The 913,549-nt window shown below is 40.5% G+C and overlaps 7 protein-coding genes and 2 non-coding genes across 20 annotated transcripts; 5 read left to right on the top strand and 4 right to left on the bottom strand.

The window, feature by feature from the left end:
- The first annotated feature begins 27,727 nt into the window (after window positions 1–27,727).
- TSPAN3 (tetraspanin 3) lies at window positions 27,728–52,887 on the top strand. The gene is made up of 7 exons (XM_060095142.1): window positions 27,728–27,991; window positions 41,347–41,538; window positions 41,788–41,862; window positions 43,405–43,506; window positions 44,859–45,011; window positions 45,276–45,359; window positions 51,977–52,887. The coding sequence occupies exons 1-7, from the start codon at window positions 27,929–27,931 to the stop codon at window positions 52,067–52,069; spliced, it is 762 nt and encodes a 253-aa protein (XP_059951125.1). The 5' UTR covers window positions 27,728–27,928; the 3' UTR covers window positions 52,070–52,887.
- A 13,817-nt stretch (window positions 52,888–66,704) lies between these two features.
- On the bottom strand, window positions 66,705–137,577 carry PSTPIP1 (proline-serine-threonine phosphatase interacting protein 1). Its single transcript, XM_060096105.1, is given in 25 exon segments — window positions 66,705–66,836; window positions 67,821–67,954; window positions 68,152–68,207; window positions 70,654–70,744; window positions 71,285–71,381; window positions 72,448–72,546; window positions 73,150–73,229; window positions 74,250–74,295; window positions 75,247–75,345; window positions 75,971–76,033; window positions 78,585–78,691; window positions 78,932–78,966; window positions 86,633–86,707; window positions 87,068–87,168; window positions 108,521–108,667; window positions 108,669–108,685; window positions 110,655–110,738; window positions 111,317–111,431; window positions 114,511–114,628; window positions 115,315–115,559; window positions 124,318–124,412; window positions 124,704–124,910; window positions 125,005–125,098; window positions 127,294–127,431; window positions 137,515–137,577. Coding segments are annotated over 25 exon segments (2,538 nt in total).
- Window positions 137,578–151,692: 14,115 nt separating this feature from the next.
- On the bottom strand, window positions 151,693–168,184 carry RCN2 (reticulocalbin 2). 3 transcript variants are annotated; one of them, XM_060095140.1, is made up of 7 exons: window positions 167,858–168,184; window positions 167,372–167,477; window positions 164,584–164,780; window positions 157,388–157,489; window positions 154,068–154,164; window positions 153,049–153,191; window positions 151,693–152,514 (listed from the first exon to the last, which is right to left on the bottom strand). In XM_060095140.1, exons 1-7 carry the CDS (start codon window positions 168,023–168,025, stop codon window positions 152,362–152,364), a joined length of 966 nt encoding a protein of 321 aa, XP_059951123.1. In that variant the 5' UTR covers window positions 168,026–168,184; the 3' UTR covers window positions 151,693–152,361. The 3 variants fall into 3 exon arrangements, with proteins under 3 accessions (XP_059951123.1, XP_059951121.1, XP_059951122.1); XM_060095138.1 differs by having other exon boundaries at window positions 151,694–152,514; window positions 157,388–157,501; XM_060095139.1 differs by having other exon boundaries at window positions 151,694–152,514; window positions 153,049–153,188; window positions 157,388–157,501.
- Window positions 168,185–194,487: 26,303 nt separating this feature from the next.
- On the top strand, window positions 194,488–693,131 carry SCAPER (S-phase cyclin A associated protein in the ER). Of its 10 annotated transcripts, none has more exons than XM_060096948.1 (32): window positions 194,488–194,510; window positions 237,481–237,547; window positions 261,308–261,425; window positions 263,868–263,938; window positions 274,147–274,344; window positions 328,857–328,957; window positions 333,143–333,259; window positions 343,471–343,631; window positions 358,897–359,159; window positions 362,676–362,909; window positions 373,783–373,953; window positions 374,663–374,738; window positions 374,902–375,040; window positions 375,315–375,426; window positions 378,867–379,007; window positions 393,803–393,958; window positions 399,142–399,284; window positions 405,197–405,278; window positions 407,094–407,246; window positions 408,037–408,144; window positions 438,513–438,649; window positions 464,340–464,405; window positions 473,869–473,995; window positions 543,714–543,829; window positions 568,299–568,422; window positions 616,356–616,588; window positions 628,574–628,729; window positions 655,125–655,362; window positions 660,717–660,866; window positions 686,512–686,703; window positions 691,126–691,177; window positions 692,773–693,131. In XM_060096948.1, the coding sequence occupies exons 2-32, from the start codon at window positions 237,542–237,544 to the stop codon at window positions 692,874–692,876; spliced, it is 4,245 nt and encodes a 1,414-aa protein (XP_059952931.1). In that variant the 5' UTR covers window positions 194,488–194,510; window positions 237,481–237,541; the 3' UTR covers window positions 692,877–693,131. The 10 variants fall into 10 exon arrangements, with proteins under 10 accessions (XP_059952931.1, XP_059952937.1, XP_059952934.1 ...); XM_060096954.1 differs by lacking the exon at window positions 194,488–194,510 and adding an exon at window positions 194,745–194,944 and having other exon boundaries at window positions 358,897–359,030; XM_060096951.1 differs by lacking the exon at window positions 194,488–194,510 and adding an exon at window positions 194,745–194,944 and having other exon boundaries at window positions 362,676–362,891; window positions 374,923–375,040.
- TRNAG-UCC (transfer RNA glycine (anticodon UCC)) lies at window positions 243,111–243,183 on the top strand. Its single transcript has one exon. It is a non-coding gene; the product is annotated as a tRNA-Gly (tRNA).
- Window positions 647,190–647,293, top strand: LOC132489722 (U6 spliceosomal RNA). The gene has a single exon (XR_009532105.1). It is a non-coding gene; the product is annotated as a U6 spliceosomal RNA (small nuclear RNA).
- A 6,753-nt stretch (window positions 693,132–699,884) lies between the features above and the next one.
- Window positions 699,885–704,909, bottom strand: ISL2 (ISL LIM homeobox 2). Its single transcript, XM_060095137.1, has 6 exons — window positions 704,852–704,909; window positions 703,816–704,005; window positions 703,272–703,534; window positions 701,178–701,461; window positions 700,400–700,567; window positions 699,885–700,001 (listed from the first exon to the last, which is right to left on the bottom strand). Exons 1-6 carry the CDS (start codon window positions 704,907–704,909, stop codon window positions 699,885–699,887), a joined length of 1,080 nt encoding a protein of 359 aa, XP_059951120.1.
- A 28,556-nt stretch (window positions 704,910–733,465) lies between these two features.
- ETFA (electron transfer flavoprotein subunit alpha) lies at window positions 733,466–819,251 on the top strand. Its single transcript, XM_060095136.1, has 12 exons — window positions 733,466–733,571; window positions 746,704–746,850; window positions 749,096–749,177; window positions 749,271–749,353; window positions 753,892–753,991; window positions 755,086–755,196; window positions 755,848–755,949; window positions 757,421–757,489; window positions 762,831–762,913; window positions 800,687–800,752; window positions 807,973–808,053; window positions 818,969–819,251. Exons 1-12 carry the CDS (start codon window positions 733,533–733,535, stop codon window positions 819,005–819,007), a joined length of 1,002 nt encoding a protein of 333 aa, XP_059951119.1. The 5' UTR covers window positions 733,466–733,532; the 3' UTR covers window positions 819,008–819,251.
- A 10,519-nt stretch (window positions 819,252–829,770) lies between these two features.
- TMEM266 (transmembrane protein 266) lies at window positions 829,771–912,913 on the bottom strand. The gene is made up of 10 exons (XM_060095135.1): window positions 912,832–912,913; window positions 910,141–910,329; window positions 893,814–893,968; window positions 890,804–890,877; window positions 874,682–874,738; window positions 873,123–873,261; window positions 871,132–871,247; window positions 857,027–857,216; window positions 831,754–831,816; window positions 829,771–830,363 (listed from the first exon to the last, which is right to left on the bottom strand). The coding sequence occupies exons 1-10, from the start codon at window positions 912,867–912,869 to the stop codon at window positions 829,771–829,773; spliced, it is 1,614 nt and encodes a 537-aa protein (XP_059951118.1). The 5' UTR covers window positions 912,870–912,913.
- Window positions 912,914–913,549: the final 636 nt, after the last annotated feature.

The following is a 913,549-nucleotide window of genomic DNA, read 5'->3' as shown; positions in this document are numbered from 1 at the left end:
GTACCACAAAAAAAATAATAATAATTACCTTAAACATCAACGGATTAAATGCTCCAACCAAAAGACACAGGCTCACTGAATGGATACAAAAACAAGACCCATATATATTCTGTCTACAAGAGACCCACTTCAGACCTAGGGACACATACAGACTGAAAGTGAGGGGAGGGTAAAAGATATTCCATGCAAATGGAAATCACAAGAAAGCTGGAGTAGCAATACTCATATCAGATAAAACAGACTTTAAAATAAAGACTGTTACAAGAGACAAAGAAAGTCTCTGCATAATGATCAAGGGATCAATTCAAGAAGAAGATATAACAATTATAAGTATATATGCACCCAACATAGGAGCACCTCAATACATAAGACAACTGCTAACAGCTATAAAAGAGGAAATTGACAGTAACACAATAATAGTGGGGAACTTTAACACGTCACTTACACCAGTGGACAGATCATCCAGACAGAAAATAAGGAAACACAAGCTTTAAGTGACACAATAGACCAGACAGATTTAATTGATATGTATAGGACATTCCACCCAAAAACAGCAGATTACACTTTCTTCTCAAGTGTGCACGGAACATTCTCCAGGAGAGATCACACCTTGGGTCACAAATCAAGCCTCAGTAAATTTAAGGAAATTGCAATCATATCAAGCATCTTTTCTGACCACAACACTATGAGATTAGAAATCAGTTACAGGGGAAAAAGTGTAAAAAACACAAACACACGGAAGCTAAACAATACATTACTAAATAACCAAGAGATCACTGAAGAAATCAAAGAGGAAAGCAAAAAATACCTAGAGACAAATGACAATGAAAACACAATGATCCAAAACCTATGGGATGCAGCAAAAGCAGTTCTAAGAGGGAAGTTTATAGCAATACAAGCACACCTCAAGAAACAAGAAAAATCTCAAATAAACAATCTAACCTTACACCTAAAAGAACTAGAGAAAGAAGAACAAACAAAGCTCAGTTAGTAGAAGGAAAGAAATCATAAAGATCAGAGCAGAAATAAATGAAATAGAAACAATAGCAAAGATCAATAAAATAAAAGCTGATTCTTTGAGAAGATAAATCAAATTGATAAACCATTAGGCAGACTCATCAAGAAAAAGAGGGAGAGGACTCAAATCAATAAAATTAGAAATGGAAAGGGAGAAGTTACAACAGACACCACAGAAATACAAAGCATCCTAAGAGACTACTACAAGCTACTCTATGCCAATAAAATGGACAACCTGGAAGAAACAGACAAATTCGTAGAAAGGTATTACCTTCCAAGACTGAACCAGGAAGAAACAGAAAATATGAACAGACCAATCACAAGTAATGAAATTGAAACTGTGATTAAAAATCTTCCAATAAACAAAAGTGAGGACCAGATGGCTTCACAGGCGAATTCTATCAAACATTTAGAGAAGAGCTAACACCCATCCTTCTCAAACTCTTCCAAAAAATTGCAGAGGAAGGAACACTCCTAAACACATCCTATGAGGCCACAATCACCCTGATACCAAAACCAGAAAAATATACTACAAAAAAAAGAAAATTACAGACCAATATCACTGATGAATATAGATGAAAAAATCCTCAACAAAATACTAGCAAACAGAATTCAACAACACATTAAAAGGATCATACACCATGATCAAGTGGGATTTATCCCAGGGATGCAAGGATTCTTCAATATATGCAAATCAATCAGTGTGATACACCATATTAACAAATTGAAGAATAAAAATCATATGATCATCTCAATAGATGCAGAAAAAGGTTTTGACAAAATTCAACACCGATTTATGATAAGAACTATCCAGAAAGTGGACATAGAGGGAAACTACCTCAATATAATAAAGGCCATATATGACAAACCCACAGCAAACATCATTCTCAATTGTGAAAAACTGAAAGCATTTCCTCTAAGATCAGGAACGAGACAAGGATGTCCACTCTCGCCACTATTATTCAACATAGTTTTGGAAGTCCTAGCCATGGCAATCAGAGAAGAAAAAGAAGTAAAAGGAATCCTAATTGGAAAAAAAGAAGCAAAACTGTCACTGTTTGCAGATGGCATGATACTATACATAGGTAATCCTAAAGATGCCACCAGAAAGCTACTAGAGCTAAACAATGAATTTGGTAAAGTTGCAGGATACAAAATTAATGCACAGAAATCTCTTGCATTCCTATACACTAATGATGAAAAATCTGAAAGAGATATTAAGGAAACACTCCCATTTACCACTGCAACAAAAAGAATAAAATACCTAGGAATAAACCTACCTAGGGAGACAAAAGACCTGTATGCAGAAATCTATAAGACAGTGATGAAAGAAATTAAAGATTATATAAACAGATAGATATACCATGTTCTTCAACTGGAAGAATCAATATTGTGAAAATGACTATACTATCCAAAGCAATCTACAGATTCAATGCAATCCCTATCAAATTACCAGTGGCATTTTTTACAGAACTAGAACAAAAAGTCTTAAAATTAGTATGGAGACACAAAAGACCCCGAATAACCAAAGCAGTCTTGAGGGAAAAAAATGGAGCTGGAGGAATCTGACTCCCTGACTTCAGACTATACTACAAAGCTATAGTAATCAAGACAATATGGTACTGGCACAAAAACAGAAATATAGATCAATGGAACAAGATAGAAAGCCCAGAGATAAACCCACACACATATGGTCAACTAATCTATGACAAAGGAGGCAAGGATATACAATGGAGAAAAGACAGCCTCTTCAAAAAGTGGTGCTGGAAAAACTGGACAGCTACATGTAAAAGAATGAAATTAGAACACTCCCTAACACCATACACAAATTTAACTCAAAATGGATTAAAGACTTAAATGTAAGGCCAGACACTATAAAACTCTTAGAGGAAAACATAGGAAGAGCTCCCTTTGACATAAATCACAGCAAGATCTTTTTTGATCCACCTCCTAAAATAATGGAAATAAAAACAAAAATAAACAAATGGGACCTAATGAAACTTACTTTTGCAAAGCAATGGAAACTACAAACAAGACGAAAAGACAACACTCAGAATGGGAGAAAATATTTGCAAATGAAGCAGTGGACAAAGGAATAATCTCCAAAATATATAAACAGCTCAAGCAGCTCAATATTAAAAAAAACAAACAACCCAATCCAAAAATGGGCAGAAGACCTAAATAGACATTTCTCCAAAGAAGACATACAGATGGCCAAGAAGCACATGAAAAGCTGCTCAACATCACTAATTATTAGAGAAATGCAAATCAAAACTACAATGAGGTATCACCTCATACTAGTTAGAATGGGCATCATCAGAAAATCTACAGCCAACAAATGCTGGAGAGGGTGTGGAGAAAAGGGAACCCACTTGCACTGTTGGTAAGAATGTAAATTGATACAGCCACTATGGAGGTTCCTTAAAAAACTGAAAATAGAATTACCATATGACCCAGCAGTCCCACTACTGGGCATATACCCTGAAAAAACCATAATTCAAAAAGAGTCATGTACCCCAATGTTCATTGCACTACTATTTACAATAACCAGGTCATGGAGGCAACCTAAATGCCCATTGACAGATGAATGGATGAAGAAGATGTGGTACATATATACAATGGAATATTACTCAGCCACAAAAAGGAGTGAAATTGGGTCATTTGTAGAGACGTGGATGGATCTAGAGACTGTCATACAGAGTGAAGTAAGTCAGAAAGTGAAAAACAAATATCGTACATTAACGCATATATGTGGACCCTAGAAAAATTGTACAGATGAACTGGTTTGCAGGACACAGATTAGATAACAAACATATGGACACCAAGGGGGGAAAGTGGTGGAGAGGGTGGTGGTATGATGAATTGGGAGATTGAGATTGACACATATACACTAAGATGTATAAAGTGGGTAACCAATAAGAACCTGCTGTATAAAAAATAAATAAAATTCAAAAATTCAAAAAAAAAAAACATTAGCTACAACAACAAATCAGAATGAGAGGAGAAAGAGAAGCTCAAAAGAGGGGACAAAGGCAAGAAATGAGAACAGGCCTCCAGTGGAAATGTTTGAGTTCAGTAAATAAGAAGTAACTTTGGAAAAATTCTGAGCTGCATTGTTTGAGAGATTTGAAGGATGTCAAATAGATAAAACTGGAGCAGGCTACTATGAAGGAGAAAGAGAATTCAGAAATTACTAACATGACTGCCAAAATGAAGGTCACTTCAGAAGCACCCAAAAGGAGAATGCTTAAAATGCAAAAAGGGACGTGGAGAGAGAACAAAGAGCTCAAGAAAGTTAGAGGAAAAATTCCTAAAGTAAGGGAAGACTTGAATTAACATTTTGAAAAAGTACAGTACATTTCAGGGAAAACTTGATAAAGAACAAACGAGACCAGCAGCATTTGGTCTTGGCATGTCAGCAGATTAAAGAAAAAATTAAGACCTCAAAAAAAGGACAGAAATAATAGGAGAATTTAGTTTAAGGTAAAGATGGTACATTAAGTCAGCAGGGGGAAATACCATTCAATAAAGGGTTTTGGTATAACTCACCATGTATCTAAAAGAAAAAAAAAAGATGGCTTTCCATGTTACTTCTTATTCTAAAACAAATTCCAGATGGATCTTAATTGTAAAATGAAATTATAAAAATAATAGAAGAAAACATGGATATTAGATAAGGTGCTGTAATGGGTAAATTCCAAAAATATCAGTGGCTTAGCACAATAGTTTAGTTTTTGCTCATGTGGAGTCCAACTGAAGGGAGTAGAGTGAGGTGGGGATTTTGCTGCCCACAGTTTTCCCAAGACCCAGGATGAAAGAAGCACTGTCATCTTCAACAAGTGAGCTCCAACATTGCTCTGAGCATTGACATCCATCCGTCAGAGAATAAGAGAGAGGATTATGCATGAGAAAGCACACACATCCAAAACAAGAAAGACAGTGGGAATAACCTTTGAAACTGAGGGAATTTCAAAATTATAAACGGTTTCTCTGCATAACTGTGCAAATAAATTTGAAAAATCTAGTTGAAATATTGATTTTCCATAATACATTATTTATCAAAACTGACCCCAGAAGAGATAGAAAGTCTAAATAGATAAATCTGAATAAAAGAAATAGAGAAAGTTGTTAAAGAGCTAATCCCTAAAAAAGATTTCAGAGGGGAGTTCTACAAGGCTGAAGGAACAGACTTTCTCAAAGCTCATTAAATTATTCCAGGGAATAGAAAAAATAAGGACATGAAGAGATAGAGAGGGATTACCCAACAAATGACTGTGGAAGTTCATGTTGCCTGGTAACAAGCTGAATGTCCACTGAAGGCTACCCTTATCTCAGCAGCCAAAGTTCAGTTTTTCACCACGCCACCAGATGCCAGCAGTGAGTATTCCTAGACAGCTCTCTGAGAAGCTGACATCTAAACTTCGTCTGGACATCTGGGCTCCTCGGTTATGAAAATCTTTCTTAAGCCCGTTTAAGCTGGGTATCTATCTCTTATAAAAGACTTGTCTTATTCAGTGGATAAATAAAGATAAGCACTAATAATATGGGTATGATATGGAAGTTAAAAACCACAAGAGGAAAAACAAGGAACAGACAATGCTTTGTCAAGGCAACAAAATTCAGAAAAGGGAAAAAGGGAAATATTGAGAAAGAATAATAAACAGAAAACATGAAAATAAATGTCAGGAAGACCAAACATTTCACTGTTACAGTATACGTGTGACTTATAGTTAAATCTCTTTATCGGGCATGCACACACATATTCTTATACACATTCACACACACAAATCTAGTTACACACCAATCAGTCACAAAATACTCACTTAAAACAAAATGATGAAGATTAACATTAAAGGTCTGGCAAAGATATCCCCGTCAAAAGCTGACAGAAAGAAAGCAATGTAGAATATGCTCATATCAGGCAAAGTAGAATTCAAGACAAGATGCATTAAAGCAAGATAAAGAACATAATTTCTTTCAAATAAAAATATAGTCTGCCAAGAAGATATGAAATAAACAGTGACTTCAACCAAACCATAGGCATAGTGGAAGGATTTATCATAACCCAGAATCAAATTTAGTAAAGAGAAGGTTTGAATATCAAATTTTACAAGCTTCATGTGCAACCCAAAAGCAAACTACCTGTTTTATTTTTAGATCCGCATGGAACAGTAACAAAAATTGACTGCATACCAGGCCACAAAGATCTCAGAAACCAAAAAGTAAAAATCAGATGGGCCACATTCCCTGCTCATAACATAATAAATCTAGAAGTTAACAACAAAAAGAGAAGGTTTTCATCTCAAGTCTAACTACTTGGAAATTTTCAAACATTCCTCTAAATAGCTCAAGTTAAATTGAAAAATTAAAATTCTGATTACAAAATGCATGAAATTGTTAACAATGAGAGTATTTTATACCAAAACCTAGATAATCTGACTGAAAGTTTCCTCAGAGCAGTGTCATAGTCTTAAGCTCTTTTGTGTAAAGTCAATAACTCATTCATGCATTCCACAAGGATATTTTGAGTGTCTCTTATAAGCCAGTACTGCTCTAGGTGCTGAGGATAGAGCAATGACCAAAAGAGAGAAAGTTTCTCTTTGTGGAGCTTACATCCAAGTGGATAATTGTAAGAATTATTTTTTAAAATATCCTGAGTATTCAATTTGAGAAGCTGGAAAGGAACGATAAAATATTCTCAGGAAAGTAAGAGAGAGGAATAAAGAAAATGTAAAAAATTTATGACAAAAATAAAAGAGAATTGATAAAGTTAAGATCTGATCAGACTGCCAAGTTGACTAAGAAAAAGGAGAGTAATCATAAATATGTATCATTAGAAATGCAAAGGGAATGTTACAGCTGCAGATACAGAAGAGATTATACAGATTTTAGGCAAATGATATGTATAACACAATGTCAAACATTTTTTGAAAACTTAGGTAAAATAGAAAGCTATTATGGATAAAATGGAAAAATTAATAGAAATATGTAAATTACCTAAGTTGACTCAGTAAGTGGTGGAAAACTGAAGTGGTCCAATAACTACAGAAAAAAATTGTAAAGATTGTTCAGTTTCTTTCCACCAACACAAAAATACATAAATGATTTCAAAGGAAAATTTGACAAAGTTTCGAGGCACTGATATTCTTATTTAACCTATGTAGGACATAAAGATGGAAAAGACTCTTTTGCAAAGCTGGCGTACCGAAATCTGATACACAAAATAAACCATGGAATTATAATTACAAGAATTTAGATGCTTAGATGCAGGGAGAGCAAGAAGGCTGGAGTACAAACTGCCCTGAGGGAGTTGTTGCAGCAAGAGGCGCTCTGTGCATTCACTTGAGCACATGAGTGGCCTGTCACCAAGATACAGCCATAGGGACATCTCAGATACTGTGGTCCTGCCCTCCCATCACCCCCCACATCTATAATTTCATGGAGTATTTCCTACGGCCAGTTGACGGGGGAGGAAAATAACTGAGCAGGGTTTACACAGAGCTGGTCCACCAGAAGTGGACTTCTGTGGTGCTACTGTCCCACTCAGAGGTGGCCCCTAAAGATGGTGGGGAAGAGGAATCTTCTCAAGGGCAGACTTTAGAACATTATATCTTGTTGGCCTCTTTCCTTGAAGGCAAGGTGGCCTGAGATACAGATCTACATTGGTTTGTGAGCAGTAGCTAATGGTCTGGCTGGATGACCAGGGGCTTGGAAAGAACAAGATTGGAGATTGGTGACCATGTGGTCTGGGAAAGATAATATGGATGGATCTGTCTGAAGTGACCCAGAGGCAGAGACTACTGTGTCTCCCGTGAATGCTCTCTAAAATGTCCTTACTGCGGAGGAAGTTCTCAGTAACCAGGTGGACACGATGACCCACCCACTGGATGAGTTGACATCTATCAACTTCTTTCCCCAGCTGCTCCTGGGCCTACACAGGAATAAAGTGGTTTTGGAAGCGGCAGAGACCACCCGTCCAAGTAAGGACCTAACAGCCACTCCAAAGCTGAAGCAGCCACTGCTGCTGACAAGGGTCTAATTTCCAGCAGTGGAGGCCAGTTCTGCACATCTGATATTATACTACTGGACTCTCCGTACCATGACTTGAGAGGAACAGTCAGCTCTGTGATAGCAAGTTGGTTATACTGGACTCCTTCCATCATGGAGATGCAGTGATTTGTCCTCATGGGAGTAAATATGTGTACTGGAGTTGAATAGACATTTTCTCTCTGTCATGCTTCCATCAGGACCAACATCAGTGGACTTCATAAATACCATCAGAACAACCCCTACAATACTCTTTCTGCCCAAGGAACTCATTTTACAGTCAAAGAAGTGAAGCAATGGGCCACTGGTCATGGGATTCACAGGTCTTATCATACACCAGGAGAGTTGGCCTGAGAGAAGAGTAGAATAGACAGATGAAGGATCAGTTACAGCACCCTGGTAGACAACATCTTGTGGCTTGGGACACTGTCCTCCAGGATGTGGTATATGAGCTCAACCAGCAACCAACTTATAGTGATAAGTTTATAGCAATCTTGGCACTAAGGCATGGATGTGGGAATGGCACGTGTCACTATTAAACCAAACAACCCCCTTTCAAAAAATTTGCTTTTTGCTTCCTCAATTCTACATCTGTGGGTTGAGAGGTTTGATATGCAAGGGAGGAAAGCTTCTGTCTGGGACACATAATGGTTCCAGCAAATAGGAAGTTAATACTGCCAACCAGCCATCATGGGCTCTCATGCCAGTGGACGAACAGGCCCAAGGGAGGTCATGGTGTTAGCTGGAACGATTGATTTACATGTGGCTGTCCAATACTGTAGCCACTAGCCATCTGTGGCTATTATATTTAAATTTAATTTAAACTAAATTAGAAATTCAGTCCATCAGTCACACTAGTCACATTTCAAGTGGTCAGTATCCACTTATGGCTGGTGTCTACCTTATTGGGCTATAACATATGGCTGTTGGCTACCGTTTCATGCAGAGAAGATGTGGAACATGTCCATCATTGCAGAAAGTTCTACTGGACAGTGCTGACTGAGAGTATTAAAGGGTAATGGGGAGGTCATTACAATGGGGCATGAAGAAATGAGGCTGACTCTCTGGGACCCCTCTGCTCTGCTTGCTAATACTGCTATGCATAGTGGTCTATATAGAAGGAAAACTACAACAAACCTGTTAGGCAAAACCACCAGGGCCCAGACCCCTCAGGAATGATGGTCTAGGCCACCCTGACAGGTAAAAAACCCCTACCAGATGAGATGTTGGCTGACGGCAAAGTCAACATGGAATAAATGGTAGAGGAGGGAGGTCATACATCCGAGCCAAGGCATAGAGCCCCATATTCTCTACCCATATTTCCTTCTCTGCTCTGCCATGTATATATTTAAATACTTCAATGAATTTCTCTTGTACTTCCCTTTAATCCACTATTGTATATATTGTTTGCAGAGTATTGAGATAGGATTAGGACAGAATTAGAGAAGGAATGGACCTTGCCCAGAAATCCTGGACTTGGAGTTGTTCAGAGTAACTGATAAAAGAGTGAAGATATTTTCAGTTTGCTAGGCTGGAACTTATTTTTGGGATCGGGGGAAGCACTTAAGCATGGAAAGAAGTCTGAATTTCTAGTGGGACTTGGTTGGTTATTTTGACTTCTCAGAGTTTGGCTCTTCCAATAGCCTTCCAATGTTAAAGTAGAGTTGGTTTCTGTTGTTTGCAAACAAAACCTCTGCCTGGTACAGAAATATAAATATTCGCAAGGAATAGTCCACACGGCTATTTGCAGATGACATGCTTGCCTTCCTAGAAATTCCTAGAGAATCAACAGGGAAAAAATAGACAAAAAAGAAAAAAAAATACATGAAATAATTTACTGTGGTGACCAGATACAAAACTGCTTTCCTATTTATTAGCTTTATTCTTCAAGGAAATGTAATTTTTAAAATCCCATTTTCAATGTAAAATAAAACCAGACCCAGAAGAGCCTTGAATGTCAGAGAATCTTGTCCTGAAGGTGTTGAAGAGCCAGAGAAGATGTGAGAGCAGTGAGGCCCAGGTTAGGAAGCGGAATACAGAGTGTGCGAGAGGGTGGGAGCTCCCAGGGCCAGGCCCTGTTCCTCCTGGGAGGTGCCTGTTACTGCTGCCTGCTGTGCCCGGGGCAGGGGCTGGGGCTGGGGCTGGCTCAGATGGAGAGCAGCACCAGCTGCAGGGTGCGGTGTGCAAGGTCCAAGGTGGCTGGAGAGAACGGTGGGGGGGCCGTTCCGGAGGGGTCTGTTGGGGGTGGGAGTCAGTGCAGCCCCTCAGGCAGCAGCAGATCCAAGTTCTGTGGGGCCCTAAGTTTATACAACTGGAGGCCTTCCAAAAGGAAAAATAATAAAAAATTATAAATACAAAATCAGGTACAAGCATGAATAGCACTTAGAATGAGAAAAGAAAGCAAAACAACCTACAAATAAGGAAAGCTGATGTACTACAAATATCACAAACCCCACCCCCCAAGAGCATAATATTTTTAAGTGCCTAACGTGTCTTTGTAACACCTTATTTTCCTTGATTTTTGGCTACATACATTTTGATGTCCTCTTCATATGACAATACTATAAAGTGTAGTATATGGCATTTTCTATAAGGAGACTTAGAAAGATAATTCAGTGTTTCCTCTGGTGTGTTAGCCAATCTGTTATTTTATTGTTAATCGTTTAGGAAAGTTTCTTTCAGCTTCACAGCTTGTTGGTAAAGTTGTAAATTTTTAGGATTGTTTTCAAATTGGGGGAAACTTCTATCCCACTTTTGTAAGTGAGCTGTAAGATTTCAGGGTAAGGACCAATCTTAAAAATTCTGAACTGATGGCTCGTTAACCAGATGCATTCTTAAATTGCTACTACATTGCTTTGAGCTACATAATTGTGTAATAAAATTACTCTTATGCTACATACACTGTACTTATTTGATAAGTATGTGCAGGAGTTTTGTCACTGAAGTCCTTGTTTCTCCAGGCTGTCTTGCTGTGTTGGGCAATTCTGTGTGCCATTTCATCTGGAATTGCCAGACCTCATCAGGACATGATGCATCAGTTACACCAAAATGTGATTCCATATATTGGGATGCATAAAACATGCAGCTTCACACACAGAAATACCTCCTGTTAGTAGGACTGCTATAGTGCTCAAACCCTACAAACAATAGACTTCTGATATATTTTATTTTGCATGAATCCCATTAAAGAGAAGCAAAATATGTGGTGCATTTATAATTGTATATGTGGCATTACTGAGTATATTCTTTGAGAGGAGGGAATTTCCATTTTGACTGGGCATCCATGAGAAATAAATAGACGTTCTGATGATGGAAGACTTTTCCACAGACTAGCTTCTGGCTCTATACACTTCACACTTTGTTTCTCCTCCACAACCTCCCAGTGCTGGGCATTGACACGTTCATATTTCAACATGGCCTCTGGCCTGCACCTTCATGTCATGATAATGGGTGAGTCCGCGTGGTGGGTATTGGTGGGTAGAAGTATTATTGCCAGAATGGCTAGCAATACACAGAAGTGAGTATGCCCAGAAGTGACTATAAACTACATAAATATATCCACTAAGTCAAATAAATGTACCTTCAACTCAACCTCCCCTTAGCCAGATCCCAAAATGCCCATGACCACCCAACACCATCCAACATGAGTGGAAATCTGACAGAAACCTCAGAGTGGAAGAGACAGTGGTCTTAACTGAAACATTGTACTTCTATAAGTTTTACAGAAACATTATGACCATGTAAATACATTGCTGGCCCCCTCCCAGGGCCTTGGAGGAGGCCTGTGTAAGTAAGCTTAATTAACATCACAGAATAGTTTCCATTGGGAACTGGGGAGCCGGGGAACAGTCCCATTAATCATTCCTCTCACCAAAAATCACACCACAGTCCACACAACACCCTCAGGCTCACCCTCACATCTACCCTCACTATAACCTGTCAGGCAGGCACTATCATTCCCAGGCCACAGATGAAAAATGGAAGCCCAGAGAGAAAGGACCCCTGGTCACGGTCACACAGGTGGCAAGTGATAGAGCCCAGCTCTTGTGTTCCAGTCCAGGGCTCAGTCGCTGCACCCATCCTATACTGTCTCATGTGCCCCCCACAGTCATCCTGACAGAGGGACAAGGAAAGGGTTATACCTCAGTTTTATAGAGGTGGTAGCCTTTATAATCACCCCTCATACCTACACTCACAGGACAGTTGACAAGGCACTTTCATGCACATGAATTTATGTAACTCACAGCAATCTGCAGAGAGTGTTATCCCCATTTTCTGGTGGAGGAAACTGAGGTTCATGGAGGTCACATGGCCTGATGAAGGCCCAATAGCAAGGCTATGGGAGTAGAGGCCCTGGAAACCAGGTCTCCCTAGTTCAATGTTCTTTTCACTGCACTTTGCTGCTTTCCCCTTTTGAGACTGAAGGGATCTAGTCCAATCCCCTGTCCCCCAAATGAGAAACTGAAACTCAGAGAGAAGGGATTTGCCCAGGTCACACAGGAAGTGGGGACAGACTCCTAACCTGTCAAGTTTGTCTCTCTGTCTCTCTTCTCCAGGCACCCTAGTGCCATCATCTGCTCATCCATGTCTAGTGGAGCCCAGTTCCGGTTGGCTCTTTGCCCTAACATCTGAGTGACTTGTCCAGCAATAGCCCGTACCAAGCAAGCCTATCATTGTGCTCCTGCCCAAACCCCTGTTCTTTGAAACTGTCTCTAACCACAGCTTCAAATGAACAGGGAGAAGAGGCTTCGCTCTGGTGCTGAGGCATGAGTAGGTGGGGAGTCTAAGTGGTGGAGAAGAAACCCAGACAGATGCAACTGCAGAGCCCCTTGGTAGAAAGGCAGAAGCATGAGTAAGAGATGAGCCACTGTCCTGTAAGTTTCCCAATCCCATGATTCCTAAGCACTACCTGGGTCCAGGTTATTTTTCCATGTGATACATTAGCACATTTCCCCCATTGAGTCTCATGAGTAGGTTTTTGTACCATGCAATTTAGACATTATAGAATGAATTAATTTTTTTAAACAGGTTTAATGGGTAATACATTCATATGGTTCACAAATCAAAACAAAACAGAAAGGGATACATTGGGAAGTTGTGCTTCCACCCCTGTCCCCATATACCCTATTCCTTAGTCCCTAGAGGTAACCACTTTTATAATTTCTGGTATATCTTTTCCAGTTTTCTTTATGCAGATATAAGCAATTGTGAATATATATTTCTTATTCCCCAACCCTCTTCCTTACACAAAGCTACCATACTATATATATTCTGTATCTTGCTTTTTTCACTTAACAGTCCTGGCAATCATTACATATCATAAAGTGATACAATTTTTTTTACAGCCAAAGCCCATAGCTTAGATTAGGGTTCACTTTTTGTGCTGTACATTCTGTGAGTTTTGACAAATATATAATGGCATGTATCCACCATTATAGTATCATATAGAGTAGTTTCACTGCCCTGAAAATCCTCTGTGCTCAAGGTGTCATAGTAGATGCAGAGCCAGGATTTCACTCCAAGATATTTGACCCCAAGGCCGTGCTCCTTCCACTGGTTGAAGCAGCCCTCTCTCCGCTCTGATGGTAGAAAGGAGCAGCTTTCACACTGGTTCCTGTCTCTCTTCTACCCTCAGTGAAACAGACTGGGGGTGTTAACAGAGAGGGGCCCTGAGGGATGGAAGAGGGCAATTAGCCTGCACAGTGTGAGGCATGGGAGGCAATACTTGTCATTTGTCTGCATGCACACCCGGGGGCACAGCTAGCAGGGGCAGTAGGTCTTGTGGAAGTAAATGGTGCTGTCCTTGCCTTTTCAGTGCACCAGCATCTTCATATGTGTGGCGGCCTTAATACCACCAGAATCGCATCTGATAGGAGCTCCTAGCCCAGCAGGAGCCACACTGTTCAACCTATAGACCATTACTGAATCCCTCCCAGGGGCATGGGATAAAGAGATGCATAAGAAACAGTCCTTTTTCAAAAGGAGCTCATAGCACAGTCTATCACAAGCCAACGTGGCAAGTGGTTTGATAGCAGAATGCACGAGGGGAGAGGGGGTTGTCGGAATTCAGGGAAGAGGCTTTAACCCAGCTTGACGGGGTAGATCAGGAAGCCTTTCTGGAAGTGAAGTCTGAGCTGAATCTTGAAGGATGAGCAGTCCTTCAAGGTAAAAGGGGAGGAGAGTGGGCATCCCAGGCCACATGCGTAACATATTCAAAGGCCAGGAGGGGATCGAGGGCAAGGCAGTTTTTGAAAACTGTAAGTAGCTCAGTGTGTCCTGAGTCTCAGCCAGGGGCTTTGTTACAAAGGGTCATTTAGCCAAGCTGGGAGTTTGGTCTCTATTCAGTAGACAGTGAGAATTATTAAAATCCTTTAAGTGAGGGTAAGGCATGGTTGGAGTTGCATTTTAGAAAGATTGTCCTGGGAGATGTCTTGTTCTAAATGGTGTCTGGAGAGCAGCCCCCATTACAGCCTTCTGCACTTCTTACCTGAAAAACACAAAAGTGAAAAACAATTTTGAAAATCAAAACTGACAGACAATCAATTATTAGAATCTGAAAGGCAAAATAATTGCTTGCCCGTGCTTCATATAGGAAACAAAGCAATCCATTCACGTAAATAAAGATAGAAATACACTTAATTTTCCTGCCGTCCAGAGACCCAAACTATCTAACAACTAGAAAATTAGGCAGCTGCCCCTGTGCTGTAAATGGGCTGCTTTTTGAGATAGCCAGCCCAGTGTTCTTAAATTCCTGTCCTTCTTGCATCTACCTTTCTGCAACTAAATGAAGTTTCAATCCCAAAATAACAAAAGGAGAGAAAGTAGGAAAGCCTGGGGCTGGCACTTAGCATACTGAAGGTGAAGAATCTCAAGGTAAAGCACTGAGGTGGGAGCAGGTACGGAAGGGGAAGAACTGGTAATGATCCATGAGGTAGGGCACAGTTTTTCACAGACTCCATTGATTCAGAATGGCAGAGACCAGACAATGGGAACAGAAGAGGACCCCCCATCTCTCTACGGAGCAAGAAGCTAGGAAAAAAAAAAAAAAAAAAACAGAAAACTAAGCCCAAACAAAGTAGAAGGAAGGAAATAATAATAACAAAAATGAATGAAATAGGAAAATAAACAAGAGAGAAAAGCAATCAATTAATTTATTAGTTAAATTTAGCAGTGTTGCTGGAAACACTGTCTATATACAAAAGTCAACAGTACTTCTATTAACCAGCTACAATTTCTGAAATTCAAAAATGAGACCATTTATAATGACATCAAAAAAGCAATATATATATATTGCTATATATAAATATATAAATATATTTATTCCTATATATAAATATATAGGAAAAAGTCTAATGAATGGTGTACAAGACAACACACAACATTTCTGAGAGAAATGAATGAAGACCTAAATAAAGGAAGGGAAGGAGATACCATGTTCACGGATTGGAAGGCTCAAGAATATTCACAGAAGCACCACTCTAAATAACCTAAAGACTGGAAACAACCCAAATGTTCTTCAACAATAGAATGTATCAGTTCATCATAATATAATAATACAATTGAATGTATTCAGCAATGAGAATGAAGAAACTACTACTACATACAGCAACATGGATGAATTCCATAAACATAACATGGAGTAAAGGAAGCTAAACTCAGAAGAATACATACTGTATGATTTCATTTATAAAAGGCTTAAAAACAGACAAAACTTATCTATGGTGTTAGAAGTCAGGATAGTAGGGGATAATGACCAAGAGGGGCTGTGAGAGAAGATTTCTGATGCTGGTCATCCTGGGTGGTGTTTTCACAAATGTGTTCACTCTGTTGCAATCAAGCTGTGCACTTATGATTTGTGCATTTTTCTGAATGTAATGTTTTCATTCAGTAAAAGTTTTAATAAAAAATGGATAATTTAGGAAATGGAAACTTGTGATATAAAGAACTTATAAGGCTTCTCAAATGCTGTGAGCCAGTTGAATTCTGTCATATATGGACCCTGCCACTCAGTAGTAGAGCTGAGTACTCTATTTTTTCACTTATTCAATTCTCTCCGAATAAACAGTGGTCTATGAAATTTGTATTATTCTTATCACCCACCTCACCCTAATTTTGAAGAGAGTTGCAAAATCTGAAAGTATTAGTGAGCATCATTCCTTACTTTACAGATGAGGAAACAGGCCCAGAGAGTTTAAAGTAACTTCTCCAAAGTCACAAAACAACCGAGGGGTAAGAACCAAGAGTCAGCCTGAGCAGTTTGGTCCCAGGATACATGTTTCTTGTCACTTCACTGAAATCAGCTTGTCAGCTGTTTCTCTTCTGTTCCACTCCTCTCCCAGTTCCAGGAGAAGTGTTTCTCAAGCTCCATAATTCATTCCACGATTCATGTGGTATCTTTGCCATGTTTGATGACACTGAAAACAATAATGATTCCTATTGTGTTTCAGCACTTGCCCATAATGGACAAATTTTTAAGAGCTTGGAACACTGTGCCAGGAAAATAGCTGAACAAAAAGGCTTCTGTATTTTTGTCAGTAGAAGCAGAGTTGTGAAGGGCAGCATAATATGCGTGTTCACTGCCAAGAAACTTGCATAATGATTTTCTGCATCTTTAAAACCCTGAATCCATTAAGGCTTTTTAATTCGTATTGAGTAATACACCACGTGAATGGCAGATATTATCCACATCTATCTCCTGGCTCCTCTTCATATCATCTTTTATCTAGGAACTGTTAAAGTTTCTCAGTTAGCTATGCATAAACAGTTGGAATCATCAGTGTATTCTTGGCTATGTAAAGTGTAAAAATATAGAGAAAATTTTTTAGGAAATACACCAAATTATTAACAGCAATTATATCTGGTTGTAGCTTTTTTTTCTTGTATTCTCAAATTTTCTACAATGAATATATATCATCTTTGAAATAATACAACAATTTAAATTAGCTTAGAATATATACATTTTTATTTAATTAAATAATTGCAATTATGTCAAAATATGTATGTGGTAAAAGACTGGAAGAAAGTGTTAATAGTTTTTGTTCTGGATGCAGAGCAATGAGTTTCTGTCTTCCTTCTACGTTATGGAATTTTCCACTTTTTTCTGTAATGATCATCGTATCAGTCAAGATTCTTGATTATAAACAACAGAAATTGACTCCAACTACCCTGAGTAGAAAAGGATTTATTGTAAAAATATTAGGTAGTTCCCAGCATCTTTAGGAATGCTGGAAGCCAAGGAAAGCTTAGCAGGAGACAGCCCAGCCAAGGTCAAACCAAGGTTAATGGTTTGATTAGAAGGCTGCCACTGGCACTGCCACCTGAGCACTCATAGCCACCCCTCCTGCTGGACTCCCAACGCCCCCTCTAACTGTCCTTGTGTCTTTGTGTCACTCTCTCAAGGTTCAGATTTCTAGGCAGGATCATCTGATTCGGCATCCATCATGTGCCCACCTTCTAGCTGCCTGAGTGCAGGGAGAAGGGGTTTCTAGCTCTTAGCTGGGCTTCCCACAAGATTCATACAATGGGGATCCTTCCAAATAGGTAGGGTGTTCAAATGTGGGATAGCTAAAAAAGACAAATGTCTACTACAAGCAGGTATTACTCTCTATCTATTTGTATCTAAGGTTTTTTTCCCCAGTGTCCCAAATCGGACTGCAGAGCTGGTCTAATAAAGACACTAATCACTCTAAGCAGATATTGCTTTTATTTTATTTTATTATTTTTTAAAACATCTTTATTGGAGTATAATTGCTTTACAATGGTGTGTTAGTTTCTGCTTTATAACAAAATGAATCAGCTATACATATACATATATCCCCATATACCTTCCCTATCCCACCCCTCTAGGTGGTCACAAAGCACCAAGCTGATCTTTCTGTGAGACATTGCTTTTACAATGGAAAAAATAAATGTCTTTTTCTTTTTTGGTAAAACATAACCCCTGTGTGTCACACAATGTGGATCAGAGTGCATTTTACTTCACACGATATAGATTAAGAAACATGGTTTATTGGGGAAAGTTATAAGCCAAGGGTCAGTAAGAGAAGGCATGCATGTTCCATCCTCCCCTCGCCCCCCAAATAGATGTACCAGTCAGGTACAGCAGGACACACAGTAGGCCTGCATTTCTGGGGATGAATCTCACCCCCTCATTTTCTCTTTTTCTAGGTGCAGCTTTGCCAGGGGATAACATCAGCCTGCTTGAACATTAGGCAGTTGGAATTTAGGGTGCCAGGAGTTAGAAGGCTGATTTTCCAAAAGGAAGGATTCTCTTATTGGGTGGAAGTGGTCAGTGAGGGAGAGTGGGACTCATGAGGTCCAGGATTTGACCTGGGTAAGTTGTTAGGTGTGTTGTTCATTGATCTAAGGAACACAGGCAGAGGAGGGGCAGGGAAACAATGAGTTCAGTTTGGGACATGCCATGTCCAGAGTACACGTGAGTCACCACCAGACAAAGTCAGGGTCCCCATCATTCACTCTCATAGCAGCCTGCACCTTTGTTTATATTGTTTATCCCCATTACAATAAGTCAATAATGGCATGATTAGCATTGAATCTCTCTTCTGGATTGCGAGCTCCCTGATGCCTTGGCCCACATCTAACCATTTCACTGCCGTATCCCCAGCACCTGGCATAGGATCAGGCACAGAGCAGGAAACCAATAAATATGTGCTGAATGAATTAATGAATCTACCTGGAGCCATGCAGCAGGCATTTGGATACATGGATAGGAAACTGAGAGAAAGATCTGGGATGGAGCTCTAGATTCAGCAGAATTATGCACTTAGGTGGTAAATGAATCCAAGGCAACGGGTGGGATGACCCAGGTGGAGTGAGAAAATCCAACAGCCTAAGCCACAGTCCTGGGAAACACCATCATCCAAGGGGGCCAAGGAAGAAGAGCAGCCAGAGAGGTAGGTGGAGAACTAAGAGAGGGGGGTGTTCTGGAAGCTAAAGGAAGAGAGAGGATTAAGCAGAGAGAAGTCAGCAGGGTCAAACACTGATGAGAGGCCTTGTGAGATGAAAAACACCAATGCTAATGAAGCACTTGGGTGCCAGACGCTGTTCTGACAGCTCTATGTGTAATAACTCACTTAATTCTCTCAACAAGCAGGTGAGGAAGGGTCTATCATCATGATCCCCTCCCGAAGACGAGGGTATTGAGGCACAGAGAGGTCACCCAGTTAGTAAGTAGTTTGAACCCAGGCTCTCTGTTCTCTGAGTCTGTGCTCTTCACTGTTATACATGCTGCCTCAGAGCAGGGGTAACAGATGGGTCATTGGCAACATTGGCAGGAGCAATTTCAGTAGCACTATGGGGTGAAACCACAAGGCAGTAAGTAAAAAAAAAACAACAAAAAACGTGAGTTGGAAGCAAGAGAGCCAGGATCAGAAGGCCAGCCCTTAACTACAAAGAGTGGTCCAGCTGCATCACCTGGGAGCCCATTAGACATGCAGCACCTTGGTCCCAGCCCCATCTTCTGAAACAGCCCCTGCATTTGACAAGCTCCTCAGGTGATTCACATGCATGGTGAAGTCTGAACAGAGCTGATCTTCCAGGGCTAGATGAGCTATCAGGAACTTTGGATGAGAGAAGAAAGAGAGAAAGAAAAATGCAGTATTAACTGAAAGCTTTTTCTTTTTAGGATGGAGAGACTGGTGCATGTTTGTAAACTTAGAACAGTGGTTTGCAACCCTGGCAGCACATTAGAAGCACATGGGGTGCTGAAACCCATGCCCAGAAGAATGTCTTGTGGCCCAGCTGATTGTAATATTGAGGGGGGATGTGGTAGGAAGACCCACCCAAGGGGTCATAGTAAGGAAGGACAGGATGGAGGTGCAGATGCCAGGGAATTAAGGCCTCCTCAGATAAATGGGAAGGGATGAGGCTGAAGAAATGCAAAGGAGATGCTTTGGGGAAGGAGGAACAGTGTCACAGTAAAGCAGAGAGAGAGAAATTTGTAGAGGTGGGGACCAGCAAGGAGACAGACACTCAAAAGGAATCACACCTGAGAGCTGTGATTAATTGGTTGATGACTTCTTAAATTTTAACTGGGATATGGTGTGGCAAGAAAGGTACTTTAAAAACGTAAATCAGGGGATTTTCCTGGTGGCGCAGTGCTTAAGAACCCACTTGCCGGACTCCGGGAGAGCTCACGCCAAGGAGTACTTCCTAGAACTTCTGCTACCAGTGTCCTTGTCCCTGTGGTGAGCCACAGCCACCCCCCACCTCTGCAGGAGACCCTCCAACACTAGTGGCTGTGTGGTTGACAGGGTCTTGGTGCTCCAGCTGGGTGTCAGGCCTGAGCCTCTGAGGTGGGAGAGCCAAGTTCAGGACATGGTCCACCAGAGACCTCCCAGCTCCCCATAATATCAAATGGCAAAAGCTCTCCCAGAGATCTCCATCTCAACACTAAGATCCAGCTCCACTCAATGACCAGCAAGCTCCAGTGCCAGATACCCCATGCCAAACAACTACCAAGACAGGAACACAACCCCACCCATTAGAAGAGAGGCTGCCTAAAATCATAATAAGTTCACAGACACCCCAAAACACACCACCAGATGCGGTACTGCCCACTAGGAAAAGAAGATCCAGCCTCATCCACCAGAACACAGATACCAGTCCGCTCCACATGAAGTCTACACAACCCATTCAACCAACCTTACCAACTGGGGGCAGACACCAAAAACAACAGGAACTACGGACTTGCAGCCTGAGAAAAGGAGACCCCAAACAGTAAGTTAAGCAAAATGAGAAGAAAGAGAAATACACAGGAGATGAAGGAGCAAGGTAAAAACCCACCAGACCAAACAAATGAAGAGGAAATAGGCAGTCTACCTGAAAAAGAATTTAGAATAATGATAGTAAAGGTGATCCAAAATCTTGGAAATAGGATGGAGAAAATACAAGAAACGTTTAACAAGGACCTGGAAGAACTAAAGAGCAAACAAACAATGATGAACAACACAATAAATGAAATTAAAAATTCTCTGGAAGGTATCAATAGCCGAATAACTGAGGCAGAAGAATGGATAAGTGAACTGTAAGATGAAACAGTGGAAATAACGAGTGCAGAGCAGAATAAAGAAAAAAGAATGAAAAGAATTGAGGGTAGTCTCAGAGACATCTGGGACAACATTAAACACACCAACATTTGAATTACAAGGGTCCCAGAAGAAGAAGAGAAAAAAAAAAGACTGAGAAAATATTTGAAGAGATTAGAGTTGAAAACTTCCCTGATATGGGAAGGGAAATAGTCAATCAAGTCCAGGAAGCACAGAGAGTCCCATACAAGATAAATCCAAGGAGAAACACAAGACACATATTAATCAAACTATCAAAAATTAAACACAAAAAATATTAAAAGCAGTAAGAGGAAAACAACAAATAAGATACAAGGGAATCACCATACATTTAACAGCTGTTATTTCAGCAGAAACTCTGCAAGCCAGAAGTGAGTGGCAGGACATATTTAAAGTGATGAAAGGGAGAAACCTACAACCAAGATTACTCAACCCAGCAAGGATCTCATTCAGATTTGATGGAGAAATTAAAACCTTTACAGACAAGCAAAACCTAAGAGAACTCAGCACCACCAAACCAGCTTTACAACAAATGCTAAAGGAACTTTTCTAGGCAGGAAATACCAGAGAAGAAAAAGATCTACAACAACAAACCCAAAATAATTAAGAAAATGGTAATAAGAACATACATATCGATAACTACCTTAAATGTAAATGGATTAAATGCTCCAACCAAAAGACATAGACTGGCTGAATGGATACAAAAACAAGACCCGTATATATGCTGTCTACAAGAGACCCATTTCAGACCTAGGGACACATACAGACTGAAAGTGAGGCGATGGAGAAAGATATTCCATGCAAATGGAAATTTAAAAAAGCTGGAGCAGCAATTCTTATATCAGACAAAATAGATTTTAAAATAAAGACTATTACAAGAGACAAAGAAGGACACTCCATAATGATCAAGGGATCAATCCAAGAAGAAGATATAACAATTGTAAAGATTTATGTACCCAACAGAGCAGCATAAGGCAAATGCTAACAGCCAAAAATGGGGAAATCCACAGTAACACAATCATAGTAGGGGACTTTAACACCCCACTTTCACCAATGGACAGATCATCCAAAATGAAAATAAATAAGGAAACACAAGCTTTAAATGATACATTAAACAAGATGGACTTAATTGATATTTATAGAACATTCCATCCAAAAACAACAGAATACACTTTCTTCTCAAGTGCTCTTGGAACATTCTCCAGGATAGATCATATCTTGGGTCACAAATCAAGCCCTGGTAAATTTAAGAAAATTGAAATCATATCAAGTATCTTTTCTGACCACAGCACTATGAGACTAGATAACAATTACAGAAAAAAATCTGTAAAAACTACAAATACATGGAGGCTAAACAATACACTACTAAATAACCAAGAGATCACTGAATAAATCAAAGAGGAAACCAAAAAATACCTAGAAATAAATGACAATGAAAACACGATGACCCAAAACCTTAGGATGCAGCAAAAGCAGTTCTAAAAGGGAAGTTTATAGCAATATAATCCTACCTCAAGACACAAGAAAAATCTCAAATAAACAACCTAACCTTACACCTAAAGCAATTAGAGAAAGAAGAACAAACCCCCCCCCCACAATTAGCAGAAGGAAAGAAATCATAAAGATCAGATCAGAAATAAATGAAAAAGAAATGAAGGCAATGATACCAAAGATCAATAAAACTAAAAGCTGGTTCTTTGAGAAGATAAACAAAATTGATAAACCATTAGCCAGACTCATCAAGAAAAAAAAGGGAGAAGACTGAAATCAGTAGAATTAGAAATGAAAAAGGAGAGGTAACAATTGACACTGCAGAAATACAAAGGATCATGAGAGATTACTACAAGCAACTCTATGCCAATAAAATGGACACCCTGAAAGAAATGGACAAATTCTTAGAAAAGCACAACCTTCCAAGACTGAACCAGGAAGAAACAGAAAGTATAAACAGACCAATCACAAGCACTGAAATTGAAACGGTGATTGATTAAAAGTCTTCCACCAAACAAAAGCCCAGGACCAGATGGCTTCACAGGCGAATTCTATCAAATATTTAGAGAAGAGCTAACACCTATCCTTCTCAAACTCTTCCAAAATATAGCAGAGGGAGGAACACTCCCAAACTCATTCTACGAGTTCACCATCACCTTGATACCAAAACCAGAAAAAGATGTCACAAAGAAAGAAAAATACAGGCCAATATCACTGATGAACATAGATGCAAAAATCCTCAACAAAATACTAGAGAACAGAATCCAACAGCACATTAAAAGGATCATATACCATGATCAAGTGGGGTTTATCCCAGGAATGCAAGGATTCTTCAATATACGCAAATCAATCAATGTGATAAACCACATTAACAAATTGAAGGAGAAAAACCATATGACCAACTCAATAGATGCAGAAAAATCTTTCGACAAAATTCAACACCCATTTATAATAAAAACCCTCCAGAAAGTATGCAAAGAGGCAACGTATCTCCATATAATAAAGGCCATATATGGAAAACCCACAGCCAACATCTTTCTCAATGGGGATAAACTGAAACCATTTCCTCTAAGATCAGGAACAAGACAAAGGTGCCCACTCTCACCACTATTATTCAACACAGTTTTGGAAGTTTTAGCCACAGCAATCAGAGATGAAAAAGAAGTAAAAGGAATCCAAATTGGAAAAGAAGAAGTAAAACTGTCACTGTTTGCAGATGACATGATACTATACATAGAAAATCCTAAAGATGCCAACAGAAGCTACTAGAGCTAATCAATGAATTTGGTAAAGTAGCAGGACACAAAATTAATGCACAGAAATCTCTTGCATTCCTATACATCAATGATGAAAAATCTGAAAGAGAAATTAAGGAAACACTCCCATTTACCACTGCAACAAAAAGAATAAAATACCTAGGAATAAACTTACATAAGCAGCCAAAAACCTGTATGCAGAAAACTATAAGACACTGATTAAAAAATTAAAGATGATAAAAACAGATGGAGAGATATAGCATGTTCTTGGATTGGAAGAATCAATATTGTGAAAATGACTATACTATCCAAAGCAATCTACAGATTCAATGCAATCCCTATCAAATTACCAATGGCATTTTTCACAGAACTAGAACAAAAAATTTCACAATTTGTATGGAAACACAAAAGACCCCAAATAACCAAAGCAGTCTTGAGAAAGAAAAACGGAGCTGGAGGAATCAGGCTCCCGGACTTCAGACTATACTACAAATCTACAGTAATCAAGACAGTATGGTACTGGCACAAAAACAGAAATATAGATCAATGGAACAGGATAGAAAGCCCAGAGATAAACCCACACATCTCTGGTCACCTTATCTTTGATAAAGGAGGCAAGAATATACAGTGGAGAAAAGACAGCCTCTTCAATAAGTGGTACTCAGAAAACTGGAAAGCTACATGTAAAAGAATGAAATTAGAACACTCCCTAACACCATACACAAAAATAAACTCAAAATGGATTAAAGACCTAAATGTAAGGCCGAACACTCTAAAACTCTTAGAGGAAAACATAGGCAGAACACTCTATGACATAAATCACAGCAAGATCCTTTTTGACCCACCTCCTAGAGAAATGGAAATAAAAACAAAAATAAACAAATGGGACCTAATGAAACTTAAAAGCTTTTGCACAGCAAAAGAAACCAAAAACAAGACCAAAAGACAGCCCTCAGAATGGGAGAAAATATTTGCAAATGAAGCAACTGACAAAGGATTTATCTCCAAAATTTACAAGCAGCTCATGCAGCTCAATAAAAAAAAAACCCAATCCAAAAATGGGCAGAAGACCTAAATAGACATTTCTCCAAAGAAGATATACTGATTGGCAACAAACACATGAAAGGATGCTCAACATCACTAATCATTAGAGAAATTCAAAGCAAAATGAGGTATCACCTCATTTGAGGTGATACAAAATGAGGTATTACCTCACACCGGGTCAAATGGCCATCACCAAAAAATCTACGAACAATAAATGCTGGAGAGAGTGTGGAGAACAGGGAACCCTCTTGCACTGTTGGTGGGAATGTAAATTGATACAGCCACTATGGAGAACAGTATGGAGGTTCCTTTAAAAATAGAACTACCATATGATCCCGCAATCCCACTATTGGGCATATACCCTGAGAAAACCATAATTCAAAAAGAGTCACAATGTTCACTGCAACTCTATTTACAATAGCCAGGACTTGGAAGCAACCTAAGCATCTGTCAACGGATGACTGGATCAAGAAGATGTGGCACATATATACAATGGAATATTACTCAGCCATAAAAAGAAAGAAAATTGAGTTATTTGAGAAAAACAAATACTGTATGCTAACACATATATATGGAATCCAAAAAAAAAAAAAAGGTACTGAAGAACCTAGGGACAGGACAGGAATAAAGATGCAGACGTAGAGAACGGACTTGAGGACATTGAGGGTAAGCTGCGACGAAGAGAGAGACTGGCATGGACATACATACACTATCAAGTGTAAAATAGATAGCTAGTGGGAAGCAGCCGCATAGCACAGGGAGATCAGCTCGGTGCTTTGTGTCCACCTAGAGGGGTGGGATAGGGAGGGTGGGAGGGAGACGCAAGAGGGAGGAGATATGGGGATATATGTATATGTATAGCTGATTCACTTTGTTATAAAGCAGAAACTAAAACTAAAAATTAAAAAAGGAATCCACCTGCCAATGCAGGGGACACAGGTTCGAGCCCTGGTCCAGGAAGATCCCACATGCTGCGGAGCAACTATGCCCTTGCGCCACAACTACTGAGCCTGCACGTTAGAGCCTGCGAGCCACAACTACTGAAGCCCGTGCGCCACAACTACTGAAGCCTGTGTGCCACAACTACTGAAGCCTGTGTGCCTAGAGCCCGTGATCCGCGACAAGAGAAGCCAGCATAATGAGAAGCCCACACACCATAATGAAGAGTAGCCCCTGCTCGCCACAACTGGAGAAAGCTCGCATGCAGCAACAAAGACCCAATGCAACCAAAAAAAAAAAAAAAGTATAAAAAATAAAAAAGAAACTTAGATGTTGTTACTGGCCTGCTCAAAGCCTTGCAGTATCTTTCTGCTGCATATGGCTTACTAGGCCCTTGGTGATCTGGCCTTGCTCACTTCATTCTCTGCTCTCCACTGACCTCCTGCACATCAGTCTCTTTAATGTTCTTTTTCCTACTAGTCATGGTCCTGCTCAGGACCCTTGTACTTGCTATTCCCACCTTTGGGCTATTCTTCCTCTAAATATTCACATGGCCTGCTCCGTCACTTCAGTTGGTTCTCCTCCAATGTCTTCTGTTCGGAGGACTTCCCTCATCACTCTCTATCCCATTCCTCTGAATTATTTTCTATCACTACTCAATATCATGTCATAAACCTAACCTGCCTATTTGTTTGAGGTCTACCTCCTTTAACAGAATGTGAGCTCCATGGGGGCAAGGATTTGTCTTGCTCACTGTGAAATATCCACCACCTAGAACAGTGAGGCACAGAGGTGGTGCTTATTAATGAGTGAATAACTGGCTGCTGCTCCTGCTTGGTGCAAATCAATAGGAGGCAGGGAGGAAAAGGTATTGGTGAGAGTACCTGGGAAAGGTGATTAGCCAGGGAGATTTCAGGAGAATGAGATGATTAAGGACGAGCAAATGGGCATCTTTAAGGGCCAACTGAAGAGGGAGTGCAGGGTTGTAATGGCAGGTAAGACAGTAAACAGGCAGTTTCGTGTGTGGCTGAGAATGTGGTTTTCTGCCCTAGACCACCTAGTCTCTGTGTGGCTCTGGGTAAATTTGTTCATCTTTCTAAGCCTCAATTCCTCCACCCGTAAAATGAAGCTGATAACCATAATACCTTCACCTAAGGTTGTGATGGAGGTTAATTGAGCAAATGGCCCTAAAAAGTCTGGCATGGGGTAAGCTCTCAATAACTGTTCGTTACTATGATCAATGCAAGATTGGGGGAAGAGTGTGAAATGCTGCAATGTAAAAAGATGTTTCTGTAATCTTTCTAAGTCTTGTTCCAAAATGCCTACCCAGGAATAGACTTCTGTGTTACCTTGCTCCCAACACACATCTACACGAAAATGTCTCATTGCCAACCCCCTCACCAGCCTTTTCTCCTTTCCAATGACTCTTCTGAGAGCTAGTCTAGCGCTTGGCACAATAAGTTCTCCATAAATATTTGTTGATGTTCACTGCACTTCTCCCAGACAATGCTTAGGTGTTACTTTGTCAGGAAAATCGCGATGTGGAGTGGGAGATTAATTAGTGTCTCCGACCTCCTTAGGGGAGAACGGGCTAGGGAGAAAGACAGCGTTCTCCGGACTCTGAATCACCTGTAAGCCTGGCATAGTAAACGCAGCTCAATAGGAGAGGACTGGGTTTGGTCCTCTGAAACTTCCCTAAGGAGCCGTCTGCATCCAAGGGCGGCCAGAGGCCAAGAAGGACGCTGAGCTTTCGTCTCCTTTAAGAGGCGTGGTCTCGCTGTAGCCACCACGGGAGTGATTGGCTGAAGCAGCCGGTTTGGGGGCAGGACTCGGTTGCCAGGGAGTGGCGCGGTGGTCCGGCGGAGACTGCGGCGGCTGCGCGGAGGAGCGAGGTGCTTGCTGGGCTAGGGGTGGGCGACGGCGCCGGGGGCTGCGGTGAACGCTTCGCAGGCCGTGCTGTTCCCAGAGGGGAGGCGCCTTCGCCATTGACGCCTCGCTCGGTGAGCGCGTCCCGCTCGCCGAGCAGGGCCCCAGCCGACCGCCGGCACCATGGGCCAGTGCGGCATCACCTCCTCCAAGACCGTGCTGGTGTTTCTCAACCTCATCTTCTGGGTGAGCGTGGCCGGCGGGCGGGAGAGGGCGGGGGGCTGGCGGTGCGGCCCGCAGGAGGCCTCGGCTGAAGCGCCTATGGGGCCCAGCGGGGACCCAGGCTGGGCCGGGGCTGGCGCTAAGGGAGCGAGGGGGCCCTGTGGTGGAGGCGCGAGGGGAGGGGGCCCGGCCCGGAAGGCTCCGGGCGTAGATGGCGGTGAGAGGAAGCCCTCGGGGGCTTCTTGCGGTCTCCGCGCTCGGGCCCGATGCCCCCGCCGACGAGCTCTGTGCCAGGGACCGGCGCTGAGAGGCCCCCCGGCCTCCCCCCTCCCCGGAGCAGCCTGCTGGACGGAGAGCTCTCATTGCAGATTCTTTCAGGACAGCAGGCTCGAAATAGGATATTCCCCAAAGGGTCGGGCTTCGCTTTCTTTGTCGGGGCCCGGAGCCCTGGCAGCTCCAGTGGCAGCCCCGAGGCGTGCGAGCAAACGGTGCAGAAGTGCGGGGACGCTACCGACTCAGGGGTGAGGGATTTTGCCTTAGAGCTTTTTGTGTATGCAGAACTGGTTGACTGGTTACCAGCCCAGAAAACGGAACGGTTTAAACTTGAGAAGCCAAATAATCCTGTAACCAAGAAAATTCGTCTGTTTGTTTGGTCCTGGGGATGGGTAGCCTGAGATTATAAACCTTGGTTAAATATCACTCGGATGTCACAAGATCTTGAAAGCGATGAGTTAGTTCACTTTCAATAAAGGGTGGCTTTCGAATTTTTTGGACACGCCCTCAAAGAAAGGGGTGTTTATAGCCCCTTCATCTTACTTCAGGTCCTTATCTCGCCAAGGACTTTTGTAATAACCTGTTATTCCTGTCAGTCTCTCCACCCTCTAGTTCATCTGGACCTTGCACCCGGATAAATCTTATTAAGCATTTCTTCCCTCACATCACTTTATTTCATTTAAAAAATAAACACCCGCCCACACCCCAAAAGCTTCAGCAGTAGATTAAGGTTCAACCTCCTCTTGGTATTGCAGTTGAAGTCCTCAGTCACCTTTCCTTCCTCATCATTGACCATGTTCTTAAACCCTTGCTGTCCTGGACACACTTCCCTATCCCCAGTGCCCAGGACACTTCTTGAACATTCCCACTTCCCATTACTTTTGTATGTCCCCATTCAACTCTTTCCCACAAACATACCTAAATTAGGAGGAATCCTTTCCTTCTCACAACACATTCTCCCCTCCCCCAACAAAGGAGGAAACTTTTCATATCCTGACTGCTGTAGCATAAAAGGATAATTACATATAATAAGGCACTTACTACACACATGTATTGCCATAGAGTCTTTCAGGATATTTATGGTGTGATGGAAAGAATCCTGACTGGTAGGGCCGATAGTACTGTTCAGAATCACCCACGTGTCATTGATGTTTCCATGATTTCTTCTTTTCCAATTAGAGCAGTGTTTCTTCTACTTTAGTTTGACTTACAAGCCTTTTTAAAAGCTATAAGAGTTTCTAGGGCTCTCCAGATGAGAAACACTATTAGGTAAGAAGATTCTTAGGTATAGACTTAGCTTTGTAGCCTTTGCAGTTCCTTGTGATTTTTATGGGCATAACAATTTGATCTTGGAGAAGAGTCTGTGTACTGTCAGGTGAGTTCTAGGCTCTTCAAGCTCAGGGACTGGAATTGCTAATGAAACAAAATATTGGGACTGCAGGAGCCATTTTCTTTAAATAATTAAATTTTCATTTAAAATAGCAGTTAATTCAAAGGTTCATTAATCTTCGGAAACTATGTAAGTATAGGTACTATTGGCACTTAGTGAAGAAGGTTATGGTGAACTTCAGTTGTGCTTTTCATAGTGGCTTCTTGCCAAGACTGAAGTTAAACTGTGTGGTAAAAACACTCTTTATCTAGGTTAGTAGGATAATAAAACATTTGTGAGCTGTGATGAGGAAGTTAAGCAGACATGCAGGGAAAAAAACTGTGGCATACAGCAGGATTAGTGCAACATAACTAAGGAGGAAACAATATTAGATATGTCTCGCGCCAAAGTATTAGTTTAAGGACCAACTGTTGGAATCTGACGATGTTGGTAATCATAGCTAATATTTGAGTGCTTTTAGAACCCAGGCACTGTGCTAAGCACTTTACATGGAGTATCCTCATAACAACTCCATCTGGCAGGGAATATTGTGCTTCTTTTACAGATGAGGACATTAAAGTTTACTTAAAGGGGCACACGCAAGGTGGGGCAGAGCCAGCCTTCACACCCAGGTTGTCCTGTGCTCTAGAGCCGGTGGTGTTAGAGCAAAGAGGAATTTCAAAAGATTTGGAAAGGGGAAGGAACTCTTTAGGCTGTGTTAGACTCACTTGCTCTAAAACACTGATTTTAACCTTGTTTAGAACCTGCCCCAGCATTTAAACTACACTATTTAACTTGTCAGTTTAAAAAATTAGGTCATTATGAGGAAGTACATAAAACAGATGTTAACTTGTTCTTCCTGGGAATTTGTAATGCATTCTTCAGTTCTAATAAGTATATTCTTATATAGTGGCCCCTTCCTCCTTTTAATGCCTTAATCTATAAGTGGAAGAATAAGCATTCCCTACACAGAGCATCTCTAAAGTTTATCTAGGTTCCCTTGGGCAACTTCGGCAAAGTTGCCCAGGCTCTGTTGCACTGGCTCTTCACTATCAGATGGTAATGACTGATTGTTGATAAGTGTTAAAGTTTAATTGCTTTGTCAACATCTTTAAACTACACCTCTCTATATCATGATATCCTGGTTCTGTTGGCAGCTTGTTCAAAGAGCTGTGATGTGCAAATAGATACGTACTTGAATAATCTGACAGCAAAAGCTGTTAATGTTGACGTGGTGTAGATTATTTTGGACAGTGCAGTCTAAGGAAGCTACTATGGAAAGGCACAGACAAAGGGGAAACAGTGGTTTCTAAAATCCTGAAGGTTGTCTTAGTGGAAATTGAGAGTGCCTCACCAAATTCCAAAATATTAGGGCCTATAGCATGAAAGGTAATTTTGGACTAGTGAAGGGATGTACAACTTGGATCTCTTTGTTTTTTATGGAGTGGCATAGCTTTAAATGTAAGTGTATTAGTTCTAGACCCATGATAATTTTTGGAAGACAAGAGTGTTTGAGTTACATGACTAAATTTTGAAGGCTATTGGAACAGTCATTAACCTCTTCTCTAAACTACATTTTTGCACCAAGGTCAGACAAGAGTCTTAATTCAGTGGGTCATTTGATCTGACCCAGGAGGCCTCATCTAAAACAAGTTTAAATCAGTACTTTATAATTTCAGGTTTTTATTCTGGCAAGTTAATTGAGTACTTAATGAAGACCCATGTTATACAAATTACCTTTACTTTTTCTACCCTGTGAGAAAAACCAATTGGCTAGTATTTATTTTGCTCATATGTGTCTTAGGCATTATAGGGACTACAAGAGAAAGCTTTGTCCATGCTTGCTGAATTTATAGTCTGGCACATCTGCTTAGGGTGTTGTTTTTCATCAGTATGAAAGGCCATAGTAACGCTAACACAGCTGTGGAGTGAGAAATACCACAAGGTTAAACACCTTTCAAATGCTTTTGGAAACAACTTTGGAATGTGGCACCTTCACTAATCATCATTCACTCATATGAAATACCCTTTACATACAAATCATATTTAAAAGCCTTATATAAGCATTAAAATTTACCTTATCTTAAAAAAAGTTTCATATTACCCTTCCCTCTGTGAATACATATAATTAAGGAAAACTGCTTTGTTAAACAAATACAACACGAATGTTTAAATATCTACTTTGTGCTTATATTACTGATAGAATGGTGGAAAAATGAATATCTCTGTTCTTACAGAATTTTTTTTTTTTTTTGGTGGAGCAAGGCAATTAAAAATAAGCAAGGAAGGGCTTCCCTTGTGGCGCAGTGGTTGAGAGTCCGCCTGCCGATGCAGGGGACACGGGTTCGTGTCCTGGTCCGGGAAGATCCCACATGCCGTGGAGCGGCTGGGCCCGTGAGCCATGGCCACTGAGCCTGCGCGTCCGGAGCCTGTGCTCCGCAACGGGAGAGGTCACAACAGTGAGAGGCCCGCGTACCGCAAAAAAAAAAAAAAAAAAAAAAAAAAAAAACAAGGAAAATATCAGATAGTGATGTGTTATGCAGAGACTTAGAGCAGGGTGATGTGATAGAGTGATTGGGTGGCTGCTTTAGGTTGGCAAAGAAGTCTTCTCCAAGGAGATGAAATTTAATCTGGAATATGTGAAGGAACAGATTTTGGGGTGATTTGGAGGAGATGGGGGACATTTAAGACAAGGAACAGCCTACAGGCCCTAAGGCAAGAATATACTTGCTGTGTTCAAATTACCAAAAGAAAGCTTAACTATACCTTCATGCTTTTGTTTAAAAGATAAAAATTCATAATGAAATATTTCAAGGAAGACTTCTTCTTCACAAATCTCCATATACATATTTTGTGTTTTCTAGCACATCTTGCACATTTGAGTTGAGAATATGATACTTTTAAACCGGAACCTTCATCGAACATCCTGGAATTTGTTTCTCCACCTTCTGTATTCCTATCATCATGAGTGACTGCTCTGACAAAGAATGTGTCATTGGAACACACCTTCAGCTAACAGATTTCTTTTTTCATAGTTATTTTTCAGTTCACTAGAAGAAAAGCAAGTTATGGTATATATTAGGAGACCTGTTTCTTAACTTTGACAGTTAAGAAAATGAATATTTCCAGTCTTACTACATTCTAAGTCAGCTGTCCACCATCCAAGTGCCTTGTGGCTCTGAGTAATCATTAACTGGAAGAGCGCATCGCATTGGGAACTTAGTCAGGAAAGCTCTCTTTAGTTGGCAGTTTAAGGAAGAGGTTGTTTATTAGCTCTTTAGGATATTTATCATGCTTTGAAATATTTTAATGAATTTTATTCCATAAGATCCAACTTAGGTTAGGATTTTTGCAGAAATTTTATTCTATAAAATTTATACTTGCATCAAACAAGTATATTCTAAGAATCATTCACTTAGTAAATACTTGTTGAATATCTGTGCTTTACATGTTTCTGAGAAATGCAAAAAGGTACAGTTCCTGCTTTCTGACAGCTTATAGGAAGAGGGGTCAGGCAGGCAAAATCATTTAATATTCTATTGAATTTAATTTCTAGCTGCTCCTCCCCCTCCCCCTTCCCCTTATACTCACGGAGAGTCTCAAGTCTTCCTTTAAATATATCATCTCTTTCCTCCTTCCCCCTCCTTAATAGTTTTGTAGAGTCAGTAGATGAGAACAATTATTTGCATTGATGTATTTGTTCTTGATTTACTAAAAGGGAATCTGTGGTAAATGCTGACATACTGTATTTTACATTGTTGCTGCTACTGATTAAACACATAACCCAAGCAAGGACAAACTCTACTATTATAAAGCTTAAGGACCTCAGGCTCCAGTAGTAATAACTGACTCTTTTTAGTTAGAGTAGGGTGTGAGGACAGAGGGTCTCAAAGAAAAATGCATGTTTAAATTACGTGCTTCTCAGATGACCCCTGGAGCCCTGCAATCTGAAAATATTTAATTTCCATGCTGTTAAAATAATTTGGCTGTGGCAGTTGCAGATCTCCAATTTCATTGCAACCTGAACGTTTGGGGTCTTTCAACTCATGGATATAAATTGGATTAAATAGAACAACTTTGTTAAGCTAGATGAACAATGATTATAAAAAACCAAATACAGAAACAGTGAAAATAGGACAAAATTGAGGAACATGACCTTTGGAATATCATCGGAATAATATTGGTTTAAAGGATTAAAATACTTTTTCTTTAAGAATAATGGCAATAATGATGGTGATATTGATAATGATGGCAGAAGTGGCTTACTGTCAAAATTTTACCCTTCCAAGTAGGGTTTGTTTGTTTGTTTGTTTGTTTGTTTGTTTCTTGTCTCCTTAATAGGTGACATTTATGGGGGGAAAAAAAGATGTGTACTGAAAGGATCAGAATTGTGTTAGATAGTCAGAAAACATCTAAAGATGAGTCAAAGCCAGGCAGACCCAAGAAAAGTGATAAACAGGGAAGATTGGCAGAAGTGCCTAAAATATTTGGGATTGAAGAGATACCAGTTTTATGTTGGTGGTTAAGGACAGATCTAAGAATTCGTTTGTGAAAGAACAACAAAGTCTCAATTTCAGATATAATTTTAAATATTTACTTTTATGATTATGCAAATAATATATTTGCTTTTTAAAGAAGACACTAAAAAGTATTTTAAACTAACGTTACCATGATTCCACCACTCAGAGACAACCAGTATTAACATTTTGATGTTTTTTTTTCCTTTTTTTAATGTCTGCATGTAAGCGTGTTTTTCCCCTAACACACCACAAACATATTACTAAATTATGCTTTAACATATTTAAGGGCTATAATGTAAATATACCTCTGGATGCTAGGGTTTTTTCTTTTGTTTTCGCTATTATAATTTTGTTATAATATTAAAACATTTTGATGAACATACCTTATACAAATCTTTGTTTCCATCTGACTTATTTTCTTAAGAATAGACTCCTAGGGCCTCCCTGGTGGCGCAAGTGGTTGAGAGTCCGCCTGCCGATGCAGGGGATACGGGTTCGTGCCCCGGTCCGGGAGGATCCCATATGCCGCGGAGTGGCTGGGCCCGTGAGCCATGGCCGCTGAGCCTGCGCGTCCGGAGCCTGCGCGTCCGGAGCCTGTGCTCCGCAACGGGGGAGGCCACAACAGTGAGAGGCCCGCATACCGCAAAAAAAAAAAAAAAAAAAAAAGAATAGACTCCTAGAAGTGCAGTTAGTAGGTACAGAAGTATAAATGCTGAGGCTAATAATGTGTTGCCAGATAGCTCTCCAGAAAGATTATTCTTTATTATTCTATACTTCCGTGGGCTCTTCTCTCTGTACCCTTACATATCTTTGAATACTGCTTGCCTATATTATTGACCAATTTGTTAGGTTGAAAATGATATATTTTAATAGATTCAGAAATTCTTGGTTAGAGTAGATTTAATCTCTGAAAGAGGATTTGAAATCTTTGGGATAGTTTTTTTTCTTGAGTGATAAGAGAGTAAATGAAATATGTAGGCATTGGACTTGGTAAGAGTAATTATATTTAATGATATGAAGTATTTCGTCAGAGTAAGTCAGAATTGAAACAAATAGGTTTGACTAGAGAATATTATGGTAAGTAGAATGCTGAAAGATTTGAGGTGATTTTAAGACACTTGTAATGGCACGAGGAGGGTGGAGTTTGGAAAAGCTTTCAGAAATGCACTGCATAGAATTACCAATGGGTTCTTTGTAGGAGAGAAGCGAGGTACATGAAAAACTAATATGACCGTACAGGAGACTCTGAATTAAATGTTAAAAGATAGGTACATAAGATGGATTTCTGCTGCTGTTTTTCCCCTCTCTACTTTTTGAAATCTGCATTCTTATGAAGTCTAGAATACATGGTGGGTTTTGCCAGGTCTTTCTACTCTTTCTCCCAACATTCCAGTCGCTTCTGCTTTACCAATTGATTGTTGGAGGCTAAAATCACACTGAAGGAGTAGTTCTTGCAGGCAACAAGAATTTGTGAGACACTGTGCTTTTTGGCTGGATGACTTCAGACGGTCCCCTCATCTTTACACTATCCTGATTCTTTCCCTTCTACAAATGAATCCATGACTCCTGTATACCACTGCAAGAAAATCACTCCTGTTTTTCTTTGCTTTATCTTCACCCATATGCTCTGTGGGATGTGGGATGCACCTTCACGTTTCTAAATTTCCATATAGATGCACTTTTCACAACAGAGGTGTTTTACCTCCTGGCTTGTAACAAGGATGTTTTGTTTTTAATGTTCACTGATTCCAGTGGCAAGTTTCACTGTGGTTGATGTGCTCCCTTTCATTTCATATTCCTTCTTCCTTAGAAAAGTAAAGAATTTAGGAGTTTTGTGGATTTTAGCATTTCATCATCTTTCACAGAGGATTTCAAAAGTACAAAAACAAAACAATTAGTTTCTAAAACCAAAACACTGGTTTCTAAACTGTAGAAAAATCAATCTTACATAACATTGAAATTTCTTATTTTAAAGGGGCTTCACATTTGTATGTGTTGAATATGTAGTGGAAGGGTAAAAGGATAAAGTGAAGTGTCATACTTCTGGAACTCATACTTCTAAAGTTTTCTGACAGGTAGCTTTATTTCTGCAGGAACAGCTTGGGGTTGCAAAAGCACTGGCTTTCCTAAAGTTTTAAAATTTTGTGACTTAATTTAGAACATGAGTTTATTAAAAGGTAAAGAAGAATGGTTTTCAAAAAATTCTTTTTTCTGTAGTTTCAGCTCTCAGCCTTTCCCTTAAATTTCCCTTCACTTATTTGTAAAAAGGATGAGTATTTTTAGTATACTGTCCTGGCACAAATCCTCCTTATAGGCTCAGATTTTCTCAGCGGTGACTAATGCAGTTCAGCTGCTTCCAAGTTCTACATTTCATTCCCTCTCCTGCTGCACCTCCTCTTCCCCCCCTGCAGCTGGTTTGTTGGCAAAGCCCAGATCCTTTGATAGATCTCAATCCCAGCATTACCCTTCAGAAGGATTTAACCCTGCTTACCTTTTAGGCTTTCTAATAGCCACAACTCCTATATCAAAAATCTGCATGACTACAAAGTCCCTAGTTAGGAATTACTTATAACCTTCTTCCGTTTACCGTTTAAGCTCTACCTATGTTTTTCATACTGATGCTTGGATGTCATTAAAGCAGTTGTTCATTGCTGTTTTTAGGTCTTCAGCTGTTGTTGGGACACCTTCTCTGTATTTTCAAAGTAACTGATGTCATTTCATAAATTGTTTATTATACAACTTTAAGCACTATGTATACATGCCGTTAAAAGAAGAAATCTTTGAAGTTACCTTCAATTTAGGAGACAGTCTCTATCAGTAATTTGATTTATATAGTTTCATATCAGCAATCGGTGCAGTTTCTGCTTTGGTGTGTGCAACTGCTAAGTTGCTTCCCACTGTATGTTGTCAAAACAGAAGCGTTATGTTTTCAACTCTGCTGTGTGATTTGGATGTTGACTAGTTTGCAGCCTGGGAAAAGAAACTGCTTTCAAGTCTATTAGAAAAGAACAGGCGGCTTTACAAATGGCATTTCCTCCTAGCCTTCCATTGCATTTGTTATCTGTATGGGTGGAGGATGGTTGCACTGGAAGCATTTCACTTGGCCCACTCCCAGGCAGCACCAAGTGTGAGCCTTATAGGGATCTCTTTAGGTTGAAAACTCATCATTTCATGTTTAAAATGCAGATGGTTCTTTACTTTCCCATGCTTCAGATTAATTGTGGAGTACATATATCTTCCAGTTTTATCCCGTTTTTATTCAAATTTATGTGGTCTTAAATGTCATTTAGTAGCAGCTCAAAGATGGAATTCATTTTAATTCAAGCCATTTAAGAAATGAAGATTGCCTATTAGAGTAAGAAAAGCTAAGAGTCCAAAGGATAGAGAGATGACTAATGAAGACAAACTGGACAGAATTTGATTGCTTCATATTTAGTATTCTTCTAATTCTGTTTGGGGACTAAAAGCACTTACTGTAACAAAATGTGTATGTGTATACACGTGTGTTTGTATATCACACATATGTAGTCAAGAAAAAGTAATGTTTGGTAAGAGTGTTAAGTATTCCATGTACTTCTATAGTTAATGCACCCAGACTATTAAGCTGTTTCTCCTCTCTCCCCTCTCCTATGCCTTCCATCATCTCATAATAATATGTCACCAAAGTAAGTATGTCAGTGAACTGAGGGCCTTTGAACAGGTACAGTTGCTGTAGGTGAAGCATTTATAAACTAATGTATTCCAGATGTCATGGCCATCAGGAATTCAGTAAGCTGGATTAAGTTGCCAAATCTTATTTGAATGGTGGACTAAAAACTATAAGCATTGGACTGAAGAGAAACAAAGCAAATTCAAACCAAAGCTTTATGATTGAGATAGGAGGGCAATTTCAAGGGACTGGATGAAATGAATTGTACTCAATGAATTTTGATGAATACCTCTATGTGCCAGGCACTGTTCTAGGTGCTGGATGGTGGTACAGGGCTGAAAGACTGACAGGCAAAGTTTGTGCCCTAATGGCATGCTGAGACATATATAGTTATAATTGCAACAGTTGTAATAAATACTCTGTTAGAGCTGTGTAGGGGGTGGTATGTGACCAAGTGCACCTAATCCAACCTGAAATGGGCGAGAATGGCTTCCAAGAGGAAGAGGTGATACTTAAACTGCATTTTAATGGGTGACAAGGAGTTCCCAGGCAGATGAAGAGAGGGCATTCCAGAGAGAACAGCAGAGGTAAAGAAGTAAGAGGATATGGTGGTACATTTGGAAATAACAGCTTTCTGTTGTTCAGGGTACATGAGAGGTAATGGAGTCTGATCCTGAAAAGCAGGGAGGAACAGCTTAGTTTATCAGGGGCCTTATTTGCCTCATCTTGATTTTAAACATGCTAATGCCTTGATCTGTTTTATATTTTTAACAAAAATAACTGATCATATAAAGAACATATAATTAAGGGACAGGGAGGGTCAGCAAATAAGGTTTAGGGTGAACAATGGTAAGGCCCACATTAAGACAGAAGCACTGCAGAGGGTTGAAGAGAAGTTACGGTATTCAGGTAGTGGGGTTTTTTTGTTTGTTTGTTTGTTTGTTTGTTTGCGGTACGCGGGCCTCTCACTGCCGTGTCCTCTCCCGTTGCGGAGCACAGGCTCTGGACGCGCAGGCTCAGCGGCCGTGGCTCACGGGCCCAGCCTCTCCGCGGCATGTGGGATCCTCCCAGACCGGGGCACGAACCCGTGTCCCCTGCATCGGCAGGCGGACTCTCAACCACTGTGCCACCAGGGAAGCCCTCAGGTAGTGTTTTGAAAGTAAATCTGAAGGAGTTTGGTGATTGATGGGATGTAGAGGTAGGACAAAGAAAGAAAATAGAGTAACTCTCAGGCATTTGACTAGAAAAAAATGACTGTCTTGTGCCATTTGCTCTGAAATACAGAATATGTGGGAAGGTTTAATGGAGTGGGCAGGAAGGCAGAGAGGGTTTGAGGTAAGTTGAGGGCAAGGTGTCTGTGGGGCTTCCAGATGGGGATGTGTAGTCCTGAGAGGATGGCTTAGGTAGAGAGCTGCAGTGGCTGGTGAAGCCATGGCTAGTATAGCCCAAGGAGAGCCTACAAAATAAGAACTATTTAAACAGGGCCGAAGGTAAAACCCTGGAGATCACTAACATTTGTCTGGTAAAGAAGAGTCCATGAAGAGACTGAGAGAGCAAGCAGTGAGAGAAATAGGAAGAAAGCCTGCAGTGGGGCCTCTTGAAAGCCAGAGGAGAGTTTTAAAAGAATATGGTTTTTTGGACTTACCGGGTGGCACAGTGGTTAAGAATCTGCCTGCTAATGCAGGGGATACGGGTTCGAGCCCTGGTCTGGGAAGATCCCATGTGCTGCTGAGCAGCTAAGCCCGTGTGCCACAACTACTGAGCCTGCGCTCTAGGGCCCACAGGGCACAACTACTGAAGTCCGCGCACCTAGAGCCCGTGCTCCGCAACAAGAGAAGCCACCGCAATGAGAAGCCTGCGCACCGCAACGAAGAGTAGCCCCTGCTCGCTGCAACTAGAGAAAGCCCACATGCAGCAACAAAGACCCAAAGCAGCCAAAAATAAATAAAATAAAATAAGTAAAAAATTTTAGGGCTTCCCTAGTGGCGCAGTGGTTGAGAGTCTGCCTGCTGATGCAGGGGACACAGGTTTGTGCCCCAGTCCGGGAAGATCCCACGTGCCACAGAGCGGCTGGGCCCATGAGCCATGGCCGCTGAGCCTGTGCGTCCGCAGCCTGTGCTCCGCAACGGGAGAGGCCACAACAGTGAGAGGCCCGCGTGCCGCCAAAAAAAAAAAAAAAATTTTTTTTAAAAAGCTTTAAAAAAAAGAATATGGTTTTTTAAATTGCCTCCATTATTCTAGTCGTGTCTTCTGTTTTTAAAAGTTCATTATTATTTTTTAAAAAAATCAACTTACTTTCTCAACTTTCCATAAATGGGGTCTTTTTCTTCCAGATCTGAATGATTCTATTGGCCTGGTATATGAAAATATACTGATGACGTCCAAGCTTACAGGGTCCCACAGACTTAAGAAATAAACTGAGTTTCCAGGTTGAGAGGAGATAACGAGATTTCCAGTATCATTGTGAAGGCTCTTTTCTAGTTTGAAGATTAATGATTTATGTGTTAAAATTTTGAAAAATGGTGAAATAATTCTTTTCATGTGAATGTCTCAAAGTGCTCTATAAATGGTAATTCATTTAAACCAAATGTTTTAACACTTAACCTCACACTGTATTTGCTCATTCACATAAAAGCAAGCAGCATTGGGCTGTCAGTGTTGTGCTGGTACACAATGATAGCAAAATTGACAATGATAAGAGGAAAATGTATGTAAAACTCTGTAACTGGAGCATTGTGTCTGGAGCAGCAGCTGTTCCATGACGTTCTGCATTCACTTTCCCTTTAGTTGCTCTAAAACCTTGTTACTCAAAGTGTAGTTCAAGAATCAGCAGCATCAGCATCATCTGGGAGCTAGTTGGAAATGCAGAATCTCAGGCCCCACCCTCAGACCTACTGAATCAGTCTGCAGTTTAATAAGATCTTCAGGTGATTCCTATTCATGTAGTTTGAGAAACACTAAAGAATAAATAGACCTGAAGGGTTTGTACAGTTCTTTAGTAATGTAGCCCTCTAGCTATGAAAATGGTAAATTTCATAGTCTCAACTAGGACAGCAAATGTTTTGGATATGGGTATCATGGTTATTAGTTGCTATTGTATTTTCTTTCCCCAAGTCATTAGATGGAGATTATAAACGCAGATTCTGGAGTCAGATTGCCTGGGTTCAAATCCTGCCTTTGCCACTTGTACCCGATTTCCCCATTTGTTGGGGGCAGTCCCCACCTCCACACTGACCCTTATTGGACATGTAATTGAGCTACAGAAGCCCTTTGGGATGTGTGTGTGTTTTCATTCTTGTCATCAGTCTTACTTACTGGATTCATGGTTTCTTGGTCCTAGATGAACCAGCAGTTATCGAAAAGTAGATGGAGCTTGGAAAACTTTACAACTTTAGTAAGGAAATGCTCTTACTAATGAATAATTTTCAGCTTCACAGAAAAAACGTCTACAAAGAGATTTAAAAGTGGTGGAAAATCTCATTGAGTTATAACATGCTAAGAAATAGTGGGGATTTTTACCAGCAGGGGTGGGAGAATTTTACCAGTGCTCTGACCTTGTTTTTTACAGGGAGCAGCTGGCATTTTATGCTATGTGGGAGCCTATGTCTTCATCACTTACGACGACTATGACCACTTCTTTGAAGATGTGTACACTCTCATCCCTGCCGTGGTGATCATAGCTGTAGGAGCCCTGCTCTTCATTATTGGGCTAATTGGCTGCTGTGCCACAATCCGGGAAAGCCGCTGTGGACTTGCCACGGTAAGTTAGCTCTTCACGGATCGAATGTGTCGTAAAAGTATGTGGGAATATTCATTTGTGTTACTTACTTGAATTGAGCATGAAACTCCATTTTCTCTTTGACTCTCTTTATAATTGGAACAGAATTAGCACTTGTCTTAAACTTCTGGCAGTTATCTCAGATAATTGCTTTTTATCAAGAGAGTATTTAGAGTTATTTTTTCATTTGTATTTAATTTTTGACAATGTTTCCTTACATTTTCCTTACAGTTTGTCATCATCCTACTCTTGGTTTTTGTCACAGAAGTTGTTGTAGTGGTTTTGGGATATGTTTACAGAGCAAAGGTATGTTGTCTACTGGAATGTATATGTTTTAAAAGGTGGCTTAAGTGTTTCAAGTGAAATAGAACAAACTCATTTTGAGAGTAAACATTTTCTTTTGCCTGACTTCAGTTTAGCCACTGCTTTGAAAATGTAAGGATAATTAGAAATTATGTGTCAGGACTTCTAGTCTCATTTAATATAGCAAAGTGTTAATTCTACCACTGTCCTAGTTTGTAGGTAGTTTTCTTTAAATGACCATAGGATGATCTGCAAATGAATAGTTGGTCAGCTGAGAGCTTTGTTCAAATTTCTTCAGCCTATAGATTCCCTATATAGATTCCCAGATTTCTGTTTAGAAGAACTAAACTGAGGATTTCATTTTCCATTGCCTCTTTTAAAAAAAAAATGCGTTGGTCCTGGACATAGAAAAAGGTGATTGGGAGCTGTAATCCTGCAACTTGTTCCTGAGGAAAAAGGGGTCCTACCAACTCAAACACTAAGGCAACTATTGCCAGCCACTCCCTTCTTGCCCCTCTTTCCTCTTTTCTGGTCATTTCTTCTTCTTTTCTTTCCCCTTTCCTTTCTGTTTTGCCTGCTTTTGCTTTCCATCTACAGTACCATTTAAGGCTAAACAGGCTGTTTTAAATTAATTTGGGGATAACTATAGAGCTGTTATAAAGGCATAGTAGGGTTATTCTCATAGTAGGGTTATTCTCTTATGATTTTGAGTCAAAGGCATGATATCCCAATTTAATATTCAACCGTTGCTACATAAGGTACCAGACAACTATGCCAAAAAAAGAATGCAGTGGATTATACCCCTACCTATGATCTGGTTATCAATTTTATAGTCTTACCACATCACTGATAAAATTACCAAATAGGTCTAATCGTCTTAGAAGGGTAAGGAGACTCTGGTACAAGCAAACTTTATTAAATGACACTTTAGTTGCCGCTTGGCAATACATTATGAAGATTTTATTTCCTGTCTTCTCATTCACATACATTGAACTGCAGCTCTTCATAAGGTGCCACTTCTAAGGACTGATTTTTTTTTTTTTAACCTGCTGATTACTTTTACATATTTGCCCAAGTCTAATTAAACGTTAAATAAGTAAAATGGAAATAATGTTGGTATTTGTCCCAAAAGTATCTTGTGGGGGCTTTTTAAGTTGTTTAATTTTTACCTCCTTTAGGAAAGGAAAATGAGTAGGTCTTCTGAGAACCCACTGAAAACTTACTTGAAAAAGAAGGTGGTCTGTTTATAAGTTAGGACACCTATCTCAAGGCTCAACTGCTTTCTCCCTCTTGAATAAATTGGTAGCCTGCCATCTTGCACACAGTCTTCTCTGTGATTACTTTTAATCTGTGTGATATAATATGTCTAAAGTTTTACCTGAATCTGCATGGAGGCAGGAAGGGAGAAAACTTTTTTCTTACAAGAAATTCACAGAAATATCTTGCCACTTTGCACACATGCCATTAGGGCATTTTAGCTGGAGCCTTGACTAATGTTACTTTTACCAGTATTTTTGAGGGACTGAATTCTTTGTTTTGATTCAGGTGGAAAATGAGGTTGATCGCAGCATTCAGAAAGTATATAAGACCTACAATGGAACCAACCCTGATGCTGCTAGCCGGGCTATTGATTATGTACAGAGACAGGTGAGTTCTTCTGAGGCTAATTTGTTTTTGAGGACCAGTCACTGTTGAGCAAACATTAAACTTAACTCTGTTACTATGTAAATTAGCAGTATACATTTACAGCCATGGTTAGCTTCATGATGAGTCCAATAATCTTTTTTTTTTCAAATGCAGCTACACATGAGTTGTCAAACTAAATGATCAATGCTATTTTTTTAATATATATTTATTTTTTTGGCTGTCTTGGGTCTTTGTTGCTGTGCACGGGCTTTCTCTAGTTGCAGCGAGCAGGGGCTACTCTTCCTTGAGGAGCACGGCTTCTCATTGAGGTGGCTTCTCTTATTGCGGAGCACGTGCTCTAGGCACTCGGGCTTCAGTAGTCGTGGCACGTGGGCTCAGTAGTTGTGGCTCACAGGCTTTAGAGCGCAGGCTCAGTAGTTGTGGCGCACAGGCTTAGTTGCTCCGCGGCATGTGGGATCTTCCTGGACCCGGGCTCGAACCCGTGTCCCCTGCATTGGCAGGCGGATTCTTAACCACTGCGCCACCAGGGAAGTCCAAGTCCGATAATCTTACCCTCACCCTTGAAAAGTTTTTTTTCCCATTACCTAGTCATAGCCAGATAAGAAGCATCTGATTTTCCCTTAAAAATAATTAGCTAAAGAGGTGATAATGGAAGAGAGGTACGTGTCACAGGAAAGTTCAGCATCCAGATGGACTTTAGAGGAGGTGAGAAGTCTTCATATACCTTGAGAAAGCAAGATCAGAAAGGTTAACAGACAAAACCATTAAAAAAAAATTATTGTAGACAATTTGAAACATACCTGAAGGTAGAGAGAATCATACAGTAGATCTTTGTATCCACAAACCCACCTCAAAATTGTCAGCTTTTTGTCAATCTTATTTCATCTATTACTCCCACATATTGTTTGCTAGATTAACTTAAAGTAAATCCCAGACATTTCAGACAAAATATTTTAAATACTTTGTCATTGGAAATAATATTTAACTCAGGATTAGATATTTAACAGGCAAAGTGTAAAGATTTTTCTTAGCTGTAAACTACCCCTTGTGGGCAATATGATTTCTCAAATGGAGGTTCTAGAGCCACTAATTACATGTGGCTATTTAAATTAAAATTTAAAATTCAGTTCCTTAGTCACACTAGCCACATTTTAATTGCCCAATAGCCCCATGTGGCTAGGTGCTACCATACCGAGCATACAGACACAGAACATTTCTGTCATTGCAGAAAGTTCTGTTGGACATCACTGGTCTAAAAGTAGCTTAAAGCTCTTCAGTGCATAGAACTCTAAAGTTCAGCACAGGGGTATGTGTTCTTTGACGAGTAATATCTCTTTTCTCTTCTCTGTTAGCTGCATTGTTGTGGAATTCACAACTATTCAGACTGGGAAAATACAGACTGGTTCAAAGAAACCAAAAACCAGAGTGTCCCTCTTAGCTGTTGCAGAGAGACCGCCAGCAGCTGTAATGGCAGTCTGGCCCACCCCTCTGACCTCTATGCCGAGGTAAGTTCAGTTTCTTGGCCAGCACTTGAATCTAGCCTGGTAGCTTTTTTTCTTGGTGAACTATCTGTACCTGGAACTTCTTTTCTACCTTCTTTTATTTGTCTTTAATGCCATTTAATTTTAATATAAATTATTTTCAAATGCATGATCTTATTTCCCTCTTTCAGTTTCTGTCATTTCCATTTCTGCCAGTGAGTAGTAATATGTGACCTTGCAGCTTTCACTTTTTAAAAAGACTAATGAGGATGACTTTGGGTGTTTCAGGGGTGTGAGGCTCTAGTTGTGAAGAAGCTACAAGAAATCATGATGCATGTTATCTGGGCAGCACTGGCATTTGCAGCTATTCAGGTAAGCGCGGCTAGCCAAGGAGTTTTCAGAGTGTACTGATTCTCTGATGTCAACCCTGAATGGTTTTAATCACTAAGTGCAGTTAATCTTTGTGTATATAGATAACTTGGAAGTGATTGAGGTACCAGACACCAGTTTCCAGCATCTTCCATTTCCTGTCTCTAGACATAGACCCAGAATGGTCCCAGAAACCAGAGATCTGGATGGGGGAACCATGTGCGAGGGGACTCCTTATCTTATTTTCTTGACTTGATTAGTGAGTGACCTGTTCAAAATACAAACTGTTGTCATAATGTATTTTTGGGAGGTACTTCAATAGAACTTCACAGAATTAAAAAAAATCAAACTGCTGTATTTTAGCTTGGAAATGGAAAGTTTTATTTTAATCTTTTTAAAATTTCTCCTTCCATTTCTTGCTTTTCTGTCGTCAAGGGTTTTATACGTTCATATACATAAATCAAGACTAGTGGCACTACACTAGTCTCTTACAGTAACAGGAGCAATTTTATGACTTTACAGGAAAGACCTTTAATTAAAAACTGAGGTTCTAACCTCCCTTGTATTTGTGGACTTAGTTTTTTTAGAAGGACTGTCATCAAGAAGTCTGTTACACCACTTGGCATATTTGGAAATGTACCATGTCTTTCTGGTAGCTGAGGGGACTTGTCCCAGCTCCTACCAGTGAAAACAGTCTTTTTCCCCCTTAATAAGAGCTTGTACAAAGTAGCTGGTAATTGTTTTAATTACCTGTCACTTTATCAAAAAAACCGCATACACATCCTTTATCCCTCATACCCACATAAAAAACAAGTAAGAAAGGTGGCTATTTTTCTGCCCAGTATAATCTACATTCCTAGTTTCTTGGGTATATACATTATATCTTAGGGATTCTGTTAGAGGAATATTACAACTATTTGAAAATGATGGAAAATCCTTTGCATCAGATCTAGTTCTCAGAGTGTTCTTTAGTGTTCTTTTAGTATGTTCTTGAAACATGCTTCAGGTCTAGAGAATCTACTTTAAGAAAGTTTTGATATCATTTAATTGTTAGAAAAACCAACATAATTGCTAGTTTATATTTAAGTTGCTTGGCTTGTCTGCTCTCTGTATATTTGAACAGAAACTAGTGTATTGAACAGGAAGTGCCTTATAAAATGGCAAAAGGGTGAATGTTTACTTTGCTGATATTCAAAGAGCTCTGAAATGATTCATTAAAAAGCCCAGCTCTATTTGCTATGGTCGCTGCCCTTCTAAGCGTTTACTTTGTGGCTCAGCATAGCAGTAATCTGTTGGTCAGCAGGGGTGTACCTCATATTTTCTTTGTGTAAACACATTCATTTAGCTAAAAATAATGAAACGTGAAGGAGGTCTCTTTTCCCAAGTGAAATCCTGATCTGTGCATTTTTAATGATTTTATGTGTGGTAATAAAGCTGCATGTATTACCGTGCAGCAAAAAAAGCTTTAGAACTGTATGGTGCTTTTGATCATGAAATGTGCAACATGTATATAGAAGACTGATGAAAATCAACACTTTAGATATGTCCCTCATCTAGTTAAGCTTATTAACCAGTCAGATATTTCTTCATTAAATATTTTTTAGTGGGGGCTAATAAATATTCTAACTAGTCTCTTAAGTATGCCTTCTCATATGCATTTTATACTTAAATCACCCTGACTTAAATAATGGCTGATAAAGCTTTGATCTTTTCAGTTCAGCAAAACTAAGTCAGGGATTCAGAGCTTTTACAGTCTCAAAACCTAGTGGTTTTGAAAATTTAAAAACTGGTTTTAAAGGGAAAAACATCCATTTGAAATAAAATAATTTTCTACTTTTTTTTAAGAGTACCTATAAATGTTTAAACTTTTGATATTCAAAATCTGATGTAGATTGGTGCCATGTGTGTGGAAAACCTGAATGAAGGCAGAAACAACTCAAAGAGCAGGGAGCTTTTATGCTTGTATACTTACCCTGATAGAGAAAGAGTTAGAAGGATGCTTGGAGATTCTCCAGTCCCTGGTTTTAAAGGCCATGAAAATGAGGGAGAGCAAGGATAGCATGATTTACGACCATCACTAAAGCTTGAACCCCGTCTCCATGTGTACTCTGCCTCCAATTACAAATTGAAGAATTAAGATTCTCAGAAGATTGAATTCCTAAATTCTGTTATGAAATCTGACAGCAAATTGACACTTAAGCTGGTTAGAATACACAATGTATTAGCATTGAAAAATGATTAGCACTTTTCTTCAGGTTCTAAAGTGGGGTAGCTCTAAGAGCTATCACAGGAAATTCAATTTTAAAGAATGGGAAAGATTGATTGATTTTTGGTAGTGTTGTGAGTATCAAAAATATTTAAGCGTTGTCTCCTTTGATTTTGAGTGTGATTTGTGGTACTAACTATTAAGCTACATTTCATTGATGTTCTAAGGCATAAAGGTGAATTTAAGAAGAAATTTTCTCATAAACTTAATTTACCAGTAAAAGCCTCTTGTTTGAGTGTTGGTCATCTGTGGGCCAGTCTAGCCCACCACCTCTTTTTGTGTGAGCACCACACATTTTATGTATTGTCCATGACTGCTTTTGTGTTATGGTGACAGAGTTGAATAGTTGCAGCAGAGACCAGTTTTGTCTCTTGGTTCACAAAGCCTAAGATATTTACTGTATTGCCCTTTATGAAACATCAGCCCAGCCTTGCTCTAGTCTTGTTAAGTGGTCTAGGTTTGGGTAGGACCAAAATTACCAAGAAAGAAAAACCTGAAAGCTATAAGAGAATGAGATTTTAAAAATTTTGCTACACCCATTATACTGTTAGTTTCTTAATGAGCAAGATATTTCACTTCTTTGAGAGTCACCAGCCTCTTAAATGAACAAATGATCAGCTATAAATTTTATATTTCAGCAGTCTGGTGATAATAATAAAATCTAGGTTTTGATTTGGCAAGCTCTTAAGTGTCAGCTGTGGGTAAGGCTCTCTGCAAAGGCAGTATGGGGAAAATGGGAATTGTCAGTCTTTTCAGTCTCACAACGTTGGCATGTCCTTAAGATGGAATGATCGAAAGCAAAATTTCACAGAGAACTGGTTCCCAAGGCCTTGTTGCTTTTTTCTGGTCTGTATGCCAAGTGTGAAGGAGGTTGAGACTGTTATTTCCTTCCTGCCTCTTCTGACTTCTATTTTAATTCATTAAAATGAGTTAAAATACATAAATGAATAGCACTTCAGATTGGGCCCCCAGATAGTTAAAATCGAGTGGCTTGATTCTGACAGTCATTTTAAAAAAGTATTTCAAGTAATTCTTCCTTAAAAACTTAAAACCAAGCTTGGGAAGCTAATTCTTTTTTTTTTTTTTGCGGTACGCGGGCCTCTCACTGCTGTGGCCTCTCCCGTTGCGGAGCACAGGCTCCGGACGCGCAGGCTCAGCGGCCACGGGCCCAGCCGCTCCGCGGCATGCGGGATCCTCCCGGACCGGGGCATGAACCCGTGTCCCCTGCCTCGGCAGGCAGACTCTCAACCACTGTGCCACCAGGGAAGCCCGGAAGCTAATTCTTGAGTGGCTAAGGTTTTTTTTTTTAATTTTGGGGAAATTAATCTTAATTGTTAACTTCTTGAAATTTTCTTAATTGAAAAACCCATTTGATAAAATTTTCTTCAAAGATACAAATTTAGTAAGAGGTAAGCCTCCCTCTCAAGTCTTGACCCCAGTTCTCGAGTCCCCCCTTGCAGAGGCAACCACTGTTCCCAGTTTCCTGTATATCCTTCCAGAAGTAGTTTGTGGTTAGACAAGCACATAAATATTTTTTATGCAAATAGAAGCTTATAGGATGCAATTTTCTACCTTTTTTTCTTAAGATAATTGTATGCAACCTCCAGTTTTGAGAAACAATGCAGACAGAATCCTGTATGCCTTGCTCAGTTTCCTTTAGTGGTTAACATTTTGCAAAACTATTACATATCACAACCAGGATATTGGCCTTGATACCATCCACTGATTTTTTTTAGATTCCTCATTTCTATGTGTGTATTCAATTCTGTACAACTTTATGACCTGTTTGGTTCTTGTATCCATCACCATAGTCAAAATACTGAACAGTTGCAACACTACAAGTGTCTGCCTGATACTCTTAATTGTACCCACCTCTGTCCTATGCCCCCTCCCCCATACCCTGGTAACCACTCATCCTCCATATCTAAAATTTTATCATTTCAAAAGTATCATAAAAGGTACAAAAGGTTACATATGATATATGATATGTAACCCTTTGTACCTTCTTAAAAACAAATTAATATGCTACTGTGGCAATATAGTATTCTATTTTTTGGACATACTTCGTAACTTATCTGCATTAATGGGCACTTACGGAAGTGTTGCTATTACAGAAATGCAAGTAGTGAATATCCTCTGTATATATGGGCAAAGTCTGTAGCAAAAAATTTGTAGTCATGAAATTGAGGGGTCAGAGAATATGGATGACTTTTTGATAGGTATTTCTAAATTTTTCTCAGAAAAGGGTGTTTTCAGTGTGCGGTTCTAATTACCTTGTATAAAATACCTACTTCCCCATAACGCCACCTACCTAGTGTATCATAGAGCATTTTCGTCCTTGGCAGATTTTTTAATCACCACTTGCCTATGTATTTACTAATCATTTTTTGCAGTTGCTGGGTGTTATATTTGGACTAAGTGTAGATTAGTTCTCATGATGTGACTACTACAGGGGAAAGTTTCGTTGCAAGAAATCACACTGGAGCTAAAATATTTGTGTGATATTTTAAAATCTGTTTTTGGAAAATTTCAATAATTGATGAGATTTTAGTATAGCAAAGCTTTGGAAATGGACCTGTAATACTTAGTGATGAGGTTTGCACTATAAGAAGTTATTGTGTAGAGCTTAATGTTTTTTTTCTTAAATTGTAGTATTTAATGTTCTTAAACAGACTCATTTCCAAGCATGAGTAGGGTTTTATCAAGTTTATTTAATTGTTTTTAAATCAGTGCAAGTTGATTTAATTGAAATTAAAGTCAGGAAAAAAAAGGATACTTATTTCAGACCCCATTTTGAGAATGCTGACTCCTTCGGTAGAAGTTAACCAACTGAAAGGAATGTGAGGAAGTGGGGATGGGAAGAGATCTTTTCCCCAAGCTAATCAGTAACTTCAGAGCTTAGCATTTTTATTGTTCAATTTAACATTGCCTGGGAACATAATTGTGTTTGATCTTATAACTGTTCTAAGAATGTTTTGCTGTACAGTGAATGGAAATGTATTTCTTTAGGAATTAGATACTAAACATGTCTAGAATTGGCTTAAGATATTTAGTAAACTTTCAACAATATCCACTTTTAAAATGTCTTTAAATGTGCTTTATACAAGTAAGCACTCAGCAAATATTGATATAATGAAACTGATGAATTCAAGCAGCAAGTATATATCCTGAATGGGTAGAATAGAGGCTAATAAATAAGGGCAGAAATTGGAGAGTGTGACTTTATCATGGAGAATTCAGTTTGAGGACATCCTTTTTCTCTGTACATGTGTCTTATTAGTAATCTTCCACTTCAGACTTTGAGAGTCTTGTTTATGGATCGGGTACACTTTGTTGAAATTAGATTGACCCCATATGTACAGAGGGCCCTGCCTTTTAAAAATCAAATAACTGAGACCTTTCACTGTCTATGAAAAGTTAGAGCAGCAAATTAATTTATTTAGCTCTTTAGTACCTGTTTATATTTTGTAAGAAGCCAGGTCAAGAATTCTAGAATCGTTTCTCTTTAATCCAGCTTAATCCTCTCGTTTATCCAAAATAACATGGCACTACTATTCCTGTTTGCTACCACAGAAGGATTAGGCCTTATTAAAATAAAATGATGAAGGAAAAGTGACCTTTAAAAAGTAATATGTATATAATACCACAGAGCCAAACCTAGATTTCAAAAATAGTAAATAATTGTGGAACAAAAGCTTTGAACTATACTTCTTAGTATCAGGATTGGTTTTCCCCCATAGGGCTTTTGGGCTACTCATGTATTGGGCTTTTCACTTTGTGGTTTGTTATAAAGTTTATCTCCCTCAAATCCAGATGCTTAAAAACACCACTATTAAATTTGCTCAGCATACATAGTCTTGATCATTCCGCTCCCTAGACCTTTGCTGTTCAGTATTGTAGCCACTAGCCACATATATCTAAATTTAAATTAATTTTAATAAAATAAAAATTGCAACTCCTTAGTTGCGCTAGTTACATTTCAAGTGCTCAGTAGCCACACGTGGCTAGTGGCTGCCATGTTTGACAGCTCAGTATAGACTGTTTGCATCATTGCAGAAAGTTCTTTCATACAGCACTGCTCTAGATTGAGATGGGAATGGCACTAGGAGAGACTTGATTCTCTGCTGGCTTCGCAGATTGTTCTTAGGTGTGAAGCAGAGAAGCTAAAACTTGGTACTTAGTTCCTTAAAAGATAATGTATTCATTTCAAATTGCTTCTGTTACTGTTAGTGCTTTTTTGATGATTTGAGATCTTTGAACTTAGAAACAGTTCCACTGCCAACAAAGAAATACGCACTTGCTGTAAGAGGGTTTTCAGCCTTTTTTTTTTCCCATTGTTGTTTTCTTCCCACAGCTGCTGGGCATGCTGTGTGCCTGCATCGTATTGTGCAGAAGGAGTAGAGATCCTGCTTATGAGCTGCTCATCACCGGTGGAACCTATGCATAGTAGAAAACTCAAACCTGAGCTTTTTTAGTCTTGTTCTGATTTGGAAGGTGAATTGAGCAGGTCCACTGCTATTGGCCTCCTGAGTTCATTTAGTTAAAGCACACGTACACAGGTGTCGGACAGAGCAGTTTGGCTCTTCACGTGTCCACCTCCTTACCTACCCACCTGTGAGTTTCTTTTCCCCTGTTCTAGCTGACTCTCCATGTCCGTAAGTGTTTAAGTACGGTGGTAAATGTTCTAATCTCAGAACCATTTGCAAGTTGCGTAGTGTGGTAGAATTAAAGGCGGACATGAGCCTACTTCTGTTACCTCCAAGCAGTAATGGGACTGCTGCTGAAGTATCACCGGGTCCTTTCAGTCTTCACAATGGAGAACTCTTGGCCAAAGGTTTCTGGGGGGAGGGGGAGACAGTCAGCTGTCTGGTTAAAGTTAATACCAGATGGTGCCCCTCATCAGTGTCCTTTTAAAAATATATATACTATAGTTCAGTAAGATAGCAACTGTACAAAATGGATAAAATAGATTTTAGAATCATACAGCGTGTATCTTGATTCATCTTCAAAATCAGACTGATCTTTGAAACTAGCGGTTTTTAATCAAAGCTGGCTTTATAGGAGGAGTGTAATGTATGCACTACTGTTTTAAAACAATTAGTGTGAGTGTGTGCGTGTGTTTTTTTGTATGATTGAGCCCATTCATCGTAAGTCTAAACTCGTTAGAAATAATGTACCCATGTAGACTAGCAAAATAGTATGTAGATGTGATCTCAGTTGTAAATAGAAAAATCTAATTCAATAAACTCTGTATCACCCCCTCAACATGTAGTTTTTAATTATTTGGAGATACTTCAATTCCAGAGCAGCAGTATGTTTTAAATGTTGGTGCTATCTGCAGTTCATTATGCTTTGCGTGTGTTTTAATTATATCTGTTGCTAAATTCTAAAGGCCTTGATATTCAAAAAACTACAGATGCTTTTCAGTCCAGTATATCCTACAAATATGGAGCACCTACTGTGTGCATGGCATTGGGGATACAGTGATGGTGCTGTCCTCTTCAGGGAATGTGGAATGCTAGTATCATAGACACATACAGAAGCAGATCATTTCCGTACAGTTCAGTGATTGTAGTGGTAAAAGAATGGGAGCCCAAAGGAGGTGCCTGGAGAGGTCAGAGGCAACTTCCTGGAGGAGAGGCCCAAGCCCAGAGGCTGAATAGGCTTTGTGGGAGAGGGTACACAGGAATGTGAAATGGGACGGAGTGTGCAGGGAGCTACAAGTAACTCATTGTGCCTGGGGCTTAAAATAAAACGAAAAGAAGTTAAATTGGCAAAGCCCAGGTCCTCTAGGGTCTTACATGACATCCTGTGGAAGTCAAATTTTACTTGAAGGTAGAAGCAGCCATGTGTGAACATGGTAGTGGTGCAGGCGGACCTGTCATAGGCGTCCCTGTAGCTGTGGGGATGGGCTAAAGGGGCCGTGTGAGGCCTCAGTGAGGTGGATGTAGTAGTTAGGAGAGAGCTCGAGGGCTCTTTGGAGTGGGGCCCTGTTGGTGGAGGTGGTGTGGGGCGTGGACTCAGGAGGAATTAGGAGTCACAGAGAATGGCAAAATTTGATCATTGATTGACCATGGGGCAGAGAGAAGGGAGAGGAAGGAAGGAGTCTAGGATGAGTCCCAGGTTTCTGGCTCAGTCAGCTGGGGAAACAGAATTGTTGCAGAGATATGGAGCCAGTAAGGACCACATCTAGGGACATGAGTTCATGTTCAGTTTTGGATCCATCAATTTTGAGATGCCTAAATATTGTGCAAATCTGTCCTGCCTGAAAATGGAGATGATGTGAGAAAGGAGAGGAGTAAAAACTAACTTCTGTTCACAAAGTGGAAGTTAACCAAAACATGCCTGATTTTAGAGAACTGTAGGAGATTTGCTATGTTCTCTTGACCCATCACATCTCTTGTTCCTACCCATTGCACGTTGGGCAAGAATGTTTTGCTTGTCTTTGTAGCCTTAGACTACCACCTTCCCCATTCCCCAGTCCTGTCTCTCCTCAGCCTTGCTTCCAGTTTTCCATATGTACCATTCTGTGGCTACCCTATCAGAGGTTGGAGCTGAGGTGAGCAATAGCTGGACTGTGATGTTGGTTGCCCTCAGCTCTTTCTGCATTGAACTACCTAGCTGAGCCTCCACAGTAGGAAAATGCTTTGGGAAAATATGCCAATTGGTAATGCACTCCTTGAACTTGCCCAAGAGACTAATTCCACACCACTGTCCTTCACTCCTTCCCTGGCTTGCCTGATGAGAGAGAGCAGCATCCTCTCCTGTGCTTTGTCAGCTGGACCCAAATCGACCATGCTAACAGTGAAGCCAAAAAGACAAGGGGAGATGGTAGCTCTGGGGCCATTTAAACCATTCTAACTCCTGCCAGCTTTAAATTGTGCTTAATACCTGTCATAGTCATGGAAATGCCTTTTTCCTTTGGGAAGCTCTGGATGGGTAATCTCTCCATGTTGACCAGGGCCACACAAATTCACCTTCTACCTGCTTCAGGGTCTTCAGGGTCTCTGCCCTACCACATGGTGCTGAGACTAGGAGTTTTTGTTACCCTGAGACCCTAATCCCCAGGGCTTATTCTCTAGAGCAGGGGTCCCCAACCCCTGGGCCACGGACCAGTAGCGGTCCATGGCCTGTTAGGAACCAGGAGGCCGCACAGCAGGAGGTGAGCCGCAGGCAAGTGAGCAAAGCTTCATCTGTATTTACAGATGCTCCCCATCGCTCGCATTACCGCCTGAGCTCCACCTCCTGTCAGATCAGCGGCGGCATTAGATTCCCATAGGAGCGCGAACCCTAGTGTGAGCTGCACATGCAAGGGATCTAGGTTGCGCACTCCTTATGAGAATCTAATGCCTGATGATCTGAGGTGGAGCTGAGACGGTGATGCTAGCAGCTGCAAGTACAGGTTATCATTAGCAGAGAGGTTTGACTGCACAGAGACCATAATAAATTAATTGCCTGCAGACACATATCAAAACCCTATCAGTGAGTGGCAAGTGAAAACACGCTCAGGGCTCCCACTGATTCTGCCTTATGGTCAGTTCTATAATTATTTCATTATATATTACAATGTAATAATAATAGAAATAAAGTGCACAGTAAATGTAATGTGCTTGAATCATCCTGAAACCATTCCCCTCCACCCCCGGTCCATGGAAAAATTATCTTCCGCAAAACTGGTACATGGTGCCACAAAGGTTGGGGACTGCTGCTCTGGAGGGCAAAAGACCACTTTTTATGTCTGAATTTTAATGAGTGAGCCCCCCACTGCACCAGTATTTCCCACCCTTGTCTGCACATTGGAATCACCCAGGGAACTTTGAGAATACAGATGCCTGGGTCCCAGAGCTTCGGAAGCGGCCTGGGGTGTCCAGAGTGCAGTGAAGGCTGAGAACTACTGCTGTAACCTGTTGCCTTTTTTAAAAAGTTAATTTTATTTGGAAATGCAGAGTTACAAAAGAGTTGCAGGAATAAGAATTGTACATACGAGGCCCAAATATCCTTTACTTAGATCCACTGAGTAACATTTACCCCCTTTGATTTGTCATTTGTATTCTTGCATATGCTCTCTCTCTGACATGCATCATGGCCCTTTAGCTCTAATACTTCAGCAGGTATTCCCTAAGAATAAAGATACTCTGTAACAAAACCAATACAGTTATCAAATTCAGTACATTTAACACTGATAAAATAGTTTAAAATACCATTCACATTCTAATTGATCTCATAATGTCCTTTGTAGAACCCCACCCAGTTCTAGATCAAGTATTATAGGTAGTTATCATTTCTCTTTGGTCTCCTTTAATCTGGAGCATTTCCATAGTTTTGTCACTTATGACATTGACATTTTGGAAGAATACAGTTTCTCCTTTTAAATGATGCTGCTCATTTTAGGTTTATCCGATGTTTTCTCTCGATTAGATTAGATTGAGTTTTGCATTCCAGGTGGCTGGAACACTATGTCATATGTCCTCTCAGGAAGCACAATGTCATCTGCCCCTCAGTGGTGATCTTAATTTTGATCACCTGGTGTATCATTCAGGGTCCAGTGAGGGGGAAAAAGTAAATAGGAAAACTTTAATATAAATAATTGTTAACTGAGTAAGAGGTAGTTAATAACTAAAAGGGAAAGAAGAGAGCTCTAAAGCGTTGGAATAGCAAACAGCTACCACCCCGAGGATCAAGGGACGAGAAGACAAGGAAGGAGCTTAGAACCTCAGAGGAGGGCCGGGTAAGCCTGACCAACAGGAATATGCTGCCCACCCTGTGCTGCAGAATCAACTCCCTGGAGGTGCCTGCCGAGACATGAGAGCACAGAACAATCGCTGTGGAGGATGCTCCTGGGATCCAGGCCAGACTGAAACACTAATGGTCTTTTCCAGCCCTGCTTTCCCCTTCAGAGGCCCCTGTTGGCCAGCTGGCAAAGAGAAATGTAGTTTGCAGAGTCCCAGCTTCAGTGTGGCAAGGAAGGGAAAGGAAGGCAAGTTTGGAGCTAAGAGGCAACCTAGCACACCTGGAAAGGATGTTTTCCACTTTCTCCATGGTATAGTTATTGTTTTTCCCCTTCCAACTCAAGCAATCTCTGGAGATATAAGACCATGTAAATATTCTGCTCCTCACCAACTTCTCCCTAGATTTAGCAAATTAGTGCTGACTCTGGCCTGATTCAATCTTTCCTATGATGATTGTTGTTTTAGATTCCATCTTAAAATGATGATTGTGAAATACTGTTTTTCCAATTCAGCACTCCTTCCTCATTTACCAGTCTGCCCTCCCTCCCTCTTCCCCAATTATTTATTTTTATATACCTTATTTATATTCATTGTGAACTGATGGATTCTCCTTTTTTCAATGGTCTGTAATTCATTATTGTCCTTTTGTTTTTTGTTTTGTTTTTGGTTCTTAAATAGTTCCAGATGTGACCAGTGGGAGCCCCTTCAAGTTGTCTCCTACATCCCGACATTTTTTTTAACACTTCTGTAAGTTCTGACATAACGAGATGTTCCAGATTCATCTTGTACCCACCTCCCCTCAGCCCTGGTATCATTGTTTCTCCAAGGAGCCCTGGTCCCTGGCTCTAGCCGTACTCATTGCTACAGGGGTGTCTTTGCTTCTCATTCTATCAGAGCTATCTTACTGCCTTTTAAAAGTTGTTCCTAATTTTTTTAACAAAAGTAATAGTGCTTTAAAAAATGTAAACCATACAGACACCTATAAGGAAAATGTGCCCACAGGTAAGCAAGTTTAGCAGTGATGTGTACCCTTCTAAACTGTTTTCTCTACATATACAAAAACAGACTTGGTCATGGTTTGTGGTTTTGCTTTTTGCTATTATATGAGTTCTATTCTATAGGTGCTCTTTTCTTCTTCTCAGCAAAATGTGTACTCTTACCTCTATCAGACTGTAGAATTTGTTCTTGCATTTTGTTAGCTGCATAGATATAGTAATAGTATGATTAAGCAATGTACAGTGGACAGGCACTCGTTGATTCCAGCCTCACTGCAGTGAATACCGTCGTACACATGCTGTCAGGCATTTAGAATGTTTTTTTAATTTTAAAAAACTTTATTGAGGTGAAATTCACACGGCATAAAGTTAACATTTTAAAGTGAACTACTCAGCGGCATTTAGTACGTTCACAGTATTGTGCAGCCACCCCCTCTATCTAGTTCCAAAGCATTTTCATTACCCTGTGTTCTACATCTTTGCATGGACTCAAGGATAGATTGTTAGTAGTGGTTTACTTTGTACTTTTAGATACATCCAGTTGCCCTCAGAAAAGTTATACCAGTTTTTATTCTCACTAGCAGTATATGAAATTCTGCATTTTCCTACAGCCTTGTTGATACTTTGGGTATTGGAAGATTGTATGTTTCTAGAAATTTGTCTGTTTCTTCTAGGTTGTCTTTGTATCTCTGTGCTTTTGGTGGTTATTTATCCTTTTTCATTTCTTACTTTGTTTGAGTTCTCTCTCTTTTTTTCTTGATGAGCCTGACTAAAAGTTTTTCAATTATGTTTATCTTTTCAAAAAAACAGCTCTTGGTTTCATTGATCATTCCTGATGTTCGTTTGTTATGTTTTGGTCTCTATTTTATTTATTTCCTCTCTCATCTTTATTAGGCTCTTCCTGCTGCTGACTTTGGGCTTTCTTTGTTCTTTTTCTAATTTATTTGGATGGTTAGGTTAGAAACAAGTTTTTTCTTGTTTCTTGAGGAAGGCCTGTATCATTATTAACTTCCCTCTTAGAACTGCTTTTGCTGCATCCCATGGATTTTGGAAAGTTGTGTTTCCATTTTCATTTGTCTCAAAGCATTTTCTGATTGTCTCTTTGATTTCTTCTTTGACCCATTGTGTTTTTAGTAGCATGTTGCTTAGTCTCCATGTGTTTGTGCTTTTCCCGTTTTTCTTCCCGTAATTGATTTCTAGTTTCAGACTGTTATGGTTGGGAAAAAATGCTTGATGTAATTTCTGTCCTCTTAAATTTGCTGAGACTTGTTTTGTGATCTATCCTGGAAAACATTCCATGTGTACTTGAAAAGAATGTGTATTCTGCTTTTTTTGGATGTAGGGTCCTGTAGCTATCTATTAAGTCCAACTGGTCTAATGTGTTACAACCACTCTTTCCTTACTGATTTTCTGTGTGGATGATCTCTCCATTGATGTAAGTGGGTCTTAAAGTCCCCTACTATTATTGTATTATTGTCAATTTCTCCTTTTATGTCTGTTATGTATTTAGGTGCTCCTGTAATAGGTACATATATGTTAATGAGTGTTATATCCTCTTGTATTGATCCCTTTATCATTATATAGAGTCCTTCTTTGTCTTTTGTTACAGACTTTGTTTTAAAGTCTGTTTTGTCTGATATGAGTATTGCTACCTCTGCTTTCTTGTCATTTCCATTTGCATGAAATATCTTTTTCCATTTTCTCACTTACAGTCTTTGTGTGTCTTTAGCTCTGAAGTGAGTCTCTTATAAGCAGGATATAGTTGAGTTTTGTATTTTCATCCAGTCAGCCACTCTGTGTATCTTGATTGGAGCATTTAGTCCATTGACATTTAAAGTGATTATTGGTAGGTATGCACTTACTGCCATTTTATTACTTGTTTTTGTAGCTCTTCTGTGTTCTTTTCATTTAGTCTCTTCCCTTGTGATTTGATGACTTTCTTTAGTGGTATGCTTGTGTCCCTTTCTCTCTAGTTTTTGTGTGTCTATTTTAGGTTTTTGATTCTTGGTTACCATGGGGTTTATATATGCTGATCTATAACTATATCTGCCTATTTCAAACAGGTAGTCATTTACATTCAAACACATTCCAAAAGGTGCATATTTTCTACTCCCCTTCTCCATATTTTGTTTTTGATGTCCTATTTTGCATCTTCGTGTTTATCCCTTTACTGATTGTTGTAGTTATAATTGTTTTTACAATTTTTTTGTTTGTTTTTTTATCTTTGCACTAGCTTATTTAAGTGGTTGATCCTCAGCCTTTACTATATATTTGCTTTTACTAGTGGGATCTCACCTTTCCTGTAGATACGTCTTGTTGTACCCTCTTCCTTTACACTTAGGGAAGACCATTTAACATTTCTTTTAGGGTTGGTTTAGTATTGATGAATTCTTAGTTTCTGCTTGTCTGACAAGTCCTTTCTCTTTCCTTCAATTCTAAATGATTATCTTGCAGGGTATGTGAGGTTACAGGTTTTCCCCTTTTTTGGTGCTTTGAATGTTTAATCCCATCTGGTCTGCAAGCTTTCTATAGAAAAATCAGCTGATAGCCTTGTGGGGGTTCCCTTGTATATGACTCTTTATTTTTCTCTTGTTGCCTTTAGAATTTTCTCTTTAACTTTTGCCATTTTAATCATGATATGTTTTGGTGTGGGTTTGTTTGGGTTCATCTTGTTTGGGACCTCTGGGCTTCCTATATCCGGATATCCGTTTCCTTCTTCAGGTTTGGAAAGTTTTCATACATAATTTCATCAAATACTTTTTGACCCTTTTCTTTCTCTCTTCTCCTTCAGGGACCCCTGTAACGTGAATGTCGGTATGACTGATATTGTCTCAGAGATGCCTTAAACTGTTCCCATTTTTTACTGTTTTTTTTTTTTTTTGCTGTTCTGATTGGGTGATTTCCATTATTCTCTCCTGCAGATCACTTTCACATTCTTCTGTATCACCTAGTCTGCTGTTAATTCCTTCTAGTGTGTTATTCATTTCTGTTATTGCATTCTTCAGTACTGACTGGTTCTTTTTTATATTTTCTAGTTCCTTGTTAAAATTCCCACTGTGTTTATGTATTCTTTTCGCTAATTCAGTTAGCATTCTTATTACTAATGCTTTGAACTCTTTATCTGGTAAATTGTTTACTTCTGTTTCATTAGTTGTTTTATTCAGAGGTTTTCCCTTGCTCTTCCAATTGAAACAAACTCCTCTGTCTTCTCATTTTAAGTTTCTCTGTCTCTGTGAAATTAGGTGAAACAGTTACCTACTGCAGTCTTGAAAAGGGGTATCCTCGTGTGGGAGCAACCCTATACAGTCTGCACATGCCCAGTGGCTTTGGTGGGGAAGCTGGATCTGACGTGAACACAAGTCACATCTTTCTCCAGGGCATGCTGGCAGCTGTCACCTTGGTAGAAGGTGGGACTGCAGAGAGAGGGGCTAGGGCCAGAGCCAGGTGTGAGAGGTGACGTCCCTTACTCTCAATGGCTGTCGCCGTGCTATTAGGGGCAGGTTGGGTCTCGAGGTTCTGAGGGTCAGGTCTGAACTAGCTCTGCTCCCTTTCAAGTGTTTGCTCTCTGATGCCATCACTGGCACACTCACCCCAGAGCGGAGCAGTGCTGGCGCAGGCCGCGGCAGTTTGGCCACCGTCAGGGATCTGGACTGCTTCTGACGTGCTGCCTGTGTAAGCAACAGTAATGGCTGCCTCTCCCCTGCTCAGATGCTGCTCCACATCTGAACCTCCTTTGTCTCTTCACTCAGCCGCTGCCATGTTCACCCTGGTGCGCAGCTGCACCTCAGAGCAAGCGGGGCGTGTGTGGGCACTCAGTGTGGGTTGGGCCTGGGCTGTGGAGGTCTGGCCATAGTCAGTGGACAGCTTCTGAATGGGCTGCCTGTGTAAGCGCCAGTCATGCCTGCCCCTGCCCTACTTAGACACTGCTCTGGGTCTGCGCCACCTTTGTGCCTCACAGACGAGCTTTCCTCTTGGCCAAGACAGCCCTTGCCCCAGTGTGGAGCTGCTTTTTGGAACAAGTGAGGCCAGAGCTGTTGCTTGGCTCAGTCTGGGTGCATGCTGGGGCAGTGGTGGGAAACCGGTCAGAGACCTGTGTAGTTTCAATCTGCCCTGTTTCAAGAGTAAGCAAGTCTGTGCTTGTTCCTCATGAGTCGAGTCCAGGCCTCCCCCAGCCCTTCTGTTAGTGCCATCGGCCCTCCAGCCAACTGAGGGATCTCATCTTCCTGAGGCACCCAATATGTGGCTGGAACTGCTCACTCCACAGGAAGGATCTCTGCCCGTGTAATCTCCGTGCTCGTTTGAGTTCCCTCCCAAGGGCACAGGTCCCAACCTGATCACTTCTCTTACCTTCCTGCCTGATTCTTTGTGCATCTTTCTTACAGCCTTGGTTGCACAGAAGTCTTTCTGCCAGTCTCCAGTTAGTTTTCAGTGAGCATTGTTCCACGTGTAGATGTATTTGTGATGTGTTCACTGGGGGAGGTGAGTCCCCCATCCTCCTACTCCACCATCTTGATCTGTTTTTGACACTTCGGATATTATCAGCCTTTACCTTTTCTTCCCATCCAGTAGATGAAAATATGTATGTCTTTGACTCTTAGCTAGGACTCTTAAAGCTGTTTCAGCCATTTGTATCTCCTGGATTTCCAGTTTGTATCATCTGCCCAGTTTGATAGGTTGTTTTAGTTTTTTGTTTTTCTTATAGATTTTAACAGAGTTAAGTTTACTGGGGAAACTTTTCTGTGAAACTCAATGTCTATTGCTATTGTGAATGGGGTAATGTTGCTGATACATTTGCTAGTTGGTTATTGTTGGTGCATAGGAGCCCCTGCTTTTTGGGTACTTGATCTTATATGCAGCATCCTTGCAGTTCTTGAGAATACTTTGCATGTTCTGTGTGGCTCTTTATTGCAGTGTCCCTGAGATTTCCTGAGGGTACTGTGCAGTACCTTGCAGAAATTTTCTGAGTTTACCTACTGAATACCTTTTTGGACAGTGTGGAGTACATGGCTAGTCGTGGGGGAAATTAACTCATACACAGGTCCTGTTCTCTTGAGTTTATCCACTGAAAGTAAAATAGATACAGAAGTTATAATAGGACAGAAAAGAGACTTGTTTATGTTTGTATCCCCAGCACCATAGTGGGACACTCAGTGTCTGAAATGTCACTATGGTGCCATAAGAAGATGGTTTTCAAACTTTCTTTTTTCAGCTGAAGAACCCATTAGCTAGAAAAGTTCTCAATGTTCAAAATATTTATGCTCAAGCTCAGCTGGCAGAGAATTGGATTCAGTTCGTCTAAGGTGGGACCAAAGCATCAACATTTAAAAAAAAACTTGTTAGGTGATTCCATTGAGCAGCCAGGGATGAGAACCACTGCTGGTCCAATAGGTAAACTCTACAAGTAGAGCTTGAAATGGAGGGGGAGCTCCGCTCCTCCTCCCTTTGGCCCCTGCTAGGGCTTTGTAGAGCACAGTTTGAAAGCCACATCGCTGTGGTCTTGAGAATCCTGTGAGGGTGCTGAGGATGGGGTGCCCACTTGCTAGTGGTGACCTTGATCTGGGCTTGTGCTGCTGCTTCACATGCCAGGACGGGAAATAGGCAGATATTCTGGTTCAGCCAGACGGAGCCTAACAGCTACCCCTGTGCTGAGGTTGCCAGGCCTGAGAATAGCTGTGGGAGGGTGGTTGGAGTTAAGTGTTAGACCCCAGTGGTGCATGTGTCCAGTTCGGTCAAATAGTGCATTGCTTCTCCTTTCCTCCTTGTCACCTTTGGGAAGGAATTACCGACATAACCAACACTCTCCAGAGGGCACATTAAGTGAGGATGCTATACTAAGCGCAAAGCAACAGTTGATTATAGCCAAGATTTGGAGGTGGTGGACTTTTTTATTAAAAATGATCATCTCATGCTTTTAATTAGCGCTTATATCTAATTTTGAACTTTACAAGGATAGCAACTTACACAGGGGCTTATTGTACCCATCTTACTGATGATGCTACTGAGGTCCAGAGAAATTGCGCCTTGCCTAAGACCACACAAGGAAGCATGAGCGTGGATTCAGACCCTGATAGTCTGACTTCAGAGGCCATACTTTTCCTCCTGCTCCATTCTGGCTTTGAGCAGCCCTCTGTCAAGAAGAGGGCCGCAGTTATTTATACACCCAATTACACACACACCAACAACCTCTTTATCTGTCACCATCTCCTCTGCTGGGAAGGCTGTCTGTCCAGCTGAGGTTGTGACCTGGTACACAGAGAATGGAGAAGGCTGCGAAGGCAATGAATCTGACTTAGATTCATTCGTGGGTTTCTTTTTTCCTGGTATACATTGTGACCCCAGAGTTGCTTTCAGTTCTATTCTCTGGCTGCCTAAATGACTGGAGCGCAGGCTCTGTTATCTAACACTCGTTACCCATCACCCTCCAGGACTGTAGACACTGCGGCACCTGTCAGAGATGATGATAAATATCTAGGCCAAAGGTTTTTAAAAAGATCTTTGCAGTTGAATGGAATGCTCAATCAAGATGACAAGGTATTTTCAAGGAATAAATAAAGCACTGATAACCTAACTTTCTCCTCTTTTCTTTCCTCTTGGCTGCCCATATATGACCTGATGCCAGTGGTCAGTCTGCTTGGCTGTCCTGCCTCTTCTGGGCCTTTGTTCAGACTTTGTCCCTGCTGCTACCCCTCCTCCACCTCCTAGTCCACCTGGGAAGGGAAATCGCTTCTCATCTCCTTCCTTTCCACTCTTCCCATTCCTGTCTCACATCCTGTAAGTTACCAAGTCCTGTTGATCTATTTCCCTCGTTCTTCCACAATTGCTCTCCAGCCCAGTTGCCACTTCCTGGAGAAGCCACCATCATCTCTGTGTTGGACAGCCTGCACCTGGTCTCCCGGTCGTACTCTTGCCCTACTCACTGTCTACCTTGTATCAGAGGGGTAATAGTGCCTCTGTACTACTTCTGGGGTGAGTGAGCTCTTTGACAGCACCCCCTTATCTTAGCACCACCCCCATTTTCAAATACACTGTCAGTCACACAGAAATCATCAAAATACCTTGCTTGATTGAATTACTTCTGACAGCTCTCATATCTAGCTGTCCTGAGCAACGTTTCTGGCCCAGGCAAGCATTTGTGTGAGCAGGGCTTTAGTCACTGACTTCTCTCTCTCTCCTTCAGGGAGCATAAAACCAAGCACAAGCTTACATTTTTCTTTCCAAACATCCCTATTTATAAACCTCAGATGTGTCAGGGACCGGTATGGTCATTTGGTCAGTTCACTTGTACAATATGCTTTATAAAAGACAATTTATTTACATTTCAGGAAGGATTTAAGCCTCAGTCTGATTTTTTTCAGAGGCCCAAAGCCCTTTCCCACCCCATCTGCCATACACCCTCTGGCAGAAGCAGTGGTGGGGTGGCATCTAGCAGAGGGTAGTTGGAGCCGTGCTTCCAGGACCCTACCCTGCACCCAGGGGCTGCCCTGTGCCTTTTCACCTCTGCCTGGCCCCAGCATGAATAATACTGGGTGGAAACAACCCTTTCATGCTTTGTAGACTTTCGAGGTGTTCACACACCTGAGTCTGAGGTCAGAGGCCACAGTCCGGCCATCCCCCTCCTTGACCAGGTGTCATGTTTGTTTCATCAAATCCACTTTTTTGCTTAAGTGTTGAAGATAAGGGCGTAAAGATGGAAGGCTGCAATAAACAGAGGAACAGCCCTCTTTACCAGCCCTGGTCATCCTCCTAGGGCAGAGCTTGGTCAAAGGCCTCATTTTTGCTACTGTAGCATCTGATGTTTGCCTGAGCACGTGGAATGTTCGTCCATATGGCTGCCAGGTGGACGGCTGGCCGGGCAGAGCCAGGACCGGTGGGAAGCCACAGGTCCACGCAGGCTTCCGTGGGTGCCGTCAGCTCGCAGTCGCGGAGATGTTGAAGCTGACAGGAGTGCCTGGTGCCCAGTCGTGCAGGAGGTCCGATTAGATCCCCCCAGTCTCTTACAGTTCTAAGTCCTGGAGAATTCAGTGGTGCCCCTCGCTCCCTTCTCTGTCCCTGCCCACTGTGAGGCTATCATCACAGGCAGGCAGGAGCAGAAAGGAACCCCCTCTTTACTTTCCTGTAACAGCTTCCCCTTTTCCTTGGCTTATCTCGGTCACCTGTTCCCAGAAGCCTCAGCACTGCTTGGCACATCAGGACGTTTCCTGTACTGCCGCCAGCTTTCTGGTCTATCTGTTCCCCTCCACCAGGTCAAGGGCCCCTTGAGTAAAGCCAGTGTCTGAGGCGTTCCTCCTCTTGAGCTCACAGAAGGTGGGCCACAAAGGTTTATGAACGAGCAAGCGGAGTGATGAAGTCCCAGGGAAGGTGGTCTACGGGGATAGTAACGGGCTCACTCAAGGTGTGCCCAGTGGAGGAGGCCCCCCCTGGTATGTCTGGCCCTGAGTTGGGGCGGGCTGCTGGCCTGCTGTGCCGGCAGAGTGTTGGGGCTCCCACAGGCGAGCACGGGGGAGGCCTAGGACTGCGGAGCGGCTGGTTCCCACGGGCTCTCCCCCCGCAGTCACTCCCCAGGCCCTTGGCGTGGCTGGAGCAGGGCCGTGGCAGGCCTTGGGCAGCAGTAGAAGTTACGTTTCTGGGGCCAAAAAGACAAAGGCCGGAGAGCACCAAGAGCGGAAGAGGAGCTTGGCCACCTCTGTGCCCAGGTCAGCCCGCGTAGACTCCAGGCCTGCCTAAGCGACCATGCCACAGCCCCTCCGCCTCGGCAGACCTGTCACCTGTTTCCTGCCTGGAACTAAGCTTGGCTCATCCCCAGGACGTTCCAGGTGTCCCTCCTCCCTGTGCTCACACACCTGCCCTGTCCTGCTGCTCTTGCCTTCCCTGTGTTCTGTCTGCTGCTGCCCTGCTCTAGTCCCTCTGCCCCAGGAAGCCTGGTCTCCCCATCCCAGCTGCCCCGAGCTTCTCCTTGCCCCTACCCCGTCCCCCGTGACCGCTGCGGCCTTCTCCCATTGCCCGCTGTGAGCGTGTCTCCCTGGCAGTTCCCTGGGACCCAGGGCTAGGGTACCTCCCCATCCCCAGCAGAGCAGGGACAGACCCGAGCTGGGCCCTCAGTGACAACACTGCAGGTGGGGAGCTCTGCTCTCCTGGGCTTCCCCCCTCCTTTGCCTCCTCCGAATTGAGCACTTGGACACGGGTGCAAGGAGGAAAAAGAGCGCTCCTTTATTCCCTGTGGGAAGGACTGCTCGGGAGCAGCCGGGACCTTTCCTGAGGGCAGGCTCTGTCTTGAGGCCCCTGCGAGGCCAGGGCAGCGGTGGGGGCACTGCTGGCCCCGTGGACAGGATAGGTCCAGGCGGGGGCTACTGCCCCTTCCTTAAAGCTTCTCCAGGTAGGAGCCAGGGACAAAGCCACGCTGCCCGTTCCGTTGCACTGTCCACCAGCCATCCTCCCCTTCCTGGATGACCTCCAGGATGTCCCCCGCAGAGATGTTCAGCTCGTCGGAATTCTGGGCAAGAGAATGAAAACGCATCAGGCTGAAGGGGGCCTGCTGGGAGGGCCTCTGGTCAGGCGTTCCCCCCACCCCAGGCAGTAAATGCCAGCCTGTCTCCCAGGTGGGCTGTCAGCTGAGACATGCTGGCCTCCTGGGGCTGCAAGACAAGGCCACTCTGGGCTAAGGCAGCCCTGGAGACATAGGGTGTGGGGCGCCTCGTAGGTCTCTGCCTCTTGTCCCCTCTGGTTTGTCACTGTGGGCCTCCCACACACAACCTGGGGCTTCTTCCCCTGCTTCACCTCCCTGCCGCTCCCTTCTCCCCCTCCCTGCTTCAGATGCTGCAACCTAGCAAGTCAGGGGGCAGGCGTGTTTGTCACGCCCCCACCTCTGCTAGCCCTTGTCATACAGGCACACCATCATTCTCCTGGGCTGTCTCCCTCTCCAGGAACCAGGCTTCGGGAGTCAGTGCAGCCCGCCGAGCCCCGAGGAGATGCTTGGCTTCAGTCCCAGTGGATCTGGAGTCCAGCTCTGTACTCCCTCACCTCAAACTGGGAGCAGATTAGACTCTCTGGGGATCTGGGCACAGCTGCCCTGTGGCTCCTTTACTCATTCTCCCCTTGTGGGCTTCAGAAAATCAACCCCGGCACAGCTGAGGGCCTCGTTCCGACCACGGCTTGTTCTGGGCGCCCGTGGTCACGGAGAACAAGGCCCTCACCCGTGGGTGCAGAGCCTGAGCCTCAGACCGCTTCCTCAGATAGCTCCAGCTCTGCCAGCTGCTGCACGTGCGCTCACCTGCCTGTATACCGCGTGTGCTTGTGACCAAGGCCCTCGTGCCGTTCCTCAGCTTTCACTGAGCAGGTCCGCACTGGGCCCCTCCCAAAGGCCAGGTGCTGTTCTAAGGGCACCCACCCCAGCCCACTTACAGTGCATGTGCCTACGTGTGAGCACTCCCTTGGGCATGCTGGTGCCCTCCCAAGGAGGGGAGGGCAGGGGCCTCACCTGGGCTGTGTAGTCATAGAGCGCCCTGTAATCCTGGGCTGGCAGGGTGTGGGGTCCTGGCACCTCCTGCACAGCGATGGCGGCATAGACACACTCATTCCGATCAGAGGTGGGAGTCAGGGTCTCTGTGGAGGCTGAGAGCAGGGTGAGGCCTGGCACCCGCCCCTTACAAAGAACAGTGGTCCCTGGAGCCGCCCCCCCGAAGTGGAGCTTCCCCAGACTTGGCCCAGCCTCTTCCCAACCCCCAACCTCCCAGCTGTTGGAAGGCCCATCTGTGCCAAGTAGGCATCCTCCCCTTCACCCCAGGTTGACAGTTGTCACCCCCAATTACCCGCAGAAGCTGCTGACGATGTTGTTTTGGGACTTCCATGCAGCAGCCCAGAGAACCTGGGGACAGGGAGGAAAGCAGGTGAGTCGGTGTGGGACAGCGGGAGTAGATGAAGCAGGGAGCCCACAGGGCTCCAGGGCTGGGGTTGGCCCTAGCCTCCAGGCACAGATGTGATTTATGGGGTGCCCCTCACCATGAGGGCTCCCTAAAGAGTGGTCCAGTGGCTCTTGCCCAGCCACGCTCTCCCAGTCCCTCACCTTGTAGACGTCTTCTCAGTACTTGCTCCCTGCAGGGCCTAACTGGGGGCTCTAAGACCTCTGTGCTCCAGGGCCCAGGCCCTACACCCACCAGGCCCCTGCTCCAGCCTCCCACATGGGCAAAGGAGCTGCCCCCTAGAGCTTGGCCCACTCACACCTCGCTAGGACCTTCACCAGCCTGGGCAGCCCAGCCGCTCCCCGACCACACAAAGGGAGGTCCAGGAGGCAGTGCTGGGCTAATTCACCCCTTCCCTTGTGCCTGGCTCAGACTTGGACTGGACTGGAGTCATGGAAGTTTGTTGAATAAAAGAAAAAAAAGGCAAGAAGCAAGAGGCAGAGGCAGACACTGGGATACCTAGTAAGGAACCAGATGTGGGTGCCCTGAAGCAGACAGTGCTAAGGGCTAAACGAGTAGAGGCTGATACTCCTTCCCCCGCTCAGGAAAGGCTTCCTGGTCTGGTGGGGTCAAGCCAAGTCTGCAAAGACTCAACTTTATCAGGTAGAGACTGGAGTGCAAGGCATTGCCGGTGAATGGGAGAGGAGTACAAAGGTGCAGATTGTACAGACAGAGGAATTTGGGAAGTGGAGTGGACTAGTTTGGGGTGTATAGGAGATAAGACTGAAACAGGGACCAGGCCAGACCCCCCCAGGGGTCTTGAGTGCCCAGTAAGGGGCTGGGCCCGTAGGAGGCTGCCCTGTAGTGCCAGGTGGGACACAGAGACCTTTCCCAGGGTGGGAGAATCCGGGACCCCCGCCCCCTTGCAGGGTTTGTGGAGCCGAGGGCCCAGGATGGAGACACATGGACAAGCATGCGTGGACTTGGCACACGTGGGAAGGCCTGATGCTGCAGACTCAGTGCCTGTGGCTCTCCTGCCCCCGCCAGGTAGGGTTAACCCGGCAGGGCTGGGGCTGGACGAGCAGAGCTCGTCGAGGCTGTGTGTGCCGGGGCTGTCTGCGCTGTCCTCTCCAGTCCTCCCTCCACTCACTTCCTGGCCAGTGGCCCCTGCCCCTCCCCAGCCCTGCCTGGCTTCTGGTCCCCACATGGTGGTCCCTGCCCGTCCCCTCCAGCAGCCAGGCCTCTGCCTGTGGGACCTCTTTCCCTCTTTATCTTTCATCCTCATCAGGCCCCTTTCTGTCCTTTCTTGATACTGCCCCAGGTGAGCTCTTCTGTCCTGGTGTTTAAGTGACCACCTGCGTTGGGATCTGGGTCCTCACTGGGAGTGCAGAGAGGTCTGAGTCCCCTGAGATTTTGGAACGATAGCGAGGGTAGGAATGCCCTCCTCCTGGGGTTCTTACTTTCTCAGGGTTCCCGGAGGAGCATGCCGTGGTGCCCACAAGCCTCTGCCTCCCAGGAGCCTTCCTGCAGGGCGGCTCCAGAGGCCTCAGAAATGAGCTGTCCTCAGAGGACTGGGAGCCCGTCACCTCCACCCGACCCGCCTCTCAAAGGCAGGGCCTTCTCTGCAGTGGGTTGGAGGGAGGGAGGAGGTCACGTAGGCCTGGGGGTGGGGGTGGGGCGCAGGCACCACGTGAATCCCATGGATGCTCCTAGATGCGCACAGATGGGGCGCTCAGGGAACTGGCTCCCGGGCAGGGGGGCTCCCTGAGCAGGCCATGGCACTCCCAGTGGGCTCTCACCGTCGTCACCCAAGGCCTGAACCAAGAGGGTCCTTAGGGCTGAGTCTGCCCCCAACACGCATAGGCCCCGGGCCTAGAGGAGGTGTGTGACTTGTGCAAGTGACACACTGGGGCCTGACACCAGGACCCTGGCACCTACCACAGCCAGGCCAGGGAAGGGGCCCTGGAAAAACCTGGAGAATTCTCCAAGAGTACTGGCTTGGAGTAGGGCCTTCTCCTGTGCCCTGATCCCGTGCCAGTGGGAGAGGGTTGCCACTTCAGCCTGACCGTCCAAGGCTCCACCCAGGCTAGCAGCAGAGCCCAAGGGGTCAGCCAGCCTGGGGTCTCCCTGGAGCTCTGAGCATAGTCGCTAGTGAATAAGGGGGCTGTGATTATTTAATGCCTAGGTCCCCTCGGGCTGAGGGTGTCATGAGATTAGATTGAACTTGTCTTGTCCCCGAAGAGTGCCCAGCACCTAAACCCTGCACCAGGCACACAATAGATGCCCAATAAATACGTGTGGAAGAGCCAGGTGCAGGAGGAGAGGCTGGCCTCCCTTCCTGGCAGCCCCCGTTCCCCACCCCTGGCCCTACCCTCTGTATCCCGTCCGGCTGGCATCCAGCAGGCGGCTCACCTCTTTATCATGCCACAGGACGGCTGAACGCCAGGGCTGCTGGACAACGGGGCAACCTCCCGATCATAGTAGTTCTGGTAGGGCACCGGAGCTGCAGGCAGCAAGTGCATGAGGCCCAGGGTGGCAAGGGCAGGGCAGGCAGGACCTGTGCCACTCGGCACCCCATCCTCTCCCCATCCGGAGACCCAGACTGCGGCCCCACCTTACCATCCTTGCCCTGGCCACCCTGGTGCTTGAGGACGGGGCCTGCTCCCTTCCTAGAGAGATCTCACTGTGGGTACCACCAAGACCGAATAGTCTAGACCCAAGATTTAGTGGTACCAAGCAGGCTGGAGCAGGTGCTCTGGAGAGGCTTCCTGCCTCTGGCCCTATCCTCATCTCCCCCTCCAGTGTCATTGTTCTTAAGCTCTGCTCATCCTCTATCTTGGATGAGCCGGCAGGCTAAGGACCCAACCAGGGGACTGCACTGTCCCTGACCCCTTCCCTGGGCCTGACCAAGGCTTCTCCACCCAGAAAGGAGCTGTGAGCCACCCCAGTTCTGTCCTGGCAGTTGAGGCTCAGAGAACCTGAGCCAGGCCTAAGGAAGGCAGGCCTGGACCCAGAAGCTGTGCTGCCTGTAGGGGGACCTCACCTGGGGGCTCAGTGCCCGTGCTCTTGGCCTGGATGAAGCTGTCTATGTCGGCATCCACACTGCAGCCTTCTAGTGTCACTCGCACCTCTTCGTAGAGCTGGGGGCAGGAAAAAGCAGAGGCTGAGGGGCCAGGCCTCACCTCCATGCCCGCCTTGTCAAGCCTGCCCCCACTTCGGGTCTGAACTCTGACCAGGGGCCTTGAGGTGTAACTGCCCCAGGCCTGCCTGAGGGGTTAGAGCCCTGGCTGACAGCTTCTCCTGTTTCCCGAACACCTACTGTGCACAAGTTCCTTTGCAAGGGATTTACCCCGCTCCTGTTCTCTGAGGTAGACACTGCTTCCTCATTTTACAGATGAGGAAATTCAGAGGAGAGCGACTTGCCCAAGGTCACAAAGTAGGAATTCAGTGTGCTGGGCTTTGGATCCGGTATGAGAGGATTCAGAGCCCACACTCCTTCCTTCGCTACAAGGAGGTCACCAGGTGGGCTCAAGTCATTTGGGGAGAAACCCCCCAAAACTCCTCACCCCATAGGCAGAAGGGGTTAGGCAAGTAACAGCAGCGGGCATCAGGGAGTCAGGACTGCCATGAAAGGGAGCTTATGGCTCTAGGACTGCGAGGCCCCTGGCAAGGGAGGTGGCGGCCCCTCTCTGCTGAGGAGGACCCACCCAGCCCACCAGGCATGTAGAGCTCAGTAAGGGGGAACCAGGACACCCTGGAGATGTCTAGAGACAGAAGAGGGACTGGACCTTGGCTCCTGCAAGTGCCAGGCCTGGAGCAGGGCAACCGAGGGTCCCGCAGCCTCTCTGCAAACCTCTGAGGTGCTGTGTCCACCTCCCTTCCCCATCCCAGCAGAGGGAGCATGTGCTCTGTGGCTCTGATAGCAGAGCCAAGGCCTTGGAGCAGGGGTGAGCAGAGAGGGCAGATGCCAGGGTAACCACAAAGTCCAGTCTGCAGGCAGAGAGGCTGTGGCCCTTTGTGGTACTGAGCTCCCTGTCCTCAGGGCCTGGGGCAGTGGCTCATCGCCACTGAGGCCAGGGCTCGGACCACAGAGGACTAGGTATCTGCTGACAGGCTCAGGTGGACCTGGCTGTGCCATTGCTAGGAGGCTGCCCTCTCCTCACGCCCCCCTCCCACTCCCTACCCCTCCCTGCCTTCAGCCCCTACCTCATCATCCTTGACACACTGCATGGAGAGTTGGTTGCAGTGCACCCACAGGGCGTTGCGGAGGATGGTCAGCCGGTCAAACTCTTGCAGCTGAAAGGCCTGGGGGAGAAGCGGGGGTGGGTGGGGGGCTGCTGCAGGGCTGGGCCAGGCCAGGCCCCACTCAGCTCAGCTGGGGCTGACCAGCCAGACCCCTTCTGCTGAAGCCAAGCCAAAAGGGAAGACTCTTCCTAGGCGTCCCCACCCCCACCTCTGTGCCAGGTCCTGAGGCTTCTGGGGAGGGAAGTTGAACAGCCTGTGGGCTTCCTGCCCCGTCCTTCCTCCAGGCCCTACCATGCCCCTGGGGAGTGTCTTAAGAGGAGCCCTGGACCCTGAATCCTGAGGCCTGTTTCCCAGGCCCTGCTCATCAGCAGAGCCCAGGGAAGCTATGGGTTTTGTTTGAGCCTCAGTTTCGGCTTCAGCCAAACGGGGTGAAGGATGCCTGCCTGCAAAAGGGGACTCAGAGCACAAAGCCAGGCGGTGAGCTCCCTGCGGGCAGGGACTCAGCACAGGGCCTGTGGAGTGAGCGGATGAGTGAAGGAATGAAGGAATGATGCCTTTCCCGCAGCACTGCCTCTTTTCCCCCCGTGAAGCGGCTGGAGCAGGGAAAGGCGTCTCTCCCATTTCGTAGCTGGGGAAGCAGCCTCCACGCCTGGAGTGTCTCACCTCACAGGTGGTCCGGTGCTCCTGCTCCCACTCGCCCCGCACCTTCTCCAGCTGCTCGATGTTCTGCCTGTATACTCGCTCTGGAAGCACAGGCAGTCCTCAGGGAGGCCAGCGGCCTAGACACCCCCCCACAGCCCACCCCTTTGCTCCCGCAGCACCCCTGCCCAGAGTGCCCTCCTCCTCCCTAGAGAGACCTGCCCTGGCTGCTGGTGCTACATCTGAACGCTCATAAGGGCCACCACTGTGGTACTGCCCTTAGGGTGACTCTCAGCTCCCGCTGTGGTCAAGCTGCCTGGGGCCAGAGCAGAGCCTCATACACCCAAGGTCAGAATCTGGGCCTCTCACCATCCCCAGGTCCCACCGTCTCACTTTCCAGATGGGAAACTGAGGCTCAGAGAGGGCAGCCCTGGAGGAGGGGTGAAGGGGAGCATTGGGAGCTATTGGGCTGGGAAGCCAGCAGGCTTGGACCATGACCTCTGTGCCCCCAGCCAAGGGAGCAGCTGGTCCTGGGAAAGGCAGCGCTAGCAGGAGGGAGAGCCTTCCCAGGGGAAGGGAGCAACGGTAAGCTCTCTGTCCTAGGAGTTGTGTCAGCAGAGATAGGGGTGTTGGGGTCTTCTGGCATCAGGAGAAGGATAGAGGAGACAGAAGCCCAGAGAAGGCTCTGATGTGTTTCAGTGTATGTAAGAGAGAGAGAGGTGTGTGCGATGAGTGGGCCTGTCTCCCTTGATTGTGGCTGTGAAAGTCCTGGGCCCTGGAGTCAAATGGCTTGCGTTCAAATACAGTTACCACCACTTATTGGCTGTGTGACCTTGGGCAAGTTAATTAACCTCTCTGTGCTACAGTTTCCTCGTCTGTTAAAAAAAGGGGATAGTAATAGTGACCAGCTCGCAGATTGTTGTGAGTGTTAGTTAAAACATGCAAAGCACCAAGAACAGTCTTGGCAAATGTGAGAAAACGAATGTTTTTGTTTTACTTGCATAAATATGGAAATGAGAGTGATGAGCGTGACTGTGTCCCCAGGGTGAAGGAAGCGTGCTGTGGGGGAAGGAATGTCCAAGCCACCCTACCCTCTAAGCTGAGGAGGTGGGCTAGCCACGTACCTGCCTCCATGGCTGAGTCCTTGCACTGCTTGGCTTTGTTCTGGCTCTGAGGAGACAGAGGGAAAGCAGCATTGAGGCCCCGCCCCCGGGAACCCGTCAGCCCAGCCCTTGGGCTCCGAGTTTCCCTGGGAAACCCTGAAGGGACTCTGTCACCCCCTCTCTGGCCACACAGGGGGACACTCAGGAGCCAACTGTGGGCAAGTTCCATCATTAACTCCAGCCTCACCCTACAAGGGCCCACAGCCTGGTTCCAGTAAAAAAGGAATAAAACAGGAACCTGCACTTCATGCAGGTACATGTGAAAACAAGATGTTGAGACCTAGAGGGAGAAATGTAGACCAGGGGCCGGGCCCTGGGGCCCCACGCCCACTGCTGAACCCACTGGCTGAGGCTGGGGCTCTGTCCCTGACTTGCTGCCACCAGCTCACCTGCAGGCCCCTGCCCTCTCTGGGCCTCAGCTTTCCTGTCTGTGCAATGGACAAAATGTGTTCTTGAGCCCTGGCATCTCTGACACTCCCACCCTGGCCGAGAGGCCAGAGCAGTCAAGAGCTTGGGTTCTGGACAGCGTGGGTTTGGGTCCTTTCTCTGTTTCTGCCTGGCCCTCAGACCTTGAACAAGTCACTTACCATCTCTGGGCCTGTTTCCTCTCTGTGACATGGGCCTACTGAGCCCTTCTCCAAAGGGTTGTGTGAGGGTTAGCATCTGCTCTCATTGCCCTGTGAGCTCTGGGCCTGGGCTGCAGTGAGCCTGCTCTGAGGAATGGGTCCTTGGGTGCAGCCTGGAGATGGCAAAGGGGATCAAGCTGACTCTGTCTATCTAGACCCTGAGATTCTAGGAAACCCATTTCACAGACAGAGGGATGAAGGTTCAGAGCGAGGTGAGCAGCCAGGATATCCCAGGTGCAGACCTTGCCCTGGAGTGTCTGTGGCACCCCCTCCCTCCCTCCCCACCCTGCCCCAGCCCTGTGACACCACGTGGCCTCAGTGGCTCCACGCACCTTCTCCACCTGCTTCTGTTGACCATTGGTGCTAATGCGCTCGAAGACCTGCTCGGCGTCGTCTGCATCTCGGCACTTCTGCTCATATGTCTTCTTGGACTGGGGGGGTATGGAGGGGCGTGACTTGGGGGCCCCAGAGTGAGGCTTCTGAGCCCAACCTCCCTTCTCCCTGTTGGGGGCTGTGGATGGGTTGGGGGCCTCCTCACCAGGGACAAGGATTTGGGGATCCAGAATGGAGATGGAGAAGGGAGTCTTGTTCCCAGGCCCCTTCCCAGCGGGGACAATGGAGCCCTGCCCGCAGCCCCGGTCTCTTCAGAGGTGTGGTCACATCAGACCGCCAGCAGGGCCCTTAAAATGCCATGCATCGTCACGATGCCAGCCTCTGCACATGTCGTGGAGCTATTTTTCTCCTTACTCAGTGAACTAGGAGACACAGCTTCTCCCTCTGCCCCTGGAGTCCCCAGCTGACAGCCTGGATGACCCTGTAGACCACTGTCTGGGACTGGCTGCTTGCCCATCAGTCAGGAGCCGCCCAAGGTCAAGGCCTGGGCCAGTCTGCATGGCACCCTGGGAGCAAGTGCAACACCAAGAACCCGACAGGCCACTGTGCCTATTGCTGGATGGAGGCCTGAGGCAAGCCCCGTCCCAGGTGCCCAGTCCAGGGCTCCTGGGATCCACACCCTGACCCCTGCCACTCCTCCAGGCCTAAGACCCTTGCACTCACCTCCATGGCCTTCTTGTGGAGCAACAGCTTGCTCTTCTGGACACGGTCCATGATGGCCTCATACTGCAGGGGACATGAGGTGCTGAGCTTGGGGCCATGGCCTCAGGACACTCCCTTAGGCCAAGAGGACGGGGTGTCCTTGGGATGAGGCCCAGCATTCCTTCCTGGCTCTGAAGGGGGTGGTGACAAGCTGCCCTCCCTCTCCCTCAGCCTGCTCTTTCACTACTACTGCTCAGAACAGAAAGCTAGAGGAGCCCGGGGCACGGATACACATGGTGTATTCTCTCCCTGCAGACCCCAGCCAGGACTTGGTCTCTAGCCCGGGAATACCCAACCTACCTACGTGCACATACGCACACACACGCACGCTGTCCTTTACTCACAAGCCTCTGTACCCACTCAAAGCCATCATACCCCGTGTACACACGCTGGCACACACAGAGTTACATACACACACACACACACATAAGTAAACGTTAACAGGCCCCCACGCTCCCCCTTGCATATACACAAGGCCTTCACAGAGCAACCTCAGACACCACTCACAAGTACACATATGTACACTCTCCCATGTCCGCCACACACAGCCATGGGCCCTGTGTACACACCCCAGACTTGGTCATGGTCACACACTGGTTCACACGGGGCCCCCGCACCTCCACCTCGCCTCCCAGGCTCCTTGTACAGATGGAGAGGATGGAACTCGGCCTGGACAGAGATTGACTATAAGGATAATTGGAAATGAAACACCTCTCGTGTTGGGGCTGGAGCCGGTTTGTGCCTGGGGTCTCAGTGGGGCCGGTGCCAGCGGGGAGACCTCAAGAAGCCACCTGGTCACACACACACACACTGAAACACATGCACGTGCTCACAGGTGTGCAGAGGTGTACTCTCGTTCTCCTGGGTGCACACCCACGTCCATACATGCACACGTGTGCACACACACCCAGGCAGCCTTCCCCGCACACTACATCACGGCTGTCCTTCGCTTGTGGGAGCCCTGATCACACCGTGGAACTGCCCCTCCGTCCAGAACAGCTTTTTCAGACATCACAGCCCCACTGGCCACAGGAAAGCTCAAAACAGCCACCCTGGGGCCTCGCTGTCACAGTAGATGCTCTGCAAGCAAGTCCCAGCTCAGAGAGGTCGCCTGCCACAGCTCCTTAAGTCTGGGCCAACTTCTGGGGCTGGCTTGGAGGACCCATTGTCTGCTCAGGAACCCAAATTTAGAATCCTGAAAGCCTGAGGCCCCAGCTGGCCAGATGGGCAGACAGGGAGTACAGCCACACTAAATTTCTGTGGCCAGAGCTCCTAATCGGAGCCAGCGCCCTGCCTGTGAGGACTGCAAGGGGCCTGGTTCTCGGCTGGGTCCCCCAAAGCTTGGGAGGTGGACATAAGTGTCCCATCCCGCAAGAGGGAAACAGGCGCAGAGAGGGTAAACGGCTTGGCCAGGACCCCCAGTCCCAGCCTGGCCCCAGCCGTGAACTGTTGCCTTCTTTCCCTTCACAGCTCAGTTGTGTGGAATTTTCCATTTTCAGTTCTTTGGACAGTTTACAGTAATGCTTCCTCTCCAAGCAAGAAGTGCTCCTGTGCCCTGGCCTCTCCCACCCTGTCCAAGGCACCACACTCATCACTAAGGCCCTGAGAGGCTGATCATGTGTCCGTACCTGCCTTCCCAGAGGGCCACGTGCTCAGCCAGTCAGAGAGTCTCAGGCTTGGGAGGAGTACCTGGGACACAGGGGTCACCAAGCCCACCTCCCATCCAACCTCTGCAGCTTCCCTGACAAGTAGCCTCCAGCCTCTGTTTGTACACCTCCCATGACGGGGACCTCACTTCCTCTCCATGCAGTCCCTCCATCTAGGGACAGCCACACCCTACAGACGGGTGAACAGTACCTTTGGATGCTGGGTAGGCTCGGCAGCCCCCACTCCCCACAAGCTCTGTCTGTCCCCCTCAGCCTCAGGCAGCCCTGTAGAGTGGCTGCAGTGACTGACCCCCAAGTCTTCCTTTCTCCCAGGTAAACAGCCCTGATCCTTGGGCTCAGGACCAGTTTCTGGTGACTCCCCAACTTAGGTTGCCTCCTTTGGATACCCCCAAGCTGTCATGGACCCTCTATAGCCTGTTGTAGTAGGATGATCAAGAAGACCAAGGGGGCTTCCCTAGTGGCGCAGTGGTTGAGAGTCTGCCTGCCGATGCAGGGGACACGGGTTCGTGCCCTGGTCCGGGAAGATCCCACATGCCGCGGAGCGGCTGGGCCCGTGAGCCATGGCCGCTGAGCCTGCACGTCCGGAGCCTGTGCTCCGCAACGGGAGAGGCCACAACAGTGAGAGGCCTGCGTACCGCACAAAAAAACAAACAAACAAAAGAAAAGACCAAGGTCTTTCCCTCTTCCTGGCCTGAGACAGTGCAGGGGGAAGACCCCCAGTGGGGCTTTCAGGCCCGAGAGCTGGGCCCTGGTCCCAGTACCAGGCGTCTGTCCACAGCCCCCTCTCCTCCTTCAAATCGCCATCCCCCGCAAGCCTGGGGCGCTGCCCATTGGGAGAGCCCGTCCCCTGCTGCCTCCACAGCGACAACAGCCCCCGCTCCCCGGAGGCCCCTCCCCGCCCCCCTCACCTTCCTCCTCTGCTCCTTCTGCCTCTCGCGAAACTCCTCCAGGCTCCGCAACTCCTCACGCAGGGCCAGGGCCAGCTGGATGTGGGCGCTGCCCACGTTCTCCATTTCTGGGGGTGGAGTAAGGACAGTGGTCCCCGGTGTCAGACCTGGTGGGCCCCAGCCGCTCATATATTCGCCCCTGCCTGGGCCAGCCCACCCCAACCCCACAGCTCATCTCTGTCACCCCCAAGTCCTCCACCAGCCTCGACTCCCGGCCAGCAAACATCCATCCCCACCGGTGGGGGATCTGGTGTTCCCAGAAGGTCCTGTCACCCTGCAGCCTGGCGTGGGGACCAGGTGGGACTTACGCTGCTTCAGAGAGTCAAAGGAGGCCCTCAGGGAGCTGCAAAACAGAAAGACCAGGGTCAGCAGGAGGACAGTGCAGGGGAACCTGAAGGACTGGCTGGGCCCGGGGACTTTTATTTTGGTGGGAGGGCCCTGGCTCACTCACACACACTGACCTAGATCCCGGGGACCCTCTAGCCAGACCATGACCATCCGCTCAGAACTCAAGCTGGGATTTCTGGAATGCAAAGCTCTCTCTTTGGAAGTTATAAAGCAATCAAACCTCCCACTGTGGCAGAATGCTCTTGGCTTCTGCACATCTTCAGGGCCCTCCCTTGAAAGCAGGAGAGGGTGGGGTTCAGACCTGGCAGGTGGCCTGAGGACATTTTGGAGGGGGCTGTGGGGGAAGAGGGGGACAAGCAGGGCAGAGGTGATGGAGGGGAGAGATGTCGGGGCCTTAGGACAGGATGAATAGGAGGTACAGGTGAGGACAGCGAGAAACTGAGAGGCTCCCTGGTCCCTCGCTAGGTGGCTGGGTGGATGGTGGTGACACCTCTGAGAGGGGCCCAGGAGGGAAAATGGGGAGTTACTTTAGGGTGCACTAAGCTTGGGGTGCCTGAGAAAACCCAGTAGGAGGAGGCAGGAGGCACCAGGTGGCCAGTCTGAAGCAGACACGCAGACACTGCCCACTCCAGAGAGGGCACCAAGGAGAAAGGGAAGGGAAGGGGCTGGCTGGGCATAGGAGGTGTGAGGGGGTGATGCCCAAGGGTAGGGTTGCCAGATGGAGCAAATAAAAATACAGGCCACCCAGTTAAGTTCAAATTTCAGATAAACAACAAATAGTTTTTGAATGTCAACATGCCCCATGTAATATTTGGAACATACTTAAATTTTAAAAATATTTGTTGTCTATCTGAAATTTAATGGGGCATTCTATATTACATCTGGCAGTCCTGCCAGGGGGCTGTCTCCCAGAGCTACAAACGGAGTTGAGATCTGAGCAAAGATGTCGGAGCCCACTCAGGGCCCAGTCTTGTCTGCTGCTGATGGCTAAGGGGCACCACGAGTGGCCCTTGGGTCAGAGCAGGACTGACGGTAAAGTGCCTCTCCCCAGCCCATCAGCTCTCAGGGGCAGGGGCCTCTCAGAGGGGTGAGCTCCCCCTCCTGGCAGTGGAGGGAGGTGACTTGGAATCCCAGGCTAGGAACCTGGGTAGGGGCTTCCGGCTCTGGACTCCCAGGTGCGTTAGAAGCAGACGCTGGAGCCAGATGGCCTGAGTTCAATCCAAGCTCTGCCACTGACTCTCTGTATGACCTTGGGCAAGTTACCTAGCCTCTCTGTGCCTCAGTTTCCCCTTCTGTAAAAATGGGGATAATAGCACAAACAGAATGGTTATGAGGATTAAATGAATGTATATGTATAAAGCACCTCTGAGCTGGTGCAAAGCAGATGCTTTACAAGGGTTGCTGTTATGCCACCCTCCCCTGAGCCCACTACTGCACACCCTGACCTGGGGGTCCCCCAGGCCTCTTAACCTGACCTGAGATGTAGCTCCAAAATGCCCCACCTAAGAGCTTACTGCATGCCCCCTCTTATCAGAAACCCCCACTGGATTTGCCTTCAGGTAGGGGGTCCCCTTGAGGCAGCCCCATAGATTGGGCTCCTTTCCCCCCCCACTTCCTGCAGCCCTGTGGGTACCAAGAGTCCAAGTGCACAGAGACAGTGTGTGGAGGTTGCAGATTGGCCCTGAAGTGAGGCTTGTCTATCTCAAGGGTAAAATTCTCTGCCTGTGTTTATGGCCCCTTAACTCCCCCCTCACCAGGATGCCTGAGGAACCACAGTTAGTCGAGGCCGATAGGGAAACTGAGGCCCCAGTGTGGCCAGGCTTGCTGGGGTCACACACAGGCAGCGGCGAGGATCCTGTTGCTGGCCGCGTGCTGCTGCAGCCCATCCAGCCTCTCTGCGGAGCAGCGCTCCCGCCCACTGGTGGCCATATGGCCACATGACACCCAGTGAGACAGCCCTGCCCACCCGCCTGCATTTCCCCACAATCCTTTGCAAGGCAGGCTTCACAGGGGGGCTCCCTCCTCCCATGGGGACAGTTAGGGAAACGGAGGCCATGGAGGAGCAGCAGACCAGCAGGAGCAGCATCACCTGGGAGTTTGTTAGAAACGCAGATTTCAGGCTCCACCCCAGTCCTCCTGAAGCGGAAGCTTGGAAGAGGGGGCCAGCGCACTGCGTTTTAACAAATCTCCAGGTGCTGCTGATGTACGTTCAAATGCTGGCCTAAATTATGTAATCCTCACACCTCTGCCAGGCAGGGAGGGTACCATCATTATCCGCATTTTACAGATGAGAAAAACAAGGGTCAGAGAGGTAAAGAAACTGACCATGGCCACACAAGTGGAGAGCGCTGGAGCCTTCTGCTTCTTACCCGAGGAAGGAAGGGGTGATTGCCATGGTGACCCCACCTGCCCTGGCGGGGGGTGGAGAGGTCAGGGCTCTTCTCTGACAGAATTGACACCTTGCCAGCGGTGACACCTCCTTCTCACACACTCATCTCCTGCCTCAGTCTCCCCGTCCATGGTTAGAGCCTCTCTAGGTCCAGTATGGCCACTTCTCCGTGCCCCATCATGACCCACAGCATGACCACACCCTGCCCAGACCCCTCCCACAGGCTGGGGCTTGCACACCCACTGCCTGGTCCTCACCTCCCTTTAGACTTCACACCTCACAGACACCTCAAACTCAGAGTGTCCGAAACTGGACTCATCGCCCTACAAACCTGCTCCTGCTGCAGGGCTCCCTTCTCAGCAAAGGCACCACTGTCTACCAGGTTATGCACACCAGAAACCTACGAGCCGCCCTTGGCTCCACCCTCCTCCCCCTCTGTTACCTTCTTTTTCACTTCCCAAATCTCCTATTTGTCCACCTCTCACTGCCACCACCCTAGCCCCTGCCCCATCACCTCCAACCCTCCAGCTTCACTTCTCACCTGTTATCCCTGTTCTTTGGCCACCTACCAGTTCCTTCTATATGCCATGATCCTTCTTGTGCAGGGCCTTTGCACATGCTAATTCCCTATGTGCAGCATCTTTGCCTGGCTTCCTCTTCTGTCCCTTTGGAGCACTTGTTCCTACTGTCACCTTGGGTTGATACCTTGAGTGTCTGTCACAGCACTGAACTGTGAGGCCACTGAACAGCGGCAATGCCTGGTTCTCCTCCCCATTGTCCCTAGGATTACAGCCCAGAGCGATAAGTTCCAAGGCCTTTCTCAACTCCAAACCACTCAGGGAAACCATGACCAAGATTTCCCAGAGCTCTCCTCTACCGTGTCTCCATCACATGTCAAGGATGGGGACCCCTTGCAGGCCTCTGACCTCTGTTACCAGTCACCAGTGTCCTCATGTGTAACTCATCCCATTGCCCTTTTCAACCCGGCTCTCAGGACACTCAGCCTGGAATTCTGTTCCAAACAGTCTGAATTTCCGGTGTAAATGTCTCCTTCTGTACTTCTGTACCACCATGTGACACGCACCATCTCGTGGTCCCTGCTTTGCCATCCCATCCCCTGCGCACCTGACAGCCAGGAGGCCCCTGCCTCCCAGCTCACAGGAGATGGGCCTCTTGCTCCCCTTGCTGGAGGCTGGGCCTGAGTGAGCTGACCCCAGAGGAGCCCTGATGGGAACAGGGCCCGCCTCTCTCCCTCCAATATCCTCAGTGATACCTTCATGCTCTGAGCTCAGAGGAAGAGAGATCATGAAAAAAAAAAAACCCTCTCTTTTGACAGGAAAACACAGCGTTTTAGGCTGTGACAAGTGGGGGTGAAGCAGGGACGAGAGGGTGTGAGGACTCAGGTGGTGGCCGTTCTTGCTCGCGGTTACTGCAAAGGTGCTCACAGGAAGCTGCCCCCAGCTGTGCCTCAATTCCCCTTGATTTCCTGAACCCCTGCCCCATGCAGCTTCTGCAGCTTGTGGCACTCAGCACCCTACGTGGCGCAGGATGAACAAGAGGGTGGGGAGGTGACAGCTTTCTGGGGGAGGTGGTATTTCAGCTAGACCTCACAGGGGAGAAATGAGGGCAACAGCCAGAGCAAAGGCCCCAAGGTTGGAAGGAGAGTCAAGGTGAACTTTCTGTAAGGGCTGAATGTGTGGTTTAGATGTTATGGGTAAGCCCCCTGCACCCACCTAGCGCTTCTTTAAGATGCATGGAAAGGGCTTGTGGGGATCCCTCGAGTTGGGGACCAGGTCTTCTTTGTGTGTCCTCCATTGCCACTGCCCAGCAGATGCTTGCTGAGTTAATGTGTGAAGGGGGAGAATGCTAAAAATCACTTGAAGGTGGGAGTAACCTCGTTTTAATATATGTGGCTGAGTCTCCGGCCTTCTGACCAGTCTGAGGTCAGGGGATGATACAGAAATGATCTATTTCAGGCAGCAGGGGTGGGGAGGCTGGCCTGCTTCACCCTCTCAGCTCTCGCTGGGCTATTTCTGGGGTCACTTCACCCCTTGGCTTTTGTCCTCCTCGTTCACCGCATCCAGCCTATGCACCCCCAGCCCTCCGCCCACCCTCCCAGGGGCTGAGAATGAGCATCCCATGGGACACAGGGGCCTTGGCAGTGGGGAGGCAGGGGGCTCCCCCTCACCAGGAGATGGGCCCTGGAGGATGAGCTGCCAGCCCCCACGTGGAGCGGCCAGGCCAGCTTTGCCAGGCGCCAACCCCACAAGCCTCCACGGCGACAAGGAAGCGACCCATGTTGTCGTGGTTGCCACTCACCCTGCCCTCCACGTTGGTGTGGGACGGGGCAACCCGGTCTAAGCCAAGACCCTGACAGGCAGGCAAGGCCAGAGTGTCTGGGAGAGCTTCCTGGAGGAGGTGGGGCATGAGAGGGCCCTTGGAGTGATGTTCTGATGCAAAGGGCTGGGGACGAGAGTGACGTTACCCTCAGTGTGCTAGACCCTGGCTTCAGAACAGTGAGGGCCTTTATTTTACTTTATTTTAAAAATTCTGAATCCCCCCCAACTCAGCCTAGGGCATGGCACATAGTAGGTGCTCCATACATGCTTGGATGGATGATGGATGCTTGGCCCCCAGGTAAAGAAAGGAATGACTTAATGGCGTCACCAACCCTAGTACACGCCTTGTGGATCAACAGCAATAATTAAGTACCTACTGTGCATAAGCTGAGCTGGGAGCTGCAAGGGGCACAGCCCTACGGGGAGCAGCAGGTGAGCTCGGATGGTCTGCCCCCTGCCTCCTGACTCTGGTTCTGAATGTGCCCTGAGCTTTCCGACCTCCAGCCTTTGTCCGTGCCAGTCCTCTGTCAGGAAGGTGCCTTCCCTTCCTCTCCACCTCTCCCAGGAGGTGCCCTCTGCTCTGCCCTGCTCCTCTGGCCACCCCAGCTTGATGGGGAACTCGGGGCAGTGCTGATATGCATGCGCTGCTCCCAGCCTGCTCTGGAACCCGTGTGGCTGTGCAGCGGGGCCCCTGTGGGTTTTGTTCCTGCCTTTCCTTCTACTGGTTAGGCTGAGCCTTAGGGCCTGGCCCTCCCAGCCCAGGCACCAGCTCCTCCTTGGTAGGCAGCAAGGTGGACCCTGACTCTCCTCCCTTCCCTGGCCTGGGGCCCCATCCTGGTGCTCCCACCTTGGATGGAAGCTGTGCCTCTAGGGATAGGGCCAGGGCCAGGGAGGGGCTAGGCCTCAGAGGAAATGGTCTAGGCTGGCCAGGCAGGCTCCTCAGTGTTAAACTAAACTGGTGACCCCAATTTATCTTACTTATGGAGGGGTCCATGAGATCGTAAAGACCCCTGCTGTTTATTGAGCATCGCTGTGGCTTGGCACTCTCTGTTGGACACTGTGACTGTCCAGAGCAACTCTTGGGAGTGATTGTCCCCTTTCACAGCTGAGGACCCAGGGCTCAGAGAGGGGGAGTGACCATCCCAGGGTCACACAGCATATAGAGCAGGGCAGACCTTGACCCACTCGGCTTCCTATAACCACGCAGGGAATCAGGGCTGCCCACAGCCTCGCCCTGGCCACTTCTGTGCACCTCTCCACCCTTCCCACTGCCCACCTGGCTCCATTCCCACTTTATTCTCTTCATTGGTGGCTTCTCCTTCCTTATTTTAAGTCCGCCGTGACTCACAGCCCCCTGAGTATGCCTCACGCAGTCCACCTCCAGCCTGACCTCCCACCATGACCCTGCCTGGAGCACCCTCTCCACTTCTCCCAGGAGGTCTCCTCTCTTGTTGGAAAGTTCTCCTTTTCCAGCAGGCCTGGGAGGGCAGGAGGTGGGCAGGGACTCCCCCGGGTCATGCTCCCTTGATTCCACCCCCTGCCTGGAAGACAAAGAAGGTCCCCACAGACTTCCATTTGTTCCTCACCATGTCCTGAGCCCTGTGCACTCAGCCGGTATTCAACCTCGGCCCTGCCATCTTTATCTGCTCAACAGCCCACTGGAGTGGACAGATGAGAACCCAATTCAGAGAGGTTAAGTGACTTGCTCACAGTCACACAGCTCACAAAGGTCAAGCGGGGACTAGGGCTCCTGCATTCATACTCCTGAAGCTGCTGTTCACACTTTGTGGTACAACGCAGGACCCTTGGGCCTTGAGCATTCATCTCCCCTGGCTCACACCACTTTACAACCTTCCTCTAGCCCTCCCTACGTTTTCCCTGACTCCAGGTTGGAAGCAGGGACCAGCCAGGGTTGCCTATGTCTTTAGGAGACTTAGAGCGTGTTGTTTATTCAGACACTCAAACGAGGGGACCCGGTTCTGGGCTTTGCAGCTGACGGGGTCCAGGGTCACCTTGCTTGGGCAGAGTCAGACGCTCACAGGCCTGACCCCTGTGGGAGCAGGGGCAGGGGGCAGGGGTTGCTATGGCAGCCGCAGGCTGAGTGAGGTCTTGCGGCTCCAGGGTAGGAGGAGAAGGACTCATCAGAGCCCTACCAGGACTTGGAGTCCAGGGTCCTGTCTGCCCCCCAGCCTGGCTCGGTCCTCAGGCAGCGGGGAGAGTCCACACGTCCCGAGGCAGCCCCTCCGCTCCACTGTTAGAAAGTTCTCCTCAGCTGCCCTCAAATCGTCGCTCTCTCTCCATCCGCGTCCCCGCCTGACAGCCCACACACAGAGGCCCAGGCCCCGGGGCCGGAGGCCCGGCGGCCTCACAGCAGCGAGGGCCCTTACTGCCCCGCTCCCAGCCAGGCCTGAGCCAGCCCTGGACTCACATACTCCTCTGAGGAAGGCTGTACTGTCGTCTGCTCACTGATGAGGAAACGGAGGCACAGAGTGTCAGCGACCCCCCCACCAAGGTCCCAGGGCTAACGGGTGAGGAGCCGGCACCCCCGCCTGTGGCCACACAGTCCCTCCTGGAAGCCTGAGCCGAGCCAATGCTGCGGGGTCTCGGGCAGCCAGTAGGGTCCTGTCACCTCCCCTCAGGGCTCTCAGGACTTGGATGGAGGCCGCCCAGAGGGTGCAGGCTGTGCTGCAGGCACCTGAGGACAGATGACCTCACCCCCTGCCCAGGGCCTCCTTGGTGCTCAGACTGCTGGCTCTGTTCCCACACGCAGAACCTGACCTCGCCCAGAATGCCTGACTCCCAAGAGAGGTGCCCTCCAGGCACCCTACCCGGGGAGCCATCCAGACCCTCGCCGGCCCTCCCCAGTCCACCCCACACGGGGAAGCCCTAAACCCTGTGGAAAGTGCCTGGCGAAGCAGGAGGGGCCCTCTTACTTGATCTCTGTCTGGCCGCCTGCCTTCCGTGCAATCTGCACCAGGTCCTTCCCATACCGTTCCTCTGCCTGGGCCCTGCAACGACAACCCATGGGCGCTGCGTCTCCTCCACTTCCGCCGCCCGCGGCTCAGACTCCGCTGGCGGTGGCAGGAGAACCTGACGGTCCACCCGCTCAGCCTCTGGGGGTCCGCTGGCCGGCGGGCTCCTCCTTGAGAAGGATAAGCCTCCAGCCCTTCGCCTAAATAAGTGTTGGCTAAATTCAAGGACATCTGGAGGAACATCAGATTATTTGTCCACTTGCGGGAGGCCCAGGTCGGGACAAACAGGAGAGTCGCGCTCCTGACTTCTTAGAGCAGGGGGATGGGGGGTGGGGGGTGGGGTGCAGCCGGGATAGGGGCTCGGCCACTTCCCAGGGGCTGGGGGGAGGAGCTCACCTCTGCCTCAGCAGCTCCTCCACGTCCTTGCACGTCTTCCTGCCATCCAGCAGCCGCTGCAGCAGCACCTCATAGCCGGTGTGGGCCGTGAAGTCCCTGCACTGGAACACAGGACAGAGGGACGTGTGAGGGCCGCAGCCGGGCTGCGTGGGTCGGGGGAACGCAGACTGCAGCCTGGTGAGGACCCTGCTGACCTCCTCCAGCCTGGCCTCCCCGTCTGCCCCCCTCAGCCCTATCCAAGAACGAGCTCTTGGGATTCAGGACCTGGCTTTGAGACAGGCTGGGACCTGGACCCCTTTGCTGCAGTGCTGCAGTGCTGCAGTGCTGGCACCTGGACACACCTCTCCTCAAGCTACAAAATACAAAGAAATTATATGGGACTAAAAATAACGGCGTGCATGTGCATTTGGGGCAAATTCTGGACCAAAAGATACAAAAGACCCAAAAAACCTCAACTGCCACTTCTGAAGAGCCAGGGGAGCAAAAGCAGTGGGTCAGGAGCAAAAGCTCCTTGCACACAACACCAGCTAAGGGGTGGGCAAACCACCTAAGCTACCCCTCCAGCCCGACCCCTGGACACACCCCTACCCTCACCCTGTATAAAGAACAAGTTCTCCCCCCTTGAGTGAGCGGGCAAACAAGGGAACCTGTTGTTTGTTCTCGCTTCCCCGTGCTGCAGCAGGGGCCCCACCCAATAAAGCTTTGTCTGAATTTCTTGTCTGGCCTCTGATCAATTTCTATTGATTACGGAAGCCAAGAATGCTGGTCGGTAACAGCTTCACACAGGCACACAGTAGGTCATCCATCTGTGGAGGTACCAGGTGTAGGTGAGCCCTTTGTGGATCAGAGCTCATAGTCAGGACACAGCAACTCTAATCTAAGACAGCCATGGGAAGGGTCCCCACCAAGGCTCCGTGATGACAGCCTTTATGGGGTGCCTGACACTGCTCACTCCTGTCACCTTCTCAATTACTCTCTTATCTCAGGGGTCCAAGTGAGAAAACTGAGGCACAGATGGGTGAAGTGTACCCAGCGTGACACAGATTGAAAGCAGCAGGTGTGGCATTGAACCCAGGCTGTCTTATTTGGGTCTGTGCCCTTTACCCCCCTGCACTCTACAGCCTCTGCAGAGACAAGAGCAACTGCTGTTCCCTGATTATCCACTGTGTACCAGATGCCACACCGGGCTCCTGCACCCATCTGCTGAGGTGGGCCTTGAGGGTCAGGGCTAGGGCACATCCTAGCACCCCAGGACACCCAGCACACCCTAGGTCCGCCTCTTAGCCAGGATGCTGGGGAGAGGGCCATCTTGGAGAGTTCTCAGGACACAGCTGTCTCTCTGCCTCCCATCCTGCTGTTGATCTGACTCTCACCCCTGGCGTGGGTTCTGAGCTGCTGGTGTAGGAAGTTGGGGGCGGGAGGTAGTACTTGAGGAGAGGGTGTTTTTCTTCAAGGTCTAAGGAGAATCAGACGTGGTAGAGAAGGGCAGAGATGCCACAAATTGCTCCAGATGGCCCCATGCCAGGCCCAGCCCACCTTCAGCAAACTCAGAATAATGGAATCTGCAGGCCTGTAGGATGGTTAGGATCCCAAGCTCACACCCTCCTCCATGAGCAGCACTAGAAATTCCTGAGACCCAGGTTCAGCTGCCCACTGGGTGACAAGCAGTGGGCCTGGGCCTTGGCTGACTACTCAGAACCCCAGCAGGAGGAAGTCAACCCCCAACCCCTGCAGGCCTGTCCACCGCAATGTCCAGGCTGGTGTGCACCAGGCTTCCATTTCTGTAGCTTTCATGGGCCACTTGCCTACTAACCAGGCAGCAGACCACAGCTTCCTGCCCCTCAGCCTCTGTCCTCACTCCGAACCCCCAGGACTAAAGCCTGTGGCAGCCAGGGAGGAAAATGGATCTGCCCTCCCCCCCAAGCGGGTCACTCTGAGCTGGACACCAGTATTCAGGGCCAAATTCCATAGACCACCAGAACTGGGAAGCATCTTGTCCAGTGCCCCTCAGTCCTTGGGGAAACTGAGGCCCAGAGAAGGGAAGGACCTGCCTGAGGTCCTACAGGCGGAGGCAGGACAAGGATTTGGACTTGCAGGGCACCTGCTGTTACTCCCCGATGCCTCTGGGAGGGGGGCCTGAGCAGGGAGACGCTGACCAAGCCCAGCCCTGCAGCGGACACTCTGCTCTTCCCTCCCAGCCCCATGCACAGCTCCCACTCCCCAGGGAAACCCCACTGTCCTTACTGAGACCCCCAGAGTGGAAAGAGAAGCAAAAGCAAACCTACATTGGCCATTCTGAAGGAGGTGGCAGGCAGAGGGGTCCCGCAGGCTGGGTCCTCAGGAGCTCAAGTCCCCGAAGCACTCCGGGCTTGAGAGTTTGGTCCAGCCCCTGCTCAGAGCACACTGGTGCCAGCAGGGGCTTTGGCCAAGTGAGCCACCATCACAAGTGACTAGACTGTTCCAAGGAAGTGCCTGACTCCCTGGGGCCTGCTCCCTGCCAGCCTGTACCCCTCCTCCACCCCACCACTGCCTCTTCCTCCAGGGCTTCTGACTCATGGCTCAGAGCTGGGCACAGCCAGGCTCAGGAAGCTGCTGAGGAAATGAACTAACCAATCATTCAATCAGTTAATCAATCAGTCCTGCAGGCTTACTGTCTAAGGCCCAGCACCAGAGTCACCTCCTCCAGGGGGCCCATCCTGGCCCTTCCTCCCTGCACCTACTCAGCTCCACCCTCTAGGTGTCCAGGGCTCCCTTTCAGGGCCCTTGTTGACAGGCTCAGGCTGCCATTTCCACAGTGCAGAAGCTACCAGAAGGCAGGGCCTCCCATCTCCTTCTGTCTACCTGCAGCCTCTGTCACCTGAGACCTGCCTGTGGCCTTGCCCTCTGTGAAACTGCTACTTATTGAGCCCACTTACCACACACCATACCAAGAATATCACAGCTGTTTTCTTATTGAAAACACCACACACCCAGGGAGGTAAGGACGGTGATGAGGAGGAAAAGAGGGGAAGTGACTGCCCAAGGTCCCTCAGCTGGTAAAGATCAGAATCTGGGATGTGAACCCAGGTCACCTTGTCCCCAGACTCACATACCGACATCAGTCATTCAATAGACAGTCCAGCAACTCTTTTACATTTTGAAACATCAAAAAATGATTAAAGGGGCTTCCCTGGTGGCGCAGTGGTTGAGAGTCCGCCTGCCGATGCAGGGGACACAGGTTTGTGCCCCGGTCCGGGAGGATCCCACGGTACCGCGGAGCGGCTGGGCCCGTGAGCCATGGCCGCTGAGCCTGCGCGTCCAGAGCCTGTGCTCCACGACGGGAGAGGACACAACAGTGAGAGGCCCGCGAGCCACACACACACACAAAAAAAGATTAAAAAAAAAAACTTTTGAAAATGATTTCCCAAATTCTCTCTGCCTGAAACCAAAGCTGTGTTTCGGTCTGTCAATCAGTTACCATGGATTCACAGAGGCCAGCTCTGTGCCCAGGCTGGGTCAGAGGAACGCTGGCCTGGAGAAGGGCCGTGCTGGCTCTGCAGATGAGCTGCTGAGAGCCGGCAAGCAGCCGGAGGCCCCGCCCTCACCATGTGGCGCTAGGGCAATCCACCCCAGGGGAGGGCGCCAGATGGCAGGCAGGTGCGGTCCCCTCTTTTGGGAGACCTCCCTCAAGCCAGATGTGGGACCCCAGACCTTGCCACCCTCACTGTGTGACCATTCTGGGCCTCCCTTTCCCCATAGAGGGGTCAGATCGGGGCTGCAGGAGGAGGTGTTCAGGACAAGTCTGGCAGGAGGAAGCATAGTCCCACCTCAGCCTGAAGGCAGTGTGCGGGAGGCCTGGGTGCCGGGTTGTGCTCAGGGACGGCCCACCTGCTCCCTTCTCTGGGTGGCTCTGGCTGTGAGCCACGGTCCAGGCCCACCAGCCGGCCCCGGCCCTGCCATGCCCCCACTGGGTGGGTAGAGAGCTAGCCTTTGTACACACTGCCACTTCCTCCTTTTTACACCCATACAATTCTTGGTGGCTGCATGGGCTAGGCCACAAAGACCAGGGTGCCAAGCAAGCCACTTCCCTTCTCAGGATCTGGTTTCCTCATGGAGGAAGTGAGGGCAGAGGCCAACCTCTCCTGGTCCTGACAGCCCACCCTCTAGGGCACAGCCCTATCAGGGCAGATTGGCCGCCCAGTCAGGGAGGGGACCCGAGCCTGGCCTGAGAGATTGGACAGAGTTCAGCAGACCAGATACGGGTTCACACCCCACCCTGTGGTCCTGGTCATTCTCAGCCTCTACTTCCCTCCTTGTGAAAAGAAGCCTAATTGTTCCCACAACCAAGGTTTGATCTGAGAAGCCAGTGAAATAATGTACACGGGTGAGAATAGTAAAAGCAAGGTCAGAGTTTGCCCTGAGCCGGGATTACCCCCATTTTACAGATGAGAAAAATGGAACCCAGAAAGGTTACCTAATCTGCTCAGGGGCCCTGAAGGGCACAGCAGGGATTTGAACCCAGCTCTCCCAGACCAGATCTTGGCTCATTCCCTCACCTCTCTGCAAAGCCCCAGGCTCAGTGGCTGTTCAGCAAGTGGTAGCTCCCCATATGCCCTACCCTGTCCCTGCCTGCCTCTCACCCCCCCACCCCAAACCCACCCACCAGGCAGAACCCAGATGCGCCAGGCTGGAAAAAACAAGTTATCTCCCTACCACACACCCTCCCCCACCAGAGGGTCCATTTAAAAGGCTGCAGAAGCCTTTTCAAATGTTCCCTTACGTGGAATTCCAGAATATAAAGTCCCTCAGAGGACAGCTAAACCTCTAACCTTAGAGGGAGAGGCCTGGGTTTTGGTACCAGGTCTGATCTTCCAGGAAGAAGCTGGGTAGTCTTAGTAAAGTCCCTTGCCCTCTCTGGGGCCTCCTGACTGTGAAACAGGTTTAGGGAGAGGAAGTGACCTTTAATTGCCCTTCCAGCAGGGAGGCTGTGGTCTGTCTGCTGGCTTTCGGAAGCCAGGGCAACCATGGCTGCATCTTACCTAGAGAAGTCTGAAGTCCAGGGTGGGCTGGAGCTGCCTGAGGGGAGTGGGGCCTGGGGAGGGAGCAGTTGGGAACTGGCACCATGTGTTTCCTGGGAACCAAGTGGAGGCCGGGAAGGTGGCTGGGAAGAGCGGCCGGTAGTAAACCTCTGCCAGTGAGAAATGCCTGACAGCGAGGGAAGAGTCCCCGAAAGAAGCTGCGTGGAGTGGACGGTGGGGAGCAGCTGGGAGGGGTCAGACGTGGACAGCTGCAGGGGATGGAGCGGTATACACCAGGTCACCAAAGAACCCGCCGAGGCAGCCAGGAGAGGAAGAGCTGACCTGTGTGCGTTTGCTACCCGCCGCACCAGCTACAGCAGCACCAGGAAAATAAGGGGTGAAGTACCCCTTTAGAGCTTCCAAGCCCGCGCCCCACACCATCTGTGGAGACACAGAAGCAGCAGGCAGTGGAGGTGGCAGAACACGGCGAGTGCAGAGATGGACCCGTTCTCTGTCCCCGGCATTGGCTTCCAATCACGGGCCAAGTGGGGAGACTGGGAAGCTTTCAAGTGAACAAGAGTGAGATTTTGATACGTGGTGAAACTGGAGGGAGTTAGACCTGAAAAGGACTAGAAACGCTCTAACACGTGCCCAGGGTAGAGGAAGGGAGAGCTACCAGTGGCTTTGGAAGGTGGAAGGAAAAACATTAAGTTTCCTGCTTGCACCCTAACCAAGTTCAGAAACCATTCTGTAAAATGCTAGCCAAGCTTGTCAAAAACCCTTCTAATAACTGACGTGCTCTTGGGTTGCTAGGCGCTCTCTCTCTCTGTCTCTGTCTCTGTCTCTCTCTCTATATATATTTTTTGACTGCACTGCATGGCATGCAGAACTTCCCCGACTGAACCTGCGCCCCCTGCAGTGGAAGCGTGGAATCTTAACCACTGGACCACCGGGGTAGCCCTATATATTTTTTCTAACATTTTTCTTTCTTTCTTTCTTCCTTTTTTTAAAATCACCTTTTACTAGTGAAGAGGAGACAGAACAGGGAGACTGGACTTACTCCCTTCATCTCAGGAAACCCCAGAAGCCAAGGACTGTGATTTTGAACATGGTTACAGGCCACATGGTGCCCAGGCTGCTTTGCCCTCTCCCTTCACCGCAGTTTAACAGTTTTCTGCGGCCAAGGTGCCTACCGTGGCTGGTTTATTAACAACTAGTCCACTGTTGCTTGTCTGCTGTGGGCTGAGAAACCAAACCACTGGGATTGTCAGCACACCTGAGGTAGTGAGCACTGAACTCTGGAGAAGGCAGCCCCCTGAAGGCAGAACGTGGGTCTGTTTGCCTACTGGGCCCTGGTGCCCAGGTCTGCACAGCAACACTCAGCTGATACACTGGACAAAGGCTGAGGAAGCGTCTTAGGGAGGCCCTCGAGCTGACGTGGCTTTATGACAGCTCCTGAGCTGCCCCATGGAGAACACCAGACCATTTGTTTGTAATTCAATGACTCGTTATCCAGCACCTTTAAACAAGCCAGACAGACTTGTCCCCTCTACTTTGTACAATGTATTGTTATGCTTGTTGTACAGATAAGGAAACTGAGGCTCAGAGAGGATAAGTCAATGAGCAGCAGCCGGGCTTTTTCCACTGCCTCACAGCTAGTACCCCGCATCTCCACCATTATTGGCTGCTAAACTGAGGGAAAGCAAAAGACCAGACACCCACATATGGCTTGGATGGATAGATGGATGGATGGACCAGAGACTTCAGTGAGCAAGCCAGTTGCTTACCCAGAGCACCCCAGGAGGAGGGCTGGGTAAAGAGAAGTTCTCTAGTCTCAGCCCTTGAGGAGCCATTGGGGAATGTGGTCATTTGCAGAGCTTTGTGGGGCCATCAGGAGCAGAGGGCGTATCTGTGTCTGGTACCCTCAGAGAGGCCAACTCCAGATCAGTACAAAGAAGGGCTTTCCGAGAGTCCGAGTGGCCCCAAATGTGCAACACAGGTGAGCCGCTCTGATGGATGGAGAATGCCCCATCGCCGGGGTCTATAATCAGGTTAGGAATTCCGCAGAGAGAACTCGAGCCTCAGGTGATGTGCTGAACTAGGTGTTCTGGGTCTAGGTGTCCCCTGACTCAAAGACTGGAGGGGTCCATTCATAAGCAGACAAATGTGGGGTGATTTACAGCTTTTCTAAGATGGTCCAGGATAGGTGTCAAAGGGAGAGAGCCAAGAAAGCTTACTTTTAAGGAACAAAAGCACATTCAGTGTGGTTAGATGAGCTACTCTGGGTTCAGCTGGGCTGACAGGGGCTTAGGATTAGAAATGAGTTTCCAGAGGGCTCTAGCTCTCCACTGAGCCCCAGTCTGAGGCCTCCCCTGGGCCTTAGAGGGCCCCTTACTCAAGCAGCCCTGCTGGATGGGCCCCTGAGACGTCCAGGCCCTTGACCTGGGGCCCAGCTGGGCCCCAGGATTTGGGGAATCTGGAGGCCGGGGACTGATGGTTACCTGCAGCTTTCAGGGGGCCCTGTTGGAGCCCTGTGAATGTTCAGGAGCTCTCAGGAATCCCACGGAGCCGGGTGTGGGGGCCAGGGGAGCAACACAAGCAACAGAAGGGACCAACTGTGCATACCTAGGGCCTCTTATCTCAGTAATACCGACCCGGGGATAATGCAAGGATGAGAAAGGTTATGTAACTTGTCCAGGCTCAAACAGCAATTGTGTGGGCATGCATGGCTTCCAACTTTGTTCTTTTAAATAGGCCTCTTGGGCTTCCCTGGTGGCGCAGTGGTTGAGAATCTGCCTGCCAATGCAGGGCACACGGGTTCGAGCCCTGGTCTGGGAGGATCTCACATGCCGCGGAGCAACTGGGCCCGTGGGCCACAACTACTGAGCCTGTGCATCTGGAGCCTGTGCTCCGCAACAAGAGAGGCCGTGACAGTGAGAGGCCCGCGCACCGCGATGAAGAGTGGCCTCCGCTCGCCGCAGCTGGAGAAAGCCCTCGCACAGAAACGAAGACCCAACACAGCCAAAAAAAATAATAGTAAAATAAATAAATAAATAAATAGGCCTCTTGCAGCGTCAAGCAGGAAGGGGCTCCTCTACTGCACTGCCCTCCCCCCTTCTGTGATGTACTTCTCACTTCCCCTCTGCTCTTAAAAGCCCAGCTCGATCCCCCACTTCTCCCTCCTGCTTTATGAAACCAAAACGTGTAGAAGTTAGCACAAGAGGTGGGGCAGGGAGTGAACACGAGTTGGGGCAGAGGCCTGGAGTTGGGGATGAGCCCCTCGGGTTTAGGAGACCGGAAGCTTGATGCTCAGAGCTGTGAGCGGCTACAAGCCCAGCAGGAAGCAGCAGTGAGGGGTCTGAGGGGCTGGAGCAGGTGTCTGAAGAGGTAGCCTGAGGCCAGCTGAGGCGGAGCCCTGAGCCAGGCAGACCAAGTGGGGGGACCCTCCCTGGAGGTAACGAGGATCCAGGGCCAGGTTCCAAGTTCAGGGGAAGGGAACAGGATGGGTGGGATGTGGATGGGTAGAGGCCAGTGTTCTCCACGCCTCTAATTCCCAGAGAAGCCTGCAATGTCAGGACTGTGCCCTTACTGCCCCATGTCACAGATGAGCAACGGAGGCTCAGCAAGGTGAGTGACTTGCCCAGGTCACACAGCTCCTCTGTAGTGCCCCCCCAACAAGCTGATTAGGCTGGGGGCTTGTAGGATCCAGCAGTGGCCAGGGCTGAGGGCAGGTAGGGAAGGTGGTTGGAGGGAAGAAGGGAACTGAGCCACTCAACGCTGGGCCCCAGAGGAAACTGACCCGTCAGGAAGGACAGGCACCGACCATCCCCTGCACGTGGCCAGCTGCACAGGGCTCCTTGCTGCATGGCCTCCAGCTTGTAAGTGACCGGCCAGGGACCGGGGACTGGCGTCTGTGGCAATTATCACCCCTCCCACACCTCCTACACCTGCCAGAGGATGGCCCACAGGGAACACCTTGACAAGAGAAAGTCCATGTAGGGGGTGTGGGAAGATCGCAGGCACTGCCTCCTAGTCCTGGCCAGTCCCATGCACACAGACAGTGTGACCTTGAGCAAGTTACTTAATCTCCTGTGCACAGATTCCCTCCTCTGTAAAATGAGTGTGAACACACTGTCCACTTTCCCTGGGGCTCTGAGGACTAAATGATATAATATATGTAGGAGCCCAACAAAGGGCACCCTGATACTTAAGGGGCTCCTGGAAAATGGTGGCCATGGTGATTAGTACATATCAAGTAAAAGTAAACCAAGAAAGGAAATAAAAAAGGAGAGTTGGGTTTGAATCCTAGCTGGTTGGAATCCAATCGACTGCTTGCTTCTGATCTCTCAGCCTTAATTTTTTCACCCATATAGTGGAACGCACACTGGACTCCAAGCCCTCACCGGGCTGATGTGGGGTGTCTTGCTTGGTAGCTGTGAATTGCTTCAGGGTGAGGACTGGTGGCCTCCTCTGGGCTTGAGACTTGCTCAAGAGACAGAGGTGGGCTCCTGAGGCTGCAGGGGATCCCCACTCCTCACACCTTTCCCCAAAGGCAGGAATAGACACCCACAGCCCCTGGATTAGGTCCCTCAGCCTCCTCTGCTGGCCTTGGTAGGTTCTGGGCCTCAGAGCTGACCCTGGGCTCTGGCTGCAACGCCTTCCAAGCCCAGGGGCTTCCTGGGCTCCTGTACCTGCTGAGGGTCTATATGCGGGGCTTCTTGCCCTAGGCCATTAACATTCATTTCACCACATCTATCTTTTAACCACAGTAATGGATTTAATACAGACAAGGAGCCAGAGGCTGAGAGAGTGGAGGGACTCACCAGGGCCACACCGTGAATGCAGTGGAATCCAAGCAGGGCATGGGGTTCTAAAGGCAGTGTGAGAGACAAAGACGGCGCCTTCCAAGCAAGGGTTCTGTGTTGGAGACTGGGAAATTGCTTCACCCTGCCCAACACAGCCAGTGTGCATCCGGCATAGAGCAGCACTGTGGGAAAATACATCTCTAAGTGGAGCAAGATGCCACCTTCAGGGTTCTGGGGCGCTGGGGCTGCCTGAGGGAAGCCTGTGCTTTCTGGAACCATTCACTGCTTACCTTTCCCACTCAGCCCCTCACTTGCACCCGTACGTTGGTAGGACTCAAACCAAGACCTTTGGACCCTGGAGTGCAAACTCCTCCCCTCAATGAATCTGCAGTCCCTCTAAGGTTGGGGGTGATCTGAGGACTAAAATAAAATTCCAGCAGCCTCATGGCAGCTCCCGCCTTGACCCAAGACCTAGTCTCAGCCGCTGGTCTTCCCCTGGCCCTGGAATTAGCCACACTGTTCCTTTGGTTCCAGTGTCAATTTCCATCCTCTTCTGGGTCAGACTGAGAACAACTGCAGACACCAACACAGCACCTACTACGGTGCTGCTCTACGCTGTGCAGACCTTCACAGCCCAAGCTGTTAGTATTCACGACAGCTCCAGAGACACTGATCCAGACTTCTGTGTTGATCCCCTGCCTACCACCTCAACCCTGCTTGCATGGACTGACCCCAGCTGACCTCCTGGACCTTCCTACCACCTGCAGTCTGGGGTCCCCAGGCCTGGGAGAGTGGGCTCAGAGCTGGTCCAAATGAAGGGAAAACATTCAAGAGGTGACAAAGAAGAGGACCCCTTCTGCTTCAGTGGCTGTCATCTAGGCAGTTGGGGGTCAGAAGTCCTGATTTTCAAAGACCCCTCAGGTCTAGGCAGGCCCAGGCCAGGGTGGACATCAATTCCCTCAGGGCTGTCTCATGATCCGCTGAAGAAGTTGGTGACCCCAGCCTGTGGGACAATCCTCCTTGAAGAGTGAGAGCTGGTGGGGCCTCAAGGAAGCTCAGAAGTCATGGGCCTTCTCAGGGGGGCCAGAGGTAGGGCGACTGTAAGGAGGAGCCCACCATCCCCAGGGGATTCTCTCTAAGGACGGTGTCTCTCCAAGTATGTCCAGGTTTGGGAGAGTTATAGGGGGTTTGTCATAGACTGGTGGCCAGTCCAGGTCGGCAACCTCAGGAAGGCTCAAACCTCAGTTTTCTCACCCATAAAAACATCTCTAGTGTGGAGAAAAAGGAACTCTCCTACATTGTTGGTGGGAATATAAATTGGTGCAGCCACTATGGAAAACAGTATGGAGGTTCCTTAAAAAACTAAAAACAGAACTACCATACAACCCAGCAATCCCACTTCTGGGCATATATTCGGAGAAAACCGTAATTCAAAAAAACACGCACCCCAATGTTCATAGCAGCACTGTTTACAATAGTCAGGACGTGGAAGCAACCTGAATGTCCATCGACAGATGAATGGATAAAGAAGGTATGGTACATATATATAATGGAATACTACTCAGCCATAAAAAAGAATGAAATACTGCCATTTGCAGCAACATGGATGGACCTAGAGATTATCATACTAAGTGAAGTAAGCCAGACAGAGAAAGACAAATATCATATGATATCGCTTATATGTGGAATCTAAAAAAAAAAAAGATACAAATGAACTTATTTATTAAACAGAAATAGATCTGCAGACATAGAAAACAAACTTATGGTTACCAAAGGGGAAAAGGGGGGAAGGGATAAATTAGGAGTTTGGGATTATCAGATAGATATACACTACTATATATAAAATAGATAACCAACAAGGACCCACTGTATGGCACAGGGAACTACACTCAACATTTTGTATAACCTATAATGGAAAAGAATCTGAAAAAGAATATATCAATATATGATATGTATAACTGAATCACTTTGCTGTATACTTGAAACTAATACAACATTGTAAATCAACTATATTTTAAATAATTAAAAATAAAATAATTAAAAATTTAAAAAATAAAAACACCTCAACTCAGGACCTCAATAGTTGATAATTTTGAAAAAAAAAAAAAAGAACAAAGTTGGAAGACTCACAATTCCTGATTTCAAAACTTACTACAGTAATTAATATACTGTGGTACTGCCATAAGGACAGACATACAGACCAATGGAATGGAACAGAGAACCAGAAATAAGCACTCACATATGTGGTCAACTGATTTTCAACAAGGATGGCAAGATCATTCAATGTGGAAAAGACAGTCTTTTCAACAAATGGTGCTGGAGAAACTGGATATGCACATGCAGAAGAATGGAATTGGACTCCTAACACCATATACAAAAACTAACTAGCACAGGGAGATCAGCTCGGTTCTTTGTGACCGCCTGGAGGGGTGGGATAGGGAGGGTGGGAGGGAGACGCAAAAGGGAGGGGATATGGGAACATATGTATATGTATAACTGATTAAATTTGTAAAATAAAAAAAAAAGAAAAAGAAAAGAAAAAAAAAAACTAACTCTTAAAACTGAACAACAAAAAGATAAACAACCCAATTCAAAAGTAGGCAAAGGACTTGAATAAACATTTCTCTAAAGAAGATATACAGATGGCCAATAAATATAAAAAAATATGCTCAACATCATTGGTCATTAGGGAAATACAAATCAAAACACCAATAAGGGACTTCCCTGGCAGTCCAGTGGTTAAAGCTCAGAGCTTCCACTGCAAGGGACACGGTTCAACCCCTGGTAGGGGAACTAAGATCCGGCATGCAGCGTGGCATGGCCATATAAATAAATAAATGTTTAAAAAATAAAATAAAGAGGCAAGGTTAAAAAAAACACCAAAACACAAAAGAGATACCACTTCATACCTACTAGGATGGCTATGATTGGGGGAAAAAACACACAGAAAATAACAAGTGTTGGTGAAGATGTGGAGAAACAGAACCCTTGTGCATTGTTTTGTTTTTTGGGTTTTTTTTTGTCTGTTTGTTTGAAACCTTCATGCATTGCTGATGGGAATGTAAATGGAGCAGCTGCTGGGGAAAATAATTTAGCAGTTACTCAACATGTTAAACATAGGATTACCATATGATCCAGCAATTCTACTACTAGGTATATACCCAAAAGGATTGAAAGCAGGGATTCAAACCAGTATTAGTACACCTGTGTTCATAGTGGCATTATTCACAATATTCAAAATGAGGGAACAACCCAAGTGCCCAATAACAGATAAATGGATAAACAAAATGAGGTATATACATACAATGGAATATTATTCAGCCATAAAAAGGAATGAAATTCTGACACATGCTAAAACATGGATGAACCTTAAAGACATTATGCTAAATGAAATAGGACAAATATTGTCTGATTCTACTTATATGGGGTCCCTAGCATGGCAAATTCATAGAGACAGAAAGCAGAGTAGGAGGTGAGAAGAGGGATATAGGGAGTAATTATTTAAGGGGTACAGAATTTCTGTTTGAAACTTGAAAAAGTTCTGGAAATAGATTGTGGTGATGGTTGTACAACATTGTGAATGTACTGATGCCACTTAATCGCACACTTAAAAATGGTTAAAATGGTAAATTTTATGTTACGTATACTGACCACAAAACAAGTAATTGTATAAGGTTATAAGGTTAAAAAAAAAAACCAACCCTCTACCCTCTACTCATTCACAAGTGAGTCAGATGAGGTCACGTAAATGGTAAAAACCAGATATATGCTCACTGTCAGCAACAGCGATGCATCTGAAACACCACAGTTATCTACACCAATGGTTCTCAGCCTTGGCTGCACTTTGGAAACTGGAGGACTTTGAAAAACACTGCTTCTCCACCCCGAAAATTGCATGCAATTGACCTGTGGCAGTGCCTAGGCATTGGGATTTTTGATCCCTGTCACATTTCTGATCTTATCTCCAACTACTCTCTACCTCTATCACTCTGCCCCAGCCACACAGGCCTCTTTGTCCCTTGAACAGGTCAAGCATTCTCCTGACTCAGCCCATCACCCCCTTTTCCTCTCCAGTATAGCTCAGCTTCCGCTTTTCCATTTCTGCAGTTGGGAAGCCCTGATCCCATCTGGCGGCCCCATCCCCACCCAGGCTTCTAGTCTCTGGAGCACCAGCAGACACTTCCTGTTGCCCAATAGTGGGTGGCCTGTCAACACCAGCAGAAGGGGATGTCACTCACCCGCCTCCTCTGTCACCCATTGCTCAGCGTACCAGGTCTCGGCAGACCACCACACACTCTCACTGACGCCATGGGCTTTCTGAACTGGCCTGGGAAGGTAGCAGCCAGGCCTAGCCCAGCAGCCGCAAAGTCCAACGGGATGGCATCCCCAGGCCCATATCCCCTCTATAAACCTCAGTCTTCTCTCTAAAGCAGGAATAAGAATACCAACCTCATGGGGCTATTGCATCTTGTCACCTGAAGCCATAGGAATGACTCTCTAATGGTGGAATTTAATATGCAATGGTGAACAGAGTTGGGGAGGCATCCTGAGACTGGGAGGATCCACACATGAGGCTCACCCTGTAGGTGCCTATCCAATTATAAGTGGGGATCCCTTGGGATCTGTTACTGGTCTGCTAACTCCTGATGCTGAGCAGAAGAATGTGGCCCCCTGAGCCTCTCCGTCTTCAAAGCCTTTATCTTAGGTGAGAATCACTCTGACATCCTACAGATGAGGTAACTGAAGTTCAGAAAGGGGAAAGGATTCTCCAGGTTCCCTTCAGCGAGTGAGGGTGGAAGCTTCAAAGAGGCCTATTCCCCTTCTGAGACCGGAAGACAGGGAGTGACTGAGCCCATGAGGGAGGGACCTTCTGGAGCTAGCCCAGCAGGGAGCCCTAGCATGGGCAGCCCCCAGGGCACAGGGTACCACTCTCTCTAGCTGGAAGTGAGGCAGTTTCAGTTTCCACAACAAGTTCCCTCCATCGTGTGGTTTGCAGCGTCAGCCAGGCTCTAGGCGAGGTGGGCGGGCATCCTACCCACAGCCTGCAGCCTCCAAGTCTCTTTGCGTGAGTGGAAACATCCGTCCCTGGAGAGGGTGCAAAAAGGAAGAAAGCATCTTTGCCTTCACTCAAGGTTGGTCAAGACCTTTCACAAGCCGGCAAGGGCCTTCCCTTCCTTCCAGTCACCCTGCGCAGTCCTCTGGGCCAGAAAACCGTCTTGCAAACCCACTGTGCCCTCTCCCCCTTCCACACCTTGGCCTGCGCCATTCCTTCCACCTGGAGCACGCTTTGCCCTCCTGCCACCTCCCAAATCCTCACCAACCCTTCCAAACCCAAGCAAGGCCCTCCCTCTCCATCCCAGGGGCTGGCAACCCCGGCTGGGGGGAGGTGCCAGGAGCAGCCAGGAAAAGTCCATGAGTTCCTGGGAATTGGACCAAAAAGAGGGTCTTGAGAAGCAGATCTTGTTTTCCATCAATAATAAAATCAAAGGTGTGGGTTATGTTCTTGGCCCAGGACACCGCCTCCAGGAAATCCTACAGGAGAGCATCTGCAGGCATCGCAACAGCAGGGCAAACACAACCACAAACCTCTGCAGTCACCTATCGCCATTAGACAGCCAACCGTGTCCTGTGGAGTGGGCACTGAGGAACCAAGTTCTCAGGTCCTAGGGGGCACACACACCACAGAGTGTGCACAGAGTACGTTACGTGGAAGAGTTCATGCTATCGAGCTACAAGTGTCGCCTAAAAACACCACCTTGGGGCTTCCCCGATGGCGCAGTGGTTGAGAATCTGCCTGCCAATGCAGGGGAGAAGGGTTCGAGCCCTGGTCTGGGAAGATCCCACATGCCGCAGAGCAACTGGGCCCTTGAGCCACAACTACTGAGCCTGCGTGTCTGGAGCCTGTGCTCCGCAAAAAGAGAGGCCGCGACAGTGAGAGGCCCGCGCACCGCGATGAAGAGTGGCCCCCGCTCGCCACAACCAGAGAAAGCCCTCGCACAGAAACGAAGACCCAACACAGCCCAAAATAAATAAATAAATTAATTAAAACAAAAAACCAAAAAAACCCTACCATCTTGGCCTTGAAAACAGGAATTGCTTAGTTGTGTTTTTAAATATTTTCCTTTTAATGAAATACATAATCCGTGATCACTTGCAGAAAATTATGGAGAGAAAAATCACATTACTTCCAAAACCATGGAAACCAGTGTTTACGTATAGGGAACCGCCCTTATATCCAACAGGAGTTATAATTGAACCAAGAACTGGTCAATCTCCTTGGAGTCAGGGGAAGAACGGGATGGGGTCCGACAGAGCTAGGTGGGTGCCCCTGCTCTGTCCTGGACATATGACCATGAACTAGGCCCTTGACCTGCCCATGCCTCCGTTCTGCAGACAGGAGGACATTGACAAGTCCTTCCCTGCAGGGTGGGTTTGGGGCCACACATGGAATGACTGTCACAGTGCCTGGCGCCTAATAGGCACTGAACAAACAGGCACTGTTGCCGCTCCTCTGGGGATGATTTAAGTAGCTGGGACTCAGAGAAAAAAATCTTCACAGAATAGGAAATAAACATTCTCTTTCATTTTTAGTTGTGTAATTTAATTTTTCAATAGGTAATACATTTGCATGGTTCAAAAGTTAAAAACTATAAAAAGATACATAGTGACAACGCTCACTGCCACCCAGCCCTATAACCCATCAATCTCTTTTCTCTGACTGCCCCCAAGGTCATCACTTTAATTAGTTCTCTGTGTGTCTTTCCAGAGACTCTCATTGTTAATACAAGCCTGTGCGGACATAAATGCTTATTTCCCCCACCTTTCACAACAGGTCGCATGCAAGACACACCGCTTGGCTCTATGCTTTTTACACAGAACACCATGCCTTGAAGAGCTTTGCAACCAGCACAGAAAGAGAGTCCATCCTCATCCCTTCTGACAGCCATGGCCAGGGAGACATTGGGAAGGCAGTAGGTGGCGGCAAAGGAAGGACAGCCAGGGGCCTCCCTCTCCCACCTCCTGCCTCTACAATCCCCTGTTTCTCAGGAGGACCCCCCTCCTCTGCCCTCCTTGAGGGCAAGACAGTCTCATTCATCTGACTGGACGTGGGGGTGAGGATCGGAGGCCCAGCTTAGACTACCTGGTAATGAACCCTTCTCAACAACCTGGAGAATCCTTTCCCCTCTCTGAAGCCACTAGCCCCCTCAGCCTTCAAGGCCACAGGGCCCTGCCCTGCTGAAAGTCCACCCACAAAGCCTGAGTGGGCTTAGGTTCCCAGCAGAGCCCTGCCAAGCCGAGTCCTCCCAGCCCCTTCCAGGTCCCTCTGGTCCCTCTTTCCTGGGTGAAAAGTCTCCTGCCCAACCAGAGGACTATGAGGGGTCCCAAAGTGACTGCTAGTGCCAAATGCTAGAGAACTGGGCCCACTCTCTCACCCAGGAATGCCTCCTCTTCTGGGAAGCTACCCAAAGACGTAGTCCTCAAGTGCAAAACCTTGATACACAAAGATCTACCCAGTACATCACTGTCCAGAATACTAAATAATTGGCAGTAACCTAAATGTCCAACAATAGGGGATTGGATAAATAAATCACAGCATGTCCACCAAATCCACAAGCTGGAGGACCATGCAGTCATTAACAATGGTGTTTTGAAGATGAGGAAATCATACCCAGGCCCACACACATTCAAAACAGAATTATGTTGAAAAGAGGGTCGTCCCCACCTCAGTCTCCTCCTCAGTGGGGAACCTCAGAGTCTCAGAACTGGGAAGAAGAAGAGGCAACAGTAGCTGATCAGACACACGGGGCCTGCGTCCCCCCTCCCCACCCTCACCCGGTGCATCCTGGGTGAGTCATTCCCCCACCCAAGGATGTGGTACCTCCTTCTGTCCTCTGTTGGGGAGCTCAACTCTTCCCACCTTGGCACAGAGGTTTCCAGGTGAAGCTGGAGCCCAGCCTCAAAGGGGAGAGATGTGACCTCAAGTCAGAGGGGAAAGTTCAGGCCTGTTCTCTCTGTCCCCATTGATGGTTCCTGCCCAAAGCTGGGGCGGCAGGGAGGGAAGGGCGGGGAGTGAAAGGTAGTATATGCGGCCCTTACTTTTCCTTTTAACAACCCCAAGTGGGACAGGATGTGGATCTTAATAAAACCTGGTCCAGACCTAGATTTTCCCTCTTGAAGCAATATCCAGTGACTTCTTTGCAAAGGCGGTTGGACATACAGGTCTGGGAGGCAATGAGGGGGTAGGAGGGGAAAGCACAGCTCGGAGCACCCCTCTGGGTATGCCCCGTGCCTGGCCGTGTTATCAGAGAAGCTCAGTCTCCAGCACTGGATTCTGGCCTCCTTGAGGGCAAGACAGTCTCATTCATCTGATTGGACGTGGGGGTGAGGATCGGAGGCCCAGCTTGGACTACCTGGTAGTGAACCCTTCTCAACAAACATTTGCAGAATGTAACTAAAGTAAAATGAAGGAGAAGATAGGTTCAGGAAGGCATTAAGACCGTGGATGCATTTACTGTTCATTCACTTATTCTATAAACATTGACTGAACACATACCCCACTCGCCAGCCCTATACTGAGGAGGCAGACAGGTGTTTCTTGCAATACAGTTTGGCAAGGAAAGCTGTGTGTACTGGGGAAGGGGGGTGGTATCCCCGCATTCTGGGGGCTTCTGTGCCGCTCGTTGCTGAGTCAGGTTATAGGAGGTCTAAGTCCCCCTCAGCTCGAGCACCTGGTATTCTCATCCTCAACCTTGTCTCACCGACAGCCCCTGCTCTGAGGCTCAGCCACAAACTTCCTGCAAAGCCGTGATGTTCTCTATCACTGTGCGTGTATAACAGGCATCAAATTATCCCTTCCCTCCCCCTGTGGCTAGGCCCGCCCCTGCCTCGCTCCCACAGCAGCCTGTCTGAACGTTCTGCTGAAGATAAACGCAGGCTATAAATAAATACTGTGTGGCCACACTGGCAAAATTGCAAATATCGGCCTACTGAGGGACAGGGCTGGTCTGTTCCCATGCTGAATGTTCCCACTACTTCTGAAACACTATGTCTGCTTTTTATCATTTTTTTGTCTCCTCTTGCTATCAGGCTACCAGCTATCTGTGAAACCGTCTCTAACAGTTCAGGCCCACCAGTATTTAACCAAATGTAGATCCTTACTATTTGCTGTATCTATAGTTTAAAAGACCACACGACCAAGCTTGTTATAATTGTGGGTAAAATCAGAGTTCATGGGCCCTAACTGCTATAGGGCATCTCGTATGAGTAAAGCATATAAGCTTCAATGCAAGCTCTTAGCTCCTCAGAAAACACTTCTTTTTCCCTCCTCACAACGGAGCTGGTGCGCCTTGGACTGGGGTGGGGGAGAGCCAGGGGGAGGGGCAGGCGGGCCCCTGTCCCTAACACCCCCATGGAAGTTAGATCATTAAGTCTTTTCCATTTTACAGATTTGTCTGTAAATTGGGCTTTAAAAGACTTCTATGGACCTCATCTGATCTTACTTCTCTGGGAGGTGTGAAGGACAGTTTTTCTCCCTCCTCCGCCAACGTGGCCCAAAGATCCAGTGATGGGCCCCGTTGCTAGAAGAGCCATGAAGCACCTGGGTGAGAGCCCAGACACTGGGGCCAACCTGTCCGGTTTCATCCCAGCGACATAACCTTGGGCAAATGACTTAGGCTCTCTGTGCCTCAGCCTCCTCTTGCGAATAATAGGGATAATAATAGCATCTACCTCCTTGGTTTAAATGGGTGAATAGATACATAGTCCTGAGAACGGGCGGCTGGCACATCTTTAACGCTCAATAACTGTTAGCTGTCCTTGTGGGCTGGGCGGGGCTGAGCACGGCGCTGAGCGCCCAGTAGAATTCAGAGCCCTGGGGGCAGTGGTGTTGCCACCGACCTTCTGGGGCATCTGCCCAGGCTCAGTGTGAGAGGCTCCCACTGGCCACTTCTCCCGTTGCGCTCCAGCCTTCCCTAGGGAAGCTGCACCCTCACCCCAGGCCCAGGGAGCCAGCAGTGGCGGAGAGGGGGCACCTGTAGGCGGTGAAGCCCGCAGCAGCTCAGAGGTGGGGAGAGCACAGAGCGCGGGCAGGAGACTGCTCAGGAAGCTGCCACCATGCCCTGCTCTCCCTCATGTACCAGCCCCTGCTGCCCAGATCCTGCCTTAGGGCTATTCCTTGGCCCAGCTCTGTCCTAGGGAAGGTGGACCCAGGGGCTCTGGGCTGGGACAGATGTCCTGGAGCTAAAATATAGTCAAGGTGTCCTGGCCTGCCTTGGGCTACTAAGCACCTGGATTTTCAGGCCCTGTCCTTTCCCCAGACTTTGCACTCCAAGTCAGAGCAGTGATGTAGTGACTCACTGTCCGGCCTGTCACCCCACCCCTGCAGCCCCTCGCACAGGCCCCATTTGCCAGCCTGGTGTTTGGAATGGGCCGAGCCAGTTCTGCCTCCCTTGGCTTCTCTGGGCCGGTCCCAGCCCCTCTTTGTAGAGATGGGTAAACGGAGGCCCAGAGAGGCATCCCTCTGCCCACTGTGCGATCAGTGCCAGCGGGAAGCAGGCCACTCACACGCTGGCCACGGGCCCCAAGCAGAGCGTGGCCTGGAAGGCAAGGAAGACCTGGCTCGTTAGCTTTCGTCCTCCTGGCCGGAGGCCCCAGGAAAGAGCCCAGGGAGGCCAGGCTGTCGACTGAGGCCGTGCGAAGTGAGCAAAGAGCCAGGTGTCCTCTGCAGGGCTGGAGGGGATCCCTCAGGCCAGCCACATTCCCCAGCGCTAACCAGAGAGGTCTCAGGTTTTTCCTGTGAGCCACTGGGAACAGCCAGAGCAGAGGGGGAGTTTGAGAGACAGCTGGAAAAAAGCTGAAGTGATCTGGGGTCCAAACTGGGCTTGCGGGCTGTGTGGCCTGGGCCAAGCATTTCACCCCCACGAGCCAGCTGGGTGCTGGAATTTCACAAGGAAGAGGCTTGATTTACATGTGCGCTGGATTTAAGAAAGCCAGCGAGGAATTGCCCAGCCCTGTTGCCTCCTCAAAGGACCCCCGAGGTCTGCAAGGAAGAGGGGTTGGGTGAGGGGAAGAGAATTCCCATTTGGCGCTCCAGCAAGGTGCGGGGGAGTTTGTTACGTCACCTTGTTTTAACCCTCCCATCCAGTTGGTACGTTTATTATCTCTCTCTACTATATAGATGAGGGAAAATGGAACTCAGAGAGGTTAAATGACTTGTCCAGCCTCTAAATAGCAGAGCCAAGATCCAAAGTCAAGTTTTTCTGGTCCCCAAACCTGACCCCCTCCCTCTTTCGCCTCACAAGACATCCTCGAGCTCCCACCCATATATCAGACACTCCTAAAAAGTTCCTGCTGTGGGGAGAGGGTCACTCAGGGGAAAAACCAGCCCTGGGAGCACAGAGACTATCCCCCACTCACTGTGTTGAAGTTTGCAGAGAAATCAGTACCCCAGACTGAGGATCCCCTTCCTCTTCTGACTCAGAAGCAGCCCAAGTCACCTCCACGATGATAAAGACCAAAAATCAACCACTATTTTTATGAGAAATCCCCCTCTTGGAGCCGCATCTCCACCCACCACCCCGGGGAAACTTCGGCCGGGCTGGCCACCCCGGGGCCCACACCACTGGCTCAAACCCGCAGCCGTCTTCACTCACCCAAAAGGCATCTTTGAACTGAAGCTGGGGCATCTTCCTCAGCCGACTGCCACGGCAAAGCTCCCTCTCCTGCCACAGACAAGGCTGAACGAGGGCCAGGAGGCAGGCGCACCGTCCCCGTCCTGGCAGGGCTGGCCCAGGGCCCCCCTTCCAGGCCGGCGCCGTCTGCAGTGCCTCAGAAGGCAGCTGTAAGCCAGAGACTGCTGGAGGGAGGAAAGGGGCTCAACCTGTTTTGTTTGGGGCTAGAATCAGCAGCAAAATGAGGAAGGGCTGGTGCCCAGTGATGGGAGGGCGGGTCCCAATGTCCGGCCCAGCCCCTCACCAGCCCCGTGGAGACGGAGGACACAGCCCAGGCTGCAGGACTGAGAGCAGGGATGCCAGCCCCGGGCTGTGGGGAGGCAGGGGCCAGTGGGAGACGCAGCCCGGGGCCTGTGCAGGTAGGTTTGTGCAACCTCCCCCAGGGCAGGCTCCAGGGCCGTCGCCCCACAGGAAGTGGAGCCTCTGTGCTCCCCTGTGCAGCCCCGCCTGCCATCTGCCACCCGACTACTTGCCTCCGCTTGCCTCCTTCCGATGCCCTAGCTGGGCCATTCTCAGAGGCCATAAACTTAGGGACCCTGAGGCCCACTGAAGCTGTGGGCAAGGAGGAGGGCAGGAACCCAGGTGCTGTCACTTACCACCCCAAGCCTCACCCCAGACCAGGTCCAGAGACACTAGACTCTCCACCCCTCACCAGCAAACCATTTCGGGGAGGGAGGGGCTCACCCAAGCCTAGAACATCATCAAACCCTGGGTGAACGTTGCCCCAATCCACATCCTGCCCTCAAGGAGCTCACAGTCTGGGCGCAGACAGAGCTGTGTGCTGGGGGGAGCCATGAAAGCACAGAAATGGGGTGAGCAGGTAACTAGCCAAGGGATAACAGCCTATGGATACTGTCTTCCCTCCAAGTCCCCAGGTTAGACACTCTCTGGGGCAGGAAGCCTCCCTCTGAAGATGGAGTCTTCAGGCTGGGAGAATGTGGTTGGACCGAGAGAGACAGGATTACAAAGGCATAAACGTGGGAGTTTGAAAAGCCAGGTTGAGGCCCCAGTTTCTGTTCTGTCTGGGCCCTACCCTTCAGAGGGACCTTAATCCACCCTCCAACTCTCTGAGCCTCAGTTTCCCCATCTGTCACCCCCAGTCTTTGGAAAAGACACAAAGTAATGTTGAGAACATTACTGGAGTTTCTGGTTTTGATGGGGCAGGTGCTGGGGGCTCTGTCTGGTATCAACTTGGGAAGAGCCCTGTGCTGGAGCTCCAGACACCGCCCTGGTGAGCCAGGGCCTGCCCACTCAGCAGAAGACATCAGCAGGGGGGCCGGAGCCCAGGGTGGGTTGGCAAGAAGGGATGAATCAGGCTCATCCACAAATCACCACCCTTGGCGATGCCTCCCTTACCATTGACTGGTGGTGATTAGACGGATGAGAGCTGCTGCAGGAGAGAGCTAAGAGCCCAAGTGCCAGTTATGCAAGCCCAGGGTTAGAGATGGGGCACGCCCACACTTCTGCAATAACCACCCAAGAGAGAACACATCAGGGAGAGCTGCAGAGCGGTGGGGCTACCGTGGTAGCCCCCTACCTCCAGAATCCTTGGGGTCAAGCTACTAAACATCTCCAGCATTGAAGGCACCCCTGTCAGGTTGTCTGCTGCTTGCAGCTGAAGACAGCTAATGTAAATATAACTTTGAACCCCGAAGGCCAAGTGCTGAGGTTGCTCCTCATCCCAATGTCATCACCACCTCTGATAGCACCGACTCAGCCTCCCTGGCCTTGGTTTTTCCATCTGCCAAATGGGGTGACGCTTCTAGTTCTGGAGGCGGACTAGAAACTTTCTGTCGATAGACAGCTCTTACCCTCTTATCAGCAGGAAACTTCATAACCAGGCTCTCTCCCCTGCCTCTCCAGGGGCTCCTCCCATCACCCCTCACAAATTTCTGCTCCAAGCAGGCCTCTTCCCTCTCCCCAAAGGTACCCTCTCTACTCCTACCTCCACAGCTTTGCCCCCTTGCTCCCCAGCCTCGATCCTGACATGCCTTCCCTCATCTTCCTTCCCTGGGCCAATCCTCCCATCCCCCAAGGTCCATCTCAAGGCTCCCACACATGAGGCCCTCCTTTCCCAGCTGCTCTGGTCCAGTCAGGGCAGCCCCAGACGGATGGCCATGCTGGCTGTGGGCTGAAGCAACTGGGGAAGGAAGTAACAGGAGACATCAATCTAAAGTACTCTGCAGCAGAGAGGTCTTCTCCCTCCCCACACCTCACCTTTTGCGGCTCCTGAGTTTGGGCCACCAGAACAGCCAGCCCGGCTTTGGAGCGCTTGCTGAAGCTTTTTACATGGACAACCTCACTTAGTCCTCACCCCATCCTGTGGGGTACGCATTATCATCATCCTCACTTCACAAAGGAGCAAACTAAAGAGTTTATGCAACTCACCCAAGGCCAGTAAGTAAAGCGCTAGGCTTCAGACCCAGGTCTGCCTGATGCCAAAGCCCATGTCTTAACCTTCACAGGTGTCTGTAATCAACAGCCCTCTCTTAACAATGGGTTTCATCCTTCCTTTCTCCAATCCTGTCACCCTGATCCGTAGCTGGAAAAGCTGAGTCCAGGGAGGCTGCTGGGGCTGGTGGTGCCATTGGGTGAGAGTCCAGCCCTGGCACATGATCTTCCAGGTTCACTTTGTTATTTGCACCCATTGAGGATGCCTTGGCCGCAAGGAACATAAAACCAGAGGGTCTGACATGGAGCACATGTGTTATCACTCACACAAGGGGTTTGGAGGCAGCATGGCCTCCAGGTGAAGTGCATTAGGGCCCCAGCTCAGTTTCTCTGTGATTCTCCTCATTGACTGTCTCCCTCCTCCATCTGCAATGGCTCTGGTCTACAACTCCAGACACAGCCACAGAGGAAGAAATGGGACCCCTCTCCTTGTCTCATTTTCTCCAAAGTCCTCCCCACCCAGTCTTCCGGGAGACCTTCCCGTGTGTCTCACTGGCCAGAATGAGACCGAGTCACATGCTCATATACCACCATCACTGGCCTCAGGAAGGGAATGCCTTGACTGGGGTGTTAGGGGTGTTGGGAGCCAAGCACCGTGACCACAACAGCCTTCTCTTAATCAGATCCATGAACACTGCTGGGTACCAACTCCTGGCAGGCCCTGCTGGGACTGGGGCTCAGAGGGGACACAGACCTGGTCTCTGCCCTGGAGGACCCAGAGACAGGTTCTAGAAAGAGCTCTCCAGAGGGGAAGTGGTTGGGAGGGGGTGAGACAAGAAGAGGGTGTTGTTATAACTCTGAGAGAGGGATGAGGCCTAGATGGGCAGGCAGGGAGGAGGGGATGGATTGGTGGGACATCAGAGAGGTGGAAGAGGGAGACGGAGCCATCTGAGCTCCCCTCAGAAAAGGGAGCTGCCCTCAGGCTGCCCTTCATCACCAGCTCCCCCGGGGAGGGGGATCCAGTCCTGAAAATCACTATCACTATTGCGTCAAAACACAATTTGCCTTGAGGTCTGGGCAGCTGTGCTTGAGGCAAGCTTTGCTCCTTTTTTTAAAGGGGGAGTCCCCCCATGCAGGCAGATCCCCATCCTGTTTTGCATGACATTTGAACACATCTACTTGAAGAATTTAAGAGGTGGTAGGTCTGAGGATTGAGAATAAAATGCAAACTCAGTTATTACAACGTTGATTGCCACAGCAAGCCCTCTGGCGGGGTTCGGCTCCTGAAGCCACTTCATCCATCCTTTTGAGCCAAAGAAACAACAAAAACAATAATACTAGCCAGCACTAAGGGAGTATTACTGCCTGCAGGGCCTGCATGTATTTTACATGCTTGATCTCATTGAATGCTCTCTATCAGGACCAGCTATGTAATTTGCAGCATCAGTGCAAAATGAAAGTATGGGGCCTATTATTAAAAAGGTAAGGGAAAAATTGCCATTAAAGGTCCTAAAATATAAAGTCTTTTCCTTTCCCATGTTCTCTCAACCTGTCCTGGTGCTTCACTTGCTATTTAATGTTACACTCCCTTGGGCATAGGAATACGTGAAGGACAAGCACCCTCCATCTCTTGACTCACTTCTGTAGGAGACCCAAGCTGCTGCGTTTCCCATCCTGCCAGTCACCAGACTGCATTCCCCAGCGGCAGGGGTTGGTGGGGGGGCGGGCAGAGAAGTCAAGGCAGGCATCTCCCTTTCCCATGGTGGAGGGTGATCCCCAAGAATATTGCAAACTCATGCCAGGATGCCCTAGATACCTGGAGCAGAAGTGAGCAGGAGACCCACCGTCCTGAGTCACCTGCTGAATGCGCCATGGTGCTGTCAGCACAGCACAGGGACAACCACTGCAGTGCCCCAGCCTGAGATGCCACCAGTCAACCCTGAGCCTCCCCACACCTGCACCAGGTTCCTGCTGGGGGCAGAGGGTGGCAGTGGTTGCTAGGCAGGAGTGGGGAGGGGAAAGCCGAGAACCCATCAGGGGAGGTAGTAGGAGACAGGACCACGCATGAGCCGAGGCTCCAAGCCCTGAACCCATGCTTCATTGTCCCATCAGACTTCACTTAAAAATACAAATCCAAAGATAACATTATTAAGAATTTCAAGATGCACATCCCTGTAGCCAACCGTGCTCACTACGGTCAGTTCTCCACACAGCAGGGTGACATTTTCAGACCCAAATCTGATCATCACCTTCCCGTTGTCACCTTGTTATGATTTCCCATTGATCTTAGAACAATGGTCATTGTCCTTACATGGCCTGCATGATCTGGCCCCAGGTTACCCTTCAACCTCATCTCATACAGGAAAAATCTTAAGCAATAGCTTGGAGCCTTCTGGAAAGGGGAAGGGGCTGTAGAAAAAGAGCATTTCAAAGCTCCTTGGTGACATTAGGAATCCAGAAGGCCCTTACCACGAATTTCATTTGGATACAGCATCACCACGGGTCCAAGGGACATTTGTTTTGGCCCTTTCATTGCTAACATGCTGTCTTGATAATATCTGCCATTCTCTAGGCAGGCCAGGTGACACGTATCTCCTTCCTTTCTGGAGGAACAGAGTGCACTGCCATGATGCTGGCATGGCTGTGGGGTGCCCTCCCACCCCACCTACCCCATGGTTGAACTGGAATGTTCCTGCACCCAGCTACTGTGGTCCACTGTTCCTGGGGGAAATGCCTGAAGGGTCCCTCCAGGTGGCCAGGTCCACTGGGCTGGGGCTCCCACTCTCGACCGCAGTTACCCTGGCCCAGAATAGAACAAGCTCCGCAGCAGAGCACCACCAGCATTTATTGAGCCTTCTTGTCTGGAGGCCTGGAAACAAGCAAGGCAGGGCTCCTGCCTGTCTCGGGGGGGAGGCAGCCCAAGTGGGGAAATGTGCCAAAAGGCAGGACAGCAGTGGGTGCAAGGAGAGAGGGGCTCTGCCTGGGAAGTCCTCCCTCAGGAGGGGAGCTGGGGCCTGATTAACCAGAAGAAACTCACTGGTGAGACCAGGCAACAAGGTAGTTCCAGGATGACAGGAGTAAGCCTGCTGGGGTCTCACTGCCCAGGGCCCTGTGCTAAGCCCGTCACATGCCTGAGGTCTCACCTAATCCAACAGATAAGGAAACTGAGGCTCAGAGAGTTCAGTTAACTCGTCAGAGTTCCATCCTAAGCGGAGTCTTTCCTTCCTAGAGTGTGGGGCTGGAGGTGAGGGGCCAGGGCAGGGTCTGGAGCAGAAGCATGATGAGGAGGGAGGGGAGAGAAGGGAAGTCAGTAGCAGAGGAGGAAATACGGGGACAAGGGGCCATGCGGGATGGGAGCCAGGGCTCCCAGAAAGTATGTCTGCCGCCTGGACACATCCTGGCCCCAGATCTTCGGAGGGGGCCGAGGGTGTGGCTCTTGGCCCTCAGGATGTGATATAGATTCTGTTTTTCAGTTTGCCCCAGGAAAGCAGTTGCAAAAAATAAAGCTTCTTCCTGCTCACACAGTTTTTCTGAGTTGACAAGGAGCTTTCAGATTTACTAATGTGCAGCCACCAGGGTGTGACTCTGAGTTTCCAATCATCGTTGGTCTTCAGAAGCTGGGTGTTGTTGGCCAGGATCCTTAAAAGACATCAAAGAAGTGCAAAGTGGCCAGTGGGCAGCCAGCAGAGTAATCAGGACCCCCTACCCAGCCTGGTAGACATGGGGGAAGGGTTCCTTCAGTGAGGGCTGAGAACCACCACCACTGCTCACTGGTCAGAGGGTGGAGGACTGCAGTGGTGGAAGGGCCCGCAGAGACGCTCTGGAGGTTCTCAAATGGAGGAAGGGTGCCTATCAGAAGCCCTGTGGGACTTTGTTAGAAAACATAAGGCCAGGCCCCAACTTAGACCGACTGACTGGGTGGGGGACACGGACTCCGCCTAGTTTCTAGTCACAGTCCGTGAGTCAGACATACACACTTGGATGGGAACTCCTTCTATCCTCTTACCACTTCATTTTACAGATGGGGAAACTGAGGCTCAGTGGGACAGACAACTGACCTGATTCTAACAGGGAAGGCAGGGTGTAACAATCTCCCACGCCAACACCTGCCCCCGTCCTTTCCAGCCTGCTTTGTTTTGTGTTTTCCATCATAGCTCTTTTCTGTCTCAAAAAAGAGCAACAAAACAGTTTTTCGTCATCCTCTCCTCAGTGGGGCTGGTCTTAATTTAGTCAGAAAATGACTTGTTCACAGTAAGGCAAAGCTTGATTGTGGTACAGCTGGTGTTTAATTATCACTGAGAACCTGGGGTTCAGAGGTAGGAGACCTGGACTTCAGTCTTGGCTGGGCCAGAAAATCACTAAGTTGAGAAATGGGGAGGGGAGCACGGATGCAGGCAAAGGAGACAGCATGGGCCGAAGTGCGGAAGCAGGAGGGTTCCAGGCACGTCCAGCCGGGGGGTGGGGGGCGGTGGGGGGCGGTGGGGGGCAGGGAGAGCACTAGACTGGGAGTCCGAAGAACGGGGCTTGAATCCCGGCTCCAGCCTGACCTCACCGAGACTGAGTTCCTCATCTGGAACACAGGGATGATAAGTCTGTGTATTTAATAGGGTTGCTCTAAAATTTAAATAAGATGTTTCCTACGTGCCTAGCCCAGTGCTTGAGAACATGAAAAGACATCTAGCTCAGATCCCGCGCAGAGCAGGCTTTCAGCCCACCATGATGGTGCACCCAAAGACCTGGCATTGTTGCTGCTGAGGCCCTGTCCTCTCAGGATCGACTGGAAAAGCCTCATTCCCAGGACTTCAAACAGCAGAACAAAGCCGAGGAGTGACTGGTAGCCTGAGCATCATGGACGGCATGACAGTAGACTCTCACCAGACGGTGAGACCCCACATTCCTGGGGTGCAGGTGCCCATCTTCCTGGTTCCTTCCTAAGCCCTGCCCTCACCAGCACTCTTCTACGGTGGTCAGTAAAAGGCACATTTTCTCATGTTTTGGTTTGGTTTTTTAAATTTTTACATTTTAATTTTGATATAATTTTAAAAGTAAAGAGTACAAAGAACTCTTGTCCTCTTTCCCCAGATTCAGCAGATTATTTAAATTTTACCCAATTGCTTTATTATTATGTCTCTCTATATACTTACATATGCATATTAATTAATTATATATGCTTAATAATATAGTATATATTATCTGAGTAAGCTGGAGACATGGAACTCTTCACCCCTAAATTCTTTAGTGTATATTTCCTGAGAACAAGGACATTCTCTTACATAACCACAGCACAATTTAACACTGATACAATGCTCTTGTCTAGTCTGCACTTCTCATTCAAATTTAATTCCATCAATTGTAATGTCCCTTAAGTCTATTCTTCCCTCCTGGTCTCCTTCAGTCTCTGACGGTTCCTCTATTTTCCCTTGATATTCATGACATTGACACTTTGGAAAGCAGCGGGCTGGTCCTTTTGTAGAATGTCTCAACATTTTGGGACTTCCCTGCTGTCACAGTGGTTAAGAATCTGCCTGCCACTGCAGCGGACACGGGTTCGAGCCCTGGTCCGGGAAGTTCCCACATGCCACGGAGCAACTAAGCCTGTGCGCCACAACTACTGAGCCTGCACTCTAGAGCCCGTGAGCCACAACTGCTGAGTCTTTGTGCCACAACTACTGAAGCCTGCACTCCTAGAGCCCATGCTCTGCAACAAGAGAAGCCACTGCAGTGAGAAGAGCCCACGCACCACAACGAAGAGTAGCCCCCACTCGCTGCAACTAGAGAAAGCCTGTGTGCAGCAATGAAGACCCAACATGGTCAAAAATAAATACGTAAATAAATTAATTTAAAAAAAAAGAATGTCTCAACATTTGGATTTGTGTCTGGTTCTTCCCTCATGATTAGATTCAGATCATGCTCTTTTGGTAGGAACACCACATACGTGCTTCTGTGTTCTTCTTAGTGCATCATATCAGGAGGCACATGATGTCAACTTTTCCCATTGTTGGTGATGTTAACTTTGGTCACTTGATTTCAGTGGTGTCCACCAGTTTTCTTCACCATAGAGTTACTGTTTTCCCCTTTGTGATTAATAAGTATTTTATAGGAAAATTCTTTGAGGCTATGTAAATATATGTATCCTGTTCCTCATCACACTTTCACCCACTAGTTTTTTTTGTTTTTTTTTTTTTGCAGTACACGGGCCTCTCACTGCTGTGGCCTCTCCTGTTGTGGAGCACAGGCTCCGGACGCGCAGGCTCAGCAGCCATGGCTCACGGGCCCAGCCGCTCCGCGGCATGTGGGATCTTCCCGGACCGGGGCATGAACCCGTGTCCCCTGCATCGGCAGGTGGACTCTCAACCACTGCGCCACCAGGGAAGCCCCACAACCACTAGTTTTGACATTCATTGATGTCACCCAACTCCACCCTTCCATCTATGTGTATTAGTTGACATCTTACTGAACAGAAGAATGTTCCCTTTTCCTCATTTATTTATTCATTTACTTATATTAATGAGGACTCGAGAATTTCTCTTTCAATGGGTTATAATCTGTTGTTATTATTATTTATTTTGATGCTCAAACTGTCCCAGATTGGCCAGTGTGAGCCCCTTTAGGGTGGCTTCTGTTTCCTTTTGATGTGGCACTATTAGTTTTTTAGCACTTCCTTACTTTCTGGCACGAGATTTTTCAAGCTCATCTTATATATTACCTGTCTCCAGCTCTGGAATCAAGCTTTCTCCAAGGATCCTGGTTCCTTCCAATGGTGAGTCCAAAGTTTTTGCTCTTAACTCATTGCTCTTTACCTCTTGCCTCCCAGAAATGGTTGGAATAGATTTTAAGGAGAGAGTCAGAATTTTGTATGAGCAGGTGAGCCAAGAATTTTTAGGTCATTGCTGATCTGAGCCCCGAGGAGTGCCCATGGTTTGATGGAGCCTAGAGAAACATGAGTTCTTTTATCATCATCATCTTCTTCTTCATCATCACTATTAATAAAAATAAACAATTCCATTCATTCAGTGATGCTCTGTGCCAGGCTGGGAAGAGGCAGGGCCAGCTCATGCAGGCGTTACATGCCATGTTGAGAGTTTGGACTTCAAACTAAGAGCACTAAGGGGTCACTGAAGACCTTGGAGCCAGAGGGTTCCATCTCCCTTCTTCCTGTGAAGGTCACGTCTCTTTCTAGGGCTGCCTCGTCACTCCCTGATGTCAAGAACTTGTGGCCAAATCACACAGAAAGGGGAAAAGGAGAGAAATGGAAGAATGATCTGACACACTTTCCCAGCAGAAAGCATATTATGAGGCCCAGGAGCTAGTGCAGGGGGAGGGCAGGAAGTGGTGAGATAAGACAACCGGACATTTCAAAACTTCCAGGCCAGAAAATCAGGAACCAGCCTGCTCAGAGGATGTGACTCTCCTGACAGGGACTCCCTTAGTACAAAGACAATGATCTGTTATTTGATTTTCTTTTCCTCTTTCACACTTTTCAAAGCATCTAGAGAAGGCACAGGTTTGTGTCCTCTAAAATTTCTCTCCCACAGGGCTGCCATGTACAGTTGAGCAGGTGGTTCACTGCCCAAGTTGTGAAAGACATGAAGCTGTGCTGCCCAGATCCCCCTTCAAGGAGAGTGAAGGGAGGGAGAGTGCTCAGCACACAACCTCCAGCTGTCAATTCCTTCCGAGCTCATCTCAGCTGCAGGGGGCCGCCTTACCTGAGATCACACCTATCCTGGGGCAGCTCAAATCTTGTGACTGATGGAGACAAGAGGATAGAGGCCCCTCCATTTAGATCTGACGCTGGACAACTCAGATGACCTGGTGCTGGGTTTGCTGAGACTTGATTGAGCCTAGAACACAGGTTGACTTCTCTCTGCGCAGTCCTGCTTTCTCCCCCTTCCTTTCATAGGTGTGAGTCTCTAATACACACCACATGCTCCAAACTCTGCCTCAGTGTCTGCTCTTGCAGAACTCAACCTGAAACACAGAGTATCAAGCCAAGGGGATGAGTGAGGGCTGAAAACCAGAGCTGGTTTCTCTAGCCAAGCAGTATGAACATGGGACTTCATCCACCAAAGCAGACAACGTTTTCTAATTCTCCTCGAGCCTGCCTTGGGGCTTACCTGTCCACTCTGCTCTGGCTGTGGTCACTCTCTCTAAGCAAGCCCTTTCCCTCTGACCTCTGCCCTTCCCCTTTCCAATAATCCTTCAGAAAAGTCTTCCCACTGATCCAAGAGACCCACGGCAGTTCTGTCTCCTGTCTGCAGCAGAAAAACTGTTTGGTAGGTATTTAAACTTACTCAGAGGGCCAGATGGGAAGTCATTCATCTCTTCAGGGCATTGCCAGGCCAGAGGATGTCAGAGACAGAAGGACACCAGAGACTTCTGCAGATGGGTGCGTCAGTGCCCGGCAAGGGTCAGGTTCTTGTCCGGGGCACTCAGTGAGCTAGTTATAGAATCAGGTGCTGGACAGCCTGTCAGAGCCCCCTGGTGCCCACCCCTGCCCTTGGGCCAGCCTCTGGGGACCTGGTTGGTACCTGGATTCACCTTACATCCCGGCATTGGACCAGCCCTTCCCTTTGGCTCTCATAACCTTGGTCCTGCCTTTTCCTGTGGCCCCTGAGACCTCTACCCATCGCTCTTCCCTCTCCTTCCCAGTTCTCCTCCTCAGTCAGCCTGGAAATCACTTCCTCCCTCTGTTTTGGCCCCAGAGCCCTTGGTTCACTTTCTCTAGCCTCCAGTCTTGGCCTTTGCCTTCTGCCCTGCTGCCTGCAGTGCTCCTGGGGGCCCTGGCCTGGTCAGTGTAGGGGCACCTGGGCCTCGGCCAGCCGAGGCTGGAGCTGAGGCCTCACCCTGCAGCCTCAGCTTCCAGAGGGCATGACTTCACCCCAGGCCCGACCAGGATGCTGTCATTCCATAGCATTAACCAGTTACTGTGCTCCTATTGTGTGCCAGGCACTGAGCTGTGTGCTTCACATTTGCCATCTCTCATCTGCAGAAAACTGGTCAAGGATAGTGTTATCACACATGTCATGGGAGAACCGACGTGACCAGGGCTATGGGATGAGTAAGTGAAGGGGCTGGGACTGGAACCCCCAAGTCTGTATGGTTCAAACCCCCACCCCAACCTATCTTCCTACAATAATCTCGTACCTCTATACAGACTTAAGTCCAAACAGTACCACAGTTGCTCTAGGGTGCACCCGAAAAACCGATTCAGAAAGACATTTGGCAGTAGGTACCAAGGAATTACTGAGGGATTTTTAAAATTTGATATGCCATGTCCAGGAATTCCATGACTAGAAATCTACCCCCAGGAAATAACAAGACACACAGGAAATAATTTATGTACAAAGATGTTTGTAACAGTACTATTTATCATAGGAAAAAAAAAACAACCCAGAACAATCTACATGTCCAAGCCTAATTAAATTACGGCATTGCTCTACTGAAAATACACTGCAGCCATTGAAAATATTTATAAAGAGTTCAATTGGGGCTTCCCTGGTGGTGCAGTGGTTAAGCATCCTCCTACCAGGGCAGGGAACATGGGTTCGAGCCCTGGTCTGGGAAGCTCCCACATGCCACGAAGCAACTAAGCCCGGGTGCCACAGCTACTGAACCTGCTCTCTGCAACAAGAGAAGCCACCACAATGAGAAGCCCGCACACCGCAACGAAGAGTAGCCCCCGCTCGATGCAACTAGAGAAAGCCCGCGCACAGCAATGAAGACCCAATGCAGCCAAAACTAAATAAATAAAATAAATTAATTAAAAACAATAAAAAATAAAGAGTTCAATAATCACAGGGAGGAAATATTTATGACATAATGCCAAATGAAAATAGCAGGTTATAAAATTATAGAGCTCGATCTCAACCACGAAAATGTGCTCTGCAATTAAAATGAGAAAAAAAGGAAGTGCGAGTCTTCCGCAGCTCCACTACCTCGGTATCCCCTGCCTTGTGCACATAACTCCCATAGCAATCCCACTCTCATTGTGTCTCCTTGCTTTGTCTCTCTCCCCACTGGAACACAAGCATTTTGGGTGGGGAGCATCTGGATCTTCTTTCTCCCTGATGGAGCAGCAGCCAGGACAGAATCTGTTCCTGAGTGCACAGTCAATCCATATCTGCGGAATGAATGAGCAAATGAAGGAAAGGAAGTGGTGGGAAGGGTGTCCCAGGCCCTAAGCCGCTCACTTCCTCAGAATCAGTCTCCTGACTGGCAGAATCTTAGACCTGCCACCTCCTGTCCTGGGTCCAAAGCTGACCTGATTCTCTCCTAAAACCTTTGACAGCCGTGTCACCTGAGAAACGGGGAGGTATTTACCCAGAGCAGTGCAGGATGTCCAGGAGGGAGCATCCCCATCACCCTGGGGAATGGAGCCAGATGCCTGAGCTGCCACCGGGAATGGACACCTTATACACATCATTCCCTCCGATCCTCATAGCTCTACAACATTAGAATTGTAAGCCCCCATTAACATTTACGGAACCTGAGACTCAGGGTTTTAATTTGCTCCAGCTCTTACAGGAGTAAGTGGCAGAGCTGGGATTCAATCGTCTCTGTCTCCAAAATCCACACCAGGACTGTAAAAGTGACCTCAGCGAGTCCCTTCTCCAGTGTGAACCTCGGCTTCCCCTCTGGACAGATAGCCCATGATGATAAAACGCCCCGACTCAAACCCCCCTTTCCTTTGCACACCCCACCCCAGGTCACTGGAGGCAGTCTGGAACCTTGAGGACCATAGGACTGCAAGCAGGCCAAGTGAGGTCATGCCCACTAACTCTTCACAGGCAGTCTGGGGCTGGAGAAGAGCTCCTGCCTGCCCCCCTCTCAGGATACTGGCAGAGAGCCCTGGAGCATCCATGCCTCAGAAAGACACATGTGCACCAAGTGACTGGTCATTTCCCCTGCCGTAACCCCCTGAGCTGGCATCTGAGGGTCCTGGGAGGGGCCTCCTGCTGTCTTTGCTCAACTCAGCTCTTATGGCTAAAGGGCTCCAAGAAACACAATCATCTCCCTCTACCCTCAACACACACCCTGACTATGGGAGAAACTATCGTAATAACAGCTGACACCTGCATAGTCTCCCACCCACCCCAGCCTAGTAAGGTGGTCAGGGCAGGATGGTAGTCCCATTTTACAGATGGGCATCCCGAGGCCCAGAGAAGGACAGTAGCTCTCCTCAAGCCACACTAGGAAGTGGCAGAGCTGGGACTAAGCTCTAGCCTCTCAAGCCAGTGTTTTTAGTGCTTTCCTACCAGAGCCTGTGTTTGTCCCATTCAAGCAACACACATTTATTAACCCCTGTCACAGGAGCTGCAAAATGGGCGAGACCCTTGAAGGGTCTCTGCCCTTGAAGGATTTGCAGTTGAGTGGAGCAGGGGAAGAAGGATGTCTCATGCAGGAGGTTAATACGAGCGGGTTAATGAGATCACAATACAAGGGATGAGGTGTCAGAGTTGCGGGTCGGTGAAGCTGCCCGGGATGTCAGGAGCAGAGCGAGACTCCTGGAATACCTGTCGAAGGAAAGGTGGACGGACTGAAGGAGTGAATTGTCAATATTAACAATGGAGAGGGGAGGGCAGGGATGGCAGAAATCACCTGAGCCAAGGAGTGGCAGTAGGAATAGCACACACAGTTTGACACACATGCAGGGTATGCATCTGAAAGAAAGGAGAAACAAAGTTGAAAAAGTTCAGTAAGTCCACATTTTGAACCACTTTAAATGCCAGGCCAAGAAGTTTCAAAGATCTTCTGTAGATAAAGGTTGCCGTTATAAAACGTGCTTTTGGACCATTCATTTGGCAACAAGATGGTGAACAATCAGGCAAACAATGGCAGCTCTGGTGGATAAGGGTGAGGGCTGAGGCTGGAGGCAGAGAGGCAGGGGAGGAGTCTGGAGAGACATGAGGAGGCTGGGCCAGGTCTGGGATGGGATGGATGTGGGAGAAAGGTGTGTGGGCCTGGCTCTGACACTGCCTTCCTCTGCTCCTAACAGCTGGGGTTCCCTGCTGGCCAGCCTCAGACTCACGCCACCACAGGGGTCAGTCTTGACTCAGGAAAGGAGGATAAGAAGGTATCCAGCAGTAGGTCTCATCAGCTCTGGCTGGTAGTCAGTTTCTTATCTGGATGAAACACAGTAACACACAGTGGGCACTCAGACAATGGCGGTAACCCTAGACTGTGAGCTGTACTTTCCAGACCCCATAGATGTCACTTTCTCTGGATGTGGGACTGCCCTGCCCACAGCCTGCCAGAGCTGGAGTTAAATGTCCCTGAATCCCAGGTCAGGCTGCCTATAGCCACAATGCTAGGGGCCACCTGCCTGCCGGGCCATACTACACCTTAGACTGGAGTAGTAGAAAGGGGGAGGAAGATTTGAAGTCAGACAAACTAGGGCGTGAATTCAGCTCTGTCCCTGACCAGCTCTGTGTTCTTGGCAAGTTACTCAAACTCTCTGAGCCTCATTTTCTTCATTTATAGAAATGAGCCAACAATACTCATGTAACAGGATGTTAAAAATGGGGCTTTTCTGCTCTCTCAGAGTTTTGGCTGATGTCCAAAGGTGAAGATGAGAAAAGACATTAGGAAACTACCTGTGTTTGCAGGACCTGCCAAAAGGGGGCTCCAAACAGACCCTGCACTGCTGCCCACTACCTGCCTCCAGCTTCTTATAGAGTTGAGGGCAGAGAGAAGACTGGTGAAGATGATGATTTTGAAGAGAGTTCTGGGGAATGCTGATGTTTCTTTTCCTCTTCCCTCCTGCAGATTCAGATAATCAAAAGTAGCATTAGGGCTTGGTCAACAGATCTCTCTCTCCCTCCGTCACCGATTCTCAGCTCTGCTTTCCTTGGGGTTGGCTCTATTCTCAGGCAGGCTCTTACTATGTGGCCACCCATGGCTGTTCAAGGCTTATATCCTTGTTTAGCATCCTCCGACGAAAAGAGACAGCTTCTTATCCAATGGTCCAGCCAAAGTTTCCAGCCTGACTCTCCTTTGCCTGATTTGGGTCATGGGTCCATCTCTGAACCAATCCCTGTGGCCAGTGTGGGATGGGCTGCCCTGATTGGCCAGATCTGGGTCACATGTCCTCTCCAGGAGCCCTTGTGGATCAAGAGTAGAGAAGGGAACTGAGAGGGCTGTACAAGAAGAGGGAAAGGGATCCTGGGCAGGGGAAACCCTCCATAATCACTGCTTCAGCCTCTGTGCCTCCTTTCCTGATCAGCACATCTACAGTAGCTCCCTCCTCCCCATTATTCTCCATCTCAACACGCTCCCAACTTCCCTCATTGTCCGCATTGCTGTTTAGAATTATGCATTTGCTTACTTACGGTTGGTTTGACTCCTCTGCTCTCCAGTGTCAGCTCCAGATCACTGGACCCACACAGCTCTTGTTCACAGCAGCATCCTGCAACTAGCCCAGTGCCTGACACATAAGAGATGCTTAGAGACTAGTTGTGGCACAAATGGTTGTTACCCTCATAGCGAGTGCCCTTTCTCCAGGCAGGGACCATACTTATTTCCTATGAGTCTGCCACCCACTCCCACCCTAGGCTGCCCCAGAGGGGCTCACACCCCATGGGCTCCTACTCACCTCCCCACTCTCCCACCCCCAGTCTCACTGGCCTTGCCCCAGGCTGTCCTTAACTGAAAGTCATTCCCATGGGACAAGGCTCCAGAGGGCCAAGCAAAGTCCTCCCCTACACCGTCTTCCTACTATTTGCTGTGTGTCTGTCGTACACAGAAGTTGTGGTTTTGTCCTCCTGGAGAAGGCCATCCTCGGGTCCTGCCGGGGAAGGTCCCTGCTCTCCTGCTATGGAGGAGAGGAGGCAGGAAATGGAACTGCAGGACAGGGCAGTGTGGAAGGAGGGCTCAGCCTCTTCTGATCTGCATTTGGAAGCATATGGATGAATAGGAGGGTCTCCTGGAGCAAGGAGGAAAGGGCGGTGCTAGTTGTCAGGTTTCTGCCTGACAATTTCTCTTCATTCTCCCCAAGCCTTTGTCTGAGAGGTCTTTACCATCAATGTGAGGCACCACTGAGCTGTCACCTGAGAGCTGCCCTTGGTTCTGGCTCAGAACCTCTGATGTTGGAGGAACAGCGCCCCCCGAAGGCTGGCGGGGTCAGGCAGTGCAAATCAGCAAGAGCCCATAGGCCCCATCTTAGGGCTGGAAGAGCTTCTTGCTGGAGTCAATCTGGGTGTTTCTGAATTTTGTTTAGTGCCAGGAGCCTGAGCTTCTTGGGCTATGGCTTCAGTCCAATAGTTAGAGAAGCTGCTCCCCAAAGACTCGCCCGGGGGCGGGGGCAGGTGCAGGGGTGCCACCTGATCCCAGGGTGCTCCTACTCAGGTCTTCTGCCTGCCCGGGCCTGGCCCCAGTCACTTCCCAGCCTTGGGGTGAGGGCAGGCTGTCCCCCTACCTTGAGCTGTGCAGGAGGGGCCAGCTCAGCATTCAGGGCTTGCCAGCAAAATCTTTGGCGATGTTGGGCCTCTCACCTAGACCCCGGGATGTCTTCTCCTGGTGCAGAGGAGGGGAGAAAGGCTGCTCCTCAAATCCAGCTTTCCTACCTCAAATCCTGTAGTTTTAGGAGTTAAGCCTAGTGCTACAGGGAGGAAGGGAGGCGTGGTGGCTCTTCAGACTTCCAAAACGTCTCTTCCAGGCACAAGAAAGGGGTTTTGGCACTTGCTGTGCTAATAGGTTTCCAGACTAAAGCCTCCGTCTCAGTCCTATGACCCAGAAATTCTATTCCTGTGCCCATGATGGAGGAGGGAGGGGCAGCCTGAGAGTCCACCGGCGGGGGGTGGGGTGGGGTGGATGAGTAAAACGTGGCCCATGAGCTGCGGGCACACTCAGCAACGTGGATACATCTTAAAATCAGAGTGCTTAGTGAAAAAAGTAGGAAACCAGATGAGATTTTATAACAGAATACAATTTCCATACATTAATAATACAGGCATAGGTGCATGCTTATTTTTAGCATTGTACTGTTGCCTCTGTGTGAATAAAATAAACACGACTATCTAATACCAGTGTGTAAAAGATTTCAAAACTTTGCTTATTTTTAGGATACTAGGGGAACATATTTTCATCCAAAATCTGGACACTAACTTTGTAAGACAGCACAATAGTATAACATTTCTCCTATGTTAATTTTTTTTTTAATTTTGCAATTTTCCATACTTCACATAGTTGAAAGGTATTTCAGTGGTTACTCTCAGTAATTCAGTACTATTTCAAATGTACCAAAATACTATAAACTGACTTTGGCACAATATACCTAAATGGAAATGTAAATTTATGTGTTATTCACAATGTGTTTTTGTCCCCCCAATTCTTTTTCATTTTCACATCACCTGGGCCCTGAATTTGGAATAACATGCTTATTCTACATTTGCATAAAGTCCTGATAAGGTATTAATGCTTCTAATTTCCCCTTACTTTTAAGAAAAATAAATTATTTTCCGAGTTAAAAAAATATATACTCACACAAAATACATGCAAGAACACATGCAAATAATAAGATATGCATTAAGCCCATTAGTGTGCTTACCTGTAGAGGAGAGGGGCATAGGAGGGAACTATGGGGTAAGAGGGAATTCGTTAATTCAAAATCAAGGAAGGGGCCTTACTCAAAGATGATAATGGACCATGAGGCTAAGTAACTCAACCTTCCTGTCCATACCTAAGGACAAAACAAAGGAAAAACCCTGCAAAGCTCCTGTCTCCAGGTTCCAGGCCAAGTTCATCTGCTTCAGCTCTGGGGCCCAAGGTCTTCCAAGAGTTTGAGTCAAAAGCACAGTGGCCTGTGGTTTATCATCCACCCATCCAGAAAATTCCTAGAAGCTTGTGGTCAAGGCTCAAGAAATTTCACCCTAAAAAAGACGGTGAGACTGAGAAACGTGCCCCCTAGAGGCCAGAAATGTGGTCAGAGGTCTATTTGAGTTGAACCAAAACTTCAAGAGAACGGAGCATAGGCAGTCTGTCCTGGCCGACCTCGAAGGCCTTGACTGCCCAACAGCTCTAGCTCCCAGCAGTGTTCAGGCTGCCGTGGCTGTGAGGGCAGGAACTGGCTGGGCAGGGCCTGGCAGAGTACTAGTCAACCCGAAGCCTGCTGTGCTTTTGGTCCTGTACATCCAGCTCCCACATCAGCCAGGATTCCAAGGACACAAGCCTCAAGAGCGCTGCCTTACTTAAAGAGCCCTGGAGAAGTATTGACCTTTTATGTCTGTGATACATTCTGTATCACATCCTCCCATGGTATAGGAGCCCTCAGCAAAATTATAAAGACAAACTTGGGTGGAAATCTGTACCATTTCTAAAGTCCTGTGCTCATTCTTCAGCCCTTCCATGCAGGGGTCAGGGTCTCTCTGGCTGCCCCGGCCCTCCCTGTGGGAAAAGCTGCTGAACTTGTTCTCAATAAGGTATAAGGATCCGAAAGGTTTCCCTTCCTAGAACAAGTTGCATGCTGCTTTAAGAGTCTGGCATGTACTGTGAAAGGAAAATTAAAATGGAGTCGGTATTGCTAATCCTCTAAAATGGAGCCAGGAGGCACTGAGTGAGTGTGATTTATGCACACCTCAGCCTAGACGGAATCTGGCCTTTGATCACTTATGTCTCAGCTCAGGCATCCAGAACATCTGCCCAATCTTCCAGACACTCAAGATATCATTTGGACCCTTACCCTAAATAACTCGTGACAGCCTATCCCTTAAGGAGAAATATTTCCTTTCCTGCATCAGAGCCAATCATAATTCCTGCCAGACAAGTTTAACAACCATACAGTCTTTGCCTTTATAAACCCCTGACTCTTTTTCTTCCCTGGAACACTCTTTCCCTTCTACCCAAATCTGTGTATCCCAAATTACAATTCTCTTGGTGTACAGGCTTCTCATCGCGGTAGCTTCTCTTGTTGCGGAGCACGGGCTCTAGGCACACAGGCTTCAGTAGTTGTGGCATGTGGGCTCATTAGTTGTGGCGCAAAGGCTTAGTTGCTCTGCGGCATGTGGGATCTTCCCGGACCAGAGCTCGAACCCGTGTCCCCTGTATTAGGCAGGCGGATTCTTAACCACTGCGCCACCAGGGAAGCCCCCAAATTGCAATTCTTAAGACCCACATAAAGCTCTTTGTTCTTTACAGCCTGGATGCTGATTACTGTTTGACAGTATTGCTGCTCATGCCAAGGGAACGAGTACTGAGGGTGGGACTTTAGGCAGCTGAAAAGCAAAGATTGTTCAAATGAGCCTGAGAGACAACCACCTGACCAGCCATACCAACAACTCTTTGGGGGGCAACTTCCCCTGCTGTCTGGTCTTAGAAAGTATGCCAGTTTCATCTTGGAGGCATGATATGAATTCAATTTCAATAAGCACTGTGACTTTCTCAAAGGTAAGATGTGTGTAACTGATCTTGTATTTTTCCCTCAAATCAAACCAAAATAATTGTATTATTTATAATGTTACTCCAAACTGTCAGGTTTTAAATCCTAAAGGATAAATCAGTCCCTTTAAGATGTCTTCTAGGACACCCTCTCTAACCATATGCCTTGATTTCTCTGTGGCTTGTCATCTTGCTGTGGGGTTAGGGCTGGGGGCCAAGGAAATTATCCTCTTTCCATCATCCTTTAGGTGAAAGTCATGTATTTAAATTTGGATTTTGAAAACTCCAAGGGCCTCCCAATTTTGCTTCATCTGAGATAAAATTCCCATCCTCCCACCAGCCATCGCTGGTGTCACCCTGGGGACTCGTGGACCCTGAGCCCCACTATGGCCCTCCCTCAACCATACCCTTTTCCACAGCATAAGGAATCAACAGAACCAAGGAGATGTAACCACACAGAGCTGTGTCTCCTTTCTAGAACAAATTTCAGGTCCCTGAGACTCTGGAATAGCATGCCCACATGGCCCTAAATCTTTCAAGGGCCTCTTCCTCGCAATTCTGTACCCCAAGTGTAAACTGAACTGTTGGTGTGTGCAGCCCTAGACCCAAAGGATGGCCAAGGGGCAGCTTTGGCAGAGGATGTGGACAGAGCTTGGACATGTGACCTGGGATGTGTACACAAGGTTCTTTACAACGTGAGACAAAGCTGGGGCCGGGGGTGGGAGAAAAAAGGGAGCCCTTTTCCAGATTCCGTGTTCCAGCACAGAATTCAAGAATTTTTAACTCAAACCTGGTGTTCCAGGTCTGTAGGCAAATATATTTGCCAGGGTAAGAGGATAAAACATATTTTACTTAGCAATTTGTTAGCTTGATTTATAACTTTTACTATTAGATGTCCCATGGTGTGTGACTTAACATTTGTACTCTTATCTTGAGCCCTGCAAATATTGGGGGCAGGCCTAACCAGGTCTTCTCTTGTGAGGTTGATGTACAATCACCCATTCTCTTGTTCTATTGGGTTGGCCAAAAAGTTCATTCGGGTTTTTCTGTAAGATGTTACGGAATATGAGGCATGGGAATAGAAGAGATGCAAAAGGGTCTTGAGAAGAGGGTAGAGGAAAATCAGCGCCCCTAAATATTCCCTCCAGTCCATCTTTCCCAGGCTGCTGCAGGGATCATTCTTTTCGGCTTCATTGCTTTGTATTTATGTTTTTAAACATTTAATTGTGGAAAATCTCAAACATATCCAAAAGTAGAATAGAAGAATGAACTCTCATGTCCCCATCACCCACCTGCAGTCATTGTCAACTCATGGCTAAACTTGTTCTTTCTCCATCCCCACCCACATCCTGCCCCTCCTCTATTATTCTGAAGCAAATCTCAGATATCACATTTTATATGTAACTATTTCTGTGTATATTTCTAAAAGATAAGGATTCTTGGAAAAAAACATAACCACCATAACATCACACCTAAAAGCAATTAACAATAATGTTAATGTCATCAAATATTCAGCCACTTTTCAAATTTCCAATTTTTTGTTTGTTTGTTTGTTTGTTTGTTTTGCGGTATGCGGGCCTCTCACCGTTGGGGCCTCTCCCGTTGCGGAGCACAGGCTCCAGACGCGCAGGCTCAGCAGCCATGGCTCACGGGCCCAGCCGCTCCGCGGCCTGTGGGATCTTCCCGGACCGGGGCACGAACCCACGTCCCCTGCATCGGCAGGCAGACTCTCAACCACTGTGCCACCAGGGAAGCCCTCCAATTGTTTTTAAATGTCACAAAATTTTTATTTTATTTTTTTTAGTTTGTTTGAATCTTGATCTAAATAAATAAGTCCTGTACACAGTAATTGGTGATATGTTTCTTAAGTTTTTTTCTTTTTATTAAATTTTATTGGAGTATGGTTGCTTTACAATGTTGTGTTAACCTCCACTGCCCAACAAAATGAATCTGCCATACACATACAGATATCTCCTCCCTTTTGGACTTCCTTCCTATTTAGGTTACCACAGTGTATTAGGTAGAATTCCCTGTGCTATACAGCAACGTTCCCATCAGTTGTCTATTTTATACATAGTGTCAATAATGTATATGTGTCAATCCCAGTCTTCCAATTCCTCTCACCCCACCCCTTTCCCCTTTGTATCCATACATTTGTTCTCTACCTTAAGTTTCTTTTAAATACCAGTTTCCTCCTCTTTTTTCCCTTGCAATTTATTTGTAAGGAAACTAGATCATTTATCCTATAGAGGTTTCCACAATATAGATTTTACTGACTGCATCTCCATGGTGTCTTTTAATATTTTCTTCTGTCCCATGTATTTCTTGTAAATTGCTACTTGAATCTAGATTTAGGTTGAAATTTTTGGCAAGAATACTTCACAGGAGCCATGTGATATCTGGTTGTCTTTATTTGTGATATTAGCAGATGTTGCTGATCCAGTGTCACTACCCATTAATTAATTAGGAGTTGCCAAATGGTGATATTCCAATTCTATAATTCCTTCTTCATTTATGAACTGAATTACTTCTATAAAGAGAAACTTCCCTTCATCTACTATTTGGTTACCCAGTAGTACAGCCTGTATAGGAAAGACAGATAAATGCTCAAAGATAATTATATGTCTTTATTAATTTTCAAAATAATGAATTTGCTCATGACCATACTGCAAAAGTGAGCAATTAAATTTGTTTTAGTATCATTATGAACTCATGGAATTAAACATATTTGATGTATTCAATCCATTGAAGTTTTGCCGTTATTGATGCTAAAAGTGTCCATCTTTGGCCAGAAGGAGCCTCTTCACGTTGACTTCTGAGTCCTTCTGACACTATCCTAGCCGTCTTTGAGGACTTCCTTCCCATCTGGTACGATAGGCTCCTCATGTTCATTTCTTATCCCAGCCCTGGAATTAACATTTCTTCATAGAACCCTAGTCTTTTGTTGGGAAATGGAATTTCAAGACTACGATCTGGGCACCGAGGGTGTTCACTGCTAGAGGATTGATTATTATTCCTAGGTCTTTTCAGAGATCAGAGCTAGGGAATAATGTTTTCTGTTAGTCTTAAAGATAAAACATATAAGTTCATACTGATACTTTCAACTCAAATTCAGGGCTACGGGGCTTTTGCATAACCTCTTATTTCTTCCACCTGCATCTCCTTTCTTCCACGCTAAGAATCTCATTTCTCAAATACACCCAGAAAGGGACTTCCCTGGTGGTGCAGTGGTTAAGAATCTGCCTGCCAATGCCGGGGACATGGGTTCAATCCCGGGTCTGGGAAGATCCCACATGCCGCAGAGCAACTAAGCCTGTGTGCCACAACTACTGAGCCTGCACACCACAACTACTGAGCCTACATGCTGCAACTACTGAAGCCCACACGCCTAGAGCCCATGCTCCGCAGCAAGAGAAGCCACCGCAATGAGAAGCCCGCGCACGGCAAAGAAGAGTAGCCCCCACTCGCTGCAACTAGAGAAAGCCCGTGCTCAGCAACAAAAACCCAACGCAGCCAAAAAAGAAGACACCAAGTAATATATAATTGGAATTTCATATAATTTCTCATTGGCTTCATCCCACATTGCACACACAACAGTCTCAGAACACCAATACCAGTTCTCTCACCAGCCAAATGATTGCTGAAAACAAGTTAAGATTGCTTGTTTGCAGTCCTTTTTGTCCTTAGATTATATCTCTCTATAGGTGTACAGTCAAATCACTGTGTTTGGAACAGTTCCCCTGTGTGCTTACCCCACTAACCATATGCACACTTATGCTCATTTGTTCCATTTTACTTTTAGGAATTCTTTTTTAATATAATTTTGTTTTTTACATGAAATTTTTACTTGGTTCCAAAGTCAAATACACAAGCCAAGCTTTATTCAAATAAGCCCAGCTTTTCTCCCCATCTCCTCCACACTGTACTCTCCCTCCCCCTATAGGTAACCACTTTTTATTGGTTTATCCATTGCTTGTCTGTTTTAAATATAAGTAGATACATTTGTATGTTTACATATTTGTATCCCTGCCTTTCTTAGATAAATACTATACACACATTCCTTTTGGTTTTTTAAATTTTCTGTTTTATTTACTTTTATTTTGTTTTATTTTATTTTATTTTGGCTGTGCCATGTGGCGTGAGGGATCTAAGTTCCCCAACAAGGGATCGAGTCCGTGACCCCTGCGTTGGGAGCACAGAGTCTAACCACTGGACCACCGGGGAAGTCCCACACATTCCTTTTTTACTCAGAAATATACCATAAGTGGAGATATCCCTCATTCCCTTCTACAGTTGCCTAGTACTTCTTTATTCGACCAGCCTTTTGATAGACAAGTGGGCTGTTTTCCATTACAAAGTCCTGCAATTAATTGATTTTTTTATTTTGGTCTGAGGTCATTTGGATGCAAATCCTAGACATTATCTTTCCACAGAGAAATCTTTCTAAAGTACAGATGTGGTCAGGAGTCTCCTCTGCTTAGAATCCATCAATGGCTCCTCCTCACTCTTAAGATAAAGTCCAAATTCCCTAGCTCAGCAGACAGTGCCCTACCAGATCCTACCTTGCCCAGCTCACCAAGCCACCTGCTGCTGCTCTCTCCCCAGCACCTCTCATGCCCCTCTCCACCCAGGAGGACAAGTCCATACTTGTGTAACCAAGCAAGAAGGGCTTGTGCGCCCACAGCGCAGAAAGTCAAACTCCTGACAGCGTGTGTTAGCAGCAAAGTGAGGGTTTATTGCAGGGCTCCAAGCAAGGGAGTGGGAGACAAGCCTTAGATTCACTCCCACTCGGTCTTTGAGTTAGAGGGTTTTTTAAGGGGAAGAACAAAGCAGCTGGGGTTAATCACGGTCTTGTGACATTTCTGTGACATTTCTTAATCGTAGTTTCAGGAGTCAGGATGTCTCTGGTTTACTATCTCTGGCCAGGTGGTCCATGGCTTGGGGGTCTGTTAGCTCATCTTGTCCTGGAGAAAAAACCTGAGTTTGTAGGTTAACGATGTTATCGACAACAGCAGTTTTAGTCATTTGACTCTGGTTGATTAGTGTTCAGTTAGCACAGGATTGAGGTCAGAGGGAGCAAGAAAGAGAATAAATTTTAGACAGAGAGGTTAATCAAACTCAGCAGGGGAAGTGGGTTTTAGGGGTCTTGGCTTCACTACCCCTGACTTCATGCTGCTTACACATTCTCTACTGTCTGCTTAGAAGGCTTTTCGTTCTTCTTTTATTCACCTTCTTTTTTTTTTTAATTTATTATTTATTTATTTATGGCTGTGTTGGGTCTTCGTTTCTGTGCGAGGGCTTTCTCTAGTTGCGGCGAGCGGGGGCCACTCTTCATCGCGGTGCGCGGGCCTCTCACTGTTGCGGCCTCTCCTGTTGCAGAGCACAGGCTCCAGATGCGCAGGCTCAGTAGTTGTGGCGCACGGGCTTAGTTGCTCCGCGGCATGTGGGATCTTCCCAGACCAGGGCTCGTACCCGTGTCCCCTGCATTGGCAGGCAGATTCTCAACCACTGCGCCACCAGGGAAGCCCCTATTCACCTTCTTTTATTCAGCCTGTGTAAACCAGTTGCTATCTGTGCATGGATGTCTGAACTGTGATTTTTTTCCATGTTTATCCCCTCACCTCATTGTTCCTTCAGAGCTGGAGCTGACAATATCCCCAACGCCAAGCAGAAGCCCAGCAGCTCTATGTGTTTAGTAAATGTTTGTTGAGTGAATGAACGATTGTCTTTCCTTTCAAATAAACAAAATCAGCTTCAGGTCACAGTCATGCCTCTCGCCAACCAGAGAAGAAGCTGCACTATAATGAAATCTCCTTGGTGTTTTCTTTTTGTCATTCTTCTGAAGGAAAAAATTTCTGCCCATTAGGTGTTTATAAGAGAGACCAAAGCTATCATCACTGTGGAAAAAAAAAAAAAAAAGGGACATTATAATCCAGAAGCTCAAGTAGTCCAAGAATTTTATGACAAAAACTTTAGTTCTGTTGGAAAAAAACAGACTCAGAGCCAGCAATGTTGGGCAAAGAAGGGAAGGCCCTGGCTGACAGCCCTCCCCACCACGGGTCCGGGGTCCATCTCACGTTTGGTCCCTTCAGAGTTCAGGAAGGCCCCCTCTTCACTTCTGAGACCCCCACCAGGGCAGGCCCAGACAGCATCTGGGCCACTTTCAAGGTGGGTCTCTCACAGCTTGGAAAACCCATTCCATTTAGGTCTACCTGTTGGCTCAGGCTTTAGTCTGCCTGCCTTTTTTCCTGTTTGCACTGAAGGTGGCTAAAGACAGGCGTGTCCTGCTCGGGGCCTCTGCCCTCGCACGCCACTAAGAATCAAGCCTCAGCATGCAAAGTCCTCACTGTGCACTATCCCTGGGGAGGGGCGTGTGAGGCGTGTCACTGCATGCACTCTTAGGTTTTCCTCATCTCCTGTAACCATTGTTATTTTGGTGACACACATCCAAGGAAGCTCGTGGGCAGCTCAAGAGAAGCCTGGGGAGAAGAGGGAGAAGTTCTGGTTTGAAAAGAGGTCAAAGAACCACAGAATCTGAGGAGCTCATATTGAAAGGGATTTTGGTACTCACCTAGGATGTTCCAAAGAGGATGTGTCCCAGGGATCACAAAAGAGGCCCCTGTTTAATCTGTTTTATAAATTTAAGTACCAAGGGGTACTATCTCACTTGAAGAAAGAGTTCTGATTTTTTTTAAGTCTGCAAAATGTTGACCCTCGTGCAGCTTCTTGCCTGATACAAGAATTTCCTTTATTATGGCGTCTCTGTTACAGGGTCACCTAGACTTACATGCTCCTGGAGCCAGGGGGCTCCCTATCGCCCCTAAGATGCCATCCCATTGTCGGGCAGCTCTAATGATCAAAAGGATCCCCCGCACACCTCTCCGTGGCTCTCTGCATTGGTCCTGTTCCTGGTCATCTTCCCCAGGTCTAGGCTGTGGCCTGTTGAAGGCGGAGCTCACCTCCTCCCACCTCTCCCCACCTCCCTTCTCCCTATTAAATGTCCTAGGGTCCTTGGTCTGCTCCTTTGATATTTAACAGATCATTACCTGCCCTAAAGGGATTCTCTTGTCAGAAGTAAAAATGTTTTATGGCTATCACTTCAATTTGCTGTGCTCCTGATTCAAAATAGCAGCTGTGTGCCTCTTTAATGGGTTTTTTTTTTCTTCCCAGTTGTTGAGTCCTCTCCCTTTTCAAAGGTGTGAAGATTCAAAGCAGACCCTGGCAGGTCTGAGATTTCCTCGCCAGGCGTTTGTTTCACAGCACTCGCCTCCCTCTCCCCCTCCTGTCATGGAGGCTGTGGCTGTCAGAGAGTAACCGCAGCCCTTACAAGGAGGCGAATTCAGACGCACAGAAACACAAAGCCGACTTTCTAAACTATTATTAGCAAAGCAATTTGAGGACCACACCAATAGAACAGCAGGCCAGATACATGGTTCTCACACTTGACCCCTAGAATTACCTGGAGGGCTTGTTAAAACACACTCCTGAGTTTCTGATTCAGAAGCTCTGGGTGGGGCCTGAGAGTGTGCATTTCTTACCTGTTCCCAGGTGATGCTGATGCTGCTGGTCTCAGAGCTACACTTTGAGAACCACTGGATTAAATGGAGAAATACCCCCAAAGAAAGCAAGATTTCAAAGAATGGAAGTGTTTCTAAGTGCCCCGTAGGAAAGCGTGCAGCGGGCCCTGCATGCTCCACAGGTGCCTGAGTTCACCGAGGTTCCTTCCTCAGGTGTCTCATCTCCCCCACCAGCATCACCTCCACGTGCAGTCTCGCAGGGCTGGAAGCGGAGCAACGGACACATTAGCCTTGTTGGCTGACCACTTCATCTCAGAGCCCAAGGGAAACTGCTCTTCTGGACCCAGTTTTGGCCCTCAGGGAAAAATGGGCAAGAAGACAGTCATTTTGTCTTGGAGGTGGCAATAACCAAGAGAATGGCCCTCAAGCATTTCAACAACACTCCCGTGTATGCCTGAGGGCCCTGCAGATGTGTCCTAGGGACCTGAACAAGGAAAATTTCAAAATTCTGAGAAATATGGTTCCCAGGAGATGTGGTTCCTAAGAGATGAGAAACACTTTTAAATAACAGTAACAGTGACCTGACTTTGCAATCCTAGAGGATGCTAGGAAGGAAGAGAAGCTGAGCAGGGAAACAAAGTAGGAGGCTGGGCTGTCATCAGGGCAAAGAGGTGTTAGAGTCTGGGGAATTTTTTTGTTGGTTTTTAAAATATTTAACACCACCTGAGCATCAAAGACTGACAACAGACTGTGAAATCTCCTAGTCCCAAAGAGAGCGGGCAATTAAGTTTAAAGGGCAGGAGCTGTCAATTGGTGGCCAATATATATATAAAAGGAACCTTCATCTCTGGCATCTCACCTTGCAGCCTTATCAAAGGTTTGCCCTTCTGTTGCTTCGTAAGTCACTTTATTGAGATTTTGAAATGCCAGCGTTTTCAAACTTGCAGCAGCAGCTCTCAGAACTTAAAGGAGTTTAATCAGGTGTGTATTTCCTGTTTTAACTTCTAAGAGAAACTGCTACAGTACTCATTGAGGTTTGACAAGAGCTGTTTCACAACAGCGGGTTCCAGAGCTTTCCTTCATGTTGAATTTTGGCCACGCTTGCTTCATCTCTCTATTATTACCTAGCAAGGAAAGAATTTCCTTTTTTTTTTTTTCTAGTCTAAACATTCCCCATGAGAAAAACAGTCTGCTTCTCTGTTGAATAATAGGCCCCAAAGCCTGTTAATAAAAATCAAAGTCTGTTTAGAAATTAACGGTAGGTAAGAGTCACATCATTCATGTTAATCGTATTTTCGCTACCTGATAGAGCATAAAAAGTAGATTGTCTTTCTGAGTTTGCTTTGAAGGAGTTGGTTCTGTCTCCAAAATATCTCTACCATCTGTTGCAACCACAGTTGTCTTTCCTAGGGCTCGTTATTGCTTCCTAGATGAGTCAACCCCCTCTTACATGATCTCCCCACTTCCACTCCCCTTCCCTTCTCATCTTGCTAATGATCATTCTCCACACACTCCCCCAAACACAGATCCTCTCCTAGGGCCCACAGATCAGCTCCACACACCTCTAGGGGGAGTGGAGGAAGGGCAGCCCTCTCCAGGGCAGCACCCTGGGCTACCTTCAAGGTGGGTTTCCTGTACCTGACCTGCTTTTCCAGCTCCACCTTGCCCAGTCTTACAGTTCATCTCTTGCCTCAGACGCATTGCTTATTAAGTCATGCAACCAGGAGCGCATTCATTCGTCAGCACACACTACACCCCGATTTTTATCTTGGGCAACAGGTTAATAATAACAGTAAGAACAGCCAATATTTACTGAGGACTCTCTGTATGCCAGGCACTGTGCTAAGCCCTTTCAGGTAAGAACTCATTTGATTCACACATGACTCTACTAGGTAAATACAGCAACTCATCAACTCCATTTAACAGTCATGAGACAGAGACTCAGAGAAGTTAAGCAGCTTGCCCAAGTTCAGGCTTCACAGTTCATGGTTCATTCATTCATTCATTCATTCAAATAGTTTTTGGAGCACCTATTATGTTCCAGGCATTGTCCTAGGTGCTTGGAAAACATGAGAGAAGAAAACAAAGAACTCTGCCCTCATGGAGCTTACATTCTGGTGGAGGGAGATGGACATGAGAACAGATGTTATAAGTAAATTATATAGTGTGTTCGAAGGTGATGAGTACTATGGGAACAAAAGAGGACCAGAACTTAGGCAATGGCGAGTCAGTATGTGGGCGGCAGGTTAGAGTATGAAATAGGGTGGTCAGGGTGGCTGCATTAAGCAGGTGACTTTTTACCAAGACCTGAAGGAAATAAAAGGAGTTACCCTATGCGATCTGGGGGAAGAGCATCCTTACGAGAGGGAAGAGCCAGTGCAAAAGTCCTGAGACTGGAACGTGCCAAGTGCCTGGTGTGTTTAGGAATTATAATGGTGTCCAATGTGGAGGGAGAGGAGCACATTGAATAAGGGAAAAGAGCAGGGGATGAGGTCAGAAAGATACGTGAGGAGCCAGATCGTGTAGAATCCTGTAGCTATTTGGTTTTTACTCTGAGTAAAATGGTAAAGTGGTGGGGTGGGACCAAGTCTATTCTCTGGTCGCCTTGTAGGAAAGAGATTATGGAGAAGGGGAGTCAAAGATGGAAACAAGGAATAAGAGGCAATTACATGAATCCAGGCAGTAGTAGTGGAGGGGTGAGAAGCATCTGGATTGGACTCTAAAAGTTTTGGGCTTCCGAGAGTGATTTAGAGACCTAAGCGCCTAACCCCGCTTTCCTCCAATTCTACTCCGCCTCCTTGCAGGTAGTTACACAGGAGTCTCTTTAAGTTATCACAGGTTCATTTGAAATCAGGAAATCATTCCAAACAGGAAATAGTTCATTTAACTTCATTTAATACTAGCATTACAGTTTCTAAAAATAACTTTCACCTTTTAAATTTCCTATAGACACTTTTTGTCTTTGAAAGTTAAATCCATCATCTTCACTTTCAAATTCCTCTCATAAAAAGGCTGTGTTTCTTCCTGTCTGTTTAAATCATATTCCACACTGAAGTTGGTTATGTAACTTAGGAATGAAAACAATGTCATGCCTTACTTTTCGTATGTCTCCTGGGAGATTGCTACAGGAGGTGGAGTGGGGAATCCGTAAAGTCATAAACATAAAGCAATTTAATTGACTTTTTCTTAATTAAATGGGAAATATAAAATATAAAATTCTTTTCAGTAAATGTATTAAATATAAAACACACTCCATTTCCAACTGGTTGCTAGGTAAATCAGGCAAAGACAAAGCGTCAGAGCTGGAAGGAAATATAAAGATCGACTCCTCTGATCTCTTCCATAGCCCTCTGATGAGAAACCAGACCTGGGAACGAAGAGAGCTGCCTGGATTGCACTGAGGTTAAGTGGCTGAAGCTCAGGTCCACCTTCAGACACCAGCCTAGTGCTTTATGCAGACACAGTGATGCAGCTTCCTGTCAGAAAAGACACAGAAAACAAAATTATGGGTAGGCTCTTAAAGCAGTACGCAGAGCAACCAGACCAGTGTTTCTAAGTGGTGCGATTTTGCCCTTGGGGGACTTCTGGCAACGTCTGGAGACATTTTTTTTTTACCTGTTACAACTGAAGTGAGGGTGCTACTGGCATCTCACAAGTAGAGGCCAAGGATGCTGCTAAACATCCTACTGTGTACAGCCCTTCCTTGTCCCCAACAAAGAATAATTCAGTCCCCAAAGTCAACAGTGCCAAGATGGAGAAATCCTGAACTAGAACCAGTTTGTCAACACTCAGCTGCATTTTAGAATCACCTGGGTGTCCGCAGACCAATGAATCAGAATCTCTAGGAGAGGGGGCCGAGCATCAGTGTTTTTTGGAAAGCTCTCCAGGTGATCATAATGTACCCAAAGTTTGAAAATCACTGGTTCAACCCCTACAAATTGGAAAATGAATCAAACCACCAACCGAAGAAGATATTTAGCCCTTACTATGTGTCCACCAGAAACTGGAGGAGATATAAAGCCCTTCACAGCACAGTCCTTGCCTTAGGGAGCTCACAGTTTGGATGAAGAACAGACCAGGAAACACTATCATTTGTTGTGGGTTATTTAGGTGACGAATGAAGATCCACTCCTTCGGGATCTTCATTCCCGAAGAATGAAGATGAGGAAGGGTTTTAGCAAAGAGAAGGCAGCAAAGAGCCGTGAGAAATCAGAGGTCTTCTGAGTTGTCACCAAAGGTGAGTTTATTGGTGGGACTACTTCATTCATTTTGCATCTTTGTATACATTTACTTCTATGATCAGAAAAAGCCTTATTTTTTCAGTCTGCTAGAATTGGGTTAACCTCTTAAGGTACGTTACTTTACCCTCCAAACTATGATTATACATGATTTAATAATATTAAATATAATGTATGTGCGTTACTAAGCCCAGAGAGACTGCTTTATTGCTTTTTTAAAAAAATTATACAAGCAATTTGGTGTAACTGATACATTAAGAAAATAATTGTCCCCTTACAGTTATTGGGTTAATTAAACCCATCTTTCCCATTGGGAATTGTGTCCCTTAAGGATATCTTGTTCAGATTCTTTAACTTGCCTGTCATTATTTATTTATTTTGCGGTACGCAGGCCTCTCACTGTTGTGGCCTCTCCCGTTGCGGAGCACAGGCTCCGGACGCGCAGGCTCAGCGGCCATGGCTCACGGGCCCAGCCACTCCACGGCATGTGGGATCTTCCCGGACCGGGGCACGAACCCGCGTCCCCTGCATCGGCAGGTGGACTCTCAACCACTGTGCCACCAGGGAAGCCCGCCTGTCATTTTTGTGGTTACAACTCCTTCACTTCACAGTATAGGACACATTATTTAAGACATAGTCTTTTTCATTTTTAAACTAGTGTCTATTCAAAGCCTGTTTCCCCTCCTCCCTAGAGGCACTGGTGGCTATAGGCAGTGGTTTTCAACTCTAAACAGACCCAATGCTCCTTGTAATAACAATTATGTGTTTAATAGCTGCTTTACTATGTTGAAATAGAATTCATATGTAGTATAACTTACCTACGTATAAAAAATTTTTTAATGAATATATATTGATTGTCCCTCCTCCCCCATGTATTCTCCATGCTCCTATGGCCTGCTCTGGGCCCAGAGAGGCAACCTCCACAGACTGTATCCACCAGGGTTTCCTGGTGCATTAGGCCAATAGGAGGCACTGATACAAAGGCCACAGCAAAAGGAGAGAGGTGAGGGTATTTATTCCCTGCCCCACTGAGGTACCAACAGTGTTGACATATCTCTGTAGACGTATAGTCACAGCTCATGTGTATGTGGGGTGAGGGGTAAACTAGCCTGCTAAGGCTGCCATAACCACAGGCTGTGTGACTTCAACAACAGACATTTATTTTCTCACAGTTCTGGAGGCTGGAAGTCCAAGGTCAAGGTGCCTACAGGGTTGATTTTTGGTGAGGCCTTTCTCCTTGGCTTGAAGACAGCTGCCTTCTCTGTGTCCTCACATGGCCTTTCCTCTGTCCCTGGTGTCTCCCTCTCTTCTTATATGGACACCAATCCTATTGGATTAGCGTCCCACCCTTTCATCTTTAAAGGTCCTGTCTCCAAATGCAGTCACATCCTGAGGTACTGGGGGTTTAGGGCTTCAGTGTATGAATTTGGGAAGGGTATTATCTCAACATGTAAATACTTGGGAGTGACCATCCCCAGAAGATATCTTGAAGTACTGCTGTCAGCTTTTTGCACCATGAATGGGCTTGGGTACAAACGCAGATGGCTACTGGGGTTTTTATCAGAGACTTAAATACCACTAGTGGCCATGTCATTTGGGACCCGGTTTTCTGCAATGGTGAACAACTCCTGGAAAAGTTCTAGATAAAAGGAAGCCCAACCTTCCTTTGATTTACATAGTAGTTGAATTTCTGGAAATGCAGTGTACATTAAAACCATGTAAAAAATACTTTGTTTAAAATGGAGTTTGGGGGCTTCCCTGGTGGCACAGTGGTTGAGAATCTGCCTGCTGACACAGGGGACACAGGTTCGTGCCCCAGTCCAGGAGGATCCCACATGCCGCAGAGTGGCTGGACCCGTGAGCCATGGCCGCTGAGCCTGCGCGTCCGGAGCCTGTGCTCCGCAACGGGAGAGACTGCAGCAGTGAGAGGCCTGAGTACCGCAAAAAAAAAAAAAAAAAAAAGGAGTTTAATTCTAGCCTCAGATGATCATATGCAGGTCTTTTACCTACATGAATGTCCACTAGGACATTCTAAAACTATGTGGGACAAAGGACAATTATTTCTTGTGCAGGACTGTCCCAAAAATGGCAGGGCACCTAGGACCCCTGACCCTGCCCTTCAAATGCTCCCAAAGTGCCCCCAGGGTGTGCCCCCCCCAAGCACAAAATCCCAGGGGATTGCAGTGGGGTGGGGTAGTTGTGGCCTCTGCTGCCCTCTGCTCCTTTCTGGTGTTGGAGTCTGGGAGGAGAGGTGGGATGGCAGGGGATGGGGAGAGATCACTGAAGTGAGGATTCTCTCCTCTCTCAGGTGGTTATCGTGATTCTGTGGCTCGCAGTGACCGATTAGGGAAGTCTTCTGTGGAACTTCTGGTGTGGAACTCATATGCGTTTGATTTTTTCTTTTTTAAATGATCTTTTTGAGATATAATTCACATACCAGAAAATTAAAGTGTACAACTCAACAATTTGTAGAGAGTTGTGCAACTATTACCGCAATCTAATTTTAGAACATTTTCATCACCCCCAAATAAATCAGGGACTCAATAACAGTCGTTATTCATACTGTACCCCCAGCCCTAGGCAACCACTAATCTACTTTCTGTCTCTGAAGATTTTGGAATCATACAATATGTGGCCTTTTGTGACTGGCTTCTTTCACTTAGCAGGGTATATACAGGTTCATCCATGTTGTAGTTTGTATCAGTACTTCATTCCCTTCTATAGCCAGATAATATTCCATTATATGAATATACCACCTTTTATTTATCCATTCATCAGTTGATGCACATTTGGATTGATTCCATGATTTTGACTATTAGAAGTAATGCTGCTGTGAACATCTTGTACAGGTTTTTGTGTGTATGTATGTTTTCATTTCCTCTGGGTATAGACCTAGGAGTGGAATTGCTGGGTCATATATATTTCTATGTTTAACCTTTTAAGGAACTGCTAGACTGTTTTTCAAAGCAGCTCCGTAATTTTACATTCCCACCAGCAGTGTAAAAGTGTTTTAATTTCTCCATTTCTGCACAAACGCTTGTTATTATCTGCCTTTTTGATTATATACATACCTAGTAGGTGCGACGTGATATTTCACTGTGGCTGTAATTTGCATTTCCCTAATGATTAGTGATGTTGAGCGTCTCTTCAGGTGCTTGTTGGCCATTTATATATATTCTCTGGATAAATGTTTATTCAGATAATTTGTCCATGTTTAACTGGATAATTTATTGTTTTGGCTACTTTATTTTTAAAATTGAGTGGTAAGTGTCCTTTATATATCCTAAATATAAGTAGTTTCTCAGGTATGATTTGCAAGTATTTTCTCTTATTCTGTGGGTTGTCTTTTCACTTTCTTAATGGTGTCTTTGAAGCACAAAAGTTTTAACTTTTGATGAAATTCAGTTTACCTATTTTTTCTTTTTTTACTTATGCTTTGGTGTCATATCTAGGAAGGCTTCGCCCAAACCAAGGTCACAAAGATTTACTCATACAATTTCTTCTAAGAGTTTTATAGTTTCAGCTCTTACACTTAGGCCTATGATCCATTTTGAGTTAATTTTTATATATGGCTTGAGGAAGGGGTCCAACTTCATTCTTTTGCATATGGCTATCCAGTTGTCCCAGCAATATTTGTTGAAGAGACTATTCTTTCCCCACTGAATTGTCTTGGCACCCTTGTCTATCAACATGGTTTTATTTCTGGACTCTCAATTCTACTCACTGATCTATAAGCCTATACTTATGTCAGTGCCACACTACTTGATTACTATACCTATATGGGTTCTAAAATGGACCTTCCAAGGGCCTTCCCCATTTCATACTTCCCCTGATATAGGAGATCCAGCTCCTTTTCAACCTCTCTCGTTCTCTCCATTGCAAATATCACAGGGATTTACCCCATATCCTCTTACTGCTGGCCCACAAAGCAAACAGTCCTTACAGATGAGATAACAAGCCCATTTTCAAGGACTTCTCAACTCATGAAAAGCTCAAGTATTCATATATGCCAGAAGATGGATGTGCAGGCTCCTTCAACATTGAGATATGGATTTGAGAGTCTCATCTTAGAGAAGTTCTCCAAGTTATGGGGGTAGTGGAAATAGTCTGGGCAAAGTGTGTAAAGAGAGAAAGCCATGGATAAAACCTCAGGTGGTGGACGAAAAGCCAATAAAAGAGTCTGAGAAGTAGTGATCAAACAGGAAGGAGAAAAATTAGAAAAGCATGGCATCATGAAAACCAAAAGAAAAAAAGCATTTTTCAGGAGGCTACAATCAGGAGACATATGCTCAAGAAACCTTAGGTAAACTCCATAGTTGAGCTTCTGTTTGGACTGTGTTGCCATAGGAATGCCAACCCAGGTGAGCAAGCAGGAAAGGGAATCCAGTTTCTCTAGTTGGAGCCAGCAATGGTTTGGATTCAAAGTTTCTGTCATCAAAACTAGATGTTTCCTCTCCTGTGATCCTGTTTGCCTAGGATACTATCCTATTCCTATCATTGGTGAACTCTATTCTCTCACGCAGTTTTGAATAGAGTCACTGTACACCAAAGTGTTTCTGGTCCCTTTCTCTTTTGCCAACCTGTTCAGTTATAATGTAAACATCATGTGATACAAATGCAATTGAAAGAGAAAATATTTTTTCTGTTTTAGAGGGTAGGGACAGAAACCAACAGGTAAGATAATATTGATGGGTATGGAAATTTATAAGGCAGGTTAGTAGTGGGAAGGAAGGGATTGAGAGCACAAGAGGCCATCAGAATACTGAGTATCTGGAGGAGGATGGGATGGGGGTTAGGACTCAGAAAGGCAGAGACAAACTCTGATGGCCCTACACTTTTGCTACACATGCCTATTCTAGATCATTTTATCGCCAGAACCAAAATGATCTTCTCAAAGTCAACCTGACAATCTCATACACTTGGTGGCATTACCCACTAAACTCTGAAATGACCCACCTGGTTTCCTGCCATTACCTCCTAATTAAATCCATCTGCAGAACCAACAGCTGCTGAATGGTGTACAATCAATCCTATTGTTAGAAGGTATTTTAGGGGGAGGGCTAATTCTTAAATTTTGATGTATTCTTGAAACTCTTCTTAAGTTTGAAATTATAACTTTGACTTAGATTCACCAACTGTTTATATTTTGCCCCATTTGCTTCCTTATTCTCTTTCCCTTCCCTCCTCTTCTCTATGCATGAACACATACCTTTTTTTTTTCTGAACTATTTGAAAGTAAGTTGCAGACATCATAATCCTTTCTCTTCTAAAAATACTTTGCTAAGAACAAGGACATTCTCATAAATACCCACTGTTCAATTGTCAAAATAAGGACATTTATCATTGATACAATATTAACCACAGAACATTTTCAAATGTCAGGATTGCTCCATTAACAACATTTATACCTATTTTTCCTTTCTTCAGGATCTAGTCCAGGATCACATGCTGTATCTAGCTGTCATAGTTTTTTAGTCTCTTTTAAACTATAAGAGGTCTTTGGCCTTTTTTTGTCTTTCTTGACCTTGTCATTTTTGAAGAACATAGGTCAACTATTTTGTGGAATGTCCCTCACTTTGTGTCTGTGAATTTCCTGTGGTTAGATTCAGACTCTGTAGTGTTGACCTTTGAACAACGAGGGGGGTTAGGGGTGCCAACTCTCTGCACAGTGGAGAATCTGAGTATAATTTTCACACGGCCCTCTCTGTCAGCAGTTCCTCTGCACCCCAACAGCGGATCATGTAGTACTGTAGTGTTCACTACTGGGAAAAAAATCCATGTATAAGTGGACCCCCACAGTTCAAGTCCATGTTGTTCAAGGGTCAGTTGTATTTTTTCAGGAATACCACAGATGTGATGGTGTGTCCTTCTCAATGACCATATCAGAAACACACAATGTTGGTTTGTTCCAGTATTGGTGATATTAACTTGGACTACTTGGTTAAGGTGGTGTCCACCAGGTTTCTCAGCTATAAAGTTACTATCTTTCTCTTTATAATGAAAAAGTAATTTGTGTGAAGATACTTTGAAACTGTAAATATAATGTTCATCAAACATTCACCTACTAGTTTTGGCATCCCTTGATGATTTTCTAACTCCAGCATTGTTCTACATTTATAAGTTGGCATTCTACTGTATGGAAGAGCATTCCCTTCTCCCCCATTTATTTTTTAATTCATTACTTTATTTCACTATGGACTCATAGATTTTTATTTTATTCAAATGTTATAATCTATTATCATGGTTTATTTTGATGCTTAAATTATACCATATTTGGCCAGTGGGAACCCCTACAAGCTGAGTCCAGCATCGTTTTGATATGTCCCCCTCATTCTTCTTTCAAGGAATTTTAAGAATTCCAGTTTAGTCATTTAGTTGACTCAACTGGCCTCTGGTTTGCTCTGACCTCATGGTTAAGTCTAAGAAACAAAATGCAATTGAGATCTAACTAGCAGTAGGACTTTTCTCACAATCTGCACATTGCATTTATTTTTAAAACATTTAAGATTGCATTATGTACTTTGCATTATTTTATGCTACTAGCTTATAGTCACATTAAAAATCCAGCTCTCTTTCAGTATAAATTAACAGTAAAGCTTCTTAGTCATCATGGCGATTGAAATCCTGCTCCAAACAAACTTAAATGCTAGACAAAATACAATCCAAAACATTTAAGAATATAAATCAGAGTATAAGAGCAAGAAAGAGAAATCTGCAGGTGCTAGAACAAAGAAGGGATAAAAACAAAGAAGGAATGAACAAGGGCACAATGGTTCACAGGGGAATCACATACGGCACCTGAATATGGGCCTTAATCACTGGGGCTGAGGTCTTAATGCCAAAGAAAAGGAAAGGAGATGATGCTTCTACAGTGGGGAGCTGGCCAGGACCATGAAGGAGGCTCTCTTTGAAATGAAGACTAGAAAAACACACTCACTGGTCTAAAAAGGAACAAGGAAGTACAGTATCTGCCAATCGTGGGTAGATAAGGTCACCGATGAGAAATTAGACACCAAAACTGTGCCCATGCAGATATATGGAGTCCAAATTCACACTACTGTGAGGTACAGAAGCTTCAGGCTAAGAAATTTAACACAGAAACCTGTCTAGAACTGATAAAACCCACAGGACCTGACAAATGACATTTCTACAACCTTGGACACACGAGACTCTATGCAAACAGCTCTCACTAAATGTGAATTCAGTCAAAACTTGCAAACCATAATGAGGGAGAGTCAGTGGACTGACAAATGGGAGTACACCTAGAACTAACAGAATAATCTCAAAGATACTTAAACAAATATATTTAAACATCCAAAGAATTTTTTTTAAAAGAGAGACCACAAGGCAAAAACAGGCTGAGACATTTAAAAAATTACCGTCATTGAAACAAACTGATATTATGTCAGCTTTCTCTCATCTTGTGCCACTAGTAACTTAATTCAGTAAATATCTACTATGTGCTAATCACATACGGGGCACTGGAAACACAATGATAAAGATACAGCTGCAGTCCTCAAGAAACTTACATTCCATTCTTTTAACTTTAAGGGAGGATAACACATTGATTTCCAGATAAACTGTTATACTTTTTCTCTTTGTCATACAGGAAATTTTATAAATAAATGTTTATCATGTCTTTAAATTGAGCAGGAAAGTGGCATTAATACAAATCACCCTCATCTCTTTCCTTCTCTAAGCTTGCAGTATTTGTTGTTTTGCTTTGGTGGGTTGTTTGGGAGTTAGGAGCTTTGCTGCGGTGTTGGGGTTTAAAAAGTGGAAGGGCTGAAGGAGCACACATAGAAGACTAATTGCTGTATGCCGGTGAGGTGAAATACCTGTAAACAGCTTAGTCACAGCTCAGCCTCAGCTTAGCCCAGCTTCCCTTTCCTTACCATCACAAAGGCAAGTCCACAATTAAATATAATCAGGTTTTTTATTACAGAGTACTCTTACAAAATCAATCACTTGTATGAGGTCATTTGTTGTTAGACGGAACAACAAAACATCAATTCAGGCAGGCCAGCAGCTGGCACAAAAAAACACCTTTGTTCATGCTTTTAGTGTATCCTTGTAGTGAGATGGTCTCTTTACCTGTGTTACCAATCACTACTAATTGTACTACACAGCAAAAGAGCGATGCTTTCTGTTCATTGGATCCTGGCCTCAGAAGAAAAGAAAAATATCTTTGTAGAACAGAAAACAGAACTAGGATGATTTTTTTCGTTTAGAGTACATAAAACCAAGACTAAAGGCTTATATGATTTTTTAAAAATCTCTTTAACCATTTTTAAAATTTTATAAATTCAAGTGGTTTACTTTCGACAGCTCATGAACTATTTTTAGTTAATTTGAAATAAAGATATGGTGAACTCTAGGTATTTCACCATACTTGTTTTCCTCTGTACTTGAATTGTCTTTTTTTCCAAATCAAATTGAGACATTTTAGTACCTGTTCTGGTGGCTCTTAAGTAGTTGAGCTTCTCACTGATATCAGTTGTAAAAAATTTCATAGCAGCCAGGAAATCTGGCCAAATATTTATTTGACAAAAATTCAATATTGAAATGAAGCACACTAGTTGTTATACTTGTTTCAAAAATTTGACTCTTGGGCCTCCCTGGTGGCGCAGTGGTTAAGAGTCTGCCTGCCAATGCAGGGGATACGGGTTCGTGCCCCGGTCTGGGAGGATCCCATATGCCGCGGAGCGGCTGGGCCCGTGAGCCATGGCCGCTGGGCCTGCGCATCCGGAGCCTGTGCTCCGCAACGGGAGAGGCCACAACAGTGAGAGGCCCGCATACCGAAAAAAGAAAAAAAAAAAAAAAATTGACTCTTACTGGCTTTCCCAAATTATTTTCCAAAGTTGAAAAGATCTTATGGAAGTTTACATAGAAATTTCTCACTTAAAAGGAAATATGGTAACACAAAAACCTAGAGCAACAATGGTGTACATTCAAAACTGCAAAGTAACCTTAAAAGGCTATATATTGTATAATTCCAACTATACGATGTTCTGGAAAAGGCAAAACTCAGGAGACAGTAAGTTTATTGTTTGCCAGGGGTTTGGTGGAGGAGGAATGGATAAAGGCAGAGCACAGAGGACTTTAGGGCAGTGAAACTACTCTGGATAAAGGTGGATTTGTCATTATACATTTGTCCAAACCCACAGAATGTACAAGGCCAAGAGTGAATCCTAATGTGAACTGTGGCCTTTGGGTGATAATAATGTGTCAATGTAGGCTCATCAATTGTAACAAATATACCACTCTGGTGCAGGATTTTGATAGTGGAGGGGGCTGTGCATATGCGAAGAGCAGAGCTTATGGGAAATAACCACCTTTTTGTTCAATTTTGCTGTGAATCTAAGACTGCTCGAAAAATAAGGTCTCTTTTAAAAAAAACAAAACTGCAAAGGAAAGAATAAGTAAGGCAAACATGACCTCATGGCTTTTACTATGAATGTCCTGGCTTCCTTTAAGTTCATACCACAAACTAGAAAGTCATTTTCTGTCCTGTGTATTTGCCCAATCAGAACCACATATGAACTGATTTGTGCAAATGTGCAAATACTGCCAACTTTTCCATTTTGAAGTAGTACCTGAAGTCAAACAATGGATTAAGTCCTTCAGCCAGAATCAGCTTATTCAAAAAGCCTCATTCTATCTTTACTCTCATTCCATAAGAGTAAATTCAAATTATCCTAATTTTATTAAAAATGTGTGTGTGGTGTGTGGTGTGTGGTGTGTGTGTGTGTGTGTGTGTGTGTGTGTGGTACGCGGGCCTCTCACTGTTGTGGCCTCTCCCGTTGCGGAGCACAGGCTCTGGACGCGCAGGCTCAGCGGCCATGGCTCACGGGCCCAGCCCCTCCGCGGCATGTGGGATCTTCCCAGACCGGGGCACGAACCCGTATCCCCTGCATCGGCAGGCGGACTCTCAACCACTGCGCCACCAGGGAAGCCCTAAAGTTTTATTTTTAAAGAGGCTTATTTAAATCCAAATAAAAGCCTTAAAAATAAACTTTTCTATTTTGAATTAGCAGAAGATATAGAAACTCCGTTCAAGTAGATGATGATTCTTCTCCATATGCTTATAAAAGCCAATTGTTTAATACTAAATCTTCACTCAGTAAGGATAGGCTGGGCTCTGCTGTAGTTTAAAAAACAAAAAAACAAAAAACACACCAAAATCTTAGTAGCTTAACATAATAAAAGTCTATTTTTTGATCATGCAAAGTCCACTGACGGTCCAACTGACCTCCATGTGGTCACTCAGAAATCAAGACTACTTTGATCTTGTGGCTTCACCATTTCAAATGAGGCATCCTCTACAATGCCATGGCAAAGGTTTGTCACTGGCCTGGTCTGGGAGTGACACATACTACTTCTACTCACATTTAACTGGTCAGAACTAGCCCTTGCTCACCCACATGGGGGCTGGAAAGTGTAATTTTCTTTATGCCAGGAACTAAAGGAGTACAGATATTGGTGACTGCTAATAATGTCACCAAAATTCTTATATCTGCATGAAATCAAGATAATGTAGAATGCTAACTCTTAACTCATTAAGATTAAAAATAAAAGCCATATCCAATGATCTAACAATTCTGGTACAGATTTTGGAGAATCTAGTGAGAAAAACAAATGGTTAGCATGCTAATCAAACTGGTTATTCCAAATAAATACCCCAACTTCAATAAGGCTGACAAGTGGCAGATGAGTGATAATAGTATATCTTTAATTCTTAAAAGGCCAGACAAGTATTGTGTAAGTTAAAATGAAAACCATGTACTTTAGATACCAGGGTAAGCAAGCTATCATTAAAGTATGAGAGGTTACAATTTGCATTCGCGACTCACATCAGCAGAGGTGGGAGCAGTAGATAGGTTAGCTGATGCAGTTAATTCTATTAGAAAAGGGTTTCAGATTTTCTCTAATAACTCATAAAGACTGGCTGAGCCCCCCAGTGCTGTGTGTGCTATAAAGGAGACAACTTTAGACTGGAAAACGATTAATAGAATGCATAGCTGACCTCTTCACCCACAAATAAAAGTAACTTAAGAAAACAGAAAGAAAAACTATCTGTGAGTCAAAGCTATGAAAAAATGAATTTCTCACCTTCTCACTTTTCTTACTCCCCACAAAGGTAATAAGTTGACTTCCTGAATAAGGTTAAAACTGACCATTTAGGTGTGGACAAATGCTTATCAAGTATGATTTTAATTTCAGTATGACTGATCTTGAGCTCTACTGCTGATAACTAACCAGCTCTACTGGTGATTTCAACCTGTGTAGTTCTTATGATTATTTCTAGCCCCAAATAGCAAGACCACATTTGCCACAATAGCAACTGAAATGTGTCAGGTGCACATTCAATTATAATATGATTCTTTTATCTAGAAAAAAAAAAGGCAAAATAAGAATATGCAGCAAGAATATAATTTAACAGAGTTTTGAGAACATTCACTCCCCAAATAAAATACAGGAATGGATGAGGTGAAGTAATGTATAATACAACAAAACTTTTGCTAAATTCAAGGTTTACCTGAAAGATTAAAGAAAAACAAACAACATATAAAAAGATAGGACATTTCATTTTTAATCAGTCAAAAAAAAGAAGAGTTCTGGACGATGTCAAATTCCACACACCATAATGCTATAGTTACACATTAAATATAATTACTATCTATACATATGCAAAAATATAAAGTTCTATTTCATACAATAAAACCTTTTATAGAAACCATTTTAAAATTAAGCAGAACTTCTCAACATTAACATGTGAGGCATAAGTCCTTCTAAGGTTCCTTTAAAGGTTTTGAAACAAAAATGCTAAAACTAAACACAATGTCCTTCTGTCAGTTCCCAAATTAAATCTACTTAAAACAAAAACTGATAGCTCAGTCATATACTACTTAAATAATATTGTTCAGCCATCTCTAGAATCCTCCATTTTTTCAAGTATGGAAACAGAACTCAAATATTCCATAATACAGTACTAAACAGATGGAATATTTAGGAAAGACTATGTTGTCATATGGCACAATATTGTTTCATTTTTTTAATACGTTTTGAAATAAATATCAGGTTTTTGTTTTACGTTTCTTCTAAAAGGCCAAAATTTTAATGTACATTAATCTTGACTGTGGTAAGACGTAAGAATGTAAAATATAACATCAACATTTTATCACAAAAGTAAAGCTGGTAACAAACTATAAAAGGAGTCAGTACTCTACTCAGATACACCCAGGGATTAAAGCTCATCGTGATAGAAATATTCATCATGAAGCTGTCTGCCATAATCTGTGGCTTCGCTGGTAAGAAACAAGTCCTGGCTCTCCATAATCTCTGCTTCAGACAGCTTTTTGTCACTATTCAAATCCACTTCATCAATTAGATGAAGAGCCTTTAAAATAAAACAAAACAAAAAGGTGTCAAGTGTAATAAGCATTTTCAGCAAGATGTTCACATTTTAATGTGATTTGATTTGTCAAAACCATTCAGGTATGCCAAGTATTCATTATTGTCTAAGTATCTAAAAATATTAACCATTGTGACCAGGTCTGTCTACGGCATCTCTCATTACCCCCTTCCTTAATTTCTGCTGGGTTCTGCCTCCTCCCAACTCAAATCCAATTCAGGATATCTCAAAGTAAAGCAAAATTAATATAACTCATTTTGAGCCCCTATAGGTAAATACAAATTTTTATTATTCTATTGTGCTATCAGATTAATACATGATACAATCTTAACTTCTTTGTCTCCTTCAAAATCTAAAACAATCTAAAACAGATCATAGATTTAAATCAAGAAATAGCAATGCATTATTCCTAAATAAATAACTCCACTCCTTCTTTCTTTGGCTTAAGATTTTGAATTTCCATTACTATCACTTCTTAGCACCAATTTGGGGATGAGAGAGTAATTCTGTAACACTTACCTCTTCTTGTGCAATGCCCTGATTATTGGGTACTACCCAAGACAACAGCTCTTGGGGATCAAGCCTGCCGTCAGCATCTTTGTCATAATCATTCAGGAATCTATCTTTCTCAACGAGTATCCACTCTGGATCTTCATTTGCTGCTTAATATATTTAAAAAAAAAACACTAAGAACATAAACATGCATATGCAAGAATATCACATGTATCCAATAAGAAGTTTGGTATACCCCTAGAATAAAGGAAATTAATTTAAAGCTCACCAAATAAAGGAGGCCCAAAGAAACAGAAGTACTTAACTGAAAAGTCCTGAAATAAGTATAAACTCTATAGTAATTTTCAAAAGTGATACTCAGAGTTTTTAAATTGTTACTTATTATCACAAACTAGTAATTTTGTTAACTGCTGCTACTTGTTCAGATACAGTTTTCCCAAGTTTGAGCTAGGTAATGTTTTTACGTACATCATGTGACTAAAGCTTCCTGCGTGCTCTTACAAAGCAATGCCATGTGTAATTTTAAAGTGACATTCACAATAAGTGATGCTTTTAAGCAACAATTCTGAAAAGACAGCTGCTTTCAGAAAAAGCTGCATTTAAAAACTCCTCAAATTTCAAACACTCAGTAAGCCACCTTCCAGTCTTACTCCAGTATTTATAGGATTCTATATTTTCTTCTCTTTCAAGATCTACATGCAAGGGTACAGAAGTCTATTTAAAAATATCAACCTTTACTTCCTCACCCATTTGGATTGATGATTACATTGCATTTGTTTGAAAAGGAAGAAAAATGCTTGGATCTAGATGTGGAACTAAAAGTGAGTAAAAACAGCATTCTCAGATAAGCTTTAAGTCCCTTTGTTTCCCTTGTATTTTATTGAACTTGGCAGAACAAGGAGGAATCAGGCCCAGTTCTTCTTCCATTTTCCTCTGTCAAACAGAACTCTCAATGAGCAAGACTGTCTTTCAATTTCTTTCTTCTTTTCCCACCCCCCACTTCCAGACATCCCCAAGCTACTTACTTGGGTCCCGCTTGTAGTCACCAAGAAATTCTTCCAAACTAACAAATCCATCACCATTTTTGTCATGTTCTTCTAAAGCCTCTTGAATGACAAATTCCTATTGCATGTCCGTTCGCACACACACACACACACACAAAAAAAAATTAGTCACAAAAGTTTCAATCCCACCACCATCTGAATCAATGCTACTACAGAACTTATTTAGGAATAATTATTTTGGTTGTCCATACTTGCAAGACAATCTTTCTAAACATTGGAATTTAGAAGCAGGAATAAAACCCCAAATATTAAGTAGCTTAAAATTAAACATCCTTAAGTTTCTATTATTGAGCACTCCACTTCACCCTCCTGAACAACCTCGGCACTAAACTCACACTCCTATTTTCTGCACATTACCCTCCTTCTGAAGAATGACATATCTTACTACCTTTGTGTTCTTTAATTTCACTTTCCCTCAAATCTATTAACAACCCCAAAAGAACCGTTGTCTTAGATCTTTGAATAGAGCTGCTGTTCTACCCCCAGACCTGAAATGGGGCAGTCCCCTATAAAACCTCAACCCCCCCGCCGCTTCTTCTACCAATCTACCCTATCCACACCAGACTGCCCCCAAATCTGTTCCTCACGCTTACCAAGGCTTCTTACCAACCACTCCCCGCTGACCCAGATATCACACCCTTTCTCGTTATACTTGATCCAAGATGACCCGTTTAATGGCCAGCTGCTTCAGTACTTCCCTTATTATATTCCTATATCCCCTTGTACCCTCTTCTTATTATGCCAATCCCCGTCTAGTACATCAGACTCACTTCACTTTCTCCTTTATTCCAGAATCAGAGAAAGATACAAAAATAGAAACTAGTCCTTGTAAATTAATTTCTTGCCATTTTGGTGGGCTCTCACTGCAGCTTGGAAGTCTATCTCTGCCTCACTTTCCCTAACATACACTCTACAGCTGTTTTTTGAAACCTCCATTTTCCTTGGGCCTCACCCTAACTCTCTCCAATACACTCTTGACAAAGACCTTCCTGTTTTTCTACACATGGTACAGGTCTTCTGAAATGCTTCCTTGTTTCCCAGCATTGCATCCTCACCTTTAATTACCTCTATATATGCCTTTTCCTCTCATCATTTTAGGCCTTTGATCTCAGCAGTTAAAGCTCTCTCCCCCTCTTCTCTAGGGTGAAGCCCTCAACTATCTTCCTAGATCCCATACTATCCCATTTCCTGAGTGCTTTCTTTCACTCTTAACTCCAGCCTCTGCCAAGGCTCCAATCTCTTTTCCACCAGCTCCTTCTTCTATGCCTTTAAAAACATTCAAGTCCCCAATGACTATGCTGCACTCTTTCGCCACCATCCTGGTTTTTCTTTTCCTCTCATAGGTTATACCTTACTGTTCTCGTTTCCTCATTACCTACTGCCACCCAAGTACCTTTCAATCTGGATTCTAGCATCACAACTATAATGAAACATATTCTCAAAAGTCTACCATTCTAGTCAAACCCAGGGGCTTTATCTACATCTGTATGAAATAACACTTAAATAGAAGCTGTTGGCGTTTTTTAAAATCAAATATTACAGAGTTTATATATAGAAACCCGGGGATCTTAACCTGGATATCCAAAGATTGGTTTTAGAGAGAGGATCTGAGAATCTCTTGAAATTATAATCCAATATTTCACGTGTATAAGCATGGACATACATAGGATTTTTCTGGGACACAGTACATAGTTTGCATCATGCTTTTTAAAGGAGTCTGTGACCCAGTAAAAGAATCACTGATCAAAATGATTATTCCTCCATTCAAGTAATCCTCTTGGGAAACAATAGACTTATTTCAATAATGTTGCCTTGGTTAAAATAATTTTTGGAACTACATGAATGAAAATATCTTTAAATTCCAAATTTTGATCCAAAGTAGAATCACTTAGTTGATCTTGTACTCCTGCCTTTTCCCATATCAAATATATCCTTAAAGGGAAAAAGGGATACACAAAAACAATTAAGGTAAATAGGAATTAATGAAATTGCTCTGAATGAGACACCAGTTTATGATTACACACCTTATACGCTGCCATCAAGGCCAACTCAGCACAAAGAACATACTTCCCCATACTGACACACCCCATTCTGCAATGGGTTTTCATTGTTATGCAAGCCCCAAGCCTCACAGTCATCTCTGACTCTTGCCCCTCTCCATTCCCGTGCTTAGTCAGTCAACATTCCTGTCTATGCTTTCTTCAAAATGTTGGTCAAGTCTAATTCATTCCATTGCCACCTTGTATTCCGGGGCCATAACATATAATGCCTAAATTATTTCATTGCTTTCACTGGTCATCTCCCTCCTCAGTCTTCAACTGTTCCTTATTCCCCAGGTAATCAAGATTCAACATCCTCTGCCTACCATGCTAGGGCTCAAATTTTGGCCCTAATTGGCCCTAATTAAACAAATTGTGCCAATGTTCTTAAACTAGGTCATGAAAAACGTATCTGCAGCCTGGCTAACAAGGTAGCAGCATCTGATCATGACCCATTAAACAAAAAGCTACAGCTTCCCTCCCTGAAATGTCCAGGGAACTAAGCCACATGGCTGGAGGCTGATGCCAGGCAACAGACCTCAATATAAATGTTTAGCCTATTTTTTAAAAACCATGTCTTATATTAATCTTTACCCTCCAATAGGACAGTTTCTGTTCTCAAGAAGCTTATCAAGTCATAGGAGGGACTTAATCAGTGTTAAATTAAACCTAGAGTCCAACAAAATTTTGAAGAGCTGGTACTTCTTTTAAGCACTAAAGGGATGAGAGGACTCATTATGCCTTAAGTTGCAAAAACATCATTAGTCATTAGCAGCTGTACCCCCCACCCTACCCCCACACACCCTATGAAAAGAGATCCAAATGTGACACATTTTCCCAGACCAAAAGTTTTCACAAGTGATGCTGTAAACTAAATAGGAAGTTCTAGTGTTACTAATACTGAAAAACCAGAGGAAAGTCAGAAAACTACAAAAAGACAAGGAAGGCACTGAAGATAATGTGGTTATGAAACAGAAACTAGCCAGGGAAAGACTGATGCTCATATATGTTACAGAGATTAAAGAAAACTCATTCCTTACCTTCTTCCTCCCAATAAGCACACCCCACCCCACCCCACCAGAAAACCTCCTTCTTCCCACTCCTTATCTTAAGCAGGGAAAACTTTAGATCTTCCTGTCTCCCAAAATTCTGTTTGCCATACAATTCATTTTAATTACTTTGTAAAAGCAAGTTTTAAAGTTTTGGTCATGCAATAGTCATCTTGAAATGTTTCTTCCTTACCGTCATGTAATCAACTTCTTCAGGATGCTCAAAAGCAATAAATTCTTCAAGATTCAAACCAGGATCTGAATCCTGGTTAGCTTTTTCAAATCGCTTCTTGTCCTTTAAATGAAGCTTTGAAAATTAAATATTGAACACATTTAAAGGTCTCATCCATACCATAACATCATTAAAAATACTTCGAAAAATACAACTATGTGAAATCTAAAGTACATTTACACCCATTATCATATTTTATCTTCACATCATCTCTCTGAAGGTAAGTTGGGCAAAAAAACAAACATTTATTAGAAGCAGTACAGACACAGGCTCTAGAGTCAGAGAAACTCAGATCTGAATTCCAGCCACTAAACTCCAGCCACAGAAACTCAGATCTGAATGCCACTCACTAGCTTATTACTTAGGGCAAATTGCTTAACTTCTCTGGTCTCCTCACCTATACAGCTGGGATAATCTGACACCAAAAGCAACAAAAGCAAAAATAAACAGTGGGACTACATCAAACTAAAAGGCTTCTGCACAGCAAAAGAAACCATCAATAATAAAATGAAAGCTACTGAATGGGAGAAAATATTTGCAAATCATATATATGATAAGGGGCTGATATCCAAAATATATAAAAAACTTGTACAACTCAATAGAAAAAAAACCGAACAGTCCAACTAAAAAAATGGGAAGATCTGAACAGACATTTTCCAAATACATACAGATGGCCAACAGGTAAATGAAAAGATGCTCAACATCATAAATCATCAGGGAAATGCAAATCAAAACCACAATGAGATATCACACCTGGCTGTTACAAAAAAGACAAGAAATAACAGGTGTTGGTAAGGATATGGAGAAAAGAGAACTCTTGTGCACTGTTGGTGGGAATGTAAATTGATGCAGCTACTATGGGAAACAGTATGTTGATTCCTCAAAAAATTAAAAATAGAACTACCATCTGATCCAGGAATTCCACTTCTGGGTATTTAACCAAAGAAAATGAAAACACTAACTCAAAAAGATATACGAGCCTCTATGTTCACTGCAGCATTATTTACAATAGCCAATATATAGTATGTCCAATCACGTAAGTTAGTTTACATGACGGGCATACATTGTCACGTGCGTGCATCCTCTACAAGTGGTTGTGCTTTTGTTTACTTTATTGTACAGTACTGTATAGAGTACAGTAGTACAGTATCTTTATTTCAAGCCCAGGATGTCCGGAAGCAAGCGTAAAAGCAGTGGTAATGTAGCTGGTACTGCTAAGAAGCACCAAGTGGTAACAATAGAAACAAAAGTGAAAATAATTGAGAGAGTGGAACAAGGCAAAAAGATGGAATTGGAGGCCCAGAGAAAGGATGAAGAGAGACAAAAAGAAGAAGTAACTAAAGAACTGAAGAGATTCACGACACAGGAAATGGCAAGGGGATTTTCTTTATTTGAGGAGGCACTGTTACTTTTCGAGGCACAGGACCCAAACGTAGGATGGTACACAAAGGTTGTAGCAGCCGTTCAGAATGCAATCCAGTGCTACCGTGTCATCTGTGACAAGAAAGAAAGAGCTACTACCCAGATATCACTTTTTTAAGACGGTAGATAGATAGAATTGAATCCAGCAAGCAACCCGAACTTGTGGCATCAGCGTCAGGTGCGAGTGCAGTTGCAGCTTGCCCTCCATCTCCTATTGCTGACGATCTTTCAGCTCTACCATCTCCCACCTCCTCTCCCTCCTCCAGTAAGTAACTCTTCTTGCCTGTTCACTCGATGCCAGCCCCTGTATGCCTTCTGTTGTACTGTACTACTGTACTTTTCAAGGTACTGTACTGTAAGATTAAAAATGTTCTCGTTTGTGTTTATGTATTATTTGTGTGAAAAGTATTATAAACCTATTACAGTACAGTACTATATAGCCGATTGTGTTAGTTGGGTACCCAGGTTAACTTTGTTGGACTTAACGAGCAAATCGGACTTACGAATGGAACTCATTCGAATGTAAGGGACTTATTATTCAGCCATAAAAAAGAATAAAATCTTGCCATTTGAGACAATATGGATGTACCTTGAAGGCATTATGCTAAGTGAAATAAGTCAGAGAAAGACAAATACTGTATGATCTCTTATATGTGGAATCTAAAAACAAACCAAAAATTCCCCCCAAACCAAGCTCAAGATACAGAGAACAGACTGGTGGTTGCCAGAGGTGGGGAGGTGACAGAAATGGGTGAACTGTTTTTTTTTTTAGTTTAAATAAATTGAACAATTTATAATAAATAAGAAAAAAAGTTCTGTTAAGCAATTGGGATGAGAATTCCTATCAAGCAATTAGAAACCTTAGGTATTAGGTATTAAATAAATGTTACATATTACTATTAATGATAGAAAAACTGAGATTAAAATGATTTATTGAAAGGGATGTCAGAAAAACAGCTAAAATATGTTGAACTTGGATCCTCCCTGTTCTTTCTACAGTACTACACACTATCTTCTTTAACAATCTCAATAATTTTTTTAATGTCCCCAAAGCAATAAATTTAGATTATGTATTAATTCTTGGTATGTCTATTTCTAACTATTTCTGGTCTTCAAAATGACTTTTCAAAAACACGTTAACAGGTTTCAAAAAATAGTTCTTTAATGAGAATACTTTTGATAAATGTACATAATATTGGAAGTCTACTCTTTGTAGGCTCTTTACCGTGTTAATTCTGTATGTCCAGATAAAACACATCAAAAGCTGAAAAGGGCCTATCTTGAGGTCGAGGTTAAATAATCATACCCTTTTCTACTTTCTCACACCCATCTTCCTTTTTTTCCCCCCAAGTACACTCTGATAGGAAATCAAGAAGTAGCAGCTATTAGGGACAAGGCTGCTTTTAATGAATTTCTCAAAGGTAATTCTGTGATTAAGAGCCTTGGAAGCCAATAGTGGCATATTGCTAATCCTGCATAAATTCTATTTCGAGGATTTCTGGGAATAACTTTCTATAAACTTATGTGTATTAATCTGCACATTTTTGAAAAAGTACAATTTCAAATATTTTAGAAGCTTTTAATTTATGTGATTCACTGTTGAAAAGAAATACTCTTTTCGGTTTTTTGGAATACTAGAGGTTAGGTAGCAGTCATTTACTGAAACACTAGTTCTTTTACGATGATTGATTTACAGTGGAGAGGCTCATTTCTTTCCCCAAAGAATTTGTCTTTTAAACATCCAGATTCCACTAGCCAGTTATATCCACCCAATCATGACAGGGGGAAAACACTGTTTCCAAATAGCTGTTTTAACTTAATGTTTCATAATTTTAAATAATTAGACCAAATAATTTACATGTTATTTTCAGCTTTAACATGGGGAAAAGTAGAAAAATAAGAACTTGAGGTACTTTGTTGAGTCAATCAAGTTCTTTTTGAATAAATCACTATTCAAATACTAAGTGCTTAGATTTCCTTATGAAAGAACCCTTCAATTCAGAGCAAAAAGGTCCATGTTTCAGCAGAGGGAGCGGAATTTGGCCAAATTTGCCTATGGAAAGAAAGGATCTCTTTCAACAGCTAAGATTTCTTTAAAAAAAAAAAAAAAAAAAAGGTATTTTCTGGTTTACATTTCTCAGTTTTAAAAATAAAATGAAATAATGTGATTTTTTAAAGTTTTAGTCATTTGAGGAACACAATGTAAGAGAGACTCATACTAAAGAAGCCAATACACTGAAAGACGTTTTTCAAAGTGGCAAATTTCTAAAAGAGAACAACAAAAGACTATCAGTTTCATAAAACCTCAACACTTTTTTCTTCTGTATAAAGACCTTGTGTTCTACTGGAGAGTAGGAAGTACTATACACAGTAGTAAAAAGATAGAACTACCATACTCGTTTATTTTATATTGTAATAGAAACTTGTGAAGAACAAAACTGCCATCTTTTGGTAGACTAAAAATTTTACATGAGGAAATATATAACCTGTGATACCAGAAAAAAAGTCTAGGTCTTATTCTGATTAACCACATGCAAGATAATATCTTACATAAATAAATATTGCTTATACATGCACATTCAGCAGCTGGCTTTAGAAGTTAGAGCAGTTGAGCTTCTGCCTGGTTGGTCCTCAAACTTTAATTATCCTGCTTAAAAGTGCTGACTATACTTTCATCAGATCATAAAGAAATGCTTTTTCAGACATTTCACAGCCTGAGAGGGTCATTATTCCAGGCTATCTCTATTCTCTATATGATACATCAAAAATAAGATAAAATTTATGTATCAAATTGATTTTTGTTTTTTATTAGGCTTCCATATAGAAACATTTTATTTTATTTAGATATCCAATTACTTTTTATGATTATTTTATGGTATAATATTTAGTCTGTTACTTCGATTAAGACCGATTCATTCTTCATCCTTGATTTTTTATTTTGAATAATAATGCAGCTGTGTCTGGGTTCATCTTTACACCCCACATCCACTTTTAGTGGGTTATATCTATATATATCAGATTCTAATAAAGTATTATAAATAGAACTTCATGTAGAGACATATTCCTGTGTTGTCAAAGAATAACCATTAGGACTCCCATTGAGAAGGGTTCATTTTAGGGATCCATAAATTCATTTAGGCTATTAAGGTCCATCTAATTCATTCTTTAAAAGTAGAGTCTTATAATCAACATGTACTGAGTACCTGGGTGGGGAACATAGCATTAGAACCAGAAAACTTTTAAAAGAAAAACTGTTCATAAATACTTTATATTAACAAGTCATGTACCTCTTCAAAGTGAAGATTTTCTCCTCAACATCATGTATTATTTCATCCCACACCCCCAACCCCCCAAAGAATACAGATTTTAAAAACCACACACGTTTCTTATTTTTGATGGGTTGCTAATTGAATCTTTTGAGTGAAAAAAAAAAAAAAAGGACAGAATCTAACTCTAGTAAGATTTAAAAATACTGTATTTAACTTCTGTTTTATTCTCTGGCAGGGAAGTCATAATATCATAGCATGGTTTGGTTTTAGAAAAGTCTTGGAATGCGAATGATGCTTTTAAGATGAGTTAATTCCTATAGTAAAGGAGAATAACTAGTAGACAAACCCCTAGTCTCATTATTATCATTTGTTTTCTTTTTAGCACTAAGTAGTGAAAAGACTGATTTGCACTCTTTTCAGTCTGCTGTAAGATGAAGACCCAAATAAGGAGAAAAAAAGGAGCAAAGACATTTTTCCCGTATATATTAAATCCTAACTCATCTAAAGCTGATACAGTTAACAAATGCCTTAAACTTTCAAAAGCTGATTGTATATAAATATTAAAGACAAACATGTGAATCACACATGCTTTCTTCAACAGTATTCTTTCAAATCAACAAAGAAGAGTTTACCAGTCCAACTGCTACTCTCAATATTTATTACTGTTTCTCCATACTATTATCATTCCCATTTTTAGATATGAGGAAACTGAGGCATAAGGAGGTCTGACTTAACCTAAAGCTGCACCACTGTTAAGTGGTCTGCCTGAATGTGAAGCCAAGCAGACTGGCTCCAAAGCTGGAGCTCTTAACCTCCACACCAGTGGTATATGCATAGCATGTTCATAATCATTAGCAGAGAAACAACCAATTTTGAGTTAGTGATGGCCTACAGAGTTCAAGTGGACAATATGATTCTAAAATAAATAGCATATACACTGATAAAATATGGCCATGGTAAAAACTAAAAGGTAGATACTAATAATGGGATAGGTAAGTTAAGGAATAGAGGAGCCTCAAATGTTTTCCAAGCACCCTTGATTAATATTTTGGGACACAACGTTTGCAACAAGGTGTTTGGTTTTATTTTTTCCACATACAAAAAACTCTTTAAAAAAGTCTTTAGGGCTTCCCTGGTGGCGCAGTGGTTGAGAGTCTGCCTGCCGATGCAGGGGACACGGGTTCGTGCCCCGGTCCGGGGGGATCCCACATGCCGCGGGGCGGCTGGGCCCGTGGGCCATGGCCGCTGAGCCTGCGCGTCCGGAGCCTGTGCTCCGCAACGGGAGAGGCCACAACAGTGAGAGGCCCGCGTACCACGCAAAAAAAAAAAAAAAAAAAAAAAAAAGTCTTTAAAATTACCTCTGAAATACAGAAGTATTTGAAATAGTAATTTCTCAAGCTTATAGTAATTTGTCTTAAAAAGTTCCTACTAATTACTAAGTAAAAAGTCTTTAAAAGTTCCTACTGATTCCTAAATATTGTCTTCCTCAACTCTGCTTAAGAAATATATTTCAACAAATTAAACAATGAGACACAACGGAACTCATAGTGTTACTGAATCTTCAAAAATAAGTTATTTTAAATGGTGCAGCCACTATAGAAGACAGTATTGCAGTTCCTCAGAAAATTAAAAATAGAATTACCATATGATCTAGCAATTCCACTTCTGGATATATACCCAAAAGAATTAAAGGCAGGGTCACGAAGACATATTTGTACACCCACGTTCATAGCAACATGACTCACAATAGCCGAAAAGTTGAAGCAACTCAACTGTCCATTGACTGATGAATGGATAAACAAAATGTGATATATACATATAATGGAATTGTCTTTAAAAGGAAATTCCGCCACATACTACAACATGGACGAACCTTGAGAACATTAAGTTAAATAAGCTAGTCACACACACAAAAAAATGTTATGATTCCACTTATACGAGGTACCCTGAATAGTTGAATTCAGAGAAAGTCGAGTGGTGGTTGCCTAACAATGTGAATGTACTAAACAATATTGAACTGCACACTTAAAAATAGTTAAAATGTAAATTTTGTTATGTGTACCTTACCACAATTTTAAAAAATTTTAGAGTTATTTTATATAAAACTATGTGCTTAAAAATGGGAATAGGCCTCTATAGTCTTCTTAACATGATAATAAAACCAATTGTTCAATAACAAAAAAAATAAAATATTGAGATACATATTCAAAATACACTAAAAAAGCAACCCTAGAAATGAGGACAAATGATGCAGGTGAGAAATACAGATGCAAGGATAACTGAAGTAGTCCAGAATAAGAGTCCTAAATCTGGCTAGAAAGGAAACCATCAAAATGATCACTGAAGTGAAACAGGTGATTGCCTAGAGAACAAAATAATCAATCTAGACCTCAGGCCTCTTGTGCTCACTCATACAGGAAGGTAAAGTGAACTGATATGATCAAAAGCTTGTGCACACGTACTCACCTGCCTAAAAGACTCCTCTTCTGCATCATCCAGAGCAGTGTTCTCATCAAAGTCGATTACGCGATCATACATCTGAATATTGTATTCATCCCACGACACACTACCATCAGTGTTTTTATCATATTCAACAAACTGTTGTTTCGCTTCTTGCACAGCATAATGTTTAAAAGACATTTGAATCCATGAACTGAGTTCACCTATGAGAATTTCCCAGAACACAATGAATGTAATAGTAATTCTGATACTTAAAAGGAGTGAGAATTTCTAAACATTCTTTAAAAGAAGAAAAAAAACTTTAGTGTATATAAACAGTGAGTGAGAACTGGCCTAGTTGTATTCATAGAAATAGGAGTAGGAGGTGGGGAGAGCTATTTGGAGTCTTAAGAATGTTATAATATGTGATCTACACAGAATGTAAGCTCTTTGAGTACAGAGAGTTTTGGTATGTTTTGTTCACTGAGGTACTCCAAATCCCTAGAAAGCACCTGGCTCAACAAGTATTTATTAAATAAACTACCAATTGGCCAAAATAGCAATTGACTTTTAAAACATATTATCCAAAAAATTGCAGATAACTTTTGCTAATTATCACAGATATCTCAGGAAGCACAAATATTTGAATAACTACCCATTTATTTTAATATGTATTGGAAAAAATAGTGTTCTTCATTTATGAAAGTAATATAAAGTTTTTCTTTAAAATACATTTTACATTAAGTTGAATCAAGACCATATTAAGGGAATAATAGATAAGTAAATAGGGCCTAAATTGTGAAAAATGTACTCAAGTGACTGAAATTTGAGAAATATTGTTACAGTACATTCCCTTTAACTATGTCATAAAGCATCTGGAGGAAATTTTAACAAAGTTATGGGTAGCAATTATGATTTATGCCCTTCTTGTAATAGCTATCTGTCTTAACTGGGTACCTGAAGACATAGGGGCAAAGTTTCTAAATCGCAAATGTCCACTTTCAGATCAACTTTTAAAAATCTATCATAGAGATATTTACTATACTGCATTAAAGAAAAAAGGGGGTGGGGGAAGAAAAGCATGAATATTTGCAAGGAAGCAAGACTACCCATTTGGTTTAAAGATAATATACCATTTGGTTTAAAGAGTGGTACTCCTCTATTGGTTTGGGGGAGGTCAGGTGAATAGAAAAGTAAAGACACTTTGTCTCTCCTGAAACTCTAAATCAGGGCAGAATAATTATGGCAACCATGTATTGAACAATTATTATATATCAGGTCCTCTATATACTTTGTCTCTAATCTTCAAAACAAGGCAATTATAATAATTGTTTTACAGTTCAGGAAACTGAGGTTAGGAATTGAGGACTCACAGCTATTAAGTAGCAGAGTCTAGATTCAAACCCATGTTTGGCTTCAAAGCCCAAACTGAACTTAGTTGTCTCTCAAGAACCTGAGTCCAGTCCTGGCCCTTAAAGTGCAAATAAGCAAAATTCCCTGAACAGTCCTCAAGTAGAATGATCATCATGGCTTAACAGAATACAGAACGAAACAGAGGTCAGAAACAAGGGTTCATACTTCAGCTCTGCCATAAGGAATAAGTTTACCCTCTCTAGGTTTTTTTTTCTCACCTATAAAATGAAGATTTGGACTAAGTTCCTTTTCATTTTAACTTTTTAAAAAGCCTACTATTAAATATTTGAACACATGTAGGCCCATATAGATAAATAGCACCAAGTCTTCCAAATCAACTTGTTTTATGTGCTCTCTAGTGTAACCAAAGATGGACCTATTCTTATTGGATAATTAGTCTAAAGGTTCTGTTGTTTGTTTTAAGTACAAGGAACAAAACCTTAATATTCCTGAGGGCACCAATGTGAATACTTCATTGACAACACATCTTGAATTTACTAATCAGCTTATAATTCTCTCTCCAGCAACTTCATTCTTCAGATGCTGAACAGCATTTAAATGAGAGCTATAAGAAAACAGCTCCTGAATTTTTGTTGAGGATCAACTTGGAAAGTTGATCGGGTTCATCACATGAATTAAGCAATGAGGTGAGGCAGATGCACAGCAATTTATTTGGAATATTCTTTTAAGAACCTGTGCATTTCATTTCTGACTCTAGAATCTACCTAAGAGCACTCACTTTGTTTTTTTTTTGTTTTTTGTTTCTTTGTTTTTTTAAGTGAAGGATATTAAAGACTGAATTAAGTGCAGGAGATATGGGTTCTAATCCTGGCTTTGCTACTCATTGGAGCAAGGCACTTATGCCTCTGGGCTTCAGTTTCTTCATCCTTACAAAAAGAGGTGGACATAATGATTCTAAGGCCTCTACCAGTTATAATAATTTGTGATAAGCATAATTCACATGCAACAGGTCCTTTTCTACTTGCTTATAAAAAGAAGCAAGTTGTTAAGATTCTAATGAAGCATATATCAAAAGAGCAATAAACCACTTAATGCCTTAAGAAGGTTTTTAGCATGTTTCTCTAAAGTAAATCATGTTGATATTGATAAAAAGTCATGTGAGGAGCAGGGCGTTTGCTCTAGGTATGACTTGCACATACCATGTAGGGTCAGTGATGTTTATATATTACTGGAGAAAGCACTGAGTGTTAGTTGGTATCCTATGTCTAAAGATTTCCAGGTATAAAACCTACTCACCATGTCCTTTTTTCCCTCTCACACAGTACCTGTAATTGGTTGAAACACTAGCAATCTACACTCAACAGACACCCTGCTTAAATGTTTGTATTTCTGTCTTCTACAAAGGGATGTCTCCATTGTTAGTTGTGTAGGACGTGCTTACTTTCGGTGAGAAAGCCATCTGAGTCCAAGTCAATTTTCTTTATGATTGACTTCAGTCTTTTGTGCTGCTCTTCGGGGGTGAGTTTAACATATTCATCGACTTCTTCCTTTGGGGGGTAAGCGATATACAGGGGGTGGTCAAGCATTACTATCAGGAGGGCAAAATGGTGGAGAAAAATAGAGCTACCCTTGCCGAGGGCTTTTGGGGTGACCCACACCTGCTCTCCAAGGCCCCTGCCCCCTACACACCCTCAGTGATCCTGCCCCTTGTAGGGAGGGTAGAAGGGATCCAGCTCCTGGGCCGCGCTATTTTCTCAGCCTTACAGCCCCCGGGGTCCACGGGAGAGTGAGCTGCGCCCCGCCCGGCCCCCATTGTCAGACTGCCCCGGCCAGGCCTCGCCCGGCCGCCCCCTTTGTCCTGGGACAAAGCCCGCGGCAGCCGCGCTGCGAGGCCCGGCCCTCCCAGCCACCGGCCTGGCCGCCTCACCTCGCCGCCCAGCAGCGCCTCGCGGTCGTAGTCGGCGCGGTGCTCTCCCCGTGGGTAGTGCAACTCCTCGGCCTCCCCGGCGCCGGCTGCCGCGGCGCACAGCAGGAGCAGCCCCAGCGTAGCGGGCCTCGGGCCCAGCCGCATCGCGCCGGCCAGCCGCGGACACATAGAGAAGTGAGGAGGGAGGCAGGAGGGGGCTCAGGCCAGCGGCGGCGTTCAGCGGACGGCCGCAGAGAGGCGGCGCGGGGTACGTGGGGAGGGTGGGACGAAACGCGGACAGTGCCGTGGCCTCAGTTCCTCGGGTGATCACCGGCTGAAGCCCGAGCGTCAATGGCTGTGATGCAGAACGCAAGGCCGAGGCCTATATAGACCCGGCGGAGGGGCGGGGCGCCAGGCTGCGCCGATGATTGGACCGCACGGCGCTGGGGCCGGGCCGCGGCGATGTGGCGGTCCGCTGCGGGCCCAGAGGCTACAGGAGGCTGGCGGTCGGGGCCGGGAGGGGAGACCCCCGGAGGAGACTTTCCTTGCGCCACGACGCCCTCCAAAAGACACGCCCCCACCCCACCCCCTCCCTGTCTCTTTCCGTCAGCCTCGTTCCTACCAGAAGCCCCCTGTCCACTCCGTGTGTCCGACCCGGTTTCCATCAATAAGAAAGGCTGGAGATTTGGGTGAAAATAATACAGTACCTAGGAAAATCTTTGTTTTTCCCAGTCTTTAATGTATCACTACTTATTTATTTGACCAGAGAAGGACGAACGAACCCAAGTACTTAAGCCAGATGTTTGTATGTGATGCTCAATTTCGCGACTTACAAGTTCTGTGACCTTCGCCAAGTTACTTGGCCTTTGAAAACCTGTTTGCTCATTTATAAAATGATCATAGTAATGAGACTACCTTAAAGGGTTATTATGAAGATTAAATTAAAATAATATGCGTTTAGAACAGTACCTGGCACATATGGTAAAATGTTCAAGAAATGTAAGCTTACATCATGCTGCTAGAAAAGCAAAAGATGGTTGCGCAGAAGGAGTAGTTTAGTAAGTACCTAGGAAATCTTTTGCAGATAGAATGCATGTGCACATGGTTTTTATTCCATGTCTGCCTACAGTTCTATGTGATTTCTAAACCTCATCCCAAGCACACTAAACTCAAAGTAATTTGTAGGCTGCAGCTTGAGCCCTTTTCTTTCACTGAATGGTCCACTTAAGATCAGGCCTTTTCACACAGAAGAAAAGTCTTTCTGGGTCCTCTCACTTCTCACAGTCTCTATTTGGATTGGGTGCAAGAATTCTGCTCCAAACTGAAAAACTAAATGGGCACAGATTGGACAAATTTCCTGGGTCAGGCTGGAATTTTATTTTTTTAATCAGAGACCATTCAAAAGTTTAGAGAACAAAGAGTAAGTTCGGTGGGATCTTTCCAGTGTTATAAAGATCAGCACAGAATAAAGTTTTAAGTTTCAGAGTGTAAATATAGGCAACACTTCAGGGTTGATTTCTCTAAAACAAACAATTAAAAAACAAAAAAGAAAAGAAAAACTTTTATCACATTTTAATTTTAACTTTAGTTCTGGGCTTTGAGGCAGTCTGTGAAAAAAGAAGGACTAATGTCACAACTCAGCTTTGCACGTATTGTTCTCCAATAAGCACAAGGCAAAATTTGACCAGCTCCTGATGTGATTCCAATTACAAAGGGTAGGATACAAGATATTATGGAAGTTCTTCTGAACTCAAGGTCTCCCCAGATGGAGGCTTTGGGGCAAAGGAGATCTAAAGATATCTAAAGAGGTGCTGTTGGAGTGAACAGCATAAATGTCTGAGCATCAGAATGTCTGGGCTCTGTCTTCACTCAGCACGTAAACAGGCTCTTTTCCTTCCTTGGGCCTATTTTTTTCACCTGTAGGAAAATGATTGTGTTAGTTCAGAGAATCTTAATTTGAGATCTTTGGCTGCTAGGTGGGTCCTAAGTGGTGTGATAATCTCAAAATCCCATGCAAAATTTTGTGCATAGTACATTTTTGGGGAGGAGGTCTATAGTTTTGCTTTCATCAAAGTCTCAAAAAGACCCATGTGGCAACCCTTCTAGAAGCCTCTAAGCAGGTCTTCATCTCTTAAAATCCACAATTTTATGACCTTGGCAGTTAAGATTGTTAGGAAGCAGATTATAGTAAAGACCTATGCTTAAGAGAGGCAAGACTGATCCACTGTCATTACTTGTAATTAATCCATTTTATTTAGAGAAAAATAAGTATCTACAACAAGCAGCCTGTCAAAAAAAAAGGCATTATGAGAATCCAGAGATCAACTTTCTTGACCTATAAAAGCCAGAGCATGTGGCAAATATGTTTTTATGTAGATTTTTGAGGTGTAATTTACATACAATAAAGTGCACAAATCTTACATGTACAGCTCAACGAATTTATACATATGTAAACCTGTGAAGCCTGACCAGTACCCCAAAAGTCTCCCTCCTGCTCCCCAAATATCACCTCTGCCAAACATAGTTACTATTCTGACATCTTTCATCATAGCTAAGTTTTGCCTGTTCTTGAACTTCATGTAGATGGTGTCATACAGGATTTGGAACTACTAATCGGGGGACTTCCCTGGTGGTGCAGTGGTTAAGAATCTGCCTGCCAATGCAGGGGACATGGGTTCAATCCCTGATCCAGGAAAATCCCACATGCCACGGAGCAACTAAGCTTGTACACCACAACTACTGAGCCCGCGTGGCCTAGAACCCAAGTGCTGCAACTACTGAGCCCAGTGCTGCAACTAATGAAGTCCGCATACCTAGAGCCCATGCTCCGCAACAAGAGAAGCCACCACAATGAGAAGTCCGTGCACTGCAACAAAGAGTAGCCCCCACTCGCTGCAACTAGAGAAAGCCTGCGTGCAGCAACAAAGACCCAACACAGCCAGAATAAATAATAACAATAAAAAATAAATAAAATAAAATTTAAATATGAAACAAAACAAAACAAAAACCTACTAATCATATACCCTTCTGCCTTGCTGGGAAGCAGTATGGAAAGAGCATAGACAATTTTGGAATCAGACACACAGAACTTGAATCAGTCTCCATCACTCAGCCACTTTGTAACATTGAACAAATGACTTAATCTTTTTAAAATTCTATTAAAAATATAATAATAAAAACCTGTCTGATAAGTCTTATGAGAGTAGTATATTAAATACTCTATGTAAGGTGTCCGGCTCATAGAAGGGGCTCAAATTTTTTAATTTTTCTTTCTTTCCCCCTAGAAAATTTCCTTCCAGACTCAGCACAAGTGTTTCCTAAAGGAGGCTTTTCTAACTCCCTACCAAGCAAAATTGTTGGTCTCTCAAGTCTCTTTGTTCCATTATTGTGCTTTGTATGTTCCTCTGCTACAGCATTTAGCACAATCTACTGTAGCTATTTGTTGATATTACTACAAGAATTTGAGAGTCTTGAGGTCAGGAACTGTGTGTTTTCACCTGTATTTCATCAGTGTCCCTACTAATAAAAGGAACTCAATAATTTTTTGTGGAATGAATGAATTCTGCTCTATTGGCATTCTTTTAAAAGTACGTACTACAGATAGCAGAGTTAGCTTTGAAACTATTAAAAGAGGGAATTTGTAGATTTTGAGTTTTTTAAAACGTGTGTTACAATGAATAGTGGCTTAAGAAACAAAGCAATACTTACTTAATATATTGGTATGGACATTGTGTTATAGGCCCATTTCCATGAGAATGAATGAGATTTGGCACAATACACACCTTACATGGAAAGGCCAACAAACTGAATGAATTTGTAGTTTTCCAAAGGTGGAAAACACAAGACAAAGGAATAGACTACAGGGCAGTGAATGAAGGAACAGCTTAGACTGAATGATCACACAATTAGAGGGATTTTGTTGGTTGTTTAATCTTTTATTAGTCTTTTGAGAAGAGAAGGAGATATGAAAATTCCAGGGTTATAGTGCGGTCTTAGAAGGTGACAGAAAATATGTAGGTGGGTGGGTGTGTCGTAATACCTAGAAAATATTTTCATTTCTAAGGAGTATCCAAAAGTGTGTACGGGGCTTCCCTGGTGGCGCAGTGGTTAAGAGTCTGCCTGCCGATGCAGGGGACGCGGGTTCGTGCCCCTGTCTGGGAAGATCCCACATGCTGTGGAGCGGCTGGGCCTGTGAGCCATGGCTGCTGAGCCTGCGCATCCGGAGCCTGTGCTCTGCAACGGGAGAGGCCACAACAGTGAGAGGCCCGCGTACCGCAAAAAAAAAAAAAAACAAAGAAAAACAAAAGTGTGTAGGTAGTCATAAAATTGTAATAACCTATTAGAAATAATTCCAACAAATTCAGTTTAACTGTTTCTTATTGAATGAGATTTCCCTAAATGAAACATGGATCTGTCCCAGTGATCAAATAATCAAATGTAATGATAGCTCTATCCTCAAATAGAAGCCATCCTCTACAACCGGCAATTCACATTTATGGCCGTAAGGCAGTTACACCAATCTCTGGCGCTAAAGGCAGCCCAAGTGGACAGATAATAGTCAGAGTGCCTTCCCTGACTTGCTCCCTATACCCATTGGGTGACCATACATCTTAGTTGACCTGGCATAATTATTAATCATGTCCCCATTCACACTTGAAAGTATCCCAGAATGGGGTGATAAATTATAACATCACCTTACCTTTGGACCTCACATGCAAACTGTCCAACCCCTTCCCAGCCCCCCTCCCCGAGTCCCAGGCTTTATTAAGCTTCAGAACCCTTTCCCACACTCTTTTCCCCAGGTTCTCAACAATAGGTCCTTGAAGTCTTAGTCAAACACATTAGCAGTAAAAACAAAGTATACAAAGAAGGAAGGGATGAAATTTAGTTAAAGAAGGTAGTGAAAGAAGGAGTAAAAACTGGGGTAACATTGTGTACTAATAAAGAGTTTCTTACAAATTATAATGAAATTGATTTTCTTTTGGCATTACTAAACTAGCTCTGAAGACAATTTTGTGAGAGGAAATCCAAAACTGATATGAGCAGAGTGACTTCTTTGAAAGACATCACTTCCTGAACCTATAAGTTTTGGAGTGTTTGTGGGAACCAGATGCAGGATTGCTTTATGGTCACACCAGGCCTTCAAGACTTACATGTTGTTAGATCCAACTGACAAAGAGAAAACGTTCCTACGATTCCGGCTCCATCACAGGACAGTGTTCAGGAACTTGGTGCTTCGGGTTTTTTGATTCAAGATCAACCTCAGGTCTGTGGGCTTTTGAGGTTGGTTGCTGTTAAAAAAAAAAAAAAAAAAAAAAGATTTGTCCTACAATGTAAGTGCAGAAACAAAGGAGTTACACAAGTAATGGATGCTTACTTACTTACTTTAGCAAAATGAGTATATAAGCAAATAAGCAAAAAGAAAAAAAATGATCATAAATCCCATTCTTATAAATGACTGCTATAAACATTGGTGTTGAACTTCACAGTTTTTCTGTATGCATTATGTACACTTTTAAAGACAGATATGCCTTATGCCAAAAATAGGATTAAAAAGGAAGCTACTACTATCACTGAAATAGCTCAAGAAATCAGAGGAGCATAGCCCAGAATGACCTACAAGGTCTGGGGAACCCATAAAAATCCTCAGCAAGTATTCACATTCCATCTCAGGAGTTTCTTTGTGTCAGTTCACTTTTGCCTGATTTGCTTTTCCTTGTCTTCTATCTCCCTGGTTGTGTGTCTCCACCTCCCACCACAAATGTGCTTTACCAGATCCATCTCACCTCTGGGAACATGTAATCTATTTTGGAATTGAAAGTAACAAGCTAGACCTTTGAGTCTCCTCCAAAGTATGACTCCTGGTCTCTACGCTCACTTTTTATTCATAATACCCAAATGAGATGTGTCTCACATGTCCTGGCTAAACAAACTCCCACCTGGCACTCAATAGGAGAGTGGAATTAGAACACAAATCTGCAGGGAGGAAAGATGGACATGACCGTATCTGTTATTTATTCTATTAGAGAGGCTGGATCTCAGATTCCTGTTGCTCAGGAACTTCTGAAGAGTTCCCACCCGTGTGCATTGGGGAAAAAAAATCTGTATTCTGAAGTCATTGATTGCAGTTTTCTATATATGTCAATTAGGTAACATCTGCTCATTGTGTGGTGTGAATCTTTTATATCTATACTGATATTTTGTCCACTTGTTTTATCAGTTACTGAGGGATATGTTTCATAATCTCCTACTATGGTTGTATATTTCTCTACTTTTGGTTTTCTCAATTTTTGTTATGCATATTTTGAGGCTATGTCATTAAGAACATACAAATTTATATTTTCCTGGTGGACTGATACTTTAACATAATGAAATGTTATCTTTACCTTTAATAAAGCCTTTCATCATAAGGACTACCTTGTCTGATGTTAGTATAACAACATCAGCGTTCTTTTGATTACTGGTTGCAGGTATACATTTTTATATTCATTTACTTTCAGCCTCATTGTATTTTTATACTTAAGGTATATTTCTTGAAATCAGCGTATAGTTGAAGTATTACATTAAGTCTTAAAACCTTTGCCCTTCTAATAGGAGTATTTATTCTATTTATATTTGATAGAGTGACTGAGAGATTTGGGTTTAAACCAACTATCTTACTATTTGTTTTCTACCTGTCCAATACATTCTATGTTCCTTTTTCTCTCTTTTCTTGCCTTTTTAAAATAAAATTTAAATTAAAATTTTTCTTTTTATTATTCTATTTTTTTCATCTATTAACTTGCTAGTTGTACATTCTTTTACTGTCTTTTAGTGTTATAAAAGAGATTATAATATGCATCCTTGACTTAATGGAAATTTCTCTAATATAAATTAGGACTTTTCCCAACTCTTGAACAATACAAGGATTTTAGAACCCTTTAATTACAATTTACTACCCACCACATACCTTACTGCTATTGTTGTCATGTATTATAATTCTTTCTTTATGTTAAACTCTATAAGGTATTGTTATTATTATTATTTTATAAGTCAATATTTATTTAGAATTACATATTTATCCTAGTAATTCTAGTAGGAGAGTCATGGTGAAGACTGCTTGGGTTCTAGAGCAGAGTCATGACATCTGTAGCAGAGAATTTTATTGAAGCATAGAGTTAAACTCTATTTTAACCTTGAAAAGCATATACAGTTATGCTATTGTGCCTTGGTAAGGAATGAACATCTGACTATGACGACATTTTGTGAGGATGGGTCTCTATCCTTCTTTACCTTAAACCAGCAATCGTTGTGTGGTACTGTGTCCCCAGTCAGTACAATACATGGGTCTGAGAATCAAAGAGTGGAAGTTGGACTGACTCCACTCACCATCGCTCTCAGAAAACTGTTTGAAGAATTTGTTCTTCCTAGCTCCACAATTTTTAGGTCCTATGGTTCTATAGATCCTAGTTTCTAGAAAGAGGACTCTTCCACCAGGGAAAAAGAATCCTACTTAACTTAATACTCTGATGCCACCTTGCCACTTTGGGGTCTTTGTGCCAGTGAAAAGGAGCTGCCACCTTGTGGGGGGAAACTGACTTTGATATCATGAGGAGGTGGGGCTACTGCTACGTAACGAAGCAGGCAGAAACATTTGGCACTTCGGTGATCCACTAAGGAGTCTCTTGATATTCCATGGCCAGTTTTAACTGTAAATGGAAAAATTCAGCAACCACAACCTATTAATGTCATGGTAATCAGGAGCTCAGGATCCCCAGAGATGAGGATCTAGGTCACCCACTAGACAAACGATATAGACCAGCACAAACACTACCTGAGGATGAGGGAAATCTAGATTGGGCAGTAGAGGTGAGAGATGATAAGTATCAGTGATAGCCTAGGGTCTAACTGCAGCAACAGGGGCTATAACTCATCTCACAAACCCTCCTCTCTTATGTTTTGCCAGAAATTATAACTGACCAGAATCCTGGAGAAGTTGTAATAGAATGGAGTGAAACTAATGTGAAAAACACATGGATCTGAATGGTGCAAGAGGTGGGCCTTGGCAGACATTGTTGATGCTCTACCCAGACCTTCTGAGATTCCTATAACTACTTTGGTTTTTGTGTTCAGTGCCCAGCTGCCATATACTTGGGGTAAAGGGTCATACCTGCAACGTTCTCTGGAAGATTTCCCTTGTATGTTTGAAGCCTCTGGGGCTGGAGATTCCTGGGAGTTATACCAACTTCCCATTTCTTGGACCATGACTAATATCTAGATGGGGCAGGGGTACAAAAATTCCACTCCCTTGCTTCAAGGTAAAAAGGGCTTTGCAGTACACTTTATACTCCATAGCTTCTTGTAGGATGAGACTGAAGATAGATTTCACCTGAAACTCCATTCTTGCATAGTTCCTTTCCCATCCTGCTTCCTTCCCTCCCTTACCTGTCTGTTCTGAGTGCATTCTCAATAAGTTACATGCAAACAAATATCCATCTCAGGTTGTTTCTAGGGAACCTTACCAAAGACTTCTCCCAAAGAAACTACTTGCACCCAATTTCTTCTCCAAAATAAGAAGGAAGTCATTCATTCAATGAATTTTAATAGCTGAGAAGACCACATAACACTAAGTTATAATAGGGGAACTTCAACTATTATAAAAATCATTAAAATGGAATCACAGATTATCTTGGTATACATAACTATACTTTGTACTTTTAATGGATTTTAATAGACTTTGACTTACTTTCTGTATGGAAGATCAGGTGTGTTTGCAGAAATGTCATTAACAATGACATGAAAAACTTCAAGATTTGAAATTAGTTTCAATGGTGTAAATTTCAGTGAGAAGAAATTTCATTTAACACAAGGGAGAACTTGTAGCTATTAGGGCAGCCTCAGGTTAGGTTGAATTTCATGTCATCTTAGATTTCCAAACACAAGCTGAACAATCACTTGGTGAAAACAAAACAAAGTGCTCTTCAGGCATCAGAAGCATTAAACTGGTAGCTAGTTAATGCAGGTGATTATGGTTATCATCTATATTCAGAAACTTAAATATGATATTTTGAACCCTCTTTTTGTTGGAGATTCAACTGAGAAATTATTATTTCCAATAATTTACTTTTTCTATACTTTTTCTATTCTTTTTGTTTTGCTTTCTAGTAACCAGTATTAAGTTCATCATTTGTTCTATATATATTTCTCTTTAACCAAATCTCATTTTTATGGTAAAAACTGTTGTTCAAATATATAACCAACACTAGCCTATGGGATCCTTCAATGAGTTGTGTTGGGCAGTGACCGTGACTGAAGGTGTGGACTGAAAACCATGGGCTTTCTATACCTGTAGATGGTTGAAAACCAAATTTAAATTCCATTTTTTGAATTTAGGCACTTTTTGAAATAATAGCCTTTCTCTTATGTGAAAATTAGGGCATTGATTGGAAAGTAGGATGCCTAGAATTAAAGTAGGATATATGGGAGTGTTTGGATGACTGCTCTCTAATGGCATCATTCAACATCCCTGCCTACCATGCCTCAGACCATACCACCATCCATAGCCTTAAATGTCTTATACACCATCATGGTATCCCATATAATATTGCTTCTGACTAAGAAAACTTCCTTTATGGTGAAAGAGTTAAGGCAATGAACTGATGTCTATGGAATTCACTGGTCTTATAATTTATTCCATCATCTGGAAATAAGTGGTCTTATAGAGAGGTAGGATGGTCTACTGAAAACTCAGTTAAAATGCTAGTAGGGAGATATTGCGAGGTTACGGTGCTATTCTACAAGATGTGCTATATGTTCTAAGTCAGCAACCAAGATATGGTCCTATTTGTTTTCCATTGCAAAAGTATAGGCTCCAAGATGGAAGTGGAAAGTGTACCTTTCACACATAATGCAAACTGGAAAATGTTTTGTTTTCTACCCCTATGATTCTAGAGTGTGCTGGTGTAGAGGTGTTGGTAAGCATGAGAGGAATGCTTCTACCAGGGGACACACCATGGTTCCACTGATTGGAAATTAAGACTACCACCTGGATACTTAAAGCTCTTCATGTCACCAGGAATACAGGCCAAAAAAGGTGCCAGCTGGGATGACTGATCCTCACTACCAAGAGGAGATAGTGTCACCGATAAACACAGAGGCTTAAAGGACTATGGTTGGGACTCACAGATCTCCTGGGGTTGACTCTTAGTACTGCCATGTCTGCTGGTAAAGTTAATGGAGGACTCCAACAGTCTTATAAGACCATCAAGGGCTCAGATCCCTTGGGAATGAGGGTTCGGGTTGTTCAACCCAAGTAATGAAGCCTGACCAATGGCAGCTGGTGGCTCTGGGCAGGAGAACATAAAATGGGTGGTAGGGGATGGAAATTAGAAATATCAATTACAGCCCTGTGACTTCTTTTTTTTAATTTTAATTTAATTTTATTTTTATTGGAGTATAATTGTTTTACAATGTTGTGTTAGTTTCTGCTGTACAACAAAGTGAATCAGCTACAAGTATACATATATCGCCTCCCTCTTGGACCTCCCGCCCATCACTACCACCGCCCAGCCCACCATTCTGCCCATCTAGGTCATCACAGAGCACTGAGCTGAGCTCCCTGTGCTATACAGCAGGTTCCCACTAGCTATCTATTTTACAGGGTAGTGTATTTATGCCAAACCTAATCTCCTAATTCATCCCCCCACCCCCGTGTCCACACATCCATTCTCTACACCTGCCTCTCTATTCCTGCCCTTGAAATAGGTTTATGAGTTCTTGCAGAAATAAAGATGATAGGATCTGCCTCATTTTCTCACTTGTTCTGCCATGCATATATTTAAACTAATTTTTCTTTTCTTTTCTATCCCTTTCTTCCAGGGCATGCTGACGGTGGTTAGCTTTATAATATTGTTCATGGGATGCAGAATTCTGAGACAAGATCATGATGGAACTAGAAGAGGACTGAACATCACACAGAGGTTCTATATAAGCTGGATTCAGCCACCAGTAAGATTCCAAGTTATCATTCTTTTAGGGAGAAAGTGAGCACGTTTTGATTTTATAAGGAACAGCTGCATTATGTTAACTGGCAGTATTTTTTCTTCTGGAGGACTAAGTATGGGAAGAAGGGTTTATGTTAATATTTGGCATGGGTAGCAAAGAAGTGCACTCTAGTGAATGTTGTCACTTTTTTTCAATTGAGCGTTTGCTTTCCTTTTGATGATTGCAGAATTTCCCACCTTAAAGTCTGTCTCTCACTCTAGAAGCTGAAAATGGCATATACTCACTTTCTCACCTTCCTTAAAGTTAGTGTGTGGGTACATTATCTAGGATCCACCACTAACCGGATACAATCTCCCAAAACTACATCAGAAGTAAGCCAGAGGAAGACTGTGAGGGACTCTTCGACAGCTACAACATTATAGAAAGATCAAGTTCTTTGAGCAGTAGTGGTGCTTTCACTGACAAATTCTGGGGTGTGAATTTTGGGTATTGTTCCTGGCTGGGTAGCCCTGAGCCTGAGATATTTCTAGCCCTCCTGGCAATTCGACATCACTTTTTTGGTTTACAAAGTTTAATTTTTATATAATTTCATACTTAGCAACACAACATTTCAAGAATAGTTAAGGAATCATATACCCTTGAGAAAGGAAGATAGGGATAGAGAGGGGGAGGGAGGGGATGAGAGGAACTGGTGGGGAGAATGGTAAAGCAAGTGAGGCAAAGTGTAAACAACTGGTAAATTTAAATAAAGGGAATGTGGGAGTTCCTTAACTATTCTTGCAACACACACACACACACACATACACACACACACTTCTTTTCTGAGTCATCTGAGAGTAAGTTGAAAATATCATAGTTCTGTATCCGTAAATACTTCAGTGTATATTTTGTAAGAACATGGATATTCTCTTACATAGCACTATACAATTATCTAAATCAGAAAATGTAACATTGATATAAAACTATTATCTAATCCATACTTCATATTCAAATTCCTATATCACTTAAACAAATTTCTTTACTGCTTAAGTGAGTCAGTGTTAGCTTCTGTGAACTCTAATTAATTTGCAATCTCAGAAATCACTTCCTCCAGCATATGTTCCTGGACCCCAACTTTGGGTTAGGCAACTCTCTTATGTACCCTCATAATACAGGGTACTTTACCTACCAGTGTATTTCTAACATTCTATTTCTGATAGTGTTGGCCTCTCCAACCTGAATCAAGCCACTTAAAAGGCAGGTATGTCTCTTTTTCACTGGTCTTTCTTCACTGACTAGAACAGCTTCTGACACATAGTAGATACTCATGAATATTTGTTGAACAACTAGATCTGCACACTTTAGCGGCAATTAAGATGAAATATGTTCTAAGTTGTATTTGTCATTTTCCCTCTTTCAGTTGACAGCTGCATCTGTCAACGTTCAATGCAAAGTAGAAACCACTCTAGGTATTTTTTACAGGAAGAGATTTATTGCAGGAAATTGATGCATATAAGGTTTAGGAGAGAAAGATCTAGGCTGGGCTACAAGAAATTATTCCCAGAAAAATACAGAATGGACCGTCACCAACACTCCAGGGTCATCATTTGAATTATTCAAGACATATCCCCCCATAGTTTTGATCCAGGGGTCAGGAAACTGTAATCAAGAAGCTGCTGCTATTGCCACCGTGGATGATTGCACTGTCTCTCAGCACTCAGAAAGCTGGAAAATGGCTACTAGAATCCCACTACAGAAAAAAATTTACATTTTCCCAAGTTTTCTTGACAGTGTAAGGGGTAAAAAGATGGCTTTAGACTTTATCTCACTTCTGCCTTATATTTCATGAGGTCATCCCATTATCAGAAATCAATTCACATTCAGAAACCCTGTTGCAAAGGAGTCAGGAATATGTACTTTTCAGCTACCGAGTCTCTGTAATGCACCCTATGGAGACTGAGTTAATTCCCAGTATGTACCACACTGGCATCCCCATTCATGAGGTTGCTGAAGCTAGTCACAGGTATGTAATCCTCAACTCCTCCTTGACACCAAGATTTTCCCCTTGGATGGAGGTGGTAGCCCCTCTTCACCATGAGATTAAATTTAGAGGGTTAAATTTAGTACTCGCAGAGAATGGAATGAAGTATGCCTTGGTTGACTGCTTCAGAATCACTTACCCTCTGAGCGTTTTTCTGCCTGAGAAAATGGCAGTCACATGACCAACTTGTATGTTCCTCCCTCTGGAGGTGGCAGTAACATGCTAACTCATTTTCCAGGTACCCCTGTGACTTCTGGGGTCAATGTAGTGGAAGAAAAGTGGGGAAAACAAAGCCCAGAGAGATGAGATGTGTGCAACATCATGGAAAGAGCATGAACTTTATTTTCACACGGCTTTAGATTTGAATCCAGATTGTGCCTCTTACTAAATGTAATACCTGGAGCAAGTTCCTTAGTCTCTCTATATCTTGGTTTCCTCATCTTTAAAATACCTATCTCATAGGATGGTCATGAGGATTAAATTAGATAACACATGTTAAGTGCAGGTACCTAAAAGTACACAAAGAAATGTTGGTTCTTGGGACTTCCCTGGTGGTCCAGTGGTAAAGAATCTGCCTTCCAATGCAGGGGACACAGGTTAGATCCCTAGTTGGGGAATTAAGATCCTGCATACCACGGGGCAACTAAACCTGCGTGCCACAACTACTGAGCTCGCGCCTCAGCAAGAGAGTCTGTGAGCCACAAACTACAGAGCCCACACACTCTGGAGACTGCACACCACAACTAGAGAAGAGAAAACCTGAACGCCACAACTAGAGAGAAGCCCACCCACCACAAGGAAGATCCTGTGTGCCGCAGCTAAGACCCGACGCAGCCAAAAAAAAAAAAACAAACCCCAAATCTATAAAAAGCAACTCTAATAAAAAAAGCAAGACTATATGATAACATGATATAATTATCATAATGATAATGCTAATTCAAAAAAAGAATATAAAATTAAAAAAAAATAAAGAAAGGGCTTCCCTTGTGGCGCAGTGGCTAAGAATCTGCCTGCCAATGCAGGGGACATGGGTTCCAGCCCTGGTCCGGGAAGATCCCACATGCTGTAGAGACTAAGCCTGTGCGCCACAACTACTGAGCCCACGTGCCACAGCTACTGAAGCCTGCGCACCTAGAGCCAGTGCTCCACAACAAGAGAAGCCTCGGCAATGAGAAGCCCGGTTGCTGCAAGTAGAGAAAGCCTGCGTGCAGCAACGAAGACCCAACGCAGCCAAAACTAAATAAATAAATTTATTTTTTAAAAAAAGAAATGTTGGTTCTTTTACTAGTTTCCTATGGCTGCTGTAATAAATTATGATAAACTTAGCGGCTTAAAACAACAAATTTAATTTAAAATTAATCTCTTACAGTTCTAGACATCAGAAATCCAACATCAGTTTCACTGGGCCAAAATCAAGGCATTGGCAGGGTTACATTCTTCCTGGAAGCTCTAGGGGAGAATCAGATCCCTGGCCTTTTCCACCTTCTAGAGTTGCATTCTTTGGCTGTTGGGCTCTTCCTCCACGTTTGAAGCCAGCAGTACAGTATCTTGCTCCAGTCCTCTCATAGCTAGGTCAAATCACTCTCTCCTCTTAATTGTGATTTACAGTTAAGGCCTACTTGCATAATCTAGGATAATCTCTAAATCTTCAGATCCTTAACTTAATCACATCTGCAAATTCTGTTATCATATAAGGTAACATTCACAGACCCAGAGACCTGGATAACTTTGGGAGCTGTTATTCACCTGACCACAGTTCCTTTCATCACCAACCCTTACTATCTTTTGAAAAAACCCATTTGGTGTCTTGAGCAGTGTGTCCAACAGAAATATAATGTGATGCACATGTGTAAAATTTTCTAATATCCACATTAAAAAGAGTAAAAAGAAACAGGTGAAATTAATTTTAATGAATTTTTAAACCAACATGCTGCAAATACTATCATTTCAACATGCAGTTAGTATAAAAATTATTAATGTAATATATTACATTCTTTCTTAAAATACTTTAAAAATCCAGTATACAATTTACACTTACTGCAAATCTCATTCAGACTAACCACGTTTCAGTTGCTCTATGGCCACATGTGGCTAGTGGCTACTGTATTGAATAGTGCAGATCTGGAGGGCTGTAAAATTAAAAGGGCCCAGGGTGGGTTGGACCGTATACTCTTCACATCAAACCCATGTTTCAGCAGCTATAGCCTACACCTCATTCTGCCTATATCCACTACCAAGTTGATGACAACTGCCTCAAATCCTTGTCAGTGTGCCAAGGCCGCCACCAGTGTGTTATAATCACCCCATAGAACCAGACTGAGCATGGGATTAACCTCAGGTTATGTATCAGTTAGGATACAGTCAAGAAAATGTAATCCACCCTACGTTTTACAAGAAGAGGGATTTTTAATTTTGGAAATTATACCAGTTGATGGAAGAGCTGAGAAATTCAACAATAGATAGTGAGACAAACCACAGATAGGCAACATTACACAGCTGCTACCACTTCTAATGATGGAAGGAGGATAGAAGGAGGTGGTGTTGTCTGAACTTGGCACCACCCAAGAGTTAGAACCATGGCAAGGGTTTTGGACCATGAAGGAAGGGACCGTTTGGTGAGAGCTGGAGATATGGAGAAAACATAGCCACTATTGGAGATGTTGCCAGAGGAAGGAGGAGTAAGAGAGGGAAATACCCTGATTCTCCCTTCTTTCCACTCTCCAGTGTTCTGCCAGGGCCTCCCATTGGTCTAATCTATCTGGAAGCCCTTTGTCGAGGGTTGCTAGGAAATGTAGTTCCCTGAGAGTTAGAGTGGAGCAGGGGAAGATCAGGGAACAGACCAAGAGCAAACAGGCAAACAAAGTGTCACAGTCCACGCCTTTTGCTATTCATAATATTTACCACCTATATTACAACTTCATGCTTCTTTCTAGCAGGATGCAACTATGCTTCACAAAAATGAAGATGCCTTCATCATCTCTTCAATATGGGTGAGGCAAGTCATCATTGCTCTTTTTAAGTCCAAGATCTCTAGGGAATTCACAGTCTTCCCCAGTAAACCATGGCTTCTCATGGTCTGGTGACATATGAACTAATTGGCAAAGTTAAATATCATTGACCTTCTTTGTACAAAATAGCCTAGGAAAGGGAAAAAAGAAATAATCGGTAAATATTAATATATACATAACAAAAATATGCATAGCTGTTAATCATCTCTATAACTGGTCATAAGGGCAGAGTTGATATTTATTACTTCCTTCTGTCACTATTTATTCCATGCTTCCATTGTCCTTAGTCAATGATTTGGCTGGTGGTGGCTCTTTGCCTGGGTAGTGAGCCAAATCTTCATTTCTGAAGGATCAAAATCCTCAGTGGTCTTGCCTTTTTGGGTTCTTCCTTTAATCGTTTCTACTAGAGATGGAAAAACAAGGGATTCCCCAATGATTCCTTCTGGGTACCAGAATCCTCTCTGCCCTCATCATGTGGCAGCAACTTAAATCGCCCTCGTTAGTTGGGACTGACCACTCCAACCAGTATTGTAACCTCTCCTCTGGCTATTGGTTTAGTGGCATGAGGACCCCAAAATAGTCAGGTGTCAGTTTCAATTTCTCATTCAATTGGACCATTATTGTGTCCTCTCATGAAAGCACGTCTCCCTTGGGGCTGTAGCAGATGAGGTGGATGCCTCTGTCCATATCCCCTTGGTCCACCTGAGTCACCTGCAGCTGCAATAGAGGCTCCCTGCACAATGACAGCTTCCCCCCTTCTCTAGTCTCTTCCTGTGAGTTTTTTCTCACACTCTGCCAAAGGAAAACAGCCCAGAAATGCAAGGGAGTTAATGTCCTTTAATTGGAGTTGGTGGGTATATGCCTTGCCTTCCTGTCCTCCAAAAGGACAATTCTGAAACTTGTTCCGTACTGTTTTTCAGAGGGATCTTGGTGAGATTGAGCTTCAGTTGCCCACAGCAATCACCTGCTCATCATCAAACACCTTACTGGCTTTTCTCCTTTCTCTGTCTCACTTTCCTCCCTTCACTACTTGTGCTTATTTGAATCATCTTTCAGGTAAACTGCCTGCACCCAAGACCCTGTCTTAGGGCAAGAACCCAAACTAAGACAGGAACAAAGACCTCTAAACCAGAGGAATCTATGGTTGGGGAGAAGGGAAACTAAATTTTGTCAGAGGGTTATTAGGTGTAATAGTTTCTAGTACCTGGGTATTTTGGCTGTAAGAGAAACAGCACCATCTGTTGGTCACTGGCTCAAAACATAAACTCCATCCTGCTAAGATAGCACTGGACCTCACAGGGTTTGTTCCACAAGTAGTGCTGTAATTATGACTTCAGTAGGTTATTGCATCAATCTACCAGATTAGATGTTCTCAGATGATGGGGTATGTGATAATATTAGTGAAATACAAGAGTCTGAGACAATTTCTCTTGTTTTCAAATGAGATCCTTGGTGAGAAGCAATCTTGTATAGGATATCATGATAATGAGTCATGGAATCAGGACATGCCATAAGTCCACAGATGGTGTTGCTGGCAGAACCATTTTGGATAGGGAAAGAAGAAAGAAGTATCTATTTCAGTGAGAACAAATTTCTGCCCCATTATGATGGAAGAGGTCCAATATAATCGGCATGCCCCCAGTGCCCTGAGGAATGGTGTGTTAGCAAGGGTTTAATATTGGCTTCTGCTCTTGGCAGTCTGAGCTTTCTGCCTTGGAGAGGGAAGTCCATGTTGTTGAGCCCTTATGCCTGCTGCCATGGCTACTAGTACACAAGCCCAGTGAACAAGGACTCAGTGGCTGAATAATGAAGCTGACCAACATCCACAGGATGGGTTATCTCCCTGATTACTAAGAGCTATCTCTCTTTTCAAAAATTAGGTAATTAATTAATTGAAGTATAGTTGATTTACAATATTGTGTTAGTTTCAGGTGTACAACAAAGTGATTCAGTTATGTATATATATATACATTTTTCAGGTTCTTTTGCATTATAGGTTATTACAAGATATTGTATATAGTTTCCTGTGCTATACAGTAAATCCTTGTTGTTTATGGTATATCTACAAAGTAGTTTGTATCTGTATATGGTAGTTTGTATCTGCTAATCTCAAGCTCCTAATTTATCCTTCACCCCTCCCTTTCCCCTTTGGTAACCATGTTTCATTTTCTGTGTCTGTGGGTGTATTTCTGTTTTGTAAATAAATTCATTTGTATTATTTTTTATATTCCACATATAAGTGTTATATGATATTTGTCTTTCTCTGCCTGACTTACTTCACTTAGCATGATAATCTCTAGTTCCATCCATGTTGCTGCAAATGGCAATATTTCATTCTTTTTTATGGATGAATAATATTCCATTGTATATACATACACCACATCTTCTTTATCCATTCATCTGTTGATGGACACTTAGGTTGCTTCCATGTCTTGGCTACTGTAAATAGTGCTGCTATGAACATTGGGGTGCATGTATTTCGAATTATAGTTTTGTCTGGATGTATGCCCAGGAGTGGAATTGCTGGATCATATGGCAACTCTATTTTTAGTTTTTTTGAGGAGCCTCCACACTGTTTTCCATAATGGCTACACCAACTTACGCTCCCACCGACAGCGTAGTAGGGTTCCCTTCTCTACACACCCTCTCCAGCATTTGTTATTTGTAGACTTTTTATCCTGAATTTTTTTTTTTTTGCGGTATGCAGGCCTCTCACTGTTGTGGCCTCTCCTGTTGCGGAGAACAGGCTCCGGACGCACAGGCTCAGCGGCCATGGCTCACGGGCCCAGCTGCTCCGCGGCATGTGGGATCGTCCCGGACCGGGGCACGAACCCATGTCCCCTGCATCGGCAGGTGGACTCTCAACCACTGCGTCACCAGGGAAGCCCTAACCTGAATTTTTTAAAGTGAATTTTAAAGAGATTCTTGACCTTGATCTTGACGTTTTGGGCTTGATAATTCTTGGTTGTGGGGAGGTGTCCTGTGCATTTCAAGTTGTTTAGCAGTGTACTTGGCCTCTACCCACTAGATGTCAATAGCCACTAACTCCCTTACCTCCAGCTGTGACAACCAAAAACATCTCCAGATATTGCCTGCTAAATGTTCAGTAGGGGACAAAATTGCCTCTGGTTGAGAACCACTGCTATACAGGGATATTGCAATATTCCTTTCATGGAATTTTTGTGTCTCTGGCATTCATACTAAGAATATTTGCTAGTTCCTGTTCACCAAGCTAATCAACATGATATTATCAATGTAGTGGATCAGAGTGATGTTTTATGGGATGTCCAGATGATCAAGGTCCTTGTGGACTATACTGTGACAGAACTTGAGAACTGACATGGCCCTGAAGTAAAACTGTAAAGGTCAGTCACTGTTCCTGACATATGAAAATTTGTTGCTTCTGATTTTCTTTGCTAATTGCTTTGACGGAAAAATGATTTGCCAGATCAACAACTGCATGCTATGTGGGCAGGATTATGTTGATTTGTCCCAGCAAAAATGCCATATCTGGATCAGAAGCTTCAAGTGAAGACACTGTCTAGTATTTTTTTTTTCATTTGGCAAATATTTATTGAGGCACCTATCACACATTCAACACTGTTCTAGGTACTAAGAATGTATTTGTGAACAATCATGTATTTATATTTATCTATTAACAATGGTTAGAGATCTCCTGAGTGGAAGCTTGAATAATCCCAATCACTGTCTAGTTTTGCCACTGTCAAACACAGGAATTAAACAGAGGTGAGAAGAGAGTCATCACTTACGCATCTATCAAATCTTAGATGGTGGCACCAATCCCTGCAGTTCCCACAGGTCTGTGGTATTGCTTTTGGCTTACCATTTTGTTAGGGAAGGGCAGTTCCAGGGGCTACTTGGCTCTGCCTACCAAAATAGTCCCCTCTGCATGTTTCAGGGAGCTAGTGCAGGAGATCTGCCAGTTGCCAAGTATGTCTAGTCCAAATACACATTTAGGACCTGGTGAAATTACCTCAGCATGGGTCTACAGAACCCACTGAGCCCTCTGTGTGATGGACTTGGATATAAATTTAATTTATTATCTGATTACCCAAAGCCCTCAATCTATCCGGGGGCCCCCAAGGATTAGCATAAATTCAGATCAGTGTCTAATAATCCTTCAAAGTCTGGGTATGTCCCTTCCCTCAGTGCATGCTCATTCTATTAATAGCCACAGGTCCTTTTGGGAAAGGCTTGGAGAAATATTTATGGTATACAGTTGTGACAAGGTCGCAGTGTCCTTCCTCAAGAGAACCCAGTTTCTCCTTCAATCACTGGGCCCTGGGTATGTGCCGTAACTGGGAACTAAATGAGAGGCTATGACTTCCTTTTGTGGCTACTCAAGTCGAGTTTCTGTGTGCTAGAACTTTAGTTTTCCCAGTTGTGTCTATCAAGTAATACTTTAGTAGGTTACCCATCTATTTCATCCCTAGGGGCCCTGTCATCAAGCTGGTACCCCCACAGACCCCTGAGGGCATTGCAGGGCTTTCAAGAATGCCCATGTTTCTCTCACTAATGTTTTCTCAGTGCGTTAGTGCCCTCTGTGCCCTTCCAGGAAGCATAGTCAGGAGGAGGGTGAGCAGGTTACACATAACACATTCACTCTAATATTCCCATCACCTTGACTCTTTCATATGTGACACTGTGGCTTGACCTTTTTGTACAAGACTCTTTACATTTCTTTCTCCACATTATGTGAGTGAAGTTCTGGCATCTCAGCTTCATTGAATGTAGGCCACTACTGAATCTTAGTTTCAGTCAACCAAATCAGGCAAGCTGTTAGAAAGGCTCAGTTTAGCACATTAAAAGCAGAAGGATACCTGTGTTTAAATTTAACCTGACTCATCATTTTATTCTATCTTTTCTCATATAATACCTGTAGAATCTACTCGGGTATAGTTTTCCAGGTTATTGGTAATGTAAATATAAAAGACATCGTAATTGTTTGGGTGTATGAGTTTATTTATTTATTTATTTTCTGGAATATACCTTACAATTCTCTCCTGGGTCCCTGGATTTAAGTTTATTTTTTATTTATTAATTTTTTTATTAAAGATTTTTTTTATGTGGACCATTTTTAAAGTCTTTATTGAATTTGTTACAATATTGCTTCTGTTTTGCGTTTTTGGCCAGGAGGCATGTGGGATCTTAGCTCCCTGACCAGGGATTGAACCCATGCTCCCTGCATTGGAAGGTGAAGTCTTAACCACTGGACCACCAGGGAAGTCCCTGGATTTAACTTTAGAATTGGGTTTGGAGGTAATGGTGGCGGGGTGGGGCTAGGATTTGAGGGAGACTAGATATCTCTTTGCAAGGCAACTGCTGCATGTAGAATCTTTAAACAAGGAAAGGTCAGTTTCCTTATAAAGGAGAGGGGGCACAGGGATATTTAGGGCGCTAGTTGGAAGTCACCTCAAATGTCCCCATCCTAAGTCACAAGGCCCTGCTAATTTCCAACAGATGTCCTAACTTTAAGGCAGTGACTTAGAAAGGCTGTGAGTTCAATATCATTATATTCTAGCAACTTGGACAAATAAATTTGGTTCTGATCCTCAGCCATGGTCTGTCCTTAAGTCATAAGAAATAAGAGATTCTCTGCCACACTGTACAAGCTTTTTGCTTCTCTGATCACACCTTGAGCTGAGAGTTTAACGTCCTGAATTTAACATTTTTGTTCTCTAAGCTGCCTAATGCTGGTCAGCCTACTCTGTAGTCCTTGTAATTATCATTACAGTAGCTCCAAATTTTCTAATTTCCTTACCTTCATCTGACACTTTATTTCAAGCAACCACAGATACTAATCTAAGCAATTACAGTACTGTTGTCTGCCATGGATTACTAGAATTTTATTTTCCACTCGTTGGAGGTGATAACAGCATTCAAGTCAAACAGGTGAGCAAATTAATCTGCTGGTGAACAATAGAAAGATGTGATGTTATCAGAACCTCAAAGCCAAGGCTGTCAGGCAGAATCTAGAGCCATGGCAAGAGGTTTTCAGTTGGAGCTGGATCCATGGAGCAGATGCATTAACCATTGGAGATGATGCCTGAGGGAGAGTAAGTGAGGGGAAATCTCTTGGCTTCTCCTCTCCTATTGCCAAAAGCAGAAAGAAGCAGAGAAGCCAGGGAATCCACCTGAGAGAAGCAAGAGAGACTGGTTTCGAAGGCCTCCGCATTTCAATTCCAGTCTTACAGTAAACTCTACTTTTTACTGGGTTCTTGTTCCTAGTTTTCAAGGGGATCTAACTATCAGACTTTGAGCAAAGTGCTTTGGAAGCCCAGTGGAGAGAGCAACCAAGCTTGCTGCAGCAGTGCAGGAAAGGATATCTGAGGTCCCAGAGGTGAGTGGGAGTCTGCCAGGTGGCAAAGAAGAGCAGGAGCATTCTGGAGGAAGTAGTGTGTCAGAAGTCAAGAGGTGGGAAAAGACAAGGGCAGCTGAAGGAAAGGGGACAGTTACATAATAGTACCTACCTCATAAATATTTGTTGCGAGGCTAGATGAGAAAATAAACACTATAACTGATATAATTTGAGCTCTAACTATAGGCTAAGCTATTCTAAGTGCTTTCTAAAAATTGATTCATTTAATACTCAAAAAAACCCATTGAGGTACATCTTACTGCTACATTTTACAGATGAGGAAAATGAAGTTTAGAGACTTTGGTAATTTTTTCAAGGTCACACAATTACATGATCTGACCCCAAAGTCAGAGTCTTACCTGCTATGGGATACCACAATTCTATACTTTTATTGTATGTGATTTCTTTACATGGATTAAATTTAGTCCATGCAAAGTGCTTCAGTGTAATGCCTGCCACATGGTAAATGCTCAATAAAAGATAAATAACTCTATCTATTTTTATAGCATAATGATTATAAGAGGAGCTTTGGAGTCAAACAGACCCGGGTTCAAATCCTGTCTCTGTCCCTTTCTAGCTGTTTGCTCTAGGAAAAGTAAGTCTAGGGACTTTGTTGATTTGTAAAGTGGGATAGATTACCTAATTCTCAGGGTTGCTGTCAGACAAAATGAGACCATATATAGATATTGTCTTGCACATAGAAAATACTCAGGGAAAGATAGATATTACTGTTATTCCAGTAGTAAGGAACAAATTGGACAAAGGTCCAGGATGGGGAGAGAAAGAGAGGAAGAAGTGAATTCCAGGGTCTCAACATATTTTATTTTGTCTAGAGTATAGGGTAGTTGAGGGAATGGCCTGGAAATGAGCCTGGAGAGGTTAACAGGCCTGATCTTCATGGCCTGGTAGGCCATGTCAAGAAGGCTGGAGGGATAGTAGAGGCACTCACACAGCACATAGGACAGGTGTATCCTTTAGCACAGGCTAGGTTATGCTGCAGTAACAAATGTCCACACACATCTGAGTGGCTTACAAAGAAAAATGCTACAAGTCCTTTGGGGATCAGCTGTGGTTTTGTTCCATGTCATCTTCACTCTGGAACCCAGGCTGATGGAACAATTTCTCTCTGAAACAGATTGCTAGTCTTGTGGCATACAAAAAGGAAATATGGTGAACCCACCAGCTGGTGCTTAAAGCTTCTGCTTGGAGTTGATCCTTCTTCTCAAATTTTATTGGCCAAAGCAAGTCACATGGTCAAGCCTGCCACCAGTGGGGCTGAAGAAGGGGCATTTTCATGGAGGGGCACCACAGTATTTGTCAGAACAATAGGAACAGATTTTGTGCAAAAAATTATGAGTGGTAACCCAATTTAAAAATAGGCAAAGGATTTGAATAGACATTTCTCTACAGACGTGCACAAATGGCCAATAAGCACATGAAAAGGTGCTGAACATCATTAGTCATTAGGGAAATACAAATCACAATCACAGTGAAATACCACTTCACACCTACTAGGTTGGCTGTAATAAAAAAGACAGGCAATTCAAGTGTTGGAGAGGATATCAAGAAATTGGAAACCTCGTATACTGCTGGTGGGAATGTAGAATGATACAGCTGGCTTTATAAATAGTCTGGCAGTTTTCCAAAACGTTAAACACAGAGTTACCATATGACCCAGCAATTCCACTCCTAGGTATTTATCCAAGAGAAATGAAAACATATGTCCACACAGAACTTGTACACAAATGTTCATAGCAGCACTACTCATAATACCCCCAAAATGGAGGTAACCTAAATGTCCATCAACTGATGAATAGATAAATAATGAGGTATATCCATACAATGGAATATTATTCAGCCACAAAAGGATTGAAGTATTGATACATGTTATAATGTGGTTGTAGCTTGAAAAACATGCTAAGTGAAAGAAGCCAGTCACAAAATACCACATATTGCATGATTCCTTTTGCATAGAATGTCCAGAATAGGCAAATCTATATATGGAAAAAGTAGATTAGTGGTTGCTTATGGCTGAGGGGAAGTGGGCAAGTGACTTTTAATGAGTATGGGGTTCATTTTTGGGGTGATGAAAATGTCCTAAAATTGATTATAGTGACGGTTGCACAACTCTGTGAAGGTACTAAAAACCATTGAATTGAACACTTTGAGTGAACTGTGTAATAAGTAAAATATCTCAAGCTGTTTTGTATGTATATAAGAAAGATGAGTGGTTTTTGTTTTTGTCTTCTTGATTTTGAGAGGTTCAAGTGGAGATGACCAGGTAGTTAACCATGTGGCTCTGGAGCTCAAAGCAGAAATCAGGGCTGGAGATATATATTGGGAAATATAGGGGATGAAGATACTAACTGAATTTAAAAAGAAGCAATCACCAGAGAGAGTGTGTCCAGCTGGAAAAGAGAGGGCCTACACCTATCCCTGAGGGATACCAACATTTAAGGGGTGAGAGAAATAACAGGAGACTTCAAAAGAGGTGGAGAGGGAGTGCTTAGAGATGGAGAAGTGAGATCAAGAGAGTAAAAGTGGAAGGCAAGGAAAGAGTGTTTCCAGATGTAAGGAGTGTCAACTGATTCAGAGCAATTAAGTTAGGTCATGATGATAACGCCCATAGGATCTGCAGTAGGGAGATCCCTAGTGACTTTGAAAAGAGTGGTTTTCATAAGGTGGTGGGGCAGAAACCGGAGGGCAGTAACATGAGTATTTATTTATTTATTTATGGCTGCACTAGGTCTTCATTGCTGCATGCGGGCTTTCTCTAGTTGCAGAGAGCGGACACTACTCTTTGTTGTGGTGAGCAGGCTTCTCACTGTGGTGGCTTCTCTTGTTGTGGAGCATGGGCTCTAGGTGCACGGGCTTCAATAGTTGCAGCATGTGGGCTCAGTAGTTGTGGCACACAGGATTAGTTGCTCCATGGCATGTTGGATCCTCCCAGACCAGGGATTGAACCCGTGTCCCCTGCATTGGCAAGCGGATTCTTAATCACTGGACCACCAGGGAAGTGCCTGACATGAGTTTTTAGACATGAGTAGTAGTTGAGCAATTGGAGACATCCTTGTGTAGGTAGTCAGAGAGATGTATCTGTGAACGGCAGATCTGTAAACAGAAGAAAGAAAGCAGAGGTTGAAGTGGGGTTTGGTGGGTTGGGTGGGAGGTTTCAAGATGGGAGAGGTTATTTAAATGCTTATGGAAATGAAAGGGAGAGGAGAAAGGGGACTATTGATAAGAGGAATAACGCCCTGACCACCTTTCAGGAAATCACATTATGTTGCCTCCTTATCCTACTCATTTTGTTTACTGTAGTGCTTATCATCTCATTATCATGGAACTTTATTATGTTCACTATTTATTGTCTGTTTCTACCTTGCTCCAGGAAGACACGGATTTCTTTCTCTTTTGTTTATTTATTAAGTCCAAGAATCTAGAATAGCATCTGACATATAGTAGGCACTCAAAAAACACTTGTTAAATAAATGAATGAAAGAGCAAGTTTTCTAAGAAGGCAGGAGGGAAGAGGAGCCAGAACAGCCAACAATATGGTTCCTGCCCTCACAGTACTTACAGTCTAGTTGTGAAGTAGACTCCATTGGATTCCATAACTTGCTGCTTATTGTGGGAAGCAAAGGAGAGGGACAGGTAAAGAGCTTGAGTTTCTCAGCTGTATGAAAAGTGATGGGGGAATATTCATGTGATAATTATGGTCTGCGTTGTTCAGAGCTCTAATTTAACATCGTTAAATTGTTAGGTCTTTGTACTTTGAGACTTTCAAGCCTGGCGCACAAGAGAAGCTGAATAAAGCTTTGCGGCAGAGAATAAACTGTGTTCAGCTTAGGGCCGCTGCTTTTCTGAAGCGCTTTCAGAGTCACAGATTTTTGAGGCGGACTTCTAGGTCCTTTATCTATGGGACAGACTGTGGTGATAAGGGAGGCAGGGTGAAGGGGCTGATTCCGAGAGACAGAGAGAGAACCGTGTGGCCCAAAGCGCGTGCAATCGCAGCCTGGGGGGGGAACAGCCACCTACAAGCAGCCGCGCCCGGGCCACGAAGCGCGCCCACGACCTGCCTCCCGCTTCGGCGGCCCATCGGCGGGAATCGGGCTGCGCTTGCGCGCGGACTGCCGGAGAGTGGAGCGGGGAGAGGCGCGGCAGCAGCTGGAAGTCACGTGGTGCAGCAGCCAGCCGCCCCGCCCCTCTGCAACCGCCCCGCCCCCGCCCCGCCCCTTTCCCGGCGGGACGCTCGGAGCCGCCCCGAACTGCGCAGGGCGGTCAGGGGTGAGTGTCCGCGAGGGGCGCGCGCGTTGCACAGAGCTGGGCGGGCCTGGGCTGGGGTGCGGGTCGGCTGAATGCTTAGAGGGGGCCAAGGGGACAAAATGGCGGCGGGGTAAGCCCTTTCACCCCCTCCCCTCACCTGGGAGTGGGAGCGGAGAAGGGCAGGGAACACTGCTGGGGGAGGGGAGCCGCGGCTACTCGGGAGGGCCCTGGGGTCCTCTGAGGAGGCCTGGGGGCGGGGGTTGGCAGGCTCTAGGCCTGACCTGTGGACTCAGCTCGGGGTGTGAGCGACAGGGGACTGCGCGCCCCGGCGGGCCGAGAGGTGGACAGGGGCGCTGCGTTACTCCCTAGAGGGGCGGCCCGGTCCGAGGCTTCTGGAATATCTACACTGCGAAGGGCTAGCGGAGGAGCCGCCCTCCCAGCCTTTCATTTGACAGGTGATCGTCATCATCTCATTCTCAGCGGGGTTTACCACGCTTTCCCTGCACAGTGACTCGGGTATTAGCTCTGCCCGGGAAGCAGGGCGGGAAAGGTTTCCCCATCTTACAAATGCGTGAACTGAGGCCTGGAGGGGTAAAGAGTTTAACCAGGGCTTGGCACCTGGGTGTAGTAGAACCCAGCCTTCTGCCTGTTTTAGTGCTCCCTTCCCAGCACTCTATTCCCGCCTACCCTCCCCTACCAGTGAGGGACGGGATTGTTTGAAAGCAGGCAGAAAACTGGTCCTCCAAGCACCTGCTGCTGTCAAGTGGCTCTCGCTGAGGTGGGGCCCGCCCGCCTGAGAGCAGCTTCCTGTCGTTGGTGAACTGTATTCCTCATTCTGTTTGTGCTAAGTTATTGTAACATGAAAATAGCTGTTCAGTATAGTCATCTTACTGAATAGATAGTAGTTCCTTATGTGTATTTTAGTTTGTTACAGTTTACATATTGATTTCACCAACATTAATTTCATTCTCATAAACAATCCGAGGTGGAAGGATGGAATAAGCGTTATGTCCATTTTACCAGTGGGGAAACTGAGGTCATTACTTGCTCCAGATCACCCACTGGTGAATGGTTCATCTAGAATTAAGTTTTCAGACCTGAGGCTGGTATTCTGACCAGTGTCCCTGTCTGGTTTATATTGATGTTCTGGCCCTTGTATTTTTTTTTCCAGGTAACTATGACTTTTCCTCAAAATGTAGTGGTGTAGATTGATTTATGCTGCATATTTAAATGATCTGAATAATATCCACTAAAGAATTAATATTTAAAGAATTTTTAATATGATTTGGAAAGGTGTCTTTGTGGGTGGAATTGTGGTATGATGGCCTTGAAGGCAAACTTCAAACTGAGTTTGAATCCCAGCTCTCCTACTTGTCCTTGGACAGATTAATTTTTCTGAGTCTTGGTTTCCTCATCTATAAAATATGGATATGATTATCCACCTCATAAATTTGTTGATAGCAAGTAAATGAGGTGTCTGTAAAGCGTTTAGAACTGCTCCTGGCCCATAGTAAGCACTCAGCAAATGCTCCTTTCCTTCTTTCTCTCCACTTCACTGAGCTGCCATTCTTTATTCTCTAAAATTCTCTAAACCCTGGTGGTTTAGGTCAATCTACCTGGTGGATTATGCATGGAAGCATAATCAGTGTTGCTATATAAATGCAGTTATGAATAATTTGTTGATTGGTCTCCAAAGGATCTAGTGTTTTAAATATAGACTTCAAAAATATTTGTCCTTGCAACTTCATAGATATTTAAGAATCACTAAAATTTTGATTTGATATTGACTTTATTAATTCCTTCATTTAACCACTTTAATGTTTTAAGGATAAGATTAAGGGGCTTGAGATTCTGTCTTTTCTTTCACCTTCATACCCAACCACAACCCAACCTAGTTTAAAGGAGAAGCAAAAATTCTTTGGGAATCACATGGGAACATTCTTTAAACACTTAGAAAGTGATGGTGGTATTTAGTGGGAAGTTAAATAGAATTTTCTTTAATGGTGCAATCTAATATCTGTTGTGAAATTGGCATTTCTGAAATTGTAGAAGTGAAAACGGCAGATGGCATGTATAACAAAATAAGTCACTAATAGAAATCTGTTTCCAGTTTTATGCTGGGATGTAACCTTTTTCACAAACGTGTTTGGCTTTGGCAGTAAGTCTTATGGAATATAAACAAAAGATCTACAGTCCATTGGTGGAGACAACCTTAAAAGAATATTAGAAGGAAATGATTTATAGGCAGACTTTCCCCTCTGTGACATGAAACACTAAAGATTTCATGAAGCTTTGCTAAAATAATTACTACTTTTTAATGATAACTTAAAAAAATATGTTTATTTATTTGTGGCTGCACTGGGTCTTCGTTGCTGTGCATGGGCTTTCTCTAGTTGCAGTGAGTGGAGGCTACTCTTTGTTGCGGTGCCTCTCCTTGCGATGGCTTCTCTTGTTGCGGAGCATGGGCTCTAGGTGCCCGGGCTTCAGTAGTTGTGGCATGTGGGCTCAGTAGTTGTGGCTCATGGGCTCTAGAGTGCAGGCTCAGTAGTTGTGGCGCACGGACTTAGTTGCTCCTCAGCATGTGGAATCTTCCCGGACCAGGGCTGGAACCCGTGTCCCCTGCATTGGCAGGTGGATTCTTAACCACTGCGCCACCAGGGAAGTCCCATAACTTCTTAAAGCACTAAGTTTATTATATATTTTGAAAACGTGTGAAGTGGAGAGAATAGAAAAATTAATTTCTGTATACCAATTTATTTCAGTAATTACCTATGCATGGACAGTCTTGTCCCATAAAAGCTATAACTCCCCATTGTTTTGAAGCAAATCTCAGATATCATATTTCATTTGTAAAGATTTCTGTATGTGTCAAGCCAGCTTTTAATATACTATTGAAAAGAGAAGTAATTTTGATATTTTCAAAGAAGCATGCCAGGTTCATGGGAGAAAATAAATGCCTTTTACTTGATGTTTTCATGGTAGTAAATATAGGTGTGATCAGAATTGAAAACCTCATTAAATAACTTGGACTTATAAAATGTCTGTGTTGCCCTTTAAAATACTACTTATTTTACTGTAATACACTTACTTTCCATTAGGAAACACGTGAAAAATTACTGATAGTTTTGGAGTATGCGGGCATCAGCATTGTTTAAGTACCAGTCTCAGAAAGGTAAATACTAAGATTTTCTTATATTTCAGAAAAAGCAAAAACATGGGTGATAGATTCTATGAATATTGGAGAGGAACTGATTGAAATCCAGATTTTTCTAGAATTTATTGACAAACATGAGACAATTCATAGATGTACTGTCCTGACTTCAGTTAATTGGGCCTATAATTTTTAGAATAGTGCTACTAACAGGCTTCTAACTATTTTGGGCCTGCCATTTGATTCTTGCCTTTTCAGAGCCTGGTGACCGAACTCAGAGAAGAGAGAAGCCTTTCCTGGCACTTGAGCCAGTCTTCACATTTTTATCTCTAGGACTCTCAGGTGTCTCTACATTCTGGGACTGCAGGGCAGGGTAGGACAAGTGAGACCTCAGTTCATCACAGGCAGCAGCTTGTTCAGAAACGTTGGGGCCAGTTAGTCCTAGTGTTCATTCCCTGTTTACTGACTTGTTTTGTTTTTTGTGCTCTATTTTCTGTGTGGCCGTTGTTTTGCCATAGCCTGGGTTCTCAAATTTAATTTGAGTAGCACTGCCAATATATTGCCATATCCATTTTTTTATATTAGCTGATTTTTCATTTAGGTTAGTGTTATAAATTTTCTTTTAAAATTTAAGTAAAATGTAGTTCTTTTTATAGAAAAAGGTTTTGTAGATAATAGTATGGGTGGTAGTTATGGCAAATATCATGAAACTAGTAACTGATTGAAATTTTGGAAATTGTAAGTTCTATTTTTAGAAAACAGCTTTATTGAGATATTTAACATACCATTAAATTCAATCATTAAAGTGTACACTTCAGTGGTTTTTAGTGTATTCATGGAATTGTGCAACCATCACCACAATCAATTTTAGAACATTTCAGTATCCCACTATGAAGCCCCATAACTATTAGCATTCATTCCCTATTCCTGGCTTCCCTCCCCACTTTTCCATCCTACTCCCTACCTCTGCCCCAGGCAACTACTAATCTACTTTCTTTCTCTATGAATTTGCTTATTTTGGCAAATAGAATCATGCAGTATGCAGATTTTTGTGTCTGACTTTTTCCATTTAACATAACATTTACAAGATTCATCTATGTTGTAGCATGTATCAGCACCTTATTCCTTTTTTTAAAATATAAGTTTCAGGTGTACAGCATTATAAGTTACCATCTGTATACACTATGAAGTGACCACCACCACAATTCTAGTTACCATCTATCACCATGTAGTTGCCCCCTCCTTCGTCCACTTCCCCCCCACCCCCCACCAATCCCCTACCCCTCTGGTAACTACTAAGTTGTTCTCTGTATCTGTGAGTTCGTCATTGTTTATTTTGTTTATTTGTTTGTTTGGGGTTTTTTTCATTCCACATATGAGTGAAATCATACAGTTTTTTCTCTTTCTTTTTCTAACATATTTCACCTATCATAATACCTTCATGGTCCATCCATGTTGTGGAGAATGGTAGGATTTCATTCTTTTCTGTTACTGAATAGTATTCCATTTTATATGTGTATCGCATCTTCTTTATCCATTCATCCATCGATGGAGACTTAGGTGGTTTCCTTACCTTGGCTATTGTGAATAATGCTGCAATGAATGTAGAGGTGCATGTATCTTTTTAAAATAGTGTTTTCCTGTACTCCCAATAAATACCTGGAGGTGGAATAGCTGGATCAAATGATAGTTTTATTCTTAATTTTTTGAGGAATCTCCATAGTGTTTTCTGTAGTGGCTGCACCAATTTACAGTCCCACCAATAGTGTATAAGAGTTCTCTTTTCTCGGCATCCTCTCCAACATTTGTTATTTCTTGCTTTTTTTGGTAATGGCCATTCTAACAGGCATGAGGGGATATCTCATTGTGGTTTTGATTTGCATTTCCCTGATAATTAGTGATGTTGGACATTTTTTTTCATGTGCCTGTTGGCTATCTGTATTTCTTTTCTGGAAAAATGTCTATTCAGATCCTTTGCCCATTTTTAAATTGAGCTTTTTCTGTTGTTGTTGTTGAGTTGTGTGAGTTCTTTATATGTTTTGGATATTAACCCCTTATCAGATATATTATTTCCAAATATCTTCTCCCATTTGGTAGGTTGCCTTTTTGTTTTATTGATGGTTTCCTTTGCTGTGCATAAACTTTTCAGTTTGATGTAGTCCCATTTGTTTATTTTTGCTTTTGTTTTTCTTGCCTTTGGAGTCAGATCCAGAAAAACATCTAAAGACTGATCAGTGAGGTTACTGCCTATGTTTTCTTCTAAGAGTTTTATGGTTTCAGATCTTACATTCAAGCCTTTAATCTATTTGGAGCTAATTTTTGTGTATGGTGTAAGATGGTGGTCTAGTTTCATTTTCTTTTTTTTTCTTTTTTTTTTTTTTTTTTGCGGTATGCGGGCCTCTCACTGTTGTGGCCTCCCCCGTTGCGGAGCACAGGCTCCGGACGCGCAGGCTCCGGACGCGCAGGCTCAGCGGCTATGGCTCACGGGCCCAGCCGCTCCGCGGCATATGGGATCCTCCCAGACCGGGGCACGAACCCGTATCCCCTGCATCGGCAGGCGGACTCTCAACCACTTGCGCCACCAGGGAGGCCCTAGTTTCATTTTCTTGTGTGTGACTGTCCAGTTTCCCAACCACCATTTATTGAAGAGACAATCCTTTGCTCCTTTGATGTAAATTAATTGTCCATATATGAGTGGGTTTATTTCTGGACTGTGAATTCTGTTCCACTGATCTATGTCTCTGTTTCTGTGGCAATACCACACTGTTCTGATTGCTGTAGCTTTGTAGTATAGTTTGAAATCAGGAAGCATGATACCTCTAGCTTTCTTCTTCTTTCTCAGGATTGTTTTGGCTATTCAGGATTGTTGGTGGTTCCATACAAATTTTGGAATTGTTTGTTTTAATTCTGTAAATTTTGCCATTCGAATTTTGATAGGGATTGCATTGAATCTGTAGATCACATTGGGTCGTGTGGACATTTTAACAATATTAATTCTTCCAATCCATGAGCATGGAGCATCTTTCCATTTATTTGTGTCTTTTTCATTTTCTTTCACCAGTGTCTTATTTCAGTTTACAGGTCTTTCATCTTCTTGGTTAACTTTATTCCTAGGTATTTTATTCTTTTTGATGCAGTTATAAATGGGAATGTTTTCTTAATTTCTCTTTCTGATAGTTTATTATTGTGTAGAAATACCACAGATTTCTGTGTATTGATTTTGTATCCTTCAACTTTACTGAATTCATTTATTGGTCTTAACAGTTTTTGGTGGAGTCTTCAGGGTTTTCTGGGTATAGTATCATACCATCTATAAATAGAGACAGTTTTACTTCTTCCTTTCCATTTTGGATGCCTTTTGTTTCTTTTTCTTGCCTAATTGCTGTGGCTAGGATTTCCAATACCATGTTGAATAAGAGTGGTGAAGGTGGGCATTCTTGTCTTGTTCCTGTTCTTAGATGAAAAGATTTCAGCTTTTCACTGTTCAGTATGTTAGCTGTGGGTTTGTTGTATGTAGCCTTTATTATGTTGAGGTATATTTGCTCTGTACCCATTTTGTAGAGAGTTTTTATTATAAGGGGATGTGGACTTTTGTCAAATGCTTTTCTGCATCTATCAAAATGATCATGTGATATTTATCCTTCCTTTTGTTATTGTGATGTATCACATTTATTGATTTGTGAATTTTGAACCATCCTTGCCACCATGGAATAAATCCCACTTGATTGTGGTGTATTTGGTGTATGATCCTTTTACTGTATTGTTGGACACCATTTGCTAATGTTTTGTTCAGGATTCTTTTATCTGTGTTTATGAAAAATATTGACCTGTAAATTTTTTTTTTGTTTTTTTGGTCACGTCCTTGTCTGGTTTTAGTATCAAGGTAATGCTGGCTTTGTAAAATGTGTTTAGAAGGTTTTCCTCCTCCTCAGTGTTTTGGAAGAGTTTGAAAAGGATAGGTGTTAAATCTTCTTTGACTGTTTTGTAGAATTCACCAGTGGTGCCATTTGGTCACGGACTTTTGTTTGTTGGAAGGTTTTTTATTTCTGTGTCAGACTCCTTACTAGAAATCTGTCTATTCAGATTTTCTACTTTTTCATGATTGTCTTGAAAGATTATATATTTCTGGGAATTGATCCATTTCTTCTAGGTTGTCAAATTTGTTGGTGTATGATTATTTATAGTAGTCTCTTTTGATCCTTTGTATTTCTGAGATATCAATTTTAACATCTCCTCTTTCATTTATGATTTAATTTGAGTCCTCCTCCTTTTTTTCTTGGTTAGTCTAGCTAAAAGTTTGTTGAATTTGCTTATCTTTTCAAAGAACCAGTACTTAGCTTCATTGATCTTTTCTGTTTTTTTGTTTTAATTTCTATTTTATTTGTTTCCTTCCTATCTTTATTATTTCCTTCTACTAATTTGGGGCTTCATTTGTTCTTCTTTTTCTAGTTTCTTTAGGTGTTAGGTTAGATTGTTTATTTGGGATTTTTCTTGTTCCTTAAGGTAGGCCTGTATTGCTATGAACTTTCCTCTTAGAACTGCTTTTGCTTCATCCCACTGAATTAGGTATATCACATTTCTGTTTTCATTTGTCTCTGGGTATTAAATTCTCCTTTGATTTCTTCAGTGACCCATTGGTTGTTAAGTAACATGTTGTTTTACTGTCCATGCTTCTGTGGGTTTTCCCATTTTTTTCCCTTGCGATTGATTTCTAGTTTCATACTATTTGGTTGCAGAAGATACTTGACATGATTTCAGTCTTCTTGACTTTATTGAGATTTGTTTTATGACCTAACATGTGATCTGTCCTGGAGAATGTTCCATGTGCACTTGATAAGAATGTGTAATCAGTTGCTTTTGATGGAATGTACTCTATTTTAATCTATTAAATCTACTTAGTATAATTTGTTGTTTAAATCTGATGTTTCCTTATTGATTTTCTGTCTGGATGATCTATCTATTGATGTAAGTGGGGTGTTAAATTCCCCTACTATTATTGTATTGCTTTCCATTTCTCCCTTTAAGTCTGTTAATATTTGCCTGATATATTTTGGTTTTCCCCTGTTAGGTGAATGTACATTTAGAAATGTTATACTGTCTTGCTGGATTGACCCCTTCATCCTTATATAATGTCTTTGTCTTTTAATACCATCTTTGTTTTAAAGTTTGTCTGTTATGAGTATAGCTATTCCAGCTTTCTTTTCATTTCTATTTCCATGGAATATCTTTTTCCATCCTTTTACTTTCAGTCTGTGTGTGTTCTTATTTTGTGTGTGTTAGTTTCTGCTTTATAACAAAATGAATCAGTTATACATACACATATGTTCCCATATCCCCTCCCTCTTGCGTCTCCCTCCCACCCTCCCTATCCTACCCCTCCAGGGGGTCACAAAGCACCGAGCTGATCTCCCTGTGCTATGCGGCTCCTTCCCACTAGCTATCTACCTTACGTTTGGTAGTGTATATATGTCCATGTCTCTCTTTCGCTTTGTCACAGCTTACCCTTCACCCTCCCCGTGTCCTCAAGTCCATTCTCTAGTAGGTCTGTGTCTTTATTCCTGTCTTACCCCTATGTTCTTCATGACATTTTTCCCCTTGAATTCCATATATATGTGTCAGCATACAGTATTTGTCTTTCTCTTTCTGACTTACTTCACTCTGTATGACAGACTCTAGGTCCATCCACCTCATTACAAATAGCTCAATTTCGTTTCTTTTTATGGCTGAGTAATATTCCATTCTGTATATGTGCCACATCTTCTTTATCCATTCATCTGATGATGGACACTTAGGTTGTTTCCATCTCCGGGCTATTGTAAATAGGGCTGCTATGAACATTTTGGTACATGTCTCTTTTTGAATTATGGTTTTCTCAGGGTATATGCCCAGTAGTGGGATTGCTGGATCATATGGTAATTCTATTTGTAGTTTTTTAAGGAACATCCATACTGTTCTCCATAGTGGCTGTACCAATTCACATTCCCACCAGCAGTGCAAGAGTGTTCCCTTTTTTCCACACCCTCTCCAGCATTATTGTTTCTAGATTTTTTGATGATGGCCATTCTGACTGGTGTGAGATGATATCTCATTGTAGTTTTGATTTGCATTGCTCTAATGATTAAAGATGTTGAGCATCCTCTCATGTGTTTGTTGGCAATCTTCATATCTTCTTTGGAGAAATGTCTGTTTAGGTCTTCTGCCCATTTTCGGATTGGGTTGTTTGGTTTTCTGATATTGAGCCACATGTGTATTTTGGAGATTAAGCCTTTTTCAGTTGCTTCATTTGCAAATATTTTCTCCCATTCTGAGGGTTCTCTTTTCATCATGTTTATGGTTTCCTTTGCTGTGCAAAAGCTTTTAAGTTTCATTAGGTCCCATGTGTTTATTTTTGTCTTTATTTCCATTTCTCTAGGAGGTGGGTCAAAAATGATCTTGCTGTGATTTATGTCATAGAGTGTTCTGCCTGTGTTTTCCTCTAAGAGTTTGATAGTGTCTGGCCTTACATTTAGGTCTTTAATCCATTTTGAGCTTACTTTTGTGTATGGTGTTAGGGAGTGATCTAATCTCATACTTTTACATGTCCCTGTCCAGTTTTCCCAGCACCACTTATTGAAGAGGCTGTCCTTTCTCCACTGTACATTCCTGCCTCCTTTATCAAAGATAAGGTGACCATATGTGCGTGGGTTTATCTCTGGGCTTTCTATCCTGTTCCATTGATCTGTATTTCTGTTTTTGTGCCAGTACCATACTGTCTTGATTACTGTAGCTTTGTAGTATAGTCTGAAGTCAGGGAGCCTGATTCCTCCAGCTCCATTTTTCATTCTCAAGGTTGCTTTGGCTATTCGGGGTCTTTTGTGTTTCCATACAAATTGTGAAATTTTTTGTTCTAGTTCTGTGAAAAATGCCAGTGGTAGTTTGATAGGGATTGCATTGAATCTATAGATTGCTTTGGGTAGTAGAGTCATTTTCACAATGTTGATTCTTCCAATCCAAGAACATGGTATATCTCTCCATCTATTTGTATCATCTTTAATGTCTTTCATCAGTGTCTTATAATTTTCTGCATACAGGTCTTTTGTCTCCTTAGGTAGGTTTATTCCTAGATACTTTATTCTTATTGTTGCAGTGGTAAATGGGAGTGTTTTCTTGATTTCACTTTCAGATTTTTCATCATTAGTATATAGGAATGCCAGAGATTTCTGTGCATTAATTTTGTATCCTGCTACTTTACCAAATTCATTGATTAGCTCTAGTAGTTTTCTGGTAGCATCTTTAGGATTCTCTATGTATAGTATCATCATCTGCAAACAGTGACAGCTTTACTTCTTCTTTTCCAATTTGGATTCCTTTTATTTCCTTTTCTTCTCTGATTGCTGTGGCTAAAACTTCCAAAACTATGTTGAATAAGAGTGGTGAGAGTGGGCAGCCTTGTCTTTTCCTGATCTTAGTGGAAATGGTTTCAGTTTTTCACCATTGAGGACGATGTTGGCTGTGGGTTTGTCATATATGGCCTTTATTATGTTGAGGAAAGTTCCCTCTATGCCTACTTTCTGCAGGGTTTTTATCATAAATGGGTGTTGAATTTTGTTGAAAGCTTTCTCTGCATCTATTGAGATGATCATATGGTTTTTCTCCTTCAGTTTGTTAATATGGTGTGTCATGTTGATTGATTTGCGTATACTGAAGAATCCTTGCATTCCTGGGATAAACCCCACTTGATCATGGTGTATGATCCTTTTTATGTGCTGTTGGATACTGTTTGCTAGTATTTTGCTGAGGATTTTTGCATCTATGTTCATCAGTGATATTGGCCTGTAGTTTTCTTTTTTTGTGACATCCTTGTCTGGTTTTGGTAGCAAGGTGATGGTGGCCTCGTAGAATGAGTTTGGGAGTTTTCTTCCCTCTGCTATATTTTGGAAGAGTTTGAGAAGGATAGGTGTTAGCTCTTCTCTAAATGTTTGATAGAATTCGCCTGTGAAGCCATCTGGTCCTGGGCTTTTGTTTGTTGGAAGATTTTTTATCACAGTTTCAATTTCAGTGCTTGTGATTGGTCTGTTCATATTTTCTATTTCTTCCTGATTCAGTCTTGGCAGGTTGTGCATTTCTAAGGATTTGTCCATTTCTTACAGGTTATCCATTTTATTGGCATAGAGTTGCTTGTAGTAATCTCTCATGATCTTTTGTATTTCTGCAGTGTCACTTGTTACTTCTCCTTTTTCATTTCTAATTCTATTGATTTGAGTCTTCTCCCTTTTTTTCTTGATGAGTCTGGCTAATGGTTTATCAATTTTGTTTATCTTCTCAAAGAACCAGCTTTTAGTTTTATTGATCTTTGCTATCGTTTCCTTCATTTCTTTTTCATTTATTTCTGATCTGATTTTTATGATTTCTTTCCTTCTGCTAACTTTGGGGGTTTTTTGTTCTTCTTTCTCTCATAGCTTTAGGTGCAAGGTTAGGTTGTTTATTCGAGATGTTTCCTGTTTCTTAAGGTGGGATTGTATTGCTATAAACTTCCCTCTTAGAACTGCTTTTGCTGCATCCCATAGGTTTTGGGTCGTCGTGTCTCCATTGTCATTTGTTTGTAGGTATTTTTTGATTTCCTCTTTGATTTCTTCTGTGATCACTTCGTTATTAAGTAGTGTATTGTTTAGCCTCCATGTGTTTGTATTTTTTACAGATTTTTTCCTGTAATTGATATTTAGTCTCATAGCATTGTGGTCGGAAATGATACTTGATTCAAATTCAATTTTCTTAAATTTACTAAGGCTTGATTTGTGACCCGAGATATGATCTCTCCTGGAGAATGTTCCATGAGCACTTGAGAAAAATGTGTATTCTGTTGTTTTTGGATGGAATGTCCTATAAATATCAATTAAGTCCATCTTGTTTAATGTATCATTTAAAGCTTGTGTTTCCTTATTTATTTTCATTTTGGATGATCTGTCCATTGGTGAAAGTGGGGTGTTAAAGTCCCCTACTATGAATGTGTTACTGTCGACTTCCCCTTTTATGGCTGTTAGTATTTGCCTTATGTATTGAGGTGCTCCTATGTTGGGTGAATAAATATTTACAATTGTTATATCTTCTTCTTGGATCAATCCCTTGATCATTATGTAGTGTCCTTCTTTGTCTCTTCTAGTAGTCTTTATTTTAAAGTCTATTTTGTCTGATATGAGAATTGCTACTCCAGCTTTCTTTTGGTTTCCATTTGCATGGAATATCTTTTTCTATCCCCTTACTTGGTCTGTATGTGTCCCTAGGTCTGAAGTTGGTCTCTTGTAGACAGCATATATATGGGTCTTGTTTTTGTATCCATTCAGCCAATCTGTGTCTTTTGGTGGGAGCAGTTAGTCCATTTACATTTAAGGTAATTATCGATATGTATGTTCCTATTCCTATTTTCTTATATGTTTTGGGTTCATTATTGTAGGTCTTTTTCTTCTGTAGTGTTTCATGCCTAGAGAAGTTCCTTTAGCATTTGTTGTAAAGCTGGTTTGGTGGTGCTGAACTCTCTCAGCTTTTGCTTGTCTGTAAAGGTTTTAATTTCTCCATCAAATCTGAATGAGATCCTTGCTGGGTAGAGTAATCTTGGTTGCAGGTTTTTCTCCTTCATCACTTTAAATATGTCCTGCCAGTTCCTTCTGGCTTGCAGAGTTTCTGCTGAAGGATCAGCTGTTAACCTTATGGGGATTCCCTTGTGTGTTATTTGTTGTTTTTCCTTTCCTGCTCTTAATATGTTTTCTTTGTATTTAATTTTTGACAGTTTGATTAATATGTGTCTTGGCGTATTTCTCCTTGGATTTATCCTGTATGGGACTCTGTTCCTCTTGGACTTGACTAACTATTTCCTTTCCCATATTAGGGAAGTTTTCAACTATAATCTCTTCAAATATTTTCTCAGTCCCTTTCTTTTTCTCTTCTTCTTCTGGAACCCCTATAATTCGAATATTGGTGCATTTAATGTTGTCCCAGAGCCTTCTGAGACTGTTCTCAGTTCTTTTCATTCTTTTTTCTTCTGCTCTGCAGTAGTTATTTCCACTATTTTATCTTCCACGTCACTTATCCGTTCTTCTGCCTCAGTTATTCTGCTATTGATCCCATCTAGAGTATTTTTCATTTCATTTATTGTGTTTTTAGTCATTGCTTGATTCATCTTTATTTCTTCTAGGTCCTTGTTAACTGTTTCTTGCATTTTGTCTATTCTATTTCCAAGATTTTGGATCATCTTTATTATTATTCTGAATTCTTTTTCAGGTAGACTGCTTATTTCCTCTTCATTTGTTAGGTCTGGTGGGTTTTTATCTTGCTCCTTCTCCTGCTGTTTGTTTTTCTGTTTCTCCTTTTGCTTATCTTACTGTGTTTGTGGTCTCCTTTTTTGCAGGCTGCAGGTTCGTAGTTCCCGTTGTTTTTGGTGTCTGTCCCCAGTGGCTAAGATTGGTTCAGTGGGTTGTGTAGGCTTTCTGGTGGAGGGGACTAGTGCCTGTGTTCTGGTGGATGAGGCTGGATCTTGTCTTTCTGGTGGGCAGGTCCACGTCTGGTGGTGTGTTTTGGGGTGTCTGTGCACTTTTTATGATTTTAGGCAGCCTCTCTGCTAATGGGTGGCATTGTTTTCCTGTCTTGCTAGTTGTTTGGCATAGGGTGTCCAGCACTGTAGCTTGCTGGTCATTGAGTGAAGCTGGGTGCTGGTGTTGAGATGGAGATCTCTTGAAGATTTTCGCCATTTGATATTACGTGGAGCTGGGAGGTCTCTTGTGGACCAGTGTCCTGAAGTTGGCTCTCCCACCTCAGAGGCACAGCACTAACTCCTGGCTCCTCAATTTGGGATGATTCGTTGTCTATTCATGTATTCCACAGATGCAGGGTACATCTAGTTGATTGTGGATCTTTAATTCGCTGCTTCTGAGGCTGCTGGGAGAGATTTCCCTTTCTCTTCTTTGTTCTCACAGCTCCCGGGTATCAGCTTTGGATTTGGCCCCGCCTCTCCATGTAGGTCGCCGGAGGGCATCTGTTCTTTGCTGACAGGACAGGTTTAAAGGAGCAGCCGCTTCGGGGACTCTGGCTCACTGAGGCCCGAGGGGAAGGAGTGGCACAGAGTGCAGGGCGAGCCTGCAGCGGCAGAGGCCAGCATGACGTTGCACCAGCCCGAGGCATGCTGTGCGTTCTCCCAGGGAAGCCGTCCCTGGATCCTGGGACCCCAGCAGTGACGGGCTGCACAGGCTCCCCGGAAGGAGGGCGTGGACAGTGACCTGCGCTTGCACACAGGCCTCCTGGCGGTGGCAGCAGCCCCAGCATCCCATGCCCGTCTCTGGCGTCCGCGGTTTCAGCTGCAGTTCATGCCCGTCTCTGGAGTTCCTTTAAGCAGCGCTCTTAATCCCCTTTCCTTGCGCACCAGAAAACAAAGAGGGAAGAAAAAGTCTCTTGCCTCTTCGGCAGGTCCAGACTTTTTCCCGGACTCCCTCCCGGCTAGCTGTGGCGCATTAGCCCCTTCAGGCTGTGTTCACGCCACCAGCCCCAGTCCTCCCCCTGCGCTCCGACTGAAGCCCAAGCCTCAGCTCCCAGCGCCGCCCGCCCCGGCGGGTGATCACACAAGCCTCTCGGGCCGGTGAGTGCTGGTTGGCACCAATCCTCTGTGCAGGAATCTCTCCGCTTTGCCCTACCAAGTTACGTGGGGAGTTTCTTGCCTTTTGGGAGGTCTGAGGTCTTCTGCCAGTGTTCAGTAGGTGTTCTGTGGGAGTTGTTCCACGTGTAGCTGTATTTCTGGTGTATCTGTGGGGAGGAAGGTGATCTCCGCGTCTTACTCTTCCGCCATCTTCCCCGGAAGTGACAGCCAGTTTATTCACTCTGTGTGTGTTCTTTCTTCTGAAGTGAGTCTCTTGTAGACAGCATTTAAATAGGTTTTTAAAAAAAATCCCTTCAGCCACTCTGTGTCTTTGGATTTGTGAATTTAGTCCATTTACATTTAAAGTAATTATTGATGGGTACTTATTGACATTTTGTTGCTGTTTACTGGATGTTATTGTAGTTCCTCTGTGTTGCTATTTTCTTTCTCTCTTCCCTTGTGTGTTGGTGGTTTTCTTTAGAGTTATGTTTAGATTCCTTTCTCATTTTCTTTTGTGTATTTACTATAAGTTTTTTCGTTGCTGTTACTCTGAAGTTCACATATAATATCCTACTTACTATGTAATTAGTACTATGTATTGGGTTGGTAGCAACTTAAATTTGAACAAGTTCCAAAGGTTTATCTTTTTAGTACCCCCAACATTTTATACTTTGATGACACATTTTACATCTTATTTTGTGTATCTCTTAACTAATTGCAGTTATAGTTGATTTTATTACTTTTTATCTTTTAATTTTCATGCTTGCTTTCTGAGTGATTGATCCACTACCTTTGTTATTTATTTACCTTTTCCAGTGTGATGTTTCCTTCTGTAAGTTTTCTTATTAATTAGTGCCATTTCTTTTCAGCTTAAAGAAGTCCCTTTAATATTTCTCTTAGGGCCAGTATAGTGATCATGAGTTCCTTTAGCTTTTGCTTCTCTGGGAATCTCTTGATGTCCTATTGAATTCTGAATGATAACCTTGCTGGGTAGAGCATTCTTGGTTGGAAGTTTTTTTTCTCTTTACTTTGAATATGTTATGCCATTCCCTTCTGGCCTGTGAAGTTTCTGCTGAAAAATCTGCTGATAACCTTTTGGCGTTTCCCTTCCATGTAACAAGTTGTTATTCTCTTGCTGCTTTTAGGATTTTCTCTTTACCTTTAACTTTCAGCATTTTAATCATAATGTGTCTTGTTATGTATCTCTTTTGATTCACCTTATTTGGAACTCTTGGGGCTTCCTGGACCTGGATGTCTGTTTCCTTCCCTAGATTAGGGAATTTCGGAGCCACTATTTAAATAATTTTTTTGGCCCTTTCTCTTTCTCTTCTTCTTCTGGGACCCCTATAACGTGAATGTTATGCTGCTTAATGTTGTCCGAAAGGTCCCTTATCATATCTTCACTTTTTAAAGTTCTTTCTTCATTTTGCTGCTGTGTCTGGGTGAATTCCATTCTTTAGTCTTCCAGCTTGCTGATTGGTTCTACCTCATCAAGTCTGCTGTTGAACCCCTGTAGTGTATTTTTCAGTTCATTTATTTCTATTTGGTACTTTCTTAATGTCTTCTATCTTTTTGTTGAAGTTCTCACTGTGTTTTTCCATTCTTCCAATTTCGGTGAGCATTTTATTATTATTACTATTTTTTGCTGCATTGGGTCTTTGTTGCTGCACATGGGCTTTCTCTAGTGTGGCGAGCGGGGGCTACTCTTTGTTGCGGTGGCTCCTCTTGTTGCGGAGCACGGGCTCTAGGTGCGCGGGCTTCATTAGTTGTGGCATGTGGGCTCAGTAGTTGTGGCACATGGGCTTAGTTGCTTCACGGCATGTGGGATCTTCCTTGACCAGGGCTTGGACATGTGCCACCTGCATTGGTAAGTGGATTCTTAACCACCAGGGAAGTCCCTGGTGAGTATTTTTATGACATTACTTTTAACTCTTTATCAAGTAGATTATTTATCTCTCTATCATTTAGTTCTTTTCTTGAGGTTTTTTCCCTTGGTTTTTCAGTTGGAACATATTTCTCTATTTCCTCATTTTGCCTAAGTCTCTGTGTTTGCTTCTATGTATTAGCTGTATCAGCTGTTTCCCAATCCTGAAGGAGTGGCCTTATTTAGATGTCCTGTGGGGCTCAGAAGTGTAATTCTGCCTGGCCACCAGAGCCAGGTGCTCAAGAGGTGTTCCTAGGTGGACTGCATGGGCCTCCTATTATGGCAGGGCCACAGTGACTGTGGCGCACTGATGGGCAGGGCTGTCACTCAGCTGGCTATGAGGCCTGGCTTAGGCACAGGGGTAGGCAGAGTTCTAAGTGGGACATGGCCACTGGCACTAACAGGTTACATGGAGAATTTCAAATGCATGCTCGCCAGCGCTGGCATTAGCAAGGTAGCCTGACATCACAAAAATGGCTCCCACCGACACTTCCTAACTCACTTTGTGAGGCCAATATCACCTTGATACCAAACAAAGTAAATTACAGGCCAATATCTTTGATGAATATTTCAGTACAAGCAAAAATCTGCGACAAAGTATTGTTAAGTCAGCAAAAAGTATTCAGCAAACTGAATTCAACAGTACATTGAAAGGATCATTTACCATAATCAAGTGGGATTTATTCAACATTTAAAAATCAGTAAATGTGATATACCACATTAGCAAAATGAAGGCCAAAAATCATATGATTATCTCAATAGATGCAGAAAAAAATTTGACAAGATTTAATGCTAATTTGTAGTAAAAACTCTCAACATAGGAGGGACATACCTCAACATAATAAAGGCCATATATAAAACAAACCTTCAGATAACATCATACTTATGGTGAAAAACTTAAAGCTATCTCTCTAAAATTGGGGCAAGACAAGGATGCCAACTCTTGCCACTCTTATTCAGCATAGTATTGGAAGTCCTAGCCAGAGCACTTAGGCAAGAAAGAGAAGTAGAAGTCATCCAAATTGGAAAGAACTAAATTCACCACTATTTGCAGATGACGTGATTTTATAAATAGAAAACTCTTAAAGACTCCACCAAAAAGCTATTAGAAATAATAAATACAGGGGAATTCTCTGGTGGTCCAGTTGTTAGGGCTCCATGCTTCCACTGTGGGGGGGGTCACAGGTTTGATCCCTGGTTGGGGAACTAAGATTTTGCATGCTGCCTGGCCAAAAAAGAAAGAAGAAAGAAAGAAAGAATAAATACAGTAAAGTTGCAGGGTACAAAATCAAAATACAAAAATCTGTTGTGTTTCTATGTGCTAGCAATGAGCTAGCAGGAAGAGAAATTAGGAAAAGAATCCTATTTAAATTACAACAAAAAGAATAAAATATGTAGGAATAAACTTAACTACGGATTTGAAAGACCTTTACACTCAAAAGTGGAAGACATTGTTGAAAGAAATTGAAGAAGACATAAATAAATAGATATTCCATGCTTATGGATTGGAAGAAGTAATATTGTTAAAATGTCCATATTACCTAATGCAATCTACAGATCCAGTGCAATCCCTATCAACATTCCAAGGACAATTTTCAGAGAAATAGAGCCAAAAATTAACATAATATTAAAATTTACATGGAACCACAAGATACTGAATAGCCAAGGCAATCCTGAGAAAAAAAGAACAAAGCTGGAGGTATCACACTCCCTAATTTCAAACTATATTACAAAGCTGTAGTAAGCAAAACAGCATGACATTGGCAGAAAAATAGATAAACTGGTCAGTGGAAGAGATTTGCGAGGCCAGAAATAAACCCACTCATATATGGAGAATTGATTTATGACAAAGGAGCATAGAACATACAATGAAGAAAGGCTGACTTCTTCAACAAATGGTGCTAAGAAAACTTGACAGCCATGCACAAAAAAATGAAACTCTAGCGCACACCATACACAAAAATCACTAGCTCACACCATACACAAAAATCAACTCAAAATGGATTAATGATTTGAATGTAAGACCTGAAACCGTAAAACTCCAGAAGAAAACACAGGCAGTATGCTCTTTGACATTGGTCTTAGCAATGTCTTTCTAGGTTTGTCTCTTCAGGCAAGGGAAGCAAAAGCAAAAATAAACAAATGGGACTACATCAAACTAAAAAGATTATGTGCAGCAAAGGAAACAGTCAGCAAAACAAAGACAACCTACTGAGGGGGAGAAGATACTTGCAAATGATGTATCTGATAAGGGGTTAGTATCCAAAATATATAAAGAATTCATACAACTTAATAACAAAAAGCAACAATCCAATTAAAAAATGGGCAGAGGATCTGAATAGACATTTTTCCAATGAAGACATACAGATGGCAATAGGCACATGAAGAGATGTTCAACATCATTAATAGGGAGATGCAAATCTAAACTATAACGAGATACCCCTCATGCCTGTTAGAATGACTATTCAGAAAGCCAAGAAATAACAAATGTTGGTGAGGATGTGGAAAAAAGGGAACTCTTATGCACTGTTGGTGGGACTGTAAATTGGTGCAGCCACTGTGGAAGACATTATGGAGATTCTTCAAAAAATTAGGAATAGCTCTGCCATATGATCCAGCTATCCCAGTTCCTGGTATTTATCTAAAGAATATGAAAACACTAATCTGAAAATATAGCTGTATCCCCATGTTCATTACAGCATTATTTGTTTTAAAATAATTTTTAAAAATTTTATTTATTTATTTATTTATTGGCTGCATTGGGTCTTTGTTGCTGCACACAGGCTTTCTGTAGTTGCGGTGAGTGGGGGCTCCTGTTTCATTGCCGTGCATGGGCTTCTCATTGCAGTAACTTCTCTTGTAGTGGAGCACAGGCTCTAGGTGTGTGGGCTTCAGTAGTTGTAGCACACGGGCTCAGTAGTTGTGGCTTGTGGGCTCTAGAGTGCAGGCTCAGTAGTTGTGGTGCATGGGCTTAGTTGCTCCGCGGCATGTGGGATCTTCCTGGACCAGGGCTCGAACCCATGCCCCCTGCGTTGGCAGGTGGGTTCTTAGCCACTGTGCCACCAGGGAAGTCCCCGCAACATTATTTATAATCACTAAGATATGGAAACAACCTAAGTGCCCATCAACAGATGAATGGATAAGGAAGATGTGATACATATATATATATATATATATATATATATATATATATATATATATATGGATATGGCTATGTATTTGTATACATACACACACACAATGGAATACTACTCAGCCACAAAAAGATGAAATCTTGCCATTTACAACCACATGGATGGAACTTGAGTGTATTATGCTAAGTGAAATAAATCACATGGAGAAAGACAAATACTGTAAAATTTCACTTATGTGGAATATAAAAACAAACAAAAAATAAGTGAACAAACCAAATCAAAAGAAACATGTGGATAAAGAGAACAGAATAGTGGTTACCAGAGGGGAAGGGACAGAAAGGAGTAGGGTGAAATGCATAAAGGAGATTAACTGTGTGTTGACACATGGAATCTAAATTTTTGGTGGTTAGCACACTGTAGGGTATACAAAAGTAGAAATATAATGTTGTATACACAAAATTATATAATGTTATAAACCAGTTTACCTCAAAAAATAAATCTTAAAAAGTCTCTTGCCAGTGTCTCAGTCCCTGGGGAATGTTCTAATTGGATTCTGCCTCTCTGGCAGATGCTTCAAGATAGTAAGTGGGTCCTCATCACTTAGGGTCCACGCTTTTTAATCAGGCGTTTTTACGCTGATTTTGGGGTTAAGTCTACCTGTGAGCCCTTTAAGAGTGGGTTGTCCATACTCTGAAGTTCTATAGGTTTCCTGGACATATTTTCTATTGGTATTTGAAGACAGTTTTGGGGGCTCATCTCTCCTGTGCAGGGTCGAGGGGTTGGAGTGCTTGATGTGGAGCTCACATCCCTCACTTTTCAGGCAAAGATCCATACCTCTGTGGTCCCTCCCGATTGTGAATTGACACAACTGGTGGGTGGGTTTTCCTTGGTGAAACTATCTCTGCCTCTCTGATCCTCTGCCTCTCCTATCTGTCTTGATGTTGTCCTTTTACCTTTTATTGTGGAGGTTCTGTTTACCCAGTTTTCAGGTCCCTTTCCAAGGAAATTATTCCATATGTAGTTTTAGATTCATTGTGTTTGTAGGAGGAGGTGAGTTCAGGCACCACGTGAACCCTCCTGAACCTTTTTTTTTTTTAAATAAAATTTTTTTCTTAGAGCAGTTTTAGAATTGCAACAAAATTATGAGGCACATACAGAGACTTCCCATGTACTCCCTGTCTCCACTCATACATAGCCTCCTCATTATCAACATCCCCTGCCAGAGTGGTACATTGGTTACAATTGATGAACCTACATTGACAAATTATTGTCACCCAAAGTCCATAGTTTACATTACTGTTCAGTCTTGGTGTTGTACATTTTATGGGTTAGGACAAATGTATAATGACATGTATCCACCATTATAGTATCATACAGAATACTTTCACTGACATAAAAATTCTCTGTGCTCTGCCTATTCATTCCTCCTTCCCCTTGAATCGCTGGCAACCATTGATGCTTTTCTTGTCTTGGTAATTTTGACTTTTCCAGGAAGTTCATTTCTTTTATGGATGTACCACATTTTATTTATTCATTCATCAGTTGATAGTCATTTGGGTTGTTTCACTTTTTGAATTCTATGGACAATGCTGCTATGAATATCTGTGTATAGCTTTTTTTTGTGGGGCTATATTTTCATTTCTCTTGGGTATGTTTCTAGGAGTGGAATTGCTGGGTTATACTGTAACTCTGTATTTAACCTTTTTAGGAACTGCCAGAATGTTTACAAAACCAGCTGCACTATATTGCATTCACAATCCACAGTGTATGGTGGTTCCAGTTTTTTCACATCCTCTATAACACTGGTTTTGTCTGTCTTGGATTATAGTCATCCTAGTAGTTGTGAAGAGGTATCTCATTGTAGTTGTGAGGTTGTGATTTGTATTTCACTAATGACTAATGATGTTTAACATCTTTTGATGTTCTTATTAGCCATTTATTTAAATTTTTGGGAGAAATGAGAACATGGCCTTTTTAACCTGATGTAATGGTGACATTTAACCTGACGTGGGCTCTTGGTGTCACTCCTGTGCTTGCTCACTCTATTGGTTTTTTTATTCAAGTGGATTGCTCCCCAGAAATCCGTTGTATTTAAATACTCTACTATGACACATACATCCCTTATTTTTGTTTATTAATCTACACATTATAGTTTACCCAAGTAAGCTAAATTAGGTCCCATTTGCTTATTTTTCCTTTTGTTTCCTTTGCCTTAGGAGGCAGATCCAAAAAAATGTTGCTACAGTTTATATCAAAGAGTGTTCTGCCTGTGTTTTCTTGAAGGAGTTTTATGGTTTCCAGTCTTACACTTAGGTCTTTAATCCATTTTGAGTTTATTTTTATATTTTGAGTGAGAAAATGTTCTAACTTCATTCTTTTACATGTAGCCGTACAGTTTTCCCAGCAGCAGTTATTGAAGAGACTGGCTTTCTTCTATTATATATTCCTGCCTGCTTTGTTGTAGATTAATTGACTGTAAGTGCACGGGTTTATTTCTGGGCTCCCTATTCTCTTCCATTGATATATGTGTCTGTTTTTGTGTCAGTGGCATATTGTTTTGATTTCTGTAGCTTTGTAGTATACTCTGAAGTCTGGGAGTGTGAGTTCAGATTTGTTCTTTTTTCTAAAGATTGCCTTGGCTATTCAGTTTCTTTTGTGGTTCCAAATGATTTTAAGGATTTTTTGTTCTAGTTTTGTGCAAAAATGTCATGGGTATTTTTGATAGAGATTGCATTAAATATGTAGATTGCTTTGGGTGATATGGGCATATTAACAATATTAATTCTTCCAATCCATAAACATGAGTTATCTTTCCATCTCTCTGTATCATCTTGAGTTTCCTTCATCAGTATTTTATAGTTTTCAGAGTATAGGTCTTTCATCTCCTGGGTTAAGTTTATTCCTAGATATTTTATTCTTTTTGATGTGATTTTAAATGGTTTTTTTTCTTTCTCTGATAGTTTATTATTAGTGTGTAGAAGAACAACATATTTCTGTATGTTAGCCTTATATCCTGAATCTTTACTGAACTCACTTCTTAGTTCTAATGGTTTTTCGGTTGGGACTTTAGGGTTTTCTATATATAGCATCATATCATTTGCAAATAGGGACAGTTTTACTTCTTTTCTTCCAATCTGGATGCGTTTCATTTCTCTTTTTTTGTCCAATTGCTGTGGCTAGGATTTACAATACTTTGTTAAATAGAAGTGGTGAAGGTGGGAATCCTTGTTCCTGATTTTAGAGGAAAAACTTTCAACTTTTCATCATTGAGTATGGTGTTAACTGTGGATTTGTCATAAATAGCCTTTATTATGTTCAGATATGTTCCTTCTAAACCAGCTTTGATGAAAGTTTTTGTCATGAATGGATGTTGAATTTTGTCAGATACTTTTTCTTCATCTATGATTGTGATTTTTATTGTTCCTTTTGTTAATGTTGCATATTACATTGATTTGTAGATATTGAACTGTCCTTGTATCCTTGGAATAAATCTTGCTTGATCATGTTTATGATTCTTTTTATATATTGTTGAAACCAGTTTGCTAATATTTTGTTGAGCATTTTTGCATCTATATTCATCAGAGATATTGGCCCATAACTTTCTTTTTTTGGAGTATCTGTGTCTCTTTTTGTTATCAGCATAATGGTGGCATTGTAGGATGAATTTGGGAGTGTTTCTTCCTCTTCAACTTTTTGGACTAGTTCGAGAAGGATAGGTATTAGCCCTTCTTCATATGTTTTGTAGAATTTCGCTATGAAGCTGTGAGTCCCTGAACTTTTGTTTGCTGTCAGTTTTTTTTATTATTAATTCAGTTTCACTGCTAGTTATCAGTCTGTTCAGATTATCCATTTCTTGTTGATTCCATCTTGGAAGTTTGTATGTTTCTAGAAATTTATCCATTTCTTCTGTATTGTCCAATTTGTTACCATATAACTGCTTGTAGTATTCTCTTATGATTTTTTGTATCTCTGTGATATTAGATGCAATTTCTCCTGTTTAATTTCTTATTTTGTTTAGTTGGGTCTGCTCTCTTTTTTTCTTGATGAGCCTGGCTAAAGGCTTTAAATTTTGTTTGTCATTTCAGAAAACCAGGTCTTGGTTTTATTGATCTTTTTAATTGTTTTTTTAGTCTCCGTTTTATTTGTTTCCTCTCTGATCTTTATTATTTCCTTCCTTCTGCTCACTTTTGGCTTTTTTGTTCTTCTTTTTCTAATTCCTATAGATTGTAGGTTAGGATTTTTATTTGAGATTTTTCTTGTTCCCTGACATATGTGTGTATTGCTATAAACTTCCCTCTTAGGTCTGCTTTTGCTGCATCCCATAGACTTTGGAGAGTTGTGTTTTTATTTTCATCTATCTGAAGGTAATTTTTGATTTCCTCTTTGATTTTTTCATTGATCTATTTTTTTTTAGTAGTCTGTTGTTTGGTCCCCTTGTGTTTTTTTCTCATTTTTCTTCCTGTAATTGATTCTAGTTTCATACTATTACGGTTGGAAAATTGCTTGATGTAAATTTTCTTAAATTTTTTAAAATAAATTTTATTTATTTTTGGCTGCATTGGGTCTTCATTGCTGCATGTGGGCTTTCCCTAGTTTTGGCGAGTGGGGGCTACTCTTCGTTGCGGTGCGTGTGACTCTCACTGCAGTGGCTTCTCTTGTCGTGGAGCACAGGCTCTAGGCACGTGGGCTTCAGTAGTTGCGGAGCTGCACTGGAGCAAGAGGGGCTGGAGCGGGCACTCAGTATGGATTGGGGCATTCGCTGGGGCTGTCCATGCCTTACAGTCACAGTCCAGACCACTCCCAATCTGCTGCCTCTGGGAGTGCCAGTAATGGCTGCCCTTGCCCCATCCAGATGCAGAGCTGGGTCCAAGTTGGTGCCATCCCCCACAACTGTGCACTTTCCTTAGCAGCGGCAACCTTCACCCTAGTTGGGAGCTGTGTGGCAGAGCAAGGTAGGCCAGGGCGTGCACTGGGGTGGTTGTGGAAACCAGCTAGAGTCCCAGGCAGTCTCAGTCGGCTTCCTCTGCCTTGTTTTGGGAGCAAGCAAGCATGTGCATGCTCTTAATGAGTGGAGTTCAAGTTTCATACAGCCCCCCTGCCAGTCCCACTTATCTTCAAACCAGTGAAGGGGATTTGTCTTTCTGGTGTCGGACTCCGGGCCTGGAGTGCCCAATATGTGGTTCAAACCCCTCTATTTCCAAAGAGGATCTCCAAAACCAAGTAATTCCCCTACTTCTGTGCCCCCTCCTTCAGGTGTGGGTCTCAACCTGATCACTTCTCTTCCCTTCTTTCCTGACTCTGTGTGGATCTTTCTTTACAGCCTTGGTTATGTAAGAGTCTTTATGCCAGTCTCCAGTCTGTTTTCTGTGAGAATTGATGTGTTTCTTTCTTTTTTTTTGACATGTTCTTGGGGGGAGGTGAGCTCAGCATCCTCCTATCCTGCTGTCTTGATCTCCTCTCCTGAATACATTTAAATTTATATCATTATAATCTTTTAAAGTTGTAATTGTACTCCAGTTGTATTTCAGAAAATCTGGAAAATAGCAAAGAACAAACATAGGCGGATTCTTTTTTTTTTTTTACATCTTTATTGGAGTATAATTGCTTTACAATGGTGTGTTAGTTTCTGCATTATAACAAAGTGAATCAGTTATACATATGTTCCCATATCTCTTCCCTCTTGCGTCTCCCTCCCTCCCACCCTCCCTATCCCACCCCTCTAGGTGGTCACAAAGCACCGAGCTGATCTCCCTGTGCTATGCGGCTGCTTCCCACTAGCTATCTATTTTACGTTTGGTAGTGTATATATGTCCATGCCTCGAGAGAGAGGCATGGACATATATAGGCGGATTCTTAACCGCTGCGCCACGAGGGAAGTCCTGCATTACATAGATTTTTTTTTTTTTTTTTTTTTGCGGTACGCGGGCCTCTCACTGTTGTGGCCTCTCCCGTTGCAGAGCACAGGCTCGGGACGTGCAGGCTCAGCGGCCATGGCTCACGGGCCCAGCCGCTCCACAGCATGTGGGATCTTCCTGGACCAGGGCACGAACCCGTGTTCCCTGCATCAGCAGGCGGACTCTCAACCACTGTGCCACCAGGGAAGCCCCATTACATAGATTTTTAAGTGTCAGTCTTGGGATATGTATTTGGGTCTGTCTTCAGAGATCCATTCTTTACTTCACATTGCTTCTTGTCTATTTCAAATCTGTTTTCTAGTGCATATGGATCATGTAGTACATAAGTTTTGTATCTGCCTTAAAAAAGTTATTGGTATCTAGCCTACAACTGTCTTTATTGAAAAGCTCAGTAATTGATTCTGGAATGACCAAAAGAAAAAGAGGTAATTCTGCTTAATCAACAAGCCAGCCTACTTCCTTCCTTCCTTTCCTGTAAAATCTTTGTTGAGTGCCTACCATTTTTTAGATAGAATCTTAAGTAGAGGAAAGAGAAGATCACTGAGTTGCTGATCCTGTCCTTCAGGATCCTAAACTGTAGTAGAGGAGGAAATTCTCATCCAAGTGAAATGGGAAAAAGAGTATAACACTAATTGAGCATCTACTATGTGCTGAATTTTATGTATTATTTAAAAATCTACTGGGGTACTTGTTATGTAACAGATATTTTCTTAACTGGTGGAAACTCTAGTATGCTACCATTTAACTCTGTAAAGTAGATATTATTCTCTTTACATAAGAGAAAACTGAAGTTCTGAGGGATTAATGAGTTGTCCAAGGTTATATAACTAGTAGCTATAGTAATTTGCTAAATTGAGATTCAGCCCCATATCAGTGTGTAGTCTTTCTCACTATGCCATACTGATTTCAGTAGAAGTGTTTCTCATCTAATCCTCCTAAGAACCTTATAAATTAAGGATAGCCTTCATTTTTTCCCCTTAAGCTGTGTGCCCTTTTCTTAAATCAATTTTTTTTTTTTTTTTTTGTGGTACGCGGCCCTCTCACTGTTGTGGCCTCTCCCGTTGTGGAGCACAGGCTCAGCAGCCATGGCTCACGGGCCTAGCCGCTCCGCGGCATGTGGGATCTTCCTGGACCAGGGCACGAACCCGTGTCTCCTGCATCGGCAGGCGGACTCTCAACCACTGCGCCACCAGGGAAGCCCTCTTTAATCAATTTTACTGGTATAATTTACAAACAAAAAGTATGACCACTTTTTAAGTGGGCAGTTAATTGAGTATTGACACATTTATACATAGTTGGGAAGCACTACCGCAATCCATCTTCCCAGAAAGTTGCCTTGTACTTCTCCCCAGTCCTTCCCTTCCAACTGAGGCGATCCTCTTTCGATATTTTCACCTAGGATTAGTTTTGCATGTTCTAAAACTTGATATAAATGATATAAATTCAGTATTCTTTTGTGTCCCGGTTCTTTTTCTGAACATAATGTCTGTGATATTCATTTTATTGCATATATCAATAGTTCATTCCTTTGTATTGCTTTCTATTCTGTTATACAGTTATGCCACAATTGGATTATTTCTTTTCTTTTTGATATTTGGGTTGTTTCGAGTTTGGAGATATTATGAATAAAGGTGCTTTCAATATTTGTATATAGGTATTTGTGTGGAAAAAATTCTCTTGGGTAAACAACCCAGCCTTAATTTTTATAAGTGGGAATACTGATACTCAAAAGGGTTGAATGACTTCTCAAGGTCACATGACGAGTGATTTGGTTGACTCCTGTGCCTATATACTCTTTTTCCACTGGATCACACTTTCCCCCACTTTTTAGAGGTAATGATTACAGATGAAGTGATCTGGGAATTTAGATGAAGAAGACCTCTGTCAGCTGGGGATATCAAAATGGGTTTCATGAAGATGACTTTTGAGCTGGCCTTGAAGAATTGATAGGCTTTGAATACATATAGGGTGAGAAGAAAGGAACACTGTGAGCAAAGATTCTTCCCCCCACACACACACTGTATTTTATTTTTACAAGAGATAAATAGACTGACACCAAGCATTGTAAATGGATGACCACAACAAAAGCAACAAGGATTGCAATTACCAAACACGAAACACACTCATACTATGTCATAATATTGACATTCAGTCCAGTAATCCTCCACTGTAACAGCTCTTTTACTTTGCAATGAAAATTGATTTGTATATTCTTTGCCTCTGAGTCCTTGTGGGATTTTTTTTTATTCAAACAGAAAGTCACAACAATTATAATCATCCTCATCAGTTCACTCAGTCCCATGTAATTACTTTTTTTTCATCTTGATCTTTTCTTAGCACTTTTATGAGTTCATCAGTTTTCCATTAGAGTTCTGAAAATGCTTATTCATTCAGTTCAGCAGTATAGTCAGTTACCAGAAACCTGTACTTCTCAGAGTCTTTTCCATGAATTCCTTGAAGATGAAACCCTTTTATAGGAACATATTTGCAAAAGCATCAGAGTACACACAGAACTGTCTGTAAATGACAAAAGACTTAAAAATGACCACGGTTAAAGATTTGATGAGAGTTCATACTAATGCAATTGACAAGGAAATTTAGTTATTTCTGAGATATACATTTTAAAGTAATAACTAGAATTATTACTTATAACATTATACCAGAACATACAAGATTTTTAGAAATTTCATGTAATATCTGAAATATTTATATTAACATATTTCCATACAAATAACCCAAAGACAGTTCTGTATTAGTAGTTTTTTTGTTTGTTTTTTTATACTGCAGGTTCTTATTAGTCATCGATTTTATACACATCAGTGTATACAGGTCCATCCCAATTGCCCAATTTAGCACACCACCATCCCCACCCCACCATGGTTTTCCACCCTTTGATGTCCATACATCTGTTCTCTACATCTGTGTCTCAACTTCTGCCTTGCAGACCGGTTCATCTGTACCATTTTTCTAGGTTCCACATACATGCGTTAATATACGATATTTGTTTTTCTCTTTCTGACTTACTTCACTCTGTATGACAGTCTCTAGATGTGTCCACGTCTCAACAAATGACTCAGTTTCATTCCTCTTTATGGCTGAGTAATATTCCATTGTATATATGTACTACAACTTCTTTAGCCATTCATCAGTCGATGGGCATTTAGGTTGCTTCCATGACCTGGCTATTGTAAATAGTGCTGCAATGAACATTGGGGTGCATGTGTCTTTTTGAATTATGGTTTTCTCTGGGTATATGCCCAGTAGTGGGATTCCTGGGTCATATGGTAATTCTATTTTTAGTTTTTTAAGGAACCTCCATACTGTTCTCCATAGTGGCTGAATCAATTTACATTCCCACCAACAGTGCAAGAAGGTTCCCTTTTCTCTGCACCCTCTCCAGCATTTGTTGTTTGTAGATTTTCTGATGATGCCCATTCTACCTGGTGTGAGGTGATACCTCATTGTAGTTTTGCTTTGCATTTATCTAATAATTAGTGATGTTGAGCAGCTTTTCATGTGCTTCTTTGCCATCTGTATGTCTTCTTTGGAGAAATGTCTGTTTAGGTCTTCTGCCCATTTTTGGATTGGGTTGTTTGTTTCTTTAATATTGAGCTGCATGAGCTGTCTATATATTTTGGAGAGTAATCCTTTGTCCATTGATTCGTTTGCAAATATTTTCTCCCATTCTGAGGGTTGTCTTTTCATCTTGTATATGGTTTCCTTTGCTGTGCAAAAGCTTTGAAGTTTCATTAGGTCCCATTTGTTTATTTTTGTTTTTATTTCCATTACTCTAGGAGGTGGATCAAAAAAGATCTTGCTGTGATATATGTAAAAGAGTGTTCTTCCTATGTTTCCTCTAAGAGTTTTATACTGTCCGGTCTTACATTTAGGTCTCGAATCCAAATTGAGTTTATTTTCGTGTATGGTGTTAGGCAGTGTTCTAATTTCATTCTTTTACATGTAGCTGTCCAGTTTTCCAAGAACTACTTATTGAAGAGACTGTCTTTTCTCCATTGTATATCTTTGCCTTCTTTGTCATAGATTAGTTGGCCATAGGTGTGTGGGTTTATCTCTGGGTTTTCTATCTTGTTCCATTGATCTATGCTTCTGTTTTTGTGCCAGTACCATATTGTCTTGATTACTGTAGCTTTGTAGTATAGTCTGAAGTCAGGGAGTCTGATTCCTCCAGCTCCATTTTTTCCCTCAAGACTGCTTTGGCTGTTCGGGGTCTTTTGTGTCTCCATACAAATTTTAAGATGATTTGTTCTAGTTCCATAAAAAGTGCCATTGGTAATTTGATAGGGATTGCATTGAATCTGTAGATTGCTTTGGGTAGTATAGTCATTTTCACAATATTGATTCTTCCAATCCAAGAACATGGTATATCTCTCCATCTATTGGTATCATCTTTAAGTTTTTTCATCAGTGTCTTATAGTTTTCTGCATACAGGTCTTTTGTCTCCCTAGGTAGGTTTATTCCTAGGTATTGTATTCTTTTTGTTGCAATGGTAAGTGGGAGTGTTTCCATAATTTCTCTTTCAGATTTTTTATCATTAGTGTATAGGAAATGCAAGAGATTTCTGTGCATTAATTTTGTATCCTGCAAATTTACCAAATTCATTGATTAGCTCTCGTAGTTTTCTGGTGGCATTTTTAGGATTTTCTATGTATAGTATCATGTCATCTACAAACAGTGACAGTTTTACTTCTTCTTTCCCAATTTGTATTCCTTTTATTTCTTTTTCTTCTCTGATTGCCGTGGCTAGGACTTCCAAAAGTATGTTGAATAATAGTGGTGAGAGTGGACATCCTTGTCTCGTTCCTGATCTTAGAGGAAACGCTTTGAGTTTTTCACCATTGAGGATGATGTTTGCTGTGGGTTTTTCATATATGGCCTTTATTATGTTGATGTAGGTTCCCTCTGTGCCCACTTTCTGGAGAGATTTTATCATAAATGGGTGTTGAATTTTGTCAAAAGCTTTTTCTGTATCTATTGAGATGGTCATATGGTTTTTATTCTTCAATTTGTTAATGCGGTGTATCATTGATTGATTTGTGTATATTGAAGAATCCTTGAATCCCTCGGATAAATCCCACTTGGTCATGGTGTACGATCCTTTTAATGTGCTGTTGGATTCTGTTTGCTAGTATTTTGTTGAGGATTTTTGCATCTATTTTCATCAGTGATATTGGCCTGTAATTTTCTTTATTTGTAGTATCTTTGTCTGGTTTTGGTATCAGGGTGATGGTGGCCTCATAGAATGAGTTTGGGAGTGTTCCTTCCTCTGCAATTTTTTGGAAGAGTTTGAGAAGAATCAGTGTTAGCTCTTCTCTAAATGTTTGATAGAATTCACCTGTGAAGCCATCAGGTCCTGGACTTTTGTTTGTTGGAAGATTTTAAATCACAGATTCAATTTCATTACTTGTGATTGGTCTGTTCATATTTTCTGTTTCTTCCTGGTTTAGTTTGGAAGTTTATACATTTCTAAGAATTTGTCCATTTCTTCCAGGTTGCCCATTTTATTGGTATAGAGTGGCCTGTAGTAGTCTCTTAGGATGCTTTGTATTTCTGCAGTGTCTGTTGTAACTTCTCTGTTTTCATTTCTAATTTTATTGGTTTGAGTCTTCGTTTTTTTCTTGATGAGTCTGGCTAATGGTTTATCAATTTTGTTTATCTTCTCAAAGCACCAGCTTTTAGTTTTATTGATCTTTGCTCTTGTTTTCTTTGTTTCTGTTTCATTTATTTCTGCTCTGATCTTTATGATTTCTTTCTTTCTGTTAACTCTGGGTTTTGTTCAGTCTTCTTTCTCTAGTTCCTTTAGGTGTAAGGTTAGATTGTTTACTTGAGATTTTTCCTGTTTCTTGAGGTAGGCTTGTATAGCTATAAACTTCCCTCTTAGAACTGCTTTTGCTGCATCCCATAGGTTTTGGATCGTCATGTTTTCATTGTCATTTGTCTCTAGGTATTTTTTGATTTTCTCTTTGATTCCTTCAGTGATCTCTTGGTTATTTAGTAATGTATTGTTTAGCCTCCATGTGGTTGTGTTTTTTATGTTTTTCCCCCTGTAATTCATTTCTAATCTCATAGCGTTGTGGTCAGAAAACATGCTTGATATGATTTCAATTTTCTTAAATTTACTGAGGCTTGATTTGTGACCCAAGATGTTATGTCTCCTGGAGACTGTTCCCTGCGCACATGAGAAGAAAGTGTAATCTGTTGTTTTTGGATGGAATGTGCTATAAATATCAATTAAATCTACCTCGTCTGTTGTGTCATTTAAAGCTTCTGTTTCCTTATTTATTTTCATTTTGGATGATATATCCATTGGTGTAAGTGAGGTGTTAAAGTCCCTCACTATTATTATGTTACTGTCGATTTCCTCTTTTAGAGCTGTTAGCAGTTGCCTTATGTATTGAGGTGCACCTATGTTGGGTGCATATATATTTATAATTGTTATACCTTCTTCTGGGATTGATCCCTTGATCATTATGTAGTGTCCTTCCTTGTCTCTTGTAACATTCTTTATTTTAAAGTCTATTTTATCTGATATGAGTATTACTACTCCAGCTTTCTTTTGATTTCCATTTCAATGAATATCTTCTTCCATCCCCTTACTTTCAGTCTGTATGTGTCCCTAGTTCTCAAATGGGTCTCTTGTAGACAGCATATATATGGGTCTTGTTTTTGTATCCATTCAGCAAGCCTGTGTCTTTTGGTTGGAGCATCTAATCCATTCACGTTTAAGGTAATTATCAATATGTATGTTCCCATGACCCTATTCTTAATTGTTTTGAGTTTATTTTAGTAGGTCCTTTTCTTCTCTTGTGCTTCCCACTTAGAGAAGTTCCTTTAGCATTTGTTGTAGAGCTGGTTTGGTGGTGCTGAATTCTCTTAGCTTTTGCTTGTCTGTAAAGCTGTTGATTTCTCCATCGAATCTGAATGAGATCCTTGCCGGGTAGAGTAATCTTGGTTGTAGGTTCTTCCCTTTCATCACATTAAGTACATCATGCCACTCTCTTCTGGCTTGTAGAATTTCTGCTGAGAAATCAGCTGTTAACCTTATGGGAGTTCCCTTGTATGTTATTTGTCATTTTTCCCTTGCTGCTTTCAATAATTTTTGTTTGTCTTTAATTTTTTTAAATAAATTTATTTATTTTATTTATTTATTTTTGGCTGAGTTGTGTCTTCGTTGCTGCTCGTGGGCTTTCTCTAGTTATGGCGAGGGGGGGCTACTCTTCTTTGCGTTGTGTGGGCCTCTCACTGCGGTGGCTTCTCTTGTTGCGGAGCACAGGCTCTAGGCATGTGGGCTTCAGTAGCTGTGGCACTCGGGCTCAGTAGTTGCGGCTCTTGGGCTCTAGAGCGCAGGCTCAGTAGTTGTGGTGCACGGGCTTAGTTGCTCCGTGGCATGTGGGATCTTCCCGGACCACGGCTCGAACCCACGTCCCCTGCATTGGTAGGTGGGCTCTCAACCCCTGTGCCACCAGGGAAGCCCTTTGTCTTTAATTTTTGCCAATATGATTACTATGTGTCTCACTGTGTTTCTCCTTGGGTTTATCCTGTATGGGACTCTGTGCTTCCTGGACTTGGGTGGCTATTTTCTTTCCCATGTTAGGGAAGTTTTCGACTATAATCTTTTCAAATATTTTCTCTGGTCCTTTCGCTCTCTCTTCTCCTTCTGGAATCCATATAATGTGAATGTTGTTGTGTTTAATGTTGTCCCGGAGGTGTCTTAGGGTGTCTTTATTTCTTTTCATTCTTTTTTCTTTATTCTGTTCCGCAGAAGTGAATTCCACCATTCTGTCTTCCAGGCCACTTATCTGTTCTTCTGCCTCAGATATTCTGCTATTGATTCCTTCCACTGTATTTTTCATTTCCGTTATTGTATTGTTCATCTCTGTTACTTCTTTAATTCTTCTAGGTCTTTGTTAAACATTTCTTGCATCTTCTTGATCTTTGCCTCCATTGTTTTTCCGAGGTCCTGGATCATTTTCACTATTGTTATTCTGAATTCTTTTCTGGAAGGTTGCCTATCTCCATTTCATTTAGTTGTTTTTCTGGGGTTTTATCTTGTTCCTTCATCTGGTATATAACCCTCTGCCTTTTCATCTTGTTTGTCTTTCTGTGTGTGTGGTTTTTGTTCCACAGGCTGTAGGATTGTTGTTCTTCTTGCTTCTGCTGTCTGCCCTCTCTTCACAAAGATTCTTTAGTATAGGCTTCATTCATTAGTAAATAAGTGTTTAATTAATGCCTATTCAATGCTAGGCGCTGTTCTGTATTCTGAGGCTATAGCAATAACAAAACCAGGTGAGAAATGGGGTGGAGTCAAGATGGAAGCATGGGAGGACGCAGAGTTCACGTCTCCCCACAACTAGGGCACCTGTTGGACGTTGGTGGGGGACCTCGATGCCCAAGGAAACGGGAGGAACCCCCAAGAAACTGGCTAGGATGTGGGGGGGAATGAGGGGGGGGAGGAGAAGTTGAGGCTTGACAGTACCAGGGCCCCTGAGGGGTGGCTGGGAGAGGAGAGGGGTTCCCTCGCCTGCATGGACCCTCAGGGGCTCGAAGATCAGTGGGTAGCGCGCCTAGCATTTGCCCTGCCCGGTCAGGTCCCAGGAAGCCTGCTGGGCTCCCAGACCAGGTCTTCTGGTCTCTAAGGCGCCATCCAGGCTGCGTGGACCCTAGGGGCGTAGGAGGGAGGTGAGGGGAGAAGAGAGAGGCGGTTGGGGAGGATCCCTCCAGGATCACAGGTTCAGGGGAGGTGTGGTGGGTGTTTCCCCCACTCACTTGGGCCCTGGGAAGCCTGCTGGGATCTGGGCCTGGTGCTCTGCCCTCCGAGGCCCCCTCCGGCTGTGGGGGTTCTAGGGGCATAGGAGGGAGGGAGGAGGGAGGAAGGGGAGGAGAGGCAGACTGGGAGGGGACCCACGGGACTGGGGTGTCAGGGTAAGTGCCGCGGGCATATTCCCTGCCCACTCAGCTTGGGAAGCCTGTTGGGCTTCTGGGTCTGGTCCCCTGCCTTCTGGGGCCCCCTCTGGCTATGTGGGTCCTAGCGGCATAAGATGGGGTGTGGGGAGAAGAAGAGAGGCCAGTGGGGAGGGACCCTCCAGGATTGGAGGATCGGAGTAGAACACGTCTAGAATTTCCCCTGCCCACTCATGCCCAGGGAGCCAGCTGGGGTCCTGGAAGTGGTCCTCTGTCCTCCAAGGCCAGAAACACTCCTGAGCCCCTCCTGCTGCGTTGAGCCTAAGCCCCCCTGCCCCCGGTGCCTTTTCCAGCCCTGTGAGTCTGAAGCATAGGCCCTGCCCACTGCCTAAACCCTGCCCCTGCCTAAGCCCCGCCCCCAACAGCTAAGGCCTTTTCTGGCTTTTTTTTTCCCTCCTCTTTTTTGCTGCTTTTCCGGTGTACCTTCTGGTTGTTGTTTCATCTATATTTTTATTTTTAAATTTTTCTAGCATATCTGTTAGTTTTCTAATCTTATTATATTTTTTACTCTTTGTTATTGTTCTCTTTTTTTTCTTTTTCTTTTTTGCTGCCCCACGCAGCTTGCGGGATCTTGGTTCATGAACTGGGGGTTGAGCCTGAGCTCCTGCAGTGGGAGCCCTGAGTCCAAACCACTGGAGTAACAGAGAACCAGAGAACCTCAGACCCCAAGGAATATTCATTGGAGTGAGGTCTTCGGAGGTCCTCATCTTGGCACCAAGACTCAGATCTACACAACAGCCTACAGACTCCAGTGCTGGAAGCCTCAGGCCAAACAATCAGTAAGACAGGAAGACAGTTCCACGCAGTGAAAAAAAAAAAAAAGAGACGGCAAAAAAATATGTTACAGATGAAGGAGCAAGGTAAAAACCTACAAGACCAAATAAATGAAGAGGAAATTGGCAACCTACTGAAAAAGAATTCAGAGTAATGATAGTAAAGATAATCCAGAATCTCGGAAATAGAATGGAGGCACGGATTGAGAAAATACAAGAAATGTTTAACAAAGATGTAGAAAAAATAAAGAAGAAACAGTGATGGACAACACTATAGCTAAAATGAAAAATACACTAGAAGCAATCAATAATAGAATAACTGGGGCAGAAGAATGAATAAGTGAGCTGGAAGACAGAATGGTGCAAATAATTGCCGAGGAGCAGAATAAAGAAAAAAGAATGAAGAGAATTGAAGAAAATCTCAGAGACCTCTGGGACAACACTAAATGCACCAACATTCAAGTTATAGGGGTCCCAGAATAAAAAAAGAAAAAGAAATGCTCTGAGAAAATATTTGAAGAGATTATTGTGGAAAAGTTACCTAAAATGGGAAAGGAAATAATCACCTAAGTCCAGAAAGCACAGAGAGTCCCATACATGATAAACCCTAGTAGAAACCCACCGAGATGCATATTAATTAAACTAACAAAAATTAAGTTCAAAGGAAAAATATTAAAAGCAGCAAGGGAAAAACAAAATATAACATACAAAGGAATCCCCATAAGGTTAACAGCTGATTTTTCAGGAGAAACTCTGCAGGCCAGAAGGGAGTGGCAGATCTACTTAAAGTGATGAAAGAGAAAAGCCTACAACCAAGATTACATAGCAAGGATCTCATTCAGCTTTGATGGAGAAATCTAAAACCTTATAGACAAGCAAAAGCTAAGAGAATTCAGCACCACCAAACCAGCTTTACAACACATGCTAAAAGAACTTCTCTAGGCGGGAAACACAAGAGAAGAAAAAAGACCCACAAAGACAAACCTAAAACAATTAAGAAAATGGTAATAGGAACATATGTATCGATAATAACCTTGAATGTAAATGGATTAAATGCTCCAAACAAAAGACACAGACTGGCTGAGTGGATACAAAAACAAGGCCCATATATATGCTGTGTACAGGAGACCCACTTCAGACCTAGGGACACATACAGACTGAGGTGAAGGGATGGAAAAAGATATTCCATTCAAATGGAAATCAAAAGAAAGCTGGAGTAGCAATACTCGTATCAGATAAAATAGACCTTAAAATAAAGGCTGTTACAAGAGATAAGGAAGGACACTACATAATAATCAAGGGATCAATCCAAGAAAAAGATATAACAATTATAAATATGCACCCAACATAGGAGCATCTCAATACATAAGAAATGCTAATAGCCATAGAAGGGGAATTAGACAGTAACAATAATGGTAGGGTACTTTAACACCTCACTTACACCAATGGACATATCATCCAAACAGAAAATAAATAAGGAAACACAAATTTTAAATGACACAGTAGACCGCATAGATTTAATTGATATTTATAGGACATTCTACCTGAAAGTGGCAGAATACACGTGCTTCTCAAGTGCATACAGAACATTCTACAGGATAGATCACATTTTGGGTCACAAATCAAGCCTCAGAAAATTTGAGAAAATTGAAATTGTATCAAGCATCTCTTCTGACTACAATATGAGATTAGGAATCAATTACAGGAAAAAGAAGTGTAAAATACACAAATACATGGAGGCTAAACAGTGCACTACTAAATAACCAAGAGATCATTGAAGAAATCAAAGAGGAATTCAAAAAATACCTAGAAACAAATGACAATGAGAACACGATGACCCAAAACCTATGGGATGCAGCAAAAGCAGTTCTAAGAGGGAAGTATATAGCAATACAGTCCTACCTCAAGAAACAAGAAAAATCTCAAATAAACAACCTAATATTACATCTTAAGCAATTAGAGAAAGAAGAACAAAGAAAACGTAAAGTCAGTAGGAGGAAAGAAATCATAAAGATCAGAACAGAAATAAATGAAGTAGAAACAAAGAAAACAGTAGCAAAGATCAGTATAACTAAAAGTTGGTTCTTTGAGAAGATAAACAAAATTGATAAAACTTTAGCAAGACTCATCAAGAAAAAAAGGGAAAGGACTCAAATCAATAAAATTAGAAATGAAAAAGGAGAAATCACAACTGACACTGCAGAAATATAAAGGATTAGAAGAGACTACTACAAACAACTATATGCCAATAAAATGGACAAGCACAAAGAAATGGACAAATTCTTGGAAAGGTACAATTTTCCAAGACTGAACCGGGAAGAATTAGAAAATATAGACAGACCTATCACAAGTTATGAAATAGAAATTGTAATTGAAAGTCTTCCAATAAACAAAAGCCCAGGTCCAGATGGCTTCACAGGCAAATTCTATTAAACATTTAGAGAATAGCTAACACCAAGCCTCAAACTTTTCCAAAAAACAGCAGAGGGAGCAACACTCCCAAAATTCATTTTATGAGGCCACCATCACCCTGATACCAACACCAGGCGAAGATGTCACAAAAAAATAAAATTACAGACCAATATCACTGATGAACATAGATGCAGAAATCCTCAACAAAATACTAGCAAACAGAATCCAATAGCATGTCAAAAGGATCATACACCATGATCAAGTGGGATTTATCCCAGGGATGCAAGGATTCTTCAGTATATGCAAATCAATCAGTGTGATACACCATATTAACAAATTAAGGAATAAAAACCACATGATCATCTCAATAGATGCAGAAAAAGCTGACAAAATTCAACACCCATTTATCATAAAAACACTCCAGAAAATGGACATAGAACCTACCTCAACATAATAAAGGCCATGACAAAACCACAGCAAACATCATTCTCAATGGTGAAAAGCTGAAAGCGTTTCCACTGAGATCAGGAACAAGACATGGATGTCCACTCGCCCCTCTTATTCAACATAGTTTGGAAGTCCTAGCCACAGCAATCAGAGAAGAAAAATAAAAGGAATACAAATTGGAAAAGAAGAAGTAAAGCTGTCACTGTTTGCAGATGACATGATACTATACATAGAAAATTCTAAAGTTGCCACCAGAAAACTGCTAGAGTTGATTAATGAATTTGGTAAGGTTGCAGGATACAAAATTAATGCACAGAAATCTCTTGCATTCCTATACACTAATAACAAAAAATCAGAAAGATAAATTAAGGAAACAATTCCATTTACCATCGCAACAAAAAGAGTAAAATACCTAGGAATAAATCTACCTAAGGAGGCAAAAGACTTGTACTCAAAAAACTTTAAAACACTGATGAAAGAAATCAAAATTGACATAAAAAGGGGGAGAAATATACCAATTTCTTAGATTGGAAGAATCAATATTGTGAAAATGACTATACTACCCAAAGCAATCTGCATGTTCAGTGCAATCCCTATCAAACTACCAATGGCATTCTTCACAGAATTAGAACAAAAATTTTTACAATTTGTATGGAAGCACAGAAGACCCCGAATAGCCAAAGCAATCTTGAGAAAGAAAAATAGAGCTGGTGGAATCAGGCTCCCTAACTTCAAATTATACTATGGACCTACAGTAATCAAGACAGTATGGTACTGGCTCAAAAACAGAAATATAGGGCTTCCCTGGTGGCGCAGCGGTTGAGAGTCTGCCTGCCAATGCAGGGGTCACAGGTTCATGCCCCGGTCCGGGAAGATCCCATATGCCACGGAGCGGCTGGGCCCGTGAGCCATGGCCGTTGAGCCTGCAAGTCCAAAGCCTGTGCTCCGCAACGGGAGAGGTCACAACAGTGAGAGGCCCGCATACTGTAAAAAAAAAAAAAAAAACAAACCCAGAAATATAGATCAATGGTACAAGAAAGCCCAGAGATAAACTCCCGCACATATGGTCACCTAATTTATGACAAAGGAGGCAAGAACATACAATGGAGAAAAGACAGCCTCTTCCATAACTGGTGCTGGGATAACTGGACAGCTATATGTAAAAGAATGAAATTAGGGGCCTCCCTGGTGGCGCAGTGGTTAAGAGTCCGCCTGCTGATGCAGGGGATACGGGTTCGTGCCCCGGTCTGGGAGGATCCCATATGCAGCGGAGCGGCTGGGCCCGTGAGCCATGGCCGCTGGGCCTGCGCATCTGGAGCCTGTGCTCCGCAACGGGAGAGGCCACAACAGTGAGAGGCCCACATACCGCAAAAAAAAAAAAAAAAAAAAAAAGAATGAAATTAGAACACTACCTAACACCATACACAAAAATAAGCTCAAAATGGATTAAAGACCTAAATGTAAGACCGGACACTGTAAAACTCTTAGAGGAAAACATTGGAAGAACACTCTTTGACATAAATCACAGCAAGACCTTTTCTGAACCACCGCCTAGAGTAATGGAAATAAAAACAGAAATAAACAAATGGGACCTAATGAAACTTCAAAGCTTTTGCACAGCAAAGGAAACCATAAACAAGACGAAAAGACAGCCCTCAGAATGGGAGAAAATATTTGCAAATGAATCAATGGACAAAGGATTAATCTCCAAAATATATAGACAGCTCATGCAGCTCAATATTAAAGAAACAAACAACCCAATCCAAAAATGGGCAGAAGACCTAAACAGACATTTCTCCAAAGAAGACATACAGATGGCCAAGAGGCACATGAAAAGATGATCAACATCACTAATTATTAGAGAAATGCAAATCAAAACTACAGTGAGGTATCACATCACACTGTTCAGAATGGCCATTATCAAAAAATCTGCAAACAGTAAATGCTGGAGAGGGTGTGGAGGAAAGGGAACCCTCTTGCACTGTTGGTAGGAATGTAAATTGATACAGGCATGATGGAGAACAGTATGGAGGTTCCTTAAAAAACTAAAAATAGAGCTACCATACGACCCAGCAATCCCACTGTGGGACATATACCCTGAGAAAACCATAATTCAGTCGGACACATGTACCCCAATATTCATTGCAGCACTATTTACATTAGCCAGGACATGGAAACAACCTAAATGTCCGTCAACAGATGAATGGATAAAGATGTGGTACATATATACAGTGGAATGTTACTCAGCCAGCCATAAAAAGGAACGAAATTGGGTCATTTTTGGAGCTGTGGATGGACCTTGAGTCTGTCATATAGAGTGAAATAAGCCAGAAAGAGAAAAACAAATACTATATGTTAACGCATATTTGTGGAATCTAGAAAAATGGTACAGATGAACCTATTTGCAGCACAGGAATAGAGATGTAGACGTAGATAACGGACATGTGGACACAGGGAGGGGAAGGGGAGGGTAGGACAAATTGGGAGATTAGGTTTGACATAAGTACACTACCATACATAAAATAGATCTAGTGCGAACCTGCTGTATAACACAGGGAGCTCAGCTTGGTGCTCTATGATGACCTAGATGCGTGGGATGGGGGGTGGGGCGGGAGGGAGTTCTAATAGAAAAAATTTTAAAAAAAGAACATAATGGAGTTTACATTCTTGTGGGGAAAGGGAGACAGTCCACCAAGTAAGTAAATAATATAAAGTAATGAGTGCTAGAGAAGAAGTGGGATAGGGAGTGCCAGTGGCGAGAGTCAGGATAAACAGGTTGCACTTTCTAAAAGAGTGTTAGAGGGCCTCACTGAGAAAGTGACATGTGGGCAAAGATGGAGTTAATCTTGAGTGTTCCAGATGGGGACTTTAAAGTGTAAAGCCCTGAGGCAGTAGTGTGTCTGGCATGTTGGGGAACTTAAGGAGGCCGGTGTGGTTGAAGTGGAATGAACACCAGAGAAGAGAGGAGTAGGAGGTATGGTCAGAGACTTATGGGGAGTTAGAAGGTTTAGGGTGTGGTAGGCCACTGTGAGGACTTTGATTTTTACTCTGAGTGAGATGTAGAGGCATTGGAGAAGTTGTGAACAGAGGTAGTATATTTTAAAAAATATAACATTTTTACTGGGATATAATCCATGTACACTATAACTCACCCATTTAAAAAGTGGTTCTTAGTATATTCACAGAGTTGTACAACTGTCACCATATTGAATTTTAGAACATTTTCATCATCCCAAAAAGAAACCCTGTACTCATTAGCAGTAACTCATCATTCTCCAACTCTCTAGCCCTAGGCAAGCAGTAATCTGTTTTTCTGACTCTCTTGATTTGCCCATTTTGGACATTACATATAAGTGGAATTATGTAATATGTGGTCTTTTATGACTGGCTTCTTTCACTTAGCATCTTGTTTTCAAGATTCCTTTATGTTGTAGCATGTACAAGTACTTTATTCTATTTTATGGCCGACTAAGATTTCATTGTATGGATATAGTACCTTTTATTTATCCAACAGTTTTTGGACATTTGGGTTGTTTCTACTTTTTGGCTATTAGGAATAATGTTGCTGTGAATACTTGTCTGTAAGTTATTGTGTGAACATATGTTTTCATTTGAAGTGCTGCATTTTAAAAGGAGCAGATTCACTTGATGAAGATAAATGACCTAGGCTGTCATTCCAGAAGATTGGGTTCCAACTGTTGCTTGCTTTTCTTTGTTCAGTAGCTTTTGTTACGGGGTTAAGCTATTTTTTCTCACAATTTCTCTGTCCTCTTGTTTTTTATCTAGTTTCCTAGCTTTGGATTTCTTTGAATAAAGGGTTGACCAACATTAACTAGGTTCCCTGAAAAGTAGGATCTGTTGTATGTAGAGAATTAGATGTTCTGTGATTGAGATATTATGATAAAATCTCAGTTTTTGGAAGTTCATAAGGAGAGGTTACATAGTGTTTTGTATACTGAGTTGGGATTCATTAGTGGGTCATAAATCAATTCAGTGAAAGCAGTATTTAAAAAATGAAATAGAGGGGCCTTCCCTGGTGGCGCAGGGGTTGAGAGTCCGTCTGCCGATGCAGGGGACACGGGTTCGTGCCCTGGTCCGGGAGGATCCCACATGCCGCGGAGCGGCTGGGCCTGTGCGTCCGGAGCCTGTGCTCCACAACGGGAGAGGCCACAGTAGTGAGAGGCCCCCCTACCGCAAAATAAATAAATAAATAAATAAATAATAAATAAATAAAAAATGAAATAGAATAGAATAGGAAATAATCAGAGTGCATCTCTCACAATAAGGATAAACATTACTTCATGAAACTTTGTTTCAGTTAATCATGTGTGTATGAACTGAGTCATGATATAAAGTGTGTGTGTGTTTAGTAAAAAAAAAAGCTTGAAGCCTCTGGATTGGAATATCATAGGCTGTTTATGTAATTAATACTCTTTCTCTTCCATTTAATTTTTTTTGGAGAGCATTGAGATATTGTTCAGCATAGAGTGTTTAAAACATGCTATAGTATATCTAAACGGAATATAAAGGGGTGATGTTTTTGTTGTTTAATGTAATGAGAAACTTGCGGGGATGAGATTTTTATCTTTTATGAATAAATATGATTTTATGACAATGTTATGACTAAGAGTATGTACTATATATTTTTTATTATAGGAGTCACACCCCATGGGTTTGTGTGGTAAATGAACTTCTTGACATAGAAGGGAATTAAAAAATGATGGTAAGTGATCAAGCTACCTTAAGCATTAACCTTAGTTTTTTAAACCTCCTTCTACCTCCCTTCCTTCCTTCTGTTTTTAATTCATTCTCTTTTTTGATGTAATATTTGTTACCTTCAAGACACTCTATGGAACACATTTGTTATAAAGCACAGCAATAAAGTAACTGACTGTGAATGTACTGTTCAACTTGAGAGCCATAGACTCTCACTCCTAACATTTGTATGACCTAGGGCAAGAATAGAAATGGAAGTCAACTTTTTTTTTTTTAACAATATGTCTTAATCTTAAAAAGTTATAAATCAGTTTATGTCAGCAGCCTGACTTACTTTCCTACCCAGGGCCCAGCCAGCTCTTAAAGGAGCAGTATACTCCCTGGGGTTGACAGGGTGGAAGTTGGGCCAGGGTGGTCTCCGAATCTTAGATGGGGACTGATGTGGTGAAAGTCCCCAGAGAGTCTGGGCATATGGGTTCTCCTTCCCCATATTCTACTTTTCTAACTCAAGATTTAAGGCAGTTCTAAGTATCTTAAACTATCCCACTCAAACCCAGGAGGAGGAGGGAAAGCAGATTCTGGGGGAATCCAGGCTGCCTAGACACCTCCTTGGGAGATTGGGGGTGGCCATTGTTAAGTAAAATTAGATGTTTTTACCTTGGTTTCTCAGCACAGAGGCTGTGCGTTGCCTCCTTCCTTCTCTTCATTGTCTTCTCTTAGGATGGGGAGGTCTCAGTTCAGTTTGTGAATCTCTCTCTCTTGATTCCTGTACCCTCAATTAGTTACTTACTATCTTTGGGTTTTGATATTTTTATGTTTTGGTGTTTGATAGGTGTAATCTCCTAAAGTGTAGGGCTCAGGGCAGGAGCCTCCTCTTTTGGGTGTAGAGGCAGGACTGTTTCTACCTATATTCTCCTTTCCTATCTCATCCTGCCCCATTCCACACTCCAGTTTCTTTTATATCTTAAAGACATAAAAAAAGCTCTGAGTTTTAAATTTTTTAAATCTGTCATTTGGGATTGTTTTCTTTCTGCCTTTAACATTCTGAGAAATTCTTATAGTGAGGGCCTTTTAAATCCTAATAAGCTCTGTTTTTGTTTGTCTAAGGTATCTTTTTTTTCCTAACCTAATTTTGAAAGATGGTCTGCTGAGTATAGAAGTCTAGATTGACTAATTTTTCTCTCAGTATGCTGAAAAACTTATTCCACTGTTTTCAACCTCTTTTTGATTTTTGATATTTCTTTTTCTTTTTGATTTTACTTTGTTTTAATATTATATGCAATGTTTACATGGTTCAAAATTCCTGTTAAACAGTATTCATTTAGAGAAGTATGACTTTTCTTCTTCCTCTTCTTCCCTTTGTGGGCAATCTTTTCCATGTTTTAAATTGTGGTAAAATACACAAAATTTGCCATCTCACTCATTTTTTAAAATTTATTTATTTATTTTGGCTGCGTTGGGTCTTCGTTGCTGCTCGTGGGCTTTCTCTAGTTGCGGCGAGCAGGGGCTACTCTGCGTTGTGGTGCGCAGGCTTCTCATTGTGGTGGCTTCTCTTGTTGCAGAGCACAGTCTCTAGGCACATGGGCTTCAGTAGTTGTGGCATGTGGGCTTCAGTAGTTGTGGCTTGCAGGCTCTAGAGCACAGGCTCAGTAGTTGTGGTGCATGGGCTTAGTTGCTCTGCGGCATGTAGGATCTTCCTGGCCCAGAGCTCGCACCCGTGTCCCCTGCATTGGCAGGCGATTCTTAACCACTGTGCCACCAGGGAAGCCCCTCGACCATTTTTAAGTGTTCAGTTCAGTGGTATTAAGTACATTCATATAGTTGTGCAACCATCACCACTGTCCATCTTCAGAACTCTTTTCATCTTGCAAAACTGAAACTCTATACCTATTAAACAATAACTCCCTATTTCTTTCCTCCCCCAGCCCCTGGCAGCCACCATTTTACTTTCTCTCTCTATGATTATGACTACTCTAGGTACCTCATATAAGTGGAATCATACAGTATTTGTCTTTTTGTGACTAGTTTATTTCACTTAGCATACTATCCTAAGGTAGTAGCATATGTCAGAATTTACTTTTTAAGACTGAATAATATTCCATTTTATGTATATACTACATTCTGCTTATCCATTCATTTGTCTACGGACAGCGTTGCTCCCACATTTTAACTATTGTGAAAATGCTGCTGTGAACATGGATGTATAAATATTTCTTTGAGACCCTAGTTTTAATTCTTTTTGCTATATACCGAGAGTAGAATTCCTGGATCATATCAGATTTTTTGAGGAACCTCCATACTGTTTTCCACAGCAGCTATACCATTTTACATTCCAACCAGTAGTGAGCAAGGGTTCCAGTTTGTTCACATCCTTGTTATTTTTTGTTTTTTTGGTAGTAGCTATCCTAATGGGTCTCATGGGTAATCATTTTGACTAGTTTTTGGTTTATCCTTTATTGCTTATATTTTCAAAAAGAAGAAAAAATATATAAATAAGTATGTTTATAATGTATATATATTTATCATTCTCTTCCTCAAATCCAAAGATTTCATATTCTAATACTTTTTTCCCCCACTTAGCAATATATCCTAGATCATTAGAGATCTTCATTCCTTATTACAGCTGCATAGTATTTCCTTTTGATCTGTGTTGTTTTTAAACTGCTTAATGGGAAAGATATAGTAAAGTACTGCTTATTGTGACTTTGAAGAATGTGGCCAAAACCCTGAACGTAAATGAAATATGCCTATGATCATCCATAACAGATAATTCACACACTGAAAACATATTCACTGTACTTGTAGAATTCTTGAGTTTCTTATTCAGAAACATAATAGTACATTTCCCAGAATTCTCACAAATAAGAATTGACAGCTGATAGCTTGATAGAGAAGACAAAATAATTAAGAATTAAGTTTTTGTTTTCTGCAAAATCATTAGTAAGTGAAGAGCCCAAAAAGTCTAAAAACACTTTGACCTGGGTCCATTTATTTTAAGACAGTCATCCGCTGCCCTTCTATAGCACCTGAAGGCTATATATTACAATATCATACAAAAGTTGGTGTTTGTAGTGATAACCTGAAACTTTCAAGAAAAGAGGAAGTTGCTTCAGTAGCCTCTGTTTCAGAAGTCAGGGAACTGTGATTCAGAGATTTTCATCCAAAATGGTAAAATCAAAAAGAATTTGTGCTTAGCAGGGCAGAACTTTAGTTGTGGATTTATGTTGAACACCTTATTTCCCAATGATGTTGTTCATTTATTCATGATATATTTATTTTGTCAATTATTTATTGATGATTTCTTTTTTTTTAACATCTTTATTGGAGTATAATTGCTTTACAGGGGTGTGTTAGTTTCTGCTTTATAACAAAGTGAATCAGTTATACATACGCATATGTCCCCATATTTCTTCTCTCTTGTGTCTCCTTCCCTCCCACCCTCCCTATCCCACTCCTCTAGGTGGTCACAAAGCACCAAGCTGATCTCCCTGTGCTATGTGGCTGCTTCCCACTAGCTGTCTATGATGATTTCTTTATCATTCCAATTATTCATCATTCATGATGTATTTATGTGCTGGGCACTGTGCTAGCACACACTAGCTAGAGTGATGAACAAAATCCCATCCTCCAGAACTTACAGTCTAATGGGGAGCATAGATGGTAAACACATAATTATATAATTTAAAATTTAATTGTGAGATGTGCTACAAAGGTGTACAAGTTGATTCGAGTATATAAAAGGGGTCCTGGCCAAGTCTGGGAGTTGAAGATACCTCATTCTGAGAAAGTACCATTAAGTTGGGACTTGAAAGATCATTAGGCCTTGGCTGGGCTAAGAGGAACACTGTCTTAGTTAGGATGCTTTCAGTAGCAAGTAGAGATAAGACTTGATCTATTGGCTCAACAGTTTCACCAAGGATTTGATTGCTTTTCTTCCCTTGGTTCTGCCTTCTGTTTTGTTGCCATAATCTTAAGGTTTTCTCCCTTTAAGGCCCCCAGTTGGTTAGCGATAGTTTTCAGAACTTTGTATTTCCTCATGTATGGCCAGTAGGAAAATGAATCTTTTCTCCAATATTTCAGGAGAAGATCTGAAGTCCACTGTGTATTGATTACCTTACGTTACATGCTTACACCAGAATCACTTGTTATGCCTGGAGGAGTGGAATATGCTGATTGGCTTAGGCAAGGTCATGGGTTGCTTGGACTTAGGGATGAAGTCTACTTCTCTAGAACCACATGAGACCCCAACAAAATTGAACTATTAGGAAAGATGTAGGGAGTGAATACTGGGGAGGAAGCCAATAAATGTACATTGTAGAGTGGCAGAACATTCTAAATAGCAGAGAGAATTCTATATAAATGCCTTGAATTAGGAGGGAGCTCGGTAGCTATAGGGAACTGAATAGAAGTCAGTAGGGTTGGAGCATGACAGACAAGAAGAGTAATGGAGGGACTTCCCTGGTGGCACAGTGGTTAAGAATCCACCACAACTACTGAGCCTGCACTGGAGAGCCTGTGAGCCACAGCTGCTGAGCCCGTGCTCCACAACTACTGAAGTCCGCGTGCCATAGGGCCCATGTTCCACAACTACTGAGCACCGTGTGCTGCAACTACTGAAGCCCACGCACCTAGAGTCCATGCTGTGCAACAAGTCAATGAGAAGCCTGTGCATCTCAACAAAGAGCAACCCCCGCTTGCCACAAGTAGAGAAAGCCCATGCGCAGCAACAAAGACCCGATGCAGCCAAAAATAAAATTAAAAAAATAAATAAATGAAATAAAATTTCTGAGACTCAATTTAGCAAAAAAAAAAAATAGAAGAGAAAAGAGTAATGGAAGATGAGGCTAGAGAGATAAATAGAGGCTGGAAATGCCAGATTTCCAAAGTGGTTGTACCAGTTTAGCTTCCTGTCAGCACTGTAAGCAGTTGCCCCAACTCCTCACCACCATACAGTATAGTCATTTATTTAAAAAAAAATTTATTATTTCCAGTGCCTGCTTTTGAGTACCTTTTTGTATGGTAATTGGTTATTTATGTATCTTTTGTGAAGTGCCTACTCAAGTTTCATTTTCCTGTTGGGTTGTCTTTCTTTTTCTAATTGATTTAAGGAGTTCTCTATCCTGGGTACAAGACCTTTGTTTCTTTTATGCATATATCTTCTTTGTGGCTTGCTTTTTCATTCTTTTAATGTTGTCTTTTTAGTAGAAGCTGTTCTTAATTTCAGTGAAGTTCAGGTTATTAGTTTTTTCCTTTATGATTAGATTAGTGCTTTTTTGTGTCCCGATTAAGACTTTTTTCTTTACCTGAAGTTCATGAAAATATCATCCTTTATTATCATTATTTTTAGCACCTTTTATTTTGCTATAATTTCAAATTTAAGAAAGGTTGCAAGAAGAGTACAAGGAATTCTCATATATTCTTTCACTAACTTTACCAATTGCTAATTTTGTTTCTTTTCTCATATTCTCTCTTTCTCTTTTTCTATATGTATGTGTGTGTATATAAAACATACAGATGTGTATAAATGTATATATACACAATATGTGTATCTAAAATTACACATAAGGAGTTCCCTGGTGGTCCAGTGGTTAGGACTCTGCACTTCCACTGCAGGGGCCCTAGGATCGATCCCTGGTTGGGGAAGTAGGATCCCACATGCTATGCGGCATGGCCAGAAAAAAAAGATCACGTAAACATACAAACACATATACATATATACCTATAGACATGTACATGTATTTGCACACACATATATTTGCACAAACATATAGTGTATGCATGTTATGTACATAAATATATTACTCTTCCATGAACCATTTGAAAATATTTGGATCTCGAGGAGACAGCAGTGAGTGGTCCTGAAGAGAGATCCTAGTTCCCTGCTCAGAAAGTGAACCTGGGTAGCCTGGGTGAAAACCAGGAATCCTAGTCACTTGACCACCAGGGGCTAGAGGCAAGAAGCAAAGTTGCCCTGGCTCTTGCCCCTCACTGAAAAATAAATTTCTCAAGGAGGCAAAAACTGTAAAAACTGGTACAAAGTTTATTATTAGAGACACAGCACAAGTGGGAGAGCACACAGAGAAACAGTTTATTTATTTAAGACAGAAGCAAAGCAGAGATGCACACCTGAAGAGAAAGGGTGTGGGTGTCCTCCCTAATGAGGAGGAGTGCACCAGAGAGGTGATTCAAATCACTTACATAGGGCACTTCTTCTGGGTCTTTGTTTACCTTTGGCCAATTATCTCATTTCTTTCCCACAGGGGACCTGTCCTAGGGCCCACCCTGAAATGTGTGTGCATCTTTTTGCCAAGATGGATTCCAGTGTAGAGGCCTCTGGGGAGGTTGACACCACCTGTTATGGGGTGGCGCCCCCTCCCCTTTTGACCCCAGAGGAGCCTTTCTGCATACGTGTAGTTGGAGAGGTCTCCTAGTCCTCAAAAATGAGAAATATGTGGTCTCTTTATCTTTTATCCAAGCAAGACTCAGCTCCTCCTTGCTCCTGCCATTATCTTTCTCTTGGAGTATCTGTCCACAGGGGACAGATTCCAGCTGCTCAGCCTGGGGCCCATGTATCTCCTGCCTCAATTTGAAGCTAGCATACTCCTTTATCCTTAAATATTCAGTGTATGTTTCCTAAGAACAAGGACATTCTCTTACATGACCACAATTCAATTATCAAAATCTAGAAATTTAACATTCATATAATACTATTATATAAGCCACAATGTAGTCAAAGTTTGTCATTATCTCAATAATATCTCTTATAGCTATTTTTTTTCTTGATCCATTTACTTATCATGTCTCTTTGGTCTCCTTTAACCTGGAATAATTCCTCAGACTTTCTTTGCCTCTTTTGACTTTGCCATTTTCGAAGAGTACAGGACAGTTATTTTGAAGAATGTCACTCGATTCGGGTCATGTTTCCTTATTATTAGAGTCAGATTTTGTATTTTTGGCAGAATATCACATGAATGATGATATATCCTTGTCAGTATATCACATCATGAAGCATATGATGTCAGTTCGTCCTGCTATTGGTCATGTTGACTCTGATCACTTGGTTAATATAGGGTATTGTCAGGTTCTGCTATTTAAAGTTTGCTTTCTCTTTTGAAATTAATTTGTCAAGAGATACTTTGATGCTATGTAAATACCCTGCAACTCATCAAACTGTCACCCATTAGTTTTAGCATCCACTGATGATAATAAATATTAAAGTAGATAATAAATATTTGCTTTCTTCCCAATTATCTGTGTGCCTGTCTGTCTTTCAGGCTTCCTGGATTTTTTTACTGTTATAATCTATTACTACCATTTATTTTGATGGTCAGATTGTCCCTGATTTAGCTGGTGGAAGCTCCTTCAAACTGGCTCTTGTGTCTTTTCTTTTTTTTTTTTTTTTTTTTTGCGGTATGCGGGCCTCTCACTGTTGTGGCCTCCCCCGTTGCGGAGCACAGGCTCCGGACGCGCAGGCTCCGGACGCGCAGGCTCAGCGGCCATGGCTCACAGGCCCAGCCGCTCCGCGGCATATGGGATCCTCCCAGACCAGGGCACGAACCCGTATCCCCTGCATCGGCAGGCGGACTCTCAACCACTTGCGCCACCAGGGAGGCCCTCTTGTGTCTTTTCATATGCTCCTATTATTCTTTGAGTCCTTCTATACTTTCTAGTGTAACAAGCTGTTCCAGGTTCACCTTATATTTTCCCTCTCATTCTTTTTCTCACCTTATTACATGGGCTAGGAACTTCAGTACAATGATTAATGGAAGTGGTGATGGTAGGCATCCTTGTCTCTTTCAAGATTTTATCATTAAATACGCTGTTTGCTATAGTTTGTGAAGAATTTTTATCATGGATGGTTGTCCAGTTTTATCGCATGCTTTTTTCATCTGTTGAAGTGAGCATCAAACTTTTCTCCTTTATTTTGTTAATATGGCGAATTACATTCATTGATTTTAAAATGTTAAATCAGCCTTGCTTCCTGAAATAAAATCAACTTCATTGTGATGTTTTACCTGGATTCAGTTTGCAAGTGTGTGTGTGTGTATGGATGTATATGTAATTTTCACATTGTTAGTTTTGAAAGAATTTGAACTGGCAATTTACTTCTCTTGTCCTCTTAGGTTCTGATATCCTAAATGGGTCATGTGGGACTCTATGAGTTGAGATTTGGTCCTTCTTTTTTATTCTCTGGAAGAATTTAGTGCAATTTTTCCTTCAGTGATTAAGAGAATTCATCAGTGAAACCTATCTGAGCCTGGATTGTCTTTTGTGGAATTTCTTCAGTAAATATTTCTTTAATATTTAAAATTAAAAAATTTCTTTAATAAATACTCAGGTCTTCCCGTTTCCTTTTATGCCAAGTTTGGTTGTGTTTTTCAAGGATTTTTGTGCATTTCATCAAAATTTTCAAGTTATTGATACTATTTATAACATCCTTTTATGTTTTTGACTTCTGGAGATTCTAGAATCTGTAGTGATGTTCCTTTTTTATTCTTGATATTGGTTATTTTTGCCTTCTTTTTTCTTTTGCTTGATGAGCCTTGCTAAGAGGTATGTACGTTTCTTGGTAAACATTCTGAACACTTGCTTTCTTAGATTATATACTGAAGAGTCAAACATAAAAACTTTAAGGCTGATGTGTATGCTTTTTATTGAAACATTTAGTTTTTTTAAAAAAAACATCTTTATTAGAGTATAATTGCTTTACAATGGTGTATCAGTTTCTGTTTTATAACAAAGTGAATCAGTTATACATATACATATGTCACCATATCTCTTTCCTCTTGCATCTTGCTCCCTCCCACCCTCCCTATCCCACCCCTCTAGGTGGTCACAAAGCACTGAGCTGATCTCTCTGTGCTATGCGGCTGCTTCCCACTAGCTATCTGTTTTACGTTTGGCAGTGTATATATGTCCATGACACTCTGTCACTTTGTCCCAGATTATGCCACTCTCTCACTTTGTCCCAGCTTACCCTTCCCCCTCCCCATATCCTCAAGTCCATTCCCTAGTAGGTCTGCATCTTTTTTCCCATCTTGCCCCTAGGTTCTTCTGACCAGTTTCATTTTTTTTTTAGATTCCATATATATGTGTTAGTATATGGTATTTGTTTTTCTCTTTCTGACTTACTTCACTCTGTATGACAGACTCTAGGTCCATCCACCTCACTACAAATAACTCAGTTTCGTTCCTTTTTATAGCTGAGTAATATTCCATTTTATATATGTGCCACGTCTTCTTTATCCATTAATCAGATGATGGACACTTAGGTTGCTTCCATGTCCTGGCTATTGTAAATAGAGCTGCAATGAACCTTTTGGTACATGACTCTTTTTGAATTATGGTTTTCTCAGGGTATATGCCCAGTAGTGGGATTGTTGGGTCATATGGTAGTTCTATTTTTAGTTTTTTAAGGAACCTCCATACTGTTCTCCATAGTGGCTGTATCAGTTTACATTCCCACCAACAGTGCAAGAGTGTTCCCTTTTCTCCACACCCTCTCCAGCATTTATTGTTTGTAGATTTTTTGATGATGGCCATTCTGACCCGTGTGAGATATCTCATTGTAGTTTTGATTTGCCTTTCTCTAATGATTAATGATGTTGAGCATTCTTTCATGTGTTTGTTGGCAATCTGTATATCTTCTTTGGAGAAATGTCTGTTTAGGTCCTCTGCCCATTTTTGGATTGGGTGAAACATTTAGTTTTAGAACAAGCCTCTGTAAAATCTCCCTATGGCACTAGGTGGCACACTGTGACTTTGGATGAAAATACATATATTTTGTTTAAGTCTCTTGGAAGAAAAGAACCTGTGTGAAAATACTGTTTGAAATAGATATCTATAATGTTATGAAGTATCTCAGACCCATTTATTGCATTTCAAACCCTGATGCTTTAATTAAAATGTTTAAAATTGCATTAAGTTACTACTGACATTTTTATAAGAATAGGATTTTTAAAATTGATTAGAATATGAGTTTTTACTGAAAAGAATCCATTCAGTATATACTGCAGAAGGCACTTGCGCTAAACTGAAAAATGGTTTTCAGTCATGTGTTGCAAGATGAGTGTTATAATGTTTTTCCTTATGAAGTATTGGAATTAAGAATGAAGACAGTCTTGAGCTGGTGGCTTTTTCTTTGAATGTGTGTATGTGTACTAAGTATAAAAGAACTAACTACAAAATTTGTGGTAGAACTGAAATGTTTATAGAAGAAGACAATATTAGATTTCCAATTTTCTGGTCTAGCAGTACTACAGCGTTGCTATCCTGTGGCCATTTTAGTTCCGAGAAACTCATTACTTTATGAAGACTCTTGAGTTATAAAGTAAAGAATAGTGGATTTTATGATCTGATGTATGTATGTATGTATATCTACCTGTATAATTTTCTGTGATTGTGTAAGAGAATTATCCGAACAAGAGATGAAAAGTAGACCACCTATTTAAATGTATTCATCTGGCCTGAAAGGAATAGTTATACTTTTTGGTTAAAACAATGCTTAGGTAACCTAAATGATAGATGCCAAACTAAGTTATATAATCATTGGGAGATGTCTTTAAGCAAAAGGAGATTTTATGATGTTATACTGATTGGAAAGTATGGGAATAGAAAAGAGATCATTCAAGTATTTTACACAGAATGGAGCTGGAACATTGGTCATGGACTAATGAGTCTTAGTGAAAGCTTATGAGTCAGGTAAGTAGATGCCATGTGGATATCCAGGGTAAGGTCAGAGGAATGAAGGAATGTGGAGGCAGATATTTATTTTAAAAATATAAAAAGTCGGGGCTTCCCTGGTGGCGCAGTGGTTGAGACTCTGCCTGCCGATGCAGGGGACACTGGTTCGTGCCCTGGTCCGGGAAGATCCCACATGCCGCAGAGCAGCTAGGCCCATGAGCCATGGCCGCTGAGCCTGCGCATCCGGAGCCTGTGCTCCGCAGCCGGAGAGGCCACAACAGTGAGAGGTCCGCGTACCGCAAAAAAAAAAAAAAAAAAAAAAAAAAAAATATATATATATATATATGTGTGTATATATATATGTGTATATATATATATATAAAGTCAAGTTTCGGAGAGGGAAATTTGGGTTAACTTCATAGCACAGAGTATTAGAGTGGAAGAGAGCAGTCTTTGTTTTTCTAATAGTTTGAGCTGGTTGGTTCATTCGTGTACACGAAATTCAGTTCCTGTCACTTGCAGCTTTAGCTTCTTTGGTTATTCCCTGTTTCCCTGCATATGCAATTTCACTTTCTGTGGATCATTCGCATCAGCATAAAAACATACTATCACCCATCTTAAAAACCTTCTCTGTTCGTTTTTGCTTTCTTCTTTCTCTTTCGCCTGTATTGCAAAAATCAAAAAAAGTTATTTATACTTACTGTCTCCATTTTCTCACTCAACATTCTCTTGAACTCTCTTGAGTCAAGGTTTTGACCCTACTATTCTACTGAATAGGTAGTAATAAGTTATTGATTTATTTATTATAAATTATTAATTTTATCACTTCTGGGACAGTTCAAAGCTGTCAGTATTACTGTACTATTGCTTCTTTAAAGGTGAGCTGTTTTTCCCTCCTCTGTATGCTTTTAAGTTTTTCTCTATGTTTCAGTCTATCATCAGTTTTTCTGTGGTTCGTTTAGGCATGGTGTTCTTTGTATTTATATTTATCATGCTCGGAGTTTGTAGAGCTTCTGGAATAATTGAGCTTATATCTGTTGTCAACTTTATTTATTTATTTATATTTAAAAATATCTATTGGAGTATAATTGCTTTACAATGGTGTGTTAGTTTCTGCTTTATAACAAAGTGAATCAGTTATACATATACATATATTCCCATATCTCTTCCCTCTTGCATCTCCCTCCTCCCACCCTCCCTATCCCACCCCTCTAGGTGGTCACAAAGCACTGAGCTGATCTCCCTGTGCTATGCGGCTGCTTCCCACTAGCTATATATTTTACGTTTGGTAGTGTATATATGTCCATGCAACTCTCTCACTTTGTCAAAGCTTACCCTTCCCCCTCCCCATAGCCTCCAGTCCATTCTCTAGTAGGTCTGTGTCTTTATTCCCATCTTAGGTTCTTCATGACATTGTTTTTTTTTCTTAGATTCCATATATATGTGTTAGCATACAGTATTTGTCTTTCTCTTTCTGACTTACTTCACTCTGTCTGACAGACTCTAGGTCCATCCACCTCACTACAAATAACTCAATTTCGTTTCTTTTTATGGCTGAGTAATATTCCATTGTATATATGTGCCACATCTTATTTATCCATTCATCCGATGATGGACACTTAGGTTGCTTCCATGTCCTGGCTGTTGTAAATAGAGCTGCAATGAACATTTTGGTACATGACTCTTTTTGAATTATGGTTTTCTCAGGGTATATGCCCAGTAGTGGGATTCCTGAGTCATATAGTAGTTCTATTTTTAGTTTTTTAAGGAACCTCCATACTGTTCTCCATAGTGGCTGTACCAATTCACATTCCCACCAGCAGTGCAAGAGTGTTCCCTTTTCTCCACACCCTCTCCAGCAATTATTGTTTCTAGATTTTTTGTTGATGGCCATTCTGACTGGTGTGAGATGATATCTCATTGTACTTTTGATTTGCAGTTCTCTAATGATTAATGATGTTGAGCATTCTTTCATGTGTTTGTTGGGAATCTGTATATCTTCTTTGGAGAAATGTCTAGGTCTTCTGCCCATTTTTGGATTGGGTGTTTGTTTTTTTGTTATTGAGCTGCTTGTAAATTTTGGAGATTAATCCTTTGTCAGTTGCTTCATTTGCAAATATTTCTCCCATTCTAAGGGTTGTCTTTTGGTCTTGTTTATCGTTTTCTTTGCTGTGAAAAAGCTTTGAAGTTTCATTAGGTCCCATTTGTTTATTTTTGTTTTTATTTCCATTTCTCTAGGAGGTGGGTCAAAAAGGATCTTGCTGTGATTTATGTCACAGAGTGTTCTGCCTATGTTTTCCTCTAAGAGTTTGATAGTTTTTAGAGAAATGCAAATCAAAACTGCAATGAGATATCATCTCACACCAGTCAGAATGGCCATCATCAAGAAATCTAGAAACAATAAATGCTGGAGAGGGTGTGGAGAAAAGGGAACACTCTTGCACTGCTGGTGGGAACGTGAATTGGTACAGCCACTATGGAGAACAGTATGGAGGTTCCTTAAAAAACTACAAATAGAACTACCATATGACCCAGTAATCCTACTACTGGGCATATACCCTGAGAAAACCATAATTCAAAAAGAGACATGTACCAAAATGTTCATTGCAGCTCTATTCACAATAGCCCGGAGCTGGAAGCAACCTAAGTGTCCATCATCGGATGAATGGATAAATAAGATGTGGCACATATATACAATGGAATATTACTCAGCCATAAAAAGAAACGAAACTGAGCTATTTGTAATGAGGTGGATAGACCTAAAGTCTGTCCTACAGAGTGAAGTAAGTCAGAAAGAGAAAGACAAATACCGTATGCTAACACATATATATGGAATTAAAAAAAAAATGTCATGAAGAACCTAGGGGTAAAACGGGAATAAAGACACAGACCTACTTGAGAATGAACTTGAGGGTATGGGGAGGGGGAAGGCTAAGCTGTGACAAAGCGAAAGAGAGGCATGGACATATATACACTACCAAACGTAAGGTAGATAGATAGAGGGAAGCCGCTGCAGAGCACAGGGAGATCAGCTCGGTGCTTTGTGACCGCCTGGAGGGGTGGGATGGCGAGGGTGGGAGGGAGGGAGATGCATGAGGGAAGGGATGTGGGAACAGATGTATATGTATGACTGATTCACTTTGTTATAAAGCAGAAACTAATAAAAAAAAGAGTTTGATAGTTTTTGGCCTTATATTTAGGTCTTTAATCCATTTTGAGCTTATTTTTGTGTATGGTGTTAGGAAGTGTTCAAATCTCATACTTTTACATGTACCTGTCCAGTTTTCCCAGCACCCCTTATTGAAGAGGCTGTCCTTTCTCCACTGTACATTCCTGCCTCCTTTATCAAAGATAAGGTGACCATATGTGCATGGCTTTATCTTTGGGCTTTCTATCCTGTTCCATTGATCTATATTTCTGTTTTTGTGCCAGTAAGGTACTGTCTTGATTATTGTAGCTTTGTAGTATAGTCTGAAGTCAGGGAGCCTGATTCCTCCAGCTCCATTTTTCGTTCTCAAGATTGCTTTGGCTCTTCGGGGTCTTTTGTGTTTCCATATAAATTGTGAAATTTTTTATTCTAGTTCTGTGAAAAATGCCAGTGGTAGTTTGATAGGGATTGCATTGAATCTGTAGATTGCTTTGGGTAGTAGAGTCATTTTCACAATGTTGATTCTTCCAATCCAAGAACATGATATATCTCTCCATCTATTTGTATCATCTTTCATTTCTTTCATCAGTGTCTTCTAATTTTCTGTATAGAGGTCTTTTGTCTCCTTAGGTAGGTTTATTCCTAGATATTTTGTTCTTTTTGTTGCAATGATAAATGGGAGTGTTTTCTTAATTTCACTTTTAGATTTTTCATCATTAGTGTATAACAATGCCAGAGATTTCTGTGCATTAATTTTGTATCCTGCTACTTTACCAAATTCATTGATTAGCTCTAGTAGTTTTCTGGTAGCATCTTTAGGATTCTCTATGTATAGTATCATGTCATCTGCAAACGGTGACAGCTTTACTTCTTCTTTTCCGATTTGGATTCCTTTTATTTCCTTTTCTTCTCTGATGGCTGTGGCTAAAAGTTCCAAAACTATGTTGAATAAGAGTGGTGAGGGTGGACAGCCTTGTCTTGTTCCTGATCTTAGTGGAAATGGTTTCAGTTTTTCACCATTGAGGATGATGTTGGCTGTGGGTTTGTCATATATGGCCTTTATTATGTTGAAGAAAGTCCCCTCTATGCCTACTTTCTCCAGGGTTTTTATCATAAATGGGTGTTGAATTTTGTTGAAAGCTTTCTCTGCATCTATTGAGATGATCATGTGGTTTTTCTCCTTCAATTTGTTATTATGGTTTATCACATTGATTGATTTGCATATATTGAAGAATCCTTGCATTCCTGGAATAAACCCCACTTGATCATGGTGTATGATCCTTTTAATGTGCTGTTGGATTGTGTTTGCTAGTATTTTGCTGAGGATTTTTGCATCTATGTTCATCAGTGATATTGGCCTGTAGTTTTCTTTCTTTGTGACATCCTTGTCCGGTTTTGGTATCAGGGTGATGGTGGCCTCGTAGAATGAGTTTGAGAGTGTTCCTCCCTCTGCTATATTTTGGAAGGGTTTGAGAAGGAGAGGTGTTAGCTCTTCTCTAAATGTTTGATAGAATTCGCCTGTGAAGCCATGTGTTCCTGTGCTTTTGTTTGTTGGAAGATTTTTAACCACAGTTTCAATTTCAGTGCTTGTGATTGGTCTGTTTTTATTTTCTATTTCTTCCTGATTCAGTCTTGGCAGATTGTGCATTTCTAAGGATTTCTCCATTTCTTCCAGGTTGTCCATTTCATTGGCCTAGAGTTGCTTGTAGTAATCTGTCACGATCTTTCGTATTTCTGCAGTGTCAGTTGTTACTTCTCCTTTTTCATTTCTAATGCTGTTGGTTTGAGTCTTCTCCCTTTTTTTCTTGATGAGTCTGGCTAATGGTTTATCAATTTTGTTTATCTTCTCAAAGAACCAGCTTTTAGTTTTATTGATCTTTGCTATCGTTTCTTTCATTTCTTTTTCATTTATTTCTGATCTGATTTTTATGATTTCTTTCCTTCTGCTAACTTTGGGGGTTTTTTGTTCTTCTTTCTCTAATAGCTTTAGGTGCAAGGTTAGGTTGTTTATTTGAGATGTTTCCTGTTTTTTAAGGTAGGATTGTATTGCTATAAACGTTCCTCTTAGAACTGTTTTTGCTGCATCCCATAGGTCATCGTGTCACCATTGTCATTTGATTCTAGGTATTTTTAAATTTCCTCTTTGATTTCTTCTGTGATCACTTTGTTATTAAGTAGTGTATTGTTTAGCCTCCATGTGTTTGTATTTTTTACAGATCTTTTCCTGTAATTGATATCTAGTCTCATAGCGTTGTGGTCGGAAAAGATCCTTGATACAATTTCAATTTTCTTAAATTTACCAAGGCTTGATTTGTGACCCAAGATATGATCTATCCTGGAGAATGTTCCATGAGCACTTGAGAAAAATGTCTATTCTGCTGTTTCTTGATGGAATGTCCTATGAATATCAATTAAGTCCATCTTGTTTAATGTATCATTTAAAGCTTGTGTTTCCTTTTTTATTTTCATTTTGGATGATCTGTCCATTGGTGAAATTGGGGTGTTAATGTCCTGTTCTATGATTGTGTTACTGTCGATTTCCCCTTTTATGGCTGTTAGTATTTGCCTTATGTATTGAGGTGCTCATATGTTGGGTGCATAAATCTTTACAATTATTATATCTTCTTCTTGGATTGATCCCTTGATCATTATGTAGTGTCTTCTTTGTCTCTTGTAATAGTCTTCATGTTAAAGTGTCTTTTGTGTGATATGGGAATTGCTACTCCAGCTTTCTTTTGATTTCCATTTGCATGGAATATCTTTTTCCATCCCCTCACTTTCAGTCTGTATGTGTCCCTAGGTCTGATGTGGGTCTCTTGTAGACAGCATATATATGGGTCTTGTTTTTGTATCCATTCAGCCAGTCTGTGTCTTTTGGTGGGAGTATTTAATCCATTTACATTTAAGGTAATTATCGATATGTATGTTCCTATTCCCATTTTCTTAATTTGTTTGTGTTTGTTATTGTAGGTCTTTTCCTTCTGTTGTGTTTCTTTCCTAGAGAAGTTCCTTTAGCATTTGTTGTAAAGCTGGTTTGGTGGTGCTGAACTCTCTCAGCTTTTGCTTGTCTGTAAAGGTTTTAATTTCTCCATTAAATTTGAATGAGATCCTTGCTGGGTAGAGTGATGTTGGTTGCAGGTTTTTCTCCTTCATCACTTTAAATATGTCCTGCCAGTCCCTTCTGGCTTGCAGAGTTTTTGCTGAAAGACCAGCTGTTAACCTTATGGGGATTCCCCTGTGTGTTATTTGTTGTTTTTCCCTTGCTGCTTTTAGTATGTTTTCTTTGTATTTAATTTTTGATAGCTTGATTAATATGTGTCTTAGCATGTTTCTCCTTGGATTTATCCTGTATGGGACTCTCTGTGCTTCTTGGACTTGATTATCTATTTTCTTTCCCATATTATGGAAGTTATTAACTATAATCTCTTCAAATATTTTCTCACTCCCTTTCTTTTTCTCTTCTTCTTCTGGGACCCCTATAATTGGAATGTTGGTGTGTTTAATGTTGTTCCAGAGGTCTCTGAGACTGTCCTTAGTTCTTTTCATTCTTTTTTCTTTATTCTGCTCTGCAGTAGTTATTTCCACTATTTTATCTTCCAGGTCACTTATCCATTCTTCTGCCTCAGTTATTCTGCTATTGATCTCTTGTAGAGTATTTTTAATTTCATTTATTGTGTTGTTCATAGTTGCTTGTTTCCTCTGTACTTCTAGGTCCTTGTTAAATGTTTTTTGCATTTTGTCTATTCTATTTCCAAGATTTTGGATCATCTTTACTATTAGTATTCTGAATTCTTTTTCAGGTAGACTGCCTATTTCCTCTTCATTTGTTAGGTCTGGTGGGTTTTTATCTTGCTCCTTCATCTGCTGTGTGTTTTTCTGTCTTCTCATTTTGCTTATCTTACTGTGTTTTGGGTCTCCTTTTTGTAGGCTGCAGGTTCGTAGTTCCCATTGTTTTTGGTGTCTGTCCCCAGTGGCTAAGGATGGTTCAGTGGGTTGTGTAGGCTTCCTGGTGGAGGGGACTAGTGCCTGTGTTCTGGTGGATGAGGCTGGATCTTGTCTTTCTGGTGGGCAGGTCCACGTCTGGTGGTGTGTTTTGGGGTGTCTTTGGCCTTATTATGATTTTAGGCAGCCTCTCTGCTAATGGGTGCAGTTGTGTTCCTGTCTCACTAGTTGTTTGGCATAGGGTGCCCAGCACTGTGGCCTGCTCGTCATTGAGTGAAGCTGGGTGTTGGTGTTGAGATGGAGATCTCTGGGAGATTTTCGCCATTTGGTATTACGTGGAGCTGGGAGGTCTCTTGTGGACCAGTGTCCTGAAGTTGGCTCTCTCACCTCAGAGGCACAGCACTGACTCCTGGCTGCAGCACCAAGAGCCTTTGATCCACACGGCTGTGAACAAAAGGGAGAAAAAGTAGAAAGAAAGAAAGAAAGAAAGAGGATAAAATAAAGTTATTAAAATAAATAATTGTTAAGAAAAAAAATTTTTTTAAGTAAAAAGAAAACAAAAACCGACGGACAGAACCCTAGGACAAATGGTGAAAGCAAAGCTATACAGACAAAATCTCACACAGAAGCATACACATACACACTCACAAAAAGGAAAAGGGGAAAAAATAATAAATCTTGCTCTCAAAGTCCACCTCCTCAATTTGGGATGATTCATTGTCTATTCACGTATTCCACAGATGCATCACGTTGATTGTGGAGATTTAATCTGCTGCTCCTGAGGCTGCTGGGAGAGATTTCCCTTTCTCTTCTTTGTTCGCATAGCTCCCGGGGCTCAGCTTTGGATTTGGCCCCGCCTCTGCGTGTAGGTCGCTGGAGGGTGTCTGTTCTTCGCTCAGACAGGACAGGGTTAAAGGAGCAGCTGATCTGGGGCTCTGGCTCACTCAGGCCGGGGGGAGGGAGGGGCATGAAGTGTGGGGGCGAGCTTGTGGCGGCAGAGGCCGTCGGGACGTTGCCGCAGCCTGAGGCGTGCCATGCGTTCTCCCGGGGAAGTTGTCCTTGGATCACGGTACCCTGGCAGTGGCGGGCTGCACAGGCTCCCAGGAGGGGAAGTGTGGATAGTGATGTGTGGTTGCACACAGGCTTTTTGGTGGCGGCAGCAGCAGCCTTAGCGTTTCATGCCCGTCTCTGGGGTCCGCGCTGATAGTGCTGATAGCCGCGGCTCGTCCGCGCTGATAGCCCGTCTCTGGAGCTCCTTTAAGCAGCGCTCTTAATCCCCTCTCCCGCGGCACCAGAAAACAAAGAGGGAAGAAATAGTCTCTTGCCTCTTCAGCAGGTACAGACTTTTCCCTGGACTCCCTCCCAGCTAGCTGTTGTGCACTAACCCCTTCAGGCTGTGTTCACGCCGCCAGTCCTCTCCATGCGATCCGAGGGAAGCCCGAGCCTCAGCCCCCTGTCCCCGCCCACCCCAGCGGGTGAGCAGACAAGCCTCTCGGGCTGGTGATTGCTGTTCGGCACCGATCCTCTGTGCGGGAATCTCTCCGCTTTGCTCACTGCACCCCTATTGCTGCGCTCTCCTCCGTGGCTCCGAAGCTTCCCCCCTCCGCCACCTGCAGTCTCCGCCCGTGAAGGGGCTTCCTAGTGTGTGGAAACCTTTCCTCCTTCACAGCTCCCTCCCACTGGTGCAGGTCCCCTCCCTATTCTTTTGTCTCTGTTTAGTCTTTTTTTTTTGCCCTACCCAGGTACGTGGGGAGTTTCTTGCCTTTTGGGAGGTCTGAGGTCTTCTGCCAGCGTTCAGTGGGTGTTCTGTAGGAGCTGCTCCACGTGTAGATGTATTTCTGATGTATCTGTGGGGAGGAAGGTGATCTCCGCGTCTTACTCTTCCTCCATCTTCCCCCTCTCTCTGCTGTCAACTTTATACTATCAAAGACATCAGTGGAACAGTTGGTGAAATTTAAATCATTACTCTAATTTAGATGATTATTTGGATCAATGATAATTTCCTGATTTGATAGTTGTAGTATATTTATATGTGGGAGTGTCTTTGGATATATGAAATACACATTGGAGTACTTAAGGGCAAAAGATACGATTGCAGTTTATTCTCAGATGTTTTAGGAAAAAAAATGTATGAGGATATTTTGAGGATTCTTTGTGCTAATTTGTAACTTTTCTGTAATTTGAATTTATTTCAAAATGAACAGTAATATATATTTCCCACAGAGCCACTCCCATTTGTTTACATGTTGTGTATGGCTGCTGTCACACAAAATGGCGTGATTGAGTAGTTGTCATAGAGACTGTATGGCCTGCAAAGCCTAAAATAAAATTTGTTTATTGTCTGGCCCATTGTAGAGGAAGTTCGTGGACCCCTGCCCTAGGGTGTAGTGACTTTTTTCTTCTCTCAAAGTCATACTAATTAATAAGTTCTTTTGTTTGAGGGCTTCCCTGGTGGCGCAGTGGTTGAGAGTCCGCCTGCGGATGCAGGGGACACGGGTTCATGTCCCGGTCCGGGAAGATCCCACATGCTGCGGAGCAGCTGGGCCCATGAGCCATGGCCGCTGAGCCTGCACGTCTGGAGCCTGTGCTCCGCAACGGGAGAGGCCACAACAGTGAGAGGCCCGCGTACTGCAAAAAAAAAAAAAAAAAAGTTCCTTTGTTTGAGAACAATGTGTTGCCTTTCTTTCACATGCTCCCCAAATAAGCCAGCAATTAAAATTTACCAGTACGTGAGGAGAACCCAAAAAATAAAGAGTAACATATTACAGGTATATAATGTAACCACACTGAAGGGTTGAGTATGAGACGAACTAATTTAAGTAATTTTGGAAAACAAAATCTAGTACTCTGGACACTGTAAGACTAAAGATGGAACTGTATAGAAATATAATCTTGTTAGTGTGTTTCTCACGGAGATATGGGTTAGCTATTATGAAACTACTTTATTTTATTTAATTTATTTATTTTTTATTACTTTTGGCTGCATGGAGTGGCTAGTGGGATCTTAGTTTTCTGAGCAGGGATCAAACCTGGGCCTTCGTCAGTGAAAGCGCAGAGTCCTAACCACTGGATGGTTAGGGAATTCCCCCCCCCCTTTTTTTGAAAGTACTTTATGTATATATTAGAATTGAACAGGTAAGTAAATATGTTTTAGATGATGAGAGCTGGGTTTCTTACTGATGGAGAAAGAAATTACAAATAAGGAAAGGGGAAGGCTAAAATGAACCTATGATGTAGGATTGAAATCAGAGGTATTGGGACTTCCCTGGTGGTCCAGTGGGTAAGAATCTGAGCTCCCAGTGCAGCGGGCCTGGGCTTGATCCCTGGTCAGGAAACTAGATCTCGCATTCATGCCACAACTAAGAGTCTGCATGCTGCAACTAAGAAGCCTGCATGCTGCAACTAAGAATTCCTTATGCCGCAGCTAAAAGTCTGCATGCCTCAACTAAGAAGCCCACTTGCTGTGACTAAGAAGCCTGCATGCTGCAACTAAGGATCCCGCATGCTGCAAGGAAGATCCCGTGTGCCGCAACTAAGACCCTGTGCAGCCAAAATAAATAAATAAATATTTAAAAAAAGAAATCAGAGGTATTAATATAAACTCACAGTTTTCAATATCTCTATACAGATAGATACAGAAATACAGATGTGTTTATTGTGGATTAGTGTGCATACATATAGTTCCTGTTACCCATCATGATTCTATGGGTTGACTAGGTGGTTTTTCTGCCCTGGGGTGCCTGGGGTGCTGGGATGGCAGCATTCATCTGGGGGCTTGACTAGACTGGAATGTCTAAGATGGCTCAGTGGATGTTGTCTGTCAGCTGGGAGCTCAGCTGGGCCTGTCCATCAATGCTGACTTTACGTGGTCTCTCTACTGGTGGCTTTGGCTTCTCATGGCATGGATGGCTGGGTTTCAAGAGTGAATATCCCAAGAAGGAGCATTCCAAGAGACCCAGGTAGAGACTGCAAAGCTTCTTATGACCTATTTTCAGAAATTACACAATGTCACTTTCACCTCATTTTATAGGTCAAAAAGCAGGTCACAGAGCCAGGTTCAAGGGGAGGGAATTACACAAGGGCATGAACACCAGCAGGAGTGATTTACTGAGGGGAAGGGGGGCATCTGGAGACTAGATACCATACTAATTAATTCATATATTATTTTTTGCTCTTATGTGTTTAGTTCACTTATTTGGATTGTTAATTCTTTGAGGACATGTATACTACCTTATATTTTTGTATTCTTCTCAGTGTCTTGCACAGTGCTTGGCACATAGTAATTGTCCAGTAAATTTGTTGTTGACTAAGGATTCCAGGGATGCTAAGAGTTTAGGCTGGCAAGAACTAGAAGAGAAGATGAACTTGCTCATTAGTTGGACTAGGATTTTGGGCTGGGCCCAGGAGTGAATTCTTTACAGAGGGAGGTAGATTTCCCACATGGAGTTAAGGGTTGGGCAAGGAGGCTGCATCCTTGTGCTCATAGGGATGCTTTAGAGCCCTTTTCTTTTCATAGATTCTTGGCTTATAAAAATGGGCTATTTTCTGGTTCTGAAGAACCTAGGGGCAGGACAGGAATAAAGATGCAGACATAGAGAGTTGACTTGAGGACACGGGGAGGGGGAAGGGTAAGCTGGGACGAAGTGAGAGAGAGGTATGGACTTATATAGACTACCAAATGTAAAATAGCTAGCTAGTGGGAAGCAGCCGCATAGCACAGGGAGATCAGCTCGATGCTTTGTGACCCCCTAGAGGGGTGGGATAGGGAGGGTGGGAGGGAGACGTAAGAGGGAGGAGATATGGGGATATATGTATAGGTATAGCTGATTCACTTTGTTATAAAGCAGAAACTGACACACTATTGTAAAACAATTATACTCTAATAAAGATGTTAGAAAAGAATAAAGTATATATGTCCATGCCTCTCTCTTGCTTTGTCACATATATACACTACCAAATGTAAGGTAGATAGCTAGTGGGAAGCAGCCACATAGCACAGGGAGATCAGCTCCGTGCTTTGTGACCGCCTGGAGGGGTGGGATAGGGAGGGTGGGAAGGAGGGAGATGCAAGAGGGAAGGGATACGGGAACAGATGTATATGTATAACTGATTCACTTTGTTATAAAGCAGAAACTAATACACCATTGTGAAGCAATTATACTCCAATGAAGTTGTAAAAAAAAAGAATAAAGAAAAAAACGTATAAAAATAAAAATATAGAGAAGCAAAAGAAGACAGTAAAGGCATCCATGATCTTATTACAACAGAAAAAAAAAGTGGGCTATTGTCATATAACATTCATTAGTGGGAAGGTAATTTCCTTTACATTACTGGATCTGGCTTCCATTGGCCCAGGGTTCTGTTGGGGCTGAACCTGTAGGCTAGTGTTGCTTTCAGCTGTATGGGACTAGAGGAAGCAAGAATACACACACGCACACACCACCTACATACACGCATTGTGTGCAGTAGGGCAGAGTTTAAAATTTTGCAACTTAAATATGTTAGTTTACAGGAATTATTATTTAGATCCCAATAACTTGGAAATAAAGTTATGCAGTGGAAATATACAGCTGAGTGAAAATTTACTTTATCTGTAGGGAAAAAAATAGGAGTCTTGAAAACATTTTTTGTTGCTGAGAGCTTTCAGAGGGAGTATGTACCCTCTTACTTTAACCTGTGATACATACGGGGGAGTGGTGCTGAAATGGGTACACAGCAGTGTTTGTGCTCCTTAGGACAGTTTTTCAAACCTTAGGTTGAATTCATTCTTGAAATGATTTATTTACTTTTAAAGTTGTAAAATTCAGTCTTTTTAGGAGTAAAAAAGATCTGGGACTTAACTCTTATTTCTGTCTAAGCACCTTTCTGATCCCAAATTAGTTTTAAGTGTTTCCTTTCTGAGAAAATAATAGAAATGATGAATTTGTCTGCCAGATATATTTTTTATGTTGACTAATTTAATAAACTAATACATGTTCTCTTTTCTGTGCATAGGCTTCATTCCAGCGCTCCAATAGTCATGACAAAGTAAGGAGAATAGTTGCAGAGGAGGGTCGTACAGCAAGAAACCTAATAGCTTGGAGTGTTCCACTAGAAAGCAAAGATGATGATGGTATGTATTAAAAAAAAAGTTTCATTTTTGTTGTAAATTAGAAGAATATATTTAGTCTTGAACAGTAGACAGACTGAAGACTGTTTATAATTAGAAGTCTTGGGCAAATTAGTATGTATTAAATAATAAGTAATTTTTGGTTTTGTTTTGTTTTGTTTTTTGTTTTTTTTGCGGTACGCGGGCCTCTCACTGTTGTGGCCTCTCCCGTTGTGGGGCACAGGCTCCGGATGCGCAGGCTCAGCAGCCATGGCTCACAGGCCCAGCCGCTCCGCGGCATGTGGGATCCTCCCAGAACGGGGCACGAACCCGTGTCCCCTGCATCGGCAGGCGGACTCCCAACCACTGCGCCACCAGGGAAGCCCAATAATAAGTAATTTTTAATTGATTTTTTTATCTTACCTAATACACAAATGAAAATGATATTGTTAGTTTCACTGTTTCACATAGGAATGAAATTGGGTGGTTATTATGACTGGCAGATTAGTTTTTTTTTAAAGTTATAGGAGATTCAGATTTTTTCTATCCTCAAGTCCATTCTTTACATCTCTGTCTGCATCTTTATTCCTGTCCTGCCCCTAGGTTCTTCAGAACCATTTTTCTTTTTTTTTAGATTCTATATATATGTGTTAGCATATGGTATTTGTTTTTCTCTTTTTGACTTACTTCACTCTGTATGGCAGACTCTAGGTCCATCTACCTCACTCATTGTCAGTCTTATTAGGTATTTTTAGAGAGCAGTTCTTTTGGATCACAAAAGCTGTTAAATAGAGGTGGAAATTAAATTTTTCTTTTTAAATTTAGCTCCTTACTAGCTAAAATTGTCATATGGAGCTTACTATTACTTCATTTGTTTTATAGAAAATATATATCAACATTATTTAATACAAAAGTGGCAAGAAACCTAGAAATATCTCATGGTTGCTCTATGTTATAAATACTGTTTTATGAAATTTTCTCATTTTTCATGGGTTATTCAGAACACAAAGTAATCTGAAGGTGTTATTATTAAAATTGCTTCTACTCAAAAAACATAAAAGGAAAGAAAATATAATAATGAATCCTATATCTGTATATATCCTGATATTGCACATAAGTACATAAAAAATTGGCCAGTACTATTTTAAAGCTTCATTTATGCTTATTGCAAAGTAATGGAAATTAGAGCACAAAGAATTAGAACGTTCTGAATATCTATAATAATGATGACAAAGGAAGAATGTTAACTTCATAATTTTTAAGATTATATTGTTAAAACGTTGCCACTTACAGAAAAATATTTTGCTTTTTAAAAAATATCAACTCGTTCTTGTTTTATTGCTGTAATCTATACTCAGGTGTTTCTGAGGATGATAATTCAATTTTTAAAAGTTTTTTTCTGTTCCTTGTTTTATTCCTGTCTCCTCTGGTACTTGTTCTAAGCTGATTATTCTCCTGGATATTCTAAAAAGCCTCTGATACATTGTTCTCTATGATGAAAGGATGAATAAAAGGCTATGTAGGGGGTGGAGAGTTCTCTGCCTCCACCCCTGGTAGAACAGTGAGGGAGGCCCTCTGATGTGCAGATAAATTGATAGTAGGTGTTATGGTTCACTTCATTTGTACTGCTTCAGGGGTGTTGGCCCAAAAGTATTTTGCAAAAAGGAAAATGAGTCTGTTGTACATTACAGAATTTTACTCCTGTTTTGGAATAGCTATCAAGAATAGAGTGATTATAAAACAGTAGTTAGTGTCTTTCTTATAAAAAAGAGCAAGTGAGAAAGCTGTATCTGCTGCAGAATTACAAAGAACTGAAAATGTCCCTTTTCAAAATGAAACTATATATTTCATAAATCAGATAAATTAAAACAGAAAATACTGAATTTTTATATGGTAAAAAATGTATTCTTAATTTTATTGTCAAAATAAAATTTTAATTCAAAGAACTATTTTCAAAGGAGCTATATATAAGTTGAAGAGTATCACTAACCTGACTTTGTTTTTAAATTATCAGACTATCTGACTTCTTTAAGAAGTTGATTTCTTCCTATTCTGAGAAAGCCATTCAATAAAAGCAGTCTCTGGGACCTTGGAAATTTTTTTTCTTTTGCTGTACACGGGCCTCTCACTGTTGTGGTCTCTCCTGTTGCGGAGCACAGGCTCCAGACGCGCAGGCTCAGTGGCCATGGCTCATGGGCCCAGCCGCTCCGTGGCATGTGGGACCTTCCTGGACCGGGGCACGAACCTGTGTCCCCTGCATTGGCAGGCGGACTCTCAACCACTGCGCCACCAGGGAAGCCCTGGAAATTTGTTTTTTATGACATCTGTAGTTCATGATGGCCATGTATAGATTGTTCTGTGGTCTCTGGAAGGAGATTATTTGTTAGTATGCCTGGATAATTTGCATAGTTCAGTTTTATATTATCTATTTGTTGATCTATATATTTATCTATTTTTGCCTTGAAGGAAAATCTAAATGTCAAACTGGTGGAAAATCAAAGAGGACAATTCAAGCCACTCATAAAACGACAAAACAGGTACAGCATATACAACTGTTTACTTTTTTGTGTTTAATTTCAATTATAAAATCTAATTTTTCAGGATTTGAATATTGCATATTTTATCTTCATATAAAAATTTAATGTAACGTCCTTTATTTAACAAATGTGTATGTAGTATTATGTGCCTAACTTGTACTAACTACTTTACAGATATTAATTTGTTTCTTATAACAGCCCTTTGATGTAGGCATTATTCTTCATTTACAAATGAGAAAACTGAGGTAGAGAGAGGTTATGTAACTTATGACTAAGTGACACAGCCAAGATTTGAACCCATGCCATCAATTTCTACAGTTTATGCTCTTAACTCCTCCGCTGCACATTCCATATTTGTGATTCTTCTATGATTTACTTTCTAGGTACAATGATGTCTTTTGGATGTAGGATAATAAAGGTGTATTGAATCTAAAATTTTTCAGATTGTTCTACTAAAATTTTAGAGAACACAAGCCTACCTTATTTTTAAAAGTGTTTTGCCATATTTATAGTTAGCTCTGTAATCTGTAGTTATTTTCTCTGAACTTTTCATATATATTATTTTAGTTTGATGTTATTAAATATACCAATATGTATTATGTAAACCCAAAACTACACATAAGGAAAACATGGACTTCTAATCAAGGTGGCATTGTGAGTTCATAAAATATTCCCTAGTCCGCACATACAAGAGGCATCAATGATAAAATATTTTTTTAAAATTAAAGAGACAAAGGATTTTCAAAATTAAATAAAAATCTCTGTGGATCAGAAATAAAACAAACACATATATTCACAGATAAGTGGAGTTGGGGACACACTTACTGGACAAGTCCTATATAAGGAAGGCTGAAACACCCTGATTGTGGTGGGAAAACAGATCCAGGCTCATGGCATAAAACTTTAGGCTTGTGCAGTGTTCTGCACTAGGAGACAAAGAACACTACAATCTGCCTGGGGTTGTGGCCTGTGATAATTGACATCTGAAGCAATAAAAGAGAGTAGCCCTCTGGTTCATGACTGGGTCTGCTATATTCTTGAAGAGTGAGAGCTCTAAGTCCCCAATAAAAGACCTCTGGAAGGGGACCATGGTGGGCCAGATGATGGTAACCATAAAACTAGTACACATGTAGTTAGGGTGAGCAAAGTGAAAAACTAAAATAAAAGAAACTTAAATGCAAAATAAGTTTGCAAAACAAAATATCAAGGCACATGAGGAAAATAATTTCGTAAGATATAAACAACACATTCCACAAATGAGAGAATTTACTCCTCAGGTAATGAAAACTGGTCATTTTTCTAAAGAGGACTTTCAAATAAACAGCTTAAATTCCTGAAAGGAAAGATAACGCAAAAAGGAAAATTCTGAAATAAAAGATGGATATGAATTTTGAACATTTATAGATAAAAGTGAACATCTTAGAAATGAAAATGTTGTCTGTGAAATTTTAATTTTTTATTCTTACCTGCAATTAGTAAGAATAAATGATATATTGGACAGAGAGATTAGTTAAAGAGAGAATTTGTGAGTTGGAAGACACTAACTACTTAAGAGGATTCAGAACATAGCTCAGAGAACTAAAGAGATGGAAAATTGGAAAGAGAATTTGATTGAGAAACTCTAACATATGCATTCTAGGACTTTTGAAATAGAGAATAAATAGTGGGCATGCAATATTTGAAAAAATGATGTTTAAAATTTTCCTTACTTTGAGTTCTCAAGAGATTCAGAGCATAACTGTACAGCTGAGCAGGATAAATAAAAATATATTTATACCTAGATACATTCTAGAGAACCTGCAAAATATTAAGGATAAAACTCTTAAAATACCAGGAAGTAAACAAAAGCACAGAGGAATAACAATAATCTTGTAATGAACAAAAGAACAGTGGACCAATATCTACAAAGTTATAAGGCGAAATAACTTTTAACCCAGAAGTCTGTGCCCATTCAAATGATCATTCAAGTTCAAGAGTGAAATAAAGCCATTTTTAGATGTACAAAGGCTAAGGGTTTGCCACCTACAGATGCTTATTGAAGGGACTATTAAAGACATACTTCAGCAAGAAGAAAAGGTAACCTGGAGGAGGGAGCTTGATAAAAAGATAGCTGTAAAATATTTTAGTAAATCTCATTAACTATTGATGGTTTTCAAAAACACTCACACAATTTAATTTAGAAAGGTGGAGCTGTAATCTTAAACAGTGTTAACACAGAAGACTGTAGGGAGTTTGGAGGGGAGTTAATGTGATAAAATCCTTATTTAGGAAGAAGTCTTTGTTTAAGGCTAGCTACTAAAGGAGTAAAACAAGCGGGCACAATTTCCAAATAAACAGAGGAAAAGAGAAAGTGAATAAACCAAAGCTTTTCAACTAAATAGAAGGAAAGAGAAAGAAAAAAAGAAAAATCATAGTAAGTGAAAAACATGAAAGATAATGGTAGATACTAAGTATAAATATTTCAGCAAACATAATATCAATACATGTAAACTGATTAAATTCAGTTCTTGAAAGTCAGATGATTGAATTAAACCTCTCATTTTAGATTGAGCTGTATACTGCTTATAAGAGACATATTTAAAACTTCAAGGAAAGTTTGAAACAAAGAAAGAGAAAAAAATCCAGGCAAAATACTTGATATTCTAGATATGCTCTAAAGCTAGAATAGCAATATTCATATCAAACCACTTCAACATGAAAAGCATTGATTACAGAAAGATAGAAATTATATAATGGTGAAAAGAATAATCATCCAAAAAGTATAAAAGTACAGAACTTTTAGGTACCTAACAGCATAGGCTTGAAATATTTAAAGCCCAAACTAACAGAATTACAAGGAGAAAAGTGTATTCATGATCATAGTGGTAAATATTCATATCCCTTACTCAGAAACTGATCAAGCAGGAATAAATAGCAAGAATATAGAATTAAGATACAATTATGGGGCCTCCCTGGTGGCGCAGTGGTTGAGAGTCCGCCTGCCGATGCAGGGGATACGGGTTCGTGCCCCGGTCTGGGAGGATCCCATATGCCGCGGAGCGGCTGGGCCCGTGAGCCATGGCCGCTGGGCCTGCGCATCCGGAGCCTGTGCTCCGCAACGGGAGAGGCCACAACAGTGAGAGGCCCGCATACCGCAAAAAGAAAAAAAAAGATACAATTATGATTGATCTCATATAAATACATATACATATATGTATGTATATGTATGTATGTATATGTGTATATTTATTGGCACTCAAATAGTGTACACAAAGCATATGCAAAAATTGATCACATCCTAGGTTATAAAGAAGTCTCAGTAAATAGAAGTCAGACAAGAATATAGAAGTCAGACACAACATGTTCTCTGACTGTAATGCAGTTAAATTACAAATAAAATATAAGGATATTTTCATGTAATATAAAAAAAATTATTGATGGGCTAAAGACCAAATGAGAAAACAAAAAAATTAAGATTATCTGGAAGGATATTTTTTTGACCTTGAATTAGAATAGGCTTTCCTAGACAAGACAAAAAGCATAACTGATGGATATGTTATATCAAAATTAAATTTATAAACTAAAAAACTCACTTAAACAAAGTTAAAGGTGAGATTGACTGGGAGAAGATACCATTCCTCAAAGACTTCATAAAGAGCTAAAATTCATCAGAAAAAGGACAAATAACCCAATAAAAAATGGGGGAAACCTGAATAGCCTGTAAACCTGTGAAAAGATGCTCAGTTTCAGTAGTAATCAGGGAAATGCCTCTGGATTACTTGTGAAATCCTACAACTTTGCCCCTCTAGAAGTAGGTTTACCATCAGCAAAATTTTCTTTGTTCCTCTCTTCCCTGCACGTTCCCTTTACCTTCTTGTTTTAGGTAAATCCCAACTCACATGTTTTAGGTAAATCCCAAATCACAACTCACCTCTCCTCCTGCCTTATTCTCTGTGATCATGTGACTCTAACAATTCTTCAACCCCATGCAATCTGTAATTTACTGATCCTATCACCCTTTCATTATCCCTCATCCTCCATGTGACCACACTTTCCTGGATATCCACCTGAGATTCTATGGTTTGTCTGTCATAATGACCTTCTTGCCCACTCTCCCAACTGTCTGGCTACCCTGCCCCTTGGTAGTACACACTTGACAGACTTGTCCTCGTTACAGCCACTTTTCTGCCTATTCTGCTCTGCGCCCCATGCATTTGAAAGTGGCAGGAGAAAAGTATCATTTATGTTGAAAGGCTCTTTTGACACTTATGACCGCTAACCTCATATGGATAGTACTGTCCCAAAGTCCTATTGCATGTCCCTACTTATTCATTTCAGTACAGATCCCATGGGCATTAAAAGGACAATAAAAGAATATCATGAACAACTCTTTGCCACAGATTTGATAACCAGGCCGAAATGGACTGATAGCTTGAAAGACATAATCTGTTAAAAGTCACTCAAGATGAAATAGACACTCCGAGTAGGCCTAAATGTATTAAAGAAATTAAATCAATAATTAATAACCTTTCAGAACAGAAAGTACCAGGCCCAGGTGGATTCACTGTTGAATTCTACCAAGCATTTAAGGAAGAAATTATACCAGTTCTTTACAATCCATTTTAGAGGGTAGAAGCAGAGGGAATACTTCCTAACTCATTTTATGAGGCCAGCATTATTCTAACACCAAAACCAGACAAAGACGTTACAAGAAAACTGCAGACCAGTGACTCTTACAAACATAGATATAAAAATCCTCAACAAAATATTAGCAAATCATATCCCACAATAAAAAGAATGATACACCATGAGCAAGTGGGATTTATCCCAGAGGTGCAAGGTTGGTTCATAATTTAAAATAAATCAGTGGAATTCATCACAACAACAGGATAAAAAAGAAAAAACCTAGTTTTATATCAATGATGCAGAAAAAAACTTTGACAAAATTCTACACCTAGAAAAGATGATAAAAATCTTTTAGTAAACTAGGAATAGAGGGGAACTTCTTCAACTTAATTAAAAAAAATACAAAACCCTACAGTTAACATGATACTTAATGGGAGAAACTAGAAGCTTTCCCATTAAGATCAGTTATGAGGTAAGGATGTCCCCTTTCACCATTGTTTTTCAACATTGTAATGGAAGTTCTAGCTAATGCAATAAGACAAGAAAAGGAAATAAAAGGTATACAGATTGGGAAGGAAGAAATAAAACTGTCTTTGTTCGTAGATGACATGATCATCTATGTAAGAAATTTGAAAGAATCAACCAAAAAAACTCCTATAACTAATAATTGATAACAGAAGGTTGCAAGATACAAGAATCACATAAAAAAGTCAGTTGCTTTCCTGTGTACCAGCAATGAAAAAGTGGTATTTGAAATTAAAAATACAATACCATTGGGACTTCTCTGGTGGTCCAGTGGTAAAGAAGCTGCCTTACAATGCAGGGTTTGATCCCTGGTCAGGGAACTAAGATCCCACATGCTGCAGGGCAACTAACTAAGCCTGTGTGCCACAACTAGTGAGCTCGTGCACCTCAACAAGAGAGCTCACATGCTGCAAACTACAGGGCCAACATGCCCTGGAGCCCACGCACCACAACTAGAGAGAGAAAATCCACATGCCACAACTGGAGAGAAGCCCGCACACCACAATGAAGAGCCTGCATGCCGCAATGAAAGATCCCGCATGCCTCAACGAAAACCCGACACAGCCAAAATAAATAAATAAATAAATAAAATAATAAAATAAATCTTTAAAAAAACCCCACAATACCATTTATATCAGCACTCCCCAAAATTAAATAGGTAGGTATAAACCTAACAATATGTATAAGATCTATATGAGGAAAGCTATAAAACTCTGATGAGTGAACTCAAAGAGCTAAATAAATGGAGAGACATTCCATGTTGACAAATAGGAAGACTCAATATGGTCAAGATGTCATTTCTTCCCAGGTTGAAGAATATATTCAATAAATCCCAGCAAATTATTTTGTAGATATCAATAAACTTATTCTAAAGTTTATATGGAGAGGCAAAAGACCCAGAATAGGCAACAAAATATTGAAGGAGAAGAGCAAAGTTGGAGGACTGACACTAACCAACTTCAAGACTTACTATAAAGCTACAGTAATCAAGGCAGTGTGATATTGGCAAAAGAAAAGACAAATAGATATATGGGACAGAATAGAAAGCCCAGAAATGTACCCATGTAATTAGTCGACTGATCTTTGACAAAGGAGCAAAGGCAATACAATGTAGCAAAGGTAGTCTTTTCAACAAATGGTGCTGGAACATCCATATGACAAAAAAAAAAAAAAAAAAAAAAAAAGAATCTGGACACAGACCTCACATTCTTCACAAAAATTAACTCAAAATGGACTGTTGACCATAAATGCAGAAGTATAAAACTCCTAGACAATAACATAGGAGAAAACCTAAATGACCTTGAATATGGTGATGACTTTTAAGGTACAGTATCAAAGGCATGATCTCTGAAAGAAATCAATGATAAGCTGGATTTCTTTAAAATTAGAAACTTCTGTTCTGCAAAAGACAATGTCAAGAGAATGAGAAGACAAGTCACAGACTTGGGAGAAAATATTTGGAAAAAGATATCTGATAAAAGACTGTTATCCAAAATACACAAAGGACTCTTATAAAAACTCAACAGTAAGAAAGAACCTGATTGAAAAATGAGCCAAAGACCTTAACAGACACCTCACCAAAGAGGATGTACAGATGGCAGATAAGCATATGAAAAAGTGTGCCACATCATATGTCATCAGGGAAATGCAAATTAAAACAATGAGCTACCACCGCACACCTATTAGAATGACCAAAATTGGGAACACTGATAACTCCAAATGCTGGTGAGGATGAAGAGCCACAGAAACTCTCATTCAATGTTGGTGGGAATTCAGAGTGGAAATTCAGCCACTTTGGAAGACAGTTTGGCAGTTTCTTAATAAAAGTAAACATACTCTTACCTTGTGATCAGCAGTCATGCCCTTGGTATATATGTAGATGAGTTGAAAACTTATGTCTAAACAAAAACATGCACATGGATGTTTATAGCAGCCTTTTTCATAATCGCCAAATCTGGAAGCAACCAATATATCCTTCAGTAGGTGAATGGATAAATAAACTGTGGTACATTCAGCTCTAAAAGGAAATGAGCTATCAGGCCATGAAATGACATGGAGGAAATTAATTGCATATTATTAAGTAAAAGAAGCCAATCTGAAAAGGCTGCATACTGTATGATTCCAACCTTCGGACATTCTGGAAAAGACTAAATATGGAGACAATAAAAAGACAAGTTGTTGTCAGAGGTTTAGGTCCATAGATTTCTTCAGATTCTCAGGGGAGTTGACGAGAGTTCTAAGAGAGGTGAGTCAAAAATCTCAATTTCCTCCTTCCCCTTTCCCTCTCCTTTCTTTCTTTTTTCCTCTTTTTCTCTCAAAAGTGATTGATTAAAATAGTATAACATTTGTTACATTGAATTTTATTTAAAACATGAGATTCAGTTGTGTCTAGCTTTTTCCAAAAGTTTAGATTGCTTTGTCTTCTGTTGAATGTCTTGGAAACAGGCACAGTAAGGCACAGTAACAATGGGATAGTTACCTGATTTTGAATCTTGGCTTTGTCTCTTACTTAGTGTGAGACCTTGGGTTTATCATTTAATTTAGCTAAACCTCATTTTTCTCCTCTATAAAATGGAACTAGTAATAGTAACTGTGATATAAAATTGCTTCAAAGATTAAATGAAGTATAACTGTATGGAAAGCACTTAGCACAGTGTCTGGCACATAGCAAGTATGACATGAATATTAGATGCCACTGCAATTATTATTATCACTGCTGTTACTTTTATCAGTGGTAGGTAAGAGCACTGTATTTTGAAACTCTACAAACTTATCAGCCTCTACAATTTGATATGCTTCTTCTACCTTTCTTCACAAGTTTGGCAATTTTACCATTAGTTTATTCACATTTTTCTGTGAGCATATTTCTTCACCTCTTTATCTTTCCCACTATAATCATACCTAACATTATATGGGTACTACTGTGTGCTAGGTGCTATGTGAAATGCTTTATGAACATTGGAGCAGAAGTTGGAAGACTCGGTTCTGGTCCCAGTTCTGTCACTCAGCCTTTTGACTTGGTCAAGAAATTGAATCTTATTAATTTTGTCATCTACAAAATAGGAATAATACTTCAATATTTGTCCTGTCTTTATAGTTTGTTGTGATGATTAAATGATATGTTTTCAAAAGCCCTTCATAAAATGTAAATAAATGTGCAAATATAAAGTATTACTATTTTTGTCAAGCTTAAATGTCAAATTTGTATAGTCCATTGCCCTTCAGATGGAATTACCTAGCTGTAGTTTCTGCCTTTCTGGAGTCTTTCTTAGTAAGAGCCTCACATAGAGCAATCACGGAGAATAGAAACATCTTAACCTAATAGCTAACCTAATAGCAGTTTTGCCTGTTCTACATTTTAAGAAAGGTTGGTTAAAGTATTTGAATTGTATACATATGGGTGCATGATAGGGTAAATGCATAAATGGGTGAAGATGAGTTAAATTATTTTTGAGAATTTTATAAGATTAGGATCTGAATTCACAGGAAGCTGCTAGTGTTTTGCTGATCACTCTAAGAAGTTTGTGAAGGAAGTATAATTCAGGAAAATTCAAGTTAATTTTAACTTTGGGTGGTATATAGGAAGAGAAGTGAGGTGGTCTGGAATATTCGGTAAAGGGTTGTTAGCACAGGGCCTTGGGGTGCAGTGTAATGGGAAGTCAGTGGTGTAATTGCAGAGCTCTAACCGGAAGATAGTCTCCGGTGGCTATGTGATCTTGGACAAATCAGCCTCTAAATCTCAATTTTCTAAGCTGTAAAGTAGAGCTAATAATACATACTTTAAAATTTGTGTGAGGGGATATTTGCCATCATGATTTATCATTTACTATTAGGGTTGGAAAGTGCTTGGAGAGCCGTTGAAGCAAAGGTTTTGTGGGTTGTTGATGATTACTTTAAATTTTATTGCTTGTGTGTTGAGAATTTGGACCTGGACTAAGGCTGTCAGATAAAATATTTACTAATTTTTATTTGCTGAGTCTGACAACCTTAGTCTGGATGGGGGACTGTGGAAGGAGGATGAGCAGCTCCACCTCAGCCTCTTAAGTGTGCATGTCTTTGTGCGTATATATGTTTTGTTTGCTTGACTTTTGATAGTGAAGATTCTATATAAACCGACGTTGGCTATAAAAGATTTTTGAAGTATAGGAATCACTGTTACATTGAAGGCCGAAGCCTAAAACAAAACAGGAGAGTATTAGCTTCTATTTTGGATATTCTTCACTCTGGGGCTCTTCTATGAAAAGGAAAAACAAACAAGCTAACAGGAATGACATACACACATACAAAACAACCCAAAGAAACTTGAGATTGTTTGTTGTTGTAACTGTAGTACAAGGTTAGTATTTATTTATTTATCAGTTTAAGTAGCCACAGAGAGATAAGCAACTCCTTTGTACTTCTAGTGAGAAGTTCAGGTCTTTATGTAAACTTCACACTCCTGTTTGTGGGGGAATGATTCTTTGGTACAGTCTATAAAAGTATAGAATATAATCCTGTATTTTCAAAGTCCGCCTGTGCAACTGAGGAAAGATTGGGTCATATGAATACTATAGTTACTTTATTTGCTGAGTCTGCTCTGTAGCTGATGCTTAGTTTTATTCATCAGTGTTCTTTTCTAGTAAATTGTTTTGTATTTATATATTTTTACTTTTAGTGGAAAAAGGTTTAAAATAAAACTAAGTAACTGAATATAAGTATAGGAGATGTCATTTCTAAATGAAAAGAATATACACAGGTAATTTCAAAATGTTGAAATTAGTATCTGTTATTTGTTACTGTATGTAAATGTGCCATACACATATTTAAGTAAATCAGGAGCCACTTTAGTGCTCCTTTTTGACTGAGTCTGTTCACCATTAAAATCATCCTAATCTTCAATGAAACATGTAATTGACCTTACAAACCTGCTGCTTTTATTTAAGTTGAGAAGTTTTGTTTTGATGAATTCAGTGTGATATAAGCTAAAAAGAAGAATGTCATGTTTTTAAGTATTTATGTTGAAAAATTTGATTTATACAAAAATCCAGTTTCTAGAGGCTTTTAAAAATATTTTTTCATGTTTTGTTTTATTTCATCAGAACACTACAGTAGACTGTAAAATAACGTCATCTACAACTGGAGATAAACACTTTGATAAAAGTCCCACTAAAACAAGGCACCCTCGGAAAGTTGATCTAAGAGCTCGATACTGGGCATTTCTTTTTGACAATCTTCGCCGGGCAGTAGATGAAATCTATGTAACTTGTGAATCAGATCAGAGTGTGGTGGAATGTAAGGTAAGGTTTGCTTTGAGGCTTTGTAATCCATTTGAAGTCAGATTCTCCAATTTTTGCTGCATCTGACTCGATAATTTGCCTCAGTATACAGTACTTTAATAATAACTGTAGTCTCCATGCTATACGCTAGATCTGCAGAACTTATTCATCTTATAACTGAAAGTCTGTACCCTTTGACCAACATCTCCCTATTTCCCCTATCACTTGCAACCACTGTTCTACTCTCTGCTTCTGTGAGTGTGTCAGGTTTTTCTTTGTTTTGATTTTTCAAGAGTACCCTTGTTGTTGTTTGCATTACCTCATTATTCACTTTTATATTCTGTGCAAGATTTGGTAGAAAGTTGTCTTGATACATAGTCCTAGGCAAGAAATTAAAGGATAAGTACACGTACACACAATTTATTAAAAAATCTCTCTTATCTGTGTTCTCCATTGGTACTGTAGGTGGCATTAGTGAGATTTTCACATTCTTTGGTTTCCTGTTTAATGTCTTTAATTGGACATTGCTCCTTTTCTGTTGAGATACTTATCACTCTTCTAATTCACTGTGATCAGGGAAAAGTGAGATTGTTGGCTAACCATAAACAATCCTGGGCGGGATTAGGATGTCATTGTAAGGTGTGTTTTCTAATTTTAGATAACCTTGTATTTGTAATAGTATATTAAACAGACACATAGCATAATCTGGCTCTAAAATTTCACTAGAAAGTCTGGCCTTTTAGTAGATACAAACTATGTACTGTATTAGTTTATATTAAATAAAATTATTTTGAGAAAAACCAGAACGATATATCATCATAGAAATATTACAGAGGTAGCTTCTGTTTCTACAGTGAACATGGTTGAAAATCCTGGAATTCATTGTTTAACCTTTGAAATATTCGAAGGGTCAAAGCAAAGTTACATGTTGACACAACAGCTATGTTTCCTCTAAAATTGGAAACAGCCAAAATGTTTTAAACTAGCCTAAAAATATGACTCTTCAGAAACAGTTTTCAGAATGAACAGTGATTGAAATCACCCAAATTTATGCTTTAGTTGTCACAATTAATATTGTTACTATCAGCATGTAAAACTTTTTATGTTTTAAGAAAAATATTTTTAAGGAAAATCATATCATTGGGGTGGAATGAATCAGCATGTTGTGGTAGAAAACACTATTGGATTTAATTTTGGGTTATTGTTTCTTATATAAAATGAGCATGTGGGCCTAGATAATCTTTAGGTCATCCCTAGAGATCAATAAGATCAGCAGATTCTTTGATTTTGTGATTAAAAATAACAAAAGATTGACTGAAGAAATCAAATTTGTCAAATGTATACTTCTTTATAGAAGTGAGTTGGACCAATTGCAACCATGTCTCTGTGATGAGCAGAAACTCTTGCACCTATCTCTGATACTGTATTCAGGGAAGCTAGACTTGCCATTAGACAGTGTAGCTTTTTTAAAAAAAATTTATTATATATATGCAATGGAATATTACTCAGCCATCAAAAAGAATGAAATAATGACATTTGCAGCAACATTGGTGGACCTAGAGATTATCATCTCTAGTGAAAGAGAAAGACACATACCATATGATATCACTTATATGTGGAATCTAAAATATGATACAAGGGCTTCCCTCATGGCACAGTGGTTGAGAGTCTGCCTGCTGATGCAGGGGACATGGGTTCGTGCCCCGGTCTGGGAAGATCCCACATGCTGTGGAGCGGCTGGGCCCGTGAGCCATGGCCGCTGAGCCTGCGCGTCCGGAGCCTGTGCTCCGCAACGGGAGAGGCCACAAGAGTGAGAGGCCCGCATACCGCAAAAAAAAAGAAAAAAATATATATATGATACAAATCAACATATCTATGAAACAAAGACAGTGTAGCTTTTATTTTCAGTCCTGTCAAAGCTTTGTGAAAGTTTAACAGTAATAGAAATTGGTTGTGCAAGTTGTAGATAATTTGCCTCAGTATACAGAATAAGTCAGAAAGAGAAAGACAAATACCATATGCTAACACATATATATGGAATTTAAGAAAAAAAATGTCATGAAGAACCTAGGGGTAAGACAGGAATAAAGACACTGACCTACTAGAGAATGGACTTGAGGATATGGGGAGCGGGAAGAGTAAGCTGTGACAAAGCGAGAGAGAGGCATGGACATATATACACTACCAAATGTAAGGTAGATAGCTAGTGGGAAGCAACCGCATAGCACAGGGAGATCAGCTTGGTGCTTTGTGACCACCTGGAGGGGTGGGATAGGGAGGGTGGGAGGGAGGCAGATGCAAGAGGGAAGAGATATGGGAACATATGTATATGTATAACTGATTCACTTTGTTATAAAGCAGAAACTAACACACACCCCAAAAAAACAGTATACATTACAAGAATGGAGAAGATTTAAAAATATTTCTTTTAATTTTTAACTTTTTATTATGAGAATTTTCAAATACAAAGTAAAATAATGCAATATAGGGACTTCCCTGGTGGCACAGTGGTTAAGAATCCGCCTGCCAATCCAGGGGACACGGGTTCGATCCCTGGTCCGGGAAGATCCCACATGCCGCAGAGCAACTAAGCCTGTGCACCACAACTACTGAGCCTGTGCTCTAGAGCCTGTGAGCCACAACTACTGAGCCCACGTACCACAGCTACTGAAGCCCGTGTGCTTAGAGCCTGTGCTCCGCAACAAGAGAAGCCACCACAATGAGAAGCCCACGCACCAAAACGAAGAGTAGCCCCTGCTCACCGCAACTAGAGAAAGCCCATGTACAGCAATGAAGATCCAACACAGCCAAAAATAAATAAATAAATAAATATATTTTTTTAAATTAAAAAAGAAAGAAAGAATGGAGAAGATTTTGACAGAGGAGTAGAAATGTGTTCTCTATTCTTTGTACTGTGTCAAGATGCTCAAAGGTTTATGCTGAGAAATAAAATCTGGAGCTTAAAAGTTAATTTCATACCCAACTCTGCTCCTCTCCCCATCTAGGACTTACAGGTGGTGATGTAAAAATATACAGTTTAATATTTGCTTTATCCATGTGCTGGGTATATAATAACTGGAGTTCTATTTTTGTTTTGTTCTATTCTCATTTTATTTATTTATTTATTTATTTATTTATTTATTTATTATTTATTCTCATTTATTTTATTCTCATTTTGTTTTGTTCACTCTCATTCTCAGCATTTCTATCCATTATCTCATTTGATTAGTACCTTTGTAAGATGTATAACCCTCATTTTATAGATCCTCATTGTACAGGTGCATTCAGCCTTTGTTGATTTACTGATAATATTTATCCTTCTTTGTGATTTTTGTGCAACGCCTTTGTTAAGTAACCACAGTTCAGTTCTTTGTCTCATATGTAAAATGCAGTTAATAACTCCTGTATTATGTAATTCACATGATAAGTACAGCATGAAAAAGTATCTTAACTGTATCAACCAAGATTGCTGACCAGAGCCAATCTCTTTAATCAAGAGGCTAAATTTCTCATTTTTTTCGTTTAAAGGCATTCCTGTTATGCCATCAGCTACTTCACTGCATGACTTGTTAAGAACTGACTTTTCCAGCAAAGCTGTGCTCTGACCATCACCACTGCATTTCCCCTTCTTCCATATAAAGTGGGATAGGGGGAGATTCCTTTTGGGGAGTGCACAGTTAATGAAGTTTGATGTGGTGCGTGAATTGCTTGTGAAGTTTGCATGTATGGCTGCAGGAGACCGGCATCTTGTTCTCTGGCTGGATCTTTGCCGTACTGATTTTGGTGCCTGTGGAATATGTTGAGAGATTTTTTGGGAAAGCATACTGGGAACATATTGTACTTTCCATTCCCTGTTTTCCATTTCAACCTGGGGGAACTGGATGTGTGGCTCTGGAATATTGGGGGCATCCTTGAATATAGAGACTGGTACCTACATCTCCCTTAGAGATTTCATAGCATAATAAGCTTGCTGGAGTAGCTCATGCCAGCTGGGCTTGAAGGGACTTTAGGGTAGTATGCTTTCTTTAGAAGGAGATAGGATGGGACTTGTCATTGACCAAGTAAAGAAGACCTCCAGTGCATCTCACGATTTATGTGAGGGTAGAATTGTGTACATTAGTGAAGATGTTGGAGTAATAGGGGCTTCCTGTGGGGATACTTGGTTAGGTAAAATATACCAACCTCTGTTGGAGTTGAGGCAGATACTGCTTGGGCAGAGGGAGCCAGGGTGAACCTGACCACTGCCTAGAGAACCATGAATGTTCCCTGTGCAGAAATTACCATGTACTGCAGAGATCAGTAGAGACCAGTGACTTCAGATTGATTCAGAGAAAGATTAGGGATGCATCTCTGCCTGGCAGCACTTGATTCTTTTGGTGGTCAGTATCACCTTAGTCCCTGGAGAAGGACTGGCTGATGACTGTAGTTGATCCCACTAATAACTGGTGAGATCTATATTAAGTAGGCTATTGCTCTGTTCCCACAGCTTCCGCTTATGGCAAGGACATAAGTTTGTGAATGTAGGAGAGTTTGAAGGGATACAGAGGAGGAAGAGAGGAGAGACACAGTGAGGACAAGCTGTGTTCTTCCCCACCACAAGCATCTGCTAAAGGCCATGTAATTCTCACCTGTGCTAATAGGCAGGTTGTCTGTAGCTGGGATTTAAAAACCAAGCTTTGATAATTGAATGTGATTGAAAAACAGTGGAATTTCACTGAGCATGCTCAGCAGGTTTAGTATTCAACTGAGTAGTTAGTTATATGGGGGAAAAATAAAAGTATTCTATGTTTATATCTCAATAGTTGAGACTTCTCAGTTCAACAAGTAAGGATCAAAATGAGATGTGAGAAAGTGCTTAGAAAGGTATGACACGCAATAAAAAGAAAATAAATTTTATAATTAGCTGAAAGGAGAAGTCACAGATGGAGAAAGAAGAATATAGGTCCAGGACAGAGAAGGAATCATTATAGAAGTAGGAAGAAGATAGGAGAATAGGAATGTCCCAAAAGCCATGGAAGAAGTAGGAGTGGTGCATAGGTTAAGAATGACTGCAGTTGAGAGAAAGCTGTTCAACTTGGCATTCAAGAGGGATAAGAACAGATGGGATCAAGGTGGAAATTTGTGATAAGAATTTGAAATTCCATTTGATAGGTTCTTTGCTCTTTTTATTTTGGAAAGTAGTAGGTGTGGGGTTGGAAGTTTGAAGAGAGTGGAAAGGTCTGAAATAATTGTGATGGAGAATGAAAGGGCTAACATATAGAAACCACAAGATTGCCCAGCAGCCTTGAAGGTCACAGTTGAGATTGGAAATTCTTCTCTTTCCTGTATCTTCAGTTTTCCTAATTAGATTCTTTTCCCATCAGCATACAACATGCTTATTTCTCTTCCATTCTGAACTACAAAAATAAGAACAAGAAGAAGAAACCCCCAAACCCTTTCTCTACTTTACTTATCCTTTCATCTACTCTCCCAGTCCCCATTTTCCTCCTCCCCTTCTTAACCAAGTTTCTTAGAAGAACTTTCTACATTTGCTACCTTCATTTCCTTTTCTCCTGGGTACTCATTAGTCTACTCCAACCTGGTGTCACATCCCATCAGAACTCCTGTTAAGTTCTTATTAAAGTCACTCAGTATTAAAGTCCAGTGGCTGTTTTTCAGTCCCTTCCATGATCGCTGAGTAACATTTCATGCTGTTGACCACTCCCCTCTTCTTACAGCACTCCCTTCTTTGGCTTTTATGGAACAACCTCTGCTAGTTTTCTTCCTCCTTTGTTGGCTGCTGCTTCTGCCTCCTCTTTATTGGCTTTTTCTTTTCCACCTGACCTTTAGCTTTTGAGAAGTCATTAAGGCTCCTTTTAGACCATCTTTCTCCCTCTGCATTTTCTCCATGCCATGGCTTAATTTACTCTTCATTTTCTGATGATTCTTAAATTTATATGTCTAGCCTATATCTTTCTTCTGATTTTCAGACTTGTATATCCAACTTGCCTAGTTGGCATCTCCACTTGGATATTTCACAAGCATGTCAAACTGACGTATATAAAACCAAGTTCATGGTAACTTCCTCTGCCCCAAACCTGGAGATGTATTTCTCTTCCCCCCTCTTCCCTTCACCTCACACCAGCCACTGTCCAATGAATCAGCCTCTTTCAGATTACTTACTAAATCTTTCTTATCTGTCCACTTCTCTCATTCTCCACTGCTACCATTCTAGTCCAAGCCACCAGTAAAAAATGCCTGGATTACAACTGAAACCTTGTAACAGGACTCCCTGCATCCTTCCAATCCATTCTCCACCTTATAGACAAAATGATACTTAAAAACCACAAAAATAAGCTCTAATTTTTTTGATGAGAGCTCCTCAAAAGTTTCCCTTTGCTCTGAGCATTAAAATCTTCAGCATGACCTTCAAATCTTGAGTGACTTGATTGGTGCTAACTTCATTTCACACCACTTTTCTCTCTTCCCTTCTGCCTCATTTAAACCAGCCTTCTTTCAGTTAGTCAAACAAGCCATGTGCTCACCAGTCTTCAGACATTTCCACATTCTGATTTTTCTGCCAGAACACTAATCCCTGATTCTCCTTGCCCAGCACCTCCTCACCTCCCCCATCCCTTTTTTTTTTTTTTTTTTTTTTTTTCGGTACGCGGGCCTCTCACTGTTGTGGCCTCTCCCATTGCGGAGCATAGGCTCCGGACGCACAGGCTCAGCGGCCATGGCTCACGGGCCCAGCCGCTCCGCGGCATGTGGGATCTTCCCGGACCGGGGCACGAACCCGTGTCCCCTGCATCGGCAGGCGGACTCTCAACGACTGCGCCACCAGGGAAGCCCTCCCCCATTCCTTTTACCTAATTTCTATTCTTAATTTAGGTTTCAGTTTAAGTGTCACTTCCTCAGGGGGAGCCTATCCAGATATTTCAGACTAAACCAGGTTCCCCTATAATATACAGTCGTCCCTCAGTATCTGCAGGGGATTGGTTCCAGGACACCTTCTCTCCCAACCCCTGCCCTGTGGATACCAATATCCATGGATGCTCAAGCCCCTTACATAAAATGACATAGTACATTCAGCCCTGGGTATCCATGGGTTCTGCTTGGGCGCGTATGGCCCGACTGTACTCTTAATACTTTCCCTAGAAGCACTTATCACAATTGAAATTACATAATTGTTTAGTTTGTTGTTTTTATATCTGTCTCCCTTACTAGACAGTAAGCTCCATGAGGACAGAAACCATACTGTCTTGTTCACCCCTCCATCATCAGTTCTTGGAACTGGTGTTGAAACATAGTAAATGCTCTGTAAATAGATGTCAAAAGGCTGTGTGAAGCAATGAGACTACATAGATTTTGGGGGTGAAGACACTGGTTTACACAGTGATGTGATTCTCCTCTCTCCTGAGTTATACTTAGCATTCAGTCGCTTGCTAAAAATGCACAAAGATGGTGGGTAGATGAATTAATCATGGGTAGGTATTTTTTAGGCAGATGCAGTGTAAAGGACTGAAGTAAAGTAAAGGACTGAAGAGGGTAAGAGAGTAGTTCGAGTAGTGGACCATGGAACCTAAGCTGGATGGGGAAGGAAATGACTATTGCAGAAGCCTGATAGACGTGGAGAAAGTAAAGAAGCTAAGTATTTGCAAATATCCTTTGGACATGGTAGCAATATGTAAGGTGGATTCTCTGTAGATAGAAATTGATAAGTATATTTTTAAAGTTACTATTTACATACTCCAAATTATTACTTTTTTTAATCTCCTTGATCTGTCAGACACAGATATTTTAGTCTCCCACTACTATTGCAGTTTCTTCAATATTTCCTTGAATTTCTGAGAATTTTTTTTTAAATTGCAAAATAGATTTATAGAATTATCCCATCTAGGCACACAAGTGCAAAAGTCTAGAAGTGCAAAAGAAGTTTTTGCAGCAAAACAATAGGCTGGAGAGCCTTGGATTGTAGGAGAGAGAAGGGTGGAGAGTGAAGTGGTTAGAGGAGTGTCCTCAGAGGCTTTGACCTGGAGACGGGGAGCCATGTTAGATCAGTTGTGGGGAGCACCGAGGATGGGCGGGCTCTGGGAGAAGACCTCCTCTCAGGCTGTGCATTGCCAGTTTGGGGCATTGCCACAACGAAGTATACTCAGCAGTGACCAGCAGAGGGAGGCCTTGAATTTGAGCCCCTAGGAAAACATCTTCATTTAATGCCATTGTTTCTATTGGAAAATCAGATTTAACTTAAGGCAAAACTTTTAGGTAATAACCTGCTGTAGGAATAAGTATTACATGCATGTTTACTTTATCATAATCTACTTTCAGTTAATATCAGACTGTTTCATGAAGAGTGTAAGGACATTACAACAGCACAATTCCATTGACCTCCTCCACCTTTTATGTTCTCATTGCTTATATTTTACTACTCTATACACTGTAAGCATCTCAATTTCTTAATTTTTGCTGTAAAAATTGATGGTCTTTTACAGAAATTTGAAAAGAAAATATATAAAATAAAGGTACTAAGATTTTTTAAACCATTTTGCTGCCTTATTATTGTAAAAATGATCATATGAGTAGTATTTTCACTGTGAATTTAACATTTGTGAATTCTGTTTTATGTGATGTTAATATTATAATCTCTCTATCTTTTTTTGGTTTGTTTGATTTGCCTATTGCCCTTTAGCTCGGGTATTGCACTTTGTTACAAAGAACATGAGATTCTGCACAGGGAGAGTGGCTAAGAGTTCACCTGTGCACTTATGGACTAGGCTTTGGTTACCTCACCATTGTTTTACATTAATAACTATCAAAAATTTACTTTTTACTTTTTATTTATTCAGGATATGTATAAACTGTGAAATGATCACCACAATAACTCTAGCTGACATTCATCACCACACATAGTTACAATTTTTTTTTCTTTCTGGTGATAAGTTTTAAGATCTACTCTCTTAGCAACTTTCAAATATACATTATTATTAACTATAGTCACCATGCTGTACATTACATTTCCTGGACTTCATTATTTTGTAACTGAAAGTTTGTACCTTTTGACCAACTTATTAACCCATTTCACCCACCTTCCACCCCATTAATAGCTACCTTTTCCTCTATCTGTATCTGGTCTTATTCTGGTTATGTATTCTTTGCTGTTTTTCATTCATTGTACGCTTACAGTAAAATTTTGCTCTTTTTATTGATTAAAGAATAATTACTCCTATGTATATAACATTTCCTGAGACATTATTTTATGATTCAGTGTTTAAATTGTAGAGGTAGATGAATTGTTATTGTTTAGTGTATTTAACATGCAACTTCATTGATGATGTCTTCGTTGATAAGTCTTTGTTCCTTGTATTTGGTTCTCATTTATTATAATCAATAGAGAATAGATTATTTTTCTTTGGGGTATTTGGAATAACTTAATAACTTGATCCCACAGTCACCATGTTGTAACTATTACTGGGGTTAGTCAAACCTGACTTATCTGGGCTAAGTTCCTAGTAATGGTAGCCTAGTTCTTAGGAGTAGCTATCAAACCATATTATACTTTCATTTTAAAAGATTTCTTCCTGATTTCTTTATTTCTGTTAATGACTACCACTCTCCCAGCCACCCATGCTTTCTTCTTTGTCAGCTTCAAAGTTCCTATTCATTCATTTTTTGCATTTTTTTCCCATTCACACATCCCCTCCCTGTTTCCTAGTGTCAATACATTGCCTTTTAAAGACCCTTATTACTCTCTGGTAAAATTTTTTCTTGTCCTTTTGGGTATGTCCCCGTCTCGTTTTTTTTTTTTCTCCTTTTGTAGTGCTTTTTACCAATGACGTTAATCTTTCATTTTTTCTTATTTTTATTTTAACATCTTTATTGGAGTATAATTGCTTTACAATGGTGTGTTAGCTTCTGCTTTATAACAAAGTGAATCAGCTCTACGTATACACACATTCCCATATCTCCTCCCTCTTGCAGCTCCCTCCCACCCTCACTATCCCACCCTCCCTATCCCACCCCTCTAGGTGGTCACAAAGCACTGAGCTGATCTCCCTGTGCAAAGCAGCTGCTTCCCACTAGCTATCTCTTTTACATTTGGTAGTGTATATTATGTCAGTGCTACTCTCTCACTTGGTCCCAGCTTACCCTTCCCTCTACCCGTGTCCTCAAGTCCATTCTCTATGTCTGCGTCTTTATTCCTGTCCTACCCCTAGGTTCTTCAGAACCACTTTTAAAAAAAAATTCCATATATATGTGTTAGCATACAGTATTTGTTTTTCTCTTTCTGACTTACTTCACTCTGTATGACAGTCTCTAAGTCCATCCACCTCACTACAAATAACTCAATTTCATTTCTTTTTATGGCTGAGTAATATTCCATTGTATATATGTGCCACATCTTCTGTATCCGTTCATCTGTCAATGGACACTTGGGTTAGATTGCTTCCATGTCCTGGCTATTGTAAATAGAGCTGCAGTGAACACTGTGGTACATGACTATTTTAAAATTGTGGTTTTCTATGGGTATATGCCCAGTAGTGGGATTGGTGAGTCGTATGGTAGTTCTGTTTTTAGTTTTCTGAGGAAGCTCCATACTGTTCTCCATAGTGGCTGTATCAATTTACATTCCCACCAACAGTGCAAGAGTGTTCCCTTTTCTCCACACCCTCTCCAGCATTTATTGTTGTAAATTTTGTGATGATGGCCATTCTGACTGGTGTGAGGTGATACCTTATTGTAGTTTTGATTTGCATTTCTCTAATGATTAGTGATGTTGAGCATCCTTTCATGTGTTTGTTGACAATCTGTATATGTTCTTTGGAGAAATGTCTATTTAGGTCTTCTGCCCAATTTTGCATTGGGTTGTTTGTTTTTTTAATATTGAGCCACATGAGCTACTTGTATATTTTGGAGAATAATCCTTTGTCAGTTGCTTTGTTTGCAAATATTTTCTCCCATTCTGAGGGTTGTCTTTACATCTTGTTTATAGTTTCCTTTGTTTTGAAAAAGCTTTTAAGTTTCATTAGGTCCCATTTGTTTATTTTTGGTTTTATTTCCATTTCTCTAAGAGGTGGGTCAAAAAGGATCTTGTCATTTATGTCATAGAGTGTACTGCCTGTGTTTTCCTCTAACAGTTTGATAGTTTCTGGCCTTACCTTTAGGTCTTTAATCCATTTTGAGCTTATTTTTGTGTATGGTGTTAGGGAGTGTTCTAATTTCATACTTTTACATGTACCTGTCCAGTTTTCCCAGCACCACTTATTGAAGAGGCTGTCTTTTCTCCACTGTATATGCTTGCCTCCTTTTTCAAAAATAAGGTGGCCATATGTGCATGGGTTTATCTCTGGGCTTTCTATCCTATTCCATTGATCTATATTTCTGTTTTTGTGCTGGTACCATACTGTCTTGATTACTCTACCTTTGTAGTATAGTCTGAAGACAGGGAGCCTGATTCCTCCAGCTCCATTTTTCGTTCTCAAGATTGCTTTGGCTATTTAGGGTCTTTTGTGTTTCCATACAAATTTTGAAATTTTTTGTTCTAGTTCTGTGAAAAATGCCATTGGTAGTTTGATAGGGATTGCATGGAATCTGTAGATTGCTTTGGGTAGTAGACTCATTTTCACAATGTTGATTCTTCAAATCCAAGAACATGGTATATCTGTCCGTCTATTTCTATCATCTTTAATTTCTTTCATCAGTGTCTTATAATTTTCTGCATACAGGTCTGTTGTCTCCTTAGGTAGGTTTATTCCTAGATATTTTATTCTTTTTGTTGCAATGGTAAATGGGAGTGTTTTCTTAATTTCACTTTCAGATTTTTCATCATTAGTGTATAAGAATGCCAGAGATTTCTGTGCATTAATTTTGTATCCTGCTACTTTACGAAATTCATTGATTAGCTCCAGTAGTTTTCTGGTAGCATCTTTAGGATGCTCTATGTATAGTATCATGTCATCTGCAAACAGCGACAGTTTTACTTCTTCTTTTCCAGTTTGGATTCCTTTTATTTCTTTTTCTTCTCTGATTGCTGTGGCTAAAACTTCCAAAACTATGTTGAATAATAGTGGAGAGAGTGGGCAACCTTGTCTTGTTCCTGATCTTAGTGGAAATGTTTTCAGTTTTTCCCCATTGAGGACAGTGTTGGCTGTGGGTTTGTCATATATGGCCTTTATTTTGTTGAGGAAAGTTCCCTCTATGCCTACTTTCTGAAGGGTTTTTATCATAAATGCGTGTTGAATTTTGTCAAAAGCTTTCTTTGCATCTATTGAGATGATCATACGGTTTTTCTCCTTCAGTTTGTTAATATGGTGTATCACGTTGACTGATGTGCGTATATTGCAGAATCCTTGCATTCCTGGAATAAACCCCACTTGATCATGGTGTATGATCCTTTTAATGTGCTGTTGGATTCTGTTTGCTAGTATTTTGTTGAGAATTTTTGCATCTATGTTCATCAGTGATATTGGCCTGTACTTTCTTTCTTTGTGACATCTTTGTCTGGTTTTGGTATCAGGGTGATGGTGGCTTCGCAGAATGAGTTTTTGAGTGTTTATCCCTCTGCTATATTTTGGAAGAGTTTGAGAAAGATAGATGTTAGCTCTTCTCTAAATGTTTGATAGAATTCACCTGTGAAGCCATCTGGTCCTGTGCTTTTGTTTGTTGGAAGATTTTTCATCACAGTTTCAATTTCAGTGCTTGTGATTGGTCTGTTCATATTTTCTATTTCTTCCTGGTTCAGTCTTGGCAGGTTGTACTTTTGTAAGAATTTGTCCATTTCTTCCAGGTTGTCTGTTTTAGTGGCAATCAGTTCATTGTAGTAATCTCTCATGATCCTTTGTACTTTTGCAGTGTCAGTTGTTACTTCTCCTTTTGCATTTCTAATTGTATTGATTTGGGTCTTCTTTTTTTTTTTTTGATGAGTCTGGCTAATGGTTTATCAATTTTGTTTATCTTCTCAAAGAACCAGCTTTTATTTTTATTGGTCTTGGCTATCGTTTCCTTCGTTTCTTTTTCATTTACTTCTGATCTGATTTTTATGATTTGTGTCCCTCTGCTAAGTTTGGGGGTTTTTTGTTCTTCTTTCTGTAATTGCTTTAGGTGCAGGGTCAGGTTGTTTACTCAAGGTGTTTCCTGTTTCTTACGGTGGGATTGTATTGCTATAAACTTCCCTCTTAGAACTGCTTTTGCTGCATCCCATAGGTTTTGGGTCATCGTGTCTCCATTGTCATTTGTTTCTAGATTTTTTAAATTTCCTCTTTGATTTCTTCAGGGATCACTTCGTTATTAAGTAGTGTATTGTTTAGCCTCCATGTGTTTGTATTTTTTACTGATCTTTTCCTGTAATTGAGATCTGGACTCATAGCATTGTGGTTGGAAAAGGTACTTGATACAATTTCAGTTTTTTAAAATTTACCAAGGCTTGATTTGTGACCCAACATATGATCTACCCTGGAGAATGTTCTATGAGCACTTAAGAAAAATGTGTATTCTGTTGTTTTTGGATGGAATGTCCTATAAATATCAATTAAGTCCATCTTGTTTAATGTATCATTTAAAGCTTGTGTTTCCTTATTTATTTTCATTTTGGATGATCTGTCCATTGGTGAAAGTGGGGTGTTAAAGTCCCGTTCTATGATTGTGTTACTGTCGATTTCCCTTTTATGGCTGTTAGTATTTGCCTTATGTGTTGAGGTGCTCCTATGTTGTGTGCATAAATCTTTACAATTGTTATATCTTCTTTTTTGATCAATCCCTTGATCATTATGTAGTCTTCTTTGTCTCCTATAATAGTCTTTATTTTAAAGTCTCTTTTGTGTGTTATGAGAATTGCTACTCAAGCTTTCTTTTGGTTTCCATTTGCATGCAATATCTTTTTCCATCCCCTCACTTTCAGCCTGTATGTGTCCCTAGGTCTGAAGTGGGTCTCTTGTAGACAGCATATTTATAGGTCTTGTTTTTGTATCCATTCAGCGAATCTGTGTCTTTTGTTGGGAGCATTTAATCCATTTTCATTTAAGGGAATTATCGATATGTATGTTCCTATTTCCATTTTCTTAATTGGTTTGTGTTTGTTATTGTAGGTCTTTTCCTTCTGTTGTCTTTCTTTCCTAGAGAAGTTCCTTTAGCATTTGTTGTAAAGCTGGTTTGGTGGTGCTGAGTTCTCTTAGCTTTTGCTTGTCTTTAAAGGTTTTAATTTCTCCATGAAATCTGAATGAGATCATTGCTGGATAGAGTAATCTTGGTTGTAGGTTTTTCTCCTTCATCACTTTAAATATGTCCTGCCAGTCCCTTCTGGCTTGCAGAGTTTGTGCTGAAAGATCAGCTGTTAACCTTATGAGGATTCCCTTGTGTGTTATTTGTTGTTTTTCCCTTGCTTCTTTTAATATGTTTGTCTTTGTATTTAATTTTTGATAGTTTGATTAATATGTGTCAATGCGAGTTTCTCTTTGGATTTATCCTGTATGGGACTCTCTGTGCTTCCTAGACTTGATTAACTATTTCCTTTCCCATATTAAGGAAGTTTTCAACTATAATCTCTTCAAATATTTTCTCAGTCCCTTTCTTTTTCTCTTCCTCTTCTGGGATCCCTATAATTCAAATGTTGGTGCATTTAATGTTGTCCCGGAGGTCTCTGAGGCTGTCCTCAGTTCTTTTCATTCTTTCTTCTGCTCTGCAGTAGTTATTTCCACTATTTTATCTTCCAGGTCACTTATCTGTTCTGCTGCCTCAGTTATTCTGGTATTGATGCCTTGTAGAGTATTTTTAATTTCATTTATTTTGTTGTTCATCGTTTGTTTCATCTTTAGTTTTTCTAGGTCCTTGTTAAATGTTTCTTGCATTTTGTCTATTCTATTTACAAGATTGTGGATCATCTTTAGTATCATTTTGAATTCTTTTTCAGGTAGACTGCCTATTTCCTTTTCATTTGTTAGGTCTGTTGGGTTTTTATCTTGCTCCTTCATCTGCTGTGTGTTTTTCTGTCTTCTCATTTTGCTTATCTTACTGTGTTTGGGATCTCCTTTTAGCAGGCTGCAGGTTCGTAGTTCCCGTTGTTTTTGGTGTCTCTCCCCAGGGGCTAAAGTTGGTTCAGTTTGTTGTGTAGGCTTCCTGGTGGAGGGGACTAGTGCCTGTGGTCTGGTGGACGAGGCTGGATCTTGTCTTTCTGGTGGGCAGGTCCATGTCTGGTGGTGTGTTTTGGGGTGTCTGTGGACTTATTATGATTTTAGGCAGGCTCTCTGCTAATGGGTGGTATTGTGTTCCTGTCTTGCTAGTTGTTTGGCATAGGGTTTCCAGCACTGTAGCTTGCTGGTCGTTGAGTGAAGCTGAGTCTTGGTGTTGAGATGGAGATCTCTGGGAGATTTTCGCCGTTTGATATTATGTGGAGCTGGAAGGTCTCTTGTGGACCAGTGTCCTGAAGTTGGCTCTCCCACCTCAGAGGCACAGCACTGACTCCTGGCTGGAGCACCAAGAGCTTTTCATCCACATGGCTCAGAAAAAATGGGAGAAAAAGTAGAAAGAAGGAATGAAAGAGGATAAAATAAAATAAAATAAAGATAAAATTGAATAAAGTTTAAAATAAAAAAATAATTATTTAAAAAATTTTGTTTAAAAGGTAAAAAACAAAACAAAATAAAACAGCGGCTTCCCTGGTGGCACAGTGGTTGAGAGTCTGCTTGCCAATGCAGGGGAAACGGGTTCGCTCCCTGGTCCGGGAGGATCCCACATGCCGCGGAGCGGCTGGGCCTGTGAGCCATGGCCGCTGGACCTGCGCATCCGGAGCCTGTGCTCCACAACGGGAGAGGCCACAACAGTGAGAGGCCCGTGTACAGGAAAAAAAACAAAACAAAAAAACCAAAAAAACCCAAAAGAAACGGATGGACAGAACCTGAGCACAAATGGTGAAAGCAAAGCTTTAAATACAAAATCTCAGACAGAAGCATACACATACACACTCACAAAAAGAGGAAAAGGGGAAAAATAATGTATCTTGCTCTCAAAGTCCACCTCCTCAATTTGGGATGGTTCATTTTCTGTTCAGGTATTCCACAGCTGCAGGGTACATTAAGTTGATTTTGGAGATTTAATCCACTGCTCCTGAGGCTTCTGGGAGAGATTTCCCTTTCTCTTCTTTCTTCGCACAGCTCTGGGGGTTCAGTTTTGGATTTGGCCCCGCCTCTGCATATAGGTTGCCTGAGGGCGTCTGTACTTTGCTCAGACAGGACGGGGTTAAAGGAGCAGCTGGTTCGGGGGCTCTGGTTTACTCAGGCAGAGGCAGGGAGGGGTACGGATGTGGGGCATGCCTGCAGCGGCAGAGGCCAGCATGATGCTGCACCAGCCTGAGGTGCGCTGTGTGTTCTCCCGGGGAAGTTGTCCCTGGATCACGGGACCCTGGCAGTGGTGGGCTGCACAGGCTCCCAGTAGGGGAGGTGTGGATAGTGACCGGTGCTTTCACACAGGCTTCTTGGTGGCGGCAGTAGCAGCCTTAGCGTCTCATGCCCGTCTCTGGCGTCCGCGCTGTTAGCTGTGGCTTGCGCCCATCTCTGGAGCTCCTTTAAGCATCACTCTTAATCCCCTCTCCTCGCACACAAGGAAACAAAGAGGGAAGAAAAAGTCTCTTGCCTCTTCGGCGGGTCCAGACTTTTTCCCAGTCTCCCTCCCGGCTAGCCGTGGTGCACTATCCCCTTCAGGCTGTGTTCACGCCGCCAACCCCTGTCCACTCCCTGCAATCTGACCAAAACCTGAGCCTCAGCTCCCAGCCCCCGCCTGCCCTGGCGGGTGAGCAGACAAGCCTCTCGGGCTGGTGAGTGCCAGTCGGCACTGATTTTCTGTGCGGGAATCTCTCCGCTTTGCCTTTCGCACCCCTGTTGCTGCGCTCTCCTCCGTGGCTCCTAAGCTTCCCCCCTCCGCCACCCGCAGTCTCTGCTCGTGAAGGGGCTTTCTAGTGTTTGGAAACCTTTTCTCCTTCACAGCTCCCTCCCACTGGTGCAGGTCCCATCCCTATTCTTTTGTCTCTGTTTTTTCTTTTTTCTTTTGCCCTACTCAGGTACGTGGGGAGTTTCTTGCCTTTTGGGTGGTCTGAGGTCTTCTGCCAGCGTTCAGTTGGTGTTCTGTTGGAGTTGTTCCATGTGTAGATGTATTTCTGATGTATCTGTGGGGAGGAAGGCGATCTCCGTATCTTACTCTTCCGCCATCTTCCTCAACTCCTGAATATCTCTGGGTAATGTCTTTTGATGCACAAATTTTTTTTAAATTTCATGATGTCCCATTTATATATTTTTTCTTTTGTTGCTTTTGTCTGTGGTGTCATACCCAATAAATCATTCCGAAATCCAATGTTATGAAAGTTTTGCCTTATGTTTTCTTCTAAGAGCTTTATAGTTTTGCATCTCACATTTATGTCTTTGATCCATTTTGAGTTAATTTTAGTGTATGGTGTTAGGTAAGGGCACAATTTCATTGTTTTGCATGTAGATATCCAGTTTTCCTTGCACCATTTGTTGAAGAATCTGTCCTTTCCCCACTGAATGGTCTTAGTGCTCTTGTCAAATATCATTTGACCATATATGTGAAGATTTATTTCTAGGCTCTTTATTCCATTGGTCTATATGTCTGTATTTATATCACTTACCACACTGTTCTGATTATTGTAGCTTTGTAGTAGGTCTTGAAATCAGGAGATGTGAGTCCTCCAGCTTTGTTGGTCTTTTTCAAGAATGTTTTGGGTATTTAGGGTCCTTGGAGTTTCCGTATGAATTTTAGGCTGGGTTTTTGTATTTCTGCAAAACTTGGGATTTTGAGTGGGATTTCACTGAATGTGTAAATTGCTTTGGGTAGTATTGGCATTTTAATAATGTTAAGTCTTCCATTATATGAAGATGGTATGTATTTCCGTTTATTTATGTCTTCTTTAATTTCTTTTAGCTATGTTTTGTAGTTTTTGTTGTACAAGTTTTTCACCTTCTTGGTTAAGTTAACTCCTAAGTGTTTCATTCTTTTTGATGGTATTGCAAATGGAATTGTTTCTGCATTTCTTTTTATATTGTTTAATGTCAGTATATAGAAAAATGCAAATGATTTTTGTGTGTTGACTTTGTATCCTGTTACTTTGCTAAATTCATTTATTATTTTAAACAACTTTTTTTGTGGAGTCTTTAGGGATTTCTATATAATAGATTGCAACATCTGCAAACAGATAGTTTTACTTCTTCCCTCCAATCTGTATGCCTTTTATTCTTTTGCTTGCCTAATTGCTCTGGCTCAAACTTCCAGTATTTTGTTGAAAAAGTGGTGAAAGAGGACATACTAGTCTTGTTCCTGTTCTTGAGGAAGGCCTTCAGTTTTTCACCATTGAGTATGATATTTGCTGTGTATTTTTCATATAGGGATTTTACTATATTTGGGTAGCTTGCTTTTATTCTTATCTTGTTGAGTGTTTTTTTTATCATGAATGGGTGCTGATTTTTTTTTTTTTTTTTTTTTTTGCGGTATGCGGGCCTCTCACTGTTGTGGCCTCCCTCGTTGCGGAGCACAGGCTCCGGATGCGCAGGCTCCGGACGCGCAGGCTCAGTGGCCATGGCTCACGGGCCCAGCCGCTCCGTGGCATATGGGATCCTCCCAGACCGGGGCACGAACCCGTATCCCCTGCATCGGCAGGCGGACTCTCAACCACTTGCGCCACCAGGGAGGCCCTGGGTGCTGATTTTTGTCAAATACTTTTTCTGCTTCATTTGTGATTATCATATGGGTTTTTTTCCTTCATTTTATTGACGTAGCATATTATATTGATTGATTTTTGCATTTTGAACCATCTTTGCATTCCAGGAATAAATCTCATTTGGGCATGGTGTTTAATTAATCCTTTTAGTATGCTGCTGAATTCTGTTTGCTAGTATTTTCTGAGGATTTTTGCATCAGTGTTCATATATTGATCTCTTGTTTTCTTTTCTTATAGGATCGCGGTGTGGGTTGGTATCAGGGTTATCTGGCCTTATAGAATGAGTTAGGAGATGTTCCCCCCACCTACAGTTTTTTGGGAAAAGTTTACAAGGATTGGTATTAGTTCTTTAAATGTTCGGTAGAATTCACCCGTGGAGCCATCAGATCCAGGACTTTTCTTTGTTTGGAGATTTTTATTGATTCAATTGCCTAACTAGTTAGAAGTCTCTTCAGGTATTTCTTCATGATTTAGTCTTGGTAGGTTTTGTGTTTTTTAGGAAGTTGTCCATTTCATCTGGTTTATCCAATTTGTTGACAGTTATTCATAGTACTCTCTTCCAATCCTCTTAATTTCTGTAGAATTAGTAGTAATTTGTTCCCACTTTCATTTCTGATTTTAATAATTTGAATTCTCTTTTTCAGTCTATCTAGCTAAAGGTTTATAAGCTTTGTTGTTCTTCTCAAAGAAATAACTTTTCATTTCATTGATTATTTTCTATTTTTTTTATTCTTTATTTTGTTTATCTCTTCAGTAATCTTTCTTAGTTCCTTCTGCTAGCTTTGGATTTAGTTTGTTTTTCTTTTTTAGTGTCTCAAGTTGTAAAGTTAAGTTTTTTTGAGACCTTTCATATTTTTTAGTGTAAGCATTTAAAGCTATAAATATTTCCCTGAGCACTGCTTTAACTGTATCCCATATGTTTTGATATGTTGTGTTGTCATTTTCATGTATCTCTAAGTATTTTCTAATATCTCTAAGTATTTTCTAATATCCCTTGTGAGATTTTCTTTGATCCACTTGCTGTTTGAGCGTGTTGTTTAATTTCCAAAAATTTGTAAATTTTCCAGTTTTACTTGTGTTATTGATTTCTAACTTCATCCTGTTTGTGGTTGGAGAAGGTACTTTGTATGATATCTATCTTTTAAAACCTACTGAAATTTATTTTGTGTCCTAATGTATGTTCTATCCTGGAAAATGTCTCGAGTAGGGATTCTTAGATTCATGTGTTTGAATCATTTGAAGGTACTGTGAAATTATTTTGTTCATGTATATTATTTTGGGTAGAGGACTCATAACTTTCATCAAATTATTTACAATGATTGCTACCTGAAAAACATATACCACAAATCCTTGATTAACTTTTATTTCACTTAAACCCTGCTGTGTTCACATGGATGAGAAAGGATCATGGGGGTATGATGATACAGGCTTGGAAATTTAACTTCCTCCCTGAAAAGTTGGAAGGAGCTGTCATAGATAGCCATCCCAAGAAAGGTTTAGTCAACTAGTCTCCTGTCAAGATGATGAGGTTCATTAGAAAGGCCTCTGCTGTTGTCTTCTCCATTGTTCTCACCAGGCCTCATTCAGCAGGGCTAGTAATTTGGTCACAATTGTTGATTGTGGCAACAGGATAGTCTTCTAGATTACCAGTCTCTTCTAACCATGCTTATGGCTTCAGTCTATCTGGATACTGCTTCATCTTGCATCCTATTCTCTTGATCTAATCCCCTCTGTGAACCCTGTCAAGGTTTTTGCTGGGTACCTACTGCCTGTTATTCTGATTTTGTCTTCCAATAGCTAGCTTCAACTCCTGTTAACCTGCTCTGCTGTATTTATCTCAGACTTAAGTCCCTTTTTGGAATGACTCTGTTGCAATTAAATTAGCAGACACCTCCTGTCTTTCCATGATTCCCATGAAAAACTAAATATATTGAAATATATAAAGTAAGATAGCTGAATAGAACAGGACAAAAAGATTAAAAACATAAACAATGAATCTATAACATTTACTGAGTAACAATGAAATTCTGTTGTTTGGGTGGTGCCCTGGGGGTGAATCAAGGAGTTTGTTCTTGGAGAACAGAGAGAGAAATCTTTAGGAAATGGATTTTCAAAAAGGGTTGTACCCCAGGAAATCCTGCCCAGTGTTCTTAGGCAAGAGGCTTCTTGTTTTCTGCTTCAGAAGAGGATGAAACAAACATTTAGGTGAGATATAGCTGCAGTATGATGTAGTTGTACTACATGCATCCCTCTTTTGCTCACATTTTTAAAGTAATAGAGGCATAGTCATGTAAGTGATTCTTGCAAAGGTAATCCATGATGATGTGCTGCCACTGAGCTTGCATTACAAAGCCTATTGGTAATGATAACGACATCAGAAATAACAATGATAAGCTCTCATACAGCTTATCTTTGCAGTCCTCTTTGTTCTTATATACACTAACATCTCAGGTGAACATTCTCTTAAACTATTATTTAATTTTAGTTGGAAAGCTGTAATGATTGATTATGGGATTAGGGCGTTTATATTGGTTTGCTATTTATTTAATTAGGTTTACTATTCATTTAATTTAATAGTGAAAATATGAGCTAAGTAACATAATTTATTTATAAATATATCAATTATCCTCCAGTAAAGCAATAAATTGAACAATTGGAGGAGTTTGCAGCTGTAATTGTTCCTAGTCATGTATTAGTAAGACAGATTTTCTAGAAATATACTTGTTTAAAGATTCAGTTATCTTTTATGGCTTTCTTCCCCGATGAGTATTTACATTGAACTTTGACCTTGATCTGTTTCTTGTATAAAAGTGTTTGGTGGTTTGTGTTTTTAATGAAATTGGAAGCATCTTTAATGAAGACTGTGTCATCTTCTATTTTTGTTTCTGCCACACTCCTGGGTAGGTAACAGTAAAAACATAATAAGTGGGTCTTAAATCTAGTTTGTAGTACTCTAGTAAAAATTTATGGGAACCCCCTAAATAAGATAAGCACTTCTAGAAACTTTTCTTGGTTTTTACTTATAAATATAAGGTTTTAAAAAAATGTATCATCTTATTATTATTTAGTTCAAGCTGCAGTGATTCTTCAAGAGGTATTTTTGTTTTAAAATTATTTGCTTCAGACAGAAATTTTTTGTTATAGTATTAAAAAAAGTTTAAAAAATCTTATACTTAGTTTAGTAACCACACTAACACCCTGTAATTCAGCTCTATTCACAATAGAGTAAAACTGTATAAGATTTATCATGAAATTTTTTAAGAGTTGTGTCTTTGAAGTATCAAAAGGATGAATTTATAAGGGTCCAGGGATATATAGAAGTTTCCAAAAAAGGTAGTTTTTGTTTACTATTTATAATTAGAAAGTATTTTTCATGTAAAACTTCACAATAAAAAATAGAGAAATATAAACAGACATATTAAAATGTAGCTTTGTCGGAAAAAAGAATGAAAAATGTACATCTGATTGGTATTAGAAATCAAAATGGAGCAGAATGTGAAAAAGAATCATAAATCATGATATCTGAATATAATCTTAGATATCATATCATCCAGCCCTCTTATTTTACCAATAGGAAAGTGTAAAACAAAGTTCATGCTTGACATTACATAATGAATTAGTAGCAGAGTTAAAGACTAGAACTCAAGTGGACTTGTCTTTCATTAAACAAATATTGGGTATTTATTGTAACACTTACTGTTTTGGGTGCTATTCATGAACCTGAAAAAGTTATTAAAAAAAGCTTTAGGTCAAACATATCATATTGATCTAAACATCAAAGCTTTTCATTTTTGTTCATTTAAAGACTTTCTTTTAGGAAGGAATATCCCTGTTGTTCCTGCTGTGGATATTATCCTGGGTTATTTACATTTTTTATTGAGGGATTCTGTGTTTTTAATTTTTTCCAAAAAAATTTTAATAGATCTTTATTGGAGTATAATTGCTTCACAATACTGTTAGTTTCTGCTTTACAACAAGGTGAACTCATCCAGGAGGCCGAAAGCCTCCCTGCCACCCTCCCTAACACAAGTCTCTAGGTCATCGCAAAACACTGAGCTGATCTCCCTGGGCTATGCTGCTGCTTCCTACTAGCTAATTTCACATTTGGTAGTGTATGTATATCAGTGCTACTCTCACTTTGACCCAGCTCCACCGTCCCCTCCCCGTGTCCTAGAGTCCATTCTCTATATCTACGTCTTTATTCCTGCCTGGCCACTAAGTTCCTCAGTACCATTTTTTTCTTTCTTTTTTTTTAGATTCCATATATATGTGTTAGCATACAGTATTTGTTTTTCTCTTTCTGACTTACTTCACTCTGTATGACAGACTCTTGGTCCATCCACCTCACTACAAATAACTCAATTTCGTTTCTTTTTATGGCTGAGTAATATTCCATTGTATATATGTGCCACATCTTCTTTATCCATTCATCTGTTGATGGACATTTAGGTTGGTTCCATGTCCCGGCTATTGTAAATAGTGCTGCAGTGAACATTGTTGCACATGTCTCTTTTTGAATTATGGTTTTCTCAGGATATATACCCAGTAGTGGGATTTCTGGGTCATAGGGTAGTTCTATTTTTAGTTTTCTAAGGAGCCCACATGCGGTTCTCCATAGTGGCTGTATCAATTTGCATTCCTACCAACAGTGCAAGAGTGTTCCCTTTTCTCCACACCCTCTCTAGCATTTTTTGATTGTAGATTTTTTGATGATGGCCATTCTGACCAGTGTGAGGTGATACCTCATTGTAGTTTAGACTTGCACTTCTCTAATGATTAGTGATGTTGAGCATCCTCTCATGTGTTTGTTGGCAATCTTCATATCTTCTTTGGAGAAATGTCTGTTTAGGTCTTCTGCCCATTTTTGGATTGGGTTGTTTGGTTTTCTGATATTGAGCCACATGTGTATTTTGGAGATTAAGCCTTTTTCAGTTGCTTCATTTGCAAATATTTTCTCCCATTCTGAGGGTTGTCTTTTCATCATGTTTATGGTTTCCTTTGCTGTGCAAAAGCTTTTAAGTTTCATTAGGTCCCATTTGTTTATTTTTGTTTTTATTTCCATTTATCTATGAGCTGGGTCAAAAAGGATCTTCCTGTGGTTTATGTCATAGAGTGTTCTGCCTGTGTTTTCCTCTTAAGAGTTTTATAGTGTCTGGCCTTACATTTAGGTCTTTAATCTATTTTGAGTTTATTTTTGTATATGGTGTTAGGGATTGTTCTAATTTCATTCTTTTACATATAGCTGTCCTGTTTTCCCAGCACCACTTATTGAAGAGGCTATCTTTTCTCCACTGTATATTCTTGCCTCCTTTATCAAAAATAAGGTGACCATATGTGTGTTTATGTTTATCTCTGGGCTTTCTATCCTGTTCCATTGATCTATATTTCTGTTTTTGTGCCAGTACCATACTGTCTTGATTACTGTAGCTTTGTAGTATAGTCTGAAGTAAGGGAGCCTTTTTCCTTCAGCTCTGTTTTTCTTTCTCAAGATTGCTTTGGCTATTTAGGGTCTGTTGTATTTCCATACAAATTGTGAAATTTTTTGTTCTAGTTCTGTGAAAAATGCCATTGGTAGTTTGATAGGAATTGCATTGAATTTTAGATTACTTTAGGTAGTCTAGCCATTTTCACAGTATTGATTCTTCCAATCCAGTAACATGGTATATTTCTCCATCTTTTTTTTTTTTTTTTTTTTTTGCAGTACGCAGGCCTCTCACTGTTGTGGCCTCTCCTGTTGCGGAGCACAGGCTCCGGACGTGCTCAGTGGCCATGGCTCACGGGCCTAGCTGCTCCACGGCATGTGGTATCTTCCTGGAGCGGGGCACGAACCCAGGTCCCCTGCATCAGCAGGCGGACTCTCAACCACTGTGCCACCAGGGAAGCCCTCTCCATCTTTTTATGTCATCTTTGATTCCTTTCATCCGTGTTTTATAGTTCTGTGAGTACACGTCTTCCGCCTCATTAGGTAGGTTTATTCCTAGGAATTTTATTCTTTTTGTTGCAGTGGTGAATGGGGTTGTTTCCTTAATTTCTGTTTTTAATTGTTTGTTGTTAGTGTGTAGGAATGCCAGAGATTTTTGTGCATTAATTTTGTATCCTGCAACCTTACCACACTCATTATTTAGTTCTAGTAGTTTCCTGGTTCCATCTTTAGGATTTTCTATGTATAGTCTCATGTCATCTGCAGACAGTGACAGTTTTACTTCTTCTTTTCCAATTTGTATTCCTTTAATTTCTTTTTCTTCTCTGCTGTGGCTAAGACTTACAGAACTATGTTGAATAAGAGTGGCGAGAGTGGACATCCTTGTTTTCTTCCTGATCTTAGTGGAAATGCTTTCACTTTACACCAGTGAGTGTGATGCTTGCTGTGGGTTTGTCATATGTGGCCTTTATTTTGCTGAGGTAAGTTCCCTCTATGTCCATTTTTCTGGGGAGTTTTTATCATAAATGAATGTTGAATTTTGTCAAAAGCTTTTTCTCTATCAAGATGATCATATGCTTTTTCTTCCTTAATTTGTTAATCTGGTGTATCACATTTATTGATTTGTGTATACTGAAGAATCCTTGCATCCCTGGGGGAAATCCCACTTGATCATGGTGCATGATCCTTTTAACATGTTGTTTGATTCTGTTTGCTAGTATTTTGTTCAGGATTTTTGAATCTATGTTCATCAATGATATTGGTCTATACTTTTTTTTGTGATACCTTTTTCTGGTTTTGGTATCAGGGTGATGGTGGCTTCGTAGAGTGAATTTGGGAGTGTTCCTCCCTCTGGAATTTTTTGGAAGAGTTTGAGAAGGATCGGTGTCAGCTGTTCTCTAAATGTTTGGTAGAATTTGCGTGTGAAGACATCTGGTCCTGGACTTTTGTTTGTTGGAAGATTTTTAATTACAGTCTCAATTGCATTACTTGTGATAGGTCTGTTTATATTTTCTAATTCTTCTTGGTTCAGTCTTGGAAAATTGTACCTTTCTGAGAATTTGTCCATTTCTTCATGGTTGTCCAGTTCATTGGCATATAGTTGTTTGTAGCAGTCTCTTATAATTCTTTCTGTTTCTGTGGTGTCAGTTGTGATTTCTCCTTTTTCATTTCTAATTTTATTGATTTGGGTACTCTCCTATTTTTCTTGATGAGTCTGGCTAAGGGTTTATCAATTTTGTTTATCTTCTCAAAGAACCAGCTTTTAGTTTTATTGATCTTTGCTATTGTTTTCTTTGTTTCTATTTTATTTATTTCTGCTCTGATCTTTATGATTTCTTTCCTGCTACTGACTTTGGGTTTTCTTTGTTCTTCTTTCTTTAGTTGCTTTAGGTGTAGGGTTAGATTGTTTATTTGAGATTTTTCTTGTTTCTTGAGGTGAGATTGAATTTTTATAAACTTCCCTCTTAAAACTGCTTTTGCTGTGTCCCATAGGTTTTCTGTCGTGTTTTCATTTTCGTTTGTTTCTTTGTATTTTTTTATTTCTTCTTTGATTTCTTCAGTGATTTCTTGGTTATTTAGTAGCTCACTGTTTAGCCTCCATGTATTTGTGGTTTTTACAGTTTTTCCTTTTTACTCATTTTTTCCTGCAATTGAATTCTACTGTTAATTTTGCATGATGGAAACTTTCCAGGTAATGACTGCAATATGGAACACATTTCTTCCTAATGTCCAGATCACAAGGTGTAGCAGCAAAGGTTATATTTCTGTCATACTATTCCTCAGGATTTTTAAAAGTATTTGAGATTTGTTTGCTGGGAGAAAGAGAGTCAGTTTATGTCTTCCGAAGAAGTTTTGCTCTTCTATGCATGGTGACTTAGTGGAGGTTAAAATTTTAGAAAAATGTCATGTTATTTTTCTCTTAGGATGTGAGTTGCAATATTAGAAATATATGTGGCTGGAGGGAGAAAAGTCTCTTCTCCCTTTCAGGTTCATGAATCGCGCTTATGAGTTTTGAATATGTGTTAACATTAGTTTTTACATATGCTGATATTCATAGAAGGAGAGATACAGGCTGCAGGATTCTAGTAGAGTTTTTACATGTGATATTTGTGCTGTCCCTTGAAAGGAAAGTAGTAGATTTCATGGAATAGTAGTTATTTTAGTGTTTTCTCTACTCTAGTTGCATGACTTCGGAAAAAATCACCAAACCTTTTCCTACCTTTGTGTTCATAAATGAAGAGTTTGGCTAGATGACACCTGAGGACCTTCAGCCTGAATGTAAACATTTAGTTTGGTATTGGGAGAATATTCCAGGCATAAGAAATTCATTAAGTAGTTGTTTAGAGGTAACCATGAAGGTATCAGTGGGGAATTTGAACTTGAGTATGTTGATTTTGTGCATTATAACAGTTTTATTTGAGCAACTTTGTGCATTTTTAGTTGCAATAGGTCTCTCAGTTTTCATAGTGGGAAATTACATAAGAGAAAAGCGTCTATTAAAGCCAGCTTGCAAATGAGTTGAGATAAAAATTAGCCACTGCAGCAAAATATTTTTTTATCACTACCCAGGCAACTGCAAATTTTATTTATCCAAAAGGATCCTAGTAAGGATTAAATTATAGGAGAATGGTTTCCATTAGCAAATTTTCATTTACAGGCTTTCATTTGTTGAACATATAATGTATTATTTTTCGAGGTTGCTTATACTGAATATTAAGGGGAGATATTTGAAAGAAGTGAATGATAAAGGAATGAACATGACCATAAATGTTGAAATTAGTCAGTTTTGTTACTGGTTTACTTGCCATTTTGCTTCCAGATGATTTCCCTTTTGAACTATTTATTTCATTAGTAGTTTTTAAAAATTAGATTAGTTGTTTTTAAAAAATAATGCTTTTTAAAACTTGTTACACTTTTTGTAAAGCTCTTTCTTTCGTAACATTCCCTTTATCACTGACTTCTCATGTGATGGTTATTTCCACTTCTTCATCATCACTGAGGTACACCACTGTGCTCATTCCTGCAGCTGAATTGGAGGGCTGTATTGATGTCCTGGGCCCAAGGGTCTGCACTAGTATTGTGTGTCAGGAGGACAAAGGGATGGCGCCAACTTTCCTGCTCTGTGTGCCAGTAACTAGAATTAGTTACAAACCAATCGAATCCGTTGCAGCCAATTGGTAAACTAATTGGTAATTTTAGCTGTACATCTATATGTAGTTATCTGAATGCCTATAACATTACTTTCAGAGCCACTTTTGTTCTGTTTCATCTTGCTTGACAAAATGGCCTTCATAGCTGTAAGGAGGAAGATGTGCATCAGTGACTGTGAGGCTGCTCCAGCTGCTTGTCTTGTTTGTATTCCCTTGTTCGTAAAACATGACTCAGATTACAGCTGCACGGTACCACTCTGATCATTTCTGATAACGTTGAGCTAAACATTCCTTAAAATAGGTTGTTTAAGCCACCAAATGTACTTTCTCTGTGCCAACTTGTATTAGAAGTATAGCTGCTTATATTCTTACCTTTTAGAGGGTTTTTTCTTCTTTTTTTTTTAAGCAAAAAGGGAAATCAGTAGAAAACTTCTAAAATAAATTATCCTGAATTAAAACTTTCTGTGCCCTAAAGTAGGTCATTTAAGTTGAATGAATTTAATTAAAGAATTTGAATCTGTTAGTAGAATTGAGAAGAGGAAGCAGACTAAATTAAAAAATTTTTCTTTTTCCTGATTGTAAGAAGACTTTTATTACCAGTGATTTGGCACTAAAGATTACCTTTGAAAGAAAATAAACAATACTTCTTTGTTCAGAAGAGTCTTTTAAAGTAGAATATAACTTTTATGACTGAAGTGAGGTTGGTACTATATTTCATTTATGAATAATTAGGCGTATATTTATTATTAGTCTTGGGTCTGGTTTCCAAAGTGTACCTATATTAAAAAAATTTGTAAGTGAAAAGCGTTTTTGAGGTCTTTGAGGGTCACTGACACTAAAACATCAGTCTAAGGTTTTGTTATAGAAAAGTAATGTATTTATAAAACCTAAGCATTTTTATAGCTGGTTAGCATTTTCTGATAGTCATCTGGGAGTATTGGAAAGTTGGCTTTTATAGTAAAGTGAGACTGGTATGTCTTTATGGTCTTTATAGTAAGATGAGAATGGTGTGATACTGGTGAAGTGAATACACTTTGAAGTTCTTTGTCTTATGCATTTAAATGACAACTTTGGCCAATTAAGCAATATCTACACATAGTTACACTTGAAATCAATTGCTGTTTCTGAGTAACGGAGTGGATCTTAGTGGCCTGTGCTTTTAACTCTTGTGTAAAATTTTCATTGTCATTCATATGCAAAACTAGTCTGTGCTAAGAAAAAGTCTTTGCGAGATGTGTAGAATGTAGTGTCACAGTAATGTTATTTTGGATTATCTAAAGAAGAAAATTAGGAACTTCCCTGGTGGCCACAGGGGTTGAGAATCCGCTTGCCAATGCAGGGGACACAGGTTCAATCCTTGGTCCGGGAAGGTCTCACATGCCACAGAGCAACTAAACCCTTGCACCACAACTACTGAGCCTGCACTCTAGCACCTGTGAGCCACAGCTACCGAGCCCACGTGCCACAACTACTGAAGCCGCTCACATACAGCCCATGCTCCACAACAAGAGAAGCCACCTCAGTGAGAAACCTGCGTACCACAATGAAGAGTAGCCGCCACTCACCACAACTAGAGAAAAGCCCGTGCTCAGCAATGAAGACCCAAAGCAGCCAAAAATAAATTAATTAATTAATAAAAAAATAAAGAAGAAAATTAGAGTGCAGCAATGGTTACTATCATGAGTATGTACAGTGGAGCACAGATGATCTGTTTATACTAGACAAGCTGATTTAGAAATGATTCCCTGTGAAATCCAGTCAATTTAAAATTTATTTTGCCACTGGAAGGTCACTGCCAGTGCAAATGCTGTATTTGATAAACAGAATGCAAGTAGCCCATCATATTATTGAAAACTGGTTTTAAATCATGCATAATTGCCCGTGATATATTTAGCTTTGAGTCAATCGCATAAGAAATGCTGGTAAAATTCTAAACATTGGGGCCTCCCTGGTGGCGCAAGTGGTTAAGAGTCTGCCTGCCGATGCAGGGGATACGGGTTCGTGCCCCGGTCTGGGAGGATCCCATATGCCGCGGAGCGGCTGGGCCCGTGAGCCATGGCCGCTGGGCCTGCGCATCCGGAGCCTGTGCTCCGCAACGGGAGAGGCCACAACAGTGAGAGGCCCACATACCGCAAAAAGAAAAAAAAAAAAAAAAAAAAAAAAATTCTAAACATTTACTTTTCCAAATTTATTTGTTTTTAAACTGATGGTTTCACATATATGGTAGTAGAATTTAAGACTGAGTATTTAGAAGCGACTATTATTATTTTTTTGAATTTTCACATCAGAAACTTTCAGTTTAGTAGTAAATGTAAAAAGTATTAATAAAGAACACTGGAAGAAACATGCCTTTGATAATGGATTTTGCTAGTAATTTTTTTCGTTCCTATCTTTTCTTCCTTTTATTTTTCTTGCTGCTGGTGTAGGAAGTCTTGGAGATATGACTTAGCAGAAAGAGCAGTGGGCCAGGGGTCAGTAGGGTTTGGGTTCTGTGCCATCACATCCAGATCGCTAAACGTCAGTGTTATTTTGAAAATGAAGTGGCTGACTATAGGCAGTGTGACTTCATCACTCATCAGATAATTCTGTGGGATTTGCTCATTATTTAATATCTTTTGCAGCTAATAGTTTTACTTATTAATCCAATTTTTTAGAATAAAATTATCTTTTTAAAATTTTTAATTTACTTTTATTTATTTTTTTACATCTTTATTAGAGTATAATTGCTTTACAATGTTGTGTTAGTTTCTGCTGTATAATAAAATGAATCAGCTATATGTATACATATATCCCCATATCCCCTCCCTGTTGCGCCTCCCTCCCACCGTCCCTGTCCCACCTAAGTTGTCACATAGTACCAAGCTGATTCCCCTGTGCTATGCAGCTGCTTCCCACTAGCTATCTATTTTACATTTGGTAGTGTATATATGTCATTGCTACTCTCTCCCTTCGTCCCACCTTACCCTTCCCACTCCGCCCCCTTGTCCTCAGATCCTAGAGTAAAACTTTCTAAAGGTTGGAGAGGATAGAAATTTGCTTTAAGAGGGATTGTAAATTATAATTCATTCTGTCAGAAAGTACCACTGATAAATGTTACGTTGGGTATCTGAGGGAATAATCTGTTTAATTCACTCAGCCTAAAGAGCAGCATTTGCTGGCATGCTATCAGTGTTTTAAAGCATAGAATACATCTCTCCTGTGGTTTGAGTTTCATAGATTCAGTATTTTCGCACATATTGGGTTCCTAACAAATTTGCATTTGGTGAGTAAATCATAGAATCTTAGAACTGTAAGTAAAGTTGTCTAGTCCACCTACCGATTACACAGTTACCCTTGACCATATTCCCCCAGGTAACTAATTCTCTTTTGAGACAGCTGTGCCAGGTAAAAATCTGTAATTTTCACCAAGCATTCTTTGTTCTATAAATTATATTCATACGGAAATAATATAATCCCTTTATGGCAAGCTCTCTTACATGTGAAGGTATCTATCATACCATCCCTTTAGTCTTTTAAAATCTAGTCATCCAGTTATTACTATAGTTCCTACTATGATGTGATGTTAAAGTCTTCCTTATTATCACACTTGTTTTATTGTGTTCTGCTTTATCTATCTAGCCTCCTTAAATTGTGCTTACAATGGCTTATCAGACAGGCTTTTGGTAGCTAGCAACAGAAATAGACTTTAGCAGATTTAAGTAGAAAAAATAATTTATTGGAAGGATATTGGATAGTTCACAGATATGTCACTAGAACCGATGAATCAGGGTTAGAAAGTAGGCAGAAACCAAGGGAGGTTTTGCAGAGAAACATCTGGCTAGGTTGCATTGCTGTTTTTTAATAACACCATTGCCTCTTCATCTTTGCCTTACTAGCTTGGGATTCAAAGTCCCAGGCAAGTGAATCTGATTGGTTAAGTCCTAATCATATTTCTGTGCCTTACTGCCAAGTAGTAGGGAGGAGGAGGAGGATCTTCTCCTTTTACATCTGTACAAGAACCCAATTCCCCAAACTGGAAAGGGAGTGAAGATTCTGGTTAGCAATAAAAAATGTTTAATACAAATGGAAATCCCACAGAGGAAGTGGTCTCATTTTACCTTGTGCTGGGGAGACTCACAGCCTTTTCATAGTTGCTGTAATCCTTGTATTATTGAAGGGTGAGGCCTTATTCACTTTTTCCTCTCGCTCAGCAAACTATTTACTCAACTTGAGTTTAGTGTCAAATAAAATTCCAGTCTTTTTATATGTGTCATGTGTTGTTAAGACCAACCTCCCCCCAATCTTTTACTTGTACAGTTACTGGATCAAAGGGTAGAATCAGAAATTTATCATTTAAAAATCTCATCTTTTTACATTTGCCAAGTTACTGTAGCCTGTCTAGAGCAGTGCCGCCCAAGAGAAATATAATGTGAGTCACATATGTACTTTTTTTTTTAGTTTCTGCTTTATAACAAAGTGAATCAGTTATACATATACATCTGTTTCCATATCCCTTCCCTCTTGCATCTCCCTCCCTCCCACCCTCCCTATCCCACCCCTCCAGGTGGTCACAAAGCACCAAGCTGATCTCCCTGTGCTATGCGGCTGCTTCCCACTAGCTATCTACCTTATGGTTTGGTAGTGTATATGTGTCCATGCCTCTCTCTCGCTTTGTCCCAGCTTACCCTTCCCCCTCCCCATATCCTCAAGTCCATTCTCAACTAGGTCTATATCTTTATTCCTGTTTTAACCCTAGGTTCTTCATGACATTTTTTTTCTTAAATTCCATATATATGTGTTAGCATACGGTATTTGTCTTTCTCTTTCTGACTTACTTCACTCTGTATGACAGACTCTAGGTCTCTCCACCTCATTACAAATAGCTCAATTTTGTTTCTTTTTATGGCTGAATAATATTCCATTGTATATATGTGTCACGTCTTCTTTATCCATTCATCTGTTGATGGACACTTAGGTTGCTTCCATGTCCTGACTACTGTAAATAGAGCTGCAATGAACATTTGGTACATGACTCTTTTTGAATGATGGTTTTCTCAGTGTATATGCCCAGTAGTGGGATTGCTGGGTCATATGGTAGTTCTATTTGTAGTTTTTTAAGGAACCTCCATACTGTTCTCCATAGTGGCTGTACCAATTCACATTCCCACCAGCAGTGCAAGAGTGATCCCTTTTCTCCAACCCTCTCCAGCATTTATTGTTTCTAGATTTTTTGTTGATGGCCATTCTGACTGGTGTGAGATGATGTCTCATTGTAGTTTTGATTTGCCTTTCTCTAATGATTAATGATGTTGAGCATTCTTTCATGCGATTGTTGGCAGTCTGTATATCTTCTTTGGAGAAATGTCTATTTAGGTCTTCTGCCCATTTTTGGATTGGCTTGTTTGTTTTTTTGCTATTGAGCTGCATGAGCTGCTTATAAATTTTGGAGATTAATCCTTTGTCAGTTGCTTCATTTGCAAATATTTTCTCCCATTCTGAGGGTTGTCTTTTGGTCTTGTTTATGGTTTCCTTTGCTGTGCAAAAGCTTTGAAGTTTCATTAGGTCCCATTTGTTTATTTTTGTCTTTATTTCCATTTCTCTAGGAGGTGGGTCAAAAAGGATCTTGCTGTGATTTATGTCATAGAGTGTTCTGCCTATGTTTTCTTCTAAGAGTTTGATAGTTTCTGGCCTTACATTTAGGTCTTTAATCCATTTTTTTTTTTTTCTTTTTGTGGTATGCGGGCCTCTCACTGTTGTGGCCTCTCCCGTTGCGGAGCACAGGCTCCGGATGCGCAGGCCCAGCGGCCATGGCTCACGGGCCCAGCCGCTCCGCGGCATATGGGATCCTCCCAGATCGGGGCACGAACCCGTATCCCCTGCATCGGCAGGCGGACTCTCAACCACTGCGCCACCAGGGAGGCCCAATCCATTTTGAGCTTATTTTTGTGTATGGTTTTAGGGAGTGATCTAACCTCATACTTTTACATGTCCCTGTCCAGTTTTCCCAGCACCTCTTATTGAAGAGGCAGTCCTTTCTCCACTGTACATTCCTGCCTCATTTATCAAAGATTAGTTGACCATATGTGTGTGGGTTTATCTCTGGGCTTTCTATCCTGTTCCATTGATCTATCTTTCTGTTTTGGTGCCAGTACCATACTGTCTTGATTACTGTGGCTTTGTAGTATAGTCTGAAGTCAGGGAGTCTGATTCCTCCAGCTCCATTTTTCGTTCTCAAGGTTGCTTTGGCTATTCGGGGTCTTTTGTGTTTCCACAGAAATTTTGAAATTTTTTGTTCAGGTTCTGTGAAAAATGCCAGTGGTAGTTTGATAGGGATTGCATGGAATCTGTAGATTGCTTTCGGTAGTAGAGTCATTTTCACAATGTTGATTCTTCCAATCCAGGAACATGGTATATCTCTCCATCTATTTGTATCATCTTTAATTTCTTTCATCAGTGTCTTATAATTTTCTGCATAGAGGTCTGTTGTCTCCTTAGGTAGGTTTATTCCTAGATATATTATTCTTTTTGTTGCGATGGTAAATGGGAGTGTTTTCTTGATTTCACTTTCAGATTTTTCATCATTAGTGTATAAGAATGCCAGAGATTTCTGTACATTAGTTTTGTGTCCTGCTACTTTACCAAATTCATTGATTAGCTCTAGTAGTTTTCTGGTAGCATCTTTAGGATTCTCTATGTATAGTATCATGTCATCTGCAAACGGTGACAGCTTTACTTCTTCTTTTCCGATTTGGATTCCTTTTATTTCCTTTTCTTCCCTGATTGCTGTGGCTAAAAGTTCCAAAACTATGTTGAATAAGAGTGGTGAGAGTGGGCAGCCTTGTCTTTTCCTGTGGAAATGGTTTCAGTTTTTCACCATTGAGGACAGTGTTGGCAGTGGGCTTGCCATATATGGCCTTTATTATGTTGAGGAAAGTTCCCTCTATGCCTACTTTGTGCAGGGTTTTTATCATAAATGGGTTTTGAATTTTGTCGAAAGCTTTTTCTGCATTTATTGAGATGATCATATTGTTTTTCTCCTTGATTTGCGTATATTGAATAATCCTTGCATTCCTGGAATAAACCCCACTTGATCATGGTGTATGATCCTTTTAATGTGCTGTCAGATTCTGTTTGCTAGTATTTTGCTGAGGATTTTTGCATCTATGTTCATCAGTGATATTGGCCTGTAGTTTTCCTTCTTTGTGACATCCTTGTCTGGTTTTGGTATCAAGGTGATGGTGGCCTCGTAGAATGAGTATGGGAGTGTTTATGCCTCTGCTACATTTTGGAAGAGTTTGAGAAGGATAGGTGTTAACTCTTTTCTAAATTTTTGATAGAATTTGCCTGTGAAGCTATCTGATCCTGGGCTTTTGTTTGTTGGAAGATTTTTCATCACAGTTTCAATTTCAGTGCTTGTGATTGGTCTGTTCATATTTTCTATTTCTTCCTGATTCAGTCTTGGCAGGTTGTGCATTTCTAAGGATTTGTCCATTTCTTCCAGGTTGTCCATTTTATTGGCATAGAGTTGCTTGTAGTAATCTCTCATGATCTTTTGTATTTCTGCAGTGTCACTTGTTACTTCTCCTTTTTCATTTCTAATTCTATTGATTTGAGTCTTCTCCCTTTTTTTCTTGATGAGTCTGGCTAATGGTTTATCAATTTTGTTTATCTTCTCAAAGAACCAGCTTCTAGTTTTACTGGTCTTTGCTATCGTTTCCTTCGTTTCTTTTTCATTTATTTCTGATCTGATTTTTATGATTTGTGTCCTTCTAAGTTTGGGGGTTTTTTGTTCTTCTTTCTGTAATTGCTTTAGGTGCAGGGTCAGGTTGTTTACTCAAGGTGTTTCCTGTTTCTTACAGTGGGGTTGTATTGCTATAAACTTCCCTCTTAGAACTGCTTTTGCTGCATCCCATAGGTTTTGGGTCATTGTGACTCCATTTCATTTGTTTCTAGGTATTTTTTGATTTCCTCTTTGATTTCTTCAGTGATCACTTCATTATTAAGTAGTGTATTGTTTAGCCTCCATGTGTTTGTATTTTTTACCGATCTTTTCCTGTAATTGATATCTGGTCTCATAGCATTGTGGTCGGAAAAGATACTTGATACAATTTCAATTTTCTTAAATTTACCAAGGCTTGATTTGTGACCCAAGATATGATCTCTCCTGGAGAATGTTCCATGAGCACTTGAGAAAAATGTGTATTCTGTTGTTTTTGGATGGAATGTCCTATAAATATCAATTAAGTCCATCTTGTTTAATGTATCATTTAAAGCTTGTGTTTCCTTATTTATTTTCATTTTGGATGATCTGTCCATTGGTGAAAGTGGGGTGTTGAAGTCCCCTACTATGAGTGTGTTACTGTTGATTTCCCCCTTTATGGCTGTTAGTATTTGCCTTATGTATTGAGGTCCTCCTATGCTGGGTGCATAAATATTTACAATTGTTATATCTTCTTCTTGGATCAGTCCCTTGATCATGATGTAGTATCCTTCTTTGTCTCTTGTAATAGTCTTTATTTTAAAGTCTATTCTGTCTGATATGAGAGTTGCTACTCCAGCTTTCTTTTGATTTCCATTTGCATGGAATATCTTTTTCCATCCCCTTACTGTCAGTCTGTATGTGTCTCTAGGTCTGAAGTGGGTCTCTTGTAGACAGCATATATATGGGTCTTGCTTTTGTATCCATTCAGCCAATCTGTGTCTTTTGGTGGGAACATTTAGTCCATTTACATTTAAGGTAATTATCGATATGTATGTTCCTATTCCCATTTTCTTATATGTTTTGGGTTCATTACTGTAGGTATTTTCCTTCTGTAGTGTTTTTTTCCTAGAGAAGTTCCTTTAGCATTTGTTGTAAAGCTGGTTTGGTGGTGCTGAACTCTCTCAGCTTTTTGTTTTCTGTAAACGTTTTAATTTCTCCATCAAATCTGAATGAGATCCTTGCTGGGTAGAGTCATGTTGGTTGCAGGTTTTTCTCCTTCATCACTTTAAATATGTCCTGCCAGTTCCTTCTGGCTTGTAGAGTTTCTGCTGAAAAATCAGCTGTTAACCTTATGGGGATTCTCTTGTCTTTTTCCCTTTGTTGTTTTTCCCTTGCTGCTTTTAATATGTTTTCTTTGTGTTTAATTTTTGACAGTTTTTTTAATATGTGTGTTGGTATATTTCTCCTTGGATTTATTCTGCATGGGACCCTCTGTGCCTCCTGGACTATTAACTATTAACTATTTCCTTTCCCACATTAGGGAAGTTTTCAACTATAATCTCTTCAAATATTTTCTCAGTCCCTTTCTTTTTCTCTTCTTCTTCTGGAACCCCTATAATTCAAATTTTGGTGCGTTTAATGTTGTCCCAGAGGTCTCTGAGATTGTCCTCAATTCTTTTCATACTTTTTTCTTTATTGTGCTCTGCAGCAGTTATTTCCACTATTTTATCTTCCACGTCACTTATCCATTCTTCTGCCTCAGTTATTCTGCTATTGATCCAATCTAGAGTATTTTTAATTTCATTTATTGTGTTGCTCATCATTGCTTGATTCATCTTGAGTTCTTCTATGTCCTTGTTTACTGTTTCTTGCACTTTGTCTATTTTATTTCCAAGATGTTGGATTATCTGTACTGTCATTATTCTGAATTCTTTTTCAGGTAGACTGCCTATTACCTCTTCATTTGTTAGGTCTGGTGGTTTTTTATCTTGCTCCTTCACCTGCTGTGTGTTTTTCTGTCTTTTCATTTTGCTTATCTTACTGTGTTTGGGGTCTCCTTTTTGTGGGCTGCTGGTTCGTAGTTCCCATTGTTTTTGGTGTCTGTCCCCAGTGGCTAAGGATGGTTCAGTGGGTTGTGTAGGCTTCCTGGTGGAGGGGACTAGTGCCTGTGTTCTGGTGGATGAGGCTGGATCTTGTCTTTCTGGTGGGCAGGTCCACGTCTGGTGGTGTGTTTTGGGGTGTCTTTGGCCTTATTATGATTTTAGGCAGCCTCTCTTCTAATGGGTGGGGTTGTGTTCCTGTTTTGCTAGTTGTTTGGCAGGGGATGTCCAGCACTGTAGCTTGCTGGTCGTTGAGTGAAGCTGGGTGCTGGTGTTGAGATGGAGATCTCTGGGAGATTTTCACCGTTTGATATTATGTGGAGCTGGGAGGTCTCTTGTGGACCGGTGTCCTGAAGTTGGCTCTCCCACCTCAGAGGCACAGCACTGACTCCTGGCTGCAGCACCAGGAGCCTTTCATCCACATGGCAACAAAGGCTTGAAAGCTTGCCAGTTTATCTAAGTTCAGTGTCCTTTAGTGCATTTCAAACTTATCATTTTTCCTAGCTCCGTCTCGTTCTCGTTACTACTAGAAAACCTAAGTATATGCTATGTAGTTGAGAAGACACTATTCTCCTTAACAATTTTTCTCTGAAAATACTTTCCACAAATTGTCTTAAATAAAGCATCTTCCAGACAAGCAGTAAGACAACATCTATGTCAGTATACATTCCTTTTCTTTTGGTCCAAGTCTGAGGTCAGATGAGCTACTTTTCATGTACTTAATAGCCACTTGTGGCAAGTGATTACCATATTGAACAGTGCAGATTTATATATTTTTCGAATTCTGTTGTTTACCATAGATTTATTCCACCTGTAAATTGGATGAGCATACCCTGTATTCCTTTATGAAAATCACTAGTAAAAATGTTTGGGTAGAGGGTCTTTCACTTCTACTAGAGATGGAGTAGAAAATTCAGGTCAACTCTCTCTCTGAGGACTGGAAGTGCTAGGTGATAAATAACAAACCTACCGACAGCTTAGGAGAGGGAAGAATGCTTAAGCAGGGGAGAATTATAGGGGCATGATCCAGGAAAAGATAGAAATCCTTAGTGGGAAGCCTCAGCAAAACACTTCTGAATAATCCATTGGTCAAAAAAGAGGTTACAATAGAAATTAGAAAATATTTTGAACTGAATGGTAACAAAAACAATGTATGTGAGATGGAGCCCAAGTCCTGCTTAAAGGAAACTTTATAGTGCTAAAATGCATATAAATGAAATGAAATAAAGGCTAAAAGCCAATGATCTTAGTATCCAGCTCAAGAAGTTTGGGGAAAAAAGTAAACTATACATATATGTGTGTGTGTTTATAAATATATATATATTTCTATTGTCTACTGAGAGCACCTTGAAGCGTTGACACACCAGTACCAGTGAGCACATTAAACACCTAATCTTGGTCAAGATACCATTCTCCAATAAGAGGAACTAGAGTTTCTTAGAGGAATGGCTGATTCCAGAGCAGAGCAGGGAAAATACAAGATGAGCCTGAAAATTCTTTTTGCGACAGAAAGCTAGGGAATGCTCTGATATAATGGGGACATGTCAGAATTACATAGGAGCCAGCCTTAAGGGCTTCTGATTGGCCAAATCTGGGACAATTTGAGCATCAAAACAAATATAGTAATGGATCATTCAACAATGTGGGAATCGATGAATCCATACTGTTATGAATAACTAAATGAATAAATAGGCAAATGAGGGAGAAGGGACAGCACCTTTCCTACAATAGAATGCTAAGTAGTAAATGTAGAAGGAATGATGGAATTAGAAAATCATCATTTAGCAACTATTATAATTTATTCAGGCAAGAATCACCAATGGATCTTAAATCAGTGGGTGAAATTTTGTTGAAGAACAAGATATTTATATAGTCACAAAATATCTCTATAAAATATTAATTACAAAGAAAAATAGGAAGTTTAGGTGGGGGAGTTGGTAGGTACCACTTAATCAAATCATCAAGGTTATTATCACCAGTAATAGGACATATACATAGCAGGTGTCTTTTTATTTATTTATTTTTGGCTGCATTGGGCCTTCGTTGCTGTGCGTGGGCTTTTCTCTAGTTGCGGTGAATGGGGGCTACTCTTCATTGTGATGTGCAGGCTTCTCATTGTGGTGGCTTCTCTTGTTGTGGAGCATAGGCTCTAGGGACATGGGCTTCAGTAGTTGTGGCTTGCGGGTTCTAGAGCGCAGGCTCAGTAGTTGTGGCATACGGGCTTAGTTGCTCCGTGGTATGTGGGATATTCCCAGACCAGGGCTTGAACCCGTGCCCCCTGCATTGGAAGGCGGATTCTTAACCACTGTGCCACCAGGGAAGCCCCAGGTGCCTTTTTAAATAATGCACTAAGACCACAACATCAGTAATGTGGTATTCCTGATAATTTAATTTGACCTTAAATTGATTGACATATTGTGAAATAACTGGCCTGTATTCTTTATAAATATGAGGTCATGAAAGACTGAGGAAGAACTGTAACAGAACTAATTGGACAGGACAATTAAATACAATGCCTTACCCTCGACTTTATCCTGGATTAGATTATATTTTTCTCTAACGTACAGTAGTGGGACAGTTGGTAAAATGAATGGTTTGGAGGACCCACACTTCCTGAATTCAAAACTTACTTCAAAGTTGTAATAAAGCAGTAAGATACCAGAACAATGATAGACATATAGCTCAATGGAATAACATTGAGAGCCTAGAAATAAATCCACACATCTGTGGCCACTGTTTTTTGACAGGGGTGCCAAGACTATTTCATGGGGAAAGAATAGTCTTTTCAACACATGGTGCTGGGACAACTAGACATCCACATGCAAAGAATGAACTTGGATCCCTACCTCACACCATGTGCAAAAACTAACTGAAAATGGAGCAAAGGCCTAAATGTAAGAGAGAAAACTATAAAACTATTTGAAGAAAACATAGGTGTAAATCTTTGTAACCTTGGACTGGGCAATAGTTTTTTAGATATGATACCCAAAGCACAAATAATTAAATAAAAAATACATAAATTGAACTTCAACAAAAGTAAAAACTTATGTGTGTTATACGATACTGTTAAGCCAACACTGTTAAGTCAAAAGACAACTCACAGAATGAGAGAAAATATTTTCAAACCATATATGTCTTATAACAGTCTAATATACAGAATATATGAAGAACTTCTACAGTCCAATGATAAAAGGGACAAATGGCCCAGTTAAAAAAATGGGCAAAGAATTTAAATAGGAGAGACCTTCAAGATGGCTGAAGAGTGAGATGTGGAGATCACCTTCCTCCCCACAAATACATCAGAAATACATCTACATGTGGAACAGCTCCTACAGAACACCTACTGAATGCTGGCAGATCACCTCAGACTTCCCAAAATGCAAGAAACTCCCCACATACCTGGGTAGGGCAAAAGAAAAAAGAAAAAACAGGCAAAAGAATAGGGATGGGACCTGCACCACTGGGAGGGAGCTGTGAAGGAGAAAAAGTTTCCACACACTAGGAAGCCCCTTGAGAGTTGGGGGCTGGTAGGGGGGAAGCTTTGGAGCCACGGAGGAGACCGCAGCAACGCCGTGCAGAGGGCAAAGTGGAGAGTTACCTGCAGAGGATCGGTGCGGACCAGCACTCACCAGCCTGAGAGGCTTGTCTGCTCACCCTCCGGGATGGGTGGGGGCTGGGAGATGAGGCTCTGGCTTCTTCAGAGGTCAGATACCAGTGAGAGGACTGGAGTGGGCTGAGTGAACACAGCCTGAAGGGGCCTAGTGCACCACAGCTAGGCAGAGGGAGTCCGGGAAAAAGTCTGGACTTGGCTAAGTGGCAAGAGACCATTGTTTCAGGGTGCGTGAGGAGAGGGGATTCAGAGCACCACCTAAACGAGCTCCAGAGACAGGCATGATCTGCAGCTATCAGCGCGGACACCAGAGGTGGGCATGAAATGCTAAGGCTGCTGCTGCAGCCACCAAGAATCCTGTGTGCAAGCACAGGTCACTGTCCACACCTCCCCTCGGGAGAGCCTGTGCAGCCTGCCACTGCCAGGGTCTCATGATCCAGGGACAGCTTCCCTGGGAGAATACATGACGCACCTCAGGCTGGTGCAAGTTTATATTGGCCTCTGCTGCCGCAGGCTTGCCCCGCATTCCATAACCCTCCCTCCCCCCAGCTTGGGTGAGCCAGAGCCCCCTAATCAGCTGCTACTTTAACCCCATCCTATCTGAGTGAAGAACAGACGGCCTCAGGCAACCTGCATGGAGAGGTGGGGCCAAATCCAAAGCTGAACCCCAGGAGCTGTGTGAACAAAGAAGAGAAAAGGAAATCTTTCCCAGCAGCCTCAGGAGCAGATTAAATCTCCACAATCTACTTGATGTACCCTGCATCTGTGTAATGCCTGAATAGACAACGAATCATCCCAAACTTGAGGTGGTGGATTTTGGGAGCAACAATATATATATACACTTTTTCCTTTTTCTCTTTTTCTGAATGTGTATGTGTATGCTTCTTTGTGTGATTTTGTCTGTGTAGCTTTGCTCTTACCATTTGTCCTAGGGTTCTGTCTGTCCGTTTTTTTTTTTTTTAAGTATAGCTTTTAGCACTTGTTATTATTGGTGGATTTGTTTTCCAGTTTGGTTGCTCTCTTCTACCTGTTGTTTTGTTTTCTTTTTTTTCTTCTTAATTTTTAAAATTTTTAATAATTATTTATTTTTTATTTTAATAACTATTTTATTTTATTTTTTTCTTTCCTTCTTTCTTTTCCTCTCCATTTTCTTCTGAGCTGTGTGGCTGACAGGGTCTTGGTGCTCCAGCTGGGTGTCATGCCTGTGCCTCTGAGGTGAGAGAGCCAAGTTCAGGATATTGGTCCACCAGAGACCTCCCGGCTCCATGTAATATCAAATGGTGAAAGTTCTCCCAGAGATCTCCATCTCAATGCTAAGACGCAGCTCCACTCAACGATCAGCAAGCTACAGTGGTGGACACCCTATGCCAAATGAGTAGCAGGACAGGAACACAACACCACCCATTAGCAGAGAGGCTGCCTAAAATCATAATAAGGTCACAGGCACCCCAAACACACCACCTGACGTGGTCTTCCTCAGCATAGAGACAAGATCCAGCCTCATCCACCAGAACACAGGCACTAGTCCCCTCCACCAGGAAGCCTATACAACCCACTGAAACAACCTTACCCACTGGGGGCAGACACCAAAAACAACCGGAACTACAAACCTGCAGCCTGCAAAAAGGAGACCCCAAACATAGTAAGTTAAGCAAAATGACAAGAAAGAGAAACACACAGCAGATCAAGGAGCAAGGTAAACCTCCACCAGACCAAACGAAGAGGAAATAGGCAGTCTACTTGAAAAAGAATTCAGAGTAATGATAGTAAACATGATCCAAAATCTTGGAAATAGAGTGGAGAAAATATGAGAAATGTTTAATAAGGACCTAGAAGAACTAAAGAGCAAACTAACAATGATGAACAACACAATAAATGAAATTTAAAATTCTCTAGAAGGAATCAATAGAAGAATAACTGAGGCAGAAGAACAGAGAAGTGACCTGGAAGATAAAATAGTGGAAATAACTACTGCAGAGCAGAAGAAAAAAAAAAGGAATGAAAAGAATTGAGGACAGTCTCAGCGACCTCTGGGACAACATTAAACACACCAACATTTGAATTATAGGGGCCCCAGAAGAAGAAAAGAAGAAGAAAGGGACTGAGGAAATATTTGTGGAGACTATAGTTAAAAACTTCCGTAATATGGGAAAGGAAATAGTTAAGCAAGTCCAGGAAGCGCAGAGAGTCCCATACAGGATAAATCCAAGGAGAACAGCCCAGGACACGTGTTAATCAAGCTATCAAATATTAAAAACACAGAAAAATATTAAAAGCAGCAAGGGAAAAATAAAATACAAGGTAATACCCATAAGGTTAACAGTTGATCTTTCAGCAAAAACTCTGCAATCCAGAAGGGAGTGGCAGGACATATTTAAAGTGATGAAAGGAAAAAACCTACAAACAAGATTACTCTAAGCGGCCAGGATCTCATTCAGATTTGATGGAGAAACTAAAACTTTTAAGACAGCCAGAGTTAGGGGAATTCAGCACCACCTAACCAACTTTAGAACAAATGCTTAAGAATCTTCTCTAGACAGGAAACACAGGATAAGGAAAAGACCTAGAATAACACACCCAAAACAATTAAGAAAATAGTAATAGAAACATACATATTGATAATTACCTTAAATGTAAATGGATTACATGCTTCAACCAAAAGACATAGACTAGCTGAATGGATACAAAAACAAGACCTATATATATGCTGTCTACAAGAGACCCACTTCAGACCTTAGGACACATACAAACTGAAAGTGAGGGGATGGAAAAGGTTATTCTATTCAAATGGAAATCAAAAGAAAGCTGGAGTAGCAATTCTCATATCAGACAAAATAGACTTTAAGAGTATTACAAGAGACAAAGAAGGACACTACATAATGATCAAGGGATCGATCCAAGAAGAAGATATAACAATTGTAAATATTTATGCACGCAACGAAGGAGCACCTCAATACATAAGGCAAATGCTAAGAGCCATAAAAGAGGAAGTTGACAGTAACACAGTCATAGTAGGGGACTTTAACACCCCACTTTCACTGATAGATAGATCATCCAAAATGAACATAAATAAGGAAACACAAGCTTTAAATGATACATTAAACAAGATGGACTTAATTGATATTTATAGGACATTCCATCCAAAAACAACAGAATACACTCTCTTGTCACATGCTCATGGAACATTCTCCAGGATAGATCATATCTTGGGTCACAGATCAAGGTTTGGTAAACTTAAGAAATTAGAAATCGTATCAAGTACCTTTTCTGACCACAACACTATGAGACTAGAAATCAATTACTGGAAAAATTCTGGAAAACAATACAAACACATAGAGGCCAAACAATACTTAATAATGAAGTGATCACTGAAGAAATCAAAGAGGAAATCAAAAAATACCTAGAGACAAATGACAATGAAAACCTGACGACCCAAAACCTATGGGATGCAGGAAAAGCAGTTCTAACAGGGAATTTTATAGCACATCAATCCTACCTCAAGAAACATCTCAAATAAACAACCTAACCTTACACCTAAAGTACTTAGAGAAAGAAGAACAAAAAACCCCCAAAGTTAGCAGAAGGAAAGAATCATAAAGATCAGATCAGAAATAAGTGAAAAAGAAATGAAGGAAACAGTAGCAAAGATGAGTAAAACTAAAAGCTGGTTCTTTGAGAAGATAAACAAAATTGATAAACCATTAGCCAGACTCATAAACAAAAAAAACAGGAGAAGATTCAAATCAATAGAATTAGAAATGAAAAAGGAGAAGTAACAAGTGACACTGCAGAAATACAAAGGATCATGAGAGATTACTACAAGCAACTATGTGCCAATAAAATGGACAACCTGGAAGAAATGGACAAATTCTTAGAAAAGCACAACCTTCCAAGACTGAACCAGGAAGAAATAGAAAATATAAACAGACCAATCACAAGCACTGAAATTGAGACTGTGATTAAAAATCTTCCAACAAACAAAAGCCCAGGACCAGATGACTTCACAGGTGAATTCTATCAAACATTTAGAGAAGAGCTAACACCTCTCCTTTTCAAACTGTTCCAAAATTTAGCAGAAGGAGGAACACTCCCAAACTCATTCTATGAGACCACCATCACCCTGATACCAAAACCAGACAAAGATGTCATAAAGAAAGAAAACTACAGGCCAATATCACTGATGAACATAGATGCAAAAATCCTCAACAAAATACTAGCAAATAGGGCTTCCCAGATGGCGCAGTGGTTGAGAGTCTGCCTGCCGATGCAGGCGACACGGGTTTGTGCCCCGGTGAGGGAAGATCCCACATACCGCGGAGCGGCTGGGCCCGTGAGCCATGGCCGCTGAGTCTGCGCGTCTGGAGCCTGTGCTCTGCAATGGGAGAGACCACAACAGTGAGAGGCCCGCGTACCGCAAAAAAAAAAAAAAAAAAAAAAATACTAGCAAACAGAATCCAATAGCACATTAAAAGGATCATACACCATGATGAAGTGGGGTTTATACCAGGAATGCAAAGATTCTTCAGTATACACAAATCAATCATGTGATACACCATATTAACTAACTGAAGAATAAAAACCATATGATAAACTCAAGTCATGTAGAAAAAGTTTTCGACAAAATTCAACACCCATTTATGAGAAAAATCCTCCAGAAAGTGGGCATAGAGGGAACTTACTTCAACTTAATAAAGGCCATATATGACAAACCCACAGCCAAGATCGTTCTCAGTGATGAAAAACTGAAACCATATCCTCTAAGATCAGGAACAAGACAAGGATGTCTACTCTCACCACTATTATTCAACATAGTTTTGGAAGTTTTAGCCACAGCAATCAGAGAAGAAAAAGAAATAAAATAATCCAAATAGGAAAGAAGAAGTAAAGCAGTCAGTGTTTGCAGATGACTTGATACTATGCATAGAGAATCCTAAAGACTCTACCAGAAAACTATTAGAGCTAATCAATGAATTTGGTAAAGTAGCAGGATACAAAATTAATGCCCAGAAATCTCTTGTATTCCTATACACTAATGATGAAAAATCTGAAAGAAAATTAAGGAAACACTCTCATTTACCATTGCAACAAAAAGAATACAAAACCTAGGAATAAACCTACCTAAGGAGACAAAAGACCTTTATGCAGAAAACTATAAGACACTGATGAAAGAAGTTAAAGACGATACCAACAGATGGAGAGATATAGCATGTTCTTGGACTGGAAGAATCAGTATTGTGAAAATGACTATGCTACCCAAAGCAATCTACAGGTTTAATGCACTTCCTATAAAACTACCAGTGACATTTTTCACAGAACTAGAACAAAAACTCACAATTTGTATGGAAACACAAAAGACCCTGAATAGCCAAAGGAATCTTGAGAAAGAAAAACGGAGCTGGAAGAATCAGGCTCCTGGACTTGAGACTATACTACAAAGCTGTAGTAATCCAGATCGAATGGTACTGGCATAAAAACAGAAAAATAGATCAGTAGAACAGGCTAGAAAGCCCAGAGATAAACCCACTCATATATGGTCACTTTATTTATTTATTTTTTTATTTTTATTTTTTTTTGCATTACGTGGGCTTCTCACTGCTGTGGCCTCTCCTGTTGCGGAGCACAGGCTCTGGACATGCAGGCCCAGCAGCCATGGCTCACGGGCCTAGCCGCTCCGCGGCATGTGGGATCCTCCCAGACCGGGGCACGAACCCGTGTCCCCTGCATCGGCAGGCGGACTCTCAACCACTGTGCCACCAGGGAAGCCCTGGTCACTTTATTTTTGATAAAGGAGGCAAGAATATACAATGGAGAAAAGACAGTCTCTTCAATAAGTGGTGCTGGGAAAACTGGACAGCTACGTGTAAAAGAATGAAATTAGAACACTCCCTAACACCATACACAAAAATAAACTCAAAATGGATTAAAGACCTAAATATAAGGCCAGACAGTGTAAAACTCTCAGAGGAAAACACAGACAGAACACTCTATGACATAAATCACAGCAAGAACCTTTTGGAACCACCTCCCAGAGAAATGGAAATAAAAACAAAAATAAACAAATGGGACCTAATGAAACTTAAAAGCTGTAGCACAGCAAAGGAAAGCATAAACAGGATGAAAAGACAACCCTCAGAATGGGAGAAAATATTTGCAAACGAAGCAACTGACAAAGGATTATTCTCCAAAATATACAAGTAGATCATGTGGCTCAATATTAAAAAAACAAACAACTCAATGCAAAATTGGGCAGAAGACCTAAATAGACATTTCTCCAAAGAACATACACAGATTGTCAACAAACACATGAAAGGATCTCAACATCACTAATCATTAGAGAAATGCAAATCAAAACTACAATGAGGTATCACCTCACACCAGTCAGAATGGCCATCATCAAAAAATCTAGAATCAATAAATGCTGGAGAGGTTGTGGGGAAAAGGGAACCCTCTTGCACTGTTGCTGGGAATGTAAACCGATATAGCCACTATGGAGGACAGTATGGAGGTTCCTTAAAAAACTAAAAATAGAACTACCATATGACCCAGCAATCCCACTACTGGACATATACCCTGAGAAAACCATAATTCAAAAAGAGTCATGTACCACAATGTTCATTGCAGCTCTGTTTGCAATAGCCAGGACATGGAAGCAACCTAAGTGTCCATCGACAGATGAATGGATAAAGAAGATATGGCACATACATAACAGTGGAATATTACTCAGCCATAAAAAGAAACAAAATTGAGTTATTTGTAGTGAGGTGGATGGACCTAGAGTCTGTCATACAGAGTGAAGTAAGTTAGAAAGAGAGAAACAAATACCATATGCTAACACATATATATGGAATCTAAAAAAAATGGTTATGACGAACCTAGGGAAAGGACAGGAGTAAAGGCGCAGGCGTAGAGAATAGACTTGAGGACATGGGGAAGGGGAAGTGTAAGCTCGGACGAAGTCAGAGAGTGGCATGGACTTATATATACTACCAAATGTAAAATAGATAGCTAGTGGGAAGCAGCCACATAGCACAGGGAGATCAGCTCAGTGCTTTGTGACCACCTAGATGGGTGGGATAGTGAGGGTGGGAGGGAGACGCAAGTGGGAAGGAGATATGGGTATATATGCATATGTATAGCTGATTCACTTTGTTATAAAGCAGAAGCTAACACACCATTGTTAAGCAAGTATATTCCCATAAATATGTTAAAAATAAGAATTTGAATAAACATTTCTCCAAAGAAGATATACAAATGTCCAATAAGCACATGAATATATGCTCAACATTTTTAGTCATCAGGGAATTTCAAATAACAACAATAATACCACTTTACCCTCTTTACGTTGACTAGAATCAAGAAGTCAGAAAATAGCAAATCTCAGCAAGGATATGAAGAATATAGAACTCTCTTATATTGCTGATAACAATGTAAAATGGTACAGCTGTTGTGGAAAAAAGTTTGGTAGTTAATATTAAATGTTAAACTTAGAGTTACCATATGGCCCTGTAAATCCACTTCCAGTTACACACCCAAGAGAATTTGAAGCGTGTGTTCACATAAAAACCTGTACATGAATGTACATAGCAACATTATTCATAATAGGCAAAAAGTGGAAACAACCTGAATATCCATGAACTGACAAGTGAATAAGCAAGTGTGTTTATTCATGCAATTATTTAGTTATAAAAAGGAATGAAGTACAGATACATGCTACCCGGTGGAAAACCTTGAAAACATTATACTAAGTAAAAGAAGCCAGCCTCAAAAGACCACATATTATATGATGCTGTTTATATGAAATGTCCAGAACAGGCCAATCTATAGAGACAGAAAGTTGATCAGTGGTTTCCAAACCCAGAGAGAAGGCAGCAAAGGGAGTAACTGCTTATGGTTTCTTTTGGGGGTGATGAAAATGTTCTGGAACTAGATAGTTGCACAACTCTTTGCATGTATGTTGCACAACTCTGAATTGTATAATTCAAAATGGTGTGTTCTTTGGTGTGTGAATTATATCTCAATTTTTAAAATTGAGGAAAAAATGCCAGTATTATGCAAATTCTTCTAGAACCTAGAAAAATAGAGAATTCTTTCCAGCATAACTTTGATAACGAAAGCACTTATGAGAAAGGAAAATACAGGCCACTCTGGAGTACAGAGTGCACAAGTCCTAAACCATATAACAATGTATCAAATCTGGTTATTTGAAAATTGGACACTACATCACAATCAAGTCAGATTCCTTCCAGTCCTGCAGTGTTCCTTTAACATTTGAATATGAAATTAATGTTATTTACCAAATTAGATGAGTGAAGATGAAAAATCATATTGTCTCGGTAGATTTAGGAAAAATATTTGTTGAAGTTCGACACCCATCATGATAAAACTAGCAAACTGGGAATAAAAGGGAACATCCTTACTGATATAAGGAATCTTCCAAAAATTCTAGAGTAAACATCATACTTAATGGTGAAATGTTGAGAGCTTTCCTCCTGCAATTGTGAATGAGACAAGAAAGGCTGCTAACCTTATTTGTATTCAACCTTGTACTTAAGATTTTAGCCAGCATAGGAATACAAGAATAAGACATAAAAGGTATAAGGCTTAGGGAGAAAAATAGATATGTCCGTATTCACAGATTATATATGTATGTATGTATGTGTATATATATATATTTATGAAGTCCAGAAGAATCTAAAGATTAGCTATTAGAAGTATTGAGTGAGTTAAAGTTGCTGGATACAAGTTCAAAATAAAAAAATCAACAGTAACTGAAAAAGAAAAACTTTAAAACAACTACTATTTATTCTTAGGGTTAAATCTAACAAAAGATGTGTAAGACCTCTACACAGAAAAGTGTAATACGTTACTGAGATACATTGAGTAAGATAAATATATGGAGCTATAGATCTGTTCATAGACTAGAAAAACAATGTTATAAAAATGTCGGTTTTCTTCCAGGTTATCTATAGAATCAATGCAAATGCAATGAAAATTCTAATTTTTTCCCCTGAGAAATTGACATGCTGATTCTAAAATCTATATGGAAATGCAAAAGCCTGGAATTAGCCTAGACAACTTTGAAGTCAAAGATACAGTTGGAGAATTTACTGAGTTTTGAGATTTACTTTAGAGCTGTAGCAACGTATGATAGTTTGGTACTGGTATAAGAATAGATAAACAGACCAGTGTAACAGAGGAGAGATTCTAGAAATAGACCCATGCTCTAAAAGATAATTTTGGAGAATATCTTCCTGACCTTGTGGTAGGAAAAGATTGCTACATCAGTCTTTAGGTGAAAGGCTCATAAATGAGACTACCTTAAATTAGGAATTTCTGTTCATCAAAAATTCCATTCCATTAGGAGGGTGAAAAGGCAAGTATACATGTGCTGCACATATAATCAACAAAAGACACATATCCAAAAAATGTGAAGAACTTCTACACATCAAAAAGAGAAAGACAGTTGACACTCTAGAAAAATGGGAAGTGTCTTGAATAGGCACTTCACAAAAAGGATGGCCAGTAAGCATATGAAAAAGTGCTGAGAATCATTAGTAATCAGAGAAGTACATACTAAAACCAAAATGAAACCATTACACCCCGTCAACCAGAATGGCTCAGGTTAAAAACAAAGAAGACCCCAAATGGACAATACCAAGTGTAGGTGAGGGTGTGCAGCAAGTAGAGTTCACATAGACTGCTGGTGGGAGTGGCAACCACTTTGGAAAACAGTTTGGTATTATATACTAAAGTGGAACGTTAGAATTTCCCTGGTGGTCCAGTGGTAATGAATCCGCCTTACGATGCAGGGGACGCAGGTTTAGTCCCTGGTCAGGGAACTAAGATCCCACATGCCGTGGGGCAGCTAAGCGTATGTGCCACAACTGCTTTGCTCACGCGCCTCAACTAGAAAGCCTGCATGCCACAAACTACAGAGCCCATGCACTCTGAAATCCGCACGCCACAACTATGGAGCCTAAGTGCCCTGGAGTCTGTGTGCCACAACCAGAGAAGAGGAAACCCACACGCCACAAGTAGAGAGAAGCCTGTGTGCTGCAGTGAAAGATCCCACATGCCTCAATGAAGATCCCGCGTGCTGCAACTAAGACACAACGCAGCCAAAAATAAATAAAATAAACTTAAAAAAATAAAGTGGAACACATGCTTAATCTGTGACTCTGCAATTACAGTCTTGGTCATGCACTCAACAGAAATATATACACATATGCATAGGACATGTACATGAATAACAGCATATAATTTGTAATATCCCAAATTTGGAAATCACTTAAATCTTCATCAACATTAGATTGGGTAAATATTGGATAAATAAATATTGAAATGAATACCAACCAATAAACTGGATAAATTTGGGGTTGGCTAAAAAGTGCCTTTGGTTTTTTTTTTTTTTAAGACTTTTTTGCACGTGGACCATTTTTAAAATCTGTATTGAATTTGTTACAACATTGCTTCTGTTTTTATGATTTGGTTTTTTGGCTGCAAGGCATGTGGGATCTTAGCTCCCTGACCAGGAAGTGAACCTGCACCCCCTGCATTAGAAGGCGATGTCTTAACCACTGGACCACCAGGGAAGTCCCATCTTCAGTTTTTAAGTAGGAATAAAAGACACATTTTTCATTTTCACCAAGAACTTTATTGAAAAACGTATTCACCCTTTTGTTCCACTACCTTCTGCCATTTTTCAGGCAACTTCATAATTCCATCTTCCCAAAACTATTTTTATCTTTTTGAACCAAGAGCTTTTCCCGGTGCCTTTTACAGTCTTCTAGGGAATTGAAATTTTTTCCATTAAGAGAATTTTGTAAAGACGAAATAAATGGAAATCTGAAGATGCAGTGTCTGGTGAATATAGTCGATGAATCAGAACTTCCCAGAGAAGCTGTAACAGTTTTTGCCTGGTCATCAAAGAAACATGCAGTCTTGCATTATCCTGATGGAAGATTATGTGTTTTCTGTTGACTAATTCCGGACGCTTTTCGTCGAGTGCTGCTTTCAGTTGGTCTAACTGGGAGCAGTACTTGTTGGAATTAATTGTTTGGTTTTCTGGAAGGAGGATAATAGAGGACTCCCTTCTAATTCCACCATACACACAACATCACCTTCTTTGGTTGAAGACCAGCCTTTGGTGTGGTTGGTGGTGGTTCATTTCACTTGTCCCACGATCTCTTCCGTTCCACATTATTGTACAGTATCCACTTTTCATCTGTTTTAAAAACAGAATGTTTTCATTACATTTAAGTAGAGAATTGCATGTGGAAATATGGTCAAGAAGGTTTTTTTCCCATAACTTATGTGGAACCCAAACATCAAAGCAATTAACATAACCAAGCTGCTGCAAATGAATTTTGGCACTTGATTTGGATATTTTGAGTATGTTGGCTATCTCCCACGTGGTATAACTGATCTCAACGAATGTCTCGATTTGATTGCTATCAACTTCAACTTGTCTACCCGACCATGGCGCATCATCCAGTGAGAAATCTCCAGCACGAAACTTCGCAAACCACTTTTGACACGTTTCAACAGCCAACTTCTCCATACACAGCAGAGATCTTTTTCTGTGTTTCAGTTGCGTTTTTACCTTTCTTAAAATAATAAAGCATAAAATACCAAAAATGTTGCTTTTTTTCTTCCATCTTCTGTATTGAAATGGCTACACAAAAATTCACCAGTTTTGATGTGTTTTTTTAAATGCACACTGATACGACAGCTGTCACATACAGCCTAACAAAATTGTTTCGAATGAAGTTAAAGACAACTAACTGCTACTAGAGCCATCTTACGGAAAAAAACGAACAAACCTTTTGGCTAACCCAATATTAATACATTAGAATACTGTTTAGTAGTGACCTTGGACAGTGTCAGTAAATGAATCGCAGGTACACTCTGCAATATGAATGAACGTGGTAAACGTACAAAAGAAGCCACAAAGTAATACATACTCTATGTGTTCATTTATGTGAATTTCAAAATCAGGCAAAATTAAACTATTAGAAGTCAAAGCAGTGGTTATTTTGGAACAGGGGTGTAACAGTGATTCGGAGAGGGACATCAGGGAACTTTTAGAGACTGATATTAATAAATTTTTTGTCTTGGGTGGTGGTTGCATGGTTCCTTGCTTTGAAACAATTTATCTGTACATTTATGTTTTCTAAAAATTTTTATTGGAGTATAGTTGTTTTACAATGTTGTGTTAGTTTCTTGCTGTACAGCAAAATGAATCAGTCATACATACATATATCCATGCTTTTTTAGATTTCCTTCCCATTTAGGTCACCACAGAGCATTGAGTAGAGTTCCCTGTGCTATACAGTAGTTTCTCATTATTTACCTATTTTATACATAGTAGTGTATATATATGTCAGTCCCAATTTCCCAATTCATTCCACCCCTCCTTTCCCCCTTGGTAACCCTAGGTTTGTTCTTTACATCTATGACTCTATTTCTGCTTTGCAAATGAGTTCATCTCTACCATTTTTCTACATTCCACATATATGCATTAATATACAATATTTTTCTCTTTCTGACTTACTTCACTCTGTATGACAATCTCTAGGTCCATCCACGTCTCTGCAAATGGCATTATTTTGTTCGTCTTTATGGCCGAGTAATATTCCTTGTATATATGTACCACATCTTCTTTATTCATTCCTCTGTTGATGGCCATTTAGGTTGCTTCCATGTCCTGGCTGTTGTAAATAGTGCTGCAGTGAACATCAGGGTGCATGCATCCTTTCGAATTATGTTTTTTTCTGGATACATGCCTAGGAGTGGGATTGCCGGGTCATGTGGTAGCTCTATTTTTAGTTTTTAAGGGACCTCCATACTGTTCTCCATAGTGGCTGTATCCACTTACATTCCCACCAACAGTGCAGGAGACTTCCCTTTTCTGCACACCCTCTCCAGCATTTATTGTTTGTAGAATTTGTAATGATGGACATTCTGACTGATGTGAGGTGGTACCTCATTGTAGTTTTGATTTGCATTTCTCTAATAGTGATGTTGAGCATCTTTTCATGTGTACATTTATGTTTTGTGCACTTTTCTGTTTATTAAATTTAACAATAAAAAAAGGTTAAAAGAATGGTCAGTTGAGAAAGTCTTGAGAAGGAATATCAGTACCATTTCTTGGTCTTTAGACTGTCAGCTTCATCTAATTTCTTACCGAAGAGTGAGAATGAAAATAAAACAACCCCCCCTCAAAAAAATATCCATAGGTTTTGCTGCTTCCTCAATGAGGAGTATATATAGTGTAAAAAATATTAATTCCGAAGTCCTTTTACTCTAAAATTTTTTCTTGAAACTCTTTAGTTTCAGAATGGAATCTAATGTTTGTTGTTTGTTTTGAATTAGGAGGTGCTAATGATGCTGGATAACTATGTAAGAGATTTCAAAGCGTTGATTGACTGGATTCAACTTCAGGAAAAGCTAGAGAAGACAGATGCTCAAAGCAGGTAATGAATTCTGGTCTTTATATTTATAGCAGACAGCAGATTCAAAAACAATTATTAAAATTGACAGTGAACTTGATCTCAGCTTAATTTGAAACTTGTAAAAATCTTAAAGTTGGGAGCTGCATTTCTCAAGTTCAGTAACAAGTATTTATCGGATACCTACTAGTACAATGCACTTTTATCTGGTACAGAAATTTAATTGCCTAATATGATACATTTACTCCTTTCATGAATTTTCAGTCTAAAGGTCGAATAAAATAGAACTTACTACTATGACAAACTATTATAGATGTTCAGTGAAAGACAGGGTCATATTTCTTTTGGGGGATAGATCAGGAAAGATTTCATGGAAAATACAGAAGTGTTTAAAGAAAGTGATGGATTTTAACAAAGTGGTTGGCCTTCAGATGAAGGGAATAAGGATAGCTATAGAAGTGCAGAGTGTGTGAAGTGACAGCATGTAGGGAAAGGTATAATATTTCTTCTTAATGTAGTAGGCACTGAGGAAAATTGATGAGATGAGGGGAATAATGAATAATTTTAGAAACCTTCATTTAGAATCAGCACACAACATCTGAGTGCTATGTGTTAGGCTCTGGGACTATTGTGGCGAAGAAAACAGACATAGTCCCCGCCCTCATGAAGTGCACAGTGCATTGACAGGAAACACTTACCAGTGTACAAAGTGTCATCCTAAAGAAATGTAGTATACTTTGGGAGTATAAAAAAACGCACCATCATGCAGTTTGTTAAGTCCAGGAGGGCTTCCCCAAGGAGAAGGAGGTTACACTTAAGTGAGGCAGAAATATCAAGAAGCAGTTAGCTTGACAAGGAGAGAAGAAAAGTGTAATTCCAGGTAGAGGTGATGGTATATGATATCCTGGAGGTGGAAGAGAGCACAGTGTAGTCAAGAATTTAGAGTTTAGCAGGGCTGGAGTGAAGAGAGCAGGGGAAAAGTGGCATGAGAGGAGCCTAGAGAGGTAGGGTGAGACCAGATTATGTAGGACTCTGTAGACACGATAAAAACCTTAAACTTTATTTTGATCCGTAAAGGTTCTTAAGTAAGGAAACCACATACCAGGCTTGTGTTTTTAAAAGATCTTTCTGGCTGTAGTGTGGGAAGGTTGAGGTTCATCAGTATAGTTTATAGATGATGGCTACTCAGACTAGAGTAAAGGCACTAGGGAGAGTTGAGAGATATTCCAGAGATAGGTAATCCAACTGGATTTAGTATCATTTTGGTTATGTGCAAAGGCAAAAGAACAATTTACTATTTCGTTTAGACTTAAAAGTGAAACCTGAGCCCTTGTGAAATAAGTCATTTCACATGGAGCTACAATAATGCCTTTTTACCCAGAGAAAACAGGCCTAGGCTGCCTCTTTCCCTTAGATTTAACCTTGGTTGAGTCTCAGTGAGTGGAACCATCCTATAGAGAACGTATCTTTTATCCCATCCTAGTGTATCAGCCCCAGGGGGAAATCAAGAGAGTGAAGGAATCCCAAGAGACAAATCCAGGAAGTCTTGATTCCCAGGAAACCAAATTCAAGGAAGCCATGATATGTTGATCCTTTTAATATTTTTTTCTCACAATGAAAATTTTTTACTCTGTCCCTGGGTGGGTCAAGCCTAGTTGTCTTTGTAACTAGCAGTTTCGTCTTTACCCCTTGGTAATAGGTGATTAGATTGGGCAGGGGTGGGGGGTACATTCCTTCACTGGGTTGAACCAAGTTAAGAGATCATCACGCTGATTTGTGATTGGTGACTACATTGCCCTTGTAAAGATAAGCCGAGGAAAGCAATTTCAAAGAAAATGGAATAGATGTACAGAGAGAGGCAGAAATGAGAGAAATCATGTGGTCTTTGAGAGTTTAAGAGTGTTGCTTTAAAGCCTGCCTCTTCCAGGTGGCTAATCATGAGCCACCTTGAGGATGTCCTTGACATTTTACAGTTTATATCCTTACAGTAAGCCTTTATTACTTTTTTCTTTTTTATTTAACTTGATGGAGTTCCTGTTCCTTTTATCCAAAAAGTGTCTGTAATATAACTATTAGTGCATTAAAAAAGCTAACTAGATTTTTTTATTTTCTTGCTTGCAAACTCCAAGCTAACAGTGGCTATGTTGAAGATTGTATTGAGAAAGCTTGTGAGGCCAAGTCCAACAGCTATTCATGTCCTACAAAAATATACTTGAGGCAACTATTTATTTATTTATTTATGGCTGCATTGGGTATTTATTTATGGCTGTGTTGGGTCTTCATTGCTGTGTGCAGGCTTTCTCTAGTTGCGGCGAGCGTGGGCTACTCTTCATTGCGGTGCGCGGGCTTCTCACTGCGGTAGCTTCTCTTGCAGAGCACAGGCTCTAGACGCACGGGCTTCAGTAGTTGCGGCACGTGGGCTTCAGTAGTTGTGGCTTGTGGGCTCTGGAGCGCAGGCTCAGTAGTTGTGGTGCACAGGCTTCTTTGCTTCACAGCATGTGGGATCTTCCTGGACCAGGGCTTGAACACGTGTCCCCTACATTGGCAGGTGGATCCTTAACCACTGTGCCACGAGGGAAGCCCTGAGGCAACTCTTTTAACTTAAGCACTTATCAGCATTTCTCCTTTTTGCCTCCTGAGACGGATCCCAGATATAGAAAGCAACCTTAAATTTCCTGTAGATGGCATTATCCATCTTTCATTCCTCAAATCATGCATCAAAATTTATTTCGCCCAGACTTGAAATGTAAATGTAAAAACTGAAGTTGTACATACTTAGAAAAGAAAATATAGATAAATATTTATATATTTTTATTGTGAGTAAGGACTTTGTAAGACAAAGGCAAAAAGCACAAAGGAAAATATCGATAGGCTTGATTTAACATAAAAAAATAATTACAAGTGAAATAGTTATGTCATCTATGTGACAAGATTTGTAGCCATAATAGTAATAATAATAGTAGTAGTAGTAAATTATTGCAAATCAATTAGAAAATGATGCAAATATCAGTGGCTAAAATGGGCAGTAGATACCAATGTACAAATCCCAAAAGATGAAATTTAAATGACTGGTGAAAAAGTTCAGCCTCACTTGTAATGATAGTAAATGTATTATAATTTAAAAAACAAAAGCAAATACCATTTTGCCAGTGAATTTTTTTTTTCAACTAAACATCTTTATTGACATCCTTGTAGGAAAAAGAACTCATCAAAGACTGAAATTCAAGCACAGGAGTCAGCAGACTTTTTCTGTAAAGTGCCAGATAGTAAATATTTTAGACTTTGCAAGCAATGCTGTCTCTTTCACAAGCCAACGAAAATTTTAAGACAAGATACCAACTATTAGCAGGGTTAAAGTAAAATGGGCACTTTTCATCTGGTGGAAGTGTAATTTGTTACAACCTTTCTGAAAGGCGATTTAGCAATAAATTATCAAAAGCTTTAGACTTTATTTGGATAATCATCTATCTGAATTTTCTTGTTTTCTAACAATAAATTTCACTTTTTAATGGGAAAAAAATCACAATCACTAGATTAAATGGAAAGTAAGAGGCAAGGAGATTTGGGGAGTTATGGAGGTCTGATTGAGGGCATAAGGATAAAGAAGATGTTGCTTCAGAAAAAACATTTTAGTAGAGATTGTGCATCCTATCAACTGATTGGTTGTGGGGCCAGTGAAGAAGGAGGAATAGTTAGCTTTTGTAGCAAAGAGTAGTGAAATGTCTATGATGTCACTCTCATGGGTGATTAAGAGGTAGAGGACGAAGACTTCATATTTTCCTGTGTATTCTACATTTTAACCCTCACCACTGTACTTTGTCTTGATCTCGGTTCTACACACTTAGCTCTCCAAGGATATTAGACACAAGCAGCCAGAATTAGTACCATTGCCTTTTTAATGTGTTTTTAGCTGGGAGTATGGAAGCTTTTAAAATATAAGTAGTTTATATCCTGTCTTTGTAACCCCATAGCGCTTTTTTAGATAATTACGGTTATGTTGCTATGCTGTAGTGGGTGGAAAATCCTGGACCATGCATCACCTGGGATTACTCACTGGTAATATGGTAACTTTCTGGAAATCAATGCACTAGGGCAAAATTGTGACCTGCTTATGTTTTCATGCACTAACAACCAAGAGAAAAGATTAGATTACCTCTCCCCCTGCCACCCCTTTTCTCTGTTAATCTGCTGTATGTCTTGAATTGGCAGACCAACTTCATTGGCATGGGAAGTAAAGAAGATGTCCCCAGGACGTCATGTGATTCCAAGTCCGTCAACAGATAGAATAAGTGTAACGTCAAATGCTCGAAGAAGCTTAAATTTTGGGTGAGATGAACTCAAAAAAACCTACTGAGGCTTGCATTACAGTAAATAATTTTTTTGTGGGTAATATAGTATTATAAAACTGGTATTTCACTATAAATATATCCATGTATATGTTTTTGTTTATGTTTGAAATTGTTTGAATAAAAAGTTAAAAAAATCCAGGAGAGTAAAGTTTCAGTTTCAGGAAATGTTATATATTCAAACATAATTAGGATCCAAAAATTAAAACTCATAAACATATTTCATGCTAAATGATTTATAACATCAAATGGCAATTTCTTTCATAACAAATGATCTAAATATATCATAAACTGTGTTATCCATATTATCATATGGATTACATCTTTATACATTATAATCTCATCAACACAGTTTTATAATTATTGTTTTACGCAGTTGACTTTTATATCACATACGAGAAGAAAAGAAGAAAAAATAAGATTGTATTGTCTTTTGAATTTACTTATGTAGTTACTTATAGTGGTCCTCTTTATTTCTTCATGTGGATTCAAGTTACTGTCTAGTGTCCTATCATTTCAACCAGAAGAACTCCCTTTAATATATCTTATTGCGCAGGTCTGCTAGTGACATTTTTTCTTTTTTTTTGTTTATCTGAGAATATCTTATTCTTCAGGTTTTGAAGCATAGTTTTGCTGTGCATATAATTCTTGGTTGAGAGTCATTTTCTTTTAGCACTTTGACTATGTCCTCTCACTGCCTTCTGGCTTCCATGGCTTCTGGTGAGATATAAACTGTTATTCTTATTGGGAATCCTTTCATGAGATGCCTCAGTTTCTCTTGCTGCGCTCAGAATTCTCCCTTTGTCTTTGGTTTTCAGTAGTTTGACTATGATGTATTTAGGTGTGGATCTCTGAGTTTATCCTACTTTAGGTTTGTTGAGCTTTTTGGATTTTTAGATGAATGTTTTTCATCAAATTTGGGAAGTTTTTGTCCATTATTTCTGCAGATATTCCTTCTGTCCCTTTCTCTCCTCTGGGAATCCCACTATACCTGTGCTGGTACTCATGATGGTGTTCCACAGGTCTTTGAGACTCTGTTCAAATGTCTGCATTCTTTTTTCTTTGTGTTTCTTGGGTTAGATAGTCTCACTTTACCTCTCTTCAAATTTGCTGATTTTTTTATTTTGCGAGCTCAGTTATGCTGTTGAGCCCCTCTGGTGAATTTTTCGTTTCCATTATTGTACTTTTCAACTCCAGAACATCTATGTAGTTCTTCTTTATATTTAATCTCTCTTCATTGATATTCTGTATTTGATAAAACATTATCATACTTTATTTTTAGATGTGGTTGCCTTTTGTTCTTAGAAATTATTTGAACGTATTTATAATAGCTTATGTAAAGTCTTTGTCTAGTAAGTAAAGTTCAGGCTTCCTTGAGGACCTCTTTCAGTTACTGTTCTTTTTGTGTGTCTGTGAGTAAGCCATACGTTCCTGTTTCTTTGCATATCTTATGGGTTTTTTTTTTGTTAAAAACTGGATATTTTAAATCATATAATGCAACAGCTCTGGGGATCAGATTGCTACCCTTTCTAGGATTTGTTGTTGTGGCTGTTTAGTGGTGGTGGTTTTATTACTATTTGTTTGTTTAGTGACTTCTTTGAACTAGGTTTCTGAAGTCTATGTTCTTTGTCATGTGTAGTCACTAAAGTCTCTGCTCAGTTATCTTAGTTGTCAACTAATGATTTGACAGAGGTTTCCTTAAATGCCTTGAATCAGTAAATCGCCTTGAACCAGTAAATCTCCTAGCTCTTGTCTGGTCTTACATGTGATCACTATGTCTTCTGTGCTCTGGAGTTTACAATTCTGCCTTTACTGTCAGTTCCTGCTTCCTCAGAGACTCAAGGTCAGTCAGAGGTGAGAGATTAGGGAAGCCCTGAGGCAACTCTTTTTACTTAAGCACTTATCAGCATTTCTCCTTTTTGCCTCCTGAGGCAGCTTCTCCAACTTTTCCTTTTAAGTTAGCCCCTGTTTGCCCAAAATGCTTTTCACAGCTCTGTCAGCTATGATATCGTTCATCACATTCATCACTGTTGTTTTCCTTAAATTTCCCTGGCAAAATTTGTTTTTAAAGACAAAAATTTATTTGGACTTTAGTTCTTTAGAGCGAATCTTAACATTTGATGTGTAGTGTGAGGATTGGTGAGTAGTTTACTTGGTCAGTTATCTTTTTTCTGTTAAAACTTACCCTTTTCTCATGACTTCTTACTGCTCCCCTCACTGCCCACCCCACCCCACCGTGTCACAGTCATTTTTATCTCTTGTTACTGCTGAACCTTGCATATACTTATATTACTAGATTTTCAATGTGTTAAAAATATTTTTTTAAATCTTTATTGGAATATAATTGCTTTACAATGGTGTTAGCTTCTGCTGTATAACAAGGTGAATCAGCTATATGTACACATATATCCCCATATCCCCTCCCTCTTGCATCTCCCTCCCATCCTCCCTATCCCACCCCTCTAGGTGGTCACAAAGCACCGAGCTGATCTCTCTGTGCTATGCAGCTTCTTCCCACTAGCTATCTATTTTACATTTGGTAGTGTATATATGTCAATGCTACTCTCTCACTTCATCCCAACTTACCCTTCCCACTCCCCATGTACTCAAGTCCATTCTCTACATCTGCGTTTTTATTCCTATCCTGCCCCTAGGTTCATCAGACCTTTTTTTTTTTTTAGATTCCATATTTATGCATTAGCATACAGTATTTGTTTTTCTCTTTCTTTTTTCATTCTGTATGACAGAATCTAGGTCCATCCACCACTACAAATCAATTTCATTTTCTTTTTATGGCTGAGTAATATTCCAGTGTATATATGTGCCACATCTTTTTCCATTTCATATGTTGATGGACACTTAGGTTGCTTCCATGTCCTGGCTATTGTAAATAGAGCTGCAGTGAACATTGTGGTACATGACTCTTTTGGAATTATGGTTTTCTCAGGGTATATACCCAGTAGTGGAATTGCTGGGTCATATGGTAGTTCTATTTTTAGTTTTTTAAGGAACCTCCATACTGTTCTCCATAGTGGCTGTACCAATTTACATTCCCACCAACAGTGCAGGAGGATTCCCTTTTCTCCACACCCTCTCCAGCATTTATTGTTTATAGATTTCATGACGATGGCCATTCTGACTGGTGTGAGGTGATACCTCATTGGAGTTTTGATTTGCATTTCTCTAATGATTAGTGATGTTGAGCATCCTTTCATCTGTTTGTTGACAATCTGTATATTTTCTTTGGAGAAATGTCTGTTTAGGTCTTCTGCCCATTTTTGGATTGGGTTGTTTGTTTTTCTGATATTAAGCTGCATGAGCTGCTTGTATATTTTGGGGATTAATCCTTTGACACTTGCTTCATTTGCAAATATTTTCTCCCATTCTGAGGGTTGTCTTTTCATCTTATTTATGGTTTCCTTTGCTGTGCAAAAGCTTTTAAATTTCATTAGGTCCCATTTGTTTATTTTTGGTTTTATTACCATTTCTCTAGGAGGTGGGTCAAAAAGGATCTTGCTGTGATTTATGTCATAGAGTGTTCTGCCTATGTTTTCCTCTGAGAGTTTTATAGAGTCTGGACTTATATTTAGGTCTTTAATCCATTTTGAGTTTATTTTTGTGTATGGTGTTAGGAAGTGTTCTAATTTCATTCTTTTACATGTAGCTGTCCAGTTTTCCAAGCACCACTATTGAAGAGGCTGTCTTTTCTCCATTGTATATTTTTACCTCCGTTCTCAAAGATAAGGTGACCATATGTGCGTGGGTTTATCTTTGGGGTTTCTATCCTGTTCCATTGATCTGTATTTCTGTTTTTGTGCCAGTACCATAGTCTTGATTACTGTAGCTTTGTAGTATAATCTGAAGTCAGGGAGCCTTATTCCTCCAGCTCCATTTTTCCTTCTCAAGATCGCTTTGGTTATTTAGGGCCTTTTGTGTTTCCATACAAATTGTTCAATTTTTTGTTGTAATTCTGTGAAAAATGCCATTGGTAGTTTGATAGGGATTGCATTGAATCTGTAGATTGCTTAGGGTAGTATAGTCATTTTCACAATGTTGATTTTTCCAGTCCAAGAACATGCTATATCTCTCTATCTGTTTGTATTGTCTTTAATTTCTTTCATCAGTGTCTTATAGTTTTCCACATACTGGTGTTTTGTCTCCTTAGGTAGGTTTATTCCTAGGTATTTTATTCTTTTCCTTGCAATGGTAAATGGGAGTGTTCTCTTAATTTCACTTTCAGATTTTTCATCATTAGTGTATAGGAATGCAAAAGATATGTGTGCATTAATTTTTATCCTGCTACTTTACCAAATTCATTGATTAGCTCTAGTAGTTTTCTGGTGCATCTTTAGGATTCTCTATGTACAGTATCATGATGTCATCTGCAAACAGTGACAGTTTTACTTTATCTTTTCGGATTTGGATTCCTTCTATTTCTTTCTCATCTCTGATTGCTGTGGCTAAAACTTCCAAAACTGTGTTGAACAATCTTGGTGAGAGTCGGCAACCTTGTTTTGTTCCTGGTCTTAGAGGAAATGGTTTCATTTTTTCACCATTGAGAACCATGTTGCTGTGGGTTTGTCATATATGGCCTTTATTATGTTGAGGTAGGTTCCCTCTATGCCTACTTTCTGGAGCGTATTTATCATAAATGGGTGTTCAATTTTGTTGAAAGCTTTTTTTGCATCTGTTGAGATGTCAAATGGTTTTTATCCTTCAATTTACTTTTATAGTGTATCACATTAATTGATTTGCATATATTGAAGAATCCTTGCATTCCTGGGATAAATTCTACTTGATCATGGTGTATCACATTAATTGATTTGCACATATTGAAGAATCCTTGCATTCCTGGGATAAACTCTACTTGATCATGGTGTATGATCCTTTTAATGTGCTGTTGGATTCTCTTTGCTAGTATTTTGCTGAGGATTTTTGCATCTATGTTCATCAGTGATATTGGCCTGTAGTTTTCTTTTTTTGTGACATCTTTGTCTGGTTTTGGTATCAGGGTGATGGTGGCCTCATAGAATGAGTTCGGGAGTGTTCCTCCCTCTGCTATATTTTGGAAGTTTGAGAAGGATAGGTGTTATTAGCTCTGCTTCAAATGAATTCTCTAGAATTCACCTGTGAAGCCATCTGGTCCTGAGCTTTTGTTTATTGTAAGATTTTAAATCACAGTTTCAATTTCATTGTTTGTGATTGGTCTGTTTATATTTTCTATTTCTTCCTGGTTCAGTCTCGGAAGCTTGTGCTTTTCTAAGAATTTGTCCTTTTCTTTCAGGTTGTCTGTTTTATTGGCATATAGTTGCTTGTAGTAATCTCTCATGATTTTTTGTATTTCTGCAGTGTCAGTTGTTACTTCTGCTTTTTCATTTCTAATTCTGTTGATTTGAGTCTTCTGTATTTTCTTGATGAGTCTGGCTAATGGTTTATCAATTTTGTTTATCTTCTAAAACAACCAGCTTTTAGTTTTATTGATCTTTCTGTTGTTTCCTTTATTTCTTTTTCATGTATTTCTGATCTGATTTTTATGATTTCTTTCCTTCTGCTAACTTTGGGGTTTTCTTGTTCTTCTTTCTCTAATTGCTTTAGGTGTAAGGTCATGTTGTTTATTTGAGATGTTTCTTTTTTCTTGAGGTAGGATTGTATTGCTATAAAGTTCCCTCTTAGAACTGCTTTTGCTTCATTCCCTAGGTTTTGGGTCATTGTGTTTTCATTGTCATTTGGTTCTAGGTATTTTTTGATTTCCTCTTTGACTTCTTCAGTGATCTCTTGGTTATTTAGTAGTGTACTGTTTAGCTTCCATGTGTTTGTATTTTTTACAGTTTTTTTTCCTGTAATTGATTTGTAGTCACATAGCGTTGTGGTCAGAAAAAGATACTTGATACGGTTTCAACTTTCTTAAATTTACCAAGGCTTGATTTGTGACCCAAGATATGATTTATCCTAGAGAGTGTTCCTTGAGGACTTAAGAAGAAAGTGTGTTCTGTTGTTTTTGGATGGAATGTCCTATAAATATCAATTAAGTCCATTCTGTTTAATGTGTCATTTAAAGCTTGTGTTTCTTTATATATTTTTATGTTGGATGATATGTGCATTGGTGGAAGTGGGGTGTTATAGTCCCGTACTATTATTGTGTTATTGTCGATTTCCCCTTTTATGGCTGTTAGCATTTGCCTTATGTATTGAGGTGCTCCTGTGTTGGGTGCAAAATATTTACAATTGTTATATCTTCTTGGATTTATCCCTTGATCATTATGTAGTGGCCTTTTTTGTGTCGTGTAATAGTCTTTATTTTAAAGTCTATTTTGTCTTATATGAGGATTGTTACTCCAACTTTCATTTCCATTTGCATGGAATATCTCTGTCCACCCCCTCACTTTCAGTCTGCATGTATCCCTAAGTCTGAAGTGGGTCCCTTGTATATAGCATATATACGTTTCTTGTTTTTGTATCCATTCAGCCAGTCTATATCTTTTGGTTGGAGCATTTAATCCATTTACATTTAAGGTAATTATCAATATGTATGTTCCTATTACCATGTTCTTTTTTTTTTAACATCTTTTTTGGAGTATAACTGCTTTACAATGGTGCGTTAATTTCTGCTTTATAACAAAGTGAATCAGTTATACATATACATCTGTTCCCATATCTCTTCCCTCTTACATCTCCCTCTCTCCCACCTCCCTATCCCACCCCTCTAGGTGGTCACAAACCACCTAGCTGATCTCCCTGTGCTATGCGGCTACTTCCCACTAGCTATCTGTTTTACATTTGGTAGTGTATATATGTCCATGCCATTCTCTCACTTTGTCACAGCTTACCCTTCCCCCTCCCTGTATCCTCCAGTTCATACTCTAGTAGGTCTGTGTCTTTATTCCCGTCTTACCCCAAGGTTCTTCGTGACCTTTTTTTTTTCTTCTTCTTAGATTCCATGTATATGTGTTAGCATACGGTATTTGTTTTTCTCTTTCTGACTTACTTCACTCTGTATGACAGACTCTAGGCCCATCCACCTTACTACAACTAACTCAATTTTGTTTCTTTTTATGGCTGAGTAATATTCCATTGTATATATGTGCCACATCTTCTTTATCCATTCATCTGTTGATGGACACTTAAGTTGCTTCCATGTCCTGGCTATTGTAAATAGAGCTGCAATGAACATTTTGATACATGACTCTTTTTGAATTATGGTTTTCTCAGGGTATATGCCCAGTAGTGGGATTGCTGGGTTGTATGGCAGTTCTATCATGTTCTTAATTGTTGTGGGTTTGTTATTGCGGGTCTTTTCCTTCTCTTGTGTTTCCTGCCTAGAGAAGTTCCTTTAGCATTTGTTGTAAAGCTGGTTTGGTGGTGCTGAATTCTCTTAACTTTGCTTGTCTGTAAAGGTTTTAATTTCTCGGTCGAATCCGAACGAGATCCTTGCTGGGGAGAGTAATCTTGGCTGTGGGTTTTTCCTTGTAATCACTTTAAATATGTTCTGCCACTCTCTTCTGGCTTGTAGAGTTTCTGCTGAAAGATTAGCTGTTAACCTTATGGGGATTCTCTTGTTTGTTATTTGTTGCTTTTCCCTTGCTGCTTTTAATATTTTTTCTTTGTATTTTAATTTTTGATAGCTTGAATTATATGTGTCTTGGCGTGTTTCTCCTTGGATTTATCCTGTATGGGACTCTCTGTGCTTCCTTTACTTTATTGACTATTTCCTTTCCCATATTAGGGAAGTTTTCAACCATAATCTCTTCAACTATTTTCTCAGTCCCTTTCTTTTTCTATTCTTCTTCTGGGACCCCTATAATTTGAATGTTGGTGCATTCAGTATTGTCCCAGTGGTCTCTGAGACTGTCCTCAATTCTTTTATTCTTTTTTCTTTATTCTGATCTTGGTAGTTATTTCCACTAATTTACTTTGTAAGTCACTTATCCATTCTTCTGTCTCAGTTATTCTGCTATTGCTTCCTTCTAGAGAATTTTTAATTTCATTTATTGTGTTCTTCATCTTTGTTTGCTCTTTAGTTCTTCTAGGTCCTTGTTAAACATTTCTTATGTTTTGTCTATTCTGTTTCCAAGATTTTGGGTCATCTTTACTATCATTACTCAATTCTTTTTCAAGTAGACTGCCTAATTCCTCTTCATTTCTTTGGTCTGGTGGGTTTTTACTTTGCTCCTTCATCTGCTGCGTATTTCTCTGTCTTTTCATTTGCTTAACTTACTGTGTTTGGGGTCTCCTTTTGGCAGGCTGCACGTTTGTAGTTCCCGTTGTTTTCGGTTTCTGCCCTCAGTGGGTGAGGTTGGTTTAGTGACTTGTGTAGGCTTCCTGATAGAGGGGACTGGTGCCTGTGTTCTGGTGGGAGGGGCTTGATCTTGTCTTTCTGGTGGGTAGGGCCGCATGTGATTGTGTGCTTTGGGGTGTCTGTGAACTTAGTATGATTTTAGACAGCCTCTCTGCTAATGGATGGGGTTGTGTCCCTGTCTTGCTAGTTGTTTGGCATGGGGCATCCAGCACTGGAATTTGCTGGCTGTTGGGTGAATCTGGGTCTTAGCATTGAGATGGAGATGTCTATGGGTGCTCTCGCCGATTGATATTATGTGGGGCCGGGAGATCTCTGATGGTCCAGTGTTCTGTATTTGGCTCTCCCACCTCAGAGGCTCAGGCCAGAGCACCAAGACTCTGTCAGCCACACAGCTGGATCCACATCACAAGAGCAAGGGATAGAAAGGGCTCCCTCAGAACTAAAAGCCTCACTGTGGACCTCCTTGCTGGGTATCTGCAACACATGATCTTTTATGTTATAAGCTGATGGCAGGTCCAAAGCATTGCTCTCCTGTGACTGGCTTCCCGGAGTGGCTTGCTGATTTGCCTTATCCGCCCCGCAATAGCAGCTGCTTCAAACCCTCAGTGTGTTAAAATTTTTAATGTTTGTTTACTCTTTGTACTTATATTATGACCTTCTTTAAGGCAAGATGTTTGTCATATCTTCTCTATCACAAGCATCTAGCATTGTATCAATACTTGGCCCTTACTAAGAGCTCATAAAGTGTTATTCAGTAGAACCAATTTTTTGCTTTCATATGAGATTATTAGATAATATTGCCTTAGATGAAGGTTGATGGACTTTGGAACCTTATAATAATTGGACCTTAGTGGAGTGGGGGAAAGACATATAAGCAAATAAAACCAAACGTTTTTATATTCTATCACCAGTTTAAGGGAAATTTCCCTGTAATGCAGTCTATTGGTCTGTGGTTCAGCGTATTGTATAGTACATGGTTTATTTTAACCTGGAAGTCTTTAATGCACGCATAGTAAAGGTTCTCATACTGATCTCCATGTATTATGTCATTGGATTAATTGACACTGTTTATTATCATTGTAAAACATGTTTAAGCATGCTGAAAAATTGTGGCTTATAGGCTTACTTTAGTATATATGCTCAATTCTGTTCTTACTGGTTGAGTTAAATACTTTAGACTATGCAGTTAGTTACCAAACTTGTTTATTCAAGTTGTCTATATATTAACTCATAACTTAAATATTAAGTAAACCACTAAAATGTGAGTGTAAAAGAGTCATTGTTTCTGTTTTAAAGCTTTCATAAAGTGAACTGTTAAAGTTTTGCTGTCAGATAAGGAGTGGATAGGACAACTGTGAAAGATTGGGGAAATTATTATTAAAATTTAGGAGGATTGTGTACTAAGATTATTTGTTGTCACTAAAGTATCACTCCATTTTAAAGAAAACAAAATCGGACATTGTCAATGAGGCATCATGTATGAAATAATATACACAAAAAAAGCCTGTTTTAATAATGCCTACATTGATAAATTGGCAAATTAATGCACATTTATATTAAAAGATATGAGTTTTAAATGAAAATAAAATTTTAAATAAAAAATATATGCATTTTTTTAAGATTCCCCATTTAACTAAAATTTTCTTTTAAACCAATCTGGTGAGAGCTTTTTTGTTATATTTGTTCCCATGCACTATGTTATGGTATATTAATGAAGTATTAGAACAAGATAAATTTATGGGTATATTTGCCTTAAATTGCTATGGTAGTATGTTATTCTATATATGTGGATACACATACACACACATAATGCCTTTAAAATTTAAATATATTAACTATATATTTAAAATTTTAACTTATATTTGATTTATTAAATGCTGTCATTTTCTCCATAGGGGTTCACCTGGCACAGTGGCTGCTCCACGTCTGGCTCCCACAGGTGTCAGTTGGGCTGACAAGGTAAAGGCTCATCATACAGGCTCTACTGCTTCTTCGGAGGTAGCACCTGCCCAGTCTTGCCCACCAGTGACAGTGCAGAAGCCTTCCCGCAAAAATGGCAAGTGACTTTGAATCAGCCTTTTTATGTATTAGACAAGTAGATTTATGTGGAGATACTTATTTCATTTGAAGTTGGTGCTAATAACATTATATATTTATCTTTGTGCATCATTTATATGATGTTAATTTGCCTTAGTTAAAATCATAAAATCATCTTAAAAACTGCATGAAAACTTTTGGAGATCATTCTAGTCTCAGGTTTGCCCTGTGTAAACTTTAAGGAGAATGATATCTTTTGTCAGTTCATTTATAAGACTTAAAGTAGAAAAGAAATAAAGTAGTTCATCTTCTAGGTAGTATACACTTTAAAATGTCATGTCAGTACTTCATTTCATTAATATTTAAATATTGTTTTGGTACTAAAATAATATCATGTGTTTATCTTTACTCACATATCTGTTTTCCATACCGTCAGAATAATAAAGGGGCAAAAATAAATAGAAGGGCTGTAATTCTGAAGACTCATCTGAATTAATTCCATAGGAGTTTCCTTCATAAGTCCAGAGTGGATTTTTATACATCTTTAGAGGATTGGATTTTAGAGTGTTAGTAAGTAATAATGAGTTTGTCTTATTAGTTAAGGAACAACTTGAGAATACTGCTTTCCTTTCTATTCAATGAAGGATCACTTTGGAGTTTTTTGGTTCATAAAGAAATGTTTTATTGGATATAACGAAGGTATTGCCACCTTTGCATTATTGATATTGTTATTGTTGTGCTGTTTTTCCATTTTCGTCTCAGTAAGTGCTATTGGCTTATTTCAGATATATACCTTACTTTTATGGAATATATTGCCCTTGCTTTCTCTATTGAGAAAGTAGAAAATTGAGAGTAGGTATGAGTTCTTTCTTAGGAAAAGGTAGGAAAATGTGGAATCATGAAGTTTAGTGTCTGTGTCGTGAAAGTCTGAGAGAAATGTGTTAAAAAATCAAAACTGCAAAAGAACTTAAAGGAATTATAGTATTAGCACGTATCATGGTTTTGTTTAAAGCGGTACTCTCAGATTATTTATGAGTGTGACCCATTTGGTTGAAGTGAAATGATAGATCTTCATTATGAGTAGGCTTAAAAATACTCGTTAATATACCAAGGAATTTTGTTTTTGACCACTTTGGTTTTCAGTTGTGGGGTTTTGATGCACTGTTAATGCACAGTGAATTATGGTGTATATCTTAAGTAATTTATAATTACAGTAGGTATAATACTCAAGTTTGTAATGATATGCTATAAAATTGATTTTTGTTAAAGATGATAGAGTGAGCACATGCAGTTACTTTGCTTTTTCCCCAGACTCAACTAAAATGTTATGAAAGGACTTAAGGAAAAAGAGACAGGAGAAGAGATGTTATGAACAAATTTTTGAAAGTTGGAAAATAGCAAGACCAGCTGTGACATTTGAGTAAGCTAGCTGAATCCTCAGCTCAGAGGGTGGGCAAAACTGTCAAGCAATCCAATTTGATCCATATAACTTCCAAAAGGATCAGAAATTGGTGGGAGCAGGTATCTCTGGAAGTGAGGGTATAGGTAGGGATTGTAAGAAGAATCTCGAATCCTCCCCACTTCCCCATAACTCTGAATAGTAGGATGAGAGTAGATGTATCTCTCTCACCCTACAGAATATTGGAGGTTTAGTTTCTAGAGAAGGTACAAAAGATGGTATTTGACCTGAGGGATACCAAACACATTGGAAGGTGAGGGTACTGTATTGCAAACAACGAGACTAAGTAGAAGACTATGGATAAAGATAATGTTGAGATTCCTCAATGTCGCTTCCACTTCAAGCCCTCTTCTACTTGAACTGCCAGGTTTCCAGATCAAGAAAACCCACACCTGAGGAACACATCCAAATCTGATATAGATCATGAGATATTGGTCTTCAAGGTTGATTCTCTAATTGATGAATGTCTGGTAGTCTTGGAAGACTTAGGCAGTCTGAAGCCAGATTGTGGACTGTGGTAGATTGTCTGCAAAGATGGGTGTGAACGGTTTCTCTCATCCCTGTGCATGCATGCCACTTCCACTATCAAGTGGTAGATTCTGTTTTACCTCGCCTTAAATCCTTGGTTGGTCCTGTGACTTGATATGATCAATAGAATGTATCTAGAGTGAGGTTTGGTAAATTCCCAACCTAGCTGGTAAGAGGGCTTGCAGCTTCAATTTTCTCCTTGTTGGAAGCCAGCTACCATGTAAAGAAGCCCAAGATAGGCTGCTGAATAATGAGAGACCATGTGAAGACAAAGTGGCCAGGAGAAGAAGAACTTAGTCTCAGCCAGTAACTAGTATGAAAACTTTGGGCATGTGGTGAAGCTATCATGAATTCTCTGGTCTCAGTTGAACCACCCTAGCTGACACCATATGGAGATGAGATGAGCCCCCTCCTACACCTCCCCCCGCCCAACTGAGCACTCTTCAGATTCCTGACTCAAAGAATTGCATGGAAATAACATGGTTAGTATTTTAAGATGCTAAGTTTTAGGCTTATTATATAAAAATAGATACTGGGACTATCCACTGTTTGAATAACATGGATTATAGAAAGATAAAGGAAAAGGAAGAAGTCATGAAATAATTAAAGGAAATTTTGTTTAACAGAAAGATAATAAGTTTTTAACCAAAAGGGCCCATTAAGTGCCCACTATAATGGATGAAAATGCAGTGACATCAAAACATGTTGGGAAATTTATGAGTATTATAGATGATGAGAGGCTCTAAAAAATTAGAGAAAAGAATCAGTTTATATACAAATGACCAAGAATCAGAATGACACCTGCTTTTGCAGAATTATCACTGGAAGCCACAAGAAAATTGAGCGATGTCTTCAAAATTCTGGAGGAAAATCATTTCTAAGCTAAAATCCTATGTCCAGCCAAATTATCCATTAGATGTGAGAGTAGATTAAAGACGTTTTCAAACATTCTAGGTCTCAAAAGATTTTTAACTCTATGGACACTATCACTACCAGAGGGAGCCAGTACAGAGAAGAGGCAAAGGTAATAATTCTGTGGTGGTGATCCCAGGATGATTGCTGTGTACATGTCTAGATAGCAGCCAGTCCAGATTTTTTTATGGTCACAGTGCCCTGGAAGGGAGGAATCCAGGAAGATAAATGAAATTCTTAAGACAACTAATGTGTTTACCCACACTCAGAAGAGATTTAAAATTTAGGAGAGTTGGGATTGAATTAATTCTAAGTCAGTAGAAAATACTGAGGCTATATCATGGAGAGAAAAGAGAGAGAGAGAGGAGAATGCAGAGAAGAGCATGAGAGGCACACCTGTAAGTGGAGTCTGAAGGGATGGAATGAATGGTACAAAAGCAACCTTTGAGGAGGTAATCACTGAAGATTTCCCCAAACTGTCAAAAGGTATTGTCTTATATTCAAGAACCACTATAAATTCTAAGTAGGAAAAATACAAAACAAATCTCATCTAGATGCAATATAATAAAAATACTAAAAATCAAAGAAAGAGAAAATCTTTGCAAATAGTCACAGCTTTTAAAAAAAAAAGACTTTTCAAATGAGCAAGAGTCAACTTATAGCTTGATGAAAGTCAGATGGCAGTGGAATGAGATCTTTAAGGTACTGAAAGAAAATAACTGGTGAGACAGAATTCTGCATCCAGCAAAAATAACCTTCAAAAATGAAGGTGAAATAAAGGTAGTTCTAGATGAATAAAAATTGAGAGAATTTGTAATCAGACCTACACTAAAAGAAACACCACAGAGTTCTTCAGATGGCAGGAAAATGATCCCAGATAGCATCCCAGAAATGCATGAAGGAATGAAAAACACTAGAAGGAATAAACATGCAGATAACCTTAAATGTGTATTGACTGTGTGAAACAATGTCTTGTGGAGCTTGACATATATGTGGAATGAAAATTTATGACAGTAACCCAAAAGATAAGAGAGGAATAAATGGAGTTTATATTTTCTAGGTTCTAGCATTGTCTAAGAAGTTACAAAAGTGCTCATTTGCATTAGACATAAGTCAACGCTGTGTTATAAATTCAGGAAAACCACAAAGAAGAATAAAAGAATGTTCAACTAATAATCTTTTTGATCAATCCAAAAGAAAGCAAGAGAAGAGGGAAAAAGGAACACAAAACAGATAAGACAAATCAAAAAAAGAATTATAATGTAATAGAAGTAAATGCAAATGTATCAATCCCTATGTTAAATGTAAATGGTCTAAATATTAAATTTAAAAAAAGAAGATTATAAAACTTTAAAAAATAAAGCCCAATTGTATTCTGCTTATAAGAGATACACCTTCAATATTAAGATGTAGAAAAGTCAAAAGAAAAAGACAGTGAAAGATATTCTATACATACCCCATTCAAATCAAAGCTAGTATTGTTACCAGACGAAATAAGAATAGCCAAGCAACATTTTAAAGAGAGATTTTAAAAAATTATTAAAGGGTCATTTCAACAGAGAGATAAAATAATTCTAAATTTATATGTACATAACATATCTTTAAAACATATAAAGCAAACCCTGACAGGACTGAAAGGAAAAATTGAAAAAAACTCTGTATTTACACTGGGAGATTTTACCATAACTGTCTCAAATGATAGCACCTGTAGATAAAGATCAGTAAAGATCAAAAATATCTAAACAACCTGATTAATGAACTTGATATAATTGATATGTCTAACAACTAATGCTTTTTTTTCCCATTTTTTTCCCTTTTGATGCTTCAATATGGAAACTTTTTACTGATATGTCTTCTGGTCATTCTACTCATCCTCTGTTCTGTATGTCTAATCCATATTTTCTTGAACATATTAATAATAGCTTTTTAAAAAATCTGTGTCTGAAAAGTAAAATGTTTGAACCATCTGTGAGTTTGTTAGTTTAAAAAACATTTTGGGGGCAGTTTAGAGTTATTTTACTCTTTTTGATTAGGATGCCTCATATTTAATTGAATGTTTAATATTGTATACTAAAAGTTATAGAGGCTTCTTCTAAAAATATATAGTTTTTTATGGCAGAAAGGTAGAGAACAAGCAGAACACCTTAATCCTGTCAAGGTTTGGCTTGAGGTTTTATTAAAGTTGATGTGTTTTAGTTTTTTCTTGTTCCTTTTGGGGTGTCAACTGAAAACCTGGGGTGCTTGCCAAGACCACTTCATTCCTGAATTCCAACTTTTGTTTCCTCAGCACCATACAGTTGCTACAATATCTGCTTCGTTCATTAGCATCCCAGCTGCTGTTTTCTGCTGGGTGTCTTGGAATCTTGCCCTGTATATGCAAAGCTTAGCAGTTGTCAGACTTCTTAGGGGAAGATTGAATGCAGATTCTTCTGGCTTACTTTCCGGCAGTTTCCCCCTCTCCAAGATTTTTTCCCCTGAAGCCCCAGTTGCTTTAGACTCATCGAACTCCAATATCTGTCTTAGCTAGATAGGACTGCTGGTTTCTGCTAGAACTCACTTTCCTACACTGTGAATTCCAGCAGTCTTCAAGGAAAATTCTAGGGTGAATGTGGATCTCATGTTCTTGTCTCTATTCTCAGGAATTGTAGTTCCTCAAATCTTGCCTATACTGGTTGCTTTCCAATGCCTTTAAACAATTCATTTATATATTTCGTCTAGCTCCTGTAGTTCTTTTTGGCAGGAAGAAGATTAATATTAATACAGGCTACTTTGTCATGGCTGTAAGTCCAAATACATATTCAAGCACACATGGAATATTTACCAAATATTTACCAAAATTGACACATTAAACAAGTTTCAACAACTTTCAGATGATTGAACTTATTCTGCCTGTCTTAACACAGTGGAATGAAGTTAGAAATTAATTACAAAAAGATAGCTGTACAATTCTCAGATTTTTGGAATTTTGGAATATATATCTGAATAATCCATGAGTCAGGGAAGAAATCACACTGAAAATTAGAAAATGTCAGTTGAATAAAAATGAACATTTAAAATCCTTGGGATTAGGGTAAAGCTATGCTTTGAGGAAAATTTCTAGCCTCAATTACACCAATTAGAAAGGAGGAAAACCTAAAATCCATACTCTGTCCATCTCAAGAAGTTAGAAAACAACAAGCTAGACCCAAGGAATAGGGAAGGAAAAATACAGGTGAGAATAGAGAAAAATTAACAAAGCCAAAATGTAGTTCTTCAAATAGACCAATAAAATTAACAGACTTCTAGTAATACCAAGAAAAAGAGGAGACAAGGCCTAGCACCAGGAATGAAACAGGGGCATTGGCACAGATTGCAAAAATATTAAAAAGAAATTATGAGCAATATTATACACTAAATTTAGAAGAAATAACTTGAAAAACATAACAAAAGTTGCATAGCAAGAATTAGAAAAACTTGAAGGAACGTATAAGTATTAAAAAAATGTGAGTTAATAATGAAACATTTTTTCACAAAGAAAATTCCAGGTCAAAATGGCTTCACCTGTGAATTCTCCCAAACATTTTAGGTAAAGATACATTCAATCTTAAAGAAACTCTTCCTCAGAATAAAAAAGAGATCATTTTATAACCTTAACATCAAAATCTAAAAAGGATATTATAATAAAACATTTTCTCTTGAACATTGAACGACATATTAGTGAATTAAATACAATGATAAATAAAAATGATAACAAATCACAGTCAGGTTGGGATTATTCCAGGGCTTTTTTTTTCCTTCTTTTTCTTTTTTCCTTTATTATCTTCATTGGAGTATAATTGCTTTACAGTGTTGTGTTACTTTCCGTTGTATCACTATATGCATACGTATATCCCCATATACCCTCCCTCTTGCATCTCATTCCCACCCTCCATATCCCACCTCTCTAGATGGTTTCAAAAAAAAAGTTGATCTCCCTGTCCTATGCAGCTGCTTCCCACTAGCTATCTATTTTACATTTGGTAGTGTATATATGTCAGTGTTATTCTCTCACTTTGTCTCAGCTGACCTCTCCCTTCCCCGTGTCCTCAAGTCCATTCTCTGTCTGTGTTTTCATTCCTGTCCTGCCCCTAGGTTCATCAGAACCATTTTCTTTCTTTTCCTTTAGAGTCTATATATATGAGTAAGCATACGATATTTCTTTTTCTCTTCCTGACTTACTTCACTCTGTATGACCGACTCTAGGTCCATCCACATCACTACAAATAACTCAGTTTCATTTCTTTTTATGGCTGAGTAATATTCCATTGTATATATGTGCCACATCTTCTTTATCCATTCATCTGTTGATGGACCTTAGGTTGCTTCCTTGTTCTGCCTATTGTAAATAGTGCTGCAGTGAACATTGTGGTACATGACTCTTTTGGAATTATGGTTTTCTCAGGGTATATGCCCAGTAGTGGGATTGCTGGGTCATATGGTAGTTCTATTTTTAGATTTTTAAGGAACCTGCATATTGTTCTCCATAGTGGTTGTATCAATTTACATTCCCACCAACAGTGCAAGAGTGTTCCCTTTTCTCCACACCCTCTCAGTATTTATTGTTTGTAGATTTTTTGATGATGGCCATTCTGACTGGTGTGAGGTGATACCTCATTGGAGTTTTGATTTGTATTTATCTAATGATTAGGGATGTTGAGCATCCTTTCATGCGTTTGTTGGCAATCTGTATGTCTTCTTTGGAGAAATGTCTGTTTAGGTCTTCTGCCCATTTTTGGATTGGGTTGTTTGTTTTTTGTTATTGAGCCGCATGAGCTGCTTATAAATTTTGGAGATAAATCCTTTGTCAGTTGCTTCATTTGTAAATATTTTCTCCCATTGTGAGGGTTGTCTTTTCATCTTCTTTATGTTTTCCTTTGCTGTGCAAAAAAGCTTTTAAGTATCCTGAGGTCCCATTTGTTTATTTTTGTTTTTATTTCCATTTCTCTAGGAGGTGGGTCAAAAAGGATCTTGCTCTGATTTATGTTATAGAGTGTTCTGCCTATGTTTTCCTCTAAGAGTTTTAAAGTGTCTGGCCTTACATTTAGGTCTTTAATCCATTTTGAGTTTATTTCTGTGTATGGTGTTAGGGAGTGTTCTAATTTCATTCTTTTACATGTAGCTGTCCAGTTTTCCAAGCACCACTTATTGAAGAGGCAGTCTTTCCTACATTGTATACTCTTGCCTCCTTTCTCAAAAGGTGACCATATGTGCGTGGGTTTATCTCTGAGCTTTCTGTCCTGTTCCATTGATCTATATTTCTGTTTTTCTGCCAGTACCATACTGTCTTGATTACTGTAGCTTTGTAGTATAGTAGGAAGTCAGGGAGCCTGATTCCTCCAGCTCCATTTCTCTTTCTCAAGACTGCTTTGACTGTTCAGAGTCTTTTGTGTTTCCATACGAATTGTTAAATTTTTGGTTCTAGTTCTGTGAAAAATGCCAGTGGTAGTTTGATAAGGATTGCACTGAATCTGTAGATTGCTTTGGGTACTAGAGTCATTTTCACAATGTTGAGTCTTCCAATCCAAGAACATGGTACATCTCTCCATCTATTTGTATCATCTTTAATTTCTTTCATCAGTGTCTTATAATTTTCTGCACACAGATCTTTTGTCTCCTTAGGTAGGTTTATTCCTAGATATTTTATTCTTTTTGTTGCAATGTTAAATGGGAGTGTTCTCTTAATTTCACTTTCAGATTTTTCATCATTAGTGTATAGGAATGCAAGAGATTTCTGTACATTAATTTTGTATCCTGCAATTTTACCAAATTCTTGATTAGCTCTAGTAGTTTTCTGGTAACATCTTTAGGATTCCCTATGTATAGTATCATGTCATCTGCAAACAGTGACAGTTTTACTTTTCTTTTCCAGTTTGGATTCCTTTTATTTCTTTTGCTTCTCTGATGGCTGTGGCTAAAACTTCCAAAACTATGTTAAATAATAGTGGTGAGAGTGGGCAACCTTGTTTTGTTCCTGATCATAGTGGAAATGGTTTCAGTTTTTCACCATTGAGAACGATGCTGGCTGTGGGTTTGTCATATATGGCCTTTATTATGTTGAGGTACGTTCCCTCTGTGCCTACTTTCTGCAGGGTTTTTATCATAAATGGGTGTTGAATTTTGTCGAAAGCTTTCTCTGCATCTATTGAGATGATCATATCGTTTTTCTCCTTCAGTTTGTTAATATGGTGTATCACGTTGATTGATTTGTGTATATTGAAGAATCCTTGCATTCCTGGGATAAACCCCACTTGATCATAGTGTATGATCCTTTTAATATGCTGTTGGATTCTATTTGCTAGTATTTTGTTCAGGATTTTTGCATCTATGTTCAACAGCGATATTGGCCTGCAGTTTTCTTTCTTTGTGATATCCTTGTCTGGTTTTGGTGTCAGGGTGATGGTGGCCTCGTAGAATGAGTTGGGGAGCGTTCCTCCCTCTGCTATATTTTGGAAGCGTTTGAGAAGGATAGGTGTTAACTCTTCTCTAAATGTTTGATAGAATTTGCCTGTGAATCCTTCTGGTCCTGGGCTTTTGTTTGTTGGAAGATTTTTAATCACAGATTCAATTTCAGTGCTTGTGATTGGACTGTTCATATTTTCTATTTTTTCCTGGTTCAGTCTTGGCAGTTGTGCATTTCTAAGAATTTGTCTATTACTTCCAGGTTTTCCATTTTATTGGCATACAGTTGCTTTTAGTAATCTCTCATGATCCTTTGTATTTCTGCAGTGTTGGTTGTTACTTCTCCTTTTTCATTTCTATTTCTGTTGTTTTGAGTCTTCTGTTTTTTTCTTGATGACTCTGGGTAATGGATTATCAATTTTTTTTTATCTTCTCAAAGACCCAGCTTGTAGTTTTATTGATCTTTGTTATCATTTCCTTCATTTCTTCTTCATTTATTCCTGATCTGATCTTTATGATTTCTTTCCTTCTAGTAACTTTGGGGTTTTTTTGTTCTTCTTTCTCTAATTGCTTTAGGTGTAAGTTTAGGTTGTGTATTTGAGATGTTTCTTGTTTCTTAAGGTAGGACTGTATTGCTATAAACTTCCCTCTTAGAACTGCTTTTGCTGTATTCCGAAGGTTTTGGGTTCTCATGTTTTCATTGTCATTTGTTTCTAGGTATTTTTTGATTTCCTCTTTGACTTCTTCAGTGAAGTCTTGGCTATTAAGTAGTGTATTGTTTAGCCTCCATGTGTTTGTAATTTTTACCAATCTTTTCCTCTAATTGATATCTAGTCTCATAGCATTGTGGTCGGAAAAGATACTTGATACAATTTCAATTTTCTTAAATTTACCAAGGCTTGATTTGTGACCCAAGATATCCTGGAGAATATTCCATGAGCACTTGAGAAGAAAGTGTATTCTGTTGTTTCTTGATGGAATGTCCTATAAATATCAATTAAGTCCATCTTGTTTAATGTGTCATTTACAGCTTGTGTTTCCTTGTTTATTTTCATTTCGATGATCTGTCCATTGGTGAAAGTGGGGTGTTAAAGTCCCCTAGTATGATTGTGTTGCTGTCAATTTCCCCTTTTATGGCTGATAGTATTTGCCTTTTGTATTGAGGTCCTCCTATGTTGGGTGCATAAATATTTACCATTGTTATATCTTCTTCTTGGATCAATCCCTTAATCATGATGTAGTGGTAATAGTCTATTTTAAAGTCTATTTTGTCTGATATGAGAATTGCTATTCCAGCTTTCTTTTGATTTCCATTTGCATGGAATATCATTGTCTATCCCCTCACTTTCAGTCTGTATGTGTTCGTGGTTCTGAAGTGGATCTCTTGTAGGCAGCATATATATGGGTCTTGCTTTTCTATCCATTCAGCTAGTCTGTGTTTTGGTTGGAGCATTTAATGCATTTACATTTATGGTAGTTATCGATATGTATGTTCCTTTTACCATTTTGTTAATTGTTTTGGGTTTGTTTTTGTAGGTCTTTCCCTTCTCTTGTGTTTCCTGCCTAGAGAAGTTCCTTTAGCACTTGTTGTAAAGCTGGTTTGGTGGTGCTGAATTCTCTTAACTTTTGCTTGTCTGTAAAGGTTTTAATTTCTCCATCGAATCTGAATGACATCTTTGCTGGGTAGAGTAATCTTGGTTGTAGGTTTTTCCCTTTTATCACTTTAAATATGTCCTGCCACTGCCTTCTGGCTTGTAGAGTTTCTGCTGAAAGATCAGCTGTTAACCTTATGGTGATTCCCTAGTATGTTATTTGTAGTTTTTCACTTGCTGCTTTTAATATTTGTTCTTTGTAATTTAATTTTTGATAGTTTGATTAGTATGTGTCTTGGCACGTTTCTCCTTGTATTTATCCTGTATGGGACTCTCTGCTCTTCCTGGATTTGATTGACTCTTTCCTTTTCCATATTTGAAAAGTTTTCAACTATAATCTCTTCAAATATTTTCTCAGTCCCTTTCTTTTTCTCTTTTTCTTCTGGGAACCCTATAATTCTAATGTTGGTGTGTTTAATGTTTTCCCAGAAGTCTCTGAGCCTGTCCTCAATTCTTTTCATTCTTTTCTCCTTATTCTGCTATGCAATTGTTATTTGCACTATTTTATCTTCCAGGTCACTTATCCATTCTTCTGCCTCAGTTTTTTTGGCTATTGTTTCCTTCTAGATAATTTTTAATTTCATTTATTGTGTTGTTTTTCATTTTTTGTTTGCTCTTCAGTTCTTCTAGTTCCTTGTTATAGTTTTTTTGTATTTTCTCCATTCTGTTTCCAAGATTTTGAGTCATCTTTACTATCATTATTCTGAATTCTTTTTCAGGTAGACAGCCTGTTTCCTCTTCATTTGTTTGGTCTGGTGTGTTTTTACCTTCATCTGCTGTGTATTTCTCTGTCTTCTCACTTTGCTTGACTTACTGTGTTTGGGGTCTCCTTTTAGCAGGGTGCAAGTTCATAGTTCCCATTTCTCTTGCTGTGTGCCCCCAGTGGGTTGTGTAGGCTTCCTGGTGCAGGGGTCTGGTGCCTGTTTTCTGGTTCATGAGGCTGGATCTTGTCTTTCTGGTATGCAGAACCATGTCCTGTGGTGTGTTTTGGTGTGTCTGTGACCTTATCATGATAGGAGGCAGCCTCTCTGCTAATGCGTGGGGTTGTGTTCCTGTCTTGCTAGTTGTTTGGCATAGGGTGTCCAGCACTGTAGCTTGCTGGTCTTTGAGTGGAGCTGGGTGTTAGAGTTGAGATGGAGATCTCTGGGATTGCTTTCGCCATTTGAAATATCGTGGAGCCGGGAGGTCTCCGGTGGACCAATGTCCCGGAGTCAGCTCTCCCACCTCAGAGGCACAGGCATGAAACCTGGTTGGAGCGCCAAGACCCTGTCAGCCACACGACTCAGAAGAAAAGGGAGAAAAAAGAAAGAAATAAAAAATAGAATAAAAATAAATTTATTAAAATCAAAAATGAAAAATAATTATTAAAAAGTAATAAAAGAAAAAAAAGACAGAAAGAAGAGAGCAACCAAACTGAAAAACACATCCACCAATGATAGTAAGCACTAAAAACTAAAAATATACTTAAAAAAAAAAAAAAAAAAAAAAACACGGACAGCCTGAACCCTAGGACAAATGGTAAAAGCAAAGCTATATAGACAAAATCATACAAAGAAGCATACACATACACACTCACAAGAAGAGAAAAAGATATATATCTATATCTATATATTAAAAAAAAGTAAGAGAGCAACCAAATGAATAAACAATTCTACTAATGTTAATAAACTCTAAATACTAAAGTAAGATAAACATATAGCCAGAAACAAATTATTTGCAGAAAGTAATCCCCAAGTCTACAGTTCTCCCAGATTCCGCCGCCTCAATTTTGGGATGATTCCTTGTCTATTCAGGCATTCCACAGGTGCAGGGTACATCAAGTTGATTGTGAAGATTTAATGCGCAGCTCCTGCGGCTGCTGGGAGAAATTTCCCTTTCTCTTCTTGTTCACACCGCTCCTGGGGTTCAGCTTTGGATTTGGCCCTGCCTCTGTGTGTAGGTCACCTGAGGGCATCTGTTCTTCACTCAGATATGATGGGGTTAAAGTAGCAGCTGATTAGGTGACTCTGGCTCACTCAGTCTTGGGGGAGGGAGGTGTATGGTATGCGGCTCGAGCCTGCAGCGGCATGGGGCACTGTGACGTTGCAGCAGCCTGAGGCATGCCGTGTGTTCTCCCGGGTATGCTGTCCCGGTATCATGGGACCCTGGCAGTGGCAGGCTGCACAGGCTCTCCCAAGGGGAGGTGTGGATAGTGACCTCTGCTTGCACACAGGCTTCTTGGTGGCTTCAGCAGCAGCCTTAGTGTTTCACGCCCTTCTCTGGTGTCCGTGCTGATAGCCATGGCTCACGCCCATCTCTGGAGCTCATTTAGGCGGTGCTCTGAATCCCTTCTCCTTGCACACTCTGAAACAATGGTCTCTTGCCTCTTAGGCAGTTCCAGACTTTTTCCCGGACTCCCTCCCAGCTAGCTGACTAGGTCAGTGTCTACCAGTTCTGACTTTCACTACCTCATTAAGTCTCACTGCTGCTTGGTGGGTGTGGAAGTTCAGCTTCCCACTGACACTAGGTGTGAGGGAAAGTGGAGTGCTGAGTAAGTACGGTTCCTACTGCTTTGTTTAGTGTTATTAATGCCAATTGGAAGTAAAAGCTCAGCTCACTGTTCACCTTTGCTGACATTGTTTTGGTGAGGGAATTGGACCACCATCTGCTTCTGCCAGGTGGGCAACAGAAGTTCAGCTCTCTGCTTACCCCTATTGAAACTATGGGGTGGAAAGTTTCCACTGACGTTTGGCTAGAATAGAAGGAATATTGCCAAAATGGTTTTCTGTTTTCTTAGGCCATCCTTTTCTCTGTCCTTTGGCTTGGCAAAACAAGTTTTGCTGACACCTGTTTTGTCTATGTCAGTTGGTCCTTCTGGATTGGAGGCTTTTATAGCATCCTGTCAGCAATAAACAAAAACAGAGAACTCACTGCTGTGCTGCTTTTCAATTCCCAGGTTCACTAGGCAGTCTGCCTACTACTTTCTATCTTTTAAAATCATCCTGTGCTTATTTTGTATCTTTTTTTTTCCAGAGTTTTTAGTTGTAAATAGGAGGACGTGGAAATGAAGGTGAGGCTACTCCATCTTGGCCAGAACTGGAAGTCTTTGTACTAATTTTGACAGATTACAATTAGCCTATAAAATTTGAAAAATTGTGGCTGTCACTGTATACATATATATCTCAGGTTGTGAAATTTTGAAACATTTTGGTAGAAGCTTCTTATTTATTTTAGGCTAGTTTGCTCTGTGACTTTGGATACTGGCCCTCATTTTCTTATGTGTATGGTGAAATACTGGACTAGATCATTGAGGGTTCATTCATTTAACACTATAATCTTGTGATCATTAAAATAGTTTTTTACCTCTTTTTCCGAAGTCAGTGTATACTATTAGTACTGAGACAGGGGAAAAGAACGTGGATTTTGGACCAAGGCCTATGTTTGGATTCTAAAAGAAGGGGAGGTAGTTTTTACATATTCATTGGGCTATGGACATCAGAACCAATTTGCCTAGACTTACATCTTGGCTTTACCTTTACCAAGTGTGTGACCTTGGGTAAATTACTCAACCTCTCTTTGTCTCAGTTTCTTCACTGGTAATATGGGAATGATAGTACTGATCTTAGAGGGTTGTTGTGAACCCTCTAAGAGAATTTATTTAAAAGAGTTACATCTAAGGCACTTAGAACAGTGCTAGCACATAGTATACACAATATAAATGTTATTACTTTCTGACTATGGGGACTTAGGTCAGTATTTTTTGTTTTTTAAGGATTTATTTCTTATTTATTTATTTTATTTTTGGCTGCATTGGGTCTTAGTTGCGGCACGCTGGGTCTTCATTGAGGCATGTGGGATCTTTCGTTGTGGCACACGCGTTTCTCTCTAGTTGTGGCGCACAGGCTCCAGGGTGCGTGGGCTCTGTAGTTTGTGGCATGCAGGCTCTCTAGTTGAGGCATGTGAACTCAGTAGTTGTTGTGCTCTGGCTTAGTTGCCCCGCGGCATGTGGGACCAGGGATCGAACCCATGTCCACTGCATTATAAGGCGAATTCTTTACCACTGGACCACCAGGGAAGTTCCAGGGTCTTAGGTCAGTCTTAGTCTCAGTTTTATCATTTGTAAGATAGGGATAATTATACCTACCCCACAGTGTGGTTGTAGGGACTAGAGAATACACACACACTTGTGCACAATACACTTTGCATCGTAATTAGTGTCATGTTTATATTTTAGTTATACTTAATGGGAATTAGATTGGCAAATGTTATTTTGCAGGTTTTTGAAAATGTTTATCATCAGTGAAATCTTGATTTATTTTCTTCCCTCAATTGCATAGAACGGAAAGATGCTGAAGGATGGGAAACTGTTCAGCGAGGAAGGCCTGTTCGTTCACGATCAACAGCAGTGATGCCAAAAGTTTCATTACCTACAGAAGCATTAAGGTCAAAGGATGACAGTGATAAAGAAAATGTACGTCTTTTACCTGACAAAAGTATTCAGAAAGGTGAATTTGTTGGAGGTGGACCTTCTAATACTATAGAATCTCGGCTCAAAGACTCATTACACTCATGTGATCATCCTCTTGCAGAGAGAACCCAGGTAGTACATTCTGAAAATCCTTTTATTGCTTTTTTATAAAGGGTATATATACATATGTTGGAATGTCTTAAGTTTTCTACTTCATTTTTTACTTTTTATTGTGAAAAATTTCAGATCTACAGAAAAGTTGCAAGAATAGAATAATGAACTCTCCTGTACCCTTTTCGTAGATAACCAGATTAACATTTTGCCACATTTTTTTCTCTGTTTACATATCACACACTCATACTGTATGCTAAACATTTGAGAGTAATGTGCAAACATCGTAACCATTCACCTTTAAATGCTATAGCATATATCTCTAAAGAACAAAGAAACTCTTTTACATAACCACACTATAATTATAAAATTTGGGGAATTTGACATTTATATAATATTGTTATCTAATTTATAGTCTGTATTTAAAAATTTCCAGTTGTCCCAATAATTTCTTCATAGAATTTTTTTCCATGATGCATGATCCAATCTAGAATCACACATTGTATTTGGCTTCGTTTCTTTAATATCTTTCACCAGGGACAGTTACTCAGCCTGTCTTTGTCTTTCATGACATTAATATTTTTGAAGTTTACATTGTGGGTTTTTTGTACAGTGTTCTTCAGTTTGTTTATTCATTATTCACTTTAGCTTATACATTTTTTTTTTTTTTTTTGCGGTATGCGGGCCTCTCACTGTTGTGGCCTCCCCCGTTGCGGAGCACAGGCTCCAGACGCGCAGGTTCCGGACGCGCAGGCTCAGCGGCCATGGCTCACGGGCCCAGCCGCTCCGCGGCATATGGGATCCTCCCAGACCGGGGCACGAACCCGTATCCCCTGCATCGGCAGGCGGACTCTCAACCACTTGCGCCACCAGGGAGGCCCAGCTTATACATTTTTGACAAAAATAAAGTGATTGTTCTTAGCCTCACATTTAAAGGCATATCATATCAATTTTCCCAAGTTTGTTAACTTTGATTACGTGGTAAAAATGTTGACCTCCTGCTTCATTTGTAATGTTATTTTAAATGGTGATTAAAGTAGAATAATTTTTCACTTACTCTACTTTTACTTCCTACAATTCGAGTATAGAGTGATTTATATTTAAATCATTCTTTAAAGTTAATATTCCCAGTACTCTTCTGTCAGTCCATTTGAAGTTTATTTTACTTACTCAGTTAAGCAAGGCATTTTTTTAAAAAACCAGGACTTTAAAAAATTTTTTATTTTATTATTATTATTATTTTTTTTTTGGCCACCCTGTATGGCATGTGGGATCTTAGTTCCCAGACCAGGGATTGAACCTGCACCCCCTGCGTTGGAAGCATGGAGTCTTAACCACCGGACCACCAGGAAAGTCCCAGCAATGCATTTTTAAAAGATACTTGTTTACAGAAAGATTTACGTTCAGTTAGTATGATTTTATGTAAAATGACTAATGAAATAAAAGAGAGATTCTTTGATAAGGTACAGGGACTAAGTAAAAAAGTTGTAAAATAGTTGTCATATTTCTCAGTCCAGAATAGTATCTGCCTTTTAAAATTCTCTCCTTTTACCTGTAGGATATTTATTTTTATTAGAAACTGTACTCAACTTCCATGTTTTTTCCCCTTAATGATAATGGCTCTTAATCCTACATTGTTCCTGATGTTTTATAACTCTTTAATGTATGTATGTTTTGTGCCCACATGAGATTGAAAGCTCCTTGTGGGCATTATCTTATGTTGCCTTTTAATTTCCCACAATATGGAGCAGAGTCATAGATACGCAGGAAGTAATCAGTACATAGTTGTCGGGTGAAACTTTAAGAAACTTTTAAATGTAGGTAAATTTGATGATGAAATCACTTTTTATATCACTTAACTAACATCTGGCATTCTTGGTACATGTAGTATATTTTAACTATAAAATTTAACAGTATAAAAATTATGCTGACTTTGTGTAATGAATAAACTTATGTGATTTTTTGAGGTTTTAGAAATAGTCTATACATAGAACTTTAGAGTAATTTGTGGTGGCCAAGCTAATTTTTTTTTTTTTTTTTTTTCTTTTTGCGGTATGTGGGCCTCTCACTGTTGTGGCCTCTCCCGTTGCGGAGCACAGGCTCCGGATGCGCAGGCCCAGCGGCCATGGCTCACGGGCCCAGCCGCTCCGCGGCATATGGGATCCTCCCAGACCGGGGCACGAACCCGTATCCCCTGCATCGGCAGGCGGACTCTTAACCACTTGCGCCACCAGGGAGGCCCCCAAGCTAATATTAATAATTGTTTTCTCCACTGTCATTCTGAAAATGGAATTAGCATTTTTACATATTTTTCAACATTATAGTTTAGCTTTGATTTTGTTATTTAAGTTGATATTGATTTTTTAATAAACAGGGTTGACTATATTGTGAAGATCAATAATGCTAATGTAAATATTACTGAGAAGATTATAAACCATGGTGACTGATGTATGGATAATGTTGATAGCAATATAAACATTGTGATGCAATTTGAATAATGCTTATGCTAAAATGAACACTTTGGGACACTTTAAAGTTCTAACCAATAGTAGGATTTTTAAAGTAGTTTATATGACTTGGCCAAGTTTAATATTTATATAAATACTATATCAAACTATGGTTTTTATAGCCACTGCACTGTTTATCTAATGTTTAAGTAGTGATGTGAGTAAGTTTTAAATTCACAATTTTAGATTTTAGTTCTTCTCTTTGGAGTTCATTACTCTGAATATAGTTGGAAAACATAGCGCCATTCTTTCTGTACTCTGTTAGAAAGTGAAAATAAAGGCTTGTTCCTATTCACTAAACTAGAAAGTTTTTTAAAAATGGGTATGTATTTGACTTCAGCAAAAGTTGTATTTGTTTAAATGGTTTTTACATTTCTGTTGGTTATGTGTTAAATATTCCTAAAGGGGAATGGAGAGCCTATTGAGGTCTAAAGAATATGAATTGCATGATGAAACTGCATGCTGACATATACTCTACTTTTTATGGTGTATTTCTCTTTTAGATCTGAGATTCGGTATTATGTGCTATGTGGATCTTTATGAAAGATGCTTCAAGGCTGTGTTAATGTTATCTAAAGAGAGCGAGTTTAATGTTTTTGAGTAAAATGCCCTGGAAGTACATATTTGGTGAAAAGTGCCTTCATTTGATATTAAAAACCATGTAAATACCTTTAGTTATTTGAATATAAGACAGAGTATTATACTTGTGGCTAGATTTCTTTTGTGAGGCATATAGGGTACTCATCAGGAATCAGCCTACTAAAATAAAATGTAATTACAATGTACATTGAGTAATTTGCTAAAGCACTTCAGACAGTGTCCTAAACATAGTAGATGTGCAAATAAAAATTGTGGCTGCTTAATGGTTTCTCTTCTTACACTTGAAACATACCAAAAAATGACTGAGTCGTCTGTCAGTCAATTGCTGCTTTACAGTTGATAGGTTAAGCAGAATCAGGTTTTCTAGAGCGAAATAAGTTGGTGAGTATTTTTTGTTATCTCTGATTCAATCTGTAATATGTTTTGTTAGTTCACAGTGAGTACACTGGATGATGTCAAGAACTCTGGCAGTAGTTTCTTACAAGACAATTCTGTGCAAACTTCTGAAATACCTGCCGTTCACATTGATATAGAGTGTGTTTCAGTTACTCAGCAAGCTGACACACCTGTGCAAGCAAGTGAAGACAAATTTTCAGAAGAGAAAGCAAGAATAGAAAGTGAAATGAATCCTTCAGATATTTCAAATGTGAGTGCTGCTAACTTGGTAAGAACAACTTATCGGATTTCTGAGTAAATATATTAAAGAGACATAAACCCCAATAATAAAAAATTGTAATGTATATTTCTCTACACTTTACAGGCACTTTTTAACATAGCATTTTATATATGTTATTTCATTTTAACATTTTATTCTTATAGCAATCTTTTGATATAGTTAAGTTTCTTCTTATTTTGTAGAGGAAGGAAATGAGACTGTGAGAATTAAATAACTTGCTCAAAATCATTCACTTTGTGTGTGATTTGATCACATGTTCTTTAGCATTAAGAAACTATCATAATAATGTTTTCTATGCAACATCTACCACTCTGATAGATGGGAAATTGTGCTTAATGAACTTAGCTTTAGGAATTCTCTTAACAGAGTACTTTAGACAGTTATAATCATTTGCTTGGAGTTGGTCTTTAAGATGAAATTTATTTATCATCGCTATTGCAGAATCTTTAAAAATGCATTGACTTAAAATTATTTATAGGTTTATGATTTTAGATGACTACTTAATTCTGCTCATGTCTTTCTCCTTCCCATTTTAGTATTAAGATACTTGGCCTGAGTATAATTCAGAATAGGTCATGCTGACTTTGTTTAAAAAGTAATTTTCGAAAGGAATAGGCACATATAAAGAGTTGTTGAGAAAAAATTCAAATTTAGTTGTTTTTCTTTTTTTGCAGTTGACAAGGAAATTTAGTTTTTTCTGAGATATACATTTTAAAGTAATAACTAGAAATATGACTTATAACATTATACCAGAACATATAAGATTTTTAGAAATTTCATGTAATGTCTGAAACATTTATATTAACATACTTCCATACAAATAACCCAAAGAAAGTTTAGTATTAGTTTTTGTTTGTTTGTTTCTTTCTTTATACTGCAGGTTCTTATTAGTCATCAGTTTTATACACATCAGTGTATACATGTCAATCCCAATCGCCCAATTCAGCACACCACCATCCCTGATGCACCACGGTTTTCCTCCCTTGGTGTCCATATGTTTGTTCTCTACATCTGTGTCTCAACTTCTGCCTTGCAAACTGGTTCATCTGTACCATTTTTCTAGGTTCCACATAAATGCGTTAATATATGATATTTGTTTTTCTCTTTCTGACTTACTTCACTCTGTATGACAGTCTCTAGGTCCATCAGTGTCTCAACGAATGACTCAATTTCATTCCTCTTTATGGCTGAGTAATATTCCATTGTATATATGTACCACAACTTCTTTATCCATTCATCTGTCGGTGGGCATTTAGGTTGCTTCCATGACCTGGCTATTGTAAATAGTGCTGCAATGAACATTGGGGTGCATGTGTCTTTTTGAATTATGGTTTTCTCTGGGTATATGCCCAGTAGTGGGATTCCTGGGTCGTATGGTAGTTCTATTTTTAGTTTTTTAAGGAACCTCCATACTGTTCTCCATAGTGGCTGTATCAATTTACATTCCCACCAACAGTGCAAGAGGGTTCCCTTTTCTCCGCACCCTCTCCAGCATTTGTTGTTTGTAGATTTTCTGATGATGCCCATTCTACCTGGTGTGAGGTGATACCTCATTGTAGTTTTGCTTTGCATTTCTCTAATAATTAGTGATGTTGAGCAGCTTTTCATGTGCTTCTTGGCCATCGGTATGTCTTTTTTGGAGAAATGTCTGTTTAGGTCTTCTGCCCATTTTTGGATTGGGTTGTTTGTTTCTTTAATATTGAGCTGCATGAGCTGTCTATATATTTTGGAGAGTAATCCTTTGTCCATTGATTCGTTTGCAAATATTTTCTCCCATTCTGAGGGTTGTCTTTTCATCTTGTATATGGTTTCCTTTGCTGTGCAAAAGCTTTGAAGTTTCATTAGGTCCCATTTGTTTATTTTTGTTTTTATTTCCATTACTCTAGGAGGTGGATCAAAAAAGATCTTGCTGTGATGTATGTCAAAGAGTGTTCTTCCTCTATTTTCCTCTAAGAGTTTTATAGTGTCCAGACTTACATTTAGGTCTTTAATCCATTTTGAGTTTATTTCTGTGTATGGTGTTAGAGAATATTCTAATTTCATTATTTTACATGTAGCTGTCCAGTTTTCCCAGCACCACTTATTGAAGAGACTGTCTTTTCTCCATTTTATATCTTTGCCTCCTTTGTCATAGATTAGTTGACCATAGGTGCGTGGGTTTATCTCTGGGCTTTCTATCTTGTTCCATTGATCTGTGCGTCTGTTTTTGTGCCAGTATCATATTTCCTTGATTACTGTAGCTTTGTAGTATAGTCTCAAGTTACAGAGTTTGACTCCTCCAGCTCCGTTTTTTTCCCTCAAGACTGCTTTGGCTATTCGGGGTCTTTTGTGTCTCCATACAAACTTTAAGATGATTTGTTCTAGTTCCGTAAAAAATGCCATTGGTAACTTGATAGGGATTGCATTGAATCTGTAGATTGCTTTGGGTAGTATAGTCATTTTCACAATGTTGATTCTTCCAATCCAATAACATGGTATATCTCTCCATCTGTTGGTATCATCTTTAATTTCTTTTTCAGTGTCTTATACTTTTCTGCATACAGGTCTTTTGTCTCCCTAGGTAGGTTTATTCCTAAGTATTTTATTCTTTTTGTTGCAATGGTAAGTGGGAGTGTTTCCATAAATTCTCTTTCAGATTTTTTATCATTAGTGTATAGGAAATGCAAGAGATTTCTGTGCATTAATTTTATATCCTGCAACTTTACCAAATTCATTGATTAGCTCTAGTAGTTTTCTGGTGGCATTTTTAGGATTCTCTGTGTATAGTATCATGTCATCTGCAAACAGTGACAGTTTTACTTCTTTTCCAATTTGTATTCCTTTTATTTCTTTTTCTTCTCTGATTGCTGTGGCTAGGACTTCCAAAAGTATATTGAATAATAGTGGTGAGAGTGGACATCCTTGTCTCATTCCTGATCTTAGAGGAAATGCTTTCAGTTTTTCACCATTGAGAATGATGTTTGCTGTGGGTTGGTCGTATATGGCCTTTATTATGTTGAGATACGTTCCCTCTATGCCCACTTTCTGGAGAGTTTTTATCATAAATGGGTGTTGAATTTTGTCAGAAGGCTTTTCTTCATCTATTGAGATGATCATATGGTTTTTATTCTTCAGTTTGTTAATATGGTGTATCACATTGATTGATTTGCATATATTGAAGAATCCTTGCATCCCAGGGATAAATCCCACTTGATCATGGTGTATGATCCTTTCATTGTGTCTTTGGATTCTGTTTGCTAGTATTTTGTTGAGGATTTTTGCATCTATATTCATCAGTGATATTGGTCTGTGATTTTCTTTTTTTGTAATATCTTTGTCTGGTTTTGGTAACAGGGTGATAGTGGCCTCATTAAATGAGTTTGGCAGTGTTCCTCCCTCTGTAATATTTTGGAAGAGTTTGAGAAGAATGGGTGTTAGCTTTTCTCTAAATGTTTGATAGAATTCAGCTGTGAAGCCATCTGGTCCTGGACTTTTGTTTGTTGTAAGATTTTTAATCACAGTTTCAAATTCATTACTTGTGATTGGTCTGTTCATATTTTCTGTTTCTTCTTGGTTCAGTCTTGGAAGGTTATACCTTTCAAAGAATTTGCCCATTTCTTCCAGGTTGTCCATTTTATTGGCATAGAGTTGCTTGTAGTAGTCTCTTAGGATGCTTTGTATTTCTGTGGTGTCTGTTGTAACTTCTCCTTTTTCATTTCTAATTTTATTGATTGGAGTCCTTTCCCTCTTTTTCTTCATGAGTCTGTCTAATGGTTTATCAATTCTGTTTATCTTCTCAAAGAACCAGCTTTTAGTTGTATTGATCTTTGCTATTGTTTTCTTTGTTTCTATTTCCTTTATTTCTGCTCTGATATGTATGATTTCTTTTGTTCTGCTAACTTTGGGTTTTGTTTGTTATTCTTTCTCTAGTTCCTTTAGGTGTAAGTTTAGATTGTTTACTTGAGATTTTTCTTGTTTCTTGATGTAGGCTTGTATAGCTATAAACTTCCCACTTAGAACTGCTTTTGCTGCATCCCATAAGTTTTGGATCCTCGTGTTTTCATTGTCATTTGTCTCTAGGTATTTTTTGATTTCCTCTTTGATTTCTTCAGTGATCTCTTGGTTGTTTAGTAACGTATTGTTTAGCCTCCGTGTGTTTGTGTTTTTTATTTCTTTTTCCCTGTAATTCGTTTCTAATCTCATAGCGTTGTGGTCAGAAAAGATGCTTGATATGATTTCAATTTTCTTAAATTTACTGAGGCTTGATTTGTGACCCAAGATTTGATCTATCCTGGAGAATGTTCTGTGCGCACTTGAGAAGAAAGTGTAATGTGTTGTTTTTGGATGGAATGTCCTGTAAATGTCAATTAAATCTATCTGGTCTATTGTGTCATTTAAAGCTTCTGTTTCCTTATTTATTTTCATTTTGGATGATCTGTCCATTGGTGTAAGGGAGGTGTTAGTGTCCTCCACTATTATTGTGTTACTGTCAATTTCCTCTTTTATAGCTGTTAGCAGTTGTCTTATGTATTGAGGTGCTCCTGTGTTGGGTGAATATATATTTATAATTGTCATATCTTCTTCTGAGGTTGATCGCTTGATCATTATATAGTGTCCTTCCTTGTCTCTTGTAACATTCTTTATTTTAAAGTCTATTTTATCTGATATGAGTATAGCTACTGAAGCTTTCTTTTGGTTTCCATTTGCATGGGATATCTTTGTTCATCACCTCACTTTCAGACTGTATGTGTCCCTAGGTCTGAAGTGGGTCTCTTGTAGACAGCATATATATGGGTCTTGTTTTTGTATCCATTCAGCACACCTGTGTCTTTTGGTTGGAGCATTTAATCCATTCACATTTAAGGTAATTATTGATATGTATGTTCCTATGACCGTTTTCTTAATTGTTTTGGGTTTGTTTTTGTAGATCCTTTTCTTCTCTTGTGTTTCCCACTTAGAAAAGTTTCTTTAGCATTTGTTGTAGAACTGGTTTGGTGGTGCTGAATTCTCATAGCTTTTGCTTGTCTGTAAAGCTTTTGATTTCTCCATCGAATCTGAATGAGATCCTTGCTGTGTAGGGTAATCTTGGTTATAAGTTCTTCCCTTTCATCACTTTAAGTATATCATGCCACTCGCTTTTGGCTTGTAGAGTTTCTGCTGAGAAATCAGCTGTTAACCTCATGGAGTTCCCTTGTATGTTATTTGTCATTTTTCCCTTGCTGCTTTCAATAATTTTTCTTGTCTTTAATTTTTACCAACTTGATTACTATGTGTCTCGGCGTGTTTCTCCTTGGGTTTACCCTGCATGGGACTCGCTGCGCTTCCTGGACTTGGGTGGCTATTTCCTTTCCCACGTTAGGAAGTTTTTGACTATAGTCTCTTCAGATATTTTCTCTGGTCCTTTCGCTCTCTCTTCTCCTTCTGGGACCCCTATAATGCAAATGTTGTTGCGTTTAATCTTGTCCTAGAGGTCTCTTAGGCTGTCTTCATTTCTTTTCATTCTTTTTTCTTTATTCTGTTCCACAGTGGTGAATTCCACCATTCTGTCTTCCAGGTCACTTATCTGTTCTTCTGCCTCAGTTATTCTGCTATTGATTCCTTCTAGTATAGTTTTCATTTCAGTTATTGTATTGTTCATCTGTTTGTTTGTTCTTTAATTCTTCTAGGTCTTTGTTAAACATTTCTTGCATCTTCTCAATCTTTGCCTCCATTCTTTTTCTGATGTCCTGGATCATCTTCACTATCATTATTCTGAATTCTATTTCTGGAAGGTTGCCTATCTCCACTTCATTTAGTTGTTTTTTTGGGGTTTTATCTTGTTCCTTCATGTGTTATGTAGCCCTCTGCCTTTTCATCTTGTCTATCTTTCTGTGAATGTGGTTTTTGTCCCACAGGCTGCAGGATTGTAGTTCTTCTTTCTTCTGCTGTCTGCCCTCTGGTGGATGAGGCTATTTAAGAGGCTTGTGTATGTTTCCTGTTGGGAGGGACTGGTGATGGATACAGCTGACTGTTGCTCTGGTGAGCAGAACTCAGTAAAACTTTAATCTGCTTGACTGCTGATGGGTGGGGCTGGGTTCCCTCCCTGTGATTGTTTTGCCTGAGGTAACCGAACACTGGAGCCTACCTGGGCTCTTTGGTGGGGCTAATGACAGACTCTGGGAGGGCTCACGCCAAGGAGTACTTCCCAGAACTTTTGCTGCCAGTGTCTTTGTCCCCACGGTGAGCCACAGCCCCGCCTCCCCCCCACCCCCGCCTCTGCAGGAGACCCTCCAACACAAGCAGGTAGGTCTGGTTCAGTTTCCCCTGGGGTCACTGCTCCTTCCCCTGTGTCCCGATGCACACACTACTTTTTGTGTGCCCTCCAGTAGTGGAGTCTCTGTTTCCCCCAGTCCTGTCGAAGTCCTGCAATCAATTCCCACTAGGTTTCAAAGTTTGATTCTCTAGGAATTCCTCCTCTGGTTGCCGCACCCCCAGGTTGGGAAGCCTGACATGGGGCTCAGAACCTTCACTCCAGTGGGTGGACTTCTGTGGTATAAGTGTTCTCCAATCTGTGAGTCACCCACCCAGCAGTTATGGGACTTGATTTTACTGTGATTGCACCCCTCCTATCTTCTCATTGTGGCTTCTCCTTTGTCTTTCTATGTCGGGTATCTTTTTTGGTGAGTTCCAGTGTCTTCCTGTATATGATTGTCCAGCAGTTAGTTGTGATTCTGGTGTTCTTGCAAGAGGGAGTGAGAGTGCGTCCTTCTTCTCTGCCATCTTGGTTCCTCTTCCTACACTCCAAATTTAGTTTTTAATTGGCCACCGTATACTATAACTTCTTTTTAAACTGAATGCCTCATCATGTTGAAAGATGATAGCAGCAGATGATATTAGGCCAAATTATACATTTTAGTGAGAGAATAAGATTAGATACAGATGAAATTTTATATGGTTTATGGGAAAAATAAGAGTTACAGTAATAAGAAAAACAAATATTTAGATTCCTTTATAAAGGCATAAAGGGCAATTTTTTTAATTAGATTTTTTAGTGTGAATGTTTTTTTTTTTTTTTTTTTTTTTTCCGGTATGCGGGCCTCTCACTGTTGTGGCCTCTCCCGTTGCGGAGCACAGGCTCCGGACGCGCAGGCTCAGCGGCCATGGCTCACGGGCCCAGCCGCTCCGCGGCATATGGGATCCTCCCAGACCGGGGCACGAACCCGTATCCCCTGCATCGGCAGGCGGACTCTCAACCACTGCGCCACCAGGGAGGCCCTAGTGTGAATGTTTTAAAGGTTAAATAATTTATGATCATGTACATAGTGGGTTTAATGTATGGGTAGAAATTGGTCGTATTTATATTTTTGTTTTCATAGCTAGCTGTCTTATTAAATTATTTATTTTGCGAATGGATTCTATGAGAATCAAATTTCAAAAGAGGAAAAAGATCCTATACTTAAATAAGCATAAAATAATTATTTAAAAATTCTTTTCTCATCATTTTTATTTTGATCAAATAGGTAAAATAAGCTTATGGTAGAGTATTAAAAACCCTTGGTTATTTTGAGAATGACATTTACATACTTGAATTAAAATCACTTCTGCTTTACATATGAATATTAGCATATCCTTAGAGGTCTTAAAGGAATTTTAACTAAAGTAAGATTTTGAGAAAATTTTATTTTATTTTTTATTTTTTTATTTGTCTTGGCACGGATACTTCTGTGGGTTGCTCCAGATAAGCATGTCATTGTTTAGGTTCTAAGTAGAGGGTTATAGAGAATTGCTGCAGTGTTGAGAAAATTTTCTTTTTTTCCCCCAATATAGTATTGTCACATACATGGTTCAACTAAAAAAATCTGTAGTTCTCTTATTTAACAGAAACCTAAGCAAAAAATGACTGTAAGAATTTATAATAATAAAATTTATTTATTAAACATAAAGAACCCTTTATATTTAAGGTCCACTTTTGCCAACATTGTAAAAATGTGCTGATGTAAATCCTAGCTACCATGGATTTATATTTTTTTAGATTTACTGAAATTACAAATTGTAATGAAAATTTAGAAATTTAAAAAATGATTATGTATGCAGATATGTATTTGAATTTCGCAGTGTGAAAATAGTAGAAGTTGTATATGGATAATTGAATCATTATTTCATTTGTAAGCTCTGTTACTCTGTTAAAATCTTTTTAGGTCTTAAGAGGTGAAATAGAAATGTTCTCTGGAGAAGATAAAATTGAGAAGGAAATAGGCTTATGTGAGAACTTACTTTCTGCAAAGTTAAATATATTCAACTTTAATAGTTTTTTTTAATCGTTGTTAGGTATGATGTTTGTGTCGCACCTTAACAAGTTAGTTTCTATAATATTCTAGAGTTTACATAGAAAAAGCTTATGATGCAAAGAAATAGTCTGTCATCTAAACTCTCTCACCCCATTCTTTTCCCCAGGGACAATCTTGTATGTTTTGAGGGGGCAGAGTATCGACAGCAGAAATGAAGTGGGGAGGGGAAGCTTTAAAAAGGATACCCATGTCTAGGCTCCACTCCAGACCAATTCAGTAATAAGCCGAAGCTCAAGCACTTATATTTTTAATACCTTTATTGAGGTGTTATTGATTTTCAGTAAACTTCACATATTTAAGATATACACATTGATATATTTTGACATGTGTTTATACCTGTGAAATCATCACTACAATCAAGATAATGAAAGTATCGATTGCCTCCAAAAGTTTTCACTTTCTCTTTTGTAATCCCTCCTTTCTGCTCTTCCCTATTTCCCCTTCCCAGGGTTATCACTATTCTGCTGTTACTACATATTAATTAGCATTTTAAGAACTTTCTGTATATGGAATAATGTAATCTTTGTTTAGCTTCTTTCACTCAGCATAATTATTTTGAGATTCATCCGTGTAGTTGTGTATATTAAAAGTTCCTTCTTTTTTTATTGTCTTTAGGAGTACTCTGTTGTATGCATGTAACTCAGTATGTTCATCCATTCAATTGTTGACAGATGTTTGAGTTGTTGCCAGTTTCTCTATTATGAATAAAGGCACCATGAACGTTTGTCTTTGTTTTGTACATATGTTTTCATTTCTCTTGGGAAAATATCTAGGTCAGTTTTGTTGATAATATTGTTCAGGTCTCCTTTGCCAATTTTCTGTACTTGTTCTATCAGTTGAGAGAGGGGTATTGAAATCTCTGCATATATCTGTGGGACTACTTTTTTTAAGCCAACTTTATTGAGATATAATTTACATAACATACAGTTTATCCATTTAAAGTGTACAGTGCAGTGTTTTTTAGTATATTCACAGAGTTGTGCAGACATCACCATAATTAGTTTTAGAACACTTCCATCACTACAAAAAGAAACCTAGTGCCCATTAGCAGTCCTCCCTTTCACCCTACCCTCCCAGCCCTATACAACTACTAATCTGTCTTTTGTCTCTATAGATTTGCCTGTTCTGGAGATTTCATAGAAGTGGAATACAATATGTGGTCTTTGTGAATGGTTTCTTTCACTAGGCGTATTGTTTTCAAGTTTCATTCGTGTTTAAGCCTGTATCAGTATTTCATTCCTTTTTATGCCCAAATAATATTCCACTGTTTGAAAAATGTGGAATATACCACATTTTATCCATTCATCAGTTGATGGACATTTAGGTTTTCTCCACTTTTTAGAATTTATGAATAATGCTGCTTTAAATATTTGTGTACAAGTTTTTGTGTGAACATATGGTTTCATTTCTCCTGGGTATACATCTAGGAATGGAATTGTTGGGTCGTATGGTAACTTTACATTTAACCTTTGTGAGAAACTAACAGACTGTTTTCTGAAGTAACTACATCATTTTACATTCCCATTAAGTTTATTTTGTTTTGTAATTCTATCAGTTTTTGCTTCTTTTATTTTGAAGGTCTATTATTAAGTTCATAAACCTTTAGGATTATTTTGTCTTCTTAGTGAATTAACAGTTTATCATTAGGAAATGACCTTCTTTATTCCTTGTCATATTTTTTGCTCTGAAATCTACTGTCTGATATTAGTACTTCAACTTTCTTTTGGTTAGTGGTAGTATGGTAGCTCTTTTATTTGTAATTTGTTTATATTCTCATATTTAAATTAGGTTTCTTATGGGCAGCATGTGGTTTGGGGTCTTGCTTTTATCCAATTTGAGTCTCTATTTCCCTGTAATGTGATTATTGATATGGTTCCTTTAAATCTACCATCTTATTGTTTTTCTCTTTGACTCATCTGTTCTTCATCCCCTTTTTCTCCCATCTTTTTGATTAATTTTCTTTTATAATTTATCTTCTTTGTTGGCTTAGTAGCCATAAATATTTGTTATTTCACTGTTTGCTTTAGGGCTTATAGTATACATATTTAGCTTTTTATAGGGATTTATTAATTAATAATTCTGATGCATATATTTGTATTACATAATGCTAATGCATAATTTTAAGTAAGGTATATATGTTCAGAAAGTGTCATCACCAGTACGGCATAATTTCTTTTTTATATTCCCTTTAAAGTATAATGTTTTTCTTTTGTTTTTCAAATATTTGACCTGTAAATGTTTTGAATTTTGGTGCTCAAATGAAATTCACACTTTATTATTAATAACAATAACTATTATTTATACAACTTCACAGTTTGTCATACACAGCAGTTTGGTAAAAAGGTCTCATGGATTATTGTATCATTTTATGGAATATAAAATAGTCTTTTGCTTTTAAGAAATTTCTGAGTCATACAACTGGACCCCAAGTTTTATAATTCTAGATCAATGCTATTTTTATATATACTATTTATGATTAGAACATAAAGAAATAATTACTTAACTTTCCAGTCAACTGATGATTCTTCTTTTTGTTTGTTTTTAACTTTATATAGTCTATGGCAGAAGTTCTTGCTAAAAAGGAAGAGCTAGCAGATCGTCTAGAAAAGGCCAATGAAGAAGCCATTGCTAGTGCTATTGCTGAAGAGGAACAGTTAACTAGAGAAATTGAAGCTGAAGAAAACAATGATATCAGTATTGAAACTGACAATGACAGTGATTTTTCTGTGAGCTTTTAGAATTTTTATTCTCTGGGTGATTGAGACTTATATGATAAACAATAGCAAGTCTTTTTTTAAGCACTTTACCATTACTAAGTGTTTTTATATATAATGCAATTGACACGTTGGAAGTTGTTTTCTCATTTTATAAATCAAGAAAATGAGTCTCAGAGTAAGTAAATACGCAACATTTCTCAGATTATAATTGTATAGATTGAAGAAGAATCGAAGATATATTTTTCCTTCTGCTAATAAAAAGCAAATGATACATTGCCTTGCTATCACTAGGTGCTCAGGATATATATGTTGATGAGGGATTTCTTAAAGAATAAAAGTAATCATGAATGTTTGCAATGTCTTCCTATTAAATTTTAATGCCCCACAAATACTTTTTAGCTCTTCTGATGTGTGCTCTAAATATGTCAGAATTTATGTAGTAATAGTTTAAATCCAATAGTTTTCTTTTAAAATTACTTGGTTTGTCTCTGCTGTTAATGGCAGGTAGGTTAGTCTTCCTCTTAAAATGTATAGGCTGTGGTATTTTTAACTTGGTAATTATTGTGACTGTAAGAAGTATGTAACTTTTTTCTGGTTTTGGACTGTTTGCTAAATGAAATATATGAGCAATAGGTAGGAAAATTTCATATATAGTTCATTTTATAAGGTTATAATTGGTTCAAATATTTGTTACTCAATTTTTCTTATTACATTTTAGGCCAGCATGGGCAGTGGAAGTGTATCTTTCTGTGGTATGTCTATGGATTGGAACGATGTCCTTGCAGATTATGAAGGTATTACATGTTTGTATGTTTGTGTGTGTGTGTTGTATGTATAGGTAGAGGGGTATAAAATAGACTATGGGGTTTTTCTGTAAAATAAATAAGAGTGGGATGCCTTTTAAAAGTCTGTTGTCAAATGTTCGTTTTATAGAATTATGTGGTTAAACAATAGCAGTTTTCTTTTTTCTGAAAACAGCTCGTGAATCTTGGCGCCAAAATACATCCTGGGGGGATATTGTAGAGGAGGAACCTGCTAGACCTCCAGGACATGGAATTCACATGCATGAAAAACTTTCCTCACCATCTCGTAAAAGGTCTGGCCTTTGAAATTTAATTTGAAATGTTTCACAGGAAGGGAACTAGATGTTCTTGACTATTAAATGGAGTTACTACATACTATTTTAAGGTACATTATTCAACACATTTCCAGATTCTTTGAAAAGTGACAATGTTTCTGTGAAATTTTAGGCCAAAGTTAGTTTTGTATATTTTTTATATTTATTTTAAGAACTTTGAAGACTAAAGAAGATATTATTGACTTTATCATGTAAACATTTGTGTCTCTTGTCCATTTATTTGTACTAATAGAACAATTGCAGAATCTAAGAAGAAACATGAAGAAAAACAAATGAAAGCACAGCAGCTAAGGGAAAAGTTACGCGAAGAGAAAACATTAAAGCTTCAGAAATTGTTAGAAAGGGTGAGTTTTAATTTTTAGGGAAGTATGATTGCCTTAAATTGATGGGCTTATTTTCAACTTGACTTCTTCTGGTTTGAGAGAAGCTAAAAGAACAATAAAAATAAATTTACTAGGAAACAAAAGCATTTCTATCTACTGAGTTACAGAAATCTACCTGTTAAAGAAAGAAAACAGAATTTATCATTCCTAAAAAAGCTGGTAAATTGATGTTTTGCTGAGTTCGCATGGATTATTAAAGCTGCGCTTTGTCTTTTGCCATTTTCAGTGGGGGTTTCCTTGGGGAGTCTTGTGCAAAGTGTTCAATGAATTGGTAGGACAGTTTTGAGCTTGAGATGATCAGATTTGAATAAGTGGGGCACTAATTAGATTTATGGAAGAGATTCTTGGAGTATTTAGAGCAGTGTAACTTCTGGTCAGTGTAGTGAAAGAACATGGGCTCTGGAGATGGCCAATCAGGTGAAATCCTGGTTTGAACCACATAATAGGATATGATGCCCTGGGCAAATTACTTAACAATACTGCCTTTTAATTTCTTTATCCATAAAATGACAATTATCATTGTTAACCAGTTGTGATGATGAAAGTGGCAAGTAAGTAAAACAGTAGCATGTTGCTCGGGTGGCTGTTGCTCAGTATATGGTCGTTCTTATTGTTAGTTACACAGAGAAGACATGAGTATTGTATTAGTTATATGTGCTGTGTAACAAAGGACCTCAAGACTTAGCAGCTTAAAACAATACACATTTTCACTTAAAACAACTGCTCACAGTTTCTTGGGCATGGAAACCACCAGGAGTGGCTTGTGTTGTTATTTCTTTGTTCAGAGTCTCTCCTGAGGTTGCAGTCAAGCTGTTGTCTGGGGCAGCAGTCATTTGGAGCGGAAGGATCCACTTCCAAACTCTCATATGGTTATTGGCAGGCCTGGATTCCTCTTTAGCAGTTGGCTATGGACCTCAGTATCTTGCCATGTGGGTCTTTCCATAGCCTGATGTTCTTACAACATGGCTACTTTTCCCACAGAGTAATCTGAGAGAAGACGAGAAAGAGAGAGAGTGAACAAGTGAGCTGCCAAAACGGAAGCTGCACTGTCTTTTATAACCTAATCTCGGAAGTGATATACCATCACTTTTGCTGAATTGTATTGGTCATGATCCTGATACAGTGTTGGAGGGAAATACACAAGCAAAGGTCTGATTACCAGGTGGCTGGGATCATTTGGAGCCATCTTGGAGTCTGTGTACTAACAGACTCCATCTTGGAGTCTGTATACCTAACACAGCATGACAGAAGATAGGTAACCGTTATAGTATAGGTGAACTCCTTTGTTACCTTCTGGTCCTAGAAAGGAGGACTAATATGCCTAGGTTAAAAATATTTGCATTACTTGTATTTGTTTTAAAATTGGGAAAAATAATTGGACCAAATAATTTGAATGTAAAAATGAGGTGGCGGGCTTCCCTGATGGCGCAGTGGTTGAGAGTCCGCCTGCCGATGCAGGGGACGCAAGTTCGTGCCCCGATCCCGGAAGATCCCACATGCCGCGGAGCGGCTGGGCCCGCGAGCCATGGCCGCGGAGCCTGTGTGTCCGGAGCCTGTGCTCCGCAACGGGGGAGGCCACAGCAGTGAGAGGCCCGCGTACAGCAAAAAAAAAAAAAAAAAAAAAAATGAGGTGGCATAAGATTCTCCTTAGTACAGTAGTTGGCTGGGAAAGGAAGAAAATCTGTAATTTTTCTCTTCGCCTGAATCTCAAGAATTTAATTATTTTAATCAAGATTTTAATCATTTAGATTGAATAGATCAAATATGAAAAACAGTCTCCATGTCATGGGGTTCTATAAGAGTTAATATATTATTTCACTTTAAGCTTTAGAAAAATGTTCTAACACAATTATAATTTCCCTTCTTAGTGTGTTTTTAATACAAATAAAATTATATACTTTATTTTCTCACTGTGTAATATAATCTCCAGATACTCATGCAAACAAAATAGTAAATTCTTGAAATTGTACAAGACGTTAGAGATTCTCTGGTTTAATTCTCCCATCAATGTAGGTATCCCTTCAATTAATTTAAATGATAAATCCCACCTTCAATTTATATAATGAGTTATTGTTTCAACAGTATTCTATACATATATGGTCTCATCTGGTCACCACAATTCCTCTGTGAGGCACACAGAGTTGAACAGATCCTGAACCCCATTTAAAAAAAAATTATTTTATTTATTTATTTTTGGCTGCCTTGGGTCTTCGTTGCAGTGCACGGGCTTCCCACTGCGATGTCTTCTCTTGTTGTGGAGCACAGGCTCCAGGCATGTGGGCTTCAGTAGTTGTGGCGTGCGGGCTCAGTAGTTGTGGCTCTTGGGCTCTAGAGCACAGGCTCAGTAGTTGTGGTGCACGGGCTTAGTTGCTCCGCGGCATGTGGGATTTTCTCAGACCAGGAATCGAACCCATGTCTCATGCATTGGCAGGCAGATTCTTAGCCACTGCGCCACAAGGGAAGTCCCCCTGAACCCCATTTTATAGATGTGAAAACTGAATCTAGGAGAGGCTAAGGGCTGTTTCCAATGTCACATGACCAATAATTTGCAGAGCTAGTTACCAATATCACATAACCAATAATTTGCAGAGCTAGAGCTTTAAGGACCTGTTCCTAGCTCCTAATCCAGTACTGTTTCTGCATCATACTTTTTTAGGTGGTTAAATACATTATTATTTAGCTAAAATTCAACTGAAATGTTAGTTTTCTTCCCATTCATGTTGAGCCAACATTGATTTTCTATAATTTATTCTTATTGGTGCAGGTTCTGATTTCTTGGAGCACAGGACAAGTCTTTTACTTCTCCTATTTGATATTGTTTTAAGGAAGTAAAGGGAGCTAACGTAATTATCCTTCTATAGTCAAAACTCTCTGTTCCTTCAGAGAATGTTTCTTATGCAAACATTTATTTTTCAAACTTCTCACCTTTTTTTCAATTTCTAGGATAAAATTATCTGTCTTGAATTTGGGTTATAGAGCCATTAATGTTTATAAGGATAAGACATATACACTATTTTCATTTTTAAGTGTGCTCATAGCACAGTATAATAATAACAGCAAATATTTCTCTTGACCAGTATCTAACGTACTGTTCTAAGAGTTTACATATATTCACTCAATCTTGAAAACCTATGAGTTAGGTACTACTATTCTCTTTATAGATAAGGAAACTGAGACATAGGCTAAAAAACTTGCCCAGTTTATATATCGAGCAAGTGACCATGGTAGATTATGAACTCATCAGTCTGGCTCCATAGGCTGTGTTCGTAATCATTAGTCATGATCCTTTAGGTCTTTCCACGTTCTTGACTTTATAATTCCTAAGCTGTTTATCTGTTTGCACTTCTTGCCAAGTGACTGTGTATGCTGAAATTAATGATGTGATAATTCATTGCATATAGGAGAAAGATGTCCGGAAGTGGAAAGAAGAGTTACTAGACCAACGACGTAGGATGATGGAAGAGAAATTACTTCATGCTGAATTTAAACGAGAGGTGCAGTTACAAGCAATTGTTAAAAAAGCACAAGAGGAAGAAGCTAAGGTATAACTTAGGTGCTTTGAACGTTGAATTAGTTACTTGAGAACTTTTTCCGTTGTTACACGAGAAGCTAATGTTTATCAAATGTTTATCCTGTGCCAGAATAACAGTATTTTTACATGCTCATTTGTTACTTATTATGTTCAATATCGTATTCTTACAATAATCCTATGAGATATGTATTACTTTTTACAGGTTTAATGAAGTATAATTCACAGACAATAAATAGCACATATGTGAAGCATCAATTTGTTAAGTTTTGACATATATATTCCTGAAACCATCAGTACAGTGAAAATAATAAACAATTCCATCACCCTCAAAAGTTTCTTTATACCTCTTTGTAATTCATTCCTTCCTCCAACTCTGTTACCACGCAATTGCTGATCTGCTTTTTGTCACTATGGATGTTAGCATTTTCCAGAATTTTATATGAATGGAATCATAGAGTATGTACTCTTTCTTCTGGCATCTTTCATTCAGCATAGTTGTTTTGAATTTTATCCATGCTGTTGTGTATCATTTCCTTTTCATTGCTGAGAAGTATACCATTGTGTAGAAATACCATAGTTTGTTAATCCAGTCACTTGTTGATGGACATTTGTTTTCATTCCAGTTTTTGGCTGTTATAGATATAGCTGCTGTGTAAATTCATATACAAGTCTTTGTGCAGATGTGTGCTTTCATTTTCTCTGGTAAATACCTGAGATTGGCAGAGTCTTATGATAGGTTTAACTTTTAAAGAAACACTTTATATACTCTTACCAACAGTGGATGAGAGTTCTAGTTAGCCACATTCTCACCAACACTTGACATGGTTACATACTATAATTCTAACCATTCCATAATAGTCTTTATGTATAGTGTCTGATGGTTTTAATTTGCTTTTTGAACATCTTTTCATGTGTGTACTTCCTATCTGTAGCTCTTATTTGGTACAGTGTTTGTTCAAATATCTTTGTTCATTTTTTAAAGTTAGGTTGTTTGGTTATTAGTCAAACAGTTCTCTTTTTCAGCTTTTTTGAGATGTAATTGACAAATAAAATAGATATTTACATGGTGATTTGATATACATATACATTGTGAAAGGATTTTCCTCATCCAATTAATTAACATATCCATCACCTCACATATTTATCTTTTGTGTGTGTGTGTGTGTGTGTGTGTGAACATTTAAGTTCTACCCTCTTAGCGTATTTCAGTTATATCAATACAATACAGTGTTATCGACTTTAGTTACCATGTTATACATTAGATGCTCAGGTTTCATTCATCTTATAATTAAAAGTTTGTCCCCTTTTACCAATCTCTCCCTGTTTCTATCTGCCTTCCCCCGGCCTGTGGCAACTACTTTTCTGTTCACTCTTTCTTTGCATGTTTTGAATTGAAGTATAGTTGATTTATAATATTGTGTTAGTTTCAGGTGTACAGCATAGTGATTCAGTATTTTTACAGATTATACTCCATTAAAAGTTATTACATGATAATAGCTGTAATTCCATGTAATAGCAATATATCCTTATTGCTTATCTATTTTATACATAGTAGTTTGTATGTCTTAATTCTGTACCCCTAATTTGCCCCTCCCTTCTCCCCTCTTCCCTTTGGTTACTACTGGTTTGTTTGTTTTCTATATCTCTGAGTCTGTTTCTGTTTTGCATATATATTCACTTGTATTATTTTTTAGATTCCAATTATAAGTGATATCATACAGTTTTTGTCTTTCTCTGTCTGACTTACTTCACTAAGCATAACGTTCTCTAGATCCATCCATGTTGCTGCAAATGGCAGAATTTTGTTCTTTTTTATGGTTGAGTAATAGTCCATTGTATATATATATCACATCTATTTTATCCATTCATCTGCTGATGGGCATTTCAGTTGGTTCCATATCTGGACAGAAAATCAGTAAGGCAATGATGGTCTTAAATGATGCAATAGACTAGTTGGACTTAATAGATATCTATAGGACATTATATTCAAAAACAGCAAAATAAACATTCTTTTCCCATGTACATGGAATGTTCTCCAGGATAGATCACACACTAGACCACAAAACAAGTCTCAGCAAATTTAAGAGGATAGAAATTATGTCAAGCATTTTTTCCAACCACAATGGTATGAAACTAGAAATCAACTACAGAAAGAAAAATCTGTTTTGATGAGTTTCACTTTTTCTTTTATATTCCAAATATAAGTGATACCATGCAGTATTTATCTTTCTGTCTCTGGCTTATTTCACTTAGCATAGTACCCTCCAGTTTCATCCATGTTGTGGCAAATAGCAGGATTTCTTAGAGGACTTTGTATATTTTAGATATTAATATCTATGTTTTGCAAATATTTTCTCTCGGTCTGCAGATTGCCTTTTCATTTTCTTAAAAGTGTCTTTTGAAGTTTTAAAAATTGGAGAGGTCCCATATATTGACTTTTTTTTTTATACTTTATGTTTTTCTGTTCCCTATTTAAAAAATCTTTACATGAACTTAAGGTCACTAAGATTTTCTCTTAAGTTTTCTCTAGAAATTTTAAATTTTACAATGAGGTCTATGTTCCATTTTGAGTTAAGTTTTTTATATGGTGTGAGGTAGGGCTGAGGTTCATTTTTTTCATATGGTTATATAATGTTTCAGTATCAGTTGTTAAAGAGACTATCTTTTGTATAATAAATTGCCTTAGACCCTTGTTGAAAAGCAATTGGCTATATATGTGTGTGTCTATTTCTGATTTTCTATTCTGTTACATTTATCTTTATAAATAACACTTTATCTTCATTATTGTACCTTTATAATAAGTCATGAAATCAAGAAGTATAAATCCTTAAGTTTTATTTTCTTCTAAAACTATTTTTGCTCTTTTAGGTTCTTTGCATTTCCATGTAATTTATAGGATCAGCTTGTGAATTTCTACTCCTCCCCCCCAAAAGAGGCCTGCCTGTATTTTGATTAGAATTGCATTGAATATATAGATTAATCTGGGGGAGACGTATCATCCTAATGATATTGAGTATTCTGAACCATATATCTGATGGCATATATCTCCATTTATTTTGGTTTATATATATTTTATGAAATTTATCTGCAGTTCTTATTTTTAATGCTGTTGTCAATAGTATCTTGTTTTAAATTTGTTTCTAATTGTTTGCTGCTAACTTATAGAAACACATTTGATTTTAGTGTGTTACCTTATATCCTACAACCCTGCTAAACCTACTAGTTCTAGTTTTATTTCTTTTTTTCCTGTATGTTTTTCATTTTTTAATCTCCCTTTATTGCATTAACCAGTACTAGCACAATGTTGATTAGTGATGAGAACCAATATCATTGCCTTGCTCCTAATTTTAGGAAGAAAGCGCTCAGTCTTTCACCATTAAGTGTGATATTAGCTGTAGATCTTTCATAAATGTTCTTTATCAGATTGAGGAACTTCCTTTCTATTCTTAGTTACTAAAATTTTTACCATGGACTTTGAATTTGGTTACCTGCTTTTTCTGCATTTATTGAGATGATATTATGTGTTTTTTTAAGATCTTAAAATGGTGAATTTCAGTATTTGATTGTCAGATGCCAAAGTAACTGTGCAATTCTGGGATAAACCTCACATGGTCATGAAATAATATCAGTTTTATATTTTGGTGTGCTTCATTTGCTAAAATTTTAAGAATTTTTGCATCAGTGTTTGTGAGGGATTTTGATCTTTTTTTTTTTTCTTTTCTTATAATGTCTTTGTCTGCTTTTGGTAACAGAATATGCTGGCCTCCTAAAGTGACTTGGGAAGGGTTCCATCCTCTTCAGTTTTCTAAAGTAGTTTATGTGGAACTGGTACCATTTCCTCCTTAAATTTTTTGTGGAATTTACCAATGAAGCTGTCTGGGCCTGGGGTTTTCTTTGTGGTTGAGTTTTTTTGCTAAAAATTCCATTTTTTTAAATACATAGGGCTATTCATATTATCTCTTTCTCTTGTGTAATTTGTGTCTTTCTAGGAATCTGTCCATTTCCTTAATGACTAACAATATTGAGCATCTATTTATGTGCTTATTGGCTATTTGTATATCTTCCTTAGAAAAAAGTCTATTCAGAGTCCATTGCTCATTTTTTTTAATTGGGCTGTTTGTCTCTTTGATGTTCAGCTGTAAGAGTTCTTTGTATATTCTCAATACTAGTCCTTTATCAGATACATAATTTGCAGATATTTTCTCATGCTGTGTAGGTTATCTTTTCACTTTGTTGATAATGTTCTTTGCACAAAAGTTTTTAATGTTGATGAAGTCCAATTTATCTATCTTTTGTTTTATTTTTTGTACTTTTTGTGCTAAGAAATTATTGCCAAATTCAAAATCATGAAGATTTACCTCCATGTTTTCTTCTAAGAGTTTTATGGTTTTAGCTTTTATATTTAGGTCATAGATACATTTTGAATTAATTTTTATATACAGAATGAGGTAAGGGGGTCTGCCTTTATTCTTTTGCAGGTGGATATCATTTGTCCAAGCACTGCTTCTTGAAGACACTATTCTTTCCCCAGTGAATGGTCTTGGCACACTTGCTGGAAATCAATTAGCCATAGGTGTACAGGTTTATTTCTCTTCTCTCAGTTTTATTCCACTGGTCTATACGTCTGTCCTTATGCTGGTATCACACTGTTTTGATTACTGTAGCACTTTAGTAAGCTTTGAAATCAGGAACTATACTCCTCCAATTTCATTCTTTTTCAATGTTGTCTTAGCTCTTTGGGGTAACTTGCAGTTAGGATGAGGATAAGCTTTCCATTTCCATAAAAAAGTCCATTGGAGTTTTGTTAGGATTGCATTGAATTTTTACAGTGCTTTGGGGAGTATTGCCATCTTAATATTAGATCTTCCAATCCATGAACACAGGATATCTTTCCAGTTAATTAAATCTTCCTTAATTTCTTTATGGAGTGTTTTCTAATTTTCAGCACACAAGCCTTTCACCTTCTTGTTTAAATTAATTCCTAAGTATTGATTGTACTCTTTTGGAGGTGAGTGTAAATGGAATTGTTTTCTTAATTTCATTTTCAGGTTGTTTATTTCTAGTGTATAGAAATACAATTGATTTTTATATATTTATCTTAACTCCTGCAACCTTGCTTGAACTTGCTCATTAATTGTAATAGCTTTTTAGTGGATTCCTTAAGATTTTCTATATTCAAGATCATACCATCTGCAACTAGAGATGGTTTTACTTCTTCTTTACCAATCTGTATGGCTTTGATTTTTGTTGTTATTGTTGTTGCTTATTGCTCAGGATACAACCTGCAATACAATACTGAATAGAAGTGGTAAGAGCGGACATCCTTGTCTTGTTCCTGATCTTTGGAGTGGGGGGCATTTAGTCTTTCATCATCAAGTATGATGTTAGGTATGGGGTTTTCATAGATACCCTTCAAAGATTGAGGAAGATCCTTTTTACTCCTAGTTTGTTGAGTGTTTTTATCATGAAGGAGTATTAGATTTTGTCAAATCCTTTTTCGCCATCTATTGCAAGAATAATGTGGTTTTGTCCTTTGTTCTTTTGATATTTGCTGTGTTACATTAATTGAATTTCATATATTTTATATATTTGTCTAATTTTTTAGTTTAAGGTGGGAGGGTGCATCTGGACCCTATCACTCCATCATAGCTGGAAGTGGAAATTCTGAACTATGTATTATTTTTATATTTTAGAGGAGCAGTCTGAAGGCAGATTGTTGATGGTCATATAGCCAGAATTAAAATCCTGATGTTTGTGGTTCCAAAGCCTATGCTTTTACCACTGTTCTTATTATTGGTTTAGTATTTTCATTTTGTGTTCTTTTTTTATATGACTTGTATGAATTTTGATCTAATTGCCTAATATATTTACTTTCATTATAATCTCATTAAACCAAAGTGGCTCCTATAAACATATTAACCCAAGCTATAGTTTAAATAATTTCCATCAAGATAAGTGGTTGACTGCTGGTTGTTTTTACATAAAGATATCAGCTACCATTTGCAGTTTTAAAAATTCTTAGTTAGGTTCACTGAGTTAAGAGTCTGTACTAAGATTTTTGCTAATATGAAATTCTGCTTTAAAACCCTGCTACCAACTGCTGCCCTATTGGTTCTCTTAATTTTCATTGCTTTCTCTTCGATAATCTCTGAAACCCTCTTTTGAAATGTATTATATCTACAAAGAAAATAAAAATAGACAATCTAGGTTTTTCTTGTTCTCTCATTCATTTAAATATTTTATGAGTGAATTGTTCTTAGTATAATTACATAAATATCTTAAAAGTTTGTGTGAAACATTGCCAATTACTTTCATCCCCAGACATTTTAATCTATGAGACAAAACCTCCTCCTACCTTTGGATTTATCACATGCCAATATTTCCCAGTCTTGCCTGATTATAACAGTAATATGAGTTGTTAAAAAGAGAGTTTTCCAAGCTTTGCAGGGTTTTTTCAGTAATGCTAGAGTGGCCCCTGAGGAGCTTTATTTTTTTATAAGCCTCCCAGGTGATTTTTATGATCAGGAAATTTGGTTCCACATATATCAAACAGTTGCTCCTTCTTCAGAAGTAATTTTTCATCATTATAGTGAGGACTGAAGTCTCTGGAGTTAGATAAATTTGGATTCAGGTCCTGACTCTACCATGTAGTACCTGAATGGTCTTGGGTGTTATTTTAGCCTCTCAGCCTATTTGTTGATCTGTAAAATAGGAATAATCTTACCTACATCTCAAAGAATTGCTGAAAGGATTACATTAGGTTGTGCATATTGTGAAGCAGTTAATGCCGTCCTTGGTATGCTGTAAATACTCTGTAAAATATTAGAATTTCATAGAATGCCACATCCTATTTGTGTTCCACTTCCTAACTTTTCCTTAAGTCCCTAATGCATTTCTATTGTTTTATTACTAATCCAGAAGTTCTAATAATCCAGTGATTTAAAATATACTTAAGTTCCACTAGAACTTAAGAATATGTCCTTGAGACATACCAAATATATTTATTTCAGTCCTGTGTAAGATATAAGTTTTTCCATATATACTTTTTTGTGAGTTCTTGGCATAAATTAACAGTCATTTCAAATGTCTTAGTTCTTTTTTGGATACACAGATGATTGAAAATAAGTCATCTACTATTTAGTTGATAGTGATTATTATTACAGGCAGAGATATTTAGCACCTGATTTTATCATTTATTTAATAGTATAAAAATGGCTTTTATTTTCAGTTTCTTAATGGTCTCATTGATAGTTTTTCAGATGCAACGTGTCTACTCATAATTACAGGGTTTTGGGGGGTTTTTTGAGGAAAAGACATCTTTTTCCTTATTTATGGCAGTAGCCTTTTCCTTGTGCTGTGTCCTCTTGCCTGCTTTTAAAATTTGCTTCATCAGTTATCTTCTTGTGCCTGCTCCTTTGCTTTCTTCCTCTAGACTGACTACTTCCACCTGTTCTATAGATTACCTATTCTTTTCTTTTGTAAATCACTAGATGCCTAGAAAGAGCTGTCTGTGCTCATTTCCACTACCTCATCACTCCTGTCTTCTTGAATTCCTTATGACACCATTTTTCCTCTGTGCTATACTGTACTTTCCTTTCAGAATGTTACTCTGTTATCACTATGTTTAAAAGCCTTTTCTGGATCTGTTCATTATCAACACTGTTATGTATTTTTTTCTAGAATACTTTCTTCTGTGCTACCTTGGTTTTCCTTCTGCTTTCCTAACCAATGCTTTACTATCTTCCCTTTTTCTTTTGCTGCTTAATGTTACTGCCTTCAGTCCACTTCACTTATTCCTTTCCTTGAATATCACAATCATTCTCATTGCTTCAGATATCCTCTCTGTAGTGACTCCTAGGTCTGCATTTTAACCCCACCCTCTCAGTGAAGCTCTAGACTCAATTACCTATTGCTTGATGATTGTATCCAGTGAAACTCATCAGCTTACCATCCCTGTATCCCAAATCATTTGCCTTTCCTGAAATTCATGTTTCAGATGAATGGTATCACTAGTCTCCCATTAATCTAGACTTGGAAAGCTTGTGATCATTTATCAATATTTGCAGTTGTTATTCTTGCCTTTTGTCCCTACTCCCTTCAAATTAATCTTTCTTAAGGACATTATTGTATTACCTCTCAACTTAAAAACCTTCAGGGACTTTCTCTTGTCTTTAAGTCTTTGTATAAATGCATTACTCTAGCTTTCTTTAGTTCTGTTTTATATGTAGAATAGTGGCCATATTGTTATAAAAATGGTTTATTCTCATTTTAAAGAATTCGAGCAATATGTAGCAAAGAAAACTCAAAATCCCACCCTCAGAAATAGCTACCATTTACATTATAAATACTCTTCCAGAAATCTCTTTAGAATAATGTTTAGATTGAATGAATAGATAACTTTATAAAATAGAATTATACTATCAGGCTTCCCTGGTGGCGCAGTGGTTGAGAGTCTGCCTGCCAATGCAGGGGACACGGGTTCGAGCCCTGTTCTGGGAAGATCCCACATGCCGCAGAGCAGCTAGGCCCGTGAGCCACAACTGCTGAGCCTGTGGGTCTGGAGCCTGTGCTCCACAACAAGAGAGGCCACAACAGTGAAAGGCCCGCACACCGCGATGAAGAGTGGCTCCCACTTGCCGCAACTAGAGAAAGCCCTCACACAGAAATGAAGACCCAACACAGCCCAAAAAAAAAAAAAAATTAATTAATTAATAAATAATAAAAAGAATTATACTATCCAGGGTACTTCTTAATAAGAAGTATTCATTTCTATTTTAGTTCCATTTTAAGATAAGGAAGTGACGTGGAAGTAAAATTGAGGGACTTATTGAATTTGTAATAAATGTTTCTTTATCACAAGATCTCCTCCCAAGAATTTTCATAGTTTCATTATTTTTACATTGTTAAGGTTTATAACATTTACATTTTGCTCTGAAACTATAAATTCCACAGTTCAGTTTTCCTACTATGTATGAATGGATGCATAGCTTGCCTAATCCTCCATTCATGAGTTCTTTGTCTTGACCTGGTTGGCTGGATTTTATTAACAAGTGATTTTTTCAGGAAGAGGTTATTGTGCTCTATTCCTTGAGTTCTTAGGTATCAAAGGCCTGTGGCATTTCAGAGTACATCTTGGCTAGAGATCAGATTCATGGTTCAGAATATCTTTCCTTCAACGTTTTGTAGGCATTATTCCATGTTTTTCTAGCATTACCTAATTCTGTGGAGAAGCCTGAGGCCAGACAAATTTTTTCTCCCTCTTTCTCATAGATGAGTTGCATTTACTGCCTGGAAGCTTAAAAAATTTGTGCTTGTTCCTTAATGTTTTGTGATTTAATAAGGATATTCTCGGTGTTGATCTTCTGAATAAATTCTTCATGAAATAAAGTGGGCTTTCTCAATTTTCAGTATTTCTTGTTTTCAGGGAAAATTTTCTGTATTATATATTGGAATATTTTGTCTTTCTTAACTTTACAGATACTATTCTTACATTAGGTCATCTTAACTTGTTCTCCATGTTCAAAAGTTATTACTTACACATAAATTTTCATTTTAAAATCCATATTAACTGTGATTATAACAAGCCTTTCCTCTGTTAGTGATTTGATTTTTTACCATCTTTGCTCTGTTTCATGCTTTTTCTAATTTAATTAATTCTGTGATTGTGTTACTTTTGTCCTAAGTTTCCTTAACTCTCTAGTCTTCCTTTATTTTATCATGTCATTTTATCATCTTTTTTGCACCTTTAAATTCAGGTTCGTGTTGACTTCTTTTACATTACAAAGTGTGCCTAGGAGATATTCTGCTGTTTCTTTGGTTATGTTTTCTTCCAGTTAATTTCCAGGAAATGTCTTATTTATTTATTTATTTATTTACTTACAGTTTGATTGAGATATCATTGACATATCAAAATTGTATATATTAAGGTGTACAACTTGATATTTTGATATACATATACATTGTGGGATGATCACTACAATCCAACTAATTAAAATATCTGTTACCTCTACTTAGTTACTAAGTGTGTGTGTGCGCGCGCACATGCTAAGAAGATTTCAGATCTATCTTCTTAGCAAGTTTCAAGTATATAGTACAGTACTATTAACTATTATCACCATGCTGTACATTACATCTCCAAACATATTCAACTAGCATAACTAAAATTTTGTAACATTTGACCAACATCACAGATTGGATTTTTTATGCTGCTTTTGCACATTCTTCCCTCTGAATTTTATTTTATTTATTTTGTCTGGAGCATTAGGTCCCATTTCTTTTTCTTCCTTCTTGATTATGTTTAACATGTGACCCTTGATACATTATGATTAATTTTCCTTGAGTGTACCTGTTTGTCTTATACTTTCAGTATACCTTCAGAAATGATTATATTGTTAATTTACTTACGAAAGTAGTTACATGGGATGGAGTTTGGGAAATCTTTGCTAGAACTGTATTCAAACTTTCTTGTTTCACTTTGTAACATATCTAGTGATAGGTTTTATTTCATCCAACATGGATTCCTGGCATCTATACTTCTTTCAGAGAGAGTAAGCTCCAGTGTTTGTTTACTTCCCTATTTCACTCTACCTTTTTCACTGTGGCATGCCTTCCTTCTGGCTTTCAAGAATGAGAAATTTGACCCCAACAGACATTTTCCATTTTTTTATCATTAGCTGTACTTTACTCATAAAAACTTTACTCTCCTTTACCATTGATCTATATTTCTGTTTTTGTGCCAGTACCATACTTCCTTGATTACTGTAGCTTTGTGGTATAGTTTGAAGTCGGGGAGGCTGATTCCTCCAACTCCATTTTTCTTTCTCAAGCTTGCTTTGGCTATTCAGTGTCTTCCACGTTTCCATATGAATTGTAAAATATTTTGTTCTAATTCTGTGAAGAATGCCATTGGTAGTTTGATAGGGATTTCACTGAATCTGTAAATTACCTTGGGTAGTACATTCATTTTCACAATATTGATTCTTCCAGTCCAAGAACATCGTATATTCCTCCATCTGTTTATGTCTTCTGTGATTCCTTTCATCAGTGTTTTATAGTTTTATGAGTACAAGTCTTTCGCCTCCTCAGGCACGTTTATTCCTGGGTATTTTATTCTTTTTGTTGCAATGGTAAATGGGAGTGTTTCCTTAATTGCTCTTTCTGATGTTTCATTGTTGCTGTATAGGAATGCCAGAGATTTCTGTGCATTAATTTTGTTTCCTGCAACCTCATCAAATTCATTGATTAGTTCTAGTAGTTTCTGGTGGCATCTTTAGGATTTTCTATTTACAGTGTCATGTCACTGGCAAACAGTAACAGTTTTACCTCTTCTTTTCCAATTTGTATTCCTTTTATTTCTTTTCTTCTCTGATTGCTGTGGCTAGGACTTCCAAAACTATGATGAATAAGAGTGGTGAGAGTGGACATCTTTGTCTTGTTCCTGATTTTATTGGAAATGATTTCAGTTTTTCACCATTGAGTATGATGCTTGCTGTGGTTTTATCATAAACGGCCTTTATTATGTTGAGGTAGGTTCTCTCTATGCCCATTTTCTGGAGAGTTTTTATCATAAATGGGTGTTGAATTTTGTCAAAAGCTTCTTCTGCATCTATTGAGATGATCATATGGTTTTTATTCCTTAATTTGTTAATCTGGTATATCACATTGATTGATTTGCATATATTGAAGAATCCTTGCATCCCTGGGATAAATCCCACTTGATCATGGTGTATGATTCTTTTAATGTGCTGTTTGATTCTGTTTGCTAGTATTTTGTTGAGGATCTTGCATCTATGTTCATCAGTGATATTGGTCTGTAATTTTATTTTTTTGTGATATCTTTTTCTGGTTTTGGTATCAGGGTGATGGTGGCTTCATAGAAAGAATTTGGGAGTGTTTCTCCCTCTGCAATATTTTGGAAGAGTTTGAGAAGGATGGGTGTTAGCTCTTCTCTAAATGTTTGATAGAATTCACCTGTGAAGCCATCTGGTCCTGGACTTTTGTTTCTTGGAAGATTTTTAATTATGGCTTCAATTTCATTACTTGTGATGGGTCTGTTTATATTTTTTAATTCTTCCTGGTTCAGTCTTGGAAAATTTTACCTTTCCACGAATTTGTCCATTTCTTCATGATTGTCCATTTTATTGGCCTATAGTTGTTTGTAGTAGTATCTTATAATCCTTTGTATTTCTGCGGTGTCAGTTGTGATTTCTCCTTTTTCATTTCTAATTTTATTGATTTGAGTCCTCTCCCTTTTTTTCTTGATGAGTCTGGCTAAGGGTTTATCAATTTTGTTTATCTTCTCAAAGAACCAGCTTTTAGTTTTATTGATCTTTGCTAATGTTTTCTTTGTTTCTATTTCATTTAATTATGTTGGTGGGAGTGTAAATTGATATAACCACTATGGAAAATGGTATGGAGGTGTCTTAAAAAACTAAAAATAGAACTACCATATGACCCAGCAGTTCCACTACTGAGCATATACCCTGAGAAAACCATAATTCAAAAAGAGTCATGTATCACAGTGTTAATTGCAGTACTATTTACAATAGCCAGGACATGGAACCAACCTAAATGTCCATCGACAGATGAATGGATAAAGAAGACGTGACACATATATACAATGAATATTACTCAGCCATAAAAAAATGAAATCGAGTTATTTGTAGTGAGGTGGATGGACCTAGAGTCTGTCATACAGAGTGAAGTCAGTCAGAAAGAGAAAAACAAATACTGTATGCTAACACGTATATATGGAATCTGAAAAAAAAAAGGTACTGATGAACCTAGTTGCAGGGCAGGAATAAAGAGGTAGACATAGAGAATGGACTTGAGGACATAGGGTGGGAGGGCAAAGTGAGAGTAGCATCAACATATATACACTACTGAATGTAAAACAGTTGGCTGGTGGGAAGCAGCAGCGTAGCACAGGGAGATCGGCTCGGTGTTTTGTGATGATCTAGGGGGGTGGGATAGGGAGGATGGGATGGAGGCTCAAGAGGAAGGGGATATGGGGACATGTGTATGCGTATGGCTGATTCACTTTGTCGTGCAACAGAAACTAACACAGTATTGTGAAGCAATTATGCTCCAATAAAGATCTATTAAAAAAAACTGTACTCTCTAGCAAAACTTGACTGTTTAGACTCAATATATGTGAAGTTGAGGATGAGGTATATAGTTTACTACCTTGTACCTAGTTGTCACTTATTTGGTGTATGTTAAAGAAAAATGATTTGTTTGTTTACTTTAAGTTTTGTCATCTCAAACTCATTAGAATAATGTACAAACCTATTAAAACTAAATGTAACTTGTATAATGTCAAATCACAATGATATTAAGTAACTTTATAAAATGGTTTCTATAAAGATCTTAATTTGTCTCTTAAAAACATTTCAGTGGAGGCCTAAATAGACATTTCTCCAAAGAAGACAATATAAATGGCTAACAGGCACATGAAAAGATGCTCACCATCACTAATTATTAGAGAAATTCAAGTCAAAACTACAATGAGGTACCATCCTACACTGGTCATAATGGCCATCATTAAAAAGTCTACAAATAACAAATGCTGGAGAGGGGGTGGAAGAAAGGAAACCCTCCTACAAAATTGGTGACCATGTACAGCCACTATGGGGAACAATATGGAGGTTCCTCAAAAAACTAAAAATAGAGTTGCCATATGATACAGCAATTCCACTCCTGGACATATATCTGGATAGAACTCTAATTCAAAAAGATACATGCACCCCTATGTTCATAGCAGCACTATTTACAGTATCCAACACATGGAAACAACCTAAATGTCCATTGACAGATTAATGGATAAAGAAGATGTAAACATATACAATGGAATATTACTCAGCCATAAAAAGAATAAAATAATGCCATTTGCATCTACGTGGATGGACCTAGAGATTATCACATTAAGTGAAGTAAGAAAGAGATGACAAATACCATATGATATCATTATTTGTAGAATCTAAGCTATGACACAAATGAACTTATCTATGAAACAGAAACAGACTCACAGACATAGAGAACAGACTTGTGGTCACCAAGGGGGAGGGTTGGATTGGGAATTTGGGACTAGCAGATGCGAACTATTGATATTATATATAGAATGGATAAGCAACAAGGTCATATTGTATGGCACAGGGAATTATATTCAATATCCTGTAATAAACTATAATGGAAAAGAACATATGTATATGTATAACTGAATCACTTTGCTGTACACCGAAACTAACATAACATTGTAAATTAACTATACTTCAATAAAAAATATTTCAATGGCAGACCTTTACTCTAAATCAGGGGTCCCCAACCCCCAGGCCGCGGACCATTAGCGGTCCTGTGGTCTGTTAGGAACCAGGCCATACAGTAGGAGGTGAGTGGCGGCCAACCAAGCGGCTTCATCTGCTGCTTCACATCACTTCCGTTACCACCTGAACAGCGCTTGCATTACCGCCTGTACCATCACTCGCATTAATGCCTGAACCATCCTCTCACCACCCCCGTCCGTGGAAAAACTGTCTTCCACGAAACTAGTCCTTGGTGCCAAAAAGGTTGGGGACCACTTCTCTAAATCACTTCTTACTGCAGCCTATGGGTTTGTTATGTACACTGGATTATTATCCATTTTGGGGATAAGTATTGAAAGAAAAGACTATAAGTCGTTCATTTTTTGGTCTATGCCTTAAAACTGGTTTGTATTATTATATAAAGACTGTTAAGTTTCTTATTTTTGTGATGTGCCTTAGAATTAACCTGATTTGAAACTCACTTTCTCCATTTTTTTTATTGCAGGTAAACGAAATTGCCTTTATAAATACCCTCGAAGCCCAGAACAAACGCCATGATGTTTTATCAAAATTGAAGGAATATGAGCAGAGGCTTAATGAGTTACAGGAAGAGCGTCAGCGAAGACAGGAAGAAAAGCAAGCACGTGATGAAGCTGTTCAGGTAGAATTTTATTCTGCAAGCATTTATTGAGCAGCAGCCATTTCCTAGGCTCTGAGCCAGGTGCTGAGGATAGAAAAAGGAGTAAGACCAAGTCTGTGTTCCCAAGGATGCATGGTTTAGTGTAGCACGGTTTGGAAACAGGAAGTCTGATTTTCCAGGCAGTGTGTACTCCTTCAGATTGGGTTATCTGTGTTTTTGTCAATTTGAATCTGTAGTCTCAACCAGATGAAGGACTAAATTGCTCTGGACAGATTATTATCTATTCTTTTCTAATTGGGTTGGGCAAGAATATGTTCCTTTCTTCCCTTACAAATGGATTGTATTTGAACCAGTGTATATAGCCTTAAAGAACTGGGCAATCCTTATGCTTATGATAAAGAGCACCTGTCATATATTGGGCAGTGTCATCAGGTACTTTAACCTCTGTAGCATACCCTAAGTTAGCTACCATTTTCAGGATGGGAAGAAGACTTAACACATAAACTTTAGTGATGGTTTTAAACTATTTAAATCTTCCTCAAGATCAGATATGGATTCAGACATACTTTATCTATTATGACTAATATTTATTTGTTTATTCATTCAGTCATCATTTATTGAATTACTACTATAATCTGTGTGCTGTGCTTTGCTCAAGGACATGAAAAAGATATATCCTTGATCTCAATGGGAAGACATATATGTAAACAAATCTTAACCCATTAGGATTAGTGTAACAGTAAAGGCGTTTTTGGAAGCACAAAGGAGAACCTGTTACTCAAATTGAGAGTGGCAGAGATGTGAGAACGTCAGGAAAAGCTTCCTGGAGGAGGCGATGCCTCAACTAAGTTTTGAAAACTGAGACAGTCGTAAATGGTGCGAAGTAGGCATTCTATGCAGGAGATGAGTGAGTAATGCATGTAGAGTTAGGGACCTGACCATGAAGAGCTTTGTTGTTACGTTAAAAGCTAGGGATGTTATTAATGTTTCATGCTTCTTCATGTCACTGGTAATTTTAGGAAATTAAAATATCATTACAGTTTTCAAGTTTATTGGTTACTTTATGCTGTTTTTGTACACTAGCAAGCAGTCCCATATTCACCCCAATCTCTATTTGGTTTGAGTTCAAGGTCTCATTTTAATCTGAGTGCCAAGCTAACTTATGTTTAAAAATACAGGATACTACTTTTAGAGAAACTTTAGCTTTTCCTCTCAAAGGAGCAGTAAAAAATTTCATTTTTATCATTTAAAAGTTAATTACCCATTAACTAACATTCTTAGATGAGTAAGTGAAATAGGATATTTGAATTTTTAATTTGAGCCATCCCTTCAGCGTTATTGCTCTTTCTTTTTCTGCATCAAACCATTTCATAAAAATAATTATTTTTTATACTCCAATAAAGATGTTAAAAAATCATAATTATTTTGAAAATTGTGTGTTACTTTTGAGCAACCATTAGGCATTAATAATTCAGAAATAAATGAGATATGATCTTTGCCTTTATGGCAAATAATACAACACAGTGTGAAAGTGTAATAGAAACCTGTACTGTATAGGTTACAGTGGTATCACAGAGAAGGGAATAATTAGCTCTCTTGGTGGGAGGGGAATGTCAGGGAAAGTTCTGTGGAAGAGGTAACTTCTTAACTGGATTTGGGGGGAAATATATGAGTATTATTGTATATTTTTGAATAGACATCTTTAGTTACTTTTTCTGCATTTATTTTGCAGATTTGAAGATCTGAAATATAACAGTTATCTTCTGTTTAAAAATGATGACTCTTATTTTATAATTTGGAACATTTATTAAGGCGTAAAGGAAAGCAGTATTTTTCTGAAAGTAGTAAGGAATCTTCTGAACTCACTAACACTTAAAATTTGTTTTGACTACTCAGACTTATTTTTATCTTTAAAAATGTAGAAATTTCCTATGGATTTAATTTTCAGTGAAAAATTTAAAATGTATGTACATAAGTTTAATCGAGATAACTGATACTAGAAAAATTCATTGGTAATATATAACATATATATAAAATTTAAAAATTTTAAAAATATGTAGTCATTACTATATGTGCAAGGAGATAATGCCAAACATTCTGTAAATACAATAAGAGTAAGTTACTAACTTAATAAAGAATTCAGAGGCCCTCCATCTGCTTTACTTTTACTCTTGAAACATTCACATAAATGTTAAATTGTTAAAGGCAATTGTGATTCTTGTTTTTTGTAAGTGAAATACTAAGTTAATGCTGCCATCATATCTTCTCAGTTTCCCTTTTTTGCTATATAAATTATTGATGGATTAGTTTTAAGCCCAGTTTTCTTAGATATTTGGCCTTGTTCTCTTGCCCTAATCTTCTGATTTGTAGGCGTAAAGGGCGGGGTTGCAAAATCCTTTCTTAGGCTGCCATAAATACATCCTTGACTGTGAAACAAAGTACATGGGAGTCTGAGAGGTTTCAGAAGGGTTGAGAGTTAGATATCTTTACAGTTCATTTGCTGTAGGTCTATGCTTTTTATTTGTGAGCATATAGATTTATAATGAATATTATTTTATAAAGTTATGCTTCATTCGTTTAATAGATATTTATCGAACTCCTGCCCTGTACAAATGCTTTTGTGGGGTACAAAGTTTCCTATCTTTAGGAAATTTAAATTATAGAAAGGAAAATACTAGGTGAATTTACTAATTTTACTCATTATGTATACAGTTACCAATTTTCTCTTCCACTTATTAAAAACAGAAATTAGAAGATTGGATATTTTTTGAAGTCCAGTTATTTCTATTAGTACAATGTTGGAGTATTTCTTATATCCGTAAAAACAATCAGCAAGTTGACATCATATTTATGCATACAACTTAGCTACATTGCACATACACATAAAGTAATTGTTTGTATATAATATTAATAAATTTCATTTATAAGGCCAACTTATAATTTTTAAAAGTATGTCCCTCAAGATTTTGGTTTTATAAAATATGAAATGAAAAGTTCTGGTTTAATTCTTTATATTTAATGCTTTAACCTTTTGCATTTTAGTGTGAAAGTTGTGTTTTCAGACATAATGCATATTTTAAAAATAAATTTGAGTTTAAGGGAAAACTCTTTTGTTCATGTTTTTTGTTTTTAAATATTTATTTATTTAGGCTGCACTAGGTTTTAGTTGTGGCACGTGGGATCTTTAGTTTCTACACGTGGAGTTCTTAGCTGTGGCATGTGGACTCATAGTTGCGGCATGTAAACTCTTAGTTGAGGCATGCATGAGGGAATAGTTCCCCAGCCAGGGATCGAACCCAGGCCCCCTGCATTGGGAGTGTGGAGTCTTAGCCAATGGACCACCAGGGAAGTCCCTGTTCATGTTTTTTATTGGAGAAAATTTTCTGTACCAGGTTTGATTGTTTTTTACTCTTGAGTTTTTCAGAGAGTATATAACTAAAAAAGTTTCTACATATTATATTTAGTAATGAGAAATAGCTATAACCAGTTCATGAATAGTATGTTAGAAAGTAAAGACTATATTTAAAATCTAATTGCCCACCTGCAACAGTCTACGATCTGTCAGATGTGCTCTCCTGAATTCAGTGCATTCCCTCTAGTTCGCAGGCCCCCCGCCAAAAAAAAAGAAAGAAAGAAAAGAAATAGGGACACTTTTGTGTTACTACTTTAAAAAGGTTTTCTTCCCCTGGGTAGATACAGCTTGTTGTAGATATAAAGTTACCATTGTGAGCTTATTAGTAACTTAGTTAACTATTAGGAATATTAGCATCTCTCCCCAGTGTTCTCTAAACAGAAACTGCTTTAGCATTTCTTTTCTGCTCTCATTTACCGAACACTTTACTATGTACTAAACACTTTGCTAAGTACTTACCTGTGTTAATAATTTAGATCTCACAGCAAACTGGGTCTCTTTAAGGTAAAATGACTTGCCCAAGGCTATGTAAGTAGTAGTTACTAGAGCCTAGATCAGTGTAGTGTGTTCCATTTATCATAAAGAGTAGGGACCAGGGAGATGTTGTGTGAGCTCCCTAGGGGATGGGGATGAATTGAAAGAAATATATCAGTACATCTAGTAATATGGTGAAAATTAGCTAAGTACTCCTAGTAGGCAAAAATACACAGGAAGTATATCACAGTATTTTAATGAAGTTATCTTCTGCATTAAAGATGATGATGATGATAATTATTGAGAATTTAGTATATGCTAACCCCTATGTAAGTGTTTTTCATGTATTATCTCATGTGTTCTTCACAGTATCCTAAGAAATAAGCACTATTGTTATTTGTCTTCCAGAAAACTAAGTCACATGTATAATATAACTAGACCAGGGTCACCCAGCTGGTAAATAATGTAATCAGGAAACAAAATCAGGGAATCTAATACAGTGTCCACTCTCTTACCCACTATGCTGTATTATAATGCCTCTTTCTCCCTGCCACAAGCTTTTCTTCACTTAATTCCTATATGAAAGCTTAGTTCAGAAATAAAATCTGTTAATTATGCTTTATTCATCATGTTCTGTTATTTCTATAACCATTTCCAACACAAAGCTTTAGAAGCGATTAACCATAAAATATGTATCAGGTTCTAATAAGATAGTATCTGCCTAAAATAGCATTTATTCTTTTTTTAATAAATTTATTTATTTTATTTTATTTATTTATGGCTGTGTTGGGTCTTCGTTGCTGCGTGCGGGCTTTCTCTAGTTGTGGCAAGTGGGGGCTACTCTTTGTTGTGGTGTGCGGGCTTCTCATTGTGGTGGCTTCTCTTGTTGTGGAGCATGGGCTCTAGGCGTGTGGGCGTCAATAGTTGCAGCACGCTGGCTCAGTAGTTGTGGCTCCAGGCTCTAGAGTGCAGGCTCAGAAGTTGTGGCACACGGGGTTAGTTGCTGCGCGGCATGTGGGATCTTCCTGGACCAGGGCTCGAACCCATGTCGCCTGCATTGGCAGGAGGATTCTTAACCACTGCGCCACCAGGGAAGCCCAGCATTTATTCTTCTAATTATTTGTAACACTGGTAAATGACATATGAAAACCAGATAGTATTGGTATTTGATTTTATTTAACTTCTGAGAAGCATACCTAATGACAAGCCAGGGATCTATTTGGCTTGAATATATAAGTATATGTCAAAGCTATGTCACCTTTAATCATTTTCATCTTACACATAATTCTAACATCTTTTAAAATATTTCTGACGTTAGGAACGTAAGAGAGCTCTAGAAGCAGAAAGGCAGGCCCGTGTAGAAGAATTGTTAATGAAGAGGAAAGAACAAGAAGCCCGAATTGAGCAACAGAGGCAAGAAAAGGAAAAAGCCCGGGAAGATGCTGCCCGGGAAAGAGCTAGGTACTTCATTTGCTATCTTGATTTTGATCCTGATGAACATTTGCAGTGAGTGCATATTCAAATCAAGTCTTAAAGCTATTTGCTGTCATGTACAATTTTTAGAAAGTGTTACATATACAGAAATGTTATACTGAATTTTGATTTCCAGGAATTAAGACATCCTACTCAAAATGGAAAACTTTTGAACATTTCTGTTGGATGGGAAACTTGATATTTCAAGCTATTTTCAGTTGTAAGAAATAGAATTTGATTCTGGCTAACTTAAGCAAAGTAAATTTTAAGTAAAATATTGGGAATGAAAGTGATAGGTGGTTAGATGACCAGGCTGGGACATGGTCAAGCATCAGAGACTAGGTCCCAGGAGCCACGGCAGTAGTCTTTTGATGGAAATGGTCTGGTCAACATGTTGCCGCCCTGATTATGTTAAATGACATTCAGCCATCCCTACATTTTAAAATCACTTGGTTAAGATACAAAGACCCAGGGAGAAGCATTTAATTGGCCAAATTGATTTATGCTTTTTGATCTTGTTTGTGAAATCCTTTTATACCCTATGTCATAAGATATTCTTCAAAATGTTATAGTTTTTCAGTTTGACACACATTTAGGTTTTAATTCCTTTTAAGATACCTTTTATGTATGGTATGAATCAAAAATATAAATTTATTTATTTGCATATAAATATCCATTTATCACAGCCCCATTTGTTGAAGAGGCTAGCTTTTAAGAGACTATCCTTGCTGCCTGTTCATGGTCAATTAATCATAGATGTAAGGGTTTATTTCTGGACTCTGTCCTATTCTTTTGATATCTACATGTCTATTCTTACTCCAGCACCACACTGTTTTAACTACTGTAGCTTTATAGCAAGTTTTGAAATCAATTAATGTAGGTTCTCTAATGTTGTTGTTCTCTTTCAGAATTGCTTTCCAAATAATTTTTTAGGGTAGGCTTGCCAGTTTCTAAAAAAAGAAAGCTTGCAAGCATTTTTATAGTAATTGCCTTGAATCTATAAATCATTGTGGGAAGAATTGCCATCTTTACAATATTGTATATGATCCATGAATATGGTATGTGTCTCTATCTGCTTTAATTTCTCTCAAGAGTATGTTTTAGTTTTTAGAAAATAGGTCTTGCATTTCTTTTCTTAAATTTATTCCTAAGTACTCTTTTTGAAGCCATAATGAATGGAGTTATTTTATTTCATTTTTCTTAGTATTTTTGCTAGTATGTAGAAATACAATCAATTTTGTATATATTTTATTTTATAATTTTTTATGATCTTGCACAAATTTCCTATGACTTTTTTCCTATTAGTGTTTTCTTTTTTGCTGTTGTTGTTCCTTAGGATATTTTACATAAAGGCCCATGTCCTCTGCAAATTGAGATTGTTTTACTTCTTGCTTTCTAATACAGATGTCTTTAATTTCTTTTTCTTGCCTTATTGCACTGACTAGATCCTACGATATAACGTTAATAGAAGTTGTGACATTGTATATCCTTATTTTGTTCTTGATCTTAGGGGGGAAACATTCAGTCTTTCACTATTACGTATGACGTAGTTGTAGGTTTCTCATAAATCCTCATTATCAGGTTGAAGAAGTTCTCTTCTATTTCTAGTTTATTGAGAGTTTTTAGCATGCATGTACTTTGAATTTGGTTAAATAAATGCTTCTTTGGGGACATTCACTGAGATGATCATGTGGCTTTCATGTTTTATTAATATGGTTTATTACATTAACTAATTTTTGGATATTAAACCAACTTTACATTCCTGGGTTAATTCCCCCTTGGTCATAGTGTAAAATCATTTTTATGTGTTGTTGAATTCTTGTTAAGGATATATTCATAAGGGATATTGGTGTGTAATTTTCTTGTGATGTCTTTGTCTGGCTTTCATGTCATGGCGATCCTAGCCTCAGAGAATGTGATGGGAAGTGTTTTTTCCTCCACTATTTACAGAAACTCTTTGTGTAGGATTGTTATTTTTCCTTGCTAAATGTTCAGTATACTAGTGAAGCCATCTGGGCTTGGAGTTATCTTTTGGGGAAGACTTTAAATTACTAAATAAATTTTTCTTAACATGTTTTCAATCTGTTGAGATTTTTCTGTTTCTTATTGAGTCAGCTTTGGTAATTTGTGTTTTTCTAGGAATTTGTCCTTTTCATCTAAGTTGTGTATTTTTATAAAGTTGTTAATAGCTCCTTATAAGGATTTTAATTTTAACATGATCTCTAGTGATGTTCCTCTTTCATTCCTTATTTGCTAATTTATGTCTCTCCTCTCTGTCTCTGTCTCTCTGTCTCTTGGTAGTCTAGCTAAAGGTTTGTACATTTTGTTGATCTTTCCAAAAAAACAGCTTTTGGTTTCTTTGAATTTCTACATTATGTTTGTGTTTTCTGTTACATTGATTTCCACTTTGATATTTATCATTTCTTTCCTTCTGCTTATTTTGGATTTGATTAGCTTTGCTTTTCCTACTTTTATAAAGTCAAAACTTAGTTGATTAATTTTAGATATTTCTGCATCTCTAATATAAGCATTTGAAGTTACCAGTTTTCTTCTTAGCACTTCTTTAATTTCATCTCATCAGTTTTGATACATTGTATTTTTATTTTCATTCAATTCAAGATTTTTTTCTAATATTTCTTATGATTTTCTGATTCCTGAGTTATTCAGAAGCATGTTATTTAGTTTCCAAATATTTGGAATGTCTCCAGTTTTTCTGTTTTCTAATTAAATATTTTGTGGTTGAAGAATGTTTTCTGTATGATTTCAGTCCTTTTAAATTTATTGAACTTATTACTTTATGGTCTTGAATGTAGACTATCCTAGAGAATGTTCTGTGTGCTCTTTGAAAATACATGTATTCTGCTGTTTTGGATGGAGTGTTCTCTAAATGTCAGTTAAGTAAAGTTAGTTGATACTGTTTAGTCTTCTGTATACTTACTGATTTTCTGTCTAGTTGTATTAATTCTTGAGATAGAGTTATTGAAATCTCCAAAAATAATTATTGAATTGTCTATTTCTCTTTTAAGTTTTGACAGTTTTTTGCTTCATGTATTTTGGTGCCTTAGTATTAAAGGCATGTAATTTATACTTATTATAACTCCTTGAAGTATTGACCCTTTTATCATTATGAAATATCCCTCTTTGGGTTTTTAAAAAATATTTCTTGTCTTAAAGTCAATTTTTTTTCTGTTTTAAATATTGCCATGTTTATTGTTTACATGATATGTCTTTTTCAGTCTAAAGGGAAACATTTTTTGTGTCTTTGTATCTAAAGTGTGTCACTTATATATAGTTGAGGTTTCTTTTTATATCTGGCCTTCTATTTTCTGCCTTTTGATTGTTTAGTCCATTCTTATTTAATGTAATTTATTGATATGACTGAATTTAATATCTGCCATTTTGATATTTGTTTTCTGTATGTCTCAAGTTTTTTTTCTCCTTTACTGTCTTCTTTTTTGTTAAACCAGTACATTTAAAAATTTATTTATTTATTTAGTTTGGCTGTGTTGGGTCTTCGTTGCTGTGCACGGGCTTTCTCTAGTTGCCGCCAGCGGAGGCCACTCTTCATTGCGGTGCCTGGCCTTCTCATTGCAGTGGCTTCTCTTGTTGCGGAGCCCAGGCTGTAGGTGCCCAGGCTTCGGTGGCGCACAGGCTTAGTTGCTCCGTGGCATGTGGGATCTTCCCAGACCAGGGCTCAAACGTGTGTCCCCTGCATTGGCAGGTGGATTCTTAACCACTGAGCCACCAAGGAAGTCCCTCAACCAGTACTTTTTAGGGCATCATTTAAATTTTTCTCTTGATTTTAAAAACTGTATTATTTTAGTTATTTGCTTAGTGTTTGCTTTCTTTATTACAGTATTCATCTTGACTTATCACAAACTACTTCAGGTTAAAATTAACTTAATTTTGGTAAAATAGAACAACTTTTTCCAATATAGCACTATGTCTTTTTCTTCTTGTATTGTTATTGTCATATATATTACATCTATATATGTCATAAACTCAACAATACAGTGTTACGATTTTTTTACTGCAGTCCCACATTTTTCAAAGGAATTAGAATAATAGAGAAAATATATTTGTAGATTCCTTTATATTTATCCACATATTTATCATTTCCTGTGTATTTCATTTCTTTCTGTGGGTTCAAGTTACCCTTTGGCATTATTTCTTTTTAGCTAGATGGACTTCCTTCAGTATTTCTTGTAAGACAGGTTTGCTTTCATTGAATTACCTTGGTGTTTGCTTATCTGGGAATATTTTTATTTTGCCTTCCTTTTGAATGGTAGTTTTGATGGATATAGAATTCTTGGTTTTTCTTTCAGTACTTTGAATCTTCTTACTTTTGTTGTTTCTCATGAAAAGTCGGCCATTAATTATACTGTTTTTCCTCTGTATATGGTGAGTTGTTGGGGTTTTTTTTACCTGTTTTCAAAATTTTCTTTTTGACTTTGTTTTTCACCAGTAGGTTGGTTCTCTTCATGATTATCCTACTCTGTACATTAATGCTTTTCATAAAATTTGGAAAGTGGCCACTCTTTCTTCAGATATTTAATTGTCATTTCTCTTCAGGTTCTTCTGAGGTGTAATAGTTTCTCAGACTTTCCATGGTTTTGATGACCTTGATAGTTCTGAGTAGTGGTTAAGTATTTTGTAGACTTTTCTTCTCTTAAGATTTGTCTGATGTTTTTCTCATGGTTAGACTGAGGTTATGGGATTTGGGAGGAAGAGCACAGGGGTGAATGTGAATTACCATTTTAAAAATGTCTAAGGTTCATACTATCACCTTGACTTATCACTGATTTTGTTAACCTTGATCACCTGGCTAAGGTAGTATTTGTCAGATTTCTCCACTGTATAGTTTAAAATTTTCCCTATGCTGTCCTCCTTGGAAGCAAGCCAGCAAGCCTCTGCTGAAGAGATGGGGAGTTATTCTCTACCTCCTTGAGACACGAATTCATACATAAATTACTTGCAGTTCTTCTGTACAGGATATTTGTTCTCCCATTTATTTATTAAATTCCTTTGTTATGTCAACAGGGACTCGTTTATATTTGTATTATACTATGGGTTACAAACCAGTATTATGGTATTTGTTTTGTTGCTCAAATTGTTTCACTTTTGGACATTGGAAGCTTTTTCATTTGACCCCTGCTTGCCTTTGACATACTTCATCATTTTGTTTTTTTGAGTACTTCCTTACTTCCTGGCACTGCAAGATGCTTCAAATTCACCTTATATTTTCCCTGCTCCATCCCTAGAAAGCCATTTGTTTAAGGACTCATAGTTCCTTTTGTTGGAAAGTTCTTAAAAAACGATTTCTCTTTCTCTGTTCAGATTCTCTATCTGTTGAATCATTGTCGCGATATTTTTCCTTAGGTTGGCATACTTTCTTTTAATTCTTATAACGTATTTATAATACCAAATAACTCCAGCATATGGCCTCATTCAGAGAGTTTCATTTGACTGCATTTTTCCTAAACATGGTCATACTTCTTTGTATGTCTCATAATTTGTTTGTGATTGGTTCCTCTCCTATTCTCTTTGTCTTTGTGAATTTTTGCCTTTTCTATTCTTTTCATATTGTTTTATAGGTTTTTGGAAGGGAAAAGAGATAAATATATATTTTCAATATGCCATATTTAAATGACAGCCCCAGAGCTAGTATTTAAACCCATTCTTGGGTCCAGAAACCTATTTTTATAAATAATAATGTCTGTTGCTTCCCAAATGTTTAATGAGCAATAATATATCTGAGACTTAATAGGCATTCAGAAAAAAATAATTTAAAAAACTCTCTAGAATATATAAGCCTATGTGTCCTAATTGTATTTTTTTAACCTCATGAAATTTGTTACTACAAGCAGTTGAGTTTATAATTTTTAAATATCTTCTTATAGAGACAGGGAAGAACGATTGGCAGCACTCACAGCTGCTCAACAAGAAGCTATGGAAGAGCTACAGAAAAAAATTCAGCTCAAGGTAGGAATATTATATATTTTAATTTGAAAATTTAGAGCTGTTTTAATGTAGCATGAGATTAAAATTTTATCGATTTAATTAATTGTATAAAAACTGAATTAGGGCTTCCCTGGTGGTGCAGTGGTTAAGAATCCGCCTGCCAATATAGGGGACATGGGTTCAAGCCCTGGTCCGGGAAGATCCCACATGCCGTGGAGCAACTAAGCCCGTGTGCCACAAGTACTGAGCCTGCTCTTTAGAGCCCGGGAGCCACAACTACTGAAGCCCGTGCACCTGGAGCCTGTGCTCCGCAACAAGAGAAGCCACCGCAATGAGAAGCACACACACTGCAACAAAGAGTAGCCCCTGCTCGCCACAACTAGAGAAAGCCCACGTGCAGCAACAAAGACCCAATGCAGCCAAAAATAAAATAATTAAATTTATTTAAAAAATAAAAGAATCAGTCATATTTCTTTAAAAAAAACTGAATTAATTTGTATTCCTAATATCACTATTTGGAGAATAAGACTTATGTGGTTTTGGCTATGATCAATTCCAACTCAACTATCTGAAAACTGAAATTATTTTAGTAAGATAAAGCAATTGATGGAAAAAATGTAAAGGAATTTTAGCATTTCTTGATTTTACTAATTAATTTGTTAATGACTTGAAGACATTACTACTAGCTTTCTTATATTCATAGACTTTTAATTATTTAGAAATAAACTAAAAGATTATTTCAGTGTTTATGAATTGCACAGTTGTTGCTTGGGAGATTATGATAAGCTGATATTTTCTAGAAAATCTTTACCGTTAGTAGTTTCTAGCAGTATGAATATTTTACATTGTGTCACAATTATTTACATGTTGGGTTTTCACAGGGGTAGTAAATTCCAGGGAGTAGAGGACCCTATTTTACTATTTGTATAGTTCTAGAACTTTATCATTTATTTAAATTTAATGCAGCAAATATTTATTGAGTCTTGTGCTAGGCATGGGGATACAGAGATGAGTAAGACATGGTTCTCAGTTTCAAGAAACTCATAATCTAGTGTGAGATTCAGATGCTAAGCAGATAATTTCCGTATGGATAGAGTGCTATGGAGTGCTATGAAAGTACAGAGGAGGATACTAAGCTAACATGAAGGATTTCAGAAGTCAGGGAAATAATTTTAGAGGATAATTTGTGAGCTGAATCTTGAAAGAAAGACGAGTTGAATAGGTAGATGGGTGGGATGGCATCCAGCCGTATGAAATGGTATGAGCACAAAGTCAGAAGTCTGAAATAGTGTTTTTTAGTTGGTTTATTTTTTGTTTTCTGGGAAGTCACTGGAGTCGATGTGGGTAAAGGTCTGTGTCATGATGGGCCTTGTCTGCTGTGAGGATGAGCTTGGTCTTTACCTGTGGGGCAACATTTCCCATAGTGTGTTCCAGGAAGTGCTTCTCAAAAGTATGTTGTCATCAAATAAGTGTGTACAATGTTGCTTAGTGTAAGCTAGGTTTATTGAGTCATAATGCACAGTGACAAGCTGGAGTAAGTAAGTAGCTTTAACTTAATATTTTCCAAATTTATTTGACCATAGAACCTCTTCCACAAAATATCAATACTTATTAATAACCCACAGTGTAATTCCATGAAGTACACTTTAGGAAATGTTACTGTGCATGTAGGAGATATTAAAGGGCTTTATGTAGATTCTTGTCCTCAGTGTCCAAGTTAATACTGAATTAAGACATTTTGTTATATTAGAAAGTTTAATGGAAATATTACTTTTTCAAGTTCTCAGTATAACTTGAATAAATTTTTGTATTCTCACACTTCGACTTCATTTACAGCATGATGAAAGCATTAGAAGGCACATGGAACAGATTGAGCAAAGGAAAGAAAAAGCTGCTGAGTTAAGCAGTGGACGACATGCAAATACTGATTATGCCCCCAAATTGACCCCTTATGAAAGAAAGAAACAGTGTTCTCTCTGCAGCGTCCCGGTAGGTTGTCAGTATCAGTATTGTTACGATACGTTATAATTTATTTACTAAAGTTTATTAAACTATGGAAATATATTCTCCCAATCTTTTAAAAGTCATACTAAGGCATCTGCTGACTACCGTGGATTTCTTTCATGATTTTTAGGCAAAGTAAGTAGTACAAAAATAGTATCAGCAGTTAGGAGTAGCAGTGCAAAGAAGCAAAGCATGCAGTTGCTGCTAAAATGGATGTATACCTGCTTAATGATAGCCCAAGTCAATATTTTTGGGTATTATGACCACAAAAGAAAAGGAACATTTTCAGTGCTGATACTTGAACCTTGATACTTAGAAGAAATTATAACTCTGTTAAGATTGGCTTTGATGACATGCCTTTTTGACCATGTGTCTTCTAGAGCAGAAGTCCCCAACCTTTTTGGCACCAGGGACCAGATTTCGTGGAAGACAGTTTTTCCACGGACCGGGGCGGGGGGGATGGTTCAGGTGGTAACGGAAGCGACAGGGATCGGCAGATGAAGCCACTTGCTCGCTGGCCGCTCATCTGCCCGCCTTTCACCTCCTGCTCTGCGGCCCAGTTCCTAAGAGGTGCAGTAACGGTCCGCGAACCCGGGTTGGGCACCCCTGTTCTAGAGGATTCTCAGAATTGTATTCTAAAGAAAATATTTTTAAGACTAATATGTAAATGCTAGAGTGATCGCAACTTGCATATGGTATACTGGATAGAATGTGTAATATTTAAAGTAAGTTATAATTATATGTTCATTACATTGCTTTGATTTTATGCTTTTAGATCTCTTCAGAGGTGTATCTTTTTAGCCACATTAAAGGAAAAAAACACCAGCAAGCTGTGAGAGAAAATAGCAGCATCCAAGGGCGTGAACTTTCAGATGAGGAAGTGGTAAGCTTTAATTTTGGACATTTATTGAGTACCGTTCATGTTCTTTTCTATTATGAAGAAATCCATGTTCATATGTATTTCTATGATTATTTAAAACTATATTTAATATTTAATAACTACTACAATATAGTATACACATGTCCTTATTTTAGTATATATATTAAAAGAAATATAGAAATAAGAATTTAATACTGTTTATATAATTTCAGTGCAAAAAAAGGTTTATGGTATTTTGACATTTTAATAATTTAAAAATACTAATAATTTAAAATTTTTAATAATTTTATTTAGTGATGTTCTATGTTTCTTGGAAAACAGTTAACAATATAAAAATCATATAAATTGATAATTTTGTATCAGTACAATACTTAGAAATTTTTGGAAATGCATTATTTATCTACCTCTAATTGCTATTTACATGGAATTTAGATTTGTATAAGTAGTTTTATAAATGTTTTTCATTCGACTGTTATTGAGATATGTATGACATTACTAATCTCTGAATTTTTTGGTTCTATTTTTAATAGAAAATTTCTAAACATACCCAGAGTTGAGAAATTCATGTTTGTCAAGCATCTTTTAAGATGTCTAGGAAAGGTTCTTGTGGTTCTTTGAGGGCAGTACTTGTGTGTAGGTGCACATGTGTGTTTAACTCTTTATTTTTTTTTGAAGTAGAGTATATATTAATAGAATACACAAATTTAAAGTATATAGCTTGATGAATTTTTACATTTGTTCCACTCATATCAGCACATAAATCATTTCTTGAACCCCAGAAGGCTCCCTCATGCCCCATCTCAGTCGTGCCCCCAAAAGGTAACTGATCTCTGACTACTAGCACAATCAATTAGTCTTGCCTGTTCTTGAACTTCATATAAATGATATCATGCAGTATGTATATTTTGTACCTGGCTTCTTTCACTCATCCTTAAGTCTGTGAGATTGATCCCTAATGTTTATATGAAGCTATAGTTCATTCTTTTTCTTGGGTTTTTGTCAGTGCTCTCCAGGCAAAGACCATCAGGAACACATCTACAATTGAATAAAATTAGGTTTATTGACTTGTTAAAAGAAGGGAAAATGCACACTATGGGAAGTTATAATTTCTCAATAACGTGTTAGAAAGGACTTATTATAGGATTTGGGTCTTTGCTAGGTGATCTGGAGGTGAGGGGGGACTGTTCAAGGACGTGGGACTTTGCTCTGGAATGGATGCTGTCAGGAAGCAGGGGTAATTATGTGGATGGTTCTTAATAAATCTTACCTAGGTAGGAGGAACAAAGCTGCTGTTTTCTCCTGAGTTTCTGGATATGACCAGTGTTTGAGGGGAAATTGCACATGGTTAATTTGGCTCACTTCTTTATGATTCCTCCTTTTAAGGATTTTTGCCCCTCAAGTTCCATTTTGACAGCTCTAAACCAAATTGTGTCTCCTCAGCTTAGTAAGACTGCCACTTTCACCTTGCACTGTTCTCTCATGCCAGAAACTGGCATAAGCCCTTAGGGAAAAATCCAGAGTGAATGTGGAGCTCGTCTCATGTGCTTCCCTCCTTTTAGGGATCATGGTCTCTCAGGTTCTGGCTGTGTTGGCTGTTCTTTAATGCCTTTAAATGGATGTTTTGTATATTTGGTGCAACTTTTGGAGTTGGAAGATTAGTCCAGTATGAGCCAGTCACTGTGGCTAAAATTGGAAGTCTTTAAATGTTTAATTTCTGTAATATCCATTGTTTGACATAATGCTTGACACATAGTGTGGTATTTAATAAGAACTCATTTAGTTGAGTTGAACTGAAAGGTTATACAGAACGGCTTTAGGTACCATTAATAAAGGTGAAATAAAAAATGGAACTAATCATCTATTTCGTTTACCTGAAATAATTTTTTTGCCTTTTAATCAAATTGTATGGGTATTTTAAGAGAGAGTAATATGGAATTTTTTTTTTTTACTTGAATCATTCATGTGATTATCCCCATTCTCTACTTAAGTTTACTGTTTAGAGCTAGAGTCAGGTGTATGTGTGTTCCACTATGAAAAAAAATTCTCAATTGTTTCATTAATTAGAATTTAATTATTCCCATTATAAAGGAAATTCTTCCACTTATAAAAATTGTTTGTAACTAAGTTCTCTTAATAAAAAAACTAAATATATTATTCAATTTACAAAAAAATATTTTAAATTTTTGTGGAGCACTGCTATTACGTAAACTGGAATCTAAATTTTATGTGTTTTTATCTCAATGAGAGAAGTAGAGAAGGAAAGAATATTTAATTCATGTACTTTGGAAGAAAAGTGTGTAATATTATCTAACTTTTGTAGCTACTAAAGCATAGTTTGATGTTTAGCTGTTGTGGTTTGAGATTTCATTGATGTATTCATTTTGTGTACTGTTTCAGTATAAAAGTATTAAATTTTCTTTAAGTTCTCAATTCATGTAGTTATTCTTGGTTATAGCCCCTTTTTCCTGAAAACAAGTGTGCAATGTAGTTGTGTGATACAGAAAGGCAATTTTATATTTACACACACATGTCATTTTTAATCAGCAAAGGTATCTATAGTAAACATACTTGTTCTACTTAAAGTTATTACTTGTCATCTGTGATGTCTTTATATTATATACACTTTATCTGTGACCCTTCTTCTTTGACATATAAGATTTTATTTATACCACCTCTGACCTAATAAAATTGGACCTTTGACCTTATGCACTTGACATATCAGATAACTTACTCTTGATCTCTGACACATTTTGTTTCAAGCCTGTTAAACATAATAGGTAGCTGCCCAGCAAGAAAGGTTTAATGTTTTGTGTTTTTATTGTAATTTGACCAGGAAATTTTTCTTATGTTTCTTGAGACTTCACAAAAAGAGCTGTTATATGCTTGATTTTTTTTCTCTTCCATCATCTTAGAATGCAAACGATAAAAGTATGTGATTTTTAAAGGTCAAAAGAAACTGGTGCTAGTTTAAATACGTTCCAAAATTTAATTTTTCAGCACATTACTAGAGAAATAGTAAAGTATTAGTTTTAATTAAAACTCTGATTTTTTTTGTGATCCTGTTTTCACACTCTCTGAGGAAGCTGATAGTGATTTTTGTAGGACTTGCATAAAGTACATTTAATTCCATATAGAAAATGAAATTAAAAAGGTTTAAAAAAATTTTTTTAATGTATACATTTCTGTGTTTATGAGACTCCTTGGCTCTAAAAGCATATAACTTATACCTGTTTGTCAACTGTGTTATTTAAATATAGAGAAAATAATAATTTATTTTCATTTAATTCATGGAAAGTATGAAAAGAACTTTTATGAAGAATCTTAAGTTATAATTTATTGAATGTTTACAACCAAGTGTGATTTTACAAATCCCAAATTAGAATTTCTGCTTGGAAAATTATGCTAATTAGGTGATTGAAGGAAAAAATGAAAATTTTAATTAGTAAAAATATAAAGATATCACTGTATTTAATGGGATATAAGCCGATCTCTTTGACTAGAGTGTGCCTGGCATTGATGTGGAAGTAGTAAAGGGCTTCCCTGATGGCACAGTGGTTAAGAATCCATCTGCCAATACATGGAACACGGGTTCGAGCTCTGGTCCGGGAAGATCCCACTTGCCGCGGAGCAGCTAAGCCCGTGCACCGCAACTACTGAGCCTGCGCTCTAGAGCTCACAAGCCACAACTACTGAAGCCCGCGCGCCTAGAGCCCGTGCTCCTCAACAAGAGAAGCCACCGCAAGGAGAAGCCTGCGCATCACAAGGGAGAGTAGCCCCCGCTCACCGCAACTACAGAAAGCCCACACACAGCAACGAAGACCCAATGCAGCCAAAAATAAATAAATTAATTAAAAAAATAAAAGAGGTAGTAGATGTCTCCCAGAATTGATGGCAGTCTGAGAAATAATAGACGACTCCATAATTCCTAATTCATTTTCTTTTTACCTTGGTTATTACGTTTGTAGAAGCACAAGTATTTACTCTCTTTTTATAATCATGTTAGGAAAATATCTTCTTTGCCTTTCAACAGAAAATCAAGTCAAATTAAAAAACTAGAACTCGTTTAGAACGGATCTTCATTTCCCCCCAATACTTCAATAAGTACGTTTTATGTTAGTTTGAGAAATGATGTAAAAACATCTTACCCTTTCTTATAGGACATAGTTTCCATTGCCTTCATTTTCTGTTTAATAGGATGGGAACATTTTTATAGTTGTGTGTGTATATAATTCACACACATATAGCTGATTGCTAATGTGTATATTTCTTCTCACTTTTGGAATTCTTATGATAGGAAATTCACTCACATTGTACCTGGGATTTGCAGAGAATATGTAGCTATCTATCTATAGCCGATTTAGTCTTCTTCATTGGTTCAAGGAAGAAATTTTAAGTAGGCAACCAGTTTGTTTTAAACCTTAGTTTGATCCGATAATTTAATTAGTTTCCATAGTTAGTACCCAGCCTCTTTTATAACGATCCTTGGTCCCCATCCTCTCGCTTATTTCCTTAAGATGGCATCTTTGCGTATCGAAGTAAGAGTATGGCGTACGTAACCCCATGTTAGGAGGAAAAGTTGGGATCTTACTACATCATATCTTCTGTCTTTTCTGATTTCCAGTGTAAGTTGCTTGTTTACCTGTTCACTTAGTTTACTCAGGGCCACTGATCTGGAAGGGTGGCTAGTGAACTCTTGATCTATTCTTTCCACTTGGACGGTGTTCCAGTGAAGCATCAGCCATTTATTTACCTCCTCCTGATCAGGCCACCCCTCAGTTCTCTCTGTTTTCATATCTCTGAGACTTTACCATAACCTCCATTCTGGCCCCTCGCATCCTACTGGCTTCTACCACATAAGAACTAAGGGCATTTGGGGAAAGCTAAACCACACAGCATGGCCATATTAATGGACCACACCCTATTTGGTGCCGGGAACACCTAGAGAGACAGTTTCTTTTGAGAATCAAAATAATACTTTTGTCATTACTCTGATTTAGCTAACACACCTATCTCCCTTGGGACACACTTTTTTTTCCTCCTTTCATCTCCAAATTTTTTTTGGCTAGAAAGAAGTAAAATTTACTTTAACCTCTCTTTCCTCCTTATTCTAACAAAGTAACTAAGCCTTAAGGTTGCAAAAGGGAACTTTCTCCATACTTTGAAGTAAATGCTATAGGAATCCTCCAGGCTTGATTATTGACATGCTAAAGGACAAAGTCAATAAATTTATTAAATCTCAGGATATTAGCTTGGCTTATAAAACTCTTGTCTTGCTGCATATATCTGTTCTGCATATCTAAAGTTGATTATAAAGTGCTTTTTTTCTTGTATTTATTTTGGAACAAATTCTAATCACCTGTCTAGCTGGGTTGAAATGGGCAAAGGCCATGTGCTAAGAAAGGTAAAATGGATAATCACATTAATAATTTTGAAATAGTACTCCAGTGATACCTGTTTCTCATGCTTCTTCTAATGTTACGTGTTGTGCTTTCACTGCTAATAATCACTGTCTCAGTATTTCTTCCATTGATCTTTGCTTTTAAACAGTTGCTCTGTTATAAAATGCATTTTTAAATAGGTAACAAATAACTGCAGTTTAGAAACTTAAACTATTTAGTTTTGGATAAAATTTCATTCTGTGACTCTTAGCTCTCAAAATACTGTTAACCTGTACAAATGTGAAAAGCCATTTCAACCATATTTTCCTGCATGAGTCCTTGGTGCGTATATACTGTAACACATGCTACTTTTCTTTTGCATCATGGTGGTTGCCTAAATTTCATAGTTTACTTAAACTAATTAAGATTATTTTTTCCTTTTGGCATCTGCTTATTTGAGGTTTAGAATGGAGTTTTCTAGATGATATTTTAAGTGTTAAAGGTTATACTTTTTAAACATAAATTATTTATTCATTTTTGGCTGTGTTGGGTCTTTGTTGCTGCGCGCAGGCTTTCTCTAGTTGCGGTGAGCGGGCGTTATTATTCGTTGCGGTGCGTGGGCTTCTCATTTCGGTGGCTTCTCTGTGGAGCATGGGCTCTAGGCATGCGGGCTTCCGTAGTTGTGACACATGGGCTCAGTAGTTGTGGCTTGCTGGTTCTAGAGCACAGGCTCAGTAGTTGTGTCACACGGGCTTAGTTGCTGCACGGCATGTGGGATCTTCCCGGACCAGGGCTGGAGCCCGTGTCCCCTACATTGGCAGGTGGATTTCTAACCACTGCACCACCAGGGAAGTCCCTATAATATGTTTTTGGCAGTTATTTGCAACAGGTATCCATTGCCTTTAAGAAGTTAATTACATACCTAAACGCTATTGTTTTATAAAAGACAACTCTTAAACTCCTTAAACTCTTAATCCAGATCACGGTAGCTAGGAATGGCTAAAACCGTGGCTAGTTCTATACATTCACAGAGTATAGGCTGATACTTTCCCATCTGGCTCTTCAGTGTCAATTACAAGGAGTTGCAGAATTGTGTCCATGGGTGATGTTAAAAGATCGAAGCAACTGTGATCACCATTTTTCAGCTACTGTCTTTCAGTTGGATGATGGAGGATCTGAAACAGGGTTACAGTGAGACAGGTTTATACAGCTCAAGCTGCTTCTACTTGAATATGCTGTAAAAGTTTTATAATATGTATTTCTTTATATAGAAATTTTATGCCTGCATAATCTTGAAATCCATAGTATGATGACTTCATGTGGGAGGGGTAAGCGAAATGAAAGATTTATTGATAGTTTATGAGAGGGAACATTGCTGCCCTAATGAGGATAGATGACAAATTTAGCATTTTACATGCCTAATTTAGATAATTCTTCTAATTTTCCTTAATAAATAAGTGATTATAAATGCTTTTACTTTAATTAAGACTTTATTAGGTTCTTTATCTGAAATTCAGTGGCCAGTGTTTTATTCATAGAGGAACAGGGAACACCTATCTCTGCTCAAAGTTACTGAATTTTAGTAATAATTATTCTGTCACTTCGGCTTCTCTTGCAGTTGGCAGAGTAGGCACATCTGTTGTGTTAGGAAAATCACAAAGCTATAAAACAGAATTCTCACAGTCCCGTAGTTTGGTCCTCTCTCTCAAAAAAGATTTTTTTAAGATTATGAAGTATCTTAGCATAAAGAATTTTTAAAAGAATAGATACATGTATATGTATAACTGAATCATTTTGCTGTACACCTGAAATTAACACAACATTGTTAATCAACTATACTCCAATATAAAATAAAAATAAAGTGGCCTAGTTTAAAATTACATTGAAGAAATTTTTATAAAGTGAAAAAATTTTAGATATATATAATATTATGTGAAAATTTCAGTCATATAAATTTAATATTTCATTCCTTGTAGATAATTTATACATATTATTTTATGCAAAGATAAAATATATTACCTTTTCTCCCATATTTCACTAGTGTTGCTGAATTTTCTTTTTAGATATTAAAATTTTACACCAAAAAAAGAAGAAAGTAATGTAGTAAACCCCATATTCCTGTCACCTGGATAATTAGGTGATAACACTTTTTTTTCTTTACATTTGGAAGGATAGGGGAATACATCAGATACAAAGTGTGGGTGGGAGGACCAGGTTCCAGGAGTAGAGCTTAAGTCCTTATGTTTCACAATGAAAAGTCAACAGATAATCCTAAAATTGAAAAATGAAGAAATAGCAACACAAAATATATTAAGGAGTATAGAAAAAAAAAAGATAAAATAATCAGCTAAATTCATTGCCTCTGGATTGAGGAAAGAAGTGGGGAAACCAGTAGGAAACTACTTTCTTTGAACTATTGACTGTGTAAATTATGTGTATGGGTAACTTTGATAAAAGCAAAAGCATGTTAAAAAATTAAAGAAGAAATAGAACAATGGAGATGTGTCCCTGTTGCTCAGGAGTCTTCTGTGCCCCTTTTTTGTTTTTTTTTTGGTTCAAGGTTAAAATTAGATAAATGAATGCATCTGCAACGATAAAAGACCATTATGGTGAAGTTGGGTATTTTGGCTGGTTACATCCTTAGTTCCTTATTCTTTTAAATTGTTGCAATATCCTTTGATGCCATTATAAAAGACAAAATACTAGATTCATTTTGGCCACTTTGATGAGATTTGCTCAGATAGGTGCATGTATTCTTAATTTCAAGTTGGCTTTTTAGCTTTTTGGCATTGTAGAACAAGTGAATTAAAGCATGTACAATTGACTCTTGCCAGGTTTCATCTGTGTTAACCATGCTATAGGATTTGGGGTACAGAGTGACCTTAGATTTATGCTGGTAACTAGTTCAGTAACTTGGCATTTTAAGCTGAATGAAATTAAGACTTTTTTTACCCTGTTTATTTTCTGATTTGGAGTTTTAACAATTTACAAGTTTTTATAAATGGCTCTTATCAAGGTAAGGAAGTTCCCTAGTTTTGTAAGATCTTAAAAAAATAAGTAGGTATTAATTTTTATTGAAAATTTTTTCTGGATCTTAAGGTCACTTTTTCCTTTATTTATTTATTTATTTATTTATTTGGCCATGCTGCACGCCTTGTGGGATCTTAGGTCGCCCACCAGAGATCAAACCCGGGCCCTCGGCAGTGAAAATGCGGAGTCTTAACCACTGGACCACCAGGGAATTCCCTCCCTTAATTTTTTTATTGTGATATATTACATTAATGACTTTTCTGTTATTAAACTTATTTGGTCTTGATTTAAAGATATGTAGTTGAATTTGTTTTGCAAATATTTTAGTTAGATTTTCCTAATTTTCCTTTCTCAAGATTATATTAGCTTCATAATGTAAGCTAACAAGTTTTTCTTTTTTTTAAAAAACTCCTGGAATAGGTTACATAAAATAGAAATAATCTTTTCTTTGAAGGTTTTGTTTAATGTGTCTATAAAATTATATGTTCTTAGTATGTGTTTTTTTCTGAATAATTATTTTCTGTTTTTTATTTGTGGTAAAATACATGAGTTAAAATTTATCATCCTATCCATTTTTAAGTGTACAGTTCAGTGGCATTAAGTACATTCATGTTATATGCCATCACCAACATCCAGCCACAGAATTCTTTATTGTGCAAAACTGATACTCTTTACCCTTTAAACAATAACTCCCCATTCTCCCTCCCCCTAGGCCTTGGCAGTCACCATTCCTTCTGTCTCAGGATTTGACTACCACACATACCTCACACAAATGGAATCATATAGTATTTGTTTTTTTGTGACTGGCTTATTTCACTCAGCGTAAGATTCAACCATGTTGTAGCATATGTCAGAATTTCCTTCCTTTTTAGGGCAGAGAAATATTCCATTGTATGTATATACCACATCTTGTTTATCCATTTATGTGTTGATAGACACTTGGTTTGCTTCCACCATTTGGCTATGGCAAATAATGCTGCTATGGACATGTACAAACATCTGTTTGAATGCTTGCTTTCAGTTATTTGTATGTATACCCAGAAGTAGATTTCTGGATCGTACTGTGATTGTATTTTTAATTTTGGGGGGACACTAAACTTTTTTTCACGGTAGCTATACAGTTTTACTTTCCCACAAACTGCTCAAGGGTACCACTTTCTCCACATCCTTGCCAACATTGTTATTTTTTTTTTTTGGTAGTAGCTATCCTAATGAGTTGGTCAGATTTTAAATTAGCAATTATTTATTTGAGTGTATTTTGATTTTCTATGATTTACTACATCTATTTTGGTAAATTTTCATTTACTAGGAAATTATATGTTTTCTTAAGTTTTCAGTGGTCTTGGCAAAACATTTTTGATAGTATTCTTTGTGATTTTTAAAGGAATCTTTAACTGTGTCTCTTTTTTCATTTCTAACATTTAAAATTTGTGCCTATATATTTTTTTAGTTATTTATTTATTTGGCTGCGTTGGGTCTTAGTTGCGGCATGAGGGGTCTTCATTACAGCATGTGGGATCATTTTAGTTGCGACAGGCGGGATCTTTTAGTTGCGGCATGTTGGATCTAGTTCCCTGACCAGGGATCGAACCCAGGCCCCCTGCATTGGGAGCATGGAGTCTTAGCCACTAGACTACCAGGGAAGTCCTGTGCCTATATTTTTTTTCTTGATCATTCTTGTCATGAGTTTGTCTATTTTATTAGTATTTCTAAAGATTTGGTTTTTGGTTTTGTTGATCCTATCGCTTCTTTGTTTTTTACTCAGTAAATGTCATTTCTTGGTTTTATTATTTCCTTTTTACTTCTTTCTCTGAGTTTATTTTTGCCAGTCTTTTTCTAAGTCCTTAAGGTGAATGCTTGGCTCATTAATTTTTAGCCTTTTTTCCTAAAGATATTAATTTCTAAGGCCTTTTTGGATACAAAATATTTTCATTATTACTCACTTCTAAATATTTTCTAACTTCCTTCAGAATTTTTTCTTTTATCCATTGGCTGTTTAGAACATTGACTTGAAATTTCCAAGCATAAGAGTTTTGTCTGTTGATTTCTACATTAATTACAGTAAGATCAGAGAATGTAGTCTTTGAAATCCTTTGAAATCTGAAGTAACGTAGCACAGGGTAAGATTTTGTAAATGTCCTGTGCCTGAAGAGAAAGTGTATTTTCTAGTTACCTATTCTATCAAGCATATTAGTCATGATATTACAATATTCTATATCTATATTGATTTTTGTCTACTTTCAATTACTGATTGAGATTAAAGTCTCTCACTGTGATCATAAATTTATTTTTTCTTGTTCCATCCATTTTTTCTTCATATATTTTGAGGCTAGGATACTAAGAGCATACAAGTTTAGAATTGTATATCTTTCTAATGTATTCAGCCTTTTACTATATGAAATGGCTCTGTAGCATGAGTAATGCTATAGGTGAATAGTTTTCCTTTTTTTCTGCAGGTACTTTCTGGTTTTAACATCAAGTTCATAATATATTCACAAAATAAATTGGCTTTTTTTTTCTACCTCTGAAGAATTTTCTTAAAGTCTTATTTTGTTTGACAGTAATATACATATACTAGATTTCATTTATTTAGTATATGCATGGTGTATCTTTCTCTACTTTAAAATATTTTGGTGAAATTCATTACATAACAGAAGAGTACATAAGATGTATATATACTGTTTGTAGAATAATAATAGAACAACTGTCTTTGTGCCTACTACTCAGGTTAGTAAGAATCTCCCAGTAGGAAATTTTGTTTGTTTGTATGTGCTTTTGTTTATGAAAGATATTTTCACTGGGTAGACATTTGCAGTTTTACATTTATTTTCTCCAAAAATTGAGTAGATATCATTTGCTGTCTTCTTGCTTCTACTCCTAATAGGGTCAGTTTGTTCTTCTTTATTCTTTTTCAAAATTTCTTTAGCTATTCCTCTGCTTTTCAATTGCTACATAACCTTTGCAATTAACTTGTAAGCTAAGAAAATCCTGTTTGTGTTTTGATTGAGACTGCATTGAGATAAGTGTGGACATCTTTTAAATATTCTTTCTTTCCATCCAGCCACATGTTTGTCTAATCATATATTGTATTGTGTGCATGTGTATAGTTTTCTTCATTTAAGTCTTAAGCATTTCTTGCTGGGCTTGTTTCTCAATAATTAGTGGGTTTTACAAGTATTTTGTATTTCAGTTTTTATTTTCTTTTAAATAAAGAGGTAGTTCCAAGGTTATAGATTAGAGTGGTGGCAATGCCTTTGCTTTATTTTATGAATATGAGTGTTTGTGTGTGTTTAAACATGTGAAATGATTCATGGATTTGACTGTCAGATATTTTGCATAGGGGCCAGGCTAATCTTCTGTGCATTGCTTTAATTTAAAATATGTGATGCCAAAATGAGCACTATTCTTCGTTTATAATTTCCATTTTTATTTCATTATGGTCATAGATTATGCCTTATATAGGTTCTACTTTGGGAAATCTAATGATTTTCTTTATAGCTTCATACATTGTAAAATGTTAAGAAGAATATGTTTTTTTCTCTTTGGATATATATAATATATGTTAGATCAAATTTGTTCATTGTTATGTGGATATTCTTACTTTTTTACACCTATTTTTGTGCTCATTAATATCCCTTTCTCAAAAATGAAGACTGCCAATATGCTATTATTACTTATTCTTGCCTCCTTGTATTCTTAAAATCAGTTTTTGCAATATATATATCACAAAGTTTTATTATCGTGGTCATAACTATTTACACATTTTTCATCTTACTGATGAATTATACCTTTTAAGAATATGAAACATTCCTCTTTCTTATTTAATGCCTCTCTCCTAGATTTTTTTTTTGTATTGTTATGGCAAACCTTGTTTTGGTTAGGTTTTTGATATGTACTTTTATATTCTTCCTCTTTCCTTCATAGTTTTATTTTTGTATCTAGATCTATTACTAAAAAATATACTTTTATTTTAGTTGTTTTCTGCTCTATAAAAAGTTACCATGCTGTATGTGATCTTTTTGAACTTAGCTCTTTTCCACTCAGTATTATAGTGCCTAGATTCATACAAATTGGGAATTTCCTGCTGTTTTTAAAGCACTTTGAGGTATAAATGTTGTACATTAAACTACACTTACTTTAAAGTTTATGATTTAATAAGTTTTGTCATATTCATACACCCAGGAAACCATCACCACGTTCAAGATAGTGAACATAATTGTCATCTCAAAAAGTTTCATCATCTGCTATATCCTTGCTGGTTTTCTGCCTACTTTTGTTCTATCAATTTTTGAGAGAGTGATATGGAAATCTTTTATTTTAACTGTTAATTTTTCTATTTCTTTTGGCAGTTCAACCAGTTTTTGCTTCATGTTTTTCAAAGCTTTGTTATTAGATTCAAAAATGCTAATCATTTTTATGTCCTCTTGATTAATTGACCCCTTTTTATTGTCAAATGACCTTCTTTATTCCTAATAATATTCTTTGCTATGTTGTCTAATATTAACATAACCACTCCAGCTTTCTTTTATCTAGTGTTAGAGTGGCATATCCTTTTTTATCCCTTTACTTTTAACCTAGGTATTTATTTTTTTGCATGCATCCTTTTCTTCAACATTTAAAGGTCAATAGACTTAAAGGGAATGTTTATTCTGGTACTGTTGACTATGATGTGAAGCTGCTAACTCTCTCAAGCCCTTGTCACCCAGGGCTTGTGAAAACCACTCACAACTGGGGAGTTCCAGCTCTGTCTATGAGCATTATTGTCTCTTTGATTCTGTATTGAAAGGGTGATGTTATTTGTGATCTGTGGTAATATTGTTACTGGGATATTATTGAAACGATTTCTAAGGATGAAGTCTGATACTAATCTAAGTTGCTATATTTGAAATCTGAGAATTCTGCAAAGACAGTTTTCATTATAAGCCTTGGTTCAATACTACTGAACCATTCCCTGTTGTAGTATTGAGCTCAGACCTCTTTCCATCTTCACAGCATGATAAATTATAAGCTTGTTGAACTCTGGGCTTTTCTTTGAGTCATCTGTTAAACCTCAGATTAGATCAGAAAGGAATATCAGTATCTGAAAAAGAAGTCTTTACCTCATTTATCATCTCCACCAACCAGAAAACTGATGGAGTATTTGTAATTGTCACTGAGTGGCAGGGGGACAGATGGTGGACTATCATTCTATCAGAAGATGGCCTTTTCTCTTTTACATGGTGTCTGTTTCACAGTGTTTCATTAGCTTCATTTTTCTCATCCGTCACTTCAAACAATATAATACATAGATTGTAATAGATAAGAACATAAGTGTATCCTACACCTGTAGACAGGGACCTTGGCAGAGTTGAATCTTTTGTATAATTAAAATAGCCTATCGAGTTTTAAAAATTGTCATTGTCACGTGTTTACTTTTTCAAAATGATGCTGTCACGAAGGGCATTATTTTGATAAAAGGCATTACATTTCAGATTTTCTTAAATTTACTGTTTGACTAAATTTAAAATTTTATTTAAATATAATGGAACTCTCAAACTTTTTTTTTAAGCATTTCTTCAGCACCTGCTTGTGCACTCTGCACTAGTCCAGGGACCAGGGAAATACAGATAAATAATGTCACTTGAGCCTGTCTCTTAATTTTATGCTATCTCTGATAAATTTCATAGTTTTGTGAATCTCTAAACACTCATTTAAATATAAATGAACTAGTTTTTGTATATGGTGCTTTCACTTCTGAATAGTGCTTGGATGATAATAATCTGTAGATATGGCTAATGCCATCCAAACAATCAGTAATTACAAATCAGCTTTCCTGTGAAATCTTTCTGGGGGATAATCTGCTGGAATAGTTTTATGGAAGAGTGATATCAGTCAAAATAATAGTTTAGATTCTTTTGGTCTTATTCTGAGTAAAACTCTGACTCTTTAACTTAAGCTGTTAGCATAAGCCCTTGGCATTTAATATTGAATTAAATGTTAATAAGTTAAATGTTAATGAGCTAACCTGTTATTTATTATTTTCAATATACTATGTCTGTGAGGTTGATATTCAAAATATGTGGTAAAGTATTGTCTAAAAATGCCATGTTGTTTGTGGTTGAGTATTTCTTTATTTCTTCCCTTCTTTCATCTGCTTCTTCCTCTTTTTCCCCTGATTTTCCTTCTTCTTCCCTTCCCAAACACCTTCATCTCTCCACTCTTCCACCTCTTCTTCACCCCTCACTTTTCTTACCATCGTCATCCAGAGAAACAAGAAAAACAAGCTCCAACCCTCCAGGCCTTCACCCTTTCCCAGTTTTTGTAGAAGACAGTGAGGAAATATTGTAAAATGCCTCCTATTTATCTTACTTGTTGTTGTGCCAGGCAGGCTTCAAAGAGCAGAATGCCTCATAATATTTTTAAGAATTTAAGAGAAAACATTATTTGGTTCTGGAATTGATTAATATCATTGGATTTTATTTATTTATTTATTTTTTCCATTTTTTTTATTAGTTTCTGCTTTATAACAAAGTGAATCAGTCATACATATACATCTGTTCCCACATCCCCTCCCTCATGCATCTCCCTCCCTCCCACCCTCCCCATCCCTCCCCTCCAGGCAGTCACAAAGCACCGAGCTGATCTCCCTGTGCTCTGCGGCTGCTTCCCACTATCTATCTACCCTACGTTTGGTAGTGTATATATGTCCATGCCTCTCTTTCGCTTTGTCACAGCTTTAGATTACAAAGTTGAGAAAGTAAAGGATGAGGTTGAGAGAAAAATGTTGTTTTCCAAACAGAATGTGAAAACCCTTGCATTAATTTCTCATCTATTTAGATTAGTAACTTGGCATCCACCCTGCTCTTGAAAGTAAACCTTTGGCCCTAGAGAAATATGCCTCTTGAACATGATGTTTGATTTTCAAGTAAAAATACATTTGTATTACTGTAATGAAATTCTGGTCCTTTTTATTCTAAGAAGACATATTTAAACGCTTTTTGATCAAGGAAGAATAACATCCTTAAAAATTCTCAGTTCTGTATTATAGTATTTTTAAATAGTGGGAAGCAAATTATTTTCTTTGATGTAGCACATTTTATGAAATGTATTTATTGTGTGGTAACACTTGAGAGAGCTATAATAATTATAGTTTAATAAAATCCTATATTGTGTCATTTATATTTTCCTGCTAATCAACTATTTTTAGAACTTTGACATTCTTTCCCAAAGATCATGAACCTATCTATGGCTTAATTTTTTCCTGTCTCTTTTAAAAAATAAAGAACTATGAGAACCTTTAGGAAGAGTCTGATAGAATATCGAGGTCATAAACTTCAATATGAATTATTTCGTTGAATATAGTAAATTATGTTAGAAAGGCCAGGGTTTGGTCTACTATGCCATAAAAGGTAATTAAAAGAATAAGAAGGGTATAAACTTTTATGAGATCATCTGTATAGGTATTAGTTTCCTTATATATTTTACTGGTATTTCTTATTGCAGCAATGTTGTTTTTATATAAAAAGTCACAACTGTGACTTTAAAACTAAACTTAAATTTGTGTGTGTGTATGTGTGTACACAGTTAGCCATCATTAATTAGCTTTTGGGCTTGATACATTCATTTTCAGAATGTTAGAAAATGGGGGACTTTACAATTTACTGTCTAATCCCTTTTCTTTTTTTCCTACTGAGGAAACTGAGGCCCAGAGAAGTCATTTAGCCATGAGTTGTAGAATTTATCCTGGTATAGCTATCTTGACTCACAATTCAGTGCTGTTTCTACTGCATTGATTTGCTTTTCTATTCCTAAGGAAAAACAGTCTCCCCTCTTAATGCATATTTAGAATTAACAGTGTCAAATACTGAGAATGGCCAATGAAGACTCATTTCTGACTTGTTAGTAGCAGATTAGTACTTGCACTGAGCAGGATTCCAGGGTAGGAGCTGTGTTTTTTAAATTTTTATAGGAAAGAAGGAGATCCAGGGGCCTTTGGATGATTTTTGGCCCTGATTGATTCATATTTTGGAAATGAGTCATAGATACTGTGTCTCAAAGAATATACTTTGCTTTTCCTCGTGCCTGTGCCATAATAATTAGGATTGTGGATAGATACAAAAAGATGAGTGTATTTTTATGTAGTTATACTTATTCTTCTGCAGAACAAATGAGCCTATAGCAACTGTAACCAAATACAAACCAATCCTCTTTTCTTTAAATAGCTTGCCTTTTCCTTGCATTTCCTTATTAGCATTAATTTCACAATAATTAAAATATTAATATATATCAATTGTGGAAAATTTGAGAAAAATAAAGTTTGCCTACTGTTAACATTTTGATCTAATTTTCAGCTCTTTACATATGAATATATGAATCTTACACACATATTTATATATAAGCTGCATTGCAAGGATTGAATCCTGAATTTTTTTTTTTTTTTTTTTTTTTTGCTGTACGCGGGCCTCTCACTGCTGTGGCCTCTCTCCCGTTGCGGAGCACAGGCTCCGGACACACAGGCTCCGCGGCCATGGCTCGCGGGCCCAGCCGCTCCGCGGCATGTGGGATCTTCCGGGATCGGGGCACGAACCCGTGTCCCCTGCATCGGCAGGCGGACTCTCAACCACTGCGCCACCAGGGAAGCCCCCTGAATTTTTTTTTTTAAGAATATAAGCTATGTGGTTTAATTGTATACATTGATCTTAAGGTTTTTGGTCTATTGCATATGTGATCTGTTTCACACTCTTTAAAACAGAAAATCATTGAGGAGCAATCAGATTTCAAAAAGTCTTCCAAGTACAGCCAGACAGTTGTCTACGTGATATGCTACATATGACAACGTAGAATGTACAATTATATTAACACAAACTTCTTTTCCAAGGGGTCAGTATTTTCACACATCTGATAGGTCTCGCGCACAAGATAATGGAAACAGCAATATCGGTGTCTCTCAATCACATTAGGTTCATCAGACGTATTAAAAGTGTAGCCCTTTTTAATTGAGAATTTTTATACATATTATATATATGCTTTTTTTCTACATTATCTCTGTTTTAGATAAATACAGAGCTTAGGAAATAATACTTAAATGAGAACACCTTGGACAAATCCTCAGGCTCTATCCTACAAGTGTTCCATTCAGGAAGATCTCAGTACTTCTTCTCCACTTTTTTGTAAAAATTTACAAACTGATTCATAACCAAACCACTTTGGAAAAAGAAGAACAAAGTTGGAGACGTTATGCTACCTGACTATAAGGCTTATTATAAAAGTTATATCAGTCAACATGGTGTAGTATTAGTATCTAGACTGAAAAATAGACAAGTGGAACAGAATACAATTTACAAGCTGATTCATAACCAAAAGAACTTTGGAAAAAGAACAAAGTTGGAGATTTTATGCTACCTGATTATAAGGCTTATTATAAAAGTTATAGCAATCAGAATGGTATAGTATTAGTATCTAGATTGGAAAAATAGACAAGTGGAACAGAAGAGATAAATGGATCTACACCTGCATATTTATATAACTGATTTTTTTTTTTTGTACAGCAGGTTCTTATTGGTCATCAATTTTATACACATCAGTGTATACGTGTCAATCCCAGTAGCCCAATTCAGCACACCACCATCCCCACCCCACTGCTTTCCCAGCTTGTTGTCCATACGTTTGTTCTCTACATCTGTGTCTCAATTTCTGCCCTGCAAAAATTCGGTTCATCTGTACCATTTTTCTAGTTTCCACATATATGCATTAATATACGATATTTGTTTTTCTCTTTCTGACTTACTTCACTGTGTATGACAGTGTCTGGATCCATCCACGTCTCAACAAATGACCCAATTTCATTCCTTTTTATGGCTGAGTAATATTCCATTGTATATATGTACCACAACTTCTTTCTCCATTCATCTGTCGATGGGCATTTAGGTTGCTTCTATGACCTGGCTATTGTAAATAGTGCTGCAATGAACATTGAGGTGCATGTATCTTTTTGAATCATGGTTTTCTCTGGGTATATGCCCAGTAGTGGGATTGCTGGATCATATGGTAATTCTATTTTTAGTTCTTTAAGGAACCTCCATACTGTTCTCCATAGTGGCTCTACCAATTCACATTCCCACCAACAGTGCAAGAGGGTTCCCTTTTCTCCACACCCTCTCCAGCATTTCTTGTTTGTGGATTTTCTGATGATGCCCATTCTACCTGGTGTGAGGTGATACCTCATTGTAGTTTTGATTTGCATTTCTCTAATAAGTAGTAATGTTGAGCAGCTTTTCATGTGCTTCTTGGCCATCTGTATGCCTTCTTTGGAGAAATATCTATTTAGGTCTTCTGCCCATTTTTGGATTGGGTTGTTTGTTTTTTTAATATTGAGATGCATGAGCTGTTTATATATTTTGGAGATTAATCCTTTGTCTGTTGATTCGTTTGCAGATATTTTCTCCTATTCTGAGGGTTGTCTTCTCATCTTCTTTATGGTTTCCTTTGCTGTTCAAAAGCTTTGAAGTTTCATTAGGTCCCATTTGCTTATTTTTGTTTTTATTTCCATTTCTCTAGGAGGTGGATCAAAAAGGATCTTGCTGTGATTTATGCCAAAGAGTGTTCTTCCTACATTTTCCTCTAAGACTTTTATAGTGTCCAGAATTATATTTATTTCGGTAATCCATTTTGAGTTTATTTTTGTGTATGGTGTTAGGGAGTGTTCTAATTTCATTCTTTTACATGTAGCTGTCCAGTTTTCCCAGCACCACTTATTGAAGAGACTGTCTTTTCTCCATTGTATATCCTTGCCTCCTTTGTCATAGGTTAGTTGGCCATAGGTGTTTGGGTTTATCTCTGGGCTTTCTATCTCGTTCCATTGATCTATGTTTCTATTTTTGTGCTGGTACCATATTATCTTGATTACTGTAGCTTTGTAGTATAGTCTGAAGTCAGGGAGTCTGATTCCCTCAGCTCTTTTTTTTTACCTCAAGACTGCTTTGGCTGTTCGGGGTCTTTTGTGTCTCCATACAAATTGTAAGATTTTTTGTTCTAGCTCCGTAAAAAATGCCATTCATAATTTGATAGAGATTGCATTGAATCTGTAGATTACTTTGGGTAGTATAGTCATTTTCACAATATTGATTCTTCCAATCCAAGAACATTGTATATCTCTCCATCTGTTTGTATCATCTTTAATTTCTTTCTTCAGTGTCTTATAGTTTTCTGCATACAGGTCTTTTGTCTCCCTAGGTAGGTTTATTCCTAAGTATTTTATTCTTTTTGTTGCAGTGGTAAATGGAAGTGTTTCCTTAATTTCTCTTTCAGATTTTTCATCATTAGTGTATAGGAAATGCAAGAGATTTCTGTGCATTAATTTTATATCCTGCAACTTTACCAAATTAATTGATTAGCTCTAGTAGTTTTCTGGTGGCATTTTTAGGATTCTCTGTGTATAGTATCATGTCATCTGCAAACAGTGACAGTTTTACTTCTTCTTTTCCAATTTGTATTCCTTTTATTTCTTTTTCTTCTCTGATTGCTATGGCTAGGACTTCCAAAACTATGTTGAATAATAGTGGTGAGAGTGGACATCCTTGTCTTGTTCCTGATCTTAGAGGAAATGTTTTCAGTTTTTCACCATTGGGAATGACATTTGCTGTGGGTTTGTCATATATGGCCTTTATTATGTTGAGGTAGTTTCCCTCTATGCCCACATTCTGGAGAGTTTTTATCACAAATGGGTGTTGAATTTTGTCAAAAGCTTTTTCTGCATCTATTGAGATGATCATATGGTTTTTATTCTTCAATTTGTTAATATGGTGTATCACATTGATTGATTTGCGTATATTGAAGAATCCTTGCATCCCTGGGATAAATCCCACTTGTCATGGTGTATGATCCTTTTAGTGTGTTGTTGGATTCTGTTTGCTAGTATTTTGTTGAGGATTTTTGCATCTACTGAATTTTTAGTTACCATTATACAATGAATGTTTTTAATATCATTACTGTTGTTTGAAACTAATCAAATCTGTATAGTATCATATTAATTCATGTACCATAATTTATGTAATCAATTCCCTACTGCTGATATTTTGTTGTAAATCTCACTGCAGTGTGAATATATTTATAGAGTAATACTGTTGCAGAAGTAAATTACTTACAGTCTCTTTTCTTTTTTTAACTGAACATTTATTAATTATTAAGTAGACTGGGCTCTGAAACTATTTGGTTGTTCATATAGAATGGAGGCAGGAATATCAATCTCTGAAAAGCTCTATTTTTGGATGACCAAAACTATAGAAAACTCTAAGCAAGCAACATTTCGGGTAAAAGGAGATGAGATTGCTGTATTTTTCTTACCTTAGGCAGTTCCTTGGGGTTTTAAGAAAGGATGTCATTTAGGATTATTTTCTGCAGGATATTGTCTCCTTCTGTCCTTACAATAGATTTCAAACTTCGAGTACACACTTTTAGCACTTGAATAGTGCTCAAACATGTAAATTTCATTTTAAGTCCTGTTCTTAGATGCTTGAGAGATAGGAATATTGTGATTTCATTTACTCCTTTTGGCAAGCCAAACGTAGAATTTTAAGATGCATGTGTACAAATTATTTCTTGTTACAAGATTTTCTATACTGATTATTGTGGAGAATTTAAAACATTTATGACAAGCCTCCATGTAATCATCACTCAGCTGTAACAATGATAAACTTATCCTGCCTTATTGACATTCCATTCACTTTCCACAAATACTCTTTTGAAGTCAATTCCAGATTTCATCTCATAAGAGCTATTTTAAAATGATTTACCTTCTACTTATACATGCTTATTATAAATGAGAGAATTAAAAATCTATCACAATCATCTAGTGACAACTTTTAGTAATTTTCCACCTTTTTTTTTAATAGATCTTTATTGGAGTGTAATTGCTTCACAATACTGTGTTAGTTTCTGTTGCACAACAAAGCAAATCAGCCATATACATACACATGTCCCCACATCCCCTCCCTCTTGAGCCTCCCTCCCATTGCCTTATTTTCTTATAGTCATTTCATGTACATACATATACACATATAAAAATGCAAAGATATATGTATATAATTATTATAAAATTTTGTACATAATTGCATTAATTAGGGAAAAGACTAATCTGCTGTAATAGTGACAAAAATACAGTGATTTTAAGAACATAGAAGTTTATTTCTCACAATAAAGTCCTGAGGTAAGCAATCCCAAGTGGTCAGTCCTGAGGTAAGCAGTCCCAAGGCTTTATGTATGCCATGTGGTTTTTCAGAGATCCATCTTCTGTCTCTATTATCCCCTAAGATATGCCCTCCCCTTCAGAGTCAGAGCTGTGTTATAGGCCCTTTTGTGTTCCAGTTTGCAGAAGGGGAAGAAAGTGAATGGTCTTCAAACACTGAACATGCATTCGTAGTCCATTGATGAGAATTTAGTCACATGGCTACCACTAGCTATAAGAGGGACTGGGAAATTCAGTTCCTAGCTGAAGAATTGTGTGACTTGCTAAAGCTTTGTTACTGTGCAGCCTGCTGCAGTGCGGTATGTTCCTCTGTACTCTGTATTGCCTGCTCATGGGCAGGCGGATCTAGAGGCTTGATCAGGCTAAGGTTCAACCCATTTGGAAAAACTGTATTTGGTGCTGAGTTCTTTCATCAGGATGAACTTAATGTCTGATTGTCTTTCTTTTTGTGATGTTGACAGATTAGCTGTTGATGCTCTTGGGTTTTGATTAATGTATACTTAAATCCATTAATTCATGGATATGAGGATATTCTAATTATACATTTCATTTGCATTTATTATTTGAAATACATTTATAAAGAGATGCTTTCCCTCATCTACTATTTGGTTACCTAGTGGCAGGTTAAAATTTTGATTATTTACCTGTTTTCAGTATAATGAGTTGGTTTCCTATTATCCTTCAAATGTGTCCACAATTAGTTTTTAAAATGTATATATCATTATAAACTCTGTAATTAAACACTTTTGATGGGTTTCAGTCATTGGAAATTTTCCTTTTTTTAAAGCTCAAATTATGCTATCTTTTGGTCAGTGGGAACCTCTTAAAGTTTGCTCTCAAGTTCTTTTGACATGAGCCTAGTTGAATTTGTTAGTTACCTTGCTACTTGGTATGGCAAGACATTTAGTTTATGATTAACTATTTCATTAAGAAGCCCTAATTACTTTTACTGAGAAAGGGTATTTTAAGAGCACAAGAAGGGATGGTCATTGCTACTGGGTGGATCACTGTGAACAGAATTAGAGAATAAAGAAATAAAATGTATGTGATATGTGTGTGAGTATGTTACATACAAGCTCTTATATACATATGTGTGTACATATACGTTTATTATTTATTAAATGATGATGGGCTCATGAACTCTTACAATTCAAATTCAGGACTACATGGGTTTTATTTAACCTTCTCCATATTGTGTCTGTATCTCTTTTCTTCCATACCAAGCATTCAGGGTATAAAGGACACAGGGAATAATAGAATTATAATACCCATAATCTCCTTTATTTCATCCCACATTACACACACAGCAATGTTAGAATGATATTACTAATAATCCCACCACCAATGTTAATTACTGAGAACAGTTTAAAATTCTTTTCATGTTTTCCCCATTCTCCTCATCTTTTTTTTATTAGTAATTCTGTGAGAAGTCTGACATATAGCCATTATATAACTATATTTCTTTAGCTTTTAATCACTAGTGTAGTCTTAGTTCTGTAAGTGTACATGTAATGTTTACCACTAGTCTTATGTCTGTGTCTCTCTAGTCATGTTGGTTTTCTGAGGCTTGTTCTGTAGTAGATTCTTCAGGAAGGTGTTATGAGAATAATACTCTCTGAGGTTTTTTTTAAATGTTGTTAACAGTTTATCTGTGCTTTTCATACTTGAAAGTTGGTTTTGCTGGATATAAAATCCTTAGCTCACATTTCTTTCTTTAAAAAATACTAAATACATTACAGTAGTCCCCTCTCATCCTTGGAGGATATGTTCCAATACCCCAGTGGATGCCTGAAACCATGGATAGTATCAAATACTATATATACAGTTAATCCTTGAACAACACGGGTTTGAGCTATGCGAGTCCACTTATACATGGATTATTTTCAATAAAATGATCTATGGTTGGTTGAATCTGTGAACATGGGAAGGCCAACTGTAAGATTACATGTAGATTTTTGACTGTGTGGGGATTAGCATCACTAACCCCCATGTTTTTCAAGGGTCAGCTGTATTGTTTTTTCCTATACATAAATACCTGTGATAAAGTTTAATTTATAAATTAGGCAAGTAAGAGAATATCTGAATTGCCAGTATCACTACTCCTGTGCTTTGGGACCATTATTAAGTAAAATAGCATTACTTAAAAACAAGCACTGCCGTACCACAATCCATCTGATAACCTAGATGGCTACTAAGTGACTAACAGGTAGGTACAGCATGGAAACACTGGACAAAGGAAGATTTACATCCAGGCCATGTAGCAGGTTGGTGTGAGACTTCATCACACTACTCAGAACAATACACAATTTAAAACTTACGAATTGTTTATTTCTGGAATTTTCCATTTAATATTTTCAGACCCTGGTGACCACAGGTAACTGAAACCACAGAAAGTGAAACCGAGGATAAGGGGGGACTACTGTACTTCATTTTCTTCTGGCATAAAATATTGCTGTCAAAAGAGCTGATGATAATCTATTTTTTTTTATAAATTATATTTTTAGAAATTTTAATTCAGTATGTCTTGGTATTAGCCACTCTGGGTCAATATTTTCAGATATGTGGTGTACTCTTTCAATATTTAATTATATTCTTTTTCAGGAAAGTTTTCTTGAATCATAGTTTTTAATATTTGCTTTGTTCCCTTGGTTTGATTTCCTTTTTCAGGCACTCCTATTCAGTTTGCTGCATCTTTCCCTATCTTCTGTATGTCCAGTTACTCTCAAATAATTTTTATTTCTTTTGCTTTAAGTATTTTTCTACCTTTTATCTTTTAGTTGTGTGAGGCATTATTTGTTGTATTTATTCACTCTTTTGTCATCTATTTTATCTTCATTTCTTAAATGATTTATTTTCTTTTGCAGTCTTCGTTGAGTTCTGTGACCTAAATGCTGAGGTCTTAGGATGGCGATTTGTGTTAGAACATTTTCTGTATTTGTTTTACTTTATTTTGAAATAGAAGGTTACATTTTGATCTTTTCTGTGGATTTTTTGGGTGTGTTTTCATTGTTGTAGTGTTGCTATTCTACTTATTTTCTTTTTCTTTTAATAAGTTTGACATTTGACCTTGATACTGTTGTATTGCTTATTTTTATGTGGAGTTGGTTTTATAAGACTTTTATAATGAGTTGTGACTCAGGGTACCTATTCTAACTTCTTAGAACTCCCTCTTCTATTATTTTTGTGAAAAATATAGTGACTTGCTTTCTAAAATTTCTTGATTCTGTTTCCCTGCTCTGCTTTTATCGAGGCTTTTTCCTCCTTTGTCTCAATTATCCCTAGTTGGCTTAATTAAGTTCCTTTTTTAACAGTTTCTCCTTGGCTCAGTTTCGAGAGCTCATAGGGCCTAGCCTTCACCACACTGTTCAGTCCTTCTTAATGCAGGCACCTTTTACTCACCTGCCATTTAAGTGGGCAAACCCCTCTCAGTTTTAGATACTGTTCGCAAATTGGCCTATTGAACTCTCCAGTGAAAAACAGTTCCTTTTAGAGTTCTGTTCTCAAGTTCATTATTCACTCTTGTTGTTTCCTTCTGATTTCTCCTTCAAAGACACTGAAATGCAGCTGACCTATTGGTAGTTTGTCCTCACCCTCTTCTATTTGGAGGCTGTGGGGATACCTTGTCACTTACTTTGTTGTAAATAATTTCTGTGGGTTTTGTTTTTGCTATCTAATTGTTCTTTCTGATTTATATGATGATTCAGAGAGGATCTTAAACATTGCTACCACTGCCTTCACCTTCTCAGAATTCTCATAAGTGTTTTAACGACTAATACTTCATCATAGAAATATACCATAATTTTCTCAACCACTTCTCAGTGTTGAAAAACCTTTGTACATGCTCTCCATCTTCAGAAACCATCTCAAAACCTTCTTCCTGTATAGTCTTCATGGTTTTAATGGAAAAATAACTATTAATCATCCTGTGTCACATCCAACAATGCATTTCTTTTATCATCAAAAGGTGGTCTCTTTCTTACAAAAAGTGAAAACATAATGCAAACCACTAGAAGCAAACCTATAAAACCTTGAAAAGTGTCTATAGAAAGCCAGACAAAAGACACATTTTAAGTCACGGAAGACAAAATGCAAACAAATGGTTAAGCATACTTATATCACTTTTTTAGCTAACAAATTGACATATTTACAACAACAAATAAAGACAAAAGAAAACAGAAACACTAGGTACTAGCAAATCACTTGTGGGGACTTAATTCTCATTTTGGTTGTTTCGGAATACATATGAAAAGCCTTAAAAATATGTGTAATCTGTAACCCAGGAATTTCAGTTCTATGATTTGATCATAAAGGAATAATATGCTCTGTGTTTAAAATTTTAACTATAGGAGTATTTATTGCCCTGGTATTTATTATATTGAATAAATAAAATAAATCCAAATATCTAACAAAAAAGCATTTAGTAAAATTAGGTGTACTGCTATAATCAGTAGATTATGTACTAGAACATTATTTAATGGTATGAATATATTTGCAATATTAAATTTTCAAAGCAGATTATAAAATATTATAAAAGGTATGCCCATTTTAATAAAAATATATATGAAGAAAAATGTCTGGATGATATACTCAAATAATTATTTTTAGGTGTTAAGATTATAGGAGATTTTTATTTCTTAGTTTTATTCATATTTTCTATAATTAACATGTTGATTTTATATTAAGGAAAAAGTTAAGTCAAACAAAAATATATATCCTCATTTGTTTTTAGTTTTGCGGTTTTAAAAAAATTAACATAAATTTGAGGGCATGATGTGTGTTGTATGTGTGAATGTGTATGTAAATGTAATGTCTTTTTAAAAGACGCAATTTTTTTGTTCTGGATAGAATCCAAATTTTTCTATATAATGTCTGCATTTTCATAATAAGGATCCTATTAATACTTAATGGATTCTATTAGGTATGTAAATAACATTTATGTACAGCTGAAAATAGTATAATTGAACTTTTCACAAAATTGAAGATGTCATTTAGAAGATTTCCTTTCCTTAACGCAGTGATAGAAATTAGATGTCAGAGACTCAGCCCACATGAGCAGTGTAGGGGGAGGGAATGTGGAGTAGTAAAAAAGGTTGGTCTTGTGAAGTCAGCCAGTTGTGGTTTTGAACTTGAGGTTTTTGATCATGGACCTAATATTGAACCTCTTTGAGCCTTTGTTAAATATCTGTAAAATGTAAACATATTGCCACCTGTTGTTCTGTGGGGTTGTGAAGATTTTAGGAAATAATGTATGCACTTTAGCCCTTTGCTGATCACAGCAAGTATTTAATAAATGATTAAATAAAGAAAATAATTGCTTCTGCATTTGAGAGAATATTTTCTGCCTTTGGTTGTGGAGTTTCTGTTTTGCTTTTTTGGTCGGTTTATGAATTGAAAAGTTTCTTTTTTATTGAAGTATGGTTAATTTACAATCTTATATTAGTGTCAGTTGTACAACACAGTGATTCAATATTTACATAGATTATACTCTATTTACAGTTATATATTATATAACATATATATGTTTATATTCCCTGTGCTGTACACTACATCCTTGTATCTTATTTATTTCATAACTAGTAGCTTGTACCTCTTAATCCCCTTCCATTGTCTTGTCCCTCCCCATCCCTCACCCCAGTGGTAACCACTAGTTTGTTCTCTGTGACTGTGAGTCTGTTTCTGTTTTGTTATATCCATTTGTTTTATTTTTTGGATTCCACATATAAGAGAGAACATAAAAGATTTGTCTTTCTCTGTCTGACTTCACTAAGCATAAAATTTTCATAATGAGCACAACTCTATGACTCAAACTCATTTTCCAGCCATATATGTAAGGTACTAGTCAAGAATATAGACTCCATAATCATACTGTCTGGGTTTAAACTTAGGCTCTGTCACTACTACCTGCAAAGTTGCTTAGCCGTGATCTTGACCCTTTAACTTCAGAAAAGTTATTTGATTCTGTGTTTGTTTCCTCATAGTTAAAATGGGAATAATAACAATATATACATTTTAGTATAGTTCAAAGGACTAAATGATCATATGTAAAGTACTTACCTCAATGTATGTTGTAGAATAAACCCTCATAAATACTATTTTTGTCTTTTTTTTAATTGAGATATGATTGACAGAACATTTGTGTTAGTTTTAGGTGTACAACATAATGTTTGATATATATAGTGTGTGAAATGTAAACTTACTTACCATATAAGTTTAGTTAAAGTCTATCACCACACATAATTAACAATTTTTTTTCCTTGTGATGAGAACTTTCAGGATCTATTCTCTTAGCAACTTTCAAATATACAATAGAGTATTGTTAACTATAGTCACTATGTTGTGCATTACATTCCCAGGATTTATTTATCTTATAACTGGAAGTTTGTACGTTATGACCACCTTCATTCATTTGACCACAAATACTATTTTAGATCTTATTACCTCACCCTCTTCTCATCATTCATTTAACATTTACTTATTGAGTGCCTACCATATGCCAGGCACAGTACCAGACACTGAAACATCACTGAGCAAAACGAAGTCAGTTCCCTCATGAAACTTATATTCTAGTGCAGGAGATTGCAAATGAATATTGATGTTAGGCACTAGTATTAGACAAGTCCTATGAAGAAAAATAAACAAAATAAGAAGATGACAAATAATAGAAGGTGTTACTTAAGATTGGGTGTTCATTTTACCTGAGACTATGCAAGTACTTGGAGAACAATATTCTCGGCTAAGGAAACAAGAGTCCTGATGCAGTACCATTCCTGATGAATGTGAGGAACAACAGCATCCACTCCACTGTGGATAGAAAGGAATGAACAAAGGAGAGAGTAGTGTAAGATGAGGTGAGAGAGATTGATGATGTGGGGGCTTAGTAGGCCATGGTAAGGACTTTGGATTTGACCCTAAATGTGATGAGAACTCAAGATTTTGATAAGAGGAATGATATCATATGATTTATATTTCTAAAAGTCGCTGATTTTGTAAAGGAAAGATTTGGAGATCATAGAAGCTGCAAGAACATTTAGGAGGCTACTGCGATAATATGGATGAGAGCTGATGATGCCTTAGACTAGGTGATGGTGGTGGGGAGAAGTGATTGGATTGGGATTAATATGGGTATATTTGAAAGTAGAGCTGATAGGATTTACTAGTGTATTAGATGTGAGCAGTTGTACAAATAGTGGTACCATTTACTGAACACTCTAAGAGCAATTTATATTGGGAGCGTAAGAGTTTTGTTGTAGAATATTATTTTGGAAATGCTTATGGTGGAAATATTCTACTTAAGTGGAGATTTTCAGGAGACAGTTTGATATAGGAATGGAGTTCAGGGGAGCGGTCTGGACTAGGAATAAAAATTTGGGAATTGCCTGTGTGAATAATATTTCAAGTCACTGCACTTGATGGATAAGTTTGAATAGAGAAGAGGGAGGATCTGAGGATAGGCCTGAGATGTTTAACATTTACCAGTCAAGAAGAGGAAAAGGATCTAGCAAGGAAAACGTAGAAGGTACAGCTGGAGTTAGGAGGACAATGTGATGTCTAGTAACCTAGTGAAGAAAGAGTGTCAGGGAGGAAGAAGTGATCTACAGTTCTAATGGTGTTGGAAATTTAAGGAGAGGGTCTAAAATAATTTCTAGGAAGGAGAATGTGGGTAGACTAAGGTTGCTTGATTGCCTGGCAGTACTGGAGCCCATTTGAGGTGTAATGTCATAAATTTAAAGTTAGAATAGTCAGCATGGTTTGTAATTATAGCCATATTAATCTGCTCAGTTATGGGTACAGAGTAGGGAAAGAGTTGGATTTAAGGTTAGGATTTTTCCATGCAAGTATGAAAGAAGGGGCAAGCGAGTTGTGTACATGCAAGGGAGTGATTACAGTGATGACCTGTAAAATCCAAGATGACTAAGGAGGGCAGTGGGGCCAACTTCTGCTGCCAGTAACCACCTTCCACTTTCTCATCTCTGCCTGTTTTCTGAGATGCCCTTTTCCTTTCTCCTTCCTGCCACCTTTACCAACTACCAACCCAAACAAATACACACATCCCCAATATCCATATGTTCAAATTCAATCCATCCTTCAAGGGATAGCAGACGTTGTGCTTCCTTCTTAAAATCTTTCCTCTTTACCCTGAGTGAACAGTGATCTTGTTTCCCCTTTTGAGCTCCTATAGCATTCTAACTCTCAAGCTTGGTATTATATATTTGTGTACATATTTTACCTCTCCTACTGCAGTGTAGGGTTGCAAGGCACAGGGATATGTTGCTGTATCCCTAGCATTTAGCACAATTGATGTGCAGCAAAGGTTTGATGAGTCAATGAAAATCTCAAGTAAAACAGTTTCTTCAATTTTTCCCCAAGCAATTTTTTTTTTTTTTTTTTTTTTTTTTTTTTGTGGTACGCGGGCCTCTCACTGTTGTGGCCTCTCCCGTTGTGGAGCACAGGCTCCGGACGCGCAGGCTCAGTGGCCATGGTCACGGGCCTAGCGGCTCCGCGGCATGTGGGATCCTCCTGGACCGGGGCACGAACCTGCGTCCCCTGCATCGGCAGGCGGATTCTCAACCACTGCGCCACCAGGGAAGCCCTCCCCAAGCAATTTTTGAAACCGGTATTTCATAGAGATTACTTTTACTTTCATCTATATATTCTTTTATACTCACTGTAGTCTGTACCAATGCTATGTTATTTCTTAATCATCATCATCATCACCATTATTTCATTTATTTATCTTGCAGGAACACCTTTCCTTAAAGAAGTATATTATTGACATTGTGGTTGAAAGTGCAGCTCCACCAGAGCCTTTGAAAGATGGAGAAGAGCGGCAAAAAAACAAAAAAAAAGCCAAAAAGATAAAATCCCGGATGAACTTCAGGTACTAAAAATATCCTTAAAAACAAAGAAAAACTCTTAGTGATGTATCTTTTTAAATGTAAATCCAAGGAAGACCCTCTCTCCCCGCCACAAAAGTTTAAACTTGTTTGCTCCAAGAAAGCCTTGAAAATAACACTGATGAGCCTAATTTATAGCCACTTTCTTTGATTGAGAAAGAAAACTGCATATCGATCTAAAGCCCTTGCTTTCACCTGTTAAGAGCTCTTCTTATAATTGGATGCCAAAGCCCTGCCAAACTTGTGCCTCCTTCAGCATACAATAGTATGTTTAAGTATGTGTAAACCAAGCCTATTTTTCTTTCCAACTATTGATTTTTAAATGAAGTATCAAAGAAAATCAATAGCAATCAACAAATAGAAGTCTGCTGGCTGTAGTGTCAAATCCCATGACTGGGTTTAATCAATTTGGTAGCCTGTCACAACAAGAAAAAGTTCAAGAAATATCTTGAAATGGAAAGTGAGTTGTCAGATCTGTAGTTTATCATCTGCCTCCAAAGTGATATCTGAGGATCAGACAGCTGTGTAGTATATCATTACCTCACAAGCTTTGAGCATCATCTGATGACTGATGAGTCTTGTTCGAGGACACAAATGTAGTTACTCCTTAGAAGATCTTTGCTATTTGAAGGAAGTCTGAATATGTTGTTATACCTTTATTCCCAAATGGTTTGAAAAATAGAGAAGCTTCACCCATGGGATTATAGAAATACAGGCCTAGAATGATGGTGAACAGGGGTTATCTCTCTATAGTTTCCAATTTCAGATTGTAATTAAAAAAGGTATCAATTTCATCTTATAGAATCAGTGAAAACTTGAGAGTACTCATTCAGGCAAAGAATAGAAAAGTCTTTTTTGATTATATATATATATATATATATATATTTTTTTTTGGTATGCGGGCCTCTCACTGTTGTGGCCTCTGCCATTGTGGAGCACAGGCTCTGGACGCGCAGGCTCAGCAGCCATGGCTCACGGGCCCAGCCACTCCACGGCATGTGGGAACTTCCCGGACCGGGGCACGAACCAGTGTCCCCTGCATCGGCAGGCGGACTCTCAACCACTGCGCCACCAGGGAAGCCCTGATTATATTTTTTGAAGTTCCTCCAAGTTTCTAAAAATAGTTTTGCAGTATATACTTCAGGGTATTACTGACCTTCATTTCTAGTTTGTGCTAAGAACTTGCTGAGGTCCTGAAATGCTGTAGAGTCCATTCTTTGGACCTCTCTTTTTTTTCCTCTGTGTACACGTTCCCTTGGCTAGATGACGCAGTTCTGTGGCTTTAAATATTCTCCATTTGCTGATGACTACCAATTTTATATATCCTCAGTTTTACTCAAACTTAGTATGTCCAAACAATAAGCACAACACCCCTCCCGAAAAACAACCCGTTCTTGTCCCATAGTCTTCCCTATCGTAATGACCAGGTACTCTGTTCTAGTTGTGTATGCCAAAACCCTTGAAGTTGTCCTTGACCTTTTTCTTTCTCCCACACTACTCATCCAATCTAACTGCAAATAATGATAGCTTTGCTCTAAAGTACATTCAGAATTTGACTTTCTCTAGCATTACTACTTCCTCCTTCAACCAAGCCTCCACCATATATCACCTGGATTATTGCCGTACTCCTCTGACTAGTTTCTTTGTATCTATCCTTGGCTCCTTACTGTCTATTCCAAACACGCTAGCCAAAGTGAACCTGTTAAAATGTCAGATCACGTCACTTCTCTTCTCAAAACCTCAGGGCTTTTAAACTTCAGTCCTTCAGTTTTCCTCTTCCTGGATGGCTTCCTACTTATATCTATAGAGCTTAGCTCCCTTACCTCTTTCAGGTCTTTGCTTAAATGTCACCTTTTCAGTGAGGTCCTTCAGGGAAGTATAGTATAGTTATATATATATATATATACACACACACACACATATATATATAATATATATAGTAATAATGCTAGTTTATTAAAGAAAATCTTTATAGGAAAAAACTATAATTCTGATACTAATATTTTGGCATATATATCCTTTTTATGCATACTTATCTGTATCTATAGACTTTTTTTTTCCATTGCAGTATGATTTATTTAAGTGAAAGTAGAGATCTCTAATGTACAGATTGTTTAGTTTTGCCAAATCTAGATACTCATGTAAGCCATACTCCTATCAAAGTTTAGAACATTTCCATTACGCCACAGAGTGTCTTTATGTCTCTTTCCAGTCAGTCTTCCACCACTCCTGGTGCTTGGTAACCACTGATCTGCCTTCTATCATTATAGATTAGTTTTTCCTGTTCTAGAAATACATACAAATGAAATCAGATTCCTTTGTGGCTGGCTTCTTTTACTAAGTAGAGTTGATCCTTGAACAATGGGAGGGTTAGGGGCACTGACTCTCCATACAGTCAAAAAATCCACGTATAACTTATTGGTCCTCCATATCTGCAGTTCCTCTGTATCCATGTTTCCACAACCATGGGTTCAACCAACCGGGGATTGTGTAGTACTATAGTATTTACTATTGGAAACAATCCATGTATAAGTAGACCCACGTAGTTAAAAGCCATGTTGTTCAAGGGTCAACTGTATACTGTTTTGCAGGCTTATCTGTGTTGTGGCATGTATATAGTTTGTTCTTTTTCATTGCTGAACATATCCATTGTGTTCATGTCCCACAAATTTTTATCTGTTCATACGTTGATAGACATTTGGGTTTCCAATTCTTGGCATTTGTAAATTAAGCTCCTATCAAGTCTTTGGGTGTATACACATTTTCATTTCTCTTGGGTAAATACTTAAAAGTATAATACCACACTGTTTTTCACAGTGGTTGTACTGTTTTACACTCCCATCAGCAAACTGTGGGAGTTTCAGTTGCTCAACAATTTGTCAGTACTTGGTATTGTGAGTTTTTAAAATTTTAACCTAATTCCAGTGTGAGCATAGTGGTATCTCATTGTGATTCTAATTTGCATTTCCCTAGTGACTAATGATATGTATTGAGTATCTTTCCATGTGCTTTTTAACCATTCATATCTTCCTTTATGATGTGTCTGTTGAAGGTTTTTGCACATGTTAAAAGTTGTTTGTCACTTTATTTTTGAGTTGTTTATATATTCTAGCTACACGTTCTTTGTCAGATATGTGTCTTGTGAATTTTTTTCTGAATCTGGAGCTTGCCTATACATTTTGTTAATGATAGCTTTTAATAAGCAAAAGTTTTTTAATTGTGATGAAGTCTATTTTATCAATATGTTCTTTTTTGTTCTTATGCTTTCTGGGTTCTAAGAGGTTTTTGTCTGACCAGAGGTTAAAAAGCCTCCATATTTTTTTTCTAGAAGCCTTGTAATTTTAGCTTTGGCATTTAGATTTATGATCCATCTCAAATAAATTAGTGGGTATGATAGGAAGCATTGGTCCAAGTTTATTTTTCCATATAGATGCTACCAACAAGGGCTTAATTTCTAAAATATACAAACAACTCATACAACTCAATAAGAAAAAAACAAACAACACAATCGAAAAATGGGCAGAAGACCTAAATAGATGTTTCTCCAAAGAAGAAATACATATGGCTAATATACACATGAAAAGATGCTCAACATTGCTAATTATTAGAGAAATGCAAATCAAAACTACAGTGAGGTATCACCTCACAACTGGTAAGAATGGCTATCATCACTGATCATGCAGGCTATGCATGTTGAGGATATTAATCATGCAGGAGGCTATGCATGTTCAGGGCAGTAGGTGTATAGGAAACCTCTGTAACTTTCAATTTTACTGTGATCCTAAATCTGCTCTAAAAACTAGTTCAAAAAAATTCCCGTATTTTATTAAGCCTGTATGGATCTGTAGTGACATAGACTTTTTCATTCCTAAAAATTATAATTGTTTTTTTTTCTTTTTTCTTTCATCGCTCTGTCCAGGAATTTATCAGTTTTATTAACCTTTTCAAGAATGAACTTTTGCAGTCATTGATTTTTCTCTATTTTTTGGTTTTCTATTTTATTGATTTATGTACTTTATTATTTTTACCTGTCTTTACTCTATATTTATTTTGCCTTTTCTCCTAAATTCCTAAGGTGGAAACTTAGATTACTGACTTGAAACCTCTCTTCTTTTCTAATATTTTAAATTACACCTATAAAATTTCCTCTAAGCCCTGCTTAGACTGTATTCCAGTATTTTTGATGTTGTGTTTTAATTTTCATTCAGTTCAAAATATTTTTCAATTTCACTGACCCATTGGCTACTTAGAAATGTATTGCTTAATTTCCAAATAATTGGCAACTTTTCATGTATCTTTTTGCCTTTTTTTCCTGTGGTCAGAGATGCTACTGCACACAATTTCAATTCCTTTAAATTTATTGAGACTTTTATCATCAGCATCTGGTCTGTCTTGGTCAATGCTGCATGTTTACTTGAAAAGCATGTATATTTTGCTTGTGGTAAGTGCATTTTCTGTAGTGTCACTTAGGTGTGTTTGGTTGATAGTGTTGTTAAAATCTGTATTTTATCTCTGGTATTGTCCATTTCATATTGTATCAGTTACATAAAAAAGAATATTAACATTTCTAAATATAATTGTGGATTTATCTATTTCTCATGTTAGTTTTTTCCAGTTTTGCTTCAAATTTTGAAGCTTTATTGCTAGATATATACAAATTTAGTATTATTTTATCTTCTTGACAAATTGATCACATTACCATTATAAAGTGTCCTTCTTTATATCTGGTACTATCCCTTATGCTGAAGTCCACTTTTTCTCTCCCTTATGCTGAAGTCCACTTTTGCTAATAATTACCATTTCCACTTATTATTTACATGATAAAATTTTCCAATTCTTTTAGTTTTAAACTTAAACTGTCTTTTTATATATTTTGAGCATCTCCTATAATTGTCACATGATTTAATCTTCCATCTTTATCCAATGTAACATTGTCTATTATTTGCAGTTTTTAATCAATTTACATTTAATGAAATTATTGCTGGGGTTGTTTTAAGTCTACCATCTCACTGTTGTCTATTCATCTGTAAATATTTATGCACCCAACATAGGAGCACCTATATTAAATATATAAAGCAAATATTAATAGATGTAAAAAACAGATTGATAGCAATACATTAATAGCATATGACTTCAGTACCCCAATTTAGCAATGGATAGATCATCAAAACAGAAAATCAGTAAGGGGGCACTGGCCTTAAACAACACATTAGACCAGATAGACTTAACGGATATGTATAGCCATTCCATCCCAAGCCTGCAGAATTTACATTCTTCTCAAGTGCACATGAAACATTCTCTAGGATGGATCACATGCTAGGACACAAAACAAGTCTCATTGAATTTAAGAAGATTGAAATCATTTAAAAAATTTTCTGACCACCATGGTATGAAACTGGAAATAAACTATAAGAAGAAAACTGAAAACAAAAGCCACATACATGGAGACTAAACAACATGAAACTAACTAATCAATGGGTCACAAAGAAATCAAAGAGAAAGTCAAAAAAATCAGTCCCTTGAGATAAATGAAAATGGAAAAACAACCTTTGAAAACCTATGGGTTGCAGCAAAAGTAGTTTGTAGAGATACAGACCTAGCTCAAGAAACAAGAAAAATCTCCAATAAATAATCTAACCTTACACCTAAAGCAACTAGAAAGAGAAGAAGAAATGAGGGCCAAAGTTAGTAGAAAGAAGGAAATAATAAAGATCAGAGCAGATTTATTCCTAGGTATTTTATTCTTTTTGTTGCAGTGGTAAATGGGAGTGTTTTCTTAATTTCTCTTTCAGATTTTTCATCATTAGTGTATAGGAATACAAGAGATTTCTGTGCATGAATTTTGTATCCTGCTACTACCAAATTCACTGATTAGCTCTAGTAGTTCTCTGGTAGCATCTTTAGGATTCTCTATGTATAGTATCATGTCATCTGCAAACAGTGACAGATTTAATTCTTTTTTTCTGATTTGGAATCCTTTTATTTCTTTTTCTTCTCTGATTGCTGTGGCTAAAACTTCCAAAACGATGTTGAATAATAGTGGTGAGAGTGGGCAGCCTTGTCTTGTTCCTGATATTAGTGGAAATGGTTTTTTACCATTGAGAATGATGTTGGCTGTGGGTTTGTCATATATGGCCTTTATTATGTTGAGGTAAGTTCCCTCTATGCCCGCTTTCCGGAGGGTTTTTTATTATAAATGGGTATTGAATTTTGTCAAAAGCTTATTCTGCATCCATTGAGATGATCATTAGTTTGTTAATATGGTTTATCACATTGATTGATTTGCGTATATTGAAGAATCCTTGCATTCCTGGGATAAACCCCACTTGATCATGGTATATGATCCTTCTAATGTGCTGTTGGATTCTGTTCACTAGTATTTTGTTGAGGAGTTTTGCATCTATGTTCATCAGTGATATTGGCCTGTAATTTTCTTTCTTTGTGACATCTTTTTCTGGTTTTGGTATAAAGGTGATGGTGGCCTCGTAGAATGAGTTGGGGAGTGTTTATACCATCTTCCAACACTGAATCAGGAAGAAATAGAAAATCTGAATAGACCAATCACTAGTAATGAAAGTGTTTCAGTAATTAAAAAAAAAAAAAACTTTCAGTATACAGAAGTCCAGGACCATACAGCTTCACAGATGAATTCTACCAAATATTTAAAGAAGAGTGAATACCTGTTCTTCTCAAACTGTTCCAAAAAACTGAAAAGGAAGGAAGGCTTCCAAACTCGTTCTATGAGGCCAGTATCACCTAATGCTAAAACCAGAAAAAGACTCTACAAAATAAGAAAACTAGAGGCCAATATCCTTGATGAACATAGAGGCAGAAAGCTTCAGCAAAATATTAGCAAACCAAATTCAGCAATAAAAAGGATCATATACCATAATCAAGTGGGATTTATTCCACAGATGCGAGGATTGTTTAGCACCTGCAAATCAATCAGTGTGATACAAAACATTAACAAAATGAAGGATAAAAGCCATATAATAACCACAATAGATATGGAAAAAGCATTTGACAAAATTTAACATACATTTATGATCAAAACTCTCAACAAAGTGGTCATAGGGAGAATGTACCTCAACATAATAAAGGCTATATATGACATATTCACAAGTGACATCATTTTCAACAGCAAAAAGGTGAAAGCTTTTCCTCTAAGATCAGGAGCAAGACAAAGGTACCCACTCTCTGGTATTTAACATATCATTAGAACTCCTAGCCATAACAGTCAGACAAGAAAAAGAAATAAAAGGCATCTGAATTGGGAAGGAAGAAGTAAAACTATCACTATTTGCAGATGACATGATACTATGAATTGGAAACCGTAAACACTTCATCAAAAATCTATTAGACCGGGCTTCCCTGGTGGCACAGTGGTTGAGAGTCCACCTGCTGATGCAGAGAACACGGGTTCGTGCCCCGGTCCGGGAAGATCCCACATGCTGCGGAGCGGCTGGGCCCGTGAGCCACGGCTGCTGAGCCTGCGCATCCGGAGCCTGTGCTCCACAACGGGAGAGGCCACAACAGTGAGAGGCCCACGTACCACAGAAAAAAAAAATCTATTAGACCTAATAAATAAATTCAGTGAAGTTGCAGGATACAAAATGAATACACAGAAATATGTTGCATTTGTATACACTAATAATAAACTGTCAATCAGGAAGAGAAATTAAGAAAACAATCCCATTTGCAGGTGTATCAAGAAGAATAAAATATCTGGGGATAAATTTAAGCAAGAAGATAAAAACTGTTCATCATTGATGAAAGAATTTAAAGATAATATAAATAAATGGAAAGTTATACTGTGCTCATGGATTGGAAGATTAATATTGTTAAAATAGCCATAGTACCCAAAACAATATGCAGAGCCAATGTAATCCCTATCAAAATACCAATAACATATTCCATATAACTGGAACAAATTATCCTAAAAGTTGTATGGAACCACAAAAGACCCTGAATAGCCAAAGCAGTCTTTTTTTTTTTTAACGTCCGCATTGGAGTACAGTTGCTTTACAATGGTGTGCTAGTTACTGCTCTACAACAGAGTGAATCAACTATACATACACATACATCCCCTCCCCGTCACGTCTCCCTCCCACCTTCCCCATCCCACCCCTGTAGGTGGTTACAGAGCACCGAGCTGATCTCCCTGTGCTATGCAGCTGCTTCCCACTAGTTATCTATTTTACATTTGGAAATATATATAAGTCCATGCCACTCTCTCACTTCGTCCCAGCTTACCCTTCCCCCTCCCCATGTCCTCAAGTCCATTCTCTACATCTGTGTCTTTATTCCTGTCCTGCCCCTAGGTTCTTCAGAACCTTTTTTTTTTATTCCATATATATGTTAGCATACGGTATTTGTTTTTCTCTTTCTGACTTACTTCACTCTCTGTATGACAGACTCTAGGTCCATCCACCTCACTACAAATAACTCAATTTTGTTTCTTTTTATGGCTGAGTAATATTCCTTTGTGTATATGTGCCACATCTTCTTTATCCATTCATCTGTCAGTGGACACTTGCCAAAACAATCTTGAGAAGGAAGAAAAAATCTACAGGTATCATACTTCCTGACTTCACACTACAGTTGTCCATCAGTATGTGGAGGAGATTGGTTTCAGGACCCCCTGTGGATACCAAACTATGTGGATGTTCAAGTCCCCCATATAAAAATGGCATACTATTTGCATCTAACCTATACACATCATCCCATGTACTTTAGATCATCTCTAAGTTACTTATAATACCTAATACAAGTTAAATGCTCTGTAAATAGTTGTAAATGCTTTGTAAATAGTTGCTGTGACACATAGCAAATTTAAGCTTTTTGGAACTTTCTAATATTTTCAGTCTAATATTGTCTAATATTTTTTTCTAATATTTTCAGTCTGTGGTTGGTTGAATACATGGAGGTTGAACCTATAGACACAGAGGGCCAACTGCATACTATAAAGCAATAGTCATCAAAACAGTATGGTACTGGCACAAGAACAGACATATAGATCAATGGAACAGAACAGAGAGCCCATGAATAAGCCCATGCACATGTGACCAGTTAATCTACAACGAAGGAGTCAAGGTTATACAATGGGAAAAGACAGTTTCTTCAATAAATGATGTTGGGAAAACTGGACAACTTGATGGAATAGAAAGAATCTGGACCACTATCTTATACCACATATAAAAATAAGCTCAGAATAGATTACAAACTTGAATGTAAAACCTGAAACCATAAAACTACTAGAAGAAAACATAAGCAGTCAGCTCTTTGACATCAGTATTAGTGATACATACATGTGGATCTGAGTCCTCAGGCAAAGGAAAAAATAGCAAAAATAAGCAAATGGGACTAAACTTAAAAGCTTCTGTACTGTGAAGGAAACCAGCAACAAAACAAAAAGGCACCCTACTGAATTGGAGAAGATATTTGCAAATCATATACCTGATAAGGGGTTAATATTCAGAATATATGAAGAACTCATACAACTAAATACCAAAAACAGGAAAAATTTGATTAGAAATGGGCAGAGGACCTGAACAGACATTTTTCCAAAGACATACAGATGGCCAACAGGCACATGAAAAATTGCTCAACATCTCTAATCATCAGGGAAATGCAAATCAAAATCACAATGAGATACCACCTCATACCTGTTAAAATGACTATTATCAAAAAGACGTAACAAGTGTTGGGGAGGGCATGGAGAAAAAGAAACCCTTGCTCACCATTGGTGGGAATGTAAATTGATGCAGCCATTATGGAAAACAGTATGGAGATTCCTCAAAAAATTAAAAATAGAACTACCATACAATCCAGAAATTTCACTTTTAGGTAATTACCCCCCAAAAAGAAAACTAATTCACAAAGATTTATGGACTCCTGTGATCACTGCAGCATTATTTATAATAGCCAAGATTTGGAAGCAACTTAAATGTCTACCAGCAGTTGAATGGATAAAGAAGATGCGATACACACACACACACACACACACACACACACACACACACACACACAGACACACACACACACACACACAAACACACAATGGAATATTAGTCACCCATAAAAAGGAATGAAATCTTGCCATTTTTGATAACATGAATAGACCTGGAGGATGGTATGCTAAATGAAGTCAGTCAGACAAAGACAAATACCTTATGATTTCACTTACATATGGAATCTAAAAAAACAAAAGTTAACAAAACAAAACGGAAACAGATTTATTGATATAGTGAACAAACTGGTGGTTGCCGGAGAGCAGGGGTTTAGAGAGAAGGGAGATACAGATGAAGGGGATACTTCCAGTTATAAAATAAATACATCATGGGAATGTAATATACAGAATATAATCAATAATATTGTAATAACTTTAAATGGTGACAGGTAGTAACTAGACTTACTGGGGTAATCATCTCATAATTTATATAAATGTCAAATCACTATGTTGTCACCTGTAACTAATATAACATTGTATGCCAGTTATACTTCAATTAAAAAAAAATAGAACTAAAGTTGTTTAAGGCAGATCTGAGCTGCTCCTTAGTCCTCACTGCTTCACCTGTCACTATGCTTCCTCCAGGATAAAGACTTCCATAGTTATACTTCTCCCAGGATAAAGACTTCCCCAGATTTCTGGGAAACAAAGCCAAATACTAGATTTTGTTTAAAAGAGGAAAATCACAATCCACTTACTTCCATCCTGTGGGATAACTACTCCTACACGGGGCATGGGTTGCATTGTAATACTATGAAAAAATGTAGGAACAGTGAAAAACTATGAAAAAATGTAGGAACAGTGAAAAAGGTCTTGATTGTCCTAGTGGTTCTCTTCACTGCTTCGCACTTCCTTTAGCCATTCACGATGACTTATTCTTTCTCCTGGCATTCAGTCTCTTGACCGATCATAATTGTTATGAGTATACCTTTTATTTAGTTTATTTTTAGCCAATCAACTTCTAAACTGTGTTAATCTTTGTCATTTATAATTATAAAACTTTAAGGCTCAAAATCCAAGTAATAAAAAGGCGGTACCAAAAAATTTAAGCTGGGGAAAGCTACTGCAGTTGAAAACAAAGCTCCATTCTGAAAGTGTACTAAGTATAATATGTATTGAGTTACTTTGAATAGATTAAAAGATCTGTATTTCACAGTAAGTCAGATGAACTGTATTATGCTGGTAGTACAAGGAAGTAAAACACCATGTGAGTGAATTTGATTTACAAATGATATGAGGGTCTACATATCTAGAAATGGGAGCTACAGAGTAATAGTATAAAAAGTAGTTGAAGAATGTTATTTCTTAAGTCTTCAGTACTAGGTATATTCACAGTGAGTTCTTAAATTTCTAAAAAAGAAATAAGGGTGCTTGTCTAGCTTACTAAAGCTAACTAAAGCTTACTAAAGCATATCTATTTTAAACCAACTAACTATAACCAATTTTATAGTGAACCATTAAATGCTTCCCTTTAAAACCAGAAGCAAACCAAAAAGACTATCCCCCTTGGTCTTGAACATAATTCTGTGAGTTTTAGCCAAAGCAATAATACATAAATCTATAAAACAAAGGGTCTAAAAATGAAAAAATTTTTATGAAAAATAACTTTTCTAAAACAAGCAAAAAATTTAGTAAGAAGAGTCATGTTAATTTTCTTAACGTCTGGCTTAAAAAACAGAGCTGGATTCTCAAATTTGCTTCTGTGTTGTAATATCACATGCCATATAGTCTCACCTCCATTGTATGCTTGTAAGGGAATGAGAATGAATGAGTTTTTACCTTGTACCTCTGAAAGATTCTCCGAGACCCCCTGGCATCACATCATACTCTAAAAACTACTGGCCTAGTATCTAAGAGAAAACTCAATAAATGATAAGTTTTATGTTGTTTTGTTAATATAGATCAAATCATGAAACAGGACAATGATTTTCAAACTGTAGTCTTCGACCTCTTACATCCGAATCACTTGGTATCCTATTTAAAAGATAGGTTCTTGGGCTTCAGCCAGTTGATTCTGATTAACTTGGTTTTAGGTAAGGAATCTACATTTTAGCAAGCTCGCAACCACTTCTAATCTACCTAACAATTTTTTAAATTTATTTATTTATTTGTATTTTGGCTGTGTTGGGTCTTCGTTGCTGCATGTAGGCTTTCTCTAGTTGCGGCGAACGGGGGCTACTCTTCATTGCAGCGTGCAGGCTTCTCACTGTGGTGGCTTCTCTTGTTGTGGAGCATGGGCTCTAGGTGCGTGGGCTTCAGTAGTTGTGGCCTGTGGACTCAGTAGTTGTGGCTCACGGGCTCTAGAGCGCAGGCTCAGTAGTTGTGGCACACAGGCTTAGTTGCTCCGCAGTATGTGGGATCTTCCCGGAACAGGGCTCGAACCCGTGTCCCCTGCAGGCGGATTCTTAACCACTGTGCCACCAGGGAAGTCCCTACCTAACAAATTTGTACCTACTGTTTATAAGAATTTAGAATCATGGAATCTTAGAGCTAGAAAAGACCTTTAAAAATTAGCTAGTTGTATTCCCTCATCTTACAAATGCGGAAAACTTAGGCTTACAAAATACAATGGCTTTCTAAAGGTCATACTTAGAAAAAAAAACTTGCTCACACAAAGTAGTTAGACAGTGGTTCAGTAAGGATCAAAATTAGATGCCAGAATGTTTGGCACAGACATGTGGAGGAGTAGATACATACAAGAAAGAAATCTGAGATAGATTATGTGAGAGAGAGAGGCAGGAAGAAGTTGATGGTGTCCTTAGAGAATCTATCTGTATGCTGATGTATGTCCTTGATTGCAATAGGGAGCACCCATAAAAAAGAACGAAATTATGCCTTTTTGCAACAACATGTATGGAACCCCAAAGGCATTTTACTATGTAGTAGTAAGACAGGGAAAGACAGATACTATATGATCTCACTTATACATGGAACCTACAAAAGTCAAAATCATATAAATAGAGATTAGAACAGTGGTAACCAGGGGCTCAGGGGTGGGGGAAATGGGGAGATGCTGGTCAAAGGGAACAAACTTCCACTTATGAGATGAACAAGTTTTGGGAATCTAATGTGCAGGCTGGTGACTATAGTTAACAGTGCTATATTTTAATACTTTAAAGTTGCTAAGGAAGTAGATCTTAAATATTTTCACCACACACACAATGGTAATTATGTGAGATGATGGAGGTGTTAATTAATTTTATTTTGGTAATCATTTCACAGTATATATGTGTATCAAATCATCACTTTGTACACCTTAAACTTACACCATGCTGTATGTTGATCATATCTCAGTAAACTTGGGGGAAAAAAGAAATAGGGGTACAGAGATGATGTGGCTGAGCATACAGCAGGTAGGTTTCAGCTCTCCAAGTGATATCCCAGAGGAAATGGTAGACAGTGTCCACATTCGTAAGCCTGTTAAATGCCTATTTATTCTTTTCAGTTGAAGTTTATTTTTGTAAAAGTAATAATTTCCTCCTATTTCTTGCCTCCTGCATTAATCTGTGCAGGTATTAAGCTGTACTGCTCCCTGCTAGCAGTATCCTAACTGGTGAAAATGTCTCGATAATGGACTGTGCAAATCCAAATTTATAAAGTGCAGTTGATATGTCAAGAGAATATAAAGTTGAATAAGTAGCAAAGGGTCAAATTATGGAGAGCCTTGAATGCTAGTTAGAAGATTGACTATATCTTTTGGGAAAGAACTACCATAGATAACCAAGGGAATAACATCAGGAAATTAATGACTTGGGAAGATTTTTCACCTGTGCTATACAGGTAGGATTAGAAGGTTGAAAGCTTGGGTGCATAGGAGATTATTTTACTAATTCAGGCATGAAGTGATAGGGCTGACATTACAGTGTATAGTACAATAAATTTAAAGAAAGCAATCAAGAAATGTTTTAATCTAAGATTAATGATTTTATGATAATATTGAGAAAAGAAAATGAAGAATAGAAAATAATTTTGAAATATTAGTCCAAAGTACTATTGAAAAATATAGGTAAGTGGATGTACAATGTTAAGAATAATTTTGGTTTTAAAGATATAGAGAACAAAGTGAAGGTTGAGCTTCCAAGTGGAGAGCTTCAGGAGTTTGAAATTTGGACTAAAAGTTAAAATTATATATTTAGCATTCATTATTATAATATTAAAATTGCAATAGTAACAATAGATAATTGTTAAATGGAAGTGAAAGGAGATGAGGGCATGAAAAAGGCATTGATAGTGAAATGTGAAATATAGTCAGAAAGTTCAAGGAGAATGAATACAGAGAAAAAGCCATTGTGTTTGGTAATACTGGGGATCATTGATGACTTTCAAGAAAGCATTTTTAATGGAGTAGCATGTTTATATAATAAGCATAATTCTGTATTCGTTTTACCATTGCTGCCATTCTGTTCCTTGAATATTCCCTAGTGTATTGGCACTTGATGTTCCCTCTAGCCAGCCTGAAATTCCCGAGATTTCCCTGTGGCTGGCTCTTTCACTTGATTCAGGTTTCTGCTTAAAGACTTACTTCTCAGAGGCCTTCCTTCATTGTGCTCTATAAATCCTTCAACTCCTTGACACACATACGTATAATCAGCCACTGTATATTAATTACTTTATTCTCTTTATAGGATATCTTATTCTCAGATATTACCTTATTTATTTTTAAAAATTTTAATTTATTCTCCTCACTGTAAACTCTTAATAAGAATAGTTACCATGTCATTCTTTTTATATACTGTGTGTTTAATGCTCAGAGTAATTTGTTATTGAAGTGTAGTTGATTTACAATATTGTGTTAGTTTCAGGTGTACAGCATATTGATTTGTCTTTGGGTTTTTTCCTGCAGACTATATTCCATTATAGATTATTATAGATATTGGGTATAATTCCCTGTGCTATATAGTAAATTCTTGTTAATTATCTATTTTATGTATAGTAGTTTGTATCTGTTAATCAAACACTCCTAATTTGTCTCTCACTCCCACTCCCCTGTCCTCTTTGGTGAGCATAGTTTGTTTTCTGTGTCTGTGAGTCTGTTTTGTATATAGATTTATTTGTACTGTTTTTTAGATACCTCATATAAGTGATATCATGTAGTATTTGTCATTCTCTGTTTGACTTATTTCACTAAGCATATACTTTAGGTCCATTCATGTTGCTGCTAATGGCAACGTTTTGTTCTTTTTTGTGGCTGAGTAATATTCCATTGCATATGTGTGTGTATGTGTGTGTCTATATACATATATATATATATATATATATATCTCACATCTTCTTAAGCCAATCGTCCACTGATGGGCACTTGAGTAGCTTCCATGTCTTGGCTTTTCTAAATAGTGCTGCTGTGAACATTGCGGTGCATGTATCTTTTCGACTTACAGTTTTTGTTTTTTCTGTATATATACCCAGGAGTAGGAGTGCTGGATCATATGGTATCTCCATTTTTTGTTTTATAAGGAACCTCCATACTGTTTTCCATAGTGGCTGCACCACTTTACATTCCCACCAGCGATATTCTCCATAACCTCTCCAGCATTTACTTTTTGTAGACTTTTTGATGTTAGCCATTCTGACCAGTGTGAGGTGATACCTCATTGTGGTTGTGATTTGCATTTCTCTAATAATTAGCAATGTTGAGCATCTTTTCATGTGCCTGTTGGCCATTTGTATGTCTTTGGGAAAATGTCTATTTAGGTCATCTGCCTAGTTTTTGATTGGGTTGTGTGTTTTTTTGATATGGAGTTGTATGACCTGATTGTATATTTTGGATATTAACCCCTTGTCAGTCACATCATTTGCAAGTATTTTCTCCCATTCAGTATGTTGTTTTTTCATTTTGTTGATATGCAAACGCTTTTGAGTTTGATTAGGTCCCATTTGTTTGTTTTTGCTTTTATTTCTTTTGCCTTGATAGACTGACCAATAATGAATGGGCAAAGGATCTGAGCAGACATTTCTTTAACAAGGTATACAAATGGCCAGTATGACCATGAAAAGATGCTCAACATCATTAGTCATCAGGGAGGTCAAATCCATAGTGAGATTCCACTTCACACCAACTAGGATGGCTATATTCAATAGACAGTAACAAGGATGTGGAGAAATTAGAATCTTTATACCTTATTGTTGGGAATATAAAATGATCTGTCTACTTTGGAAAACAGTTTGTTAGTTCCCCAAAAGTTAAACACAGAATTACTATATGACCTAGTAATTCCATGCCTAGATTTATACCCAAGAGAATTGAAAACATGGTGAAATAAAACTTGTACAAGTATGTTCATAGCATCATTATTTATAAGAGCCAAAAGTGGAAACAACCCAAATGTTCATCAACTGTTGAATAGGTAAGCAAAATTTGCTATATCCATTCAATGAAATAGTATTTAGGAATGAATACTGACATGTGCTGCAATGTGGATGAAACTTAAAAACACTATGGTAAGTGAAAGAAGCCAATCAGAAAAAGGCCATGCATCTTATGATTCCATTTATATGAAATGTCCAGGATAAAAAATTTTATAGAGATAAAAAGCAGATTAGTGTTGCTTGGGGATGTGAGCAGGAGGAGAGAAACTGGTATTGAGTACTAAAGGTTACTGGATTTTATTCAGGGAAAATAAAAATCTTCTAAAGTTAGAATGTGATGATTGGCTATACAACCCTATGAATATATTTAAAAACATTGAATTACATATTTAAATGGGTGAATTATGTGGTATTTGAATTATATCTCAAAGTTGGTTTAAATAATAAAATGGCAGAAATAATGCTAAACACATCAATTATAATGTAAATATGAATTAAGGTCTCTTATTTAAAATTTTAAAAATCTTGAATGATGTGAATAAAAAGGTAGGGTAGAGAACTCCAAGAGTCCATATTGCCATAAAAATAATGAATCAACTGGCAAAAACTGTCAGAATCAACTTTTTTTGAACTCAGTAAATGATCAAAGGCTCACTGCTACTGGGGGAAAAGGCAATTAAGAAAAATCAGATGAACTTCCTTAAGAGAGGGAAGAGAGTGGCCAACATGGCAGAGTAGAAGGACCCCAAGCTCACCCCCTCTCATGAACACACCAAAATCACAACTATCTGCAGAACAAACATCATTGAAAAAGACTGAAACCTATCAGAAAAGTTCCTCTACAACTAAAGATATAAGGATGGAGCCACAACTAGACCCATAGGAGGGGCAGACTTGAAATATAATCAAATTCCGCATGTCTCAGGTGGGCGACCCACAAACTGGAGAATAATTTTATTTGCAGAGGTTCTCCCACAGGAGTGAGAGTTCTGAGTCCCACATTAGGCGCCACCGCCCAGGGATCCAGCACCAGGGAGAGGAGCCCCCAGAGCATTTGTCTTTGAAAGCCAGCGGGGCTTGATTGCAGGAGCTTCACAGGATTGGGGGAAATAGAGACTTTACTCTTAAAGAGCGCACACAAAATCTCACTCATACCAGGACCAAGGGCAAAAGCAGTAATTTGATAGAAGCCTGGGCCAGACCTACCTGCTAGTCTTGGAGGGTCTCTTGTGGAGGTGGGGAGTGGCAGTGGCCCACCCTGGGGACAGAGACACTGGTGGCGGACACAGTGGGGAGCATTCATCTGCAAGAACTCTCCTGGAGTCTGACATTTTGGCATCAAGACCTGGCCCCACCCAACAGCCTGTAGGTTCAAGTGCCAAACAACACACCTCAGGCCAAACAAGAAACTGGGTGGGGATGTGTCCATCTACAAGCAGGCTGCCTAAAGACTCTCTGAGTCCACAGCCACCTCTAGACATGCCCCTAGCACGGCCCTGTCCATCAGAGGACCAAGACCCAGCTCTACCCACCAGGGGGGCAGGCACTGGCCCCTCCTGCCAGGAACCCTACCCAAACCTTTAGACCAGCCTCATCCACCAGGGGGCAGACACCAGAAGCAAGCAAACTACAGTCCCACAGCCTGCAGACTGAGTCCACAAATCCAGACCAGACACTACCCTGGGACCAGCTGGCCCCTGGCTCTTGGGTAATGAGAGGGGTGTGCACTGCTGGGATGCATAGGACATCTCCTACAGAGAGCCACTTCTCCAAGGTTGAGAAACTTAACCAACCTACCACATACAGGAAAATACAAGTAGCAGTTTAGACAAAATGAGGCAACAGAGGAATATGTTTCAGATGAAGGAACGAGATAATACCCCAGAAGAAGAACTAAGTGATGTGGAGATAGGCAGTCGACCCTAGAAGGAGTTCAGAGTAGTGATCATAAAGATGATCAAAGAATTTGGGAAGAGAATGGATGCACAGAGCAAGAAATTAGAAGTTTTGGGTTTCCCTGGTGGCGCAGTGGTTGGGAGTCCGCCTGCCGATGCAGGGGACACGGGTTCGTGCCCCGGTCTGGGAAGATCCCACATGCCGCGGGGTGGCTGGGCCCGTGAGCCATGGCCACTGAGCCTGTGCGTCCGGAGCCTGTGCTCTGCAACGGGAGAGGCCCGTGTACTGCAAAAAAAAAACCACAACAAAGGAAATTAGACGTTTTTAACAAAGAATTAAAAAATATAAAGAACAACCAAACAAAATTGAAGGATACAATACTGAAATGAAAAATACACTAGAAAGAATCAATAGTAGACTAAATGAGGCAGAAGAACAGATCAGTGATCTGAAGACAGAGTAGTGGAAATCACTGCCACTGAACAGAAAAAAGAATGAAAAGAAATGAGGACAGTTTAAGAGACCTCTGGGACAACATCAAGCACGCTAATATTCGCATTATAGGGATTCCAGAAGGATAAGAGCATGAGAAAGAGCCTAAGAAAATATTTGAAGAGGTAATAGCTGAAAACTTCCCTAACCTGGGAAAGGAAATAGTTACCCAAGTCCAGGAAGCACAGAGAGTTCCATATAGGATTAACCCACAGAGGAATACCCCATGATACAACCTAAATGTCCACTGACAAATGAGTGGATAAAGAAGATGTGGTATATATATAATGGAATACTACTCAGCCTTAAGAAAGAATGAAATAATGCCATTTGCAGCAACATGAATGGACCTAGAGTTTATCATACTAAATGACATAAGTCAGACAGAGAAAGACAAATGATATCACTTATATGTAGAATCTAAAAAATGATACAAATAATACAAACTTATTTATGAAACAGAAATGGATTCACAGACAGAGAAAAGAAACATATGGTTACCACAGGGGATAGTGGGGGGTGGGGGATAGATTAGGAGTTTGGGATTAACATATACATACTACTATATATTATAAAATAGATAAACAAAAAGGATCTACTGTATAGCACAGGGAACTGTACTCAATATCTTGTAATAACCTATAATGGAAAAGAATCTGAAACGAAAATCTATATATATATCACTGAATCAGTTTGCTGTACACTTGAAACTAATACAACATTGTAAATTAACTATACTTCAGTTTAAAAAAAGAGGCTATTGGTGTTTTAACTTACCCTGATCATGTCTCAACTTCCCAGCATCCCTGTTACAGGTACTTAGTACTGGAGGGAGCAGAACAAACCTTGTACTCAAAGAACTGTAGTTGTTTTAACCTGACTGATGGTTCTCTGAAAGGTTAGTTCTAAGGGTTTGTCTTTCTTTTACCTAACTCAGGATTCTCCCAGAGCTGAGGAGGCTACCTGGGGGTGATTGTCAAAAACAATTTAAAGGCAAATGTATTAGTTGGTGGTGCCCAGTGCAAGGGTATACAATTAGTGTAAATAATTAATCAAAAAATTTGCAGGGAAAGGCTGAGGATTGAGATGCCTTGGGGAACAAGGGCTTTGCAAATCTCCCACATATTCTGAGAAATCTAGAAGGCCATATGCATGCCTAGGGATGGGTACATGATCAGAAAAGACCCAAGAAGGTCCTGACCATTAGTCTTTTATGCAAGCAGGAAGTGAGAGCTAATGTAGAGTTTTAATCTGCCTGACTGAGTCTTGTTGGCTTGCCCCAACACACACACAGAGCCCATCTGCCAAGACTAGATTAGGACTTTTGATGTTATTGTTTGTGGTGTTTCAAGAAATCTCTTGGATCACTAATTGATTGCTAAACTTTAGGGGCCATAATGACAACGAATATAAACTTTAGAAAATTAGTTCAGAAAACTCACTAAACAAATGTACAACAAGTACATCAAGTAGCAAAAACAAAACCTGAGAGGAAGGAGAATCTGATTTCCAGAGTTGCCACATTATAATATTTAAAATGTCTTGTTTTCAATAAAAAGTTTCAAGGCATGCAAAAAAAGAGAAAATTGGCCCATACACTGGGAAAAAAAAATAATAGAAAGTGTCCCTGGGGAAACCCAGACATTGGCCTTACTAGACAAAGATTTAAATTTTTTTGTGTGTGTGTGGTACGCAGGCCTCTCCTTGTTGTGGCCTCTCCCACTGTGGAGCACAGGCTCCGGACGCACAGGCTCAGTGGCCATGGCTTATGGACCCAGCCGCTCCGCGGCATGTGGGATCTTCCCGGACTGGGGCACGAACCCGTGTCCCCTGCATCGGCAGGCAGACTCTCAACTACTGTGCCACCAGGGAAACCCTAAAATTTTTTAAATATACTCAGAGAACTAAAGGAAAACATGTGAATGATATGTAACCAACTGGATAATGTTAATAATGAGATAAAAAATTTAAAAGAACTAATAGAAATTTTGTAGCTGAAGAGTACAGTAATTGAAGAAACAAATTACTTGAAGGGTTCAGCAGCTTATTTGAGCAGATAGAAGAAAGAATCAGTGAACTTGATGATTCTCAATTGAGATTATCCACTCCATGGAAGAGAAAGAAAAAAGAATGGGGAAAAATTTGAATACAGTCTCAAAAACCTGTGGGACACCACCCAGCATACCAACATATACATAAGGGGAGTCCCAGAGAAGAGTAGAGAGAGAAAAGGGCAGAGAACATTTGAAGAAATGATGTCTGAAAGTTTTCCAAATTTAATGAAGGTTATGATCTGCAGATCCAGGAAGTTCAACAAACTCTAAGTAGCAGAAATGCAGATATCCATGTTATGACATATTATAATCAAACATTGGAAGATAAAGACAAAGAGAATCTTGAAAACATCAAAAGAGAAACAATTCTTCATATGTAAAACATCCTCAATATAATAACAGTTTATTTCTCATCAGAAACTATAGAGGTCAGAAGGCAGTAGGATAAACATATTCGGTTTCCTGGTAGAAAAACACAAAAGCAGAACAACTTGTCAACCAAGAACTCTATATCTGGCAAAACTTCAAAAATGAAGGAGAAATTAATACATTCCATGATAAACAAAAGCTGAGAGATTGTTACTAGTAGACCTGCACTTCACAAAGCTCTAACGGAAATCTTCAGTCTGCGATAAAAACACAGTAGAGAGTAACTTGAATCCACACAAAGAAATAAAGAATGCTGTAGAAGTAACTATATATGTATAAATCAGTGTAAATGTAGTATTTTTGTATCTTCTTATTTTTCCTATTTGATTTAAAAGAGAACTACACAAAACAATAATTATAAACCTATGTTGATGGACACACACAATGTATAAAGAAATGACTTATAATAATAGCATAAAGGAGGTAAATGCTATATAGGAACATTTTTGTATACTACTGAAACTAAGTTGGTATTAATTCTAACTAGATTGTTATGAATTAAGATGTTAATTATAATTCAGGACAACTGCTAAGAAAACAATAGATAATAAATAAATAAGTATATACATATGCTTGAAGAAATGAGAAAGGAATGAAAATGGTACACTAGAAAATATTTAGCACAAAATAAAGCAGTAATGAAGGAATTGGGGGACCAAAGAGATATACAGAAAATGCAAAATGGGAGAAGTAAATCTGTCCTTATTAGTAATCACATTAAATATAGATGCATTAAAGACTCCAGTAAAAGAAACAGATTGGCAGAATGAATTTTTAAAAATCATTCAACTATATGCTGTCTACAAGGGACTCACTTCAACTATAAGAACCCAAGTGGTTTAATGTGAAAGGATAGAAATATTTCATGCAAAGAGTACCCTCTGCAAGATAGTATAGCTGAAGTAACTATATTGCTATCATGCAACATAGACTTTAAGACCAAAATTGTACAATAAAGAGAGAAGGATATTATGTAGTGATGAAAGGATGAATCCATCAAAAATACATAACAGTTACAAACATATATGCACCTGAAAAAGTCACAAAATATATGAAGGAAAAACTGACAGAATTGAGGGGAGAAATAGACAGTTCACCAGTAATAGTTGGATACTTCATACCCCACTTTTAATAATGGATAGGACAACCAGTCTGGGGATCAACAAGGAAATAAAAGTCTTGAACAGCATCAACTAACTAAACCTAACAGATGAATAGAGAACATTCTACCCCAAAACAGCAGAATACATATTCTGCTCGAGTGTACATGAAATACTCTTCAGCACTGATCATACATTAGACCACAAAACAAGATTCCATAAATTTTAAAATATTGAAATCATGCAAGATATCTTCTCTAACCACAAAGAAATGAAGTTAGAAGTCAAAAGGAAATATGAGAACTTCACAGATATAAAGAAATTAAGCAAGACACTCTTCAAGGATTAAAGCAACTGGAACTCTCGTTCTTTGCTGGTAGAAGTACAAATTGGAATGACCTGTTTGGTAAACATTTTTGTATTTTAAGGTTAAGCACATGCTTATCAGATTGCTCAGCAACCCCATTCCTAGGTATTTATCCAAAAGAAATTAAGACATCTGCCCATACAGTGACTTGTCTACAAATGTTTAGAGTAGGTAGTAGCCCCAGATTGGAAAGAAGTAAAATATCCAACTGGAGATGGATAAATTGTGGTGTCCAAACAATACAATACTGCAAAGCAGTGAAAAGGAATTAACTAATAATATATTTGATTATGAAAGAATCTCGAGATTTATTCTAAATGAATTAATCCAGACACAAGAAAGTATGTATGATTGTAGTAATTTGATATTCAGAAATCTATACTGGGAAAAAGTAGATGGATTATTCCTAGGAACAAGAAGGTGGGGGCAGGGGGAAGAGAATTATTACCAAAAAACATGAGAAAATTTTGTGGGGTGGTGGAAATGATTTATATCATGATTTTGGTTTCACTTATGTTGGTAGGCACAACTGTGAAAACTCATCAAATTATACACTTAAAATGTAAAGTTTTATTGTTTGTAAATTATACCTCGATAAAGCTGACCCAAAAATGAAAAAAAAATTATAAAGACAAAAAAATTAACACTTCGGAACCAAGGGGTGGGAATGGGCCAGAAAACATTATTTGAAGTAAGAGTTTTTAGGAGTAAGACAAAATGGAAATGCAAACTGTTTGAAATTTGTGACAATGAGAACATGAAACTTATGGAGTATGGTCAAAACTTTACTCAGAATGAAATTTTAGCCTTAAATTATTTTATCAGTTGAAGTAGTAGTGATCTAAACAACTCAAGGATTAGAACAATATTTATATCTTCTTCATGGGAGATAGGATAGATGTATTTATTTTTATTTAACAAATATACATATGGCACTTACAATGTACTATATCTTTATAAAGATAAAAATGGAAATTAAATAAAAGTTGATAAGATCTAATTCTTGGAGAATATTGGTAAACTCTGAAAAGCTAACAAAAAATAAAATGGAGTAAATAAATATCCCACATTTTGGCTAAGAAAGAGTACAAACACGATGACAAGGAGACTAAAAGTGAGGGAATGCAGTATACAACACAACACTAATAAATTTAAAATATTAATAAAGTGGGTCATTATCTTAAAGAGTAAGTAATCAGAACTTAATAATAATAGAGTTTCTGAAATAATTCTTTTCAGCCTTATCTCTCATTATTCCCACATTTTAATGTTTTGCTCCAGCAAAAGGGATCTGTACACTGTTCCCTAAGCACAACCTGTGTTTCTCCCACGTCTAGCATTATTTGCTCACTTCTCTACCCTATTAATGGCATTTTCTTTTTGTGTATTCAGATGCTACCTATCTTTCAAGCAGGTACACTTTCCATTTCCTTGAGGAAACTCCCCCTAGCATCTTAGGTGGAAATGAGCACTTGTGACAGTACCCATCTGTCACTTACTCAGCTTTGTAGAACTATGTATGTTTAGATGCTGTATCTTCCTCCTCCTTATGGAGAATAAATACATTGAATATTCCCACTATATATATATACTCCATCCCTGATATATATATAACTCTTATTATCCCCCCATACTCTAGTTTATACAGAGTAGGGGCTCTGGAAATAAATATTTAATTCATTGCTAAAAGTGAATCAAGGTGAGATTCAAGTTAGGAAAAAGCGGTTAACTACCATTCCAGGTAAAGTTAGGATTTCTTTGGGTAGTAATTTTCTAGTTAGGTGTGCATGAATGGGAGAATGTATTCAGTTTTTTCCACTTGAAGGCTCAGATAAATATATGTCTTGATATAACTGGCATCTTCCTAAGCCTCAATTTCTTTTTTGTAAAATGAGGACAATATATATATTGAGTTTGTAAGACTCTATGAGACAATGAATGTGTAGCTCCTTGGCACAGCTCTTGGAACATATTCAATCCTGCAAAATTGTTAGTTTCCCCACCTTTCATATGAGGTCACAATTACTTGCAACTACAATGTGGTTATTTCCCCATTTTGATATGCCTTAATATTTTGGCTGATAGCAATGAGCACACGTAGGTTGAAACAATACATAATTTAATGTTTAATTCTAATTTAGTTATTTCTTCATTCCCAAGCATAACCTATGCTAGATTGCTTTTTTCTCATTAGGTGTGTTGTAATTTGCATCTTTCAGGTTTTTTATGAAACAGGTTTTATTTTTTCACCCGTCATTGCTGTATGGATTGGTGTACATTGTGACTAATTCTCTCATAGGTCACTGGACTAATTATTTGAGACTAGAACCCTTTGGGTGAATGGTTAATATTTAAATTAGTATTGTTCTCTTTTTCCTCTGAAAAGGGAAATTGACAAATTAAGTCATTGTTAATGGATTGCTGTAGTGACATCTGCTTAGTTTGGTGACCTGTTGATGGCTGTCACCTACAGTTACAGGCAAGGTGGAGCTTAGTTGGACAATGGCAGAAGAGTGTTATCTCAGATTTTTGCAGACTTTTGGTATTTAGTCAGTATAAATAACAAAAGCAGAACAAAACAGATCTTTGAGTATCTGGTCAAGTCATTTCCACTGCCTTTTAAAATTATTTCTAGAGTTAAGTGACTATTTTTTACCTGTATTTAATCTTGCATTATATGCCTCTTGAGGCACCTCAACTACCTTGTAGAAACTTAGTATGGTTTTAAATTTAATTATCATGATTATAACATTTCTGAAAAATAGCACCATTCTGTACCAAGTCCCTAAACTCATAAGTGTTTTTATGAATCTGTTTTATATCCTGTGAGGAAATATGTATTTTTCAGTCTTTTTTGATAGATTTGTAATATTTTAAAGATACAGTCTCAGAAATCTAAGTGTGAAAACTAGTGTAGTAATGTTCCTAGTACTGGGAGAGGAAAAACACAGCCAAAGTTTTATTTTGTTACAAAAATTAGCAGCAAAATAACTAAAAGTGATAAAACTCTTTTCTCTTTAGGGCCAAGGAATACGAGAGTTTATTAGAAACAAAAAATTCTGGCTCAGACTCACCCTATAAAGCAAAGTGAGTATTTTATCCTACATTTTAGTTCTTTGTCTCTTCAGTTTTTGCCTGTAACAAAAGCTTATCTGAACCATCATTGTATGCCTGTGGTCATGGACTTTGTATCTGATGCCTAGAATTTTATTCTGCTAACACAGTGGTATCCAAGTGGGGATGGTTTTGCAAGAGGACATTTGTCTGTGCCTGGGGGTATGTGATAATATTTTGGTTATCACAGCTTGGAAAAATGGTGCAGCTGCCATCAAGCGTGCAGAAGCCAGGGGATACTGTTAAACATTCTTCAGTGCACAAGATAGACCTCCACAGCAAAGTATTACCACATCCAAAACATCAGTAGTGCTGAGGTAAAGAAACCCTATTCTAACAAAACAAGTTCTGGCAAGGCTGTACTGGTTCTTACTCTGAGGAGATCTCATTCAAGATTGTTGCAAGGGCCACTTGACAGATGAGGATTTAGACTCCGCCATTGGGTGTAAGTGTAATTACTAAGTGTAATAGCTAAGTAAACAAAAACATCATCATTTTGCTTCTCTCAAATAGACTGCCAGTAGAGGTGCAGTGAGAGAAAGGTACTTATATAATACTGCTGATGGGGGTACAGACTGGTGTAGTCTTATTGAAAGGCAATGTGAATCCGGAGCTTAGGATGTCCACTTTTTTGTTTACGGTTAAGATATCTTTTATTCAATTATGTATAAGATTAAGTTCTAGCACTTGATGTTGTACTTTATTTTTTAAATTTATAGTTGATTTACAATGTTGTGTTAGTTTCTGATGTACAACAAAATGATCCAGTATATGTATTTTTTCCAATTCTTTTCCATTATAGTTTATTACAAGATATTGAGTATAGTTCCCTGTGCTATACAGTAGGACCTTGTTGTTTATCTATTTTATATACAGTAGTTTGTATCTGCTAGTCCCAAACTCCTAATTTATCCACCAAATAGTTTTGTATTGGCATGTGAATAATAATACAAATTAATGGAATAGATTTTTTTTTTTTTTTTTTTTTTTTTGCGGTATGCGGGCCTCTCACTGTTGTGGCCTCCCCCGTCGCGGAGCACAGGCTCCGGACGCGCAGGCTCCGGACGCGCAGGCTCAGCGGCCATGGCCCACGGGCCCAGCCGCTCCGCGGCATATGGGATCCTCCCAGACCGGGGCACGAACCCGTATCCCCTGCATCGGCAGGCGGACTCTCAACCACTTGCGCCACCAGGGAGGCCCTGGAATAGATTTTTTAAAACAGTCTAGAAATAGATCCAAAACTTGAGGAAATTTAATATATGATGTGGTATAGTGTTTGCAAAGATGGCCAGAAGTTGTTGAGCCATTCCTGGAGGCATGTCCCTTTGCAATATAACTTTGCCACCTCTCCAAGGAGTGGACTCTATTTTCCTTCCTCTTGAATTTGTTCTGGCCTTTTGACTTGTCCTGATCCACAGTCTACTGCAGAAGCAATACGTGACTCCTGAGCCTTAGCTCCAGAAGTCTTGAGGCTTCTGCTCACAACTTTGCTTTCTTGCTCCCCTGTGACTGCCATATAAGGAAGCTTTGGTCAGCCTCCTTGAGGAAGACAGATCACTTGGTCATGGTGTATAATCCTTCTAATATGCTGTTTAATTTGTTTTGCTTGTTTTATTGAGGGTTTTTGCATCAGTGTTCATAGAGGATATCAGGCCTTATGAAGCCTCTGCTTGTGTCACATTTGTTTATGTCCCATTGGCCAAGGCAAGTCATTTTGCCAAGTCCGTAGTCACTGTCTGAGGTGACTATGTATGTCATGGCTGGCAAGATATACTTCAAGGGGGACCTTTAATGTAACAATCTACTATACAACTTTCTCTGGATTCTCCTCTTACTTGACCTGATGCTCTTTTTCAGGATCTTTTGCCTGGTTGTTTCTTGTCTCTTTGACCACTGAGATTAACATGCTTTGTCCTGAGAGTTCAAATAGAGAATTACTCCCTTGGTAATCTTAGTTTCATGACTTTAAACATCTAGTATCTGGGTGGACTTTAAATTTATATCTCCAATACAGACCTGTCCCCAGAACTCCAGAATACTATATCCAACTTCCTATTTAGCATTTCCACTTGAATGTCTCTCTGTTCACTTGGATGCCTCAAGTGAACATGTGCAAAATTAAACTCCTGAAATTTGCTCCCATACCTTACCCCTCATATTTTTGCTCATCCTTAATTTAAGGATGGCAAGCCCATCCTTAAATTAAGTCATCTAAAATCTTTAGAGTCATCCTTTTTCTCACACTCTACTTTCAGTCCATCCAAAAATTCTATTGGCTCTATCTGTAAAATATATTCAGAATCTGACCACTATTCATTACCTCCATAGTAACTGGTCTAGTCTAACCTACCAGTGTCTCTCATCTGGATTATTGTAGCAGCTTCCTAATTAGTTCTATACTGCTCTGCCCTTGCTTACTACAGTCTCTTCGCCACAGGGCAACCAGGATATTCTTTTAAATTATAAGTCTAGAAAAATGGCAGTAGCAATAGAAGCATAATTTTTCAATATCTTCAATTTTTAACATAGAAACCAGATAACTAATAAAGAAAACCAAAAACCCATGGAAGCATTTACAAAAAAAACTACATTGCCAGATATCTACATGAAATCTGAAATGCAAGTGGATGGGAACAAATAGCCACAAGACCTGCATGGTAATGACATCAGTGTGAAAGAAAGCAAAGAGAAGCAACTGGGATAACAGATGTAAGGAAAGGATAACCCCAAAATAACTAACAGGTTTTCACTGGAAGTTTCAGGGAACCAATTTGAGAGAAGCACCTGAACCTCATTCTTAAGTAGGTTCCTCAGGAAGGGCTGATGTGAACAATGTTGCCTTAGTTCTTACTCTTTCTTATCAATAATTTTATGCCCTCAAAAATCAGTTTTGCCAGTTACAAAATCCTTGACCCACATTTTCTTTTCTTGAGGATCTTAAATACTAAGAGAGAATGAACCTTAGACAATCAAAATTATTAGACATAACATAAAGACTAGGGATGAATAGTAAAGTTATAGTTTCTTATAGAACTAAGAATAACTGATGGCCAGAAGAAAAAGAATATTATGTAATAACTGTATCTCAGGTGTTTTTATAGTGTAACTGTAAGAAAAATATTGGGGAGAATGAGGAAAACATATTCTAAAAAATTAACCATTCTCCAATTATATTGGTGATGTTATTATTGATAATGTTATTCTGAGTCTGTGTGCATAATAATAAGGATAAAGTAAAGAAGATTATGGAGACTAGCATTCTTTCATCCCCTGTATTACTGAGAAACTGAATTCTCAATCTGGATGAAAGGAGATAGATGTAATACGTTAGAGATCAGGTAATACCCCTGTAGGAGTGAATTTGAAATATATGAAGTTATGAGATATTTTATCTTTTAAAAAGTGTTCTGCGTATTTGTGTGTATACATATTTGTGTATATACATATATAGATACACATGTATTATGTATGTGTGTGTACACACATTTTTTATTTCCTAGCTCTGTCGATTGAAGAGGCCTAGAAACAATGACCAGTGGAGTAGCAGTGAGCATATCTCACTAAAGGGAGCAAGAACTTCTTAGAAAAATGTCTAATGCTAGATCTGAATGCTCTGTCATACTAGATGGCAAGGAATCTCTCAAAGACTGCTAGTGTTTTATCAAAAGACTCAGGAGCTGACTTGAAAAGTTTACTAATAGACAAAAATAGGACAATTTGAGCATCAAAAAGGATAATTATTGTAACCGATTGAAATTGGTAACCAAATAGCAGATGAAAAGAAATGTCTCCTTATAAAATTATTCTAGCTAATAAATGAAAATGACTCTTCCTCCAGTTTCCCCTCCCTTTCCAGAAGAATTCAGTCCTAAAGCCACTAGATGAGAGAGCACCAAGCAACCATCTGCACTGGCTGGATGGCTGGAGGCAGCAGTGGCAAAATGATGGGTGTCAGAGCCTGAGTAGGCTAAGGAGGGCCGCCAGGTATGGAGGTTCAGAGCCCAAGCAGAGTGCAGGGAGCTTCCATGTGGGGTAGGACACCATGGCCTGGTGTGGGGAATCAGAGCCAAATGAGGAGGGTAATCCATGGAATGTCATCCTGGCACAGTCTGTCAGGGGAGTCTTGCAAAGGGTGTGAAACCCAAGCAAGCTGAGAATGGCAGAAGAGCCCAGAGTAGGGAGTTGGAGGCCAAGCAGGAAGATAACAGTATGCATAAAGAAAGATGCATGATATGTTAGGTGGATTGTTCACATAAGTAAATATATTAAGGATGAGAGAAGAGAGTTAAAAATAGACCCAGGGAGAATAGAAAATCCTATGGTGGTGAATTGGAATTGTAGGTATCAGTTTTAACTCCTATTTTCCATTATATGTATATATAGTAGAAATAAATATAGATGTAAAGTGTAGGGATACACACACACACACACACACACATGACCCTTGAACAGTGAGGCTGGGGGCTGGGGCACTGGCCCTCCGAGCAGTCAGAAATCTGCCTGTAACTTTTACAGTCAGCCTTCCCCTCCAAAGTTCTGCATTCACGGATTCAACCAACCCTGAATCCTGTGGGACATACATAGTGAAAAAAATCTGCCTATAGATGGACCTGCACAGTTCAAAGCCCTGTTGCTCAAGCGTCAACTCTGTGTGTATATAATTATATATATAGTTATATGTATTTTTAATATTTATTTATATAATAATATACACACATTTTCTAGATCTTTCCACTAAGAATGAGGGCCTGGGAGCAGCAACACCCTGATAGCATTGAGCACATCTAGTATACCCATGTAAGTATGAAGGTGAGGTAGTTCCCTGAAAGGGATAGATGGGTTCTTTTTCCACAGGAAAGGATGCTGCCTGGCAACAATGAAAGATGGTCAATGTAGGAGGCAATATATGCACACTGATTTTTTCATCTTATATGGGGATTTCTTAGGCTGTTACATTTAGAAATACAGGCTTAAGCATATTATTTACAAATGGAAGGGGAACCAGTAGCCTTAAATTTAGACTATGTACCTTTCAAATAGAGGAGGTGAAAGAAAAAAAGAAGTTAATATGTTTATGTCTTCCTGTCCATCACACCGAAGAACAATATTAGTTCCTAACTTGGACCCAGTCTCCTTTCTTACACTTTTATAAATCTTCCCAATGATCCTAATGAACCTCCCAAAATTGACTGATAAAAGTTAGGGATCCGTACAGAGAAGCCCTTACATTTCACACTTGCCAGTGACAGGTTTGAACTTAGAGTTGTTAGAATTTGTTCAAGTTTTGAGAAGAAAATATCTGACCTTAAAAAATTCTCCATAAAGCCATTTACCTGACAGATACTTCTCACGTTCTAGGCTAGGAGTTATGAATCCTTCACTTTTTCTTTTCATGATAGAAAAAATTAACATGCCAGAAGTAACTCAAATAACAATTTCTGTATTAATAAAAACTGCACCCTCTAAACAGCTCCTATTCTTGCCCTGTAGGGAAAATACAGCTTTCAGGGCTTGAGTCCTGTGACATTCTATCATTATTTATAGTATGAATCAAAATCTAATGTTTTTCTTGAGAGGGGCTGTATTATTTGTGGTACTTCTTTGGAAGCAGGGAATAAAACAGAGGTTTAGCTCATGTTACCTAAGCATCCCCTTGATTTGGCATTCTTCCTTGAAAGATAGGTTCATATGAATCCCAGATTTGATTTACCTCAGGGTGAAATACAAGCCCCTTGTATTCTGTGAATTAAAATGGCCCTTGTGCCTCCGTAAATACCCCTGGTTTTCAGTGGAATGTGAGCATTCTTGGTAAGAATAGTGCTAGATTCATATGCATCCATTGCTATGGCTGGATATTCAGTTACATGGTGTGCAGGCTTTATTCAGCCAAAAGCTGAAGTGGCTACTTATCTGTCACACAATGAAGTTCGCTGCCAATATTCATCCACATGATAAGGTCAGTAACTTTAATCGGATGGGACTCTAGCCCATATTCGATTAGGAAGAAAAGAAGTATGTTGCTCTTATTCTATTTTTGTACTTTTTATATTCCCTTTTTCCTTTTGTTAGGTTGAGACTTTCTGTCAATGAATAGTAATAAGAGTTGGTCATTTATTGAATGTCTACTTTAGTGAATGGTGTTAAGTACATTACATTAATTATCTCTAATCTTCAGAAGCTCTGAAAGAAAAAAAAAATATATATATATATGTATATATATAAAATCTCCACTTTTAAGTTGAAGAAACTGAGATTGAAAGTAGTTAAATAACCTCCCCAGGGTTTACCTATGTGATATGTTCTGGAGCCAGAGTTTAAGCATAGGTATTTCTGATTTTAGAGTTTGTATTTATTCCTTGACTTATCAAAGTAAACTTCATATGGATAGCTTAGGTTTAAACTGGAATTCACCAGGGCCTTTTTGAGCTGCAATTACTTCTTTGAGGAATTCAATTTTTTTACATAAATACATTTCTAGATGAAATTATATTCTAGAATATTATTCATTTGTGAATGAAATTACCTTATTTGAATTGACTATTATGGTGTGGAGACAAAGCATGAAATTTGAAGATTAAAGGCCTAGGTTTCTAGTCCCAATAATACATTTACCAGTCATGAGGCCTTGGGAAAGTCACCTAATTTGCCTGAGCCTCGGCGTCTTCATTTTTCAAACAGGGATGGACAGTGTTTTTCAGAGGACTAAAAATGATCATGTACATGAAAGTATTTTGTAACATATGAGGTTATGGATATTGTTAATATTAATGAAAAGAAGAAATTTCTTCTTAGACCATTCATCATTAAATATCTATTGAGTGTACTTATCTAGAGGTGCTACGGATAAGATGGTGAATGGGTCAACGAGAACCCTGTCTCAGGATTTCCATACTGGCACAGTGGTTAAGAATCTGCCTGCCAATGCAGGGGACACAGGTTTGATCCCTGGTCCGGGAACATACCACGTGCCACGGAGCAACTAAGCCTGTGCACCACAACTACTGAGCCTGTGCTCTAGAGCCCACGAGTCACAACTACTGAGCCCACGTGCCACAACTACTGAAGCCCTCACACCTAGAGCCTGTGCTCCACAACAAAGAGAATCCCCCACAATGAGAAGCCCGCGCACCACAACGAAGAGTAGCCCCTGCTCGCTGCAACTAGAGAAAGCCCATGTGCAGCAATGAAGACCCAATGCAGCCAAAAATAAATAAATTAATTAATAATAAAAAAAAGAAAAGAACCCTGTCTCATGAAGTTAATACTGTGCTTCTGCGCTGTCCAGTATGATAGCTTCTAGCCACATATGGCTTTTTAAATTACTAAACTTAAATAAAACTTAAAATTTAGTTCCTTCCTCAGTCACACTAACTATATTTCAAGTGCACAATAGGTACATTTGGCTAGCAGCCACCATGTTGGACAGTACAGATATGGAACATTCCCATCATTACCAAAAGTTCTGTTGTAAATCTCTGCATGGGAGAGACTTGTAATAAGTGATTTGAAGGAATAGTCAAATCAGAGAAAGCAAAGTTTGGCCTAAGAACTTAGGGATAAGTAGGAATTTTCTAGATAATGTGGAGGTGGGGGAAGCATTTCAGAAGGAATGAATGAAAAGCATTTGCAAAGACACTGAAGCAGGAAGAGCGGGATTTAGATCCAGAAAGAGCTCGTGCATACAGAGCCTGTGTGGCAAGACTAGCCCTACATGGGAGAAATCAGTCTTCCTTGATTGTAATAGGAGAAATAAGGGAGAGTATGGGTGAACTGCTGATATCCTTGTAGATTTTGTGGCAGAAAGAAGATTTTCTTGTTCCAGTAGCTTCCATTTTCTCTATAAAATGTAAGATCTTCTTATGTGAAAGCAAGGGGGAGAAAGGAACGAGTTGTGAGGAGATTGAGCAATATATGATGCAAGTCTTTGTAGGAGAGTGAGCAGACTAGACAAAAGTATATTAGTAAGATTCTGAATCTATAGTCATACCAGTCTTTTGCATGGTATGACTGTTTCTCAGTATCAAAAATGGAAAAGGGGGCCTCCCTGGTGGCGCAGTGGTTGAGAGTCCGCCTGCCGATGCAGGGGATATGGGTTCGTGCCCCGGTCTGGGAGGATCCCATATGCCGCGGAGCGGCTGGGCCCGTGAGCCATGGCCGCTGGGCCTGCGCGTCCGGAGCCTGTGCTCCGCAACGGGAGAGGCCACAGCAGTGAGAGGCCCGCATACCGCAAAAAGAAAAAAAAAAAAAAATGGAAAAGGTGGGCAGATGTTCACTAATCCAGCTAAATAAATTAATGTATGCAAGGCACTGAGAGGGATGCCTGGCCCACTAAACAAGCATTAGTGATTGTTACCATGGCTGGGGGTTAGCTGTAGGAGTAACAGAACAACAGAAAGGGAATGTAGCACATGTTTACAAGAAAGTGATTATAATGATGGCCTATGGAATCAATCATAGATAAAAATGGAAGTAAGGCAACAGGGAGATGATGCATAGGGGAAAAGTGGAGAGATCTGGGAAAGTGTCTGGTGAGTATCTGCTGGTAGGATACTCAAGCAAGTAAGTTGAAAGTAGAGGAGGATTGATCAAAGAGTGAAGCATATGAAGCAGAAGAAGTAAGGGCTTCAAAGAAATATTACATACGTTCCCCTTACTAAAGAATCTTACGATCTAGGAAATATGTGTCATGGAGAAAAGGAAATAATTGCTCTATTGTCTAAATGACATCAGCAGTGGCAGGAAATCCCCAAATTGCCTGTAAATTGGAAAATGGGGAGTTCGATATTCTGAGAATTTACAGTGCTTATAACATGGTATCCAAGGCTACCTTGAAGATTTAAATCAAAATATGAAAACCTGCTCAGGCTCTTATACTCATTTTCTCTGCCATCATATTCTCACGTTTCCCCATCTCCAATTCTGTTCCAGTTTAAGGGTCACGTGGAAACTGATGGCAGCAATTGCTCCAGCTAATCCTGTGGATGGACAGTACTGTCCTCTAGATCTATTTTGTGTCACAAGGACTAGATTGGTGTTTGTGAACATAGGATAATACCAGCCTTAGGAGTGGTTTGTTTTTCTTCCCCTTAGGTGCTCTATGAAGCAGTTTCTAATACAATAATGAAAGTAACTTTTATTTTAAAATATTTAGGGGGCTTCCCTGGTGGTGCAGTGGTTGAGAGTCCGCCTGCCGATGCAGGGGACATGGGTTTGTGCCCTGGTCCAGGAAGATCCCACATGCCACAGAGCAGCTGGGCCCGTGAGCCATGGCCGCTGAGCCTACGTGTCCGGAGCTAGGAGAGGCCACAACAGTGAGAGGCCCGCTTACTGCAAAAAAAATAAAAATAAATAAATAAATAAATAAAAATATTTAGGAAAACGAAATATTATAGTCTAATACATTCATGTCATTCTTCTCTTTCATTTTGTATCCAAGGCTTCAGCGATTAGCCAAAGATCTTCTAAAACAACTACAAGTACAAGACAGTGGCTCATGGGCAAACAATAAGGTTTCTGCTTTAGATCGTACCCTTGGTGAGGTCGCTAGAATATTGGAAAAAGAGGTATGTAACTAATCTCTGGCCTCTGGCCTTATAATCTTTATGTTTCTTTCTTATTATGATGGGCCCTGGGGCTATAAGGCAGACTCTCTGTATATGTGTTTCTTCGGTGTTTCCAAAAGCTGGTCAACCATTGGTGGATATTTTTTCTTTTTGTTCTTAAGGATATCGAAGTTGTTTTTAGTTGTTTTAATTGAAGTCCTCTATGGCAAAAATATATTCTTTAGGTCATGGTTTTCTCAGTCATATTTCCTCCCACACAAATTACATGAAATTTTTTAAATTGAAATCAGAGTAATAAAGATACACAGGTTTATGGCAGAAAATATAAAACTTTGAATTATAAAGCTCATAAATCACAGATTTTCACAAAATACCAACTTCCTTCCTGTTTCCAATGGAAGATTTGGTAGTTTTCTTTAATGACTTAGAGTTATTAAATGTTTCAGTGACAGTTTTAAAAATCCTTAATGATTTTAAAAGTATTTATTATTCACTATAGAAAAATTTAAATGTACAAAGAAGAAACAAAACTTCCTGTAATACCCACTACTGACACTTTATTGTATTTTTTCTAATCCTTTTACTGTACATTTTTTACATTATTTTATCTAACTAATTTTATCATAAATATTTTCTCAAAAATTTTAAAATTCTTTTTAAGTGAATGAACATATCACAATTTACACAATTTATATCACTTAGGTGGTTTCTAATTTTTCTATTTAAGGTAATGACTATCTTTGTTTATTAGCTGCATTTTTCTGTTTTCTGGGTTTAAAATGTATTATATAATACTTTATATATACAAAAGAATATAGTGATAAAAATTACATAAATAAATGAACAGCTGCAATCTCATGACCAACCTAAGAACTAGATTGATCCCAGTACATTTATGGTTCCCACCATGTTCCTTCCTCACCCTATCCCCCTGCCTCTGCTCCCTCTGAGGGAAATACTGTACAGAATTAAAGGGGTATCCTTTCTTTGTTTTTTAAAAATAGTGTTATTGCTTTATCACATAATATATATTTAAATAATTTATTATTTAGTTTTGCTTGTGTTTAACCTTTATAAAATATCACACTTCAGACTTAACGTGATTTTTTTCAATCAAAATTATGGGTCTAAGTTTTATTTAAGCTTGTAAATGTAGCTGTTTTTCATTTATTTTCTCTGTTGTATAGTGAGTACTACATTGTGTTAGTAGTACATTTTTTTATATTGTTCTCCTGACAGTAGATGTTCATTTTCGGGATTGGATGTGTGTGTGTGTGTGGTGGGGGGAGAGGTAGAGAGAGAAGGGGCAATTCTGCTCAAGCAATTCTTGTATCAGAGCAAGTGAACAAGAATTTCTCTAAAGCAGGGAGCCTCAGACTTTAGTCTGCATCAGAATCACCTAGAGGACTTGTTAAAACACCTTGGATTTCTGATTCGGTGGGTCTGGAGTGGGTCCCAAGAATTTGTATTTCTAATATGTTCCCAAGCGACACTAATGCTGCTGGTCCAGGGACTATACTTTGAGAATCAGTGCTCTACTCTAGGGGATATGCCTTATGGGTGGAATTGCCGGGTTTTCAGTCATATGAATGATCAGCTTTACAAGATAGTGCTCAGCTGCATTTTGGCATCAGAAAATACAATCCTCTATAGGAACTGAGAGCAGCATATTCACTGTGATATCATGGCAGAGCCACATAGAGTCAGTTCTTTTGTATAACATGTCCCTTTCAGAGTATGAGAGAGTTCAGAAGCTGTTAGTTGTCCGACATGTACTAGATGGAGTGTTTGGAGGTTTAATATACCTTGGAAAAATCTCTAATTATTTTAAAATTAGCAGACACTGATTTTTTTTTATGAAGGGTACTTATACTTTGAACTAAAAGGCATTTGCTTGAAGATACCACCATGTATACCGTATCTCATGAATACTGTTTTAGACTGAAGTAATCACAAAATTTTTGAGGAAAAAGTAAAATGATCTGTATAAGAAAGGTATTCAGTATGGTATTTCAGTATAAAAATCTAAGTAAAGTTATTTCATTCACAAAGGGGCAATTTACTGGAATACCACTGATCCCTTATAATTTGAGGGAGAAAAATGTTGTCTGGCTCCCAGCCTAAATGATCTGTGTCAGGAACCTTGCTACAAAGCTGTCCTCAGAGTATACACTGCAGGACCACCTAAGAGTCTAAACTTACCTACAATAAGATCCTTTTGCAACTTTTATAACTAAAATCCTTTTTACCTAGCCAAGACAGACTAACTTTATGTGAACTTCTGTTCATAGAGTTATACTGACATTTCAGTGTAATTCAGCTGATGGTATTTATAATTTCAGTCTAGGAATTACAAATAACCATTCCTTTTTGTTTGGAAAACTGCCTGGAGTAACAAAATCATTAACACCAAAGCCAAGTACCCAGTGAAGGATTTGAAGACAGCCTAGAAGTGACGGGGGTGGGGGGCACTGGTGGAACTTGGGCAGGCACTCACTGAGGAATGGTGAGAGATTAATCTTGAGGTCTTTGTCCTCTAATTTAGACCTCAACACACTGATGCTTTCTGTTACTGCTTTGACACAGTTTCCTTAGATAATTTTTCTGAAGCTCTGAGAACTGTTTTTAGGGCTAACAGTTTAAATATATGATGCACAAAAATGCTCTTGTCACAAAAGAGATTTGGAAACTGAGGAGACCTGGGTTTTGGAATACTTACTGTGTGTCTCACGTCCCTTCTGGCTTTTTGGGTTCTCTGATTCTGTTCATAAATAAAACGTTTGTAAGCTTTCTTGCATGTATTATACTTTTTAACAAACCGCAGCCACTTCTATAAGAAATATGGTGATCTAGGGGACTTGCACCAACTCTACCATCAAAAACATCTAAAAATTCTGGAAAAAATTTAAAAGTAATTTTCTTAAAAGCACCAAAGAGCTAAGGAGAAATAAAGAGTTATCAGGCCAAAGAAAAAGCAAGAGTTTAGACAGTTGTGCTTATAACTGAATGCCCCAAGAGTATTTGCCAGGCTGGCAAATGTGAATTATGATTTTGCAGGCCTCATGGGGTAGGGAGACAAAAGTAAAAGCCTAAGGGCTACCTAAGGTATGAAGTCGAATAAGAGATTTTCCCTTCACAAAAACCACCATAGCCTGCTCCCCGACATTATGGTGAACCCTCTCACCTGACCTCAGAGACTGCAAAGAAAGTGTCTCAGTATAGTGCAGAAGTTATAACCATAATCCAGCCCTGGAATAGATTTGCAGTCCAAGTTCACATTACCTGTATTATATCAAATGGTGAATTGAGTTTAAAATAGTCTCAGATTGGTTAGTAGCATCCCCTAGAAAACTGGCAGAAGGAAATGCGAGTCCTAATTGGAAGAAGACACCTTTATCCTAGGCCTCAGGTAATTTCTGTCAAGTAATTTTATAAGAACGAGTAGCCACAGTCAAAAAACAAGCACAAAAATGGATAAGTCATTATGAGTAAGAGCAAGCAGAAACTAGAACTGCAAGGCTTTGTAAATACCGGTCACAGACCATAAAACTGTTTTTTTATGTGTTAAGGAAACAAAAGATAAGCTTGAAAATATTTAGTTATAGACCTAACAGCAATGACAGAGGAGGTAACTCAGAATAGTCCTCTCACTGATGACAATGAATAAAGCTAGACAAAATACAAACTGGAACTGAATTGCTAATAACGTAGTAAAGAATTACTGGTCCAAGATCTGGGAACATGGCAGGCATTTTGGGGCTGGGTACAATTGGTGATCCAAAAGAGGCGGATGAGAAGCTGAGTAGTACTTTTGATATTATTGCAGAACTGGTGGGGAAAAATAGTTGGAGTCTAGGACTGTAAGTCATAGGACAGTGGCCAAAAACCCATGTTTTGGGTTGGGACCTTAAAGGACTGAACTGTAAACAGGAAGTATGCCAGTCGTTGCACAGACAGCAGATAAACGGCAAATCATCTGGGTAGCTGGGAAAATCCCATCATTGGAAAAAGCAGTAAAGTGATCTTGAATTGCTAATACCCCCAGGTACCTAACAAAAGCAAATGGATAGTCTGCTCTGGAGGAAGATAATAATCAACCTAAGTCTCAAATTACTTCAACAAAATAATTTTCAAATAGACTGTCTGACATAGAAAGATAATTAGGCGTATAAAAGGCAAGACAACATGGATAAAAATCAATAGAAACAGTCCAATAGGGGCTCTAGAACTATGCTTATTATGTTCAATGATATAAGTATTAATTATTTTTTTAAAGGTACAGCACATTTGAAAGAAAATATAAGTTTTGGAACTGAATATTTTAGTAATTAAAGTCAAGAAAACTGTAGCTGAGATAACAGCAGAATAAACCAGCTGGACAGGGAATTAGTATACTGTAAGGTAGGTCATAAGAAAGAATCCAGACTGAAACATGGAGAGAAGATGACATGGAAAGCACAGAGAAGAGTGTAAGAGGCATATAATATATAGTGAAAATGCCTAATGTATGTGTAGTTATTCAGAAGGAGAGTAGAGGAGTAGAAGCATTATTTGAAGACATCATCATTTAGAACTTTCTAAAACTTCTAAATCAACCCACAGATTCAAGAAGCCAAATGAAGCTCAAGCCAGGTAAATAAAAAGAAATACACACCTACAGACATCATAGTAAATTGGAGAAACTCATATTACAAGCTGATCTCATTCGTGAACTTGGATTCAGGTTTCCTAAACAAAATTTTGGCAAACCGAATCATGCAATGTATTAAAAGAATAATATATAACAACAAAGTTGGATTTATTCAGGATATTCAAGTTCGGTTTAATGTTGGAAAATCAATCATAGCTTATATTAATAGAAGAAAAAAGAAAAAAAAATGATCATCTCGAAAGCTGCAGTAAAAACATTTGGTAAATTCAGCAGCCAAACAATTCATGATGGTAAACCAGGAATAGAATGGAATTTCCTTAATCTGACAAATTGTATCTAAAAAAAAAAAAAAAAACATAGCTAACATCATAAGCTAATAAATAAGTTTAACAAGGCCACTAGATACAAGGAGAGTATAAAAAAATCAATTGTATTTATGATATCATCAAAATATTAATTATATAGGAATAAATCTATCATGTTCATGGATTAGATTATTCATATCTCTTGCTTAAAGCTGCAGTAATTAAGAAAGTGTGCTGTTGGAGCAAAGATGGAGAAAAAGAAAAATGGAACATAATTAAAAACATAAATAGTCCTATTCAAATGTGTATGCTTGTTTATGTATGTATGGAAAAAGGAGGCACTGTAAAGCATTAGGGGAAAGTATGGTCTATTTTGTGAATGATGCTACAATGATTAAATATCCTTATTTTTAAAAAATGAAACTTGACCTTACCTCACATCATAAACAAAAAATTAATTCCAGATTGGCCTAAATGTAAAAAGAAAAAAAAGTCTTTCGGAGATAAGAGAAGAATATCTTCTTGACTTTGGGGTTTTGCCTAGACGAGCAAAGTACAAAAGAAGACATTAACCATAAAGGGAAGTGTTGATAAATTTGCATTAAAATAGGAACTTTTATTCATCAAAAGACACCAGAAAAAAAGAGTAAAAAGACAAGAGAACAGAATGGGAGAAGATCTTTATATGTACAACCCATGAAGAAGGGTATCCAGAGTATATAAGGAATTCCTACAAATTAATGAGGAAAAAAAAAAAAACCCACCAACAACCCAGTAGGAAAATGATCAAGAGAATAGGCATTCCAAAAGGAGGAACCTACTCCCAATGCAGGGGACACAGGTTTGATCCCTTGTTGGGGAACTAAGATCCCACATGCTGCACAGCGCGGCGGAAACAAAACAAAACAAAACCAAAAGGAGAAACTTAAATAGCCAATAAATAGATGCAAAGATAGTCAATCTCTTTAGTAATCAGGAAAATCCAAATAAAAAACTCAGTGTGGTACTGTGATTCACCTATCACAATGGCAAAAATTAAACACTGAAAATACCAAGTATCAGCAAAGATCTAGAGCAATGGGAATGCTCATACATTGTTTGTGATAATATAAGTTGGTACTACAAGTTTATTTTTTTTAATTAATTTTTATTGGAGTATAGTTGATTTACAATGTTCTGTTAGTTTCTGCTATACAGCAAAGTGAATCAGTTATACATATGCATATATCCACTCTTTTTTAGATTCTTTTCTCATATAGGTCATTACATAGTATTGAGTAGAGTTTCCCTGTGCTATACAGTAGGTTCTTATTAGTTATCTATTTTATCAACATATATAGTAGTGTGTATATGTCAATCCCAATCTCCCAATTTATCCACCCCTCCACTTTCCCCCTTGGTAACCATAAGTTTCTTTTCTATATCTGTGACTCTGTTTCTGTTTTGTAGATAACTTCATTTGTACCATTTTTTTAGACTCCACATGTAAGTGATATTATATGATATTTGTCTCTGTCTGACTTACTTCACTCAGTATGACCATCTCTATGTCCATCCATGTTGCTGAAAATGGCATTATTTTGTTCTTTTTTATGGCTGAGTAATATTCCATTGTATATATGTACCACATCTTCATTATCCATTCATCCGTTGATGGACATTTAAGTTGCTTCCATGTCCTGGCTATTGTAAATAGTGCTGCAGTGAACCTTGGGGTGTACGTATCTTTTTGAATTATGGTTTCCTCTGATGCATGCCCAGGATCAATTAAAGTTGAAGGCATGCATACCATATTTTACTCCTAGAGAAATTAATGCATATATGCACCAGGAGACACGTACACAAATGTTCAATGGCAGCATTGTTTATAATTACCAAATATGGAAGATAACCCAAGTATCCATCAACAGCTGAATATATTAATTATGGTATGTTCATGTAATGGAATATTGTTCAACAGTAAAAATGAATGGGGAGATGCAAGAGGGAGGAGATATGGGTATATATGCATATGTATAGCTGATTCACTTTGTTATAAAGCAGAAACTAACACACCATTGTAAAGCAATTATACTCCAATAAGGATGTTAAAAAAAAAAATGAATGAACTACAGTTATGGTTAACAACATGGGTGTATCTCACAACGTGTAGTCAGAAGTCACCAAAATATATTTATATACTGTTGCATTTCCAGTTACATAAACTTTAAGAATAGACAAAGGTAACATTATTCTTTTAGACTGTATACATAGGTGGTAAAACTATAAAGAAGATACGGAAAATATTTCTCGTCAAAATCAGAATAATGATTATCCAAAGAGGAGGGTGAATGGTATGATCAGGAAGATTTACCTAAGTGGCTTCTTGAGTGCTTCTAGTCTTCCTTTTTCTTGACCAGATGGTGATGTTATGTTCAAATTATAATTATTCTTTAAAATTGTACTAAATGTTTTCTTTTTTTTTCTGTCTTAATGTATGTTTATGTTTCACAATATAATTAAAGTTCAAGTTAAAATAAATTGCTCCAAAGACACTTCTGTTGCAGAAATGTTTAATTATTTCAAATAAGAGTTTCTAAAACATTCTCATATATGCAAAGGCACTTTCATCATACTTGCCATTGTATAAAATTTGTTCTAAGTAAATGTGATTTGTATTTTTATTGACTTTCTCATTACTCTGCCATAATGAACATTACATTTAAGTTTGGATAGTAACAGCATCCCACAAGCTTTCTGTGGTTTATCAGTAACATGAGACATTTGTATGCTGTTACTATAAGTAAACACTTTAAGCAAATGGATTGGACGTGGATTTTGTCCAGTTGCCTTTCCTGACTTTTTTAGAATGCTGCCAAATTTAAATAGGGATTCAGCTGTGAATCTCTTGAACCTGAATAAGTAAACCACATAGCTGACAGCATTCATAATTTAACTGAATTGAGATGTCAAATCACAATTGAATTTGTCATACCTATAGCAAACCCCGTCTTACTCTGGTGTTTTTGAAAGTTATCTTGCAAAATTCCACCAACAAAAAACTGTGGAAGGTAGAAAGGTAGAAACTCTTCCTCACCCCACTCCCTTTTTTCCTGCTTTTTGTGGCTATTTAACACATGCCTAGAGAAGATAAACCACTAATCCCTAAGAGCTTTTTCAACCTAATTGTGTTCAGAAAATTGTGTCCAGGTCCTGGTAGACACTGTCTGTCCTCCAAACCTCATGGTTGCATTAGGTTTTACTTCTCTTATTTTCAGCTGGAACTCTTCAGTTTGAGAGGAACTGGAAAACATCCAGTCGTAGGATCATCTTATTTTGATCCCCTCACTTACTGTGTTCTCAATTTATGTAGTTGTTTCCTCATAGCAGCTGACAAGTAACTATATAGCTTGTATGACACCCATATTTTGTCAGAAGGTGACAAGTGTATTGTATGGCCCAAAGTGAAATGAAAATGTTTCTGATACCTTCTTCAACTAGCTTGCATTAGACAATTAATATAAGGAAAATGGAATTAATTGTTATTTTAAGAATCATACAGAAATTTAATATGTATGTGGTTTGTATTTTTTAAAAAGAAAGGAGGAAGTGTTTGTGTATTTTGTTTTAGATGTGGTTATATAGGTGTGTCCAATTGCCAAAAGTCATCAAACCAAATACTTAAATCTGTGCATTTTATGTAAACTATGTCTCAGTAAAAAAAAAAAAAAAAAAAATTAGATAATCATGATTCCAAAATAGTTTATATTATTTTTCAGATGTTGAGGCCTGCCTTTATAAAAGCACACTATTTTAGTCATCTCATGTGAAATCACTTATTGTGGCTTCTTTTTGAAGAGTGCTCTTTTAAAAGCAAATAAATTTATTATAAAAACTCAGTGATGAATATTTGTACTTCTAGCTTATAGTAACTTTTTTTTACACAACTTGTGATATTTTCTGATTATGCACATTAACTCTTTGTAAACTCTTTAAATTCTTTTTTAAAAATCTCGTCTTAAAAAAAAACCTCTTATGTAATACAACACACAGAAATTTATGTAAAACACACTTGCACAGAAAAATGAATAATTATAACAGCAAGAAACCCCAGTGACTACTTGTTGAGAAATAGAACATTGCCAGCATCTCGAACCCTGCAACCCACCTACATTTATTTTGCCAATCATGCATTTCTCTTAATATTTGGATAAATTATTACTTTGACTTTTTGGAAACCACTTTTTAAAATTTTTCTGTATGGTTTTATTCCTTAAGGATCCATTCCTAAATAATATACATTAGTTTAAACATGTCTAGTTTTGAACTTTATATAAATGGAATGCTACTCTCTGTACTTTTGTGTCTTGGCGTCTGTCAAGTTTATGTATTTAAGAATTTATGTTGTGTAGAGGGTTTTTTCCATTGCTGTATGTACTGTGTCATTATATAAATTTGCCACAGTAGCACTTATCCATTTCACCATTGATGGAAATTTGGGTTGTTTTTATAAAAAATGTACTTCTAAACATGTATTCTTGTACTCATGTGCAAGAATTTCCCTAGGGAGTGGAATTCCTGGGTTATAGGGTATGTGTACCTTTAACTTTTCTTGATAATGCTGTATTGTTTTCCAAAGAAGTTGTACCAAGCCACTCTACTGACAGCAGAGTATAAAAGTCCTGTTTCTTTCTCCTTTTCTAACACTTGATGTTATCAGGCTTTTTAATTTTTGCCAATCTTGTGGGTATGTAGTAGTATGCTTGCTGTAGTTTAATGTGCATCTCTATTGGCAGGTAGGTTAGGGCACCTATTCATATTGCTTGGCCATTTGAATTCTTCTCTTGTGATATGCCTGTTCAAATCTTTTGCTCATTTTTCTGCTGACTTACAGGAATTCTTTCTATGTTCTGGATACCAGTTCTAGGTTGTTGAAGTGTATTAAAGATATCCACTTCTATTACTCAGCTGTCTTTTTACTCTCTTTTGGTTCTTTTTTTTTTTTTTTTTTTTGGTGGTACGTGGGCCTCTCACTGCCGTGGCCTCTCCGTTTGCGGAGCACAGGCTCCGGATGCGCAGGCTCAGCGGCCATGGCTCACGGGCCCAGCTGCTCCGCGGCATGTGGTATCTTCCCAGACCGTGGCACGAACCCGTGTCCCCTGCATCGGCAGGCGGACCCTCAACCACTGCACCACGAGGGAAGCCCTCTTTTGGTTCTTTTGATGAACAGTTCTTTTTTTTTAAACTGAAGTATAGTTTATATACAATATTATATAAGTTACAAGTGTACAATATAGTGATTCACAATTTTTAAAGGTTATACTCAATTTATAGTTATTATAAAATATTGGCTATATTCCCTGTGTTGTACAATATATACTTGTAGCTTATTTTATACATAATAGCATGTACCTCTTAATCTACTGCCACAATATTGCCCCTCCCCCTGTCCTTCTCCCCCCGGTAACCACTGGTTTGTTCTCTATATCTGTGAGTCTGTTTCTTTTTTGTTTTGTTCACTAGCTTGTTGTATTTTCTAGATTCCACATATAAGTGATATCATATAGTATTTCTTAATTTTAGTGTGCAAAGAGTTATCAGTATTCTATGGTTAATAGTTTTTGCTTATCTTTATAAACTATTGTCCCATTCCTGAATCAAGAAGTCTTTTTCTATATTTTATTCTTGAAGTTTTATAGTTTTGCCTTTACTTTTAGTTTATTATCTGCCTGGAATTAATTTTTCTGCTTATTGTAAGGTTTAATTTCATTTTTTTTTCCATCTGGGTGCTTAATTTTTTGAGCACCATTTATTGAAAAGACTAGTTTCCCCTACTGTTCTTTGGTGCCTCGTCTGACGTAAATCAAAGTTTTGTAGATATGTGAGTTTCTTCTAGCTTCTCTGTTTTAATTTATTCTCTCCCCAGTTGTCTCTGATACACTCTTAAAACAATCCATGAGATTCTTAATTTTAACCACAGTATTTAATTTTCTATGTCTAGAAAGCCTGTTTGCTCTTTTTCACACCTGCTATGACCTTTTTTATAATTGCATGTTCTTTGCAGATATTTTCAAGCTTATATTTTATTTATACACAGAAAACATCATTTTACAATTGATGTTTAATAACCTTAATATCTCACATCTTTCAGCGTGTGTTTTTACACGTTCTTTCTTGTGATGTCTTGTTTCCTTTTTAACCTGTTAATTTTTCATTATATGCTGATAATTATAATTGTTGAGAACTTTTGCATCTATACTCATAGGGGGTACTAGTCTAGAATTTCTTCTGATATCTTTGTCTAGCTGTATTATCAGGATGATATGGGCCTCATAGAATGAGATAAGAAGTATTCTCTCTACTTCTGTGTTTTGGAATAATTTGAGAAGGATTGGTATTAATTCTTCTTTAAATGTTTGGTAGAATTTACCAGTGAAACCATCTGGTTCTGGGCTTTTCTTTGTTGAGAGGTTTTTGATTACTGATTCAGTCTCTTTACTTGTTAACAAATATATTCCAGTTTTCTATTCCTTCTTAACTCAGTTTTAGTAGTTTGCATGTTTCTAGGAATTTGTCCATTTCATTTACGTTATCTAACTTGCTGGCATATAATTGATCGTAGTATGCTGTCATAATCCTTTTTATTTCTGTAAGGTCAATAGTAACATCCCCACTTTCATTTCTGATTTTAGTCATTTGAATCTTCTCTTTTTTCTTTAGTCTAGCTAAAGGTTTGTCAATGTTTTTGATCTTTTCAAAGAACCAACTTTGATTTTTCTCTTTTGCTTTTCTGTTCTCTATTTTGTTTATCACCACTCTAATCTTTATTTCCTTTAGTTTTGGGTTAGCTTTGAGTTTAGTTTGCTCTTCTTCTAGTTCCTTAAAGTGTGAAGTTATTGATTTGAGATCTTTGTTCTTTTTAAAGCAGATATTTACATCTATAAATTTTCCTCTGAGCACTGCTTTCAGTGAATCCCATAAGTTTTGTTATATTGTGTTTTCATTTTCACTTACTTCAAAGTATTTTCTAATTTCCCTTGTGATTTCTTCTTTGACCCATTGGTTGTGCAAGAATGTATTGTTTAATTTCCACATATTTGTGAGTTTTCTAGACTTCTGTTACTTATTTCTAATTTCATTCTTTTGTGGTTAGAGAAAATACTTTATATAATTTCAGTCTTTTAAAATTTATTTACATGTGTATTGTGGTCATTGTATTTGAATAATTTTTAAGAATAATTGAAATCCTAATATGATGGTGCCTTCCTCTGGAAATATTTTCATTTATTTTTGGTAGGTGCTAAGAGTACTAATGTTTCTGGAACCATGTTAATTCAAGTTCAAGGTCTAAGGTTCCCCAGGGCACTTGGGTGTCCTAAGCAAGCTGCAAGTATGTGGATTGGCTGACTGACTTCCATTTCAAGCTTATTATGAGGATGAAACTTTTCAGTCTTGTTTGGAATGGTTTAATTTGTGTCATTTTGTAACTGTTTCTCATGGATCAGCAAAAGCAGCTTTGAGGGCTGTGCTTCTGTCTTTTGGTTTTTACCTTCTCCTGGATTTTTCACTTGCAGTTCTCTCTCTGGTAGCTTTAATTTGTTTAGAATAATAAAAGTATGTTTTATTCAGCTTTTTTGGTTGTTTTCAGCAGGAGAGCTTATCTTAATTGCTTAGTTTCCCATTTTTGAATGAGGTAGTCCTTCTAGTATCATTTTAAATCATACTTTTACAATAAATTACAGACTAGAAGGATATTAATGTCTATAACAGCAGCATTTTGAGAAATGGCTGTTAGAGTTGTTAGCTAGTTGTGTAACTGAGGATCAACCTGTTTCATATCAAGCCATGTTGCAAATCTTGGAAAACAGCTGTGTGTCATCTTCTACTTAGAAAAGTATCACACATAGAGGATTTAGTTTAAAAAGAGAATGTCTGTCTCTGCTGACTGAACAGTGCAGGTCCTCATTCAGAAAAGTATTCAGTTCATTGACCAGAACTATAGAACATTAGAGTTAATTATAACTGAATCCCAGCTGCACACTTTTTGGTGGCTATTTGTTATTTCTTCTTAGAAGTAGAGAGATTATGGTGTGCTTAAAGAGAGCTAAGTATGAGAAAGCAATACCAAGTTCACTACTCATCTAGTTAGGTGAATGCTGATATACTGTTGTTAATCACCTTTCCCTAGAACATTGCTAAGGGGGGCTTCTCAAAGCTATTAGATACAAAAGTACACTTCCCTGGAGTGTCAGTTTTATGCAAATATGAGCGACAAAAAAAATCATTAAAAAAATTTTACACTCAGGTTTTTGTGAAAAAGACTATTTTAGTATTATCTCTTGAATAAATACTTTGTGGCAAATAATTGATAAATTTTAACCAAAGCATGTCAATTATTGTATTAGGCAAGAAATGTCATGAAAATGATGTTTGAGAACCAGAAGTAGGACCATGAATTATTTAATCTTCACTTACATTGCTAAAAATGACAATGCTACTGATAATATTAAGAACAAATTGTTAGAGTTCTTTCTTCACTAATAAAGTTCTTGTTGAGTACATTGTTGTTATGATTTAAAATAAATAAGTAAATAGACAATGCTGTATAAGACATCCTTTCAGCCCAGCACATGACATGAGTGATTTTACCTGTCAGTAAGATGTGCTTTTTGAAGTTTCTTCCCATAGCAGCCTGACGGTATTCCATCATGCTACCTCTCTGGCAATATCTGCTCTTGGGCTCACCTTAGTGATTGATTGCTGGATGCAGTGAGTAAACACTTACTGTTTTTAACCACATTTATATAAGTCTGGGTTCTCGGAAATAGTGACACTAAAAAATGAGAAATTGCCTGTATAAGGACCTTGATACTAGCTGTCTTCAGTTCAGCTCATTTTTTTTATGTTAATAGACTCCATGGCAAATACCTTGTGTATGAAGTAAGGCAAGTAGAAAACTATTTTCCTCCATAATAGTATGTAATATAAAACTATTTTCTGGTTAAAATAAACATAGATGATATCACGGAAAGGAATGCAACATTTTTTTATTTTTGAAACAAGATACTCATGAAGATGTTTCTTGCTGTTACTAGGTGTATACCCCCCATGTCCCTGGAAATTCACTTTTTTTCTGACATTAGAGATACTTAAATGGACATTTGGAGAAACTCTGCCTTAGAATAAATTAAATCATTTATGTTGTCCTCTATGCCATTCTCAGGAACTATGAAGAAATAGAAAATTGTTGAAAGTTGCACGTGATGTTGGTCAAAATTGCACCATCAGTGGGCAGATATTAAGGAAGCAGATGAGAACAATGTTAAAAGCATGGGCATAGAACCTGCTACCTATTTATTGTGTGAACCTGGACAAATTAATTAATCTATCTGGGCTTCAGTCTTTCCTATCAGTAAAATGTATGATGTTGACACATCCCAAAGGATTGTGTGACTATTAAATGAAATAATTTATGTTAAACTCATGGCAATAATTAGGCAGTCAGCAGATGTTGATACAATATAATGCAGCTATTAAGACCACAGGCTCTGTAGTTATGGGCCTGAATTCAAATTCCAGATCAGCCATGTAGTAGCTCTGTGAGCTTAGCCAGATTATTAACCTTTGTAGGAAACTTCACTTTTCTTTTTTTTTTTAATTAATCTTTTTTTTAATATATATATTTTTTATTATTTATTTGGTTGCACCCGGTCTTAGTTTTTGCAGGTGGGCTCCTTAGTTGCAGCTCGCCAGCTCCTTAGTTGCAGCATGCAGGCTCCTTAGTTGTGGCATGTGAACTCTTAGTTGCGGCATGAATGTGGGACCTAATTCCCTGAGCAGGGATTGAACCCTGGCCCCTGCATTGGGAGCATGGAGTCTTAACCACTGCGCCACTAGGGAAGTACCAGAAACTTCACTTTTCTCCTTTGAAAAATATGGGTAGGATTGCATATCTAACTCTTTCAGTTGTGAGAATTAAAATTTAGTAGCAACATAATCAACTATTATTTATTACAGAAATGAAAGGATTGATATAACATCAAAAATAAATTAATATAAACCATCATTTTAAAATTAAAGGGGAAAAACAGTATTAGTGGAAACAGAAAAGGCATAAATTAAAATTCAACACTTAATCCTAATTTTTAACAATTTTAAAGATTTAATTTTAAGAAGAAGAGGCTAGTTTAGGATGGTTACCAAAAACCTGCAAAAAACAACATATTTAATAATGAAACATTGATTCACTGTCCTCAAGGTCCTGGACGATATATTTTCTTATTCAATATAGCAAGAAAAAGCAGTGCTGATTACTGGCTGATATGCACCAGTACAGCCAAATGGATTGTTTAAAGCCATTGCTTCCTTTTGATTGGTTGATATCTGTGAAGTATGTTGCTAACATATCTGAACATCATGCCTGAATAAAAGATAAGCAGTAAAGAAACAAAGTTGCGTATATTTGCTGATAAGGTGCTTGTCTATGTTGAGAATCCAGGAAAATTCACAAATTCTTAAAACCAAAAAGACGATAAAGATTCCTGGTTACAGGATCCATTTACCAAATTAAGTTGTGTTCTTAGACACCAGTGACCAAAAACTACAAATGTAAAAAAGAAAAGCTTTAATCTCATTCTTAATAACAACAGAAACTATTATATGCCTAGGAATAACCTTTTTTAAAAAATAAGACTTTTAGGTATAAAATTATGAGATTCTATTGAAAGAGTATTTCAACAAATGGAAATACTTGATGTTCGTGATTGTGAAGACTTATAAAGTGTCAATTCTCCACAAATTAAAACATATATAAAATTCAGTTAAAACTGCAATTAACTTTTTCATGGAATATTACAAGATAATTCTAAAAGTCTGTAGAAAAATAAAGTTGAGAATAACTAAACCAATTTTAAATAAGAAATAAATGAGAGTTGGTGATATCATCAACATGGTAGGTTAAATATTTCCTATAGTCTTCTCCCTGCCCAAGAACACCAATTTAGACCCAGGGAAAGTTCCATCACACTGTCGGAGCAAAAAATTTTGAGATTGGATACACTGAAGAGGATAAGTGGACACGTCACCTTTATCAGTGTCACCTCTACCCCAAGGAGGCACAGCACAGTGCCATAAGACACCTTTTAGGCCTGTGATTTCTCCCAAGGAGGAATTGTGAGAGCATATTAGAGTTAGTCTTCCCCAGCTGGGCAGGACGCTGCCAAAGAGACCCACTTCTTTTTAGCCCCATCCTCAATACTGAGGTGTGCTGTGTGACTAGGAGCTTGGATGTGGCTGGGAGAACAGCAGCTAGTGCTCTTGGAGAACATCAAAGGGACATGGATCCTATGAACCACATTGTGGCCTGGCTTTGCAGGATCAAGAGAAGGCGTATAATCTTAACATTCCCCCAGAAGAGGAACAAGAAGTATGGAGCAAGTGTATTCATAGTTCTGAGAAAACTTAGAATCCCTAACAGGGCTGACCAAATTAAGTTTTCTACTGAAGCCAGTCAGTAAAGAGGAGGTGATGGCTTCTTTAAACAAGAAGATAGCAATGCAAGACATGAAGGAAATATGATACCATCAAAGGAACACAGTTTTCCAGCAACCGACCCCAAAGAAATGGAGATGTAAGATTTACCTGAGAAAGAATGAAAAAGAGTGAAGAAAAACTAACAAGAACCATGGTCTACCATTAAGAAAAAGTCTGCATTATTGGAGTCCAATTAGGAGAAGGGAGGGAAGGAAAGGGTCTCTTGAGAAAGCTTACTTAAAGAAATAATGCCTGAGAACTTCACAGATATGGGAATCTGGGAAGAGTTTTAGACATCCAAATTCATGAAACTCATAGGTGCCCCCAAAATTGCAATCCCAAATGATCTTCAGGACACATTATAATAAAATTGTCTAAAGTCAAGGACAAAGGGAATTTTTAAAGCAGCTAGAGAAACAAAATTCTTCACATACAAGGGACGCACCCCCGCCCCAATAAGGCTATCAGTGCATTTCTCAGCAGAAACCATGTGGGCCAGGAGAGAGTAGGATGATATTTTCAAAGTGCTGAAAGAAAAAACTGCCAACCAAGAATATTTTACCCAGCAAAGCTGTCCTTCAGAAATGAAGGCAAGATAAAGACTTTCCCAGATAAACAAAAGCTGATGGAATCCATCACATTAGCCCTGCTTTATAAGAAGTGCTGAAAGGAGTTTTTTAAGCTGAAATGAAAGGATGCTAATTAGTAACATGAAAATATAAAACTGGTAAAGTTAAGGGTTGAAAATTTGAAATACTCTAATAATGTAATGTGGTGTGTTAGTCACTTAACTCTTGTATAAAGGTTCAAGGACAAGAGTATCAGAAGTAACTATAGCTACAATAGTTTGTTAATTATTACACAATATAAAAAAAGGCAGCAAGTTGCAACATCAAAAAATAAAATGGGGGGAGGGATTAAAAAGGTAGACTTTTGTATGCAATCAAAATTACCAGTTTATAAGAGACTGTAATAAGTTGTTTTATGTAAGCCTCATGGTAACCAAGAAACAAAACCCAAAAAATAGTACATACCAAAAGAGGAAGAAAGGATAAGGGAACTACAAAGTAGCCAGAAGACAGTAAGATGGCTTTAGCAAGTCCTTACCCATCAATAATTATGTTAAATGTAAACTGATTAAATTATCCAATCAAAATGTATAGAGTGGCTGAATGGATTTAAAAAGAGACCTCAGTATGTGGTGGCCACAAGTGACTCACTTCAGCCTTTAACAACACACATAGACTGAAAGTGAAGGCATGGAAAAAGACATTCCATGCAAATGGAAACCAAAGGACAGCAGGGGTAGCTACACTTATTTCAGACAAAATAGACTTTAAGTCAAAAATTATAAGGAGAAAAAGAAGGTAATTATATAATGATAAAATTATGAGTCAAATAATCAAGAGGCTATAAAAATTGTAAATGTATATACATCAAACATCAGCCCCTAAATATATAAAGTACTAACAAATTTGAAGGGAGATATAGACAGCAATACAAGGGAACTTTAATATCCCACTTTCAATAATGGATAGATCATTCAGATAGAAAATCAATAAGGAAACATTGGACTTAAACTATACTTGAGACCAAATGGACTAATAGACACAAAACATTTCATCCAACAGTAGCAGAATACATATTCTCCTCAAGTGCATAGGGAGCATTAACCAGGATAGATCATATGTTATGTCACAAAACAAATCTTAGCAAATTTAAGAAAACTGAAATCATACCAAGTATCTTTTCAACTGCAGTAGTATGAAACTAGATATCAAGAACAGGAGGAGAACTGGAAAATACACAAATATGTGGAAATTAAACATCACACTCCTAAACAACCAACATCAAAAGTGAAATTTTAAAAAGATCTTGAACGAAAATAAAAGCATGACATATCATGACTTATGGGGTGCCATGAAAGCAGCTCTAAGAGGAAGTTTATAATGATAAACATCTACATTAAGAAAAAAGAAAGATCTCAACCTAATTTTATACCTCAAGTACCTAGAAAAGGAAGAAACTAAGCCCAGAGTTAGTAGGAAGGAAATAAAAATGATCAGGCCAGAATACATGAAATAGAGAAAAAAAAATTTAGAAAAGGACAGTTAAATTAAAAGCTGATTTTTGGAAAAGAGAAACAAAACTAACAAATCTTTAGGTAGACTAAGAAAAAAGGGAAAACTCAAAACCGGAAATGAAAAAAGAGACGTTACAACTGATAGCACAAAGGATCATAAGAGACTACAGTGAACAATTACACACCTAGAAATTGGACAACTTAGAAGAAATGGCTACATTTCTGGAAATGTACAACCTCCCAAGACTGAATCCTGAAGAAACAGAAAATCTGAACAGAAAAATAACAAATAAGGATTTGAATCAGTAATCAAAAACCTCCCAACAAAGAAAAGCCCAGGGCCAGATGGTTTCACTAGTCAGTTCTACCAAACACTTAAAGAAGAATTAATTCCAGTTCATCTCAAGCTATTCCAAAAATTCAAAGGAGTGAATACTGTCTACTCATTTTACAATGCCACCATTACCCTGATATCAAAGCCAAATAAGGACACTACAAGAAAAAAAGTGTTAAGTCAAAATTCCTGATGAATGTTGATGTAAAAATTCTCAGCAAAATACTAGCAAAACAAATTCAACAGCACGTTAAAAGGATCATAAACCATGATCAAGTGGGATTTTTTTCCTAGGATAAAAGAATGATTCAGCATACACAAATCAATAAATGTGATATACCACATTAATAGAATGAAAGATTAAAATTATGTGATCCTCTCAGTAGATCCAGAAAAAGCATTTAACAAAATTCAACACATTTTCATGATAAAAACTCTCAACAAATCAGTTATGAAAGGAATATACCTCCACATAATAGCATCCATATATGAAAAGCCCACAGCTATCAACATACTCAATGAAAGATTGAAAGCTTTCCCCCTAAGACCAGGAATAAAACAAGGCTGCCTATTGTCACCACTTTTATCCAACATAGTACTGGAAGTCCTAGCCAGAGAAATTAGGCAAGAAAAAGAAATAAAGAATTCAAATCAGAAAGGAAGAAGTAAAATTGTCTCTGTTGGCAGAAGATGTGATCTTATGTATAGAAAATCCCAAAGACTCCACCAAAAAAAGCTGTTAGAACTAATAAACAAAATCTCTAAAGTTGCAGGATACAAAATGAATATGCAGTGATCAGTAGTTTCTCTATACACTAACAAGGAAGTATTTGAAAAAGAAGTAAAACAATCCTATTTACAATAGCATCGAAAACAATAAAATACTTAGGAATAAATTTACCCAAGGAAGTGAAAAGATCTGTACACTGAAAACTGTAAGAAACTGATGAAAGAAATTGAAGAATGCGCAAATAAATGGGGAAAAATCTCATTCATGGATTGGAAGAATTAATATTGTTAAAAGTGTCCACACTACCCAAAGCCATCTATAGATTCAATGCAATCCCTATGTAAAGCTATAGTAATCAAAATAGTTTAGTGCTGGCATAAAAGCGGACACAAAAACCAGTGGAACAGAATCGAGAGCCTAAAAATAAACCAACACATAGGGTGAATTAATATTTGACAAGGGAGTCAAGAATAGTCAACAGGGATAGGATAATGTCTTCAAAAAGTGGTGTTGGAGAAACTGGATAATCGTTCAAAAGAATGAAATTGGACTCTTTTCACACTCACAAAAATTAACTAAAAAAAAAATTTACTCGGGGCTTCCCTGGTGGTGCAGTGGTTGAGAATCTGCCTGCTAATGCAGGGGACACGGGTTCGAGCCCTGGTCTGGGAGGATCCCGCGTGCCATGGAGCGGCTGGGCCCGTGGGCCGCGGCTGCTGAGCCTGCGCGTCTGGAGCCTGTGCTCCGCAACAGGAGGCCGCAGTGGTGAGAGGCCCATGCACCGCGATGAAGAGTGGCCCCCGCTTGCCACAACTAGAGAAAGCCCTCGCACAGAAACGAAGACGCAACACAGCAAAAATAAATAAATAAATTAATAAAAACTCCTACCCCCAACATCTTCTTAAAAAAAAAAAAATTAACTCAAAATGGAATAAAGACTTAAATCTAAGACCTGGAGACATAAAACTCCCAGAAGAAAACAACGAGCAAAAAGTTCCTTGGCATTTATCTTGGCAATGATTTTTTTGGATATGACCAAAATCACAAGCAACAGGGCTTCCCTGGTGGCGCAGTGGTTGAGAGTGCGCCTGCTGATGCAGGGGACACGGGTTCGTGCCCCAGTCCGGGAAGGTCTTGCATGCTGTGGAGCGGCTGGGCCCGTGAGCCATGGCCGCTGAGCCTGCGCATCCGGAGCCTGTGCTCCGCAACGGGAGAGGCCACAACAGTGAGAGGCCTGCGTACCGCAAAAAAAAAAAAAAAAAAAAAAAAAATCACAAGCAACAAAAGCAAAAATAAACAAGTCAGACTACATCCAACTTAAAAGCTTCTGCATAGCAAAAGAAACAACCAACAAAATGAAAAGGCAGCCTATGGAATGGGAGAAAATATTTTCAGACCAAATATCTGATAAGGGGTTAATATCTAAGATATATAAGGAACTCCTACAACTCAATAGCAAATAATAATAATAATCTGATTTTTAAATGGGCAAACAGACCTGAATTGACATTTTTAAAGAACACATAAAAAGGCCAACAGGTTCTTGAAAAAGTGCATCATCATCATCAGGAAAATGTAACAGAAACCCACAATGAAATATCACCTCACACCTGTTAAAATGGCTATTATCAAAAAGACAGCAATGAACAAGGGTTGGCAAGGATGTAGAAAATAGAGAACCTTGTACACTGTTGATGGGAATATAAATTGGTATACCCATTATGGAAAGCAGTGTGGAGGTTCCTCAAAAAATTAAAAATAAAACTACCCATATCATCTCGCAATCCCACTTGTGGGTGGGTATATAGTCAAATGAAATGAAACCACTATCTTAAAGAGATATCTGCATTCCCATGTTCATTGCAGTATTATTCACAATAGCCAAGACATGGAAACAACCTAAATATCCATCGACAGATTAATGGATAAAGAAAATGTGGTGTGTACATATGCAATGAATATTATTTGGCCATGAGAAAGAAGGAAATCTCCCATTTGTAACAACATGGATAGAGGGCATGCTGTTTGAAATAAGTCAGAGAGAGAATGACAAATACTGTATGATCTCATGTATGTAGAATCTAAAAAATCAAACTTATAGAACCAGAGAATATAATGGTGGTTGCCAGCGTCTGGGGGGGTAAGGTAAATGGGAAGCTGTTGGTCAAAGAGAATAAGCTTCTAGTTATAAGACGAATAAATTCTGGGATCTAATGTATAGTATGGTGGCTGAAGTTAATAATACTGTATTATATAGTTAAAAGTTACTAAGAGATAGATCTTAAAGGTCCTCACACCCCCCCACACACAATTATAAGTATGTGAGATAATGAAGGTGTTAATTAACCTTATTGTGGTAATCATTTCATAAAATATATGTATATTAAATCAACACATTATTTGATTAAACTTAATACCTTAAACTTGTACAGTGTTATGTGTCAATTATATCTCAGTAAAACTGGAAGATAAATTTTGAAAAGATAGTCACTGGGGAAAAAAACAAAGAATTAAACGAGACTTTTTTTAAGCTGTAGTAAATATGTGATGTTGGTGCAAATAGACAAATACATTTGTGGAATATATTAGCCCAGAAACTGTTTTACATATATAGGTGTGTGTGTGTATATGTGTGTATATATATATATATATATATATATATATATATGTGTGTGTGTGTGTGTGTATATATATATATATATATATATATATATATATACCTATATATATAATACATACATGTACACATATACATGTGTAGAGAGAGAGGATCTTGGTATTTGACGTAAGTTGCATATTCAATAGTGGAGAAAGAATGTACCCTTCAGTAAATGGGACTGGGTCAGTTATTTTTCCATACTAATCAATCAATGAATGGATGTATATGTAAATGAATAAGTGATGGAATAAGACCCCTATCTCACAAACTTGAAAATTAATTCCAGGATAAGTTAAAGTCCTATATGTAAAAAGCAGAACTTTTATAATTTAGAAGAAATATAGTATATCTTTATGATATTCGTTATAACATAATTTAAGATCTCAAAAGCATATATAATTAAGGTAACATGACTGACAACATTAAAGTAAAAAATGTCTTCAAATAATAACTCAAACAAAGTTATATGCTATGAATGAAAAGAAGATATTTGCAACACATATAACCAAAAATTGGACTAGAAAAATATATTAAAGTTATCCTACAAATCAGTAGGAAAAAGTGAACCCATGAGGAAACTGAGTGGAGTCATAAAAGAAGAGAAATCCAGATGGCCATTAAATATTTGGAAAGATGTTCAACCTCATTAATAGATTTCTGTAAATTTAAACAAGGCACCATTTCACTCCGTCTGGTGAAAACTGAAAATGGAAAATACTAAGTGTTTGAAAGCATATGATGAAAGGAATCCCTCATATACTGCTGGTGGGAGTATTAATTGATATACTACTTTGTAGAGCAGTTTGGCAAGATCTGGTAAAGTAGAAGCTTGCATGCCCTGTTTGACCCCCAAAATTCTATTTCTAGTTTTATACTTTGGAGAAACTCCTATACCTGGGTGCAGTGAGATCTATACAAGGATGTGTGTTCTATTCTCATTTTAATAGCAAAAGCCTAAAAATAACCTTAATGTCATCAGTGGGGGAATGGCAATAGGAGAATGAATGAATTGCAGCTTTGTCCTATAATAGAATACTATGAAGCAATTTATTGATTCATTTATTTAAGAAACATTAATGAACTTTCAACTGTGTACTAAACACTTTGGATACTGAAGATATGATGGTAAGCAACACAAAGTCTTGTAAGTCATCACTTAAGTTGTGGCAGTTAAAATGAATGAAGGCAAAGAGTACGTTCACTTTGTGAAGTCATCAAGCTTTATACTTATAATTTATGCACTTTTCTATATGTATACTTAAGTAAAACATTTACTTTTAAAAATGTAAATGCAGTGTTGACCAAAAAAGGCAAATTGCAAAAGTCTACACACAGTATGCTTCCGTTTAGGTAACATTTTAAAATGCTCAAAGAAATGTTATGTTGCTAGAGAGCGAGGGAGGGAGGGAGGGAGAGAGAGAGAGAGAGAGAGAGAGAGAGGGTTACATAAAAGTGTAAAAGCACTAATAGGAGGTATATATACCAATTCGAGATAGTCATTACCTTTGAGAAAGTTAGGAGGGGAAGGTAACCCTATTTGTTCTGTTTCTTTTTTAAAAATTAAGTCAATTTGAAAAAATAACATTTATTAAATGTAGGCAATGGGCACATAAATTTTAGTTATATTATTCTCTATATTTTTGTGTATATTTGAAATATTTTGTAATATTTCGTTATTCTGAAAATATGTAAATTGAGAGAAGGAATCAAGTATTTATCCTGGCTTTTTTATGTAGATAGTATCTTAGGGTAACCAAGTAATCGATATTAATAAATTAATAAAGAATGTTGAACATAGAAAATTACTAGTTTTGTAAATCCTCTAATGAAATGAATCTAGATAATAACCACCAGTAGATACTAAAAACAATTAGGTGTATAGTTAACTGGTCTTCTATATATAGGGGGACCTTAAGGAGACATAATTCACATACCATACAATTAACTTATTTAAGACATACAATTCAATGCTCTTTGATATATTCACAGAGATGCACAGCTACCACCACAGTCGGTTTCAGAACTTTTCCATCACCCTCAAAAGAAACCCTGTACCCATTAGCAATCACTCCCCATTTTCCCCTACCCTTTCCATCCTAGGCAACCACTAATCTACTTTCTGTTTATATAAATTTGCCTATTCTGGAAATTGCATATAAATGGAATCATACAATATGTGGACATTCGTGACTGGCTTCTTACACTTAGCATAATATTGTTAAGGCTCATCCGTGTTGTAGCATGTATTAGTACAATATTCTGTCCTCTTTTTATGGCCAAATAATATTGCATTGTATGGATGTACCATATTTAATTTTGTTGATAGACATTTGAGTTGTTTTTACTCTGGGGCTATTATCAATAATGTTGCTATAAACATTCATGTACACGTTTTTGTGTGGCCGTATGATTTCATTTCTTTGAGGTATGTGTCTAGGAGTAGAATTGCTTAGTTGTATAGTATATTCTAGATTTAACTTTTTGAGAAACTGGCAAACTTTTCCAAATTGGCACTATTTCACGTTCCCACTAGCAACATATGAAGATTTCAGTTTCTCCACATCCTTGTTAGTTTCTGTCAATAAATAGATAGATACACAGACAGACAGACAGACAGATATAGATATCCTAGTGGGTGAGAAGTGGTATCTTGTTGTGATTTAAATTTGCATTTCCCTGATAAGTAATAATATTGAACATCTGTTTGTGTATATTGGCTGTTTGTATATCTTCTTTGAAGAAATGTCTGTTCAAATCCTTTGCCCATTTTTAAGCTGGGTTATTTATTATGGTTGAATTGTAAGAATTTATATATTCTTATATATTCTTTATATATTCTGGTTATGTCTCTTATCAGTACTATGACTTACAAGTAATTCTCCCTTTCTTTGGGTTGTCTTTTCACTTTATTAATGGTGTCTTTGAAGCATAAAAAATTTAATTTTTATTAAGTCCAGTTTATTTTTTATTTTTTTGGTTGTTTGTGGATTTGGTGTCTTATTGCAAAATCATGATATTGAGGTCTTAGTTTTCATGGTATTATGGAAGTCCCTACCTTATGAGTACAAGCCTTCCCAAAATAGAAATCAGAAAACTATTTTTCCAGCCTCCCTTACAGCTTGGCATGGGCCTACGATCTAAGTTCTTCCAGTTAGAAGCACCCATGCCAAATTTTGCATCTGAGTCTAAGGAGGTAAGGAAGAAAGGCACTACAAAGAATCCATTCCAGTAAGGGTAGCAGCAGATACATCCAGTTCTCAGATTTCAACAATGACAGGATTTAGAAGTAGTACAGTTCCTTCTGTCCACAGTGCAAAGTACAGTGCTGTGCCCAGCAGTTGTAAGTACAGTGTCTGCACTGAAAATCTCCCTCTTACCATTAGTAATTCATTCCTGAAATGAATCCATTATGTGTGAGAATGCTAACTGCAAGTCTGTTTCCCATTATTTTAAATGAGAAAAAAAAACACATTACATTTAAAACTCCAGTTTTCTAAACTGTACTAAAACATGGTAAAATGTATATGTAAGTAATAGACACATTACAATGTAAAGTGTCTAAAACATCATAACGATTAATATGGTTGTTAATATTTTGCTTTGCATGCAGTAGTATATTACATATTCCCTTTGTTGTCAGTCAGTGCATTTTTTTGAAATGTCTACATGTGATCCTGACGTTTATGAGTTCTATTTGGAGTGTAATTCAACTTGCATATCATTGTATTTAAAATGTACTGAGTTCGGGGTACATATAAGTTTTCTGTGTATATCAACTGAAAAGCTTTGTAATGAGAGATAAGTGCGTTCTATCAAGTTTGGGTATTAAAAACCAAGAGGCTTTGTACCAGGAAAATGTTATCCACAGAAACACTCTTCAGAGGTATGCCTGTTTTTATTGAGCACCTGTAATATGTCAGGTACTGTATAAGGGATGTGATTCTTGACTACAGGCCCACATTTTAAATAAAACATGGTCGTGTTTCCTAACCCTGTCCTAGATACCCTAAAAGTGATATAGAGGGTAAAAGAAGCAGAATTCTTTCTTTTTTCTTTAACCAGATAAGCTCTACCTCCTCCTCTCACTTTATGGAAAATTGTAAAACATCTCATCAGATGAGTTATGGATTCCAATCTTAGCTCTTGTTTGGGTATAACCCTAGACAAGTCACTTCCCTTCCCTAGGTGACAATTTGTTCATAATATGAGAAGTAGATTGAATTAGAAGATCTCTAGGGTTCTGTCCAGCTCTAAAATTATGTGATGTTTTGCTTCAAACATGTATATGTAAATCATATAAGCAGAAAATATTCAAATGAGTGAAACAGTTTTAAAACTTCCCCCTTCTAGAATATTCAGAATTTCCCTAAATAGCTTTTATCCTGTAATCGCTCTCAGAAAAACCCAGGTGTTCCCTTGTTTAGAAATTATGTACTGATCTTAACAGGGTAGGAAGACAGTGATCAAAAATTGTTTTTATATCTATTTATTTTGTTAATTTAAAATGTTACCAGCAAGTATTAAGAAAAAGCACATGAACCACAAAACTGATTATTAACTTTTCATCATGTATGTTTCTAGGTAAATGTCTGTAATAAGAAAAGGGCAATGAGAAGATAAATTTCAGTGTTAATAGGCAAGTCCTCACTGGAGTATTTTTTTCCAAGCATTACTCTGCCACTAGTGAAGTCTCATTATTTCTAAGTGTCTTAATCAATAAGGTCATGAAAGATTGATTTCAGGAGCTGTCACTGTGGTTATGACAAGAAACATATAGAGTCATTTATAGGAGTGGGCAGTAATTCTCCTGTTAACTAGTAAGTCAGGGAATCAGTAAGCCCATCTTACATGTCTTTAGGTGGTGAGGAGAATCTCAATGGTGTCCATCACTGACAGAGGAGGAGGCTAATATTGCTAATTGAATTTCCGTAAAGAGAACAAAAATATACCATCATGTGCGGGGAAGGGGAGAAGGAACAAATCCCTACAAGTCTCCAATATGTATGAGTTGGTTGCATTGATTTTCCTCTGCTAATGGTACGGGATGGATACAGAATTGTCCTCGAAAATAAAAAGTTGATTACAACAGCTCTTTTCCACTTAAAACTTTCAGAAGCAAACTACCAATGTTTCAAATAAAAATATATGTTTTTTTTTTTTTTTTTTTTTGCTGTACGCGGGCCTCTCACTGTTGTGGCCTCCCCCATTGCGGAGCACAGGCTCCGGACGCACAGGCCCAGCGGCCATGGCTCACGGGCCCAGCCTCTCCGCGGCATGTGGGATCTTCCCAGACCGGGGCACGAACCCGTATCCCCTGCATCGGCAGGCGGACTCTCAACCACTGCGCCACCAGGGAAGCCCAAAATATATGTATTTTAATATAATTTTAAAATAAAACATTTTAGTTTTAATCTAGTAAAGTAATGTGTGTTGGTAGAAAATGTGTAACACTTAAACATTTTCTTAGTATTTCTTATGAACATGATTTTAAGAACCACACAGTCTTCTATCATATGAGAGTACTATAATTTATTTGGTTAATCATCTGTTTGGGAGACCTTTAGGTTTACTATAATGTATGTTGACTGTTAAAAACAAAATTAAGCAGTACAGAAATACATAAATAGAAAAGCGAAAGCCCCTTCATTTTTCCTTCCTAGTCCCTCATCTCAAACATAACAGCTGTTAAGGAGTTTGGAAAATACCCTTCCATATTTTTTGACTGTCTTTCTTTTCAGTTAGTAGCATATTATGAATATTATTCCATGTGAGCACATGATCTACCTAATTTTTACCTTTTTAATTAGCTGGGCTTATTTTTCAATTGAAAAAATGGCAATACATGGCTTTAAAAAAATTAAACCATCCAAAAGGGAATTCAGTGAAAAGCAACTTTCTCTTTTACTTACCCTGGAAATCCTTTTTAAAGACTGCATAGTATTCCGTGGAATAGTTGTGCCATTGACTTATTTAACCATTTCCCTATTGATGGACTTTTGTTTGGATTTTTGGGGGGATTTTGCTTTTTCAAATAGTGAGTCAATGTACATCTCTGTACCTGTGCCGTTGTGGACTTGGGCTTATTTTCTGGGATAGATTTACTAGGTATGGAATTGAAATTCTGATTTTAAAAAAGCCAATTATATATACTTCATACATGTTAAAAAGTAGTAACCTTCTTAGCCAGTATAATTGAGATCAATTGTAGTTGATCAGTTAAGCCCAAAGGTCAAACCAAGGAAATCATGATAAATGATACCTAAGTACTTTAAGTATTTTGTTTCAACATATAAAACATTTCAGTTTATGTTCATTCACCAGTCTTCTGGTGTAGAAGCAAGGCTTTTCTTTGTGAATAGATCTCTTCTTTGGAATTCCATTCCATTATTCTTACATGAGTATTATTACCTATAATACAGTAGCTACAGATTTCACATTCAGGTGTGTTTTGTTTTGTTTTGTTTTGTTTTGTTTGCGGTACACGGGCCTCTCACTGTTGTGGCCTCTCCTGTTGCGGAGCACAGGCTCCGGACGCACAGGCCCAGCAGCCATGGCTCACGGGCCCAGCCACTCCATGGCACATGGGGTCCTCCCAGACCGGGGCACGAACCCGTGTCCCCTGCATCGGTAGGCTGACTCTCAACCACTGTGCCACCAGGGAAGCCCCACATTCAGGTTTTTTAAAATGTAAAACCATCTGAGTTCATCCTAGTCCTCTAGATTTTTACGTTTTTCCCCCAGTCCTTTCACTTATCTCACTTAGACCTAATTTGCTGGCAGTTTTGTATAGCAGCTGTTATTATCGAATCTTTCCGAAGCATTCAACTTAGTTTTCACAGAAATGTTTTTTTCCTAATATGTCATTAAGTTTCTTGACAATTAGTTAAATTACATAATATGGTGAAGAGTCAATTAACATAAACTTCTTTGGGAACAGATGGAACCTATGCTGTGTGTGATAACACTCAGAGGCAAGATGTTCACTGGGATGTAGGCATCAGTCAGCATGTTTTACAGATCAGTCAGCATGTTTTACAGGAGAAGTGGAGAGTGTCCCATAAGCCATCATTCTGGCCAAGTGGAGAGCAGCTGAAAGAATTTTGTACTATACTAATTCACAAGCCTACCTATGGTTTGCAAGGGTCCATTTCCCCTCATCATTGCCAACACCAGGTATTATTAATCCAGAAGGCATCTTAAAGCTGGAGAATGTTTGTCAGTGAACAACAACAAGAACAAAACCCTACACTTATTGAGCATCTACTGTCATAACGCTTTCCTATGTTGTCTCATTAACTCATTATAGTAACATTATAGTATAGTAATGTTATCTGATGTTATCCCCATTTTTAAAGTAAAGTCAGTGAGACAGAGAGATTAACTAACTTGGCCAGGGTAACACAGTAAGTGGCAGAGCTGAGATTGAAAAATACTTTTAAGCCTTTTTATTTGACATAATAAGTTTATTGCACAAATGGGATATTCAGTATTTCAATGTCATGTATTTCATATAAGAAGTTAAAACATTCTGGCAAAATATAGAAGTAGTCCTTGTAAGAAATATGAAATTTTTAGTATATTTTCCTTTCATGAAATATTCTTTCAGAATGGTTTATAAAATTTTTCCACTAAGTATATATTGAGCCTACAAGGCACTTTCCTGGTTTTACAAATTATTGGAAGAAAGTCATAGAATGTTAGAAGTTAAGTAACCTTAAGAGTTATTTAGCCAACTCTCTCATTCTTTTGTTTGTGGACTATGTGAATGAAGTGTGCTGATGCTTTAAGTCTGTAAAGGCCATATCAATATACATTAAAATTGGAATTTCCTGCACTCTTAGTGGAAGAAGATAACGTGGTCATGGCATGGGCATGGTAAACCAATCAGTCTATAATCCTAAATGTTAAACTCATTTCTACAGGACCTGCTGAGTGTGTCTGCTCTAGCATGTTTTCATTGTATAAATTAAGACCTGCATTTCTCTTTACATTGAGTTTTACCCTTTGTTATAGTTAACATCCAAATGTAAATAAGAGAGACAGACACACACCAAGTTGCTAAGCCACAGTTTCTGAAAAATGTTTTGTTTGATAACCTCTTGAATTTACCTTGAATTCTCACATACTACATCCCCGTGATTATGTTTTTGGCATTGCAATTCCAATTGCAATTTTACCCTATGATCTTAAATTTTCTTCAGAAGGGAAAATATTAGTAAGTGGCAAAGTTTGTTGAATAAAAAAAAATGACCTACAGATCTTGCTGAGTACTTGTGTTAAGTATTTCTGCAGGACATATTTCTAGAAGTAGAATTATAAATTGCACGTTGCATCCGGCATTTTGTGAGAAGCTCTTCTTCTTTCCCGGTCTTTTGAGATCCCCAGGTTAGGGTAGAGTCCTAAAGCATGTAAATTGATGTTCAACTGAGCAGCGAAGAAGAGGACTGTAGTCCCTTCTCCACTGGGAATCCTAGCCAACCCAAGAAAAGGACAACAGCAGGAAAAGGAACTGTAGCAGTGATAACAGTGAGCTTGGAGTGCCCGTGGTAGATCCCCATTTTTCTGATTAGAAATTTCTACGGCAAAATAAAGGATTGGAAATTCCACTGTTAGAAAACCAGCTGATGTGTTACGTCCTCTGGAAGACTTCCCTACAAGCCTGCCCTTTCTGTACCTGTATACACACACACACTCACACACACACACACACACACCTGCCTGTCACCACTCCAGATTAGCTACCCTTTCTTTATAATCTCATCCATTCATGTTTACCTCTCATAGCACTATCATTAATATACTGTATTGGTCTCAACTCTGTGCCTCAGAATTATTTAGGAATTTTTTTTAAGTAAATACAGATAACTGGGCGATTCTCTCTTCTTTTTTGTTATGTTTGAAATTTATTGTCATAAAAATTAAAAAGAAAATGATGCTTTGGGTCCACCACAGATTTACTAAATAAAAATCTCTACTAGTAATTTCGAGATACAGCTAGGGTGGAGAATCATTGCTATACCAGAATAGCTCACTTGCTTGTTTGTCTTCTTATAAGATTGTAGAGTCCTTGAGGATCCTTTTGTCTCTGAGTCCCTAGGACCTAGCCCAATCTGACATATTACTAGATGATCAATAAATACTTACTGGAGAAACAAGAAAATTAATGAATGGATGAGATTATTCTGTTAACTAGGAAAAGGGTAAAGAGTAAGCTAGTGGAGTTTGTATACATAATGTTTTTAATAAGAAGTTCTAAGATATACCATCCAATTTCTTTGAGGATAGAATGAGAAATGAGCCAAAATGTACAACTTCATAGACTATGAAAACTTTCTTGCCTATAAAGATTACTAAGATGTTTCAATAAATAGGTAATTTATGAAGGGTGTAGACTTCCTTTCATAAGATGGTAGCTAGGCATTTGTCCTGTACACTGGGAATTTAGATTAAAGCCATCCATGATGTGTAGTTCTAGACTTTAGGGCCGGGACAAAGTTGGTGGGAAATTTTAGAATTAAACAGTCACAGGGTGAACCAAACCAAGACTTAACGTTTTTACTTGAGGCTATTCTAATCTAGGTCTTAGATATAAAAATGGTGCTGAGCATCTTGACTGATGTAAACGGCAAAGACAGGGAAGAAACAGAAGAAAAAGCAGCAAAGTTTTACCTGGGAGGAACAGAAGCAGATGGAAACTGGCACGCAGATCGATCAAGAAATAGGTTAGTACTAGGCTGTGACTAGAAAGTATTGCTGAGCTGCTGTTTCTCTGGTATTGGGTGTGTTCAGGAGGCAGGTAGGTAGTTGAGAAGAAACCATAGAGGGCTTAACATATGACTAATATTCTATAAAACAAGACTGAGCTAACCAGTGGGAAGAACTACACTAGGTAAACAAATTCATGTGCTTTTGTCTTTGATTTTATAATTACATGATTTACAAAATGAATCTAGTGGTTTTGATTTAAAATATAATGGTACAGGATGAATAAAGCTACGTCAGTTTTTATTTTAGCTGATTGATCAAGGTAAAATATACAGATTCTTTTTTCATTTGCATAGTAGGAATATCTTCCTTCTGTAATCTTGAAAAGGTCTTTGAAGTGCATTTTACATATTCTAAATATTGGGTGAATGACTAAAGAAGATTAATCTTAATAAATTCACTAGAAAAAATTGACTTTAATTTGCCATATAGTGCAGTATGAATTGCCTTATATATAATGTAGAAAATAATTTAGTTGATATTTATTGTGAACTTTAAGAAGCCAAGTCCTTGATTTTGGACTCTCACTTAATATATTTGTTACCATGTCTTAAAGTGACCACCATTCCATTTTATAAACACTTTTTTACATATCTAGAAATTAAAAATTTTAATATGTCTGTCCTTCATGTTGAAAGTCATCATTAAGGTCTAAGTATATGTAGCCCAGGAATACAGATACAGGAATTGTAAACATTTACAGGCTGTCATAAAAATTTAGTCAGCGATATTCTAACCTTATAAATTATAAATATAAATATTATTTAATTTAACCATATAATATATCATTATAAAATAGTAGAATTTGGTTTGCAATACCACCTTAATTAAAAAGTAAGTTGAAGTTTTCCAGAGCACTGGGCTGGACTTGCATAACTTTTCAGGAAGGCCGTACAAAGAAGTAATAACAATTATCTCCCATAGAATTGAATAAATGAAAGAATGGATTCATTAAGTTTTTTAGAAAATTAGTTATACATTTTATTCCATACTCTTCCACTTAAAGTCATTGAAAAAACAAATTAAGGTTAATAGATTTTAAAATTCGGCTCCAATTAAAAACTGTCCTTTAAAGAGAAAATTTCACCTTTTTTCTGCTGGTTAAAAACTGTCCTTTAGAGTAAAAGAAAAATTTACCCTTTTCCTACTAGTTTCTAATTCTTTTGTCTCTCATATTACTTATTCTTGCCTCAACTAAGTTGCGACAATACCTTTCGGTGCATATTTTCTCAAGACTGATGACAACACTTATGACCTCCCAAAGCTGCTCCCTTGGTGACCACTAATGGTTTATCTAGTGTCAAACAAGATCTTTGTTTTCTTGATTTTAGATAAATTTGCAGCCCACTGCTTCACCAGTCACGAAGTCAGTTGTTTACATTTCAACAAAATGTTTGTCGTAACTTTCAAATACAGAGGAACTATAGACAGACGGTGTTTATCACGTTGTAGAGACTGTCAGAAATGGTTGGCCTCAACATAACTGAGTCGAGCTCAGTGTTTACATTTTCATTTGCAAACTGTCAGGCCTGCTCACTATAGTGACCAACTGCAGCATGAGAAGATGAATAGCACAGAATTTTTATACTAGTTGCCATGTATTGCTCTGAATTAGTCTTTTTTAAAAAAAATGTGTTTTACAGATGATGGCTAAAAGGTGAGAAGAAGCCATTCCAGTATTAGAAATTATATTACTATTTTGGTTAATGACCCTCTTCCAAAAGTGAAATGTGGAAACTCACATGTAGAATGTGTTTCCTGTGGTGATATTTTTTCTGATCATCTCCAAGTTAGGTCAGAAAAATGTGCTGACAAGTAGACAGAGGAGGAGTTTTTAGAAAGGAGGAGTGGCCCTTTGCTTGCACTGTAGTCATGTCAACTATTACAGCCAATTAAAGCCTGTGTCTCAATTTCAGGTATTTACTTAATCTTTTATTGAGCAAAGGTTTGGGGAGTGTATAAATAAATTGAATGTTGCTTAAGATCTGTCCAGAAATCATATGTATGTATATAAATATTGACATACTGAATTTAAAAAAAAATTTTTTTTGGCTGCGTTAGGTCTTCGTTGCTGCGCATGGGCTTTCTCTAGTTGTGGCGAGTGGGGGCTACTCTTCGTTGCGGTGCGTGGGCTTCTCACTGCAGTAGCTTCTCTTGTTGCGGAGCACAGGCTCTAGGAACACAGGCTTCAGTAGTTGTGGCACGTGGTCTCAGAGCCGTGGCTCACTGGCTTAGTTGCTCTGCGGCATGTGGGATCTTTCCAGACAAGGGATCAAACCCATGTCCCTTGAATTGGCAAGTGGTTTCTCAACCACTGCGCCACCAAGGAAGTCCGTGACATACTGAATTTTTAACAGTACATTTCATTCCCAACGGCCTCCATACTGCTTCCTCCTCTGAAACACCTACTCCCTGAAGCCATCCCCTACTTGTTCTTCAAAACTAATTTCAGTAATCACCTTTAGGAGCCTTATCTCAGTCCATTGTTTGATTTTAAAGTCCTTACCAAGTTTTGTCATAGCTGCATAATACAATTTGTCATTTCTACTTCATAATATGATTACTGATTTTCTTGTTTGTCTCCCCTACTAAAACTGGAAGCTTCTAAAAGGTAAGGGCTGTTTTATTTAACCATGTGTCACTAGTGTAAAGCAGAGTGTTTGGCATTTAGTAGGTGCTAAATAAATGTTGAATTATTTAATTTAGGACGTCATATTTCTGCTCTAGAATGCTAGCATTTGTGGCCTCCCTCACTGGTTCTTCATTCCCACTTCTCCAAGGGCATCACCCCTTGTTAATCAGAACAGTATCCTCTGTATTGTGCTTACACCATCTTTTCCTTTCTGCATTTCCTTGCTTCTGTAATAGGCCCCCATTTCCTCTGTTTATCTGTGCCTACTGTTTTCTTCAAGATCACATTCAAGATACATTTCCTTTAGAAAACCTATGATTAACTCAGTCCTTGAGGCTTTCAAGAGTACAGTGAGCAGTATAGGCCCTCAGGATACTTAATGAAAAAATAAATGAGTAATAGATAAATTGATGAGTGGAAAGTCAACATTAGACTACAAACTTAAAAGAGAAAAATGTGTTAAACAAAAAGGAAAATAAATGATGGGAAAAATAACCTCAGTGGAGCTTGAATGTTCGTCATATAGTCATCTTACTGCCAGTGTAGTCATCTCTGTGACAAGGGAGAACAGTGCCACAGAAATGATAAGCCTCAGCTTCTTGCTCCAGATGTGTCATTACCTGGTTGTATGTGCTTGGGAATGACAAAACCTTTTAGCCTCAGTTTCCTCCTCAGTGAAACAGTGGTTTTGAGGGTTCTTCGAGCTTTCCAATCTTGGACTCTTACAGATACGTGAAAGTAGCAAACTGGTTTTGGGGTGGAACTATTTAGAAGGCAGATTGAAACCTAATTAGTGTTATGTCTCTGGAACCATACTGTGGAAGCTACTTTCTGCTGAAAGAGTTGTATAGTCGTGGCAAGGGGAGTTTTAAGTTATTATGTGACTAAAGAAGAAAAGCATTGTAGGATTTCAAGACAATGGTTACATCATTCAAAGAGAATTTAAATGTAGTTTTTCCTCTGACTGCCTCAAAGCACAATTATAGAAAGGTAGAATATGAATTAGAAAGTTTTTGGCCAGCATAATCAGAAGGTGGTGGAATCTCAGAATAGGTGTACCGTCTCTCCAATCCCACAATAATAGTAATAATGCTTATATTTGCAGATGGCATCATGGTTTCCAAAGAATCTTTCTCATTTCATTCCTCATATGAGAAGATCCTCTTACAGAAGTTAGAACAGAGCTGATGGCCACTAAGAGTTGGAATGAGGTTAAGGAAACCAAGGGTACCTAGTGGGGGGCGGCAAGTGGGAGAAAACTTATGTTCTATCTACTCCATCTTAGAGAAGATGTTTATTCTTGCTGGGGGATGCTTTTGATTATCTGTGTTCTCTACCATGCCCTGATGCCAAAGGGACAAGAAATCTGCTGAGGAAAAGAGCATGGACACAACCCAGTCATCCAATTCATTGACTTTACTAAAGATTGGTAGATAGGCCCCTAGCTCTCTGTGGGATCCTGAAGGCTTCCTTTACTCAGAGCCAAAAGATACTGGGAACATAGAAGAAAACATCTCTGGACAGTATGATTCAATAGGTGCAGACTAATAATTAACACTTATTTTGTGCCAGGTACTCATCCTAAATTTTTAGCATAAACTTAACACATGTTATCCTCACAGCAGTCCTGTTGCTTTTATGATCCCCATTTTACAAATAAGGAAACGGAGGCACTTTTCCAAGGTCCCACAGCAGATAAGTAGTGAACCAGGGGTTGAAAACAAATAAGTTGCAGCCTGAATCCAAGCTATTAATCACTACAGTGTACTGAGTAAAGCAAGTTGATATTTATCTTGCTGCCTCTTACTTGCTTGAGCATGCATCTGGATGTGACTGTCCCTTAACTCCTTTGTCCAGAGAGCTTCACACATTCTCATAAGCCACAACTACAAGAGCCATATTTCAGTCTCAGATATCTTTTTGGAGGGAGTATATTTCCAGCCCAGTCAGGAAAACAGGCATCTCATCCCAAGTGGTTTGATCTTCTGATTTCCTCTACCAACTTCAGTAGATTCTCCTAGCGAGTTTTACTTAAGGGTCTCTATGCCCTCAACTTTTGCTAAAGTGTTCAAGAAATACCAGTATTCCTGAAGGCTAACATATTTATGGTCATTTTTTTTAAATTCTGAGATTTACAGACTTCTACCCTAAATTTTTGTTACAGTCATCTAAATCATTGCTTTTATCTATATAGTTCAGAACTGAGTCATAAATATGTTCTTTGTGGTTTGGGTTAAATATATATACACACATAACTTTAAAATTCTTCGATTACAAGAAATGTGTCTTCTCGATGTTTTCTTCCATCATTAACATACCTCTCTGCCTCTCTCTCCCTTCGTTCCTTCCTTTTCACTCTTTCCTTCTCAGTGCTGTAGGTTGGTCTGTGAACAATGGTACATAATTAACATATGATGGTGATGATTTCCAGATACATAGCACATTCACAGGAAACAGATGCTTTCTAGTTCCCCCAGTGCACACTCAGAAACCATATGCAGGTACATATACTCACTTTTTTATTTGGAAAAAACGTAAAAAGAACAAGATCCTCATGAGTAAGTTTGACTATGAAGGGTTTGATAAATTTGCCATAGTGTCTTTGGAACAGATCTTTCTAGACAGTAGATGCCTCGTACATGATACCTGCCAATTTTTCTCATCCTCAGACCACATTTAGATAATTTGGGTTTGAAAGGTTCAGGACATGGTTTACAAGGAGGCAATGCCTACTCCTCTTTCAAAAGAGTACAGTGACCAAAAAGTAAACAGGATGCCTGAGAGTAGGATTCACCTGGTCATTGAAAACCAAGGAGTCACATGGTCATTGAAACACAGAGATAAGTTATAGCATGTAGATAATTTAGTTGATGGATGCAGACTTTATTGTGACGTATCCTGCCTTTCATTTTGGAAGGATACTTCATCTCTTTCCTAAAAGGCATTTGATGTTTATTATGCAATATGTTCTTAGGAGAGCATGTTCCTTCATTCCTGAAAACTATGTTTAAAAACAGATCCTTGGGAAGTAGATCATTCTTTCAGTTAATATAAATGCCTAATGTATGTGTCACACTCTGCCCACAAGGTGCTTCAGTCTAATAGCTGACTACAGAAAAGCAAAGAGGCAGTTAAAATACCATATAATAAGTTGTACAATAATAGGTCTCCTTGCTTCCATCCTTGCTGCTTTCAGTCTGCTCTCTACACAGCATCCAGAATGATTCTTAAGTCGGATCACATCACTTCCCTACCCAGTGCCTTCCAGTGGCTTCCCAATGTATTTGAAGCAAAAGTTAAGGTACTTACAACGGCCTAGAAAGCTGTAGATTTGCCCCACTCTTTACATCTCTGATTTCATCTCTTACTACTCTTCCTCCTCACTGACTCTGCTCTAGCCTCATGGGCCTTGCTATTCCTCAAACATGTCAGTCCTCTTCTCCCTTAGGCCCTTTGCACTTACTCTTCTCGCTGCCTGAAAATCTCTTCCTCCAGATAGCTGCATGGCTTATTCCTCACCTCTTTCAGGTCTTTATTCAAACATCATCTTCTCAGGAGGCCTTCTCTTACCATCCTTTAAAAATTGTAACCCTCTTTCCCTCCATGGCCCCCAGCCCTTCATCTCTACTTTATTTTTTTCTGTAGTCCTTATCACCATCTAACATACTCATTTATGTTGTTAATGACTTTCTACCCCAACTAAAATAGAACTTTCATGAAAGTAGGGATTTCTGTCTGTGCTTAATAAATACTTGTTGAGTAAATGAGTAAAATTTAAATAGTAGGTGCTATGAGAGCACATAATCCAGTAATTGATATCAGAGGAGACCTTACAACAAAGCTGAGACTTGAAAGATGAGTAAAAGGTTTTTAACAGAGTGTTTCAGGCAGAGAGAACAGCACTTGCAAAGACCCAGAGAAGCGCACAAGAGTGTGTGGTACTTTGGTCATTTATCATAACTGGGACATAGCAAGGATGGGGAGTGGTAAGCAGTGAAACTGGAGAGATAATCAGGGACCAGTGAAGGGTCAGATAAAGACAGTGGGAGCCACTGAAGGACTTCAAACAGGGAGCGAAGTGAGTAGCTTTGCTATTTCTTTTGGAACTATCCTTCAGGCTGCAGTGTGGTGAGTAGATTGCAGGAGGCCAAGCTTGTAGCAGTAAAGCGTTTTAGAAGCCTATTTTGGATATTTAAGTGAGATGGTGGCAGACTAAGTTGACAAATGTAGGGATGAGAAATAGATGCATTTGAAAAGTATTTAAGAGATATTCAATCAACATTGGCTGTGAGGAGTATGGGGAAGGAAGAAGCTTCACATGAAGTGGATGATGGTGCCTTTTAGTACCAGGTTTATAAGAAAAAACAGAACAGATTCCATTTCGACATGTTCATGTGCTCATGGGACATCCACATAGTGATATCTAGTATAAAGTTAACTCTAAAAACAAGGGGCTTAGAAGAAGCACCTAGGCTAGAGATAGAGATTTAGGATCATCGGCCTGGATACAGTGAAGAGAGCAGTAGAAATGGATAAAAATCTATAGAGTAGTGAAAGGATAGAGTGGAGAAGAGAAACCTGAAAAATAATAATATTTACTGCAGAGTTTGGCAAACTAAAGCCCATGGACCAAAGCTGACCCACTGGCAGTTTTTTAATGGCCCACAAACTACGAATGCTCTTTACATTTATTAGTGATTATATTTTACATAATAGCCTCCATTTTGCCTGCAAAACTTAAAATATTACTATCTGGCCCATCAAGAAAACTTTACTAACCCCTGATTGAAGCAAAGGAAGACAAGCCTTCAAAGATGAAGATAAATGTTAGTGAGAGTGATAGGGAATATCAGAAGGGGGAAAACAGGGTTTTCAGATAGTTAGGGAAACTTTGGATCATGTTGGCATAGTAAGTTTATATACTGGCACCTCTCTTCTGCTTCAAATACATAACAATAATAAAAGATATTTTAAAAGAAAACTAAGGGGACATAGCCAGGTCAAAAGCAAAACTGGGATTCCTGTGGACCAGGATGGAATGAATAGAAACACAAAGTATTAACAAAAAGGCAGAAGTCACCATTCCATAGTACTCGCAGACCAGAGACACTATGACGACCAGGATTGGGCTCTTGTGGACTGAAAGTGGGTAACTGTCCCATACAAAGTCATGTTCACAGCCCAAGGACAAAGCTTGGGCTAGGGACTTTTCCACTCATGAAAGCAGGTTGAATAAAAAATGCTGCTGACTACTGCATAGTGCATTAGCTTGCAGGAGGTTTCAGGCCTAGGAAGGAAGAGAACACACAGCCTCACAACCAAGAATTAAACCAAGCCACCTGCCTGCTCAGTAACCAAATCTACAGTATCTCCGGGATCGTTGCTGGAGCTCCAACCTCTGAATTGCCATTTAAGTGACCTTGAGCCCTGGGTGCCCAGGGGAAGCAACTATAAAACTAGATAAGGGAGAATAAAGGGATAGAGAGAATAAAACAAAACACCTCTGCTCAGAATGTGCCTACAAGTCAAAATTACAGACATGAATAAATAAAATGTTAGAAAGAATAGCCAAACAATTTCTTAAATGGAGCAAGAATTTATAACAGATGAAATTCATTTTATAGAATTCTCTGAAAGAGATTTTTAAAGAAATATATTTAGTATGCTCAAGGAGATAAATGAAAGCACCCATTTAAATTAATAGGAAAGCATGAAAAATAGGCAGAAGTGAAATAATAGGTAATATGAGAAAAAAACTAAAAGAAATCTAGGAAATAAGAATATAGCTCTTGAAATAAAGAATAAACTCAACAGGATAAAATATAAACTGAAAGTAGACAGGGAAAGAATTAATCAGTAGCTTGGGAGATGGTATTAAAGAATATCCCCCAAACACAGAAGAAAAACAGATAAAAAGGCTGAAAGAATGATTAAGAGTCATGAATGTGTACTGAGGGGATTCCATAGCATCTATTTGGAGTTCTGGAGGGAAAGAATGGTGAGAAAAGTGGAGTTAATATTTCACACTCAAACCTGAGAATTTTCAAGAATGGAAGAAAGGCATGCATTCACATTATAGTGAGACTGCAGAAGATCAAAGAGAAGAAGAAAATATTTTAAACTACCAGAATACAGATTATCTTAAAAATTACAGTTAGACTGAAACTTCTTGTCAGCTATGAGAGGTACCAAAAGGCAACAGAACAGTATCTTCAAAATGTGTAATATCAACCAAGAATTTTATGCCCAGTGAAACATGACTCAGGAATAAAGGCAAAATGAAGACATTTTCAAACATTTGAAGACAAAGAAATAGAAGAAATACAGGCGTTCACTAAAAGAGCAATTAAAAGATACGTCAGCAAGAAGAAAATGAGTTCAGAGAGAAGGCATGGGATACGTAAAAATGGTGAGCCTAGAAATTGTAAAAATGCATCAGTTTGCTTCATTAACCATTGACAATGTTAAAAAAAAAAAAAACTTTTTACACAAAAAGGAAAAGGAAGAAAAACTTAACCCTTTAGTTGGTGATAACAAGATATGAGGAGGGTATATAATTGGGAGTTAAAATATGCAAAGGACTTTATGACAGAAATGGTAAAGTAAAAGTAGAGGAGAGTGAATATTTTCAATAAATTACTATGCTTATGAATCAAAATTACTGCACAGGAATAATGTCATAATTATAAATTTAGATTCTAGAACAAGGTTTCAAAATCAGGTAAATCATAGATGAGGCCAGTGATTTCATAAGGCAAAGATAAAACTACTTGACCTAGCCTTGAAAACCATTAACAGGGTAAACTTCTAATTAAATTTAATTAAAATAAGCATCTGTTAAGGGATACCTATATTTTTTAAGTATGCATAGAAAATCCAACTTTACCAAAAACTAAATTCTACCTTACAGTCACGTATTAACATAGTATTAATGTGGACCAGTAATTATGTTTAATTTTTCACAACTTAAGGGTCCTGTGATGGACTTTTTGGATAGTCCAGGTCTCAGAAGATCTTCCCTTCATGTAAGTCTATAGTTGGCAGAAGCATTCATGTTTATTCCTGAGATATTTCAATATTAGGTTGCAGTTCTTGTTTCATTCCAAAGATAACACTCTCATCTATTGTTAAGTCTCTGAATGAATGATAAAAGACTCCAGAAATTGTTAACAGTTGTCTTAAATATCCCAAAAAGTACAGAATGAACATTTCTCAGCAGAATGTGGCACTGTCCTCATTTCCTATCTCAGTATCATAAAAATAACATGGAGGCAAGAATAATTATGCAGTAAGATGTAAATAAGTGAATATATTTTAAAATATTCACTTAGATATATGGTGGTCTTGTTTCTAATGGAATCATCCATAAAAGCCTAGTAATCCAAGTGAAAATATCTCCCAAGTAGTAATGATCTCTCTCTTCTTTGAACTCTAAAAACACTTTGTCTGCATCTGTCTTAGGACAAGTACCAATTTTTGCCCTGGCTTGTAGCTGCTTGTTCTTTTATCACTTCGAACACTGGTCTTCTCAATGTCTCCTACCAAGGCTGTCTATATTCCACAAGGTAGATGAGCACAGTCTATACACACAGCGCACAAATGTCACATGAACGGTCATTTTGTATATCTGAGTTTTGTGGAGTTTCTTTTTTTTTTAACTCTAACAACAAAGCATTCTATAGGAGTATGTTACCGCATGTTGTCTTGCAAAGCTATGAAAATTTTACAGATTTGCTGGTAAAGTAAGTAAAGTTTCTATTTGAATAATCAGGCCATTAACATTAGAAAGATTTGTGTAAAGCTAATTGTGCTGATGTTTTAAAGGAACTTCAAACCGTATTTGAAATATGAAAGAGTCTTATTTAAGTCCTGACAGTCATTTCAGTCTCACGTGAGTCAGGAATTGATGGCATGTGTGAGGTAACTAAGGTGGGAGAGGTTAAGTGAATTTACCCTGATCACACACAACAATTGGGGTTTTTGATAGTTGATTTATGCACTTCTTTTTTTACTAAGACACTGAAGTGGAATGTATATCATCCTGTCCAGCATACATGATAACATGCTATAATTGTTATTTTTCATATATAAAGCACGTACTTTCTTTTTAAAATACAAGAAGCAATTTCTCCTCTTTCTGTGTTCTCACAGCCCTCTGATTATACTTCTGTTATAGCATTTACCATGGAATTACAGTGAGTTGTTTGTTTTCCTTACACAGTACTTCCCACCTCAGTACTGTCATTGGATGGATACCCCCAAATTAATAAGGAAGCACAAGCCTTAAATGACACAAAAATGTTTATTGAATGAATGAATGAGATCCTGACAGTAGTTTAATTCCCATGGAATTCAGGTGCTTAGGGTTGTTTATATTATCATGTTTTCTGAAGCACAGAAATTCTGAATCTCTTTGTTGATTATTAGTTGGTTCTGTCAGATTCCCATAAAGGGTAATCAGTGACTGTCCTGGAAACCTATAACTTCTGACTTCTGTGCGAGAGAGAGAAACATGTCGGTCCATATCAGAACCTAGAATCAGAGACTTTTGTCTGATTCTAAGTTTTTCTCATTTTTGTGCAAATGTATGTCTGATCTATTACTTAAGACTTTCTTCAGTCCTGTCAACTGAATCTGAATCTTTTAAAGTAGAAAATATTTTCATAAGTGTTGTTCTAATTTGAATTTTATGTACTATGTTTACTTAAGACAATGTGCCACTTTTAGTAAAGATGTTAATACTGCGTGAGAACTATGCTTATCGGTCTATTCTGAAATTGCTGTAAACGTTTCAAACCCAGTATTTCAATAAACTGTGTGGTTTTTAGTAAGACCATTTTGTTAACATTTTAAACTGCTTTATGCTATTGTTAACATTTTAAACTGCTTTAAACATAATATAGAATTCACCCATTTAACGATATAATTTACTGTTTTTGTATATTCACAGTTGAATATAATCAATATAATCAATTTTAGAATATTTTCATCACCCTGAAAAGAAACTCTGCACCCTTTAATCATCACTCTCTAATCTCCCTCATCCCCCTTAGCATTTTGTTAACATTTACACTTGAAATATTTATTTCCTACCCTGTCTTAATATAATGATCAAAGGTTCACATTGTGTGTGTGTGTGTGTATATGTGTGTGTGTTTCAACCATCTCTGTAGAGTCCAGGTTTTCACGTCTTACTGCAAGCTATTTGTCTAAATGAGCTCCAAATTTAGTAACTTGAATATTATCATTTTACCTTTCCTTTCAAGTATAAAACTTAAAAATTAGTATACTATTTGGGGAGCAATGATTGCTTTATTGACAGAATTAAAATCATCAATATTTTAACTGACTCACTACCAGTGAATCAGTTACTATACAGTGATTAAAGAGATATCTCTCCACCAAACTGAAATTGGAATAAGTCATAGTGGGTGAATGTATTTCTTATAGTTTGGATTATGTGTATTCAATTCAGACTTCTTGGTCTAAGTTGTTCTTTATCATAGATTTAGACAATTATAAGAAAATTAAAGTCAGTCACAAAGCATTTTGGATTTTTCAGAATAGAAAACCCCATGTGGGTGACAAGTTACGTTATACACTACTTATTCTACTTTGATTAATAGAAAAGTTATGTAAATCACTTGTCAGAAACACATGAAATGATCTTTTTATCTGTATCATTTACACTAAGTTCTTGCTGGCACAGAGCATTTTCTGAATTAAGATCTCTGCAACAAGCAGTAAAATGCATAATGTACTTATGAATAATACATTAAAAACCTTATAGTCAAGATCAGTGATAAACAAATTGGTAACCTAGTGTCTGGGGACACATTAGACTGCTGACTCTGTTTGATAGAGGACGTTTTGGACTTGTCTACTATCTTTGTATCAAGTGCCATAGAAACAAATTTAATTAATTTCTTATCTAATTCAAATGAGGATTTAGGTAAATTCGTGATGAGTCTATGCAGCTTCTCTGATATTTTTGTATATGCTTTGTGTATCCTTTTTGTACCCTTTGTATACAGTTTGCATAACTTGTATCACGTATGTATTTTTGCAATGCCTAATTGTAACATTAGGAATAGGAATGGATTACTAAAGTACAGCTATGAAGGATTGACTTACTTCTCTTATCACTCTGATTTATTAACTAATAAAATTACTTCTATAGTTTGGTTTACTTAAAGCAATAAATTTAATTTTGAGTAAAGCATTTACCAGTAGGAATTGAGTAGTACTTTATGATCTTTCACTGAGTTTTTAATCCTTACGTATTTGTGAATAGAAACTAATTATACCAGACTAGAATGCTAGACTATAAACTCCATAAAGGGATGGACATGTCTGTTTTATCTGTCCCCAGAACCTAATATAAGAACATAATGGTTGCTTGATAAATGTTTGTTGAATAAATGAATGAAAATGTCAAGCAACAGTGGGCAGCAAGAAAGTACTACCCAGTCAGGAAAATAGCGACTACTTTAGGTATTTCAAAAAGAAGAGTATTTAAAACAAAGATTTCATTATAAAAATTATTGGACAGGTTGGAGGAGCAAAAAGAGGAGAGTGATGGTACCCAGAGAGTTATAACTGCAGGAAGCTATTCCTCTCTACCTCCGCACCACCCAGAGCTGGAGTAGTAAAAGATGGGAATGTAGGATTGCCTGGAACCTGTAAATCCACACCGATCACTGGCAATGCTGTAGCTCTACATCTACCTTTGAAAAAGTAATATTTCTGATTAGTTATAATATATGCATTGTATGTATATATTGTGCAGTGCAACTTTAAATTCTGGTGTAATGTTCATTGGACATAGCAATGTGTATAGGATGTGATTCTCTTGTGCTGCTTGTGCATTTTGGTATTTCATATGTTTAGGGATTGCAGTCTTTTGATATATTCCTTTGTAGGCTGGGAAGTGTTTTATTAGTATAAAAAACTTGCATTTATTCAAGTACCTACTCAGTACTTATATGCCAGGCACCGTGTTAAGTATTAGGATTATAAAAATTAATTTTTAAAGTGCAAGTTATAATATATAAGTAAACTTACCTGACTTAACACTCACATCTTCATGTAAATATATTCAGACCATGTATGTAAGGTGTTTAAGCTTGTATAGAAATTTTTAACTTAACAGTTTGGACCTGCCTGTTTACTTTGAAATAGCCCTAGTTCTTCCTATCAAGTTATATTGTTCTTTAAAAAGGGGGAGGTAGCATAACTGCATATCTGACACAGTCTACTGACTGTTAGGCAGTGCCACTCAGAGGCCATCTGAAATATGGTAAGTGTATTTCTCAGCAGATTAGAGAAAAGGTGCTTTGTCAGAAATAGGTTAATTTAATAAAATGCACATTCTGAGAAGACACCACCATGTCTGTGGGTGGCTAATAGCTTACAAAGCTTAAATATACATTGCTTCTGAGCTTATGGATATACTGACTAGGGCTTGGAAAACATGAGCACAAGATCATTCAAAAATCAGAGATTCTGGTCTCCTCTTTGAACTATTCCATGTTCAAATTCCACACTCTGTGCTTTGGTACAGATTATAGGGGCCTATGATGTAGCCCCCCCACCCTGCTGCTATGAGCATAGAAGAGATGCCAAACCAGTATCTACAAAACCTTCAGAGAACAAGGCACCTATATGGTGATGCCACAGGAATCCTTATAAGTTCAAACTAAGGAGAAGGAAAAGTAGGCTTTTTTTGTTCAGAGTCATGGCAACCAATATATGACGTTCATTGGGAGAAATATTGCCTTTCCTAGAAAAAGCAGTGTATCTTTAAGTTTCTTCCTTCCCCTCCTCCTTCATTTTTACTTCTTTATCTTTTCTATGAAATTAATATTACTGAACAGAGATGGCTGACTAATGACAAATGCAGTAAAATATCTGTCCAATTTTAGTCCTATGTACAAATACCCAATTCAAGCCACTGTTCCATTTACCAAGATTATATATTAAAAGGTTAAAATGGTTTTTAAACATGTTTTTCACTTGGCATTATGAAAAGGAGGCATGAGACCTGTCTCTCTCCTGCCTTGCATGAACCCTGTGTCCTGTGACTGCCACATACTCATTTAGCATGTAGACATTACCTTGAAAATCATTAGATTCTTTTTATCCCTAGTATACTCAACTGAATTCTAAACTTTTTCATGGAGGAGAGCCTGATCCTGTGCCAGACCAGTTTGTATCCTTTTTGCCTTATACATAGAAGATGATTGGTAAATTGACTCTTCTTTCTCCCACATCCAATCAGCAGCCAAGGCTGTTGCTTTTACTTGTAAATATAGTTTTTAGCCAGCCATCCTACTTCTCTATTTGAATTGTCACTGATAGTGTTGGGTCCCTAATCATTTCTACTATTTGAGTTGTTTTTTGTCTTAACCCTCTCCAGTCTGTCCTCCATATAGCTTCCAGAGCATGCTTTCAAAAGTGAAAATCTGGGTGTGTCACTCTGCTTTAAAACCTTTTCGAAGCTCTCTGTTGGGTTAGAATAAGATTTAGACTCTCTTTCTTTGAGTACGAGGTCCCCTGCAACATTTGTTCTCTTCCTACCCCTCTGTCATCATCTCTCAACATTTCCCCCATCACTTCATACTCGTAACCATTTTCAGTGGCTTATTGCCCCTTGAGTGGTCCTTGTACCCTTTTATCTGCATACACCTCATCCCCTAGAACACCTCCCTCTCTCCCGCTCAGTGCATTTGCCTCCCTCCACCCCACTCACCCACCCACACACACACATCCACCCTCACACCATAATCAAATACTTTTACCTGGATGGCTTCTTTTGAGGCTCAACTCTGGTGTCACCTCCTCTAGGAAGTATTCCCTGTCATTTTTCTGATCTTCACCCAAGCAGGTTAGGTACCTACTATGTAAGCCCAGGGTGTACCCTGTACCTCCATCATATCACACTACAGACTTATCACACTATGTTGCATTAATCTGTTTTTGAATTTTCTTTCTCAGTAGAATATGAGGTCTTTGAAGGCAGGTCCTGATCCTCTGTGCTTCTGTATTTCTGCCATTTAACAAATACCATGCACACAGTTGGCAGGCAATAAATGTTTGTTTAAATAAATTGAATGTTTTTTTGGCTTGTCTTCTAGTCCATTCCTTGCCTTAAGGCAAGCAAATGCCTAAACATTCAAGATAGATGTTTGTCTGGGCCAAATAGCTTACTTTACAGAAGTGGCCAACTTGGCAGATTTGGTGATACCAGGAAAGAGTTCTGGGAATTACCTCACAAAGTCAGTCTATTCAGAGGGAAAAATTGGTGTTATCTTAAAGAGTTGCAGCAGTGACTCTGTTTTATTGTGTTTGCTGTCATTTACATATCCCAAGTTTATTATACTTATATCAAGGACCAAAGGAAGCTGGAAAATATTTTTATCTTAAAAAGCCTATACATAATTTACCTCATTAATTTCTTTTTTTAATTGAATTTTTAAAAATTGATTGATTGATTGATTTTGGCTGCGCTGGGTCTTCGTTGCAGTGTCCAGGCTTCTCTAGTTGCGAGCTTCTCTAGTTGCAGCTTGCAGGCTGTAGAGCGCGCGGGCTCAGTAGTTGCGGCGCACGAGCTTAGTCGCGGTATGTGGGATCTTAGTTCCCCAACCAGGGATCGAACCTGGGCCCCATGCATTGGGAGCGTGGAGTCTTAACCACTGGACCATGAGGGAAGTCCCCTGCATCATTAATTTCTTGAATACAAAATCCAAAGTACAGACATTAGTTATCCTTAAATTTGATTTTTTGCTATCTGTCGATTTGGTCTTCTGAAGCACCAACTACAGTTCCTTATATATTCTGCGTACTACATAGATTATTTGCTGAATTGATATAACATGCTTGTTCATCTATGTCCAAGCTGTGACAATAAGTTGTAAAATATGCCATAAAAATCTAGTAAGATTATAGAGCACATAACATTTGCCAAACTACCCAAAATGGCCACCTTAAAATATTCTATGGTACATCTTTGCCTGATCTAATGTGTTCAACTTATATAAGGGAATTAGATCATTTTCAGGTTCCTTCTTAATCTAAAATTTTTAGTTTCTATAATTATTTTCTGCCTCTTACTATTTACTCCTAGCTACTTGAATAATGGCTCGTTTTCAAAGCCTTATTCTCAAGAACAATATTGAGCCATCCCTTATGTAGAAATGTATAGTGTATTATGTCTATAATGCTATCTTCCTGTCTAGGGAAACTTCCCAGCACTAACTCTGTATCATTGTACTCACTCACAGACATTTTAGTTCAGTGAAACGATTTTGTTTTTCAGTGCACAGTATTCAGAGAGGCAGAATAGTGTGATGGTTAAAGCTCAGATTCTAGAATCAGATATACCTGGATTTGAGTCCTAGACCAGCCCTTACTAGTTACATAATCTTAAATAAGTTACTTATCTTCCCTGAACTTTAGTTTCTCCAAGTCAATGGGAATGATAATTGTATCCACCTCATGCTGTTGTATTATTTGAGACAGTGCTTGCAAAGCAGCACTTAGGAGAGTACCTGGCCTTGTGTGCACACGCTTAACAAATGTTAGTGAATTTTTTATGTGCCAAGCACATGGGAAATAGCACTAATTCAGACAGATACAGGCCCTGCCCTTATAGGCAGTTAAAACAGTTAATTACAGTAAAGAGTGATGAGTTTTTGAGGAAATGATTGAGGAAATACAGAGTTGTTTGTGGAAGTCATAGGAAGAATAAATACAACCTAGAGGTCAGAGAATGCCCTTTTGAGGAAGTAATATTGAAGCTGAGGCTGATGCGACGAGAAGGTAGACACAGCTAAAATAAAGGTATTTATGAGAGAAATCATACTTTAGTGAAATTTTGAGGTATCAGAAGGATTCCAGGATATGTCCTCTCAAGAACATTAAGGGTCTACTCTTACGGGTATTAGTACTGAATGAACTAGAGTGAAATGTGAAGTCTAGAAAAAGCAAGAACCCTCAGCAGTCAGGAACTAATATTTATTTGATGACATTATACTAGGTACTTAACTGAAGAAGCAGGGACAATATAAAGAAGAAGATGATGATTCTACTGTTTATATAGGTCAATTTATTTAATTCTCTTAATAACCTTTTGAAGTGGGAATTATGTGCCCTCATTTGTAAGAACACTGAGGCATCAAGAGGTTAAGGAACTTGCCTGATGTTATGCCTAGTAAGTGAACGAGTTGGGATTCAACCCGTGGCAGAATTCATCTGTAGGCCGTGCTAACAGCTTCTAAACAGTAAATAAGATGTAGTTTGTGTCTAATTCACATACCATAAAATTCACCCCTTTAAAGTATATAGGTCAGTTGGTTTTAGTTTATTAACAAGGTTGTGTAATCATCGCCACTATCTTAATTCCATAACATCATCACCCCAAAAAAGAAGCCCCATACCCATTAGTAGTTACACCCCATTTTCTCCTCCCCCAGCCCCTGGCAACCATTAATCTACTTCTATATTTACAGATTTGCTGATAGAATTAATTTTTTTGTATTGACTTATATTGTGAGACCTTGTTAAACTCACTTATTATTTTTAGAGTTTTTTTGTATGTTCCTCTGGATTTTCTGCGTATATGTTCAAGTTGTCTGAGAAACTGAATATACAAATAGACAGTAGCCAGCCCATATATAACAATAAAACAATGACCTACAACCTCTGCAGCAACCAGTTTAGGAAGCCGGTCTACTACCTCTGAAGCAATCAACCCAGAATGGTCAGAAGTTGATCAGTGACTGCCAGCTTCACTGTTTTCTGATCCTGCTTCTAACTCAAGACCCACCAGAAAAAGATGAGTATGTTACTCAAGCCATCACATAAGATGCCCACTCCTAGTTAACCTACCTCTAGCTTCCCCATGCCAATCGCCTCCAAACAGTGCATACTTTGAAGCCTTCTCTTTTTTTCATTATAAAGCTTACCCGTCCCTCCGCCAAATGTAACTGTTGGTGGCTGACTATCTGCTGTAGCAAACTCTGAACAAATAACATCTGTTCTTTAAAAAAAAAAAAAAAAGACACCATTTGTGCCATAACAAACAAAATCTAAAACATCATTTCTGCCTGTCTTTCTCAAATCCCTACCTCTCCCTGTCCCTGCTGAAAAGGCCTCCTAGTGTTGTATGCCTTTTAATGTTTACACATGGATGTCCTCAGAAGTGTGGACTCTTTTTAGGATCTTTACATTTCTTTTCCATAAATTAACTTACTTCCCCATAATGGGAGGATATGGACTTGCATTCTGACTTAAAACTAAAACCTTTTTCAGACTTCAGACCAAAAGCTGTGTAAATATAAATTGATCACCAAATTTCTCTTCACATGAACTTCATTATTCCTTGTAAAGAGAAAGAGATTCATATATGTCTTTTTATAAAGAAATAAGATTCTGTAATGGTCTGGTGTTCTCCAGACTTAATGAGTCTTCTGAGTTTTGTTTGCCTTGAATAAGCAGACTTTTAAACATATTAGTTCACCTTTAACAAAGGTCTTATCTTATTCTCACTAGCTAAAAGTGATAGCACAGAGCCTCTCTAATTCAGTTATAATTCAGTCGGGCAGCATTAACTCTTCAGTAAACATTTGATCATATTTGATTTAGCAAAATCAGGAAGAAGGACCAGATATTCTGCCTTTCATGCTGTTCTCTATATAAGAAGGTCTTGTTTGCAGCAGCTTAATGGGGAACAAAAGCTCTGCATTGTTACTCAGTTTTCATCCATGATCAAAGTATAAATTTGCACAATCATCTTGAAGTCCAAAATCTGAAAGGCTGCTCATTTTTGCCTTCTTCCTTGCCATACTTTGTATCAGATAGTCTCTTAAGTAACAGATTTAGTGTGGATTTTGTCTCCTCTGTTTTCCCTGTATACTTTAGATGCTAAAGAACAGGAGGGGCTAAAACGGAGTGCAGACTCCAGATAATCCATCTGAGAAAACATTGCCTATCACTAGTTATTTCCCCCCTTTCATTTCCTCCGGACTAAATTAAGCAGACCCAGTGCTTCCTAGCAGGATCATTTCTAAAATCAACTGTAACTGATTTTCCTAGTGCCCTATCACAAGGTTTTTAACCTAGCTGCTTCTTGGAAAAAAATCTTGCAGTAAATATCCTATCATGGGCACAAATGGGAAAGGCATACTCTGAAGACTTTGAAGCAGTATCATGCTACAGTTGGAAGGCTTTACTGGATTTCACTGACATCCAGGAAGGAAAGGGTTTTGAAAGCCTGCCATAGGCCAAAAAAGTACTGAAGGCCAATTGGGACTGGAACTGCAGGGGGAGCCCATCCTGGGCTACCCGGAGTCTCTTCTAACCCTGGTCCCACATTCCCTCCCTCCTCACCCAAGGCTTACTTCCCTCCTGCTGTGTGCACATTTCTTCCCATTTCCTGACAGTCTCAAGAACTGCACCACCAGTTAAAAGAACTACTCATATTTCAGTCCCTTAGAATCTAGTTAGCTCTCATTTCCTTTTTTATTTACTTGTGATAGTCAAACTTGGCATTCCTTTGCATTCTCTGAGTCTGGATTACTTCAAGTTTTTTGAATTTTTTTTAGTTGCTAGAAATTGCTAATATAAGAGCTCAGAATCCCCCCTCTAATGCTAAGAGTAACTTCACCTTGTCTTCACAGTAACATTGAGCTAAATACAATGTGGTATTCTAGATGTGATCCTGGAACAGGAAAAGGTCATCAGTAGAAAAACTAGGGGAAATCCAAATAAGTCCATAGCTTAATTAATAGTATAGTTTTAATTTAATCTCTTAGTTTTGATAAATGTACCATGGTTTTGTATGATGTTAATTTGAGAGAAGGTTCAATTAAAGCATATACTAATTCTCTACTGTACTTATAACTCGTCAATCTAAAATTATTTCAACATAAAATATTCTTTGAAATTTTAAAATAATATCAAGTCCAAGATTTTACAAAATTGGGATATTGAGTGATAAGTGTGCCAAAAGTCACATACATTCCTATAGCCACACACTAGATTTCCCCCACAGCTTTCTTGGTATAGACCCATTATACCCTTGGAAGTCAGATAAACCTGGGCTCAATCCCTGGCTCTACCACTTGCTAGCTGTAAAAATTTAAGCAAGTAACTGACTCCTCTAAGACTATTTTTCTTTAATGGGATGATGATGAGGTACCAGTTTTGAGGGCTTAGATAAGATAACAGCCTAGGGCCTGCCACATAGTAATTCCTTGAATTGTCACTTTCAGCCCTCCAGGATGGCACTTGGAGAAAATTGCTCTCCCCATCCCTTCTTAAGGACATAAAGGGGTCTGGGTCATTATTTTCCTTGAGAATAAGGGGGAAAAAAAAAAAAAGAATGCCAAGATAACTAAGGCAGGACATAAGCAAAGATGACTGGCAAAGGCCTTGCAGTTGGCCTTCCCATTCCTGGCCTCTCCTCTCTGGGCTTGTCCCCTTCAGGCAGGCCTAACACCAGGGCCTGCCTTGCCTTATCAACCAGAGTTTCTAGCTTACCTGTATCCTTGCCTTGACTTTCCCAGGCACATGAGTGTTTCTAAGCCTTTTCTTTCTCATTAAGGATTGATGGCTTTTCTTTCCTGTTAATAGAATTTCTGATGTTAGAGCCCAGAAATCAGGTTGTACTTTTATATTCAACAGCTATTTATTGAATACCTACTTTTTGCTGGACCTATAGAAACGAAATCCCAGCTGTCAAAGAGCTCACAGTCTACCTTGTGATTAAAAAAATAGATAATCAGTATGATCTAGTTTACAATTAAATAATAGAAAAATCAGTCAAGAAGTGCCAGTGTCACAATGGAGCAAGAACAGAGTGCTCTAGGACCACTCCTCTCCATTTCCTTGCCATCTCAGTGGACAAGAGCCTCGAGCTCTATGGTCCTGCTCCCTGGGAGCTGCTGGACCTAAAGGAGTTTGTCCTTGTTACTGGTCCTTGTCCGTATCACTCCCTTGCCCAAAACAGATTCTCCTTGGTCTCATGGTCCTGAGTTTCTTTTGCCTCCCAACTTTAAAGCACCCAGGAGAGTTAAGATGCAGCAACAAGGGAAACAGGGAACTGCTGTGGTAAGACTCCTCAAGTTCTGCGGTAAAGCAGCAGGTAGCCTGCAAGTTAGGAATGGTGGGAGAATAAAGGAGTTGCACAAGGAACTTCATATGTAGGTCCTTGACTTTGAATCCTTTTTTTGTCTTTTAGTTTGATAACATGATAACTCAGAAAACTGTTCACATTGACACCCATTATATCCTGAAGAACTAGTCCTCTGTGTGCAAACAACTCTTTGTACATCCCCTTATTATAGTGCTTATCTCACAGTGTTGCATTTGTCTATGTTAAGTCTGTCTCTCACTGTAGCTATGAGTGTTGGGTCTGGCCCAGTGCCTGCCACTTGGCAGCTTTGTGGAGCGTGAAGATGAGGGAAGATCAAAATGACTTTATTGTGAGTTTTGTTGGATTGCAGTAATAAACTCTATACACTAATCTTTGGTTATCTGTCTCATAACAGCTTAGAGAGAAGGAATGAGAGCACTCAGGTCTGTGTCCTGCTTTCATCCTTCAGTTCCTGCACCACCCCCTCTCACTCACCCTGCCCTCATCTCACTTAGTCCAAACAGGTCAAACATGGCACAATTCAGCTCCCTCAGGGAGAGCCTTCCAAAGGGTCCATGTTCTGATTAGCATCACAAAGGAATTCTTCCTCTCATCTTGAGAAAGCTTTTCCAGCCTCTCTCAGCCCCACTTACCTTATTACCTAACCCTTCAAACTGTGGGTTATGATTTTACTCTTTTTGGCACCACAGTCCCACAAATTTACAATTTCCTTGTGATATTCTTGACTCCAGAAACTGATTCTTTCAAGTATGAGTGTCTACGGCTGAAAGACTGAGCCAAACCTTTACGTAGATTATGAGAATATGAAGAAGGCGACATTAGAAGGCTTAGAAGAGAAAAACCATGTAACAGAAGAAGGAATATCAGTTCATTATACTTGCTTCTTTTAAGCTGACCATAACAGGTGAAGATAGTAGTTGAGTAGAGATGATGTCATTTAAGTGGTAGGAAAGTTTTCATTATGGGAAAAACAGCTGTAAAAAAATTCACTCTAGAATCTTCTCATCTCTATAAATTGGGCTACTGAGTTCTAAATTTATGAACTTGCCAAAACCTACTTGTATTATCTCTAAACAGGTCTTAAGGTGCCACCAGATGCTCCAAACAAATCTAGCCTAGCCTATCCTGCTAATGAACATGCGAACAGTTTTCCCCATCTGCCACCTCTGTCTAAACGGCTAGGAAGGCCTTCCTCTCTGATCACAAAGAATGTAATTACTGTCTATAGAGAAGTCAAGTACAAAGGCCATCAGCCTTTTCAGGCCACCAAAGATTAACAGCTGCCTCTCCTTTAATTGGGAGAGGTAATAACAGTTACTCTAGTTAATAATTGAATGGATTCCTAGGCCATGTAATTCAGATTGAAGCTGTCATTTTTTGCTGGCCTTTAGCTAAGCTAGGTTATTATAATGGAGCCTCTAATCCTATTAGTCAGTTGTCAGTCTCACAGTGGGAGAGAGCAAAGGAAGGGAGAGCTATTAAGGTGTTATGTCTGGTACACAAGTAAAGCCACATATTTCCTCTTTGGAGGTATTTTTTTCTTGCTCAAATCAGAATGATAAAGCTATTTATGAAAGTTCTAATTTTATAATTTCTGTCTGAATGCAGAGTATTTGGAAAAGGGGTAACAGAAAAAAGGAAAAATACCTAGTTCACCTTTCTAGATGAGGTATTTTCAATCAGTTAACAAACTTTGCTTGGTATCTGCAGTATGTGCATCCTGTGCTTGACCACGATTGAGAATGCAGAGGTAGGAGAGCTTAGGCTTCACAGTGTGGCACATGAACACGAAAAGCTCTGGGATAAAGTCAAAAGTGATAAGGGGCATAAGAGAAATACAGTTAAATACAAAGACCTTTTGACTTTTATTGAGGGGATCAGGAAAGACTTTATGAGTGATTTGATCTGGGTCTTAAAGGATTGAGAGATAGCATTTGAATATTACAAATTGAGAAGGGGGCAGGTTGGATGGAGAGTATAGTTATGGTTAAGCATTTTTAGCATACTTCCTTTTTTCTAGACACTTTGAGGGATAGGAACAAGTATATGACCATGTATTTGAGGAGCATCCAGCCTCACTGAGGCATCCAGGAATATAAAGAGAGCAGTGTATAGGAAGTACCACGTGATTGGCACAAGAAGCTAGTGTGGTGGGAACAGAGAGGAGGAGGAAATAAGAGGCTCTCTACGTCCTTTAAATCTACCTGGATTACTGTGTGAAAGTGATCTTCATTTGCATAAAGAGTACTTAATGCCACATGCTTAAGAAGGTGTTTTTTCCCCCTTGATTTTAACATTTGGGCAACTCATCATTGAGCCAGTTTGAGTTTCCCTTTCTGTCCCCCTGAGGTGAAAAAGGCATAAGCTATCAGAGGATTGTCTCATCTACCTTTATGTACAGAGAGAGGGAAGAGCTGTTCATTTGCACTGTGTTAGGAAATAGGATCCAGTGGGAGGTGTTTCTCCTTGTTATGCTCACGGGCCCCTATAATTGTGTTAAACTGTCATATCTCACAGGACATTTTTGCTGTTTGAGAGAAATCTTTTCATTTGTTCATCCTTTTGTTCAATTACTCATCCATCAAGTATTTACCATTTCTGTTCTGTGTCATCACTGGGGCTGCAGAGATGAGTCAGCTGCCACTCTTGAGGAGCTTGCAGACAGAGAGAAATGGGGCCCTGAGGTAGGGCAGAGATGATGGCATGAATAGGAGTTGATGTGGGGCATGAAGAAGAAGTTAGGAGGATACTGAACAGTGTTCCCATTTGGCCATGCTCTGTGGAAGAGAATCCAAAAATGGCTTGTTGGATCTGTAATACAGAAGTGCACATGACCAAAACCATCCTTGATTTCTCTGGGGAGAAATTTGTGAGTTTTTTTATTTCACAGTTGGTTTTGCTTTTTTTGCTTTAGTTCCTTGAAAGGGTGCAAATGATAAATTAGAACTTCAATTTTCAATAATACTTTAAAATTTGGCTTTGAATGGCCTATCTTCCTGAAATTGGCTTTTTTTTCCTGCTTAATGTCTGTTAGAGCCCATGTTTTAAGTTTTTCAAGAGGTCATATCCATGTTGTTGGCACTGCATGAAAGGCTTTGAGTTTATTTTGTTTTGTTTTTAAGGCATAGATGTGTACATTAAGATGGTCTGCTTTCACTCAGTCCTTTTCCCGTACACTTTTGCAATGTTGACCCAATTCTCTCTTGTTGTGGAAAGGTCTGTGAGAACAGCAGTGGTGCTGTTTTGTTTCTCTGTGGACAGATTGCATCAATTGGTGCATCTGCTTGGCTTAGGGTATGACATAACTTTGAGTTGAGAAATATCAAAATACAAAGGCTTTACATTGAAACGGAGTACAAGTGGAGAATTTAGTTCCTTGGTGGCTATTAAGGAGGCTCAAGGTGAACAGGTGTTTAAGTCTCAAAAAACTGAATTTTGTTCTCTGGTCATGAAGCTCAATCCCAGTGAAAAACTATTCCACTAGGCACATGCAGTAACAGGAATTGTATCCTGGGATCATACCAGAGCAATTGACTATCTGTGTTTTCACAGTTAAAATCCTGTTAAAATACCTTTGTGAGCCTTCTTTTTCAAAACTGTTGATGAAGCATTTTCTGAACAACCGTTGATGAAGCATTTTCTGAGTACATTCCCCTCTGCTAAGTGTTGGGGATGTGGTGATGAAGAAGACATGGTCCCTGACTGCAGGAAGCTGAGTTTAGTGGGGATACAAAGATGAAAAGCTAGAGGATCATCCCTTCTAGGAAGATCAGTATATGCCAAAACACAGAGGCATGAAACAGCATGGGCCACATGGGGAATCTGGTTGAGAGAGAGGCCAGGAGCATGGCAGGGAAGGAGGCTGTTAGAGAGGAATCAGATTCTGAAGAATTGTGCTAAAGAGTTTGGGCCTCATTCTGTAGACAGTGAGGAAGCAGTCATTCAAATGTTTCACCCACAGAGTGGCATGATCACATTTACTCTTGAGAATATTATCTTCATTGCATATAAAGGCATCCAGAGCAGGGCTACTCAAAAGAGAGTCCAGAGGCCAGTGCCAGGCTACTGTTACTAGAATATGGTGAGATAAGTACACAAATCAAGAGTAATTTTATGTCTTTCATCTAATATTTTAAAATGTGGGCTCGAAGTTAGTATACCTTTTTTCCCTCAATTGTTTAGTATTTAATTTGTATTATATTTCACAAAACTATTGGTCACAATGGAGTGAAAATATTAAAAACAAAGAAACAAACAAAAACTCCTGACTTTTATCTTAGAGTGTTTGGGAAGCACTGCTCTAGAGAATGGTGTGCTGTGAAGTAAGCTTGGATCCAGAGGTACTAGTTAGGGGGTTGCTGCAGTGCCTCAAGCAACAGACCACGAAAGCCTGAACTGACATGGTAAGAATACACATGGATAGAAAAGGCAAAAGTTAAGGGCCATAACAGGAGACGAGTAATCAGAACTTGGAGGCTGAATCAGTGTGAAAGCTGAGGAAGAGGAAAGAGTCTAGAAGGGCAAATGTTCTTTTAAGAGTCTGCTGAAAGTTGGACCCTTGCTCTATGCATTATTATGAGCTTTTCCATCCCTGTTTTACAGAGATGTTTCACTTATTTTTAATGTGGTTATTTTTTCATATTATTAAATATTTTATCTATAATTCCTATTTGAGTATAGAAGGATATGTACATATGTGTTTACTTCCCTATCTTGACTCAGAGCCCCTCTGTCATTTCCCCTGGGGTAAAGAGGCTTCCGTGATACCCTAGGCCTGACTCTGGTAAAACTGCTGGTAGGATAACCAATCACTACCAAATTAAATATTCATACGTACTACATGATCTCATTTATATGAAATTCTACAGTGGACAAAACTAACCTATGTTACCATAAATCAAATCAGTGGTTGCATCAGGGAGGAGGGATTGACTGTGAAAGGGGCATGAGGGGACTTTCTAGGGTAATGGAAATGTTCGGGTCTTGATAGGTACTCATCAAATTTAACTGAATGGTATCCTTAAGATCTGAGCCCTTCACCCCATTGTAAAGTATACCTCAAATTAAAAAAAAAAAAAGCCAATGAACAAAATGTGTTCAACCCCATCATTATCAGGGAAAGACAAATAAAATCCTCAATTAAATGTGAGTATACAGGGACTTTCCTGGTGGTCCAGTGGTTAAGAATTGGCCTGTCAATGTAGGGGACACGGGTTCAATCCCTAGTCCGGGAAGATCCCACATACCATGCAGTAAAGTAAGCCCATGTGCCACAACTACTGAGCTCGTGCTCTAGAGCCTGCAAGCTGCAACTACTGAGCCCGTATGCCACAACTACTGAAGCCCACATGCCCTGGAGCCCACACGCTGCAACTGCTGAGCCCACACTCTGCAACTGCTGAAGCCCGTGCACTCTAGGGTCCGTGGGCCACAACTGCTGAGCCCGTGTGCTACAACTACTGAAGCCCACGTGCCTAGAGCCCGTGCTCTGCCACAAGAGAAGCTACCGCAATGAGAAGCCCATGCACCACAATGAAGAGTAGCCCCAGGGCTCGAACCCATGTCCCCTGCATTGGCAGGTGGATTCTTAACCACTGCGCCACCACGGAAGCCTCACTGCATCCCCGCCACAACTAGAGAAAGCCCGCATACAGCAATGAAGACTCAGCACAGCCAAAAAAAAAAAAAAAAAAAAAAAAGGCAAGTATATACCCATTAGAATGACTAAACTTAAAAAAAAAAAACCTGATAAAGGCAAGTTTTGGTGTCAGTGTAGAGTAACCGAAATCATCATGGTACTGCAATGTGTACAAAAATTGTTCTGAATATTTTAGAAAGCTGTTTGGCTATAACTAATAACACAACCTATGCACACTCTGACCCAGCAGTTCTGCTTTTAAGCATATACTCAACTGCATGTCACATGTGCCCAAATACATATACAAAAATGTTGAAAGCAGCATTGTCCAGAGTTTCGAAGTGGAAACAACCCAAATGTCAGTCAGCGGTGAAACATTTAAATAAGTTGAGGTATGTAATCAGATAAAGGAATACTATACAGCAAGGAAAATGAATTAAATACTGCTACAGGCAACAATATGGATGAATTTAGGGGAAAAAACAAGCAAGAAAAGTTAGATAGTATAGAATATATAAAGTGTGATTCTATTTTTATAGAATTGAAAAGAAAACAAAAGGATTCTGTGATCTTCAAAGTCAGGAGAGCCTTTACATCGAGGAAAGACAGAGAGATAATGAGTAGGATGGGCAACAGGGGTATTATGGCATGTTATAGAGCTTTATTTTTTAGTTTTGGAATTATTACAATGTGTTTTCAATTTGCCATAGCTCATCCAGCTATATAGTTATGATTAGTGCAGTTTTATCTGTGTATGCTATGTACTAATACAAAGTTGTTACTATGTTCTAATTATATTGACATCCTAGCATAAGAAGAAAGAATGGTAACAGCATTATGATTTTAAATAAATTACTGAGCACCTAGGTTTTCAATTTTCTGATTGTTAGTTTTATTGCAAGGAAACATTTTTTCATTAATAACAACATAAATTGTTAATTTTTAATCTTAAAAGTGTGAGGTCTTGTCTAGGATTCATGATGAACTTCTTATAGTCTCAGACTGTATTTTATTGTGCACAAAGAATGAGTAAATGAATGATTAAGATATTATACTACCAAACTCCAGACATGTACTGGAGCCAATAATTGATAGTCCACATCAAGCAGGCAGAGCATTGTGCTTTGAACATCAGAAGAATCAGGAGAACATGTTTGACAGAGCCTGTGAATAACTCATATCTCTCCCCCAAGTACCCCCCCAGTAAAAAAGCCCCTCAGTATTTCAAAGACACTTCAAGGCTTAATGAACTGTAGAATACTATTAAAAGAAATATAAGGGGGTATTGTAATAGAGGGGTCGAATATTAGTTTGCTAGGGCTGCCATAACAAACTACCACAGACTGGGTGGCTTAAATAGCAGAAGTTTCTTTTCTCAGAGTTCTGGAGGCTGAAGTCCAGGGTGAAAGTGTTAGGAGGTTTGGTTTTTTTCTGAGGCCTCTCTCCTTGGTTTGTAATTGGACACCTTCTTGCTGTGTATGGCCTTTTTCTCTGTGCATGTGCATTCCTGGTGTCTCTTGTTCTCTTATAAGGACAACAGTCATATTGGATTAAGGCCTCACCCTAACAGCCTCATTTTAACTTAATCACCTCTTTAAATTTCTTATCCTCAAATACAGTTACATTCTGAGATACTAGGGGTTGGGACTTCAACATAAGAATTCAGTGGAGGGTGGGGACACAATTCAGCCTATAGCAGGTTGCTATCCTGTATTTCACATATTTGATGCAGTGATTCTGCGTATGCTTAAAAACTCTTGCCCTCCCCATGCCAGAGGAATGCAAAGAGCTTATATATCCTTCCCACAAGAATTGTATACAAATCGGAAGTTGTACAGAAAAATCATAGGTTGAGTTCTAAAATGGTTACTTAATATTCTCCCTAAAATAGGTGAAGTGGCTTTTTTTTTTTTTAGCTATTATCATTATCATAGACTTTTTTTTTTTTTTACATCTTTTTTGGAGTATAATTGCTTTACAATGGTGTGTTAGTTTCTGCAGTATAACAAAGTGAATCAGCTATATGTATACATACATCCCCATACCCCTCCCTCTTGCATCTCCCTCCCACCCTCCCTATCCCACCCCTCTAGGTGGTCACAAAGCACCGAGCTGATCTCCCTGTACTATGCGGCTGCTTCCCACTAGCTGTTTTACATTTGGTAGTGTATATATGTCCATGCCACTCTCTCACTTGGTCCCAGCTTACCCTTCCCCCTCCCTGTGTCCTCAAGTCCATTCTCTACATCTGTGCCTTTATTCCTGTCCTGCCCCTAGGTTCTTCAGAACTTTTTTTTTTTTTAGATTCCATATATACGTGTTAGCATACGGTATTTGTTTTTCTCTTTCTGACTTACTTCACTCTGTATGACAGACACTAGGTCCATCCCCCTCACTACAAATAACTCAATTTCATTTCTTTTTATGGCTGAATAATATTCCATTGTATATATGTGCCACATTTTCTTTACCCATTTATCTGTTGATGGATACTTAGGTTGCTTCCATGTCCTGGCTTCTGTGAATAGAGCTGCAATGAACATTGTGGTACATGACTCTTTTTGAATTATGGTTTTCTCAGGGTATATGCACAGTAGTGGGATTGCTGGGTCGCATGGTAGTTCTATTTTTAGTTTTTTAAGGAACCTCCATACTGTTCTCCATAGTGGCTGTATGAATTTACATTCCCACCAACAGTGCAAGAGGGTTCCCTTTTCTCCACACTCTCTCCAGCATTTATTTTCTGTAGATTTTTTTATGATGGCCATTCTGACTGGTGTGAGGTGATACCTCATTGGAGTTTTGATTTGCATTTCTCTAATGATTAGGGATGTTGAGCATCCTTTCATGTGTTTGTTGGCAATCTGTATATCTTCTTTGGAGAAATGTCTATTTAGGTCTCCTACCCATTTTTGGATTGGGTTGTTTGTTTTTTTGATATTGAGCTGCATGAACTGCCTGTAAATTTTGGAGGTTAATCCTTTGTCAACTGCTTCATTTGGAAATATTTTCTCCCATTCTCAGGGTTGTCTTTTCATCTTGTTTATGTTTTCCTTTGCTGTGCAAAAGCTTTTAAGTTTCATTAGTTCCCACTTGTTTATTTTGTTTTTTATTTCCATTTCTCTAGGAAGTGGGTTAAAAAGGATCTTGCTCTGATATATGTCATAGCATGCTCTGCCTATGTTTTCCTCTAAGAGTTTGATAGTGTCTGGCCTTCCATTTAGGTCTTTAATCCGTTTTGAGTTTATTTTGGTGTATCATTTTAGGAAGTGTTCTAATTTCATTCTTTTACATGTAGCTGTCCAGTTTTCCCAGCACCACTTATTGAAGAGGCTGTCTTTTCTCCACTGTATATTCTTGCCTCTTTTATCAAAGATAAGGTGACCATATGTGCATGGGTTTATGTCTGGGCTTTCTATCCTGTTCCATTGATCTATCTTTCTGTTTTTGTGCCAGTACCATACAGTCTTGATAACTGTAGCTTTGCAGTATAGTCTGAAGTCCGGGAACCTGATTCCTCCAGCTCCATTTTCTTTCTCAAGATTGCTTTGGCTATTTGGGGTCTTTTGTGTTTCCATACAAATTGTGAAATTTTCCGTTTTAGTTCTGTGAAAAATGCCAGTGGTAGTTTGATAGGGATTGCATTGAATCTGTAGATTGCTTTGGGTAGTAGATTCATTTTCACAATGTTGATTCTTCCAATCCAAGAACATGGTATATCTCCCCATCTGTCTGTACCATCTTTAATTTCTTTCATCAGTGTCTTATAGTTTTCTGCATACAGGTATTTCGTCTCCTTAGGTAGGTTTATTCCTAGGTATTTTCTTCTTCTTCTTGCAGTGGTAAATGGGAGTGTTTCCTTAATTTCTCTTTCAGGTTTCCCATCAATAGCATATAGGAATGCAAGAGATTTCTGTGCATTAATTTTGTATCCTGCTACAACCAAATTCATTGATTAGCTCTAGTCGTTTTCTGGTAGCATCTTTAGGATTCTCTATGTATAGTATCATGTCATCTGCAAACAGTGACGGCTTTACTTCTTCTCTTCCAGTTGAGATTCCTTCTATTTCTTTTTCTTCTCTGATTGCTGTGGCTAAAACTTCCAAAACTATGTTGAATAATAGTGGTGAGAGTGGACATCCTTGTCTTGTTCCTGATCTTAGAGGATATGGTTTCAGTTTTTCATCACTGAGAACGATGTTGGCTGTGGGTTTGTCATGTATTGCCTTTATTTTGTTGAGGTTAAGTTCCCTCTATGCCTACTTTCTGCAGGGTTTTTATCATAAATGAGTGTTGAATTTTGTTGAAAGATTTTTCTGCATCTGTTGAGGTGATCATATGGTTTTTCTTCTTCAATTTGTTAATATGGTTTATCACATTGATTGATTTGCATATATTGAAGAATTCTTGCATTCCTGGGATAAACCCCACTTGATCATGGTGTATGATCCTTTTAATGTGCTGTTGGGTTCTGTTTGCTAGTATTTTGTTGAGGATTTTTGCATCTGTGTTCATCAGTGATATTGGCCTGTAGTTTTCTTTCTTTGTGACATCTTTGTCTTGTTTTAGTATCAGAGTGATGGTGGCCTCGTAGAATGAGTTTGGGAGTGTTCCTCTCTCTACTATATTTTGGGAGAGTTTAAGGAGGATAGGTGTTAGCTCTTCTCTAAATGTTTGATAGAAGTCACCTCTGAAGCCATCTGGTCCTGGGCTTTTTTTCGTTGGAAGATTTTTAATCACAGTTTCAATTTCAGTGCTTGTGATTGGTCTGTTTATATTTTCTATTTCTCCCTGGTTCAGTCTCAGAAGGTTGTGCATTTCTAAGAATTTGTCCATTTCTTCCAGGTTGTCCATTTCATTGGCACATAGTTGCTTGTAGTAATTGCTCATGATCCTTTGTATTTCTGCAGTGTCAGTTGTTACTTCTCCTTTTTCATTTCTAATTCTGTTGATTTGAGTCTTCTCCCCCTTTTTTTTGATTGAGTCTGGCTAATAGTTTATCAATTTTGTTTATCTTCTCAAAGAACCAGCTTTTAGTTTCATTGATCTTTGCTATTGTTTCCTTCATTTCTTTTTCACTTATTTCTGATATGATCTTTATGATTTCTTTCCTTCTGCTATCTTTGGGGTTTTTTGTTCTTCTTTCTCTAATTTCTTTAGGTGTCAGGATAGGTTGTTTATTTGAGATGTTTCTTGTTGCTTGAGGTAGGATTGTATTGCTATAAACTTCCCTCTCGGAACTGATTTTGCTGCATCCCATAGGTTTTGGGTCGTCGTTTTTTCATTGTCATTTGTTTTTAGGTATTTTTTGGATTTCCTGTTTGATTTCTTCAGTGATCTCTTGGTTATTTAGTAGTGTATTATTTAGCCTCCATGTGTTTGTATTTTTTACAGACTTTTTCCTGTAGTTGATATCTAGTCTCATAGCGTTGTGGTTGGAAAACATACTTGATACGATTTCAATATTTTTAAATTTACCAAGGCTTGATTTGTGACCCAAGATATGATCTATCCTGGAGAATGCTCCATGAGCACTTGAGAAGAAAGTGGATTCTGTTATTTTTGGATGGAATGTCCTATAAATATCAATTAAGTCCATGTTGTTTAATGTATCATTTAAAGCTTGTGTTTCCTTATTTATTTTCATTTAGGATGATCTGTCCATCAGTGAAAGTGGGGTTTTAAAGTCCCCTACTATGATTGTGTTACTGTCAATTTCCCCTTTTATGGCTGTTAGCATTTGCCTTGTGTATTGAGGTGCTCCTGTGTTGGGTGCATAAATATTTACAATTGTTATATCCTCTTGGATTGATCCCTTGATCATTATGTAGTGTCATTCTTTGTCTCTTGTAATAGTCTTTATTTTAAAGTCTATTTTGTCTGATATGAGAATTGCTACTCCAGATTTCTTTTGATTTTCATTTGCATGGAATATCTTTGTCCTTCCCCTCACTTTCAGTCTGTATGTGTCCCTAGGTCTGAAGTGGGTCTCTTGTAGACAGCATATATACTGGTCTTGTTTTTGTATCCATTCACCCAGTCTGTGTCTTTTGGTTGGAGCATTTAATCCATTTACATTTAATGTAGTTATCAATATGTATATTCCTATTACCATTTTCTTAATTGTTTTGGGTTTCTTATTGTAGGTCTTTTCCTTCTCTTGTTTTTCCTGCCTAGAGAAGTTCCTTTAACATTTGTTTTAAAGGTGGTTTGGTGGTGCTGAATTCTCTTAGCTATTGCTTGTCTGTAAAGGTTTTAGTTTCTCCATCGAATCTGAATGAGATCCTTGCTGGGTAGAGTAATCTTGGTTGTAATGCTTTCCCTTTCATCACTTTAAATATGTCCTGCCACTGCCTTCTGGCTTGTAGAGTTTCTGCTGAAAGATCAGCTGTTAACCTTATGGAGATTCCCTTGTATGTTATTTGTTGCTTTTCCCTTGCTGCTTTTAATATTTTTTCTTTGTATTTAATTTTTGATAGTTTGATTACTATGTGTCTTGGCATGTTTTTCTTTGGATTTATCCTGTATGGGCCTCCCTGCGCTTCCTGGACTTGATTGACTATTTCCTTTCCCATATTATGGAAATTTTCAACTATAATCTCTTCAATATTTTCTCAGTCCCTTTTTTCTTCTGTTCTTCTTCTGGGACCCCTATAATTCCAATGTTGGTGCGTTTAATGTTGTCCCAGAGGTCTCTGAGACTGTCCTCAATTCTTTTCATTCTTTTTTCCTTATTCTGCTCTGGGTGGTTATTTCCACTATTTTATCTTCCAGCTCACTTATCCGTTCTTCTGCCTCAGTTATTCAGCTATTGCTTCTTTCTACAGAATTTTTTTTTTTTTTTTTTTTTTTTTTTTGCAGTACGCAGGCCTCTCACCGTTGTGGCCTCTCCCACTGTGGAGCACAGGCTCCAGACGCGCAGGCTCAGCGGCCATGGCTCATAGGCCCAGCCGCTGCATGGCATGGGGGATCTTCCTGGACCAGGGCATGAACCCACGTCCCCTGCATCGGCAGACGGACCCTCAACCACCGCGCCACCAGAGAGGCCCCTTCTAGAGAATTTTTAATTTCATTTATTGTGTTGTTCATCATTGTTTGTTTGCTCTTTTGTTCTTCTAGGTCCTTGTTAAACGTTTCTTGTATTTTCTCCATTCTATTTCCAAGATTTTGGATCATCTTTACTATCATTACTCTGAATTCTTTTTCAGGTAGACTGCCTATTTCCTCTTCATTTGTTTGGTCTGGTGGGTTTTTACCTTGCTCCTTCATCTGCTGTGTATTTTTCTGTCTTCTCCTTTTGGTTAACTTACTGTGTTTGGGGTCTCCTTTTCACAGTCTGCAGGTCCATAGTTCCCGTTGTTTTTGGTGTCTGCCCCCAGACAGGGGGGTAGGCTTCCTGGTGGAGTGGACTGGTGCCTGTGTTCCGGTGGATGAGGCTGGGTCTTGTCTTTCTGGTGGGCAGGGCCACATCTGGTGGTGTGTTTTGGGCTGTCTGTGACCTTATTATGATATTAGGCAGCCTCTCTGCTAATGAATGGGGTTGTGTTCCTGTTTTGCTAGTTGTTTGGCATAGCGTGGCCAGCACTGTAGCTTGCTGGCCGTTGAGTGGAGCCTGGGTCTTTGCGTTGAGATGGAGATCTCTGGGAGAGCTTTTGCTTTTTGATATTACATGGAGTCAGGAGGTCTCTGGTGGAACAATGTCCTGAACTGGGCTCTCCCACCTCTGAGGCTCAGGCCTGACACCCAGCCAGAGAACCAAGACCCTGTCAGTCACACGGCTCAGAAGAAAAGGGAGAAAGCGAGGGAGGGAGGGAGGGAGGAAAATACAGTTATTAAAATAAAAAATAAAATTATTAAAACTTTAAAAAATTAAAAGGTAATTAAGAAAAAAAGAAAGAGGAGAGCCACCAAACCGAAAAACAAATCCACCGATGATAACAAGTGCTAAAAACCACACTAAGTAAAGAAAAAGAAGAAACCGACAGGCAGAACCCTAGGACAAATGGTAAAAGCAAAGTTATACAGACAGAATCACGCAAAGCATACACATACACACTCACAAAAAGAGAAAATGGAAAAAATATATATATATATTAAGAAAAGAGAGCCACCAAATCAATAAACAAATCTACCAATGATAATAAACTCTAAATACTAAACTAAGATAAACATAAAACCAGAAACAAATTAGATGCAGAAAGCAAACTCCAAGTCTGCAGTTGCTCCCAAAGTCCACCTCCTCAAATTTGGGATGATTCGTTGTCCATTCAGGTATTCCAGAGATGCAGGGTACGTCAAGTTCATTGTGGAGATTGAATCCGCTGCTCCTGAGGCTGCTGGGAGAAGTTTCCCTTTCTCTTCTTTGTTCGCATAGCTCCCAGGGTTCAGCTTTGGATTTGGCCCTGCCTCTTGTGTGTAGGTCGCCTGAGGGCATCTGTTCTTCACTCAGACAGGACGGGGCTAAAGTAGCAGCTGATTAGGGGGCTCTGGCTCACTCAGGCCAGTGGGAGGTAGTGGTACGGAATGCAGGGCGAGCCTGCGGCGGCAGAAGCGAGCCTAACGTTGCAACGGCCTGAGGCGCGTCATTTGTTCTCCCGGGGAAGTTGTCCCTGGATCACAGGACCCTGGTATTGGCAGGCTGCACAGGCTCCCGGGAGGGGAGGTGTGGATAGTGACCTGTGCTTGCACACAGGCTTCTTGGTGGCGGCAGCAGCAGCCTTAGCGTTTCATGCCCGTCTCTGGTGTCCACGCTGATAGCTGCGGCTTGCACCCATCTCTGGAGCTCAGTTAGGTGGTGCTCTGAATCCTCTCTCCTCGTGCACCCCGAAACAATGGTCTCTTGCCTCTTAGGCAGTTCTAGACTTTTTCCCAGACTCCCTCCCGGCTAGCTGTGGCATACTAGGCCCCTTCAGGCTGTGTTCACGCAGCCAGCCCCAGTCCTCTCCCTGGGATCTGACCTCCGAAGAAGCCTGAGCCTCAGCTCCCAGCCCCCACCCGCCCTGCCGGGTGAGCAGACAAGCCTCTTAAGCTGGTGAGTGCTGGTGGCACCGATCCTCTGTGCGGGAATCTCTCTGCTTTGCCCTTTGCACCCCTGTTGCTGCGATCTCCTCCGTGGCTCAGAAGCTTCCCCCCCTCCAACCCCCATCTCTGCCAGTGAAGGGGGTTCCTAGTGTGTGGAAACCTTTCCTCCTTCACAACTCCCTCCCTGAGGTGCAGGTCCTGTCCCTATTCTTTTTTTTTTTTTTCGCGGTACGCGGGCCTCTCACTGTTGTGGCCTCTCACATTGCGGAGCACAGGCTCCGGATGTGCAGGCTCAGCGGCCATGGCTCACGGGCCCAGTCGCTCCACGGCATGTGGTGTCCTTCCCGGACCGGGGCACGAACCTGTGTCCCCTGCATCAGCAGGCGGACTCTCAACCACTGCGCCACCAGGGAAGCCCCTGTCCCTATTCTTTTGTCTCTGTTTTTTCTTTTTTCTTTTGCCCTACCCAAGTACGGTGGGGAGTTTCTTGCCTTTTGGGAAGTCTAAGGTCTTCTGCCAGCGTTCAGTAGGTGTTCTGTAGGAGTTGTTTCACGTGTAGATGTATTTCTGATGTATTTGTGGGGAGGAAGGTGGTCTCCACGTCTTACTTCTCCACCATCTTGAAGGTCTCCACTTTTTTTAAAAAAGGTACATCTAACTGGTTAGTTATTAGATTATCTTGTATTACTGAAGAAAAAAGTTCTAGCAAAGGAAATCTTTGTGGAAGTCAGTTTGTCTTGTTAAGTGGTAATTAACCTTACAAAATGATCCAGTTTTTAAAAGTGTTGCTAAAAACTTCTGTATGAAATGATTTTTTCCTATGCTTGGAGTGCTTCATCCCTTTCCCTTTTCTTTTGCCTGTCTCAAAACCTCAACTTTCTCAGAAAAGCCTATGCTGACCCTTTCCCCAATATACAGTTGATTCCCCCACTGTTCTCATAGAGCACCTTTCCTTTTTCTTCAGAGTACTTATTATAATTGAAATTGTTTTATTTATATTTATTTGATTAATGTTGGTCTCATCCACTAAATTTTAAGCTTCATGGGGGACAGCAACTATGATTTTTTGTTCACCACTTTTGACCTATAGTTCCTAGGACTGAGTAAGCATTCAATAAGTGTTGGTAGAATAATTGAACCAACAGAATATTTCACCCTACAGCTAAATATTTCATTTGCTTATAATTTTATGCCTGGGAAATGGGGCTAATTTCTTTTTGTATTTCTGTTTAGAATGTGGCAGATCAGATTGCATTTCAAGCTGCTGGTGGATTAACAGCCCTTGAACACATTCTTCAAGTAGTGGTCCCAGTCACAAATGTGAACACAGTTTCACGAATTCCTCCTAAGTAAGTAGAGTTTTTAAATCTGTCTTTCACGTTTCACTTGTGAGTCATTTCTGCCCTATGGTTTCCATATGGGGGACCACAGGAAAATTGTATGTTTATTCAGGCTTGAATAGCAAAAGCTTACCCTCCCCATTAGGGAGAAAAACAGAGGTGCTCGACTTCATTTACAAAACTCAAATTGAGCTTAAAAAGCCTTATGAAGGAAATTTCTTTGGTCTGTGACCTTTTCTAATCCTAAATCAAGAAGAACTGATGAACTTGTGAGTTCTAATTGCTTACAAAATTTGAAGAGAAATGAATAGTAATAACAGCTAACTTTTTGTATTGCATACAAAAAAGGAGGTAAGTACATTGACAAAGGCCTGAGCTGTGAAATTTGAAGAAGTCCCTAACGTACAGGAAGAGCAGTCTGAGGCCAAGACTGCCATAGTCTGGAGTCCCAGCCAAATAGTTGGGAAGTGGATTGCAGTTTGGTCTTTTAACTGCAAATTGCTCTTTTGTAAGGATCATGTGCATCCTTTAGACCCAAGATCTACTTTCTTATTCTTTTAAGTCACCCTTTGGTCCCTGGCCATCTAGGATGTAGTAGAAGACAGCATTATTTCAGAAGTATTGTATTCCTGAGTTGTAACATGCACAATTTTTGGATATTTTGTGGAGACTCTTATTTGCAGGGTTTAAATGAGAAGTTTTGATAAAAGTTCAGTTATATCACTGAGAAACTTTTAAATATTTAATTAGCTCTACAAAAGTGAGTGCTTCATTTGTCTGCTGGATACAACAGAAAAAAAAATTCCAAGAGTATGTTATCTTTCTTCCTGAGAGACATTTGGTAAAATACAATTAGCGCCAGCTTTGGAGTCATACAAACCTGAATTCCAGTTTTACCTCTGCTGGTTACTAGTTGGGAGAATTGGGACAAGTGCCTTAATCTTGTTGCATCTGTTTCCTCATTTGGTCAAACAGAGGTAGTCATATTCACCTCACAGTGTGGGGATCAGTTGAAGTAATAATGTATGTGAGAGTTCTTCGTAAACCTTGAAGTGTTATATAAATATTAGGTGACAGTTTTTAAAGTAGTAATCTTGCCTGGTTTAAGACAGTGTTCTCTATTTGACGTGAGAGATTTCTAAGTACAGACTTTGATACTGAGTTAGTTTGGGTTCTTTTGCTCTACTGACAAAGTAGAGATTAATGAAAGAATGTATAGGTGTCCTTTAAAGTCAGGATATCTTTCTTTGGAGCAGAAAACTGTACATGGGGCAGTTATAGCACACATATAGATGTTCTAACCCAGAGGAGTTGCTATTCCTTTTCAAAGTAGACTTTATTGACAGTGTGTTGCTTGGCATGTTGTCAGCACTCAATGTATATTAATTGGCAGAGAGAGAGAGAGGAAGGAAAGAATGAAATACAGTAAAGTATTTGAGGTAAGAAAATAAATGGCATTTGATTCTTCAGGACAGTGCTTTTCATAACTGTTAATAATTCATATTGTTCATCTTAACTGCACCTGTAGTTTTTGTTTTGTTTCTTTTTTGATTTCATTGTTGTTGTTGTTTTGTTTGTTTTCTGGTAGGCTGCAACACGCATGACCCTAAGCTCCCTTAATGGTAACCTAGATGAAATGCCTATTTCCCAAAAGCTACCTTTGTCATTGTGGCAGAGGGCATGTTCTGGTGCTTATTTGTGCCTCTTGTTTAGGGAACAGAAGAGGTTTCCATAGTTCCCAAAAAGACCTAAGTAAGAATTAGCACACCTGCTTTGGAAAGAAGCCATGGAATCCTGAAAGTCCAGATCAATGCTTCTCAGCTGGCCACAGTGCCAGGATTGAGAGTTTGTTTCTTCATCTCATCTTAGGCCAATAGTTTTGTGTTTTCAGCCAGGTACTGCTTACTGAGTGAGGCCAGCACTCAGGGCTGTGGGCATCTAGCATTGACTCTAAGATTCTCCTGTCCGTCCTTAGCACAGCTCAAGATCATGACTCTACTTTCTAAACTAGCCTCACTTCTCCGGGCTAATGAATTAAGGTTATGCTGCTTACTTGGAGACAGGCAAAAAAAATGCCACAACTACATTAGATTTAAATGTAGACTCAGAGCACACTGGTGGGCCTGAGTCAGTGACTTTTTCATATTCCTTCTAACTGCTCTCTGGCCTTGGGACTTCCTTTGCTCTCAACTTGCCCAGATCCTCCCCTTCTATCCCTGTTGAGCTCCCAGCCCTCGTCATCATGAAACTTCTGCCACCTTAGCACATTTTGTTTTCTGCTTCCTGTGGCATTTCGTGACTCTTACCTAGAGAGACTGTATTTTGGTCTTCGTTTTTTGTTTTTTTTTTTACTATCCTACAATAGTTCATTTTTCTCAGCAATAAACAGGAAAAGATTTGAGAAGTTGCAGCCACTGTCTAGTAACATTTATCATGTGGATCACCTATGACTGCAGGCCTAATGTTTCACTGCCCCTGCAGTCCCAGAGCACTGTGAATGGAAAAACCAACTCCCTGATCCTCTTTCCTCACCACTTTGCCCCTCTTCCTTTTTACTCCACATGGTACCTCAGCAGTTGTCCTATAATTATTGCTAGGTAACTCCCTCTGAGTGAATATTTTGCTTCCAGCAGATTTTTTTAGTGTGAAATTGAGAATTATGCCCACTTATGAAAATTTAAATTTTTGAAACCTTTCTGAATCTTCACTGGGTTCTTTGTCTTTTTTTTTAGAAACAGAGAAAGCCCATAAACCTGCTTGAATCCTTTTCAAATTATCATTGGTTAGGTCCCATTTGTTTATTTTTGTTTTTATTTCCATTATTCTCAGAGATGGATCCAAAAAGATATTGCTGCAATTTATGTCAAAGAGTGTTCTGCCTATGTTTTCCTCTAGGAGTTTTATAGTATCCAGTCTTACATTTAGGTATTTAATCCATTTTGAGTTTATTTTTGAGTATGGTGTTAGAGAATGTTCTAATTTCATTATTTTACCTGTAGCTGTCCAGTTTTCCCAGTACTGTTTATTGAAGAGACTGTCTTTTCTCCATTGGCTTTTCTTGCCTCCTTTGTTGTAGATTAATTGACCACAGGTGTATTGGTTTATTTTTGGGCTTTCTATCCTGTCCATTGATCTACATGTCTGTTTCTGTGCCAGTACCATACTATTTTAATTACTGTAACTTTGTATTATAGTCTGAAGTCAAGGAGCTTGATTCCTCCAGCTCCGTTTTTCTTTCTCAAGATTGCTTTGGCTATTCAGAGTCTTTTGTGTTTCCATACAAATTTTAAAATTTTTTGTTTTAATTCTGTGAAAAATGCCATTGGTAGTTTGATAGGGATTGCATTGAATCTGTAGACTGCATTGAGTAATATATTCATTTTAACAATATTGATTCTTCCAATCCAAGAGCACAGTATATCTTTCCACCTGTTTGTGTCATCTTCAGTTTCTTTCATCAGTGTCTTATAGTTTTCAGAGTACAGGTCTTTTGCCTCCTTTGCTAGATTTATCCCTAGGTATTTTATTCTTTCTGATGCGATGGTAAATGGAATTGTTTTCTTGATTCTTCTCTTTGATCTTTCACTGTTAGTGTATAGAAATGCAACAGATTTCTGTGTATTTGTGTCCTGCAACTTTACCAAATTCATTGATGAGCGCTAGTAGTTTTCTGGTAGCATCTTTAGGATTTTCTATGTATAGTATCATGTCATCTGCAAACACTGACAGTTTTACTTCTTCTGTTCCAACGTGGATTGCTTTTATTTCTTTTTCTTCTCTGATTGCTGTGGCTAGGACTTCCAAAACTATGTCGAATAAAAGTGGTGAGAGTGGACATCCTTGTCTTATTCCTGATCTTAGAGGAAATGCTTTCAGCTTTTCACCATTGAGTATGATATTAAGTGTGGGTTTGTCATGTACAATGGGATATTACTCAGCCATGAAAGAGAATGAAATAATGCCATTTGCAACAACATGGATGGACCTAGAGATTATCCTACTAAGTGAAATAAGCCAGGCAAAGACAGTTATCATATGATATCACTTATATGTGGAATCAAAAAAGATACAAATGAACTTATTTACAAAACAGAAATAGGCCCACAGACATAGAAAACAAACTTTTGGTTCCCAAAGGAGAAAGGGGTAGAGGAGGGATAAATTAGGAGGTTGGGATTAACATATACACACTACTATGTATAAAATGGGTAACCAATAGGGGCCTACTGTATAGCACAGGGGACTATGTTCAGTATTTCAGTATTTATAATAACCTATAAAGGAAAAGAATCTGAAAAAGAAGATATAGATAGATAGATATGCTTATAGATTTATAGATATATAGATAAAACTGAACCATTGTGGGGGCTTCCCTGGTGGCGCAGTGGTTGAGAGTCCGCCTGCCGATGCAGGGGACACAGGTTCATGCCCCGGTCCGGGAAGATCCCACATGCCACGGAGCGGCTAGGCCCGTGAGCCATGGCTGCTGAGCCTGTGCATCCGGAGCCTGTGCTCCGCAAGGGGAGAGGCCACAACAGTGAGAGGCCCACGTAACAAAAACAAAAACAAAAACAAAAACAAAAAAAACTGAACCATTGTGCTGTACACCTACAACTAACACAATATTGTAAATCAACTATACTTCAATTTATATATATATATATATATATATATATATATATATATATATATATATATATAATCAGTTATTACTGAAAAGACTTGGTCGGGATATGGTATTCTAAAATCAACCTTTTTAACAAATGTGCTCCAGTAAAATTATTTTCAGTGCCAAGAAAGATCACCGTGAAACAAGGCAATTTTCCTTCTTTTTTTTTCTTGAATTTTTATTGGAGTATAGTTGCTGTACAATGTTGTGTTAGTTTCTACTGTACAGCAAAGTGAATCAGTTATACGTATACATATATCCCCTCTTTTTTAACAAGGCAATTTTCATTTCATGTTGTATCTACTTTTGGAATGCCTCATGTTATTCTGCCTCCTAATTTTACTTGGAGAAAACAAGTACAAAACAATGAATGACATATTCTAACCTTTTCTTTGGTTTAGGCTAATAACAGTTGTTTTTTTACATAGCTTTTTTTTAAAATCAAAGTATAGTTTATTTACAGTGTTGTGTTAATTTCTGCTGTACAGCAAGGTGATTCAGTTATACATATGTACATTCTTTTTTATATTATTTTTCATTATGGTTTATCACAGGATATTGAATATAGTTCCCTGTGCTATTAGGACCTTGTTATTTGTACATTCTATATATACTAGTTTGCCTCTTAACATAGCTTTTAATATTTGAAAATAAATGGTAATTTGTCATTTTCTTTGAGCAAAAAGAATGCCCCATGTTATGTAAATAAGAAGGTGGAGCTGCTGTGACCTAAACTTTGTGTTGTGTTTTTATAGTATATTTACATAGTGGCAATGATAACAGAAGTGAGAGTTGACACTTGCTGGCATTCCACATCTCCAAGCCCTTTTCAGGCAGCAGTAAATGTTCATATTTCATAAAGAAGCCGGCAAACCTTTTGGACCACCAAAAATGATACTGGGCTGTCTTTTCCAGGTTGCCTTTTACTTACCTGGTATTCCTAGTTCTTGACAGGTACTCATGGACAAAAAAGGGGCCAAATAGTTAAGCTATTGTACTTAACTATTTTATTCTCTAAGCTGCTCTAGGTTGTTCTGTAGCAGAACTCACCAGCCCCTCTTTCTTCTCCATCAGCCTTGCTTCTCTTCCTCCATTGTCCCTCTGGACACAATTTTTTAATATGGAAGTAGTCTTATCAACATGGAGCAGTGCAGACCACATGGTATAATGGAGAACAGACAGGCTCTGCAGTCAGATCTGAGCTTAAATCTCTGCTTTTCACTTGGTAGCTATGGGATCATGGGCTAAATTACTTGTAACAGAGCCTCAGTTAAATGGTAACCCTACCAGGGTAGGGCTTGTTGACTGCTAAAAGTGTGTGTATTTATTAAGTGCTCTGCACAAAGAAAGCACTTAGTTAATATCAATGGGGTGTTTTTCTTAGTTGTTATTGTTTTGACTCCACTTACCCTACTTAATTATTGAACTTTAAATCCCTAAGTCTGTGTCACTTTGGGTTCCAAGAATCTATGATCTATTAATTTTACTTGGTCATTTGTGTTTTTCACCCTAAGTCCAAACTTCATCCTGGTTAATTTTGGCCCAGCCTGTCAAGATCCTTTTTGGATCCTGATTTGGCCTCTAATTTAGTTTCTTTTTCTTTAACTTTGTGCCACTCCTGAAGTTAATCTGTAAAAGATATGTATCTTCATCTAAACCACTGAAGAAATATCAAACAATTTAGAGAATAGTCCAATTTAGCACTTTATTTAATGTTGCCAAGTACTCCATTTGTTGTGTTATCTTCTCAGAGATATTATAATTCCTTGGGATCAGAGACCATAGTAAATACATTACTTATAAATCATATGATATCTTAATAAATATCATTTGAATACATGAATGAATTCATTTTCTGAGACACGGAAGTAAAGCAGTAAAAGAGCACACTGCTTCAAATACTTGACTCTGTGGACTTAAAATATGATCACATCTCAATCTTAGCCAAATAAGGCCCTACTGATTTTGACCACTCTGTTAGCTAGACTTAAGGCAATATGTTTTTATTCCATCTTTAAACTTCTGTGAATTTGTATATCTTATATCTGTAACTTCTTTCCTCAGAAGGTCAAAGAGAATGCTAGAACTATATTCTTGGTTGTTGTCCTTATCACATTTTTAGAATCAGAGTACACGGGTTTATATAAGATTACCCCCGTTTTAATCTATGATGAAAAATAAATTCTTCCTGCTGCTGTGGCCTTTATAAAGTATACCTCTCTATTCACATCAAACAAATTAAGTTGCTTTTTTGCTTCTTTAGAGTATATACATTTATCTATCTAGTAAATCAGTCTCAGGTAGAACAATAGTCACTGAATACAGTAAAAATAAATAAATTTAGGATGATGTGAGGTAGTGCCTTGCTTACTAGGAAGATCACAAATTTATTCTCCAAAGTAAAATAACATAAACTTGTGCAATTTATCTACTTGTCAATATTGCGTTTGCTTGATCCTTTGAAGTTGGTGGGGAGGCAGAACTTAACATTTATTGAGAGCATCCTCAGTGCCAGTCCGTGTGTCAGATGCTTTGCGTGGCTTCCCTTGTTCACTCCTCACAGTCACCGGAAGCCATGTACGTGACCGCTGCCAGAATGAGGGTCAGGAGCAACAATGTTTGGGGCATGACTGCAACCTGAAAGAGAGCCATGATACTCTTTTTTCAAAGAGTGTTTCTTCTTTCCAAATGGCAGAGTGTTCAGAATTACTCTCCCATGATTATTGAGGTTTCATCCCTAAAGGTGTCTGTTCCTTTTTCTTGGTCTAGTGATACTCACAGGGTAGCGACTGATGCAGTTCATTTCATAGTGGAAAAGGGATATCCCGTGTATACCAGAAGCAGGTACATGACGTAGGGCTTCTGATCCTGATACCCAGGGAAACTGTTCTCTAGGGATTCCTTTCTTGGGATCAGTTGTATGTACATATGGACATGGGAATGGGATTGCCACATCTAGGAATCATTTGAAATAGACCTTGTCCTTAGGGAACTTACAGGGAAATGAGGTGGGTTAAACTCTAAATATCATTAGTACTAGCCTGCTGTATTACCTATGTGGAGTAGCCAGCCTGGTGGTTTATGTAAGCTCTTCATAAAAGGAACATTTTGTTACGTATCTAATGTCTGCAAACTTAGTTTCCTCAGATGCCTGGCCTCATGTGCCTGGCCTATAGCTTGCTTCTTATTCTGGTCTCTTGACTCACGTGTCTGTTCTCTTTGGAGCTCATCTACTGTTAAATCTTTGCCTTTCTCTTCAGTGTGTAACACAATCCAGACTCCGTTAACCTGTTTTCACCATGAGCTTCCTACCCTGCTACCCTTTATTTCTTCTTGGCTTGTCATATTCACTTCATATTCGCCTCAGCTCCATTCCTATTTGTTGTTCCCTTTTTATGGGTGTTATGAATACTACATGTTCTAGGCATTGCAGCTGTGCCTCTTCTAAGCAGCTATATTTTATGCCATAGGGTGTTTCCCTCAATGTCCATAGCTGGTTAAACCAAGAATGGACATTTGACTCAAAAGCAGCCAATCTGTAGACCAGCCAGCAATATCAGGCTTAAAACGCAGCCCCCAAAATTAAACTGGTCCAGTCAAGTTTCTCTCTCAGGAATTTGCAGTTGGAAAATTATAAAACTCCAACCCATTTTGTGTGTGTGTGTGTTTGAATTTGAAAAATCATGTAGAGTAACTTCTGGGATGGTCATTACAGGGCTGTGTTCACTCCAAGTTTAGCAGGACTAATGAAAGCCAGTTGGGAGAAAGGAGGAGACCAGAACTGCTTCATGAGAGAAAAGGGGGCTGGAAATGAGAGTAGGCCCAGTCCACAGAGCTGGCATTGTTCCTGCCCTCCTGAAGTCTGGTAGTTCATTTTCTCCTGGATTCACGTGAAAGTTCCCAACAGCCTTACAGTAAATGTCTCTTTTTACTTGACATATTTTGAATAAATTTCTGTCCTTTCCAACCTAGAGCCTGATACTTTTAAATACAAATATTAAAGATTTTTTAAAACTCTAGATTGGGTTGAAAATATGGGACTATGTTATAGAACCTTCCTTGCAACCTCATAGAATTGTTTTTCTAAATTCTTTCATACCAAGGAAGAATGAATGAATGCCCACGTTTTAAAGTAGAAATAGAGAAAGCACGTTTTACAAGTTCTCTAGGGTATAGTTCTTTATGAACATTAAATGTTTCTACAATCTGGGACTGGCAGAACTTTCCTTTTTTCTCCTAACCCCAGTTTGGAGAATCTGTATAGAAAATTATATACATTAAACATTCTGTCCCTGGATGCTAAGGTAAGCACACTTCAAGTAACATACTCTAGAGTGAAGAGCTTATTTTCAGCATCAAAGATTGGAAAATGTATTGTGTATTGTTCTTTAATAACAATACATAAGTTCTGCAAGAAGAAGTAACAGTACTACTCATGTTCTTTATAGCCCTCAAGTGTTAACTTTCTTGGTTGGCCCTTGGGTCCCAGATTGATTACCTCATTATTAACTTTATAATTAGAACTTAGTTTGAATCCCAGTAACACTGTCTTATTTTTACAAAAACTAGAAGTATATTTTCTTAGACTCTATTTTCTCAGACTTGATCATAATGGACCATAGTCCAACTTTTTAATAAAAAATATTTGTTCATGATGAACTTAATCATTGCACCAGTTATCTTCTGAAATTAGAACCAGTTGCCTGTTTTGAAGCTGAGGTTAAGATGTTTTGAATGTGAGGAGATTGCAAGAGCAGTCACCACCCCCCAACCCCCCACTCAAGTCCTGACAGCATGATGCAGCTCAGAATGTTAATCCTATACTACAAGGTAAAGCTTTATTATATTTTTAAGAACTGAATAATATGCCTTTATTTTAAGATTTAACAGTGCAGTTTCAACTGCTAGGTGAAAGATACAGCATTGGTAAAAGACACATGATTTTTCTGTTAAGTCATTTTTTTATAGTACTTAAAAGAAGTAAGAAAAACGTTGACTGGGCCTCCCTGGTGGCGCAAGTGGTTGAGAGTCCGCCTGCCGATGCAGGGGATACGGGTTCGTGCCCCGGTCTGGGAGGATCCCATGTGCCGCGGAGCGGCTGGGCCCGTGAGCCATGGCCGCTGAGCCTGTGCGTCCGGAGCCTGCGCGTCCGGAGCCTGTGCTCCGCGACGGGGGAGGCCACAACAGTGAGAGGCCCGCATACCGCAAAAAAAAAAAAAAAAAAAAAAAAAAAAAAAAAAAAAAAGAAAAACGTTGACTTATTTCAGTTCAAGCTTTTTTTGGACTTGCAATTTTGTTCTTCTCAGGGAAACCACACAATATCTCCATATTATTAAACATCTATCCCAAAGCATGACATAATCAAGTACCTGATGCAAGTTTCAGAGCATTGCATCATCCTATTCCTCTCTCTCTCTCTTTCCCAATAAGAAATGCAAAACTTCATTCTAGATGGGGTTGTTGTTTTACCAAAATTGCACTGGTAGATGCTGGATTCATGTTTTCTGATAAAATTTGCAGTTTTGAAGCTTCTTTCTTAGCCCAGTCTACATTAAGGCATTTTCTTTCCATGTAGAAAGTTCTCAGGTAATATTTTGTTGGTTGAACATTTTTGGTTACGTGTCTACTTAAGAAAATCTTTAACTTGGACTGTCACTGGTAAATAACTCCTGGGATGTTACTCACAGCTTATTTGAGGCTCTAACTTGCTTGCTATTTCCTTTACACTAATGCCTTCTCCAGGGAATCATTTTCATCAAGCCTAGCTATTGATTCAGAGTTCAGGTTATTGCCTTACTGAAAATAAAAATTCATATAAATAGTTCTCAGCATTGACATTTGAGTTAATGTAAATACAAATCTCTCTATTTTTCAAATTTATGCATTCCAGCAAAGATGGTTGTAAAGCTAATTTCTATTAAGTGAATCCTATTTTCTTATTAATTTCCTTCTAAAATCAGCAGTGTATTTCTGTGAGGAAAGTGTCAATGCACTAAACAATTGATGTAGAGCTTGTGACCAAGTCCTTTGGTGTTCTAGACAGTGTAACACAGCAGTCTTACTGAAATACTCTGTAGCACTTTCAGAATTATGAACTATGTTGCACTTTGCTAACTTTGTAACCTCTTTTCTTTTGTTACCATCTGGGACTTAGATTCTTGAGAAACACCTAAATAGGATGAAGATTATAATATCACATTTTACAAATATGTACACAGTCTAACACATAATATATTTTAGGCTAAAATCTACTTCTATAAACATATTCACTTTCCCACTTGATTAGTTCTAGAACTGAAGCCAGGAATATCTGTATTTAGAATTAGAGAAAAAGGAATATAATGCACTAATGGATTAAACTCAGCTGGGATTTAGAGTCAGAGCATTAGAGTTCAAATACCAGCTTTGCCAGTATTTAATGTGAGACCTGTCTCTTAAGACCTTTTTGTGCTGTAGTATTTTTCATCTGGGAAATGGGGGGAAAGATTTCTATCTCACAGGGTTGTTGTGAAGGTGAAATGCTAATATGTAGGAAAGGGCTTTGTGAATTGTCACACTCTAGCATGGGATACCAGTAGCACTGGGTCAGAATGCGGGATTGCCCTGCACACTGCAAGGTGTGTAATATCCCTTGGCCCATTAAATACCTCTGCCCTCAGTTATTGTGACAACCAAATATGTTATTATACCTTTACACACATACCTAGGAGGTTGGTACAATTCTGATTGAGAGTTGTGTGCTGAGCAGTAGACTTGTGGAAATAAAACATTGTCCATACCCTCAGCGGGCTCATTCATTAAGAGGTGAGCTAAACAGGGGAAGAAGTAATTTAGTATGATGTGCTAAGTATAACTAGAAGTATGCACCAAGTACAGAGATAACATGAAGGATGGAGTAATTAACTGCCATAGGAGGACACAGAATCTTTCCTGTAGGATATGCCATCTAAATTGGGTTTTAAAAGATAGATTCAGAGTTTGCCAAATTAACAAATCCTACTAGGCAGAGAGCACAGCATGTGCAAGATCATGGAGGCCTGAAATAATAGGATGTGCTTGGGACGCTGTACACATTTTGATATTCTTAGGACACAAATGTTCTAATAAGAGGAAAAAATATTAGAACACTGTCAGTACAATATCAAAAATAATTAAGTCTGAGGGAATTGGACAAAATGACTAATTCACGGAAAAGTAAAGGTATTTATTCCTTATTTATTTCACATTTTGGCAAGAAAAGTTTATATCTATTTCATTCACTCATCTTTCTATTAGTGCTGCCACTACCTTAATTTAAGCCCATATTGCTTATGCTATTTTTTTTTTTTTTTTTTGCGGTATGCGGGCCTCTCACTGTTGTGGCCTCTCCCGTTGCGGAGCACAGGCTCCGGATGCGCAGGCTCAGCGGCCATGGCTCACGGGCCCAGCCGCTCCGCGGCACATGGGATCCTCCCAGACCGGGGCACGAACCCGTATCCCCTGCATCGGCAGGCGGACTCTCAACCACTGCGCCACCAGGGAGGCCCGCTTATGCTATTTTAACCAAAGAAGAATTCAGTCATTTAATATATTCTTTTATTGCCATGTACTTAGTACTTTGTTTAGTATTGTGGGTAAAAGATGAGTGAGAGAGAGAACCTTTACAAAGAAGTTGTTTTGAATCCCTGCAAAACACTTGGCATTGTCAGAAATACAAGAGTAATAAAACTGTTTTATAAATATATTACATTTATTTAACAGAGTTTTTGGCTTGTCTTCACCAATTTATCACATTATATAAATGAAGAAACTAAGGCTTAAAAAGACTGAACAATTTACCATCAGTTATCACACTGGCAGCTAGGACTGTGCATTCTATTCTGGTACTCTTCCTTCTCTACCTTATTGCCTACATGGTATCACCAAAGAGAGATATTATCAGTCTGCAGGTATTTGTTAAATTTCTTCTGAGATATGTGAGATTTTTATCTTCAAAGAGCTTACATCACAACTGGAAAGATAAGACTAATCAGTAAGTTACTCTACACCACATAACAAAAAAAATTTGAATTATTGAAGGTGTATGCAGAAAGTGCGATTTAATTTGTTTGAGTCTATAAGGGTCCTCAGTGGATCTCTTACAAAGCTGGTATTTACAGGGTAATGATGGCTATATTTTGTTTCTGATATGTGAATATTTAACTTTTAAAAATTTAATATTTCTTTGATATCTTATAAAATATTACTGTCATCATTCCTGTGAGTAGCTTGGGGGTTTTTTGTTGTTGTTATTTAGTTTATTTGTTTAGTTTTTTACTTTTGGTGGAGGTGGTATTGTTTGGTTGATTGGTTTAAGGCTTTTAAACCAATTATTGTAGTGGCTTCTTGGTGTGGGTACAGAAAATGCTTGTGGAATGATTTTTCCCTCCTAACAGGTTAGGAGCCAAAGAGGGACAACAGGAATGATCTAACAGAAATTGGGAAAGATGAACCAAAACCACTTGTAACTATCTGTATATGTGAGACAAAATGTTCAGAGAAGATATAGCAATGAAGTCTAAAAAAGCAGTGCAACGTTTCTGTGTTACCTTAAACACCCTTCTCATGACTTAAATCAGGTGGCAAATATGGAGTAAATTTATCATAAGACTTATTTCCCATCAGTAACAGATGTGGGTACTATAGAGGTGGAAACCATGTGCCACCCATGTATCTGCTACATTATAGCCCCTCATTAAGTGTTAATAAAATGGTATTTGCCAGTGTGGGTGAAATTTAGGATACAATCCATTGTTAATAAGCAATTCCTTATTTCTAGGCAGAATTATTGTAATATAATTCTAAATGTCTATTTTTAGATCAAGGTTTACTAGAAGTGAATAACTTTCCTCAAGACAATAAAAGTAAAAACATTGTTTTGCAAGCTAATTAGCCATAGTGATTGATAAATACTCATCTCCATTTGACATATTGAAGCATTTTGTTTATGTCTCGGAAGGCTGAACAGAAATGGTTACAGTTGACAGCTGTTGTACCACTAATAAGATTAAGTAAAGAAATTAGTTGTGTCAACTTTAATCTGCTGTTTAACACTGCAAACCACCTGGGGTCTTCTCCAGAGCCAACATGTTTAATTGTGACTTTAAAATTATATAACCAGATCCTACTTAAGAACATATCTAAAGACTTGCTAATCATAACTGTCTTGTTATTAGACAAGACAGAGTTTAACACTAGACTTTAAAATTAATGTTTTAATTTGATGCTCATCCTACATTTTTAAATATATTTTTGTAATCTTTGAAACATAACACCTTCTCAGTGGGAGGTTAATTTTAGGAAATGCAGAAAGTCTAATTAGGTTTTGCTTAAAATATATATGGTTTCACATTTAAAATTAGAATATGTCTCTGTGGAATAATTAAATTGCCTATCTAATTGTCCCAAATTCACCAATTAAAGAAGAACCCTTGAAATAACATATCCACTTGAAAGTTTCTTACTCCTGCTCTGAGACATCATTATACTTAGGAAAATCATTTAATTAAAAAATTAATCTCAGTGTTATTAAAATGTTACATTGTAGAATATGATATGCAATGTAATAATCATTTGTGATTGTTACATTGAATTTTGATGCAAACTGAAGTGTAGGATGCACATAATATACATACCCATAGTAAAGATTGGTTGGTCAGCAGCATTATTAGCGTCTCGTCAAGACCCCTTGAGCTGTCTTGATTTGCAGTTCCTGGATGTTGGCCCCCCCTGCTATCCCCACCCACCCTAAGTGTTCTAACATCAGAATGGAGGGAGTCAGAGGTAGAGAAGGCAGTGTGGATTTACACTAGTCATCACTGTGCCAGTGGGAAAAGTTTTCCTCTTTATCCGCAGCTCACACGGATCCAAATGTCCAAATGTCCACTGCAAAAATACCTCCAAATTCTGTCACAAGTCCACATTCTTTGTGGTCACAAAAATATAAAAACTGAATCATCTCTTCCTTATTAAATTTTCTGCATCATTCTTCTGTCCTCAGATTTCTTGCTGAGAAGACATTTTCTTATTAACCAAGACTTGCTTATTCAATATCTTCAAATTTTCTCAATAACATAATAACACTTAAAAAGACTTCCATGTATGCAAGACCACATATAGAACTTTTTGCAAATACATTTTCCATGTTAAATACTATTTTGCTTTGCTTTCATTCAGTTTATTTTAATCAGTACTATATGTCTAAAATCTATTTGGTACAACAGACCAAGTGAACATTATTAAAATGAGACTGCTTTAGAAAATTTTCTCCCTTGCCTCAATAAATAACTTTATAAGCACAATCAAATAGCACTCTCTGTTAACACTCCATGTTAGCATTCCATGTTGTTTTATAATTTTAAATTCACTGGTTCAGTAATATACACTAGAATCTTTCTACTTTCTGTAGAGAAGAACTAAGAGATCTGATACTAAAATATTTGCAAATGAAAGCTGATTTTATTTGTTTTAAAAATTTAAAAATCATGAACTTTCCACATGTTTTCCAAGCTGGGTAGTGTTCTTTCTCTACCTTTTTTGGTTGAGGAAGAGAGTATTATATTCATTCGCTCTGTTGTCAGTGTTTATTTTTCAGTTCCTGATACGTATAGACCAGGAAGTGTTTTATGTGCTTTGGATGCATTACAGAATAAAAAGTAATAAATGTGCAAAAGATTTGAATAGATACTTCACCGAAGAAGACACACAGATGGCAAGTAAGTGTATGAAAAGATGCTCTACCTCATTAGGAAATACAAGTTCAAACCACAAGAAGAAACTTCATCATACCTACTAAAATTTCATAAAAAAGAAAATTGATACTACCAAGTGCTGGTGAGCATACAGAGCAATTGTAACTCTCTTACTTACACTACTAGTGGGAAATGCACAATGGAACAGCCACTTTGGAAAACAGTGTGTAAGTCTCTCATAAAATTAAATATATACTTACTATATGGCCCAGCAGTCCCACTCCTAGTTACCCCAGATAAATAAAACAAAATATGTGCTCACAAAAACCTGTAAATGAATGTTTATAGCAGCTTTATTCATAATTGCCCCAAACTTGAAACAACCCAAATATTCTTCAACTGGTAAATGAATAAGCAATCCATAAGCATGGAAAGTATCTATGCAATTAAATACTATTCTGAAATAAAAAGGAACAGACTGTCTATGCATGCAGCAACACGGATGAATCTCAGATGCATTGTACTAAGTGAAAGAAACCAGAGTCAAAAAGCTGCATATGGAATGATTCGATTTCTATGACTGAAAAAGGCAAAACTACAGAATTAGAACACAGATATGTGATAGTCAGGGGTTAGGAGAGGAGATGACTAGAAAGTAACCATCCAGGGGAATTTGGGAGATGATGGTTCTATATCTTTATTGTGGTTGTGGTTTCACTGCTGAACGCATTTGTCAAAACTCTGTGCACTAAAAAGGGTAAATGGTAACTGTGTATAAATTGTACTTCAAATTTTAAAATTACATATTGAAAGTTCAAAAGAGCACATGATATATAAATGAAAGAAAATTCATTTATCATTAGACTTTTCAATATCAGTGTTTTATTTCAGAAGAAAATGAAGTAACATTTTTAATACACTCAAGAAAAGAAGATACATGCCAAGGAGTTTATATTCAGCAAAATTGACCTTCCCTTATAAAAGGCACAGACACTTATCAGTATGCAAGAACTCAGGGAATATTGTTCCCACAAGACCTTGCTAAGGAGTCTAATAGAGAACAAGCTTCAGACAAGCAATGCATATAGATACATTGACGTGTGGACTGATAGTGAACATTAAATATGTAATTATGGCACTAAAACTAAAGAAGATTAAGAGGGAGAGTGTAGTATGAGATGACTGTATGTTCTGACGGTGTAGCTAGTACAGCCTCTTTGGAGGTGAGGGATAGGTACGGCATATGCCAAAATATTTTTAACTGTTTTCAGTAATCATAATTAGTGTACTATTAATTTTGTTATTCTCAAACTGCTGTGTGTTATAATGTAGCATAAAGCAAATAAGTAATTATGGGTATTCTAACTCTGTCATCCTTGCTGCTCTTAAGGACCAGGATTCTCAGTGTCAAAGAGAGGAAAGAGAGCTGTTATATGTTGATAGAAGAGTTTGAAGAAAAAATCCCGTAGTCCTGAGTTTGAATCTGAAATAGCAATATGAATTTACAAGATACTTGATCTTTAACTGGGGATGGGTTCCCACCCCAGTCATTCTAATGAGTGTTTAAAAAAGCAGAATAGTGGAAAATGTGGTTAATTAATGCGTTAGCATGTTCCACAGTTGTACATTCTTGTATATTCTCCTTGAAACAAGGAAGACAGTTGTCCCTTCATTTAGACATCTCTGTGCACAGCCAGCTCTGTGCTGCATACTATGAGGGCCCCAAAAAGGATGAACCAGGCAAGGACCTTGCTTAGAACTAACTTAAGGTAGTTGTATAATAGAATAGAGTTTTCCGTGCTTTGACACTAGTCTCAGTTTTTAGCCTCCAGAATTGGCACATGCAGCTTTCAGGTGGGCCAGTCCTGCAGGGCCAGGCCTACATCACAGGCCCCGTTCTGTGAGGGGCCACTCACTTGGTGGGTCCAGTTAGGGTGTTAGATTTCTAATTGCAGTTGCATCTCCCTAGTTTCAAATAATTCTTTTTAATAATATCTTAAAAAGTTATTTTAGTTTGGAGCTTTATAAAGACAAAACATAATTTGAGAATGGCAATGCATATAAGCTATATGCCATTTATTAAATGCTTAATGCAAACAAAATGTACGTGGTAAATTATAATATGTTTGAGAGCTCTAGTTTTAATATTCATTTCTCCCTTCCCTAGGAAACTGGTATTACTCCAGGGCTGTGTGTTCTGGTTCAGTCCAGATAATCTTCTTTCCTTAAATTATATCATTTGCTGTGTTTTGTGATGTTCTGTCTCTTTCCTACACTTATCCACATCAAGCCAATCCTTTTCTTACATGAGGGCCAAAACAGTAACTGATGAAAATTCCAAGTTTCTCTTTGCAGCTGTATTGGTGTGACTCTTATTACTTGCTGTGCCTACTTAGCACAGAATTTTGCTCTGCAGGAACTTAAAGCCTTCACTCACCTCCATGTGTATAAGCTATACGCCATTTATTAAATGCTCAATGCAAGCCAGAGGCATTTGGTAAATTATAATTTATAATATAAGGACTCTGGTTTTAAACTGCCAATGGCAGTTGTTTTTAAATGTCTGCTTTCTTGACACTGGTATGAGATAGTGGATTTTGGTGAACAGTGTTTCCTGAAAAGTCTTAATCACTGGAAACTGCATAAGGATATAAACTTACATACTTCCTTAGTTATATTATTGTATCAAGTCCTCTTAGGCTGCAACCACCTGGGGCTTTTCTATTTAACTATTTCATAACATCTTAGATACTAATCTTAATGTCGGAGGTGTACTACACTTGTATTCTATTAGTGTCCTTTTGGGGTATAAATAGGTTCCTGTATTTATTGCTAAAATACCCAGCTTTGTGATGCCTTTTCTGTCCCCTGCTTTTCAGAGGAAACATTTTCAGTGAGAAGACTTACTGACACAAGATTCACTCATGTATTCATGATTATTTGGAGCAGAAAGCCTTTATCTAAACCCAACCACAGTGTACTTTTGACAGAAAGGACAGTAAGATTTTACTGTCTTCTCAGAAGATACTTTTAAAATCTGGGGCTTTCTGTTTGATGTTAAAAAGTGCTTCCAGTCATTTGAGTTTTAAATTACAAGGAAAGCTGCTTGGGCAGACCACCCAAGCTGGGTTCAAAGAAATGATCTTTCTAAGACAGGTGCTCTTCAAATAGAGGTTGTTTTTCAAACAAGTTCTACTAAGTGGACAAGTTTTTCCTGACCCTGAGATTTTTGGTTACTGCCCCCCACCTGCCCCGCCCCGCTTTTTTCTCATCAGAAAGTAGTTTCTTTGTGGAAGTTTCTTTGGAGAGTTTTGTGAGCATAAGATTATACAGATGCATATTCCATACTTTACTAGTAAATGCAGTTTTTTTAATGCACAGAGGGCTTTAGGACAAAATCCCCTACCATGTGCTGTTTGCTTTTTCATGTGTATGTTTATTTATGCCTTACGATATTCCACAAAAGATTTTAGACAAGTTGTAGGGATTTCATTGAATAAGACAGAAAAAAAGAGATTAGAAATCAAGACCATAAAAATTATAGATCAAAACCAAAGGGAAAAGAGGATACAATTATAGAACTATAATTCCACGTGTCATTCTAAATATAGTACCCTCATTTTTTTTAAGCCTTGAGGGATCTATAGTTACATGTGTTAGTCCCACTATAAAGCTGCAGTACACAAAACAATGTGATATTGGCACAATGCTGAACAATATTATCAACTAGACTAGGAAACCAGGGAATATATCCTATATATATAGTTATAGTAAAGGTGGCATTTCAAACCAGTAGAGAAACGGTGAATTATTGAGTAATCTCTGGGGCGGGGGGTGGAATTTAGGCTTCTGCCTCATGCCACACCCCAAAATAAATTTTAAATGATTTGATAGTAAATTATAAAACCATAAAATTACCACACACAGTGATGATTAAAGAAAAATAAATACAAATGGCTAGACACAGACATGTAGTTACCTCATCTTATAGTGAAGAATAACCTTTTAAAGGATAAAAGGAAAGGAAGAAAAAAATAAATCACAAAGAAAGAATTATTTGACTACCTAAAATTGTTTAGCTTCAGTACATAAAAAATGCTTTCAAAATAACAAGCAAAATTAATGGCAGTAGGTAAACTGGAAAATATATTAACAACATGTATTAACCCTTTGTTATATTTATATTGAGAGAATCCTTATAAATCACTAAGAAAAAGATAAAAACCTCCAGTAAAAATTTTAAAATAGAGGATAAGAATAATTAACAAAAAGATAAGTGGCTACTTACCTTATACCTTATCCCACAATCAATTTCATAGCTTGCATTTAAATGCAAAAATCTATGAAAATGCCAGAAGTAAATTTAAAAGAATGTTTTTATAATCTTGAAGTGGGAAGGTCCTTCTAAGTTTTACACAATACCCAGGTGTACTAAAGGGAAAGTTTGACAGATTTTATCAAATAAAAATGAAAACATTCTTTATGACAGAAAACAAAAAAGTTAGATAAGCAACAGACTGGAAAAGTTATTTGCTACATATGATGATAAAAGGTTAATATCTTTATTATTGGTAAAGAGCCTTATAAATCAATAAGAAAAAGAGAGACCCCCCCAATAGAAAAATGGGTAAAAGGTTCACAGTGATAATTCAAGAAAATATAAATATACATTGGCAATAAGCACATGAAAAAGTCTTTGATCACACTAGTAATAAAAGAAATGCAACCCTTTAAAAATTCCATTTTTAGCTGTCAGATCAGTAACAGTTGTTTATAATGAAATTATCTGGTGTTGGTAAAAACATGGAGAAACTCTTTTTCTGGGAGTATAAATTGGTTTAAAATATTTTTTTTCTGGTGGGCAATTTGAATTTTGCAGTGTCTATCAAAAATCTTAAATGTTCATATCCTTTGACTCAAATTATCATTGCTGAAAATTCATCCTAAGGAAGCAGAAGAATTTGTTCAGTACAGCTATTATGAACATGAGTTGTGCTATTGAGCACATCCTATGTTTGTGGAGCTCCCAAGCATATAATGTGGCCCTCCCACTATAGAGCATGAGAATGCCAGGTATTTGCTTCCCAGTATTCTTTGTGTCTAGTATATAAACTTGTGACCTAGGCTTCATGACCCAACATACCCACTCCAGACTTTTACTCTGAGGCTAATGAAGTAAGAAGCAAGGACATCCCAAACTCTATTCTTTTGACAATTGGAGGCAGCTGCATCTGGTGTCCAAAATCATAGTGTGAGTTCAAGCTGTGGCATATGGTGCCCAGTGTTTTTTTAGCAGATCAATTTCATGGTATGTGATTTGGATATTGGTCCAGGCAGTGTAACTTCTGTGCCTGTGTTTTCTAAATCCTATGATATACCCAATAGCCTGTCAGTTAACTTCCTTAATATCTAAGTCAGCCAGAGCTTACTTCCTGTGGCATATAACTAAGAACTCTGAATATTAAAACAGTGTTGTTTATAACGTTGAAAATTGGGCACAATAGTAAGGGATTGATTGAAGTAAAATTTTATATCCATTGGATGACACTGTTCCATCTTTTAAAATCTATAATATTTCTCAATGTAAGTATTTTAATCAGAAAAGGAATTTAAAATAAGAAATTGGATGTCTACAAAACTGTTGGAAAAAGTTGTAGACCTTTTGTTGTTGACTCCAAAACAATACCAGACATATCCACTGGGGGCGCTGCTCCCTTTGAGGCCAAACACAAGTTAGGAAGGAAATAAGCTAATGCCACACACAACTTTCTCTCACAACCAGGAAACCACAGAATGGGTACCTAAGGCTGCAGATCAGGTTAGGAAATCAAATCAAGTAGTACAAGTTATCCCACTGGTTCTTGACACACAGAATTCGGGAAATGGAACCTGAATACTACTGCAGGAAAACCTCACTTTTCCAAACCTTGCTTGATAAGGACAACAACCAATGGCAGGGGGAGATGGCCTTGGCTCACTTCACCCTCCAAGTCTTGTATGATACCATTTGTGTGGGAGGGAACAACTCTTGCATATGCACAGACTACTTCTGGAAAGATATGTAAACTAGTAACCATGGTGATTTCTAAGGTAGGGAACTGACTGGCTGAGGGAAATAAGTAAGAGGGAGATACTTCTCACCATGCTTTTTTGTGTGTGTTGTACTAAGGTCATCATTCCTATTCAAAAAGTTACCAAGTTAAATTTTATGTGTATTGAAGCTCAGTAGTTTTTACTGTACTCCAAGGGAACACACCCACAGGTGTCCCCAGGTCTCTGAGGAACCCTTCAAGGCTCTTTGAGAGGAGAACAAAGTAGGGTCCTGGGTCCCCCACTTCTGCTTCAGTCAGCAGAGGTCTGATTTTATCTGTTCTTTGGTTTAGGCTTCTGAAAAACATTTTGTTAGCTTTTAAGCTTCTGAGTAAGAAAGCATTCTGCTGCTTAATTTAAAAAATTGAAGACCAGTGTTATAGAAGGATTTTTTTAAAGATTTTTTTTGATGTGGACCATTTTTAAAGTCTTTATTGAATTTGTTACAATACTGCTTCTGTTTTATGTTTTGGTTTTTTGGCCCCGAGGCATGTGGGATCTTAGCTCCCTGTCCAGGGATTGAACAACACTCACCCCCGGCATTGGAAGGCAAAGTCTTAACCACTGGACCACCAGGGAAATCCCTATAGAAGAACATTAAATGTCATGGAGAAATATTCATTGTACACATATTAACTAAGTGAATATTTGTAAGAGAAGATTGGAAGTACAAATACCAATCATCTCTTGATAGTTTTTACTGTTTATTTGTGCTTCTCTTTCCCAAAGTTATGACAGTTATCTAAAATTATTTTTATAATCACAAATACATGTTATTTTTTAAATTAAAAAGAAAAGCCCTCTTGAAAAATCTAAATATGTTACCTAATAACTGAAATAATGCTGATTTGCATTTGTGGAGAATTTGTTAGGTAGCACCTCCAAATCAATGTGTCATAAATGAGTTACATGTAGGCCACGTTTTCCTGTACAATCCTCAGGGATTAAGTCAGGCCAGAGCTGAGCCTCCTCCTGGCTCCCTTCAACTTAGAGTCCTTTCGTTGTTTTGTTTTGTTTGCGGTACGCGGGCCTCTCACCGCCGTGGCCCCTCCCGCCGTGGAGCACAGGCTCCGGACTCGCAGGCCCAGTGGCCACGGCTCACAGGCCCAGACGCTCCGTGGCACGTAGGATCCTCCTGGACCGGGGCACGAACCTGCGCCCCCTGCATCGGCAGGTGGACTCCCAACCACTGCGCCACCAGGGAAGCCCCCTTTCGTTGTTTATGCCAGTATACCATGAAGAAATTTGGGACACACTGTGCTTTATTATCCTGGAAATAATAGCTTCTATAGCACACTTTGATTGGATTTTTTAAATGTTTTATTTGTGCATTTCTTAACAAGAATAATAAGATTAATAACGCTAATGAAGTCTATCATTATTAAGTATTTAAGCATGTGCCAGGCACTGTCCTAAGTATAATATTTTACATCTGTTATCTCATTTAATTCTCATGATAACCATGTGAAGCTTAGGTATTATTATCTCAGTTTTATAGGTAAGAAAATGGATGCTAAGATATTAAATGAGTAACTTGCTAAAACCTCAAATGGCACAACTGGGTTTCTAACCTAGTGTCTTATTCCAGTACCTCTACTCTTAACCAATGTATTCTAATGCTCAGTTTCCAGGAACCTATCAATTATGTGAAGCAAGATACAACTATATCAGACAAACATATGATTACAAGTACAGGAGGGGCTGTCTTCACCATCATTCTCCTACTAGAGCATCAGCTCCATGAGGACAGAGAGCTTGTCTGTCTTGTCCACCTAGCACAGAGCCTGGAAAATCATAGGCACTTAGATATTTGTTGAATGAATGAATACCCACTTGTTGGTTCTTAGACCTGTACTTTTCAACTCTAGCTCTTCATCAGAATTGCTCATAGAACTTTTGAAACATGCAGATGTCTAGAGCCCTCCCATTCCCCAACTAGCATCTCCAGGGGAGGAACTCAGGCAAGTATATATCTTTAAAGATATACAGGTGATGCTAGTGCTCTGTCAAACTCTAGAGCCCCTATTCCAGAACAGTGGCCCTCTGACTTGAAGATGCATCAGAATTACCTGTGGAATTTGTTAAAACACAAATTGCTGGACTCTACCCCCAAAGTTTCTAGTATTTAGTAACCTGGGGTGGAACCTGAGAATTTGCATTTCTAAAAGTTCCCAGGTAATATTGATGCTACTGGTCCGTGGTTCACACTTTAAGAATTGTTGTTCTAGAGGATTGGCTGTAAGGGACTAAATCAAAACACTTATACATAGGACTTAAGCAGGAGATTTAGTCAGACAGGCAGGAATCAACATTAATCACTCAGGCAATGCAGGTTAATCACAGTTTTCAAAGCACTCAGAAGAATACCCATTGAGTGTTGCTCCAAATGTTTCTTTGAACAGTGGCATATAATTTTTTAATCCTTAAGAAAAAAAAACATTTCTTTGATGGGTTTGACCTTAGACTGTTTTATTCTCTAGGTCCTCCCCTGCTCAGTCTCTGAGCAGGTGTGGTGCTCACTCCCCAGAACTCTGCAGTTCTTGTCTCACAGGGAAAGCCTCTAGTTTCTCCTCATGTGTGCTCCCTTCTTCCATCATCTGCCCTTGTCGACCAGGAGATCTAGCAACAGGAGCTTTGGCAGACCTTTTTTTCTGGGTATTATTCAAAGAATTCTAGGTCCCAAAATTCCTGGGTAATATCTAATCTTAGATTATAAAGACCTTGTCAGTAGACTGGTAAGTACATTTCCATTGCCTGCTGCTGCAACTAAGAAATTAATAAGAGGCAAGAATTAGTTACTGATGAACACTGGGCTGTGGATAAAAATTACAAGCTTTTATATCTAGCTGATGGACCTTGCACCTAGTAATATTTGGCTTGTTTTTTTTTTTTTTTTAGAGTGACTTCTATCCCATGCCTGTTGCTTTTATACCATTCATTTTATGTATTTTAAATTGTTTAGAGAAGAGCTGCACGGGTTTTATAAGTGGTGTTTTTCTCCTTCTGTTAGGTCTCTCTGCAATGCAGTCAATGTTTACAACCTCACCTGCAATAACTGTTCAGAAAACTGCACTGATGTTCTGTTTAGTAACAAGATTACCTTCTTGATGGACCTCCTCATACACCAGTTGACGGTATGTAATATTATTGCTTTGAATTAGAAGCAGCTAAGATTTGAGAAATATCCCCTGTAGAGAAAACTAAAAGCTTATTTACTCTCCAGATTGGGAAAAAAAAAAAAGTGAAGATGATTGGGAGAGTAAAATAGGAACTGGCAGAAAAACCTCTTAATTTGAAAATCTTATATTGCAGTCTCCTAAGTTCCAATATTTGATGGGTAATATACTTGTAGCACTTGCTGAGATCATAAATTTACATGATCAGACTAGGGCTTTGGAATGAGTTAGGCTCAAAGGCAAACCTCTGAGGCCGTAGGAATGAGTGCTGTAGAAGGGAAGACATCTGGGAAAGTCTCAAAACCTCTCTTACCAGCTCAGTTAAAAGGGTCAGTTTAAAAAGGACTTTTTGATAACCATTGATATATTTTTTTGAAGGAAGAAACGCCTCTGTCAGAAAGGGGCAAACCTGTTATACTTTTGCAATGGGAACAAGCAGCCAATTGTAGCCTTAAATTTTACTTCAGTTCACAGGTGTTGAAAGAGGTAAGCTCAGCATAGTATCCAAAGGTTTAGGCCTGTCAACTGCAGTCTCCAGAACACAGCCCTGGGGCCAGAATTTTCTTGGTCAAGTTTCTGAGCCCCTGAGATATTGGCACAAAATCTCTCTCAAGCTGCAAGGTTATAACACAGGAGATTTATTTTTCAGAACCGATCTACTTTTACTCAGCACATATTTCTAATAGCTCTTCCTAAACTGTGTGCCTTTTGCTCTCTTTCCTTCTCCACTTGGTTAATTTCTACACATTCTGCAGACCTTTACTGAGACATAATGGCACCTTCTTTATGAAACCTTCCCCAACCTGACTCTTTCCTCAAGTCCAGGTTAGGTGTTCTTCTTACATGCTCCTCTGCATTATGTCATTCATAGAATTAATCATATTGAATTGTAATTAACTGTTTACTTGTCCATTTCCCCAACTAGCCATAAAATCAAGGAGGACAGGAGGTAATTTATCACTTTCTCCGAGATCCTAACACAGGGCCTGACACAGTAGCTTCAGTATGTCTTTGATGAATATATAAGTAAATAAATGGAACCCCATAAGTTTCAAGCTGAAAATCAGAAAGGAAATTATGAGGCCCTTACACGTAGGTATACTGACAATGAGAAGGGACTGCAGTGAGAGAGAACAAAAAACACAGACCTAGAACTGTTACACAGTGCAATAATGGCTATTTATAGTGATGACACTGAGTCATCACTTGAGGGCTAAGTTATATGTGGTTTTATCTATAAAAGAAGGCATTGAAATACGAGTTACACATTTAGCAAAATTCTATCAGAAATAGTTGAAAGGCAGGGGCAAGGAGAAAAGACTTAGCATTTGTGGTATGGCCTTATATTCCAGGTATTTTAATATATATTGCTTCATTTAATTTTTAAAACAGAAAGTCAGTATTATTATATCATTTTACAGATGAGGAAACTTGAGTCCCAGAGAGGTTGGCTTGCCCAGGGCTACATAGATAGTAAGTCACGGAGTCAAGAGTCCAACCTAGGTCCGTCAAACCCAAATTAAGGAACATTCTACACAAAAATTGACTTGTACTTTTCAAAAGTGTCAGTGTCATGAAAGAAAAGGAAAGGTTAGAGAACTATCACAGACTGGAGGAAACTAAGGAGATCTGACAATTAGATGTAATGTGGGATCCTAGACCAGAAAAAGGATGTTAGTGAGAAAACTAGAAAATTCAAATAAGCTCAATAGAATAGTTAATTTTATTGGCTCACTTCTTGCTTTCAGTAATTATACTATGGTTTTGTAAGGTGTTAACAGTAGGGATACTGGCTGAAGGGAACTCTACTATTCTTGCATCATATCCTGTTTTTAAGTCTTCTTGCATATTCTTTCACATTTAAAAGCCATTCTCTTTTTTTTTTTTTTTTTTTTTTGCCGTACGCGGGCCTCTCCCTGTTGTGCCCTCTCCCGTTGCGAAGCACAGGCTCCGGAAACACAGGCTCAGCGGCCACGGCTCACGGGCCCAGCCGCTCCACCGCATGTGGGATCCTCCCGGACCGGGGCACGAACCCATGTCCCCTGCATTGGCAGGCGGACTCTCAACCACTGCGCCACCAGGGAAGCCCCGCCATTCTCTTTTGTTACTTGTCCTGTTCAAAGTATATAATTTATATTCTTCCATTACCAATTTTAAATTATTTTAAAATAAGTAAAAACTAAAAAACCAAATCCCATGCTCTCTCACTGTTGCATGCTGCATCATCTGGAAGAATTTACTCTGTGAAACCTATTCTATATTGCTAATGGAAGAAGATACATAAATGTACTTTGAACAGAACAGGTAACAAAAGAGACATTTGAAATGTGAAGGAATGAGCAAGAAGACTTACAGACAAGATCCTCCATCCTAGCTAGGATGTCTAGAATGTCTCTTCATTCTTTTCTGATCGAAACCTTTTCTTATTGTATGAGGTAGTTTGTTTATTCTCTCACTTAATAATTGTAAGCGCCTACTATTTCCAGTTCCAGAGAAGCATAAGACATGATCCCAACCATCCAGGAAATTCCTGCATAGGAGTGGTAATAGACATGTAAATTGCATATAAAAATGGTGTGTTGGAAACCTGTACAGAGTATAGTGGAGCACGAGGAAGGAGCTCAGTAGCCTCCGCCCGGGACATCACAAAGGAGGGACATTTGAGCTAGACCTTATCTCCTCATAATAGCTTTCAGTTACTAAGTGCCTACTATGTGCCAGGAGCTTGTAAAAGTAGTTTGATCCTCTCCCTGTATTTTGAAATCCCCAGTTTTCTTTGAATAATATTCCCTTACTTGTGACCTCAAGGTTTCTTGACACTCAGAAAGCTTTTAGTCTCCCAACCAGTGGATATCACCACATTCTATGTTTATTTTGTTCAGTTTAGAACTGGGATCCTGGGATATTAGTTTATCAAACACATTTTATCCCTCCTATATGTGGCACTTTCTGGTTTCTGCTGTTCCTTTTGGCTTTTTATTCTCTAGCTGTCAATTCTAATACTGCTGTGATAGAGTTTGTGATAGTTGGGAGAGGAGGGTATGTTTTCTAAGTTGGGGAAGTAGAAGGTGGTGGTGGCTAGTGATGGTGATTTTTACATTTCTGGAAATCACTTGAGTGCATTTCCATTTTTATTGCTGACTTGTTTTGATATACATGTAACTGAAATATGGATCACTAACTTGTTAGTACCCTTTAAGTAAAGGATAGAAAATAGTCATCAACATATTTTCCAGAAGGATTAGAAAGAAGCATAAAAGAAGCTAATTAATTGAGATCTGGTGGAATTTATATGACACCTGATTTTAGGACACTTCAGCCTTTCTGGTTCTTCAGCAAACTGAGATGGTTTAGAAGACTTTCTTTTCCCCCAGTCTAGCTGTTTGGAGTTTGTTTTAGCACTCTTGTATTTCATCTCAATTATGTGCAAAGCATCGTACAGATTCCAGGGTTACAGAGGTGAATTGGACACAGCTCCTTTCCTCTAGAAGCCCACAGTTGAAAAAGGAACAACTTACATACATTAACATTAAAGGAAAGCTATGAGAAGTTCTGTAACATAATCAGAGCTACAGAGTAGCCCACGCAGCCTAAAAGAGTGCCTGGCACATAAGAGGTGCCTGTTAAATATTTGATGAATGAATGAATGAGTTCTAATTGGAGCACTGGAGAGGCTTTCGGGAAGAAATTGTATTTGCCCATGCCTTGAGGAAGGATGGAAATTCTACAGTTCTGGATTATGACTTTTACAAAAGCTAAATTAGGATACGTGGCACTGTAAAAGCTTTTTCTTGCAGCACAGATTCAAAGTAGGATTTTTAAGATAAGGTCTTGAGGAATTTATTTGGAGTCATGTAAAAACAGTACATTTAGACAGGCATGATCTAGGATGAAGGCTAACAGAAATGTATTATCTTCCAAAAAGTATGAAAACTTTAAAATATGTTAAAGCAGATTTCATTCAATAAGTAATTGTTAAGAATCTTCTCTGTACCTAAATCATTTCAGTGCATAGAAAAGTAGGCCTCTACCTTCAAAATGTCTCCTTGAGGAGACCAGACATGCACATTAGGAGGCAATAAAAAGACCAGTGAGAAAGAGTAAACTGGCAAAATAGGAAGTCCCAGTTCTCATTCCCCACAGAGATACTTAACAACTATATACAGACCAAAATACCATTATGAGAACTCTGGTAAACAGTTAAGATATTGCAATACCCCAGATGATCTCAAAGCCAAGAACAGCCACACTGATGTGGGTAAGAAGAACTGTTTTGCTTTACTCATGATCGCCCCTCTCTCAAGTTGGCACAGCTCCACACTGGAAGATAATAACCCAGCTCATGGGTTCTCCCCTTTAGGAGGGAGGGGAGTTGAGTGTGAGTCCTGCATTCTGGCTTTTTGGAGGACTGCCAGGGGACTTGTATCTGTCTCACCTGACTTATGGCACTGACAGGAAACTGGCATACTTTGGATGACTGGCAGCCCCTGAGAACAAGAGAGAGCAAGGCAGCTTGCTTCTGAGAACCAGAGAACTTGCAGTGCTGCAGGCAGACACCAGAGGGAGCAAGAGATTATGATCTCCTGAAACAGAAACTAGCAAGCCTTTCTAATTGAGGAATTGCACACTCAGGCCCAGAGAAGTCCTATCCCCTACAGAAGTGTCAGAGAATGCCTAATTCCCTAGTCAAGGTGATTGGTGTCTTCCCCTTTACAAAGCCAATATGTACAGTCTAAAAGTCATGCTTGTTTTTTCAAATGTGCAGATCCCAACACAAAGTTATAAGACACACAAAGAAAAAGGGAAACATGGCCCCTACAAAGAACAAGATAAATCTTCAAAACCAGCCCTAAGGAAGCAGGTATATGAATTACCTGACAAAAAATTCAAAATAATCATCATAAAGATGTTCTATGAACTCAAGAAAATGATATATGAACAAAATGAAAATAACAAAGAGGTAGAAAATATAAAAAGAGCCAAAGACAAGTTTCAGAGCTGAAGAATACAATGATTGAACTGAAAAAATTAGAGGAATTCAAGATCAGCATTGATCAAACAGAAGAAAGAATCATTGAACTAAAAGATAGGTCATTTGAAATTATCCAGTCAGGAATAAAAAGAAAAAAGAATGAAAAAAGCCTAAGGGACTTATGCTGTACTGTAAAGTAGGCAAATGTATGTATTATGGTAGTCGCAAAAGGAGAGAGAAAGAGAGAATGGGGCAGAAAGCTTATTTAAATAAATAATGGCCTAAAATTTCCCGGTCTAGTGAAGGAAAGGGAATCCAAATTCAAGAATTCCAACAGATCCTAACTTTGATGAACCCAAAGAATCTCACAGAGACACATTATAATCAACTTATCAAAAGTCAAAGACAGAATTTTGAATGCAGCAAAAGGAAAGCAACTTGTCACATGCAAGGGAACTCTCATAAAACAATCAGTGGATTTCTCACCAGGAACACTACAGGCCAGAAGGGAGTGGAAGGTTATAATCAAAATGCTAAAAGAAAAAAAGGCCAACCAAGAACACTATATCCAGCAAAACTATCCTTCAAAAATGAAGGAAAAATAAAAACTTTCCCAGATAAATAAAAGCTAAGGGAATTCATCACCACTACTAGACCTGCTTTACAAGAAATTCTAAAAGGAGTCCTTCAAATGGGAACAAAAAGACACTAAATAGCAACATGAAAGCATATGAAAGTATAAAGCTTACTGGTAAATGTAAATATATAGACAAATACTGAATGCTGTAATACTGTAATGGGAGGGTGGTTAAATCACTGTTAATTCTGTTATAGAAATTAAAAGACAAAAGTGTAGAAATAACTATAACTATAAAAGTATGTTAATGGATACATGATATAAAATATGTATTTTGTGACATCAGTAACATAAAATATTGGGGGGGAGAAGTAAAAGTGTAGCATATTTGTATGTGATTGATGTTGTTATCAGCTTGAAATAGATTATTATAACTATAAGATGCTTTATGTAAACCCAGTGGCAACCACAAAGAAAATACCTATAGAAGATACTCAAAAGAAAATGAGAAAGGAATCAAAGCATGTTACTACAAACAAAAAAAAATCAACAATACAAAGCAAGACAGCAGGAGAGGAATGAGGGACAAAATAACTACAAGACAGAAAATAATTAACAAAACGGCAATAGTAGTTTCTTCTCTATCAATAATTACTTTAAATGTAAATAGATTAAACTCTCCAGTAAAAAGACATACAGTGGCTGAATGGATCAAAATCATTTGGCAACAACAGACTCACTTTAAATTTAAGGACACACGTAAGCTGAAAGTAAAAGAAGTGACAAAGATAATCCATGCAAATGGTAACCAAACAAGAGCAGAGGTGGCCATACCTATATCAGACAAAATAGACTTGAAGTCAAAAACTCTCAGAAGAGATAAAGAACGACATCATATAGTAATAAAAGGTCAATTTTTCAGGAAGGTATAACAATTGTAAATATATATGCATATGCACCCATCAGAGCACTCAAATATAAGAAGCAAACATTGAAAAGAACTGAAGGAAGAAGATGACAGTAACACAGTAAAAGTAAGGGATTTCAATACCCCACTTTCAATAATGGATAAACATCTAGAAAGAAAATCATTAAGTAAACAGAGGATTTGAACAACACTATAGGCTGAATGAACCTAATACACATATACAAAATATTCCACCCACCAGCAGCAGAATACACATTTTTCTCAAGCACACATGGAACATTCTTCAGGATAGATCACATGTTAGGTCACAAAACACATCAACAAATTTAAGATGACTGATACCATACCAAGTATATTTTCTGACCACAATGGATTGAAAATAGAAATTAATAGCAGAAGGAAAACTGGAAAATCTACAAATATGTGGAAATTAAACAAATTCATGAAAAAAACAGTGAATCAAAGAATGAAATTAAAAGAGAACTTAGATAGTATCTTTGAGACAAATTAAAATATAACGTACAAAAACTTACGAGATGCTTAAAGGCAGTGCTAAGAAGGAAGTTCATAGCAATAAATGCCTGCATTAAAAAGGAAGAAAGATCTCAACCAAACAACTTTATACCTCAAGAAACTAGAAAAAGAAAAACTAAGCCCAGAGTTAGCAGAGGGAAGGAAATAATTCAGATTAAAGCAAACTGACATAAAAACAGACACATAGACCAATGGAACAGAATAGAGAGCTCAGAAGTAAATCCACAAATATACAGTCAACTAAGATTTGACAAGGCATTAAAAATACACAAAGGAAAAGGTGGTCTCTTCAATAAATGCTGTTGGGTAATCTTCAGTAAATGCTGTTGGGAAATGGTGGATATCCACATGCAAAAGAATGAGATTGGACCCTTATCTTACACCAGGGGTCCCCAACCCCTGGAACCAGGCCACACAGCAGGAGGTGAGTGGCGGGCAAGCGAGAAAAGCTTCATCTGCCACTCCCCATCACTCGCATTACCATCTGAACCATCACACACACACTGCCCCTGTGCCCCAGTCCGTGGAAAAACTGTCTTCCACAAAACTGATCCCTGGTACCAAAAAGGTTGGGGACCATACACAAAAATTACACAACACACAAAAATTAACTCCAAATGGATTTAAAACTTAAATGTAAGACCTGAAACCATAAACTCGTAAAAGAAAGCATGAAGAGAAAGCTCCTTGACGTTGGTCCTGGCAAGGATTTTTTGGGGGGTATATGATGCCAAAAGTACAACAAAAGCAAAAATAAACAAGTGGCACTACATCAAACTAAACAGCTTCTGTACAGCAAATAAAACAATCAACAAAATGAAAAGGCAAACTTCAGAGTGGGAGAAAATATTTGAAATTTATATATCTGATGAAGGGTTAATATCCAAAATACATAATATCCAAAAATCAAAAACACAGAACGTAACAAGTATTGGCAAGAATTTGGAGAAATTGGAACCGTTGTGCACTGCTGGTGGAAATGTAAAATGGTGCAGCTGCTTTGGAAAACAGTAATGGCAGTTCCTCAAGAAATTAAAAATAGAACTACCATATGGGATTACTTCTTGGTATTTACCCCAAAAGAATTGAAATTAGAATCTCAATTAGATACTTGCACTCTCATGTTCACTGTAGCATTATTCATAGTAACTAAGAGGGGGAGATAACCTAAATGTCCATTGACAAATGAGTGATAAAGAAAATGTATGTACATACACTGGAATATTGGTTAGCCATAAAAAAGAAGGAAATCCTGCCATATGCTACAACGTGGATGAACCTTATGAAATAAGCCAGTCACAGAGGGGCAAATACTGCATGATTTCACTTATGTGAGATATCTAAAGTAGTCAAACTCATTAAACTGAAAGTCGAATGGTGATTTCCAGGAGCTGGGGTGAGGGGAAGTGAGAAGTTACTGTTCAGTGGGTATTGAGTTTCAGTCATGCAAGATGAAAAAGTTCTAGAGATCTGTTTTACAACCATGTGCATATAGTTAATTAGACTGTAATGTATACTTAAAATTGTTAGATGGTAAATTTATGTTACATGTTTATTACCATAAAAAAAGATCAGTACAAGTACCCCTGAGTGCTGTGAAAATAGATTGATAGACTTTTAATGTTGAACAAATTCTAAATAGTCCATATTACAGATTAGTAAATTGAGATGTGGCAAAGAGATCATACAACTACCTAGTGATAGAACCATGACCTGGATGCTAGTCTCCTGAGTCCCTGTCCAGGACATCCCTTCCTATAATCTAAATTGATGTGTCCTCACTTTATTGAGTTGACAAATGAGATAAAGTAACATTTTTGTGACTTTAATTTTATACATGTTTAATATTGTCACCTGGGTAAGATACACTGAAGAAGCATTTAATTAAAAGATTTATAATTTCTTGATGTTTCATTGCACTTTAAAAGGCATTACATATTTTATTAGCATTCTTATTTTTAATTCATAGTAACCTGTTCCTCATGGAATATTTAAAGAATACTCTTCTAAATTGTGCGTATATATTTTCTGGAGCCAAGAAAACTGTTAATTGAAAAGTGATGTACAAACCTTAAATAATTGATATGGTACTGTTGGATCAAAGAGACTGTTGGTGAGCACTTCAGAATGTGACAAGAAAGCCCTGTGTACAAACAAAGAAAATATAAGTGCAACCTTACAGCAAGGGGATCGCTTTTCACTGAGTCGTGTGCAGAGCCATGCAGGTGCCTATTTCATTTTCATTACAGCAGCAAAGGCCTGGAATTGGCCATCCACCACACTGTTTTCTTTGTACCAAGGAGCCAGAACATGGACTTAATAGTTAATTACAGACAGCAGAAATCCTTCAACTCTCTACCGGTAATATTGCTCTTCCTGATGCCACTTGCATCTTGTTTCTCCTTTCCTTACTGTGGCACTTGATCAGCATGTCAAGGACACCCTACCCTTTTCTTCATCAATAATGTGAACTCTGTGTCTAGTAGGCTATATAGCTTATTGATACAGAGTATATCAGAAACAGAGAGGAGGCCTTCATAGTATCTAGTCTAGTCCAGTCCTCCTTGTTTTACAAATGAGGACAATGGAACTCAAAAAAGGAGAAGGATGGGAGATGTATAGTGTGGGTATTTGCCAGAAGTTTCACAGCCTGTTACCAATAGAACTGGGATTCAAATTCAGGTCTCCAAAATCCCAACCTAACCTTCTTTCTACTATATTACATGACACACCACTAATGTAAGTTTGGTGAGAACAGTTAAAGGATATTGTAACTGATGTAGAACTTTACCCTCAAAGCTACATTCAGAATTGACCTAGTGAAAGAATATGGGTCAGATTATAACTCTAATTGCCCTTCTACTGCAGTCATATGAAATAGTATCATCATCATTATTATTACTGTCACCTAGAATCATTAGTTGACTGCTTGAGGGAGAAATTGACGCATCCAGCATCATAGTGGAGATTTTATCACACTGCTTTCAAATGGTAGGTAAAGCAGACAGAATTGTTAAATATGTACAAAGCTGAATAAAACAATTCACAAACTTGGTTTAATGCACATAGATAGAACCGTATGTACATTTTTTATAAGCTCACATGGGAAATTTACAAGAATTGACTATGCACTAGGCCATAAAGCAAGTCTTAACATATTTGAAAGAATCAGTATCATACAGATGATCCAGTACTGCTTCAGATATTATTGAATAAGCTCCTACCAGACTGACCCTCCTGTAGATGACAAATATAATCTCTGGGTAAAGTATGAAAAAAACCTACCTGGAGGTACTAGAGACCAATCAAAAGCAGACAAATTCTGATTGGAATAGACACTTGGAAGAAGGGAACAGCATTGAGTTTCCTGGTTTTATGGCTTTTAGCCTGAGGGCAGGCCACAGTTGGTACCACATGGGATGACTAAAACTACTGTAGAAAATCCACAATTCTTCTGGCCTAAAGAACCAGAAGACAGAATCTGGGGCAAAGACAACTGCTAGAATGTAAGGATGATATTCAAAAAGGAGAGAGCCAGAAAGGAGGATCCCCTAAATTATTTATAAATATCTGAATGACCCTGGTACCATATATGTGTGGGACAGACTCCAAGTGCCTCAGCTAAAGACAAACTGAACTGAGATTTCAGCTGCTATCCAAGAATAGAGTTTTCCAGTTGAGTCCAAAAAAGTCATATGCCTGCTTTTTTAAAAGAATCAAACTGAAAAATACAGTAACTGAATTTAAAAATTCACCAAATGAATTAATGAGAGGGAATGATGAAAAATAGAAAAATCAACATTAGACAAACACCACAGTAATTATTATTGCAGGAGAGAATCATCAACAGATGCAAAAATTAGTGAGTAAAAGTATGACGAGAAACAGGATATTTTCGAAGTTTCAAAATAACTCCACACGAGATACTTTGAATTACAAAGGAGGAAAATAGAAACTTTACAATAAAGAAATTTGGCAGATATTACCTTAACTATGTGATCAAAGCTAACATCACCAGAAACAGAACATATCAACATCATTTACCCTCTAGTATTATGTACTTAGAAGCTCACACCATCATTTCGGTGGTACTCTTGCCAAAAATGCCATCTAAATATGAGAAAATATCAGACAAAATCCAAATTGAGGACAGTCTACAAGATAGCTTATGAAATGCAAAGACTGAAAAACTCATAGAGACTAGAGAGATGTGACAACTAAATTCAGTGTGGGATTCTGGATTGGATACTGAAGCCAAAAAAAAGGACGTTAGTGAGAAAACTGGCAAAATTCTAATGAGGTCTGTAGATTAGTTCATTGTTTTGTATCAGTGTTAATTTTCTGGTTTTGGTAATTGTGCTATAGTTATATGTAGGGTGTTAACACTAGGGAAGGCTGAGAGAAGTGTAAAATTATTTACAAAATAAGTATACGTTTTTAAAAAACAATTCACTAGTGGGCTTAACAGCAGAATGGAGGTAACAGAAGAAATATTATTGAACTTAAAGTTATATGAATAGGAATTAACCAGTCTGAAGAATGTGTGTGGTGGAGGGAATGGGGAACAAAAACAAAGAAAAAGAACAGAGCCTTAGGGACTTGTGGGACAATATCAAACAGTGTAATATATATTGGATATCCAGAAGAAGAACAGAGAATGAAGCATTAAAATATTTTGGAAAGAATAATGTCTAAATTTTTTCCAAATATGGTAAAAGTCATAAATATATAGATTCAATCAGAAGTTCAACAAACCTCCAAAAGGATAAATACAAAGATAATCATGCCTAAGTAAATCATAGTCAAACTGATAAAAACCAAGTATAATAAAAAGAGAAAATGTTGAAAGTTATCACACTGCATACAGGCAAATAATGATTCAGACAGTGTCTGACATCTGTCTCATCAGAGGCCAGAAGACAGTGAGCATCTTTAAAATGCTAGAAGAAAAAAAAATTCAATCCAGAATTTCTATATCCAGCAAAACAAAATCCTTCAAGAATAAAGGTGAAATAAATACAGTTGACATTTTAAAATATATGCCTAAGACAATTAGTTAACAACAGATTTGCAGTACTAGAAATGCTGAAGTTCTTCAGACTGAAGGAAGATGATACCCAATGAAAATTGCTATCTTTAGGAAGGAAAGAATGAAGAACACTGGAAATGAAGATTTGTTTCCTCTTTGTTTCTTTAAAAAAATTTTTAAATACATGTTATGGTTTAAACCAAAAATTTCAGCACTGTCTTATAAGGTTATAACATGTTTAGGTGTACTGCATATGATAGCTATAGTATAAAGGATGGGGAGGACAGGAAACCTATAAGGTTACAAAGTTTCTGAATTTTATACAAAGTGGTGTGATCTTAACTCTAAGTAAACTATGAAAAGTTAAGATTGTATGTTATAATCCCTTAGAGAAGCTACTTGCAAAATATCTTAGAAGCTAATATGTAAATTAAAATGGAATTCTGTAATATATCTAAATATTCCAAAACACAGTGAGACAAACAAAAAACCATGAAACAGCAGACCTAACCCAAATATATCAATAATTATACTAAACAGAATGTGCAAAACTTTCCTTGAAAAAGTTACAAGGCATAAATAGTCAAAAAGGGTAAAAACCAAGACTCAACTAAATGCTATATACATGAGATGTACTTAAATGTAAAAACACAGACCTATATAAATATAAGTTGAAAACAAAACAAAACAAAAAGCTAGAATAGCTACATTCATATCAAACGAAGAGGAGTTTAATATATAACAGTATTAGAAGATATAAAGAGCACCACTGCAAATTGATAAAAGGTTAACCAATAGGAAAATATAACAATCATAAATGTGTATGTACTTAATAACAGCTTCAAAATACAGGAAGCAAATATTAACAAAGAGAAAAATAAATAATTCCATTCTCATAGACGGATATTCAGCACCTTCCTTCAGCAACTGATAAAATAACTTGACTAAAAAAATGTCAGTAAAAATATAGATGATACCACCTAGATCTAACTGATATTTATACATCACTACACCCAGCAACTGCAGAATACGCACATTCTTTTCTAGCATACATAATGTGTTCAAGATTGACTATATGCTGGGCCATAAAACAATGGTAGTAAATTTAAAGAAACTGAAAGTATATTCTCTGACCACAATGAAATAAAATTAGAAATCAATAATATACCTACAAAATCACAAGGGAAATTAGAAAATAATTTGAATTGATGATAATGAAAATATAGCATATCCCCCAAAAGCAATACTTAAGGGGAAGTTTGTAGTGTTTAATAGAAGTATTCTGCAACCAGTTTGCTCTGAATGTAATGCAATTAAGATGGAAATTGATAACAAAGAGATAAACATCCATATACATTTAGAAATTTAGAGACTTAAACTCAGGAGTCATACAGTAAGTCACAAATTTTTGAACTTAAAATAGGACAATAATGAAAATACTACATATCAAAATTTGGGGGATGCAATAAAGCAAAACTGTAAATATATATATATTTAAATGCTTATATTTGAAAAGAATAAAGTGTATGGATAAGTAGTTGAGTATTTAACTTAAGAATCTTAGAAAAAGAACAGCCAAATTGACCTAGAGAGAAAACAAGGGAAATTATAATAGGTAGTTAGAAAACAAACATTGGAGAATATCAACAAAGCAAAAATTAGTTATTCATAAAATCTAATGTAGTAGGCAAGCCTCTGCCAAACTTGATCACGAAAAAAAAGAAGAGACACAAATAATATAAGGAATATAAAGAATTAACTGCACCTTGAAGAGGAATTAAAAAGTTAAGAGAATACTTCAACTTTATACCAGTGCATTTAAAATTTTAAATTAATTTAACAAATTCCTAGAAAATTATAACTCAACAAACCAACTTAAGAAGAAATAGAAAGCCTGAAAAGTTCTCTAACCATTAAAGAAATTGAATTGGTTATTCACAGTCTTTCCACAAAGAAATCACAGGCCTAGATGATCTTATAGCCAACTTCTATCAAACATTCAAGGAAGAGATCATTTCAATCTTAAACTCTTCCAGAAAGAGAAAAAGTGGAACTTCTTCCCAATTCATTCTTTGAGGCCAGTAGAACCTTGTTAACAAAACCAAACAAGAAAAAAAAAAAAAAATGCAGGCCAGTTTCTCTCATGAACCAAAGCAAAAATTCTAAAAATATTAGTAAATTAAATTCACTGATTAATTTTTTCAAATATTATTTTTATAAAGTGTGAAAACAAGGGAAACTAAAAATTATATTCTTTAGGGACACATACATATGTGATAAAAAAAACTTTATTAAGCAAGGAAATGACAAACACAAAATTCGTGATAGTGGTTACTTAAGTAGAGAGGCATGGAGTGGGATAACAGAAGAACCAAAAGAGTTTAAATCTGTTGGTATTGTTCTAGTTAAGTTATTAAATTCTTAATGGACTAAAGCCACAATCTTAGTCTTCTTGGAATTTACAGTCTTGTGGATAGTTCAGTTCAAACAAGCAAACAGACAAATGCGATATAATATTTTAAGGGTTATGATGAGTCAAGACAGGGTGCTGAGATATTCAAGAGTCGGGGGAAGTTCCTAGAGGAGCTATCTAAACTGAGAACTGATTGATAAGTAATTTAATCATTATCTAAGGAAATGAGAAAAAAAATATCAACCTTAGTAAGCTTACAGCCCAAGTCAAGGCAGAGGGAAAAGGAGTGAGTGCTAAGCGGTGAGAGCTCCAGCCAGACTTAAGCCAGGTTCAGTTTAAGACGGATACTGAGTTAACAGTGAAATGACATGGCCTTAGCTTTTACTGTACAGAAGCTTGCTTACTTCTCAGGTTTCAAATGTGAGGAAAGAATACATTTATTGTACTTCTACATTTTTAAAAATAATGGCCTATGTTTTAAATAGATACAAATGGTAATTGATCTGTCAGTTTAAGCGGGAAGACCTATATCTCAAATCCTGTTCCAAATATCACTCTGCCTTTTTTTAACCAGTGAAAGAGAAATATTTACTTTTTTATGAAATACTTATGCTGTACCCATTTCTTTAAAAAAATGAATATGTGATGAGAAATAGGATATTTACCTAGTTTCAAAGTACATTCCTACCAAGTTGTTATTAATTACAAAATAAAAATGACTTTGTAGTGGGAAAACCTGGTACACACCACCTTAGGTGATCAAAGTGAACATTATCAGTAGTGCACAAATCAAAATTGTCTGTCACCTGATAGGCTGCAATGAGAAGAACACAGTATCACTACTGTGATATTCCTGCCAGAGATGCATAATCTGAATCTAATCGTGAGGAAACATCAGACATACCCAACTTGTGGGACATTCTTCAAAATAACCTGTAATCTTCAAAAGTCTCAAAATCATGAAAGTTCAAGGAGTCACTGAGGAATTTTCTAGATGGGTAGGAACAAGACATGACAACTAGGTGCAGCATGATTCTGAACTATACTTGCAACTTTTCTGAAGTTTGACATTCTATACACATACAAACACACACATACATATATAGAGATTTTAAAGCAGTACAGAAATAAAAGTTCTAGACTTCCGGAATTTGGTAAAAGAGTTATGTGGTTTCCATCAGCTACATGCATTCACCTCAGTAACTGAAATAACTTGGTAATTTAAATAACAGGACTTATTTCTTAGAGCTTAAATATGGCCTCGAACTTAAAAAGATTTCTTTAATTGGAAAAATGATTGTTTTTATGAAAGGAAAGTGAAGCTTTCATTGTAGACTGTATATCTATAGCTATATAGTTGAAACATGTTTTAAAATACCTGCAGAGGAATTTTAAAAACAACTATTTAACTCATGTTTTGAAAATTCCTTAAAGGGAGTGACAGCTATTCAGTGTACATTTTGAACACGCTATGTTGTCATTTAACATAGAGATTCAGGAAAATGGGTGATCCCAGGACTCAGACTGGAACCTGTAGTATCTAGCTGCAGGGAGAAAACTACTGCAAATGAAAAGCACAAAGGCCATCATCAACAATTGCAAGGGAATAGTTTTATTTCTTTACGTCTAACAGACTTCGTAGCTTTTGTTTGGGAGGAAGAAGAGAGACTAGGAAGAGAAGCCTGAAATAAGCCTAGCAAGGGTGAGAATCATACACATGCACATTTGTACACATACTCAGAAAGCAGAAAGATGAAAGAAAATGGAAGAGACTAAAAGGAAGACAAGAGTGGGACCCAAGAAGAGAAGGAAACAGACAAAAGGAGGGCCCGGGAGGGCAATATAGAATGGAGAGAAAAAGAGACTACTAGTGGGTCAGGTGTGGAGGATGGACAGAAATTAGAAGGGTGAATATAGATGAACTCTGTTTAGGCCTTTTCCAGCACCCTATAATAATTCAGTCTCTCTTCTTGTCCTTCTGAAGCTTACATCCCAACATCTTCATGTTTGTACTTAGACATAGCAGGGCATCAAGCAGAAGGCCTTCTGGCGTTTCTAGTAAATGAAAGAGAACAGTAATACCAGACATTAAAATGGTCATACACACAGCTAAGTTCCTGTTTCTATGCCCTTTCCCAGTCCTCTTGGGGTTTTATGAGATACTGGAAATAGACTAAAAGCATTCTTTATGGTGGGCCTCTGCTCTTGCTCAGTTCATTCTCACCTATGAAAGCAGTCTGTGTAGAGAGGAAAAGCAGCAATATTAGGTCTCATTAACACCTCTGACCGCAGCAAGTGAGAGTCTTAATGTAGACCACACTTCAGTATGTAGTTTTGTTCCTTAAAAGATAACTTGCTTTCTCTTGAATCTTGACAATATAATTTAACAAATCCTGTTGTTTTAAAAAGAGTGGTTTAAGTTTTGCAGTTTCTTACAAACATATACTAGCCCTACATCCCATCAATCTCGCTCCTTGTTGTTTACCCAAGAAAAATGAAAACATTTCTTCACAAAAATGACGTGTACAAGAATGACCTTAGCACCCTTATTCATAAATAACTAAAATTCCTAAACAACACACATATCCACCCACGGGTGATATGGTAAACAAACTGTGGTATATCCATACAATGGAATAATATTTAGCAATAAAAAGGAATGGACTGATGATACACTCAACAGCATGGATTAATTATTCAGAATTCAGGGAAGCATTATTCAAAGTAAAAAAAAAAAGCCAGATGCAAAAGTCCACCTACTATATGATTCCAGTTATTTGAAATTTTAGAAAATGCAAAATAATCTATGATACACAAAGCAGATCAGTGGTTGTCTAGAGCCCTGGGAGTGGAGGAGAACATTGACTTCAAAGGAGCACAAGGGAACTTTTGGGGGTGTTGAAGATGTTCTCTACCTTGATGGTTCTTATAGAGGTGCATAGATTTGTCAAAACTTACTGATTTACCAACATCAGATATTACAATGTAGTTATATTCTATATATTAAAATACTTGCCCGTCTGCTAAACTGAAATGGAATCTCACTAGTGTTTTAGATAAATTTAGTAAAATTGCATATCTTTGCATATATTTATTGGTCATTTGTATATCTTCACATCCTTTATCCATCTTAATTGAGTTGTCTTCTTAAATTCTGTTCACACATTAAAGTTTTTATTTATTATCTTTATGTATTTTTATTCCTGTTTTATAGATTTGTTGCTAACATTTTCTCCTAGCACCTGGTGTCTCCTTTTCCTTTAAATTTTGTTTATACTGTCTTTTTTGGTATAGAAGTTACTCATTCTATGTAATCAAATACATTAATATTTTCCTTTAAGGATATTGGATGTCATGGTATGCTTGGGCAAACACTCTTCCCCAAATGTTTAAAAAGCAAAACTTTAAAATTTTCTCAGAAAAAAAACTTGTTGCAAGTTACACTTAAAATAGGTGCAGTTTACAATAAAATTTAGTTTTGAAACATGCTTTTGCAGATGTAGCAAAATAATATCAGTTGGTGAATCTAGGTAGAGTATAGTTCGTTGTTTAATATTCTTTGGCTTTTCTAACAGCTTGACGTTTTTCAAAACAAAAAATTGGGGGAAATGTGCTTTTGTTATATGCAGAAGGGCCTTTGGCTTTTGGCATTGTAAGATGAGTGAAATTTAATTTTTTGCCCTAGATTTAGAAAGGGAAAAGTACTGTCTAAAAGGCAGCAATGTAAAGACACTGATTAGATTATTGAAGGGCTACACCATCTTCTTATGCTTTTATATCGATTCTCTTTTTTTTCTTGAAATGAATAACACAGAGGGAATGGCTATTGATTTTCTTTCCTCCTATTTTAAGTGTACATAATTTATTCCATCTATTTGTGTGCCGTCTTTAGGCAAGAATATGTTATACTAGGCATCACAAGGAATGCAGAGACAATATGGTATGGAGCTTGCTCTCAAGAGCATTATCGTCTAGCACGAAGGTCAACAAACTAGGACATACAGGCCAAACAATCACCTATTTGTAAATAAAGTTTTATTGGAATACAGCCACACTCGTTTGTTACATATGGCTGTTTCCTCCCTATAATGGTAGAGTTTAGTAGTTGTGATGGAGACTGTATGACTGCAAAGCATAAAATATTTACTATCTGGCCCTTTATAAAAAAAGTTTGCCATCCTCTGGTCTAGTAAAATAAGACATGAATGCCAAAGCAAAGAGTGCCATAAGCAAAGTAAAGATTGGGTATTCTGAGAGGTCAGAGGAAAGAGCAATTCCTTCCTAACAGGAAGGTTGGAGAAGGCTTCATTGAGGAAGTATTGTTGGAAGCTGAACCTAAGTAGGAATCAGGCAGGTGGGAACAGAGTGGTAAGTGGTTGGAGCAGGAAGCATGGAAGGAAAACTTTGCATATGCTCTTGAAAATCACCAGGTAGAGAGAAAAGAATGTCTAATTTAGCAACCTTCGACCCGCTTGTCAACAAATCATAAAATATCAAGAACTGTAAAGAACTTGAAGGATTCTCTCGTACAACCCTTTCAAGTTTCAGGTGAGGCCACAGACTTAAAAAGGTTAAATAACTCATGCAAGGTCACAAAGTTAGTGGGGGAGCTATACTAAAACCCATTGCTTTTGCTTCCACACCTTGTGTTGGGCACGTTGAGGCACGTAAACCAACATTTACTGAATTGAACTGACCTGCCTTCCTGAAGTACCTTTCTAGGGCAAGAAGTCTCATCTAAGGTGTGGGAATGCAGATCAGACTGTCTAAAAGACTTTTTTCAAATCATATCTACTCTCCCTTCCTTTGAGGTTTACTGTGTGCCATGAGAAATGTCAGTGGGGATTTGTTTCCCAAGCGAAAGTTATGAAAGAGGAAGACCAAAACCTTTTTTTTAATTGTGCATTTCACATACAGTTTGATAGATATTTCATAGGTATTTTTAGAAGAACAAATAAATGACATAATTTTGAAAACTACTTATTGTTGCCTATAATTAACTTGGGAAAATGTGGCTTCTATGTTACATCAGATTACCCATCCTGAGACTAGCACTTTTGTATTTTTCTCTGTTTCATTCCTGCATTTGTTTTTGACCAAGTTGCCAAAGATTAAGCTATCATTTGTAAAATGCCAGCATCATCAGCTTTATTGTATTGCTGTCATTAGACATCCTTGTATTTCCAGTAGAAAAGAAATGACAGCTCATTGGCTTCTGGTCATACCTACCACCCCTGTGTGTCACATCCAGACATCTTAAAGAGCTGTCTGCATCTACTCTTTTCACTTCCACACTACACATTCACTTTCTACCCACTGTAGTTTGGCTTTTTTCTCCCACCATTTCACTCAAAGACCTTTCACCAAGATCACCAGTGACTTCCACATTAAAAATCTCCCCTCCTTTGGTTTGTGTAAAATCTCCCTCTGGACTTTCCTCATAGAGGACCATTTTGCAAATGTTGATGTTTCCCAGGATTGCCTTTTGAGTTTTTCTCCTCCTCCCCCTCAAGCTGTACAGTCTTCATGGACAGTTTTATGTTTATGACTTCAACTGTTGTCCACACACTGATGATCCCAAATCAGCATCTCCATACCCAGTACCTGAAACTTAGCATGCCCAAAACTGGGCCTGTCCTCCCCCATTACCTCCCCCCTACCCTGATAAGTAACACTACCATCTATGTCAGAAACCTAGGAAATGTTTTAAAACCATACCTCCCTTCGCTCCTCTTCCTCCCCATTCACCAAATATGCAGTTAATCAGATGATTCTACAATCCCCATCGTCTCTCATTTGTAGCAATATAATAGGCTTCTTCCCTGCCTTTAGTTTTAATCCCTTCCATAACACCACATTATGACAGGAGTCCTATTTCTAAAATGAATCCTTGATTGGCTTACCCATCACCTTCAGGATTAAGAACCAAAATCCTTAATGAAGCATACCAGGCCTGTGTGATCTGACAGTCTCATTTCCTGCTGCTCTAGCTACACCCATCAACCCACAGCTCCCTAGATGTCCGCACTCTTTCAGGCCTTCATTCATGTTGTGTCCTTTTCTATACTGTACTGCCCCACACCACCGAGACCCCTGAAAGCTAAGTTCTTTTCTTCCTGTGAGACTCAACCCAGGAGTTACCTCCTCCACACTGTTCCTTGTGCCAGTCCTCACAGTGCCATGAGTTTACTTCTAGGGTTGTACTTATTACATGGAATTCTAATTACAGTTTACTTACCTATGAACTTTTGAGAGCAGGACTGTGTCTTTATCTTCGCCCATTGAGCTTATCACAGAGCTTAGGAAGTAGTGTTGGAAAAATGATAAATGAATGAAACAGTGTTGTAAGCTAATGTGCTTTAGAGAATTATACATCATTTCAAATATAGTTGAAATGTGAACGATATACATTTCCTTTTTCATGTGAATTTGTCTACTTCATGATCTACATATAACTATTTCTTTAAAGGGATTCCTCCACAACTTAATCTCCTTCCTATAAAGTAGATAGCATGGCTCAGTGATTATCCATAACACCTCTCTCCTCACAACTTCTGTTTAAACCTATCTAAAGAGATTAAACCAAAATTCAGCTCCCATTTCTATATGTGAAAAATGTAAAAATACCTATGAGAAAATAGTCTGTACATGTATTTCCCTAAAGTTCTACCTTTAAAACTTTCATTCAAAGGTGCTTTGCAGCTTTTACGGTATATGAAACTTATCTTTTGGGTAGCTGTTACAGTGGAAAACAGTGTATAAATGATTCATTAGCTTTGGATGAAGCCTGAAATTTCATTTACCTAATCATGGTGACTTGTCAAAGTACTCTGAAAAGTGGTAATAAAAATTCCCTCACACTTGTTTAGTGCTCTCTAATTTTCAAGTACTTTCACACGTCATCTTGATTAATCCTCACTACAGTATAGTAAAGTAGTTTTAAGGCCCAGGCTTAGCAGTGAGGCTGCCTGGATTGAAATCCTGATTCTGCCATAATATAACCTCTCTAAACCCTAGCTTTCGTGTCTGAAAAAGGAGTAGCAATGCTGCTGTTTGGCAATATTGTGCGGGTTAAGTGTAATGGACCAGGTGAAGCTGTTAGCACTGGTATCTCACATTGTTAAGTGCTCACTAAGTGTAAGCTGCTATTATTATCCCTACTGCCTCTTTCACTACTTCTGTTACCACTGTAAGAAAAATCCCTGCACAGTGACAGTGGCTATTACTCTCTGGAAGAATCAGAGGCCTTAAGAAGGGGTTAAGCACTCATGCGTTGCCCTTCTACCATGGTGGTTTCAGAGAAGGCTGGGTGGGAAACTGGGATTTTAATCCTCACCTAGCAGTAATGAGCCCCCCTCCGCCCACCAGGGTAAGCACAGACCATGCTGAGAGCTTGAATTTTCACCCCACCCAGAGGTAGTGAGACTCCCCTCTCTCTCTCACTAGAGTGACATCAGAAAGGGCCAAGTAGGATGCCAGGACTTACCACCTTCCTCTAGTAACAAGTCCTACCGCCCTTACCACCTGCCTGAGGTAACAAGCCCCACCACCCTCCTGTGGAGGCCATATGGGGAGCAGTAACATCTACCTCTCCCTCTCCAAACCAGCAAGCCAGTGTGGTATCAGTGGAAAAGTAAGTGAGGAGCCTGAACTCCTACCCTCACCCAACAGTGATGGGGCACCCTCCCCCACCAAGGGTGTCAGTAAAGGCCAAGCAGGAAACCTGCACTTCTGTCCCCAGCTGACAGTAACAAGGTGGCATCCCCTACCCCATACCAGCACAGTGTCAGAGAAGGCCTTTTACAATGCAAGATTTAAATAAGAACCAGAGTCTTGTAATACCCAAGACATCAAAGATATAATTTAAAAAAATCAGTTATCATACCAAGAGCCAGAAAAACCTATACCTGATTGAGGAGAGAGAGCCAACATATGTTGTGATTATCTCACAGGATTTTAAAGCAGCCATCATAAAAATGCTTCAACATGCAATTACAAATATGCTTAAACAAATGAAAAATAGAAAGCCTCAGCAAAGAAATAGAAGATATACAGATGAACCAAATGAAAATGTTAGAACTTAAAGCTATAATAACCAAAACTTTAAAATGTAGGGAATGTGTTCAACAACAGAACAGGGAGGAAAGAGGAAAGAATCAATGAATTTTCAGATGGAACAATCGAAATTACCCAATCTGAACAACAGAGAAAATAGACTTAAAAAATAATGAACAGAGCTTCAGGGGCCTGATGGGGCTATAACAAAAGGTCAGATATTCATGTTATCAGATTCACAGAAGGAAAGGAGAGGGAAGACAGGACTAAAAATGTATTTGAAGAAATAATGGCTGAAATTGTCTGAAATTTGTCAAAAGACATAAATGTATAGGTTCGAAAAGCTGAAAAGGCCACAAACAGGATAAACAAAAAATAAAATGATGGACTTAGGTCCTAACATATCAGTAATCACATTAAATATAGTCTACTTTATTTATAATAGCCAAAAATGGAAACAACCAAAATGTCCTTTAATAGGGAATGGTTAAACTTTAGTACATCCATACTATAGAATACTATTAAGCAATTAAAAATCATGAACTACTGATACACTCAACAGCTTGGTAGATCTCAAGGGCACTATGCTGAGTGAAAAAAGCTAGTTTCAAAAGGTCATATACTAAATGGTTCCATTTATATAACATTCTCAAAATGATAAAATTTTATATAAAAATGGAAAGTGAATTAGCGGTTGCCAGCAGTGAAGAATAGATGAGGAGGATGTATGCATGACCATAAAAGGATGTTTTTGTGGTAATGAAATAGTTCTGTATCTCGACTGTGGTGGCAGTTACACTAGTTTTCATAGGTGATAAAATGGCATAGAACTAACTATACACACACATTGTACCAATGTCAATTTCCTGGGTTTGATGTCATACTACAGTTATTGATATATAAAATGTAATCATTGGAGGAAACTGGGAAGTGTGCATAGAACCATTCTACACTTTTATTTGCAGTTTCCAATTAATATGTAATTATTTTAAATTAAAGAGTTAAAAAAACTCATGCCAACTCACCCAGCCTGAACTTATTTCTTCATGCTTCATAATCCAACAGTCTTTCAGCATCCTGCCTTGCTGCTCTGTACTGCCTTACAAATCATCTTAGGGCCTAATTAAATATGCAGGCATGTGTAGCCCAGCATCCCATTTATGATGCATATTTATTTTCCTCGTTGTACCTCACTCCTTTCACTCCTTTCACTCCTGACACTTTCGTCACAGCAAGTGAAATATTTTTTTCTGTTCTGTGTGAATTTTATTTAGGCTGTGTTGGTCTCTTGCCATTTACTAGGCTGTATTCCAGAAAGCCCTTTAAATGTCCACTAGAAATTAAATGACTTCAAGTGTGACTCCAGAAATCACACTTCTGGATATGTATCCAAAGAAAATAAATATCTCAAAGAGATACCTGCACTCTTATGTTCGTTGCAGCCTTATTCATAATAGCTAAGATATGGAATCAATCTAAGTGTCCATTGGCAGATGAATGGATAAAGAAAATGTGGTAGACAGATAGGTATAATGAAATATTATTCAGCCTTAAAAAAGAAGGAAATCCTGGGACTTCCCTGGTGGTCTAGTGGTTATGCCTCCATGCTCCCAAGGCAGGGGGCACGGGTTCGATCTCCGGTTGGGGAACTAAGATCCTGCATGCTGCTCAGTGCGACCAAAAAAAAAAAAAAAGAAGGAAATCCTATCATTTGTTACAACATGAATGAACTCAGAGGATGTGATGATGCTAAGTGAAATACACCAGGCATACAAAGACAAATGCTACATAATCCATTTATATGTAGAATCTTAAAAAGTCAAACTCATAGAAGCAGAGAGTAGAATGGTGGTTACCAGGGACTGGGGCCTGGGGGAAATTGGGTTATGTTGGTCAAAGGGTACAAAGTTATAGTTATGTAGGGTAAATAAGTCTAGAGAGTTAATGTACAATATATAACTATAGTTAATAATAATGTATTGAATACTGGAAATATGCTAAGAGATTTCAGATGTTCTCATCACACAAAAAAATGGTAGCTATGTGAAGAGATGATATGTTAACCAACTTGACTGTAGTAATTTCACTCTGTATATGTTTTTCAATTCATCATGCTGTACATCTTAAAAATATATATTTCTGGGATTAACACATTTACAATATAGTAAGTCAACTGACGTAAGAATCAGTAATTACAGTACAACATCAGAGTGAGACTAGAGATACATACATAGCACCTTGTTGGAATAGGGAAAGGAGAAAATCATATAAATGTTCTTCCTTTAAAATTGTTCCAGACCAATTGCCTTTGACCCTAAAATTCTCAACAAATCCCTTGGAAGGAGGCCATCTTGGATATAGTTCTACTCTACTTGCTATTATTTTCCAACATATTGTGACCAAGAGGGAAGTTATTCAGACTAGAATTATATATCTTAACTCTGTGATTGCATTTTCATTTCTATGTAATGAAGTATGTGGATGCAGATAAAAATAATGGAGATAAAATAAGAAAATGCTTGATTCTTAAAACTGGATCAAGAGAACTTTAAATCAAAAAGCTTACAAGAAAAAAAGACAGACATTATATATTTTTAGAAAGTTTCAATATGGCAAGATATGACAGTTATAACCATTTACATACCTAATATCAAAATATGTGAAGCAAAAACTGACAAAATTGAAGGGAGAAATAGATAGTTCTACAATAATAGTTGGAGACTTCAGTACCCCAGTCACAATAATGGATAGAACAACCAGACACAAGATAAGTAAGGAAATAGAGGACTTAACACAGTAAATCAACTAGCTGTAACAGATATATACAGAGAACACTCTACCTAACAACAACAGAATACACATTCTTCTCAAGTGCACATGGGACATTGTCCAGGATAGACCATATGTTAGGCCACAAAAAAGTCTCAAAAGGTTATAAAAGATATTATATCTTCTCTGAACACAGTGGGATGAAGTTAGAAATCAGTAACAAAAGGAAAACTGGAAAATTCACAAATTTGTGGAAATTAAACAGCACACTTTTAAACAACCAATGGATCAAAGAAGAAATCACAAGGGAAATTAGAAAATACTTAGAGATGAATGAATTTGAAAAAAAAAAAAAGCAAAACTTAAGGGAACCAGCAAAAGTGGTGCTGAGGGGGAATTTTACAGTTATAAATACTTATATTAAAAAATAAGAAAGATCTCAAGTCAGCAACCTACTTTACAACTTAAGGAACTGGAAAAACAAGAACAAACTAAACCCAAAGAAAATAATATAGACTAGAGCAGGAAAAAACTAAATAAAGAATGGAAAAGCAATACAGAAAATAATGAAGCCAAAAGTTGTTTTTTTCAAAAAGATCAACAAAATTAACAAACCTTTGGTTAGATGGACAAAGAAAAAAAGGGGAAGATGAAGAAGACTGAAATTACTAAAATCAGAAATGAAAGTGAGGACATTATACTACCAATTCTATGGCAATAAAATGGATTATAAGAGATTAGAGTGAACAGTTGTACACCAACAAATTGGATAAGCTAAACAAAGTGGACAAATTCCTAGAGGCACAGGACCTACCAAGACTAAATCATGGAGAAGAAAATATGAATAACCTATAACCAAGGAGATACAATCTGCAATTTAAAATCTTCCAACAGAGAAAAGCTCTGTACTTGATAGGTTCATTGGCAAATTCTACCAAACATTTAGAGAACTAATATCTATATTTCTCAAACTTTTCAAAAAAATAAAATGAAGAGAAGGGAACACTTCCTAACTCATTCTATGAGGCCAGCATTACCTTGATATGAAAGCCAGACAAGATACTACAAAAAAATAAAACTACAGACCAATATCCCTTATGAACATTGATGTAAAAGTCTTCAAGAAAATACTACCAAACCAAATTCAGCAGCATATTAAAAGGATTATATAACATGACCAAGTGGGATTTATTCCTGGAATGCAAGGATGTTTCAACATACAAAAATAAATTAGTGTAATACACCACATTAACAGAATGAAGGAAAGAAACACACATGATAATCTCAATTGATACAGAAAAGCATTTGACAAAATACAAAATACCATTTCATGATTAAAAAAACACTCTATAGACTAGAAACAAGGAAAGTATCTTCACAAATACCATATGCTAATGCATATATATGGAATCTAAGAAAAAAAATGAATCGTCACATAATAAAATTCATATATGAAAACCTACAGCAAACATCATACTCAGTGGTAAAGCGCTGAAAGCTTTTCCTTTAAGATCAGGAACAGGCAAGAATGTCCACTTTCACTACTTCGATTCAACATAGTACTGGAAGTTTTAGAGCAGTTAGGCAAGAAGTAGAAATAAAAGTCATCCAAATTGGAAAGGAAGAAATAATCTCAATTTTTATCTGTTATGATCTTATATGTAGAAAACCCTAAAGATTCCACACAAAAGAAAAAACTGTTAGAACTAGTAAATGAATCCAGCAAAGTAGTAGGATACAAAGTCAACAAACAAAAATTAGTTGCATTTCTATACACAAACAGTGAACAATCTATAAAGAAAATTACCAAAACAATTCAATTTACCATAGCATCAAGTAAAATAAAATATTTAGGAATTAGCTTAACTAAGGAGGTGAAAGACTTGTACAAGGGAAACTACTACTATTGCTGAAAGATTCTAGAGAAGACATATGTAAGTGGTAACACATTCTGTGTTCATGGATTACAAGACTTAATATTGTTAAGGTGTCAATATTAGCCAAAGCAATCTGTGCATACCATGCAATTTGTATCAAAATCCCAATGATGTATTTGTGGGGAAAAAAACCCATTCCAGAATTCATATGGAAAATCAAGAGACCCTCAAATAACCAAAACAACGTTGAAAAAGAAGAACAAAACTGGAGGACTCACACTTCCTGAGTTCAAACTTAACTACAAAGCTACAGTAATCAAATGGTGTAGTACCGGCATAAAAACAGACATATATACTAACGGAATAAAATAGAAAGCCCCAAAATAAACCCTCATGTATATGGTCAATTGATGTTGCCAAGACCATTCAATGGTGAAGGGACAGTCTTTTCAACAAATGGTACTGGGGAAACTAAATACCACATGCAAAAGAGTTGGACCCTTACCTAACACCATATACAAAAATTAAGACAAAATAGATCAAGGACCTAAATATAAGAGCTAAAACAATAAAACTCTTGGAAGAAAGTATAGGGCAAAAGCTTCATGATGTTGGATTTGGCAGTGATTTCTTGTGTATGACACTAAAAGTACAGGTAACAGAAGAAAATAGACAAATTGGACTGAGTGAAAAATTTTTTAAATTTGTGCATCAAAAGACACTGTGAACATAGTAAAGAAGCAACCTTCAGACTAGGAGAAAATATTTGCAAATCCTATATCTGATAAGGGATTAATGTCCAGAATATATAGGGAACTCCTAAAACTCAACAATAACAACAATAACAAAGTAAAACCCAATCAAAATATGGTCGAAAGACCTGAATAGACATTTCTCCAAAGAAAGTATTTGAACGGCCAATAAGTACATGAAAAGATACTCAACATCACTAATCGTTAGGGAAATACAAATCAAAACTACAATGAGATACTACTACCTTACACTCATTAGGATGGCCACTGTCAAAAAGATCAGAAAACAAATGATTTGGTGAGGATATGGAGAAATTGGAACCTTTGTGTACTGTTGGTGGGAATGTAAAATGGTACAACCATTGTAGAAAAAAAGTGTTTTCTTTTAAGGAACTTACTCTTGAAGGAACTAAAATTACCATATGATCCAGTAATTTCGCTTCTGAGTATATGCCCTAAAGATTTGAAATCAGAGTCTTAAAAAGGTATTTATAGACCCATGTTCAAAGCAGCATTATTCACAATAGATAAAATGTGGAAGCAACCTAAATGTTCATTAGTGAATGAGTGGATAAGTGAAGTGTAGTATATCCATACAATGGAATATTATTCAGTCTTTTAGAAGGAAATTTTGTCATATGCTACGATGTGGATGAGCCTTGAGGATGTTATGCTAAGTGAAAGAAACCAGTCACGTAAAGACAAAATACTGTGTGATTCCACTTCTGTGAGGTGCTTAGAGTAGTCAAAATTATAAAAACAGAAAGTTGAATGTTGGTTGCCAGGAGCTCTGGGAAGGAGAGAATGGGGAGTTTGTTCAATGGGTGAAGAGTTTCGGTTTTATAAGATGAAAAGAGTTATGGGGATGGATGGTGGTGATGGTTGTACAACAATGTGAATGTATTTATTACCACTGAACTGTGCACTTAATAATGGTGAAGATAATAGGACTTCCCTGGTGGTCCAGTGGTTAAGACTCGACACTCCCAATGCAGGGGGCCTGGGTTCAATCACTGATCAGGGAACTAGATCCCGCATGCCGCAATGAAGATCCCACGTGCCACAACTAAGACCCGGTGCAGCCAAATAAATAAATTTTTTTTAAAAAAATGGTGAAGATGGTAACTTTTGTTATGTGTATTTTACCACAATAAAAAAAAGACATAAAAATGGGTAAGAGGGAAGATGCTTCTTGAAAAGTATCTCATATACCTTAGAAGGCATATAGCCTGGGCTCTGGAATCAAACTACCTGGATACAAATTCTCACTCCATAATTAGCTAATTTTTAATTTTGAACAAATTTCTTCACTTCTCTAAAACTCAGTTTTCTTACCTATAATATGGGGTTAAACAATAGTACCATTTTCAAAGAATTGTTTAGTCTTTTAAAAAATATCTATTAAGGGCTTCCCTGGTGGCGCAGTGGTTGAGAGTCTGCCTGCCGATGCAGGGGACACGGGTTCGTGCCCCGGTCCAGGAAGATCCCACATGCCGCGGAGCGGCTGGGCCCGTGAGCCATGGCCGCTGAGCCTGCACGTCTGGAGCCTGTGCTCCGCAACGGGAGAGGCCACAACAGTGAGAGGCCCGCGTACCGAAAAAAAAAAAAATCTATTAAGCACCTATAGCATATAAGGAACTGAACATTAGGTATTAGGAATAGAACAGTGAATGAAATACATTTGTTCTAATCTTTATAGAGCTACTATTTTACCAGGTATGAAGAGTAGTCATTAATTATGTGATTACTGTTGTGTTACATGCTAAATGAATATTTACAAGGTACTAGGGAAGCATAAATGGGAACTGACCAAGCTAGGAGGGTCAAGAAAGGCCTCCATGAAGAAGTGATATTTAAACTAAATCCTGAAGGATTAGGTTTTGCTTATTAGCTAGGCAAAAAGGGAGGTGAGGAATGATCTAGGCAGAGAGAATAGCTCCTAAGAGAGCTCTGAGGTGGAAAAGAGGTTGTGTAATTCAGGGAACAAAGGAAGGCCACTGAGGCTGGACCCTTGTGAACAAGAAGTGAAGGCAGTCAATTTGGGCAAGTGAGGTAGATTTACGGGCTGGAGCATGCTGGACTTTGTAGGTTCAGTTAAGTCTGTGACTTTAATCATAAATATACATTCCTGAAGGGTATCAGATATGATCAGATATACATATGGATATCTAAAATGGATTTCGGGGGGGGGGCAAATATGGATTCAGGAGACCAATTAGATTATCAGAGTAGTCTGGAAGAGAGATTATTGGTGACTTGGACTATTAGGATAGCCATCTAAATAGGGGAGTCAAGAAATATTCACCTTGGTAATGGATATGTAGGGTAAGGAGGATGAGACCAAGGTTTCTGGATTTTGTACTTAGATGGATGATAGTGCCATTATTTGACATAGGAAAAATGAGAAGAGTACCAGGTTTATTAGAGAAGAGCCCCTTGTACTTAAGGGTGATTTTTTTTTTTTTTTTTTTTTGGTCAATAGAATTTTAAATGGCAGCTTTGAGCAAAAGAGACATTATTTGCTGCAAAATGCCAAATAATTTATTTAGGAATTCCACACTTATGTGATAGGAAACCCAGTGTTTTGCCTTCACAGATACTTACCATCTGTGAAGGTGTGGGTGTGCGCACATGTGTGTGCACACACACACGTGTATATATACCTCTCCCATTCACACCCTGCCAACCTCCAACCCATAAACCACAGTGGTTTCCATTTGACAAATGGCATGGTTTGAGCTTCCAAAAGAGAATGAAAGCTATTTCAACAAGATGTGCCCAGCATGGGTTCCTTGGTTGGCTATGTGCATTCAGAGCCTTTGGACTTAAGCCTTGTATTGGTAGGAATCTGGCTATGAGAGGCATAGAATGCAGGCATATCAAATTTGCACAAAACTAGGAAGGATAGGCTGTTTTTAGAGTGATAGAAATAGGACTGATAAAGATCTCAGTGGACTGGCATTCAGGTTGAAAAAAATCAGCTACAGGATGCAGGGTGTGGTGGTAACCTAGCTTTTCTGTTGCATCAGTGGAAAAGACTCAAGGTTGGAGGAAAGACCTATAGGTTTTAGATGACTATGAATTTAGTATGTCTGGAGTGAAACATGACTTCTGAAAAAAAACTAATGTCATATCATATAGTTGAATGGTGTCTAGAACAAGAGAATAACAGTCCCTCTGCAGAATAGAGAGTAACCTGATAGGTAAAGAGAATGTAAATCATGCAAAATAAGAAATAAATGAAGAAACTGGGACTCAATATACATGAGAACTGTTTTTAAATTTCTGAATGGTTCTCCTAGGGACAACGGAACACCCCTGTTCTGATTGCATAGAGTAATAAGAAGACCAATGACCAGTGGGTCAGTGGAGAGTGATAGGGCTAGGAGCAGGGACAGACATTGACATAAACATAATAAATAATTAGAACTGTCTAAAATTGGAAAGGTCTGCCTTGGTGAATGGTTGGTGGAGACCCTGTGGCTGAGGATGTCAGACCCATATTGAGAAATCCCTACATTATCTGGGAGGACGAACCAGTTAATGATCTAATCATGGAGCTTTCCACTCTGAGAATCTCTGATTTTCTGTTCTTCAGGTTCCTCCCTCTAGTGTTTTATGATGATGCTTATAGTGGTGCTGTCATTTTTTACCTCAACTTTCACTGCTTAACTATTTTCTCACTGGCATCAGTATGCCTGATTCCATCTCCTTTTTCATTGTTTTTTGTTTGTTGGTTTTTTGGTTTTGTTTTTGTCTGTTTTGTTCCCTGGTCCTTGCTTGTATTCCAAATAGATGGCTTTACTTGAATAACTTCATTATCATAAATAAATTAGGCCTACAGAATCAAAGAATCTGAGAATAAAAAGAAGCCGTAGAGCGTAATCATTGCAACCTCCTACTAAGAAAGATACAGTGATGTTGGGATAAGTCACTAGACGTGGAATCAGATGTCCTGAATTTGAGAAGCTGCTTCATCATTTACTGACTTCACAATCTTGTGCATGTTGTTTTACATTCCTGAGCCTCTCTTTTCTCAGTTGCAAAATAGGGATAATAATAGATATATTAGAGGGTTGCTGTAAACATTTAATGAGTTAAATGCTTATAAAAGTACCTCTCTCACCATCTTACTTCCAATAGACTCAATAAATATTAAAGCCAAATGCCGTTATTTTATGCATAAAGAATTGGAGACACATAGGTCATGTTGATAATAATGGCTAAGCTAGAATGAGACCCTGGCTTCCTAGCTCCCAGCACAGTAATGTCAGCATACCAATACTGCTTTGTAAATGCCTCTAGAACCTACTCATTCTTTCATTCCACAAATATTTAGAAGCACCAAGTAGATAGTTGGCACTGGAATTAGAGACAAATAACTTACGATCTAGTAGAAAAGACAGATAACAGACATTTAAAATGCATTGCAGTTAGTGCTGCAGTAAAGCAGAGTGTGCCCAGGGTATTTGGGGACTTCAGTGAGGCACATAACTCAAACTGGCAAGTGGGGAAAATAGAAGACATATCCCATAACTTCAGCAACAGAACTAGGAATAAGAGGTGAGAAAGAAGTAGGATATTGCATAGAGAAGGGGGTAACATGAAAAATTCCTTTCTTCCTTTTACTCACTTTACAAATTCATCCAGGATGACTACATACTGTACATTTTTGTTTTTTAAGTGCTGGGATTTTTTTTAATGTTTTTATTCTTCTTTTTTCCATTTATTTTTAATTTTTTTAATTTTTTTATACAGCAGGTTCTTATTAGTTATCAATTTTATACACATCAGTGTATACATGTTAATCCCAATCTCCCAATTCATCACTCCCCACCTCCTCACTGCTTTCCCCCTTGGTGTCCATACGTTTTTTCTCTGCAACTGTGTCTCAATTTCTGCCCTTCAAACCAGTTCATCTGTACCATTTTTCTAGGTTCCACATATATACATTAATATACAATATTTATTTTTCTCTTTTTGACTTACCTCACTCTGTATGACAGTCTCTAGATCCATCCATGTCTCTACAAATTATCCAATTTCGTTCCTTTTTATAGCTGAGTAATATTCCATTATATATATGTACCACATCTTCTTTCTCCATTCATCTGTCGATGGGCATTTGGGTTGCTTCCATGACCTGGCTATTGTAAATAATGCTGTAGTGAACATTGGGGTACATGTGTCTTTTTGAATTGTGGTTTTCTCTGGGTATATGCCCAGTAATGGGATTGCTGGGTCATATGGTAATTCTATTTTTAGTTTTTTAAGGAACCTCCATAGAGTTCTCCATAGTGGCTGTATCAATTTACATTCCCACCAAGAGTGCAAGAGGGTTCCCTTTTCTCCACACCCTCTCCGGCATTTGTTGTTTGTAGATTTTCTGATGATGCCCATTCTAACTAGTGTGAGGTGATTCCTCATTGTAGTTTTGATTTGCATTTCTCTAACAATTAGTGATGTTGAGCAGCTTTTCATGTGCTTCTTGGCCATCTGTATGTCTTCTTTGGAGAAATGTCTATTTAAGTCTTCTGCCCATTTTTGGATTGGGTTGTTTGTTTTTTTAATATTGAGCTGTATGAGCTGTTTATATATTTTAGAGATTAATCCTTTGCCCATTGATTCATTGGCAAATATTTTCTCCCGTTCTGAGGGCTATCTTTTCGTCTTGTTTGTAGTTTCCTTGGCTGTGCAAAAACTTTGAAGTTTCACTAGGTCCCATTTGTTTATTTTTGTCTTTATTTCCATTACCCTAGGAGGTGGATCAAAAAGATCTTGCTGTGATTTATGTCAAAGAGTGTTCTTCCTGTGTTTTCCTCTAAGAGTTCTATAGTGTCTCGTCTTACATTTAGGTCTCTAATCCATTTTGAGTTTATTTTTGTGTATGGTGTTAGGGAGTGTTCTAATTTCATTCTTTTACATGTAGCTGTCCAGTTCTCCCAGCACCACTTATTGAAGAGACTGTCATTTCTCCATTGTATATCCTTGCCTCCTTTGTCAGAGATTAGTTGACCATAGCTGCATGGGTTTATCTCTGAGCTCTCTATCCTGTTCCATTGGTCTATATTTCTGTTTTTGTGCCAGTACCATATTGTCTTGATTACTGTAGCTTTGTAGTATAGTCTGAAGTCAGGGAGCCTGATTCCTCCAGCTCCATTTTTTTTCCTCACGACTGCTTTGGCTGTTCGGGGTCTTTTGTGTCCCCAGACAAATTTTAAGATTTTTTGTTCTAGTTCTGTAAAAAAATGCCATTGGTAATTTGATAGGGATTGCATTGAATCTGTAGATTACTTTGGGTAGTAGAGTCATTTTCACAATATTCATTCTTCCAATCCAAGAATATGGTATATCTCTCCATCTGTTTGTGTCATCTTTAAGTTCTTTCATCACTGTCTTATAGTTTTCTGCATACAGGTCTTTTGTCTCCCTAGGTAGGTTTATTCCTAGGTATTCTATTCTTTTTTTTAAAAAAGAATACCAATTATTTATTTATTCATTTTATGACTAGTTCACTTATGACTAATAAATGACTTATGACTAATTTATGCATTTATTCTAGCCCTGGGCTAGATATAGGAATACAGAGAAAAATATGGTCCTGTTCTTTTTTTTTTCTTATTGAATCCAATTTTACCACCCCAGTCTTTTTTAAATTAATTAATTTTTTTACAACTTTATTCAGTATAATTGCTTCACAATGGTATGTTAGTTTCTGCTTTATAACAAAGTGAATCAGTTATACATATACATCTGTTCCCATATCCCTTCCCTCTTGTGTCTCACTCCCTCCCACCCTCCCTAGATTATTCTATTCTTTTTGTTGCAGTGGTACATGAGAGTGTTTCCTCAATTTCTTTTTCAGATTTTTCATCATTAGTGTATAGGAATGCAAGAGATTCCTGTGCATTAATTTTGTATCCTGCAACTTTACCAAATTCATTGATTAGCTCTAGTAGTTTTCTGGTGGCATCTTTAGGATTCTCTATGTATAGTATTGTGTCATCTGCAAACAGTGACAGTTTTACTTCTTCTTTTCCAATTTGTATTCCTTTTATTACTTTTTCTTCTCCGATTGCTGTGGCTAGGACTTCCAAAACTATGTTGAATAATAGTGGCAAGAGTGGACATCCTTGTCTTGTTCCTGATCTTACAGGAAATGCTTTCAGTTTTTCACCATTGAGAATGATGTTTGCTGTGGGTTTGTCATATATGTCATATATGGCATTATGTTGCAGTAGGTTCCCTCTATGCCCACTTTCTGGAGAGTTTTTATCATACATGGGTGTTGAATTTTGTCAAAAGCTTTTTCTGCACCTATTGAGATGAGCATATGGTTTTTATTCTTCAGTTTGTTAATATGGTGTATCATATTGATTGATGTGTGTATATTGAAGAATCCTTGCATCCCTGGGATATATCCCACTTGGTCATAGTGTGTGATCCTTTTAATGTGTTGTTGAATTCTGTTTGCTACTATTTTGTTGAGGATTTTTGCATCTATATTCATCAGTGATATTGGTCTGTAATTTTTTTTTGTAGTGTCTTTGTCTGGTTTTGGTATCAGGGTGATGGTGGCCTCATGGAATGAGTTTGGGAGTGTTCCTGCCTCTGTAATTTTTTGGAAGAGTTTGAGAAGGATGGGTGTTAGCTCTTCTCTAAATGTTTGATAGAATTCACCTGTGAAGCCATCTGGTCCTGGACTTTTGTTTGTTGGAAGATTTTTAATCACAGTTTCAATTTCATTACTTGTGATTGGTTTGTTCGTATTTTCTATTTCTTCCTGGTTCAGACTTGAAAGGTTATACCTTTCCAGTAATTTGTTCATTTCTTCCAGGTTGTCCATTTTATTGGCATAGAGTTGTTTGTAGTAGTCTCTTAGGATGCTTTGTATTTCTGCAGTGTCTGTTGTAATTTCTCCTTTTTCATTTCTAATTTTAATGATTTTTTTTTTTTTTTTTTTTTTTTTTTTTTTTTTTGCGGTATGCGGGCCTCTCACTGTTGTGGCCTCCCCCGTTGCGGAGCACAGGCTCTGGACGCGCAGGCTCCGGACGCGCAGGCTCAGCGGCCATGGCTCACGGGCCCAGCCGCTCCGCGGCATATGGGATCCTTCTAGACCGGGGCACGAACCCGTATCCCCTGCATCGGCAGGCGGACTCTCAACCACTTGCGCCACCAGGGAGGCCCTAATTTTAATGATTTGAGTCCTCTCCCTCTTTTTCTCGATGAGTCTGGCTAAAGGTTTATCAATTTTGTTTATCTTCTCAAAGAACCAGCTTTTAGTTTTATTGATCTTTGCTATTTTATTGATCTTTGTTTTCTTTGTTTCTATTTCATTTATTTCTGCTCTGATCTTTATGATTTCTTTCCTTCTACTAACTTTGGGTTTTGTTTGTTCTTCTTTCTCTAGTTCTTTTAGGTGTACAGTTAGATTGTTTATTTGAGGTGTTTGTTGTTTCTTGAGGTAGGATTGTATTGCTATAAACTTCCCTCTTAAAACTGCTTTTGCTTCATCCCATAAGTTTTGGATTGTCATGTTTTCATTGTCATTTGTCTCTAGGTATTTTTTGATTTCTTCTTTGATTTCTTCAGTGATCTCTTGGTTATTTAGTAACGTATTGTTTAGCCTGCACGTGTTTGTGTTTTTTACGTTTTCTTCCCTGTAATTGATTTCTAATCTCATAGCATTGTGGTCAGAAAGGATGCTTGATATGACTTCAATTTTCTTAAATTTCCTGAGGCTTGATTCGTAACCCAAGATATGATCAATCCTGGAGAATGTTCCATGCACACTTGAGAAAAAAGTGTAATCTGCTGTTTTTGGATAGAATGTCCTATAAATATCAATTAAATCTATCTGGTCTGTTGTATCATTTAAAACTTGTGTTTCCTTATTAATTTTCATTTTGGATGATCTGTCCATTGGTGTAAGTGAGGTGTTAAAGTCCCCACTATTATTGTGTTACTGTCAATTTCCTTTTTATAGCAGTTAGCAGTTGCCTTATGTATTGAGGTGCTCCTGTGTTGGGTGCATATATATTTATAATTGTTATATCTTCTTCTTGGATTGATCCCTTGATCATTATGTAGTGTCCTTCCTTGTCTCCTGTAACATTCTTTATTTTAAAGTCTATTTTATCTGATAAGAGTATTGCTACTCCAGCTTTCTTTTGATTTCCATTTGCATGGAATATCTTTTTCCATCCCCTCACTTTCAGTCCGTATGTGTCCCTGGGTCTGAAGTGGGTCTCTTATAGACAGCATATAAATGGTTCTTGTGTTTGTATCCATTCAGCGAGCCTGTGTCTTTTGCTTGGAGCATTTAATCCATTCATGTTTAAGGTAATTATCAATATGTATGTTCCTATCACCATTTTCTTAATTGTTTTGGGTTTGGTTTTGTAGGTCCTTTTGTTCTCTTGTGTTTCCCACTTAGAGAAGTTCCTTTAGCATTTGTTGTAGAGCTGGTTTGGTGGTGCTGAATTCTCTTAACTTTTGCTTGTCTGTAAAGCTTTTGATTTCTCCACGGAATCTGAATGAGATCCTTGACGGGTGGAGTAATCTTGGTTGTAGGTTCTTCCCTTTCATCACTTTAAATATGTCTTGCCACTCCCTTCTGGCTTGTAGAGTTTCTGCTGAGAAATCAGTTGTTAACCTTATGGGAGTTCCCTTGTATGTTATTTGTTGTTTTTCCCCTGCTGCTTTCAATAATTTTTCTTTGTCTTTAATTTTTGCCAATTTGATTGCTGTGTGTCTCAGCATGTTTCTCCTTGGGTTTATCCTGTATGGGACTCTCTGCGCTTCCTGGACTTGGGTGGCTATTTCCTTTCCCATGTTAGGGAAGTTTTCGACTATAATCTCTTCAAATATTTTCTCAGGTCCTTTCTCTCTGTCTTCTCCTTCTGGGACCCCTACAATGCGAATGTTGTTGCATTAATGTTGTCCCGAGGTCTCTTAAGCTGTCTTCATTTCTTTTCATTCTTTTTTCTTTATTCTGTTCCACGGCAGTGAATTCCACCATTCTGTCTTCCAGGTCACTTATCCGTTCTTCTGCCTGTTATTCTGCTATTGATTCCTTCTAGTGTATTTTTCATTTCAGTTATTGTATTGTTCATCTCTCTGTTTCTTCTTTAATTCTTCTAGGTCTTTGTTAAACATTTCTTGCATCTTCTCGATCTTTGCCTCCATTCTTTTTCCAAGGTCCTGGATCATCTTCACTATTATTCTGAATTCTTTTTCTGGAAGGTTGCCTATCTTCACTTCATTTAGTTGTTTTTCTGGGGTTTTATCTTGTTCCTTCATCTCGAACATAGCCCTCTGCCTTCTCATCTTGTCTATCTTTCTGTGAATGTCATGTGTTTATTCTTTCTTTCCTTTCTTTCTTTGGCTGCATCAGGTCTCAGTTGTGGCATTTACAATCCTCGTTGAGGCATGTGGGATCTTTTGTTGTGGTGCATGGGCTTCTCTCTAGTTGTGGTGTGCAGGCTTTTCTCTCTCTAGTTGTGGTGCACAGACTCCAGGGTGTGTGGGCTCTGTAGTTTGCAGCACTCGGGCTTTCTTGTTGAGGCGTGTGAGCTCAGTAGTTGTGGCACATGGGCTATGTTGCCACATGGCATGTGGGATCCTATTTCCCTGACCAGGGATCAAACCCACGTCCCCAGCAGTTGGAAGGCAGATTCTTTACCACTGGACCACCAGGGAAGTCCCTTAAGTGCTGGTTTTATTTTTAACTTAGAACTTCTGAATATGTTACAATAATTGGGTTTTTAAAATTGAAAATCAATATCTAGGTGCATTCAATAAGATATTTATTTTAACACCCTATATAGCCAGTGTTGTTTTAGGCACCAGGATCAGAGAATTGAACAAAACAAAATCTTGCCCTCATGGAGCTTATATTCTAGCTTGGAGAGAGAGGAAATACATACTAGTTTAGACCATTGCAATGGGAGAAAAATAAAGCTGAGTAAACAGGAAAGGGAAGTGGGTTTGGGGGAGAAGAATGTAACTTTTAAAGAGATAGTCTGGAAAAGCTTATGGATAAGATGGTATTTGAATAGAGACCTAGAGGAAGAGGGGAATGAATCATGAGGATACCTGGGAGAAGAGTATTTAGGCAGAGGAAATAGCAGAGCAAGAGCAAGAACCATACAGACAAAGTGTAATACATGAATTCAGAGAGGTAATTGGGGAAGTAGACAGATCAGGAAGGGCCTCTTTGGCCATTATGCGGTTTTGGACTTTAGCTTTGCAGGAGATAAGAAGCCAGGGAATCTTTTGAGCAGAAAAATAATATGATTCAGCATTAGTAACAAAGAAATTTCCAAGCATCAAGACCACTAAGGCATGCACTATAGAGCTTGCTGAAATTATATTATTTAGGATTTTGGAAAATGTATAAACAGAGTCTGAAAAGCATAAATATATTAAAAAGGGTAATAATATTTGGGATAAAATGCAACATCCTCTTTAATATTGTCTTGATATTGTTTGTGAAATTTAAAAAAGATAATGTTGAAAAACTATTAGCCATTCCTATGTAATTTCTTTTCATGCTTTCAAGCCAAGTAAATCATCAGGGTAAATATCATTCATGAGTTCTATTTTTATACATAATACAACATGAGCATAGATGTTTTATAAAATGTCAATGGTGAAAAGACTGTTGTAGTCTGAAGACAATTTAGCTAAGGAAATAAAATGGTCCCAGCACTGTGGAAACCTGTGTGTGATGCTGGAGCCCTTCCACATTTTTTTCCCTTTTTTTCCCCTATACTCTGACATTGACTTGACAGGAGCTTTCTAAACAATCTCGTATTGGTTCTCAGTGAGTTTAGTTCATATTCTGACCATTGTGAACACACCCTACAACTTAAAAATACTTAAGCCCAACTTCACAATACTGAAAATTAGTTGGATAGAATTACCACTGATTACCAAGTTAATTTTCTCTCTTATGGAATCATGTTACAGATGGATAGATTTATACTACTAATAAAAGCATCTTTCTGGATTGCAAAAAAGAATGTAGAAAGTTTTCAAAACTACTTTGGTGGTGGGAGGTAATGGGGGAAAGAAAGAGTATGCGCTCGTCTTTTAAAAGTGATAATGACTTTTAATTTAATTTTGCTAAAACACTTTGCCTCAGAGCTTAGCCCTATAGATATTGGGTTTCTCCTTGGAGTAGGTTTAGAGAAGTAGCACAGTACTTATTCTAGCCCTGATGGTTTCTTCATTCTCAGGAAAATCTCCTTCTCCTCTAGACCATTATTTCCTCAAATATAAAGTGAAAAAAATTGATTCTAAGTTTCTTTCTTGATCTAAAACTATATGAAATATCTGCAAATTTTGAGAAAGCCAAATATTTTTTGAGAGGAAGGAGAAATTTTATAAATAAGATTATTACATGAAATTACTTATACTTTGCTGCTACTATAAGAGTAAGATAATAACCACACCAGTGTATTCTAAAGAAATATACTAAAGGAAATACCTTGCATCCATTGAAGAGCAATTGTGGTTTTTAGATTTCTGCCTCAGGAGTGACAGATTCAGAAGAGATAAAAGCTACAAAGCTCTGTTTTTTCCCAGGCCAGGCCTGGTACGTACCAGCAGGTGGTAGTTACAAGCACTGCTGCATGTTGGGAAGGCAACCTTCCCCTGCCCTCCACAGACCACCCACCCTAGGATGGAATGTGTTCCAGACTCAGGTAAGCCAGGTGTGCAATAGACAGCAGGCAGGGGGGAAGGGAGGATGTTGCTTGCACACCTTTCCTAAAGGACAGGCCCCTCAGCTTGCAGTGTGCCCTTGGCCCAGCAGCTGTGTTAGAAGGAAGTGCAAACTCAAGTGTTAGTCTATAAGCGTATATCAGAACTCTAGGTGTGCATTTCATCTACTAAGTGTCCCAAAAGAGCAGGCTGTTAACGAGTTACTTTACCTCTGGCAAGTAACAGTGATACCCAACTAGACAAAAGACAACAGTGCAGAGTACTGCTCTGAATAGAATATCCTTTACAGTGTAGATACCTTCTCCTTAAAGTTTCTCTTTATCAAATCTCATTCTTGAAGACTAGAAAGAACCTTTTGTCTAACTGAAGATAAAGCCCTTCATACTTTAATTCAGTCAATTTTGAAATTCTTTCTTAGATGAAACATCAGTTTCCTATTTAAAACATTGTGGTAAAAGGATTTTAAACCAGCAAAAGAAAAATCTATATATATGGATGAGGAGAATTTCTGTGACCGTTTAAATAAAATAATGTCCTTATGAGACAAAGACTTCACCAAAGGTTACAAGCAAAAGAAAACTCTATTCTCAGCAGTGAAAGGATCAATATTAAATAAGGAAATTAGAGAGAAAAAAACAAATTTGGGGTGAAAATATGATGAGGTGAGGGGCTTAGACTATTGGAAAATAAGAAACCATAGTGAGAAAATAAAAGACTGTTCAGTACAGTGAGGGACTTTAGACTGAGGTCTGAGGTCCCAGGGTTCACCATGGCAAGCTTGGCTCCTTCAGGCCACAAGTGTTCTTCATATAATTGCCAGATTGTTGGAGAAGTTTTTCAATTTCTGTTTACTTTATTAAAAATTGCCAAAATGGTGTTTCTAAAATAAAGCAGAAAGCCCCAATGAAATAGAAAAATCAAAAGTTGTCAGTTGTGGACAGAGAAAATAAGAAAAGTATAAAAATATATCTGATTTACTTTACATTGAGCTTATTTTGGGGGGGCTGATGAAGAAGTAACATTTGGTCCTTGAACCACATTTATGGTTTCTGAATAATAAGTTTAGTATATTTCACCCATAATTTTTCCAACAACCTTTAAATAAAATATTTTCATGCCCTTTGGTCAAGAATAAAGTTCAAATTAATTAAGAGCTTTTTTTTTTTTTTTTTTTTTTTTTTTTTTTTGCGGTACACGGGACTCTCACTGTTGTGGCCCCTCCCGTTGCGGAGCACAGGCTCCGGACGTGCAGGCTCAGCGGCCACGGCCCACAGGCCCAGCCGCTCCGCGGCATGTGGGATCCTCCTGGACCAGGACGCGAACCCATGTACCCCGCATCGGCAGGCGGACTCTCAACCACTGTGCCACCAGGGAAGCCCTAATTAAGAGCTTTTAATGGAAGAGACATCAGAAAGGCAATGTTTGGCCCATGATCAGTTTTCACCTCCCTCCAATTGAGACAGTTGTTCCAGAATCCTCAGCAGAAGAGATGGCCAGTGGGAGGAAGTCAGTGTGGGGTAAGAGAAAGCACATGGGCTTCAGAGTCTGATAAACTCAAGTTCAAGTCCCAGCTCTTCTATTAACTAGCTGTGAAACTTGGACATGTTGCTTGCTATCTCTGAACTTTGATATGTTAATCTGCAAAAATTAAATGTAATGGTATGAGGAAAATGCTTAAGTATCTGGCATAGAAGAAAAACTTGATAAATGTTAGTTTTCATCCTTTTTTCTTTGCCGCCCCTCAAATAAGTAAGGATCATAATTTAGCTTTATTTTTGATATCTTAAGGTTGTCATTTTGAGCATAAACAGTTACACTGATTTATAGTAAATAATAATTTCAGTGCAAATAAAGATGAGTGAGTCCAGTAAAAATAACATGTCTCACATTGCAGTGCCTTTAGCATTCTTATATCTGTTTTTTCTTATGCTTCCAGAATTAGTGTTACATTTTGCTACTGCCTACCTCTAAAATGGCTACCACTTCTCTCTTTTATATTGTTCTTTCTGTTCTACTATAAACCAGTAAACCACAGCTTTCTACACTTACTTGTAAAATCAAAGTATACAGGGTCTAAATGATCCTTAGAATAAGCAGAGCATCACTTTATTCCTTTGACCATGGATGTAGTAGATATTCAAATGTTAGATGAACAGGTGATTAAATAAATGACACTAATTTGGGCATCTCAGAAGTCTTTAATGTCTTTGTGATTCTCAACTATATTCTTAAAAGATGCAATTATTGGATAAAATACTTGTAGAGAAATGAAAGATTGCTAAATGCACATGTGTAGTGTTTTATTTGAAATACTTAATATCAGTACAAGGTTTTTGAAAAGAAAGGAATATGAAAATCTGTGATGTATGAAGAACCCTGACATTACCCAGAAATGTGTTTCTCATTTTCTTTCTGTAGTTTGTAAAAGAAAAAGAAACTTGTGTCTTTAGGTGATTTATTGAGTTAATTTTTAAATGTGGCCAATTGAACACACAAGTTACATTCTCTCTCTCTGGAGGCCCCCACTAATATTATAGTAAATAGATAAACAGATAAAATTCTAACCCCTCAACGACAAAGAGAATGGGAAGGAAAGGAAAGCAAGTATGTTTTAATCTGGAAAGCAGATGACTGAAAAATAGTTGCCTAAAAGCTAAAACCTCAATTAGCAGGAGGTCTTACTACCAGAAGAAAACCTGTGCCACGTAACCCCAGAAGGCTCAAAAATTAGAGTTCCCAAGTATCTCAGAAAATGAGGGTACAAGTAGGGCTGGAAAGAGGAGGATTGGTTGAAAGTCTAAATAAGAGGCAGTTCAGATGCCCTAGATCCCATCTGCTACATGTACAGCCAAGTGAATGCCCCTCCCCAAACACTGGCAGAAGACAAGAGGTTGAACCAAAGTTACTCAGGACATGGGGACACCAGGTACAGCCATACAGAAATCATACAAAAACAAAATGATTAAGTGAAAATCTGTTCCTTAAACACTGAGACACTCAGCCCCTTCTTCTATGAACCTCTGAGAAAATGAGCAGGCTATGTCATATACTCTAGGCTTAGAGGGCATAGGATTCCATTCTTGTGACACTAACTGTCCCAGGAGAATAGACCTACAAATATTGACAGTTGGGATTCCCCAGCTGGGTCTCTGCTTAGTCATCCAAATTGAAGCCCCTCATGCTGACTTTGTATCCAGCTTGTGATTAGATCTAGATTGTGAAACACTGAAATCCATCTATGCATTAATCTTAAGTATGGACAGAAATCCCCAGATTACCACATATTTAAGGAAAGCCTACAACCTGAAATACAAAGAAAGAACTCAAAGGAAACAAAGACCATGCAGGAAACAAAAGAATATCTTTAAAAATTAGAATTTCACAGAGATGAGAAAATATTGCAGCCATGAAGCAAAAACAAAGTACTGTAAAAACAAAACAGGGAGCCCAAAAGAACTCCTGAAAATTAAAAATACAATTGATGGGGCTTCCCTGGTGGCACAGTGGTTGAGAGTCCGCCTGCCAATGCAGGGGACACGGGTTCGTGCCCCAGTCCGGGAAGATCCCACATGTCACGGAGCGGCTGGGCCTGTGAGCTGTGGCCGCTGAGCCTGCGCATCTGGAGCCTGTGCTCCACAACGGGAGAGGCCACAACAGTGAGAAGCCCGCGTACCGCAAAAAAAAAAAAATACAATTGATGAAATGAAAAATTCAGCAGAAGGACTGGAAAATAAAGTTAAGGAACTTGCCTAAGAAGTAGGACAAAGTAAAAAGATATGAAAAGCAGAAGAAAAAAATACAAGAAAATTCAAGACTCAGTTCAGGACCAAAATCCAACACAGAAAATAAATGAGAGGAAATTAGCAAAGAAGTAATACAAGAGATACCTTCAGAAGTGAAACACATGACTTTCAGATTGAAAATACCACTGAGTTTTTGAACAAAAAATGAAGGAAGACCTATACCATGACAGAAGAAATCAGGGGTAAGAAGTGCCTAAAAGTTTCCAGAGAGGACAAAATAGGACATGTACAAAAACGTTAGGAATTAATTGGACTTCTGAAGAACAGTACTTAAAGTAGGAAACAATGGGGCAGTCCTTAAAAACTCTGAAAGAGGGACTCCCCTGGTGGCACAGTGGTTAAGAATCTGCCTGCCAATGCAGGGTTTGAGCCCTGGTCTGGGAAGATCCCACATGCCACGGAGCAACTAAGCCTGTGTGCCACAACTACTGAGCCTGCGCTCTAGAGCCCACGAGCCACAACTACTGAACCTGCGCACCTAGAGCCCGTGCTCCACAGCAAGGCAAGCCACCACAGTGAGAAGCCCACGCACCACAATGAAGAGTAGCCCCCACTCGCCACAACTAGAGAAAGCCCACGCGCAACAATGAAGACCCAATGCAGCCAAAAATAAATGAATAAATTAAAAAATTTATTTAAAAAAAAAAACTCTGAAAGAAAATTAGTTCCAACCAATATTAGTTCCAACCAAGAATTCTATATCCATCCAAACTGTCAGTCAAGTATAAGGATGAAATAAATATACTTTCAGACATAAAAGGTCTCAAAATTTTTCCTCCCATGCACCCTTTCTTTGGAAGTTGTTTGGAATTCAAGAAATAAAGGAATCTAACTCAGGGTCGGGGGGTGGGGGTGGAAGGAATTCTTTGGATGAAGATGAAGGGCATCTCAAAATGAGAGCTGTATAGTATGCCTAGAGAGCAACCAGTCCAGATTAGAGCAGGAGGATGGCAGTTGCAGGACAATTTGTCTCCATTGGAGGGAGAAGAAGAATCAACAATCCCTGATGTGTTTGAACTTGAGAGGAAATTCCATTTTAACCAGAAAGATTGACAATGAACTAGTGATACATACATAAGAAATTCAACATCTGAGTGAAACCAAAAATTTGTACAAGAAAGTAAATGTAATCATTTACTAAATAGCTTAACTGTGAATAATATTTGTATAGTCATAGTGGAAGAAACAATATTATGCTGTCGGTAGTGCTGTGGACCAGATGTTCTGATTCTCCCCCTCTTACCAAGTACATAGTAGAATGACGTTTCTTGTCTCCCTTGTGGTTGAATTGGACTATGTGATTCGTTTTGGCCAATAAGTCGTTAGCAAAAGTGATGTGTCATTTCCAGGCAGCTCATTTAATGTTGACACAAGACCCTCCAGAGATATTTTTTGCTCTCTGCCACTGTGACCTACAGTCCTCTGTACTGTTCAATACACTAGCCACTATTTAAATTTAAATTAACTAAAATAAAAAATTCAGTCCCATGTCTAACTAACTACATTTGAAGTACTCATTATCCACATGTGACAAGTGCAGATATACAACAGTATAGATTGAAACATTTCAATCATTTTAGAAAGTTCTGTTGGGCATTGTTGCTCTAAATGATGGTTGCTTTGTCACCTAGACTTCGAAGTAAAGACAACAGGAGCCCCAGCCAGTCTCAGATGAACATGTCATTTGAATGAAAAATAAAGCTTTATTGTTTGAAACCACTGAAATTTTTGAGGAATTTTTCACTGCAGCATAACCTAGCTTATCCTGACTTATACAGAAATTCTTGATTCAAACGCAACTCCTAATACCACCTTCTGTATTGGGATAGGCTAGATTATGCTAGTCACAGCTTGAAGAAGCTCTGTGACTGTTTTATAGAGTTTCAAAGGGAACTTCCATCAGCACATACTGCAGAAAGATCCTACTGTAATTACTTTGGCTTAGGAATGGCTCAGTGGTTAGCGATGGTCAACAGTCTTAAACAAGCCTATTCTCAGAAAAGTAACTTTCATGGAATGTCTAAATGAACAACAACAATAAACAATGGAGGGGATATTTGCTTGTGTTTATGAAGATCTTCCTTTTGAATCCTAGTGATCATTTATTCCTCTATCTTTTGATAGAACTGGTGCAGATAAAGAATGAGAATGAGGCAAAGACTAGTTGTTACTAGATAAGTGCGTTTGTAAAGTTATTGGTAATAATTTACCAAGTGATTTCCCATTCGTCATCTTATTTGAACTTCATGGTAGTCCTAGCAGGTAGACAGATACAGAACCCAAAGCTTGGAAATGTGAAGTATTTACATACAGTCATGTGACGTGCTGGAGGAGGAACTGGAACTTAACTACAGTGCTATCTGATTCCATGTCCAAACTTCCTTCCTCCCCACCTTTAGCTTCTTGTCTCTGCCCCTTTCTTGGTAGTGAGGCCTTCAGGAGCCCCTCTTCTCTGTGGGAAGAGTGAACCCTTCTGTAGCCAGCATCACATGCCAAGGCAGAATAATTATGTATCTAGCCACTGGTAATTATGTATCTAGCCTGGTAATTATGTATCTAGCCACTGTATTTCTAGTCATCCTCTCTGCGAGAGCTGATGTTCATACACAGTAGTATTTACTCCTGGTAATAGTAGGAATCACAGTAAGAGTAGCAGTTACAGTAGCAGATGGCACTTCTCTAGGACTTACCTATGTGCCAAACATTGTTCTAAGAATTTACATATGTTGATTCATTAGATACTAAGATTATCCTCATTTAACAGTTGCGGAAACTGAGACACAGAAAGGTTAAGGAACATGTCTAAGATCATATAGCTGCAAGGCCAGAACCCAAGCCCAGGTTCTGACTCCTTGTCCAGCTTTTAACAGGCATATTACTTCCTGTAAACCATAAATAAACAGAGCTCAATATGACCCTATGTATTAGGCAAAAAACTATTTTACCATTTTGTAATAAGAAATGCAAATTTTTTCCTAAGAGAGGAATTTAGATTAAATATTTTAAAAATTCACTTTAACAAGAAACAGTGCTATCAGTTTAACAACTGGTTTGTTTTCTGAGTTTATACAAATTTGTAATATACTTTATTCAATTGAATAACTAATATTTATTGAGTGCTTATTATGCACATAGGCACGAGCTAAGCATTTTATGTTATTAGCTCATTTAATCCTCACAAGAACCCTATGTTATAGGTAATGTCATTATCCATGTTTTATAAATGAGAAAATTGAAGCTTGGAAGAAACAACCTATCCAAGGTCACCCAGCTAGTGGGCGCAAAGCTGAGATTTGAACTCGACAATCTGACCTTAGAACCAATACTCAAACATTCAAATGGCACCTCTAGAATTTCAAAGTTATTTCTGATTCCAGAAATTTTCCATATAATCTCTGTTCATTTTTGGTGGTTTTATTGAAACACAATTACTGTATTTTTTTTTCCATCTAGGTTTATGTTCCAGATGAAAATAATGCTATTTTGGGAAGAAATACAAATAAGCAAGTTTTCGAAGGCTTGACAACTGGACTTCTCAAAGTCAGCGCTGTGGTTTTTGGCTGCCTGATTGCCAATCGACCAGATGGAAACAGCCAGCCAATTACACCAAAAATATCAACACAGGAAATGAAAAGCAAACCCTCACAAGGTGATGCTTTTAACAGTCGAGTTCAGGACCTCATCAGGTAAATTTCTAGATTTCTTAAAACTGTCTTTTTTGTTAAAAAATATATATTAAAATAATTTAAGTCTCAGGGCCCATGTGATGGCAATCTTTCTCACACCATCCACAAATTCCTAATACAAAATATACCACATTTTTTAGAGAGCAGGAAAATCCTATTAATGAAAAGCATTACAATTAGAGCTCATTTGTCTTTCTTGATATTTAGATATTTGATATTAGAATAGGTAGTGTCCAAGCTTTTTATAACTTTTTTTGCTGTCAACTCTTTCCAACTCAAAGAATTTCTAAGAATTTCCCTATCTCAGGTCATCTCTGGTTATAAATTTGGTTCAGATTTAAAACAGCAATAATAGCTATCATTTATGGAGCACCCATTATATGTAAGGTACTGTAGTAGAGGCTTTACAGCCCTATAAGTGTAGGATTTCTAATACACACTTTGTAGGTAAGGAAATTGCTCAGTGAGGTTAAGTGGTTTGCCCAAGGTTATGTACTGAATAACTTTAAAAGTTAAGTAGGAGAGTTGAGACTGGAACTCAGGTCTAGCTGTACTCCCAACAGCTGTATGTTTTCCACTACACAAATGTGGCAATTCCTAACACCTGTTCAAGGTCAACCCTGCTTCCTTCCAAGGTCACCTTCTCTCCTGGGAAATTTATTCCTACTTTGACGTCTGAATTCTTTTTCCCTCATGAATCTGGAATCAGGTAGGACATTTAATTTCCCAACAGGGTTCCATCTGGTGTTAATCAATTACCTGTCCCACCTATCAGAAACTCCTCTGTGATCTGCACTGATCTCTGACTTCCAAAACCCATGCAATTTGTTACTCTCTGAAGCTTATAGTAGGTTCATAGGAGAAAGAGAATGCCCTCTTCTGCATTTGCTTCTTTCACAGTTCATAAATTTTACACTGGTCTCTTGTAGTGCTTTCTTGAAAACAGTTGTTTCATTCAGTATCTTTCTTACCCTTGATTACTTTGTTAACTTGTCCCTTCCATCTGCCTGCCCTCTTTCCCCAGGCATATTTATTGCTAGAGAGTACTAGGCCCTTTGGGTCCACAACCATTTATCATACAGCACTTGACTTTGACCCTCCCTGGCCTTTCTCTCAGTTGCTTGATCCCATTCAATTTCCCCATGTCCTTTTGGTCGTTGTAGAACCTGGCCCTCTTTGCTGATGAATGCCATTCAGCCCCAGCATTCTCCCTTGGGCTACTCTGTGATGCAGCAACCCTGCATTCTTGTCATCCAGACAGCTTAGCCACATGCCTCAGCTGTGATGAGGCAGAAGGTCCAGCCAAGTGCTTCAATGCAATTCTGGTCGGCCTTCCGGGAGAAAGTACCTACATTTTTACATATATTATTATAGTTACTAGATCCTTTGTAAAAACAAGAAGGTTATTGGGGAAAAAAATAACAGTGGTAATCTGCCAAACCAAATAAGTCATGTAACTTAAAAAGGGTGATTGACAATTACAGTACTTCAGTACAAAACCATGCCACTCTTTATCTGACTTGAACCACTTTTGGTAAATATTGTTTTCTTGTAGATAATGCATTGTAGTCTGGCTTGATGATCCCTATATGTAGAACCACAAACCTTATCTCAGATCTTCTTAATGAAGCAAACAACATGTTTAACTACTTTCATGCTTTCTTTTTCACCTTCTCAAATATGAAGTGACAGGAAATCTCACACCACTCCCTGCTACAACCTGTGCATTTTTTGTCAGTTTATATCTCTAGCATTGTAAAGTTGTGAGGAAAGCGTTCCAACACAGTCTTTGGCACTATTTTCTGACCTGTACCCCTAAGGTAGAGCTGGAACAGGGCACATCACCCTGACATATGTCCCTGTTCTCTCCTTATCTGGCATAGAAGAGGCAAGAGGGTGTCTAACCAAGATGAGGTAATAACAGTGTTTATTCTCATTATTTTACATGGTTTAGTCAAGTTTCTAGATCTAAGGGCTCCTCAAATATTTATCACCTCAAAATATGATCACTTGTACTCACTTTGTGCCAGACACTTCACAAGGTCCTGGGATAAAAAAAAACAAATAAAAAAAAAACCTTTAACAGAATATCCAAATAATATCTTTCAGCTATCAAACATCAGAATTATTTTTTCTATAAGATGCAAATATTGTCAGTGTCAAGTGTTTAGCATAGTTCTAGGAAAGCAGTATTATGTGTAGGATAGAAGCAGATTGCAATTTGAAAAAACACTCGTTTGAAATTTGCTCAGGAAATGCATCAATCCTGAAGCTCTGCAATTCTGTTTTTTCCCAGCTTTACTGAGATATGGGTGACATACAACATTGTGTAAGTTTAAGTTGTACAACATGATGATTTGATACACATATATATTGCAAAATGATTGCCACAGTAATGTTCATTAACACCTCCCATCAGCTTACATAATTACCGTGTGTGTGTGTGTGTGTGTTGAAACATTTAATAGCTACTCTCTTAGCAACTTTCAAGTATGTAATACAGTATTGTTATTTTTAGTCACCATGTTGTACGTTACATGCCCAGAACTTATTCATCTTATAAATGGAAGTTTTTACCCTTTGACCAACATCTCCCCATTTCCCCAACACTCCACCCCAGCCTCTGGCAACCACCATTCTACTGTCTGTTTCTGTGAGTTCAGCTCATTTAGTTTCTACATGTAAGTGAGAACATACAGGATTTATCCTTTACTGTCTGACTTATTTCACTTAGCATAATGCCTTATATGGCCACCCATATTGTCACAAATTGCAGGATTTCCTTATTTTTTATGGCTGAATAATATTTCATTGTGTGTGTATATATGTGTGTGTGTGTATATATGTGTGTGTGTGTGTGTGTGTGTATTTACCACTTCTCTTTATCCATTCATCTGTTGATGGACACTTTGTCTCCATGTCTTGGCTATTCTGGATAATGCTGCAGTGAACATGGGAATGCAAGTATCTCTTCAAGATAGTGATTCACTTCCTTCAGATATATACCCAGAAGTGGAATTGATAGATCATATGGTGGTTCTGTTTTTAATCTTTTGAAGAACTGCATAGTTTTTCATAGTGGCTTTACAAATATACTTTCCCACCAACAGTGTACAAAGGTTCACTTTTCTCTCCACATCCTTGCCAATATTATCTCTTGGTTTTGGGGGCTTTTTGGTTTTGTGTTTTTGTTTTTTTTTTTGATAATAGCCATTGTAACAGGTGTGAGGTGGTATCTCGTTGTGGTTTTAATTTGCATATCCCTGATGATTAGTGATGTTGAACATCTTTTCCTATGCCTATTGGCCATTTGTATATGTTCTTTGGAAAACTGTCTATTCAGGTCCTTTGCCCATTTTTTAATTGGATTATTTGTGTTTTTACCATTGAATTGTAGGAGTTCCTTATTTTTTTGAACATTAACCCCTTATCCAGTATATGTTTTGCAAATGTTTTCTCCTGTTCTGCAGGTCACCTTTTCATTTTTTTGATTGTTTCTTTTGCTGTGCAGAAGTTTTTAAGTTTGAAGTAGTCCCACTTGTTTATTTTGCTTCAGTTGCTTGTGCTTTTGGTGTCATATCCAAAACAATATTGCCAAGACCAATGTCAAGTTTTTTCCTCTATGATTTCTTCTAGGAGTTTCATGGTTTCAGGTCTTACATTTAAATCTTTCATACATTTTGAGTTCTTTTTTTGGGAATGGTGTAAGGTAGGAGTCCAGTTTCATTCTTCTGCATGTTGTTATCTGATTTTCCCAGCACCGTTTATTGAAGAGAGTATCCTTTCCCTAGTGAGTATTCTTGGCTGCTTTGTCAAATATTCATAGACCGGATATGCATGGGTTTATTTCTGGGCTCTCAGTTCTGTTCCATTGGTCTACTTGTCTCTTTTTATGCCAGTACCATACTATTTGGATTGCTGTAGCTTTGTAATATAGATTGAAATCAGGAAATGTGATACCTCCAGCTTTGTTGTTCTTTCACAGGATTCCTTTGGCTATTCATGTTTTTTTGCTGAAGCACAATTCTTTTCATCATGTTCAATTAGAAATTTATATCTGTCCCTCCGAACAGGGAAATCAAACTTTGCAACCAAGAGGCAAATAGATGATTCCAAGTCACTGATACCAGCCTTTTGGAATCAAAAATTAGTAAACATAAGGCATCTATTCAAGGAGAAGTTATAAAAGTGTACTTTAGCCAAGCACTTTCCTAGCTGCTAGGATGTACTACAGGCACCTCAGTCTCCACAAGTTCAAAACTGAACACCTTATCTTTCCACCCAAAGGAGATACTTTTCCTGTGTCTTCTGTCCTTATCTGTAGCACCACTATCCCATTCAGTTACTTAAGCCAGCATTCTGAGCATTGTCAAAAACTCTTCACAATCCTTTACCAAACCAATATCCAATTAAGTCTTTAGTACCTATTGATTCTACCTTGTAAATATCTCAGATTTCTTACCTTTGCTCCATTGCTACTTCTTTAAGAGTGCAGTCTCTCTTGCAATAGCAGATAGCTTGCCTCTGCCTCTCTCCCCATTCTCCTTTTTAAAATAACTTGTTTCCTAATTGTAAAATTAATATGTGCTCAGTGAGAAAATCGATTTGAAAAACACAGTAAAGCACAATGGATTTTGTTGAATACACAAAAATTATCTTTAATCACACCACCCAAAGATAATCATTGGGTTTTTTTTGGTTTTGGTACATATATATGTGGTTATTTTATGAAAAAGATTGTAATACTTATACACATTGGTCATACTTTTTTATAAGTGCTTTTTTCCAAATCAACAGAAACTTGCAAATGAATTTTTACTGGCTTTCCAAGTATTTAATTATGTAGCCATGACTTGCTTCAGGTAACCTATTATTACTTACATAGGTTTATTCTAGTATTTTACTCTTACAGATAATACTGTAAAGAACATCTTTCCCTACAATTGATTATCGTCTTCTGTTAAACATTGAGAAGTATAATTGGGGGGTCAAAGAATATGCATTAAGGATTTTGATCCATATTGCCAAATTGTCCTACATAAAGATTACATATGAGTACGTCTTTGTACCCTCAGCCTAGACACTGTCGGATATCATCATTCTTTTGAGTCTTAGCCAAACTGAGAGGCGAAAATATTTCATTTTTTATATTAGTAGTTATATTGAACATTTTTTAATGTTCACTGGCCATTTTAATTATTTTGTGAGTTGCCTGTTCATGTACTTTGCCCATTTTTCTATTGGAAGTATTGACTTTTTTAATTGTAAAAGCTATTCATGTATTAAAATCATTAGGCACATGCATAGAGGGGCAACCATATGAAAGATAGCAAGAGGGCAGCCATCTGGAAGACAAAAAGAGAGGCCTCAGAAGAATCCAACCCTGCTGGCCCCTTGATCTTGGATTTTTTTGGCTTCCAGAACTTTGCTGAGATATGGATGGAATGTGCTAAAGAACAGCCAACCATCTTGTACTATGAAATGGACTCCAGTGCTGTAGATGATGCTCCTGTTTGCCAGGATCATTGTTGATTCCCTGTGATAATCCTCTGTTTACAAGGTCTTAGTTCATTACTTTTGATCAGATTGTGTCATCAAACAGATGGCCTCACAAGAAAGCCAGATAGTACCTATCCATAGACAAGAAACCATTGTGAAAACTCAGAATGCAGGAGGTAGATGAGACTGAAGCATCTCCCCCCGGACCTCAGAGATCAAGAAGTACCACATTAGAAGGGTAAGAGGAGCAGCTACACTCTGACCACAACAGCCCTCCACAGGCCAGCACAACACTGCATGAGCCCCCATCCTCCTGCAAGCCTATGGTTTCTCCAGTGGGAAGAGGGAGCCCAAATGGACATCCAGCTCTCCCAGCATTGTGGGACACTTCCACTTGGGTCTCAGCTCACTGGGATTGCTGGGGGAATCTGCAGAGCTTGACCACTGGTGATCAAGTAGAAAGGTGTGGAGGGGCTGACAGCAGTCAGCACTCAGATCTTGGTGGACTGTGTTGCTGCTTGAAGTGGTGCCCAAGCAGAGATCCCAAGCAGCAGCTCTGCCCATCTGTGGAGCTGAGCCTGTAGCCCCATCTGGCCACGGAGCTCAGTTGGCAGTTCTGCTGATTAGGGTCCCCAGTCCCCAGACTGTACTGGCTGTAGAGCTTGTTTTATCACACAACCTGGGCAGGAAAGCAAATTATCATCCTTGCCCTCTAGCTCAGCATCGCCTTCATTCTGACCATCCAGGAAGGCCAGCTGGGAAACCCAGGCAGCTACAAAGTCCAAACTACAGCCCTTCTTAGGCAGGGAACCAAGCCAGCAGAACCACCCAGCTGTTGAGCTTAGCCTCTGACCCCAGATAACCAGGAAGACTGAACAGTAACCCTGGGCAGTCTTAGAGCCCAGCTATTGTCCCACTCAACTACAAAGCATAGCCTGTATCCCCACCCCACAATGGAGCCCAAACAAAGACTCTCCCAACCACAGAGACAGTTTCTTTACCCACCCAACTATGGGATATAAATGGAGGCCCCTCCCAACCAGAGAGGCCAGCCAGCGACCTTGCTCAACATCAGAGCACAGTGAGCAGCCAACCTGATCAAGAAACCCAGCCTGTGGCACAGCCTTTCAGAATATTGAAGGAAAAAACTGTCAACCAAGAACGCTGTACCCAACAATGCTGTCCTTCAGGAAAGAAGGAAAAATAAAGACTTTGCCAAACAAACGAAAGCTGAAGAAGTTCATCACCACTGACCTGCCTTACAAGAAATACTAAAGGCATTCTTCAAGTTTAAAGAAAAGGATGATAGGGACTTCCCTGGTAGTCCAGTGGTTAAGACTCTGCGCTCCCAATGCAGGGGGCCCGGATCCAATCCCTGGTCAGGGAACTAGATCCTGCATGCCGCAACTAAAGATCCTACATGGTGCAACTAAAGATCCCACATGCTGCAACGAAGATCCCAAACATGGCAATGAAGATCCCGCGTGCCCCAACTCAGACCCAGCGCAGCCAAATAAATAAATAAATATATATATATATATATATATATATATATATATATATATATATATATTTTAAGAAAAGGATGATAAGTAATAACATAAAAACATATGGATGGGCTTCCCTGGTGGCACAGTGGTTAAGAATCCACCTGCCAGTGCAGGGGACATGGGTTCGAGCCCTGGTCCAGGAAGATCCCACATGCCGTGGAGCAACTAAACCCGTGCACCACAACTACTGAGCCTGCACTCTAGAGCCCACAAGCCACAGCTACTGAACCCACATGTTACAACTACTGAAGCCCGCGTGCCTAGGGCCCATGCTCCACAACAAGAGAAGCCACTGTGATGAGAAGCCTGCGCACCGCAACAAAGAGTAGCCCCCACTCGCCGCAACTAGAGAAAGCCCACATGCAGCAACGAAGACCCAGTGCAGCCAAAAATAAAATAAATAAATTTTTTAAAAGACGAAAAAAAAACGTATGGATGTGTAATACTCACTGGTAATGGTAAACATACAGTCAAAATTCGATCCTCTGCTTTGTAATGGTGGTGCATAATTCACTTACAAGTCTAGTTTGAAAGTTAAAAATCAAACATAATAGATATAAACATAACCACAGTAATTTGTTATTGAATGAACACTATAAAAATACGTAAATTATAACATGAATAACCTAAAATATGAGGAGGGAGAAATAAAAGTACAGTTGACTCTTGAACAACACAGGTTTAAAATGTGCAGGTCCACTTACATGCAGGTTTTTTTCAATAAATACTACAGTGCTACACAATCTGTGGTTGGTTGAATCTGTAGATGCAGAGCCGAAGGTATGGAGGGCCAATGATGGGACTTGAGCATCTGCGGATTTTGGTATCTATAGTGGGTCCTGGAACCAATTCCCCACAAATACTGAGGGACAACTGTATAAAGTTTCTGTATGCTATCAAACTTTTTATCAACTTAAAATAGGATGTAATATATATGTTTTATTTAAGCCTCTACAAACCTGTAGTAGATACATATAGTGTAAAGAAGTCAAAGCATACTGCCGCAAGAAGTCATCAAATCACAAAAGAAGACAGCAAGAGAGGAAGCAAGGATCAAAGGATCTAAAAAACAGAAAATAATTAATGAAATGACAATAGTAGGTCCTTACCAATTAGTAATTATCAATACATTAAGTGTAAATGGATTAAATTCTCCAATCAAAAGACATAGAGTGGCTGAAGGGATAAAAAAACAATATCCAACAATATTATGCCTATAAGAGACTCATTTTAGCTTTAAAGACACACATAGACTGAGAGCGAAGGGGTGGAAATAGATATTTCAAGGAAATGGTAAGCAAAAGAAAGCAGGGGTAGCTATATTTATATCAGACAAAATAGATTTTAAGCTAAAAATGGTTAAAAGAAACAAAGAAGGTCATTATATGATAGAGAGGTCAATCCACCAAGGATATGACAGTGGTGTGGTAAATATTTATGCACCCAACATTGGAGCACCTAAATATATAAAACTGATACTAAAAGAACTAAAAGGAGAACAAAACAACAATACCATAATATGTCGGGACTTGAATACCCCATTCCCAACAATAGATAGATCTTCTAGACAGAGAATCAGTAAGGAAACAGCAGATTTAAACAACACTATAGGCCAAAAGGACCTAACAGACATATATAGAACACTCCATCCAACAGCAGCAGAATACATATTGTTCTCAAATACGCATGGAACAATTTCTAGGATGAATCCTATGTTACGGCACAAAACAAATCTCAACAATTCAAGAACACAGAAATTATATCAAGTATCTTTTCCAATCACAGTGGTGTGAAACTGGAAAACAGTAATATTTTACAGAATATACATATGTCAGATTATCACATTGTACACCTTAAACTTATATGATGTATATATCAACTATATCTCAATAAACATGGGGGGAAAATACATTAGTCCTTCATCTTACAGGTTTCAAATGCTTTTCCTGTTTGTCATTATTGCCTTTTAAAATATTTAAGTTTTCTATTATTTTATGATGAAGTATATCAACATACACCTAACAAAATTATCAATACCTATGTACCAACTTGACATTTTTCGGTAACCAATAACATTTTTCCAGTAATCTTAGATCTTTTTTCTTATTGGTAAGAAACCAAATGTTGTAGATACAGCTAACTCCCCATCTCCATCCCTTTCCCCTTACTCTTGCTCAAGATGTAAATCACTGTTAGAGTGTGTGTATATAGTTCCTATGCATTTTTATAAAATTTTTATATACATGTGTATAATATATATGTATATATGTAAATATATACAAATATATATAAATATATTTGTGTATATAAAATTTATATGTATATATTTATATATAATAAATATCCATAAACAATATATTCTGCTTTCTATCTTTTGTGTTGTTTTGTGTTATTTAAAATTTACATAAATGCTATCATACTATTTTGTCAGTTTCTATGTTCACATAACATGGGGTTGAGATCTATTTATGTTGATGCATATAAATCTGATAAATTTATTTTAACTGCTCTACAGATTCTATTAAATGAATAAATTCCCAGTTCGTCCATTTTCTATTTAAGGGCAATAGTTTCTATTTTTTCACTATTTCAAGCAATGATACAATGAATATCCTTGTAGAAACCTTCTTTTGCACCTATATGGGAGTTTCTCAAGTTTATATGCCTACAGTAGGAATTTATGAATATTATGATAAATGCATGTCCAACTTTACCAAGTAACACCAAATTGTTCTCCAAAGTGATTTTACAGATTTCACTTTCCATCACTAAAGGATAGGAATTCCATTTCCTCATATCCTTATCATGTTTTATATTAACTCACTGATTTTTGTCAGTCTGATATTTGTGAAATGGTATTTTGTGTTGTCTTCATTTTCATTGTATTTATGATTAGTAAGTTTGCATGCATCTATTTTTAAAATACTGCTATTATTACTACTAGTAACAATAAAACTAATAATAAAATGTATCAACTTCTTTTCATGTATTAGTTTATCAGTCACTTATTACAAGAACCTTATACTAACATTCTATTATATTAAAAAGGAAACAGACTAAGAAGGGCAAGGTAATTTGCCCAAGGTCATCCAGTAACTTGCAGGGCTAGGGTTCAATATGTCAATATGTCATTTTCCTTCATTATAAGATAATAGGGTTAGTGGTCATCATTTCATACTTCCCAATTTTAAAACTGTAGGATAGTGGTCCCCAACCTTTTTGGCACCAGGGACCAGTTTTATGGAAGACAATTTTTCCACGGACTTGGGAGGGGGCAGTTTTGGGATGATTCAAGTGCATTACATTTATTGTGCACTTTATTTCTATTATTATTACATTGTAATATATAATGAAATAATTATAGAACTCACCATAATGCAGAATCAGTGGGAGCCCTGAGCTTGTTTTCACTTGCCACTCACTGATAGGGTTTTGATATGTGTCTGCAGGCAATTAATTTATTATAGTCTCTGTGCAGTCAAACCTCTCTGCTAATGATAATCTGTATTTGCAGCCACTCCCCAGCACTAGCATCTAGTACTTCTTCAGCTCCAGATCATCAAGCATTAGATTCTCGTAAGGAGTGCGCAACCTAGAACCCTCGCATGTGCAGTTCACAGTAGGGTTCGCGCTCCTATGAGAATCTAATGTTGCCGCTGATCTGACAGGAGGTGGAGCTCAGGCGGTAATGCGAGTGATGGGGAGCAGCTGTAAATAAAGATAAAGCGAGAGGGAAGAGATATGGGAACATATGTATATGTATAACTGATTCACTTTGTTATAAAGCAGAAACTAACACACGATTGTAAAGCAATTATACTCCAATAAAGATGTAAAAAAAAAAAAAAAAAAGATAAAGCTTCGCTGGCTCACTGGCCGCTCACCTCCTGCTGTGCGGCCTGGTTCCTAACAGGCCGCGGATGCTCAGTAACCAGATAAATGCATTTCCTAATGTAAAAGGAGAAAAGGAACATTAATTTATACCTTTTAAATAGTAAACTTAGAAGAAGCTCCAAACATGAATTATTCATCAGCTTCTCCTTCTTTTTACAAAAAACTGTATTAGTAAATGAATAGTGATAGGGATTTTAGCGCGCTTACAAGCAGAAGCATCAGTTCCTTTGCACATATTGCTGAAAGTTTGTATGTGTTGATTTTCAGAACTGCTATATTCAGAGTCCTGCGCTTTTCATACATGTAAATGCAGTAGCACTGAATTGGTATAAAATCTCTAAGCTAAGGCTGATTTATCTACAAGGTCATTTATAGTCTTCAGATATTTTCAATTTCTGCTTTGTGGACTAATAAAGGAACTGCTCTTGTTGGTCCAGGTTAATAAACATCTCTGAAAAACTGTTTAATAGACTGAAAAGATGAAAGTGACTTCATAAATGTTACTGTCAACTCTCAGGACTGCTACTTTTCATAACAGAGGGCAATTAGATTCTCACTGTTTGTTATACTCCTAATGGCGATAGGGTTTAAAAAAAAGTAGAGAATCTAAAGTGGCATTAGCAGTTTAGGTTGTAACAGGAGTGTCTGGGTAGCATTATCTTATTTTCTGAATCCCTGAATTCTGGTGAATTTAGCTTCCTAGTACTTTAGGAAGTACTGCTTTTCAAGAGGATAGAGATCATTATAAATCATTTCAATTATTGTCAGACTCTCTAGACCGGTGAGAATGATCAGATGATCACTTTCCTGAAAAAATAGCAGCAGAATAACCAAAAGAGAAAAGAGAACAGTTTACAGAAATAGCTGATTATTCAGGACTAAATCTAAGGAAATTGTTATTTAAGATGCTGTACCCAAACCTGTGTGTGTTGTGTTTGCTTGTTTGAAGGGTCTAAGCCTGTGTTTGTTAAGATTTATCTTAGAAGGTGAAGATGTTGCCAGACTATGCAGATTCATAACACACATTTCTCCCCACATCTAGCTACGTGGTGAACATTGGTCTGATTGACAAGCTTTGTGGCTGCTTCCTCTCGGTGCAAGGCCCAGTGGATGAGAATCCCAAAACAGCCACATTTCTGCAGCATGCCGCAGGGCTCTTACACGGAATGTGCACACTGTGCTTTGCTGTCACCAGAAGGTAAGGCCTCTACTTGATGTCAGTCTGGAGTCAACTTTTGAAACATCTCTTGGATTTTGCTTATTTTGGAGTCATTTCATAGGGATGTACATGGTCATCTTGGGCTCTTTTCCTCTTTGTGCTACTTCTGTCCTTATTGGCTTCCCATATTGAGACTTGTCTAATATGTCTCATTTTCCCTGGCTACATGCTCCTGTCAGAGCCTATTTTTCTTGTTGGTGTCATAAACTTAACTATAATTTCTACAAGAGACCTTAGAAGTCATCCAGTTCCTCTTCCACTGAGATACAGAGTAATCAAGTGATTCTCCTTAAGTCAGCAAGTCAGTGACAAAGCCTAGACCAAATTGAGTCAGGCCTTCAGCGCAACACGGCACAGCTTCACAGTGCCCTGACCATCACATGCTTTCAGTTATAGCCTCCTAGGTTCTTTATTTTCCCCTTTGTCCTTCCAAGTTATCTCCATGAATAAGAGAAAGGAGCCATCCAAAAACAGTAGCCCCCTGACATCACATATGACCCATGGGCATCATTTTAGCCAGTGTGCCAGGGACTATGACTGGCCTGCTTGGCTCTTTAAACCCCCTCGCCCCACCCTGTGGACTGTTCTCAAAAACAGTAATTCTCTAAGAGAGACAGAGTAAACCGCCTCGTGTTCTTTTCTCTCCCCTCCTACCAAGTAAAAATCATTTGCAATAGTGACTCAGTGTTTCTGATAGAAATATGACATATCCCTCAGGCATATTAAGGATGTTCAGTAAAACAATTTTCTTACAATTAAATTCTAAACAGCACTGCATACAAATTTTATATATATATATATATATATATATATATATATATATATATATATATATATATATATATATATATATATATATCAGGGATTTGTCAAGAATAAAACTAATGATTTGAAACTAATAAAGTCTAGCTACTTAAAGAAATCTTATCCAGCCATATTCAATGTACACACAATGCTAATGTCTGTATTCAGAATATTTTAAAAGAGAATTTGTTTTCTGAAATGAACTTCCTCAACATTTGTTAGTCTGTTATGCATAGGACCCCCGACACCCACCTATTCTTCCTTATTCTTGCCTAGTCCCTCTACCCCGAGTCACATTCCTAGGAAGATTAAGACTGAGTGTCAAGGAAGCCAAGCATGGCCTGTAGTCAGTTTTCCACTTAGTCTGTTCCCTCTAGAAATGTAGCCAGAGCCTACCTTCCAGGGATTTGACGAGAACTCAGGAAGTGGTTATTTGTAGGTCTGTGACCTAAGTAAGTTCGGGTGGTCCCACACTGCCCAGAGGCTGGCAGCAGTAACAGGGCTCCATCCAGGGCATTGGCACCTGCCAGCTTAGAGGCTGCCATGCTGCCCAGCTAGCTCCTGTGCAGTAGCCAGGCCACTCCCTGGGAGGTATCCTCTCACCCAGGAGACCCTTCCAACACTCACTCTTTTGTGTACACACCATTATAAACCTGCCAGCGTCTCAAGTCTTTGTCACCTATACTCTTTCCTTGAATCCAGATGAATATCACACACATAAACATTTCCATATGTGGTTGTTGTATAGTTTGTGGGCTTTAGCTTTCACTTACACATGGATTCAGTTACTTGAAATCTGTGGAACTTGAAAGAAGTTTAAAGGTCATTAATAGCCACTCATTTTTATAGGGAAAGCAACTGAGCCAAACTAACTTGAATTAGGACCCAAGATTCCTCCCTTGGTGTTCCCTCCTACACACTTGACTTTATATTATTCAAAATATGGGAGCATACGTTTTGTTTCTTTGAAAATTTTCTCAATTACATATGTGGAAAACAGGATCCTCTTCTCTTTAATACACACAGTCATGTCCTTGTCTAGTAGACATTGACTGAACATCTGCCTTGGGCCAGAAACCAAGCGAAGTACTAAGGTTACTGCCCTCAGGGAGCCCAGAGTCTGGTGTGGAGTCAGACTTGCAAATTAATAGCTACAACATAATAGCTGCAACAGAAGAAAATGTGCACAGAGAAGGAAGTAAAACACTTCCAAAGGAGGTCAAGAAGGGCTTCAATGGCCTAAATCTTAAAGGATCCAGGAAGACGAGTGGAGTAAAGAATTCATTTGGGAGGAAGGGCATAGTATGGGCACTGCATGATATAGTAGATGTTATTGGTGCCTGTGGCCTATCAGGAGGTCACCTACAAGTGGCTTCCTATATTTCTCTGCCTGAGGATATTCACTGAACAAGTAGCTGTTTGCTAGAAGTGCCAGGGAGTTAACACCCCCAGGAGTGACTCTCCAACAATACATTGGTGGGTAATATCCCAGCTCCGCTAACCCTCAGTGAGACAATCCTGAGGTATGTTCTGTACAGTTTCTCAAAGGGGCCCAGTGGTAACCTGTTCATTAACACATACTTGATTGGCTTTTCTCCCTACCCTCTTTTCCTTCTCTACTTCCTCACAAATAAACTACCAACACCCATATCTTTGTTTCAGGGACTGCTTTGGGGGCAACCCAAACCAAGAGTTATGGATATATAAGACATTGTCTCATGTTCAGTTTGATGTAGTTTACAATAGGGTGACTGTGAAGAGTGGCAGGAGATGAGGTATTCAGTGCGCTCCATACATGTTCAAATTTCTGTGATAGGATGATCACTCCTGAAAACTATAGAAATGACTGGAATGGCATGAGCCTAGAGGCAGAAGGAATAGTAAAAAGGCTCTTGAAATGTTGAGGTCCTGTGGAGACAGTAGAAATAGAGAGGAGCAGATACATTGAGGACACAGAATAAATGTAAGGGAAATGGCATAGAGCTGATAGTATGGGATATAAGAGGAAGTGAGGAGTCTGCAATGACTCCCAAGTTTCTGACTTGAAATTTTTGAGTGGTAGATGGTATAGTCTCCAAATTAGGGGATATACGTGGTTTTCCATGATTCTAGACATGCCTAAGGATTATCCAGGCAGACCAAAGTGTGAGTGTTTATGTATGAAGTTTATATATAAAACCTTATTCTATACGTATATACACACACTCATAAAATGAAGCATAATTATTTCTATGTACATATACAACTGGATTTTAAATAAATCAATGATTAACCCTTAGTGGTTTTTAAGAATTCTTCATCTGTTTTTTACCCAATATAATTTCCTTCTCCAACCTCAGTTACTCTGCAAATTTCTATTGGTAGGCCTCGCTACAAAAGCAGGTTCGGGTGGTTTCCTGGCTTAATTTACCTAGGAAATTCTTAGCAGTATCAGTGTAAGCTGCTTCTCTGAGAGACAAGAAGAATGACCCCTGTCTGCTGTTCTTCCTCTCATCCTTCAATCTTCCAGCATTTCCTGAATGCTGCCAAGCTACAGGAATACGGGGAGTTTTTCCTACATCTTCTGATTTGTTTACCTCTAATATTTACAGCCCATTTTGTGCTACAATACTTCCCATTTCTTCGTGGAAATTAATTTTTAAACTATAAGCTACAACGACCTGTTGAAAGCATTTTGTTGCATGTGTTAAATAGTCTCAGCACAAGGTCAAAGCCGTGTGTGGAGAGAAAGGTAGCTTGGTTGTTGTTATACTGGAGGAATTCACATAATTCCTGTTGGGGCTGCCAAGGGAAGCCAGCCAGAGCCTGAGCGCCGAGGAAGGCTTGTCCTCAAAGCCCTTCTGTGACCAACAGGAGTGAAAGACAAAGGGGGGCCAGAGAGACCTTCAAAAACTGCCTCTTGTGAACTGGCAGACCCTGAGATAATTATGTACACTAATTGATAGCGCAGGGCTTTGAGTAAACACTTGGCAGTCTGCCGGTGGCCGGCCTTTGTGATGGTGATTATAGCAGGTCTGCCTTTGCACTGCCCTCCTATTGTGCCCTTAATCTTCTAATTTTTACCTAGGTTTTCTGAAAGACAATTTGGGTGTCAGTATTTACACTGTTAATCTCCGCTTCAGCATGGGGGAGAAAAGTACTAACTGATGATTTTTGTACCAGGCTTGGTTTTGAACAGTAAGCTTGCATTTCTTTAAGTAAAACTTGAAATTGTGATCTTCTGGTGAAAGGATTGATTTTTATATTAGGATTACTCTACAATTTTAATATGCGAATTGTTCACAAGCTATAATTCTTAATCACTTCAACAAAATTCAACAATCTGTAATAGGACTTTCGGAAATGACTGTTTGGCCTTAACTGTTAGCAGTTTTCCATTCTTGGGCCTGCAAGAAATAAGGAAAAAAGGATAGTTTTCAAATCTCAGGGCAGTGACTCAACTGCCGTAATTGGCTGAGGCTCACTGAGTCCCCCTTAAGGTGCTGGCTCCTTAGCCAAACTAATAGGATCCGAGCAGTAATAAATGATTATAAATTGTAACCAACACAAAACCTTTCACTTAATCAGCAATCATTTCTAGATGCATAACTATGCAAAGTACTATAGCAAGAGGGCCAAGAAGTAGTGGATCCAAAGTGAAAGAGTTTACAGTCCTTATGACTGCACAGAAGAAAAAGAGGAGCTTGTAAAACTTAGTTAATTCTGATTGGTTGGAAAACACTATTCTGAAAGCTAGAATATTTTTAGAGAAAAAGAAATTTGTTATTATGTGTATTTGTGGGTTTTATTTTCGCATCTGTAAACTACACTAACAAAATGAGTTCTAGCCAAGGTCTCTGGAAACCTGTGTCATAAAAAGATAAGAATAATTTGTAATTTAGCCCATTAATTATGTGGATATAAATGAGTGCTTCTCAAGTGTTTAAGGGTGCTTGAAAACCATTTGTTCAAGCAAAGGTAAACTTTAACTCTGCCTGCCTGAATTATTCATTCATTCATTAGACAAATATTTATACAGTGCTTGCTCTGTGCCAGGCCCTGTGCTAGGCTTGGGAGAAAACAAAAATGACTAAGATGTTGATCGAGTCCTCAAGGACCTTGTAAGCTAGTAAAGAAGAGGTATATACAAATATCCATGGTATAAGGCAGAGAGTGATACAGAGGATAGAACATAAAACACCAAAAACACTTAGCATGCTGCCTGGCACATAGTAAATGCTTAATAAATATTGGATTAACACATCATCGTTGATGGACTTCAGAGGAGGGAGAGATCACTCTTAGTTGTAGGAATTAGCTGTTTTCTAGAGCAACTAAAATTTAATCTAGGCCTTGAAAGATAAAAAGGGTTGGAACATTTAGAGTTGAGAAAAACATAGATAAAGAAAATAGCATACGCAAAGACATCAAAGCAGAAAAAAACATGAAGAATGAACAGAGTACTTAATTTGGCTGGATTTTGAGATGTATGTAGTGGTGATTTTAGTGCCTACCAGGCTGTTATGATGTCAAATGAGGTAATAAATATAAGACTACTGTGTGACGTATAAAACAATCTGCTGAATGTGGTGGTGGCAGTGGTGTCATTAAAAGCCTTTGGTCAGGGCAATGACATGCTAAAAACCATATTTGGGAGTTATCATGTGAAAGTGTATGAGAGAGGCTGTAGAAAGTGGGAAAGACCATTAACAGCATCTGGGCAAGAGGCAAAAGGAATGGAAAAGAAGAATCTTTTTAAATCCTCTCATAGTCTCTCTTTTTATGTATGGTATCACTGGTCTTTCGGGCATCAGGCTCCAGATGTCATCTCTTTCTCATCCGTCTTCCTTGTACCCCAGATCTAATGTGCTGTCACGTTCCATTGACTGGAAGGAACCTTAAAGTCACTTTAATCCAGTCTTCTGTTCAGATTTGTAGCTCTTCAATAACTTCTTTCAGTTTACATTTGAGTATCTTCATTGACAAGGAACTTATTATTTACCAGGGGAGCCTGTTCTGTCATTGATCAGTTTTAATGCTTTAAAAGCCTCTCCTTATACCAAGCTGTAATCCGTCTCCCTAATACTACCTACTAGTACTAGTTCTATTTGCTCCTTGGCAACATATAGATTATTCTAACCCCACTCTTCTCCCTACACTTCTCCCGTCTCACCGTACCACATATTCTCCTTTGCTTTCATTCTTGTTCCAGTTACTATGGTTGTGTAACAAATTACCCCAAAACTTAGTGACATAAAATGACAATCTATTAATCTCACAGATTCTGTATGTCAGGAATTCTCTCAAGATACAGGAGAATGGCTCATCTTTGTTCCACAGTGTCTAGGCCTCAGTTGGAAGACTTGAAGGCTGGAGGTTGGAATCATCTGTGTGCTTGTTCACACATGACTGTAGTTCACGCTACCTGTTTGTTAGGGACCTTTCCATGTGGTCCCTCTGCACAGGCGAATTTGGGCTGCACAGCATGGTGGAGGTTCAAAGGAGGAGCATCCTGACAAGTGAGAGAGCTAGGTGGAAACCATGTCCCCTTTTATGACCTAGCCTCAGGAGTCATGCAGCATCCCCTCCACTGAATTCTGTTCAGCAAGGCAGCCACAGAGTCCCATTCACCTTCAAAGGGAGGAGAAGTAGACTCCCATCTCTTCATGGGCAATATAAAGGTTCTGGAAGAGCGTATTGTACCAGAAATATTGCTATGTTTATATTTGAAAAATAGAGTCTTCCACATTCCAACCTACCCTAGAGATAAATGTGTTCCCAGTATCTTGTTCTCATCTGTATTCTTTCCTCTCTGCAGTCTCATACTTGGTATTATCATTTCTCTTGGCATCTTTTTTTTTTTTTTTTCTTTTTGCGGTATGCGGGCCTCTCACTGTTGTGGCCTCTCCCGTTGCGGAGCACAGGCTCCGGACGCGCAGGCCCAGCGGCCATGGCTCACGGGCCCAGCCGCTCCGCGGCACGTGGGATCCTCCCAGACCGGGGCACGAACCCGCATCCCCTGCATCGGCAGGCGGACTCCCAACCACTGCGCCACCAGGGAGGCCCTCTCTTGGCATCTTTAGCCACTGTCCTCGGACAAAAGGCTTGCTGGTGTTGGGAGATGGGGAATGAAGTAAACATAATAAGACTAAGCAAGTGTAACTAAAGGAAGTAACATCTGTTGAACACTGTTTATGTGCCCCAGGCTAAGGGCTCCTCATGAGTTATCTCCCAGCAATCCTCACACTGTCCAAGGGAGCATAACAGCCTCTAGACTGATAAGGAAGAGTGATTGTCCGAATCCGTCAGGTCTGGAAAGTGAGAAGAATACAGGAACAGGAACCTCTGGGCTGTCTCTATATTCACAATTGGGCAAATGCTAGTACAGAGATTTCTGAAAGATCTATCCCAGCTGGTAATAAAGTGGTAGTTGACTTGTAGGGACAGAAAGATGATCACTTCATTGCTGCAATTCAAACTGTGTGTCTACTGCGTGCTAGGTGAACACTATGCCAGAGAAAGCTGCCTGGGCCTTAGCCCACAGGGCCAGCATTTAGGGGCAGGCTTCACTGACTTACTACTCCCAGAGGGGAGAGGGTGTGATGAAGGTAGTCTGCCAATATGCATGCAGGCTCACCAGACTTAGGATAGCAGAATATGTCTGGTGTACACTTGCAGTTGAACTCCCACTGGCTCTAGGACTTTGGGGGCCAGGATCTCAAGAGGAAAATCCTTTTGTACTGTTGTATTGAAGAGCCCAGGTTTGGGAGTCAGAAAAATGTGAATGCAGTTCCTGCTCTCCTAGCTCTGTGACCAGTGACAGATTCTTTAGCTTCTCAGTGCCTGTTTCCTCACATTATAAACATGAATTTGACAATTCTTCTTCACAGAGTTGGACAGGGTAAGGGCAAATGGGGGCTAACATGTCTGTCACCCTAACCTTCTGCCCAAGGTGCTTTTATATATATATATTTATTATACCCCACCCTGTTCCAAAAAGATTTGAGATGGCTTACAGAAGTATATATGTCTTCTTATTTTTAAAAAATAGATGAAAAAAATTAGAATAAAAGAAAATAGGTAAGGAAAAGTAAATGAAGCCAGAAGCAAGTAAAGTTAAGGCATAAACCATATTCATAAACAAGACCCTGACAGACATTTCCTCTTGGAATTCCTACTGACAGTTTCTACCAGGAACTTATATTTAATATGTCAGATTCTAAGCTCATTGGCTTTCATCCAAAGTTGGCTTTTCCTCCTGATTACCTTATTCTGCTCATGACTGTAGTAATATGAAAAGATGTTAAGACCTCAAACTTTTATTATCTTTGACTTCTGTCTTTCAAAATCCAATCCAGTCCTATGCAATTAAATCAAAAATATGCTTGCCTCAGAAATATGAGATGGCTCCTGTTATTTATACCTATGACTTGATATTTGTCTACTTCTAATTCACTAGTTCCTTTGTCCTGTGTATATGTTTTGTGTCTTCAGATGAAAAGGTTTCCCTAAGGAGAGAGACTAAATATCCTAGCAGCTCCCCTTCAGGCACCTAGCACCAGGGTAGAAACAAAATAAGAAGTCGGTAAATAGCTATGACTGACAGCATTAGCAAATACTGGTGTGCACCATCGACCTATGCCAGGGCCCCATTTCCTGGGCTTACTCTTAGCATAGGAAGAAGAGGTGCCTATGTCTCACATTCTTCCTCCCCTAAGGTAAGAAGGAGATGTCCAAGGCCTTCATGCCTTTGGCATACCTTTCTGAGACCAGTTCTCTCTCTCTTCCTTCCATTGCTTTAGCAAATCTTTATTAGTTACTGTTTACTGAGCACTTGATATGCGCCAGACACTTGTTGCGGTATTAGGGATCCAGTGGTGAACAAAATACTCGCTCTGTGGAGCTCACAGTCTAACAGGAGAAAAAGATGATAAACCAGTAAATGAATAAGATAATTTTAGCTAGTAATAGTGATATGAGAAAATAAAGCAGGGTAATATAGCAGAGTGATTTGGGTGAGTGGTCAGGGAAGGCCTCTGGGAAGATGACACTGAGCTAAGAAGGAGCCAACTCTGTAAAGATCGGAGGGAAGAGTATTCTAGTTGAGCAGAATAGGAAGTTGATGGCTCTCAAATATCTGAAGTGGGTGTGTACCAGAAACGTAGAAGGCAGTGTGCTGGAATGTGATGAGCAAGAAAGTGCTAGGAGATGAAGGGCCAAGAGATCAGGACAGAGAGATTGGAAGTTTGGGTTTTATTCTAAGTGTGATAGGAAGCCACTGGAGGATTTTAAGCAGGAGAGCAGCATGATCTGATTACTTAAAAAGTAATGGATTTTTACTCTGTGTAGAATGGATTATAGGGGCAAGAGTGGAAGCAGGAAAGATTAATTAGGAAGGTACTGCATCATGCAGCCCAGATATGACAGTTTTTTCCTCCCAGTTACTCACCTAGGAGAAGTAATTGCTTTCATTTGGCAACACAGCAGAGCCTCTGGCAGAGCTCCTTCAGCCTAACTGCCAAATACTAAAGATAAGAGAAATCCAAAATATCAGCTGAACTAGCCAAAATCAGCACAGGGCCCTTTTGTGTTTTACAGTGATAATGAGAAAACTGAAGATAGGTCAGAAATGTCCCATCTGAGAAGCATTCTTGGACAACAGTCCTAGTCTGTAGTTCCAAGATCTAGGACCATATACTGTTGTCAGTCATCCAGAGCTGCCATATTCTCACCTTTTGGACTCCTCCCTGCCCTTTCTCCATTCACCTTTGGTTGTCCCAAGACTGTCTTTATCTTCCACTTTCTTGGTCCTCCTTCCAGACCTCTGCCAGAGACCACAGTTTCTTCTTAGGGGCCTCACCCTTTACCTTCCATTCTCATTGGTGTCCTCTTGGTCTTCTTTCTCAAGCATGTTCTAGGTTGCTGATCTCCAACAATAAGAATGTCTCTCTGTTTTCATCATCTATCACTTCTCTTCCCAGACAGGTTTCCTTCTCAAAAGTTCCTTTTTGAATTCAACTGAAACTAATAACCAGGTACTTTGGAAATCCTCCCAAATGATCAGCCAGCCTCACCCTACCTAATATTCTCACTATTTAATTTCCCCTATATTTTTCCTCTTCTCTAACCAAATATCCAGACTATCTTATAGTGCTTACACATGTATCTTTTCCACCTTGAGTTTTCTCTTGCTCTCATATCTCCACTAAGTCATCCTCATTCCCTTTAACAGGGCTCCAAATTAGATCTGCATTAAACAAGCTATTTTCTCCCTCTACTGTATATATAAAATATAGGGTGTGTGTGTGTGTGCGTGTGTGTGTCTGTGTAGGAGACTATAATATTTGAAGTAGATTCACACCTGTTATAACACCCCAGAACTGAACAGAATCTTAGACATCATCCTGTCCATTGCCCAGCTGAGTTTTGAGTGCCCTCTGTGACTTCAGTGAATGTATTCCTCCACTGATTGCAGAATAGTTAAGAATGTAATACCTCACCAACAGCCCATTTAACTTTTGGGTGTTCTGATTGTTAGAAAATTTTCTGTAAGTTTATCTAATATGTGCTTTCGGGTAGCATCTCTCCTCTGGGGTCATAAATAACAGTGTAATACCTCTTTAGTTTGAAGATAACCTTTATATCCTCCAGTTCTGAAATAAATTTCCCAGTACCTTCAAATGTACCTCAGGTGACACTGTTTCCACATAGTTTTACCACACAAGTCACTTTCCTTGGGATCTTTCTGATACATCAGTGTCCTGAATGTAGTGCCATACCCAGTGCTAGAACCAGTACTTCCAGAGTAGTTGTTCATTGCGGTGGATCAGGATAAACCTTTCTGGTTGTGTATGTTTTACTCCTGTTAGCTCAGTCAAAATTGAATTATATTCATGGGTAATCAAGCAAGACTGTTTCTTCATTTGAATGGATAGGAAGCTAATTTGCTTAGTCTTTTTCCCCCACTTATCATTGAAAGCTATATTCCAGTCCTCTGTCACTTACCTTCTTCCCATCCTAAACATATGCAGTTAGTTTTTAAATCTAAAAATAGGATTTAATAGTCATTTCTATAAATTTCATCCTTTTTTAGTCCTCACTTATTTTTAATTAAACTTTTTTATTTTTTACTTTCTCCTCCTTGAAACTATCTTCAGTTTGCTTCTAGGGCACCACACTTCCCTGCTTTTCCTCCTACCCCACTGGTTTCATTTTTCAGTTTCCTTTGATGGTTTATTCTCATCTCCCCAACTTCTACACTTAGGAGTATCCGAAGGCTTAATTCTCAGACTAATCTATGTTCACTCACTAGATGAGCTGGCTTTAAATACCATCTGTGTGTTGATGACTCCCAAATATCTCAAGCCCAGATCACTCCTCTGAACTCAGACTTGTATATTTATTCATTTATTCAACAAATGTCTCTTGAGTGGTTACTCTATGTCAGATACTGTACTAATCCCTGGAGACAGACAAAATTCCCTACCCTTGGGAAGCTCATTTTATCCAACTTCTGATCCAGTATCTTCACTTAGGTGTCTAATAGGCATCTTGAATTTAACGAGTTTAAAGCTGAACTCCTCATTTTCCTCCCCAGACATGCTCTATCCACTGTCTTTCCCATTTCTGTAAATGGCAGCCACATTCTTTCAATTACTCAGGCAAAAAAACCACTGAGCCATTTTTTACTCCTCTTTTTCTCACCCCCACATTCATTCTATCAGGAAATCCTATTGGTTTTCCCTTCTGAATATTTTTCAGAATCCAGCCACTTCTTACCACATCCATGACTACCATCCTGGTTCATCCACCATGATCTCTCACTCGGATGATTGGAACAGTCTCTTAATTGGCCTCTCTGCTTCTGTCTTGGCTCTTCTAACAACTTTTCAACCAATTAGCTATAGTGATTATTTTTAAACCAAAGTCATATTATATCACCCCTTTGCTCAAAACCTTACAATGGCTTTCCATCTCATTCAGTAAAACCGTTATAATGTCCTTACAATGCTCTACAAGACCCTACCTGATCGTCTTCCTGTTTCCTCTCTGACCTCATCCCCCTTTGTTCCTCCACTTTGCTTAACCAGCTGTAGCCACACTGGCCTTCTTGCTATTTCTTGAATATGTCATGCATGCTCCTGGCTCCAAGCCTTGGGACTTGCTGCTCCTCTGCCTAAAAACACCCTTGCCTCAGGTATCCACATGGCTTCTTTCCTCACTTTCTGTAGAATTCTGCTTAAATAGCACTTTAGAAAGGGTTTCCCCAACCATCCTATATAAAATAGCATCACACACACACACAAACACACACACCCCTACATCTTCATTCCCTACCCATATCCCCTGCTCTTCTACAGTACTTAGCACACCTGACATACTATATATTACATGTGATACTTGTTTATTTGTTCATTGTATCTCATACACTAAAATGTAAGTTTTATTAGAAAGAGAACATAGATTTTACTGCTGAATCCCAGTGCCTAGAAAAGTGCTTTCACAGAGTAGGTCCTCAGTGAATATTTGTTGAATAAATGAATCATGAATGAATAGGCCCATGTGACAGAATAATGCCCCTCCTGAACATTCTACCCCAAAGCAAAATACACATTCTTCTCAAGTGTATATGGGACATTTTCCAGGATAGAATACCATGTTAGGCCACTAATTAAGTCTCAGTGGATTTTAAAAGGTAGACATCATACAAAATATCTTCTCTGACCATAATGGGATAAAGTAAGAAATCAATAATAGAAGTAAAACTAGAAAATTCACAGATTTGCAGAAATTAAACAAAACACTCTTAAACATTACATAATGATCAGGGATCAATCCAAGAAGAAGATATAACAATTGTAAATATATATGCACACAAGATAAATGCATCTAAAAACATAGAGCAAATATTAACAGACATAAAGGAAGAAATTGTCAGTAACACAATAATAGTAGGGGACTTTAACACCCCATTTATATCAATTGATGAATCATCCAGACAGAAAACCAATAAGGAAGCACTGGCCTTAAATTACACATGAGACCAAATGGACTTAATAGATATATAAAGAAGATTCCATCCAAAAGCAGCAGAATACACATTCTTTTAAAGTGCACATGGAGCATTATCCAGGATAGATCACATCCTAGGCCACAAAACAAGTCTCAGTAAATTTAAGAAAATTGAAATCATATCAAGCATCATTTCCAACCACACCACTGTGAGACTAGAAATCAACTACAAGAAAAAAACTGCAAAAATTACACAGATGAGGCTAGACAATGTGCTACTAAACAACCAATGGATCACTAAAGAAATCAAAGAAGAAATTTTAAAATACCTGGAGACAAATGAAAACAAAAACACAACAATTCAAAATCTATGGGACACAGCAAAAGCAGTTCTAAGAGGGAAGTTTATAGTGATACAAGCTTACCTCAGGAAACAAGAAAAATCTCAAACAAACAACCTATCCATACACCTAAAGGAACTACAAAAAGAACAAACAAAACCCAAAATTAGTAGAAAGAAAGAAATCACAAAGATAACAGCAGAAAAAAATGAAACAGGGTGTAAAAAAAAATAGAAAAAAATCAGTGATACCAAGAGCTTGTTCTTTGAAGATAAACAAAATTGATAAACCTTTAGCCAGATACATCAAGGAAAAAAAAAAACAGAGCACAAATCAGTAAAATCAGAAATAAAAACAGAGAAGTTACAGCCAGCACCACAGAAATATAAAAGGTCATAAGAGATTACTACAAACAATTATATGGCAGTAAACTGGACAGAAGAAATGGACAAACTCCTAGATAGGTACTATCTTCCAAGACTGAACCAGGAAGAACTAGGAAATATGAACAGATCAATTACCAGTAATGAAATTGAATCAGGAATTTTAAAACCTCCCAAAAAACAAAAGTCCAGGACCAGACGGCTTCACAGGTGAATTCTACCAAACATTTAGAGAAGAGTTAACATCTATGCTCCTCAAACTTTCAGAAAGTTACAGAGGAAGGAATGCTTTTGAACTCATTCTACAAGGCCCACATCACCTTGATACCAAAACCAGACAAATATATCACAAGAAAAAGGAAATACAGGCCAGTAACACTGATGACCATAGGTGCAAAGATCCTCAAAATATTAGCAAACCAAATCCAACAATACATTAAAAAGATCATAAACCATGTTCAAGTAGAAATTATCCAGGGAAGCACAGATGGTTCCGTATCCACAAATCAATCAGTGTGATATACCACATTAACAAATTGAGGAATAAAAATCATATGATCATCTCAATAGATGCAGAAAAAACTTTTGACAAAATTCAACATTGAGTTATGATAAAAACGCTCCACAAAGTGGGTGTAGAGGGAACATACCTCAACATAAAAAATGACCATATATGACAAACCCATAGTTAATTACATACTCAACAATGAAAAGCTGAAAGCATTTCCTCTAAGACCAGGAACAAGACAAGGATGCCCGGTCTCACCACTTTTATTCAACATAGTATTGGAAGTCCTAGGCACAGCAATCAGACAAGAAAAAGAAATGAAAGGAATCCAGATTGGTAAGGAAGAAGTAAAACTGTCACTGTCTGCAGATAATATGATACTATACATAGAAAATCTGAAAGACACCACCGAAAAAACTACTACAGCTTATCAATGAATTCAGTCAAGTTTCAGGACACAAAATTAATTTACAGAAATCTGTTGCATTTCTATACACAAACAACAAACTGTCAGAGAAATTAAGGAACAATCCAATTTACAATCACATCAAAAAATAAATAAAATAAAATACCTAAGAATAAATCTAACTAAGGAGGTAAAAGACCTATACTCAGAAAACTCTAAGAAACTGATGAAAGAAATTGAAGATGACATAAACAGATGAAAAGATATATACCATGTTCATGGATTTGAAGACTTAATATTGTTAAAATGACCATACTACCCAAGGCAATCTCCAGATTCAATAATCCCTATCAAAATGCCAATGGCATTTTTGACAGAGCTAGAGCAAATAGTTTTGTTTTTTTTTTTTTTTTTTTTTTTTTTTTTTGCGGTATGCGGGCCTCTCACTGTTGTGGCCTCCCCCGTTGCGGAGCACAGGCTCCGGACGCGCAGGCTCCGGACGCGCAGGCTCAGCGGCCATGGCTCACGGGCCCAGCCGCTCCGCGGCATATGGGATCCTCCCAGACCGGGGCACGAACCCGTATCCCCTGCATCGGCAGGCGGACTCTCAACCACTTGCGCCACCAGGGAGGCCCAAGAGCAAATAGTTTTAAAATTTCTATGGAAACACAAAAGACCCCAAATAGCCAAAACAATCTTAAGAAAGAAGAACAGAGCTGGAGGTATTATGCTCCCTGACTTCAGACCATGCTACCAAGTTGCAGTACTCAAAACAGTATGGTACTGGCACAAAAACAGACACATAGCTCAAGGAACAGAATAGGGAGCCCAGAAATCAACCCACACACTTATGGTTTCTGTGACAAAGGAGGCAAGAATATACAAGGGAGAAAAAACAGTCTCTTCAATAAATGGTGCTGGGGAAACTGGACAGTTACATGTAAAAGAATGAAATTAGAGCATTTTCTCACATGATACGCAAAAATAAACTCAAAGTGGATTAAAGACCCAAATGCGAAACTGGAAACTGTCAAACTCCTAGAAGAAAACAAATAGAATACTCTTTGACATAAATCCAGTGTTTTGAGAGATCTGACTCCTAAGACAAAGGAAATAAAAACAAAAGTAAACAAATAGGACCTAATTAAACTTAAAAGCTTTTGCACAGCAAAGGAAACGATTGACAAAATGAAAAGACAACCTACTGAATATGAGAAAATATTTACAAATGATGCAACCAACAAGGGGTTAATATCCAAAATATATAAACAGCTCATACAACTCAATATCAAAAAAAGAAACAAACAACCCTATTAAAAAATGGGCAGGGGCTTCCCTGTTGACGCAGTAGTTGAGAGTCCACCTGCCGATGCAGGGGACACGGGTTCATGCCCCGGTCCAGGAGGGTCCCACGTGCCGCGGAGCGGCTGGGCCCGTGAGCCATGGCCGCTGAGCCTGCGCGTCCGGAGCCTGTGCTCCGCAACAGGAGAGGCCACAACAGTGAGAGGCCCACGTACCGCAAAAAAACAAAAAAACAAAAAAAAATGGGCAGAAGACCCAAAAAGACATTTCTCTGAAGAAGACATACAGATGGCCAGTAGGCACATGAAAAGATGCTCATCATCGCTAATTATTAGAGAAATGCAAATCAAAACTACAATGGGGTACAACCTCACACCAGTCAGAATGGCCATCATTAAAGAGTCTACAAATAATAAATGCTAGAGAGAGTGTGGAGAAAAGGGAACCCTCTTACACTATTGGTGGGAATGTAAATTGGTACAATCACTGTGGAAAACAGTATGGAGTTTCCTCAAAAAACTAAAAATAGAGTTGCTGTATGATCCAGCAATCCCACTCCAGGGCATATACCCAGACGAAAATATAATTCAAAAAGATACATGCACCCCTATGTTCAGAGCAGCACTGTTTACAGTAGCCAAGACATGGAAACAACCTAAATGTCCATAAACAGATGAATGGATAAAGAAGATGTGGTATATATATATCCAAGGGAATATTACTCAGCCATAAAAAAGAATGAAATAATGCCATTTGCGGCAACATGGATGGACCTAGAGATTATCATGCTAAGTGAAGTAAGTCAGAAAGAGAAAAACAAATACCATATGATATTAATTATATGTGGAATCTAAAATACAACACAAATGAACATATCTACAAAACAAAAACAGACTTACAGATAAAGAGAACAGATTTGTGGTTGCCAGGGGGAAGCAGGATGGGGAAGGGAAGTTAACTGGGAGTTTGGGATTAGCAGATACAAACTACTATATATAGGATGGATAAACAACAAGGTCCTACTGTATAGCACAGGGAACTATATTCAGTATCCTGTGATAAACCATAATGGAAAATAATATATATATATACATATATATATATATATATATATATATATGTATATATATATGTATGTATATATAGCTGAATCACTTTTTTGTACAGCAGAAATTAAACACAGCATTGTAAATCAACTATACTTCAATAAAACTTTAAAAATCACAAGGAGATAACACCTCACACCTGTCAGAATGACTATCATCAAAAACACCACAAATAACAAACGTTGGCAAGGATATGGAGAAAAGGAAACCCTTGTACACTGTTGGTATAATATAAATAGGTGTAGCCACTATGGAGAACAGTATGGAGGTTCCTCAAAAAACTAACAGTAGAACTACCATATGATGCAGTAATTCTACTCCTGGGTGTATATCCAAAGAAAATGAAAACACTAATTTGAAAAGATACATGCACCCCAGTGTTCATAGCCACATTATTTACAGTAGCCAAGATACGGAAGTAACCTAAGTGTCCATCAACAGATGCGTGGAAAAAGGAGATGCATACACACATACACTCAATGGAATACTACTTGGCCATAAAAAGAATAAAATTTTGCCATTTGCAGCAACATGACTGGACCTGGAAATATTATGCTTAGTGAAATAGATGACACAGAGAAAGACAAATACTGTGTGTTATCACTTGTATGTGGAATCTAAAAAATAAAACAAACTAATGAATATAACAAAACAGAAATAGACTCACAGATATAGAGAACAAACTAGTGATTACCAATGTAGAGAGGGAAGTGGGGAAGGGCAATGTAGAGGTAGGGGATTAAGAGGTACAAACTACTATTTATAAAATAAACTACAAGGATATATTGTACAGCACAAGGAATATAGCCAATATTTTATAATAACTTTAAATGGAGTATAATCTATAAAAATTTCAATCACTACATTGTACACTTGAAACTAATATAATTGTAAGTCAGCTATACCCCAATAAAAAATAAAATAAACAAAAAACTCATGGGACAGTAAAAGCACTGTTAAGGGGAAAGTGTATAGCTATAAGTGCTTACACTAAAGGAACTAGAAATATCTCAAATCAGAAAATTAACTAGGGACTTCCCTGGTGGTGCAGTGGTTAAGAATCTGCCTACCAATGCAGGGGTCATGGGTTGGAGCCCTGATCTGGGAAGATCCCACATGCTGTGGAGCAGTTAAGCCTGTGCGCCACAACTACTGAGCCTGTGCTCTAGAGCCCACGAGCCACAACTACTGAACCCCACACGCCTAGAGTTCATGCTCCACAACAAGAGAAGCCACCGCAGTGAGAAGCCCGTGCACTGCAATGAAGAGTAGCCCCCACTTGCCACAACTAGAGAAAGCCTGTGTGCAGCAACAAAGACCCAACGCAGCCAAAAACAAATTAATTAATTAATCTAAAAAAAACCAACAACTATACAACTTAAGGAACTAGAAAAAAAGAACAGACTAAACCCAAGGCTAGCAAAAGGAAGGAAATAAGATTATGGTGGAGATCAATTAAGTTAGGAATAAAATAACAGTAGAGATAATAAGTGAAACCAAAAGTTGGTTCTTTGAGAAGATCAATAGAATTGACAAACCTTCAGCTGGAAGACAAGAGTGAGAACTCTGAAATTACTAAAATCAGAAATGAAAATGGGGTGCTTACTTTGACAGCGCATATACCAAAATTAGAATGATACAAAGATTAGCGTGGTCCCTGCACAGAGATGACACTCAGATTCTTGAAGTGTTTTGTTTTTTTATAGTTGTAGTACAGTATTGTATATTGAAATTATAAGAGAGTAGATTTTAAGCATTCTACCGAAAAAAAAAAGTTAACTATATGAGGTAATGGATGTTTTAACTTGATGATAGGAATAATTTTACAGTGTATATCAAATCATCATGTTTTACACACACTGAATGTTACAATTTTATTTGTCAGTTATACTTCGGTAAAGTTGGGTGGGGGGAGAAATGAAAATGGGACGTTGCTACCAATTCTACAGAAATAAAAAGGACTATACGAGAGTACTATTAACAACGTATGCCAACAAGTTGAATAATTTAGATGAAATGAACAAATTCCTAGAAACACAATACCTACCAAGACTAAATCACAAAGAAATAGAAAATCTGAAGAGACCTGTAACTAATAAGGGGACTGAAGCAGTAATCAGAAGTCTCCAAAGGAAAGCCCTGGACCTGATGGCTTCAGTGGTGAATTGTACCCAACATTTAAAGAACTAACACTAGTCTTTCTCAAACTTTTCCAAAAAATTGAAGAGGAGAGAATACTTTCTAACATGAAACCAGCATTATCCTGATTCTGAAGCCAGACAAAGACACCACAAGGAGAAAATTCCAGACTGATATTCCTTACGAACATTGATTTAAAGATCCTCAACAAAACACTACCAAACCAAGCTCAGCAGCATGTTTAAAGGATTATACACCATGACCAAGTGGGATTTGTTCCTGGAGTGCAAGAATGGTTCCACATATGAACATCAATCAATTTAATAGACCACATTAACAGAATGAAGGGGGAAGAAAACACGATCATCTCAATTTATACAGAAAAGCATCTGATAAATTTCAACACCCTTTCATGATAAAAACACTCAACAAATTAGGAATAGAAAGAAACTACCTTCACATAATAAAAGCCATATGTGAAAAGTCCACAAGGAACATCGTACTCAAGGATGGAAGAAGGAAAGCTTTTCCTCTAACATCAGGACAAGGCAAGGATGCCCACTTCTGCCACTTCTACTCAACATAGTACTGAAAGTTGTAGCCAAAGCAATTAGGTGAGGAAAAGAAAAAGAAAAAGGCATCTAAATTGGAAGGAGTAAAATTTTCTCTGTTTGAAAATGATATTATATGTAGAAACCACTAATGATTCCACACAAAAAAGCTGTTAAAACTAATAAATGAATTCAATAAAGTAACAGAATACAAAGTCAACTCACAAAAATTAGTTGCATTTATATACACTATATACTATGAACAATCTGGAAAGGAAATTATGAAAATTCCATTTATAATAGCATCAAAAACAATAAAATACTTAGGAATTAAACAAGAAGATGAAAGACTTATACAATGAAAAGTATAAAACATTGCCAAAAGAAATCAAAGAAGACATAAATTAGAAACACATCCCATGTCCATGGATTATAAAACAATATTGTTAAGATGTCATTACTATGCAAAGCAATCTATAAATCTATACATTCCTTGCACTCCCTATCTAAATCCCAAAGGCTTTTTTTTTTTTTTGCAGAAATAGTAAATCCCATCTTAAAATTCATATGGTATCTCAAGGGACCCCAAATAACCAAAACAATCTTGAAAGAGAAGAACAAAGGGGGAGGACTCACACTTCTGATTTCAAAATTTACTACAAAGCTACAGTAATCAAAACAGTGTGGTACTGGCATAAAGACAGACATATATAACAATGGAATAGGATAGAGAGCACAGACTTAAACTCTTGTATTTATAGTCAAGTGATTTTTGACAGGGGTGCTAAGACCATTGAATGGGAAAGGACAGTCTCTTCAACAAATGGTGCTGGAGAAACTGGATATCCATAAGCAAAAGAATGAAGCTGGACACTTATCTAACACCATAACTTAAGATGGATCAGAGACGTAAATGTAAGACCTAAAACAATTAAACTCCTAGGAGAAAACAAACACAGGGCAAAAGCTTCCTGACATTGGATTTAGCAATTTCTTTGGATGTGACACCAGAGGCCCAGGCAATAAAAGAAAAAGTAGACAAATGGACTGCATGAAAAGTTTTTTGATTTGTGCATCAAAATATAATATCAACAGAGTAAAGAAACAACCCAGAGAATGGGAGATAATATTTGCAAGTCATATATCTGATAAGGGGTTAATATCCAGGAACTATGGAAAGCTCCTAAAACACAACAACAAGATAACCAATTAAAAAATGGGCAAAGGACTTGAATTACAAAGAAGAAATACAAATTGGTCAATAAGCACATGAAAAGATGCTCACTGTCGTTGATAGGGAAATGCAAATCAAAACTACAATGAGATATCACCTCACACCCATTAGGATGGCTACTATTTAAAAAAAAAAAAGAAAATACCAAGGTTTGGTGAGGATATGGAGAAATTAGAACCCTTGTGCATTGTTAGTGGGAATGTAAAATGGTATAGCTGCTGTGGAAAATGTTATGGCAATTCCTCAAAAAATTAAAAATAGAATTATCATATGATTGAGAAATTCTACTTCTGTATATATATCCAGAAGAACTGAAAACAGGGTTTTGAAGACATGTTTATACACCCATGTTCATGGCAGCATTATTCACAGTAGCTAACACGGAAGCAACCCAAGTGTCCATCAGCGGATGATGGATAAACAAAATGTGATATACACATATAATGGAATATTATTCAGCCTTGAAAAGGAAGGAAGTTCTGCCATATGCTACAACATGAATGAAACTTGAGGACATTATGCTAAGTGAAATAAGCCAGTCACAAAAAGACCAATACTATATGATGATTCCACATATATGACATACTTAGAGTAGTCAGAATCATGGAGACAGAAAGTAGAATAGTGGTTGCCGGGGGAGGAAGGAATAGGGAGTTATTGTTTAATGAGTATAGAGTTTCAGTTTTACATGATGAAAGAGTTATGGAGATAGTGGGTAGTGATGGTTGTACAACATTATGAACAAATTTAATACCATTGAATTGTAAACTTAAAAATAGGTAAGATGGTAAATTTTATGTGTATTTTACCACAATAAAAAAAATTAGGGGTGGGGGGAGATAATGCCTTGCCAAAGATATCTGTATCCTAATCCTTAGAGCCTATAAATGTGTTACCTAACATGGCAAAAGGAGTTTTGCAGAAATGGTTAAGGATCTTGAGATGGAGAGAGTAGCCTGGATTATCCAGGTGGACCCAATGTAATCTCAAAGGGAAGCAGGAAAGTCAGTGTTAGAGAGGGATTTGAAGGTGCTATGCTGCTGGCTTTGAAGATGGAAGAAGGGGCCAGGAGCCAAAGAGCAACCATACTCTAGAAGTTGTAAATGGCAAGGAAATAAATTCTCCCCTTCAGCCTCCAGAAGGAACACAGCTCTGGTAACACCTTGATTTTAGCTTAGTGAGACATTTTGGATTTCTGACCCCCAGAACTTTAAGAGAATAAATTTGTGTTGTTTTGAACAACTAGCTTGTGATCATTTATTCCAGCAGCAATAGGAAACTGATGCACACGCCTGCCACTATTAGACTGTAACCTTCTATAGGACAGGGGTCTGGTCTTCCTTGATTTTGTAATACATCACAGGTCACTGTTGCTGGAGCACAGGTACTTTGGCTTTTTCAATAGAGAATATATGACAGATAATCGTGTCCCTTTTGCTCACCACAAAGCCTGATAAATGATGATATTACTAGATGCAGGTCAGCTTTCTAAGACTGTCCCAGTACATCAGAGCCCACAGCTGGAATAACTCTGTAAGACATAATTCACTTCTTGAACAGTGAAGTTCACATTCATCATTGGGAGGGACAGTGACTTAACTCCGTCCACTCCCAGCACTATGCAGACCTTTGGGGGGAGTGTTCTGGATTCAGAGGCTAAAATGGGAGGTTCTGATAAGATGCCTCTGGGATTCCAGATCTAAAGGAGGGCACAAAGCCAAAATCCAAGAAGCTAGGAGAGCAGTCTAGAAGATACCGGCACTGAAGGGGATCAGGGTGGATGTTACCGAATCAGAAATCTGCGACCGGGGATACAAGAGCAAGCAAGCCAGGAACAAATGGGCAAAGGGGATTATAGTCTCTGCGACTGTCACAGCTGCTTTTTTGGGCCAAATAAGGCCTGTTACATAAGTGGTTTAAAATGCCAAAGATGGAACAGATGGCAGTTGATTCATGCCCACCCAAATTATTGCTTTTTTTTTTTTTTTTTTGCCCAGCTATATTCTCCTTTAAGGCAAAGTAGAGTTTTCAAGAGCTGTGCAGGTATATTGATGGCCCAGTTATAGTTTTTCCTGATTGAATCTCGCGATTAATGAACAGAAATGAATATACCACTAAGATCTCTAATCCTAGAGACCAAACAAAAACACTTTAAAATCCAGTAAAATTGAGAAGATCTTAGAGTGTAATATATAAAATTTCAGATCTGATTTTTCATATCTTCAATGTGTCTTTAAAAGAAAACTTTATGGGCTTCCCTGGGGCACAGTGGTTAAGAATCCGCCTGCCAATGCAGGGGACACGGGTTCGAGCCCTGGTCTGGGGAGATCCCACATGCCACGGAGCAACTAAGTTCATGCGCCACAACTACTGAGCCTGCGCTCTAGAGCCCACGAACCACAGCTACTGAGCCTGCGTGCCACAACTACTGAAGCCCGCGTGCCTAGAGCCCATGCTCCACAACAAGAAGCCACCGCAATGAGAAGCCCACGCACCGCAACAAAGGGTAGCCCCCGCTTGCCACAACTAGAGAAAGCCCATGCGCAGCAACAAAGACCCAACGCAGCCAAAAATAAATAAATAAATGTATTTTAAAAAAGAAAATTTTTTATAACCTGTGCCTGATGTGAATAAGGCCTTTTACTTTTTTATTATAAACATTTAGGCTTAAAGTGATTATAGCTGACATTTAAGACCAACAGGAGCCAGTGGCCTGTTCAAGGACAAATTATCCGTATTTCAGACTAAATCAAAAGTAAACATTTTCTAAAGTCCCTTCATGTCTACATTAGTCCTGTGGAAGCCAAATGCAGCAGACAAGCTCTCTCCCCTCCCCTCCACCCTGTATATTCTGTAGGCTAACTTTAAAATTAATTGTCTTTTCCACAAAGCAATATTAATACACATTTTTAACCATTTCCACATCTGAGTTCTTGAATGCTAATTTAATTGATTTTTCTGAATCAACATTTTTATTTCATCAGAAGAATATTGCAAAAGATCCTGAGTTATGTTATTTTATAGTTTAGTATTTTCCTAAATAGGGTGGGGTGGAGAGAAGAGAAACTATTCTGATGATCTTCACTTGCTGGGTTTTTTTTTTAATTTATTCTTTTAAAGAAGTAATAACAGTGAATTCATGTCATTTCATAAATGCTTACAAAGATTAACTGTTACAAAGTGTTCTAAATAATAAAGCTATATTCCTGAATATCTGCATTTGAATATGCTAATAATCAGTTTAAAAGCAACACAGGCAGTAAAGGGGAGGTCACCATTCTGAATCACAAAGAAGAAAAAATGTTGTCACCAGCAGTGATGTCACTCATCCCCAAGGTTCTGAAAGCCTATTAGAAATTAGCTTTAGGGAGAAATGTCTTCTGACTTGTCATTGGTTCTAAAAGGCAGTCATTGTTAAACAAACACAGACCCCTTTTTGGAATCTATATAATAAACTCAGACACATTAATCTCTACTCACGTCTTTAGTCAGGGTCTGACCCCTAACTCTCATGGCTATAATGGAAGGAAGGAAGGAAGGGCAAACTGAAATGACATTAGCTAACAGTTTGTGTAAAGGTTCAGATGTGCCTATAAGCAAATAAATATAATTTCTTAACTTTTTGTTTTTACTGAGCCCCATAAGACAGAAAGTGTCTCTCCGTGATAATCAGGATTACATTACAACCTCTGTGTACTTTGTTTAACAGTGTGCAGTTAACCCCGAGATTTGATTTAAGAAAAGGCATGGAGACAAAAGAAGAGGTCACCTCCTGTTTGGCCTGGATGTTTTGGTCTTTGGACAAAGCCCTGCCTTTAAAGAGTCAAAAGTTCTTGGTAGTACCCCTGCCTTTGCCACTGACAAATGTTTATGACCTAAAACGTCTCACTGAATCTCTGAGGGTCTTGGTTGCATCATGTGTGAAGTGAGGAGAACAATACCTTCTGTAGCAACTATGAAGAACTACAAATGAGGCGGGGTGGAAGATGTGAATGTACTTAGCAGGTCCTGCCATGCAAATGAGATGATAGTATTTCATAAGACCTGCTTTCTTGAGAAGAGAACAAGTATAAGTGTCATCCCACATTCTTAGACTATCAGAAATAGTGCACATTCAGGAAATAAATGCTTACCATGGTTACGAATAAAACTATACTTTGATGAAACTAACAAATTAGAACTTTAAAAAGTTATGGATTAGAAAACTAGACAAGATACTAGAAACTTGCCAGCCAGCACTTTCGAATTCATATTTACTTAGTGGCATCTCTTCAGTGCTTCTGGGCAAGTTTATGAGATAAGCATAGATCTTTAATGCCTCTCTCCCATTCTAGATTCCAGCTGAAAGGAACAATAACAACAACAACAGAAAAAGGAATGGGAGGGACCTATATTAGTGTTAAAAAAGGGAAGGGCATCATCCTGTGGCAGAAACATAAAGACACTTCTGCTCAGCTTTGTGCCGATCATACCAGGTTAAAGGGAGACACTGAGCAGGGACTTGTAACTTCCCTTCCTGAGAAAAAGCTGTGTCCCATGAAGGAAGGTGACTGACCCACTTGGAACAGCCCAGAGACCTGAGGATTTGTGCAGTGGTTAGAACAAATGGCTGCAGCAGCTACAGACCTTACATTTCAGATTCAAACCTGTGGAGAAAAAGTGAGGGCTTCTTTCCAGGCATTTCAGCACAAGAATCTCCCTCCATGTTCCCTTTACCTTAGGCCTACATACCCTTGAGCCAGAGTGAATAGGAAGGGGGCCCCACCTGAAGCATGTTGGCTGTGGGAAGGGGAGAGAAACCTGGGTATGGTTTCTAGGGGCAAAAAGGGTGAATGAATGCTTAGCAGCCACATTTACTAAAATTGTAGGCTCTTGATCACTAGATGCTTCACGTATACCTGAATTCCAGAGTGAGTTGGATTTAGCAAACCCTTCCTTTCCTAATAATTTAAGGAATTCATTTGCCACTGCCATTGCTTCTTGCTCACCCATACTGCCTGCCACAATTGCTAAGCTAACTTCAAGGTGATTTGTACAAAGCTAATCCAGCACTAGCTTGTTCTTGGGAGTCTGGCCCCTACAGCCTGTCCTGCCAATACTCCTTGATGATGGAACTGTGCCTTCAAAAGCGGTTGAAGTGTCTCCCTGTCACGGTATACCAACACACTACTGGGTTTTTGAGGCCTTGTGCTTTCCCGGTAACTGCCTCGCCTGAGAAGATTCCCTTGTGTATCCAGAAAGGAAGCCATGGTGTTTTGGGTTCTGAGTCCCAACAGCTCTCATGGACTCTGTCCAGTTCCACCAGGCCTGGAATCTAAACAAAGTGGGGCAATCTAGGCTGCAAAGGGTGGTAGCAGCCTCAGCCTGGCTGCAGAGTACTCAGTTGCCACTGCTGCAGCAGCCCAGTCTCCCAGCCGGAGAAAAGGGCGGGCTGCAGTGCACTTGGTGGGGGGAGGGCTGCATTTACTTCTTGAGGTTTCTTGTTACCTTACAACACCACTCACATGGTTTGCTTTTAACGGTCTGCTTGTCATGTTGCATTTGACCTATAAAAATGCTAACATCCTTTAAGTAGATTTCTCTTAAAAAGTTGAATGTTTCTTTATCAGGTCACACAGCATATTTGACAATAATCGTCAGGATCCCACAGGACTGACAGCTGCTCTTCAGGCCACAGACCTGGCTGGAGTTCTGCATATGCTCTACTGTGTCCTCTTCCATGGCACAATCTCGGACCCCGGCACTTCTAGTCCCAAGGAGAGTTACGCTCAGAACACAGTCCAAGTGGCCATTCAGAGTTTACGTTTCTTCAACAGCTTTGCAGCTCTTGATCTGCCTGCTTTTCAGGTACCAGGAATTGGTTAACCAGCCAAGAGTTAATAATTTTGTGTAGATATGATGAGAGGTTCTTCTCCTGGATTGGGGCATAAGGAATAAGCTACAATACAGGGAATAATAATACATACTATTTATTAAGCTACTGTGTTCTAGGAACTGGATTAGGTGCTTTGCATGTGCTTTCTTATTTATTCTCATGACTACCCTACAGAATATTATTATACCCATTTTACAGGTGGAAAAACTGGCAGTTAAGTAATTTCCCAGGGTTACACATGGCTGAGCCAGGACTGGTACCCATGGCCCCAAGCCTATGCCATTCTGCTACTTATAAATCTTCTGTCTTGATTTCTTTAGAAAAGGCATTATCATACCATAAATATTTAAATATTAAGGAAAGTAATGGTTTCTTATATAAACACAACCAAAATTAGCTAAATTGTTTTGATTGATATGACTGTCTATGAATGATTTAACTGACTTGTATCCAACGTAAAGTGCATGTGTAGTTAAATGTGCAAACCCCTATAAATATTAAGTTTTTATAGCTAAAGAAAAATTGCTTTATGTTATAACACCAGACTGTCAGCTTAGAAACAGATTGTTTTTCATATAGGAAATTTAATTTTCAAAAACACTGAACCTTTGGAACAGAGCAAGCCCCAAGGAGTAGACTTTCTCTTTCAGTTTATTAACTGTCAAGTGATTTCATTAAAAAGGGAACAAACTTGGCAAATAATGAACCCATAATTTAGATGAATTGCTTTGCTCAAAGGGAAAAAGGTTATAGAGATACAAATATATGAAAATTGTGGTCTTTGGTCATCGCAAGATGGAAGAAACACTTCTGTTTTGTAGCTGGTGACAAATGTGCAGTTCTTGTCTTCCTGTCATTCTCTTCACAACTGGAAATTAGTAAGTCGTATCATTGGATTCAGTATCTTTCAACTTTGTAGAGTTAGTTTATCCATCATAAGAACAGAAATCTCTTCCTTAGGGTTAATGCTTTTCAGTTTTCAAAGCACTTGAACTAGCCTTAGGTGGTAGCTACACAATAAGTAAAGTTCTGAGAGTTTTACAGCCACACCTAGAACAAGAGGTACCTGCTCCAGAGAATGCCAATGGTTCTTGCCTCTGGGTTGAACGTAACATCTGTGTTTTATGAAGACCCAACCCCATTGTGTTCTGTCTGGAAACAGCTTAGAAATCAAGATATGCTAATTTTATGCCCTCAGAATATGGAGACCAGCAGGCTACCCATCAGCTAGGTCCAACTAGAGTGATTTCTTTTGTTACCAGGGATTATGAAAAACAAATGCCTAAAAATGTTCCTGAGCTCCTGGTTTATGGGTCTTCTGACCAGGATTTATACTGCTTCAGGGCTCGCCACATCATACACAAGCATTTACATTAAGTCAGCCATTCATTCCATCAGTCACTCTGAGTGTCAGGGAGCCCCAGGTCCCTGCCCTACCCCCAGCCCTCCATGAACTCACAGCCTGTGCAGCCTTACTCAAAAGAACCACTGAACTCCAACCAGCCCTGCTCCCTTATGACCTTTAGGCACAATGGCCAATAATGTTAGAAAAATCAAAAATCTGTTTCTGGAGCCCTTCATGCCCAACTAAGATGAAACCACGACTTCTCCTCTGCAGCTCCTTGCCGTATCGAGCCCAGAATATATTCCCTACCCGAGCCGCTTTTGCCACAACCCCAGGAGAAACACCAGGGTGACTCGAGAGTTCTAGCCATTCTTAGAGTGAGATGCCCACCTCCCCAGGGGAATGTCCTTTTGTGGCTGGTTCCTAACACTTCTTTTGCTTCTTTCTTCTCTGTCCTTCCTGTTACTCCATATTTCTCTTAATTCTTTCCTGCTTTTTCTTCTTTTCCTGTTCTCTGTCCTGACTCTCCTGTCTTATTTTAGTCAGTTTTGCCATCACTGCTTCTCATCCTCTCCCCGGACATTGTTCCCAGGTACCTTTTTCCCCTTAACCAGTGCATGGGCCAGGAAAGCCTTCAGGGACCTTCCTCCTGGCTGCCATCCTTTTGGTGCCCAAAGTCGAGCGCATGTTTTTCTCTTATGCCTCATCAGTGTGTGCAGGGACCCAGATACCTAGAATTTCTAGCGTCAGGTTTTTTTAATACATCTACCAATGATTACCTTACTGTTCCAGTTACTTTTATACATTTGAAAAACAAACAAACTTAGTGTGGTAAACAACAACCGTTATGATCACAGATTCTGTGGATCCAGAATTCAGGCAGGGCTTTTCACAGTGGAGGTGGCTTGTCACTACTCCACGATGTAGGGCTTCAGCTGAGGGGCTCGAATGACTGGGGTTGGGGGGTATGGAGAAGAGGGGCAAATTGACTCAAATAGCTGGGAGCTCAAATTACCTGGAGGCTCCTTCACTTTCATGTTTTATGCCTGGGATTGATTACTCAAAGACTAGGTTCATCAAGGACTATTGGCCAGAGACTCTACATGTGGCTTCTCTATGTGACTTGGGCTTCTCAAAACATCATGGTGTCTGGGTTCTCAGTAGGATTTTCCTGAGAGGAAGCTTCTGGAAAACAACTGCTCCAAGAGAACCAACAGAAGCTTCATGGCTTTTTTATGACCTGGCCTCAGAAGTCATATGGTTACATATCAGCCATCCTCTATTGGTTAAATCAGTCTTAAGCCTTCCAGATTCAAGAGGAGAAGACATAGGCCCCATCTCTCAATGGGAGGACTGTCAAAGATTTATAGTCATTTTTTTTTTAACTAACCACTACACTCTGTTGAGCAAGCTAAAGCAAAGCATCTGACCACATAGACATCATTGATGTAGATAGACATCTGATCAATCATGCAATGCTCAAGTAAATAGCATACAAATACACAATATTTGCATAGGTGAGTTTAGGAGAAAAGTATTATTTTTATGATAGATATGGTCAGAGAAACTCATATTCTAGTTCATTAAAACAACCTACTTATCAAAAGTGAGATTTCAGGAACTATGTTTATAAACCACAGGAAAAGAGATTTTAGGTACAGTATGGGTCTGAGCTCAGAAAAAAATCTGGGAGACAATTTATGAATTGCCTGAGAGGATTGAAGGAACTGAAGAAGAAAATTGAAATGAGATAAATGGTCTGACCCTCTGAAGAGTTAGACAAGACAGTGTAAGACATGTTGACGGTTTGAGTCCCGGTGCATCACAAGAATGCATCTCTGTAGAGCTGTTATGGAGAAGCATCCTCATCAAGACCTCTGGGTCTAGAGTCAGCCTGACCTGACTTTGAGCCATCATACTACCAAGTTGTATGACCTTAGACAAGTCATTTGAATCCTTAAGACTGAGTTTCTCATTTGTAAAATAGAGATTAAAAACACTTACCTCACAAGTCTGAGGTTTAAATGAGATTACATAAAGGCACTGTGCTAGCTAGCACATAGTAGGCCCTCAGGAAATGTGGACTGACTCATATTCTGAAGGTGAAGAACTTACCCAAACCTTCTTGCAGATGTTGAATCAAAAGGTTAAGTTTCGAATGCAACATTCCCAGTGCTTCTGCACCCTTCTTTTTTTTTTTTTTTTTTTTTTTTCTTTTTGTGGTATGCGGGCCTCTTACTGTTGTGGCCTCTCCCGTTGCGGAGCACAGGCTCCGGACGCGCAGGCCCAGCGGCCATGGCTCACGGGCCCAGCCGCTCCGCGGCATATGGGATCCTCCCAGACCGGGGCACGAACCCGTATCCCCTGCATCGGCAGGCGGACTCTTAACCACTGCGCCACCAGGGAGGCCCTCTGCACCCTTCTTTGAAGCCATAAACCTATGTGATTGTTTTGGTGTGAGAACTCATCGCATAGTAGTAACAAAAGGTTATCCATTAGAATATTTTTTTAACTGGTTCCATTTCATTATATACGAATAAGGCTGTCAAAATATTTTTCTCCCTTCAGCAAAGAGTCTGATTTCACTCTGAATTCATATTAGCACAGATGGCCTTGAGATCCCGGATATTGTATAGTGCATATACTTTGACAGTTTTTACAATTGAAGGTGGTCTCAAGAAACAAATCAATGTACTGACTTGGCAATTAATTCTGGCTAAAAAGGAAATATAGTTTCCTTGAAAAATTGGTTTAATTTTTATATTCAGACTTACATGCCCTTTGACCTGCTCTTATCAGTGAAGGTTAAACAGAGGGCACTGGGTCACAGCAAGCTGGACACAACTAATTAAATAAGGGCTGAGCTGAGAAGGTGTCACTACTTGATTTAAAGGAGGAGGGCCCTCCTGAAGTCTCTTTGGGGCTTGAAAAACATTTTGTCTCAGTGCAGTGAAACGGAGACAGAAGGCACTCTTAAAATTTAGTAGTAATTTTGTTTCAACAGTATTTATTAAAAAGACTGTGCTTTCGCGGCTGTTAGGCAGAGTGAATTCATTGAAACTTCCAAGCTGCAACGTATCTGACCTGGTTCAAGCCAGCCAAGACCTCAAATCAGGAGATGAGTTTAAAACACTGCCTTTTCCCACAGGCTGGCAGTGGTGCTTCATTCCAGTGTGGGCTGCGAGTGCATTCTGTGGGCCTCGCCTCTCCCCTTTGCCCTCCTGTCGCTCTGTCTGTTTGACATGTTTATTAAATAGACGCTTCAGGCTGCACAGACAGACTCAGGCTCTCCTCCCGCGTCGCCCACCACCAACAGCCCTTTGACTGTCTCAAGAAAGGATCCCAGAAGCCTCATAGCTGAGGGGGCTTCATGGTTTGTTTTTTGTGTTTTTTGGGGGGGCGGGGGCAGGTTGTTGGGTTTTTTACATTACTTTGGGAGCTCAAGAGCTATTTGAATAATAACTAATTGTTATGTATATTTCTTTTCTATTTGAACATAAGTAAATAATTAGAGTCGTATTTTTATCCCTGCATACAAGAAAATATTTTCTCCTTCAGAAAAAAAAAAGTATTGGAAGTTAGCTAAATGATAGATTTACAGGTGAATTTTAGTATTATTATATTTTTCCAAATTTTCTACAGTAAGACTGTGCAATGAGAAAAAAAATACCTCATTAAAAATGGGATAAATACCCATGCTTTAGGTGAATAGTGTCTTGATCCCCATAGTACAGGCATTTGGTCTGCTATGCTTTATTTTCTGTCTTTTTTTTTCTTTTTTCAGTTTAAACGTTGCATTTATTATGGTCGTTTATTGGAGCAGGAATCCCTGAACTGAACTGTTAAGCACAGTGCTCTAGAAATTTCATATGCTTTTCTGGCATCATGGCAGAAGGTGCACAGGGCCCAGGTGTGTTTTGTGATTTGCAGCCCTGGCTGTCCCTGGGCTGGGGAGTTCTAACTGCTCCTTGTCTTTGTTAGTCTATTGTAGGGGCAGAGGGCTTGTCCCTTGCATTCCGGCACATCGCCAGCTCCCTACTGGGCCACTGCAGCCACCTTTCCTGTGAAAGCCTCCTTCATGAGGTCATCGTCTGTGTGGGCTACTTCACTGTCAACCACCCAGATAACCAGGTAAGAGGCACAGGAAAGTTCCTCAGACTGCTTCCCCAGCACTGAGAGTGTGAGGTATTGGAGTGAGAAAAGGCAGGCTAGCCTGCTGGAACCCATCTGTCCTGTGTGAGGCCCTTTAACCAGGCTCCAGGGATATGCCTCTGACTTATCTCCAAAGAGATTTGATCAGCACTAGACCAGCACTAGGACTTCCTCTTAAAGCTATAACAATAAGATATTTTTAATAAAATATTCTTAAGCCACACAGAACCATCTACTCCCTTACCACATAGATCCTGATGCTTTATTCATATTTTTTTGTTGTTGTTTTAATGAAATAGGTTACATCTTTCAACTTGGGTCACTTTGCAAATATTATAGCATTAGTCTGGTGCTTTATGAAACTGCTCTTGGTCTTTGGCTTCTGCCTAGGTGCTTAAGAGGGTGCCAGATGGTGTTGGAGGGGAGCCTGAGAAGGCAGGGCTTGGGCCTTACCCCCTTGAATCACCCAGAGTAGTTTTGCTTTTAACTATTTTGATTATTTGGTTTCTGAGCAAGATTTCATTTGTAAATAGTGTTCTGTTGCTTTAAAAAGTTGGGAAATCTTTGTTACAGATTTTATTTTTAAAATAACAATAATAAAGCACTTTATCTTTTTTAACTTTTTATTTTATATTGGAGTATAGTTGATTAACAATGTTGTGATAGTTTCAGGTGTACAGCAAAGCGTTATACATATACATGTATCTATTCTTTTTCAAATTCGTTTCCCATTTAGGTTGTTATCTTTATTTTTAAAAACAGAGTTATAGCATAACTAATATATCAAATTGTAATTCCTGACTACCTCATTTATCTAAAGCCTCATATTCAGCAACTTAATTATGTGGATTATAGCTGAGAAAACGGCCTATGAACAGCCCTTAACCCTCACTCTAAGCTTACTAATTTTTATTTTAGGCAACTCTCTAATAAGTGTGCTTACTAGGTTTACTAGCCTGCAGTAAACTAGACCAGGGTGGAAGAAGGACAGGAGATAGCTGTAGTGCCAGAGCCAAATACAAGGTGAGAGCCTACACACTAAGAGCTGAAACTGCCTATCTGCTAAGGAGGAAGAGGATAGAAAAAAAACAAGACAAGCACAAGACCTCAGAAACTGTAGCCATCTGGGACTTCCCTGGCTGTCCAGCGGTTAAGACTCTGCGCTTCCACTGCAGGGGGTGTTGGTTTGATCGCTGGTCAGGGAACTAAGATCCTGCATGCCGCGTGGCATGGCCAAAAAAGTAAAGAAAAAAAAATTGCAGCTATCTGGTTTCAAAGGGACACTAAGCCCTGTATTTGATTTCCCTGGATGATTGTTGATGCCCCCAGTGCAGACCCTGAGTGAGCATGGAGGCAAAATGTATGTTCTGTGCATTCCCTTTAAGAAGACTGAGGAATATGAAGTCCATTGTAGAAAGATTTCCATGATTTAAAATATAGAAAATGTGGACCCTTGCCAGAAGAAGCGTCATACGTAGAAAAATTCCCCTTTCGCAGACCTCATTGCCAGAAGGGCAGATCTTTCTCACCTCCCACCACAGGAGCACTCACACAGTGCTCTCTCGGGTACTGATGCTTTGTCCTTTCCTTGGACTAAGCCCAGCAGGTTCATGAGTCTCTTACAAGCTACTCAAGGAAGGAAAGTTGAGCGAAATCTCCTGTGTGGTTTTCTTTTCTTCATGTGTATCCATTTGACCTACTAAACTGCATTTCCTTTCCCTCTAAAAGTTTGTTTTTATTTTTCTGATTACAAAAGTGTTTCTTACTCATCATGAAAAAGATAGGCAAGTGTAAAGAAGGAGGAGGAATCACAGTTATTCCTGATCTCACTGTTGAGATAGTTACTGTTACCGTTTTGGCAGGTTCCTTACAGTCTCTTTTCTGTGAATATTTTTGCCAGTTAATATTATTGAGATATAATTAACATGTAACACTGTCTTATTTTTAAGTGTGTACAGTGTGAAGATTTGATGTATTTATATGTTGCAAAATGATTAGCACAGTAAATTTAGTTAGCCATCACCTCACATAGTTAAAATTTTTTTCCTTGTGATGAGAACTTTTAAGATCTACTCTCAGCAGCTTTCAAATATACAATACAGTATTGTTAACTTCAGTCACCATGCTGTACATTACATCACCAGAACTTATTTACCTTATAACTGGAAGTTTGTACCTTTTGACCACCGTCACTCACTTCACCCACTCCCTAGCCCTCTATGAATATTTTTACATAGCTGAGGTCATATGGTATATACACTCCTATCCTGCTTTGTACACTTAACATTATATCGTAATCCTTCTTTGTGAGTACAGTTTTTAATGGCTGCGTGGCTTTATCTTGTGTAGACAGCCCATGGTTTACCTCACAATTTCCTGTTAAGTCGTTTACCATTTATCATATCTCCTGCACTTATAAAGAGGTAAGTAATTTGTGTGTGTGATACTATTTTGCTGTACAGTTCTATAGCAAAAAGTTCAGTTTCTTCAGCATACCCATGTTTAGGGATGGTTGAAGCTCTTTGCTTAAACCAACTCTGTTGTGATGAATTTACTGAACTCAGAACTGTGTAGGATTTCAGAGAGATTTTCTGCTGATGTCGGACTGCAGACTAATCCTCTCCTATAGATAAAACACACACTCTAAGTATCTCTGGGCTCACCAGAGTCAATGAGAAATGGGGTCGGGGGAACTGGTATTTGGAAATGGCATGTTAGAACTGACGTGGACCTGATGGCAAAGTAATGACTGGGCATGTTGGGACAGGAAGAAAGCAGATTAAATGGGCAGAGAGAGCAGTAAGCAATCCAAGGAGGAGACAGAGACCCTATGGCTTCTCGGTTGGGGACGAAGCTGTGGGGTTTAGAGGTAATTGCTGAGAGGAAGAAATTAGAAAAGTAAAAAACACAGACCTCCTTTCTCAACACCTTGCCTCCCAGAGGGATTGAATCCTAACTGGACATCCAATTCTGATTTGGTGGAAGGTAGAAGGTCAGAGAAGTCAGTTCAGTCCTCAGGCAATTGCTGAAATGCAACAATCTGTGAAAAGAAAGAATATGACAAAAAGTAGAGAAGAAATCAGAAATTGATAGAAATGATAGTAATTGTCAAACACTGAGACATTGCACCTATGGAGATGCTTTTCTAAAGCATAACCTCTGGTATTTGTAGAATTCTTTATACTGCTTGCCCCATCTGTGGCCTCTTGGACCTCATTAGCACTTCATTGAGGCTGTAGGCAGAGGAATTACTCCCGCCTCACAGACAGGTGAAGAATCAGGACTCAGAGAGGTGAAATAAGCCCCCTGAAATGACATAAAGAATTGCTAAAATACCAGGACTAGAACGCAGGTCTTGCAAAGCCCAGCTCAGTGTTCTTTTCTTTCACATTGCTTAAGAAAATTAGATGTATCAGTGGCCCTTTCTACCAGTGATCTCTGAAGTATTTCTTGGGCAGGGGTGGAGGGTTTAGAAGATGATGCCCATTTACCTAGACAGTACACTGAGAAGCTGCCATTCTGCAACTCTGAATGCTTCTGGGACATATCTGTGTGCCTTACTCGGGGAAGATGGGTAAAGATCCTGGGAAAGTGTAAATGAATGTGTTTTATGAGCACAAAATGGACCATAATCTAGCAAATAGAAGGCCTGGGTTCTAACCTCAGCTCTGCCACTAGCTGTGGGATCTTAGATAAATCATTTTCCCTCTTGAGGCTTGAGCATTTTTGACCATACAAAGAGGTATTGGTTTGGCCAAAAAGTTCCTTCGGTTTTAAGGTAAAACTAAGACACATTTTTCATTTTCACCAGGAACTTTATTGAACAGTGTATTCACTGTTTTGTTCCACTACCTTCTGCCATTTTTCAGGCAACTTCATAATTCCATCTTCCCAAAACTTTTAATCTTTTTGAGCAAAGAACTGTTCCAGGTACCTTATACAGTCTTCCAGGAAATTGAGATTTTTTCCATTAAGAGAATTTTGTAAAGACCGAAATAAATGGAAATCCGAAGGTGCAATGTCTGGTGAATAAGGTGGATGAATCAGAACTTCACAGCCAAGCTGTAACAGTTTTTGCCTGGTCATCAAAGAAACACATGGTCTTGTGTTATCCTGATGGAAGATTATGCGTTTTCTGTAGACTCATTCCGGGTGCTTTTCTTCGAGTGCTGCTTTCAGTTGGTCTAATTGGGAGCAGTACTTGTTGGAATTAATCGTTCAGTGTTCCAGAAGGAGCTCATAATAGAGGACTCCCTTCCAATCCCACCATATACACAACATCACCTTCTTTGGATGAAGACCAGCCTTTGGTGTGGTTGTTGGTGGTTCATTTCGCTTGCCCCACGATCTCTTCCGTTCCACATTATTATACAGTGTCAACTTTTCATCGCCCATCACAATTTGTTTTAAAAACGGAATGTTTTTGTTATGTTTAAGTAGGGAATCACATGTGGAAATATGGTCAAGAAGGTTTTTTTCCCATAACTTATGTGGAACCCAAACATCAAAGCGATGAACATAACTAAGCTGGTGCAAATGATTTTCAACACTTGATTTGGATATTTTGAGTATGTTGGCTATCTCCCGTGTGGTTGATTGTTCTCAATTAATGTCTCGATTTGATTGCTCTCAACTTCGACTGGTCTACCCAACTGTGGAGCATCGTCCAGCGAGAAATCTCCAGCACGAAACTTCGTAGACCACTTTTGACATGTTTGATCAGTCACAGCACATTCTCCATACACTGCACAAATCTTTTTTGTGTGTTTCAGTTGTGTTTTTACCTTTCTTGAAATAATAAAACATAATATGCCGAAAATGTTGCTTTTTTCCTTCCATCTTCAATATTAAAATGGCTACACAAAAATCCACCAATTTTGATAATTTTTTTAAAATGCACTCTGATATGACAGCTGTCACAATACAATCCAACAAAATTGTTTCGAATGAAGTTAAAGACAACTAAGCGCTACTAGAACCATCTTATGGCAAAAAACAAACAAACCTTTTGGCCAACCCAATAGCTTGGTTCTGGATAGTGGTGATGGTTGCACAATATTGTGAATGTACTTAATGCCATTGAGAATGGTAGGATTAAAAATGGTTAAAATGGTAAATTATATGTTATCCATATTTTACTACCAAAAAAAGTTGTGGTTTTTTTGTTGTTGTTTGTTTGTTTGTTTTATAAATTTATTTATTTATTTATTTATTTTTGGCTGTGCTGGGTCTTCGTCACGGTGTGTGTGCTTCTCATTGCAGTGGCTTCTCTTGTTGCGGAGCATGGGCTCTAGGCACATGGGCTTCAGTAGTTGCAGCACACGGGCTCAGTAGTTGTGGCTCACGGGCTTAGTTGCTCTGCAGCATGTGGGATCTTCCCGGACCAGAGCTTGAACCCGTGTCCCCTGCATTGGCAGGCGGATTCCCAACCACTGCGCCACCAGGGAAGCCCTTTTTTTTTTTAAAATGATGATCTAGGATGATCTAGGATTGTCCTAGATCATCTCTCCTTTGAGCTCTGTGAGTCTGTGATATTTTAATGGCTGAGATTAGAACCACAGACCAGCATTCTGATTTTATGGAGACATATTGTGGTTTTTTAGGTCCTCCTTGCCCTACTCCAGATTCTTTCAGTACCAGATAGCTTCATGAGCTGCTTGCCCACTCCGTGGCAGCTCATCCTTAAAAGCTGAATATACCTTGGTTCTCCTATCTTAATACAGGGGGCCCATTGGCAGACACTCACAAGCAGAGACTTACAGGTGAGATGTCAGTGTCCTTGCTGTGTGATGCCGTCTCTAGCCACAGTAGTTTCACCTGCACCAAACAGCCATGCTCACCATCTGTGGCTGGGCTCCACGCCCATCAGGCTGCATGGCAAGGGAAGGGTAGGGGACATAGCCTCAAGCTTACTTAATGATAACTGCTCATATCCCAGTAGAACTGGGGAGTTTTCTCTAACTAAAAAGTTGATTGTTTATTTTCATTCTAAATCCCCTTTCTACTCCCTCCAAAACCCAGTAATTTGCCAAGTGAGCATTTGCTGAGGGATATGGAAGTGCAGTTTTAAGCTCTCATTCCAGTTTCAATCAAAGTTTCGTGGAGCCTTCATCCTGGAGGGGCCCTGAGATACCTAGTCTGGTTCCCTCATACTGTAGATGGAGAAACTGAGGCTCAGAGAAGGAAAAGGAATTGCCAAGCAAGAACTAGCAGAGCCCAACCTCCTGATTGACAGTCCAGTTAGTGCCCTTTCCGCCTCACTTCTGTTCTTGTGAAAGTGAATTTATTTAACCTCATGCCACTTACTTTATATCAGAGAAATTTCAGAGGAGAAATTATGATGCTCAATTCATTTCATCTTTCCGTATCATTAGGCAGAAGTCATGTTAATTTGCAGTGCCTGTTTGTCCACAGAGGATCCTTTATTTCCAGCTTGTGTCTTTGTAAGACAGGAGATCCTGAACTCCTGCTGCAGCCTAAGGCTGTTTTATTAGGAAACTGCTTTGCATAAAGGATTGGCACTTTTTATTTGCCACCATTTAGTCTATTAACTGGAAGGACTGAGCCCCATGATACTAAAGATGACTTTAGAAGAGAAACCTGGATAATAAAAGTAATGCCCCATCCTTGATAGAACCAATCATCTGTTTCCTATAGGGCTGCAGTTTCTAATTAAAATGTTTTTTTTAATCAAAAGCTTCCTTATCTTTTATGGTACTTTCATGACTCTACGTTCCTTCCCATTTAATTATTATAATGAACATAATTAGTATGGGCTGTCAGACCTTCACTTTATTTACATTTTATATTGGATAATTAAATGTGGTCTGATAATTAAATTAACTTGAATGACAGATGATTTGACTGCCTGCATATTACTGTATTGGGAATAAGCACCTTTGCATATTCATTGTAGTTAGTGACTGACTTTTTCATTTGGAAAGACCCCATAGATTCCAGCGATCAGAGCCCGAGTCTCCTGTGATAGTTGAAAGTAGGAAGGATCCCGTTGGCCCACCCTCCCCCCATCAGCTTCTCTGTAGAGAGTCATGCAGATCATGTAATCATCTGCTTGGCACTGCACCAAAGGCTCCTGAATGTGTCTGGGGAGATCAGAACCTGCGAGTAAGCTGGACACTGAAGCTCTTAAAACTAGATTCTGCCTGAGCTGTGTGACATGCCTTTTCCAAGTCTTTTGTAGTTTGGTGGCTTAATAAGACAATCCAAATGTTAATTGACTAAACGGTCCTAAAATGTATCCGTTGTACTCACCTCAGATGCTTCCCTGCAAACAAAAACAGGGCAGTTTCCCAGTTGTATACCATCTACAAGTGAGGGACACAGAGTTGTGTTTTAAGAGTGGCGGTTTTCCAGAGCTCCATTGTAGCCTTTAGAACTTTCAGAGGTGGCCTAATTCCTGCTCACACATTCTTACTTTACTCTTTGTTTTTCTCAAAGGCAGATGGTCCTAGGTCACATGCATTTGGTAAACTCCCCCAGCCCCATCCAATTCCAAGAATGGAGTCTGCTGTGGTGGGCTCAAAGTGGAAACTCCAGCATTCAAGGCCTTTCTGTTCTCCCAGTGTTGGCAGCTTATTCTCTAGCTGTCACACAAACGTCAGCTTTCTGTATTTTCTTTCTTTGTGTGACAGACACAGTTCCTTTCACAAAATAAAAAGGTATCATGTCTAAGGAAGAGCCAAAGAACTTCAACAGTATAACCATTTTGGAGTTACTCTCAATATTACAGCACCAAAGAAAAATATGGGTTTTTTCCCAAAAGTAGAACAATAAATTTCCTAATTAAAAATAACTTCTGGGGCTTCCCTGGTGGCGCAGTGGTTGAGAGTCCGCCAGCCAATACAGGGGACGTGGGTTTATGCCCCGGTCCGGGAGGATCCCACGTGCCACGGAGGGGCTAGGCCCGTGAGCCATGGCCACTGAGCCTGCGCATCCGGAGCCTGTGCTCTGCAACGGGAGAGGCCACAACAGTGAGAGGCCTGCGTACCTCAAAAAATAATAATAATAATAATAACTTCTGCCTAAAGATTTTTTTTTTTAATTACTGATTTATTTCTTTTTGGCTGCATTGGGTCTTCGTTGCTGCACGCGGGCTTTCTCTAGTTGCGGCGAGCAGGGGCTACTCTTCGTTGTGGTGCGTGGGCTTCTCACTGCAGTGGCTTCTCTTGTTGCAGAGCATGGGCTCTAAGCACACGGGCTTCAGCAGTTGTGGCACGTGGGCTCAGTAGTTGTGGCTCATGGGCTTAGCTGCTCTGCGGCATATGGGATCTTCCCAGACCAGGGATCGAACCTGTGTCCCCTGCATTGGCAGGTGGATTCTTAACCACTGCGCCACCAGAGAAGTCCCCTACCTAAAGATTTATTCTAAGACTTCTAGTGAGTGACCTGGCTGATATTAGAATGGAGAAATTTGCCAGTTAGCAATTTTGGCTGCTTGTATTAAAAGTCACCAATGTCACAGAATCCAAATAAAAGATACCTTTTACTTCCCTCATCTCTTTGGTGTCCTCATCACTCTTTTCCAACACAAGGGTAGTTTGAAGTACCATGAGCTCGTACCTTTTAACTCCAAAAACCACTTGAGAGGTTATAAGGAACTCCCTCCTTGACCCGGTGGCTGCATTGCCAGGGAATCAGCTGGAGTAAATGGCAGCCTCCGCAAGGGAGCCTCCACTGAGCTCTCAGATGGAAGCCTTCACCACCCAAGACTAACACTGGCCAGGTATACTTGTAGCACTTAACTGAGAAAGGAACATTCTTCTCCCCCTTTGTACAGGATTGTGTCCTAATTCGTGGCTCACTATAATCCCATGGATCCCCCTGCTTGTGGTTGATACAGTGATAGTTAAGGTGGCACCTGAATGGATTCACGTCTTGAGTCAGTCAGCAGTTGAGGTTTTGAACTTGATCTCTGATAGTACTAAAAGTCAGATGTCACACCTCCGTGACATAGAGCATAGGCTCTGAAGTCAGCTGGCTTTGAAATCCATGTTCTGTTCTTTCCTAGCACTGTGACCTTGGTTTGGTCAAGTTACTGAGCTGTGAGCTTCGGCTTCCTCATCTGTGAAATGGAGGACGTAATACCACTACTTCCCACATTGTTGTGTGAATTAAGTGAGACAATAAAGGCCCTGACTCATAGTGAATGCTCAAGAAAGGCAGCTGTTGCTATCCCTGAAGGCCCTGTTACCATCATCTTTATGGCACTAAATAATACACCTGATTCAGCAGTAGGCTGAATTCATAATTCTGGCATAGTGATCGGAAAAAAACACAATTGTACAGGTAAACTATCCTTCCTTCACCAGTCTTCTCAGTTTCTCATTTTTGGGGAACTCAGATTCAGAACACTCCAGTAAAATAACTGTCAGGAAATCTAACATTGAAACTTTGAAATTGAAAGCTAACCATAGTTTCATCTCCACTCTCCTATAAAAAGTTGGGAACCCACTAAGCTCCTTCAGCAGTGGAAGTGAGACCAAGAGCATGAGTAGGGTCATTGCAAGGTCTTAGTTCAGCCGCAAGATGCCATGAAGTTAATCATCTCCTTCTGAGCTCCATCCCAAGACTGAGCAGAGCAGCAGAAAACGCACAAGGGGAAGCCAAGCAATAAACTGTCAGCACCCTATTCCCCAGGTGCCCAAACCCTGATCCTGTGAACAAGGTCCAGAGCTGAACCCTACTGCCAGGTCAGGTGTGTGCACAATCCTCAGTCATCCTTTGCTCACTTGGAAATCTTCTAATGGGGTGGAAAATGAGGCCAGAAGGAATATTTTGTCAAAGTTTAACTCATGACCAGTGGTGAATCTAATTTTTTCTGGTCCTGCCTTGGTGTTTGGTCATAGAGGGACCTTTTTAATAAATCACTGAGATAGACTGTAAAGACTTAATCTGTAATCACAGAGAAAACACCTCTCCTGAGGTAGGAAATCTTATATGAGATCCTCATCAGTCACAAAAAGCCCAGCACCAAGGAACAAATACTAGTGCAGCAGTCAGGATGGCTGGGTCCTTTCACAGCTGTACAGCTGTGTGACGCTGGGCAAGTCACTGCCCTTCTCTGGGCTTTACCCACAGTTAGGCTGGGTACTCCCAAGGGCCCTTCCAGCTCTGATGGAGGACAAATATATAATTCTAAGGTGAAGTGGGAAGTCATGTCCAGACCAACATGAGTACTTGAATTTAATAATCTTCATTTCTAATTGTAGTAATCGCAAGTGCTCCACTGTAGCCATGCTGGTCTCCTTGCTCTTCTACAAACACACCTCTCATGTCAAACCTTTGTTCTTGCTGTTTTCTACCTGGGAATCTTTTCCCTCAGAAATCAGCATGGTTTGGGAGGTGGGGGTGTTTCAAAGGTTTTTTTCTCAGATATCATGTTATCATGGCCACAGTATCTAAAATAGAGTATCAGCCCCATGGTTACTGTTTCCCCTTTACCTTGCTCTATTTTTATTCATATACTTATTACCCGCCCTTGACATTTATTTATTTTGCCTGTCTCCCCGCTCCCACCCCATCCTGCTAGAACGTTAGTATCTTGAGAACAGAGCCTTTGTCTGCAGTGCCTACAGCAGTGCCTGGCACATAGTAATTACTTAATATTTGTTGAATGAATTATTGGATGTTGAGATAATACATCTCTTCTTAGGCATAATACTGCAGAAAAGGATAAAATGGCTCCAGATTTTGAAGGATACAGCACTTCTGTTTTAGTGACCAAACCTCCTGAACTGACTTTTAGCTAAAAATTTAAAAATTTCTTTGGCACTGTAAGTTACTTATCTTTGAATTTATTCTAAAAGAAAGTTCTTAGTTTTGCTTTTGCTGGAGCCAGTAGTTCTGAGATCCAAAGGAAACCACTGTGCTTAAGGTTTGGCAAATCCTGCATTTGAGAAAACAGCGGTATGTGAGAGAAGGCTTTGGAGGCAGACCTAGGTTCACGTCCTAGCCCCTCCTCTCACTTGAGTGATGAACTTGCGCAGGTTACCCCGAGAGTCGCTTTCCCCAGCTGTAACACAGAGCCAAGAAGTCCTAAGTCACAGGATTGTTGGGAAGGTTAAATGTCATCCTTATTACGTAGGCCCCAAGTTTGACTGTCAGCTATGAGAGTGGATGTCTTTGGGGTATTTGCTTATCAAGTTGGTGGCATTGTCACAGCAAATCTACACTGACTTGTTATGATTTGGTTAAAAAAAAAGGCTTTTTGGCAGGTATGCCTCACTCTGAAAGCACACACTGGGAAAATCTACACTTAAAGACCCCCAAATCACCATATCATTCATTTAATAGCAAGTTTCCTGAGGGGATTTTAAAATATTTTTCTTAAATCTCTTCATGGGTATGTAATTCCTTTGGGATTGTGCACTTTGGTCTGCCGTCAGATAATGCACACCTCGTCAGAGACCCTAGTGTGCAGCAGTTCTGCCATGGTAGCCATGGGCTGGTCTCTGCTTTAAGGAGTTGGTAGTATGTTTCTATAGCATGATGAGAGGAACATGGGCTCTGGAGCCAGGTGACCTATGTTATGGTCACAACTATACCACTTACTAGCTCTGTGATCCTGGTCAAACCCCTTACATTCCTGGTGCCAGTTTCCTCACCTGTAAAGTGGGGATAACATTGATAACACCTCATAGGGTTGTTGTGTAGACTAAATTTGATCATGCGCATCGTGTTAGCACATTGCCTGGCTGGGAGCAAGTGTTGACTACGATGTTATTGAAATTATCGTTGTCAGCCTCCACATTCCCTGTTCTTACTGGGAAAATCCCTGGAGTATCCACTCAGTCTGCTCTGACACTTGATATCACCTTAGCTAGGCCATCTCTGCCATCAGAGCGTGTATCCCCGTCTGTTGAGAAACTGAAGAGAACTCTGTGTCTCTCCATGGACCCAAAAGATGTAGAAGCACCAGGAGGTCCCCCTGTAGGGGTCTCTGGGCTGCCACTCACCGTGCCGCTCCAGCACAGCTGCGAAGAGAGGTTGGGAGGGTCAGTCTGCTCTGGCCAGCTGCCAGCTCCCCTTCCCAAGGGGCATGTGTAGTTCATCTGGATGTACCTGACAGGTGATAAACATATGCTTGTCTGGAGTGCAATGAAGGAGAATCTCTGCTCACCGTTTTGGGCTGCAGAAATAGGAGGAAGGGAGACCTCACACCCGAATAATTCTCTTCTATATGAGCAACTGCTAAACTGAAAACACACCACAGAGGTAACTCAGAGGTACACTGAGATTGTGTTAGGAAAAGAAACTGGAAAATGCCTCACATGAATCAACGTGAACACTTAATGGGCCTTAATTGGAACCTTATCCTACTGTACTTAGAGCAGAGAGATGAAAGTAAAAGAAATCTGAGAGACCATTTATTTCACTTAAGAAAGCAGTAAACTGAAACTACAAAAAGATTTGACTACTATTATATTTTTATTATTAAATAAAATTGTCATAGACTGGTGCTAGTGAGCCCATAAATGCTCCATGGAATGCATCCATGCTCTCTGGCTGCTGTTAGGATGTGACCAGAAAATCTATCAGGCTGTGCTCTGCATTTATTAACCCTGCTGTTGTTCTTACACCACCCAAAGGCTCCATGGTGAGGAAGGTTTGACCCAAGTTCTCCTCACAGGAAAGGTCCAGAGCCCACTTGGAATATTTGTATTTTAGGGCATTATTAAATACTGTCCATCTACCTACCCACCTCCCAACCCCCCACACACACATGTCCTGTTAGTCTGTAATGGACATAATCTTGCCAGTACCCGTGTGTTTGTGTGTGTGTAATTATAAGTTCCCTTTTCTTAAAGAAGCTGGATTAGAAAATCAGAATAGTTGAGAATGTGGAGATAGCATATCCTGTGTGAAGACTTTTCATTCATTCCTAAGAAAAATATATTCTAAACTATTTTTTTTACCATATTTAAATGTAATATCTGTGCAGGTATAGTCAGCAAAAGGTGCTTATGTGTGGGAATGCTCATAGCACAGTATTATATTATTTCTGCAAGTTCACAGACCTTCAGAGATCATCTAGTCCAACTCCCCTCATTGCCAGACAAGAGAAGGACTTGCTCAATTCCCTGGAGCCAGGCCTCCTGGCACATTATCTAGGACTTTTTGTGACCAGCCTTCTCTCTTCTCCCCTCCCCCCACCTTGTGGTAGATGGGACACAGATAATGCAAATAAACAAAAAATCCAAAATAAAGTAGTCCCTCAAATGTATGACGGTACAGTGAGTCTGTATCATTTCCAAGGTTTGTGCTCTTTAGACAAGGTTCTTTCTCAAACATAAATTAAAACAGAAAAAGCACGTATGGGTATAGTCCCTGGCAAATTATAGAATCTGTGACTTTTAGGGTTAGCCAAGTTTTTAAGAGAATCTAGCCCCCACTTCTTGTGCTACAAGATGTGTTTGACGGGAATTTAGAACATGCTTCATTTAAAAGGCAACTCTTCGGGCCTCCCTGGTGGCGCAGTGGTTGAGAGTCCGCCTGCCGATGCAGGGGATGCGGGTTCGTGCCCCGGTCTGGGAGGATCCCATATGCCGCGGAGCGGCTGGGCCCGTGAGCCATGGCCGCTGGGCCTGCGCGTCCGGAGCCTGTGCTCCGCAACGGGAGAGGCCACAGCAGTGAGAGGCCCGCATACCGCAAGAGAAAAAAAAAAAAAAAAAAGGCAACTCTTCTCACAAAATAGACAACATGAAAGAAGTAAAAAGAAGCTCTAACATGGAACAGAAGGCTGGAGGTGACTTATTCTTGGGGAAATGCCCTGTATCATGAGCTTTCTGTCCATATGAGCATTCATCACTCATTCTTTCTCTCATTTATCAGCTTTTGCCAAATGCCCACCCCATCTCAAACCAAGTGCTGTGACATAAAGAAATGAATACAACCCAGATCTTGTCCTTGTGGAACCCACAGCCCAGGAGCAGTGCTGAGACTCATTCCTTCCTTCCACAAATATTTAACGAGTGCCTGCAATGGTCCAGGCACTGTTCTAGACACCCAGGAGACAGAGAGAAACAAAACCGACTAAGTCCCTGCTCTCAAGTTGCTGACATTCTAGGAGAAAAGGGAGAGACAGACAGTAAACAAACCTGGATCGGTGCTAGAGCTTCCTCTTAGAAGTATTTCACAGCGGAGCTGGTACTTGAGCTGATATCTGACAGTGGAATAGATACTTACCAGGTAGCAAGGTAGGAAAGACATTCTAGGCACAGGAAAGACCATGAGCAAAGATACTGAGATGTAAAATAGCCTGGGAAGGTTTAGGGAACTGCAAAGTGTTCATCCTGGCTGGAGCTTAGGAGGTAGTGGAAGGAATAAGAGCTAAGAGTGAAGAAGCAGGCCAGGCCCAGGTCATGAAGAGACCTACGTGTGGGGGCTGAGAATTGGGGATTTATCCTCTAGGAGATGATGAGGAGAGCAGCAGGATGATATGTTCAGCCTGCGTCTGAAAGTCACTCCAGTATATGGAGGGCATCAGGACTTCCACACTGGAGCCCCAGGACTGGGACCTGATGCCCCTGGTTCTGAAGCATCATTCTCGCCTGCAGGAGCAGAGTGGCGTTTGAGGGGGAGGCCTGCCCAGAAGCCTCCTTTGTACCCCTCTGCTAGTGGTACTCAGCACACAGCCTGTCACTCATAGGAAGCAGGGAACACAGCTCAGGGGCCTTCTCACCCAGTTTCCCTGGAGGGACACTGCAGGACAGCCACTCACCCTTTACTACATGAAGAAAGCCCTCGTTTCTGTAGGATCACCTGGTCTCCAAAGCCTCTGAGAGGCCAAGCCCCCAACTACTGGCTTTAGCCTCTCCTCGTGCCCCTGGCTGCTTTCCTCCCTCCTTCCCTTCTTCACCCTCTTTCCTTCCTCCTTGACCCTCTGCTGGCACTAGACAGCAGTGAATTCCTGGGACCACCAGCAAGAAGGCTAGTGCTTAAAGGGCCTGCCTCCCACACAGTCTGCTAAGATCTCTGCATTGAATCTCAGCCTAGAAATCTATCTTATGGCAGAAGCAAGCTTGGGAGGAGAGGAATTTGTTTGCAGTGCTAGCCGAGGGAATCTTTGTGTTTCTCTGCTCTGAACTTGATTTGATTATGTATGTGGACAGACTCTTAAAACTTTTCTTATGTGGTATTTAAATAGAGCCACTTCAACACCCTCCCTACTCTACCCCCAAGGCATGAGATTAGAGAAACAAGGTGTGTGTGTGTGTTTGGGGCATGCCATTTCTTTATATGATTCATAGAGGTCACTGGCCTCAAGGCCCCTCCTGTCATATTGTTCCTCTCCTGGGCCTGGGCTTCACGTGTGATGAGACTTGTCAAGAGCAATGTGGATAGAGAGGCTTGTGCACTGGCCTGGCCACTGCGGCTGCTACCTCTTCACTTCAGCATTGTAGCAGGACCAGTTTTGCGGGAAGGAATGCAACAGCTACTTTGTTTCTGCTCTGCTAGAAAAATATTCTTTGTTCCAATGATTTACAGACTCTTTTGGCTGTCTCTTATAATGAATTTAGATGTCTAGACGCCTGTTTTTGCCCCTTTGTTGAGGACACCTTGTCTCTGACAAGAAATGGAAAAAACCAAAACAGGAATTCCTCAGCATAAAGAATTTGCCTTGGTGAGATTTAACTATTTGTATACATTTCTGTCTGACCCGTATTCCACTCACCCTACCACCCTGGCCGACGGAGGTGGTTTGGCCTTAGGCTTGACTGACCAGCTCACAAGTGTTGCTGAAAGACGCTGCCCCCGCCCCACGTAGCCCTACTCTCCACACCTTTGTGCCAAGAGGCTGTTGGATTGGACAGGGTGCTGGCTGAGGTACTCAGTCAGCTGTTCTTGTAGGTCCAAAGTCAGTGTCTCTGAGGACCTTGAAGGCCCTGGGAAGAGTAGGCCCAGGGCTCTGGTGTGGAAGGTATAGGCCCCTGGAGTCAGGTTTGGAAACCAAAGCTCAGTCCTCATTCATTCATTCCCCAGATGGTTATTGAGCACCTATAATTTGTCAGGCACTGTGCTAGGCACTATGCCAGATGCTGGGGACACAGCAGTGAATTAAAGGGACATAACCCCTGTTCTCATGGAGCTTATAGTCTTAAGAGTGTTGAAAACTGGAGATTCACATCTGCCTGTCTTTGCCTAAACAACTGCTTGTGCATCTGGAGCCAGGCAGGCCATATGTGTGGTTCTGTCTTCTGGTCCATGGCAGACATGGGGTTGGAGTCCCAGTGACGTAAGTAGCTAGAAGCTTGCCAGAGGGCATTCTGAGAAAAAAAAAAAAAAAAAAAAAAAAAAACCTAATAACAATAAAACAAAATGCAAACTTTCTCCTAAACAAGGGGGAAATTGAGGATCACTCTTAGATCTTAGCAAAATCAGCAGGATTCACAGAGTATAAGTAGGTAAGACAGAACATGACCATTTTCTGTTTTGTTTCCTTGAATTAGGTGAGTTCTAGAGAGAGAGAGATTTTACTGTAGTATACCATGTTTGTGTCTAAGGTGCTTGGAGGGATGAATGGATGGATAGATGGATTTGGAGAGGGGCAAGAAACTGGCACAGAACCTTTTTCTAGTTTATTTCTGTTATTTAGTGTCATGGTTTTGGTATGGTCAGGGAATGAGCTGTTCCCATATAAGTGAATTTGGCAGAAGACCAAACTTACCTTTAAAACATGATGTTTATTTAACATTAACTCCATTCTCTAGTAGGTCTGTGTCAATGGACTTGAGGATACACGGAGGGGGAAGGGTAAGCTGGGATAAAGTGAGAGAGTGGCATGGACATATATACACCACCAAACTAGTAAAATAGATAGCTAGTGGGAAGCAGCCGCACAGCACAGGGAGATCAGCTTGGTGCTTTGTGACCACCTAGAGGGGTGGGATAGGGAGGGTGGGAGGGAGGGAGATGCAAGAGGGAAGAGATATGGGGACATATGTATATGTATAACTGATTCACTTTGTTATAAAGCAGAAACTAACACTCCACTGTAAAGCAATTATACTCCAATAAAGGTGTTAAAAAAAACAAACATTAACTATTTGTGTTCATTTTTTAAATATTACAGTCTTCTTGAACTTAAATTATACTTAATATATATTTTTTGATGCCTTAAGAAATGAATACCTACTATAGTATCAGGTACAGGAGGATTATCATGTATGTGAATTAAATTTTTAAAGTGTAGAGTACTAAGAAAAGGTAATGGGTTATAATATGATATTTTACTACAGTACATTAATGCACTCAAGACCAACCATTTATATACTAAATGGTTCCAGGCAACTTTCTGAATTCTCATTTCTTCTTGAAATAATTTTAATTCCCACCTGTTACTTATTCGTGTCAGCTGATGCTTCTTCCTGTTGTTGGTTTACCTACCACCCATCACTTATTCGTGTCAGCTGATGCTTCTTCCTGTTGTCAGTTTACCTATCTCCAGCAGTCTCCTAATTTGCTGATTCCAATCCACTTTGTTAGACTTGCTTCTGAAATGTGAATTGGTAGACTGAGTTGGAGCTTGCAGAACTTTGCTGTGAATAATTGACATCAGTTTTGTGGAAAGACTGGGCACTCTATGAGGGCAAGGTGTGTCTGACTCATTCACTACCCCACTCCCCGAGCCTAACACAGCACTTGGCCAGAGTAGATGCTCAGTAGATTTTTGATGAATGAACTGATTTGTCCTGCTCAGTGGTCTGCCTGCTCACTTCCTGGTTCTTGGCTGCATTCCAGGTGGTCACAGTTGGAGGAAGGGGGCCTTCTGGGTGAGGAGAATCGGGCTGTTTTCCATTTACATAACATGATAGAGTCTCCATAGGCCTTCCTAGCCACTCTCCTTGGGATCTTTGAAGTGAATACAGCAGTTGTCATTTCACAGATGTGAAATCTGCAAACTCTCCCCAGGCCGACTGCATTTCTAGACCAGACTTAGAACTACTCAGTAGCCTACCTCCACTTTCCTTTTTTGCTTCTTTAAATTTAACTGTTGGGAAAAACTATTCAGGCCATACCAAGGATTAACATTATAAATATATTATAGATGATAGCAGTTGTTTCAAAAATGTAAGACCAGGGCTTCCCTGGTGGCGCAGTGGTTGAGAGTCCGCCTGCCGATGCAGGGGACACGGGTTTGTGCCCCGGTCCGGGAGGATCCCACATGCCGCAGAGCGGCTGGGCCCGTGAGCCGTGGCCGCTGAGCCTGCGCGTCCAGAGCCTGTGCTCCGCAGCGGGAGAGGCCACAACAGTGAGAGGCCCGAGTAACGCAAAAAAAAAAAAAAAAAAAAGGTAAGACCAGGTTTGCAGGCACTCAAAACCCAGAAGGCAGCTGACTACATAACCATCACAAGAGGGTCCTCATTTTGGAGTCACATGTTCCAACAGTTCACTCCTGAGAATCTAGCCCCATTGCCAGCCGTTCCTCTCTTTCAAGTTCTTAGGTCTGATCATTTGAGACAAGCCCTTAGCACAGCACAGCCAATAGCGGAGAACTGGTTATTTGATACCTAGCCAAACAGAATATAGGGTTTTGAAGAAAGGCCTTTTGTGTTGGTTTAATCTGTATATGTCATTTGGTTTAGTCTGTTTAGAATGACAGTATGTCATCCTCATCTTCATCTGGGCTGGCAAAGTTGTGCGAGAAGCTGGCTGGCAGCCAGTCATTGGAATGAGCTCAGGTGACAGAGAGCCCCTCTGCGTAGTAAGGGGCAGCCTCATGAGTGTCTGATAGCATTGGACAGGCCTGAGTGGTGAGAGAAAAGCCAGCAGTCAGTTATAAGAGTTTTCCAGGCCCAGCTCCATAAGTGACTGGCTGGTGGACCTGTGACAAGTCTCTCAAACTTTCTGAGCGTTAAATCTCTTCTTATAAGAGTATAGTCATCCCTGTCTGCCCACCTCACAGGGTGTTTAGAGACTCAGACAATGTAGGGAAAGGGGCTTTATAGACTATTGAGTAATGTCTCCTCCAGTGACAGGCTTTCTGCTGTGTTGGGTATTGCTGAGGTTCTGGCAATGTGATATCCTAGAAGATTTTGGATTCTTTCACATCAAGTGAGAGACCAGTGTCACCCACCACCCACAAAGGAGGAGGATTTTTTCCAGACCTCTCTTTATAACCAGGCCAGGAGCCCTGAGTTTGTGCCTAGGATGCTGAGGATCTCAAGCCCAACTTCCTTCTAGGATAGGAGACAGAGTATCACAAAATCCATTCTTTAGGGATGTCTTAGTTCGGGCTGCAATAACAAAGTTCCATAGACTGGGTAGCTTATAAACAATAGAAATTTGTTTCTCACAGTTCTGGTAGCTGGAAGTCCAAGGTCAGGGTGCCAGCCTGTTCAGGTTCTGAGGAGGGCCCTCTTCCAGGTTACAGACTACCAACGTCTCATCGTATCCTCACATGACAGAAAGAGGACTAGAGAGCCCTATGGGGTCTCTTTTTTTTTTTTTTTTTGCGGCATGCGGGCCTCTCACTGTTGTGGCCTCCCCCGTTGCGGAGCACAGGCTCCGGACGCGCAGGCTCCGGACGCGCAGGCTCAGCGGCCATGGCTCACGGGCCCAGCCGCTCCGCGGCATATGGGATCCTCCCAGACCGGGGCACGAACCCGTATCCCCTGCATCGGCAGGCGGACTCTCAACCACTTGCGCCACCAGGGAGGCCCTGGGGTCTCTTTTATAAGGGTATTAATCCCATTCATGAGGGCTCCACCCTCATGATCTAATCACCTCCCAGAGGCCTCCACCTCCTGATGCCATCACATGAGGGTTAGGATTTCAACATAAGAATTGGTGTGTGTGAGTGCAGATGGGGGCGGGGGGGGATGCAAACATTCAGTCTATGACAAGGGACTAGCTGTGCAGACCTAAGGCAACATGATGTGGAGACCATTGAGGCCCCTGAGTCAGAAAACGGCATCTATACCTCATGAGAAGAGATTGTGGTATGATTCTCCCCCAAGGTAAGGCACAGAAGAATTTGTTAACTAGGGACCCTCTGTCACTTTGATTCATTCATTCCAGTAACTTTGATGTGCCTAGCCCTGCAACAGAGCAATGGAGGACAGAAGAGTAAAAGATACAGTTCCTGCCCTTCTGGAACTAGGAATTAAGCTACACACACTTAAATGTGTAATAGCTGCTGCCTTGTCTTTGGGTTGAAAAGGAGAGGCATTCTCAGGCTGTGCTACCTGGGAAGGCTTCCTGGGCTTAAGGATTTCCTCAAGTGCTTGGAGGGAAGCTCCTCCTGGGTCTGAATCAGGAGGCCACAACACCAGCCTATTAGCTTTGGCCCTTCCTGCTCTGTCTTCAGATTGACAAGTCTAGCACAACAGGCTCAAAACACACACACACACACACACACACACACACACACACACACGCGCACACACACACACACACACACACACACACACACACACACTGTTTCTCTGTACCGCTACCTGCATTTCTTGGATCGTGCGTATGCTAGGATTTGCTTTTCACAGCCTTCAGAATGCACTTCCTACCCCACCACCACAAGATCCTAGCTGCATCCCCAGCACTGTTTGCATAGCTGTCTCCTGTGCAGACAGGGCCAGGGAGAGGCCGCCGCAATGGCTTCCCAGGTGGCATGAAGCTTGCTGATGAGTCCCAGCCAGAGTAGGGCCTGCTGCTGCCAGATGCCCTGATCTAATGAGCAGCCCTTATGGAGAGATGGGGGTGGGATGATGGAAAGCATTCATTAGGCCTAACGTTGGGAGGGGACTTCTGGTCCTGCAAGTGTAGGGAAGCCAGATCCGGCAGGAGAAGACTCAGAGCAGTAGAGCTGGTGAGCTAACCAAACACTCATAACTAACATTGTTTTTTATTAATGCATTGTGGTCACGGACACTGTCTCATTTGATCCTCATGTAAACCCTGAAGGCTGCCATCTACCTTTATTTTATTGAAAGGACACTGAGGCTCAAACCTGTTAACTGACCAGAGCCAGGCCTAGAGCCCAGGGCTACCTAACACCAAGCACCCTTGAGCCTGCAGATTCACGGCTTATGCCCACTGAGAGACAACTGACCCAGTCACTTCTAAAATCCACCTGGTTAGTGAGGGTAGCCTGCTAATGAAACTTTATTCTGGCCAGGGGTGATGAGGAATCAGACCTGAGCTATGGATTGAATTGTATCCCCCCAAAATTCATATGCTAACCCCCAATGTGACTGTACTTGGAGATAGGGCTTTTAAGAGTTAATTAAGGTTAAATGAGGTCATGAGGGTGGGGTCCTAATGTGATAGGATTGGTGGCCTTATAAGAAGAGGAAGAGAGAGATCTCTCTTTCCATGGGCACTCACTAAGAAAAGGCCACATGAGGACACACTGAGGTGTCAAGTCTGCAAACCAGGAAGAGAGCACTCACCAGAACCCAACCATGCTGCACCCTGATCTCAGACTTCCAGGCTCCTGAACTGTGCGAAAATAAATTTCTGTCATTTAAGACACCTAATCTATAGTATTTTGTAATGGCAGCCTGAGCAGACAAAGACAGGCTGGTTATTGAACCTAGGCGTTTCTTCTCTCCACCTAAAATTCCTCCACCTACAATTCTCAGTGCTCAGATCTGATCTAGCCTTGAAGGTCCAGCCCACCTTCTCAGTGCAGCCTTCCTCACCTAAGGAAGGAGGTGAGGGGCCCCCTAGTACCTTATCCTTCCCTCTCTGATGACCCAGGCTCCTTTGTATCATTGTCTACTGTGGACATACTTCATCTCCCTGAGAGCTAAAACTTGATTCCTGTCCATGTCCCTGACAGCACTTGGCACACAGGAGGTACTCAGCAAACGTCCACTGAATTTAGAGCTCTCTTCTGACTCTCTCATTCAGTGCACCCAGATTATGCTTCACTTGGTAGGAAGTGCAAAGATTGGAGCCAGAAAGCTTAGTGGGTAGTCAGGGATCAACAGATGAAAGAATCAACATGTCCACTTGTCTACTCCAAATTCCTTTTATTTTTATTTTTTTCCCAGATGCCTTTTTAATGCCAGCATTCAGATCCTCTTGACCCTCTTTCCACAGGCTATAGCACACGTTGGCAGCATGCAACTTTCCTTTTTCTAAAGCCCCTTCTTCCCAGAATTGTTGATAGTTCCAAAAAGAAAAGGAAGTGAGGGTCTCTCTCCCACTTCGTCTCTTACCCTCTCCCTACTCCGTCCCCCAACCCCTTGCCAATGATACCAAAGAAAAAGGTGGTGAGTGCCAGGGCATTTGGGTAAAAGGTATCTTTCTTCAGTGACTGAGGAATTAGGCCCACTGGCCTTTGCTTAGAAGACCAAAGGAGAATTCTCTCCAGAGAATGATTGATAGAGACTGAATCCAAGAAGGCCTCGAAGTGCTAAGAACATAAGAGAGATCTTATGATCTAATACAGTCAAGTAGTTTCTGTGACTTGTCTTAAATTCAAAATGCAGGAATCTAATTTTCAGTGAGAAAGAGTATATTAAAGACCCAGAACCCTTGGTCGTGTTCTCTTTCTTTATTTGGGTGCTGGCGACACAGGTAAGTTCACTTCGTGAAAAATCAAGCTATTAACTTAATGGGTGTGTGTGTTATACTTCAATGAAAAGTATACTTTTTAAAAAATTAAAGCCCAAAGCAACTGAGCTATTTGCTTAGGTCACACAACTAGTTGGTGACTAGAGTGAAGGCAGGAACTCAGATCTCCTAGTTCTTCTTAAGTTAGTACCTATTTTAGAATCACACCTAAGAGCAAGAGGCAAGTTCAGTTTCAGTCTCTTTTGATCTGAACGTTGCTAGAAATTCCCTTGGTTTCCTTGGAGCCCTACTCTCCATCTGAAAACGGACATCATGTTTGAGAGGAGGTTTCTCATTACTCCTGAGGCCACACCAGCTCCCTATCTACTGTCTCTGATGACTGGCCACCAAAGAAATCTACAGGCAGGTCACATCCTTCCCTTGGTGCAGTACTCTGGAAAGGGACTCTGTGAAAAGCTTCTTTATATTTGTGTTGGCCTGTGTGTCCTGAAAGGAAGGGCAGGTGGCCTGGCCATGTTCAGAGTAGTACCACCTTAGGCCTTATTGGCAACCCTTTGTCTGGACAAAGGTGACAGACCAGCAGTTATTGATTTAGTTGCAGCTCCATGAGGAAGGCATATAGAGAGACATATTTACATCATATTGTATGTCTGAGATTTCTCTTATGTACGTTTCTTTCATTCAGCAAGAACTTCATGTCCCGTGATGACACTCTATTGACTTTCTACTGATTTTGGAAAGCTTAAGTAGTCCAAGGTGACATTTGACCTACCCCCGCTAAGGCCTGGGAGTGAGTGGTTGAAATAAAACTGAATCATGCCTTTATCCCCTAATCTGTCAAAAGCCCCTCAGGAAACTCTCTCCTGGTACCCAAGGCCCTGAGCATTGAGGTCAGGCTGTTTGCATCCCAGCCTTGCTTCCCTGCCCCTACAGGAAGTGCTTATTAGCCTAATTCAGATGACTATTTAGCTGTGCTCATGACATCAAACTGCCATTGCTCTGTGCCGAGAGCCCACCTGAATTATCCAGGAGTAGTCTCACCAACTGAGTCTCAGTGCTACAGGTTGGCCACTTCCCGCGTCTCCTAATCCTGTCTCCCCACAATGTCTGAAGTGTGATTTGAGGGACAGTGACAACTACATGTCCTACTCTGGCTCACAGCCAAGCCAAGGGGTGTGGCTCTCACGGACTGGACCCCTTACCTATAATCTGGTTGAGTCCTGTCATAGTTAGTCCTGTGGGTAGAACTCCTTACCCCAAGGTAACCAAACTGCCTGTATCCATTTGTGTCTTCTGCAGTCTGAGGACTTAAAGGTAGTGGCCTCTGGCAGGTCATCTCACTACACTGCTGGTGACCTCTGTAAACTCACTTTTTCAACAGGCAACTGATAGCCAGCCCTGTTCCCAGAGGGGACTGACCCCCAAGGGGCTCTGCCACACCCCAGCAAGAGTCCAGGTGGAATAAGTTATGGTTAAGCTCTCATGTTCTGGGCTAATTTACCAGGAACCAGGAGTTGTCATCTTTGAGTTAACATTGTGCCTGTGCTAGCCAGACTGTCCAGTTTAATGTCTTTTCAATCAGTGAGTCTTCCAATAATAGCATTTTAACAGTGAAGTTCCAAAGAAAAAACTTGTTCTTAATTTTTGTCCAAAGGGAGAAAAGAGACTTCTAATAATGGTATCATTATAAATTCTAAAGTGATGATCATTTGGCTGTGCTACAAAATTTGTAGCTAATAATTAAAGATTTAAGCAAATGCTTTATCAATAAAATGGATGATAGGGCATATTTTTCTCAGCCAGTGTCAGAAATGGCAGCATATAGCCATGTGCTGAATTGTCACACTGCAAGTCTTTAAAATTCCTGCTGGATTTGAAGGTATTAACAAGTCCCTATCAACATTCTCCAAAGGTTTTTGATGTCATTTTAGCTATTGAACTAAAATATGTGAACTATTACTTTGTTGATTTTCTTCTTAAACCAAACTGCATTATCATCTGAGAGTGTATTCTTAAAGTATTGTTAAAAGTACTTTGAAAACTTGTAAATCCCTGTAATTTATGTTTCTCCTGCCTCTGCTGTTTCATTCTGTCCTTCTGGTTTTAATTTGAATGCAGTCCTGTCTGGGTGTGTACCTGTAAAACTGTGTTTTTCCAAGTACAATTTACGGTCTTGACCTTAGATTTTACAGTGTTCCTAACCTTCCGTGAGCTTCCTCCTATACCAAGAAGTGGGCTTTGGGTCACCCAGCTCTTTTATATTAGAACAGTCTAATCAAGGTTACTTGAAACAGATCTGATTTTGACATTTCTTAGTTTATCATGTAGGCCTAGGGAGTAAGTTAGGAGGGCTTCCCTGCAAGCCCATTAATTGCATTGCCCCATTTCTTAAAATGTACACAGTTGTAAACCTAGACTGCTTCAAGACAACAGTCTCATTTATCTAAACAATTCTCCTTTTAGACTCAGTGGCACTGATGGAAACATAGATAAGCTGTATGGATCGGAGGAAGGAACTTTTGGAGCCTGTGTTTGCTGAAACTGTTCCCGTTCCCTTTACAATCCCCTTTTCTTTCCAAGGGTTTGTCTGCATACAGAATAGATCTATCTGTGTTCAGTATATTCCGTGAGCTAGGTTAGTGGGCAGGACTATAGGAAAGGGTATCTTTCTTGTGAGTGAACTCTTTGCAGGTTTTAAGGAATATGGCTGTTTTGCTTTAAGGGGAAGAGTGAAGGGTGGGGCACTCTGTTAAAGCAGTGTGTATCCCAAACCCATTTCACAGGCACCCTCTCTCCATGATAAGTGCATGATCCCTCGTGGATTATAAGAACTTAAATGGGTGCAGAACTTTTGGAATCTTTTCCTTAAGTAGGAAATGAGATTTCTTTCTTTTCTGCTCCTTTCAAATGTCACTTAAGTTAAGCTCTGGTAAGGAGTTTAGGAGTCTTTTTCTTTCCTCCTTACACTTATTCAGCATGTTCTCCATGGTTCTTACTGGCACTACTGGCTGGGGAAGGGGGACACAGGGCAGGCAGGCTGGGGCTTTTTGGCAGCTGACCTGGGGTTCCTCCTCTGTTTCAGGTCATCGTGCAGTCCGGCCGCCACCCCACGGTGCTGCAGAAGCTTTGCCAGTTGCCCTTCCAGTATTTCAGTGACCCACGGCTGATCAAAGTGCTGTTCCCTTCACTTATCGCTGCTTGTTACAACAATCTTCAGAACAAGATCATTCTGGAGCAGGAGATGAGCTGTGTTCTACTGGCCACGTTCATTCAGGTACCTTCTGTGTTATGCCTAATTCTCTGGCTCTGTGTGTAAGCTAATGCAGTTGAAAAGTAAAAGCGAACCAGCTGTTTATTCTTGCCATCCACTCTACCTTTTAAAAATTTCACATACTTCTGTGCTTGAAATTAATTTCTAAAATATCATGATAGTAAAACTGGGGTTTGGGTGTTGTATAATTTCTACTTGGAGGATTTCAAGAAAAGGGTATTTTTCCAGTTAATGAAATGGTAAGCCTGCACTAAGGAAATGTTTTTTAAAAGACTTCTTTAAGGCTTTAACTGTTAATTCATCTTGCTTTTTGTCTATTTATAGGGAAAAGATAATGATTGCTGAAGAAAGATCAATTAAAATGTCAGTTTATTTGTAAATTTTTAAATAAATATTTTAAATAAATTTTAAAATAAATAAATAAATACACACACAGCCTTGTGTGTATAATAAAAATCTGTTATGTTGCTTTTTCTTAAATCTAAAACTTTTAAGTATGGCCTTATATTTTTCTGATCCAGTTAAATTCTGTAGGACTGGAATCAGAATTAGTACTGTAGCAAAGCAAAGCAGTATTTCCACATCTAAATTAACCCAGTCTTGACAATAGAAAATCAAGTTGGCTATTCTTTAACATTTGCTAATAGCTAGTCCTGTGATGTTTTTTTTCTGCCATTGTATATCATTATTTGCTGAAAATCTTCCATTTTCCTTCAAATGTTCCACCCTAAAACCAATCTGTTTTTGTTCCATGATGCACATGTGATTAATAGACAGTGTTTTCTGTTCATAATAATGAAACAGAAAGCAGAGCTCTGTATTGTTATTGTTCCTTATTCTGGCTAATATACGAATATCACTTTTGAAAGGGTGTAACTGTGCCCAGCTGGCTGGGATGGCTAAAGAGTCCCCCAAGCCTTCTTCACCTTAGATGGCAATTAGTAGTTTACATTTTTTAAACTATCCTCTATTAGATGATCAGTTAATAAACATACTAGATCAATTGTTTAGAAATGTTTTATTTTCAGCTTAATTGTTCTGTTTGAGTCTGGATTCCAATTTCTGAAAATTTTTTCAAAGATATTCAGATCTATAAGTAGGGTACAGATTTTGCAAAGAACATCTTGTGATTAATAATTAAAATCTTAATGAATTTTTATATAAACATCACAATTAACATTTAGGATTCTTCAGATATTCTCATAGCCTTAGGATTAAATTTAAACAGAAAATATAGAGAATTTTAAGACTGTGATCTTAAAATTCATTCTTTCTTTCATTCAACAGGTAATTTTTTAGTGCTCTTGGTGTGCTGGGCACTGCTCTAGGCACTGGAAATACAGCAGCAAATAACACAGATACAAATTCCTTCCTTTAAAGATCTTTCATTAGAATGGGGGGAGTCAAAACAAAAAACAAATAAATAAGTAAAATAAATAGCATGTCAGATGGTATTAAGTGCTATGGAGAAAAGTAATGCAAGAAAGGGGGACAGGGACTGCCAGGGAGGTGATATGCAGTTTTTCATGGCATGAGCAGAGAGGCCTCAACCAGGACAGTGATTGTTGAACCAAGAGAGTGAATGTTGAGCAAAGACAATTTTGCATCTGTACCAACTTAGTCCCTTACATTTTCAACTGCTTGGAAAACAATTTATAAAACTATAAATGGTATCAGAATCTAAAGTAAGGATCATATATATTATTTTCATCTGGTATTGATCTCGGAGTACTTCTAATTCAACTCTTCTCCATTACAGTTAACACAATTAAATGTAATTTAATGTAAATGTAACACATTTAACATACATTTTATTTTAGCACACAGATTTTATAAATACTACAGAAATTTCTTATAATGCTTATTTGGGATAGCACTTTAGATTGCTGGAGTTAAATCAAGTTTCGTTTTTTTCTATAAATAATTGTGCTCAAGGGAATGAAAATACATTGGATTTTAGTTTATAAAATTGTTCTTCAAGGTCCCCTGTGTTAGATGATTAATAGTTACTAGAAAATTATATTAAAAATAAGAGCTAGTAGTTTGTCCTAGGTTCCTGAAACTTTACATATTATAGATGACATTTTTCATGTTCCATCTAAGAGTAAAATTACTAGACTTTAAGATTTAGCTGCAGAATGGATGGACCTAAAGAGTATTATGCTACATGAAATAAGTCAGACAGAGAAAGGCAATTTTACCATATGGTTTCACTTATATGTGGAATATAAAAAACAAGCAAACATAACAAAACAGAAACAGAGTCATAGATACAGAGAACAAACTGGTGGTTGGGAAAGAGGCATGGGGAGGTGGGAGGTGGGCAAAAGAGGTGAAGGGAATTAAGAGGTACAGACTTGCAACTATATTTATTTATTTATTTATGGCTGTGTTGGGTCTTCGTTTCTGTGCGAGGGCTTTCTCTAGTTGTGGCAAGTGGGGGCCACTCCTCATCGCGGTGCGCGGGCCTCTCACAATCGCAGCCTCTCCCGTTGCGGAGCACAGGGTCCAGATGCGCAGGCTCAGTAATTGTGGCTCATGGGGCCAGCCGCTCCGCGGCATGCGGGATCCTCCCAGACCAGGGCCCGAACCCGTGTGTCCTGCATTGGTAGGCGGACTCTCAACCACTGCGCCACCAGGGAAGCCCCCAGACTGGCAACTATAAAATAAATGTCATGGGAATGTAATGTACAGCATAGGAAATATAGTCAATAATATAATAACTTTGTATGGTAACAGATGTTAACTAGACATATCATGGTGACCATTTCGGAATGTAAATGAATACAGAATCACTATGATGCACACCTGAAACTAATATGATACTGTATGTCAATTATACTTCAATTTAAAAAAAGATATAGCTGCAGAATACATAAGGGCTTTTATAGTTGTGCTTTTTAAAATGTTAAAAATCTGTCAATATTTTAAGATAGTATTTGGCTAAAGAATTCAGGTTGTTAGATATAAAATAAAGTTGTACTTTACACAGGAGGCAACAACCTGGCCCCGGTGATATTTAGCAAGATTTGAGTCATCATTATTTGATTTAAACATATGAGAACCTGAATTACATAATGTCAGTTTCTTCAGCTTTTATATTTGGGCTCCAAACTATTCATGCAAAAACAGTTGCCTTGGAGTGTGGAGAAAAGGGAACCCTCTTACACTGTTGGTGGGAATGTAAATTGATACAGCCACTATGGAGAACAGTATGGAGGTTCCTTAAAAAACTAAAAACAGAACTACCATACGACCCAGCAGTCCCACTACTGGGCATATACTCTGAGAAAACCATAATTCAAAAAGAGTCATGTACCACAATGTTCATTGCAGCACTATTTACAATAGCCAGGACATGGAAGCAACCTAAGTGTCCATCGACAGATGAATGGATAAAGAAGATGTGGCACATATATACAATGGAATATTACTCAGCCATAAAAAGAAACGAAAATGAGTTATTTGTAGTAAGGTGGATGGGCCTAGAGTCTGTCATACAGAGTGAAGTAAGTCAGAAAGAGAAAAACAAATATCATATGCTAACACATATATATGGAATCTAAAAAAAAAATGGTTGTGATGAACCTAGGGGCATGACAGGAATAAAGATGGAGACATAGAGAATGGACTTGAGGACACAGGGAGGGGGAAGGGTAAGCTGGGATGAAGTGAGAGAGTGGCATGGACTTATATACACTACCAAATGTAAAATAGATAGCTAGTGGGAAGCAACTGCATAGCACAGGGAGATCAGCTTGGTGCTTTGTGACCACCTAGAGCGGGGGGGGGGGGGGGGGGGATAGGGAGGGTGGGAGGGAGGTGCAAGAGGGAGGGGATATGGGGATATATGTATACGTATAGCTGATTCACTTTGTTATACAGAAGAAATTAACACAACACTGTAAAGCAATCATACTCCAATAAAGATGTTAAAAAAGGGCTTCCCGGGCCTCCCTGGTGGCGCAGTGGTTGAGAGTCCGCCTGCCGATGCAGGGGACACGGGTTCATGCCCCGGTCCGAGAAGATCCCACATGCCTCGGAGCGGCTGGGCCCATGAGCCATGGCCACTGGAATACAGGCCCGGACTTCCCTGGTGGCACAGTGGTTGAGAATCCGCCTGCCAATGCAGGGGATACGGGTTCGTTCGTGCCCCGGTCCAGGAAGATCCCACATGCCGCGGAGCAGCTGGGCCCGTGAGCCATGGCCGCTGAGCCTGCGTGTCCGGAGCCTGTGCTCCGCAACTGGAGAGGCCACAACAGTGAGAGGCCCGCGTACCACAAAAATAAATAAATAAATAAATAAAATAAATGTAAAAAAAAAAAATAGTTGCCTCAGAATTCAGAAGCATTTTTAAAGCCACGCTCAGCAAAATTCTCTGTTCATAGCATTGGTATTAAAAAACACTTTTCTCGTTTCACACAGGATTTTGCACAGACTCCAGGTCAGGCAGATACCCAGTCTTATCAGCCCAAAGGTACGTCTCTATTGAAATTAAATGTCATGTGTTTGTTAGCTGGACATTTCTCACTCAACCCTCTGAAACTCTTAGAGAAATCAATTTATTACATCACCTAAAATATTTGAAATTTGGATACCAAATATATTTCAGGGAATAAAGAAATTGATTTTGTCATCAAGCATGAGTACATCAGAATATACAGTTTATAGTGGGCAGGTGTTGAAAAGTACGTAAAAGAGAATATAACTAAAACTATAACAATATCATGAAAAAATGTCATGTTTTATTGGTTCAGACACTCAGAGAAGTAAACAGAAAGCTATGCCCCTTTTTAGAAATTCAAGTCAACATCATAGTTGGTACCATTTGTCTAAGCCTGTGTTAGTGTGCAAGTTCACTTCTGCCCTGACTCAATGACAGCATTTTTTTTTAAGCTGTTGGAGGCTAGAGAGAAATCAGCATAATTTGTTACTATACCTTATAAAACAATGTTTTAAATTTTGAATTTATGAAAATGCCTAGAAAAATCTTCTAATGTATTTATTTTTAATTGTACAGCAATTTTTTTGCCAGTAAGAAGTATAGACATTCTTTTTTCTTCCTCTTTCTCCTGACATAAGGATGAGTTACAATTTGCTGCCTATCTGGCAGGCGAAGTCCCAGGGGCTGACTCTGTCTGCTTGGTTTCCACCTTCTTTCCTTTTCCAAGGGACCATCTTCTCTGACTTTCATGCTTTCCCCAGTGTGGATTTACTATGGGTTAATCCACAAAACAACAAATAGGGAACTGTTCTCTGCTCTGCTTAGAAAAAGTCATCACTCTACTGGTGACAGCTCATAATATGCTTACTTGATTTTAAAAAATGATGATGCCACACTAAGTTGCCAGTTTGCACCTTGGACATCTGTTCCCCTTTTGCTTAGATTAAATCCCCCAGAAATGTTTCAAGATGTTTCAAGATGAGTTCATTGCCCAGGTGAACCTCTAAGTTCTAAGTGTAAAGCAGCTCCTGGCAGCACCACATTCTTATTGCTAAGGAAGAATTCTGTTTTTCAAATACTCGCTGCTAGATGACTGGCTGGCCAGGAGATCGTTTGTTTCAAGAGCCAGTAAAGCTCCTGACAGTTCCCTCTGCTTTGTTAGGTGACTGAGTGCCAGATTGGAGCATTTTTAAAGTTATGTTTAAACTAAAATCATGTTTTAGATTAAATAGACTATTTTAGAAAATAAATGTAAAGTTTACATACAGATTTAGCCTTTCAAGGCTAACTTAAGGATGGAATACATGACTGTCACTTTATTTTGTTTACCATACTTATTTACTTATTTTCTTACTCCAGAGTCCAAAAACAATGTTTTTCATAATGTTTTACATAGGGGTTAATGTCTGAATAGGTTAGAAGCATGAAATAGATTGTGATTAAAATATATATTATATATTTTATACTATAGATAGATATAGATCAGTTACCTTTACTTAAATTTGCATCATGATTTATTTGAAGAGTATGTCTCCATTTTGTACTCAGATATCAAAATAATTTTCATTTCTTACATTTTGAAGAATTTAACTCTTTTTAATTTTACTCTTCTTTTTTTTCTCTCTCAGGAAAATGCCTTGGTTCCCAAGACTATCTTGAGCTGGCTAACAGATTTCCTCAGCAGGCCTGGGAAGAAGCTCGACAGTTTTTCTTAAAAAAAGAGAAAAAATAAATGTTTTGGTTGGTTGTATATTTGAGTACCCTCATTAATATTTTAAATTGATCAAACGTTCTAACTGTTCCTTAAGAAGTTCATTTTCACATGTTTATACTCTGTAGATATGGTATATACCTTGCACTATTTATAAAGACTGTAGATACTTTAATGTTCTTTCTAATTCTGCAAGTTGAGTTTATTTCATTTATGCACAATATTTTGGAGTTTGGTAACTTACATCCTATGATAATATATACTTTGCATTTGTAATGTGGGTAAAATTAGACATAAAATTAGCAAGTCTGTTTTGTTCTTGTAATAAAATAACTTATTCTGTTTGCAATGATGACTTTTCTTGTTAAAGCAATACAAATTTGAAAGAAAAACGTTAATTCCAACTCCGGAAGTATCTTAATTAAAGACTTACTAAAAGTCAACCTGCTCTAAATTTCCCTTTTATAGGTTTGAGTAAAAGATGTTTATAACAGTTTTACATTCTAATTACATAATATGTTTTGGGGGCTATTTGAAATGAATTCAAAGCATTATATTCGTTGGTCTACTTAAACTTTCCTAGCGGCCAGTACTGAGAGTCTCCTATAGAAATAGCATCGCTGAACTGAAATTCTCCAGAATAAAAATTACGGATCCAAAAAGATCAACCATAGTGAATCACCCTAAAATATTTTCTCAAATAACTGCAATGAAAACCGAAGTGAAAATAAAACAGACGGTCACAAGGGCTCTGAATTGAAGTTTTCAACTCCTGTGCACGGCTCACAGCTGAACGGGAGGATTGTCTGCCAGGAGATGTTGACCTTTTCATATCTTGTTCTCATCGTTTCTCCACCTTAAGCCAACGGTCAGTGCTAAGCCGGTCACTGAGTGACATTGGTAATAATTTCTGTCAGATAAGGATCAAACATTACCAAGAAGAAAGATCTGCTCGGGGGGAAAAAATGGTTTTAATACGTATCAGATTCAAGACTGGGGGCGGAGGGGACTGGAAAATACAGAAGTTTCATCGGATTGTTGAAAGCAAACTTAGCTACCTAATGTTCAGGACACTTCTTTTTGGAGCCCCACATGGCTGCCGAGTTTTGTATATGCTGTTTTTACTCCTTTGCAAATAGAAAATAAAGAGATCCAATTTCAAACGAAAAAAAAAGAGAAAAAGCGAACGCATCCCAGTGCGCTCTGTACTTCCGCCGCCCGGGACCCGGCGTCTTCCGCGCGCTCGGGCTGCGGGGCCGAAGCCCGGCTGGGCTCGGGGCGGGGAGGGCGGCTCCGAGGCCAGTGGGACCGACTCTCGGGAAGTCCCTGCTGCCTCGGCGGAGCCCGCTCCCAGGGCTCGGCGGCGACTCGGCCCGGGGCGCCGGACCCAGGAGCCCGGACCCTCGCCGCGGCACGCTCCGAAACACCTCGAGCCGCGGCCGGGCTGAGCTTCGCGCCCCCGGGAGGCCGAGGGGCTGGGCCCTGGAGCCCGCGCCCTCCTCCAGGACGGCGGCCCGGGCTTCTCCGCTGCCCGAGGGCCGGGGAGCCAGGTGTCGGCGGCCGGCTCCTTGCGCGACCCGCCGTCGCCCGGGGCGCCCCAACCAGGGGAGGAGTTCCCAAATCCCGCTTGCCCCTCGGGTCTTGGGGCGTGGACACAGAATCCTTGTAGCTGAAAGGAATAATCAAATATTTATCAGATTTCCTGCAAGACGCTTCACAGTAGAATATACTTCTTATCTGGTCGGAAATTTGCCAAAAAGCCATAAATAATTGAGACAGCTGTGATTAACCTTCCAGAAACCATACCAGAATTCGCAATTAAACATTTAATTGAATGGTCTCATTTGGGCCCCTCGTCCGGGAGGGGAGAGGGTTTGATTGAGACAAACCCCGGCTCCACCCGGCTGGGGAGCCTGCGAGGATCGGGCCTGGCGGCTCCTCTGTGACTCCCGACCCGCGCGGTTTCTGCAGGTCTCAAGTTCCCTCCTTTATTGTGCGCTCCGCAGGGCTAGAGTGATTTAAGCTCTAACTCCCCTGGGTTTTACTACTTCTAAACTCTCCCGGGGTGGGGAGAGAACCGCGCGCAGGTGAGCGCAGGCACATCTTGTTCCAATTTGCGGAGACAAGTGCCACCAACTGGCTTTCTCCTGGGGCGGGGGCCACGTCCCGGGTCTCCCGAGGCTCAGGGGCCACAGGTGGACCCGCTGGGCCGAAGCGAAAAGCCTCTGCTGGGTCCAGCCTGTAAACCTGAGGATGCGACTGGGCCCAGTCGCAGCAAAAGTAACAATTTCGCCCGGGCTTTAGAGCCCAGAATTTGAGCCAAATAGGTAAAAGCCGCCCGAGGTCCGGGGGCAGCGACATTTGAACGCCCAACGCCGCTGCCCAACCGAATTTCTCGCTCTAGGCGGCAGCTCGCTTTCCCGGAGCTCTACAGGTCTCGTCACACCGGACACCCAGCAGGATGCCGCTTTCTGCCGAGTTCCGGAGCCTCTCCCTCCCTACAGGCAATTGGAGGCGCTGTGACCCTCGAACCCTGAATCTAGGTCCGGACCTCGCCTCCTCTACCATCTTTCCTTCCTTCCCCAGGAAGAAAAGCACGTGGGCCATTTTATCCAGAGCTCCTTGCCAAGCTTTCTGAATTCTTGGGTCTCAATAATCTGGGAAGGGATTACTCCTCACCATCCCTCTTCTTCCACGTCCCTCTCTCCCTGCTCCCACGCCCCGAACGAACACTGGGGTCTCCTGCCTTCCACACTGAAACCACCGCCTTGAATATCCTGTTTCCCACTGAGGAATCGCTCAGCCTTCCTGAACTCCTGCCCCTCCGCTCACCCCCTGACCCACTCTCTCACGAGCCCTTGACCTTATGGACCAGGCGGTGCCCCGATCCAAAAGATGACCTCGCCTAGCACTCCAGCCTTTCTGGTATGATTTCTGCCGGGCGCCAAACTTGCTTTATAAATTGAACCACTCCCCCTACACCACTCCACATCTGGATCCCAATGGAGTATTTCTCTGTGCCCTTTTTTTCTCCCATTACTGCTCTCAGCCTAGCTCCATTTATCTGCATCTTCCATGCACAGTCTCCATCAACAAGGTGCTAGTCTGTAATTGGTCACACAATCCTCGTTATTGCACTGAATCCCAGTATCCTGAAGAAAGTTTACCTTTACATCAATCAGACCCATATTTAAAAGCCTCTAATCTTCCCTACATCAGCTTAATAAACTCTCTGAATTTCCTGCTTTTATCACAAGTCCATTGGGAACTCCTCTGCAAATCGTTTATTATTCATTCATTGTTTCCCCTCTCCAGCATGCTGCTAGTCAACTAATTCTCTTGCTCTCTTTGGTGAATACTTGTACGGGAAAAGACAGCTAACTAAATGTGTGGCAATTTATGCCCTCCCCCAGACAGCAGCGGCAGAATCTCACATTTTTTAGAGAACAATCTTAGACAACGTCTCATTTAAACCCAGTATTTGCAGCTCTGACAAAACAAAGCTTTAAGCTATTTCATATTCAAAACTGAAAGGCCGATTTCTGTTCCACAACCCATTAAAAATTAAAGTTCGTTGGGAATACTGCCACAGGGACTCTGAATTTCCCAGAATTGTGCAGCCTTTCAATATGTATTAAATTTTGTGGTGTAATAGCCATAAACTTTTCCATCTCTGGGAATCCCTTTCTGCCTCAATTACATAGAGCTATCCAAATTATTAGATAAATCCACTGAGAAAATCTTATTCTAAGATGAATCTAGTTAAATAACTTACTCCCATTTCCCATCTATGGCCTCTTTGATTGAACTGACTTTTTTTTACTACACAGCTGGGTATCTCACTTTAAAAGTTCAGTAAGCATAAAATACAACACTTGTAATTGTTACAGGTAGTTTAATTTACAAGGAAATCCCTACTGTATTACAGAAGATGTTTAAAGATGACCTGGGAACCAGTAAAACAGATATTTATTAATGTAACTAACCAACCATAGATCTGACACCTCACCAGGGACCACTGTAATAAGGCTTCAGAGTCAAATCCTTTCCTTGGAAACCCACAAGGAAAACGATGCGCCCCTTTGGGTGGCTAGCAACAAACTACAGGAGAACAGCTTGTGATGTTTTATACAGCAATACACATAGATACAGGTATCCTAATACACAGTAACCACCGTGATCTGGATAATTTCCCAATATTCAAAAACAGACACACTCATATAAATATCAAAAAGAGGAATTAGATTTTTGATCTATGGATGGCAAGGGAAGAGGTGACTGTAATTAGATAGGCAGATGTTTCCATTTGTAGCATTAAAATACTGCAGTGTGTTCAAAGCAAAAATTCAGGGCTAATTAACAACAACCATTAATGAAATTTTTTTAATTCAAGAACCTGTTATTTCCTTTTTAAAAATGACAAAACCCAATATTCTGGATAAATCAAAAGTTTTCTTGGAAGTTTAGCCCCCTAATCCAATGGCCAGCCAGAAGGTAAAGGGAAATATCTATAGTTCTGTTTGGGAGGGAATGATCTAAGTTAAGGGAATGAGCCCTCAAAGAATCTAACCCTGATTATTAAAACACTTTCTGGGCACTTGAGAGTAAAGCTGGTCCTCATTAACCCTACATATCTCTTCCCTTATCTCTAAGTCTGCAGCACCATTTCCTAAATTCTGAAGAAGGGGAAGATTCTCTTTAATTTTTGTGCTAGCATCACCTTGACTTTCAGGAAGTAAAATATAAATGTGGCCCGATCTTCCCACCTCCTCAATTGCCAGCCAGTCTTCCAGCCTCCCATCTCTAATGGTGGGGGGGAAGGGGAGAAACCTGCTGATGGAATTCTGCCATCAGTTCAGCTGAAACACCTACAGCAGCCTCTGGCCATCCAATCAGCCCATGGCTTTTCAACAGAAAGCATCGATTCCTCTATCCAGCGACCACAGATGCCCCCTCAGACACATTTTTCCTTACCAGGAGCTACCTGAGCTAATATTGCAACTATCCCCTACTCAGTAAGGGCATTGCCCTCTTTCAAAACAATTCCTGGACAAAGAAGGAGCTACCTGAGGGTCTTTTAACTTGGAGGGACAAGGAAACCCAATGCCATAGATTGTTCAAGAGTAGTGGAATCACTGGCAGCCTGGCAGCTTTCTGAGTCCACCAAAAGAGGACTGGTTTGGGAAAAGAATTACCCCAGGCTGCCAAAGGGTTAAATATTTGTGAAGGGTAAAACCTGAGCCTCCCGGTTTTTTGTGCTTGCCCGGGGGCCTGCTGGAGATTCAGTATCTCTTGGTTATTTCCTGCGATCACTAAAGCCAGTTTTCAAGAAAACAAGTCACAGGGGTTTGAAATGTCACACCAAGTGACCTGGGCACGGCATATCCAGGGGCCATTCCCAGCTCCCTCCCACCCGAGCCATCCCCCGCCCCCTGCATTTCGGGTTTGGAAAGAAAATAAACCAAGGACACGCCAGACTGGTTCTGGGTGGACTTATTTTCCCTGGCAGCCTCGATCCTAGCGGGGGCTTGTTGTGGCTCCTTCAGTGTATCGCTTGCAGGTGATGCCAAATGCAGATAAGGAGCCGCCGCACGGCCTTCTCCTCTGTCTAGACGGGGGAATTAATAAATGCAGCGGGATTGATCACGTCGCGCATCCACTCTGGGGACAGCGCCGAGGACGAGCCGTCAAGGCCCCCCTGTTCGCCCCGGGGCGCGCGGGCTGGCCTCGCTGCTCGGCGACAGGGCCCGGGTGGCAGGCGGCCGAGGCGCCCGGGGGTGGGGGTTCGGGCTTCCAGACCCGCGGGAAAAGAAACGCAGGGGGCGGGGCGAGTGCACCCGGCCGAAAGTGGAGCGAGGGTCGAGGGGGCCTTGAGGGACGCCAGGCTGGGTCCGGCTGCAGGAGCTGAGGCCAGGTTGAGACGGAAACGCTGGCCCTAGCCAGCCAAACGGCCGCCATCGGAACATCGCAGGTTTCCCTGCCCATACGGGGTCACCCCCACCGCCCCGCGGGCTTCTGCCGCGAAACGCCGAGAGTGGGGAGCCAACAGGGAGCGCGCAGGCTTCCAGGAGGTCCTGGGCGCTCACACGCTTCGCTGGGCCTCGCTGGGCCGCACGGGGCGCACGGAGCACAGGGACCCAGCCCCGCCCCGCGCGCGGCGCCCAATCCCCGCCGGGCCCGCCCCTGTCGGCGCGGGAACACGCGGGCCAGTGGCGCGCGAGGCGCGGGCACCAGCGGTGGGCCCTGCGCGGAGCCTCATCTTCGTTGAAACAAGCCCCAACCCCAACCTGCCTTCGTCCAGCCCTCCCGCTGCACCAACAGCACACAGGAGCAGCATCGATCGGGTTATTATCTTTTTTTATTAAGATCAAAATATTCGTCCCACTATGAACTGGCTGTCCTCACAATAAATAACAATAACTTACGTTTTGTTCGGCAAAGGCTCACACACTCTGTCCTCCGTCGACCGATAATTTAAAACATTTTCAAGGAAAGTCTCGTTTCTACTTTTTTCCGGCAATCATGCTCTTTGGGGGATTGAGTGCCTGTTCCTTTGGATTGCCCCGTCCTCTTCCCCGCTAGAGCCGGGGCGAGGCCACCTGGGAGCGCGGGGCCGGGCGGCGGCAGGTGCCCGCATCCGCGTGGGCGAGCTCGGGGCTGGGCCGGCGCGGGACCTGACCTGCGCGTTCTCCACGCACAAGTGCGTGCGTGGGCCGGGGGGCGCGGAAATAGAGCGGCGGCGGCCACGCCGAGCGAGGGAGAAGAGATGGCAGAGCTAACGTTAGCAAACCCAAATTCTGGTTTTGTAAAAAGAGAAGTCCTCGGAGCAGGGCTTTCCAGTCTGGTGAAAGCAGGTTGCGTCCCGGCGCTTTTGGCTATCCCGACCGCTTCTCTCAGTCCTCTCTCTTTAAATAGCAATAATAATAATTACAAAGGCGAGAGAGTTTTCGGAGCTGGAATGGCCTGAGCATGGGTAAGTCTCATGCAGGGAGCATGCGAGGTCCGCGGGCTGGCGGGGAAGGGTCCCCCTCACGTTTCCACGGGACTCGGCACCATGCTGTTGGGGGTGTCCGGGAGCTGCGAGGACAGGGAGGTCACGTCGCTGCCGGAGGAGTTGCCTAGGGAGCCAGACTCAGAGAAGGAGACCTGGGGCAGCGGAGACACCGGGAAGGAGCGGGTGAAGAAGCGCCCGAGCTGGTTTTCCCGGGCCACCTACTCCCAAAGGTGTCCCATGGGGACAAGCCACCGTCTGGGAGCAGGCCCTTGGATAAGTCGGCCAGGTCCCCAAGCACACGCAGGGGTATTAGGGCGGGGTTGCGGGTTGGGTAATCCCTCGACCTCCCCTGCGAGCGCTTTAATCCAGGGAGACCTGGTTTAGAGCGAATTAATGAGCCGGGTGCGGTTGCACCTACCCACCTCCCCCCAAACCCTCCAGCCCCTCATCCCCTGAGAAACCCCCACCCCTTCCCACCTTGGCTAAGTGGCTAAATCCACCCCACCTCCCCCGGAGTCCTGAGTTCGGGGCGGGGAGAGCGGGGCCTCACCAGCTGCTGGAAGGCGGGTTGGTCCAGGTCACTCTGGAGGGCGAACTCGCTGAGCGCTTTCCATGGCGGCTGGTACGTCTGCACCTCGACTGCACTGCCCTGCACGGCACTCTCGTGACGGATGGGGCTGCCCGCCACCAGGGGCGTCCCGGTCAGTCCCTGCAGGCTCTGCGGGACAAGCAGAAGAGAGGGTGGAAGACGCTCGAATTAGGTCTTGCGTTTCCCGCCATCTTTGAGACTGGGGCCCCAGGCACTGGCACGTGATTTGGAGCCTGAAACGGTTTAGGGGAGGCATACACTTGTCCGCAGCCGAGTGAGCCCGCCTTCTCCAGTGCAAATTCCTCGGGCCCCAAAACAGCCACCATAGGCCAGCCTCGGTGCTGGAAGCCAACATGGCAAGGGAACGAACGCGAGGCCTGCGTTCCCATCCCTCTCCAGGTTTGCAGAGGAAAAGTGTTCAAACCGAGTCATGCTGAGAGAAGGACACAACCCGCCCCGACTTGCTGGCTCTGGCAAACATGCCACCTTGAGCTCCGAACTACGCCCCAGACCCCAACTCTGGTCTGCCGCTGGAACTGGGGAAGACCTGACCTCGGATACAATAATTAAGAAGCCTTCAACCCCAAGGTAAGCCTTGCTCTGAAAGCACCAACACACGCTATTGGAGAGTCCAGTTCCCCCTGGATCTCCCGAGAGCCGGCCCAGAAATGGGCACGCAGATGCCGCAGCGCGAACCCGAGGCTCCACCCGATCCGATCCTCAGCTCCCAGTCTCTCACCGTCTTGTCATTGTGCTGCTGCTGCTGCAGCTGCTTCATTAGGATGGATTTCTTCTTGTCCTTGCACCGCTTGTTCTGGAACCAGACGCGGATGACCCGCGGGCTCAGGCCGGTCATCTCCACCAGCTGCTCCTTCATGAGCGCGTCGGGCCGCGGGTTGGCGGCGTAGCACGTCCGCAGAGTGTGCAGCTGCTTCTCGTTGAGCACGGTCCGCACGCGGGTTGTCTTCTCGGTCTGTTTGTGCACGTGCGGGCGCAGCGAGGGCTGCCGGCCCGATCCCGGGTCTGCAAGGGAGCGAGAGATGAGAGAGTGGCCGCCACTCACTCTCCCTGCGCCCCGCCCCGCGGCGGCCGAGTCCTCCGGGGCCCGATTTCGTTATTCCGTTTATTTCGTTTTATTGTTCGTCTTGTCTCCCTTTCCGTCCGTTCGCCCTACCCGGAAAAAGGTGTGCATTTCGTCCCTTCCCTAGTTCCTCCACAGGGCTCCCCGCAGCGATCTCGCCAGCGCGCAAGCTGGGCGTGGGAGTTCCGAGCTAGGCCTGTGCGGGACGGGAGTGGTCGACCCCCGCTGTGCTTCCTCCACTTACCAGACCCTAGGAATGCCCGCGTGGGTTCCACGGGACGAGGGAAGCCCTCCGGAAGAAGTCGGAGTTTCAGAGGAAGAGGAAGGAGGCGCGCCCGGGACTCTGGAGGGGGAAAGGGGAAGGGGACCCACGCGCCGCCCTGCCTCGGAATTGGGGGGGCTTGTCTCCTGCTCCCGGGTGGCCCCCAAGAGCCCTTCTCCCTGATTCAGAGGCCTCTCGGACAGGGCCAGGCCGTGTGTCGCAAAGACCTACCCTGGGGCGCGAGTGGGCCTCCAGGGCCTGGAACGGTTCCTTTCTGCCAGCCCTCGGGCCTCGGCCCGCCGGGTCTCCTCCCTCAAGGCTCCGGGTTCCCTGGCCCAGCGGCCGCCCTCCCGGCCTGCGCGCAGCCGCTGGCACTTTCCTCACTTGGCCTTGGGTTCTCTCAACCCCAGGTTAAGTAGAATCGGGTATTTAGAGCCGGATCCCCGCGGCCCGCAACCCGCAGCAAACAAAAGGGAGCCCCTCCGACACCCGAGACCAGGGTGCCCTCAACACTGGCTTCATCCTTTTTCGCACTCCCATCTGAACCAGGTTTGGATGCAAGTCTCACTGTTTCAATTTATATCCCCTTCCGGGCATATCTAGATCTGGATAAATATTTACAAATAGCCCATCTAGCCCAATTTTCTCATTTTATACGGGAATAAAGGGAGGAGCAGAGGAAGTGCGAGCACTTCAAGCACACAGGACCCAGAGGCTCAGCCTGGCCTAGAGGTTGGTACTTCAGGTCTGTGGCTACTTGCTGGTAACTGCTCAGCCAGAGTCACTGTTCCTACCCAGTAACCACACACTTAGAACCCAACTCTGGGCATCTCCTGATTAGGACCCAGAGCATCCCCTGAGGTGTATGATCCCTGAGTCCACTGTACGTCCACTCCTTCCCCACCAAGAAACGTTTGGCTAAGTTGTTCATCAAACTGGGCCTCAAAATACAAATGCAGACACTAGCTCTTTGTTGAGTGGTTAGCCTTCAGAACTGTCCTTACGGGTGGGCTTCTGGCTGGCTGAACCCACCTCTAGGCTGGGAACTGTATTCCTTACACACATACCCCCAGGCAAACCTATCTTTTCTCTCTGACAACACACATACTGCTTGAAATTCCGAGTACAAGTTCCATAGACAAAGTTACCACTTCAGATTCCCCGTGGTCATTCACCTTCCTGCTCCTACTACTGTGTTCCACATATTCCTGATCACGGAGAACACAATTCCTCCACTATTCTGCACACTCATACACACAATCCCGGCTCACGTTTACCCACACGCAATTTTTCCCCGTCACATGAACACACACTCAGCCGCGTTCCTAACACAGGGTTCTGCACTCACCCAGAAAACCCCACACTGCAGGCAAACGGAAATACACCCAAGTGACAACTTTTCGTCCGATCACAACCACCCCCATACGAACACACACACCCATGCACTCACTCCCGAGCCGGCGGCGCAGTACCGGGCGCAAGAGGCTTACCTGGCAGATGCAGGCCGCGGGCGCCGGGGAGCGGGCCGGGGCTGCGCGGGCTGCCGGCCGCGGCGCGCTCGAGCAGGAGGCCGTGGTCGGCGCGGCAGAGCAGCTCGTGCTCCCGCAGCGAGAACTCGTCGCCGGGCAGCAGCTGGCGGCTGCACACGGAACAGCGGAAACACTCGATGTGGTACACGCTGTCCCGCGCCCGCATCACCAGATCGCTGCTGCTGAAGCCCACCTGGCACTTGGCGCACTTGATGCCGAAGAGCCTGCGGGCCCAAGGCACGGGCGGTGTCAGCACGGGGCCTGTGGCCGGCCTCGCCTGCCGGGCTGCTACCCACCCCGGGCACGCGCGCCCAGGACGCTTTGTGGCCCAGAGGGAGGCTGCGAGGACCAGCCCTCGGGGGGTTCCCAGGCCAGGAGGTGTGCGGCGGCACGCGTTCGGGGTGGGGGCCGTGTTCTCCCCGCGCCGGGGCGCGCGGGCGGCCCGCCATCCTCGAGCCCCGGCCCCAGCGGGCGGTGGCGCAGCCCGGGCTCTCGCGGGCCTCACCTGACGTAGTCCCGCTTGCAGTAGGTCTTCCCGTCTCTCACGAAGCACGTGCACGTCTCGTCCAGGTACTGGCTGCACTCGGCGCACTTGAGGCAGGCGGCGTGCCACTCGAGGTCGGGCGACACCCGCAGGATAAACTGGTCGTGGATTTGACTCCCGCAGCCCACGCACATGGCCGTCCCGGGCTTCTCTGCCGGGGAAGGGCGCGGGGCCCGCGTCAGGCCTGGCTGCCCGGACCCCGACCGAGGCCGCTCCAGCCCCAACCCAACCCGCTGGCGCTCTCGCTCTCGCTCTCTTTCAAGACTTGCGACCACAAGAAAAAGGAAATGGGCTTTCCAAAGGTCCAGACAATTGGAAACGAAAAAACAAAATCTTCTGAATTTGCGAAGGCTTTCTGTCTTCCCCCACCCCCCTCCCCGATTTTTTTCGCTATTACATTCACTTGGACACAGGCGTTTTATCGATATATCTTGTAACTAAAATATAACAAGTCAGTGAGAAGAAAGAGTAAATAGACATTTAAACCCTGCGGACGCCACACTATCAATACTGGACGGTGATGTTCCGGCATTGCCGTCCGCACACTCCCTCTCACAGCGACTCCCTCCTATCCCAACACAGACACATCAGCTTTCGGCGGAGTCTCCGCTCATCCTCTTTGACATTTCTTAGTTTAAGAAAGCTAGAGAAATCTTCCTTATTTGAAAGGCCGAAAGACAAGCAAGCAATCAAACAACAACAACAAAAAAAACCCCACATCCCTAAATCAAACCTATTGCCTTAGCGCAAAACAGAAGCAGATTTCACAGCCCGAGGTCAGCCTAGCAGGCTTGAGAGTGTTTAATTATAAACTAAAACAACAGGATTCCAACGGATAAGCGGTCCTGCAGGAAAATGCATTCGTTTTCTTTTTTTTCTCCCAGTGTCCTGTCAAATAGAAGCCACTTGTAGAATCCACTAAACATTCTTCTGCATTAGAAATATTGCATATTAAGCACACACACATAACAACGCACACACACACAGGAAGACTTACTCTTGGAATGATCCCCCATAGTACCCAGAAAAGGATAATGAAAAATAATATCCACCATGCAGAAAAGAGATGTGCGCAAAGCGTGCGGCCAGGGGCAGAAGGACGAAGGTCGCGCGCCCAGCCTCGGCTCTTTTGCTAACTAACTCCTCCTGCCCCGCGGAGTTGAAGGAGCGATTCCGCACCGGCCAGTACGCAGCATGACGTCAGCACGCATTCACCCGTGGCCGGAGCTGGGGGCGGGACCTGTGGCGTCACGAAGCTTCCCCAGAACCGCTGGGGATGCAGGGGAGGTGTTGGGGACCTGGGGGCTGATGGGCGGGGTAGATTGGGTGGAAGGCGGGGGTGACGGAGGATTGGCTGGGAGGAAATGGGCTAACCCTGATTGGCCCAGAGTGAACAATGGAGCGCAGCCCCCTCCCCCGAAATGTACAAGGATCCTCACTCTGGCGCTGGGTCCGGCTATCCCGGCTGGACCTTGTGTCACTGCTGAGCTGTCTCTGCTGCCGCCGCAGCTCTGAGCTTCCTCTTGGACTTGCGGTGCGGTCTCCCCAGGCGCGCTCGAGCAGGGTGATGGATACCTGGGGGAGTGAAGGGGGGCCTGTCCTTTAGATGCTCCCTTGTTTCATTTAAAAAAAAAAATCCACTCTCTTAGGACGAGAGCTGGGGGGAAGGGTGGTCTGTTTGGACAAGACCTTCACCGTCCCGCCGGTCACCGTTCTCCTCTCAGGCGCCTTTGTTCTCAGGGTCCAAGCTAGAGAGAGAGGTTAAGGGTTTGGATAAACTCTGTTTAGACTTCTCACCCGTCCGCCTGTGGAAAACTTCTCCCAGTTGGAGCGTTAGGTGGGTAACGCCAGAACGCAGAATCCGAAGACGATCACCGGATCCAGATTCGAGCCTTGACTTGCATTTGGGGCGGGAGTGTAATTTGACACGGACTCCCCCATTCTTTCCCCATTCGAATAGCACAGCTCCTTCTAGGAACAAGGCTGGGGTCGAATGTGTGTCTCACTTCCAGAATAAATGATATTTATAAACTCTTCTGTTTTATTTCACAAACCAACTGCAACGCAAATAATCAGAAACAAATGTGGCGCGCGGGGTAATTTACTATCTGTGTAGCGGCTTGTCGTTCCGTAGAAAACCCGCGACTTCTGAGCAGAGTCCAGGCATTTTTCTTTCAAAGAAATCTCTGTGGGTTTTGTTTGAAAGGGTTCAAGAACTGGCCCATGAATTATAAATAACATTTATCCAACCATGGTGGCTGTCGTTGTTTTCCCATTAAAAGGTGTACCAAGAACTTGGTGCGCGATGGGACGCAGGTGGGCTCCTGGGAATAAAATGTCTCCACGGGAACCCCAGATCCCGGCCCATGTCGGCCTGAGGGCGCGGTCGAGCTCGGCGGCCCTTCTGCTAAAAACCTAGGGCCGGTTGGCCTCACACTCTGGGCTGCTCACCGTGAAATGGGTGCAGCCAAGCGCGCAAGAAGAGGCTTTGCGCAGAGCTGGGGCTAGGCCCTCAGCGCACACTGAACTCACTACTGGATGATGGCCAGCCACCCAGCGCTGTGCTGAGCGCTTCACGTGGTGGCCCCGTCTGTCTTGTAAGGCTTTTAACCACTGCCACTACCTTTGGAACGCCTGGTCTTTCTCACTCGTCTGGTTCTTCAGTACAGCTTACCAGCCGCTGTGCCAACAGGCCATTTCTTGCGTCTTTGGCCACTAGTGCCCCAAACAGCGCTCGTCCTGAGTGTGTGTGGAGCATGTCGGGGTGGGGACAATGCTGCGTGTCTATGAAAATAAACGGGGTTGAGGAGAGAGGGAGCGGGTATAGGTGGGTATGTCTGCACCGGGCCACTCGGTGACCTCAGGCATTTTATTTTACTTCTCTGACCCTCGGTTTCCTCATCTGTAAAATGAGGGATAAAAATAATATCTACCTCTACCATCATAAGAATTAAAGCATTCTCTGGAAAAGGATTAGAACAATATCTAATTAAGTGCAATACATGGTAACTATGATAATCACAATTATGGCTGCATCTTTGTGTTGGGAGCCTCTATGTATGCTGTGCCTTTCCTGTGTGCGGTGCCTGCGTGCCTCTGGGAGTGGAGGGGAGGTCTACGTATATCTGTGTGTGTGTCATCTGATGATTTCTTTGTGCATTTCCATGTGTGCTTGCTCTGTGTGTGTCTCCTGTGGGGATGGAGGATCAGAAACTGTGGTCTGAGTGCAGAATTTGTGTACAAATGATGTCTGTGTATCTGGGTGCCGTCTCAGAATGGGGAGGAGGTTTGTGGTAGGTGTGCTTCCCTTGTGAACCAGGAGGTGCTCCTGGCTGGTTGGCCTCTCTCTCCAGCCACTCTGGGCCTGGCCAGACTGTCAGCACCCAACTAGGAGCAAGCAAATCAATTAACTCAATGGCACAGGCAGCCAGGATGGGGAGGCTCTGGGTTGGAATCCTAGGTCCAGACTTTTAACACTCTCCTGCCAAGAGGAGAAATTCCTCCTTACCAGAAAAAAGCCAATTCTTTGAGACCCTATTAGGGAGGATGGGGGAGATGGTGATTTCTCCTGGGATATCAGGTAGCTGGGTCAAGAACTAATATTTCTTTAGTCTCCATCATGTGCAATCCCCCTGTTATTAGCCTATTAGGTCTTTACCTCAATGTTATGAGGTGGGTAGTATTAGATTCATTTAGTCCATGAGGAAACTGACGCTTAGGGAGGTGACATGATTGCTTCTGGTCACAGGGTAAGTCAGAGCTGGCATTCACAGCAGGTCTGCCTGGCTCCATCTCCCTTGCTTCTTTCACTGTGCGGTTGAAGACCCACATGGGTGTGGTTCCATCACTCACCAGCTTCACTTCTCTGGAGCTGTGAAACCACGGACCAGTTTCAGGATCCCTCCGTGTGGGTCTCCTGGGCCACAACCATCCTTGGGAGACCAGCACTGGAGTGAGAGAAGTGAAAATCCTCTTCCCCCGGCACAGCCACAAGGCACCATTGATCTGGCCCTGCCCTGGTTCTCTGCTTCCTGGATGCTCCCAGGGTCCCCTTCTCCATGTCCCAGGCTACAGCACACGGGAGATCTGGGAGCCTCCCTTCCTGGGCTTTAGAGCACTCTCTATCCTTACTGGGAATAGCAGCTTGAGCTCCATAGCTCTGTATTATCCCATAAACTAACCCCGGCTATGACCCTCTTCCTGGGAAGACTGCAGAAGCACAAAGAAGTCTCTCTGGATTCCTTCTCCCCAAACCTCCCCCCACCCCATCTCTGTTGCCTTAAACTCTACTCACAACTCCCCTGAAAGATAGGCTTACTGTGCAGAAATCCTTGAGAAATCACAGAACATGTGGTCATTCACGATACAGGGATAGCAGCTCCTACCCTGGAAACAAGTCCTGAAAGAAAGAGCAGGAAAGCACTAGGCATGGGGCCAGGGCTTAGGAGCAGATCACAAAGCAGGCCAGGTCACCTAAAGCAAACCAGGCTTTATTATTTTACAGTTTTGCTTAGTCAATCCTCCGTTCTTCCTTCCTTCTAGAACTCTAGAACGAAAACGCTGGAAGACCCTTTGGAGACTTTCTCTTTCAGACCCTTGTTTGACAGAGAAAAATCTGCAGCCCAGAGAGGTGGTCATCCTCGCCCAGCCTGCCCGTCCTCAAGCTCAGAGCCCCCACACAGCTCCTACAGGCCCACATGTGCACACACACGCTCCATTTCCTTCCCCCCTAACCGCCTTCCTGTTCTTACCCACTCAGGAGAGCTTTACCTGGCAGGAGATGTTTTGTCTCCTATTTGTCATGGAAATGCCTATGTGGGAAGGAATGTGGGGCTTAACCTATATCTTCAGTATCATCATCATCGTCATGGCTAACATATAGGACTCTCACTTGGGGCCACCTTCAAACACATGACTGCCTGTATGCTCACAACAATTTCAGGAAGGAGTTACTATTGTTAAAATTATCCTCATTTCACAGATAAGGACACTGAAGCTTGGAGAAGTTAAGTAATTTGTCCCAGGTTACATAGCTGGTGGAGCCAGGACTTGAGCCAGGCTCTCTGCCTCCGGAGCTTGCTGGTGGAATCATTACACTATCTTGCCTCTGGATCACTCACAAAGGGCATGTCACAGGCATAGTGCCCACCCAACACAAAGGAAGCTGTTGCTAGTGATGGGAGCATTAATCCCACTGTGAGTATCAGAGAGGAAACTGAGGGCCAATGACCTGTCATCTAGCATATAAGTGACAGAAATGGAGCTGGATGCCAGGTTCCCCTGGCCCAGACCAGGGGTCTTCCTGCTGGAGTCCTTTGGGATGGGATTCTGTTATTGCCCACCTGAGGACCAGGCCTCCTCCTCTGCCTCCTGCCTCCATCCCCCTCCCACCCCATGACCTTGGCCTCTACTCTTCTCCAAAGGCAGTTGGAGACATTGTACAGAATAGGCCAGAAAGGGTCTCAGCATCCCCAACATCACTGCCATAGGCTTCTGAGAGCTCGACTTTGGGGAGTTGGGCACCATGTTTCAGAGACAGCAACTAAGGTCCAGGAAGAGAAAGAAACCTGGCAAATCAGAGTCAGACTCCAGGCCTCCGATATCCAAGCCCGTCCTCTCTCCCCAGGCTCTCTTACCTGACCCCCACCAACTTCCTTTGAGCAAACAGGTATCCAGTGACACTGCCAGGTCCCTCTCCCTCTTTCCTGAGCCCCTTTCTCCCTCCCTAATATTCACTGAGCCCTTGCTGCAGTCCAGGCCCTGGGCTAAGCAATCGTAGAAGGTCTCATTTAAAGCTCCCAACAACCCACAGGGCAGGATGGGCTACATAATTTGCAGATACCTGTGCAAAATGAAATGCGGGGCCCCTCACTCAAAAATTAGTAACAATTTCAAGACAACAATGGCAGAATATGAAACCAAGCATGGGGCCCCATGGACTGTACCGGTTGCATCCCATGAAGCCAACTCTGCCTCTGAGGCATTGAGGCAGGTCCTCTTACCATCTTCCAGCAGCTCAGAGATGAATAAATTAATAACCTTCATGAGTTAATACAACTAATGAGAGATGGGACTGAGACTCAAGCCCACTAGTCCATGAGACTAGTTATGAACTTGTGCTACTTGAGTCTATCCATATGGGAATGAACTTATTTGTTTGTTTGTTACTTTGTTTATAGTGGACATGTGCCAGGGTCATTCTGTATTAAGAAACCCACAGTCTCTAGCACTCTTTTCCTTGCGGGATCAATATGGTCATTACAGAAGGATGAGAAAAATTAACCCTTAAAAAAAAAAAACCACATGGGAGCCTTTGTTTCTTTCCAAAGCACACCCTGGTAGCCACAGGGATAAACCACCAAGCCCAGATCTCAGGAAGGGAGGGGGTAATAGGAAGGAGCTGTGCTGATGTCTTTTGGGACAGTTGCATTTTTCCCATCTTTCCAGAAGGGGGAACCCCAGCTGGCTCAGTGTGGCCTGGGAGTGGTTCTGAGCAGTCTGACCCAGGGCACTGGCATTCCTGGCTGCTTCTGCCAGCCTGCAGACTCACAGGGCCTACCTTCTAGGGTTCGTTTTTTTTCTATCACTATCCCTCCCCTTGCCGAGATCTGGATACTGGGCAAAATGAAAAAGAAAGGGAGGGAAGGAAAGAGGGAGAGACTGAGCTCCAAAAGGAATAGATTAACCAAACCAGGATTGGGTGGTTTTGCAGAGATGCCAGCCTCTTGCCAAATGGGCCAGGCTTGGGGCTGGGGCCCTGGATGGACAAGGTTCCTTCACTGAAACAAGGCAGCCCAGTAGAGAGAAGAGGAAGATGATGGTAGGTGACACAGAGTCTCTCCTTGATCAAACTTTAGCCAGCCTCCTCTAAGTGCTTTCTCAACTAGACCTCTGTCTTAGCCTATGAAGATTTGAGCAAAACACTAACATAGTTTATAATGCCTCAAGGCCACATCCCTAGGATGACCCCAGCCCCGCTTAAAGTGCTTGCCTGAAAAAAGCTCAAGGCTGCTGAAAGAATTTACTTTTTGTTCCATCCAACACCTTAAGATAGGGCCAGTGTCTCCCAACCTCTGTGGGAGGGTAGGAGCCTACCTTGGATAAGCACCAGTTAGCAAACCCCGATGGATTTCTCACAGACCAACCCCTGATTCCTGCCTTTTATAATTTTTCACTTTGCTGACTCTTCTGAGCCCCCACTCATCCCCCTCCCTGTTCCCTCATTCTCCCTTTACAATTCCCATCACCTCCGTACAAATCGAAGTTGAGTTCGGTTCATGCGGGACTCTTCTCCCTGTTGCAATAGATATTACTAATTAAAATGTGTCCTTGCCACTTTACCTGGTGTCCAGCTTTGTTCACCTTTGACTTAGGGTCAGCAGTGGGAAGAGGGCTACCACAGAGCTGAGAACCAGAGCTGCAACAGGAACACCAAGGAGGGAGCACAGAACGGGATGACTGGAAAGGCTTCTTGGAGCCCACGGCAAATCATCTGAGCCCTGTAGGATGAGTATGATTCTTCCAAGCAGAAAAGGAGCAGGAAGGTCTGCTTGGAAGAGGGAACAGTCTCGAAGACAGAGGGAGGAGATGAGTGAGTCGAGTGCATTTTGGGGAAAATGTGAGCAGCTGGGAGAGGCAGGAATGAATCAGGGCAGCGGCACAGGCAAAGCCCCGTAGAGACAGGGAAGACCCCTGGAGCCACCCAAGGCAGGTCCGTGGGGCTGGACTCCCACTGAGGAGTCAGCATGAGCGAAAGACTGAAAGGGAAGCTTGTGTCAGACAGTGGGAAGCCTCAGACTTCCACTGAGGAGTATGAGGGATTCTCTTGGCAAAGGAAAACCTCCAGGATCCTGTTGTTGTACTGAAGAGATTCAGACGGGAAAATGGCAAGAACATAGCTGTGCTGTGGGAAGATTAACACGTGGGTAAGTCAAGCAAGGCAAGAGGTAACAAGGACATGAGTCACGAGCGGGGGCGGGGGAAGAAGGGAGAAACCCTCTGGGGGGCTCCTCTCTCCACCTAGAAACCTAGAAACGGCAGGAGGGAAGCTGGTTTGGGGGATGGGTGGCTGGTGATCAGTTGCTCGCAACCATTTCCATGGGGTGAAAAGAAGAAAGAGGAAAAGAATACCACTCACTTGTAACTTACTTGTTGAAGATATTGAAAAATACATCTGGTTTGAGATACAGACACCAGTATTGTGGGGAACAATCCTGCTTTGTGAGTTGTATCCTTCTGGGGTGGGAGTGACTTCGGGCTTTCTCTGCTGTGCTCCAGCACCCGTGGGTCTGAGAACGTGGGTGCAATGTTAGAATTGCCTGAACTCATGTGGTCCTAGCATTTCCCTTGAGCGGTATTTCTTTTCTTTTTTTTTTAAAAATAAATTTATTTATTTATTTTTTTGCTGTGTTGGGTCTTCGTTGCTGCGCACGGGCTTTCTTTAGTTGCGGTGAGCAGGGGCTGCTCTTCGTTGTGGTGCACGGGCTTCTCATTGCGGTGGCTTCTCTTGCTGCAGAGCACGGGCTCTAGGCATGTGGGCTTCAGTATTTGTGGTGCTTGGGCTCAATAGCTGTGGCTCGTGGGCTCTAGAGCACAGGCTCAGTAGTTGTGGCGTGCAGGCTTAGTTGCTCCACAGCATGTGGGATTTTCCCGGACCAGGGCTCGAACCCATGTCCCCTGCATTGGCAGGTGGATTCTTAACCACTGCGCCACCAGGGAAGTCCCTTGAGCGGTATTTCTAGATGCAAATGAGAGGAACAATCAGCTATCAGAGTTCAGTTTGACCTTCCAGCAGGAAAATGGAATATTGTAAAAGGTCCTCCATCCTGCACAAATGTGTGCATGTGTGTGGGTTTAGGTTTTCAGACATTTGGGGCCAGTTACGGCTCCTTTACCAATCATAGATGCTTGCTTTTATGATACTAAAGCAAACAGAAAAGGAAGTATCATATATCTCAAACGTGAGGATGCCTCTTCAGAAAGCTTCTGAAGGATGTCTTTTATTCTTTCCAACACACATTTGTAAGAAGCTAAATGTGTGTGTGTGTGTTTCTCATAACAAAGACCACAGACTTGTGTCCTATTTTGTCTATTCATCACCTGGAAACAAAATAGGAATCATAAATAACACCAAGTGCTTGGCTCTATTTGAAGCCTATGAAGTGACAGTTTTTCAAAAGAATCTACAGAGGAGCCTCTTTCACTGGAAAACGTCTTCTGGAGGCTAGAGTTACCAGCAAATTCCAAAAATAGATAATAAATGAGATAATAGAAACTGGGTTGTCACCTCTTGTCCAATGGGATTATCCAGTGTCTAATCATGGACAGATTGTGATTAATGTGATTGCAGATGGGGCATTAATCCGATTCGGGAGGGAATCCAGGCAGATTTTCATCTGCGCCGAATGTGTAATTGGTTTGGAGGCAGCAGAAAAGCAGCTTGTACCAGATTTTGCCGCATCACTGTGATGAGGTCTAGTTTGATCAGCTTGAGTTATGGACAATATAAATTATTTATAGCCACTTTAGACATGCCTTATGCTTGTAAAGACCTTCAGAACAAAATAATAACACTCCTCTTGCTGTTGTAGGAATCTCACTCAGCTGAATCCTGGTGCCCACAGCTTACAAAAAGCAAGGAAGAGAAGAGATTAAAGTCTGGTAAGTTCAGCACCAAGTACTCACTAAACGTTACAGGGGGCAAGAGGTTGAGCCAGGCCAGTGCAGGAGGCAGACTCTGACGCACACTGAATGGTCCAGGCCCTAAAGGGATCCGCTCTAGGGAAGATGGACCCAGATTCAGGAAGGCACAGGAAACCACAGGAGACAGTATGTGATGAGGCTCACAGAAGCTGAGCGTGAAGGAGAATTCCCCATGAGCTGGACAGCATTTGTGAAGGAGGTGGGATTTGAGCAGGGTCTTTAAGGGTGAGAAAGCTTCAAATGGGGCCTGTGAGTGAGGAGGGAGATTGTGGGAGCAAAGGCTGGAGGCAGGCCTGCACTGGATGGGGAAGCAAGGCCTGGCGGGGCTGGAGGTGGGAGGCGGTGGGGTGGGGCTGAGGTGCTGTCATTTACTGAGCAGCCACTATGTGCTGGGAACTGGTGGATACTCTATATACCTCACTCAGTCTTCATGTATTGGCAGGGTGCTTTGGGCTAAAGAAGGCCCAGGTGAAAGGGACATAAACAGAAAATGAGCTGGCTCAAAGAACAAGCACAGTGGCAGGGTAGACCCCAGAGTTACACGACCCAGGGGTTCAAAGATGTCATCAGCAGTGTCTTTCTGTTTCTCTGCTCTACTGTCCACAGACTCAGCTTCATTCTGAGAGTGGTTCTTATGGTCACACAATGGCTGCCACAATACACACGTGCCTCCTTGTCTGTGACCAATTGGAGAAGCTGGCTTCCTGGGGCTCTCACCAAAGAGCAAGAGAGCTTCTTTTCAGAATCCCCTGGAAAATCTCTTTCCTGTTTCACTGGCCCAACTTGGCTTAGATTTGTCCATTCCTGAACCAATTACTGGCAAGGAATTTGGGATTCTCTTATGACTTAGACAAATCAGCATAGGCTCATACATCCCATGAGTGGGGTATTGATAAACGTTTAAGAACTGGGTCTCTAGGGAAGATATTATATACATATATACACACATATTATGTATATATATATATATATACACACATATACATATACATAAAGCATATATATGTTCATAATAAATTTTACTGATATAAAGGAACTATAGCAAATAATTTACAAATAAATTATAAAATATGCAATACTCTGACTTGTAAATTCCACATAGCCAACTGGTTCTCACAGAATTCTTTCATTGATTTTTGTCAAACTCTTACTAATTTATGGTTGCATAAGTAAGTAAAAAAAAAATATTTTTCCTATAATCTAGCAATAAACACTTATTAAAATATACTAGAGTTAGTATATTTTAAATGAAAATATCTAAAACCCTGTCACTAATTTGACAAGAAATGTGTCAGGTGTACACAAATAAACCTATCTTGATGAGGGCCATGAAGAATTCACAGAATGCCAAACATGTTCTGGTATGGAATTATGGGGTATCATTTCTCCCCCAAATAATCTATATGTGTATAAATCTATAAATGTATTTTGGTATGCTACAGATACTATTAAATTGCCAATGGAATTTGACAAAATAATTCGAAAGATAAAATGAAAGAAGAAATGTGTGAGAATATTGAGGAAAATTTATAAAAGAAGAGAAATGAAGGGTGATTTTTCCCACCGGATACTCAAATGCATTATAAAGTTCTAATAATGAAAACAGTTTGATACTAAAGCAGAACATGATGGACTTAATGTAACAGATTGAAAACGCCAAAATTAGACTTTTGATTTGATATGAATTCAATTGGAAAGCAAATGATTATTCAGTAGGTATTACTGGTACATTTGAAAGCAATTAAAGTTGGACTTTTCTGCACCACCGTTTATTAAAACCATCTTTAGATGGATCAAAGATTTAAATGTAATGAAAAAACCACAAAAGTACTAGATAAAAATGTATGTGACTCTTCCTATAACCTTGGGATGAGGGTGGGCTTTCCAAGTGGCACAATAAAGATAGATTCCAGATGGGAAAGACCAATGGATTTGACCACATAAAAATGCAATGGCTGATTATTATTTATGAGAGACAAAGGGGTTGATACCTTTAAAACAAATATATTAAAAACTCAGGGCCTCCCTGGTGGCGCAGTGGTTGAGAGTCCGCCTGCCGATGCAGGGGATACAGGTTCGTGCCCCGGTCTGGGAGGATCCCATATGCCGCGGAGCGGCTGGGCCCGTGAGCCATGGCCGCTGGGCCTGCGCATCCGGAGCCTGTGCTCCGCAACGGGAGAGGCCACAACAGTGAGAGGCCCACATACCGCAAAAAGAAAAAAAAAAAAAAAAAAAAAACTCAAATAAGAAAATGATGAATGCTAACAGAAAAATGAGCTGGAAAGAAGAAAAAACATGATTAAAAGCACGTGGAAAAATTGTAGTCCTGTTAGTTATATTAGCACACAACTCAGTGGCGTAAGAAAACACCCATTTATTATTTCAGGGTTTCTGTAACTCAGAAGTCTGGGCATGGCTTATCTGGGTTCTCTGCTCTGGGAGGGCATTACAGGGCTGAAATCAAAGTGATGGCCAGGCTGCATTCTCATATGGAGGTTTGACTAGGGAAGGACAAACTTCCAAGCTCCCAGATTGGTGATGAAATTCACTTACTTGCAGCTTCATTTCATGATCGTTTGCTTCTTCAAAGCCAGCCACAGAGAGAGTTTCTGCTGCTTTGAGTCTCTAACTTCAATGATCCCTTTAAAGGGCTCGCCCAATTAGGTAGGGCCCACCTAAGATAATCTCCCTTTTGATTAACTGAAAATCGAGTGATTAGGGACTTTAATTACATCTACAAAATCCTTCACTTTTGCCATAGTCTCTTCACTAGAAACAAGTCACAGGTGTTCAAAGGGAGGGAATTATACAAGGGTTTGGATCGCTGGGAGCTACCACCACATTAGTAACTAAAGCATCATAAATTGCCACTTTGGGTCTCTCACATTGACAAAGATTTAAAAAACCAAAAAACCCGATAATTCCCAGTGGTGGCAAAGTGTGGGAAAACTGGCCTTCTCATAGCCTATTGGAGGGAGTGTCCAGGGTACAACATTCTGAAAAGGCACAACAATCTGAGATGCAGTTTGGCAAATTTTGTCAAAGCCTTAAAACGCTGTAATCACTTTGACCCAGCAAATCCTCTGCTAGAAATTATTCTATGGAAATACTTATGGATGATGTGCATAAAGATTTACTCCTGAGGTTGTACAGGGCAGCTTTATTTATAATACCAGAAACTTGGGGAAAAAAAGGAAAATGAACAAAAGTAAAAGACTGGTTAAATAAATTGTGGTAAATCCATATAATGGAAGTGCACTAAATCATACTGCTTTGGAGTTTGGGCTCCAGAGCCAGGCACCCCTGGTCAGAAAGCCTTTACTACTTAGCAGCTCTGTGAAATGGGGGTGTATCTTAACCTCTCTGAGCCTCAGTTACAAAGAGGGAATAATAATAGTATCCACTTTATGGGGTTGTTGTGAGGATTAAGTGGCTCATACATGTAAATGCATACCACAGCAGCTAGACCAAGTCAGCACTTCATAATTGTGGAGGGGGCTTCCCTGGTAGCACAGTGGTTAAGAAACCACCTGCTGATGCAGGGGACACGGGTTCAAGCCCTGGTCCAGGAAGATCCCACATGCCTTGGAACAACTACTGAGCCTGTGCTCTAGAGCCCTCAAGCCACAACTACTGAAGCCCGCATGCCTAGAGCCCGTGCTCTGCAACAAGAGAAGCCACTGCAGTGAGAAGCCTGTGCACTGCAACAAAGAGTAGCCCCCGCTCGCCACAACTAGAGAAAGCCCGTGCGCAGCAACAAAGACCCAACACAGCCAAAAATAAATAAATAATATAAATAAATTTATTTTTAAAAAAATTGTGGAAGAGGATGAGGATGGAATATTATGAAATCACCAAACAGCTTACACAAAATACCTCCATTTTTGTTAAAAAATTAAGTGAAAAACTCAGAAAATGGAATAGAAGGGCATCTCTCAGACTAAGTTTATTTTCTCTTGAGAAGTGGGGCTATAGAGGATTTCTGTTTTCTTCTTTGTGAGTTTTTACATTTACCAATTGTCCTGCACTATATACTTATGGCTTTAGAAAAATATCCTAATTGATATTGTTTTTAAAGAAAGGAAAAGTGAGCCCCGAAGGATCAGGGAAGATCCCAAGAGTGAGGTGGGGATTGAACTTTTCTTGTATGATGGTGGTTCTCAAACTTCTGGAATTCAGGAACCAAGGAAAAAACAATGGGGACATCACACAGGACAGCCACTACTCCATGATGCCAAGTGAGGCACTAAAAAGAAAACAACCCACTATCTCCTACCATAATTTCATATAAGAGGTAACATAGTAACACCAAAAAAGAAAGCCTAGTCTCAGAATCAATAGTCCTTCCCATTGAGCTTTGTGAAAAACTCATTACATTATTCTGGTTTTTCTCATTTGGCTGCAAAATGCCAAAAACTTCTTCTAGGGTTGAAGATTAGGAACCACTGGGGTAGAGTCTTGGCAACGAGGAGGGTGCACCAAGGCAGCAGGCACCTGGCAGCAAAGCCGGGAGGCAGGAATGAACCCGAAATATGGGGACTGTGAAAGATCTGGCCCCCTGCTTGGCCCCAGTGCTCTCATTATAGTTTCATGGTGTGTATGCTTCAGAGTGGAGACACCCGGGGACCACATGACAATTTAGTTCTTAGGGACTCCCTAACGGAGTTTGCCTGAAATCCCTTTTTCAAGCACTGCAAACACAGCTGTGAATAAGACAGATAAAATCCTTGCTCTTTCTCGTGGAGGCGGAGACTCTAGGACGAGTGTTTTTCATTAAATCTATGAGCTCAGAGATGGTATCAATCTCTTCTCCGGCATCCTCCATGGGCCTGGCAGAGGATGGCAGGCTCCGCAAAGAGCTACTGAACCACAAAGTTTTCAGTGACCTGAAAAGGCCAGTCAAGGGCATTAGAGGGAATGACAGCCATCCAGTGGGACTTGAATTGGTATCTCTCAGACACCTGTGGGCTCTTCTGCATCAGCAAAAGTTCCAGGGTCCATTTCTGTCCATGGGTATATTAGAAAGATATGCATGTTTTATTAAACTTGGAATAAGGCTTCAATATTTATGTATAAATCTCAAGCTTCACTTCAGCATTATGAAGGCTGGTGAGATGCAAGGCTAATCTGATAATGGAAGCAAATTCCTTTGTCATTAATCCCGTGAGTCATACATGCCTCCTCTAAGAACCTGAAATATGAATTTTTTAGCACAGGTAAAATATCAGGGGAGTAAAACCTCACTAATTAGGGTAAACTGGGAGGTCAGAGTGCCTTCTAGAAGATGTTAAACTCAAGGTCACCTTATTATATAGTACATATGTTATCTATATATACGTTATATTAAACATCAACAAAATTGACAGTGGATGAGTCATTGCCAAATAGAGGTCCCACCTTAGTTGCTTTTACATAGAGTTAAGGAGCCCAGGACTTTAGAACCTTATTAGTGTGCCTATAGATGCAGCCAGTGTCTGAAAAGATCGTTTTGGAAAATAACATTGTTTGCTGGACTGTGGATACCATCAATTTGCCTAGTACACCTTTTTCTCACAGACAATTATAATGTCTGTCTTTACTTCTGCTAGGATCCTTAACAAATTCTCAGGCTCTAAACTGAAAATTGCAGAGTCATCCAACTTGTAATAGTCACCCTTAGGGAGAGTTTCCCCACTTTTCCTAGCAGGAATTACCTCGATCATGGCTATACCTCTGATTAGCAAGATCTCCTTTCATGAAGTTTTTGTTTGTTTCTTTCTCTTTCTTGAGGGAAAAACACATTTCTTGAGCACTTACTATGGGCCTCTAGAATGAGAGTCGTGGGGGGCAAGGACAATGTCTATTTTATATCTCCTGAGCCTAGAAGGGCTGTTGAATTCGTGGTGTCCAGGTATGCCTTCTGGGTACTCTATCTATAGGTGGTACCCAGCCTCCACCATGGCCTCCAGTGATCCCTGCCTCCTGTTCTAGTCACCCTGGCACAGTCCTCTGCCACAATGTAACAGGGTTGGTTAGTGTGACCAGTAGAATATGGCAGTCATGATGGTATGTCACCATCGAGTTTAGGTTATAAAAGACTGCAGCTTATGTTTTGGTATCTCTGTCTCCATCTTAATCTCTGATCACTGCCTTTGGGAGAAGCCATATGGATAGGTCCCCGTGGTGAGGAACTGAAGCCTCCTGCCAACAGCCACATGAGTGAGCTTAGAGGCAAATCCTCTGATCCCATTTAAGTCTACTGAGACTGCATCCCCGGCCAATAGTTTGAATGCAATCTTGTGAGAGATTCTAAGCTAGAACCACCCAGCTAAAGCACTCAATTTCTAGTACTCTGAAACTGTGTGAGATAAAAAACATTGTTTCAAGCTGCTAAATTGGGAGGTAATTTGTTACACAGCAATAGATAACTAATATCTAATTGATAATAATAAATAACATAAAATCCCACACATTTCTCAACAAAACTCTATGAAAGAGGCATTAACAGCACTCTTTACCAGTGAAGACACAAAGGATCCGTGAAATTAAAGAATTTGTCTAAGACATCTCAGCTAAAAGTGGGAAAAAATGGATACAAATCCAGGCAAGACACCTGCTATCTCTCAGAGAACAAAAAGTCACATTTCTCTTGCCCAAATAATCTTACCCTTAAAGTCTGTCACTTTGTTATCATTTGCAATTTCAACATCTGGTAATAATAAGAGCAGTGATTATTAAAAATATACCAAAAGAAGCTGTTTGCATAACCCATAAATGTTTGAGGTTTCACGGTCATGACTTTCAAATAGAGAAATGACAACACATGGGAAGGAACAGATATGTTGAAAGGAGAATCTGAAAGTGGCACAGTTAAAATAATTTGCAGGTAATTTTAGCACCAAGAAAGAAGTCCTGTTGGCAGACACTGCTAAAAAGGGCGGTCCATTTCCATGTGCTGTCTTTAGAAAGGCAGAATGTCATTGCAGAATAATTGTTTGTTGGGAACACAGGTGAGCCTTGAAACTGAGAAGCAGGTTTTAAGAATACAGGCCCAGGCTTCCCTGGTGGCACAGTGGTTGAGAATCCGCCTGCCAATGCAGGGGATACGGGTTTGTTCGTGCCCCGGTCCAGGAAGATCCCACATGCCGCGGAGCAGCTGGGCCCGTGAGCCATGGCCGCTGAGCCTGCACGTCCAGAGCCTGTGCTCCGCAACGGGAGAGGCCACAACAGTGAGAGGCCCGCGTACCACCAAAAAAAAAAAAAAAAAAGAATACAGGCCCATTTCTATGTGGCCCATATTGAAGCAGAGCAGGGGACCATCCAAAAGCAGTACCCAGGGGTCCAAATCTCATCAGCCTCTAAATTTTAAGTGAAAAAGTGGGTCTGCTATGCATATGCAGCTTCAAGACAAATCCCTGGGCCGCTCCTTCTAACCAGACTGCTGCCCCTAAAATTCTCCTAGACAGAAATTCTGGAGCAGCTCTGGAAAGCAGTGAATTCGAGCCATCTAGATGGAGAGCAGAGAGAAGTGAATGGTGTTAAGCATATTAAATGAAGGTGTAAAGCAGCAGTTCTCATTCATGGAGTCCTGAAACACTGTGGGTCGAGGTTGGTGTGTGAGATGTGCTACAAGACCTCTGTAATCATTAATGGTTGAATTACTGGCTTTTTCAAATGATTAATTTTTTTCACAGAAAATAAATGAGAGGACTTATCATAACATCCCTCATCCTCATGGAGTGTGTGTGTGTGTGTGTGTGTATCTATGTACTGTGCAATTTACACATTTAAAGTGTACAGTGTAATGGTTTTTACTACATTCACAGAGTAGTACAAACATCACCTCCATCATTTGTAGACATTTCCATTACCTTCCCCCAAAGCCCATACCCATTAGCAGTCCCTCCCCATTCGCCCCCAGCCATAGGCAACCACAAATCTACTTTCTGTTTTAATAGACTTGCCTATTCTGGACATTTCATATAAATAGAACCATGCAATACACAGTCTTTTGTGACTGGCTTCTTTTACTTAGTATAATGTTTTCAGGGTTCATCTATGCTGTAGTGTGTGTCAGTATTTTATTCCTTCTTATTACTGAATGATAGTCTATTGTATGGATATATCACATTTTACTTATCCATTCATCAGTTGGCAGACATTTGTGTTGTTTTCAGTTTTTGGTTCTTATTAATAATGCTGCTATGAGCATTTATGTACAAGATTTGTGTGAATATGTTTTCATTTCTCTTGGGCATATACCTAGAAATGGGAGTTATGGGTCATATGGTAATATGTTTAACATTTTGAAGAACTGCCAAATTGTTTACCAAACCAGCTGCATCATTTATGAGGGTTCCCACCAGCAATGTGTGAGGGTTCCAATTGCTCCTCATCAACACTTATTATCTATCTTTCTGATTATAGTCATTCTAGTGTGGATAAAGTGGTATCTCGTGGTTTTGATTTGCATTTCCTTGATGACTAATGTCGAGTATTCTTTCCTGTGCTTTTGGCATTTCATTTCTATTCAGATCCTTTGCCTATTTTAAAAATTGGGTTGTCTTTTTATTATTGAGTTGAAAGAGTTCTTTATATGTTATGGCTACAAAATCCCTTATCAGATATATGATTTGCAAATATTTTCTCCCATTCTCTGGGATGCCTTTTCACTTCCTTGATGGTGTCCTTTGAAGCACAAAAGTTTTAAATATCGATGAAGTCCAATTTATCAATGCTTTATTTTTTACTCATACTTTTGATATCATATCTAAAAAAGCTTTACCTAACCCAAGGTCCTGAAGATTTACTTTTATATTTTCTTCTAAGAGTTTTATTGTTTTAGCTATTACATTAGGGCTATGGTCCACTTTGAGTTAATTTTTTTGTATAGTGTGAGGAAGGGGTCCAACTTCATTCTCTTACATGTGGAAAACCTCACAAGGAGAAAGTTGTTTTTTCAAGGAGAATGAGTTTTTTGATGCTTGACCTTTCATTATAACATTTAAAATTCAATTGATTAGATTCTAACTCTACCTGTGACCCCAAATTCCTTCCTTCCTTTCTTTTCCCTTCCTTCCTACCTTCCTTCCTTCCTTCCTTTCTCCTTTCATGATTGTTGCCAACTTCTTGTTATTCCTTCAGATAATCAATACGTATTTATTGAGCACCTGCTGAATGCCTGGCACTTCACCATGTGATGAAGGGGATACAAAGATGTACAAGACATGGAATCTGCCCTAAAGGAGTTTACAATTCATTTGGGGTGGTGGGCATCAGATATATTAAATGTTAACCAGTAACATAAGGTCAATAACAATCTAAGGCTCAAACTAGACCTTTGAAACACAGTGAAAGGTTTGTATTGTGGCAAAAAAGCAAAGACCACACGTAGGTCAATGGAATATAATTGAGAGATGCAGAGATCAGAACAATCATACACTGCTGGTGGGAATGTAAAATGGTATTGCCATTTTGGAAAATAGTTTGGCAGTTCCTTAAATGCTTAAACAGAGTTACCAATTCTAATCCTAGGTATATACCCGAGAGAAATGAAAACATGTCCAGACAAAAACTTGTACACAAATGTTTATAGCAGCATTATTCATAAGAGCCACAAAATGGAAACAACCCAAAATGCTCATCAACTGATGAATGGGTAAATAAAATGTGGTATATCCATAAATAGAATATTATCCTGCCATTAGAAGGAATAAAATACTGATACCTGCTACAATGTAGAATAACCTTGAAAAGATTATGTTAAGTGAAAGAGGCCAGTCAAAAAGGCTGCAGATTATATGATTCCATTTATATGAATTGTCCTTAATAGGCAAATCCATAGACAGAAAGTAGATTAGTCATTTCTACTAAAGTAGATTAGTCATTAGAGGTTTGATAGTTAAAGAATATGACGTTTCTTTTTTTAATATAAATTTATTTATTTTTGGCTGCATTGGGTCTTCGTTGCTACATGCAGGCTTTCTCTAGCTGCGGCGAGCGGGGGCTACTCTTCCTTGTGGTGCGCAGGCTTCTCATTATGGTGGCTTCTCTTGCTGTGGAGCACGGGCTCTAGGCGCGCGGGCTTCAGTAGTTGTGGCACGTGGGCTCAGTAGTTGTGGCTCGCGGGCTCTAGAGCGCAGGCTCAGTAGTTGTGGTGCACAGGCTTAGTTGCTCTGCGACATGTGGGATCTTCCCGGACCAGGGCTCAAACCCGTGTCCCCTGCACTGGCAGGTGGATTCTTAACCACTGCGCCACCAGGGAAGTCCTGAAGTTTCTTTTGGAAATGATGAAAATATTCTAAAATTGACTGTGGCTTGTATGCTAAAAATAATTTATTTATATACATGAAATGGGTGAATTGTATGGCACATAATTATATCTCAATAAAGGTGTTGTTAAAATTAAACAAAAAGAGCAAATGCCAGAAAGATGAGGAAGAGGGAGAGATGGCCTGGAGAGGCAGGCCAGGCGGTCTGAGAAGGCTTCATAGCAAGTAAGCTCATCTGTTCATTCATTTGTTCATTCACAAAGTATGTACTGAGTCCTGACACACACAAGATATTGTTTTAGGGGCAAGGGATACAACAGGGAATAGAACAAAGTCCTTGCTCTGAAAAATAAAACATAATTAGAAGATGGAGAAAATGGAGAAGGAGCTACCTGGTGGTGGTCAGAAAAAGTCTCTCCCAGGAGGCAGCACTTAAGCTGAGACCTGAATGAAAAGTGGGAGCAAACCGAGCAGAAGGTCTAGAGGAAAAGCATCCCAATCAGGGGGAACAGCAAGTGCAAAGTCCTCAAGGCAGGAGTATGCTCATGTGTTTGAGGAAGAGTAGAGAGACAGAGTACCTGAAATGGAAGGAGAGAGAGGAAATAAATAGGAGAACCAAGCAGGGGCCAGATCAGGGAGGGATTTGCAGCCATGGCAAGAGCTTTGGAGTTTCTCCCCAGCATGATGGAAGGGTTTGAACGGGGTGGTGTAATGTGATTTACGTTTTAAGAGGATCACTAATTGTTCTGAGTATAGTCTGTGAAGGCAAGAGCAGAGACTCAGAGACTAGTTAGGAGGCTGCTTCAATAACCCCAGGGAGAGATGACAGTGGCTAGACTAGAGCGGAAGCAGAAGCCTAGAGCCAACAGGATTTGCTGGTGGATTGAATGCAGGATGTGGGTCAGATTACAAAATGAAATGTTTCAGTTTATGTTTGCATCAATATCCTGATTGTAAATTGTACAAGCAGAGGGTTCAGTCTGGTGACCTGCTGTGTGTGTGGATGTGTTTTAATCAACTTTATTGAGGTGAAATTCACATATAATAAAATTCACCAATTTTAAATATACAGTTTGTTGAGTTTTGATAAATGTACATAATCATTGATATATATACCACAATCATGATACAGACACTTTCATCTCCCTAGAAAGTTTCCTCATGCGCATTTGCCATCAATCTCCACCCTCCATTCCAGCTCCTGGAAACCACTGATCACCTTTTTGTCCCTTTAGTTTTGCCTTTTACAGACTGTCATATAAATGGAATCATATGTCTTTTGTGTTTGGCTTCTGTCACTTAGCATGCTTTTGATATTCATTCATGTTGTGTGTATCAGTAATATGTGCATTTTTTATTGTTTTACAATGGAATACAATGGATCATGCTTAGCTTGGGCTGCCATAACAAAATGCCACAGATGAGGGGCTCAAACAACAGAAATATATTTTCTCACAGTTCTGGAAGTCCAAGATCAGGGTGCCAGCATGGTAGGGTTCTGGTAAGCCCGGCTTGCAGACAGCTGCCTTCTCTCTCTGTCCTCAAATGTGGGAGAGAGGAAGGGTGCAGTAATCCCATCACTGGGTCCCCACCCTCATGAGCTCCTCTGAACCTTATTATCTCCCAAAGTCTCTATCTTCAAATACTACCAAATTGGGGGTTAGGGCTTCAATACATAAATTTGGAGGGAATACAATTCAGTCCATAGCACAGTGGAATACAATAGACCACGATTTGTTAATTCATTCACCAGTTAATAGGCATTTGGGTCATTTCCAGTTTGGGGCTATGATAATAAGCTGTTATAAACATTCGAGTACAATTTCAATCTAGGCCCTGAGCTAAAAATCACAATAAAACCTTATCACTGCTAAACCGTCAAACTGCTATGTAGTAGCACAAGTTCAGCTTCTATTTCTGAGCAAAAAAATCACAGAACTGATAAGAGTCCATGAGAGTGAATGAATTTCACTGCTGACACTGAGACAATGAAAAATGATAGATTCAAAATATTTTCAAGGAAATAGCTGCTGACAAATAATACAATGAATAACTACAGGCTTTATACACCTTACATTTTCACAAGTTTTAAAATTTGTCTAAGCCTTTTTCTGCTTCACACATATTTTTGCCACCATTGGCTGTGTAATACATCTTAGCAGATTCCACTTCAGGTTGTACTGATTTGTGTTTTCTCACCTTCTTAGGAAATAGTCTGTTCATTCAGACTATTCACAGAGGGCAATTTGACAGTAACTTCAAACTTAGCATTGACTCCTTGAATAAACAAGACTAACCGAGCATTATTGGTAGCATCTGTTAACTCATCAAAAGCCACAGGAAACTACTTGAAATAATTTACCTGGATTTTTAATTGATTATTGATGTTGCTTTTCATGTCCTCATTTCTTCTACCCCCAAATCTAATCATAGTAAACAAGTTAATTTTCTCTGGACACATTTTGTCAGCTGCTGCAATCAAGCCCAATTTAATTAAATCACCATCAGTAAAAAGACTTTCCTTGTTTGGCTAACAAATGAGCCAATCAGAAATTTACTTTGGTTGCAGCTTTGTTTTCATTCTTTACATTTGTGAAGAAATTCTGATGTAATGAGCTATTCAGTTTCAAATATCACAGATGATACATTCCAGTTTTAATTTTCTAATTTTTCTGATGGTTGTTCTCCTATGGGTTGACAATAATGTGGTCAGCATTTAGTCTGTTAATGTTGATATATACTGTATTCTTTTAGCATGGCAATAGTGTTATTGCATAATAAACACAGTGCTTTTCCACTTATTCAATAACAGAATAATTCACATTCCATTGCATTGTTGTTCAGGCCTACATATCTGCCCAGCTTCTCCTTCTGCCCCATTCTGCTTCTCTCATCCTTTACACAGGTGTGAATCTTAAGGGCATCCCCCCAGTAGTCATCAGGTACTTTAAACTTGCCTCAGAGCCTGCTTCCAATAGAAATGGGAGTATGGGAGCAGCCTGAGAAAGCAGGTGATGAGATGGGGATTTGGAGCTGTATCGCTCTTTGCTAGACCAGCACTGAGGACCCCCTCACTGCCAGTAGCTGGAATACAGATAGCCCTTCACATAAAGTGGTGGTTCAATTGTTACAGCTTTCACTGGTTGTGAATTGGGATGCTTTGCCTGTGGAAGGGAATATGCTAGGCATTTGAGAGATACAGGGGAAAGAGTAACTACAAGACAATGGCATTGGGTGGCAATTGCTAAGCTCCACTGATGCCCTAGAGAAAAATATAAAAGACTAGGAACGATTAACAGGCAATTGAAAACTATGTGTAAAAGTCAGAGGGCCTCCTTGGCAGCATACAATGAAGCAACATTTAAGGATCTAAAGGAATCCCATCATTTTTCCATTCAGTTCATCAGTATTGTCCCTGCAGAAACCAGACTAAACCTAGAGGATGACAGTGGACTAACCCAAACTCACCCAAGTAGTAGCTCTATTGCAGCCACCACACCAGTTTGGGTATCTTGGCTAGAGCACATGAACACAGCCTCAGGTACATTTTATGTGGATATTGATTTGGTGAATAAGTTCTTTCCTATCCCTATGAGGAAAGTAGATCAGACACAGTATGCATTCATATGGAACATCAACATTATACATTTATAGTTTTGCTCCAGAGCTATGTTAACTTTCAACTTCTGTAGTAAGACAGACTGAAGAGATCAAGACCATTTAGACATCCTGCAAAACATCACATCCTGATCTGTTACAACAAAGACATCATATTAACTCAGTCAGATGGACAAAAGGTGGCTAGCGCATTAGAGGCCTTGGTCTGACACATGTACTCCAGAGGGTGGGAGATAAATTCTATAAGGGCACAGGGGCTGATAGCATCAGTAAGATGTTTAGGGGTCCAGAGTCAGGGGAGTGCCACATACCCATCCAAAGAAAAAGATAAATTATTGTACCTCCTACCATGAATAAGGGAGCATAATGCCTGGTAGTCCTCTCTGGGTTCTTGGCATGGTCTATTTCACACCTGGACATATTGCTCTGGCCCATAAACCAGGTGACACAAAAGGCTGCCAGCTTTAATGCAGTGCAGGGCAGAAAAAGGTTATACAGCAGGTCCAGGCTGTAGTCCCAGCAGTCCTGCTATTAGGCCATTTATGTTTCCATAGCTGGTATTAGTGCTATCAGTTGTAGAAGAGATGCTGTGTGAAGTTTATGGCAACCTCCACTGGGAATCACAAAATAGGCCCTTGCCCCTGGAGCAAGGCCATGCCACCTACAGCAGAGATTTATGTGCCTTTTGCAAAAAGGAAGCTGGTGTAACCACACCAAGTAAGCATATGTCAGAAACCACCCATCATAAGCTGGGTTCTCTCAAACCCACCAAGTCATAATATCAGATAGGCAGCAACAGTCTGTCCTAGGATGGAAGTGGTACATCTGGAATTGAGCACAAGTAGGACCAGAGAGCCTGAGCAAGTTGCCTGAGCAGGCAGCCCAGACCCCATGTTATACCAGCACCCATCCTCAGTTCACACTTACTGCTCTGTGTAGGATCCCTCACAACCAGCAGACAAGAGGAAGAAAATCCTGTATATGGTTTATGGAGAGTTGGCTCAGGATGTGAGTTCAAACTGAAAATGGATGTCAGTTGCATTGTAGCCCCACTCCGGGGTGACCTTGAAAATAGTGGTGAAGGAAACTCTTCTTAGTGGACTGAGCTTCAGGAGGTGTACCTGGTCATCCACACTGTGTGGAAAGAGAGGTGCCCCAAGGTTAGAATATATAGGGGCTCAGGGGCAGTGATAAATGGCCTACATGGCTTAGTAGGGGCCTGGAAGAAGAAAGATTGGAGGATTAGCGACAAAGAGGTCTGGGATAGAGACACAAGGATGAAAGTATTTGTATCACATGTTAACACCCACCAGCAAGCATTCACCATGAAAGAGGCACTAAATAACCAAGAAGACAAAACATCACTTGACCAGATGACCTCAGCCAGCCTCTGCCGTCAGCCACCCAGTGCTGGCACTAAGGGTACATGAATGAAGTAGCCACAGTGACAGCAAGAGAGGCCAGTATGAACCTAGTAGCATGGGCTCCCACTTAAGAAGGCTGTTCTAGCTACTGTTGCTGCTGAATGAGCCAGCAACATGGTACCATTCCTCCAGGACACCAACTGGCCACGTGGTGACAGGTTCACTACATTGAACCCCTTCCACCCTGGAAGAACCATGATTCATCCAGATAGGAATTAACACATATTCAGGGTACTGATCACCTTTCCTTCCCCCAAGACCTTAGCCAGCACCACTATCTGAGGGCTTATCGAGTATTTGATTCACCAGCACGGGATCCTACATAACATCATGTCAAACCCGGGACCTAATTTATTGCAGTGGAGGTGCAGGAATAAGTCTGTGATCACAGGAGTCACTGATCCAGTCACACACTCTACCACCCCGAAGCTGCTGGCCTGATAGGGCATCAGAATGACCTCCCTGAAGGCCCACTTGAAGCACCAGCTTGGAGGCAATACTTTATGAGGATGGGGTTCATCCTCCAGGATGCCATGTGCATCTTGAATCAAAGACCTTTATATGGTGCTGTGTCCCCAGCAGGAAGAATACGTGGATCCAGGAACCAAAGGGTGGAAGCAGGAGGGGCCTACTTTACCATCACTCTCAGTGAGCTCTCGAGGAGATTGGGCTTCCAGACCTCACAGCTCTGGGCCCTTCAGGGTTAGAGGTCTTTGACTCCAAACTGGGAATCTTCCACCAAAGGACACGGTAAGAGTCCCACTGAAGTATTTAGCTACAGATGCCACCTGGGCATTTTGGGCACCTTGTATGCAGGGACCAGCAGGCAAGAAGAGGAGACATCATGTTGGCCAAGATTGATCCACTTGGGTGCTTCTCAGTACTCTCTTGCCCACTTGTGATGATAAATGGACAAGTACAACAACCCTGGCCTAAGAAGGGCCCGGTGGTCAAGGGCTCAGATCAGCAGGTAAACCACTGAGCCCAGAGGAGGTGCCAGCTGATGGTAAGGCGAGCTTAGCATGGCTGACGAGGAAGGAGTGTGGCCCCCCCAAGAGAGTTGCAGCAGCTGGGGCTCTAGTTCATCCCACTAACTCTCCTCTTTTAAGTTTTCACCAGGAATCCTGGAGAAGCTGCTCCTGAAAATGGCCTGTGAAGAGGAAAGAGGTGAGGTGAGCTTTTTCCAAAGAGACTGGAGTAAGTCTTCAGGGCTTGACTGTGGCAACTCCTTCCTCCCTCTCCCCACCCTCTCTTACTCCCTTTTCTCTTTGGACAAACATTTCTGCAAACACTCACTAAACACGAACCAGATAATAAAAATCACGGGACCTTGCCATCAGAGCAGCTCATAACTGAGGGGGAAAAACAGACACCCAAGTACCTACAGGGAAATCCCTCTAAGTTAGATGTTTTCGTACACACATTTCGGTGGTTGTTGACCTGCATGTGAATATAGAACTCTCCACCACTCCCCGGCAAAGTCCCAAGGGGCGTCCCCTCTGTGCTCATGCGCAGGTCTGGTCAGTTATCATAGACCTGGGCAGTTTTCTGCCTCTTCCTTGGCTCTGGCTCGGCTCTGCCAGGAACCACCCTGTCCCCGTTGGCATCGCGCCTCTGCTGGGCACAGCTGCTGCTGATTCACTGGAGGCTGGGTGGTGCCAAAGCTGCCCAGTGGGAGATGGAGGTGGGGAGGGGTGGGGAAGCTCCTCTCCTCTTTCGTGTTCTGCTTTGTCATGGATGGGGAGGCAGGGGAGGAGGTGGCTTTGTGGACCACATTTTACATCGCTTTTAGTAAAATACCCCTTGCAGTTTTTACTTAAAGCACCCTTCGCTCTTCTTTCCACTTCCATAGGACTATGAGTCCAACTGGGAAACTGGGTTGGGAGGCAAATGCATTGATATACGGAATACTAAACGGCCCCTCCCACACGCAGACTCACTGAGGGTGTCCCGAGCCCCAGCCCACCACATGGGCGCAGACATATTCTAAGTGGATGTAACGTATGTTCAATTTATGGTCACAGAACCAGGAGAGTGAAGAAGAGGAAAGGGTTCATTCATCCTAGAGGGTCGGGGAAAGCCTCACAGAAGAAATGTCATGTGAGCTGAGTGTTAAATGTGGAATAGAGGTCTGCTGAGTGGGGAAGGGAATTCCAGACAGAGGCAAGAGCAAAAGCCAAGCACAGGGCCCTTCGAATGTTTGCTGGCTCAGAGTTCTTGCTCCAGGGAATTTACATTCCCGTGCAGGGAGATTAGCAAGAAACACAAATGAATAGAAACGTGCATCCTGTCAGGTGGTGATAAATGCCAAGAAGGAAAGTCAAACGAGCAGACAGAGAGTGCGGAAGGAGGGGGGCTGTTTTACGTCGTAGGGTGGCCAAGGTGGACCTTTCTGAAAATGTGGCTTTTGAACAGAGACCTGAATGAAGTGAGAAAAAGAGGCACGTGGGTCCCCAGGGGAGAGCATTTCAGGCAGAGGGAACAACAGGAGTGCAAAGGCCAGAGATGGGAGCTGCTTGGTGTGTACAAGGAGCAGCGAGGTCGGTTGGGGCATAGTGACAGAGGGGGCAGTGGTAGAAGAGGGCTTTGCGCAGAGGACACAATCAGTCTGCTGTTTGGAGAGGAGACTTCAGGAGGCACAGGTATAAACAGAAAGACCAGTCAGGAGGTTCCTTCCATGATCCAGGGGGGAGACGATAAGGGCCTGAGGGGAGGTGGTAGTGGTGGAGGAATGAAGACATGTTGGTGGAAGTTGTTGGATTCTGGACATCTTTTGAAGGTAGAGCCAGTGGGATTTGTTGGTAGACTCGACAAGGATCGAAATGTAGATGGTTACAAAATTGGGAAGTGAGACAATTTCTGAGTGTATCACTCCCCTGCTTAAAGTCCAGACTCTTTAGCAAGTCACTCATTGATTTGCGGATTCATCCAACAAACAGTGAATGAATGCCTCCTGTGAGCCAGGCACTGTGCAAGGTGTGAAGACACATTAATAAAAAAAGTAGGATAGACTCTGCCTTTACGGGTCTTACAGTCAGATGGGTGAGACAGACAAGTAACCAGGCCATTACAACCAATGTGGCAATTGCTGCTATATACAGGTGAAGTACAGGCAGATATAGGGGCATGTGGAAGAGAGGTCTAATTCAGAGTTACTGGGGGGAGGAGAGTCCAAGCTGAAATGTCAAGAATGAATAAGTACTAAACAGTTGAAGGAGTAAAGGGGAGAGGGAGGGGGAAGAGAGCGGGGAGGCAGAAGGAATAGGGCATTGGAGGATGTGGAGGAAATTCTGTATGGCCATGGGAGATGGAAAGGGGGTAAAAGAGGAAGGAAAAGATCAGCTCACACAGGGTTTATACATCACGTTAAGGGGTTTGCATTTTATCCTAAAATCAATGGGTAGCCATTGAAGTGTATTCAACAGGGGAGTAACATCACCAGTTTGCTCTTTTGAAAGAGCCCTTTGGTTGCAGTGGGAGATGGATTGAAGACTGGAAACTGGGAGAACAGTAAAGAAGCAACTGCAGCAGTGCAAACACAGAGTGTGGTAGAAGAGAGTCCTGGATGGATTGGGGAGCTGTTCTGGGAGTGGAATCACTAGAATTTAGTGACTCATAGGATAGGGAATAAAGGAAGAAACAAGTCAAGTATGACCCCCAGGTTTTTGGCTTGAGCAGCTGGGTGGAGGTGGAAAGCATTCCCTGAGAAAGGGCATACGGGAGGAGAATAGAGTCTGGAAGGGAACGGCCAGTCAGTTGTGGATATGTGGGTCTGAGGTGTTGAGGAACATCCTGAGGAGATGCCCAGTAGGCAGGTGGATAAGCGGATCCAAAGGTCAGAAGAGATTTGGCAGTCAAGAGCATTGAAGCCAGGGTGTGGGTGGGCCTGTCCCGGGATAGGAAGAGTGGGGAGAGAAGTGAGCTAGGGTGGGGCCGCATGTTACTCCCTCATTCAAGACCTTTTCCTATCTGCTTCCTTCTACAGGCAGCACACAGCATCCTGCCCCTTGTCCTTGGACCTTCCTGTCATGTTCCTTCCCTGTTTGTGCTCCGGAGCTTCCTCCTTCTAGAACCCAGCTCAAATATCACCAATTCCAGGAATCCCTCCTCCCATAATAGTAATAATAGGTTTACTCGTATGTTTCCTCCAGAGTTTGGTGAGGTCAACATTTTATGCATCCTTTTATTATATTCCCCTGACCTGGAAAATGTGTTTAGCACATTGCAGGGGTTAACATTGATATCTGTGAGCAAATGAACAGGCAGAAGAATAATTAGAGAGAGGTGAACTTCGTCCAGAGGTCTGGGAAGCCAGGACAGTGACGTCATCAGCTCAGTGGGAAAGTTCGGTCCAACAAGCGTTGCACACTGGGGCTGGCAGACAGTCTGGGCTACGGTCGTCGGCAGTTTGACCGCTTTGCCCGGGTCTTTCTTTAGCCTGGCTTCAGCCTACGTCTCCTAGTTAACAGCCTCACCTTTGCCCCACTCCCAAGTCCAGCCCCTAACTTTCCGCCGTCCCCATTGGCTGCGCGACCGCCCAATAGGCAGGCAGAAACCGCGAGCTCGCTCTCCTCGCCGGGGCGTCCGCTCTCGTTCCCGAGTCTCGCGAGCGTTACGGTGACTAGCGGAGGCGGTGCAGTTGGGTACGTTCTCGGCTAGTGTGAAGCGAACGGGTGCAGTGACCATGTTCCGAGCGGTGGCTCCTGGGCAGCTCCGGCGGGCGGTGAGTCCGGGCGGGAAGGGTCGAGCCCGGTGACGGTCCAGCCTCGATCTGCTGTCCCTGTGAAGATCTGGGCGAAGGTCACCGCCACCCCCGGACCTGACTGGCCCTCTCACTGGCAGGCCCAGCCCGGCCTGGGGCCCGGGCTCAAAGTGCTGGGGCCTTCCCTTGCCTCCTTCCGGGCCGCCAGGTGGGGGTCGAGGTCAGAGGTCAGAGTACTGAACCTGCGCTCCCGCTGCCCCTCCTCCTCCCCGTCTTCTTCCCAGCCCCTCTCCCAGCCTCCAGCACTGACAGGCCGCCAGTTTCTCCACCTTTGGCGGGGAGCGAGCAGCTGAGTCCCCGGGGAATCTTCACCCGAGGGAGGAAAATGTCGCCGCCGGGATGTCCTCTTGGAAAAAGTTTAAAACCTGAATTCAGCTTGGAAGGTGACGTTTCTGGAAGAATTAAACATTTTCCCTGGGTGCATTGCGGCTCTTCGAATCCACTCACTGTCAAGTGCTGGGGCGAGCGAGGGGCAATGTGGTTTTGGAAACTTGTTCTCCTCTCTGGCTAATGGGGCAGTGCTGCGTTTAGGTGATTGTACTGACAGCTGTAGCCAGTTTTGAAAGGCAGGCGTCTTTTTACTACAAGCTGACCTGCTTTTAAACCAGCAGATTGCTGGTTAAATAGCTAGGGAACGATTATTGGTAGCGGTAAGTTTTTGATGCTTTCATTAGTCACAAATCATGAGTTTACCACATTTTGCTATTGTGAGAAAGACTGATAGAAAATATGTGTTTGTCCTAATGCAATGGGGCAGTAGTATTTGGGACAGTAGTATTTGGAGATTGACCAATTACAAGTCAAGTAACCATTTATATTGTGGATTCTGTAGATATTCTGATGGTTAAGTGACAAGACTGCTAAACTTGGGTCAGAAACTTTTCTGACGTTTTGTATTTTTTCTACAATTTTTCTTGTGCATGCATGTTTTCGTACCCACCGCTGGGATTTTCTCCCTGAAACATAGTTGGCAGTATTTCTAGATATCTGTAGGCCCTTTTCTTATGTATTCTTGTTCCCTTAAAAAACAAAAGCCCAACCCCACCCCGCCCCCGCCCCCCCATACACTCAAAGTTCAAACCCACATTCTTCAGGTCAGTGTTCAGTCTTCCCCAGAAATTTTCCTCAGATGACTCAGACATAAAAAAGTTAAAGTCATGGATTTGGCAAAGTTCCAGGTATCAGAGCCAGATTCTTACCTATACAGTAATTGGAAGGTAGTTATGTGGACAGGTTAGAAGTCTGGCATAAGTGAAATAGTTGTGGAGGGGGAATTTAGGACTCAGTTATTTTGTAGCACTACCAGAAAAAAATGGAATGACTAGCTTAAGTCATTATAAACACTGCCAATATACATAGGCAGTATTTCCAAATCTTTTCTGTGGTTTGCCAAAGACTTTGACCTTGACTTTATTTTCAGGGTTTGAAGTCATGCTAAGTAGAGTAGCTCCTCTAAAGTCATTAAGAACATTTGAGAGATTTGAATTTCAAGGGTATAGGAAAACGGTGGGAACACTTGTAAAATGGATACATAAATACACATACATATTTAACTTGAAAAATTTAGAAATTTCAAGCTTACAGAAAAGTTGCAAGAATAGTACAAAGAATTCTCAAAACCCTTTGCTGAGTTTCACCAGCTATTAACAGTTTGGCACATTTGCTTTCTCTCTCCTCATATATACATATTATTTTTCTGATATAATATGTATGTTGCAGACATGCTCTATACTCCTAAATAATTCAGTATATTTTCTATGAACAAGGAGGTTCATCTTTCATTATCACAGTATAATTGGCAAAATCAGCAAGTTTAACAATGATACAATACTATGATCTGTAGATATTACTCAAGTATTACCAATTGTTACTCATTTGTGGCAGTATTTTTTTATTGTTGTTTTTTAGTTGAAGTATAGTTGATTTACAGTGTGTTAATTTCTGCAGTACAGCAAAGTGATTCATTTATATATGTGTGTGTGTACACATTCTTTTTTATATTCTTTTCCATTATGGTTTATCTCAGGATACTGAATACAGTTCCCTGTGCTCTACAATAGGACCTTGTTTATCCATTCTGTATGTAATGGTTTGCATCTGTAGCAGTATTTCTTATTCTGGTCTAGGATACTCTGGGATCATGCCTTGCATTTAGTTCTCATGTCTCTTCAGTCTTTTTTAGAAAACTCCTCAGCCTTTCTTTGGCTTTGATGGCATTGACATTTTTGAAGAGTACAGGCCTTCTATTTTGTTGACTGTCCCCCGATTTAGGTTTGTCTGGTGTTTCCTCTGATTAGTTTCAGGTTATGTACTGGCAGGAGTATCACAGAAGTGGTATTGTGTTCTCAGTGCTTCATATTAGGAGGCTCATAATGTTGGTTTATCCCATTATTGGTGATGTTAATTACTTGGCTAAAGTGTTCAGCAGGTTTCTCCACTATCAAATTACTACTCATCCGTTCGTGATTTTTAACTAATTTGTGGAGAGATACATTGAAACTATGTAACTCTTCTGTTTCTCATCAGACTTTCACCCATTAGTCTTATCTGTTGATGATTCTTGCCTGAGAAATGAGTACTGTGATGTAAAATAGTGATTTTTCTAATTTCATCATTCCTTCTACTTTTTTTAAAATTAATTAATCAATTTTATTTTATTTTTGGCTGCATTGGGTCTTCGTTGCTGCGCGCGGGCTTTCTCTAGTTGTGGCGAGCAGGGGCTGCTCTTCGTTGCCGTGCGTGGGCTTCTCATTGCAGTGGCTTCTCTTGTTGCAGAGCACAGGTGCTAGGCGTGCGGGCTTCTGTAGTTGTGGCACGTGGGCTCAGTAGTTGTGACTCGTGGGCTCTAGAGCGCAGGCTCAGTAGTTGTGGCGCACGGGCTTAGTTGCTCCACGGCATGTGGGATCTTCCCAGACCAGGGCTCAAACCCGTGTCCCCTGCATTGGCAGGCGGATTCTTAACCACTGCGCCACCAGAGAAGTCCATTCCTTCTACTTTTATTAGCTTTGTATTATAAGAAAGAACATTTCCTTCTTGCTTATTGATGTATTTATTTATGGACTCATGGATCCTTACTTCATTCAGTAGGTTACTTCATCCATTACTACTCTTAAATGTTTTGGTGCTCAAGTTGTCACAGATTTCTAAAGTGCAAGTCCCTTCAGTCTGGCTCCTGTTTACTTATATTTATGATACCATAAAGTCAAAATGAGTTATCTGAATCTCCACTCTTGCAATTTAAATAAATTGTTCTGTAGCTAACCATGAGTAAATTCAGGAAGATATGTTTCTACAAAACCATATTTTTAATAATAGATTTATCTCTTAAAAGATTAAACTGTTAACATCATAATGTGAATATAGCTAACACTATTAAACTGTACATTTAAAAATGGTTAAGATGGTAAATTTATTGCAACTAGTGAAAAAAAAGATACCTTAAACTGTTAGAATGTAAGTTAAATGACTCGCATTTGGTATCTAAATTCCATTTTCATTTTGATTTATTTGTGGCCTTGAGCAAAGTCCTTCATCTCTTGGTGTGTGTGTGGGGGTGGTCCTCAATGTTATCTGTTAATGAAAGTTTTCCATCTACAGTAAAGAGCTGGGGAACACAATAAGAGGAAAACAGGTAGTTAACATTCTTGCAGGGTTATTGATTTGAATTATTAGTATTATTTTACTCATTTGCATTTGAAATTGATTTGTTGACTAAGATACCAAAGAGATGTTTTACATGGAGAGTGAAGCAACACTTTTCAAGGTTATTTGAGTCTTCCTGTTACTATATTCATTGCCAGACAGGAGGCATATCTACCTTGATTCAGAAGCTCTGAAACTGGTATGAAGGAACATGACATTTTTCAGAGTCCACGATCTATCATTGATGAGTGAGATTGAACTCTGTAATTCACATGCAAATTTTAATTTCTTTTGAAAGAAGAAAGCCAAGTTTGATGTGGTACTAAAACATTTTATTGCATAAGGGGAATTCCGTAAAATTATGCTTCCTGCCAACGTATCTACTTAAGGGTCTTGTCTGTTTTTAAAGTGAAGTAAATTGACTGTTTTTAATAATATAATCAATGTCATATGACATTTCTAGTCATGATTAAAAGCTACCATATTTTATTACTAAGGAGGTTAAAGTACAGAAATGTAATATACATTTTTAAATTACAAAATATATGTTAAAATAGGGATGGGTAACTTTAATTATATATTATTTATCTTTTTCAGTAGAAGTTGGAAAGATTTTATAGTTTTTTCCTGCTTTTTAATTTTTGAGTTAAGCAAAATGACCCTCACCCCCTTACCATTACCCCACTTAGTTTTCAAAGGTGGGGGAGGTAGATTAAACTTATTCTTCCTACTTTAGGTTTTGAGTGGGTTTGTACAGTAGGGAGTTAGAGTCCAACTTTTTTTTTTTCCTTCTAACACCTGTGGTAGTTTACTACCTGAACACACAGTTAAAGGCACAGCAGGAGCACCTGAGCAGTGAATCTCCTTTGTTGCTGCTAAAAACACTGAAAAGCAAAAACAGTGTCAAAACTGTTAAGGTTGAATAAGAGAAGGACCAAAATGTGTTCACTGGACTTAGCTATCCCAGGTTGTTGGTGACTTTGAAGGGACTGGATTCCGTGCTGTAGTGCAAGTGAAAGCTGGTTTGCTGTGAGTAAGGGAGAAAGAGTGAGGTGAGGCAGCAGAGTTTATGCTTAAGGACGTTGTTTTCAAGAAGTCTGGCTCTGAAAGGGTGGAGAGAGGATGAAGACCCCTTTAACCCTATCTTCAAGAATACTGTCTCATTAAGGCCAGTCAACTTAACAAGGGTATGTGGCAGGTATGCAGAAAAAAACTAAACATTTTACTGTTTGGAACTAAGTCTAGTTAGTAGTCTAGATAAGTTCTGTAAAAGGATGATGGGGTATTTCTTCAGGGATTTAGCAAGTTTGCGTACTGTTCTTGGTAGATACACATATTAACTGCTTAGATAATTAAATTATCAATGAGAGGAAAATGGTTGCTTTTTTAGTTTTTGATCATTTAGGGGGAAACTTTTCACTAAACATTCATTGAATGCCCACTATGTGTCACGCTCACAGATAGATACGGAGTTCACAGTGGAGAATGAGACAGACCTCGTCCCTGCCCACGTGGTGCAAACAGACTGGGAGAGACAAATATTGAACACATTATTTTAAGTGTGATCATTGTGACAGAAAGGTGTATAGGGTGTTAGGGGAATATGTAATTGGGGAGAGGCTTAATCTAGTCAGGGGGCTAGAGAAACCTGTGAAATTGCTTTGTAAACTAAGGTGCTTTACAACTGTTGTTATTGGCTGATGAAGTAGTAAGGGTGAAGGATTTTCCTTAGATAAAAAGGCCACTTCATTTTTGAGTTTTGGCTATCTTAAATCACCTGTTTACCATTGTTTTAATTCTGTACATATTGTATGTGTTCTTATTTGATCATATCTTGCTTTTTTTAAAAACATGGCGTTATTTCCAGGGTTGAATTAGAAATAAAAGAACGCGTCAGTCATGTTAGTTTGATTATTCTTTAAAAAAAAACCCAAAAAAACCACGCAAAGTCTGTGGCCCCCTTGCTTCAGTTCTGGACAACTCTGAAGGGCCATCCTAGTTCCAGGGTTCCTTGTGAGATCAGCCGAGAGCTTTGTAGTGACTGCACTGCAACATTGCAGTTCAGCTTCTTCCACTGCCCAGTTCTATTTCCTTGATGCCTCCTGAGTGTCGTTCTCAAGAGTACTACTCCCCAATAAACCTTCTTGCACACCCACACACACAAAAGGAAGATCTAAGTGTAAGGTGGCAACAAACATTTATAATCCTTAAGCATTCACTGTATGTAATGAAATAACTTCTTACCTGTGAATCTGGAATGGTCCTAGCTATGTTCATTCTCAGGAGAATCAAGAAAACAGTTATTCGCATCATTTTCTGTGGTTCAAATGAATAACCTTGAGGAGTAACTAATCTAGAGTCTTAAAATTATTTTTTTATAGCTCAGTGTATAAAGTAGAAGTTTAAAAGGATGTTTTTAAAGCAACAGAAGATTTTTTAAAAATAGACTTTATTTTTTGGAGCAGTTTTAGGTTCATAGCAAAATTGAGCAGAAAGTACAGAGCATTCCCATATTACCCCTTCTTCCTTCCCTCACTATCAGTGTCCTGCACCAGAGTGGTACATTTGTTACAATTGAAGAACCTACAGTGACACATCATTATCATCCAAAATCCATAGTTTACATTAGTGTTCACTCTTGGTGTTACACATTCTATGGGTTTTGACAAATGTACAGTGATAAGTATCCACTGTTATAATATACAGAATAGTTTAATTGCCCTAAAATCCTCTGTTCTCTGCCCTTTCCCTGCCAACCTCTGGCAACTACTGATCTTTTTCCTGTCTCCATAGCTCTTCCTTTCCAGCATGTCACATTGGTCAAACTGTATAGTATGTAGCATTTTCAGACTGTCTTCTTTCACTTAGTAATATGCATTTACAGTTCCTCCATGCCTTTTCATGGTCTGATAGCTCTTTTTTTTATTTTAAAGCATTGACTAGTACTCCATTTGCTGAGTGGTACCACAGTTTATCCATTCACCTACTGAAGGACTTTTTTTTTTTTAATTAATTAATTGGGTTGCACTGGACCTTAGTTGTGGCTGATAGGCTTCTTAGTTGCGGCTCGAGGGCTCCTTAGTTGTGGCTTGAGGGCTCCTTAGTTGCGACAGGCAGGCTCCTTAGTTGCAGCTTGCGGACTCCTTAGTTGTGGCATGTGAACTTTTAGTTGCGGCATGCATGTGGGATCTAGTTCCCTGACGAGGGATCAAACCTGGGCCCCCGTGTTGGGAGCACGGAGTCTTAACCACTGCACCACCAGGGAAGTCCCCTGAAGGACGTTTTGATTGCTACTAAGTTTTGGCAATTATGAATAAAGCTTTCATAGATATCCGTGTGCAGGTTTTTGTGTGGACGTAAGTTTTGTTTTGGCCACACCACACAGCATGTGGGATCTTAGTTCCCTGACCAGGGATGGAACCCACCTCCCTACAGTGGAAGTCCAAAGTCTTAACCGCTGGACCACTAGGGAAGTCCCATTGTGTGGATGTAAGTTTTCAACTCATTTGGGTAAATACCAAAGAGTGTGACTGCTGGATTGTATGGCAAGAGTATGTTTAGTTTTGTGAGAAAATGCCAAACTGTCTTCCAAAGTGGCTGTACCATTTTGAATTTACACCAGAGTTCCCATTACTTCATATCTTCACCAACATTTGGTGTTGTCAGTGTTTTGGTTTTTCACCATTCTAATAGATGTGTAGTGGTATCTCATTTTTGTTTTAATTTGCAGTTCCCTAATGACATATGATGTAGAGCATCTTTACGTGTGCTTACGTACCGTCTGTATATTTCCTTTGGTGAGGTGTCTATTCAGAACTTTTGCCCATATTTAAATCAGTTTGTTTCCTATTGTTGAGTTTTAAGAGTCCTTTGTGTATTTTAGATAACAGTCCTGTATCAGATATTTTTTTTGCAAATATTTTCTCCCAATCTGTGGCTTGTTATCCTTTTGATGAAGAAGTTTTTAGAAGCAATGTTCAACTCATTTATTAGACATCTACTCTGTGCTAGACATTGAAGTAGAAGCTGGGGTTGTAGCGGTGAGAAAACTAGACATGACCTCTGTACTCAAAATCAAGAAGGGAAGACAAAGTAATCAGGTACGTGTAAGTGCTGTAATGAAGTCGATTCAGGGTACTGTGTTGGTGCTAGGAAAGTTAACCAGTTGGAGGAGATCCACAGAAGCTTTCATGCTAACGTTTATTGAGCATTTATTATGTTCCAGGAACTATCCCAAGAGCTTTATTTTACAATTACTAATTTAATCCTCCCAACAACTCTGAGATTATTACTGTTACCATCATCTACATTTTATGATCTGAGAACTGAGGCACAAAGAAGTAATGGTGGAGGTGGGATTTAAACCCAGGCAGGAATTCCCTGGCTGTCCAGTGGATCGGACTCTGCACTTTCACTGTCCGGACCCAGGATCGATCATTGGTTGGGGAACTAAGATCCTGCAGGCCGCACAGTGCAGCCAGAAAATTTAAAAACAAAAACAAAAAACAAGAACAGGCAGGGGAGCTCTAGAGCCTGTACTCTTTACCACAACACTGTACAAAAGTTTCTTGGAGGGGTTGGCATTTAAGCAGAAAACCTAAGGATGATTAACTGAAAGCTAATCCGGTAATAGAGGAAGAGGTCCTTAAGTCAGAGGGAACAATGTGAGGACAGGCTAAAGATCAGAGAGAGCAGGGCAAGTTCAAGTATCCGAAAGTAAGTTATAAATAGAGCAAAAGATATATGGCTAGGGAGGTAGATCAGGCCATAGAATAAATGCCTGGTAAGCCAATCTAAGGAGTCTAGTTTACCACATCCTAAGGAGGCAGGAAGCAGTTGACTTGTTTGAGCAGGAGAATAACATGTTGGATTTTTATCATTGAAAGATCACTGAGAGAAATGGATTGGAGGGGAGCAAAGGTGGTTTGGGAGTCAGTTGGAGTAATAAGATAGGGTTAATGGCCTGCACTAGGTAGTGGAATTAAAGATGGAGAGAAGTGAGTGGAGTTAGGAGATACTATATTTAGAAGGAAGAATTGTTACAGCTTTAGTGGTTGATTGGCTGTGAGAATTGAGGGAAAAACCCAGATATGACTCTCAGATCATGGTTTGGGCAACTTGTTAGGGGGTGGTGCATCCCCTGTAGAACTCCAGAGAAGCAGTATGGGAGGGGGCTGGAGGATCAAGGGAAAGGTGAGTTAAGATTTGGATTTGCTGAGTCGGTGAGTGATTGATGAGACAAGTTAAGCAATTGGATATGCAGGTGTAACCTAATTATATAGGTCTAGCACTTAGGAGAGAGATTTGATACCTCTATCTCTGTCTATATATCTGTCATTTTTATATAGATGATAAATTATAAATTAAGCAATGGAAGTAAGAATGGACTAGTCAGTAATTTCACACATTTTGAGAGAAGAAGTAAGCATGAAAAGTATTTGTTGGTAATTTTGGTGAGTGCAGAAGCCAGGATACAAGTACAGTAGTTGAGGTGTGTATGGGAGATGAGGAATTAGCTGGAGTGAAAGGTGGGATAATGGATTTTTAATTTTGGGTTCCATTAAAATTGGGAGAGCTTCAAACATGTTTTAAGGGAAGGAGAAGGGAGAGGTGGGAGAGGTTGGAAACGTTACTGAGAGGTGATTACAGAATGAAGTGTTTGACTAGGTTTGAGAGGATGGAATCCAGAGTCCAGATGAAGGGATCAGATCCAGGAGGAAGGACCTGCAGCAGCTTCTACTGTGATAGAGCAGGGGCGGGAATTTCTATGTTGGATATCAGGAAGGGGAAGCAGTTCTCTCCTAATGGCTTCAGTTTTCATTGTAAGAAGTAAGAAGTGAGGCTTTCTTCTGAGAGTAAGGAGCAGACTATGTTGGCAGTTTGAAAAATGTCGGAAGGGGATATTGGAAATAGTTGCTGTGGAGAGTGAGTGAGAATGCCAACAAGGATGTCATAGAAACATTGCCAGGCAGAGGGCCCAGATAAGGTTGATGACCAAGAATTTATGGTGGCACTGGTCTGCATGAATTAATTTTAATTTAAGTAGCAGTGTTTTTTGTATCTTTGTGATATTCTATACCACTTCTATTTAAAATGGGATTTTAGGGTTACAGAATTTTTAGAGCTGGAAAAGAGGCCTTTGATATCATCTTTCTGTTTCTTTTTGACCAGTGCTATTTTTTTTTTAAACAAGAGAAAATTTGCTAAGTGAAATATTACAGGAATGACCCATATATAAAACAGCTAAAAATGATGGTGCTTTGATGAGAGCTGGTAATTAAAAACCCCAAATCTGGAGTCCAACTACCTGGACTTTAACCTGGCTCTGTTTCTTAGCTATGTAGCCACTAAGCTCCAATTCCCTCATCTGTAAAGTCAGGATAATAATGGTACCTACATCATAGAGGTTTCTTGAATTTTAAATACAATTTTATCTTAGTACAGGGCTCTATAATATTAGTTTGGTTAATTTGGTTAAAGCAAAGCTGGGGACCATTCTGGCAGCCCTACCTGCCTGGTTCTTACTTTATTCTATGCGGTGGTTCCTGAGGTGCCTCCCTGGATGGAGTATAGTTTGAAAACCATTGATCTAGTTTGTCTCCTTCAATTTGAAGATGAAGAAACTGGGCTCTGGATTGAGGAATAACATTTTAAAGGTCACAGACCAATTTCTTCTGCTGTAGGCTGCACACAGCTGTTATTGCTGAATTAAGCTACATAACCATGTTTAGATGCTGCAGCTTCTCTTTAGGTGGTATCTGAGAAATAGAAGATGGAACATTGAATTAGAAGAAAGCGTAGTATTAAAAAAACTATAAAGGAGTCAATTGATAAAGTAATATGGAGTGCCTTATGATATATGTAGTACTTAGTAAAGATTGATCAGATAGACGGACTGAGTAGTTCCTTATGTATATTCTTTAGTTGTTTATCCTGATAAATTTAATTTTGAATAGTCTTTTAGAAAGAATATGCAGTGATCCCTTGGAAGTTCTAAAAGGCTTGACAATTCCTTAGGACACTACCTAATTTATATTATGTTAGAACTATAATTTATAGCAAATATGGGCCTTTTGCCACCAAATCTTGGATTTATTCTTTAAATGGTGATGAAAAACTCATAATTTTTATGGCAAATGAGGTGTGAAGCATAATCAAAAATATGGTGTCTGATATATATTGGTAATAAATAGTTTGTTACTGGCAATTCTTGTGAAATGTGATTTAAATCATAAATTATGCCATTGGGTCCTAATTACAAAGTTCTTTACAAGATATTGTGCTCTTCTGATTAAAAAAGAAGTACTGTATAATTCTACAGATGTATATTGGAAACAACATTGTTTTAGACTATGGGGATACAAAAGTAAACAGGCATGGTGTTTGTCTTCTAAGAACTTTCATGCCATCCCAGGAATTGTGAATTGCTACAACTTTTCTGGAGAACAGTTTGCGTCAATCTGTATTAAAAGCCTTGAAAATGTGTCTATCTCTTGATCTAACACTCCTAGGAATTTGTCATAAGAAGAGAATCTTAAGAAGTGCATAAAGATTTCTAACCTTAACCATAAAGAATTTCACCTCTCGTGAGAAGGCAATTTTTTGTATCGTAAAAAAGGAAAAGTTATACAAACAACGACTTGATTTGGCAAAAACAAAAGTCTAATTTTCTCCCCTTTTCTTGCTCCCTTTGAGTAAACAGAAAGGGAGGAAAAAAGACATTAAATGTCATCCACTGATACACAATGCAGCAATTCCTTCCTCTGGCATATTCTTCAGTGCTGTCCTCTTCCTCTTTCCATCCTCATTCTGTGGCTCTGGAAGCATTTCTGCCCCTGAAGTCTTGCCTTGCAGTCTCTGGCCCCCAGCTCTGGGATTAGGTTCATCAAGGATAGAGGGGGTTTAGAGGGCTGAGGAGAAGGAAGGGGTTGCAGTGGTAGAAGTAGGAGGCTTAGGGGAAGAAGGGCCCCTATTTTGTTGAAGGTTGCACAGAATCTGACTTAGTCATCCGTGGAAGCAGAGCAGGTAGAGTAACCTGGCTAAGTTTCAGTCAAAAAGGTCTTACTGGACTAAAAGGAACTCTCATCTGTTGAGTGCAGAGCTTTGGCTATGAGGATGCTCGTCTCTGCATTGTTTATAATAATAAATAAATATAATAAATATAATAATATATATTATATAAATATAATAAAAAATTACTAATAACCCAAATGATTATGGAAACTAGTTGAACTGATATGCCCATATATTAATAAAAAGGTGAAGAATATAGCAATTGATATATACAATATAGTAAACAAAAAATATGTATTTTGTCAGTTTAGTTGTGCAACCAGCATTATAGTCCTGTACCTGGCTTCCCTTCACGCATACCCTCTTTGTAAATTTCCAGCTCTGGGTACATTTTACACTCTGCTTTGTTCATTCCAACTCCAGATCTGAAGATTATTGCTGAATTCAAAGCCACAGAACCATGACATTTGATCATCAGTGCCTCTTTTTCTCATTTCTCATTGCCATTTTCCACAAGGATAGTTCCAAAATTTTCTCCTTTCCTCATGCCTGTGGTGTGCTTCCTTATCCTTTCACATGACAGGAATACCTAAACTTCCTTCCATTCTTCCTCTTGATTCTCTGCTTCATGATCGGCAGCTGCCAACATTTTGGCTCTCTTCATTAATTGAAAACTATTCTGTCTTATAATTGTATGTGAACAAGTCTTAATTTCTCTTGAAAACTTTGAGCGCAGGGACCATTCTTGTTCATCTTTGTGTTTCTGGTGTTTGAAATTATTTCAAATGACCATGAACTATTTGGTGGTCTCTTGATAGTCCACAGTAGCTATGGATGGATATTAGTTGGTTCCAAGATACTGTCCAAAAGCTCCTTTTTTGAAGTTGGAAGCATATTTGAACAATTGAAACTTTATCAAAATTGCTGTGTAGTATTGTATTTTAAAGGCAGGTTTACATTATCAGTTATTTTGGTATTAAATTCATTTTGCCTGAAGCAACAGAACTTTAGTAATTGATTTCATAATCATTATTTCTAGATATACTGTACTGTTTAGCAGTATTGTTGCAAGTGAATGTAATTGGTAGTAGTTGATTCCTAGTTTGCTGGGTTAATGTGTTCTAAGGATTTTAAATATAGATACATTTATCAGTTTGTTATTGAACATAGATTAGTGGGAAAGTTGCTTGGAAATAATAAAATTTTTTTTCTAACAGTAGAATACTAATTTGTATTTTTTGTTTTTATTAGGTAAGACTATCAGTAATAGAGTGATAGACACAGCCCCAATTTTTGCTACTGAGCAAGTATTTTATAAATACATTTATAAAACTGAATATTGCATACAGTTTTCTTTAAAGCACACATGCTTATCAATTAGAGTAAAAATAAAGTTTGTATTACAACATTCTTTTCCTTTTTTGCTTTCTCTTTTTAGGCCTCATTGCTACGATTTCAGAGTACCCTGGTAATAGCTGAGCATGGAAATGATACCCTAGCACCCATTACATTAAATACCATCACTGCAGCCACACGTCTTGGAGGTGAAGTGTCCTGTTTAGTAGCTGGAATCAAATGTGACAAGGTGAGAAATTTTTAAGGTCAACCATAGCAAATATAATCTCCATCAAGAGACAGGGAAAGATGGAGACAGAGAATTATGCTGAGGACTGTAACCCAAACTGGTCTCTGATCCTCATTAAATGCTGAATGTCACAACCGTTACTATGTGTGAAAAAAGGAACTAAAAGGTTTGCTCACCAGGCATTTTATCTTTTGAAATGAGGTAGAATACTTAATTTAGTTCCACTGGCACCATCATGTACCATCAGGTACCAAGTAGAGTGATAATATTTGAGTCCCCTTAGAGGTTAATAGCCGATCCCTTTTTTGTATTGATGAATATGCTTGCTAATTGCTTTTAGTTCCTGTAAGTGGTAAATCTGGAAAAAGTATCATGGGTGTTAATTTTTAATTGGTGTAAGAATTCAAATGTAAGTATTATGCTTTCTAAACTATAGCTGCTACTAAAAGGTGTTCTTCATTTTGGTTGTTGTTGAAATAAGACAGTGACAGCTTTGTAAAGTAACCCCCTGGAAAGGAGCTCTAATGTGGTATGCAGAGTCTGTACCTCTGGGCTGTAGTGTAGTTGAAAGTGTGCTTCAATTAAGCTTATCCAGCTTGAGCCGCCCGTTCCCTCTCACTATACAGGAGTTGCCAGTTGTACAGCTGGGGGCTTGGACCTCAGAGGAAGAAATCCCTAATAAAGCATGTTTCTTTTTAGAGGATTTAATTCATTTTTTATTAAATGGCATTGTTGCAGAGCATGTGATGTAATGCAGGTTCAGAATGTTAGTGTTGTTTCTGTCCATATTCTTACGTGAAATTGGTATCTTAAAAGAATGTATTCAAGCAGGTTTGCGGTTATGTGGATTTCTTTACCAAAATCCTGCTAACACTTGTTGAGTCTTACATAGTTATTAACCACAATGTATGATGATATAGCTAAGCTATCTTTTTGGTTGCCCTACTTTCAGATATACTAGTTCTGGATTTGATTATTTATTTTGCTGTGATTTTAAATAATTATTCTAATATGACTTAAAAATATTTGATGCTATTTTATTTACATTATTTTGAGAAAGATCAAAACAAATCATCTTTTCTTCAGTTACAATTTTATTGTCGTGTCACATTTTAATCTTAAAGAAAAACAATCAGTACCTGTATATAGAGACTCTGTTAATAGCCTAGGCATATTTCAGTTTTATATTGTTTTCTGTAGCTGTCATAAACAGCAAGTGACTCTTCTGTGTAGTGTCTGAAGTTTTTGCTGTTTTTTTTTTTTTAAAAAAAGATGGTTTTGATAGTACAAGATTGTCTTCCAGTGAACACTTGATTCAGAAGAGGTGCTTTTGCACTGCGTTCTTTCTTCAGTGAATATTGTTGCAATCTTACCCTCCATCAAGGGAGGGGACAGGAGGCACAGCATTTTATGCCTACACCTCAGTGAATCAGCATGGAGGTAAACAAGAAGACAGTAGACCATAATATGATTACCATGTTTCTCCTAAAGCAGAAACTAGTTATGCTGTAATTAAAGAGATTTAAAAGAAGGAATTCTAATTGCCTTCTGTATACAGGAAGTCTGAGTGGTCAAAAAGCTTTCCCAGAACCCCAGCCTGATTCTAAACAGAAGAAATGAGGATTTCAAATACAAAATATTTTGCTTCATCATAGATAAATATATGTCAGTGAGTAGGAACTCAGTGGTTCACAGGGGACTGTTATATAAGATTTTCTTTATTGCCCAGATTCACTAGTGCTCACTCACTAATTTTAAAATCAGCAGAAATTATTATTGCCAGATAAAGTGCAGTAGTCTGTATATCAGTGTGGTTAACTCCTGTTCTTTAGCTCTAGGAACCCTGAGTCTGAAGTGTATTGGCTGTGTTGTTATTGTGAGAGAATCTAACTGTTGCTTCATTTTCACCATTTCTAAAATGATGAATTTACATTTGCACTGAGTGAAAGGAAAGAGCACAATGTACAACTAAATTTGAGTAGACAGCTGTGTTGATTTTGGTTTATCAATTAGTACTTCTCTTTTTCAAGGCAGGAATTTTTGTTTAAGGTCAGTGGACAGTAAGATCAATTGGCTTAAGATTTTCTTTGTTAAATACTTTTTTAAATTCCCAAGTAGTCCTTTTTTCCATAAGAACAGTTTTTACAGTTGACCATTAAGATTTTATGCTCTGTTGATAATTGTAGTGGTGGCTCTGTCAGTATCTTTCTGTTAGATGGATAATTGAAAACTCTTTTATTCACAGGTGGCACAAGATCTCTGCAAAGTAACAGGTGTAGCAAAAGTTCTGGTGGCTCAGCATGATGTGTACAAAGGCTTCCTTCCAGGTGAGTTTTTCCAGTGGAAAGAAATAAGTTTATGAATTTATGAAATAAATAAAATACTATAAAATGTGTTTATCAAATGTGTTTAATTCTCAGAGGAACTGACACCATTGATTTTGGCAACTCAGAAGCAGTTTAATTACACACACATCTGTGCTGGAGCATCTGCCTTTGGAAAGGTGAGAAGACTGAGACTGTGGAATCTGATGTCATTGCTTGGAAGCATTAGATTTCATTGTGCTGAAAATGTACAACAGACTTTGTTTAGATAGCTAATCCTGGCTTTCAGAATTAATGTGATAGTTTTGCTAAAATTTATTCTTTCAAGATTTTATAATTTCTGTGAAAATGCTATCTCCAGGCTTTCCATTTTGTCACAGAGAGAACTCTGTTCTTTCAAGATTTCATCATAATTTATTAGAATGCCTCTTCCAGATTTTCAGATTTTGTTATGGAGAAAACTATTTAAAAAAATTATTTTACTTTAAAAACAATGTTGAACTTTCTCATTGTGTCAATGTCATTTGTATTAGTAACCCATTATAAGAGATGGCTTTGAGTGACTGATGGATATTTAGAAAGGCCAAATTTATCTATTTGGGGGATTTGGGAAGGGCTGTGTGGTGGCTGAAGACATCCTTAGGGTAGAGAAAGGTGTAATCTGATCATGTGCATTGTGATATGTCTGAAGAAAGAATGAGCTATGAGATGGGTCGTGGTCTGCATGAAGTTTTAAAAAAAGGGAGGGGGAATGTAGGGGGAGCCCAAGAGAAGGAATTTGTCAGTGGGTCTTTCTTGCTCTCCCTGTGACCATGGGTATTATTCTAGCTCCCTTTTCTTTTATCCCATTCTTAATAAGCTGCAGCTTGTAGTTTTTATTTTTACCTTTAAAGATGGTAAATTAAGTTGTACGCAAATACATTCTTATTATAAAAGATGCACACAGTAAAGCAGTATGCAGAGCAAGGTATCACAATTGCCCTTTCTTATTCCCAACTCTCTTCCCTCTTCCAAAGTACTGGTGTTAATAGTTGTACATTCTTTTAAGCCTTTTCCCGTGGATTTTCAAATTATAATAGATGTACAATTTTTTTTTAACTTCTAGAATGGGATAGTGTAGCATGAATTGTTTTGTGACTGGTGGTTTTCACTTAAGAGTATATCTTGAAAATATTTGCTCATAATGTGTCTATCTCATTTTTTAAATGGTTGCATAATATTTCATAGTTAGCCAAGGATGGACAGTTAGGTTATTTCTAATTTTTTGTATTTATAAACTTTGCTGTAAAGAAACGTCCTTGTATATACCTTTGTATACATGGGCTGGTATTTATTTAGAACAGAGGTCTAGAAGTGAAATAGCTGGGTCAAGACTATGTGCTTTTAAAATTTTGATGTATATTGCTAAATTGCTCTCATGAAGGGATGCCTCAGTTTGCACTCCACCAGTTGCCTAGCTTGCCAACACTTGCTATTGTACATTTTAACATTTCCCCCCCAATCTGATGTGTGAAAAATCATATCTTTAACAGTTTTGCATTTCTCTCATTGATAGTGAGATCAAATATCTTTTCATATAGTTATCAGTCATTTAAATTTCTTCTTTGAATTGTCTTGATTTGACTTTTTTTCCTTTTACATTCACAATTGTATTTGATTTTTAAATACGAGTTTGGGGAATAAGATATAAGCTCTTTCATCAGCTAACCATGTCGAGTGGTAATAGCAGTGAGTTCCCAACACATTGATCTCTTTTCTTGCAAAATGAATAGTGTTTGTGAATATTTATCTGTAGTGCAATATTGCTTCTAGACGTGAATCACTGCAAACATGTAGGGATCTTGCACTGTCACCCATGTGAATTGCTCTAGTTTGTTTTTAAGCTCACAATTATCACTTTGAATTCATTAAATTTTTTCTTTTAAGATTAGTAGAATTTCTAGGCAATAACAGAATTTGTAATCTACAATGTAAATACATGAGTTTAATCAATAATTGTTCTTTTACTAATAACAATGTGACAACAATTAGGTTGTCACATTGCAGACTATCATAAGTTTTCCCATTTTTGTGTGGGGTTTGGTAATTGCTAAGTAAGATGGTTCTATATATATGACATATGATATATGACTCTGGGCTAGTCACTTACCTTCCTGAAATCTGTTTTCTGATATGTAAAATGATGCAGTTTGGCCAAGTGATGTCTATGATCTACCAACTAGAAATGTTAAAATGGAATGGGTTTTTTCTATGGCAGGTTTCACTTCCCTTGGAAATGATTAAGTCAGAGGCTTGACATCCAGCTACTGTACTTTGGATTGTTGTAGATGAGCATTGAACTAAAAGATCTTTATGGACCATTCCATCTCTGAGAGTTTGGTTCTGTGTTGGGTGATATAAACAATTTCGTAAGTCCGAGTTTCTGTGATGACAGTTTACCTAAAAGATTGTTAAACCAAGAAGGGGTGTTTGTTGTATCTGATTAGCTAGATTTTAATACTCTAGCCTTGATTGCTATGTTGTGACATACGGGAGTTTTGAGAACAAAGGTCACATAGTAGTAGCTGTTGCTGCAGCCTCTGAATGGATTTGGAATGAGGAAGAGTCCATCAGATTAAGCTAAACAATTGGCTGTATAACAGTTCTTCACCAATTGTGTTTTCAAGATACCACACCTTTGTACTGGTATGCTAGAATTTTAAAATCTGTCACCTTTTTGTGCATCAAAAGAAAACTGTGTTAGTTATTGCCTCTCCTTCCCTGAAACCATGTGGTTGAGCCTGTTGGATAGTGTAGAAATAGATCTGTTTACCATCCATCCTCTTAGGAGATTCAGACAGAAGATCAGACCTGGAAAAACGTGTGCCTTTAAGTACTGTGGTAAATTTTTTTTCAAGAAGTGCTAAAATAAAACAAGGGATAATAGAAGTACAAAAGATATTAAATTTCAAGTTTAGAAAGTTGTAAAACTTTAAGAAGAAGCACAGTCTGCATATCATAAAATTTGTAAGAGAATCTGCTCAGCCAGGTAACAATATTCCAGCAGTATTTCCTGAACAATTTAAAGAAGGTGGCTCAGGAAAAGAGTTACTTACTGAAGTAGGCTTTAAATGCTGACAAATTTGGTTTCTTTTAAAAGCACATGTCTTCTAAACTTCTTATTTATCAAGTTAGAGCTATGTTTAATGGAATTTTAATTATTTTCCCAAGCCCTTTATTTCCTATGAAATCTTAATTTTTTCTAATTGTGGATTTATAAACTACAGTACTTTTCAGTAGCTCTTTTAGGTAGCAATAGATTGAAAATTAGAAAATATAGATTTTCAGATGCAACAGGAGGAAATTTGATTCAGGCTTTTAACACTTGTTAGCATCGATTTATGTAGAACTGCTTATTAGATACGGGCCAGAGACACAAGAAGCAGAAGACACACAACCTCTGTTCTCAGGGTGCTTTATAAATTTAGTTGAGGGTCATATAGTATGTATATTAAAAAGTATTTTAAAACAAAATACACGTTAGTGCCAATTAAATAGTATAATTGTACATGCATGCAAGAGGATGAAGAATAAAGGAGTGATTAGAGGATAATCCTGAGAGAATTCTTAGAGCAACAGAGAGGGTTTGGGGTTGGAGTGAGGAGAGGAACTTGAGTACTGTCATAATGAAAGTTTGCCTGCTAGAGGTAGTATCATGTACTGAGTTTAGGGGATGCCATGGAGTAAGCTCTCTGTAGAAAGTAGTGTAGAATTCACCTTTTCTATTTATGTGATCAAAGCAACACTTCACTTTTAAAATTACACTTAGATGGTGTCATCATCTAAGAGAACCTCTGAGTCTAGAAAGCATGGATATTCATTCTACACTAACTGATTCTGTTTTAGAGCCTGAGAGTCAGAGAAATTTAGAGTAGAAGCATAGAGATTCTCTTCCTCTCATTGTGAGGTGAAGTAACTAAGGCCTGGGAATATTGTGGCTTGCCCAATGGTCCCTGCTAGTGGGAGCAAAGTTACCACATGTATCTATTCCAGAGATGTTATATGCATATACAAGGAAAAGCACATACATTAATTTTTGTTGAGATATATATGTGTGTGTGTATATATATATATATAGAGAGAGAGAGAGAGAGAGAGAGAGAGGCATTGTGCTTTACTTTTCTCATTTTTTAAAATTATATGGATGAACTGTAATTTATAAACCTATCCCCTGTTGATGGACACTTAGGTTAGTTTTGATCTTTTTAAATGCAACATCACTTTTTAAACAGATGAAAATGTCTGCTTTGAAATTATTTCTTTCATGTACATTAAATAAACATATACAAGTATGTTCTTTCTCAGTATTTGAGAATTTTACTACTACTCTAAATATTTTTCTATATTATCTAAATTCAGTAGTCTATAACTGTCACACTTCATAAATGATGATCATTAAAGCAAATATCCTATCTCATAATTCAACATACTGAGTTAAGGTAGTTTATTGCTATAAAACTCTTAATGTAGTTAGAGTAATCATCGAGTCTTACTTATGCTCAAAGACTCTCCAAAAAGTTGTGCTTGAAATTGTGGTATGTCTAAAGATGCATGTGAAATATAAAATATTCAAATTAAAATTTCTATAGAATTTCCATTTAGAGAATGTTATTGCTGATAACTTTATAGCCATCCATCAGCATGTATGTGTGTAACTCACTGCTTATTTTGCTTTTAGAACCTTTTGCCCAGAATAGCAGCCAAACTTGATGTTGCCCCTATTTCTGACATCATTGCAATCAAATCACCCGACACATTTGTGAGAACCATTTATGCAGGTGAGTACCCAAGGAAAATAATTAATCAGTATGTTAAATTTTTGAAAACTTTAAAAGCAGAGATTAATCTTGAAGACAGGATTTTGAAATATGGACCATCTTAAGATTTCTGAGGAAAATCTTAGTCTTAGAATTGCCACTGGACCATGACATGACATTCTCTCTGGTAAATCTGGAACACATTTCTTTCCTTCCTGATCATTCAGTGTACAGAGTGAGATTTTTCCAGTGATCAATAAAAGTTAGATTTACTATTTAGTATATTTTGTAAGTGGCACCTGGAAAAGAAAATTTTCTATTTTTTAAAGTAGTATTTTCTTTTTTTTTTTAACATCTTTATTGTAAAGTAGTATTTTCAGTCTTCTTTGCTGCTTCTACTTCATTTCCGTCTGCATTACGATATTCGTTCTGGTATCTCTTTAGTTGATCTTTTGCTAAGCACGCTGGTCTCTAGTGGGGCTGGAGAAGGCAGTGAACTCTGTTCTTTCTGATCGAAGTTGTGCGTTTCAGTATAAATGGGCAATTCTCAAATCAGATCTTTCATCATTAGTAGTGTTTAAAGGGAAATATTTGGTCATAGTTTAGGTTACTCTTAATGTGATTGCTAATCCATAAGAAATGTTTCAAATCCTTTAAAAGTCTTGATGCAGACACTTCCTGTCCTTTACGCCTGATCATGTTTTCACTTATTTTCCTCCCTTAGCAAGGCATAGTAGCTTCGTTCTTATTAAGTTGTTGCAGCTCATGTTGTTGAGTTACTGATTATGTTGTTTTTGGAGAAGGAAGCTTTTGTTTATATTCCTTTTAGGAAGAGTGTACCTGATTAGTGTGACTGCCTTTTCCAGTTTGTTTCTTCCACGCAGGTCAGCACTTGTTCTATTTTTAAAGACATCCAAGGTTATACAGAGAGCCACTGATATGTTTCTTCAGTGTTATAGTCCTTTAATCTTATACTTAGTAAAGGTAGAAAACAAGTAACTGGTCTACAGTTATTTCTTCCTTCTCTTTGTGAAGTAAATTCTGAACCTCAAAGGACTATTTGGGAGGTTTTTTGCCTTTCATGGTGGTTTTTTAAAAATAAATGTGTATTACAGGAAATGCTTTATGTACAGTGAAGTGTGATGAAAAAGTGAAGGTGTTTTCTGTCCGAGGAACATCTTTTGAAGCTGCAGCGACAAGTGGAGGTAGTGCCAGCTTAGAAAACGGTGAGTGTTCATTTGAATTTGTTTGTATTTATTTCAGTTTTTTGGTTTTTAGCTCAGACATTATATTAGAATAAGAGAAGGCTTCTAGTTAAATTTCTAATGCAGAGTGTTTGAGAGCTCAATCTAAATATTATTCCCAAGTTTATACAAAAATAAGAAATATTTATATCATTTTTGGTCCTTGGATATTTGCTTTGGTGTACATCAAAAGGGTAGGAGGGGGGGTGCATTAAGATTAATCCGTTATGTTGCTGTAAAGATTTTTTACTCCCCTCTCACTGTTGCCTGTTATAATAGAGATTCAATATAATGAAATAATTTAATAATAGTAAACTTATGGAAGGTGTTATACTTTAACATATACAGTATTTTGTTGAACCCCATAGAGAGAGGCTTATTCCAGTTTTATAGCTAGACTCAGAGAGTTACATGACTTCTCAAAAGTCATACAGCTAATGAGGTGAAGGCTGGAATCTAGTTGTCTTTCATAAAATCAGAGAGAATGAAATTAGTGGCATAAAAAATTCACAGTAACTAACAAAGTTAAATTGCCTGGAATTAATTCTTTGTGTATTTCTCTTAAAAAATTATTTTTTACTGTAGAACTTGAATTCATGCTCTATGTTTTATTATATGTATCAATATATGCAGCATCAAGTGCTTCCCCAGTGGGGATATCAGAATGGCTTGACCAGAAATTAACAAAAAGCGATCGACCAGAGCTAACAGGTGCCAAAGTGGTGGTATCTGGTGGTAAGTGGAATATTGTAATTTATTAATTTTAAAAAATGATGTAAACTTAAAATACTTTGCTTTCATTAGTACTCATTTTAGAGGAGCACAGGTGTTTTTTCAAATGTAAGAAGTAGGCAAGTTGCGAGTATTAGTCCCATTTTACCGATTAGGAAAATGAAATCATGAGTTTAATACAGTTTGGACTTTCTGTTGCAAATCTGTGTCATTGGCACCAGGGGGAGCATGGTACAAATCTCAACTCCATAGCTTTGTCTTTTTGACTGACTTCTGTGTTATTCAGAAGAGTATGGTTGACTTCTGAAATCACAGAAAGAACTGGTTGGAATCTCAGGGCTGTGTTGTATGATTCCCACCTTTCACTCTACTTTGAAAGACCTCCAGTGCAGTCCAGGTCTTGCTGTGTTGTATGATTCCCACCCTTCACTCTTCTTTGAAAGACCTCCAGTGCAGTCCAGGTCTCTATGGATAACTCTTTGAAAGTTTTTTCGCATTTAGTATCAAAGCTGTTAATATTGCACAAGACTTGCTTCTTTTTGTATGTCATGTTTCTTTTTTTTTTTTTTTATTTTGCGGTACGCGGGCCTCTCACTGTTGTGGCCTCCCCCGTTGCGGAGCACAGGCTCCGGACGCGCAGGCTCCGGACGCGCAGGCTCAGCGGCCATGGCTCACGGGCCCAGCCGCTCCGCGGCATATGGGATCCTCCCAGACCGGGGCACGAACCCGTATCCCCTGCATCGGCAGGCGGACTCTCAACCACTTGCGCCACCAGGGAGGCCCCATGTTTCTTACTTAAAAAAAAAAAAAAAGACCAAGAAACAAACAAAAAGGCCTACATTTTATAGCCTGTTGGCTTTTTAAAAAAATAACTGCTGTGATTTAAAAATCTTCACAAACTAAACATCAAATGAAATAATTAAGCTTCCAAACAGCCTCCTATTGCAAGTGGCATTGAGAGGAAATAATTTAATATTTCAAAAAAGGTATATCTGACTAGTTTATTCACTTATTTTTTAAAGAAATGTTTATTGGGTATATGTTCTCTGCCAGGCCCATTGCAAAGTGCTGAAGAAACAAAGAGGAAAAGGCAGATTGTTCTTGCTCTTAAGGAGTTGAAAGTCTAGTGGAATGACTTCCATGAAAATAATAACTTCTTTCAGTTGTTCAGCTAAGTATTGCTAAATATAGCAGTGACCAAGATAGGTAAGGATCTTGTTTTGAAAGAGTTTTTCTTCTAGTGGGGAAGACTGATTTTAAAGACTGATTATACCATTAGTTAACCAGTTAATTACAGTAGTGCTGAATGCTTTATAGGAGAAGTACAGGAGTATCATGGGAGAACTCAGGAAAGGCTTTATAGAGGAGATGGCAGTTGTGTAATATGAAGATTCACTCATGTATACAAAGTTCAAAATTTTTATGGAATGGAGTTTATATTTGCTCAATATTTTTTTTCATCTTTTTAAATGAGGTCGGGGTTTGAAGAGTGGAGAGAACTTTAAATTGTTGTACGATTTGGCAGATCAACTACATGCTGCAGGTAAAGTTACTTTCCTTAGTAGAAAAATGTTCCCATTTCGTTGGAAATATTTTTTCTTCATTATTTCTTTTGTATATAAGTCATTCAAAGCTGCAGATTTTTTGCTTTCTCTGGTTTTCAACTTTTCTCTCTGAAACAGTTTTTCTTAGTCTCCAAGTAAATGGTATAGTGTTCAGTGAAGAGAGGTTGTCCATGTTCTTTTTTATTATTTACATGACACTCTTAACATTTGCCACATTTTAGTAGTTTTTCCATTAAAAAAAAATTAAATGTCAGCTTCATCGCCTACTTCAGGAATGCCTTATTTTTCCCTTTATTGGTGGTCTAACATAAATCTCTCATACAAGTAGAAATTAACATTTAACATTATTTTTTAAATTTATAGGGAAGAGACATCTTGTTATTAAAAGTATATTGAGAATGGAATGATGTTTTTTGAAAAATCAGAAAACTAAAAATATTTTAGTTTTTAATTATACAACCATTACATGAATATATTCTTCTTTTTATAGAAATACCTGTTTTGTTCTCCCCCTTTTGAGAGTTTTGTGTATAACTTTCTAAGCTTTTCCTGTCCTTTTATATTACCTAATATGTGTACCCATAGAAACAATTATGGTTTTGTCTGAATAAAGGCAGGATATTGACTCTTTATAATTAGATGGTGGTATTTGACTGAGGATATTTCATTCATGCATTCATTCATTCATTCACTGAAGAAATATTTATCAAGTGTCTGCCATTTGGCAGGCACTATTTTAGGAGGTAAGCGAAAGCAATGAACAAAATAAGCAAAATTATTCTCTCACAGCTCTAGAGGCCACAGGTGTGTTGACATCAAGGTGTTGGCAGAGCCACACTCCCTCTGGGGGTGAATCTGTTTGTTTCCAGTTACCAGAGGCTGCCTTGGCATTCCTGGGCTTATGGCCGCATCACTCCAGTTTCTGCCTCTGTCCTCACATTACTTTCTTCTCTCTGTATCTGTTTCATATCTCCTTCTGTGTCCCTCTTACAAGGATACTGTGATGACATTTAGAACCCACCTAGATAATTCAGGATAAGTGCCTTCTCCCAAGATCCTTAATTTTTTATCCTATCTGCTGTCATACAGGTAATTCACAGGTTCTGGGTATTAGAAAGTGAATATATCTTTGGAGAGGCCATTTTTCTGCCTACCACAGTAAACACAATAAATTAGTAAGTAATATAGTGTGTTAGAGGGTAGTAAATGCTATGAAAATAATAGAACAGGAAAAGGAGAAGGAGGAGGATTGGAGGGGGAGGATTGCAGGTTTAAATAAGCTGGTCGGAGTATGCCTTAATGAGGAGACATCTGAATAAAGGTTTGAAGAAGGTAAAGAAGCAAGCCATGAGGAAATCTGAGAGAGAGTGTTTCAGGTAGAGGGACCAGTAAAGTGCAAAGGGCTTTTTGCTAAGGCAGGAAGGTGTCTGGCCTCCGTGAAGAATAACAAGGAGGCCAGTGTGGCTGGAATGAAAAGTGCAGAAAGGGAGAGTGGTAAGAGATAAGATTGGAAGTAATAGACCAGATCACATAGGGCTTGTAGGCCTTTGTAAGGAGATTGGTTTTCTCTGAGTAAAATGGGGAACCATTGAGCAAAAGAGTTGCATGATCTGACACATATTAAAAGCATCAGTCTGGCTACAGTTTTGAGAATAGACTATAGGGTGATAAGTGCAGTAACAAGGAGATCAATTAGAAGACTGTTTCAATCATTCAGGTGAGAGATGCTCATGGTTTGAACCAGGTTAGTAGCTGTAGATGTGGGGAGAAACAGTTTTGGGATATATATTTGAAGGTAGAACCATTGGGATTTCCTGATAGATTGAATATAGATTATGAGGAAAAGTTTTTATCTGGCAGCTGGTAGGATGGAGTTGCCATTAGCTGAGATGGGGAATACCCCAGGTGGCACAGTTTCCAAGGATAGACCAGGAGTTCAGTTTTGGGCATGCATTCAGGCCACCATATGTGCAGGTTCTGCATCCATGGATTCAACCAACCATGGATCAAAAATATTCGGGGGGAAGAAATTCCAGAAAGTTCCAAAAAACAATATGAATTTGCCTTGCACTGGCAGCTGTTTATATAACATTTACATTGTATTTATAATTATTTACATAGCATTTACATTATTCAGTATTATAAGTAATTTAGAGATGATTTAAACTATAGGCATTGCACTTTGCAGATATTACATTTTTTTACAAATTGAACGTTTGTGGCAACCTTGCTTTGAGCAAGCCTATTGGTGCCATTTTTCCAACAGCATTTGATCACTTAATGTCTCTTGTGTCACATTTTGGTAATTCTCACAATATTTCAAACTTTTTCATTACTGTTATATTTGTTACGATATGTGATCAGTGACCTTTGATGTTACTATTGCAAAAAGACTATGACTTGCTGAAGGCTCAGATGATGATTAACATTTTTTAGCAATAAAGTATTTTTAAATTAAGGTACGTACATTATTTTGTTAGACATAATGCTATTGCACATTTAATAGACTACAGTATAGTATAAACATAACCTTTATATGCAAAAAAATCCATGTAACTTGCTTTACTGTGTTGGTTTGGAACCGAACCAGCGATATCCCTGAGGTATGCCTGTATACATAGGTTATATGCAAATATATGCCATTTGATTGTATATAAGGGATTTGAGCATCCTTGGATTTCAGTATCCTTGTGGGGTGGGGTTCCTGAAACCCGTCCCCTGTGGATTCTGAGGAATGACTGTACTAAGTTTTGAGATGTCTAATAATAGACATCCTAATAGAGATGTCAATTAAGCAATTGGTATAGGAATGTGGAGTTCAAAAGTTTGGGCTGGAGATAGAAATTTGGAAATCAATTGCATTTATTTGGCATTTGAAGCCATGAGACCAGATGAACTCACCAAGGGAACTGAGTGTAGATATAGAAGAGGTCCCAGGACTAAGCCTTAGACTCTGCAAGATTAAGAGGTAGGGGAGAAGGGGAGAACAAAGACCAAATGGAATGGGTAAGTAAGGCATGAAAATCAGGATAGAGAGTATGATGTTTTGGAATCCAAATGAAGTGTTTCAGTAAGGGAAAGAGTGATCACCTATGTCAAATACTGCAAGGACAGAAGGTCAAGGACCATGAGGACTGAAAGGTGACTAATTGATTCAGCCACTTAGAAGTCATGGGTGACTTTGAGCAGTTTTAGTAATGGGTGTCGTGGGTAGTGGGGGCAAAAACCTGATTGGAGTGGGTTTAAAAGAATGGTCCTAGGTAGTAGTTACCTGGTTGTATTCACTTTATGATCAGCCATTGAGCAGTAGCACATTTGTGATTTGTGTGCTTTTCTGTATGTGTGTTATATTTTAATAAAAAATTTTTAGAAATAGAATGGGAGGCCTGGCATTGGAGACAGTGAATGCAAACAACTCTTTAGAGGCTTTTAACTCTATGGGAGAGCAGAGAAATAGACAGTAGCTAGAGGGAGAGTGAGACGAACAGAGGGACTTTTTAAAGATTGGACAAATAATAGCATACTTATATGCTGATAGGAATGCTTCAGTTAAGAGGGAAAGATTAATCATACACGAGATAGGAGAGTTACTGGAGAGATGTTCTTGAGTAGATGAGAGAGAATATGAACACAGCTGCAGGTTGATGGGTGAATGTGTTAGTTGGAGCATGTGGAAATTCTCTTCTGATTGTTTCAACTTTTTCAGTGAAATAGGCAGAATCTTAAAGAGTATTGGAAGTTTGAAGAGAGAAGGAAAGATATGAAATTATATCGATAGTTTAAGAAAGATAGAATTAAGGCCTATTTATTTAAAGTAAAACCCAGTTAACATGGCTGAGTATTGGTGTTTTTCTCCAGTCATGCAGAACTATAGTAGGACAGGTATGGAAAAGGTGGAAAGATCGCTTAATCAGTAACCAGAGATGGAGGATTTCCACTTGAGTGTGATGGTACAAGAGGAGGGCAAAGAAATTAAAGACATATGCAAAGGAGTGATTAGAGTCACTGATCATAGAAATTAAGCTGGGTAAAGAAAGAAGAGAGAACATGAGGGGAGAGAGGGACAATGAATAGAATTGTGGGTCCCAGTGTGGTCAGAGGGTTGTTGGAGTAGGGTACTAAAAATAGCCAGCTAGAAAGGAGAGGTCACAGAGAGACTTTGGAAATCAAGATTATTGAGGGATGTTGCTAATGGGCTGGTTGGGGATATGACCATGGGCAGAGTGAAGGACAAGATGACTGGAGGAGAGTTGCTCAAGGAACTGAGAAGCCAGGGTGTCAAAGTCTTCAAGAATTAAGACAAGACTAGTATTGGAGAAAGTGACAAAGACCCAGAAGCTAAAAATCATTGAGGAATGAAGGGAATTGACCTGCTGGTTGATAGATGACACAGCGATATATGGGTGACATAATCTGATGACATGAGCTTCGAAGCTGAAGGGTTTTAAGGAGGGAGGAGGGGAAACTTTGTGAGAGTGGCAGTGAGGGCCTGGTGTACCACCTCTAGGCCCAGTGGTATGAAGATGGTGGCAGACAAAGTGACATCTGCTGGAGAGGGCTGCAGGGGAATCCTTGTCCTCAGGGAACATTTAGACAGATAGGTGGAAGATACAGAGACTTGTGGTTTGCTGGTATCAGGCTGTGAATTCCAGAAATCATAGTGTAAGGTTTCAGGAATTGGGGAGCAGTGGGAGAAGTGTGCAGACTGGGGAGCATTCAGGGCATTGTGGGGATCAGTGTATGGGTTATGAAGGATAACCTTTGAGTCTGGGGCTTGTTGCAGTGACTGATGTAAGTGAAGGGCAGAATGTGATCAGTCCTGACTGACTCGTGATAGGTAGTGGAGGTGAGTCTGTGAGTGTTAAGAGGTAGTGAGGAGTATTCACTAGGGCTCCCCCTTTTTGTCCTCTCTAGATGGAGATGAAGAGGACCTGAGGCTCATTGTTGACCCCTGCTGGGAGAGGGGGTACCTTTTCTCCAAGTACAGGGCTCCTTTTGACTCCTGCTGAATGAGGATAGAAGGCTAGTTAAATTCTCACTTTTATTTTTAGATAGAAAATACTGGTTAAGCCTTTATCTTGTGTTGTATGTAACTGTTTTCTTTATCTGGTCCTAGAGGTAAAGATATTATAATACCTTTCTTTAAAAGCTGTGAAGTTATGGTGTAAAGGAGCATTATATAATGACATCCCAAACAGGTTATAATGTATGTTTTATATATGTACTATATCAGTGTCTTTTTTTTTTTACTGTTATCAGTGAATATTCCAGCCAGTTGAATAATAGAGCTTAAAAAAATGACAAATATTTTTTCCTTAGTTGGTGCGTCTCGTGCTGCTGTTGATGCTGGCTTTGTTCCCAATGACTTGCAAGTTGGACAGACAGGAAAAATAGTAGCACCGGTAAGTATCGCAATAAAATATGCCATGCAGAATTCTATGGGGATGAGAACTGTATATATTTGTGGAACAATCATCCCAGTGATTGGTGTCCTATTCAGTGTACCTAAGCAGTTAGCCATTACCATGGTGAATGTGTTCTTCTCACAGGTCTGTGGATTTCTTGGCCTCAGTAAAACACAGAGCAGTTCTTAAATCCAGCATTGTTTTTCACATTTTTTAAAGCAGTGGAATAGTTTGTCAAATTTATGTCACAACACTAAATATAAAATTGATAGAAGCAGCATTTTATTATTAAATGGATTTTACAAGTTCACGTTAACATTTATTTACCATAAAGCCTATATATTATAAAATCTATCAGTAAAACTGAGGAATCTATATTAATGAACACAGAATCTCAAAATTGGGAGCTGTGAGTGACAACTGTGGTCTTATATCTTCCTGAACACCTAGTTTATTTCTGTATTATGTCTAGTTGCATGAAATTCAGAAAATTCTTATCCATATGGATAAGTGATACTAGACTATTCAGTTAAAACGATCCAAAACTTACAAAAGGAATACTTTGGTTTCAAAGTTGAATCACTAACAATATCTAATGATTGTTCACATTTCTTAGATGATTCAGGTTTTCAGTGAATACAATTCTCAGCCAGTTTAAGTCTTTATTGTGTGGAGGAAAATGAATTATTTTATATATTTCAAAAATTTTTTAATGTATTTCAAAACAGGATATTAAGTCATATCCATTTAAAAAAATCTCATATCTCAGTGCCCTGTTCCATCAGAGGTTCATTCAAAGTTTCAAAATAGGCAAAAAATTTAAGTCTTGCTTTTGAAGTTTGTTTTGAAGAGTGTTCAATCTTTTGCCCATTTTAAAATTGGGTTCTTTGTCTTTTTATTGCCTCTTTATTCACTTTCTTTTGAAGAGCAGAAATTTTTAATTTTTATAAGATCTAATGTATTGATGGTTGTTAATACTTTTTGTGTTATTCGGCTTATTTGAAGTCAGATAAGATCTCAGAATGTAAAATAGTTACTAAATAAACAAAGTCACAAAACCATGTGACCTGTTTGCTTGTGATACTGCATTAGTCAGGCTGTGAGAGCATTTATTGAGCAAGTAAGCTCGAGCCTTCCCTAGCATTTAATGAGGTGTGGCACATAGGTATTTTTTTGGTATAAATCTTGTTTGTCCTAGTTTACATGAATAGATAATCTTTAGGCTTGAACTTATTTACAAAAGATCAGACCCACAACCTTCCTAATCAGTAATACTTCTACAAGAAAGTATGGTGGGAGACAAACTTTTATTTACATTGACTTTTCAGTAACAGCACACTTGTTATTAAGTAGGATAGCAGAATGACAGGGAATGACCAGTGGCATCCTTACCTGTATTGTAAATAAATGTCATACAGTCAGCTTTCTTCAACATTACTGTCATGAATATAGGATTATTGAAAAATTTTCATAAGGAATTTAAATACATTAAAGGCTTTGAAGACTTTCTTTAACATAAATCACGTAAGCCCCAGAGATTCTGATTCATTAACTCTGAGTTAGACTTCGACATGTATATATATGTGTACATATTTATTTGTGTGTGTGTGTACTTTTCTTTAAGGCTTTAAAGCTTTTTTGAGATGTTCTCAAGTTTACAGAAAACTTTCAAGGACAGAGTAAAAGTCTTTATTTTTGTGGACTATTAGAGAGTAAGTTGCTGAGATGATTCTCCATCATCTCCAAATATGTAGGACATTCTCCTATAAAGCCACAGTACAACTTTTAAAATTAGGAGATTAACATCAATTTACATTAATACTATCTAATCATCAGACCTTGTTCAGGTTTTGCCAGTTGTCCCAATAATGTCCTGTATAGCAAAAGGATGTAGTTCATAATCACATGTTGCATTGCATACAGTTGTCATGTGTCCTTCCATCTCAAACAGTTCCTTTCTTACTTTGACTTTCATGACCTTGACACTTTGGAAAAATTATAGGACAGCTATTTTGTAGAATAGAATATCCCTCAATTTGCATTTGTCTGATGTCTCCTCACCATTCAGTTTAGGTTATATATACATCTTTGACAGGAATATCACAAAAGTGCTATTTCATACTGTCAGATGGTACACAATTTCATTGTGTCTTATTAGATTTTCACTTTGACCATTTGGTTAAATTTTTCATAAGGAATTTAAATATATTAAAGGCTTTGATATCTGTCAAACTTCTCCACTGTAAAGTTATTTTTCCCTTTTTAATTAATAAATGTTTTATGAGGAGGTACTTTGAAATGATGTGAATATTCCAGTTCTCCTCACTTTCAGTTTATTTATTTATATTTATTTATAAATGAATGTTAAATAAATATTCATTTCTTTATAATAGGACTTATGGTTCCTGTTTTATTCAATGGGTGAAAATCTGTTGTTATTATTTTAATTGAGGTACAAATTGTTCCACATTTGGCCAGTGAGAACCCCTTCAAGGTGGCTTCTGTGTCTTCTTGACATGTTCCCATAATTCTTTGAGGCCTTTCTTACTTACTGGCAGAATAAGATGTTCCAGGCTTTTTGTACCTTTCCTATCCCAGCCCTGGCATCGGTCTTTTCTCCAGGGAGTCCTGGTTCTTTTTAGTGAAGAATAGTATGAAGCTGACATCTGGATATTAATTGTGCTCGTTGCTATTCCCAGGACCCCTCAGTGGAAAAAGCTAGGGAATGCGTGTAGGTATGTATATATGTATGCAGATATACACACATATGTATTCATATACACATACAAACATTTATATCTATTTCACTATCAGTCTATCTACACTGAAAACCATGAGTTCACAGTGACATCACCAATTCCACTGCAGAGTCAATTCTGACTCTCCCTTTCCCTGTTTGTAATGCCTTTCATTGGCAGTAAAAAACCTGGACCCTGCCAATACGCTAACCTGTACAAATGCTTTCCTTGCCCCACTCAGGCTCCCACACCCTGCACTGAACATTCAGCCCTCCTATATAGATAACCCTACCTACCTTGCTTGGACTCTGACACCCCTCTGGATCATTTCTTCCCAAAGTAGTTGTACAGTTTTATATTTCCACTAACTATGTATCTGGGTTCCACTTGCTCCTCATTTTCACCAACATTTGGTATTTTAGCTATTCAGGTGCATGTGTAGTGGTGTACTTTACTGTGGTTTTAATTTGCATTTTCCTGATATCTGTGATGATGAACACTGTTGTGTTATTGGCCACTCAGATGTCTTCCTTACGAAGTATCTGTTCAGATGTATGGCACCTTTTTTATTGAATTGCTTGTCTTTTTGTTATTGAGTAGTAGAAGTTTTTTTAAAAAATCTATTCCAGGTATGTTACTTGTCATATATGTTTTGCAAATATTTTCTCCCAATCTGTGGCTTGCCTATTTATTTCTATTATTCATTATTTCTTTTGTATATAAGTCATTATCTGTATCAAGATGAGGAACTTCCCTTCTGTTCCCGATTTGCTGAGAGTTGTTATCATGAATGGTTGTTGAATTTTGTCAAATACTTCTCTGCATCTGTTGAAATGATCATGGTTTTTTTCCTTTATTCTGTTAATGTGGTGAATTATGTTGGTTGATTTTTGAATGTTAAACCACCTTGAGTTACTGTGGTAAACCCTACCTGATTGATATGTTATCCTTTTAATACATTGCTGGTTTTGATTGACTAATATTTTTGTAAAGATTTTTAGGTCTGTCTTTATCAAAATAATCTGTAATTCCCCCCCCCCCCAATATCTTTGTCTAATTTTGGTATTGGCATTATGCTGGCTTCATAAAATGAGTTGAAAGATATTCCCTCCTGCTGTATTTTCTGAAGGAAAAATCTGTGTAAGATTGGTTTGTGTGTGTGGGGGCTGTTGTTACTTTTTGGTTCTTATGAATAATGCAGATAGGAACATTCATGTACAGGTCTTTGTGTGGACATATGTTTTCATTTCTCTCAGATATGTACCAGGGAGTGGAATTGCTGTTCATATGGTAACTTTATGTTTAACCTTTGAGGAGCTGCCAGACTGTTTTGCAGAGCAGCTACACCAACAACGAACCAACTCATAGCTTTGTTAATTTTTTTCATTGTTTTCTTTTTATTGATTTTTGCTCTTAATTTTCTTCCTTCTAATTACTTTGGGTTTACCTTGCTGTTAAGGTAGAACTTTACTTCATTAATTTTGTATTTTGCTTGTTTTTAAATGTAAATATTAAAGATGTAAATTTCCCTCTAAATAGTACTTTAGATGCATCCCACAAATTTTGATATATTTTCATCATTCGTTAAAAAATTTTCTAATTTAGAAAATCAGGAATGTTTAATTTCTATACATTTGTGATTTTTTTTCCTAGATAGCTTTCTATTACTGATTTCAAATTTAATTTTGGTGAGCATCTCTTTAATATTTCAGTATTAAAATTCATTGAGTCTTATTTTATGGCCTAACAAATGCCCTGTCTTGGTGAATATACCTTGTGCACTTGAAAAGAATGTTTATCCTGCCATTAGACACTACAAGAATAAAGATTAGTGAACTTGAAGATATGGCAGCAAAAACTGTCCAAAATGAAACACAGAACACACAAAACACAGAAAATTTTGAAAACACAGGAAAAAAATGGACAGAGCCTTGGTGAGCTATTGGACAACTTTAGGAGGCCTAATATATGTGTAATTGGAGCAGGAAAACTATTGGAAGAAATAATGACCATAGAATGTCCAAATTTGATGAAAACTATAAATCCACAGATCTCAGAAGCTCAACAAACCCCAAGAACAGGAAACAGGAATGAAACTACAAGGCATGTAATAGTCGAATTGTTTATAGAATGATAAAAAGAAAAAAATTTTTTTTCAAAAAGGAAGTCATTTTATTTTTAGTACATTTGCTTTGGAGGGAGAGCCAACTAACTGGAAAGAGTCCATAATTTAACCAACATCAGATCTCCTTGCTGCATTCCCTATTGAAACTTTTTTCTTTTTCAAATTCTTTTCCCATTTAGGTTATTAGCAGAGTACTGAGCAGGGTTTCCTGTGCTATACAGTAGGTCCTTTTTGGTTATCTATTTTAAATATAGCAGTGTGTACATATCAGTCCCCAACTCCCAGTCTGTTCATACCCCCCACCCTTTTACCCTGGTAACCATAAGTTGGTTCTCTAAGTCTGTGAGTCTGTTTCTGTTTTATAAATAAGTATGTTTGTATCATTTTTTCTTAGATTCTGCATATAAGTGATATCATATGATATTTGTCTTTCTCCAACTTACTTCACTTAGTATGATAATCTCCAGGTCCATCCGTGTTGCGGCAAATGGCATTATTTCATTCTTTTTAATGGCTGAGTAATATTCCATTGTATATATGTACCACATCTTCTTTATCCATTCACCTGTCGATGGACATTTAGGTTGCTTCCATGTGTTGGCTATTGTAAATAGTGCTGCATTGCATATTGGGGTGCATGTATCTTTTTGAATAATGGTTTTCTCCAGATATATGCCCAGGGGTGGGATTGCTAAATCATAAATCATAGCTCTATTTTTAGTTTTTTAAAGAATCTTCATAATGTTCTCCATAGTGACTGTACCAGTTTATATTCCCACCAACAGTGTGGGAAGGTTCCCTTTTCTCTACACCCTCTCTTACATTTGTTGTTTGTAGAATTTTTGTTGATGGCCATTATGACTGGTATGAGGTGATACCTCATTGTAGTTTTGATGTGCATTTCCTTAATAATTAGCAGTGTTGAGCATCTTTTCATGTGCCTCTTGGCCATCTGTATGTCATAAATGTTAGTTTCCAGATTCACTGACTTTGCAGTTTTCTCCAGTTAATGATCAGCAAGCACTTTTTATTACTTTAAATGAGAACAAAATGAAGACCTGAAATCTCATGATCAAGAATTGTTTTCTGACAGACAAGCAGAATTGTTTGGTCTATTTTTATGGTTGATATGATTGTATTCAAAACTCATAAACAATGTACATCCACTTCAATACTGATAAAAATAAATTCTTAAAAGCAGTGAGAGAAATGTATAAATGAACTCAATATTCCAGTCAAAAAGCAGAGATTACCAGATGTATAAAAAGCAAGACTCAGCTATATGCTACCTAAAAGAAATATATTTTAGATAGAAAAAAATACACCATACAAATAGTGAGCATAAGAAGTCTGGTTTGTCTTTTTTAATATCAGATAAAGCAAACTTCAAGACAATGAGTACTGCCAAACATAAAGAGGCCATTATGTAATGATAAAAGGATCAATTTATCAGAAAGAACGATCATGATTGTGTAACTGCCCAATAACAGAATTTCAAAATACGTCAGGCAAAATCTGACAGAACTAAAGTGAAGAATAAACAAATACATAATTATAGTTGGAGGTTTTAATACCTTTTCCCAGTAATTGATAGAATAACTAGATGAAAAATTTCAGTAAGGACATAAAAGATCTAGACTAGGGGACAGCAAGCTATCTGTAAATCACATAGGAAGTATTTTTGGTTTAATTGGCCATAGTCTCTGTTGTAACTACTTAACTCTTCTGTTGTAGAGCAGAAGCAGCCATAGACTTGTAAGTGAAGGGTTGTATTCCATTACAACTTTATATACAAAAACAGATGGCAGTCCAGATTTGGCCTGTTGACGTAGAACACTATGCCACATTATTTTTCTCTACTTTTATTCTAGGACTCCAGTTGCACATATTTTAGATATCTTTATATTCTTCTGTAGGTTACTTAAGTTCTGTTCATTCTTTTTCATGTTTTTTTTTCCCCTCTGTTCTTCAAATTGAATAATTTTACTGGTCTATCTTCAAGGTTACTGACTCTTTTATAATTTCTAATATACTATTAAACCCATCTAGAAAATTTCTGATTTTGTATTTTTTAGTTCAAAATTTTCATTTGGTTCTTTTTATAGTTTCATTTCTCTGCTGAGATTTCTTATCTGTGCAGTCATTACAGGTATCTTCCTTTACATCCTTGACCATACTTGTAATAGCTGCTTTTAAATCCTTGTGTACTAATTCCAAGTTCTGGGTTATTTCAGGGTTGATGTCCTTTGATTGTATTTTCACACTTTCCTGGTTCATCATGTGTGTAGTACAATGGTTCTCAAATTTTTTGTCTTAGGGCTCCTTTTAAAATTTATTTAGGGCTCTCAGAGCTTTTGTTTATTTGGGTTATATCTATTGATATTTCTTATATTAGAAATTCAAATTGAGAAAATTTTAAAATATTTATTCTTTTGAAAATAACAGTAAAGCCATTTCTTTTAATATAAATAATATTTTAGTGAAAATAACCGTCTTCCAAAACAAAAGAAATTTAATGAGAATAATGGTATTTTTTTACATTTTTGACTTGATAATCTGGCTTAGTAGAAAACTGCTAGATTCTGTTTTTTGCTAACTGTGTGTTGTTTTATATTGGTTTGATTGAAGTATATGAAGAAAATCCAGCATCACACAGATATATAGAAAGAAAGGAGTATTCTAATAGCCTTTTCATAAAATTGTAGATATTCTTCTTTTACACTACATCAGAACTTGACAAGGAGTAAATTCTTAAAGGGTATTGGCAGTGTGGAATCTGAAACCATATCAATGAACTTTTCATACCCTTACATTAAAATCTGTTGGTCTGTATTGTGCTTTGAATGGATCTTTCACTATCCTGTAACATTTAGAAAATAACCTTTAGTGAGTTTTGTAGATCTTTCAAATGTTGACACATTTTATCAATATCAAAACATTACCTTCATCAATATCACCACTCATCTCATTAGAGGAGTCTTTACAGCTCATATTCATGGATACAAGTTTTTTAAAAATTCTAATTATCAACTTAATTCACAAATTTTGTCCTTGGCAACAAAAACTTTGTTTTCTAGGAATTGATAAGCTCACCTCATTCATTTTCAATAAAATGTCTGCCAAAACTCCAAATATCTATCAGTTGTTCTTTGAAGTGGAAATGGTGATCCATGAAAATGTGGATGGTTTACTCAAACCATCACATGAGCCATTTTCCTCAAGACAGTCATTGTGCTTTTGTATGCAATGGAAGTACTTTGCATACTTCGTGATTTGTCACACAGAATACTAAAAAGATGTGTACTCAAAGGTCAAGATCTAATAAAACTAATAATTTTTACTACTTCATCAAGGATGATGTTAAGTGAAACCAGGTTTTCTTTTTCTTTTTTTTTAAACTGTATGTGGCCATGAAGAATGCAGTGACAACTAGTACAAGTTTGGTGCAACTGTCTTGCTTAATGCTAAGGCAGCAGTTTTACCCACAGTTATTTTTACATCATCAGTGCAAAAGTCAATAGTTTTTCTAGGATAAACCATGAGATCCAAAAAAGTTACTTAATACTTTGAGTTTTTCAGTACCACTTTTGTTTGTTGCCAAGCATTCACATAAAGGAATTCTTCAGTGTTTAGTTGTTATTGATACTGGACAAATACAATTAAAACACAAAACCCAACTATATAGATTTGTCTGTTTGTTAGGCAAAAGTACAATTTTGCAGATGATTTATTAACTTAATATTCATGTTTACAGTTAAATCTTTTATTCAGCAAGTTCCTGTATCATTGGAATGTGGCAGTGCCATAGTTTCTTTCACTGATTTTTCATCTAGCAGGCATTTAGCAAGGTCACCTTTATTAGTCTTTTAGCGACTGTGCTTGTCTAGCCAATGAAATATGATAACCCATATGATGCTTCAGTGACTTTTTCCTTCCTGGTTTGAAAAGCTAAACAATTTTTTACTTTTGAACTCATCACATCTGTGTTAAAAATAAAACATTCAATTAATTTTTCTCTAAACGGAATTATTTTAAAAATGGCCATCATTTCTGTTGCAAAAGACACAGTAACATAAATTATTAACATCTCTGAAGCCAAGAGAAAGATAACTTTTATCATATTTTCACTTAATTTTACACAATATTTTTGAGAATAGATTCCTCTTTTCCATAAGTTAGAGATCTCTGTTATCAGTTTCATCTTTATCAGCATCTTTTGATGTAGATGTTGGAGCTGTGGGTTGGGAAAGTCAGTCTTCTGTATTTTAGTATAAATATTAGCAAAATCTAAAATTATAGTTTTAGATAAATTTTAAAATATATAAAAATTTACAAAAAAATTTTTATTGCCATATAAGGTAACAAAATGTACTTCTTGTTGTGTTTCCTTGTAGGCACAGGGAAATCTTTGGGATTCCAAATATCAATTTATTGGATGATAATGAGGTTACAGAAATTACAGCTATAAGAGCACAAGCTACTGTACTGAGAACAAACTGAGTTAATCTCTCTAAACATACATGTTTATACTTAAAACCTACTACTTTAAACATTTTTAGGTAACACAGAAATACAGATGCATACCTCTGGTAGTTATCAGAGAGATGATTTCCTCAAACAGTCATGTAGCCACTGGAGAACTGCACTGTAGCATTGTGATACAATGAGAGAGAAAAGGACAAATAACATTTTAGTGTTACTATGAAAATATTTTTGACCTTGCAGACCCCTGAAAGGGTCTTGGGACTTACAGGAATATGCAGATCACATTTTAAGAATCACTGGCCTAGTACTTTGGGATCATATTATGCACATTGAATAATATGTGTAGAGATTATGGATTCTGTTATATTTCTATTGAGAATATTCATTTTTGTTTTAGCAGGCAATTAATTTGGCTGCACTCAAACCTCAAATCCTCTTCTCTTTTAGCCTAGCCAGCTGGCTTAGAGGCTACCTGACACATGTCCAGTGTGTGTGGGGGGGTGGTCAGCCAGAGTTTTGAGCAGAATATGTATGCAGAGTTTGTGGTTGTCCTCTGGAATATTTTCCTCACCTTCCAGCTAATGTTGCAACCATAAATACTGTCTTGTTTGTTCCCTCCACTAATAAGACTGCAGGTTTCTATCTAAAGTGGCTGCTTTCTGAGGGGCTTTTATTCCCCTTGTGGGAGATCTGCATATGTCCCAAGGGAAGAAGTAGAGGTATACGGTGGGCTCTTCTCATTGTGCTTCCCTCCCCTACAGAATTCTGGCTTCTCAAGTGTCCACTATCTTGGTTGATCTCCAACGTATTTAAACAGTTGCTGCCTTTATTTTAACCAGGTTTCATAGTTTTTCTCTGCAAGAGGGGGGTTAGTCTGATACAGACTATTCTCAGGGTCATAAGCAGGAGTCCTGAGGTCTAGAATTGAGCACATTACTTCATGTGTGCTCTGACTAGTACAGAGTTGGATTATTATCTTCCTAAATAATATTTTAATTAGTGCTACTTAATATTGCATTAGATTCTTGGCAGCCAGATCCTACTGTTGGCATTTGAAGACATCCAAAATCTCTCTTCTCCTTCCTCCATATTTTATGGTCTGCTGTTAAACCATGTCTCCCTTGTCTAGTAATAATGCAGTGTTTCTTAGTGTTTAAAGCTGAACAAAGTACTTTCAGTTATCTTTATTAAATTTGGGTCTGTGTTGTCTTACCACCGAAACCTCCTGAATCTTTTAAAGCTTGATTTTTTTTCATTCATATTCCTTTTAACTTTGTATTATTTGAAGATCTTATGTTGTATTTTGTTGTCATTTTGTTACAGCTATGGAAAGCATCATCATAGTTCTCTCTGATGATGAATAGTAAGAAGTTCCTTATTTCATGTAAGGGGACACTTAAAGGCAAATTTTGTTATTTCACAAAATAATTTTACTTTTATTATCAATTTTTAAAGAAAATATCGAATACCCCAGAGATGCTATGAATTTAGTTATACTTTAAAATACATTTTTATATTATCATTCATAGCAGTTGACACGTACATATGGAAGATTATTGAACATTTATTTATATGGAACAATCTGGTATGTTTATGGATTCATGCTCCCTGCAAGAATTCAGACCCAGTTATGGGGATCCACTAGTCTGTAGCTTACTGTTGCAACAAAGACTTTTATTCCTTTTTTTTAAATTAACTTTTTATTTGGAAATAATTTCAAACTTATAAAAATTTGAAAGTTAAAAATAATACAGTATGTGTGTATGTGTACACATATGTACACAATTTTTTTCTGAACTATTTGACAGTAAGATCATGACCAGTAAATACTTCAGTGTGTATTTCCAAAGAGTAGAAATAGTCTCTTACACAAACGAATATGAAAACAACCATACAAAATCTATGGAATGCAGCAAAAGCAGTTGTTAGAGGGAAGTTCATAGTGATACAGGCCTGCCTCAAAAAAACAAGAAAAATCTCAAGTAAACAACCTAACCTACCACCTAAAAGAATTAGAAAAAGAAGAACAAACAAAACCTAAAATTGGCAGAAGGAAGCAAAGAATAAAGATCAGGGAGGAAATAAATAAAATAGAGATTAAAGAAATGATAGGAAAAAATCAACCAAACCAAGAGCTCGTTCTCTGAAAGTGTGAACAAAATTGACAAACCTCTGTCCAGGCTCACCAAGAAGAAAAGAGAGAGATCCCAAATAAACAAAATAAGAAATGAAAAAAGAGAAATCTCATCCAATACCGCAGAAGTACAAAAAACCGTAGGAGAATACTATGAACAATTATGTACCAAGAAATTTGACAACCTAGAAGAAGTGGACAACTTTCTAGAAACATACAGCCCACCCAAAATTGAATCAAAAAGAAATAGATAATTTGAACAGACTGATCACTAGAAGTGAAATTGAATCCGTAATAAAAAAAACTTCCTACAAACAAAAGTCCAGGACCAGATGACTTCACAGGCACATTCTACCAAACATACAAAGAAGAACTTACACTGATTCTTCTCAAACTCTTCCAAAAGATTAAAAAGGAGGGAACACTCCCAAAGACATTCTATGAAGCCACCATCACTCTGATACCAAAACCAAAGACACCACCAAGAAAGAAAATTACAGGCCATATCTTTGATGAATATAGATGCAAAATTTCTCTTAGCAAACTGAATCCAACAACACATAAAGAAGATCATATACTGCAACCAAGTGGATTCATCCCAGGTTCACAAGGATGGTTCAAGATATGCAAGTCAATGTAATATACCACATTAACAAAAGAAAAGTAAAAAGCCACATGATTATCTCAGTAGATGCAGAAAAAGCATTTGACAAAATTCAACATCCATTGATGATAAAAACTGTTAACCAAAGTGGGAATAGAGGGAACGTATCTCAACATAATAAATGCCATTTATGACAAACCCACAGCCAATATAATACTCAAGGGTGAAAAGTTGAATGCCTTCCCACTAAAATCTGGAACAGGACAGGGATGCCCACTCTCACCACTTCTCTTCAACATAATAGTGGAAGTCTTAGCCATAGCAGTCAGACAAGAAAAAGAAATAAAAGGTATCCAAATTGGAAGGGAAGAGCTAATATTGTCACTATATGCAGATGACATACTGTATATAGAAAACGCTAAGGACTCCACACAAAAACTACTAGACCTAATAAATGAATTCAGCAAAGTAGCAGGATACAAGATTAACATTCAGAAGTTGGTTGCATTCCTTTACACTAACAATGAAATACTAGAAAGGGAATGTAAAAAAAAAAACCTTTTAAAATTGCACCTGAAAAAATAAAATACCTAGGAATAACCTGATCAAAGAGGTGAAAGACTTATATGCTGAGAACTATAAAACATTAATAGAGGAAATAAAAGAGGATTCAAAGAAATGGAAAGATACCACATGCTCTTGGATTGGAAGAATTAATATTGTTAAAATGGCAATACTACCCAAAGCAATCTACAGATTCATTGTGATCCCTATCAAATTACCCATGACATTTTTCACAGAACTAGAACAAATAATTCAAAATTTTATATGGAACCAGGAAAGACCCAGAATTGCTAGAGCAATCCTGAGGAAGAAAAACAAAGCAGGAGGCATAACTCTCCCAGACTTCAGACAGTACTACAAAGCTACAGAAATCAAAACAGGCATACGGATCAATGGAACAGTATAGAGAGCCCAGAAATAAACCCACACACCTACGGTCAATTAATCTTTGACAAAGGAGGCAAGAATATAAAATGGGAAAAAAAACAGTCTCTTCAGCAAATGGTGCTGGAAAAGTTGGACAGCTGCATGTAAATCAGTGAAGTTAGAACACCCTCACACCATGCACAGAAATAAAATCAAAATGGCTTAAAGACTTAAACATAAGACATGACACCATAAAGCTCCTAGAAGAAAGCATAGGCAAAACATTCTCTAACATAAATCATACCAAAGTTTTCTTAGGTCAATCTCCCAAGGCAATAGAAATAAAAACAAAAACAAAGGGCACCTAATCAAACTTACAAGCTTTTACACAGCAAAGGAAACCATAAAAAACAAAGAAAAAAGCCCCAAAAGGCAACCCTCAGAATGGGAGAAAATATTTGCAAATTAAGCAAATATTAAGCCCAAAAGGGCTTAATCTCCAAAATATACAAAGAGCTCATACAAAACTCCATAACAAAAAACCAAACAACCCAATTGAAAATGGGCAGAAGACCTTAATAGACGTTTTTCCAAAGAAGACTTACAAATGACCAGTAGGCACATGAAAAGATGCTCAACATCACTGATTAATAGAGAAATGCAAATCAAAACTACAATGAAGTACCACCTCACACCGGTCAGAATGGCCATCATTAAAAAGTCTATAAATAACAAATGCTGGAGAGGGTGTGGAGAAAAGGGAACCCTCCTACACTGTTGGTGGGAATGTAAGTTGGTACAGCCACTATGGAGAACAGTATGGGGGGTTCCTCAGGAAACTAAAAATAGAATTACCATATAGTTCAGCAATCCCATTCCTGGGAATATACCCAGACAAAACTATAATTCGAAAAGATACATGCACCCCTATGTTCATAGCAACACTGTTCACAATAGCCAAAACATGGAAACAACTACATGTCCATTGACAGATGAATGGATAAAGAAGATGTGGTACATATATACAATGGAATACTACTCAGCCATAAAAAATAATGAAATAATGCCATTTGCAGCAACATGGATGCAATTAGAGATTATCATACTAAGTGAAGTAAGTCAGAATGAGAAAGACAAACACCATATGATATTACTTATATGTGGAATCTAAAATATGGCACAAATGAACCTATCTGCAAAATAGAAATAAACTCATAGAGAACAGACCTGTGGTTGCCACGGGGGAGTCGGGGAGGGAGAGGGATGGACTGGGAGTTTGGGGTTGGTAGATGCAAACAATTACATTTAGAATGGCTAAACAACAAGGTCCTAATGTATAGCACAGGGAACTATACTCAATATCCTGTGATAAACCATAATGGAAAAAATATTTTTTAAAATGTGTTCATGTGTATAACTGAGTCACTTTGCTGTACAGCAGAGATTGGCACAGCATTGTAAATCAACATACTTCAATGAAAAATGAAAAAAGAAAGGTACATAGCCAAAGTACAGTTTACATTCCATATCTGGATTTTGTCAGTTTATATTCCAATTCCAGTTTTCCATATTCTAATGGAATATTCCTATTTTATTAGCCTGTCGATGTTCATGATAGTATATTTCCCCTCTCAGTACAGCATCTAGTTTAGGGCCAAGTATTGCATTTAGTTGTCATATCTCTTTAGTCTTTGGTTGTGGTAAGGGGTGGTTCTCAGTTCTTATTTAACCTTATCTTAGGCAGGTCCTCTGTACCTGGGCCTCAGAGATAGGGATTTCTTAGTGTTCCTGCTCTGACTTTCCACCCCCATACCTGTCACAGCCAAACTCTGCCTTGTATCTCTTGGGGTGAGGTGGGGGGGTGGCTGGATAGCAATTTGAGTGGTCTTAAGAAAATTCAGGTGGAGGGTAAACAAAGGTTGGAGATATGTGTTGAAACTAAGAGAGAGATTTTAAAGAAAATAAATTCTGTATGGCCTTGTCCATTTGTTAGACCTGGGCTGCCAATTTGGCACTAGGTTTTCTAGAAGCCAGTTCATATTGGGAAACAAGATCAGTGTCTTCATTTACATTGTCCCTAAGGTAAAAACAAACTAATTGCACATGGGAAGCATAATTTGGCCTGGTATCAAGATCAGAGAAATACATTTTTCCCTTGAGCCCTTATACAGAGGACACTATTCATTAACGTCCTCAACAATATCTTTATTATAAATAAGACAGTGGTTCCAAAGGGCAGGTTTTTTAAAAAAAATAGTGTTTTTCAGTGTCAGCCAATTGCCTAATATTTAAGTGCACTTCTGTAAGGAGTCAAAATTATTTGCTTTTGGGCCTGTAGGTCTGGCTAGGATAAAATTTCATAGTGGTTTTGTTGTAGAACCCTTCTTCATATGAAATCTTATCAGAAAGTTCCATACATAACATAAGAAAACGTGGGATTGGACTGGGGCCATGTACCTGGAGTGCTACTAACTCAGCTCTCTCCCTTTCTCAGTATTCTGAGAGATTTTCTATGGCACCTTTGCAGAGTGATTAGAGCCCTGAGCATGTTTTGAAAATCACTTGTCCAGAAAAAAATGGTGGATTGCATAGTCTCAGACAGTTTTCCACAAGCATATCTACCTGAACTGAATTTTGATTTGTTAGTATATATCAACTACATTATTTTATATTGTACCAATTTTTTAAACCCCTTATTTAGTATCATTTCCCTTATTCTTGGGCACTGACCTTTCCTTCTGCTTCACAAGTCAACTTATTGTCCTCTCTATGAAAGCAAAAAACAATACAAAACAAAAACCCAGGTTACCTATATGTATCAGAGAAAGAGGTGGCTCTTTTCTTATTTAATACTAATATGTCTACCTGTCGTTGGATCCCATCACTTCTCACCTCCTTTGAGATGGTATTCCATTAATTACCCCTGTACTTTGGGTCCAGGGCACCTCTCTACTGGCTGCTATTTATTTTTTTATTTTAGTTTTATTTATGTATTTATTTGGCTGCCTTTGGGTCTTCATTGCTGCATGTGGGCTTTATCTAGTTGTGGCTAGCAGGGACAGCTCTTAGTTGTGGTGCGTGGGCTTCTCATTGCAGTGGCTTCTCTTGTTGCAGAGCACGGGCTCTAGGCATACAGGCTTCAGTAGTTGTGGCTTGCAGGTTCTAGAGCGCAGGCTCAGGAGTTGTGGCGCACAGGCTTAGTTGCTCCGTGGCATGTGAGATCTTCCCGAACCAGGGATCAAACCCATGTCCCCTGCATTGGCAGGCAGATTGTTAACCACTGCATCACCAGGGAAGTCCCTGGCTGCTATTTTATAACCTTAAAAAAAGAAAATTATTCATCTACCCACCCAGCAGCTCTTTTCCCCTGCTAGCTACCACCCTGTTTATCTCTCTTGCTAGGCTAAGCTTGAAAAATTAGCTTATGTTTACTAAATTCACTTTGTTTCCCATTCTTTTCTTTTTATTTAAAAAAATATAAGTATATGTATATTTATATATAATATAATACAGTAAACACTTACGTTTTTACCTCCAAATTTAAAAAGCAGTATTACAATTGAAAACCCCTGTAACTCTTCGTTCAGTGCATATCCTTCCCTCCCCTCAAACGTAACCATTACCCTAAATTTGATGATTATTTCTTCAATGCATTTCATTTTTACTTTTACTGTATATCGACAGATCCCTAAACAGTATATAGCTGAACTTTTCAACTTGAGTGCTGTGGATGATTTACAAGTTTGCCAAGATGTTGATCCTCTCAGTCTTTGGAAGAGTAAATATTATGACTAGCCTTGTTCATTTAGCCTAGTGTACCATACAAATATTACTATATTCTGTGTGCCATGATATAAATAAGTTGGGAAGCACTGATACATACTACTGTTTTGTATATTTTTTAAACTTTATGTTAATAATAGCATGCTGGGGCTTCCCTGGTGGCGCAGTGGTTGAGAGTTCGCCTGCCAATGCAGGGGACACGGGTTCGTGCCCCGGTCCAGGAAGATCCCACATGCCGCGGAGTGGCTGGGCCTGTGAGCCATGGCCACTGAGCCTGCGCGTCCGGAGCCTGTGCTCCGCAACGGGAGAGGCCACAACAGTGAGAAGCCCGCGTATCGCAAAAAATAATAATAATAATAAAAATAATAATAATAATAGCATGCTGTTTTTTTATTGTTAACATCCATCACCATATATCATTATAGAATTTTTTTTCTTCTGATGAGTACTTTTAGGATTTACTCTTGTAGCAACTTTCAAATATGCAATAAAATGTCATTAACTATAGTCACCATGCTATGCATTACATCCCCATGACTCATTTATTTTATAACTGGAAGTTGGTGCCTTTTTGACTCCCTTTGCTCATTTTGCCCACCCTCTGTCCCTTCCTCCCCACCCCCAGCAACCACCAATCTGTTCTCCGTATCAATGAGCTTAGAGTTTTTTTGTTTGTTTTTTTAGATTCCACATTAAGTGAGATCATATGGTGTTTGTCTTTCTCTTATTTCATTTATCATAACGCCCTCAAGGTGGCAAGATTTCAATTCTTTTTATGGCAGAATAGTATTCCATTGTATATATATATACACAACATATTTTCTTTATCCATTTATCCATTGGTGGATACTTAGGTTGTTGCCATATCTTGGCTATTATAAATAATGCTGCAATAAATATCTTTTCAAGTTAGTGTTTCTGTGTTCTTTGAATAAAAATCCAAAAGTGGAATTGCTGGATCTTATGGTAGTTCTGTTTTTAATTTTGTTCTCCATAGTGGCTGTGCCAATTTACATTCCTATCAACAGTGCACAAGGGCTCCCTTTTCTCCACAACCTAGCCAGCATTTGTCATCTCTTGGGTTTTTGTTTGTTTTGTTTTGTTTTGTTTTTGATAGTAGCCATTTCTAACAGTGTGAGGTGCTATCTCATTGTGATTTTTTTTTTTTTTTTTTGCTGTACGTGGGCCTCTCACTGCTCTGGCCTCTCCCATTGCGGAGCACAGGCTCTGGATATGCAGGCCCACCGGCCATGGCTCACGGGCCCAGCCGCTCCGTGGCACATGGGATCCTCCCGGACCAGGGCACGAACCCGTGTCCCCTGCATCGGCAGGCGAACTCTCAACCACTGCGCCACCAGGGAAGCCCTCATTGTGATTTTGATTTGCCGTTCTCTGATGATTAGCAACATTAAGTATCTTTTCATGGACCTGTTGGCCATCTTCTGTGTGGCTTCTTTGGGAAGAATGTCTGTTCATATCCTCAGCCCATTTTTTTTTAGTGGATTCTGTTTTGATTTTTTTTTTTGCTATTGAGGTGTGTGAGTTGTTTACATGTTTTGGATATTAACCCCTTATTGATATATGATTTGCAAATATTTTCTTCCATTCAGTACGTAGCCTTTTCATTTTGTTGATGGTTTCCTTTGCGGCACAGAAGCCTTTTAGTTTGATATAGTCCCACTTGTTTACTTTTGCTTTTATTGCCTTTGGTGTGAAATCCAAAACACCATCACCAAGACTAATGTCAAAGAGCTTACCACCTATGTTTTCTAAGTGTTTTATGGTTTCAGGTCTTATTCGAGTCTTTAATCCATTTTGATTTGATTTTTGTGTATGGTTTAAGATAGTGGTCCAGTTTCATTCTTTTGTGGCTGTCCAGTCTTCCAAGCACCATTTATTGAAGAGATTGTCCTTTCCCCATTGTTTATTCTTGGCTCCTTCGTCATAAATTAATTGACCATATGTGAATGGGTTTATTTCTGGATTCTCTGTTCTATTCCATTGATCTATATGTCTGTTTTATGTCAGTACCATACTGTTTTGATTACTATAGCTTTGTAATATAGTTTTAAATTATATTACAAATTTCTGATATGGTGCCTCCAGCTTTTTTATTCTTTTTCAAGATTACTTTAGCTATTCAAGGTCTATTTTGGTTCCATACACATTTTATGATTGTTCTAATTCTGTGAAAAATGCCATTGGAATTTTCATAGGGATTGCATTTAATCTGTACATTGCTTTGGGTAGTTTGGATGTTTTAACAATATTAATTCTTCTAATCCATGAGCACAGAATATCTTTCCATTTATTTGTGTCTTCTTTAATTTCTTTCATCAGTGTCATAGTTTTTAGTATACAGGTCTTTCACCTCCTTAGTTAAATGTATTCCCAGTTATTTTATTCTTTTTGATGCAGTTGTAAATAGGACAGTTTTCTTAATTTTTCTTTCTGATAGTTTTGTTGTTAGTGTGTAGAAACACAACAGATTTCTATATATTGATTTTGTATCTTGCAAGTTAATTCATTTATTAGTGCTAACAATTTTTTGGTGGAGTCTTTAGTGTTTTCTCTTTTTTATTTTCAGACATTATTTTATTTTTATTTTTTAACATCTTTATTGGAGTATAATTGCTTTAAAGTGTTGTGTTAGTTTCTGCTGTATAACAAAGTGAGTCAGCTATATGTATACGTATATCTCCATATCCCATCCCTCTTGCACCTCCCTCTCACCCTCCTTACCCAACCCCCATAGGTGGTTGCAAAACACCAAGCTGATCTCCCTATGCTATGTGGCTGCTTTCCACTAGCTATCTATTTTATATTAGGTAGTGTGTATATGTCAGTGCTACTCTCACTTCGTCCCAGCTTACCCTTACCCCTCCCTGTCTCCTCAAGTCCATTCTCTACGTCTGTGTCTTTATTCCTGACCTGCCCTTAGTTCATCACAATCGTTTTTTTCAGATTCCATATATATGTGTTAGCATACAGTATTTGTTTATCTCTTTCTGACTTACGTCACTCTGTATGACAGACTCTAGATTCATCCATCTCACTACAAATAACTCAAATTTGTTTCTTTTTATGGCTGAGTAATATTCCATTGTATATATGCGCCACATCTTCGTTATTCATCTGTCAGTGCACACTTAGTTTGCTTTCATGTCCTGGCTATTGTAAACAGAGCTGCAATGATCATTGTGGTACATGACTCTTTTTGAATTATGGTTTTCTCAGGGTATATGCCCAGTAGTGGGATTGCTGGGTTGTATGGTAGTTCTATTTTTAGTTTTGTAAGGAACCTGCATATTGTTCTCCATAGGGCTGTATCAATTTATATTCCCACCAACAGTGCAAGAGGGTTCCCTTTTCTCAACACCCTCTCCAGCATTTATTGTTTGTAGTTTTTTTTTTTTTTTTTTTGCGGTACACGGGCCTCTCACTGTTGTGGCCTCTCCTGTTGCGGGGCACAGGCTCCAGATGCGCAGGCTCAGCAGCCATGGCTCACGGGCCCAGCCGCTCCGGGGCATGTGGGATCCTCCTGGACCGGGGCACGAACCCGCGTCCCCTGCATTGGCAGGCAGACTCTCAACCACTGCGCCACCAGGGAAGCCCGTTTGTAGATTTTTTGATGATGGCCATTCTGACCTGTATGAGGTGATACCTCATTGAAGTTTTGATTTGCATTTCTCTAATGACTAGTGATGTTGAGCATCTTTTCACGTGTTTGTTGGCAATCTGTATATCTTCTTTGGAGAAATGTCTATTTAGGTCTTCTGCCCATTTTTGGATTGGGTTGTTTGTTTTTTTGATATTGTGCTGCATGAGCTGCTTGTATATTGTGGAGATTAATCCTTTGTCAGTTGCTTTGTTTGCAAATATTTTCTCCCATCCTGAGGGTTGTATTTTCTTCTTGTTTATGGTTTCCTTTGCTGTGCAAAAGCTTTTAAGTTTCATTAGGTCCCATTTGTTTATTTTTGTTTTTATTTCCATTTCTCTAGGAGGTGGGTCAAAAAGTATCTTGCTGTGATATATGTCATAGAGTGTTCTGCCTATGTTTTCCTCTATGAGTTTTATACTGTCTGGCCTTACATTTAGGTCTTTAATCCATTTTGAGTTTATTTTGGTGTATCATTTTAGGAAGTGTTCTAATTTCATTCTTTTACATGTAGCTGTCCAGTTTTCCCAGCACCACTTATTGAAGAGGCTGTCCTTTCTCCATTGTATATTCTTGCCTCCTTTATCAAAGATAAGGTGACCATATGTGTGTGGGTTTATCTCTTGGCTTTCTATCCTGTTCCATTGATCTATATTTCTGTTTTTTTGCCAGTACCATACTGTCTTGATTACTGTAGCTTTATAGTATTGTCTGAAGTCCAGGAGCCTGATTCCTCCAGCTCCGTTTTTCTTTCTCAAGATTGCTTTAGCTGTTCAGGGTCTTTTGTGTTTCCATACAAATTGTGAAACTTTTTGTTCTAGTTCTGTGAAAAATGCCATTGGTAATTTGATAGGGGTTGCATTGAATCTGTAGATTGCTTTGGGTAGTAGAGTCATTTTCACAATATTGATTCTTCCAATCCAAGAACATGGTATATCTCTCCATCTCTTGGTATCATCTTTAATTTATTTCATCAGTGTCTTATAGTTTTCTGCATACAGGTCTTTTGTCTCTTTAGGTAGGTTTATTCCTAGGTACTTTATTCTTTTTGTTGCAATGGTAAATGGGAGTGTTTCCTTAATTTCTGTTTCAGGTTCTTCATTGTTAGTGTGTAAGAATGCAAGAGATTTCTGTGCATTGATTTTGTATCCTGCAACTCTACCAAATTCATTGATTAGCTCTAGTAGTTTTCTGATAGCATCTTTAGGGTTCTCTATGTATAGTATCATGTCATCTGCAAAGTAACAGTTTTACTTCTTTTGTGATTTGGATTCCTCATGTCTTTTTCTTCTCTGATTGCTGTGGCTGAAACTTCCAAAACTATGTTGAATAATAGTGGTGAGAGTGGACAACCTTGTCTTGTTCCTGATCTTAGAGGAAATGTTTGTTTTTCACCACTGAGAGCAATCTTGGCTGTGAGTTTGTCATATATGGCCTTTATTATGTTGAGGCAGGTTCCCTCTGTACCTACTTTCTGGAGAGTTTTTACCTTAAATGGGTGTTGAATTTTGTCGAAAGATTTTTCTGCATCTGTTGAGATGATCATATGGTTTTTCTCCTTCAATTTGTTAATATGGTTTATCACATTGATTGATTTGTCTGCACTGAAGAATCCTTGCATTCCTGGGATAAACCCCACTTGATTGTGGTGTATGATCCTTGTAATGTGATGCTGGGTTCTGTTTGCTAGTATTTTGTTGAGGATTTTTTCATCTATTTTCATCAGTAATATTGGCCTGTAGTTTTCTTTCTTTGTGACATCTTTGTCTGGTTTTGGTATCAGGGTGCTGGTGGCCTCATAGAATGAGTGTGGGATTGTTCCTCCCTCTGATATATTTTGGAAGAGTTTGAGAAGGATAGGCGTTAGGTTTTCTCTATATGTTTGATAGAATTTGCCTGTGAAGCCATCTGGTCCTGGGCTTTTGTTTGTTGGAAGATTTTTAATCACAGTCTCAATTTCAGTGCTTGTGATTGTTCTGTTTATATTTTCTATATCTTCCTGGTTCAGTCTTGGAAGATTGTGCATTTCTAAGAGTTTGTCCATTTCTTCCAGGTTGTCCATCTTACTGGCATATAGTTGCTTGTAGTAATCTCTCATGATCCTTTGTATTTCTGCATTGTCGGTTGTTACTTCTCCTTTTTCATTTCCAGTAATGTTGATTTGAGTCTTCTCCCTTTTTTTCTTGATGAGTCTGGCTAATGTTTTATCAATTTTGTTTATCTTCTCAAAGAACCAACTTTTAGTTTTATTGATCTTTGCTATTGTTTGCTTCATTTCTTTTTCATTTATTTCTGATCTAATTTTTATGACTTCTTTCCTTCTGCTAATTTTGGGGGGGTTTGGTTCTTCTTTCTCTAATTGCTTTAGGTGTAAGGTTAGTTTGTTTATTTGAGATGTTTCTTGTTTCTTGAGGTAGGATTGTATTGCTGTAAACTTCCCCCTTAGAACTGCTTTTGCTGCATCCCATAGGTCTTGGGTCATCGTGTTTTCATTGTCATTTGTTTCTAGGTATTTTTGATTTCCTCTTTGATTTCTTCAGTGATCTCTTGGTTATTTAGTAGCATTATTGTTTAGCTTTCTTTTGTTTTCCGTTTGCATGGAATATCTTTTTCCATCCCCTCACTTTCAGTCTGTATGTGTCTCTAGGTCTGAAGTGGGTTTCTAGTAGACAGCATATGTACGGGTCTTGTCTGTGTATCCATTCAGCCAGTCTGTATCTTTTGGTGGGAGCATTTAATCCATTTACATTTTAGGTAATTATCCATATGTTTGTTCCTATTACCATTTTCTTAATTGTTTCGGGTTTGTTATTGTAGGTCTTTTCCATCCCTTGTGTGTCTAGAGAAGTTCCTTTAGCTTTTGTTGTAAAGCTGGTTTGGTGGTACTGAATTCTGTTAACTGTTGCTTGTCTGTAAAGGTTTTAACTTCTGCATCAAATCTGAATGAAATCCTTGCTTGGTAGAGTAATCTTTGTTGTAGGTTTTTCTCTTTCATCACTTTAAATACCTCCTGCCACTCCCTTCTGGCTTGAAGAGTTTCTGCTGAAAAATCGGCTGTTAACCTTTTGGGGATTCCATTGTATGTTATTTGTTACTTTTCCTTGCTGCTTTTAATATTTTTTCTTTCTATTTAATTTTTGATAGTTTGATTAATATATGTTTCGGCATGTTTCTCTTTGGGTTTATCCTGTATGATACTCTCTGTGCTTCCTTGACTTGTTTGACTATTTCCTTTCCCATGTTAGGGAAGTTTTCCACTATAATCTCTTTAAATATTTTCTCAGTCCCTTTCTTTTTCTCTTCTTCTTCTGGGACCCCTATAATTTGAATATTGGTGCGTTTAATGTTGTCCTGGAGGTCTCTGAGACTGTCCTCAATTCTTCTCATTCTTTTTTCTTTATTCTGCTCCCTGGCAGTTATTTCCACCCTTTTATCTTTCAGCTCACTTATCCGTTCTTCTGCCTCAGTTATGCTGTTATTGATTCCTTCTAGAGTATTTTTAATTTCAGTAATTGTGTTGTTTATCATTGTTTGTTTGCTCTTTAGTTTTTCTAGATCCTTGTTAAATGTTTCTTGTATTTTCTCCATTCTGTTTCTGAGATATTTGATCATCTTTACTGTCATTACTCTGAATTCTTTTTCAGGTAGGTTGCCTATTTCGTCTTCATTTATTTGGTCTTGTAGGTTTTTACCTTGCTCCTTCGTCTGTAACATATTTTTTTGTCATTTCATTTTTTCTTTTGATGGGTGGTGCTGTATTCCCGTCTCACTGGTTGTGTGGCCTGAGACGTCCAGTACTGGAATTTGCAGGCAGTTGGATAGAGCTGGGTCTTGTTGCTGAGATGAGGACGTCTGGGAGGCCTCACTCCAATTGATATTCCCTGGGGTCTGAGGTTCTCTGTTAGTCCAGCGGTTTGGACTCGGAGCTCCCACCACAGGAGCTTGGGCCATACCTCTGGCCTGGGAGCCAAGATCCTGGAAGCCAGTCACTGGGGGTTCCTCCCGTCCCCTTAGGTGTACATGGTCCCCCTCTGGTGCCTGATAGGTGCTCTTGAAATCACATAGAATGATGAGAATCTATCCAGGTAATCTCTAGGATGGAAAGGAGCCCATTCATGAACATCTCTGGAAAAGACCTCTCAGTATCCCGAGAGAGCTGATACAATGGACGCACCATTGCGGTGGGGACTCGAGGGCCTTGCCGGCATTGGGAAACGATGCCACAGCTTGGGCCACTGAGGGGCAACCTGGAGCACTGCAGGGGCACCACTGAGAGCAGGGCGAGATGCGCTCACACACTGAGGGGGGTGCACGGTGGTGGTGGGACACCCCCGCCCTTACCCCACTGTGGAGAGGGCCTGTCATGAGACATGTGGCAAGGCTAGAGTGCCCGTGGCATGAAAGGCAGTGGTGGGAGACCAAAGGCGGGCCGGGGTCCACACCCCTGCCTTCCATGCACCACTGTCGGGTGGGCAGGAGAGCTAGGGTTTTCTGTGTATAATATCATGTCATCTGCAAATAGAGACAGTTTTACTTCTTGCTTTCCAAGGAATGCCTTTGGGTGCCTTTTATTTCCTTTTCTTGCCTAATTGCTGTGGTGAGGACTTTTAATACTATGTCAAATGAGATTGGCGAGAGTGGGCATCCTTGTCTTACTCCTAATCTTAGAGGAAAAACTTCCAGCTTTTCACTGTTGAGTATGATGTTACGTGTGGGGTTGTCATATATGGCCTTTATTACATTAAGGTATATTCCCTCTATACCCACTTTGTTTACTGTATGTGTTCTTTATCCTGTTTTTAGTCAGTTTTGTTTGTGACATTCATTCCTTTAATGCAGGTAGCATTTTTTCATTTGTGTTTCATTGATTTATGGTATTCTACTATATAAATATATCATAACTCCACCATTTTCCTATTAATGGATGTTTATTTAGGTAGTCTATAAATTCTTGCTATTACAAGTAATGTTGCTGTAAAGATTCTTAAATGTCTCCTTGTATGTTAGTATTTCCCTAGAGAAGTATGCCTAAGCGTGAAATTGCTTAGTTACCAGTAAATGTCTAGCTTTACCAGACATTGACAAATTATTTTCCAAAGTGGTTATTTACACTTAACAACAGTTTATAAAGTTTACCTTTATTCTCATCATCTCTGTATTTTGGTATTTTCTCTTTTTTAAGGTTTTGCAGTTCTAGAGATAGATGATAGTTCCAAAGATAGGTAAGTGGTGATGGTTGTAGAGCAAGGCAAACACACTTAATGCCACAGAACTACACTTAACAATGATTAAAATGGTAACTTCTTTGTTAGTTATGTTTTACTACGATTTTTTTAAAGTTTTGCTAGTCTGATGGGCATGAAATCTCACTGTTTTTTAATTTGCTTTTCCCTGGTTGCTAGTGAGGGATCTTTTCATATGCTAAATGTCCATTCATAGTATTTTCCCTCTCTGAGTTTCCTGTTTATATCTTTTTTGCCCATTTTTCTATAGAATTGTCTGTCTTCTTATCAATTTCTGGAAGTTCTTTTATATATTCTAGATTCTAATCTTTCATATGTGTGTTACATTTCCTCTCAGTTATGGCTGTCTTTTCCATTTTTTAAATCATATTTTTTGATAAACAGAAGCTTATAATTTTAACATTGTTGAACAGTTTTTCTTTTTTGATATGTACTTTTTGTGTCTTATTTAAGGAATCTTTCCTAAGACAGGGTCTTAACAATATTGAGCAGTATTTGTTTTCTTAAAAGTATTAAAGTTTTGCTTTTCACATTTTGGTTTATAATCTACTTGATTTGATTCTTTGTTTGGTGTGAAATAACTGTTTAATTTTTCCTCATGTAACTAATCATTTATTACACATTTCCTTTCTCCCCCACTGATCTACAGTGTTACCTTTTATATATCAAGTTTACATATATGCACAAGTCTATTTCTGTGTTCCCTGTTCTGTTCTATGCATCAGTTGTTTATCATTGTACCAATACTGCACCTAAAACTTTATAATAAAATTACCTAGTTAGGCAATATGCCTCTCCCTCATTCTTCTCCAAAATTGTCTTAGCCATTTTTGGTTCTCCACAGTTTTAGAATTAATTTGTCAAGCTCCACAGTTGGAGTTTTGATTGATAAACATCCCTATCTCTTATTTTCAAGGGAATTCTAGTGTTTCACCACTAGGTATGATGTTAAAGCAGTTTCCTACAATAGACAGTGTCATATAATGGTTAAAAATGTTAACAGTCCAGACTTTGTAGCCAGATTGCCTGAATTCAGTTCTTAGTATTACCACTTGCTTGCTGTGTGACCTTGGACAGATCACTTAGCTTCTCTGTGCCACAGTTTTTTCAGCTGTATAATGGTGATAGTAACAGTCTGTATACTTCATATGGTAGTTCTAAAGATTTAATGAGTTAGTATATGTAAAACACTTAAAACTGTGCCTGGCATATAGTATAAGTACTGTGAATTAGCTACTTTTATAATTACTATTATAAATCCTTGTTTGCTAAAAGTTTGTTGTTTTGAAATCATGAAGAGGTATTGAATTCTTTAACTAATACCTGATAGTTTGTTAGGACATTAATTAACATGTGTTGAGCTTAACAGAGTGTCAGATTTATGCTCTGAATAGAATTTAATGAATATGGCTTTTTAAGCCTTGTCATAGTTAGTGGTAGTTCCCATTTAACTTTTTTTCTGGATTGCCTTTTAGAAGCCCTGTTGATGAGTTTATGTTCCAAACATATAAGCATATTGCAGTCATTAAAGAATCTGTTACCTACTGCTAGGAAAATGTGTTTTTACACTTAGTGGAAGTAGATTACTTTGTCTGTAGTTTGGTATTTTACTAACAGATTAGTGGTTCATTTATAATTCTAAGACAAGGTGAATAGTTACTAGATGAAGAAGCAGTTTTGGGGATAATTTAGCAGGACAAGAAATTTTGTTTCTGGGTTCTCTTGAAAAAATTCACTAGTGTTGAAAAATCTGTGTATGAATAAATTTTATGGAGTTATTTGTACACAGCTGGGACTGAATTTATGGACTGCTTTTCTGACTTGCTAAAAAGCTAAAGATTGACAACCCCTTTCATACTGCATTATCCAGCTTGGCTTTTAACTCCAAGAGAACAGTGTTCACAAATTGATGCTCTGTTCCTTTGGGGTTGGTGTAGAAGCATTAAATTGTACTAAAATATTCATATGTGAGTGCATTTAGCTGAAAGCAATTGATGTTCTTTTCCCAAGAGGACAAAGAGAAATGCTGTATGGACCTGTAGTCCAGAAAACACCCTAAGCATGCTTCTTAAAGGTAATTACATGGCCTGGCCTGGATGATCGAAGCCCTTACAGTGAAGCTTAAAATGACAAAGGAGAAGTTGTAGAACTAATAAACTGTGATTTGGATGTATAAATAGTTTGGTTGTGCAGTAGTTAAAAACTTATTTGCTAAAATTTAGTTGTAATTGTATCTTTGGGTTCTAATTATATCTTTGCTTTATTTTCTTAGCTAATTTTTATTAGACTGATTTCTCTAAACATTTATTTCAGAGGACAAATATCAGCCAGGATTTTTATCCATTACCACTTTATGTATAAAGTTAAATTTTTTAAGTTTTGGAGAGACAATTGAATTTTTTAATGTACATACTAGAACTTTGAAAAAAGATTCCACTGATATAATTGACATGTAGGTGGTCAATCTCATTTAACAGCTGGCACGAAAATCAGTAAGAGTAGACAGCAAATCTTTGTTGTAGCTGTTGTGGTGTGGCAACTTGAATAAAACTATTCTAAATTTCTATTCTTATTCTAACTGTATTTTTGGTTCTTTCATATAAAAGCTAATTTTTTTCTCATGTATAGTTTCTGATAAGATAAACATGCACATTAATGTCAGAGAACGTGAGACACTGTACTAAAAGGAAATGTTTATTTAATGATGTTTGATCAGTTAGAGTATGTAATTCAATCCTTGTGCTTACTTTAGGGCCAAAGACATGAGTACTGGGATCTTGTATAAAAGAACATTTTAATAACTTATTTTAATATAATTATATATTAATATTAACTAAACTTAGTCTGAAAAGGAATTTGGGAAATGGTATTTGGGGCAGGGGAATATCTTCCATTTCCTTAAAGTGAGATTACTTAGAAGGTCTCCAGTAAGGTTGGAAGAATAGTAAATTTATTATTGTGTTATAGGCACTTCCCTTTTCTACATTACTAGCTCTGCTCAAATTCTTGTAACTTTAAAATGTGCTTCAAGGAGTCTTTGTGTAACTTGGGCTGAACTTCACAGAGAACTCTAGTTGCTTTTTAAAAAAAACAAAACAAAACATTTTTTAGAACAGTTTTAGATTTACAGAAAAATTTCAAAAATAGTACAGATGATTCCCGTCAATCTTTTACCTGGTTTCACCTATTGTTATTTTTTTAATGTTATGTTGAACTATTTACTTTTGATAGTTGTTGAAACCACAGGATTCTAGAATTAAGTGTTTTGAAGATGGAGAATTATGTAAAGGATTCTGTCAGGAAATTACTTTTTGATGATTTTATTGTGGTAAAATCTAACAAAATTTACCATTTTAACCATTTTTAACTATACAATTCAGAGGCATTAATTACATTCAGAATGTTGTGCAACCATAACCACTGTCTATTCCCAAAAGTTTTCATGGCCCCAAACAGAAGCATTAAGCAGTAGCTCCCCATTCCCTCCCACCCCAGTCCCTGGTAATGCCTAATCTACTTTATGTCTCTATGCTTTTGCCTATGGTAGATATTTCATAAAAGTGGAATCATACAATATTTGTCCTTTTGTGACTGTCTTCTTTTAGCACGTTTTCAGGTTTAATCCATGTAGCATGTGTCAGAACTTCATTCCTTTTAATGGCTGAAAAATATTTCAGTAATAGTCCATGAACATTTTGTTTATCCATTTATCTGTTGATAGATACTTGCATTGCTTTGTTTTCACCTTTTGGCTATTGTGAATAATGCTGCTAGAACACTCACATACAGATATCTGTTTGAGTCCCTGTTTTAAATTCTTTTGGGTGGTATACCTAGGTGTGGGATTGCTGGGTCACATGGTAATTCTCTGTTTAGCTTTTTGAAGAACCTCCAAACTGTGTTCCTCTGGTTACTTTGTACCTTTCATAAGCTCCTTGGCACAGAAGTTATCTAAATAATTTTAGATTAAATAATCATCAAGAAAGGCTGTGCACAAACAATAGCCTTCTTAGTAATTTTGGGAAAGAGGTAGTTTGGTGAGTGAAAAGAATAGTACTTGGAAGTCAGGTTCAATTGCCAGCTTTGGTTTTGGGGGCCTCTGTTTTTTCATTGATTAAATAAAAAGATTATGCCTAAATTCATAGAGGTTCCTTACTACTCCAAAATTCTATATAGGTATATATAATTCAGCATGATCTAACTAACCATGTCAGTTAAAAAACCTTACTGATAAAAAATTTTATAGTCAAAATTTTTATTTGATCTGCTAAAATACAAAGCTTTGTAATAGACTGATTGTATATCTAAATATTTTGATGTCATACACCCAAATATTTCATTGTAATTTAATCATCTGAATAATTTTATATAATAATTTTATATAATATACTTTGCTTTCTATCATTCTAGGTATACTTGAAGAATATCTCCCCACAGTAGAAAATCTGTGAATTAGTATAGAAGCTAATTACATAAATGCTAAGCATTTAATTGCAAAATAGTTAAATATTAAAAATTTATTGTCAAAATATTCTCTTAAGAAAAATTTAAGGTTAAGAAGCCTGCCTTTTACTAGGTGTGTATAACTTTGAACAACTCAGCAGGCCTGCCTGAGCCTGTGCTTTCTGTTCTGTAAAATGAGAAGAATTTCCACCCCTTAGAGTTATTGTCATAGTTAAGTGAGTTAATATATATAAAGTAGAATATGGTTACTAGCATATCATGGACAATTCATGTAGCTGTGATGATTACTATGCCATCTTGAATCCTGATAAAACCTGAGTTAGTCCTAGTATAGGAGCATTGTTTGATGGATGGGACATACCTTCAGCTTCCAACCAAGAGTATGGGTAAAGTTCTCTCTTCATGTAAAACTCAGTTTAGCCATAATCCTGCCTGAGAATTTCATAATATAGGCAGAGAGCTGTTTGAGAAAAGAGCCACAGATAGTTGTGCTTTGCGTTTTGGGGCCTCTTCCAAAAAGAGAAGAGACTTAAACACAATTTGGCAAACAGAGGAAATAGTTTGGCCTTTTAAATGAGCAGCAGGATGAAATATAGCAATATTAATGCACAGGAGACTTGCCGTAATTAGAAAATATAGTTCAGTTAATCTACTTCTCAAAGAGACATTCATTATTTGTTATGATGAATTCCATTTAACTCCTAACTTGGCATTTGTCCTGTGTATGTGTTGTGTTTTAGCTGTAACAGTTGCTGTTTAAGTTTATGCCTCTGTAGTCTTCTGAGTAAACAAGGTTGAGAGAGCATGTGCCATTCTGTAAAACTTGTCCTGTCTGAGGTAGTCATAGGGTATTGTTTTTGAGCACGTAACATTGGATTACTGAAGTCTAGTGAGAACTACTCATATGATGTCTTTAAAATTTTTTATCTTTGAATAAATGTAGTTTTTTACATTCCTTCCCCACCTCTATTTAGAAAGGGAGACTTGGTAGGAAAGATATTTTAAACCTGATTTTTAAAGAGATGAAGTAATATTGGCCTGGTTTTTCTACTCGGAAAGCTCCAGATTTAACTACTCCTCTCATAGCCATATTTCATATAAACAAAAAAGTAAATGTTTAAATCTTTCCTTTCTACTTTGTTTAAAGTAAAGCAGATCTGAAGTTGCTGCAGCAGAATACTGTTCCAATTCTAGAAATAAAGTATAATTTCAACTTGATATATGTATTTTTTGTATGACCAATTTGATATGTCTTGGTACCTGTATGAAGATTGGGTTAGAATTTTGTAAAGAAACTCACCTCAACTTCCTAGGCCGGCCAGGACTGTCTAGAAAGTTGGGCAGAAATTCAAACTTCACAGCTAGTACTAAATGCAAAACAGAAACTAACAAATATCAATAAAAAGAAATTTTCCCAGTACATTATCCCAGAAGAATTGTATCAAGTTAAATAACAACTTGCCTTGAGATAGAAGAGATAGTAATAGTTACTCTTACAATAGTAAACTACTTAAGTAGTTTAAAGTGGAATTTGTATGGTAGTTGGTTGTCTAATGCCTTCTAGTTTAAAGATTTAGTGATCATTCAGTAATAATAATAATAGCATTAATGTCTAATATCTTGGGCACATCACATTCATTCTGTTATTTAATAATCACAGCAATCCTTATTAGCTGCAGGTACTTATCTCCATTTTACACATGAGGAGATTGAGCCTTTGAGAGGTTAAGTAACCTACCTGAGAACACAGATGTTAAGTGGAAGAACCAGGATCTGAACCTATCTGTCTCTGATATTTGTTATGGTGATCTGTGAAGAGTCACCTTCGATGTTACTACTATGGCTTGCTGAAGGCTCAGATGATGGTTAGCATTTTTTTAGCAATATAGTATTTTTAAATTTAGATAGGTATGTTGGTTTTTTTAGACATAAAGCTATTGCACAATTAATAGGCTACAGTAGAGTGTAAACATACTTTTATGTACGTTAGGAAACAAACTTCTTGTGACTCACTTTATTGGGATATTTGCTTTATTGCAGTAGTCTAGAACACGCAAAATCTCCATGGTATGCCTGTACCCTTTTTTAAAGAATTGTGAGCTTTTCAGGATAGATTTTTCAGGTTTTTCTAAAATTTTAAGAAAAAATATCATACTAGAGAACAAAATTTGATAATTACTTTCAGAGTATAAATTTACTGTTTTAAACCAGTCATTTTCATCTGCTTTTGGTTTTCCTATGATGGTCTACCGTACCTGAAAATTGATGGATTTTTGTCATCTATTTGTGTCTCTGTTGGCTGCTCCCTTGTTTAATCTTGCTGTCTCTCATGTCTCTTACGCTCATCTTCAGCTTCGTCATTCTGCTGACTTTCCTTTTTGGTTCTCTCTCACAGAGTTTGAACAACCTATAAATGTTCTTGTTCTGAGATAATACAAGCAAAGCTGACACAAGAGACTAATGTCATTCTATCCTGAGGTCTACTATCAAACTATGCTCTACAGTACCTCTTAGAGCTTACAAGAAGACTCTTCTTTAGCTTGTTTTTTGTTTGTTTTTGTTTGATTGTTTTTTTTTGTTTGTTTTTGATTTTTTTGTCCATGCCTCATGGCTTGTGGGATCTTAGTTCCCTGACCAGTGATCAAACCCAGGCCCTCAGCAGTGGGCCCTGGACCTCCAGGGAATTCCCTTCTTTAGCTTGCTCTTAAATCATCTTGGATCTGTGCTGTCCAGCACGGCAGCCACTAAGCTACATGTGGCTATTGGGCCCTTGAAATGTGGCTAGTCTTAATTGAGATTATATTATTGAAATTGGTTTCACCTATTTCATTTTACTTTATTTAATGAGGCTAATAGAAAATTTTAAATTATGTAGCTCACATTATATTGTATTATCTCTTGGATTTAATAACATTAGGCAAAAATCACAATGAGCAAGTAAGAAACAGTTTTCTCCTTAGCTTTTGCACCAGAATCCTCTAGAGAGCAGGACTTAGAAATAGATACCTCTTGGAATTCCAGATTTTCTGCACAAGGTTTGGGTAAAGCAGGAGAATGATGTTAACACATACTTTCTGAAGAAAGCAACCAAAACCCAAATCATCCACCAGGGAATACTCTGACCATGTCGATTCCACAGGTTGGTTAGATTTCCCTAAAAGTGTTAAGATTTCATTCCAGTCTTTCTGTTCTCAGACATACAGATTTATCATCAGGCTAGGATCAGTAAAACTTCTTCTAAAAGCTTATTTTGTTTAAAGGACTAAGGGAACAAGAACAGATGGATATAAAAGTGGACTCCTGTTTGGCAGAGGATAGAAATGACTACAGAGGACTGTCATCCTGCGAACTGCTTCCTGCTTGTAAAGGCCTTTCCACTTCTCAGTGGCAGGAACAGAAAGTAAAGGGTTGTATAAGAGACCAGAGCTCTATCACACCCTGATTTTTTCCTGTAATGAATTACAGATTTTTATTATCTTACCTTAACCTACATTGTTAGACTGTGAGCTTCATGAGAACACAGGACAAAGAATTAGTTGTCTTTATATTGCCTGTAACGTATAACTGTACCAACAACAGTAAAACCATGTTATGGCATCCTTAAGACAATGACAGTGTTCGTACCACAGGGGGTTCTTGCTGCCCTGCACTTCTACTAGTCCATACAACTCTTTCATATGAATTAGGAAAAAAGTGCCCCTTTCTCAAGGTACTTTACTGCCATCTGTTGGAAAATTATTGTAATAAAATGCAGATCTTTAATGACTATGATATGAATGATACCTCCCTTTAGAGTTGTTCAGTATACAGCCTGCTCAGCTGTACATGGTAGCCCTGGGACCACCCCAGGAGTCCACTGGTCACCCAGTGGGCTGAGAAAATCAATGTTTGAGCAAATCTCAATTCATGAGTGGCACACCAGTGTCTTGGGAAACCAGATACTTACGCTAAGAACTGAAGCCTTACAGTAACCCTCTGAAGTGGGGATTCTTAAAATCCCAATTTTTCAGATGAGCAAGCTGAGGCATAGAGAGGTTAAATAATTGGCCCACGGTCTCATGTCTGTTAGGTGGCTGAGCTGGCATTTAAACGTAGCAGTGAGATTCCAGAGCCTAGGTTCTAAACCACAATAATATGCTCCTCTTGCAAACCTCTGTTAACCGCACTGGATGCAGAAGTTTCCAAGCCCCATTCTTGTTTTTATCTGAGCCCACTCTAGAGTAGTTTAGACATCTGCCCGTAAGTTCTTTGGATGAGTCTACAGCTGTAGTCTTTTTTCGGGTTTGGCAAAGGAAGAGAGATTTGTGTTTTCTTCTGCCAGAATTTGTTTGTATTGAAGAAGGTGCTGTTCCTTCTTTATATTTCAGAATAACCCCTGGTTCTCTTACTGCTCTGTGGCTTTATTTCTTCCCACCAGTCTCCATCCTTGAATTTCAGGATGATCCACCCAGACTGCTACCAGCTGTGTAGTTCGTCCTAGTCTCTCACTCTTCAAGATTTCCCTCCCTTTGTGAAGGCTACAAGGATTTTATCTCCAGGACTACCCCTCCTTCCTTTTGTGTCTGTTCCTTTCTTTAATCCCACCTCTTCTTGAACCCTTAATTGCTGTTCTCCCCTCCAACATCGCCTCTCATTTTCTCTCCAAATTATCTTACTATCTGATTTAGAAAGAAAGTGCCTCAGGGCAGGCATTGCCTTGTTATGTTGTGAAGCAGTGTCTAAAGTGCTCCATAAATTAGCATCTGTGGAGAGTTTTGTACATACTAATTATTATTATTGAAATACAGAAATGCTTTCTGAACCATGAGGAAGCATCCTACGACACTAGTCTAATTGCCTGTACATGTTTTTTAAAAAAGAAGAAAAAAGCCTCTCTTCTTGCCTTAGAGAGCTATCAGATCTCAGAACAGCAGCCAAAATCTCAGGACTCGTTCAGGGCTGTTGTTTCAAAGCTTTTATATTTATTAAGAGAACCATGTTTGCAAGATAGTATAAAATAAGGTCCTGTTGGTCATGTGGACCTATTTGGGCAATTTATGCTGGTCAGAAAGGAGGGAATGACCCTGGAACCACTTGCCTTTGGTTTCCTTTGCCCCAGAATCTGTTATTTCCTTAGTGACATTTATGGATAAAGCCAACAGTATTCATTTCTCGGGGGGTTTAAAGTAAATTTCATTTATATCATATTTATGTTGATGTGTAGTAACAGTGAATCAGCATTTTATAATGCAAATGGAGAGGCTTTTAAAACTGGATGAATTTTCTTTTTTAAAAAATAAGTTTATTTATTTATTTATTTATGGCTCTGTTGGGGCTTCGTTTCTGTGCGAGGGCTTTCTCTAGTTGCAGCGAGCGGGGGCCACTCTTCATCGCGGTGCGCGGGCCTTTCACTATCGCGGCCTCTCTTGTGGAGCACAGGCTCCAGACGCACAGGCTTAGTAGTTGTGGCTTACGGGCCCAGTTGCTCCGCGGCATGTGGGGTCTTCCCAGACCAGGGCTCAAACCCATGTCCCCTGCAGTGGCAGGCAGATTCTCAACCACTGCACCACCAGGGAAGCCCAAACTGGCTGAATTTTAATGAAGATGTATATGTCAGAAAGACTCATTTACAGAACTATTGATCCTTCCCAATACTTGCTTTGAGAATATACTTAAAAGAGTGGTTAGTGAGACAGTGTGTGTCTAAATATCTTACTTTAAAAATCTTTACATTAGAACTTTTTGGCCTGGTTTTCCTGAATGTAGGATTTAGTAAGTATATTTTGATTAATAATTTAATGAATGTTCTTTCTTGAAAGAAATGCTAGTCAGAATAAACTGAAATGAGGCTAAAATTATCAATTGAAGTTACCTGTAAAATCTTCAATGGAAAATAGTGGTGCTTGTTTATTACTCATGTGAGTGTCCATGTCTGGTAAGACAGTATAATAACAGGGCCTTATTGTATTGTCCAACTGTGTATGGTCATAATTGACACATTGGATTATGTTTAAGATAGAATCATGGAGCATGGGATTGTTTTTTATCCTCACCCATACATTTTACTTTCTGCAGTATACCCTCCACCCTAAGACACAGTCTCTTTGGGCCAAATTGCTCTTTCTTATCTTCAGGCTTTTGATGGTTAACTATAGAGCAAGTTGAATCGAAAAACAAGCCCAGCTCATTTTAGATTTTTAGATGATTAACTCACAATGGGGGCTAGGTTGTATCCTTTCTGGGGTACACAGCGTATCTCACTGCTCTAGAAGCAATGGACACTTTATGCCTTTAAAGATGAGACCCAGAGATATGCTGTCAGTGTGCTGTGTCGAGTTACAGGTTTCAAGCCGCACAAGAGCTGATGATCATCTGTTTTACTGGTTCTCAGCTCTAGCTATACATTAGAGCATCATGGGGAGCTTTTTAAGAAAGGTCCAGTGCTGGAGAGCTTTTTTAAAAAGCTCCAATGCTCATAAATAAGATTATGAGCAGTACAGAAAACAAAGTGGGACCACCTGACACTGTCATTGACTTCGAAGTATCTGCCCTGTAATAAAACTGAGTGTGACAGAGCCACCTTCAATGCCTTCCATGTTATTCATATTGAGGAGAAACTTTACTGTCATTTGTGACAAAACTGTAGTGTTATTTTGGTTACATGGTAGGTGCACCCCCTACCCAAGCCAGGACTTGTTAGTTCAGTTTATGTGTGGGAAAAGCTTTTCAGTTGAAGCTTTAATTATCCCTACTAGACAGAATAGAGCAGCTAAGCTCTTTTAATTAAGCACTTATTAAGTCAGTTTTCCATGATGATAGTGAATTTTACTTGTCAAACATGGATACTTTAAAATTTTTAGATAAAGAGACAGAGAGCAGCAGTAAGTCATCATTCCCTTTGTAATTAGTGGGGGTAGAGGGGTAGGAAGAGATGCAAATATCATCAACATTTACTTAGAAACTACAATGTGGTGACCCATTTATTAGGCGTTAGAAATACAAAGGTTCATTCTATGCCTTTGAGAAATTTGTTATTTTTTAGTTAAGGAGATTGTGTGTGTGTGTGACTCTTGAGACTGATTTGTAATTTTGGTTTTTCTAAATATGAAGCTTAATAAATATACCCTAATTACCACTTCCACAAATATCCATGAGAAGGCAAACAATTAAGTCAAAATATATTTTAATATGTGTAAGTGTATGTGTTTATATGTTAACATACAATGTGTGTGTATTGTGAATGGTTACATACAGAGTGATGAGTTGAAGTGTGGTTATCCAAATGAGTAGCATCGACAAAAAAGTGCTACCTCACAGGAACTTGTGAGATTAAGTGAAACAGTTGATGTAAAATGCTTAGCACAGTGGTTGACACATAGTTAATGCTCAATAACTCTCATTATCCATGTATTTATTATTATACCACCACTACTATAGGAATTCAGAGGAAAATGAGGACTATGGGTTAGGGAGATCAGAGAGGGAGAAAAGCATAATTTAAGTAATACATATTGCATCTGTTTTATTTAAAATACTTTTGGTGTAAGACTCGAGTTGCTAATAGCAAATATTTTGGAAGGTATAATATAATATAAATGCATACTAATGATATGGTCTCTTGTTTCAGGAACTTTATATTGCTGTAGGAATATCTGGAGCCATCCAACATTTAGCTGGGATGAAAGACAGCAAGGTAACTACACAACAATAAAGATGCTAAGAGGAAAAGTTTTCATATTTTAAAACTTGGGTTTGACTGGTATATTTCCATGTAGTTATAGTGTGTGTAGTGGAACCATTCACATGAACAAAAATCTAGGAACTGAAAGATAAATAAGCTACTGTACCCTGCCTGAAGATGTACCATTGGTAGGAGAGGCAGTGCTATGTCATGGAAAGAGGGGTGAACCTGAATCCCAGCTCCACTGCCAACTTACCACGTGACATGTCCTGTTGGTACCTCAGTTCTGTGTCTGCCAAATGCAGGTGTTGGGTGATGATCTCTAAGATCCCTTTCAGCTCTGACAATCTATGGATAGAAAATGTGGGGTGAAAACAACTTGATGAGGTTCTGACTTATCTAGTTTATGAGGTTCTGGTGCCTGATTGTCTCTCTGCTTCACCCTAGTCCCCTAACGGTCCCACCCTCATACCTCAGCAAGGCCCCTCTTCTTGGGTTGTTACTAAATTGCGACTGACATGTTTTGGATTGGAGTGTCTCAAAACCTCAGTAATTGTCAAAAATACAGTGTATAGAGGAAACACTTGATTTTAACTTGCTACTTGGACTCTGTGTGATGACTGTGAACATATATTTCAGAATATGACACATTAATTCATGCATAACAACGCACAGTTTGAATTATGAACTTAGTCTTACATGAAGTCAGAGATGCCTCTGACACTCCTGCTTTTATCCATTCAGATGGAAGTTTGATATAAAAGGTAATAAAACTTTTAATAGGTTTAACTTCTAACTTGAAAAGATGCATGCACTACCTCCTTGTAACCTCTAAATGAATTGGCCCCAAATCAGTCAGATTTCACAGTTGGATGGCAGGTTTCTTTACTGAGCTCTGAAAACAGCAGTGCCAATGGGAAAATGTTATTGCTGCATTAGAGGAAAAAAAACAGTCCAACACCAGCAACTTTAAAAAATATTTTTAGCTGGGCCAGTTCAGACATATCTAGAATTCTGCTTCTCTAAAATAAAAGACTCTACCTGCCTAGACGATCTTGGTGAAAGTTCTCATTACATGCCAACAGGGCTGGATTGGGAGAAATGGACTAGATCGTCAAAGCGAAAAGAATAATTGAAGTAAGGAGACCAGTGTTGGGGAACAATCCATAAGAATAAACTTGAGCCAAGAATTTGTCTCTCCATCCCATCAACAAATATTTATTAAACATGTGTACTTTGTACTAGATGCTGGAGATACTCATGGAAAAGACATAGTCCCTGCCATCACTGTCTCGTGTGGGAGACACAGCAGTCTTAGACTGTAATTTTGGTTCAGCTCTAAAATGGAATAGTAAGTGATTGGTTTAAATCTGATAGTTGCATTGCATGTAAGCTGTAGTTTTAGTTAGCATTGTGGTCTAGTTGAAAGAATATGAAATTTGATGGAACTGTATACATATTAATATGGTTGAATACAGTCTGTGCTTTAAAAGGTCTGTAAGGAAGAAGAACATGCATTTATAAGGACATATTAAAAGAGCTGTAAGGTGCAAGTAAGATTTTATCATAGTTATTTACAGTTGATAATTCAGGAATATTCTTTTAGTAATCTGAAAAACTGAACAGCCCAAATCTTTTTTCTTAAATACTATAGTGGTTCCTTTCCCACAGTTACGTGCTCTTTCTTTAAAAATAACTTTTATATAGTGGGATGAAAAAGCTTTCAGATGATTAAACTGTCAGATGTTTGACTAGGTGGCCTCCAGGAAAATCATTAACCATCGTTAATTAAATAAATCTCTGCTAGTAGCTGTGAAGCAGGCTACATATTCCCAGAAGAGAAACACCTCGATGCAAATCAATGCCTGTGACTCAAAATGTTTGTCCTTGTGACTTGGGATTTGAGGCTCATATTGAAACCCTCGTTTATCGTCTCTGACCATACTTTAATATATATGGCATGTTTCTCTGGATCAGTAGTTACCTGGACTACAGTGTGCGCCAGTTTCAGATATTCTGGAATATTCCGCCTCAGGGCCCCTCTAGGGGAATTACACATAATGTCATGTAGCCTATATTTTAAGTCAGACTATATCAAAATACTTTAAAAAGGTGTTCCAGCTGTTTTCATGAGATGGCATAATAGGCAGGGAAGTACTTAATTTTACTTCTAGAGATTCACATTATTATGATCTTTTTATTAAAATAACACCATGTTAGAGTCAAAACTCTAATTTTACTTTAATTGCAATGGTGTTAGAAACATCTGTGGGGAATACCAAACTATTTGTAACTTATAAATAAATCTGTTGTTAATCAAATAATTGTGTAAACATAACACCTTTTTTAGTGACTATTACTCCTTAACCTGTTACTGATCTGTCATTATAACATTTTACACTTAAAAATTTTATAGGAGATAAGAGGAACTTGTGGTAGTTTTTGTAGGAGATGTAGTAATTTACTTGCTTTATTACATTTATTTATATTTGCTGCATACATAAAGACAAACTTTTTTGTTTTAAAGTTCATCTTAACAGGCTGACTAGATAGTTAGCTTTTCTATTCTCACATAGACCCAGAATAGTAATTTCAAAATACTAAATTGAATGCAGTACATGGAAGATAAATAGTGAGCTACAAAGCCTATTAGGATTAGGATATGGATTAGGAATTAGGATATGGATTTGTTACTTTTTTAAAGTTGAAATCTAACATTTATAGTCACAAGTTTAAATGTATATACTTGTTAATAGGAGATAGAAAATACTAATCATTTTATAAGTGAAATAAGCTGAGGAATATACTTGTTAATAGGAGATAGAAAATACTAATCATTTTATAAGTGAAATAAACTGAGGATTGACTCTAATATGTATCTCATGATGATTTTATAAAGTAGACTTCTGTCTTATTGAATAAAGCACTCCAAATATAAAATAAGTTAATTTTTCATCCATGGTTTTCATTCAATATATCTAAAATTTTTCGTTGAACTGCAAAACTTTCCAGTTGTATTTGGTTTGTTTAAGTCAGATTATTGAGGTATAATTTATATACAGAAAATTCAAATTTTTTAGTACACTGCACTTAATGTTATTTGCATGGTAAAATACACATAAAATTTACCATCTTAACCATTTTTAAGTGTAAAATTAGATGTGTACACACTGTCAGTGGTATTAAATACATTCATAATGTTGTGCACCCATCACCACCATCCAACTCCAGAACTCTTTTCATCTTGTAAAACTGAAACTCCATACCCATTAAACAGTAATGTCCCAGTCTCCCCCGACACTCTCCAGATCCTGGCAACCACAGTTCTATTTTTTTTGTCTCCATGATTTTGACTATTCTAAGTACATCTTTTAAGTAGAATCATCATTTGGTATTTCTCTTTCTCTGACTGGCTTATTTCACTTAACATAATGTCCTCAAGGTTAATCCATGCAGCATGTGTCAGAATTTCCTTCATTTTTAGGCTAATAATATTCCATTGTATGTATGCACCACATTTTGCTTATCCTTTCATCCATCTGTGGACACTCAGGTTGCTCTCCAAATTTTAGCCTTTGTGAGTAAGGGTGCTATGAACATGGGTGTACAAATATGTTTTCAAGGCCCTGTTTTCAATTCTTTTGGGTATACATCCAGAAGTGGAATTGCTGGATTATATGGTAATTCTATTTTTAATTTTTTGAGGGACCACCATAATGTTTTCCACAGCAACTGTACCATTTTACATTCCCACCAACAATGCACAAGGGTTCCAATTTTTCCACACCTTTGTCAGCACTTGTCTGTTTTTTTGATAGTAGCCATCCTGATGGATCCGAGGTAGTATCTTATTGTAGTTTTGACTTGCATTTCCCTAATGATCAGTGATGTTGAGCATTTTTTCATGTGCTTATTGGCCATTTGTATATCTTCTTTGGAGAAGTGGCTGTGGAAGTCATTCACCCAATTTTTGAATTGGGTAGTTTGGTTTTTTTTGTTGTTGAGTTTAGTAGGTTTTTGAATATATTCTGTATATTTATCCTTTATCATGGGACTTCCTTGGTGACGCAGTGGTTAAGAATCTGCCTGCTGGGCTTCCCTGGTGGCGCAGTGGTTGAGAGTCCACCTGCCGATGCAGGGGACACGGGTTCGTGCCCCGGTCCGGGAAGATCCCACATGCCGCGGAGTGGCTGGGCAGGTGAGCCATGGCCGCTGAGCCTGTGCGTCCGGAGCCCGTGCTCTGCAACAGGAGAGGCCACAACAGTGAGAGGCCTGCATACCGTAAAAAAAAAAAAAAAGAATCTGCCTGCCAATTCAGGGGACACGGGTTTGAGCTCCCACAGGCCACGGAGCAACTAAGCCCGTGCTCCACAACTACTGAGCCTGCGCTCTAGAGCTCGCGAGCCACAACTACTGAAGCCTGTGCGCCTAGAGCCCATGCTCTGCAGCAAGAGAAGCCACTTCAGTGAGAAGCCTGTGCTCCACAGCAAAGAGTAGCCCCCGCTCGCCACAACTAGAGAAAGCCCACGTGCAGCAATGAAGACCCAACACAGGCAAAAACAAATAAATACATTAATTAATTAATTTAAAAAATCCGTTATCAGATATATGATTTGAAAATATTTTCTCCCATTCTCTGGGTTACCTTTTTACTCTGTTGATAGTGTCTTTGGATCCACAAAATTTTTAAATTTCCATGAAGTTCAATTTCTTTTCTTTTTCTTTTCTTTTCTTTTTTTTTTGCAGTACGTGGGCCTCTCACTGTTGTGGCCTCTCCCGTTGCGGAGCACAGGCTCCGGACGTGCAGGCTCAGCGGCCATGGCTCATGGGCCTAGCTGCTCCACGGCATGTGGGATCTTCCCAGACCGGGGCACGAACCCGTGTCCCCTGCATCGGCAGGCGGACTCTCAACCACTGCACCACCAGGGAAGCCCTGTCTATTTTTTTATTGCCTATACCTTTGATGTCATATCCAAGAAATCATTGTCAAAACCAACATCATGCAGCTTTTGCCTTATGTTTTTCATCTTAGAGTTTTGTAGTTTTAGGTCTAATGTTTAAATCTTTGATCTGTTTTGAGTTAGTTTTTGTGTATAGTGTTAGGTAAGGGGCCAACTTCATTTATTTGTATGTGGATATCCAGTTTTCCCAACACCATTTTTGAAAAGGCTATCCTTTCCCCATTGAATGATATTGACACCCTTGTCAAAAATCATTTGACCATATATGTGAGGGTTTATTCCTGGGCTCCCTCTTCTATTTCATTGGTCCTATTTAGGGTCCCTTGAGAGTCCATACGAATTTTAGGATGAGTTTTTCAATTTCTGCAAAAGTCACTGGAGGGACACTTTTGATGGATATAGGATTATTGGTCGACAGTTTTTTTCTTTTAGCACTTTGAATATATCAGCTCACTATCTTCTGGCCTCCAAAGTTTGTGATGGAAAATCTGCTGATAGTCTTATTGAGGATTCCTTGTGTGTAGCAAATCAATTCTCTCTTTCTGTTTTCAAGATTCTCTTTTTATCTTCAGCTTTTGAAAGTGTGATTTTGTGTCTTGGTGTGGATCTCTGAATTCATCTTACTTGAAGTTTTTTGAGTTTCTTGGCTGTTTCTATTCATGTCTCTAATCAAATTATTTCTTTAAATATTCAGCCATTATTTCTTTAAACATTCTCTCTGCCCTCTTCTCTCTCTTCTCTTTCTGGGACTCCCACCATAGGTATTTTGGTCCTCTTAATGGTGGTCCACAGGTGCCTTGGCTCTGTTCACTTTTCTTAAATCTTTGTTCTTTCTGTTCTTCAAGCTTGTTAATTTCCATCATCCTGTCTTCAAATTTGCTGATTCATTCTCCTGCATGCTCAAGTCTGCCTTTGGATCCCTCTAGTGAATTTTTCATTTCAGTTTTTGTACTTTTCAGTTCCAGAATGCCTTTTTGGTTTCTTTTTGGGTTTTCTCTTTATCACTATTTCCATTTTGTTCACACATTGTTTTCTTGACCTTCTCCTCATCTTCCTTTAGTTCTTTTAGCATCTGTAAGATGACTGTTTTAAAGTCTTTGTCTAGTAGATCTGCCATCAGGTCTTTTTCAGGAACAGTTTCTGTTGATTTTTTTTTCCTTTGAATGGGCCATACTTTTTTGTTTCTTTGTATGCCTCGTGATTTTTTTGTTGAAAACTGGACGCTTGAATCTAATAATGTGGTGTCTCTGGAAATCAGGTTCTCCTTTTTCCCCAGGTTTGCTGGGTTTTTTGTTATTGTTTTTGCATATTATTGTTCTTGTTTTTTTGATTGTTGTAGGCTGTCTCTGTGCCAAGTATTTACCTGAGGTATAAACTTACTGTCTTCTTGGGTCTTTTCAGAGCCTGTGCCTTTCCCTGGGCATGTGTGGTCACTTTGTAGTTTTCTCCTGATAGACATTTGCTTTTGAATGTCCTAGGCTTTAATGTCTGGCTCCCAAAAGGGGAAAAAGAGAAAAATGAAGAGCACTGATCCTTTAAATCTCCTGGAAATAACTTTGACTGCAGGGGGAAGGCATGAGCAATAATGGTTAAGGTACAACAGCAGTAGCCACTGTCCTCTTTGCACCTTTGTGATCAGAAGCAGCATTCCATGACCAAAGCACAGATCCTCAATATTTGGAGAACAGGGTCCTTTTTGCCCACTCTGGCTCCTGTAAACTGTGTGAAAGTTGCCCCAGGAACATGTGCATAGCTGCCTGCCACTAGGGCTGGGAGTTGGGGGGTGGGTAGCAACTGTTTTCCTAAGAGCTACAGTTTACCATGCAAGTCTTCCCCTGGAAGTTACAAACCTTGAATAGATTCCAAAGTTCCAAAATGGTTACATTAGAGAGATTCTGCCAGTTCAGTTGTAGTGTAGATGAGGAGACAGATTCCCAATGCTTCCTACTTGGCTATCTTCCCAGAATCCTCTCCTCTGATGTGTAACTTACCTAAAACATTTTTTTTATAAGTAAAAAAACAACTTTAAAAAATAATGATTTAAAACCTTTTTAAGACTGCAATGGGCTAGTGGTGGGGGTGGGAGATAACCTTGTTATGTTCCAATCCAGAAATTTCTAAACTTACCATTGGCATAAATTAATCAAACTAATCTTATTTGGTAGACATTTTTAAGAATACAAATTTGTTGTTAGGGAAGTTAGAATAGAACCATCAGTCTGTGTGGTATGTTTTCTTATAAAGGCCAAACTCTTTCTTTTTGTTTCACAGACAATTGTGGCTATTAACAAAGACCCAGAAGCTCCAATTTTTCAAGTGGCAGATTATGGAATAGTTGCAGATTTATTTAAGGTAAGTTGGCCTTGAGAGTGACGGCTGTTATCTATGTTGTCATCCAACAACCTCCAGGAGTTGGTCAGGGAGGAAGCTATTATAGGAAAACATTGTGTATTTGTGTATCTGTGTCTGTGTATGTATATATTAATATATGCAATTTTGAACTGCTTAAAGTGAAGAGTTGTTCTGCTTAATATATGATGTTTATATAGAGCATTATAACTTTCCTTTTAAGAAGTCCATATTGTCTTTCAAACATCCACATGACTCTTGGCATCTCATATGCCAAGTTAGTATACAGTGTGAAATGACTCAAGTAATTATAACCTAGAACCATACTTAGCAGGTACCTTAAAGAAATTCACATCATAACCCCTCATTCAGAGATTTACTAGTGATACTATAGCTTTTCATGGGATGAGTGGGCACTCAAGTCCACTTTATCTACTCAGCAAGTATGCTCTGCTTGCTGTGTTTGAGAGTCAAAGGCCTTCCTAACAGTGACAGCTGTAGAGAAGGACACTTATTTCCCGCTCCTCACACTCTTCGTGTTTTTGAGTGTTCTTTCTACCCTGCTACCACCCCTGTATTTGCCCTCTCCGTGAGAGAATTACTTTAGTGATATTGTTGAGCACCTGATATTCATTTGGCCACATTTAAAGGTCATAGCTTATGCATAGCCTGGCCTCTTTTTGTCCCTCAGGGCCTGTCTACTAGCTTCCAGGTTACCTTGTGCAGAAATCACTCATGCAGGAATTGAGGCTCTGAAAGTAGCATCCAATCCTGGATTTACTGGAGTGCGGAACCCCTCGCATAGAAGTATAATGAGCTACTGTGGGCCTTAATGGAGAGGCTGCAACCTGAGATCAGAGCCAGGGGTGGTCTCCCCAGCAAGAGGATTGGCCCATTACCATGGCTTCTCCAGCACTGTTTATGATCCAGATGAACTAATGAGTGCACTTTGAGAGCACATCTGTATTTTGAAGTGTATGTTCATGCTCAGTGAAAGATGGGCCCTTCAAATGCTCAGAATTATTCAGTAATGGTCCAGACTTCATGGAGAGACTAGAATTGGGGCTATTGTCCTGGGTCAGCATAGGGCAGCTTTCCCCATGGAACCCACCCTCCCAAAAGAGTCTGTATATTGCATAGGGAAAATACACCCCCTCTTCTGTGATCCTGTATCTGAAATTTAGGGTCTAGGTAGGTTAGCTGCTCCTGTGACCTGGCCCAACTATGTAAGAACAAACAGTAGTGGCAGTCATTTGACCAAGATATCCCAGTGGGAGGAAAAGTTAGTATGAAAAAGATAAATGTTTTTGTATTTCTGTATAATAATACCTTTGTTCAAGTAGAAAGCATTTAGTTCCAGTGAGATACAGATAAAGGGATAAAGACCTTTTACTTTAAAAATGAAAGCAAGCACTTTCTGAACCTTAACCATGTATCTTGTTGATATGTTTGCAGACAGGCATCTACTGTAGTTACCTTTTATTTTTCCTCGAGAATATTTGAGTAAATCTATAAGTAATTTTGTTTATTTTAAGTTATGTTATTCTGTCTGCTTGTGTACTGTGTATTGCTACTCACATGCGGGGCTTACTGGATAAAAGAATGAAGTGTTAGACAGTCGGAAATTTGTGATGTTCATACTGTGTGGGATACCATTGCATCTATCATTGCTACAAAGATGCTCCTGCCTCAAGGCAGGATATCATTGCTATCTTTGTAGCAATGATAGATGCAGTGGTGTCCCACACATTGTGCCTCTTGCATTAAGGGCAGCTCCCAGGTTTAACATGAGAGAGTGTATGTATCTATATTGTATGTGTGTGTGTGTTTATGCGCATGCACATGATCAAAGAAATATCTCATTTGAGAGTCCTAGGACAGTAAAAGTGGAAAGGGACCTCAAAGATCATCCAGTCAGCTGATTTCCAACCTGAGATTCTCAAGCTATTTTTGGTATTTTAAGCACACTTTTAAAAATTTTTTGAAAATTTTTTTTATTGAGATAACATAGTTTTATAACATTATATAAGTTTCATGTGTACAACATTATATTTCTACTTCTGTATACCCTACAGCATGCTAACCACCAGAAATTTAGTTTCCACCTATCACCATACCATTGATCCCCTTTACTCATTGCACCCTCCCCCAAGCCCCTTCCCCTCTGGTAACCACTATTCTGTTCTCTGATTCTACGTGTTTGTTTTTATTTGGTGTGTTCATTTACTTTGTTTTGGTGGGGAGGGGGGTTATATTCCAAATGAGTGAAATTGTCTTTCTCCTTCTGATTTATTTCCTTAGCAGTATACTGTCAAGGTCCATCCATGTTGTCACAGATGGCAAGATTTCATCTTTTTTTATGGATGAATAGTATCCCATTGTATATGTATACACCACATCTTCTTTATCCATTCACTGTTTGATGGCCCCTTAGGTTGTTTCCCTGTCTTGGCTGTTGTAAACTGTTTTCCCTATCTTGGCTGTTGTATACTGCAGTGAACCCAGGATTCCCCATATATCTTTTCTTTTCTTTTTTAAAAATTTTTAAAAACTTTTTGTTTTATATTGGAGTATAGCCGATTAACAATGTTGTGATAGTTTCAGGTGCACAGCAAAGCAACTCAGCCATACATATACATGTATCCATTCTCCCGCAAAGTTCCCTCCCATCCAGGCTGCCACATAACATTGAGCAGAGTTCCCTGTGCAATGCAGTAGGTCCTTGTATATGGGTCATTTTAAATACCCGTATATCTTTTCAAGTTAGTGTTTTTGTATTCTTCGGATAAATACCCAGGAGTGGGATAGCTGGTTCATGTGGTAGTTATATTCTTCATTTTTTGGGGAATCTCCATACTTTTTTCCATAGTTGCTGCACCAATTTACATTCCCACCAGCAGTGCAGGAGGGTTCCCTTTTCTCCACTTCCTCACCAACACTTGTTATTTCTTGCCTTTTTGATAATAGTCATTCTAACAGAAATGAGGTTTTGATTTGCAAGTCCCTAATAATTAGTGATGTTGAACATCTTTTCATGTGCCTGTTGGCCATCCATATGTCTTCTTTGGAAAAATGTCTATTCAGCTCCTAGGCCCATTTTTTAATCAGGGTGTTTGTTTTGTTGTTGTTGAGGTGTATGAGCTCTTTACGTATTTTGGATATTAACCCCTTATTGGATATATGATTTGCAGATATCTTCTCTTGTTTCATAGGTTGTCTTTCCATTTTATCAATGATTTCCTTTGTCATGCAGAAGCTTTTTAGTTTGCCATTTGTTTATTTTTTGCCTTCGTTTGCCTTGCCTGTGGAGACATATCTGGAAAGGTGTTGCTAAGACTAATATCAAAGAGCATACTGCCTATGTTTTCTTCTAGGAGTACTATGGTTTCAGGTCTTACATTCAAGTCTTTGATCCATTTTGAATTGATTTTTGTGTGGGGCATGGTCTATTTTTATTTTTTTGCCTGTGGCTGTCCAGTTTTCCCAGCACCATTTATTGAAGAGACTATTCTTTCTCCATTGTATGTTCTTTGTTCCTTCATTGTAAATTAATTTTCTATATATGTGTGGGTTTATTTCTGGGCTCTCTGTTCTCTTCCACTGATCTGTGTATGTTTTTGTGCCAATACCATGCTGTTTTGATTACTATGGCTTTGTTATATAGTTTGAAATCAGAGCATGGGATACCTCCAGCTTTGTTCTTTTTCCTCAGGATTGCCTTGGTTTTTGGGGGGCTTTTATGTTCCATGTTAACTTTAGAATTTTTTGTTCTATTTCTGTGAAAAATGTCCTTGGGATTTTGATAGGGATTGCATTGAATTTGTAGATTGCTTTGGGCAGTATCAACATTTTAACAATGTTAATTCTTGCAGTCTATGAGCATGGAATATCTTTTCATTTATTTATGTCTTCTTCAGTTTCTTTCAACAATGTCTTACAGTTTTCATTGTACAGGTCTTTCACTTCCTTGGTTAAATATATTACTGGGCATTTTATACTTTTTGTTGTGATTGTAAACAGAATTGCTGTCTTAATTTCTCTCTCTGCTAGTTCATTGACAGTATGTAGAAACGCAGCAGATTTTTGTATGTTGATTTTGTACCCTGAAGCTTTGCTGTATTCATTTATTACTTCTAATAGTTTTTTGGTGGAATCTTTAGGGTTTTCCATATATCAAATTATGTCATCCACAAACAGTGACAGTTTTACTTCTTCCTTTCCAATTTAGATGCCTTTTATTTCTTTTTCTTGCCTAAATGCTCTGGCTAGGACTTCCAGTACTATGTTGAATAAGAGTGGTGAGAGTGGGCATCCTTTTCTTGTTCCTGATTTTAGAGGGATAACTTGGTTTTTCACCACTGAGTGTGATGTTAGTGGGTTTGATACATATGACCTTTATTATGTTGAAGTACATTCTTTCTGCACCCACTTTATTGAGAGATTTTACCATAAATGGATGTTGAATCTTGTCAAGTGCTTTTTCTGCATCTGTTGAGATGATCATATGTTTTTTGTCCTTCATTTTGTTAATGTTGTGTGTCATGTTAATTGATTTGCAGATGTTGAACCATCCTTGCATTCCTGGAATAAATCTCACTTGATCATGGTGTGTTATCCTTCTAATGTATTGTTGTATTTGGTTTGCTAATACTTTGTTGAGGATTTTTTCATCTATATTCATCAGAGAGATTGGTCTGTAATTTTCTTTTTTTGTGTTCTCTGTGTCTGGGTTTGGTATCAGGATGATGTTGGCCTCATAAAATGAGTTAGGAAACGTTCCCTCTTCAGTTTTTTGGAATAGTCTGAGAAGGGTGGGTATTAAATCTTCTTTGAATATTTAGTAGAATTCACCTGTGAGGCCATCTGGTTCTGAACTTTTGTTTTCTGGGGAGTTTTTTATTACTGTTTCAGTCTCTGTACTAGTGACTGGTCTATTCACATTCTCTATTTTTCATGATTTAGTCTTGAAAAGTAGTATGATTCTAAGAATTTGTCCATTTCTTCTAGGTTGTCCAGTTTGTTGGCATATAGCTGTTCATAATATTCTCTTATAATCCTTTGTATTTCTGTGGTACCCATTGTTATTTCTCCTCTTTTGTTGATTTTATTTATCAGAGCCTTTTTTTCTTGGTGAGTCTAGCTAATAGTTTGTCAATTTTGTTTATCTTTTCAAAGAATCAGCTCTTAGTTTCACTGATCTTCTCTATCATCTTTTAGTCTCTATTTCATTTATTTCTGCTCTGATCTTTATTATTTCCTTTCTTCTACTGACTTTGGGCTTTGTTTGTTCTTTTTCTGGTTCCTTTAGGTGTGAGAGTAGATTGTTTATTTGAGATTTTTCTTGTTTCTTGAAGTAGGCCTGTGTTGCTATAAGCTTCCCTCTCAGTACTGCTTTTGCTCCATCCCATAGATTTGGGTATGTCATATTTTCATTTTCTTTTGTCTTCAGGTAATTTTTTATTTCTCCTTTGATTTCCTCATTGGCCCAACAGTTGTGCAGTAGCATGTTATTCATTCTCCACATTTTTATGATTTTTTCTAGCTTTCTTCTTGTAGTGGATTTCTAGATTCATACCATTAGGATCAGAAAAGATGCTTGATATGATTTCAGTCTTCTTAAATGTATTGAGAGTTGTTTTGTGTCCCAACATATGGTCTATCCTTGAGAAAACTCCATGTGCACTTGAGAAGAATGTGTATTCTGCTGCATTTGGATGGCCTGTTCTGTACAAATCTATCAAATCAGACCTGACGTTTCATTTAAGGCTGCTGTTTCCTTATTGACTTTCTGTCTGAATTATCTATTGGTTGATGTAAGTAGGATCTCCTACTATTACTGTGTTGCTGTCAATTTCTCCCTGTAGGTCTGTTAATAGTTGTTTTATTATTTATTTATTTATTTATTTATTTATTTATTTATTTTTTTGCGGTACGCGGGCCTCTCACTGTTGTGGCCTCTCCCGTTGCGGAGCACAGGCTCCGGACGCGCAGGCTCAGCAGCCATGGCTCACGGGCCCAGCCGCTCCGTGGCATGTGGGATCTTCCCAGACCGGGGCACGAACCCGTGTCCCCTGCATTGGCAGGCGGACTCTAAACCACTGCGCCACCAGGGAAGCCCAATAGTTGTTTTATATATTTTGGTGCTCCTCTGTTAGGTGCATATATGTTAATAAGTTGTGTCTTCTTAGGAACTGTCCCTTTTTCATTATACATTGTCCAATTTGTCTCTTGTTAATTTTTTTGTCTTGAAGTCTTTTTGTCTGATATGAGTGTAGCTACACTTTCTTTTGGCTGCCATTTGCTTGGAGTATCATCTTCCATCCCTTAAGAAGTCCACATTTGACTATAGGGAGACTATTTGGAGTAAGACATAATTTTTATTTGCCTTTAGCTAGAATTACAGTAGTGTCTATCTCATGCTGCTCAGAAGTTCTGAAGTACAGTTATATATGCCTTTGATTAATACAAAGTGAAAAAGTTAATCAGTCCTTAAAAATGCAGTTTGGGGAAAAACTAGTAAAGAAGATACTAAAAATTCTGCTTGAGTTGCAGCCTCCCATTTATTACTATATGAGTAACATGCAGGGTGTGTTCTTCTTAAGTTGTCTGTGTCCCAGAGAGGTGTGATTTGGGGAGGCTGCTCAGCAAGTTATTGGCACAACTAAGCCAGGCTCCTGATTCTGTTCGTTTTCTCATCACTCTGCCTTTCCAGCTCATCAGGTACCACAGCTGGGTGGTTCACCGCTACTCCTGTACCTTAGATAAGTTGCAGTAAATAGAACCACATCTTTGACAGACTAGCAGCCAAGGTAGAACTAGACAGAAATCAAATTGTTTTCTCAGTTGAAATCAGAATGATTCCAGATGAATATTATAGTAATTCTGACAGAAGAAGAAACAGGGTGGCTCAGTGAATATACTTCTCACTGGAGCCACCCTCTCTATCAAATATTTAAAGGTATAACAACTTTAAAAATACAAGTATGCAAATGATGAATGAAAATTATTATCTATTTGGGATTATGATCTTAAAATAACATCGTAAGTCAAATAATAGCTGTATAGAAGGGATTTTTTAGATCAAATTTTTGTTTAAAAATTAAAAATTTCAAATTGTATCACACATAACAAGTGTATATAGCTATTAGACTAATAATTCTCTAAGGGACACTGTGTCCACCAAATTTCATCATGTCTGGAGTAAAAATATATATGCATAACATTTTATTTTCTTATATTCATCCTTTCACTTTACCCTTCAACAATCATATGAGTTAGGACAAGTTTTTTTTTTTTCTTCATATGACAGAAATAACATTGTATGGTAATTATGAGCTTTGTTTCATATTCTGTCTTAGGCACATACTAATTAAATTATCTTAGCCAAGTTATTTAATCTCTCTGAATATAAGCTTTCTCATAGATAATATAAATATTATACTACCTTGTAATGAGAATTAAATGAGATTATACTACACCTAGTATAGTCTATGTTAAACATTAGCCTACCTGATTGTATTTCCTACCATACATTTACATAGTAGGTGCTTAATAAATGGTAAATATCATAATCAGAGTTAGAGTGATAGGGCAGAGGGCACCACCTGACTGGTAGTTTGGGGTCTTTGTTTTTTTCTCAATATAATAGCTTTACTGAGATGTAATTCATATACTGTAAAATTTATGCTTTTAAAATGTACAGTTCAGTGGGGTTTTTTTTAATATATTCACAAAGTTATGCAGCCATCACTACTGTCTAATTCTGGAACATCTTCATCACACTGAGCAGAAACCCCATACCCATTAGCAGCCACTCCCTATTCACATTCTCCCCGGCCCCTGGCAACAACTAATCTTTGTGTCTCTGTAGATTTGCCAGTCTTGGATATAGAATCATGTAATATATGGTCTTTTGTGGCTGGCTTCTTAGAATAATGTTTTAAAGGTTCACCATGATGTAGCATGTATCAGCACTTTATTCCTTTTTATTGCCAAGTGATAGCCATAATATGGATATGCTACAATCGGTTTATCCATTCATCAGTTGATAGACTTTTGAGTTGTTTCCACGTTTTGTCTGTTGTAAATAATGCTGCCATGAGCATTCATGTATGAGTTTTTGTGCACTGACTAATCTTGTTTGGATATATATCTAGGAATGGAATTGCTGGTTTACTTTATAACTCTATGTTTAACATTTTGAAGAACTGTCAGACTGTTTTACAAAGTGGCTACCTCATTTTACGTTCCTACCAAATAATATACAAGGGCCCCAGTTTCTCCATACACTGGCTTACACTTGTTATTGTCTTTTATTATAGCCATCCTAATGGTTGTGAAGTGGTATCTCATTGTGGTTTTGATTTGCATTTTTCCGATGACCAGTGATATTGAGCATTTTTTATGTGTGCTTTTTGGCCATTTGTATATCTTCTTTAGAGAAATGTTCATCCAAGTCCTTTGTCCATTTTTTAATTAAATTGTTTGTCTTTTTGTTGTTGAGTTGTAAGATTTCTTCATATATTCTGGATGTTAAACCCTTGCCAGACATATGATTTCTAAATATTTTCTCCCATTTTGTAAGTTGTCTTTTCACTTTCTTGATAATGTCCTTTGATGACAAAAGGTTTTAATTTTGATAAAGGCCAGTTCATCTATTTTTTTCTTTTGTTGCTTTTGTTTTGGATGTCATATCTAAGAATCTGTTGTCATGATCCAAGAGTCTTATGGTTTTCGCTCTTATAATTAGGTTGTGGATCCATGTTGAATTAATTTTTGTATATGGTGTGAGGTGAAGGTCCAGTCCAACATCATTCTTTTGTATGTGTGGATATCCAGTTGTCCATCTCCGTTGGAGAGACTATTGTGTTCCCATTGATTAGACTTGGCATACCTCCTGTCTTTTTAAACCTTTTTCACCTCTTCCCAGCATAGTCATTCACTGGGGTCGTTCTAATCCCTTTACTGTCTCTGGAACCTGCAATGTTTATCTCTGTTTGCCTCCTTATTTTTTTGCTCAGTATCTTTTTCTTCTCCATGGTAATGTCCTGATTTTTCTTAGTCTGCACCAGTCTCAACTTTCCTCAGGACTCCTGAATTTGGAGCTTTTAGTGCTGTTCTTCTCATCCTCTTACATTACAGTGGAAGATGAGCACATTTCCAATTGGGTTGTTCATAGGCCTCTGGCTCTTCTCTCCAAATAGTGAGTGGAACTCCTCATGGCCAGGAATCAGGCCTGAACTTCTTTATCTCCCATAGTGCTTATCCTGAGGAAATACTAGGTAAATGAGTGAAATATAGTTGTGCTGTGACTTATATCAGTAGATTATCGTATTTTAAACATAAATTCACTCTCATTTGGTCTTACTGAATAGAGAGCTGCCTCTGCAGTATCTAAAATAGAATAAAAATAAGAATCCAGATCTTTTAGTGTGCTAAGACCATCAGATACTCAGTAAACTGAGTTGACATGTTCTTTTTCCTAACTAAGGCATTGTGTGGTATGCTTGGAAAGTCTGAGGTTGATCTAATAAAAAGGATGTAGAGGATCGAGAGAGAAAGACCCTTCGACTCTTTTTTGGGGAGTGTGGCAGGGGGACATTCTGTAAGGTTTTTAAAAACTGTGTTCTAAACCAAATTAATGTTTTATTTAAAAGAAGTTGGGCTCTAGCCTGTTTTTCATGAAACACGTAGGTCCCACATGAAGCTCATTTAGCATGTCATCTGTGTGACTGGCATAAGCTCATGGTCTCTCCACCGAGAAAAGCTGGGAGAAGTGGTGCCAGCACTTAATGCTGCCCCTGAGCTAATGCCTCCTGGCTCCATGGTAAACATGGGCCTTTTAATAGGCTGGAGACAAAGTGACATTCAGAAGGAACAACATGTCAACAATTTCCTTAATAAATTTTGTACGAACACATTATTTCCACCTAATGGAAATGTAGCTCTCTTAAATAATTGAGAGGCTATATTCATCAGTGGCGAGTTCAGCTGGGATCTTTGTGAGCTAGGGCAGTCGACAGCCCCTTGGAAGACTGAGTAATTGATATTTTACACGAGTGGCTCAGCTAGTTTTCAGGTGGGCTCTGTGTGACATTCCCCTGCAGTTCCCACATGTAGCCCTCCTCTGTTGTCCAGGCTGTTACGAAGCAGCTCCACACCAAAAGCTCCAGTTGCAGCCACTAAACTGCCAAGACCAAGGGTCAGTAATTAATCCTTTTTAAGGTGGGAGCCAACTCGGTCAGTTTCCCTCACTGTGGTTTCTTACTGTGTCTGCTGACCAGCCACTGCATCAGCACAAGGCCTTGATTTTAATAAAGAGTGATGATGGGCAATGTTCAGCATGCAGCTCATTTTTATGTGCCAGAAGATGGTAACATGTGCTGAGGAACAACAGCCGCAGTGTTTGTTAAATGAATGATGAATGAATGAATGAACAATGAGAAAACAAGTACTAGAGGAGGTTGACAGGAGTCATGACTAAGCAAGAGACTCTGGTGTGGACTTTGAAGGAAGGGCAGGAATGCAGTGAGGGAAGGAAGAATGCTAGGAAACATGAAGGTAAAAAATATACACTATTCTCAGCACAGAGAAAAGTTGGACTTCCTATTTTCTGTGGTGCCTTTCTGAGGTTTGGGGTTGTATCAGAAAGGCTCCTAGGCCATGAGTGGGCTTTGGCGCTGCCAGCCATGTGTCCCAGGTGACCTTTCCCTCCCAAGGTTTATAGTTTCCCCATGGATGGGAAGAGAGACTGTGGGTGAACAGGGAGTTCCTGGGTGGGGGAGAGAAGGGGGCACTTTGTACCTCTGTAGTGATTCACATTGTTTCTTTTGGCCTCTTTTTACTTCTTAAGAAGCTGTGACCATATCACAATGAAGACTCAAGTTGCTTAATAACTTTTTTTTTTTTTAATTTGCAGGTTGTTCCTGAAATGACAGAACTATTGAAGAAAAAATGAGCCATGACCATGTCTTAAGAAGGAAAATTGTACAAAGTATATTCAGCTGAAATCATAGAAATTCATGGCTAACGTAACAATCATTGGAAAGTGTGGAGAGCTACATTTTGTAATTTGAGGAAAAATTCTAACAGGCACCAGAATGCTTTTTTATGGGGTTATTATTATGTTTCTTTTTAATTATTTGTGGTTCCAAACAGTTATTTTTTGAAATTTTCTAGTTCTGTAATAAAATATATAATAAAGCCTTTCCACAGCTTTAAAACTATTACCAGAAATATGCCTGTCTTTGTAAAGGAAGAGAGAAAATTGAAAAAAAGGAGTGAAAGTTAATTTATTATTTTATCTTTGACTGTGTTGTTCATGGAAGGCTCTGTGTTTTAGGCAAAATTGTAAACGTGAATGTTGCCACCAGCCTAATCAACATAATCTAGTTGTTAAGATAAGGGAACTAGATTGGCAAATTGAGAGTTAAAAATGCATGGCCACAAAGCATGGATATTATCTTAAATATATTCCAGTCTTCCGAAAATCACAGGTAATGTGACAGAAGCAGACCTGACTTAAACCTGAACCTGCTGAATATATTTAGCTGGCTGAAGTTAATTTCATTTTCCATTTCATTTTAAGGTTTTGTCAGCTGATAGGACTTAGTGTCTATAAAGGAGAGGGAAGTGGAGAAGGAGGGGCTTCTTTGAGACAGTATGGCCTCTTATGCTAACAGATAGTGTGATATTATTGTAAATGTTTAAAGTCCTGCTCAGAGAATGCTCTGGCTTTCCTTTCGCCCTCCTGGTGGCTTCCTTTGGGCTGTCTTAGAAAGCAGCAGGCAGGTGAGTTGGCCACATGGGTGGTGAGCTCTGGCAGTCTCCCTCTGCTGCCCTAGGGCATGGCTGAGGTTGAGAATGTTGCAAGAGGCCAGAAGCTGGTGTGAGTGCAGCCCACAGAACAGAGGCTGGTGAGGCTTTGGCCAAGCCTGCAGGAAGGCGTGGGCAGGTATCTGGGGTCATAGAAGGGCCAGGAGTCAGTAGGCAAGTTGAATGAAGAGAACTGCCACCCTGAAGCCAATCTGCAGAAGGTATAGTAGTTGACAAGGAAAACGTCAGGGAAGAGATGGGAAGTGACGAGTGATACATAAGTGGAGGGAGCAGAGGGGCCCGCCAGTCCCTTTGTGTGGCCAGCCTGGGACTGACTAGTTGAACCCTTTTTGATGTGTCCTAATCACTTGCTGTGAAACACTGGCATTTCTGCCTTCTTTTAATGAGATGAGAGGAGCATCAAAGTGATGCTCTGCTAGAACTGTAGAATCCTAGAATGCAGAGCTGAATGATCATCAGGTTCACACCTCTTGGGCAGATAGGGATACTGAGGCACAGAGAAGAAGTGAAGGAGGTAAAGTGACTTGTCCAAGGCCACATAGCTTGAATCACCCTTGCAAAAGTAGTTCTCATATCTTGTTGCTGTCTTTGGGGCTCTTCCGAAGAAAGCTAACCTTGCTCATTGCCTTCTCCATTTACTCCTCATCCCTATTGGACACTAACTGGGGGAGAGGAGAGACAGCAAAGGTGATGGCTGCAGAGGTACCCCCAGTATATATAGGGTGTGCTGGCTCACGGAGGACCATCCCAGCTGGTATCTCTGTGTGGCTCCTAGCCTCAGGGTTGAACTGGTTGGTCTTTCTCCATTTTGGCTCCCTCCTATCATGACTGCCCTGCCCGAGCTCTAAGCAGCTGCTCACTTAATTTACTGGGTACAACTCATCACCATCATAATAGCATTAAGTGTGACGCTTACTATATGTCAGGCACCATTCTAACACTTGACATATATTAAACCCCTTCAGTCCTCACAATACCCTGTAAGATAGATGCTATTATTATCATCCCTGTTTTACAGATGAGGAAGCTGAGGCACAAAGAGGCTATATAACTTGCCCAAATTCAGACAGCTTATAAATGAGAGCCAGGATTTGAAACCAGGAAGTTTGGCTTCAGAGCAGCGACTTCACCAGTATGTGATTCTGCCTCACTTCGGCTCAAGGAACAGGGAGTCGCTGCACAGTAACCTCAGGTAAAGGGCACTCGGTGCTTGGTGCTGGGTGGGCAGGGCACATCCTCAGGATCCTAGTTGAGGAGAAGAGTCAGTGTTTGGGCTTGTCTTTCCAGCAGGAATTTGTTCAACTCAGAAGCCCCTCTAAGTGCCCAGTTAAAGTTTACCTTAAAAAGGCAGTTGTGTGAGATGGGGGCAAATTGTTAAAACTACCTTATATGCCAGAAGACGCAATCTGACGTGCCCTTTTTCTCCTTATGTTTTGCTGGAAACCAAGCTGTCAGTTCCAAATGACTGCCCCTGCATCTGGCTTGAGGACCCAGAGCAGTAGCTCTGGAAGCAGTGTGGGGAAAGGTGTTAGGAGTAGCTTTCTATTCTCCCTAGTTTTTTGAGGTCTTTGGTTAACCTCATACAGCCCTGGGAATTTGGTTAATTAGAACCTGAAGTCCCTGAGAGCAAAAGTACGCATGTAGAAAGGCAGCCCTGTGAGGGCAGAGCTGAGTAGGTCCTTGAGGCCATTTAGATCAAGCGAACAACTCCTTACTCTATGGACTGAGGCCTAGTGAGGACCCTGGTCTCAGCTTTCCAGTAGTTGAGAAAGTACAGAACCCAGCTTTGCCCCTGGTCCCACGGTCTCTCAGCAGTACTATGGGGCATATTCCCTGGTTCATCCGCGAGCTGTGCTGTGTGGGATGCTGGAGCAAACACCTAGAAGTCTGGCCCAGGCACTGCCCTGAAGTAGCTTGTGGTCCTGACAGGGAGAACAGCTTCCTCCTGGGCTCTGAGAATACAAGCTGTTAGAGGCACAGCCCCTGCCCTCAAGATTTGCAGCTACCAAGGAAGATGAGACCCAAGTGATTAGAAAAGCAGATAGCATGTAGTCAACGCATACGGGGAGAGCTCCCTCAGTGGGCCAGCTGTGGTTATTCCTTGGGTGTGGAGGCGTTAATATTAGCATGTGGGGCAGAAGTAGAACAGATAAGGGCTCACGTGGATGCTTGAGGCAGTGACGGGTGGAAACACAGGGCGTCAGGAAAGGGGTTGAGGGTGGTAGGTAGTTAAGGCCAGATTGCAGAGGACATTGACTGATAGGCTGAGGAGTTTGTCCTTCTTCCTTATTGGTCAGTAGTTCTCAAACTTTGCCCGCAAGGAATACTGCCATTTCAGGAGCTGGGCCGGGGGTGGTACTGTGAAAGGTCTTTTCCTGATTTACAGGAAAAAAAATAATAGAATTCCCCAATCTAAGTCTTTCTTGCATACGTTTTTCTAAAACTTTGGTTGCTGCTATGTCGTCTTAATATAAGTAGATTCCACAGTGAATGAACAGGTAGCAAATAGATATTAACTAAGGAGGTCAGCAGCCACTGACCCTCCACAGCTTTTGTTTAGTGGACATGTGTTGAATCCTTAAAAATGCTCTCTGCTGGTTGTTCTGTTCCTTGTTTGTATGTTAGAATTAAACATGTCAGTATATCCAGAATGTTCCACAAATAGCTGCATATGACATCCTGAGGCCCTGCCACCTGAACAGGTCTTAAGAAGCACCCTCCCGGCAACAGGGAGATATTGACATATATAGAGGAAGGCCTGTAACCTGATCTGGAGGAATAACATAACCTAGAGGAATAAAATAACCTGGCAGTGTGTTCAGGACGGATGGAGGGAGGAGGAGAAGATGGAAGTGATTAGGAGGCTGTTGCAGGAATCCTCTGGCCTTATGCCCCGGATGGGTTTGGCTGAAAGCTCTTTGGGTACAGAATGGGTCCCCTGAGACTGTGGAAATGGGTCCGGTGCTGTGGGCGAGGCTGGCAGAGACTGGGGCTCTTCCTCCCAGGACAGAGTGGGAGCCATGCTGCCGGCAGAGCCTGGGCGTGTCTGTTCTGGGCTGGGGGGCTTTGAATGAAACCTCAGCCATAAGTGCTCTCTTTGCTGTCTTTCTGAAAGGGATATGGTTGCATTTCACACTGTCTCTCACGGGGGTGAGAGGGGTTTTTGTTATGGTCTACGTAGAAGTGCTGAAGAGGCTGGGAAACCCGGAGAACACTATTGATTGTAACAGATGGATTTGGTTAGCTGTTGCTGAACTAAAGGAGACTTGACTGATAACCTTGTAAAAAAGCCCATATAGGGTGATATAATGCCACAATTCATATAGCCCTAGGGTTTTAAAAATATTTTGTGGGAAACCCAAATGAAGAAGAGTTGCTGATAATCCTTGGTTTATAAAAGCACTTTCATGTAAGTTACTCCAAGAGGTGGAAAAGGTAGGAAACAGTGAAGAAGTCAGGGTCTCAGGAGCGGTGATTTGCCCCAAGGCACAAAGCAGATGGTAGAGGTAGAACACAAACCAGACTTGTGGCAAATGTTACTTGTTAAGAACCTACTAGGTACATTGTGTATCCTTCTCTAATACTGTGATCCCCAAAGGGGGTATCATCAACCCCTACTTTCTGGATGAAGAAATGGGCTGAGAGGTAACCGAGCAGAGGCAGTAATTGAGATGTGGAACCTAAGCTGACTCCAGGTTTGGAGAGCTTGGCCTTTGCACCGTGCCAGGCTGCCCCCCACCATCTTCCAGCTTCTCCAGGACTTGATCCTCTGGTTTGCACTGCCTCAAAACAGCAAGCTTGTCATTAGAAGCATGGAAGTGTGATGGAATTAGGAATTTATTGGGAAGGAAGCTGGCATTTACTTTCTTTGGTGCCCGACTGGTGAGCAATCAAGCCATGGTGAGGTTTTACTTGTCTGGGCTTCACCTTCTTTGCCTACCACAACTGGTCACGTGGTTAAAGGCAGCTTACTGCTGCCTTTTTGTGTACTCAGGTCCAGCTTGGAGGGCTGTTTCCCTTCCCAGCGTGGGGCCTGCACGGGGAACATTGGGGTCTGGGACCTGGGGACCACAGGAAGGGCTGAGCACAGAGTGGGCTGATCACCAGGACCCTTGGGTTCTTGTCCTTGTTCTGATATGGTCTCAGAGGTACCCTGGCCACATTCCTTCTCCTTTTAGCCTTCATTTTCCTCATCTGTAAAGCGGCAAATTGCACTTGGTAATCTTCCAAGATATCTTCAAGCTTTGACCTGTGTGAATGTGTTGGCAGATATCAAATAGCTTAGGTAAATGGAGACAGTAACCACTTTTGAGAGCTTTTTGTGCCCAAGATGCTGTGCTGAGGGCTTTACAGACATTATATTTCATTTAAGCTTCATAACCCCACAAGGTATAGTATTATTCTCCATTCTCCAGTTGAAAAAACTGAAACCTACAGAGCTTAAAACACTTGCCAAAGGATTCATAGCTAGTGAGTGGTGACCTTAGGCCAAAGTTTACTCTCAACTACATGCCATATCCTGAGTCCCTCTTTGGGAACACAGAGGATGTACCTAATCCAGCCTGACGGGGGCAGGCTGAAGTGGAGGGGAGCAAGATAAGACAGCTGAGCCGAGTTCAGAAGGACCAGTCAGAATCAACCCATAAAGAAATGTATCCCAGGCAAAAGGCCCAGTGTGAACAAGGCACAGAAGCACCAAGAATGTGACACACTCTGGACCCCAATCCCTCAGTCCCCTTTTAACCTGATTCCTCCATTCTAAAACGTTCCTTGCTGAGGGAAGTAGGGGGTCTTTGTACTAGAATCTGGATCTAGTCTGCACACTGGCTATTTTTTGTGGCACTTAGCAAACCCAAGTCCAAGAACCCCATGCCTCTTCTTTATGCAGTGGAGGTGGAGGTGAGCCTACCTAGATGTGAGGCTTAATTGATGTTGGGGAGGCTCCTAGAGCGCTTGGTGAAAGGTGGCCTGTAAATCTCAGACACTGAAGAATTCTGCCACATTCATCACAGTGTTTAATGTCCTGATTGATCTCCAGGGTAGTCAATTTCATTTGCTTGTTTCAGGATGAATAGGCAGCCTGCTCCCCTATGCTATAGCCTGGGGCTCTGCATAAAATTATGCCAGCCGTCTCTCTTTGGTAGCTTGCAATAAATTTAGCAGCAAATGTTCCATCATTTTCTTTGGATAATTAAATTAACTATTCACCAGGAGACAATACTAAACTTTTCAGTGCTGGAGCAAAAAAAAAAAAAAATTTCCAGAGTAGATATGAATTCATCACTCAGTTTATGCCATGGAAATGTATGTTTTTGGCTTGTACTGGAAAAGGGAGAGGAAGGCAGATAAGGTGGTTCCTGTCTGGGGAACAACAGTGCTGTAACTTGGGGTGACTCCAGGGCATTATTTACAGGGGAACCAGTGGGGATACAGTGCCTAGGCTGGCTATTGGGGCTGGGGGGTGGGGCACACGTCCTCTCAGCACCCATCTACCACCCTCTTCCCACATCAAACTATCAGTGGCAGCAAATGAAATAGCTGAGCATCTCCTGGGCAACCTTCCCCAGAAGTGCTGAACGTGGGTAGGCAGTGAAACACCCCAGGCATCTATTATTAATAAGGATGGTTTCTGTTTGTGTCTCCCTTGAAACATTCTCAAAGGGCTTTCCCTTCCATTATGTCATTAGCTATCCCAGCAACCCTCACGGGGATGGGGGCGGAGGGGACGAGTTATTATTCCTGCTGTACAGGGTGAGGAAGCAGGTCCATGGATTCACTTGGAGCCATGTAGCAAACCAGAGCTGGGCTGAGAACCCAGGGCTTTGGCACACCCTGTATGCACCACAGCATCTGAGGTGGAGGGTGGAGGTGGAGTGATCCAGACTTCTCTCCTGCCCTGAGATGTCCTTTCAAAACCTGGGGTTAACTCCCAGAGTTGTTGGGTATCCTTGTTAAGCAACTCTATGCAAGTGTCCTATTGACTTGTTAGTAAGATACTTTGTTTTGAAGAAGGCTTCCTTGGACCTCATGTTATTTGAGGCTCTCCCCAGCTCACAGAGTGTACGGCCCCACCTTTAGTCTCTTTAGAGACGAGGAAATTACACCAGAGGGGAACGTGGAGGCAGCACCAGTCAGGAGCTTGGAGTCAGAAATCCTGAGCTGAGAGTCCCTGATGGAATAAACACCCACCACGCCGAAGAGAATTCCTGGCCACCAGCCTCTAAGTGTCCAGGGTCTGTGAAAAACCCCAGTCTGTGTGACTTGATCTGAAAAACCAAGGTTTGGGCTGGAGGACTTGCCCAGGGCTGACTGGAGAGGGGCCAGTTGTGTCATTCAGGGAAGGCCTTACACCTCCCCAGTCCTGGGTGGACTTGGAGCCAGGCCTGCAGGGCTCTGGCCAAGCTGCCTTGGGGGCTGGCCACCAGTACTGGTGGCTCTCAGCCTTGCCTTCGCTGCCAGGTTTGGCAGGTCAGGGTGGCACCCTGGCTACAGGACTGGCTCCTCTCCAGCTTCATGGCAGGGTGGAGCCAGGAGGCTGGCCCTGCGGGAGGAGCCACAGGGCTCTGCAGAGAGGGTGGGCGGGTCCCTCCAGCCTGAGGGGCCACGTAGGCTGATTTCTCTCTCGGACTCTCCTGACGATACCTGGTTTAATACCCCACAGTTCGTTTCACCGTATCCAGCATGGCATGTAACCTAGACAGACCTGGGTTTGAATCCTGCCAGTAGTTTAGCTGTATGCCCTTGGGCAAGTCATTTAATTAATCATTCTGTGTCTGTTTTCTCCTCTGTAAAGCAGGGAAAACAGCACCCAGTTTGCAAGGCTGTGATAAAGAGGGAACACTGCAAAGAGCACCCATCACAACAGGAAATGAATAAATGGGAGCCACTACTGTTATCCCCCTCTTGTTGGCTTACAGGAGAGAGCAGCTGTTACCAGACCCTCCTCTCTTCTGGGAGAGCACCAGAGGGGGCTCTCTGAATGGGTTGACGAGCAAGGGGAGCTATTTCCCAGAGCTGCAAACCTCCCAGGGAGGGAGTACTCAGGCTCCATCTCCACCAGTCCCCAGCTGCCCGCCAGCCATAACTCTGGGCTGTGGCACCCGGGGGAACCGTGAAAGCCAAAGCTTTTACTCTCCACCTCTTGCACTCCAGGCTGTGAGAGACTGCCTTGCGCCTGTCCTCAGACAGGTGAGTGGCTTCCTCTGTCCGTGTGCACCCTCTAACTCGGTGACTGTAGACTCTGTTCTCGGAGAGGTGGGACCACCTGTTGGCATGTCTGCCCCCAGTCTTCATCCGCTTGTGTGGCAGTTCTAACACTGCTACTGCCTGTTCAGCAGGAAGGCAACAGCGAGCGCTCAGGCAGAACTTCACCTCACAGCAACTTGCAAATACCCTAAGAAACCAGCTTTGAAAAGTGGAGGTCTTCTAGGTGGGGAAGCTGAGGCAGAGAGCAGGGGCCACTTGCCTAGCACCTTACCCCATTGCTTTCCTCCCTGTCCTGTGGTTTTCTCTGCAGTAGAAGTCCACAGCAGAGGCGGTGCCAGCTAGGAGCTGGGTCTCAGCTCTGGCACAGGACAGGCTCATTTACCTGTTTGGGTAGCCAGCACTAGCCCACGAGCTGGGGTGACGGGAAGTCAGCAAAGAAGGCATCACAGCTTAGCAAGCTGGGCCTGGCCGAGGAGAGTACCTGTTTCTAGTCCAGCCAATGCAGACCGCTAATAACAGACCCTGCTGACTCCTGCCCTAGAGATTATAAATCAGGTAATGCCCTCCAGCCCATCATGTGACAAAACCTAAGAGTGACCACTTTACTTCCAAAAGCTCTAAAACTTGGGAGTCCTAGCACCTAGCACACTGCCAGGCAGATTTGGGCTCCAGTTTCAGTGCCTCTCTTATTAGTGTTTGACCTCAGAGAAGTTTCTTAAACCTCTCAGCCTTGGGTGCTACACCTGTAAAATGGGCCGTTTTACCACCTCATGGGGTCATCAGAAGGTTACAGGAGCCCAAGTGTGTAGAGGCCTTACAGAGTGCTCAGTAATGGAAGCTGTAACTATGCTGCTGGTGACTGGAATGCCTCAGACTATACCCCAAAACGGCTTGGTTGGACACTGCTCCCTTTAATGTCTTTTTTGACAAGTGCTGATCTCCCCACGAATCATGAGGGTGTTCTTTGTCTGCATGTGGTAATTTCCCTCCCTTTTTTCCAATTCAGCCGTCTTTCCTGAGTGACTTTGCCCAAGCCTGTGGCCTTACGCAGGGCTCTAGGGTTTTAATGGGACTCGGGCCTGATCCCTGATCTTGAGTACCAAGGGGATGCAAGCAGGGATGCAGATGCTGACCAAGCCAGGAGATCACTGACTGCACTGTCAGGGTGAGTCCCAGGGGCCACAGGAACTGGGAGGACACCCTGACCTACTAGTGAGACACTTGAGAAGTGAGAACAACCTGCACACACAGGGAGGGGAGAAAGAGCAGTTGGGAGGGGGGCAGGCAAGCGAGCTCATTTAGGAGTTGTGACCCCCACCAAGAAATTCAGTTGAGGCAATGGGAGCCCTTGAAATGAAAAAAATTATCTTCCCTTTTTCTTCTGGACATACAAAATGAAACATAGTGGTCATAAAATCCCTTGGAGACTTTTCAGCAAGGGAGACAGTGACCAGGCTCAGCAGCCTGGTTGGGGACACACTGATTGGAGGAGGGTGGAGCCAGAGCTGGGCCTGGGCCTTAGCAAGGCTGTGATGATGGGGTCTGGGGCAGGTGACTTGGAGGGCAGAATGGCCAGCGTTCGTGACTGCTTGTGGGGGATGAGAAGGGAGCCAAGATTCATTCACGTTCATGGCTGGGTGGATGGTGGTGCCCGGGCTGGGAATCCAGGAGGAGGCACAGGCTGCAGGATAGATATCATGCTCAGCTTTGGACCTGCTAAGTTCAAGATCCCTGAGGGATGGAGCCCTGGCTCAGTGAGCTGCGTCTGGGAGTTGTCAGCAAGGAACACTGTATTCTGAGCTCCATTTTGGTGGGGAGATGAGGGAAGGGAAGGTACTAGTTGACAGTCACACAGGCAGGCAGTGTGAGCACTTCCCTCCTGGGCTCCAGGGCTCCTTCCACTCTATAAAGGCCTCGGGGACACCAGAGAGGGGTTGGGGCTCCCTGGGTTGGTTTTCAAGGCTGACTCAAACCCAAACAAGCCACTCTGGGGTCCTCACTTGGACTAGCAACCAAAGGAACACCTCTGCCAACTGGAAGTCTCAGTGCAGGTGGTTTTTATTATTAAAGCCAAGATTGGAAAATGGCTGCCCCCCCACCCCCCTGACCCTCCCACCCACCTTCAGATCCATCCCTTTATGTCCTGTGAAGGTGAAAACTAGATTTGAAAAGACTCAGAAATGCTCATGCCTAAATGAGAGAATGAGGACAAATGAAATAGGCTCAGATGGTGGTCTGTGTGTGATTGTGTTGGCTCCACCCAGGATTCCTGGAAAAGACGGCTTAGGGGTGGGGCTGGATAGCCCCTGCTCACAGTGCTGTTCCCGAGGGTCCGGGGTGGGCATCAGGAACAAAGGCAACGGAAGAGGCTGAGCTGGCCCCTGCACTCTGCCCTGCTGGAGCTGGGCCACAGGCTGGTTTTTGTAAAAGTGGTTTAAAAAAACCCCAGCCACGAGCACCACCCTCCCCTGAGCAGGGTGAGAGGAGGCGCCAGCTCTGGGCTTTGAGGTCTGAGGCGTGTGGCCTCCTGGCCTGGCGTCACCTCCCTGGAGGCAGGCAGCACCCTGAGGGAGGCCAGGAGGGCTCCTGGGCCCCTTGTGTGGCCCCAGTAGCCTCCAGGGCCCTGGGAGAGCGTGAGATGGCTGTCTGCCCCGCTCCCTCCCAGCCTGCCCGGAGGCTCTAGGCTTCAGGGACCCTGTGCAACTTTTGCTCTTTGGATTCCAAAGATCTGAACTTCTCCTCCAGCACAGGTGCAGCAGGCTGGAAATGGATGACAGGCTTGATCTGAAAGACAGTGAAGCCCTCCTGGTTCTTCTGGTTGAACAGACTTACCCTGTGCTCCAGCTCGGGGCTGGTTTGGGCCAAGCCTGCTGTGCTGGGCCGGGCAAGGGAGGCTGGGTCCAAGGCCCTCCGGGATGGGCAGGGGTCCTCTGACAGGGAGGACAACAGGTCCTGGACTGTGGCCTCTGCCGTCTCCTGCTGAGGTGGTGGCGGCAGTGGCAGGGGGGAGGGGCTAGGCTCAGAGGACGGCTCCTCGCGGGCAGTGCTGCAGTCCGTGGAGGAGGCCAGCATGTGGCTGCTGTCACTCTGGGCCTGGGTGACGGAGCCGCGAGTGGAGTGGGAGGCGCTCTCAGAGGTGGCGCTGGCGCAGGGACCATCGCCGCCAAGCTTCAGGGGCACATCGACAGAAAAGAGGTCAGAGGAGATGGGCTGGTGAACGTCTATGGCCGCCGTGGTGACCACGCACACAGCTGGCTCTGGGGCACCGCTGTCTGCAAGGAAGGAGGGGATGCGGGTCACACTCCGCCCTTGCCACACCTCTGCGTGCCCTGATGGGGGCGGGTCTAGGAATGGGGCTGGACGGTGGGCAGTGAGTGTGAATGGGCTTTGCTGGGAGAGGTCTTGGTAGGCGATCCAGTTCTCCAATATTCACTGACCTCCCTGAGGGAGGATTATGCCTCCCCGTCTTGCTGAACTCAAGTGCGGACACGTGGCGTGCCTTGGCCAATCATCTGTAAGAACTGACCAGTGGCATTTCCCAGAGAAGCTATGTAAACCAGACGTGCTTTGCTCTGGCAGTCAACACTGTTCTGGAAGGGGTGACAGCTGTTCTGCCTGCTGGGTGCTACAGTAAAGATGACAGCCTGGGCACAGAGCCCCTGGCCAGTGTGCCATGGGCCTTTGTTGATTTATTTAAACCACACAGATGTGGGGTTATTGCCACTGTGGCATAACCTAGACCATCCTAACTCAGAAAGCATGGTGTGCCACGATAAGGAATTTGAATTTCATGGTCAGAGGTGGGTCAAAGTTTTAAATGGGTCCAGTGTGATAGTGACATGACCAGAGCTGTGCCGTCAGAAGACTGATTAATCTCTATATGATGCATTGTAGGGGGAGGGTGAAGGACACCTCAAAATGTCTTCTCTAAGTGAGAAGTATCAAGGGGCTGAATCATAGTGGGTGTAGTGTGGTCAAGGTTTCTCTCTAAAGTGGTGGGGAGAGTGTACTGGGAGATGGTGGTCTTTGAGATCAGCAGGTTAGATAAGGCTTTGGAAGAGGAGGCAGAAGAGGGAGTCTAGCCTTACAACGGAGTTTACCAGGATTTAAGGGCTGTGAAACCCAGACTACAAGATTCAAGACACTGGCTAAGGAGAAACAAGACGTTGAAGGACTGAGTATTATTTTTAAACTCACTCAACCCTTCCCATAAGTGAAAACCACTAGGTCCCCTAAGACTTTCTGAAGTGCAAGAATGAAACATAAATCAAGCAAGGACATGCCCAATGCCTGTTGCTTCTCAAGCCCAATTACGCTGCTATCTATCTCACCCCCATCATGCTCATCCTGAAAGGTTCTCAGGTTGGGAGGCGCTGAGGTCACTTAGACGTCTAGATTCCAGCCCCCTTCCATTCCAGGGTCCCCCATGCAGCTCTCTTTGGCGATCCCAGAGCACTCCCACCGCAACACCCACAGCTCTAGCGCTAGAGTTTGCTGGGAGCCTTGAACCCTGCCTGCAGTTATGGTTCACAGGTGCTGGGAGGTGGACAGCCAGGTCGAGTTGTCCCTAGCCTGGATGTTAGGGGTTGCCAGGGTCACCTCTGGCACAGGGCCACACAGAAGTTCTGGTACATGCAGAACAGCCGCCGACACAAGACTTACCACTGCTGGGCCCATTGTAGTACTGGCTGATGTAGCTGTTCATGTCATCTTTCACTGCAGCTTCTATGGAGGTGGGGACAGAGAAGGGTGAGTGTGATGGTGAGCCAGAGAGTCCAAGAGGCAGGGGCTGTGGCCAGTTCACGCTCCTCCCCCAGTACTCCTGCCCCTACCCCCATTACCACGAGGGGAGACAGGCGCTTGTCTCCCACAAGCTCCCTGATGCTTTGATCCTCCGTGGGGGACCGCATGTCTCATCTGCCCCAGGGCTGGGCTGGACTGGGTATCAGGGAGTATCTCCAGCTTGCTGTGTGGTATGAACAGGCCCTTTCCTTCTCTGTCCTCAGTTTCCCCCTCTCTGAGATAAGGGGTGTGGAAATAGTTCCTCAGGGCTTTCCCTGCCTGGATGTCCTGAGTCTCTGAATCCACCTGAGGTTCTCAGGGTCACCGGGAATGCTGTCCTCAGTGCAAAAGCCTCAAAGCCCCATTTGCAGCCACACACAGCCAGGTGCAGAGGCTGATCATCGGCGACAGCCCCCTCGGTCTTCCACGCTGTACAGGAATGGACATGGGCGCTGGGCATGCCCACCCCCTACACTGTTCCCAGCACATGATGGGTGCTCAGTAAACAGTTATTGAATGAATAACAAATGAGAAGGTGTAAAGCTGTCCAGGTCAAGAGAGATGGCAAGGGAACAGGGTCTCAAAGAAATGTTGGTTCATTGTCCTGAAGGGGTGGGGAAGGAATGGAGAGAGGAGAGGTGAGAACTTCACAGAGAGGCCTGACCATAGGAGGAAAAGCAGACGACAGGAGACCCCAAAAGCCATCCTAAGGAGCTTAGCCTTGCCCCAAGTGCAGTGAGGAGCCACCGGAAAGTGTGAACGTGGTCAGGTGTGAGTCACTCCCAAGGTTGCGGGGAGAGTGGCTGGGAAGGTGTCAGACTTTAAGACAGGAGAACAGAGACCACAGTGCCCGGGTGAGGAAGACAGGCCCTGAGGGAGGCTGGGTGGTGCCTGATGGGGCAGAAGGGAAGGACTGGGGTCCACACCCCAAGAAGCCATGGTGTGCAGGTGACTGGGCCTGATGCTTTCTGTGGCCGCCTTCCTGGGCACACCTGAGATGGCTGCAGAAGCCAGCCTGCCCTGACACTGGGAGACTAGGTGGCAGCAACGCACAGCAACCTGGCTCTTAAAAGCTTTTTCGGCCTCTTTTGATCGTTAAATGCCTGTGGTCATTTCATTTTTTTTTAAATGAAAAAAATGTGTGTTTTTCACTCATGTCTGAGCTGAGGGAGAGGCCCCAGGCTGGCTCCAGGCCCTGCTTCAGGATCAACCAGCAACACTCCCTCAGAATCAGACAGCAACACTCTTCTCCATGGTCCTTCATAATTTATGTTGTAAATGCTGTCTAGCCCTGCAGGCCACCCTGGGTAGTGGGAGGTGGGAGGTTCTGGTCACTTCTCTTGGTTTTATCCTGAGGCCATGGCAGCAGGCACCTGTGATGGGGCTGTAGAGGGCCATGTGACGTGGGCAGGACAATGAACTCAGCTAAAGTATCCACGGACCCACGAATCCCAAAGGGGCCACTCTCAGGAGGTGGCCTGGAGTGAATGAGAAAAACCCGGAGCCTGGGCTCTTGCGCCGCTGCTGCCACTGGCCCACCATGGGAACCTGGGCAGGTCACAGCCCCTCTCCGGGCCTCAGTTTCTTTATCTGTACCACGAGGGGGCCGGCGGGGCTCTTAGAGATTGCGACAGCTGGCTCCCGACCCCTCTGCCAGCCCTGAAGTTCCAAGAGGTGAGAGAGCGGAGTGGGAAGGGACCGGAGGCATCTGAGCTGTGTGTCCCGAACCCCCAGTGTGGAAATCACCTCAACCCCTGCCTGACGGGGGGCTCTCCCCACCACGGCCTGTGCACCTCAGGGAAGGGGACTCCTACCTCTTTGTTGAGCAGCTCTAATAATCGGGTTCATCTGCGCTCAACAGGGTCAGTGTGCCTGACCCTCTACCTCCAGGGAGCACAGTCAGGGCCTCCTAGGGACGTCCACTCCTTGGTCAGGCAGCCAGTCTCCGTCTCCTCAGGAAGAGCCTGCTATGTGAAGCCTTGCAGATCCTGCCCCCACAGGTACCAAGGCTAAGCCCATTTCTACTCACAGTCTGTACGACAGAACTTCCAGCACTTAAAAAGCCCTCACATCCCTCCTGAGAAGTCTCTTCTCCTGAGAAACCCCTGTCCATTTTCCACCCCTCCTCAGTTTTCCAGCCTCTCCACTCTGAAGGTTTCACTGTGGGCTCTAGATGAGACCAAGATGGGGGGAGGAGTAGGGAGGAGGGAGCTAGCGTTTACTGTGCCCTTCAAAGCTCCAGACTGCAGGTTCGGCACTTCACACACCGACCTCCTTTAATCCTCACTGCTGTCCTGCAAGGCTGGGATTGTTTAACAGATGGGTCCTTCCCAAGATCCGGCGTGATCATTCCCCTAATGCAGCCTAACCTCCTCCAAGTGGGTTTAGCAACTGCCCTACTCTGCTGACTCACGAGCTCGTGGCCAACATCAATGCCCAGGTCTTCTCTGCAGGAGCTGGGGCCAGGCCAGCCAGGCCTTTGCCATGCTGTGGCTGTGTAACCCCCCACAGAGGGCTTCATGTTTATCATCTCAGGCAAATGTCAGCTTGCTGGTTTCAGCCCAGAGCCTGCTGAAAGCATTCTGAATCTTGATTCAGTCTACTAAGGTATTCTCTCTCTCTCTCCTGTCTCAGTGTTGACTATTTGAGGATGCTCACATCTTCATCCAAGCCTAGGCCAGGTAAAATAACCTAGGCCAGGTGACCTTCAGCCCAGATATCTCTCCTGAGCTTTTGACTTGTCTGGCCAACTGGACAGCTTCACCTGGATGACCTCCAGCTACCTCTGACTCAACATGTCCAAAATAGAACTCAGTTTCTCCCTCCACCTCCATCTTGGTGAATGGTTCCCTTGCCCACCCAGGCTGGGACCCTGGTCACTTCTGCATGCTTCTTCTCCATCCTTACCAACAACGCAACTGCTGCTGAATCTAACCAATTGAGGGACCCCAGATACCCTCTGCTATGGCCCATAGTCCAGCCTTAGGTCAGACCTCTTGCTTTCCCCTTTGGACTCTCGTCATGCCTGTGGGGTTAATGAATGGGATTGCTCACTCCATGGACACGCCTGACACAGAACCTAGGTCTCCAGGCAGCCACTGCAGGCCTGTCCAGTCTGTATTTGCTTCCTCTGCTCCAAACACAGGGGCCTCAGAGTGAACTTTAAGACAAGTCAGAGCAAGGCCTGCCCGGGCTTCCCTAGCAGTGCTGATGCTGCCCGCACCCCCCACCCCGCCCACCCCTCTCTGCTTCAGGTAGTCCCCCTTCTCCACAACTGACCACTTGGGCTGGAGTTCTGTCCCCACCCACACAGGGGCCCAAGAGCCTTAGAGGGCAGGGGCCACATTTTACTCAGAGTCTCCCCAGCACTTAGCATGGGGCTTGGCTTATACCAGCCACCAATAAATAGGATGACTGAACAGTGCCTATGGCTGGGTCAGGGACATGCAAGACCTCCCAGGGCCATTCCCCTCACCCTCTGAGATGCTCTTTGCACCCTGCAGCACACAGCCTTGCTCTCAGTCCCTGGTACTTCCTGCCCAGAGACTAGTGACTACTGGGTGTCTGGGAGCTTGTGGGGAGAGAAGAAAAGCAGGCACAGATGCTTGTGGCCAGGAAGAGGCCATCAGTCAGCCTCAACATGGGACTACCCACCTTCCATTTAAGAATAACCCCCTGCCCCACAGTTTGTTTTGATTTGGCATCAAGGAGCCCTAGGGCCATGTAGGAACTGCCTCACAGGGAGACTGGGTTGGCTGACTCTGGAGGGATAGGAAAGAAGGGTTGGTACAAACATAGACTCCAGGACAAAAGAGCCCAGGTGCCAACCTCAGCTCTGCAGACGTTTGCTGTGTGGTCTTAGGCAAATCCCTAGCCACTCTGAGCTTTAGCTTCCTCACCTGTAAAATGGGAATAAGAAATATCTACATGCTGGTGAGCTGTATGTTTCACTGAGATAATGAAGGTCAAGTCTAACCTGGGGCTGTCCCTCACCTCCCTGAAACCCCAGCCCATGGTGCTCCCTGCCAGCCCCAAAGTCTTGGGTCGTTTCTGTGGCAGCTGCTCTCAGCTGCCCGGCACCTTTCTTCCTAGGGTGTGAACATTCTGTGAAGCCATCCTGGCTAATCCTCCTAAAGCCGGTTGGGTGCTGTGGTGGCGATGCTCATTATGTGGGGTTTGCTCCTTGGGCCAGGCCCCAACCTGCCAAGCGAGGCAGAGGTGGAGCAAAAGGGTGGTGAGTCAGCTGGGCCTCACATAGGTGACAGGACTGGCCAGCCTGGGGGTGGGGGTCAGCACTGCACACCCACACGTCCTGTGTAGATCCAGGCCCCAAAGCCCAGATGGAAGCCCTGATTCCTGGTCGGGATTCCCATTCCCAAACTCCAACTTGCTGCTCCACAGCTCAGCAGCCCTCACTGAGGGGGGACACTACTATTCACTGAGACCTGCTGTGAACCAGGCTGAGGGCAGTGTGTATGACTGAATGTTCAGTTCCTCTCAGTGAAGATGTGCTTCCACTACTATTCTCATTTTGGAAAATTTAGGGTTGAGACACAAGACCAGCTGCATAACTTGTGGGGCCCCTTGTTTATAAAGCATTAAGGTTGGGACTTCCCAGTGGCGCAGTGGTTAAGATTCCGCCTGGCAATGCAGGGGACACGGGTTCAATCCCTAGCCCAGGAAGATCCCACATGCCACAGAGCAACTAAGCCCATGCACCACAACTACTGAAGCCTGCGTGCCTTGAGCCCGTGCTCCGCCACAAAAGAAGCCACCACAATGAGAAGCCCGCACACCACAACGAAGAATAGCCACCGCTTGCCGCAACTAGAGAAAGCCTGTGTGCAGCAACAAAGACCCAATGCAGCCCCCCAAAAATAAATAAATAAACTTATTTTTTTAGAAAAAGCATTAAGGCCCAGAAATAAACCTACCCACATATGGTCAACTAGTTTACAAACAAGGAGCTAAGAATACACAATGAGCAAAGGACAGTCTCTTCAATAAGTGGTCCTGGGGAAACTGGACCACTCTCTTACATCATAAAAAAAAAATTACTCAAAATGGATGAAGACTTGAATGTAGGATAGCCTCATCCACCAGAGGGAAGACAGCAGAAGCAAGAAGAACTATAATCCTGCAGCCTGTGGAACGAAAACCACATTCACAGACACACAAAATGAAAAGGCAAAGGAATATGTACCAGATGAAGGAACAAGATAAAATCTCAGAAAAACAATGAAATGAAATGGAAATAGGCAACCTTCCAGAAAAAGAATTCGGAATAATGACAGTGAAGATGATCCAGGACCTCAGAAAAAGAATGGAGGCAAAGATCAAGAAGATGCAAGAAATGTTTTAAAAAGACCTAGAAGAATTAAAGAACAAACACCTAGAAGAATTAACAAACAGAGATGAACAACACAATAACTGCAATGAAAAAATACACTAGAAGGGATCAGTAGGAGAATAACTGAGGTAGAAGAACGGATAAGTGAACAGGAAGACAGAATGGTAGAATTCACTGCTGCATAACAGAATAAAGAAAAAAGAATGAAAAGAAATGAAGACAGCCTAAGAGACCTCTGGGACAATATTAAATGCACCAACATTTGCATTATAGGGGTCCCAGAAGAAGAAGAGAGAGAAAAAGGACCCAAGAAAATATTTGAAGAGACTATAGTTGAAAACTTCCCTAACATGGGAAAGGAAATAGCTACCCAAGTCCAGAAAGCACAGAGAGTTCCAGGCAGGATAAACCCAAGGAGAAACATTCCAAGACACATAGTAATCAAATTGACAAAAACTAAAGACAAAGAAACATTATTAAAAGCAACAAGGGAAAAATGACACATAACATAAAAGGGAACTCCCATAAGGTTAACAGCTGATTTCTCAGCAGAAACTCTACAAGCCAGAAGGGAGTGGCATGACATATTTAAAGTGATGAAAGGGAAGAATTACAACCAAGATTACTCTACCTGGCAAGGATCTCATTCAGATTTGACAGAGAAATCAAAGGCTTTACAGACAAGCAAAAGCTAAGAGAATTCATCACCACCAAACCAGCTCTACAACAAATGCTAAAGGAACTTCTCTAAGTGGGAAACACAAGAGAAGAAAAGGACCTACAAAAACAAACCCAAAACAATTAAGAAAATGGTAATAGGAACATACCTATCGATAATTACCTTAAATGTGAATGGATTAAATGCTCCAACCAAAAGATGCATGCTCGCTGAGTGGATACAAAAACAAGACCCATATATATGCTGTCTACAAGAGACCCACTTCAGACCTAGGGACATATAGAGACTGAAAGTGAGGGGACGGACAAAGATATTCCATGCAAATGGAAATCAAAAGAAAGCTGGAGAGGCAATACTCATATCAGATAAAATAGACTTTAAAGTAAAGAATGTTACAAGAGGGGCTTCCCTGGCAGTGCACTGGTTAGGAATCTGCCTGCCAATGTAGAGGACATGGGTTCGAGCCTTGGTCCAGGAAGATCCCACATGCCGGGCAGCAACTAAGCCTGTGTGCCACAACTAGTGAGCCTGCATTCTGGAGTCCATGAGCCACAGTTACTGAGCATGCATGCCACAACTACTGAAGCCCACACGCTTAGAGCCTGTGCTCTGCAACAAGAGAAGCCACTGCAATGAGAAGCCTGCGCACCACAACAAAGAGTAGCCCCCACTCACCACAACTAGAGAAAGCCTGCATGCAGCCATGAAGACCAAACACAGCCAAAAATAAATAAATTAATTAATTAAAAGAGAATGTTACAAGAGATGAGGAAGGACACTACATAATGATCAAGGGATCACTCCAAGAAGAAGATATAAAAATTATAAATATATATGCACCCAACATAGGAGCACCTCAATACATAAGGCAAATGCTAACAGCCATGAAAGAGGAAATCAACAGTATAACACAATAATAGTGGGGGACTTTAACACCTCACTTATACCAATGGACAGATCATCCAGACAGAAAATTAATAAGGAAACACAAGCTTTAAATGACACAGCAGACCAGATAGATTTAATTGATATTTATAGGACATTCCATCCGAAAACAGCATAATACACTTTCTTCAGTGCACATGGAACATTCTCCAGGATATATCTCATCTTGGGTCACAAATTAAGCCTCAGTAAATTTAAGAAAATTGAAATAATATGAAGCATCTTTTCTGACCACAATGCTATGAGATTAGAAATAAACTACAGGGGAAAAAATGTAAAAAACACACAAACACATAGAAGCTAAACAATATGTAACTAAATAACCAAGAGATCACTGAAGAAATCAAAGAGGAAATCAAAAAATACCTAGAGACAAATGACAACGAAAAAATGACGATCCAAAACCTATGGGATGCAGCAAAAGCAGTTCTAAGAGGGAAGTTTATAGCAGTACAATCCTAACTCAAGAAACAAGAAAAATCTCAAATAACAATCTAATCTTACACCTAAAGGAACTAGAGAAAGAAGAACAAACAAAACCCAAAGTTAGCAGAAGGAAAAAATCATAAAGATCAGAGCAGAAGTAAATGAAATAGAAACAAAGAAAACAATAGCAAAGATCAATAAAACTAAAAGCTGGTTCTTTCAGAAGGTAAATAAAATTGATAAACCTTTAGCCAGACTCATCAAGAAAAAGAGGGAGAGGACTCAAATCAATAAAATTAGAAATGAAAAAGGAGAAGCTACAATGGACACCACAGAAATACAAAGCATCCTAAGAGACTACTATAAGTAACTCTATGCCAATAAAATGGACAATGTGGAAGAAATGGACAAATGCTTAGAAAGGTATAACCTTCCAAGACTGAACCAGGAAGAAATACAAAATATGAAGAGACCAATCACAAGTAATGAAATTGAAACTGTGATGATAAATCTTCCAACAAACAAAAGCCCAGGACAAGATGGCTTCACAGGTGAATTCTATCAAACATTTAGAGAAGAGCTAACACGCATCCTTCTCAAACTCTTTGAAAAACTTGCAAAGGAAGGAACACTCCCAAAACTCATTCTACAAAGCTACCATCACCCTGATACCAAAACCAGAGAAAGATACTACAAGAAAAGAAAATTACACACCAATAACACTAATGAATATAAATGCAAAAATCCTCAACAAAAAACTAGCAAACAGAATCCAAAAACACATTAAAAGGATCATACACCATGATCAAGTGGGATTTATCCCTGGCATGCAAGGATTCTTCAGTATACACAAATCAATCAATGTGATACACCATATTAACAAACTGAAGAATAAAAACCATATGATCATCTCAATAGATGCAGTAAAAGCTTTTGACAAAATTCAACACCCATGTATGATAAAAACTCTCCAGAAAGTGGGCACAGAGGGAATCTACCTCAACCTAATGAAGGCCATATATAACAAACCCACAGCAAATATCATTCTCAGTGGTGAAAAACTGAAAGCATTTCCTCTAAGATCAAGAATAAGACAAGAATGTCCACTCTCACCACTAGTATCCAACATAGTTTTGGAAATCCTAGCCATAGCAATCACAGAAGAAAAAGAAATAAAAAGAATACAAATTGGAAAAGAAGTAAAACTGTCACTGTTTGCAGATGATGTGATACTATACATAGATAATCCTAAAGATGGCACCAGAAAACTACTAGAGCTAATCAATAAATTTGGTAAAGTTGCAGGATACGAAATTAATACACAGAAATCTCTTGCATTCCTATACACCAACAACAAAAGATCAGAAAGAAAAATTAAGGAAACACTCCCATTTACCATTGCAATGAAACCAACCTAAGGAGGTAAAAGACCTATACTCAGAAAACTATAAGACACTGATGAAAGAAATCAAAGATGACACAAACATACGGAGAGACATACCATGTTCTTGGATTGGAAGAATCAATATTGTGAAAATGACTATACTACCCAAAGCAATTTACAGATTCAATGCAATCTGTATCAAATTACCAATGGCATTTTTTACAGAAATAGAATAAAAAAACCTTAAAATTTGTATGGAGACACAAAAGACCCCAAATAGCCAAAGCAATATTGAGGAAAAAAAAACAGAGCTGGAGGAATCAGACTCCCTGACTTCAGACTATACTACAAGGCTACAGTAATCAAGACAATATGGTACTGGCAAAAAACATAAATACAGAATAATGGAACAAGATAGAAACCCCAGAGATAAACCCACGCACCTACGGTCAACTAATCTATGACAAAGGAGGCAAGGATATACAATGGAGAAAAGACAGCCTATTTGATAAGTGGTGCTGGGAAAACTGGACAGCTACATGTAAAAGAATGAAATTAGAACACTCCCTAACACCATACACAAAAATAAACTCAAAATGGATTAAAGACCTAAATGTAAGACTGGACACTATAAAACTCTTATAGGAAAACATAGGAAAAACACTCTTTGACATAAATCACAGCAAGATCTCTTTTGACCCACCTCCTAGAGTAATGGAAATATAAACAAAAATAAACAAATGGGACCTAATGAAATTTAAAAGCTTTTGCACGGCAAAGGAAACTATAAACAAGATGAAAAGACAGCCCTCAGAATGGAACAAAATATTTGCAAATGAATCAATGGACAAAGCATTAATCTCCAAAATATATAAACAGCTCATGTAGCTCAGTATTAAAAAAACAAACAACCCAATCAAAAATGGGCAGAAGACCTAAATAGACATTTCTCCAAAGAAGACATACAGATGGCCAAGAGGCACATGAAAAGCTACTCAAACATCACTAATTATTAGAGAATTGCAAATCAAAACTACAGTGAGGTATCACCTCACACCGGTTAGAAAAGGCATCATCAGAAAATCTACAAACAACAAATGCTGGAGAGGGTGTGGAGAAAAGGGAACCCTCTTGCACTGTTGGTGGGAATGTAAATTGATACAGCCACTATGGAGAATAGTATGGAGGTTCCTTAAAAACTAAAAATAGAATTACCATATGACCCAGAAATCCCACTACTGGGCATATACCCTGAGAAAACCATAATTCAAAAAGACACATGCACCCCAACATTCACTGCAGCACTATTTACAATAGCCAGGTCATGGAAGCAACCTAAATGCCCATCAGCAGATGAACGGATAAAGAAGATGTGGTACATATATACAATGGAATATTACTCAGCCATATAAAGGAAGGAAATTGGGTCAATTGTAGAGATGTGGATGGACTTAGAGACTGTCATACAGTGTGAAGTAAGTCAGAAAGAAAAACAAATATCATATATTAACGCATATATGTGGAATCTAGAAAAATGGTACAGATGAACCAGTTTTCAAGGCAGAAGTAGAGACACAGATGTAGAGAACAAATGTATGGACACCAAGTGGGGGAAAGTGGGGAGAGAGGGTGGTGGTGGGATGAATTGGGAGATTGAGATTGACACATATACACTAATATGTATAAAATAGATAACTAATAAGAACCTGCTGTATAGAAAATTAAAATCAAATAACATTCAAAAAAAAACAAGACTTGAATGTAAAACCTGAAACCATAAAAATCCAAGAAAATATAGGCAGTAGGTAAACCCCTTGACATTGGTCTTGGCAATGCGTTTTTGGATTTGACACTAAAAGCAAAAATAACTGGGACTATACCAAATTAAACAGTTTCTGCACAGGAAAGGAAACCATCAACAAAATAAAAGGCAACCTACCCAATGGGAGAAAATATTCACAAATCATATCTGATAAGAGTTAATATCCAAAATATATAAAGAACTCATACAACTCAATAGCAAAAAAACAAACAATCCAATTAAAAATTGGTTCTGAATAGACATATTCCCAAAGAAGACATACGATAGGGCAAAGGTACATGGAAAGGTGCTCAACTTCACTAATCATCAGGGAAATGTAAATCAGAACCACAGTGAGATATCACCTCACACTCGTAGAATGGCTATTATCAAAAGGACAAGAGATAACAAGTGTTGGAAAGAAGATAGATAAAAGGGAACCCAAGTACACTGTTAGTGGGAATCTACATTGGTGTAGCCACTGTGGAAAACAGTATGGAGGCTCCTCAAAAAACTAAGAACTACCATTTGATCCAGCAATTCTACTCCTGGATATATCTGAAGAAAACAAAAACACTAATTTGAAAAGATACATGCACCCCAATGTACATAGCAGCATTATTTATAATAGCCAAGATATGGAAACAACCTAAGTGTCCATCAATAGATGAACGGGTAAAGAAGATGTGATATATACATATACATACATACACACACATATACATACAATGGAATGTTATTCATCCATAAAAAAGAATGAAATCTTGCCATTTGCAACAACCTGGATGGACCAGAGGGCTTTATGCTTAAGTGAAATAAGTCAGACAAAGACAAGGTATGATCTCACTTTTATGTGGAATCTAAAAACAAAACAGGAGGACCTTCAAGACGGCGGAGGCGTAAGAAGTGGAGATCACCTTCTTCCCCACAAATACATCAAAAATACATCTACATGTGGAACAACTCCTACAGAATACCTACTGGATGCTGGCAGAAGACCTCAAACTTCCCAAAATGCAAGATACTCCCCACGTACCTCGGTAGGGCAAAAGAAAAAAGGAAAAATGGAGACAAAAGAATAGGGATGGGACCTGCACCTTGGGGAGGGAGCGGTAAAGGAGGAAAAGTTTCCACACACTAGGAAGCCCCTTCACTGGTGGAAATGGGGGGTAGGCAGGGGGAAGCTTCAGAGCCACAGAGGAGAGCACAGTGAGAGGGGTGCAGAGGGCAAAGCAGAGAGATTCCCACACAGAGGATCACTGCCGACCAACACTCACCAGCCTGAGAGGCTTGTCTGCTCACACGCCGGGGTGGGTGAGGGCTGGGAGCTGAGGCTTAGGCTTCAGATGTCAGATCCCAGGGAGTGGACTGGGGTTGGCTGCATGAACACAGCCTGAAGCAGGCTAGTGCACCACAGCTAGCTGGGAGGGAGTCTGGCAAAAAGTCTGGAACTGCCTAAGAGCCAAGAGACCACTGTTTTGGTGTGTGCGAGGAGAGGAGATTCAGAGCACCGCCTAAATGAGCTTGAGAGATGGTCACGAGCCACGGCTATCAGTGTAGACACCAGAGGCGGGCATGAAATTCTAAGGCTGCTGCTGCAGCCACCAAGAATCCTCTGTGCAAGCACAGGTCACTATCCACACCTCCCCTCCCGGGAGCCTGTGCAGCCTGCCACTGCCAGGGTTCCGGGATCCAGGGACAACTTCTCCGGGAGAACACATGGCGCACCTCAGGCTGTTGCAATGTCACGCCGGCCTCTGCAGCCACAGGCTCACCTTGCATTCCATACCCCTCCTTCCCCCAAGCCTGAGTGAGCCAGAGCCCCCTAATCAGCCATTCCTTTTACCCCCTCCTGTCTGGGCGAAGTACAGATGCCAGAGGGCGACCTACACGCAGAGGCGGGGCCAAATCCAAAGCTGAACCCCAGGAGCTGTGTGAACGAAGAAGAGAAAGGGAAATTTCTCCATGCAGCCTCAGGAGAAGCAGAGTAAATCTCCACTATCAACTTGATGTACCCTGAATCTGTGGAATACCCGAAAAGACAAAGAATCATCCCAAAATTGAGATGGTGGACTTTGGGAGCAACTGTAGACTTAGGATTTGCTGTATGTGACAGACTAGTAACTGATATTTATGTTTATCTTAGTATAGTTTTTAGCACTTGTTATCACTGGTGGATTTGTTTATTGGCTTGGTTGCTTTCTTTTTTTAATTACTTAAAAAAATTTTTTAATAACTTCATTTTAATTTTTCTTTCATTTTTTCTCCCTTCTCTTCTGAGCCATGTGGCTGACAGGGTCTTGGTGCTCCGGCCGGGTGTCAGGCCTGAGCCTCTGAGGTGGGAGAGCCAAGTTCAGGACATTGGATCACCAGAGACCTGCCGGCCCCACATAATATCAATCAGTGAGAGCTCTTCCAGATATCTCTGTCTCAATGCTAAGACCCAGCTCCACTCAATGATGAGCGAGCTCCAGTGCTAGACACCCCATCCCAAACAACACGCAAGGCAGGAACACAACCCCATCCATTAGCAGAGAGGCTGCCTAAGATCATAATAAGTTCACAGACACCCCAAAACACACCACTAGACATGGCCCTGCCCACCAGAAAGACAAGATCCAGCCTCATCCACCAGAACACAGGCACCAGTCCCCTCTAACAGGAAGCCTACACAACCCACTGAACCAAACTTACCCACTGGGGGAAGGCACCAAAAACAACAGGAACTACAAACTTGCAGCCTTCAAAAAGGAGACCCCAAACACAGTAAGTTAAGCAAAATGAGAAGATAGAGAAATACGCAGCAGATGAAGGAGAAAAGTAAAAACCCACGAGACCAAACAAATGAACAGGAAATAGGCAGTCTACCTGAAAAAGAATACAGAGTAATGATAGTAAATATGATCCAAAATCTTGGAAACAGAATGGAGAAAATATAAGAAACATTTAACAAGGACCTAGAAGAACTAAAGAGCAAAAAACCAATGGTGAACAACAATAAATGAAATTTAAAATTCTCTAGAAGGAATCAATAGCAGAATAATGGAGGCAGAAGAACGGATAAGTGAACTGGAAGATAAAATAGTGGAAATAACTACTTCAGAGCAGAATAAAGAAAAAAGAATGAAAAGAACTGTGGACAGTCTCAGAGACCTCTGGGACAACATTAAATGCACCAACATTGGAATTATAGGGGTCCCAGAAGAAGAAGAGAAAAAGAAAGGGATTGAGAAAATACTTGAAGAGATTATAGTTGAAAACTTCCCTAATATGGGAAAGGAAATAGTGAATCAAGTCTAGGAAGCACAGAGAGTCCCATACAGGATAAATCCAAGGAGAAACATGCCAAGACACATAGTAATCAAACTATCAAAAATTACATACAAAGAAAAAATATTAAAAGCAGCAAGGGAAAAGCAACAAATAACATACAAGGGAATCCCCATAAGGTTAACAGCTGATCTTTCAGCAGAAACTCTGCAAGCCAGAAGGCAGTGGCAGAACATATTTAAAGTGATGAAAGGGAAAAACCTACAACCAAGATTACTCTACACAGCAAGGATCTCATTCAGATTTGATGGAGAAAGTAAAACCTTTACAGACAAGCAAAAGCTAAGAGAATTCAGCACCACCAAACCAGCTTTACAACAAATGCTAAAGGAACTTCTCTAGACAGGAAACAGAAGAGGAGGAAAAGACCTACAAAAACAAACCCAAAACAATTAAGAAAATGGAAATAGGAACATACATATCAATAAGTACCTTAAATGTAAATGGATTAAATGCTCCAACCAAAAGACATAGACTGGCTGAATGGATACAAAAACAAGACCCATATATATGCTGTCTACAAGAGACCCACTTCAGACTTCGAGACACATACAGCCTGAAGTGAGGGGACGGACAAAGATATTCCATACAAATGGAAATCAAAAGAAAGCTGGAGTAGCAATTCTCATATCAGACAAAATGGACATTAAAATAAAGACTATTACAAGAGACAAAGAAGGACACTACATAGTGATCAAGGGATCAATTCAAGAAGAAGATATAACAATTGTAAATATTTATGCACCCAACATAGGAGTCCCTCAATTCATAAGGCAAATGCTAACAGCCATAAAAGGGGAAATCGACAGTAACACAATCATAGTAGGGGACTTTAACACCCCACTTTCACCACTGGACAGACTATCCAAAATGAAAATAAATAAGGAAACACAAGCTTTGAATGACACATTAAACAAGATGGGACTTAATTGATATTTATAGGACATTCCATTCAAAAACAAGAATATACTTCCTTCTCAAGTGCTCAAGGAACATTCTTCCAGGATAGATCATATCTTGGGTCACACATCAAGCCTCGGTAAATTTAAGAAAATTGAAATCGTATCAAGTATCCTTTCCAACCACAACACTATGAGACTAGATATCAATTACAGGAAAAATTTGGTAAAAAACACAAACACATGGAGGCTAAACAATATGGTACTAAATAACCAAGAGATCACTGAAGAAATCGAAGAGGAAATCAAAAAATACTTAGAAACAAATGACAATGAAAACACGATGACCCAAAACCTATGGGATGCAGCAAAAGCAGTTCTAAGAGGGAAGTTTATAGCAATACAATCCTACCTCAAGAAACAAGAAAAATCTCAAATAAACAACCTAATCTTACACCTAAAGCAATTAGAGAAAGAAGAACAAAAAACCCCAAAAAGTTAGCAGAAGGAAGAAATCATAAAAATCTGATCAAAAATAAATGAAAAAGAAATGAAGGAAATGATACCAAAGATCAATAAAAGTAAAACCTGATTCTTTGAGAAGATAAACAAAATTGATAAAACATTAGCTACAGCCATCAAGAAAAAAGGGCAGAAGACTCAAATCAATAGAATTAGAAATGAAAAAGGAGACATAACAACTGACACTGCAGAAATACAAAGGATCATGAGAGATTACTACAAGCAACTATATGCCAATAAAATGGACAAACTGGAAGAAATGGATAAATTCTTAGAAATGCACAACCTTCTGAGACTGAACCAGGAAGAAATAGAAAATATAAACAGACCAACCACAAGCAATGAAATTGAAACTGTGATTAAAAATCTTCCAACAAACAGAAGCCCAGGACCAGACGGCTTCACAGGCGAATTCTATCAAACATTTAGAGAAGAGCTAACACCTATCCTTCTCAAACTCTTCCAAAATATTGCAGAGGGAGAAACACTCCCAAGCTCATTCTACGAGGCCACCATCACCTTGATACCAAAACCGGGCAAGGATGTCACAAAGAAAGAAAACTACAGGCCAATATCACTGATGAACATAGATGCAAAAATCCTCAACAAAATACTAGCAAACAGAATCCAACAACACATTAAAAGGATCATACACCATGATCAAGTGGGGTTTATCCCAGGAATGCAAGGATTCTTCAATATACGCAAATCAATCAATGTCATACACCATACTAACAAATTGAAGGATAAAAACCATATGATAATGTCAATAAATGCGGAAAAGCTTTTGACAAAATTCAACACCAATTTATGGTAAAAACCCACCAGAAAGTAGGCAAAGAGGGAATGTACCTCCACATAATAAAGGCCATATATGAAAAACCCACAGTCAACATCATTCCCAATGGTGAAAACCTGAAACCACTTCCACCAAGATAAGGAACAAGACAAGGTTGCCCACTCTCACCACTATTATTCAACATAGTTTTGGAAGTTTTAGTCACAGCAATCAGAGAAGAAAAAGACATAAGAGGAATCCAAATCACAAAAGAAGTAAAACTGTCACTGTTTGCAGATGACATGATAGTACACATAGAGAATCCTAAAGATGCTACCAGAAAACTACTAGAGCTAATCAATGAATTTGGTAGAGTAGCAGGATCCAAAATTAATGCACAGAAATCTCTGGCATTCCTATACACTAACGATGAAAAATCTGAAAGAGAAATTAAGGAAACACTCCCATTTACCATTGCAACAAAAAGAATAAAGTACCTAGGAATAAACCTACCTAAGGAGACAAAAGACCTGTATGCAGAAAACTTTAAGACACCGACGAAAGAAATTAAAGGTGACACAAACAGATGGAGAGATATATCATGTTCTTGGATTGGAAGAATCAGCATTGTGAAAATGACTATACTACGCAAAGCAATCTACAGATTCAGTGCAACCCCTGTCAAACTACCACTGGCATTTTCCACAGAACTAGAACAAAAAATTTCACAATTTGTATGGAAACACAAAAGACCCTGAATAGCCAAAGCAATCTTGAGAAAGAAAAACGGAGCTGGAGGAATCAGGATCCTGGACTTCAGACTGTACTACAAAGCTACAGTAACAAAGAAAGTATGGTACTGGCACAAAAACAGAAATATAGATCAATGGAACAGGATAGAAAGCCCAGAGATAAACCCACACACATATGGTCACCTTATCTTTGATAAAGGAGGCAAGAATATACAATGGAGAAAAGACAGCCTCTTCCATAAGTGGTGCTGGGAAAACTGGGAAAGCTACATGTAAAAGAATGAAATTAGAATATTCCCTAACACCGTATACAAAAATAAACTCAAAATGGGTTAAAGATCTAAATATAAGGTCAGACACTATAAAACTCTTAGAGGAAAACATAGGCAGAACACTCTATAACATAAATCACAGCAAGATCCTTTTTGACCCACCTCCTAGAGAAATGGAAATAAAAACAAAAATAAACAAATGGGACCTAATGAAACTTAAAAGCTTTTGCACAGCAAAGGAAACCATAAACAAGAAGAAAATACAACCCTCAGGATGGGAGAAAATATTTGCAAACAAAGCAACTGACAAAGGATTAATCTCCAAAATATACAAGCAGCTCATGCAGCACAATATCAAAAAAACAAACAACCCAATCCAAAAATGGGCAGAAGACCTAAATAGACATTTCTCCAAAGAAGATATACAGATTGCCAAAAAACACATGAAAGGATGCTCAACATCACTAATCATTAGAGAAATGCATATCAAAACTACAATGAGGTATCACCTCACACCAGTCAGAACGGCCATCATCAAAAAATCTACAAACAACAAATGCTGGAGAGGGTGTGGAGAAAAGGGAACCCTCTTGCACTTCTGGTGGGAATGTAAATTGATACAGCCACTATGGAGAACAGTATGGAGGTCCCTTAAACTAAAAATAGAACTATCTCATGACCCAGCATCCCACTACTGGGCATATACCCTGAGAAAACCATAATTCAAAAAGAGTCATGTACCACAATGTTCACTGCAGCTCTACTTACAATAGCCAGGACATGGAAGCAACCTAAGTATCCATCGACAGATGATTGGATAAAGAAGATGTGGCACATATATACACTGGAATATTACTCAGCCATAAAAAGAAACGATTATTTGTAGTGAGGTGGATGGACCTAGAGACTGTCATACAGAGTGAAGTAATTCAGAAAGAGAAAAACAAATACTGTATGCTTAAAAAAAAAAAAAAAGGTTCTCACAAACCTATGCGCAGGAAAGCAATAAAGACCCAGATGCAGAGAATGGACTTGAGGACACGAGGAGGGGGAAGGGTAAGCTGGGGAAAAGTGAGAGAGTGGTGTTGACATATATACACTACCAAATGTAAAATAGATAGCTAGTGGGAAGCAGCCACATAGCATAGGGAGATCAGCTCAGTGCTCTGTGACCACCTAGAGGGGTGGGATAGGGAGGGAGGGAGGGAGACGTAAGAGGGAGGGGATACAGGGATATATGTATACATATAGCTGATTCACTTTGTTATAAAGCAGAAACTAACACACCATTGTAAAGCAGTTATACTCCAATAAAGATGTTAAAAAATAGAAAATAAAAACAGAACAAAACTAAAAAGAAACAGATAGAGAGGACTGATTGGTGGTTCCCAGAGGCAGGGGTTGGGGGTTGGGTGAAATGGGTGGGTGAAAGAGGTCAAAAGGTACAAACTTCTGGTTATAAAATAAATGTCATGGGGATATGATACAGCATGGTCACTATAGTTAATATTACATTTTATATCTGAAAGTTGCTAAGAGAATAAATCTTAAAAGTTCTCATCACAAGAAGTAAAATTCTGTAACTATGTACAGTGATAGATGTTAACTAGGGTTATTGTGACTCTGCAGTATATACAAATATCGAATTATTACCAGGTATACCTGAATCTAATATGTCAATTATATATGTCAATTATACCTCACTGAAAGAAAAAAAGCATTAAGAATTTCAAGAGTGACAGCAGAGCATTGAACCAAGTGTGAGGCCCTCGGTGACTGCATGGGTCACCCCACCATAAAGCCAGTCCTGCTCAGAGAGTTTAAGTAACTTGTTCAAGGCCAAGTTGAGATTCAAACCCAGCCCTGAGTCTTAAACCCACATCCTTCCCTCAGTACCACCCCCACCAGCTCTGCCCTGTCAGCTGCCTCGCTGCCCAGTTCTAGTTCTACAGCTCTGGGGCTCCCTGGGGTCCCCAGGGCCCCCCATCAGGCACACACATCAGGAGGCCAGTGATAGCAGAAACCCCGGCTTGCCTCCATTGGCACACAGGCCCCTCCTCTCCCAAGGTTATACACTGGTGCCAGCTCTGCGGGCCTGGTGCACCTCTGGGGGGCTTCTCTGAGTGCTGGTGCAGCATGGGGGGACACCGAAGCTCACTGTGATATATGCTAAAAGCTGCGGCACTCCCACCAGGGGCTGTAATTCATAAGTTACGGGTGAACTTCAAGACTAATAAATTTGGGAGGGAAGTATTAATGACTACACAGGGGCACTGTGAACTTGGCAGGCCCCCAAAGCCTGCAACTCTGCCGCCTGGGTTTTAAAAATGATTTGTGCTGGAGCAAGTTTAAACAGAAGCTGGTCGGCATTAGTCTGACTGACCCGCTGGCAACTGTTGAGACTGCAGGGGCCACTTCTCCTGCCCGGGCTGAGGCTGGCACTCCCGCCCTCCTGGGCTGCCATCCCCCCTGGAGCAAGGCCCTCGCCCATGGGTCCTGAGACTTATCGCTGTTGTCTGCAGGTTAATCCCCAGATGGTCTGTGTACTAGTGTGATATGGTGAGCCTCAGGGCCCTCGCTGGCCTGAAGGTCATGGTGAGCAATGAACGTTGACCTATCTCCACCTCCAGCGTGGCCCAGAGCGCCCCTAGCTTGTCTAGCCATAATTTCTAATGACGTGGAAATCCCTCCCTGGACACAGCTCCTGGTCAAAGAGAGATCAGCTGGGGTGCCCTGTCTCCCTGGCTCATCTGAGGCTGTGAATCATGCATGCCACTTGCTAGCCCCAGGCTTCTGCCCTCTGCCTCAGAGGCACTGCCTTTTCTATTGACAGCTCTGGGGGTTGGCCATCAAGCGGCAGACCAGGAATGCGCTGTGCTCTCCTGAGTGGGCTGAGGCAGGCAAGTGTGCATCTAGAGAGCTGGGAGGTAGGGGGTGTCACAGAGGAGATAAAGGAGAGCAGGGGTGGGATTCCAGGGCTAGATGGGAAGGGCATTTGCAACTGCTCCCAGGGGTGCATGTTTGCCACCTCTATGGGAGGCCTGAGTGCCTTGTTCAGACACGCCTCTAGTTTCCGGGAGGGTCAGCACAGACCCCATAACACCCTAGCTGGCACGTGCAGCCAGTCACTTTCTCCCTTCTTATTCTGTGTCCCTCCACTTCCTCCTGGAAGTTGCCCACGATGGGGACTGCAGAGAGAGGAGGAACAGGGTGGAGAGGCAGGCACTCAAAGCTTCACAGCACTAGAATGTGTGGGATGATTTTAAAGGCTTGGTTTGTTGGCAGACTCTCTGACCCCCGATCTTGACTCCCTGTGAATCCAAATGTGGCATCAGGTGTCCAGGGTCTGGAGGTCATTGGATGGGGGATAGCAACGGCCATGCTGTTATCTCAAGAGCTCAGTCTCCTGATGAGAGAGACAGAGAGGTGCTGCAGATTGTGTGGCTGTACTGGAGGCGCTCAGCTGAGCTCGGGTGTTTCAAGGTGGGCTCAGCTGAAGACAGAACAGCACCGGGCAGGCTCAAGCGCCAGGTGAGCAGCTGCCGTGGGCAGAGCAAGGAGGCTGACCACTAGGGAAAGCAAGGAAGCGGCTGCTCCAGCCCCCTCTGCTCCATCGGCAGGAAGGTCCTGTGATGGACCAGGAGACTGTAAACCTGCTCCTCCCATCCTTGGAAAGCAAGACAAAGTGGGCAACAGCTGCCACTGACTTCCAGGAGAACTTTCAAAAAGAAGATTCTTATATTCTTGTTATATTCTTTTATTCTGGATTCCACAAGCACCAGCATGGGGAGTTGAAAGCCAGGAGTGGGGTTTTTGGAGTGGGCTATTGCCAGATGCCCCCTGAGCTCCGAGAGAAAACCCAGGATTGCAGGACCCATAGGGAAACAAGTGATGTCCACAAGCCGTATTTTGTTCTTCGATCAGTTATGGGCTTGCAGATTACATTCCATGCAACGGACTTTAAGGGGAGCCTGAGGGCCAGGCGCAGTGGGCCCCGAAGATAAAGTGTGGGAGCGACCTGGCACACTCAGGGCCTAGTGGGAGTTCGTATAAGGTCTCAAGAGAAGGGCGTGGTGACTGGGAGCTCACTCTGGGACGGGTTTTAAGGATGAAAAGAAGTTTGGCAGGCAGGCCTGTCCTGCCAGTGAACAACATGTGGAAAGGCTCAGAGACTTACTACTGCGCAGAACACTTCCCAAACACAAAGATGTTTCACTCGGCTAGAGTGCAAGTGAAGACAGAGTGCAGACTGGAAGGAGATGAGATGGCGGGGGTCGGGGCGGTGGCCAGCCTGGGACAAGACCATCAAGGGTCTTATATGCCACCTGTTATGAGTTGAGTCATTGCGTCCTCCCCCTCAAAGTTATATGTTGAAATCCTAACCCCCAGTACCTCAGAGTGTGATTTCCTAATTTGGAAATGTGATTGTTGTAGATATAATTAGTTAAGATGAGACTGGACTTCCCTGGTTAAGAATCCGCCTGCCGGGCTTCCCTGGTGGCACAGTGGCTGAGAATCTGCCTGCCAATGCAGGGGACACGGGTTCGAGCCCTGGTCTGGGAAGATCTCACATGCCACGGAGCAACTGGGCCCATGAGCCACAACTACTGAGCCTGCGCGTCTGGAGCCTGTGCTCTGCAACAAGAGAGGCCGCAACAGTGAGAGGCCCGCACACCGCGATGAAGAGTGGCCCTCGCTCACTGCAACTAGAGAAAGCCCTCGCACAGAAACGAAGACCCAACACAGCCAAAAATAAATAAATAAATAAATTGATAAAAAAAAAAAAAAAAGAATCCGCCTGCCAGACACGAGTTCGAGCCCTGGTCCAGGAAGATCCCACATGCCGCGGAGCAACTAAGCCCGTGCGCTACAACTACTGAGCCTGCGCTCTAGAGCCCACGAGCCACAATTACTGAAACCCGTATGCCTAGAGCCCATGCTCCACAACAAGAGAAGCCACCGCAATGAGAAGCCTGTGCACCACAAGGAAGAGTAGCCCCTGCTCACCGCAACTAGAGAAAAACCGCGCACAGCAACGAAGACCCAATGCAGCCAAAAATAAATAAATGTATTAAAAAAAAAAAAAAGAGGAGATGAGATCATACTGGAGTAGGGTGGGCCCCAGACCCAACACGACTAAGGTGCTTATGAAAAGGGAAATTTGGACACAGACACACACTGAGGGAGAACACCATGTGAAGAGAAGGCAGAGGTCAGAGTGATGCTTCTACAAGCTAAGGAATGCCAAGGATTAGCAGCAAAGCACCAGAAGCTGGGGGAGAGGCAGGAACAGATGCTCCCTCACAGCCCTCAGAAGGAACCAACCCTACCGAGACCTTAATCTCAGACTTCCAGCCTCCAGAACTGTGAGACAGTAAACTTCTGTTGTTTAAGCCACCCAGTTTGCAGTAGTTTGTTTCGGCAGCCCTAGCAGATACCAGCCAAGGTGTTAACTCAGGGAGGGACATGAAGGATTTATGAAAGATGACTGTGTGTGTATAGGGGGGACAAAGGACTGAAGGGGGCACCTATGGGGGCAAAGCTGAGGTCAGGGAGCCAGCCGAGGTCCAGAGATAAGGAAGGCTGAACAATGCAGACGGAAAAGGGGAATGTTTCACGATATATGTAGGCAGTAAAACCGGAAGGAATTGGTGATGAGTCAGGATCTACAAAGTCCTAGAAACCCGGAGTAAAAGCAGGAATCAAACAAGCTACAGGTGAACACAAATGAATGTCAAAATCCACACAGAGGGTACAGAAGGTGCGCTGCCCAAGGATGGGCTGCAGGGACATGGGGCTCGACAGAGCCATGTGGGCCTGGGTCACCTGTGAGCTCAGGCCAGGCAGCCACCACAAGGCTCAGGAGTTTTCTGGCCTTGTCACAGGGGTCTTGGGTCCAGAAAAACGGCAGGGGTGGCCCCCCTCGACACTCTGCCCTGGTCTTGCAGCTCCCCAAGAACTGCGTGACTGAAACACTGGAATGCTCAGGGAGGGGCAGGACAGCAAGAACTTGGAGAGCTTGTCCCCTGAGGACTGGTTGTGGGAATGCAGGTGACAGTCTCTGGAGGAGAAAACACTCAGAGGCCAGTCTCCGAAAGGATATCTCAGCTGGGAGGGCACCCACCAGGCCTATATATAAAAGCTTGGTCCATGTGGGAGAGGTGGGTGCCGGGGGGGGACCTCAGCACAGCCTGAGGAAGAATTTTCTAACAGAGCCATTTGATGTTGGGCTGGCATGGGCTTCTCTGGGAGGTTCGGGGTACCTATTCTTAGAGGAAGGTAAAACTCTTGGCAGGTGTAATAGATGGGATTAGCGTATCAGCTGAAGAGCTGGACTCAGAAGTCCTTCCTACCCCCCAAATTCTACAGTTCTGAGGTTGGAAAGTCTCTCAAAAGATCATAATAGCAATCACCCCACTCCCCAAAACCTGTTCACAGTGCCTTACAGCCTACAGAGCTTTCTCACATCCATCAGTTCCCCAGACTTCCTGTAAGGCAGACAGAGCTGGAGTGATGAGTCCACTTTGCAGAAGGGAACACTGAAGCCCCAAGTCACAGAGCCAGGGAGTGGCAGAGTCTGGAGCTCTGGCTTCCTGCTGCCCAACCTGCCCAGCCCTGCCTGGCTGCCACTGCCCTGGCAAGGAGCACACAGCACGCCAAGGCAAAGTGGGCCCCAGATGAAGCTGGAGTTTAGGATCCCACAGCCTTGGTTCCAAGCCCAGCACCTCCATTTCTTTTGTGCGACCTCATGAAATTCTCTCGACCTCTTCGGGTCTGAGTTTCCTCCTCCGTATGAGAGAAAGGAGGTGTGAGGATGAAATGAAATCACACTGTAAAAAGCTTCTCTTGGAGGAGTTTGATGAATCTTAGTTCCCTTACCTTTAGGTAAAAAATGTGGACCCAAAAATGTATTCTGAATTATTAGGGGACATCGATACTTTTAAAAATATCTTGGTAAAGTGAAGAAATCCCTTAACCATCATTTTAGTGATAACATTTTCAGGTGCAAGTTGGGGCAGGGAGGACTCAGACCTGAGCGGTCATGCTCAGGCTCCCAGGATTCCCCCGGGGCTCCAGCAAGACCACAGATCTCCCCTGCTGTGCCCCCTGAGCCAAGGCTGATTCCTGGCCTGAGCCCATGAGAACACAGTCTCTCCAAACCTCCCAAAGGCCCAAAACCTGACACGGCTGCATCACCAGGTGAGGGTATTTTCACCCCCAATCACAAAATAATACCACCTGACATTTGCAGGACTACTTTGCAATTCTGGAAGCCACTTTCACCTGCTTCCTGGAGCCTCACAACAACCCTGTGAGGAAAGCTCAGCATTGTTCCCATTTGACAGCTGGTAAAACCAAGACCCAGAAAGGTTAATTCCCCTCTACAAGGTGACACAGCTGGTCTTCTACAGAGTATTCTGCCCTAGGGTATGGCCGGCACTCCCATTTCCACCAACATCACCTGCCCATCAATTTACTACCATCCCTAAAGTATAGATTCTGGGTTGTTCTGGGCCCCAGGCCTGAACTTACTATCTGGGCCTTAGTGGGCTGGGCAGTCCAGTAGGAAAGTCCTAGGCATCTGGCTGGAAGCCTAGCTCTGCCATTTATTAGTGAGGCACCTTTGGACAACTTTTCTGGGTCGCAGTTCCTTCATCCATAAAGTAGCAAAGTCAAGCCTCCTGCAGGCGGTTAACTGCGAGGACTGGGGAAATAGTGCACGCAAAGCAGCCAGTGGCCCACAGGCATGAAATGAGTACACGCCACTGAGATCATGTCGAGGTCGGGTCAAGGGAGCTTACCTGAACGCTTTCTCCGAGGCTCAGAAAGGTAGTCCCGGGGGCACTGATCTGAGGGTCACCACCACCGCCACCGCCACAATCGTGGGCCGAGATGGGGGCACGGTCCTGCCAGGAGGCGTGCTCCAACTCCGGGAAGCTGTGCACAGAGCCCTAGGGCGGGGGTGGGGACGGGGCTCCCCACGACGGGACTGGGGAGGCCGCGGGTGGGCTCACCTTGCGCGGGCTGCAGCTCCTCCACAACGCTCTCGTCCGCGGTCTCCTCGGCCCACGTGCCGGCCTCCACCACCTTGTAGCGGCTGCGCGGCTGGCTGAGCACGTGAGGGGCCTGCAGCGCCGCCTCGCGCTCGGCCGCCAGGTCCAAGTCCTGCTGCGCCAGGTGCGCCCGCAGCTGCCGGATCTCAAACTGCAAGAAAGAGCGGGGCGGTGGGTGGTGGGCTGGGCAGGGGCGGGGCCGGAGGCGTGGACCCGGCCCGAGCCCGACGTTTGGGTGCTTTGCTCTTGGGGGAGCGGGGAGGAATGGGCTGAGCATCCAAAGGCTGGAGGGGACGTTCCTTACAAATCTCCCAAGGACACTAGTCGTAAGCGTCTCTGACGTTTCTGGAGCCTTTTCCGAGTAATAAAAAACATGTTCCTGTGTCTTACCTCGGATACTGTGTGTAGTCTGGCCCCATAGTGAAGACAAGATGGCCGTGAGAGGAAGCACAGCCGTGGTTTGCGGGAAGAGCATCCGAGGAAGAGTCAGGGAACGGGATTCGTTCTGGTTACTTGCCTAAACGTGCCACCCAAGAGACTTATTCTGTTGTCCCACACTGATGATTAGTGGAAGACGGGAAACCCCGCAATATCCAGGGTCAGTGTAACCAGCCGGTGGGAGCCCAACGTGGCTTACGGGGCTGTGCCTGACCCACCTGTCTTCCAGCAACGCCCATATCCCCTCTTCTAGGAGGTGTTCCGAGGGCTGGCCAGACTAGACTGGACTCTAGTTCCAACCCTGCGGCTTACTGCCATGTGTCCTTGGTTTCCTTATCTGTAGAATAGGGGTTATCACCCCACAGAGCTCTCTGAGGACTTGAGGGCTTCATAAAGGCTTTGTAAAAAGTTGCACACAGGGCTTCCCTGGTGGCGCCGTGGTTGAGAGTCCTCCTACCGATGCAGATGACACGGGTTCGTGCCCCGGTCCGCGAAGATCCCACATGCCGCGGAGCGGCTGGGCCCGTGAGCCATGGCCGCTGAGCCTGCGCGTCCGGAGCCTGTGCTCCGCAACGGGAGAGGCCACAACAGTGAGAGGCCCGCGTGCCGCAAAAAAAAAAAAAAAAAAAAAAATTTTTTTTAAAGCTGCACACATTTTTATTTTGGTTTCATTCTTTGTTGTTGTTGGGGAAGGTTGCCTAGAGAGGCTTCCAGATGCCTCTTGAGTTTGTGGCTGAGACGGCTGTTCACACTCTGGGGCCTCCCTGGGCCATCTGGGTGAAGGCAAAGTTTGGGCCTGACACTGAAGGGCCTGGCCACGGGCTCAGGAGGAAGGAGATCTTTTACTGCCACCTAGTGTTCCAAACACACATTGCATCGCTTTGGCATAACCCCACAACCTCCAGTCAAACCCCCAAAGGCCTGAAGCAGGGAGGCGGGTGGAGGAGTCCCAGGGACTCCCCCGGCCTGAGCTCCTACCTAGGAGATTACCTACTTGCCCATGATCCCAATCTCCAGCCCTCGCCCCTCCCTGCAGTGTCAGATCAAACCTCCAACTGCCTACCTGACAGCAACACAGAACTGGGGTACAGGTGTCACAAACCCAACGTAGTCTAAACAGGACCCTTCGCTCTATCCCCACACCTGCTCCTCAGGTGTTTTCATCTCATTTTAGCTGCATCCAAAGAAAGGCAATCTCCTCCCTTGCTTCCGCACTTTCCCTTATCCTTGCCATCCAATCTGCCCTCAAGTCCAACTCCCTAAGCGCTACCACAAGCCTGCCCACCTCCCTCCACCTCCACCGCCAGCTCTCACCTGGATGACTGCAGTCCTACAGCCCTCTACCATCCATTCGCCAACAGGGGTCAGAGGGGTTCTCGTAAACCTAGATCAGATCATGTCACCCCCTTGTCCATAGACCTCGGGTGGGAGAAAACCCAAACTTTTACCCTTGGCTTACATAACAGGTACATGTTCTGGCTCTGCTTACCTGGTTCACTTCATCTCATTCTTTCTCCCTTTACCTCCTGCTGTGACACAGGCCTTCTCGTCATTCCTTAAACACACTAAGTGTGTGCTGGTCTCAGGGTCACTTTCCCAGGGACCTCTGGTCCCATATCACATGGCTGGCTCCCCCTCTTGGAGGCCTTCCCCGACCCCTGACCTAAGGCAGCCACCCAGGCACTCCATCACATCACTCTGTTTGAATTCTCTACATTGCACTTAGCGTCTTCTGATATTTTTGTTTATTTTAATGTTTTATTATTTTTCTTTTGACAAAAGTGAAACACACCGTTGAAGCATTCACTAACACTAGGGTGGCCAGGCAGCAAACTGGCATCGGGGCAACTTCCCAATGTCAGTGTTCACAAATTTTGTCTCTGGGAACACAGGTTTTCCCAGAGTTCATCAGCCTCCTGCCTGAGGACACACCTCTGGCTGCCTCTGTGCTGGGAGCAGGGCAGGGAAATGGAGAAGAGGGTCCAGCCATTAGATGAAAGGACTTTCACCTAATCCTCATTTTCAGCCCTAAACCCCTCCCCAGGCCTCTGCCTCAACCAGTGCCCACCTGCAGAGCCCTCTGGTTCAATTTCTCCAGAGTACAAACCTCTTGCCTCTTGTATGATGGGGGAGTGTGGTTTCCCGGCTGTGCAGAACTTGGGAGGGGACGTGGAGGGTTCAAATAGTATGTGTACAGACTTCTAGCCAACCCCTCTCCCCTGTGGTCAGCTTCACATTCACCCCGTTCCTCCCAAACTCTAAAGGGTACTGAGGGGGGGGAATTAGCCCATTTCCCTCACTATCTGCCTCTTTAGACACTTTAGTTATAGATTCTCCGCTCTGCTAAATCACTCTCCATTTCCCTAAATCCACTGAAATGTGTATCCTCTTTGTCCTGATGGACAGGACTTAAAGAGAGTTTCTTAATTCTTATGTGTTTATGATTTGTTTCTTTACTATCATCTCAGTGGAGTTTGGGGAAGGAGATCAGATAAATACATGTGGTCGGTCACTTCAGCTGCAGTAGTGTGCTGGTATAGAAAAAAAGAGGCCTGATTTATAGTACATGCTAATCTCTGGTATAAATACTCCCACCGTGGCCAATTGCAAACTACCAACATGATGTCATGCAGAATTGTGAAGAAATGTGCACAGCTGGCTCTCACGAGTCAGTGGGAGCTCCAGCACACCACTGCCACCCTCACCCCTCTGTAAGAGCAGGGATATAGAATATAATCTATATAAGAATAGAATATAGAATATAATCTCTGTAAGAGCAGGGATCTTGCCTGTTTTGTTGCTTGGTACACAGAAGGCACTCGGTAAATACTGCTGAATGAATCAATAAATCAATGTGTGCAACTAGTCAGCTTTGCCCAGCTTTTTTCTGCGGTTTCAGGCTGAGCCCTAACTCCAGCCACAAACTGGGCCCCAACCTTAACCCAAAGCTGAGGCAAAGCCTGAGCCCCACCACTGAGCCCCAAGTTTGGTCACACATTGAGTCCTGACCCAAGTCACATATTAAGACTGCATCCTGATCACACACTGAGCCCTAACTCTGGTCTCAGACTAGGTTCAGACCTGGATCTCAACAACCCAGTAGTCGAATGGGGCCAGTGGTCTCAGAAAGTGAGAAAGCGAGGCTAGCTTATTATAGAGTGGCCTTCTGTGCAGGGGAAGAGGGCTCGAGCCGCCCTTCTCGCAGCAAGGTCTCAGATGTCAGGTAGGGCCCATTAGGCAATGCTCCTTAGCTCTGCTGGGGCTGGGAGCCCCTCCTGCCCAGGCTGATCTGAACTTCCCATGGGCATACCCAGCCCACTTTCTCCAAGGCCGCTCATCAGGGCCGGCAGCCCTAGCTAATGGCCTCCTAGGCCACTCTGAACAGATGCATTATTGATAACGTGTAATTGATACAGAGCTGCTCATGAGTGTCCCACTGGAATTCAGGCCAGACGCCAGAGGCCATGGCTTGCCCAGCCCCAAGCCCACATGTGCAGACATAGGCATGTACACTGAAATAAGTTTTAGGCTAGAAATATGGACCCGAGTGTATGGTAGTTCCCCCATTCACTCCTTTATTCATTCATTCACTAAGAAGTCAGGTGAAGCACGGCGAGGGAAACGTTAAAATTCTGTTATGTGTATTGGAATGAAACTGCCTCTCCCAGCTTCATAGTGAGTCCTGGGTGGCCCCAGAGACAGGCACTGTCTGATGCACTGCAGGGAACAAATGTCCCAGGAGAGTTCTAAGGGCTAGCTCTGGGTGACATTTGTGGCAGAGGAGGCACGGTGTGTCTGGGAGACAGAGACCAGGAGGTAAGAGGTGTTGGGGGAGGTCGGCAGGGGTCACACCAGGCAGAGCCTTGTAGCCATGGTAAGACATTTTAAGGACTTCAGCCCTTATTTAAAGAGCAACAATATACCACTGAAATCTTCTTAACAGAAGGGTGGAGGGGTGGAGGTGGAGGAGTGGTGATTCAGATGAGCATCTTGAGAGGACTGTGCCGACAGCCGAGCGGGGAATGAATTGGATGGGGGTAAGCCAGGGCGGACATGGGAATACCAGCTGGGAGGCTGCTGCAGCAGTGCAGACCAGGGATGAGCAGAGTTTGGACTAAGGGTAGAGACAGTGGAGATGAAGATGAAGACTATTTAGGAGGTAGAAGTGTCAGCATGGGCATGGATTGGAATGGGGGTGAGGGAGGAGGCAACCTGCTTTGGGGACCTATTTTTACAAGCTTCATACCCAGAGGGTGTGGGGTGGCTGGATGCTCTGATCCCTCGCCCTGAGAAGGAATGGCTGACTCCTTACGGAGACACTGCAGGTGGGCTAAATGGCTCTCAGCTCTGGTCACTGGCTGTGACAGCCCAGGGGACTGTCCGGATGTTCTAGCTGGGACCCTCAGAGCCTGGCTCCGGATTCCCATATGCTGAACATGGCCACATGTGCTTCCTCAGTTGATGAAGGGTTGTCAAGGGGTCCTAGGAGAGCAGAGCCTCTTTAGTCAGATGGGTGAACTGAGGCCCTGTGATGGGCAGGAGGCTTTTGAGCTGGGGGACAGCGTGGGATAAAGGCTAGGACCACATGGTGCATCAGAGCAAAGTTGGGCCCAGGACCCACGTCTCTGGCTTCCAGCCCCCCAGACCCTGTGTCAGGGAACTTGAAGCCTTATGGGAAAGATGGAAGTGACTCAGCTCAAACAGAATATGGGGGAGCTTGGTGGTAACGGGGGCCAGGAAAGAGCAGGAAGGTCCCCATGTGGGGAAAAAGCCAGGGCTGGAGGAGGAGCCTCAACTCTCGGCCCATCACCCCTTCCTCACTCCAACTTTGATAAGTCTCCTTTCCTCCTTGGGCCTCAGTTTCACTGTGTGTTCAATAAGGCTAACGGAGCAGCTGAATTCTGGTCTATAACAAGCTTTGTGCTGGCTCTGGGACTCTAACTAGGAGGGAACAAAGTGCAAGAGCCAGTTAATTCTTGGTGCTGTCTTCAGGGCCATGCCCTGCTTCTACGGAAATGCCCCACGTCAGACAGCCAACTCTTTAGAGAAAGATAACATAACCCAGAACCTCTAAAATGCATCAACAATGTGTAGCGTACAATAAGAATTACTATTCATGCAAACAAGCAGGAAAAAGTGATCGATTATCAAATCATAAAGCAGTTAGAGAAAAGTATGGGAAAAGATGGACAAAATAGTTGTAGCATTTCAGTGGAGAAATAGAACCTATAAAAAGAATCAAATGAAACTTTTAGGACCTTAATATACAATATTTGAAATTGAGCACTCAGTTGGATGGGTTTAACAGCAGACTGGACACAGTAGAAGACAGGGATGTTGAACTTGAGGATAGGTCTATAGAAAAATATTAAAAGTTACAGCCAGGGATTTCCCTGGTGGTGCAGTGGTTAAGAATCTGCCTGCCAATGCAGAGGACATGGGATCAATCCCTGGTCCGGGAATATCCCACATGCTGTGGAGCAACTAAGCCTGTGCGCCACAACTACTGAGCCTGCGCTCTAGAGCCCGTGCGCCTAGAGCCCGTGCTCTGCAACAAGAGAACTACTGTGATGAGAAGCCTGCACAACACAACGAAGAGTAGCCCCAGCTCACTGCAACTAGAGAAAGCCCATGCACAGCAACGAAGACCCAATGCAGCCAAAAATAAAAATAAATAAATAAATTTATTTTAAAAAAAAAGTTACAGCCAGAAAAAGAAAAAAGGGAGAGAATGGGGGAACAGAATAGGGTATAAGGAAAATGTGAGGCATGGTCAGAAGGTCTAATATATGTAATTAGAGCTCCAGAAGGAGACTGATAGGCTGGGACAGAGGCAATAAGTAAATGATGGCCAAAAACTGCAAATCTAATAAAAAACACCAACCCACAAATTCAAGAAACTCAGAGAATCCTAAGGAGGATAAATACAAAACTTCCACACCTAGAAACCCTATAGTCAAACTGCTAAACACAGATAAGGAGAAACACCCATAGCACTGAGGCTCTCCAGGCTCACATGAGCCTGGGCCTCTGGGACAGAAAGTGCATGGTGGCTTTGAGGATAAAATGAAGCAAATTTTCCACTGGCAAACTGGTCCAGTGGGGAAAAAAAGACCATCCTGTGACTTGGGAAGAAGGAAAGTGCAGTCACAGCCCTTCTTAATGCACATTATTAGTTAAGTATTTCTAATCAGATAACTTGACCAGATCTGCTGGGATCCACAGGGAAGCCCTCAGCATGCATTACTGGAGTGAGTCAGGCCCCTTCCATTGGGCTGGGCTTTTAATGAATGCCCAGGCGGGGCCAGACCCCGGGGGGGCGGCAGGGCGGGCACACCCAGCCCATCTCTGCCTTTAATGGTCTGGTTTGTGAAGTACAACTGACAGGGCCTTGGCCTGATCAATGCACACTTTGGCCAGAAGCTCGATGGTATCTAATGCAATAGCAATAATTTTCTTCCATCCTATTAGTGCTGTCTGCACAGACTGCCCTGCCTTCAAACCCATCTGCTATTGGGATGGCATCCAATGTTTATTTCCATTAGTTTCGCCATTGTTGGTAACAATAAAACTCAGAAGACAGTTGCAAACTCATGATTTAGGAGCAGGGTGAAGCTGAACTCGACCTTGGCCCCTTTCCATGCACTGTGACGATGATTGGTAGTTGGCCATAAATTTAAATTATGGCAAAAGGATAACATAAGTTATTCCTCTGATGGCTAATTTGATCAGCTAAATAGGCTTGTCATTAAAGCTATCGGCTGTTTTACAAATCACTGCCCATGTTTAAAAAGAAAAATTCACTTCCCACAGTGGGGATCTTGAATAATCCGGGTAACAAAGACTATTGTGCTGAGCTGGGGGCTTGTGGCCTCTGCAAGAAAAGAGGGGGCTCTCTGGAATGCGCCAGCATCAAGCAACACCCCCAGAGCCAGGAGAGAACCCCTTTCCTGCTGTTCTTGATCTGTTGAAGGGGCTGCTGGCCCTCGAAGGACAGTAGAGTGGACACCGCCCCCCCACCTGCCTCCGGCGGGAATGCCTATCACTTAGGGTCCAGGTTATCATCCTGTTTCTTCAGGAAACAGGCCAGGGAGACTTGCATCATCCAGAAAGGATTAATCATTGTGATGGTACCTCCTGCTAGTGGGAAGGGGGGAATGGAGGTAGAAACATCGTGAGCCTATTAGGTGACTGTGCAGGTGACTGTTTTCTCCTTGGGCACTCAGACTACTTTTGTCAGCATCTGGTGCCTTAGGTGTGACTGTGTAACTGAGTCCTCCCACGAAATGGGGGCAGAAGCAATGTCACCACTTTCAGGCCCAGCCAGTAAAAATCTTCTATGCACAATTCTCTACCCTCCCTTTCTTAATCCCTTGGCTGAAGGGAGAAAACTCCAAACACTTAGAATAAGAAGGAGCCATGACACGGGAAGAGCCTGGAGGCCAGAGTGACTGTGTGGAACAGTGTCCCTTTACCCCCTCCCCAAAGTAATTGCACTGGGCTGCGGTGTGGGTGACAAACACGCTCCTCTTGTGTTCGGCCACTGAGATGTCTGGGTTTGTTTAATGGAGCAGCTTGTGTTACTCATTCTAACAGTGACTTGTACAGATGCCCTATTTCTGGTGTAGGAAAATGGACACTGAACTCTGAGTTCCACCCTAGCCTTTCCCTTCCATGACAAACAGTGAGACACTGGGCAGGCAGCAGCCTCTCTCAGACTCAGCCTTTCCATCTATAAAAGGATTAATAATACCTAGCCTGCCAACTTTGACCATCAAAGTCAAAATGAGCTAAAACACGTGGCAGCGCATCTGTAAATGGTCACCATTATATAAATCATTTAGTATTATTTTTGTTCTCTCTCTTTTTTAACATTTACTGAGAGACTCCAGTGGGCCAGACTTTACATATTACTTGAATTAATCTGATATTTACAGCATCCTTGTGACGTAAGCCTTGTTTCCTCCATGTTTCCAATGAGGATCCTGAGATCCAGGGGTTAAGGGGGTTATTGGTGGAGCTGAGGTTAGAATCCCACTTGCTGATTCCCATGGTAAGAGGATGCTCTCCACCCTACAAGCTGTCCCCGCACAGGATTCTTCTTTCAGAGACCACCGCCTGCCCCAGGTCTAAGGCTGACCTAAGGGGCTCACAGAGTTCCACTGGCCTCCTTGCTGGGCCTCAAGTCACCCTAGACTGAGCCCCACCTCCCTGGGTCTTTTGCCAGTGGTCTCAGGGCGGATGGTACTGAGGAAGAAGAACTTAACTGGTCCCACAGGGCCCAGCAGGGAAGAGAAACAAACTTCGACCATGAGCTGAGTTGGATCATATTATTTTGGACCAAAAGTTGTTGCAAGGCTTATAGAGCAAACAGCAAGTACAATGGGGACTTCAGAATATGTTTTGGAATCAGAGCAAGGTCCTGGGCAGGGATGTACTAAAACCTCAGAAGTGGTTTCTTAAGACAAGTTGGAAGAATATATCACTGCATTGATTTAACCACTGCATCTAAAATAGCTTTGATTTCTGAAGCAGCCAGTACAAAGAAAGAGACAAAACGTTCATACCACCTCTCTGAAGGACAGGAACTACCACCCCACCTCTGGAATCCATCTGTGTACCGGAGAGATGAATGCCTAAGAAAATTCTGGCTGGACGGGCAGAGAACAAAATCCAGATACAGAGCAAAATAAAAGTGAAAGGGAATGACCTTCCAGTCGAAGGACTGTTGAATGCAGGGGTCTGAGTCGACCTGCTTCCACCACAGACATGAGCCATCGGGAAGAAGGCTGCAGAAGGTCAGCCAGGGCTTGGGAAAGGTGAGACTGACCAACAGAGTGTCCCCCTCCCTCCCCCCACCCCAACCCTGGCCCCTCTGGGCTCCTCTTTCTCGTAGGAATCTGCTAAGGATGAGGTGAGCCCAGTAGTCAGGAGAGATGAGGGAATGAGGGAAGCACTGAATCCTGTCTCCCTGTGAAGACCAGAAGGCCAGTGTGATCCGGGGGGAGGAAAGGACTAGAATGAGCTGTAAGAGACCCCTGTTCCATCCTAATCTCCTAACTGGCCTCAGATTCCTCCATCTGCCAAATCCAGGGGCCCCTCATCTATAACACAAGGGAGTTCTGGGACACCTTGGGCGTGGCCTGTGGTGAGAATGAGATGCCATATGGCACAGAAGATATAATGTGCAAGATATTCATGCAAGAAGCTGGCAAAGCATGTCACCCAAGAGTCTCCACAGGGTCACAGTAAGAAGCAATTTAAGCTTTCTAAAAAAGCTAAGATGCATTTAAATAGAGTCACTTTACAACGGAGAGACCTGACAAACACTACCTCAGCGTCAACATCCACAGTGATGTCATAGTGACAGTATGTACCTTTGATATGATGGGATGAGAATGGCACGGGACCTGTCTCCCTCCCTAAAACCCAGAACTCCAATCTAATCACGAGAAAAACATCAGTTAAATCCCAGCAGAGCGACAACCTATAAAATACCTGACCAGAACTCCTCAAAACTGTCAAGGCCATCACAAACAAGGGAAGTCTGAGGAACTTTTATAGCCAAGAGGAGCCCAAGGAGATACGATGACTCAATGTCATGTGGTGTTCTGGATGGGATCCTGGAACAGATCAAGGACATTCGATAAAAACTAAGGAAATCTGAACAATGTGTGGGCCTTGATAATAACATATCGATATTGGTTCATTAATTGTAACAAATGTATGATACTAATGTAAGAAGTTAATAATGGGGGAAAGGGGTACAGGGTATATGGGAACTCTGTACTATCGTCACAATTTTCCTATAAATCTAAAACTGTTCTAAAAAATAAAGTTTATTTTTAAAAAGAGCTAAGATGGGGCTTCCCTGGTGGCGCAGTGGTTGAGAGTCTGCCTGCCGATGCAGGGGACACGGGTTCGTGCCCCGGTCCGGGAAGATCCCACATGCCGCGGAGCGGCTGGGCCCGTGAACCATGGCCACTGAGCCTGCGCATCCGGAGCCTGTGCTCTGCAACGGGAGAGGCCACAACAGTGAGAGGCCCACGTACCGCAAAAAAAAAAAAAAAAAAAAAAAAAAAAAAATAGTTAAGATGAGTGAAATGTTGGCAAATAGTTTTACAAATACATGCCAGGGAGAGAGCAAGGTGAACGCAAAGTGAGTGTTTCGTTTAAACTGAGATTCTACACATTTCATTGGAATTTTGGGTAAATTTCAATTTCTTAGGTAGCATATACAAATTCAGTTTGGAAATTGCTTCATTAAGCCCTAAGAATTCCTGCTGGGAGAGAGAGAGAGAGAGAGCAAGAGTTTGTGACAAAGATGAACAGAATGACCTGGAATGGGGTTGGGTGGGGTGGGAGTGAGGGCAGCAGCAAGAGACTCTTCGGAAAAGCTATTGAGGCAGCTGAGGGCAGCCAGGTTTGTGCCTGCAAGAGGAGAGTTGTCCTCAGGCAGTGGTTTGAAACACCCTGGTGCCCAATCTAATCAATGTTTTCACCGAGCCCTGAGAAGTGACATGGGTATAAAAATGTCCTAGAACATGATCCGAAGCAAGGTGGGCTGGGGAAGAACACCTTTCACAGACAGGACACCTGGATCTACTCCTGGCTCTAAAAGCCCTCTCTTAGCTCTGTGCTCTTGGGCAAGTCACCACTTCTCAATTTTCTTATCTGTAAAATGGGTGTACGTGGAGAAATGCGTGGTTAGTTCCCATAGAGTCACCATTTATCATGTGCCAGGCTTTAGGCTAAGCAATCGCACAACCATCCTTCAAGGATTTTATTATTATCCCCATTTTTCAGATTAGGAAAAGCAAGGCCCACAGAGGTCCCCTTGGTGCCCAAAGCCACAAGTAGCCAAGCTGGCTTTGCACTCAGGTCTGTCCCTAACATCCTCACCATTCCAGGCACTATTCTCTCAAAGGGTCTAGCCATCCCTGACGTTCCACGAGCCAGCATTCACATTTCTTTAAGGGCATTTTTTGCTCAGTCAAGTCCCAAGCCTGGTCTTAAAATCCAGCTGAAAATGAGGTGTCTATTTGCTCCACCCTGTGAAGTGGGCACGGCTCTGGGAAAGCAGCGTTCATGGTTTCTCTGCAGAACCCAGTGACCTAGCGTGTGGCTCTGGCCAGCCCCTCCCGCCTCCCTGGCAGCCCGCTGGGATTCCAGCCCATCTGGCCCTTTTTTGCTGTCTTAACTAAGATGACAGGCTTCAGGTGTTTTTTAAATAAAATGGTTTGTTTCTGTTTATCTCTTTTCCAGATGTCACTACGTAGAGGGAATATGTCTTTATTTATTGGCTCTTTCCTGTGCAGAATCCAAGGGAGTCTCCCTCTGGCCCAGATCCCTGGGAAGGAGGCCACATATAGAGGGTGATGTGAACCGGGACGGCAGGAATGTGGGGTCCCCGGGGGCTCAGGACGGGGTCACAGTGGAAACCAGGAGGGGTGGCCTGCCCTCAGGGCTTCCCCTCAGCCACGCAGCACGTGGGCTGTTAACGTGGCCATGAATTTATGGAGGGCAGATGCGGCGCCATGTCTGTGTCTTTCACATGGCCAAGTGCAGCGAAGCAGAGCATTCATTTCCTATTAGACAGCAGACTGAGAGCTGCCTGACCACGCTCTGGCCGGGTCCTGGATGACACTTGAGCTGTCCTCTCCCTGACCCCTCCACCTCCCTCTGCCCCAAGCCCAGGCCCCGTTCCCCTTCGTGGTTCTACCACCTCTACCGGGCTTCCCGTCTCCACTCCTGCCTCTCCCATCCGTCCTCCAAAGGCGACCAGAAAGATCCACCAAAAACTCAAATCTGAGCAAATCCCCCCGGCCCTGCTTCTAACACTCCAGGCTTCTTCCCTCTCAACTGGATGAAGCCCAAACTCCCTGGTCAGCCCTGCGGCCCTCCCCAGGCCTGCCTCCAAATCCCCCCACTCCCACCCTCTGCTCACACCCTGAACGGCCTTGATTCCCCCAGCACAATGCCCACTCTCGTGCCTCACCTGTCCCTCTACCTGGCGCCCTTCTCCAGGGGGTCGTGGCTCAATGTCAGCGCCTCTGGAAACCGGCATCCCACCGCCCCCAGAGCCCCCCGATGTGTCCCTGCTGAAGCATGCATTACACGGGACTGCTATTGTCTATCATGGGCCTGCTAAACGCCTCGAGTCACCCAGAGCCCAGTGAGGGCAGGGGCCAGTCCTGTGCACACTCCTGGCTGACCAGACGCACGGGTAAGCACAAAGCTGATGCCAACTGCTTGGGGACTGGAGCATTCTTCTTCCCAGCCTAGCACTCCGTGTAGACGGCCCCACTCCCGGGACCCCATGGACAATGTGCCCCTGGGGACTGTGTCCCCTGATGGCCCCTCTTGTCACTCATAAGCGCTTTGTGCTGAAGTGAAAGGCCGTAGTGTTCCCCAAGTAGATAAAGAGATAAATGTTCCCAGACAGACATTCCAAGGGGGTGACTTGGAAGACGTGGCCTGCGTGTTCCTGTGGGGTAATTCCACAGACTCCCCACCCGCTCCAGCGCCTCCTCCAGCCACGAGAGCCTGGGGTTGGGGAGCCAGGAGACCCACACGTATGGGGTGCTGGGCTGGGGAAAAACACAAGTTGGACGAAGCCTGCCCTAGGGGAGCATCCAGCTTAGTGGGAGAAGCAACTCCGGGTGCGAACAAGCATGGCCCACGGCAGTGAGTGCCCAGGACCCTTGGAGGCCGACAGCGAGGGCTTCGGGGCTGGGGCCCATCCTCCCACACATGTTCCCACCACCTTGCGAGCTAGTCGCTCTGTGGCATTCCCACCCTGCACCGCTGGTACCAGAACATTCCCTGCACTTGAGGCTATGTTTCTACAGCGCTTTGTGGCCTTGCTGCAAGGCCCTGCTGTCCTCCGACCTCCTGAGCACCCCAGTCCCCTCCCCTAAACTCCTATAGAAGGGGCTGTCTGGCCCACTCACATGGGAGCAGTCCCCTCATGTTAGGGAGGAAAGAACTGAGGGCAAAAAAGTGTGTGACTTGGTTGAAGTCCTGGGGGAGGGAGCCGAGGACTGGGGGGCTGGACCTTGAGAGAGGCCTCTGGATTCCCAGACAGACCCTCTCCGAGCCCCGGTTGCCCGTCCCCCTGGCTCTGCCCAGCACAGCTTTGCAGGGCCCGTCCCTGTCTCTGAGTCTTTACCAGGGTTCCTAGAGGGCAGAGGGCGCTGCTGAAGCCTCTCTAGTGTGTCTGGGGGTCCTGGGTGGCAACTGGCCCACAGTGGTGCCCAGCAACCTCTGTACACAGAATCCAACCCCTGTTTCAGAGACCACCATGCCCAGAAGACCCTGATAACTGAGGGGATGACTCAGCTGGTTCAGGTTGGAGAGCTGACTGGTCACCACGGAGAGATGAAAAGAAGCCTGGCCTTAGAGCCAGGGTGGAGTCCAGGCCTGGCTGGGCTGGGCTGGGCACGAGTGACCTTAGAGACACGTCTCCCCACTCTGGGCCTCAGGTTCCCCATGTGTCTGTGAAGGGGCTGGAGGAGGTCGCTGACCGCAGGGCGCCTGCAGCTCCGGCACCCTGGGGGACTTTAGAAACCACTAGTGTCCTCAGCCCTGGACGGAACTGGGCAGAACTGAGAGTGGCCACGCGTTACCCCTTGCTCCTGACAGATCTGCGTCAGTCTCTCCAGCTGCTCGTCCTGGATGACCTTGGCCTTCTCGTACTGCTGGATGACCATCTCCATCTCCACCTTCACAGGCAGGACGTAGGCTGGAAGACAGAGACAGCCCCGTGAAGAGCTTGGCAGCGGCAGTGCTTGGTGGGGGAGGGGCTGGTCCCAGCATCCAGCCAGCATCAGGCCCAGGTGTGGTTCCTGGAAGATCTGGGGTGGGGGTGGGGGTGTCAGCTACCCAACAGCACCCAGAAACTATAAGAGGGCTAGAACCCTAACCCGTCACGACTAAGATACTGTTTTTTTTCCTTTTCCATAGTGATAGAAGAACCCTTAATTTTGGCTGTGTGCACAGCTGCCTGGTATGAGGACTATATTTTCCAGTCTCCTTTGCAGCTGTGAGAAGCCATGAGACTACATCCTGGATGATGGGATGCAAGTGCAGGTGTTGTGCAGAGGCTTCCAGAAGCCTTCCTTAAAAGGCACCTGGAGTTGATGAGGAAGTGGAAATATTAGAACCCTCCCACATTGCTGGTGGGAATGTAAAATGGGGCAGCTGCTCTGGAAAACAGTTCTTCAAAATATTCAACAAGGGGTGACCATACGGCCCAGTAATTCCATATCCAGGAATCTAAGAGAAATGAAAACATATGTCCATACAAAAACTCGTACATGAGTGTCCACAGCAGCCCAAAGTGGAAACAGACTCAGTGTCCATCAACTGACAAATGGATAAATAAAATGTGGTATATCTATATAATAGAATACTATTTGACAATAAAAAGGAATAAAGTACTGATGCATACTACAACATGGATCAACCTTGAAAACATTCTGTTAAGTGTAAGATGCCAAACACAACAGACCACATATATGATTCCACTTATATGAAATGTCCAGAAGAGGCAAATCTATTCAGACAGGAAGTAGATTAGTGGTTGCTTAAGGCTGGAGGGGAATGAGGAGTGACTGCTAATTAATGGGTATGGGTTTCTTTTTGAAGTGATAAAAATGCTCCAAACTTAGATTTTGGTGATGTTTGCACAATTCTATGAATATACTAAAAAGCATTCAATTGTGTACTTTAAATGTGTGCTTTACGGTGTGTGAACTATAAATCAATAAAGATGTGTAAAAAGAAAAGGCAGCTGGGGCTTTCCTTTTGCTTCTTTATCTTCTTCCTCCCTTCCTTCTTCCTATTGGCTGAAATGAGGATGTGATGGCAGGCAGTGAAGCAGCCATCTTGAGCCGTGAGGGTGACTTTGGAAAATAGGGTATGTGCAGCAAAGCAACAATAGAAGAGGAACCTGGAATCATGACTTCAGAAGCTCCTTATTGGCCCTGGACTGCCTACCTCCTTATTGGCCCTGGACTGCCTACTGCCTACCTTACTGGCCCAGGCTTTCATGTGGGAGAAATAAGCTTCTGTTTTGTTTTAGTCACTGTTATTCTGAGTCTCTGTTACTCACAGTGGATCCTACTTATAAAAGACATACATTGAGACCCAGAGAGGGAGCCTGGACTCTGGATTACAGGGCCCCATGAGCACCCAGCCAGTGGCAGCCCTTCAGGGACAGAGCCAAGAGCAGAGCCTGTGCAGATGGGGGAAGCTGAACAGCTAAGGGAACACTGGTGGGCGTCAGGGGTCCTGGGCTTCACTGCTGACTCAGAGCTGGTTTCCTGTGTGACCCTCATCCCTCTTGGCTTCAGTTTCCCCATCTGTGAAATGAGAGGAACAGACTAGATGATCTCCCAGTGCCTTTCCTGCGTGGGCCTTACAAAGCTGGACCTGATCACATCTCAGTTTGATGAGGACTCTGGATTAGGGGCTCCCTGACAAGATATCAAACCCCACAGTGTTCACAGGATGGGACATGGGGCTGGGAACCAGGGAGAGGGTACCCCGATAAGGGGATGAGAGACCCCAGAGACCATCCTTCCTGCCTCGAACTCGCCCCTTTCGGGCCACTCACCATCAATGACCCTCTTCACCCGCCAGATCCGGAGCATGATGATGAGGCTGATGGCATCCCAGGGGCTCCTGGGCCCATTAGCCACAGTGGACGCCACCATCGGGGCCAAGGACAGGATGATCACAGCCCCATCAAACACCTGTGAGAGGAGGTGGATTTCAGTGCCCTGGGCCAACTTCCTGAATGTCCTGGAACCAGAGACCAGGTCAGGCAAAGCAGCTGGTGCTGGCCAATGATCCCCTGCACCCCCCTCAGAAGTTCATCCCCATCCCTGGCTGCCTCTCGTGACCCTCCTTAGTCTTTAGGGGCCTCCCACCCCAGACGTGCTCCTGAGCACTCTCTCTCCTCCAAGTGACCTCAGCCCATCGCCAGCCTTGGTTCAGACGGCCTTGGGCTGTTCCAAGCTTCTTTTGCAAGCATATGTCTCCAGCATCTTGTCCCTTCTCAGGATGGGGCTTGCATCCCGTGTCGCAGGTTTCCTGCGCTGGCCTCACTGAATCCCTCACTGGCAGTGGAGGCTGAAGGCAGGCCCCTTCCCCCTGGGAAGCAACAGCCCAGAGCCCACATCTCATCTGCATCTGCTGCTGGTGCTGAGTCTCTAACCCTGCATGTAGGCAAAGCTCGGAGAGAAGGGGACCCAGCCTGCACTTCAGCTCTGGGCCTTGACCTTCCATCTGCCTGTTCCAGCCTGGCCTGGTCTGAGACTTCCACAGGCCAGGCCTCTATGTCTGCTCCCAGCATTTGGCCCAAAGAGGCTAAAAAGTGTGTGTGGTGGGGAATGGGGTGGTGAGGAAGGAGTGGGCAGCAGACAGTGACAGCCTTGCCTTGTCCTGTGCGCACCAAACTCTGGGGGTCAGCCAGCCTCCCCCGCATCTCATCTCCACCCACCACACGCCACCTGCTTTTATACAAAACAAAGCAACCGGTTTGCTCTGCAGAAACCCGGGCTGAGAAACACTTTCATGGTTCCCCCACTCAGCTCTCTGATCATGGGGCCATTTTAGAGTGGATTTGTTTTAAAACACATTTCAAAAGCTTTCCAAAATGATTCAAGAATAACTTTTTATGGCATGGACATACAGACACCACCAAATGTAAAACAGATAGCTAGTGGAAAGCAGCCGCATAGCACAGGGAGATCAGCTCCGTGCTTTGTGACCACCTAGAGGGGTGGGATAGGGAGGGTGGGAGGGAGACACAAGATGAGGGGATATGGGGATATATGTATACGTATAGCTGATTCACTTTGTTATAAAGCAGAAACTAACACACCATTGTAAAGCAATTATACTCCAATAAAGATGTTAAAAAAAAAAGAATAACTTTTTAAATTTTGCAGAAAGTCAAGGAGATTTTTTAGGCCACTCCTTTGCTGGAAACTTTCTCAGTTCACCCCCCCTCCCCACCCACCTAAAGGCACAGCTGAACAGACTCCTGTGTCCAGTGTGGGGAGGTGCTGGCCTTTGTTGATGGCTCCCACCCTGGGATGGATGGGACAGTGACATTTCCTGGCTTCCAGGATGGTTGGCTTGGGGGTGCAGATGGACATTGGTCTTTACCTCTATTTTGTTTTCAATGTAATCCCAGATCCCGAGCACCACAATCCGAAGAACAGTCTGAGAGGAAGTGAGAAAAGAGGTTATGGTTATTGTTCTCCCTGCCCCCTCCTCCCGGAGGAGAGGATTCCAGAGCTCGGAATCAAGGGCCCTCCTTCCTGTTCAATAACGGGAGAAGTCTTCACCATCCCCTAAGTGTTTCTCAGCCCACGTGCTCTCTCCACCCCTGCTTTGAGTGCCCCAGCTCAGGTCTGCATCACCGCCTGTGCCAGCCCCTGGCTAAGCACCTTCAATGCTCCCATTACATACAGATACACTCTGAATCCTTGGAATGATACTCAGGACCCTGCCTCCTTCTCCAGTCATCTGTTGCACTCCTGTCATGTCACAAACCACTTGCAAATCAACAAACATGCAAGCTCTTTCTCCTTTGCCTTGTCTTTGCATGTGGCTTTGACTCCCCCATTGACTTCCCCCCACCCCCAATCTTTCTTCTCTCCTTATACAATAATTGGAATTTCAGCATGGCCACCCAGACAAAGACTACATTTCCCAGCCTTCCTTGCATCTGGAGTGGCCATGTGACCAAGTTCTGGCCAATGGCTTATGAGGAGAGAAGCTCTGCGTACCACCTCCTGGTTGCGACCTTTAAGGGATTAGGCTCGTCCTCCTATTTCCCTCTTCCCAAAGACTAGAATGTGGGTGTGTAGGTGTGGTGGGGAGGTGTCTTCAGTTAGGGAGGGCTGGCAACAAGAATGCTGGGCCCCCATCAGCCCCAAGCCACCACGTAAGCCTTAACTGCTGACCCCACCTTGTTTAATTAAGTCCCTGTGTTTTGGGTTTTCTTGTTATAGCATCTTGGCCTGTGTGCTAACCAGCAGGGCCTTTTCCCCTTCCTCTTCTTGGAAAGGCCTTCTCCTTCTGGCCACAACTCAAATGTCACCTCCATGAAGCTTTTCTACCCTCCCCAGGCTCGGTGCCTCTTTCCTGGGTGTTCCTATAGGCCTTGGAACATGAATCACCACCCTCCCTCCCTTGGACTTTATCTTACTTTGTAGTGCCTATCTGCCTGATCCCCCAATTCAGGCTCAGGGGGCACTGTCTGACTTCTCTCCTTTACCCCTAATCCCTGGCATAGAGTGACACTGAATGATTACAAGTTGTGAATGAATGAACAAATGCATACATGTCTGATTCCTTAAAGCCCTCAGGAACTCACTCCAATGCCTCTGCCTTCTGTGGCGGTTTCCTCACCAAGAGTACATCTTTCTCCAAAGAAGATACTTAAAAGCTGGTCTCATATGACCCTGGTACAATTGTCATAGGCCCTTCCTTGAACCAAGATGAGAAGTTCACAGTAATTCACACCAGGTGAGGTCCCTGCTCCCACATGCCTATAGTAGAAGGCCAGCCATCTGAATGTGGCAAAGCTGTAGAAAGCCGAGGGATCTCTACCCACACTTAAGCCACAAAAAGGCTTGGCTGCTAAAATTTACCTCTTCCTCATAAAGGACTATCCTGAAGAGATGAGAAGGAGGGATGCTGGTGGCGGCCAGTTCTGTCACCACGTTTGAGAACACATAGGGACATGTGGCAGGCTGATGCCCATTCCACGTGCCTTCCCAATCTCTCACTTAACTGCACCACAGCTTTGAGTGGGTGCAGAGAGGTCTGGGTTGGGGTCCAATATCTTGAGGTCACAGCTCAGTAATCGGCTGGTTGTGTGGCCTTGGGCAAGTCAGATAACCTCTCTGGGCCTCAGTTTCCCCTTCTGCTAGAGAAATGAGTTAGAAGATACAAATCTTCCAATTCATTATGAGACTAACATTTGCCATCTGGTACATATCAATAGGTTGCAGATCCTGGGTTAACCCTCCTCATACATGATTCTCATTTTACTGAAGGGGAAGCTGAAGCTCAGAGAGGTTAAGGAAGCTGCCCAAGGTCACTCAGGCATTGGGAGGTGAGTCGGCCTTTGGACCCAGAGGTGCTGGACTCCGTGTAGTGTACTCAAGCTGTATAAGATCACCAGATACTGTCCGAGTTTCTTTTGCTGCTGTTCACTCCCTCGAATTGTGCTGACTTTGAAACTCAGTATTTGTCTCCTCTGAAATGATACACCAGCCACATCCACCTCAAAATCCCAATTCTGGGGCTCCCACAGCAAAAAGTCCAGGCTGGCACAGAGAGGAACAGGGCCTGGTCTGAATGTGATCTCTCCTTCTCTCTGCCCTGCTGCTGCTCTGTCTTTGGAAATTGTGGTCAAATATACATAACATGAATTATACCATTTTAACCATTTCTAAAAGTGAACTGCGGCATTACGTACATTCACATTGTTGTGCAATTATCACCACCATCCACCTCCAGAACTTTTTCATCACCCCAAACTTAAACTCTGTGCCCATTAACCATCAACTCCCCCTTTCCCCCTTCCCACAGCCCCTGGCAACCACCATCTACTTTCCATCTCTATGAATTTGACTCCTCTAGGTTACCTCATTTAAAAGGAATCATCCTGCTTTATAAACAAAGCAGCATTTACTAAAAAGTCAGTGGGGGGATGAGGAAGGGAGCTGGCCAGGCTGAAACTCAGCCAGGAACCCCAGAGAGGGGAGGAGCAGGCAGCAGGCAGCACCGGCGGAGCCTCTGTGCTCTAGGAAGGGATGGAGGTTGCGTGGGCTTATGGGTCAAGGTGGTACCAGGTAGGCAAGTGGAACAGTGGGAGCACTGGCCACCTATTTGCCTTTCCTCCTTGCTGGCGCATCCACACGGGACCCACCCTGTGAGGGAGACTTTCCTTCCTAGCCCAGCCCATGGAAACAGAACAGCCAAAAGGCAGCTGTGGAGGTGGCTTGGGAAACAGCTCCTGGGCCAGCCTCCTGCTGTAGACGGGAAATGGCCTGGAACTGGCTGTTCCGAGTCAGGGTCAAAGGTGGAATGAGAACCCAGCTCTGACACACTCCACCCAGGGGTTTTTCCCTGGCAGCATCCTGTGCTGTCCGTGGAGGTAGGGACCTGGCCACGCTGCCCTGCCACGTTACGGCCCCCAGCACGGGTCTCACCCAGACTGACTAACCCATTGTTGGCCTGCGTGTCTCAATGTGCAGGCAAGGACCCCCTGCTTTAGCAACATCTGGGGATTTTGTTTAAAATGGAGATTCCTGGGCTCTCATGAAGATCCAGGATGTCAGGATCTCTGGGTGCAGGGCCCAGAAATACGCCTTTTTTTTTTTTTTTTTTTTTTTGGCGGTATGCGGGCCTCTCACTGTTGTGGCCTCCCCCGTTGCGGAGCACAGGCTCCGGACGCGCAGGCTCCGGACGCACAGGCTCAGCGGCCATGGCTCACGGGCCCAGCCGCTCCGCGGCATATGGGATCCTCCCAGACCGGGGCACGAACCCGTATCCCCTGCATCGGCAGGCGGACTCTCAACCACTTGCGCCACCAGGGAGGCCCAGAAATACGCCTTTTTTTTAACAAACTCCCCTGGAGTACCCAACAGAACGGCAGGGATGTGTAAGGTGACAATGCCCTGGGTAAACCCAGGGAGACCACATGCCCAGATGCAAGAAGGAGAAAGAGAGTTAGATCAGGAGTCAAAGGTCAGGTCTCCCTTTTGGGCTCTGACTATCCCTTACTAACCATGGGACATCGGCCGTAGCCCTCAGTCAGCCCGCAGGAAAGCGGAACCAGTGCCCCCGTGCTGCCTGCCTCAGCTAGCCAGCTGCTACAGAGCTCCGCTGGAAAGAGCTTTGTTAACAGAACTGCAGGAGGACACGAAGGAGGGGTTATTTTTATCACCCACCCCCATCCCAGGGCCCACGGCCTTGAAATCCTGCCCCCAAGATTTGCAAAGGGCTTTGAGGGGGGTGGGACTGAGGGACTTGGACCCTCAGCTCCAGCTGCCTCTGTCCCACCTGGGACTCAGGGTTTTCAGCCTCCTTCATTCCAGTCTCACCTTCCAGAGATGAGGATGCTCTGACAATCAAGACAGGCCAGAGTCTTGGCAAAATCTCCAGGACGGCACCATTTATTATTTACTATAATCCAAGCTCTTGTGCCATTTCACAGATGCACAAACTGAGGCTGAGAGGGGCAGGTAAACCTTCTAGTCCCCAGGCCCCTCTTCCTTCCCACCCCAGAGGCCTCATCTTTTCCCTCGGCAAGCCCCGCTCTCAGGAGGAACTCCCCTCATTTCTCCCAAGGGAAGGGGCTCAGGCTTCAGGCAGCACGGGGGAGGATGGGAAGTGCTGACCCTTGCATCTGCTCCGGGCCCTGCCTTGCTCAGGTGGCAGCAAGGACTCCTGGCCTCCTGATGCCTGAGGCCTGAGCCCCTCCCCTTAGGGGAATCAGCCTCTTTCCCTGGGATGAGGCCTGATGAGTCTCCTAGGGTTTACGAACGCTGGGAGACGCAGGCAGAAACACCTGCTAGTCTATCAGATGCCTTTGAGCAAATTTTTCAAAGGCACCCCTTCCTCCAGCCGAGGGAGATCCCCTGGCTCACTGCTTGGTGAGCAGAGTGGGGGCTGGCACCCTTGCTCCCTGCAGAGCCATCCCCAAAGCTGGGCCCACCAGCCAGGGAAAAGGGAGCAGCACACATCTCACCCTGAGCTTGTGCCCCTGCAAGGCTGCAGCCGGCGGCATTGGGGAGCGGGGTGGTGCACGGCTTAGGGGAACAGCCTGGCCTAAGGAAGACACACGGTGGGCACCAGGCCGCTGGGGGCTGACCCCTGGTGCTTCCTCAAGAAGCAGATGTACCCCTGGGCAAGTTTTTGCTGCCAAGATGGCTGCAGGCTCCCTCCTCTGCAAGGCCCCGGTTAAACTAGAGCAGCAAGAGGAAGACATGGAGTCCAGGATCCAGCTACAAGGAGAACTTAGGAAATGTGAGGAACATTTGCGGGGGCTGAAAGCAGTCTTGAACTGGTTTGCAAAAGAAAGGTTTGCTTGGGCTCCCCTGGTGGCGCAGTGGTTGAGAGTCCTCCTGCCGACGCAGGGGACACGGGTTCGTGCCCCGGTCTGGGAAGATCCCACGTGCCGCGGAGCGGCTGGGCCCGTGAGTCGTGGCCGCTGAGCCTGTGCGTCCGGAGCCTGTGCTCCGCAACGGAAGAGGCCACAACAGTGAGAGGCCCGCGTATCGCAAAAAAAAAAAAAAAAAAAAAAACAAAAGAAAGTTTTGCTGGATGACATGCACAGGTTGAGGGGTGATTGCAGGCAGCACAACAGTGCCCCCTGGGGTTAGGCGTTGATCAAACAGGAGCAGAGCGAGCAGCCACCCCCTCCCTCCTTCACCCTCAAGTCTACCAAATCTGTGGGGAAGAGGATGGTGAATGGAGACTGCCTCCTTCCTAGGGGTCTAAAGATGACTCCCTCCCGAGAGGCAGCAGCTGGTACCTCCGGGGGCCTGGGCTCCCAGGCACACTGGCTGCACCGTCTCCCGCCATGCTGGGTTCATTTTGGCAGGAGGTTCCCGGCTACCTTAAAAGAATGGGTTCAAGACCCACAGGGTAGAGCCCAGTGGTGACAACATGACCAAACGGCAGTGAATTAAGCACTGACATGCCCTGGCTGTGTGCTCACCGTGCAGGGGGCACTGTGCTAGGCTTGGGTGACGAAGAGAGAAACTGGAACCCACATGATGTGCAAGGTTTGTTCCAGAACTCCCTCTGGGCATATGAAGATCTCCACTTCCTCCATCCTGAAACATCCCTCACTGACCCCATGTCTCCCTTAAGCCACTGCCCTCTCCCTCTTCTCCCAAGTTTCTGAAGAGGTGTCTCCACTAAACCCACTGCAGTCTGATGCCAGCACCCAACATTCCAGGAAAACTGCTCGCCCCTGGTTACCAATGACCCCTCAGCAGCTTCAGGTGTGCTGCCGGCTTCCTTGTTCTAGAAGGCCTCCTTTTGTTTCCAGGATCCCACACTCTCTGGGTTCTCCTCCCACCTCCCTGGCTACACCTTCTCAGTCAGGTTTCCGTCCCAAAATTGTTTCCTGGGGCTCCATTTCTTCCCCTCTCGCGCTCCCCTATCCCCGGACAATTGCACGCTTGGCTTCAACTCGCCCCCGGCACCCTGAAGTCCCACCCAGTCCATGACTACAGCTGAGACCTCCTCCTGCAGCAGTTCCCAGGCTTAGCACAAGGCATCCCCACCCCTCTTAGGAGGCCAGGCTCCCGGGAAGTCGTGCTCACCCTCACTCTCGCTCACACGTGCCCCCCTCCCCCAGGATGGCCGCTCCCCAAGTCCTGCAGAGTTTAGCTCCTTCTACTCTGTCCAGCTTGTCCCTTCCTCCGTCCCACTTCCACTGCTCTGGGTCAAACCTTTAACCTCTTACAGCTAAATGGCACCTCCTAAATAGTCTCCAAATTCCAGTCTCCCCCCACCTCCAACCCCTGCTTCTCACCGGCTGCCAGAGGGATTTCTCTAAAAGTCCAACTTCATCACCCCTTCTCCTGCTTGGAGCCTCCTCCCCACCGCCTTCAAAACAAGACCCCCACTCCTGAGCAAGACATGGAGGGTATTTCATGACCTGGCCTGGTCCCCAGGACATCTCTCACCATTTCCTGCTGTAGTCAACAACCAGGCATGCTGTGGTCGCTCACGCTGTCCCGTGTCCGCTCTGTGACTGCTGCCTGAAGGTCCTCTATCCCCACCGTGCACCTAGCAGCTCACACATCCGCAAGCAGCCTGCTTCCCGTCTGAGGTCTCCTACTGACTGCAGCAGGAGACTTAAGCTCCATTTCCAGTTCTCTCATTATACACATCCCCTTGGCGGCTTCCCAGTAGACTGTAAACACCTGAGCTGGGCCTGCATCTTGATTATCAGGGCAGGATCCTCACGCCCAGTACCACCTACAGCACCTGGCAAGGAGTCACTCAAAAATGTGGGCTGAATGAATAAATAAATAAGAGCTTCCATTTATCAAGACTTTCCTCTGTGCCAGGCTCTGTATTAGGAATTAGAAGGTTAATTTTACATGTCAACTTGGCTGGGCTGCAGGGTGCCCAGATATCTGGCCAGACCTCATTTGGGGTGTGTCTGGGAGGGTGTTTTGGATGAGATTAGCATTTGAACTGGAATAATGAGTAAAAGCTGATTGCCCTCCCCAACATGAACGGGCCTCATCCTATCCAATCCACCTGATAAAAACAAAAGGCAGAGGGAGGAAGGATTTGCTCTCTCTGCTTGACTGTCTTTGAATTGGGACATTGCAGATTCCGACGTGCACTGAGATGCACATCATCAGCTCTCCTGGGCCTCCAGCTTTTGCCCCCTACAGATCTGGGCATTTCTTGACCTCCATCACCACGTGAACCAAGAAGTTATAAATCTCTTTTATTACATAAATATATACATCTAGGTTATATTTGTTGGTTTTGTTTCTCTGGAAAACCTAGACTAATAGAGGAACTTTATACACATTATTTCATTTCTCACAAAATCCCTCTAAGATGGATTTTTTGTTTGTTTGTTTGTTTTTTTGCGGTACGCGGGCCTCTCACTGTTGTGGCCTCTCCCGTTGCAGAGCACAGGCTCCGGACGCGCAGGCTCAGCGGCCATGGCTCACGGGCCCAGCCGCTCCGCGGCACGCGGGATCCTCCCGGACCGGGGCACGAACCCGTGTCCCCTGCAATGGCAGGTGGACTCTCAACCACTGCGCCACCAGGGAAGCCCTAAGATGGATATTTTTAACTTCCTCTTACAGACGAGGAAGGCTGATGCTCAGAGAAGCAAAGTGACCTCCCCAGGACCAGACAGCTGGCAGAAGGCTGAACCAGGAGGCTCAGAGCCTGGGCCTGACCTTCCCTCTATGCCACTGGCCCACATGAATGAACTGCCGCCTGGGTGGGAGGACATGCCATGACAGCCAGAAACAGCCAGAAGTGGTGCCAGGCGAGGGCAGAAGGGAGAACTCTGGGCAGGAGAGGAGCAGGGAGTGGGGTCACACGGGCTCAAGGGTCACTGCTTTTAAACCCAAACTGAGTCACACTGAGATGGGGTGAGTCTACAGGGCTGTTGCTGTTTATAACAGCAGAAAACGGGGAGAAATCCTACAAGTCCAAGATGAGGGTTAAACTGGGGACGTCGTACAATGGCTGCAGCCACTGTATGGCAGGGGATTGCCAAAATGTTAGGATTTGACAAAGCTGGGTGGTGTGAACACATGTGTGCATTAAACGATTCACTATGTTTTTGATGTGTTTCAACTATTTGCTAATTAAAAACAAAACAAAACACTAAGTAGAATCCCCCTAAGCATGTGGTTGTAAAAGTATGTACATGAAAAGACATTTACAAAATATTCATAGACAAAAAGTGGGTTCCAGAATATCAGGTCCACTATAACCCCATTTTTCTTAAGGAAAAAGTGTGTACATACACACCTAGGCATTGAAAAAGGCTCACTGGACGTAAACCAAGTTAATAGTGGTTGTCTGTGGGTGATGAGAATATGGGCGATTTGTGTTTTCTCATTTTGTCTTGTCTGTATTTTCTTAATTTTCTACAATGGGCAGAATTATCTTTGTAAACATGAAGATTGTTGTTATACTTCAGGGTGATGAGATGGAGTCTTGTGCTCACCCAGAGGAGTCACCAGGGACCCAAACCTTAGGTTGTCTGTGTGGTGGCCTCCCAGCTCCTTCTGAATGTCACCCTGACAGCCCGGCATGAGGTCTTGGTCTGTGTCTGAGGCCAAGGGTCACTGAGGATGTGCTTCTTCCCTAATAGGTCCCCCCTCCAGGAGGTAGAAGTATTAGCCCAGCTCTCCCCACTTGCACGGATCAGTTGTTGCTGAGAATGTGGTGTTAAGTGGAATGTTTCTAGATTATTTCTAGAATCTCAGAGCTGGAGGGAGGACCTTAAAGGTTACGTTGCATGGCCCAACTGCCTTCCAGTGTTTTTTCATCCCTTGTCTGGTAGCCCAATGAGCTGGTCATCTAGCCTGAGCTTGCAGACTTCCACCAACGGTGAGCTTGACATTGTCTAAAGCGGTACATTCCAACTTGTTTAGAAAATTCATCTCTATATCCAACTTTCATGCTCCCTAAGATCATTGTCAAGGTCATGGCAAATGAAGAAATGAAAACAAGATTTTGAAAAAGAATTTCTCACATGTTTAATTATTCACGCCTTCATCAGTGGGTGTCAGATGCCCAGCCCTACGCCAGGTGATGGGGGAGACAGAAGACTATACAGGCACACCTTGGAGATTTTGCAGGTTCAGTTCCAGACCACCTCAATAAAGCGAATATTGAGTATGGTAGCTCCTCAAAAAACTAAAAATAGAGTTGCCATATGATCAAGCAATCCCACTCCTGGGCATGTATCCAGACAAAACTATAATGCGAAAAGATACATGCACCCCTATGTTCATAGCAGCACTATTCACAACAGCCAAGACATGGAAGCAACCTAAATGTCCATCAACAGATGAATGGATGAAGAAGATGTGGTACATATATACAGGGGAATATTACTCAGCCATAAAAAAGAATGAAATAATGCCATTTTCAGCAACATGGATGGACCTAGAGATTATCATACTAAGCGAAGTCAGAAAGAGAAAGACTAATACCATATGATATCACTTATATGTGGAATCTAAAATACAACACAAATGAACATATCTAGGAAACAGAAACAGATTCACAGACATAGAGAACAGACTTGTGGTTGCCGTGGGGGAGGGAAGGATTGGGAGTTTGGGATTAGCAGATGCAAACTATTATATACAGGATGGATAAACAACAAGGTCCTATTGTATAGCACAGGGAGCTATATTCAATATCCTTCTTCCAATAGAAGCCTGTTTCGTCTACATTGAAAGTCCTTTGTTTAGTGTAGCCACCTTCATTCATGATCTTAACTAGATCTTCTGTATAGCTCTTTGCAGATTCTACATCAGCACTTGCTGCTTCACCTGGTACTTTTATGTAATGGAGATGGCGACTTTCCATAAACCTCATGAACCAAACTCTGTTAGCTTCCAACTTTTCTTCTGCAGCTTCCTCGCCTCTCTCAGCCTTCATAGAATTAGGTCCTTGCTTTGGAGTAGGCTTTGACTTAAGGGAATGTTGTGGCTGGTTTGATCTTCTATCCAGAGCACTACAACTTTCTCCATAGCAGCAATAAAACTATTTCCCTTTCTCAGCCTTCGTGTGTTCACTGGAGTAGCACTTTTAATTTCCTTCAAGAAAGTTTCCTTTGCATTCGCAACTTGGCTAACTGTCTTGTGCAGGAGGACTAGTTTCTGGCCTGTATCTGCTTCTGACATGTCTTCCTCACTAAGCTTCACCATTTCTAGCTTTTGATTTAAAGTAAGAGATGTGTGACTCTTCTTTTCACTTGACACTTAGAGGCCATTAAGAGTTATTAACTGGCCTAATTTCAATACTGTGTCTCAGTGAATAGAGAGGCTGAGGGAAGGGAGAGAGACTGGGGAACAGCTGGTGGGTGGAGCAGTCAGAAAACACAAAACATTAATGGATTAAGTTTGCTGTCTGACAAAGGATTAATCTCCAAAATTTACAAGCAGCTCATGCAGCTCAATATCAAGAAAACAAACAACCCACTCCTAAAATGGGCAGAAGACCTAAATAGACATTTCTCCAAAGAAGATATACAGATGGCCAACAAACACACGAAAGAATGCTCAACATCACTAATCATTAGAGAAATGCAAGTCAAAACTACAGTGAGGTATCACCTCACACCAGTCAGAATGGCCATCATCAAAAAATCTACAAACAATAAATGCTGGTGAGGGTGTGGAGAAAAGGGAACCCTCTTGCACTGTTGGTGGGAATGTAAATTGATACAGCATTATGGAGAACAGTATGGCGGTTCCTTAAAAAACTAAAAATAGAGTTGCCATATGATCCAGCGATCCCACTCCTGGATATATATCTGGAGAAAAACATGGTCTGAAAGGATACAGCACCACAAAGTTCTTTGCAGCACTGTTTACAATAGCCAAGACATGGAAGCAACCTAAATTCCATCGACAGAGGAATGGATAAAGATGTGGTATATATATACAATGGACTATTACTCAGCCATTAAAAAGGGTGAAATAATGCCATTTTGCAGCAACATGGATGGACCTAGAAATTGTCATACTGAGTAAAGTAAGTGAGATAGAGAAAGAGAAATATCATATGATATCACTTATATGATAAAAGTGAACTTATTTACAAAACAGAAACAGACTCACAGACTTAGAGAATGGAATTTATGGTTATTGGGGGGGAGGGATAGTTAGGGAGTTTGGGATTGACATGTACACACTGCTATGTTTAAAATGGATAACCAACAAGGACCTACTGTATAGCACAGGGAACTCTGGTCAATATTATGTAACAACCTAAATGGGAAAAGAATTTGAAAAAGAATAGATACATGTATATGTATACCTGAATCACTTTGCTGTACACCTGAAACTAACATAACATTGTTAATCAACTATACTCCAACATAAAATAAAAAGTTAAAAATAAATTTAAAAAAAAAAAAGCAGCACAACCCTCTTGCTTTCCATCTGATGACTGAGGCTCACCAGGGCCCCCCTGGGAGGAGGGAGCAGGCAGGAGAGGGACACCTCACAGATCCAGAATCTTGGGGTGGCTGCTGATGTGCACAGATGAGGGAGGCCCTGGCTCAGTTTAGTTTGGCAATGGCCCTCGCTTGGCACACAGCACAGGTAACAAAGCAGACCAGACTCCCTCGAGACCCAGCGCAGCCCAGGACAACTTTAAGAGGCAGTGCCGGGGAGAACGAGGTGGCCCTAATAGCTGATGTTAAAGAAAACCTTGATCAACTGACAGGTGGATACACAAAATGTGGTCTATCCATACAATGGAATAGTATCGAGACATAAAAAGGAACAAGGCACTGATGCATGCTACAACGTGGATGAACTTGAAACCGTGCTGCGTGAAAGGGCCAGACACAAAAGGTCATACATCATACAATTCTGCTTATATGAAATATCTAGAAGAGTTAAGTTCATAGAAACAGAAAGCAGATTAGTGGTTGGCAGTGGCTGGGGAAAAGGGGGGATGGGAGAGTGGCCACTTAATGGGGACAGGGTCTCCTTTGGGGGTGATGAAAATGCTTTGGAACTAGGAAGGGGTGATGGTCACACAACACTGTGTGTGTGCTAAATGCCACTGAACCTTTAAAGTGTTTTGTTATGTAAATTTCACCTCAATAGAATCCTAATAATAATAAACAGGAGGAGGATGAGGAAGAGGATGCAGCAGCTGCTGCCACTGCCTTGAGGCTCCTGTCTAGAAGGCCAGCGTGGGTTGGCTTTCTCCTCTCCCAGGAAGAGCAGGGCCTCTCTGCATCTCCACCCCAATTAGGGGATGGGGCCAACACCCCGTGACCTGTACTAAGGCCCTGCTGCAGGGTGGCCCAGCCTGGCTGGGGCCCAAGGCCTCATGCTCAGGAAGAGAAGTTGCTGGCCTCCCTGGTGGCAAGTGGCTGCTGGGCCTGGTCTCAGCCAAGGGCAGGGGGGCACTTTGGAAACACCATTAGCACAATTCTCCATCTGGATTCCGAAGGCTCTGCCCGGTCTTCGTGCTGCAGGGCCCCATGGAAGTGGGATGACCCTGACTGACCTAGCACAGCAGGACCCAGAAGCCTCCCAGGCACCCATTTTCACCTCGGGCCCCTGTAGGGCACCTACACGGCCTGACTGGGTGCGGGGCGCCTGCTCTCACCACTTTGAAAAGCACCTGCCTCACTGGTGAATAGCTTGGCCTATTTGCATAGATGTCCTCAAACTGAGGTCAGACCAGCCCTGCACTTCTCTTCTGTGGGCCTAGCTCTTTCCCCGGGGCATCTTCCCTGGAGCAGCCCTCAGAGCTCTGAGATGGGCAAGGATGGGCTGGCCCACTGCACACCCACGCTGAGGCCTGCATCTGTCCCGCCCGCTCCTCCTAGGCCTCAGTTTCCTAACTCACAAAGTGTCCCGCCCAATTCAGGGGCTGTCCTAAAGCTCAGTTGAGACAAGGGTTGGAATATCGCTCAGCACAAGGTGAAAGGCTGCCTGGCATCTGGAGTCCTTTGGGTTGGACTTTCTTGGAATTTGCCTGTGACACCACACCCACGTTAAGTCAGCTGGCTCGGACTGACCCCCACCCTTTGGCCTGCAGCCATTTCCCAGAGGAAGAAGGGCCAGCTCCGAAGGGGTGGTATTCACTTCTCCCTAGGTGAGGCGGCCTGCCAGTTGTGCTGGGTTTGTGGTCAGAGGTATTTCAGGGCTGGGCTTTTTCTTTCTCAGTTGCTGGCCCAGGCCCTTCCCCCAGATCCTTGGTCTGCTCCCCACCTGCCGGCACTAGGGCCATGGGGAGGATGCAGTGGTGACGGACCAGACGAAGAGTCCAGAGCCTTGGGCCGCTTTTGGTGGGAACTGGCTATGTGACCCTGGGCTGCCGTCCTCGTCCATGTGGTTTTAAAGGGACACTGCTGGCATTTTCAGCAGCAGGGCCTGCTCTGGGGCTGAGGGATGTTTGGCTGCCCTGGCCCTTCCCACTAGAAAGGGGGAGTCATGGTGCCCCAGTCATTGTGAGAAGCACAGACACCTTTGCACATTTCCAGCCCTCTGGGGAGCAGGGGGAAGGGGCCTCTACGGGACTGTTCTAACCTCTTCGGATGCTAGGTTCTCCTGGGAGCTCCGTGGAAACCCCGGCTTGCTAGCTGGGCTGCCTCCTCACGAGATCACTGGGTACCAGCCCCTCTGCTTACGCTGGGCTGGGTGTACTGGGGGAGGCAGGTCCCCCTAGTTACTTTCCTGTTACGCCTCTGTTACCTCTCTGTTACTCCTCTGTTACCTCTCTGTTACCCCTCTGCTACCCCTCCGTTACTCCTCTGTTACACCTCTGTTACCCCTGTTACACCTGTTACCCCTGTTACCTCTCTGTTACTCCTCTGTTACCTCTCTGTTACCCTTCTGCTACCCCTCTGTTCCTCCTCCGTTACGCCTCTGTTACCCGTCTGTTACACCTGTTACCCCTGCTACCCCTCTGTTACTCCTCTGTTACTCCCACCTTACAGCTCCACCCCCACCCTCACCATCTCTAACAAGGTCCAAGGTCACAGTCATCCTCTGCCAGCCCCCAGCCCTCCCTGCTGAGCCTGTGGGAAGCCCAGCCTCTTCCGTGGCATGGGGTAGGGAAGTGGGGGGCTCTGAGGCTGCGATTCCTCTGCACTGGTGCTTGTCTGTTTCAGGTGGCTCATCTCCGGCAGTGACAGGAAGGGAATGCCAAATTAACACTGGGTAATAAATTCTGCAAAGCCAATAAAACCAAAGCACAGGGATAGATGGAAGAACCGCAGCAATTGATTAAACATTTTTGTTGGCAGTCACAGACACATGGCACATTTTCCAAGGTTTGCATCAAGGAGACATCTGGCCACAGCCCATGTGTGCATGGGAGGGAATCCCAATGAGCAGACAAAGGGGGCCAGGAGGGCAGGACCCTCCAAGGGGCAGCAGGCTGGGGAGCAGGCACTATTCGGGGGTCTGAGGCACCTCTAGGGCAATGACCTTGGTGAGCTGTTAGGGACGCTTCCCAGGAAGGGCAGTGTTGGAGTCCTCGCCTGCCAGCCCCGTGGGCTGCGGGAGCCAAGGCCTGGGAAAGAATGTTCCATGCTTGGAATGCCTGCTGCCCAGCCCCACCACACCCCACACCCAGACTCAGGATTCTGGATTCAAGGTCTGAGGCCCGGGCCTCCCCTGAGTCTGAGAGAGAAAGTACGTGCCATTAGATGGGGTCAGAGCCGGCCCAGGAGGACCCTGGTGTGCTTAACTCCTTGGGCTCCCCGATCACAGTACAAAAAACTCTTTTCCTCCGTAACTCCACCCACATCATTGCTCTCCCGGAGCATCCTTCCTCCTTCAAGGCCCTGCTGGGCTCTGGGACTCAGAGCCCCTTCTGCCTCTGAGATAGCATCACCCTTGCTGGTGTAAGCTGCTTGCGTGTGTGTGTGTGTGCGTGCACGCACACACGTGCAGGTGTACACGCGCATACGTGCAGGCATACACGCCACGCCAGCAGGCTCTGTATCGTATTCCTTTCTTTCCGCCCACGCTTGCTGACCATGCTGAAAGGCCCCACTGGGGCTCTGCATGGGATAATTTGGACCTGTGGTCGTGAGGCTGAGGGCACACACAGGGAGTGGGCCAGTGGCCAGCTGACTTGGGCCTGTCTTCTGTTAGGAGGGACAGGATTTCCACACAAAACTCTCCAGTCCTTCAAAGACCTGCCACTGAGCATAGGATGAAGCCCAGTCTTCTCGGCTTCCCCTGAAGACCCTGCCGGGAGCAGCCCCAAGTCAATGCCCCTGAAACACAGGCCAGGGGGTCACTGTGAGAGGCCGGGAGCTGCTCAGAGGATGCGTCACTCACCCCCATGTCAAGATGGGGGAACTGTTCCCACACATTTCAGACCCACTCAGGGCTATCAGCTCCCACCAAAACCCAGGGCCCATGAGTTTCCAGGTGCTTTTTCCCTCTTACCTCACACACAGAGATACGGACTTGGGCTTCATCAGCTGGCTCTAGCAACGACGAAGGGCACCCATGCTCCCTCATCCCAGACACGTGCCCCTTTGTTCCCACAGAGGGGGCACAGCTCAGTCTAGCCAGACCCTGTACCCACTGAAGCACTGGGTCAAGTCCACTGCCCAGCCCTGTGACTCCACCCTCTCTGCCCCCTGGGCTTCGACCCCGAGGGGCAAGTCACCTATGTACCCAGGACCATGGCCACAGAGTCCTAATCAGTCTCCCCACCTCCAGGCCCCCTGGGCTTCAGCCCGGCCTCCGCCTACTCTTTACCAGTCACACGAACTATTTGCTCTCCTTCAACTATGTCTCACTCAGTCTCACCTTCACAGATGTCACCATCTACCCTCACCTGAACGACACCTGCTCACCGTCTGGGTCACCCACTGAGGCCCAGCACAGAACTCAAGTCCCTGCATTGTGTCTCCCTCTTTGCAGCCTCAAGGTCTGGCAGAGGGTCTGTCATTAGAAAGTGTTTAGAGTATAAAGCTTGGTCTCCCCGGGCCAGGAGTTGCCCTAAAGAGATGGTCACAGGGCCCAAGTCTCGACCTACCTCTGAGAAGAACACTGAGAGAATGACCAGACTGATCCAGTGTATCACGCCAGCAAACTGGAATGCACTGGAAACTGCAAGCACAATAACAGGGGCCAATTTTAGGAGCAAGGAATTAGGTGCATCAGTAGAGGGGGCCTCATAGCGTGGAGGCAGGCCTCCAGGAGCCCGTAGCATGAGCATTTAGATCTGGATGCAGTCGGGCCAGAGAACATCAGGCAGCTTTAAGGGGTGTCTGTGATGGAGGTGGTGGGAGGTTGGTGGGCCTGTGATGCTGTTCTTCCCTCCATCCAATGGGCTGCCTCTTAGAGTTCCAGCTCAGTCCCATCAGCCGCCATGGGCTTTGTGCCCAGAAAGAAGTCTTCCAGGGGAGCCTTCCAGAGGGATCAAGAAGACACCTCAGACCTGGGTGGGCAGCTTCGGTCAGATATAGATGAGCTTCCAGAAATCCCCACAATTCACCCCCAAAGCACTGTGCGCTGTGAGTGGGGCTTAAGGCCAGCTTACTCTGACTTCTCATTCTGAAAATTCTGAGTGGCTGAGACGGCAACGTCAGCCAGGGTCTTCTGGGGGAGAAGGCAGGAGCCGGGACTGGAAGAAGACACCAGGGGTGGGGCAGGGTGTCAGCCTCCCGAAAGTGGCAGAGTGAGCAGCTGGGGGCTGCCACGCCTCCGGACACCAGCGTATGAGCGGGGAGAGCTATCAGCCACTGAAAGCTCCCACCCCACCTTCCACCAGGCAATCCTTGGCATTAAGGCAGTACCTCTGGCAGGCCCTTTCACAATACAGGGGCCGTGACCAGCCTCTGAGCTGTAGCAGAGCATAGTTTATCAGGGAGTAAGGCCAAAAGTAGGGTGCTGGGGCCCAGGACAAGGTCAGGTGGGCTCTGATGGAGAGTGGGTGGGAGGGGATGCCCCCTCAGAGGGCCAGCCTAAAAGAGATACTGGTAGAACATCCCTGGACAGTGGGGCAGGACCAAAACAAGGTGCAGGAATGCAGCTGGGAGCACACTTCCCTACTGGGCTCTAGTCAGCATGCAGCTCAGATCCCCTGGGGGACAAGGAAAGATGCCCAGAGCTATCAGTGGGGTGGGCTGGCTGAAAGAGAGGAACCCACAGCCTCCCCCAAAGCTCTGAGATCAGCAAGCCCTGGGGGTAGGTGGAAACAAGGTCCTGGAGCGTGTCCTGGGGGCAGGAGGCTTCAAAGACAGGTTCCAAGTGGGAGACTTTGGGGTTCCTGGCTTTGGACCAATACAAGCCTCAGAAGGCAAGTCCTGCCACACTGTGGATTCTTTCCGTCCTGGGTCATATGAATACGAGTGGGAACCGGGAGGCTGAGGCCTGTGTGACTCTGAAAAGACCTCCAGATGATTCTGGAAGCATAAAATCTCTCCCCATTATTTCTCAAATGAATTCCTGTGCCTTTTTTTATGGTTTGCTTTAGAAGAGCAATAAATCTCTGACTGTGCGTTTTATGGAATTTAAGATGCCTTTTATGAGCTGCTAGTGGATCTCCCACCAAAATCAATCTCCTGGATGCTTCGCTTTAAGCAAAATTCCAGTGTCGGCCGTGTTCTCAGTTCCACTCAATGCCTGAGTGGCCAGGAGCCCCAACTATCACCCACAATAAGGAAAGAATGACTCTGTTATGGTCAGACCTCATAAAAAGCAGACATACCGATGAGTAGGAGGGAAGGTATACAACATGGTTTAATTGAAGACAGGTTGAGTATAAAATCAGTGCTAGTCACTTTCTGCTGGAAGATACTTTGATTGGAACCAAGGGGCCACTAGCTGTACAAAAGCCAACGAGGCTTATCAGACAAAAGCAATTCTGCACTCTCTGCCATCCTCTCTCAGAGAGTAGGGAAGGCTAATAGGACTTGGAACCCTGAATAGGACGGACCCTGAATACAGAGACTCCAGTAAAGGGTCTGGGAGCATTTGAGAATACAAGTCTAAGATGACTGAATGGGTCTGGGGGTGGCCGGATCTACAGTCCTGGATTTTGCCAATGGCAGGAAAGGAAATCTCTCAGGGGCCAACAATTTCATTTCTTTTTTTAATTTGCACTTGAATGAGCCGTCTTCTGACTAGTGGACCTCTGGGGAACCAGGAGCTCTACCAGAAACCACTCACTCAGTCAAAGCCAAGCATCAAGACCCTTGGCCCCCTGCTCGTGCACCAAACAGGCGTCTACAGGGTGGGAGGCAGAAAGAGGGCCCTCCGCTCTGACAGACGTGCTGCCAAGGGACACCTAGAAGGACAGAAGAGGTGGCAGACAAGCTATCTGCTGCCATGCGCCTCAGGCTCCCATGAACATGAAACTAGGACGAACACCAAGAGGACCAGGTTGGGAAAGAAAACTGGCCTGATGGCTTGAAGTCCCAGCTCTAATACCTCTCACCTAGGAAAAGTCTAACTTATCCCAAGCTTAATTCCCAAATCCATAAAAAGGGATAATACCAGTCTTGCCTGTCTCACAGGGTTGCTACTAGGGTCAAATACATGGAGAAGTGCTTTCAAAATGATCACGTTATAGATAAATAACACTACCAACTTACAGATGGATAAAAATACAAGGAATCATAGCATCATTGTGGCTGCTGTCATTATTAGTTACTACAAGGTGAGACGCCTCCACACATGGGAACTCTCTTTAAGCTACAGCAAATTCCAACCTGGAAAATTCCAAATGGGAACAATAAAAAAAGGTGCACACAGGGGTCCCCAACATTTTGGATCTCATCAGTTTCTGATCATGGAATGCTGGGGAAGGGGAGTGAAGAGGCCACATTGGGCGGAGGGGGGCAAAGCGATGCTGGGGGTGGCAGGGAGAGAAGCTGCCAGATGCTTTCCTCCCAACGGTCATCCCCATGGGCCATGGGGCCAGGGGTGGGCAGTGCCGTCAGGCTGGGGGCAGATCACACTGCTAGTTGGGGACCCCTGATGGATGCACATGGAATATTGACATCATATGTATTTACATATGTATCTCTCTTGCTACTCACACTGGAGAAGCTTTATATCTATTAGAAGTTCCAGAGTCAGGAGAATCACCACCAATATTACACAGGCTACCAGGAAACTGTTGACACTTGCACTGAGCAAAAATACCTGCCACACGGCTGCTCTCTTCCCACAGCACGGCTTCAGCCAGGTAGACCTGCGGGGACAAAAGTGGGGAAGAAGGCACTGAGAGGGGGTGAGGTCCCCACCACAGCCCTGCTCTCAACACCTCCCAGCTCTGCTTCCTGATGAAACACAGCTTTCTTCAAGGGGCCACTGGGTAGAATGACAGAAGACCGGAAACATCTCATTAAGAGATGGAGCTCGGTATACAGGCTGACCCGGGCAGCTCACAGCATCTCCCCATGCTTCAGTCTCCTCATCTTTAAAATGGGTACAAAACCACATCTCATAGGCTTCTTGTAAAGATGGAAGACCACAACGGTTAGTGGAGAGCCTGGCTATGTGGTAAGTGCTGCATGAATTATTATTATTATTATTATTACACTTATTATATTATACTTCCGCATAGGTCTCAGAACCTAGCACAGGCTCTGCATTTAGGATACCCTCAGCCCACCTCTAATAAATGCTCAATGAATTCATAAGTGAATTTTCTGTTTTTTCAGCTATACAAGGAAAGATCTGAACTGATCCCTGTTTCTCAAAGTAGATTGTAAGGAATGCTAGTTCCACAGAATGTTAATGATTGTTACTCAATAAAAAGTTTCTAAGGTTGGATAAGTTTTAGAAAATTTGGGTCAAAGTTAAGTGGATAGGACTTCCCTGGTGGCTCAGTGGTTAAGAATCTGCCTGCCAATGTAAGGCACACAGGTTCGAGCCCTGGGCCGGGAAGATCCCCCATGCCGCGGAGCAACTAAGCCCATGCGCCACAACTACTGAGGCTGCGCTCTAGAGCCTGCGAGCCACAACTACTGAGCCCGTGAGCCACAACTACTGAAGCCCATGCGCCTAGAGCCCATGCTCCACAACAAAAGAAGCCACCACAATGAGAAACCCGTGCACTACAATGAAGAGTAGCCCCCACTCGCCACAACTAGAGAAAGCCCGTGCACCACAACGAAGACCCAGTGCAGACAAAAATAAATAAATAAAATTAAAAATTTTTTAAATTATTTTTTAAAAAGTTAAGTGGGTATTTTTCTCTGCAGGACATTTTAGTGCCATTAATATGCTATCATGCATCACTGTGCTCCAAAAGGGATTACAGTATCAGTTTTTCCCAAACTCACTGGCCCATGCACCCTTTTGTCATGTAGCACCTGGAGGGACTAGTGTTCTATGGACCGTCTTTTGGGAAACCTTTGATTAGATGATCGTGAATGTTCATACAAGACATGAGGCCACCGATGATGAAATCTTTCCTGAGTAGGTTTGGAAGTGGAGAGAAGGCACAGAATCTCAGAGCTGGTGGGCCCCTTAGGGCATTTGATCCGCTCGCTTCAGGAACACAAGATCCTGGTGAAAAGGGGGTGCCTCTAAGGGGGCATGAGGATGGTGAAGTCAAACCTCACTGCCTTGATGGGTTATTTACAAGCTGGACCCACCTGCCTGCCCTGATGAGGAAGAATTAGGTGCCCTAGAACACCAGAGACAGTACTGGCTGGGGAGTCCTCACTTCTGTCTTGGCCTTCAGCCTCCCGGGACCATGTCAAAGGCACTCTGGACTTCAGCCTCCCCATCTGTAAAACTCCTTAGCCTCCAGGGTTATTGAAAGTTAAATGAGAAAACGTATCTGACCTGTAAAGCACCATGTAGCTGATGGTGATGGTGATGATGATGATGATGATAAATTATCTGATGGCCCAAAGGTTCGGCCGTCACCCACTGTCCTTCCTGTCCAGAGGGAGCAATTGGCTGGAGCCTGCTGCAAAGCAGCCGGTACCCATCCCTGAAGATCCCGAGGGTGTCTCTGGAAAGGGGAGCTCTGCCTTGAGGTGCTCCCTTCTCCCCAAAGGAATAATGTAGGTGCTTCAGGGAGATTTTTTCCCCACAGTCCATCAAGGGAAAGCTTGAAGGAGGCCCCAGCTGTTGGAAAGTGGGACAAAGCTCATGGCTCTTCAAGGAAATTTGGCTTTCAGGTGATGGGGGAAGAGGAGGAAGGCATTTTTGGACAAGCAGAGGATGATTGATGGGACACCCTCGCCCATGGCGCCCATGGCCAAGAGCGTGGTGCGAGAAGTGAGGAGAGCTGCCAGGCAGAAGAGAGGGTTCTCACTGAGGACAAGCAGAAGACAGGGGGGCAAAGGTGAGTGGAGGCCAGACCGAAGGCCATCGATGAAGGCCTGCTTCACCCGCTGCAGATGGGTTTCAAAGTCCCCCGTGGAACCACTTCTCTCCACCTTCCTGCAGGTTCACGAGGGCCACCCATAAGCAACAGGCTACAGGGTAAACCCCAAACTGATACCATGTGGAGCTCAGTAGGGTTGCCAGAGGAAATACGGGATGAGCAGTTATATCTCAGGTAAACAATCAATCAACGATTTTCTAGTATAAGTATGTCCCAAACGTTGTATAGGATATACTTACACTAAAAAAATGTATTCATTGTTTATCTGAAACTCAAATTTAAATGGGTGTCCTCTATTCTTGTTTGCTAAACTGACAGCCCTAAATTCAGAGAAGAGGAATCTTGAGGGGGCCTGGTGAGGGCGGCTGGGATTTGGTCAGAGGAATGCATGGGATCCCTGGGATGCAGGTGAGAAGACAGTGTCAGGAAAGGAAAGGCCACGTGAAGGACACCGGTGGGAGGGCTGAGCGTGTCTGTCCAGGAGGCCAGGAAAGAAGGACCAGAGTGGTCAGGGACAGCCGCGCCCTACCTGGTCGAGGCACAGAGAATCCTGGAGGCTCCACCCACAGGTGCTATCAGCTGTGTATGCTTTTGCCTATGAAAGACCCTTTGAACTGTAAGGTACCTTTGGCCATCATTACTTGGCTGACCTCCTCTCCTCCTGATACATCCCGGGAGTGTCACCCCTCCTTTTCCCATAGTATGACATTCCCGCCCCCTTCCGCTGGCCCTATTTTAATCTTTCGCACCTCTCACCCCAGTTCTCGCCCCGCCTCCAGCTGCCTCGGCACTCCCTCTGGAAGTTTCCTGCGGCCTCCTACCCTCCTGCCCTCCTCCCCGGCTCCCAAAGGAGACCCAGCTCCAACTCCACATCCTCTCTAAAACCCAGTCCAATCGTCTGTGGTCCCTACACTGATGCCATTTCACTGTCACCTGAAATCTGAGGCAAGCCCCCTCTGCAGTGATAAATGAAAAGGGCAGCTGCCAAAGCCGTCGGCCTGGGCTGGTGCCTTGCTGAGCATCCAGAGGAAGACTCGCCTGCATGTCCAGCGTGAGAAGGGGGGCACCTGATCTCATCTGTGCCTTGTGCACCCCAGAAGCGTGGGGTGCATCCCTCAGAGACCGGGCCTTCTACCCTGAGAGGAAGGTCCCACGGGGAGAAAGGGATGAAACAAACCATTTGTTTCTTCAAGTGGCAGGCTTTCCCTCTAAAAAGGAGACTCCACACTTGACCTGCCTCTCCATGGGAATGAAAAGTCATTTTATATTGCGGCTTCAAATGTTAAGATGTTGCTTTGGGGACTTCCCTGGCGGTCCAGTGGCTAAGACTTCATGCTCCCAATGCAGGGGGCACGGGTTCGATCCCTGGTTGGGGAACTAAGATCCCGCATGCTGCAAGGCGCAGCCAAAAAAAAAGAAGAAAAGATGCTGCTTTTTATTTTCTTGTTTGATCAGAAAAACTTCCTAAGCAGACCCAGGTTTGGTTATTGGGAAGTGGTCGGTGCAAAGTGGGGACCTGTAGTCCAAAGCTGGCAATGCGAGCCTGGCCCTGACACCACGGTACTCCTCGGCCTCGGGAAGCAGCCAGGGAGGGGCCGGGAAGGTGGCAGGACTGAAACCAGGCAGGGGAAGGTCTGGAAGTCAAGTGAATGCCAGACACCCTATGCGCTAGGCAGGCACTGTGATCAACACAGGCCATGGCTCTCGGGCAGTTGACATTCCTGTGGGTGAGAGTCAAACAATAAACATAATGAATTAGGAAATGGGATGGTGTCCTACAGGGTGGTGGGTACTGTGGGAGGAAAGGGGGGCATGAAGGGTGACATTTTAAACTAGGTGGTCAGGGTAGGCCTCACCCGGAAGGGCTTCCCCTTCAGGGCTGGGGGCAGCTGACCTAACCCCACCCCAAGCAGGTGTTGCAGGTGTTCCCACAGCCCATGGGGCAACCAATGCAGTTCCCAAAAAACCTCAAGGCAGCTGCAAAGTGGAGCCCATGCTCACTGCCCTGGTCCTGTGCTTCCGCTCCTGCACTAGCCCAGTGGTTCCCCCCACCTCTGCTCTGCCTTCCACTACAAGCCCCTCAACCATGCCAGTCTGGGGGTGACTTTCTGAAACCCCCTTTGTGCACAAGTTCAAGGGGTGCTATTTGCACACACTCTATGTGAACCCCAGGACAATATACGCAGGGGAGGACTCAACTGAAGCAGATGGAGGGAGACCACCCATCCAAAAAAGGATGGTGTCCAGGGATACAGTAGCTGCTGAGCAGTGGCGGCGGGGAGGCTGCAGTCTGTATCCAGGTCAGTGGTTCTCAACCCTGGCTGATCCGAGGACCACTAAGAGAGCTTTTAAAAATCCCAGTGCCTGGGCCACACACCAGACCATGCAAACCACAAACAATGGGGTGGGACCCAGGCCTTAGTATGTTCTGATCTCCTTAGGTGATTCCAATGTGCAGCTGAGATTGAGAACCACTGCCCTTGGTCCTTGATTCTCACTGGGCTCCGTGGACCAGCAGCGTCAGCATCACCTGGGACCTTGTTAGAAATGCGGACTCTTGGGCCTTCCCATACCCACTGAATGAGTGTCTACATCTCAGTGAGATCCTGGGTGATTTAGGTGACAACCACTGCTTTGGATTTAACAAGAGGTAACGGGTAGCTCAGGAGGGGGGCAGGGCATGGCAAAGGGAGTCTGGGTGCAGGAGAGATGAGGCAGTGAAGGCAAGCAGGTCCCCAGCCAGCCCTTGGGGCCGGGGTGCAGGACCCAACACTGAGGGAATGGTGAAGCAGGTTAGGCCCCCTGGGGATCAGAAGGCAGCCCTGTCACTCACTGAGACTGAGTGTATGTGTTTGGGGGCATCGAGGGCTTCTTAGCCCAGACCTGAGGCTGAAGCTGGAGTCCAAGCAGGCTCTGGGCTTCCAGCTCCTTGAAGAGCAGGACCATGGACCCCAAGACTCCAGAACAGAGGCTGGGCTGAAGCAGCAGACTTTCTGGCTGCCCCAGTGTTTGGAAATCCCAGTTACTAATAAAATTTCCTCTGAAATTCAAATGACTCAGATATTCCTAGGAGACTGGGTTTTAGTAGAAAAATAGAATCTTTCCAGCTTCAAAATATCCCTGAGTGATTAAATAATGACTCAAGGAGTTTAATGAGCCAAAAGGGAAATCAGCATTGACTCTTTAATTAGAAAAGATACCTTCCTCCATCTCTTGAGCATTCAGCCCATCAAAGCCCTAGAGCTGGTTCTCAGGGTGGTGTTATCCCCAGGATCACCACCAGAGGGCAGGCGTCTCTCAATTTCCTATCTTGGTGCAGTGGCAGCGAGGGGACAGCTCCAGGAGGCCGGCTTCGGCTGCCAAAGTCTGTAAATACCAACCAGATGGCATCTCCTGGCAGGCAGGTGACTGTTCTACTGGGAGGGTGCACCAGTCACTCCTGAGGCCTCAGAGAAACCCTGGAGAGGGAGGAGAGGCTGAGTACCCTTACTGCTTCTGCTTTATATACTTAGGTATCTTCATAAAAGTTTGAGAGGATAACTTTTAGAATATTAAAATGAACTCTGGCAAGTTTCTGATGAATCCTTTATATGAGGTCAAGCCACGAGAGTGGCCCAGAAGGAGGCGGCTCCAGGTCACTGCTCCATCAGGCAGCATTCCCAAGCCTGGCACTGAAACAGCCCCGTTCTGAAAGGCAGAGCAGAATTGCTCTGTGCAGTGCCAGGATGGCAGGTGCTGTGTTTGCTCCTGGGGGGGTCTGGCTTCTCCCACCCTGGCAATCCACAGTGTGGCTGCCAGGCTGGCGTGGCTGGGAGGATGCACGATGGGGGGAAGGGGCGGTGGCGAGGCATGAGGATTGTGGAGACCCCCAAGTTGCCTGCAATGTCCACAGGCAGTGGACAGTCATGATGTCCCTGGAGGAGGTGGAAGATCACAGAAGAGCTTATTTCCCAGTAGGTGGCCAGACCAGATGGCGGGCCAGTCCTACTCAACGGAGATTTCCATCCATCAAGTCCCCAAAGAAAGGGGGTGTAGTTGAAGCCTTAATGAAGTCTGGGGTGCTGAGCCTACCCAACCTGCCTCAACTCTGACCTTGGGAGGCACTGCTAGACCAGAGCCTCAGTGCCCTTCTGTGTTGCAGAGCTCTCCAGGGCATGAAAACCGTGGCCCCATACCCGAACAGTGCACAAAACCACAACACTGTGCATAACATTCCAAGGGGTGCACGGACCCCTTGATTCTCACTCATAGGTCTTCTAAGGACACCTGGGATCCGAGTTCAAACCCTGGGACTGGGCAGTTGAGACCCCTCCAGGCCCTGAGATACTCCAATTCTGTGACGCTAAACACCTGCGGCCTGGAGGCCACAGACTTGGTGGTGTTTTTGTCAGCAGAACATCCTGTGGCCCCACTTTATTTTTCTTTACTGTATTTATTCCAGAGGATTAAAATACTGTCAGAGAAAGCCACGAAGCTGACTTAAATCCAACTTCTGGCACTGACCTGGGTTTTATTTTTATTGATTTAACAAACACTTATAAGGCACTTAGTATGCATGTATGCTATTCCGAGCACTTTACAAATGTTAACTCATCTAGTAGTTTTAAAAGGCAATTCCTTCTATTTTTTTCTCTGTTGACAAACAATGGGGAAAGCCAGACTCTTCCATTTGTCTAGGTTTTGGTGGTAACTGTAGCCCCACCACTGCCTGAACTCTGAGTGCGATCTTTTTTTTTTTTTTTGCTGTACGCGGGCCTCTCACTGCTGTGGCCTCTCCCGTTGCGGAGCACAGGCTCCGGACACACAGGCCCCGCGGCCATGGCTCGCGGGCCCAGCCGCTCCGCGGCATGTGGGATCCTCCGGGATCGGGGCACGAACCCGTGTCCCCTGCATCGGCAGGCGGACTCTCAACCACTGCGCCACCAGGGAGGCCCTGAGTGCGATCTTTGATCCCCAGTTTCCTAAGCTCCCAAATGGGAATAAGTACTATCTTACTGCAGGATTGTTGTTCTAAAATATTAAAAATAACATATGTAAAGCCCATAACATAATGCTTACCACACGGCTACCATTTGTATCTACTATGATGATGTAGGCATGTGAGCATTAGAAAAGGGATTAATCATCTAAATATGGGCAGTTTCAACATCCATTCCATTCTTCACATAGTCATCACATGCCCACTAAGTGCCAGGCACTGTACTGGGTGCTAAGCACAGGAGAATGCTCAGGGCCTTCATCCGCATGGAGCCTGCAGCCTTATAAGTGAATTCAGACTATGCAATGAGCTCTTTGCCCTAGACTACCCGGAAAAGCTAAACACATAAAGGGAGAGGAAAAAGCAGGAGAGGGAAATGAGCTCACATGTGCAGAACTTCTTCAGAGACAAATATCCACCCATGAGAACCATCAACCCAACACCCACAGGGACACCCGTGTACTTCTTTCTCACTCCCACAGGGAGAACCAGAAGAGCAGGAAAAGCACTGTCAAGCATCCCCTTTGTTCCTGTACCCAATTCCAAGAGGCAAGCCACAGCAGCACAAAACACCCAGAAATGCGAGCACACAACACACTGCAGTCACGAGGACTCTCAGGTTGGAGGTCAGAGATGACTCTCCCAGCCCTTGGGGGAACTGAAGAAATTGAAGTTCCCATACGAGCAGCTTCCGTTCTGCAACCAGAGCTAAAGGTTAGCCCCACTGCCTTGGGGTGGAGGGAGGGAGGAGGGCTGTGTGCAGCTGGGGTCACGGGAGTCTGACATGTTCTTGTTCCAGAATCTCAGATTTCTTGCATCCTGGGAAAGGCAAGCGCTGGGAAAGACAGCAGGGTGTGGTGGCAAGAGCCCAGCCCAGGGGCTGTCACCCCGCTTGGCGAGCCACCAACCCTCCTCTGGGAACACAATGGCTAATACGCACCGTCGACTGGCTGCCCCTACTTGGGGGAGCCCAGGGCACTGCCCACACATCTCTGAAGGGCTTCCATGGGGTTCAAGCCTACTCAGGGGAGGGAGTGGGGCCCTGCCAAACCAAGGGACCACAAGACCCTCTCCCACCTCGAGTCCTCAATTCTGGGAACTGGCCAGAAGTCTGAGAGTCTCCTTCATGCTATGCTTTGTGGTCGGGGCTGCCTGAATGAGGTCAGCTTCCTACCCTGGTGGGAACCAGTGGGCTACGGCTTTCAGGCACACCCCACGCCCACTTCTCTGTCCAGCTTTCTCTGGTTCTGAGCTGTGGCTTGGCAAATCCCGGGATGGCCAGCTCCTTCTTCTTCTCTTTGGCTAAAGTTCAGATCTCAAGGGCATCCGCAGATGACTGGAGACCCCCAAATCCCATAAAGTCAGCTCACCTTCCTTGGGGGACCTGGCCTTGGCTTCAAGTCCCCCACCCCATTCCATGCAACGCTCACACACCCACGCGAAGGTGGTCAGAGGTGCTCTGCCGCCACCTAGTGCTCTCCAGAGGCTGTACACCCTGCCCTGTGAGTAGGTGGGGACAAGAGGTTTTATTTTGCTGAGAAATAATGTATCTGTGAACTTACTGCCTTCTTAATCAATATAAAATCTTTGCAGTTATTGGACTACAGGAAATAGGTTCACCTGTGCTTACCAGAAAATATTTTTTGATCTGAATCAAACCTTTATTTCCTGGTTGGGACATCAAGAACCCCCATGGAAGCCTGAGCCTACGAAAAATATAAAGAGTCGTGGGTCACAGGGTCAGCTTGGGTCCAGGGACAGCTGGTGTGCCAGAGGAGGAGGCAGAGTTTTATTCCAGACAAATCTCCTTGGCATCAAGCAAATGGAATAAGGAAGCTCTTTTTAACTTTCTTCTTCCTTGAGGGAAAAATGAATCAAAGACTTCACAAGCCACGTGATGCAGAACTTCTGGACTTTGCACTTGCAAGGTCATGGCAGGGATGCAACTGCCTTTTAACCCTGAACCCCCAAAAGCCTTCCCTTCTTCTAAAAGGATGCTAAGATTGTACTAAGTGAAGTGGGCATGTTCTGAGGCAAATCTGATTTACTTGTTTTAGGATGACTTTGTGGAGGGGGTGTGGAATTAGCAGGGATGCTCAAAGGTGGGCCAGCCACAGACTATGGCCTTGAGTTGTGGGGAGTGAGAAGCTTGGTCCCTTCCTGTGGTTCTTCCTGGATGCCACACAGGTCTAGAGCCAGCCCCCAATTCTCCCCAAATGGAAGTGGCCTTCCCCTTCTCTTCTAATCCTTATCTGAACACAGCCTCACTCATCCACTCACTCACTCAAGTCATTCCTTCATTTAATCAACACCCCTCGTGTTCCAGGCTCAAAGGATCTGATCTCTGCCCTGAGGGAGCACTTGGTCCAGTACCAGAGGCAGACTTGAGAACAGAGTAGAGCTCAGTGTCACAAGTGCTGAGCTAGAAGAAGGTCAAGGGCTATGGGTGCACCAAGGTGAGGCTCTGGCCTGGGTGGGGTGGGGGACAGAAGACTTTCCGGAGGGGGTGGTCCTTGGGCTGGACAGTATGGGAAAAGAGAAGGGAATTTGGGGTTATGGCTCAGGGGGTACCTCCCCTCCTCCCTCTTTTCCTCCAGCCTTTGTTTGCTGGCATATCTGAAAGTATTTCAGTCCTCATTTAAAGATGTGGCTATATTGGACCCTGTCATCTTTTCCTAGCCTGACATCTCAAAACCATTAGGTTTTCTTTCTCTGATTGTCAAGTTCCAGCAGAAATGTGCCATTGGCATCATCTCCAAGCAATAACGTTCCTTTCTGTCTACCCAGCCTTCCTCCAAGCTTCTCCCATCTGCGGGTCTGGCCCTGACCAACCAGGTCAGACCTCTTAGAACCCTAAAATGTAAATAATTACAAAAGGCTGAATATCTTTCATTTCTTATTTTGTTTTTATATTTTGACAAAGACTATCCTACCTACTCTTCCATGACCCTCTCTGCACTCTCTTTCCACTAAAAAGATGGGGAGCACTATCTCTCGATGTGGCCCACAGAGTCTCCTCTATAAAAGGGGGTGATGACCCTTGCCTTCGCTGCCTTCCTCACACATATATTGTCACCATCATTTTTCCTATCGGCTGTGAGCTTCCCTAGGGTGGAGGTTCTGCGCTTCTCCGAATTTTCTGTCTGCTGTGGCCTCTTGTCTAGCCCAGACCCTGCAAACCAACCAGGCCTTCAGTGTAGTGTAGCTGGTTGAGAAAGAGTAGAACTCCCAGTATGTGCCATGAGTTAGCCTCCTGCAAACCCAGTGTCCCTCTTCCAAAGGTGGACAGTTGGTTCACTGAGAAGCAGTTCTGTGTCTCACTTTCCCACTGTTGAATGGGGTGATGTCCAAAGGCAACCAGGCAGAAGGGGCTCTGGTTACATGGAAACACAAAGCGTTGTCCCCTGGGATAGTGGACACAATTCAAACTGTATCTGAGCGAAATAATCGAGCCAACCAAGTTACTGAAGAAACAGTCTGAGAAGGCAGACATGCTTCTAGATCTTTTCCAAATCGAACAATGACTAGAAAGGAAAAAGGGAAGTTCTAATTCTGGATCAAAAGCTATGAATGGAGGCTTGGCTTTCTTAGAGACTGTGGTGTATTGCGGGCAATTCTCCAATATCCATCCCACCCTTGACCCATGGGGTAACAGCAGTGTGTTTTGGGAAATGACACAATTCAAGGGGTGGCCCTGATTGGGCTGTGGATTCCCATACCCCTTACCATGTGACCCAGTTCTAGCCAGTGGGACATGAGGAGAGAGCAAATAAAGGATTCTGGGAAAGTTCTTTGCTGCTCTTAAAAGAGAATGATGGGTAGCCATTCTCTCTTGCCAGACATGTATGAAGAAGGATGTGGCCAGATTACCAAGGGCAACCCTCTCAAAAAATAAGGGGAATCTTACAGCATCAGGATGAAGCTAACACTGTTGACAGCAGAGTGGACAGATAGAAGGAATCTGGTCCTTGTTGCTACTGTTAAGGGTCTGGACCAACCTCAAAGCTGCCCTAGCTCTGGGCTCCATGGGCCATGGGCTGATGAAAACCTTCATTGTTTGAATTTGAGATAGGCTTCCTGTGGTATGCAGTCCAAAGCACCTGGCTGATAGGGTTACCAATCCTTTGTGAGAAGGATGATGCAGTGAAGAGATATTAGGGAAGTAGAAAGGTACAGGACTTGGAGATGACAGAACATGAGGATGAAGGAGGAGAAATTAAGCTGGTCTCTCAGGATACCGATGTAGTGGGGCGTCGTGGCTGGCTCAGCTGGGGCTCAGACGTGCTCAAGAACCTCCTCTGTTCCCCTTCCCCCTTCTCTGTCTGTTCACATCTGCAGACATTCATGGAGATCTGTGTTTTACCACTACTGAAGGAGGAGGCGCATGGCTTGGGGGAAGATGCAAGGAGGGAAAGGATGATGATGATGATGATGATGATGATGATGATGGTGATGATGATGGTGATGATGGTGATGATGATGATGATGATGATGATGGTGATGATGATGGTGATGATGATGGTGATGGTGATCATGCGCAGTGGACATGGACAGGAGGGAGCCAGAGCAGGGGAGGAAGAAGGATGTAAGTTCCAGTGGTGACTATGCCTGACCGACTGGCTTCATGGATCTTTGGTGTCTTGGAAGCCACTGGCTCCTGTTGAGGCAGGAAGGAGGCTGAGGGTCATTGTAAATAAGCCAACATGCACATGTGACTCCCTCTGGTAATGGGCTGGGGAGGCCAGCCAGGTAAGTCTAGATCCACTGACTGGGGCCAGACAGAATACGTTTTGGGAAAAGACAGTTCAGTTTGGGGCCTTGTTGGGTCTGAGATGGCCAGAAGTCCTGGTTGGGCAGATAATGGTTCCTCGGGCTGGGTTTAAGTGCTGTCACCAAAAAGCTATTTTTAGCAATGACTTGGGTGGAGACAAGAACATTTCTCAAATACGCAGCCAACTCAGAGGTAGAAGAACAGATAATTCCACAGACACTTGTTAGGATTCTAGGCGTGTCTGGGATCCTGTGGAGATGTCCAGGAAGTAGTTGGATGTGAGCCAGCAGTTAGAGAGAGAGAGAGAGAGAGAGAGAGAGAGAGAGCGAGAGAAAGCAGCTGTGCTAGAGACTCAGCTTTGAAAGGTACAAGCTGAAGAATGTGAATTTTGGTTTTGGGGGTGGATGCAATTACCCAGTGGGTAGAATTAGTAGAGCTAAACTGGCCAAAGACAGAAAAAGAAGAACCCCAACATCTAAGGACAAAGCAGAGAAAGAACAAGTTTTAAAAGGCCTAGAATGGACAGCCAGAGGGGTAGGAAGAAAATCCGGAAAGTGTGATAGAGCAGAGGATACACAAGACAGTGTTTCAAGGGCGGGGAGTGGATGACGTTTTCAAATGCTGGACAGAGGACAGTGTAAGGACCCTAGCAACACGGAGGCCGTTGATGACCTTGAGGAGAGCAGTTTCCACGGTGTGGATGGGGCTAAAGCTGGACTGCAGTAGGGTGAGGAATGAATGGGAGAGAGCAAAGGGGGCATGGCTAGTGCAGATGAGGCTTTTAAGGAGTTTGGCTGCAAAAAGGAAGAGAGAGAGAGTGGCAGCTAACGGGGACGTGGAGTCGAGGGGGGATGTGAGAGACCTGAGCGTGTGAGGAGTCAGTGTGAGGACGCAACTGATGCAGCAAAGTTCATGAGAAGGTGTGAGGGGAGGGGAATCAGAACTCAGAGGTGAGGTTGGCCCTAGAAGGGAGGAAGCGAGCGACTGAGGGGTGGGGTGAAGCTCATCTGTGACTGCTTCTACTTTCTTAGGGAAGGAGGAGAGGAGGTCATCTGCTGGAGGCAAGAGAAGGCTTGGGGGAAATGGAAACAATCTGAAATGGCCATCTGGGGACCAGGAGTGAAAGCTAACCAGGACCACAGAGAACTGTCAGGCAAAACTGAGAAGCAAGTTGAGGCTGGAGGCCTTGAGTCTGGGAGGTGCTTTTATAGACTGAATGTTTGTGTCCTTCCCCCCCACCCCCCAAAGGTTGAAGCCCTAAGCACCGCACCCACCCCATCCTGATGTGATGGTATTTGGAGGTGGGCTTCTGGGAGGTAATTAGGTTTAGATGAGGTCAGGGTGGGGCCCTTAATGACTAATGATGGGATTAGTGCCCTTATAAGAAGAGGAAGAGATCAGAGCTCACTCTTTCTCTCCACTCACGCACAACAAGGAACGGCCATGTGAGAACACGGCGAGAAAGCAGCTGTCTGCAGCCCAAAGAGAGAGCTCTCACCAGCCACTGACTCTGTTGGCACTTCAATCTTGGACTTCCCACTTCCAGAACTGTGAGAAAATAAATACCTGTTGTTTAAGCCACCCAGTTGGTGGTCCTTTGCTATGGAAGCCCCACCAGACTAAGACAGCACCAATCTGCACAGTTGTCTGACTTTCCTACCTGAGCCCTCAGCAGTCTGTGTGTAGAAGCAAAGAGGGTAGACAACAGATAGCTCTGCAGTTTAAGCTCTGCTAGGCAGGTCCACGAGAAGGACAAAGCGCTGTTAGGAAAGTCAAGGAGCTTGACACAGATGAAACTCTTCCACCTGTGCCTAGGGGTTTACCCACATCTCAGTGACTGCACGCCAAAAAGTTAAGGGCCTTTGATGGTATAGCTTAACAGTGGTATCATGTACAATGTATGCTAACCATAGTCACAACTGTGATGTTGTAAAGGGACAGGTGACAAATGGAAGCCCAGTAGTGCCAGCCTGGATCAGGAGCCAGGGCTCTATTTTTGTCTCTGTCACTGTGTGACCTTGCACAAGTTCCTTCCACTCTCTAGACTCTGCTATCCTATTAGAGTATTTAGAATACATACTTTCTAAGGATTTTTCCAGCTCTAACATTCTTAGATTCTGGGAAACTTAAAAGCACTGAAATACCACTGAGCTCAAAAGAAGTGAATGGTGGGGTGGCTGGGCACTATCTTGTTGGAGTCCCTGAGGTCCCTTCATTTCCTACAGAAAAGATTCATTCCTGTATATAACACTTCCCTGAGTAGGAAGAGGTGTATTTGACAAGACTTACACCAAAGCTTTTCGAAGACCTACCAGAACTGTAAATCGTGTTGTTTTGCATCATTTCAGAAAGGGCCAGGTTGGAAATTTGGGGAAAACCCCAGGAAATGCAGCAAGAGCCAAGAAGCTTGTGAAGAGAGGTTTTTTCCCCCCTTCACAGTGTGCTTTTGTTCTGCTTCCTTGTCACCTGGCTTGTGTCCTGTGCCTGCTCTTCCTTCCTCCAGGAAGCCCTCTGGCTGCCAATGGAGCCTGCTGCCGAGAACTCCAGCAGCGAAGCAAATCCCTTCACCCGGCTGCTTCCTATTTACCCAACAGGAGCAGCTTTCCAGGGCACACCTGGAGACTCAAACCAAATCAAGAGCCTCTTTGCCTTGCAGGCATCCCATCTGTATTCTCCCTGCTCAGAAGAAACCTTGCAGGGGCCTGATTCAGAAGCAAACGGAATGACAAAGCAGGGACTCTGCCTTCTCCAGTTCAGGCTAAGGAGTGGTGCCCCCAAAGCCTGGACCACCTGTGGTGCGTATGCCTACAGGGTGCAGGTGTGGATAGGGTCTGGAACTAGATCCTCCAAGGTCTTCCCGCTTCTTTCCTTGCCTTCCGACTATAAACTTGAAAAGAGCCTCAAGGTGGCGCTGGTGGGGCGGGAAATGAGTCCATGAGAATGGCTGGGGCAGGATACCAGGCTGCACTACCAATTTTGACCTCCAGAAGGCAGTGGCACAGTAGCCAGGTGCTCAAGGAAGGCTTGACCGCCAACATCTCTGGCGGAGCCAAGGACCTGGAGACCTGGAGAAGCTGGCCCTGTGGTTGGATGGTGCTGCCCATGCTCAGAATGCTGCCACCCTCCACCAGGCCACCCTGAACTATTTCCGACCCATTTGCCTATCCTTGTTTCCAATGTCCTGCTGACTCTAAGCACAGTACTTGGAAAAAATTATATTTTCAGAGAAAGCCACTGGAGTGAAGTTTTTGCAAAAGGTGTATGGTTTCACAATTGCTAGGCAATTTATCTTAGGAAAGCGGGGAGGCCCTTCAAAAACACTTACAGGGAATCCAAGCTCTGCAAATTTAATTGTAGCTAAGACTTCTCATTTGCTTCTAAAATAACCTGGCAACCCTTCGTTTTTATATTCAAAGCTGTCAGCATGTTCCAAAATATTTAGCGGTGGCATCTGAGGAAGGAGAGTAGCCCAGAACTGGCTCCCAAGCTCCTGGCCAATGTTTAAAAGTCTATATCTAAGAGCAACAGGGTGGGGCTGGGGAAAGCCTGAGCTGCCCTGTGACCCAAGGACCTGTTCTTGCCCTTGTCCAGCCTTCAGCTTCCCCCACGTGAATGGAGGGTGTCACTGCTGTGTCTCCCCTGTCCAGACTGAACAAAGGCATCCAATCTGATTGACCAGTTAAGTAGGAGTAGGTAGGGGCCACTCCTTTGAATCAGGGGCCAGCATATGCTATTTGTTCTCACTGGAAAAAGCAGCAGACCTTCTTAAGGTCTGCAAAGCTCCTGGATGAATGGTGCTAAATTCCCTCCCACCCTTAGCATGTTACTGCACACATGCTTTCTTCCCCATCTCCTCCCTGGTGAAAGAAGACTTGATAAAAGGAAAGTATACTCTAAATCCATTCTTTACAGGCGCTGAGACCTTGGGTGAGTCACACTAAATCCTGTTGGTCTCCTGATTCCCAGGTGTCCAGATTGGGGGTTGGATGGGCTATTATGCAGTGTGACAGCCTTTAATTTTATAATTCCCCGAGTTCCAAGCAAATGTCGCTTAATAGGTTGTCTAGCAGTGACAGGTATTTTCTGTGCCCACAGCCTCTTTCTGAGGAAACAGTATCTGAGGAGAAGAGCTGGGGTGGCCTGATGTGAACTTCTGGTCTCTTACTATTCAGCACCTCTCATCTCTGGGCTGCCTCACTGGAGGTACCCATGGAAACCCAAGGAGTTACGCAAGAGACGTCTTAGCTACTCAACGGTAGCAACACCTACCCTTCTCTTTGGTAATCTTCATCCAAGTTTGACAGGAGCTGCGAGCCCACCGTGGAGAGGTCAACCGCAGCCAGGGGCAAGTCCCGATAGGCAAAGTTCACCAGCTGCACAGGAGCAATGCTCTTGGTTTCTTCGTCTACTTGTTGGGAGATGATCTCAACTTCGGAAGTTCCTCCTTCTGTGGCAGGCCTGAGTCGGGGATGGCAACAGGGCAGAGTTATCCCTCAAGAACAAAATGATTTTTCCATTCCCCAAGGAAAAGAGGGAGAATGCACCGTAATCTGTGCTGGAGGAGGGCAGGGGAAGTGTGAGGTCACCATTCTTCCCCGCTGGCCAACCCAGGGACTGGACTGAGGCCCTACCAGCCGCATCTCCCTCACCAACTGGGGAAAAGTGGAAGCATGCTCAGATCTTAAAATATGAGGTTTGGGGGGCAGCGTCCTTCATCAAAGGAAGGTAAAGACCCAGATGGAAACTCTGCCAACCAGCAAAGCCAGGACTTAGATTTTTAGGCTTCTCAATAACTAGACTTTATGTTGGAGTAATACATTCTTTTAAATTGTCTTCCGTGTTTCTTTGTAAAGGTCCTCGGGAATGTTTCTACCATCCGTACCACAATAGAGAAGAGAGGTGTTTGTTCACAACTGGATGTACTGCTGGTGCTTGGGGAGCTGACCTGGAGGCCTGTAGGGACCAAGTGAGCCTTGGGGCAGTGAGGACAGGAGGAGCCAACTGTTCTGGGTGCCACTCACTTCCTACTTAAACTGGTCCTACTACAGCTCCCTTTATAAGGTTGACAGTAGGAAATGGGGGTCACTTGAACAAATGTCTGAGGGGTTTTGGGTCTCCTACTAGGTTACCATCAGCCTCACCTAGGGCACTGCAAGTAACCCACAGCTCCATTGGCATTACAGGGCATCTCAACCAGAGGCAGGACTACCTCCCAACCCACCAGGGACATTTGACAATTGGTGGAGGCATTTGTGGCTGTCACATTACCAAAGGAGGTCACTAATGACATAAATAAGAAAGGGGACATTACACATCCTTCAGTGTGTTCAGTAACTAAGAACTCTTCTTCCAAAACACCAACAGCTACACTGTGAGGAGATGGTGGGCTGGACCATTTTCCTTTAACTTCCTGGGCTGCCACCTTTGGATCCCCCAACACATCCTTGACCCTATTTCATCTGTAGAATCTGAGGGGCTGGGTCTTGTGCCTCTGGCCAAACAGTGGAGAGGAGTAAAAATTAAATATTTGAGGGAACACTGAGAGGACAGTTGGAACACAGCCCAGTCTGCGATAAACTGTTCTGGGGCTCTGGTGCCGATTCCAATGCTGACTTTTGCGGACCTCCTCTGGGGCCTCAGTTTCTCCAGCTGAAGCATGAGGAGGTGGAATAGAGACTCTATTCTTTCTCTGTGATCTGACATGGATGTAAGAAATATGGAGCAGGTGGGAGGGGCTCTGGAGTGATAAGTTGCTACACTTGGCTGGACAGTTCTACATTCTAAACTTTTCCAGCCACCATTGGAAGCTAACCAATAATACACAGTGGCAGTTATCCAGAAAGTTTGGAACTGAATCTGCCTACTTCTCTTTTGCTTGAATCATCCCAGATAATTGAGGAAAAAGTGGGATTTTTCCTTGAACACCACAGATTGGCTGCCTAGACTACCTGAATTCACCAAGTAATTTCCAATGCCCCACTTCTCTTTTATAGGCTTTATTTAAACCTTAGCTCTTTGCTACCTGTCAAGCACAGATAATAGTACTCATCATGGTGTGGCATTTACAAAATGACTCAAGATCTTCAGAGAGACAGTCACAGGATGTGAAGCTTCTGTGTTTCTCAACAATTGAAATAAAAGTGTGGGTGTTCATGGGGGGAATCCTGGCTCTTCCAGATGTTTCCCAAAAAGTAGATGCTGGGTCGAATTTGTTCTTTTGGAAACTATGGACTGCCAAGCTGAACAAGTAGAGTTTTCTGATCAATAAGATGTTCATGGAGGGCTGGGGAGAGTTTCTGAAACTAACAGGATGTGGCTCTGAGAAGCACAGAATAAGCTACTCCTGCCTTCCTGCCCTCTGTTCCCCTCTTGCCAGTGGTCATAGTGGCCCAGCACCATCTCTGGCCATGGATCATCTCAGCGGGAGGAGACAAGGCCTCCTTTGGGGGAGTGAAGGTCTCACAGTTATAGCTTGAGTATTGGGACTATTCCCTGGTCTTGAATATGAAGAACAGTATGGTGGGCAACACGTATCAGTGGCTCTGCTCTGCACCCCTCACTTTGCCACGTGACTTTGGAGCTTCCCATCAAAAGGAAGAGTATATTTCCCCACCCTTGATGCTGTGTTCAGTCATGAGACTTGTTTCAGCCAATCTGATATTAGCAATCCCACTGGATTAGCAATGGGATTACAATCCCAGTTTTGGATTGCAGAATTCCTCTGCCTATTTGAACTAAAAAATGAGATGACATGAATAAGGTAACTCTGAGAAAAAGTAGATTTTAACACATTATTTTAATGTCAGGGATTTTAACACATTATTTTAATGTCAGGCTCAAGGACAAAACCACCTGGAGCCCCTCCATCTCTACGGGGCTGGGGAAGGAGCTATTGGCTGTACCCCCAATCCTGATGTGCCAACTCAGTATCCACAGAGAGCAGATCCAAATGCTACTTACTGCGGACTGGTCATGTTGAAAGATGCAACCAGAGCCATGGGTTTTTTGGGTGTCTAGTGGGGCTCAGCTGTCTTGAAGCCTGACGTCAGCATGTCCAAGCGTGGGTTCTATAAGGCATACAAATGTGGTGCCCTGAAAACAAATAATTGAATAGTAGGAATTTATTACACTCAGATGTCAAACCAAAGTCCTCCTAAGCTCATCTAAAAATGGAAGCCCTTAGAACTTTCTTCCATGTAGACTTTCCTTCAAAGTAATAGTGAACAGATTCCTACCATTACCTATGGCGGATAGCAATAGGCATAATTTCACTCTTTTTTAGAGATGAAGAAACAGGCCCAGAGTGATAAAGTGAATTTTCTGTGTCACACAGAGATGGCAGAGAGCCAGGTTGGACCACAGCTCTTTCTACTAAATAGACAAGGAAAAACCAGGGTAACTTTATACTTCAGCTTTAGGAATCTCAAAAATCAGGTTTGTCTCAAAAATCTCATTTTCCGGGCTTCCCTAGTGGCGCAGCGGTTAAGAATCCACCTGCCAATGCAGGAGACACGGGTTCGAGCCCTGGTCCGGGAAGATCCCACATGCCATGGAGCAACGAAGCCCGTGAGCCACAACTACTGAGCCTGTGCTCTAGAGCCCACGCGCTGCATCTACTGAAGCCCGCGTGCTCTAGAGCCCGTGCTCCGCAACGAGAGAAGCCACTGCAATGAGAAGC

The sequence above is a fragment of the Mesoplodon densirostris genome, chromosome 4 (assembly GCF_025265405.1).
Source record: "Mesoplodon densirostris isolate mMesDen1 chromosome 4, mMesDen1 primary haplotype, whole genome shotgun sequence".
Lineage (NCBI taxonomy): Eukaryota > Metazoa > Chordata > Mammalia > Artiodactyla > Ziphiidae > Mesoplodon > Mesoplodon densirostris.
This window is presented reverse-complemented; position numbering and strand designations above follow the sequence as displayed.

Bases quoted from the DNA above. Each gene is read 5' to 3' on its own strand.
- TSPAN3 (XM_060095142.1), top strand. From the start codon at position 27,929: ATGGGCCAGTGCGGCATCACCTCCTCCAAGACCGTGCTGGTGTTTCTC. The intron at 41,539-41,787 runs GTAAGTTAGCTC...TTTTCCTTACAG, and splicing joins GCCGCTGTGGACTTGCCACG to TTTGTCATCATCCTACTCTT. The intron at 43,507-44,858 runs GTGAGTTCTTCT...CTTCTCTGTTAG, and splicing joins TTGATTATGTACAGAGACAG to CTGCATTGTTGTGGAATTCA.
- RCN2 (XM_060095138.1), bottom strand. From the start codon at position 168,025: ATGTGTCCGCGGCTGGCCGGCGCGATGCGGCTGGGCCCGAGGCCCGCT. The intron at 164,781-167,371 runs GTAAGCACGTCC...AAATTCTCATAG, and splicing joins AGATGGCTTTCTCACCGAAA to GTGAACTCAGTTCATGGATT. The intron at 154,165-157,387 runs GTAAGGAAGAAA...GACATGCAATAG, and splicing joins AAGAAGTTGATTACATGACG to GAATTTGTCATTCAAGAGGC.
- SCAPER (XM_060096948.1), top strand. The intron at 343,632-358,896 runs GCAAGTGACTTT...TCAATTGCATAG, and splicing joins GAAGCCTTCCCGCAAAAATG to AACGGAAAGATGCTGAAGGA. The intron at 408,145-438,512 runs GTAAGCTTTAAT...TTTATCTTGCAG, and splicing joins AACTTTCAGATGAGGAAGTG to GAACACCTTTCCTTAAAGAA.
- ISL2 (XM_060095137.1), bottom strand. From the start codon at position 704,909: ATGGTGGATATTATTTTTCATTATCCTTTTCTGGGTACTATGGGGGAT. The intron at 704,006-704,851 runs GTAAGTCTTCCT...CTTCCCCGGCAG, and splicing joins TATGGGGGATCATTCCAAGA to AGAAGCCCGGGACGGCCATG. The intron at 703,535-703,815 runs GTGAGGCCCGCG...TTGGGCCCGCAG, and splicing joins TGCAAGCGGGACTACGTCAG to GCTCTTCGGCATCAAGTGCG.
- ETFA (XM_060095136.1), top strand. From the start codon at position 733,533: ATGTTCCGAGCGGTGGCTCCTGGGCAGCTCCGGCGGGCG. The intron at 749,354-753,891 runs GTGAGAAGACTG...TTTTGCTTTTAG, and splicing joins GAGCATCTGCCTTTGGAAAG to AACCTTTTGCCCAGAATAGC. The intron at 762,914-800,686 runs GTAAGTATCGCA...CTCTTGTTTCAG, and splicing joins CAGGAAAAATAGTAGCACCG to GAACTTTATATTGCTGTAGG.
- TMEM266 (XM_060095135.1), bottom strand. From the start codon at position 912,869: ATGGCTCTGGTTGCATCTTTCAACATGACCAGTCCGCA. The intron at 873,262-874,681 runs GTAAAGACCAAT...CTCCTCTCACAG, and splicing joins ACATTGAAAACAAAATAGAG to GTGTTTGATGGGGCTGTGAT. The intron at 830,364-831,753 runs GTAAGTCTTGTG...CCTTCCTTGCAG, and splicing joins CTACAATGGGCCCAGCAGTG to ACAGCGGTGCCCCAGAGCCA.